The following is a 1,153,433-nucleotide window of genomic DNA, read 5'->3' on the forward strand; positions in this document are numbered from 1 at the left end:
GACCCTCACAAACAATGAAATTCATTAAATGGAAAACAAACAAAAAATATTATACAGAAACTTAATGTTAAAAAAAAATCTTCACAGTTTTAAATAGTAGGTATTTATTTTGTTTTAAAAATGAAGCTGACTTTGAAGGTTTAGGTATAGAAAATCAATGTCAAGTACTTTTTTTTTGAGCACTATTGCGGTATTAAGGTTATCCGTACAAAGAGCCTAGACCTATTTTTTAAAGGGCTAAATGTGTCTTATTTGGTTTCCTTAGATTCCATAGCAATTATTCCATTTATAAAATGTTTTGTGATTATCTATTTTCTGTCTCCACAGATAAATTTTTGGCTTCATGATGTCAGGAATATATCTACTCATTTGGTGTCTCTTGATGTTAAAAATGCAAAATAGTTATTATTGGGGACTTTTAAGGTATTCTAAATTGTCTAGAAGTTGATTTCCAAGCAAATTAAAATGAATAAAAGGCATTCAGGGCTGGTGGAAATGAACAATGAGATCCAAAGGAATTTCTTACTTTTATGCAAGCAAGAGGCAAATATTCAGTTACTTTAAGAGACTGTTCAGTTTATTAACAGAAGGCAAAGTGAAAATGCCGCTCACTCATTTATTCACTCAGTGTGTATTAAGTACTTATGTACCAGGTACATTGAAATGGTGGTACTCAAGAGGTGTAAGCATAAAAGTTATTTTATTGTTACATTCCGTTCTTTTAAAATTTCTCCAGGTGGGTACTCTTCTCCTTAATCCTGTTTGAAAAGGTATCATGCCTATATGAAATATCTGATCACTATTAAATGATAGAAAGTCCTACAGTCACTTTAAAATGAAATCCTGGTTGTAAATTAATAATTAAAAACATTGAATATATTAATCAATGCTGTAATAACCATTCAATGATAGATTTCTCCTTTCTCCCACCTAAGTCCCCCTGTAATGGTCTGCCTGCCTCCTTAAAGTAGAGTTATTGTTCTACAATTCTGAGTCACTGCTTACCTCTTTTCCTCTCTCTGCTTTGTTCCCAGCGGGAACAAAAAGCTTGGAAAAATGAGAGAAAAGGGGATCAGAAAGAGCTTTCTTCACTGGGCCTACGTGAGATGGCTTTTCATTCGATTAGTACATGTTTGAGGTTGATTTTTTTATGGATACTTTTGGGAATGCTCTGCTAGGTCCCTCTGCCTGCAATTGTCATAAAATGGGCTCTACTTTTCTTTCAGCCAGCCACTCCAGAGCTACACCTCTCAGCTCTGCTCCCTGTGGGATAGCCCACAGCCTCCTACTGCTGGGCTCCACCTCTTAAACAACTGCAGGCTGACCGTCCTATGGTGGTTGCCCCATCTGGTCACAGGAGTCACACTGTTAGAAGGCAGTGCAGTTATTTTTAAGTTTTAGCTCTTTCTTGATGCCATCGGTCACTTTACTTTTCTCAAGTCTGACTAGTGATTTGTGCCTTCCAAACTATGGAAAGCAAGCTCTAGGAGTGACCCTTAAAACCTCTGTGACTGGGCTTGAGGTTAGATAAAGAAGTCCCACCTTCCCATCACCAGTTCTTTTGATGGAGAATGAGTTATGACTCAAAACACCTTCCCAAATCTGGCTCCCCCACTCTTCACCCCCCCAATACTTTACATGATAGATATGAGTTAGGGAACCACTTATCAGTCACCAGCTTTAAATCCCCATATAAACCAGCTAATCTTTTGATACATAGCGAATTTTGACACAAATTTTGAGATATAGCAAACAGAGATTGCCATTCTGTTGTTACAGGTTAGGCACTGCCAGAGATGCAGTGGCAAACAAAACCAGCTACAGGTACTACCCACAAGGAACTTATTATCTAGAAGGAGATTCAGACAAGATACAAATAATAATAACATATACAAAATTACAACCGCAGTAAGCACATCGAAGGGGAAATGCATGTTTCTGTAAGAGACTCATCCTAAAGATAGTTGTATAAAGAGATTGGAGAAGGTTTTCCTAGCCCCTTCATTTAGTCATGATCTGAAAGTCGAGGTCAAGTTAACTTTGTGAAAATAAGAGTGAATTTGGGGAGAGGGATGAACAACATTTTATGTAGAAAGAACTTCTCATACAATGATTCTGTGGTGGTAGAGGCAAAAGCGAGGACTATGGTGGCTGGTTTTGAGAAAACAAGAGAATGCTGAAAACACAGCATGAGGCTTGAGGTGTCCACAGAGAACAGATTTCCAGAGAGTAAGACCCGGTAGGCCATATTAAGAATTTTTATTTTTGATTCTAAATGCAGTGCAAATCCATGAAAAGGATCTAAACTGGGGAGAATGATTGAGGATGAAACTAGTGATGTGAAAAGAACGCTTTGTGTTCAGGGTGAAAAGGGATCTTATGGGGCAGAGGGTACAAAATTGGATGAGGAAAGAAGAATTGAGGTGACTGCAATACTCCATTTGAGATACAATATTCATTTTGATTAGAGTGAGATAAAAAGAGCTTTCAGTACTATAAGCTTATAACCTTATTTTTCAAGCTTTAGATTTCAGACTGCCTGGTAGCCTCGATGTTAGAAGGACATGTTTTATAAATTGATGGGATAACTCTTCAAATGCAGCCCACCAGTGAAAACTCCGCTAATGACTGATGCAGAAATTCCCTCTGATTCTACACTTTTTAGGTTGCAGTATCATCGTAGTGCTTTATTAAATTCAATATTGTTTAAATTTTGAAGGGGATTCACATGAGATAATAAATTGAATGCCAATTATGTGAGTGCTAATTATACCTTTATGTCTTTGTTACTAAATGCCTGCATGACTGATGGTAAGGCAATAGCATGCATACAGTATAGCCTTTGTGATATCACTGTATTTGTAGGGATATTTTGGGCAGCTTCTGATGCTCATTCTTAATATTTAAAGACAAGGGCTTCCATTACATGGACATTTTATATCCCTCAAAAAAGAGCTAATACAACCAAGGTGCACATCCACGGATGAATGGATTAATAAATTATGGTATATTCACACAATGGATCACATCGATAAAGAACAATGATGAAACATTTCATAACATGGAGAAATCTGGAAGACACTATGCTAAGTGAAATTAGTCAGTTGCAAAAGGACAAATATTGTGTAAGACCGCTATTATAAGAACTGGAGAAATAGTTTAAACAGAGAATAAAATATTCATTAATGATTACGAGAGGGGGGATGGAGAGAGGAGGAGGAGGGGCATTCACTAATTTGATAGTAGATAAGTTTTATTTTAGGTGAAGGAAAAGACAATACACAATGCAGGAGAGGTTAACACAACTGGACCAAACCAAAAGCAAAAAAGCTTCCTGAATACACTGAATGCTTCAAAGGCCAGTGTAGCTGGGGCAGGGGTTTGATGACCATGGTTTCAGGGGACATCTAAGCCAATTGGCATAATAAAGTCTATGAAGAAAACATTCCGCATCCCACTTTGGAGAGTGGCATCTGGGGTCTTAAACGCTAGCAAGCGGCAATCTAAGATGCATCAATTGGTCTCAACCCACCTGGAGCAAGGAAGAATGAAGACCACCAAAGACACAAGGCAATTATGAGCCTAAGAGACAGAAAGGACCACATAAACCAGTGACTACATCAGCCTGAGACCAGAAGAACTAAACGGTGCGTGGCCACAACTGATGACTACCCTGACAGGAAACACAACAGAGAATCCCTGAGGGAGCAGAAAAGTAGTGGGATGCAGACCCTAAATTCTTGTAAAAAGACCAGACTTAATGACCAGACTGGGACTAGAAGACCCCAGAGGCCATGGTTCACAGACATTCTGTTAGCCCAAGACAGGAAACATTCCCAAAGCCAATTCTTCAGACAGGGATTGAACTGGAATATGGGATGGAAAATGATACTGGTGAAGAACAGGCTTCTTGGGTCAAGTAAACACATGAGACTATGTCTGGAGGGGAGATGAGAGGGCAGAGGGGTCCAGAAGCTGCCAAAATGGACAGGAGGAGAGAGAGTGGAGGGAAGAGCTGTGCTATCTCACTAGAGGGAGAGAAATTTAGAAGTGTATAGAGCTCAAAATGATAATTTACCATATTGAGATCTTAAAAGCTAGCACTATGGAAATGCATAAGAAATAAAGAACATAAAACTTTTTGTAATAATTTTCTCTTTAGCAAACAAAGTTTAAATCATCTTTGAATCATGAAAGTATATTTTGAACAATAAACCTCATAATATTAATATTTTATATCAGTATACATTTTTTTATACACTTTACCATTTGCAAAGCCCTTCTAAATATATTATTATTTCATTTAGAATAATATTTCTGGTATTTTTCTATCTTGCCCCATGTTGTGCTAGACCTGAGCTACAAGATAGATGTATCACAGTCTCCACTCTTCTGGAGTTTTCACCCTCGTTGAAGAGACATGTAATGGATGATTGACTTAGAACAGTACTTGCTAGTAACTAGGATAAGTGGTGGTTGTACTGGGGGTTTCCTTAAGAAATATGAAGTAATGGAAATAGCATTGCTTTTAGAATTCACAGAGGTAGAATGGACCCAAGGCCCGAAGACCTGAGTAACAATTAACTGAACGTAGGTAGTATATCTAGTATGTCTAAAGAAGAAAGGAGCTACTCAGAAGAGAGTTGACCAATAGGAAAAAAAAAAAGAAAAAAATTAAGAAACAAGGGTATCATAAAAAAAGATAGATAGTTTTAATCAAAGAGCTATCCAGGGGAAAAGGAATCTTAGCCAAACTTTTTTTTTTTTTTTTTTTTTAATTATTCTAGTTCTACTGCTAAGGTAAGTTATATCTTTAAAATTTGTGCAGGGAGTTAAAGCTAATTAATTTCCGAGACTTCACCCCATATTCTAGAGCACACTCTTTATGAAATTGGAAGCCATTACATATTTTATTCCTTTATTTTTTCATTATTATTGCATATTGAACAAGAAAACTTTAATTATGATGTGGCTTCCATTATAGGTCCCCTAAAGGACAAAAATGGTGCTGGTCAGACTAAGGTAAATATTCATATCTCTTTGGGAGTTACACCTGTCTTTGTGTTAATAGATTACATTCTGATACTATGCAGCAGTCTTGTGAATTTGTTTAATGCAAATATACCACTGAGGAATGGGTTAGTCCTCAGTGTTCTAAAAAAATCAAGCTCTAATACCTGCAAGACTAAAGACTATGGTAAATTTGAGAACAGAGAAGAGATTCTAGACGGTAGAGGTTAAGGCACAGTTTTGGAAAGAGTACCTGAGTTCATGTCCTGAATTCACTGCCTAAAAAAAAAAAATTTCCTACTCTCTGTATAATCTTAAAAATATACTTTTCTTATTTTAGTTTATCTATAAATGGAAATAATCATATTATTTACTTGATAGAAGTATTGTGAAGGTATAAATAACATAACATTGAAAATAGTTAAATGGGGTAAATGTTGATTAGATGTTACCTTTCATAATGCTACTTTATGAGTCCTCCAGACTAGGATAGCCTAGTCCCCTGTAGATGTATCAGTCAGGGTTTAGTTGGTGATAATATTAACCACTTCAGCTAGTTTAGGCAGAATGAAGTTTAGGATAGAGAACAATGCTTGCATATCACTGGTAAACCCAGAGTAGTATGTTCTAAAATCTTGCTATGATTCTCAGAAAAATTGTGAGAATGGGTCCTCTGTGCCATAATAAGAAATTCGGGGAGTCAGTAAGGCACTGCCACAATTCTTGTCTCCAGAAATATGCTGTCATCATTTCTGATCATGGGTCAGGGAGCCACTACTTCCATATTTGGTTCTAGAATCACAGCCTCTGTGTAAATTCTTTAATTATAAAATGGATACCTATGAGGCACAAAGTGGTGCCATTTTGTTTTTTTCTTAATTTGGTTCCAAATTCCCATCTATTGAGATTGCATCTGATTTGCAGAGCTTCAGCCAAATGTACAATCCCAGTTGCAAGAAAGTCTGGATAATGAAACTTAGCTTCCCAAACTTCGTAACACTAGCAAGAAAAAAGAAGCTGGTACAAGGGTTGAGTATACTAATCTACTACTATAGTAGATGATATATAAGCTGGATATTTAAAAACACATGAACAAACAAACACAATTTCTGACTGGAGTTACTAAAGAAAAATGATTTGTGTTTCTTAGACAGGAACATAGAAATATTTGTAAATAGAGAGCTTATGACATATTTATTTAATTTCGAGTTGGTTCTGTTTGTTACAACTGTTGTTGTTGGGTGCTATCAAGCTGATTCCAACTCATGGTAACCCCCCGTGACAGAGTAGAGCTGCCCCATAGGTTTTCATGGTTGTGATCTTTATAGAAGCAATTTACCAGGTCTTTCTCCCATGGAGCCACTGGGTGGGTTCAAACTACCAACCTTTTCCTTAGCAGCCAAGTACTTAACAGTTAGCACCACTAGGGCTCCTTTTATTACAACCAGAGTAGAATTTGAGACTTGGAGTGATGAACTAAGCTTAGAAATATAAAAAGAAACCAAGCCATAGAAAGTCTTGTAACTACAGTAAGAACTTAATTTCACCTTGTGGTCATTAGGAAGTTAGTGGACTTATTTCAAGCAGGAAACACAATAATCATATTTGAATTTGTGGACCATCACTCCACAGCTCTGTGAAATATGGTTTACTGTGAAAGCAGAAGCACTCCATGCAGAAGGTGGGCAAGACAAGGGACTTGTTCAGGTGGGCATTTACAAATAACTAAATAAAAATGATGATAATAGGAGAAAAGATAATATCAGTGGTAGTGGGAAGAGGAGATTTTATATATCTAGAAGCAAGTATTATCAGATCTCAGTAAACATTTGCATGGGGAGAGTGTTGGGGGTAGTGATTTTAAAATTAAAAAATTTGATGGATGCTGAAATGTTTTGTAGAGATGGGGAAAAATTTGAGGACCATGAGATGAGTTCAGTTCTGTATATTTAGCATATACCATGGATCTGCCTGAAGGCCTTCCATGAGGAGATAATTCACGTACAGTTAAATATATGGACAAGCATGATGCTTGGGGGAAAAGATCTGGTTCAGGCATATAAATTTGTGCGTCTTTTTAATATGAATAGTGGCTGATGCCAAGAGGGTAAGGTCTTAAATGTGAAGCTGCATAAAGGGAGCAAACCAGGAAATGCATCCTTCCAGAAAACCAGCTTTATAGGCCAGTAAAAAGGAACGTCTAACAAGGCTGAGATGTGACTAAAACTGAAGAAAATGTAAGAAAAAGTAGGGCAGAAGCTAAGAATGTTTATAGAAAGATCAAAGAGGTATTCGAAAATATTCATGTGGCTAATCTCTAAGTCATTGGAAACATTGGCAAGAGTAGTGAGAATGGAATGAAAAGAAACAAAACTGAATTCATGGAGTTGAGAACAGAATAATTGATAAGGGAAAAGGAACTGTGAAAACAAACCACTTTGCTTAATAGTTTGGAAGGTGAAGAGATATTGAGAAATGGAAGGCTAAAAGGAAAATGGAAGCTTAAATGGAAAGAGAGTAAAACTCTTAGAAGCATTCAGAAGGTAAGAGGGAACAAGAAAGTGCCACAGTTTTGGGAATGACTTTGTGGGGAGACAGCAGCCAGATTGCAGTGTAGAACTGGTGATGGAAGTATCAAAAGGGGATATGTGACCATGGTATAATTTCTTCTTTGGAAAATGTATAAATCTTTTGGGGGTAAGGTTTTATTCCCATTTAAAAGCATGCCATACTGAGATTGTTCCCAACAGGATCAAAGCTTATATCAAGTATAGCAATACGCTGATGGGGAAAAGACAGAAAACAAGTGGGGTTGAAGAAGCGACTCTCTCATTTTATCCTCACACCAACTTTAGGGTAGATGATTTACCATAGACAGGATGCTTCCTGAACTAGAGATGAAAAAACAGTGACTAGCACAGTTGTGAAAGGGTACATTTAGTATTAGAACACTGATTTTAAGAATATAAATTAAAATGAAAACTGCCTCATATTAACCAGGAAACCCTGGCGTCGTAGTGGTTAAGAGTTCAGCTGCTAACCAAAATGTTGGCAGTTTGAATCCACCAGGCGCTCCTTAGAAACCTCATGGGACAATTCTACTCTGACCTATAGGGTCACTATGAGTCAGAATTGACTGGATGGCAATGGGGTTGGCTATGGGGTTTTGGCATGTTAACCCACTCATAACAACAACAACAAAAAAACCAAAACCAAACCCAGTGCCATCAAGTCGATAACAATAAAAGAGCAAAAATATATATATTTTTAAAAATGACAGGACTGAAGCTAAAACTGGGTCCAGAAAACCTGTCCAACTCTTTCTAATTTCTTGAAAAACAAAATAAAATTCTACAAATCTTCCAAAATTCCCAAGTTTTAGGACAAACTTTTACTTTTCAGGAAGAATAATTGTTTGGAAGAGAGTTATTAGCAAAAATCTCAAATAGAGTAATTTTACAGCTGTTCTTAATTTTCTGTGAGGCAAATAAGTTGTTTAGAAAATGTTCACACAATACAGAAGTGTTGACTTACTGGCATAGTACTTGCTACGCCACGTTCTGTTGATTTTGCAAGCATTAATTCATTTATTCTTTCAGTACCCAGGTCTATTTACTCTTTCTTTTATAGGAGATACTCAACTCTGTATTTTAAACAAAGAGAATTTAATCCAGGGAATTGGCTGCATATAGAAGGGCAGAGAAGCTAACAAGGGAAAGCCAGGTATCACAATTAACAATGGAAGGGATCTGCACCAATTTTAGAGTGAAGGCAAAAATGGGAGGAGGAGGATTGCCAGAGTCTGGGCCCTAGTCATCCAACAGAAGCTGGAAAATAGAGGGCCTGTCCAGCAAAAGCTAGAGTCACTACTCCTGGGGGCTTCAACCACTGTCCAGAGCAAGATGTGACTATTGAGGAGACACAGCTATTGCTGAAGAAGCCATTGGGGGCACACAGAGAGGCTACAGATATACATTGGCTTTTTCTTTCTCCAGCCCCACAGTCCAATGGCTTTGCCTTCCATTGGCAAACCCTGAAGCTTACCTGCTTTGTAGACACAGCTTGCTGAAATTCATCAGGTTTAGTTTTGCCAAAAAAAAAAAAAAAAAAAAAAATTGTTATTAAAGGGTGAGAAACAGTTTTAATTTTCCTGTAATCCAGATTTCTGGAGTCCACAGAGGTTGGGGTAGCTCACCCAGGCCATTGTCCTTAGATGTCCTTTTGAACCTTGAGCCTTGAGAAAACTGGTTTCTAAAAGTTACCTTTGAGTCAAACAATGGTCTAGATGAATTAATGAGGACCATTTTTTTTCCATTTTACCTTAGGCATTGAGCTGTTTTGAAGAATTCGGTTAGTTTTAGGAAGCAGAAACTGCAGGTTTCTGTGTTTTAGGGTAAAATGTTATTGTATAAATACAATTCTGGCCCTTTTCCATGGTAATATCAATAAGATGGGGTATAAGAATTTTTGGAAGTTCTTTTTATCTTTGGAACATTTTTGGCTCCCTAGGCAAGATGTTACTCAGATTTGCAAATCATATATTCAATAAATTTCAATCAATTTCTATTACTGGCTTAATGTGATTTTTGTATCATCAGGGAGAAAATAATACACTGGTGAGGATTATATAAAGAAAGCAACCAGTCTATTACCTATTTTATATCTGATCCTGAAGTTTGGGTGTCGTACCCAAACAAGTAAGACACCGATCTTAAATTTTAACTCCATAACCTGATTTATGAAAGATAATCTGAACCTACTGTTTGATAATTTCTCATAATTAATCAATTTTCCAACTCATACATGAGTAAAAAACCAAAAAAAATCAAACTGTGCCGTTGAGTCGATTCCGACTCATAGTGACCCTATAGGACAGAGTAGAACTGCCCCATAGAGTTTCCAAGGAGCGCCTGGAGGATTCAAACTGCCGATCCTTATGGTTAGCAGCTGTAGAACTTAACCACTACGCCACCAGGGTTTCCCATACATGAGTAGCTGTGTTATTATTAACCATTTTTAATAAACTGACAAGCATAATTGAAATACACATTAAAAAAACGCACTGAATTCTCCCAGGTAAGTATAAATTCTTACTGAATGATATGTTATGCATTTTAATGAAAACTTCTTCAAAGCGCACGTGCTAACCAATGACATCAGTGCTGCAGACAGGCTATTACTTTACACATTGTGCTTTTGAACGAAGGAATGGCCTACTAAATAAATAATTTTGATTACTTCAACAACAACAAAAAAAAATTTTTTCTGTTGCATTTCTCTTCAACCAGCATATAATTTGCAATATATCCTCACTATCCTATTTCCATTTAAAACTTTCAGACTCTGAGGAATTCTGATAACTCTGTAATAACCTTGAGAGGAAAGCTCAAATGGTCTTTCACGTCTGAGGATCCTGAAGATGTATGACCTTTTTAATAGGATCTCTTGGTTGTTTTGCATAATTCATGGCTCACATAAGACTTTAACAAGGAAAAATGCATAGTTTATATGGTGTTTTTCTGGCTTTCTGCATATTGATTGTCTATTATATTTTATGCCTTGATTGCAATATTTTTTCTGAAATAATTCACTTTTAAGCGGTTGGACTATAATACCAAGAGTAACTCGGAAATCTATATGCTAGAGATTTTTCGTATTTGTACACTCCAACACTTTTTCATGTCAGATTTCAAATTAGAGGCATTTTTAGATGCTGTATGATTAGAAGACATTTAAGGAAGTTCCCTTTTGGAATAGGGTCCCAAGATTGAGGAAACACAAGGAAACCAGGGCTTTTACTGAACCTTACACCAGACCCTCCCCAGAACGTAGATATCATTGAAAAGCAAAGCCCTATCATACTCAATAAACTATTATTGCCTCAAAACAAACAAATAAAAAACAGTGTAATTAGAGTATGATATAACTAAAGAATCATGCGCTAAAAGTCAAGATTGAAGAAATAATATTTTAATTGGTATTTTAAGCACACTTCGCTTTTTATTTTCAATTTAGGAAAAAAATAACCAACAGAGCAATCAACCTAAAAATATAAGTAAAATTATTTTACAAGTAATTGGTTCTTTAAAAATGAACTTTAAGTTTTCTGTAATCTAATGAGGGCACTGGGTTTTGGGGGGTTTAATTTTACTAGTTGAGTAAGCTAAGTTTATTCATCAGTGGCTGAAGCAACTATTCTTTCTTAAGAATTTTCTTAGTTTCTATTAACCAGCAATGTGTAGAACTAGTGTTAATTTCGTAACCGTCTGTCCTGCTCTACCCCACATTTTTCATTGTGAATATGCCTGCTTTTGACTTTTCTGAAATTCAGTTTTCAGAATGAATTTATATGCAGTGATAGAAAATAGTGATATGTTAAATAAAGGCTAATTTAAAGGAGATTAAAAAATAAAACAACAACAGGGGACATAACTCACTGTTTGGAAAAGATGTATATACTTCATCCTTCACTGAAAATACATCTAAGAACATTTTCTAGGTCAGCCAATTGAACTGAATCCATCCAAAGAACCTATTAATTCAGCCTTTCTCTTCTATTCAAGCGCATCTGTGTGATTGCTTCACTCTTTAAGGTAAAGACAATCGTAAATGTAAAAGGTTCAGAAAATCTGTGCAAGCAGATAGTAAAATATAATCAGTGAAAATAGTTATGCTTAATCTTTTATACAGCTTTTTGATTCAATTGTTCAGATTGTTGCATTGTTAAGTACAGATGGTCTGAGATGGCATGATTATATGACTATTTGCGAGAAAAAAAAAGTGAACAAATATTCATCTCCAAAGACAAACCCCCCTTTCCTTAGACACTTTGATATATAAGAAGAGCTCATACTGACCTCAGTGCCATTTGGTAGGATAATAACATTGGCAGTAATATTCAAGCTTAACACGCCGAGGCACAACTTCAGGTCATATCCTTTTCAAAGTAACTCTTTTTAAACATGATATAATGAGTAAACATTCGTAGCACTAGGAAAATTTCTTATTCCATCAATAAAATAGAATCTCTCCTTCATTTATCTAATATGCTTTGTCAGAGTTTCTTTATAGATCATTTCATGAAAGCTCACTGAAGACCCATGGGAAATATAAAGGGACATTCAAACTGCAAATCTGTCATATTTGCTTTGGATTTGATTTAAAGCATTGGTTCTCAACCAGGGATGATTTTGCCCTCCCCTCTCCACCTCCTGAGAAAATTTTGCAATGTCTGGAGATATTTTTGGTTTTCACAACGCAGAGGGTGCTATTGTCATTTAGGGGGTAGTGACTAGGGATGCTGTTCAACATCCTACAATATACACAGAATCTCTCTCTCCCTTCCCCAGCAAGTATCCAGCCCAAGATATCAGTATTGCTGAGGCTGAGAAGCTAAATTTAAGGATTCTAGGATGGAGATGCTGCCCACCTTTTCAGAAAGAAAACTTGCTGTGTGGAATGTGAAAACATGTCTCTTCTAGGAAACCCTGTTGTCAATGTGCTCAGATGTCTACACGCTTTCTAAATCTATCTATGGATCTGTGCTGAGAAAACAATGATTATAGGCCTCCTTGCTAGTTAACCATATTATGATTTAGTAGTATTAAAATTTTCTGAAATATGGCTGATGGCTAGATATAAAGAAAGTTTATTTGTAAAGAGGTCACCACTTATGATTTGATAGGGTAGGAAGAGAACAATTTCCATGGTGAAGAAACTCCTGTGAGGTCTAAGTCCTGGTGTCAGAGAGGGGCTGCTGAAGTTAGTGTTAAAACCATCCAATGAAAACGGAATTCTCAACCTCAGCACTGTTGACAATATGGGCTGGAAAATTCCTTGTTGTGCGGGGCTATCTTGATCATGGTAGGATGTTTAGAGGTATTCTCAGCTTCTACTGACTAGATATGAGCAGCACCCTTACCCACTAGTTGTGACAACAAAAAAAAAATTCTCTAGGTATTTCCAATTGTCCCTGGGGGGGCAGCAGAGGTTACCCTAGATTGAGAACCATTGCTTTAGAAGGATATGCTGAGGCCCTTCTATTCTTCTTCCTCTCTCAGAGAGGAAAGAAGTCCACCTACATAGCAGACCCACCCACCTTCTGTAAGTAGGTCGACTATGCAATTTATTATCCAAACCAAACAGATGCTGAGAGTTAAAAAAAAAAAAAAAAAAAACCTGTTGCCGTGGCGTAGATTCCAACTCATAGAGACCCTGTAGGACAGAGTAGAACTTCCCCATAGAGTTTCCAAGGAGCGCCTTGTGGATTTGAACTGGTGACCTTTTGATTAGCAGCCATAGCATTTAACCACTAGCCACCAGAGTTTCCCTGAAAGTTAAAAAGGGTAGAATTAGTAATTTTATTGCACAAACAGGCTTAGACTGAGACCATGCTGGCCAACTGGGGGGAAATTGGTTATACTTTCTATAGGCCACGTAACAGCAAAGATGGTTTCCAAAAGCCTTCTACCTTGAGACCAGGTAGGTTTATTTTGAATTCCAAAGTGTTATGTTGCTTAATTGAAATGTGTTTTTTGAATTAGAAAGAATAACACTCATTTTCAAATACTGGGCTTCAGCTTATACAGAAGCCAGTACAGAAGGAACTTAGGTTTTTTATAAGAAATACTAAGCATTCACGTCATTACCTGGTTCATACAGAAATGGGACACATTTTCTTCAGCAACACATCTGCCTTGAATCACCTGAGGCTATCTGGATGCTGGTAGCAACTCTGGACATAGTGTTTTCTTGTAATTCCCTTTAATATTACTCACTGGCAACTATAGCTGTTGTTGTTTTCCCAGTGGACCCTAAGTTTTAGGGTTTCATCTTGTACCTTTCCCACCTCCCAAATCTCTGAGGGCTAGATAATATTGCCAGTAGAAGGTAAATTATCTGTGAGGAAAAAAAAAATGTTATTGACTTTCCAAAATACCCTGTGTACAAAGAAGCATTTAGTATCTAATAAAGTACACATTATCTGCTTAAACTGAGAGGCAAGATAAAGAACTTAGTATAAGAGCAAATCAGCTGCAAAAGACCTCTTTAAAGTGTTAAAGGCAAAGTGCACCTGACCCAAGCCATGGTATTTTCCTTCGCCTCCTACACATGAGAAAGCTGGACAATGAATAAGAAAGACAGAAGAAGAATGGATATATTTGAATTATGGTGCTGGTGAAGAATATTGAATATACCATAGATTGCCAGAAGAATGAATGAACAAACCTGTCTTGGAAGAAGTATAGTCAGAATGCTCCTTAGAAGCGAGGATGCAGAGACTTCCTCTCACGTACATTGGACGTGTTATCAGGAGGGACCAGTCCCTGGAGAAGGACGTTGTGCTTGGCAGAGAGCTGGCAAAAGAGAAGAAGACACTCAATGAGATGGATTGAAACAACGGCTACAAGATGGGCTCGAGCATAGCAATAATTACGAAGATGGCACAGGACCGGGCAGTGTCTCATTCTGTTGTACACAGGGTTGCTGAGTGAGAACCAAATCAAAGGCACCTAAGAAGACCAAAAGGTTTTAAAAAATATGTTACTAGATATCAAGTTACCTTCATTTGTCTATCTTCTGTGCTTCAACAATTTAAAATATGAGAGTAATTCTTTCCAACCAAACAATTCTTATCTGTGCTACTCAGGAAATAGAAACTTCAGGTTCTTCACAAATAAGGAAAATTGATATGTCATTGTTTCTTCTGGTAAAATATATTTACAGCAATGAAAAATGATTTCTAAGAGCAGTATTGCAAATTTTTTTTGTAAATAAAGCTATATTCTTTTTGTTTTCATCACAAAAATGAGATTATTTTTTCTATTATAATTTTATTCAAAAGACTTCTTTGTGATGTATGTATGTAATTGAAGTCCACATATCATAAACCTAACCATTTTAAAGTGAACAATTCAGTGGCATTTACTACATTTACAATGCTGTGCAACCACCACCTTCATTTAGGTCCAGAACATTTTCATCATCCCAAAGAGACACATGGACCCAGGATACAGTTTCCCCCCATTTTTCGCTCTCCCATCTCTTGGCAATTTGGCAATCTGTGCTCTGTCTTTATGGACTTACTCTTCAGGGTCTTTCATATAAATGCACTTTATATGTGACTTTGTGTGTCTGGCTTCTTTCGCTTAGCATGTTTTTGAGGTTAATCCATGTGTTGACATGTATCAGGCTTCATTCCTTTTTATGGTGAATAATATTTCATTGTGTATACATACCATAATTTATCTATCCATTTATGGACCTGTGGGATGTTTCCCTCTTTTGTCTGTTGTGAACATAAACATGCTTGTATCTAGGCCTGAGTTACCCAGTGACCCCACTGGCTGCAGATTCCAAGGCACAGACCAGGTCTAAGGTTTAAGGTGGTAATTTTGCATGTACATTCTGGGCTTCCTCCCTTCCACACTCTCTGTGTACTTTGTGAATCTTCTCCCTCCTCCATGCCTAGTAATCCTACTCTGATCTCAGCCATGTCTGCAGCAGTTGGGGAAGGGTGTTTCTTTCTGGGAAAATATTTCTACTGACTTTTACTGAGATCTGCCACTGCTAACCCCCTGACCCTTCCTGTTGCTTCTCATTGCTTTGGTCACAACTTATGAATGTCTTCCCACAGGGCTATGCTATGCTGAACTCATGTATCATGGCTTACAAGCATTACGAATTATGAGAGTATTCTCTGTCTTCTAGTGCTGCTAAAGATACAAGTGATAGGGTTATTCTGTTCATTCATTTTGCTCTGCGTGGTTTCAATGAGGAAAAGCAGAAAGATTGAAAAATAATTATCTTCATATGCTTACCAGGAGTCTCCACTTTCTGTATCTCTCTTTCTGAAGGAGGCCATGTATATTGAAAAGAATAATGAAGAAAGTATTAATGATAGGAAAATAACTATTAAGTATTTGGATATACTGACAAAAATTTGTTAAGTTATATATGCAATCAATTAAAATGTCATTGGAACAGCTATTAAACCAGAAGACTATAAACATTTCTATTTTAACTATAGAAAGATTATATTTTCTATATTATCTCTTCAATAGGAATTTTAAAAAAGTATTTTTATTGTGTACATATTTTAAATGCTTTCTAATTTGTTTTTAACTTTATAAGCTACTTAAATTTACTTTTCAAACATAGTGTTTTTGAGGCTTTGTGCAAAGCACTATGTTAGGTGCACTAAATACCCATAAACTGTGCCAGCCCATAAAATAAAATACCAATATGTGAACATACACAGGATGCAGAAAATATGATGCGGTTTGTTTTCTCACTGTGCATTTTCTTTGCTCTGCAGCAACAGATTGCAGATAATCTAATTATCTACGGGAAAATGTTTAGTGTTGGAATTCTTATCAAGTTATTGAAACAATTATTTTGTTTTCTGTAAGAAGGTTTAGATAAGCCACACTATAAATTACTTAGATCAAATTTATTGCAGGTTTTGTTTGCTTTATTATTTGTCAATTTCTTGGAAATGTGCATTTTTGTGAAAGGGTAGCACAAAGACTGCACTCAATAAATGGTACGAATTCTTTATCCAGTAACTTTGGGTCAAATGTGTTTCATAATTAGGATTTTTCACATTTTAGAAAGATAAATTGGTGCAGTGATGGTATATAACTTTATACTTTCTGAAATAAAATGCATGAAACATACACATTAATTAGAATTTAAAACAAAACTGACTTCTAAATAATCTCAGGGTCATTTGGATCATGTTTTATCAACCAAATAAATTATGTAAAAAAAATTTTTTTAAATTTTTTTGGATTTCAGGATGGTTGATAAAATATTAGACCTGGGGTTGGACACATCTCTGCAGTGTGCTAAATACTTTGAAACACCTTTCCAACACAAGGTTAGAGCACAGTTGATGAAATTTAATTCCACCCACCCACTGGCATAGCTATAGGAACTGTAACGAGAATTTCTTAATTCTATATATGAGATTTGCCCTGGTTTGCTTTAGACTTAATAGGAATATGCTTTTGTAGTACCCTCAAGTTTTCTAAACACTCAAAATCAAGTACCTAGTAAGGGTAAGATGGTGTTTCACACCTTGCAATTAAGATTTTTTTTTCCTTTGAGAGGAGAAATATGACTAATAGGTATAAAACATACCAACATAAAGTAGTATATATTTGAAGTGTCAAATGAATGACAAGGCCAATAAATTCCAGAACAGTTTAAACATTTAAAAATGAAAATGTCACCCTTTCTTCTAGGCCTCCCACTGTATTTCTTCCATGACCGCCCCCCTAAAAAGAATTTGAGTTTGAGGGAGGGAGGCTTTTGGAGAGGTTAGTAGTTCTTGAAGTTCTGTACCCAAAGCAATATTTGCCTTTATTGAGGTTTATATAGGGTTATATGTGGGGGTCAGGCAGGGGAAGGCTTGCACACATGTGTATGTGAGAGAGAGAGAGAGTAGATAAATTCATAAGTCTTTTATAAGCGTCCCATGGGATCTGAGAAATACTGTTATGTCAAATTATTGTGATGTATAATTTTTTAATTCATGCCTTCATATATTTATTCATTCATCATTTAATTGCCCATTGTGTGGACTCAGGCACACAGTAAATAGTGGAACCCAATTTGCTGGCAATGTTTGGAATTTCCCACATGCTTTTCAGATTAAATTAGCAGTAAATAGCATTTGATCAGGGCATCCAGAAACAGTCTAAGTTCAATTTAGGACAAAAAGAATATTCACTCTAAGAAAGTTATTTGTCATTTTTATGCTTTTCAATTTTCTCATAAAACATAACTTCAAGGATTCTATATCCAATAATATTGCAATCTCTAATTATCTACTCTTTTGCCAAAAAATTTGAAAGTGCAACTTTTTCTTAATGGAATCTGCTCAACAGCAAGTTAGATGTTTACATTCAAAAACAGCATCTGTTCATCTTTCCAAGAGAAAGCTAGAGATGTATTTCCCTTAGTTACAGATATCCATGTGAATTCCTCTGATACTTCTATCGTGATATATTCTGTGCTTATTTATGTATGTTTTGTATTATACATGTCTGACTAAATAAATGAAGTTTGCTAAAAAAAAAAAATTAAAAAACGAAAAAGGTTTTCTTAAAAATACTGCCTACCAATTTTTCAGTTTACATAGGTCTGGATATGGCATTCTAGAATTTTCTATACTTGTGAGGCCATGTATTAACAAAATGTGTAAGAGCGTACATGAAAGGGTAATGTTAGGCCTCTTTTAGGCCTCTAGTTGCACCAACCTATGCTTTTCAATAACTAATCTGAAGTACAGAGAGTTTCCATCAAATTCCACCAGAGACTGTGTTGAAGACAGGGCACTAGTCATTTGGTTTACTTACTATGCCACCGGTTTCTAAATACTGTTAATATGATAGTGGATAATCCTTTAAAAACAAATATATCTGTATAGTTCAAGTAGAATCATCTTCTATTTACACTTATTATTTTGAATTGGGACAATATCCTGGAAGTTATGTGTTCTTTCATTACACATACTTGGTATAATAGTGATTTAACGTGTTTCAGATGGTCCAGTAATCCTTTAGAGGTGCTTGCAGAGCTCTCTGTCTGTTTTTCTGTCTCTATATGTGTGCCTGGAAAACCTGGTGGTGTAGCGGTTAAGAGCTACCGCTGTTACGCAAAAGTTTGGCAGATTGAATCCACCAGACACTCCTTGGAAGCCCAATGGGGCAGTTCTACTCTGTCATTTAGTGCCGCTATGAGTCGGAATCAACTGAACGGCAATGGATTTTAGAGAGAGAGAGAGACACATATGGCTTTGACCAAAATTTTATATGAAAAAGTTTACATCACTAATAAAAGTTTGAATGTATATTACAATAATTATAATTGATAAGTAATATTCCATTTTATTAATATTTCAAATAATTTTTTTCAAATCTATTCAGAATCATTGGAAATTTAGTTGGTTTTCCAGCCTTATGCTATACTAAATAATGGTGCTAAAAAACTGAGTACTGAATTCTTGACCGTATACATTATTATAACTTTGAAGTGGAATTGGTGAATATTAAGCATTTATACTTGTAATACTAAATAATCCTCCTGTACCATTTTACAAAAATTACAATCATAGATCATTTAAGAAATAGCTAAAGTAAAACTATTATCAGTCAAAAATTATGATGTAACCTCAGCTGGGAAAAAAAGAAAATCACATACCCTTAAAGTCTTTTATCACTGAAGGAAGAAAGGGAATAATCTAGACATTTATCGCAAGAAAGTAGAACAAACAACAAAAATCAATGGTTGTCAGGAGTAGATAAATGAAAAAAAAAACCCAAACCCACTGCCATCTAGTTGATTCCGACTCATAGTGACCCTATAGGACAGAGTAGAGCTGCCCCATAGAGTTTCCAAGTAGCGCCTGGTGGATCTGAACTGCCGACCTCTTGGTTAGCAGCTGTAGCACTTAACCACTATGCCACCAGGGTTTCCTCAGGAGTAGATAGGATATAATAAAATGTATAAATTAATGAATTAGAAACAAAAAACTGAAGAATGATGATATCTACCATTCTTGAACACTTCTGAAACCCTGGTGGTGTAGTGGTTAAGAGCTAGAGGCTGCTAACCAAAAGGTCAGCAGTTCAAATCCACCAGGTGCTCTTTAGAAACCCTATGGGACAGTTCTACTCTGTCTTGTAGGATCATTATGAGTCTGAATCGTCTCGACGGCACCAGGTTTGAACACTTCTAGGGGCAGATCTTGTGTTCAGTGTTCTGCATACCCTATTACATTGAATCCTCCTATTAAACTGACACTTAAATGAGAAACTTAGGCTTAGAGATATGAAGGAAGTGTCCAAGATCAAAGAGAAAATAAGTGGTGGATGTGACATTTTAACCAGGTCTGTTTGAGTATATAAGTTTGATAACTATCTCATAATGTATGTAATTTATAAGTCTAACATGGAGTCTTTTAAAAAAATATTTTGTTATTGTTGTAATTCAGCAGTTTCTACATGCACAACTCGGTGACACCGATCACATTCTTCAAGTCAAGCAACCATTCTCACCTTCCTTTTCTGAGTTGTTCCTCCCTTGCTAACATAAACTCACTGTCCCCTGAGGTTCCTATATAATCTTTCAAGTTGCCATCGTCAATTCAATACCATATAGATAGTTCTTAAAAGAGCATAATGCTCAAAGCAGACATTTTTTACTAGTTAAACTAAACTATTGTTTGGGTTGAAGAAGACTTCAAGGGATATTTTTGGTTTAAAGTTTAAAGATTACCTTTAAGGACAAGAGTTTCAGTCTTACTAGATCAATGAAATAGAATCATTTCTGGATAGAGGTTGTACTATAAGTGTTTCTGCTGCCTTTATGTCCTAACTCCTTGTGTATGTTTTACCTCTTCTGTGCCTTTAGAATACAATTAATATTTTAGGGAGTCCTGGTGAACCGAAGAGGAGAGAACCACAGAGGAATTTAGGGGAGAGTAGAATAGAAAACAGTAGAAGACAGAGAGTTCTTGGTCTGCATAGATCTGCAGACTGGGTGCCGGTAAAAGTATCACAGAGGAATGAAGAAATTAGGGGAAGTTAATTCCTCTTTGCCCCAGCAGCTGCTGGACTGAGGCCTTTGCCAGCATTCACAGTCTAGCAGATAGGTTTGGAAAAGATCCTGATAATATCACTGACTACTGAAACAATTACAACAGGCCCCTGTGCCTATGTTACCCCACCAGCTAGTTTTGAGTCTCACTAAACATGCAAAGAAAAATAACATATCTAAAATAATATTACTGAGAAAAAAAAATAACATTTAAGTTGAGAAAGAGTGATAAAGTCCCTGTATTGTTTGCGATACATGTAACTACAGAAGACAATTTTAGAATTGTTAATAATATACTGTAAAATGAACAGAGGAATCAGCATACTAGTAAAAGAGGGAGGGGGAAATAAAAGTATTAGGGAAAATTTCAATCAATGCAAAAGTACATAAGAAAGGAAGAAGGGTGCAAATATAAGATATAAAAAGTGGGATAAAGATAAAGCATGTGAGAAGATGCTAGAAATAATCCACATATGTCAAAATTCAATATCTTGTACATGGAATATAATTTCTTACTAAAAGACTAATCTGGGAGACTGAATAAAGAAACAAAATCAAGCTACATACTGTGTATAAAAATATACTAAAATATAAGGAAAGAGAAATATTGAAACACCAAAGATAGAAAATGCATAACTGGCAAATAAAAAGCAAACCAAAGCTGGTTTAGCTTAATCAGTATCACAATATAATTGACTGTGGAAAAAGGCATGTTAAGTGTAAAGTCACAGAAAAATAATGACAGTATATTTAATTCACTTTGATGAGATAGAGATTCTAAATTTGTATGGAAAGGATCAAATAGCTCTAAAATTTATAAAAGCATTCTTTTATGATCAGGAACAAAACATAGATGCCCATTATCACCACATTTGTTCAGTCTTATGCTTACAGCCCGAGTCAGTGCAGTAGATAGAAGAACTGGAGGAGAAACAAAAATGTCTTATTCACAGATGGTAAGCTTGACCATGGAGGAAACCAAAAAGAATCTACAGAAAAATTGAGAGTATTGATAAAACAGTGTAGCAATTTACTGCTTATAAATTCAATATGCAAATGTCTGTACATGCCTATACATTCACGATTAGCTAGGAGAAGTAGTTTTGAAAGGGACCATTTTGAATAGAAACGAAAGTATTTAAATTGGGGACACATTAAAAGAGGACCTAAGTCAATGGTAAGATATAAAGTACTCTTAAATAAGAACTATAAAATCAATTCAATTTAACAAAAAATAACAGGGTTTATCATAGTATTGATAGGCAAATTCTAAAATTGGTATGGAGTGAAAAATAACAAAAACAACAATAGGCCATGCATGGACCACTCTTGAAGGGCTATGGTGCAAGACCAAAAACCAAACCCGTTGCCATTGAGTAGATTCCCACTCACAGCGACCTTATAAGACAGAGTAGAACTGCCCCATAGAGTTTCCAAGGAGCAGCTGATGGATTCGAAGTGCTGACCTTTTGGTTAGCAGCTGAGGTCTTAACCAAGTAGAGGTCCAATTTCTCAGAAAAAAAAAAAAAAAATGAGAAAGTCATATATGTAATCTAGGATTTGACTTTTCTAACCAACACAGGAAACCTAGAAGCTATACTAAAAAAAAAAGGAAAACTTATTTGTTCTGTATAAAATTTAAAACTTTGAAGACAGAAAATATGGCAAACAATGGCAGAACACAGCAACAAATTGAGAGGAATATTGAAAACTCAGATGTCACCCAAAAGTTCACATCTCTACTACATAAAGACTGCAGGCGTGTTGATAACAAAAATGAATTCAACCCAACATATAAATGGGAAAAAAAATTTTTTTTGAATCATCAAGTAGCAAAGGCAAGTGGTAAATTGATATATGATGTAAAATGGTGTTAATCATCCTAATGGTCAAGAAAATGAAAACTGAATTATCTATGAAATATGACTATAAAAAAAATTGCTGCTAAGTCACTCCGACCCTCAGAGACCCTGAAGAACAGAGTAGAACTGCACCATAGAGTTTCCAAGGAGGGGCTGGTGGATTTGAACTGGTAACCTTTTGGTTAACAGCTGAGCTCTTAGCTACTGTGCCACCAGGGCTCCAAATCTATCACTATACATTGAGTTTATGCCAAAAAATAGTTGATAAAATCTACTTCTGGCAGAGATGGTAGGGCAGGAGTGGAGGCTATTCCAAATAATAAGCAGCACTGTTTTTAAAAGTAAGGTTCTAACAAAACACTTAAAAATGATGTCCAAGCATCATACAAATGTCTATGCGTCAAATAACATAGCATCTGTAGCCATAACAACAACTACATGGAATAACAAGGACAAATAGAAACAGAAGGTAGGAATACAAAACAGAACGGAAAAACATGAACTTCTGCCACTCTGTGGAATATCAAGTGGTAAACCAATGTATATAAAAGACTTTAGTAACCATAAACTAGATCTAATTCATACATATTGTATTTTATTCCTTTTTTAAACAGAGACTAGCCATGCTTGTCATCTGTATCTGGAACATTTTTTAAGCAACGATTATATATTTTCCTACAAAGGAAATTTCAATAAATTCCAAAAAGAAGAAAGAGTACAGAAAATATTCTCCAGTCTCAACAGAATAAAACAAGATGTGCATAACAAACAATAAATCAAAAAGCCAACAATACCTGAAAGTTTTAAAACAAAAAACAACAGCAACAAAAAATTCTCCTTCAAACAACTCTTGGGTCAAAAGGACACCAAAACTTCAATGTGAGGATTGTTTTATCTAATTCCCGTAGTGTTTAAGATCTTCCTAACTATGATCAAAATGTGTGAAGCCAAAAAAATACCTATTTGCCTACATGCTAATCAAATATTTTTTCCTTCTCAAAACCAAAATCTTCTACATGGGGAAAGAAATCACCACATACAAGGTCAATTTATTAAACAGGTAAAAATATTTGCAACACATAACTGAGACATTGATTTAATTATGAAAGGCTTCTTCAAATTAGTAGGAAAAGGAACAACAAGTAACAGAACAAATAGACAAAGCAGTGAACAGATGGTTCACAGAAAAACAGGTACAATTAGCTTTTAAACGTAAGAAGATGTTGAACCCATGATAACAAATAATTGATTAAAAATGAACTGTTACTGAGTTATAGTTTTTCATGTACCAGATATACAAAGATGCCAATGTTGAATAATGCCTTATGTTGGCATGATATAGAGTAAGAGGCATCACCATATATTGCTGGTGGGATTGCAAAGTGCTACAAAAACTGGGTGGGCAAAATAATCTTTCAAAATAGCTGATAGCTATGCCCTTTAATACAGCAAAATCCCATTGCAGAGTGTATTATGTAAGTACATTTAAACAGGTTTGAAATGGTATATGAACAAAGCAACAAAACTCAAAGTAAAGTGGTAGGGATTTAGAAACCACCTTCATACAACCCCAAAAAACATAGAACAGAAGGAAAGAGAAAATTGGAAGAAATGAGCTATAGAAATATTACAAAAGGAAAATGGCCAGGTGAAGATTACTGTGTATATTTCTTTTTATATAAAAAATACAAATGTGTGTGTGTATATATATATGTTTTTTATATATCTATCTATCATTGCATGCACATGAAATATCTCGGAGGGGGGAACAGAAAAGATAATAACATTGATTTGGTGGTTAGGGTGGGAAAATGAAGTGCCTGGGGTCGGAGGTGGAAGGAAAAGTTGTCATAGTATATATATTTTTTTCTTTAACTCTTAAGTTTTAAGTGCCACCTTATTAAAATAAGAAAAATGGATTTTTAAAAGTTCTTAAAAAATGTTACCCGTCATCATTTCTTTTTCATTCTTAATATAAATGTATTGCTCTACAATAAGTGGTTAGTGGTTTTAGGCAACAACTTTGAAGGCTATGTTCTCTGCTTTCGTCACCATATTGATTAACGTAAAATATACCAATCTGGAATTTAATATGTTAGAAGAATTATATTTATTATTCACCTCAGAAATATTTTATGAACATGCTCATGTGTGAGCCCAGTATTTTGTATACGAAGAAGCAAGTGTTAATTACTAAAAGGCAGACAGCTGTGAAAATATTTTCCTCCCGTGAGCGAGTTCTCTGATTTCTTTGTAGAGTAAAGAAAAAGGGGAATTCAAAATCTGTATCAGATGGTGTCACCTGGATCTAGTTGAAGCTGAAAACAACAATGAAAAATACTTCATAGCTACATTGCTTCAAGGACATCCTTGAAAGAAACAGGAAGTAATTATAGTAAGAGTTGCCTCTTTGATTCATTTATAAATTGAATTCTCAGATTTTTAGCACATACATCATGTTCCTTTTTCAGAAAATGGTGGCTTGATTGTAACATGGTCTATTTTTATACTTAAACTTGAATATATAAAGTCTTTTTTGAAGGTCTTATTTCCATATAGGTACTTCAGCAAAGATAAAGATCCAAGGGATAATCAATGAATTCCTTTCTTTTACTCAGACTTTTTTCTAATTATAGAGCTTTTGCCTAAGGAGATAAATATTATGAGAGGCACTGTGATGTGCTGAAATGTCCATGAGTTTGAGCCCAGACAGTTTTGCTGTGTGACTGAACCCAAGTCTATCTCCTCATGTTCAGATAGATGAGTGTGTGTATGAAATGAAATTATATATGAAAACAGATCAATGTAAAATACCTAGTGTGTAAACAACTAAAAATGGAAGTTAATCCACATTTGTCTAATCAAACAGTGTTTACTGATTGTCAGTTATGTCATACACATTATTATAGTGATCACTATTATTTTCTGTGTAAATTAATAGGCATATCTTTTAAAGGTAACATCAATAAAATTTTCCCTTTGGGCAAGCTGAGGAACTTAGTTTGTTGAAGACTCTTACAAATATCACTGGTTAAACATGCACAAAAAGAAAAAAAAAGAAAAATGTTCTAAGGCATCTAGAGATTAGTTGAATATAATTACCCCAAAAAAGACAGAATGGAAGGGAAAGGCAAAGTGGAAGCAGTAAGTACGGCAAATGAAGAAACAGGACACAAATGCTGGAAAGTGTAAGAAGTAATGCCTTTCTTCAAAATAGAATTGCAAATAATAAGTGTCAAAGGAATGATTCAATTAGAAAATCACCATTTGACAGCCATCATAGTAATAATTAACTCAAGCATCAATAGATGCTAAAACAAGCATGTAAAAGTTGAACTAGCAATGGGATATTTACATAGTCCCAAAGAACTTCCCATAAAATTTTTTATTCATTATAAAGAGGAAAGGAACAACATTACAACAGAGAAAGCAGACAACCACAACCTTACTCAAGTGATCAAAGTTAATAACCCCAGGAAGGTGATAGATTGACATACAATGAGAACACATTATCACTTCTGTGATACCCCTGTTAAAAAAAAAAAAATGTGTAACGTGAATCTAATCGTAAGGGAACATCAGACAAACCCAAATTGAGGAACATTTCAGAAAATAACTACCCCATACTCTTAGAAATTAAAAGCCATAATGATCAAGGAAAGACAGGAATTTATTCAGACAGAAGAAAACTAGAGACATGATGGCTAATGCAATGACTGATGTAGGATTGGATTTATTTTTTCTACAAAGAACATTATGGGGCAGTTGGCAAAACTTCAATGGATTATCTTGATGAAGTGTATGTGTGACTAGTATTCCCTGCTCTTGCAACTTCCGTTTGTATTTTTTATCTTTAGGTATGGGATTACATAAAGATAAAAAAGAACTGTTGTACAACTAATATGTCATGTTGCTCCTAGCCTCTCAGGGCAGATATTAAAAAATACTGTGATAAAGTTTGTTAATGCTGTTGTTGTTAGTTGCTATTGACTTGATTTCAAATCATGTTCACCCTATGTATGCTGAGTAGAACTGCTCCATAAGGTTTCCAAGGCTATGATCACCAGTCCTGTCTTCCACTTACCCCTGGGTGGGTCCAAACCACCAATCTTTCAGTTAGTAGTGGAACTCTTAACTGTCTGCACCTTTCCTATGCATACATATACCCTAAAGTAAGGGTTCCAATTTCTTGACTAGATTAAAGACATAGAATTAGGAGAATTTAAAAGTTTTCTACCACTAATCACAAAGTCTATAATCCAAAGCAAAATTAATTATATTCATTGCTACCAAATAATTTTTAAGAACTAGTCATCTGTATCACATGCTATCAAACTGTAAGTCTCTTACACATGAATACTTTCCATTTAAAATTATGAAAAATTCAAGCACCATAGACCAAATAATATTCTATCATGACAACATAAAAAAAGACTAGATTTTACTGTAGCACATTTGAAGCAGAGTCTGTGTCAGACAATATGATGATTCACATTGTCCTTGCTCTAATTCAGATGTTGAGACAAGAGATATTATGTAACACAACTTGACAAAACCATCTTTTACCACAAATATATATAGCCTCCCTCATATGCCCAAAAATGCATATAGAATAATAAGTGATTTGCCATATTGATTTTTTGTGGGCTATCTCAGGTATAGAAACCTATAACTGCTTCAAAAAGACTCAATACATTTTAAGTGTGTGTGTCTGTGTTTATGTAATAAACATCCCCCCCCCCAACCGCCCTGCCACAATTTTACTTACATCACAATGTATTTGATTTACCATGTCAGGAGGAGAAATCACCACTAAACAGCTTGAATACTGTGTTCATTCTAACTTGTTATGGCTGAAAAAGAAAAGGAAAGAGTTTTCGTTTGCAGTTGCATTTTTTCAATTTCAGTAAAACAAAAAGACATTATACTAGTTAGATGAAGACACCTGAGATCTGGTATACAAGCCTTGTTTTCAAGATTAAATGTAGCTGGAAAAATTAGTTAGAGAATATCATTGTCTTGTGTACTCTGCCAAACATTGTGAATAAAGTTATACATAGCAATTTATCTTTAGTAATTTAAACTGCCCACTTCTTGTTAAAGCCTAAGATTAACAGCTAGCAAAGGAATCTTAGAATCACAAATTCTAGTTATTCTTTATATTACTTTTTATAAATATATAATAAAGAAATGTGAAGTATTTATTTGGAATTATTGATAATGACAAATAGAGCATACTTTTTAGAAAAAAACAATATAGTCATACATATGGTCTTCTGTAAGGAGCATTGGTGGCACAACTCCTAAGTGTTTGACTGCTAACAAAGGTGAGTGAATCAAACCCACCCAGCCACTCTACAGGAGAAAGACCTGGAGATCTGTTCCCATAAACATTACAGCTTAGAAAACCCTATAGGGCAATTGAACTCTGGCAAATGAGGTCATCATGTGTCGAAATCTACTCGATGAGACCCAGCTACAACAGTGGGCTTCCATAGTTCAGGCAAGGCTATAAATTCAATGGACTATTTCATTTTTCCACTGGGCACATGGAAATAAGTTCCTTAGCACTTTATCAACTAGGTGAGGTTAGGTGGCAATTCCTGGGCAATGGAATATGGGCATAAGCGATAGATGACACTTCCAGGTCGGACCCTAAAATATCACGTCCATTCTTCCACATCCATTGCTGTATTTTCAGAAGCAGAATGCAGACAACTGAGAAGAGGATAGTAAAAGTGAGGTGGCCACAGAGCCAATAAACAGAAGGAATTGGGTTCCTTAATTTATTCCTTGAAGGACAGTAACCCAAGTGAGTTGTCTGACCAAGAACATCCACATTGGACATTGCATGAGTGATAAATAAACTTTAATGTTATTAATCAGTTGAGATTTGGGAATGCTTGTTATAATAGCGCATCTATCTAATACAGCTCTCTACTTGAAGCCTAAGGCTATTGGGAGGAAAAATGATATTTAAGAATGGTATGTGTGTGTTTATGTGTGTGTGTGTGTGTGTGCATTTGTGCATCTGTGCAGAAGTGGGTAGGTAGGACATACTTTCCAATAATTTTCAAACATAAAGAAACAGGATTCTTCCTCCCATGTTGCTCTAGGTTTTATAAGAAAGACACGCATTGTAAACCAACAAATGAAATTCTGATTTATTAATAAAAGGAACTTGAATCAATGCAGATTTTGTCAAGCTTTCTTGCCATCTATGTCTACATTACTATGCTATGAGGCAGAATCTACTTGATGGCACATAGCAACATGCCACCTATGCTCACTGATGTTCATAACGATGGCTCTGACACAGTGCAACATGCTCAACTATTGTGCCAAGAATTTCACTTAGTGACAAATTATGAAAACATTAATGCAATGGACCAAGTATTTTTTTAGATGCTAATACACAAATAAAGTGTGTACACCTTAGTGCGCAGGGGTAAGAGTTGGCAGATTCCTCCTGCATTGATCAATCAAAGAACACCATAAGGTCTCTTACCACACTAATAGAATATACAGTTTATTTAAAAAGTGCTTGGCAGTATAAAGAGCATCTGATTCAATCCTCACAGCCAGTGTAGGAACTGAGAACTCTCACGATTAACCATATTTTATGAATTGTGTTTGTTGTTAGATGCCATCAAGTCGGCTCCATCTGATAACTATCCTGTGTACAAGAAAATGAAACACTGCCCAGTCCTGTACCATCCTTACAATCATTCATTGCTGTGTTTCAGCCCATTGTTGCAGCCACTGTGTCAATCCATCTCACTGAGATCCTTCTTTTTGCTGAGCCTCTACTTTACCAAGCATGATGTCCTTCTCCAGGGACTGGTCCCTACTGATAACATGTCTAAAGTATGTGGGATGAAAGTATGTGAGATGTAGTCTCACCATCCTTGCTTCTGAGGAGCATTCTGGCTGTACTTCTTCCAAGACAGATTTGTTTGTTCTTTTGGCAGTCCACGGTATATTCAATATTCTTCGCCAACACCATAATTCAAAGGCATCAAATCTTCTTTGGTCTTCCTTATTCATTGTCCAGCTTTCCCATCCACATGGGTGACTGGAAATACCATGACCTGGGTCAGGCACACCTTAGTCTCCAAAGTGACATCGCTGCTTTTTAACACTTTAAAGAGGTCTTTTGCAGCACATTTGCCCAAGGCAATACGTCCTTTGCTTTCTTGACTGCTGCTTCCCTGGGCTTTGATTGTGGATTCAAGTAAAATTAACTCCTTGACAACTTTAATACCTCTCCATTTATCATGATGTTGATTATTGGTTCAGTCGGGAGGATCTTTCTTTTCTTCGTGGGGAGGCGTCGTGGCGAGGCGTACTGAAGGCTATAGTTTTCGATCTTCATCAGTAAGTGCTACAAGTCTTCTTCATTTTCAGCAAGCAAGGCTGTGTCATCTGCATATCACAGGTAGTTAAGGAACCTTCCTCCAATCATGATGTCAAGTTCTTCTTCATATAGTCCAGCTTCTTGGATCATTTGTTCAGCATACTAATTGAATGAGTATGGTGAAAGGATTCAACCCTGACGCATATTTTCCTAATTTAAAACCATGCATTATCCCCTTGTTCTGTTCCAAGGACTGTCTGTTGGTCCATGTACAGGCTCAGCATGAGCACAGTTAAGTGCCCTGGAATTCCGTTTCTTTGAAATGTTTTCCATAATTTTTTATGATCCACACAGTGAAATGCCTTTGCTTAGTCAATAAAACGCAAGTAAACCTCCTTCTGGTATTCTCTGCTTTTAGCCACGATCCTTCTGACATCAGCAATCGTAAGCCTTCTTGCACATCCTCTCCTGAGTCTGGCTTGAATTTCTGGCCATTCCATGTCAATATACTTCCCCCTTCCCCACCCTTTTTTTTTTTTTATATATAATTTTTATTGTGCTTTAAGTGAAAGTTTACAAATCAAGTCAATCTCTCACACAAAAACCCATATACACCTTGCTACACACTCCCAATTACTTTCCCCCAAAGAGACTGCCAATGTACTTTTGCAACCATTTTTAATTATCTCCAGCAAAATTTTATTTGCATGTGATATAAAAAATATTGTTTGATAATTTCCACATTTTTTGGATGACCTTTCTTTGAAATGGAGCCCTGGTAGCACAGTGGTTAAGAACTCAGCTGCTAACCAAAAAGGCAGCAGTTTGCATCCACTATCTGCTCCTTAGAAACCCTATGATGGCAGTTCTCTTCTGTCCTATAGGGTCACTATGGGTTGAAATTGACTCAATGGCAATGGGTTTGCTTTTTTTTGTTTTTTCATTTGGAATGGTCACAAATATGGAACTCTTTTAATCAGCTGGCCAGGTAGCTCTCTTTCAAATTTCTTGCCATAGACAGGTGAGTGCTTCCAGCATTGCATCTATTTGTTGAAACATCTTTATTGGTGTTCTGTCAATTCCTGGAGTCTTGTTTTTTTTGCTAACGCCTTCAGTGCATCTTGGACTTCTTCCTTCAATACCATCAGATCTTGATCATATGCTACCTCCTGAAATGGTTGAACTTGACCAATTCTTTTTGGTATGATACTCTGTGTACTCCTTACATCTTCTTTTGATGCAATATTTTGCCCATTAGGATCCTTTCATATTGCAACTCAAGTCTTGGCATTTTTCTTCAGTTCTTTCAGCTTGAGAAATGCTGAACATATTCTTCTCTTGTGGTTTTTAACTCAGGGTCTTTGCACATTTTATTATAATACTGTATTTTGTCACCTCAAGACTCTTTGAAATCTTCCGTTCAGCTCTTTTACTTCATCATTTCCTCCATTCTCTTTTGTAACTGTTTGTTCAAAAGCAACTTTCAGAGTCTCTTCTGACATTCATTCTGGTCTTTTCTTTATTTCCTGTCTTTTTAGTGACCCTTTGCTTTCTTCACGTATGCTGTGCTTGGTGTCATTTCACAATTCCTCTGGTCCTTGGTCATTAGTATTCAATGCATCAAATCTTTTCTCTAGATGGTCTTTAAATTCAGGTGGGATATACTCAAGGTCATACTTTGGCTCTAATGAATGTGTTTTAATTTTTTTGGCTTCAACTTGAACTTGCATATAAGCTATTGATGGTGTTCTGAAGTCAGCTCTTGGCCTTGTTCTGACTGATGATATTAAGATTCTCCATTGTCTTTTTTCACAGATGTAGTCGATTTGATTCCTGTGTAGGCAAGACCCATGTGTATAGTCACCATTTATGTTGCTGAAAAAAGATAATTGCAATAAATCTTTGTCTTGTGAAATTTTATCATGTGATCTCTGGCGTAGTTTCTATCACCAAGGCTGTGTTTTCCAACTACCAGTCTTTCTTCTTTGTTCCAACTTTCACATTCCAATCAGTGTAATTATCAGTGCATCTTAATTACATGCCTGATCAATTTCAGACTGCAAAAGTTTGTAAAAATCTTTAGTTTCTTCATCTTTGGCATTAGTGATCAGTGCATAAATTTGAATAACAGTTTTATTAACTATATTTGTATTATCTTATCACTGATGGCATCGTACTTCAGGATAGATCTTGAAATGTTCTTTTTGCTGGTGAACATGATGCCGTTCCTCTTCAATTTGTCATTCCCATATAGTGTATCATATGATTTTTCAATTTAAAATAGCCAATACCAGAAGTAAAAGAACTGAACAGAAGATTTCAAAGGGTGGCCCAAGGAGACAAAGTATTATAAATAACATGCGCAAAAACCTGGAGATAGAAAACCAAAAGGGAAGAACACACTCTGCATTTCTCGAGCTGAAAGGACTGAAGAAAAAATTCAAGCCTCAAGTTGCGATAGTGAAGGATTTTATGGGGAAAATATTAAACAACTCAGGAAGCATCAAAAGAAGATGGAAGGAATACACAGATTCATTATACCAGAAAGAATTGGTCAACATTCAACTATTTCAAGAGGTAGCCTATGATCAGGAACTAATGGTACTGATGGAAGAAGCCCAAGCTGCACTGAAGACATTGGCAAAAAACAAGGCTCCAAGAATTGACAGAATATCAATTGAGATGTTTTCAACAAATGGATGCAGCACTGGAAGTGCTCATTCATCTAAGCCAAGAAATTTGGAAGACAGCTACCTGGCCAACCAACTGGAAGACATCCATATTTATGCCTATTCCCAAGAAAGGTGATCCAGCCAAATGCAAAAATTATTGAACAATATCATTAATATCACATGCAAGCAAAATTTTGCTGAAGATCATCTAAAAGCAGTTGCAGCAGTATATCAACAAGGTACTGCCAGAAATTCAGGCCAAATTCAGAAGATGACATGGAACCAGGGATATCATTGCTGATGTCAGATGGATCCTGGCTGAAAGCAGAGAATGTTTACCTGTGTTTTATACACTATGCAAAGGCATTTGACTGGGTAGATCATAACAAATTATGGATAACATTGCAAATAATGGGAATTCCAGAACACTTAATCGTGCTCAGGAGAAACCTGTACGTAGATCAAAAGGTAGTTGTTCGGACAGAACAAGGGGATACTACATGGTTTAAAGTCAGGAAAGGTGTGCATCAGGGTTGTATTCTTTACCATACCTATTCAATCTGTATGCTGAGCAAATAATCCAAGAAGCTGGACTATATGAAGAAGAACAGAGCATCAGGATTGGTGAAAGACTCATTAACAACCTGCATTATGCAGATGACACAACCTTGCTTACTGAAAGTGAAAAGGACTTGAAACAAGATGAAGATCAAAGACCACAGCTTTCAGTATGGATTATATCTCAACATAACGAATGCAAAAGTCCTCACAACTGGACCAATGAGCAACATCATGATAAACGGAGAAAAGATTGAAGTTGTCAAGGGTTTCATTTTACTTGGATCCACAATCAACACCCACGGAAGTAGCAGTCAAGAAATCTGAAGACATTGCTTTGGGAAAATCTACTGCAAAAGACCTCTTTAAAGTGTTGAAAAACAAAGATATCACATTGAAAACTAAGGTGCTCCTGGCCCAAGCCATGGTATTTTCAATAACATCATATGCATATGAAAGCTGAACAATGAATAAGGAAGACAGAAGAAGAATTGACACCTTTGAATTGTGGTGTTTGCAAAGAATATTGAATATACCATGAACTGCTAAAAGAATGAACAGTCTGTCTTGGAAGAAGTACAACCAGAATGCTCCTTAGAAGCAAGGATGGTGAGACTACGTCTTACGTACTTTGGACATGTTGTCAGCAGAGATCAGTCCCTGGAGAAAGACATCAGGTTTGGTAAAGTACAGGGTCAACGAAAAAGAGGAAAACCCTCAACGAGATGAATTGACACAGCAGATGCAACAGTGGGCTCAAGCATAACAATGATTTGGGGCATGGTGCAGTTCCGGGCAGTGTTTCGTTCTGTTCTACATAGGGTCACTGTGAGTCAGAACTGACTCAACGGCATCTAACAACAATGCCTAGGATATCAATCTTTATGTGTTCCATTTCATTTTTGACAGCTTCCAATTTTCCTGGATTCATGCATTCCACATTTCAATTACTAATGGATATTTGCAGCTGTTTCTTCTCATTTTGAGTCATGCCACATCAGTAAATGAAGGTCGAAAGCTTTATTTGTGTCATCAAGGTAGACTCGCTATGAGTTGGAATCACCTAGACAGCAACAGGTTCTGCCCTCAGGAGGCAGCTCTTCCCCAGGTGTATTTTGAGTGCCTTCCAACCCGAGGGTCCCATCTGCTGGCACCATACAAGACAATGTTCTGCTGCTGTTTACAAAGTTTTCACTGGCCAATTTTTTCAAAAGTAGACCTCCAGGCTTTTCTTCCTAGCCTATCGTAGGCTGGAAACTCCATTGAAACCAGTCCACCATGGGTGACACCGCCGATATTTGAAAAACCAGTGGAATAGCTCCCAGCATCATAGCAGCACACAAGCCACCACAGTATGACAAACTGACAGATAAATAGTGGATTTTATGAGTTAGCAAATAATCCATAAGTGTCCCCTGGAGGAATAAGCTATACTTCCTTCATCAACATAGCCTCTAGCCTTCATCCAAACAAAAAAAACAAACCCATTCCATCAAAGTGGTTCCAACTCAAGGTGACCCCACGGGTTACAGAGTGCAACTGCGCCGTAGGGTTTTCTTGGCTGTAATCTTTATGGAAGACTTCCTTCCATGTAGCAGTTGGGTTGGTTTGAACCATCAACGTTTAGGTTATGAGCCTATGGCAAACCGTTTGCACTACCCAGGGTCTTTTATTCTTCATACAGGGAGTGTTAAACAATAATCACTTGGAAGGTGTTCTTTGAAGAGCTAAATAGTTGAAGAGTGATCAAGGATTTTACCACCTGTTTTTTTTTGTGCCAATAGCATTAAGATCCCTGCCCAGGGAACTCCCATGGGATTTTAACTGTATGATTCCCTGAGGCTCTCCCTGTGCTGTGTCTTTGCACATTCAAATAATGAGAACGGCATACATAAAGCAAGCTATTCGTTTCCTTAACTGAGGAAACTTGAACCCAAATGCACTATTATGAACTTGTTTTAAGTCAGGCTGGTGCAACCACAAAGTGACTGATAAAATATCACTAACCTTTATTCTTCAGAAGATATAACTTGGCTCTCCCCAGCTGCAATTCCAACCCCATGGGACTATGAATTATATTCTAGTAGTTAAAGGCTAAAGTAAGAAAAATCAAAAGCTGGCCTCAGCTTCCAGTTCCAAAAATCAATGTTGATACCCACCCAATCCCAAAATGCTGTTTCAGCCTGGGTAGGAGAAATGGTGATCTCAGTAGAATCTTCAAGATTAAAAGAACACTATATTGTCTGAGTTAATCAATAACTTTGTAAGAACGAGTAACTCATTCAGCTGAGCTTGAAGCAGAATTCTGCTTTCCTTCAATGTTTTAAGAAAGGGGTTTGAGATTTATAAGCAAAAATTATATGTTAAATACAGAATTTTGGGCTTTCAGCATTGGTGGCTTCCGTTGCTTATAATTAGTGGGAATAGTGGCAATAGGGTGCATGTCTTTTCCAGATCTAAGGGAAACAGATACTAGGGAACAGCAAAAAATGATTGTGGAAGGCCAGGAGTCAAAACTGATATTAAACCTACCAGCAATATTAATATGACAAGTAGATGAGGAATCATGTCTTATGGCTCAAGAATTAAATTTCTTTTCACATTAAAATTATTAATTTATGTTCAATTTTATTTTAAGGCTAACTTTCTTCATTAAAAAAAATTTACAATATATGCAATGGTCTGTAGCCCAACTCACATCTTATTCACTCAATTAATTTATGATCCAGTTATCCACGGTGTCTTGTTTCCCATGCAGCAGGGATGGATGGGATTGTACTCTCGATCTAAATGTTAAACTGCACCAAAAGATAATTTGTTCGATTCAAAATGGAAGAAAGTTCACTGTGTGTTTGTTTCTATATAGTTGTTGTCAGGCGCCGACGAGTCGGTTCCTACTCTAGCGACCCTATGCACAACAGAATGAAACACTGCCCGGTCCTGCACCATCCTTAACAATCGTTGTTATGCTTGAGCTCATTGTTGCAGCCACTGTGTCAATCCACCTTGTTGAGGGTCTTCCTCTTTTCCACTGACCCTGTACTCTGCCAAGCATGATGTCCTTCTCCAGGGACTCATCCCTTCTGACAACATGTCCAAAATATGTAAGATGCAGTCTCGCCATCCTTGCCTCTAAGGAGCATTCTGACCTCGCTTCTTCCAAGACAGATTTGTTTGTTCTTTTGGCAGTCCATGGTATATTCGACATTCTTTGCCAACACCACAATTCAAAGGTGTCAACTCTTCTTCAGTCTTCCTTATTCATTGTCCAGCTTTCACATGCATATGATGTGATTGAAAATACCATGGCTTGGGTCAGGCGTACCCTAGTCTTCAGTGAGATATCTTTGCTCTTCAACACTTCGAAGAGGTCCTTTGCAGAAGATTTGCCCAATGCAATGCGTCTTTTGATTTCTTGACTGCTGCTTCCATGGCTGTTGATTGTGGATTCAAGTAAAATGAAATCCTTGACAACGTCAATCTTTTCTCCGTTTATCATGATGTTGCTCATTGGTCCAGTTGTGAGGATTTTTGTTTTCTTGATGTTGAGGTGTAATCCATACTGAAGGCTGTGGTCTTTGATCTTCATTAGTAAGTGCTTCAAGTCCTCTTCACTTTCAGCAAGCAAGGCTGTGTCATCTGCATAACACAGGTTGTTAATGAGTCTTCCTCCAATCCTGATGCCCCGATCTTCTTCATATAGTCCAGCTTCTCGTATTATTTGTTCACCATACAGATTAAATAGATATGGTGAAAGCATACAACCCTGACGCACACCTTTCCTGACTTTAAACCAATCAGTATCCCCTTGTTCTGTCGGAACAACTGCCTGTTGATCTACGTAAAGTTTCCTCATGAGCACAATTAAGTGTTCTGGAATTCCCATTCTTCACAGTGTTATCCATAGTTTGTTATGAACCATATGAGATAGATATTAATATTCTCTCTCTCTCTCTACTTTTTCCCTCTTACTCTCACTCTCTTTTGTAATTTTAGTTTAGGAAAATGAAAGCCTAAGAAGTTAATTATTATGCCCATCATTACTAAGTGCTATGTCTGTTTTATTCAAATGTCTCTAGATAATTTTTCTCTAGTAGAAAAAAAATAGGCCTCACCTCACTGGACCACTGCTCTGGGAGCCCCTCCCTCAACCTGTTTTGAGGGAGTAATCTCCTTTAAAAATATTGGATTACATTCTCCCTTTATTAAGACAAAGCAAGTGAATAAAATCAATCTACAACAGTGAATTCTGATTAATTATCTGAATTTTTCCTTACCCAGTCTTTGTCGATATGCTAATATTGGTCTTATAACTATAAAAATATGTATTTAAGCTGTACCTGCAGGACACATGGATTGAGATCCAAACTCAGCCTTGTCTCCCGTTATCTCTTTAGACAACATTTGGTGAGGGTACTCTGCCTTGCTCCTATTTGGAAACTCCTGGTGATGCAGTGGTTAAGTGCTTGACTGCTAACTGAAAGTTCAATTGTTCAGACCCACCAGCAGCTCCATGGGAGAAAGATGCGACAGTCTGCTTCTGTAAAGACTACAGTCTTAGAAAGCTTTTGGGCAGTTCTACCCTGTTGCATAGGGTCACTATGAGTTGGAATCAACTTGTCAGCAATGGGTTTGGTTTTTTAGGTTTTTTTTTAAATAGATTCCACGGCTTTTCTGCTATTTCATAGGATATGGACAGTCATATGGTTTCTCAATGTTTGAACACATCTTAACTTAGGAAATAACTCCAGTCCAAGAAATAAGCCAATACTCTGAACTTGATTGGTCACATCTTCCTCGCCTTTGAGACTTGGGCCTCATTGAGTCTGGGAGACTGCTTAGTGGCTCAGGGAGACTTGTTGTTGTTAGGTGCCATTGAGCTCCGACTCATAGCCTCCTTACGTATAACAGAAGGAAGTGTTATCCAGTCTTGTGCCATCTTCATACTCATTGGTATGTTTGAGTCCATTGTTTTGGCCATTATTTCAGTTCCTCTCATTCAGTTTCCCTCATTTTCACCGATCTTTTATTTAAGAAATATGATGTCTTTTTTAGTGATTGGTCTTTTCTGATGGTGAGCCGATGTCTCACTTTCCTCACCACTAAGCAGCATTCTGGTTATATTTCTTCTAAGGCTAATTTACTTGTAAACTCTTATCCTAGGAGGCTTGAGGTCAGCTTTTTGTGTCCATCTACCATGTGCTTATTGTCTGCTCTGTACCACCTCCTCTCGAAGCAAAAAAAAGCAAACAAACATATTTTAACTAGGCAGTTTATTTGATATCTCAAGTTGAGCAACTAAGGGCAGATACTGGTAGAAGAACAAGAGAGATCTCATTTGAATAGGTACCGTTATGAGATGGCTAATCCCTCTCTGGATCTGGAAAATATTTCTTCTGAAGTTTCTAACCTAGGTGCCTTTCTATTGCAGTTAACTCAATTGAGATGGACGCATTTCTGCATATTTAATGAAGATGATCTCTTGCTACAGGCTTCTTTAGCTCTAGGGATCTAGCTACCTGCAGCTAGTTGCAGCTGTTACCTGCCACTTCGTTTGTCTGAGATCTCTCTACCTGTCTTTGTAGTCCCTTTGGGGTGGATACAAGGCTCATCAGATTGCTCTCTCTGGCACGGCACACATCTAAATCATGGGAAACACATATCCTTTATCCCAACATGGTGTAGAGAAACAGGCCAGTCCCAGGGTACTAAAATTCACTTGGCTCTGCCTTACAGAAGCCTGTAAACCAGAGTGACCCCCAAATGCAGGGGTAGCTGCCTAAGCTCTATAGAAACCCTCTACCCTTTAAGCTTGAGCTGAAGGTAGAAAGCCTCCTACCCTTTCCATTTTGCAGGAAATGGAATGGAATTCACAGCATATCTTTCTTTAAAATATTCTTCTCAAAGCACTCACCATCTAGTTTTTTAAATTTTATTTAAATGAGAGAGGGGTGTTCAAGAGCCATGAAATAAGCTCTTAGAAGTTTCCTTTGAAATTCTCTCTATATTGATAAACTCATGTAATCTCTGGTAACTGCTATTGATACCTCAGTTGAAACTTAGGCTGGAAAAAGTAAATTTAAGCATTCTCTTGCAAGTATTTGATCATTTTGCCATTTTTCATGGCATCACAGCTAGCTATAGAAACTTGGGTCATAAGTAGGAAAAGTAAACACTTTAGAAGCCTGCCTCACGTCAATGTGGAGGAACATTAGTTACTAGACTTCAATGCCATATTTAAATATTAAAATGGGCATTGTATATTTCAGGAAAACAAAGAGCATCCTGGGTATATTTAACAGGAGAAGATATGTATGTTGTTGTTGTTAGGTGCCATTAAGTGGGCTCCAATTCATAACGACCCTGTGTACAACAGTATGAAACACTGCCCAGTCCTGTGCCATTCTCAGAGCTGTTGCTATGTTTGGGCCCATTGTTGAAGCCACTGTGTGAATTCTTCTAGTTGAGGGTCTTCTTCTTTTTTATTGACCATCTACTTTACCAAGCATGATGTCCTCCAGGGACTGGTCCTTCGTGATAACATGTCCAAAGTACAATAAAGGAAATTAAAAGTTCATAAAATATTTTGGAAAAGCTTGTAGTTCCAATATCTAAAAACCATACTGGCATATTATTTCAACTGCTGGCAGACCATGTGAGCTCATCTGGAAACAGAGCAAAACCTCACATCTAATGTCTGCAGATTTCCATGTATGTACCTGAAGAACATACTAGAATAATGGCTTTTTCAATACCTCCCATCAGCAGAGTCTAACTAAAAACCCGATGACAAGGGATTGCCCTGTGCACTCCAGGAAGAAATGTTGATGCCGCTTGCAAAAATGTAGAGTAAACAACAGGCATTCGTACGGAAAGGAGTTACATGATTTCAGTTGCTAGAACCCACTAGTGATAAACAGTATTCTCAAAACTAAGGTGGAGGTAGGGGTGAGGAATTGTGAATTATCTCAGAAATCTATGTGACTGGAAATAAATCTATAATAACAATAGCAACAAAACCCTAGAAATAATGTTATGTTGTCATATGACAGAATATAGAATTGAGGTCAAAGAAACTTTGTGTATGTAAGGCTTCCTGAAGGATAACTGGTGATAAGGTTAAGCAGTTGTTTTCCAAAAGGATGTGCATAAAATTAACCTATTGTTAAAGTACTTATTTATTTATAGTAGATGTAACCTTCAGAGGAAACACTTCAGCCAATTGATGTTTCAAAAATCTAAGCTATGATAAAGAAGGGAGGATTATAATAGACTTGTCCTCATCTTCTTTTGACATTCCTTGTACTCACCAAACACCTCAAAAAAGATTTCAAGTAAGAGTCAATAAAACTTCTTAGCAGAAAATGACATGAAGACTTGCCCCCTGTTTTCACTGACTGTGTGTGATGGGTTGACTCTCTCTGGGCTGGCGACACATAGCAGATATTCTTCAAACTGCACCAAAAGTAACAGTTAGTCTAACAGAGAGACATCTTACAGTTTAGCACAGTATACACAGCATTAGATCACTAGGGGTACTAAGGAGGCCCTGGCATACATCAGAGTACAATTCCAAAGTGTTTACTTTACACACATACAATGACATTTTAAGAACTAAAAGATCCAATTTTTAAGCACTATTTCAGACAGAAAACTAGAATATTCTGTGTTTTGTTACTCATAACATTAAAACCTAGAAACTTGAATTGGCAAGTATAAAGTCAAGTGTAAAATGGTATTTGTTGCTTTCTTTGGAATGATGTAAGGCCTTAATTTTCACCTCAGATTCTAATAGTATCATTTTTTCAAAGATTGTGAAATGAGCTTTCAAGTCAAAACACTGTTTCTTCTTGGGCCACTGTTATTGTTTATTTTATTTATTTTTTTCACCATGGAAATATATCTTAGATGAAAAAAGAAATTGATTCTAATAGATTTTATTTTATTTTTTTTTTGCCAAGAGCTGTACTTTATAACAATGTATATGTAGGATAACAAATATTATAAGAGCTACAATAATAGCATTCTGTGCAGCTATGCTTTTTAAATGACGGGAATTTCAAAGTACATTAAATGACAAAAAATAAATCAATGGTTTCTATGTATCATAGATGCCCTTATTTTGTTTTCTCATCTTACTAGTTTCTTCTGTTCACTCTTGGTTCCCATAATATACTTGCAATTTGTCCCTTCTTTCCTGTGAGCTGGTCCTTTGTGAGGGTGTTGGGGCTGAGCTATGGTTACCCATACAAAGAGGCTTGCATTTGCTTGGAAGAGCACAAGTTTTCGAGGAGATACCATCAACCTGGCAGTTCATTAAATGGTGTTTGTGAACTCAGACACTTTGTCCTCCTTTTGTTGATAAATTCAGCATCAGTACCATCCATGATGAGATCAAGTATGATATCATAACTCTTCAAACGTTTAAACTGTGCAGCTATTACGGAATTCTAAAGATCTGAATTTCCTTTTTTCTCTTAAAGCCTGGGCAATAATATATGTGATGATTTATTTGCAGAACTTGTTGGAAGCTAATATAGAATCCATAATAATAATTACCTCTTAGAGACTCATTACTTAGTAAACATTTGTTGTAGTTGTTAGTTGCCACTGAGTCAATTTCAACTCATGGTGATTCTATGTGTGCAGACTAGAACTGTTTCATAGGGTTTTCAAGGCTGTGACCTTTTGGAAGCAGATGGCCAGACCTTACTTCTGAAGTGCCTCTAAGTGGATTTGAGTTTCCAACTTTTCAGTTAGTAGTATAGCGCTTAAAAATTTGCAACACCCAGCAAATATTTAGTGAGTATCTATTGTGCTCCAGGTACAATGGTGTGATCTGGACAGGGTGTAGCTTGCAATGAGACATGACCTTTAAGAGGCTTACAGCCTTGCTGCACCTTTTCTTTAATGAAATAAATTTAATTGACATGACAAAGGCCAGAACCACCATCATATTCTGTTCAGTTGACAGTTCTGCATAAGTAACCCATTTGTTCATTATTTTGACAAATTCTATCTTTAATAATGTCAGGGAGTACAAAAACCCCACTTCAGAGAGCCTTTCTTTTATATTGTGGGAGATGCAATAAATCACATATGTTTTCTAGCACTTTGAACTTGCTCACTAGACCTTTGTCTTAATTCTAAACACCAAGGGCCTTTTCTGCCGCAAATACATCACCCAAACCCTGGGTTTGGAAGTTCAGTATCCACCGTCTTTCCACCTTGTGACTCAAACCTATTTAACGATACATGAGAAAGTTTGGACCTGTGCTAAATCAACACTTCCTGACAAGAGAATAAATACACACTGGGGTTAAAGAGCTTTGTCAGTTTCTATGCATTTTATATTGCAGCAGGAACTAGGAAAGCCTTGTCAGCAATTTGTCTGACCTAGCCCACTCAGATGTGACTATCCTTCCTCAGCTTATCTCCAAGAAGGGAACATTCATACCACGTAAAGCTGTGTTTACAACCAGAAATTAAATCACCAAATATTGCACAGGACCCCAGAACGGAGAAATGGCCCTCATGGAATAGAGCTGTTGGTATGAAATGAAGAGCATGTCTGCAAAGGCTACAGGTGATGAGGCACTCTGTTATTTCATCGCAGAGGTGATGACAACACTCTTTCAGTGGTCAGGACTGAGAATAATCCCTGCTCCTGAAAATTTCAGCAGCACAGAGATGCCAGAAATGAGTTTCTTTCTTTCTTTCTTTTTTTTTTTTAAGGAAAAGTTCCCACTAACATCAGCAATCTGCCTAAAGTGATTTTTAATTTGCACGCACAAGTGATTGAAGGGAGAAAGGAACAAACCATAAATCTGCATACAAACATTAAGGGCTAATCTATAGGCAAATGCTTAACTAATTGATGCTCCAAGTTACAGGCAAAATGTTCTGTTTTAATTGTGTGTGTGTGTGTTTGTAATACTATAGTATGGAATTGGTGCTGTAATAATATAGTATGGCATATAATATGTTACCAGTATCAGTATCCCAGAATGCCAGTCGGCTATCTGATTTATAATTTATTTAATCCAAACAATTGTAGCTGGATTTCAAAGATTATGGCATTGTTTTTTATAAAGATGGCATTTTTATTTTATTAAGCACCACAGTTCCAAGAATCTTCCCAATGGATCTATTGTTAAAATCAACAGTTATTTCAAATTTGTTTCAAATAAATTTCGGGGCTGCCCCATGTTTCCTCTGATGTCTGGAAGGTTTTATTTTATTTTGTTCTGTTTTGTTTTGGCTGGCTTACTTATCCAGCTTCATGAAGAAGGTTTCCATATGTTTATTCTGTAGTGACCTACAGCTGAGCCATGGCAAAGAGAGAAGGCAAAATGTTTTAAGGCCAACAAAGCTTATTTTTGTATATTGATAAAGATCTGGACTGGGGAGACAATAGCAGACAGATCAATGTGTAGCTCAGATCTCTGAAACTGTGATTTTGTTTTGTGTGTGTGTGTGCTTTTTTAGTGTTAAAAATGCAGAGAATATAAGAGCTTTCTAGAGTCCTTTGTTCAATAAAAAGGGATCATGACATAAATCAAACAATGACTTCAGATTGTCAACAAAGCTGCCTTTTGAAATATTGGAATTAGATACATTTATTGGTAAGGTCCAATGATTATCATTTTTGGCCATCTCCTGCATGTGAACCCATGTGCACCTGGAGGTACAGACACTAGAACGCACGCTCCAAAGGAGCAGGGTCCTCTCTGCATTGTTTACACAATTATAAAAAGACTGATATAACTGGTCAGGAAGTAGTTCCCAGGCAGAGTTACTTTCTAAACCTTCTCAGATGCTCCTAACATGGAGTCAAGATTGAGAATCATAGTGCTAGCCCAGTGCTTCCAGAATTTTAATATGTGTGTAAATCATCTGGTATTTTGTTAAAATACAGATTTTGGTTTAGTAGATCTTGGTTTGGTTCTAAAAAGTTACTAGGTGATATCAGTGTTGGCATTTCCTTAGCACATGTTAGTTAGCCAGGGGCCAGAAAATATTGGATTTATGATTGTGAACTCTGCTCAATGCTATAGTTTTAACCATTGCTATAATATTCAACCTCCTATTTGACAATAAAATACTGAGACCTCAAAATTACCTATTGCAGTTTGTGTTTGTTGGTTTCTTCCTGTGGATATTTATGATGTTTCACCAAATTGATCCACAACTGGGTATGTTATTATCTCTCACTTTTTCTAAAATCTTCTTGTGATCAAATATAGTTTCTAAATAATAGATATATGGATACTTATAAATTTGGGAATGTAGTATAAGGGCCAATATACTTAAAGGCAATAACATACTGAAAAATCAATTGACATGCCATAACAGAAACACAGTCTGTTGGACCATTGCTCAGGTGTATAATCTCAAAGTAAATCAGTACATGAAATCATTTTATGAAACATCACAAAATATTACTAATCAGGATACTGTCTATTGTTTACTCTTTTCTTTGCATTTTCTAAAATATACAACTAGTATACATTTCTAACTAAATTCTGAGGCATCTCAATTCTTTCATGAATGACCACATTTTGGGCATATTGCCTCATATTGATAGATCCATAGTCGTAGTCTTTCAAACACATTGAATCATCAGTTTTGCTTTCTTATTGTGAGAATATATAATTGGTATAAAACGAAGACTATCTTAGTTTTTCCTGTCTATTTTTTGTTAACCTACATTACGTTTTCCTAGGAGCAAGCCCAAGGTTCAAATTTGTTGCATTTTGGCAAGTTCTTTGTATTACTTGGTTATGACAAGATGTGTTCTGAGAAGTAGCAAAGTTTCACGCTATCTGTGCAGAATTCCTTCTTTGTTAGTGGTGTGTGCAAAGCCATCTGTTCTCTTTAGCGCAGCAGTGATGACTTGTGTGGGACAGTGAGCACTTGTCACTGCCTGGAAGATGGTCCTCTCCATAGATCATTATCCTGTCTTTCTGCTTCACAAGCAGCGAACCCTTTTTAGGCTGCATTTCTGGCAGAGGTTGGCATACACCGGGGGAAAAGGATCAGAGTCAAGGAGAGATGCTTATTAAATTACTCATCTCACTTTTACCAAACAGCTGCTAAAACAAACTAGGGAAAATATCATAGTGGTTATTCACAGCATATGTTTGGATACAGATGCTCACTCTAGGCAATTCAAAGAGCCAGGGCTATGGTGGTTGAAAAACACTTGACTTTTAGGTAGAAAGCAGAGAGGTTAAACGGGTATGTCAAGATGTTAGCTTGCACTGTGACATTTAGCTGTACAGTAAATGGTAGCAAACTTCCTACTAAGCTATCGTATAACCCTGAATTGTGAAGAAAAATATAAAAAAGGAAACATTCATCTACTATTTTTAATAATTCATTGACCTCATTTTATTGCATTATTTTCTTTTTTTAATGAAAATACTTTTAAATACAATTTAAGTCAAGGCAATCATAGAGTGATGCTTTTATTCAGACAACATTTATTAAAGGTTGAGGCATTAAGTTAACAACTGTCATAAACATGACTTTGAGATTTGGCCATTTGCCTTCCAGGACTTGTAATCAGCCCACTAGCACATTTTTATGGGTCAGTAAATATCCACCAAATCAAAGCAACTTCTAGTCACTACTAATCTTGATGGAGTCCAGAGTACTGACCTACAGATGAAAGGTTTTATAACTCATTACAAGTCCGTAATCAATCAAGTGATTTCTGATTTGAAGAAATAAACAGGATTTTTTTTTCTATTTTGAGCTAATTCCTGAGTTGATTTTAGCTAACAACAACAACAAAAAGTAGCTACCTTTTCGAAGTATTTCTTTCCATACAAAGAACTAACTCAATTACAATCATTAGTATTTTTAAAAAAAAAAAAAAAATTGAAGATTTGGTGACATGGGCTGTTCTAGTTTGGGTTTTAGTTATACTTCCTGATAGATCTTTATTAAATACATTTTGTAGAAGTTCCTTATTTTTAATACCTATTCATGCAAAAGTGTTCAAAGTTACCGTAGTTGCCTGACCAGATACAAGCCCAGGCATTCTTTAATATAATTTTTCATTAGCTAGGTAATTAATCACTCACATCCACTTACTCAAGGCCACGTTTACTGCTCTATAACATTTACCATTAATAATTTAAAGGAAAGATGATATCTTATTTATTTATTTTTTAGTTGTTTAAAGAAAAATTCTTTTTTTTTCTTGTACTTTAGATGAAGGTTTACAAAACAAACTAGTCTCTCATCAAACAGTATGCACGCTGTTGTATGAAATTTGATTAACAACCCCATGACATGTCAGCGCTCTCCCTTCTTAACCCTGGGTTCCCTATTACCAGCTTTCCTATTCCCTTCTGCCTTCCAGTCCCTGCCCCAGGGCTGGTGCTCCCCTTTAGTCTTGTTTTGTTTTGTTCCATGGGCCTGTTCAACCTTTGGCTGAAGGGTGAACCTCAGAAGTGACCTCATTACTGAGTTGAAAGGGTGTCCGGGGGCCATACTCTCAGGGTTTCTCCAGTCTGTCAGGCCAGCAAGTCTGGTCTTTCTTATTGAGTTAAAATTTTGTCCTACATTTTTCTCCAGCTCTGTCCAAGACCCTCTATTGTAATCCCTGTCAGAGCAGTCAGTGGTGGTAGCTGGGCACCACCTAGTTGTACTGGACTCAGTCTTATGGAGGCCATGGTAGATGTGGTCCATTAGTCCTTTGGACTAATCTTTCCATTGTGTCCTTAGTTTTCTTCATTCTTTCTTGCTCTTGAAGGGGTGAGACGTGTGGAGTATCCTAGATGGCCGCTCACAGGCTTTTAAGACTCCAGAGGCTACTCACCGAAGTAGAATATAGAACATTTTCTTTATAAACTATGTAATGCTAATTGAGCTAGATGTTCCCTGAGATCATGTATACCTTATTTATTTTTATGTTCAGATTCACTTCTCCCTCAATTCTTGTTATCAAGAGGAAAGGTGATAAAATAAAGCTCAGGAAGAGTTAAAAAGGAATCCATCCTTTGAAACATTATCAGAAATCTCTTTGTGAACAGTGGATTCATTATGAGCACAGGTGACCGATATTACAGAATATGTGGCCATGTAACCCTAATATTGGCAAGAAAAGTCAAAGTAGGAAATTAGAGGGACAATGTTAAAATATTAAAATAATAAAAACAGCATCACTTTCAAGAAATAGCAATGTGATTCAAATTGTTCCGATGCTGGCAACACGTAAGACACAAAATGCATAAAGTCTTGTTAAATTTATTTTTGTATATTAGCCTGTGAAATTTGGAAAATGTCACCTAAAAACATTAGATATCAACAATATTGCTTTAAATTCTCATTTGTCTGGGATATTGTGGGAAGGAGACCAAACTGTTTGTGCCACCTAGGGATCTTCAGCTTTAGTAGGCAATACCAAACAGTTTTGCAAAAATATATTATCAATTTAGATTCTTAAAGTATTTCTTCTTTTTGAACTTTAGGAGTTCTTCATACCTTTTGGATATGCACATTTTATTGTATATGACAATGTTAAATTTTACAGAAAGGCCTAAAAGTGACAAAGATTAAGGTCTAAGAAACCCATTTACTTTGGAATCCAAGCATAGCTAATGTCTAATTAGCTTCTGGAAGATGAGAATCATCTAAGCAAAGAAGATCCAGCAAGAGGAATCAGAAATATTTAAAAGTTCTATCTTAATTGTTGTCTTTCTGAGCTCTCCAAAGCAGTTTCATACTTTAGCACTCTCAACTCCCAGGAAAGATTGGGTATTTTTTGTTCAACGAAGGCTTTGCCAGATCTATTGATTCAGCCTATGGTATTTACAAAAGTAACTACTTTTCCAAATTTCCTTAAGAAAAATTAATTTGTATGTAGTATTTATTCCAACTAAATCTTGCAAATTTCTAAGTGCACACATCTTAATCATCACCAACATAGCTTAGCGCATTTTAATTACTTGACTGTGCTTGAACTAAGCTAGATGGGAAAATCCAAACTTTCGTAACCCACAGTAGTAATAAAGAGTGTGTGTCCTCAGGCTCTTACTAGTTGCTGTTGTGGTGTTGATGGTAGATGTTCATTCTCCAAAATTTAATACTGTACACTGGCTCCTTGTGGTTTGAAGTTTCATTTATTTTGTGTTTAATAAAATTCAAAGTTTATTTTTTTTTTTACTAAACGTTGGTTGGAGACAGAGAACTTACAAATAGAGTTTTAGGATGTCACAAAATCAGCCACAATACGATTGCAAGCTGACTTTTTCAATAAGTTGGGAACAAAACGGTTCAATATTCTAAATGCTAACTTAGCTTAAAACTTGAGTATATCTGGATTTCTCTCAGGTACTAATTTTATCTCTTAACCCTAGTTCCTGACTAGGTCAGTGAGCTCTATTGCCTTTATTATGGATCTATGGCAAAATTGCCTAAAACATTCACATGATACAATATCCCTATAAAAGATTTTTTTTAATAAAATCCTTTGTGCACTTTGAACCTTTAGTAAGTTAAGTTGAGGTTATGATAGAAAATCTGTAAGTGACATTTAAAAGGAAATTACTGAAAGATTTATTTCTTATCCAATTACAAATTAAAAATGACTTCCTATGTCAAAATGATAAATAACATTTTCTGGCAGAAGAATTGAGAGCTGCATTGACTATGGAAGAGATTCAATTTGCTTTCAAAATGACATTTATGTATTTTATTATGTCTGTAATTCAAGTTTTTAAGTTTGGTAAAAGCACAAAGTCTTTCTAAGAACATTGCCTACTTTGCCCTCAGATACTTTTGCTTTCCACTTAAGTAATTATCACATCTCAACAATTTAATTTCTGCAGGATTTGGTACACGTTTTCCATAACCCTTTTAAGTTATCAGCATTAATTCTTAGTCAACATGACATTGCAAATCCACAGGATATCACAGAGATTATATTGTATCACAAATATTTTATGAGACAAATAACTTACTCTGAGTTTTAAAATAAAATGACTAGGAGTACATTATGATAAAAACTTAAAAAAAAACGTTTCCCTCTATTTTTCCATCTCTTTCTACTATTCTACTGTCTGAACATGCACCATCTAAAGAATGACAGGTGAATATTAACAGATGTCATCATAAAAGGGCAAGAAAAAGAAAAGCTTCTGCTTTAATGCTTGGGGAAACCCTGGTGGTGTAATGGTTAAGTGCTACGGCTGCTAACCAAAGGGTCAGCAGTTCAAATCCTCCAGGCGCTCCTTGGAAACTCTATGGGGCAGTTCTACTCTATCCTATAGGGTCGCTCTGAGTCGGAATTGACTCAATGGCACTGGGTTTGGTTTGGTTTTTGGTTAATGCTTGGAATAAAACTAAAAATGTATAATTTGTTTATTGTTTCCTGTCATGAACAAGACCTTTGGTAAGTTCATATATTAGCAAGGGAAAGTGTTCACATCACAGAATCAGTAACATACACACTGTTAATATGCAGAAAATTCTACAGAATCATCCTACTCAGTTTTACCTTCAAGTTCCATTTTTCTGACCTAGATCAATTGTCCCAATTTCTGACTTAGATCAACTCTCCTGGTTTTTTCTTAATGTCATTTAACATGGATTGGGAAGTCTTGACCTCACCCTAGAAAAATGAGAGGCTGAAAAATGTCTATTTTCCTTTGTTTCCAAAATCTCTGGGATTTCAAAGAAGAGATTGTATCCAATTCTATATATATATGTCTTTTACATAATCTGTGAGTTTTTTTTTTGTTATTTTGCAGAGGGAAAAAAAAACCTGATTCTCTAAACTTTTATAAATAAAAATGCAAATGAACATTCTTCGACACAGAGGGTTTCCTTTTATTTAAGCTTGTTGAGACTTCTGGATTTATCACAAGAGAATACTTAGTATATTGGAACTCTGTTTCATGGTGACAGGCGGAGATGTAGGGTGTTCCTTTGTAGGTCTGCAGATGTTTAGAATAAAATTGGGTTTTCTTTAAGTTTTAGAAGGCAAATTTTTCCAAAGAAACTTACTCAATTTCTATTATCTTCTCATATACATTTATCCTACCAGAATAAGGGAGACAGGAGAAAGATGTCATGTATTATTATTAAGGAAATTGTACTTAATTTTTTAAAAGACTATTAAGAGTTGACTATTGTACAATTTGCCTAATCTTGATGTCATTGTTTTGTTTTCTTGCTTGTTTGTTTTGCAAGGGAATAATCAACAGAAGATGGGGATTGGTCTGTTCATTGCACAGTATATTTTATAATTCATTACTTTTTATAATATTGACTTAGGGAAATATAACTAACTGTGACTGAATAATCATAAATTGGGCTACTGGCTTATTTTGAAGGATCATAGAAGTTTGAGGTATAATTGTAGTTGAGGACTAGTTCTCAGTTTCTCAAACCTGGGGCTATTTTTTGCGTCCCACCATATTTTATAACAAAATCACTGTAACAGGAATGACTTTGTGATGTCACTCCTGGAGGCACCCAACCACCTACATATATGTTTTAATCAGTTAAAGCCCTGGATTGACTTTTTCTGAGTTGAAAATATTCCAAAGAAGTATCTCTCTCTTTCTTCTCCTTTTTCTTTTTCCTGTAATTCATCTCTCTCTTTTTTTTTTCTTGGCACGGTAGAAAAATTCTGAATTTAAAATATATGGACCCTAAGAAGATTTCATTTGAATCTTGGTTCCTCAAATTATTAGATAAGTACTCTTGAGCAAGATATTATATGTGAAATTAGGATACAGAATTGACATTTAAGATTATTGTGACAGGGGTTTGTGAGAGAATGTTCAATGCATTACTCCAAGCTTCGTGCCTAAAACCCAGAAATGCTTAATAAATGGTAAATCCATTCCTTATCTCCCATCTTATCTTTTAATCATCTGAATTTTATTGAATTTTTATATCTCATATATTATATGATATGAAAATTATAGTGAAGTGGTATATCATATGGCAACATAGAATGTTTAAAAAAAATTGTGTACAGTTATTTTATGAAACTTAGCCCCTAGGATTGTTCTGACATAACTGACAAGCTTTTCTGAAAATTTGAGGAGACAGTATATAAGCATCTCAGTGGCAAGAAATTATTTAACCCTTTAGAAAAGTACCCTCAAATTAAATATCATATTGTTGCTATAGTATGATTTTCTTAATTTTGAAAAGAATGGGAACAATGACATAAACTTATTCAAAAGATTTGATTTCCTCTGTTCTATCTTGGCAGGGCCTAGAGAAGTTTGGATAAAACTGGGCAGGTAAGGAAGGAGAAAAAAGAGAAGTTAATTGAAATCGTTTTATATATATATAGAATATGTCACAACGAAACGAAAACGTAAAAGTGAGCAAAATTGTTGCTATCAACAATTTCCACTTTGAATTTTATAGATGAACTAATTGATAATTAGTGTTTAAACTGCTTGCTCAAGTTAACAACAGCAAGTAATATCAGAGCTAGAACTGTAACTCAGCTCTCTTAATACCTTGTCCAGTTTTCTTCTACCTCATGATGACACTAACAGCAAAAGTCACTAAACCACCCAGCCATTGCCCTTAGTGTTGACAATTAAAACCCAACTCCAAAAAAAAAATAGGCTAGCATGATGCTATACCAAGCATTTTCCAAAGTATGTCCAAGTATGACAGCAAATCTTATGAGAGGCTTAATGGAAAACAACAATAGCAACAATAACTTTGGAATCTAAAAAGTTCAGGAAACACAAACATTATTCCTCTCTACCGTGTGCATTCGAGCGGCAAGGGATCTGAAATATCTCGAAGTAAACGAAACTATTTAAATTGGTCCTTCCCCTTGGTCCTTATAATGATGCACTTTTGTTTATTTCTCTGCAAATAGTGAAGCAACATTCTTGGTACTATTGTGTTACAGTACATGCTTTGGGGAATTTTGCTCACAATTCCCCATAATTTGTGAGAGCCAAGCAGGAGTGTAGGTTCAGAGGAGGTTACCATGTCAATGGCCTTTGGTCATGGCAATGATTTCCTTTACACTTTAGGAAATTTTTCTTGAGCCTATGATCTGGAGAATTAGAGCCTTTAACATTTAATTTGCTGAGGCATTTTTATTACAAATATTCATACGATTCATTGTGAATTAAATATATCCTCTGTAAATCATTTTACAAGCCAACCTTAAAGCAAACGAATAGTGATTTGTATAACACATTTAAAGACAACATTTTTAAGCAAGTCTGGTGGCACGGTGGTTAAGAGTTTGGCTGCTAACCAAAAGGTCGGCAGTTTGAACCCACCAGCCACTCTTTGGAAACCTTATGGGGCAGTTCTACTCTGTCCTATAGGGTTGCTATGAGTTGGAATCAACTCGACAGCAATGGGTTTGATTTTTTTTGGTGTAGGGACTTATAATGTGTAGAATCTCCAGGCCAGTCCATAAAGCTAATCTTCACTGACCTCAAAAATGTGTTTTCCATTTGAACCATCAATATTTACAGTTTATTTTCATGTGAAATATTTTATCTGAATATTTTAAAGTGTCTCTCAGATCACTGTGTGATAATTCCACATCATTCAAATACAGGCCCTCTAGTGTAGTGTTGGCGACACTACTTCCGGCTCAACAATATTTTTGGTGTAGTGTAATGAGGCCTAGATTTAAAATCAGAACATGTGTGTTCAAGCCCCTCCTTTGTCAATCATTAGTTAATGGTCTGAAGTCTTAGCTCTCTCGCTAGTTAATGCTTTACATGACCCACTAAGCTATGAGTGGAGAATGAGACTAAATAAGTAAAAGTTCTGTCTAATTTAAAAACTACAAATTTAACTTGGCATTGTTACTGTAGTTCTGTGTGTGCATGATCCTTCTATCCTCTGTGAGTACTTTGAGAGAAATGCTGACTTGTTTGAATAACACACACCCCATACTTTATTGTAGAATATGAGGGGAAACTAAATATACCTACTAACAATGAGTTAGTAATGAAATTTGGGAGTGATTAAAACACATTGCCGAAGACATAAAACTAGAAAAGAAATACCTATTGCCATCAAGTCGATTCCAACTCATAGGGACCCTATAGGACAGAGTAAAACTGCCCCATAAGATTTCCAAGGAGTGCCTGGTGGATTCGAACTGCTGACCTTTTAGTTGGCAGCCAAACTCTTAACCACTACATCACCAGGGTTTCCAGATATGGATCATTAATATACGTATCACTACCTGGAGCCGAGTATAATGTCATCCATTAGAAAGTGCTCGATGCATTTTAGTTGAACTGAGCTGCAGAAAGAATACAGAAACATGCTTTGGAAATAGTGCGATGGCAGTATTGGTGGCTTAGACTTCCCTTTCTGTAATTTACACTTTCTTTTAAGCTCCAGTTACCTATTTTTTTTTTTCCATTTGGTACAAGTCTAATCAAAGGCACTAATAAAGGCTTGAATGGTTTTGCTAATGAATCCACTCTCTTAGCAGTATTTTCATTTAACAACATACCCCTTTTTAGATGTGAAGTGTGATCATTTTTGTGTGGAAGAAGATTGTGTTTGAGAAGATAAATATTAAGTACCTGATCATTTCCTGGGTATCATAAAAGTATTCAGGGAGCTGTTATGCCATCTCCAGAAGGCTAGCTTTATCAAAATACAGATAATATATATCTGTCTCTAGGGGGGGAAATTCAAATGTCTAGGTCAGCACTGTCTGGTATGTTAGCCACTAGTTAAAGTGCGATTTAAATTTTAATCTTCAGCATTAAAAATTAAATAAAATGTAGAAATCAATTCCCCAGTTGTACTAGTCACATTTCAAGGTCTCAGTAGCCACATATGAGCAGCAGCTATTTTATTGGACAGCAGAGATGATGCAGTATTTCTATCATGACAGAAAGTTCTATTGGACAGTACTGGTCTAGTTAGGAAAAAAAGAGTTAAATATACAATGGCCATCATTTTCATTCAGTAATAAGGTAATCAAATTTTAATATTCACATATGGTATCTTCGTTTTTAACATTTAAATCATTTAAATTTTTAACATTTTTGGTACTATGCAATATGCACTGTGACTAGAGAAAAAAAGAAAATAATGGGGCTTATACATGTATTTTATTGCATCTTTGTATGGATGAGATCACGTATGCATTTGACATCTGTGATACCAATATAAATTTAAAAAAATTGAGGAACTTATGTAAAAATGCTTAGAGGAGTGATTAGGACATAGCTGTTACTCAAGAAACACCTTGTCTTTAATTTAAATTAAAATTAAATTTTAAAATAAAAATTAGAAAAACAATCTTAATGAGACTAGCATTATATCTATGGCAGTTTCAATATCCATTCTTTAAAGTATTTCTTTCTGTATGCTTGTCTATATTTTTATATTGTTCATGTATTAATTTTATACTACAGAAAAAAAATGACTTATGCCAATTGGAAAGGATCATGTAATATTCTTCCTCCAGTTCATTTCCTGCTCTACCCCTTCCTCCTTACCAGTGAGAGGTTTTTATTAGTTCTAGAATTTCTAACTAGTGTCTGCTTGATTATCAAACTGCCTGAAGGAGCACCATAATCAGCTAACTAAAGACACTCATATTCAGAAATTCTCTCTTCAAAACCCCAGACACTGAGGTTGCATGGCAGTTCCAATGTGACTGCTCATTGCCCTCTTTGTGAAGATTTCAGCTCTGTTTTTTATAAATAAGTCCTGATCTGTTAACATGAATAATAACTTCATTTTGAGATTCGAGATGGTATCAAGTTTTCTGCTCTTATTGTTTAGTTAAAAAAGTAAAGGCATAGAGGTCATGCCATTTTGCCTGTGTGTGAACAGAGTACATCACAAAGATCTATTTTTCCTTTTGGATTCATAATATGTTATGACCAGGAGAATTTGACATTTTATGTTCTATTATTTGTCTTGTCAATGGCTTAATTATCCTAGTGCTATTACAATGAATATCATTTAAGTCACGAGTCTATTGAAATGATTGTCCAATATCTTGCCAAATCTTTTAAAAGGTTGTGACCTTATCCTTGAACGCGTTTCTGACTTTGGACTTAAAGTTTTCTTCACAGTGACATTTGTTTATCTTGTTGAGTGTTCTGCCTTTCACATCACTGTGTCTAACTTTCTACAATTAGAACTAATGTGGGTCATTGATGCATCACAGTTGTCACTTCTATCCATACTGAAGCTTTTCCTCTGTTGTTATCATTTGTCTTCATTCTTCAAGACAGTTCTTTATCCAAGTAGCTGTCTTCCACATCCTTTTGTAACGGTTGACCTTGCAGATTTAGGTTTCTATCTGGTCATTTAAGGAACCATTTGTATTGTAGGAAAATTATGTCCCCAATTCTCTCTGACAACTTTATCATTTTATCAAGGAAAACACTATCAGATTTGTCAGGTGTGGTAGTCCTCATGCGATCCAGGCTGATTTTCTTTAAACAATTCATCACTCTCTGAGTGCTTTGTTTTCTTAGCTCCGATCAGCATTTTCTCTTATTTTCAGCGTACCAGAAGTTACTCTAACAAAAATTAAAATTTTAGCTTCCTTTTCTAGTAAAATGCTAGATTTTTCTCCAATAATGTATTTCTCATATTTCTTTAACTGTTTTTTTTAATGACTATATCTTATGTTTGAAAAGCAATTCAGAATTGGCAGAATGTTTTCACATGTACTATCTTGCTCAGACTTACACTTTGTACATGAGTTATAAGGCTGTTTTTTTTTTTAATGGAGGCTTTCAGTCAGTTTTATAAAAAGATCATTTTGTGGTAAAGGTAAAATAATTTTCAGAAAAAGATTAAAAAATGAACATACGTTGACCATATTATTTTCCTCACTTAATAAAGAGCCCAGGCAGCTGGCTCAAAATAGAATTCAAAAAAAAAAAAGACATTTATAGATCAGGAATATTCAAATGAATACGTACATGCAGGCGAAGCTGGCTTTTATACAAGGTGGAGGAGAAAATTCAACTGCACTTCTACTAGACAGGACAGAATTCGCTACTAACAGTCTTACAGTTTAGGCAGTGCATAGTCTTCTATTGAATTACAAATTGTTTCTACACTTTTCATAAATAGCATGTTTAATAAGGATAGTAACTTCCACTTGCACACACATAGGTGTTAATCCTAAGATTTTAGGTCTAAATCAGGTATGCAGTTACTTGGTTTTTTGTAGTTGTTTGTTCTAGTTTTCTCCTTCTTCATCTTTTTTTTTTTTTTTTTTGCTATTAATAGAATGGCGTCAGCCTAACAATGGAACTCGAGTATGTGCTCAATGGCAGATCTTGCTAAATGATATGCTGTGGCATCCTAAAGTTTCCCAGATGGCTAATAGGTGAGCTGTGAAAAGTGGTCCCTGCGATTCCTGGGGCATCCAGGTGAAGGCTGGGGTAGCTGGGTACCATGGACTGCTCACCTTTAGTCATAAGCAGATTCAGCTGGGACTATTCAAAGAGTGACCCCAAAGGAGAAAGATCTGAGGTTCTACCCCATAAGCCCTGCAGACAATGTGTACAATAGGAATCTAAAACTTACTGCTATGTGCATCTGTGCTGAGAACTTTCTCCATTCTGGCATCTTTTTCAGGAGCCAGCTACAACATCTGCTAATATCAATTGTGAAAAAGCAGCATGTGGAGCTGTCGTTGGATTTTGGGGCCCTAGTGCACAATAAGCACAGTGTGCAACAGAAGGTGCAAGGAGTTGAGTTTGGGGTGGGAGGTATGTGCAGAAAGCCAGTGGTGACCCTAAACAGTTGTCTTTATTTATGGAATACTTCTCTTCATTTCAGCTATTATGGTTTTAAGTGGTATCCAATGCAGCCTCATCTTGACTTCTTTAGTTGGCATGCATGCAGTGTTGGTCAGAAAGACACTTGCTTAGCATTGCCTTTGATGCATTGAAGGACTTCCAAGCTTATGGCCAAGGAGCAGCGTAAAAAGAGAGATTATATTGTGTTAGCAGTTTAAAATAATTTTCCAACTAAATTATTAAGAGCTTGAGTGCTAGCATTAATAAATTTTAACGGCATTTTTGAGCTCTGTGATGATGTTGTTAGCTGCCATTGAATTGGCTGGCAGATGACTCATTGTGACTCATGCTCTGTAATGAGCTGGCATGTATTTGTAATAACATGTCCTGGAGATCCCACAGGCATGGGACTTCTGAGATCTACCCTATGTTAGTGACCAGAGGAGGACTCCAGGTTCTACAGTGAATAAGATTTGGTACTCAGTGTATAATACTACATCTTAGACAAGTATCGTCCAATATTTGTAGCGTTTCCCATAAAATCTAGGTGCAATTTTTAGAAAGTGGACACTAACACCACAAACGAATCTAATGGTCTTTGAGTTTGTTTTTGTTTCCCATTTGAACCCTATCCAGAAACTTTCTCACTCAGGCACTGTATTGTTTTCCCAAGGTTGCTGTAGTAAAATACTGCAAAATGGGTGGCACACAAGAACGGAAGATTGTCTCACAGTTGTGGAGGCTGGGAGTTATAGATCAGGGTGTTAGCTGTATTGGTTTTTTCTGAGGTTTTAAGGGACAATCTGGTCATGCTTTTCTCCTAGCTTCTGGTAGTTCCAAACATTTCTTGGCTTACAGTTGCAGCAACACATGTTATCCTTCCTCTGTCTCCCTATTTCTACGGATCTTCTGATTTTTTATAAGGACATCAGTCGTATAGGGTTAGGACCCACCGTAGTGCTTGTATGACTTTCTAAAAACCTAACTTATAGCATCTTCAAAGATCCTATTTTGAAAAAGGATCACATTCACAGGTATACAGGCTTAGACTTCAATGTATCTTTTGCAGGGACATAATTCAATTCATAACAGTAGGCATTTGAAAACATACCTCTTGCATAGTTCTTCAATCCTGGTTAAATTTTATTGCAAATGTCTTTGTTTTTGCCAATAAAAAGTATCAATATCCCATGCAATTTTGTTTTAATGAAACTTAACTGTTCCCATAAGATCTAACTTTTTTGGAACATGGATTTTAACATCACAAATTAACCTAATGGTCTTTAAATTTGCAACTCTATTTTCCTGAGACTTTATTAAAATTTTTTGCTTTTGTGTTTATTTACATGCTGCTACACTTTAAATTTAGTTTGTTTCCTAGATTATAGTCATAACTCATGGCCACACACTTGCTTCTTAATTACATTTTTTTTACGTAATTTCTTGTAACACGAGTGTGTTTTGCTCCTTTTAGCCTATTCCCTTCGTTTTCCTATGATTTTCCATGAGTTTCTGCTGAATTTCAATTTTTAAAAAATTTTTCTTAGTTTTGCTATCAATTTACCCTGAATCCAAGCATACCACAAAAGATTATGGGCTCATATATTTAAATATACTCCACATTTGTTTCTTCTGGAACCTGTGTAAATTAAAAACAAAGAATTCCTTGTTTCCATGAGAAGCAAAGATTTAGGAAACAGGTGTACTTAAATCCACATTTGTTTATAGAAAAAAGATGCTGGAGCTCTCAGTATGAGAACTGTAATCACAAAAGGTACAGAAATTATGTTAAGAAATATACAAAAATCCATTTTTCAAACTTAGACCTTAGAATGTGTTCCATTTGTACAGAATTGTATTTATAAAGATTATTCTGGTAAAATATTTTTGGTTGTTATTTAAACTCCTTAAGTTCTTTACGTATTTCTAGAACCCTTTCTGATCTTTTCTAAACTAGAGCCTTAAATATAATTAATTGTAAGTATGTTCTCTTAATTGATCGGGAATATCCTGCTCCCCACCTGTAAAATACACCCACATAAATGTGTCTTATTTCTCTAACACTGAATTTCTCAGATGTGTCAAGTGCTCACTCATAATCAGTTTGGATCACTGGGTGGTGGGTTAAACATCTCAAAGAAACTACCCAATAGCCACATATTTAAGGCTGGGATGATAATTGTATGGTGGGAAAATACTTCAGTGGGAAGCAGACCACATTTACTAACTAGTATTGGGGGACTTTAGGGTTATCTTTAATATTACCTAATGAGTCTTTATATGTCTATAGTTAAGTGCAACGGAGAGTTGAATACATTATTTTACTGTATTCAAATTCCCATCAAAGTCCCCTAATAACTGTATAACAACAGCAACAAAAACAAAAGCAAACCAGTTGCCCTTGAGTCGATTCCGACTCATACTGACCATATAGGACAGTACAGAACTGCCCCATAGGGTTTCCAAAGAGCACCTGGTGGATTTGCACTGCTGACCCTTTTGGTTAGCAGCCATAGCTCTTAACCACTACTCCACCAGGGTTTCCATATAACGAAAGTAGTGACTTTTTCTAGAAATTGCTCCAGGTTGTACTCCATTATCCTTTCTAGTTTTGCTTCCATACCTACGTATTTTTTTCCTTCTGAATTTAAGATGCTATCTTGTGAGACACAGGATGTGTTTTAAGAAAATTATTGGGCGAGGCTTTCTTGTCCAGGTATTTGAGGCAGAAAATGATTGAAGAAGGTTTTGAATATGTTAGGAAATATCGTAGGGATATACAAGCAGTTTTATGTGTATGTGTGTAAAATATAAAATGTGGTATGAAATTTCATATTTAGAAAATTGAAAATAGTTCTGGCTTGTAAAGTATAAATGAATAAAGGGGAAAGTTGCTATGAATCAGAACCGATTTGATGGCAATGTTCGTTTGCTTTTATTTTAATACTAGGTTTATTTCTTCAAAATTCAAATGTGACACTAAATATATTTTAGATATAAGGATTTTATATTATTAATCATATTGGATTATCCATGCTCTGGCTTCACTCCATTCCTCCAGATAAACAAAAATTTATTGAATAGTGAATTTTGGAGTAATTGCTTATCAGTTGAAACAATTGAAGGGGAATGTCATTTATTATAGAGAGAGATGAATTAGCTATTTCTTGACAAACCATTTTATGGAGGTATTTTGAGAATCATTATAAAGCCCACCAAAGAAATGAGAGTGTGAGAAAGAAAAACTACATTTAGTTTTTATGTGATAACTTCACAGTGTTAACACATCTGTTAATTCAGTGTTAATGGCAACTTCCAAATGAGTTTCTTTTTTTTTTCACACAGAGACTGGCTAAACTTTTCCAAGGTGGAAAAAAAAAAAAAAAGAAGTTATTTCTAAAGTAGGTCCTCTCCATTTGTCCAGGCATAAATAGCTCTTGAATGTTTTTTCTGAAAGTAAGCACAAAAACTCGAGTCCTCGTGGATGGCAGAGGCTCTTAAAACCAGCAGTCACTAAACGACCCTGCTTCCCCTAATGGTTCACTGCCCATGGCAACCACCTGTTCTGTCTGGATGATGGAGAGTACAGGAGCATGAAGGGGAAACTTCCAAGTACAACCTGTGCATGGGGAATTGGATATATGGCTCCCTTCACTATAATTGAACGCCATGTCTCTACATCAGTATGTAACAACGGCACCACCTGAATGTCACGAAGACAGAGAAACTCCGCTATGCTAGGGGTTCTGTTACACATTTTGAAAAGTGGTTGGAATGCACAAATACAATTTTCAACACAGTTTTTAAAATCGGGATTATCAAAATAACGTTTCAAATTATGGGGACACGTCCTTACCACTTGATGTAGGCAGATTTCAGTCTCGTGAAAGTTCTTTTCACATTCTCCTCAGTAGGCACAATAATTAACATAAGAGAAGGCTAAGACGTTTTAAAAATGAAAGATATAATTCATATTGCTGCTTTTTCCTATCCAAGTTATGATGAATAATTTATTTTGGGGGTATATTTTTGCTATTCTCAGTAATTCGTATACATTTATTGCATACTTACTATGTGCTTAGGTTATTATTATTTTTTTGCAACTAATATTAAAGAACATGGTATTCTTTTTCATTTTGGGCTCTAGTCTCAACAGTTTGCTTGCGGGACATATTCATCAAGTATTTAAATTAAGCTAAAACACATGCTGCCATCAGAAACTAGTAGTCCTCTTTATCAAACTGTGACATACGTTTTTAAGCACTCATTTAATACTTTAACTGATGCAGTTTCAAATCTCAAAGAAGTAATCCAAAAATATTTATGGATTTAGACTGGTTATACTGGGAAGGTGCTCTGAGCTGAGAAAGGAATATTCAAATGCCAAACTGGCTGTATGACCTTGAACTAAACTATAAGCAGGACTAGAACCAATATGATATTGCAGGTTGCAAAATATCAAATCCCAGTTTAGGGCTTTTCTATTAAAAGTAAATATAGTAGAAGGGGAAACCCTGGTGGTGCAGTGGTTAAGAGCTAGGCTGCTAACCAAAAGGTTGGCAGTTTGTATCCACCAGGCGCTCTTTGGAAATCGTATGGGGTGGTTCCTCTCTGTCCTATAGGGTCGCTAACAGTCGGAATCGACTCGATGGCAAGGAGTTTGGTTTTGCCTTTTATAGTAGAAGGGTAAAGAGTTTTGGTGGTCATTTTTTTTTTTTTCCCTTGTTTCAAGAAAACAATCCTTATGATGAAGAGAGAACACCCAGAATCCAGGCACGGTTGTTGCCTGTGAGTCGTGGAGGGTGGCGAGAGATCAGGGGAGGCTGCAGGTGGAGCATGGTAAGGGGACCACAGGCACACATGCTATGTAGAAACTCCTTAAGCTCTAACACAGAATGTCTGCTGTACAGTATAAATGGATGGACTTAATATCTCTAATAACTGATAGGGACATCTACTCTCTATTCCCTTAGCATTAAGGAAAAACATGAATACATGAGAGATATTATAGGAGAGGGGCGTGTAAAATGCATTTCTGACTGATGTGTAAAATCTTTAGTATGTTAAAATCCACTGCCATCGAGTCGATTCCGATTCATAGTGACCCTATAGGACAGAATAGGACCTCCCCCATAGAGTTTCCAAGGAGCGCCTTGCAGATTTGAACTGCCGACCTCTTGGTTAGCAGCTGTAGCACTTAACCACTATGCCACCAGCGTTTCCCTTTAGTATATTAATGTCTTCTTAATTCAATACCCTCTTTTTCTCTATCAGTCTATCTATTGTCTACCTATCTTCTACTTTTCTATCATCACTTTTGGCATAAGTTCAATAAAACTATGCTGGAGGAAAAACATGTGAAGGTAAAAATTTACTTCCAATCCCACCACAAAATTCATGTGGAGAAAAGTCTAAAGGTATCTTGTGTTTATTTACTCAGTGGCTCTTAAGGAATGTACTGTTGGTAAGTGCTTCTCATAGATGATCTGTTACATTCTGACAGCGGCTTCATGAGATGAATAACATTTTTAGGATTGTATAAACAAGGAAACAAAAATAAAATGATCTAAGAAATATGACTAAGATCCCATGGGGTGATGGTTAATTTTATGTATCAAAGTGGCTAGTCTGTGGTGCCCAGTTGTTTGGTCAAACACCGATCTAAATATTGCTATGAAGGTATTTACATATAATTAATATTTACAATCCAAATTTTTCCAGAACACCATCACACTTTCCTTTAGCCTAACAAAACTTCAAGTATTGGCATATTGTCCTAAGTAGTTTGTCAGCAAAAAAAAAAAAAAAAAAAGTGGGGCTAATTTTTGAAACTTTGCAAATAAGGATTGATTTTTAGAGTAACATATGTGTTTTATATACACCAGCCATCTTATATACACAACAACTTGTACACGTTTTTTAAACAAAATAATGCATCTTCCAGATGGAGAGATAATTGCCTATTGTAAATTTTCATGTAGATAATCCAAAGAGTATGGCCATTTTTACTTCACATGCACAGTTGATAAGTAGCATATTCACCCCCAAAATTCTTTTTCCTGTTTGATAATGTCCAAAACAGATTTAAAATGTAAACATTAAAATTGCTGAATCATATGGTAATTCTATGTCTAACTGTTCGGTAACCCTTTAAACTTTTTAACTCAGTGGCTATACCACTTCCCAGTCCCACAAGCAATGGATGAGGGCTCCATTTTCTCCACATCATTGTAAATACCTACTGCTTTCAGGTTTTTTGTTCTGTTTTGTTCTTTATGAAAGTCATCTTAGTGGGGGTAAAGTAATATCTCATGGTTGCTTTTATTTGCATGACTAATGGCTAATGACATTGAGCATCTTTTCATGTGCTTGTTAGCCATTGGTATTTCTTCTTTGGTGAAATGTCTTTTCAAGCCCTTTGCCCTTTTTTTTTTTTAAATTGACTCATTGTCTTTTTATTGTTAAATTGTACACCAATGTTCTTTGCAGCACTGTTCACAATAGCCAAAAGTGGAAACAAGCTAAAAGACCATCAACAAATGGTTAGATATTATAGAATGTGGTGCATACAGACAATGAAGACTTATTCTGCCATAAAGAGAAATGAAGGCCTGATGTACACACTACATCATGGATGATCCTTGGAAACCTTGGCATGAGTGAAATAAGTCAGTTACAAAGTACGAATACTGCATGATCCCACTTAGATAAAATATCTACTATAGGCAAATACATAGAGACCGAAGTTTATTCATGGTTACCAGGGCTGGGAGCAGGGGGGAAAAGGAAGGCATTGTTGGGGAGGGGGGTCACTGAGCTTCTGTTAAATGTGATGGAAAAATATGGAAATGGATAGCGGTGATAGTTGCACAACATGATGAAAGTAATTAATGTCACTGAACTAGACATGTAAGAAAATGTTAAAATAGCATTTTTTTGTTAGATGTATGTATAAAAATATGACCATTACAAGACAAGAACAAAAAAAATGTATAAAAATATGACCATTATAAGACAAGAACAGAGGGCCCCCCAAATCTGAAAACAAAGTACAAGAAATGGGCCAGGGTGCAGAAACAAAGCCATTCCCCAGAACAATGGGCAGGGTATCAGAAAATTGCCCGCAAACTTCTTTAAAGTTGTCTTTCAGAAGCAGCTAGATAAAACCAGCCTCAGGGACATGTGCAGAACTTCCACCTGTGACTGCCGTGTGACCTTCCACCAGGGGCAGTGAAGGGCTGTAAAAAAAAAAAAAATTTTTCACTCCACCAGGGGCAGTGAAGGGCTTTAAAAAAAAAAAAAATTTTTCACTCCACCAGGGGCAGTGAAGGGCTGTAGTCGAGGTAAATCGAACTCGGGGAGAGAGGGACTGTGTAGGCACAACACCCCATAATAAGTCCTGCTACTAATCCCAGAGGCCTCCGGGACAGGAGCCATCTTAGAAAGCTGCTGCATGTGCATCTTAGTTAACTTATCCCTTCCCAAAAGGGGCTACTTGCAGGAAAACCCCGCCTATGTCTGTGAATAAACATGAATCTTTTTCCACCAAGAACTTGTAAAACCCATGCAAGTCTTTTGTTCTGGGAGATGGGGGTATGCATTGCTTAGGCCCTCCTTGTCTCTGCTTGCAAGCCTCTTAAATAAAGCCTTGCTCCTGTTGAAAACTCTGCGTGCCTTACCTGTTCATTCTTGACCAGTGACAGGCAAGGACCTTATTCATTTCCGGTAACAATTAGAAAATCAGAATGTTCTTTACATTGGAAATACAAAGGTTTAATTTGCACTTCAGTTCAGCTCCATAGCTGATGTTTAACCCTTTTCTTACAGCAGGCACTTTTAGGAGAAGGAAGAGAAGGCTCATGATGCTGAGAACAGTGGAGTTGGCAGTGACTTGGCACATGTCAGGGGAATTGGAGGCAGCAAAAGGAGGCTGTCAGTAATTAAGATAAATTTTATCAATGGACAGAATTACTAGAAGGAACAGTGGATTAATGAAATGAGTAAAATAGAGATATGCTTTATAATTAGGATAAAAGGGGGACAAAATTGATTTTTGAAACATGAATCAAATATATTAAGTTTAAAAATCACTTGCAAAATTATTTTAAAATGAGAATTAACACCGGTAATTAAAACCTGTTCAGCAATTAAGAATAATGATTTCCAAAAGAGGTCCTGAAAGTCTCATATCTGAATTAGTAGTAAATTAGCTGCAGGGTTTTTTTTTTTTTTTTTTTCTCCCTCCACTGTTATGAAACACACTACCCATTTGTTCTGACAGAATACATAACAAAATTTTAAAAAAAGACAAAAAGATGAGCATTAAACATTTACAGCAAATAGAATACTGCTTTCAAATTCTGTGGCATCAGAATGATTTTAAAAATAGGAAGCCAACAAGCACTTTGGGGAGGCTGTGAAAGAGAATTCAGAAATTCTTTGGGTTGTGCAAAAGCTCAAGCTCCAGATAGCTGAACTGCAGCCAGCAAGCGACGACTTCAACGCCAGTGCTCACTGTCATTTGCGTGTTGTATTTGTTTCAAAGAGGGAACCTGTATCACTAAATTTTCAGTGTAGTGAAATGTTGGAGTCTCTATTCTGTTATCTCTGAAGGCTAAGTTTAAAAGTGAAATGCCTTAGCTCTAGCTATTATTATTTACATGCATTAGTTTTAGGGAGAAAATGTCTGGGTGATGCAGAAGGAAGAATATAAAATGGGCTCAAAAGGTGGTTTCATCAACTACAAAACCGTAAAGCTAAATGATAGACTGAAGGCTATACACCACTATGTTTTTATAGTGAGGGGCAGGGACGACGGATGGGACACCTATCCCAAACACACTGAAATTCAAATCCTAGAGGATCCTATACTATCCTTCATATTCCATTTTCTCTTAAGATTCCAAGCTGTTTTGGAAATTGATAACAATATTGCATTCTGTGAGAGACATTTCAAGTAATTTAAGGAACTTTTTTTTATATAGTATTAAAAAGTGGAAATCTGTGCTTCAGTTAGTTGTCTACAAACTTCAATAAATTAAGCTATTTGTTGCTTTCTTTCCTTTCTTAGGTGTGTTGACCTGACACGGAATATTAAATCTGTTGCTTCCAAGTAGAATGCTGATGGTGTCACTTTAGCTCCTGAGAAAAGGGTTGGGGAACTTGAGCTCCCTCTGGTGTCTGCCTAGTTCCTTTTGAAGTAGCTAAAAACCCAAAGAGGGTAAAATAAATAAATAAAGTATTTAAAGAAAATCAATCTCTACAATAGAAGTATCACAGAAGTAGCAAGGCTATCTTACACTTTTATATTGCTGTCCATGATAAGTGAGCAGAATTTTTAATTTAATTTGAGACAAAGAAACAAGCATTCTTTCTGTGTGTGTGTGTGTACTTTAGGTGAAAGTTTTCAACTCACATTAGTTTCTTATTCAAAAACTTACACACATATTATTTTGTGACATTGGTTGCAATCCCCAAAATGTGACAACACTCTCCCCCTCTCCACTCAGGGTTCCCCGTGTCCATTTGTCAAGTTTTCCTGTCCTCTGCTGCCTTCTCATCTTGCTTTCAGGTAGGAGTTGCCCATTTGGTCTCATATTTGGTTGAACTAAGAGGCACGTTCCTCACGTGGATTATTGTTTGTTTTATGGGCCTATCTAATCTGTGTCTGAAAAGTGGGCTTTGGAGTGGTTTCAGTTCTGAGTTAGCAGAGTGTCTGGGGGCCATAGACTTGGAGGTTCCTCCAGTCTCTCTCAGCCTGGCCTTTTTTCATGAATTTGAATTTTGTTCTACATTTTTCTCCTGCTCTGTCTGGGACTATCTGTTGTGGTCCCTGTTACAGCAGTCAGTGGTGGTAGCCAGCCACCATCGAGTTCTTCTGGGTTCTGGCTGGTGGAGGCTCTGGTTCATGTGGTCCTTTAGTGTTTTGGGTTAATATTTTCCTTGTGTCTTTGGTTTTCTTCATTTTTCTTTGCTTTGGATGGGATGGGACCAACCGATGTCTCTTAGATGGCCATTTGCAACCTTTCAAGACACCAGATGCTACTCACCAAAGTAGGATATAGAAGAACATTTCCTTTATGAATTGTGTTAAACCAATTGACCTAGATACTCCCCTATACTATGGTCCCCAGCCCTAAGCCCAGCAACTTGGTCACTCAAGGTGTTTGGACGTGTCCAGGAAACTTCTATGCCTTTGCCTTGGTCAAGTTGTGCTGACTTCCCCTATATTGTGTGTTATCTTTCCCTGCATTGCATAGTATTCCGTTGTGTTCGTGTCCCATAACTTGTTTAACCACTCACTCTTGATGGGCACTTAGGTTGTTTCTATCTTTTTGCTATTGTGAATAGTGCTGCAATGAACGTGGGTGTGCATATGTCTATTCGTGTGATGGGTCTTACCTCTGGAAGATATATTTCTAGGAGTGGGATTGCTGGGTCATAGGGTATTTGTATTTCTAGCTTTTTAAGGAAGCACCATATTGTTTTCCAAAGTGATTGTGCCATTTTATATTCCTACCAGCAGTGCATTAAAAAAAAAAAAAAGTCAGGAAAGGTGTGCATTAGGGTTGTATTCTTTCACCATACCTATTTAATCTGTATGCTGAACAAATAATCCATGAAGCTGAACTATATGAAGAAGAACGGAGCATCAAGATTGGAAGAAGACTCATTAACAACCTGCTTTATGCAGATGACACAACCTTGCTTGCTGAATGTGAAGAGGACTTGAAGCACTTACTAATGAAGATCAAAGACCACAGCCTTCAGTATGGATTACACCTCAACATCAAGAAAACAAAAATCCTCACAACTGGACCAATGAGCAATAATATGATAAACGGAGAAAATATTGAAGTTGTCAAGGGTTTCATTTTACTTGGATCCACAATCAACAGCCATGGAAGCAGCAGTCAAGAAATCAAAAGACACACTGCATTGGGGAAATCTTCTGCAAAGGACCTCTTCAAAGTGTTGAAGAGCAAAGATGTCACACTGAAGACTAAGGTGCGCCTGACCCCAGCCATGGTATTTTCAATTGCATCATATGCACGTGAAAGCTGGACAATAAATAAGGAAGACTGAAGAAGAGTTGACGCCTTTGAATTGTGGTGTTGGTGAAGAATGTCGAATATACCATGGACTGCCAAAAGAACAAACAAATCTGTCTTGGAGGAAGTGTGGTCAGAATGCTCCTTAGAGGCAAGGATGGTGAGACTGCGTCTTACATATTTTGGACATGTTGTCAGAGGGGATCAGTCCCTGGAGAAGGAAATCATGCGTGGCAAAGTACAGGGTCAGTGGAAAAGAGGAAGACCTTCAACAAGGTGGACTGACTTAGTGGCTGCAACAATGAGCTCAAGCATAACAACGATTGTAAGGATGCCACAGGACTGGACAGTGTTTTGTTCTGTCGTGCATAGGGTCACTATGAGTCGGAACTGACTCGACAGCACCTAACAACAACAACATTTCCCCTATTTTTTTCTCTCATGATCTTTATCTTTTTTAGATTTTATATTTTGGTCTTTGATCCATTTTGAGTTAGTTTTTGTGTAGAGTGTGAGGTATAGATCTTGTTTCATTTTTTTACAGATGGACAGCCTGTTATGTCAACACCAGTCGTTACAGAGACTGTCTTTTCCCCACTTAACAGACTTTGGCCCTTTGTCAAATATTAGCAGCACATAAATGGATAGGTTCTCAATTGTGTTCCATTGGCCTATGTGTCTGTTGTTGTACCACCACCAGACTTTTTTGACTACCGCGGCTGTATCATAGGTTCTAAGGTCAGGTAGTATGAGACTTCTGGCTTTGTTCTTCTTTTTGAATAATGCTTTATTTGTCTGGGACCTCTTCACTTTTCATATAATGTTGGTAATTTGTTTCTCCAACTCATTAAAGAATGCTTTTAGAATTTGGATCAGGATTGTATTGTATCTGTAGGTCTCTTTGGTTAGAACTGATATTTTCAAAATGTTGAGTATTCCTATCCATTAGCATGGTATGTTTTTGCAGTTATGTAGGTATCTTTTGGTTTCTTGCAGTAGTGTTTTGTAGTTTTCTTTGTGTAGGTCTTTTACATCCCTGATTAGATTTATTCCCAGATATTTTATCTTTTTTGGGGGTATTGTAAGTGGTATTGATGTAGTGATTTCCTCTTCCAGGTTCTCTCTGTTGGTGTAGAGAAATCCAACTGATTTTTTATGTTAAACTTGTATTCTGCTACTTTGCTGAAATCTTCTGTTAGTTTCAGTAGCTTTCTTGAGAATTCTTTGGGGTTGCCTGTGTATAAAATCATATCATTTGCTATTAGGGATAGTTTTATCTCTTTCTTACCAATTTGGATGATATTTCTTTCTTTTTCTTGCCTTATTGTTCTAGCTAGGACTTCCAGCACCATGTTGAATAAAAGCGGTGATAAAGGGCATCCTTTTTCTGGTTCCCATTCTCAAGGGGACTGTGTTCAGTATCTCTCTGTTGACAATGGTGTTGGCTGTTGGTTTTGTATAAATGCCCTTTATTATGTTGAAGAATTTCCCTTCTATTCCTATTTTGCTGAGAGTTTTTTTTTTTTTTTAATCAGGAATGGGCATTGGACTTTGTCAAATGCCTTTTCTGTGTCAATTGCTTCTTTTGTTTTATTTACATGGTGGATTACATTGATTGATTTTCTAATGTTGAACCACCACTGAATACTTGGTATGAATCCCACTTGGTCATGATGTATTTTTTCTTTCTTTTTTTTGATGTTGTTGAATTTTATCAGCTCAAATTTTGTTGAGAATTTTTGCTTCTATGTTCTTGAGGGATATTTGGTCTGTAGTTTTATTTTCTGTGTTGTCTTTGCCTGGCTTTGGTATCAGGGTTATGCTGGCTTCATAGAATGAATTTGGGAGTTATTCCATCCCTTTCTATGCTCTAAAATAGTTTGAGTAGTATTGCTGTGAGCTCTTCTTTGGAAGTTTGGTAGAATTCTCCAGTGAAGCAGTCTAGGCCAGGGCTTTTTGGGGGTGGGGCATGGTGGTGGTTTATTACCTCTTCAATATCTTCTTTTGTTATCAGTCTGTTTCGTTTTTCTACCTCAATTTGTGTTAGTTAGCATAGGTACTGTATTTCTAGAAATTTGTCCATTTTCAGAAATGGACATTCTTATGACAGATCTTTAATATCCGGAGACTGTTGTTTGCTGGAAATGAGAACATAAGATAAACGCAATTTAGGCTCCTTAGTAACTGTGCCATCCAAGTCTCTAAACTCTGTAGAAACAGGTAGTTCATTGCTAAAAGAGTCCCTGGTTAAAATTTAATGGGTTAGCTTCTTAGTATCAGTATCAATTGTATTAAAACTATTTATTTGCAAATCACATTAATGTTTAACCACCAATACTTGTGCCTTAAAAAAAAAGTCTCTAAGTATAGAGATAATTTCAGGAAATGGAGCTAAAATTCAAATGTTTTATAAGCCTTACAAACCTTTTAAATGGGCTGTTATGTGATTTATGGAAAGTAACAAAGAGGAGAGTTGACAATTTATAATTACATGGGACACATTTTATTTCCTGATATTTTATCTTGCTTACTTCATTAAACTCTGTGATGTGAATGAGTGCTTGTAAAGCTACTTGACTTTTTTATATTTATCTTGTGGAATTAGTTCTGAGCATTCAATAGGCTTTGGTAGCCCAAACTTTAGGCAGAATGAAAATGTATTTTGCCCAATATTTGTTTCTATTTTCAATTTTTTATAGTGCCTAGTAGTGGAAATGAAGATTCATTCCCTTTATTATTCCTGTTAAAAGATACTCCAATGAATTTAATAGTTTAAAAATTCCTATTGATCAGCCACATTTATCAAGTACACTGTGTTAGAAGTCTCTATACTCTTGTTTTCTGTATCTCTCTCTCTCTACATATACGTATATATAGATCTATAGATACGTGTCTGTCAGTTTATAGTACTGTGAGGGTCTGTGTGTTGCCGTGATGCTGGAAGCTATGTCGCTCATATTCAAATACCAGGAGGGTCACCCATGGCAGACAGGTTTCAGCGGAGCTTCCAGACTAAGACAAACTAGGAAGAAGGACCTGGGTGTCTACTTCTGAAAGAATTCACCAGTGAAAATATTATGAACAGCAGTGGAACACTGTCTGATATAGTGCTGGAAGATAAGCCCCTCAGGTTGGAGGGCACTCAGAATACACCTGGTGAAAAGCTGACTTTTCAAAGTAGAGTTGACTTTACCATACTTTCAACATACTTATTCAATCTGTATGCTGAGCAAATAATCTGAGAAGCTGGACTATACGAAGAAGAATGGGGCATCAGGATTGGTGAAAGACTCATTGACAATCCGCGTTATGCAGATGACACAACCTTGCTTGCTTAAAGTGAAGATGCCTTGAAGCACTTACTGATGAAGATCAAAGACCACAGCCTTCAGTATGGGTTGTACCTCAGTATAAAGAAAACAAAAATCCTCACGACTGGACCAGTGAGCAACATCACAATAAGTGGAGAAAAGTCTAAGATTGTTAAGGATTTCATTTTACTTGGATCCACAATCAAAACTCAGGAAAGCAGAAGTCAAGAAATCAAAGGGTTGCATTGCATTGGGCAAATCAGCTGCAAAAGACCTCTTTAAAGTGTTGAAAAGCAACGATGTCGCCTTGAGGACTAAGTTGTGCCTGACCCAGCCATGGTGTTTTCAAAAGCCTCGTATGTATGTGAAAGCTGGACGATGAATAAGGAAAAATGAAGAATTGATACGTTTGAATTGTGCTGTTGACGAAGAATATTGAATATACCATGGACTGCCAAAAGAATGAACAAATCTCTCTTGGAATAAGTACAACCAGGATGATCCTTAGAAGCTAGGATGATGAGACTACATCTCACATACTTTGGACATGTTATTAGGCGGGACCAGTCCCTGGAGAAGGACAACATGCTTGGTAAAGTAGAGGGTCAGCAAAAAAGAGGAAGACCCTCAATGAGATGAATGGGCACAGTGGCTGTAACAATGGGCTCAAGCATAGCAACAATAGTGAGGATGGTGCAGGACCGGGCAGTGTTTCCTTCTGTTGTGCATAGGGTTGCTATGATTCCAAGTGGACTCAACGGCATCTAACGACAACCACCACAACATGTATCTATTTATACATAAAACCAAATCAACCACAGACATTATCTTATATATGATTGCCATTTACGTAGCGCTACTTTAAAAATAAGTGGATAAAATATGCAGAAAACAAAATGTAAATCTGTAGATGTATTTGTAAAACTCAGGCCATGGTTAACCTATGTATAATCCAATCCCAAAGTAGAAAGTGTATTTAAAAAAGACAATAAATAAATAAAAGAAAGATCAGATGATGACAACATTAATGAATAAGCAATCAGGAAAATAAACTGGAAACATTAACTAGGATACAAGGAAAGGAAGCACAGTTTAATAATGGTACATGCATTCATTCATAATTATTTGACAAGCATTATTTTTAGTTGTTGAATGATTTTAAAAACGTATCTAGTTTGTCACATGGAGATAAAAAGGAGTGAAACATTCATTTTATTTGGCAAGGAAGAAAACAGAATACAGAAATAATTTGAAAAAATATTCAAATACATTTGTTCAACCATCAGCTCAGTCCTCTCAAGTGTAGTAAAAGCTGGAGAACTGTCATTGCACTAGAAAAGATATGGAAACAATTGCAGGATCTGAACAGACAAGTTCAGGATCTGGCAAGAAAGGGCAGGTAACAGTTGGCCATCGTGACAGGCAGTCAGCATCAGGGAGTTCAGTAACGGGTGAACACTCCCACACGAGTGGAAAAGGGTGATGACAGATTACTTAACTGCAGAGTTCCCAACAGCCTGCAGCCAAAGCGGAGCTGAAGGCTCCATTATGAGGATTCCAGCCATCAGGAAGAGCCATTTTTTTTCAGTTCAGATATACTAATTTCCTAGACATGGTTCAGAATTTAGGGGCAAGAAATCAGCTCAAGATGGATAGAGTAGGGTAACACACAAGCTTTTGCATAAAGGAAAATAATACATATTCAGTTACTGAGATTGGAGCTCAGGATGAATGCAAGGAGAGCAGCAAGTTAACTTTCGGCTTGACAATGACCCTTGTCTTGGCATCAGCTGAAGTAGCTCATTATATTCCTCCAAACTAGGAACAGAGGCTGAGCTAATGCAGGCATAGAGCCAGTGGAGAGAGATGGGGGTAGAGGGATTTGGGAAACTTGACGTAACACTGTAAATTCCAGGGTCTTCTTTGTTAAGATATGATGAGAAATTTTTCTCAATATATTAATAGTACATGAAATATTATTATTTATTCATCTCTGAAAGTGGCATAGACATATACATCTGAGAGAGTTTAGGATAAATAATACATAGATCCAGGAGAATAAACTGAAATAATTCTTCATAAATCTCCTAGTCTTTCAACTATTTCTACAGATGGACGACTTTCTAAGTAAGCACAGAGGAAAAAAATCTCTCAGGGATTTTGGCCTTCTATGAAACAGATATCTAACAAAGAGAAGAACTCTCTCCCATCAATTTATGTGACTTTAGTTTGGAGCCCTGGTGGTGCAATGGTTAAGCACTTGGCTGCTAACCAAAAGATCGGTGGTTTGAACTCACCAGCTGCTCCACAGGACAAACGATTTGGTGATCTGCTCCTGTAAAGATTACAGCATAGGAAACCCTATGGGGCAGTTATATTCTGCCCTTTAGTGTCGCCACGAGTTGGAACCCCCTTGACGGTACACAACAATTACAGAATATGTACTAATTTTTGCCCTTATGTCCAAATGTAACATTTTTTTTCCCCCTGGAACACCCTGCCATGAGCTTCACAGGCTACGAGATTTAGTAGTGTTGGTACACCCTCTCCTCAACCGTTGATATGGTTAGGTTTCAAAGACCAGGTCATTATGCAGAATTGGTCTCATGTGAAAATGGAGGATGACTTCACCATTACATAACTGCCAAATTATATTACATAATTGCTTAATTACATCACTACTTAGCTGCCAGATTACATCATTACGTAACTGCTAAACTGCTGAAAATCATGGCCCAGCCAAGTCAACACATAACTGTAACCATCAAAGCTAGTGTTACTCTTGCCTTGCACCTCAGTGTTTGTTATTCCAGACATACATATAATGCACAAAATAGGTGAATAGTACATTTGTCACTACCATAAATGCAAAGTGTCGAATAATGAGGTAGTTGATAAGTGAGGAGAAGGTGTATTACTAGGTATATATTTTAATAGGGTACTACCTATAAGCCCTGGAGCCCTGGTGGCACAGTGGTTAAGAGCTCGGCTGCTAACCAAAAGGTCGGCAGTTCGAATCCACCAGCCACTCCTTAGAAACCCTACAGGGTAGTTGTACTCTGTCCTATAGTGTCGCTATGAGTTGGAGTCTACTTGATGGCAACAGGTTTTGGGATTTTTGCACTATCTCCATGATCATTGGTATGTTGAGTCCATTGTTGTAAGTATTATATAATGCCTTCCTACCCAGAGAGCTCATCTTTCAGTACTACAAAGAACACTATTCTGTTGTGATCCATAAGTTTTTGATTGGCTAAATTTTGGACATAGATTGCCAGGCCTTTCTTCCTACTCTGTCTTTATTTGGAAGAACTATTGAAACTTGTGTGCCATAGGTGACCTTGCTGGTATTTTAAATAGTGGCAGCATAGCTTCCAGCAACATAGCAACGTGCAAGCCACCACAATACAAGAAAACTGACAGACTGGTGGTCAAGATGACATAGACGTAGATGTAGATGCAAATACAGACATATTTATGTTACATTGTTAGGTGGCACCCAGTCAGTTACAACTCATAATGACCTTATGAACAACAGAATGAAACACTGCCTGGTCCTGCATCATCCTCACAATTATTACTATGTTTGAATCTACTCTTGCAGACACTATGTCAATCCATCTCATTGAGCGTCTTCCTCTTTATTGCTGACCCTTTACCAAGCATGACTGTCTTCTCCTGGGACTTAACCCTCCTGGTAACATGTCCAGAGTATGTGAGACGAAGTCCCACCATCTTTTCTTGCTGTGCTTCTTCCAAGACAGATTTGTTAGTTCCAGTGGTACACAGTGTATTCAATATTCTCTGCCAACACCATAATTCAATTCTTCCTCAGTCGTCCTTAATCATCGTCCAGCTTTCACATGCATATTTGGCTATTGAAAATACCTTGAGTCAGTAAAAAGTAACATCTCAAAGTAACATCTTTGCTTTTTAACACTTTAAAGCAGTCTTTTGCATCAGACTTGCCCAACGCAATATGTCATTTGACGTTTGCACTGCTGCTTCCATAGACACTGATTGTGGATCCAAGTAATATGGAACCATTAACAAATTTAATATTTTCTCCATTTATCGTGATGCTGCTTATTGGTCCATTTGTAAGGATTTTGTTTTCTTTATGTAATCCATACTGAAGCCTGTGATCTTTGATCTCCATTAAGGATACAACCCTGATGCACACCTTTCCTGATGTTGAACCACACAATATTCCCTTGTTCTGTTCGAATGACTGCCACTTGGTCTATGTACAAGTTCCACATGAGCATGACTAAGTGTTCTGGAATTCCCATTCTTTGCTAGGTTACCCACAATTTGTCATGATCCACACATTTGAATGCCTTTGCATAATCAATAAAACAGAGGTAAACATCTTGCTGATATTCTCTGCTTTCAATCAAAATCCATCTGATATCAGCAAAGATATCCTTCGTTCCATGTCCTCTTCTGAACTGTGCTTGAACTTCTGGTGGTAGTTCCCTGTCAATGCATTGTTAATATTTATAAAAAATACTAAATATACACATGTGTGTTTGTGTATATATATATTCATAAGTACATAACTTCTACTAATATATTACAATTATATCAACTGATGCTGGATAATTTATTTGATTGCCATATTAAAATATAGGAAATATTCCTGAAAGAAGAGTCAAACATATGCAAAAGTGGTGTGATATAAGAGACATAATGCATAACTCCTCTAGTTAAGGTTAAGGAAAATATGAAATTAAAACAGAACAACAAGGGGGAAAAAAAAAAAAAGAAATACAGAATCTGATCTAATTGAATCCTTGTAGAGCATGCTGGGCCAAGACAGAAGTCTGAATGAAGCTCCTTAGCAAACAGTGCCATTATTGTAGTTGATTGCAGCTTTTAAGGAAAGAACAGTGTTTACAAAAACAGGAGAGATGTCTTTTCTTCCTTTGAGTATACAGTGCTTTTTCTCTGAAAAGATAAAATACAAGTATTCCTCAGTAAGATGCGTTCATTTCTTAGGCAAACTAGTGAAAAATTTGGTAGGTGTCTAATGGGAAGAAGAAGCTAGAGTGGAATATCTACTTTGGTTCTCTTTCTTTGACTCTAGTCCCATTTTTCTCTCTAGGAGTAACAGAACATATTGAGCAAGCACGAGCTCATTTAGTATTGGGTGGGAGCGTGAGAACCCCAGATGACAAGACAGAATTGGAGATGGGGGAAGGGCAGGGAAACTATACTGCAAAATTCGAAGAAAAAAAAAATAGGCATTTGGAAAGAGGGAGAGTCCAGCTGGCGTAGCCTTCTTTTTAAAAGCCTAACTCTATAAGCTTTACCTGTTTATGGTAAAAGAAACCATTGTGCTAGATAGATAGCACTGCAAACATATTCCCACTGGTTGTTCCACTCATTTGAACTTTATTTTACACTGTAATGAGAAACTTCATGTACCAAGACTTAAATTTGGACTAGAGGAGTTCTGCAGGGCTTTCAATTCTCAGACAAGGGAAGGAAATTCAGTGAACTTTTAGATGCTCCAGGTAAGACAGGGTCTTTTGGCTCTCACTCTAGATCCCTAAGCTGAGTATCGGCAGGTCATTACAGCAACGGAATGACAAGAGTGGGAGAGATACACCTGACAATACTACTCTTATCCTCAGGTGTGAGAGACAGGAATACAGAAATAGGTTTTCCCAACTATTAGCAACATACCACCATTTGGACAGAAAACAAAGGGCTTTACTATCCTGTATTCCACCTGGATATAGACATAAATATGTCACTTATTCCTTGCTCCCCTGAGAGAAAAAGAACATTGATTATGAGTTTAAAACAGACTATACTTAGTCGTATTGTTTTGTGTAGCAGATCATCACCGCTATTAACTTCCAAAACTTGTTCATTATCCCAAACAGAAACTCTGTATCCCTTAAACAATAACTCCCCATAATCCCCTTCTCCTAGTGCTTGCTAATCAATAATAAACGTTTTATCCCTAGGCTTTTGCCTATTCTAGACATTTCACTGAAGTGGAATAATACAATATTTGTAATTTTGTGACTGGTTTATTTCACTTAGAATAATGTTTTCAAGATTCATCCATGCCATATATCCAAAAGACTTAAAAGTAGGGACTCAAACAGATCACCACACCAGTGTTCATTGCAGTATCTTTCATAATAGCAGAAGGTGTACAATCCAAGTGTCCATCAACAGATGGTTAGATAAACAAAATACAGTATATACATACAATGGAATATTATTCAGCCATAAGGAGTAATGAATGAAGTTCTAATATATGCTATTCGTAATATTTTTAGCCCTGTCTAGCCTGATAATGTTGACATATATTTCTAGTTTAAACTTTTGTATTTTCTAAATCTAATTAGCCAAAACATTACCACCTTTTATCAGACATAAAAACATTTCAAAGTAGAAGAATTTTAATATAAGCTCCATCATATATTTTTCTCTATGGTTCAAGGAAAGAAAAAAAAAATACTATGCATTAATTTCTAGACATTCTCAGATACTAATCAAATGAAACCTGTTGCCTTCGAGTCGATACTGACTCATAGAGACCTTATAGGACTGGGTAGAACTGCCCCATAGAGTTTCCAAGGAGCGCCCGGTAGGTTTGAACTGCTGACCTTTTGTTAGCCGTAGCACTTAAGCATTATGCCACCAGGGTTTCCAATCAAATGGTGGCATGCCCTTTTAGGGAAGGATCAACACAAATCCAGCGTATAAATATAGTATAAAAGGCAAAAAATACAGGCATCATTATTATAATTATTTCAAAGGATCATAAAAAAAAATTCAGCAAGTTGTGTAAAGACAAACGAATGGCAAAAAATAATGCATTTCTATTTCTAAGTACATAAAACTCTCTTCTTTCTTAAATCTTAAAAAGTCATATTTATATACAAGCCCAAGCTACAAAATCATGTTCAAGTGTTTGTTCCAAGAGTTACCTATAATCTAGCAATCAGCACAGATTTTAGAGGATACATAAGGAATAGCTTTTGGTGTGGATTATCACCAAACCAAAAAAAAAAAAAAAAAAAAACACACACAAAAACAAACCCATTGCCGTGGAGTCAATTCTGACTCAGAGCAACCCTAAAGGACAGAGTAGAACTGCCCTATAATTTTCCAAGAAGCACTTGGTGGATTTGAACTGCCAACCTTTTGGTTAGCAACCGTAGTTCTTAACCACTACACCCCTAGAGCTTCTATATTATCAGCAGGGTTTTTAAATTATATTATTTAATTTGCATCATGATTTTAAAGAGAAGATCTATTGTTCTCCTTTAATACTATAGTATAGATCAAGGTACTCTGGTATGAATCCATTATCCGAAGGTAGAAGTGTTGAAATGCTATTATTAATGAATGGATCCACTGCTACTATTATTCCGATATTTCATATGTCATAGTAATGGATCTGTGGAACCAAACCAATTATGAGTCTTGGATGGGCAATCAAATACCCATGGGAAAGAATGCAAGGCAGAAATTGCTTCAAACAAGTGTTGTTCAAAAAATAGAAAAGGAGAAAAGAAAGGTGAATGAAAGTCGCAAAAAAACATCAGGTTTTCTAACACACAGCTGAATGGTAATCCACGACCAGTGATACCATCACATTAATTTGCACACTTAATAGTATCTGTGCAGCAATATTTGTTTAACCTATCACCTACACCAACTATAATTAAGGAAGAGGTAAAGTTTTATTTTTTAGGAGCGGTATATAAAGTATCAATTTAATCACTGAGCTTTCTGCTTATGCGAATGACAGAAAAAATGTTTTATCACCTCAGATTTGAGAGAAGACAGCACAGTGAAAGGGAACCACTCAATGTATGCATAACTCTGCAGCACTGGGTTTGGGCTGGGCCGCTGAGAGGTTGGTGGTTCGAATGCATCTGCTGCTCAGTGGGAGAAAGATGTGGCAGTCTGCTTCCTTAAAGATTACAGCCTTGGAAACTCTACAGGGCAATTCTACTCTGATCAGTTGGGTCACTATGAGTTCAATCTACTCAACAATGGGAATCTGGCATGTCTCCTAATATCTCTGGGTTTCAGCTGCACGTTTAAGAACTTGGATTGAAGCTATCCACTGATAGGTTCTTGTCAAGCAGACTAGCGAATTGAAGTCAGCCAGATGCAGAGTCAGAAGAACAGAAAGGTTTATTTACAGTTTGCAAACTGGGAGATAGGCACGGTCTCCTGACCTAAGGCTGCCAGCTCTCTGAACCAGAGCAGATTTGCTCCTTTCGTAGGGAGGTACACACATACCCATGAGCAGTAAGGGCAGGATCTTTAGTCTTGTGATGTGTGCGCCGTCTGCATAATTTCTAATGAATGGATCTTTGTGCACGGGTCTAAAAAAATTGCTCACAGGCCCTAAAAAAATGCTGACCGCTTGCTACTGCCACCCCAGAAAGGTCATATAGTGGGTGAATTTGGAGTTAGCACACCTGTACCTCGGCCTCCTATCAGGAGAAGAAACCTGGGGATTCCACCAATCATGATAGAGTGCTGTAGCAAAAGTTGTAACAAAAATGTAGCAAGAGTAGACTTTTCTGAAAAACAACTATTATGGGATGGTTAGTAATCTTTTCATGACTGCCTGCCTCAGAATCAGTTCTGCTGAAAGGACTTTCAGCTACAGGCTTCTATGACCCTAGGGTATGCTATTTATGTACTCTCATTGGCTACTTGGTTTAGAAGCCAACACATGGCACATGGGTTGCCTAGAGGGCTGCATCTGTTTGTGAGCTTCCATGCCAGTCTTTTCAGAGAACATACCAAACCAGTATGACATGCTGACCACACTCTTGCCCTCTGTCGTTTGAACCCCCTTCACTTCAAAGTCCACTGCTTGTTCTTGTCTATTACAGACAGAAAATACACACAGGAGACGCATAACATTTTCCTCTCGGACAGAATGATGCCAAGTTTGGCAGGTTTTTTGTTAAGCTTGTGTATTTTCCAGTATTTCCTAGAGATAAAAAAATAATCTCACAGCATAAAGATCTGTGTTGCTGTTATTAAATTGATTTCTGTAGATTATTATTCACCACTTGGTGAAAACCCAACTGTGCACCAGGTGCTGTCGGAACAAAAAGTTAGTCACATTCCCCACTCAGTGGGCATAATTACGATCCAGATTACACAGGTAAATCACACCAGCAGAAACACTGACAGTTTTCCCACGCACAGCGGTCATCTCGGAGGGAGAATGGAGCCTTAACGTGGTCAGGTGTAACACTACAGACGCTGCCAGTTCATTATCACACCAAATGTATCTCAAATACAACTGCTTTCTAAAGATGATAGAGCTAAAAATAGTACCAGTAATACATTCTGTGGTCATATTAAATTAAAAAAAAAAGCAACATAGTGCTACATTCCGGCATAATTTACGTTATTGCCTCTTTAATTGTGTTTGCAGTATTCACAGGGAAGCATTCTGTTTGGATAATTACTCATCTTGGTGAGGATCAGTAATTTGGCTCGTGAGCACTTCAGAAAATTACACAAAATGGTGCAAGAAGACAGTTTTGCTACAAACACTCAGACCTACAAAGTATAAATAAGTGTTGCTTTCATCCTCTTTCCACCAGAATATTTTAAGAAATTCCTCTAAGCATTTTTCTGCTTTTAAGTGATTCAGAAGAGTGTCTTTTTGGTAAAGAGAAAGCCAGTTTATACTCCTTTTTTTTTTTTTTTCAATATGTACAATTTATTATTGCAATACACTAAAAAATTACAGATGTTTTAGACTTTGGAGAAATTAGAAGTATGCTAAGATACTAAATAGATGATAAATATAGCCAACATGAATAATAATTAAAATCACTAAATGTCAGATCTCGCCATCTATAAAGATTCCATGTCATTAACTACTTTCTTTAACAGTACCTTGGGTGTTATTATTTATTTGTGGTTGCTATTCTTTCTGATGGTGAGGACCAACAAAATTGTGTCTACAGTTATGTCAGATGGATCCTGGTTGGAAGCAGAGAATACCAGAAGGATGTTTACTTGTGTTTTATTGACTATTTAAAGGCATTCAACAAATTATGGATAACATTGTGAAGAATGGGGATTCTAGAATACTTAATTGTGCTCTTGAGGAACCTTTACATAGATCAAGATGCAGTTGTTTGGACAGAGCAAGGGGATACTGATTGGTTTAAAGTCAGGAAAGGTATGGGCAAGGATTGTATTCTTTCACAATACCTATTCAACTGTATGCTGAGCAAATAATCCAAGAAGGTGGACTATATGAAGAAGAATGGCATCAGGATTGGAGGAAGACTCATTAACAACCTGCGTTATGCAGATGACACAACCTCACTTGCTCCAAGTGAAGAGGACTTGAAGCACTTACTAATCAAGATCAAAGACCACAGTCTTCAGTAAGGATTACACCTCAAAATAAAGAAAACAAAAATCCTCACAACTAGACCAATGAGCAACATTATGATAAGTGGAGAAAGACTGAAGTTGTCAAGAATTTCATTTCAACAGCCATGGAGGCAGCAGTCAAGAAATCAAGAGACGCATTGCATTGGGTAAATCTGCTGCAAAGGACCTTTTTAAAGTGTTGAAGAGCAAAGATGTCACCTTGAAGACTAAAATGTGCTTGACCCATGCCATAGTATTTTCAATTGAATCATAGGCATGTGAAAGCTGGACAATGAATAAGGAAGACCAAAGAAGAATTGACGCCTTTAAATTGTAGTGTTGGCAAAGAATGTTGAATATACCATGGACTGCCAAAAGAATGACCAAATCTGTCTTGGAAGATGTAAGGCCTGAATGCTCCCTAGAGGCAAGGATGGCAAGACTTCGTCTTACATACTTTGGACATGTTGTCAGGAGGGATCAGTCCCTGGAGAAGGACATCATGCTTGGCAAAGTAGAGGGTTAGTGGAAAAGAGGAAGACCCACAATGCAGCAGACTGACACAGTGGCTGCAACAATGAGCTAAAGCACAAGAACTTTAAGGATGATGCAGGACCGGGCAGTGTTTCGTTATGGATAGGGTCGCTATGAGTCAGAACCGACTCGACGGCACCTAACAACAACAACAAATAGTTATGAATTATGTTGGTTAACCTAATATAATTTGGGAATCCCATTGAGTGCATAAATCTATAAATGTCACCATAAGAGTTAAAATAAAAATTAAATTCTAAGAGAATTTACATGCAATGAATATATATTGTATATGTCATAATCAATGTCTCTAAACTTATTGGTTGCTATTAGAGATAAACAGATAAACCTTGCGCACTTTTTTGATGTTTAGGTTATCCACTTAAATTTTTTGCTGATTTAAATGATGGTCTTCTCATTCAGGATATCTAAACACATCAAAATTGTAACTTCTAAAGGGCAAATTGAATTTTTAGAAAATATTTTTCCTTTCTAAGACATTGTTATTTTCCTGAGATCCTTTAATTAGTAGTTTTCTGTAAAGAAAGTCAGCCAAGAAAGCCTCATGGGGCAGTTCTTCTCTGTCACATGAGGTCCCTATGAGTCGAAATAGGCTGGAAGGCACCGATCAGCAACATGTACGTTGTATTTAAAACAGCTGTTTTTAACTGTTTGAAAGACATGCCTTTGCCATTAGGGATGTTGGATCCAAGTTACAGCACTGACACTTCTTGATCCAATAGTTCATCAAGTTGCTAGAACTTTCTGTCTCTTAGCTTTCTCATGTATGATATGGGACTAATAATGCCCCTCACAAAGTTACTGTGAGAAAGAAATTGGATGATGTATAAAAAGGGTTTAACACAGCATCCACTATGTTAGCTGTTCGATGTTTTCAAAATTGCTGAGTGTGAATATTAAGTTATTTAGCTTTAGAGACAACAGAGGTACTTTATTCTCCTATAAAATACAAAACATGAAGGCATAAAAAGATATTTAATTATTGTGTTAGACCCCTAGGCTGCCCTAACAATAATATCACAAGTGGGTGGCTTTACAGAACAGAAAATTTATTTTCCCACACAGTTTTGGAGGCCAGAAGTCCAAGTCCATGCCTTTCTCCTAGGTTCTGGTGGCTTCCAGCAATCCTTGATGTTCCTTTGCTTGTAGAGGGATCCTTGTGTGTTCCAATCCTCCTGTGTGTGACTTCCCGTGTCCCTTCTGCTCTTTTTATAAAGCAGCATTCACAAGGGACGAGGATTAGGAAACACCCTAATGTTAGGACATCATTAACATAAAAAAAAGAAAGCAAAACCCTATTTTCAAATATGGTTACATTCACAGGTACCGGCATTAGGACTTCAATATATCTTTTTAGGGTACACAATTCAATCCATAACAAAAACATTTGATCCAATTTCCCTTTTTCTTACTATATAATAGGAATCATAAGGGAAGTCTAGTGATTTTAATTATGAACAATTACAATTTAATTTGTCCTTTCAATAACATCTAATAAGCATTTTTTTAATCAATAAAGCACTGGGTTATCAATAAAGCAATGTTTTATGTTGCAAACATAACAGAAATTGGGATTTATTATAAAGAACAGATAGTATAAGTGCTTCTGAACTACCTAACTGAATTATACCTGATTCTGACTTCTATTTTTTCTCTCTGAATTATGATAAAATAGCTTATTATAACCAAATAGCTGTTACATATTCAGCATTTATTTTGTTGATCAGACACATTTAGAAAAAATCAGAAACTAGATATTTGGAATTTTTAGCCAATGAAGTGTCAATCTGTGATGATTTGGATCCATTTTGTACTTTTAAATCAGTTTTTGGCAATGGTAGCAATAGTCACTCTGGTAATTAGAGCTGAAAGCAGAATTAAGAAGATAGGAATTTATTAATGTATAATAATGCCATCCATGTCACCAATAAATAAAGCTGCCCCTCTGAAATCATTAGAATATGATTTAACTTTTAAAAAATGTCCTAACAGGCAATATTCTCACACTTCATTTGGAAATAAGTTATAAAAATATATTATGTACTGATTAGAAAATTGATCTTGCATTTTTCCATTTTTAAGCATTCTGTAAGAGAAAAAAATCATTCACCCAGATATTCAAGTCATGGTTTTGCCCTTTAAGCTCTATGAAATTGAGCAAGTCATTTAATTCATCTCTGTGTCCGTTTTTTCATTGTAAAATTAGAGTGGCAGACTCAGGTTGCATCTAAAATCCCTCATACTATACCTGTGACTACTTGACTATGGGATACAAGTGATGGTGGGACAGAGAACAAAATGTTTAGTTTACCACTATATGCTTGACTACAAGAAAAACACAGTTCATGCCTAAGAGCCTTATAAGTATATTATGGTTTTTTATTTCAAAGAAGGAAAATATCTTCTTACAAATCTGCAGAATAATTTATTCAAGTCAACTGAATTAAGGCGGAAACATTGGATTGGACAATACTTTGACTTTTCTAATGCTGAATGAACCCAATTTTACAGTACTTAGGAGTTACTGTGACACTTTCTTGAGACACCACCTGTAATCTGAAGAAGATATACTTAAAGGTCAAATTTTCTGAACACTGATTTTCTTTCTTGTATGAACAATGAATTTTGAAGTTATATTTTATGGCCACTCTTTAATATTGCCATTTGCTAATTTCAAGGTGCATTAGGTATAATTATTCTTTAAATAAGGGCAGCAATAAAAAGTGTATTACAGCAGCAGGCTTCACTGAAGTTGCCATATTCCTGGTTCCTCCCTACGGCATTCTCTACACACCCACCCTACAGCCAGTATTAGTTCTACTTTCTCATACCATAAGGGTTTTCAAAACACCTGCTCTGCTTCAGGGCTAAGTTCAAGGAGGGAGTCTCAAAGGTTTAACTTCAATGCTGCTTTAGCTCCAGTGAATTTAATAACTCTATGATTCATTTGAGCATAACGTTAGCCCTTTGAAAAAAGTGCTATAACTTAAATAGTAGCACTGCTATGTTCACAGTTCTAGGAGGGCGGGTCTTGATGGCTATTTATTAGTGGAAAAAACTGTCATATCAATGGAAGGACTGGGTCCCTAGCTGCTATGGAGTCCAGGGAGAAGTCTGTTACTATAGTAGCAGGCATGAAGCCATTTCAGAATATCAGATACACAATTCAAAATGGTAAGAAAATCAGTTTGCCCTATTACGGTGGGTTGCATGTTGCTGTGATGCTGGAGGCTTTGCTACCGATATTTAAATACCAGCAGGGTCACCGATGGGGAACAGGCTTCAGTGGAGCTTCCAGACTAAGACAGACAAGGAAAAAGGACCTGACAATCTATTACTTAAAAAATTGGCCTGTGAAAACCTTATGAATAGCATCAGAACATTGTCTGATAGAGTGATTGAAGATGAGTCCTCAGGTTGGAAGGTACTTAAAATATGACTGGAGAAGAGCTGCCTCCTGAAAGCAGACTTGACCTTAATGATGTGGATACAATAAAGTTTTCAAGATCTTCAAAACTGAAATGGAACACATAAAGATAGATATCCAAGGCATTAGTGATCTCAAATGGAATGGTATTGGCCATTTTGAATAGGGCAATCATATGGTCTACTACGCTGAGAATGACAAACCGAGGAGGAACAGTGTCACATTCATCTTCAAAAAGAACATTTCAAGATCTAGCCTGAAATACAACACTGTCAGCGATAGGATAATATACCCTGGTGATGTAGTAGTTAAGATCTATGGCTGCAAACCAAAAGGTGAGCTGTTCAGATCCACCAGGCGCTCCCTGGAAACCCTATCGGGCAGTTCTACCTATAGGGTTGCTATGAGTTGGAATCGACTTGACAGCAGTGGGTTTGGTTTTTGGTTTTTTTGGACAAGGAAGAGGAATTAACAAGACTGTTATTCAAATTTATGCAGCAACTACTAATGCCAAAAATGAGGAAATTGAAGGTTTTTAACAACTTTTGCAACGTGAAATTGATCAAACATGCAATCAAGGTGCGTTGATAATTACTGGTGATTGAAATGGGAAAGTTGGAAATGAAGAAGGGTTGGTATTTGGAAAATATAACCTTGGTGATAGAAACAACATCAGAGATCGCATGATAGAATTTTGCAAGACCGACAACTTATTTGTTGGAAATACCTATTTTCAACAACCTAAATGGCAAATACACACATGAATTTCTCCAGATGGAATGCTCAGGAATCATATCGACTACATCTGTGTAAAGAGATGATGGAGAAGCTCAATATCATCAGTGAGAACTAGGCCGGGGCTGACTGTGGAAGAGGCCAACAATTGCTCATATGCAAGTTCAAGTTGAAGCTGAAGAAATTAAAACATGTCCATGAGATCTAAAGTACAACCTTGAGTATATATATCCCACTTGAATTTAGAGACCATCTCAAGAATATATTTGATGCATTCAACACCAATAACTGATGACCAGACGAGTTGTGAAATGACATAAAAGACATCATACATGAAAAAAGCAAAAGGTCATTAAAAAGACAAGGAAAAAAGAAAAGAAAAAGTGGATGTCAGAAGAGACTCTGAAACTTGATCTTGAGCACAGAGTTACTAAAGTGAAAGGAAGAAACCATGAAGTGAAAGAGCTGAACAGAAGATTGCAAAAGGTGGCTCTAGAAGATGAAGTAACATATTATAATGAAATGTGCAAAGACCTGGAGTTAGAAAACCAAAATATAAGAACACGCTCATCATTTCTCAAGCTGAAAGAACTGAGGAAAAAATTCAATCCTCAATTTGCAATTTTGAAGGATTCTGTGAGCAAAATATTGAATGATGCAGGAAGCATCAAAAGAAGATGGAAGGAACAGTGTCGCCCTGTCAAAAAGAATTGGTTGATTGTCAACCATTTCAGGAGGTAACATATGATCAAGAACTGAAGGTACTGAAGGGAGAAGACCAAGCTGAACTGAAGGCACCGCCAAAAAACAAGGCTCCAGGAACTGACAGAATACCAACTGAGATGCTTCAATGAATGGATGCAATTCTGGAAGCACTCATTCATCTATGCCAAGGATTTTCAAAGACAGCTACCTGTCAAACTGGAAGAGATCCATATTTGTGCCCTTTCCAAAGAAAGGTGATCCAACAGAATGTAGAAATGATTGGACAATATAATTAATATCACACACAAGTAAAATTTTGCTGAAGGTAATTCAAAAATGGCTGCAACAGTACTTCGACAGAGAACTGCCAAAAATTTAAGTCCAATTCAGAAGAGGAGGTAGAACACGGGATATCATTGTTGATGTCAGATGGATGTTGGCTGAAAGCAGGCAATACCAGAAAATGTTTACCTGTGTTTCGTTGCCTATGCAAAAGCGTTCGACTATGTTGATCATAACAAATTAAGGATAACATTGTGAAGAATGGCAAGTCCAGATTACTTAATTGGGCTCATGAGGAACCTGTACATAGATTAAGAGGCAGTTGTTCTAACAGAACAAGAGAATAATGCCTGCTTTAAAATCAGGAAAGGTGTGTCTGGGTTGTATCCTTTCACCATACTTATTCAATCTGTATACTGAGCAAATACTCTGAGAAACTTGACTATATAAAGAAGAATATGATATGAGATTTGGAGGAAGACTCGTTAACAGCATTCGATATGCAGATGATACAACCTTGCTTGCTGAAAGCAAAAAGGACCTGAAGCAATTACTAATGAAGGTGAAAGACTACAGCCTTCAGTATGGATTAGACCTCAACATAAAGAAAATAAAAATCATCACAACTGGACCAATAAGCTACATCATGATAAAAGGAGACAAGATTGAAACTGTCAAGGATTTTACATTACCTGGATCCACAATCAACACCCATCAAAGCAGCAGTCAAGAAATCAAATGCATTGCATCACGCAAATCTACTGCAAAAGATCTCTTTGAAGTCTTAAAAGGCAAAGATGTCATTTTGAGGACTAAGGTGCACCTGACTCAAGCCATGGTAAATTAAATAGTCCCATATGCATGTGAAACCTGGACAATGAATAAAGAAAATCGAAGAATTGATGCCTTTGAATTATGAAGCTGGAGGAGAATATTGAACATACTATGGATTGCCAGAAGAATGGACAAATCTGTCTGGGAAGAAGTACAGCCAGAATGCTCCTTAGAAGCAAGGATGGCGAGGTTTCATCTTACGTACTTTGGACATGTTATCAGGAGAGGCCAGTCCCTGGAGAAGGATATCGTGCTTGGTAAAGTAGAGGGTCAATGAAAAAGAGGAAGACCCTCAATGACATGGATTGACACAGTGGCTACAACAATGGGCTCAAGCATAACAATGATTGTGAGGATGGTGCATGACTGGGCATTGTTTTGTTCTGTTGTATATGGGATCGCTATGAGCCTGAACAGACTTGATGGCAAGAACCAACAACAAGAAAGGATTGGGATCAAAATCAATACTAGAAAAGACAGTACAGTATACAAATGGTCATTTAATCTAACATACTAATAGAAGATGGGCCATCAAGATACAAAGCCAAAAATGGAGTAGAAAAACAAGGAAAACTCAGTGAGATTTTAGGTGAGTTTGGAGGAATTCCGTAGACAGTTCAGAGGCCGGTATGGATGCCCCATTCTAATTTACATGGTACATCTTAAAAAAGGATAAGACACCTACATTACTGAAGTTCGTTTGGTCGGGCTGCAGGTCAGTTTGAAGACTTCATCACAGCTTATACTTAGTATGTGGCAGAGCACTCAGTATATTGAAACAGGGCTCATATCGCTTAACGATAAAAGACATTTAATAACAACTCTCTGTAGAAAGATGAATTTTCTCCAAAAGCTGATTAAAATAAAATATGATTGTATCATCATATTATATTGCTTAGGTTAACAGCCCTCCTCCATTGATTCAACAGATATTTATAGAATCTTTATCATGTTCCAGGTACTGTTCTAGGCCCTGGAAAAATATCAATAAACAAAATAAAAAGAACTGTTTCTTCATGTTTTGTGTTTTTTGTTTGCAAAAACAAACAAACTCTGGTGAGTCCTTCTGGAACCAAATCAAGTTTTCACTATTTTATGACACTTTTTCTTATCTGTAAGTCATTTCCTCAACAATGGAATACCAAAAACTGTAAAATCCATTGCCTTCGAGTCAATTCCAACACATAACGACCCTATAAGACGGAGTAGAACTGCCCCATAGGGTTTCCAAAGAGCGGCTGGTGGATTTCAACTGCTGACCTTTTGGTTAGCTACCAAATCTTAACCATTTGGCCACCAGGGCTCCTAACAATTGAATTAAAAAAAAAAAAAATTGCCGTCAGTTTGACTTCTACTCATAACCATCCTTTATGACAGAATAGAACTGCCCCATAGGGTTTCCAGTCCCTGGAGAAGGATACCGTGCTTGGTAGAGGGTCAACGAAAAAGAGGACGACCCTCAATGACATGAACTGACACAATGACGTGAATTGACACAGTGGCTACAACAACGGGCTCAATCATAACAATGATTGTGAGGTGGATTCAAACTGCCAACCCTTTGGTTAGTAGCCATAGCTGTTAACCACTACACCACCAGGGTTCCCAACAAATGAATAGTTGGGGTAAAATAAACTGATATAATTATTTTTGCACAGTGAGCATATAACAGTCGTTATTTGGAGTTTGGATTTAAAAGTTTTGAAACAAGTCATTTCAGGGGAGTTAAGTAATTTTTGCATTTTTGAGCTTGAATCAGGTATCTTTTCTTTCTTGGAGAGGTTCCGTTGATGAGAGCATTTCAGTATGTAGATGTAAGGCCTACATTCACTCATTTTTCTGGGATATCGCTGACCTAATGAAGCAATCTACATATACCTCTTTCTGCCTTAAATGTTTAAGGAATTTTTGAACTATAAATTGAGCATATTATTAGCAAAACTTATTTTTTCTAAAACCCAGTGCCGTTGAGTCGATCCCGACTCATAGTGACTCAACAGGACAGAGTAGAACTGCCCCATAGAGTTTCCAAGGAGCGCCTGGCGGATTCGAACTGCCACTCCTTTGGTTAGCAGTCATAGCACTTAACCACTACACCACCAGGGTAAATAATATTTGTCTTTCCTATTTTAATTACTGTGAACTGTACTGGATTTAAAACTACGGTTTATTTTTAAGGTCTGCTTTTCCATTCCTGCTCCAAAGCCATACAGTTCCCAATTTGTTCATAAGGAGATTGAGAGACAGTATCAGGTTAGTAAGGAGCCCTGGTAGTGCAATGGTTAAGCACGTGCCTGCTAACAGAAAGTCTGGCAGATCAAACCCACCAACTGCTGTATGGCAGAAAAATGTGACAGTCAGCTTCCATAGAGATTACGGAGTTGGAAACCCTACTGGGCAGTTCTATGCTGTCATATAATGTTGCTGCCAGTCAATTAATTCAATGCGACACAACAACAATAGTCAGGTTAGTAGAGGTGGGCAGAATGGATCTTCTCATAATTTTTAGTTTATACTTAAAAATAAAGATATTTGCATATAAAGAGTAAAGACCTTCTTAGGGTTTCTCTATTCCATGCATTTTGCTTTTGGGGTTTCCCACATGATATCATTTAAACAGAGGAAATAAACATTGGAAAACGGATTTTCTAATATAATCATTGCCTTTTTAGGGCCATAATAGGTCACACCATACTCTATGCAGGGTCAAATTTTCCTCTGAAAGTAGAGGACTGTACTGATGAAAATCTTGAGATGAATAGGGGGCAGTTTTGTTGCTGTTGTTGGTTCTGACTCATAGCCTATGCACAACAAAACGAAACACTGCCCGGTCCTGCGCCATCCTTAACAATCGTTGTTATGCTTGAGCTCATTGTTGTAGCCACTGTGTCAATCCACCTCGTTGAAGGTCTTCCTCTTTTTTGCTGACCCTGAACTCTGCCAAGCATGATGTCCTTCTCCAGGGACTGATCCCTCCTGACAACATGTCCAAAGTATGTAAGACGCAGTCTCACCATCCTTGCCTCTAAGGAGCATTCTGGCCGCACTTCTTCCAAGACAGATTTGTTCATTCTTTTTGCAGCCTGGAATCGACTCGATGGCACTGGGTGTTTTTTGGGTTTGCAGTCCATATTCTTTGCCAACACCAGGATTCAAAGGCGACAACTCTTCTTTGGTCTTATTCATTGTCCAGCTTTCACATGCATATGATGTGATCGAAAATAGTCTTCAGGGTGACATATTTGCTCTTCAACACTTTGAAGAGGTCCTTTGCAGCAGATTTGCCCAATGCAATGTGTCTTTTGATTTCTTGACTGCTGCTTCCATGGCCGTTGATTGTGGATTCAAGTAAAATGAAATCCTTCACAACTTCAATCTTTTCTCTGTTTATCATGATATTGCTCATTGGTCCAGTTGTGAGGATTTTTGTTTTCTTTATGTTGAGGTGTAATCCATACTGAAGGCTGTGGTCTTCGATCTTCATTAGTAAGTGCTTCAAGTCCTTTTCACTTTCAGCAAGCAAGGCTGTGCCATCTGCATAACACAGGTTGTTAATGAGTCTTCCTCCAATCCTGATGCCCCGTTCTTCTTAATGTAGTCCAGCTTCTCGTATTATTTGTTCAGCATAGAAATTAAGTAGGTATGGTGAAAGAATACAACCCTGATGCACAACTTTCCTGACTTTAAAGCAATCAGTATCTCCTTGTTCTGTCTGAGCAACTGCCTCTTGATCTATGTAAAGTATCCTTGTGAGCACATTTAAGTGTTCTGGAATTCCCATTCTTCGCAGTGTTATCCATAGTTTGTTATGATCCACACAATCGAATGCCTTTGCATAGTCAATAAGACACAGGTAAACATCCTTCTGGTATTCTCTGCTTTTAGCCAGGATCCATCTGACATCAGCAATGACATCCCTGGTTCCATGGCTTCTTCTGAAACCGGCCTGAATTTCTGGCAGTTCCCTGTCGATGTATTGCTTCAGCCATTTTTGAGTGATCTTCAGCAAAATTTTGCTTGTGTGTGGTATTAATGATATTGTTCTATAATTTCCACATTTAGTTGGATCACCTTTCTTGGGAATAGGCATAAATAATAATACCCAAACCAAACCTGTTGCCATTGAGTTGATTCCGAGTCATAGCAACCCTATATAGGACAGAGTACAACTGCCCCATGGTTTCCAAGGAGCGCCTGGTGGATTTGAACTGCCGACCATTTGGTTAGCAGCCCTAGCACTTAACCACTATGCCACCAGGGTTCCCATAAATAATAATAGGCATAAATAAATAAGGGGGCAGTTTTAGAGAGGCAAATAAATTGCTCCTTTTGTAGGGACCCAGAGAATTGTGTCTAGATTCAGCATAAGGAAGAAAATTAAGAGCAGGTCTCTCGACCTGATGTTTTGACTTTGGTGGTGTGGGCTGTCCTGTGCATTGTACAATGTTTAGCAGCATCCTGGCCTCTACCCACTGGATGCCAGGAGCACCATTTTTCCAGTAGTGAGAATCAAGGAATTGGAAACAGCCACTGGATAATATTTTCTGGGGAGAAAAAACAGTCCCAGTTGTGAAGCTCCGAGAAGGTAAAAAATACAGATTTGCCTCAGGCCCAAGGGGGAAAAAAACCAAACCCATTAAGGGGACTCTATTTTTTATATATGGGGACTAAGTGCCCTGGTGGCACAGTGGCTAAGTGCTTAGCTTCTAACTGAAAAGTTGGCTGTTGGAACCCACCAGTTGCTCTGCTGGAGAAATATGTGGGAGTCTGATTCTGTAAAAATTACACCCTTAGAAACCCTGTGGGCCATTTCTACTCTGTCCTATAGGGTTGCTATGTGTCGGAATCAGTTCAACAGCAATGGGTTTGGTTTTTTGGTACATAGGGAGTCCCTGGGTGGTGTAAATGGTTAAGGAGCACAGCTAACCAAAAAAGTTCGAGTTCACCCTGAGGTCGGGAGGAAAGGCGTGGTGATCTACTTCTGAAAAAAATCAGCCATTGAAAACCATATGGGGCACAGCTGTTCTCTGACACAAACGGGGGCGTTATGAATCCGAATCGATGGCAACTTTTCTTTTTTCGTATGAGGAGATGAGAGTTGGTACCTATTATCGAATGTTGGATTTCTCTTTTCTGACTTATCTTTGTTATTTCCAAGCTTTCCAGAAGCTTTTTAAGCACCTCCGTTTGAACTCTGAGGAATTATGGGAGGCAACTACGTTCAGGCTTCAAGTGAAGCGATGTGGAAAGAAGGTACGGCCTTGGGAATGGGGCTATAAGATGTCAGGAAATAACTCCAGGTAGTAGAGCTCTGATGTGGCTGGTATAACAAACAAGGATCAGATCCTGTGTGTGGGACATGCCAGCATTCCTTACCAAAACCCAAAACCAAACCCGTTGCTGTCAAGTTGATTCCGACTCATAGTGACCCTATAGGACAGAGTAGAACTGCCCCATATGGTTTCCAAGGAGCCCCTGGTGGATTCGAACGGCCGACCTTTTGGTTAGCAGCGGTATCTCTTAACCACTAAGCTATCAGGGTTTCCTGCATTCCTTAAAAAAAAAAACAACTTAGGCATCCTTAAATAGTTCTAATAGCAAATGGACTGGAATACTTTGGCCATTGTTTATTTTTGTGAATGTTAAGTATCGATATAAAAGGGAAGGCTAGAATGATTGAGAAAATTTGGTGATCCATACTTAAGAGTTTTTCAACGTCTTATTCTAATGAGGAAACCCTGGTGGCTCGGTGGATAAGTGCTATGACTGCTAACCAAGAGGTCAGCAGTTTGAATCCACCAGGCGCTCCTTGGAAACTCTGTGGGGCAGTTCTACTCTGTCCTATAGGTTCGCCATGAGTCGGAATCAACTCGATGGCAGTAGGTTTTTTTTTTTTTTTGGTTATTCTAATGAGTAAAATGGGAATTCTGGATCCTAGAGGCGAGGAGTAGGGTTAAAGGGGTATAAGATATTAAAAAGTATAAGTCTTTCAATACAGCTCAAATTGACACTCCTTGGTTTTAAGAAGACTGCCAAATTTAGCAACAGATATTCAATACATAGTTACTTACATCTGAGGACTAATGGTTAAGAATGTGGCAGAAGAACTGTCATTTTCTTCAAAATCAGTTAGGAGCATCACTTGAAAATGTCAAATGTAAGATTTTTTTTTGCCTTCAAAATCCACGTTAAAAGAATGTGTGTAATTCAAATAATATCTATTGGTTGGATGTTAGATACAATATTATTTGTGGTTGTATAGGAAGGAATCCCATTACTACCAGTTGTTAGCTTCTTGCTGTAGAATTGCTAACTTTAAAATTAACGGAACTATTACATTTTTAGGGATGACCTATTTTTTAAGCAAGTGATCCTGTACAAGAGGAAATTTTCACATTGAACTGTCAAGTTTCTTGCCCTGAAAAAATGCATTTGATTAATGCTGTGTTACCTATCAATCCTATACTTGTATGGGATCACTTGCCAGAGATGAAGGATTTGTTGTTATCTACTATGTATTAACTGCCCTTCATAACATAGGATCTGTACAGATATCGCCTTGGTCAATAGCTACCCATGGACAAAAATATGATTTCTGAGTGCTGTGTTCAATATTTGGGCAAACTGCCCTTTGCAATATGATCCTTGTCATATCACACAGGTATATTGCTAGCCACTGCTTCATTCCTTTTCCCTGTCTTAGTTTGCCTTGAATGTATTCTGGAAACTACGTCAATCACTGATTCGTCAGTGTCTGTAGGTTCCTCACATGTGCTGCTCTGTCTGACACTGTATTCGTCAGGGATGTCTTTGTGGAGAAAAAATATGATATCCCCTTAGAGTTAAGAAAATATTATTCTGGCACATGGCAAATTACAGGCAGTTATTGCATAATTTCAGAGAGAACTGAGCAGTTATTTGCCCAGAGGGAACATGAAGTAGCCATGAAGGAAAATGACCCCATGTATCTTGAAAGAAATTAAAAACTAAGGCTCTGTGACAATTAGGGTGCCTCAGTACTATAAATCTGTCCCTTCTGTTTCTTCATTCCAAATAGAACAGCTAAGAAAGTAAAGCATTTACAAAGGGAGGTGTTAAAATCTAAATTCTAACAGTAAAGTCGCTACCGTCATCTGCTCACAAATAGCACGGTAAAGCATCAAAAAGTGTTGTTGAGTCAAGAAAGTCAGAATTATTTTCAAAGACAGGGTCATTAGAAAAAGTGACATTAATGGAGAGGAGAAGGCAGTAGAAGGATCATCTATTTATAGAGGTTTTACGCTATCTGCCTACACATGCAGGGGAGATTTTTCTTCCTTTGTGGTAATAAAAAAAAAAAAAAAGGCAAAACAGACAATTTTCCAGGCAAGTAAATGAATAGGTGTAATGATTTGTGACACTTTAAAAATATAAGTGAACCCACCAAATATCCCATTTCCTAATATTACGATCTTAACACATGAATTCTGTCAATTGAGAGACTAAACAAAAATAACACCAGAATTATACAAATAAAAATGTTTAAATCCTACCTACCACTCACTATTCACTTCTGGGCTCTATGTGTAGAGAGAAAGTAAACCCGTTGCCATCGAGTCTATTCTGAGTCATAGTGAACCTAGAGGACAGAGTAGAACTGCCTCATGGGGTTTCCAAGGCTGTCATCTTTATGGAAGCCTACTGCCACATCTTTCTCCAGTGGAGTGGCTGGTGGGTTCGAACCACCTACTTTTCTGTTAGCAGTCCAGCACTTTAACCACTGTACCACCAAGGCTCCTTGTATAGAGTATATTAGCATACTTTTTGCAAGAGGAACAGGTTGCAAATATAAGAGGCAGAATTTATTTGAGAAAATAATTTCCTTACATAATGCTCCTTATCATTTTCTCTCTCTCTGCTCCTCCTTCATGTTCGTTTTATTGATTCTTTTGAAACGAATTTATCTGCTTCCAATTTAACCAGGCATGCGGTCCTGCTGGTATTTCCTACTACCCATCTTTTCATAGATTCCTGAGCTCTGTTCAACTTTCTCTCATTTTTATAAATGAAATAACTAAAGCCTCAACTAAGCCTCTTGAACGCCTCCTCAGGTAGATGGAGAAGATGACAATATGTCTTAAATGTAAATTGAGTCACGTGGGGAGTAGAAATGCATTCTAAACCTTTTATACCCTACCCAGTGCACATGGCTTAGTCACGTCCATAGACTTGGGGCATTTGGTAACAGCGCTGAACATCTGCATAATGAAAAGCCTGCCTCGGAGTGGGGACGGAGAGAGTGGCCTGAGGCAGTTTTTCTATGGGTTGTCCACCCACCAGTCTATGAAGAAGAGGAAGTGACCAAGCTGAATTTCAGTCTCCACATCGCTTCATCACTGCACTGGGAAACTGTTGTGCCGATTGAGCCCTGGAGATACAATGCTACATTTGGTGAGGGGCAGTTGAGGCAAGTTATGAGAAGGTTTTTAATAAGTATGTGCTACCCTGTAAGTAAGTATTGGAAACCCTGGTGGTGTAGTGATTAAGAGGTACGCCTGCTAACCAAAATGTGAGCACTTCGAATGCACCAGTGGTTGCTTGGAAACTCTATGAGGCAGTTCTACTCTGTACTGTAGGATCACTGAGTCAGAACTGACTCAGTGGCAATGGCTTTGGTTTTGGGTTTTACCCTGCTATTGATGTCTGACGGCAACGTAAATTAAGGATAACTATAGAGAAAACCCATGAAACTACCTGTTGGTAATCTTCCTGTGTGTGGCCTTACAATTCACAGTCAGGTCCCAGTCTTCAGAAATGGACACAGACTTTCTGGCTGTTTTTGATCATGGCTGTCTGGGCTTACATCTAGAGGGAAAACAAAAACAAAACAGTTGCTATCAGTCGACCCTAACTCTCTTGGCCCCATGTGTTTCAGAGTAAAACCGCGCTCCATAGGGCTTTCAATGGCTGTGATCTTTTGGAAGTAGATCTTTAGACCATTCTTTCAAGGTACCTCTGGGTGGATTTAAACAGCTAACCTTTTGGTTAGTAGTGGAGTGCTTACCATATATACCACCCAGGGATTCCACTACATATTAGGTTTTTTCGCATAACATGGTGCTAGACTCCTATTTTAACTCTATCCCACTGTTACCCTTTACATTCTATACTTTTTTAAAGTTAGATTTCTCTCTGTTCTCCAAACAGGTTGTGGGCTTTCACACCCCCAGGCTTTGCTTAAGCTTCTCTCTGTCCTGCCCACATCTCTAGTTACCTAATCTCTCCCCTTTCTTTAAAGCTTCCTGAAGCATTCCTTAATCCCGAATTCGGAAACTATCTCCTCTTCTTATGCTTGTCAGGGGCAGTTTCCTTATCCTGGGACATTTTTTACAACCTGGTTTATATGATCAAATTTCTTGTTTATGTCTGATCTTCCAACAAAACTATTAGCAAATTGAGAGCAGGATCAGTAGCCAAATTGCTATTGTATATTCCTGAGTACCAGAGCTATGTTCATTCATCTTTTCCATACACACAAACACACACAAGTAGTTTGGACACTGTACTGATACAAGCCTCTAATCAAAACTTTCATTAATGGCTAATGGACCTTTGCTGTTCTCTCTGCTCCCCACTCTACCCCTGGAAAACTTAATGGCTAAATTAAGTCACAGACCGCCAGTCAAATTCTCCCGCGGCTGGGACAAAAAAAATAATTCAACTTCTAACGATGAAGAGGAAAATCTAAGCGTCAATATTTGCCTGAATACCATGTGTGTGTTTATATACCATTTTTAAAAATCCCTTAGAGAAATAAACAGCTGGTGAAAAGAAACCAGGCATTTGTCTTTCATGTCCATAAATGTGCTGTTTCCACTTTGCCAGCAAAGAGCTGACCATCGGCTTGTTGTTAGCTGCCCTAGTGTAGGCGCTGGGGGTCTCCTGCCTGAAAGGATGAGAATTCTACCACTGAACTCCCAGTGACTCATGACCCCCTGAGCTTAGTTAAATAACAATTCATGCTACTCAGAGCTCGTCAAGGGTGTAAGGAGAATCTATTGGCAAAGGAACTTTTTAAGTAAATTATCATAAAATCTAGAAGAAGTGATAGTATTTCAAGCTGCGAGGTGCTGGGGGCGCCATTAGTTTAAGTACTTCAACAATGGCGAGTGTTCTAAGAAATGCCTTCTCCCCCTCCAGGCTCTTCCAGTAACCCTGTCCCAGGGTGCCAAGTAAGTGAATCTTCCGTACAGACCGGTTCTTTCTGGGGAGCACAGATGTCAGATAATTTCTCCCCTGTCCTTGTAAGCTCGTGTCTGCGCTTACCCCTGCCCTCCCTGAAGGCAATGAAACCTCCATTTCAACATCAAAACCCCAGGCGGAGCTTGGATTCTCAGTTCCACGGTATTTCTCCCCCGTCCTATTTCCTTCCTCACTGAGGAGGAAACCAGCATTTACAGGCAAGTTCCTTGCTGAGTCTGCGGTGCGTCAGTGGAGCGCCCCGAGGAGCCAGAACGAATGTGCAGACCAAAGGATCCATTGTCTCCTTTGCTCTGACCCGGGCCGAACGACAAGGGCCCTGGGGCCAGTGACTTCTGCCTGCTGTCCGCTCTGGTCCGCTGCAGGCTGGACGTTCTCCTGACCAACCTTTTCCTACCCTTCCCGGAGAAATAACGATATGCCCAGCCTTCAGGCTGGGAGAGTTGGTGTTGGCCGCCTGCCACCGCTTCCTCTCTTCAATTTACATGCACACTGACACGCCACTGAGGGTGTGGGGGCGCGGTGCCACCGGCAGGAGGGGAGGCTCCCCGCGCAGCTCACCTCTGCATGTCGCCAGGACTTCCCTCGTCGCGCCCCTGGCGGGGACCTGGGCAGCGCTGTGCGCTGGGGACTGAGGGCAGAGCCCGCGGGGGTGACGAAGGGCGACCTCACACTTCTCTAAGGTCGCTGTGAGTCCGAATCGACTCCACGGCAATGGCTTTGCCTTTTTTTTTTTTTTTTAAGGACTCAGCCAAGTGGCTCCGCTGTCAGCCGAGCCTAAAGCAGCCCCTCCAACATCTCGCCTCCTCCCCAAATTCCCCAGTCCCCTGAAGGTATCTGCTCTCAACAGCGGTGCGTCGAGAGGGAAAAAGAAATTCTGTGCAGTTAGCCGCCTAGTCTCTAGTGCCCGGGGCCACAGGCAGTGTAGACACTGGAGGACAATCGCTTTCTCTCTGCCGCGGCTGAGGGAAAAGCGTGGGAAGGGGGCAAGGCGGGACGTGGCAGCCTGCTGAAGGTCTGGGGGTAAGGGAGGGCCTGGAGGAGACCCAGAAGTCCTCCCCCGCAGCCCCAGGGGAAAGGGGGGCTGCGGAACACCCCCTCCCGCCCCGCCCCCGGATGCCGCGCTCCCGCGAAGTCCAGGCGCGCTGAGAGCGCGGGCCGGCGGCCGCTGGCAGCGTCAGCATCGGTCCAGAGGGCGCGCTCCCTGGACTGGCTGGCGGCGGTCTGGACGGTCGGGCTGTCCTGTCCTCAGCCCCGAGGCCCGGAGCAGCGTGCGGATGGCCGGCAGGCTGAGCTTGCAGCCATCGCCCGCGGGGGTCCTCGTGCTGGCCCGGCTGCGGCGGCGCCTCTAGCTGGTGGTACCGGGGACCGAACCTACGATTCCCAGCTAGCTGCGGACGAATCCTGGGGCTGAGCGCCTCTCGGGAAAGCGGCCGCCGTGCGGCGCGGAGGGATACGCCTCGGCCGCGCCTCCCTCCCGCGCCCCCGCCCCCGCCTCCCTCCCCGCCCGGCTCTGCTGCCGCCTCGGCGGCCGCTGCTGCTGCTGGTGCCGCCGCCGCCGCTGCCTGGATATAGTGCGGCAAGGAGCGGAGCTTGCAGTCACTTTGAGAGGAGGAGCGCGCGGGCTGCGGGCTGCTGGGCACCCCGGGAGCAGCGGCGGCTCTAGCAGAGACGGCCGTGGCAGCGGAAGGTTCTCTTTCCAGGGCTGGACTTAATAACTTTGGGACTGTCCACCAGAGTCACGTCCTGAACATGAGCCTCCTCCTCTCCTTCTACCTGCTCGGGTTGCTTGTCAGTAGCGGGCAAGGTAGGAGTGTGGTGCTTTATTGCCTTTACTTTCCCTCCCCCTTCCACCCAGGCGAGAGGGGCACAGAGGGAGGCACAGGAACAACAACAAAAAATACATGAAAGAACTAAAGTTACAGTTACTATTGCCGTTGTTGTTGTTGTTATTATTTTGACCGTTTTTTTTAGCTGCCCCTAAAAATTGTCTCTGTTTCTGTCGAGTCCCTTAAATTTAAAAGACGAGAGAATATAGATTTGGACGTGGGTCTCAGTGATCAGGAAATCGAAGCAAACTGCTTCTCTTTTTCTGGGATCTCGGCTTCCTCTGGTTTCATTATCAAAAATTGGATAAGTATGTTGGTTGGTGTTTATTAGCAGTTAAATGTGTGAGGTTGGAGCTGGTAAGGGCTCAGTGATGTTTTACAGAAGCAACAAAAACTATCAGGATTAAACTCGTTTGTCAGGTATCTCTGTTGTGTGTAAGGGGTTCTTAAAGACTCTTTTCCAGCCCCGTTTCTCAATACCTCAATTCCTGACCCCGAAGTGAACGATGATGGCTTATTTCTGTTGGAAACTGAGAGGGGCCATGCGTGTTGTAAGAAAACCAAATGGGTAGAACTAGGATGTGTTGCAGTCATTCATTTTAACCCCCTTCCCTTGTTAATATAGCAAGGTTGAAGAATTTTATAACATCGGGTTGTGATTACACCTGTAAGTTTTTTGTTTTTTAATTTTGTCTTGGAGAACGGGTGGGAGGTTTTTTTCTCTTAAAAAAAAAAAATAGCCTGGTATAATAACCTGAGAAAATATTGTGGAAGCTACTTCTGTTTATCTGTATAGAGATAGATACAAATTTATCTTGCTTTGTTTATATGGCACACATTCACGTAAAATATTTTTATAATAAATGAAAGCCTTTGCAACTGTCCGGACAAGTTTGGACATTTAATTGGGGACACAATGCTAAAACATGCTTTGATCAAAGTCTTTAAAGGAAAAAAAAAAAGACAGTCTTTTTGTAATATCTAATAATTGAAAAGAATGTTGTCTTATTAGTGTAGCATTAAATTGTTTTTTGAGAAAACGTAAATTACAAGACAAGTTAAAATATTCCCAAATATTAAATTCTAAGAGGTTCCCCCCCCCCCTTTTTTGGCCGGTTCTGTGGTGCTTCCTTGGTCCAGCAGGGGGTGGTAGAACTCCATTTTTATGTCCCGAAATGGTTATTTCTGCTCTCCCACACTCACAGAGTCCTTCTATCATTCTTCAGCAGGGCTTGACATTTTGGATGGGAAGCCTTCCTTCCTCACCCCTTCTCCTCCTCAGAGCTATAGTGTTAGCGGCTGAGGAAACATGATTGGATGCAGATTTTATGTTCAGAAAGGAAAGGCAAAGACTGGAATATTGCTGTAGTTTGTGAAGTGTCTGAGTGAGGTGCTGCTCATTTTCCCTTGATAACATGGAGTGTGCAATATTTCAGTCTTAGCAAAATTGCGAATATGTCCATCTGAAGCTTAACACTAATCCAGTCAGTTAATTTAACTGCTAATATAGCAAAGCTCAGCGTACACTTAAGCACCACAGATACGGTGCTCTAATTTTTGGGGAGCTGCTGTTTGTGTTTAGTAACTGTTCATTTATAATAGAGACAGCTACTTCTGAAGACCAGAAAGCAGCCCCTGAAAACAGCAGTTATACCACAACCGCAACTACGGAAGTATAGATAGTGGTGAGCAAGGTGGGGACTTAATTGAAAGCAAGTTTACACAGATTTAGGATTATATTGTGACTGGTTTGGAGAAGAAAAATGTCTCAGTTGAGGAGGCTGGGAATTTACCAGTGCAGACGCTAAGCGTGTTGGAATTTGGGGATATAAGAGAAATCTATTGACATTTAAATATTTAGGTTTAAATAGCCCACACAAAGGTGTATCATTTGTCTTTGTATACGTGACATAGATTTGAAATTGTGATTCAGCTAAATTATCAAGAACCCAATGGAATTGAGAATGCAAGGTGGTTATAACCAGGGGCTCTGAGACCTGCCTGCCTGAGGGGGAGCCCATATTCACTGTAATGAATCCAGGAAGGAGAGCATCGTTCTAAAGAAGGATCTCTCTATCTGGTACAATTTCCAAATCCATGACACTTAGAGAGACACATGAGAGGGAACATATCACCTAGCTTGTGTGAAAAGGTACGTGGACTACTTCTCTGCCCTGTATCCTAATGAAGTCAGAGATGCCTGGAAACAGCAGTCCTGATCCAGGAGTCCAATTCCTGTCTCCCCGTGTTTTGTTCTCTAATTAAGGATGCAGCAGCAAGTATCAGACACACCACTGGGAGCGGTTCTAGAAGAATGAATCTAGTGTAACTCCCAATTTTGCTTATTGTTTTGTAAAAGGGGCCGTAGAAAAGCCACCCATCAATGAACCCTGGGCTTGTTTTAGAAATACTAAAACCTCGGGTGGCTGATTTGTGTTTCCAACAATATCCTTGCAGGGATTTTATGAAGCCTGATTGAAGCTCTTGCTTTGGAAAGTGGCGTGCAGTTAGACAGGGGACAGGCAACGATGATGTATTCCCTTTTAAGTCGTCAAAATGTTTTGAACTGCAGCAGGTGACTAGGAGAAAATGACAGAAGTGAAAAACTGACTAACTTAAGTGGATGCCAATACTGTAATTAGCTAACGAGGCCTAATAGTCCTACTTCTGACACAAGACAACGTTATTGTTCTGTTGTATTGAGAGCTTTTTTTTTAATTGTAGCAGAAATCTTTTCCAAAAGGCTCTCATTTCCACTGCAATATTAATATCTCATGAAATAAGGTTGGAGTTTTTCAAGTCTGAATTTTATGATTAGTGGACCAAACCAAAAAAAAAAAAAAACCCAGTAGCTGTCGAGTCGATTCCGACTCATAGCGACCCTGTAGGACAGAGTAGAGCTGCCCCATAGAGTCTCTCAGGAGCACCTGGCGGATTCAAACTGCCGACCCTTTGGTTGGCGGCCGTAGCACTTAACCACTACACCATCAGGGTAGTGGGAGCAAGATACTACAATTCTGTACATTTGCCCTGTTTTTCTTTTATATTCAAAACTTGGTCACAGTCTTTGTCATCATAAATCTCAAGGGATCACTTGAGTCTCGCCTTCACAGCCCATTTGATGTTTAGCTCTTCGCAAATTTGGATTACCAAACTGCCGTCTTTATGGGTTACTTTTCGGAAGCTTTCTTAATTTTTAACATCATGTTCTTCTTTTAAAAAACAATACCGGCGTATGATTAATAAGGATCTGTTACTGGATGCTCAGCCATATAAAATAGAAGTCCAGTTGTAATAAAATAAAATACACGGTGCAACAGAAATCTTCCTCTCTCTTGCGATCCAGTTCAACCATACATGGTGGGAACACTTACCTAAGCCAAAATCAGAGGGTTAGCGAGGGTAAATTGCTCAGCTAATTAGTTAAACCAGGCATCTGCCTACAGTTACTCTTTTGGGTGAAGTGCTGTAAGTCATTGTTGCATAGAGAAGTATAACCCAGTGTAGCTTCTAAAAATAGAGCACAGGTGTGCGGTGGCTACTAGTTTCAAATGGACAGGAGCAATCTCTGTCTTCTGCCTAACTTGTATACTGCCACAGCCTTTCAACCCTGTTTGAAAGCTCTGCTTGAATTTTTTCATGCCAACCTCTGTTTGCAACACTTGGATTGAATGTACTGCACGTTCATTTGCACTTGATAGATGGCACTGGGGTGGGTGGGGTAGTGTTATTGTCAGTAACACGGATTTTCTTCCTTGCTTTATGTCCCCAGAGTTAAGCAGACCATTTTCTCACTTTAGTTTCTAATGCTGAATCAGAGCTCGAAGAGGAAGAAGGGAAGTTGGTGTCAGGCCCCGGGTGTCAGATGAGTCTTTTCAATGACACAGGGGGCCAATGTTCTCCCAGAGGTAATGTCCTTCGAGAGAAGCAATTAATGGAACAAAGGAACTTCATTCAGTACAGGAAGAAAGTCAAACGTCATATAATTTTGTCAGTAAAATGGGCTCTTTTAACAAATAGACCTAGTATGTAATTGGACTGAGAAATGCGCTGCAGAGAGCGAGGCTGGCAACCAAGCCAAACAGTGTGATTTGTTTTTGCCCGTTTCCTTGCGAGGGAGCCTTGCGAGTAGCAACAGGATTGACAGCCTCCAGGCCCTGGAGCTAGTCCTGCTGCCTCTTCTGGTTCTTGACGTTTGAGAATTCATTTTAATTTTTCTGTTGTCAGGGTCATCTCTCGTAGCAGTAAACTTTTGAGAGTATAAAGAAAAGTGCTTGATTAGTGATAGAAGGAGTCTGAATGGCTTTTGTTTTGTTTCATTTTTGGTCTAAAATGAAAATAATCCTCTGGGTGTTGGTGCATACAAAATTAATTTAATTTTTATGCTCTTGTAAAGGGAACGTCATTGCTTTGCAAGTTTTATTGACCTACATTCTAAATTCCTGTGTCCTTTATGCTATCCCAATTATATTGAGGATACGAGTATTTGAAAGGTTGTGAATTAGCTTTAATTTTCCAAATTACATGATAGGGGAACACTTTGAGGTGCAACCACTGCTTTTGTGCTTTTATTAGATGTAATATTCCTGTACTTCATAGCAGCGAGGTATCTTTAATTGTTCAGCAAATAAAAGTGCTTCGATATGGCACCTGTTTTAAATATTTTAATGATTTTCCACTATTCACAATATTTATAATAATGAGGCTAATCCAGAATAGTTATCATTGTACCTAGTTTCACATATTCACTTATGCCATCCCCCCAAACAGTACAAGATGTTTTAGAAAGCCGTGATGTAATGAAACAAACTTCCCGGGTTTTGAAGACTGAAGAGGGGTGATGAGTAAATTGGAGCATATTTACAAGCCTAGTAGTCAACAGATGAGGGTTTGAAAAATTTCAGGTCAAACTTCAGATCAAAATTTTGTTGGCTGCCAACTCTTCAGACAGAGATTGGACTGGACTATAAGACAGAAAATGATACTGGTGAGGAGTAAGGTTCTTGGCTCCAGTAGACACATGAAACTACGTGGGCAGCTCCTGTCTGGAGGCATGATGAGAAGGCAGAGGGGGACAGAAGCTGGTTGAATGGACACGGGGAATACAGGGTGGAGAGAAGGAGTGTGCTGTCTTATTAGGGGGAGAGCAGCTAGGAGTACATAGCAAGGTATGTGTAAGTTTTTGTATGAGAGACTGAGTTAATTTGTAAGCTTTCATTTAAACACAATAAAAAAAAATTTGCTGGCTGCATTTTGTGTATTAGAACTGGTAGAGAAGGGGAAAGAGCATTAGATTTGGAGTCAGAAGACTCTGTTTGACTTTCCTGCCCTACTACTAATAGTCTCTTGACCTTGAAAAAGCAACATAATCTCTAAAAAACATTACTTGTTTATTTGAAAAAATTATATGTGTATGTATATATATATGATTGGTTGACCTTGCACCACTACCTTGAGAAGCAGTTGTAGGAGATAGAAGTAGTCACTGTATAAAATGCCAGCCCTACTACGTTTGACGCTTTTTATGTTTCTACCTTTCATTTGCATACTGATAAATCTGCCTGTGGTTTAAAAAGATCTCGTTTACCCAATTAAAAAACAAAATATACCCTAAACTGTTTTGTGATTAGAAAAAAACTATTGAGGGAAGAGAATGATCTAATTCATTGATGAAGTTAATTCATTCCTCATTTACTCATTCACTGAACATTTATTAAATGCCTACTGTGTCCCAGACACCTCATCAGGCAGCATTATAAGGCACAACCTAATAGGTCGTGTGATGAACAACTCCAGGGGGCGCCATTCATAACCGTAATGCTAGCATATTTATGTTTATTTTCACAGATTTCCAGCAGGTGGCAGTAAAGAGTATTGAGGAATGGGTGGCTTTTTGTATCATAAATGCTTCCCATGGGCATGCACCAGACCCGTTTTAGGGTCTAGGCTGTTTAGGATAGACACACAAGGAGGACAAGTTACTTACCAAAGATCAAATAGAATGTTGAAAGAGCTTATAACTAGAGCTCAGGTCCCCAGAGTCGGAATTCAGCTGTCTGAACACCAAAATGATGCATAGATTTTTAAAAGCTAAACTAACATATCTTTATGAAAACAGAAGACCACATCTTTCTGCCCAGGAGCAGCTGATGAGTTTGAATCACCAGCCATTTGGTTAGCAGATGAGCACTTAACCACTGCACCACCGGGGCTCCCCTAAGGTGTTAGCAACTTAGAATGATAAATATTTTATTTCTACACCATTTTGTCAATCAGTTGACAAACAGCTGTTGAGTCCATACAAGGAATATAATGCCAGCACCTTATAAAAGTACAGAGCTCTTGTTCAGAGTGCTTTCAACCGCCTAATTTAGGATGATCGTGATTCCAGAAGATTATTAGCTTTATCTTATGGATGAAGAAATTCAGGCTCAGAGGAATTATCTGATTTACTTATATCAATCACAGTTAATGGTTATCTGGAATTAGAACCCATATTTTCTGACATCTAATTCAGTTCCTACTTTTTAGTACATAAGGCAGTTTGAAAATTTGTGTGTGTATGTGGGGCATAGCGGTGTTTAGAATTCAAGGTTTATAGTTGAGAAGGCACTGAATATAGATTTAAAAGGCATTGAAGTATGTGAGAGATCAATAACTGTTCAACAAAATGTTGTCAAATTGATAAAATATATGATATGGTTAATTAAAAACTAAATGGCTTAAATATGTCCTTAGGCATTTGGTATCTAGAAAGGTACTAAAATTTGTTGAGTGTTTACAGCTCTGACAGGGAACTGAACAGAGAAACCCTGAGGGAGCAGGAGAGCAATGGGATGCAGACCCCAAATGCTCTTAAAAAGACCAGACTTAATGGTCAGACTGGGACTGGAGGGACTCCGGAGGCCATGGTCCCCAGACCTTCTGTTAGCCCAAGACAGGAACCATTCCCAAAGCTAACTCTTCAGACAGGGATTTGACTGGAATATGGGGTGGAAAATGATACTGGTGAAGAATGAGCTTCTTGGATCAAGTGGACACATGAGACTCTGTTGGCATCTCCTGTCTGGAGGGGAGATGAGAGGGCAGAGGGGCCCAGAAGCTACCCGAATGGACGTGAGGAGAGAGAGTGGTGAGAAGAACTGTGCTACCTCATTAGAGGGAGAGCAATTAAGAGTGTATAGCAAGGTGTATGTACATTTTTGTACGAGAGACTGACATGATTTGTAAACTTTCACTTAAAGCACAATAAAAATTAATGGAAAAAAAATTTTGTTCAGTGTTTACCAATTGCCTGGGTCTGTTCTAAGCACTTTAAATGAAACCAAAAACCAAACCCAGTGCCATTGAGTCAATTCCAACTCACAGCGACCCAATAGGACAGAGTAGAACTACCCCATAGAGTTTCCAAGGAGTGCCTGGCGGATTCAAGCTGCCGACCCTTTGGTTAGCAGCCGTAGCACTTAACCACTACGCCACCAGGGTTTCCCTAAACACTTTACATATGCTTTAATATGTACAATAGTTCTTTATTATTATGCCCCTTTTACACTTGAAGTCTGTGAGGCCTAGAGAGTTTAAATAACTGTGTAAGCTTATTTGCTGTAATAAACAAGGAATGAATTCATGACATTTCCACAGTATAACTTAACCAAGACACCATCTTACCAGTCATTGAGGCAGAGAAGGCTTCAACATGGTGAGAATCAATGTGGAAAATAGCCCAGGGAGAAAAAAAAGTGTGAACACGTTTTATGGAAGGGGGAAGGTGTTCACAGGACTGACACAGCCAACTTTAAGAGTTAAGGCTTTGGATAAGTGAGTTGCTGGACTCAGTTATGGAAATATCGATGGAGGTAGAAGTCAGAAAGACTTTGAGGTCAAACCGAGTTTGACTATTTTGTGTAAATCTTTGGGAGCCATTATTTGAGTGGGACAATGCAGTCTTATTTTGTTCTTAAATCTAGTGACTGTGTAGGATGGACCAAAAAACCAAAACAAACGTGTTGCCACCCTGTCGATTCTAACTTATACCAACCCTACAGGACAGAGTAGAACTGCCCCATAGAGTTTCCAAGGAGCGCCTGTTGGTTTTGAACTGCCAACCTTTTGGTTAGCATCTGTAGTTCTTAACCACTACCCCACCAGGGTTTCCAAGGATGGACCAAAGGAAGGTGAAAAAAAGAAATGATGGTACACGGGACATGGAAGAGTTTATGAAACTTAGTAGCAAGTTCAGTTTGGGAGCTGGAAAGGAAGGAAACGCCAAAATTTTTAGCATAGTTGATAGAATGGCTGTATTTTAATAATAGAAGGAAGTAAATACAAAAAAGTTTCTTTTATTTTTTGCAGTTTTTATTTTATTTATTCTTTTTTTGTTTTGCTACTTTTTAAATTACATGTTAAACTTGAGGGCTCCATGGGCCATCTGGATAGAAATGTCAACAATAAATTTGGAAATGTGAGCTGTTGAACTTTGTAATTTCTTCAGAATCCTGTCTCTACCTTTTTTTTTTTTTAACTTCTGTCTTTATATTCTTTTTCCATCACCATTTGCCCTCCAAATATTATTTTTAGTATATGCCTGAAATTTTGAGTAAAATATCAAGCAAGTAAAATTTGCTTTTGTTATGTATTCCTTTAGATAATTTTCTTAGTTATAATCATAGTTTTTCCCCTGGGGAACAAATAAAAGCAAATCCCACAAATCCCAAAAAACAAAAAAGAATTTTAGTATGGAAAATATAAAGTTGAAAAATTCCCTGTTAGGTTGTAGAGATAAGGGAAGGAACTACTATTTTTGAGCGCCTACACTATACCAGAGGAGCCCCGGTGGCACAGTGTTCAAAGCGCTGAGCTGCAAAGAGAAAGGTCAGTGGTTAGGACCCACTAGCTGCTTGCTCCGTGGGAGAAAGGTGTGGCAATCTGCTTCCATAAAGATTTAGAGCCTTGGAAATCTTATGGGGCAGTTTTACCCTGTCCAGTAGGGTTACTAGGGGCTTTTGTGGGACAGTGCTGTTAACTGAAGGTCAGCAGTTCGAATTCAGCCGGAGATCCTTGGAAATCCTGTGGGGCAGTTCTACTGTCCTGTGAGTTGAAATTGATTTGAGGACAACAGGTTTGGTTTAGTTTATAGGGTCACTGTGTCAAAATCAACTTGACGGCAACAGGTACTCTATGCCAGGGAGTTGTGACGAGCATGTTCATACTCATTGTCTTATTTAATCCTGATAACATCACATTGGTAAATAGATTGAGAGTGTCTGATTTGCCTAAAGCTACAAAGTATGTATTGTAAGATGACACCTAAGTTTATGGCCAGAGAACATCAAATAAATTTGATATATTCTCCTTCAGTCTCATCTGCTATGGTTTGTGATTTTTTGATGCATAATAACCTTATAAATGATTAGTAGATAGGAAGTCTGTGTGCTGTATAATACAAAGAATGTGTTGGTCCATACATGGTTTTCTCAATTCATTAATTTTTAAGTGATCAAGGGCAAGCTTTCTCAAAATTAAAGAGAAGCTTTAGCAACATTTGAAGATCTTAAGAAAAATATGCAAAAATCAACTAAAGTGCTTTCTTTTAGTGCACGCATCCCTTGGTTTAATGGCTTCAAGATTCCTCTTGTTTCCTGCAGCATTGTGTATCTGGCAAAGTTGAGAGTGCAGTTGAAGAAGGTTGGAAGCCATTTTCCCCTGTATTAAAGAGATTTGCTTGTTTATCCGTTGTTACTTCTTAAAGGCTACATGCTAGATCATAGATTTCGTTATAAAGTGAGTATCACTTAGGCCTTACATCTTGAAGCAAGATGAAAAAGTTAAGTGAAAATACCAGTGGAGATTTAACTGTGCTAATATTTTAATTTAGATTGTTAGGGATATTGTTAGTGCTTATTTATGAATTCCTGTAGGATTTGAGTATTTTTCCTCCTAATCCTGTCTTTCTCTGTAAACTATGATATATTTTGCTACACAATTTTGCAGATATCAGGGCTTTTGAGAAATGCAAAAATGGTGTTATAGCAGAAAGGCATGTCACTATTAGTAAAATAAACCAATGTAATGTGGTTAAGATCTACATTATAATGTAATAGGGTAGGTTGTCATTGAAAAAAAAAAGGTAAGAGTACCTCTGCGTTTTGGCCTAAGTATTAATGAAAGGGCTTGTGGATGTAACTTCCATTATTGTTAACTTGTCCAAGTTGAACTCATTTTCTGATACCTCTAATGCTTTTTTTTTTTTTTTCTAATGCTAGATTTTCTAGTTATTTTTTCTGTTTGTTTCCCTGCCTATTTTCTTTTTGATTCATATTCTCTACCAGTCACAAGTATTGAAAGTCCTTCCTGAGCAGGAAAGTTGCATTTTTGTATTCTAACACTAAGCAAGTGTCATTTCTGAGGGAAAAGCCAGTTAGATGTTATATGAAGATTACAATGGAACGTGGGGTATTTGCCATATATTTTGTTAAATTGCATGGCTGCAATTTATTTATTTACTTTTACTTAGATAAACCACTTAGAACTTTCTAATACCAACTGAAGTTAAACATAGTTGCAGTTCCTTTCACTCCTTTTTCATACTCTTTATTACCCTGGTTATTCTGTAGATGATATCCTAGAATTTTACACTAGAAGTCAAGCTTTTGAATTATCAAAAATTTAGTTATTTTTAAGATATTTAACATACTTAAATCCATTAAAACTTAATTTATAGAAATGCATATGTATCTTACACCCTGAAACATTTTGGTTGACAAAGCACATTTATAACCGATTGTCATTGAGTCGATAGTGACTCGTAGCCACCCTGGAGGACAGTAGAACTGCCCCATAGGGTTTCCAAGGAGTAGCTGATAGATTCGAATTGCTGACCTTTTGGATAGTAGCCGAGCTTTTAACCACGGCACCACCAGGGCTCCAACACATTTAAAGTCAACTCTAAGTAACGTATTTGAAATTCCACAATTATTCTGAAAAGTAGATACTATTCTTTTTTAGAACAGTAGAAAATGAACCTCAAAGAGGTGAAATTACTTGCCCAAGAAGACACATTTAAAAAAAATGGGAGGGTCAGACTTGATGTAGATATTTTTACCCTAGACGCAGCATATTTTCCTATTTCATTATCTCTAGTTTTTACCTCAATATATTTTACTCATATTCATGAAGCAATTCTCAAAAATGATTTCTTAGAACAGCACAAGTATTATATCATTTAGGCCCTTCAAAGTTATTGTTTGTCTGTGCTTAGGGGACACAGGCTGTTGATTTAATCAGAGTCTACCTTTCATGTGCATTATCTGAGAATTCCAGACTTGGAACTGTTGATACTTTTGCCTTATATTTGCACAGTTCTTTTGTCTCAACCTCATTGCTTGTTATGCTGCATACCCACCCGCTGTTACACCATTCCTGGAATTCCCAGAACTAGACCCTGTGTGTACACAGCTTGTGGCATTTGCACATTTCCTGCCTTTCTTCCCTGAGCAATGTCTATGTATTTCTTCAAGACTCAGCTCGAGCATCTCATCACTGAAGCCATCTTTGATTCTTTCAACAAATGTATATTTAATGCCTGTAATACACCAGTCACAGTGCAAGGCATTGTAGATTCAATGAAACATGGTAATATCCCTGAATTCTGCATGACAAACGTCATTGTACTCTGTTGTGTCATCCCATGTGCACTTCATGAAAGCAAGGATGTCTTTCCATGCTGGCTTCCCATTGAGTGTGATGGACTTGATTACAGAGTTCACTGTAAATACATATGTGTATTCTGGAACAGAGTACATGCTTAGCAAATATTCACTGAGTGAATATTTAAATAATACCTGGTGTTTAGGGGTAAGCCTAAATGGCTGACTATTTAAAGATATTACTCTTAGTCTTGGGTAATGATTTGGCTTATTGGGAATATACTATGTTTTTGTTTGGGTATTTGTTTACACCACTGTTGTATACATTGTAGACTTTGAATAAATATATGAATGCCTATGAAATAATAATGAGATTACTTAACTGAGGAGAACTAGCAAAGAAGACCTGTGTTATATCTGATCTTAACTCCCATACTGAAAACGAATTAGTCAGGGAATAAAGCAAGATTTTAAACCTGTTTTAAGATTTGTTCTTTTAAAGCCTTAATGCATAGGAGATAGCAATGTAGTTGAGGTTTAAAAAAAAAAGTCTGCAATGTGTAGAAATAAATGAAGGGGTATAATATATTGATGATTGTGTGGCTAAAAGAATTAGATATTGTCAATAGTAAATATCTTATATGTCAATGAAGCAAGTATTTAAAGTCCCCCAAATCAAGATAATCCCCTGTGGTTAATTAAAAGTTGATTATTTAATCAGACTTTATTGAAAACCAATTCTAAGCTGTATATATAGAAAGATAAGTAATAGAAGAGTTGTTCTATTATGATATATTTTCATGGACACTTGGATTTTGTCTGTATTTTTTTTTTTTTTATGCAATGCAATTTAACCTAAAAAATTGACTCTAGTTTGCTACCTCTGTTTTTTCATTATTTTTTGATACTCTCTTGGTCTAGCTTTATCAGTGATAAAAGAATTTAAGTGAATCGGACAGAATATATTATGTATTTATTCACCTGCCAACCATTTCTCCGTGAACATTACCATTATTGTGTTTGTGGCTTTAATGTGAAATGCAGTTTGCAATTAGAATTGCTACTGCTGCTTCTGATTCATCTGTTTTTACTTTTATTCCCCTGTTAAATTCCACGTAATTTTTAATCACTTTGTGTAGCTATCTACGTGAGTTATTTTATTTCAAATCCCCTTCATAAGCGCCACTCTACTTCATTCTCTCTGTGGGAGTTGTCCACTCAAATTCAAAACCAAACACAAGTTACAAAATGACTGTATGCCACCCTTTATGGTTTATGTAAACCTTCACAGTGATATCCCAGATGGATAGGAAGTGTTCATCTTTCATATTCTTTTGCTATTAAAAAAAATAGTACTTGGTGGTACAGAATTCTGAGCCATTATGAAGTACTCTCAGTTGCTAAATGTGTTTTCCTTTCAGTTCCCCACTCCGTTTCCATTATAAGGAAATATTTTATTAAAAACATTCTTCCTCTTGCGTCATGCGTTAGTACAGCAGTTGCTTCATGAACAGTGTCTTCTCCGAGTAGAATCCATCTCTCCTTGCTAGGAAAATCAAAGGATTAGAAAAGTCTTAACAATGGTGGGGAAGGGGACTTATTTATTAGTTAGCTTTCACTTAAGTCTTCTGCCCAGCTGCCTCTCACCTGTACACCTTCCATCTTATTTAAAAGCATCCCCATCTCAGGTGATGTGTGTGGATGTGAATGTGTGATGGCAGAAAAGCAGTTGTAAGAAAGAGTAGTGTCTACCAGGGTTCATGGTGCCTCCGTATCACATTCTGACACCAGTAGAAACACATGCCGGAAGCTAAGACTGAGCGAGAAAGAGAAGTAAATACTAATCGTAATGATCAAATTTGAATCAATCATGGTTTTGTTTCAAGGAAGATGATTCATCAGCCCACAGAGAATGGGGAGGTGAGTGTTGATGCCAGTAATTTGGAGACTGTAGATAAGGCCTGATGTAGTTATCGGCATACAAAGGAAGAAGGAGATGCCAGCAACATAGAATGGTTGCCGACAACCTTGTTTCCTCAGTGAACAGTGTCTGTTTATAAATCTTTGGTGAATTAATTGAACAAAGGAAGAAAACCTGTCAATCGCCCTGCAGCATACTTTAATATGGGTTGCCTCATTTATATATTCACAGACATATAGGAGTTCTGAACTGTTATTTTACAGATGAGGGAACTGAATTTCATAAATGTTAAGTAGCATCTAATAAGTGCAAATAAGTAAGGAGGCGAAATTCAAATTGTGGTATATTTGGTTTTAAAATTCTGTTCATTCTGTTGACTAAAACATGGTCCCTTGAAGTAGCAAGAAATTGCCAAACTACAGACTGGTTTTACTACCAGTGGGTGAATTACCAAATCTTTCACTGACAGAAAAAAATTAATTTGCATGGAGAGCCAGTAGGATTTAGAGATACTATAATGTCAAGGTGGGGCACCTTGATTGTACAGGTTAGTATAATTCACTAAGGACTATGTAACATTAATATTTAAGTATAAACTGTATTTTTAAATGGCTTCTCTTATTTTGAAACACTATAATCATTAATAATTCAGTAAGTCATCAGTTTGTGGTTAACTTATTGGATATTTTCATAATGAAATTACATCCGTTTAGGATGCTTTCAGTAGCTAGAAGCAGAAGAACAAAATCGAAATGGCTTAAAAAATATAAATCTGTTTTAGCATGTAGGAAGGCAATTATAGGCAAGTTTTATTAGTTCAGCCATTCATCATTATCATCAGAGATCCATTTGCTTTTCATATTTCTACACTTCCATACTCACAATTTGACTTCTTCCTTGACTTCATGGAAGAAAGGTGGCTGGTTCAGCTCCTGAAGTTAGGAAAGAGAAATAAGTATTTCTTTTATGGGCTTTCTTTTAATAATAAAGGAAAAATTCTCATATGTCATCGAGTAGTCTTCCCACTCTTCTCCTTGGCTAGACTTGCTTCACATGAACACAAGTAGTTAAGCTCTGGGCTACAAACGGAAAGATTGTTGATTTGAATCCAGGAGGAAATGCCTGACGATCTACTTTCGAAAGGTCACAGCCATTGAAAACCCCATGAAGTGCAGCTCTACACTGAAACACAGTGGTCGCCATGAGTCAGAACTGACTCATTGACAACTAGTTTGGTTTTTGGTTTTTAGTAAGGAAAAATGAAAGGAGAAGAGTGTTGGGTAGGCGGTGAAATGCGTCTGCCACACGAATGTTGGACCGGTCCTTTTTGGCAAAGATTATAAACTATTTAAAACCAAAATGTATTAAGTACTTACAAACCAAACCAAGCTCACTGCTGTCCAGTTGATTCTGACTCTTTAGTGTACCATTTTTACATGTAGTTTTGCATGTGATCTCATCTAATCCTGCCTCAGGAGATTGATTCTGTTTTGTAGATGAGGAAGTGAAGAGATGATGAAAATATTGAATGATTTGCCAAATCCACAGAGCCTCTCAGTGGTGAAGTTCAGAATTGAACCCTGAATGTCTGGCATCGGAGTTAGTCTTCTCTCTGCCACTAACCATTAACATTGTGCATAGTTTAACTATTACTACATTTAAGAATGGTTGTTGTTGTTAGGTGCCTTCAAGTCGGTTCCGACTTATAGTGACCCTTTGTAAAACAGAATGAAACACTACCTGGTCCTGCACCGTCCTCAATTTTTGTTGTGCTTGAGCCCATTGTTGCAGCCACTGTGTTGAGGGTCTTCCTCTTTTTCAGCAACCCTCTACTTTACCAAGCACGATGTCCTTCTCCAGGTACTGATCCCTCCTGATAACCTGTCCAAAGTATGTGAGACGTAGTCTTGCCATCCTCGCTTCTAAGGAGCATTCTGGTTGTACCTCCTGTAAGACAGATTTGTTCATTCTTTTGGCAGTCCATGGTATATTCAGTATTCCTCACCAGTATCACAATTAAAACGCATCAGTTCTTCTGTCTTCCTTATTCATTGTCTAGCTTTCGCATGTATATGAGGCAACCGAAAACAACATGGCTTGGGTCAGGTATGCGTTAGTCTTCAAGGTGACATCTTTGTTTTTCAGCACTTTAAAGAAGTCTTTTGTGGCAGATTTGCCTAATATGATGCGTGTTTGCATTTCTTGACTGCAGCTTCCATGGGTATTGATTGTGGATCCAAGTAAAATGAAATCCTTGACAACTTCAGTCTTTTCTCCATTTATCATGATGTTGCCTATTGGTCCTGTTGTGAGGATTTTTCTTTTCTTTATATTGAGTTGTAATTCCTATTGAAGGCTGTATGTAGTCTTTGATCTTCATCAATAAGTGCTTCAAGTTTTCACTTTCAGCAAGCAAGGATGTGTCATGTGCGTATCACAGGTTGTTAATGAGTCTTCCTCCAATCCTGATGCCGCATTCTTCTTCTTAAAGTCCAGCTACTCTGATTATTTTTGCTCAGCAGATAGATTGAATAAGTATAGTTAAAGGATACAACCCTGATCTACACCTTTCCTGACTTTAAACCACCCAGTATCCCTTGTCCTGTTTGAACGACTGCCTCTTGGTCTATGTACAGGTTCCTCATGAGCATAATTAAGTGCTCTGGAATGCCCAAGAATCGTAGGTAAGGGGATTAGCTTCCTTTCTGAAGACCATGTTCTAGGCACTGTGCTAAGAAAGCTGTAATACTTGGTCTTTTTTAATACCTATATCTACCCAGACCAAAACATTTTTTTTCTCTACTTTATAAATGGGGAAATTATGGGATAGAACAATAAAGTAATTTTCCTGAGGCCACATGCTATGAAATTGCTAAGCTGAGATCTGAATGCAGGCTTATTTTGATTCTGAAGACTTGAGCCTACTACCACAAAACCCTTGGGGCCTGTAATTAAAGTATGGTGGCAGTACTGTAATAGATTTGGAATAAACCAAATTTCATAAACCTGACTAGTCCTCCACGTGCATATAATAAAAAGAAGCTAGATTTTTTTTTTTTTTTTTAGGAAAATGAGCTTAATTGCTTTTTTTTTTTATTTTTGCTACTAGACAGGAGAATAACCTTGTCAAGTTTCAGGAGGTTCAGGGAAAGCATACATTTTATTGGTTTGAGAGAATTGGATACAAAAGAGAAATGGTGGCCAGGTCTTCAGTAGAAGGAAAAGATGAAGCTGAAAAAGAGGAGTATTGATTTGAAACTGACTGCTGAGAGAGCTTGAATATTGAAGTACGGGTGGTTACACAGGCTCACCAATCAGGGTTCTAGTGTAACACGCCCCTGGACCAAGATGTGAGCTGCGCTAGTTCTTAGCCTGTAGATGGTGTCTTCCTGAGACTGCATGGTGAATTAAAAGGCAGGGTAGTAGAGAATCAGGGATTGAAGTACTTAGACTATAAACCTATGTGCCAGCCCTTTAATTGCTGATTCTTAGATAGCCATTTCCTAACAGCTGTGTTTCTGTCTTTCCAGGTACTCTGTCTTAGTTACCTTGTGCTGCTGTATCAGAAATACCTCAGAGTGGATGGCTTTAACAAAGAAAAGTTTATTTTCTCACAGTAAAGCAGGCTAAAAGCACAAATTCAGGGTGTCAACTCCAGGGGAAGGCTTTCTGTCTCTGTGGGCCTTCTCATCGATCTTCCCCCAGACTAGGAGCTTCTCTGTGCAGGGACCCTGGGTCTAAAGAACGCGCTGTGCTCCTGGCACTGCTTTCTTGGTGGTATGAGGTCCTCCTGTCTCTCTGCTGGCTTATCTCTTTTCTATCTCAAGAAATTGCCTCAAGACACAATCCAGTCCTGTAGATTGAGTCCTGCCTCCCCAGCACAACTGCTACTCATCTTCCCTCATTAACATCATACAGGCAGGATTTACAACATGTGGGAAAATCACACAATATCAGGAGTCATGACTCAGCCAAATTGATAGACACATTTTTGGGAGGACGTAATTCAATCCATAACACTAACCAACAGTGTTCTTTCCAAATGGTCACATATGTAAAAAGGAGGTATCTGTGTGTGTGTGTTCACATACTTACATATAAAAACGTTGTAAAGCATTTCCATTATGTCAACGCTGTGTCAAAACGTCTGCAATATTTGCTGCATTACTTTCATTAGCACTGAAATTATGAATATTTGAAATGATGTATTCTTTGTTGCTTTTTGCCTCTAAGAAGAAAATCGTACTCTGTGATATAACTCTGGGCTTACTGTTCACACTTTGTGTAACTGACGACTAATTAGCCTGTGTTTGATTTCACAAGAGTACAAAACAATATCTGTTGTTTCTCTAGTACACAAAATGAACAGCTAAACAGCGCTCCCACCGTAATGTATTTTTTTATAAACTCCTATCACACAAGCATTCATAATTGATGATGTTTTCCATCAAAACATATTCCCTGAATGTAGATAAAATCGACATCTGGGACTTTGAGTGCTTCCGTTCTGGCACGGGGGCCGTGATTGCCCTGCATGCACAGGTTTGAATTCTTCGTTTTCATTTTCTCCAATTTGTAATTGAAGGGCTGAAGGCTGCTGAGCTTCTTTTACATGGCACCGTACAACTGGATTATTACATCTCCTGCAACAAAACTGCTGAGTGAGCTGTTCGGCCTATTTGTAGTATCACAACAAGGACTGGTTCATAAAATCGTAGCTACAGATTCTCTTCTGTCTCAGTTTTTGACTGTTGCATCCCTTTGCAGGGTTACTACGTAGATAATCTGCTTCCATTTCTGATGACAGAGAGCAAATTCATTTGTGTAAAGAGCTTTCATGAGATATGAAGGTCCTATTTTTCATATGAAGCATTTCCTATTTGCAGTTATTAAAGACAACGGCTTTTACTTCTTTGCAGTCAAGTCAGCATGTTCAAATTAGATTCTGTTAACTTTGTCATTGGCTGGTTTTTGGTTTTATGGGAATAAAAACATTGGAGACAAAGTTTTCCTTTTTCCGTAGTCAGCATTGAGTGGTCTCGTTGTTAAACATGTCTTTGATTTTCCTGTTTACTCCGTATGGTTTGGTGACGCCAGTTTAAATGGTTTCTAAGGTGTTCAGAATTCACATCACGTGGCTGGTCATTGAAGCTTTCTGGCTTGGTGGTTGGATGCTAAATGGGTTTGTGCCAGTACATGGCAGTTCCAGGCAGTGAGGCCAAAGGCTGCTTAGTGCAGGAGTGAAACTCTCATATGTAAGTTAGTACTGGTTTCCTATGAGTAAATTTGGATCCTGTGGCCCAAATGATATTATTAGTGAACAATTCAGTGTCTGAGTTTTATTTCCAACTTGTTGCATGGTCAGTGAAGCCTGGATTTCTGTTTATAACAAATATCCAGTATCTTTTCTTTTTCATTCCTTTTGACTTCAAAGAAAAATTTTTGGTAAATACAGTTATGAAAATTTTCGTTTTTGTTCATGAGCATGCGAGCACTCTGACCCTTCTAAATATTCTTCCATGCTGGAGGCTGTGCCGTGGTTAATAGCACAGACTCTGAAATCCAGAAGATTTGCATTCAAATCCTGCTCTTTCACTTGCTTAATAGGAGATCTTGAGCAAGTGACTCATCTCTGTATTTCTCAAATTTCTTATCTTTAAAATGGGAATAGTAATCATGCTAGTCACATAGGAAGTATTCTATTAAGATTAGCTGTATAGGATCGCTATGAGTTGGAAACGACTAGACGGCACTGGGTTTGGTTTTGGTTTGGTCGTTACTTTTGGAGCCCTGGTGGTACAGTGGTTAAGCGTTCAGTTGCTAACCAAAAGATCAGCAGTTTGAATCCACCAGCTGCTCCTTAGAAACCCTGTGGGACAATTCTACTCTGCCCTATAGGGCCACTATGAGTCGGAATTGACTCAATGGCAGTGGGTTTGGTTTTTCTTTTGGTAGTTATTATGGAATTACTTTTTCTTTTTTTGATAATTTATTAATCAAACTTCCTTGCAAGGCTTTCAAAGAGAATTTAGCTCAGTGAAAGATAATGGACTGGTAAGATGTAGAATGTGTACTTGGAGGTAGTTATGAGTTTTGGAATGGTCTGATATCGCCTTGCCATTCTATTTAGTTTTCTCTCACCTTGCTAAGGGGATGAAAGCTGTAACAGTTGCCATTCTGGATGTGTATGGTATCTAGGCCCTCTGCTCCTCTGTGTTACCTTTTTAACATCATGGTGCGGGGCTTCAAAGCCGAGGCAGAGTTAGGAATGAAGGTGCCTGTTTTACATCGTGAGTGCATTTTCTTTGTGCATACTTAAATTATGATAGGAATATTAGAAAAAAATATAATCTGAGATAGGAATGAAGGAAGTCTCTGATTAGGAATGAGATGCATTTGAATTAAGTTAGTTACTTCCTTCAAATAAATGGTTTTGAGTAATTACTCAGAATATTACTTGGCCAACTAGGAACTGTTTAAATCCTGAATCCAGTGCCAAGTTCAGTCTGTCTTTCGGGGCTGACCACTTCTCTAGGGACTTTTCCTTCCCTCTTCCCTTTACCCTGTTGTCTAGGTTCAATTGGAGGCTACTGTATTGTTCTTTTCTCCACTCTTCATCCACAAGCATAACTCTGGGTTCTTTCTGTGTGAACCTTGGACAGTGACTGTACCGGGGCGGGGGGGGGGGGGGGTGGCGCTTACCTGTGATTTGTTTTTGCAGCAGAATCAAAACTCCACCTCAGCTCCCACTAGCTCTGCTCACGCTCAGAGGCCCAGCAGTTCTTCCCAACCCCTAGCTGGCAGTGTTCACCCCAGTACCTATGCTACTAGGTTTCCTGGTTTGAACTTTAATGATTCCCCAGTTTGTTCAATGACGATTTATTCTGTCCCAACATCTGCATCCTAATAAAGGAACTACAGGAATACTTTTTAAATTTCTTCTTCATCACAGGAAAGCCAGTGAAGAAGACTGAACATGATGGGTGGGAGGTGATGTAGGCTCTGAGTCCGTGTAGACATCGCTGTCTTTGTACCTACTGTAGCCAATCATTTTGGTGCTCTTTCCAGACTTGCTCGTGGAAAACAATGACAAAGTCCATTTTGCTCTTGAATTATTCAGTGGTGGTGAGTGAACATAGTGGTGGCAGGGGTGGTGTAGTAGGTCACACAATTGCCTTCTGGTCCCACCAAGAATTTCAACACAAAGAGGGTAAAGGTGACCCTCTAAGACACAACTGACAGTCTTGTTTTTATGCTTCCTAACAACTATTTTTACCATTCACTTTTTAGGAAAAGAAAAACTATTTTACGGCAGTTCGCTGTATGAACCTTTTTTCTATGGGTCATTTTATAATTCCTTTTTCTCAGTCACTAGTTATCCCTATTTAACGGGACACATTAAGAAAACCCTTCTTACTTTCCGGTGCCTGGGTTCTGCCTTTAAACTGCTAGCATTCAAGGCTGTCTGTCTGCCATGCTCTATGGAAAAGTGGGGTCTGTAAGTCAGAGCTGAATAATAAGTTCTCGGTTCTTGAGTCTTATCTGCTGTTTCCGTCAGACAACAGAAGGCTAAGTTCACAGCGTGAAAAACTAGGAACGCCAAGACTTTGGAGAGCTGCAAGGTGATGAAGACTCAATGTATAGACTTTTAGAAAGACACGAATACTTGAGAAAATTGAATAAGCAGTGATCACATGTGCCCAAAAAGTAAATGGATTGATTTGATCCCTCGTTCAGAATTCCAAAATAATGTTCTCGAGGTAACTTTTAGACCCAACAGGCTGGCATTTTTAAATTCTGTTTACCTTAATTTATCCTATAAAACAAAGCCCGAGGCCTACTTCATTTTTGAAAACTTTCTTAATCATCTCCAGCCACATTTCTCTTTCTGTCTCATAAATTACTAGAACATACATTAGTACTGCTATGTAATCTCATACAGTTCTGGATTATTTTAAATGCTTTAATTTTATCATACCTTATTTTCTAAACAAGATTCCAAGCTTCTTATAGACAAAAGTTTTGTGATTTATGCTGAACATCAAAGATGCTCAGTAAATAGTTGCTGAAAAAGTTAATGAATGGTGCTTTCATATTGTTATTTGTATTTAGAGTAGAATTTATATTTACATTTGGTACTGAATCGATCTGTTGCCCTTGAGTCAATTCAGACTCGTAGTGACCCTGTGAGTACAGAGTAGAACTGCCCCGTTGGATTCCAAGCCTAGTCTTTAGGGGGGCAGATTGTCACATCTTTCTACCGTTAAACGTCTGATGGGTTCTAACCACCAACCTTTAGGTTAGCAGCTGGGCATTTAACCACTGCACCACCAGGCCTCCTTTAGAATTAGAGAAGGGATTTAAAACATTACAGTAACAAATATTATGAATTATTGACTCTTAAAGTCTTTAAAGATTAAGATTTCAGTTTATCTGATTAGAATAGTTTTGGTAGAAGGAAAAATTAAATAATCAAAGTTGCTTCCAAGTTCTTTGAAAATATGTACTTAAATAATTACGAAGCTCAAGTGTTCTTCCTTCTTCATTTATATTAACTCATTAGATTATTGATGATGTCGTAATGGAAATACTCAACAGTCCCCTTCTCAATGACCTTTCTTACAGGTTTTCAGAGAAGATAGTAAGTAAATAGTCAAAAGTTTAGAAGTTTGTCTTTGTGTATGTGCTTTAGTTAGTTGTATGTACATCCTGCCCACATAAATTAGTTCAGTTTTTACCTGGTTCTAAATGTCATATTAAAAAAAAACAAACCTGTTGCCATCAAGTGGATTCTGACCCATAGCGACCCTATAGGACACAGTAGAACTGCCCCATAGAGTTTCTAAGGAGCACGTGTTGGATTCCAACTGCCGACCTTCTGGTTAGCAGACGTAGCTCTTAACCACCAGGCCACCAGAGTTCCCAAATAGCAGAGTCAATTTCAATTATAAAAAATGTCAAATCACTTTTTCAGCGGAACTATCCAAAGCAAACATTATTTGAATTGTTTTGTTACTAAAACAATTGTGTCAGTTAATACTTGTTAATTTATTAATTTACCAGGACTGCTCTGTACTGTATCTAAAGAATGTACCTTAAGGTATCTTGAAACTGTTGCAGAATATTCCATTTAATATAATTTATTTAAAATATTTCATTCGTGTTAATGTAATATTGTAGTTTTGATAGTTTCTGTATTATCTGTTGAATTTTTAATGTGTAATTTAATGAATCAAAGGTAACTCTGTAACATCTTATGTGTTAAGAAAATTTAATTTTAACAGGAAAAAGGTAAAAAGTGTCTAGGGTGATTTTCGTATGCATGTGGAACTTACAGTAATTAAACAGCAAAAATAGAAGCATAGTAAAAGTTTGGGTAGGAGAAGTCAACTCTAGTAAAAATGTGTTTTCAACTAAAGTATTTCTAAATGCTTAATTTACTTTTAAAATATGTTAAAATTTATAGTCTGCAAATGTGGAAATGTATTTATGGTCGCACAGTGAGAGACACGTATACAAAAGCACTCAAAATAAAAACATGGGAAACGGGAAATACGATGACCTGAGTACCTAAACAAGCTACGTCACCTCATTAAAATGTTACATTTGATTCAGTGTTTTCTGGAAACAAGGAAAAAAGGGATTAAGAAAGAATATATAATTTTTAATATATCAAATGAAGAAACCATACCAGTTATCCAGAAGAAACATTCAAATTAATTTATTGTGTGGTTCTTCAAGTTAGATAATTATGCACAACTTAATGGACAATGTCTTCAATACTAGCTTTAGAAAAGATGAACATTCTTGGGAAAAGCCGACTGCAGAGTGGATTTTATTTACCTAAAATATTGTGTGGGTATGGGTGTGTGGGCCACAAAAATATGAGCATTGTTCTTTATTGTTTATTGCTTAGTTTATATGTTTTAGATGTTTCAGTGATACTAGATTTTTTACGTTAAAACAAGGTGTTAGCCAGATAATTTAAAGTGAGGAATAACTAAAAAAAAAAAAAAAAAAAGTTTACAGATTTATCTTTGGAAAGGATTTTGGCTTCTTCTTCCACTCATTTCTATTCTTGCTTTGTGCAGCCATCGGACCCTTTGGGTAATAAAAATATGTATAAAGCCCTGGATTACTTTCTCCAGGGATTTACCATTGAGCATTAGGTTATCCCCAAAGCAGTAATACAAAGAAAATGTGATATTTTCACATAGGTGACGAAATGTGATATCAGCCTACGAATGCTATTTCATTATATGGGCGTGCATGAAGTGCTGAAAATTGGATTGAAACAACTCAGTGAGAATACGTCTCTGACTCAGGAGGAACTAGAGAATCAACCAGTTTTGTCTGCCACCTACAGCCTATCAGTTCCTTTCTGATACTAGTACTGATGGCAGCAGACACCTCGTTTTGCACTTAGAATTTTCCCCTAGAGCAAAGAAGATGGTTCAGTTTTGAGTCTTCCGAGAATTTCTGTTAAAATAAATAAATAAATAAAAAGAGAAACTGGAAATATTTACTTATAAAAGAAGAACTTGAAAAGTATTTTCATCCTGGTTTTACAAATGAAAAGAAAAATCCGTTAGAAGGATAAGTGACTTGTTCAGTTACTCACGGCTAGCAACTGGCAAGGCTTGTCTTGAGTCAGCTTTTCTAACTTAGGTTGAGTAATTTTTAAAACAGTTGAAATTAGGGGGAAGAAGTTTTTTTTTTTTTTAAGGCAAAATTTTATATTTAAAAATTATTTAAAATGTGCCAGAATCTTGCTTCCATTGTTTCATTCAAATACTCACTACAGATTTTTTTTTTCCCAAGGAAAATGATTAAAAAATTAAAGCATAGAACTGTTACTAATTAAAATAGATATGATTTTAAAATGATAATTTATCTCCCTAGGAGTGACAAGCCTTCTGTATCAGAGAAGACATTATCAAGACACTGAGTATCCTACTCTTTTTTTAATAGTTTGTGATTAATTGGAAGAATTCAATTTGTCTTTTCAAATACTGAAATCACTATGTTAGTAAAGAAATGTTAGTAAAGATAATGGATTTTACTGCATCGGAAGTCAACTGTGTTAATTTTAGTTAGAATCAAACCAGTATATTTTATTTGATAGAAATTTATTATGTAAATACTCATTATCTCACCATTAAAAAAAAAAAAAACAAAAAAACCTGTTCCTTCTAGCCAGTTCTGACTCATAGGGACTGTATAGGGCTTCCCAGGAGCAACAGCTGGTGGACTTGAACTGCCAGCCTTTTTTGGGTAGTAGCCAAGCCCTTAACCCTCTGGTATACATTTTAGGGAAAAACAATGGAAACACCACCACTGCTTCTTGGGCAAATGATGCTGTGTTTTGAGGATGTAGCTAACAAACTGGGCATACTGGAGAAATAACCTATTGTGTATCAGAGTGAGAGAGTGGACCCAGCGGAACTGATTCGAACTATGCAAAGATCAAAATGAAAGAACAAAACATTTTTTTAAAATCAAATTCCTTTTGGCTTTCCCAAGGATGTATAGAAAGTCTTTGTAAATGAGTGTTGAGTCAAAATTGGTCATGCCTTTAGGCTGCTGATATGATGATAAAGTTAAGCTCCACAGAGGGCAGAATTTTTTTATTGACTTGTGAATGATAACAGGAGTCAGGGTGGAGAATAACATAAGCTATAGTATGAGTCGGAATTGACTCGACGGCACTGGGTTTAGTTGGGTTTGTTTTTATATTCTCTCTAAAAAAAAAAAAAAAAATTCTCTCTAGAGTCACTTAAAAGGTTAGAGAAACAAGTTCTGATGAGTGTGTTGAAAATGATCCTAGGAGATAGTGATGGTGAAGAGAGGGATTGACATGACTCTTGGAAGTAAGCAAGGATACACCATTTTGTTAAAAACAAATACAAGTATAGTTATCTGAAGATAACTAGGGTTTTTGTTTTTTGTTGAGAAAAGGAGGAGGCTAGAGAAGGTGGAAAAGCTTTTTAAAATTTGGTATTAAATGTTCACAGTGGAAAAACCTCTGAGTATTCAAGAATATTCAAGATTGTCCAAATAAAACTTATTTGAAATTTTCAATGTAATAATTTTTTGGGTCATCATATTGCTTCCAAATTCTTTTAAAAAATTCCTAATATAATACAACCTGCATTAAAGTTTTCCTGTAATTGACTCCTATGAAGATTATCTATTAATCATTTTGAGAAGAAAAATATCTATTTTTGAAAATTCTCATAATTTTCTTAATCCTACATAAAGAGTTTCTAATTATGATAGTTTTCTCATTTTTTTTTCTGAGTCCTAATTTTTAAATAATTGATTTCAGGTAAATCTACGTGTTTATTTATATTGTGTGTTGCTAGATAAAATGAGTTCATTCATGTATTTATTAATTTTAGAATATATTTTGAGAATTAACCCTTTGTCAATTATTATAATAAAACATGATATAAATTAGGTTCATAGAGATGAATAAAATATTGTCTTTTCCCTCAAGGATCTTTATGTCTCCTTTGGAGAAACCACTTAAGTAGACTGCTGAATTCAAAATTCTAATTATAACCAGACTCTCATATATGGAAATAATTTGTAAACACGAAATAATACTGATGTGTTATTTCATCGTATTTTTGAGTAGTATGCTTTCACTGTTATTTATATTGTGGAAGACAGGAAAGTAGCTTAATTTCAGTCTTTATTTCAAAGGAAGAACTATAAATAGTAAGATTTCTACTACTTTAACACACGTAGAGAGTTCACATGTGTTAAATAGAATGGACACATTTTATGGGTCCTCTATTCTTGTATTGGAGCCCTGGTGGCAAAGTGGTTAAGACCTCAGGCTGCTAACCAAAAGGTCAGCAGTTCAAATCCACCAGCCGCTCATTGGAAACCCTATGAGGCAGTTCTCCTCTGTCCTGTAGGGTTGTTATGAGTCGGAATTGATTCAGCGGCACACAACAACAGCAACATTCTTGTTTTGGAGCCCTGGTGGTGCAGTGGTTAAGTATTTGTCTGCTAACTGAAAGGTCAGTGGTTCGAAGCCACCAGCCACTCCATGGGAGAAAGATGGGGCAGTCTGCCTCCCTAAAGATTATGGTCTAGGAAACCCTATGGGGCAGTTCTACTCTGTCCTGCAGGGTCACTCTGAGTTAGAATGAACTAAATGGCAATCGGTTTGGTTTTTATACTCTTTGTAATTTTTTGTAATTAATCAGAGAGCCAGTTGTGTCTTATCTACATAGTTTTCTAGTGATTTCAGTAATTGTTAATACATCAAAGTAAATTCTCAATGTGATGTATAATTTCCTTACAGTGCCATTTTCTCTAAATTTTATTCTTTTTTTTTATAAGTATTAATGGTGGACAAGGTCTTCGCTAAAATATTTCTTATGTTCATTTTTTGCATTTCAAAGGCGTTTCAATTTTGACATTTTTCACAAGTACCGAAGTGGTAGTTTTGGTTCTTATTAGGGATGATGCCAGCCTCCCAGTGCCAATCATCTTGTTAAGGAACGAATCATTTTAAAATAATCACCCAACTGAAAAATTCGTGTTGTGTGAAACATATTTACTTATCTGATTCTTCCATGAGGCTTGATCAGCTCTTCTGAGAGAAAACCAAACACAGTGATTCACATTTCACAAACAGACCTTCAGTCTAAGTGATTTTTGGTCACATCTGAGGTCACTTTGTTGTTGTCGTTGTGCTTAATCTTCCTGGCATCTCATCGTTGTTGCCAGAAAACTTTGGTGCGCAGCCTGCATGCAATCAAGGACAGACAACTGCAGCACAGACGACCTTAGCTGAATTAGAATGAGACGATGCAGTGCGATCTGCGGAATTTTGTGAGACCAAAATATTAAATGTGCCTACAGAATGTCCAGATAACCTTCTGTTTTTTTGCAATGCATAATCTCTGAATAATATTTCTATATGATACTAATTTTATCTAAAAATCAGTGTTTTTACATGAATCTACCTGGAAATACTTAACATTCTGTTGGAGCCATAGGGGGAAAAAACAGGTGCAAATGTGTTTGGGGGAGTTGTGTTTCACGTTATAATAAATGTTGAAAATTATGTAAACTACCATCTTAGATATATAACCCATGCTTTTCTTAGTATGGTTGTTTAAAAATGACTTTCATTATTAAAATTCAGTGTGGAAGAAACTAATTTCTGAGTCTTCATTTGAATGAAAATACAGGTATTCTTTGGCTATCTTGAAGTGTAGCCTTCTAACTACAGCAGAATGACTAAAACAGCTTTTCTATCAAGGTTATGTCATAACCCATAAGCACTAATTTACACACCTTGGTTAAAAAATAAATAATTCACTGTTAACAAAGATATGCTTTTACACAAATATTTACAGTTTCCTTTTTTCTTTTGTTTGACTTCCTAGGTTGCCCCAAACTGAATTGTTACATTTTTCAGATGAAATCTGTGACGGTGGTCAAGGTGTACTTTGACTTAATCACAAGCGTTTAATGCAATCCAGGGAACAATGGATTCTTTCTCATTTAAAATTCCTGGTTGTCATGTTGCTGGTGTGCTGTTTGTGACTAGAATGCGAAGTAGTTTTAATCCATACATCCTTTTTTCTGTGCTGGGATGCCTGCCAAATCTAGGTCTGAGATTAACTTTTGAGGTTTTCAGCTTGAAAGAAATGCAGGGCGGGATAACTTAGTGGTTATGCATTTCATGTGTATTTAACAATATTTTAGATTTCAGAATCAGGAAAAAAACTATTTTTAGAAAGTAAGCCTTTGCATTACAAAATCGTATGATTTTCAAGAAATTTCATGTAAAGTTGAATAATTAAAAAAAATTGTCTCAAGAATCATATTAAATAATTATTCATGGCGTTTCAATATTTCTAACTCCCTCTCCTTTAGCAGGAGGTGAAAATCAGTTACATTCATAAGTGCTCATAACCTGGTCTGCCTTAATTCTTTGTATGATTGGTTAAAATTTTGTCAGATCTGATTTAATGGAAACAATCCTTGGCTTGAAAACAGATTTCCTGGATTTAAATCAATCATTTACTTAATTCCTCTGGGTTTTCATTTTTTCATCTTTGTAAATGTACTTTACCTTCAGGGTATTAAAATTATTAGGCCTAGGTAGGGATAGGAGGTAAGAAAATTCACATTTATTGAACACTACTAGCTATACTAGACCCTTCAAATGAAACCTTGTAGCAAATCTTTGAGGAGCTTTCATTTTAATTACTTTTATAGATTAAGAAATTATGTTCTCCAAGGTTGTCCAGATGATAAGTGATGGATCTAGAACTCAAATCCATGGCTGTCTACTTTCAAAACTCATGTCCTGATGACCCCACACAGCCCTGCGTCCTTGTATTTATGACAACAGCTTCCATTTTTATCTCCTGCCACCTTCATGATGATGGAGGTGGAGATATTGAAAATGTGGGATAAAAATCCATGAAAATACAACCGTATTTCTTGATACAGTTTGCTAAGGGTTCAACATACATTATCTCACTTGAGCCTAACAATAAACTTGTAAGTATATTACTAACCCATTTTACACATGGTAGAAGCAATGCTTAGAACATTTAAGACTTTTCACTTTCACATCAGGATAACCTGACTTTAAAAGCCATATTCATTTCCTATTGTTGCTTTTAACAAATTACCATGAACTTAGTGGTGTAAACAATACAAATTTGTTATCTCGCAGCTTGTACTGGGCTGAAAAAGTGTTGGCAAGGCTGTGTTCTTTGTGGAGGCTTTAGAAGTGAATCTGTATCCTTGTATTTCCCACCTACGATTCCTTGACTCATGACCCATTCCTCTATCTTGGAAGCCAACAGCATAGTATCTTCAAATCTTGCCCTGTCCACCTCTGACCTCTTCTTGCATCGTTATATCTTCTTTGACTCAGCCCTCCCCCCATAAGGGCCCTTGTGATGACATTGAGTCCACCAGATAATTTAGTATAATCTCCACATCTCAAAATTCTTAATTTAATCACCTCTGCAAAGTCTCTTTTCCATGTAGCATAACATATTCACACATTCTGGTGATTTCAACATAGGCATCTTTGGGATTATACTATGAACTGCCACAAGAACAAACAGATCTGTCTTGGAAGAAGTATGGTCAGAATGCTCCCTAGAAATGAGGATGGGGAGACCTCATCTCATAAACTTTGGTCACGTTATAAGGAGGGACTAGTCCCTAGAGAAGGACGTCATGCTTGATAAAGTAGGGGGTCAGAGAAAGAGAGGTAGACCCTCAACGAGATGGATTGACACGGTGGCTACAACAATGGGTTCAAACATAGCATTGATTGTGAGGATGGCACAGGACTTGTGCAGTGTTTCATTCTGTTGTACATAGGGTCGCTTTGAGTAGAAACAGGCTTGACAGCACCTAACAACAACAACAATATCTGGGGAACCAGTCTTCTGCCTACCAGAAGATTAAACTTGACGGTCTCTGTATACATTTTGTTTCAGGATGACTGGTGTTGAGGGAGATGAGTACTGAATGAGATGATTCAGTATTAATTGACAAGCCAGACAACTGGTAATACTATTAAAGCACAGTGAATAACATTGCTTTAAAGTTGAGTAATGAAGAAGTAAAAGAAAATATAGTGGACTCTAAAAATTATATAAATCTTAGGGCAAGGGACACGTCACAGTAATTTTAACAGAAAAATATCAATATATTTATGAATTAACACAATCAAAACATGTAATTACAAGGACTAAGTTGAATAGAGAAAATTTTCCTTATCAATGTTTCATTTTCTGTGAAATGAGAAAACACCTGTATTAAGATATATTTTAACTGCATACCACTTTATTTCTAAATGTTTTCCAATCTCTGCTCCCATTTGAGATCAACGGTAATACTGGAGGTAATACAGCTGATTTTAAACTGTCTTATATATATATAAATTGCCTCCCTTAAGGCCTGGTAACTATCATGCATAATTAGTTTTACTGTTTATTTTTTATAGTCTTTTTAATTGTGAATTTGGCATTTTATATTGTCATTTTATAACCTGCTGTAATAATTTTAGAGGCTAGGTATGGTATTAATCCTGAGAAATAAAATGCCATCGACTTAGACATGGGCGTACTGGTAAATTCCCCAGAGTCACACAGCTAATTAGTAAGCCCGACCTGCTGCCTTGTTCACTGGACTCCCACTGTAAAGTGCTCTCCCTGTGCCAGAACACCTCCCAAGGTCTAGAAACAGAGCTTAATGAGCCCTTGACCTTCTGATTTTACTGCTTATGTAGGTTCATTTGTTTTGTATAGAAATTGACAGTGAATAGTCATCTGCAGGTGTGAGCTAGATCGCCTTGATTATGGCATAGGAAATCTTTGCCCTCTAAAGCAGGTCTTTGCGTTATGCCAACAGGGAATGGTTATCGGATTTGACAAGCCAATCCAAAAACATCAAACCCACTGCTGTCGAGTCGATTCCTACTCAAAACAAGAGTCGTATTTGTTGTTCTGAAATAAACCTTTGCTAAGTTAACTGAACATTTCTTACTGTAACATTTATTAACAGTCATTGACCGAATTCCCCTTCTCTGTGCGCACACACACACACGCATACAATTTCGGAGTCTTTTGCTGTTATAACAGTAGCAGATTGTAGTGGGAACACACACATGGCACAGACATTTGTAAAAGTACAGATTTATTCTTATATTTTTTAAGAAATGGGTTTATAGACTTCTCTCTCATTCCATGGCTCAGGTAGTGTTTCCCCTCCTTTTTGGTAATCCCCATGCAGAGATCTTAACACAGAGAGTGCTTCATAGAGAACACTAAGGCAAATGTGGTTAGAGATACTTCAGTATTGATTTAACTCATTTTTAAACTTAGCAAAGATTGCTGGTCACCATCTTTGACATGATATCAATGTAATGGCAGACATATTACTACAGGAAAAAAAAATCTAGCTGTGATTACTCCTTTTTAAATTAGCTGGTTTTAAAAACCAGTTTCAGTCTAAATAATACCCCAGATAATTTTTCCTAAGAAGTGATCTCCACCTGGAGATTACGATTATGGAGACAGAGAAGAAAGCTACAGCACATAACATAACTTTTATTATTTACTAAGGAAATAAAGTTACAAGTTATGTTTACTCAGGCATAATATGTAAAATGACTATTTTAAAAAATCAAAATTTGCTGCGAGGTTTTCCTTGTCATACGTCTCCTATGATTCCTTCTTCCAGATAACCACTGGCATTAGTCTATAAATTACAGGATGACTACACATTAGCACCAGCAAATGTTATTGCAATTGCCAAAAGCACCATCAGCTAAGTAATACTAATGTCTATGTTACCTCAGTTTGAAAAGAAAAATATATGTTGACTGCAGCAAATCAAAATAAATCTCTCAAAATTTCACAACTACATTTTTCATTTTACCTTAGTTCTAAAATAAGGATTAGCTTTCTTAGTGTGTGTATTGTGTTTAAGGAATATAATTACAGTGCATTAAAAACCACAAGAAATGTTATTTCACTGAAGTGTTCAAGCACCAATTTACTCAAACAATAGAATAGTCAGGGATACAATTATTGCCTTATTTCATAACAAAAATTAATGGTTCTTGGGAGCTAGGAACAAACTCATCAGAAATGTCACGTGATTGGAATCTTTTTCATAAAATCTATTTAGAAATTTATTTACACATCTTGGCAAAATTCTGTTTTATTTCTGGTAATAACTATCTCATGACATGATTTCTGGTCTGTAACAACGGATTCATAATGTGTGTCACGGTATTTCAGGCACATGGGAAGATAAGTTAATGATTACAGATAAAGTCAGAGTATGAGAAGGAAATGTTCCTAGTTTTCTTATACTAGCATGGCAAATGACATTGGTTATAAAATATAATTTCATAAGGAGCCTTGGTGGCATAGTGGTGAAGCACTCAAGTTTCTCTGCTAACTGAAAGGTTGGTGGTTCAAACTCATCCAGCATCTCCGCAGGAGAAGGATCCGGAGATAGGCTCCCATAAAGTTTACAGCCTAGAAAACCCTGTGGGGCAGTTGTCCATGGCATACAGCAACAACAAAAACAACTGTAGTTTCTGCTTTTTCTGTTGTTTTGTATGTTGTTATTCTACTAAAAGCTATTCAGCCAGATAAGGATTTCCAAGAAGACAAGTCATCTTATGGATAATTTTCAGACTCTTCAAAATGAGGGAGTGAGGCTGTGTGATTTATAATGCGTGATTCACTTAAATTTTTTGTTTGATATAATAGTAATGAGAAACTGTAGACTTCTATTGTATTTATAAGCTCTATGATGTACTCAATAAATGACTACAAATAAGCATTAATTTTCTAATTTGCTGGCCAAGAGTAGTATTTAAGGCTTCATGTTTATCATAAACCAAAGTATAACAGAACACAAGGGAAGATATTACTGGGATTCAGATTTTTTGATTGTTTATTTTGCCCATTGTGCATTCAAACCTAAAAGTGAGGTGGATGGGGAAGAATAATCTTGAATGGACTGTTTCATATTGACATATAGCTCTTTTATGTACCACATACTTTGAGTTGCTGTTTTATGTTTACTTGATTAAAATTGGAAACTACAGAGAATTTAGGATGATTCAATTTTCTGATATATCTTTAAATGCTTTGGAATGTTGATATCATCATAGCAGAATCTTGTGTGTTTGACAGGCGGAATAACCATCGTAAAGATATATAAATGCAGATAATATCACTGTTTTGTCTTGAGATACATTATTAATTCTGCTTTATCAGTTCATGAGATTCTGAAAAATGGGGAGAACAGATTAGAATCCATTCCTTTTCTTTTCTAGACATAGTTTATAGATTGCTTTGAGTTGCTCTTGTTCACAATTCTCTGGAGAATTTTCCTGTTGCTGCTGTTAAATTACTATCTTGTATTATCCAATTCTACAGGGTTTTCAGTGATCAAGGCTGATTTTTATTAAAAAATACTTTAGCATTGAGAAGCAGATTCATAGACGTGCTAAAAATTATTTTAATTATGCCGCCCTGCCGAAAAAAAAGAGAAACAGATCTACAGAAGTATTGTTTCAGCTGGCTTTTTTTGTATATAAAAGAATATCCACAGTTGTTTGTGTTTTTAAAGATTTTAAAAAGATTTTATTCACAGAAACAAATGAAAATTATAAATGGTTCTTTGCTAAGAAAACTCAAGTCATAAGTCTGATAGAACTTCTGAAACGTAACTGATTTGTGTAATCCCATTTTGACATCTGACAATGCATAATCAGTCAATTAGTGGTCATACTCATCAGGTTTTAATTTGAGCAGGTCCACATAGGTAACACTCTGACGTGGGAGTCAGACATTCTTTCAGTATACATCATGGTACAAAATGAGTCAGGCCATTCTCCTTTCCAACAGTGAGGACATCATGAAGAGAAGGATTTCTTGATCAGAAAAACTAAGACCTCTAACTATGAGGTTTGTTTTTTCCATTAATTATCTTCATAAAGAAAGATGTTTCCCTCAGTTGTTCCTGGCAGTTTCTGAGACTTCAGTGTTAATTAAGAGAGTAGGTGAAACAGGTGCATTAATGTAAACTTGTTCTTTGACAGTAATGGATTAATGAGATACCTCTTTTTTCAGAGGGAAAAGCAAATCTTGTAGAAATTATGTAACTCCGGGGGGGGGGGAACAAGGTGATATTCAGATGTATGCATATTTTAAATTAACATTTTAATAATAATTTTGATTGTTGATGTGTGAGAACATTAAAAATTGAAATGAGAACCTTTTGCCAGCAATCCCATAACTCCCTGCCTTAGACATATGCAAATCCCTGAAGTTGTCAGAGGGTCACTTCTGTGATTCTCTCTCAAGTGCAGCACTGAATGTTAGGATTGCTTGTTGATACCTAATTCTTGGTTAACATCATAAATCAGCACTTGTCAGATCAGGGAAGCATATTAACTGGAGTTATTATATTTCACAACAGTTAGGAGTGTTTTTTATTCTGACAGCTTCCCAGAGAGGGGACTCTGTGATGAGCAGCTGCAGATATTTTACAGCAGTGAGGAGGATACACATTGCCAGTTATCACTGTTAAGGGCAACCTTAGCTAGCCTGTCATAATTCTTTCCCCAGTCCTCCATTTTAATTCCTGTCATCCCACAATGTTATTTACTCCCCTTACCAAGCTAATAGCTGCCAGCCATGTTTATAGAGTTACAGAATTTTAGAAAAGGGTGGGACAAGCTATAGGGTGTATCCTGAGTCTTCATTTCCCAGTTGAAGATACTGAGGCCTTTGCATTATTGAGGACTCACTATGTGCTGGCCCAGAGAAGGTGTTTGTCTCGCTTGCTTATGGTTATGTAGCTTACTTGCTACTGCCAGTTTCGTATTCTAGAATGACATGTGTTCTGTGTGTGTGTGTCCACTTTCTTCCCCTCTGTTTCTCCTTCTCTTCCTCTTTTTCTCTCCCTCCCTCCCTCTCATTCTCTCCATGAATGTACTATTACTTCAAATAATTTAAATAATATTGCTTTTCCACTCTTACAGTATCACTTGCATGATGGGATTAAACCTATGGGAACATCCACTATGGAAGTAGTGCAATATTGTGAAATAAGTATCTCTTAGGAGCCCTGGTGGTACAGTGGTTATGGATCTCTTGAAGATGAATGTCATTAATCCAAATTAAAAAGCAAGGAAAAAGAGGTATCAGTTGAGAAAAAGATTATCTGATAGATTCACATTGAAAAAGGGCTGTTAGATCAACATAGAACCAATGGCAAATTGTAACAAGGTCATTTCTCTATAAGAATATTGCAAAATGATTGTAGCCTAGAATAAGATGCAGCTTTTGGATAATGTTGACAACGATAAAAGTCATTTGGGGAAGTCATGGTGTGATGCAGACAGTTGCTGTCAGTCATCAGTTATGTAAAACAACTACAGTTAGTGATGACAGAGAACACATGGATACACAATTCCTTTTAACTTATTAGAGGATGATTTTCAGAGGAAGGACTAATAGGGTACTGAGAAGTGAATTAGGTGATACCTGTTCTAAATACTCTCTAGCTTCCAGCTCCCAGTGGATTATACCCCAGAGAAAAAACTGAACTTCTTAGAGCCTATGGCGTTTCTTTGCAGTTGCTAAGGGAGAATGATGTTACCGTAAAGATGGGAACTCTCTGAGTTTTCACAAAGGAAAGCAAGCAGGTAGATACAGCAAACTAGGTTTGTGAATTTGATTTTGATTCTGGGCAAGACTACAGAACATATTATATAGCCTGTGTGTGTGTGCGCGCACACACACAAGGAGCACAAACAGGTAAGCTAGAAGAAAAGGAGTTAATGTTCAGACCCTGATTGATTTTGTCGTTAAAATCATTGTGCTCGGAAGTTAGGAATATTCTATAAACCTGGTATATCACACTTCTAGCCCAGCATTTAACACAAGTTTACCTTGTTGTTAAGAGGGAGCACTATGGAAAGGATACACGATTGATGACTATGTCAACTTTCATTATTTTTAAGCAGTGGAACATTTTTTAACATATTCCCAAATTTTCTCTTGAAGAACACATATACAAAGGCAGGCCTGATGCTATCTTAAACAGAATTAAGAATCTAAAATTTGGGAGGATCCTAAAGATAACTTTAACTCTCCATAAATAGATTGTTCTCTGGGATAACTGGACAGCAGTATCCATCCCGTTCCTTTCTGGAGTGAACTTTATATTCCTATAAACTAAATAGGGGAGTAATCCATCTTTTGGAAGTTAGAAGTAAAGATTAGCATGGAAATATCTCAAGGATTCTTCTATGTATGTAACTTAATTTCTTTGAGATTGAATTTTGCTACCTAGAAGTGAGGAATTTTGCCATCTAAAAGTGAGATGTGGATTACTCTTTTTGGACCCTTCAATTCCCATAGCAAGCATTGTACAGGAGATGGTGTTCAGCATCTGAATGTGACTACCCAAACCCAGTGCCGTCGAGTCTATTCTGACTCATAGCGACCCTATAGAACTAAAAAAAACTAGGGATGCTGAAATAATGCATAATTGGATAGGCTAGGTAAGTGGAATGTGAGTTACGCAGATCTTATTTTGTGGAAGACTGTACTTGATCAGTAGATTTAAATGACAACTTATTTTTCTTCTAGAACACAATACTGCATTTTATCTCTTTGAGAGCTTTATGCGAAGGCAGAAGAAACAAAAGAAAATGTCTGAAATCCAAGTATCAATATCATTATTCAGTTTTACTGTAGCACATTCCATCAGCAGAACTCACCCAGGCATTTATGTTTCTTAAGTCATTACACTAATAAAACGGGAGGCATTTTTTTTTAAATGTCAAATTTTAACTATTTTACAAAGTAAAATTATGTTTGGGTAAACATTTACATATCAAACCATAATAGGATTTAATTTAGAGGAATTACTGCCCCTTTCCCTGCTCTGCATCCTTTACAGTGATCTTTCTCTTAAAGTCCATGTCAGTATCACAAATATAGGAATTGGGTTTGTATAGGAAATACATTTCATTGGCTAAGAATTCTGGTAATGGTAGAATTTATAATGAGTTATTTAATCACCTGTAAAATCAGTATGCTTATAGTACTATCTATATGATAGGGTTGTTTTGAGAATATATAAAAGGAGCCCTGGTGACACAGTGGTTAAGCATTTGGCTGCCATCCAAAAGGTGGTAGTTCAAACCCACTAGCTGCTCCAAGGGGGAGAGATGTGGCAGTCTATTTCCATAAGGATTTACAGCCTTGGAAACCCTGTGGGCAGCCTGCTGTGTCCTGTGGAGTCACTATGAGTTGAAATAGACTTGATGGCAAAGGGTTAGGATTTTTTTTTTTTTTTTTTTGGTTTGGTGGCACAGTGGTTAAGCACTTGGTTGCTGACCGAACGGTCAGTATTTCAAACCCACTGGCAGCTAGCTATACAGGAGAAAGATGTGGCAGTCTGTTACTGTAGGTTTACAGCCTTGCAAACCCAGTGGGGCAGTTCTGCCTTGTTCTATAGGGTCTCTATGAGTTGGAATCGATGGCAACAGGTTTGATTTTTTAATGTATGTCGGTTGGTCAGTACTGCATCTGGCATGTAGTAAATACCTTCTGTTTGCAAGTCAAAATTTTTATGAAGAAATAATATTGTGTACAATGTTTGTAATTTCTCTTTTTATTAGATGATGCTGTCAAATTATGTTTAAAAGGTAAAATGTGTGTGAGTCATTGAGGTGATAATAATTCAGAAAAATGTAGGTTATACAACTTAAACAGCCTTTACTAAAACAAAAACAAAACCAAACCCAATGCGGTAGAGTCGATTCTGGCTCAGAGTGATCCTACAGGACAGAGTAGAACTGTCCCATAGGGTTTTGAAAGAGCGGCTGGTGGATTCAAACTGCCAACCATTTGGTTAGCAGCCAAGCACTTAACCACTGTGCCACCAGGGTTTTAAACAGACTTTACTAGAGCACCCCTAATCAAGTATTTTGGATAATTGGTATTTGGATTATTTTAACTATGTTGTTGTGTTCTTGGTTGCTGTTGAGTTGATTACTACTCATGGTGACCCCATGTGTGCAAAATGGAACTGTGCTTCAGAGGATTTTCAAAGCTGTGACCTTTTGAAGGCCAGGCCTGTCTTCCATGGTGTGTCTTGGTGGATTTGAACCTCCAACATTTGGCTAGTAGTCACTTAACTGTTTGTACCACCCAGGGGCCATATTTTAGCTATACAAAGAGTGTATTTTTTGTCAAATATTTGAAGACTGTGTGCTTGTGTATGTGAGACAGAGAGAGGTGGGGGGGGGCAGAAAGAGTGATAGTGTACATATTAATTGGAAAAATGACTGTAAAACACCCCAATACATTTTATCTACCAGAATATGGATTTCAGTCAATATTTCTCAAGGGTGTATTTCATAGCAACTTTGCTCTTTAAAAATTTGATTGTGTTGCAAATTTGTGCTAGAAGGGGTTGGTCTTAATACCTGCTGAAGACACTGAAGAGCAAACAGAGGAGTGGGATTTGGAATAGTTTCTTTCTGCTGGTGTTTTGATATTTCCGTATTAAATGTTAAGATATGTAATCTTCCAATGATGTTCGTAGTAGGAAAATGCAAGCTTACTGCCCTTCCCTGTGGATGTCATTTCAATCTCCTGTTAAAGGTGTATACTTATAAAACACGTACAAGACCAGGATAAAAGTAAAAACACAGGATTAGGGGGTTGCCTTTCCTGTAAAACAGATATAGTGATACTTGCCTTATAGGATTAACATGGGCATTAAGTGAGTTTATATAAACTAAAGTTGATATAATAGACCTGCGTTATAAAAAAAAAAAGTAGAAAATAAATGGTAACGGCAATGCATGAATCAATGTTGCTGTGGTGAGATATGCGTGCATCAAAAATTGAACACAAAGTAGGTCTATTTAAAAAGGAAAAGATAACCTGATCCCTCAACTTCCTTAAATTTAGCATGATAAAATATATCACATGATGTCATCATATAGGACCTTTGCTTTCCTAAAATGCTGCTATAATTATTCACCATTCTGACCTGCCTTTCAAGAACCCCTGTCTCTTCATTGAATATGGAGTCAAGTCTAGATTTATTCGTCTTGTTAGTTGCCGTCTTGTTGGCTCTGACTTACAGAAACCTTCTGTATAGCAGAACAAAACATTATCCAGTCCTGTTGCATCTTCATGACCTTCAATATGTTTGAGCCCATTGTTGTGGCTATTGTGTCAGCCCAAAACCCCTTGAGGGTTTCCCTTATTTTCATTGATCCTCTACTTTACCAGATTTATTAATAATACAGCTCAGTAAAATCCAATTTACCTATCCAGCCATGCAGTGTTCTTTTAAATATATATATGTATACTACATACATATATTTCTTAACACACATCTCTTGACTTTTTCATATGCTGTTGTTTCCTCTTTAGCCATGTTCTCTTTTTCCTTCTCTGTTGGAAAAGTATTTTCTTCTCTCAAGAACATTCTTTCTGTCCTATCTGGTGGTATAGGTTAGTGTTTACAGCTGCCAGAGCCATACTGCCTGGGTAGCACTATTTAATAGGTGTGTGACTTTGGGCAAAAACCTCTTTACAGCTTAGTTTTCTTGCTTGTAAAAGGAGGGTAATGATAATAGTACTTAGCCCCTATTATGGGCATATAGAGTAAATATAATGACAAATTTAAAGCAGTCAGATGTGACCTATTGTTTTTCCTTCCCATGTAACAGTGTACCATGACACTAGTTCATGTGTCCGTCTTCTACAGGAGACTGCAGTCTCCCTCATGGTAAGAAATATGTTCTTACTCATCTTTCTCTGTTTAAAATCTACCCCATGACCAAGAAAATGGCAGGAGGTTAACATGTTTTTATAGTTAATTTTGAAAGAGGCTCCTGTAACTTGTTGTTGTTAGGTGCCGTTGAGTCAGCTCCTACTGGTAGCAATGCTATGTACAATGGAACAACACATTGCCCAGTCCTGCGCCATCCTCAAAATTGTTATGCTTAAGCCCATTGTTGCATCCACTGTGCCAATCCATCTTGTTGAGGGTCTTCCTGTTTTTCGCTGGCTGTCTGCTTTACCAAGTGTGATGTTCTTTTCCAGGGACTGATCTCGCCTGATAACATGTCCAAAGTATGTGAGACATAGTCTCGCCATCCTTACGTCTAAGGAGCATTCTGGTTGTACTTCTTCCAAGACAGGTTTATTCGGTCTTTTGGCAGTCCAGGTTATATTCAATATTCTTTGCCAATACCACAATTCAAAGGCGTCAATTTTCCTTCAGTCTTCCTTATTCATTGTCCAGCTTTCGCATGCATATGAGGCAATTGAAAACACCGTGGCTTGCATCAGGCGTGCCTTAGTGTTCAAGGTGACATCTTTGCTTTTCAACACTTTAAAGAGGTCTTTTGAGGAGATTTGCCTAATGCAGCGTGTCTTCTGATTTCTCGACTGCTGTTTCCATGGGTGTTGATTGTAGATCCAAGAAAAATGAAATCCTTGACAACTTCAGCCTTTTCTCCATTTAACATGATGTTGCTTATTGGTCCAGTTGTGAGGATTTTTGTCTTCTTTATATTGAGGCATAATCTATACTGAAGGTTGTGGGTTTTGATCTTCATCAGTAAGTGCTTCAAGTCCTCTTCACTTCCAGCAAGCAAGGATGTGTTATCTGCGTGACGGAAGTTGTAAATGAGTTTTCCTCCAATCCTGGTGCCCCCATTCTTTTTCATGTAGTCCAGCTTCTCAGATTATTTGCTCAGCATACAGATTGAATAGGTATGGTGAAAGGATGCAAATCTGACATACAACTTTTCTGACTCTAAACCATGAAGTATCCTATTGTTCTTTTCAAATGACTGCCTCTTCATCTATGTACAGGTTTCTCATGAGCACAGTTAAGTGCTCTAGAATTCCCATTTTTTACAATATTATCCATAATTTATTATGATCCACACAGTCGACTGCCTGTGCATAGTCCATAAAACACAGGTAAACATATTTCTGCGATTCTCTGCTTTGGGCCAGAATCCGTCTGATATCGGCTACGATATCCCTGGTTTTGTGCCTTCTTTTTTTTTTTTTTTTCTGAATCTGGCCTGAATTTCTGGCTGTTCCCTGTCAATGTACTGCTGCAGTAGCTTTTGAATGATCGTCAGTAAAATTTTACTTACCTGTGATATTAATAATATTGTTTGGTAATTTTCACATGCAGTTAGATCACCTCTCTTGGGAATAGGTGTAAATATGGATCTCTCTCAGTTCATTCGCCAGGTAGCCATATTTCTTGGCATAGACGAGTGAGCACTTCCAGCACTGCATTCCTTTGTTTAAACATCTCAGTTGATTCCCGGAGGCTTGTTTTTTTGCCAATGCCTTCAGTGCAGCTTAGACTTCTTCCTTCAGTACCATCGGTTCCTGATCATATGCTGTCTCCTGAAATGGTTGAATGTTGACCAATTCTTTTTGGTGGTGTAGTGGGTGAATGCTACGGTTGCTAACCAAAAGGTCGGCAGTTCAATTCTGTTAGGTGCTCCTTGTAAACTCTGCGGGGTTCTACTTTGTCCTGTATGGTCACTATGAGTCAGAATTGACTCAACACCAAGGGGTTTCCTGTAATACTCACTGTTCATTCTTCCAAACATTTAAATCTCCAACTTTCCCTTTGCAAAAAAATATATCTATATATATGTGTGTGTGTATATATATATATATTTTTATATATGAAAACCAGAACCTGTTGCCATCGACTCAGCTCTAACTTGTAGCTAGCTCATGTATTTCAGCGTAGAGGTGCACATAAGGGTTTGAAGAATGTGACCTTTTGGAATTAGATCACCAGACCTTTCTTCTGAGGTGCCTCTGAATGGGTTCAAACTGCCAACCTTTCGATTAGTGGCAGAGTGTTTAACAAATTGCACCTTGCATGGACTCCAGGTGCACACAGAGAGAGAGAATATAATATATATATACATTTATATATCAATATATCTATATCTACATCTATATCATTTTTTTTCTTAGAACAACTTTTGAAATAAGCCCTTTATTTCTCCTCCCCATTAGCCCTTATAGGCATATCCCACCTGTTATTGTACAGCTTGTCCTTTCTAACCATTTCTATTACTCCTCTTAGTTCAGGTTTCTTGCTAGCATAAAAGAGTCCTTGTAGCTCATTGGTAAGCTGTATGTCTCCACTGAGTACATTGATATTGGAGTTCAGGAAAACTTTATCCTTATTATTATTATTTTCAGTTTAATGGGAAAGAATGTCTACAAGGTCAAAAACAAGTTAAGAAACTGATTTCAAGTTGGCTTGACAAAGAAGAAAGTATAAGGGAAACCATAGGGGGAAAAAGTAAACTAAAAAAATTAATAATTATTTTTGTCAGATTGAGAAGCTTTTTCCTAAATACAATGCAGTTTTTTTGTCTAACTCATACATCCCCTACTAACGTAATATATAAATGGGTAAAGATAGTATGTGCTGTTAGGGCGTGTTACAGCTTCCTAAACATCTGAACGAAGAGAATCTGCCAAAGTATATGTAGCTGCTTATGACACAGCTTATATCCTTTCTCAGAAAGGGGCATGTGAAACCACTTGGTTTGTACAAGTTAGAAAAACTATGCAGTTAATAATTAGTTTCATTAAGATTTTCTTTGAAATAATAAAGATTACAGTTGAAAGTGCCCCAAGGAAATTTCAATTTTTACCAGGGTATTTAAGACAGTACCTGTAATTCTTCAGTGATTTCTTTGATATAATTAAGTGAATTTTTGGCTAAATACATATTTTTTTCTACCAATTACTTAAAAAATAGAAAAATATGCTTAGAAGCAAAACTAGTTTTCTAATGGGTTGCCATTTAGATGCTAAGTATTCATTAACCAGGAGGTGGCTAATGAGCAGATGTTTAATGAGCAACAGAAATGAATAGACAGGTTTTTTTTCCACTTGTTTATTTCACACTGACTGGAGGTATGGATATGGCTGATGAAACAAAAAACAAAAAGAATATCAAATTTTGTGGGACTTAGTGGAAACCTTTTTGTTTCATCAGCCATAGGATGTGGTTATAATGAAATATGGTGTGGAAACTTGCATTAAAATTTCAGAAGAATATAGATAAAATTTGAGAAAAATCAAAATAATATACAAATAGCATTATTATTATTGTAAGTGTAGTCAATTCATACTCAATGCTTTATGAAAGATTTTTTTATTCTCTTGTATGTCTTATTACTTTACCAGTGGCCATTTTACTGCCTATTTCCATGGGATGAAAATTCTGTGGCCATATATATATATCCCACCCAACCCACTGCTGTCGAGTCAATTTCGACTCCTAGCGACCATATAGGACAGAGTAGAACTGCCCCATGCCTGGCGGATTTGAACTGCCGACCTCTTGGTTAGCAGCCATAGCACTTAACCACTATGCCACCAGGGTTTCCATATATATTATATACTGTTCTTCAAATTCTAAATAACATAGCATCTTCCACCTTAGATTTAGTTCTGCTAAACTGCGAGTGACTTCCCATACTCTCTGTGCCTCTCATAAGATACAAAGTACTGAAAAAAAAAATAGAAAAATTTATACACATATTTAACAGTAAACCATTTGGAAAAAATAAAAGAGTTTTCTTTATATAAAAGGGGGAAAATCCCAACGTTCAGATACTTTTTCCATTTGAAGCCACTTTTTCTTCACTTTCTTCTTCTTAGTCTATCATTTAAACTTAATTTTTCGATGCAGGACCCCACATTTTGTTCTAAGTCATATTTGCAAAGCATCAGGTCATTCATCTTCTGCCTTAATAAAAATCCTTTGTTGTTCTGTTTGGGCAAATATTTTCCTTGTATGTGCCCTACAGCATTGTAATTTTTTTTTAATTTCCCTTTACCCTCCTACCATTTTCATCAAGGCCAAAATCAAAGCCATTCTCCAAATTTTCCCTCCTCTCTGCTGATGAGGAAATCCTGGTGGCGCAGTGGTTAAGTGCTATGGCTGCTAACCAAAAGGTCGGTAGTTCAAACCCACCAAGTGCTCCTTGGAAACTATGGGGCAGTTCTACTCTGTCCTACAGGGTTGCTATGAGTAGGAGTCGGCTCGATGGAAACGAGTTTGGTTTTGGGTTTGGTCTGCTGATGAAATCAAATGGTTTTAGTTTTAACCATTCCCCTGTATTTAAATATGGGACATATTTTCGGAGTAGTGAGATTGAATTAATCATAGTTTATTCCATATTTATCTCTGTAGTCATTCAGGAGATTATATTTTATTTCCTTAATTTTATTTGTATCTTGAATTTGTATACTGATGCAACTGAACTCTACAGATTAAATACCCTATAATGATCAAATTCTAATGTAATTTTTCATATCCATAAAACACCAGTGCATTAGCCTTCTAATTACGTATTTGATTGTTTTAATGGATTCCTAATTGATGACATAGACCCTTCTAAATTGCCTAATAACAAGAGCATGAGATTTGGAATCAGCCATTGACGGACATGGTCACTTACTACACTAACCGTTTCTGTGTGGATTTATACCACATCTTAGGTTTCTTTTTTAATATTTTGAACCAAAAAAAAAAAATCCACACCCCTTGCTGTCGAGTCGATTCTGACACGTAGCAACCCTGTGGGACAGGGTAGAACTGTCCCATGTGGTTTCCAAGGAGCGTCTGGTGGATTCAAACTGCCAGCCTTTTGGTTAGCCACCGTAGCACTTAACCAGTATGCCGCCATATTAAATAAAATAATACATACAAATGGACTTTTTAAATGAGTAAATACTGTGCAAGTGGAGATATTATTTTTAGCACTTGAGCATTTGAAGACAGACTGATGAGTAGCCCTGTATTACTAGACAAGCAGTTACCCTGCAGGGCTTCACAGATCAAGTGAGCAATCAAGTGACTCCTTGGGTTGACTTACTGGAAGTTGCAAAATTGTGATGTTTAGTCCATTTCCCCCTGAGCACTGTAATATACTATTGTTTTTCTCCATCATGAATGCCTATTTTAATCTGCTTTAGTACTTAATTAGTATTTTACAAACTCTCGAAATTTATACCAGAGAATAGAAAAGAGAAAGGTGTACGTTTTCTTAAGGATGCACTGGGGAGGCCATCACATTAGAACAAATGTAGTCAACCTTATCAACGCTGAATTTCAGTATGAGTTAAATCAGGGATCTATGCTTTTCATATGAGAATCTTAACATACTTTGGACATGTTGTCAGGAGGTATCTGTCCCTGGAGAAGGACATCATACTTGGTAAAGTACAGGGTCAGCGGAAAAGAGGAAGACCCTCAATGAGATGGATTGACACAGTGGCTACAACAGTGGGCTGAAGCATAGCAACAATTGTGAGGAGGACACAGGACTGAGCAGTGTTTCGTTCTGTGGCACATAGGGTCTCTATGAGTTGGAACCAACTTGACAGCACCTAACACCAACGACAACATCTTTTTTGGGGGCTGGTGGAATGGATTTGTTAGTGCTAATAAATTCCTAGTGTCTCAAATACCACCTTTCTGGTAAAAATAAAGAAGATGCATTGATTCATAGAGCTTTCTGTATCCCTTGTTGATCTCTTTTGGTTCCTTCTTTTTTAATCCAGCTCTATGTTATATACCCCCCGCCCCCATGTAACCTAGTACTTCAGTGTTTGCTGTGTATGTTTTTGCTTGTATGACTAGAATGAAAGATCTCTAAGCAAAAGAGCCACATTCTTTTTTTTTTCAAATCAGTCTGGACCTATCTCCAATATCATAGTGTTTATTTATCTGTGTCTAATTCATCTTTGGCTTTTCCACTGAGCCTATTACTGGCCTATCACTGGCTTAAGAAGGAGCCTGGAAGGTGTTGTGCTATTGGGTCTATCACTTATTCTGTGCCTTGGTCCCCTGATCAGGGAAATGAAAAATAAACACAATTCCCATATCCCAGTGGGTTGTGAGGGTTGAGTTAATGCATGGGCTACGCTTAAACCAGTGCTTAGCATACATAGGTGCTAAAATGGTAGCTATTTCAGCTATCATTATTTATTTATTTACTTTTTCTTGAGATTATTGGAAACTCAGTGGCAGTATCAAAAAAAACACTGGCTGTGGAAATTGTTAAATATTTGTTTGGTGGCAGTATGAAAATATTGATTTATTTTTATTATGATACTTTTTCTTTACCTCTCTGGAGACCAAGTAATCTGGGCCCAACCCAACTTTGTGTCCACTGTGATATGGATTGCAGATGCCCCTTTCCTGAAAGCCATGTTGCCCCAGCTTTGAGAGGACTGTCAGCAGCACATGTCAGCTGTCAGTCTCCTCATGGATTGTTTTAGTTCTCGAGGTTCCCTTAGTAAGGTCATATTCCTTACCTGGTTGGCCCTGACCAGTTACCTACAGTAGAGATGCAATACAAAGATCTGGGCATCCCTGCTTATCTCAGTAAAATTCTGAAGTGCCATTCCAGCTCCAGAGCTCCCCATGAGTTAACTGAGGCTGCCATTGGGACTATATTACAGCTTGACTTCCTCCCCTGCCCAGTCGTTCTTCTTTCCCTTCCCCTTTATATGGGTTGGTCCCAAGAGCACTCCTTAATAAACACTCTGCATGCTAAACTCCACCTCAGAGGCTGTTTCCAGGAAACCCAGCCTGAGATACCCACATGATGTTTATAACTTTGCCAACTGTGGATGCTTAATAAATGGCTATCTAATTGAGCTGAAAACAAAACATAAAGAACTCCATGTTTATATACCAGATTATTTGCAGCTCAGGTTTCCTAGGCCACATTAGGTTAGGGATCAAATTAGAGTCATAATAGGAGTTTTGGCTCAAGGCTTTATCTTCTTTTCCTGGCCCAGGGTCTGATCCTGTAGTATACTCTTGACAAATACCGTTGTGTGACAGAGAAAGCCAAATGCTTCTGTAACTTTTGCCATATTTGTAATTCACAACTTTTTGGCCCAATCTTCTTATTCCAAGTCTAAAATATAATAGTCTCAGTTACAGCAAGATAATTAGTAATTTCCTCTTTTGCTGCTTTCCATGGCCAGCATCTGACAGAAAAATCATCTCAGGGAATCTACTTCAAAAACCTTTTTCCCCGGTTATTATTGATGATACCAGGCGGGTTTCTCCAAAGGAAGGAGAATACCATAAAAAACCCATTGCCATCTAGCAAATTCTGACTCATAGTGACCCTATAGGACAGAGTAGAACTGCCCCATAAGGTTTCCAAGGCTGTAATCTTTATAGAAGACTGCCACATCTTTCTCTGGTGGAGCGGCTGGTGGATTCATACTGCTGACCATTCGGGTTAGCCACCCAGTGCTTAACCACTGCACCACAAGGGCTCCTTAAAGGAGGTAGAAGGTCCCTTTCTCTATGTTCTTAGGAAAACCCCCTACAACTGGGGACTCAAAGTCGTGATACCGTTTTCTTCAGTGCATTCTGGAGATTTTCTTTCAAGTTCTGTTCAGGTATGACTTCTCGAATATTTCTTACTAATTAGAAAAACTTGCTGCCTTCTAGTCAATTCTGACTCATAGTGACCCTATAGGACAGAGTAGAACTGCCCCATAGAGTTTCCAAGGAGCGCCTGGTGGATTTGAATTGCCATAGCACTTAACCACTAGGCTGCCAGGGTTAGATCTTCATTCAAGTTCGGTTCAGATGTGACTTGTAGAATCTTTCTCACTAGTACTTAAAGATTCTACAGACTGGACAAGAATCTGAGGAGCTGTCTATACAACAGAGCTTTCAAAATCACTCCTCCCCTCAGACTAGAGACTCCATCTAACCTAGAATGGATCTTCCCCCAGGAGCATCATAGCCCCTTAGACAATAGACCTCTGTTGGCCCACACCATAATCCTGCCAACCAGACAAGTTTAGACAAGTCAGAAACCCTATAATGAACCTGATTTGGGCTCCAGATGGAGCCTCTACTATAATTAACAATAAGTGATTATGTAGTGTCCTGCTTACTCTTTTCCTCAAAACTAAAAATAAAGATAGATAGTATTAGACCACTTAGCAAAAACATATTTTGACTTCTTAAGGAAGCTTAGAGAAAATAAAAGGGTTTATAAACCTTTGATACTCAAGTGTAATATTTTTAATTTTTCATTTTGCTTTTATTCATCATTCTTCTCACCATTTTTTGTCTTTTATTCATTCATTAAGGGTGAGTATATTAAATATATATATATTTTTACAGCAGACAACCGCTTTCATTGAAAAATTTCAAAAAAATAACAGCAAAGTATTGTGTTTGTGATTACTTTTTATTCTATTGTGAAGTCATGGATAACTAATAATTTTGTAGAATTAACAAATATATTAATAGGTTTTAATATTGTAAAAATCATCTGAGTAAGTACTCATATGATAGCTATATATTAAATGTCAAAAGGACAAATGGGTTTATATTATAGAAATTTGGGGGAATATCAGAATATATTTTTTAAATTTTTCTACCTATTTTATGTTTTCTATATTTCAAATAATATTTTATTCTATTTTATATGTATGTGTTTTCTTAAGTGAATATGATATATTGGCTTGTACTTGTTTAAATTGTGGAAGAATCTTCCCTTATTCCAAAGTTTGGTGAAACTGATCTGTGATGGACTAGATGCCATTTCAAATAACCCATTTCTGTCAAGTCTATTCTGACTCATAGTGACCATATAGGACAGAGTAGAACTGCCCCACAGGGTTTCCAAGGCTGTAATCTTTATGGGGTCTGGGTTTAATCTTTATGGATGTAGACTGCCACATTTTTCTCCTGAAGAGAAGCTGGTGGAATGGAACTGGCAACCTTCTGGTTTAGCAGCTAAGCACTGTGCAACCAGGACTCCTTGCCATTTTAAATAGTTATCTTTCATTAATTTCCAGTCTTTTTGCATTTTTTTTTTCTGTGTTAGGTTTTCAGAAACTCTAGAAGTCAACTTTGGAGATTATATTTTATTAAAAAATTGTTTTCTCTAAATTTTAAAATCCCTTGCCATTTTTTTTCATATGGTTCATCTGATAAAAATATCAATGTCCTGTATGTTTATGTCCCTTAATATGATTCATAATACTTTATACTTTTGTTTTCTCTTTTTTCACAAGTATTACATGTTTAAAGAAACCAGTTTTGTTTTTATTCATCCCTTTTCTACCGTTTTGTATTTTCAGTTACATTAAATTAATTTTTAACCATATTAATTTTTCACCTCATTTTTCTTGTTTTATTTTGTGCTCTTTCTCTACATGTTTATTGTCTGTATTTTTTAAATAATGAAAATTTTACTTTTTTTGAAACTCCTCTGAATACAGCCTTAACTATTTCCATAGGTTTGGGTATGAACTATTATTTTTTTTAACCCTGACTGCTTAGATAATTCAGACTCATTTTTGATTTCCATGTAGTTTTGCAGGGTAATCATTAAAAACATCAACTTGTTAAGCCAAGCCAACATGTGGAAAGATTCTTGACATTTGCCCTGGCTTAACTTCAGAATTAGAAACTGACGAAGTTAACATTATAAACCACAGATCATTCCTATCTGATCAGTCTTTAATTGCTAAAGTTTTCTGTCACTGTGCTGTTGCTTAATCTGAATTATACATTTTTAAAATAATAGTTCCTATTAGAAGTTTAAGCAAAAATATAAATTCTTTGTTGAATATACTTTGGGCAATATTACCATACCATACAAGCTTTAAGCAATTCAAACAGATTGTTTAATTTTAAAAATTTATTGTAACTCTTTTACTTCCATTTGGGCTAATATCAAGAGGCTATATAAAATGTTAAGGTTGTAACTTTGATACAATACATGAAGATATATTAAGGATGAGTTGAATTTTAGCTGATAATAACTAAACCTAATTTAGAAACGTAGGTTTTAGTCATAAACTTGACAGTATCTACAACAATTAAAGAAAGTACTTCAACTGATTATCCAGGCATTAATATTCACACCCGTGCATTAGAATCCATATATATTGATACCTTAAAATTTCATGGTTAATTTTTAGACATATTTTTGCAGGTTTCACATGAAAGCTTGTGCATAAGTAGAAATAAATAGTGCATAAGCAAATTTTTTAAGCAAAGCGTTCCTATGAGACCTTTCATAAGGTGAAATGGCATAAAGCAAAGAAGCTATTACCATAATTTATATGGGAAAAAATTTTGAGCTTTTCTAGACCGCCAAAATAACCTACCAAATAACACACAAAACCTAAAATAACACTAACATGTAGTAAAAACGGAGCCCTGGGGGCACAGTGGTTAAGTGTTTGGCTGCTAACCAAAAAGTCACCAGTTCGAATCCGCCAGCCACTCATTGTAAACCCCAAGGGGCAGTTCTACTCTGTTCTACAGGATCATTATGGGTTGGAATCAATTCAATGGCAATGGGTTTTTTGTTTTGTTTTGCTTCAATAGTAAGATCAGGAATGGTGTGATAAATACACAGCCTATATAAAGTAGAAATTATGTACAGTGTAGTTCCAGGGAAGGAGCTTGGTCACCCCACTCTCAGTGGTGCTCTGGGTGCACAGTGCCTCTATGATACAAAAAAAACAAAACAAAACTGTTGTGGTAGAGTCGAGTCCAACTCATAGAGACCCTATAGAACAGAGTAGAACTGCCCCATAGAGTTTCCAAGGAGCGCCAGGTGGATTTGAACTGTTGACCTATTGGCTAGTAACTGTAGCACTTACCCACCACACCACCAGCATCTCTGCTTTCCAGTGGCTTGCTGCAAAACCAACGCTGAATACCATTTCTGCCTTTCACCTTTTTCTCGTAAAAGAAAATCTTCAGATTTCTTTTGGTTAGTGAAAATAAGTATGAATATGGGTCTTGCCTAAAATCAAAGTGGTATAAAGTGGACTTTCAAAATGTGAGGGATACCTGTGTCTCCAGGTAAGCCTCTATCTAGTAACTTTCCTAGTAGTGATTCAAAAGCAAAGAAAACTGGTTCTAAAAGAAATATCAGGCTCCACTTGAAATTGTTAGAAAAGAAAATAAGAAATTTTGCTGAAACAATACACTTTTGTGAAAATTCATTCAAGTTTCTCTGTTTAATGTAGATTCAGAATATTTGCCTCGAAGAGAACTGTGTGGCAAAATCATGAGAAAACTTGAGTAGTGCACTGTTTGAAACTAGCCTTTACCATTTTAAAGTTTCTCTCCTCATTTTAAAGAGATAATCATGTTGTTTCTGCCTCATAAAACTCTACAATTAAACACTTTCCACAATGTAATTCTTAAATGCAGAAATAAGTTACTGCTTCAAGCTCAAAATTGGGGTATTTTTCTTTTGTTTTGATGTCCACAGAAAAAAATGAATAAAACAAACACCTTAAGAGAAAATAAGACAAATATATCAGCCACAAGAGAGAAATACATATATATATGGTATTTTCTTTTTTTAGAATCTCTTAATTTTCAGATAACCTAACTTCCTTACATTTGAGTGAAGCAAACAGGTTAGTGTTCAGGTGCTAATCAAAAGTTGGAGGTTCATACCCACCCAGTGGCTCTGTGGGAGAAAGACCTCAACAGTCTGCTCCGGTAAAGATTACAGCCTAGAAAACCGTATGGAGCAGCTCTACTCTGTCACACAGGGTCACCATGAGTCAAAATGGACTAGAGGGCACTGAAGAACCTAACAACATGTACATGATACTGCTAGATAAACCGAGAAAGGGAGTTTAAAACAGGTAAGCCACTAAGATCAGCTGAATTATTTCCAAAACACTTTGATGTTGAATATGTGATAATCGCTGCTGTGAAGCCATTCAAATAATTCTGTGTGTGTGTGTGACTGTGCCACTGGGCACCTTAGAAGGATGCTTTAAAAATAATTTTATCATCTCTCCTGACCTAGCAAAGATATTATCTAGTAGGTCATAAACAGGAAATTGCATTGACCATTTTCATTGTCTGCTAAACATAGTGATAACCTTACTGCTTTAAGTAAGGTACTTTTTAGGGAGAGGGTAACCATGGGAAACGGGAACAGCTTGAGAGCATTTTTGCTTTACCACTGTCACTGTCGTCCATGTTCATTGATTTATTTGAAGTATATTGGACTCTAAGGAGGACAAAGTCCCTTAGCAATATATGTGAAAGTACAGAGCCACATCCCAAAACAGAAATGGGGGAAGTGGTGATAAAAGTTAGTGGTTAGGGGAAGACTCAGGGGCAGGGTACATGGGTTTGCACTACTAACTCCATCACTAAAAAAAAAAACCTGTTGCCTTCGAGTCAATCCCAACTCATAGAGACCTTGTAGAACAGAGTAGAACTACCCCACAGAGTTTCCAAGGAGCGGCTGGTGAATTCAAAGTGCAGATCTTTTGGTTAACAGCCTGAGCTCTTAATCACTTAGTGGCTGCTATTTACATTTCCTGAGCCTTAATTTCCTCATTCGTATAATGATAATGATGGAGCCTAATTTGTAGCCTTGATGTGAGGATTAAAAGAGGAAATCCGTGTAAATACAGTGCCAGGCATAGTCCGAGCACAGTATTATTAGCTTTTATCACCATTATTGTCATACTTACACTTTCTAAAATGTGTACTGCACATTTCTGTGGGATTAGAAATCCATTAGGCTGAATAAAAGATAAAAGAGTATACCTGTTTTTAAAGAATCTCATTTTAGCAATGGCTTTATAGCCATTAAACTCTTTCCTATCTGGGGATAGAAATTCCGGCTTAAGCATTTTTGTTTGCACTGGATCAACTACTATCCCTACTCAGAGTAAAGACATAACTAAAGAACAAAAGCTAGTGTGTATTAGAAACTCTACAAAGTGCTGACAGGATTCATTTTGAGATCAAAACATGGAGTCTGGGAGACATTTATTCGTGAAACTATCTGATAGTGTATACCTTGATGAACAATACACGTTGAGTGTAGTTTTGAGGAAACATGGCAGAAAAACGTTCCAGTCGGAATTAATGAAAACAAAGATTTTATTTGACTTTATTATAATTTTTGGCTTGTTTGTATTTTGGGTGTGTCATTTTATTTTATATCTCTGGGATTATGTTGCCCATTTATCTGGCTTCTTTATAACATTGCAAAAATTCTTCCAGAGTGACACTAATATAAATGAGTAGTTACCACTTGGGAGCAAATGAGAGAGATACATGTTATCACAAAAGACCTATTGAATCATCTGTGAAAGACAGAAGTGTGGCATGGCTCTCTAGAAGACAAACTCATCTGAAAAGCGGGAGGGTCAGCCTGTTCAAGGTGACTGAGTCCATTGAATTGCTGTTGCTCGTAGAAAGTCTCAGCACAGTTTTGATTTAAACGTTTTACAGTTGAGAATAAAAAGAGATAGATAAGAATTTCATGATGAAAAGGTCAAGGACAACCTGCAGGTTTGTGAAGGATAACTTATATAATTAGAACTCAAATCATGTAACAGTAAAGAAACCAAACTGTTGACTCTTTGTACTTTTTTCTTTCTTTCCCATCTGTTTCTCTGGCATTGTATAGTCTCTTTAATAATAGATTGAAATGAAATATTTTTGTTTTCTAATACATAATCCTACTCTGTTATAGAATGCCTTCTTAAGGAGTGTTTCTTTGTTATATTTTTATGCTCAAATAAATCTTAAAGGGCTAGACCACTATATAATATTGAAAGAAAGACCCAGGGTGTCTAAAATCAAATTTAAGGGCACAGTTATAGGAGTTAATATGCTTCCTTTGTAAACGCTTTAAATTTTACCTTTTAAACATGACTGGAAATAGTATAAAGCATTCTCAAGGGCAGTGACATGGAGGTAGGGAAAATTATTAGGAGAGTGGTTTTTAACAAGAGAAAAGAGAATACTATAAGAGAGGCAATTGTCTGTGAGTAGGTACACAAGTTATATATTCTGCTTTTGTTACTTGAGACCATTTAAGAGTTGATGGTTTACCATACGAAGACAATTTCATTTTGAAGATATTATGTATGTAGCCCTATTGATCTCACGGTTTCCAAACCTAGGAGGACTCATCCTTACCTTCATTGTCCAATGCCTGAGAACTTTTACTGCGCAGGTATAAGTGGTCCCCACTCAGATGGAGTGCTTACACACCCTGCAAATCCTGTTTGATTGTTGCTTGTCTTCTCTCATCTGACCCCTGCTCATGACCTCTCCTCAGTTACGTCAAGTCATTTTGGGACCTTCTCCATGCAACTGCCACTCTTATACTTAACCAAAACATTTTTTTAAAATTGTTTTTAGAAGACTTTCCTAAGACTTGGAGACAAAAGGCAGTTATAACATTGAACTAGCTAAAATTGGCTATCAATGACCCCTGCTCCTGGAGGCTTCGCACCTGATCTTTTCACTGAAGGTCTTTAATAGTCATTTTTCTCTCCACACGCTGACCTTCTCCACATGAAACCCCTCAAATGCTAACCTAAATTAACCAAAACCACACGCTCCAAGTTCTCTATCCTTCAAACCTAGCCACTGGGAATAGAAAAACATGGTATAATAATTTCTGCAAAGAGTTTTCTGCTCCAGTCAAGGTGACTTTTATGCAATTAAACATAAAAAGAGGAAGACCTTCAAGAAGATGGATTGACACAGTGGCTGCAGCAATGGGCTCAAGCATAACAACGATTGTGGGGCTGGGGCAGGACTGGGTAACGCTTCATTCTGTTGTACATAGGGTCTTTATGAGTCCAAACTGATGCAGTGGCACCCAACAGCAATAACAACAAAACATCTTTTCGATGATCAGTGGTGCACAGCAGCCCTTGGTGGATTGGTAACACATGCTAAACAAGCAAAAATTACCAAAGTGTTCCCCAGGTGTAGTCCTGAAAACACAAAAATACACACACACATATGTTGTTGTGTTCCACTGAGTCAATTTCAACTCATAGTGACCACACATGACAGGGTAGAACTGCCCTCATCGGATTTTCTAGCTGTAAGCGTCATGGGAGCAGATTGCCAGATCTTTTCTCTTGCAGAGTGGCTAGTAGGTTTGAACCTCTAGCTTTCAGCTAGCAGCTGAGCACCTAGCCATTTGCATCACCAGGGCTCTTTCTGTCTTCCTCTCTATTTATCTAGCTATATTCCACACTCAGAACCTGTGTTAGTTATCTATTGCTGCTATAGCAGAAATACCACAAGTGAATGACTTTAACAAAGATAAATTACTCTCTCACAGTTTAGGAGGCTAGAAGTCCGAATTCAGGATGCCAGCTCCAGGGGAAGGCTTTATCTCTCTGTTGGCTCAGGGGGAGGTCCTTGTTGTCAGTCTTCCCCTGATCGAGGAGCTTCTCAGTGCAGGGACCCCAGGTCCCAAGGATGCGCTATCCTCCGAGTGCATCTTCCCTGGTGGTATGAAGTCCCTGTGTCTCTCCTGTTTCTCTCTCCCAAAAGAAATTGGCCCAAGGTGCAACCTAATTTTGTAGGTCGAGTCCTGCCCCATCAACATAACTGCTGCTGCTGCTAATCCCACCTCATTAACATCATAGAGACAGGATTTACAACACGTAGGAAAATCACATCAGATGACAAAATGGTGGACAGACACACAATACTGGGAATCATGGCCTAGCCAAGTTGACAGTATTTTCAGGGGACACAGTTCAATCCATGACAGAAACAAATGAAAAAAGAAAAATTGAAAAGAGCAGCATATCTTCACTTTCAGTTGTTTAAAGTTCGGAGTCATTTGCTGTGTGTGTGTGTGTGTATATGTTTGCATGTGTGTTGTTATTTCCTGCACTCTTTGATACCTAAAAGTAGTCTTGGCTTATTATTTTGGGAGCATCTTAAATACATGTCTATTGTATAATAAAGCAAACAATATATTGTTTTGTTAACATACATAAAGACGTCACCAAACATCTGTTGGTAGCCCTTAAAGGAAAATAAAGAAGGCTGTAGCTTTTGGCTACAGACTGAGAAGTCAGAAATGTGCTATATGGAAGATATGATTTACATAGATTTTGGAACTTTTGTTAGCTGTACATTCAGATATTTGTACAAGCAGTCATACATTTAAAATCATGGAATTTTAAAAATATTTTTCAGTAATTTTACTTCTACATTCACCCATTGGGTCATGTATTTCTATATGGAACATCTAAGAAAAGTAGGTTTTTTCTCTTAATTCATTACGTTAGTATTTGAAAATAGCTGTTCCATTCTTCATTCCATTTCTTACCATAGCTAACCAACGATTACTCCATGTTAATTTGTATCACACTGTTTTCAGACTTTCTAGTGCCGTATTTGAAAGACTCTCTGTGGTCATTGGTTTTCAAATATGGCCCTCCCAACTGAGTTTAAAATCTCAGATGTTATTTGACTATTGATGAGCATATTTTTCTTCCGTATTCTGTGGTATGGGCATTAGTTCTTTTAGTGCAACTTCAGTGTTCACTGATTATTTCATCTACCATGTGACTTGTTTTACCCATTTTAAACTCGAAGTACATTGGTCTATATATGTTAACTACTTGTATTTTTGATCACATGTACGGTATATACATATGTGTAAAGGTAGGGAGAATGTCAGGTCCAAGCCAGGGGAAGAGCCTTATACTAACTCACTGATTCAGAAGAGAATATTTGAAGACACATTTGAAGCTAAATAAGTCAGTGAGTCTAGACACTAATGAGAAAGGGTATTGGAAAAAACAGTGTTGGTGAGAATAGAGTGTTTCAGGTTTCAGACGATGTGATTTGGGTTAATTTAATTTAAATGATATTAATATTTTAAGCCAGACTTTGTGACTGCTGAGTTGTACATTGCAAGCGTCTTTATAAGTAAGAACAGTGGACTAAATGATCATAGTATTTAAGAAATATTTTAACATAACCTTTTTTATCTTTAGAATATAAGACTGTTGTGTGGTATTTTTTATCCTTTATGTTGCATTTCTCTTACAAGCCACATTTTATTAACAAGGTAAAAATTGTTTTGCAGAGTACCCTGTTCAATATAAGCAGATTTCTTGGTTTTATTGAACTCATTCTCTAAAATAGTGGTTCTTAAAAAGATATTTTGTCTCCCAGAAGATATTTGGCACTGTTTAGAGACGTGTTTGGTTGTCACAACTGTGGGTGAGAGGGTACTAGTAGTAGCTAGTGGGTAGAGACCAATATTTTGCGTGCATAGCACACCCAGCTACCCAATAAAATAATTATACAGCCACAAATGTCAATTGTGCCAAGGTTGAGAAACCCTTCACTGGAAGTTAGAAGGTTGGAAGATCTGAACAGTTATTTTTGGAGATGTGTTTGTTTGTATATGGAAATGCCCAACTCTGTGAATTAGTATAATTATAATTTTGTAAAATGTGGCATTCACATTTCTGAACTACTCTGATAGTTAAGTGAGCATCCTTTGTGTACATGCTTGACATAGATTTGTAAATGAGTGGCTGGCTAGTATAGCTATACTGAACAGTACATTTATGCCATCGTACTAAATTTAACCTGATTTATTTTACAGAGTACCCAGTTTAAAACAGTGATATTTTGATGTATTTTAACTAGCACAGAACTGAAAAATTATTACACCATCAGTGAAAATACCAATAGTCAACCTGTATTAATCCCTCTTCTAGCATTCAATGATATGTAAATATTTTGTTTTAAACCCAAAGCATTTTACATGTACGTGTGTCTGTTTATTTTCCTACTCTCAACCCACTAGATTTTGATACTTACATTTTCTTTAAAAATATTTTTTTTTTTAACTCCAAGGAAAAAGAGTTAGCCAGTATATGCTGAGTTAATAGTTCTTTGAAATTTTGTATTCAGATATTTAAAAGCATCTTAAACAGACAATTGGAGGGACCAAAACATTATCAGGAGCAAGAGTTTCAAGATATATGGGAACATTAATAGTATTAAATGCTAATCAAAATTATCTATTATGATGGGGTTTAAGTCTATCAAAATTGTCTATTATGATGGGGTTTAAGTCTATCACACCTTATTAATTAGAGGTAGCATGTCAGTTGCCATACTGAAATATGTTTCTTTGTCAATAATCTTAATGAGGAAGGACCAGGTGAGTACGTCATACCAAAAAAACCCAAACCTGTTGCTGTCGAGTTGAATCTGATTTATAGTGACCCTAGAGTAGAACTGCTCCATAAAGTTTCCAAGGATTGGCTGGTGGATTCGAACTGCCGACCTTTTGGTTAGCAGCCGAGCCCTTAACCGCCAGGGCTCCAAGTAGGTCATAAATAGTCTTATCGAGAGGAGAAGATTTTTTGCCTCTGCATTGGTGTATTTTTAATGGAGAAACCTAACCTGAGTATTAGAGCCGATAGAAGTGGGAGACAGAAAGCAGCGAGGAACTGCTGCTTGGAAGATGTCCCTGGAGCACAAGTCATCCAGTGTCAGGTAAAAGGATTGTTTTGTTACAATATGTGTGCAGCTAAAATGCTAAGTGGGAAGGCAGGAAGCCAACCCATGGTGGGCCTGATGAGTCTGTAAATAGATGGGGCTTCTCAGCTGACATCTTTCTTTTCTCTGTAAGGAATAAAGATGCTGAGTGCAGAGGTGTAAGGATAGTATAAGGTTTGAAAAGATGTGAAGGTTCAGAGTAGCTGTTCATAAAAAAAAAAAAAAAACCAAACCCAGTGCCATCGAGTCGATTCCGACTCATAGCGACCCTATAGGACAGAGTAGAACTGCCCCATAGAGTTTCCAAGGAGCGCCTGGTGGATTCGAACTGCCAACCCTTTGGTTGGCAGCCATACCACTTAACCACTATGCCACCAGAGCTATTCATAGCAAAGGAAATAGGTGTGGACATTAGCTTATAGTCTCAAGAGTTCAGCTGAATGACACCAAGCTACATAGTTTGCAGCTGCTTCAATATTTATATTCTAAAGGAGATTAAAGGCCAGATTGAATATTAAACAGTCCTTTTCAAGGTGTTTTTGAAATTATAGCCTTAGTGTGATTTCAAGTTATTTCTAAGGCTTTGCTTGATTACTAGTTGTCTACTGTTGACCATGGTTAAAAAAAAAAAAAAAAAAATTTTTTTTTTTTTCATGGTTAGAGATACTTAAAACTTTATTTTTTCTATCGTAAAATAATGAAGCTTTCTTTTGATTCTTTGTTTTAAGATTCAGTATCTGGCCATTTAGATTTAGATGCATTTTATAACGTTATCTTTGATAAGCATTTGTGAGCCCTTTCTTACAAGGTGAAGAATGAGATAGAGATATCCACATCTAAAAATAAAACCCTCAAATAGGTAATATGGATGGAGACATTTAATTGCCAGTGATGATCTAGACGTTAAACAGATGATACAACTGCTTATGTTTGAATCACATAATCTACTCTTTTTGAACCTGTTTTTTTTTCCTGAAACGTGTTGACTGTGATAAAGTAATATAAATCAAATAATTGTTGTAATTGATTGGATGTTTAAAATACAAATCTGGTTTGATATGTGGCTGTGCTGCCTACTTGAAATTCTCACTTTGGATTCGGATTGCTATTTTATTTAATTCTGTTAATGTGCTATTGAATATTCATGGTGGAGTTTTTAAATAAGCTATTAATTTTCAGGGTACTGATTTTCAATCAACACAATGTCGTGAGAATGTTACTGTTATTTTAAGGTAATAATAATTATTATGACATTGCATTTTATATACTGGAAATCATGCTTATAGGAAAAAGTAGCACACTTTTACACAGCCCACTGAGGTGTGGGTTAGGCATCTACTCAGTGCCATGTGTTAGGCAACTGGGGATCAGCATGCCTGCCCTTGTAGAGCTTGCTGACTAGAGAGGAAGCCGTAGGGAGACAAACAATACATAAATCATTATAGCATTGTGATAAGAACAGAGATGAAATAATTCTTATTTTACTTACAAGGAAACAGACTCAGTGAAATAAATTGGCTTCACCTGGATTGCTAGGCTGGTAAGTAGTAGGCTTTATGTTCACAACTTGTTTGTGGTTATAAAACCTTTACTCTTTGAAACTTTCATAGTATTTAAATTTCTTTACACATGATTTAACATGTAAGAGTGAATATCTAAGGGCTTAACCCAGCTGGCATCACATTTGGAATCCGACTGTATTTACCTAATTGCTTAATTCCACGCTACCTGGTAGTAACCCTAATAGGAGTCCCTGGGTAGCACAAATGGTTAAGTAGTCAGTTACTAACCAGCAGGATGGCAGTTCAAACCTATCCAGAGGAGCCTTGAAAGAAAGCCCTGGCAGTGTAATTCCAAAAAGTCACAGCCTTGAATACCCCTTGGAATAGTTTTACTCTGCAACGCATGTGGTCACCATGATCCAGCATGGACTGGAAGACAACTGGTTTAGCACTCCTAGTGTATGTAACAAATTAAATATTAAATGATGTTTTCTAGTTTATGAGTGCTACCACCACGTTAAATATATTTTGTTGAGATTTTTCAAAGTGAAAATTCATGAAATTATGGAGAAAATGCAACATAGACTTTTTCCTAACGACAGCCTGGTAGAGGTATGAATTAATTTAGCTTTATGTGAATTGTATGCGTTTCTGTATCTTAATTACAGGATGCTAGGAAGGATGATCCTGTCACAAAAACTTGCAGAGATTTCTTAGAAAACATTCTTTTTACACTTCAAATTCATAGATGCTAATTTTATGGTTAAATTTTATGGTTAAAAGTATTTAGTTATGTATATCTAATATTTAATCCTATTATAGCTATTCTATTATAGTTATTATCCAGTTTTTATTACATAAATTTATATAAAGCTTCCTACTGTCCTATCCATTGACATTTTATAAGTTTCTTGTAAATAGTAATTGTAATAGGAAAATGTAATTAATGAAAATACTAAGGAAAGTTAATTTTCATTAGGAACCATGGATAATAAATTTATGTCAATTTATTACATGCAATTAAAAATAATATCTTTATTATGTTAGGCAAAATATCTATTAAATATAAAATTATAAATACATTTATCTTGTTACTATTTATATACATGGAATAAATATGAAATGTTTTATTTCTGCTTTTTAAAAAAATCAGAATATAAGAAAAAATAAATGGTAGGTGAGTTTCTGTGAGTTTATAATTTTAGTAGCAGTAGTAGATGCTCATAGAGTGCAGCCTCTTTGAGAGGTACAGCTGTCAGGTACAGAGCTTCATGTTTTGGAACGTTAAAGTACGAAATGCAGATTAATTATACAAATAATTATTTTAAGAAAAATTTTACTTTTATGTGGCTGTTTTACCCAGTGAAGTAGCATCTGTTTTGTGTGTGTGTGTATATACATATATATATATATATAAAACCCAAAAACCCAGTGCCATCGAGTCGATTGCAACTCATAGCAAACTTATAGGACAGAGCAGAACTGCCCCATAGAGTTTCCAAGGAGCACCTGGCAGATTTGAACTGCCGACCTTTGGTTAGCAGCTGTAGCCCTTAGCCACTATGCCACCAGGGCCTGTATATTTGTATGCCAACAGTCCAGTGGTCCTGACTCACGGTTACCCCGTGTGTTACAGAGCAAAACTGTCCCACAGGGTTTTCTTGGCTGTAACCTTTATGGAAGCAGATCACCAGGCCTTTCTTCTGATCTCTGCTGGGTGGGTCTGAATCAGCAACCTTCAGGTTAGCAGCTGGTTACAAACTGCTTGTTGCTACCCAGGGATTATATATACACTATAAGAATTTTTTTTATATATATAAGAATTGATAGGCCTATCAATAGAGAAACCTCTTCCAAAATTCTTGGGCAGTAATCTGCTTTACCTCATACAATATTAATTTGAAATATCTTTTAACTATATTATAAATTATTTAGAAAGTCTTCTTGGTTTATTTGATCTGTACATTCCGATTGATGGCCTGCAAAATTAAAAGTTCCTTTGAAATGAAAAGGCTTATAGCTATCCCAAAACTAACAATGTTGTTGTTGTTGTTAGGTGCCTTTGAGTTGGTTCCCACTCATAGTGACCCTTACGTACAACAGAATGAAACACTGCCTGGTCCTGCATCATCCTCACGATCCTTGTTATGCTTGACCTCATTGTTGCAGCCACTGTATCAGTCCATCTCGTTGAGGGTTCCTCTTTTTTTGCTGACCCTCTACTTTACCAAACATGATGTCCTTCACCAGGGACTGATCCCTCCTGATAACACGTCCACAGTGTGTGAGACATAGTCTCGCCATCCTTGCTTCTAAGGAGCATTCTGACTGTACTTCTTCCAAAACAGTTTTGTTCATTCTTTTGTTAGTCTGTGTTATATTCAATATTATTCACCAGCACCACAATTCAAAGGCATGAACATACTGTTTATTTTTAATTTTATACTGATAAAGATGTCAAATATTAGTTTGGCTAGAGATGGAGACATTCATAGCTATGACTGAAAATAATCATACAATGTAATCATGTCTCCCAAAAAATATTTAGAAGTGTTTCAGCATTTTAAATGTTTATTGTGTTTCAAACAAGAAAGATGATCATAAGTTATATGCATATGAAGTAATATAGTATTTGTTTCTGGTTCTCAAAATACAAAGCTTTTACATTTCCAGTCTCTTTGCAGTGACTGATAGTCTTCTATTTTATTATAACAAAGTCCACACGGACTGTTTCTGATAATAAAATACTATATCTTCTTTAAAAAAAAATGAGAAAATTTAATCTCAGGTTTCCACAAATAGTTTTTAACTTCTTATAACTTTGTGGAGTTGTTACTAATATTTTCCCTTAAGATAACCTAGATATTAAATCAGGTAAGACCTTGGTCAGTGGACTGTGTGTTACTCTGCCTTCACTGTTCTAGGGTTGAGAGTCTCACTTCCAAATAATATAGAAGATTAGAGAAATTATAGCCCAACGGTACTTATTTTTCTTGAGCTACATTTCAAGAAAATATTCACTTCAGTATCACAAGTGATATGACTCTTGATTTTTCCATTAGATGAAATGAACGCAAGCCCTAGAGTCCTAAAGCTCTGCTGTTGTGTTTGGGTGACGTCAAGACAATTTTCAACTCATAGTAGCCCCATGACAGAGAACTGCCCCTAGACTCGTCTAGGCTGTAATCTTCACATGAGCACGTTACATTTCATTTTCCCCTTCAGCGGCTGGGTTGTTTCAAACCACCAACCTTTAGGTTAGCCATTTAGCGCTTAACTGTTGTGCCACCTGGGCTCCTAAAAGCTCTCTTACTTCTGTTTATATCTAATGTGTGAATCCCAAAAGCCATCTAAAACAACAATATCCAAAACAACAAATAAACAATCTCACATTTGAAACAACATAAGGTATACACAATGTGGCATTTAATGAACAGTTTTTGTTCTCATTTTTGAATAGGTGAATTTTCTTTATAAAGAAAATATCCCTTGTCATTAAAAGTGATGACTTGAAAGGTTATGACTGTAATCTTCTACCACATGGTTTCCAGAGTGCCATATTATTGAGGATGGCTCTTACCAGGCAATTCAAAATCCATAGTTTGAAATCTGTTGAGGTCTAATTACTCTTCAAGGTCACAAAAGTGGTTGGATATTTTTATGGGGATGTGTTCTACAACTAATATATTTATTCTTAGCCATTTCCAAAATGGTTTATACATAGGAGTTACACGTCAATAAATTTGAGCAAATTAGACAAAGGAGTGTTCTATTTCATTTGAAAGATAATTTTAATTCACTAACTCTTAGCTAGATTAATGCTCCTAATAAAAATTAAGCTCTCCCCAGTGCATGGCATGTGTACTGAATGACCTCATTAAATAGGTATATGGAGAACAGATGCCTCTATGACCTGTCTTCAGATATACTGAGCAGGGAGTGTCCTTGTTTTAGTGTCCCCATGATCAGTGAACGAATTTCAAATTAGGGACACAAGGATGATATTTCCTCATGGAGCTTTGTCTATGCAGTTTGGCAGAATTGGAAATGTTAAATAAGTTTCATATTTTGCTGATGAGTTTATCATATTCTGTACAGGTCTAGAACTGCTTCCCTTTATAATCAGATTTTAGTTTTTAAATATTATTTTGCATTAGGATGCACTTTTCAGGTTATGAGATTTAGTCTTTAAGTTCACAAGTACGTTGTTACTGTTGTTGTTAGGTGGTGTCCAGTTGGTTCCAACTCCTAGCAACCCTGTGTACAACAGAACAAACACTTTCCTGTGCCATCCTCAGTATTAGTATACTTAAAACCTGATTTGAATTTTTCGCGTATAGTATGCATGACAGTGAGTATATTATTTTGCCATAACATATATATGCTTTTAAGGCATTTAATTCAAAACATTATTTTGTTGTTATTGCTGTTGATGTTGCTTTTACTATCATTGTTGGTGTAATGGAACACCAACAATGATAGTAAGTAATAATGTAATTATTAAACCCATGTTGGAACATTAGCCAGGCTATGGATGGTAACACTAAGTAAAGTGAAAGTGAAATTCAGTATAAATATAAAGTAAAATCGAAAAAGTAATTTTCTAATGGAGTATTTTAGGATTTTGTCATTTCAGTTCTTCCGAGTCTTTTACTTAGCAATCCGAAGGGAATTTAACATGATTTTGAATCACAGTTAAATTTGAAAAGTGTTATAAGTGCATTCACATTTAAAGTTATAGCTTAAGCATACAAAATGCAGCCTAAAATGTGATAAATGTTTAATGTACACAAAGTATTATCTATACGTAGTTTGAATTCAGTTTTTGCAATGCTTCTATGGAAATCCCAAGTTACACTGTTACTTACTGAAAATATTCATTTTAGCAATATGATTGAGTCACTACACACGTAATTATAATAACATTTATTACAGATACCCAGCTTGCTGAGGATACTACCTTCATGTTGTCTTAATGTTACCTTGCTATTGAATATCTTTAAAATGAAGTGCATCCAGTTACGTAGGTTTATACGTGTCTCAAGTATAAATTACAAAGAAAGGTGTTGTCTGCATAAACGTTATAAAGTTTATGTCTCCATAAACTTGGCAAAGTTTATGTCTGTATAAATTTAGCAAACTTTATTTATCAGCTCATTAAAATTACCTAAACATAATCAAATTTTACTTGGCACTGCATGTAAATATGAAACTAATTATCAAGTAGATATATTGTATATCTTTAAAACTGAAATGTTGTTTTGAGTGCTGTCAAAGTCAATCCTGACCCTTAGTGTCCCCACGTGACATAGTAGAACTGCCCCCATAGATTTTCTTGGCCGCAGTCTTCATGGAATTAGACTACCACATCTTTCTCCTGCGGTGCCACTGCAGGGGTTTGAACTGTCAGCCTTTTGGTTACCAGCCAAGTGCTTAACCATTGCACCACCAAGGCTCCTTAAAGCTGGAATAAGAGGAAGAATAATACTTTAACAATACAATTCTGAAAAAACACTCTGTTATAGGAAAAGGTACACTTCTTATAAATGTATTTTAAGAAATGGATCTGTGTACCATATTGGCACATAAAATGCCCATGGCATGCCCAGTGCCATTGAGTCAATTCTGACTCATAGTGACCCTATAGGACAGAGTAGAACTGCCCCATAGAGTTTCCAAGGAGTGTCTGGCAGATTTGAAATGCTGACCTTTTGGTTAGCAGCTGTAGCACCTAACCACTACACCACCAGAGTTTCCCCACATAAAATAGCATAAGCAAATAGTATGAGTACAAATTTCACAGTATGATTGTGCTGCATATAGAAAAAGAATGGAATGCTGATCTTATAATAAAATATGGGATACTTGTTTTTATATAGGGTGATGAAAATTATCTTAAATATGAGCATTTCTCAGTAGTATTTCAAACTCATTGATTATCTGTATATATATAAATCTTGGGGAAAATTCAAACCCTGATATTACTGCTCATAGACTGTAATCCAAAACTTCTCTATGCATCAGTACATCACAGCATTTTTCTATATGCCAACCTGCAAACACCCATCACTGAAAAACTGATAGAATTTGTTTATTTGTTAATTAGCCTTATTTTATATAGCCTTTTTCTTATGAAGATAAAATACAGTAGACTTACATAAATTAATCTAAAAACATGGCCATGATATATTACAGAAATAATGAAGTTATGGGGTTTTACCTATTATATAATTCAATATTGATAAGTTCAAAATCAGTATATGGGCATTTTATATATATATAGTGGAGGGAGTTATGGAATGTAGCTCACCAACTTGTTGGTTTCTCTAGGAGACACAGGGTGAGGAGTTGTGTCAGATACATAGAATTATATATATATATATTTATTTTTTAATAACTTTTATTAAGCTTCAAGTGAACGTTTACAAATCCAATCAGTCTGTCACATATAAGTTTACATACATCTCACTCCCTACTCCCACTTGCTCTCCCCCTCTTGAGTCAGCCCTTTCAGTCTCTCCTTTCTTGACAGTTTTGCCGGCTTCCCTCTCTCTCTATCCTCCCATCCCCCCTCCAGACAAGAGTTGCTAACACAATCTCAAGTGTCCACCTGATATAATTAGCTCACTCTTCATCAGCGTCACTCTCCCACCCGCTGACCAGTCCCTTTCATGTCTGATGAGTTGTCTTCGGGGATGGTTCCTGTCCTGTGCCAACAGAAGGTCTGGGGAGCATGGCCGCTGGGATTCCTCTAGTCTCAGTCAGACCATTAAATTTGGTCTTTTTATGAGAATTTGGGGTCTGTATCCCACTGATCTCCTGCTCCCTCAGGGGTCCTCTGCTGTGCTCCCTGTCAGGGCAGTCATCGATTGTGGCCGGGCACCAACTAGTTCTTCTGGTCTCAGGATGATGTAGGTCTCTGGTTCATGTGGCCCTTTCTGTCTCTTGGGCGCTTAGTTGTCGTGTGGCCTTGGTGTTCTTCATTTTCCTTTGCTCCAGGTGGGTTGAGACCAATTGATGCATCTTAGATGGCCACTTGTTAGCATTTAAGACCCCAGACGCCACATTTCAAAGTGGGATGCAGAATGATTTCATAATAGAATTATTTTGCCAATTGACTTAGAAGTCCCCGCAAACCATGTTCCCCAGACCCCCGCCCTTGCTCCGCTGACCTTTGAAGCGTTCATTTTATCCCGGAAACTTCTTTGCTTGTGGTCCAGTCCAATTGAGCTGACCTTCCATGTATTGAGTGTTGTCTTTCCCTTCACCTAAAGCAGTTCTTATCTACTGATTAATCAATAAAAAACCCTCTCCCACCCTCCCTCCCTGCCCCCCTCGTAACCACAAAAGTATGTGTTCTTCTCAGGTTTACTAATTCTCAAGATCTTATAATAGTGGTCTTATACAATATTTGTCCTTTTGCCTCTGACTAATTTCGCTCAGCATAATGCCTTCTATGAAATGTTTCAGAGATTCGTCACTGTTCTTTATCGATGCGTAGTATTCCATTGTGTGAATTTACCACAATTTATTTACCCATTCATCCGTTGATGGACACCTTGGTTGCTTCCAACTTTTTGCTATTGTAAACAGAGCTGCAGTAAACATGGGTGTGCATATATCTGTTTGTATGAAGGCTTTTGTATCTCTAGGGTATATTCCCAGGAGTGGGATTTCTGGGTTGTATGGTAGTTCTATTTCTAACTGTTTAAGATAATGCCAGATAGTTTTCCAAAGTGGTTGTACCATTTTACATTCCCACCAGCAGTGTATGAGAGTTCCAATCTCTCCGCAGCCTCTCCAACATTTATTATTTTGTGTTTTTTGGATTAATGCCAGCCTTGCTGGTGTGAGATGGAATCTCATCGTAGTTTTAATTTGCATTTCTCTAATGGCTAATGATCGAGAGCATTTTCTCATGTATCTGTTGGCTGCCTGAATATCTTCTTCAGTGAAATGTGTGTTCATATCCTTTGCCCACTTCTTGATTGGGTTGTTTGTGTTTTTGTGGTTGAGTTTTGACAGAACCATGTAGATTTTAGAGATCAGGCGCTGGTCGGAGATGTCATAGCTGAAAATTCTTTCCCAATCTGTAGGTGGTCTTTTCACTCTTTTGGAGAAGTCTTTAGATGAGCATAGGTGTTTGATTTTTAGGAGCTCCCAGTTATCAGGTTTCTCTTCATCATTTTTGGTAATGTTTTGTATTCTGTTTATACCTTGTATTAGGGCTCCTAGGGTTGTCCCAATTTTTTCTTCCATGATCTTTATCGTTTTAGTCTTTATGTTTAGGTCTTTGATCCACTTGGAGTTAGTTTTTGTGCATGGTGTGAGGTATGGGTCCTGTTTCATTCTTTTGCAAATGGATATCCAGTTATGCCAGCACCATTTGTTAAAAAGGCTATCTTTTCCCCAATTAATTGACACTGGTCCTTTGTCAAATATCAGCTGCTCATACGTGGATGGATCTATGTCTGGGTTCTCAATTCTGTGCCATTGGTCTATGTGCCTGTTGTTGTACTGTTTTGACTACTGTGGCTGTATAATAGGTTCTGAAGTCAGGTAAAGTGAGGCCTCCCACTTTCTTCTTCTTTTTCAGTAGTGCTTTGCTTATCCGGGGCTTCTTTCCCTTCCATATGAAATTGGTGATTTGTTTCTCTATCCCCTTAAAATATGACATTGGAATTTGGATCGGAAGTGCATTAAATGTATAGATGGCTTTTGGTAGCATAGACATTTTTAGTATGTTAAGTCTTCCTATCCATGAGCAGGGTATGTTTTTCCACTTAAGTATGTCCTTTTGCATTTCTTGTAGTAGAGCTTTGTAGTTTTGTTTGTATAGGTCTTTTACATCCTTGGTAAGATTTATTCCTAAGTATCTTATCTTCTTGGGGGCTACTGTGAATGGTATTGATTTGGTTATTTCCTCTTCGGTGTTCTTTTTGTTGATGTAGAGGAATCCAAGTGATTTTTGTATGTTTATTTTATAACCTGAGACTCTGCCAAACTCTTCTATTAGTTTCAGTAGTTTTCTGGAGGATTCCTTAGGGTTTTCTGTGTATAAGATCATGTCATCTGCAAATAGTGATAACTTTACTTCTTCCTTGCCAATCCGGATACCCTTTATTTCTTTGTCTAGCCTAATTGCCCTGGCTAGGACTTCCAGCATGATGTTGAATAAGAGCAGTGATAAAGGGCGTCCTTGTCTGGTTGCCGTTCTCAAGGGAAATGCTTTCAGGTTCTCTCCATTTAGAGTGATATTGGCTGTTGGCTTTGCATAGATGCCCTTTATTATGTTGAGGAATTTTCCTTCAATTCCTATTTTGGTAAGAGTTTTTATCATAAGTGGGTGTTGGACTTTGTCAAATGCCTTTTCTGCATCAATTGATAAGATCATGTGGTTTTTGTCTTTTGTTTTATTTATGTGATGGATTACATTAATGGTTTTTCTGATATTAAACCAGCCTTGCATACCTGGTATAAATCCCACTTGATCAGGGTGAATTATTTTTTTGATGTGTTGTTGGATTCTATTGGCTAGAATTTTGTTGAGGATTTTTGCATCAATGTTCATGAGGGATATAGGTCTATAATTTTCTTTTTTTGTAATATCGTTACCTGGTTTTGGTATCAGGGAGATGGTGGCTTCATAGAATGAGTTGGGAAGTATTCCATCATTTTCTATGCTTTGGAATACCTTCAGTAGTAGTGGTGTTAACTCTTCTCTGAAAGTTTGGTAGAACTCCGCAGTGAAGCCGTCCGGGCCAGGGCTTTTTTTTGTTGGGAGTTTTTTGATTACCGTTTCAATCTCTTTTTTTGTTATGGGTCTATTTAGTTGTTCTACTTCTGAATGTGTTAGTTTAGGTAGGTAGTGTTTTTCCAGGAATTCATCCATTTCTTCTAGGTTTGCAAATTTGTTAGAGTACAATTTTTCATAATAATCTGAAATGATTCTTTTAATTTCATTTGGTTCTGTTGTGATGTGGTCTTTCTCATTTCTTATTCGGGTTATTTGTTTCCTTTCCTGTATTTCTTTAGTCAGTCTAGCCAATGGTTTATCAATTTTGTTATTTTTTTCAAAGAACCAGCTTTTGGCTTTGTTAATTCTTTCAATTGTTTTTCTGTTCTCTGATTCATTTAGTTCAGCTCTAATTTTTATTATTTCTTTTCTTCTGGTGCCTGATGGATTCTTTTGTTGCTCAGTTTCTATTTGTTCAAGTTGTAGGGACAGTTCTCTGATTTTGGCTCTTTCTTCTTTTTGTATGTGTGCATTTATCGATATAAATTGGCCTCTGAGCACTGCTTTTGCTGTGTCCCAGAGGTTTTGATAGGAAGTATTTTCATTCTCGTTGCTTTCTATGAATTTCCTTATTCCCTCCTTGATGTCTTCTATAACCCAGTCTTTTTTCAGGAGGGTATTGTTCATTTTCCATGTATTTGATTTCTTTTCCCTAGTTTTTCTGTTATTGATCTCTAGTTTTATTGCCTTGTGGTCTGAGAAGATGCTTTGTAATATTTCGATGTTTTGGACTCTGCAAAGGTTTGTTTTATGACCTAATATGTGGTCTATTCTAGAGAATGTTCCATGTGCGCTAGAAAGAAAAGTATATTTTGCAGCAGTTGGGTGGAGAGTTCTGTATAAGTCAATGAGGTCAAGTTGGTTGAGTGTTGTAATTAGATCTTCCGTGTCTCTATTGAGCTTCTTACTGGATGTCCTGTCCTTCTCCGAAAGTGGTGTGTTGAAGTCTCCTACTATAATTGTGGAGGTATCTGTCTCACTTTTCAATTCTGTTAAAATTTGATTTATGTATCTTGCAGCCCTGTCATTGGGTGCATAAATATTTAATATGGTTATGTCTTCCTGATCAATTGTCCCTTTTATCATTATGTAGTGTCCTTCTTTATCCTTTGTGGTGGATTTAAGTCTAAATCTATTTTTTTCCGAAATTAATATTGCTACACCTCTTCTTTTTTGCTTATTGTTTGCTTGATATACTTTTTTGCATCCTTTGAGTTTTAGTTTGTTTGTGTCTCTAAGTCTAAGGTGTGTCTCTTGTAGGCAGCATATGGATGGATCGTGTTTCTGTATCCAGTCTGTGACTCTCTGTCTCTTTATTGGTGCATTTAGTCCATTTACATTCAAGGTAATTACAGGTAAATAAGTTTTTAGTGCTGTCATTTTGATGCCTTTTTATGTGTGTTGTTGACAATTTCATTTTTCCGCATACTTTTTTGTGCTGAGGCGTTTTTCTTAGTAAATTGTGAGATCCTCATTTTCATAGTGTTTGACCTTATGTTAGTTGAGTCGTTACGTTTTTCTTGGCTTTTATCTTGAGTTATAGAGTTGTTATACCTTTTTGTGGTTACCTTATTATTTACCCCTAGTTTTCTAAGTAAAAACCTAACTTGTATTGTTCTATATCGCCTTGTATCACTCTCCATGTGGCCGTTCAATGCCTCCTGTATTTAGTCCCTCTTTTTGATTATTGTGATCTTTTACCTATTGACTTCCATGATTCCCTGTTATGTGTATTTTTTTTTTAATTAATCTTAATTTGTTTGTTTTTGTGATTTCCCTATTTGAGTTGATATCAGGACGTTCTGTTTTGTGACCTTGTGTTGTGCTGATATCTGATATTATTGGTTTTCTGACCAAACAATATCCTTTAGTATTTCTTGTAGCTTTGGTTTGGTTTTTGCAAATTCTCTAAACTTGTGTTTATCTGTAAATATCTTAATTTCGCCTTCATATTTCAGAGAGAGTTTTGCTGGATATATGATCCTTGGCTGGCAGTTTTTCTCCTTCAGTGTTCTGTATACGTCGTCCCATTCCCTTCTTGCCTGCATGGTTTCTGCTGAGTAGTCTGAACTTATTCTTATTGATTCTCCCTTGAAGGAAACCTTTCTTTTCTCCCTGGCTGCTTTTAAAATTTTCTGTTTATCTTTGGTTTTGGCGAGTTTGATGATAATATGTCTTGGTGTTTTTCTTTTTGGATCAATCTTAAATGGGGTTCAATGAGCATCTTGGATAGATATCCTTTCGTCTTTCATGATGTCAGGGAAGTTTTGTGTCAGGAGTTCTTCAACTATTTTCTCTGTGTTTTCTGTCCCCCCTCCCTGTTCTGGGACTCCAATCACCCGCAGGTTATCCTTCTTGATAGAATCCCACATAATTCTTAGGGTTTCTTCATTTTTTTTAATTCTTTTATCTGATTTTTTTTCAGCTATGTTGGTGTTGATTCCCTGATCCTCCAGATGTCCCAGTCTGCATTCTAATTGCTCGAATCTGCTCCTCTGACTTCCTATTGCGTTGTCTAATTCTGTAATTTTATTGTTAATCTTTTGGATTTCTACATGTTGTCTCTCTATGGATTCTTGCAACTTATTAATTTTTCCACTATGTTCTTGAATAATCTTTTTGAGTTCTTCAACAGTTGTATCAGTGTGTTCCTTGGCTTTTTCTGCATTTATCCTAATTTCATTTGTGATATGTTTAAGCATTCTGTAAATTAATTTTTTATATTCTGTATCTGATAATTCCAGGATTATATCTTCATTTGGGAAAGATTTTGATTCTTTTGTTTGGGGGGTTGGAGAAGCTGTCATGGTCTGCTTCTTTAAGTGGTTTGATATGGATTGTTGTCTCCGAGCCATCACTGGGAAACTAGTTTTTCCAGAAAATCCGCTAAAAAAAAAATGCAGTCAGACCCCTATCAGAGTTCTCCCTCTGGCTCAGGCTACTCGGATGTTAATGAAGCCGCCTGGGGAGGGTGGGGGAGGGAACAGAGAGATAGGAGAGTAGCACCTCAGAATATAGCCAGAGTTGCTTGTCTTGCTTGGAATGACTGTTATAGCTGAGATTCCCGTGGGTGCGTCGCTTATGTGTGCTGGCTGTGTCGAGATTGCCCCCGGGGGGTCTGGCCTGCTGGAGTCACGGTCAGATCCTCCGCTTGCAGCCCCACGCCCAACGTCAAGGCTCCCCTACTGGGACGGTGCACTCTCGACTCCAAAATCAGTGGCTGCCTCCCGGGGACTTCTTGTCCCTCCAGCCGCGTGGCCGTGCCGCCCCCGCGAACCAGGTGGGCCCCCTCCCGGGGTTAGTTCAGATGGGTGGAGCAGCTCCCCGTGCTTGTGCCGTGACCGAGTGTCCCGGCTGGGACGCTGTTCTTCCCGCTCCAATACCAGTCGCTGCCACCCAGGGACTTCTCCTATCGGCTGCGTCCCACGCCGCCCACGGAACCGGCTGGTCTCCCTCCCGGGGTTAGTTCAGGGGGGTGGAGCAGCTCTCTGTGCTTGTGCCGTACCTGACTGGTACGCTGGCTCCAGGCTCTGGAAGCAATCGCTGCTTCCCCGTATTAGTTCATTCTCCATCTCTAAATCTGTGTTTGTTGTTCAGGGTTCGTAGATTGTTATGTATGTGATCGATTCACTTGTTTTTCCGTGTCTTTGTTGTAAGAGGGATCCGAGGTAGCGTCTGCCTAGTCCACCATCTTGGCTCCGTCATCCCAATTATATTTTTAATATTTGCCAATTCTTTGAGGTTTTACAATAAGCAAGCATAATTTCTGTTTATAGTAACAGTAGTTTAAAATGAGATACGTAATCTTGATAGTGAGTACTTATGAGGTGGTAGAGTTTATCGCTAGTAAGTTTGCTCATTGATGTACATTGTTGGCCAGAAGAATGACCCAAGTGTTTAATTTTCATTTTAAGGGACACAGTTGATTACTATTTTTTTTTAATGCTGTATATATTTTTTTAATATATATATTTGTAAATCTCACTTTCTTAAGGGGAAGACATAACTTTGTAGCTGAGGCATTTGGTTTTCATTTATATAATGTCTTCCTTTAACTTTCCAGAATACAATATTTTTCTATAAAATTATCTACACATATTCAGATACTCCCTTTTTCCTCACATACTTATGTCATCATAGTAAAAAGAAAATGCCAACGTAATTGTCTTGACTAAATTATACTGAAGTGAAAATGTACATTTCCATAATTCGAATACTGTGCTTTTCTTTCAAGATGATTGTGGCGTGATTTGCCATCTGTTCTTTAGATGGTTTCTAGGTCAGAAGGTCTCCCCAAAAGTCATCATTTTCTTTCCTTCCTTTCAAGCATGTATTTATCTATAATAACCACCCTAAGAGGTCAACAACTATCTGATTTTTAAGGTCAACATGAGAGAAATTCCACTTCTTTTCTTGATGACCTAAGTATTGTCAAAATGATCTTCTGATAGCGACCCTATAGGATGGAGCAGAACTGCCCCATAGAGTTGCCAGGGAGCGCCTGGTGGATTCGAACTGCTGACCCTTTGGTTGGCAGCCATAGCACTTAGCCACTACGCTACCAGGGTTTCCATCTTCTAATTATATGGATAATAAATTGAAGAGTGGGGTATCTATGAGTTATGGTAGTGGTAGCAGTATAAATATCTAGATAAGTAGGGATTCACTTTAATTTAGTCATCATGATGCATGATGCATAGCAGACTATAGAAATATTTTAAGAACTATAGAGAAACTTGTTCTATTTGGTTTTTATTAAATAATGCTTATACTGTAGCACTAAGTTTAGAGAATGTGATGTTATTAGCATCAATTAGGAATATTTTATTTGTAGAAACACTGAAAATTCTAAATCACCACAGACTTGATTTAAACCAGGATAGGATCGGATAGGAGTAGGTGGGGAAAGCAGACGGGGTTTAGGATTTATAGCAATATTTCTCCCCTATGAGATGTAATAATTTAGACTGATACAACAGTATTTCCAACTCATTGATTATCTATATATATAAAAATCTTGGGGAAAATTCAAACCGTGATATTACTGCTCATAGACTGTAAACCAAAACTTCTGTATCCATCAGTACAGCAATTCCTTCTTGGAAAAATAAGCAAAAATGAATGGGTATATACAAATTTATTTATATTTCAATTTTTGAAAATAGGTTTGAAATTGGCCCTTTTGGAGGTAATCAGGATGATTGCAGTTTGCCATCCAATGAAAGGAACTGATGAAAATAGAGTTGTCTGCAAGAGCGTGTAAGGCATTCTACCCCATGCTCCTGAAACATTAATACAACACATGTGTGAAAACGGGTGGCAGCGTTTAGGCACTCAATTATCTGTTGAATGAAAGGATGAGTGGTGCCAACATAGAGCATGCAGATGAGAAACACCCAAATAAATGTGTGAGGCTTAGTGCTTTCTATCATCTATGTGTCTTGTTATGTATCTGTTTTATTCTCAGTGTATCTACTTTATTTATAGCACACGTTCTCTCTTCCCCCCAGCTACTTAAACTAGAATTGAAATCTATCCTGTAAGAAATAGCATCTCTCTCTAGCATTTTACAATATGAATTTTTATTCTAGTAACATTATAAAATTTAAAGAAGTATTATAATAGATAAGTAAAAAAAAAAAAAAGAAGAAACCCGCTTCTGTCTAGTCAATTCCCACTCATTAGCAACCGTATGGGACAGGGTAGAACTGCCCCATTAGGTTTCCAAGGAGTGCCTGGTGGATTCGAACTGCTGACCTTTTTGGATAGCAGCCATAGCTCTCATCCATTGCACTACCAGGGTATTGGGTAGTACATTTAAGTTCTAATATAAATAAACATAGGTGTTAAACTAATCATAAAAATGAAGATGTGAAGAAAATCAAATGCATTGAATAGATATAAGTATGATTTAAATTCAATCTTCTACAATGTTTTGAGTATTTAAGACATTTTCACCTTGTTATAACATGCTGATTTATCAGTTTTTTCATCTCACAGTCATGGTACAGTGCATCATGCTCTATGTTGGGGGAACAGACAAATCGGGCAGAGTTTGCATCATAAAGGTTTATAATCTGCCAGAAAAGACAATGCATGAGCAAATAATGATTAAACGTTTACTTGTTTCCAACCTAATAACTGAACAATGCCCTATTATATTCATGGTATCACATTTTTCTGCAGTGAACTAGTGACTTATTTTTATTGGACTCTTTTTTGGTATCATTATTTGGGTAATGGGTGCCACAAAGAAATCTCCTTAGGTGGTTAATCTTTTATTTTGAGAAACAACTTTCCTTCATGCATTTCTAAATAGTTTTATTTTCCAACCACTCGTCGTTGTTTTCTTCGTTTCTAGTTTGAACCTGTAGCTCATAATCAAATATGCAAGTGCTATCGTATTTCCATGACCAAATGCCCCATATTAACAGAACCTTTCCAGAATGACTCTACTCAATTGGTACACTGTAATCTCAAAAGGGATGCAATTTTATCTGGCTTTTAAAAAACTGATTTTGCCTTACGATATGAACTCTAGATTACATGTGATTAAAATGCAATTGTAGTTATATTCACTACAGACAATATTCAGAAACTCATTTAACTGAGAAGAGTTTCTCAGGCTTTGCATACTATTTCCCTATGTACAGATTGCAACCTGAAATCAGTTTAACTCAATAATCCATGTATGAAAAGGAATTTGGGTGATTTATTAATACTTAATCAATACTGATATGTCTTTTATTATGTGCTGGTGTCAGATCACTTTCTGGGAGCAGAGGGAGTATAAATTATATGTGAATAAAATATTTATACAACCTTGAAAATTACAAAAAGTCTATTAAGGTCAAAATGCTTTAGCTATCAACATTTTCTCCTTCTTAATTTAAGCATTTTCCCAGAGTAATGATTGTAAAGCAAAAAACAGGTGCTATTCTCTATTCTGTAGCAAAGAGAATATCTCCTTTCTTAGCCTAGCCTAGCCTAGAGTGTAATGGTGTAGGTAAGATTGGTATCTGGAGATAACACTGTCTACCTCCCCACCCACATACTTTCCTACCTACCCATCTTTCTAGAAATGGAATTCTAAAAATGGGTTGTGAGAAACAAAATAATGGGACTAGATAAAAACCATTATGCTGCTACTGTTGAAGGTAAAGAGGTGATAGCAGTAAAATAAAAAAAAAAAAATTCTTTTAGGGGTAGAGGTAAAAAGATAAAAAGAAGAAGAAAACCCAGATTAAATATTTAGGTTTTAGCACCTCCCTATGTCTATCTGGAAAACTTTCCAATCCTTAGAAGTTTAGCTCCAATTATACCTCATCTGGCCTGCCATCTCTGATATCCCAAGACAGAATCCACCACCATTTCTTTTATGGCACCGTGAACTGTTCTTATCTTTCTTTTGTTGCTCTTAAAACACATTGTCGTGCAATGGAAGTTGGAGTGTGTTAGAGTAGACCTGTGTTCCATAGGATTTTCAATGGCTAATTTTTTTTTTTCTGAAATACATCACCAGGCCTTTCTCCAAGGCACCTCCGAATGGACTCAAACTTTTGGTTAGCACCCAAACACATTAACCGTTTTCAAGAATGGAGTATCTGTGTTAGTTTTCTAGGGCTTCCATAACAAATTTCCACAAACTGGGTGGCTTAAAAAACACAGATTTTTTTCTCTCACAGTTCTGCAGGTCAGAAGCCTGCAATCAAGAGTCAGCACTAAGCTCCCTCCTGAGGCTCTAAGGGAGAATCTGTCACTTGCCCCTTTCAGACTCTGATAGTTGTCAGAATGTCTTGGCTGTGTCTTTCTCTGCTCCATCTTCACATTGCTTTCTCCTCCATGTCTGTGTCTTTTGTCCTTTTCTCTTCTGTCCTTGGAAACTCTTATCGGGCAGTTCTACTCTGTCCTATAGGGTCACTATGAGTCGGAATCGACTCAATGGCAGTGGGTAGTCTTAAAACTCTGCCTGCCTCTGTTTTACAAGGATACATGTGACGACCTTTAGCTTCCATCTAATTAACGATAAGCTTCTCTTCTCAAGGTTCTTATCTTAATCGCAACTTTGGCGATACAAGATCATATTCACTCTTTTGCTATATAAGGGAATATTCACAGTTCCAGGGATGGGATTTGGACATCACTTGGGGACAATCATCCAGCCCACTACAATTTCCAGTACGTATTTTGAGGGGAAAGTAGAAAGCAGTAGGTGATTTATTAAATTTCAAGAACACTTAGAAAACAGACATGCATCTATGTTTCTAGCTTTGGAAATTGGAAAGATAATACTATCTTTAAAAAGCAGAAATAAACTAAGTGGGGAATAAAGTTTTGAGAAGTGATTTTTAAATATTAATTAGTAGAACTGAGGGTTGTCGTAGAGGATATGAAAGACTGCCAATTACCAATACAGGCTGAAAGCTTTTGAACAGTCACTGATTAAGATAGAATTAACATTTAAAGAGCTGATATATGAATCCATGAGAGTGAATGTGATCTTCAAGAAAGAATATCAAAAAAGAAAAGAAAATGTAGCATCCAAAAAACAGAGGGCTTGGAGATCAATCTTGGGGAATGCACATTTAAGAAAAAAGGAGGGAATATGAGAGATGAGGAAAAAAGGAATCAAGGATGTGCTAGGTAGAATGAGGCCATTACATAGATAAAAGGTAGAGAAGACTATAAAAGGGGGTAGATCCCAGCTTAATGTGATCAAACTGACAGCGTGTGTCTACTATTGTTACGCAACAGGAAGTACACCACATCAGCGATGTAGTATTCTGGCCAAAAAGGTTTTACCTGATCATAACCAGGAGAAACCAAGCCAACAAATCCATGTTGTTGGATACTCTACAAAACAATCTTGAAAAAAAAACAGCCCAAAAAGTCAGCATTATTTAAAAAACAGAATAAAACCTTGTGAATGGAAGTGTTCTTCATGAAAAGAAACTAGAGACGTGAACCAAATGCCGTGTGTAATATATTTGATTGAATTCTGGATCAGGGAGAGAAAAATAAAAACAAGCAAAGAAACAAAACCAATCATGAAGGATATTTTTGTGACAATTAGAAAATTTTAGTTATGTATATATATATTTTTTAATCTTATTAGGTTGTTAAATTATCAGTGTGTGATAAAGGTAAGAAGGAGAAACCTCATGGTCAAGAAGGAGAAAGACCTTGTTCTTAGGAGACCCATGTGTAAGTGTTCAGGGGTGAAGTATCGTGGTATCTAAAACTTGATTCCAAATGCATCATTAAAACAGCACACATAGACACACATCCCTCTGTGCACACACATATAACACACACAGGTACACAAACCCAATCTCCTTTTCTCCTTATAAATTTTTACAAGTGGTATAGGACCAGGCAACATGCCTTTCTGTTTATACATAAGGTTGTGATGTATTGGACCCAACTCCAGGGCACCTAACAACAACAACTCTTTTGTCACTTTAGAGCAATGAGGAAAAATGGTAAAAATTAGTGAATTTCTGAGGGGTACTGATGAACTAATATCTCAACTTCTTTTTATGTTGAGAATTTTTCAAAATATGTAGTTGAGAGGGTAGGAAGATGGAACAAAAAACAGTACAGAGCTCAAGATGACTAAGGGAATGATTTGAAGATAACTTTTGACCTTCAGGTTTGCCACAACAATAAAGTGGCACCGTGGAAGCTGTAATGGAAGATGTTAAAGAAGCTCTATGACGTGGAATTAATTGCATAATAGATTTAGAAGTGAAAAACTATAACCACCAATTCCTAATATTAACTTACTTTTGATTGTCCCCCCCCCCCCCCCCGCCTGGCCGTGGAACAAGTTGAGATTGACAAAATACGAACTACTGTAAGATAGAATGATTAAAATAACATTTTGATCACTTATAAAGGTGATCAAATGAATGTGACATAATAAAGAAAATAGCATACTACCCATAATTATTTGTCATATTTTTGAAATGAAAATTTGAGGGTAGCCGTTCTGAAAGATTTAAATGAAAAGGAATGATGAGAAACTACAAAACCCATATTGACTTATTTCGCATAGAAATGCATTGTAACAGAAGCAGTGGCCGTGTAAACACCGAGTGCCTCTAAAACATTTTCCTTGTATTAAAAAAAAAAAAGGAAAGGGCAGAAATGGTATATAGTTTGCAAAAGAGATAAATTGTAAATAAATTACTTCTATAATAAAAGACTATTTGCATGTGCTTTTATATAGATTTGCATAGAAAATATATATATGGATGTAAATATATATATGTGTGTGTAAATGTGTCTGTATTCCATGAAGTTGGAATAATTAAATTTGATTAATTTATGGATTACTACAGAAAATGGGAATTGGTTTGTGAGAGTTTTATGGTTTTTCATTTAAAAAACTTTGCATTTTTACAACTTACATTATCAAACTTTATCTCAACAGGAGATACGCTGAGATACTTTAATAAAGTTTTTAACCACGCTGGTATGCTTTTTTTCTCTTCACTCCCAGGAGAGCCTACTCGATTCATCTTGTTTTTTTATAATCAAGATAAGAGAAGGCTCTTAATAGGATGAAAAATAGACTTCATTTCCGTTTTATTTTAAGTTGGGAAAGCATACTTTAAAGAAAGAGTTTTTATTTTTTTCACTTAATGGCAATATACAAAGAGGAAAGTGGCCTGAGAGGGGATAAAAAGATAAAGAACGTAGGACTCTATTGCCTTGCCCACCTCCACAGCACCATCTTGCTAAGGTCCAGATGCACAGGCCTGCTTTCAGTTCCTTGAACGCACTGGGCTTTCCCAACCTCAGCAATTTGAGCCAAATGACACAGGTGTTCCCTGTCTTTACTGTGGAAATGTAGATTTCGTTTTAGTTCTGAAAAACAAACCCAACTTGTTGCCACTGAGTGGATTCCAACTCAGAGTGACCCCATAGGACAGAGTAGAAATACACCCTAGGGTTTCAAAGGCTGTGACTTTACTGGAGCAGACTGCCACGTCCTTCTCTGACAGAGAGCTGGTGAGTTTGAACCACCCACACTTGGTTAGCAGCTGAGCACTTAATCACTGCACCAACTAGGGCTCCTCAGTAGTTCTACTTATTACTTAAAACCAAAGAAACCAAATCTGTTGCCGCTGAGCCGATTCCAACTCATTGAGACCCTGTAGGACAGAGTAGAACTGCCCCATAGGGTTTCCAGGGCCGAACTTTTGGTTAGCAGCCATAGCTCTTAACGACTACACCACCAGTGTTTCCTTATCAAGTATACTGCAGATGAAATCCATGATTTTTTCGTACACCTTCCAACATTAATTAATCCTTTACTGTGTACAGCTCCCTACTGGCAAAATTCTTATTTATTCAGAATTTATTCTCTACCTTCTTAATTTCTTTTCCTAAATGTTGAGAATTTTATTTTTTAGAATTCACTTATTGTTACGTATTTCTTTAGGGGTTAACGAGCAAAAAAATGAAGTGTTGGAATAATAAAGGGAGGCTGATGGCAAACTCTCTTCTCAGCATGGTATTCTTATATTTTTGATTAAGGATTGGATGGACAAGGGCATATTTAGTACATTAGCTGAAAACTCTTATGGATAAATCTAAGGCTTTTATTTGTGGAACAAATTCAATAATACTGATTGGAACTTCAGAAAACATCCAAAAAGTCAAATATCTTTATTGTCTGGGGGTGGAGAAGGTGAAAAGCATATGTCACTATTGTGCCTGTTGAAAGCCTGGAATTGTTTCGAAGACTAGATGAGGTTCAACTAACCTTGATTCTTTTTGTTTCTCTCTCCTTTTCTCTTTCCAATTTGATGTCAATAAAATGAGATTAAAGGGATTTCTGTGACAGGCTTGATACAGGGAAACTCTTAAAGAGTCATGTCTATGTGGATAATGGTTATGATTGGTTTATTTGTGAATATTACATATGGGAGACTCAGTTCGATTTTTAACTGTTACTAACAGAGCCACTTTCTGTCTTACCTGTATCGTACTTTAGTGCCAGTACTTGACATAGTTGGACCATATTCTGAGACAGACTCTCATAGATAACCAAGAACTCATTTCCACAAATGTTAGTTGAGATATATAGAAGCAGTATGTATTGGTGAGCGCAGCATATGATAGGTAGTATCCAGTTAACACAGGTAGGCACACTGCAGGATTACATGGATAGGTTCAAAGCCCTGAAAAAACAAACCAAACCTGTTGTTGTGGAGTCAATTCCAACTCGGAACAACCCTATAGGACAAAGTAGAACTGCCCCATAGGGTTTCCAAGGAGCACCTGGTGGATTCGAACTGCTGCCCTTTTGGTTAGCAGCCTTAGCTCTTAACCACTGCACCACCAGGGGCCAAGGACACCCAGTCATTCCATAGCAGGTATGCTGGCAGGAGGATGATCAAAGGAAGATCTGATTCAAAGACAGCTTCTGTTAATTTATAATCACTGCGGAGTGTGGTGTCTTTGGGTTTGCCTGTGTTTGTTAATGCCTAAATAAAAATTAGTGGTTTATAGATAATCCTGAGTTTCCTGAGGGAAGAGAGATTTGGAATAATGGGAAATCCAGAGACCTACCTACGTGGCCATACCGTGAATATTCAGTGTAAACCTCTGCTTTGTTCCAGAGTCACAACACTTAAACAATAATTGCCCGTCTTTTAAATATATGTTGACTTCCCTTTATTGGAATATTCAATCTTTAAATCCCCTTTAAACATGCTTTGACATAGAAATATAAAAGGAGAGAAAGTTCAGTTTAAAAAAATGAAAACCTTCCTTACGAGAAACTTAAGTTTAAAAAAATGGAAAAACTTTATTGTTCATGATGATATAGTTTAAGACTATATTCACGAAGATCAGCATTTTCAAAAAAAGTTCCAGAAAAGTATTTGTGTTTCAAAGGGAATGAACTGAAAACATTTTGCTGCAGTACTCTTACGGGATTCGTTTCAGCTGAGTGTGCATTTAACGCTGCACATAATGAAACTTGGACCCTTATAATTAACTAAGAAAGTAAAATTAAACAAAAAGGATGTCTCTAGTTTCTGTTCTGATCACTTTGAATGCTTTTGTAAGTAATTATTTCAGGCTTATACTTGAAAAATTTGTTAGAAAATTAGAGGCATTTAATTTTATTTATTTTTTATTATTTTCTTTTGTGCACGTTTTGCTTTGTCTAGTTTTCTCTATTATGGATCTGTCAGTTAAATTTGAGAGATGCTCACATCCTTTGTTCTTCCTTTGTTTTTCTGTAACCATCATTTGTTTTAAAACTAGGTCAGTCTACTTGGATCTCCTTTTCCTTGCCTTCTGAAGATTATTGATTCCAAAATAAGAAACTCCCTGACCTTCAATATGACATATGATTCACAAAATACAGTTTTAAAATTTCTCCAAACTTACAATATAAAGATGAAAAATGACACAAGTTCCTAATTGCCTACTTTTTTCATGCCCCGTGAAAAACAGAATTCAGCTCAAACTCACCCTTTTCTCTGGACAAAATGGGCAGAATCCCACAAGGCTTTCAGGTGCATAACCTCCATCTGAGTTTTGTTCTTTTGTCAAGTTAGGGAAGGTCAGAGAATTGAAAGCTGTCCCTCCCTTGCAGAATGAGTCCATTGAGGTAGAGTGTGAGGTGTCTGCAACCTTGGCCAAATTGTTGAGGCTGATTTCTTTCCATTATCAGAGGTTGTTTACAAGAGAAAAGAAGGTGTGTTAGAGTAGTGAGGTCAGAGAAACGAGATTTTGAATCATTTTCTACCACATATAAGATATGTAATCTTGTGCAAATTACTCAGCTCCACTTAGTCTGAGTTTTTCCCTTATGAAAAAGGGGGGTTGCACCTCTATTTCAAGAAAACTTTATGACAGAATATTTCAGGTGAAGTGCCTGGTGTAGTTTTTCAATGATTTGCAACTGAAGATCATGATTGTTTTTTTGAGATTACATGTGGCATAAGAACTGACTTAGCATTTTAACTTCATCTCAATATCACCACATTATCTCATGTGGGGGGAAAAGAAAGTGTTTTACTAAAGAAGATGATTTAACCCTAAAATTGAAAACATTCTGCCTTCTATTGTAGATTTTTGGTGTGGGTTTTTTTCTTAACAAGAAGGATTCTCAACTGACTTTGTAGAATAATTGAAGTAATATGGAGGCAGAATAATCTACGTGACATCTGTTTACTACACAAAGGTTAAAACAATGACCCCCGTTTCTCCATCTGTTTCTCAATTTCAGGTTAATGAGACTTGGGTTGTTTTATTTTTTAAATGATAATGTCCATATTTAACCAATTTTATATGCTCTAAAAAGTAATCCTAGGAACCCTGGTGGCGTAGTGGCTAAGAGCTACGGCTGCTAACCAGTCAGCAGTTTGAATCCACCGGGGGCTCCCTGGAAACTCTATGGGGCAGCTTTACTCAGTCCTATAGGGTCGCTATGAGTTGGAATCGACTTGATGGTAATAGGTTTGCTTTGGGTAAAAAGTAATCCAGTACCTTTGCCTTACTTGTTTACATGCAAATTTTGTAAGTGAAAAATACGGAATAAAAATTCTGTTTCTTCTGATAACCAACACCAGTTGCCATTGTGTTGATGACAACTTATGGCGGCCCCAGGTGTGTGCTCCATAATGTTTTCAGTGGCTTATATTTTGGATGTAGATCACCAGGCCTTTCTTCTCAGGTGGTACCTCCGATGGGCTCCCAATCTTTGTTAGCAGTGAGCATGTTAACTGTTGTGACACCCAGGGAAATAAAATAGTTCGAACAAATACAGGAAGAATAAAGTAGGATTTTAAGATGCATTTGAAGGAAGAACTTCCACCGACTTCATTGCAAAACAGTCAAAGTGATGCATTTTAACTATGTTTCTAATAAGTGAACAATTTATACGTAAGTATTTTATGGCATACTTTTTTGTTTGTTTATTGGCATGGTAAGTAATTCAATTGACTTGAGTGAGGGGAAGAGTTATCTTGTGACTTTCACAGGCCGAGTTCTGCCTAATCCTATAGACTGAGGTGCTGGTGGGGTACAACAGTAAATTTTGGAGATTACTACACTTAGAGAATCCTGCAATGTAATTCTGGTTTTAAGTTAATACAAACAGTAGCGGAATTCTTTTGAGCAGTATTAAAATTGAAGTCAGTAAATTTCTGATTCATATTACACTATAAGTATGGCTTAATTTTAAGTCAGAATGTCATCTCACTTGTAATATATATAAAACACAAACAACGAAAAACAAACCCATTGCAGTTAAGTCAGTTCTGACTCATGGTGACCCTGTAGGACAGAGTAAAACTGCAAATAGGGTTTCTAAGGAGCACCTGGTAGATTCGAACTGCCAACCTTTTGGTTAGCAACTGAGCTTTTAACCGCTGTACTACCACTTATAATATAAATGTTTTTAATTCCACATTAACAGATAACAAAATGGAAGCATTTTAGTGGTTTGATGAATTACTTTTGAGATAATATTTACAAATATAATACATTTATGGTCTGTTGATTAGATTCATTTTTTGGCCTTATTTTATTGGAAAAATGTAATGTATTTTAAATTAAAATGTTGACAAAATTTGGTTATTCTACTTCAGACCCAAACACTCATATTTGGTCAATATGTAGTACGTTTGTGTGTGCATTTGAGTGTTTTTGTGTATGTTTGAGTGCTTGTGTAAGTATGTGTTTTTTATCATGGAATTACTATAAAGGTTAACTAGAGTGGTGTGATCATTACATAAATTGATGTATCACCCTGCTTGCTCTAGATGTAGCTAAAGGAGTTGAAGAGCCTGAGATTCACAAATGACTCCCTGTTTATTGGCAATTGTACTTGGGATGTGGAATGAAACAACAAAACTGATGTATTAATTCAGACATGTGTGGCAGTGGTACCTCTTTGGATCTGATTGCATATAAACTTGTTACTCTGAATTCCTGTTTTCATCTTACAGATAGCTTTCTCTTTTCTCTTATATAGAGAGAGAATTTCATTCATTCAGTACAAGTTTAGCAAGCCCCTGATACAGATGAGAAACTAAGACAGTATAGAAATTGTAAAGACAAAATATACTACCTTTGAGCTTAACAAATGTGTAGTCAGAGGGGAAATAAGACTGATACACCAAAAATTGTGTTGTAATCAAAATCACAATGAAATACCGCTTTGCTAGGATGACTGTTAAAAAAAAATTGAAAATACAAGTGTTGACGAAGATATGGAGAAATTGAAAAATTTGTACGCCGTTGTTGGGAATTACTTTGGAGATAGAATTTATAAAAAATTGATTTACTTGATTAGTTTTTTTTTTGCCTTATTTCATAGGAAAAATGTATTTACGTAAAATGGTATAGTCACTGTGGAAAACCCTTTCCAGTTCCTCAAAAACTTAAAACGTAGAACGACCGAACAATTCAACTCTTAGGTATATCCCTAAAAGAATTAAAAGTGGGGACTCAAACATATACTTTTACACCCGTATTCATTGCAACCAAAATTTGGAAACCAACTATGAGTCCATCAGCAGATAAGTAGATAAACAAGATGTGGTATATACATACAATAGAATATTATTCAGCCATTAAAAGGAAATTCTGTTACATGCTATTTAAAAAAAAAAAAAACCCTTGAAAACAGTATACTAAATGAAATGAGTCAGACACAAAAGGATAAATATTGTGTGATTCCATTTATATGAAATATGTAAAACAGGTAAATTTATAGAGACAGGAAGCAGATCAGTGGTTAATAGGGGCTGGGTTAGGCAGAGAGTTATTGCTTAATGCATGCAGAGTTTCTGTTTGAGGTAATGGAAGAATTTTGGAAATAGATGGTGGTGATGATTGTACAACTTTGTGAATAGAATGGGTGCTACTGAAATGTACAGTTAAAAATGGCTAAAATGGAAAATTTTATTATGTATTTTAGCACAATAAAATGAAAATTTAAATAAAAATTGTACTTTCACAGTGAGTTTTTTTTTTTTTTTTAAAGAGGATATACAACATATTACAGAAATTGGTATGGAAGTGGTTAACATGTCTGTCCTTGGTTTGGTAAAATCTCCTTTGTCCCATTTCTGTAGTCACTGTAGTCTTTTCTCATTCAGGCTGTTACCATCTTTCTCATACATTATTGTCATGTATTCCTGAGTGTTTACCTCAGCCTTATTTACATCCCGCATCCATCTAGTCTGTCTTCCATACCTTCACTAGGTATGTTTTCTTAAACATTCATTCATTTGCTTACAAATACTGTTGACTTTCCACCTCTACAGCATTAAGACCGTGGTCCTTGGTTTACCGTGAACGTTTCTTCACCATCTAGGCACACTGTGTCTATCACATTAATTCCCCCCAAATAAAACATCTAGATCTTCATCCATTTTCTGTTCCTTGTGCTTAGAGAGCCCTTTCTTTGCTGCGTTTTTCTAGTAAGATAATGCTTATGGTTTCAAGATGCCAATCTCAGGCTTCTTAAGTCAGAATCGACAATTCAGAATTGACAATACCATTATGAAATACTCATTTTTACCCTTCCCATTTATTATGATTTGAATTAATTTAGAGCTATTTAAGTAAATTTATATCTTCTTGCTATCTGTGGGCTTCTGGAACTCAAAGGACAGTGTGTTATTTATTAAGTTTTCTTATACATACCAGAACTCAAAAAAGACTTGTTGAATGTATTAAGAATCATAGTTCTGTATTGATTTAATTTTCTGTTGAAGAATTTTTCAGTAATTCATGATTTTTTTTGTTGTTGTTAATCATCTAACCATTGATCTAGGTTATACTTATTCCAGGTGTTCCAATTCACAGACTAACTCCATTAAAATGATAATTACATTGAATTTGAAGAACAGCTAGCTCAATAAAAATTAGATTTTTTAAAAATATCTCTGTATAAAGGATACTGAACATCACTAACTATTGCTGCTACTACTACCACTACTACTACTACATGTAATGATACTACTACTACTTTGTTGTTAAATGCCCCCTAGTCAGTTCCAACTCATTCTGTGTACAACAGAACAAAACACTGCCTTGTCCTGGTGCTATCCTCACAATCCTTGCTGGGTTTGAGCCCATTGTTGCAGCCACCTTGTCAGTCCATCTTGTTGAGGGTCTTCCTCTTTTTGACTAACCTTCTACTTTCCAAAGCATGATGTCCTTCTCCAGGAACTAGTCCCTCCTGATAACACGTCCAAAGTACGTGAGAGTAATTCTTGCCATCCTTGCTTCCAAGGAGCATTCTGATTGTACTTCTTCCAAGACAGTGTTGTTTGTTCATCTGGCAGTCCATGGTATATTCAGTATTCTTCCCAACACCGCAGTTCAAAGGCATTGATTCTTCTTTGGTCTTTCTTATTCTCTTGTCCAGCTTTTGCATGCATATGAGGTGACTGAAAACACCATGGCTAGAGTCAGGTGCACCTTAGCCCTCAAATTAATATCCTTGCTTTTTAACACTTTAAAGAGGTCTTTTACAGCAGATTTGCCCAATGCAATACATCCTTTGATTCCTTGACTGCTGCTTCCATGGGTGTTGATTGTGGGTCCAAGTAAAATGAAATCCTTGACAAGTTTAATAAAGTTTATCATGATGTTGTTTATTGGTCCAATTGAGAGGATTTTTGTTTTTTTTTTATGCTGAGGTCTAATCCATACTGAAGGCTGTAGTCTTTCATCCTCATTGTAAGTGCTTCAAGTCCTCTTCACTTTCAGCAAGCAAAGTTATGTCATCTGCATAACACAGGTTAATGAATCTTCCGTCAATCCTGATGCCCCGTTCTTCTTCATATAGTCCAGCTTCTGGAATCATTTGCTGAGCATACAGATTGAATAAGTATGATGAAAGGATACAGCCTGGACACACACCTGTCTCGATTTTAAACCACACATTATTCCCTTTCTCTGTTGGCCTATGTACAGGCTCCGCATGAGCACAATTTGGTGTCCTGGAATTCCCATTCTTCACAGTGTTATCCATAACAGTAGAATGCCTTTGCATAATCAGTAAAACACAGGTAAACATCTTTCTGATAGTCTCTGCTTTCATCCCAGCTCCATCTGACATCAACAATGATATGTCACTCATTTCACGCCCTCATGAATCTGGCTTGAATTTCTGGCCATTCCCTGTTGATGTACTGCTACTAATACTAATAGCTAATATGCTTTATAGTTGCCAAGCGTTGTAGAAAGTACTTTATCCTATCTGGGTTTTTTTTTTTTTTTTAATGTTAATTGATGATTTTTTTCTGTACTAATTCCTTATGATCAGCCTTATTTCATGTTGCATTGTAGTCATACTGCAGTTTTTCCTCTCTCCTATATATGTTCAAGCTCTATTGATGCCTCAGATTTTTGTATATTTGCCATATCTCCTAGGGTTCTGTGCCTTTGCGCATTTTGCATTCTCTGTCTGCAAAGCCTTTTCACTAATACTGAATTCCAGTGCAACTTTCAGGATTGAGTTCAAACATCCAAACATTGTGTACTCTAGAAATCTACCTGCTCCCTTGCTCTGAAAGTCTTAGTTAGATATCTCCCATTTTCTCCTTTAGTAGCCTTTTCCTTCAACTATGGCAACTGTCTGGATATTTATCTGTAAAATTGTCTTTCCTGCTCTGGTAGAATTAATAGTGGTAATAGGAGCAGCAGCAATATTAGGACTAATAGCAATGGCGGTTGTTGTAGTAATAGTAATAATAACAATAGTAAAGGTGGTAACATTTGAATCCACTGCTTGTTAGCATCGTACCTGGAATTTAAGAGATACATAGTATGTTGCAGATTGAATTGTGTTTCCCAAAAATATGTGTTGTAAATACTAACCTCTGGGTCTGTGGTTATAATCCCATTTGGGAATGGGTTGTCTTTATTGTGTTCATAAAGCGGGATTTACTGTAGGTTATGTCTTGAGTCAATCTCTTTTGTGATATAAAAGAGATTAAACAAGCAAGCTGAAAAGTAGAGATGAGAGAAGGTAGATGCCATACCACATGAAGATCACCAAGGAGCCAAAGAATAAGGACCTCCCCCCAGAGCTGACAGAGAGAGAAGGCGTTGCCCTAAAACCGACACCCTGAATTTGCTCTTCTATACTGCTAAACTGTGAGAAAATTAATTTCTGTTTATTAAAGCCACCCATTTGTGATAGGCCTGTTATAACAGCACCGGATAATTAAGACAGAATCTGGTACTGAGAATTGGGGGTGCTGCTTTAACAAATACCTACAATGTCAAAGTGGTTTTGGAATTGGGTAATGAGTGGAGGCTGGAAGAGTTTTAAGATGCCTAATAGTAAAAGCCTAGATTGCCTTGAAGAGCCTGTTGGTAGGATTATAGATATCAAACGCAATTCTGTTGAGGGCTCAGAGGATATGAGGAGAGCCATAGAGAAAGTGTTTATTGTCTAGAGAATACATATGGCATAGTTAACAGAGTATTGCTAGAAATGTGGAGGTTAAATGTGCTTCTGGTGAGGCTTTAGAAGGAAATGGTAAACATGTGAGTGGACAATGGAGAAAGGACAGTGCTTTTTATGCAGTGGCAAAGAACTTGTCAGAATCATGTTCAAATGTTTGGTGGAAAGTAGAACTTACAAGTGATGAGCTTGGATATTTGGCTGGGGAGATTTCTAAGAAAGATCAAAAGGGGCTATGAGTTTTCTCCTTGAAGCTTACAGTAAGGTAGTAGAGGAAAGAGATGGACTTAAAATGAACTATGCAAAATGAAAACAAAAGTTAGAGATTTGAAAGCTTCTATTGTACAAACCAAGGACACGTGTCTTAGAATTTTCACTAAGGATGTGGCTATACAATCTTCTGTTAAAGAGATTAAGCCTGTGACTGATGGACCTAACCAACTACCACAGCAGAAAACCCATCAGCTTAAACTGAGGGGAACAGAGAACAAGGAAAGGAAAGAACACTGTCTGCTTCTTGGAATTCTGCAAGCAGGAAACAGGCCATAAGAGCTATATCTGCTGTCCTCCAAGAAGAGAAAAGGGCCTGGAGCAGCACAGAGATCATCAGAACTTTTGAAAGAGCATGGGAAGCAGGATTGCATCAGTTTCAAAGGGTAGAGCTATGGCCTCCTAGGTTTCAAAGAGTTAGATCTTCACCACCTTGGTTCAGGAGTGTGGGGCTTCCATTCACGAGTTCCAGGGGGTGGTGCTGCTACCCAAGTTGGAGGAGGTGGGGCTGCCATGCCAAAGAGGCAGAAGAACTGGGTCCACTGGGTCGAGGGGCTGGGATGGCATTTAGATGGACTAGGAGAATGGGGCCACTCAAAGCCGAGGGAGCAGAGTTGCTGTCCCAGTGGTCGTGGAAGTTGCAGCTGAAGCCCAGGGCTGAGGGGCCTCTATCCAGAATCCAGACAGCATGGCCAACACATAGAGCCTGGAGGGTGGGGCCATTACCCAGATGGTTCCAAAGAACAGAGGATTATTTTCAAGCCTTGAGAGTAGAGTTAGTTGCTCTGCTGGGTCTTGGACATGCTTGGTGGCCATTGGAAACCCTGATGGTGTAGTGAATAAGCACTACAGCTGCTGACCAAAAGGTTGGCAGTTCAAATCCACCAGGCACACCTTGGAAACTCTATGGGACAGTTCTACTCTATCCTGTAGGACCAGTATAAGTCGGAATCAACTCAATGGCAATGAGTTTGGTTTGTTGGTTTGGTGCCTATAATCCCTTCTTTCCTTCTAATTTCTCCCATTTGTGATAGAACTGTCTACCTTGTGCCTGTTCTACCATTGCATTTTGGAAACAGATAACTTGTAATCTAGATTTCACAGGTTCACAGATTAAGAGGAATTTTGTCCCAGGATGGAATATGCCTAAAGTCTCACCCATATTGGATTTAGATGACTTAGAAGATGAGATTTTGGGTGTGGAGTAGATATAAGTATTTTGGGATGATGTGATGGGGCAAATGTGTTTTCCATGTGGCAAGACATGAGTTTTTGGGGGCTAAAGAGTGGAATGTTACGGATGGAACTGTATACCCCAATAATATGTGTTGTAAATCCTAGCTTCTATGCCTGTTAGTCATAACCCCATTTGAGAATGTGTTGCCTTCGTTATGTTAATACAGCAGAATTAATGTAAGGTGTGCCTTGAGTCAATCTATTTTGAGATATAAAAGAGTAAACAAGCAAGGAGAAAGCAGAGATGAGAGAAGATAGGTGCCATGCCACATGATGATAACCCAGGAGCCAAGGAATAAAGGACCTTCCCCCAGAGCTGACAGAGAAAGTCTTGTCCTAGAGCTGGTGCCTTTAATTCAGATTCTGTACTCCTAAAGTGTGAGGAAATAAATGTGTTTGTTATATCCACCCACTTGTGATATTTCTTTTATAACAGCACTAGATAACTAAGACACAGTGCATGCCTGATGTTTGAATAATGAATATCTTCATTTTACCAGGGAGAAAAGTGAGGTTTAAATGGCTGCTGGATCTGTTGTGATAGTCCGTATTTCTTTTCTAATATTGGTGATTTCTGCCTTCTGTTTATTTCTGTCCTTCTTGCTTGGGGTTTGTCAATTGCATTGATTTTTTTTTTTTTTTTTGAAGGTCCAGCCTGTTGTTTCGTTGGTTCTTTCTGTTTATTTAATTTCATTGACTGCGGCTCTTTGTTTTTTACTTTCTTCTGCTTACCTTGGATGTATATTGATTTCTTTTTCTAGTTTCTTGAGGTAGCCACCTTCTTTTAAATAAACTTTTTTACCTTTTATTCTGGAGACAATTAGGATGGTTGAGAAATATATTTGAATAATAGAATTTTCAGGTACTCTAGGGAATATTTTATAACAAAATAATTTTATAGATTAAGAAATGAGACCAACAGAAGTGAAGTTATTTGTGCAGTAGTTTATCAAGCTCACCACGTTCTTAGTTTAATTTGTTACCCCTTGATCATGCTAATGAGTAGAGGCATTCATTCCTTGTTCAGTACTCCTCAATATTAACAAGTGTCAATGAAGATACCGCATTTTCTCACAATTATGATATGTAATAGGACATAGAAGATTAGCATTTAATTTCAGTTATCTTTTTATTAAGAATTTCACATTATTTATTGGAATTGTTCTGATTAAAGGAAAGTTGTTTTTCCTTCAGTTTCTTCTGATTTAAAGTATTTTGGTAATTAATAAAGTAGTTGCAAGAATGACAATACTAATATTAATAATTTAATTTGCAATGCCCTATACTAGGCATTGAATAAGAGGATGCCACATTTGGACCTTTTCTCCCCTGTAATTAAGGCAGGGATCATGCTGTTTTCTCAAGGTTTTTTTTTGTTTTCCTACTGTCGTGCATGGCACAGGGAATATAATGGGTACCCAAGAAATATTTGTCTAAATTAATGAATAAATTAATGAATAGTAGTTATCAAGCTTTATACTCTAGGCATATAGTTAAAAGAATACCTTTGAATGTTTGATAAGAATTGCCCATGTAAATAAAATATTTTTGTATTCAGTTAGAATAGTTAGCTGCTGCCCTGGTGTGGTTTTACACGTACGAGAAAGTCCTGTGTACCCTCCCGCTACCCTTACTTCCATCCTTCAATTACTATCTTCAAGCAAGGGCTAAAATTTTTGAATTAACATACAGTTTTAAATCTGAACATCTGATTGGTTTATTAAAAGTATACTTATTAAGTTAAACCTGCTAAAATATTGTTTTTATTAATCATTACATATGTTCTAGCTAAACCAAATCCAAACCCATCGCCATCAAGTCAGTTCCAACTCACAGTGACTCTATAGGACAGAGGAGAACTTCCCCATAGGGTTTCCAAGGAGTGAATTTGAACTGCTGCCTTTTGGTTAGCAGCGATAGCTCTTAACCACTGCTCCACCAGGCCTCTTCTATTTACAAAGGATGGAGAAGTGTTAATTTCATAATGTAAAAGGGAGGGTTATTGAAAGGATATATATGGGGTCCTGGGTAGTTGTGAAACACTTGCATCTGGGCTTTTTCAGGAACTAGGTACTCACCTTTCCAACCTCTCTGTCATGGAATTTCTCCCTCTGCATATTTGCTCTGTTCATTTCTCTACTGTCGAGATTCCTCAGCCTGCATTGGCTTCTCATATGCCAGTTGTATCCCAATCTCTGTCTCAGTTCTATTTTCCTTAACTTCTGCCACTTCCAGCTGGGCATATAAGCCACGGGCAGCTGGCCAACCATTGAATGGTCTCCTATTCTCATCAAGCTTTCATTACTAGTGCAGCTGTCATAGATGGAGAAGTGGGCTTATGTGAAGCAGATCATGGGTGAGCCCCCTCTGCCAGGGTGCAGGTGAGAAAGGATTTGTAGATAGGGTTGTAGATATCTGAAAGCAGCTCTGAATAATCCAGGTATAATAAATAAAGGTCCACGACCAGTTCAGTACCGTCATTCTTGAAATCGATTCTTTCATTTGGGGGGAAATCTTTTATTCAGCACGTACAGTGCATTACAGAAAAATATATATGAGGAAATTAATTCATCACACAGTTTATGCAGACTATATTAGGCTTTCTGATATAATTTAATGTGCCTAGAATTATTTTAGCACAGTAGTAGTTCAGTGGTAGAATTCTCACGTCCCATGTGGGAGACCTGGTTCAGTTCTTGACCAAATGCACCTTCTGTGTGCCACCTGTCAGTGGGGGCTTGCTCGTTGCTGTGATGCTGAACAGGTTTCAGTGGAGTTTCCAGACTAAGGTGGACTAGGAAGAAGGGTGTGGTGATCTACTTCTTAAAATAACCCTTGAAAATCCTGTGGATCACAACAGTTCCACCTGCAACCAATCTTGGAAATAGTGTAGGACCAGGCAGCGTTTCATACCATTGTGCATGAGTCGGGGGCTGTTTTAATATTTCATTTGAAGGATTATAGGAATACTTTGAAGGTTTTCTCATATGACCTAAGGGTAACATGTGAGGACATATTCTTTAAACTGGATATAATGTTCTTTTAAATGAATCAACAGGTGTACAGTAAATGAGCTGAAGTGAGTGAAAGTATGGAAGTTGAAATGGAGCTTAGTATTATTGCTGCTAAATTATCAGAGGATGCCTCGCCTGACAATGACATCTTGTATACTTAGGTCAGGTTTATCTGCATCAGTGTCTTTTGTATATAAAACGTTTTGTATACATAACGCTGATAGGGAGATGCTGCCCATTCTGGACCGTTAAAGAGAGATGCAGTGAGCTGCAGTGTGGCAAAATGTAACAACATCAGAAACGGTCCTTAGTCATTTTGAAAGAGTTTCAATAACAAGATGTGTAACAATGGTAAGGGTGCTTAGAATGTGAGTCCTAAATAAAATACATAATTACTTTTACCAGAATTTGTGAACAGAGCAGTTTTATTTGTATAAAAACTGCACAATTTATGCTTCAGGAAGTTCCCAATTTCCTCTCTCTGTCTCCTTCTCACACCCACATACATATTTTTTCTTCCTGTTCTTAGTCTTTATAATTTTATTTGGTGTATTTATATCCTATTTATTTATATATGTTTTTATATCCTGTTGACATTTTCAGCATTGAAATTGTCTTATTCTTTTTTCCCAAATACAAGTAAGTCCCTTCTTTTGATAATGACATTGTATACATAATCCAATATTTTACCATGCCTTTGTAGAAAAGTTACAAGGGTTGCATTGGAATTTATGTTATTTCTAATATTTAGATTATGTTCTTATTCCCCTAAATCTTCTCCTGGTAATGACTGCTATTAGAGATGAACTGTCAGGTTGTGAAAGAATCAAAGCGTGGTTTCCATATTCTGCTGGAGTCTTCGTTGGTTATTTTCCATCTACCCCTTCTCATGCCCTCTCCACCCTTCCTCATCCTGCTGGTTTCCCAGAAAACTGAGTTCTGTTTCAGCTGGTTAGGATTGGCCAGTGAGCCCTCTCAGAAGACTGAAGGATAAAAGAAGTCCCACTATGTATTCTTCTCACTCCCTCTTTGAGGTTGTATTGTGACCTAATGTCACTGCTCCCCTCATAGTAGCCTGTTGTACACAATTATCTCCCCTTTGAGTTCCAATATCCTCTCCTTCCATTGGTCTCTTTGACCAAGGGGCAGCAACAGCTCAGCAGGTGCTAACCCCTGGTCCCTGAAGTATCCTTACGGTTCCCGTATATCTCACTCACAGCTGTGTAATCAATCCCTTTGTGTATGTACCATCCTTGTGTTATCTTAATGAGTGTGCCATCCATTTCCTGTTTTTTTTTTTTTTTTTTTTTTTTACCCTAGGTGATATAGGAGTCTGGGTTGCACAGACAGGGATGGGAATTCACTGAGACAGGAAATCATGAGATGGTTGCCTAAGGTATAAAGGATACAACCAATTTGGATCCTGGCCTTGAAAGTCAGGCCAGAATGTACCATTTGACATATTGGCTTTGGTCTTTGGAAGGCTGCAACACACTGAAGGTCTACTTTAGCATCATTTCTGGCAAATGACCAATTGTGTGGGATCAATAATTGTTTGATCACATAAGGAATCAGTCCAAGTAATCAGAATAAAATGTCAGGAATCAGTCATGTCATCGAATTTATCCTTTTTCTCTGAATGTCACCTTCCAAATACACGTAAGCTGTCTGTATTATGTTGAGATAAATATCTTCCATGTTGAAATTCTGTGAAGTGATGTGAAACTGTAATTACACTGGCAAGAATACAGGGCTGTGTTAACTAATTACATGCTTTTAATTTGTGCATAAAACTAATAGCTTTCCAATAGTTAGATATGATTAGAGATCAACAATCAATACAAAATATTAAGAAAGTGCATTAAGTAGCACAGTTTAAAAGGAAAATTATATTCTTTTCAAGCCCCCCAAAATTAAATTAATGCAAAACCAAAATATTAGATTATGTCATAATTCTAATTCATATTGAATTGTTTGGTGTACTGGTATCCATGACATCCAACAAAATAATTTCCAAAAGCTATATTTAAATGGTATGTAATTGCATTTATGGGCTGTAAGTCTTCAAGAAAAAGTTCTTGGTAGTATTTGTTCTCATTTGGTGACATCACATTTAAAACTGAGTGTTAGCTTTGCTACCTCAAATATTCACACAGGGGAAAAACTTCATATCACACATAACAGCTACCGTGGTCAATCGTGCTTTGTGTAGACACGTGTCGATTAGTCTGGAACCAAACAGTTCCTTTTGAGATTATGATTTTTTTTTTTTTTCTTCAGGATTATTTTTAGAGGTCATGGATTTTAACACACAGTCACTCAGTGTTTGGCAAAAAAAACCTTTTTTTTTATAGGATCACATCCAGTCACAACTAGATATCCTTAGGTAGTGTTCTTTAGACTTCAGTGATCATAGGTTTACATGTTTAACCATATTGTGGTAATCTTTGGTGTGTGTGTGTGTGTTGTAAGCAAAAAAAAAAAAAAAAGCCTCTCAAAACTTTCCATTCAGTACAAAGATTTTACAACTAGATAAGCTGTGTTTGAAAGACAATAGAATCTTTATTTGAAAACGTAATTAAAAAATTGCCCAAATAGAAGTATTTGGGAACATTTATTGTTAACAGGTGTCTTAGTTACCTAGTGGTGCTATAACAGAATTACCACAAATGGATGGCTTTAACAAACAAATTTATTCTCTTGTAGTGTTGGAGTCTAGAAGCCAAATTAAGGGCACCAACTCCAGGGAAAGGCTTTCTGTCTCTGTCGGCTCTGGGGAAAGGTCCTTGTCAACAATCTTCTCCTCATCTAGGAGCTTCTCAGCACAGGGACCTATAGTCCAAAGGACGTGCTTTGCTTCTGGCTTTTCTTGCTTGGTGGTAATGAGGTCCTTCTCTCTGCTCACATCTCTTTTATATCTCAAAAGAGATTGATTCAAGGTACTACCTAATCCTATAGATTGTGCCTTGCCTCATTAACATAAGTGCCTCTAATCCTGCCTCATTAGCGTCATAGAGGTTAGGCTTTATAAAACATAGGATAATTACATCAGATCACAAAATGGAGGACAACCACACAATACTGGGAATCATGGCCTAGCCAAATCAACACATATTTTTGGGGGAAACAATTCAATCCATAACAACAGGAAAACCTACCTTTTAAAATAACTTTGCTTTCTGAATAATATCCCCTGCAAGAATTTTTCTGTTTTCAAAATTATGATGCAGTTTGTAGTGTAGCTGCTTATTTTGGCCAGAAAAATTCTGTGAGCTTTTTTACTCCCTAATTTTTTAATGTATTTATACCATCTGCTGGCTGTTAGTGACAATTAAAGCCCACAATAAAGAATCACATTAAAAGGTACTTTTCTTTCTGTAAGTTCCCTGGGTTTCTCTCACTACAGATACTGATGCAGCAATACTGAATATTTCTCTGAACATTCATTTCTAATTGGAACTAAAATTTCTCAGCCGGAATAACTTTATATTTGAAACTGGGATTGGAACGTGGAGGCCCATGCTTCCAAAACAACTCCCTGTGTTTTCCTGTTTACATTGTTCAGTGGTTGCCCTCTACCTCATCCTCAACGGAGATTTACCACAGCTCTTTTCCAGGGCTTCCAACCAGTTCATTCGGTTAGAACAGTGCTGATAATTTGTATTTCCACCCCAGATATTCTGAATCAGAATCTACATTTTAATAAGATCCCCAGGTGGTTCTTATGTACAATAAATTTTAAGAATCACTGCTCAACTAGTGGTTCTCAGAATTGGTCCCTAACCAGCAGCATGAGCATCACCTAGGAACTTGTTAGAAATGCACATTCTCAGCAGAGTTTCAAACCAGGATGAACTGATTCAAAGCCCTGCTGTTTTCAAAGGTTATTGAAGCTCTCTGCCCATGTGTTTCTGAAAGTCAGCTGACTATATTGACAAATTTTTCTAGCTAGTCTGCAGTAACAAATCCAACGTTTTAACACTTAAAATATTTTGAATGGTAAAAGATAATAATTTCTCTTCTTAGTTCGCAAGTATTCCCATGTGCATTAAGTTGCAAGTCCTAGCTAAAACACAAAAGAAAAGAAAACAAACAAAAAATATGGTCCCTCTACTTAACTTGTTTGAGCAAGAGACTATTTTGAAACAGGGAATACAAACTCGAAAGCCAGCTGACAGCAAGGAAGAAACGACAACAGATGGGTAAAGGTGTGTGGCCTGGGGTGGGGTAGGGTTTGTCAATTGCTGCTGTACTCCAGCAGCTTTCTACTCAATGTCTGACCTGAGGACCTGCACCATCAGCAGCACCTGGAAGTTTTAGGAAATGCAGACTCTCAGGTCAAAGTCCCCGACCTGCTAAGGCACAATCTGATTTTCACTAGATCCCCAGGTGATGTGTATGCCCTTAAAGGTTGAGAAGCACTGCTTTGCAGATTGTTTCCCTGGGCGGGAGGGGGGCGTGGGGATGTTTTCCTCCCTTCATTCCTTTCCTTGCTTCTTTTTATCTAGTGTTAACAGATCTGCTGATTAAAAAATATAGAAAAGAAAACACACACACACACATATATATGTATATATTGAAGGTATATGAATGTTTAATGTGAATGTTCTTCATTTTTAAAAAGTTATTTTGATACTGTGTTGGCATCTCATCTGGAGGGGGGATGGGAGGGTAGAGAGGGTTAGAAATGGCAAAATGGTCACAAAAGGAGAGACTGGAAGGAGGGAGTGGGCTGACTTATTAGGGAGAGAGTAAATGGGAGTATGTAGTAAGGTGTACATAAGTTTATATGTGACAGACTGACTTGATTTGTAAACTTTCACTTAAAGCACAATAAAAATTATTTTTAAAAAAGTTATTTTGTCTAGTTCAGCTTTTTGTTGTTACTACTTTTGACATTTTGTGAGCCCAATAAAACTCAATAATAATTTTCATTAGGCCTGAGAGGATAAATTTGAAAACTGTATTCTAAAACATGCACTGTCAAAGGATGAGCATGGCCAGCCTTGTTTTAAAGTATTTTCTGGAAATAGTGACAAATATTTAAGCAAATATTCTGATAGAAGAAAAAAAATAAATACATATATATATATACACGCCATAGTATTGGCGACCTTTCGGTTAGCAGCCGTAGCACTTAACCACTATGCCACCAGGGTTTCCATAAAGAGACATACCAAGCCTTATTTAGCTTTTAATGAACACCACTAGTTTATTTACATATAATGCTGCCTACTCTCCCCACTTTGTGGCACTCCAAATCCAGGGTACTGTATTCACAGAAATGAGACTGACCATTTTACAACCTAAGTTGACCATATCGGTACCTCCAGTGGCTTCTGTCTAACTCGCATAAAAGCAGTGTCCTGTAAACTCTCTGAAGATATCTCCTTCCAGTTTTTTGCTTGTTAGCTTATGTCCAGCCGCCCTGACTAGCTTGGCATTCCTTCAACCTCCTAGGCAAGCTTTGCCTCAATGTTGTCTCCCCCGATATGTGCATGGCTTTTGCCCTCCCCTACTTCAGTTTATCTCTCAAATGTCATTTTCACATCTTCCCAAAGAGCCTGATGAAAACTGTAAATTGCTAGCTGCATTGTCCACCCCACCACACTTGTCTTCAATGTACATATCATCATCGCGGGTACTATGTACTGCAGGTTATTTCATGTCTCACCACTGGAATATTAGTTCTGGGAAAGAGGGGACATTTTGCTCACATTGCACACCCAATCCAAGGACAATACTTGTCACATAGCCAGCCTTTAATACCAGCTGCTGCCTTGGAAACTCGATGGGGCAGTTCGACTGTGTCCTGTAGGGTCGCTATGAGTGGGAATCAATGGGAGTGAGTTTGGCAGGATACTTGATTATAAATCATGTAGAATACACTATGTGTTATATAAAATGCTTGTCTATTTTATATATATACACACATAGGAAACCCTGGTGGCATAGTGGTTTAAGTGCTATGGCTGCCAACCAAAGGGTCGGCAGTTCGAATCTGCCAGGTGCTCCTTGGAAACTCTATGGGGCAGTTCTCCTCTGTCCTGTAGGGTCACTATGAGTCGGAATCGACGGCCCTGGGTTTGTTTTTTTTTCGTTTATAATATATAGTGCACTATGCATATAATACTCTGTATAACAATGTAACTCTCTGTAATTGTACAACTATAACTGTGTGTATGTGTGTATCTATCTATCTATATATATATTACATTATACCATTAGCAACACTTTTGGAAATTAAATAAAAACATCAGTTTATATAATGTTTCTATTTTAAAGTAAAAATACATATAAGAAAAACGGAATTAAATTGGGACTGCTGGGATAAGATCTTCATTCCCTTGACTCCCACCCCAAGCCTCTTTGTTACAAAAAATGCCAACTACGTTAATTACATATTACAGTCATGTTCCAAAGATGTTGAACTGATGTATAACTTGATTAGTACATAATAGAAAATAATAATGTATTTCTACTCCTTTATAAATACTTTGTTATTGTGATTGCCCTTTATGAAGGACAATTTAGTAACTATACAAAATATTAAATGAAAAAATAGCAATGACAAGTATTCCACAGAATTTTTGAAATAATGAGTGGAATATCAATAACTTTATATTAGCTGTGGCTTTCAGGACTGTTGTCAAGTCCAAAGATATCACGGAATGTAGAGATCTCAGAAGGATCCAGGACTATAAGTGGTCATGTTCAGGAAAATCAAGGAAAAGTAGTAATATATCTGGACAGAGTTTACAGGAGGAGGAACTGAAGAGCAGGCAGTGTACATGAATTACAGGAAGCAAACTGAGAGTCTATCATCTGCCTTCTGTAGTACATACTTAATATTTTGTCTCTTCCTCCTTCTGGAAGTAGCATACCTCTTCTTTTAGAAAATAGCCTCTCCATTGTCTGGTTAGGGATCTAAGTGGCAGATGTCATTGACATTGTGATCAATCTAGAATTGAAAATATGCTATAAAGTCAGACAGTATTACTGGGGATACTTAAAAGTGGTGATGGCAAGAAAGAACTTCCTTCTCTTTGGATAATAGAATATTAGGATATGAGCCTGAAAGATTCTGAAGATGGAGAGAGGAAGCTGACCCTCAGAGGGACTATTGAAAGGACGGCAAAAGTCCTGACGTGCTGTTATGCAAGTCTCTTTCCCATTAATCGTCAGCTTCATACGCACTTTTCTCATCATGAGCCAGTATTATTGCTTGGATGGAAACTAGGTTTATTCTTTAATTCCCAGCCAGAATCCTGACTAATGCTTCTTTTATATGAAGAACAGCTCTTACATATGCAGCTTGAGGCTGAATGAAATATTAGGGTGGGCAGTGCTGAATCCACAGTATAAAGTTCTGAGGAATGAGGAAGCAAAATACAATATTGAAAGTTTTAATGTTAAGCTGAAAGGATGCTAAAGATCGCCAAGTTCAATGTCTGTTATTATGAATAATGAAACAAAACTGCTCACAATATTTTCAGTGAGACGTTCCAGCTCATTCAAGTAATGAATCATCATGTTGAGGCTCAGATCTAGGAATCCCAAAACTTTGCCAGACAGCTAGTCCTTTCAGAACCCTCTCTTAGAATGGAAATAGCTTGTAGATAACTTAAAAGGAAACATGCATGTCAAGATTGGTTTTCTATTTAGGCCTCAAACCATCCAGGTGTGTCTTGTCCAGCTCTTGTATGGGTCTTACTTAGCTTCTAACCATGATCCAGGAAGTGACTGTTTAATATTCTGGCTCAAGGTGTGTCTCCTTCCTTCCAGCCAAGCAATCAGACACTTCTCTCAGTAGATTTACCCCTTTGACTTTGCTCCAGGCCCCATTTATTGATAAGTCACTGGACCATAAAATGTCCCAGTGGTCTGGGATAGAGGGCTACTCTTAGCATTGCATGGAGAATGGGGGGAAAGGGAAGCCCAAGCAAATAGTTTTCAGTGCCCTGTCTATATAATTAATGAGTCGCTCAAAATCAGCATGTAAGCACATTCTGTTGACTGAATCTTACACAGTTTTGCAAAATCCATCCTACACTGGTCAGTGGGTGTTATATCCTCACCAGAATGCCCTCCTTAATGGATCTAATCCTTAGGTTCCCATAAAACCCCACAGATACGAATTCCAGTGCACTTCATGTCATCTGACTCCTCTCACAGGTTGGAGGACAGTACCATGAAAAGCAGAAATGTAGGATCAGAAGCCATATGGATCCTGGTCCTTGCCCAGGTCATCCTTCCCAAAAGGCACCACTGGCCCTGGGAAGTCTCAAGTACCAGAGGAAAGCTTAGAAGATTTCTGGAATAATACCATTGTGTATGGGGCCCCCTAAGGGTTAGGGCCAAGTCAGGAGCCCCACTTGCCCTAAGGGGTTCCTGCTTGGCTGGACTTGTCCCAATCTCTTGGTTCCAGTTGGGTTGTTAATCAGATGCCTCTGTCTCTAAGTAAAGACTGTATCTTTGCCCTACCCCCAAATTACCCATCTTCTAGTATTGTGTATCTGTGAATAGCATTCTCACTGATTTATTGTCCAAGAAAGATATCCTCTTTTTATTCTTGGAATCTCCCATTCCTTCACTCACTCATGCACAACTCATGGACAAATTATGCAGATTTTATCTCCTACATAAAAATCTCTGTGGACATCATCCACTTCTCTCCATCCCCACAACCTCTATAATAGTTCAAGCCACTACTGTGGTGTAATAACCTCGTAACTGTCCACATCCATAGTAGTCCCTGTTTCAGAAAACAACAACAACAAAAAACTTCTAGAAATGCAGATGTGATTATAGCACCTTCTTGCTGCTTAAAAAATAAATTTGTGACTTCTTATAAGTCTTGGGATAGAGTATAAACACCTTAAGAGAGTGATGACGCCTTAAGGGTCTGGCTTCTGCATTGTCCCATCTCTACCTTCAAACTCAGCTACATCTTTCTTTGTGAATATTTCCATTCTCTAGGCTCCAAATTTCTGTCTTTACTTCAGCTCTTTGTGCTTCCAACATTTGTGTTTCCTTTTCCTGCAATGTTCTTATCTTCCTTCTTCCCTTTCACATTTTATCCAAAATACAACTTCCTCAAGGAAAAATTTCCTTAAGATAAGTTTTCTCAAGGAAACTTCTCTGAGTGGATGAAATCTATCTCCTATAAACTCTTGATACCTCCTCTACTTTTCCTTTATATCTCTTATGAAAATTGCAGATTTGCATTTTATGTTACCTAAGCTATGATATGGGGTAAGCGATGATATGATTAGAAATCCTGGTGGCATAGTGGTTAAGTACTATGGCTGCTAACCAAGAGGCTGGCAGTTCGAATCCAAGAGGTGCATGGAAGCTCTATGAGGCAGTTCTACTCTGTCCTATAGGGTTCCTGTGAGTCGGAATCTACTCAACGGCAGTGGGTTTGGTTTTTGATGGGTAAGCTGTGATTCTGTTGTCCACCATTTTCGTCAGCCTCATTAGAGGAGATACAGTGTGGCATTTTGGTGCAGATATGTACTTGATCCATTGCATGAAAAATGGCTATTGTTATTGAATATTAAAAAAAAAAATCACAACTTGAAATTTATGATGCATAAAAATGAAATACAAATATTCATTGTCAAACCTACATACACATGCACATCAGAAGTTTAATTATAGAGAAATTTAATTGTTTAAAAGGCAAAGAAATGACAAAGAAAATAAAACCTCAGCCAGACAATTCTAAAAAAATATGTATACACAGGAAAAATTTGGAAATGCCCTAAAAGGAGCCCCTGAAAAAGGTTGTTTAAGGAAAATTCCAATCCTGGGACTTTTGTTGTTCTTGTTTTTACCTGAAAGATAGGGAATTTTCTCAGACATCCAGTGTAACTGTTGTAGATAAGCTATTGTTCAGAATTTCAAAGGCAATTCAAAACATTAAGATGTGCTTGGATATAAAAATGTATAATGCGATTTTATGGATTTCACTCATTTTAAGGCATCTACATATGTTCTCACGAATAAATGAATATAATGTTTGGTTTTAAATTAAAAAGTCATGTACGTAACAGGATAGTTTTCTGCAAGGATTTTTCATGTGGCTTTATTTGAAGGCTTGTGCACAGATATAGGCAAGTCATGTGTAAAGGCTTAATTTTCAAATGATAGATTACTAATATTTAAGATAATTCAAATTAATCACTTCTAATTGGCAAAATTTCTACAGGGACATTAATCACAATCAGTGAATAATGAAGGGCATTGGTGCATATTAGAGACATAATTGTTGACTTCGAGTTTTTAGTTTCTTTGAACATTGATATTTGCTGTTAAAATGGAATTAGTTCATTAGATTTCTCCATATGGATTTATTAATTAACAGTTTATTAGTTAACTGCTCTAAGTTCCTCAGAAGAATTACTGTTGCCTTTCAATGTCTTGAAAAAATATAAGTCAGTTCAGGTTATTTATCTCATGTTTCAAATATTAAAGTATATACCGCTCTAAAATGAGGATACAACTTAATTACAAAAGAATATACATCAGCACATTTCTTCAAAATGTGTGTGCCACAGTTTAATCTTTTTATTTGGGGACACATTTTTGGGACAAAACACATGAGTGATTTTTTAATTTCTGGAAAAAAAAATGAACAACACATACATGCCTGAGAGTGTTGCTAATAAAATTGAAGCATCAGCATAACTGAATATGTATTTATTATGTTAAATGTATAAAATATTTCTAAGTTTTTTTTTTTTAATTTAAGTCACAATTTGCTCTGTTTATCTGAAGACACAGATTACTTCAACTTAAAAGACAAAAGATAAGAAAAGAACAAAAAAATCTGCAGTGGTTAAGATCTGGGCTGCTGACCAAAAGGCCGGCAGTTCGAATCCAGCAGCAGATCGTTGGAAACACTGTGATGCAGTTCTGCTCTGTCCTGTAGGGTTGCTAGGAGTCAGAACTGACTGGATGGCACATACCAACAACAACAACAGACAGAAAGTGCATAGCTCAAGATTAATTTGGGGAGAAAAATAAACAAGCGAAGCTAAATATGTTTTTAAGGGGAAAAGCTGATAAGAAGCTTATAGAATATACCTATATCAAGAAAGAATGAAAATATTGAATACCTCCTAAATATGAAAGCAGCGGTAAAAAAAAAAGACATTAAAAAGAAAAAAACGAGTAACTCAGAAAATAATAAATATTTGTATATCACCTATTTTAGCAGACCAGCAAGTTGACATCGTCTTTTGTTTCAGATTTCTCTCAAGTATCAACTTCCCCATAGTATCTTTCAGAGAGCTGTGATTATATTTATCTTTTCTTTATGTTGCTAATATGTCCCAATACAGGGTATACAGTATATCTCATTAAGGGGTGGTTATTGAATAGCACACTTTCTCATTAGAAATTCACAGATGTGGTGTTTAAAATGCATTGGAAGTGAGAGAAAGGAGACAAGAGAGTAATTAAGCAGATACGTATCAAAGGGAATAAGAGCAGAACATCTGTTTATGAGAACCAGAAAAGCACTTAATTATCCAACGGGAGCATCCTTGGAGATGTTTCCATTCTGCTTACATTTTGTCTTTGTCTTACAGAAAACTTCTTACCTATTACTGTTAATATCAGTTAATACATTGGATAACCATGAGAAAATGTCTTATCAGCAAGGGTGCTTGCCAGGTTATTCCAATTTCCTTTTATCTCAGACAGAATAGATAAGATGTTGGCTTTAAATGTTTTAATTCATTTCTTTTTAAATTCTGAAGTGCTCCGTGTGAATTTCTTTCTATGTTTTCTCTGAATCCGATATTAATCATCTGTTAATGTATATAAGGCAGTCCTTACTTGGTATGCTAGTGCAGAACTGTAAAAGTAGTGCAAGCTGAAACTGTGTGAACAAGTGATTTGAGTGATCAATTGAAAATTATGACAGTTCTGCGTCGTTTAATTTTTTTTCAGAACATTAAATCTACTCTTAAACTTTTACTCTTGGTTGGAGGTAGAGACCAAACCAAACCCATTGCCGTCGAGTCGATTCCAACTCATAGCGACCCTATAGGACAGAGTAGAACTGCACCATAGAGTTTCCAAGAAGTGCCTGGCGGATTTGAACTGCCGACCTTTTGGCTAGCAGCCATAGCACTTAACCACTACGCCACCAGGGTTTCCAGAGGTAGGTAGGGAAATGAAAACAAAACAGAATAGTAAAAGTCATATTTAATTAGTACACTGTAGTTGAAACCATTAGATATATTGAGAATTGTAGCGTTTTCCTTTGTAAAATATTTATCAAGTGGAGTTTGTGCAGCGGTTGCCTTTTTCTCATCGTACAATTTACAGTTAGTGCCATGAGTGAGTATCTTTTCTATGCCTTGGTGAATTGTCATATTCTATCTAGTTTTGGTCAACTTTCAACATTTTATCCTTTCTTCTTTTAATGTCTTGAAATATTTCTAAGAGTTCCTTTACTATAATTTTTTTTTCTTTTTTTGCTGGCACCGCTTACAATGAGGCATCTTCATCCTTTTCATCACAACCAGTTTCCTCATTTATGTTGGTAAACCTGCTATTATTAACTAAGTTCCTTTGGCTGCCTACCTGTATAGTCTCCTGAAAGGTATCAGTGTCAATGTTCCATGATGAGCTAATTCTTCCATAGCTCCATTTACCTTTCATTTTATTTTCACATCCAGCATTATCATATTTAGTTCCTTTGTTAAAATTTGATTTTTCTTGGCCAATTCCCTCTTTCAATAAACATTTTCCTTAGATGTCGTTTGGGTATATCACTGGGAGACAAACAGACAACACAACTACACTCTTTGCCCTCTGAGCATGAACTGTATAGCTGCTCCATTACAGTCACCAACAAACAGACCATGAAAGAAGTGACACGATTGCTCATTGATCACAATGTGCATCTGTTATTTATGGAGTAATTTATATGTTGAAGAACTAGCAGCAGAGTTCATGCTTTATGCAGTTATAGTCAATGTACTATAGTAACTGAAATTTGGAGGACTGGTATTATCTAACTAAATCCTGTTAACCAAAATTCATCCATTTCAGAACTGTGTAAAGTGAAGACTACTTGTGTTTTTACTAGTTGCTGTGAATATTGACCATTTTATTATGAATGTTGACATGTGTTTACAATTAAGTTTTAAACAAACAAAAAACAGCGAGATGTCAATTGTTGGTCCTTATGTGTTTCAAATATAGACTTTCTATATATTAAAATTACATGTTGATTTTGTTTATATGTTAAAATTACATGTTGATTTTAATAGATGGTCCTATCTGCATTGCAGTAATGCTGAGACATAATCCGTATCTGTTGAGGGAACAAACAACAAAAAAATCTTTGTTTCACAGGCATACAAAGCCAGCGTCGTCATGTTAAAATCTGTAGCTTTGTAGGTCCAGAAACCCAATTATACTGGAATATTCATTGTTTACCAGACCTCTGAGATTGATGCATTCCAATCAAAATAGCAAGAAAAGTAACTGATAAGCCAAATTGAAACTTTGAATTGACAATTAGAAATAAAACCATGTGTTGGATGAAATTTGGCACAGTGGGTTTATAGTACATTCCTTCCCAGATAGAAACTTGAATCTTTCTTTGAGTTGATCATTTGGTGGCTTGAACCAGCAGCAGAAGTTAAAGGGCTCTACCAACAAATAGAAAGTTAGTACACATTGCCGTTGACTAGGGCCTCCTGAGAGGCAAAAAACCAAAAACCAAACCCAATGCTGTCCAGTCGATTCCGACTCATACCGACCCTATAGGACAGGGACTCCTGAGAGGCAGTATGCTTAATATTTAAAAGCATGTATTCAGAGCAGAATGGTCCATTGTGGTAGCCATTAGACATGCATGGCTTGAAGCACTTGGAATGTGACTAATTCAAATTGCCCAGTATTGTGAGTATAAAAGATATGCAAGATTTTGAAGATTACCGTGTAAAAAGAGTGTAAAAATCTCACTAAGAATTTTTATTGATCACATGTTGAACTTTATTTGGATATTTATGTTTAAATAGCTTTATTTGGTATTTAAGTTTAAATAAAATACCCAGTGCCGTCGAGTTGATTCCGACTCCTAGCAACTCTGTAGGACAGAGTAGAACTGCCCCATAGAGTTTCCAAGGAGCGCCTGGCAGATTTGAACTGCCGACCCTTTGGTTAGAAGCCATAGCACTTAACCACTATGCCACCAGGGTTTCCATTAAATATATTATTAAAATTTATTTCACCTGTTTCTTTTTACTATTTCAATGTGGCTACTAAAAAACTTAAATCACGTATGTGGCTCACGTTATCTTTATGTTAGGCAGCACTGCTGAAGGACGATAGTGCATTAAGTCAAATCCAGCCTCCATCTTTATTTGCTGTGTGACCGTGGGTCAGGTAATTAACTTTGTTTTTCTTCAGTTTTCTTGTCTGTCAAATGGGAAAATAACAGTTAGCTAATAATGAGTTTTAAACGCTAGAATATTTGTTGGGCATTCGGTTGAGCACCGTGTTACTGCTAGTGATGATTATTATAGATGCGTGATCAATGTAGAACGTGCACTAAACAGTGAATCTCTTCAACTCTGTGCTGCATTTTTTGTTTTCTTAAAACCAGCATCATTTACTCTTTCCAGACATATCTCTGTATAATTAGGTAAGATTACACTTTCTTTACATCAGCCAAACAAGGTATGTTTTTCAAAGAATACACACAGGACAGTTGACAGGGAATTGAAACTCAGCCCAGTTTCATCACCGATGTGTTTATATATCATCACCAACATGTTTACATATTATTTCTTTGTTCGGTTTACGTCTACAAATGGCAACAGTTACCCTTTGTGTTTGTGCATGTTTCAATTAATATATTGTCAAAGGTATTTTTTTCTTGACATTATGGTCAAAGTATAGGAGCTCTTTCCTGAGCCAACTAAGAAATGAATAAAATATTTTATTGTGCACCATCAAAAATCATGTATAGCTTAAATATAATATAATATTAAATTATAATATATAAATATAAAATAAGGAGCCCTGGTGGCACAGTGGTCAAACACTTGGTTGCTAACCTAAGGGTCAGCAGTTCGAATGCACCAGCTGCTTCGCAGGGGAAAGACTTGGCAGTCTGCTTCTGTAAAGATTTATAGCCTTGGAATCCCTATGGGTCAGTTCTATTCTGTTTTATACTGTCACTAGGAGTCGGATATACTGATGGCACTGGGTAGTAGTAGTAGTAGTAGTAGCAGTAGCAGTAGTGGTAGTAGTAGGTAAATATAAAATGGGATTTTGTATGAAGAATCCTGGCTTAGTATAGGTGTGTGATTTTATTTGTATTGGAGATCTTCCATAAACCATTATAGATTGATCGGTGGATTTCATATATATATATATATATATATATATATATATGTATATACAGTCTTTCATATGGAGAACTGTTTTTAAATGTAGTTGAATTAACTAGACTTGTGAATGGAGAATATATTGTGTTCATTTCTGCTTTATGCTAATAATTCTCTGTTGTTTAGGTATCTTGAGACAGACATTGAGTGTGAGTTTTGGATATCTGCAATATAAATTTTGTATTACCTCAGCATAAGTGACAGGCTGTATATCAGTATTATGTCTTTGTGTTTGTTCAGTGTGCAGTCTTCCTACAACTGGAAAAATCAAGATTTAAAAGAGCTCTTCCTCACTCGTTGTTCCATCTTCCAAGTACGTTACCCTAGTGTAGCCATATGCTTACATCAAGTTCAATGTCAGGACTTAAAGAGTCTTGGACTGTGTCATATCACAGTCATTCACACTAATCTTTCACTGTCATCAATGAAAACACCGATTTCATCCCAGTTATGATGTTTTCAGTGGGAAAGATCGCCACCCTGGAAGATTACTATGTAATGCCTGAAGATCCTCTGCAATTCTGACTCATTTTACTTCCTGTTACATGGGTATTTAATGTGTCTATTAATATTGCAAGATAAAGCTCATCTGGAATTTTCCTAAAGTCTAACTATGCTTTATCAACTGAATTTGAATATACTATGTCAGTAATAACTTCAAAGATGTGTTAAGCATGACCTCCTCTGCCTGAAATCATGCTGACTGTAATTAATTAAATTACGCTTTACCAGGTGTGCACTTGCCATGCTCCTTGAATACGTTTCCCTGAGTTTAATTCTACAGCAGATGTCAACCTTTGTCACTCTTGATTCATCATCTATTGTTCGTTTTACAGTACATTCTGTAGTTTAGGTATCCATTTAATGAGCTGATAATACTCCATTAAATAACGTAGAAGAGAATGTTACAGCTGAAGTTATAGTTAGTATAGCTGAAATGCCCCCAAAGGATTTAATCTTAATTGTATCCTTAAACTCTAAATTCTTATAATCAACAAATAGGTGGAACATAATTATTGTAAAATATAGTATATTTCAAGGTTTAAGAGATAGTTTTACTTTTTTCACCTTCTTAAATTACCTGGAAAAAGGAAAGAAGAGTCTGTGTCGTAACATTTATCCACATGGGGAGGAATCATGATCAATCACACAAAGAAATATTTCATTCCTGAACTCTGCGTTGGAATCTTCAATTAATGGGAAACTGTTGCTTTTTTGTTGCTATTTTGGAGCCCTAGTGGCATAGTGGTTAAGGGTTCAGGTGCTAACTAAAAGACGGGCAGTTCCAATCCACCAGCCACTCCTAGGAAACCCTATGGGGCAGTTCTGCTCTGTCCTATAGAGGGTCACTGTGAGTCAGAATCAACTTGACTGAAATGGCTTTATTGCAACTTTTGTAATTCTTAAAACTTGTCTAATACTAAGAGTCAAGAAAATAAATATTTATTATTTGCTATAAATGTAATTAATATTAATCTTAAATATATAGATTACCATTATTTGGCTTTGCAGCTGGAAAAAGTTAAAAGCGCAGAAAACATTTCCATTTCTTGGTAATTTTACTTAGAATGCAAAATATTTTGTTTGTTTAAAACTGTTCTTTGCCCAGGGGCAAATGATGGAATTAAAGATCAAACGTGTGGCCTTGGGAATTGTAAATAAATAAATACATAAAATATGTTTCTGGGCTTAAGTTTATTGAAAATGGAATTCTTACCAGGTAATTATTTTTATTTCAGTTTCATAAAGATTTAATTAAGAAGAGTTTGCACAGTGCACTATTATAATTTACATGTAAAACAAAAAAAAAATTGAGAAATTGCATGTAAAATGTAAAAAATTTCCATTATTTCTTTGACAGTACCAAAACTTGCAATTTCCCATCTCTTTGCAGGAGGAAATAAGTACTTTATTAGATTATTAGGCATTACTTAATAGATACTTTGAATGAATATAAATGGAATACCTGTTGCCATCGAATCCGGTTGAGTCAATTCTGACCCATAGCGACCCTAGAAGACCGAGTAGTACTACCCCATAGGGTTTCCAAGGAGTGACTGGTGGATTTGAACTGCCAGCCTTTTGGGTAGCAGCCATGTCACTTAACCACTGTGCCACCAGGGCTCCATAAATGGAATCAGAGTTCATTTAATTGGGATCATAATTGTGTTATTTTTTCATAAGCCAAATATAGGTCTGTGGTACTTGCCCATGTACATATACACCACACAAGCATTCACAGAGTATTTGTTATATTATGATTTGTATAAATTTGTACTTATATATTTTATACATATTGGAATCATGTAGTACTTTAATCTCATCAGATGAGAAAGAATGAGTCAATATTAAATAAACCACTGTAGGCTTCCTTCTTACTGTGGCAAAGTGTATTCAAGCATTGAATTCAAATAACCTAGTATCTTTTTCCACAGATGATAATTTAAGCGATTTATTGCTATGGAAAATATAGCTTGATATCTCCAATGGAAACCTTTCTGGTTTAATTTTATAAAATTGAAAGCACAGACACTTATATAGTTATAAACTGTTTTTAATTCCTTAGTGCTACATGAAGACATTTGCTTGCTGATTTTTTAACTTTTATTTTTGGCTTTTTGGAGTCGCAGGAGCCAATTTTTAGAAATTGTTGAGACCTAATATTTATGAAGATGCATACTGATATTATTATGAAAAATACCAGTTTTAAGGACGTATGTCATAATTTTAATAATTGTATCATTGTATTTTCAACTAACAGCTTATTAACTTCTATGTCTATCTTCATAATATACCATTTTTTAATGTGATACATTTTTATGTGTATCTTTATAGAACCAGTGTCATTATTATTAACTACACCGGATATACTGAAAATACCCAATCAGTTGCCAGCAGAGAAAGAACATGAGCCATTTTTGAGTGTGTGATTGTGTGTCAGGTGCTGTGCTAGATATTTGCCATGTATTATCATTTTTCGTGCTAATGTTAGCTCTATAAGAGAGGTATTAGTATCACCGTTTTATAGAGGAGGAAACTGAGGCTTAACGGATTGGGCTTTTAAATTAATTCCACAGCCGAAATATTTTCTATGATGCACGTTAAAATATAAAGACATGTGTTTCCCACCTTTATCTGAATGTCCATTAACTGTACTTGGCAGAGATGTAAATACTGTCAAAAAGGGTGCATCTTTGCAAGTTCACAACACTGTTGGAACAATGTTCTTCCTTGTTTATTTGTTTTAATTTGATGTTGTTCAGTACAGTTCAGACAGAGCTCTAAGTGAACTCATCCTGAGCATGAATTAAGTTAGCAAATGTCCTTGTTAAAATGGCCAGGCGTAGGGAGACCTAGGTAATGATTGTGGTGTAAGTACCTAGAGAAACCTGGGGAAACCAAGCCAAGGTAGTGTGACCATGCATGGATTCATTTGTTCACTTCATTATCCAAAGGGTGTAGTGGGAAAAACACAGTGAAAAATACAGACAAGCCGAGTGAGTCAGAAAGAAAGTCAAAACTGAGAACCAGTAACCTGACCGGATTCGAGAGAGCATAGCAAAGTAGAACCTGGGTGATGGCTTGAATGGTGCTTAAACATCTATGTTTTCCCCTTTCGTTATCCGTTTTGGGGTCACCTGACTCAGTCAAGCTACATTACAAATACAAACCAAAAAAAAAAAAAAAAAGGCCATTGCTGTCCAGTCCATTCTGACTCATAGCGACACTATAGGGTGGAGTAGAACTGCCCCATGGAGTTGCCAAGGGGCACCTGGTGGATTTGAACTACCGACATTTTGATTAGCAGCTGTAGCATTTAACCACTGCACCACCAGGGTTTCCTTACAAACATAAGGTAAGAATAATGAGATGAGCTTTAAAAAAAAGGTGAGGGCTGACATTTTAAAATGCCAGCATCATATTGGCAGTATACCTCCGTTTCTCTTCTTTCCTGAATCTAAATTTCGTAATAGCTATGAGTCAGCATCAACTCGATGGCAGCGGGTACCCAAACTAGCCTAACTCATCATGCTTTACCACATTTACTTCTACTCTACCTGCTTTAACTTAATTAATGAACTTTTTTTCATCTTGACATTTTTTAACCTCGTTTTTAACCTCGTTCTTTCTAGCCACCTGTGTTCTAACCTGGTTTCTTTGTCTTGGCTGCAATTTCCCTTGTTTTCTAATACCCCATGTCTTCTGGTGACCAGCTCTCTCTCTGTCTTCCTTGTTTCTTTTACCCCTTCTATTTTTAACCCTTCAGCCTTCCAGCATCAAAACAGGCCATAGTTTTTGCCTCAGGGTAGAGCACACACAGCCAAATAGAAATAACAGAATATCAAATTGCTTGCCTTCAAGTTTAAAATAGGGTTTTTAAATTCATGACAGAAACCATAGTTTTAAAAGCAAAGTTTTTTTTTTTTTAATATATTTATTTATAGAGTCATGCTTTTTAAAGAGGGCATATCTGTGCTGCCTACATTTGAGGAACAAAGGTGAAAAAAAAAATTTGCTATAGAGTCAATTCCAACTCATGGCAACCCCATGTGTGTGACAGTAGAACTGTGCTCCATCGGGCTTTCAGTGGCTGAGTTTTTGAAAGTAGACAGCCAGACCTTTCTATCAAGGTGCCTTTGGGTGGACTCAAACTTCCAACTTTTTGATTAGCGGTGAAGCGTTTTGACTGTTTGCACCACTCAGGGATTGCAGCAGACGAGAAGCCACAAAGATATCTAGCGTAGAGTTTAATGAGATAATATAAAGAGATACCAGGAGTTTACAGAATGTATTCACTGAAGACCAGAAACCAAAATGGAACTGTAGATATGTCAGTAGATGCCAGCAAGGATAGATGGAAGTGACCATCCTTCAGGTAAGAAAAATGTGTTTATCAGTGGATGCCAGCCAGAACAAAGTGCTCACCCAAAAAAGCTTTAGGCCCTGTAGCAATGCGGAGAAGGGTGAATACTGATATAAATGCAGGGACTTGGAAGTAACTGGGTTTACCTGTGTTTCGCTATAAAGTTTTCTGTCCTCAGGCAGAATGGAATCTTGTAAAAGACAATAAATTTAATAACACAAATATTTTCACATTTCTTACACTTGAGTCCAGTCCTCTCATTATGGCCTCTTACTGTACTTGGCCTCTCATTTTGTTTAAACCAGTCCAAGCCAGTTGTAGCAAGTCAAGTCCATGGTGGCTCCATGTTTCAGAGTTGAAATGTGCACCATAGGGCTTTCAATAGCTGTGTTCTTTCACAAGAAGATCGCCAGGTCATTCTTTGAAGTGCCTCTGAGTAGATTCAAGTTGCCAAACTTTTGGCTAGTAGCCAAGGGCTTAACCGTTTGTGCCACCTAAGACTGCCCTTTTTTCTCTTCTTACTTAGTTTCTCTGGCCTGTGATTCCTCCCAGTTTCTCTGCACTTGTACTCTTTTTGCCTGTGTAGTAACTATACACAAACCGTTTTTTTATACACGTGTACACATATCCTTTGTCTTCGGAGTGCAGTTCTTTTAGGGAACTCTGTCAGTCCCATCTGTCTTGATATAACAGATCCAAATACTTCCTCAGGATCCAATTTGCTAATACCTTAGATTCTAATGCATTTAATTTGCTACATTGACTTACTAATTATACCCTAAATGCCCCCAACACTATCCCCTAGTGAAATCTAAACAACACGGTGGTATTTGAGGACACACTGTGTGTCTAATGTGTCATGCTCTATATTTTGTGAGAAACTATAAAAAGAATAATTATTTTACCTGCAATCCTAGTATTATAAGGTGTATGAAGTGCTTTTACATGCGTTGCCTTGTTTTAACTTTAAAATTATGCAAGTAAATAATAACATCTGTTGCTTAGTTTTCCTTAAAATGTAATATGCAGAGGCAAAACACACCAATAAGTTGTACCTATAATACACAATTAATATATGATTGAAAATGGAGACGTATGTATGGAAAGATATAAAAAACACATAATCGCAGGTAATTATAAATTAGGAACTGTATTTTATTTCTCTTGTGTTTTTCATCCTGTGATGATGATTACTTAGATACTGGGTTTTTTTTGGGGGGGGGCATAGGCAGTGCACACTGCTTACACTGAGCGTGAATACTCTGAGAAGAATCAAGGTAGAATCACCACAAATAACTGGTTTTCTTACTCTGGAGACAGAATTTCCAGGTTCAAATGCTAGGAATTACTATTTACTAGCTGTTTGTCTTGGGACAAGTCACTGGACCCCTCTCTACCTTGCTTTTCTCATCTGTAAAATGATGATAACTGCACCTATGATATAGTGTTGTAAGGATTTAACACTTTAAGATAGGTGAAGCAGTTAGAACTGTCCCTGGCATCGAAAAAAACCAAACCCATTGCTGTCAAGTCAGTTCCCTAGCACTTAACCACTATGATACCAGGGCTTCCATCTAGGAAACATTCAATAATTGTTAGCTGTTTATTATTGTTGTTATTAGAAATTGTCATTTTAACTTAAATCTTTCTTTTATTTTAGGTATTCTGATTTAGTAGAGTAAAAGAGTATAGCACATTTTTTGGACAAGTACAAACAAGTTATGTGTGATTCACTACCTCATACTGACATGTAATATATTTAAATGTAATCATTTTCAAAAACAGAAGTTTTTTTCTGACTTTGTGGTAACTACCCATTGCCTAGACGAACAAAATCGACATGAAATGAAGGCATTTAGGTTCTTGCACACAGAATTAAATAAATAAAATAAGGGAAAAAAATCAGTAGCTCTTGCAATTGGAGCCCTGGAGATGCAGTGGTTAAGAGCCTAGCCACTAACCAAAACGTCGGCAGTTTGAATCCACCAGCTACTCCTTGGAAACCCTATGGGACAGTTCTGTGCTGTCACTATGAGTAAGAATTGACTTGATAGCAACAGGTTTGGCTTGACTCTTGTAATCTGTTTTTTTAGAAAAATTTTTTACTTTATAGAAGATCTATACTCAAATCCATGATTTTGATAATTACTAGTGATGTTTAGGTCTTTGTAAACATTCCCAGCTTTCACCTTTTTGGGGTCTCTGCTAGCATTATACTTGTCTGCCTCTGAAGTCGGAGCCCTGGTGGTATAGTGGTTAAGAGGCTAGCCACTTAACTAAAAGGCCCGCAGTTTGAATCCACTAACTGCTCTTTGGGAACCCTATAGGGCAATTCTACTCTGTCCCATAGCCTTTGCTAAGTCAGGCATGGTATATGACAAGCTTTTGCCAATAAAATGTGCGCAGGAGTGGCATGAGTCACTTCTTGGCTGAAGCTTTTTGGACAACTGAAGATTGTGGAAATAACAGTTGAGGGAGGGCTGTGTTATCTTGAGTTCCTGAGTGAACATGATGAGTAAGCCTCCCTGGTCACCTTCACTGGAGGTGAAGCAAGAGCAAGACATAAACCATTGGTGTGTTTAAACAAGTCACTTTGGGGTTGTAGATAACTACAACATGACCTAAACCTCTTGACCATACAATATTTACTTAGATTTTGAATCATTTTTGTGATTTTTCTCTTTTAAAGTTACAATGTTTTCATTAATAATACCTTTTTACCTATAATCCTCAATCTAAAAGGTTGTGAGAATTTGACAATTTAATTTAATTTGGTTTTTATTTCTCTTCCAATGGTAATGCATCTCGGGTTGTATTTTATATGTGGTATATAGCTTTTTACTAAGGTACCCTGGTAGTACGGGAAACTTTAAGCCTAACAGTAAAGTTGAGGGAGAGAAATTGGACATTTAACATGAACCTTTGCCACTTAACTAATTAATAACTCTTGGCTGTAAACCAAAAATGCAACAATCAAAAAGAATGAAATGAGAATCATTTGTTAAGTGCTAAGTGTAAAGCCTTGTTATAATTTTTTTAGCGAAAAAAGGAATGAAAATATCAGATATTCATGAATGATGAATTTCTAAGTTGATAATGCTAGCTAATATTCACTGAGTTATACAAACTCCCGTGGAAAATACTATTAAAATCTTAAGAAACAATTTGAAAAGGCTTTTATGTTAACCAATCTTTTTCTGGTTTTGGAATTTTTTAGAAACTAGAAGGAAGGAAGGGAGAGAGGGAGGGAGGGAGGAAGGGAAGAAGGAAGGACAGGACCAAGCAAGCAAGCAAAGGAGAGAGGAAAGGAAAGAAAAGGGAAGGAAGGAAAGACTGGAGGGTGGGAAGAAGGGATGGAGGGAGGAAGGACTGGAGAGATGGAGGGATGGAGGGAGGGAGGGATAAAGGAAGGAAGTGAGGAAAAGAGGAAAGGAGGGAGGGAAATAAAAGCACAGTTCTCTGTATGGTGTTATTTTCCTGAAAATTTTTGATTAAGGCAAAATTAAAAAAAAATCCTCATATATAATTATGTGATATATCCTGTCATTATATTTTTATGATTTTATTATCCTATGAAAAATCCATCATAAACAGTTTTAAGCGTCATCATCTAATAATGCACAGCGTTCTTGTCTGGTCTCTTTATCAAAGGCTTCATTCTTGTGGAGTAACAAGGCAGAGACCCAGACTAAAGAGAGCTTTCATCGTTTTTCAAAAAGTAACGCTAGCTTACAGTCTCCTAGGAAACTCAAAGATTCAGCAGCTGTAGAAAGTCCAAGTTTGACAAAACAGCTATTATTGAGTAAAAATCTTCCAAGGAAGTATTCCCTGGAAGATTTCACCTTATTTTTGATTTTAGTCTGGGAAAGACTTAAACAGCATTTATGGTTAGCCATTTGTTACAAGAAGAAAAAATATATGAATCCCAGATCTGGACACTTTCCATTTCTTGATCTGTGTGGAACTGCAGTTAAACTCAGGAGACTTAACAAAAGGCTAGTTATTTGAAAAGAATGGTCACCAAACTGGAAAAAAAATACAAATCCTGTGAGTATAAACAGAATAATTAATGAGGCAGTAGAATAGCAATTAATTAGGTGAGATGTACACACATACTGGAGAAATGTGCACTTCAAAATGTAAAAATTAACAGTACATGAAATAGGCAATTTCTATCCCATGAAATCAAGAAATGAGGCTAAATAAACTTCAAAATTGCTCTCAAGAGAAAAATCCTATGAGGCTTCTATATCTTTATAAATGCCTGACATGTTCAGTTTGTCGGTTCTGCTCTCTTTTAGATGCTAAGAGAAGTACAATAAAATGTTCTTTTTATAAATAAGCATCTCTGTCTTACAGTGTCACACTGCTGTGGGCCATGGGCATGTATTTTGCTGTCCTGGGGAAATTGAGTTTTTATAATCAGGTGAACACTGCCAAATGCTAGTCATTTTATTTGTGTGTGAGGATAACTTCCATGTTATCAGTGAATCTTGCTCAGAAACATGTTAGCCTTAAGGATGAAAGAGGGAATTCATAAGAATTATTTCTTGGACAAGGACAGAAATAAAAGCTGAGAAAATAAACATGATTTAGGAATTTTCAGCATGTTCACTCATACTCGACACTGTGGTATAGAACAAAGAACAAGGCCTTTGATGTCCAACAGATCTAGAGAGATAAGTATTGCTCTTTTCATTATGATTTCTGTGACTTTGGAGAAATTAATTATCTTCTCTGAAACTCATTTTTCTCATGTGCTAAGTATTGTTATCATAAGGACCTCAGAAGTGTTCAGAAGTTTTTTTTTTGGGGGGGGGGTGGTGAAGGGGATACTCTCTTAAGTTTCAGTAAATGTTATCTTCCATTCTTCTCCCACTTGCCGTAGAGACTTAAGTTAATCCTTTTCAAGCAGTAGTTGTGTATGATATATACGTGCATATATATTCATGCATTAATGCACTGTGTTTATCTGTCTGTCAAAATGGAAAATAATGTAAAAAAAAAAAACTAGGAAAATATTTGCCAAGCATGTTATATAAAAAGTTTTCTTATCATCTAGTATTTATTCTCAATAGATAGATACTAATATAAACTCTCTAAGGCATTTTTTTAAGGCATATACTCTGTCCCAGCAATTCCACTTCTGGGAATTTACCCTAATGAAATGTTGGCAATTTTAATGCACAGTCATTGTTTATTGCAAGATTATTTATAATGGTGGAAAATTGGAAGCTACTTATACATTCATTATGTTATACTACTGTACTGTACAGTACATCATGCTAATGGCCTAATGTTGAGTAGAAGAAAGTTTTCAAGATACTGTATTTACCATGATTAAAAAAAAACAAAAAAAAAACACTACTCTTGACTCATAGTGACCCTGTAGGACAGAATAGAACTGCGCCATAGAGTTTCCACGGAGCACCTGGCAGGTTTGAACTGCTGACCTCTTGGTTAGCAGCTGTAGCACTTAAGGACTACGCCACCAGGGTTTCCTGTCATGATTCCATGTATTCAAAACTGTGTATAGCCATGGCATAGTCCTGTATGTGTACATGCATGTGTGTATGTGTGTTTATGTATGCAAAGGACAGTGCTTAGAAGAATGTTTAACAAATAGGATTATTTCTGGATCGTGAAATTGGAGGCAATTTTTATTTGTCTTTAGATTTTTCTCTATTTAGGGGTTGTTATTTCTGAAATGTTTTATTTACAAATAAAACTCACCAAAACTATTTGCAAAAATACAGAAAAAATCTGAATGAATAAATTTGTATTTAACAAATCTTACTTACCATGATTTGCTATTATATGAAATAGCTACAGAATCTAACAATCACATTGGTCCTTTTCCCCATTCAAATATTTTCTTTTTAGTGATAATTTGCAATTTTACTTGTCTACCTAAACTTTTTTAGATGTCTAGGAAACTTTATTTTCATGTATCGATTTTAATTAGAGAGGAGGAAAGGATAATACAAATAAAAATAAAAAGTAAGGCAGATCATTAATGAGAAAATACAGCGTCAGGACATGTACTAAAGTAGGAACAAAGATAAATGATAATTGGCTTTATTGATGTTCTTAAATATCTCTAAGTACATGATCATTTTTTATTAATGAAGGAAAATGTTTTATACAGACTAAGGATTCTGAAAATTGTTGTGTTGATTTCATGAGTTTGTTGCATCTATAAAACTATATACTTAGAAAAAGTTGTAAGATTATTAAAATAAACACCTATATACCTTTAATACAGATGTAGCCATTTTTAAGATTTAACTGTGTTCTCATTCTGTCCCTCCCTTTCTCTCTCTCTCTACGTGCGCACGCACGCACACACACACACACAGTTATAACATAGATAATGCATATGTGTATATAATCTGATTTTATTTATTTATTTTTTTAAACTTGAAAATGTTATTTATAAAAATGCCATTTATAAATATACAAAGCAATAAAAATTTTTGATTTAAGGTTAAATTTGTGACAACCATATCAAATGTTTCAAGTCTAGTTTTTTGCCTACAGAACACAAACAATATCACTGCTGTTTCATTGATCACAAGATTTAGCATGGCTGGCATATTTTTATTGCCTTTGAATGGCCAGACATGATACACCTATTGTGTTATTTATTTTTATCTTAACCTAGGTTGTATAAACATTGGAAAGAATTTATATTATGACTAGATTTCTGGTAAAGAGTGCATTCTCTAATATGAAATACTGAGTCTGTGGACAAGATTTATATATATATGTGTGTATATATACATATCTCTATCTCTATATATGACAATAATGAAAAGTGAAGGACCAGGAGGGGAGTTGATGGACCTCACCACCAAGGCTAGTTCAGTGGCCGAATGTCTTATTACATGAAACTGCAGTTGTTAAGTGACCAGATATATCAAGGTACATTATTACTTTAAAGACAAATGGGGAGATGATTTAAAATTGCTCATGATATCTGCAGTACTCCACGCAGGTAAGAAAGAATAGCATCCTGCTAGTAAATTTCCCTCCAGAAATTTCTGATCATTTCTTTTTGTGAGCATACTTTACATTTCATGTTATTAATAAATTTTTATCCACTACAAAAAAAAAAAAAAAACCTAACCCATTGCCATCAAGTTGATTCTGACTCATGGCGACCCCATGTGTTACAGAGCAGAACTGCTCCATAAAGTTTTCTTGGCTGGAATCTTTATGGAGCAGATCACCAGGCCTTTCTTTTGTGATGCCACTGGGTGTGTTTCAACTGTCAACTTTTAGGTTAGTAAAACCAAAACGAAATCCCAACCCATTGTCGTTGAGTCAATACTGACTCATTGCAACCTTACAGCACAGAACTGGCCCGGAGGTTTCCAAGAAGCAGTTGGTGGATTTGAACTGCGAACTTTTTGGTTGGCAGCTTGAATGTTGAACCACTGTGCTCCTTAAAAACACAAGTACAAATTGTTTGTACCACTCAGGGACCTTATATCCCCTATATATTAAAAGAAAAACACAGTTTCCCTAAAGTCGATCCAACTCATGGTGACCCTATGTGAGTCATAGTAGAACTATGCTCCACTGAGTTTTCAATAGTTTGAGTTTTTTCAGAAGCAGATGGCTAAGCCTTTCTTCCAGAGGCTCTGGTTGGACCTGAACTTCCAAACTTTCTGTTGGCAGCCAAGCGTGTTAACCATTTGCACCACCAGTGGACTCCACAGATTTATTAGCAATGTCAACATCCCTTGGCTTTCAAATAAATCAAGGGCTGTTCAGTGATATTTATTATAGTGATTGATAATACGATGCTTTCATGCTGCATCATTCTTTGCAAAATAATTTAGTTGGATATAAACTAATACTCAAAATTATTCTTAAATTTAATTTTAGTTTATTCATGGACTGAGGTAGCATTAATAAGAAACTCTTGTCCATTAAAATACTGCTTCATATTTTGCTATTTTAAGGAGAGACCAAGGAGCAAATCCAAAATCAGTATGTGATTTCTGTTTTCTGTAATTATTTGATGCTAATCTGTCATGTTTCAGGTTTACTGAAGGCCTTAAAACATCTGGCAAACACAGCTATAGTAGTAGTGTGATACTTATGCAATTGTTAGTCTTATTTGTTTTCCATGTGCATTATTTATTTCATCCTTATCACAATTAATAATTAATGATTAATGACTTCCACTTTATAGATAGTACAACAGAGACTCAGAAAGGTCAAATGATCTGCCCGGTTTCACAGATCTAGTAGGTGGTGGAGCAAGAAAATAATTCCAGAGCCCACAATGAGATGTCTTCAAAAATATATCAGTTATTTTTTCTGCTTATAAGGTTTGTATATTTATTCAAACAGCTTCTAAAGTGTCCCATTTGGTTTCTCATTTGCTAGAGGCTATTTTTTTTTTTTTTATATCGCAGTGGTTAAGAGCTATGACTACTCACCAAAATGCCAGCAGTTCAAATCCACCATCGGCTCCTTGGAAACTCTGTGGGGCAGTTCTACCCTGTCTTATAGGGTCGCAACCAGTCGGAATCGACTCTACGGCGATGGATTTTTAAAAAAAATATCCTATTTGGTTTCATTATTAAGTATTCTTGTTGGGTGCTGTATAGTCTGTTCTGACTCACAGCAACCCCATGTGTTACAAAGTAGAACTGCCCTGTAATGTTTTACTGATTGTAATCTTTCTGGAAGCCGATTGCCATGTCTTTCCATGGTGGAGCCACTGGGTATGTTGAAACTACGAACCTTTCAGTTAGCAACCGAGTGCTTAACTGTTGGGTCACCAGGGCTCCTTTCTTTCTTGAATAGGGACAGGCAAAATTTATCTGAAAAGTGTCTTTTTACCTGTACTTTCCCTACCTATAAAGGCACCCCTTGCTTAGTAACTATAGTCCCTGGGTAGCACAAACGTTTAAGTGCTTGACCTTTCAAACCCACCCAGGGGTACCTTGGAAGACAGGCCTGGCAATCTGCCTTCTAAATGTCACAGCCTTGAAAACACTAAGGAGCTGTTGTACTTTGCACACGTAGGGTTGCCATAAGTCGAATTGACTGGACAGCCACAAACAACAACAACAAAACTTAGTAACTATCTCACTTGCCATGTTGCTATTTAATTTTGGTTTGAATACAATTGTGCCATGTAATTTGAAGTAAAAATAACTTCTTGAGAGTCCTGCTATGTTGTTATTACTGCATATAAGCCTTTAATGTTGAACTGCACTCCTAAAGGAGCTTACTGGAGATACAAATCTTTTTTGAGAAAACGTTGAAAAGTAAGATAAAGCAACTTGTAATCAAGGGTATTCATTATTGACAATTTAGGTCTTATCTCTTGGACACTACCCAGTGTATGTGAGATGAACTGACTTTGCTTCAACCTTGATGCCATTGCTATGATTTAAAATATATTTAGTAGAAGAAATACATCTTTGTCTTTTTTTAGACTTTGTTCCTCCAGAAATCTTGTGATATTACACCTCTTGGATATTATCTAGTTTTGGTTTATAGTTTATTAATATTTTAACAGATATTTGAATGCCCCCCTCCCTTATACATTAAAGGAATTAGAGCACCTAAATTGCACACGGTAAACAGAAATATGTTATTGTTAGTAGCTGTTGAGTGGATTCCGACTCATGGTGACCCAAGGTGTGCAAAGTAAAACTGAGCCATAGGGTTTCAAGGCTGTGACCTTTAGGAAGCAAATCACCGGGCCTGTCTTCCCAGGCACCTCTAGGTGCGTTCCAACTGCTAACGTTTCTGCTGATAATGGAGCACTTAACCATTTGTGCCATCCGTAGACTCTGAGCAGAGACATAGTGCCCCTAAAATTACAGGCAGCTACCATAATGAGGTAACCCTGGTGGCATAGTGGTTAAGAGCTACAGATGCTGACCAAAAGGTTGGCATTTCAGATCTACCAGATGCTCCTTGGAAGCCCTATGGAGCAGTTCTACTCTGTCCTGTAGGGTTGCTGTGAGTCGGAATCGACTCAATGGCATTGGGTTTGGTTTTATTTATTTATTTATTTTTTGTACTATATATGAATGACCAGTGTAGTTTAATTATTTAATCCCCATCTTTTTATTTTGTTCATCTGGTTTTTCTGTGTGATGACACAAAAATGTGCTTACATTTGAAAAGACAAATTGTTCAACCTCATCATAATAAAATATGTTAAAAGATAATTTTGTTTATAAATTGTGGTATTTTTCAATAACCATTTATTAAAAAGTAGTGTATGCCAGGCTTTAGGAAGAGTGAGGCAGGACTTCAGGTAACTGAATTTCTTTCACGGTTTAATTTCTGTTGTAAAAGCTTAAAAAATGGAAATCTAGGATGCATTTGGCCACCACTGGTACTTTCAGATTTGAAGCTGCACTACAACTGTCACGCTCCCATCCAAATGGCTGTCAAAAATGAGTTTGCTAATTGAAATGCTCTGACTTTGAAATTAAATGTCACAGTTTTAGCATGCATAGATAAGGTCTCCATATAAAACATTAACTTTAGATGAATTGAGTTATCAAATTGTGAGAGTGGTCCACAATTTGTAAATTCTACAGTAGATGGATTTTTCTATTTTTAATGTGATCTAAATACTGTATGGAGTTTGGAATAAGGGCATTTCTAACAGGATCCAAAATTCCTTACTGACATAGCTCATGAATCTCCTCCTAGCTCTCTATTGTACTAGAAGGATTGTCTGTTGTTGTTGGTGGGTGCCATCAAGTCAGTCCTGACTCATAATGACCCTATGTACAACAGAACGAAACACTGCCAGGTCCTGCTCCATCCTCACAGTTGTTGCTATGTTTGAGCCCATTGTTGCAGCCACTGTGTGAGTCCACCTTGTTGAGGATCTGCCTCTTATTCACTGACCCCCTACTTTACCAAGCATGATGTCCTTCTCTAGGGACTGGTCTGTCCTGATAACATGTCTAAAATACGTTGAGGCAAAGTCCCATTATCCTTGTTTCTAATGAGCATTCAAGTTTTTAGGTTAGGATTATTTTAAAAAGTGAACTCTTTTTCGTAGTGACAAATTATAATAACCTTATTTTTTAATCACTTACCTAGCATTTTATTTCTTGTCTTTTTAAAAATAATTTTGTGTCAATAAAAGAAAAAGTTAAAGTTCAGTTTTTCCAATGAATTATTTCTTTTCATCTATTATTTTTTATGTTGTAAGATTTTGACACCATATTGAACTTCATAAATATTTATAATGCTTGATCTCTCTTGTAAATATATCATCGTATTGGTTCAATCAAGACATTTTTTCCTTTCGTCCCTTTTAGCTTTTTGTGAGCAGGAGTTGTTGTATCTAATACACCTCTTAATTCCCCACATTGTCGATGCAGTATTTGGCATGCAGTAGCAACTTAATTGGTCCCTGGGTGGAAAAGGTGGTTTGTGATTGGCTGCTAACCTAATGGTTGGTGGTTTGAACCTACCCAGCAGCACAGACGAAGAATGTCCTGGTGATCTGCTTCCATAAAGATTACGGCTGAGAAAACCCATGGAGTAGTTCTACTCTGTAACACATGGAGTTGCCATGGGCGGGAGTGACTGATGGCAACAGGTTTTGTTTTAATTTTTGTTTTAAAAACTCAGTATTCAAGGAGAAGAAACTTAAATACAAACTATAAGTCGTGTATGTAAAAAAAAAAAAAAAAATGTAAAGTAGACAAGCCAAAACCCATTGCTGTTGAGTCGATTCTCACCCGTAGTGACCCTATACACACAGAATATATACTTGTGGTCTATAAATCAAATTTACTATGAAATGTTACACATGTATATAATTCTTAATATTCAGGTACATAATGAAAAAATCAAGTTTCTTAATGTTTTCTAAGTTCTATGGTCTATCAGATTGATACATCTGTAACTTTACAGAAGTGCTAGACTATATCTTCTGTGAGATTAAAAAAAAAATTCTATCCTGATGTTTTATTAAAACATACATTTGGAAAAACATATTTCTTTACTACAAAATTATCATTACACATTACCCTTTATTGTTGTTGTCAGGTGTCGTCGAGTCATTTCCGACTCATAGTGACCTTTTATGTACAACAGAACAAAACACTGCTCTGTGCCATTATAGGTGGGGGAAAATAGGTGACTGAATACTGGCTATATCACTGATAAATGAAACAAGCTAAGTCCCTAAACTAGTAGCTCCATCTTCTTATTCTATTAAAAACAGTTAATATTCACAGAACTGGTGAGATTGTCCAAAAATTTATATAAGAGGAAAATAAGTGTCTGCATATAGTGTGTGTTTAATAACAATTGTTGAATCAAGGGATACGTGAAAGTACTACACTAAAATAAAATCATAATGCAAATGTTAATTATTTCATGAAACAAGTATTTATTTGTTTTTTAATATCCTTTGTTTAAAAGGAAACAAAATTAATTCTTCAGCGAATACAGTTCCAGGCAAAGAAATAGTCTCCAAACAAAAAATTTTGCTTCCTTTTATCTGAAAAAAGCAAATTATAAAATACATCGTGTTTCTCTTTCTGATGAATCTTTCAGCATTTCTAAGAAAGTCAACCTTAAATTAGTTACAGTGGCTATATTTGCACAAGTTCTGATTATCCTATTTCATTTTACTATTTATTCACTACTTCTCTTTTTAAATATAAATCCAGAATTCAATAAAGCAATCAAGATTAGAAACATGCATTTAGATTTGTAAGCACCAAGTTGCTATTTAAAGATTTGGGATTGGATGTGATCCCCTAAGGAGAAAAAGTGAATGGGAGAAGATATCCCAGCTTGAGGTCTAGGACACTCCACCATTTGGAGGTCAGGAAGGGGATCTTTCCCACAAGAAGAATGAAGATTGAGATGGAGAACCAAGAAAGGATTGCTCCAAAAGCAGAAAATGATTCAAAGAGGGAGAGGTCAACTCTGTCACATGGGAAAGATAAGAGTGAGATTAGAACTGAGAATTGACCAATCCATTCAATGTGAGAGTATTACACCTACTCCTCATTTATTGACTGTCTCATTATCTGACATTTCATATTTACAACAATAGTAAAAAATCCACTGTCCAACTATTATGCACATTAACAATGTACGTCTGGCAGTAACAATACAGAGGTGTGAGGCAAGAGTAAGGCTGATTCTGATGGTTAAGGTTGTGTGTCACTTGGCTGAGCCATGATTCTCAGTGGTTTGGCAGTTATGTAATGGTGTAATCTGGAAGTTATGTAATCATGTAATTTGGCAGCTATGAAATGATGTAGTCATCCTCCATTTTGTGATCTGATGTGGTCATCCTCCATTTTTGTATGATGCCGATTTTCACATAGTGACTGGTCTTTGGAACCTAACCATGTTGATTAGTGAGGAATGGGTGTACTGAAGTTGGCAAGGGACCTGTAGTGGAACGGTAGGAGCAAAACCTAAGTTAAATATTTCAGAAGAAAAGAGCGGCAGAGTAGGTGTTGATATCAAATATAGACTTGTATTTTGAGGAATAAAGAAAGCAGAGAAATGGGGGACTAGCTGGATGGGGCATGATGAGAGAAATACCATTGTATTTGTATGGTGATGAGGAAGAACAAATAGGGAGAATTTGATAGAGAAGAGAATGGAGAATTCCTGGATGACTATCCTTGAGTAAACAAGAAAAGGTGGGGTTCAGCGCATACTTAGTACGGTTGGCCCTGAACTAGAGCAGAGATTCACTGAAACAGGAGGAAAGACAACATAGATATTTACAAAGCTGGTAGGTTTGGTGGAAGGGAAGATCAAAATTCTCTTCTGATTTTTGCCATTTCCTTTTCCAACAAAATAAAAAGTAATCTGTTGAATGTGAGGATGTGGAAGGGAAAGTTTGAGGTTTGAGGAAAGCAGAAACAGTGTGGAGCACTTCACTAGGAGACCGGGAGTTCAAATTGACTATGGAGGTCTTGTCCTCACTTGGGGCTGCTCATTCTTCGAAGCAGAAACTTTGAAGAGTCGTGTGATCCTTGGCTGTAAAGTACCTAATGTAGATTTTGGCATGGTAGATTAGTGTTTACTCTCTGAATTAGTAAACATGCAATAAATGCATGACATCGCAGTTGCATTAAAGGCTGTTTTATTAATGTTGAATAATCACCCACGAATACAATTTTACTTTAGTATAGGCCTTCTGTTAACTTTTTATCATATTACTTGGTACAAATTTTTAATTTTCCTTTTGCCTTTTCTGTTAAAACAAAATGCTATGTTTTTAATATTTGAAGTTTCTTTTTTTTGGCATAATATTTTATAATAAACAGAATGTGTCTTTGCTCTTACTTTCTCTCTGTCTCTCTCTTTGCCTCTCCCGCGCCCCTTTTCCCTCTTTTTTTCTTAACATATATCCTGCTAATTTTTCTTAAATGCTGCTCTGTATTCTGAATTTTATATTTAAAAATATTTATTTTTGTGTGCGGAGAACGGGGAGGCAGATGGAAAAAAAAAAAGTGGCAAGTTTTCTAAAGGCCTGATCCATCCTTCTGATTTTTTTTTTTTTTTCTTCCTTAGGTTTTTAAATTTTTTTTTTAAAACTTCCATCAACGGTGTTAATGTCCTGTATGAAATAAAGTGAACCGCATCAGGCAGCCTCAGTGTACCTTAAATACACCTCAAAATGAATCAAAATGTCTCAGTTCCTTTTTAGACCCAAAGGCTGAAGTCACTGCTCTCTGGCAGTTATTTTGTGACACCACGATTGCCAGATGGTATCAGTCCTAGGAACTCCATTTAAGAAATATATGAAGAGAAAACTTTCTCGGTCTGTCACCATCGTGCCTTAGCACCCACCAGCAAGTGGCCAAGCTAAAAGTCTAATGCAAATCATAAAAAATGCCCCAAAGCAGATTATTATGGGGGATTGGCCAGTACAATTTAACAAGTTACACGGGATTCATCTCTTTACTCTTGAATCAGTAGCAGGTATTAGAAGAAGCGTATCTTGAGGCATATTGAAACTACTTACACCTAGTGTTGCCTCCATAGGATTTACAAAGAATGGAGTGTATTCAGTGTGGTGCTTTTCTGCACGTCATCATATTTTCACAATGTTTTTTGTCATGAATTAGCATAGGTATGTGTATGTTAGAGACATTGGAACTTTTAGACTTTAATACTTAGACCAGCAGTTCTCAAAGTGAAAATATACTCCAGGCCCATAGAGTATCCCCCAGAAACTCTCAGGGGTCTGTGAAGTAAAAACTATTTTAATAGTAATACTGAAACTTTTTTCTGTGTGTGTTTTCCACTGGGTTGATATTTGCATGGTGGTGCAAAAGCAATAGTGGGCAAAACTGCTACCCCTCAGCAAGAGTCAGACCATGGCACAAAATTGTGCTAGCAGTCGTTTTATTTCTCACTTTAAGGTATTATCAGGGAAAAAAAAAAAAGTTCATTTAATAATGCCCTTCGAGAAATAGTAAAAAAAAAAATATGTTGTTAAATCTTTATACTTGAGTACACATCTTTTCAATACTCAATATGACAAAATTGAAACTACATATAAAGCATTTCTGAAAAAAAAGCAACAATTTTCTTAAAAAAACAAATATTGGATTATTTAAATTTTGAGCTAAAGTAGCTGGCTTTTTGTTATTATTTTTATTATAATAATGTTTTTTTACTTGTGAAACTACTGACAAACTACAATTGTTCATACATGGCTGCTTAGAGTCTTTTTTTTTTTTTTTTTTAATACACAAAGTGAACCAGTCATTTCAAGGAACAATTCACCATTGTCACTGATAAAATTTGAGCTTTCAATTGAAAAAAGTGAGAGCTATTCATTATTATGAACATTGCACCTGTAAATTTTCTCAAATTATTTGTCTAAGGTTTTGGGACCTATATTAATACCTTTTTTTCCCTTCATTAAAAAATTCAATATTAATGCTGACTTTACTACTAATTATTATATTATTTGCCAGTCTTCATTTCCATTTTTATGGCTCCAACCTTATATTAATTACTCGATTTTAGGGTTAATGGAATCCTGAAATCCTGTACCATTCTCTGACTTTTCCATCGAGCTATATAATCTATTATGTGAGTTAGCTAATTTGCTGTAACTTGCTTTTCCTTTGTCCCCCCCCCTTTTAATCTGTGTCTCTGTATAGAATATATAGTTAATGAATACCTGTCAGCCAAAAAAAAAAAAATCTACCAAATTATTTTCTGTTGCGTTTATTAGGAAAATAAATAAATAATTTTAAGCGTGCCTGTTAGCTTATACCCAGATCCCCAGGATCCTGATACTCTACCCAGGTTTTGGGAGAAGAGCCTCCCTTGAGAATGTCCAGACATACACATACTTGAAAGTAGTGTAAAAACATCTGATAACCTACTGTTCTTCAGATGTTATTTTTCAAAATCCTTTGTTCTATAAAAAAAAAAAAAAAATCTTACTATTTGCACACAAATGTGACCTAGTATCAGTGATGCTTGCTATGGCATATTTAAAAATGTCATTTGTAAATTGCAGTTGCCCTAGCATGAATGTGTTTCTAAAATTGTTTGGGAATATAAGTGTAATCATGTACTAATGAATCTCCTGGGACATAACCCTTAGTTTGTAAGGGTCGGTGTTAATTCTCTGCCCTAGGAACAGGTAGTAACAAGGGTGGGAGTGTCATCTATGCCAAATGCTATGTCTTAAATATAAAAAGTGGAAGAATATGTGGCCTAACCTATTTTGATGATGCCAAGAGTACTAAAAAAGTAGTTATAAAAGCTCGTACACTGAACCAGTGAGCAGTGTCTTCTTGAAGTGAGGGCAGGGGACTGAATAGTAGACCAAACAGAGGGAGCTCAGGGCTTCCCTGGACTTCCTCTTCCACTATCCATGCAGTTCTATTATTAACATTAGTTTTTCTTAACCTGGTTTACACATGTTACCTATGGCTTTCATTTGAAGGCAGGAGTTGCTTTCATGAGAAGAGTGTGAGAAAGATCTAAGGAAGTCCTAGTTAATGAACTCTCAGGGCCGTTGTTAGGTGTGCTTGGGAAGAAGACTACTGTTATTAACAACATGAAAACAGAATTTTATTAGAGATTTCTTAGTCCTTCTTTTGTGGCACTGCTCTTCAGTATCTGCCCCAGCCCTTAATGCTTGGTCACCATTTAGCATCTGTATTGCTTAACTAAAAACCAAAACCACTGCCATTGAGTCGAATTCTGACTCATAATATAGAGATCTAGGCACAAATTCTAACAGAAATATTTAGATTAAAGGAAGATATTAAAAACTGCAAATTGTTTTCAGTCCCACTCCCCATTTAATTACTAACTGCATTGTGTCTCTTCTTGGGACTTAAAATATTAGGTCCACTCCGGTCCTAACAGCCAGATCAGAGGTTAAAACTGCTGTTGTCACAGATAACTAAGTCATATTACCAGCTTCTATGGGTAGGTTCATTGGGTGTTTTTTTTTTTTTTTTTATGGGCAGGTTCATGGAATGTCCTTGAATTAAATGTTTCAAGCCTGGTTGTAGAGCCTTTTAAGAAAATCTTCCCTAAATTTATTTTTCCCCACTAGCTATTTTATATACTTCTAGTGATTAAGAGATTGGCTGCCAACCAAAAGATCAGCAGTTTGAATCCACAAGCTGCACTTTGAAAACCATGTGCAGTTCTACTCTGCCCTATAGGGTCGCTATGAGTTGGAATCAACTAATGGGTTTGTTTTGGGTTTTTTTGGTTATACTTTGCTTTAAGTGCCTACATACTTTAGGAACCCAAGAGCCTAAAAACCTCCTTCTGAAAGATCATATTATTTTCTTGGATAAAGTTAATTATTAATTCAGAACCGTGGAAATATTGTGTGTGTGTGTATGGTTGGGTGTGTGTGTGTGTAATTTGTAATGTCTCCTATGGAAAGGAACAAAATCATCAATTCAAATTGGCTCAAAAATATTGAAATGTAGTTTTCAATATAACAAGAAGTTCAGATGTAGGACTCAAGATCACGGTTGCAGCTCCAATTCTCTGAGATTGTCTTTGTCTTCTTCCATGGTGTTATGGATTGAAGTGTGTCCCCCCAAAAGATATGTTAAATCCTAACCCCTGTACCTGTGAATGTGACCCTGTTTGGAAATAGGTTTTTTTTGTTTTGTTTTTTATGTTAGTGAAATCATACAGAATTGGGATAGATCTAAACCTAATCCTGTCTCAAAAAAAAAAAAAAAAGTTGCCTTCAAGTTAATTCTGACTCATGGCGACCGCATGTGTGTCAGAATTGAATTTTGCTCCATATGGTTTTCAGTGGCTGATTTTTTTGGAAGTAGTCCTTCATTCAGGCCTTTCTTCCAGGGCACCTTTGGGTGGACTCAAATCTCCAACCTTTCCATTAACAGCCAAGCTCATTAACGATTTATACCACCATCTGTTCCCTTCTCAGTGGTTTCTTTTTACAGAAGCAAAATAGACCTAGAGGCACACATTGCAATCATAGGATGCCATGTGACAACAAAGGCAGATGTATCAGCATGCTCAGGAAGAACAAGAATTGCCAGCAGCCACTAGAAGCTGAAAGAGGCAATGAAGGACCTTCCCCTAGAGCTGTTGGTCTGACTTCAGACTTCTAGCCATAAGAACTATGAGAAAATAAATTCCTGTTATTTAAAGCCACCCACTTGTAATTTTCTTGTGGCAGCACTAGGAAACTACAACAAAGGCTTGGCCTTTTCCTCTGTCTGGCGTTTTTGCAGTATCGATGTAGCAGTTTCAAGCTTCATACCCAAGTATAGTAATGCCTAGAGGGAGAGAAGAGACTGTATTTTCTTGAATTTCTTACTTTAGGATCGATTGGTTATTTTTCAGGTGCTCCCAGTAGACATCTCAATGGTCAAAAGTAAGTTACATGGCCAGTTGAAACTGATTATCATGGCGGTTAGATGAAGCATCTACAGAGACCACCACTGTGAACAGAGTTATATTGAAGGGGAAACAGTTGTTTTCTAGCACATTGCAGTTTGTTTATTAAAGGATATAAAATAAAACAAAACATCTATCCCTAGTATTGTACTTTACAGTTTATTGAGAGTTAAAAATACATATAAAATATATGATTACTAGATGGAGCTTCTGAAGTTGTTCAGATGTACTGGCTTTCATTTAGTTCTCTTCAATGTTAAGACCATTGTACATAGGAACATGGAGAGCCTGTGATCTGGGACACTCCTTCCTTTCATATTTGCCTGTTAAATTTGATCACATACTCTGTTTTCATCATTTGACTGAGCCTGTGATGTTTAGCTGAGAATTAATGAAGGTGATCCTTTCCTTCAAAGCATTCATCACAATCTGTGATTCCACGTGTATGACTGTGTTTCTTTATTTAATGGTGGTCCCCTCACTTGTCTTCAAGTTCCATGAAGCACAGGCCATGAAGACAGGGCCTGTGATCTTTTGACTGCCAACTTAATTAGGGCCGTGGCTCAGTATTAGCCTCATACTAAAAACCTAATCCAATTCTATTTAATAATTGAAATAATGAATAAATGGATAGAATTAAGCTGCCTATTATTTGTAACATTTAACTATAAACTGATTTAAAAAAACTGCTAAAATTAGAAATGGCAGAGCATTTTCAAATCTTAATATAAAAATCTTTCAGTGAGTACTGAATTGGGGAAAATTCCCCAGCTTTTCCCTGTTAAAGTGCCTACTGGTTAAATGGGTACCAGCCTCAATAACAGATAGAGTATAAGGTCTTGTGATGAGGCCATTTGATATCTCTGCATGTTCTTCAAAGTGATAATCCATCACCTTCTGTTGTCTCCTTGCTTAATACCATTGATTGGTTAAATGTATCACTTTATCTACAGGAAGCTAAGAGTAGGTGTTGAAGTCATGATTGCACATGGCCAGACATATATTCTAACAAATTATTATTATGAACAACCATCAAGACATAAAGAAGGCATAACATGATTACATTCCAAAATGAGTTGATGAAAAAAATGCCTTGGCAGTTGAAATTGACAGAAGTCAGCCTGCCTCCTTGCAAGAATCCTGGAAGAGAGGTGGTCTGAACTGGATCATGAAGGCTTAGCCAATCCAGACAAACCAAGAGGAGGGGCTAAGCAATATTGTAGAAGGAGAGAAATCAATAGGAAAGAATATTCCATGTTCACTTGCTGTACACAGTTGGAATTTGTCAGCTGCTGTGCTAATTAAAATAACCTAGAAGAAAAGGTCTTTGCTTTGTTTTCCTTCTTCATGCCCTTTCCCTTCTTTCCATTCATCAACTTCTTCTTCATTCTTTTATCTTTCCTCCTCCCTTTTACTTCTTCCAACCAATCCTCATTCCCAACATTTTCACTGATGAATATCTGCTTCCCCACCCTACCTCTCACCCTCAACACACATACTCTTCTATTCACTCTTTTATAAATAAGCATTTAGCACATTGGTGGTAGTTCAGTTGAGCTCTCTCTCACACTGCCTTCCTCTAATATGAAAAGATGAGTCCTCTCCCCCCAGTATTACTCTATGCCTGCTTTTATAAGAACAAACTATGTTTAATACAAAATTATTAACTTTATGTGTATTACAATATTGGGTTTAGTGAGCACTGAATATAAGCATACCTACATTTATCTTTACCTTTACTCCTCCTTTTTTTTGTTTTGTTTTGTTTTTGTGGTTTCTTTTTTTGTTGGTTTGTTTGTTTCTTAGTTTTACTTCCTTTTAAGCATAGTGTGGATTATTTTACAAAAGTTCAACTTTGATTTTTCGTTTGGAAGATCAGGATATTTCATTTGAACTTCATTCAGAATCAAGATAATCGGGCATTTTCTTTCAGTTCTAATTCTCTTTTTATATGTTCTCCCTGGCATAATGATTATTTCGCAGTGATATTACAATCCTTTCCTTATTTTAATTAATGTCACATCTCAATTCTAAGAGCCAGTTTTCAGCCCCGGGGTACTAATTTCATATCTTGTTTCTTAAATTAGCTGACTCAAAGCTCAGATTTCTGGTGGTTATTACAGTCATGCAGCTATGCCAAGTCCCCATCAATAAGAAGAAATTAGGGTTTTAATGAAGGATTTTTGCTATTCTTTTAGGTATTTGATTTTTAAAAAACTGTGGTATTGTTTCATGGCCTTAAGTTGCATATTCAGCAATAATTGCTCTGCAGCTAATATATTTGTGTTATTTCTGGAATCATTCATAGCTTATAAGATAGTAGCAAAAATGTATGAAAACTAATCAGATGCTCCTTAAAATAATAGTTTTTTTTTTTTTACTATCACCCTACTTAATAAGCAGATATACAAAAAATGCATTTCTTTGATGCCTTAAGAACATTTGCTTATGAACTCATATTTTTCTTTGAAAATATTATCTAGGAACAACAACAAAAAACTAAACCCACAAATACGTTTTTAATACTACATTTCAACTTTTAGGAAAAAAATAATCCTGAATGTGGTTTACAAATAAAGAAATCTTTATTATGTTTTATGTTTATTGCACTGAAAATTTTGTAATGCAGCATGTGAGAAGACATCTGAATGTTAAAGAAAAGCTCTGTTGTTTTTTCTTTAAGCATAATCTTTCTACTTCAGTTATACATTTTTGCAAAAGCCTGTTGTAACCTTAACCTGCATTGGTCCCCAAGCACTGACACTTCATTACCTCAGCATTTGACTTGTTGCCTGGTTAGTAATGATGATTATACTGAAGCTCCAGAGTTTATTTTGGTAATTGTTTGCATCTGCTTATTTAGTTTTTTTTTTTTTTTCCCTCTATTTCCCTTGTTCCTTATTTGCTGCAGAAGATAAGCTTTATTGTCTTAGGTTTCTTTATTAGTGAGGATAATAATACATTTTCTAAATATATCAAAAATTGTCAGAATTAACACCATATTTTTTCTTTATTGATAATTTGCAGAGATAACGACACATATAAATCCAGGAATTCCCAGCTTTTTATTAAAATGAAAAGCTGGAAAATAAATTTAATGCTTTAAAAATTCCTTATTTGACTATGGCCTGTTGTAATAACATGATTTAAAAAGCAAGTAATTTTTCAATGAAGAAGAAAATAACATTAATTTGGGAATGGAGAACGAATGTCTGTAGTGGTAATGTCCATAGTGTGTGAGTGTGTGTGTGTGTGTGTGTGTGTGTGTGTGTGTGTGTGTGTGCGCGCGCATGCGCGCACGTGTACAGGAGTGGGTGTGTGTCTCCCTAAGGATATGCTTTTAAGCTGGTATTTGAAAGCTGAGGTAAGGGTAGGTGGAAGGTAGCAGGTGAGTGTTACACATTGTAGGGGCTTCTTATGCAGAGCCCTTGCAATTAAAAAAAAAAAAAAAAACTTGTCCTTGTCAGTGTAGGGGAAAGTCCAGCTGAGTGCAGTATGCAGTGGGAAGTTTAAAATGTATGTTCATTGGACTTTAGTGAGTTTATCTTTAATTCTTACATCTCTTTTGGGGTTCTGTGAAGTTCATTGATAATTCATATGATTGTTATGTATATCATTTTTTTAATATTGAAGAAGTTTCTGTTCAATATCACAGAAATTTCTTCATGAATATGTTAATGATGACACTCTGACAATGTTTACTAATTTCAACAGCTACTGATTAGTATAATGAACCTCATAGATTTCTTCTTCTCTTTGTCCTTCCTCCTGTTTTGTCTTTAAGTTCTTTTAGAATTATGCTTTAAATTTTATTTAAGATGGTTCTAGAAACTTGCCAGTACATTAATTTATGTCAAAGAGAGATTGGATGAAATTGATACTCCTATTTTATATTAGCTGTTTGATATGAACACCAAATAATGGAAAAATTATTTTGTGTGTCATAATTTTATAGTTATCCTTTTGGTGACCTGTGGACATACAATATCCCAATCACTTTTTATGCCTCTGGAGTTCTTCGAGAGTATACTTTTCCAAATGAAGGTATTTGCTGCCCTTCAGTGGGGGTTTGCATGTATTTGCTGCCCTTCAGTGGGGGTTTGCATAACGTCGAATGAAATGTTAGTTGAAGCAAAATACTGGAGTATGAGTCTTGAAAGTAAGGTAGTGCAGTCAGTAAGTGGGATTGGGTAAAAATTTTGTCTCTTTTGGCTTTTGTACCCATAGGTAAACCTTGTAAGCATATTTATGGTTTCATGTGTGATAGGTTGCTCTGGTGGGCTTGGTTTTGTTTTTTGTGCGTCATATTTGGAAAACCACAGGTTCCACATGTAACCTAATGGAAGGTGCCCCACCATGTTTTCAGCAACCAAAGTTCATTGGGACAGACAATCACCCATCAATCAGCAGGCTTGAGAATGCAAAAAATTCAGTGGTAGCCACGTAGTCCCTGATAATATTTCTCAAAATCCATATTACCAACCAAAAATTTAAACATACCCCATGACTCAGCAAACTTTCATTCATGAAAACACATTGTATGGAAAAAAAAAATCAAAGCAGAAAATAATAGGATCACCAAAGCATTACACATAACATAGCTGAAAATTTGAATAACTTTGAACTAGGCTCTAATCATGAATAGTAAAGTTTCGAAAGCTTATTTATTTTTGCTGTATTTGTTATGCAATTTTAATGTGTGTTTAGACCTGATCAGGTATACAAAGTAATCATGATCCTTCTTTTAAGTTCAAAGTTCTTAACTGAAAGTAAGAGAATCCATTGTCTTGAGTTTTAAATGGAAAAGGATTTATCATTATATTCATAGTTTGCTCACTGACGTGTTTGGAAGGCTGATGGAAAAGACTGTATGTAGATTAGGTCTTCAAGAATGCCTGCCAGGTTCATGCTGCTGATGTGGCCCACTGACGGATCTGCTGTCTCTGTCATGATGAGCTATGTGGTAAATCAGAAAGCTGATGCCACAGCTGTGAGCTCCCCAACTACATTGCTTCAGAAAGAAGTGATGAGACAGGCTGAACTGAAGAGGACAATGTATCGAGCTGAATCCAAAAAGAGTTATTCTACCTGCTTCCAAGAACCACTGTCAAGTGTGTGAGTAGGAGCTTTAGAGACAAAATGAGCAGTAAATTCTACTGAGGATTTGTTCTGTTTGTCTTAGAAGGAACGAAAGTCAATTACATGTTATTAATGGAGGTCTGGTAATGCTTAGAAACTATGAACTCAGGTGCAGAAGCAGCACACACTGTTAGGCTAGGAAAAGAAACTGAAAGTGACCTTTTATTCCAAGGAATTTTGTTCTGTGATTATTTTTTGCATAATTTAATAATTTCATTCATGATGCTGCATTATTTTATTCATTTAATTTCTTAACATGATTTGGTAAGGTGATTACATGGAATGACGTATGGTTCAATGTGAAAATAAAAAAACAACCCAGGTAGGACCTGACTTATGATGTATTTGAGTTATGAGGAACTGCACTTGAAACCGTCTTTTTTTTTTTCGGTACATCTTATCATTAGTAATATGTACTACCTACAGTGTTGCAGCATGTAATTTGCTGATGTTATCATTTTTGGATGTTCACTCACAGATGTTCAAAGATTGAATTTATAAAGATACTGATAATAAAAGGCAATAATAAATTGAAAACTTTAAAAAAGAAGACATATTTGACTTACGTCACAACTAATTTATGAGGGATTAATTGGAACGGAACCTTACTGTAAGTCGGACGTTACCTGTACTATATAAACTGCTGTGTTATAAGATGCATGTTCTAGACTCTTCCATACAGTAACAGACAGAAGAAGGATAAAGAGTTTCGTTTGCCTTTTTTTCCGTAATGCATTCTTTCTCCTTATAATAGTTTTAGATTTGCACAGTAAGGCAGTACAGAAAGTTATCCCAGTAATTACTGGCGTAAAACAACAGCTATTTATCATTTCCCATGATTCTATGGATTGACTGGGTAGTCCTTAGGATCTGAGACAGTATCTGCTAACCTGAGCTGGTCTTCCTCAGGCATTAGGAGTCAGTTGGTAGGCTGACTGGAAGCTGGGTGGGTCTTAGCTGAACCTATTCAGTTCTTCACATTGTCTCACACCTTCCAGCAAGGTAGCCCTGTGTTCTGATATGCGGGACAGTAGTCAAGAGTTTTTGAACTGATACATTGTGACCATGGCCACATTCTAGTTATTTAAGATAACTATTTAGGTAATTTAAGAGACAGGGAAATAAACTACAACCCTTGATGGGAGGATCTGCAAAGCTCCATTTCAGACCATCTTCCATGTTCTTTTGTGTACTTTCAAGAAGTAAATCAAGCAAGGTGATTGTCCTGCATGAGTCTTCCCCAACTGACTACTACCTCAGGGAAGCAACAACTCAGTTTCAGTAAACGGATTAAACCTGTCGTCTCCAATAAAATCCCACAAATGTAATTACCCTTGGTAATATTTCTTGAGCAAACATTAATTGAAAATTATGTAAAATAAAAACTAAATAAACAGTAAATAGTATATACATTTGTCCTCCTTCAACACCCATTCAAGATTTTCTTCTCCTATCCTCCTTCAATGTAATTCCTACATCCCTTGGTCTGGAACTATGAGTCGGAATCGACTCGAAGGCAATGGGTTTGCTTTCATTTTTTTTTTTTTGGTCTGAAACTATAACATACTGGTTACTAAGGTTGATCTGTCATGCTGCTCTGAGATGCTGCAGATGGCTTGGAGTATTTCCATCTTGTTGGCTGCTGCTTTAACAAATATCTATTATGGGGAAGTACAATTAATGTGTTTTGCTGTGAGAATTTGATGGAAAAAAAAAAAAATTAAGAGAATCTAATATGTAATGGGAGTCCTGGAAGTGCAGTGGTTAAGAGTTCGGGTGATAACCCAAAGATTCAAATCTACCAGCTACTCCTTAGAAACCCTATGGGCCAGTTCTACTCTGTCCTATAGAGTCACTATGAGTCGGAATCTACTCAATGGCAATGGATTTCATTGTGTTTTTTTTTTTTTTTTAAATGTGTAATAGGTATTTCTGTGAATTACCTAATTTATCTTTACAACAATCTTCTGATTTATTGTTATCCCCATTTTACAGGTAATGAAATGAAGGCACAGTGGAGTATATCACAATTAAGTTTATTTTTGATTGTTTTCTAATTATGTTCAAGTTGATTATCATTAGCAAAGGTAGGGAACATTTCAATGATAACAAAAATAGTGGCAGATCCATTTATATTGGCCCAAAATTTTGCTGTTTTCCACGATGCCTATTAATCATTTATAGTAAAATTAATAGGGCATTTTTATGTAATATTTATAATGCAACACTGTCTACAAGTGTCCTGTCCATGTCTGTTCCAGTAATCAGAAAACTTGATTTTTGTCTGGTTTACCTAAAGAAAGCAATGTCACACAGTAGCTGTTAGTCATTTGAGCAGTTAGTGTAGGTTTGTGAAATAGTAACTGGCCATCAGTTTTTGAGTTCTAGGTTTGCTGATTGAAGTAGAAACAATTGAAAGGGGAAAACATTAAAGAGACATACACTCGGTGAAAACGTATGTGGAGGGAAACTATAAAACTCATTGCCTTGAATTTCTGCACCATGAGCTGTTCTTGATAAGTAGCTTACAATTTGAGTCATATCATAGTAATTTAAGTACATGGCTATTTTTCCAGGCTCCCTTTATTTAGGACATACTACCACTCCTTCAGTTACCTGAGTTCCTACCCTAGTACTGTTGCCATGAATTTTCGTTGTTAGGTGCCGTTGAGTTGCTTCTGACTTATAACTACCCTATGTACAATAGAATGGAACACTGCCTGGTACCACACCATCTTCACAATCATTTTGCTTGAGCCCATTGCTGCAGCCACTGTGTCAGTCCATCTTGTTGAGGGTCTTCCTCTCTTTCACTGACCCTCTGCCTTACCAAGCATGATGTCCTTCTCTAGGAACTCATCCCTTATGATAACATGCTCAAAGTACATGAGATGGAGTCTTGCCATCCTTGCTTCTAAGGAGCATTCTAGCTTACTTCTTTTAAGACGGATTTGTTAGTTCTTCTGACAGTCCATTTGTAAAGGTTGTTGTTGAGTCGGTTCTGACTGATAGCGACTCTGTATACAACAGAATGAAATACTGTTCAATCGTGCACCGTTCTCACAATCGTTTTTATGCTTGAGCCCATTGTTGCACCCACTGTGTCAGTCCATCTCGTTGATGGTCTTCCTCTTTTTCGCTGACCCTGTGCTTACCAAGCATGATGTCCTTCTCCAGGGACTGATCCCTCCTGATAACATGTCCAAAGTATGTGAGATGTAGTCTCGCCATACATATTACAACAGTGAACCAAGAATAAAATTTTGCTACTATTTCTTTTATGAATGATATGAAACAAAACAAAACTTGTTGCTGTTGACTCGGTTTCAACTATGGGAATCACCATGTGTTACAGAGTAGAACTGTTCAGTAAGGTTTTCCTGGCGGTAATCTTTGTAGAAGCAGAAGATCAGGCCTTTCTTCCATGGTGCTGCTCGGTGTCTTAGAACTGTCAATCTTTGGGTTAACAGATGGGAACAAACCATTTGCGCTACCCAGGAACCTCTCATGAATGATATTACCAAAAATCAAGCCCATTGCCATTGAGTCTATTCTGACTTATACGGACACTATAGGACAGAGAAGTGCCCCACAGGGTTTCCAAGGCTGTAAATCTTTATGGAAAAAGACTGCCACATCTTTCTCCTCTGGAGCAGCTGGTGGGTTTGAACTGCTGACCTTTCAGTTAGCAACTGAGTTGTTAACCACTGCACCCCCAGGGCACTTTTGTGAGTAATATTAGTGGTCCATTAATGTCACCATGTTTACCATTTGTAAAACAAGTGGACAGGACTGTGCTGTAACCTACTTGTATCAACTTGTGAGAACCAAATATTAAATTTACAGGAATTTTGTGAATGTATTAAAAAAAAAAAATACCATTGAGTCGATTTTGACTCATAGCAACCCTAAAGGAGAGAGTAGAACTGCACCATAGAGTTTCCAGGGAGCACCTGGGGGATTCAAACGGACGACCTTTCATTAGCAGACATAGCTCTTAACCACTAAGCCACCAGGGTTTCCATGAATGATATTAGTGGGTCATTGATGTCACCATGTTTACTTGAAATAACAGTGAAAATTGTAAAAGTAGTGGACAGGATTATGTTGGAGTCTGCTTGTTCCAATTTGTGAGAACGAGTTGTTAAATCTTCAGGAATTTTGTAAGTTTATTGTTTAACATGGCAATTGTTAGAAATTAAATTATATAAGCTATAAATATAATAAGTTATATTAAAAGCAAAAGTAGTAAATACTAAAAATTCATCATTTTCTAATCATTTTATTAAATTTCACTGTTATCTATTCTCTCTAGGTTATTTACATCTATTATATTCGTATTGTGGAAATATTATGCTGTATTATTGCACATCTCTTTCAAATCCAGTGATGTCACATTGGTGGCTACCTAGTCACTTTTGTAGGACCTACCATAAAGTCTTTCCAAAAAAAATTCTCACCATTTCAACATGCAGAATTTCCCTCAACTCTGTTATACCCTTGATGTGGCATTTAATTCCTTTAACTGGTTCTTGGAAACCAATTTTGAAGTTTTTGCTTATAGATATTAATATATATATATGTATATATATATAATCATGATATTTTGGCCAAAATGTTGTTGTTAGGTGCTTTCAAGTTGATTTTGACTCATAGTGACCCTATGCACAACAGAATGAAACTCTGCGCAGTCCTGAACCATCCTCACGATTGTTATTATGCTTGAGCCCGTTGTTGGAGCCATTGTGTCAGTCCACCTCGTTGAGTGTCTTCCTCTTTTTCGCTGACGCGCTACTTTACCAAGCATGGTGTTCTCCAGGGACTGACCCCTTCTGATAAAATGTCCAAAGTATGTGAGACATAGTCTCGCCATCCTTGCTTATAAGGAACATCCTGGTTGTACTTCTTCCAAGACAAATTTGTTCATCCTTTTGGCAGTCCATGGTATATTCAATATTCTTTGCCAACACCACAATTCAAAGGCATCAATTCTTCGGTCTTCCTTATTCATTGTCCAGCTTTTGCAAGCATATGAGGCGATTGAAAACACCATGGCTTGGATCAGGTGCCCTTTCATTTTCAAGGTGATATCTTTGCTTTTCAACACTTTAAAAAGGTCTTTTGCAGCCAATTTGCCCAATGCAATGTGTCTTTTGATTTCTTGACTGTTGCTTCCGTGGATGTTGAAGTAGAAACCAGCCAAAGTAGAAACCACATATTTTCTTCTTTGTGAACCACTTGAAATCCAAACAAACATAGTTTTCAAAAATTGTTGAACTGGAGTGAAATCAACCCAATACAATGGTCTCAAATTAAACTTGAATGAGCCTGATATTCTCTTCATGTTCAGATTTGATGGAAAGAAATTATGTAGAAAGAGAGTTAAGCAAATACCTCATCTCTTTCTTCATCAGTGTATCGAATTTACCAAATGAAAATTCTTAGCAAGACATTCACTTTAGTATCTATTTTGTTTAAACCAGAGAATCTCTAATCCTGTCCTAATGTTGTAATATTTATCTAACATGTGTTGAGAAAATTGGCTACATCTGATTATGTTTTCTGGTAAGGAAGTTCTGTTAATCTCATCTATCAAGTTTGCTTTTCTTAGAAAAACAAAATGGAGTAATTGCTTTTGACAGAGTTTCATGAGGAGCTGTTAAAAGGCTAGACCAGATTTGATTTTCATTTCCAATACTTTCAAGGAGCATTTTAAAGATATATTTATAGAGACAAATTTTGCTTAAAAATATTGTTGAAATTAATATGACACACTTCTCAGATTATGTAAAATTATGAAATATGACCAAGTAGATTTTTATCCCATACTTCTAAACGTATATACATACATACTGATATATATGCACAAACATATACCTGTACCCACTGCCTTTGCTTATAATCTTTCATTTACATGTTTATATTGTTACTGTTTTTGTTGTTAGGTATGGTAGGGTCTAGTCAAGTTGGTCCCCAACTCATGGTGCCCCTGTAAATAGCAGAAAGAAATGCTGACTATGATTGGTTATGGATAAGACAGTTGTGATCCATACTTACGTTACTATAAGGGTAATATGGACTCCTTGGTGGCATAGTGGTGAAGAGTTCAGTTGCTAACCAAAAGGTCAGCAGTTCGAATCCACCAGGGCTTACTTGGAAACCCTACGGGGCAGTTCTATTCTGTCCTATAGGGTCGTTTTGAGTCAGAATAGACTCGAGGGCAATGAGTGTGGGAAGAGTAATATAACAATTTATCAAAATATTGTTAAATATCTTGAATATCATCCTCCATATATACACTTGTGTATGTATGTGTGTTTGTGGTGGGTGTATATGTGGATCATTTGTAAAAAATCATATATTTGATATATTTTTTAAAACATAATATAGTCTTATAATGAAAGTGAAATTAAAATGGCAGCTTCTCTGAAAAGAAGATCTAATCTTAACAAAAGAAACCTCGAGAGTATGGCCCTGTATACTGTTTCATCTCAGTAGTGAAGTCGCTCCTGAGGTTCACCCTTCAAAGATTGGACAGGTGCATAAAACAAAACGAGACTAAATGGGCACACCAGCCCAGGGGCAAGAACTAGAAGGCAGGATGGAACAGGGAAGCTGGCAATAGGGAGCCCAAGGTTGAGAAGGAAGAGTGTTGACATGTCGTGGGGTTGTCAACCAATGTCATAAAACAATGTGTACTAGCTGTTTAATGAGAAACTAGTTTGTTCTGTAAACCTTCATCTCAAGTACAAAAAAAAAAAAAACCCTAAAATCTGTAAAAAAAAAGAAAGAAAAGAAAATAGAATGATAATAAAAAGCAAAAAAAAAAAAAAAGAAATATATTTATATCCTTTCATAAAACTTAATATCCTTGAGACAGAAGTGTTAGCGTAATAGTAACAATCTTTTCCTTCTATTCAAAAACAACAACTGCCTGGCCAAGTGGGAATTGGGCTGGCCTACTTTTGCTGTTGTATCTGGGATATGAGTTTTAAAGAAGGCAAACTCAGAAAATACACTGTGAGTGGTAAACTATGGTTAATATAGGGTTTACTTGTTTTATAGTTGTTGTTTAGGGGCCAAAGAAGAAACAAACAGTGAACCAGATTTGTGCAAAAATAATTCTTATATTTCAAAGACCAGGCTATAAAAGTAGGATAAAGTCTCTCCTTAATTCAGAGTTGAAATAGAGGTATGCCTGGTGTTTACAAGAAATTTCCCTAACGGTTATATGTGCCACCTTACCCTCCAGTTTAGCATGTGATAGAAAACTGCATCAGCATACAGATAGACAGGCAGAATGCATGATGTAGGGGTTATTCATTCAAGATGTATTGACAAAGATCAAGATCTCTTCTTAAGAGTTAATTAAGGCAAAGTAAATAAATGATTAGGAAAAAGCAAAATGGAACATTTTATACTGCTGTATAAAGAAGTTAGAGTATGTAAGAGCCTATAGAAATAAAAAAAAATAGCGTCTGATACTGATTTATAGATCCTTTTTTAATGATCTGATTTGATTCTGAATGAAATATAAACTGTTTGGACTTGAAGGCTGGAACTGAAATTGAGTTGAAAAGCCTAAGGAAAAAAAAAAAGCGTATGTCGAGATTAAAAAATGGTTTGACATAATACGATAATAATGAAACAAAAACTTGATAGCTAAATTAAATCTACCTCTGAGATAGTAAAGAAAAAAAATGTTGCTGTACAAAATCAAATAAAAAGTCTATCAAAAACAATAAAGAAATCAGAAGGAAATCTTAAAGAAATTAAAAACAATAATTAGAAGATATCTATGGAGGACCAAGGAAATAATCCAAAGAAAAACAATGGTTAGGAATGAATGAAGACAAATGCATCGAATTCCACAAACTGATAATAATAATTACAGCAAATATTATTAAATTTTAAGTTGCTTATTACATGTTGTTAGTTGTTATCCAGTTGATTCTACCTCATGGTGACCCCATGTTTGCAGAGGTAAACTGTTCCATAGGGATTTTCAAGGTTGTGATTTTCCGAAGGAGATCCCTAGGCCTGTCTTCCTAGGCACCTCTGGGTTGGTAGTTCAATGCTTAACCATTTGTACTACCCAGTGAATCCCTCTTATTAAATAACGAACCAACCAACCAACCCAGTGCCGTCGAGTCGATTCCGACTCATAGCGACCCTATAGGACAGAGTAGAACTCCATAGAGTTTCCAAGGAGCACCTGGCGGATTCGAACTGCCGATCCTTTGGTTAGCAGCCATAGCACTTAACCATTATACCACCAGGGTTTCCTCTTATTAAATGACCATCATCAGTTTTGCAGGAGTAGTAATTGTAAAATATGTACAAACTGACACATGTATATTTATGGCAAGTTTATTGATCATCCAAGTCTTTATACTATCACAATGTTTAATAGTCTTTGAAAATTGTTGTTATTGTTATTAGGTGCCATCGAGTTGGTTCCCACTTATAGCAACCCTGTGTACAACAGAAAGAAACATTGCCAGGTCCTGTACCATCCTCACAGTCGTTGTTATGCTTGAGCCCATTATTGCAGCCAGTGTGTCAGTCCATCTCATTGAGGGTCTTCCTCTTTTTCACTGACCCTCTACTTTACCAAGCATGATGTCCTTCTCCAGGGACTGATGCCTCCTGATAACATGTCCACAGTATGTGAGATGTAGTCTCACTATCCTTGCTTCTAAGGAGCAGTCCTGCTGTACTTCTCCCAAGACACATTTGTTCATTCTTTTGGCACTCCATGGTATATTCAATATTCTTTGCTAACACCACAATTCAAAGGTGTCCGTCTTCTTTGGTCTTCCTTATTCATCATCCAGCTAGATAAAATAATAATAATTTATATAGTTACTATATGAACTATCTCTTACAGACATCTTATTCAGTTTAATTGGAGCAAGTGAAAGAATGTTGAAATAATGATGCAATTGGTTCCTCCAGGTCTAAATTTGCCTATAAATTATGGAGACCAGGGAAAGTTCAACATAACAAAAGATCTTAAGCTAAGGTAAAAAAAAAAACTATTGTATGATGAATTTGTGAATTTTTACAAGAACCAAGTTGGAGATTCTACTGGTAGTGATAGGGGAACGGTAGGGTGGGTTTTGGACTTAGAAGATGCAGTCATTTAACAAGGATAAATGACTCTTTTCCGGGGTTACTACTTAATGGAGTTATTTAATTTAAATAGGAATGAGGAACCAGTATCTTTTGAAGAGTGAATATGCTCTATTAGATGTGGACCTCTCTTTTTATTCTCAATTGTTTAAAAATATTATATCGTAAGATATATAGATTTATAACACCTTTAAGAAAGAATCAGAAAATAAACATATAAAAATGAATATGAGATAGGAAGATTAATATATTCTAAGTATATTTTAAATAAGATAATCTTGTATGAAATGTCATTTGGATCGTTCCTTATAATTTTTTCTTCTTTGAGGTAGTGATAACATTATCATTTGCTATCTTCTAGCACTTTGAAAAAAGTACTTTGTAGAACTGGAGATCATGCAAAAGTTATTCTGTTCACCAAAGGCAAATAAATATTTTCAATAGGATTTCATTAAAGAGACTTACTAATAATAAAGTATTTATTGGAAGACGATTATTTTAAAAGATTCTTAATCAGTATTGGTAGTTTTCAAAGATTTTGAGTAATTCAGAGCCTTACATACATCAGTGTATCAAACACTTAACTGTGAAATTACGCTTCTTATAACATGTTTGCTAATAAGAAAGCCTCAACATAATGTAGTAAAAATAAGTGTATAATTATGACTAACCCCGACTACTTATTGATAATCTGTAAGGGGTATGTAAATATGGTTCTATTTACTGAATTCGAATTTTTAATAGCATTGTCATTGAATACCAGCCAAATTGAAGACATATTTTATGTTATTACTCTGTGCTTATACATTTGCCTCATGTAAATTATAAAATTATTATGGTATTTTAAAAATTAACATATGAAATCAAAACCTGTTGAAAAATGTACAATAATGAAATATTAAAAAAGGTAAGTAAGACATGTGTCCAAAAATTTTGCCAGGAACTTATATGCACTTTAGTTCTTATTTACAGAGATTTGCCACACAAAAATAATGTTCAGTGCAGCTAGGTGTTTCCAGTGCAAAAGGATTACTCTTGATTAGATTAAAACAAAGGACAATATATTCATGATTTTAGTGTGAAATTTCTTAAGACTTTTTGGTTGCCTCTATGATCCATATATCCACATACAAAAATGTAATTATATAAGAATTAAAAAAGGACAGTTTATTTTAATAAGTGAAATCCTCGCCTAAAACTGTCAAGTTGTGTTAATAATTACGAAAATAGCAGCTAATGGCACACCTTCCGATTGGCCCTTGGTGGAAACGGCAGGGGTAATGAGAGAGACCGAGATATCGCCATTCAATAGCTATGTCTACAAGCAATGTCAGATTAGTAAATCTATTTTTATGGTATAATTCATACATCCAAATTGGTCTTTGTGCTTCACTCTTTTAAGAAGTATGTATTCATTTATAATTTATGTAGCATAATTCTAAATTATTTTTTTCTAAATGGAGACCTGTCAATTATTACGATTCCATAGGTAGCTATAGGGGATACTACCTCTATAGCCGTGCTGTGTGGAAACAGTGCATCTGTGCAATTTTATGTTTAGGCTTAATTCAAAAGATTTTAGCTTAAAATAATAAAAGGAATAAAAATTACAACTCAAAATATAGTTGCAGGATTAATTCAAAAATACATTATATCCTACAATGACTTGAAACATTTTTTTCTCTTTCTGTCTCTCCTTGATACCCATTTCATATCTTATCATTCATTTCACAATATGTATTTAACTTCTACTATGTCTACAGAAGTAAATACTGAAGTCAATAATAGAAAGTATGTACTTTTGTAAATAAGTGTATTAATTTTGTGTTGATGCTGTAACAAATTATTACAAAGTTAGTGGCTTAAAGCAACATAAGTTTATCATTTTACCATTCTGGAAGTCAGAAGTTCGAAATGGATTTTAAGGGGCTAAAACCAAGACATCAGCCTGTGTTCCTTCCACAGGTTATAGTGGAGCATCTCCTTCCTTCTTTTTCCTAGCTTTTAAAGACTGCCTACATTTGTTTGCTGATGACCTCTTTATCTTCAAAGCTGGCTATGTATCTTCAAATTCTACTGTCTGTCTCTCTTTCTCTCTCTCTCTCTCTTACCTCTGTGTCCATCACATCTCCTTCTCTCACTCCTCTCCTGCCTGTTTTCCTTAGAAGAACCCCTTACTATTACATTGGGCTCACTGGATAATACAGGATAATCTTTCTATCTCAAGATCATTAACTTAATCACATTTACATAATCCTTTTTGCCATGTAAGGCAGCATGTTTACAATTTCTTAGGATTTTTAATGTGGACTTCTTTGACGGGCCATTATGTTCTCTTCTACAGTAGATATACCTGTATTTCTCTAACAACTTGCATTTATTAATATATGTGTATATATTGGAGGAAAAGTGCTTTGCTATACTATTTACAGATTTGAACACATTAAAATAACTTGTGAGCTACTTCCATATACATTACTAAAGATTATAAATTGTGTTTCTTCATATTCTAATGTAAGCACCAATTTTAATTTTATGTCATCTGCTTAGATAAATATCAGTTTGTATTTATGAAAACATTTTATAATGGAATATAAAAAATAGAGACAAGTTCATAAAATATAAATTTGCTGCTCGATGAATATTTAAAAAGTGAATAACCACCACACAGGCGTGACTAGAGCTCTGCCAGCACTTCAGAAAGCTTCATGTGTACGTGCTAGAGTAAAACTTAGAAATCACCACTACCCTGACTTCTGATAATCACTTTCTCGATACCTCCTGCACCTATACATACACCCTTAAACAATATCCATACTTGTTTTGGAATCATATTCTATACATATTCTATACATTGTGTTGTGTCTTGATTTCTTTGCTGAAATTATATTTGTAAGATCTATCTCTCTTTTTGTGTGTAAATCTGGATTATTTTAATTGTTGTGTAGTATTCTATTGTAGCCCTGGTGGTGTAGTGGTTAAGAGCTACGGCTGCTAACCAAAAGATCGGCAGTTCGAATCCACCAGCCATTCCTTGGAAACTCTATGGGGCAGTTCTGCTCTGTTCTATAGGGTCACTATGAATCGACTTGATGGCAATGGATTTTTTTTAAATAGTATTCTATTGTTTAATCTATAATGTAATAACTTTAGATGGTAGCATGTTAAGAAGTGCAAGTTGAAATAGTGAAATGAAATAATAAAAAAAATAAAAAGAATAAAGAACTCAGAATTGATTATTCTATTGAGAATAAACAATCTCCAAACCTCTTGGCTTAAAAAAAAAAAAAGAGCTTATTTTTGAATAATTTTTATGTCCCATCAGGGACAGTAGGCGTTCAGTGGTAGGATTTCTACCCTCTCCTGGGTTCCATTCCCAGTCAGTGCACTTCAAGCACCGCCACCACTGGGAGGTCAGAAGAGCTTGTGTGTTTCTATGATGGTGAATTGGTTTCAGCAGAATGTGCAGACTAAAAAATACTAGAAAGAAAGACCTGGCGGTCTAATTCTTGAAAATCAGCCAGTGAAAACCCTATGGATCACAGTGGTCCAATTCCATTGTGGATGGGGTCACCATGAGTTGGGGGCTGACTGGATGGCAGCTAACAGCAAAATGCCTCTGTCGAAAGTCTACTCCATCATCACCAATCTGTTTCATCAGCAGTCTAGTCGGCAAGACTCAGGCTGAAGCATTAGCAGTATCTGGGACAATGACAGTTCCCATGGAAAAGGGAACAAATAAGCGGCTGAATTGTGTTCTGTCCCTCAAAGCTTCTGCCCATAACTGACACGGTTCATTTCCTCTTCTAATTCATTAACCAAGTCTTATGCTCATTCCTGATTTCAACAAGGGAGGTAAGTACAATCACGCATTCTATCTAGAAGGGGAGAAACCTGGAGATACAGGATGAATTGATAGTCATTGCATGGACTGCAGTATAAATAAGTCAGCAGATATTTAATTCACCGTCTTTTCTGCCCACAAAATTTACCACCCTTCCCTGATGGAAACAGGATATGTCACTTGAGAGACCAATCACTGAAGAAGAACATCATCACGTTTGGTAGAGAGTCAGAGAAAAAGAGGAAGACCCTCAACGTGTTGGATTGACACAGTGGCTGTAACAATGGGCTCCAGTATACCAACGATCATGAGGATGGCACAGGCCGGGGCAACGTTTCATTGTTATACCTAAGGTCGCCAGGAGTGGGGACTGACTGCGTGGCAGCTAACAACACAACGTAGTTTGAAGGCTACTTAAAGGAAGTTGTATTCAAAATTACCCCGATGCACTATCGTGTGGTTATAATCATTTGCAGCAGCTGATAGTTTATCAGTAGTTTTCTTAGTTACCTACTGCTGTTATACCACAAATACCACAAGTGGGCGGCGTTAAAGAACAGACATTTATTTTCTCACAGTTCTGGAAAATAAATGCTCAAATCAGGGTCTGGCTCCTGTGGACTCCTTCCTTGCTGGCAACCTTGCGAGATCCTTGGTTCCTTGGCAGTCCTCAGGTGTCATCTGTCTTCCCCAGTATGGTCCGCAGTCTGGGTCTAATTTGCTCTTTTTCTGACTCAGACAGGACTAGGTTTGGATACACCCTACATTGCTGTAGCCTCGTTAACATAACAAAGAAAACTATTTCCAAACAGGATTAAATCCATGGGAATAGGGATTATGATTCCAACACATATTTAAAAAAAAAAAAGTTTTTTTTTTTTTTTTTTTTTTGCGTAATTCAATCCCTAACAGTAGTTACTTTCAGAAAACATACAGTATACAGGAATGTGTGTTAAAACATTATCATCCTCATCAAATAGTATTTTTTCCCCTGGCCTTAAATGATTTTACTCTTGATTAACATTAATTTTAAAAAGTAGTATCTGAAGACACAGTGTCTTTTGTACCTTGTAGCCAATTGGAATATATGTCAACAATAGTTAAAAAAAATGTATCTTTATTTACATACACAGATTTATTAATAGTTGCAAACTCGAGGGCACTGGATGGTTTTTGGGTTTAATGGTGGGGAAAAATATCTTCATCAGACTTGACTTCTGTGTGCACCTTTTCTTTTCCAAGCATGTATGTAGTGGGCACTGTCTGTGGGGCATCATGGAAAGGTATGAGTGAAGTGGGTGAGGCGACTTTAGCTCTTTAGCCTCTATATTTCCTGTAGGATTATTACTTTTTCCTACATTCCTATATACAGGGAATTTATTTTCTGACTTCAAATATAGTTACAATTGATACCACTATTAATAACGTTCGTTATAATCTTCACAGATATAGTATAAAAGGCACTTTATTAAATAAATAACAAAAATATTGGGAAAAGGTAATTATATTAAAAAATGTGTAATCTTGTTTTAAAACGTAATTAAGACATGTTACCTGTATTGTAAAAATTTTAAGTTAGGAAAATACACTACCCATATTGTGTTAAAAATATGCCTTCTTATGCCAAAATGTCATCTAAAAATTACATTGCCTGAAGAAACTGTTTATAAATTGTTGCTGTGGTGGTGGTTGTTAGGTGTGGTCGAGTTGGTTCCAACTCATAACAACCCTATGCACTAAAAAAACAGAACGAAAATACAGCCCAGTTTATAAATAGGAACTTCTAAAAGAAACGTATTTATATATTGTGACATTTCACAAAATGGAACACTTTTTTAAACTTAAAAATGCATATAAAATATTCTTAATCAAGCGAGATTTTTGTGGCATTCAGTATGACTTAGAAAAATGTTGACAATAGGAATTCACTCCATGGTAGTGGGTTTGATGTTGTTGTCGTTTAAGCCCAGAGGGCATCCCTGGAAGATAGTTGTCAATTCTTTTTTCTTTCACTGTTGAGCTTCTTCTTAGTGCTCCCTGCGATGCTTTCTGTTCTTTCCCTTAAAAGATCTGGGGTATTATCCCAGAAGTGGCACTCTTGATTAGCTGTTGGTACACTTAGCTAGAACATTTGTTATAGGGGAAAAAAAAAAATCACAAAGTTTAATAAAGCAAAAAGAAAGTTTTATTTGGTATATATTCAAAAAGGCAAAAGTAGGAAATGAGCAAGCATACTGCCAGAGCTATGTCTGCACAAATCCAAGGAATATTACAGGATAGGCAAGAATGGGAAAACGGACAAGCATGCTGCTAGAGCCATGTCTGCCCGAGTCTGAGGAACCTCACAGAATGACCTGTATATGTCAACCTTACAAAATGGGCAAAACTATTGAAAGCTTCGCCTATTCACAGATTGGCCAGAAACTGAGATCCCACATTTTGAATTGTCTTTCTTAACAATCGTTGATATGGGTTTCAGTAAGGACAGCCAGGAGGGTCCTCACTTGTCCAACAAATTTTCCATTCACTAAATGCTAATACAAAAAGATAAGAATGGGAAGTCCTTTGTGTTCTGTTTGATTGGTTTATGTGAAAGGCTCCCTAAAAGATATTTTCCAAGATTGTCCTAGCTATTGTCTTTATACCTTGGGGCCCAGTTGATGTTTCCTGTGAGTCCTTGCGAGTCTGGCTTCAGCTGGGTCACATTCTTTATGCTCGAGGACAGGGAATAGTACTTAAAGATTATTTCTTAAGTCAATTTATAACAGTGTTACCTTAAACTTACCTCACTCCAGATTCCAGCTTGTTACTATTTCCTCTAGGGTCCATACCCCCAGAAGAAAAAACATGGCTTTTATCCCACTTCCAAGGTTTGATCAGGGCCTTTCAAAAAGCAAGCTCTACCTCATGCTAATGCATTGCCATTGCTGTCCAGTTGATTCCAACTCATAGTAACCCTGTAGGACAGAGTAGAACTGCTCCATAAGGTTTCCAAGGAGTGCCTGGTAGATTCGAACTGCTGACCTTTTGATTAGCAGCCATAGCTCTTAACCTGTATGCCACCAAGTTTTCTTGCCTCATGCTAATACCTTATTTATCCTGGGAACAGCTATGATGCACATTTCTTGTGAGTGAGCATAGACTTCTTCATTGTTTGTTAACTTGAGCTGAAATGTGGAAGCCAAATAACCCCCACTGATACACCTTGAACAGACCCAGGCATTCACATTTTCTCAAATCCACTCTCTAAACTACCATTGCAGCACTTTAGAAACCTTGGTGTGGTTAAAAAAAAAAAAAAAGGAGGTTTACAGTGAGACAAATGTTGTTATAGATTGAATTAAGCCTACCAAAATATATGTTGAAATCTGAACCCCTGGTAGCTCTGAACATGACTATTATGGATTGGATTGTGCTCCCCACCCCGCACCCCCTAAATGTTGAAGTCCTAACTTCTGTGTCTGTAATATCACCTTGTTTGGAAGTAGAGATTTTCTTATGTTATTTTTATTAGGTCATACCAAAGTAGGGAGGATCCTAAACCTAATAAACACTTCTAAGTGGTGTCTTATAAAATGAACAGGATAGATACAGACACAGACAGCAGGCACAGAGGTATTATGTGAGGATTATTATTCTATAAGCAAAGGAACACCAATAATTGTAATTCTTCCGAAACAGATTTGCTCCTTTTTCTGGAAGTCCATGGTATATTCTTTGCTAACACCATAATTCAAATGCATCGATTCTTCGGTCTTCATTATTCATTGTCCAACTTTTGCATGCTTATGAGGTGCTTGAAAATGTCATGGCTTGGGTCAGGTGTACCTTAGTTCTCAAAGTGACATCCTTGCTTTGTAATACTTTAAAGAGGTCTTTTGCAGCAGATTTACCGAATGCAATACGTCGTTGATTTCTTGACTGCTGCTTCCATGGGCGTTGGTTGTGGATCCACGTAAAATGAAATCCTTGACAACTTTAGTATTTTCTCCATTTATCATGATGTTGCTCATTGGTCCAGTTGTGAGGATTTTTGTTTTCATTATGTTGAAGTGTAATCCATACTGAAGGCTGTGGTCTTTTATCTTCATCAGTAAGTGCTTCAAGTCCTCTTCACTTTCAGCAAGCCAAGTTGTGTCTTCTGCATATAGCAGGTTGTTAATGAGTCTCCCTCCAATCCTGATGCCAAATTCTTCTTCATATAGTCCAGCTTCTCAGATTATTTGCTCAGTGTACAGACAGAATAAATATGGTGAAAGGACACAACCCTGACACACACCTTTCCTGATTTTAAAGCATGCAGTATTTCCTTCTTCTTTTGAATGACTGCCTCTTGGTCTATGTGCAGGTTCCAAATAGGAACAATTAAGTGTTCTGGAATTGCCATTCTTCACAGTGTTATCCATAATCTATTATGTTCCACACAGTTCAATGCCTTTGTGTAGTCAGTAAAACACAGGTAAACATCTTTCTGGTACTCTGTGCTTTCAACCAAGATCCATCTGTTATCAGCAATGATATCCCTCGTTCCATGTCCTCTTCTGAATCTGCTTGGAAATTAATATACAAGGTGCCAAAAAAAAAAAAAATCCCAGTTGCCCCCAAGTCCATTCTGACTCAGGGTGATCTTATGTGTGTCAGAGTAGAATTGTACACCAGAATCTTTGGGAAGTATACCACCAAGCCTTTTTTCTCAGGTGCCTCTGGGCAGATACCAACCCCTAATCTTTCTATTAGTAGCCAAGAGCCAAATCGTTTGTGCCACCCAGGGACTAGCTACACAGCTTAAAAAAATGTAATTGCAACAGTCTGTAAAAAAGACAAAACAAAACACATACGATGTAGGATAAATATTCAGGTAGACTTTTTCAATTCTTATTTTTAGAATTTCCAGATACTGGAGAATTAAGAATTTATTTGGAAATATGTATACACAGCGGAAGTTTACTGAGACTGCCAGCAAGAGATACATTCAGGCATATGTATATTAAAACATTCAAAATTGCAATTCATGGATGGATGTTTAATTCTATGTTTGAAAAATATGAAATACTGTTGTTGATTAAACTCAACTTGCTGAGGTCAACTATTAAAATTTCTCATCTTGTATAACTAAATCTAACATCATTTTCAAGTCCATATGTAATAAAGATTTGCTTTTTTAGAAGTATACTGGTCACTTCTATGATAAGAAAGCATTCATCATAAACAATTGTATAATTTACTCCCTCATGAAGATGGAAACCCTGGTGGCATAGTGGTTAAGTGATACGGCTGCGAACCAAAAGGTCAGCAGTTTTTATCCACCAGGTGCTCCTTGGAAACTCTATGGGGCAGTTCTACTTTGTCCTATAGGGTCACTAAGAGTCAGAATCGACTTGATGGCAATGGGTTTTTTTTTTTTGGTAATGAAGATGGTGTCTCCAAGAATTTAGGGTATAACAATAATAGCAGTTTCTAAGGTTTATCCATAGTTTTTGTTTAACAGTATTTCTCCTATGGCTAAAATAAGCTGTCTGGTTACTATTTAGAAAGTGAGAAAAAATGTTGAAATCCATTTTTAAATCTTATTATTTAATTGTTACAATGTTATTGCTCTGTGTTAATTTCAGAAGTATAGAGTAATAAGTAATATGGAGCAGCAAGTTTTGAAAAATAAATAGTACTGAAAAATTATACAGAGTTTTTGGGGGTATAGATAGATTCTTGAATACCCTTGATCACTGAACCTAAACACTTCCATTTCAGTAATGTGGGCTAGAGCATCAGGGCCTTTGCGAACAACAGATAGTTCAGTAAGCCAAAGCCATATTCTCAATAAATGATTCTTTGTGAGATATGACAATTAACAGAAATATGATAGTACTTATCCCATCATGAGTGATATTTTTCTTTTGGGTTTCAGTAAATTATCCTCCTGATTTTAACGAACAAGGTGGATCATAATTTTTAAAAATATAAAATAGAATCACTTGAGGTTGGCAGACATTCTTCCCTCTAATCATTATGGACTATTTTCGGTCCATGTCTCTTTGTGTGTGTGTGTGTGTGTGTGTGTGCTTTAGATGAAGGTTTACAGAGCAAATTAGCTTCTCATTAAACAATACACATACTGTTTTGCAACATTGGTTGCCAACCGCATGACGTGTCAACATTCTCCCCTTCTCGACCTTGGGTTCCCCCCTTAGTAACTTTCCTGTCCAGTCCTGCTCTCCTCCTTGCCCCTGGATTGGTGTGCCCATTTAGTCTTGTTTTGTTTTATGGACCTGTCTAATCTTTAGCTGAAGAGTGAACTTCAGGAGTGACTTCAATACCCAGTTAAAAGGGTTTCCAGGGGCCACACTCTTGGGGTTTGCCAGGCTCTGTCAGAGCAGCAAGTCTGGCCTTTTTTTGTGATGGACTCCTTTCTCTTGAAAAGGGTCATCAGAGCCCAGAATTTTGTACACTGATTTCCAACTGTTATTTTATTCATAGTCTAGAAAGAGCTTACGTTATTCTTTACTCATCTTGTTTTCAGTTCTCACTTTTATTTAGACTACCATCTGGGTTCTTGAAAAATTACATATCTTCAGTATTTTTTAATGTTAAAATTCCCAAATCCACAGACTCGTTTTTTTTAGAATGATTCCTAATAGAATTGTTGCTGTTGTCATTAATTGCTCTTGAGTTTTTTCAGACTCATGGAGACGCCACGTGTGCAGACTAGAACTGTACTCCCTAGGGTTTTCAAGGCTGTGACCTTTTGGAAGCAGATCTCCAGGCTTATCTTACAAGGCGCCTCGGGTTGGATCCCAACTGCCAACTTTTCAGCTGGTAGTCCAAGGCTTATCTGTTTGTACCACCCAGGGCTTCCCTAATGAACTTAAAGGAGGCAAATTAATTCATTTAAAAAAAATCTGTATAATGCTATGAGGCTGGAATTAGTCTAGGAAAGTTTATAGTGAGCAGCAAGAACAGAAAGAGACTAATTTCTTAACCCTGATAAGCCTGTATCAAAATGCACTGTTTTTAACTTAAAGGGTTGGTAGATTCTCTCCATTGTGGAAGTGTTAACATCTTAAAGATAAATATGTTTCCATTTTTGTGCATTTTTGTAACAAATTTTTTTTGATCCTGTTAATTAATATTGGAGGATGTAACATTTCATATTTCAAAACTTATAATACTTCTGTAAAGAATGCTTTTCAATTTTTGCTAGAAATTTTATAAAGTGACTACAGGTGTGTGTACATAAACATGCTACAATGTAGTTTAACACACACTTTTCTTATCTTTTCTAAACTGTTCTCTGTCAGGAGGCACACGTTGTCTGATGTCTTCTACCAGGGCTCCGTAATGATGTTAGCAGCTGTTTATGATCTTTGCCTGGATCTGTTAATTCACGAACATCTGAAAATGGTGCTATTTTAATTCCATTATCCTTTCCTGTCTTATCAGAAGATCCTTTCATAAAGGAAAAAAAAAAAATCTCTTCATCAACTAGATCATTGGCAATGCTACGAAAAAGACAGAATAATTTAATTCCTAGTTTTTAAAGCAAAGATTTGCTTACCTATCACCTTCATCAATGAACAAGTAATAGTTTTTATAAACATCATCATGAACTCTTAGATATTAATGTGTTTGTGTGTTTCAGCCCACTCATGTTATTCTCCTTAATGATGCTTAAGTTATCTCATCTTTGACTCCTGGGAACCTCTTCAGTTTAGCTAAGTTCATTTGACACAACCTTGCTGTTAAGATACCTGGCATAACAAGGTGTTCCATGCTTAGCTGTCTCGTGCCCTGGACTGGGAATCAGACATTTCTCCAGAGTAAACTTAATCCTTTTTGTGGGAAGTGGTGTCTGGACAACATAATCTGGGTGCAAGTTATACTTATTTCTACTGGATTGGTCCTAGTGGACAGAACTAGGAAATGTGTTGAAATATAATAAATAGGTAGATAAATAAAATACATCAAAAGTTTATATAGAGTGTTGCAGATCAAATTCAGCATTTAAGGGTCTTTACATAATCTCTTCAATTTACGTCTTTATCTCCTTTCTCTTACTTTTAAGAAAATTGGAAATGATTGAATTAGGTTAATATTTTCTTTACCACACAACACACATGAAACAATCCCAAATAGCAGTATTTACCAGTAGTCAGTAATTTAAATACTGTAAGCAGTTGTACATTATTTTTTTGATAGCTCTTTATGTCCTTAGGGTATTTCTTGCTATAAATATATAGTCAAATTACTATGTTTTAAAGTCATTTAAAAAATTATTCTTCTGACTTTCATTTTTTTCTTTTGATTTACTCTTTTATGATAAGCATCCAAAATATTTTGCATAGTTCTGAGGTCAAATACAAAGCAAAATTATTCAAATAACTGCATTGCCTTTTTCTGTTACCTCCAAACTATTCCTTTAACCTTCTAAAGAGGGGCAGGCAGAATTTTTCTTTAGCTTATTGTATTTTTAAAGTTTATCATGCATACACATATAGACACTCAGACACACACACACCTATATTTTACATATTTTCTCTACTTTGCTTTTTTTTTTTTTAGTTACAATGTATGGGAATGCCATCTTAGTAATATAAAGATGTATTCCTCATTCCTTTTCTAGAGCTGTGATTGTATAGGAGTAGTATAGTTCGTTTTTTCAATCAGATCTTCATTAACAGGAATTTGGTTGTTACTATTTTGTGTGTGTGTGTGTGTGTGTGTATATATATATATATATTTGCCTCCTACCCCCATCCTGGCCTCATATATCCTATTCATATATTTTATGTATATATTTGCCTCCCACCCCCATCCTGGCCTTATATATCTTGTTCCAGTTATTACCTAGCTCATAATTTTTTTAATATTTTTTGCCAGAGCATATTTTGGATGTATTCCTAGAAACTAAATCACTAGGTCAAAGAGTAAATAATTAAGTAATTTTGTTACATATTGTCAGGTTGCTCTTCGCAGTGATTTCTTCATTTTGTCCTCCCACCAGCAATGAGTGAAAGTTCATATTTAGCTGCCCCCTAGTCAGCAGAATATGTTGTTAAAGTTCTGGATTTTTGCCAGTGGAATAGGTGAGAAAATGACATCTCAATTTCTGGGTTATTTCCTTTAATTTTTTCTGTGAGATGTGTGTTAATTTTTCTATTTTTGTAGTGTTGTTGAGAATATTCTCTGTTTTCTGATGCTTTTATTAAGGATATTAACCCTTTGAGACTCAAAGTTCCTAATGTTTTTCCCAGTTTGACGTTTATTACTTACGGCTTGCGTGTCTTTTGATATACAAGATTTTGTTTTTTAACATCATCAATTTTATCTTTTTCCTTGTTGCTTCTGGATTTTGCATCATAGTTTAATTTTTTTTTCCTTTTCCACTTTATAGAAAAGGCAATCAAGATTTCTTCTAGTATATGTATAGTTTTATTATCCTTTTACATTCAATTCTCTGTACAGTTAGTTGGGATTTATCCCGATATAAATAACGGATTCAATTTTATATCCTTTTGCTTGCTCTCCACCTATCCCAGCACCATGTATGTAAAAACCCATCTTTTCCTTGTTGTTTTGATTCACCTTTTTTTCTAATTTGATCCCTTAGTTTTTCCATTTATCCGTATACAAAAAAAAATATGTTGTTTTAGTTTTAGGTTTTAAAAATATTGTTGGTATCTTGTAAACCTTTTTCTGCTTTTGCTCATTTTCTTAAATTCCTTTTGCTGGTAATTACTTGTTCTTGTTTGTTCTTTCAAATGAACTTTTTAATCATATTCTCATGTTTCAGAAGAAAAATTGTGATTTCATTGGGATTGCCATAACTTACAGAGAACTCACACCCTATGTTGTCTTTCTATCTAAGAATATTGCACTTGTTTCAAGTTCTTCATGTCTACTTTTATGCTTTCTATGATAATTTTTTTTCAATATTCCAAAGTTAATTTTTTTATTATATGTGGCCATTACACAACTGGAAATCAAATTTTAAAAAGTCACTTGCAATAATGCAAAAAAGATAAATATATAACAAGTTCAAGACCTGTACATGAAAAACAAAGAAAATTTCTGAGAAAAATCAAATAAGGCCCAAATACACGTAGATTCACACCATTATCTTGAGTAGGAAGACTTAACAATGTCAAGATTTTAATTTTTTTTCCAAACTGATCTACAGATTAATTCAATCCTCATCTTGTTCTGCTTTTTTAGTTTCAGATTTCGGTTCATGACACACCTTGAGCTCATTTTGTCTTATCATGATAAAACACAGGGGAAGTCCTTCCCTATCAGATATCCTTACATCCAAATACCCAAAATGTGCCTCCACCCTTCCTTCTTCTATCTTCTTAGATTTAACTTCTTAGTCATAGATTCAACTACAGAAAAAAGAAGCAAGACTAATAAATCTATGAGACCTTAATTGATGAAATACTTAATAAACGGACTATAAAGAAATATAGTAGAAAGCACGCCAACATTTGTGGACCTTGTCTATGAAAATCAGGAATCAGCATGCATGTGAAAAGCAAACCTATGTGTGATAAGTTGAAAGAAAAAATGGTCAATGAGGATTGAAAAACATTGCCAGTGACATGACTATCCTTCAAGCTATATCAGTTCACAAGAATTAATTCCTAGTAGAGAATTCAAATTGATAACCCAAGACAGTTTGATACATTAAAGCAATTTTATTTTATGATTATACCACCAAAATTTTTTTCAAAGTTTCTTATTGTTGAAAAACAAGGAAAGCTTTTTCTGTTCTGATTCTGAAGTAAAAGCAGAATGGAAAGCTTTGAAATTCATGCTGATATGAATTGCAAATTATTTTTACAATGGGTTCATTCAGTATAATAAGAAATACAACAACAAAAATTTTGCTTGAAAGTTTGCTTTCTTGTTTTTGACTATTTGTAGTGTTTTCCTTTAAGTGAAACACTTAAATTTTTCTTTTCCACTATCTTAACCATTGCTTAGATATTTTTAAATGGAATAGTTAATTTGAAGTGAGTATAAAAAAAAAAAAAATTTTTTTTTTTATACATTAATAGGAAAACTTGGAGGCATAGTGGTTAAGAGCTATGGTTGCTAACCAAAAAGGTCAGCTGTTCAAATCCACGAGGCACTCCTTGGAAACGGTATGGGGCTGTTCTGTTCTGCCTTAGGGTTGCTGTGAGTCAGAGTTGACTGGATGGCAGTGGGTTTTTTTTTTTTTTGTTTGTTTGTTTTGTACATTAATAACAACTTACTGAAATTTATATGTGTAATTACAATGAAGAGAACAAAGTCCCTGAGTTTTTATTCTTCTTAACTCGTCTAACTGTGCAATGTATTTTACAGAACTAAATGTTTATGGAAACCCTGGTGGCATAGTGGTTAAGTGCTACTAACCAAAAGGTCGGCAGTTTGAATCCACCAGGCACTCCTTGGAAACTCTACGGGGCAGTTCTACTCTGTCCTATGGGTCCCTATGAGTTGGAACTGACTCAGAGGCAGTGGGTTTGTTTTTTTTTGTTTGTTTGTTTGAAGACCCTTAAGTACTCATGCCAGATGAATATGTGTAATAATTTTGTTTGGTAAAATACATTTTAGCTATTAATTATTCTCCAAGCAATTAGGGTAGGTTATGAACCTATATGCTTACAACAAGATGAAGATAAAGTAGAAGAGGGTAAAGGGATCATTGCAAAAGGGAAACATGGGTCATAACATATATCCAGTGCAAGAGAATCTATAAATTATAGTTTTATCCAGAAGAAGTTTCTGATATCCAGTACGCAGTGCATTATTCAAGTCACTGAAGATAAAGCAATGAATAAATAAGATACTTTTTTAAACTCAGGGATTTCATAGTTTAGTGGGAAAGAGAGACAATGACTCAGGTGACATACAATATATTTAACAATAGCAGTGTCCTTAAGGAGTTTGGTGAGATAGTGAAGGTATGATTAAATTTGCCTGAGGGAAATGGGATGGTCAGCAAGGTTTCACAGGAGCTGGCTTGTAGACAACAGTGATGAGAATACTTTTAAACAGCACTTCTGACTGGAACTTTTGCAGTAGAGAAGCACATTTTTCTACAGCCTTCACAGGGGATAATGGATACAGAGAGAATATGAATTGAATAATTCATTATTATCTGCTGTTTAAAAAATACTGAAATTCTTAAAAGATGAAATATTTGGAATATTTTAATGAACCAAATAATTAAAAATATATTTCACATAGATACCTTTTAGGAAGATGAGCTATTTCTGTAGGTATTATCACAACCTTACTTTGCCTTTAGTCTGTATTTATGTTTTTGTTTTGTTTTTAACACTGACTATAATAAAATGTTACAAAGGCCAGATTGTTTTCCTGACATACATTTTGATTTGTTTCTTCTGAGCAGATGTTTAAGTCTTCTTTCATGGTGCATAAATATCCCATATAGACTTGCGGAGTTTGTTCTTAAATGCTAGGACTAGAGAAATGAAGGCTGCCTGTTTCATATATCGCAGAGCTAGCAGTGATGTACAACATGGTTTGACAAGAAAGCAGATTACCAAAGAGCTGCTATTGGGAGCTGCCTTACAGCTAATGTCACCTTTCTTTGATTGCTTTTTAATCAGATAGCCTTTCTGGAAAATTCATTTATTTTTTAAAGAGGAGAAGATGGAGATTTAGCAACAAACCTAGAGGGGGGCAAATGTACAATATTTAGCAACAAAAGCTGATAGGAATACAGATCTTACGTTTTAATATTCCATTAGCATTCTTAAAAGTAGAGGAGAATTCTGGGACTGGAATTTTCATTGGGAGAGGCCTTTTAAAGTCACTGCAATGAGACGTATTCACAAGTGTTTAAGTTGTCATAGTTATTAGTTCTTCTGAGTACTTCCCTTAGATTTCCCGGTATAGTCAATTGATGTCCAAATTTTTATGTAGGTATTGACTTGATTTTATTTATAAATCTGTGAATAATTCTTGGAGTGGAATTAAAAGAAAAATGCGGTTCTAGATCCATATACCTCCAATCTCATACAGTATTTACTTTATTCACTGCTTGTGCTAGAAATGGACGTGAAATTGCATTTGTTCAAATGTTCTACACGTTGCTCCAGCCAGATCTACTGCAAGTCTGTCTTTCTGGATTTAATTATCATAGACCTTTGTGGAAAATGCCCACATATTACATATATGTACATATGCGTCTGGACTCTCTTATATTTTATCTTTATTCCAATAGCACCTTGATTATTACAGATTGATGTACATTTCTGAAAACAGATAATGTACATTGCAAATTTTATTCTTTCTAAAAAATTGTTTTGACTGTCCTAGGTCCTTTTTTTCATATGCATTTCATAGTTGCTTGTTATTTCTCTTAAAAAAAAAAGTTGAATTTTATTGGTATTAAGTTCCATTAATAGATCCATCTGGAAAGAATTAACATCTTAGCAATATCATTCTTTCGATTCAGGATCATGAGATGTTTCTCGGTTTATTTAGATCTTGCTTAATTTCACTCAGGAATATTTTTGGATGATTTAAGTGTGTGGGTCTTGCACATATTTTGTTAAATTTGTCCCCAAGTATTTCATAGCTTTTTTTTTTTTCTTTTTAATATTACTGTAAAAAGTTTTAGTTTTCCAGGAGGCATATGATTCTTCCCTGACATGTAGAAATATATTTGTATATTGACCTATACTCTGAAAACATATTTACTCATTAATTCTACTAGTTTTTATGTAGTTTTTGTAGATTGGTCTATACGTCGTCTGTGAATAAAGATTGCTTACTTCTTTCCAACTGGCATAGTTTTCTGTTTGCTTGTTTTCTTGCCTATTCCATTACCTGGGAACCCCAGAACAATGCTGAATAGAAGTAGTGAGACCAAACATCCTTGTCTTGTTACTGATCTTAGGCAGAGAACATTCAGATAATCACTGTTACATACAATGATAGATATCGTTTTTTTTTTTTTGTAGATCCTTTATCAGATTGAGAACATTTCCTTCTATTCTTATTTTACTATGATTTTTTTTCATAAATGAGTGGTGAATTTTATCAAATGCTTCTCTGGCCTCTATAGAAAGGATCAGAGTCTCTGAATGGTGCAAACCGTTAATGCACTCCAGTGCTAACCTAAAGGTTGAAGGTTCGAGTCCACTCAGAGGTGCCTCAAAAAAAAAAAAAAAAAAAAAAGGCCTGGCATCCTATTTCCAAAAAAATTCAGCCATTGAAAACCCTGTGGAAAGTAGTTTTACCCTGACACACATGGGGTCGCTGTGAATAAGAATAGACGAGATGATGGTGGTGGTAGATAGAGATGATCATATGTGTGTTCTGTTTTATTCTATATTGTTGTAACTTACAGTGTTTGATATTCATCCCTGGGGTAAAACCAGCTCGGTCATGATGTTTTATACTTTGTTGCATTCTGTATACTAATGTTATTTATATCTATTTCTATTGATGCATTTTTTCCTGGTTACGGGCCACATTTCTATTATTCTTCATAAGTCTCCTTTTTTATTGTATGCTGGTCATTGTGAATATTATTGAGTTTCTGGAAGTTGGGGTTTTCCTTTAAAACATATTATGTTTTATTGTGGCAGGCAATTAATTTATTTGAAGATTAACTTGATGGGTTTAAAGCTGTTTAAGGCATTTTTAGTGAAGATTTAGGAAAAAGAATAGTCTAGAACAAGTTCATCTTTATTTCAAGGGTTGGCCTTTTTGGGGTCTCTACTGATTGCTCCAGTAACTCAATAAATTAATTACTCTGTAGAGTTTGAACTTGGAAATCTCTCATCTTGTTTGAGGTCTAGTAGTTTTGCACTTACACCTACCCATTAGTTGTTATTTCCCTGTGCAAGGGAAGCTTACACCAAAAAAAACAAACCCATTTCTGTTAGGTTGATTTTGACTCACAGTGACACTATAGGACAAAGTAGAACTGCCCCACAGGTTTCCAAGGTGCAGCTGGTGGATTCGGACTGCTGACCTCTCTGTGTAGCCTTTTCTTCTCTAATACTCTGTCTCACACATTTTAGCCACCTTAATTCCTCTCTCTCTTGGCTTTCTGTCTCCACAGCTCATAGGAACCACTCTACTATGTCTGGTTTTCCCCACCCTGTAAAAAATGTTTAATAAATGCGTCCAGAGAGGAAGTCGAGGTGACCTTAGGTCAAATTTCATTTTTCCATTTCTCTCAGAGCCCAAAGTTCTGCACTGCTTGTTGTTCAATTATGAAATTAGTCTTTATAAAAATATTTTCCCAGCTCTTTAGTTGTTTAGATGAGAGACTTACCTAGAACCAAGTACAGCATCATGGTCAGTAATAGAGTGTCTACTCTCTGTTTTTCTTTTTCATAATATATTCATCATTGGAAGCCTTTACAAAACATAATTCCTTCCTTCTGAAGCACAATTCCTTTATCATTTTGTATCAATGCTTCAGATTTTAAATTAAATGTCCCTTTTTTCCCCCATGAAGTTGTCTTTGATCTCCATATCCAGGTGTCTATTTGGTGTCACAGAATTCTATACCTTCTCCATCAGAGCCTTTATGATACTACACCAAGTTTCTTTGCCCATTAACTTGATTATATTCAGAGCTTGAAAGTATGTACAAAATCATTACAGCAGGAAAGTATAAAATGTTTAGTCTCGTAAGTATGAATAATAAAATTCAAGCCTGAAGGAGAACTAGATAAATTCCATGTTGCAGGAGAAGACTGTTTGAACAAAGGCACAGACATTTGAAAATTTGAAACATAGAATTGACTGTTTGCATGGAAATATAACGGGACAAAATTTGAAGGATGTCGAATGTGATAAAGTGATGATTGAAAAATTGCATTGAACCATCAAAAATGTCTCAGCAAGAGAATGAAGGGTAAGATAATTCTGATAGCATTGTAAAGATAGAGAAAGCCAACTTGTTTGGACATGTTAGAATAGCCAGGACAAGATGCAACGATCGTGTGGATGTGTGAGAACGAGGGAGGAGGAATGTTCAAAATGTTTTCCTAGTTTTAATTTTTTGTGTGTCTGAATATTTGCTATGCTTATAACTGAGGTGGAGAATACATGTTTAGCAAAAAGTTCAGGGGAAGAGATTAGATCAGTTTTAACATGTAAAGTTGGAGATGCTTGTTGCAAGTTCAGGTATATATGTCTATTTGGCACATGAATTTTAGGTCTCCAGATAAGAAAAAAATTAAGAGGAGACAAGAAGTTAGATAACACCGTAATGAAGCAATTACCCAAATACATGAGAAGCATGCCATAGATCAAATTACCTATTTTGCCTAGCATATCTATTACGTGAAAGGGGAGAGTTTTAAGAGCCTTGACAACCAATGTACTATATGAATGCTATTTGATCATTATTTGAACAAACCACTTATAAAATATATTTTCAAGGCATTCTTGGAAATTGAATATGAATGGCATAGTTTATCGTATAAAAGAGGAAATATTTTAACTTAATTTGCTATAAGGATGGTATGGTAGTTCTGTTAAAAAACAAGTATTATTAAGAGGTGCATAATGAACTTATAGATTAAATGGCAAAATAGCTGAAATTTTCTTTAAAATACTGTAGCAAAAAATATCAGGGAAAGTGATAAAACCAAATTGACAAAATATTTATCCTTATTGAAGCATGCTGATGGGTACAGAGAAATATACTATATTATACTCTCTACTTTTGTGTATATTTGACAATTGCCATGATACTGAAATATTAAAAATGGGTTCTGAAAATAAAAAAAAGAAACTCCTAGATTATAAGTGTACATTTGAAATAGGTAAATATGTGTCTGTGTGTGTTTATGTGTGTGTGTGTGATACTTTGAGTCATCAAATGTATAAGACTGCTGTAGAATGTGGCATAGAATTAGAAGACTGAAAGCAAACATTGGAGCTATCAATAATTAAGATAACTGGGGAAGGATTAGATGTGGAAGTAGATCTGCAAACAAACAACTGGAAATTTGATGGTGGTAAGGCTTTGACTGTGGTAATGAAAATTTAAAAAATGGAAAAAGAGCAGATGTAAGATTTACTATTGTTTTGGTAAAATTCACAGAGCTGACAACTAGTTCATGTTTAGGGGCAAGAGTGGGAAATAAATTCAGCTTTGAAATTAAGGTTTTATATTTGAATAACAGGAAGAATGGATGGTGATGCCACCCACCAAATGAGCAGACAGAGAAAGAAGCGTAGCCTTAGGAGGAAATTTCAGGAATGCAATCTAATCTTAAGTTAGAAATTAAAGAAAAGGAACTTCAGAAAATTTGTGCCATCCCATTATCTCCTTACATACTTAGGCTTTTGAATTTGATTAATGCCACTGTTGAATTTTTTTTGGTTGGAGTGTGTTTAAAAAATGTAATTATTTAAATTTTCACACTTCAATAGCAAGACTTATTAAAATTTAAAATTATTTATATGTGTGTCTAGGTCTTGTGAATCTTACATACTTTTTTTTTTTTTTTTTTTAATATACACAACAGCTTGGTCTTGTGCTAGTAATCCATGATTATTAATCACATTACTATGGCTATCATAGTGCATTTATTCTCCTTTTTTTCATTTTTTGACTCTTAGCTAAATAAATGATCTGTTAGTGATATAATCTAATCTGGGAATTTACATGGACCTTAATATATGGTCTCGGCTCCCTCTTAGAAATAAAATCTTTAATAAAATTTTAATGAAACCATTGTCATATGCAAATATGCCAAGCAATTTAAGATAATTTAAACATGAGTTTCTTAATTGCAACATAGTTTTGTTTGTCATTTTTAAATATGATTATATATTTCAAATTAAATTTGTACAGATTCTGTCCTATACAACCATGGGAACTTTTTTTTTATTAAGATTTTTTTTTTTTAATTACATCCCAGGTGAAGATTCCTGAAATGCTAAAAAAGACCTTTGCAGATACCCTTTAACAATACATTTAAAAATAATAAGTAGTCTAGTTCGGCTGTGTGGCATTTGGAGCCTTTATTGTAACACCTTCATGTCCATCTGTAAGGTCTTCTTTACTTAAGTCCTCATGGGTGAGTTTGTAGTAATCAGTACTTTCTGCTTCCTACCCTTGAGTTAATACCTGAAAAATATTCTGAAACCACCCAACCCTTATTCAGTCTCCATCAATGCTTTCAGGAAGTCGTACACCAGAATAAAAAAAAAAAGAAAGAAAGAAAGACTTGCAAATGTTACAGAACATGCTCGTTTTGTAATGTTTCTGTCTCATTATAAATAATGAAGCATTTTTTTAAATAACAAACAAACAAAAATAAGATAAATTCCAGTTATTAGTATTAGATTCAAAAGGAATACATTTATTCTGGGCACACTCAAACACCATTAATTAGACAGATATATATTCAGCAAGAACAACAATATTTTGCCATTAAAATATTTCACAAGAAATATCTGCCTTTTATGTTTAGTCTGAATATATAGAGAATATAGGATAATACAAGTGTTATATAGCTGATTAAGGAAAAGGATAACTTGAAGAAGAACTAGATGGTGCCTGGCTATAACCAATGACTGCCTGACAGGGAAAACATCAGAGAACCCCTGAGGAAGCAGGAAAGCAATGAATGGGATGCAGACCCTAAATTCTCATAAAAAGACCAGACTTAATGGTCTGACTGAGACTAGATGGACCCTGGTGGTCATGGCCCCCAGACCCTCTGTTGGCCCAGGACAGGAACCATTCCTGAAGCCAACTCTTCAGACATGGATTGGACTGGCCAGTGGGTTGGAGAGGATGCTGGTGAGGAGTGAGCTTCTTGGATCAGGTGGACACTTGAGACTATGTTGGTATCTCCTGTCTGGAGGGGAGATGAGAGGGCAGAGGGGGTTAGAAGCTGGCAAAATGGATAGGAAAAGAGAGAGTGGAGGGAGGGAGTGGGCTCTATCATTGGGAGAGTAATTGGGAGTAAGTTTTTGTGTGAGAGACTGACTTGATTTGTAAACTTTCACTTAAAGCACAATAAAAATTATATTAAAAAAAAAGAAAAAGGATCACTTGATAATCCAATGAAAATGATGCTAGTTTTTTTCTGTTTGTTGTTTGTTTGTTTGCATGTTTGCCTATTACAAACACCCAGACCATAACTGGATATCAGGCATAGATAGGTAGGTAGGTAGGTAGGTAGGTAGGTAGGTAGATAAGAGAGAGGGAGAGAAAGAGAGATAGTTGCAGATATAGGCAGAGATATATTTCATATTTAGTAGATGGTATTATTGATATTTTCTAGAAACAAACAAAAAAACGAGAACAACTGAACTTACACGCAGGAATGAGAAATTTACTCCAGAACACAGAAGCATAATGTTATATGAAGCAATGAATATGTTGCAGTTATAATTTATCTCCTAAGACCACTTCTGTTCTAATAGGAATTTTATTCATTCTTTAAGTTTCACCTTCTCTTCTCCCAGAGTGGCCTGTTTTCTTTGTGTCAGAAAATGTAGAAATTTCCAATTTCGTGCACCTGCAGTTTTTTAGTTCACCACAAAAGAGGAACTATATTCCTGTAGCATTTTCCCTCTTTTCTCTATGGACTCTGCAACACACCTGCCACGTGTTCCTTCTTCTCGTGAAATGGCTTCTCTATTCGTCTGTGAACTCATGGCTATATCACTCTCTCAAATGATGTGTTACTCAGTGCTGCACTAATAGGAATTACATCCTGCCCTGAATTTGGGCAGGAAGAGTAATTCACCTTGAATCCGAGCTAAAATTAACTTCCACGTTGGGAAAAAAATATGAACACCTTGTTATATCCTACGCAATGCCATTGAATATCTTCCCTGGCTGCCACACTTGTGGTTTTAGCCTTAACTATATTTTACACATGATTTTTTTTTTTTTTACACATGATGTTAGAGATTATAGTAGCTCTGTGAATTGGTAAAAATTATAATTTTGAACCTTCACACATCATTTTGGACGTAAGATAGTTTGTTGTCTTGAAGAAGCCACGTAAGTTTATGCTCATAAAGAAACTACATGTTTTAATTTTTAGAAAGTAATCATATATCACCATATTCATACTTTATCAAGTGAATGGAAGACAAGAATTACGTGTATTACACTTTATAATGTATTCCCCCTTATAAAATCTCCAAAGTGAGAAGGTCCTTTATTTGTGGCGTCATCTGCATTTTCAGAAAGGGTCTTCATAAAACATGCAAAGAACAGCTGCCTGCATTTGCAACTGCAAGACAAATATTTTTGTAGAGTTTCTGTTAGTACTAGGGCAGGGGAAGCATCCAAGGGCCCACTCTAGGCAGAATGGTGAAGTCTTTAAAGATTTGTCATTTCTGTTTCTTTCTTTCTCGCCAGCTTCTTTCTCCAACTGCAGAAATGTAGAACCTCCATGTGCTCTTCATTCTCTCTGATAGAGAAGTTACCTGTACCTAGAAGTACTAGAAGGGAGCCATTTAGGTGAAAGGTTTTGAACTCTCAACTCAGACTGCTCTGGATTTGAATCTAACTTCTGTAACTTATTAGCCATTCAACCTTTGGAAACAAAACCTCAGTATTTTCTCATATCTTTGATGACTAAGAAATAGTTTTTGAACTGTTACTAGGCATATGTATAAAATACTGACAAACCTCCCTTGTTGGCTTGTAAGAATTAAATAATTTAGAACACTGAACAAAATAATGGAATATAGTGTATCCTGAATATAATTTAGAGTTTCTCCTCTTCTGTGTTTATTAATGATTAATCATACTTTAGAACTCTTTCACATTTTACATACACACAAATATACACAATTACATACATATGCATATGTATGCATGTGAGTATATATATTATATATGTGTGTATGTGTGTGTAGAGAGAGAGAGAGTGCAAGCTGTGTCTTTGGACATTCTAGAAATTTTGAAGGTACAATGAGAGTCTGACTTTGTTATAACGGTTGTTTGCATTGAACATGAAGCATAATGGCAAAGCTCCAACATCATTACTTTTTAGAACTTGATTTACAGTAACATCTGCTTCAATTATTAATTGTTTAGTCTGACTATGCCTCATATTTGATTAAGCACTAAAGCACTGAAGAGTACTGGGGAGATTTCAATTTAGTTTAGTCTATTCAGTATTTTTTTATTCAGTATAAGAATTTTAGCCCCCATTGCGTAAGATCACTTCATGCTATTACAAAAAAGTCCCTGGGACATTTTTTGAGAACAAAAATGTTTTTGTTATTGCTTCTCTCCAGTACACCTCTACTACAGAACATAGAGGGACATTTTCCTATGAATTAACATAAACAGTAAAAGGCTGTATTGTGGAAAACAAAGTCACTACACGTGAATATAAGAGCCCTGGTGGTGCAGTGGTTAAGAGCTCAGCAGCTAACCAAATAGCTTGGCCGTTTGAATCCACCAGCCACTCCTGGAAACCCTGTGGGACAGTTCTGCTGTGTCCTATAGGGTCCTGAGTCAGAATCGACCCAGTGACAATGGAAAGGGTACCCATGAATATGATTTGCAACTAATTAGGACAAAAAAAATCAATAATGTTAACACATAAATGGAGTAAAATACCTAAGACATTTGTTGCATTGTACTTTTTTATATATCTTGTGTTCATTCGTTCAACAAATATGAAATAAGCACGTACTAAGAGCCCAGATGAAGAAGAATGGCTATCAGCATTGGAGGAAGACTCGTTAACAACCCATATTATGCAGATGGCACAGTCTTGCTTGCTGAAAGTGAAGAGGACTTGAAGCACTTACTAATGAAGATCAAAGACCACAGCCTTCAGTGTGGATTACACCTCAGCATAAAGAAAACAAAAGTCCTCACAACTGAACCAATAAGGAACATTATAATAAACAGAGAAAAGATTGAGGTTGTCAAGGATTTCATTTTACATGGATCCACAGTCAACACCTATGGAAGCAGCAGTTGAGAAATCGAAAGATGCCTTGCATTGGGCAAATCTGCTGCAGACGACGTCTTTCAGGTTTTAAAAAACAAAGATGTTACCTTGAAGACTAAGGTGCGCCGAACCCAAGCCATGGTGTTGTCAATCGCCTCATATGCATTTGAAAGCTGGACAGTGAATGAGGAAAACCAAAGAAGAATTGATGCCTTTGAATTGTGGTGTTGGCAAAGAATATTGAATATACCATATACTTCCAAAAGAACGAATAAGTCTGTCTTGGAAGTAGTACAACCAGGGCGCTCCTTAGAAACAAGAATGGTGAGACCTTGTCTCACATAATTTGGACGTGTTATCAGGAGAGATCAGTCTCTGGAGAAAGACATCATGCTTGGTAAAGTAGATAGTCAGCGAAAAAGATGGAGACCCTCAATAAGATGGATTGACACAGTGACTGCAGCAGTGGGGTCAAGCATAACAATTGTGAGGATGGTGCAGGCCTGGGCAGTTTCTTTCTGTTGTGCATAAGGTCGCTATAAATTGGAACTGATTCGACGGCACCTAACAACAACATGTGCTCAATGTTAGGGTAATTTATTGGAAGTTAGAATTGTCTTTATTATATTCTATATTCACAACTCAACTAGATAATTAGTAAAAAGGGCTATTTCAAATGATAGTCTGTTATTCGGGAATTAAGACTATTGAGAAATTGCTGAGTGATTTGCAGTGCTTTGATACACAATAGTGTATGGGCTTAATACACACAAAATTATGTAAGGGCCCAACGTTTCCATAATGGCCATAGACTAATTAGAAGAACTAGAGGTGCACCGTTAAGTAATTGAGGCCTTTAGGCCAAAGGAAGGCCAACGAATGGAGATTTTGCAGTAGTTGAAGTTGAACACAATTCTGGGTCCGCAGGACTGATGCAGAAGCATCATTTGTCCTAATAGTCTGCTCAATTGTATTAGTTTTAAACTTTTAAAATTTTTTAAAAATTTGTTTTATAGTGGTATAACATCTGTGTGAAGAGCTTCTACCAAGTTTGTCAACTTTGGATACACGAGAATATGTTTTACTTTAGGGTAGTGCATATACTTGTACATTTGAAAACATTTTAAATTTACTATGTCAACTGTGTATTTAGGATATATGGTATTAAATTATTGGTGTTATTTTTATCATTGTCAAAGTACTTGGGTACATTTTGAAAATATTTCTTATAATTTTATTCACGAGACACCATGATGCATTGTAAAGGAGTTTAAAATATTTGATTTCTCTTTTGTGTCTCATTCATTCTCCGCATTTTATCTCTCAGAAATAATGGGTATTTTGGCAGAAGGGATTCATTGTGTGTCTCACACATATGAGTACATTTAGTGATATTTATTACAACATTCATATTTGCATATTCAGATACAGCTTATACCACTTTAAGACAACCCTGTTCCTCCCACGAGTAGTTGCAGAAACAAATTCAGAGAATGATTTATTTCATATAAAAATTCATCTGTAATACATGTAAAATATATGTTGACACACACAAAAAATCTGGAACATAATTTCAGAACCATTTTATAGAATGAATGATGCTGTATATATAAGTTATGAAAAATGCCCTTCCTGTGAAACAGAAAAATAAAATAGGCCATGTGAGTGAAAAACAAACATAAAATGTAGAGGTGACTGTTTGATGATTTACCAGTAGTGAATTGTCATGAGTAGTTGTGCTCAAAAATTTGTTTAAATACCAGTATATCAAATTGCTATCATAAAATATCACAATTTTTGTATGACTATAGACTGTCAAGAGGATTGGAGTATACTTAGACTATCAGAAATTCTGTACATAAAAGAAAGGTCCTCTCAAGGCCATATACTTAGTGAAAGGTGTGAACTTGGCATTATACACTCTATCCCAGTCTTCCATTTGGCACATATACTTAATTGATCACAGGCATGAAGAAGAAGAAAGGTCTTGGTAATGATTGGCATGTACCTAGATACAGACAAAGGCTCGTAAAATCCTTCTGTCAGATTACCTAAAACCCTAGAAAGCAAGTAATCGTTATTACCAAATGTTACTGCTCTGAAATACATCCTTTCTTGGTGAAGAAACCAGGCTGACGTTTAATCTTTCTAAAAAATAAAAAAATATCATGTTCAAGCGGTTGAAGTTTTTCACTTCCAATAAATTTGGCATTCCTGTGAGGGGATGAAACTGCCTTTATATATAAAGTAAAAAGGGAAGTCCCAATTACTTACTCAGTCCATGTGCTTAAAATAATGAAGTGTCTAATTAGCATGTTCTTTCATCCTCTTTCCAAAATAGTAATGTTGAAGCAAAAATAGAAATTCATATAATCTTATATTTCTGTCCTTGTTGTATGACATTGAATTAATGATGTCAGCAGTACAGACTAAGAAATAAACTCAGCGATTCCCCTGAAGAAGCTTACACTCCAGTAAAAAATAAAGATAAATGCATTGCTTTCAGTGCTGACAGCCAAAATAGAGGTCAGCGATTTCCCGTAGGAGAGAGCATGACTGGAGGACTTCAAAGGCAGTTCCCTAAAAAGAGAGGAGACTCCAGAGAGATTTGGGAAGGTAGAAAAGAAAATAAAAACTCCACCAGTGTTGAGAATTCAATCTGCCTTTCTCTCCCTTCTTTACTATGCTAAACATTTTTGATTCATCAGCACTCCTTTCTCTTCAAAGTTTTTTTGTTTTGAATAGTGATATTTTTAAGGATTCAATTCCTTTATCACACGCACAATTCTCAAAAAAAAAAGTAACATAAAATACGTTACGTATATATATACTCATATCTATATATTTAAAAATCCACAAACTCAACATCACATATTTTCAGTTTTGTTTTATTTTTTTCTTTGCTCAGGATACCATTTTTGTTATATTCAAAACATTTATTGTTATTCTTTTTTTTGTTATGCCTGTTTTGAGAAATGTAATGCATTTAAAAAGTTTTTTTGTAGTGTAGCTTTGCATAGTTAGCGATGTGCAATGGTAATGATAGCTTAAGTTTTTTGTTGTTGTTGTTGGCTTTTTTGTTTCCTGACTGTTGGGAATACCTCTAAGAACTTACATCTATCATCTCTTTTAAATCATTGCAAACATCCTATGGAGAAATTGCTATTATTCTATTTCACAGATTAAAAAAAAAAAAAAAAATGAGGACATGCAGATTTGGGTTTCACATCTAGTAAATGGTTGGACTGAGATATGAACTTGGCATTCTTATCCCAGTGTCCTGTGTTCTAGCTCAGAATATTGCAGGATGGCAAGATTAGGTCCTGATGTCCCCAGTTTTTTCCTGACCCAATTTACCTGGATTGGGCCAATGCACTGAGTGAAAACTAACAGTGAGATTCCTGGAGTCATTGCAGGTATCTTGCAAGTTCCAGCCAATACTCCAGGACCCAGGGAAGAAAAAGATAAATTGAGGGGACAGCTGCCACCAGGTGGCACCAAATACAATCCGAAATAGGTGGATGCCTCTGGCATGCCTGATAGTTAATGGTGGAGCTGACTCAGTCTTACCATTTTTGTAATTTTGTAGTGGAAAGCATTGAAATTTTATTTGGACTCTACATTTCTCTCTGTGGTGGAGTATTTATGTATTTTAATTTGAAATTGAAAAAAAAAAAATCCAAAAAGGGAATATTAAAATTTCAAGATGGTTAGAAATACTTTTAGGGGAAACTATAAAAATTGAGCATTTCAAAACAGAAGCTGAAAGTTTCAAGGAAATTTAAAAGCCATTGAGTCTAACTACATGGGATGATTGAATCCTGTTTTCAATGTCTTTGCAAACAAGTAGAGATATTGCCTGAACCTCTCAAGAGGAAACTGTCTCCAGAGAATGCCAGAGCTGTGTTTGGTTAGATGACAGGTAAAGAGTCTTTTATTAAATTGAGCTGAAACATTTGTTTTCATAATGTATTAGTTTCCTAGTGCTGCTGTAACAGAAATACCGCAAGTGGATGGTTTTAAAGAACTGAAATTTATTTTCTCACAGTTCAGAAGTCTGAATTCAGGGTGTGGTTCAAGGGAGAGGTCCTTGTCAGTTTCAGCTTCTGTTGTCATTGTTAGATGTTGCAGAGTCCATTCCAACTCACAGTGATACTGTGTAAAACAGAAGGAAATACTGCCTGGTACTGTACCATCCTCACAGTCGTTGCTATGTTTGTGCCCATTGTTGTAGCCACTGTGTCAGTCCATCTCGTTGAGGGTCTTCCTCTTTTTTGCAGACCCTCTCCCTTACCAAGCATGATGTCCTTCTCACTGGTCCCTCCTGATAACATGCACAAAGTATTTGAGGTGAAGACTCGCCACCCTTACTTCTTAGAAGTATTCTGGCTGTACTTCTTCCAAGACAGATTTGTTAGTTCTCTTGACAGTCTATGGTATATTCAATATCCTTCGCCAACATCATAATTCATATGCATCGATTCTTCTTTGGTCTTCTAGGAGCCAGCAATCCTTAGAGCTTCTGGGCCTGTAGATCCATCTGCATCCGTCATTGTTGGAGAGTGTCTGCCTTCCCCTTGTGTCTGCTGTTTTTTATATTTCAGAAATGGTTAGGTTTATGACATATTCTGCACAGATATCACCTTATTAGCATAACAAAGAAAACCCTCTTCCCAAAAAAGATTACACCTGCAGGTATAAGGGTTAGGATCCCAAATCATATTTTCAGGGGACCCAATTCACTCTATAACACATAACTTTAGTTACTGCTCTTAGTTCTAATTTGGGAGCTATTGTAAAACCAAATGAAGTCTTGGCCACCGAGTGTTTCTTTAAATATTTAAAGAATACTATTGTGATAATCTTTTAGAGCTATTTCCCAAGCTAAATTATCACAATCCCTTTGATTCTTATTCATATGTATATTTATTCATCCATTCATTGGAGAAATAGTGATTATGTTGCCAAACATGGGCTCTTGCCCTGACTCGCCAGCTGATTGAAGCAAGAGGTATTCAGAGTTGGGTAGACAGAAAGGCAGTTTATTGTCTGCACAGACAAGGAGCAGCGAGGGGTCTCAAGACTCAACCTCAAGCTCCCTGAGCTGCACAAAGAGACAGACATTGAAGTGTGCAGGTGTTCCGGGTCTGTTCCCTCCCCCCTCCCCCAGGTCCGCCCTTTCTTGGAATTGTTGGCCCAAGCCCATATACGGTGTTACTATGTTACCTCCAGGTCTATTGGATGTCCTGGTTGAGGGACCCGGCACTTCTTATTTCTCTCCAATGTCTCTGTTGTTGCTTTTATCAGCTTCCTTTCTGTCACTGTGTGGTTCTTCTTAGCAGAACTAGGGTTCCGTGGTCAGAAGACAAGGCACTCTCCTTTTGTGCATTCCACTTAGAGTGGTTGAAGCCAGATCAGGGGTACTTTCCTAGTGTGGTTTAAAGTTGGGTGGCTTCTACCAATCAGAGGGGTCTGGGGTTCTTCCTGGAACTGAAACTCAGAAAAACAAGGTAGATGCTTTGTTTGAGGGTGGGGTTGGACGTTGGGGTGCAGTGGGGTTTCAGTTACTCTGTGCCTGGGCTGTTCAAGATGTTAAGTATCAAGAAGTGAGTCAAAGGGAGAAAACTCCTCCCCTCTGGGAGTTTACATTCTAATGGCAGAAACAGGCAATTGACAGAATATTTGCAAATAAATATTGTGGTTACAGCTTGTGTTAACTTCTCTGAAGCGAACAAATAAGTACTTGAGATAGTAATTATGACAGCAAAATTTTTGAGTCCTTAATCATATGCAAGGCATTGTTTTAACTACTCTTCAGGTACTTTTTAATTTAATTCTCATAACAATCTTGTTTGATAATGTGTTGGGGGTCCCTCCCAAACCGCTCTCAGGCTTGAGGATTCATTAGGAGGACTCACAGGACTCAGAAAAGCTGTTATACCCACGGTTCTGGTTCAGTGCAGTGGAAGGACACACATCAAAATCAGCAAAGGCAAAGCTGCATGCTGTGAAGTCCAGGAGAAACCAGGCTTCTAAGTATCTCCTCCCGGCAGAGTCACGCCATGATACGCGACAACCAAACCAAACCTAACCCATTGCTGTTCCAACTTATAACAGGTAGAACTGCCCCACAGGGTTTCCAAGGAGCAGCTAGTGGATTCAAACTGCCAACCTTTTGATTAGCAGCCCTCTGATAACCAGTGTGCTACCAGGGCTCCTGATATGTGACAATATGCACAAAATGTTGTCCAGGCTCATCTGAAACTTGGTGCTGGGGTGTTTATTGGAGGTCAGTCACAGAGGCATGCGACATCCTCAGGATTAACCTCACTTACTCAGACTCCAGGCCTCCCCTCCCAGAGCAAAAACAGGCATTCACATGATTAGCATAAACTATCTGTGGCCAAAGGACTCGGACAAAGACAGACATTCACCATAAATTCAGCGTGGCTCAAGGCCTCAGGCGTACAGAAATGCCTATCAGACAGAATCTTGCAAAGACCTAGGGGTTATCTCCCAGCAACCTGCTGAGGGTCAGTCGTAACAATAGGTCTGCCTTTGTAATGTGCAGTGTTCGTACAACCTAGGCCTGCTGAGTTAGCCATTTACTGTCCAGTCCACCCCTCACCCGTTGGCCTAGACTGTCTTATGGCAAAATAATCATTTTTTATGAGCATCTGCATTTAGTATAACATTCATATTTTCATCATAGAACAAATCAGTGAGAATTAATAAATGTTTGCTATGCCTTCCCAAACAAAATTGGCCCTATACACTGCCTGGTCCTGTGCCATCCTCACAATTGTTGCTATGCTTGAGTCCATTGTTGCAGCCACTGTGTCAGTCCATCTCGTTAAGGGTCTTCCTCTTTTTCACTGACACTCTGCCAAACATGATGTCCTTCTTCAGGGACTGGTCCCTCCTGAAAACATGTCCAGAGTATGTGAGACATAGTATTGCCATCCTTGCTTCTAAGGAGCATTGTGGTTGTACTTCCTCCAAAACAGATTTGTTCTTTCTTCTGGCAGTCCATGGTATGTATATTCAATATTCTTTGCTAACACCATAATTCAAAGGCATCAATTCTTCTTCAGTCTTCTTTATTCATTGTCCAGCTTTCACTTGTATATGAGGTGATTGAAAATACCACGGTTTGGGTCAAGTAAACCTTACTTCTTAAAGTGACAACATTGCTTTTTTACATCAGTGAAAAAGCAACTATGAAAAGCTTGTCCCCACAGAGCTTATGTTCAGTTTGAGGAAGATGGGCAATAGATATAAAATAAACAAATTGTATAAACATAAGAAATGTGGAAAAATATAGCAGGGTAAGAAAGTTAGGAGTTAGGATCGAAAGGGTATGTACTGCCTTACCCAGAATGGGTAGCATAGTCCTCATTGTAAAGGTGGCATTTGAGCAAAGACTTCCATTATTTCTCCATATAATTTGATCCTCTTGTCTTACCTCTAATGTGCCTCTTTTTGTGATGTGTTTCTAGAAAGACATCCATGATGTCCATCTGGCCAAGCTTCTTGTTATAATAATCCATATAATATTAGGAATTCTGTTGCTGCCTATCACTGCTCAAATATGCCGAAACACACTTTTCCTCACTGCTTCATTGATTTCCAAGCAGTCGTTTATGCTTCACTGTCTCTACCTACTAGGTTGGTGTGGTAGAATAAAATCTTTCTGGTCATTCATAATAATCTGAACATGAGTTCCGTTTCATCACATTGCTTTGATACCTGAGTAGAACTGTTTATATCCTTTGCCATAACCAGTTAAGTACCTTGGTCTAATTGTTGCTTCAACTCCAACTGATGTTCTTGGTTCTGTGTTTCCTTTTTTTTCTTGGTTCTGTGTTTCCTTTTTTTTCTTGCTTCTTTTCTTATGTGACTAACCTGCATGCAAATGATTTTCAAGTGTGTGTGTGTGTGTGTGTGTGTGTGTGTGTTCCCCTGACGTTTAATGGGGGATGTGGTGGGTGAGGGGATGGGAATTATCTTTAAAGCAAATATTCTTTTCTAGTTTCCAGAGAGGTCTGGCAGTGTTACTTAAAACAGCAATGACACTGTCCTCTTCAAACATATTAACACCAAAAAACTTTAATCAAAGTTAAAAATAGATTTTTAAAAAGAAAAAGGCATAACTCAAGGGAGATGGGATTTAATTTCACCTGACAAATGAGTCTTTGTTATTTAGTTTGAATGATTTAAAAGAATGTCACCTCATTTACAATCCTAAAAATCTTATGAGATGAGTTGCAAACCTCTGCCTTTTGTTTTAATGGTACTTGGGCACACATTTCAGTTTTAAAATTTGATATTGTAATAGAGGACATAGTCAATTAGACAAGGGTGTGGTAATACATTTATAATGAGACAGTTTCAGCCACTGATGTGATTAATTACCATGCATTAAACATTGAGTGAAAAAATAACTCTTGGCAATGATCATGGAATTCTTACTGTTTGAACAGTGGTTCTAACCTGAAGGGAGATAAAGAATTACAGCATGTTTCCTTAAGGAACTATTTCACATTATAATTCCCTGTACTGCAATGCAGCAAAAAGATGAGACATAAGCAGTTTGGAAGAAAATAATGATAAAAACTAAACTAGTAATGAGCACTCCGTGTGTGGCAAACCAGGAAATAAAAAATAAAAAAATAACCCATTGCCATCGAGTCGATTCCAACTCATACCAGCCATATAGGGCAGAGTAGAACTGACCTTTTGGTTTAGCAGCTGAGCTCTAAACCACTGTGCCACCAGGGCTCCATATATGTGTGTGTATGTGTATGACTATATGTATATGTATAAAAACCAAAAAAAAATCCTGTTGCCATTGAGTTGATTCCAACTCATAGCAACTGGGTTTGGGTTCATAGCAACCATATAGGACAGACTAGGACTGCTCCATAGGGTTTCCAAGGTGCTGCTGGTGGATTTGAACTACTGACCTTTTTGTTAGCAGCAGAACTCTTAACCACTGTACCATTAATATAACACTGTAAATAACTCTTTATTACATTATCTGTCATATTTAATTCCATTGAATTTTGTTCATTTTATTTCCAATAAATATCAAAGAATTAACAATTGAGTGCAAATAGCCCCTTTCTGAGACGAATTTCTAGATCAGTAGAAGAAATTTCCTTGTATATAACTAAGTAAAGGAGAAAAAATGCCATAATTTTTATAATTGTACGGTGTTTGGATATCCTTTTGCTTCAGACTTTGTGTTACATGAATTATTTACATTACCTGGTTCACTCAAATCCTCTTGCAAGAAATATTTCACACTGTAACCATTAGTCAAGTCCACTATTACTGAGTCTCATAAATAATATTACACGGTAAAAATTGAAAGCAGCAAGAGGATCAGATAGTATAAGTGAATTAAACAAATATACTTTATTTGCATTATTTCTTATAAAATATGCATTTGGAAAATAATTCAAGTTGTGAGATGTATAAGAAAAGAGATTTGAAATGTCTGTAAGTTCTAAGAAAAATCTCAGCCAACTGCCTTGTTGAGACCATTTTATAAGTCTTCAATTTTTAGTTGGATAAATATTTTAAATGTCATATAATCATCTACTAACGTATTAATGAATTGCCTTCAGCACTAGATGAAACTGATGGTGTCATTTAGTGAGAGGAAACACTATGCCCACTTAAATGTTGGAACACTTTTAAATCAATGCACTTGCTTCTCCTGTATGCACGTGCCAAACTTGATAAATGGCAACCAAGTGATGATTTACGTGTGACTAAAACTGTGCAATATGCAATATACATGTAAAGTATATAAAAAGAAGGGATGGTTTTAACGTGTCTTTTTACAGAGAAATTTCCCATATGCACAGAGAGGATATAAGTAGGAATAGAAAAAAATTTAAAAGAGCCATCTTTTTTTTTTTTTTTCGCTTCTCTTCAAGATTTAAAATTGGGTTACATAAAAATGACATAGTTGTGTCTAAAAAGAATGATAAATGATTTGTAAGATGTTCTCAAATATTATTATGAGAGTCTTCAGTAAGGCTGATACTGGTATCTAAGGTTTTTATTTTATCTAATTTTATTTTTATTTTAGCCTTACGCTGCCACATGTGGAAATCTGCTATTTTTCCTCCTGGTTTACCCAACTGATGACTTCGTAACTATTCTGTCAGAAAACAATTGGGAACAAATGCAAGGTTGCTAAAAAGTTTAAATAGGGCACAGCACAGGAAAAAAAATATCATCTATATTTGTTGAGATTAAAAAAAAAAATCAAATTGTGGAAGAGCCACATCCAGTGTGTTCTGTGATAATCCATTAAGGTTACTTGAGAACAGAAGACATGAAAATTGATTCATTAACTTAAACGATTAGGCTTTTATAAAAATATAATGAACAGAAGTTCTTGTGATTTAGAAATATGGATTAGATTTTGTACCATAGTAATTAGCTCAATTTCCTTCTTTTACTCTACAGCAATTAAATACGTACATATATATTATATATTTGTATTACATATATATTATATATTTAATATTGACCTTCTGTCCACCTACATTAGCACATTCATGTAAAATAATTTTTCATGTGTCTTCAGTCACCCGTATTCCACTATTTTAGAGCTATAGAAAATATTTATGAGATATTCCTTGTTTTGTTTCTCTCTGATCATCAGTCTTCTCATATGACTAAAACCAAAACCAAACCTCTTGCCATTCAGGATTCCGACTGAAGGGATCCTGTAAGGACAGAGTAGAGCTGCCTCATAGGGTTTCCAAGCAGTGCCTAATGGATTTGAACTGCCGACCTTTTGGTTAGCAGCCGTAGCTGTTAACCACTACACCAACAGGGTTTCCTCTCATATGACTGCTGACCTGGAAAATGGTAGAATCAAATATCTTCTTCAGAACTCTCTGCTTCTAATAGTCCAGTCATTGGCAGTCAAAGGTTGACTTGAGAGGTAACAAAGCCAGTTGGGAGGCACTGTGATAAAATAGGTACAAAGCATATACTCTGGAGGCAAGACCATTTGGTGCCTGACACCACCCTTTCCTGTCTGTGAGACTTGCATCAATTTACTTTATCTCCGGGTACCTCACATTTTCCTCAGTCCCAAAACAGGATAAAAATATATGTTACTGAAGCCAAATAACTGCAATATTAAATAACATTATGCATGCCATATCTTTTATTATCAATACCAGCACACACACAGCCTTAGTGATGCAGTGGTTAAGAGCTGCAGCTGCTAACCAAAAGGTCAGCCGTTGGAATCTACCACCCGCTCCTTGGAAACCCTATGGGGCACTTCTACTCTGTCCTGTAGGGTCACTATGAATCAGAATCAATTGAATGACAATGGGATTTTATATAACGGAGTAGCACAAACTTTCTTAAAGACATATTAACTTTTTTTTTTTTCCAATTTATAATGTTGTCAATGACAGTGAGCCTGAATCCAGTTAGGACGGTACCATGATAATGAGCTCAGAAAAAATGTATTGTGTGAACCTTCATTTAGTGAACACTGATGATGCAGTAGAGAATGAATGTGAGAATACCCGTAAGAAACATGCTAACTTGGGTTTATTCAGTTTTTTCCTCAGGATAATTTAAGAGCATCGCTCTGAAGAACAATGTCATTTGAGAGGACTACACAATTTGTAGCAAATATACCAGTCTTCTTGTGTCCTCGGCAAGATAATTAGTATGCTTAGAGAAATAAAGAGTCCAGCTGCCCTTCACACTATCTGCCATATATGCCATTTTTATCAACCAGACTCCTAATGAGCGTTGAGCAGCAGTCTGTTCAAGGTCATGTTCACTAGCAAGCCCAGAACATAAGGATTCCCAGTGGCTGATAAATGGCATATCTATAAACTTTAAATTCACCAGGCTTAGGATTAGCATACAATTTTGAAAATTAGAGGCTTGGAAAAAAAAAAAAGAAAAAAAGCTTTTACTTAAAGAATCAGCCATTATCCTGTCTGCATACAGTATGTTCTGTGGTAGGGTTGCCAGATTTAACAACTAGTAATATAGGATGCCTAGTTCAATTTGAATTTCAGAAAACAATGAATCATTTCTCAGTATAAGTATAATGCAATACTTGGTACCTGTATTTGTTATTGCTAGGTATCATTGAGTTGGTTCTTACACATAGCTACACTATGTACAACAGAATGAAACACTGCCCGGTCCTGTGCCATCCTTACCATTGTTTCTGTGTCAATCCATCTCATTGAGGGTCTTCCTCTTTTTCACTGATCCTCTACTTGTCTAAGCATGATGCCGTTCTCCAGGGACTGGTCTCCCCTGATAGCACGTCCAAAGTACCTGAGACAAAGTCTCGCCATTCTTGCTTCTGAGGAGCATTCTGGCTGTACTTCTTCCTGAACAGGTTTGTTCCCTCTCTGGCAGTCCATGATATATTCAATATCCTTTGCCAACACATAATTCAAGGGCATCAATTCTTCTTTGGCCTTCTGTACTCATTGTCCAGCTTTCACATTCATATGAGGCAATAGAAAACACCATGGCTTGGGTCAGGCACATCCTTGTCCTCAAAGTGACATCCTTGCTTTTTAACACTTAACCTTGGGACATACTTATGCTAAAAAAAAAAGAAAGAAAAGTGTTTAACTGAAATGAAAATTTGACTAAAATGCAAATTTGACTAAATGTCCTGTATTTTGTCTGGTAATCCTGAGACATCTGGGGCCAGACCAGGAGGGGTATCGTTCCTGACACCTGACCAGTACTGCCTAAAGGGTTTTGAACTTCCCATGAGACTCTCTATTTCTAGAAGGAAATGAACGTGAATTTCATTTTCGATTTGATTTATTAAGAATGCGTATGTTGACTGCCTACTCTGTGCAAAGAATTCTGCTAGGCACTTGCCAGTGAAAAAATTGTCAGGATCCCAGTCTTCATGGAGAGAATGGTTTAGCTGAGAGACTGTTAATAAACAAAATAAATTAACAATGTATTTATAAATGGAGAAATATGAAGCTAAATAAAGAAGATAATGTGAGAGGAAGGTATCATTACATCAAGAAAGAATAGCTAAGGGGGATATATTTTGAGGAGAGGCCTGAAGGTTAAGAACGAGCTGAGATAGTTTTCCAGAAACTGAGATAAGAAAGTGGGAATCTATGCATACAAGTGCCTTAAATCAGGAAAGGACTTGATGTGGAGGGTAAAGAGAAATTATTTCTGGAGCCCAGTGAAAAGTTTTATAGCCAAATCATGTAGGACCTTGCAAATCATAGAAAAAGTCGTCAAAGGATATTTCTTTTTTTCTTTTCAAACTGGAAAGCCATTGGATGCATTAGTGCAGAATAATGACATATTTTGGTCTGTATTTTTAGAAGATGAGTCTGTTTAACCACTGGGGTGAATACATGGGAGAAGAGCAAGAGTACAGACTGTGAGACAAATTAAGAACCAAGTGCAGCAATCCAGGTGAAGGGTGACGATCCACTTGTATAACTAGGGTGGTAACATTAAAGGTGGCAAAAAACAAAACACAGCAAACAAACAAACAAACAAAAAACCGTTGCAGTCCAGTCCATAACAACTCATGGCAACCCTGTGTGTATCAGAGTAGAACCGTGCTCCATAAGGTTTTCAGTGGCTGATATTGCCAGGCCTTTCTTTCAAGGCACCTCTGAGTGGACTCGAACAGCCAGACTTTCAGTTAGCAGCTGAGCATGTTAACAGTTTGTACTACTCAGGTACTCCAAAGGTGGCAAATGAAGAAATTTAAGATTTTTTTTATTCGGGTAGTGACAAGGGCATGTGTTGTTGCTGTTAGTTCCAGGCAATTTTATGTATAACAAAATGAAACTTTGCCAGGTCCTGCTCTGTCTTCATGACTAAGCATGTTTGGTATGTTTGAGTCAATCCCTTTCATTGAGGGTTTCCCTAAATTTAGCTGACTCTACTTTACCAAACATCATGTCTTCTTTTCTAGTGCTTAGTCTTTCCTAATGATGTGTCTAAAGTAAGGGAACCTAAATCTCACCATCATCCCTTCTAAGGAGCATTCTGGTTGTATTTCTTGTAAGGCTAATTTCTAATTCTTTGATCTTCTGGCAGTCCATGGTATATTCAATATTGTTCACCAACAGCAAAATTCAAAATGCATCAATTTTGCCTTCCATCTTCGTTTTTCATTACCCAACTTTTGCATGCATATGAGATGATTGAAAAGGCCACGGCTTGGGTCAGGCTCACCACAGAGTTAGTATTTCTTCCTTAGGGACTTCCAGGTGCTCCTTAGATTCTCCCTTTCCTCAGAACCTCAGACTGCCATTTTCTAAGTCTCTCCCACGGCTACTACTTTCGGCGCTCCTCCGTCACCCAGGCTTCTCATGCCTTACCCCACATTGGCTGTTTTTGATGAAGTATCTTGTACAGCACACTAACAACCTCCTCCCCACAAGATTACCACTCTTTATTTATTTACTGTTTTCAATCTCTTAAACTTTAACCTCATACTACTTTGATGTAAATTATGGAAAAGGTAAGAGTTCCCAAATCATTTTCAGCATCTCTCAACAACCCAACATAGTTTCATTTATTAGATTAACAAACATTGAGTATGTGCTTAGGAACTGTCCAGTATCCTGAGAAAACATTTGTCACCAAGCAGACAAAAATTACTGTCCATGTGGAGCTTAAATTTTACTGGGAGAGGCAGAACGTACATAAGGCTTAAAAAAAAAAAAAAAAGGTAAAGTATATACTATGTTAGATAGTGGTAAGTGCTTAGTAGAAAAATAAAAACTGAAGGTAATATGAAGCCTGTGTATGTGTGTGAGTGGCTGTGCAGTTAATTTTTAGGTAGAGTGTCCAGGGAAGGCCTCCTTGAGAGGGTGACTTTTTAGGAGAGCTAAGGAAAGGGGCCAGTCTTGAAACTATGTGAAGAAGGATCATTCCAGGCAAAGTAAACGGCATTTCCAAAGGGCCTTGAGCTGATACCATGCCTGGTTTGTTCAACAAAAGCCTGTGTCAGTGAATGGAGTGAAGGGGATAAAGATATATAGGAAATACGGCCAGACAAGTAGCAGACCAGATCTTCTAAGCCTTCAGAGCACATGGTATTAACTCCTTGGATGTTAACTAAAAGAAATATGAGGCCATGGAAGGTTTTGAGCAGGGAAATGCCAAAGGTGTGGCTTAACATAATGCCTTTGGTTGCTGGATTGAGAGTAGACAGCAGAGGTCATGGGAGAAGGAGTAGGGAGACCAGTTAGGAGGCTACTTGAATAATCTGCATGAGAGATGCTGATGACTTGGACCAGGGTGGTGGCTGTGAGGTGGTGAAACTGGCCAGATTCCGGAAATATATTGAAAGTGGAACCAGTGCAATTGATTGCCGAGAAAATGTGGGGTAGAAGAGAAGAAGAGGATCCAGGATGATGCCAAAATGCAAATAACTAAAAGAACAAAATTGCTGTTAGTTGAAATGAAGGATAGACAGAAGGTGGACTAATCAAAAAAAAAAAAAAAACACTTGAGAGAACTGTAGACTGATTCTCAAAAACCCTGTTTTTTGAGGAGATAACACGTATGAATTATTTGATTTTGTAGAACTGGACTATTCGTATTACTCTATTATCTTTTCTCAACCATTTGACTGGAGCTTTTAGATCAAATCAATTGTTCATGAAGTCTATACTGTTAATGCCAGTGCCATTTCCAGTTTATTTGACTAAAAGTTATCAGAATAATCAAAGTTCTGTTACCATGAAAGGGAGAAATGACAATGTCATTTCGAATATCTTTGTATATTTGAAATATCCTTCTAATGGTGGTGGACAATCATAATTTAATTTCATTATGAACCATCTATTTTGCACCTCCATTTGCTAATATATAATTTAGTTTTCTAATAAATTCATGCTTAATATCAATCTGGTCTTTAGAAAAATTATTGAATCTACTGTTTTCCTATGAAAATTAAATGCACATTTGATACATCATGATTATGTAACATGGAAAGTTAAAAAATGATAAAAATATAAATGAAAATATTTACAGGAGGAAAATAATAACATTTAAGAAAGTTTTTAATGCCTAAGTATTTTAAAATGTTTTCCAAAACTTCACTTTGTATCGAGGATTTTTTGAAATCTGATGTTTTTATACACACACACACATTTATGTCTTTTGTGATCTATTCATTGCTAAATGAAAACATTATATATTTTGTTTTCCAGGGTGCATACAATTATGAAATTATACTTAATCATTTTGTTAAAATATGCACATTACGATGATATATTTTTCTTCATGTGTTCAAAATCTCTAGCAGGCCATTGTTGCGCTCGTTATCGATGGTTCACGATTGTAGAGTTTTTTTGTTCTTTTGATGGGGTAGAAAAAGAAAATCAAACTAGCAAAAGAGAAATGAGAAAAATTAGAAATTAAAACCTTCCCAACGTCATGATCTATTACAACCATAAAGTGGCTCTTAGTAAAAATATCTAGCATGTACTAAACATCAATGCCTATTTACTTACTTATCATATTGACCCAATCTTAATGTATTCTGGAATGACAATGCCAACTACATTAAAGAAAAAAAATGAAAGAAAAGAGAAAATATATTAAGCGCTAATGTGAAAGTTATCTCCCAAACAAGTTTTTTTTTTTTTTTAAGAAATCATCTTTAGCTTCAGCAGAAACTTAGATGAATATTATATACAGAGCCTGAGTTTACAGGTTCTGTGTTGGTGATTTATCAGCTACAAGTATGTCAACATTAAGTCCTGTTTATTTTCCCTTTATACTTCTGTAATTACTTCTTCAATACCAGTTACATGTTTACTTTAGGTTTTAACTATCATATTTCTCTGACTCTAAAACCCATTTTTATTCGTGATATTTCTAAATGGCTTTATAGAAAGTCTAGAAATTTACTCCGGTATCTTCCGTAAAAAAGTCCTAAACAATTTTAGAAATGTTTGTTTAATGAGCGTTACCGAACGCCCCTGAAATGCTTACCATTTTGCACAAGCAACATCAAACAATAATAGCAAGTGAATTGTGGTGCTATTTTTTTCCTAATTTCGTATTCTTCTCTCAAATTTATCATCATATATCATGTACATATTTAAAATCAGTAAAGTGAAAGGAAAACATGAATTAATTTAATTTTTTATGAAAAGCTCAGTTTTTAAGAAGTGGCGGTACTGGTAATACAATGTTAACATATATTCTTCTCTCTCTCTCTTTTTCTCTCTCTCTCATTCTGTCTCCCTCTCCTTCCCTGTCTCTTTCTCTTCTTTTCTATATTAATGGCTGAATCACTTCCCCCTTGATGGATGAAATGAATTGCGCTCCATCTTCCTTGACATCTTGACCATCATTGCTTTTGCCGTGGGATAACATTACTTACAGGTAAGATTATAAAATAAAAAGGGCAATATTTTGCTTGATAATGTCTGGCATATATTTTGGGAAAACATTTTACTCATGTTTACATCTTAAATAAAATAATTAACAGCTTTAAGTTGATATTTTTATGTTGGTATTTTGAATATTAGCTACAGTTGTAGCTATTTTGTATATTAGCTACAGTTGATTATTGGTTTATAAAGTGAATGTTTTCTGATAGCTCACGTGATATATTGCTCAAACTGTGCGTTTGAAAGCAGCACAAAATCATGTACACCTGAAACACACTGAATTTCAGACTTAGATTTTTCTTCCCTCCACTTATGACTATGTTGCCTTAAGACACTTTTTTTTTTAATACAAAAACACTAATTGGAAATTCCAGTCAATTCTAAAATGTCATTCTCCCAACATGCTATTGGTGTTAGCTATACGTAATTAAAACCAACAGCTATTGTCTTCTTTTATGTGTGACATTTGTCAAAAAGCCATTCCCGTAGTTTTGGTTTATTACTGTGTATTTGGACTGCTTTATTAAATGAGAAAGTGCATTTACTTTATTATAGAAATAAATATCTATGGTTATTTATGGCATTTTCAGGAGGAATATTTAGTTGTTTTTACAGTTAGTTTTGCATGAGCAGATGTGGGACATTATAGATCTCCTCCAGTGTAATCTTAATTGTTTGACATGTCCCCAGGAAGCAGCACAGGATCTAGCCCAGAGGAACATTCATCCGTTGCTTCAGTTATCTAATGATGTGTAACAAAAGAGCCCAAAATTTCATAGCTTAAAAGTAAAGCAGCTTATTATTTCTCATAATTCTCTTGGCTGTTTGGAAGTTCTTTGGTTATCAACTGAGAAACTGGGATGCCTAGAAAGTCCAGAATGGCCTCACTTATATGGCTGGCTGGTGGGGCCGCAGTCATCTGAGGGATCAGCTGGGGCTTTGGATGGAGGACTCCCTCTGTCCTCTACATTGGCTTCTCCTCATGACTACTTGGGTTTACTCATGGAATGAAGGCTGGGTTCCAAAAAGGAACGTTTGAATGGGTGACCACAGAAGCTGTGGAACTCTTAAGACTCAGACCTAGAAGTTACTCAGTGTCACGTCATCCATACTCAGTTTGTCAAGAGAGCTTGTGGGATCAGTTCATAATCAAAGGGCAGTAACACAGAACAATTAATTTATTCTTTCAACATACGTTAATTCATTACTTACTGTGTTGAAGATCTTCTGGTAGATGATGTTATTAAAAAGATGAATTTTTAGTAACTCATCATTCATTCACTCATTAATGATTTGCCTTAATCATTTGTCAAAAGAGTAACACATTTTTGTGTACAACAAACATTCCAAAGCAATATCATAAACAGAGCAATGCAAAATAGGAAGCCATCATCCCAGGAAGCAGGAAGAGTATCAGGTAAAGAAATGTATATGCTATTCTTTCAGACATCAAACTATAGTGAAGCTGTGAGAAATTCAGAAGCAGACTTTCCCTTATTATAAAGTTTTCAATGTGGGATTTTCAAAAGTATGTATGTGTGTGTGTTTATACATGTGTGTGTGCACACATGTGCTTTAAAGAATGCTGTGAAATTCTGCAATCCTGCTAGCACATGGAAGTGGCATTTTTCATCTCTAGGACCTCTGCTGATGTGTGCTTCAGCTTCACTTTTGCTGAAAACAAGCTATATCCTCAACCCAACTCTTTGATACAATATGATACAATTCTACTTTAGAAAAGAGCTTGCTTAAATTGCACTTTTCATAAAGATGCAGACAGTTCTATATGTCTTTCCCTAGATATTTCTCCCTACTGTTGAGTTTTAATGAGGAAGATAATGTGCTTATGGGAGGGGGGACAAAAAAGCTTTCTATTAGAATTTTAATTTCATATTGTTTTTCATTGTCTTCTATGGGCTACAACTAAACAGTTTCTTTTGTAAGTAGGTAATAGTTGCCATGTATCTCTCTACAGAATTGCCACTTTGCTGTAGTACATAACCTCAACCTTTTATACAAGTGCAAACCCAGTCTGTTCTTTTACCTTACAATGTTTATTTGGTATGAGTTGGTGGAATAAGCACTGAAGAGGCATAAGTATATAATTTTAATAACTAATATTGTTGTCAATCTTACCTAAACATTATTGAATGCTTGCTATGTGCTTTTCAGTGAATAACATATAAAAGAATACTTCTGTAATCTTCAGTTTATGACTGTGCTGATTCATTTGTTAGTTTACTCCTCAGGAGTAAACTCAAATCAGTGTATTTATACACTGTAAGTTAAGTTTATATTGTGAGATATGACATTTAGTTATATGCAAGAAACTTTTTTGGTGTTTTGTCACATAAAATGACAGGAAGAAATGAACATCAATGTCCTCTTTTCTAAAGATACTAGTTAGTAATCTGTAAAGAAACCCTTCCATGCCTCCCTTCATCACTGTCCCTCTCCAGTGAGTATAAGGTAGAAAATAAACCCATGGTGGGCTGTGAATCTTGTACATTTCAGTGGGTTAGGGATAGGTAAACATGAGGCCTGTTTAACTGTATTCCTCATTTTTGTCATGTGAGGAAAAGTTCATAGCTTAATCAGTTTGTAACATTATAAAATAATGTCTATAAAGAGAACGCTCTTAGGCTATTTACTGAATATAATGTTCCAAATGTATTTGTAGTCCATTATTTCAGTTTGACTTTATATTACATTTATATAGGATAGAGTCGAACTGCCCCATAGGTTTTCCAAGGAGTGGCTAGTGGATTCAAACTGTCAACCTTTTGGTTAGCAGCAGAAGTCTTAACCACTGTGCCTCCAGAGCTCCACATTAGTGACAGAATATTTAGTAAAAAGAACTGTATCTAAATGATTTATTCAATAGATAACCATTGAGCTCCTTTTCTGAATATGGTGGTCAAGAAGGCTCCTAGTATAAAATTAACATTCAAGTTTAATCTTATAGAATATGTATAGTTTCATCCATTAAAAGACAGATATATGTGATACTGACAAATCTCTGCTCTGTTAATTTGTGAACTAATTTTGAGAACATTTGGGATGTCTTGTGTAAGCTAACTTAGAGTGTAAATTTCAAAAATATCCTCTAAGTTTGAAATATATTAAATATATGCATGTATATCACATATGTATATAATTGTGATGTATATGCATTTTATTCAAGTGCATATAATTAAAGTCCATTTTAAACTAATAAACATATCAAAATAATTATCATAATAAATTCATAGACATAAATTGCTTCATAAATCAGCAACATTTTTGTTTCGAAAAGAAAATGGGGAGTGGAGCAAATGGATTAAATTAAGATCCATATTATTATTATAAGATGTGGTGAAAATAATATGTATTGAGTCAGTTGGTGTTACCAAAAAAAAAAGTTATTGCTGTCGGGTCGATTACTACTCATGGCAACCTTATAGGGTTGTTATTAGTTGCTATGAAATCAATTCTGACTCATAGCAATCCCATGTTTTACAGAATAGAAATGTTCCATAGGATTTTCATAGCTGTAATCTTAGCAGAAGCAGATCACCAGGGCTTTTCTTTTGCTGTATCTGTGGCTAAGTTAGAACCTACAATATTTACGTTAGCAGTTGAACGATAAACCATTTGTGCCACCTAGGGACTTACTGAGTCAACAGAGAGTATGAAACGCAATTTCAAATAAACTTGTACCTATTTATTTTAATTAATGTAATCTTTATGAGAGGCACAAGACCCAAAGTACGACCTTGAGTATATCTCACCTGAAGTTAGAGACCACATCAAGAATAGATTTGATGCATTGAACACTAATGACTGAAGACCAGACAAGTTGTAGGATAACATCATATATGAAGAAAGCAAGTGGTCATTAAAATGACAGGAAAAAGAAAATAAAAGACTCTGAAACTTGCTCTTGAATGCAGAGTAGCTAACTCAAATGGAAGAAATAATGAAGTAAAAGAGCTGAACAGAAGATTTGAAAGCACAGCTTGAGAAGATAAAGTAAAGTTATATAATGAAATATGCAGCTACACTGAAAACATTTGTGAAAAACAAGGCTCCAGGAATTGACAGAATACTAGTTGAGATGTTTCTACAGATGGAAGCAGCTCTGGAGGTGCTCACTTGTCTATGCCAAGAAATTTGGAAGACAGCAACCTGGCCAGCTGTCAGGAAGAGATCCATATTCGTGCCCATTCCAAAGAAAAGTGATCCAACAGAAGGCAGAAATTATCAAAAATATGACTATCACATGCAAGTAAAATTTTGCTGAAAATAATTCAAAACTGGTTGTAGCAATACTTTTGACAGGGAGCTGCCAGAAATTCAAGCGAGATTCAGAAGAGGACATGGAACCAGGGATGTCATTGCTAATATTAGATGAATCTTGGCTGAAAGCGGAGAATGCCAGAAAGATGTTTACCTGTGTTTTATTGACTCTGCAAAGGCATTCTACTGTGTGGATCATAACAAATTACGGATAACATTGCAAAGAATGGGAATTGCAGAACACTGAATTGTGCTCATGAGGAATCTGTACATAGACCAAAAGGCAGTTGTTCCAGCTTAACAAGGGGATACCTCGTGGTTTAAAATCAGCAAAGGTGTGCGTCAGGGTTTTATCCTTTCACTGCACCTATTCAGTCTTTATGCTGAGCAAATAATTCGAGAAGCTGGACTGTGAATAAGAATGCAGCATCAGGATTGGAGGAAGACTCAGTAACAACCTGCGATATGCAGATGACACAATCTTGCTTGCTGAAAGTGAAGAGGACTTCAAGCACTTGCTGATGAAGATCAAAGACCACAGCCTTCAGGATAGATTGTACCTCACCAGAAAGAAAACAAAAATCCTCACAACTGGACCAATAAGCGACATCATGATAAATGGAGAAAAGATTGAAGTCAAGAATATAATTTTACTTGGATCCACAATCAAAGCCCAGGGAAGCAGCAGTCGAGAAATCAAACAACATACTGCATTTGGTAAATCTGCTGCAAAAGACCTCTTTAAAGTGTTAAAAAGCAAAGATGTCACTTTGAGGACTAAAGTGTGCCTGACCCTAATCTGTGGCATTTTCAGTTGCCACATATGCATGCAAAAGCTGGACAATGAATAAGGAAGATCAAAGAATTGATAAATTTGAGTTATAGTATTGGCAAAATAATGACTATAGCATGTATTGGCAGAAGAATGAACAAATCTGTCTTGCAAGAAGTACGGCAAAAACACTTAGAAGCGAGAATGGTGAGACTTCGTCTCATGTACTTTGGACATGTTATCAGGAGGGACTAGTCCCTGAAGAAGGACATCAAGTTTGGTAATGTAGATGGCCAATGAAAGAAAGAAAGATCCTCAACAAGGTGGATTGACCCAGTGGCTGCAATAATGGGCTCAAGCATAGCAACAATTGTGAGGGTGGTGCAGGACTCAGCAGTGTTTCTTTCTGTTGTACATAGGGTCTCTGAGCTGTTGTACATAGGGTCTCTATGAGCTGGAACTGACTCAGTGAACCTGACAACAACAACAGTCTTTATGAAAATCAGTAAGGTATATCTCTATGTCTTTATCTAGACTAACATTTAATTTTTGACTGATCAGACCTCCATTTCGTATTCTAGCCTTATTTTTCCTTGCTTCCCGAATCCGTTTTGGCTTTCCTGTCTCATTTGTTTGTTCACAGCTATTATCCTATTTGGCATAGCCTTGACTCCACATTTCTCTCTATATGCAAACATTCCCAGAAGAGTTAACAGCTGGAATCCATATGAGCTTGCCCAGAATATAAAACTTGTATGGTTTTGAATATTGCCAAGAAATACAACTTAGATTGAAATTGAGGTTGCTCTCACCTTAGTTTACTACTGAACTAGCAAACGACCAGGTAACCAGACAGATATTAAAGTGAAGTGAGCAAGTAGATGCCAACAATGCACGTTCTTTCATGCTGTTAGTGTGGGGGAGTACACGAGCGCACCCCGTGTCTGCATCCTATTGTATGACAATTTCTTACTGAGTCCCAATTGCACATTTTCATGTTCTGTTACTTAATGTATCTTCAGATGTATGCATATATGAAATTTTGTCTGATTTTTAATTTTTGTTTAAATTGAATCACAGTAGAAATTACAGTGTATATGGCGATGAATCTGGTGCTCACAACTGTGTAGCATTTAAAAGGCTCTATTTTTTTTTCTAATGATAATCTTTCTAATATTAATCAGAGTAAACATCTGTATCTTTTAAAGTGTCCTTCCAGCTTCTGATTCCTGATAGGTTATATAAGTAATTTATTGAATTCATTCAATTCTCACTTGTTAAATGATGTTGAATGAGCAGCTATTGTATGTCAGTCACTGCTTAAGGTCAGATGTAAAATGTGTTAGAAAAGAGCCATGGCTTCTGCTTCATGGAGAATGCAATCTATTGAGTCAAACAGATTTAAAAATAGACAATAAAAGTCAGTCACAGTGGTAATTCATTTGGGGGGAAAACATTACATGGTATAATGGTAAGGTGTGAGGGATTTTATTTTTGTGGATTGAAGTGGTTGTTCAAGTCAGGACTATAAGTCAGGGCACTGTTACATGAGAAACAGAAGAGACCATGTGACTGAGGGAAGAGAGCAAATGGGAAAGTTAAATAAGATGAAGAGGAATTAAGAGCACCATAGATTGTTGGGAACAAAGCAATGCTATCCACTTTCATTAATTCTGTTCACTCATGTACAGTATTGTATGCAGTGCAATATAAGAAAAATGAAAAAAATAATATGTTGAAAAAAAGCGGTAAAATTATATTTACTGATGACATAAATAGGTAGGTAGGTTTTAAAATAGTCTTCAAACTAAAGAATTTATGCTTGAATTCAGCTAGGTCACAAGAATAAAAATAAGTGATGCAAAACAGATTTTTTTTTTTTTTCGGGCTAAATGTAATATATGTTTAATAGTTCATGTCTTTGGTATGTTTCCAAAATACCACCCATGGACCCCATATAATGCATTAAAATAAACCATCATTTCCATTATTGGTATATGGCATTTTTACTTAATGGCTTATGTGTATAGTTTTGTCAGGCCTCAGTTTCTTCTTCTGCTAGTGAAAGAGGATTTTCAATGTTTAAGGAAAATAATTCATGTTATTTCTCTACTTAGTCTTTGAACCAAAATTTACTTGCAATTATCTCTAAATAAGAAAATATGTTAAATATTAGCCAAATGTTTTTCTGCCTATGTTGGTATCTCTTTGGTCCCAAAAAAGTCAACATTTGGCCCTCCATGTGTTTTCAAGATAATTCCACTAAGATTGCCAGGAATGTCTACCCTTGTCTGCTTCTTACTGAATACCTACTACGTTTAGAATCAGTTCCACACATTTATGAGGCCTTGTTAAAGATGGTATACCAGTAATCCAAATGAAGTGCTAGGGTATCTTGAAGTTGAATGAGGTAGAAAAGTAGGCAGGCAGACTGTGTAAAAGAGCTAAAATTTGAATTGTGCCTTAAAAAAGATAGCAAAAGTGAAAAAAATTAGTATTTGGATCTACACTGGTACTCCCATCAAACTGATATGTCTGCTAGAATGGGATTCCCCCTCAACGTGGCACTAGTTCCACAACATTGAGTTATCAGTGACACCTTCATTTATAAGTTTGCCTTGAGCTATTGTAATATATCACAGTTTGTATGGCTGAGTTAAGTAGATTTATGACAATTTAATTGAGTTTTATCTAATTTATCTCAAAAAAAACAAAATGAAAACAGAAGTGGCTTTTAAAAATTGCTGCGAGAAAATGTAGAAGGCAATACTAAAATGTAAACAAGCTAATAACACAGAGCTCATGCTTACGCTTTTAGTGTGAGGTCTTTGTTGCATTATGGCTAACAACAAAGATAATAATCAAACGATAGATGACAAAAAGACAGACCAAAATTAAAATTTTCAGGAATAGTCTGTGGCATTTAAATTTACATACCCTGTAAATAATGATGAGCCTTGCCTAAGTATACCTTGTTCCTTGGACTTCCTAATGCTAATGGTAGCATGAAACCATTAGAATGATCAAAAAAAAAAAAAGCTTAAAATAAGCAACCAGAACATAAGGAGAAAGCTGTATTTCTACACTGAACTTTATATATGCAGTATTCAACAAATTTCAGCCCACTTAAAATAAGTATTTGAACTTATCTTTTGATATTTACTCTTATTGGCAAAAAGTAAAAAAAAAAAAAAAAGGGCACATACAATTGAAGAAGTACTTGCTCTTTTTATCACAGTAAAGATCCTAAATAACACTCACAGATGACTTACGATGTGACAGACAAACTTTTATCTCTTATCAAGTCCTACCAGAAGAAGCATAGATAATCTTGCTGAAAACTTGAAGAAATAAGAACTAGACTGAATTATGTAATGTGGGGTGGTTTCCAAATGCATGGATGAAAGAACTTATCTTTAGAACATGTTGTAGCTTTTGATGTTTACTATATTTTATTTCAATGATGAATTAAACAAAAAAAAAAACTGATTTTTTAAATTTTTATTGGAAAAAAGAAAAGTACTGAAAAAGATACATTCTGAACAATAAATGGCTTATTTTGTAAAGCCAGCATCCTGCAGAAACTGATAGCTGTTCCCTTTACCCTTTCCTTCCTCTTCTTGAGGACACAGGTAGATTAAATTTCCCAGACTCCATTGCAGCTGGGCGTGGCCTTATGGCAAAGGTCCAGCCAATGGAGTGTCAGTCAAAGTGACAGGTGTTACTTCTGGGCTTAAGTTATTAAAATGTCCCTGGTATGGTTCTCTGTGCTTTTTTGTGCCTTCCACTAGCTGCTCTCTGGAAGCCAGCTGTTGAAAGCTGCAGCCACAATTTGAAATGTGCCACCATCCAGAATCCCCTACTGTAGGACAACCATTTGCCAGTTAGGCCCATTTCTCTATTACGCCCTTTGCACTTTCTGCAACTTCTACTGAAATACTTTTCTCCAGAAAGACTGCAAAAATTGGCTCCTTAAACCTGCTCTCAGCTCTTTACTGAAACAGCACCCTAACTCCTCAGTATTTCTTACTTCCTTCCCCAATTTTTTTTCCTTGCACAACCTTTATTTCCATCAAATGGACCATACAGTATATTAATTATCAGCCTGCCTCTGTCTCCTCCAGTTAGATGTAAATTTTATGACTACAGGGATTGTTATTACTTTAAACCTTTAGTGAACCAATTATTTTCAGCTTTGAATTTTTTGTTGATACCGTGTGTTTTCGTTAAGGGAAGCATGCTGAATTCATTGAGTGTGTCTACATTTTTGGTAGGTAGTAGGATTTTTTTTTTTCCTTGCCCTCTCCCAGAAGCCTACCCTAAGTGTTTAGTGATACATACGGCATACCACTAATTATACTCCAGAGTTCCCACTGGGCCCTGTTGGTACATATGTGTAACAAATCAAATTTTTCAAAATTTCTGTTTTTCCTACCAAAAATGCAGACACCTCATACAATACCCTGTAAAAATAGTGATTTCTGGCACACACCTGTTGCTTCAGTTTCAAACAGTCATAAAGGCCCCTGCCTTGCTGTAGCATGCACTGTCCATGGGGCAGCAGTCTCCCAATAAACTTCCAGAACGAGAAAATGTGCTTGGTTCCTAGAAGTACCCATGAGCATGAAAATGTTAACATTGTTCATAACTGTACCCCAGCAGCTAGAATTGCAACTGATACTTAATGGTTACTATAATATTTCTGAATGACTGAGTGAATCATGAGTGAGGTGATGGTAACTCAGCATTAATACTAATAAAATATTTAACAAATATAATTAGTGTTGATATATACCTTCCCATATGAATTCTTGTAGAAGATTAATTAGTAACTTGATGACAAGATGAAGTTCCCCGACAGCAGTAGCTAATGCATATTATTTTGCACTTTAACAAGAAGTTTCTGAACAATATTAAAATGTTGTAAGAATTGATTAAGACTAAGTATGAGAGGCATTTTCAAAGTAAGCCCAAAGTCTATTTTCTGATGGCATGAATCCTTCTAGCTGCACTGTGGTCTTGAGTCGTAACAGAAGGAGCTTCAACTTGGATATTCATCTCTGTTGTGCCAGTTATTAATGTGTTTCTACATCCTAAATAACATCTATAAATTTTGTCTTGAGTTTTTTTTATAGTGTTCATTATTGTTTTACTCTAGTTGAACTGACTTTGATAAAGTTTGTATTAGCAGTATTCACTAACGCAGTTTTATTTCATCTGTTCAATTTAGGATGTGACTTTACGTGAAATTGCTGTCATACCCCTACTGCACTGGAAATACGATATCTCTGTAAAATATACTTTAGTTATAATGTTGATGCAGATTAGCACTTGACACCTTGACATGCTGGGCAGTATTATTCCTACAAAGACGCATGTATGCCTTGTCTGAATCATTTTAGTCACTTTCTCCATATGTTTTATAAGGCATTTGCTCTTCTGTGGTATAAATGATCTAGAAAAATGAAGATAATTTTTATGATCATCTTTAAAACAAAATTTTGAAAGCATACTTTTATAATATTTGTATTAAGAAGTGAAACACAGTTGATAATTCATTCAACAAGTATTATCTATGCATATATTCTAAGAAAGGATTCCCTGGGTGGTGCAAATGGTGAAGCTTGAATACTGTCTTAAAGATGGGCAGTTCAAACCCACCCCGAGGCATCTTGGAAGACGGGCCTGACTATCTGCTCCTGAAAGGTTGCAGCCTTGAAAGCCCAGTTCTGCTCTGCGCACTTTGGGTCACCCTGAGTCAGAATCTACTTAAAGGCAATCAGCAGCAATAGAATACTCCAGGAGACACTTGGTGCTAGGAATATGGATGTAATAATAGGTAGCAGTGCTTGAGAAATTACTGTGTTTTAGACACTGTGCTAAGTGCTTTACATAAATTGTCTTATGCATTCTGTACCACAACCTTAAGAGGCAGGCATTAATTTATCATTTCCATTTTATAGAAGACGAAACTCAGGGACAGCAAGGTTAAATCATTGCCCTGGGTCATACAACTGATAAATGATAAAGGCAGGTTTGAAATGATTGCGGTTTGACTTCAGAAGCCTGTTTCTTATTCCCAATGCTATACTGCCTCCCACATAACTGAATAACAGAGTGGCTGTTGTTAGTGTTTATGAGAGAGAGGGGAGCAGGTAGATCCATTCTTCCAGTGCAATGCAGTGAATTCTGTGGGAGGGATAAGTAAAGGGTGTCATGGGAGCACCATGGAGGGGCCAATTAAACCAACTTGGGTTGGCAAGGAAAGGAATCGAGGAAACGTGGTGAAAGAGAGACCTTGTTTGTCTTGTTGCTTTTACAGTCCCCAGCTTGGCATGATAAGGGGTGTCAGGAGAAGGCATTAAACAGATTCTGTTGTGGAGCTCTAGTGGTGCAGTGGTTAAAGCACTCATCCGCCAATTGAAAAGTTGGTGGTTTGAACCCACCAGCATGCTTCACAGGAGAAAGATGAGGCAGTCTGCTTCTATAAAGATTTCCAGCCTTGGAAACCCTACATGGCAGTTCTACTTTGTTGTATAGGGCCACTCTAAGTCAGAATTGACTTGATGGCAGTGGAGTTTGGTTTGGTTGAATAGGTAAATTCATCAGATGTGACATATAAGCAAAATCCTGTTGTTTTTGGTAGCTAGCCTTGAGTCATCTCCCAATTCATGGTGACTCCACACACAAGAGAATGACCCTTGTGATCCATAGGATTTTCATTGGCTAATTTTTCTGAAGTAGATCCCCAATCCTTTCTTCCCAGTCTGTCTTAGCCTGGAAACTCCACTGAAACCTGTGCAGCATCATGGCAACATGCAGGCCTCCACTGACAAAAGGCAATTGCTGTGCCTGAGCGCATTGGCCAGGAGTTGAACCCAGGTCTCCCAAATGGAGGGGGAGAATTCTATCACTGAACACCTACTACCCCCTTAGCAAAATCATAGAAACCTCAAAATGTGAAAAACAGAGGATTCTCTTTTGAGGTATTTGTCATGGTTCAACTGTAGATGAGTCTGAGAGTACTTGTTCAAGACATGTTATGATTCTAATTTAATATCTAAAAGAACACAGTAATCCATACTAATCAAGAAGACTCAGGTGTCAGAGTCCAATTTGTAATGAGAGTAAATTTGAAAAATAACAAAAAATAAACATAAATAATTGAAATGCTCACCACCTCCATACACCCAGGTTTAATTTTAATGATGTGGCAATTGGGAGATGTAGGAATGTAAAATTGAATGTTGATCACTAATTTTTAATTACTTTATGATCATAACAAGAACTTACCAGAAGGTTTATCAGCTAAGACTTTAATATATGAGATAGGAGAGAAAACATTGACTATCCAATACTTATATACCCATAAAAATATTACAGGGGAAAAAATGTTTGGATTTTTTTTTTTTTAATGCTTAGGAGGGCTTTTACTATTATTGTGCAGTTTCTGCTTGTTTTCTTTAAAATGATCATAAAAAAGGCAATTTAGTTTATTGAGGTCATACTGTTGCCAAAAAGTGACAGTTAAGATTAGGGCATTTGTGGAGGAAAGAATGAAACCATGGAGTCTGTGTAAGAACATGGGAAATGCTAATGGCTTCATATGCCAGAGGAACGCTGCTTTAAAGTAGTGATTTGTCTAAAAAAAGTATATCTTAACTTCAGAGTGTACTTGGACATTCTCTGCTTAAACTGTGGGACAGATTTTGGCACTTTAAAGGCTGATGGCCTGTCATGGATTGAATCGTGTTCCTGCAATATATCTGTCAAGGACCACAAGAAGCTGAGCTGCCTCAGCTGCAAAAGGTATGGCCACACCTCTGGGGTTTCAAAGGATGGAGCGTGGCCTCTGGTGTTTCTAAGGGTGGAGTCACCACTCAGATGGCCTAGGAGAATGGTGTGCCTAAAGCCGAGGAGGCAGAGTTGCTGTCCCAGTTGACCTAGAAGGTGGAGCTGAAGCCCAGGGCTGAAGGGCCTCCACTCAGAATCTGGAAAATATGGTCAATACTTAGAGTCTGGAGGGCAGGGCCCATTGTGTAAATGGTTTCACAGAAAAGAGGATTATTTTCAAAGCCTTGAGGGCTAATGTAATGTGTTCTGCTAATTTGCTTGGTTCCTGTTATCCTTTCTTTCTCTCCAGTTTCTCCCATTTGTAATGGAAATACCTAGCTTGTGCCTGTTCTGTCATTGTACCCTTGGTATTCTAGAACTCACAGATGAAGAGGAATTTTTGAATTTTGGACATGGAGTTAAGACTTTTGCTATGATATGATGGGGTGAATATGTTTTACATGTGGCAAGGACATAAATTGCGGGGGCGGCAGTGGGTGGAATGTCATGGATTGAATTGTGTGCCCCCAAAATATCTGTCAACTTGGTTAGGCCATGATTCCCGGTATTGTGTGGTGTCCTCCATTTTGGGATTGTAATTTTATGTTAAAGAGGTTTAGGGTGGGATTGTAACACCCTTACTAAGGTCATCCCTGATCCAATTAAAGGAAGTTCCCTGGGGTGTGGCCTACACCACCTTTTATCTTATAAGATGTAAAAGGAAATGAAGCAAGCAGAGAGTTGAGGACCACATACCACCAAGAAAGCAGTGCCAGGAGCACAGCACATTCTTTGGACCCAGGGTCCCTGCACAGGGAAGCTCCTAGTCCAGGGGAAGATGGATGAGAAAGCCAATAGAAAGAGAAAGCCTTCCCCTGGAGCTGACACCATGAATTTGGACTTTTAGCCTACTTTATTCTGAGGAAATAAACTTCTCTTTGTTAAAGCCATCCACTTGTGGTATTTCTCTTTCAGGAGCACTAGATAACTAAGACATGGCCTTTTGAAGCAGTTCTCAGATGGTGTAGTGGTTAAAAGCTATGGCTGCTAACCAAAAGGTCAGGAGTTCAAACCCACCAGGTGCTCCTTGAAAACCCCACGGGGCAGTTCTACTCTGTCCTATAGGGTTGCTATGAGTCAGAATCAACTTGATGGCAACCTGTTTCAAAAAGGGGTTACTTCTTAGTATTTCCATGGGAGTGTTTAAATAATGCTGCCCGGGCTTACTCCATAGAATAAGATTTAATTGATTCTGGATGTGAAACTAGGCACTGGGCATATATTTTTTTAAAGCTTTCCAGGTGATTCCAATGCACAAACATTGTTGAAAATAACTGAACTCGTGCTATGTAACAAACTAAAATTTGAGAGGCTGCATTCGTTGGGAAGAGTTACTATTGAAGTGGCAATCTTCCTATGCCCCAATTTCTTGCCAAGTTTTTGTTCTAGTAAATACCCAGGGTGTTAATATTTAAATAAAATTTTCCTGTTTCTAAAGAACTTTTAATGAAGTGAATCAATATTAAAGAGCACAGGTCATTTCTAGGAAGAGAAAATGAAGTGCATCTTTTTTTTGGAACCCGTCCACCAAGTATATCATTTTAGCATTTCTGTAGCCTATTTCTACAAAAGAAGCTGATACATTGAAGTGGAAAGGATAACAATAAATAGACTACACTTGTAAATACATTTGTCAGAGGTGGTAGAATGTCATCACTAATTTAGTCACCGTGGACCCATTGAAAAACCCATTGCCCTCGAGTCAATTTCGACTCACAGCGACCCTATAGCCATGGACAGGTGACACCATATCCTTAGGAGGAGAGTATTTTGCATATGCAAAATAGCAGTTCGTTTTCAAGATATCTGATAGTACCACAGAGAAAGAGGGACAGCTTAATTTTCTATAGTTAGTAAATAAACTCTGTAATGTAAGATACGCTCACACATACAGATATTCACCAATAGTGTTTCTTCTTATGTTAACCAATAAGAATGCCTGCCTAAAAATAATGTTCATTTAGTATCTTCTAGATATTGTTTGGAAACCTCAGTGGTGTTGTGGTTAAGAGCTACAGCTGCTAACCCAAAAGGTAGGCAGTTCAAATCCACCAGGTGCTCCTTGGAAACACTATGGGGCAGTTCTTCTCTGTCCTCTAGGGTCGCTGTGAATCGGAATCAACTTGATGCCAGCCAGTTTGGTTTTTTAGATATGGTTTTGTTCTGTTCTTTATTATTTGTTATTAGATGTAGGATTACATCAACCTCATATTGGAGGACCTTCAAACTCGTGTCACGTCATGAACCGTTTTCAGTTTAGATGCTCAACAACTTCATCCTTAACTCCTCATCATATTCAATTTCAAGCATATCCCTTTTGACCTTAAAATTACTTTCTTCTTTCTAGAAGTTTCTACTTTACTTGTAGAAAGTTATCTTTTCCTTTATAGTAATTAAACCCTTTTGGAAACATAATTATCAAAGTTTATTAGGTGCTTTTACCTTTAAAATTTTGCCCGTACAACTGCTTTGGAAAACTATTTGGCCATTTCTATCAGAACTTTGGAGCCCAGCTGCTAACCAAAGGGTTGGCAGTTTGAATCCACCAGCCACTCCTTGGAAGTCCTATGGGAAAGTTCTACTCTGTCCTATAGGGTAGCTACGAGTTGGACCAACCCGACGGCGCCTAACAACAACACAACCAAAGGTTCACTTGTGCAGTTCTGTCAGATAGCTTCTCTATCCTTACATATATTTACAGTAGAAAAGAGATATTCATGGCGGTAGCCCCGAATTAAAAAGTATGTGTTTGCTAATCAATATTAAAATGGACAAATTCATTTTGTTATACTCACCCAATTGATTGTGGTACAGCAATGAGAATGAAAGATCTAAAATTATATGTGAATCTTATATATATAATATTAAGGAGAATAAATGAGACCCCCCAAAAAGCACATAATATAGAGTTCTATTAATTGACAGTAAAATTACAGCCAACCAACCCAACCCATTGCCTTGAGTTGATTCTGACTCATAACCACCCCGTAGGACAGCGTAGAGCTACCCCGTAGGGTTTCCAAGGCTGTAAATGTTTATGGAAGCAGACTGCTACATCTTTCTCCTGAGGAGTGCCTTGTGGGTTCGAACTGTCGATGTTTTGGTTAACAGCCAAGTGTTTTAACCACTGTACCACCAGAGCTCTTGAAATTACAGCCAAAAGTAATATATTATTTTAGAAGACAGAACATTGGTAGTCAGGGGCTGGAGCTGTTTGAGAAAGCAGGTTGCGGTGGTAATAACTATAAGGAAACACAAGAGGTGCTTCTATCGTGCTAATATCCTTCTGTTTCGTTTCTTGACCTAGATACTATTCCTTTCCAGTTTGTGAAAATTTATGCACTTTAGTCTATCCCTGTTTAAACATTAAATAAAATGTTTTAAAAAATCCAAAATTTTGCTAAGACCTGAGCTGCTACTCTAAGCGTAACCAAAATAAGGATAGTTCCCCCGTGGTATTTTCTTAAAAGTAGCTTAGAGTTTACAAAAAAAGTTGAAATTTGTAGTGACTGCAAAGTGATAAACATATTTCTTGATGTCTTAAAATAGCAATATTTTCACAAGCCAAAATCATCTGCTATTTTGCTTTTGTATTTGTGGTGTTTGAACTAATAATATAATACCCACTACCCATGGCCATCCCGTTGATTCCAATTCATAGTGACCCTGTAGACAGAGCAGAACTACCCCATGTGGTTTCCAAGACTAGAAATCTTAAAGGAAACAGACTACCACATCTTTCTTTCGCAGAGTGACTGCTGGTTTCGAAATGCCAACCTTTTGGTTAGCAGCCGAGTGCTTAACCACTGCACCACGAAGAGTCTTGGTACATGTTAAATCGTGGGCGGGGGGAGCAGGGATAATTTTTGAAAGGTTGAAGAGTAAGAATTCAGGTTGTTGGTAAATGAGAAATTATTGTGAATTATGGAAAGTATGTTTTCTTTGGGAAAATTCTAATTTTGACTATTATGCCAATTTCATTGTCTGCTTAGAAACTAATTTAAATATACTTTATATTACTTGATCAATTGATTATAAAAATTAGTAAACATAAATGATCATATTAAATTTTAAATGTCAAGTTTATTAACTTTGTTTCAAGACAAGAGAACTTTGTTTCTGATTTTTAAGATGTAGTCTTACTAGATCTGTCCTTTAAAAGGGTAAATCATGCTAATTAATTCAGGTAGGAAAATTATTACTTGCTTTCATGCATCACATCAGGTTTCTTATTTATTTATATATCTGGTCTTCAGAATGGTCCAGAAACAAGCTAATCATAACAAACCATGTTGTCTTTTTGAAGAGACATGTGACAGCCTTACAAAGACATAGAACCATCTAAAAGTAATTTTTTAAGAACAAAATGGTAGTTCAGGAGAGTCTTAATGTCTGATAAGTATGCACATAAATAATATTATGATTAGAAACTTCTGGTTTCAAAGACTCTTGGCACTTCAGCTGTTTCTCTTATTTCAAATATACAGTGGTTCCCATCTAATAAATTATCTAAATCTGTTTTCAGGCTTTAGAAGAATAACATTCTTAGGAAATGTGTGTGTGTATGTGTGTGTGTGTGTGTGTAGGAGACATAGAGGGGCGAAAGACGATAGTGTTATTAAATGGTATTGTTTAAAAGTAAATTTTAAATATAAAATGGGCACACTCAAGATACACCTATTTGAAATCTTCGTGGGTTTTGGTGATTTTGTTTCAAGTCATTATGATGAAAAGACAATTGAGCTTAATCAATTATTTTTCTTAGAATGCCTTTAATCCATTTTATATCTCATCCACCTCTTTTGTTTCGGTATTGCTTTGAAAACCTTACCGTCTGCGTTCAGTACATCGTGTAAAGTGATGAAATTTGCTCTGGCTCTTACTCCTAAAAGTTGTCTCCAGCAAAAGTCTATTTTAGAAGCACTCATATTGTGACTTTAAGAAAAATTTGCAGACACTCATTGTTTTAATATACTGGTGACATTGTTTTCTTAGCAAAGTCGAAGGAACAATATTTGAATATGATTTCCTCAATATTAGCTGAAATCATTCTGGAACAGATTAGGTTGAGTAACTGGGTGTAATGAAGGTGGAAGAGGTGTGATTTAGTCTTAATTGACCTAAAAATGAGGAAGCACTGATAATCAGACTTGGTTTAATTTTTAATCATGTTTCGTGTGTGTGTTTAAACTGATTAAATATTTTTAAAACTCTGCAAATGCTTCTTAATCTTTGAGGAGAATTATGAAAACAGTAAATAATGTATTCCATGAATTTAATAGTTTACAGGTAGTTTATACTGTGTTCAGTTTTCTCTCTTCTTACCCTCAAATGTATTGTTTTCTGAGTGATTTTAAGGAGCAGACACAAATTATCTTTAGCCTCATTATAAACAGAAGAAAATTAAGACTTAGATGGGCTAAATGACTTTCCAAAGGTCACCAGGGTAATAGTTATTTGAGTAAGGACAAAAAATACATGAGTGTGTCGCCTAGTCTAATCAGCTTATAACTAGTACCCACATTTGGTCAGAAGTTTATAGAACATGATGGTGGTTCATAAGCATTTCAGATTTATACATGACATTAACCTGATTCAATCAAATAAAAGCAAACATATCCAAATTTTCTGAATCCCATGATGTATACTTACATTTATAATTTCAGGAATAATTTCAACTTCATATAAATTAAATAATACTTAAAAACTATGATTTTGAATACTGCTAAAATTTAAGAAATTATTACATTAATGGCAGTGATTTCTTTTTTTTTCCACTTTCCCATTCATATAAAACAATAAAACCTGTAAACTTCAACAATGTACCTTATAAGTATTTTGAATATAACTTTTATCTATAGTCAAAGTTTATAATATGAATAGAGTTATTTAAAAAAATCTTGATTCACCTGATTAAATGATATGTTTACAATTCTCTATTTTTTTTTAATCCTGCATATATATATCTGGACATCTTGGCTGTGCAGTGGTTAAGCGCTGTAGCTGCTAGCCAAAAGGTGGGCAGCTCGAATCCACCATTCACTCCTTGGAAACCCTATGGGGCAGTTTTACTCTGTCGTATAGGGTTGCTATGATATAGATACAGATATATATAACAAAATTCATGATTTGGTCTACCCTCTAAATTAAGCTAAAACAAACCAAAAAAATGGCAGAAATATAATTTTCTGTGAAATGTCTGTCCAAAAACAAAAGTGCCAATGAGATGACTGTTTTAACTCTAAACATACAAATTATCATCTCTTGGATTGAAGAAAAAAATGATAAAAATTTGAGCCAAGGAACAAAACCAAATTGTAAATATACATTTTACTTATCTGATTGTAGTACATTTACAGACTTGTGTAACCGGCACTGTCTAAAAGGGACTATTTCAGTGTACGAGGTCTAACAGCATTATCAGATGACACCATTTCAAATAGTTATTCTTTACCATTTATATTTATACTATTTGTTTTCCTGATGAGATAGACTTCCAACCCATATAATAATTTTCTGATGAGCAACTACAACAGAAAGGAAATTCTTTATCAATTATATTTTACCAGACTTCCACCCTGTCCTCAGTATATGTAAGCTGTGGGGCGTGGAAGTCTTTGAAGAAGAGAAATCATCTCACCCTTTCTCTCTCTTTTTGTGATGATATTTTAAAAGTTTCACTAAATTATTTTCAGCCATACGTTACTATTATATGACATAAACCAAACAAACAGAAGGTCATAACACAAGTGATTCTAGTTATCAAAACTTTATCCCTTCCTTGGGATTACACCATATGAATTTGTATAATTGTTCTGTCTTGGGTATTCATTAAACCTGACTCACTGGTGAATAAGCACATTATCGCGATAACACATTGAGTCCCAATGAGACTTGAAATCTGTAGGAGAAATTATGTCAGCAAGGGTCAGAAAGGTAACATCTCTGAACTTAGAGACAGCAGATTTTTCAAGATATATGTCTAGGGTACTCCATCACACCTCATAATAAATAACATGGGATGTGTGTACTTTTCACTTTCTTATTAAGAATAGTTTTGCAATAATAGAGGATATTCATTTATAGGAAACCCTGGTGGAGTAGTGGTTAAGTGCTATGGGTGCTAACCAAGACATCGGCAGTTTGAATCCGCCAGGCGCTCCTTGGAAACTCTATGGGGCAGTTCTACTCTGTCCTATAGGGTCGCTATGAGTCGGAATCTACTCGACGGCAGTGGGTTTTGGGTTATTCATTTATATGACTTGTTTGAGAGCTTTAGAAGGTTAAAGGGAAGTGGTTAAAATATCACACAGCCTGGTCACAGGCAATTTATATATCCTTTTTTTTTCTTACTGTGATGTCCACATAGCATGTTTGAAGTGATGCAGACAGATTGTCTGTAGGGAAACACAATTAATAAACTGCAAAATTAAGCACTAAACTGGAATAAATTTTAAAAAAAGTGTTGAAGGAAATAACTCTTCATATATTGGCTAACATGTCTGTTAACAGGAAATAAATATTTTTGGATTTGAGCAGATATCCAATACTGTTTGACAATCTGAATTACTCTCCATCAAAGTAGTTTAATAAATGTCTTTTTAAGAAATGTTCATTTTTTATATAAAAGGTTGAAAAATATCCAAAACTGACTATGTTTTTTTTTTTTTTTTAAAATCTGTATCCTCATTTCATTGTGTGTGCCTCTAAAATAAGCTTCTATTAAAGATAAAGCAAGATGTATTTCTGACTAAGGAGTCCTGCTGGGAAAATGGTTAAGCACTTGGCTGCTAACTGAAAGATCAGCCCAGGAAACCCTATGGGGGTAGTTGTACTGTGTTCTGTAGGGTCTCTATGACTCAGAATTGACTGGACAGTACATAAAACAACAATTCTGACTAGACCATAAACAATCAACAAGACTCTGGATTTTAAAGCAATGGTCAAATCATAATTTTATAATGGCCTTTAGACATTGGAGTCATGAAGCAAGTATCCACATATATATGTGTACTGTCAATGGCAAAAGTCAGTAATGCCAGAAAGTTGCAGCAAAGAGCAAAGCTGATTACATCATGTGGATGCTGTGAATCACAGGGAACAATGACAAGAAATGCGAATGGTTCTATTCATTTAAAAAAAGCATATAAAGAGATACAGATACATTCAATGTACTTTGTGTACTCCATTAAAAAAAACAAACAACAAACAAAAAAAAAAACTACATTGCAGAACTTCTTCTTCAAGTGCAATTTTATGTAGGATCCCATGGTACACAAAGCATAAAAACAGGACTGATTAAAATGGGGCAGGTGTCCTGGAAACCAGCCCAGAAACTTATGAGAAACCTCCAGGGATCCCTAGAACTTGAGAGAACACGTGTGTATTTTAGATTATACAATATTAGAACAACAACAAAAAAATACAGCAATTATCTAGTCCCACTCCTTTTTGTATAAATGAAATATTAAAGTTCACCAAAGGTTTGGGGTTTGCCTTTAATTCCACAGAGGATATTCAGAAACCATGTCTCCTGCAGCTCAATCGAGAGTTCTTAAAACCACTCAGTTCTTAAAGGTTTGCTTAGTTGGTCCCTACATTAGTTATCAAATACTGTTTTTGAAAAAGAAGTTTTAAATATATGATAACAATATAAGAATAAAATTAGGTCATTTCCTAAAAGAGTTTCATTGAGCTTAATAATGGCAAAAATATAAAACCCCTTTACTTTTAGACAATATTTTAAAATTGTGTGAAGGGCATCAAGGACATGTAATTAGATGTTAAAATTGCAAGATTTGACTGAGGTCCCAATATTTTATAAGTATAATAATCCATTATAATATGTCTTGGAGGAAGTACAGCCAGAATACTCCTTAGAAGCAAGAATGGCAAGACTCTGTCTCAGTTACTTTGGACACATTACAGGAGGGACCAGTCCATGGAGAAGAACATTATGCTTGGTAAAGGTGGAAGTCATCAGAAAAGGAGAAGACTTTCAATGAGATGGATTAACACAGTGGCAACAACAATAGGTTCAAACATACCTTCTGTTGTGAGGATGGCACAGAATTGAGCAACATTTCATTCTGCTGTATGTGTGGTCACTATGAATTGGAGCAGACTCAATGAGACCTAACTATAATAACATCATAATCCATAGTTAAGCAAGATTTGCATTGTCAAAATAGTTATTCTAAGCCTAGCTACTCTTGTATTACTCTTGAATCCTAGTTCACTATGAGGGTATACAAGTAATACATTATTGGAGATTGTGTGGGTCGCAGGTCTTTTACGTGAATTTCTTTGGAGAAAACTGGTGGAAATTTACTTTGACCCAAAGGCAAGGATGTAGGTGGATACTCCTGTTTTCTCTGGTCTTCCTTTGACAGAACCACTTCAAAATCTTTACATATGTGAACCCTGTAGCTAGAGGGACACAGTAGAATGGTATCTTCCTAGTCCTTAAGATCTCTTTAGGCAGAAAGATAGGCAAGCTAATTGTATTGGTGTAGAACAATAGCTGCTAAATTGTGATCATTTTTAATTTCTGGTTTTTATCTAAGAAAAGAAGGCATTTTTTTTTATATGTGTTTCTACTGACCATGGGCAATGTAGGAGAGAGGCTTTTGGTAAGAAGGGGGATGATTTAGACTCTACCAAATTGGGCAATAAAAACTGATCAGACAGAAGCTGTAGAGAGACCATTGGATTCCTAGTCGTTAAGAAATAAACAAGTGGCAACTATGTAAATTACCTCATGTGAGGAGAAGTCTCCAAAATCTTCCAAAAATGTGCTGTTAACAAATGGGTTAGCTTTAAACGTTTCCCAGTTACAGAAAGTACAGGGCTATCTTACAAACATTACCATTCAAATGAGAAGATTTTGGTGGTTTTACCTCTCTACACACCCATCCCAAGCCCCAAGATTTTTCCAGAGACAGTAGTAGAAACTCCCCCCACTAAGTAAATTTTAAATGAGACAGTGAGAGGCAAAATAATTTTCCTTTTATGATCATACCCTAAGTTTTACTTCTCCAATGTTCTGGTATGTAGGGTTGCCATTAGTCTCAATCAACTCAACAACAGGTTTTTTTTTTTTTTTTAATGTTCTGATATAAAAAATTTTCCATTGATGCTAACTCTTCATTTGGAAATACAATCCCAGTTTAGATGATATATCTTTCTGTTTCTCTTCCTTTGACTTAATTTGTTTATTTATTATTTTCTTAATTTAGTTCTTTAAGTACTGAATCTTATAATCTGCCTAATATCTCCATATTAGAAAAAAGTATTCCAAAATAGAATAATTTTAGTGATGAACATATATAAAATATTTTTCAGCGATGCGTAAATTTAGGAAACAGTTGCAAAATCTTTTCTGAAAATATTTCAAGAGATGATTTTCAGATTGTTTCTGTGTTCCTGAGTTACAAGGGCAAATGCATGTCGCCAAGTATAATATGGAAACCCTGGTGGCTTACTGGTTAAGTGCTCTGGCGGCTAACCAAAAGGTTGGCAGTTCAAATCCACCTGGCACTCCTTGGAAACTCTATGGGGCAGTTCTACTCTGTCCTATAGGGTCGCTATGAGTCGGAATCGACTCAACGGCAGCAGGTATTAGAGTATAATGTGGAGCAGATCCTTCAGCAAGATCAGGAATTATCAGTATAAACCTAAAAGATCACATTGATATTTTTCTAAAAAGAACTCTTTAACTCATGTGTGATATCACATTTCCTTAGTATATATTTACACATACACACACATGTAATAGATTTTATACAATGTAAATTGTGTTTTACCTGAATGGGATCGTACAAAACATAGTATATCTTATATTGATATTGTTACCAAATAGTTATCTTGGAAATAATTCCATCTCAGTATGTTTAGAATCACTGCTTAAAAAAAAAAAAAAGAAAAAAAGTCTCCATAACATTCCATATTGTGGTTGTAATATACTTTATGTAACCATTCCACCCTTTCTGGACAGTACCAACAGTGCTTCCATTCATGTTCTTGTGTGTGTGCACGGGCATTCACGTGTCTTGGGACAGCCTTGTGCAGGGTTGAAGAGCACAGACTCTAGGGCAAGACTGCCTAGGATCAAATTTGAGATATACCGCTTACCAGCTATGTTACTTCAGGATACTTAACTTATTGGTGCCTCAGTTTGTTCATCTCTAAAATGAGTGTAAGCACACTACCTAACCAGTAGGACTGTTGAATGAATGAATAAATGCCTAGCACAAAAGCAGTCCAAAAAGTATTTATTATTGCTAATATTTTAATAAAAAATAAGAGTTCTGGTAAGCTGAATATCTTATTATTGACAATGTAAGATCAAAGGTCTAGCATTTTTATGTATCTATTAGATACGGTCCAACTCCTCTCTAAAAAGCCTTTTACAATAATTCTCACTCTAGATTAAAAACCAAAAAAAAAAAAAAAAAAAATGTCCTCATAAATGGAGACCATGTGAAGTGAAACAACAGGGAGGGCCCTTTAGCACTGAACGATAGTTTATAAAGAGTCAGCTGCTTAGAAAATTGTTTGGGAGAAATAAACAGAACAGGTGGACTGTACGACCTGTTTGCCCTGTGAAAATTGGTATTTGAAATGACCTGATTCTCTACCTGAGAATTTTCAAAGTGACAAATTATGCTCATTTGGCTTGTAATGATGTTCTGATTATAGGCTGTAAGACCAGTGATGGGTTTCCTTGACTTCTTAATGTCCTCAAATCCCTGATGTGACCTTTCCATATTCAGTCAAGTGGCCATGTTCTCAGAAACAACTAAAAGTTTCGTAATTATATATTTAAATATATATATATATTTCTAAGAATAAACTTACATGGAATCAACCGCTGTATATATGCCTAAATCTTTACAATATGCCCTTAATTTATTTATTTAAAAAACTGTGTAATAAAAGCAGTTTTGAGTGTTAAATTCCACATAGAGCCAGGCATTGCAGACACAAATGAGAACAAGAAGACAAGTCACTGTCCTTATGATGTTTACAATATAGTGTGGGGGACAAGTAATAAACAACCTTCATCACCTGTGGTGAATTGAGAAAATAGCTTATATTCGAAGGCTGGAAAGAAGAAGAAAAGGGGAGTGAGAAAGAATAGCAACTGAGGAGAGTTGGAAACCGTGACAGTGGTCTAAAACAAAGAGCCGAGGAGACTGTTTCAAAATGGAGGTGATAATAAAGTCCCTAAAATACTACTGATAACTCATGTATGGTGTGAAAATGTAGGGTTTCTTGGGAACCTTGACAAGTAGATGTACACTGCAATGGTGTAGGTTGAAACCAAACTGAAGAAGGTTTAGGCATGAATAGGAGAAGAACGTGGAGACAGTATGTGTGGATATCCCATACAAAACTTTGAAAAGATTCAGAATAGGGATGTAGCTGAAGGGAGGATATGGGATCAAGGGAGCGAAATGGTACAGGTGAGAAACCCCAAAGAGAACAAGAGATGATTCTAGGATGTGGGATGTGCTCATAATGAAACTACAGACAGAAATTAGCAATGCTTTTCTAAAAGGCATTACTAATGAGAAGAAAGATTTCATGAACCTGAGCACCAGCCTCAAGGTTTCACCTGTATACCTTAGTGTTGTGAGGCTAGTGGCATAGAGTGATAGAGTAGACCTATATGCATATCTATGCTGTCTTAAGTACACACACACACAAATTATTTAACTCACTTATAAGCAATGGACTAATTCTTTTTCTTCTTCAGAGGAGTTTTTCTATTTAAAACGATTACCTTGAATTAAACAGATACCGACCTTAAACAAAAGCTCCTTTTCTTGACTATACAGTTTGACTAAAATATTATTACTCTCCTCATCTCTCTCTCTCTCTTTCATCCCAGTCCATCCTCACAGGAACATCTCTGTATCTTTTGTGGCCAGGCTAGTCTGGGACCAGAAGGAACAACCCTGTCAATTGAATGAATGAATGAATTTTAGATTTATAATATTGATATTTTATTAGATTATTTCCTTCCTTAACATTTAATAAAACTTCCTGCAAAGTCTGATTCCTTTGAGCCTTGCTAAGAGAATGAAAGGATAAAGATTTTTTACTTTCCACTTGGGGAAAAGTTGGAGCCCTGGTGGTGCAGTGGTTAAGAGCTCAGCTGCTAACCAAAAGGTCGGCAGTTCGAATCCACCAGTGGCTCCTTGGAAACACTGTGGGAGCAATTCTACTCTGTCCTATGGGGTCGCTATGAGCTGGAATCCACTCATCTTCAACAGGCTTCAGGGCGGAAAAGTTGAGTGGAGAAGAGTGTCCTGGGGAAAATTATGGTCATGACAATGAAAACAAATGTAAAAAATGTCAAAACAGTTGAAAGTAGGTGGAGAAGATAGATATGCTTCTTTTCATGTCCATCACAATTAATATCAAAGTTCTATTCAGGAGTTTGTGAAAATTTAATATATGAAAATTCGTGAATCATTATTTCAAATTTATAAGGACATATAAATGATATAATTAAATCTCGATATTGAACTGAAGACATTTTTACTTGTAGTCATTTTGTATTGAATTACACTTTATCTGTGGATATGTTCCACTTTCGTATGAGAACCCAATTTTCTAAAAGAAACAAACAGAGGAAGAAAGAAAGAAAATATCATTACCAAAACAGCCTACGTTTCATTTTATAATTTGCTATATTTTTTACTGGGTTTTTATATTTTTCTAATGAATAATTGAGGCTGACAATAAGGCAGATTTTGATCTTAGTAAACAGTTCTAGTTTTTCTTTTAGTAAAGCCATAATTACAAATAATGTTTTTCCTTTATATATATTTTATTTTACCATCTGGCCAGTCAATTTTCTAATTCTTATTAGAACAACATCCAGGCTGGAGTGACTTTGAAATATGGGTGTGTAACAGTGTTTATCATGAGATTTGCTGGGTTCTAATAATATGGTAGGTTTTGATTAACTCATTTAATCTTTGTAATGGGTAAGTATATTTCTCATTTTAAGGAAGAGAAAACTGAGATTAATTTTATTAACTTTTCCTGAAGTAGTCTAGCTACCCAACCCATTGCTGTCAAGTCAGCTTCAACTCATAGTGACCTATAGAACAGAGAACTGCCCCATAGAGTTTCCAGGGGGCGCCTGGTGGATTTGAACTGCCCATCTTTTGGTTAGCAGCGGTAGCTCTTAACCATTACACCACCAGGATTTCCAGTTGTTTAGCTAGTACGGAGCAAACCCAGTGTGTCCTCATTACTTCATTATTCTATTTTATACCCTTACTCTCTGGAGTCTCTTCAGAGCTCAATAGCAGTAGTAAATCTACTGGTGACTATGATATGAAAAATTTACAAAATTTAAGTAAGAAATACAAGCTTATATAAAATATATCTCAATATTTTAGAATATAAACAATTAACTAGGTCTGACCTTTGTTTTAAAAATAGAAGACTGAGGTTCAGAGTGTATGTGGTGATAAAGAAAAATTAGAGTTGATTCCGTGAGTTCAGGGTGAGAGAAGTTTTACAGCAACCATTAAGGCAATAAAGGAGTGGAAAAAAATCAATAGATATTGTTTAGTTTTTATTGCCATATTTCAGTAGGAAAACAGATTAAAAAAGGAGGGAGTAAATGTGAGGGAATGTGAAGAACTGTTAAGATGCAGGAAGCATAACACTCAACTTAGTGTACTAAAACCAAAAAAACAAACCCAGTGCCGTAAAAAAAAAAAAAAAAAAAGAGTAAATCTGTATTGCAAATATACCATGTTTAATGCCTTTCAGTAAATTTTCTACAGAAAAAACATTAACCATTTATCTTATTCTCAGAGATCTATATTCAGTGGAAAAAAAAAATAGCCAACAGAAAAAGCAGAATGAAGTGACTTTTTATTTTCTTTACAAAGTCACTGTATTTTTCTTCTATTATGACGTGGGATTCTGCCTGTAATGAATTGTCCCAAGGGCATGGAACTCTGAAAATTGACATTAATATAACTCCATTAACAAGAAATAGATTTTTATAAAAGACGCTAAAAAAGTCCTAGAGCCCAGGAGACATTTTCGGTCTCAAAATGATAAAAAATGATACTGACTAAAAGATTATTCTGTTGTGTGATTTGATCAACTAACTCTTCAACATGCATTTTGACAGCACGTGCAGTGTTGCAGACGTTATTGCTGTACTTGTAGTACACAATTCAAAGTGTGACAATGAAATGTTAGATGCCAGTAATGTGACTCAATTTTGTACCTTCAAAAATGCCAAACTTAGAAAGGAAGCTACTGACTGTGAAAGCCAAATTAACCTTAAACCAAAACCAAACCAAACCCATTGCCCTGAAGTTGATTCCGACTCATAGCGACCCTGTAGAACAGAGTTGAACTGCTGCATAGGGTTTCCAAGGAGCGACTGGTAGATTCGAACTGCCGACATTTTGGTTAGCAGCAGTGTGTTAAACACTGTGCCACCAGGGCTCCAAATTGGCCTTGTGTACTGATTATAGTCACCACCTTTCTGTAAGTTTGCCGTACCGTGGTGGCCATGTGTGTTGCTGTGGTGCTGAAAGCTATGCCACCAGTATTTCAAAGACCAGCAGGGTGACCTATGGTGGACCGGCTTCAGCAGAGCTTACAGACTAAGACAGACTAGGAAGAAAGGCCTGGTGATCTGTTTCTGAAAATTAGCTAATGAAAACCCTAGGGATTGCAACATAATAATGTTTGATACAGAGCTGGAAGATGAGTCCCCTAAGTTTGAAAGCACAACGCAATGACCACGACAATGGACTCAAACATGCCAAAAATTATGAAGATGGTCCAGGACCAGGCAACATTTAGTTATATTGTACATAGAGTTGCCATGTGTCACAGCCAACTAGCCATAACTTCTTATGGGGGTAAAAAGTTTAAATGTTGAGTTTATTAATACCTGCGTTTAAATTACTAAATTAATCTGACTTCTCAAAATATATCTCACACTCTCAATTTAATATCCATAAGATCATGAAGTTTTTGTGAATCCAGCTGATTTAAAGTCTCAGCAACACCTTGTGGCATGAGTAAGTGATATGGGATGGTGGACATGGAGGAGCGCCACTGAGATCTCCCCTCAAGGAAGGACTTGCTGCTCTTGCTTCTGGAATTTTTGTCAGGAAACAGACTTCAACTGGCAGCGCCTTTATGGAGTGCCTCAGTGTAGACAGCCACCTTGCCCAAGGTCATGGTAGCCTCAGATGGCCCACATGCAGTGACTGATTAATGTGAGAGTAAAAACACTTGACCATTTCGACCCAATCTGAGATAACTTTGATGGACCGGTTCAGTTCCACAACTCTGTATGAAGATTGACGAACCTCTCAGGCCTTTATTCTGAATCACAGCTGGACTTTCCCTTCTGCCCAGTCCTGTATCTGCCCAATTGTCTCTTCTACAGTGCTTGACCCCTGTACACTAAATGCTTTCTTGACATCTGCTTCTCAGAGAATCCAAACTCTGACGTAAGATGTCATAGCTCAGAATAAATTTACCAGATAGGCCCTTGAGTCATAAGATCAAATATTAATAATAGTGGTCAAGCAGGTAAGTTGTTGAGTGAACCACTCTGTATATAAAATAATGAATGTGGCAGTGTGTCTTGGTCATCTAGTGGTGCTATAACAGAAATGCCACAAGTGGATGGCTTCAACAAACAGAAATTTGTTCTTTCACAGTTTAGGAGGCTAGAAGTACAAATTCAGGGCATCAGCTCCAGGGGAAGGCTTTCTCTATCAGCTCTGGAGGAAGGTTCTTGTCATCATTCTTCCCCTGGGCTGGGAGCTTCTCTGTGCAGTAACCCCAGATCTGAAGGACGTGCTCTGCTGCTGGTGCTGCCTTCTTGGTGGCGTGAGGTCCTCATGTCTCTCTGCTTGCCTCTTTTATATAGGAGAAGAGATAGGTTTAAGATACAATCTAATCTTGTAAATCTCATCAACATAGCTGCTGCTAATCCATCTCATTAATGTCATAGTGATAGGATTTACAACACATAGAAAATCACATTGGATGAAAAATGGTGAACAATCACACAATACTGGGAATCATGGTCTAGCAAATTGATGTACATATTTTTGGGGGACACAATTCAATCCATGACACACTGGTATGGTGGAAGTTAGCAACTGGAAGGCAATCACATTAAATTAAAAAAAGTGGTGTCAGCCAAACAAAATATATTTTAGGGCTAATAGGGCAGCTCTCTTTTTCTAAATCTTCAAAGTGTAAAGGCATGGGGAGGTTAGAAATAAAGTAATACTTAAAGACTTCATATCTTAAACTCTGATTAACAGGTTACATTTTCTAATTAAAACATATCATTATACAAGGTCTAATGCAAATTATGTCTGCACAGTTTTTGTACAGGAGATGAGCTTTGCCAAGTCCCTTCTAACTCCATGGTTAAAGAGTTGACAATATGGAGGTGACTGGTTCATAAGAATCTCACAGCAGGCTGAGCTGAGGAATTTGCTGGGAAGAGCTGAAGGGGAAAAAAAAGACTCTCTTAAAATCAGTTAACATGGAATTGAAATATCAGTAAGGCAAGCTGAAGTGGGAAGCATGACACATTTGATAATAAAAGATTGCGTTGGAAGACTGCCTCTAGAGTTACTTCTTAGGCCTGAGGATGTAACTGGTGCTCTCCGTGTCTTGGTTTTCACCTCTGTTAAATTTTGGTGCTATTAGTACTGCCCAATTTATCTGATTCATGTATGAATTATGTGAGTTAATGTATTTGGAAACACTTTGTCAGTTATAAACCTCCTGAAAGTGTTTATCTGAATTTTGAATGTTTTAATGCAGAACCAGTTTTTTGTTTGCCATCATTTAAAAAAAAGAAAAAGTACTTTATAAGAATGCATGATTAGTATTCAAAAAAAATCTGTGAAGAAAAAACTCTTGCTAGAAATTAACTGTCTATTATTTTAAAGAACATTTCCAAATACAGTGAATATTATCCCATTTTGAAATACCTCAGTTTACTAAAAGGAAATTTGAGGTTTCAACATGCATTGGTTGATGAGGGAGGCTAGTAATTTGCCTCTGTTTATATTTTTGCCTGTGACTGATTACTTTACTCTTGATAGTATGTATACATATGAGTTTTTTCAACTGATTCCCATTTACCGAAAAAGAATCCACTTAGCATTTTCTTTCTTTTTTCATTAATACACATATCCCTGTAGAGATTTATATTCTTTCAATTTGTAACTTAGTTGGCTGTATTCTTATTTATTTGCATTTTAATGCAATTAAAGTTAGTATAAATTTCTCTTTTCCATTTGCTTTGACTAAGAATTACCACACAGAATACAATGAAAAAAGAATATGTTCTTTCAATTTGGCTAGAATGTATATTACTGGTAAGAACATTGTGTCAAAAAATGCATTGAATTAGCACTTACGGAGCCCTGGTAGCACAGTGTTTAAGAGCCCAGCTGCTAACCAAAATCTTGGCAGTTTGAATCCTTGGAAACCCCTTGGGGCAGTTCTAGTCTGTCCTGTAGTGTCACAATGAGTCGGAATCTACTCGACAGCAGCGGGTTTGTTTTTATTGTTTGGTTATCATAACTATAGAATGACCTTCTCAAAAGATGATTTAAAATGCTTTTGAAGTTGTAAGGCAACCTGCTGTTGCATTTAATAAAATCAAATGTTGATCCTCCAAGTTTAGCAAAGGAGAAAAAAAATGATTTTCACCACTCTGAATCTTGTCCTCATGTTTCACTTTCTGCTCAAGGTCTATTAAAACTAGTTTTCTAACAAGAATAGCATTGAATATTATTTAAGGCTCCAGCCTAGTGTGGCTGTTAACTTGCATCAGGCTCTCTACATATTGCATACAATATACTGCAGGCTCACAGCCCACAAATCAGAATGTAACAGGTACTAATTACACAATTTCTTAATGAATATAAATGCTGAAACCAGAATGAAACATTTAAAAAAATTTTTTTACTACCTTTTCATGGTTAAAAGAAAAGGAATGAAAACATAGGAAATACATTTTCTACCACATATCTGGGTGGCAAAGAAAGTTCATTCTAAGGTCCCCAATAGATAGGGTACCGTTATGACCTTGTTTGCTGGACCAGTCCCATTTATACTTCTTGTTCCACGTAAATAATAGTTCTCCCTTTTAAATGCCAGGTGCAACCCAGTTTGGACATATTATATGATCACCCTGTATTATAATGATACCCCTTCTTCATTATGACCTTTGGAAAATGTCAGCCTTCCTCTACTACCAAGGAACATACAAATATTTATACAATTTTGAAGGCTCTGGGGGAAGATCCTCTCTTGTCTGCCCTGCTTCTGGTCCAAACCCACTGCCGTCGAGTCATTTCCAACTCATAGTGACCCTGTAGGACAGAGTAGAAATGTCTCATAGGGTTTCCAAGCCTGTAAATCTTTATGGAAGCAGACTGTCACATCTTTCTCCTAAGGGGGTGGCTGGTGGGTTTCAAGCACCTACCTTTTGATTAGCAGCCAAGTGCTTTAACCACTGTGCTAACAGGGGCATTACTTAACATGGTTGATGTAGTTCACCTGGCCCTCTCCTGTCTGTCTGTATCTGTCTCTGTGTATCTTCTTTTTTATAAGGACTCCAGTCATTTATGATTAGGTCTTACCCTCCTCTAGTATAACCTCGTGTTAACTGATAACATCTTCAAAAACTATTTACAAAGTTCAGTTCATAAGCACCAGAGGTTGGGCCTTTACCATAAACTTTGGGGAGACACAATTCGGTCCATAACAATGTACAATAAAGTAGATAATCTGAAACAGTAGGTCTTAGCCCTGGCTGCACACTGGAATTCCTTCTTGAGTTTTTAGAATACAGTAAAACCTGTGAAAGCTGGAATCTGAATAAGGTGGAAACTTATCAGAGAAGGAAAATTTAAATATTTTCCACTAAAAAGAGTGATAGAAAAGCTGTAAGACTACACCCTGTCAGAGGCAGAAAGCAGCGAGAGCTGGAAAACAAGGCAGTTCCATCTAGTTCTGGCTCTCACAGGTTTCACTGTATATACTCACCCCAAATTTTTTGATTCTATTCGTCTAGGACAGCAGTTTTCAAAGTAGGTCTCTGGGCTAGCAGCTTCAGCATCACCTGGGAACCTTTCAGAAATCCAGTGTCAGGTCTTACTCTGGAGTTACGAAATCAGAAGTTTTGTGTGGATTCCAGAAATGTGTGCTTAAAAAAGCCTTCCAAGTGATCCTAGTGAATGCTAAAATTTGAGTATGGGGGTCTAGAATGGGCCTGGGCATCAAACAAACAAAAAAACCTGTTGCTGTTGAGTCAATTCCAACTCATAGCAACCCCACAAGACAGAGTAGAACTGTCCCACAGGGTTTCCAAGGAGTGGCTGGTAGATTCGAACTATTGACCGTTTGGTTAGCAGCCATGCTCTTAACCACTGGGCAGTGGTTTAAATTCCTTGTGAGTCTAATGGACACTGGGATTGAGAACCTCAAGTCTTAATGGTAACCCCTTTAAAAGACGAGGTAGTATAATGTAATCATTTTAGAGAGGCATAAGAGCCTGATGGTGCAGTGGTTAAAGTGCTCAACTGCTAACTGAAAGGTCGATCATTCCAACCACCAGTCGCTCTGTGGGAGAAAGATGTGGCAATCTGTTCCTGTAAAGATTACATCCTTGGAAACCCTTTGGGACAGTTCTGCTCTGTCCTGTAGAGTTGCTATGCATGAAGGTTGATCAACGTCAACAAGTTTGTTTGTTTTAGCTCAGTAGCCAAGGGTGGTGCAAATGTTCAACAGTTTGAGGTTTGAGCCTACCCAGAGGTACCTTGGAAGAAAGGCCTGGCAAATTATGTCTAAAAAATCAGTCATTGAAAACCCTGTGAGCACAGTTCTGTTTTGACATACATGGGGTTCCCATGAGGCAGAACTGACTTGACAGCAACTGGTAGTACTGGTAAGTTGCCAAGAGCTGGGCTTTGGAGCCAGATTGTCTGGGTTAGAATTCTTGCTCGGCCACTTACTAGCTTTGTACCTTTTGGTAATTTACTTTCTCACTCTGTGTCTCAGTTTACCAGTATGTAAAGCTGGTGATAATGATTATATAGATCTCGCAGTGTGGTTGTGATGATTAAATGGGCTAAGCAATCCAAAGCACATAGAATAATGCCAGGCACAAAATAATTGCTGAATTCATCTTAGTCACTGTGTTTGAATTTTATAACACCCAAATAAATGATGCTTTTGCATCTAAGCAATTCCTTTTTTTTAATTGTGTCAGGTTTGGAGACATAGTCTGTAGTATAGTTCCCCAGCTTCTTCATCATAATATATTGAATATGATTTAACTTTGCCTCTTTGATCATCATTGTGAACACCAGTTGTTTGCGACACTTACGGAGGCCAATGAAGTTTGCAACTTTTTAGCCTGGGGTCCAAGAAAACAAAGGATCCCATGGATTGAGCTCTGTTTAAATATAATTGTTACTTCTTGAAATTATATTTATTTTGTTGTGTGGATTAAATTATACTTCTTTGAGTCATCAGATTGTAAAGTGATTCCATGGCATAAAAACCTAAAAATTAAGGTAATAAGAAAGGCTTATGATTCCCATATAAGAAGCAAATGTCTTTTAAATTGATTGGCTCTTTAGAGCTATGATTCTGACTTTTTTCGTTGTTGTTTGCATGTCTCCCTCTTGCTACAAACCAGCTCTAGGTCTGCTTATTATTTATGCTCAGCCACTTGTCAGTTTTGTAACTTTGGGTAAGTTACTTATTTTCTCAGTCCTTCAGTGTACTTTTCCTAGGCATATTTTGCCCATGAAATATGACAAACCAGCTTCTATAGTCTAGGAAAATAATATACAGTGTCTTCATTACCTGGTGCTGCTATAAAAGACATGTCACTAGTAGATGGTTTTGGCAAATGGATTCATTTTCTCACAGTTTAGGAGGCTAGAAGTCTGAAATCAGGGTGCCAGCTATGGAGGAAAGTTTTCTGTCTGTGGTGGCTCTGGGGGAAGGTCCTTGTCATCAGTCTTCCCCTGGTCTAGTTGCTTCTCAGCACAGGGACCCTGAGTCTGAAGGACATGCTCTGCTCCCAGCACTTTTTTCTTGGTTACATGAGGTCCCTCTTCCCTCTGTTCACTTCTCCCTTTTAAATCCCAAAAGACATTGACTCAAGATATAGCCTAATCCTGTAGATTGTGTCCTGCCTCATTAATATAACTGCCTATAATCCTGCCTCATCTATTCGGTTTTATAACACATAGGAAAATCACATCAGATTACAAAATGGTGGAAAATCACAAGATACTGGGAATAATAGCCTAGCCAAGTTGACACACATTTTGGGGGGCACAATTCAACCCGTAACGTACAGTTTCTGAGAGTTCATATGAGTAAACTATACAAACTTCTCACACGTGGGTTTAGTGGGATTTATTTTTGCCTACTCAGTGTTCTTTTGAGGTATCATTTCATATACACAATAATGATCTCCGGGTAAATGGGTTTCAAATTGGTCTTAAAATCTTCGAGTAGTCTGATTTCTTTGGGGGAGGGGATACTCATTTTACACTATACATTCCTGATTCCCCAGTGTCTGCCACATTTCCTAACACATGGTAGATGCCCGATCAATATTTGATGCATGAAGGAATACAAAACTGTTGCAGAAGCAGTTTTTCTGCCAAAGTCCTAGAATAGACTTGAGTTCAGGGATGATACAAGTGATTATTGTGTATTTGGAAACACCTAAGACTTAAGAGTTTTCCAGATTACTTTTGAATATGTGTAGGTATTGATTTATTTTCTATCACACTTGTGTTCAGATTTGGTCGATTTATGACTGCAGAGGCTTATTTAGCAATTAAGTTTACTAGACATTGATTTTATATGTCATTTCCATATGAGTTCTTCCTTTGGGCTATGTCAACTTGAAATCAGTTAACGCATACCCATTAGTCGTATGCTTGTGTTTCTTATGATTAGACAAAAGGTTTTGATATTGTGGCAGAATATTTCACGTCTTATTTAATTTTGAAAGTCATTCATTCATTAAGCAAGTGTCTGTTGGATATAAACAAGTACCTCTTGATATACTTGCTTACTTTTATCTCTGGCTACTGCATATGCTGAATCTCTGGGTTTGAAATCTTTGTGTTTACTGAGTCAGAACTCGCATGTTAAAGCCATTCTACTGTGGTCTTCATCGATTCTTGCAGTTGGAACTTGTTTATCTGACTTCTGTATCTAGAACAATCACTAGGCATGACAGCCATCCATGGAGAGTTATGCCAATGTAATGGAAACATCATGGGAATACTTACTGTGTCTAAAATATTTATTGCTGAAATTGTTTCTAATGGCCGTATTTTTCCCTTCGATATTTCCAATAGTTTTGTTATACTTGATGCTAAACACTTAACGCTATGTTCTTGTGCTGCATAGTTTATGTAAATCAATCAGGACGAAAGCTTGTACTGTTTATTATTTTTTTTCAAAAATAATGTTTTTAAACTTGGCCCGGGAAGAAGGATAAGTTGGAAATCAGATCTGGGTTCAAGCCAATATTCTGACAAAGAATCATCTAGCCTTAGCACTCAGGTTACCACCACCCCTTAGGTTCTTTCACGAATATTTGCATAAACTGGAATGAAAACTGTCCAGTTTATTTTGAATACCCTTTTTCAAACGGGTAATACTTCTGCTGTCTAATATATATTAAAATATTTTATAAAAATTGGGCAGTTGCCAGTTTATTCATACTATTGAATACAGCCATCTGGCAAAGATTTTTCTTAATTGCTTTTTAGGGTTATATGCACAGCAAGGAACTGCTGTAGCTCTCTTGACCACAATTTCTACATTATTTTGAAACTTACCCTTTAATAACAGTTACTTTCACATTCTTTTTTTTTTTTTAACCACCTTTGTTTAAGTTCTTACCTTCTTCTTGGTGCATATTTCATTCTCTGTAATAATAAATATTTAAGATATTTGGTGAAAGTTTCTACAAAATTTGTGCATACACACACAAATAACAGTAAAGTTTATTTACTTCCTGTTCGCCTGATCCTATTGAGTTTGAACATTTAGAATAATATAACATATACCACCACCAGTTAATTCTTGTGCTACATGCATACACACAAAAAAAGGCTTAAGAATTTTGTTTCTTAATAACTGATGTCATTTGAAGACTCCATGCTACAAGTGTTATTACGGGCATCTGCAACATAAAATTACGTGGTTAATAGCCATCTCGTTTGTTTTTTTTACCCATTTGGAATCCAGGATAGCTGGTTTATCAGTACATAAATCGGAGATATTGCAACTAATTTTGTAATGCTTAGCCAATAAAAGTATGAAATATTTGATTCATTCAGTGGCAAACCAGTGAAATGATATAGAGGGCTTCTTGGTTTGGTATTTATAATATTTACAATAAATTCAGACCATTACAGATATTAAATAGATCATCCTATTAAAAATTATGAGGGAATAATTTTCATGTGTATGGGGAGATAGCCAGTATTCCTTTCTTTAGAATTTAAAGTTATTTATCAATATCTAGACATGTATGCATACCAAAATCATATTTTTTGGGCATCTCTCAGAATTTGCACATTGCTTTTAGAAAATTGAATATATATATATATACTGTGATTATTATTGAATATTAAAATAAAATATGGAAAACAGAATGACACATCTTACAGATCATATGGCCACATTTGTTTGGATGCTTATAGCACATAGCACAAGTAAATCAGAATATTGTAATGTTAAAATACAAGCTGTCCTTTTGAGGAATGTATCAGTAAATTTGAGTAAACAGTGAGAAGGAATATATATAAGAGTGAATTTTGGGAGTTAAGATGATGGAGAGTGTTGTTTATTCCCAATGTTGCCTATTCGACTATAACCCAGTGCCAGGGAGTCGATTCCGACTCATAGCGACCCCACAGGACAGAGTAGAACTGCCCCACAGAGTTTCCAAGGAGTGCCTGGCAGATTTGAACTGCCGACCCTTTGGTTAGCATCCTTGCCAAATTTTCTATGACCAACCGTTAGGACAAGGGTTGAGAGAGAGAACTGCATTGCTCGAAGGAAGTTACAGGTATTCTGTTGAATTTGCCTTGCCAAGCAGGGAGTCAATACAGGGATTCTAGCACAAAGGAGCACACCTTTAGTCCAGCCATTTGAACTACAGTGTAACATGAATTTTGGGGACAGGGAACTGAATACACACCTGATTATTAGGAGCAGGCCATAAAGGTCTATCATCTGCAAATGAGCACTTGGACTATGGCTTCTATGGGTTTATCCAGGTACACCTTCCATTTTCACACTCCAGAATTAAGGATGGGGTTGATTGGTCAGCAGATGGGAAATTGAGAGAATGTGAGGGCAGACAGCTAAGCCAATCAGTGTAAGAAGCAACCATTAAAACAGGTAAAATATCAGATTACTCAAGTTCATAGATATTGTTTGACCACTAAATTGTTATAGTTGAAAAAATGCAATTATTTAACTCTTTTCTTTTTTATATGCCTTATCAAGAAGAAGAATTAAATGAAAAGCAATCATGCATCATGTTATTTGTGCTATTTAATATTGGTTCCTTAAGAAAGGTATGCATGTCAATTTTTCCAGGTTAAATACTTCAAGCAAAACTATAAATTATAAAATGACTCTGCTTAATACATTATTAATTTTTTGTGACTATGAACTTGAGCCCACAAAATTAATCGAAATGCTGTGTTAGATTATAAGTCCCTTTGAAGTTAATTACAATTAGTTGCTAAATGGAATTTTCCAAGGTATATTGAAAATAGACCAAGCTATAAATATTTCCAAGTATATAAGTTGGAGTAGAAAAACGTTTAAAGTGTGAAATGTACTACTGGACAATAGTATGTGACCTTGAATCAATTGAAAATGAATAAAATAGAACATATTAAAGGAACATTTTAATTATCACTTCAAACCATTTAAATGTCTTCAGACTAATAAAATGCAATCTGTACTAGGCAGCAGGGGAGGATGGAATGGATGTCCCTGTTGTAATATTAATACCAATTAGAAGACTTTGTAATATTAAGAGCCCGGGTGGGCAGACATACACTAAATATCGTAATTTGATTCCTAGTCCATTTTTAAAATGTTAGGATGACCTTGGGTAAAATACTTAACATAATTTTATTTTAGTTCTTTATGATGAAGTGTATATGATTATAAGTTTCAGTTCTCTATTTAATGGGTGTACTTAATGATAGATCAGATTCTGATTATAAAATAATTTGAACAATTTAAAAAATGGTAATACCTACGTCAAGATTATTATAGAACAGTCCCTAAGAAAAAAAAGTCCTTGAATATTCTCTCTGGGTGCTTTAGTGTATGAGCAATGATACACACACACACACACACACACACACACAAAATAAGTGGATATTCAGTTGTTAAAATTCTTGGCTTAGTTTTCTCGTTGCGTCAGAAAGGTTTTATATTCAACATAAAATTATCTGGTTACGTTGACAACATGTTCTCTTTTCTTGTGTTTTATGTTTAGTAAAGCAAACCTGATGGAGATTGGAATCTAAGATTTTTACCCTTAATTAGAGGGGCTTGAGCAGTATCTTTTTGTTTAACTCTACTTGGCCCAACCTAGGCTGGCAAATGGAGGCCTTATCTACATTGTGGTTTAATATTAAAGTAATTCTAAGCCTGGGAAATATACAAATGTTGGAGTTGTCTGTAATTACCTTATTGACACCTTGACATTTCTACTCTCAGGATCCTATTAAGAGATGACTTTGGGAGCATAAAATGAGGACACAGGTAATGAGCCCTAGGCCAGGTGAGGGAATTGATTCCCATTTCCGAGGGGGTTTAGCTTGGGTTATAAAAGCATGATAATACATCTGGTGATGGGAGAAGCTGATCCTGGCCATGTAAAAAAAAAAAAAAAGTAAGGAAGGGTAAAAGAAAAAGATCAGGGAGCCTGATAGCTAGTCATGGAAGCGATCCTGCGTCATTGCAGAGGTTGTTTGTTTTGCAATTCCATTTTGTTAAAGCCTGCAGTCATAAAAACTCTGGCTCTGCTCTGCATTGAGAAGTTAAAAGAAAGAAAAGAAATCTCATCCTAAGATGACACAGACAAGGGCTGAGTAATATCCTTTCACCAGAAGATAGAGGACACGGAGCAAGGATTGTGGCAGACTTTAGTAGAGGACTGCTGTGCTCAAAACAGTGTGCTTACCACTTTTTTTTTTTTTAACCCTCCAAACAACAGCAACACGTTACTATGGCAAGAAAGTGGAAATAGAAGATCCTGAGGAACCTCTCCGGATCACACAGCCTTCTGAGGGATTTCTCAGCAGTATCTGGGAAGTACTTGAATTAAGGAGCCCTGGTGGTGTATTGGTTAACCCCTGGTTACTAACCCAAAGGGTTGGAGGTTCAAACCCACCATGGCCTCCTCGGGATAAAAAACTTACTGATCATTGTTGTTGTGTGCAATCAAGTTGATTCCCACTTACAGCTGCTCAGTATGACAGAGTAGAACTTCTGTAAAGATTACAGCCCAGGGAACCCTCTGGAACAGTTCTGTTTGTCACATTGGGCAGCTACGAGTGGAAATTGACCGGACAGCACACAACATAATTTTCGTTTGTAAAGTCAAGACAGATTACCCATGTTAGTAATCTGTCTTAGATGTGGGCATAGAAAATAGTTGCTCTTTCTGCCATTAAATAGTGGAAATGCTGTCATAGATCGTATTTATGCATGTAATTTATTGTCCCCTCTTATCTTCACCCAAATATATTTTACCTTAATGTAATTGATACATAAAATAGGCAAATTTGGTGGGAAGTATATCAGTTGCTGATCATTACTATTTTTGTATTTATTGAATTTAAATTAGTCAATATTTTAGAATAGGAAAAGCTTTAGGTCACCTCAATTCTACAAGCCAGGGAATTAATTTCTTTAACACTTTTCAAAACAGTGAAGTGTTTAAGAACACCAGGCCACTCCATAGCTGATTTACTCCAAGAATCCATCATGAAGTACAACTGCTTAAAAACTCAAGGAGGAGAAAAGACTCAAAGAAGAGATTCTTTTTCTTCCAGTTATTTCAAGAGCATCATGGATGATGAGCTCAACCCATGATGGCAAGTTTACTTACACTAATTCAACAGGCAGGGTCTCTGCTGACTAGTAACAGAAAGAAGCATTCTGTCTTCAAAAAAAGCAACCAGAGACAGATTATGGGACAGGTCAGCTGAACAGTTGCCCAGGGATGCAACCTATAAAGGGTGTCAAAACGTCATTGAAAGACAATGGGGTGGAAAACATCTTACTTACCAGAACTGCCCTCCAGGAGAATGTGTTTTGTAGTTGAAAGGGATTCCTTGATATGTCGTTAGTTTTGTTGAGAAGACAAGGGGGACACTTGGGGTAGTGGGGGTGCAGGTGGAAAGGAACCACCACAGGCATGATCTAGTAAAAATGTGGATATCAAGAAAACTTCTGTAGAGGAGAAATGCAGGGCTTTTTTAATTACCCCACCCCACCCCCTTGAGCATGTGGGTATATACACACATACAGTCAGTGGGCTAATAATATCAGGAATTGCCTTGATTGCAGTTCTTTCCCTTCCTTCTTTCATAAAGTACTGAATACTCCTTCATAATCTTAAACTCTATACTCAGCAAATCTTATATATTAAATGATTTTTTTTTTTTAATTATGCCTCTATTTTGGTTCAGCTTCAAGTACGACACCATCCTGTCTCCATATACAGACTTAGCAGCTGATAAGAAATATCGTCAAAATGCATGGAAAGTCTTGTCTTTCTTTCTTTTTTTTAATAGTGCTTTAGGTGAAAGTTCACGGGGCGAATTAGTTTCTCATTAAACAGTTAATACACAGATTTGTTTGTGACATTGGTTGCCAACTCCACGATGTGTCAATACTTTTCCCTTCTCCACACTGAGTTCTGTGTTTCCATTTGTCCCATTTTCCTGTCCCTTCCTGCCTTCTTTGCTTTTGCATTGGTATGCCAATTTAGTCTCCTATGCATGATTGAACTATGAAGCACATTCTCACGTTTGTTATTGCTTGCCCTATAGACCGGCCTAATCTTTGGATGAAGGGTGAACCTCAGGAGTGACTTCAATGCTGAGTTAAAAGAGTCCAGGGACCATACTCTTAAAGTTTCTCCAGTCTCTGTCAGATCAGCAAGTCTGGTCTTTTTTCTTTTCTTTTTTTTTTTTTGTGAATATGAATTTTGTTTTACAATTTTTTTCCCGCTTTGTCTGGGACCCTGTATTGTGATCCCTGTCAGAGCAGTCAGTGGTGGTCGCTTGACACCATCTAGTTGTTCCGGGCTCAGTCTGGTGAAGGTTGTGTGGTGTATTAGTCTGGTTTTTTGGGCTAGTCTTTCCCTTGTACCTTTGATTTGCTTGGAAAGTCTTGCTTAACGATGGCAACTATGATTTCTTGCAAAATATTTCTATGAGTAGAAACAATATACTGTCTATCATACCAACCAAACCAAACCCAGTGCCATTGAGTCACTTCCAACTCATAGCTACCCTATAGGACCGAGTAGAGCTGCCCCATAGAGTTTCCAAGGAGTGCCTGGCGGATTCGAACTGCCAACCTTTTGGTTAGCAGCCGTAGCACTTAACCACTATGCAACCAGGGTTTCCACTATCTATCATATCACCAGTCATTGTGATGAATCATTTAGGAACAAACTTCATTTAATTCTCATGACCACCACAGGTAGCCCATATACATTAAGAACCAGTATATGAATCCAACCCAAATCTATGTGACATCAGAGTCCCTGACATTCTAAATGTATTTTGGGATATAGCCTTGGGATATTTAGATTTTTTTTTTTTAAACCATAGTTCAACTCTTGACCACCTTGTTGTTGTTACATGAATTGCTATGAGCTGTCTCTGACTCATGGTGACCCTACATACAACAGAACAAAGCACTGCCTGGGACCATGTCATTCTCCTGGTCATCATCATGTTGAATCTATTGTTACCTTTTAATCTATGGGGGCTTATTTTCCAGCTCTATAATGGAAAATGAAGTTGTCAGATTATAAATATGTCTTTAAGATAAATCCATAGAAATTTGAAAATCTAAAATTGAGTGAAGTACTAAAAATAAAAAAAAAAATTAAATAGGATACATTTTGTGCAAAATATTAAGACACAGAATAATACCTTGGTGTGTATTTACAGTATATATGTAACCTAAAGGCAAAACTCTTGATGGAAAACATGCACACTATCTTGGGGATAGTTTTTACTGCTGGAAGAAAAGAAAGAAGAGAATCACCTGTATGTGGTGTTTGTGTAATACTTCCTTTTTTTTTTTAAGAGAACAATCTGAAGTAAATGAGGCACGACATTTTATCTTAATACTGGGTCATAACTGTGTGTTATATATCCTTTAATTTTATTTATGTTTCATGATTATTTTTAAACAGAATTTTATTTATCATAAATTAAATTACGTTTGAAAACATTAAATATGCTTTAAATCAATTTTTTGTGAAAGCCAAATTGCATGTTCTTGTGCAGTGACTTTGGTTATTCATAAGGTTGTTTGATTCTCCTGTTACTTTCCTTGCCCCTGGCTGCTCATAAAACATAATTTTCTTAGAGGGGTTAGTGTAGAATTAGAGGGGGCTTTAAATTAAAAAAAAAAAAAAAAAATTATTAAGTGAATTAAAAGACAGTAAAACATACTTTACTTCATTATCAAATGTTTGTCATTTTCTATCTCAAGAAACTATTGTCTTAGTTATCTAGCACTGCTATAACAGAAATACCTCAAATGGATGGCTTTAACAAATTTATTCTCTCACTGTTTAGGAGGCTAGAAGTCCAAATTCAGGGCGCCAGCTCTCGGGGAGGGCCTTCTCTCTCTGTCAGCTCTTGGGGAAGGTCCTTGTCTCCTTTCAGCATCTGTGGGCACAGCATCCTTTGGAGATCTCCATGTGTCTTGGCATCAGTCTTCCCCTGGGTCTAGGAGGTTCTCAGTTCAGGGACCCTGGTCCAAAGAATGTGCTCCACTCTCGCTCTTCTTTTTTGGTCCCGCTCTTTCTGTTCGCTTTCCTCTCTTTTTATCTCTTGTAAGATAAAAGGTGATTCAGGCCACATTCCTGGAAAACTCCCCTTACATGGGATCAGGGCTGTGACCTGAGTAAGGGCAATGCAGTCCACCCTAATCTTACTCCATTAACACAACAAACATAATGTTATCCTCTGTAACATGACCTAACCCTGCCTCATTAACGACAGGCAGAGGTTAGGGTTTACAACACATTACAAAATGGAGGATAATTGCATAAGATCACAAATTGGAGGATAATTGCATCAGATCACAAAATGGAGGACAATCACACAATACTGGAAATTATGGCCTAGCCAAGTTGACACATATTTTGGGGGGACACAATATAGTCCATGACAACTATGTTTGATTTGCTTAGTCTGTTTCTGTAGATCCCAACACTATAAAGTTATAGATGCATTTCTGTATAATTTATTCAAGTCAAATATTTTACTTGAAATACCTACCATGAGTAGCAAATAATAAAATATAAAAACATTTGCAAGAAGCTGTCATTTATGCTAACAATTTATTTGCTGAAATCTGAAGTATTACAGTTGTTGTTGTTGTTAGGTGCCATTGAGTAGGTTCCGACCCATAGCAGCCCTATGCACAACGGAACAAAACACTATCCGGTCCTGCAGCATCCTTACGATCATTGTTATGCTTGAGCTCATTGTTGCAGCCACTGTGTCAATCCACCTTTCTGAGGGTCTTCCTCTTTTCTGCTGACCCTGTACTCTGCCAAGTATGATGTCCTTCTCCAGGGACTGATCCCTCCTGACAACATGTCCAAAGTATGTAAGATGCAGTCTTGCCATCCTTGCTTCTAAGGAGCATTCTGGCTGTACCTCTTCTAAGATAGATTTGTTCATTCTTTTGGCAGTCCATGGTATATTTATATTCTTCACCAACACCACAATTCAAAGACATCAACTCTTCTTCAGTCTTCCTTATTCATCAGCTTTCACATGCATATGATGCAATTTAAAATACCATGGCTTGGGTCAGGCACACCTTAGTCTTCAGGTTGACATCTTTGCTCTTCAACACTTTGAAGAGGTCCTTTGCAGCAGATTTACCCAATGCAATGCGTCTTTTCATTTCTTGACTGCTGCTTCCATGGCTGTTGATTGTGGATCCAAGTAGAATGAAATCCTTGACAACTTCAATCTTTTCTCCATTTATCATGATGTTGCTCATTGGTCCAGTTGTGAGGATTTTTGTTTTCTTTATGTTGAGATGAAATCCATACTGAAGGCTGTGGTCTTTGATCTTCACTAATAAGTATTATTACATTAGTAATATATAATTTGCAATAGTTTTATGGGCATTTCTAAGTATTTTGCATGCACAAATTCATTTATTTTTCCTCATAAAACCTTACAACACATTTCCTAGAGATTAAAAATCAGAAGATCTAGAGAGTCAAGTCACTTGTCCAAGGTCATATAGCTAGGAAGTGGCAGATCTGGCAGGTGCACTCTGATGCTGTATCTTTAGAGAAAGGTTCTTGTCTCATTCACTCCTCATCTTTTCTTCGTACTCTGTGAGAATCTATTCCCTAATTAGTTCAACAAATATTTAGTGAATGTGTTCTTGTATCAGGGATTGTTCTTGGAATGGGAGATATGGAAGTGATAAGAATTTTTCATGCCCCAAAATTTAAATAAGGTCTCTCAGATGTGTTTAGAAGCCCAGGTTTTTAAGCTTATCTGAATAACGACTTAGTTGAGTTTGGAGGATTGTAAGCAATCCTGAATAAAAAAACATAAAATGATACAGCTCACAACATTGAGCACATATTTTATGCTTGTGAAGAACTTACTATATTTAATTTTTTTTTTTACAATTTTCTTTTTTTTTCTGAAATTGTGTATGGTGAAAGATGGTTTTACATTTGTATGTTTTTAATGTCCTCAATTAAAAACATACAAATGGACAACCTTATGTATGTCCCCCAAAATATTGTATTTTGTTTCCATTATGTGATTTGGAGCTACAGCTGCTAACCAAACAGTCAGCAGTTTAAATCCACCAGCAACTCCTTGGAAACCCTAGGGGGCAGTTCTCTTCTGTCCTATAGGATCGCTATGAGTTGGAATCTACTCGACGGCAACAGGTTATGTGATTTTACTGGACCATGAACTCGACTCTGACACCCAAAGCTATAAAAGCACTCCTGTCCTATCACAATGTCCTTTAATTCTAGAAGTACGGTATTATTCTGTGATATTTCTCATTTTCCCTTTCTCTATTCTTTTTTCCCATTCACACTACACCATGATGAAAAATATTGTCTGACTTACTCATCTTTGTAAATTGTTTTGCTGCTGGCAGCTCGTTAGCGATAATCTACTTTTAAGAGTGTCAAAATTAAATTGTTTTGCCTACCAAATGTTCCCAGGTCTGGTTAGAATTAGGAAACTGGAAAATCTCAACTTTCATGAAAGTTTTGGTATTTTTAATTTAAATACATAAGTACTGCATGAAATTTACTTAGGTACTGGTTTAGTGAAACGCTTCTGATAATACCTGTGATGTTCAGAACCATGGGCAAGACCTGCTTTGTCAAACTTGTACCCATAGTTGTAAGTGATAAAGTGGAACATCTCAACAAGAGAAAGGAAATAAATATTGAGTAATAATTTGTGCAAGTATAAAATATTTTTGAAGACATTACTTCAGTATATGCTGGAGGCTAAAATTTTGATATCCATACCAAATTGTCACGCAGTTATGAGTGATGGTGAGATCAAATTGGAAATTAGTCATTGCTACAAAACCTCGAAGTAGCATATTGATTTCTACTAAGAACATTTTTTTAAAGTGCCATGCCAAAAGTACCTGGTTGCCTAACTTTTGCAGCTATACAGCTGATTTAGAAGATGAGGGGGCAATAAATTTAAGAGAACTTTTCATAAAACAGAGCTATGCATGGAACCTCCAAAGTATTGCCTAATAAATTGAACTACTGTAGAATTTATATGACAGTCCTCTCTTTATAATTTAATGGGCAAAGTTCTGACAAAAAAAAAAAAACTTACGGGAATATAGGTATCATTATCATGCACTTCCTGGGAAAACAGTATGAAATATTCAATTTTGGAGCAAGTAACGGAAATGAAATTGAATATGAATACCAGAGGATTTGGCCAATTTTAACTATGAGATTATACTATAGCATGAATGCATGTTATTATGAAGTGTTGTTCATGATGTTATTAAGAACTCTATCTCATTTATGAGGGCTTTTTTTATGTGTAGTTTATAATGGTTTAATCAACTTGAGAACTTATTAAGGGAGCAAAATTTAGGAGAAACTTGTTTAACATGTTGTTTTGTCTCTAAAAATTTGAGAAGTTTATGCACTTAAGTAAATCGCGTATAGAATCATTTTGTGTGACTTGAGGGATGATTATGGTCAGTTATTATTTATGGATATTATATAATTCATACTATGTCCTACCAAAAAGATCTTACATTAATATGTGACTTTTCCAACTACTTGGGAGATAGTTAGGCTAAGATTTCCAAACAACTACTGCCTATCTCTTTAAGAGCCAATCGTAATTTTGGCGTATGTAATTTCCATTTTGCATAAATGTCTTAAATGCATTTATAGGTTTTATGCCTCCATAAACCGTACGCATTGAGCATAAATATACTGTTTGTGAAGATTCCTTTTTTCATTTTAATGAAATTGTATTTTCTTTGTATTTGATTCTGTTTCCCTAAGTGGTTTCAGATTTTTACCTTCTAAGCCAGGACTACCCCTCTTCACATCCACCTCATCCTTATTATTTGCATAGTTTAAAGGTAATTTTAATCCTCCTCTCCTTTGCAGTATAGTGTAGGCTCTGTAACAGTACTTGATTCATAGCTTCATAGGGATCTTTCCGATAGTTGAGAGTACTTGATTCCTGGTCCTCAGGTAATATTGGCATTATGTAAATGTAAACCAGTCATGCATATCTGAATTTTTTATTTGACTCAAGTCATGTGTAGTAAATATTTAAAAAATTTCTAAAAAATAAAATTCATGTAGACACACATTCATTTCTCAATTACCACTGGAAAAGAATCTGAAATGAACAATTTAAGAACACTAAGCATATTAACTTATATTGTTGTCATTAGGTGCCGTTGAGTCAGTTGTGACTCATAGTGACCCTATATGACAGAGAAAAGCTGCCCCATAGGTCTTCCTAGGCTGTAATCTTTAAGGGAGCAGATGGCCAGGTCTTTCTCCCATGGAGCCACTGGGGGGGTTTGAACCACCGACTTTTCCATTAGCAGCCAAGTGCTTATCCATGGAACCACCAGGGCTTCTTATATTCTATTAACAGTCCTGATTATAAAATTTCTGAACTAAGTACTTTTGTACCCCTTGTCAGAAAACCCCATTGACTCAGTTCTGACTCATAGGAGTCTATAGGACAGAGAAGAACTGCCCCATAGAGTTTCTAAGGAGTGCCTGGTGGATTTGAACAGCTGGCATTTTGGTTAGCAGCCATAGCTCAGCTCTTAACCGCTAAGCCACCAGGGTTTCCAATTCCTTGTTAGAGGAATTGGTAAATAATTGCCCTGTGCTTGTGGATTATAGCTTGTTTTGCCACTTGATGGCAGTCATATGTTGGTATCAGAAGGGCAGTTTGTTTCTCTTTTGGTGAATGAGATTTAGAAGATTTATAAATATTGTCAATAATTTTAGGCAAATTAAATTTGTTATGGGGAAAATAATATCCATTAACAAAACTAATTTTGATATATATATAAACATGTAGTACTTTTTTTAATGAAACAAACATTAAAAATAAAGATTTTAAAAACGTTCTAGTTTTTAAAATTATTACCCAGTATAATCTCAAAATTGTTTCAATTTTTGCATGATACACTCTCCAGCAGAGTTGTTAATCCTAAAGTGAACTCATTCTTATGCTATATTTAACCAAGACTTATTAGAATGCATAAGTCTTTCGACATCTTTGATGATAAAATGGTTTCACCTATGTTGGTTCTCAGAGACTTCAAAGCCACAATATTCTTGATATTCCTGGAATATTAGCTAAAAATTCTTGTGTTTCTACTTTTTCTCTTGATACTAAGAGTTAAGTACTCATCCCAAAATATTAACCAATCGATGGCAGTGGGTTTATCTGGAACTGCCGTCTTCTAGTGTGAATAACTCTGAGATGTATTGTTGGTTTTCTCTTCGACTTCCTTCTAGGCTATGTTTTGATTTCTCCTTCTAGACAGAAAAGATGGAAAAGCTTTGCAAGTTTTTTTTTTTTTTTTTTCCTCTGTTCTCTCGCATCATCTATGTAATCCCATGATATATTCCTCACAGTCTGAATGAAAGCTGACTTTAGTTACCATGGAAACACTCCACAGGCAATGCCATTAACAGAGGTGTTCCTACCATTCTTCTATTACCCATAAAGGTCCAATGTTACATTCCTCCTCAATTTAACCTCATTCAAACCCGAGTTCCCTTACTGACTTCCTTTCCTACAAAGTGGTTCAACTTTTTCTATTTTAATAGTCAAAATGCATTTTTAACTCCTTGTAATCAATACCAAGCATTTGAATCTAGCAAATTATTTTCTTTCTGTGATTCAGTGCCACAGGACAACATATACCAAAATAGGACAAGGCCCTGAAGGTATCATAGTCAGTGCAGGAGCAAGACAGGCCTCCTATTCTCATGAAACTTACATTCTAACAGGGAAGAAAGTCAGCAAGAAAATAGGAAAATATGGGCAGTTATAGGAAAAATACAGGAAGAAATTACATGATCACACAATTCTTGTTAGATGCTGTTGAATCGTTCTGACTCATAGCGACCCTGTGTAAAACTGAGCGAAACATTGCCCAATCTTGTGCCAATAGAAAGCATCTAACTCAGTTTGGAAGGGGGATCAGGGAAAAACTCACTGTAAGAAATGAAGTCTAATATATATGGGTATATGTATTTGAAATAAATTTAAATTAAAATTTGAATAAACTATTTTTCCTAGACAGTGTTTGAGGCATTGATTCATTCTCAAAGAAGACATTTCTGTGTGAAAATAATCTGTGAAATAAGATGCTGATTTTCAATTTTATAATAACTTTATTCAGTGCTGATGGTTCTCATTTACACATTATCCATGGTGTAAACCGGATGTGTACTTTTTCCCCCCAGCATTAATGATCTCTTACCTAAGCATTACCTAAGAGGTAACCAATGTCTGGATTTACCAGATCCATACATTCATTATCTTACAGGAAGTGCCCGACCAACAGGTCATTGGTGGTGATACTGTGCTGAGAATAGAAACACATGATGAAAAAATTACTCAGTAGATTCTTTTCCAGATCACGGAGATGTTCAGTAAAAAGTAAATTTCAGCTAGTGGTACTTTTCATTCCATCTTTTGTTCTATATTGTCTATTTCAAGTAATCTTTGAATACTTATCTGGCAAGTCAAATAAGGACATTGATATCAATTATAAGTTAATCTGAGGTAATGATGTGGCAGATATGAAAGCGAAAAAAGATTTAACACGGAGTATATTGTTAACATATTTTGGTAACAAAAATATAAAAATAGTTTGATCTTTTTCCTTTTTTACCAATTAAATTTTTCGTAAGAACCCAATAAAATGTATTTCCATGTTTTATATTTTAATTTTTGCCAAGTAGGAGGTAGTTTGGATTAACACATTTCAAGAACTTTGCAAGGAAGTTCAATATATAGTTTTATTTATTTCTTCTCTGATTGAATATTATCAAAATTATGTATTTTATTTTATATGTGAATTAGCTATTATTGTTAAGAAACACAAATATATTAGGTCTGGTTCACTTTATTATTTCTATTAACTTTGTTAATTTAAATGCATTAATCATGATACTCCAGAAATGTCTAAGTTTATAAACTAAAAATGCTGTGAATACAGGTTGTCAGTTGACTCCGAAATCAATTAGAACAATTTGTGTTGAATGTAAAAGAAAACACAAATAAAACTGGTTTACATAAGGAAAGGAATGAATGGACCCATCTAGCAAAAAAGTATAGACATATGACTAGCTACTGGTGAAGCTTGATCCAGCAGCTCACCTCAGCAGAAAGTTCGCCCCTCCATCTGTCCACTGTTGTTTGCCTAATTCATCCCTACTGTACTTTTTGATTTTAGCTCTAAGGTCAATAAGACCTGTCCACAAGTGAACTAGATCAACTCCTCTTGTTATATGTCCTCATAGCAACCTCTAATGCTTTGTCACCGTATTTATTTGTCATTGTTACTGTAATTATTAGTAGTAGTACTACTACTATTGTTATTATTACTGTTATTATCAGTAGTTGTAGGGGTATAGTTATTATTTAGGTTTGTAATTAATGTAGTTATCTACCCCACTAGATGATAAACTCCAGATGGCAGGAACTATGTATTTTCTACCAGTCATTTCATCCCCATCACTGTTAAGTGTCTGACATGTATTAGGCATATACTCTGCACTTATTGAATTAATGAATGACTGAATGAAGTTAAGCACCCATCGCCATTCATAACACATAGAATAACCATCAACATAAATAGCACGAATATTACTTTCTTTTGAATTTTGTTCAGCCTCTTCTGTCACTGTGTCTCTCCCTGCTGCAATTCTACCCTCTGGAAACTTTTCTGACCATCAAAGCAAAAAAAAAAAAAAAAAAAACTCCCCTGTATTTAAAACCCCATGAAATATTATCTCTATTTTTTGATACTCATCATACTAATCAATATATTTTAGTCATTTGAGGATATACGTTATCATCTCTACTAAAGTACAAGATTTGGAAAATAAGTTATGTCATTTGTATTTTAATTCTCTACTGTGGTGAATTCATTGATATTACAGCTATCAATAAATACATTTGAGTTAATAAAGAAATGGAATGAAAGGTGTACTTCCTCTCATTTGCAAGCTTATTTTTATTTTATTTTGTGTTTGCTTTTGTTTATGGATATCTGTTTCCTTGCAAATGTGGAAGAGATTTGTATCTTGATTTGTGAAGTTAATTTTCTGTAAAATGAATGCTTTGCAACATGAAGATACACATTAGGTAGTTTCACAGGTTCTCTTTCTCATAATAGAATCTCAATAAAATCAGTAGATACATAAGGTCTAAAAAATGAAAGACAGAAAAATAGAGTTAAATTCGTAATTCTGTTTTATCACAATTTTTCTATTACATTTGTATGTTCCAGTGTTTCTCTTTTTTCTTTTCCTTTTGTTTTTAAGTGCCAAACTTGTTAGCTTCAGAATTCTGTTCATTATTTATGTCTCTATCCCTGGTTTCTCTGCCTTCCCAGTCATTAGTTATTAATTGATACATAATCCTATTTCTAGAGGCACATGGTTGGTATTTTCAGGAGAATGAACAGAAAGAATACAGCTGTAATGGGCATGACCACCTAATTCTATAATCCTTTCATTAGTCAGGCATCATACTTAGAAGAGCAATTAATCCTGCTGAGAGCCCTGAGGGTACAGCTCCTATTGTCACTGTGGTTTTCAAAATTTTTAAGATTTGATATCGTTACATCTTCTGAGACAAAGTTCTACCTAACTACTAGCTAAAATAAGCTGTGACAGTAGGTAAAATGAAATGTACAACTCTCTGTATATTTAAATATTTCATAGAAAATGATTAATTATAAATATTGGGCTTACTATTTACTCTGCAACATTTCAATGCAGAGGTAAAATTTTCAATCCCTGTATTAATTAAAGCCTTGATTTTCTGTCCTCTGGAAAATATTTAAATGATCTTTTGCTCACCTTACAGCCCAAGCTTAAGGTTATACACAATTTCACTCTCAAGTTGAGAATATATATTTTAAATACTTTTCTCCCTCTCATCAAAGCACGTATTCTCTAGGACAGTAATCAGTTGAAGACTTATTGTTCTTCCATTAATCTGATAATTGTCTTTCAATACATCTTAGTGAAAGGTAAATTCTGTTTGCCATAATGAAGACTGTTAATGCAAAGAAGTTGTTAAGCTTCAGTCTTCAAATCATGTAACATAAAAAAAAAGAAAAAAGCATTGCCGTCGAGTTGATTCTGAAACTGTAAACACTATAGCGACCCTGTATCACAGGGTAGAGCTGCCCCATAGTTTCCAAGGAGCACTTGGTAGATTTGAGCTGCTGACCTCTTGGTTAGCAGCCGCAGCACTTAACCATTGAGCCACCGGGTTTCCATCAGGTAACATAGTTACAAAGAAAGTGGAGTTTCTAAAACAATTTTTATATTCAGTGTTACTTGGAACTTTAGGATATTTCTAAATGCAAGTTACAGATTACAAAAATATAGGGTATAACCTTTGAAAACTCTCCCATTCCTTTAAAATAATTTATCTAATACATTTTAATCCTTAAAACTAAAAGTCACCTCACCCTGACAAGTTTATAAGATGCATATAATAAATTTTTTTTTTTTTTTACAATAGATGGGTACAATTTACCTTCATTTGCAACAGAAGTTTGCTGTACAACTGGTCATTAGAACAGAAAATAAGAAAACTATTTGGATTTAGTCATTTTGTTTCCTTTAAATGGCACATAAACTTTTATTTTATTTTTAATTTTCTCAGTCAGTGTTCATCTAACACTGTTCATGAAAAGTTTTGCAAACGGCAACACTTGGCCTTTTGATTATGAGGTAGAATATATTTTCTGAACAAAAAGATGGCAGGAAAAGTCCAAACATATTATATATTAAAAGAAGAAAGCATTTCTCATCATGAACATTTCCGTTTTGAGTTGCAAGTTATTTACAAAATAAGGTTGTGTTCCTAATTAAATAAAATGGGAGCGTTTCAATATTTTTTTCCTCATAACTTTGCATTTTCTAACTCTGGCCTATATCAGAGCACTCCTCAAGGGAAAAAAAAAAAAATAGAATCTTCAGCCATTTCAGAAACAAACTTTAGGGCGATACTCTTCCTTGTAAAGACTTGTAATGAGATGGGCATTTTCCCTCAGCACAATCAACTGGAAGTTCCCTGGTTGTTTACCTCAATTTCCTGGGGTTGCAAAGTGGCAGCTCCTCACATACATATTCTCATACTGATAAAGGCTACCATCGCAGGGCATAATCTCCTCAGAGCAATTCCCTGGGTGGGTCATTACAGCAGATAATGGAAGCATTTTTCATCTCTAGATACAATTGGGCTAAATGAAATTAGATTCCCAGTTTCCTTCATTTGTGAATAGTTCATAATGTCAGCATTTATTGAGCAATAAACGAGGGGTTGACGTTGTACAAAAGAGAGAGAGATACATAGAGTTCCCTCATCTCTTTTAGCTTTTATTCTAGAATGTTTGTTCTTTAAATTAAACATTTATGCCAACTGTAAACTGAGATGTTGGGTTAGCCCAGCGCTAAAGGGATGGGCGAGGAATTTTTCCCAGAGGCATTTGCGACACATTAAAAAACACAAAACGTTGTGTGGAAAAGGAGAGAGCTTATATCACTGCAGCCCTCTTTAGGCCGTGCTGGGCCAAGGAAACACCTGTAGAAGGAAATTTTAAGAGGGAAGACATGTGGTTGATGGAGGGAACAGTGGGCCCGACGAGTCTGTTACACATTATCTGTGTATAGGGTAAGAATCTTTGCAACCAGCAAAGATTTACTCCATTTAAAGACATTACTAAATATCACTGATGATTGTTTAATGTTTTAATGGTTCAGTGTTAGCATGCTATTAGATAAAAAGTAAAGCTTTCTGTTTTTAAGCATTGAATTTGAAAGAATCGCATTGCCCATCTAATTATTAAGTCCTTCATTATAACTTTTTTAAAATAATTTTTATTGTGCTTTAAGTGAAAGTTTACAAATCAAGTCAGTCTCTCACACAAAAACCCATATGCTACACACTCCTAATTACTCTCCCCCTAATGAGACAGCCCACACTCTCCCTCCACTCTCTCTTTTCTTGTCCATTTTGCCAGCTTCTAACCCTCTCCACCCTCTCATCTCCCCTCCAGGCAGGAGATGCCAACATAGTCTCAAGTGTCCACCTGATCCAAGAAGCTCACTCCTCACCAGTATCCCTCTCCAACCCATTGTCCAATCCAATCCATGTCTGAAGAGTTGGCTTCGGGAATGGTTCCTGTCCTGGGCCAACAGAAGGCCTGGGGGCCATTACCACTGGGGTCCTTCTAGTCTCAGTCAGACCATTAAGTCTGGTCTTATGAGAATTTGGGGTCTGCATCCCACTGCTCTCCTGATCCCTCAGGTTCTCTGTTGTGTTCCCTGTCAGGGCAGTCATCAGTTGTGGCCGGGGATCATCTAGTTCTTCTGGTCTCAGGCTGATGTAGTCTCTGGTTCATGTGGCCCTTTCTGTCTCTTGGACTCATAATCGCGTTGTGTCCTTGGTGTTCATCATTCTCCTTTGATCCAGGTGGGTTGAGACCAGTTGATGCATGCCCAGACGCCACTCTTCAAAGTGGGATGCAGAATGTTTTGTTAATAGATTTTATTATGCCAATTGACTTAGATGTCCCCTGAAACCATGGTCCCCAGACCCCTGCCCCTGCTATGCTGACCTTCGAAGCATTCAGTTTATTCAGGAAACTTCTTTGCTTTTGGTTTAGTCCAATTGTGCTGACCTCCCCTGTATTGTGTGCTGTCTTTCCCTTGACCTGAAGTAGTTCTTATCTACTATCTAATTACTAAATGCCCCTCTCCCACCCTCCGTCCCTCCCTCCCCCTTCTCGTAACCACAAAAGAATATTTTCTTCTCAGTTTAAACTATTTCTCAAGTTCTTACAATAGTGGTCTTACACAATATTTGTCCTTTTGCAGCTAATTTCACTCAGCATAATGCCTTCCAGATTCCTCCATGTTATGAAATGTTTCACAGATTCCTCGCTGTTCTTTATCTATTCGTAGCATTCCATTGTGTGAATATACCATAATTTTATTTATCCATTCATCCGTTGATGGACACCTTGGTTGCTTCCATCTTTTTGCTATTGTAAACAGTGCAGCAATGAACATGGGTGTGCATATATCTGTTCGTGTAAAGGCTCTTATTTCTCTAGGATATTTTCCAAGGAGTGGGGTTGCTGGATCATATGGTAGCTCTATTTCTAGCTTTTTAAGGAAGCGCCAAATTGATTTCCAAAGTGGTTGTACCATTTTACATTCCCACCAGCAGTGTATAAGTATTCCAATCTCTCCACAGCCTTTCCAACAGTTTTTATTTTGTGTTTTTTGGATTAATGCCAGCCTTGTTGGAGTGAGATGGAATCTCATTGTAGTTTTGATCTACATTTCTCTAACGGCTAATGATCGCGAACATTTCCTCATATATCTGTTAGCTACCTGAATGTCTTCTTTACTAAAGTGTCTATTCATATCTTTTGCCCATTTTTTAATTGGGTTATTTGTCTTTTTGCAGTTGAGTTTTTGCAGTATCATGTAGATTTTAGAGATCAGGCGCTGATCAGAAATGTCATAGCTAAAAACTTTTTCCCAGTCTGTGGGTAGTCTTTTTACTGTTTTGGTGAAGTCTTTGGATGACCATAGGTGTTTGGTTTTTAGGAGCTCCCAGTTATCTAGTTTTTCTTCTACATTCTTTATAATGTTTTGTAAATCGTTTATGCCATGTATTAGGGCTCTAACGTCCCTATTTTTTCTTCTATGATCTTTATCATTTTAGATTTTATATTTAGGTCTTTGATCCGTTTTGAGTTAGTTTTTGTGCATGGAGTGAGGTATGGGTCTTGTTTCATTTTTTTGTAGATGAATATCCAGTTATGCCAGCACCATTTGTTAAAAAGACTGTCTTTTCCCCCATTTAACTGTTTCGGGGCCTTTGTCAAATATCAACTGCTCATATGTGGATGGATTTATGTCTGGATTCTCAATTCTGTTCTATTGGTCCATGTATCTGTTGTTGTACCAGTACCAGGCTGTTATGACTACTGTGGTGGTATAATAGGTTCTAAAATCAGGTAAAGTATGGCCTCCCACTTTGTTCTTCTTTTTCAGTATTGCCTTACTTATCCAGGGCCTCTTTCCCTTCCATATGAAGTTGGTGATTTGTTTCTCCATCTCATTAAAGAATGTGGTTGGGATTTGGATCGGAATTGCATTACATGTATAGATCGCTTTTGGTAGAATAGACATTTTTATAATGTTAAGCCTTCCTATCCACGAGCAAGGTATGTTCTTCCACTTATGTAAGTCTCTTTTGGTTTCTTGCAGAAGTGTACTGTAGTTTTCTTAGTATAAATCTTTTACATCCCTGGTAAGATTTATTCCTAAGTATTTTATCTTCTTGGGGGCTACTGTAAATGGCATTGCTTTGGTGATTTCCTCTTCGATGTTCTTTTTGTTGGTGTAGAGGAATCCAACTGATTTTTTGTATGTTTTTTTATCTTGTATCCTGATACTCTGCTGAACTCTTCTATTAGTCTCAGTAGTTTTCTGGAGGATTCCTTAGGATTTTCTGTGTATAAGATCATGTCATCTGCAAATAGAGATACTTTGACTTCTTCCTTGCCAATCTGAATGCCCTTTATTTCTTTATATAGACTAATTGCTCTGGCTGGGACTTCCAACACAATGTTGAATAAGAATGGTGATAGAGGGCATCCTTGTCTAGTTCCCGATCTCAGTGGGAATGTTTTCAGCCTCTCTCCGTTTAGGGTGATGTTGGCTATTGGCTTTGTATAAATTCCCTTTATTATGTTGAGGAATTTTCCTTCTATTCCTATTTTGCTGAGAGTTTTTATCATGAATGAGTGTTGAACTTTTTCAAATGCCTTTTCTGCATCAATTGATAAAATCATGTTATTCTTGTCTTTTGTTTTATTTATGTGGTGGATTCCATTAATTGTTTTTCTAATGTTAAAGCGTCCCTGCATACCTGGTATGAATCCCACGTGGTCATAGTGAATTATTACTATTTTTTTTTAAATAATTTTTATTGTGCTTTAAGTGAAAGTTTACAAATCAAGTCAGTCTCTCACATATAAACTTATATACACCTTACTACATACTCCCATTTACTCTCCCTCTAATGAGTCAGCCCACTCCCTCCTTCCAGTCTCTCCTTTCGTGACTGTTTTGCCAGTTTCTGACCCTCTCTACTCTCCCATCTCCCCTCTAGACAGGAGATGCCAAGAGTCTCAAGTGTCCACCTGATATAAGTAGCTCAGTCCTCATCAGCATCTCTCTCCAACCCATTGTCCAGTCCAATCCATGTCTGATGAGTTGTCTTCAGGAATGGTTCCTGTCCTGTGCCAACAGAAGGTTTGGGGACCATGACCGCCGAGATTCTTCTAGTCTCAGTCAGACGATTAAGTCTGGTCTTTTTATGAGAATTTAGGGTCTGCATTCCACTGTTCTCCTGCTCCCTCAGGGGTTCTCTGTTGTGCTCCCTGTCAGGGCAGTCATTGGTTGTGGCCAGGCACCATCTAGTTCTTCTGATCTCAGGATGATGTAAGTCTCTGGTTTACGTGGCCCTTTCTGTCTCTTGGGCTCATAATTATCTTGTGACCTTGGTGTTCTTCATTCTCCTTTGATCCAGGTGGGTTGAGACCAATTGATGCATCTTACATGGCCGCTTGTTAGCATTTAAGACCCCAGACACCGTATTTCAAAGTGGGATGCAGAATGTTTTCATAATAGAATTTATTTTGCCAATTGACTTATATGTCCCTTGAAGCCATCGTCCCCAAACCCCTGCCCTTGCTTCACTGACCTTTGGACCATTCAGTTTATTCAGGAAACTTCTTTGCTTTTGTTCCAGTCCATTTGAGCTGACCTTCCCTGTATTGAGTGTTGTCCTTTCCTTCACCTAAAGTAATTCTTATCTACTATCTAATAAGTAAATAACCCTTTCCCACCCTCCCTCCCCCCCCATAAACACAAGAAAATGTGTTCTTCTCAGTTTAAACTGTTTCTCAAGATCTTGTAATAGTGGTCTTATACAATATTTGTCCTTTTGCATCTAATTTCACTCAGCATAATGCCTTTCAGGTTCCTCCATGTTATGAAATGTTTCACAGATTCCTCACTGTTCTTCATCGATGCATAATATTCCATTGTGTGAATATACCATAATTTATCCATTCATCCATTGATGGACACCTGGGTTGCTTCCATCTTTCTGCTATTGTAAACAGAGCTGCAATAAACATGGGTGTGCATATATCTGTTTGCATAAACGCTCTTATTTCTCTAGGATATATTCCCAGGAGTGGGATTTATGGGTTGTATGGTAGTTCTATTTCTAACTTTTTAAGGAAACACCAGATAATTTCCAAAGTGGTTGTACCATTTTACATTCCCACCAGCAGTGTATGTGAGTTCCAATCTCTCCACAGTGAATTATTTTTTTGATATGTTGTTGAATTCTCTTGGCTAGAATTTTGTTTAGTATTTTTGCATCTACATTCATGAGGGATATAGGTCTATAATTTTCTTTTCTTGTGGTGTCTTTACCTGGTTTTGGTATTAGGGATATGGTGGCTTCATAGAATGAGTTTGGTATTATTCCGTCCTTTTCTATGCTCTGAAATACCTTTAGTAGTAGTGGTGGTAACTCTTCTCTGAAAGTTTGGTAGAATTCTGTAGTGAAGCCGTCAGGACCAGGGCTTTTTTTTTTTTGTTGGGAGTTTTTTGATTACCTTTTCAATCTCTTCTTTTGTTATGGGTCTATTTTAGTTGTTCTACCTCTGTTTGTGTTAGTTTGGGTAGGTAGTGTGTTTCTAGGAATTCATCCATTTCTTCTAGGTTTTCAAATTTGTTTGAGTATAGTTTTTCATAGTAATCTGATATGATTCTTTTAATTTCAGTTGGGTCTGTTGTAATATCACTCCTCTCATTTCTTATTTGGGTTATTTGCTTCCTCTCCTGTTTCTCTTTTGTCAGTTTGGCCAGTGGTTTATCAGTTTTGTTGATTTTTTTCAAAAAACCATCTTTGGATCTTGTTAATTCTTTCAATTGTTTTTCTGTTTTCTATTTCATTTACTTTAGCTCTAGTTTTTATTATTTGTTTTCTTCTGGTGCCTGTGGGTTTCTTTTGTTGCTCTCTTTCTATTTGTTCAAGTTGTAGGGATAGTTCTTTGATTTTGGCCCTTTCTTCTTTTTGGATGTGTGCATTTATTGATGTAAATTGGCCTCAGAGCACTGCTTTTTCTGTGTCCCAAAGGTTCTGATAGGAAGTGTTTTCATTCTCATTGGATTCTATGAATTTCTTTATTCCATCCTAAATGTCTTCTATAATCCAGCCCTTTTTGAGCAGGGTATTGTTTAGTTTTCAAGTGTTTGATTTCTTTTCCCTGCTTTTCCTGTTATTGATTTCTACTTTTATGGCCTTATGGTCAGAGAAGATACTTTGTAATATTTCAATGTTTTGGATTCTGCTAAGGCTTGCTTTATGACCTAATATGTGGTCTATTCTAGAGAATGTTCCATGTGCACTAGAAAAGAAAGTATACTTGGTTGCTGTTGGGTGGAGTGTTCTGTATATGTCTACGAGGTCAAGTTGGTTGATCGTGGCATTTAGATCTTCCGTGTCTTTATTGAGCTTCTTTCTGGATGTCCTGTTCTTCACTCAAAGTGGTGTGTTGAAGTCTCCTACTATTATTGTGGAGCTGTCTATCTCACTTTTCAATGCTGATAGAGTTTGTTTTATGTATTTTGCAGCACTGTGATTCTGTGCATAAATATTTAATATGGTTATATCTTCTTGGTGTATTGTCACTTTAATCATTGTATAGTATCCTTCCTCATCTTTTCTGATGGATTTAACTTTAAAGTCTATTTTGTCAGAATTTAATATTGCCACTCCTGCTCCTTTTTGATTGTTGTTTGCTTGATATATTTTTTTCCATCCTTTGAGTTTTAATTTGTTTGTGTCTCTAAGTCTAAGGTGTGTCTCTTGTAAGCACATATAAACAGATCTTGTTTTTTAATCCATTCTGCCACTCTCTGTCTCTTTATTGGTGCATTTAGTCCATTTACATTCAGGGTAATTGTGGATAGGTATGAATTTAGTGCTACCATTTTGATGTCTTTTTTTGTGTGTTGATAGTTTCTTTTTCCCACTTAATTTTGTGTGCTGAGTAGATTTTCTTTATATATTGCCTTTTTCTCATATTTGTTGTTGTTGTTTTTGTTTCTTCCCTTGTGTTTTATTTTGATGAGTAGCGTAGTTTGTCTCCTTTGTGGTTATCTTATTATTTAGCCCTATTTTTCTAAATTTAAAACGAACTTTATTTCTTTGTGTTGCCGTATCTTCCTCTCCATATAGAAGGTGTATTATTATCTTTATTATTTTAATTTTGTCTTCTTTTGTATAATAACATTGCTGTTATCCTGTTTGGTTTTTTTTTTTTTTTTTTTTTTTTTAATAATCTTGCTTTGTTTTTCTTTGGATTTCCCTGTCTGAGTTGACTTCTGGTTGCTCTGCTCAGCATTCTAGTCTTGGGTTGATACCTGATAGTATTGATTTTCTAACCAAAGAACTCCCTTTAGTATTTCTTGTAGTTTGGTTTGGTTTTTACAGATTCCCTCAACTTGTGTTTATTTGGGTATGTCTTAATTTCATCTTTATATTTAAGAGACAGTTTTGCTGGGTATATGATTCTTGGCAAGCAATTTTTTTCCTTCAAGTTTTTAAATATGTCATCCCACTGCCTTCTTGCCTGCATGGTTTCTGCTGAGTAGTCCAATCTTATTCTTACTGGCTCTCCTTTGTAGGTGACTTTTTGTTTACCCCTCGCTGCACTTATAATTCTCTCTTTATCTTTGGTTTTGGCAAGTTTGATTATGTCTTTGTGGCTTTCTTTTAAGATCTACCTTATGTGGAGTTTGATGAGCATCTTGGATAGATATCTTCTCATCTTTCACAATATACGGGAAGCTTTCTGCCAACAAATCTTCAACAGTTTTCTCTGTATTTTCTGTTACCCCTCCCTGTTCTGGTACTCCAATCACTCATAGGTTATTTCACTTGATAGAGTCCCATGTGATTCTTAAGGTTTCTTCATTTTTTTTTTAATTCTTTGATTTTTCTTCAAATATGTTAGTGCCAAGTGACTTATCTTCAAGTTCAGAAATTCTGCTTTCTACTTGCTGAATTCTACTCCTCTGACTTTCTATTGAGTTGTCTAATTCTGTAATTTTATTGTTAGTCTTCTGAATTTCTTATTGCTGTCTGTCTCTGGATTTTTCCAGCTTATTAAACTTTTTATTAAGTTCCTTATGATCTTTCTGATTTCTTCAGTTGCTTTATCTGTGTGTTCCTTGGCTTGTTCTGTGTATTGCCTCGTTTCCTTCCTGAGGTCTTGAAGGGTTCTGTATATTAAACTTTTGTATTCTGCATCTGGTAATTCCAGGAATGCACTTTCATCTAGAAGATCCCTGGGTTCTTTATTTTGAGAGCCTGTTGAGGTGGTCATGGTCTGTTTCTTTATGTGACTTGATATTGACTGTTGTCTCCGAGCCATCTATAAGTTATTGTATTAGTTTATGCTTGCTTACTGTGTTGTAGGTGCTTGCTTTGTTTTGTTTTGGTATACCCCTGTGGGTTGCTTGAGTGAGCTAGCTTGATTATTTTCACCATTGGAGCTCTGGTGTCCTGCCCCCAGCTGGCTAGAGCTGTTATCAGGTATATCAGTCTAGGAGTCCATTCAGTTTTCTTGTATGAATTCAGCTCAGGTTTCCAAGTAGCTGACTATCAAGTGCATGGTACAGGCTCTGTCCTATAGTGTTAGAGGGGCAGGGGTGAATGGCGTATATACCGGTATCTGATTGCAGCAGGGGGTCACGCTCCGAACAAGAGAGGGTGCTGAGAACCGACCCCCAAGTGTCTCTGAGGAAAATGCATCTCTGTTCCCTAGAGCGTGCTGGTGGGTGGGTTCTGTAGAGGGACCATGGGCACCCAAAGTTTTTGGTCGTAAGGACTGGGAGGTACCAGTTATCTTTGGACCTCTGTCGCGGGTGGCTAGGTGACCCGAGTGTAGCTACCAGTCCTTAGGTCCCTGATGTGGGTAGGTGAGGACCTTGTTTAATAGGCAAAGGAATATCAAATGTCAAATACCCACCTCTCCACTGCATAGCTGAAATGGTTGGAGTTTGCCAATAAGGGCCTATTCTCCTGAAATAGGCCCACACAGGTCCATGCAGAAGGGAAAGGTGCTCAAGGTCCACAGACGGTTTATGCCTGGACAGGAGCCACTTCTTTCCTGAGGTTCCCCAGTTAATGGAGCTAGCAAATTATCTTTTCCCCCCAGTTGCAAATTTTTTCCTTCCCCAAAGCCGGGAGGATGGCTCTAGGTACTCACCAGGGTCTATCTCAGGCGCAGGGATTCAGATGCTGAAGTCAGCTTGGGGGTAGGTGGGGCATCGTGAAATATACGCAAGTACTTAGCTTTTGCCAAAAGCGCTGTTCTCATCAGATTCTGGAGGTGTGAGTAGGCTATGTGGCTGGCTGCTTCTCCCTAAGGAAACTGCGACCAAACGCAATATCAGCCTGCTGCCACCACTCCGGGAATGGTGCCTGAGGGCTCCCTGCGATTCAGGTCCTGTAACTCCTCTCCACTTCTGAATGGTATCTTCCTCCCCCTACCCCTCAGTTCGTTGTCTAAGCTTGCCTTTGATGCTCAGGACTCCCAGCTTATCCCAAAAATACTCGTTTTACTTGTTTTTTCGGGTCTTTGTCGTAAAGAGGGCTCACCGGAAGCATCTGTCTATTCTGACATCTTGGCCCCGACCCCTCATTTTAACTTTTAAGTGTTATGTTCATGGTTACACAATTAGTGTCCATTGAGAAATAAAATTTAGACACTGATTCCCGGTATGACATTTTGTTTTCTTACAACTAAAGCATATTGTCTTACTAACCAGTTTTATCTTTTCAAAAGTCCATACCTGCAGGCCACTGTACAATTAAAATGAAAATATCTAACATGTACAATATATGCAATTTAATTTAAATACATTTTTATGAAACAGTATTCTAAATATTGTATTCAGAGATACTTTGAAATCATATGTATATTTTATGTATATATATATATATATTTATACATATATGTATGCGCCCAAGGCTGTCAAGTTGATTTCAACTCATAGCCATCCTATAGGACAGAGTAGAACTGCCCCATAAAGTTTCCAAGGAGTGGCTGGTAGATTCAAACTATTGACCTTTTGGCTAGCAGCCATGTTCTTAACCACTGCGCCACCAGGGCCCCAAGTATGTAATGCTAATTGTTTTTTTCTTCTTAATAGTAATTGCTTTAGGAAAATCTTCAGCTAATTCATTCCTTTCACTTCTCCATCTCTTGCCTTTCTTCCCTCCTTCCTTACTTTCATACACAAACCTGAAAAAGGACACCATCGTCTCCAAAAGGATTCCATAATCTACTGTCTATTTCTTCTAGAGGCTGTACTTGAACTTAATATTTATTTTTAGTGTTCTAAAATACCTGTACCAAAGAAGAAACAAGATTAAAATTAAAACTGTTTTAAAAGAGATGGTGTCAAGTGTCCAACAGCTTTTTTTTTTTTTTTTTTTTTGCCATTTATGAATTGTAAACTATTCCCTTTACTGGTTGCTTATTTACAGAATCTTTTGCGTTTCCTCTATGAAGTACATAGCATATCTGGCATTTTCCATATTTTATAAACTATGGAATTAAAACTCAAAAAAACTCAGATACGCTAATTAATTTGGCCAAGCTCACTCAGGATGTGTGATGGAGTTCAAGCTGTAACCCAGATTTATTCAGTCCAAATTGCATGTGCTTTACCCTGCTGCAGTAGGGCAGATGGTGGAGAGAGGTCTAATGACAAGCTGTCTGGGAAGTCTTGCCAACTCCCTTCATGTACGTGACTTGCCAGGATGTATAGGTTTATTCCAGGTAATTTAAATAACTGAAATGGAGGCTTTAATTTCTTCATTTTTTAAAATGTAATCTATGCATCTGTACAAAGGCGTATGTACTACTGAGCATCCTGTTGGCCAATGTCTCCTTGGATATGATGCACTTCTGGCCAATGTAATTTCATTCTGAGAGTTCAAAAACTCCTTCTTATTGGTTTAGTTTATGCACTAATTAATGGTATATGCGGGAACAAAAATGCTGCAAATTGTAAAAATAAAATCTAGCTAGAGATGTAGGTTGAGAATAATATGAACAAATAAAGATTTCAGAAATTTTGAAAATAACATCTCAGTGAAGACTGTAGAAAGTAACTCATTCATTCAGCCATTATACTGCAATTATTAAGCACTCATTAAATTCCTGGAACTATCTTGAGTAGACCTGAACAGATAATATATAAATAATATCTAATAAAGTCGTCCCCAACTTACGACAGGGTTCCGTTCAGAGAACTCTGTCATAAGTGGGCTCTGTTGTAAGTCGAATATGTCTTTTGTTTGTTTTTATTGTTATTGCCCTTTATTATCAGAAACCTTGGGGCCATATCAGTAACTTTATAAATCCGATCTTTATTTGTTTGAAACATTACATATAAACGCCAGCAAATTATGTGCTGCAACATGGTATATAGTACATATTATTACTAAGGATAATATGAACAAAAAACAAACAGGTAGCCCTAAGTTTGGTTCATTGTAACTTGAATATGTTGTAAGTAGGGGGCTCCCTGAATATACAACTATTTACCAAAAACCAGACCAACCCAGTTGTGGTCAACTGTACTCTGACCCATGGACGTACCGCGTGTTTCAGGGTAGAGCCGCACCCCATAGGGTTTTCAACGCCTGTGATTTTTCAGAAGTAGATTGCCAGGGCTTTCTTTAGAGGTGCCTCTGGATAAACTCTAACAGCCAACCTTTTGGTTTGTAGCCAAGTGCATAACTATTTTTACCACCAAGAGATTAAACAAATGTTTAAAGAAAAATTGCCATTGAGTGGATTCTGACTCATGGCAACTCCTTGTGTTGCAGAGCGGAACTGCTCCATAGGGTTTTCTGGGCTGTAGTATTTGAGGAATCAGATTGCCAGGGCTTTCTTCCATCGCACTTATGGATGGGTTCAAACCAGCAATCTTTAGGCAAGTGGTAGAGTGCAAAGTGTGCCATCCAGGAACATAGACAAATATTTACTGGTTATTTATTATTAATATTAAGTAGGAGATGAAGCTATTAGAATTACCATGGAGGGAAAGAAACAAATAAGTACTAAGTGAAGGTTTGCTAATTAGAGTAGGAGAAAAGATACAAGAAAAATTTAGAGTAAGATAATTTTCCTCTGTCAATTGTTGTTGTTATGTGCGATCGAGTCAATTTCAACTTATAGTTACTCTATAGGACAGAGTAGAACTACTCCGTAGGAATTTTCTAGACTGTGATCTTTATGGGAGCAGATCAACAAGTCTTTAATCCCATGGAGCCACTGGTGGGTTTGAATCGCCAACCTTTCGCTTAGGAACTGAGTGCTTAACCATTGGGCCACCAGGGCTCGTTCTGTGGATTTTAGTCCTTCTTATTTCAAAGGATAAACCCAGATGAGCTATCAGCTAAGGTGTCATAAATACCTAAATTAACACTTCATACGTAGAGTTAATTGAGAGATAAATCAGGGAATCTTAAATGAGATAAAGGAACCCCGCAGGGCAGATACTTCCCAAGGTTCAAAAACCAACGAAACAAGCAAATGTTGGTGCAGGGAGTTGTTACATGAACTCAGTGTCCTAGACAGTATATTAATGGTTCTATTAATAGAGAGAAAACGTCTTGGAACTAGAGGAAAAAAGATTTAAAATGCGTAGGTATATATGTTCCAGGCCATCTGACAAAGAGAATTATACCTTGAAAAAAATCATGAAACACTATTAAATTTTTGTAGGGACCATATTATAGCCCATAAAGGCTAGCAGAGATTGAATCATTGCTGACTGAAATGTGTTTGCTGCTCTTTGAGTCTTTTTTAGGGCTTTAAGAAGTGCAGACATCCCTGGTCTCACCAGTCGATGAGGATTCATTTTATTTTTAAGATATGTTAAGGAATCTGCCTTCAGAGTTGCTCGCTGTGTTACAGTTGGCTAGCAATGGCTTTGGTACTGATGCCTGGTCCAGACATTGTGACCACAGTGCTACATACAGTCACATGGTACTGTCAGTGACTATCAGAATAGGCTAAAAAGCACACATGTTTCTGGGAGTCTTGTGACAGAAAGAATTGAGGATAAGATTTAGGTCCTAATCAAGGAAAGTAGAAAGAGAGTCTATCTTGTACTTAAACTGTACAGCAAGGGGAAATACAGAGAACATTGGTTCTAAATCATAGATGCATTTAAGAATCACCTGGAGAATGCTTTGCAGTGCTTACCCACCACTGCCGTCGAGTCGATTCTGACTCATAGTGACCCTATAAAAGAAAAAAAAAGTGACCCTATAGGACAGAGTAAAACTGCCCTGTAGAGTTTCCAAGGAGCACCTGGTGGATTTGAACTGCTGACCTTTTTGTTAGCAGCCGTAGTACTTAACCTTGCGATGCTTATGTGCCCCTTTTAAGGGTCTGAGTTATTTTCACTGCAATGTGACTCAGGTATTGGGATGTTTTAAAGGCTTCTGAGGTGATCTAAATTGCAGCCAGGTTTGAGAACCCTTAGTGTCCATTAGGAAGTGCTCGTTTTTGTCTGTGCAGCCATACTGCAATGGGACCAGACCTAGGTTGGTGCACAGACTATCATATTTCCTGCATCTCCTAAAAGCTTCAGCTCGCCAGTCAAAATGATAAAATTCCTTCAATATGCAAGGATACCTTTTCTTTCTACCTAGAATAAAAATAGATAAATAAAATTGGTGGAAGGAATAAGGACACTAAAAACCATATTGATTAGAAAGATTTAGTTAATTTAGATTTGAAAAAGTGAAATCAGACAAATGTATAAACTATAAAAAAAAAAACCACCCAGTGCTTTAAACTCTCAAACGCCTTGCTGTTTTTTCTTCTTAGAAGAGTATGAAATTCTGTTAAGAACTATAAAAAGTTTTCAGGCAAAAAAAAAAAACCTTTGGCATTTTAATTTTGAATTAAAGTTAGCAGTTACTCTCCAAATTAAATGCAAACACTCTACATAAACAAAAAAAGCAAGGACATGCTGTTTCATGATACTAGGTGTCCAGATCACTGAACTTCATAGAATATATCTTTTCCAAATTTCTATCTTGTATTGAATCCATGACAAGCAATATGTCTCTTTAGTGACAGGCAGAGCAAGAAGAAACAGGAAGACAAATTTCTTCAAATTACTAGTTAAAAGAGATTGACAATAGCCAGTATTCAAGCTGGGTAACTTCTTTAGGGACAGTCACCTGGAGACTGAAAGAGTGTTGAGACGTATCTTAGACCAACTCCTTACATGTTGCTTCACCTTCCTAGTTGTTAGTCATATCAATCATCACCAGCAACTTCTATGCATATTCAGTCCTTCAAGCCTATGATATTCTCTGTCTGGATTTCCTTTTTCTCATTCTATCAGTCATTCTTCATTCAAAGGGCAAGTATTATCAACTCTGTGAACCTTCTGTGTATACCGCATTCACCACTCCCATGCCCCAAATAATTGATGACTAACCCCTTTGTGCTTCCATCCATTTTTACAGACATATCACACTTTGTGTTTATATCATAATGATTGTGTATATATGATATATATATATGGCTGTACTCGTTTGTGTGTGTGTGAGTTATTTGAGAACACAAACGTCTTTCTAATTTATTTTTCATCCTTTTTTCCATACACCAATGTCTGACACATGTTTTTAGAATCAAAAATTAAAAACAAAACGGTAAAAATACAGCAAAAGTCAAAGAGACTCAGAGTGAAATCTCACAAAGGAAACACATCCCTCTGCATTACTTTTGGTCTCTCCATTAATGGTGTACACGCTGGGTTAGAACTCTTATCTTACTATTTTCTTCAAGAGATATAATGAAATCAAACTAGGTAAAGTATCTGAAATTTCTTTCAAAACTGTGGTGCTCTTTGCTTGCAAAGTATTATTAATTGACTCAAAATGATTTTCATGAAACATGATTTGTCCCAAACATTGTCATTTTAAAGAAACAATATTTTTGACTGCTTGAATACTACAACAATATATATGTATACATACATTTTCTTACCTATGCTCACACTGTTTCAAACCTAACACACTCCATTAACTCTAACTTTGAAGAAAGATGGAATTGGAGAAGTTGAACATACATCCTGTATATCTGGCTCTGCCACACCTAAACCACCCAGGGCCATTTCTTCTCCATTAAATTTTCCCACCACCACTCATCTACCAGTTTGTCATACTGTGGTGGCTTGTGTGGCTGTGACGCTGGAAGCTATATCACTGGTATTTCAAGTAACAGCAGGGTCACCCATAGTGGACAGGTTTCAGAGGAGCTTCCAGACTATGACAGACAAGGAAGAAGGACCTGGAGGTCAACTTCTGAAAGACTTGGGCAGTGAAAACCGTATGACTAGCAGCAGAACAGTCTGATACAGTGCCAGAAGATGAAGTCACTCAAAAGATGACTGGAGAAGAGATGTCTCCTCAAAGTAGAGTCAATCTTAATGACGTGAATGGAATCAAGCTTTTGGGACCTTCATTTGCTGATGTGGCATGACTCAAAATAAGAAAGAGTTGTAAACATCCATTAATAGTTGGAACTTGGAATGTATGAAATATGAATGTAGGAAAACTGAAAGTCATCAAAATAAAATGGGATGCATAGAGATTGATATCCTTGGCATTAATGAGCTGAAATGGACTGATATTGGCCATTTTGAATTGGACAATCTTGTGGTATACTATGTCGGGAATGACAAGTTGAAGAGGAATGGTCTTTTATTCATCTTCTAAAAGAACATTTTGAGATCTAGCCTAAAGTACAGTGCTTTCAGTGAGAGGATAATATCCATAAGCCTACAAGGAAGACCTGTTAATACAACTATTATTCAAATTTATGGACCAACCACTAATCCCAAAGATGAAGAAATTCAGGATTTTTACCACCTTCTGCAATCTGAAATAGATCAAACATGCGATCAAAATGCACTGATAGTTACTGATGATTGGAATGTGAAGGTTGGAAACAAAGAAGAAGGATCAGTAGTTGGAAAATAAGGCTTTGGTGATAGAAACATCAGAGATTATGTGCTAGAATTTTGCAAGAAAAATGACTTATTGATTGCAAATACCTTTCTTCAACAACATAAACGGCTACTACACATGTAGACCTCACTGGATACAATACACAGGAATCAAATCAACTACATCTGAGGCCAGGGAGTGACTGCAGAAGAGATCATCAGTTGTTCATATGCAAGCTCAAGTTTAAGGTAAAGAGAATGAAAACAAGTCCATGAGAATCAAAGTATGACCTTGAATATATCCGACCTGAATTTAGAGACCATTTTAAGAATAAATTTGACAGTGTCAAATGACCAAAGTAATGACCAAAGACCAGACATCAAGAACATCATACATGAGGTCATTAAAAAGACAGGAAAGAAAGAAAAGACCGTAATGGATGTCAGAAGAGACTCTGAAACTTGCTCTTCAACACAGAGTAGCTAAAGCAAATGGAAGAAATGATGAAGCAAAAGAGCCGAACAGAAGATTTCAGAGGGCAGCTAGAAAAGACAAAGTATTTATAATGAAATTTGTGAAGACCTGGAGTTAGAAGACAAAAAGGAAAGAACATGCTCAGCATTTCTCAATGTGAAAGAACTGAAGAAAAAATTCAAAGTTTGAGAGGCAATATTGAAGGATTCAATGAGCAAAATGTTGAATGACCCAGGAACCATCAAAAGGAGATGAAAGGAGTACACAGAGTCACTGTACCAAAAAGATTTGATCGATGTTCAGCCATTTCAGGAGGTACCATTTGATCAAAAACTGATGGTATTGAAGGAAGAAGTCCAGACTACATGGAAGGCATTGGCAAAACACAAGGCTTCAGGAATTGATGGAATACCAGTTGAGATGTTTCAACAAATGGATACAACTCTGGAAGCCCTCACTTGTCTATGCGGAGAAGTTTAGAAGACAGCTACCTGTCTAACCTGCTGGAAGAGATCCATATTTGTGCCTATTCCAAAGAAAGGTGATCCAACAGAATGCAGAAATTATAGAACAATATCATTAATATCACACACAAGTAGATTTTTGCTGCAGACAATTCAGGAATGATTGCAGCAGTACATTGACAGGGAACTACCAGAAACGCAGGGTAGATTCAGAAGAGGGCATGGAATGAAGGATATTATTGCTGATGTCAAGTGGATCTTGGCTGAAAGAAGAGAACACCAGAAAGATGTTTATCTGTGCTTTATTGACTATACAAAGACATTCAACTGTGTGGATCATAACAAATTATAGATAACATTGCAAAGGATGGGAATTCCAGAACACTTAGTTGTGGCCATGAAAAACTTGTACATAGAACAAGGGGAAAATGTATGGTTTAAAATCAGGAAAGATGTGCATCAGGGTTTTATCCTTTCACCGTATTTATTCAGTCTGTATGCTAATCAAATAATCTGAAGAGATGGACTGTATGAGGAAGAACGGGGGCATCAAGATTGGAGGAAGACTCATTAACAATCTGTGTTATGCAGATGACACAATCTTGCTTGGTCAAAGAGGACTTGAAGCACTTACTAATGAAGATCAAAAACTATATCTTTCAGTGTGTATTACACCTCAACATAAAGAAAACAGAAATCCTCACAAGTGGACCAATAAGCAGTATCATGATAAATGGAAAACATATTGAAGTTCTCAAGAATTTCATTTTATTTGGATCCACAATCAATATCCATGAAAGCAGAAGTCAAGAAATCAGAGAATGTATTGCATTGAACAAATCTACTACAAAAGACCTTTTTAAAGTGTTTAAAAGCAAAGATGCTATGATGAGGACTGAAGTGGGCCTGACCCAAAGTATGGTTATTTTCAATCAACTTATATGTTTGCAAAATTTGGGCAATGAGTAAGGAAGACTGAAGAAGAATTGATGCCTTTGAATTATGGTGTTGGCAAAGAATATTGAATATGTCATGGACTGCCAGAAGAACAAACAAACCTGTCTTGGAAGAAGTACATCCAGAATTCTTAGAAGTAAGGATGGTGAGACTTGTTTTCACGTACTTTGGACATGTTATCAGGAGGGATCAGTCCCTGGAGATGGACATCATGCTTGGTAAAGCAGAGGATCTGGGAAAAAGAGAAAGACCTTCATCGAGATGAATTGACACAGTGGCTACAACAATGGGTTCAAAACATAGCAACTCTTGTGAGGATGATGCAGTACGTGACCGTGTTTTGTTCTGTAGTACATTGGGTCGCTATGAGTTAGGACCAACTCAGTGGTACCTAACAACAACAACCTTTCTCAAGTTATACCTTATCAAAACTAATCTCTCTCCTTTGCTTCACTCACAGTTTTTATATCTAGAGCTCTGTCAGTTTCCAGAGTTACCTTGGGAGATATTCTTATAATATACAGTAGATGATTGTAAACATATTACAAACAAGCACAGTCAAATAAATAAATACATAGCTAGAAAGTTAGAAACTATATTTCAGGAAGCTCTTATATTGGCTACCACCTTTGTTAAGCTACTGCTTACCTTCAATGTCCTAGGTGAATTGAGTGCTGAATCTCCAACACTCTTCACAAACTACAGAGCTGCCAAAACTTTGAGAGCAGACACAACAATGAATAGCTGTAGTGGGTAGGGTGAGTGCTTATTTACTTTGATTAATTTGACAGAAGCCTCAGGAATCAGCCATTCCTTCACCATGAAGAAGATTTCACTCATGGAAGAGGTTCCTGCATCTTGACTAGCACCCTGTCTTTCCCTTCAGTAAATGCTCACAGTAGTGCTTATAATACTCTCCATGTGGAAGTCAACCTCATTTAAAACAGCATTGAATGCATTTGATAATTTTAACATATAATCATTGTATTGAAATAGACAATATATTGCATAGAGTTACATTGTTCTGTATGTTTATTTTTTATATAAATCTTTTTTGTGACCATTGTATAAAAAATATTATGAGTCACTGAGAACACGGATTCCATGAGACAGGATTAAAATACACAAAAAAACTAGATATTCAGGTAATGTATAATATGTCACATTAGATTGTTGCACAATTCAGGTCGCTTCTCCAGAGAATTGGAGGATATTAATATAATGGATAAGTGAGGAAAAAGAAATACTTTCTGAATTAAATGTTAAATTCTTACCCTAGAAGTTAGAATCATCTAGCTTTATTTTTCTACAAGGATAATGTTAAGTGCTCTATAATATAGAGTGGAAATTATTATTGACAGATGAAGAATCGTAAGGTCCTGATTCCTAGGAACTATGAAATGTTTTCATGTTGAACAACTAGCTTCAGGAAGTACTTAGGTTGAATGACTCTAACCAGATGTCGAGGATTTTAGTAAAGACTGAGAATATTATTCTTATTGTTCCATAATGATTTCCCCCGGCTGCCTCAATGGAAGTGCTCTGTGTTCTTTTAAGGTGTATATGTAGTTATTTACATGTGTTCTTGAAGGCACAAAGATTCGAGCTAAGAAAAATTATTACCAGGAAGAAGCTAGTTTTCTAAATCGGATATTGAAGCTGGCATAATCGATATCCTAGGAGATAAAACAGCATGTCTTCCTTCTTCCAGATGTCTTTCTGAACCTGAATCTGGCCACATTCTAGTACAAGCCCCCAGCGAAGCAGTTACTTTTTAGATCAATTGCCCTCAACCCTGATTGAACTTTAGAAGTACCTGGAAAGTTTTGGGGAGGAAAAATGCCAATGCCTGGGCCCTATCCAAATCAATTAAGTCAGAATCTTCAGGAGTTGCAGCTTGAGTGTCTTCCCCCCAACCCCACCTCATGATGCTAAAGTGCAGCCAGAATGCAGACCTCTGCTCAGGCCCGGCGATACTTCTTCCTGAATTGGCCTGCAGTTTCACAGGTCTGGAAATTCAGTCTTGGAAGATTTGTGAGTTGGCGTAAATCGGAAAGAAGGCTTTCTTTAATTAGTGTACAAACCACAATGCCAATGCATTAATATCCCAAAAGATATATAACTGCCATGCAATTCAGAGTAATCATTTTTTTTTTCTTTTGTCATAAGGATAATGTTTTCTCTGTTGTTGGCTGTACATGAGAAGTTGCTCCATCATCCAGACATGTAACGGCATCAAACTCCAGTGGCCAGATGCATTATCTCTTCAGTGAGGTGGTCAGGGGCACACATGAAGATTATGTGGACGAGGGCATCTCTCTTCTTGGACTCAAATCACCAGTGATAGCCCCTTTAAATAGGTGCTTAAATGTTCCTACGAGTCCCCTCCAAAAAAAAAACATTTTGCAAATATCAGAACTTATCAATTATTTGCTTATTTTATACTGTTATGTCTCAGGTACATTTTTGCTATGAAATGCTCAATCACATCGTTCCTTTCTCTTTTGACACAGAGGAGGAGGGGAAGCAAGTGAGCGAAATTAGGCAGATGGTGTATGAGAAATCGGTAAATGGGAAGATGAATAGATAGGGAAATGGTAGATGGTGTGTGAGAAATAGAAAGCTAGGTAGGTAGACAGATGATGGATGAGATACACTGAATAGATGGCAGATGTGGTCTTAAATATGTCTACAGATGCTTTGATAACTCTTCTTTCATATGGTGGAGCCTCATTCCCTCCTTTTGAGTTCAGATGTACTTAGTGACTCACTTCTAACAGATAGAATAAAAGGGGAAATGACCGTGTGCTGCTTTGGAGACTAGGCAATAAAAGGCACTCTGGCTTCCTACTCACTTGTTCCCACTTAGATCCCTCACCTTGGAGGTAATGAACTGCCATGACATGAGGACTCTCAGGTAACCGTGGAAAAGTTCATGTAGCAAGGGACTGAGGTTTCCTGCCAACAGCCATGTGATTGAGCTACTTTTGCAGTGAATTTGTTCAGCTGACATCCTGGCTGCAACCACATAAAAGACCCAGGCTAGACACCCCAACTAAACTGGAGACCAGCCTTTGCTGTTTTAAGCCACTATGTTTGGGGTTGTTTGATATGCAGCGATAGATAACACAGTAGAGGAGTGATAAATGGATGGTAGGTCAGAGAGAGGTAGAACTACAGAAAGCAAGATCTGTATATAGGTATGTATGTTATTAAAGGAATAGAATTATAAAAAATAGATACATAAAATACATAAAGATAGAGCTATAGCTGTTATTTTTATATAAATTAATTTTTACCACCAGTGCTCTTTTTCGAAATAAGCACTGATAAATCTGCAAGATTCTTCTCACAGATTTCATTTTAGCTACATTTGTTTTTAGATTTCTAGTAATAATAACATTAAGTGAAAATAACCAGTTAAGCCATGAAAAGTCATTAGTGCAGTGTAGTATCTTTACTCTCAATATTTGCTTCAAATTTTTATATTTCAAGAAGGAATTTTCTAAACTTTTGGTAGATGACTCACGTTGACTGATATTCCAAACAGCACATTTAGGAGCTGATAAATTTAGTGGCATCACTATTATCAGCCATTTAAGTTAATTCAGCTTATCTTTCGAATGTTAGCATTTCTGAGATTCAATTGTCTTGTCCCTCTATTTTATTTTTCTGCACCACATTCATGCTTGCTATATATAGTACTTGTTGGAGTGGCCACATGGTGCAAATGGTTAAGTGCGTGCTTACTAACCAAAAAGTTGGCTATTCGAACCCACAAAGAGGTGTCTCAGAAGAAAAACCTGGCAATCTGCTTCTGAATGATCACAGCCATGAAAACCCTTTGGGGTGCAGTTCACTCTGCAACACATGGTGTTGCCATGAGTTGGACTCAACTCGACAACTGCTTTGGTTTTTGGTATAGTATTTATTACAACCACCAATTTAGACATCAAACATATGCATAGAATAGAAGACTAGAAGTTATGAGCCCTGTCCAACTTTTTTGAGGTGAACATATGCAAATTGTATTTATTGATGGGGAGACTAAAAATTCTAAGGCTGTATTACTAGTATGTGCCTAATATCTGAACATTGTGCCCTCTTTCCATTGTGCTGTCTTTAAAGTTTAATATGTTAAAGAGCATTAATTAAACTGGGCTATTTTGGTTACTGGGTTAGTACAATTCCATAGGAATCTATTAAAGACGGGTGAAAATTCAATATTAGAATTTAATTTAAAAGTTTAAAATCCATTTTATTCTGAAACATTTGCATTTCACTTACTATGCTTTAGATGAACGAAAATCTATCTAGGTATTCCTAAAATAATTGCTGTGAAAGTGAAATATAACTTCCCTGTAATTTATGATGAATTACTTTTATCCCCTAAGGAACTGTGTGTTGAATGAAATGAGTCCCATATAATCATATTGTTTATTATAACTAATGCTTGGTCTATGTAGACACACATTTCCATGTAATTATAATATGAAAGTATGAAAGTGCACATTCGTTCTTATTCACACCTGGTTTTCTTGCATTGCCCAGTACATACTCCTTATGATTACATCATAGAAAGTAGGAACAAATTTGATTCATCAACAGGAGAAATTTCTTCTCTTACTGCTCATTATAGCATGGCATAGTAGGCTTTCCCCCTTTCCTTTCCTTTTTCCCACTGTATATATAGAGAGCGAGCCCTGGTGGCACAGTGATAAGAGCTAAGGCTGCTATGCAAAAGGTTGGCAGTTCGAATCCACCAGCCGCTCTTTGGAAACCCTATTGGGCAGTTCTACTCTGTTCTGTAGGGTTGCCATAAATCAGAATCAACAACAACAGGTGTATATATGTACAACCAGTGTATATATCTATGTAGTATAAGAGTTTAATTTGACTTTAATGCCCTATAGTTGAGGGAAAAGAATATACTGAGTGACAGAATGAGGAGAGACAATTGTGTGTTTGTGTTTCTCCAAACTTTATTATTTAAATTTACATAGACAAGTGCCTGTGTCTGAACTTTTTTTTCCTTTAGACATATATTTTTACTTATATATATATATATTAAAAAAAGCAAACCCATTGCTTTTGAGCCAATTCCAATTTATATCGATTCGATAGGACAGAGAACTATCCCATAGGGTTTCCAAGAAGCGGCTAGTGGATTTGAACTGCCGACCTTTTGGTTAGCAGCCGAACTCTTAACCACTGTGCCACCAGGTCTCCTTTGCACACGCGCGCGCACACACACACACACACACATGCACACACATTCTGACTTATTGACTGTTCTGTTATCCAACGTTTCGCATTTGCGACAATAGTAAAAAATCTGTCCGACTCTTCTGCACATTAATGATGTATGTCTGGCACTAATGAATGCTGAGGTACAAGGTTGAGAGTAACGCTGGCTGTGATGGTTAAGGTGATGTGTCAACTTGGTTGGGCCATGATTCTCAGTGGTTTTGTAGTTGTATAATGATGTAATTTGGCAGTTAGGACATGATGTAGTCATCCTCCATTTTGTGATCTGATGTGGTCATCCTCTAATTTCCCATAATGGTGAATTCACATAATGACCTGGTATTTGGAACCTAGCCATACTGATAAGTGAGGAGAGGCTGTATGTGTGTGTGTGTGTGTGTGTGTGTGTGCACATGTGTATGTATGTATATGTATATATACACATAAAATATGTATATATATGTAAAATATTGACATTTTGTCAAAATGCAGTAAATTGCTTTTCTCAATATATGTATGGGGTCCTATGAGATAAGGACAGACAGTATTATCTCTCTTATAGGTATAAATCCTCAGGAAGAATGAGGCAAACTGGCCTCCTGGTCTATATGCTTAGTTGTTCTCTGATCTTTGACTTCTCTTTATATATCTTTCTTTAGACCACATGATTGTTTAATGGTAACCTGTATTATGATATCTAAGCTAGTTTCCTTTGCCTTTCTGTCCATTTCTTGAGGTAGTTGTTAATATTCTTTCACCATTTAAAGAACTTCATTTTGGTTATCATTCAGCAATTAACTTTTCATTTTCCGTTTATAAATCTTTCAGCTCTCTCCTTCTAAATGTTATTGACTCACAGGAGGAACTGTCTTGTTTAAGAGTCCTTACTCCAGTATGAATATATAGAATGATTAGAATTCATGGGTTTCTTCATTTAGCAAAATATTTTGCTCTAAAATTTGAAACAGATGGCTTTGACCAAACTTGCATTTATCATCATAAAAGAGCATTTAGTCTACTTGGGAAAGATGTTTGAGATAGCAAAATAAATGCCCAGGTATCTGCTAGATTGGTTGGCTATGTGCTGTTGTTAGGTGCTGTTGAGTCGATTCCAACTCATAGCGACCCTATGCACAACAGAATGAAACACTGCCCGGTCCTGAGCCATCTGCACAATTGTTGTTATGCTTGAGCTCATCGATGCAGCCACTGTGTCAGTCCACCTCGTTGAGGGTCTTCGTCTTTTCTGCTGACCCTGTACTCTGCCAAGCATAATGTCCTTCTCCAGGGACTGATCCCCCCTGACAACCTGTCCAAAGTATGTAAGACACAGTCTCGCCATCCTTGCTTCTAAGGGGCATTCTGGTTTTACTTCTTCAAGACAGATTTGTTCGTTCTTTTGGCAGTCCATGGTATATTCAATATTTTTCGCCAACACCACAATTCAAAGGTGTCAATTCTTCTTCGGTCTTCCTTATTCATTGTCCAGCTTTCACATGCATATGATGCAATTTAAAATACCATGGCTTGGGTCAGGCACACCTTAGTCTTCAGTGTGACATCTTTGCTCTTCAACACTTTGAAGAGGTCCTTTGCAGCAGATTTACCCAATGCAATGCGTCTTTTGATTCCTTGACTGCTGCTTCCATGGCTGTTGATTGTGGATTCAAGTAAAATGAAATCCTTAACATCTTCAATCTTTTCTCCGTTTATCGTGATGTTGCTCACTGGTCCAGTTGTGAGGATTTTTGTTTTCTTTATGTTGAGATGTAATCCATACTGAAGGCTGTGGTCTTTGATCTTCATTAGTAAGTGTTTCAAATCCTCTTCACTTTCAGCAAGCAAGGTTGTGTCATCTGCATAACACAGGTTGTTAATGAGTCTTCCACCAATCCTGATGCCCCGTTCTTCTTCATATAATCCAGCTTCTCGTATTATTTGCTCAGCATACAGATTGAATAGATTGGTGAAAGAATACAACCCTGACGCACACCTTTCCTGACTTTAAACCAATCAGTATCCCCTTGTTCTGTACAAATAACCACCTCTTAATCTATGTAAAGGTTCCCCATGAGCATAATTAAGTGTTCTGGAATTCCCATTCTTCACAATGTTATGCATAGTTTGTTATGATCCACACAGTCAAATGCCTTTGCATAGTCAATAAAACACAGGTAAACATCCTTCTGGTATTCTCTGCTTTCAGCCAGGATCCATCTGACATCAGCAATGATATCCCTGGTTCCACCTACTCTTCTGAAACCAGCCTGAATTTCTGGCAGTTCCCTGTTGATATACTGTTGCAGCCATTTTTGAATGATCTTCAGCAGAATTTTGCTTGCGTGTGATTGATATTAATGATATTGTTCTATAATTTCCACATTCGATTGGATCACCTTTCTTGGGAATAGGCATAAATATGGATCTCTTCCAGTCAGTTGGACAGGAAGCTGTCTTCCATATTTCTTGGCATAGATGAGTGAGCACCTCCAGCGATGCATCTGTTCACTGAAACATCTCAATTGACATTCCATCAATTCCTGGAGCCTTGTTTTTCTCCAGTATCTTCAGAGCAGCTGGGACTTCTTCCTTCAGTACCGTTGGTTCCTGATCATATGCCACCTCTTGAAATGGTTGAACATTGACTAATCCTTTTGGGTTAGAGAAATATAGGTCAGATAATGCTAATTTGTGAGAAAGTCTTTATTTCCCACTGCCTTTCTAGCTCCCTTTTTAAAAAAAAATTAATTTTGAAGTTAATAATAATAATATAAATAAAATGGATAAACTGGTGTTATCTAAAAAGTAAATAAAAAAAAAAAATGTGTATTTTGCCTGTAGCTAACTTGAACCAAACCCATTGCTTTCCAGTCATTGCCAACTCATAGCAACCCTATAGGACAGAGTAGAACTGCCCCATAGAGTTTGCAAGGAGCTGCTAGTGGATTTGAACTGCCGACATTTTGGATAGAAGTGGAGCTCTTAATATAATCAATTCTTTCTTTAGTAGCACTCTACTCCAGCCTTTTCAACTGGGATTTTACAACAGAATTAAGTTCTATAGAAAACAGTTTGACTAATTTCCCAATTCCCCTAAAAAGGCTATGTAGCTAATGCAGCTCTTGAATCATTTGAGAGGAGATAATACATTGCATACAATACCTGTAAAAGGGCACTAGAACTGTGGTTCAGAAGATCTGCTTTACCCGCAGGCTACCTACACAAAACCCGCCCTTCTAGCCTCACCTAAAATCCAAAAACTACGTCCACTTCTGAGTCCCTTCCAATTCATAGTGATCCTATAGGATAGAGTACAACTGCCCCATAGTGTTTCCAAGGCTGTATTGAACCACTGCCCTTTTTTGATTAGCAGCTGAGGGCTTTAATGACTGAACCACCAGGGCCCCTGAAAAGACAAATTAGTGCAGCTACTCTTTAGGATGAGTGGGAATGGACTCGACGGCAGTGGGTAGTGGGTTACTCTTTAGGAACAGTTATCTTTAGTTATCGTAAAAGCATGTTTTCAGGTCTCTGAAATCGGTTATGTCTTACAGTCAATGTGTACTTTGAATAAAATAGTGTTTTCTGATAAATTTTTGCTAAAATGATGACCTGTGTATTTAGGATGAAAAAAATTCAGTAGCTTATATACTAGCATCCCATCAACAACCCCATGAAGACATATATATATATATATATATATATATATATATATATATTTTTAAGGACTACAGTGCAATGTCCCTTCAAGAAACAAGAAGTTTTCTGCAGATGAAATATTATAACATTTAACATAGAAAATACTAAAATTAATGAAATGTATGTAATTGAAAGATTTTATCTATTAAATTCTTTAAACCTGTGACATCTCGTAGTCTAGAATTGCATCTGACTTAGCACAAACAAATATTTTTAATGGTTTTAGAATAATGGATCAATATTGAATGGTGTTCCACCAAGCTTACCACGCTTTTTCAGCTCTAACACTTGAGTGATTTTGAGAACCACTGCCCTTCAGCCCTCTTTTGTGCTGACTGATAATGTGCAGTAATAGGTTCAGATAGACTAATTTGTGCCTAAGTGATAGCTAATATATCTTCCTCCCAGGTAGTATTTAACTTGATTAAAATGGACAAGTCAACATAAGGCATTTTCAGGTGGGAATTTCAAGCACCATTGAAAGCTAATTGGGCAAGACAAAGCTTACAAAGGGAAAAAAGTATAGTTGGAGTCACCAAAATTCTAAGTGGATGCTAGGAAAAAGTATATTCGCATCAAATGTGATACAAATGCTTTGGTCCTATTTAACGGGTATTGATTAACTATGAGTATTACTCCCATTACTCATTAGCAAATCTGAAAAATTTGCGCTTGACCCCTCATATGTATTACCATGTGTGTCAGGTCTTTCAAAATTCACATTAGATAGAAAGAGTGATTAAAAAACATATACAGATGTAATGGTCAGTCTTTTTCTTTTTAACTTTTTTCTTAAAAAAGAAATAAGCAAGCATACAAACATATTCAACGTATGGGTCAGCAAGTATAATGCTTACAAAGACACTAACGAGTAGCATGTGTTAGTGAAGAGGAGAGGTGGAGACTCCACCAAAACTGTGAATGTCCTCTTAGAGAAGGAATGCAAATTCGTGTATTTAAATGATGCTGTGGGTCCAGTAAAACATTTCTACTGGCCAGGCTGAATCTACACATTATCAGCTTGCACACTCTGATTGTTGTTGTTGTTAGGTGCCATCAGGTTGATTGCTCCTCATCGAGACCCTGTGTACACAGAAGGAAACACTTCCATTATAATCCTGTGCCATCCTCACAGTCCTTGCTATGTTTGAGCCCATTGTTGCAGCCCATGTGTCAGTCCATCTCCTTGAAGGTCTTACTCTTTTTCGCTGACCCTCTGCTTTACCAAGCATGATGTCCTTGTCCAAGGACTGGTCCCTCCTGGTAACATGTCCAAAGTATGAGATGAAGTCTTGCCATCCTTACTTCTAATGAGCATTCTGGCTGTACTTCTTCCAAGACAGGTGTTCATTTTTCTGGCAGTCTATGATGTTTTCAATATTCTTTACCAGAATGAACAGTTCAAAGGCATCAATTCTTCTTCAGCCATCCTTCTTCATTGTCCAGCTTTCACATGCATATAAGGTGTTTGAATCACGGTGCCTTGAGTCAGGCATGCTTAGTCCTTAAAGTAACATCTTTGCTTTTTAGCACTTTAAAGAGGTCTTTTGTAGCAAATTTGCCTAATGCATTGTGTCATTTCCTTTCTTGACTGCTGCTTCTTTGAGTACTGATTGTGGATACAAGTAAAAAGAAATCCTTTACAACTTCAAGATTTTCTCCATTTATCGTGAAGTTGCTTAATTGTCTAGTTGTGAGGATTTTTGTTTTCTTTTTTTATGTTGAGGTATAAAATAATTGTTTTTGTTATGTTGAGGTGTATGGATATATGAAGGCTGCAGTTTTTTATCCCTTCATCAGTAAGTGCTTCAAGTCCTCTTTGCTTTCAGCAAGCAAGTTTGTATCATCTGCATAACAGGTTGTTAAGGAGTCTTCCTCCAATCCTGATGCCCCATTTCTTATTCATAGCACAGCTTCTGGGATTATTTGCTCAGCATACAGATTGAGTAAGTATGGTAAAAGGATACAACCCTGATACATACCTTTAAGCCACAACTTTAAACCCTGACTTTAAACCATGCAGTAGGTATCCCCTTGTTCTGTTTGAATGACTGCCTCTTGGTCTACGTACAGGTTTTTCATGATAACAATTAAGTGTTCTGGAATTCCCATTCTTCGTAATGTTATAGTTTGTTATGATGCGCTTAGTAGAATCCTTTGCATAGTCAACAGAACACAGGTAAACATCTTTCTGGTATTCTCTGCTTTCAGCCAAGATCCATCTGGCATAAACAATGATATCCCTGGTTCCACATCCTCTTCTGAATCCAGCATGAATTTCAGGCAGTTCTTCCTTGATGTACTGCTGCAGCTGCTTTTGAATGACCTTCAGCATAATTTACTTGTGTGTGATATTAATGATATTTTTCAATAATTTCTGCATTTTGTTGGATCACCTTTCTTGGGAATAGGTGTAAATATGGATCTCTTCCAGTTGGCTGGCCAGGTAGCTGTCTTCGAAATTTCTTGGCATAGAAGAGTGAGCACTTTCAGTGCTGCAACCATTTGTGGAAACATCACAGTTGGTGTTCCGTCAATTCCTGGAGCCTAATTTTTCGCGAATGCCTGCAATGCAGCTGGGACCTCTTCTTTCAGTACCATTGGATCTTAATCTTATGCTACCTCCTGAAATCGTTGAATGTCAATCAATTCTTTTTGGTACAGTGACTCTGTGTATTTCTGCAATCTTCTTTTGATGCTTCCTGAGTCGTTTAGTATTTTCCCTATAGAATCCTTCAGTGTTGCAACTCGAGGCTTGAATTTTTTTCAGTTCTTTCAGTTTGAGAAATGCCGAGCATGTTCTTCCCTTTTGGTTTTCCAAGTCCAGCTCTTTTACACATTTCATTATAATACTTTACTTTGTCTTTTTGAGCTGCCCTTTGAAATCTTCTGTTCAGATCTTTTACTTCATCATTTCTTCCCTTCACTTTAGCTACTTTACATTCCAGAGCAACTTTCAGAGTCTCTTATAACATCCATTTTGGTCTTTTTTTTTTTCTTTTCTGTCTTTTTAATGGCCCCTTGCTTTCTTCATGTATGATGTCCTTGATATCATTCCACACCTTGTCTGGTCTTCGGTCATTAGTTTTCAATGTGTTAAATTTATTCTTGAGATGGTCTCTAAATTCAGGTGGGATATACTCAAGGTCATACTTTGGCTCTTGTGAACTTATTTTAACTTTCTTCATTTCAACTTCAACTTGCATATGAGCAATCGATGTCCTATCCCACAGTTGGCCCCAGCCTTGTTGTGACTGATAGTATTTAGTTTTTCCATTGTCTCTTTCCACAGATGTAGTCAATTTGATTCCTGTGTATTCCATTCAGTTAGGTCCATGTGTATACACCAAAAAAACCAAACCTGTTGCTGTCGAGTCTGACTCATAGCGAGCCTCTTGGCCAGAGTAGAACTGCCCCCATAGGCTTTCCAAGGAGCAGCTGGTGGAATCGACTCAGTGGCAATTTTTTTTTTTTTTTTGGCGGGGGGAGGCGGGTGACTGCCTTGTACTTCAGTGTAGATCTTGAAATGTTCTTTCTGGCGATAAACGAGACACCATTCCTCTTCAGTTTGTCATTCCTGGCCTAGTAGACCATATGATTGTCCAATTCAAAATGGCCAATACCAGGCCATCTCACAGCACTAATGCCAAGGTGTCATGGATTGAATCGTGTCCACCAAAAATATGTGTGCCAATTTGGCTAAGCCATGATTACCAGTATTGTGTGATTTCTACCATTTTATCATCTGATGTGATTTTTCTGTATGTTGTAAATCCTATCACTATGTTAATCAGTTGGATTGGCGGCTGTTACATTGATGAGATCTGTGAGATTAGATTATGCCTTGAGCCAATCTCTTTTGAGATATAGAAGAGAGAGGCAAGAAGAGAAACATGGGGACCTCATATCACCAAGAAAGCAGTGCTGGGAGCAGAGCATATCCTTTGGACTCAGTGTTCCTGCTGAAAAAAACTCCTAATCCAGGAGAATGTTGATTATAGGGCTTTCCTCCAGAGCCGACAGAGAGAGAAAGCCTTCCCCTGGAGCTGACGCCCTAAATTTGAACTTCTAGCCTACCAGACTGTGGGAAAATAAACTTCTGTTTGTTAAAGCTATCCGCTTTAGATGACTAAGACGCTAGGTTATTGATGTTAATGCATTCCATTTCATTTTTGACAACTTCCAATTTTCCTAAATTTGTGCTTTGTGCATTCCACTTTCCTGTTATTATTGGATGTTTGCAGCTATTTCTTCTCATTGTGAGTCATACCACATCAGAAGATGAAGCTCCTGAAAGCTTGGCTCCATCCACATTATCAAGGTCAACTCTACTTTGAGGAGGCAGTTTCCCCAGTTGTATTTTGAGTGCGTTCCAACCTGAGGGGCTCATCTTCTGGCACTATACCAAACAGCATTCCACTGCTATTCATAACGTTTTCACCAACCAGTTTTTTTTTTCAGAATTAGAATGCCAGGTTCTTCTTCCTATTCTGCTTGGTCTGGAAGCTCTGCTCAAACCTGTCTACCAAGGGTGACTCTGTCAGTATTTGAAATAATGGTGGCAAAGCTTCCAGTGTCGCAGTAATAAGCAAGCCACCACAGTATGACAAACTGACAGACGTGGTGGGATTGTTGTTAGTAAATTCTAAACATTACTTATTTGTGAGTATGTTATTAAGTATATTAAATTTCATCCAATATAAGGGTTATCTCAGAAGATGTACTGAGTAACTATTTAGCAAATTTTCCTTCTTGAAAAACTCCTTTGATCGTATATAATTCTCTCTACCTATCCTAATATAGTTTGTGCTTAGTGTGTGTTGTCAAGTTGATTCTGACTCTTAGCAACCCTATATGATAGAGTAGAACTGCCCCATAGAGTTTTCTAGGTTGTGATCTTTATGGAATCAGAGGGACAGGTCTTTTCTCCAGCTGAACCACTGGGTGTGTTCGAACTGCTGGCCTTTTGTTTAGCAGCCGAGTGCTTAACCATTGCTGCACCAGGGCTCCTCACCTGAATATTATGTGATTATAATTGATTATTGTTTATGCAATAATATGTCTTCTACCAGTGGGTGGCTGGGTTAGTATAGTACTAAATTAAAATAAATGCTTGATTATTTTTAACACCTGACTCATCTGTTCTCTCATGGAAAAAGGATTGGAGTGTTTTTTTTTTTTTTTAATTATATGTCGTTAGGGAAAGGTAATCTATCTCTCTTTTTTAAAAATAGGTTGAAGAGAGTTATTCTTATAGACAAAGCTAATTATTCATAGCTTTGTCTACCACTAAATCTGACTGTCTTTACAAGCTTTCCAAATATGCTATTTTAAAAAATATATAGAAGATGTCAAAACAGAAAAGAGTTTAACAACAAAATGTTTCAAAAATAAAATAAAAGTGTCCTAAATAGAGGTGTTTGATGCTTTGAGTAATCATGTGATTTTATATCAAGCAATTAAACAAATTAAACTATTCCCACACCCAGATACATGTACAGAATTTTTGAACACGAGAGAAGTCACACTGGATAAACCAGTAGCCAAAATCTATTAAAATAAAAATGAAATCATCCCTGTCAAGCCTCCAAAACTTTTTCCTTCTTTTCTCCTTCCCTGCCTTCTTCTCACTTCCTTCCTCCACTGCTTCCTTCCATCCTTCCTTGTCCTTGCAGGGATGTTATTCTCCCACCACTCAGCCAGGTCCAAGCCTTCCATTTCATCTCACGTATATATATATTGACACACAACCTATTTGTCATGGCATTGGAAGGATCACCACACTCTTAACTCCAGATTGTCAAATCTCCCAGTACCAAAACCACTGTAAACTAGCTGGTTTTTTGTTTTGTGTTGTGTTAATAATGCTCTTTTCATATTAGAGTGTGCTTTTCCCTTCTCTCCAATCCTGTCTGGTCAATATTTAGAAAGCCTCATCGCTGGGCTACTCCTTCTAAAGTCCTTCTACAACCCTATTCCAGCATTGAAGCCATCCTTCTTTTTACTACTTTTGCACTTTCTTATGCACTTTTTTCCTGTTCTTTATTGATTATCAATATGCTTGAGTATGTCTCATGACCCCGACTAAATTAGATCAAGCAGCTTTGAAGTGAAGCTGATTAATTTTTGTAAACTGAACAACACCTAGAACAATCCCTTCTTTATATTTAGGTCCTCATTAAATATTACTTAACTGAATTATCCCCAAACCAATGAATCTTCAGAAATCTATTTTAATAATATAACATTGTTAAAAAATGCTTACACGTTTGAACTCGTAGATACCAAGATTGGAGAACTGCCTTAAACATCTGGGGTCCTAGGATCTAGGTCTGAAGTAGGACTCTTTTCGGAAACTACACAAGATGTTAAAACAGAAGGATTATACAATTGGGGTGCCCAAGCCCAAGAATAAAAAGAAGAATATAAAGAGCCGATCACATGCAAGGATCAAAACAAGTGCTCACCTCCAGGCCTCTGAAAACCAAGACAGAGCAAATCTTTATCTTATTTATTTATTCCTCTTTGTCTTATTTATTTATTCATTCAGTTAGTTAGGTAATTATTGTTACTTTTTGCTCTGCACTATGTATTAGATACCACACTAAGCTCCTTAAGTTATTACTATTTTTGATCCTCAGCAAGATTCTGTGATAAATGCTTTTAATCTGCCACTTGGCAGATGAAAAATCTGAAACCATGAGAGATCAAGAAAACAAACTGAAGTTACATAGCTCTAAGGTGGAAAAACCAGGATATCTCACTCAGGTCTGATACTAAAACCTGAGCTCCGAATCATTAGTATTCCTACCATGGAACTCTAAGCCAATTGCCTGTAATAGAAGCTGTTGCTTGTGGCTTGGAATTTTATCTGCCACCTAAGTCAGATTTTCGAGTGATCAGATGTCATGTTGGAAAACTGACATGCCCTTCCCCTCAGGTTTCATCCTCTTATTCTGGAAGGAAGTTGGTTTTAGACTGAACCATAACTAGCCATCTGAATCCTAACTTCCTTACCACACTAATTGATGAAGTTGGCCACATCATACTATGCAGTAAGTTTCGCATCTTGAGTTCTTGGTTCAGATGTGGAGTAAACAGCTATTCTGGAAGCTAGAAACTTATAAGGCAGGTTAAAAATGCATGAAGTGTGTGTAGAGGTGTTGGGATAAGAGTACCACTTCAGTGAGTTTACAGGCTTCCAGGTGGTAGGTCCACCATTTGTGGCAAGGTTGGCTTTGTATGTATGTTGTGAAGAAACATAGATGTCATTACCAGCATGTGTACCCTCACACTGTCACCTGGTGTATTATATTAGGCGTTTTCTGGAATGTTCTGTATCAAAACTGGTTTTGTTGCAAGTGAACTCTTGGGTAAAATAAATGCCAGCTCTCAGAATGGTACTGTCACTGTGCAAAAAATACAACTGAATTGTTGGTATCTTATGGTCCTTTGAAGGTTGGAATCATGTTAGCCCTTTATGCCTTCTTAGACTGGCCTTGGTCTTAACACTAGTAAAAGTGTTCATGCACTAGAACATGCCATAGTATATCAGTAGCTTCCAGACTTTTCTGTGAGGTATACCCTGTATATTGAACAGAATGAATTGTGCCTCTTGGGTCACTTTGTTCAAGGCTTTTCCTTCCAGAATGTGAGGGTCGGTGTTTTAATAAAGCAGGCCTTCATGATTTTTTTTTTTCATGATACTATAAAACCTCTAAGTTGTATTTGTTTACGTCTGCATCTCTGCTACCATTAGACTGTATCTTTCAACTGATGATACTCAGTTTATGTGATAGGATGCTTTATAGAAGAGTTTGACTGTAAATCTGTCAAAATATTTGAAGAATATGCTATATTTTCTTTCTTTCTTTCACATAATACTATTTTCTGATATATTATTTTACATCTTTGTTCTGTTGGCCTGTCTCCTGCCAGCTAGAAGGTAAATGTCACAAGGGCATGAATCTCAGTGTTTTTTCTTCTTAACCTAACTTCCTAGAATAATACCTGTCATGGAGTAGGTTCTCGATAAATTTTTATTGGACAAATGTGGTTCAACTTATTTGGCATAAGCTGAGCTGTGCCTTACAGACCTCAGGCTGTAGTGATTAGGCCTTAGAGTCTCAGGCTGCAAGTCCCCTCAGGAATTGCCTCATTTCTAAGATTGAGAAGTCAGCTCTCAAACAAGGTCCTTGGTTATGACCAATGCTGTACACAAAAGCACTAAGCACATTGTCCCCTTAGTATAAGTATGTAATCCCACCCAGAGCCCTGTTTAAAGCAAATCTTCAATAATGCAGGGTAGACTGGATTAGGATAGGCCAGTATGGGGCTAGAATACCTTCCATGTTACTGGTAACCGGTTTAGTCCTTTTACTTTCATGTAGAGGTCAATTATTAAAAAACTGTAAAGTTGGGTGATGGACTACTCATAACTGTTGGACACCCTCCGTCATTGAAGAGTCTCCCACACTCGGATAGTGTGATAAAGAGTCACCCAATTTGTTCATGACCTAAAGTTCCACCTCTATAACATCACATGTGCATTTATTAAAAAAACAAACCAAACCCATTGCCATGGAGTCGATTCTGACTCATAGCGACCCTATAGCACAAAGTAGAATTACCCCACAGGTTTCCAAGGACCGCCTGGTGGATTCAAACTGCCAGCCTTTTAGTTAGGAGCTGTAGCTCTTAACTGGAGCGTCTGAAATGCAAAGAGCAGGCACCAGAGGCTCAAACAAAGCCTAATCCAAATAACAATTTACAATGTAGTTCAAATATAAAATAGTTCTCCTTGGTCTAGAAATTCAAGCACTATCCTGTTCATGGACTTCTGGAAGAAATGCTTGAAGTCACCATTCTAAGTAGATTTTCTATACCCTGAAAGTCCAGCTCCACGAAGCATTACTGAAAAGATAGTGGCCTTGAATGGTGTACTCAGTAACACTGGCAGAGAAAGACTCCTCTATTCTTTACTAGGAACATTCGGACATCTTTGAAGAGATTATTAAGTTCCTTCCTTTGGCTTTCCTGAATTGAATCTACAACCATTCATCTTTTTAATCAAGCTGCTAAGGTTGAATAAAGCTGCAGGGATTTTGGATGATCAGTGATAGGAGACATTACCACGGTTTTTCTGTGTGTAGGAGAACTTTGCACTGTTCCAGCTTTTCAGATACACAAGTCATAAAAAAAGAAATGACTTCTCAGGGATTGCCATTAAACTGTAAGCTCTTTGGCTTGTGAAAGTAAGTGATGGATTGAGTTGGAATACACCCAAATTTCTCTGGAGGTTACGAACAAAGGCTGGTGGCTGGAGTAATCATGAAATTGACAGCCAAGTCCTCCCTCCTATCGCTGAAGTGGAGAGTGAAGTAAGCTGTTTACCTGACTTTATCCCCCATTCTGGATGAGAGACAGAAACTACAGGAGACTTTGGTACAAGACAAAATGTCCTGTGGAGACCTCTTGGCTGTAGAATAAGTCACTTCCCAACTGGGATTTAAGATCCCAAGGAATATAGCAATGCCTTCTAAATTTTTGCCAGACTGAATGGTACAAAAAATAAAATGAAGAGTCTGGGAACCAGAGATGTAAGAGTAAGAGCGTGCAACTGTTGATTTTAATGAGGCAGCTTGGATGCAATAAAGGGACTAATGAATGAAGTTTAAAAGCACAAGTGCAGGGAATATGTGCATAAATTTAATATGTTAAAAAGCAACTTGGATAGAAAAAGTCTGAATCATTGTCAGTTAGAATATGTATATAGACTAAGTATTTTGCTGTAGACGTGGTATTGTTTAAAGTATATATACTTGATATCTACTAGTAATACTTCCCTGACTTCTGTTAAGGAACGTAAGTAAGTTATAAGACTTTATAAGAGATTTTTATCATCCACGTAACTAATTACGTGAGATTTATTAGGTTTGAATGAAAAGGATTAATGAATTAAGAAAAAAAAAAATCCTGTTGCCAACGAGTCAATTCTGACTCATAGCGACCCTAAAGGATGGAATAGAACTGCCCCATAGGATTTTAATGAATATATGAGGGTGTTATTTTGGCTTTGAAGCCAGTTGTAGAACTCGCTGATAGAGTAATACTCACCTTCCTTTGCAATCAACGTATCTATCAAATTGTGTATATTCAGATTTGTTCCCTTCATTATTACCTGATGCTTAAATATAATCATCTGATTCTAGAATCTCTCACAAATAATAATTAAAATAAGTAATTCACCCCTCCAGGGAATGTGAGTAGGAAATGGAGTTGTACCTTTTTACTTGAGAAATTTAGATTTAAATATAGTGTTTTTTTTTAAGTTCAATCACTCATTTATCTCTTCAATATTTAAGAAATCTATTAGATGCCTAATAGCGATTATGAGTCATAATCTACTCGATCACAGTGGGTTTGGGTTTTTTTTTTTTTTGGTTTATTAGATGCCTGCTATGTTCCAGGATCTGAACAAGACCCTGGGGGTTAATAAGTTAAATAAGGCATTGTCCTTTCTCTGCAAAGTATGCATTCGAATTAGGGATATGGCCATATAAGAAATAATTACCCTAACCCTAAATGTGGGAAATTAGACAGCACGGTGTGCACCAGGAGCTGTGGAAGCACAGAGTGAGGGACAAAGGAATACAGCCTAATTCTGGAAGATCAAAGGAAAGGTAAGACTAGGAGGCATGTGATATTACATAAGAAGGGCAGTGTGTAAGCAAGTCTGCAAGATATCTGATGCGAGAACAGCAACACTTCAGGGCAACCCATTGAGGGAGGAGTCATATGTGTGACAGAAACTGAAGCTCAGGGTATACTTTAATATTTAATTATGTTTATGACTATACTGAGGAGCCCTGGTGGCGTGGTATTTAAAGCGCTTGGCTGCTAACAGAAGGGTCAAGGATTCAAACTTACCAGCTGCTCTGTGGGAGAAAGATGTGGCAGTCTGCTTCTACAAAGATTTATAGCCTTGGAAACCCTATGAGGCAGTTCTATTCTGTTCTATAGCAGCACTATGAGTCGGAGTCAGCTCGACGTTAGCGGGTTTGGTTTTGGTTTTGATTATACTAGTAGGCTTAAATGTATCACTTTTGATACTAATATAATTTTTCTTAGCATCAATTTAGAAATTTGGTTACTCTAAGTGTACTTTTTACCTTATATGCTTTTCTAGTATACAACTTCCTACAAATGGCTACTGAGGTAATAGGCTCTTTTTGTTCATAATTGTCAAATTTCAAATTTTGTGCCATTTTTCTTACCTCTTACTGGGGTAATAGAAATACCGTAGGAGGAAAAAAAAACACAGTTGCCATCAAGTCAGTTTTGACTAATGGTGACCCCATGCGTGCAAGTAGCGCTCTCTAGGGTTTTCCATGGCTGTTACCTTTCAGAAGGAGATCCCCATTCATTTCTTCTGAAGTGAGCACCAGAATTTTTTCTATTATTTGTGCATATGTCAGCAAATTCTACAGCCTGTTACACAACTTCGCCAGGGCTGGACATCTTTAACATGTCTGTCAACATTATCGAGCAGAGGTGAACTAATTTTACTTAAATACATTCCATTTAAATTTGGGTTGAGTAAACAATTTCCTAGTTTATTTGGATATAAATCAATAGACACAATCTTGATTGACAGTCCCAAGTCACTGGTGTACAAACATGGAGCAGTTCTTTTATGTTTTAAAAAAATGATATCAAAATTATCTGTGAGCACGTATAGAGGGAAATTAAAAGGAAAGGCTACAGTTAGAGAAGTAACATTCACTGGGTTATTGACTGTGTACCAGACACTGTTTTAAATATTTTGTACTTAATTTTCACAAATATAAATGAACTACTGTTATTACACATGCATTATACATAACAAATTATTAAAGACAGAATATTGGTTTATTCTGGTCTATACAGTTAATTCAATATCTCAGGTAGACTCTCAGTCTTTAATAATACCTGTGCAAGATGGAATCTCTGTGTATGTTGGGGAGAGGAGCTCACTTATATAACCTTGTGGTTATTAGAGGAAACTTAGTTACCGGTATCACCCTCTCACCCTTGGTTTTTGGGCTGTGGTATCATTCTTTTTTTGGGTATCATTCCTGACAGCTTGAACTGGTGTCTTTAAAGAAATTGCTGGTGAATATGTGGATTATACGCATGACTGGGTCAGAGCCAAAGGGGCCCTTCTATGTTGCATCACCTCTGTCTCAGTTCCTCTTGGTGGTGATGACTGCAGTCTCAGAGTTAAGCTACTCCTGGCTTTTTTGTGCCTCAAGGGAAGTCACTCATCTTTCAACAGGAAATCCTCACAGCCAGCTTAGTGACTGATGCTATTTTCTGTGACATGGGGCATGTGTGGGTTTCTGAGACATCACACCTTCCCATACTACCCAGAGTCGAGGGCCAGTCAGTAATACGAATTCTGGATCTCTTTTGGATTAACTCTGCCACACTGAATTTTTTATTTGCTGCCCCATATTGAGGCAGGATCACTAACTACAGCGTTGTCTCATCCCATTGTCTCTTCCTTTCTCCCTCTCTCTCTCCCTCTATCTCACATACCCATGTATGTACATACACACACACAGCCACACAAAGTTATGATGCCTCATCTCAACCTGTGGAAACACACTTATTTTGTTATTTTGGCCCAAGCTATGAAACCATATTATATGAGAATGAGTCTTGACAACCCTGCAGTTCTCAGCTCTCTTCTCTTTTAATCTGCCCCATGGAAGAAGGGGTGTGCTGTCTGCTCTCTTCCTTTCTGGAAAGGATTCCATCCAAGTAAACTTTTCCTTTATTCTGAGTATATACTGAACCTACTCCTTCACTCAAACTCCTGAGCAGTATTAACAAAATAGCTTAAAATATTTTGGAGATCCAAAATACCTCATGCTGGGATTAGTAGTCTAAACCCAAATCAACTTCCAGTTTATTCTGGGACCTACAGAAAGACAGATAAGCCTTTTAAGCCTGTTGACTTGTCTGTAACCTGAAATGGCTAAACTAGACTAGGGATCCTGTAGGCACCTCAGGCTATGATACTCTAAGATTCTAAGATGTCTAAAATACTTTCACTGAAAATAAATGAATCCATTAAAAAGTTTCTCTATATTTAGACATCCAACTAATTTGTCCTTTTCTAATATCCCTGGTGTTCTTTTCATCTCTCTGAACACACCTGGAATAAATCGGAGTATTACGTGTGCAATACTCTGCTGGGTTTCCCATTTTCTAACAATGTTTATCAAGGTATGCTGGTAAGCACTGTAAGCCTTGACCTGCTGAAACTATAATACAAGCCGGGAAAGAAAATAAGGCAACACTGTTGGGCAACCAATGTTTGATATCTAATTTGTCAGCCTTATAAATAAGGTTTATACTGACCTTAATCTGGAGAGAAACTCCTCGTACTTGGAGTGGACAATGCACTTACATAAGCATCCAGGGACTTAGGAACTAGACCCGGACATGCAAACACTCCCCAGTCATTTAATTTATTACCACATGGTATTAGCAGTGATTCCAAATTTTACACAATATTCTATGCTGGCTTCATCAGGGCAGCTAATAACTTATATGTCTAAGTGGTGCCTGTTGAAATAAACTTGGATTGGATGTCGAGCTTGAGTTTGGCTGCCTCTTCATAACACGTTAGTTTTAATTAAATGTCACGTTCAAAATAAATGAGTGAGCTGCCCCTGATCTCACAATGGACTTAGGGTCTAACTACTTTGAAAGCCAGATTGCTTCACTTGTCACTCGGACAACATTTCCCAGCCTGATAAGCATAAAGAGATATTTTCTACTTTTATTTACATAAAGTGATGTAAAAGATTGGTGTTAAACTACAAAATGGGGCAAATGAACTTATTACTTCCTGTTTTATATACAATAAACCCACAAAAAAACCAAACCCAGTAAAGTACTATATTAATGATTTTAATTTTATTAATAAACTATTCTGCTAAGTACTTCTATGCAATAAAATTTATTTACATTGTATTAGCAGTTGCAACTGTAAAATTTCTTAAGCATACTTCAAGCTATTTAATTTCGTACCATGTATTTTCGGAAAAACTTATTTTGTCGGTTTTCAAAAAAAAAAAATGAAATCAGCATGCACTTTATTTCACAAATATGTTCTCTTTAGTATGATGTATTTACTATACTTTCTTGAAAAGCCCAGATTTTTAAATGCTTGACATATGGGAGATTCTCCATATGTATTTCATTGAATTTTGCTCACTGCTAAGGTCCAATGACTGATGGAAGCATAAAAACAAACAAACCCGTTGCCATTGAGCCAATTCATACTCATAGCAGCGCTATAGGACTGTGTAGAACTGCCCCATAGGGTTTCAAAGGAGCAGTTGGTGCATTTGAGCTGCTGACCTTTTGGTTAGCAGCTGAGCTCTTAACCACTGTGCCACCAGGGTTACGATGGTAGCATTAAAAAAAAAAAAAGTTTCTGACCAGTAGATTCTGACTCATAGCAGCCCTATAGGACAGGGTAGAACTGCCCCACAGGGTTTCCAGTGAGTGCCTTGGTAGATTCGAACTGCTGATATTTTGGTTACCAGTTCGGTTGGCATAGTGGTCATAAAATATATTACTTAAGCATCATAGCGTTCTCAAGCTCATCTGTTGATATTTACTTATGAATCTTCTCACCTTTATTTTTAGGTCTTTCTTCTTATTCTTCTTTTCTTTTTTCAAGCTTTGCTCTTTCATTTCATTCACAACACCTCTTAATTTTCATTTAACATCATTTAATTTTTGTGTACTATTCATTTACATTATGTTTTTGGACATTTTGTGTCCACATGTAAAATCCATGTGTTTTGATTGAATTTAAATGTATATATGACTGACTGAACAATCACATGGCAGTAAAACATTTTTTATTGAAAGGTCACTTAAATATGTCACTGATTTAATTTAGTCAGATTTTTATAGGTTTACTAAGATACAGTTTTTCTAAAATATCATAGTCTACCAACATTAAAAATAGACTTAAAACTTCTCTTTTTTAGATTCAGCTTTTAAATATTGTTAAAGTTTAAAACCAATAGAAAGATGCATTTGTAAATGTGAATTCTTTTTTTTTTTTACTTTGTTTTGTCCCCTATTATATGAGTTCATTTATTCACAAATATGTTGGCATGGACTATCTTCCAGACCCTATGACGGATGGACAGGCTAAGATGAATAAGGGATGGTCACTGTTTTCCAAGAGCATATATCCCAGCGGAGAAAATAACATGTGAAGAAAATTGGACATATGTTAGTTGCTGCTGGGAAATAGTAGGGAAAGTGGAAACAAACAAAGAAATGAACAAACAAATAACCTCCGTTAGTTTTAGGTTAATTTTAAATTGTTGTTGTTGGGTGTGTTGGAGTCAGTTCTGACTGCTGGTGACCCCATGTGACAGAGCAGAACTGCCCCATAATGTTTTCTAGGCTGTCATCTTTATGAACTGGAATCAACTCAAGGCAGTGGGGATCTTTAAGTAGATCCAGGTCTTTCTCCTGCTGAGATACTGGGAGGATGTAAAGATAATTAAAGTAGTGTGGTTTACTGCCTGGAGGACTCATATAAGTCTTTATACAGAAAGTGATAAGCATGACCCTATTTGAGAAAAAGGAGAAGGGCTTTATTGAATAAGGAAAAACAATGCAAAAGAAATAAAGAGATAAGGAAGAGGGGCTTGTTTACAAACTTCCCTGATGTTTAGTTTAACTGTTGTGCTCATGGAGCCCTGGTGGTGCAGTGGTTAAGAGCTTGGCTGCTAGTCAAAAGGTCAGCAGTTCAAATCCACCAGCTGCTCCTTGGAAACCCTGTGGGGCAGTTCTATTCTGTCCTGTAGAGTTTCTATGAGTTGGAATCAACCTGACAGCAGTGGTTTTACTGTTTTTATCGTGTGCCTGGAGCCTGCTGGTGCTGTGGTTAAGAGCTCTTGGCTGCCAACCAAAAGGTTGGCAGTTCGAATCCACTAACCACTTCTTGGAAACCCTGTGGGGCAGTTCTGGTGTGTCCTGTAGGATCACTGAGTCAGAATCAACTGGATGGCAATGGGTTTTGATATTGTGTGCATATTCAGAAATGCAGTAGGAAATGAGGTCAGTGAAGTCAAGTCATAGTGAGATTATGAAATATCTTCTGTGTCATGTGTGAAGGAATTTGAGTTTTATCTATATAAAATGAGAAATACACTGTACTATAGAATGTTAAACATTTTGGACTGAGGTGAAGAGAAGCAATCAAGGATGCCAGTTACAAGGTTGCTGCCACAGTCCACCCCAGTGCTGATTACACTTCAGTGTGCACACAGATCAACTGGGAACCTTGTTAAATAGCGGTTTCTGATTCAGTCAGTCTGGAATGAGACCTGAGATTCTTCACTACTAAGAAGCTCCTAGGTGAGGCCAGTGGTGCTGGACTGGGAACCACTTCCTGAGTAACAAGGGTCAGCACCTGGAATTTACTTAAAGATAGAGGACCCAAGACCCTGCACTATATATCCCAAGCACTATATGTATTGCTTCAGAATTTCCGGGTAGACTAAAACCAAATCCAAACAAAACACCACACACACACTTTCCTCTGATGTTTCTGATGAATTCAGTTCCAGTTGCTCAGGTTCTTTTTTTTTTTTTTTTGCAGATCACAGTTTGTGAGAACCACAGGCCAGACTAGCAATGGTGAGAAATAAAACGAAGGCAATGATGATGCAGAACAGAGACAGGCTTGAGAGATGTTTAAAGGAAGAGTGAAATGCTTTAATAAGTGTTTACATTTGAGAGAAGAAAGGCGTAGAGAATCTGGAATATTCCTGGCCGAAGAGATATAGTAGATAACAATGACATCACATATGGTGAAGAATAAAGAATGAGAAAAGACAGCAGGAGAATGCTCTTGAAATTTGCCACACCGAGAGAAATATAAACGTTAGTCACAGTAAATAGGTATATAACAGATATTAGTGAGTATGCTGGCAGAAGTCAATAGTTTTGGAAGATACACATACACACACTCAATCAGTAATAGAAATACATGCACACTTTGTGTCTATTATTAATATATACAAAAGGGACTGGTGAGGACGTGGAAGCTGAGATCTAAGTGCTTACCGTGGGCCAGATGTTACTGGGCCCTTTTTATATAAGAGGGGCAGTTAGTGAAGTGGTTCAAAGCACAGACCAAGCCTGGGAACAAATGGCTGGAGGTAGAGGAACAGACAGATACTGGGGACAGATGGCTGGATTCAACTCTGGCTGCACCATTTATTGGCTGAGTGGCCTTTGGCAAGTCACAGCACCATCTTTTCACTTGGCTTTTTCAACTCTAAAATAGGAATGATGATAGTACCTACTTCATACGAGTTTTTGAGGATATGAATGATTTAGTGTGTTTGCTGCTTGGAACAGTGCTTAGCACATAGTAAAAAATACATGTGATTTTGTAGTAGAAGTTATACGGAATTTCAAGAGAAGAAAAAGAATAAGAGATTGCTAAGAAATTCACGTATTTGAGGGATAAGTGGAATAAGAGATGTAACCAAAAAGGCCATAAAAGGAATAATGAGAAAAGTGAGCAGAGAATAAAGATGTTGGGGTCAATGAATGAGACATTTAAAGAATGAAGTAGTCAGCACTATCTAATCCTTTAGCAAAGCATATAAAAATGAATGCTGAAGAATTATTATTAGATTTGAATCAGAAAGTCATTTTTGGCTCTAGGGAGCATCGAGCTGATTAGTAGAATGGAAAGGACAGAAGTTAATTGTAATAGAATAAAGAATGATTAAGAACCTGGAGAATTTGATTTTTGCTTATTTTGGGGGGGGGAGGAGATAATGTGATGAAGACAAAGAGGGTCTGCCTTAGTCATTTTGAAAGGGAACCAGGGGAAATGATTAGTTTTCGTATTATTTAGCGATTTTATTTTTATATTATTATTTATTGGTTAGGATGGAAATGATTAGTGTTTACAGCGTGACAGAAAGCCACCAATAGAGAAGTTTTAGGAGGTAGATCAGTAGCTCTTAAAAGGACCCAGGTGACCTCACAACTGATTAAGTTTATAGGACCTACTCAGGAGAATTAAGTCTCAAAAAAAAAAAAAAAAAGGACAAGGCACTCTTTTCCTCAGCTAGGAGAATGAGGCTGGGAAGTTTCAGCACACTTATGAAGAAACGTGGAGATACAGAGGAGTTACACTAGAAAAGTTTAACTTTTTCTTCTTGGTAAAATTCAGTGAATCACTTCAAGCAATAGTTTTTTGGTGCAACATTCAGTCATTTGGTTTCCTAAAATGTTTGCTGTTGGATTTGCTCACTTAAATGCCCCCCAAAGTTCTGAATCTTGGATATTGTAGTAGATTTCAAAATGTGGTAATCCATTTAGGTTATTAGAACACACTGAGATGAAAACTCAGTAATTTAAAAATAAGTGAGGAATTAAATTGTGTCCATAAATGCTTTTAGAGGAGGTAAAATTTGAGATTTTTTTTTTTTAAATTTGAGATATGTTTTCCATGAAAAAATGATAAAATCCTATCTTTTTGGTATAATTAGTCATTTATAAAGAACTTCTATAATTAAAACTCTTCGAGAGTTGCTGTAATTGCTAGCTAAGTGTTTTAGTTCTCTACTTCCCTTGATGTAGAAGCCTGGGGAAAAAAAAGTGCTTGTTTGAAAAATGTTTCAAGTCATTGTACCAAGGTAGATCATGCCTTAAGATATTCTGCCTATCTGTTGGAATTCTAAGTGAATTCAACTCTGCTTTGTGTCAGGCAGGTGTCAGACTGATTAACTTGTCAGTTTTTACATCTCTGCAGGTGATAAACTGGCCATTTTAAATGCCTCTGTTAAATGTTGTATCAAATTGCAAAGGGCTCTTGGTCCCCTGATGGAACTTAAGAAATGCCAATGACTTCATTATTTTTATATTCTTGTAAATTAAGAAAGTCCCTTTTGAATATCTGCTATTTGATCTGCATGCTTTCTTGAATTATAAATATTAATTCCAGCTTTGTTATGATGGCAGTTATCTTTGTTATAGTGCTGCCTATGTTACCTTTTGAAGAAATAATTTTCATTTACAAAACAAATTACAGCTTCATGTCTTGCCCTACATTAGCTCTTCTGCTAAAATTCTTTCTCTCCAGTTGGGGATCTTTGTGTTAAACAAACAACAACAACAAAAAACAAGCCCATTGCCGTGGAGTTGGTTTCGACTCATAGTGACCCTATAGGACAGAGTGGAACTGCCCCATAGAGTTTCCAAGGAGCACCTGGTGGCTTTGACGTGCCAAAATTTTGGTTAGCAGCTGTAGCTCTTAACTACTACACCACCAGGGTTTCATTTGTGTTAAAAGAGTAGAAAATATTAACATCTTGGACCTTTCCCCTTTGTCCTTTTTGCTGTAATTGATCACAAAAATATCTCTTATTTTTAATTTTTTTTCGCACTCTTCCTTTTTCATCTTTTTTGCCATCAGCTAATCCCCATGCTTATCACATTCCCTAAAGTGTCCGCCTTCCATTCAATTTATCAGTCATCCTGTCTCCTGACGAATTTTACTAAATGCCAGGTTTATCAGGTTACTTTCTCTTCATAAATAATGAATGGACAAAAATTTAAGTCCAAATATCTTAACCATGGCTTTTGAAAACGTTCAGATATTTCTCTTAATCTATTTCTCGATGATACTGTTTTACCAAAAGGAGTTCCTGGATGGCACAAACGGTTAAGTGTTCTCTACTACTAGCTGAGAAGTTGGTACCTTGGAAGATAGGGCTGGCAATCAGCTTCTGAAAAAATCAAAGTCTTGAACCCAGTGGAGCAGTTCTACTCTGCACACATGGGGTCACCAGGAGTTGGAATCAACCTCAGAGCAGCTAACAACAACATCTTACCGTCATTCTACATGAGCTCAAACTCACCTGTTTGACCTGCTAATTACCCCAGAGTAATTTTTTTTAGACTTTGAGCATTCTTGTCTCAGATGACCTAGAAGGTCCTCCCTCTTTCTACCTTTTAAATCCAATATCTGTCCATTGTTTTTGGTCTTTTCAGATTTTATTGTCCTCTATGAAACCTTCTTATCATAAATCTTGTGATGGTAATCATAGATAATGCATTTGTCACCCAAATAAATTATAAGTCCCTTGAAGTTAGCCACTGTGGCTTATTAATTGTGGATATCACAGCATCTGGAGGAGTGATTTGCAAAATGTATATAATCAATAAATATTTATTGATCTTGGTAAATCGTTTTAACTTACCCAAGTCTACATTACATGCTTTTCTCTGAAATTCATTTGCAAAAGACATAGATTTATTTGGACTTCACTTTTGATTCTGAGTTTAAAACTTTTCTGGAACTTAAATAAGATCCGTTTGTGAAGTTATATACGACACTTATGACTTTCCAACCCCACCCATAATTAAAAAATACAATTGGCTGCTTTATAAGGAAGACAGTTATTTAATTATTAATGCTATTTATATTTAGTGAAGTTGTGTAACTTAATACCAATCAAAATATTTTCCTAAGATGTTTTATTTTTTGCAAATACATGAGAACAATAAAATATCAAAATGAGATTTTTCAGCGTTAGTGAATGCCACTGTATTTGCAAACCCAATCCTAAAAAGAAATTTTAATTAAAATGGTTAATATCATTTTATTATAAACAAAACGAAGGCTCATACGAATACCAGTTTCATTTCTTTGTGCCTAAGTTGGAAGCTTAAAATGAAGGAGAGATTTTTTGGATAGATAGCCATGGTGTCATACCTTTTCTGTCTCCTCCAAACACAACTTTTTTGTCATTAGAACACCTTTTTGTTTTCTGCTAACATTTGAGTCCAAAATGCGAGAGTTGTTTGTGGACACAGATCAAGACTTATCACAAGAAACTTTGAATGTTACATCACCAGAGCAGTGGCTAGACATGAGTTTAAATGTTAGTTGTCTTGGTTTTTCTCAATGTGTACATGTTTTAATATATCTGTAGATGTTAATTACAGCAAGTCCACTCTTTTTGTAAAAGTATTAAACTAAAGAATTATGTGTTCTGTGTATATTTTTTAAAATTTTGCAGTCTAGCAGTCTGCTTTGAAATCTAGCAAAAGTGTCTGTGAAAAATATGTTCTGAATTAATAGTTTATTTGGAATGAAAAGGTAATCATTTTAATATTAATTAACTAATTAATCTCATGTTCAATTTAGTTTTATTATAATGAATATATAATATTTATTACACCCATCAGCAAATCAGTATAAAAATTGTCCAGAAATGTATTGACTTTTAAAGTCCTTACATTTTTCAAGTCTTTTCTATATACTTTTTCCTTAAAAAAGCAAATTTACTTCAAAGGGCAGGGGTTCTTTAAGTCATTATTTACCGACATACGCTCAAACTCTTTGGTGTTCTTAAATTCAGTTTAAAGTAATAGAGTCATACTAAAATTATATGTTCTTAATAGTCTCCATTTTCTGTATCTTGCATACAATAATCTCTTGGCAAGTATTGGTTGGGTCATTCTGCCAACTCTTCATCTATTATCAGTTTAAGAGAGGGGAATGTGATGTTGATGTGAGACCTGACTCCCAGGAATCTATATTTAAGTAAGGTTGAGAATTCAATATAATTAGCAATAATGTAAATTTTATTTAAGGCAGCCCCAGTGGTGCCAAAGTTTAAATACTTGATTACTAACTGACAGGTTGGAGATTAGAACCCTCCTAGCGGTTCCTTCGAAGAAAGGCCTGGTGACCTGTTTCCAAAAGGTTTTAGCTATGAAATCCCCGTGTATTTCTACTTTGAAGAACGTAGGTCACTAAGAGTCGAAATTCATTTGGTGGCAACTGGTTTGGTTTTTTTTTGGAAGTTTCATTTGTTTAGTGAAAATGTCTACTGATCAAATATGTAGTATTTAATTTAACATTATAGCTAGGGTAATCAGAGGCTGTTTTGTAAAGCTATTGATATTTTAATTTTGTTTTGAAGATAAAATGTAACCAGCCATGGAGGGGGGGTGTGAGAAAGGGAGATGAGGGTAGAGGAAACATTTGGAGCAAATGCAAAGTGGGGGCAGGGCATCGAGGAGTGTGAATCACTAGGGGAAAAGAGGTAATCCTATTGTCCATAGATGCAGAAGCTTTGGAGAGAAGTAATTGGAAACAAAGTTGATATATAAGTTTTCTTGTAATTGGAATTTTCATATGATTCCAGTTTGAAGATTTTTGAATAGGAGTTAAAGACAGTTTTAAGAAGTATGTTTGCAGGAGCCTAAAAAAACAATTTAGAGGCAAGAGAGATGAAAGAGATGAGACTCAGGAGAAGAAGTCTGGAGGCTGATGAAATATCAGATTGAAATCAGTGACTGTGTGAATTGGGAAAATTGTGCAGGACATAAGCAAAAAAGGATACAGGAAATATTTCAGAGCTTATATTGCCAAGACTTGGAATTGATTGGGGGGGGGGGGACCAAAAATGGACCAGTGAAGAATCAACAAGTTTTGGATGAAGGGGAATGAGTTGAATTTGTACGTAGAAAGCTTTAATGTAGGCTGTCCAACTGAGTGTTGGCAGAGGTTTGGAGATTGCAGCATTAGATTTAAAAGGCCAAACTGAAAATCCAAAGAGAAAAGGATATTGATGGCATGGAAGAGGAACATGCCTTAAAGAGGAGAGGAAAGGAGGAAAGAAAAGAGAATGGGGAACACAACTGTCATTTCTCTTTTCTTTCAACTTTATAATCACTTTCCTGCATGCTTCCTATCTATTCTTAGACATGTTCTAACCTTTTTCCAATTTATAAAAACCTCTACCCCGGCAGCCAAAATTTCAGATCTGAATAATTGCGCCGTTGTTTCAGACTCAAGCATCTTAAAAGGGTTATCTGAAGTTTCTAGTGTTCTTCTGAACCCCAACCATTGCAGTCAGCCTTCTGTTGACCCCATTTCATTTGAACTAAGATTTTTGAGGAATTATTACCTCTTTAAAAAAAAAAAAAAAGACTTAATATGATTTCTCACTAGAAGTGGCATTGCTTACGTTTGTAGCTACTCACTTCTCCAGTGGTTCTTTCAGATTTCTTCCCATTCTTTTTTGACTTTTGTCTGTTTCTCTCTGAAATGTTAAATTTGCTTCAGCATTTGTTGACCACCTATGATGTGTTAAGCACTCTTTGAAATCTGAAAGAATATAAATGAAAAGTGGACTGAGGGCTAAGAGGGGAGAAGAAAGCCATGTAGCCCAGCCAGAATGTCCTGGAGAGTTTCCCGTGAAACAGGAATTAATCCAGGGAGATGGTAATACCCTGGGAGAAGGAATTAATCAGTGGAAGATGGGGAGTATGAGGAAACATATTTTAAAGGGATTGAACAGCAAATTTGACACGTCTTTCTGCATAGTTTGTTCCTTTTCATGTTTTTAAGTCTACAACTTTTGTTGTTGTTTTGTGAACATTTTCAACATACTTATGTTACACTTTTAGTCTAGAAATTTCATCATTTGAAATTCTATGAGTCCTATTCTCTGATGTGGTATTTCAACTGATTTTTGTTCAACATGGCTTATTTGACCATGTATTTCAAAAGATCAGGATGTGTGTTTAGGTTAGATAGTGCATCATCTATAAAAAATGTGGGCAGTTTGGTCCAATGATAGAGTTCTCCTGAAGAGGGTTTATGTTTGCTTCTGTCACTTAGCCCAGAACTCTCCATGCAAGACCATTTTTTAGTATAGTTTCTCAGCTTGGACTTACCCAAAATAGGATAGAGCAGAAGTATGGTTAATTTATCTAAGGGGCAGTATGATTTCTATACCTAGATCAGTAGAGACAAGTCCCCTTCTCATCTTTCTTTTTGAGTGGGTTGACTCATTCTATACCCTTCTTATACTGAGGGTGACTCTTTCTCCAGGTCCAGTGTTGTCTGGTGTTCTATATTGCACCTCTTTGTTCTGGACAAGCTGGATTCTATCTGTGTATAGTCTGTGCTTATCTAAACAATCCTTTTGGTCACTGTGATCATCACACACTCAGTTCAGAGTTGTACACTAGCTTTCAGATTGTTCTCATTTTTTGTTTCCTCTTGAGTCCTTGTTAGTTTACTGTAAACTCAGCTATGCAGTTTCTGGGAGCATGGGATGGTAAGGAAAGACTTTGGAGAGTGGTCAAACTATTCTGCTCATCATATTATTAAAAATAAAAGCCTATCAATTTGTTTTAAAGCATAATTTTAATTACGTGTTAAATTGTAGAATATCCAACCATTTTACTTCAAATGTCTTTACAACAAACGTATTTAAAATATTGGGCATCCCCTCTATCCTGTTGTTAGCATACCAGTTCCTTCACTTCACTTTTAGTGAGTATGGTTATATGGTTTACTCATTCACCTTCCCTACATGACAGTGCTCCCCTTCTGTGTGCATGCCTCCTTTCATCGCAATATTTTAGTAGGTCAAAATGAAGTTAACTTATATGTTTATTATTGTAATGACAGTGTAGGCTTTACTCTTTCAAGCAAGTTTCCAACTGACGGGCAAAATTTTCTTTGGCTTCTGCCCAGTGGTAACACATCAAGGCCTAGCCAGTGAATATGGAAAATCTAATTATGAATTTGCTCTTTCACCTGACTCACAAAATAAACATATTAGCTTGATTAAGTGATGTATTTGGTCTGATTGTGAAATACATTAATAATCTATCAGATATAATGTGGTTGGATTGTATCTTACAAAATTTCCTGTTCTCTTTCTAGACAAAAAAAAAAATAGGGGACAAAAATAATTGTGACCAAGACAATGTGGTTTAGACATTAGGTATTAAGATTTTGGAATTCATATTTGAAATCACAATTAATTGTTACTCGGATATTTTTTTCAGCTCTTCTTCAAGTGACGATTTCGCTTAGCAAAGTAGAGCTTAGTGTGGGTGAATCTAAATTCTTCACATGTTCAGGTATGTATTTCTATAAATATTTTTAGGTTACTTCTTTTATGATTAATTATTGACAAAATACAGTGTCTAAAGTTTAAGTAGTTAAAAATTCAATTCTCAAAAAATAATGTCTTATATATTCATTGGCTCTTTAATGACTGAAAAAATATTATACTTCCATTTTGCATATGAAGTGCCATCAATTTTATTTCTGTTAATTTTAAGTTATTAATTTTGATTACCAAACTAGGACATTTATTTTGAAAATAACTATCATACATAATGTATGTCTAACTTTTAAATATTTTTAGTATTCCTGTCTAAACAGTAGTATTAGAATGACTGTAAATATTATAACAACCATCTTTATAATTATTCAGTGAATAAGTTAGATATGGCATACTGTACTGTTGTTACACCTAAATGAAAATTTTAACTTTAAATTAGATATTTACTTAATCAGGAAAGCTGTTGCTGGATTGATTTGACTGTTAATCCAGACTTCCTAGAGTTGTTGAAGCGGTATGAAACTCCAAACAGTTGCCCTGAGATAATCTTTAAACTTTAAACTTTAAAACTATTCCCTGAAGTCTTCTCCGAACCAAAAAATAGCTTATCTTAATTGGTAAAGTACATCTGCTTTGAGCTTTATGCTGTCTTAAAGAATTATGTATATGAGGTCAAATTGACAGTGACAACTTGAAAGGTTGGATGGGAAGCCTAGGGGCCAATGAGTTTAAGATAATGGTGGTAGAGTAATTTGGGAAAGGATAGCGAGAATGGTAGCACAACTTGAAGAAAGTAATCAGTATCATTGAATTGTACTTGTAGAAATGGTTGAAATGATCTTTGGCTGTATGTACTTTCAACAAGAACAAAAAATTTAAAAAGTATCCTGTAGGACTCATTCAGTTAACCATGTACCTGCAGAATTCATTCATAAAACGTTTAAGTACTTGAGCATCAAATTGAAATTCAGTGCGCTGAGGAACTCACAAATGAATATATTCAACTTTTAGTTATATTCATTGCATTCATTTTTATGTATACTAGCCTTCATATTTAAAGTTTAAAAAATAAATTCTTGTTTAGTGACAGAATTGCTTATAAGGATATTTTAGAATTTTTTCTATCCTTGATTATATTAAAGCAATTCAAAATGTTGGAATAAAATAGTCATCAATGATATAAAATGCATTTCAAAAGTTGTCTTGAGAATGACTTATTCGTATTACAAAAATTAATAAAACTGGAAACTTAGTCATAATAGCATATTTATAAATCATATCTGTAATATAGGCAAAATGTTATATATTTTGAAAATTAAATTACCGTTATTCTTCTGTAAAACCCATGATTCTTCTTAAAAGTCTGAATTGATAGGTATGTTGATAATACTTTTTGTATATTGACAAATGGAAAAGCGGAAAGTAGGGAAAAGATTGATTCAACACCATTCATCATGTCAGGAACAGCTCTGGCATAAGATTATAAATCAATTGTCAGTGTTTCTAAGTCTCACCCATATTTTATCTATACACACACAAACACACCTCAATTGTATCATGTAATCACAGAATAATAAAATAGTTTAAAATTGAATTTTTAAAATAAAATTGTTTCATTTTTATCTCTTAGCATACTACTATGATATAAATCAGAGCCCTGGTGGCACAGTTGTTAAGTGTTTGCCTACTAACCAAAAGGTCAACAGTTCAGATCCACCCATGGCTCCTTGGAAACCCTATGGGGCAGTTCTACTCTGTCCTGTAGGGTCGCTATGAGTTGGAATCGACTTGATGGCAAGGGTTTTTTTTTTTTGGTAAGGTATAAATCATATAATGTAAGTTTTTCTGTATATATTACAAAGATTCAAATTAAAATGTAATTTAAAAGTGAGGATTAACATGCTTATATAAAGGTGTATAAACAAAACCTGTACTGCACCCATGGAAGTGGCCTTATTAAGTATTGTAGAAAAATAACCATCCAAAAATAACCGATGTGAATTAAAATGTTTGCATATATTTTCTGTGCTAGCCACACAATTCTGAATATGTAGCTGTCACTCTGGAGTTGCCAGACAACCTAAAACATATACATTTAAAACCTAATAAAATAAATATGTCTTAAGTTTAAACTAGAATGTGGCCATGCCCTCAGAGAAGTAAATAAGAGTGTGTCACATATAGCAAATGCATTTTTATAGCTAATTTTCAAGGAAATAAAGTGTTTAAGAGTATATATTAATAATCTGGCCAGTAGTGCAAGCTTATCAGTAAAATAATGTGGAAAATTTCATTGGAAATTATGATTTAAAATGCCTGAACAAAGAAGACTATGACTGTTTTATGGAAACCCAGATTAAACTGTTCTGTGTTAAGAGAACTCTCCATTACAATGAAATTCGATAGCAAGTAATTAAGATTGAAAATTTCTAAAATATTAAATGTCCTATTTAAGTTACTGTTTGAAATAATATTTCTATATTGTTTGAGTGTAAAATGATGTACTTTTGAATTTTTTTTTAAACTTTTCTATTGAGAGAGAAATAAAAACAACAACACCTCCCACCTCCTACCCAAAACAGTGAGCTATCTTTTAAGTACTATGGTTTCATGGTTCTTTAAGAAAAACTGAAGGTACCTAACTAATATCCATTTAAAATATATCTAAAGTTTTATACTTTTTGCTCGAGGCATGTCTAAATATAGAAAAGAGAGGAATTTGTTTCTCAAACCACTTCTTGGGGAAAAAAAATGAGAATGAACAATTTTGCTTTAAAGTGGTCCTGAAGTTGTTAGTTGACATTATACATTTTCCCCAGATATTTCTGAGTTCATAGTGTATCCTGCTTCCACAAATTATCTCAAGTAATTGGGTGAAATACACCCTTTGAGTGACTAAAAGCAAGCACAGGAAGCTCCAGTTTCTACAAAGAAGATAATAACCTAGATGTTGAATTGGAAACCTTAAATAAATGTTTACCCTGTAATGATTTGGTTGTAATTGCCTTGCAGTATAGGTATCATTTCAATGCATTCTAATTATCACATGATTAAATAGTTAACAGCTTTAGATTTAAAAGGATGAAACTACTTATTTCAGTTGGGAAAAAGAGACGATTAGCACTCCACTTTAAAAATTCCTATTGGCCTTACCAGTACAAGTTTAATAAGTTGGTAAATTAATTCAAAATTCAGTATCATCAAAGGCCAAAGTTTCTTTAGCAATATATTTTCATTTTTGTGAGCTCTGTGTTTTTTTCAGGAAAAATCATGCTATCTCATAACCCTAGCAAAGAGAATTTAGCCTTCAAAATCATGTTAGTAATGGCACTTTTGTTCAGATACATCAAGTAAGATTTATGTCTTGCTCAGTGGCCAAGGCCATTTCAGCACTTAAGTGTAGTAATAACCTATGTGGATTACCAAAGCAAGGGTTCAAATATGATGGGATAAACACCATGCAGGAGGTTTCCTGTGGGACTTCTGGATTTGCTTACTCAAACTTCGAGTTGGCTAAATAAGGACGAGCATGTGGGCTAACATTTGTGTTTACTTGCAATTTTGTAAGATTTTCAGATTCCCAGTCTTCCTCCAATGAACATTTTCTTCTAAATTGTTAAAAGTTGTTGCATAACAGTAAATGTCAATGTCAAAACAAACACTTTAAACACATTGCCAAATGTTTCCTTCTTACGGCTCTTTGCAGCAATTGGTGAACCTGAGATTATAGACTGGTATAATCCCCAAGGAGAAAAGATAATTTCTACACAGAGAGTAGCTGTGCAGAAGGATGGTGTTAGGTCAAGATTAACCATATACAACGCAAACATAGAAGATGCAGGGATATATCGTTGTCAAGCAACAGATGCCAAAGGACAGACGCAAGAAGCTACAGTTGTTTTGGAAATTTACCGTAAGTGCTGTATTTATAACTTTTAGTTGAATAAAAGTACCGTTTCTTATTTTAAAAAATCAAGCAAAATCAAATGAATTTAATGATATAAACTAATACCTGTTGAGTGCCAGGCAGTGTTCTTAGACCTTTACAACTTACATATATTTTACTACTGCTGTTGGGTGCTGTCGAGTTGATTTTCAACTCTTAGCAACCCCATGTGACAGAGTAGAACTGCCCTATAGGGTCTTCTAGGTTGTAATTGTTATGGGCCTTGGTAGTGTAGTGGTTAAGCATTTGGCTGCTAAGCAGAATTCTGGCAGTTCGAATCTACCACCCACTCCTTGGAAACCCTATGGGGCAGTTCTACTCTGTCCTGTAGGGTCACTGTGAGTCAGAATCAACTTGACGGCAACAAGTTTGGCTGTTTTTTTAATCTTTATGGGAGCAGATCACCAGGTGTTTCTTCCATGGAGTGGCTGGGTGCATTCCACCTCCAAATTTTGATTAGCAGCAGAGTGCTTAACCTCTGTGCTACCAGGTTTCCTTATATTTTACTATTAAAAAACAAAACAAACCAATTGCTGTTGAGTCCATGCCAACTTATAGCGATCTTGGTGGCAGTTCAAATCCACCAGGTGCTCCTTGGAAACTGTATGGGGCAGTTCTACTCTGTCCTATAGGGTCGCTGTGAGTTGAACATTTTACTGTAGAATAAGTAAGTCTCTAAAATAGAATAGGTACTAGGGAATAGGTACATAGACACAAACATATAAACATGGAGCCAATTCTGTTTTTTAAATAATGTAAATGAAAATGTTTTAATTTTCTCTTGCCATGAAAATTCTAAGAATAGAAAATAGCAATTTATTCCATAATACGAAATTTAGTGGGGTTATGCTTTGCCTCTTAAATAAAAGCTCATGCTTACAACAGATGAAATTGCATATGTGATAGCACTGACCAGCCTAGCTAGAATGAGAACTGGGGAGGGGCCAGTGAACAGGAATGGACAGAGAGAAATCTGAAAACCCACCTAGCAAAGAATAATGTCTACCTGGGATTCTGCACCACCAGGCGTTTTCATTAACTGGGTTTTCCACACTTAAACTTTATTTTATGGTTTGGTACTGATTGATTCCTATCTGCCTTCTTTTCTCTTTCTCATATTTAGCGATCATTATTTTTTTTTAACCTGTTTAGGAACATTGTTTGGGAATCTGCTGATTCCCTGGGCTTGAAACCAGGCTATACCACTTTACTTTTTGACCTCCAGCAAATTGCTTAACCTCTTTGCCTTCAGTTTCCTCATCTATAAAATGGATACAATAATAGTGTCTACCTCATAGACCGTTTGTGAGGAATAAATTAAATTTGCATAAAATCTTTAGAACAATTGTTTACAATCCATATGGGATAGATGTATAGTACAAAAGCTTTAAATATGTAGAATACTTGCTCATAAGCTGCCTCTTCATTATAGCTTTTTCTTGATTTAGAAACAGGAGATGGGGGCCTGGGGTTTGTAGTACAACATTACCACAGTAGTGATTCCTGTTGGATTTTCAATCAGCTTTCCTGATTTGACCTTTTTTCCATATCTGATTCTAAGCTCCTTGAGAAAAGATATCTTTATTTGTGTGACTCCCACATCTATTTCACAAACAGCAGAAACTTAAATTAGAATGGTCATTTCATAGACACAGTATTTGGAAAAATTTTACATTATTTTAAATAATGTCAGAGGAAAATCCCTAATGTTTTTATGTTTGATGGTAAAGGAGTAAAGACTTTTTTTTTTTTTTTTTTTTGAGCAGAACTGCCTTATAGGGTTTCCAAGGCTATAAATCTTTACGGAAGAAGACTTTCACATCTTTCTCCCATGTTGCTGCTGGTGGCTTTGAACCACTAACCTTCTAGTTAGCAGACAAGCTCTTTAACCACTGCACCACTAGAGCTCCAGATAATCTAAGTCCACCTAATTATTGTAAAATCAATAAGCATAGATTTTGGAATGATACTGAGAGAAATAGGCAATAATACTTTATGATGGGTTTTTCTTTTTCAATACAGAAAAGCTCACTTTCAGAGAAGTGGTGTCTCCTCAAGAATTCAAACAAGGAGAGGACGCGGAAGTGGTTTGCAGAGTTAGCAGTTCACCTGCACCTGTTGTCAGCTGGTTGTATCATAATGAGGAAGTCACCACCATTTCCGACAGTTAGTATTTTGGTAACTCTCTAAGTTATATGTTTTAACAATACTATATGTTTTTAAAAGTCTTTATCTACCTGGCTAACTACAGAAATTGAGCTCTTTGATCATAAAGGTCAAACAACTATTTTGAGAACCTTAAAGTTCTATACTATGGCCTGAGAGCCAAATTCCACCTACCTACTGTTTTTGTGAGGTGTTACTGGAACACCATGGTCAACCGGTATGTATTGTCTACAGCTACTTTTGTGCAAAGTTGAGTAGCTGTGACACAGGTGATTTTTTCCTACAAAATCTAAAATATTTACTACATGGGTGCTTTACGGAAGAAGTTTACCGCCTCTGCTGTATACTCAAGCAAAGATTAATACCTTCCAAACAGCCTGCCGATACTAAGTAAACGACGACAGCAATCCTCATGCATTAGATTCTACGTATCGTATTTCAGACATGATCCCATGGCTTCACCATATGTAAACTTGATATCTATATGGATTCTCTTTATTATTCTGGGACTATTCTATCAAGGATACCTACGTGTTCTAAATATTATGGTAAGATACATATGGGTAGTAGAAAAGTATATTCATTGCAGTTGTCTTCATGATTTTGATTCAGACAGAGCTAAAATTCCAGAATAATATGACATCTGAAATTGAAAGCGTAATTTGCCTACATTATGCTACTTTCCCATTGTGCATTGGGAGCACTTTCAATTTAGAACATTTTTCAATGCACCTGCATTCCAGAGAGGTACCAAATAATTGAGTCTTTTTAAATAATCTCAGATGATTCTGTTCTGTGATTCTAAGAGATGAAATTTCTACAGTGTAAGAGAGAAAAAGGAGAGAGTTAGCATCTATTTTTAAATATATTCAGAGAACTTAATCATTTACAACAGTCATTTTTTTTTTTAATTTTGAAGGAATTTTTCTAGACTCAGCATATTTAGTGCTAGTTAGTTATTGGCCCTTTTTTTTCTATCACAAGTTAGTGAGAAATAACCCTCTATTTCCTCTTTTTTATTTTAGAATATCTGTGTTAGAATTAATTAATAAATGGTATGGGCAAGTTGTGCAACTCATTTTCAGCTTCGTTTTCCTACAGTAATAAATAAAAAGCAGCCCATGAGTATTAGTTAAGTGACAATGTCTAAATATTTCCAGGTTGCCCAGTCTTAGCTTTCTAATGTGCATCTGGTTTAACCAAAAAAAAAAAAAAAACACAATCCTGTTGCCGCAAGTCAATTCTGACTCATAGCGACCTTGTAGGACAGAGTAGAACTGCCCCATAGAGTTTCCAAGGAGCACCAGGTAGATTCAAACTGCCAACCTTCTGGTTAGCAGCCGTAGCACTTAACCACTGTGCCACCAGGGTTTCTGCATCTGGTTTAAGTACCCTTAACTACAAGAGGATTTTGAAATTAGGTACATTGTAAAAACATACATAGAGCCTCAAAGCAAAGATTGATGGTCAGGTGTAGTGGGGAGGTCAAAATGATGCTTCTGTGCTACAGCGTTGGTATTCTGTCCCCAGTATCCCAGGCTGCTGTGATGTGAATTGGGATTCTATTTTGCCTCTACTCCTTTCCTAGGCCCTGAGGCTTCGAACAGCTCTTCTAACTGCTCTGTACCTAATTAAAATTATTCATCTGTTAACCAGGAATAATTATCAATTAAAAAAAAAAATGATGCTGAGCTTTAAATAAGACCTTAGGCATAAAATAAATATTTATTTGATGAATGAAAAACATATTTGGTGATATGGCTGGTTCTCAATCAATGACATTTATCTTTCTTATCTCTTCTGGTTGAGTTTTTAGATCCTAGGTGTCAGTTATACTAAAATTACATGCATTTAAACTAGATATACGATCAGAAAATCCAGTGTAGGTAAAACACCAAAAAACCAAACCCGTTGCCATCAAGTCAATTCTGACTCGTAGTGACCTTATAGGACAGTGTAGAACTGCCCTGTAGGGTTTCTAAGGAGCAGCTGGTGGATTTCAACTGCCAGCCTTTTGGTTAGCAGCCTTACCTCTTAACCACTGTGCCATCAGGGCTTATGACTAGAAATAAATATGGCAGGCAAAACAAAAAGGAGACAAAAATATTGTTGTTTTTGTTTTAATCTTTTTTTTTTTTTTTTACTATAACACATAAAAGGATGCAAGTAAATCATGAGGAAGAACAGACTTTTCTAACGTTGTAAAATTAGAGCAACTTGTCACATAGTTTGTCATCAAACCCTGTGTACATTCTTAATGAATTTATAAGAAGTAGTATTCTTCACATGACTGTATCTTTTTTTAAAAAAATTTTATTTTGCTTTAAGTGAAAGTTTACAAGTCAAGTCAGTCTCTCACACAAAAACTTGTGTACACCTTGTTACATACTCCCAATTGCTCTCCCCCTAATGAGACAACCCACTCCCTCCCTCCACTCTCTCTTTTTTTTGTGTCCATTTCGCCAGCTTCTAACCCCCTCTACCCTCTCATCTCCCCTCCAGGCAGGAGATGCGAACATAGTCTCAAATGTCCACCCGATCTAAGAAGCTCACTCCTCACCAGTATCCCTCTCCAACCCATTGTCCAGTCCAATCCCTGTTTGAAGAGTTGGCTTTTGGAATGGTTCCTGTCCTGGGCCAACAGAAGGTCTGGGGGCCATGACCACCGGGGTCCTTCTAGTCTCAGTCAGACAATTAAGTCTGGTCTTTTTACGAGAATTTGGGGTCTGCATCCCACTGCTCTCCTGCTCCCTCAGGGGCTCTCTGTTGCATTCTCTGTCAGGGCAGCCATCAGTTGTAGGCGGGCACCATCTAGTTCTTCTGGTCTCAGGCTGATGCAGTCTCTGGTTCATGTGGCCCTTTCTGTCTCTTGGACTCATAATTACCTCATGTCCTTGGTGTTCTTCATTCTGCTTTGATCCAGGTGGGTTGAGACCAATTGATGCATCTTTGATGGCTGCTTGCTAGCATTTAAGATCCCATACGCCTCTCTCCAAGGTGGGATGCAGAATGTTTTCTTAAAAGATTTTATTATGCGAATTGACTTAGATGTCCCCTGAAACCATGGTCCCCAAACCCCCGCCCCTGCAACGCTGACCTTTGAAACATTCAGTTTGTTCCGGAAACTTCTTTGCTTTGCATTTAGTCCAGTTGTGCTGACCTCGCCTGTATTGTGTGTTGTCTTTCTCATCACCTAAAGCAGTTCTTATCTACTATCTAATTAGTGAATGCCCCCATGTACCTTCCCTCCCCCCCACCACCTGGTAACCATCAAAGAATATTTTCTTCTCTGTTTAAACTATTTCTTGAGTTCTTATAATTGTGGTCTTATACAATATTTGTCCTTTTGCAACTGACTAATTTCACTGCTCATAATGCCTTCCAGATTCCTCCATGTTATGAAATGTTTCATAGATTCCTCGCTATTCTTTATCGATGTGTAGTATTCCATTGTGTGAATATACCATAATTTATTTATCCATTCTTCCATTGATGGGCACCTTGGTTGCTTCTGTCTTTTTGCTATTTTAAACAGTGCTGCAATGAACATGGGTGTGCATATATCTGTTCTTGTAAAGGCTCTTATTTCTCTAGGATGTATTCCAAGGAGTGGGATTGCTGGATCGTATGGTAGTTCTATTTCTAGCTTTTTAAGGAAGTGCCAAATTGGTTTCCAAAGTGGTTGTACCATTTTACATTCCCACCAGCAGTGTTACAATTGTTCCAATCTCTCCATAGCCTCTCCAACATTTATTGTTTTGTGTTTTTTGGATTAATGCCAGCCTTGTTGGAGTGAGATGAAATCTCATTGTAATTTTGATTTGCATTTCTCTAATGCATAATTATTGTGAGCATTTCCTCATGTATCTGTTAGCTACCTGAATGTCTTCTTTAGTGAAGTGTCTGTTCATATCCTTTGCCCATTTTTTAATTGGGTTATTTATCTTTTTGTAGTTGAGTTTTTGCAGTATCATGTAGATTTTAGAGATCAGGTGCTGATCGGAAATGTCATAGCTAAAAACTTTTTCCCAGTCTGTAGGTAGTCTTTTTACTGTTTTGGTGAAGTCTTTGGATGAGCATAGGTGTTTGATTTTTAGGACCTCGCAGTTATCTAGTTTTCCTTCTGCATTGTTAGTAATGTTTTATATGCTGTTTATGCCATGTATTAGGGCTCCTAGTGTTGTCCCTAGTTTTTCTTCCATGATCTTTATCATTTTAGATTTTATATTTAGGTCTTTAATCCATTTGGAGTTAGTTTTTGTACATGGTATGAGGTATGGGTCTTGTTTCATTTTTTTGCAGACGGATATCTAGTTATGCCAGCACCATTTGTTAAAAAGACTGTCTTTTCCCATTTAACTGTTTTAGGGCTTTGTCATGACTGTATCTTATGTGGTTTCTTTATTAGTGCTAGTGGAAAGAGATTAGGTTTATAACTTTGAAAGAAACATGAATGGGGATTTTTAATAATATAGTGGATCCAGGTAGCTTTCTGTTGTCTTAACTTGGTAAAAAAAAAAAAAAAAAAAAAACTTGGTACAGTGGTACAATTCAAAAACTCCAGGTAAAACAACAATAACATGCAAGTGCCCATCTTATTAACTATACTTGTGGTAGCATCTATGTGGCAGATGTTTCAAAATTTAAATTCCTACAGAATGCTTGTAGTAGAGGTTTTCCATATCACTCATTAAAAGTTCTTTATGCTTTAAAATCTAAGCATTTAGGGAGTAAAAATGTTCGTTAAAAAAATTGAATATAATGTTTTTCAGTGATGTCCTGTTGGCTATGCTATTTTCAGATGCCCACTCAACCTTGACAAGTTTGAGAAGTATCTCTTAAAATTTCCAAATGCTCTGATTGACACCATGCTGCATCAAAAATCATGGATACCATCATATTTTTTTTAATAACATTTTAATGTATTCAACTTCTAGTATAAAAGATGCAGCCAATACTTACTGAATACTTAGTATATGCTAGCTAGTGTATTAGAGATTGGGGTTTCAGTAGTCAACAAGATAATTAAGTCCACTGTCCTTCAATATCTATAGTTTAGTGGGAAACAGAAATAGGTAAATGAGTGAAAACAAAGTAAGCTGAGGCCTATGGTAAATTCAGTGAAAACGGATGATAAAGAAGGAGCACCTAATCTAATTAGGGCAGGGAAGGGTGTCAAAATCACTTGCCTGGAGGAAAAAATGACCTTTAAATATGAGTAGGAATTAATCAAATAAAAGGTTCCAGGTTTTTTTTTTTTTTTCAGAAAGAGAGAATGCTATTCACAGTGGGCCCAGAGGTGAAACACAGAATGAATGGCAGGTTCTGAAACTGGAATAAGTTCAGAATAACTAGAGCTTGTGAATATGTACACTCCTAAGACTTAAATTAATGAATAAAATAAGGGACCGATAAGAAAGGAGGCTGGAGAGAAAGGCCTAGCCAATTTGACATGGCCTTGAAATCTCTGCTAAGGAATGTGTGGACATTATGCACTGGGGAGATCCTCGAAGGATTTCAATCAAGGGAATGATGTGATCTGATATGTATTTAAGAAAGATATTAATGCCTCAGTGGGGAGAATGAATTGGATGAGAATGAAGACAAAATTTCAGCTTCCGAGAGAACAGTGCAGATGCCAATGAAATAATGCTGGAGGAGGTGGAGACTTTGAGTAATGTCAAAGGGGAGACCCTGGTGTCGTAGTGGTTAAGTGCTATGGCTGCTAACCAAAGGGATGGCAGTTTGAATCTGCCAGGCACTCCTTGGAAACTCTATGGGGCAGTTCTACTCTGTCCTATAGGGTTGCTATGAGTCGGAATCGACTCGATGGCGCTGGGTAGCTTGGGTTACTGTCAGAGGAACAAGTGATAGGACGTGGAGTTGATTGGATATGCAAACAGAGATGCAGAAGTCAAGTATGACTCATGGAATTTGCCTGAGGAAAACCATTCCATTGACTGGCATTCACAGAGCTGAAGAATATCAGATGAGAAATTTCAGATGGATATAGTGACCTAAATTTCGACATGCTAAAATTGAGATACTTACAATCCTTCTACATAGGTACATCTTGTAAACTGTAATTAGTTGGTTACAGATCTCAGATGAATAGTCTGGTCTGAAGAAAAATAAAATGTGTCATCAAAAATAGATGGTAATTGAAACAATACAAGTAATTGAAACTGACCCTTGAGCTAGTATAGATTGAAAACAAAGGACTGAGGAAATAACCTACTTGAAGAAGGATAAAGCAGATAGCATATTGAGTTTTATCTGATTTCATTTATATTCCTTACTACAATAATGAAAAAATATATATCTTTTTTATAGTATCCATAGTTAACAAGGTAAGTTCACTGTTATTAAATGTCTATAATTTAGTGAGATTACCCTGGTGTCTTTAGTGGTTAAGCATTTGCTAATCAAAAGGTCAGTGATTCCAACCCACCAGCTGCTCCCAGAAGAAAGATGTGGCAGTCTGTGTTTGATTTTTTTTACAGTTTTTTTTATAGTTTAGTGGGGAAGACAAATAGAGTGCAACAATTAAAGCTGTGGCTTCATCAGATATTTTCTGGAAACAATTATTAATGATATACTTTGGTCTGATAGTTTGCTGACATCAGTTCGTGGACTTTACACACACATTTAGAATTCGAGAAAGATTTTAATTGTTTTCTGCATGGAAAAGTTGTTTTTTTTTTTATGCGAACATATATAATGTTATATGTATGTAGATTTAGCAGGTAACTAATGTCTTCCTAATGCCCTGACAGCTTTCTTACAAATAGTAAAAATAATATATTGAAATACCCATTCAAAGCTAGAATTTTGCAATTAGAAGAAACACTGATATACTCCTACTACTCACTTATTTACTGTCTTATTATCTGACATTTCACATTTACAACAATAGTAAAAAATCTACTGTCTGACTATTTCATGCATTAACAATGTAACAGTAATGTATGCTGTGGTATGAGGCTAGAGTAACGCTGACTGTGAGGGTTAAGATTATGTGTCAACTTGGCTGGGCCATGAACTCACTGGTGTAACAGTTATGTAATGATGTAATTTGGCAGTTACGTAATGATGTAGTCATCCTGCATTTTGTGATTTGATGTGGTCAACCTCTATTTTCACATAACACTGACTTTCACATAATAACTTGGTCTTTGGAACCTAAGCATGTTAACAAGTGAGGAGTGTATGCCTATCAAAAATATATATTTTGTGGATTCTTATTCTTTCTCTTTTATATCAAGTATTGACTTTCTGAAAATAATGTTACCCTTTACTATTTTTCTTAATTCAAATAAATTACAAACATTAAAATATTATATTTTAAGGCATAATATATTTTAGTATATTGCATAGTACAACATTAAAAAAAATGATCTAAATATGACAAAGTGCATCACTAATTTGTAAATGTTTCTGTTTACTAATGCTTCTCATTCTAATTTCCAGCTATGGGAATCTTTTCACTGAATTTGAAATACTGTGTATTTTTTAGGAATTCTGAGTAACTCCAGGACCTCTTATGAATTATGCTTCAAAATTTCTTGCATATTACCTTCCTTTATTCCCAATTATTCACTTGAAATTCTATGTTTGTGCTTTAATATACCAGGTGAAAAGACCTGCTTAAACATTTTGGGTCAACCAAAAGATGCTGTAGACATTATGAACAAGTTTAAAGTTCCTGGGCTGAAAATCATATGCTTATAACTTTTTAATCAGTATTTTCTCCCTTAGATGGCCTCTGAATCTGGCGCTTTTTCACGTCTTGTTTGTTTTTTAGCTATTACTCAACAAGTAACCACTTGCTTGCCTCTTTTAATGACAGTCTGGTAGTGCAATGGTTAAGTGCTCAGGTGCCAAGCAAAAGGTTGGCCATTGGAATCCACCAGTGTCTGTGTGGAATAAGAGACCTGGCAACCTGTTCTCAAAGATTACAGCCTAGGGAACCCTATTGGGTAGTTCTGCTCTGTCATATAGGGTTGCTATGAGTCTGAATTGACTTGAAGTTACATGATAACAGTGTAGTATGATGATTATTCATTTTTCCAGCCAAAATCTCTCCCCTCACATTAAGGAAATGCAATGGCAAATAAGCCCCAACATCTGAATGGCTTAATGTCATACCAATTTATTTCTCAGTCATGGAAATTTCAATTGGCAGGAGAGGGAGAGGCAGGATTCTGCATCACACATGTCTTCAGTGACCCAGAATGAAGGAGGCAATTCTGTTTTTACAGATGACTTCCATGATTGCGCTAGCCTCCCTAGCAAGCCAGCACATAGGGGAAGAACAGTGAATGTTGGAACTGGCCTATAAAGTATACTTAAACTGTAGATATCTCAGGGACGAGGTACCTTAAGCATGAATCAGGGGCCGACCTGATGGCAGCTAACCACAACAACAGCAAAAATTTGCACAAAAGTTTGAAGGATGTGGGAGCTGTGCCTTTGTTATTCACCAGTGTATCTCAAATGCTTTTGAAAGTACCTACCAAATAGTTAGTTTTTGACACTATCTATGGATATACCAATTTAGAGTGTTGCTTGTATGAAATGTTTCAAAGCAGGACTAGACATAAGAGCATTCTTAACTTGATAAGAACGGAAAGGTCTTAGTACTGCTTCAAAACTAGGATGAAGATAAACTAACGTTATGGAAAGTAATGGTAGGCTGGGTGGCTACCTTGGGTATCCAGCTTATTTTACGTGATCAGTGAATTATGTGTATATGTATGCATGTGCACACACCCACACAAAATGGAATCTTGAAATAAATTTTATGAAGTCTAATCTATTCAGTTTTAAACTGGATTATCTTACGTTTAGTAAAAAAAAAAAAAAAAAAATCCTCTATAAAATTTGAAACATAACCATGTTGTATGTCCTTTATGTGACTTGCGTATTATTGAGTCCTTTCGCTAGCACCTCAGGGTATGCAAAAGTATAAGTTTAATTATTGTGTGTGGAAGGTTGTTCAATAAATTTTCTAATCCTTTTACATAGCCAATTTGCCATATATTTGCAGTCAAAACATTTTCATGTCTGCAATATCTAGTCTCTTGGCATTATTCTTTTGTGTATCATTTCTGCATTCAGAGTACCAAGGGGAAAATAATAACCTTACCATTTTATGTGGAAATAAAGTCACCAATGTATTTTAGAAAACAAAAAGAAAAGGTGTAGCAAAGCATTGTGGAATGGAAAAATTGAAGTCACGAAATTACATTTTACTTTCAAATTTGAATTTGTTTGTTGATGAAAAGTTTCATAGTGTCAGACAAGGGCCATATTTTAACTCTTAGCAATCTGGAACACACTGGACTCTGCCTTCAATTACTTATATCATTTCCTCCGCTGTGCTTACTTTTCAGATCGGTTCGCTATGTTAGCAAACAATAATCTGCAGATTCTCAACATCAGTAAGAGTGATGAAGGCATATACAGGTGTGAAGGAAGAGTGGAGGCACGGGGAGAAATTGACTTCCGGGATATCATTGTTATTGTTAATGGTAAGCCATCAATAACGTATGCATATTTCATTGCTTCATTTTATCAGTATGCTTTTTAAAAATCCCAACACTTAAGACTCCCCTAATAAACTTCTACCCCGGGAGAAATTTTCCTACCTCAGTAATGGCATTTCTTTCATTGTATTACAGCCTCAAGGGCAGGATCCATGACTTATTGAATACTGTCATCCTCATATCATTTTCCATGAGTCTAAGATGTAGTTTCCTTTTGCTCAATTTGTAGCTGTTGAAAGAATGCTGAATGAATCATAGTAAAATGGCCCATTAAACTTTTAAAACATGCATTATTTTACTTAAATTAGTCTAGTTTTCACAACTGAATTCATAAGATTGCCCTCTCAAGTATCAACAAACACTAATAGTTAAGTTTATGATATTATGATGGGATCTCTTTACTCAAAAAATGCCCTCAAATATTGCCTGCTATGTTTTTTATCTTGCATTTCGTACTGCATTTTTTGTCTCTGTTAACAGGACATTCTATGAGGCCAGACGACATAGTAAAGATATGCTAGATGCCGCCATCTTGGTCATCTAATACCTTATCAAGACATGCCCATGAGACCTCTTTAGCATCTCTCAAATACATCCTATTTTCTCTTTCATAATGCCTTCCATGAAAATGCTGCCCTTTCTAATAGTTTTTTTTTTCTTTGATTGTTACAACTTGGTTCCCCTACTCTCAATTTCACCACTTCAACTTCCTTTCTACCAAACTTTTCCTTGTTAAAATTCTTCAAAGTTTCCCGTTACCTCAGGACAAATTCTAAACAACTTTTGATCACAGAAGAAGCCTTTTAGGATCCCACCCCTTTCTTAATCACTCTGCCAATGTCACCGTATGTGTCAGCCATATAGAAATAATAGGAGAACCCTATATAAATCCACTTTTACAATTTCATCTTCTGCTTCCCAAAGTAACAATCTAACAATTACTATAAAGATAGATTTCTATAAGCAGAATATTATTTTTCCTTTTTGAAATTAAGGAGTTAGCCAAGAGTGTCCTATGAGCTCGGGCCGAAACAGGGGAAAATGAATTATTATCTTTTTTTCATATCCTTACCCAAATGCTTCCTTTTAATTTTTTATTAATTTCTACCTCTTTTGACCCAGAATTAACCCCACCTCTCACCCCATACAGTCTCTCTCTAGTTTCTTGTATAGAGTAGAGACGACCAGGAATATCGTGTAAGTCTAAAAGAGTTATGTCTTCCTTTGTAGACAAGTAGTTTAACTGCAAATACCATGCTAAGAGCGAAAGGAAATCGTAAATCAATGCTATTTTTTTTTAATTCCCTCTTTCTCTGAGTCTATAATTAATTGGGATTTGTAGATAATAAAATGGGATAGACCAGGGGTGGTATGGACCCGGACCTATAAGCTAAGCAAATTGGTAGAGATTATGCAGATTAATGGGGGACAGCCAAGCACAGGTCCTCAGAGGAGCCTGGTTTTTTAGATGCTTTTTGGGAGTTCAAAGTTCAGTATTTTTTAACAGTGTCATAAATAGTCACTGGAAAATTTAATCATCAATGCAGGAGGAATATCTCAGTGCATAAAAGGTAGGTTTCAATTATTTTCTTAAATCTATACCCATGTCAGCAAAAAAGAGGAAGCCCCTAAATGAGATAGATTGACACAGAGGCTACAACAATGGGCTCAAGTATAACAAAGATTGTGAGGATGGCACAGGACCAGGCAGTGTTTTGTTCTGTTGTACGCAGGGTCACTTTGAGTTGGAACCAACTCAGGGGCACCTAACAACAGCAACATATACCTGTATCAAAGCCGTGGCGGAACAGTGTTTAAGAGCTCAGCTGTTAACCAAAAGGTTGGCAGTTCACATCCACCAGTTGCTCCCTGGAAACCCTGTAGGGGCAGTTCTACTCTGTTCTGTAGGGTCAGTACGATTCAACATCACTGAACAGCGTTCTCTATCATTCTCTCTCTCTGTCCCTAGTATATATAATAAATGAAGGTAACCTGCAGTAACTGTTTAGTGTGACAATTACAACTTAGCTATCTACCTTACTTTGTCTCCAAAAGAATTTAAAGTGGCTTAAAAAAAAAAATTTTTTTTTTTTAAAAATATATTTGGTCATGGAAAAGTCTTTGTGCTTCAGTATTCTCATATGAAAATGGGATTATAAGTATAAATTAATATGTGTAAAGTTCTTTACAAAAGTACTTAGTTCATAGGAAGCAATATATAAAACCCAAAAACTGTTGCTGTTGAGTCTATTCCAACTCATAGCGACCCTATGGAACAGAGTAGAACTGCCCCATAGGGTTTCCAAGGAGTGGCTGGTGGATTTGAACTGCCTACCTTTTGGTTAGCAGCCAAGCTAACCAAACCACTGTGCTACCTGTGCTCCATAAATATAAATTAATATGTGTAAAGTTCTTTACAAAATACTTAGTTTATAGGAAGTAGTGTAAAAGTGTTTACTATTACTATTATATGTTATGTGTATGCATATGTAGTTATACATATGTTTTACTAAAATATTAACAAGTCTGATATTAAAAAAGGAACTGCTATCTGGGAGATACTTTAATGCATTTTATAGCATTTTCTAATTTGTTTCTATACTTGATCATGTGTGAGTGTTGACAAATTTAAGATTACATTCATTTTGAGAGAAGGATTATTTGAATGTGCGATGTTGTCCAGGTAACAAAGTTTGAGTCTTCACATCTGTCATGGTCTGCATTCTAGTTGGAATATTTAGTTTGTACTAGGAGCCCTGGTAGTAATGGAATTAAGCATTTGGCTGCTAACCAAAAGGCTGGCAGTTCGAACCCACCAGCTACTCTGCAAGAGGAAGACTTGGCGATCTGCTTCCATGATGATTACAGCCTTGGAAACCCTATGGGACAATTCTACTCTGTCCTACAGGGTTGCTGAATAGGAATCAACTTGAAAGCAATGCGTAGGAGTATTGTTATTTATTTCAGGGTTATAAGTAGATAAACGTTGAACTGTGTTCATTTGTACCACTCAAAAAAATCACGTAGACAATGTCCTATTCTGACTGTGTCAAGTTGACCCTCTCAAAAGCAAAGCATCCTCTCCCACATTTCAGTTTCCTCTGAGAGAATCCACCACAGATTCCAATCTGACCGCCTTTGCTGGAACATCACTTTATCTCCGATTCTAATTAGTCACATTTTACTTTTTCAGTCACAAGCTTCATAATCTAGATTTTCTGGAACCGGTTTTCTAGAAAATGACAGTGTTCTCAAAATCAACCATTGATTTATTCTCCTCTTGGATGATACAGTGGGACCCTTTGAGGGAATGTACTGACTGATGCCACCAGAAGCTATGCTTTTCTTTCACATTTTGCCTTTACTTCAGCAAGACAAGTCATTCTATTCCAGCCTTATTGATTCTTGCCTTTCTTACCGTCTCCTTTTAAATCTTGAATTCTCTCTAAAAGTTCCCCTTATTATTTATCTCTCATAAAAACATCTTGAAGGTGTTCCAATGAAAAGTTTGCTGCTTGAAGATGTTTCAATGGCAAGTTTGAGGCTGCATAAAAAATAATAAATTAAAGCACTTGTAAATATATTGTTTCTTCAGCTATAAAATTTGAGTCTTGTTCTGAGTCTCACCTGTCAAGCTCTTATATCCCAAGCTCTTTCATTCTTCTCTCTCTCTCTTTTTTTTTTGCTACTAATTTTTTATCCTTATACTTTTGCCTTTTACCCTGTACCTCTTTCATCTGTGTCATTCTCCCTAAATATAGTGAAATCCCAACCAAATAATCTGTCAGCTGTTTCTTCGCATGCAGTGCTTCCTTGTCAAATACCTGCTCTGTAAGAAGCTCTGCTCTTTCTCCCTTTGCTTGCGTTTGGCACACTCTCCTCTCCCGTTTCCACCCTACCATTCCATCATCCTCCATTGTGCTAACAATTAATTGAGAGATACCCTTTCTTGGTTCTTCAGTACTACTACCAATGTTAAATGTTAAAAATCTATCTTTCTGAAGTCCCTGTACAATTTTCTTACTATATTTCTCAATGCCTGTGAATTATTTTAAGAAGATTATACATCACTTTTCTTTGCCATGTGATGTGTGATGATTCCAGTGGAAGGATAATGTATTTCTAACCCGTCAATTATCTGACGTGCTTTGGCCAATAGTATAGAAGCAAGCATAATACATACCATGGCCGAAAACGAGCTTGCAATAACTAGTGCATGTGTCCACTATCTCTCTTGCTCTTTTCTTCTGCCTTGAAAATACCATGAACCAAATAGGGACTTCTTCATTCTGAATACCATGATGAAGACAGAGATGACCTGTAGCTGCAGATACAAGAGTGAGAGATAAAACATAATTTTTAAAGCACTGATATTTTAGAATTGTTTGTTATTATAGAAAACTTGACAAATGCTATGCCAGCAGCTCCCCCCGCCCCCACTTAAACAAGCAATTTAAACACTATCTGACCTTGGGTTACTTCCTGAAATAACATCCCTGAGTGTCCGTTAGACATCTTATTGTCCTTCTTTCCCTCGATGGTGATAACTTACCATGAATTTTTTACCACCTCATCAAAAATTGACTATGTAGGTGAAGATTTTGTAAGTTTCTTCTATATTTTATTCATGTTTGTTCAACAGGTATTTGCAAAGTGTTGCCTATATGTTTCACAGTATGTGAGTACTAGAAATGCTAATAAATCTACTACGTCAATTCCCTTAAAGTACTTACAGTTTTATCTCAACACCCTAAAGTAATAAACTTTACCAAAGTCAGTAATTATGGCACTGCTGAATGCATTAAAAAAAAAATGCTTTAAAATATGTGAGTACTAGAAATGCTAATAAATCTACTACGTCAATTCCCTTAAAGTACTTACAGTTTTATCTCAACACCCTAAAGTAATAAACTTTACCAAAGTCAGTAATTATGGCACTGCTGAATGCATTAAAAAAAAAATGCATTAGCATGTAATAAATGCAATTTTGTAGATATTCACAGACTGTTTTATTAAGAAGGGGCACCTACTGTCGCCCAAGAGTGGAGACTACCTAGACACTTATGATAAACCCAATGATGGGGAAGAGTTATTTAGTGGAATAGAAAAGGAGAAAATATATTCCAGGTGGATAGAACAGCATCTGTAAAAGCAGCCAAGTGTGTGAGATGCACAAAACATTCCAGTAACTTAACTGTTCCAGTAATACAATATTTTGGGGGAAGGAATGATGGTGGTGTTATTCAGTTGGTTTAGGGATCAGGTAGAGATGGAGCTGGAAAGCATGTATGGGCAGATCATGGAGGACTGTGGATATGCCATTAAAAACTTGGACTTTCTTTTATGGGACCATGATAAGCTACCATTGAAGACAGGAGATACTAAAGAGTAAGTAAGGTGACAGAGGATAGAGACGAGGGAGAGTGGGAATGGGGGGTAGGGGGGACAATTGACATCAAGGCAGTGATAATTAGGGCCTATACTAAAGGATAAGAAAATGAAGATGAAATAAAATCAAGAATCGTTTGACATAAATTCATCATGCTACACTAGTGTCAAGGAAGCCAAGGGAATTAAGTATAATTGCAAGATTTCTAGTGTGAATGCCAGGCTTCCAGTGTATCACATGTAAGCACAAGTGACCAGTAAGGTGTGAACTGAAATATGTCTGCTAAATTTGGCAATTATGGGTTACTAAAGTCATGATGGGGTCTCTATGAGTCGGAACCAACTCCCCAGCACCTAACAACAACAGAGTCACTTGGGAAAAAGATATCACTTGAGTAATCTGGGTAAAATTCAGATTTCAATGACTCGAAGGATGAATATACACATACATTCATTGAAGAATGAAGGTACCGAAGATACAGCACCTAGTACCTTAGGTTGCTAGAATCAACTATTAAATGGGAATCATTATAAAGTTAAGGACTAGGATTGGTGGTCTGGGTGTTTGAGGAAGATTCACCTTGGACATGAGGAAGGATGTGTAATTGCTGAGCCTGGAAGAAAGGAATTAAAACTGGTTGAGGACGTGGATAAATTAACAGGTAGGTCTGGTAGATAATTTGAGAGAAATCTTGCCACATACCTTAATAGTCTATTTCTAATCACTTGACTTTCCTCCTCTAGCAAATATCAATGTAATATTTCTCAAATATTTTCAATATTTTAAATACATACTTAGGCTATACATACTTAGGCTTGCTGTTTATTAGATCTTCGGGTAACCTTTCAACTGGCTTAAAACTTTTCTTTATCTAGTCCCTTTATCACTGACTGCCTTTTTTCATATCATACCTTGCTTGACTTTTACATGCTATGTGAAATCTTTCAAAAGCAGAGCTACAGAGATATTTGCAAAATTGTCTGACCATTGTTTCGTTAAAGCCCTGAACTTTTTACTAGCTAATTATACTACACAAACACACGTGTCCACTTCTACACAAATCTTGAGTACATTCTTTAAAAAAAGATCAAAATCATCCCTCTTGCTTTAATCCATGACCATCAGATTCTCAGCCCATAGTTGAAGTGCTATCCAAGACTACTCAGTAAAAGTTCATATGGATGAAAGATCTGGAAATACCTTTTAAATTTAAAGTGTAGCAAGTAACTCATTGCCATCGAGTTGCTTCTGACTCATAGCGACCCTACAGGGAGGAGAAGATCTGTTCGATAGGGTTTCCAAGGCTAAGAAACCAGTACACCACGTCTTTTTCCCGTGGAGCGGCTGCCGGGTTCGAACTGCGGACCTTTTGGTTACAGCCGAGTGCTTAACCACTGTACCACTAGGGCTCCTTATAGTCAATAGTGGGTTATTTTTATAAAATGTGATTTTAAGGTGTAATGATTCATTATTTTCTGAATCTTTTGTAAATTTGTGAAAAATGATTGGCTAACTGCTGGTTCAAATTTGAAGTAATGGAAGCAGGAACAATTGAGATTGAATGAAAAACACCTAGTAGTACCATTTTAAAGCAATTGCGCTCTTAGTCTTTCTTTGAACATTAAAATCAGCAGTGGATGATAATGGCAAGAGGTATTTGTGCAAGTAGACATAAAGTGCACTCCATTATTGCAGTGATCCTCAGGCAGTGACCTTGTATTCCTACCTATTTCTAGTCTTTTCTTAAACTTAAGAAAATGAGGAAAGTGTAATTTATCCTTTATAATAAGTGAAACGTTAAGTCAGATTTTTTTCCCTTAATTTCTATGTAATTTTGTATAAAGTAAAACATATATAACTGCTTAACGGGCAGTGAACTGGTCCCTCATTTACTAATAATGTAATTGATTTAATCTAATGGACAGATATTTTAAGTCAATTTAAAGACTAGATATTACCGGGGAATTTGTGATTTATAAAAATCATATGCAATATGTAATTTAACCAAAGGTCAAGAAGTAAGCATTGATGAAAGCCAGAATATTGTTAATTTTAATATTTTTTTTCTCCTAATAATGCCATTGAGTTTCAAAGGTTAGCAGACTAGGAATAAAAGGAAATAAGAAAATATAAATCTCTCCCAAACTCTGATCTAGCTACTCTTTTAGAGATGTTCAAGTTTTAAGAAAATTTTAGGTAGGCGGATGGATAGATGGTAGATAGTTAGATACATAGGTAGGTAGGTAGATAGATAGATGGATAGACAGATAAATAGATCCCCTGCAGAGATCTAGGCATGGGTTTCTGTGCCTTTCTCCTCCACTATTTAATTGATGTGACTGATTAGTATAGTTCCTCCCCTTTCTGATTCTCCAGTTTCTATTTTCATTTACTCAGGATTGTCTGGGTACACTAAGAGTGGCATAAGGTCCTATCTGAAAGGCTGTGGAAAAGTATGTATTTACAATGTATTTCTTTTCAATCCTTGATTAAGAGAGAAGGCATGCATTTTCTCATGAGTGGGATTAGATTCCTACAATGAAGTTACCCAGATGGCCCACTTCTGCTGGACATCTAGTGTTGATCTCTGTATTTGTATCTAACATTTGGTTAATGAGTACACAAGTGAATACTATCTTTCGTGATAAAAATCTTTAAGTTGCTTCAAGTAGTCACAGATCACGGCAGTAATGCAGATTTTTGATATTTCATAGAATTAATTGGAAAAGGAAATTCAGGATAACACCTAACATGAAGATGAATGACATTCAGGAATACTAATATCTAAGTTACTTTGCAAAGGCATTATGAGTTCTGTTCATCAAAAGGTGCTGCACTAAAGTGAAATTTAGGAAACCATGTCCAATTTTACTCACACTTCAATTTATGTATCCAGTAATTCTTGCACTGTTTTTGTTTACATCATAATCTATGGCTTTTAATAAAATTCTGGGGATGCAGAGTCCATACTTACAACAGAGAAAATAGATAAGCAGCAGAGAAATTTCAGTTTAAGCTAGACTCAGGCTAACTTCATTGAATTGTAAGTATAACTGGTTCCTAGTAAAACTGGTTCCTTGTACTAGTTCCTGTGTTTTAGTTTGTTTTTCCCCTTCATGTAAAGTTTTCTCCCTGTTTATGTGAAATTATCTCACATACTAGGCCATTAATGCTTCAAGAACAAGGACTATGTTTTATACCCTCGAAAAACATTTTAGACCTTTGCATATTTAAGACAGTCAATAACTTTTGGAATGATTTCTTCAGTTTTTAATTATTGATCACAAAATGTGGTCACTTCACCCATAAAAGATACTTTATTTCATTTATTAGGTTAAATAATCCAAATCATTTTACCTTTGCCTTGAGAGTACAAAAGATTGGCAGTTCATATCTACCAGCTGCTCCTTGGAAACCCTATTGGGCAGTTCTACTCTGTCCTATAGGGTCGCTATAAGTTAGAATCGGCTTGATGGCAATGGGTTTTTTTTTGTTTTTTTTTTTTTGGTTTGTTACACCACTAGTCTACTGAACCAATTCCCAATTATTTTGAATATATGTTTTGAATCATTTTTATGATTTTTATATATATATAAACATATGTTATATATTTATATGTACATGTATTTATATAACCAACATAAAATGATATATATTATATATACATATTATACATAGGGAAACCCCGGTGGCATAGTGGTGAACTGCTATGGCAACTAACCAAAAGGTCAGAAGTTGGAGTCCACCAGGTACTCTTTGGAAACTGTAGCAGTTCTCCTCTGTCCTATAGGGTCGCTATGAGTCGGAATCAACAGCAATGGATTTTCGGGAATCATATATACATATACATGTAATTAATGTTTTATATTTTGGTGTATATATATATATATATATATATATATATATATATATATATAGTGGTTAAGAGCTACAGCAAGCTACGGCTGCTAATCAAAAGGTTGGCTGTTTGAACACACCAACTGCTCCTTGGAAACCCAGTGGGGCAGTTCTACTCTGTCCCATGGGGTCTCTGTGAGTCAGAATCAACTCGAGGGCAAAGGGTTATTTATATCAATACCACATTAATTATATATGTATATATATAATAACAAAAATTGCCATTTTAATCATTCTGAAGTGTATAATTCATTGGTATTAATTACACTTACAATGTTAGGCAGCCATCACCATTATTTACAAAATATTTTCATCATTGTAAGTGGAAACCCTTTAGCAGTAAGTAATAACCCCACTTACTTTATGTCTCTATTAATTTTCCTATTTCAGGTATTTCCTATAAATGGAATCAGTATGTATCCTTTTCTGTCTATTTCACTTAGCATGTTTTCAAGGTTCATTCTTTTCATAGTATATATCTTCACTTCATTTTGTTTTTGTGGCTTATTAATATCAGAATCCTGGTGGTGCAGTGATTAAGTACTTTGGCTACTAACCAAAAGGTCAGCAGTTCAAATCCACTAGCTGCTCCTTGGAAACACTATAGGGCAGTTCTGCTGTGTCCTGTAGGGTTGCTATGAGTCGGAATGGACAGCAATGGGTTTTTAATATTCCCTATATTATATATGTATGTGTTATGGATAGAATTGTGTTCCTCAAAAATGTGTGTTGTAAATTCTAACCCTATACCTGTGGTTATAATCTCATTTGGGAATGGCTTTTCTTTGTTATGTTAATGAGGCAGTATTAGTGTAGGGTATGTTTTAAGTCCATCTATTTTGAGATATAAACCAAGTAGATTAGGGACAGTGCAGCAAACAAGCATGCATGGGAGAAGGTAGATGCCACACCACAGAAAGATCACCAGGGAACCAAGTAACAAGGACCTTCCCCCAAGGCCAAAAAGGAGAGAAAGCCTTCTTCTATGCCAGAGCCCTGAATTCAGACTTCTAACTTCCGAAACTGGGAGAAGGAAAAAAAAAAAATTCTGTTGTTTAAAGTCACCTACGTGTTTCTGTTACAGGAGCACTAGATAACTAAGGCAGTGTGTAACACATATTGTTTGCCTATTCATATGTTGAGTTGCTTACATATTGTAGCTATTATGAATAATGCTGCAATGAACACTGGTATGTTTATCAGTTTGAGTCCCTGTTTTCAGTTTTGTTGGGCAAATATTTAGGAGCAGAATTGCTGGGTTGTATGTTAATTCTCTGGTTAAATTTTTAAGGAACCATCAAATTTTTTTATCAAATTATTTTCCATGGCTGTTGCACCTTTTTGCATTCCCATCAGAAATGTGTGAGTGCTTTAATTTCTCCATATCTTTGCCAATGCTTGATATTTTCCTTTCTCCTTTGCTCCTTCCCTCCTTTTTTTTTTTTTTTTTTTAATTTGTCCTTTTTATTGTGGCAATGAAATGGTATCTCAGTATGGTTTTGAAATGCATTTTCCTAGTGACTAATGATTTCAAGCGTCATTTCATGTGCTTACAGACCATTTGTAGATCTTATTTGGAGAATCGTCTATTCAAGTCCTTTACCCAATTATTAATTGGGTTGTTTGTATTCTTGTTGTTCAATTGTAACAGTATTATATATATTCTGGGTACTAAATCTTACCAGATATTTGGTTTGCAAATATTTTTTCCCAGTATGCAGGTTCTCTTTTCACTTTTTCCATAATGTTCCTTGATGCACAACTGCCTTTAAACTTGAAGCCCAAGTTATCCTTTTTTTTCTTTTGTTGCACATCTTTTTGCTGTAATATCTAAGCATCCATTGCCAAACACAAGACCATGAAGATTTAACCTGTGTTTTTCTTCTAAGTGTTTTATGGTTTTAATTTTTATGTTTAGGTAATAATTGATTTTGAGTTAATTTGTGTATATGGTGTGAGGTAGAAGTCATAGTTTATTTATTTTGTATGTGGAAATCAGGTTGCCCCATGCCTTAGACTGGGTTCTCTAGAGAAGCAAAACCAGTGACGTGAGTGTGTATGTGTGTGTATATGCATACATATACACATGAGAGAGAGAGGGAGAGAGAGATTTATATCAAGGAAATGGCACATGGGGTTGTAGAGGCTAGAAAGTCCCAATTCCATGGATCAGGCTGGAGGCTTCACCTGACTCAGGTAGCTGCAAGGATGGTGAGCCCAAGATTTGCAGGTCAGACGGTAGGCCTATGGGTCACAGGCTATGGAAAACAGCAAATCTGAAGGTAAGCAGGTAAGACAGCAGATCGCTGGCTTACAGGCTATGGAGGCAGGTAAGCTGCTAGCTCAAGTCCCAAAAACCAGAGGTCAGATACAGAATCCAGAGTAAGCAAAAGCCAGCAAGCTTTGCCGGAAAAGTCCATCTGTATTGGGTACAAGCCATGCCAACGAATCTCACTTTCAACTGATTGGCTGCTCATAGCAGATCTCATCATGGAGGTGATTACGTTAGATCAGATCTCATTATGGAGGTGATTACATCATTACATAGCTGCCAAACTACATCATAACTGCAAAACCACTGAGAATCATGGCCTAGCCAAGTTAACACACAGCCTTAACCGTTAAACACCCCAGTACCATTTGTTGAAGAGATTACTCTTTTCCTATTCCTTGTACTTACCACCCTGTCAAAAATCAATTGGCTATAGATGTATGAGCTTACATCTGGACACTCAATAGTATTCCATTGGTCTATATGTCTGCCTTTATGCAAGCGTAATACTGCTTTGATTACTGTAGCTTTATAAAAAAAAATAGAAAGTTTGAAATTGAGAAGTGTGAGTGTTACAACTTTGTTCCTTTTTCAGATTGTTTTGGCTGTTTGGGACCCGTTTTAAGTCTACATGAATTTCAGAATTAGCTCTTTATTTCTGCCATAAAAAGGCTATTAAATTTCAGCAGTTAAGTGCTCAGCTGCTAACTAAAAGACCAGCAGTTCGAGCCCACCCTCGGGAGAAAGAATAATTCTATAAAGATTTACCACCTTGAGGACCCTGTAGGGAGCTCTGCTCTGTCCTATAGGGTCCCTGTGAGTTGGAATTGATTGAACGGCAATGGGTTTTTTAGATGTGGAATCTGTAGGTTGCTTTGGATAATATTGATATCTTAGCAATATTAAGCCTTCCAATCCATGGCCATGGACTGTCTTTCCATTTGTTTATTTCTTCTTGAATTTCTTTCAGCAACGTTTTGTGGTTTTCAGTGTGCAGGTCTTTCACCCCCTTGGCTAGATTTAGTCCTAGGTTTTTTTTTTTTTTTTTTTTTCCTTACTTTATTGTGAATGGAATTGATTTCTCAATTTCCCTTTCTGATTGTTCATGCTGGTGTATAGAAATGAAGTTATTTTTGCATGTTGATTTTGTACCCTGCAATTTTGCTGAATTTGTTTATAGCTATAGTAGCTTTTTTGAGGATTTTGAGTATAGGATTATGCCTCCTGGAATAGTCATAATTTTACTTCTTCCTTTCCAATTTGTGTACCTTTTTTTAATTTTCTTTTCTAATTTTTCTGGCTAAAACTTCCAGTGCAATGTTGAGTAGCAGTGGTGAGAGTAGGCGTCTTAATTTTTCTTGTTCTTGGGGGAAAAATATTCCACCTTTCATCATCGAGTGTTGTGTTTGCCACGGGTTTTTCATAAATAGAAGTTTCTTTCTATCCCTAGTTTTCTGATTGTTTTTATAAAAAAAAAAGTTGGATTTTTTTTCAAATGTCTTTTCTGCATCAATTGAGATGACCATATGTTTGTTTTGTTTTTGTTCTTTCACTGACTAATTTTCTTATGTTAATCTACCCTTGTATTTGTGGCATAAATTCCATTTGGTCTTGGTGTACAACCCTTTCAAGTATTCTGTTAGATTTAGTTTGCTCATACTTTGTTGAGGATTTTTGCATCTGTATTTATAAGGATTGCAAAACAAAAACCAAGCCCGTTGCAGTCGAGTCGATTCCAACTCATAGTGACCCTATGTAAGGATTACTGGTCTATAATTTCTTTTTCTAGTGATTTCTTTGTCATTCTTTGGTAGCAGGGTAATGTTGGCCTCATAGAGTAAGGTAGGAGTATTCCCTCTTCTATTTTTTAGAAGAGTTTGATAGGGATTGGTATAATTTCTTCTTCAAATATTGGATAGAATTTACAAATAAAGCTTTGTGGTCTTTGTCCTTTTATTTGTTGGTAGGTTTTAATTGCTAATTGAATATTTTTACTTAGTATATGTGTGATGAAATTTTTTTTTAAGTCAGTGTAATTTATGTGTTGCTAGAAATTTGTCCCTTTTTTATGTTATTCAATTTGTTAGTGTACAGTTGTTCTTTGTAAGGCTGGTACCAATGTCTCCACTATCTTTTATGATTTTAGTTATTGGCATCTGTCCTTTTTTTTTTTTTTTTTACTGCTTTGGCAGTCTAGCTAAAAAACAAAAACAAACAAAACCCATTGCTGTCAATTCCGATTCATAACACCCCTATAGGACAGGGTAGAACTGCCCCATAGAGTTTTCAAGGAGAGGCTTGTGTATTCAAACTGCTGACCTTTTGATTAGCAGCCAAGCTTTTAACCACTGCGCCACTAAGGCTCCAGTCTAGCCAAAGGTATGTCAATTTGGTCAATCTGATGAAAAACCAGCTATTGGTTTTATCGGTGTTATTTTCTTTATATTATCTATTTTATTTATCTTCACTCTAACTTTATTTTTATGTCTTTCCTTCTGCTACCTTTGAGTTTAATTTGCTCTTCATTTTCTAGTTCCTCAAGGTATAAAGTTAGGTTATTTATTTGAGATCTTTCATACTCTTAACGTAGACATTTCAGCTATTCATTTCCTTCTGAGTGCTGCCTTCAATGCGTCTCATAAATTGTTAGCTTTCCCTTTTCATCTGTATCTACATATTTTCTAATTTCCCTTGAGATTTATCTTTGATTAATTTATCTTTGATTAATTATTTTGATTAATTTTCACATATTTATCAATTTTTCTGTTTTCTTTTGTGGATTTCTATCTTCATTCTTTTGTGTCCAGAAAGATACTTTGTATGATTTTAGTATTTTAAATCAGTGAAATTTATTTTGGGGTCCTAACATATGTTCTGTCTTGGAGAATGTCCCACATAAACTTGAGAAGAATAGAAATTTTGCTGGTTTATAATAGAGTGTTGTATATATGTCTGCTAGGTATTTGGTATATAGTGTTGTTCAGGTCCTCTATTATTGATCTTCTGTGAGATGTTCCATTCATTATTAAAAGTAGTTCATTGACGTCTCCAGCTATTATTGTAGACCATTTTGGCTTTCAGTTCTGTCAAGGCTGTTTCATATATTTTGAGGTTCTGTTGTTTCGTTCATATATGTTTATGGCTTTTTATGTTTTGCTAGTGAATTGACCTGTGTATCAATATATTATACCCTCCTTTGTCTCTTATTGGAGCCCTGGTGGCACAGTGATTAAGAGCTTGGCTGCTAGCCAAAAGGTTGGCAGTTCAAATCCCCCAGCAGCTCCTTGGAAACTGTGAGGAAGTTCTACTCTGTCACTATGAGTCATAATCAACTCAGTGGCAACAGGTTTGGTTTTGGATGTCTTGTAACAGTTTTTGAATTAATGTTCATCTTGTTTTATGTTAATATAACCACCCATCTCTGTTTTGAATACTATTTGAATGAGATATCTTTTTCTGTCCTATCACTTTCAGCCCATGTATGTTTTGGGAGTCTCCTGTATACATCATGTAATTGGATCATGGTGTTTGGTTCCTTAGTTTCCTTTTTTATTTGTTCTTCCATTATGACAATCTCTTCCTTTCGATGAAAGAGTTTGATCCATTTGGTTCAAAGTAAGAGCTGATAAGGTGAGACTTACTTCTGCCATTTTGCTATTTGTTTGGCTTTTAACTTTTTTGCCCCCTGTTTCTTCCATTGCTGCTTTCTTTTATGTTTATTTATTTTTTTTTTTATAGTGAACCATTTTGATTCTCGTTTCCTATTCTGCATATTTTTTAGATATTTTCTTTGTGGTTACCGTGACATGCTAAATTTATAACAGTCTAGCTTGAGTTAATACCAATCTAACTTCAATAACACATGAAAATTTTCTTCTTACAGAGCTTCATCCTCCTTCCTTTATTTTTTGGTAACAAATCACATTCTTAAATATAATGTGCCAAATAAGAGACTTATAATGATTTTTATGCATTTGCCTTTTTAATAATGCAGGAAATAAAAAATGGACTTGCAAACTTAAAAATTAATACTGGCATTTGTATTTGCTAATGTAACTACCTTTACTTGAGATCTTTCTTTCTTCATATGGCTTCAGGTTACAGCTTAGTGGACTACATTGGTGTATCTTGTAGAGCAGTCTAATTGTAATGATCTCCCTCGGTTTTTGTTTTTTTTTTTAACCTTGGAATGTATTAATTGCTCCCCTATTTTTGAAGGAAAGCTTTGTCAAATATAAAATTATTGGCTCACAGTTTCATGGTTTTTTTTCTTTCCAGCACTTTAAATATGTCCTTACTGCCTTCTAGCCTCCTTGATAACTGATGACAAATCATTTCTTAATTAAATTCATGAGTTGCTTCTCTCTTGCTGCTTTTGAGAATCTCTTGAAATATAGTGTGAATATAGTGTGTATCATTGTGATTCTTTTGAATTTAGCCTACTTTGAGTTTCTTGAATTTCATGGAGGTATAGATTTTTTTTTATAGATATATGTCTTTCCTCAAATTTAGGAAATTGCCAGCCATTTTTTCTTCATCTATTCTTTCTGCCCCTTTCTCTCTCTCTTCTCCCTCTGAGATTCCCATAGTGTGTGTATGTTGGTCTGCTTGGTTGTGCCCTGCAGGTCCCTTAGGCTCATTTCACTTTTATTTATTCTTCTATTATTTTTATCATTTTCAATAATTTCAATTGTCCTATCTTCAAGTTAGCTGATTCTTTCTTTTGCCAGCCAAATCTGCTATAGGAGTGTTGAATCTATAGATTACTTTGGAAGAATTGTCTTCTTGAAACTATTAAGTCTTGTGATCCATCAACACAGAGAATATTCCAGTTATTTAAGTCTTCTTTAATTTCCCTCAGCAGTATTCTGAAGATTTTGTGTATATCATTTGTCAGAGTTTTCCCTAAATATTGCATTTGTTTTGATCCAATTGTATATAACATTATCTTTTTATTATTCATTTGTACCCTGAATCATTACTAAATTTACTTATTATAATACCTTATTTTGTAGAATTCACAGGATTTTCTAGATCAGTGATCATGATTATGTCATCTATGAATAAATAGTTTTAATTCTTCCTTTCCAGTCTTGATGTCTTTCTTCCTTGCCTTATTTTGGTGGCTAGAACAGACAAAAACATAAACAAAAATAAAACACACCAAAAAAAAAAAAAAAGACTATATTATTATCTCAGTATATTAAAAAATAGTGGTTAAGCACTACAGCTGCTAACCAAAGGGTCGGCAGTTCAAATCCAATATAATATTGAATAAAAGTGATTTTGAGTTTCTATCCTTTTTTTGTTCCTAAACTTTTTGGGAAAATATTCATTCTTTCACCATCAAATATATTGTTTGCTGTAGGTTTTTCAGAGATGTTCTTTAATAGGTTGATAAATTGCCTTTTTCTTAGATTGCTAAGATGTTTTACAAATAGTAGATGCTGAATTTGGCAAAATGCCTCTTTTTTTAATATAAACCCAGTGCCGTCGAGTCGATTCCAACTTGTAGCAACCCTATAGGACAGAGTAGAACTGCCCCATAGAGTTTCCAAGGAACACCTGGTGGATTTGAACTGCCGACCCTTTGGTTAGCAGCTGTAGTGCTTAACCACTATTTTTTAATATACTGAGATAATAATATAGTCTTTTTTTTTTTTTGGTGTGTTTTATTTTTGTTTATGTTTTTGTCTGTTGATAAGGTGAATTGCATTGTTCAATTTCTGATTGTTAAACCAATGTGTATTACTGGGATAAATCCCATTTGGTGATGATGTGTTATTTTACATATTGTTTGATTCGACTTCCTAAATTCATAAGAATTTATGCATTTATTTTTTAAGGGTTATAGTATTTTTTTTTTTTTCTTGTAATGCCTTTGTATTACAAAATAAAACATTTTGGTATCAGAGTAATGTTAGTCTCATAGAATGAGTTGGAAAGAGTTTCCTTCTGTTTTTTTGTTTATAACTGGGAACATTTGTGCTTAATTTCAGTTATTTTTTCATAAAATATTTAGTAGAATTTATTGGTAAGCACAACCACCTGGGTCTGGAGTTTTTTTTTTTTTTTCTGTGGGACGATTTTTAACTGCTGTTTTAATCTTTTAATAAGTGAAGTGCTATTCAAGTTATCTATTTCTTTTTTAAGGGAAATTTAGTAGTTTGTGTCTTCAAGGAATTTGTCTATTTCATCTAAGTTGTCAACTTTTCTGGTAACTATATCCCCTTATTATCCTGTTGATATATTTAGAACCTGCAGTCATATTGATATTCTCATTCCAGATATTAGTAATTTGTTCTCTCTTTCACTTTATTTTCTTGCCGTAATCAGTCTCTCTCAAAGAAACAGCTTTTGGTTTCATTGATTTTATGTTCGTCTTTCTTTTTCTATTTTACTGATTTCCAGTTGAATTACTTTATCTTTTGTGTTATTTTCTTTTATATTTGATCTTCTTTTTCTATTTTCTAAGGTTAAACATGAGGATGCTAATATGAAAACTTTCTCCTAACCTATGCATTTAGTAGTAAAGACTCCCTTGTTATATACTGCTGGTGGCATAGTGGTTAAGAGCTCGGCTGCTAACCAAAAGGTCAGCAGTTTGAAACCACCATCCACTCCTTGGAAACCCTATGGGGCAGTTCTACTGTTGGAATCGACTCAATGGCAATGGATTTTGTTTGGTTTTGGTAAGCTCCATTCCACAACATTTGCTGTGTTTGTTTGCATTTGCATTCACTTCAAAATGTCTTCCAATTTCTCTTCTGTTTTTTTTTTTTTTTCCTTTTTAAGACGACTCACAGATAATTTAGAGTTCTATTATTTATTTTCCAACTATATGGAGATTTACCAGATCTATTTATATCATTAACTGTTAATTTGATTAGTCACAATCAACTCAATGACAACAGGTATTACAGTAGTTTGAGAGGAGCCCTGGTGCTGCAGTGGTTAAGAGCTTGGCTGCTAACCAAAAGGTCAGCAGTTAGAGTTCACCAGCTGTTCCTTGGAAACACTATGGGGCAGTTCTGCTCTGTCCTGTGGGTTGTTATGAGTCGGAATGGACTTGATGGCAGTGGGTTTTGGTTTTTTGGTGGTCACAGAGCACACTTGCTTTTATATGGGCCTTTTTAATTGTATTGAGGATGGGTTTATGCTCCAGATTATCATTTATCTTAATAAATACTCCCTTTTCACATAAAAAGAATGTGTATTCTTCTGACGTTAGTTGGAGTAGTGGTAATTGTGCACTAGGTGAGGGTGATTTGATAACGTTTTTTCAAGTCTTCTCTATTCTTTGAAACTTCCTTTCTACTTTTTTATTTATTAAGAGAGAGCTGTTTAAATTTCCAAATAAAATTGTAGATTTGTCTATTTTTCCTTGCAGTTCTATCAGCTTTTATTTCATGTATTCTGAAACTCTCTTATTATGTGAATAAAACTGGAGAATTGTTATGTCTTCTTGATGAGTTGACTCCTTTATCATTAGGAAGTGATCCTATTTATCCAAGTTAATATTCTTTATTTTCTTTTTCTGAAGTAACAAATTATCGTAGATTTTGTAGCTAACACACAGACATTTATTATTTCACACTTTATGTGGTCAGATATCTGAGCAGATTAGCTCAGGGTACCCACAAGGCCAAAATCAAGGTGTCATCAGGGCTGTTTCTTTCTGGGGGCTTTGAGGCAGAATCTCTTCCTGTATCAGTCAGGTTTATTGGCAGAATTCAGCCCCTTGATAACTATAAACCTGAGTTACTCGGTGCCAGCAACAGTTCATCCCTTCTCATTCTTGGAATATCTCTGCCTTCCTCCTCTTTTAGATGAATTGAGTTTTCTGCTGTTAAGAGCTCATTCATACCACTTGAATAATCTCCCCCATTTTAAGGTCCGTTGCCTTAATTACAATGGCACGTAACATATCCATAAGTGCAAGGGATTTAGGCATTGAAGCGTTGACATCTTTGGGAGACCATTTTTCCATGTAATGGTTAAACTGTCGATTAGCTCTTAATGTAATTTCAATAATAAAGAAAAAATGATACCCACATTGTTATTAAGTCTGATGTTCTTCTTACTTTGTATATATCCAGATTTCCATCTGGTATCAGTTTCCGTATGCCTGAAATACTTCCATTAATGTTTCTTTTAGCACACATCTTCTGGCAATGATTCATTTCACCTATTGTGAGTCTGAGAAAGTGTTTATTTCACCTTTGTATTTGAAATAAATTTTTACTGGGTATAGAACTCAAAATTGGCAGTGTTTGTTTGTTTTGTTTTTCTTTTTCTTTCTTCCAGTACTTAAAGATTCTGAGCCATTATATTTGGCCTGCATTTTGTTACTCTCTGTATAAAATGTGCTCTTTTACATCAATCCCTGTCTGCCTGAAGATTTTTTTTTATCAGTTATTTTGGCAATTTGGATATGGCATACCTAGGTGCACTTTTCCTGTGTAACTGTGGTTTAATAGTTTTTACCATATTTGGGAAATTTACAGCCATTAGGTCTCCAAATATTATTTTCTGTCTCATAATCATTCGAGGACTCCAATTTCACATGTATTGGGCCACTTGAATTTCCCCGCAAGACTTAAAAGTTCTGTTCATTTTATTTCAGTTTTTTCTTTCCATGCATTATTTCTTGGATACTCTCTGTTGCTGTATGTTCAAATTGGCTTAACTTCTTCGTCAGTGTTTGATCTACTGTTAACCTTAGCTAGGGTGCTTTTCATCTCAGACATTGTAGTTATAATTTGTAAGAACTTAATTTTCTGAATATCTTCTGTGTCTGTAATTAACATTCTCAAATCTTCCTTCTAGCTTCTTGAATGTGTGGAAAGAAGTTTTAATAATTTTTTTAATGTTTTTGTCTATTAATTCTACCATCTGTGTTATTTGTGGATCAGTTTCAGTAGACAGTATTTTATCCTCATGATGGCTCGTATTTCCTGCTTCTTTATCTGACTAATAATTTTAGATTGGTTGCCACACATTGCAAATTTTACCTTTTTTTTATTATTTTACATATTTTAGGTCTTTGTCCTAGACTGCAGATAAATTACTTGGAAACAGTTAATTCCTTTGATTATCACGTTTAAGCTTTGTTAGGTGGGATTAGAACAGCATCAAGTCTGGGCATATTTTACCCCACTCCTTAGCAAAACATTTCTGAATTCACCTGTTGCCTCATGGATTATGATGCCTTTCACTGTAACTGGTAGAAATGAGGACTATTTCTTGCTCTTTGAGAGCTTTGAGTATTATTCCTTCAATATATTACAGTAGTAATATACCTGGCCTCAGTTAGCTTCCTCTCATGCATGCACTCATCGGTACCCATCTGAAGATCACACTGGGGCCCAATTACTATCTAAGGAAGTTGTCACTGTGAAGCTCTTTTCTGTCCAACACTCTACCCTGTGAACTCTAGCCATCTTCACTTCCCCAGACTACCACCTCTGCCTTCTCAGTTTAGGGAGACCTCCGAACTCCGGTTGGACTTCCCGATAGGACTGACCTAGTTTTTTTCACGTTTTCACATGTTTTGAAAACTGTTGTTTCATATAATGTCTCTAATAATTTTAGCAGTTTCAGGTGGTAAATTGGGTACCCATTGTATATCTTGTCTGGAAACCAACATTACTGCATATATATTTCAGTGTAGTGAACAAAACTGTACACAGTATTCTAAGAATCCGAATAAAGTATTGTAACGATACGTTTTATTTTGAATGCAGTATTGTCTACTAAATCCCGACCTTAAAATATTTCAGTTTTCCAGTCTGTATGTACTTACATCAAAATAATTTGAGATTGATATACCTCTATCTTTGTCTCTCTTTGTCTTTCTCTGTCTCTGCCTCTATCTCTGTTTCTCTATATCTCTAATTATATATGTATCTAAATTTTAATATCTGCCTATTTTGTCCATAAATATAGTTCTCCAATCAAATTTAATTATTTGAATTGTTATTTAACTGTACTCCAGTGAACTGTGGAAAGCAGGGTATCACAAATATGATTTGAACTAACTGAAGCAATGGACTGAAACATGGCAGACATTCTAGATGTCTCAGAAATAAGAAGTGTATAGAAGTTGTGGAATCTAAAATTTATGACAGGTAAAAGGAAGAAGAGATAAAGGGATTTTCAGAATACACTGGGAAGAAAAGAAAGGTGAAGACCCTGATATACTGAAGTAGAAAAAGGCACTTCAGGAACGTGAGGCAAAACTCCCTCCCATAGGACTTTTTTTTTTTTTTAATTGTTCTGGCTTTAAACAATCAGGAACTGACTTTGAAGAGGTATGGCCTGTTTCAGTACATCAGCACATTGAATCTGATGGATAATTTGTTTTTTGTCTTAACAAAAACTCACAGAATGTAGTATTTTTGAAAGTCCACAGAAGTTTGTTTTTAAATTAACATATACTAATATTGACATATTTATTTATGAATTTAAACATGTATAGATGGATGTGGAATATGGAAATTATAGAAAAATATCATTAATACATATGCAAGAAAAATTGTGCTGAAGATAATTCAAAAACAGCTGCAGCTGTACATCGACAGAGAACTGCCAGAAATTCAAGCTGGATTCCAAAGAGGACATGGGCACAAGGGCTATCATTGCTGATGGCAGATGGATCTTGGCTGAAAGCAGAGAGTACCAGAAAGATATTTACTTGTGTTTTATTAACTGTGCAAAGGCATTCGACTGTGTGGGTCATAACAAATTGTGGCTAACATTGCAAAGAATAGGAACTGCAGGGCCATTGATTATGCTCATGTGGAACTTGTGCATAGACCAAAATACAATTGTTCAAACAGAAAAAGTTGTTTAAAATTGGAAAAGGTATGTGTCAGTGTTGTGTCCTTTCACCATACGTATTCAATCTGTATGCTGAACAATCAGAGAAGTCAGACTATATGAAGAAGAAGGTGGTATCAGGACTGGAGGAAGACTCCTTAACAACCCGTAATATGCAGATGACACAACGTTGTTTGCTGAAAGTGAAGAGGACTTGGAGCACTTACTGATGAAGATCAAAGACTACAGCCTGCAGTATGGATTACACCTCAACCTAAAGAAAACAAAAATTCTCACTACTGGACCAATAAACAACATCAGATAAACAGAGAAAATATGGAAATTGTTAAAGATTTCATTTTTCTTGGATCTGCAATCAACACCCATGGAAGCAGCAGTCACGAAATTAAACGATGTGTTGCAATGGACAAATCTGCAAAAGACCTCTTTAAAGTGTTAAAAAGCAAAGGTGTCACTTTGAGGAATAAGGTGCACCTGGCACAAGCCGTGGCTTTTTCAATCACCTCATTCGAATGTGAAAGTGGGACAATGACTAAAGAAGACCTAAGAAGAATTGATGCCTTTAAATTATGATGTTGGCAAACAATACTGAATATACCATGGACTGGCAGAAGAATGAACAAATCTGTCTTGGAACAAGTACAGCCAGAATGCTCCTTAGAAGCAAGGATGATTAGACTTTGTGTCATTTCCTTTGAACGTGTTATCAGGAGGGAAAAATCCCTGAAGAAAGGACATCATGCTTGGCAAAGTAGAGGTTCAGTGATAAAGAAGACCCTCAAAAACATGGATTGACAGGGGTGCTGCAATAGTGGGCTCAAACCTAGCAACAGTTGTGAGGATAGTGGAGGACCAGACAACGTTTAGTTCTCTTATACATAAGGTTGCTATGAATCGGAAATGCCTCACAGCATCTAACAACAACAGCAACACAGATGCATGTAATTATCAATATAATCAATGTACTGAATCATTCCATCACCCCAAAACATTCTGTGCTATTCCTTTGTAATTGTACCCTTCTTCAACCCCTGCGCTCCTTGACAACCCCTACTTTGTTCTTTGTCACTATAGTTTGTCTTTTCATGAATGTCATATAAATTAAATTATGTATGCAACTTTTTTTGAGATTAGTTTAATTCACTTAGTATAATGTCTGATGTTCATCCACGTTGTTCTGTGTATCCATTTTTTTGCAATTATAAATAGTTTCTGTAAATATTTGTGTGCAGTTTATTGTGTGAACGTTACTTTCATTTATTTAGAATAAATACCTAAGAATATGATTGCAGGTTCGTAGAGTAAGTGTATTTTAACTTTATAAGAAACTTCCAAGCTATTTTTCACAAAGGGTGTACAATTTTGATTTCTCACCAACAACATATGAGTTCAAGTTGTTCCTCATCTTCACTAGCACTTGGTGTCACCTGTGTCTGTATTTTAATACGTGGGTAGTGGAATCTCATAGTGGTTTTAATTTTAATTTCCCCAATGGCAAACAGTAGTGGATACCTCTTCTTGAGCTTGTTTGCCCCTCATACGTCTTCTTTAGTAAAGTATCTGTTTCAATCTCTTGCATGTCTTCTAAATTAATTGCTTTTTTACTTATTGTTGAATTTAGATTGTTTTGTATATATTTTGGTTACATGTCCTGTCTCAGGTATGTGGTTTGCAAATATCCTTCCCAGTCTGTTGTTTGTCATTTCACTCTCTAAACAGTGTCATTCAGAAAAGAAAAAGATTTTAATTTTGATGACATTCATATTATGAATCTTTTTTCTTTTATGGATTATGCTTTTGGTGTCACATAAGAGAACTCTTCACCTAACTCCAAGTCACAAAGGTTTTCTTCTATATTTTAGTCTAAAGTTTTATACTATTATGTTTTACATTTTGGATCTATGGTCCATCTGGGATTTATTTTTGTTTTAAGAGTGAGGTCTCTGTTCAAGTTTTAATGTTTGTAAATGTATGTCTGATTGTTTCAACATCATTGTTAAAAGACTGTTTCTAATTGAGTTGCCTTTGCACATTGTTAAGAATGCAATTGGCCATATCATATGAGTTTATTTCTGTGCTCTCTATTCTGTTTCATTGTTCTGTGTCCATACTTTCACTATTATCACACTGTCATAATTACTATAACTTTATAAACCAAACCAAACCAAACCGGTTGCCATCGAGTCGATTCTAACTCACAGCGACCCTAAAGGACAGAGTAGAGCTGCCTTATAAAATTTCCAAGGAGCACCTGTTGGATTTGAGCTGCCAACCTTTTGGTTAGCAGCCATAGTTCTTAACCACTACACCACCAGGGTTTCCACAACTTCATAGTAAGTTTTAATATCAAGTAGTATGATTACTTGAATTTTATTCTTCCACAGAAGTGTTCTTGAAATTCTAGCTCCTGTGGTTTCCATTTAAATATTAGAATCAGTATGTATGCAGAAAATATATGTGTGTGTGTGTATATATATATATGCTGAGATTTTAGATTGCATAGAGTCTATATATCAATTTGGGAAAAAAAATGATTTTTTTCTATGTTAAGTCTACCAATATATGCACAAAGTATTTCTTTCCATTTATTAAGGTCTTCTTTGATGTCTTTAATAAGCTTTTGTAGTTTCCACCATACAGAGCCCATGCATATTTCCTTTGATTAATACATAAGAATTACTTTTTTTGGAGCTATTGTAAATGGCTTTATTTTTTAAATTTTGGTTTCCAATTGTTCATAAATGTATAAACAAAAATTTGTTTTTTGTATATTAACTATTGTTGTTAGGTGCCGTCAAGTTGGTTCCTACTCATAGCGACACTATGTGTAATAGAACAAAACACCACCCGGTCCTGCTGCATCCTCACAGTTACCGTTATGCTTGAGCCTCGTGTTGCAGTCCATCTCTATCTATACATATATGTGTAGACATACGCACAGACACACATATATCCTGTGACTTTTCCTTATATCCTGTGACTACATCACACTCATAAGTAAGGTCTTGGAATATTTTCATGTATTCCTTAGGATTTTTAATGTAGACAAACATACATCTGCAGTTTTCTTTCTTATTTTCCAATTGTAGGATTTTTATTTCCTTTTTCTTACCTAGCATGTCGACCTTTCAGTATGATGTTGATATATAATAGGAGGGCTGAGGAGAACTTTCTTGCTTCTTCAAGTCTTATAGAGAAAGCATTAATTGTTTTACCCTTTTGCCAATATAAGTTGTAAATTCTTTGCAGAAGCTTTTTATCAGGACAAGGAAGAGTGTTTGTGTTCCTGGTTGTGACAGTAATTTAATCCTCTCCCGTGTTGAGTGTCAACGTGTTTGTGTTTTTGCCTTGTTACAGAAGCTGATCAATGTTTTTTTATGTACTTGATTGAGAATTGATAAAAACGTTTTTTTGATTTTACTTTGTGAATCTAGTAAATGAGCAGCATAATTATAATCATGTACTTATCAATGATTTTTAAAATCATAATGTACCCTAGGAAAACAATAAGAGCTTTATTTGATACCATCACCTTACTGAGCAGTAAGGATAACATTGCCATATTATGTTGGCTTATATAAAAAACATCATGGAAAGGAAAATTTCTATTGTCATCTCCAATTCCATTATTAGTGAATCTCAGAAATTTAGGCAAATAAGCTTTGCCTTCGGTGGAGAACACAGCACAAGGCAATAAGGAAATGCTACAAAATTGCAAATTCTATGGTTTAATTGTAAGAACCCTCCCTTGATAAGTAAGAGAGCATTTCCATTTTACAACTTACCACACTGGCAATTCTTCATATAATTAATTGCTTATAATATCATGTACCAAACATCATTAATATTTTAATATTATGAAGGCTCTTCTTAAGGAGCCCTAGCTATGAAATGGTTAAGCTCTCATCTGATAACTGAAACACTGGTGGTTCAAACCCATCCAGCATCTCCAAGGTAGAAAGACCTGGCTATCTGCTTCTGTAAAGAGGAAAGTCAGGAGAACCCCATGGAGCAGCTCTGCTTTGTCACGTGGGGTCACTTCGAGTTGGAATTAACTCAACAGGACCGAACAACACAACAACAGACTCTTCCCATGCAATATGAGTTATAAGTTATTGAGAATTCTTTCTCAAGATTTTGATCATGTGGTTGATACTTTTTTAGTGGTGATTATTAGACATGGATGGAAAATCATGTGTAATTTTTTTGTATGTTTGTTTTGATTTTCTTGTTTGTTTCGCTTTCTGCTACTGATTCAAAGGCTATTATATCATCTAACGCTTCCATATTTTCATTAGTATTGGTTGTGGTTACTTGTGATATCCTTCATTTCACATTTATGGGAATGGTTAAGGTGCTATTTAGTAGGTATGAGAATTTTTTGAAACTCAATAAGCATAAAAGATTAACAGAATATCAAATGGTTGATATAAAGAAAAGCTAATTAATTGTATAATTTCATTTTTAAAAGAAATTTAATTCACTGGTTTCAATAGGTTAACAGCGTACAATCAGGTTCCCCCCGACAAAATGTATCTTTGGAGCCTAAGCATCCAGTGAGGGTGATTATTACTTGCAGGTAGACCAGACGTCCATCGAAGTGGAAAGTTATAGAGCTACCTCCCTGCAACCCCACCCCCACCCCATGTTTCTTTTTTTTTTTTTTAATTAATTTTTATTAAGCTTCAAGTGAACATTTACCATTCCAATCAGTCTGTCACATGTAAGTTTACATACATCTTACTCCCTTCTCCCACTTGCTCTCCCCCTATTGAGTCAGCCTTTTCAGTCTCTTGTTTTGTGCCAATTTTGCCCTCTTCCCTCTTTCTCTATCTTCCCATCCCCCCTCCAGTCAAGAGTTGCCAACACACTCTCCAGTGTCCACCTGATTTAATTAGCTCACTCTTCATCAGCATCTCTCTCCCCCCGGCTGACCAGTCCCTTTCATGCCTGATGAGTTGTCTTCGGGGATGGTTCCTGTCCTGTGCCATCAGAAGGTCTGGGGAGCATTGCCTCCGGGATTCCTCTAGTCGCAGTGATACCATTAGGTGTGGTCTTTTTATGAGAATTTGGGGTCTGTATCCCATTGGTCTCCTGCTCCCTCAGGAGTTGTTTGTTGTGCTCCCTGACAGGGCAGACATCGATTCTGACCGGGCACCAACTAGTTCTTCTGGTCTCAGGATAATGTAGCTCTCTGGTTCATGTGGCCCTTTCTGTCTCTTGGGTTCTTAGTTGTTGTGTGACCTTGGTGTTCTTCCTTTGCCTTTGCTCCAGGTGGGTTGAAACCAATTGATGTATGTTAGATGGCCGCTTGTTGGCATTTAAGACCCCAGACGCCACATTTCAAAGTGGGGTGCAGAATGTTTTCATAATAGAATTGTTTTGCCCATTGACTTAGAAGTCCCCTCAAACCATGTTCCCCAGACCCCAGCCCCTGCTCCGCTGACCTTTGAAGCTTACATTTTAGCCCGGAAACCTCTTTGCTTTTAGTCCAGTCCAATTAGACTGACCTTCCTTGTATTGAGTGTTGTCTTTCCCTTCACCCAAAGCAGTTCTTATCTACTAACTGATCAATAAAAAACCCTCTCCCTTCCTCCCTCCCTCCCCGCTTTGTAACCACAAAAGTATGTGTTCTTCTCAATTTTTTCTGTTTCTCAAGATCTTATAATAGTGGTCTTATACAATATTTGTCCTTTTGCCTCTGACTCATTTCGCTCAGCATAATGCCTTCCAGATTCCTCCATGTTATAAAATGTTTCAGAGATTCGTCACTGTTCTTTATCGATGCGTAGTATTCCATTGTGTGAATATACCACAATTTATTTACCCATTCATCCGTTGAGGGACACCTTGGTTGCTTCCAGCTTTTTGCTATTGTAAACAGAGCTACAATAAACATGGGTGTGCATATATCTGTTTGTGTGAAGGCTCTTGTATCTCTAGGGTATATTCCGAGGAGTGGGATTTCTGGGTTGTATGGTAGTTCTATTTCTAACTTTTTAAGATAACGCCAGATACATTTCCAAAGTGGTTGTACCATTTTACATTCCCACCAGCAGTGTATGAGAGTTCCAATCTCTCCGCAGCCTCTCCAACATTTATTATTTTGTGTTTTTTGGATTAATGCCAGTCTAGTTGGTGTGAGATGGAATCTCATCGTAGTTTTAATATGCATTTCTCTAATGGCTAATGATCGGGAGCATTTTCTCATGTGTCTGTTGGCTGCCTGAATATCTTCTTTAGTGAAATGTGTGTTCATATCCTTTGCCCACTTCTTGATTGGGTTGTTTGTCTTTTTGTGGTTGAGTTTTGACAGAATCATGTAGATTTTAGAGATCAGGCGCTGGTCTGAGATGTCATAGCTGAATATTCTTTCCCAGTCTGTAGGCGGTCTTTTTACTCTTTTGGTGAAGTCTTTAGATGAGCATAGGTGTTTGATTTTTAGGAGCTCCCAGTTATCTGGTTTCTCTTGGTCATTTTTGGTAATGTTTTGTATTCTGTTTATGCTTGTATTTGGGCTCCTGATGTTGTCCCAATTTTTTCTTCCATGATCTTTATCGTTTCAGTCTTTATGTTTAGGTCTTTGATCCACTTGGAGTTAGTTTTTGTGCATGGTGTGAGGTATGGGTCCTGTTTCATTTTTTTGCAAATGGATATCCAGTTATGCCAGCACCATTTGTTAAAAAGACTATCATTTCCCCAATTGACTGACACTGGTCCTTTGTCAAATATCAGCTGCTCATACATGGATGGATTTATATCTGGATTCTCAATTCTGTTCCATTGGTCTATGTGCCTGTTGTTGTACCAGTACCAGGCTGTTTTGACTACTGTAGCTGTATAATAGGTTCTGAAATCAGGTAGAGTGAGGCCTCCCACTTTCTTCTTCTTTTTCAGTAATGCTTTGCTTATCCAGGGGTTCTTTCCCTTCCATATGAAATTAGTGATTTGTTTCTCTATCCCCTTAAAATATGACATTGGTATTTGGATTGGAAGTGCGTTATATGTACAGATGGCTTTTGGTAGAATAGACGTTTTTACTATGTTAAGTCTTCCTATCCATGAGCAGGGTATGTTTTTCCACTTAAGTATGTCCTTTTGAATTTCTTGTAGCAGAGTTTTATAGTTTTCTTTGTATAGGTCTTTTACATCCTTGGTAAGATTGATTCCTAAGTATTTTATCTTCTTGGGGGCTACTGTGAATGGTATTGATTTGGTTATTTCCTCTTCGATGTTCTTTTTGTTGATGTAGAGGAATCCAAGTGATTTTTGTATCTTTATCTTATAACCTGAGACTCTTCCAAACTCTTCTATTAGTTTCAGTAGTTTTCTGGAGGATTCCTTAGGGTTTTCCATGTATACGATCATGTCATCTGCAAATAGTGATAGCTTTACTTCCTCCTTACCAATCTGGATACCCTTTATTTCTTTGTCTAGCCTAATTGCCCTGGCTAGGACTTCAAGTACGATGTTGAATAAGAGCGGTGATAAAGGGCATCCTTGTCTGGTTCCTGTTCTCAAGGGAAATGCTTTCAGGTTCTCTCCATTTAGAGTGATATTGGCTGTTGGCTTTGCATAGATGCCCTTTATTATGTTGAGGAATTTTCCTTCAATTCCTATTTTGGTAAGAGTTTTTATCATAAATGGGTGTTGAACTTTGTCAAATGCCTTTTCTGCATCTATTGATAAGATCATGTGGTTTTTATCTTTTGTTTTATTTATGTGATGGATTACATTAATGGTTTTTCTGATATTAAACCAGCCTTGCATACCTGGTATAAATCCCACTTGATCAGGGTGAATTATTTTTTTGATGTGTTGTTGGATTCTATTGGCTAGAATTTTGTTGAGGATTTTTGCATCTATGTTCATGAGGGATATAGGTCTATAATTTTCTTTTTTTGTAATGTCTTTACCTGGTTTTGGTATCAGGGAGATGGTAGGTTCATAGAATGAGTTGGGTAGTATTCCATCTTTTTCTATGCTTTGAAATACCTTCAGTAGTAGTGGTGTTAAGTCTTCTCTGAAGGTTTGGTAGAACTCTGCAGTGAAGCCGTCTGGGCCAGGACTTTTTTTTGTTGGAAGTTTTTTGATTACCGTTTCAATCTCTTTTTTTGTTACAGGTCTATTTAGTTGTTCTACTTCTGAATGTGTTAGTTTAGGTAGGTAGTATTTTTCCAGGAACTTATCCATTTCTTCTAGGTTTTCAAATTTGTTAGAGTACAATTTTTCGTAGTAATCTGAAATGATTCTTTTAATTTCATTTGGTTCTGTTGTGATGTGGTCCTTCTCATTTCTTATTCGGGTTATTTGTTTCCTTTCCTGTTTTTCTTTAGTCAGTCTAGCCAATGGTTTATCAATTTTGTTAATTTTTTCAAAGAACCAGCTTTTGGATTTGTAAATTCTTTCAATTGTTTTTCTGTTCTCTAATTCAATTAGTTCAGCTCTAATTTTTATTATTTGTTTTCTTCTGGTGCCTGATGGGTTCTTTTGTTGCTCACTTTCTATTTGTTCAAGTTGTAGGGACAGTTCTCTGATTTTGGCTCTTTCTTCTTTTTGTATGTGTGCATTCATCGATATACATTGGCCTCTGAGCACTGCTTTTGCTGTGTCCCAGAGGTTTTGATAGGAAGTATTTTCATTCTCGTTGCATTCTATGAATTTCCTTATTCCCTCCTTGATGTCTTCTATAACCCAGTCTTTTTTCAGGAGGGTATTGTTCATTTTCCAACTATTTGATTTCTTTTCCCTAGTTTTTCTGTTATTGATTTCTAGCTTCATTGCCTTGTGGTCTGAGAAAATGCTTTGTAATATTTCGATGTTTTGGATTCTGCAAAGATTTGTTTTATGACCTAATATGTGGTCTATTCTAGAGAATGTTCCATGTGCGCTAGAAAAAAAAGTATATTTTGCAGCAGTTGGGTGGAGAGTTCTGTATAAGTCAACGAGGTCAGGTTGGTTGATTGTTGTAATTAGGTCTTCCGTGTCTCTATTGAGCTTCTTACTGGGTGTCCTGTCCTTCTCCGAAAGTGGTGTGTTGAAGTCTCCTACTATAAATGTGTAGGTGTCTATCTCACTTTTCAATTCTGTTAAAATTTGATTTATGTATCTTGCAGCCCTGTCATTGGGTGCATAAATATTTAATATGGTTATGTCTTCCTCATCAATTGTCCCTTTTATCATTATATAGTGTCCTTCTTTATCCTTTGTGGCGGATTTAAGTCTAAAGTCTATTTTGTCAGAAATTAATATTGCTACTCCTCTTCTTTTTTGCTTATTATTTGCTTGATATATTTTTTTCCATCCTTTGAGTTTTAGTTTGTTTGTGTCTCTAAGTCTAAGGTGTGTCTCTTGTAGGCAGCATATAGATGGATCGTGTTTCTTTATCCAGTCTGTGACTCTCTGTCTCTTTATTGGTGCATTTAGTCCATTTACATTCAGCGTAATTATAGATAAATAAGTTTTTAGCGCTGCCATTTTGATGCCTTTTCATGTGGGTTGTTGGCCATTTCATTTTTCCATATACTTTTTTGTGCTGAGACTGTTTTCTTAGTAGATTGTGAGATCCTCATTTTCATAATGTTTAACTTTATGTTAGTTGAGTCGTTAACGTTTTTCTTGGTTTTTTCTTGAGTTATGGAATTGATATTCCTTTTTGTGGTTACCTTGTTATTTACCCCTATTTTTCTAAGTAAAAACCTAACTTGTATCCTTCTATATCGCCTTGCATCACTCTCCATCTGGCAGTTCAATGCCACCTATAATTAGTCCCTCTTTTTGATTATTGTGATCGTTTATCTATTGATTTCCATGATTCCCTGTTATGTGTATTATTTTGTTTATTTATTTTTTAGAATTAATCTTAATTTGTTTGTTTTTGTGCTTTCCCTATTTGAGTTGCGTTGATACCAGGACGTTCTGTTTTGTGACCTTGTATTGTGCTGGTACCTGATATTATTGGTCATCAGGCCAAACAGTCTCCTTTAGCATTTCTTGCAGTCTTGTTTTAGTTTTTGCAAATTCTCTAAACTTGTGTTTATCTGTAAATATCTTAATTTCTCCTTCATATTTCAGAGAGAGTTTTGCTGAATATATGATCCTTGGTTGGCAGTTTTTCTCGTTCAGTGCTCTGTATACGTCGTCCCATTCCCTTCTTGCCTGCATGGTTTCTGCTGAGTAGTCTGAACTTATTCTTATTGATTCTCCCTTGAAGGAAACCTTTCTTTTCTCCCTGGCTGCTTTTAAAATTTTCTGTTTGTCTTTGGTTTTGGCAAGTTTGATGATAATATGTCTTGTTGTTTTTCTTTTTGGATCAATCTTAAATGGGGTTCGATGAGCATCTTGGATAGATATCCTTTCGTCTTTCATGATGTCAGGGAAGTTTTGTGTCAGGAGTTCTTCAACTATTTTCTCTGTGTTTTCTGTCCCCCCTCCGTGTTCTGGGACTCCAATCACTCGCAAGTTATCCTTCTTGATAGAGTCCCACATGATTCTTAGGGTTTCTTCATTTTTTTTTAATTCTTTTATCTGATTTTTTTTTCAGCTATGTTGGTGTTGATTCCCTGGTCCTCCAGAAGTCCCAGTCTACATTCTAATTGCTCGAGTCTGCTTCTCTGACTTCCTATTGCGTTGTCTAATTCTGTAATTTTATTGTTAATCTTTTGGATTTCTACATGCTGTCTCTCTATGGATTCTTGCAACTTATTAATTTTTCCACTATGTTCTTGAATAATCTTTTTGAGTTCTTCAACAGTTTTATCAGTGTGTTCCTTGTCTTTTTCTGCAGTTAGCCTAATTTCATTTGTGATGTCTTTAAGCATTCTGTAAATTAGTTTTTTATATTCTGTATCTGATAATTCCAAGATTGTATCTTCATTTGGGAAAGGTTTTGATTCTTTTGTTTGGGGGGTTGGAGAAGCTGTCATGGTCTGTTTCTTTATGTGGTTTGATATGGACTGCTGTCTCCAAGCCATCACTGGGAAACTAGTTTTTCCAGGTAATCAGCTAAAAAAAAATGCAGTCAGATCCCTATCTGAATTCTCCCTCTGGCTCAGGGTATTCGGGTGTTAATGGAGCCGCCTGGGGAGGGCGGGGGAGGGATCAGAGAGCTAGGAGTGTAGCACCTCAGAATATAGAGCTGATTCCCGTGTTCACGCTGTGCCCACGCCTGCCAGTATCCCGGCGGGATGGCTCCCCGGCTGGGACGCAGCTCTCCCCGCTCCAAGACCAGTCACTTCCTCTTGGGGACTTCTCCCGACGGCGCGCCGCTCCACTCGCGCGAATTGGGTGGGCGTGCCCGCACGAATGGCTGGGCCCGCCCCCGGAGTCAATTCTGGGAAATATAACTGGTCCCCGTGCTCACACTCCACCCACGCCAGCCACAATACCAGCGGGACGGCTCCCCGGCTGGGACGCTGCTCTCCCCGCTCCGAGACCAGTCACTTCCTCCCGGGGACTTCTCCCTCCGGTGCACCGCACCGCTTGCCCGAACTGGGAGGGCGTCGCCCACACGAACGTCTGGGCCCGCCCCCGGGTCGCTTTAGGGAAATATAGCTGATCCCCACGCTTGTGCCACGCCCACTTCCCGCCAAACTCCCGGCGGGACGGCTCCCCGGCTGGGAGGCTGCTCTCCCCGCTCGGAGACCTGTCACTTCCTCCCGCGGACTTCTCCCTCCGGTGCGCCGCACCGCTCACGCGAACTGGGTGGGCGTCGCCCGCACGAATGTCTGGGCCCGCCCCCAGGGTCGCTTTAGGGAAATATAGCTGATCCCCTCGCTCGCGCCACGCCCAACTCCCGGCGGGATGGCTCCCCGTCTGGGACGCTGGTCTCCCCGCTCCAAGATCAGTCACTGTCTCCCGGGTGCTTCTCCTTCCGGCTGCGCTGCTACGCTGCCCGCGCCAACCAGCTAGGCTCCCTCCTGGGATGAGTTCGGGGTGTAGGGCTGGGCCCCTTGTCTGTGCCGTCTGCCCCTCTGGGCTCTGCCCCAGATCGGGCTCCGAAGATCACCTGCCTGGTACACTGGCTCCTGGTTCTGAAAACAATTGCTGTCTGCCCGTATTTGTTCATTCTCCATCTCTAAGTCTGTGTTTGTTGTTGAGAGTTATTAGATTGTTATGTATGTGATCGATTCACTTGTTTTTCCCAGTCTTTGTTGCAAGAGGGATCCGCGGTAGCGTCCACCTAGTCCGCCATCTTGGCCCCGCCCCAACCCCTTGTTTCTTGCAGGTAAAGAGTGAAAATAGAAATTTACCAGAAAGTATTGACGGTTTAACACATTCAGACTACAAATCTTGATAAAGATATTCAGATTGTTTCGGATATCGTCAAATGTGAAAAAAGATGCTTTTGAAAGTTAAAATTGAATAGGTATGGGCTTCTATGAGAGAATAAGCAATTTGTAATATAATTGTAACCTCTTTTAAAATCATTTAATCTCAATAGGGACTTCAGAACCAAGGGGGCAATATTATTTTAAAATGCTGTCAGTAGTATAAACCAATGTTTAAGAAAATCACTGAGCATCTTACCATCTGTAGTTTTGAAAGTTCCTCAGGTTTTGATTTTTCTTCAGAACAGTTCTGGAATTATTCCTTAGAGTACTACGTAAATATACAGTATTAATGTCATTCTGGTAACCTACACTGTAAGGCAGATGTTTAATTAGCAAAGTCAACATTTAATAAAACGTACATATGAAGATTTAAGTCAACCTTTGCAGTAATGTAGATTGTTCACTTTATAGAAAAGAAAATAATAAAAAAGTTTAAATGACCTGCTTTTGTTAATAATATTAAGAGAATAAGACCACTGGAGCATAGAGTTCTTGATTTGAAAGTGTTTCTACTTACCTTTTTTTTTTTAACTATAGAATTTCTATCAAAGAGTTGATTTTCATCATAATTCTTTAATGGGTTAAAAATCTTAAATCTTGTAATAAATTATAGTAATAGTGTTCCTGCCACCACATTAAAAAATAACAAAAAAATACATTTTGTTTAAAATGTTTCCTCCCATAATTACAAGGTAAAGAAAACAGGACAGGGAAAGTCAAATGACAGAGTTGATCTTTGGAAAAAGTGTCCATCCTATTGTAGTACCAGTAATTATTATGTTATTTTAGAGACAGCATGTCATAGCATGCCCAGTAAATGTAAATTCATAAAGGGAGTTACTTGATTTATCGTGTTTAATTACTAAGATACGTATCAGTTTGTATCTCCACCATCAGTGGGGATAATGCAGAATCAATGCTGACTTGAATGCTATTGTAGAGATATTTTATTATAATCGCACTTCCAAATGCCTATCAGGTCATGTTTTCTAGGACATGTAAACACATATCTATTAATATAATTAATTTTAGGAGTATTATTTTGTAATATTCCATTTAAAATAATGATAATTTTTAAAATTATTATTATTATTTTTAATGATATCATGCATTAAATCAAAATGTATGCTTTACTAATACCATGCATTAAATCAAAATGTATGCTTTACTTTGAAATGTAACTTCTTTTAGGGACGTTATGGATTTATCAATTGCCAAGAGTGTGTTTTAGTAACAGTTCAACAAGTCCAAAATGTGCAGCATACACAGTTTTTGCAATGTAATTAGTTAGGAATTGGGGAAGCTTAATTTTAAAATGGAATTGTTCATGAAAATCTGTTTTCATATTTTGTGGCTTAAGCAGTTTCTCTTCATAAAATTTTCTATGGTTGTTTGAAGAAATTAAGTGTAGTTAATCACAAAGAACATTACAGTTTGACACCTAATTTGAAAGCCCTGTCTTGAAACAGTGAATGATTGCTTACAGAATTACATGTACCAGTGAGAACTCAAATGGGAAATCCATTTATGCTCAAAGTAGATCTCAGAATTGATAGAAGCCAAGGTGATTTTGTCTGTCTTTTTGTGAGAAATATTTCATAAAAGTATGTATATATATATTTTCTAAAATGTTTAGTTTAATATTTAATATATTTTTAAAAACCACCCTGCAGAATAGCTTTACAGTGAATTAGGTATTTATTGTACCTGAAAAGGCAGGTCAATTATCTTAGAGTCATTTTACTTGAAACCAAATCAGTCCATTGATACAAGTGTGGAAGCTAAGCATCAAGTTTTAAAGCTCAGCATAAAATGATCTGTGGAGGAAAAAGCCCCAGTGGTGATGATGAAAATGCTTCACATCTCAGTTAACTCCATGTTTATTTCTCCTTCAGTGCCACCAGCAATCACAATGTCTCAGAAATCCTTTAATGCCACAGCAGAGAGAGGTGAAGATATGACATTATCCTGCAGGGCCTCTGGCTTTCCAGAACCCACCATCAGCTGGTACAGGTAGGTTATCTACCCACGTCTCTCTGGCTTGTGTCCATACTAAGATTCATGGAGTAATATTCCTTTTTTTTTTTCTTTTTTAATCATTTTCGCAAGAAACAAAGCATTATTTTTTAATTTCACTAAAAATATGATATTCTTGCTTTCAGCTATGCAGTTCAGTTTAAATTGCTCAAGAGGTCAACACATACATGATTTCATCCTAAATTTTTGAGTTAAAGGCTACCTTCCTACCTCTAGTCATTCTATCTGCAAGGGCATGTTTCAGACCAAGAGAAGCCCAGGAGCCCTGTGACTGATTCAACAATTTTATTATTATTTCTATAGAATAGCTTGAAGGAGAAGCTCTAGTTTTGATGGCACCACTGACCTGTGTGTACGATACCACATTTGATAGAATACAGTGTTGTTGTTAGGTGCCTTCGAGTTGGTTCCAACTCATAGTGACCCTGTGTACAACAGAACAAAACACTGCCTGGTTCTTCACCATCCTCACAGCCTTTATTTATGTGTCATATTATTCCAGAAAAAAAAAAGGCTAATTATGTAGAGTTAAATTCACATGAATTTAATGTAATTTAAAAATTTTTACCTTATAAAATGAACAAACTCTCTTTTTAAGATATATTATTTGGCAGTTCACTTTTAAGTATATTGTTTTTATAATTGTTAGATATTATTCAACTTCAATTAAAATCAGTTATCAAAATATGCCTTATATTTAGGTTGTGGCTCAAACTATTAAAATATTAGGCAATAAGTGTTCAAGAACAGTCTTGTAAATATTTATTGGTTATTAGTGCAGTTTACTACACAAACATCAGCTGTAGATATTTTAGAATCACTTCTAAACTTCAAAAATCACGTAGTGCAAGCAGAGGAGCCAAGATGGCGGATTGATCCAACACACCAGCTAGTCCCTCTACAGCAAAGACTGGAGAAACCAAGTGAAACAGACACAGATGATAATCCTAAAACCCTGAGCATCAAATGAAGAGATGAAGAATTAGATCGAACCCCAAGTAGAAGAAACAGATCAAAAACAGTGAATGAGAAGCAATACAGAGAAAAGAACCCCTGTCAGCTAGCCTGGCACAACTTGACCATCTTGACACAAAACCAGCAGTGATCCCGGGAGAGAAATACAGGAAGCCAACTTCACGCAACGTCCAGCAGGAGACAGAAAAACTGTGCAGACATACCTGGAGTGGAAAGGGGTGAGCAGGACATGAGCTGGTTCTAGCGAGATAGAGTACAGGATAGAGGGTGAAAACACCAGGGTTCCCAGCTCCACGGATAGGGAGGGAACCAAGAACTGGAGACAGGGATAATCAACTGCAGCAGTCCCTGACCATTGGAAATAGTGACACACACACAGTAATAGAGCTGTAGAATGCCAGCAAGAGGGCCCCCACCCAACTGGACTCCTCCACTCTTGTTCAGGGCCAGCTCCCGAGTGCCGGCTGCATCCGATGGGAAGTCCTCAGGCACTTTTGCTCAGTGACCAGAGGAGCACGCTCTCCTACCCCTACCCTGCTAGTGAATAATGGCGTGAACCCCTACACTTCCGCAGCCCTGGCGGCCGGGGAACACAGAAAAAGCTTCGCCTTTTCCCCCTACCGAGCCACATCTGCCACTTCCCCACCCCATCCACCACTTCCCCTAGAGGACATAACGACAATAAGTATTTATGTACCCAATGAAAAAGCACCAAAATACATAACTCAAACCTTAACAGAAATGGAAAGGGAAATAGACAGTTTTACAATAATAGTAGGAAACCTTTACACACAACTTTTGATGATGGACAGAACAACTAGAAAGAAACTCAGCAAAGATACAGAAGATCCAAATAACTCAGTCAACCACCTTGACCTCATAGACATTGACTGAGCAGTCCACCCAAGAGCAGCATAGTATATCTTCCTCTATGGATCATTCTCTAGAATATAGATCATCCTCTAGAATAGACCATTTTAGCCCACAAAGCAAGCCTCGATAAATTCAAAAATATTGAAATATTACAAAGCATCTTCTCAGGTCACAACACTATAAAATTAGAAATTAGTAACAGGAAGAACAAGGAAAAAATCAGCTACTTGGAAACTGAACAACACCATGCTTAAAAGCCACTGGGTGGTAGAAGAAATCTAAAATAAAATTAAAAAATTCCTAGAAACAAACGAGAATGAAAACACAACACACCAAAACCTTTGGGACACAGCAAAAGCAGTGCTCAGAGATGAATTTGTAGCAATAAACACATACATTAAAAAAGAAGAAGAAAGGGTTGAAATCAATAATTTAACCATACAAGTTGAACAAATAATAATAAAAAAAAGAGCAACAAAAGAAGCCTAAAGATCCCAGAAGAAAGGAAGTAAAGGTTAAAGCAGAAATAAATGAAACAAAAAACAGATAAACAATTGGAAAAAGCAACAAGACTAGAAGCTGATTGAAAGGATCAATAAGATTGACAAACTACTGGCCAAATTAACAAAGAAAAAAAAGAGAAGATGCACATAACCCAAATAAGAAATTAGACAGGTGACATTACCACAGAAGCAACTGAAATAAAAAGGATTGTAACAGAATACTATGAAAAACTGTACTCCAGCATCTAAGGTGCATCTATTGGTCTCATTCCATCAGGAGCAAAGGAAAATGAAGAAAATGAAAGACAGAAGGGAACAATTCGTCCAAAGAACTAACGAACCACATGAATCTCAGCCTCTACCAACCTGAGCCCAGAAGAACTAGCTGATGCCCACTGCTACCACCAGCTGCTCTGACCTGGATTACAGTCGAGGGTCTCAAACAGAGCAGGAGACAAATGCAGAACAGAACTCAAATTCACAGAAAAGACCAGACTTACTGGTCTGACAGAGACTGGAGGAACCCGTAAGACTGTGGCCCCCAGACACCCTTATAACTCTGAACTGAACCCCTCCTGAAGTCCACCTTTCAGTCAAATACTGTTATTGTTGTTCGGAGCCATCAAGGTGGTTTAGATTCATAGGAACCCCACGTATAAAAGAAAGAAAGTCTACCTGGTCGTGTGCCATTCTCACAATCATTGCTATGTTTGAGCCAATTGTTGAAGCCAGTGTGTCAACTCATCTTCTTGAGGGTCTTCCTCTCTCTCACTGATTCTCTACCAAGTATGATGTCCTTCTCCAGGGACTGGTCCCTCCTGATAATGTGTCATAAGGAAGTGAGAGAAAGCCTTGACATCCTTGCTTCTCAGCAGCATCCTTGGCTGTATTTCTTTCAATACAGACTTGTTTGTTCTTCTGGCAGCCCATGGTATATTCAATATTCTTCACCAACACCAGAAATCAAAGGCATCTATTCTTCAGTTTTCATAATTCATTGTCCAGCTTCCACATGCATATGAAACAATTGAAAATATCATGGTTTGGGTCAGGCACACCTTAGTCCTCAAAGTGACATCTTTGCTTTTTAACACTTTAAAGAGATATCCCATGTGATGTTATCTTTGATCCATGGGTTATTTAGAAGTTTGATGCTTTGTTTCCAAAATTTGGTATAAAACCAAAAAACCAAACCCATTGCTGTTGAGTCGATTCTGTCTCATAGCCACCCTATAGGACAGAGTAGAACTGCCCCATAGAGTTTCCAAGGAGGGCCTGGTGGATTCTAACGGTTGACCCTTTGGTTAGCAGCCGTAGCTCTTAACCACTACACCACCAAGGCAAGTTTTCCAAATGTGATACACGTTATATATATTTCTGCTATTGATTTCTATCTCAATTCCATAGTTGTCAGCTACCATGCTTTTTATGATATACAATTGCTTAAATTTACTGAATATTGTTTCATGGTCCACATTTGTAAATGTTCTGTGTATGCTTGAAAAGAATATGTAGTATGTGGTTGTTGTGTGGTATAGTCCTAAATACAACAAGGTTAACTTGGTTGATAGTGTTGTTCAAGTCTTCTACTAAAACAAAAGAAAAACAAAAAACAGTAGCCTTGAGTTAATTCTGACTCAGTAGAACTGTGTTCCATAGGGTATTGAATGGCCGTGATCTTTCAGAAGGAGATCACCAGACCTTTCTTCTGAAGCTTCTCTGGCTGGATTTGAACCACAAACCTTTCAATTAGTATCCAAGCACTTAACTGTTTGACCCATCAGGGTCTCCAAGTCTTCTATATCCTTACTAATTCCTCTATTTTTTCTTAAACTACGTTTTTAAAATTTCTCTGTTTCTATGTTCAGTTGTATATTTTTTGCTTCATAGTTTTGAAGCTCTGCTGTTATATATTTAAACATTTATTATTGTTGGATCAGCAACGTAAAGATTATTGAAGCATGTTATTCAGATTGAAGGAAAATAATGCAAGGTAGAACTTTGTATCAGTTCATTTTTTCTGTTTTTCATTTTTGGACACTTTATATTATTGTCTTCAAGTTCAGCAATCTTTTCATCTGTGATGTCTGATCTGATCTTAATTCCAACAGTTTATTATTTTATACTTTATTTTTGTGCTGTGTTTGAGAATATACACTGCAAAATACATCAATTCAAGATTCTCCATGCACAATTCAGTGATATTGATTACAGTCTTTGAGTTGTGTAACTATTCTTACCCTCCTTTTTTGTTGTTCCTCCCCATTAACAAAAACTCACTGCCTATCTGTCTTTCAAGTTGCTGTTGTCAATTTGATCCCATACAGGTAGATCTTAAAAAACCACAATGCTGAAGGCAAATATTTTTTACTAGTTAAGCTAAACTGTTGTTTGGTTTTAAGTAGACTTCAGGGAATATTTTTTGGTTTAAGGATTAAAGATTATCTCAGGACATTCGTTTCAGGGGTTCATCCAGCATCCATGGCTCCAGAAAGTGTGGAGTCCATGAGAATTTGAAATTCTGTTCTGCATTTTCTCCATCTTGATCAGGATTGCTCTATAGAATCTTTCATCAAACTGTTCCGCAGCAGTAGCAGGGCATCATCCAGTTCATCTGGTCTCGTGGTAAAGGGTGCAGTTGTTCATGGGGGCAATTAGCCATACATTCCCTTTTTTTCCTCCTATTCCTAACTCTCTGTCCTCTGTTGCTCCAGGTGAATAGAGACCAACTGTTGAGCCTCGGATGGTCACTTGGAAGTTTTTAAGGCCCCAGGCACTACACAGTGAGCTAGGAAGTAAAACAGAAACACGAAACACAATATTAGGCCAATTAATGGGGATGCCCATGAAACTAAGACCCTAAACCTTCAAACTAAGTAACCAAATCCCATGCGGTGTTTGGTTGTATAAAAACAGCCTCAGCAACTACTTTTTCTGTTTGTTTGTTTATTTTTTTGTAATTGTCATAGACACATTCTACTTTTTACCTCTGCAAGTTTGAATGAGGCTTTTATGTCTTTCTTGCTTCTCCTACCATGCTGATGCTTCAATTTACTAAACATACCAAAAGCCAAAACCACTGCCATCGAGTCGATTCCAACTCATAGCGACCCTATAGGACAGAGTAGAACTGCCCCGTAGAGTTTCCAAGGAGCACCTGGCAGATTCAAACTGCTGACCTTTTGGTTAGCAGCCACAGCTCTTAACCACTACGCCACCAGGGTTTCCTTCCTAAACATAAAAATAAATAAATAAACATACAGACTATATTTCTAGTAGCTGTTTTAACAGCCTTGTCTACTAATTCTATCATATGCATCATTTCTGGATTTTTTTTTTTTAATTCATTTTTGTTCTTGTTATGGGCCATATTTCCTTGCCTATTTACTTTTTGGTAATTTTTTTGATTGGGTGTAAGAGAAAGTACTCTGTGTCTTAGTTATCTAGTATTGCAGTAACAGAAATATTACTGGCTTTAAAGAACACAAATTTCTTTTCTCAGAGTTCTGGAGGCTAAAGTCCAAATCAAGAGTTTGACCATGATGATTCCTTCCTTATCAGTAGCCTGAAGCATTCCTTGATTTCTTGGTGGTTTTTTACCTCACCTGGCATTTGTCTCCTCCCTTGTATTCCTATCTCTGTCTAATCTGCTCTTTTTATAACTAGGAAGAGATTAGGTTTAAGACACACCCTACACTGGTATGGCTTCATTAACATCACAAAGAAAACTAGTTCTAAACAGGATTATATCCACCAACTAGGATTCAAACACAAATTTGGTGGACACAATTTAACCCACAACACTGTAACTCAGTAAACCTGGCATTTATGTTACTGTGGGAGCCCAAGTTCCTTTATCTGTAAATTGAGGGTTGGGAAAATTATAACTAAGATTTTAATTTTCTCATTCATAAATGAGAGTGGGGAGAGAAAATATGTACCTTTTAAGTTAATTGTGAGTATTCAATGAAGCAAGTAATATAGGGAAGGTATTTTAAAAACTATAAAATGCTATAACTTGTAGTGCATTATTTTGAAACAAATGAATAATTTTTGTTGACTAGATTATTGAACAGATTTATTGAAATAGATAACTAATTGAGGAGTAATCACCATACGTTTGATTCTAGATAAGAAAGCTTAAAAAAAAAGCGCTGTTATGTATCTGTTGTAAAAACTCAATAAGTTAATATATGAAAATAAGTACTTATAAAAATATAAAAACCAAAAAACCCATTGCCAATGGATCAATTCCGACTCACAGTGGTCCTATAGGATAGAGTAGAACTGCCTCTTACGGCTTCTAAGGAGTGGCTGGTGGGTTTGAACTGCCAACATTTTGGTTAGCAGCCGAGCTCTTAACCACTGTGTCACCAGGGCTCCATAATTTTGTTTATTGACAATAAATTGATTTTGTATTTACATTGTATTTTTTTTTAAGTTTTTTTGGAGGATGTTTCCAGAGATATTCTTTCAAAGATCTCCTCGGAACCTAGTAAAAAAAAAATAGTAAATAAATGATTTATAAGTATATGTTGACTCACCAATATTTAAAATGTATGTGGCATTAAATTGGCAAAGGAAAATTATTTTTGAAAACAAAGTACAAATTGAACCAATGTGCTTTTCTCCCTGAAGTTAGTGTTCAGATTTCTACATAGCTCATATGTTATTCTTGTCTCTAAAGTCAAACTTCCAAGTACAATTTTAATATTTCTGCACTAAAGTTTCCCTGGGCTACTAAAAATATATCTTTGATTGAAATATAACCTTGTCTATAAATGACAGTAGACATGAAATGATTGATGCCTGTAGATCAGGAAGTTGAGTATTACCGTCTCCTCAGTTATGAAGTCAGATTTATGAAGATCAACCTCTTTTTTCTTCTTTAGGAATGGCAAGCTCATTGAAGAAAATGAAAAGTACCTATTGAAAGGAAGCAATACAGAACTTACTGTCAGGAACATAATCAATAGTGATGGGGGCCCTTATGTTTGCAGGGCCACAAATAAGGCGGGAGAAGATGAAAAACATGCATTCCTCCAAGTTTTTGGTAAGTATTATGGCATAGAGTTTAAAATCTTAATGTCTAGAGGGAAAGGTGAGCCAAATTCTACTCTACCATTTTATACGAGCTGTTTGGTTTTCCACAACTAAACCTGTTTTCTCATCTCTAAAATGTGTTCTAAAATAGAACTGACCTGATACAATTATTTTAAAGATTACATGAAGTTACACATATAAAGTTTTTTAAGCTACTGGCTGACACATAATGGAAGTTGGAAGAAAATTCTTTTAAAATACACACATTGGATTGTCATTTTTTTTTCTGTGTATGAAGGTTGATCTTCATAAATATTTAAATTACACATGTTGGGATCTATTTTACCTTTTCATATACTCCAAGCATACATTTGCAATTAGGAAATACTGACCTATAACTATAATTAAGTCGTCATTTTTTATTTATTAAAAGGAAATGCAATATAAGTATTGCCCATCTTTACCAAGAACCATGATTGTCTTCTCTGAGATAATTATAGAGAGTACAGAACTGGAAAAAAAATTGTAACTATTGATTTAGCCTCGATTGTGTTTGCAGTAAATAACAAAGTATTCTAGTTCGTGATTGTAATATTACATTCTTTAGTAAGTATAACACTAAATATTATATTTACTACAAGCATTTACTATGTTTCTTCCATTTAAAGAAACTGTTGTTATGAAAATGGCTTGACAACAAAGTGGAGGGAAAGCAGTGAGGACTCTGTAGGAAGAAGGAAGACCAATGGTTACGGTTCATTGTACAAAGATACCACTTACACAGCCCACAGAGATGAATGGTCATGCCTGTGTGGGCTCACTCTCTGCCCATTGGTTCTGTAGCCACTGAATTGAAAGGATTTTCTGAAAGAGAGGGATTTTCATTAAGTTTACATTCCAGCAGAGTGAGACAGAAAATAAATGGCTATACAAAATATTTTCAAACTAAAAATAAATGGAAGTTAGATAATAAAACGTTCTAAGAAAGGCAACTGCATAAATCTCAGGTAAGGTGGGGGTTAAGAGGACTACTATTTTAGATAGCGTGGTATTGAAAAGTTTCTCAGAAGGGTGATGTTTAGGCAATGCTTAAACAGGAGTCAATGAGGAGAACTCAGAAAGCTGACGGCACAGGAGAAGACTGTTTCACATAGGGGGAAGAGGAAATATAATCAAGAAAATATAGAAACCCCCTAACTTTTACTGGCAGTATTCCCCACTAAAGATATTTTTCTCTATAAAAATTACAGCACTAACTGAATGCAACATAGTATAAACATAAATTATGTAATTACAAACCATAGTGTATGAAGTAATTTCAGAGGACCAGTGACCTTCATCTTGAATACCTTTCCTGTGTGGTGGGGGGGCATGGGTGGGGGGTAAACAGTTGTCTAATTTACATGTTTATGAGTTTCTAATTCTTCCAAGTCTGCTAAGTTTGCTAAGATACTTTATCTAGTATATCCCTCTTGATTTAAATTTTAAAAAGTTGAGTTTTTGTTAATTTGTGTGTTTGTGACATTGGAGCCCTGATGGCACAATGGTTAAAGCACTTTGCTGCTAACTGAATAAAAACTGAATAGTGGGCGCTTAAAACCCACCAGCCACTGAAGAAAGACGTCTGCTTCTGCAAAGACTTACAGCCTTGGAAACCCGATAGGGCAGCTTTACTCCATCCTGTAGGGTCGCTATGAGTCAGAATCAACAGGACAACAAGGGGTTTATTTTTGGTTTTGGTTTTGTGATGTTGGGAACAGATCTGATTTTTCAAAAAACGATGGGAATTAATTTGAAATTTAGTATCCTGAACCTTATTATATTAGGTGGATAAGAAAAATGAAAACAGAAGTGATGTCTCCAGAAGTTGATTATGAGCTTACAAGCCAGAACACAATGTATTTATTCTAGATCTAGTGCATTAAGCTACTTCCTCTTGATGGCATACAGTAGAGCAGGCATTATTAGGTGCTGGAAAGCGAAAATGAAAGGCAGATATCCTACCCTCAGTAACCCCATATGAAATACTATTTTAGTTACTTGATTTTTATTTTGTTTTATTTTTTAAATCAGGATGGCAGCAAGAGAGAGAAAGCAAAAAGAGAAATAACCCACAGTTTCTTTAGTATTGTATCACTTCACATAGAAAATAATAATACATAAAATATTATATGCTACATCACTGTGGTAATCATCTACTTTCGTCAGGGAACACTGAACAAATCAGTGTTGCTTTTAACAGGAAATCATGTTTATATAGTGGAAATATGACTGAATCAATTAAAGGATTTGGAGTAAGCAGTGAATTGTTAATTATTCTATATATCAAATTTCTAATAATAGAAATTTTTGAAAATTTTTATGTGGCACACATATGTACTGTAGGGGGACCCTGGAGTAGAATTAGTGGTACAACATATGTACCTCAGGAAAGTAAACGTAGGCTTATGGGAAGGGGCCAAAAAAAAAAAAAAAAAATCCATACTGCTTACCAAAAATTCAGACACACTCAGTGAGCCAGCATGCCTCCATTACTGAAAACACATGACAGCAACAAAAAATTCAAAGCAGAAAATAATTTGTTCCTGAAAGGGATAAGGTGACAATTAAAATGGCCATATTGCGGAAGGAATTGTGATTTGTATGTTGATTTCTAAGCTACTTGACATTCTGTTTATATAATAATATTAATCACAATAATAATAAGTGAGCATTACTTTCTAAAGTTTTATCCCTTGAGCTTTGCAACTCTTATAGCGTCCCTATAGATAGAAAGACTATGCCACTATAATGCCCAAAAAGGTAATAATTTCATAATATATAAAGTGGACTTTAATGCCCACTGTGGCTTTTAAGTCTGAATTGTAATATTTTTGTCCAATACAGCTTGAGTAATGTATACATTTTTTACAGTACAGCCTCACATAATACAGCTTAAAAATGAGACTACGTATGAAAACGGTCAAGTCACACTTATTTGTGAAGCGGAAGGGGAGCCTATTCCAGAAATCACTTGGAAAAGAGCTGTGGATGGTATCACATTTTCTGAAGGAGATAAGGTAAGAGCATCTCAATATAGTGGTTTTTAGTATCATTTAATGCCCATTGTTTTGAATACTATTACATTTCACATAGGACTCCAAGTTGCAGCTTAATTTAAAAAAAAAAAAAAAAGGTAATTCTAACGCTGGGTCAGCCTAAAAAATATCTTCAGAGGAGATAAAAGTCAAGGTGTAATATTCAGGGGTCCTTCTGTTTTTTTAATATTTAGGAGTCCTTCTGTTTTTCTGTTTAGTTTTTTTTCTGTTTAGTCACAAAACCTAGGATGTTAATATAATTGTTAAGTTTGCTTGCGTGGATTTTTGATATGCATTGTTATCTATAAAAACGTTATTGCAATTTTAAACCTTACTGCTGCATAATTGAAAGTCATTCTAATTCACAAAATCTGGCTGTCATCACAGTGGTGTTTCTCTCTAGAACTGTCTTTGTGTGGTAGCAGACTAAGTTTCTTCTTCCCTGTGATTTAGAATCTAAAAAAGAGAAATAAGTACAAATACAACAGAATACAGCCTTTTGGTAAATGTCACTCCTGTATAAGTTGGTGAAATTTCAGAATGCATTCAAGTTACTTAGAAATTACTTAAACATTACCATATGCTTCGTGCCACCCCATGGATTGTCATTATTGCTGAAACAAGGTGGGCTAGGAACATTATTACTATATAACACTAAGCATAGACAGAAGTGAAGTCAAAAGGAAGACAGTGAATTAGTTACAAGCTGGAATTTACATTTACATATATAAAGATTGTAAGATTAAGCCTTTCCATTGTTTTTCTATACTCAGTGTTAAAAATAACTTCCTTTAAACTTCATTAATTTAAATCTGATTTCTGCGAGTCTAAAATGCATGAGCATTTTTTTGCTTTACCAATACTGATAGCTAAAAAAAGGTGAAGTCAGTGTATCCAAAATTTACTTTCTTCTACAACTCCTCATGGTATTTTTTTAACAGCATGCTGTTTTCATAAGTAGAAAAAAAAAACCTCTGTCCATTTAATATTTACCTATTGAAATAACCTGTTCCCATATGTCTCACCTTACATCTTTTTTTCCACCATTTCCTCATGGTGGCATTTTTAAGAGATCATATCTGTTTTGGTAATAGTTGTTCCATTTTGACATACGTATTGTATATATTCAAGTTAATCATCAAACTAATAAAATGTGAATGGCAGTGATAGTCTTCCGATGACCCAGAGAAATGTTTGCTTTAATATTTTCTTAACAGAAAATGATACATACAATTAATATTACACAATTGCCACATCTGACAGGAGTTCAATTTCTGTAAAATAAAAAGAAAAACAATTGAATATATAAACCTTCAGGGGATAGTTTTCATATTTCAACTTAACATATTTCTTTAGATTTGATTACTCAAGAGTCATTATTTTCATGCTCTTAAGCCTTTATTAATACTCCTAACTGTACACTTGCTAATTATTTTTCCATTTATACCCAGAATAAGAAATTATTTTCAGTTATTTTATCAATGACAAGTTATCAAATAAGTAGAAGGGTCTGAATATTTTCTTCTAGGCTCTTCTCCCACGGCCAACCCAAACCCCATACAGAAATTTTTCCAGTAGTAGCTGTGAAAAATAATCATCTAATTCCATTTTGCTAAAGACAATTCCTTCTTTGAGAATACAGTATTTTATTTTTGGCTTTGCCTTCTCTGTTATAAAAAATATATTCTAGAAATCAAAATATGCTTTCTTGTACAACTTTCACTCAGTGGAAAAAGAAAAAACAACAAAAAAAGCACTAATTTTATCCATGACAGCTCCTCCAGAATATTCTAAGATCCATGTCGCATTTTCTTGACACCAATAAGCCCCTTTTCTGCTAGTGCCTTCAGGACCCCAAATTCAGAAATTGTATAAATGAGGGAAAATAACTTGAGCTTTGAAGTAAGGCAAATCTAAGTTTAAATCCCAGCTCGACTTTGGCAATATTATTTGAACTCTTTTTTAATATCCGTTTCTTCACTTTTAAAATGTGAATAGTAGTTCATTATGTGTATAATACTGAGGAGTACATTATATAAAATGCATATTAAAGTGTTCAGCATATTGTAAATATTCAGTGAACTTTTTTTTTAACCATTGTCATAGTACATATTTTTCAAAACAGAGTTTGTCTTGTTTTTCTTATTCTGAATATATTACGGTTGCTAATAGGCTGTGTAAAGTTTGACACCTAGGGTCCGAGGAAACACTATCACAGAATACCTTGAGATCTCATCTCAGTTGTCCCAAGTAACATAAGATTAGATTTGCTATGAGAATCACATAGAGATCTGTTAAAACGTAGGTTCTAGCTTCTTACTCTTCAAGATCGAGTCTGTTATGTCCAGAAATAATCTTGGGAGTGCATATGTAATATACTCATCAGTTAGTGTGATATAGATAGTTTGAGAGCAATAGTTTGGAAAATAATTTCTTAAATGTAAGTCAAGATGAAATTTAACAACTAATTACTTCAACAGAAAAATGCTTCTAGCAGTATACCTGGCACATGTTGCCAGACCAAACCCGATGCCATCGAGTCAATTCCAACTCGTAGTGACCCTATAGGACAGAGTAGAACTGCCCCATAGGGTCTCCAAGGAGAAGCTGGTAGATTCATACTGCCAACTTTTGTTTAATAGCCAACCTCTTAACCTCTATGCCACCAAGGCTCCTGGTACATGATAGGGGCATGGAAAATATAAAATAAAACAAAACAAAATTTTCCAGTGTGCACATACCTGTCAAAGTTTTTTTTTTCTTTAATTGTGGCAAATATGTATGTCACACAACATATGCCATTTCAACATTCCGTACATGTAGAATTCAGTGGTGTTAATTGTGATTATCATGTGCGGCCATCACAATTATACATTTCCAAATTTTCCATCAAATTTAATAGATTCTCAGTGCCCCCGTGCAGTGAATCCTCCCTTTACCCATCCTTTCCACCCACCACTGGCAACCACTGTAAACTTAGGTCTGTATACACTTGCCTGTTCTAGACATTTCATGTAAGTAGTCAAACTTATTTTCTTTTTGTGAAATCAAACACTATTTTCTTTTTGTGATTGAATTATTTCGTTCAGCATGATGTTTCAAGGTTCATCCATGCTGTAGCATGTATCAGGACTTCAGTCAAATTTTTGATGAATTTAAAATATTTTTGATGAAATTGTGGGTCAATCAGAAACAATTCAATATTGTCAATGTCATATGGCTCAACACAATAATTTCATCTAGTTATAAGGCAATTCATTTAGCAAATATTTTCATCATTGCTGTAGAATTTTGAAGGGGGGCCCTTTCCATAAATAACATCCCTCCTTCTTGCATGAGTTGCCAATCACCAGACAAGACAAATTAAATAAATGGGAATAAAATATTATGTGACTTAAATTTACAGGCAAGTGAATGTATTATACTCAACCTGAGAATTAGATAGACATTTTGTGCAGAGTCACAAGCAGCATTAGAGCATTCATCTCTTCTGTGGGATGAAGGGAAGAGATGTCACTGCAAAGCTTACCATCATGGCTAAGGGCAAAGGAGAACCCATGATCTCCACAGGAAGGCTCTCTCTGAAAAGAAGGAGGAGGGAGAGGAGGAGAAGAAGAGCTGTTGCTAGGATCTGACAGTAGTTACAGGAATTGATGGAATACCAACTGAGATGTTTCAACAAATGGATGCAATGTCAAAAGTGCTCAGTCATCTGTGCCAAAAAATTTGGAAGACAGCTACAGACTAAAAAAAAAAGAGATCCATATTTGTACCTGCTCCAAAGAAAAGTTATCCAACAGAATGAGGAAATTATCAAGCAGTATCATTAATATCACACACAAATGAAATTTTTCTGAAGATAATTCAAAAATAGTTGCAGCAGTACGTTGAGAGAGAAATGCCAGAAATTAAGGCCAGATTCAGAAGAGGACATGGAACGAGGGACGTCATTACTGATGTCAGATGGATCCTGGCTGACAGCAAAGAATATCAGAAGATGGTTACTTGTCTTTTAATGGCTATGCAAAGTATCATAACAAATTATGTATAATATTGCAAAGAATGGAAATTCCAGAATGCTTAATTATGCTCATGAAGACACTGCACATAGACAAAGAGGCAGTCATTTGAGCAGAATGAGGGGACACTGTGTGGTTTAAAATCAGGAATGGTGTGTGTCAGGGTTGTATCCTTTCACCATATTTATCCAGTCTGTATGCTGAGCAAATAATCTGAGAAACTGGACTATATGAAGAAGAACATGGCATCAGAATTGGAGGAAGACTCAGTAACAACTCATAATATGCAGATGACACAACCTTGCTTGCCAAAAGTGAAGAGACTTGAAGCACTTACTGATGAAGATCAAAGACCACAGCTTTCAGTATGGATTACACCTCAACATAAAGAAACAAAAATCCTCACCACTGGACCCATAAGCAATATCATGATATTCAGAGAAAGTATTATAGTTGTCAAGGATTTCATTTACTTTTATCCACAATCAACTGATGTATTACATTGGGCAAATCTGCTGCAAAAGACCTCTTTAAAGTGTTAAAAAGCAAAAAGGGAGAAGACGAATTGATGTATTCGAATTATGATGTTTGCAAAGATTATTGAAAATAACATGGCTGCCAGAAGAATGAACAAATTTCTCTTGGAAGAAGAACAGCCCGAATGCTCCTTAGAAGTGAGGATGGCAAGACTTCATCTCATATACTTTGGACATGTTATCAGGAGGGACCAGTCCATGGAGAAGGACATCATGCATGGTAAAGTAGAGGATCAGCACAAAACAGGAAGACTTAAATTAGATGAATCGGCACAGTGGCTGCAACAATGGGCTGAAACATAGCAATGATTGTGAGGCTAGGACAGGATCAGGCAGTGTTTTGTTGTATTGTGCATAGGGTTGCTGTGAGTCAAAACCGACTGGTCGGCACCTAACAAGAATAACAGTTAGGAAAAACACATCTAGTTTGGTATTCCCACAGTTAATAATAAGGTATCCTCCTGTTTTCTCATGGGGAGGACTAAGTGAGGAGATTGGTGTGTTATGTTAGAAAAGATCCCCCTTTATGGAATAATTATAAAGGATCCTTGAGAAATGCTCACAGTCCAAGAAACCTTATGTTAAGAGCATTTTAAGTGCTTTATATGCATTGTCTCAATTTATCTTCTGGTCACTCTTACTGTGCCCCAGACACTATGCCCAAAACATAGTGGCATAAAACAACCTTTTTTTTTTTCCTCATGATTTTTGGATCAGGAATTTGGCAAGGCTCAGCTGAGTTGGTATCACTTGGAATCTCTAATCTGCTTGCATTAAAATGTTGTCTGGGGCTGTAGACATGAGAACACTCAACTGCACTGAACATTTAAAGCAGTTCACTAACACAGCTGGCAGTAGATGGGAACGCCTCCATGGAGCTACTCCAGCATGGCTGATCCAGGGTTGTCTTCCCTCTTTATATGGCAGCTGGCTTCCTCCAGAATGAACATCCTAAAAGGCAAGCAGACAGACATTACCTGGTCTCTTCCAAACTTGTCTTGGAAGTCATGTATTGCTATTTCCATCACATTCTTATGGTTACGAACAAATTATAAGGCCAGCCCAGATTCAAAGTTAGAAGAATTACACTCCATCTCTTAACGAGGTTCAAGATCACATTGTAGAATAGTATGTGGGGAGGGAGATTATCCTTGAAACCATCTTTTGAAAATACCATTTGCAACAACTTATCTCTAAAATAAATCCATGAATGAAGACTGGTTATTTTCCCAGTCTTGTGGAAGAAGAAAGTGAGTCTCAGGGAAATTAAGTGGCAATTTATTTTAGTGATAACTTGATGATATTTCATTAAAATATGATTGATGTACTAGGGTTATACAAAAAGTTCAATAAATTGAAGATTAATTTTAGGAGATTCTTTGAAGTCTTCTTAAGGCACATATAAACCCAAACCAAACCCATTGCTGTTGATTCTGACTCATAGTGACCCTATAGGACGGAGTAGAACTGCCCCATAGGGTTTCCAAGGAGCACCTGGTGGATTTGACCTTTTGGTTAGTAGCCAAGCTCTTAACCACTGTACCGCCAGGGCTCCAAGGTGCATGTAGGTATAAAAATTTGAAGGGCCTGATTTCTTTTTTAATACATTTTATGCAATTAATTCTAATAGTATTTAAATCATACAGCAAATCTTAAGACGGAACTAGAGCTGTTGGCCCTGAACATGAAATAGTCCTGAGTGAAAAATTATAAATTGCCCTGTACATACTAATTCATCTAATGTTTTTTAATTGAAAACACTTCTTAGTTAAATAAAACCATGTTTTTTTTCAGAAGGTCGATCTGGGGAATATGTGGGAATAAGTGTCTAAAATATTTTAAAATTACCCCTGATACATAGTAAACGCTTACTAAATGTTTCTACTTAATATCAACACCTGTCTCCTATGTTTAAACCAAAGGTTCTTTAGATTTTGACTTGCGTTAAATGTTGCCTGGGACTTTGTTATTGACCAATAAATGTTAATGTATGTGGGGTCACAGGTGTTGGTGAATTATTACGTGGAGTCATAGAAAGGGACTCACAAACCAAAATTTTATGCTGACCTTGTCTGATTTTTTTTTTTTGGTCACATTGGACATGTTATTTCTCATGTCTAATTACAATTTCTGCGTGTATAAACCCAGGGTAATAATAAGATCTACCTGGATGAAGACTAAATAAGATCACACATAACAATATCCCAGACACAAACTACTTAAAAGCTATTTGCTCTCTTCTTTGGAGTTCATCAGTCACATTTCACCCATTATTTCAACTGTATTATTCCATTTCAACTATACTATTTCATCTGTTGGAAACCCTGGTGGTGTAGTGGTTAAGGGCTACAGCTGTTAACCAAGAGGTCGGCAGTTCGAACGTGCCAGGCGCTCCTTGAAAACTCTAAGGGGCAGTTCTACTCTGTCCTATAGGGCCGCTATGAGTCGGAATCGACTGGATGGCAGTGGATTTGTTTTTTTTTTTTTATTTATTTCATCTGTGATTACATTGCATTTAGATATTTTATAAAGGAGCAAATAAACATGGTAACTCTCTGTCAATTACTGCTTCTACAAAAGGGGCCAGGGAAAGAATTGTATGAGTATGGTCATATGTGCTCTATGAAGGAAGATGGTTCACAGGAATAGCAGAATGTTCCTCCACAAGTCGCCATAGATTATACTGCACTGACATAGTTATATAAAAAAGTTTAATATAAAATAATATTTGTTGTTGCTGTTAGCTACCATAGAGGCTGCCCTCAACTCATGGCAACTCTCAGGCACAATGAAACAAAATGCTGCCCAGCCCTGCACCATCCCCCTCATCTGTTACCCATCACACAAGTGGGATCCACAAGGCCATTGTTGCCTGATTTCCAGAAGCAGATCACCAGGCCTTTCTTCCCAGTCCATCTCAGTCTGGAAGCTCTACTAAAACCTGTTCAGCATCATAGTAACATGAAAGCATCTACTAACAGGTGGGCGGTGGCTGCGCATGAGAAGCATTGGCCAGGAATCAAACCCAGGCTTCCCCCCCCCGCCCCCCCCCCGCCCCGGAAAAGGAGAATTCTAGCACTGATCCATCACCTCCCCCTGCAGAATGATGTTTAGGAAAGTTAATGGTTCTGATATTAAGTTGCCTAGCCAGTTAAATCCCAGATCTTGTTACTGTATTTCACATACTTTTTGAAAGCTGGAAATATTGAAAGTCTTTGCATTGTGGTCTCATCTTAACCACCATATCTTGGACTTCAGTCTCCAATCGTGCAGAATAGTATGCTTTGGAGCCCTTCCTATCCTAGTTCTGATAGACTCTTAAACCAAACCAAACCGTTGTCGTGGAGTCCATTCCAACTCATAGCGACCCTAATTAAGCCACTCTTAAGTGACGTAGGCTGGTTTCACTTCCTATGAGACACAAAAATGGGAGCCATATCACTGATTTTCTCCTTCTGCTCTTCCTTGCTGGCTAGTGGTTAAGAGCTGCACTGCTAACCAAAAGGTTGGCAGTTCGATTCCATCAGGCACTCCTTGGAAACTCTATGGGGCAGTTCTACTCTGTCCTATAGGGTTGCTACCAGTCAAAATCGACTCGACGGCAACGGGTTTGGTTTGCTTTTGGTTCCTCTTCTTCCTGTGCCTCCTCATCGTAATCTTGTAGCCTCTCTCCTCGGTCTATCTACCTTTCTCTCCATTTTTGTTTTCCTCAAGGAAGCATTCATTCTTTGCGTCCTTTGAGGTATTTTGCACCTCCTGCATTATGTAGCAATAAATATTAATTTGGAGTAGGCATTTCCACATTTTAAGAAGTAACTGAGTAAGATACTAAGGTAAGAGGGAAAAAAAAAGAACATTCTGTGTTCCACACATAAGATTTCTTAAGAATGCTTTATTCTTCATAACTTTTTCAAAAGGTGATTTCATACCCATATGTCAATCCTGACTACTTTTAAACATTTTTCTAAGAGTGTTACACTACTTGTCATTAGCGGTATTAAGTGGCTTTGAAAAGATCTTCTCAGGGAGTGATTTTTACCTCTTGAATTCTTATAAAATGGTAAACATAACAGTAAGCAGTTCCATGTATGTGAATAGAATGTTTTACGTAATAATTATACAGTGTTTATAATATCATGTAGTGGATGACATCTCACGCGTATCATTTATCTACTCTTCTTCCAGAAACTATAATTATTTTATTTCTGTTATACTTGCCCTACCTAGCAAATCATAGGCCTAACTCCACTAGAAATTAATCCCACTCCACATTGAATGAGAAATATTATAAATGTACAAGAATGTATGATACCTGTCTTAAAGCCACAGTTCTCAAACTTCAGTCCATCGACCAACAGCTTCATATCTTTCCCATATTCACGTGCTGCCTGTATTGTTATTTGCTTACTTATTTTTTAACTATTTTTAATTTATTCTTAACCTAATACAAAAATAATCAGTGAAATCAAAAGTATGATGTATGTGGTGGCTCTATGTTTAAATAGGCATTCAAATAAGTATAAAACAAACATTTTTTCAGACTAATAGCTACACTGGTTGTGTGTACCTTCAGTGGTACACAGAACACACCTTCAGAAACACTGCTTTTGTGTCAGACATATTTTGAATGAACTTATCACCCAATTTAGCTTTGAAATTTTCGGGAGTGGAGCACACATAAAGACATTCTAAGTGAGAAAGAACTTAATCTCCATCCTATTTGTGGGGCCAACCATGTACCGCCAGAAATAAATAGACTCCATCTCAATAATGAGTATATATTAATAAACCGTATTGATGGAAACTCATTTAATTTGAGTCCGTAAAACCAGACGGTACTTTCAATATACCGATGCACTGAATGGATATATCAGAGTACTGTGTCACACCCAATTTCTCCTCCAACCCTTTTTTTTTTTTTTTCCTTTTGCTAAAGTAAAGTATAAATTTTTGTCTTGGTGTGATTTTTATCATCTGAAAACTTTGTGATTAAAATATTAGGACTTTCTGTTGTTTTACATACGTTTGAAAAAGCAGTTTTTCTGTGTTAAAGAAAACAACCATAATAAAATTCAGCATCAACTTTAGTGGTTTAAGTCCATTTTATGTAGTGTTCCTCTTTTTTAAATGAAGTAGATGTATTCAAACCGCAGTTTAAGAGTTTTTAAAATTATAATTAAAAGTAGGAATATTTTTCTTTAGCAGTGATTTTGCATTTACATACAGAAGTCAGAGTTACGCCAGTGTTGTCCTTTCTATTTTAATAATGAAATGGTAAGCATTTTTCTCTATAAATGTAGGCATTATGACCTGGAGAAGAGTTTCTTAAAAATGTTTTTGCAGACTAAAATACAAAGTCAAAAGGGTGTTTCGCAATAATGAAGACAGGTAGTTCCTTAGCTGGATAGCTGCCCTCCGGTCAACTCCGACTCATGGCGATCCCATGTACAACAGGACAAAAGGTTGCCGGGTCCTAAGTCATCCTCACCACCACAGCCATGTTCAAGTCCATCCTGTGGCGATATTGCGCATCCACTGAGGGTCTCCCTTGACTTCACTGGCCCTCTAATTCACCAAACCTAATATCCTCCTCCTAGAGCCCTAGTGGCACAATTGTTAAGAGCTCAGCTTGCTAAACAAAAGGTCAGCAGTTCGAATCTACCAGCTGCTCCTTGGACACGCTATGGGGCAGCTCTACCCTGTCCTATAGGGTCACTATGAATCAGAATCAGTTTGACAGCAATGGGTTTATGTATGTGCATATATGTGTGTGTGTGTTTTAATATCCTCCTCCAGTGATTGATCCTTTCTGATGACATATCCAAAGCAAGCGAGTTAGACAATGCCCTGTTGGGACCCATAAGATTTTCTTGGGCTAATTTTTGGAAGTAGATTGCCAAGCTTTTACTCCTGGCTTGTTTTAGTATGGAAGCTCTGCTGAAACCTGTCTACCTTGGGTGACTCCACTGGCGTTTGGAATACTGGTGGCATGAAATAGCTTCCAGCATCACAGCAACACCCAGGCCACCACGGTACCACAAACTGACAGATGGGTGGTGGTGTTCCTTAAATGCAACTACCTAAACAAAATATTATGTTTTAAATTTTATAATAACTTAATTACCTTAGCATATAAATATTTATTATTGCACGGCTGCCTTCATTATATCATTTTTTATACTCAAGGGTATTACGGTTTATTGCGTATGAGCCAATATTTTATTGCATTTTAATATTGTTATTTATGGAAGGGGTTCCAACTCTGGATGTAAGGAAAATTCATATTTTGAAAATTGTTTATTGCACCACTGTCAATGGAAGTCTATCCTTTCAATGGAAGATAATGGAGTGAATTTTTCACATCACATGAAAATCCCTACGGAAAATTCTCATTTCATTTATGTATATTAAATAGGAGGAACACATGAGCCACTTTTGTAGGCTTTTTTTTTCCTTTCTTAAGCAAATATGACTTCCTGAAAGGTAGCTTTCATAAAAATTTAACCAAGAAAATAATCTTTAAAGTGATTGAAATATATGTGACTAATATTTCCTAAATCATGTGTCTAAACTCATCTAACAACTTTCAATAAATATCACTGGGTCTTCTCTGTTTGCAAAAACTATTTCCAGCTCAAGGGATACAATAGTGAGCAACAGCAACTGCAACAAAAGTTTTCTACTTTATGTTGCATACAATTTAGGAAGGGAGGTGGATTCAGACTCCCCCCGCCAAAATAAATCATATGTAATATCAGTAAGAATTTTTTAATGAATATGCAATTTTGAAATATTTTCATGTGGAAATAGACTTGCACAAGCCACAAATCTAGCTTTGGCAAATCTCTCTGCATTATAACAAACTCAGCTCAACTTCTTCTGACAGGCCTCTCTACAGGTTAAAACTATGTTAACTCTCGCCAGAATATCTCCTCTTAATTTGCCCTCGGCCAAAGAAAATTGCTTAGGTTCTAATTAAAAAAACAAAACAAAAAAAGCTTTTAAATGAGTAATGGTATAACTGGCAGCACTTCTATATCTTTATATGACTGGGAAAATATAGTATTTTCAACTTCCTTTTCCTCCTATAATAGAAGTCACCAGAATGTGATGTCACCAACAAATCCACAATTATTGGCTTATAAAAGGGAGACTATATTATTGCAAAATATGCATTTTTTTTTTAATTTCTAATGAGACAAAAACTATAATGCATTGGCACATTTATTGTATTGTCTGAGTATGGACGGTATACAGGTTTGTTTTTTTTTCATCTTTGTAAGTAGTTATACTTCTGGACATACTTTTTACAGCTTGATTTTTACTACTTTTATGAGGAATTTTATTTGCACCTCTTTGCCAAACCTTAGGAGCCCTGGTAGCATAGTGGTTAAGAGCTCAGCTGCTAACCAAAAGGTCAGCAGTTTGAATCTACCAGATGCTCCTTGGAAACCCTATGGGGCAGTTCTACTCTGTCCTATAGGTTCACTGTAAGTTGGAATCAACTCAATAACAATGGATAAGCAAACCCTAACATTGCATTCTGGGTGGAGATATGGACAATTTTTTGTGCTGGATTCAAAGATTGATCATTAATAAATAAATAAATAGAGTTTCAAGGAGAAATCCAGAATGGGGGAAAAATGAATGAAAATATTTTAGAGAACAATTAATGGATCAGTAATAAATCTTTGTTTAAATATTTTGAAGAAAGTAATATGCATAGTTGAACTTGACATATCACATACTTACCATGGCTGGTCATGTAAAAAAAGGATTGAGAATTATAAAAATGCATAGATTTAAAAAAAAAAAATTAGAGATCCTAGATAATGGAATGTATGAAATTCCAAATGTTCATTCCTTGTAATTTCTTTTTTTTTTAACTGAATAATGATTATTTTTTAATGTGCTTTAGATGAAGGTTTACACAACAAATTAGTTTCTCATTAAACAATTCATATGCATACTGTTTTGTGACATTGGTTGCCAACTCCATGACATGTCAACACTTTCCCCTTCTCAACCTTGGGTTCCCCATTATCAGCTTTCCTGTCCCCTTCTGCCTTCTTGTCCTTGCCTGTAGGTTGCTGTGTCCATTTAGTCTAGTTTTGTTTTATGGGCCTGTCTATGCTGGCTGAAGGGCGAACCTCAATACTTCAGTACTGAGTTATAAGGGTGTCTAAGGGCTATACCCCTGCCCTGTGTCTGTCAGTTTGTCATACTGTAGGGGCTTGTGTGTTGCTGTGATGCTGGAAGCTATGCCACTGGTATTCAGATACCAGCAGGGTCACCCATGGAGGACAGGTTTCAGCTGAGCTTCCAGACTAGGAAGAAGGACCCGACAGTTTACTTCTGAAAAGCATTAGCCAGTGAAAACCTTATGAATAGCAGTGGAACACTGTCTGATATAGTGCTGGAAGATGAGCACCCCAGGTTGGAAGGCACTCAAAAGATGACTGGGGAAGGGCTGCCTCCTCAAAGTAGAGTCAACCTTAATGACGTGGATGGAGTAAAGCTTCCAGGACCTTCATTTGCTGTTGTGGCACAACTCAAAATGAGACAAAACAGCTGCAAACATCCATTAATAATCAGAACCTGAAATGTACGAAGTATGAATCTAGGAAAATTGGAAATCATCAAAAATGAAATGGAACACATAAACATCAATATCCTAGGCATTAGTGAGCTGAAATGGATTGGTGTTGGCCATTTTGAATCAGACAATCATATAGTCTACTATGCTGGGAATGACAACTTGAAAAGGAATGGTGTTACATTCATCGTCAAAAAGAACGTTTCAATATCTATCCTGAAATACAACGCTGTCAGTGATAAGATAATATCCATACACCTACAAGGAAGACCAGTTAATACAACTATTATTCAAATTTACGCACCAACCACTAGGGCCAAAGATGAAGAAATAGAAGATTTTTATCAGCTGCTACAGTCTGAAATTCATCGAACATGCAGTCAAGATGCACTGAAAATTACTGGCGATTGGAATGCAAAAGTTGGAAATAAAGAAGGATCAGTAGTTGGAAAATATGGCCTTGGTGATAGAAAGAATGCCGGAGATCAAATGATAGAATTTTGCAAGACCAATGACTTCTTCATTGCAAATACCCTCTTTCACTAACATAAACGGTGACTATACACATGGACCTCGCCAGATGGAACACACAGAAATCAAATTGACTACATCTGTGGAAAGAGACAATGGAAAAGCTCAATATCATCAGTCAGAATAAGGCCAGGGGCCAACTGTGGAACAGACCATCAATTGCTCATATGCAAGTTCAAGCTGAAACTGAAGAAAGTCAGAGCAAGTCCACGAGAGCCAAAACATGACCTTGAGTATATCCCACCTGAATTTAGAGACCATCTGAAGAGTAGATTTGACGCATGGAACACTAGTGACCGAAGACCAGAGGAGCTGTGAAATAACATCAAGGACATCATCCATGAAGAAAGCAAGAGGTCAATGAAAAGACAGGAAAGAAAGAAAAGACCAAGGTGGATGTCAGAGGAGACTCTGAAACTTGCTCTTGAGCGCCGAGCAGCTAAAGCAAAAGGAAGAATTGATGAAGTAAAAGAACTGAACAGAAGATTTCAAAGGGCCTCTCAAGAAGACCAAGTAAAGTATTATAATGACATGTGCAAAGATCTGGAGATGGAAAACCAAAAGGGAAGAACACGCTTGGGGTTTCTCAAGCTGAAAGAACTGAAGAGAAAATTCAAGCCTCGAGTTGCAATAGTGAAGGATTCCATGGGGAAAATGTTAAATGATACAGGAAGCATCAAAAGAAGATGGAAGGAATATAGAGTCATTTTACCAAAAAGAATTAGTTGATATTCAAACATTTCAAGAGGTGGCATGTGATCAGGAACTGATGGTACTGAGGGAAGAAGTCCAAGCTGCTCTGAAGGCACTGGCGAAAAACAAGGCTCCAGGAATTGATAGAATATCAATTGAGATGTTTCAACAAACAGATGCAGCGCTGGAGGTGCTCACTCATCTATGCCAAGAAATATGGAAGACAGCTTCCTGGCCAACTGACTGGAAGAGATCCATATTTATGCCTATTCCCAAGAAAGGTGATCCAACCAAATGTGCAAATTATAGAACAATATCATTAATATCACACGCAAGCAAAATTTTGCTGAAGACCATTCAAAAATGGCTGCAGCAGTATATCGACAGGGAACTGCCAGAAATTCAGGCTGGTTTCAGAAGAGGATGTGGAACCAGGGATACCATTGCTGATGTCGGATGGATCCTGGCTGAAAGCAGAGAATAACAGAAGGATGCTTGCCTGTGTTTTATTGACTATGCAAAGGCACTCGACTGTGTGGACCATAGCAAACTGTGGATAACACTGCCAAGAATGGGAATTCCAGAACACTTAATTATGCTCATGAGGAACCTTTACATGGATCAAGAGGCAGTTGTTCGGACAGAACAAGGAGATGCTGATTGGTTGAAAGTCAGGAAAGGTGTGTGTCAGGGTTGTATTCTTTCACCATACGTATTTAATCTGTATGCTGGACAAATAATACAAGAAGCTGGACTATATGAAGATGAACGGGGCATCAGGAGCGGAGGAAGACTCATTAGCAACCTGTGTTATGCAGATGACACAACCTTGCTTGCTGAAAGTGAAGAGGACTTGAAGCACTTACTAATGAAGATCAAAGACTACAGCCTTCAGTATAGATTACACCTCCACATAAAGAAAACAAAAATCCTCACAACTGGACCGATGAGCAACATCGTGATAAACGGAGAAAAGATTGAAGTTGTCAGGCATTTCATTTTACTTGGATCCACAATCAACAGCCTTGGAAGCAGCAGTCAAAAAATCAAAAGATGAATTGTATTGGGCAAATCTGCTGCAAAGGACCTCTTGAAAGTGTTGAAGAGCAAAGATGTCACCCTGAAGACTAAGGTGCGCCTGACCCAAGCCATGGTATCTTCAGTCACATCATATGCGTGTGAAAGCTGAACAATGAATAAGGAAGACCAAAGAAGAGTTGACGCCTTTGAATTGTGGTAGCAAAGAATATTGAATATACCATGGACCGCCAAAAGAATGAACAAATCTGTCTTGGAAGAAGTGCGGCCAGAATGCTCCTTAGAGGCAAGGATGGCGAGAAGACTGCATCGTACATAGTTTGGACATGTTGTCAGAAGGGATGAGTCCCTGGAGAAGGACATCATGCTTAACAGAGTACAGGGTCAGCGGAAAAGAGGAATACCCTCAACAAGGTGGATGGACACAGTGGCTGTAACAGTGAGCTCAAGCATATCAACAATTGTAAGGATGGCGCAGGACCGGGCAGTGTTTCGTTCTGTTGTGCATAGGGTGGCTATGAGTCAGAACCGACTTGACGGCACCTGACAAGAACAACAACAACAAGGGCCATACTGGAAACCCTGGTTGCATTGTGGTTAAGTACTACGGCTGCTAACCAAGAGGTTGGCAGTTCACATCTGCCAGGTGCTCCTTGGAAACTCTGTGGGGCAGTTCTACTCTGTCCTATAGGTTCGCTGTGAGTTGGAATTGACTCGACAGCAGTGGGTTTGTTTTTTTTTCTTTTTAAGAGTCATACTCTCAGGGTTTCTTCTGTCTCTGTCAGACCAGTAAGTATGGTCTTTTTTTGTGAGTTAAAATTTTGTTCTACATATACCTCTAGCTCTGTCCGGGACCCTTTATTATGATCCATGTCAGAAGTAGTCAGTGGCGGTAGCCAGGCACCATTTAGTTATGCTGGATTCAGTCTGGTGGAGGCTGTGGTAATTTTGATTCATTAGTCCTTCAAACTAATCTTTCCCTTGTCTTTGGTTTTCTTCATTTTCCCTTGCTCCAGATGGGGTGGGACCAGTGGAGTATCTTAGATGCCGCCAACAAGCTTTTAAGACCTAAAACACTTCTCACCAAAGTAGAATGTAGAACATTTTCTTCATAAACCGTGTTATGCCAGTTGAGCCAAATGTCCGCCAAGACCATGTCCCCAGCCCTCAGCCCAGTCATTCAGTCCCTCAGGGAGTTTGGATGTGTCTACAAAGCTTCCATGACCTTGCCTTGGTCAAGTTGTGCTGACTTCCCCAGTATTGTGTACTGTCTTACACTTCGTCAAAGTTACCACTTATCTATTGTCTAGTTAATGTTTTTCCTTTCCACCCCCCCTTCATTACCATCAGATCCCTTTTTGTGTGTAAACTTTTTTTATGAGTTTTTATAATAGCGTTCTCATACAATATGTATCCTTTTGTGATTGACTTATTTCATTCAACATAATGCCCTCCAGATTCATCCATTTCGTGAGTGCTTTGCAGATTCTTCATTGTTCTTTATCATTGTGTAATACTCCATTGTGTGTGTGTACCATAGTCTTTTTATCAGTTCATCTGTTGATAGCACTTAGGCTGTTTCATCTTTTTGCTGTTGTGAAAAATGTTGCAGTGAACATGGATCTCCATATGTCTATTTGTGTGACAGGTCTTATTTCTCTAGGATATATTCCTAGGTGTGGGATTGCTGGATCGTATGGTATTTCTATTTTTAGCTTTTTAAGGAAGTGCCATATCATTTTCTAAAATTGTTATACCATTTTGCATTCCCACCAGCAGTGTAATCTCCCACAGCCTCTCTAAAATTTATTATTTTCTGTTTTTTTGATCAGTGCAGCCTTGTTGGGGGGTGAGATGGTATCTCATTGTAGTTTTTGTTTGCTTTCCTCTAATGGCTAGTGATGGTATTTCTTCATGTGTCCGTTAGCTGCCTAAATACCTTCTTTTATGAAGTGTCTGTTCATACCCTTTGCCCATTTTTTAATTGGATTATTTGTCTTTTTGTTGTAGAGGTGTTGGATTTTCCTATAGATTTTAGAGATTAGACCTTTGTCAGATTTCTCATAGCTAAAAGTTTTTTCCTAGTCTGTAGGTTCTTTTTTTATTCTCTTGGTGAAGTCTTTTGATGAGCGTGTTTAATTTTTAGAAGATCCTGGTTATCTAACTTACCGTCTGGTATTTGTGTATTGTTATTTATGGTTTGTATCCTGTTAATGCTGTGTATTAGGGCCTCTAAGGTTGATCTTTCTGGGATCTTTATAGTTTTTGGTTTTGTATTTAGATCTTTGATCCATTTTGAATCAGTGTATGGTGTGAGGTGTGGGACCTGTCCATTTTTTTGCAGATGGACATCAGTTTTGCCAGCATTATTTGTTAAAAAGACCATCTTTTCTCAATTTAATGGACTTCGGACCTTTGTTGAAGATCAGGTGACCATTCTGGATGGATTTACATCTGGGTTCTCAGTTCTGTTCTATTGGTCAATTTGTCTGTCACTGTACCAGTACAAGGCTGCTTTGACTATCATAGCTGTGTAGTAGGTTCTGAGGTCAGGTAGTATGAGTCCTCCTATTTTATTCCTCTTCAGTAGTGCTTTACTTATCCCAGACCACTTCACTTTCCATATAAAGTTAATGCTTAGTTTTTCCATCTCTTTGAAGAACGCTGATGGTCTTTGGATCAGGATCGCATTGTATTTGTAGATCGCTTTGGGTAGAATTCACATTTTCGCAGTGTTGAGTTTACCTATCCATAAGCATGGTATGTTTTTCCATTTATGTAGGTATCTTTTGGTTTCTTCCAGTAGTGTTTTGTAGTTTTCTCTGTATAGGTCTTTTACATCACTGGTTAAATTTATTCCTAAGTATTTCATTTTTTTAGGGGCGATTATAAATGGTATTGCTTTTCTGATTTCCTTTTCCTAGGTCTTTCTAATTTCTCTAGTATAATCTGGAAGACCATTAGTTTTTAAAAGAAAATGCTTTCATTTGTCATGATGTTTCATTACTACTACTACTACCACCACTTGTTGCGCCACTTCGGACTCATGTGTTGCAGAGTAGAGCTGTGCTCCATAGAGTTTTCATGGCTGTGACTTCTCAGAAGCAGATCACCAGGCCTTTCTTCCAAGTGCCTCTGGGTGGTTCTGACCACCAACCTTTGAGTTAGCAGTCAAGAGCTTATCTGGGCGTGCCACCGAGGGACTCCTTGATGTTGTATTAGATGGTCTTAGATAACCTTTATCATAGACCTTTGTCAATAACCTTTGCTACCCTGATATTCTGTCTTGCTATGGAAGTAATCTTCGAGTTATAATATTCAGGGGAGTGGTTTTTAACCAAGTCTGTGCATCAGAATCACTTGAGGAACTGTATACACAAATACTTGACTGAACTTTACTCCTAGAGATCTGACTGAGCCTCATTCCAGAGATCTGATGAAACTTATTCCCAGGGTTCTAACTGAACCTCTCTCCCAGGGATTCTTATCCAGTTCATCTTTGATAGGAATTAGTTTGTATTATGAAAACCACCGGAGATGAATCAGTGTGTGTCATGGATTGAATTATATCCCCCCAAAAATGTGTGTATCAATTTGGCTGGGCCATGATTCCCCATATTGTGTGACTTTCCTGTATGTTGTGAATCCTGCCTCTATGATGTTAATGAAGTGGGATGGGATGCAGTTGTATTGGTGAGGCAAGACTCAGTCTACAAGATTGGATTGTGTCTTGAGGCAATCTCTTGAGATATGAAAGAAAGAGGCAAACAGAGAGACAGGGGACCTCATACCAACAAGAAAGCAGTGCCAGGAGCACAGCATATCTTTTGGACCCAGGGTTCCTGCACAAAGAAGCTCCTAGTCCGGAGGAAGTTTGATGAGAAGGCCAATAGAGATAGAAAGCCTTCCCCTGGAGCTGACACCCTGAATTTGGACTTTTAGCATACTTTACTGTAAAGAAATAAATTTTTCTTTGTTAAAGCCATCTACTTATGATGTTTCTGTTATAGTAGCACTAGATGACTAACATAGAATTTGGTACCCAGGGTGGGGTGCTGCTCTAACAGATATCTAAAATGTGGAAGTGGTTTTGAAACAGTGAATGGATAGAGAACTAGTAGCAGCAGAGAACCAACAGCAGCAGAACCAGGAGACCAGCGAGAGATGGCACTTGAGTTAACACAAGGAGTGAGAGAGCTGAGTGCCTATGCGCAAGAGGCTTCCTGGTGGAGAGGCATGTGTCTAGGTACTTATCAGCAGAGCTACAGAGCTTTAGAGCACTTGCCCCAGCAGGGCAGATGTGGGCGTGAGGCCCAAGGAGCAGAGAGGCTAAGAAACCAGGAAGCAGAAGCTGAAGAGACAAATAACACAAACAGCCTAGATGCTTCAGTCTCAAAAGGTATGGCCATGACCTCAGGGGTTTCAAAGAGTGGAGCCATGGCCTCTGGTGTTTGTAAGGGTGGAGTTGCCACTCAGATGGACGAGGAGAATGGTGCTCCTAAAGCCGAGGAAGCAGAGTTGCTGTCCCAGTGGGCCTGGAAGGCAGAGCTGAAGCCCAGGGCTGAGGGACCTCCACTAAGAATCTGGAGAATGTGGCCAATATCTAGAGTCTAGACGGCAGGGCTATTGTGTAAATGATCTCAGAGAACAGAGGATTATTTTCAAAGCCTTAAGGGCTAATCTAATGTGTTCTGCTGATTTACTAGGTGCCTGTCATGCCTTCTTTTCCTCCAATTTCTCCTGTCTGTAATGGAAATATCTAGGTTGTGCCCGTTCTGCCATGGTACCTTTGGAAGCAAATAACTTGTATTCTAGATTTTACAGATGAAAAGGAATTTTTGGACTTGGGACTTGGAGTGAAGACTTTTGCTATGATATGATGGGGTGGATATGTTTTGCATGTTGCAAGGATGTGATTTTGGGAGGCCAAAGGGTAGAATGTCATGGATTGAATTATGTCCCCCAAAAAATGTGTGTATCAATTTGGGCCATGATTCTAGGTATTGTGTGATTTTCCTTTATGTTGTAAATCTTGCCTCTATGATGTTAATGAGGGAGAATGGGCAGCAGTTGTGTTAGTGAGGCAGGACTCAACCTGCAAGATTGGATTGTGTCTTGAGGCAATCTCTACAAATATAAAAGAAAGAAGTGAGCAGGGAGAGAGGGGCACCTCTAACCACCAGGAAAAGCACCAGGAGCAGAACGCATCATTTAGACCCACGATTCCTACGCAGAGAAGCTCCTAGTCCAGGGGAAGATTGACGAGAAAGACCTTCCTCCAGAGCTGACAGAGACAGAAAGCCTTCCCCTGGAGCTGATACCCTGAATTTGGACTTTTAACCTACTTTACTGTGAGAAAATAAACGTTTTACGAAAGCCATCCACTTGTGGTATTTTTGTTATAGCAGCACTAGATAACTGAGACAGTGCGTGTGCCCTATAGAGATCATCTATCTTTGAAATTTCTGTATTTTCTCCATCGCACATGTGCCTGAACATACACATATGTGCACATATACAATGTTTCCTTGATATTTAGAAAAATAATATTATGTAGATCTCCCATACAGCTAGACATAGAGTAAGATATACAAAGGATGTTCATTTGTATAACCTCTGACTTTTTTTTTTTTTCTGTTAGTTTAGGAATTCCTAGTTCATAGAAAATAGAGCTTGATGAAGTAATGTGATGTGATATTTGTTACATTGATTCTTTGTTTTAAATCCTGGGTTGCCATTTACCTGTTCCGTGATATTGGGTAAATTGTCTTACTTTTATGAATGATAGTTTTACTGTTTATAAAATACATTTCCTGTAGGCTTTGAAATTTCCTTATTCTTTAAATTTCTCTACTGGCTTAGTAGATAATCATATGTTTTAAAACGCCATTTTTTATTCTGATGTTAAGTCTTTATTAAATCCAGATAGTTATTCATTTTCAGCTCATGATTTTCTAATAGCTTAGTATGGTTAGACAGTGTGTCTCCAATTTCCTTCTTCCATTTAGCTTTTCTATATAACTCAATTAGTAAGACAAGCTAAGGTTACTTTAGTAATGACTTTAAGATAGACAAAAAGAAGTTAGTTTCCAGTTGTATAGAAGAAAGCTAAGGAGCATACCACCAAAATCTGCCACCTCTAGATTTTAATGCCTGTATTATTTTTTCTTTCTAGAGATAATGGCCTTTCTTGAAGGATTTTGTGTTTGAATGACATTTTTAAGGTCTGCCTAGTGCATTTTTTTTCTGCAAGTGTTCTGAGAGCAATATTATAGGTCCCTGCTGGGCAGTAGGCAAAGTGGATACTTCTATCCTCCGTCACATGTGGGTGGTGGAATATAATTAGGCATAGAGGAGATCTTCCTTGAATGCTTCTGAGCTTGCTGAGAGGTGGGTTTTTCAATCATTTACAACTTTCTGCTATTTCTTTTTCATCTCACAGCTTGAGTAAAGATTGTCAAAGAGGTCGAGTCATGCATTTAATATGTAGTTTTTAAAACTGTTTTTTGAGAGAATGCTAGGCAATAAAATCAAAATATTGATTTTTTGAAAATATCATTTATTTATGAACTTTTTTTTGTTAAATCTGTAGAAGAATTTCCATTAGAAAGAACCTGTCATCAAACTGTAAGATACTGTGATGCTGGTTAACAGTTTTGCTAAATTGTTTTTGGAAAAACGTCATTTATATATAGAGAGCAATTTTAGTATGGTAATTACTTCTTGAGAAGTAATATGCTACTACCACTGAAGAAAATATAAAATCTTATAGCTATAAAGAAATACAGAGATATCAGTGAATTTTAGCGTACCAATGATCTTGAAGATGGTGCCGGACTAGGCAAAGTTTCTTTTTGTAGTTAATGGAGTCGCGGTGAGTCAGGGCTGACTTGATGGCAACTGACAACAACAAAAACCTCATATATACTCTTCAATCTTGTTTTGCTTCTTGAAACTTTTTGGGCAAAACACCACCCGTATTTATTTACCTCCATGCCTATTCACACATGTGCTAACACAGCTAAACTTAGCTGGAGAAATACTCTCTTTAAAATTGTCTCCCGTAACCTAAAGTGGGTTCTTGGTTCTACGTGGTGCTCATTCCACATTTTCCTGGTTCATCCCTTCAGTAACAGTCTTTGATAACTGCTTCCTGCAGTTTCTTCTAAGCTCACATTTCCAAGCCTCACTACCCCCCAAAAGCTCAGCTGATGATCCAGCTTATTTATTACTAAAAAATAGGGGAAAAATTAATAAATCCCCATTTACTATGTCTACACACATATATTACTATGAATGAAATATCTGAGTTTTTATGTGTATACTAAATCCTATATTCTCTTACTTATCATGGTATATATCCACATATCATGGCATATGTCTAATTTATTACTCTCCAGTAGTTCCTTTCTCTATTCCAAACAGTTTTTTCTCACTACCTTACTGTTCCTTCCCATCAGCATTCAAAAGTATATTTCCTCTGAAATATATATTTTCCTACATATTGTGTCTGTATTCATGTGTGTGATTATATAGATAGATATATTGACTGATAAACTGATACCATGTAAGGCTTCCAAATGCCATCTGTTATATATTCTCTAATTACAGCAAAATTCTTTGAAAACTTTTAAACTTGCTCTCTCCTGCTTTCCTCTTCCAATTATTTGTTGAATATACTCCAGTCAGGCTTTGACCACATCACTCCACTGAAACTCTCTGGTAAGGTCACTAATACTTCACTGTCTTAAACTTAGTGGTGAGTTATCTGTCATCATTTTTTGTTTCCTGGCAGCAGCGACTCAGTTAAATTATCTGTTCTAAGTGCATTCTTCACGTGGCTTCCAGTACATTCTTCTGTCTGGTTTTTCTTCTCCCACACTGATTCCTCCTCTCGATCTCTTTTGGTCATTATTTATTTTTTTTCCTAACTGACCTCTCAATAACAGAGAGCCTAGGTTTGGATCCATTCTTGGATACATCTTCCCTAAATATGCATACTCACTTGGTGATCTCCTTAGATCTCAAGTTTTTAATTACCATTATCAAATTTCAACCATAGCCCTCCCCACTGATCTCCGCTCTTCTTGACACAAATGCCTACAGGAAAGCTTCATTTGTATATTAAATAAATACCTCACACTTAAAATGTCCAGTCCAACTTTATAATTTACCACCACACCTGCTTCTCTCTCGATCATCCCAAACTCATTAAATGGTGAACTACTTCTTTCCGCTTATATAGGCTATGAATCTTGGAAAAATTTTTTACTCTGGTCTATTACACCCACATCCAGTGTTTCAGCAAATCCTGTTCACCCTAATTTAAACATATTCATAATTCAATCATTTCTCAACTCTCTATTGTTACTGCCCTGGTCCAAGTCATCATCATTGCCTAGACTATTGCAATAGCTCCTTAAGAGGTCTCCATGCATTCATCCTTGTCGCTATTATACTCATTAAAATAGCTAGAATAGTTCTTTTGAAGCAGGTCAGATAATATCTCTCATTTATTCAAAATCTCCAATAATTTCTTCTATCATTTTGTAATCCCAGCTATTAACTACAAGGCCCTACGTGATATTCCACCCTTCCAATCCTCATTACCTCCTCTTTTTCTTTTATCTTCTCTATACCTTGCTCATTCATTTCAAGTTCCACTGGTCTTTTGTTTTTCCTGACTGTTGCCACAGTTTCATATTGTCCTCCCCTATATGTGCACATATATTTATTTCTCACCTTCGTTAGCTACTTGCTCAAATGTCACCATCTAACTGAGACTGTCCCTGATCTAATAACATTAAAATCGTGGAGTGCGTGCGTATGCAAAACATATACAGACACCCCTATTGCCCTTTTCTTCATTGTTTTTCACCATGTTACTAATCGTGCTATACAAAGTATTTTACTCATCTATTTCTTTCCCAGCTAGAATGAAAGCTCCATACACAAATATTTTTGCATGTTGTATTTACTACCAGATCCTCAATACATTACATTGCTTGACTCATAGTAGACTCTTAATAAATATTTACCAAATGAAAGTAAATGATAATTCTATGCGAAGATGATTCTTGGGAACTTGCTGCGTATTATAGCCATGCTCGTGTAATTCGCATGCTCTGTGTCAAAGTTGTACTATCTCAGGAATTGTCAGGTTTTCATTTATTCTAATAAGAATTGCCAAATGCACCCTGAACTATAAAGTTTTGGCCATGCAAACTGGCACTCTATTAAGATCAATCCATTTCAACCAACCGAGATTTCAGATTTCCTCCATTAATCCTTGGGAATTGCAAGCTTTTTAATGGCATACTTACTTTATCCATCTACAGCACTGAATGCCCTTTGCAAGTCATTAGTGCAGTGGGAACTATCACAAATCTCTGATGTGCGGACTGCAGTTTCCAATATGACTTATTTATTTAGTTTGCAGAGAGGTCTTTGAACTGCCAAAGTAAGTTTATATGATAGATTATGAATTTTTCACAGACATTAATTATGAGAATATTTAGGTTAATTTTTGGATTCTTTAAAGTAAGGATACAGTGGAGACCAATATTCTTTAACTTAAAAAATAAAAATAAAAAAAATCTGAAAGCTAATTAATAGCTTAAGCTATGTAAAAAAATGAGAATTTATTTACTGTATGGATACTTACAATCAATCTCAAAGTTCACTATGCCCAGCAAAATGGAAGGAACTATGATCACACCAGAACTAAAAAAGTATTTTGCTAAAGTAATAGAATATCCGTTGCTAAAGAATTTGAATGAGTCGATATAATCCTTTGATTGTTTAGCGGATTAATAATTTGTTTATCCATAAATTAAAACCTCCTTTGAGGCCAAGTGATAGTAAAAGTGATAATTAAGGTGATCCCATATACAACTTGTATAGCAGCAGGAGGTTAGCAAGCAATCAAAGTGTACACTTTTGCTGTGTGTTCCCTGGAGAAGATGATGTTGGAGCTTTGTATTGACCTTATCCTCTTCTTAAGTTATAGGAAACATGACTGGCTGACTGTTATTATCAGAACCATACCTATCCCACTGCATACTTTTATACTAAGTAATATATTTTTTAAAAATACACTCTCATAAAATGTAAACAATCTGTCTTGTGGTATAATTATTTGACCACTTCTTATACATGCACATCACAGCACAAAATTAGAAGCTCCATGGTGGTTGCTTCTCATCATTTTATGTTATGGCATAGACACATAGTTTCCCTGAGTATCTCTATTTCCTGTGTCTCTAGCCCTCCTTCATTAGGATCCCTTTAATGATAATCTTCATAGTTTTTCTATCATCTAGACATTGATATACATCACAGTAAAGATTCATCACAAACCTGTCTAGCACATAATTTTCATAGATTCTTTTAGATAAAAGGATATAATGTAGAAATATAGAATGCCTTACAGTTTCTTGATTAAAAAAAAAAAAAAAAAATCCATACTGTATCTTTTCCTTTCTATAGTAACAAGATGTAGCAATGATTTATTTAGTCCACACTGGGCAAGTGGTTTACTTGGCCTACTTGCTTTGTTAAAGGAACAAACATAACATTTCATCAACATTTTCAACCCTTTTTCTCTTACACGTGATTTTATTGTCTTAATAACCTTTACTAGATGCTCTCTTAAGAGTTCCTTCTCTTTTAGTTGAAGACTTCTAATAATTCTAAAAAGTTTTGTTCATTTATACAGTTTTTGTTTTCCATTGCCTGTTCTTTATGGAGAGCTACTTTACACAAAAGCAAACAAACAAAAATAAAACCAGTTCAGGGAAGTTCATCCATTTGTTATGTATGAAGTTTTAGCTGTCTCTTACAGGTAGGTTCTTTTAATATCTGATGACAAAAATTATTTGATGGAATTGTCATTTTGGTATTTTGATGTTTTGTGGGTAGTTTCTGGTGGTTATGTTTCATGTTCTATATAAAAGATCCTTTCCAGTAAATATAGACTACTTTCATTTAAGGTAATTATGTCAATCAGTGATGCATGTCAGACAACAAGCAAGAGCAGAGTTCGAAGCACAGTTACATGAACATGTTTTTCACCTCCCTGAACCTCCTGCCAGTGTGTCATTATGAGACATTAAAATCAAGTATAGGAAACACTGAGCACAGCTCCATATTCAAAACAGAGTATGTATCTGTTATAATACTACCAGCATATATGATAATAACTATACGTTTTAGTTTTATAAAATTTCTCATCTGTGGGATAATACATATTCAAACATACATTTGGCATAATGGGATTTAAAAAAAAATTGCCCATACATCGCCAGATATGTTTCTACTTTGTAGAAACAATTAGATAAAAGTGATGCTGTTAATAGTGACATGCGGTATACTGTAAGAATTCTCATATATGCAATAAAATACGGTTACTAGATGGTAAATGTGATGCATTGTTTTTTACAATAACTGTGGAACTAGTAACAATTTAAAATGTTCATTAGAACGTCTGCTTCTAGCCATGATACATTAAGAGGGAGCCAATTTACACACTGACGTTAAAGAACAATAGCAAAAACAAAAACAAAAATTTATGAAATATGGGCAGCACAATGAAACCTGAGAAAAGGGAAACAAAGGATGTGAGCCTAGTGATTTCTTAAGCCCAATGTCTAGATAGAGTTTCCAGAATGCAATGCAGTGATAAAGATTGGTACAATGGAGAGAGAGTGTTCAGAGTTTAGGGTACCCAGCATGCTGGAATTTTCAGGGCAGCATACCAGGCAGGGGAGAGCTATGTAGAGAATAGGGATCTGCACAGAGAGAAAGCTCCAGATATTGCCTTAGTTTTTCCCTGGATTCTTCGGGTGAGTAATGATCAGTATATCTTTAGGAGGAAACTATAAAAACAAGGAAAGAACCACAAGAATACTGAAAAGTATTGTTTTAATAATGTGTCCAAATTAGCCCTAAACTAAAGGCTTCTCTGGACTCAACTAACAAAGCTTAAAAGCAAGTCTCAAAAAAAATTTTTGTTTTTAAGATACTTCATGGTGTCTCAGAAAAATGACCAAGAAATATTTAAGTAGTTATAATAAGAATCCAATACTCAAAATATAAAATTCGCAGTGTCTAACATCCAATCAAAAATTAAGAGGCATATGAAGGTACAGGAAAAATGGCTCATAATAAAAAGAAAACAAAACAAGCAACCAAGCAAACAAAAACCATAAATAGAAACATCCATAAAAGACATAACTGATAGTAATAGTAGACAGGAACATTAACATACACACTTTCCTTTCTTACATGTACTGCGTCATACAGATAGTAAAGATAGAGAAAAACATGAGCACAATAAAGAAATACACAGAAGATTATTTTTAAAAGATCAAACCTAAAATCTAGAGATTAGAAAAAAGTCTGAGATGAAAAAAGACATTGGATCAGATTAATAGCAGATTAGACTACTGAAAGCAGATTAGACTGCAGAAGACAAAATTAGTGAAATCAAAGACAGAAAAATAGAAACTATTCAAATGAAACATAGACATGAAAGAGATTAAAACATTTTTTGAGCAGCTCTGTCTCATGTTCTGAGTAAGGAGGCTCAGAACGGGGCCCTCATTTGGCCTATTATACAAAGCAATGAAAAATGCTTTCAAGATCTTTTGAGTTTTTTCATATTGCATCTTTCCTTTATAGAATGTTTTACAAGGATTTATATAAAAACACTAAAGAAAAAGGGCAATGACTATAAAAAAAAATAGTTAACATTTATTGAATATAAACTATATGTCAGGCATTTTGTGAGGATTTTACATAACATTATTGAACATCTTCCTGTGGAATATTGTGCTTTCTACTTTCAAAAACAAGTTTCTCATTTTGTCTCTAATTTGAATTAGATTTCCATAATGCTTAGACACTGGTTAATAAATGCCGATAATAATAACAACATTTATTATGTACCTAGGGCTGGACGTGCATAATTTAGTCCTCACCAGATGTGGGGAAAAGCAATAAAGTTCTGTGTATTAGTCAGTTTGTGCTGTAATAATGCTGCAAAATAAATAGTACCAAAATCTCAGTGGCTCTTAATACAAAAATTTATTGTAAGTGGACTGTAGAAGCATGCTCTAGGTTTGAATTTGAGTTCTGGTCTTTCCCACATGTTCTCTTAATTCAAAAAACAAGCTAAAGAAACAACACTCATCTGGAATACATTGAAAATTTCCATGATAGAATATAAGAAATAATTTTAAAATAAATACAAAAGTTTAGATGATAATATAGTGAAACCATTGTACTTATCATTCAATTGCAACAGTTATCAATATTTTACATTCCAATACTAACATTTTTAATACTTCACTTCATCTGTTTTCTAATATGGTATTTTAATTTTTGCCTTAGAAGGTTGAACATTTTTAATTATAAATGAAAAAAAAAAATGTTGAACCAGATTAGTATGGCTTTCTCAAGGGCTTGAAACAATGTATTGTTGTTGATCGGTACTGTCAAGTCAGTGCCAACTCATAGGACAGAGTAGAACTGCAGCTGGTGGATTTGAACTGCTTACCTTTTGGTTAGCAGCTGAGCTCTTAACCACTATACCACCAGGGCTCCTTGAAATGATGTACTTATTAGTGACTACCAGTATTACTTACAGAGCAGTATGGTTTAATTACCTGATATCAGTGTTAACGAGGTGAGCTCAATTATGAGGCACAAATCATCACAATACATCTAACCATATTGTAATAAATGTTGAATAACAAACGTTTCAGAGTATAATTTGCCTCATCCTTCCAGATCTCTGTTCTGTGTTCTCATTTGTGTGTGAACTGAAATGAAATTTTACCTCATAATTGTTGTAGTTGTGTGCCATCATGTGGATTTCAAATCATGGTGACCCCACGTGACAGAGTAGAACTTCCACATAGGATTTTGTTGGCTATAATCATTATGGAAGCAGATGGCCAGGTCTTCCTCCATGGAGCTGCTAGGTATGTTCAAACTGCCAACCTTTCAGGTTCACAGCTGAGCGCTTAGTCTAATATTTAGATCAGAGTATCTTTTTGGCTTATTTATCCCTTATTGATTTTTTCAATGAACAGTTGTTCTTACTTTCCTTCTTTTCCATTATGAAGGATATACACAAAAATCAGAAATCGAAAGAGAGCAACGATCATCCTATTATTTCTGTTTTCTTAAACTTGGAGAAAGCAATGAAATTTTACGTAGATTGATAGCTTGAATCAGTGGGATTTTGTAAGTCTTGGCTTTCTGCTCTAGTCCCATACATGTGGCCGGAATTCATAGATCCTGAATTCTCTGAACAACCATATCTCAAATATTTTGCTTTATTATCTTATAATTTATTGAAAACTCTACACACACTCACATACGAACAAATGTTTTGTCAGACAGAATACCAACAGTTGTGCTAAAATAATAGTCAATCAAACTATGAGTCCTTTCCCCTTTCTCTAATTCACATTCTTAGAGCTCTACCAATCAACCCATTGCCGTCAAGTCCATTCCAACTGATAGCAATCCTATAGGACAGAGTAGAACTACCCCGCAGGGTTTTCTTAGAACTCTAATCACAATGAATGATCATGAATAAGCAACAGTGATATAGAAAATAGACATGGAGTCAGGTAACTTCATAAAAGTTTGACATCAATTTTGAGTATATGATGCATGATCATTAGAGTTCTACAAAATTAAAACCACTAAATGGTTTCACAGAGCTCGTATCTACAGAAAGCCTATAGAATCTTGGTATTTGAGCAGGAAAGGTAATAATATGACCAAGAACAAGATGAAGAATACATTCAAACCATCCATGCATGTCATGATTATAAAGTCAATATCTAGGGTTTTATTATTATTATTATGGATGAAATAAAATCTGCATTTTATTATTCAATAATTTATTCATTTATATATGAAATGTTTAACATTTTTCAGTAATAATTTTGCTCTCCTTTAGTAGATTTTTTTTGTCCTGATTATATTTTTTTTCCCTACTAAGTACCATTTATATATCTCATGAACAAGAGTTAGTATAAATAATTGTCATGTGGTCTGTGTGATTGGGAGAGAAATCTAGCAGCAATAAAATACTGTTAATTAAGAAGATGATGACAGGTTATTATTTCTCTTTGACACAGGATGTATGGAGAATGCCCTTGGAACTTAAGATGAAATGGATAGTTATGTAAAACCCGTGTTTATCATTTAGGTCTAGATAGTCAGATTTTTTTTTTTTTTTTGGCCTATTTTTGTATCAGGTATTTAACAGGTGTTTTTTTTTAAGCTCTTCACAGGATCCTTGGTGGCACAGTGGTTAAGAGGTTGGTTGCTAACCAAAAGTTAGCAATTTGAATCCACCAGCCATTTCTTGGAAACCCTCTGGGGCAGTTCTACTCTGTCCTATAGGGTTGCTAAGAGTCCAAATTGGCTTGATGGCAGCATAACAATGCTATGAAGACTCTGCTTTTATTATGACTATTATACAGAATGCGAAACTGAGCCCAATTAAGTTAAGTAACTAACCTCAGGTCACAGAACTAGTAATCGGCACAGCCAGGATGTAAACCTACACAGAATGGTTCTGCAGTCTGTGGTTTTAACTACTATGTTACCCTGCTTTTTCTTAAAGCAGTCAGCACTCCTAGGCAGTATAATATAAATACTCAGGTCACGTTCTGACAACGAGCATTTTGTCAATTGCTATTTGAAATTCACCTAGTCAAACTCTTTAATATACAAATTTCTGAAAGATGTATTCTACTTTTGACTTATGATAACCTTTTAATTTGAAATATCAGTCTTTAATTCTCCTCCAGCCCTAGGCAGCCACTAATGTACTTTCTGTATCTATAGATATGTCCATTTTGGACATTTTATGTACATGGAATCATTCGGTATGTGGCCTTTGTTACTAAAAAAAACTAGCTTCTTTTATTTAGCATTACGTTCTAGAGTTAATCCATGTTGTAGAATGTATCAGTACTTTGTTTCTTTTTATTGCTAAGTAACTTCATTTTGTTGGATACCACATTTTATTTATCCATTCATCAGTTGATGGGCATTGGGTTGTTTCTAATTTTTGGTTTTATGAATAGTGTTGCTATGAATATTCCTGTGTAAAAGTGTGTCTGTGTGGACATGTTTTCATTCCTGCTGAGGCATAACAGGGAGTGGAATTATTGGATTATATGGTAACACTTTGGTTAACCTCTTAAGAACTGCCAGAGTGTTCTCCAGAATCACTGCACTGTTTTACATTCCCACCAGCACTGATGGTTTTTGATTTTTCCATCTTCTTGCCAGTACTCGTTGTTATGTGATTTTTTTTATAGCTATTTCAGTGGATGCTAAGTGGTATTCCATTGTGGGTTTGATTTGTATTTCCCCGGCAGCTGACAGTGTTGAGCATCTTTTCATGTGCTTATTGATTGCCCCTTGACTTTCCAGACTTTCAGTTGGCAGTCTTATCTCTCCAGTTTCTTCATCTCTCACACCATTCCAACTCTTATCGGATGTGCCAGCCCCAGTGAGCTTCCCTCGGTCCTTTGAACATATCAATTTTTCCCTCAAGCTCAGGGCTACATTTCCCATACTTGAAACTTTAATATTTATCTTCCTGCCTTTTCCTCCTTTCTGCCTAGCCATGGCCAGCTTCTTGGGTATGTGGTCTGTGCAGTCACAACAGGCTCTATATTCAGAAGGGATTTATGCTTAATGTTATGTACTATTGTCATTGTCTTTAAATTATTAATAGTTTCTCAGCTAGGGCTCCTGCATTTCACTTTGCATTGGGTTTCATAAATTATGTAACCAGTACAGTTCCTAGTTTGTTATTACTATGTATCCTTCATGATTCAGTTTAGATAGAAATACCTATAGGTTATAAACCCCATCCTCTGTAGGCTATGCTAGGCTTTCTTCCAGGATTTTATCTGTCCTAGCATGTATTCCACAATATAAATGCTCATTTCTCCCCTAAACCATATGACCTGTGAGATTGAGAGCTGTGCCTTTCTTAGACATTTTTCTATCTCCAGGGCTTGGCATAGTGCCTGCCACATAGCTGTGGTATTGCTGTATGTAATTCAACCCCATAATTTTGGTGCAGGTGGTAAGCCATATAGCAGAGTGATTCAGTACATGAACTTTTGGGCCTACCAACCTGAACATCCAGCAACTATCACCTATGAGCTGTATGATTTATACCTCTTATTTAAAGTTTCTTTCACCATTTTCAGATCTCATTCCACACCTGAGTTTTTTAGGGAACTTCTCTCTGACCTCTAACCAACCCCTACCCCCATTCACTGACCCCCGAAATGAAAGTGGGATTCCTGCATAATTTTTTTCACAGTATATGTTTATGGTTTTTAAAATTAATACCTGTCTTCATTGTTACACTTTAATTCTCATGAGCGTAGAAACTAGTCAGTTTTTGCCCAGCACTGGATTCCCAGTGCTTGGCTGCTTACTAAAGAAGTGGTCAATGCCTCATTTTCCTCATATTTAAAATGAAGATGATAATAGTCCCAACCTCATAATGCAATTATAGGGACTAAATGAATTAATAAATGTAAAATGCTTAGACTGGTCTCTAACAAGTGATATTTATTACATGTGTTAACATTTATTATTATTACATTCAATTCCTATTTGTTAAATAAATTATAGTCTATATATGCAAAGAGAAGAAAAAGGTACTATGACCGAGTGTAGAAACTACCTAAGTTAAGAAGTTTTATTACACATATTATTCTTTATTATATCCATTTGCACTGGTAGGAGAAAGGGTAATTGTAGAAAAGTTCAGTTCATGAAATGAAAATAGGAAGAAAATGAGGAAACTGGTATGAAGCCCAGAGGAAAGAGAATTGATGCTAATAGTTAATATAGGAAACTTACAAGAAAGAATGAGAATCTTTCTGCTTAAAATTCTGCAACTGCAGAAATTGTCCGAGGTAATGAAAAAAATTTTTTTTTTTTTTTAATGTAATAGTAACACAGTTTTGAGATGTTAGTTTGGGTACAGGTCCCTAGGTGATACAAACACTTTGAGTTTGACTACTAACCTATAGGTGGGTGGTTCAAATCCACCCTGCAGAACTGAGGAAGAAAAGACCTGGTGATCTGCTTTTGTTAAGATTATAGGCAAGAACATCCTATGAAGCAGTTCTACTGTATAACACACGGAGTCACCGTGAGTTAGAATTGACTCGAGGGAAACTAACAAGAAGAACAACAGTTTTGGGTACATTAACAACAACGATCTCTAGAGTTTACATATTAAACAGTTATGAAATGACTCTGCCTCTAAGTATTTGAAGTAGAGATTGATTTACATTTGATAGAGATATAATGTCAGTAGGAATAAGACCAAAAAAAAAAAAAAACAGGGTGCAAAATCAGGCACGATTTTTTGTGTGTCTGCATTTGTTTTGGGTCCTGTGTGTGGTTTCGACTTACCTCTCCAATATCAGGAGAGTCATGGTACCCTCACACTCTGCTACATTTCTCAAGGCTTCTCTCGGTTCTTTCATATGCCTTTTGGGGGCCTCTGCCTGGAAGTCTCTCCACAACACCACCCCTTTTCAACATTTTTTATACCTCAATACACACCTGGGTGTTTCAGGGATCTCTCTGATGTCTCACCACCTACCACCCCCATTCACTCCTACCCCAAATGAAATAGTGGTATCCCTACATGATACTTTCACAGTATCTTTTTAGGGTATTTTAATATTAATATCTGTCTTCATTGTTAAACGTTAATCCCCATAAGGATAGAAACTAGTCTATTTTTTCTCAGCACTGTATACCCAGTGACTGGTTCAAACTTATTACGAAATAAGGGTACAAGTAAATAATTGGGTGACAAAGTGACACGATCCTCAATTCTTCTCCAAAGGTCAAAGTGGCCAATGACTAAGCAGTATCAAGGACATAAGTGCAAAGAACAGGGAACACAGGGAATGCTGCCCAGCTCAGAGGCACTGTGTTCTGCATTTAGATTCTAAATTTGGCAATAGGTGTTTCGGTGGTTAAAATCACAAAAAAATACATATCAACATGACACATCATGTAATTTCAATTGTTCAGAAATTAAAATTGCCAGCAACATCTTTGCTGAAACTAAACTCAAGAATGTGCTCACCACATGTATATTTTATTAAAGCGTTCTTGAAAAGACAGTAAACTAGTTCTACAAATCATGGCTTTGTAAAGATATTTAAATACTATTCAAATGAGAAGTTTTTATACTGACCTTCTAGAAAGGCAAAGCATATAACATCAAATCAATTTCAGAAAGTGCATTTCTGTAGAGGATTGGAATAATAATGTAGAGACACTTTGCTTTCTAACCATCTTACTTTAATTCAATGCTAGAACCTGGAAATACTAGATAGACGGCTAATATGCGCATTAACCTGTCTCAATCGAATATCAGATGTTTTAAATGAATCTTCAGTAGGTGTTGAATCAAAGCCAATATATAAATGAATTTCCTTTCAGATATGTGTAATGCCTTTTGTTGCACAAAGAGATGTCCTTTAGAATGTCAGATATGAGAAGGACCGACTTTGGTCTTCTAGTGGAAGTATTTGAGTTGAATGCGTATTGTACATCTTTGCAGAGCCCATGCTAAGTCTGAAAAAGATTTACAATTTCCCATGGAATCCCAAATTTTCCCAAAGTTTCTTGTATTGAAGAAAAATTGATGTTTGGACAGGAAATCGAATGGTAGATGGTAGAATCCTGCCATATAAATATGGAAGAGGAAAAATGGGGAATGATTTGAACCATACCTGTGAATGAGGTTTATGGAAAGCCAGGATATTCATAATAACACAAGTAATTCAAATTAATTGGAAATGATGGTGTACAATGTGGAAAATGTTCTTGAGAGAAATAGGATATTACATGGAGGCTCTTGCACATCAGACTGAGGCACAGGATCATTAGTTTGGGAGGCAATACAATATTATTTATAATTATAGAACAAGGAAGATACAACACCTTCATAAAGTTGTTAGGATAATTAAAAGTTTGCTTTTAGGAAAAAAAAAAAACTTATTAGCTACCCAAGAAATAATTTTGGCAGCTACAATGATTTTTGCTGGAGAAGCATAGGAAATAACATGGATTTAATGGCTTTTGTAGTCAGGGAGTCTTTTTTTGGTCTTTTTCAGCCTAGAAGTGTGATTTTTCTCTCCAAAGTGTGGAGAAGTCTGTCAATACCCTTCAAACTCAGCAGCACAAGCTGAGACTGTGTATAGGAGAGGCAGTCAGCAGAGAGGTCAACAGAAACACAGTTGCTTAAAATCAAAATAATAATGTTGAACAAGATGAGAGACTAAGAATTCTCAGCACTTAGAAAAGAAATGAAAAAAGAAAGGAAGGGAGGGAGGCAGAGAGGCAGGAAGGAAGGAGAGGAAGGAAGGCAGGCAGGAAGGAAGGAAGGGAAGGAAGGCAGGAAGGAAGGAAGGAAAGGAAGGAAGGCAGGAAAGGAAGGAAGAAAGGAAGGAAGGGAGAAAAGAAAGAAGAAAGGTGGGTTGGTTTAGAAATTAATCAAGACTGAGGACGTGCTACAGCATGGGGCAAAGAAAAGAAGTGATATCATTCACACAAAGGAAAACCAGTAGGGAAGAGCATATTAGGTTTGGAGATGGGGTAATGCGTGTTGAGTACATATCAATTGGATATGTCCTAGAAGTAAATTATCTGCTTACGAAACTCCAGGGAAAGATGGATCTAGGCTAGAGAAAGAGTGATCAAAGATCGTCAACTTAAATGTGGGTGGCGATGAAATTGTCCAAGTGGAGTATGTTAACTGAAAAGAGAACACTGTCGTATGGAGGTCCTTGGACAGAATACCAGAGAACACTATAGACGGAGGAATCTGCAGCAGAGACTAAGGGGTACGCCAGAGAGGTGAAACTGGAAAAAAAAAAACAGGAGATTACAGGTGTCATGAATGCCAAAGGAAGTCAGTACAAAAAGAAGGAAGGAAGGTTAAATAGGGCCAAATTGGATAGAGGTGTAGAGGTGTGGTGAGCTACAGACCAAAGAGTACCCACTTAAAGAAAAGTAGTTAACTGGTATAACATATTGTTACCTTGCTTTCCGAGTTTTCGTATTCTGATTTTCACTTCTGTGAATTCTTGCTTTTTATTTATTTTTCTGTCAATTAAGTAAATGAATTTGGCAGCTGAACACATTAAAAATTGGCAGAGGAGAATGTCCTTCCTCTTGAAAACCTTGCCTACTATTATTTTAGCAATAGTTGGGAGGTGGGGGCGGGGGGAGGAACATATTGTAGGCCAAGATATCCTTATTGATGATACGTAATACATTTCTAATAAATTATTGTGTATTTTTTTAAGTCCACTTTTCTGATAGTAAATAAGTTGAGTGTTTATGTCTGATAATATAATAATTATATTCCTTATATAATTAAAAAAAGCAAAAGGCTAATTATATTGTGTCCCAGTCAACTTCATGTTTGAAGAAGAGGTTTGAGATAGTCTTTTGATACAAATAAAGGAAAACAATTTGGTAATACTTAAAATTAAACAGTAAGTCTTAATAATATAAATAACCAAAATATAATGACATTTCTGTGAATGTCAGTCACATAAAAATTTAAATCAACAATTGTGTCATTATATAATAATGAATTATGCCAAATGCATGTATGATATAGTTTATGAGGCACTAACACCTCAAGTATTGAAGAAAATGAAGTCAATAATAGTGATGTAAATGCGTCAAATGAATTATAAAATGCTAAAAGCTCATTACACTTTGATTGTCAGATTAAAATTTAATAAATTGACTACATTTGTATGTTTGAATATGTGTGCTATAAAGAAATATTTTTTTTTTAAAGAAATATGTGTGATTTAAAAAAAGCAAGTCTAGGTATATGAATTATGTTGCATACAAGAATTCCCATTTGAAATATGATCTATAGACGATTGGTTTATAAGCAATTTTTTGATTTGAGTCAATATGCCTGGGGTAAGCATTTCCATGTTGTCTTCATTACCTTCCTAAGATTGACTTAAATTGTGCTGACTACATATTTAATAATGTATCTGTTGTGCTCTGGTGCAAATTATGCTTACAAGCAGTGCTATTAAATTCATTAAAAAATGAAAATTATAAATGCCTCTCAAATGCTTTATTTATTATACATCTTGATACTTTTTTTCAAAATGTTGAAGTATGAAACTGCACTGTAGAAATAATATCATGTTCGTTGATTGGCTTTAACCAGAACTGAACAGGCATTGCTGTGTTTAATTATGTCTGTAAGCCACATAATTGGAAGCCAACAAAATTGTTCCAGGTAGAGCACGTGAGCTTTTCAAAAAGAAAGAGCCTACTAAATAAAAGCAGTTTAATAAAACGTTTATTTAAGTTTTTACTAAATCAAACCAAACCCATTACCTTTGAGTCGATTCTGACTCATAGCGACCCTACGGGACAGCGCAGACTACCCCATAGGGTTTCCGAGGAGCGGCTGGTGGATTCGAACTGCCGATCTTTTGGTTAGCACCCTGAGCTCTTAAGCACTGCACCACCAGGGCTCCAAGTTTTTACTACCTGTCGGTTTTCTTGTAAGCAAATGGCAGTTATCAGGAGGTAAAATGAATAACCTAAGAACGGTGGATCATATATATAGAAACAACTTTTTGAAAGTTTTTTTTGTTTGTTTTTTTCTCATTCAGGTAAGAGTTTATTTTCATTTGCTGTATATATGATAAGCACCATATGTTTGGTCATGGTTTTTCACAAAATAAGTTTAAAATCTTTCTTTTTCCTGAATCGATGTAAACAGAGCCCAGACGGCCGTATCGAAGTCCAAGGGCAGCGTGGAAGCTCGTCGCTGCACATTACAGACGTGAAGTTGTCAGATTCAGGCAGATATGACTGTGAAGCGGCGAGTAGAATTGGAGGGCATCAAAAGAGCATGTACCTTGATATTGAATGTAAGTTATTTTCATTTTTTATGTTTATTAAAACAGCTTTTTCTGCTTTGAAAGAGGTGAATTTTTGCAGGAAAATAAAAATGCGTATGAAATTCAGTGTTTCAATATTTAAGGCAGAACTTAAAAATGAATGTAGTCTTTCAAAGCCAGTTATTAGAGACACCTAGTGGATATTGTGAGACATTTCACAGCGCTCTATGTTTAAGAGTTTTGGTATTGCTTACCCTAAAAACGGAGACCTTTCTTGGCAATGTTTAACCCAAGACACAATCTCAACTGAACTGTATTAGAAAATTAGTTATCGGTAATTAGTCAACATCGCCTTAGATTTTTTCCCTGTTTTTTTCTAATATTTATGGCCATTTCTCTGAAATGTAGTATGTCTTCATTTCTTATTCAGGTCGTATGGATGAATTAGTTGACATCCTTCTAAAATAAAAAATAGTATTTTAAAGATAGTGAAATATATCAGCACTTCCATTTCATCAAATAGGGAACTACAAGGAGAGTTGTTAAAATTAATCAAATGATTTCGATAATTGTGTGAAATTTAGCAAGTGGGAGGGCTAATGTAAATGAAGCATTCATCATCCACCTGAGGACATTGCATAAAATTATAGAATTATTTTGTATACAATAATTTTGATAAAAAATGAGGACAATTTTATGTGATTTTTTATACTTTTAGATGAAGGTTTACAGAACAAACTGGCTTCTCATTAAACGAGTGGTACACATATTGTTTTATGACATTGGTTAACAACCCCAGGACATGTCAACACTCTTCTCGACCTTGGGTTCCCTATTACCAGCTTTGCTGTCCCCTCCTGCCCTCTAGTCCTTGCCCCCGGCCTGGTGTGCCCCTTTAGTCTCCTTTTGTTTTATGGGCCTGTATAATCTTTGGATGAAGGTTGAACCTCAGGAGTGACTTCATTACCGAGCTAAAAGGGTGTTGAGAGCCATACTCTCAGGGTGTCTCCAGCCTCTGTCAGGCCAGCAAGCCTGGTCTTTCAATTTTACATAATTTTTAATGAATATTCAGGAATCAAAAATGTTGGAGGCTCTCATAGATGGCTAAGGCACAGTTGTCTTAGTAGGACTATAAAGACAGGCTTACTGACAAAAAGTTTCCATTAGAGAATTCCCAGTACACGTACATTGATGGGATATGATGATGACTGTGAAACAAGATGTATTTTCCATATTGAGAAGGCCTTTAAGAAGTAAATATTTTTTATTAACGAATTCAAGTAGCCCATACACATTAATGAACTGTGCTTGTCAAGACCTTCAAAGAATGACCAATTAAACAATTTAAAAAATTGATATTTAAGTATAGAAGCCCCTTTGATCCTTTCACAAATTCCTTATTTTATTTGTTTAAGTTAAACAACTCTTTGAGAAGTCATCTTACTACCATCTCACTTGTTAAAAAAAAGAAGTTATTCAGAATACAGAAAGGTAGAAGTGATGCTGATAAACTATTTAACATTTTTATTCTAGTACTGTTTTCTATTTTCCATTGTCATGTATTTCTTTTTTATGACAACATCTTTAGAAATGATAAACAATTTTTCAGACTTTCAACAAATTTGTTTATATATTGAATCTAAATTTGCTATTTTTAAACCAAAATATACATTATATTTTTGTTGTTGTGGCTTATTTTTTGTTTTCTGGAGCTGTGTGAAAGAAGACTGAAGTGTGCTAGAACATGATTTATGGTTCAGACGTGATTTATACTAGAACCACCCACCATTTTGGAGGAGAAGTCTTCAGAATAGTCCTGACATCTTCCTTCTGTCCTAAACAAGTGATAGCCAACATTTTTTTTTTTAAAGTAACAGACTATTTAGTTTTGTTTCTTGTTCGTTTTGCAAAGATTTTTTAAAAAATTTACTTGAGATGTCGTGGGATTATCGCTAAATTGTTGATGTAAATACTCAAAGAAGTGGGGGCTCATGAGAAGTGAGCTTCATTGGCATTTCCAAAACATGATAAGGCAGACTGGCTCACACAGGCAATAAGAGGCTAGTTTACCAGTCCTAGGATCAGCATTAATTAATTGTGTGACCTTCATTGGAAACACATGAGCTTCCTTATTTGTAAACTGTCAGAGGCTCCTCAATTATTAGATTTAATGATGTTTTTACTCGAGCGTATCCATAGTTATCAAAGCTATCCTGAATCTTCTGAACCTTCGAAATAACCTTCCATGCCTACATACATGTTTCACTATGAAATAAAAATCTAATTATTATTGATCCATAATTTCTACCTGTTTATATTGTAAAACTTCACTGAAAATATTTAAAAAGCCATACGAAGGTTAAACCCACAGTTTCTTCATTAACTCTTAAGATTCAGATTCCTAAAAATGGTAGAGTAATTTTGGATGAAAAATGAATAAAACATAGCTTCTGCCTTACTGGGACACTTGGGTTGACAGATTTAAATCAAACCTCAACACTCATCCACATTTAAAATTGATAGATGGAGTCAAGTGTCAAGATAATATGTAATGCTCATGTATAATTTTATGAGGCCTTTTAGCTATCATTTATTTCCGCCACATACAAAATAACAGGATAAACAGAGGATTGTATATTGCAGTATGAATTTGTTTTGTGATCTCTTAATAATATGCACACTTCAATACACAGTGCAAAATAAACCACTTGGAATACCCTATCTTCACAGAGTGATTGCTAACACAATACACGTTTCTTTTAATCACAGATGCATTCCTCTTTTGCTTTAGAGGCTTAAATATCGGTTTCTTCAGTTTAAACATTTTCTGGGGTAAATGTTTAGACTAAATCTCACCAGAAAATCATATAGTATCTCTTATTTAGACACACTAAAAGATCTTGTTTTTTCAAAGCATGTTTTCCAATTCTACGTATGTCCCCTGAGATTGTTGTTGCCATGTTTTATTAGAGGCTGGCTAGGTAAATATATCTGGAAAACAAGAAAATTAAGTTTTTTTTTTTCTTTTTTTTTCCATTATTAAACCATTGTTTAAAAAATAGCCTTTTTTTTTCCTTTTCATCAAACATTTATTACCTTTCCTAAATATTGTAGAAATGGAGCTTGATGGGTTTTGTAGTGTTCAATCAAATTTTCCCTTTTTTTCCAAATAAGATGTTAAAATGTGTTCTACTAGAAAGGAAATGATTGGAAAAATAAATACCCTCTGTTTTTACAACTTTATTGAAGTAAAATTTAAGTATAATAAATTGCCTGTATATAAATTAGAAAATATGGTCTATTTAGGCATATACTCAGAAACAAGATAAACATTTCTGTCACCCCTGAGAGTTTCCCTACACCCCCTTTTAATCCATTCATACTTTCACCATCATCTCTAGACAACTGTTTATCTATTTCTATCATTCTAATTTAATTTGCATTGTCAAGAGTTCAGTATATGTGGAATCGTATGTTATTATTATTATTGTTTTTTTCCTGAGCTCTTTCAGTCACCGTAATGATTTCAATATTCAAGGATGTTAATTAAGTCAATCAAAGATTAGTTCCTGTTTATTGCTGAGTAAAATTCGATTGTATGGATATAACAGTTTTTCTAGTCACCTATTAATGGATATTTCAATGTTCTCAGATTTGAGGTATTTTTTTTTAACTTTTATTGAGCTTCAAGTGAACGTTTACAAATCAAGTCAGACTGTCACATACAAGTTTATATACACCTTACTCCATACTCCCACTTGCTCTCCCCCTAATGAGTCGGCCCTTCCAGTCTCTCCTTTCATGACAATTTTGCCAGCTTCCAACTCTCTCTATCCTCCCATCCCCCCTCCAGACAGGAGATGCCAACACAGTCTCAAGTGTCCACCTGATACAAGTAGCTCACTCTTCATCAGCATCTCTCTCCTACCCACTGTCCAGTCCCTTCCATGTCTGATGAGTTGTCTTCGAGAATGGTTCCTGCCCTGGGCCAACAGAAGGTTAGGGGACCATGACTGCCAGGATTCCTCTAGTCTCAGTCAGACCATTAAGTATGGTCTTTTTGTGAGAATTTGGGGTCTGCATCCCACTGATCTGCTCCCTCAGGGGTTCTCTGTTGTGCTCCCTGTCAGGGCAGTCATCGGTTGTGGCCGGGCACCAACTAGTTCTTCTGGTCTCAGGATGATGTAAGTCTCTGGTTCATGTGGCCCTTTCTGTCTCTTGGCCTCATAGTTATCCTGTGATCTTGGTGTTCTTCATTCTCCTTTGATCCAGGTGGGTTGAGACCAATTGATGCATCTTAGATGGCCGCTTGTTTGTTAGCATTTAAGACCCCAGATGCCACATTTCAAAGTGGGATGCAGAATGTTTTCATAATAGAATTATTTTGCCAATTGACTTAGAAGTCCCTTTAAACCATGGTCCCCAAACCCCCGCCCTTGCTGCGCTGACCTTTGAAGCATTCAGTTTATCCCGGAAACTTCTTTGTTTTTGGTCCAGTCCAGTTGAGCTGACCTTCCATGTATTGAGTGTTGTCCTTCCCTTCACCTAAAGTAGTTCTTATCTACTAACTAATCAGTAAAAAAACCTCTCCCACTCTCCCTCCCTCCCCGCCTCATAACCACAAAAGTATGTGTTCTTCTCAGTTTATACTATTTCTCAAGATCTTATAATAGTGGTCTTATACAATATTTGTCCTTTTGCCTCTGACTCATTTCGCTCAGCATAATGCCTTCCAGGTTCCTCCATGTTATGAAATGTTTCACAGATTCTTCACTGTTCTTTATCGATGCGTAGTATTCCATTGTGTGAATATACCACAATTTATTTATCCATTCATCCATTGATGGACACCTTGGTTGCTTCCAGCTTTTTGCTATTGTAAACAAAGCTGCAATAAACATGGGTGTGCATATATCTGTTTGTGTGAAGGCTCTTATTTCTCTAGGGTATATTCCAAGGAGTGGGATTTCTGGGTTATATGGTAGTTCTATTTCTAACTTTTTAAGAAAACGCCAGATAGATTTCCAAAGTGGTTGTACCATTTTACATTCCCACCAGCAGTGTATAAGAGTTCCAATCTCTGCGCAGCCTCTCCAACATTTATTATTTTGTGTTTTTTGGATTAATGCCAGCCTTGTTGGAGTGAGGTGGAATCTCATCGTGGTTTTAATTTGCATTTCTCTAATGGCTAATGATCGAGAGCATTTTCTCATGTATCTGTTAGCTGCCTGAATATCTTCTTTAGTGAAGTGCGTCTTCTTCTCCTTTGCCCACTTCTTGATTGGGTTGTTTGTCTTTTTGTGGTTGAGTTTTGACAGAATCATACAGATTTTAGAGATGAGGCGCTGGTTGGAGATGTCATAGCTGAAAATTCTTTCCCAGTCTGTAGGTAGTCTTTTTACTCTTTTGGTGAAGTCTTTAGATGAGCATAGGTGTTTGATTTTCAGGAGCTCCCAGTTATCTGGTTTCTCTTCGTCATTTTTGGTAATGTTTTGTATTCTGTTTATGCTTGTATTTGGGCTCCCAATGTTGTCCCTATTTTTTGTTCCATGATCTTTATCGTTTTAGTCTTTATGTTTAGGTCTTTGATGCACTTGGAGTTAGTTTTTGTGCATGGTGTGAGGTATGAGTCCTGTTTCATTTTTTTGCAAATGAATATCCAGTTATGCCAGCACCATTTGTTAAAAAGGCTTTCTTTTCCCCAATTAACTGACACTGGGCCTTTGTCAAATATCAGCTGCTCATATGTGGATGGATTTATATCTGGGTTCTCAATTCTGTTCCATTGGTCTATGTGCCTGTTATTGTACCAGTACCAGGCTGTTTTGACTACTGTGGCTGTATAATAGGTTCTGAAATCAGGTAGAGTGAGGCCTCCCACTTTCTTCTTCCTTTTCAGTAATACTTTACTTATCCGAGGCTTCTTTCCCTTCCATGTGAAGTTGGTGATTTGTTTCTCTATCACATTAAAAAATGACATTGGAATTTGGATCGGAAGTGCATTGTATGTATAGATGGCTTTTGGTAGCATAGACATTTTTACTATGTTAAGTCTTCCTATCCATGAGCAAGGTATGTTTTTCCACTTAAGTAGGTCCTTTTTGGTTTCTTGTAGTAGTACTTTGTAGTTTTCTTTGTATAGGCCTTTTACATCTTTGGTGAGATTTATTCCTAAGAATTTTATCTTCTTGGGGGTTACTGTGAATGGTATTGATTTGGTGATTTCCTCTTTGTTTTTCTTTTTGTTGATGTAGAGGAATCCAAGTGATTTTTGTATGTTTATCTTATAACCTGAGACTCTGTCAAACTCTTCTATTAGTTTCAGTAGTTTTCTGGAGGATTCCTTAGGGTTTTCTGTGTATAAGATCATGTCATCTGCAAATAGAGACAATTTTACTTTCTCCTTGCCAATCCGGATGCCCTTTATTTCTTTGTCTAGCCTAATTACTCTGGCTAGGACCTCTATCACAATGTTGAATAAGAGCGGTGATAAAGGGCATCATTGTCTGGTTCCCGTTCTCGAGGGAAATGCTTTCAGGCTCTCTCCATTTAGAGTGATGTTGGCTGTTGGCTTTGTATAAAAAAAAAAAAAAAAATTTTTTTTTTTTTTTTTTTTTTAAGATGCTGTTTATTATGTTGAGGAATTTTCCTTCAATTCCTATTTTGCTGAGAGTTTTTATCATAAATCAGTGTTGGACTTTGTCAAATGCCTTTTCTGCATCAATTGATAAGATCATGTGGTTTTTGTCTTTTGTTTTATTTATATGGTGGATTACATTAATGGATTTTCTAATATTAAACCAGCCTTGCATACCTGGTATAAATCCCACTTGGTTGTGGTGAATTTTTTTTTTTTTGATCTGTTGTTGAATTCTATTGGCTAGAATTTTGTTGAGGATTTTTGCATCTATGGTCATGAGGGATATAGGTCTGTAATTTTCTTTTTTTGTGATGTCTTTACCTGGTTTTGGTATCAGGGATATGGTGGCTTCATAGAGTGAGTTAGGTAGTATTCCGTCATTTTCTATGCTTTGAAATACCTTCAGTAGTAGTGGTGCTAACTCTTCTCTGAAAGTTTGGTAGAACTCTGCAGTATAGCCATCCGGGCCAGGGCTTTTTTTTTGTTGGGAGTTTTTTGGTTACCGTTTCAATCTCTTTTTTTGTTATGGGTCTATTTAGTTGTTTTACTTTTGATTGTGTTAGTTTAGGTAGGTAGTGTTTTTCTAGGAATTCATCCATTTCTTCAAGGTTTGCAAATTTGTTAGAGTACAATTTTTCGTAATCATCTGATATGATTCTTTTAATTTCAGTTGGGTCTGTCGTGATGTGGCCCATCTCGTTTCTTATTTGGGTTATTTGTTTCCTTTCCTGTATTTCTTTAGTCAGTCTGGCCAATGGTTTATCAATTTTGTTGATTTTTTCAAGGAACCAGCTTTTGGCTTTGTTAGTTCTTTCAATTGTTTTTCTATTCTCTAATTCATTTCGTTCAGCTCTAATTTTTATTATTTGTTTTCTTCTGGTGCCTGATGGATTCTTTTGTTGCTCACTTTCTATGTGTTCAAGTTGTAGGGACAGTTCTCTGATTTTGGCTCTTTCTTCTTTTTGTATGTGTGCATTTATTGATATAAATTGGCCTCTGAGCACTGCTTTTGCTGTGTCCCAGAGGTTTTGATTGGAAGTATTTTCATTCTCGTTGCACTCTATAAATTTCCTTATTCCCTCCTTAATGTCTTCTATAACCCAGTCTTTTTTCAGGAGGGTATTGTTCATTTTCCAAGTATTTGATTTCTTTTCCCTAATTTTTCTTTTATTGGTTTCCACTTTTATGGCCTTGTGGTCTGAGAAGATGCTTTGTAATATTTCGATGTTTTGGATTCTGCAAAGGTTTGTTTTATGACCTAATATGTGGTCTATTCTAGAGAATGTTTTTATGTGCGCTAGAAAAAAAAGTATACTTTGCAGCAGTTGGGTGGAGAGTTCTGTATAAGTCAATGAGGTCAAGTTAGTTGATTGTAGTAATTAGGTCTTCCGTGTCTCTATTGAGCTTCTTACTGGATGTCCTGTCCTTCTCTGAAAGTGATGTGTTGAAGTCTCCTACTATAATTGTGGAGGTGTCTATCTCACTTTTCAGTTCTGTTAAAATTCGATTTATGTATCTTGCAGCCCTGTCATTGGGTGCATAAATATTTAATATGGTTATATCTTCCTGATCAGTTGTCCGTTTTAGTATTATGTAGTGTCCTTCTTTATCCTTTGTGGTGGATTTAACTTTAAAGTCTATTTTGTCAGAAATTAATATCGCTACTCCTGCTCTTTTTTGCTTATTGTTTGCTTGATATATTTTTTTCCATCCTTTGAGTTTTAGTTTGTTTGTGTCTCTAAGTCTAAGGTGTGTCTCTTGTAGGCAGCATGTAGACGGATCGTGTTTCTTTATCCAGTCTGAGACTCTCTGTCTTTTTATTGGTGCATTTAGTCCCTTTACATTCAGCGTAATTATAGATAAGTATGTGTTTAGTGTTGTCATTTTGATGCCTTTTTATGTGTGTTGTTGACAATTTCATTTTTCCATTTACTTTTTTGTGCTGAGACGTTTTTCTTTGTAAATTGTGAGATCCTCATTTTCACAGTATTTGACTTTATTTTTGCTGAGTCGTTATGTTTTTCTTGGTTTTTATTTTGAGTTATGGAGTAGTTATACCTCTTTGTGGTTACCTTAATATATACCCCTATTTTTCTAAGTAAAAACCTAACTTGTATTGTCCTGTATCGCCTTGTATCTCTCTCCATATGGCAGTTCTATGCCACCTGTGTTTAGTTCCTCTTTTTGATTATTGTGATCTTTTGAGCTATTTTTTTTAAAAAGTTTGTGTACATTTTTAACTTTGCGTGGACATATTTTCTTCTCTCTGGAATAAACACTTGTCTTTTCATTTCTTAAAGTAGATTTATGAAGAGCAAAATATTTTAATTTTGCTGAAGTCCAATATATCAGATTTCCCTTTTACATTTCATACTGTTAGTGTTTTGTCCAATAAATCATTACCTAACCTAAGGCCAAAACATTTTTTGTTTTGTTTTGTTTCTTCTTTCTTTTGTAACATTTGATAGATTTGGTTTTCCTTTAGGGACTGTGATTCATTTTGACTTAATTTTCATGGAGTCAGTGTTCTTTATTTTTCCATTCGTATATCCAGTTGACCCATCACTACTTATTGAAAACTGTTTTCTTTTTCTATCTACAGATTTGCCAGTATTATTGATCTTTGCAAAGAAATACGTTTTGGCATCCTTAATTCCTTTCTCTTTGGTCTATTTGTTTTCTCTTTTGTTGGTTCCCATTTTTATCTCCATTTTTCCTTCTATTTTCTTTTATTTCAAGAATCTTAATGTGGAATCCAAGGTTATTGATTTTAGGTATTTGTTCTCTTCTAATATAAGCATATAAAACTATAAGTTTATATCTTTCAACATATTTGGGCATTCTTAGCCATTATTTTTTTCAATTGTTTTCCCCCTCCCTGGCTTAATCTCTTTCTCATCTCTGGGACTTGGTTACACACATTTGGCCTTTTGATATTATTCCGCAGATCCTAAGATGCTTCTTAAAAAACCCGTTGCCATGCTTCTTAAGGATTCTTAAGGATTAAGCATTCTTAAAGATGCTTCTTAGTAGTAGATATTTTCTTTTCCTCTTCTAGTAAACGGATCCTTTACTCCATTATCTCCTTTGTCCTATTAAGTCCATCAAGTGAGTTTTTTTGTTTAATTTCAGATATTAAAATATTTTTTTATAATATTTTTTATACTTCTGTTTCTCTGCTAAGAATTCTTAACTTTTTATGTACTTTAAGTCTTTCTTTACCTATTGAGCATAGTTAAAATAGCTGCTTTAAAATATTTGACACATTCAACATCTGGGTCGTTTTGGGATTTCCATCAGTTCATTGCCTTTTCCTTTGAAAATTGGTCAAATTATCCTAGTTCGTTGAATATCAAGCAATTTTGGATTTTTTTGAACAGTGTAAATATTATGCAAACCTGGGGCATTTTGATAATAATCTGGAGAATATTTTTAAGCAGGTAATGACCCCACTTAGGCTCAGACCCTATCTTTAGCCTTGCCTCCTGTGGGCAGTGATTTAAATCTCACTTCAAATCTCAATGCATTTGCTATGCTGGTTTGTGACTGTCCTGAGCATACATAACTCAGGGCTTAGACTGAGTCTTATGTATGTTTATATACACAATTATGGCATTCCTTTTTCTGACTCCTATCTGGAATAACCCTTATGCTCTTCAGCTTGCAGTGATTCCTCTTCCTGATACCTCTGTACTTCTGGGCAAATGTTCACTGCCATGATGACTTTGAAGCTCCTGAAATATGCCCTGCCCTCTGGACGAAGCTAGGAGAGAGGAAAAAACAAACCATAACTAAAACTAAAATCTGTTAACTAGTTTTCATTCCTCTCCATATTCTGCCTGTTTTTGTTTCCTTTACAGAATCTTCAAGTATTTGGTTCTTTTTTCATTATTTTTTATTTTTATATTATTTCTAGAGATTTCAATTGTTGTTAATAAGCAGTATGAGCTCTAGCAAGCTTACATTGTCATTATGGAAACAGAAATCACTACATATTCTATTATTAATTCAACTTTAAGTCATGGATATATTTGGTTAACCTAGTTATTGGAACCAAGAACAAGAATGTCTTTATTTCAGTTTTCTGCACTCTTTTTAATTTAAAAAAAAAATTATTATTTGTAAGTCATATGTCTTCAAAGAAATAATTTCTATCATCAAAACATAGTTTACATTGAAAAATCTTAAAAATATATTGATGGTCTTTCTTCCCCTACAGTGTGTCAATGTTCTGTGCTCTCAATTTTAATTTTTTTTATTAGTGTTGTATGCATTGACATTTTTATATCTACAGAGAAAAAATTTACTTTTCCAGGAAAGAATAGTACATTTTCTGGTAAACATGTAAATAATTTTAAATTCAGAGTCTCAGCTAAAGTTAGAGTTCAGAGTTTTAATAGTATCCTTTCATTACAAAGTGTCATTTCCTGTGAGATAGGTTTAATTTCAAGTAAAACAAAAAACAATGTTTTATTATTTAAGATTACTAAACGAGTGCTAAAGGAAAGGAAGAAAAGACCAAAATAGATGTCAGAATAGACTCTGAAACTTGCTCTTGAAGGTAGAGTAGCAAAAGTGAATGGAAAAAATGATGACGTAAAAGAGCTGAATAGAAGATTTCAAAAGGCAGCTCGAGAAGACAAAGTATTATAATGAAATGTGCAATGACTTGGAGTTAGAAAACCAAAAGGGAAGAACATGCTCTGTATTTCTGTACCTGAAAGAACTGAAGGAAAAATTCAAAGCTCGAATAATGAAGGACTCTATGGACAAAATATTGAAGGATGCATAATACACAAAGTCACTGTATCAAAAAGCATTGGTCGATGTCCAGACATTTCAGGAGTTAGCATATGATCAAGAACCAGTGGTACCGAAGGAAGAAGTCCAAGCTGCACTGAAGGTACTGGCGAAAAACAAGGCTCCAGGAATTGATGGAATACCAGTTGAGATGTGTCAACAAACAGATGCAATGCTGGAAGCACCCACGCCAAGAAATTTGGAAGACAGCTCCCTGATCAACTGATAGGAAGACATTCATATTTGCACCCATTGCAAAGAAAGGTAATCCAGCAGAATGTGAAAATTATCAAACAATATCATTAATATCACATGCAAGTAAAATTATGCTGAAGATAATTCAAAAGCAATTGCAGCAGTACATCAACAGGGAGTTGCCCGAAATTCAAGCCAGATTCAAAAGAGGAGAGGGAACAAGGGATATTATTGCTGTTGTCAGATGGAAAGCAGAGAATACCAGAAAGATGTTTACCTGTGTTTTATTGACTATGCAAAGGTATGCAACTGTGTGTGTCATAATAAATTATGGATAATATTGCAAAGGATGGGAATTCCAGTATACTTATTTGTGCTCCTGGAAACCTGTACATAAACCAAGAGACAGTCATTCCAGCAGAACAAGGAAATACTGCGTGGTTTAAAATCAGGAAAGGTGTGAGTCAGGGTTGTATCCTTTCAACATATTTATTCATTCTCTATGCTGAGCAAACGATCCGAAAAGAGCTGGACTGTACAAAAAAGAATGTGGCATCAGGATTGAAGAAAGACTCATTAACAACCTGTGATATGCAGATGACACAACATTGCTTGCTGAAAGTGAAGGGAAATCAAAGCATTTACTGACAAATACCAAAGACTACAGCCTTCAGTATGGATTACACCTCAGCATAAAGAAAACAAAAATCCTTACAACTGGACCAGTGAGCAACATCATGATAAACGGAGAAAATATTGAAGTTGTCAAGGATTTCATTTCACTTGGATCCAGAATCAACATCCATGGAAGCAGCAGTCAAATAATCAAAAAACATGTTGCATTGGGCAAATCTGCTTCAACAGACCTCTTTAAAGTTTAAAAAGCAAGGATGTCACTTTGAGGACTAAGGTGCACCTGACTCAAGCCATATTTTCAACAGCCTCATGAATAAGGAAGACTGAAGAAAAATTGATGCTTTTGAATTACAGTGTTGGCGATGAACATTGAATATACCATGTACTCCCAGAATAGTGAACAATCTGTCTCGGGAGAAGTACGGCCAGAATACTCTTTAAAAATGAGGGCTGTGAGACTTTGTCTCTTGTACTTTGGACATGCTATCAAGAAGTCCAGTCCCTTGAGCTGGAAATTATGCTTGGTAAAGTAGAGGGTCAGTGAAAAAGAAGACCCTATACTAGAGATGGGTTGACACAGTGGCTGCAACAATAGTCTCAAACATATCAAAGATTGTGAGGATGGTGAAGAACCAGGCAGTGTTTTGTTCTGTTGTACATATGGTTGCTAAGAGTCAAAATCGACCTGAGGGCTTCTGACAACAACAGTAACAACTTCTCTATTTTATGCACATGATTCTTCCATATTTCTGGGTGCCTGCTGTAATTTATTAGAGGAGAATCATGTAAGTAATGTTTAAAGCTGATGAATATAATGTTGTAAAATCACCTGTGAGAAATTATAAAAATATGCTAGCTAAAGATCTAGCTATACATAAATAGAAAGTAACATAATAATTCATTTTATCAGTTGCTGTAGTTCAGATTTTATTCTTGTAGAATTAGAAAAAAGAGCATTATGTCACCATTTTTCTACACTTAATATTGTTTTTATGCAATGGGTTGAATAATCATTTTGGATATGTAACTATGATCATAGTGTAACATTTAGCCTGCTCTTCTCTTTCAGTTATTTTCCTTCTAACTTAGTGTGATTGTATTATAAAAATTGGAGCGTATTGTTTTTAAACATATAATACAACTATTAATATCAAATCTTCTCACCTGAAGGTTAGTAGAAAGTTGGTTGATATTGCAACCTAATGACAAGGCTAAGTACTGAAGCTATCTGGTAAGATTATTTCCTTGGTAATTGAAGTCTGGATTATCATGAGATGGGGAAACTTATTTAGCAGCAATTCCATACTAGTAATAAAACTATCATCATAGAAACTGATGATTAGTTTATGTTGGTACATAAACTATGTAAAGTCATGTAAAACAAGTATTCTAAATAAATCTTTAAATTTTAGAAATGTGCATGTATTTTGCATCTTTGTCATCAAAACTGTGAAGAGACTGCAGAAACTGGAAGGATAACCCACAATGTCACAAAAAATTTACAGTTTAGTCTTTACCTCCTAAACCAAGCACCTACAGTGTAACATCATTCATAGCAGATGAAATAGAATCAAGCCATTTATAATTTGATAGCAGCCTTATTACGAATAATATCACTAAATTTAAGGTGTTTAAGCAATTAAGCCTTTTTTTTTTTTTTTCAGCTTCAGCTTAAGCAGATTCCTTGGCATCCTGCCAGTTGATTTCTAACATTTCAAAGGATTACCCTTACTCAGAAGCAGGCATTGAACTAAAGTTCCAATTTATAAAACAAAGGCAATAACAGGCGTGTGATATGTGGTTTAATTCAATAAGCACCCGTTACATAGCATGATTGATTACAATTAGCATATCATTAAGTTTTGTGACTAGGTAGTCATTACATATTACCTATTAATTAGACTTAATTAGTTTATGTAATAAATTTAACAGTTACATGATAACAATGCATGTTTAAAATACTGAGTTTTTTCATTAACACTTTTTTTTTTTTCTCACTGAACTCCCGTTCCTGCATTTATTTCTTGTTAGAGATAATAGCAATATTGTATTTTCTCATGTGGGACACAAAGAAGGATCCAGGGATATCAGACCCGTCATGTGGTTACAGGAATGTTAATTAATCATATATCACAGTTTTGTGGTACTCCCCGAATTCCGTGCATTCTGTAGAATAAACATATGTTTGCTTTAAATCAAAATTACTTATTCAAGTTTTATGTTTTCTCAATATAACAACGATTCTAGTAGCATGTGCAGGATATGTCAGATAAGATGTAAAAAATTAACATTTAAAAAATGACATCAGTAGACACTTAAAATTAGAAAAAAACTACTGTCCATAAATGGACACACATTTTCTATCAGTAATTAAAAAAACACTTGCCTTATGATTCTAAATTTTATAGTCATCATACTGCATTTAAGCTTATGAAACTTTAAAGAAGATGGTTCATTTGCAGAAATGAATTGCTTCTAATACCAGCAAATATTTAGGTTTTATATCCAATGTGGTAATTTCAAGGACAGCATCTGAGGGAAATTTAAAGCATTTCTCTTCATCCAGAACATAAGAAGTACAGAACATTAAGAGAATGTTGAAAAGGCTTTTATTGTTCAGCTGTATTCCTTTTTTTTTTTAATCCTAACTTTAGGTGAACCCCCGAGGGAAATTTTGACATATCACATTCCTCATGTGCACCAATGCTATCAATTATTCAAGTTTTATGCCTTTTTTGTCTGTTTTTTACAGATACCTGATTTAGATAAAATCTTGTTTAAGTATACTTCAGAGATTTTGATGTCAAAATGCCATTAAGGGACTTTAGGAAATGTTCAACAGTTGAGAGGGTGAACAAACATCAAGCAAATGAATAAAAACAGTCTTTTTTTTTTTTTTAACTGCCTGATTTATGATTACGGCACCTGTTTAACTCTGTTGTTTTTGTTAGGTGCCATTGAGTCGCTTTCGACTCATGGTAACCCCATGTGACAGAGTAGAACTGCCCCAAAGGGTTTTCTAGGCTGTAATCATGACCAAAGCGGATCACCAGGTCTTTCTTCCATGGAGCAACTGAATGGATCCTAACTGCCAACTTTTCAGTTAGCAGCCAAGCCCTTAACCATTGGGCCACCATGTGTCCTTTTGTGTAAATCTAAACCCACGGCCATTGAATTGATTGCAACTCATAGCCACCTTATAGGACAGAGTAGAAATGCCACATAGGGTTTCCAAGGCTATAAATCATTATGAAAAGAAAATGCCACATCTTTCTTCCATTGGAATGGCTGGTGGGTTTGAACTGCTGACCTCTTGGTTAACAGCCAAGCATTGTAACCACTGGGCCATCAGGACTCTTTTATTTAAGTCTTCTTGTTGTTGTTAGGTGATGCGGAGTCAGCCCCCAACTCATGGTGATCCTGTGCACCACAGAACAAAACACTGCCTGATCCTGCAGCGGTCCTTACGGTCATTGCTATCCCTGAGTCCATCCTTGCAGCTACTGCCTCAATCCTCCCTTTCGCTGACCCTCAACTTTACCAAATATGATGTCCTTCTCCAGGGACTGATCCCCCTGATCACGTGTCCAAAATACCTGAGAGGAAGTCTGATCATCCTCTCTTCTAAAGAGCATTCTGGCTGTACTTCTTCCAAGAGAGATTTGTACATTCTTCTGGCAGTCCATGGTGTATTCAATATCCTTTGCCAACACCATAATTCAAAAGCATCAATTCTTCTGTAGTATTCTTTATTCATTCTGCAGCTCTGGTACGCACATGAGGCGATTGAAAATACCATGGCTTGGGTCAGGTGCACCTTAGTCCTCAAGGTGACATCTTTGCTTTTTAACACTTTAAAGAGGTCTTTTGCAGCAGAGTTGCCCAATGCAATATGTCATTTGATTTCTTGACTGTTGCTTCCATGGGCGTTGATGGTGGATCCAAATAAAATAAAATCCTAGACAACTTCAATAGTTTTTCTGTTTATCAGGATGTTGCTTATTGGTCCAGTTGTGAGGAATTTTGTTTTCTTCATGTTGAGGTGCAATCCATACTGAAGGCTATAGTCTTTGATCTTCATCAGTAAGTGCTTCTCATCATTTTTGTTTTCAGCAAGGAAAGTTGTGTCATCTGAATATGGCATATTGTTAACGAGTCTTCTCCAATTCTGATGCCACATTGTTCTTCATGTACTCCAGCTTCTCAGATTATTTGATCAGCATACAAATTGAATAAGTGTGGTGAAAGGATATAATCCCGACTCACACCTTTGGTGGTTTTTAACCACGCAGTATCCTTTTATTCTGTCACAATGACTGCATCTTGCTCTATGTACAGGTTCTTCATGAGCACAATTAATTGTTCTGGAACTCCTAGTCTTTGCAATGTTATCCATAATTTATCATGATCCACACAATCGAATGCCTTTACATAGTCAGTAAAACACAAGTAAATATCTTTCTGGTGTTCTTGGATTTCAGCCAAGATCCATCTGACATCAGCAACATGGAATTTGTTTCTTGTCCTCTTCAGAACCTGGCTTGAATTTCTGGCAGTTACCTGTTGTGGTACTGCTGTAACTGCTTTTGAATTATCTTCAGCAAAATTTTACTTGCATATGATATTAATGATCCTGTTTGATAACACCTGAAGCACCATAAGTGTCAGCTGTCATCATCAACATCATCATCATTATATCTTTTTTTCTAATTCTGTGCTGCTGCTGCTGCTGCTGCTGTTGCAGCCAATTATACTAAGAGTTTTTGTTGTTTGTTTACTTGCCATTGATGTGACCCAGACACTCTGTTAGGCATATAAAAAGCAACATTCTATAATGACCAAACATGGATCTTAATGACATCATAGTGGAAGTGTTTCAATTTTGTTTTTGATTTTTTTTAAGTCATCAGGGTTTGATGAATCTGGGAATTTTGAGAAAGGCATCAAAAATATCTAGAGTTATTTTTACCATATATAAAATTAATGGACTAGACATCAAATTAAATCATTGCAGAAGAGAAAGAAACAAATCCATTATTTTCCTTGGTGGAGAATTATTTTTTCTTGTTTTTAATAGTAATGACTAACTCTAAAGTCTCACATTAATATGCTATAAATGTCTTAAAATAGAGAATGTGCTACTGTTAAATCAGATTCTAAAGAAACTATTGTTATCGTTACTTGTAAAACGATTTTAATAGTTCTGTAACTATAAAAAAAACTATTGTTATCGTTACTTGTGAAACAATTTTAATAGTTCTATAACTATATGCCTGATTATTTCTTCATTTTTTGATAACAAAGAAATTTTTCATGAAAGACATCGATTTAAGCTTCGCTTCCTAAATGTGTATATGAAATTGTGCATAATAATAATACATTCTTTAAAAGCAATACAGCTTTTTATGGAAAATTTTATTATATAAAGTGACACTGGGGGGCAAGGCAGCCACAAAGAATTAAATGTTTTTATTAATATATTAATGTATGATTTGAAGAAGTGGTGCAGTGGTTAAAAGCCATCGACTGCTAACTGAAAGGCCGGTTGTTCGAAACTGCCTGTGGCTCTGTGGGAGGAAGATATGGCAGTCTGCTTCTGTAGAGCTTTATAGCCTTGGAGACCGTGATACGAGTAGGAATCGAGTCAATGGTAGTGGGTTGTTTGTTTGTTTGTTTTTAATTTGATTGCAGCAGTACATTGCCTGGGAACTGCCATAGGCTCAAACTGAATTCAGAAGAGGATACGGAAGCAAGGAATATCTTTGTTGATGTCGGATGTATCTTGGCTGAAAGGAGAGAATGCCAGAAAGATGTTTACCTGTGTTTTCTTGATCATGCAAATGCATTTGACTATGTGGATCATAACAAATTATGGATAGTATTTCAAAGAATAGAATTCCAGAACACTTAATTGTGTTCATGAGGAACCTGTACATAGACTATGAGGCAGAACAATGGGTTACTGCATGGTTTAAAATCAGGAAAGGTGTGAGTTAGGGCTTTTATTCAATCTGTATGCAAATAATCTGAGAAGGTGGACTATATGAAGAAGAATGTGCCATCAGGATTGGAGGAAGACTCATTAATAATCTCATATGCAGATGATAACAACCTTGCTTGCAGAAAGAGAAGAGAACTTGAAGCACTTACTAATGAAGATGAAGAAATGCAGCATGAATTTCACCTTAATATAAAGGAAACAAAAATCTGAACAACTGGACCAATAAGCAACATCATGAGAAATAGAGAAAATATTGAAGTTGTCTAGGATTTAATTTTACTTGAATCCACAGTCAATGCCCATGGAAGCAAGCAGTCAAAAATCAAATGATGTATTGTGTCAAATCTGCTGCAAAAGATCTCTTTAAAATTTTAAAAAAGCAATGATGTCACTTTGAGAACTAAGGTGAGCCTGACCCAAGCCATGGTATTTTCAGTCACCACATATGCATGCAAGAGTTGGGGAATGAATAAGGAAAACTGAAGAAGAATTGATGCATTCAAATTATGGTCTCGATGAAGAATATTGAATATATCATAGACTGCCAGAAGAACAAGCAAATCTGTCTTGGAAGAAGTCCAGCCAGAATGCTCCTTAGAAGCAAGGATGGCGAGACTTTGTCTCTTGTACTTGGACATGTTATCATGTGGATCTAGTCGTTGGAGAAGGACATCATACCTGGTAAAGTAGAGGGTCAGTGAAAAGGAGGAAGACCCTCAACAAGATGGATTGACACAGTGGTTGCAACAATGATCTCAAACATAGAAATGATTATGAGGATGGCACAAGACCAGACAGTATATTATTCAGTTGTACATAGTGTCACTATGAGTCAGAACTGACTCAACAGCACCTTACAACAACAACAACGTTTGTATGAATGTAGTGATAATAGTCAAAATAGAAAGAAATCACCTTCGGTGTAATCAAACTTATGATCAGTCATGATTAAGTCATTCATAACAGTCAAATTAGAGAGAAATCCAGTGTGTGCTAAGAAGTCACATACAATCACAGGTTAATATACATGACTCTTATGACTTCAGGGTCATAAAATATGCTGAGATTTATGAATAACTTGGCTGTTAAATTTAGTTCAAAAATGCACATCCAATTTTATGGTTAATTAGTAATAAGCACACATCTAATATAGTATTCCACATAGCCATTAGAATTTACATGGCACGTGGCCTGAATCCACAAAATTATCACAGCTGATTCTGAATATGATTGAACATACAGTAGAACTAGATCTATGAAATTGTTAATTGAATTATCCTCTAAATGTGCCAAAGGATATATTAGTTTTTACTCCCTTGGTGGTTTCCCTCAGCATAAATCAAATCAGAAAACTCAAATGCATAAAGAAAAAAAATTGGCTGTTTTAAACATTAAAAAAAAAATTGTGCAGTTAAATCTTAGCTAATGCAAGGGACTGGATTCCTTACAAAATAAGAAAGAGTTCATGAAGATAAGGTATTACAATAGAAATTACAATGTATTAGAATCCAAAGTTCGGTGACATAAGGAAAGTCAAACCGATGTGTTTATATTTGAATAAATGTGGGTATATTTTTCCTTCTCTTATTAAATATAGTGATAGCATAGATTTTCATTCATCTATTTCCCAATTACTTCCTAAGTATCTACTGGAAGTCCAGTATTAATTCAGTTGCTGGGCAGACCTGTGCATAGAAGAATGTAAGCTTAATGGGTCTTACATTCTAATTAAGAGAGGTAGAGCCCACACAACTAAATTAAAAATAAGGAGAGTCAGGAATAGGAGGAGGAAATGGAATGTGAGGCTAATTGCCTCCATGGGCATCTGCCTCCTGTGCCATGAGACCAGAAGAACTGGATGGTGCCCTGTTACTTTTACTGAATGTTTTGATCAAAGATTTTATAGAAGAATCCTGATCAAAATGGAAAATATGCAGAACAGAATTTCAAATTCTCATGGAATCCAGACTTTCTGGAGCCATGGAGGCTGCATCCCTGAAACTACTGCCATGAGATAACCTTTAAACCTTAAACCAAAAATATCCCCTGAAGTCTTCTCAAAACCAAACAATAATTTATCTTAAAGAGTAAAGAATGTCTGCCTTGAGCACTGAGCTCTTTTAAGATCTGTCTGAATGGGGTCAAACTGACAACAGCAACTTGATAATTTCAGTAGGAAGCTTAACGGGCAGTGAGTTCATGTTAATGGAGGAGGAACAACTGAGAAAAGGAGGGTGAGAATGGTCGCACAACTCAAAAAATGTAATCAATGTCACTGAATTATACTTGTAGAAATTGTTGAATTGGTGTATGTTCTGATGTGTATATTCTCAACAACAATAACAACAAAAATAAGATAAATAACAAAAGAGTAAAATAAATATATCAGAGAGTTGTTAGATGGATGGATCAGCTAGTACAAAGTGCCAAAGAAGGAAAGAGTTAAGGGTGTTTAAGGAGCAAAAATGAACTTAAATGGAGAGAAGATCATAGAGATAGGCCTAGAAATGTAGAACTTTGTAAATCATCCTAAACATTTGGATATGAGGTGCATGATGAGGAACCTCTAGAAGATTTTAAGCAAGAGAGAAACATTACTTTAAAATAGAACTTAGAGTGCCAGCAAAGAGCTTCTTAAACTGTCCAGGTCAGAAATGATAGTGGTCTGGACCAGAGTGGTAATAATGGTGATGGAGACAGATGAATGATTTTTATATATTTTACTTCATTGGTGAGGAGCAAATGGCAAAGCTTTTAAACCAGAATGCCCTATTACACATTAAAATCATTATTACTATTATTTATAGTTCTTAAAATTTCATCTAATCTTAAAGGAAGAACATTTTTCATAATTTAACAGCATAGAGTATAATGAAAAGAAGAAAGGACAGTATTTCACTACTGTATGTAAGTTCTTTGTTGAGTATGGAAGACAGGTTTGTTATTTGCCTGTCCTAGCCTGGGTTCTCTAAAAAAATAAAATAAACAAACCCACTGCCATTGAGTCAGTTCCGACTCATAGTGACCCTACTGGGTTCTCTAGAGGAGCAAAAGCAGTGAAGCATATATAGATACATATAGAGAGAAATTTACTTAAAGGAAATGGCTCACAAAATTGTGGGGCAATGGCTCATGCAATTGTCATGGCTGGAAAGTCCCAAATCCGTGGTCAGGCAACAGGCTGAAGATCTCTGTTGGCTCAAGTGATTGCAGGGGCTGAAGAACCCAGAATCTGCAGGTCAAGTGGCAGGCCAGAGACTTCTGCAGGCTTAAATCCTAAGAATCAGAGATGAGGAGACCAGAAGAGTACAGGTCCAGAATGTGATACAACTTTGCCAGAATATCCATTTATATACTGGAGGCAGGCCACACCCCCAAAGAAACTCCCTTTTCAACTGTTTGGCTGGTCATATCAGATCACAAAATGGAAGGTGGTTACATAGTGTCTGCCAAATTACTGAGAATCATAGCATTACAAATTTGACACATAACATTAAACATCACAAGGTCCAAGACCCTTTACAAGGAAAATATATATTATGTTCTTAATATTAGTTTAAAAGATGTAAAGTTATTTTTCAAAGACTGTAAATCTTGTCCCTAATAATGCCTTTCAATTATATTCAGGAAATAGTATACAGTGAGTTTGTATAGTTAGTTGCCTAAATCTGTTATTCATGAGCTAGATTATAGTGGAAATTCAGATCAAAGATCCTTAGATTATAGTTTCCAGGGCTTGTGTTGTACATAGTTATCAGCTTCAGCAGGAGGAATTCAGGATCCAGGGCAACACTCAGCAAGAGTAAGATTGTATTCAAATTGCAGGTACCAACCACAGATAAACCATGTCCGGAAGAAAAGACTTCAGAGCCTGAGAGGAAATGACAAGAGAAAGCGAAAAGCTAGTATGAAGCATCCTTTCCCCATACATATTCAATCTATATGTCAAGCAAATAATCCAAGAAGTTGGACTATATGAAGAAGAATGGAACATTAGGACTGGAGGAAGACTCATTAGCAACCTTTAATATGCAGATGACACAACCTTGCTCGCAGAAAGTAAAGAGGACTTGAAGCACTTACTAATGAAGATCAAATACCACATCCGTAAGTATGGATTACACCTCAACATAGAGAAGTCAAAAATCCACACAACCAGACCAATACACAACAACCTGATAAATGCAAAAAATACTGAAGCTGACAAGTATTTCAATTTACTTGAATCCGCAAATGCCCGTGGAAGCAGCAGTCAAGAAATCAAACAACATATTGCGTTGGGCAAATATGCTGCAAAAAGACTTCTTAACAATTTTAAAAAGTAGAGATGCCACTTTGAGGACTAAGATGTGCCTGACCCAAGCCATGGTATTTTCAGTCTCCTCATATGCATGTGAAAGCTGGATAATGAATAAGGAAGACAGAAGAAGAATTGATGCATTGTAATTATGGTGTTGGTAAAGAATATTGAATATACCACGGACTGCCTGAAGAACCAACAAATCTGTCTTTGAAGAAGTACAGCCAGAATGTTCCTTAGAAGCAAGGATGGGGAGACTTCCTCTCATGTACTTTGGACATGTGATCAGTCCTTATAAAGTAGAGGGTGAGAGAAAGACCCTCAGTGAGAGAAACTGTCAGTGGCTACAATGATGGGCTCAAACATAGGAACGATTGTGAGGATGGTACAGGCCAGGCAGAGTTTTGTTCTTTGTACATAGTGTTCCTGTGAGTTGGAACCTACTTGAGGGCACCTAACAACAAGAAGTATTAAGCAAATAATAAAGCCAGGCAGTCTCATACAGTGACAATGCAGTGATGACCATTGGCTGAAAATTCAGCTTGAAGGCTCAGCAACAAGGCAAAAAAGGGGTGGGGGCATCTATCAAAACAGGTTTAACGTTGTAGCAAGTCTGAGGGACTTGGAAAAAGTTTGTTCTCAACCCAGCTCTGAGGAACTGGAAGATTCAGAGCCTGGCACATTTTGCTGTTTCTTCTTGTCTTAGTAACTTTAAGTCAGAGAATCAATCAAGGTCATGGACGTAAGAAACGTTGAAATGTTCTAGCCCAGGCTTCTGCTTGTGTAGCTGTCGTATAATTAAATCTAAAACGTTTCTTTTTAGGGATATTTTTCATTCTGATAATAGCTAAGAGAACATGGGTATTTCATTTTATATCCTGTTTGATATACTCTCGTTCTTACATTCTATACAGTAATACATGTATTTCAATTAATCGTATAATCATTAAGTATAAGATTCTGGATCCTAAGGGTAATCCACTTGCCAATATTTAAATTAACAAGGACTATTTATTATTTATTTTGTTTATTATTATTTTTCAGTTTTGAAAGATGTTAACTCATTAAAATGACATTTTTTAAAGAAAAGTTTTTTTTTTTTCATTTTAAGAATACACATATATGTCCATATGATCAGGCTTTTATAACCATGAAATAATTAGAATGACCACAAGAAACTGATGTAAGCTTAATCGAAAGCAAAGGCACACATATGGTATATGTGATCTATATATCTGTATCTGTGTCTATTTCTATATAATCTGTTTATCTATCTTTCTACCTATCTCTCACTTACCTTTCATCTACCTCATTTGTCCCTGCTCATCTCTTCTGTCTTGAATAATTCCTAAAGGTTCCGGAAACCTATTTGGTAACTATTAATCTAGTTCAAAGGAGCCCTGGTTGTGCAGTAATTAAGGGCTGATGGGCTGTTAACTACAAAGGTCAACGGCTCAATCCCACCAGCTACTCCACTGGAGAAAGATGTGGCAGTCTACTTGGAAACTCTGTGGGACAGCTCTATTCTGTCCTATCGGGCTGCCCTGAGTTGGAATCTACCTGAAGACAATAGGTTTGTTTTTTTGGAATCTAGTTCAAGTCCTTAATTTTATTTTTAAAAAAAGGTTGCATAAAATGAGGACTCCTTATCCAGAAGTTGGGTATAAATCTCCTGTCTTTCCTTGCATGAAGGTCTGGTTGGGGTTTTTTGGTTTTTGGTTTTTTTTTGAATGATTGATTCATTTTATTTTATTAGTGAACAATTCTTCCATTTTCTTTCTCCTTCTCCTTCGCTTCCTTTTTTTACCCCTCCTTCCCGCTTTCCAATTCTAGTTATTTCCTCTCATGCAAGATTAATTGTAGTGAGTATTTTTGTTGTTGTTCTTTTCCCAAGCACTATATTTTTTTTTTTTTTTTTATTGAAAGGCCTGTTGCTGAAACACGATTCTAGTCTTAAACTCTTAAGTGTGGCAGAAGACTACCATGCCCTAGAATGTATTCCTGCCTGCATCTTAGTTTCTCATACTTCATAGTAGAAATTGGAAAGGTGATGATGATTTCAATCATCTAATTTTATTGGCATTATCTGAGTTTACAACTATACCTTTTTTCATCAATATCCTTCTAAACTATATAGTACACACTTTATTTCTTAAGTACAATACTAAGGGCATCATAAAATGTTTTCTTGGTTACTTCATATAATAACTTCAAGTATCAATTAAACTGTGGCTTTTTTAACACTGATAATAATCTTTATACATGACCCTCTGAGAGACGATTTATTATTATTAATAGAGTCACTGACAGAGCAGTGCAGTTTCATGAAATAAACCTGAGTAGCCAAAAGGTTGTGATCTTGGTCCTGCCACCATCTGCCCAAATATTCCGGAGCCACCAGTCAGTTTCCATCAGTCAGCTCTGACTCCTGGTGACTCCGTGGGTGTCAGAGTAGAACTGTGCTCTGTAGGGTTTTCAATGGCTGATTTTTTGGAAATAGATAGCCAGGACTTTTCTTTCATGGCACCTGTGGTTGAACTTGAAACTTCAGCATCTAGAAATTTCCCATCTTTTCCTGTCGGAATCTCTGGTTGGGGATTCGCTCTTGAGAAATTGATTTAGTTTATTTTTAATTATAATTTTGACATATTTCATATGTACAGAAATTACAGGTATTTCCTTCAGATCTATCTTAAAGAAATGAGAAAAAGGTTTTCCTTTCACTTACCCTTTTTTGGAGGCACCCTCTCTTCCACTGGCTTTCACTGGCACCAGAGGCTTTCTGAAAGGATACTTATCCCCCCACCTCTAGTGAATGACGTGTTTCCATCTCGTCACTTCAGGTTTCTCTGATTTTCCATTTCTATATTAAAAAAAAAAAAGATGCATGTTTCCAATAAAGTTATTTCTGTTCATTACTTGTGGAATAATATTTTTGTTCTTCTTTGTGGGATTTGGACTTTAACAGGAATGCCTTTTAAGGTTTCCATAACTTTCTACCATGTGGTCAAGAATGAATTTTCCCCATGCATAGTACACAAGGCATAGAGCCTAAGCATAGAATACAACTTCAAGGTGAAAATTATTTCATACCTATCTTTTTTCTTTCATTTATATTTAAAGCCTTCCATGATTGTGACCTTTGCCTACCTTTTTTCTGAAAATGAGAATTTTTATGTTTTCATATGAAATGTTGTCAGATGTTTTTAAACTCTGCACATGTCACCTCTTCTTGGATCAGCATCTGTCTTCCTACACTGGCTCAGCACCACTGCTGGGATTTTATGCTAGTGAATATTGCTGAAGGGGCACTGTTTGGATACGTACAACGCATAGGTTGTACCAGAATTTAGTTCCCATAATATTATGTTGTTGTTGCATAGTTGATGTTGCCAGGGGCCAATGAGTCAGTTACAACTCCTAGCTACCCTGCGTACAACAGAAGGAAACACTGCGACCGAGTCCTGTGCCATCCTCAAAATCGTTGCTATGTTTGAGCCCATTGTTGCAGCCACTGTGTCAATCCATCGCATTGAGGGTCTTCCTCTTTTTCTCTAACTGACCCTCTACTTTACCAAGAATGATGTCTTTCTCCAAGGACTTGTCCCTCCTGGTCACATGCCCAAAGTACATGAGACAAAGTCTCACAGTCCTCACTTCTAAGGATCATTCTAGCTATACTTGTTCCAAGACAGACTTGTTTGTTCTTCTGGCAGTCCATGGTATATCAGTATTCTTCACCACTACCATAATTCAAATGCATCAATTCTTTTTCAGTCTTCCTTGTTCACTGCCCAGCTTTGACATGCGTGTGAAGCGATTAAAAATGCTTGGGTCAAGTGCACATTAGTCCTCTGTATTTCTTCTATCTTCTTTTGATGTTTCCTTCGTCATTCAGTATTTTGCCCATAGAATCCTTTAGTGTTGCCACTCAAGATTTGAATTTTTTTCTTCAGTTCATTCAGCTGGAGAAATGCTGAACATGTTCTTCCCTTTTGGTTTTCTATCTCCAGGTCTTCACACATTTCATTCTAATACTTTGTCTTCTCGAGCCACCCTTTGAAATCTGTTCATCTTTTACTTCATCATTTCTTCCATTTGCTTTAGCTACTCTGTGTTCAAGAGCAAGTTTCAGAGCCTCTACTGACATCCATTTTGGCCTTTTCTTTGTTTTTAATGACCTTTTGCTTTCTTCATATATGATGTCTTTGATGTCATCCCAGAACTCTTCTGATCTTCAGTCATTAGTGTTTACTGTGTCAAATCTATTCTTGAGATGGTCTCTAATTTCTCATGAGAGGTACTCAAGGTCATACTTTGGCTTTCATGAGCTTGTTTTAACTTTCTTCAGCTTCAACTTGAACTTTCATATGAGCAATTGATGATCTGTTTTGCAGTTGGCCCCTAACCTTGTTCTGACTTATAATACTGAGCTTTTCCATTGTCTGTTTCCACAGATGTAAAGTCCAGAGTCTACTCGATTCCACAGTCTGTTTGATTCCTGTGTATTCCATCTGGTGAGGTCCTCTTGCATTGGCACGATTTATGTGGTTGAAAAATAGATACTTCCAATGAATGGGTCGTTGGTCTAGCAAAATTCTATCATGAGCTCTTTGGTGTCATTGCTGTCACCAAAGCCATATTTTCCAAGTACTGATGCTTCTTCTTTCTTTCCAACTTTCACATCCCAATCGCCAGTGATTATTAAAACATCTTAAATGTTTGATCAGTTTCAGACTTCAGAAGTTGGTAAAAATCCTTAATTTCTTCATTTTTGGCATTAGTGGTTGGTGTGTAAATTTGACAAATATTCGTATTAACTGGTCTTCCTTATAAGCATGTGCACATTATCCTACTGACAGCCTTATACTTCAGCATAGATATAGAAATGTTCTTTTAAACAATGAGCGTGAATCTGTTCTTCTTCAAGCTGTCCTTCTGGCAGAGTAGACCATATGATTGTCTGATTCAAAATGATCCGTATCAGTCTATTTCAGCTCACTAATACTTAGGATATTCATCTTCAAGTGCTCTACTTTATTATTGACAATCACCGATTTTTCTAGATTCATACTTCGTACATTCCACATTTCAGTTACTAATGGATATTTACAGCTGTTTCTTCTCATTTTGAGTGATGCTACCTCAGCAAATGGAGGTCCTGAAAGCTCTACTCCATCCATGTCATTAAGGTCTACTCTACTCTGAGGAGACAGCTCTTCCCCAGTCATTTTTTTTTTTTTTTATTTTACTTTAGATGAAGGTTTATAAGACAGACTAGCTTCTCATTAAACAAATAGTACACATAGTGTTTTGTGACATTGGTTGCCAACTCCATGACATGTTAACACTCTCCCATCCTTGACCTCTGGTTTCCTATTATTAATGTTCCTATCTCCTCCTGCCTTCTCATCCTTGCCCCTGGGCTGGTGTGCTTATTTAGTTTTTTTTTTGTTTTATGGGCTTGTCTAATCTTTGGTCAAAAGGTGAACTCAGGAGTGACCTCGTTACTGACTAAATGGGTGTCTGGGGGCCATACTCTCAGGATTTCTCTAGTCTCTGTCAGACCAGTGAGTCTGGTTTTTTAAATTTTTTTTTAGTTAGAATTTTGTTCTACATTTTTCTCCAGCTCTGTCCAGGACCCTCTGTTGTGATCCCTGTCAGAGCAGTCAGTGCCAGGCACCATCTAGTTGTGCTAGATGTAGTCTGGTGGAGGCTGTGGTAGTTGTGGTCCCTTGTGTCTTTGGTTTTCTTCAATCTCCCTTGCTCCAGACAGGGGGAGACCAGTGGAGCATCTTAGATGTCTGCTCACAAGCTTTTAAGACCCCAGATGCTGCTCACCAAAGTAGAATGTAGAACATTTTCTTTATAAACTATGCTATGCCAATTAAGCTATATGTTCCCCAAGACCATGGCCCTCACAGCTCTGAGCCAAGTAATTCAGTCCCCCAGGGAGTTTGGATATGTCTTTGGAGCTTCCATGACCTTGCCTTGGACAAGTTGTGCTGTCCTTCTTCGAGTGCCTTTCAACCTGAGGGGCTTATCTTCTGGAACTATAGCAGACAGTGTACCACTGCTGTTCCTAAGGTTTTCATTGGCCAGTTTTTTCAGAAGTAGATAGCCAGGTCCATTTTCCTAGTCTGTCTTAGTCCTGAAGCTATGCTGAAATGTGTCCACTGTGGGTGCCTTTACTGGTATTTGAAATACTGGTGGCATAGCTTCCAGTGTCACAGCAACACACAGGCCTCCACAGTATGACAGAGTGACAGAAGTGTGGTGTCTATGTTACAGAAAATAAAGTATTTTCTTGCTTCACCCCACAAGTGTATTTTTGAATATGACTTTCAGTATAGCATGTATTGCCTTGTAGCACATAGTCCACTAAACATCAGTAATTATGAATGGAATTTTGGCAATTGCTTGCTTTCACAGAAAAATCCAATTTTGTCCTGAGTTTATGGCTAAATTATTGTAATAATATAATACGTGTACACACTGATATTATATGGTGAACAAAGTATGTCTGTGAGTCAGCTCTATTCATAGTTTCATTAGTAAGTGTGACTTTCACATTGGGCTATATTTATATGTAAATATATCTCCATTAACCTTTCCCTAAGATATTATAATGCAAAAGAGGTTGTTTTTCGTATAAATTAAGCAATAATAAAATATTATATATTTATAAGCTTAGCTCTTGGCTAAGATTTAAATTCAGAGAACAAATACCGGGTCCATGTAGGGAAAAAAAATGTCAAAAAGTTTGGCTTCTCTTACAATTGGACTCCGAATTAGTAACATGTTCTTAGATTTTTCATTTAACCTTTTCTGGCCTTGAAAATTGTTTTCTTTCACCTTCAAAGTGTTTTATATTCAAAACTCAAATTTAATGTACAATTCATCGTACAGTTTTTGAGAACCAAGTAATGATCCTGCCCTATGTACGACATCAGGGAAATGACCATGACCAAAACACATCCCAACCAACAAAATGCAGATTGTTTGGAGGTGAAACAATCAAACAACTAGATTGTCCAATGCACTGTGATGAATGCTATGGTCACCAAGAACAGGGAATAAAGTGGGGACTCACAGTAGGGAGTCTAACCCAGACTTAAAGGGCTGTAAAGGCTGTGTGTCAGAAGTGTAGGCTGTATTTGGAAGGGCAAGGACACTCCAAACAAAAGGAAAACCATGAGAAACTATGTCTCTGTAGGATTTAGCATGCCCAAGGACAGTAATGAGTCAGAACTGACTCGACAGCATGGGTTTGCTTGTGTTGGTTAAGGGCAAAAATGTACCACCATTTAGCCAGTCCTTTTTGTAGGACATTATGTTGTTTTGAGCTTGTTGCTGTTGATGTTAAAATAATAATATATTAAAAGTTCTTTATATAAACCTTCGGTAATATTTATAATTATTTTCTCTGGCTTGAAACCTAAGACTGGATTGCAGAATCAAGATGAGAAAAAATTTTGTCTTCCAGAAGAATTGTGCCAATTTTATTCCCCTCAATAGCATATCATAGGGTCCACATCAAAAAAATGTTGCTCTCATTGAATGTTATAATTTTATTCCTGAGTTTATTGGGAATATAATGGGCTTTGATCTTAAATTACCCCAGATTCACATCCAAGTAAGACAATATAGTATCTGAATAAGCTTGAGAACTCTTACTTCGTATTCCTCGCCTGTAAAACAGGAATAACAACACTTTCCTCAAAAGGTTAATAAAAGATTAAATAGCCTAAAGTATATAAACCTACTACCACAAAAAAAAGCATCAGATAAATATTTCCTACTTTGTGTGAGATTGAAATTAAAGATATACAGTAAAGCATAAGAGAAAACTGATTTTTAAATGATTATTTTTGAGTTTGTGCTATTGATTGGGATTGCTACATTACCTATCTGTTGCTAACAGAAATGATATAGGGCATTTGTAAATAATTAGGGATCCTAAATCAAAAATTTTAAAAGTTAAAGAATTGAAATTGATAATTTATGAAGGTATATTGAATTCTAAGAAGTTAATAACAGTAGCAATAATCACTATAGATACCAGAAAGATTCCAGAAACATTTTAGCACCACTAATTGAGGATTGGAGCTCTGTGCATTGGTTAAGAGCTCAGCTGCTAACAAAAAGGTCGGCAGCTCTAATCCACCAGCTGCTGCTTGGAAACCGTATGGGGCTTTTCTTCTCTGTCCTATAGGATCACTATGAGTAGGAATGAATTCAACGGCAATGCGGTAAAAATGAGGATTATGTGTGTGTGTGTGTGTTTTCAGAAAAATTATTTAATCCTTTCCAATATTTATGAAGTCAAGAAATTGAGGTTATGTTATTGGGTCTAGGACATAGGTCTGTAGTTAAGAATAAAAACCATGTCTGTTTATCTTCACAATTAGATTTTTCCAATAAAATGATACAATGTATTGTCTTTGTTAGATCTGATGTGGAGGCCTAAAAATTGATAGAGAAAAATATGAACTGAGTAATTTTCAAATAATTGTCATTGATTAATTTAGAAAATATCTGGGTTAATATAAAAACAGAAATGTAGATATTTAAGGAAAAAATGTTTGGTTTTGATGTTGGCATTTTAACTTAAATTTCATAACTGCTTTTCCAAAAATTTTGTAGAATAAATAATTACGACTAAGATGAGATTTAAAAAATGACATAAGAGTCACTGATTTTGTTAGGTTTTATCCTGGCCTCTTATTTAATTTTTTTTTTTCTTATTTAATAACCTAATCTTTTCCAGAAAGAAATTCTGCAGATATTAACAGCCATTAATTTACTCAGTGGATTTTTTTGTCAGACTATTAAGAGCAAACTTAAATCTGAGCATTAATGATTCATATTTTAAATATTAGCCAACTTCGAATGTTTTCACATTAATAATATTAAAATTATTTAATGAACCATTAAAATGACATTTTTATAAGAGTTGTGACATCTCCTATTAAATATGTAAAATCATAATTGCTATGGCTTCTTTCAGTATTCAGATAAAACTACTAATGTTTATATTAAATAATTATTTATCTTAAAGAAAAAGCCTATAAATATTTTATTATATTGCTTTACAGATGCTCCCAAGTTTATGTCAAACCAAACCATTTATTACTCTTGGGAAGGAAATCCAATCAATATAAGCTGTGATGTGAAATCTAATCCACCAGCATCCATCCACTGGAGAAGAGATAAATTAATATTACCAGCTAAGAACACCACTAATTTAAAGACATATAGTATAGGAAGAAAGACGATATTGGAGGTAAGTCTTGATATATATATAAATGGATTGATTGTATTATTTTAGCAGTTATCTGCTATTTTAGAATCTATTCAAATACCTTATTTATATATACTTTGAAATCCTAGTGTATATATTTCTTATTCATTTTCATAAAGACAAATATTATGCATTTAAACTATAAGCCATTAATGAGGACTGTCTCAGTATTTACTTATATAGAAACATGGGTGTATAACAAAGGCCATTATTTTCATGACTTATTTTTACAAGGAAAAGCAATTATACCAGGAAAAAATAAGAAAAGATAATTAATAATTTGGCAGTGATTCAGGGCCAAAAGTTTTATTTTAATCTTGATGTTATTCATTGATTCTTTGGTTACTCCTTTATTCTTCACAGAATGACGTATATAAATGCTATCTGCTGGCTACATATGTACAATTCTTCTGACATTTCCTAAATAAACCAAATCTACTTGTTCAGTGCCTCATTTTATTTTATTTTTTAATAAGCTTTTAGATAACTGCTTTTCTTCTTTCAAGGGTCTGGGCTTTAAATAGTGTTTGAATAGAACACTTTTCATTTATTATAGTTTGTATTCATACGTGTGTGTCTGTGTGTGCACGCGCTTGCCTGCATGAATTGCCAGAGTTTATACAAGTCCTTGGCAATAATTATCAGTCAATCCATCCTTTTATGACTTTACATTATTAGAAATCTCCCTCACAGAACCTTCTTTAACTATAAAGCTGCTGCATTTTTTCACTAATTTAGTTTAAATCAATTAAAAGAAATAAGTGTTTTAGATTAATACTTGATATTTATACTGTATTGACTGAATGAGCTCAAACACAGCACAGTTGTGAAGTTGGTGCAGGACTGGGCAGTGTTTGGTTCTGTTGTACATAGAGTTGCTATAAGTCAGAACCGACTCAATGGCACCTAGCAACAGCACCATCATCTACCACATCTTAAAAACAAAGTAAAACAACCATAACCACAGCAATTGAAAACTCTGCAAAAATATTACATGGACAGATAGAGATAGCTGCCATGGAGCCAGTTGTGACTCATGCTAGTCTCCTGTGCTTCACTGTTGCCGGCAAGTCCGTCTGCATCTCTTAAGCCAGTGAGATGCACTGAGGGTCTCCAGTGTCCTCACTGACCTCCTGTATCACCAAACATGATGTTCTCCTCTTGAGATTGATCCCTCCTGATGACGTGTCCAAAGAAAGAATGTCGGACAATGTTTTGTTATGAATCATAAATGTTTACATTGACTAATTTTCAAAAACAGACTGCCAGGTCTTTCTCCGTAGTCTTTCTTAGTCTGGAGGCACCACTGAAACCAGTCCACCATGGGTGACCCTGCTGTTATTTAAATTACCAGTGGCATAGCTTCTGGTATCACAGCCATAGGCAAGCCATTACAGTACGTCAAACTGACAGATGGGTGGTGGCAATAAGCATAACTAATTTTGAGTTAGTAGCATACATAGTTACTGTATGCGTACATAGTTACTTGGAATAATCCATTATTTATTATTATTTAATAATTATAATAATCATATAATCACTACTTAACACATTTTTTCCGTAATAGGTTTCTTTAAGTATCTTATTTTTCCTTTTTCTTTAAATATATATTTAAAATATTAAAATTACAGTTTAAAATATTCTGTAAAACATTTGTCTTCCTATCAATAAATACATATGTAGTGGCTATCCAACCATTTTATTTTTTTTGAATACCCCTGAGGAAATAAAAATGTTTTCAATACATGGGCAAAAATTGACCACAGGAAGTTTGTAATAGGTTGGCTGGGATAATATCCCATTCTGCGTCGTCTTTATCATTATTCATGTCCTAAGTAAGGCTTTCTCACCACAGAATGCTTAGAAAAAGGAAATCAGTTTTTTGAAGTTATGTTGTTGTTGTTAGGAGCAATCGAGTCATTTCCAACTCACAGTAACCCTTTGTACAGAGAGCAAAACACTGCCCAGTCCTGCACCATCCTCACAATCGTTGCTATGTTTGAGCCTATTGTTGCAGCCACTGTGTCAGTCTATCTCATTGAGGGTCTTCCTCTTTTTCACTGACCCTGTACTTTACCGAGCATGACCTCCTTCTCCAGGGACTGGTCCCTCCTGATAGCATGTCCAAACTGTGAGACACAGTCTCACCAGCCTTGCTTCTAAGGAGTATTCTGGCTGTACTTTTTCCAGGATCGAAGGTTTAGGAACACCTAGAGAGCTTCTTTATTAACACTGTAATCTCAGTTTGTGTTTTGCTATTTGAAACTTTATTTGCTGATTTATTGTATTGTCTCAAAACCTAACATCTTAAGTGGAAACCTTGGTGGTGTAGTGGTTAAGAGTTTCAGCTCCTACCCAAAAGATAAGCAGTTTGAATCCACCAGGTGCTCCTTGGAAACCCTATGAGGCAGTTCTACTCTGTCCTGTAGGGTTGCTATGATATTTGGAATCGACTCAACAGCAACGGGTTTGGTTTTGGTTTTTTAACATCGTAAGTAAACTTGAAATATTTTAACTGCATGTTAACATATGAAGAAATGGTTTCATAAGTAGATATTCTAAGCACTTCCTGGATAAATATCAGCAATTATTTGTACATTGTAAACATTACTTTTTTAACTTGATGTTTCATAATCACTTTTGTAGTAGAATATCTTATATTTTGATGGAATTATCTAGTATTTCACTGCCCTGGGGTTGGGTATAAAACCGCTATTGGACTTTACTTTCATATATCTTTCCTAGAATACACAAAATATGCTCCAGGCCACATGATTTGGCCAGGTTAGGTCTAGAGCTGTCCTTTTAAAATCTGTGCAATGATTGGGAATTTTCTGTATTTCTTAACCATAAACAAAAAAACCAAATCCATTGCCATCAAGTCAATTCCGAATCATAGCAACCCTACAGGACAGAGTAGAACTGCCCCATAGGGTTTCCAAAGAGAGGCTGGTGGATTCTAACTGCTGACCTTTTGATTAGAAGCCGAGCTTTTAACCGCTACGCCACCAGTACCCCTTCTTAACCATACAACATGGTAATTATTTGTATCAGATACAATTGCAAAGCTTTTATCTAGTCACAGCTGAACTTCTAGGCACAGAAAAAATGATGAATTAAGCCTTATTTAAAATTGACCCAAAGAAGATGTCTATATTTCAGTTACTTTAATCGTCTTTTGGAGCTGGGCAATAGTCACAGTTCGTTGTCATAGCTATCCTGCTTCTGCTTTGTATTGATTCGGTAAACTCATTCTTCCCTGTGGAATATAAAAATCTCTTTCTCAGATGTCTGTAGAATAAGAAAATTATTTTTGTGAAAGCTCTTTTGGACTAGTACAGTTATTTTAGAGATATATTAGCCAGTTTATTAAAAGGAACATGTAAGAAAAATGAATATTTGAGTCACTTAGGGGTACTTACAGAAGAGCTGCAAAAACGTCTGATCCTTAAATCTATGATATGTTCCTGGATAGACAGCTGACTAGAAAATGAATGACTCAGCTTTTTGTACTCCTCAGAATTACCATCTTCAGTGGACCTCAAAATTGGACTTGTAGTTAATAGCCTTCCATTACCACAAAATCATTTTTTCCCCTTTTGGAATAAAGTTGAAATTAACAGTAACCCTTGTTGTAAGCATATTCTCTCTTAATAATAGTTACTGGGTTTGAAAATTATATCTATTACTATCACCAGCTCGCTTCTCTGAATTGATACTCCAGGATTTCTGTATGTTAAAATTATAGGGTTGGTCCCAGTGTTCAGCAATAGAATCCCCAAAGGTTAACTTAATTATGGATTTTGAATGTTTAAGAGTTGAGGTCAGCTATTTTTCACCTAAACCAAAAGGAAATGATAGGAATTGAGCAGAAATGGAGGCAAGATACTGTTATTAGCTCTCAAGAAAAGTGCCTGTCTACAGGGATTGTCACACCCGGGCAACGTTTTCTTACAAAGTACCTCCATTCCTGGAAATATTTTTACTAGAATGGTTCCTCATTTTTTTAAGTGTTTTATGCTCAATAGGCTCATGAGAGGGTGAGAAACCTGGCAATTTTTGAGCCTTTTTTGACCTTTAAATCAGTCTGGTCTGAGGCTAACGCATCCAACACAAAGAGTTAGAAATGCTTTTGGAACATGCTTACTGTTTTCAAGTTCAAGTCACCACTTATTCTTTTTAAACTGTATACTGCTATCTGAGCTTTACCCACATCACTATCAAATGACTCTGTCATTCCAATAGATGCAACAAAATGGTGACGTTAACCCACTTAGTAAATTAATATATGAACTATGATTCATCTTCCCTGTGGGCAGTAGATATCCATGGTTTACATCCTAAAAGGATTAATATCATTTTTTAAGGCCCAATGAATATAGAAAAAGGAGTTATTAGCAAGGAGTTATGGAGTGAATTAGTGAACACGTGTGCATATGGTAGGCATAGTAGTCTATTTTAAAATTTCTGTGATGTTGTTTTAGTATCGTAATACCTTTATTATTATAATTATTTTAGGTTGCACCTACATCTGACAATGACTTTGGACGATATAACTGCACAGCCACTAACCATATAGGAACCAGATTTCAAGAATATATTCTTGCTTTGGCTGGTAAGTACAGCACGATAATTTTTGAGATCTCATACAATATTACTATAAGCAAATTAAATTTTTAATTGATCAAATGCTATCATCTGATTTTAAACATTTTGGGAAAAATCAATAGTTTTTATATTTTAATGTCATCATGTAAGTTATTATTGAATGAATGAACCAGTACTTATAAAACTTAGAATAGTTGTATCTGACATATAAAATACACTCAGAATGCAGTATTTAAAAAAAAAAAAAATTATTTTAAACCTGATTCTAAGTTCCCCAACTTTCTAAGTGAGGTATTTTTGACAGAAATTTTAGGAAATCAAATTATATTTCAAGTAACTTAAGAACCCTGCCAAAAACTAACAAGCACCCTGAAAGAGAATAAGCAAATGATAATTAATGTATTTTAAATTCTATACACAGAAGTATAAATTGGAAAAAAAAAATGATCTTAAAGTACCATCTCATCAAAAAATGATTGAAAAATGGAAAAAATAGCAACTTTAAACTTTATAGGCAGTAAACCCAGAAGACACCACTTTAGTCAAGTGAGCAAAGTTAACCTCATCAGTAATAGAAAATTAAACCCTGGTACTACCAGAAAGAGGCAGTGAGACAAACGTAAAATTACTACTGTGATATTTCTACTGAAAATGTACGAACTGAATTTAAGCATGAGGAGATAAAAGACAGGTCATAACTGAAGTGCTTTCTGCAAAGTAGCCTTTAAAAGTGTCAAGGCCATGAAAACCAATGAATGTTTAAGGAAACATTCCAGACTAAAGGATACAAAAGAGACATACCAAATGTCACACATTATTTTGAACTTAAACCTTTTGGTATAATGGACATTATTGTGCTAACTGGTGTAATGTGAATATGGTCTGTGGATTAGATAATAATTTAATGGTTGTATAGAGCTTTGTGGAAACCCTGGTGGCGTAGTGGTTAAATACTACAGCTGCTAACCAAAAGTTCAGCAGTTCAGACCCACCAGGCACTCCTTGGAAACTCTCAGGGTCACTGGAAGTCGGTTTTGGCTTGATGGCAACAGGTTTTGGTTTTTGGTTACAGAGCTTAGTAGAGCCTCTGGGTGCCTCAAAGGGTTAACGCCCGAGGCTACTAACTGAAATATTGGAGGTGTGAGTGCTCCCACAGATGCCTTGGAAAAAATGCCAGGCAATCTACTTCTGAAAAGTCAGCCACTGAAAACCCTGTGGAGTATAGTTCTGCTCTGAGACACGTGGGGTTACCATGAGTCCCAGTCAGCTCAAGGGCAATTGGTCTTTTATAGAGCTTTGTAGACAAATGTTTTGTTTGTAATAAATACACGCTAAAAAAAAAAAAAAAAAAAATTTTTTTTTTTTTTTAAAGTTGGTGTCATGTCAAATCACTATAAACAGTTCAGATAAAAAAGCAAGCTCTGTGTACTAGCCTTGCACATTTTCTCTGAATTTTAAATTTTAAAATAAAAAGCATAAAAATGAAAGAACAGCATGTAAATATATGTAACATAGAGCAGCTTTAGAAAAACAAAGTAACTTGTAAAAATCAGTAGCATTCTTGATAAAAATGATCTGCATTTGGGGTTTTAGTTATTAAATAGTCATTTATTTATATTCATTCAGCTACTGTTCAAATATGCACACATACATTTTTATTTTAAAATATAGCAATTTGTTTAGACATGTCTTTCAAGTTTCTTAATAAGTATGAAGACCACTTTTTCCTTAAGGATAGGGATAACAGTCCTTATACAGTAGCAGTATAATAATAAGAGTATATGAAAATAAGACATACAGATAACACATTTAGTCATGAAGTGAATATTCATTTCCATGCCCCTCTCTCCATTTGCCCTTAGCTCTGCTGGGAAATAATAGACTGATAAAGGCTTAATAAGGGAACAGACAGGAATGATAAGCTAAACTAAATCAAGAGTAGTCGTCTTTATAATAGCTATGTTGTTGTTGTTGTGTGCCATGGAGTCAATTCTGACTCATAGCTACCCTATAGGGCAGAGTAGAAATGCATGCATAGGGTTTCCTAGGCTGTAATCTTTACAGGAGCAGATCACCAGGCCTTTTCTCCTGTGGTGCTACTGGGGGTTCGAACCGCCAACCTTTTGGTTAGCAGCCAAGCACTTAACCATTACACCACTAGGGCTCCTTCATAGTAACTATGCCAGGTACTGTGCAAGCTGTCTGTGTAGAGTATTTGCTTCTCTTAGTCACTCAATGAAATACCTGATATATTATTTATATTATGCAGTAGGAGGAAAGATCACAGATTAGGAAACAAAATATATAAATGCAGTTTGTTATTATTACTATTGGGGCCCTGTTGGCCCAGTGGTTAAGCATTTGGCTGCTAACCAAAAGACTGACAGTTCAAATCCACTGGCTACTCCTTGGAAACCCTGTGGGGCAGTTCTACTCTGTTCTATAGGGTCACTATGAGTCAGAATCATCTTGATGACAATGGATTTTATTATTACTATTATAATTACGATTTAAACAATCAGATACAATGAAAAATAGCAAGATCACAGTACTCCTATGAGCAAAGAATCAGACTGAGGCCAGTCTTCCACTTTGTTACTCCATTTCCTGTATGTGATCTTAACATTTCAAACCTGTTTTTTACATTGTTCAACCAATACTGAAAAGTAAGCCACTGAATTCTGTGAGGAACTAAAAAGTGCATATTTCTTGCATGGTATTTAAAAGAGATAAAATATATTTAACTGTGCCTGAATTAAATCAGAAAAGCCCTGAAGATCTTTCTGTTAAGTCCTGGCATCATATTCGTAAGCAGGAATTGGCCCAGTTATCTGACCCATTTCCCATCTTTACAAAATTGAAATATAGGTAGTTTATTTATATAATTTAGATGAAAAACATGATATATTTTATATATTCCTGATAATCAGTTTTGTTACAGTAACTTCTTACCAAGAATCAAGGAGAAATACTTTATATATAACATGTGTATATGTATATACATATACACATAAAAAAAAAATTTTTTTTTTTATATATATATATATATAATCTATAAAAACCGGATAACCCAGTGCCGTCGAGTCAATTCCGACTCACAGTGACCCTATAGGACAGAGTAGAACTGCCCCATAGAGTTTCCAAGGAGCGCCTGGTGGATTCGAACTGCTGACGCTTGGGTTAGCAGCCATAGCACTTAACCACTATGCCACCAGGGTTTCCATATATATCTATATATAACTATATAACCCAACCCACTGCCATTGAGTCAATTTTGACTCATAGTGACCCTGTAGGACAAAGTAGAGCTGCCCTGTAGAGTTTCCAAGGGAGCGCCTGGCGGATTTGAACTGCCGACCTCTTGGTTAGCAGCCGTAGCACTTGACCACTACGCCACCAGGGTTTCCATATAACTATATATAACTAATTTTATTTTTTAAAGAATTTGCCAATAATTTTTTTTTTTCTATAGTCCTGCTTTCTAGCTAGGAAAAAAAAAAAAAGAGCCATACTTTATTTCTCAGCTTAAATGTTTACATACAATCATAGAGCAATTATGTAGAACACATAACGGTAAATAAAATTGTAACTACATAATATTCCTTCTTTACAGTTTTCTATCTGTAAGAGATCATGATTTTACAAGGCATTCTGTACATGTGTAATTTTTCTTTTTTTTCTAAATAGACCTTTTCTCTAACTTTTAAACACATTATTATAAAAAAATTTCATTCATATTTTTCATAACTTTCTTTATCCATTGCGTCATTGTTGCATTTAGCTCTTAGCTGCAGCCTTTTCATATTAAACCCTAACAAGATGATTGCACATTTGCTTCATTAATTGGCACACTTTTCTGATGGACATCTTCTCCTGGGCAGTTTTGGGGGTGGGGCTTGGCTGTAAGCTGTCAGCAGACAACACTCCCAGCAGCTGGGGGAATGAATACCCTCTTGCTGAAGGGGGTTTCTTGGCAGTGCTCCACAGCAGCCACTCAAGTACCTACCTGATAAGACTGTTGTGAGACCAAGTAAGTTAATGCACGTAAAGCACCTGTCACATGGTATGCACTCCACAGATTTTAGCTAGTATTATAGCCAAGTTATAGTTCTTATTGGTCATTTATCTTTGGGTACAAGTCTATTTGTAGATGTCTTTTTAGTTATAATACACAGATCCGGATATCATAAACCAGTGAATAGTAAAATGGGATTATGACCTAACTTGTTCTGGACCCTATATTTCTATTAAATAATATAAATTCTCATTGGATTTTGGCACTGTTTCCTTCTAGTGGCTTGTCCCTACATCTTTTCACATAAACTGCTATTAAAGAAGGTCTTCCATATTCTGCTTCCCAATTGATTTTTTTAACCTCAGTTCAGAACTCTATACTTACTCCTACTACATTGTATCTTGTTACTTTTGGTTTATCTTTTTAACCTACTGAGACCTTATCAAATCCAATGTTTTAGCTCTATTTCCAATATTGATTTAATTCACAAATATGAAATGATCATCTCTATTTTCACCCAAGTCATGGATAAACCCGTACCTGTCTTTTTCAGGAACAGAGACATGCTTATAGGTTGAACTGGATTAATTTAACAGAACTCTATCAATGATAGAATTAGCCTTGCACCTAAACTATATTTTATCCAGATCCATGTCTCATAAAACTTGAAAGCTGGTAAAGACAGCTTCAGTTGAAAACGTGTTTTTCTGCTGAATATAAAGCCAGGTTTCTCTTAAATAACTGGTTTTATATCTTTTGAAAAAAGTCTACTTCATGTTCATTTTCAAAATCATGAGGCAAACTTTGGTGAGTCTTAGTGATATTCAGAAACTATGGCATCCCTTTGTTTTTCTCATTCATATACGCCGAATAATAAAGGAAATAAAAATACTTGAACATAATGTATTTTTAGGGAACCTATTCACTCCCTCACCAAACATATAGTGAACCCATAGTAGATGCCAGGTACCGTTTTAGACCTTGGGAATCTGAAGACGAGTAATAGATGACACTGACCTTTACAAATGGAGTACAAAAGATAAGGGATACCATAGAAGTATGAATGTTTGAATCAAATTCTTTAGGATCACAAAATAGAATTCTTAGTGGAGTTCTTAGGGGGAGGTTTCAAAAAGGGGACAACTTTTGAGTTAGGTCTGAAAAAGTGAGTTGAAACAAACCCAGTGAAGAAGAAGGGGAAAGAGTGAAAGATCAAGATGCAAGATAGACAAAGGCATTGTAATGTGAAAAGACACAGGGTTTGGGGAAATGAGAAAGCATTTTAGTGGAAGACTTGGGTGGTGTATTATGTGCTGGGACCAGTGGTGGTAAGGTGGAAAGAGAGGTCATGAGAAACCAAATTATGCATTTCCTTGAAAACATGCATGGTGCTTACATCCTATCTGGAATACATCAAGAAAAGTTTGCATGTTTTAGCCTCAAGCAACAACAATATAGCTGTTTCTTTTGGAACAACTACACTGGTAGCCAAGCAGAGCTAGAGTTCCATATAACATGTGGTGTGGGATATTTGCTGCTCTCCAGGTTTCTCCAAATAGCTCAGAAAATGTAAATGTAAACTGAAATATCTTAAAATAAGGCCAGCTCTTCCAAAAAGGATGTGTGTATGTTTGTGTGTTCCAGACACGTGAATTGATTTTATTTTTTGTTTGATGGATCTCAATGTGTAAAAAAAAAAAAAAAAGCAATTTTAGTTCCACAGCAGAAATAAAACCAGAGTATGAGCTCCATTTCATAGGGAAATCTATCATTATCTCTTCTCAGGCTTATTATGCTGAATTTATAATGACTCCCTAGATGTCAAAATTCCTTTACTTGTATGCTTTTCTAAAGCCATAAACTTTCTTTCACTGTCACGGTGCCACAGCATCTTTCTATGTCAAAAGTGATTGATTTAAGACAAACCCTACACTAATATGGCCTCATTAATCTAACAAAGGAAATCCTGTTCCCAAATGGCACTGCATTCACATGTATAGGGATTAGGATTTGAATGTATATTTTGGGGGGACACAATTCAATCCATAACACCAGTTTTCCATTGTAAGTTAATCCAGATGTGATAAGGTACAATTTAAGGGAACTTGCTGGGTGGTTTCTGCTTTCACTTATGATATTCAGGTTTATTTATTTCCTAGAACTGAGGATGAATTTTGGGAAGACACATGAAGAGCTAAAACACACACATTTGTTCACATACGTGCACACACACGCACAAAACTAAGTTTTTGTGGTTGTCTTTGGCATTTTGTGGTCTCAGCTCATTCTGAATCCTGAGGAAATGCAGCTTCATAATTCTATGCCATGGTTTGTTATCATTTTGAAAACGTTATTTTAGAATTTTATTCCAAGATAATTTTTGCAGCCACATGGTTGTCACTGGTTCCTCCCCCGCCCTCCCCTTTATTTTCCACACAAGAATCTTTAGGTGTGTACTTTCAGGATTGTACTTGAGAACATCTATCCTCATTTTTTAAGATGATAACATAAAATTTTGTGTACTATTTTGCAAATGCTTTCAAAAGATCTGCATATATGTATAAAATTTGCCCTCTGTTTTTCACAATACTTTGTTTTTCCATTTCACTTACTAGTTCTTCTTCATTTACTTGTATTTATTTTATCAAAATCAAAATCAGAAGAGTAACTCCTCCCATTGGTTTCTCTACCTTTCATGAGGTAAAATTATAACCAAGACCGACTTTTTAGGAAGTTTTTATATTATGACTTCAGGCATATACTTAAATATCAAAATGTTCACCAACATTATTTATTATGTTAAGGGCAGGATAGGTGAGAATAATATTTGTGGATGCCCAGTGCTTTTTATCCACCAACATCCTCACAAAATAGTAGCTTTATGTGGATATTGTTACCATTTTCCTTAAGAGGAAACGGATATTCAGTAATTTTATTTGCACAGGGGCATGCATTGACTCCAGAGTTTGTACGTATCTGACTTGGAGATCCTTGCATCAGCTCTTTCCTAATGTAAATTTATAAGCTGAACTTGAATATTCTACCCATTACTTATCATCTGACTAAAACCTTGATAGATGTCAGCGGTTCCAAAGCAGATGTTTTTGAAGGAATGATAGCAATAATTACAATGACTAACATTTACTCAGTGCTTACTGTATTGCTGCTTGTTTCAAGTCCCCTACGTGATTTAATACTCACAAAACCCCTAATGGTGGCTACTATTCTAGCTCCAGTTTTAGAGAGAAGACAGCTGACATTTGGAAATGTTGAGTGATGTGCCTAAGGTTACACTTGACAAAAGTGGCAAGGTCAGACTTGGGTCCATAGGGTCTGATGATAATATTTGAGACTATTAATCCAAATACTGGCACTATTGAAGATGAAAGAAAATTTTAAATAATATATGTTTGCATGTCTATTGTACTATCCTTTCATTCATTCGTTTATCCAGTGATGCTGGCAATCATTTGCTATTGGGATGAAGGGAGCTAGGAAGGAGTTTACAGCAGTATGCTAACAATGAAGGAGCAGTGTGAATGTGGAACTCAGCAGTTACAAGCCCCATTTGAAAAGTTGGTCTCTGTTTGATAGTCTTTTACAATATGAGCTTCTATTTGCATACAGTCAGTGAAGGTAGATAATCCAGGATCTTGAAAGGCAGGCTAAAACATCTAGGCTTGATGTTGTAAAGATTATGAAGCTCCAGAGGGCCCTCTTCAGGGAAATGACATGATTAGAGTGGTGCTACAGAAGGACTGATTTTTGCATTTATATGCCCTATGGATTGTAATTTGGCAAAACAACCAGTAAAAAAAGAAGTTGTGAGCTATTAATAGCATTGCAGGCAGAGACAGATAGTGCCTGGGTTTGGGAGTTAACAGTGGAAACAGGAAGGAAGAGATGGATACAAGAATTATGAAGAAGGAACAATGAGCATAATTTAGAGACAAATTGTGATGTCTACTGGAGATAAGAGTCAAGGATGAATTTGATTATGAAACAATTGTCAGAATGGAGAGAATTTAGAGGTATTGCTTCTGGACATAGTAGACACCATTCACTTGGAAATGTTTTGTATCTGTGTTTATACTTTTTAATTACTGAGATATTTTATGAGTAAAATATTTCTTGAGGTCTCAGTATTTTCTTTTTGCTCAATGTTACATGTATGTATGTAGGTAGGTGTATGTGTGTGTATTTTGTCTCTGCCCTCAAGAAACTCATAGTTTATTAGCCAGTACGTGTTTGGAAATATAAAATCAGAATGTAGAAAGGAAAATGTTAAGAAATTGACAATCACTACAAGTCATAAGGAAATTCTGGTGGCGTAGTGGTTAAGTGCTATGGCAGCTAACCAAAATGTTGACATTTCGAATTCACCAGGCTCTCCTTTGAAACTCTATGGGGCAATTCTACTTTATCCTATAGGGTCGTTCTGAGTCACGATTGACGGCAATGGGTTTGGGTTTTTTTGTTTCTTTGGTAAGTCATAAACATGTTTTTGCTTTTAATCAGGTAGTTGAAAGAATTAAGGCATCAGCAAGAAAAAATAAACATAAAGGAAAAACCATGGTAAAAGTCGGCAGGCCTGAAACTAGCCTCTATGGCTAGAAAAAGATACTCATTAGCCCACTCTTTGGTGATGGCACCTTTTTGCCAAGAAAAAGGGGCCCTTATTTCTCAGTTGTACTTTGGGAATGTTATCAGAAGGGGCTGGTCCCTGGAGAAGGGCATCATGCTTGGTAAAACAGATGGCCAGCAAAAACAGGAAGACCCTCAATGAGATGCATGGACACAGTGACTGAAACAATGGCCTCAAGCATAACAACAATTGTGAGGATGGTGTAGGACTGGGCAGTGTTTTGTTTTGTTGTACATAGGGTCACTATGAGTTGGAACCAACTGGACGACACCTAACCACGACAACATTTCCCAGTAGATGCACCATGTTGGGGTATAAAAAATCCACCACTGCCATCAAGTTGATTCCAGAGCTTAGGAAATAGTGTATAATTCTACAAACGCTTAAAGTCAGAGTAAGAAAAAAAGAGTCTGTACATGTTGTATAGCCAAAAAATGGGATCCCCAGGACAAAAAATTTCAGTTTTCACTCAATCAATACTACCTTCCCTTTTGAAATATGTTCCTAAACTGAAGATTATAATTGCTGTGATGTCCAGCTTAGACCTAGTAGACATTAGAGAATCCTTAATAAACTTTGTATCAAATCTATAGATGAAAAGAATTTACGGATTTAACCTAGGGATTAAAGAGACCCGAAAACTATGATAACGTTTGTGAATATCTTAAATTGATCATTTAGCTGACTTAAATGGTTTATTTCCAGATAAGACTTTAATAGCACTATGAGTTTTGGTTGCATCAGTATTCTACGCATACATTTCTAAACCTTAGAGTCATAATATAATGCACTTCATAAGATCTCTAAATAATTTACTTTTCCTCATTAGAGCTGAAATATGCACTGCTGCGTTTCTTTACAATATTCACATCCAAAGGCCATGAGCCTCCCCCCTTGGCTTTTGCCCAGTACCATTTATAAGGCATAATTTATGTGATCTACGATTCTCTTTCTTTTTTTTTAACTCTAGCAAATGAGGCACATTTGACTTTTGACAAACATTAGAAATCCTTGTGTGAATGTTTGATTGATATCAGAACAGAAAATTGCATTTATGGCATTTTGTTCAATCAAGACTTTTTTTTTTTGTATAGTTGATATATAAACTACTCATTGCTGTCGAGTCAATTCCAACTCAGAGCCACCCTACAGGGCAGACTAGACCTGCCTCATAGGGTTTCCAAGGAGCGGCTGGTGGATTCAAACTGCCACTTTTGTATATATACACATTTATGTTTTAAACTTCTTTCTCTGAAATTATCTGTATTTGTTTCCCTTTCCAAAATTTAAGATTATTTCAAATGCAATATTAGAACGAGAGAGATTGAGAAAGAGAAATTGCTTTAATGATTAACTTGTCTCTAAATCTTGACATTCCTAACATAGAGAATTCATTAATTTTCTCATTGAGATTTTTTTTCTCTTTTGTTTTCTTCTGCTGCTTGTTCTGACTTTTAACTATATCTTTTCAAGAAGTTTTGTGCATTTACAAAATAAAGTCCCACCAGAATACTTCATTGAGCATGAAATAATAATGGATTGATAAAATAACACACGTAGATTTGATATTTTTTAATACAGGAATTAAAACTTATTTCACCTAAAGTTAGAACAGATAGTTTGCAGTTATATTTGTTTTAGAATCATAACATTTTATATAGCTCTTGCTCCAAAATTAGTAATATAAATTTAATGAACAAAAAGAAAACACATATCACATTTTATAAGAGATTACTATTTATGCTAATATTTCAGTAAAATGTTTATTCTTATATTTCAATTATATCTGCATTCTCTCTCTGTCTCTTGCACACACACATGCACTCACACATGCTCACACACACAGACACACGTAAACTTGTTTCCCTTGGGCTCATAAAACAGTATAAACATAATGTTGTATTAAAAAAGCAGAAATAAAATTATTCCCTCGATAATGATATTTAATATTGAATGTTCTACTGTTAATATGCTGTGTTAAGAAAAATTGACCTGTGTATATTTTCTTCAGCTGTTTATGCAAGTTTTGAGATGCAAATACATTAAGCAATACAGGCATCGATTTTCCTTTATTCCTAATTCTCATATGTTCCGTTGTATTTGTTCCTTCATAGATGTGCCATCCAGCCCCTATGGAGTGAAGATTATAGAGTTGTCCCAGACCATGGCCAAGGTTTCCTTTAACAAGCCAGATTCCCATGGTGGGGTGCCTATTCATCACTATCAAGTGGATGTCAAAGAAGTGGCGTCAGAAACCTGGAAAATAGTACGCTCCCATGGAGTTCAAAGTGAGTCAGTGATTTCAGAATGTGTTGGTTAATTCAAGCTGATTTGCAGCATAGCTCTGTGATTTGCATTTTATTTTCCTTTAACATTTACTTTTTTTTTCCTTTATATAAAATGAGATAGGTAAGACATGTCCACTGCTCTAACTTAAGTGAATAGATTCTTTAAAGAATGCTAATAAGGATGACTTTTGATAATAACCTTAATAAAGAGTGGAAAAGTTTTCTTGTTTAATATAGATGGAAAAGCTCAATAATCGCAATAATCTTACCAAAATACAATTCTGAAAAAAATTTTTAATAATTTTGATAATTTCTGATGTTATATTGGATGACTAAATATCCCAACATGTACATTTGTTTTTCATTTATTAATAATACTTATGCCATAAGCAGGTGTCTGAAGTCATTCTGTAGATGGTTTATATATGTACTTATAAAACTGTGTTTTGAAAACCCCAATTTTTAATACCAACTTTGAGTAACAGACTTGGGTAATTTTGAGAAGTTAAAATAATTTACAAAACTTCTTTTCACTTATGTAGAATTTTATCATTTTATAACAGGGTAGGTTGTTTTCTCATTGTAAGAAGGAACTAAAGCAGGAAATAATAATAAATCACCAAGAGAACATAGAACTACACTGAGTGACTCAAAAGCATAGCATAAATGGTAAGGAAATTCTTGTAGCTTAGAGTTCCATTGTTAGTCTTGCCTTGACCCTAACACATACAGTACAGGGGAGATCCTGTGAAGGAAAGAAGGAAATTCATCCTAGAGAACAATGGAGAGAAAGCCGAGTGAAGTCATTCTAGCCTGGCCCATGTTGATATCTGCTTTTTTAGTTTTCACTGAGAGCAATTACTGGTTTCTGATAGAAGTGCCAGAATATCAATCAACCAGCCAACAGTCATTAACTACCTGCTTCCTATAATAGCAAAAACAGTTGAGCTGTTATTATTTCTTCTAATGACAAAAGGTTGTGGGTAGTTCATATTCTTTGTGCATACACTATGTAGTTCAGTACAGAAGTTTTGTAAAGATAACCCTTAAAAATAACGAGTAAGGGGAGTTAAGGACTTTGGTAAGATAAATCATTGTCCTGGATGCAGTAGGTTTTGTTTTGTTAAGAGAGAGAAAACGAGGGAGAGAGGGGGGTGAGAATTAGAAAGAGTGAGTTATTTCTGACGCTGCAGAACACTCCGAAAAGGGAGCTCAATCACAACCATGAGGAAAGGGAATGTTCATCTGAACATTACAGAAAAGAAACCTGGCAGCAAACATGGTCACCCTGGAAGGGAAGGTGGTAGATGCTCTCCTCAGGAATTCCTACAAGGTTGCAACCTTTCGGAGAATTTATTTATGATGGCTTGATCTGGCCACGTTTATCAGGTTCAGAAACCTGACTTCGTGCCATGTATATATATCTCTCAGAAACACCCACTTAATAATGCTTATAAGATATATATAAAAACATGGCAAATTTGTTAATTTACAATGAGGACTCACTGTCTCAGCAGCTGGGGAATTCAGAATCTTTATGATAGGGACTAAGGTGTGCCTGACCTAAGCCATGGTGTTTTCAGTTGTCTCATATGCATATGAAAGCTGGACAATGAATAAGGAAGATTGAAGAAGAATTGAAGCCTTTGAATTACAGCGTTGATGAAGAATATTGAATATACCACTGGACTGCCAGAAAAATGAACAAATCTGCCTTAGAAGTACAGCCAGATGCTTCTTAGAAGCATCAATGGTGAGACTTCTTCTCATGCACTTTGGACACCATATCAGGAGGGACCAATCCCTGGAGAAGGACATTATGCTTGGTAAAGTAGAGGGTCACCAAAACAGAGGAGGACCCTCACTGAGATAGACTGACACAGTGGCTGCAACAGTGGGTTCAGGCATAACAACAATTGTGAGAATGATGCAGGACCAGGCAGTGTTTCATTCTCTTGTATATAGGGTCCTATGTGTCGGAAACCACTCGACGGCACCTAACAACAACAACATGATAAGTACAGGTACTACCTGTAGGTATATTATGTGGGAAACTAAATGTGAGTCAAAAGCTTGTTAGGTGAATCTCAAATCTGAGCAAGCAAAGTTACATGAATAAGACATTCAGTGGCCTAAAAGTGAGACAGCCTGAAGCTTGCCAATTAGGTCAAAATAGTCCTATGGCTGAGTTTTCTCAGTTTTACACGAGGAAAACCAATATTTGTATCAATTCCTGTCTTTGTTTTCCAAGGCGATCTCCTCTTTCATAGATGTATTAATGGGTGCCTTCAATCAGGAAACCCTGGTTGCGTCGTGGTTAAGTGCTATGGCTGCTAACTAAAGGGTTGGCAGTTCAAATCCACCAGGCACTCTTGGAAATTCTATGGGGCAGTTCTACTCTGTCCTATAGGGTCGCTATGAGTTGTAACCAGGCTTTGTTTTTGGTTCATTCAGGTTACAGCCTTGCAACCAAACCATTGCATAATCTGACTCAATGTAGTTCAAAACCTGTTTTTTGTAATCCAGTTACGGCTTTCACCCATGTTTCTAGAACCTCTCTTTCTGTTGTGTGATAACATATTTGGCAAATAGTATACATTTCTGATCTTTTTCAAGAATAAAAATGTCTAGCCCAATCCTGTACCATTTACAATTTCAAAAGTCCAACTTAGCACTCATGTTTCCTCTGACTCCATTGACAGCTGAGCCTTATCCTGGAGACCCTGGAGTGGGGAAAGGAGAGGAAAGAATCCACATGCTTCTTATGTATCTGGTGGTGACATTCTCTTTGGGCTGCCCCTGGCTCCTGTGTTCTCCACATGCCAGCATCTAAGGGCCTGCCCCTTAGAGACTCATGTGTGTAGTACAACCACAGAAGGAGACACAGTTTCCTCAGGGAGGATGATGCTCAGAAAGACTTCCTTAGAAACCTTCTCACCCTGTTCTAATCAGGTTTTGTTTTGGGTGTACTGTAGCCAACCAACTTTATGCACTATTCATTTGACCTGGAGAAAAATCACACATCCTTACTAAGCTGAAATATTAGAACCATGACTGTTTCAAAGCTCGTATCCCTCCACTTTAACTACAGAAAACAGATTAATCTTCTGTAAAAGCGGTTGTCCTAGGAGGTGGAAATATCAGACCTTTCCCCCTATGCCGACACACTCAATGGATTCTGTTCATCTCTTTGAGTTCTCTTCACTTGCCAGAAGGGGAGGAGTCCCCACTGAGGTCCTCTGCTAAGAGGAAGACTCACTACCCCAATGTGGTTTTCTTCTCCCTCTAGTGTTTTGTTTATATGGTGTATGTATGGGCAGTATGCGTGAAGTTGTGGTGGTGTGTCTGGGATAGCAGAGCTAGTTCGGCCTCTTCTCTTTTAACCCTGCAGGTGATGACTGGCCTCTTCCCCAGTTGCTTAGCATTTGATGTCTCTTTTTTCTTTTTGTCAGTTATCCCAGTTGAAATTTCAGGACAACAGGAACACTCCCACTGAATTTTCCACTCAGCTGCTGTTGCTGAATTTACAGTTTATCAGTCAAATGGAGATGTAATCTTATTTCCAATATTTAAGGGTCATTTAGTGGAGCCCCCATATTTGGATATGTGACTGAGAGGAAAACACAAATGCAGTAGATAGCCAGGGAGCCATGCTTGGTAATGCCACTGGACAACGTCCAAGATTCCAGCATAATTGTGTCTGGCATTTTCTTATAGCAAAGCAATGTTTTATTTTTGTAAAGAAATAATAAAGATATTCACCGGAATAATGCATTTTGTGCTTATAGAAATATGAAATATGTAATCAATTATTGTAAAATTAACAAATAATTTGATTGTTGAAACATGTAACATAGGTATGACTTAAATTTTTCTTTTTTTCTTTTTTTTTAGTCAAAATGATTTCCTTTAAACTGACATTTTAGTCTTACTCACATTTTTCCTACTAGACAGACAGGTCCTTTTAACAATCTTCCTGAACAGTCTGTAATGTCCTTTCACAATCACCACTTCTTGGAATTGTTCTCACACTAAAATTTCTTCTCCCCCGCCGTTGGCACAGTGGTTTAGAGCTCAGCTGCTAACCAAAAGGTCGGTGGCTTGAATCCACGAACTGCTCCTTAGAAACCCTATGGGGCAGTTCAACTCTGTCCTAGAGGGTTATGAGTTGAAATCAACTCAAAGGCAATGGATTTGGTTTTTTTGGAAGCAATAAAACATCTCATGTTATTTGTATTATATTTGTTTCAGTACGTTATATTGCATTACATTACTCTCTGATCTATAGGTCTTATTCTTCTCAGTCCTTCAAATGCCAAAAGCATATCAGAGTGGTGGGAATGGTAAAATTTGGTAGAGTTGGGAGGATGAAAAGGATTATTTTATGCTGTGGTTGTTGGGTGCTGTCTAGTTGATTGAGACTCATAGTAACCCCACGTGACTAGAGATATGAGGGCTACTTGAACCACAGCTTGCAATAGTTCTTTCCTGCTCCTGTCACTGTTCAAATCTGATATGGCTGCCTTTCACAGCAATTAGTAAATGGGCTACTGTTTATTCTACACATCTAAAAAGTCTTATGTATCTTACTCAGCAGTGAACACATTATCCTATCACCTACCTTACCAGACTCCCTTCCCCTACTTCTGTTATCACCTGCCCAAAGATTTATTTCCCATAAGCAGACACAAAGGTGAAGTTTGGGCTGCAAGACGTTCTGTAAAAGGAGACAAGGTGGAGATTAGGCAGAAGGGAAGTCAAAATGCAATGAAGGCCTAACAAAGCCTCAGCCAACCATTAGAGAACTCTAGAGTATTTTGAGAAGAATATCTGCCTTGTGCTAAAATAGCTAGTTCTTTCTAAACTCTGTTTCCTCATTTGCCTGTATGCAAGCTTGCCTAGAAAGGGAATAACTGTGGCAAATTTAAGGCAAGCTAATTGTCTGCTGACTGTATTCCCTGCAGCTAGACGGCACTGGGTTTTTTGTAGGCGGCAAGAGAGATCTGGGCTGCGATCACCATCTCTTCCGTAGCATCTATTTTTAGTGCATATATATTTTAAATATAATCCAAAAAGCAGTCTAACTGTGGCTCTTAAAACCTTGTTGAAGTTTGAAATTTGAGATGTTACAGATTGAGCAGTGTGTATGTGCATATCTAGTTACAAGCCTGTGCATATATAGATTCAGAATTTAATATCGTCATTTATTTTGCACTATTATAAATCTTTTTCTATTGCAAAGAATTCCTGTCTATTAAATAAATCATGAATACATGTTTAAATATTTTGAGCTTTTTCCTCATAATACTTGCATGAGAATTTTGCAACTCATACTGATGATCCAGAAAAACGATGTGGGCATGTATTAAAGTGTAACGATTTCTGATTTAGTACGCAAAGAAAATAAACACTCGTTATTTATTATCTGTTTTTAGTAAAATTACTCTTAACATTTATTTGTTCTGGTCTATATTGTATATTGATAGTCTTCTAAAATCACCTTATGCCTCTCTATTGAGGCAAAATATCAGTGATCAAGTAACAAAATATTAAAGATAGCTCATATTTCCTAAACATTTGCTCTGTTTCAGTAACTGTGTTAAGTGCATAAAAAATTAAATCAAAAAATCTTGTCCAAAAACTGAAGAATTCGTTAATATCATTGTCATCTGTTGTATAGAGGGGAAAACTAAGGGTAACTAATATAAAGGAGAAAACAGACCGCACCATTTGACAGTTTCTCCCTAGGTCCTATGGAGTCTGAGTAGAGTGTGAGTGTGTACACATATGTGTGTGTGTGTGTGTGTGTGTGCCTGTAGCAATGTGTTAGATAGCTAATGGGAGGCACTTGTGGTAGTTGTATAGAAAATGTGTGGCGTAATTTGCCTGACTAATTTAAATATGAAGTAAAAGTTGAAGCATTACTATTACATGGAAGTTTCTTATTAGAAAGGAAGAAAAATGAGGGGAAGACGAGACGATAGGAAGGAGGGACAAAGGGAAGGAGGGAAAGGGAAGGGAAAGACAGAAGGAAAGGCTGGAGGAAGGAAAGGAGGGAAGGAAGAGTGAAATAAATTGTGTAAAATGCTATATAACTTCTAAAATGTACTGTTTATAGTGTAGGAGACCAAATAAGTAATGTAGAAAATAGAAAAAAATTAGTTACAGGTTTTGAAAACATAACAACAAGGCTGACATGTTTAACCTGTTTATTAACTCCATCCCATATGTGAAGCATTAGTATAAGGGATCCAAAGAGGGTGGCCTAAGTACTCAGTTTTCTGATGTTGCTTGATTCACAGGTGACATCTAGACTATCTCAAGTGGAAGACAGGCTTCAGGGAGAATGAGAATCTCTAAAGTTGTCTGCAACTTTGTGTGTGTTTGTGCACACATATTCTGGAAAGGAGGTCCATAGCTTTCATTAAATTCGCTAATGATTTATTTTAAAAATGTATTTTTTTTCAACTTGGTTTTCAAATTATAGTGTAACTGAGTACACATTCAAGTTTGATAGTTATTCCATTAGCAATCTAAAGAGAGTATCTTACTCTCTTCTGGATTCTATTGTTAGTGTTGTGAAGTGTGCTGTCAGTTAAATGCCATTTCTTTGTAGATTATTATTTTTCTCTTTAGCTTCTAAGATATCTTTTTTGACCTGGTGTTTTGAGGCTTAATTATATGTATAATTAAATGTATACAGTTATACATTTTACATAATTTTTTAAAATTTATATAACTATAGGCATAATTAAATTATGGAAAATAGTTTAATTCTACAATTATTCTACTTGGGACTTATTGTGACTTGTGATTCTGAAGAACTTTGTCTTTCATTAATTCTGAAAATTGTTATTTCATTTCCTTTTTGGATATTGGCTCTCTATTATTTTCTTCTGAAAATTCAATTATGAATATGCTAAAACTGTCACTTGGGTTTGGTTGTTTTGCTAAACCTGTCATTTAAAGAATTTTGAATATTGTCGTGTCTCTTAACACATATTTTTATTTTGTTTCATTCCTTTATATATTTTTAATGAATTTGTAGTAATTAATACATCTCTGTCTCCTAGTTTCCTAATTCTTCATATATGTTTAATCTGCCGTCTAACTTCTCATTAACTTTTTAACTTAATGATCATGTTTAATTTATAAGAGTTCTAATTGGTTCTTTTTCAAGTTAGCTTGGCATTTAAAATTTTTTTCTCTTTTTTTTTAGCTTTTAATAATTTAAGTATGCTTATTTTGTATTTGGATTTTGGAAATTCAAGTTTCTGAAGTTACAGGTTCTCAAAATCTGAGTTTTTTTTTTTTTTTTTAATTAGATTGCTTTATTTGTTTCAGCAGACACTCATTTTTGGAGACTTGTTTTCTAGTGTATTTTATAATTTAAGATTGTGATCTCGTATTTGAGGGTGCACTCCTCCACAGAAGATATTCTTTTGCTTCTGGTAGTACCTTGGAGCATGACGGAGTGGGAGCACCAGAAATTAATTTCTTGATTTGGGATTTTCTGTTTGATCAAGGTGATCTGCGTGAGGACAAATCTACGCTTATTAAATTTTCAAAGAGGTATTCCCCCAGCCCTCTTGCCAAACTGGGGTTTGCTCTGAGGCCAAGCAGGCAAGTTTTATTTGCCAGAGTCTCCTCTGTGTGTGTGTGTGTGTGTGTGTGTGTGTGTGTGGTGTGCATGTGCATGCATGTTTACTAGCCTGCCTTTTTACATCCTTCATAGAACCTTGAGTGGGTCCCGGCTCCATGGAGGAAGATAAGCTTCAGCTTCTCGTCTCGAATGCTATTTCCCCTCTGAGGAGATGCAAACCCAATTTTCTAGATCAGAGATCTATACAAAAGGTCTGAGTTTTCTAAGTACCTGTGGTGTTTTAATCAGGATTATAGTTTTTGATTGAAAACAAATACATGATTGCTTCTTGAGCTTCTGGTATACCCATCTACTTCATGCTTGGTGCTTCAGGATTTGTCTAACATAGCAGTGAGAAAACACTTAAATTTTTAAAAAAGTTTTTGAAAATGCTGTAAGTAATTTCTAGATGTACTTAGAATGCTTGCTTTATAGGCTGTTTTGGTGCCCATATTGCTGAAAATCTGAAGTGATTTTCTTTAAAGTCCAAATATAGTTTTGAATAATGACCAATACTTCTTTTGTGTTTTTGTTTTGTAAGTTTAATTTGCATTCATCATAATTGCAAAGTGGGAGAAATATCTGTAGTCACAGTTCGACTCACTGCCTTTGAGGCATTTGTTAAAAGATAAGTTTATCTATGAAAAGACAGGCGCTTATGGTAATGAGCATTTCGGTAACTACTACTGCCCTTAGTATGGCTTTACTTATTCAGTCACATTTATGTTCCTAAATATTTAGCATTAATTTGTATATTATTCATGTAGCTATTTCTAATTGCTGATATCATACCCCAGAATAAATATCAGCTCTTACATGATTGCAGTGTCATTAAGCACGATAAAATCTGGCCTAAAAATTTTTATGTTAGTAGATTCTGATTCTAAATAGCTACTTGATGAATGTCCTATGAATGTCACCTGTTCGTTCTGCACCTGGTCCTAGCTTCAGGGTTCACTTGAAACCTGACCTATTAAAATCTATTTCAAGGTTCAACTGAAGCCCTACTGATCATCTTAACCACTGATGTGGCACAAAACTAATTTTCAAAATATGGTGAATTGTGAACAATTCAGGCCTCAGCAACTTGAACTATCCTAACCTAGAATGTGAGTCATTCTGACATTTAATTATGAGTGAAAAAAGCACCACAGGTATAGCAAGACTTTTATCTGGTGGAGGGAAGAGGCTGTATTATATATTCATTGCCATATCATTTAACAATTTGAAAATAGGTTTTATACAACTCATTAGGCACTTAATGAAGAGAAAATAATAATCTTGCAAAACAGCAACTTAAAACTAAAAATGAAAAAATTAATATTTTAAAACATTTTTTTTAACCGAGCGTAAAACAATTCTCTCAAATAGCGTAATCCTTTGCTTTTGATTTGGGAAATCTTTAGTGAGTTTGAAGACACATACAGATTCTTCAAATTTCAACCAAAACGATTATATGTGCTGCTTTATTCAGGACTACATTTATGGTAGAATCTCTCTTTGTTTCTGAAGATAAGTTAGATTTTTTTTTTTTTTTTTGTGGTTGAAAATCACAGGATTTTCTAAATGGAAACTTCATTGTAAACTTTTAAGTCATTCCTCAAAATTTTTACAATTTTCACTAATCAGAAGATGTGAAGACAGACTACAGGTTGGAAATAGCTGCACAGTTGGATTTTTCAGTTCTCACGTTGCATGGTCCACTAGACCTTCAGGGTGGCTTTGCAGGATGTAATTACAGTATGTACATTTCAATCTACAGATAGTAATTTTAATATTATAATATTTATTTTGTAAATGCTGTAATTAAGTCTGTGTACCTGCTTCATAATTGTTGTAATTCCAAACTTTTTTTCAGGTTTTAATTTTATAGAAGATTCTTAATGAAAAATTGAAGAAAAAATCAAGTTATATGGTAGAAGAAGTCATTTTTAGTCTTATGAAGAAGTAGTGCTTTCTCTTTTCAGTAACTCCTTTTCTTCACTCAATAGTGTTTTGACATATTGGTTTGGATTTATAAAAGATATGCCTGATAAATCAGCAAACCAATTTTTAATAGAAGCTTAAATTGGAATAGAGCAGAGATGAGTAGTTCACATCCTGAGATCTTAGGTTCAAATATTCGGAGCACCATGAATAAACATAGCCAACATTCATGGAAACTAATTTTTTTTCCCAATTTCTTCACATACAGGCTTATTTATTTTGTCATAATTGTATATTTTTTATAAATTTGGATTTTTTCAATTCCTATAGCACAGACTGTATTAAATAATTTAATATATTGACAAAAACATTATTGATAGTTATACTTTTAGAAGAATAAGCACATCAGTATACCTTGCTGAGTGATAATTAACCCATTGTCATTGAGTTGATTCCGACTCATATGGACCCTATAGGACACAGTAGAACTGCCCGATAAAGTTTCCAGGGAGTGGCTGGTGGATTCAAACTACTGACCTTTTGGTTAGCAGCCAAGCTCTTAACCACTGCACCACCAGGGTTTAGTACTTATACTTTACCATATTCCCTGCTTTATTGTGAATCTTTTGGGGAAAACTTTCATGTTTATCTTAGGAAACTGGCCAGTCCCACATGCACACTCACTTTCAAAATATGGTCGTTTTTTCCAATAAGACCCAAATAATATAGGTATACACACTGTGTAATGTCACATACCCTGTATACTATACAACTATTGGAAACCCTGGTGGTATAGTGGTGAAGAATTACAGCTGCTAACCAAAGGTCAGCAGTTGGAACCCACCAGGAGCTCCTTGGAAACCCTGTGGGGCAATTCAACTCTGTCCTGTAGGGTCACTATGAGATGGAATCAACTTGACTGCAACAGGTTTGGTTTTTAGTTTTTTTATACAACTGCCAGTTGCCATCAAGTCAATTCTGGCTCAGGGTGACTCCACATGTGTTAAGAGTAGAACTGTGCCCCATAGGGTTTTCAATAGCGTATTTTTCAGAAGTGGATCACCAGGCCTTTCTTCTGAGGCAACTCTGGGTGGATGTTGACTGCCAAACTTTTCATTAGTAGTAGAGCACTTAACCATCTGTATCACCCAGGGACTACAATATATAACCCAGGAAGAGGCATCTACATAGATTATGATGTGAGTGGTACCCACTGAAGTTATGCAATATGGCAGCTCTGCCAATTGGAGTTTTGATTTTTTTTTCTTTCTTTTACATTACTTAAAAGAACTGGTAAGAATCCACAAGATCATTTGATACAGCCAACTCTTTGTTGTGAAGCATATTATTTGATAGCCACATCAAGATTTTATTTCTCAAAGACTTAGTAATGAAGTGATGAATGTTCAGTTTATTCAACAGTTTTGTATACTTCATTGATAACTGAAGAACAGATATGTGTAGGTACAGTGCTGTGTGAATACAGAGTATGTGAAAATATAATAGTATGAGTTTCTTTCTGTTAAATTGTCAATAAATTTTTCTGATGAAAATACACAGGACTGGGCACCTTTTAAATCTGAATTAGTAAGCTCAAAAAGTGAAGTAAATTATTGTCAGCGAAAACGTTTCACTAGTTATTGCCTATGTTTCTTCCATCATCACGATTTAATATGAAACATTTTTGTTTTCCTTAGTACCCAGAGAAGAAGATCGATAATTATTTAAAATACTTAGTAGGAATAATGAGAATAAGCAACATGGCTCAACTAAAGTTAAAAGTAAACCCATAGAATATTTCTTCAAAGTTGCTTTGCCTTGTAGTAATAAGTTATTTAAGCTGTGACTTTTCTAAATTTGTGAGGTATTATCTACATTGCATTATCATACCATTAAAAAAAAAATGAAAGATATAATTGCTATAGAGAGGGTATTATGTTACTTAAAAGCCTCCTTTTTGGGAGGGGAGGATGCTTCTCAGAAGATGTTCCTGCATAACGTGTAACTCTATCACACCTCAGTGCTGAGAGCTCTTTCTCTTTTGCTATCAACCCACATGCACACACACACATGCACAATGATAATTTTATATGCAAAAAGCAGGGATTTCCTTTTTCTTTTCTCTATCATGTTCCTTTTCTTTGTTCTTTAAAAACGTATTGTTGTAGTTGTTGTTAGAGGCTGTGGAGCTGATCCCTGACTCACGATCACCCTGTGCAAACACAAGCCCTATCCTGCACCATCCTTATGATAATTAGCAGATTGAACTATTGTGATCCATAAGGTTTTCATTGGCTGTTTATCACAAATAAATTGCCAGTGCTTTCTTCCTACTCTCTCTTACTCTGGAATCTGTGCTAAAACTTATTCAGCATCATAGCAACAAGCAAGCCTTCACAGATGGGTGGTGGCTTACATGAGGTACACTGGCCAGAAATCAAATCCAGGTGTCCCAGATGGAAGGGATAATTCTACCACTGAAAAAACACTACCCCATTAAAATGTATTATCATGTGTTTTCATGTTTTATGTTATATTAGCAGGCATCTTTATAAATGATGACTAAAGCATTTCAGTTTTGCAATGACATGAACTAGTTACTGCAAGTTTGAAATATAATTGCAAACTAGATACTCCGCAGTTTGTAAATACAGCTAGTATAGTAGAGGAAATATCCATACGCCTACAAGGAAGATCAGTTTATATGACTATTACTCAAGTTTATGCAAAACACAAATGTCAAAGATGAAGAAATTGAACATTTTTACAGTAAATATCCATATGCCTACAAGGAAGACCAGTTCATATGACTATTATTCAAGTTTATGCAAAACACAAATGTCAAAGATGAAGAAATTGAACATTTTTAAAACCTGCTACAGTTTGATCAAATGTGTAATGAAGATACATTGGTAATTACTGGTGATTGGCATGCAGAAGTTGGAAAAAAAGAAGGGTCAGTCATTGTTAGGCTCTGTTGAGTCAGTTCCAACTCATAGCGACCTGTGCACAACAGAAGGAAGCACTGCCCAGTCCTGCACCGTCCTCAGACTCATTGCTGTGTTTGAGCCCATTGTTGGAGCACCTGTGTCAATCCAGCTCATTGAGGGTCTTCCTCTTCTTTGCTGACCTTCCACTTTACCAACCATGATGTCCTTCTCCAGGAACTGGTCCCTCCTGATAACATGTTCAAAGTATGTGAGACAAAGTCTCGCCATTCTCACTTCTAAGAAGCATTCTGGCTCTATTTTCCAAGACAGTTTTGTGCATTCTTCTGGCAGCCCACGGTATATTCAATACATCTTGCCAACATCTTAAATCAGTAGTTGGAAAATATATCGTTTGTGATAGAAGCAATGCTGAAGATGGCATGGTAGAATTCTGCAAGACCAATGACTTACTCATTGAAATACTTTTTTCAGCAACATAGTCAATGACTATACAATTGGATCTCATCAGATGGATTACGCAGGAATTAAATCAACTATATGGAGAGAGATGACGAAGAAGCTCAATAACATCAGTCAAGACAAATCCTGGAGCTGGCTATGGAACAATCAATTGCCATGTGCAAGTTCAAGCTGAAGCTAAAGAAAATGAAAGCAATTTCACAAGAGCCAAAATACATCCTTGAATATATCCTGCCTGAATTTACAGACCATCTCAAAATAGATTTGACGCACAAAATACTAATGATTAAAGACCAGAAGGACTGTGGGAAGACATTAAGGACCTCATGCAGCATAAAGAAAGTAAAAGGTCATTAAAAAAACAAGAAAGAAGAAAAATACCAAAGTGGATTTCATCAGGGACTCTGAAGCTTGATCTTAAGCACAGAGCAGATAAAGAAAATGGAAGAAATGAAGTAAAAAAAACTGAACAGAAGATTACAAAGGATGGCTGAAGAAGACAAGGTAAAGTGTTACGATGAAATGTGCAAAGACCTGGAGCTAGGAAATCAAAAGGGAAGAACACAATCAGCATTTCTACAACTGAAAGAATTGAAGAAAAAATTCACACTTCATGTTTCATTACTGAAAGATTCTATGTGCAAAAATTTGAATGGTTGAATGACACAGGAAGCATCAAAAGAAGATGGAAGGAATATAGAGTCACTGTGCCAAAAAGTATTGGCCAACATATAACCATTTCGGGAAAGCATGACTGGGCAACATTTTGTTCTGTTATACATAAGGCCACCGTGAGGTGAAGCCTACTCAGAGACAACTAACAACAATAGCATCTTAAACATTGTCGAGTTTTGTTTGTTTGACTGCCTGTCTTTTTGCTTGTTTTTAGTGAGCAGCAAGAGATAGCCCTTTTCTATTATAGATAGATAGTTGTTCTGTAGGAGTATTTATAATTTTCTTGTAGTTTCCCAGTTGTTAAAAGTCATTGCAACATTATTTAAGTTGTATTTCAAGGTGTCTGTTCCTCAGCACTTCTTTTAATCCATGTGTTTATAGTGGCCTGGGTGAAAATGGATTTCCCTTTATAATATTATTTAATTTCACTGTTTTAGGATGAATTTAAAATCATCAGTGTTTAGTGTTAGCTTCCAACTATTACAGATTTTAAAGCCTTAATGAGTTTCAGTGTTGTTGTTTTTTTAATTTTGTACAAGCAATTTTTTGTTAATGATTATAGTATTTCCAACATAAATATGCCTAAAGAAAGGGAGACTATCAGTTCTAAATGGCTGCATTTCACGTGGTAAAAGAGAAATTGGCTGTAAAAGTCACCTAACTATGTTAAATTCAGCCTGGAGCCCTGGTGACATAGTGGTTAAGAGCTTGGCCACTATCCAAAAGGTTGGCAGTTTGAATCCACCAGCCGCTCCTTAGAAACCCTCTGGGCAGTTTTTCTCTGTCCTACAGGGTCGCTATGAATCGGAATCCGTGAGTTCCAATAGTTATGTTAAATTCAAGTGTAATAAACTCTTACCAATTACAAAGGAAAGGGGAAAGATTACCCACAATAATTGCATATTTTCACTGAAAGAAGTTGTATTCCAGTTTGCATGTAGTGGAAAGGTCTCTGTATGTTAAAATTCAAAGCAAGAATATGTTAAACTGTTTTCATTGTTCCCATGAAAATAACCAGAGCTGTTTTTTTTAATTTAGAATGCTATATCTAATTGCAATAACAATGCATTTAAACTATGTAGATCAAAATACAAGAGGAAATTTGAGTGAAATGACAGTTTACTTGTCTACTTAAAACTGCTGTACATATCACAAAATGAAGACACAAAATCCATGCCTAATTCTCTACTCAGCCTGTTCTCTGGCTGTACTGTAAAGAGAACTTTCATGAAATTTATTCTTTTTTAATTTTTCAAAAAATTTAGTGAGCTTCTTTGTGCATATATAATTTTATGAATCAGACAAATAAATGATATGAAGAAATGAAGTTAATTTTTTATAGGGAACGTGTTCGTGAAATAGTGAGAAAAGAAACATGAATATTATGTGAATGTTTTATAGGAATGTAATTCATAGGAGGATGAAAGTGTGAAAGTTAACGATAAAAAATACAGCCCATATCCCTACTCTAACATACACTCTCTTGGTCACTTTAAGATTCAATGTAAATACGATTTTCACTAAACAGTGAATATAACTGATAGGGAATTTTATAAGACATATTTAAATTTCATACCTCTAAAGAATTTGAAATCATGGCCATCATATATCACTGCATTAAACATTATTTGGCCTTTTTACTATCAGATTTTATTAATATTAATTATTTTATCTATTACAGTAAGTATTCTTGAAGGTTAAAGAGGGGCATACAGCTTTTACTCCATGCATTAAAGGGCTCCAGATGCTTACACTGCGAAGGTTTAAATTTCTTCATTCAATAGTAACAGCCTGTAGGGAATGACAACTACACAAACTAACATGATCAGAAATGGTTTTAGAGACCACCACCACCCTGGTTCTTATCCTTTTTACATCAAGTGTTCTTACTTTTCTCATTATTAGGGTCTCTACTGTTCCTTCTTTTTCTTCATACCAGTGTTGGATTGACCTTTTAAACTAAATGGATTGTTTTGATTTTTGCCACTGCCCATTGCAAAAGCCAGTATTGCATAGACAGTGATATCTAAAATAGGTTGGATTTGAAAGAGCATTCATTTCTGTACATAGGGGGAAATGGGAAAATATTTTTCCATTTTTCTAATTAAATGAAATAAATTCAATACCTGGCACATCCAAGCTTGTCCACTAAACTGTGCCAAACATCCATTCTGCTTTCTTATAGCCATGCCTGAGTTCATTTTATTCCTTCTGCAGTTTTTTATCCATCCTTCAAGACCCAGTATAAATTTGAGCTTCTGTGTGATAATCCAAGTGATAACTTTTTTTAGTAGAAATACTCTTACCCTCCTTTGCAACTCTTTAGAAAATATTTTGCCTATTAATCTCCTCCTAATGTAAATATTATTTCATAATTTCATTAGTCACACATCTCCATCTTGGCTGCCTGTATGAGAGTCTGTTTACTATCAGATGTAGATCTTTGGATCTTCAAGCATCTGAGATAAATGAATGTTTACATAACTGCTAGATTTTTTTATATTCAAATAAAAGTATATAGTCAATAACTATTTTAAAACATCTGTAAATTATTACCAACAAACACCTATAAATTATCACCAGTTGGAGCCCTGTTGGCACAGTGGTTAAAGCACTCAGCTGCTAACTGAAGGGTCAGTGGTTCGAAGCCACTAGCCACTAAGCAGAAGAAAGTTGTGCCACTCTGCTCGCATAAAGATTACAGTCTTGAAAACCCAATGGGGCAGTTCTACTCCATCCTATAGAGTTGCTATGAGTCTGACGGCAGTGGGTTTGCATTTTGTTGTTATAAATTATCACCATGTCTCTGGGACAAATTAAACCAGCTAAGCAAGTCGGCTATTTTCTCTTTTCTTTGGAACTTTCAGAAAGAGAATCTGCAAGCTTTTCTGGGAACTAAATTTGTGTAGTTAACTGTTCTCCAGCAACAACTCTGTTGAATATGAATATGAATAAACCTCATTCCTCTTACCATCTTTAAAAAAAATTCTTTGTAGGATATACTTTTTTTTTATTCTAAGTCTAGACCATATTAATAGACTTTTGAGAAAAAATGGATACAGCAGTCCTAATCGCTCCTGCTTCTTTTCCTCACCATTCAGACAAAAAGGCAGCATCAGTCACTGTGTGGCAAGTGCTGCTGCTGCAGGCTCACCTAAAGTTAAGGGAAGAAAATCACCTTCGGCCCTAGGACAAGCCTGTGGACTTCTGTGTGCGTGCATCTGAATGTGTGTGTGTGTGTATGTTGTGTACAAGCAGTGGGATTTTATTTTCTACAATTTTCTGCCAGTTGGGCTTAATTGGATTAATTCTTTTAATATTTTTTGAGTTCTGCATTTTACCAGCTATTTTCTCCATTTGCTTTTATAATTCTTTGTGTTGGCTTTGAGATGTGATTTCACAATTCAGGGTCCTATGTATGGGTAAATCTAATAAATACGAAGCTTATCCATCACACAATTCATCTATGAAAGTGTTTAAAAGAGCATAATTATGCTTAGAAATTAAAACAAAAAACAAACTTCTGAGCTTGTCCCTGTTTCAAAAAATGGTAATCTCATTAAAGCTAAACACTTGTGATCCTAGCTTTAAAAAAATATTCAAGATAGCCTAAAAATTTTTGGTATGCAGATATCAACTACTCTTCTGTCAGTTTGTTGTACCATGGTGGGTTACATGGTGCTATGATGCAGGAAGCTGTGATCCTGGTAATTCAAATACCAGCAGGGTCACCCGTGGTGGACAGGTTTTAGCGAAGCTTTCGGACTAAGACAGGGTAAGAAGAAGGACCAGGCAATCTACTTCTTAAAAAAAAAAAAATGACCCATGAAAACCTTATGAATAGCAGTAGAACATTTTCTGATATAGTGCCAAAAGATAAGCCCCACAGGTTGGAAGGCACTGAAAATACGACTGGGGAAGAGTTCCCTCCTCAAATTGGAGTTGACTTTAATGACATGGATAGAACAAAGCTTTCTGGACTTCATTTGCTGATGTGACGTGACTAAAAATGAGGAGAAACAACTGCAATTATCCATTAATTGTTGGAACGTGAAATGTATAAAATACAAATCTAAGAAAAATGGAAGTTGTCATAAATGAAGTAGAACTCTTGAATATTGCTGTCCTAGGCATTAGTGGACTGAAATGGACTGGTATCGGCCATTTCGAATCACACAATCATATGCTACTATGCTGGGAATGACAAATTGAAGAGAAATGGCGTCGTATTCATTGACAAAAAGAACACTTCAAGATATATCCTGAATTACAATGCTGTCAGTAATAGGATAATACCAGTACACCTAAAAGGAAGACCAGTTAATATGACCGTTACTCAAATTTATGCACCAACCACGAATGCCAAAGATGAAGAAATTAAAAATTTTTAACAACTTCTGCAGTCTGAAATTGATCAAACATGTAATCGAGATGCATTGATAATTACTGATGATTCATATGTGAAAGCTGGAAATGAAGAGGAAGGATCAGTAGTGGAAAATATAGCTGTGGTGATAGAAACAACGTGAGAGATGGCATGGTAGAATTTTGCAACAGCAACAGCTTCTTCATTGCAAATACCTTTTTTCAGCAACATAATCAGCGAGTATACACATGGAATTCGTCAAATGGAATACACAGGAATCGAATTGACTACTTCTGTGGAAACAGATGGTGGAGAGGCTCAAAATCATCAGTCAGAAAAAGGCCAGGGACCAAATGCAGAAAAGACCATCAATTGCACATATGCAAGTACAAAAAAATTAAAAGAAGTGCACAAGAGCCAAAGTACAACCTTGAGTATATCCTACCTGAATTTAGAGACCATTTCAGGAATAGATTTGATGAATTAAACACTAAAGAGCAAAAACCAGTTGAGTTGTGAGATGACGTTACGGATATCATCCATGAAGAAAGTAAAAGGTCATTAAAAAGGCAGAAAAAAAAAAATACCAACATGGATGTCAGAAGAGACTCAGAAACTTGTTTCTGAATGTAAAGTAGCTAAAGAGAACAGAAGAAATGATGAAGTAAATCAGCTGAAGAGAAGTTTTGAAAGGGCAGCTCAAGAAGACAAAGTATTATAACGAAATGTGCAAAGGCCTGATGTTAGAAAACCAAAAGGGAAGAACACACTCTGTATTTCTCAAGCTAAAAGCACTGAAGAAAAGATTCTAGCCTCAAGTTGGAATATTGAAAGATTCTGTGGCCAAAAAACTCAGTCAATCAGAGAGCATCAAAAGAAGATGAAAGGAGTATACAGAGTCACTGTACCAAAAAGAACTGGTGGACATTCAGCCATTTCAGAAGGTAGCAAATGATCAAGAACCAATGGTACTGAAGGAAAAGCTCCAAGCTGCACTGAAGACATTGGCAAAAAAAAACAAGACTCCAGGAACTGACAGAATATCAACTGATGTGTTTCAACAAATGGATGCAATCCTGGAAGCGCTTACTCATCTATGCCAAGAAAAGTGGAAGACGGCTACTGGCCAAACCAACTGGAAGAGATCCTTATTTGTGCTCATTCCAAAGAAAAATGATCCAATGGGATTAGGACATTATCAAACAATATCATTAATATTACATGCAAGTAAAATTATGCTGAAGAAAATTTAAAAACAGCAGCATATTGACAGGGAACTTCTAGAAATTCAAACTGGATTCAGAAGAATAGATGGAATGAGGGATGTCATTGCTGATGTCAGATGGGTCTTTGCTGAAAGCAGATAATACCAGAAAGATGTTTACCTGAGTTTTATTGACTATGCAAAGGCATTCAACTATGTGGATCATAACAAATTATGAATAACATTGAGAAAAATGGAAATTCCAGAAAACTTAATTGTGCTTATGAGAAACTTGAGCATGGACCAAGAGGCAGCTGTTTGAACAGAACAAGGGGATACTGTGTGGTTTAAAGTTTGGAAGGGTGTATATCAGGGTTGCATCTTTTCACCATACTTATTCAGTCTGTATGCTGAGCTAATAATCCGAGATGCTGGACTGTATGAAGAAGAATGTGGCATTAGGACTGAAGGAAGACTCATTAACGACCCATGATCTGCAGGTTACACAACCTTGCTTACTGAAAGTGAAGAGAACTTGAAGCACTTATTGATGAAGATCAAAGAATGCAGCATTTAGCGTGGTTTACGTATGAATATCAAGAAAACAAAAATACAGTTGAACCAATAAGCATCATCATGATAAACAGAGAAAGTAATTGTCAATAATTTCATTTTAATTGGATCCACAATCAATGCCATGGAAGCAGATGTCAAGAAATCAAAGGATGTATTGCATTGGACAAATCTGCTGCAAAAGACCACTTTAAGGTACTAAAAAGTGAAGATGTCACTTTGAGGACTAAGGTGCAACTAGACCAAACCATGGCATTTTCAATCACATCATATGCTCACGAAAGCTAGACAATGAATAAGGAAGACTGAAGAAGAATTGCTGCATTTGAATTATGGTTTTGTCAAAGAATGTTGAGTATACCATGAAGAACCAACACCACAATTCAAAGGCATCAATTCTTTGTATTGTAGTGTTTGTGAAGAATATTGAATATACCATGGACTGCCAAAAGAATGAACATAGCTCTCTTGGAAGAAGTGTAACCAGAATGCTCCTTAGAACCAAGGATGCTGACACTGCATCTTATGTACTTAGACATATTGTCAGGAGGGATCAGTCCATAGAGAAGGACATCAAGCTTGGTAAAGTACAGGGTGAGCAGAAAAGATGGATTGACAGAGTGGCTGCAACAGTGGGTTCAAGCATAACAATGGTCGTGAACATAGTGCAGGACCAGGCAGGGTTTCGTTCTGTGGTACGTAGAGTCTCTGTAAGTTTGAACCAACTCAATGGCACCTAACAACAACAACTTCAGAAGAACAAGCAAGTATGTCTGGGAAGAAGTACAACCAGAATGCTCCTTAGAAGAAAGGATGACGAGACTTCATCTCACATACTTTGGACATGTTATCAGGAGGGACCGTTCCCGGAGGACATCATGCTTGGTAAAGTAGAGGGTCAGTGAAAAAGAGGAAGACCCTTAATGACATGGATTGACGCAGTGACTGCAGCAATGAGCAAACACAGCAAGGATTATGAGGATGGCGCAGGAATGGGCAGTGTTTCATTCTGTTCTGTATAGGGTTGCTATGAGTTGGACCCAACCCAATTGCAACTAACAACAACAACATACAAATACATCTGACTCATTGTAAGCACTGGCCTAGTCAATCATCCAAACCCTAATATTTTAAAAAGCTTAAAGGCTTTATGGAGAAAACATCTGCTCTGTGGTTTTTAGTAAGTTATCAAGTATTCAAAATTCCTAATAAATAGAAATGGAATTATATTTTAGAAACAGGCCCCACTTGCCTTTGTTATTAAGCAGGTGGTTAGTGCCACTATTTGCATTTTCATAGGCCTAATATGTATTTTCCTTCTCTAGATACATGGGGAAATTATCACTAAATATTTTAGGGATAGCATTTAGGATTAGTAACTTACTCTCCTTTGTATTTTATTAAGCTTTACTAAATGTAAATGAATCTCATTAGACAAGATTGTAATCTTTTACTTCTAACATTATAAATTTGTACAACAAATAAGATTACATGACTTATTCCCCAACATTTCAGTATAAGATTCCACTCAATCAGTGTCTTTTTATAGGGAATGTATTGGCAATTAAAAAAAAATCTGTTATTTGTATTTATTTTTCTGAGGATGCAATACAGCCAAAATGTCCCAATTCAAAAGGTATTGGAATGGGATCATTTCATTAGTTTCACATTTTCCATGTGCAATTCACAGGACTCATTGACACTTTAATTTGTAGGCATTTATTCTTCGAGTTTTAAAATTCAAATTCAGATGGTTACTTACAAATTGTAAGAAGGATTCCAGTGAAATTGTTCACTTGAATGCCTTCAGTCTGCATGATGTGTTCATAAGAGGGTGAATTGAATTATACAGTAGGTATTAAGTCATAATATTACTTGCATAACAATTTAGATTATTTTAAAATGATTTCTGTCAAAATAATGTATGTTGTTGTTATGAAACTAGTTGCTGTTGAGTCGATTCCAAATCATGGTGACCCCATGTGTGCAGAGAAGGACTGCTCCATAGAGTTTTCAAGACTGACATTTCAGAAGTAGATTGCCAATCCTGTCTTCCCCCCTCCCTTCCAAAAACAGCTTATGATATAAAAAGACCATTTGTGGGTATGAAATATTGAAGAAATCAGCAGTTTTGTAAGTGACAGTTAATATGTTGGGTTTTTTAATCGTCAAGAGAGCATAATTTCTAAAATCATCATTTTATTTTCTAAAAGCCTATTGTTTCAGACTAGAAATAATTTTTTGGTAATTTTCTTTCTATTATTGTATTTTATACACTAAATAAGTCCTGAAAACAAAATACATCAATTGAACTCTTCTTGGATTAATAATTTATATATATATATATTTTTTATATATACATACACATATACCTATTGCTATCAAGTTGATTCTGGCTCATAATGACCCTATAGGACAGAGAACTGCCCCATAGGATTTCCAAGGAGCAGCTGATGGATTTGAACTGCGACCTTTTTCTAAGCAGCCGAGCTCTTAACCACTGTGTCACCAGAGCTCCATATATATATATATATATATATATATATATATATATATATAATATATATATATACCCTTTTTTTCACTTCAAACATGAGATTTCTTTATATATATGCAAAGATATATTTGAAGTGAAAAAATAAATCACAGATTTATATATAGGAAGTATACTTCAAAGAGAAGACATTCAATTTCAAAGGATATATACTTCCTGTAAAAATTTCATATCATTAAAAGTCTTCATTGTTAAATTGCTTTTTTTATGCATAGCTGATATTCATGATGAAAAAGAACATGAAAAGCAATGCCGTAAGTAGAAAATCAGTGGACATTCAGAACTAATGAAGTGTGATCTTAAAATAGTGTCTCCAACATATTGTTTTGAGTACAGAGTCCCATATGAAGAAATGACACATAATCATTATATTATTTTAGTTTTCTTTCTAGTCATCAAGTTATATATTCATATGAATTGTTATAAAGTATCTATCCATAGAGATTATTTACATCAAAATATATATTCCTAGAGGTTATATAATTTAACTCATAAAAGTCTCTAAAGTGCTTTTTAAAAGATGACATTATACTCTGACACAACTAATGTAAATTGAAACAATGTAAATTGTAAAAAATAAATAAATTTTCAAAAAGAAATGAAAATATATTTGAACTGAGATGATTACATGCATAAACTTCTTAAGAAAACTTAGATGCTTTGCAGTGCTAACTGAATTACCATGAAGTCTTTCTTATATGTGTGAAGATTAACTGAAGTATTAAAAAGACCTGTAGTATGAATAGACTCAGCAAAAATCACTTTTATTATTATTCAAGCCTGTTGCAAATGTCTGCAGAAGGGAGTTAGAGAATTCCTTTGCAAAACAGAAGCTTTTCTTGCTTGTTTTAATTGTTTAAAGAGCAAAGGCTGAGTTTTAGGTGAAAACTTCAGGGATCTCGTATTTTCAGATGAATTTGAGAAGATTAATAGCAAGCATATTTTGAATGATCAGTTCTTCTACCCTAGCCAAGCTTTGTGATTTTTCTTAGCTATCCAACATGTTCCACAGTTCTTGACAACATGAGCAATTCCATTTTAGGCAGGTGATACAGCAGTTCTACATCCAAGGAGTCCTTGTCTACTTATACCAAATGGACAGGAAAACCCCATGGAGAGATTTGGGATTTAAGAGTGTGAAGAGAGCATGGTCACATTTAATCTTGCTTTTGAACTTTGCCCAGCCTAATTAGTTAACAAATATGCAATTTATTTTGCTCCAAGGGTCATAAGTACCCTTTAGCCTCTGCTTTTCTAGACAGCTAAAGGGAAGAGACTTACCATATATTATCTAAAGAAAAAAAAAATTTTCTTTCAGCTTCCTTTTAATAATGTCTGATTGCCTTCTTAAAGTGAGAATGAATTTTCAGTTTTTTCTCTTTAGTATTATCTCCACAGATGTAAAAACAGAGTAAGAATGTTCATATCTTCCTGTCATTTGACAGTTTAAAATGTTTTAAACTTTTATGGATCATTTATGGATCATTTAAGAGACTTGGCTACATTTAAATCATATGGAAACATTACATTAGTAAGATAAACCAGAGTCTTTATAGGATGTATCCCTGTTGCCATGTGAACCAAGACATACGATTGTTTATAACTTTCAGAATTATATTGTGATTTCCAAATCATGGTGACTCAATGTAGCTATAAAATACCTTAATTTATGCCATTTGTCCTTAGACAACTTTTACTAGTTTGTAATTGAGATCTACTTTCACCTAGTTTTTGAGTTTGAATTTCTCTTAAATTATAGGGGAAGAATCCATCCCACACCTCGGTCTGGGGTGCTATTATTCTATGAATATGTTTAGGGAAAGAAAATCTGGCATTAAGTAACTTCGCAATTTGTGGACCACTCTCTGATACAGTGAGTACACAGCCTTTCGTTTTTCAAGTGGTGGTTTGTTTTCAGGCCCCACTTGGGGTGTACAGAGGCCCTGCGTTGGGTAAGGTACCAGTAAATTACAGGTGATTTAATGTATATTCCTCTCACTTCAGAAAAGCAAGTCAAATTACACATCCAGGCCTTGCCTCCCCTGCATTGTTTCCTTTCCCTCTCTTTAATTCTGTCGCATTTTACAAAGTTCTTTCTATTCCCCTTGATAATCTATGTTCACACAAAGTGAATAAGCCTCATAATAAGGGTTATTATACAAAACCTTTATACTCAGAACTCAAAAACAGACCGATTTCCTGTATATAAACTTTGCGGAACTTGCATCAATAGGTTTATGTTCACGCCTCCCCTGTATTTTTAAATGTCACCTGTAAGGCCTTCCCGTATCCAGGTGAACTCTAAACTCAGCTTTGTAGTATTCCTTCAGCCAAGGTTTTACCCTCCTTGCTTCTCTGCTTCCCAGACTACTCTGAGATGAAATTCAGCACGTGGGAGAGTGTTGACACTGAGCACAGACAAATGGGGGAACCATGAGGAAGATCCATTCGGAACTGACCACAGTGTAACTAAAGAAATAGGTTTCCTCTCGGTAGTTGTAGAGGGACACTCAGAGATTCTCACAGCGCCACTGAAATGTTAGAGGAAAAAGATTGCCACTAGCCCCGGCACTGGGTTTGGGTTTTTTTGTTTGTTTGTTTAATCCAGGCTAGAAAGAGCTTTTGATTGAAGCACTCCAATAGTTCAGGTAAAATATAGGGTTGCATTTTTATTTTTGTTGTTATGGATATTATTAAATCTAAACAGTCACCTCAGTTTTGCTCTTTACTTTGGAGATATGCTCTGATACTTTGGTAGCTCTATAGCTATCCATTTTAAACTGAAAATAATGAGACTGTATCTAAAATATGGTCTCCTCACCTTTGACTTATGATTTTGATTTACAGGTATCTCTCAATTAAAATGTGTTCCTTAAATGCTATTATGTTTCTTAGTTGAATTTTATCAAGCCAAATAATGGGGTATAAATGTTACCAACAGACGTCATCATCACAGCTGAGTTGCAGCATACCTCATGCTCTTCAAATGATGCTTGCAGCCACTTCTTCACATCACAAAATTATGGAGAGTTCTATCACAAACAGTAGCCTGCAGCAGCATAAACTTCTACAGAAATCTCTCATGTATTAGGATGTATCATGCTCACCATGGGGATTATCTCTGTAAATTTTAACTACCATTTGAAAGTAAATATCATTAGGACTGGTTTTGTTAGTAAATATACATGTTCCCACAGAATCACAGATGAGTGATCTTTGGATTATACATTATTTTGCATGATTTCACAGGCGGTACATAATTTCACCCTTGCATAGATAATTGATGCATACTGGTGATAATTTCAAAGATCACAATTTTTTATCTATGCCTTTCCTTCTATTTATTTTTATGCTTTTGTTTCTATGGTATTTAACCTCAATGCTATTATTTATAATCTGAGAGACCTAATGAACATTAAAGCTTTGCTGGATCCCAGCCAAAGGTGAAAACAGGCCCAGGGCCACGTGAGTCTTTCCTGAGCCTAAAACATGCACCTTTTCAAAGAGGTTATTGCAGCCAGACTAGATCCTGCATGTGTTTCCCATATCTCCCATGTTCCATTAGCTCAGGCCACATGATATTACAGAAGAGGATAGTCTTCTCTCACACAACACTGCTCCACGACATTATATTGATGGTCCACGACATAATATTGACTGTCCAAGAGCCTAAGCATTGTGGTTATAACCTGTATTGGCTTTTTAGTGCAGCCATAAGAAAATACCACTAACTAGACAGCTTATAAGAAGAGAATTTTAGAGTTTCACTCTTCTGGAGACTAGGATTCTGAGAGCGGAGTGCCGGCCATGTTGATTCTTTTGGTGGCTTTGAGGAAGCACCTGTTCCATGCCTCTCTTCTAGCTTTGAGAAGCTTCAGGAGTTCCTGGAGCATCAAATGGTGTCCTTCCTTTTTCTCCCCTTTTCTGTGTATCTTCTCTTTTATGGAAACCCTGATGGCATAGTGGTTGAGTGCTACAGCTGCTGACCAAGAGGTCAACAGTTCAAATCCACCAGGCGCTCCTTGGAAACTCTATGGGTCAGTTCTACTCTGTCCTATAGGGTCACTATGAGTTGAAGTTGACTCAACAGCAGTGGGTTTGGTTTTTGGTTTTCTTCTCTTTTATAAGGACACCAGTCATAGTGGTGTCACTAGTGGGGCATGGGTGGTGCAGACTGCACAGGGTAACACTGTCAGAGGAGGTGACACAAAAATGTCTTTAAAATTTTTGTGCAGTGTTTCCGTAGAAATTTGTTATTTTTTAATAAAAATACCCCTGTAGTTAGTTACAACAAAAACATTTTTCGTAAGCCCAGCTTACATGTATCAATGTATCTCCAAGGCTAGAACTCCGTGCTAATTTACTTTGTAGACCTTCTAATGCCCTCCTATGAGTCAGAATTAACTCAATGGCAATGAGGAATGCCCTCCAATCAGAGCTGTCATTATTACCCAATTACAGTGATGCTTCAAATCACGTGGTTTCATCTGCACTCACTACAAGCACACGCTGTTGTTTTTGTTGTTCTGGTGTTTTTATAGTTGCCGATTTTGTCAAATTTTCTGGTGTTTTAGCTGTAATATTGTGGTAATTAGTATTTGTGAACCTATATCAATAATTGTTTTTGAGAATGATATAGTAATTAAAGGAAAAGAAGGAGTGATATATGGAAATTACCATTTACAAGTAACACTAGTACAATAAACATTATAAGGATTCTTTGTGCTCTGGTATGAGAGGATGTGACACCATGAATTACCGCACTGGGTGCCTCCAACCCTAGTGATGCCACTGGTCATATTGGATTAGGATCCACTGTACTCCAGCATAACTTCATGTTAATCTAACTGATAACACCTTCAGTGACCTTTTTCCAAACAGGCTCACATTCATAGGTACATGGATTTGTACCTCAACATACCTTTTTGGAGATCACAATTCAATTGCTAACAAAAGCCTTGAAGAATAAACACACTTTGACAAAGTTTTAATCTCTTTTGTGGGCCCATTTTACTTTGTTTCAAATCTTGGGATAAATGTATGAGTTAAATTGGCAAATTAATGGTGAATTTTAACCCTTGATTTTCTTGTTATGCTATGAGCAGAATTTTCTTTCTTGAGGACAATAAAATGCCAACTTCTTAGCATTTAGGCTACTAAGCTCCTTGTGATTTCCTACTCCCTTCGGTAATGAACCTGACCAGCATCATCTATGCTCCCACATTCCCTCCATTGTAACTATATTCTTTTTTCTGAAGCTGACATCACATGTTAATTTGCTCTAGGTCAGCAACTGGGTTTGGGCTTCCTGAAAAAGCTCACAGGTTGTTAGCTTGTCAGAAATCATTTAATTTAAGCCTTGGTTTTTCCATTTATCCTTGCAGCTTCTAATCAGTAGGCATTCCATGGCAATCAGTTTCTCCCAGTTGGTTTCCCTTAGCTCTGACACCATGTGTTATAAGCTGAGGTTTTGACAAGGTGATATACACTCAAAAGAAAGTTGAGTTTTCTTACAAAATAGGCAGTTAAACTGTGAAATCAAAATGAAAATGTTGCCAATTGGCAGTATACCTTTCTTGCTGCTTTTAGGACATCTGTACTGGGTTAAGTAAGATCCGGATGATATTTGAACTGTGTATTTCTGTCATAAACCTTTATCTGCTGTTAACTATTTTCTCTATTTTCGCAATTCTACTTGGAGACAAAGAAAACAGCTCTGTGGTGTATTCGAGAACTTTGTTTCCTTTTATAAAATTTAATGGTAATTGAATGAAGTTGTAAAGATTATAATAAAAAAGCTAAATAAAAGATATGATGATAAATATGGGGAAAGAATGGAATAAATAGAAGTATCAAAATGAATTCACTGAGTATATTCATATGGTATAGAATTAAAAATGTTTTGTAATTGAGTATTGTAATATTATTTATGAGAAATAATAAATTATGTTGAATGTATACCATCTTTAGTCATGCTTCACATAAAAGCAAATACAAATATTATCCTAGTTATCTGCAATATAACCTTTTATTTTATGATTGACTGTATATACTTCTATTATGAATAGACCGTTTGACATGGATTTATGATGAAAATCATACATACCTCCCCATGGACCACTCGAAAGGCATTACTGTTCCCACTAGTACAGTTTATTTGTTTGTTTATCTATTTATCTATTTATTGCTTTGTGTACCAAAAGCAGTAAGGATAGAGTCAACTATAGTATTTTTTAGCTGTAGCAGAGGAATTTGTGAAAATGTGAAATCTGTAAGTGTATCCAAAATTCTCTGGCAAATCTCAGGGGTTGACATGACCCAGGAGATGTTTCTAATAACCCCCACATCACTGTATTTTTCAGTATTTCTCCTCCTCTGTATTGTGTTGAATCCAGGTCAGGCACAGCATATAGTTGAGAAGAAATTTAGAGAGAAGAGATAAGCATTGACAAGTTTTAAGATAGCATTAAAAATAATTTGATGATTTGACATGAGATTACGGACTAAATGATCTACCTCTGCTTCATTCAACTTGGGACGCTTTGATATAATTTAATTGTTTGCCAGTTATATAGCTATATTGAATCCCATATTCCTATTTAATAATAAAAAAAAAAATCCATTTAAAGTAGACCGGAAATACTCTGGAAAGTATTTACATCATTCTCACTTTATGGATATTAAAAAGATGAAAAAAGAGATCTTACTTTCTGCCTTATGAATATAAGTATCACAAAAGGAGCTATAACTTTTCTTCTTTGAATGTTGATGCCCAGGATTGGAAAGCTAAAATACAGGTGAAGAAGAGGACTATTCACAAATCATTCTCTTCTTATATTTATTTCCTATTTTTTCAGGTATTTCATGGAAAGCTTTACAGTAAAATTACTCAGCATTATAACACCTTGATTTGTTTTCCTTAAGGGTTGCTATCAGTTGGAATCAACTCGATGGCAACGGGATATATATATATAATTTTTTTCTTCTCTTTTCTAGCAATGGTTGTTTTGAACAACCTGGAACCAAATACAACATACGAAATCAGGGTTGCAGCTGTAAATGGAAAAGGGCAAGGAGACTACAGTAAAATAGAAATCTTTCAAACACTACCAGTTCGTAAGTAACCTTCTCTGTTGTGCTTTCTGTTGACATTCTCTTCACCTGCAAATTTAAAAGGAATTTTCAAATGCAGGGAGAAGTGTCAACATTTGGGGAAGTGACTTATGTCTTTATTTAAGTGGTCTCTAAAGATGGCGGCATTTCAAATTAAGAAAAAGAATTCCACTCTTGAGCAAGGGAAAAAGAAGACATGCACTGAAACTCATAAAGTAAAAATTGCTCTCTCAGGAAATTATCCCAGGCACAAAGGTGTCCTACTTATCCATAGTCTGATTAATTGGATTGTAGTGCCCAGACTTCATCCTGTGGGACAGTGGAAAAATGTCTGTGTAATATGCCAAATAAACTAATATTTTGATGGATCATGACTGTTACCTTTATCACATAAATTATATAGGCTCTAAAATAGAATGCAAGAAAAACAGAACTACTAAATTAATCCATTACAATAGTGACTACAGGAAAATAATAATACTAGTTTATTGTTCTCATAACCATCCTTCTTTGGGGTATTGTTCAGTCCACTGGGTTTACTTGAGGCAGTTAAGACAAATTTTAAAAGATTTAATGTTTCCTTTATGTTTAGTAAATTATGATAAATGGAGAAAATCTATGCATAATCCTGCCTATTATATATACATAGGAGGTCAGCCAAACTGGCCACAATAAATTATTTTACCCTAATTTGTGTCCAGTTATCTTTGTTCTCATAAAATCTGTCAAATATGCTCTCTTTTCTTGATCCCCAATGCTAGTGTCTTTTTCAGCCCCCTGTTATTTCTTCATCAATTGAATCTTGATTCACAATCCCACCTTCAGATTAGTTTTTTTCTAGTCCGTCTTCCAAAATGATGATAATAATTAATGTAAACCAGAAGGGTGTGCCCAACGACATCATGTCCGTGGCACACAGCAGGAAGCTGGCAATCCAAGTTACCAAGCACTGATGGCATCCTTCACATTGAAAATTCTTGCACTTCAGCACATTCCTATTCTATTCAGAATACTGTAAGCATCTTTGTTATAAGATCATCTCTGTCTGAATAAAAGCATCAAAAGCAAGTATTTTATTGTTTCTGAATTAAAACAAAAATTGAAGCACAGGTCAATATAATTGGATTCTACATTTTTTTTTTTAATTCAATTATACATCTTGCCCAAAAAATCTTTGTGGTGGGAGTCGGTAACTAACTTTTAAGCAGTTATCTTTCTTGATTGGATACAACCCATATTTTAATATGTTAAAGTGTTTGCATTCATAGTTGTAATCTATTAATAAAATAAAAAGAATCATACAATTAACAGTAAGAAATGAAGTTTTTCACTTGTATATTGCAGTACAGATTTCACAGCATTTGCACATTTATATAAATAAAATGTTCAGTGCTGAGGTTTCACAATTGTGGCATGTTACCTCTTGTTTTATGAATGTGGCTATTTCTTGGATGGGAAAAATGAGGATCCACGATCATATCACATCAAATGTCAAATAGCAAATGGTAACTCCAGAGGGAACTTCATGCCTTTTGATTTTTATTAAATGCAGTTTTCTGTAGACATCTAATATAAGTGTGAATATGAAGATTCTTGTATTGCCTGTTCAGGTGAACCAAGTCCTCCATCAATCCATGGACAGCCAAGCAGTGGGAAGAGCTTTAAACTCAGCATCACCAAACAGGATGATGGAGGGGCACCTATTCTGGAGTATATTGTCAAATATAGAAGTGTAAGTACCCTGTTTGTTATCATTTTGTAACTGGTGTTTTCACATTGCATGAAGATTTGCATTGATTTCATAGACACATCCAGAGTGAATGCATATTAAATAACAGCAATGATAAGTAGTAGTCATAGGAATTCAAATGCCAATTTTGCATTTCTGAAATTCATCTATATATGTTGTGAAATGCTTGCATTTTTTTTTTTAACCCAAGCCTAAATCATAGAAATAATACCATGTCCTTCATCTTGTAATTTCTAGGTGTAAAATGGGACTTGGCAATGTTTCAGAAATGGGATACCATTTTCCCTGTTTTATCTCTCAAGTTTTGCAGGATATTTTCACCTCCTATTTCTCATACTATTAATAACCCTAAACTAAGCCCTCTTATCACTTATACTTACTCTAAGTAGGATTGTTAGCAAATACACTGAGAATAAATTTCTGTAATCAAATAATCAGATCGCTTTACTCTGGATATTTAACAAAAATGGTCATAATGATCCTGAGGAAGAGGGAATAGTTTTCTTCCAGTTTATTTCGGACTAGCTGGTGAGGGATTTTGGACAATCAAGAGCTGCACTGGGGCTTTTGATACATGTGGGGAGTAACGAATGCCAGATGGTGGCAGAGAGGTGCAGAACGTTGCCTATTGGACTGCACCTCTGCCTACAGCTAACAGTAATGCCAGGGCCACTGTAGTATATGTTGAAAATAAAGCACAATTTTAAATTCAGCTTTGTAAGGTTTATTTACTAATGTAGATAACCATTTCTACAATACAGGGTCAATTTAAAGTTTATATTGATTGAACATTTAATATTTATTAATATTAATAATTTAATATTTATTAATATTTATGCTATCAATGCTGTGTTTTAGCAGGTAGGGTTTAAATAATCAGTCTGCAATAGTATGTACACAAAGTCTAAATATTTTCTCAGAAATACGCAATATTCCAAATTATAATATTGATGGTCCTAAATTAGAATATCTCAGTTTTGAGGGGTAATACAAAAGGAAATTTGATTTTGAATATCACAGTTCAATAATTATTTTTAGACATCAGTTTAATCGTTTGGATTTGAGATGAATATCCGCTTCAGAGAACTTCTCTCTCACCCAGGTTTCATCCTGGCAGTGGTGATGAGCAGCTGTGTGTCTCTTTCGGACACTCAGCTATGGCAACGTCGTGCCTCTACTGTAAGACAGCTCTGAAAAGCTCATTGGTATCAGTGAACTCGATAGCTTCATACTACTCAAGCCAGGGTTCTTGGCCATTGTCAGATGCCCATATGGAAATTCTTTAAAATGGGGAGAGTCTCTTTCTAAGGGACATAGGCCTGAAACCAATTGATGAATTTATTGAAACTGGGATAAATAGGCCTTCCATTTAGCTTGCATCCCACATTTGCACCCAGTAGACTTTATGGTAAAAAACACAGGTTGACCGTAAAATTCTGTAGGCAACCCCAATAAAATCCTATGATGATCATATTTTATGTCTATAATTACCTAAAACTGAACAATACATTTTGACTTGTCCTTTTTAAAGAATTGTATGGGAAGTAACACAAATACTGTATTCATTTCAACTGCTGTGTGTATCCAACTGCTGTTGTTCATTTGAATTTATAATAGCAAATATTTATTGTGATATCTTTTTTCATATCATACATACTAGTACTTTTCACTAATAAAACCTTTATAGTTTAGAAATACTGTGACTCTTTTGAGCTCGGTTTCTATTTCCACTTAAAATAAAATGAAATTCGGTAACTAAAAAGAACGTGACTGCTCATAGCATGTACCTCTCTCAAAATATTTAAGATAAATCCAAGAGGTAACATTAGAAATTCACTCATGGAAAAGCCATTATTATTTTATTTCCAGGAAATGGTCAGTAATTTTTATATAGATTTTACTCATAAAATTAGAATGTATTGTATCTCCATTAGAAAGTACTTTTAGACTGGAGGTGGTCTTAAACATGGCTGATGGGTCTTAAAACAAGAAGTTTGTTTTTTTTCTTACCATGAAAAAACTTTGGTTTGAGGCAATCTAAACCTAGAGCAGCAGCTAAGCAATATTATCAGACATCCAAATTGTTTTTCTCTCTGTTATTTCATTTTAGCATGTTGGCTTTTATTCTCATGTAGTTCATCTTGTGGCTTCATATCCACATTCAAAATTTCAAAATACTTTAAAGTTAGACAAAAAGGGCAATGGTCTATTTCAGCTGATTCTATCTTCTTTTTAGCAGGGCAGTTGGGTAGTTGGGTCAACTATACAAAGGGGAATGCCACAAATTTCTAATCTGATTATCTTTGTTTAGTATCTTAATGGCTATCTGTCACCAATCCTATGTTTCAGAACATGCACACTACTGGCTTTTTGGGTGATACAATATATTTGGTTATCCAGCCCTGTACCAGAGCCCTGGTGGCATAGTAGTTAAGATCTTGGCTGCTAACCAAAAGGTCAACAGTCCAAATCCACCAGCTGCTCCTTGGAAACCCAGTGGAGCAGCTCTACTCTGTCCTATAGCATCTCTATGAGTCGGAACCAACTCAACAGCACCTAACAATAACAACAACAGCTCTCTACCACCCATTGTAGGATATTTAGCATCCCTGGGCCCTAATTATTGTTGAAACCTGAAAATGTCCTCTACAGTAACATTAAATCTATTGAGAATCAACCAGATTCACAAAATGGAAATAATGACATTTTAAATATTTGGAGATTTCATCTAGATACAAGATTTTTTTTTTATCTTGAAAAGTACTGCTTAAAAAGATTACTTCAAATTTATTTTGACATCTTTATTTTTATTTTTTATTTATTTTTTTAATAATTTTTATTGAGCTTTAAGTGAACGTTTACAAATCAAGTCAGTCTGTCACATGTAAGCTTATATACACCTTACTCCATACTCCCACTTACTCTCCCCTAATGATTCAGCCCTTCCAGTCTCTCCTTTCGTGACAATTTTGCCAGCTTCTAACCCTCTCTACCCTCCCATCTCCTCTCCAGACAGGAGATGCCAAGACAGGCGCAAGTGTCCACCTGATACTCGTAGCTCACTCTTCATCAGCATCTCTCTCCAACCCATTGTCCAGTCCCTTCCATGTCTGATGAGTTGTCTTCGGGAGTGGTTCCTGTCCTGGGCCAACAGAAGGTTTGGGGACCATGACCGCCGGGATTCCTCTAGTCTCAGACAGACCATTAAGTCTGGTCTTTTTATGAGAATTTGGGGTCTGCATCCCACGTATCTCCTGCTCCCTCAGGGGTTCTCTGTTGTGCTCCCTGTCAGGGCAGTCATCGGTTGTAGCCGGGCACCATCTGGTTCTTCTGGTCTCAGGATGATGTAAGTCTCTGGTTCATGTGGCCCTTTCTGTCTCTTGAGCTCATAGTTGTCATGTGACCTTGGTGTTCTTCATTCTCCTTTGATCCAGGTGGGTTGAGACCAATTGATGCATCTTAGATTGCCACTTGTTAGCATTTAAGACCCCAGATGCCACATTTCAAAGTGGGATGCAGAATGTTTTCATAATAGTATTATTTTGCCAATTGACTTAGAAGTCTCCTTAAGCCATAGTCCCCAAACCCCCGCCCTTGCTCTGCTGACCTTTGAAGCATTCAGTTTATCCCGGAAACTCTTTGCTTTTGGTCCAGTCCATTTGAGCTGACCTTCCGTGTATTGAGTATTGTCCTTCCCTTCACCTAAAGTAGTTCTTATCTACTAACTAAACAGTAAATAACCCTCTACCACCCTCCCTCCCTCCCCGCCTCGTAACCACAAAAGAATGTGTTCTTCTCAGTTTATACTATTTCTCAAGATCTTATCATAGTGGTCTTATGCAATATTTGTCCTTTTGCCTCTGACTAATTTCACTCAGCATAATGCCTTCCAGGTTCCTCCATGTTATGAAATGTTTCACAGATTCATCACTGTTCTTTATCAATGCGTAGTATTCCATTGTGTGAATATACCACAATTTATTTACCCATTCATCCGTTGACGGACCCCTTGGTTGCTTCCAGCTTTTTGCTATTGTAAACAAAGCTGCAATAAACATGGGTGTGCATATATCTGTTTGTGTGAAGGCTGTTATTACTCTAGGGTATATACCGAGGAGTGGGATTTCTGGGTTGTATGGTAGTTCTATTTCTAACTTTTTAAGAAAACGCCAGATAGATTTCCAAAGTGGTTGTACTATTTTACATTCCCACCAGCAGTGTATAAGAGTTCCAATCTCTGTGCAGCCTCTCCAACATTTATTATTCTGTGTTTTTTGGATTAATGCCAGCCTTGTTGGAGTGAGATGGAATCTCATCGGAGTTTTAATTTGCATTTCTCTAATGGCTTTTAATGGCTAACGATCGAGAGCATTTTCTCATGTATCTGTAAGCCACCTGAGTATCTTCTTTAGTGAAGTGCGTTGACATAGAGGAATCCAAGTGATTTTTGTATGTTTATCTTATAACCTAAGACTCTGCCAAACTCTTCTATTAGTTTCAGTAGTTTTCTGGAGGATTCCTTAGGGTTTTCTGTGTATAAGATCATGTCATCTGCAAATAGAGATAATTTTACTTCCTCCTTGCCAATCCGAATGCCCTTTATTTCTTTGTCTAGCCTAATTGCTCTGGCTAGGACCTCTAGCACAATGTTGAATAAGAGTGGTGATAAAGGGCATCCTTGTCTGGTTCCCGTTCTCAAGGGAAGTGCTTTCAGGCTCTCTCCATTTAGAATGATGTTGGCTGTTGGCTTTGTATAGATGCCCTTTATTATGTTGAAGAATTTTCCTTCAATTCGTATTTTGCTGAGAGTTTTTATCATGAATGGGTGTTGGACTTTGTCAAATGCCTTTTCTGCATCAATTGATAAGATCATGTGGTTTTTGTCTTTTGTTTTATTTATATGTTGGATTACATTAATGGTTTTTCTAGTATTAAACCAGCCTTGCATACCTGGTATAAATCCCACTTGGTCATGGTGGATTCTTTTTTTGATATGTTGTTGAATTCTATTGGCTAGAATTTTGTTGAGGATTTTTTACATCTATGTTCATGAGGGATATAGGTCTGTAATTTTCTTTTTTTGTGATGTCTTTACCTGGTTTTGGTATCAGGGAGATGGTGGCTTCATAGAATGAGTTAGGCAGTATTCCGTCACTTTCTATGCTTTGAAATACCTTTAGTAGTAGTGGTGTTAACTCTTCTCTGAAAGTTTGGTAGAACTCTGCAGTAAAGCCATCCAGGCCAGGGCTTTTATTTTGTTGGGAGTTTTTTGATTACCGTTTCAATCTCTTTTTTTGTTATGGGTCTATTTAGTTGTTCTACTTCTGAATGTGTTAGTTTAGGTAGGTAATGTTTTTCCAGGAATTCATCCATTTCTTCTAGGTTTGCAAATTTGTTAGAATACAATTTTTCATAATAATCTGATATGATTCTTTTAATTTCAGTTGGGTCTGTTGTGATGTGGCCCATCTCGTTTCTTATTTGAGTTATTTGTCTCCTTTCCTGTATTTCTTTAGTCAGTCTGGCCAATGGTTTATCAATGTTGTTAATTTTTTCAAAGAACCAGCTTTTGGCTTTTTTAATTCTTTCAATTGTTTTAAAAAAAAAAAAAAAGTTCAGCTCTAATTTTTATTATTTGTTTTCTTCTGGTGCCTGATGGATTCTTTTGTTGCTCACCTTCTATTTGTTCAAATTGTAGGGACAGTTCTCTGATTTTGGCTCTTTCTTCTCTTTGTATGTGTGCATTTATCAATATAAATTGACCTCTGAGCACTGCTTTTGCTGTGTCCCAGAGGTTTTGATAGGAAGTGTTTTCATTCTCGATGCATTCTATGAATTTCTTTATTCCCTCTTTAATGTCTTTTATAACGTAGTGTTTTTTCAGCAGGGTATTGTTCAGTTTCCAAGTATTTGATTTCTTTTTCCTAATTTTTCTGTTACTGATTTCCACTTTTATGGCCTTATGGTCTGAGAAGATGCTTTGTAGTATTTCGATGTTTTGGATTCTGCAGAGGTTTGTTTTATAACCTAATATGTGGTCTATTCTGGAGAATGTTACATGTACGCTAGAAAAAAAAGTATACTTTGCAGCATTTGGGTGGAGTGTTCTGTATAAGTCAATGAGGTCAAGGTGGTTGATTGTAGCAATTAGGTCTTCCCTGTCTCTGTTGAGCTTCTTACTGGATGTCCTGTCCTTCTCCAAGTGGTACGTTGAAGTCTCCTACTATAATTGTGAAGGTGTGCATGTCACTTTTCAGTTCTGTTAAAGTTTGTTTTATGTATCTTGCAGCCCTGTCATTGGGTGCATAAATATTTAATATGGTTATATCTTCCTGGTCAATTATCCCTTTAATCATTATGTAGTGTCCTTCTTTATCCTTTGTGGTGGATTTAACTTTAAAGTCTATTTTGTCAGAAATTAATATTGCTACTTCTGCTCTTTTTTGCTTATTGTTTGCTTGATATATTTTTTTCCATCCTTTGAGTTTTAGTTTATTTGTGTCTCTAAGTCTAAGGTGTGTCTCTTGTAGGCAGCATATAGACGGATCATGTTTCTTTGTCCAGTCTGAGACTGTCTCTTTATTGGTGCATTTAGTCCATTTACATTCAGCGTAATTATAGATAAGTATGTGTTTAGTGCTGTCATTTTGATGCCTGTTATGTGTGTTGTTGACAAATTCATTTTTCCACTTACTTTTTTGTGCTGAGATGTTTTTCTCTGTAAATTGTGTGTTCCTCGTTTTCATAGTATGTGACTTTATGTTTGCTGAGTCGTTAGTTTTTCTTGGTTTTTATTTTGAGTTACGGAGTTGTTATACCTCTTTGTGGTTACCTTAATATTTACCCCTATTTTTCTAAGTAAAAACCTAACTTGTATTGTCCTATATCACCTTGTATCCCTCTCCATATGGCAGTTCTGTGTCACCTGTATTTAGTCCCTCTTTTTGATTATTGTGATCTTTTACATATTGACTTCAATGATTCCCTATTTTGAGCATTTTTTTCTTTTTAAAATTAATATTAATTTGTTTTTGTGATTTCCCTATTTGAGTTGGTATCAGGATGTTCTGTTCTGTGACCTTGTGTTGTGCTGGTATCTGATATTATTGGTTTTCTGACCATACAGTTTCCTTTAGTATTTCTTGGAGCTTTGGTTTGGTTTTTGCAAATTCTATAAGCTTGTGTTTGTCTGTAAATGTTTTAATTTTGCCTTCATATTTTTGAGAGAGTTTTGCTGGATATATGATCCTTGGCTGGCAGTTTTTCTCCTTCAGTGCTCTATATATGTCATCCCATTGCCTTCTTGACTGCATGGTTTCTGCTGACTAGTCTGAACTTATTCTTACTGATTCTTCTTTGTAGGAGACCTTTCTTTTCTCCCTGGTTGCTTTTAAAATTTTCTCTTTATCTTTGGTTTTGGCAAGTGTGATGATAATATGTCTTGGTGATTTTCTTTTTGGATCAATCTTAAATGGGGTTCGATGAGCATCTTGGATAGATATCCTTTCATCTTTCATGATGTCATGATGTTCTGTTATCCCTCCCTGTTCTAGAACTCCAATCACACGCAAGTTATTCTTCTTGATAGAGTCCCACATGATTCTTAGGGTTTCTTCATTTTTTTTAATTCTTTTATTTGATTTTTTTTCAGCTATATTGATGTCAATTCCCTGGTCCTCCAGATCTCCCACTCTGCATTCTAATTGCTCGAGTCTGCTCCTCTGACTTCCTATTGGGTTGTCTAATTCTGTAATTTTATTGTTAGTCTTTTGGATTTCTGAATGCTGTCTCTCTATGGATTCTTGCAACTTATTAATTTTTCTTCTATGTTCTTGAATAATCTTTTTGAGTTCTTCAACTGCTTTATCAGTGTGTGCCTTGGCTTTTTCTGTAGATTGCCTTATTTCATTTTGGAGGTCATCCCTGATGTCCTGAAGCATTCTGTAGATTCGTTTTTTATATTCTGCATCTGGCAATTCCAGGTTTGTATCTTCATTTAGGAAAGATTTTGATTCTTTAGTTTGGGGAGTTGTAGAAGCAATCATGATCTGCTTCATTATATGGTTTGATATCGACTGCTGTCTCCAAGCCATCACTAAGATATTGTAGTGATTTATTCTATATTTGCTCACTGAGTCTTACCTTGTTTTGTTTTCTTTCAATATACGTAGATGGGCTACTAGATTGCGCTGTCTTGATTGTTGTAGCCCTTGACTCACTTATGTCGTATTACCAGCTTGTTTGGGCTGTTACCATATATATAAGCCTAAGAGTCCATTCACTATTCTTGAGTAGAATCTGATTTTAGGCCATCAAGTGTGTGGTGCAGACTGTCACCTATCCACCTAGAGAAGTAGTGGTGATAGTTGTGTGCATCAGATTCTAGTAGCAGCAGGGGGTCATACACCGGGGGGGCAGGATGGTGACAGGCTTCCCCCAAGTGCCAGTGAGGTAGGTGTGTCTGTATTCCTAAAGCACTTTGGTGGGTGGACTCTGCAGCTGTACGTTAGGCCCCCAGTGCAAGTACCTCTACAGATTGGTAGGTGTCACCCTCCTTAGACTCCTAAGGCAGGAGGCTAGGTGGTCTGGGGGGAGCTTCAGCTCTCAGTTCCCTGTTGTGGGTCGGTGAGGACTCTGTTGAATACGCAGAGATATCAGACCTGGGAAACTTGTCTTTCCAGTAATCTGCTAAAACAATTACAGTCAGATCCCTATCAGAAATGCCTTTGCTTTATAATAGCCACCTTGTTCCCTGTAGGGATGAAAGCCCAAGACTGTGGATCACATATGCTTGGCTGGAGCTGGTTCTGTGTTTTTAGTCCAATTAGGGAAGGATTTTTGGTCCCTGGGTTTTTTGTATCTGCTTCTCTCAGGCCAGGAGAATGGGTTAGGAAAAGACCGAAAAAAAAAAAAAAAAGAAAGAAAGAAAAAACGCAGGGCAGTTCACTTTCTGGCTCAGGAAATTCCAATGTTAATGAAGCCGCCTGGGAAGGGGAGGGGAGGGTTCAGATAAATAGGAGAGAGTAGCACCCCGGAATATAGACGAAGTTACTTATCTTGCTTGGGATGACTTTTATCTGAGATTCCCAAGGGGGGCGCGTCGACTGTGTGCACTGGCTGGGTAGAGATTGCCCCGAGGGTCAGGCCTGCGTCCCGTGCTTGCGCTGTCTCAGAAACCGCGATTAGTTCTTCCACTCCCAGCCTAAAGCCCAGTGCCAAGGTTCCCCAGCTGGGACGCTGCACTCCTGGCTCTAAAACCAGTCGCTGCCTCCCGGTGACTTCTCCTCCTGTCAGCCAGGTCGCTGCACTGCCTGCGTGCACTGGCTGGGCTTCCCCCGAGGTCAGTTCAGGGGGGTAGGGCTGTGTCCCGTGTTTGCACCCTCACAGGATGCCCTGCTCAGCTGCCCTGCACCCAGTCCAAAGCCCAGCGCCAAGGTTTCCTGACTGGCATGATAGCTCCAGGCTCCAAAAACAGTCGCTGCTTCCCCGTAGTTGTTCCTTCTCAGTCTCTGTCACTCAGATCAACTCTTTAGATCTGTGTTTGATGGTCAGGTTTTGTAGATTGTCATGTATGTGATCAATTCACTTGTTTTTCCAAGTCTTTGTTGCAAAAGGGATCCAAGGTAGCTTCTACCTAGTCAGCTATCTTGGCCCCACCCCTTTATTTTTATTTTTAATGCAGATTAGAATTAATTTTTTTTAAGAACTTTTTTTGTGAAATACATACAGATGCAAATAATTAAGACTGAAAAACACGATATATAAAAGCTAACAATCAACAACAAATAGACAAAAACTTAACAAGAAATTACCAAAGGTCAACAGTTCATAAAGAAAACTCAATGGCCAAATATTATTTACTAGTAATCAGAAAGCAGTCTCTGGAAGGTGAATGAGTTTGGCTGATAACTGAAAGGTTGGAGGTTCCAGTCTACACAGAGACTCCAGGCAGAAAGGCAGGGACATCTAGTTACAAAAAATTACCCATTGAAAACCCTGTGGAGCACAGTTCTCCTCTGATAAACATGGAGTCGTCAGAAGCCAATATCAGCTTCACTGCAACTGGTAAACTGGTAAGCATAATAAGACTAGTAATAAGATCTATCAAATAGTAAAATTTGATAGATGTAAATTTATATAATGGTCATCAAAAAAATTTTTACCTTTGCACGTGGCTAATATGATACTGTCCAAAAGATAGGCTCAGTCTTAGACAAAAATTGAGTTGCAAATTTTATCTTCAGTAAATCTCCATCTTTCATTTTATTATCCTTTTAACTAAATGTTAGAAGTACCTTAAAGGTGTCTCCTATTTACCCAGTAACTATGTTTTTCCTCACAATAAAAAAACTTCTTAGTTCCTTCTCAATTCCCTCTCATCCTTGTCTTCCCATAACCCCAGATTTTTTCTAATTTCCAGCCAACCCTGACTTCAAAAAGTACTGGAAGACGTGCTTTTAAATATCAAAATGGAAACTATTAATTGCACAGATTGACAGGTAGCTACAACTGACTGATAATCAATTACTATGTTACTTTTCTCAGAAGTACTAGCATTTTAACAGGAAACAGTTTTGAATTTCAGGCATCTATATAGGGTCGCCATGAGTCAGAATCAGCTCAACAGCACTGGCCTTGGTTTTTTTTTGCTATGGCAAGGACCTCTGGTGGCAAAATGACTAAATGCTTGGCTGCTTACTGAAAGGTTAGCAGTTCCAACCCACCAGCCGCTCCGTGGGAGAAAAGTCTTGGCAATCTGCTTCTGTAAAGATTTAAGCCTAGAAAACCCTATGGGGGCTGTTCTGCTCTGTCCCCTGGGGTGGCTATGAGTCGAAATCAAGTCAACAGCACCCAACAACATAGCAAGACACCATATTTGTAAGAGTGACTCCTCATTTGTATTTTACAGGAATGTTAAGAACGAAGGCATTGCTCTTTCTTGAAAACTTTTTTTTTTTTAATTAATTAATCATACAGAAAGTGATGATTTCTTACATTTTGGGGGGCTAACTGAACCTTAGAGAATTTGGGTAACTTGGTCAAGGTGGGTGTCAGAATGTAAGACTGTATAAACATAGTTTTACAGCAGTAAGGGCTGAATAAGAATCTGCCTGTAGAGATTATATCAACCCTTCAGCTAATTTCCTGTCTCCCCTGAACACACTCCAGCTCCTGTGCGTCCAAATGCAGCCATCTCAGTCAGCCCTTTTCTGTCTCACCATACCAGTTAATGGCGTGCCTTCCACTTCAGTGCACTAAGATACTCTGTTGTTGTTAGTTCCTGTCTAGTCAGTTCTGACTCATGGTGGGCCCATGTGTTACACAGTGGAACTGCTCCATAGGGCTTTCTTGGTGGTAATCTTAAGGGAAAGAGATTGCCAGATTTATCTTTTGCAGTACTGCAGTGTGGGTTTGAACCACCAACCTTTAGGTTAGCAGTGACGTGCAAACCATTTATGCCATCTAGGGAACTTATTAAAATCTTCTACATATCCTTGTTTTTCTGCCCACTTCTCTACCTCCACTGTCTTCCTAACATCATGCACTGCAGGTCCAATTAGAGATTCCATGATTCAAGAAAAAGTTATATTATTGTAGCCAAACAATAGCCCATCTCAGAATGGAATATTTTTCTCTACATTTTAATTCTCAAGAGATTATGTTTTACATTAGCAAGCTTGCATATTCAAAAAGATTCGGTAGCTAAATATTTATAGCACCATTTGCCATGATTTTCTGCACTTGTATTGAAATATTAACTATTTCAAAAAAGTTCTCAACCATCTGTTCTTTTTGTATGATTCTAAACCACTTCTATTAATTTTCAAACTGCATGAATTTCACAGTGGAATAAAGTGCAATTAAGTAACTTGAAAGCTAAGTTAGATACATGCAATACATTTTTTAACTGGTAACCTCTATGAAAAAGCCTAGTGGCACAGCGGTTAAGAGCCACAGCTGGTCGCCAAAAGGTTGGCAGTTCGAATCCACCAGCTTCTCCTTGTAAACGCTATGAAGCCATTCTACTCTGTCCTATAGGGCCACTATGAGTCAGAGTTTACTGTACAATGAGTTTTTTTTTTTTAATGAAAAAAAATAGGGGAATCTAGAAAATAAACTGTCTTAGTTGTCTAGTGCTGCTATAACAGAAATACCACAAGCCCACAAATGGGTGGCTTCAACAAACAGAAATTTATTTTCTCACAGTTTAGGAGTCTTGAAGTCTGAATTGAGGGTGCTCGCTCTAGGGGAGCGCGGTCTGTCTCTGTGGGCTCTGGAGGAAAGCCCTTGTCTCTTGAGCTTCTGCTCCTGGGTGATCTTCATGTGGCTTGGCATCTCTCTTCCTCCATGTCAGTTTCTTTGCTTCCTTCCGTAGTCTGCTCCTTTTATACCTCAAAAGAGATTCATGCAGGGCATACCTTACACTAATACTGTCTCATTACCATAACAAAGAAAACCCAATCCCAAATGGAATTATAAACACAGATATTGAGTTATTATTTACAACACATATTTGTGGGGGACACAATTCAGTCTATAACAGGAACACTCTTATGATTGTCACTTGATTGCATCTTCTGCCCCGTGTTTCAGTTCACCTGTGCACAGGACTATGTGTTTTATATTCTAAGAACAACAAAATTAGGGTAATATATTCCTCGTTAATTTCTAGCAGACACCGAATCTAAGCATTTAAACCTGGGTTTCACTGGAAAAAGAAGACGACTAGTTGTATCATAATATAGAGAGAATATAGATTATGAACCAGGAGGCACACAGTATCCTTGTTATCCTGAGCTACAGCACTTGACTTAATTCATTCACCCATTAAGAAGACAGAATTTATTAGAATAGGACTAGAGCAATAAAAGGAGAATTAGTTGTCTTTTTTTTTACATGGACACTTCATGAAAAGTAACTTCTCTCACAAGAAGTCAGCAAGATTAAACAATATTTGGAGAATAAAGACAAGCATATTAATCTCCTATGGTGTATGGAAAATGCAAGAAGTTATTCTGAATATAGAATATTTTATACCTTAAAAAAATTTTTTTTTTAGTACTTGTGTCAATATAGCTCTGTATAATTTAATAGTTTTTTTTTACATGCTTCCATGAGTTTTTTGCTATTTTCCATCTAATTTGGTGCTAGCTATGGGATCATAACTATCTCTTAATGTTCACACATAATCCTCCTAAGCTAGCAAAAAAAAATTTTTTTTAAAAGGTACCTATTTTTAAATGAATTGTGAGGAAAGTATTTTAGAGACTAGTAAGGTGCTTATTGCACAGGCCTCTAAGTCTTAATTGTCCTTCGTAAGTTATTTGGAGCCTGGGAGATTGTATAATATCTCAATGGCTATAAGAAAAAAGCTAATTTTGAAAAGGGTATTAAAATAATCAATAAGTAAGATTAAGTTGTGGTTGTTGACAGAACCTAATTCCTAGTTGATTATATCTAGGCGTTTAGATTGAAATCTAAAGTTATTAAAGTTGTGAAATATTTTCAAACAGTGAGTGGCTATGGATATTAAAGAGTGTTCATCTTTGTATTAATAGTATAGTATAGACTACTCATTGTCAGAGTGAACAAATGCATCAATGAAGCAATTAATAAATAAATTAGCTCACGTTTCGCTATGATAAAAAGTCCTATAAATAGATTAATAACATGTGAAATAATGAATAAGAGGAGTAGGACCTTGCACTGCAAGTTTTAATGGGTATGAGAACACAGGAGGTGATGAGTAAAAAATATATGAGTACTTTTTTTTCTCCCTAAAGAAATGTGTATGTGTGTGTGTTTGTGTGTGTGATGGAGATCAGGAACAGATTCTATAGGGCAGAGTTCACAAAAGTTTAGCCAGCTGAACGACATGGAGCAAAAGCAATTTGAATCAGTTAGGATAAGAGAAAGAGAATAGAACCTGATACTCTGCTAAAAACCTCCAAACTTTGCATCTTGCCAAATCTCAGTGAAATACTTTTATTTTTTTTCTTTTCTTATATATATCCAGGATGCTAAATACCCTCTCTTATGTTCAGAGTAGAAAACTGAGCTTTAGAGAAGTCTGGTGCCTTCTCTAAGATCCTACAAGTAGTGCCTAACTAGACTCTGCTGTCAGGAACTTCAGGAACCAGGAACTTCCTCACATGGGACAGAGAATCTTAAATCAGAGAACATGGAGTCAGAAGAGCCTCAACATTCATCTCATCAGTACAAGCTTGCTTATGCTACTGTCCTCTCCTATTATAGTTTCCACACACCGTTGTCTGTGCGTTCCAGGACACCTAGAACATGCAATGGACTTCTTAGTAAGAATAAGAGCAGTTGAGGAGCCCTCTAGAAATAAGAAAACCAAACTCCTTCACTTTCCCTCCACTCTCCACCCTATACAGATAATAGCAAATACTCCTCAATATGCTGATATTAGGATTTTAGAAACACTATTAATGAGGGCTCTTAATTGTCAAGTGGCCTTGCTATCTATTTTCTGACAAAAAAGGTTGCTTAAGAGAAACTATACCAAAGCACAAAGGCCTTTTTTTTTTTTTTTCCCCACCTCAGTAGCTGCCCTTCAACATTTAATTGGCTTATTAATAATAACCCTATTCAGCAAATCATCTCATTAAGTTACCTAGGGGAGCACTTTGCAACTAGATTATCTTCAATCGTTCCCTAGGAAGTTAAATTTTGTAAATGAGGCACTCTGTAAATGCATAATTGAGATTTTGATGCCTAAGGGAAAAATTTGGTAACACCCACTTTATTTTTTTTTTCCCCCTATTCCCTCAAGGAATAGCAATTAGGGGATTAAAAAGCCTCCTTGTCTAATGTTGAGAAAAAAAAAAAAGTTTTTTTTTTTGAGGGGAACATAAAACTGATTTCTGGAGAAAATATTATAATTAGCCTTGTTTCTTTATGCCATCAGTTCAACTACATAAAACGATAAAGGAAGTTTTAGTTTATTAGGCTGAGTTCTAACTAGTAAGAGTGAAATGATCACTAATGCCGAAGAGATTGTCTGCATGTCTTGTGATTGTCAGGAACTTTCACCTCAAATGCCCAATACTTATGAAAGCTCGTTCTCCAGAAATAGTATTTTTAGAAGATTACCTCAAGGGTATGGAGTCTATTTATCTCTCAGGAGACTAAATTTCACCCTCCGATAACCCAGAACTCAGCTGTTGGCTTAATCATTGGTTCTGGCATTAATATCTCCAATCAGGACCAAAGCAAAACTCGACTCATTCACAAATTTCTACAAAAATAGCAACTCAAACGAAACACTTCGGAGTTCCATAGAATATACTGGATATCTGGGGCCACGGGGGGGGACCATAGGAGCACAAGACCTCCGTTGCCTTTTGTCCTTGTACTTATCTAATTCTTAAGTCTCTCTGCTTCTCCCAGCTTCTCCTTTCTGTGTGTGTGTACACATAATATATAACATAAATATTATATGCTATTTTATTTTATTGTATGTGTATGTGTGTATGTCATATATAACCTAAAATTTTCTTTTAGAGTGAGATTTCCTTAAGCCTTACCATTATCACTATTGTTACTATTTTTTGCATCAACACTAATGCAGTATTTTAAAATTTGGTTGAAACAATGAGTCTACAGCATCTGTTTTTGTATCTCCCAGTGGTTGTGCATTTTTCTGAGGTTCTAAGTCACTGTGGTTTTGTTTTTCATTTTTGTTTTTTTGTCTAAATACCTCTGAATCATACTGTTTTATTAATTGAGTTATAACAAATTAAAGAGACAAACAAAATATGGCACTGGAGTTTATTAGAGTATTTCCGGTGAGGATAACAGCACTTCTCAAAGGAGGTATTTTTGGCTCCTGGACTCTATTAGGGCTCCTTGTTACATGTTCCATGGCACACTGGTTCTTCAAAGAACTTGTGTTTTTCTTCTGAGCTAGTCTTTAAACTCCAAGATGAGAGTTTCGTCTATCTTCTTCACTGCTGTGTTTACGGTTTCTAGAATAGCCACAGCACCCAGCAAGGGCTGAATGAATACTGGATAAATGAGTGACTAATAAAGAATATGTTAGGGAAGCAGTGACTGTTTGGATCAACTGTCTATGGCATTGCCATAGCACACCTAGTATTGTTTCCTAACTTTGCTAGTCATTTAGTGTCTCAAACAGGTTACAGTCCTTGTTGCCCAAACAGTCCTCAGTTTTCCCATGACCCTTCCGCTACACCTCATAACACCTTAAATAGTACTGGGCTAGAGGGCAATCTAAAAAATACATCAGTTTGTATGTTCAGAAAGCAAGGCAAATGTCTCCTGTTTATAGAACTTTAAGTGTTTGTCCAAAATCCATGGCATCATTAGAGGTGCTAATATTTTCAGTTTTAAATGAAATAAAACAGTCATACTGATCTATTTTGTAAGAAAAGTTCTATGGCACAGGGAAAAAAAAAACTAAAATAGGAAAATAGTGTGATACCAAAACCATAATATATTCCTGTCATTTCTGAAGGAAAGTTCATATTTATAATTCCATCTACTTAATGTGATCATGGATTTAAATTCTGCAATATGATTTCAGAAAGTAAGCCCTCAATTATTGCCCAGGCCTCTAAAAATATTATTCTTTATAGTCAAAGAAACATACAATTTTGGCTCAACATAAATTATACTGGGTTGAGCTCTAAGTTTAAAAAAAAATAAGACTACCTTGTTTCTATCTTATCCATCCATCCATCCAACCATCCACCCATCCACCCATCCACCCACCCACCCACCCGCCCATCCAACCATCCATCTATCTGAGCGTAGCCAAGCTAAGTTTATTTGTAGCTGTACCTCTAGGAGGAGCCCGGGTGGCACAGTGGTTAAGCATTCGGCTGCTAACCGTAAGGTGAGCAGTTTGAATCCATGAGCTGCTCCTTGGAAACTCTATGGGGTCACTATGAGTAGGAATCTACTCAACAGCAATAGGTTATATATCTTTAGGAAGTATGGTCTGGAATCACAATGACCGATTATTAGATAAATGATTCTAGAGTAATTATTGTTTTATCTCCACATATTTATTAAGGAAATAATTATCTCCTAATAATAGCTGACATTGTTAAGTGATTAAGATGCCTCAGGCTCTGGGAAAAGAAATATACTGTTTTCTTCATTGCTTTCTCATGGAAGCCAGGAGGCACCTTCTACCATCATGTCTGTTACAGAGAGGAAGGAAAGGAGGTAGAGCAGTTACGAAATTTACACGTGTTTACTTGGTAATCATATGGCACAGCTGGATAATTACATTGTTTTAGGTAGTTGAGTTCATCACACTACATCTATTTTTCTGTGTTAATTTTAGTAAACACAACCTTTTTTTTTTCAAATAAAGGTTTATTCAAAAAAATTAATGGTCAAGCCATTTATTTTAGTAAAGAGTCAAATAGAAATGTAGAATGTGTGAGGATACGTAACAAGCTTTTATTTTCCTATGCTATTGACCTGTTTAACAGGTAACAAGTATCACTTGTATGTTTTTTATGGGTTGTAAAACATCGTAGTACTAAAACAAATACCAGTATAAATAATATCCAGACTTTATTTGCAGGACACATTATCTTTTTTTTTTTTTTGAACTTCAGGAGTCTTTAACAATAATCTCTGGCAATTACTTTAATAAAGATACTTTTTTCCTACATATGTTCAATCTTGCCTTTTCACGTAACCCTGACCTGATACTGTCGAGTCAATTCTAACTCTTAGTGACCCTATAGGACAGAGTAGAACTGCCCCATTGGGTTTCCAAGTAGCAGCTGGTGGATTCGAACTGCTGCCCTTTTGGTTAGTGGCCAGGATCTTAACCGCTGCACCACCAGGGCTCCGCATAGCATGGCCTCTTCACATAACTATTAATAATCAGCAAAGGGACCAAAAACCAAACTAGTAGATGTAAGATAGGAAAAAAAATCTAGAAACTTAATGGAGGTGAATTACCAACTGCTAAACCATCAAGAATTAATTATAAAATCATTACTCATTAGCCAGTATGAACATTACCATTTATTATGGAATTATGCCAGAAAGAATAGTGACTTCATTTACATAGCAACTTCTTTTATCCCTCTGCATAAAAAAACTACTTTTTTAAATATATTAATAAAACACTTGTTCCATTCCAAGATAAATTGGATTTTTTAAAAATCAGAGCTTTAGTGTGTGGATATTTTTTAAATATAGTTTGATGTCTTTACAGAAAGATAAGGAAGACCAGTGGCTAGAGAAAAAAGTGCAGGGAAATAAAGATCACATTATTTTGGAGCACCTACAGTGGACAATGGGGTATGAAGTGCAAATTACAGCTGCCAATAGATTGGGATATTCTGAACCGACAGTCTATGAGTTCAGCATGCCACCAAAGCCCAACATTATTAAAGGTAAGCAAACCTGTTTGCAGTGTGCTTTATAAGGCTGAAAATAACTATGACATCATCTCTTTTTATAACCCTTATGGATTTTTTCTTAATATTGAAAAAAAAATATTACAGACGGCAATGTATATTTTTTATTCTAACCACGAGTATTATGACATATTATATTCAAGGTCTCTCAATCCATCTCATGGTATGTTGCTTAGTTTGCAAAATACACTTTGACAGCTTTTGTGGCAGGGGAGGTAGAGAAAGGATGAACTGAGGGAAAGGATGGGAGGTAGGAGTGACTGATGAACATCGACGTGGGGAGTTTCTTTTGATACCAGAAGAAACTTCTGCAAAGAAGGCAACTCTGCCAATCATATAAGGGACTGGTGCTCCACTTCTGGGAAGATGTGAACAAAGATAATGACGAGCTCATCCATGCCTAACCAAGCAAGTTGATTTTTGGATAGATGAAACCAAGCATACAGGGAAGCGAAAGCAGCCACAAATGCAGCTCCACAAAGAGAGCTATCTCTGGAGTTTCCAGGAGGCTGACATCCTGACTGACAGCAGGATACTCTCAGGTGGCAGTCATCACACACGCTAATGTGCTTCTGCGTTTGGTGGATTCCACCTTTGTTAGGTAACAGTGCTTACATCCTCACATGTTAGTAATACTGTCAAAGTCCACAGACAGAACATTGAATGTGTTTTCAGAGAAACACCGTAGAGGTAAAGATGCAAAAATTTATCCTGGTTCTAAATCATATTTAACCCTGTTAACCAGTTGTCATATTAATTTTTCTTTAAGTACCATTCTTTAATATTAACTGAAAATCTTGTGTGTATATATATATATATATATATATATATAAACCAAAAACCAAAACCAGTGCCGTCAAGTCGATTCCGACTCATGGTGACCCTACAGGACAGAGTAGAACTGCCCCATAGAGTTTCCAAGGAGCACCTGGCGGATTTGAACTGCCTACCGTTTGGTTAGCAGCTGTAGCACTTAACCACTACACCACCATGGTTTCCATATATAGCATATTAATTCATAGAATGCAGTCTGTGTCTCATTATAATAGAATTTCAGTATTGGTACATACTATTTTTGAGTCTAGAGAAGAAATAAATTATGTCAGGTCAGCAGGTCAGTCATGCCAGTTAACCATCTTGTAATTGCAAATTGATATTAATCTCATTATTATCATTTTGTTATATCGTGTATCAGTTGTTAAAAATTCAAAGTAGCTTTATAGGCTTAGTCCTTTGATTTAAAAATATACTGTCTTTGGTTCTAAGATTTAAAAATAGTTAATATTAGGGTTTGTGTTGCCTATATTAGCTATATGCTATCAATTATAATTTAAAATTAGGAAGTTGGGAGCTTTTAGAAATAGTATGGATAATTTATATTGTAATGGCATTTTTTAATTACCAAGTATTTCTACATTCATTATCTCATTTTGTTCTTACATCTATGTGTTAGACAAGGGATAGTTATTATTCTCATTTTACAGATATGATTTTAAGAGGTTAAATGATCTGTTCGATGTCAGAGCTACTTAAGTCATGTGACAAACCTAATGCTCTCAAAAGATGATGCTCTAAAAAGAACAGACAGGTTGAATCTGCTATTGAATACATGGCCCCTGTGAGCTTGAAACATCATTAGATAACTCTGCAGTTATAACGTGTTATGCATGTAGTAATTATATTCTATGCAGATACAAGGAACATGTTAGAAATATGATTCTCAAACTGAGAGTTCCTAAAAGGGGTAAATCTGAAACAGTGTACTCCATCCTCCTAAATCTTTGAGTTCAAATATTTGGAGGAAATCATGTATTTTGTTAATACGAAAATGAATATGTTATGAAGCATAAGGCAACATTTGAGCATTTACAGATAAAACACGAAATTAAAAAAAAAAATTAGCAGGTTACTTAATGCTGTAATCAGAGTCCCTGCTATTTTTGTAAGCAATTGTTGATAATAAAAACTAACAATAGGTAAAAATAAAATATGAGATAAAAAAGATAAGAATAAAGGCACAATAATAGCCAAGACATGTGTGATGCATTTACTCTAAAAACATTTTTCTTTTTCTTGTTTTAATTTCTGAGAGTCGGCTGTGGGCAAGACCTAGCAGGGAAATGGACAGGATTCCAGTTTCTATTTCCAGCTCTGCTCTTGTCACTTAACTTCTCTTTCTATTTATTTCCTCATCTCTAAATTTACTTTAAAGAGCCATGGTGGTGAAGTGGTTAAGTGCTCATGTGCTGGCCGAAAGGTCGGCAGGTGAAGCCCACCAGCCGTTCCACAGAAGAAAGATGTGGCATTCTGCTTCCATAAAGCTTTACAGCCTTGGAAACTCAATGGAGAAGTTCTCCTCTGTCCTGTAGTGTCACTATGAATAATAATTGACTGGATGGGAGTGGGTTTTTGGTTTAAATCTAGTTTCTTCCTGCTCTGTAATATGAAGGTCCACTCATTACTTCCTTCCATAGATATATCTTGTGTCCTGCCATGTGACAGACACTCAGATGAGTACCGAAGTTTCATCTGTGAAAAATATTGAACTTGCCCCTGCTCTTAAAGACCTCACGACCTAGTAGGGGAAACAGACGTTAAAGAAGATTTATATTTACCATTTATTATTACAACGCATAGATATGCGTGCTGGTACAGGAAGATGTCCCGAAAGGGTAAGACACAGAGACTTAACAGTGGTAAGGATAGATTTAGGGAAGGTTTCCCTGACAAAGTGGCCTTTTGAAAGAAACTTACAGTAATGAGACATTAGGGTGAGGGTGCTATACAGAGCAAGTCTCTGAGACAAGAAAGAACTTGATCTGCTTAGGAACTAGAGAAACGACGGCTGGGATGGAGAGCACCAATGAGTATAATAACTGGACATAATGCTAGAAAGGGAGCTGGGACCTGGACAATCCAAAGTTTTATAGAAGCCTTGCTGGTAATTTTAAGAGATCCTAAAAAACATTGTTTTGAGTAGGGGAGTTCTATGAATAGCTAGGCATTTTTGACATATCACCTTGTTGATACGGAGTAGGAGATGGGGTATCAGGAAAATTTGAAGAAATGTTATATCAGTAGAAAAAGAGAAGACTTAATACATTCCAAATATATAGTAGCTATTTTTTTTTATACACTAAGATTGCCTGGAAAGTTCAATAGGTTTGATAGATAATGATGACTTCTAAGTTTCTTGCCTGGGCAACTGGGGCATTTTTGGTGTTATTTCCCAAGGTGATAAATCTTGTAGGGGAAGCAGAATTTGGAGAATGAGGATCAAACATTAGATATTTATTAAATTTATAGTGTCCAATAGTTAAATGATGTGGAGATGAAAAGAGAGCCATGGCTTAGAGAAATACATTGTGCGATTGTCAACCTTATCATATGAGTGGTATTTGAAGCATGGATGAGAATAGAACCAGCCAGATAGAGATGTTTAGCTCCCTGAAAAGCAGTTAGTGTCTGTCTTGATCATATCTGTTTCCTCCACACGGAGAAGGGTGACTGGCACAGGATGGGTACTCAAGAAGTAATTCTTGAATGATTGAAGAGTAGAGGGTTAAGAACTGAGTTCCAAGGAGCTGTAACATTATACAGAAAGAGGAAATCACATCACAGCAACCCAGTGAGACTAAGACTGAAAAAACACAAGAGGTTTTTTGGTGTCTTAGGAGTTTGTTGGTCATTTATCAAGAAGAAAAGATGTAAATAGAGTCAGATGCTCCTGAGATGCCAAGTGAACTGAACCAAAAGAGATGGAAATGGCCTTACCTCAAATGGTTTTGGTAAAGTGGTTGCCAGAGAAATTAGATAAGAATGGGCTGAGGATTTTGTATGAGACTTTTTTTAGGAGGTACAGATCCCATTTTTTTTTTTTTTTTTAACTCTTTTGAGAAGCTTCTCTATGAAGGTGAGTAGAGGGAAAAAAGCCAGTGCTAGAAGGATTTTTATAACATAGGCTAAAGTGTGTTTCATAGCTGAGGAAACATAGTCATGGAGAAGTCAGACATACACATGAGAAATAGGGTAACTACTGACAAAGCTACCTTAGAAGGTAAGAAATAGTATTCATCCCCTCTCAACTCTCAATGGCAGCCAACACAAAGCCAAAGCGGCCTATTGAGAAAGGAAAAAAGAAAAAGAAAGGAGTTATTTTCTAAGGCCTCATGAAAAGCCACATCAAAGAGTTGATTTTCATATTGAACTGAACCCGTTTGATTCTCTTACAGTTTAAGAACAGTTTGGCTTAGGTCTACAGAGTTCTTGAGGCAAGGTTAAAGGCTGTGATGATGGTGAATTTGGAAGCCCTTAAGCCCACAAAATCCTACAGGGTTAAAATTATATATATAAAAATTTAGGAAAAATATTTTATTCATAACTTTCATCATAACTACCCTTACAGTTATATGATTTCTTAGTTCATTTTAAATGAACTGTTATAAGTCAAAATTTATGTCGGAAGTAAAAACCTAAAACCAAACCCATTGCTGTTGACTCAATTCCGACTCATAGTGACCCTGTAGGACAGAGTAGAATGTCTAAAGTAAGTTATCTAAGGTAGCAGATCTTGAATTGTTTTATTTAACTTGGAGAAGATGTGGAGTTTAAAAGTTAATTTTGTGTTATTCATTTATTTTTGCATTGCATGCATTCTACACAAATGCATGTCCAACTCAGGATTACAGGTTTCCCCCACTATCTGAAAGTAGAGTGTTCAATGAAACCTTTCATAAGCCAAAATGATGTAAAGTGAAAAAGCAAGTACCGTTAATTTATATGGGAAAATTTTATGAGCCTTCCCAGACCCAAAAATTAACCTACCAAATCATGCTAAACAACACATAAAACCTAAATAACACTAACATATAGGAAAAGCAGGAATTGTGATAAATACACAGCCTATGGTGGGTTATATAAAGTTTACCATGATTGAACCCATAATTGCATTGTTTGACACTAAGCATAATACCCTTATGAGCTCTCGGGCTTTTCTGATACCATAGGACACATCTTGCTAACAGATGCACAAAATAAATCAAGATAAAGCACACATGCTCACAGACACAGTTCAAAGCTATGGAGGCTTGGTGCTCAGAAGCTGGGTGTAGTTCCCCAGGAAGGAGCTTGGCAGTGCCACGCTAGCTGCTGGTGTGCATGCTGCCTCTTTAGCAACTCAAAGCAAAATAGATGCTGCACACTGTTTCCAGATTTTGCCTTTTTTTGCCTTTTAGAGAAGACAGGTACTAATGTAGATGCTTCATAAAAGTGAACTGGCATAAAGCGAACATTCAAAAGTGGGGGATACCAGTATCGACTTTTGAATTAAAAATTCATTGCTTATGTGAATTAACAGATACTTCACTTTTTCTAGGCAATAAGCTACATCTACAGCACATTTATCTGTTGAACTGAAGCAGTATTTTTTAAAAGCTACTCACCTTACAACCATATATAATATATTATTTTGGTAACATTGGCTCTTCTATCTAAAACCTTAGTAAGCCCAGAACCAAATCCATTGCTGTGGAGTGAATTCTGACTCATCCCCACCCGCCCAGTGCCGTCGAGTCGATTCCAACAATAGCCCTATAAGACAGAGTAGAACTGTCCCATAGGGTTTCCAAGGAGCGCCTGGTAGATTCGAACTGCTGATCTTTTGGTTAGCAGCCAAGCTCTTAACCACTGGATATTTCTATTAACAAAGAGATTTTGGGCTTATTTTGGAATATTTTCTTATTTTTACTAGTTAATAAGATGTGCTTATATTGCATTTTGATTTACATAGAAGTAGAGTGTGCAAGATCACCACATTGTCATTTGGAATATTTGTAGAGCATAATTCCATCTCGTCTTAGAAACAATAGGAATATTGGATAGTAATGGCAAATTGATGCTTATAAAAATGATTACAAAACTGTGGAACTAGAGAGGCTGAAAAGGTGGCACGTATTGATTTGTTTTATAATTTTAATGATTTAAATTAAGTACTGAATTGGATATAATCTCATATTTAAAATATTCTTGGAGATAAATAAATGTATTTTGGAAATATATTCCCTACCATCTCTTTTGGCTCAAAACATGTTTGTTGCTGTTTGTATTTAACCAGAAGAAAACTTTAATATCTTTTATTAATGGGTTCTGTTTGCTTTTGTAGTTACTATGGATTGAAGATATTTCTAATTTTAATGCTTTACTGTCATTATAATTGGATGATAAACAATTCCATTCTTACTTTCTTAACATCTCATGTTAAAATAATTCTCTGCTCTGGAATCAAACATGTAATCTATCTATAATAGTTTTTTTTTCTCCCTCAAATTTAACAGGCTAATAAAGACATGATATAAATCATCACCAACCATTGTATCGCTAAGAAATTTCCGTTAATGTTCATTCTTCAGGGGCTTTTTAATGAACTATGGAGTATAATAACTGTGATGACATTCACTCTTGTTCCAAACAATACTAGCATACCCTTTTACCTCTGTGTTAACGTAATACAAATAGAAAACAAAACGTCCAAGCACAAGGCAAATACGAAAATGTTTGTGGTCCTTTTAAATAGAGATTAGAGTAATTCTAAATGGTGATAAAATTGAAGTTAAACTACTTGGGGAGAACTTCACTTTGACTATATGGAATTCTCAGTCACACCTAAATATTGATACTACACCCTCAGCAGTATTTTTTGAGTTAGCACGTGATGAAAAAGTAAATCTATTAATTACTTTCATCATCTTTTTTTTCAATGTCATTTGTTATTTTCTCAATAACATATGTCTAGAGTGTGCTGATGACCATTTTGGGTTAATGCTTTAGAATCTATTGTTATTACAATTTTTATTGTGTGAATATGTAGTTTTAATGTATATTGATATATATATAACTTTATTAAATATGTGTTCCAAGATACTATCATAGCAAAAAGAAATACCATCAAATGTGGTAGAAAATGATGAACTCATATTTCAGGTAGCACTGTGAATTTACTGGGAGCACATTGGAATGACAAGTGACTTCTCTCTTACAAATTCTGTCATCATTAAAAGTTATTAAGGTATTCACATTTAAATAATCAATGACAGAACTAATGTCTGAATAAACATTAACGTTGAACTTCTACAATGTTTTTTCATATGTGGCGACATTTAGGATTGTGTTATACAATATTTCATCTATTTGTCTTGTATCAAAGTAGTTGTTTGTAGGTAATTGTTAATGGCTTTGTGTAAATCTTGCATTAATTATTTTCTCTGTTTTTTTTCTTTCCTACTGTCACTTTTTTCTTTTCCTTTCATTTCATGTTTATAACTTTGCTCTTTTTTCCTTAATTATTTTATTCTTACTCTATTTTCAAAAACAATTTCCATCATGCAGAAAAATGCTGTGAAGCGAATAAAGGCGGAAATGGAAGCCAGTCATGGCAGCAGAACGCTGCTAGGTTTTCTTTTATTATAGCCATAAGTTTGTCTTGCATGTTTTAATGTTATTGTTGCATCCTATGGTATTTCAGTAATAACAAGGCTAATCTAAAAATGAAACAAAGATTTCCTAAATTCCAACTAATTAAGTGTGTAATTTCCCTCATGAACAATTAACCTTTTTCCCATCTCCCAAATTGTCAACCTTTTAAGTGGAAACTTGGTCAGAAAATCAATGAAGGAATTGAATCACAACTGTTTCTTACAGTTACCAGTTCACTTCATGACTTACACCATTTGGAAGTTTCCTTTAATACCTGATTTGACCTTGTTAAAAACCGTGCCACTTGTACTAAGAACTTAAGAATTTGCTGCATCTAATTTTCTTTGATTTGAGTATTTTGCAAATATAACTCAACATCTGTGTCCATACGTTGTATAAATGATTTCAATATGAAGAATTGTGGGTTATTTCTGTTTTTATTTTTAACTGTTAATCTTTTAAATGTGAGTTTCTTACTTTAGGAACATTCATTATATTTTATAATGTTTGCCATTTGTGTAAAACATAAAAGTGAAAATATTTATTATTTAGATGTATATCCTTATTGTGCTGCCTGTTTTACATTTGTTGACATAAAGTTTCTTAAGGGATAACTTTAAAAAATAATAATAATAATAATTCAGATTCCCCCTTTTTTTAATTATGTGAAAATATATGTTTGTAATTCCCCTGGAATAAATCAGAAATGAGTTTGGAATATGTTTACAAAATTGCACCTTATTCACTAGATTCAGATTGTGTTTTCTGCTGCCAATAAACCCTGATGTTTGAATAACATAGATAAATATTTATTGCATTATCTTGGACACCTAAGTGTCAGCTTCTTTGCATGGATCAGAGAGAGAATTAAATATCTTAGCTACTACTTTCAGGAGGATGAACTTGAGAAAAGATGAAAAAGGGACGTTACTAGATTCCAAATTTCAGAAAAAAGCTGGATTGGAGGGAGTGGCATAAGTAACGATTTTCATTTTTGTATTTTCGAGAAGAGGAAAGTGCTTTGTCTTTGTCATTGACAGCCACACCCTAGCAAGTGCTTCTTATGACTCATTCGGGGCAATTTGGAAGCAACCAGATTTACATATATGCATAAACATGACCATAGCTTAGTTGGTAAATCAAATTATTGGATCCTGGGCATGGAATTAACTTGTCAGAAGTAATTTTTTTGTTGTTACACCAAAATATTCTCTCATTCTGTCTTTTTAAGGAAATTTCTAAAGAATTCTTTCATGTAAATGCTAGGCTGCCTTTTAGAAGTAGATTGCCCTGAGTGTTTCTTTTCACAACTCTTTGCTGGCTGCTGCCGTGTGTTCTTTCTCTTGATCTTGGACTACAGAATGACCCTGCAGCAGATTAGACACATTCTGACTTTCCTCCTGTAACCCCTGCTGAGGCAAGTGATTCTCTACTTTGCACAGGATAGCTATCCAGTCAACTCATGAGGAATGTTTTGTTTTTCAAGTCACCATACCCAGAGAACTAACTCTAATTGAATACTATATCCCTTGATTTTTTTAGTCTGGGACAGTTACATTGATTACTAATATAAAGAAAGTGTTGTTAAAGAAAGGAGTTCCAATACCACTTCTTAGAATGGTGTTTCCCATTTATTATACCCTGACTGGATCTTTCAAATACATTATAAATACTTCTGGAAGAAAGTAGTGTGTAAGTTATATTGACATGTTATTCAATCACAAAATACTTCTGTGGAAAATATGAAATATATTTTCAGTTAGTTAACACTGTCGATTTATTTTGAACTTGTACATTCCGTAACTCATGGTCACCAATACTAGTGATACAAAAACTATTCAAAGTCAGGTTTACATGGTAGCTAGACATGAAATTTTGGCAGATATGAAAAAAATCTAAAATTATTCTAACAGAATTATTTACATTTAAAGAGCTGTTCATTTAGAGTTTTTAAATATTTAAGTATGCAGCAAGTTTTTCATCTTGAAATTAATTTAAAAAAATCTGTCATTTGCCCAAATGTTTATTTTTAGATGAACATTTATTTTACAGATGAGGGATTTGCACAAAATAATTTTAAAATTTTTAGAGATATTAAATTAATAGACTGTGTATTGCTTGTTTCTATTATAAATTAGAAAACACAGTACTAATCACTGTAGCTATTACATCTCAATAAGGGTGATCTTAGAAACTGCAGATTACCTTTTTGGATGATTTAAAATCTTAATAATAATGCCTGAACTTTACTAGTGTTATATGCAACCATAAATTTGATAGTTTTCTTTCCTGATCTAATTAGTATTAGGTCTGTAGGTCTAAATAATTGTGATTATTGGTAAGCAAGACATAAAATTCAAATTTATCTTAAGAGTCTCCCCAGTATCATCCAATGGTAGCATAGGAATTGTTTACATAAAATTCTGTGTCTGAAGATGTGTAAATATGAACTTGTATGTAAAGGTGAGATTCATGCTAATCATTTTGTATAATCAGAAACATGTCTGTGTCTGTTGATGTGTATATCATATCTCCAACAATTAAATCTTTTCAAAAGCTTGTTTTAACCATTATCCTATTTCTTATAATGCTAAATTAATCTACTTAGGTAAGATTGCCGTGATCTCCATGCGGAGTAGCAGGATTTTTATGTAGACCTGAATATCTCCTTTTTCTCCTCCCACCATTGCCCTCTTCTGCCGCCTTTCCTCCGTTTATCATTCAGTCTTAATGACACCTCTAGCCCCGTGCAAACACTGTGATTCCTTCTCAGCTCACTATACAGGCCACAGTGCCATGGCTCAGATGTACGATCAGAGAGCATGCCTAGGAAGTAGCAGGAAATGCTTTTTTCTTATGAAACTTCTTCTTCTTACACAGAAGAGCTTGTAAATGACCATTTTTGTTACTTTCCACCCTATAACTATTAGTCTTCAGGACTAAATGTAGTTCTGTAAATTCTACACTCAGATTTTTCCAAAAACATTACGTTAGTAGACATATTTGCCTTTATTACTAAAAGACATGGACAAGATTGAAATGTTTATTATCTTATTCCATCTCTTTTCTTTTTTTCTTAGAATTAAGTATCTCAAATGTTTAAAATTAAAAAACTATGCATGTTTTAGACACTGGATTAACCAGTTTATACATATAATTTCAATTATACATACAACAAATGCATACCCAAATAATTTTATTACAAATAATTTTGACTCTAACTACTTGGTACTTCTTTTTAAATTAGTAATTCAAAATTACAAGTGTGCATAATGGTGCATGTGGTTATAAAATTTGGGTGATTTGGAAACCATTATGATTTAATGCCTTTTATATATATATAATTTATTATATTTAAAAATAAAACTGAAATGTGGTAAATTCTAAAATACTCCATGTAGAGTTATATGATTATGCGTTTATATTCAGCAAATTACGTTGTTCAAGAAATAATTAAGCCATGTAATTTTAGATCTACATAAACTCTTTAAAAACATAAAAATGGCCTTAATTGTTAATATGATATATTTACACTGAGGATGCAGGGATAAAATTTTAAGATTCCAAATGATTTTGGCATTACAAGGTGGATTTTCATATCACCATTACAATAATTGTGGTTAGTGCTAGCTTTCAAGAATAATAGTTAAAATTATACATGATATTTTCAACTTTAGTTATTAAGAATTATCTAGTCATATAAAATTATCTTAAAATACCCACATTTGTTTTCAGTTATGATATTAACACCAATAACAGCTTTAAATTATCTACTGTAATCCTATGTAAATTGTATATTAGAATTTATATTATAATATTAGTCCTTATATATTATTATACTGCTTAACAATATAGGGTGATTAAGATCATACCTAATTGTGTAATTTTATGAGCTTTATTACAGTTAATATCTATGAGGCATAATGTAATATCCTTTAAACAATATTTGCACACATCTTTTTTCTTTTTGTTGTTTCCTTTTTTCCTCTTCCTTTCCTTTCAATTCTCCTTCCTTTCTTCCAAGTTTTTTCTGTAATTCCCTCCCTCCTTCCCTCTCTTTCTTCTGCTCTGTCTTACCCTGTCTCTATCTCTCCCTCTCTCTCTCATTATTACAAGATCTGCCCATGAATAAAAAGTTGTATTTCTTCCATTCCCTTTGAATTAATCATTTTGTAAAATTTAAAATGCTAGCATTGGTGTTGGAACCCTGGTGGTGCAGTAGTTAAGAGACGGGCTGCTAACCAAAATGTCAGCATTTCATATCCACCAGGAGCTCCTTGGAAACCCTATGGAGCAGTTCTAGTCTATCCTATAGGGTCACTAAGAGTCAGAATCGACTCGACAGCAATGGTTATTATTATTGTTAGCATTTATGATATAAAAACATGTCATGAAACCTTTTCCAAAGCTAATATGTTGAATGGATAGCTCAAATTTGAATAAATCAAATGATTGCAGATGTACATTTTCTAGAAATAACACTTGAAATTATAAATTGGTCACAAGTCCATTTCCAAATCAACCAATTATATCATGAATAAAGTAGCTACCATTATTTAAATAGTTTGTCTTACAATTCAGAAAACATTATCAAAGTAAATTTTAGGATTTAAGAAAAAAAAAAAAATCTCATCCTGTTAATATGTCCTCTCCCAAACTGCCATCAAAGTTGGAGTAATATTCTAGAGTTAACAATCACTTTTTTTAACTTTCAAATATAAAGTTGTAGTGTTCTCTTCTTTACACTAGTTAAAACCTTTTTAAAATACGTAGTGATAATACAATACACAGTCACATCTCAATTTTTATGTAGGCAAAAGATACAGTAAGCTTAAAGCTTGTTTTATAGTTCTGAAATGACAAAAATGGAAATTTAATAGCAATGGTCTGTTGTCCAAATGTCTTTGGTTATGGTATCTTATCTAAGAAAAAGATCTCTTCCCCATGTATATTAACTATAGTCAAAGCATATAATATCTGTCTCTAAATTGTGCAGATAGACTGGAATATCCTGTAACTTCAATTTTAGTTATTATTCAGTAAATATGAAAAAAATCCCAGAAATATTATATATATAATATCTTATATATAATAAATATAATATATAATATTATATATATAATTGGTATATGTTCAAGAGTTCTGTTGGTGTATCTGAAATACTCTGAACTTCAACTCATGTCCTTCATTGGCAGACTTATTTTATACACCTTTTAAAGACATGTTCACCTAAGTTGATTTAATTTTATTTAAATGTGGACCAATTTAATGTTATCTTGTCTACTTGTACGGCAGATTTTCTTAATTTTGCATATATTAAAATTAAATTTAGTTATTCTTTATCATCGCATTTTACATAATAACAAATACAAAGTCATACATTGCAAAATTGCATACTATTAGGATGTATCTTTCCCAAAAAGGAAACAGTTAAAAACTATTGTTTTAAATAACACAGTAGTACAGCATTCATGAACTTCACCCTAGAAAAATTTTATCTCACATATTGATTTTATGCATAACACTTCTGTCTTAAAATGGCTATGTCTGATCATTAAAATTGCATTTAATCCCATCGCTTATTTTCTTTGAAAAAAAATATGTACATACGTATGTGTATTGTCTTCAGTATCATCTCTTATTTAAAACCCCAACATAATATTCAGCACTATGTGTAACCCTATGCATGTGTTTCATAGTATATTAAATGTCATTTTATTTTCTGTACCCCTGTGTCTCCATTGTTGTAATAAAGAAAACTGAGGAAAAGCTTGGTTATTTGTGTTTTCTTTATTACTGGTACAATTTTTCTGTCCTTTTGTGTGTTCATTTTTAACTTGATCAAAGTCAATATCGGAAAGTATTTACTTAGTCAGTTAGGGACTTGAAATAAGTACAGAATCACTTAAGTGATTTCTATTTTGGCAAAACTAATATATTATCAGAAGGCTCAAAATAATCATATTAAAAGATAATTTAAAAATAATATGAAATGTCATTACTTTCATAGTTTTGGTTTGGAAACGGTTATTAATGGCAGTCCAAAATAACCAAAAGATATGTTAATAAAATATGTGAACATAGTTGATAATTTCAGTAATCCAAGGAAAGCTGAGTAATCTCTATTGCTTACAAAAGCTCATTAAAAAAAAGACATAAATGCTCAAAGTGATTGTTCTTCAATTATTTTGGTTCATGCATTATATTATTTCAGTTTGGGTGCCCTGGGAGTAAAGTGGTAGAAAATTATTAGTGTTCTCTGCTCGTTGACTATTAAGGTATGAAACCAAAGCAATGGCTTTGGAGGTTTACTGCTAACAAAAATAATAGGAAAAACAAGGGGAACTTATATTTTTGAGCACCTACTATATCATACATTATGCCGAATGTCTTACGTATATTACTTAATTCATTCTAAAATCTTTCAAAAGTGTTATTTTTCCCATATTTTAAATTAGAAAAGGGAGATCTAGAAAAATCGAATAATTTTCATAATGCAGAGTCACAATTTGAAATCAAGTCCACTGCTTACAACAATATTTTATAACTTTTGTTAGTATTTGTCTGTTTTTCAAATCATAAATCTATATTATGTAAATTACCTGATTTATGTATTAAATTAAAATTTAAGTTTTTTTTAAAGGTAAAAAGTAACAGTTTCTGGCTGGAACATGAACCAACCAAACCAAACCTGTTGCCGTCGAGTTGATTCCAACTCATAGCAACCCTATAGTACAGAGTAGAATTGCCCCATAGAGTTTCCAAGGAGCACCTGGTGAATTTGAACTGCCGACCTTTTGGTTAGCAGCTGAGCTCTTAACCACTACACCACCAGGGTTTCTGAAACATGAATAGCAACCTAATATATTTCACATACACAAATGCAGATCAAGTGTTGGCTTTCCAGATAAAACTGAAACTGTGCAGATATTATAAAACAGAAAATACTTATTTTCACTATTCAGGTTATTTTAGAGCACATGTAATCTTTTATTTTACTCCAGAAAAGCCCATTAAAATTTATATGCGTGTGTGTATACACCACCATTTGGAACATATTGCATTTTAAAGTAAATTTTAATAAAATATCTATATTTTGTTTTCATAATATATACTTCAGACAAATGATACAATAGTTGGAGAAATTTAGTACCCCTAGAGAGAAATATTTAATATACATTTTCTTTGTGGTGGTTGTTGCTTTTCTTTTTTCCTGAGCTCATTGACAACAAAGGGATGATATCAAATGGAAAGTGTCTGGGAATGAGTGAGCATTTTTATAGTTATTGCCACAGCATAATTGTTTTATATTACTCTATTCTTTTAGCCCATTATAAGGAACAGAGTCCCTGCATGGCACAAATGGTTAAACACTGGACTGCTAACTGACTGCCAGGCCTTACTGCTAAGGTGCCTCTGGATGACAATTCAAACCCATCCAGAGACACCTTGAAAGTAAGGCCTGGCAATCTGCTTCTGAAGGGTCTCAGCCTTGAAAACCCTGTGGAGTGTAGTTCTACTCTGCACAGTTGAGGTCACCATGAGTCAGAATTGACTCAAAGACAATTAACAATGGCAACAATAACAATGACAAACCAAGAAATTGGAGGATATTTAGAGATATTGTATGAGTCGGAACTTGACAGCCTTTAACAACAAGATGTATTCTAATTGCACACCTTGATTTTATTATATCAAGAAACAAAAGGTCAGAGGAGACAAGTAATTCATTCAAGGTCCTACAACTAGTCATAGATATATTCAAGCAACCGGAGCTTTCAATTTTCCTGTTATCTTTGTCTTGTTGAATTATAGTAAGCTCAAGATGGCATACCTTAAACTCTAGTCTGTCAGTTATATGGTATTATGTCTTCAATCTAGGTCATTTGCTTTCCTCTTGATTGATCCATGGAGAAAAAACTATGTTGCAAAAGAAAGGTCAGATACAGACAAATCACAATTTCTCCAGTAATCATGGTGCTTCTATTAGTTATCTTTCTCACTCTAACTTTTACATATAGCTGTTTTCCCATGGTTCATGTACGTATAGGTACACTGAATTTATACTTCAGAATTAAACAAATATCAAATTAATTCTTTAATCACTTTCTGAATGTTTTTACACATTTTCTGAAACCACTTTATTGAATGTTGTATTTACGTTGTTGGTAAAAATAGGTCATTTTCTATTAATATAAAATAATATTTTACTTACTGTCTACTAGCTACTAAAATAGATGTTTCTGCCTCAATATTTATCGTCTCCATTTTAAGAAATGAATATAAATAAAAATAAAACATCTTCATAACTTATAATTTGCATAGAAGCTGTATACCTAATTATTGACAAATACGAAAATATTTAAGAGTAAATATTTAAAAATACATTTTTTCTGTTTAAATGCATTTGAAATAAAATCCATCCTCTTACATTGGCATTTCTGTTTTGAAGAAACCATTAGGTCTGAGCAAAAGCTTCACTGTGCTGTTGCTTCTATCTAACTTTACAATAAACTGCACCTATCTATTACCTGAAACGTTAAATGCAAAGTTCCTTGAGACTGTTGGAAAATGACAAGAAAAGTATTCTGCTCAGTAGTTGAGTTAATGGAAAGCACAGATTTTTCTACTGAAGTTTCATACACAAGCCTATGACTAATTGCCCCTTCAAATGACTCAGTAACAAAGGAAATGTTTATAAAAGTTTCTCTAAGCCAAGGTCTGTTGTGATTTATTGGTGGCTTCCAACGTACAACAACAGGTGGCTGAAAAACTTTAAGATTTGAGTGTTATTCATCACTTAAGGTCTGGCCTATCTTTAATTGCTAAGGGATATGAAAGAGTTAACATAATTAACATAACCCATTGCCTTGGAGTTGATTCTGACTCGTAGTGACCCTATAGGACAAAGTAGAACTGCCCCATAGGGTTTCCAAGGAGCAGCTGGTAGACTCCAACCGCAGGCCTCTTGGTTAGCAGCCAAACGCTTAACCACTGTGCCACCAGGGCTCCATAATTTGCATAAAAAATAGATATCCTCAACTGATCAAAATGTGTTACCTATTCTTATGCACATTTTAAAGATAGCAACATTACATTTATAAGTAGATTGAAAATCTACACTTCTATTTTATAGATGGCAGTATAAAGGCATTTCAATTCAGGTGCTCTTTTTTTTTTTATGCAATGGGTTTAGTTTTGGTTTATAGACTAATATAAATTATATATTCCCCATATAATTAGAACTTTAGTTTTAATTATATAGGATTGATTTTTTTTTTTTTTTAAATAGCTCTTATACAGAAGCAAAAACCTCAGTGAACAATCAACACAGTGAGTTGTCTAAAAATAATCTATTTTTTTTGTTTGGGTTCACATGTAAGGAACCTTTTCGTATTAGGAGAAAAATAAAACTGGCTGTGCAATGGCTGAACCAAGCAAATAAAATTGAAATTATTCAACCATTTGACACTGACCAGTTTCTGTTTTGATATTTATTCAGATCTAAGAACCACCCTTTCCTACTAGCCAATAAAACCATAATTTTCACGTTTATATTAATTAAACACCAACAAAAAAAAAAATACCCATTGCCATCAAGTTGGTTCCAACTCATAGTGACTCTGAAATATTTATCAAAATAATGCTGTAATTTACTATTTTTTATGCAGATCATTTTCTTCAATTCCCTTTTTGTGTCAAAATATATATATTACTTTAAGACATACTGAGAATTTGACAAGCATCCCTCAGTATTTCATAGAAGCATAATGATTCTATATATATATATATATTTTTTTTTTTTTTTACAGAGAATCATGTTTAGATAAGATGGATACTAAAACATTAAGGGGAATTGGGTAAAGAGCAGGGTAAACATAATGGGGCGCTTGACTTGTCATTCCACTTAAAAATATATATATATATATATACAGTATTATTTTTTCTTATTCAGGACATATTTTTAAAACATAGTAATGGACATCAATTATCTAATGTTAATTCCACTTGCAATGATGGAGACGATACCCCCTCTATTTCCTCACTTCTTCAATCCAAACACCGAGCAGACATTAACGTCCCTTTGTGGACTAGGACAATGAGTTGCTGTGGAATAGGAGGGCAGACTGGGTAGAAGTTTCAAGGTCATTGCCATAGTGGAGGCCTCCGCCAGCTCTCCCCTGACCATTACAGCAGTCTGTCTTCACCAGCTATTGAGTTTACATCTCAAACAATTCTCTTTAGTTATTATACATGGGGCAGAACATTCTGACAAAACAAATGACTTGAGCAAGGGGACACAGTAGCAAAGAATCGTTGTTGTTCTTAGGTGCCGTCAAGTCGGTTCCAACTCATGACCACCCAATGTATAACAGAACGAACACTGCTGGGTCCTGTGCCATGCTCACAATCTCTGCTATGCTTGAGCCCATCTTTCAGCCACTATGTGAGAATCCATCTTGTTGAGGGTCTTGTTCTCTTTTGGCAATGCCAAAGAATAAGTGATGGAAAATACATTTACTCATAAACAGCAGGATTATAGTAAAAGAAATGTTGGTAATAACAGCAATAATATTCTTACATCAAGAATGTTTAACCGAGTATGCATAAAATGGTACATACAAAAGATATAAGTGCCGTATAACAAAAATACTGAAAATAGTCTTAATTTACAAAAAAAAAAAGAAACATTGCAGTTGAGTTAATTTTGACTCAGAGCAGCCTCGTGTTTTACAGAGTAGAACTGCTCCATAGTGTTTTTGTGGCTATAATCTTTCTGAAAATAGATCACCATGCCTTTCTTTTGGGTATGGCTGGGTTGGTTCGAATTGCCAACCTTTAGGTTAGTAGTCAAATGTAAACTGTTTGCCCCACCCTGGGACATTTATAAGTGACACAAAAGGCTTCATTCATATACTTGCATAATATTAAAAAGTTATTCATCAGTTTACTCATAATTGTTAAAATCTGAAGTTTTCAAATTCCCAAAATAATATTTGGATACTGCAGATATTATTTTTAAGGAAAAAGAGGGCTAGAAAAATCATATAAAATTATCTTCCACATTGGTAGGTCTATTAATCACCAGCATGAAATTATATAATTTATTTCTAGATATGTGTGGAGTTCTGATACACTCAATACTTGTTCATTTACAACAGAGAAAATTGCTTTTGCATGATCCTAAAAACTAAAAATCCCTCAAACAGACCAGTCACAAAGCAGATATAAGCTTGTATAATATCCTACAATTTAAATGCTTTTCTCATAACTCAACTTTGACTTTTATGTATTTTAAACTTTTTTAATTTTCAATATTCCAAGATTCTTGTTCTAGAATGCAATCCTGTACAAAAGACTTCATGCTGTTTTCACCGATAACTGTGCTCTTCTCACAGCCAGCGCAGATTTCACCAGCGTTCCGTACTTTCTTCCTATAAATTGTTCATTGAAAGATGCATGAAATTTAATATTGTACCTACAAAGCTTTCATTCAGTTACTTCAGTGAGCAGTTTTATATCTGAATAGCGTGAAACTTGAGCGAACTTAGAAAGTTGCTAAAAGTGCATTTTGTCAGGAAGCTGAAAGATGCAATTTTTTTTTTTGCTTTTTTTCTCTCACGAGTACTATAAGGTGTAAAAAGAGAACCAGTACGTGACAGAATAAAAGATTAGGACACAAAAGAAGTACAGTCTTTATTTTGGGGCGGTGATTTTGATTCATTTTGTAGTATCTTTTGAAAATTTTCATCTCATTTCCTGTTTCCGTGGAGATGAATACATCTAAAATGATTAGGCAAAATAACATTAATAAATACAGCAATAACGATAACAAAGAACTAATGATAAGCTAAAGGAGAAAAATGAATTATAGAAGAGAAGCCAATAAACAATACATGGTTATTCCAAAACTGAGAAAAATTCCAAGTCACGTATAAGAGATAATAGAGCATTTTTTATAATTACCTTGCTTTCTTTCATTATAACATCAAAGGCTTACAAAGTTTAAAGATCTTACAATGATATTTATAATTAATGGAATGACTAAAAAGAAAAGTTACAATATATTAAAAAAAGAATAAGTAAAATAGAAATGAGAATCCCAACTATGTGACATTCTAGAATAGGCAAAACTATAGAGACAGCAAAAAAATCAGTGGTTGCCAGGGGAAGAGGGATGAATGAATAGGTAGAGCACAGGGCATTTTTAGGGCAATGAAACTATGACATAAGGCGTTTGTCAAAACCTATAGGGCTGTATGATACAAAAAGTGGCCTCTAATGTAAACCGTGGACTTCAGTTAATAATACTACATCAATGTGGATTCATCAGTTATAGCAAATGTATCACAGGAACGCAAGATGTTAATAGAAAAAGCATTCGATGGTAGGAACTACATGGAAACACTACTGTCTACACCATTTTTCTGCAAATCTATAATGGATGCAAAATCTAAGATTATTTTTTAAAGAAGGAGTGAAATTAAAATTTAAAAAATAAACTTGATTGTGTCCTGGTCACAATGTAATGCACATGTAAGACTAAATGAATATGAGTGATTTTAAACTTAAGGCCTTAATGAAGAAACTTTATCATAACAACAAAAATAAAAAAGACTTGTAAAATGTAAACATACAAATGACATATTTCTGTGCATAATCGAGAAAGTTAGCAACATTCAAATATTTACTGTTTTTTAAAATCTAGGAAAGTTTTAATTAATACAGATATAGGGTCGCTATGAGTTGGAATCAACTCGATGGCAATGGATTTGGTTTTGGTTTGGTTTAAAGGGGTATTGGCCAAGACAATGGAATCAAACTTTTTCTTTTTTATTTCTATTTGTTATTATACCACCTCAATTGTGAACTATCACATTGTTTCAAAAATATAACAATAGATATTTTAGAATCCATTTTTCTAAACACCTACGATACATAAAGATGGCCTTCACGTGTGCATTTCTGATTTCCCACATAGCTTAACTAAGAGAAGATACCAAAACCATAGGCACATTTTAATAATTTAAACTATTTAGTAAGTCAGGTTCTGACCCACAGGTCTAGTTTTCCCTGCAAGGAATAGAAATTGTAGTAAAGGCATAAGTCATCTGTCCACAAACATCCACAGGGTTGGAGAATATTATTTTTTTTCCCAGCAAGGTACCAAAACAAGTGGGTTCTGTCAAGAAATGTAAAGACTGCAGCTTGGCCTTTAAAAACAAAATAAAACAAACAAACAAGAACAACCAGTTGCCATTGAGTTAATTCCTGACTCTTGCTGACCCCATGTTTGCAAAGTAGAATTGTGCTCCATGAGGTTTTCAAGGCTGTGAGCTTTCTGACAGAGGTAGCCAGCCTTTCTCCTGAGGTGCCTCTGAGTGGGCTCAAACCACCAAACTTTTGGTTAGGAGTTGAGCACTTCACTCTTTGTACCACTCCGGGACTCCACTAGTTTGGTCTATACTGGGGAAGTATTGGGATTTCTTTTTATTCTCGATATGCCTGCCCTTTTTTATGAAAAGCATTCAAATATTTCCATCCCTTTGTAACAAATTTTTGTTGTTGTCGACCCAGTCTAGTCCCTATCCTCTTTGCTAAGCAGTGGCTCTTTCTACTACACCTTCTTATGTTTTGGTGATTTAGTGGGATCCTAGGAGATATATCGCAGAACTTAAATTTATAGTTTAAGATCATTTCTAGATCTGTAAGTGACAGGTGATCTTGGAAAACATACACAAGAAACTATGTGGGATGCTTGGGGGGTAGCAGATTTTTAAATTAGTGAAATGTATTTTTCTTTAAAAGTATGTGTTGCCTTACAGTTGGCCTATAATACAAGATTACCATAACAATCATGAGAGCACTTTCTATTAACAGTATGCCCTTGTTAATATAAAAATCTTATCTTTTTGTTTTTTTGTGTCTTATATAATCCAGTGAATTACATTACATTTGAGAAATTTACACTTCACAAGTAAATATGGATTAAAATAGGTGCATTATAAGCCTAAAGGTTTATATTAATTTTTATTAATTCTGTGTTAGTACGTATCAAAAAACCACTATAGATAGTTCTCTAATTTAGTAGGCACTCAGTGAATATTTGTGAAGCACAATTGGATTAATGGTCCTTGTTTACTGTGTACCAACAAAAATCTTTAGCTAACCCAGGAGTCTGTTTCCAGGGCAGCTGACCATCCCAGAGTAAATGGAGCCCAGCTGCTGAAAGCTGCCTGTCCACTTTGCTGCACATCCGATGTATAAAACAGGGACAGGACAGGTTATGCTATAGTAATGTTTTACAAATTTTCTTTAAAGGTTAAACATATCAAATTCAAATATAACAACAAGCAAAGCTTTATATCATTGTTTTGCAAATCTGTCAAAATCTAAATAGCATTTTAAGAATCACCGTGGAATTCAACATAGAAAATAAATTTCCTAAACATTGAAAAATGGGAGAAATTAAGCACCATCCAAAATTTTAAAAAGAATATCCCCACTGAGGTAAAAACACTTCACTCCCTGGAATATTTTATGAGAGAAAGATTTTTCCTAGCTATTAGTATGATTTAGTATTATTTTGTTTTAAATAAATGCAATGTCTTCAATATTTTGACTCCTGTGTTAAGTATTTCTCAAAACTGTTTTGATCTAAAGTTGTTGAAACTTGGGACTGTACCTATGCCTCTCAAAGAAGATATCTGTTGTGTATGTTTTATAAAAGACATTTTCTAAAACTAATTTCCAGAAACCTCAGGAACAATACGTTTTCTCTCAATGCTCTATCAAGGGATCAAACTTATAAAATTTCAGGCTGAAATCTGTGTAATCTAAATGACTCAAGTTCTAAATAATGTTTTGTTTAATAGAATTTTTAAAATATCCTGAACTTGAATTCGCTTCATAAGATTACTCAACAGCATTTACTAAATTAATGAATGAATTCATTTATATTGATACATCTGCAAAGCAAACTAAAACAGTCCCCAAGGTTATACATGGCCAGTGGGGATTTCAATAAGCTGAAGGGAATTTTCTCACCTTTCCCCTTCCACCACCCTTTTCCACATTGTTTTTTAATAGTGGCCTTTGAGTTGGCCCTTGACTAAGGTTACCCCATGCATAACAGGATCAGATGGTTGTGATCCATAGGGTTTACATTGGCTAATTTTGGGGGGAAGTAAATCACTAGTCCTTTCTCAACTTAGTCTGGAAGCCCCACTAAACCTGTTCCGCATCGTAAGAAGGCGCAACCCTCCACTGACTAGGTCTCTACCACTGCCCCCACATATGGCATATATATAGATCGATACATAGGTTGCTTTTTTGTTTTTTCCCATAAAAACCAGAACCCAGTGCAAATTTTCCAAGTGTGTTACCCTAGGCTGGATGAAGGAAAAACATATAGCCATGCAACCAATAGACTTGTCTTTATTGTTGGAAGATACACTGTCCCTTTCAAGATCCAATTAATTTCTGCTTTGAATTTTTTGTTGATACCATGTGTTTTCAGTAGTGGAATGCATGCTGAGTCATTGTATTTAATTTTTTTTGTTGATAATATAGATTTTGAGAAATATGTGAAAATGCTTGAGTTGTGGGAGCCCATCTGGCCCACCAGTTTCAGGTAGCAGGCTTTATTGTAGGGAGCCTTCAATTTGGGTACATGGGGCACCTCTGGTTTTGCCTAATACCCCAGCTATTTTGCTTCGAGGAATGTTTCTTTTGCCTTTTATCTCTAAACAAGTCTCCCCTGGGGGAAACAAATGCTTTCAGCAGGAAAAGTGTACTCCCAAGGAACTCCAGAGGTATAAAAAGTGGGTGGGATACCTTATGTTTCATGAGACAGGAAAGCGTTATGCAGTATTGTCATGATAAACAACAAACGGGATTTGTTTTGGTTGTTTGTTTTCAATACCTTCTGATTGTCTTTGATATACATAACCTCTTCCTTGTCCGTTGCATTTAGCAATACTCCTGTTAAGAATACCATTATTCTGAGAGAAGCAACCAATCTCCATCTTAAAAAAAAAAAAAAAAATTTCTTTTTTTTCCATTTTAGGACCCTTTAATTTTTTTTTTTTTTCTCAAAGTCTTTATCACAGCTTTCTGAGTTCTGAAAGTAACTCTATATCTATTTGGAGAAAATTATATGTAGAAAACCAGTTAAATAAAATACTAAGCTATTTATTTAAGAAGTCAAAAACAAGGCTGATTTTATGATTTTGTTAGTACACTAGTTTTTGAAAAACTCGTATAATCAAATATACGAATTTTCGTGGAAACCTAATCAATGATTCATTAGTGAGATAATTCTTACAACAGAAGCATGAAAAGACATAAATAACACATTTGAATTGAACTTGGTTTTGTTTACTTGTACGCTTTGCTTTTATGTACTGATGACATTCATATATAATTACATAAAGATTGGGGAAAATAGATTGATTTAGTTAGCCAATTTCTAAATTTCATGGACTGCACGGTGCAACTATGGATTGTAAGTTGTAGAAACTCAGTCAGATTGTTTCTCATATTCCTTTGCTATCATTTTAAAAGATGTATCAAAAGATAGAAGTTTGAACTCTTTGATTCCTAAATTACTTTTATCCAATTCTAATACAAGCTTTGTCAAAAAATTCAATGAAAAATGATTACTAATAAAAAGCTTAAAGCAAGAATATGTTAGATAAATAACTTACAGCATTGTACCTCATTTAAATAGTTCTTCCTCCGCTAAAGTAACCAAACCCATTGCTGTCACTTCTGACTCATAGCTGCCTTATAAGGTGGAGTAGAACTGCCACATAGGGTTTCCAAGGAGCGCCTGGTGGATTTGCACGGCTGACCTCTTGGTTAGCAGCTGTAGCTCTTAACCACTACATCACCAGGGTTTCCCTTCCTCCACTAATAGTAGTAGTATATATTTCCTGCAAAAACTTTACACACTTTAACTCAGTCAAGATATTTCATTCCTATTTCTAGATTATTTGTTTGATGAGTTTCCTATATACAGTATTAACTATAAAACAAGTATAAAAGTTATAAACCCTGAAACTAGTGTGTATCATTTATACAGATCTAATTTCAAGGATTACTAAACTGTTCTCATTTTCAAGACTTATTTCACTGAACTCTTTGGATCTCCATTTTCACATTTTAAAGAAGATCTGATAATATTATTTTCCAAAGTAATGAAATTATTATACAAATGTCATCATAAAACACATGTATAAGTGTTCTGGAAATTAAAGAAAAAAAAGATAAATTTGAAATTCTTTAAATGATTTCTTATTCTCAATTTCTAGCTTCTAAAAATAATCATACATCATTAAATATAAAAATTAATTTCTATATGTTACTGAGAACATAATTTCTAGTCCACAAATTCCAGATGTAATTTTATATGTGGTTATTATTTCATGGAAGCCCTGGTGGCGTAGTGGCCAAGTGCTACGGCTAATAACCAAAGGGTTGGCAGTTCGAATCCACCGGGCGCTCCTTGGAAACTCTATGGGGCAGTTCTAGTGTGTCCTATAGGGTCGCTATGAGTCGGAATGGAGTTTGACGGCACTGGGTTTTTTTTTTTTTTTATTATTTCATATGTGAAAAATCCAAAGTACACATAACTAAATCTTCCAGGTAAGTGAAAATTGGTAGCAGGGAAAAAAAAAAGCTAGAAAATTTAGATTTCGTAGTCATTATGGCTTAACCTCAGAGTGTATGTGAAAGTTGTTATTGTGGGTAACTGCCTTCAAGTTGACTCCAACTCATGATGACCTTATGTAAAATAGAATGAAATGTTGCCAGGCCTGCTTCATCCTCACAAGCCAGCATATTCAAGTCCATGCTTGTAGCTATTGTGCCAGTTTTTCTCACCTAGGGTCCCCCATGCCCGCCTTGGCCCTCTACTTTGCCAAACATGATCCTCTAAGGATTGAGTCCTCCTGATGACATGGCCAAAGCAAGCAAGTCAAAAATGTTCTGTTGTGATCATAAGATTTTCATTAGCTGATTTTCAGGAGTAGATCATCAAGCCTTTTTTCCTCTGCCCTTTTAGCCTGGAAGTTCAGCAGACACCTGTCCACTATGTGTGACCCTGCTGGTATTTGAAATTCCCACATCATAGCAATACACAAAACACCACACACAGTACAGCAAACTGACAGACAAGTGATGGAGATGTGAAAGTCTAAGGGTGTAAATATATTCTTAAACTGAATTAAAAAAATTTAGAAAGCACAACTTTCAAAAAGACAACTTAATTAAATATAACAAACCTATTTGATGTCCACACCTACCCTCTGCAATGATAAAAGTGTATTTTTTCATAAAAATAACCTTGAATAACCTTCAGAAATTTTAATCATAAGTTAAAAAAAGGTAGAATATTGTTTCTCTTGAAAAGAAGTAGCAACTAGTTTAGTAGCAAGTGTCCTTTACTGTAAGGTACTTTACAAATAGAATTTTTCTAAGAAGAGCTTTTTCTAAAGCATGAAAATGAATCAGATCAATATACTGATTTAATGCTTAAAAAGTCACAAATAAAATATTTATCTTTCAAAAGCTAACTAGCCAAACCTATATCATTAAAAAAAAAAAAAAAGATTATATTCTCAAGAGAATAATCATGGCTTAAAAGGGATATTCTCCCTCTTCAGATTGCTGTTAAGAAGAGAGTTGTTTACAGACTAGTTTAGCTTTAAATAGTGTCTGATTTTTTTTCTGCCAAAACTCATTGCTATAGAATTTTGTAATAATAGTAATCATAATGTTAATAATGGCCAATATTTGTTAAATTCTTACTATATGCTGAGCAATATGTGCCGGTGGTGTTGTTTACATAACCATATTTCAGATTCGCAACAACCCCATGACCTAATTTGTGGCGGTAGGGTTGCTGTGAGCCGGAATCGACTCTACAGAACAGCACAGCAAAAACATTGTTGTCATAACTGTTCTCATTTTAACAATGAAAAATCGCAGGGTTAGGGAAGTTAGGTGGCTCCTCCAAGGCATACAACAGTGAGTGATGGACCCAAGACTTGTCTGACTCCAGATTCAGTGCATTTAAGTACAAAACAAGGTTTTCCATACTTAGAACGGGTAAATGGGAGTTTATATGATGGATGTGCTATATTGTCATTGATCTGAGGGAATTATTGCCTAGAACTGTGTCTGCATGTCAGAGAAATCTAACTCAAGTGGGACGAGAGTGACCAGTTCAAACTGCTGGAGCGATCCAATCCTTAGTCCACAGGGGCAAAAGTCTAATTGGTCATGAATTTTTTTTTCTACTTCTTTTTTCTAAGTTTTGGTTGTTGAATCATGTGTAACCTATCCTAAATAATTACCTATTAAATTTGAAGAAAAATATTACATTTATACATAATCAAAGATATTTCATAGGTAAGTGGCCTTCATTATATTGTAATAATATATTCAAATGAGAATCATTGATATTTAGAAAAGGATAATGGAAGATAATATGAAATGATTTTTTAAATTGCTGATAGAAATACTAGTTTACTTTTTATTTTTAGAGAATGAAACACTAGATCTTTTTTAAATCTAGTGCATAGATATGTTTTTAAAAATTGATAAATAATATTTGGAGTCTGATTCTCCATTTGTTGATTGAAATTGTGGGTTAAAAAAAACTAATTTTCTGTGGCCAAAAAATATCTTCCTTTCTCCAGTCCTTCCTCAAAGCAGGTTTATGTTTATGTGATAAGAGAACAGTTCTGTGGAATCCAGCAGTTTCTCTGGATATTGCCTAAACAATTTTCCTAAACTATCGCCATCTAAGTAGCATGTTAAAATTTGGTAGAGAAAACAGATTCTGAAGTGGCATAAAAAAATTACTTTTCTTCCAGCGCTACTGTGTGTTTATTATTTCTCTACCTGAACGAAACACATTATAATCAGAATTATACTTTGTTTGGGTATGTGAATTCCAAGCTTTGTTTATTTGGGACTTAGAGAATTCTCAATGGCAACATCATGGAGACAGTGCAGAATGTTCTAGCACAGGTGAACCACCAACCTGGTGTATGATGTGCCAGGCCACCATGCCACAACAGAATTTTTGTACTTAACTGTCTCCAAGCTTTTAGAGTGTTAAGAAATATAAAAAACTTTCCTATTTCCTGAGGGAAAAAAAAAATCAAATAAATGTAGATGTGAGACTCAGTCATTCTGCTAAAAAATAAAATTGGATTCTTCCAGGTGTGACGTATTTAAGGATGACTTGTTAATGGTAGATTCAGGATGAGAAGTTACTCTGACCTCTGAGATAAAAATGTCTTTCTATCATTATTAAAAATGGCTGATTTCATTTCAAAAATATGAGAACAATTTTGTTTTACATATTTTTTTTCAGATGTGGTTTTCTCAAAACCCAGATTTACGTCACTATCTGTATCTCTCACCTGTGTTTCATATCAGTTACGTGTTGAATATGCCACTCTTTTGCTGAGTAATAAATATATTTTTCATTAAAAATCATAACTACAATTAAAAACATTATTTAAGCAAATTTTAACATGAAAGTATTACAAAACATTATAAACAGTGCAGTAACCATTGTTCTCTACTGTAAACCTCTTTTTTTCCTTCTAGATATCACAACATTGCCAGTTAAATGTAGTTTCTGCATTATGCTTATTTTCCTATGTATATTGCTGTAATTGTGTAGCCTACCTTTATATTCAACTACACATATACATTTAACACTTGACTCATAATCTTTGCCACTTGTCCCTTTTGGCATTTCTACTTTGTAGTCAACAAACGCTATCCTATTCTCCATCAATCTTTCATGTATACTTTTTGTTTGCCTTTTGAAATCTCCTGCAACATAAGACCACACACCAAGCAAAAGTGCCTCCTATCTCTCCCTATATTTTTATGACATGACCTCAGAGAGGCCATAAGAACCATGACTCTTGAAAAATGTGCCTCTTCTCTAATAGAATTTGTGAAAATATTTCCCTGGAAAAATACAAGTAAACTGTATTTTAAAATGATGATTTTTAAACCATTCATAGGCAAGTATTTTAAAATGCATTTCCAGTCAAAGCAAAGAGCTTGGAGCAATCCATTTGCAAGTTAAAGTCTTAAAATTAAAATAATTCCATATGAAACGTTTATTTAACACCTCTCTTACAGGAGTTTTTACTCTTTTCATTTTAATGATGTGATGATCTATTAACGGCTGTGACTTTCTGATAGAGTGCAGTGAGGAATATGATAACATTCATTATCTCCACTACAGGGAATCAAACGTATATTGGAAAGAAGATTACTTAGACTTTTTTAAAAAGAAAATTTGTAAAAAGCATTTCAAATCATTGTTGACACACCAGTTGCTTAAAATACTGTTTGTAAACCCAAGGATAGTTCCCACCAGTCATGAAATTGAAGCCTATCAGTGAAATTTCCACATTTTTCCTGCCTCTTGAATTTTTTCTTGGATAAAATTTATTTTTGTAAATAAATTTCTAATGTCTAATTTCTCATTGGAAGTTAATTAATTTAATAAAGTTTTTTTTTTTTTTTTAAATGTTTTTAAGACACACTTTTTAATGGTCTTGGGCTTGGAGCAGTCATTGGCCTGGGAGTTGCGGCATTATTGCTGATCCTGGTTGTGATAGATGTCAGCTGCTTCTTTATTCGACAATGTGGATTACTGATGTGTATCACCAGGAGAATGTGCGGGAAGAAAAGCGGCTCCAGTGGCAAAAGTAAAGAACTGGAAGAAGGAAAGGCTGCCTATCTGTGAGTACCAGGCATCCGTATCATAGCACATGAGACAAGTGCCACAGTCAAGCTTGAGTGCTTTATTTTGGGGCTTTATTTCCTGATAAAGTTTCGCTCTAAGACCGTTGGATAGACTGTTCTCAAATAATTTGGCTGTTCAAGTGTTGTATTCAACCATGTTTTTTTAACTTAAGGGTGGATTTGTTGGAATGTATAGCATGCATGTGTTCCTCTTTTAGAGACACTGCTACATGGTGTACCCAAGTCATTGTATGAGTTTTAATTTCCTCTAGCAGGGTTTGGGAGTTTTGGTTGATCCAGATTCTTGCTAACACTCAATATTTCCCATATTTTTGCTGTTATTAATCTTTTGGGTATGCAGTGGTATCTTACTGTGGCTTAAATTAACATTTACCTGAACACTAGTAAAGTTGAGTACTTTTTCATATGCTTTTGACCACCGAAATATACTTTTATTGAAGTCTCTGTTAAAGTATTTCACCCATTTTTCTACTGAGTTGTCTTGCTTTTTTTTTTACTTGGTGATCTGTAGGTATTCTTTATATAAAATGTACTCTGGATACATGCTCTTGGTTAGAATATATTTATTTATATATATATATATATATACACTATATATATACACTATATATATACACTATATATATATATATATATATATATATATATATATATATATATATATATATATGGCCAACATGTCAATTCAAACTCATAGAGGCTATATATATATATTTATATATATATGCACATACACATATACACATGCATATATGTATATAGTAAGAACACTATATATACATACATGTGTGTATGTATGTGTGAGTTTATATATATATACTCATATATATAACCAAAAAATCAAATCCACTGCCGTCAAGTCAGTTCTGACTCATAGAGACCCTACAGGACAGAGTACAAATGCCCCATAGGGTTTTCAAGGCTTTACGTATTTGTAGAAGCAGATTGCCGTATCTTTCTCCCAGGGAGTGGCTAGTGGATTTGAACTACTGATCTTCTGTTTAAAATCCAAGTGCTTTAACCACTGTACCACCAGGTCTCCTTTCTCTCTCTCTTGCTCTCTCTCTGATTTCTTTTCTCTGTTTGTGACTTATATTTTAACTCTTAAAGTTTTTCTTTTGATGAGCATAAGTTTTAATTTTAATATAGCTCAATATATCTATTTTCTCATTCGTGTCCTGTTTTAAAAATATTTGTCTATACTGAGATCACTGAAGTGTTCTTCCATATTTCCCACTAAAATAATAATGTTGCCTTTCAAGTATAAATCTACAATCCACCTGAAGTAGAAGTCCAGACTTTTTTTTTCAAATAGTGTTTTTAAAATTGTATTCAGACACTAGGACAATTTATTAAAAACATCATCCTTTCCTCACTATACAGCAGTCATTTTTTGTCACTTCTCAGATGACCTTATATGAATGAATGGTTCTCTTTCTGTACTCATTATTCTGTTGTATTGTTCACTTTCTCTATCATTTCACTAATAATCATACTTTATTAATTCCGGTTGCTTTATAAGAGTTCTTGTTAACTGATATTGTAAGTCCACCAGCTTTGTTTTTCTCCTTCGTGATTGTTGTGGCTATTCTTGACTCATTGCCTATTCCTATACACTGACTTGAAATTCCTGCACACACACATATACACACACGCTCACAAATCTGCTAAGATTTTGACTAGGATTACATTAAATCTATAGATTAATTGGGAACAAACAGATACCTATACAATATAAAATCTTTCAAGCTATGAATCAGTAATTGTGTGTCTGCTTTTCAAAAGACTCCACCTTTACTGATAAAATAAAATTTAAAAATAATTTATTCCCTCGCCTGCAGGCCTATCAGGCTGCTACGTATACCCAGAAAGATTGTCCCCAGTACAAATTCAAAAAGGGACATTCATGTAGACTGTAATGTTAATGGTTTTCTCGCAACTTGTGCAGTAAACTTAAGGCTGAATCTTTTACTCCGATAAAGAGTTATTCATCAGAATGCTATTATAACTGAACAGTTTGTGTTATTTCTTCCTACAATCACTTTTCTTACAATATACATAATCTTAAAACATTCCTGAAATTATGAATATAGTCTCTAAAATTTTAAACAGAATAATTTCTAACCTTCTTTGTTAGAACCACAGCAAATTGTTTTCCTGACTTGAGTTTTTTCTCTAATCTTTCCAGGTTTTTCCTTTTGTCATTTAATTGACTAAGTTAATTTTCATAGAACCAATTCAAAATAAAAAAAATAATATATCACTTGTAATACCAAGTTCAAAACCTATACATTCTGAACATGCACTATGGATATAAACATGACCAACCGAGCATATTGATAAAACCCTGTAAATGGTGCAATCTTAAACAAAAATGAGGTTTTGAGTATTGACCAGAATTATCTAGAATCAACTGTTGGGTGTGGGGGGGTTTAAATTTCTCTTACTAATTGCTCTTATATATGACTGAGGAGACAATAGATTTTAGAGGTTATTTTTCTAGCATATAAAGTAAGGGAAAGAATTATGTCATCTTTAAATTTCCTTTCAAATTAAAATTTCTTTCACTGAGGTCATGGATTGTTCAGCATTAATTCTATGGTTGACCGTTAAGTTTCAGGAGTTTGAGGTAGCCAGAAGCCCACTCTGTGTTCAGGGAATGGAAGTAGGAATGGTGAAACACAAATTTTAGAAAACAAGAGGAACCATCAGCAACCTACCTTTGGAATTACTCCACAAAAAACCCTAAGTACAATGGGTAGTCTTTTGTATCTGACTCTTGACAAGACAGCTTGCATTACTCAAAAATAAGGTATTATTATTATAATTTATAATAATTATAAATTATTCTCTGAGAAGTAAAGACGAAGGTTTCGCACAGGTAATTCACAACAGCAAAGCTGAAAAAGGAAGACGCTTGAAATTAAAGAAACAAAAAAAAAAATTGAGCACTATGGCAAATAATACATTTTGCGAAGTAAATAATTATAAAGGTAAAAAATGCTTTTTGAATTCTAAAAAAAGTAGTGATAATTACATTTCTTAAATTAATTCCCACATGTCAACTAAGTGACTTATTTTTTCAAAACGAGAATTTTTTTTTAATTTGATTTTCAAATGTCAAGATTCTCTTGAATTTCTAGATGCCTGAACTCAAGGAAATTGATTTTTAAATGTTTCATTTTCTAAGAGGTGCCAAAATACCAAGTTTTATTTTGTATACCAATATTCTCTTTCATCTTTTTCCATACAAATCTGCTTTTTTATTACTGGAAAAGTTTAAATCAGAGTATTCTATCAAAATGTATTTCTACTTTAATCAATTTGTAATTATTGCCCAACACCTTATATTTATGACTTACGTATTCACTAAAGTTCTTTTCAGTCGTAAAAGGTTTTGATCAGATTAATTAGATATTTTTCAGATCTAATTAATGTTCTCATATCAGTTTTCAAATACTTGAACCACCTTGGAGCATTTGAAGTTGTTGACCACATTGCTGTCACAGACATTCTGTAGTGCATTTGCAAGTTCCTATATCATCTTGTTTCTCAGTGTTCTGATCTAATTTCTCTTTATTAGTATATAAGTTATCCTATAACTTCAAATATTGCCTTTATATGTATGAATACCAAATTTATGTTCATATTTGATTCTTTCTCCTGGGCATCAGCAGTATTTTCAAAATGCCTAGTGGTTGCCAATTCCTAAACAAAATGCCAGTAGTTCAAATTCAAAATTTCCAAAATTTAAGTTACAATGGTTTCCTCCCCAAAATAGTCTCATTTTGTGATTCTCTATCTCTGTCAGTGACAAGAGTTATATTTCAAGTTAGAGTTCAAGTCCAGGTTAAATGCTTAGCTTCCTAAAGCTTTCCTACATGACCAACTTGGCCAAACCCTTTCCTTTTCTGTGTCTTCCCATCATATCTAGTTTGTGGTATTCTTACACTCTTTATCACATTTTGTTTATGTAATGTGATATGCTACAGTAAATTGTTACATTTGAACACATTTATTTGATGTATTATTTTTTATTGGCGTTAAGAAAACCAATGATTCTAAATAATTGTCAGCATTCTTTACAACAGATTAATGCTCACCGAATGGTTAGTCTCTTTCTCTCACATATAATAATGACCTTATTTCTTCCTTCTTTCCGGTATCCTTTATACAGAGAAGCAGAGGATGAGAAAACTCAGTGTTCCCCATGTAGTTTGTTGTTTTTTCCAAAAACTAATGCAACTAAGAGGGTACTGACTTCAAACACATTTACCAAATTGTAGGGAAGAACCATTTTCCTTTTTTTTTTTTTTTTCTTTTTGGCAGCTGTGGAAAGAATCCAAAAATCAGAGGAAAAGCAAGTGAGTCTGAATCCTGGGGCTCAGTATCCTTAGCCAAGTCCTATTAACTTCTGTAAACTTCAGTTTCCTCATCTGTAAAGGAGTATATCCCATTCCTAATCCATCCATTGTGAGGCACAAATAGGGAAATACATGCAGTGTATGCAAAGGAACCCTACAATACCTTTCATTGAATAATGGTTACTTTGGTGGTGCAGTGGTTAAAAGATAGACTGCTAATCAAAAGGTCAGCGGTTTGAATCCACTAGCCACTCCTTGGAAACCCCATGGGGCAGTTCTACTCTCTCCCATAGGGTCACTATGAGTTGGAATTGACTCATTGGCAATGGCTTTGGCTTTTTTATTTTTTGTCTAGAAATGTAGGAGACTCTAAACTATGTGGTTGCATTAGTTTATTTTTTCAAGCCTGTCTCAATCCTACCATGCCATTTGTCTATGGCCATTTCTTATGGATACTCAGGATGGAGTTTTTAACCTTGTAAGGTGTCAAATTAGCATTGATTTTCAATTCCAAAAAAATTAATTCAATTGTTCTTAATCCAACTGCCACCTGCCAACTTGCTGGACATGGAACATGATAAAGAATAAACAGGAATTTAAGTCTATTGCACTCCTGAATGAGATATTAATGAGAGGCCACAATGGAGTAAGACCAGTTCTCTATGCAATACCACTTGCTTTCTTTGCCAGCACATACTCTACTCCTAATAACACGTTGGCATTTACATTGTCTTGTTAACTAAACTGAAAAATCACAAAATTTAGTTTTAGTCTAGTTTAGTTTTTTTTTTAATAGAAACCAATGGTTAAATACATTGGAAAATAACATAATATGTAATTAGTACTTCAAAGATGAATTTTAGATATCCTTATTCTTGCTCATTTATCAAGCAAATATTTATTGAATCATTACCAGATAATGAGCTCTGATTTAGGACCTGGGAACAAAGTTGTGAACAAAACAAAGAAAGCCTTTTTTCATGTGGAATTCATATTGTAATGAGGGAAGGCAAATAGTAAACATTAACTAAAAATGAAAATTTCCAGTTATGATAACTGCTAAGAAAAATATAAAACGGAATGATGAATTGTTATTCAATTGAGTTATTAGACTCCACAGGGGAAGTGAAATTTAAGCTGAGGGGTGATGACAAGGAGCCAGCCCTATTACAATCAGGGGGAGGAACATTCTGGGCAGATGTAATAGTTAATGCAAAAGCTCTAAGATGAGAATAAGTTTGGTGTGTTCAAGGATAAATGAAGAGAAGTAAGATTAGGTAGGAAAGGCTGGTATAAATATCAGGTTGCAGACATATCCAGGAAAAGAAATACTAAATCTTCATGAAACAGTGTGAGAAACCTGAATTTTATTTGAAATAGAAAGCTACTGGAAGTTTTTAAGCTGATCACTTTAGCTACTGTGAGAAGACTGGGTTATTGGGGGAGAATGGGTAGGATTAAAGGAAAGATTTAGAATTAAGGAGACCAAATAAGAAGAACTTGAAATATCCCAGGTATTAAATGATTGACTTTTGGCAACAGTACTAGAGACATAAAAAGTGGGTAGATTGTAAACCGAGTTGAGAGATAAAGTCAACTACTTGTTGATTGATTGGACGTGGGAGTGAGTTAGAGAAATCGAGAAGCACCTTCATGTTTTCATTTTGACTAAGTGGAGGGATAGTGATGACCATATACAAAATAACAAGGTGTATGTAAGTTCTGGAGCCCTGGTGGCATAGTGGTTAAAAGCTGGGCTGCAAACCATAAAGGCTGTCAGTTTAAATCCACCAGCCATTCCTTGGAAACCTGTGGGGAAGTTCTACTCTGTCCTGTAGGGTTGCTATGAGTCAGAATCAGCTCGATGGCACTGAACAACAACATACAAGGTCTGCCTTCTTTTTTTTTTTTTTTTTTTTTTACTCTTTTGTTTTTTAGTTTATTCACAGACACTTCTGTTTATAAATTCTGCTCAGTTTAATTTATTTTAAAGATGTGGAAAATAAAAAGACATGGCTAATTCCATGCTTATTATTCATCATACATTTTATACCACAATTTCTACCATCTCAGGAAAGATTTCAACTCTTTTAAAAAATGTGTTTTTATATATGTATTTTTTTTATATACACATATCACATATACATGCACACACATACATAAAAATATATACATGTACATATTCAACCTCCACATGTCTATCAGTTTGTCATACTATGGGGGCTTGCGTGTTGCTGTGATGCTGGAAGTTATGCCAATGGCATTCAGGTACCAGCAGGGTCACCCATGGAGAACAGGTTTCAGCTGAGCTTCCAGACTAATACAGACTAGGAAGAAGGACCCGGCAGCCTACTTCTGAAAAGCATTAGCCAGTGAAAACCTTATGAATAGCAGTGGACATTGTCTGATATAGTGCTGGAAGATGAGCCCCACAGGTTGGAAGGTACTCAAAAGATGACAGGGAGGAGCTGCCTCCTCAAAGTAGAGTCAACCTTAATGACGTGGATGGAGTAAAGCTTTTGGGACTTTGCTGATGAGGCTTGACTTAAAATGAGAAGAAACAGCTGCAAACATCCATTAATAATTGGAACCTGGAATGTACGAAGTATGAATCTAGGAAAATTGGAAATCGTCAAAAATGAAATGGAACACATAAACATCCATATTCTAGGCATTAATGAGCTGAAATGGAGTGGTATTGGCCATTTTGAATCAGACAATCATATAGTCTACTATGCTGGGAAAGACAGCTTGAAGAAGAATGGTGTTGCATTCATCGTCAAAAAGAACATTTCAAGATCTATCCTGAAGTACAATACTGTCAGTGATAGGATAATATCCATACGCCTACAAGGAACACCAGTTAATACGACTATTATTCAAATTTATGCACCAACCACTAAGGCCAAACATGAAGAAATAGAAGATTTTTATCACCTTCTGCAGTCTGAAATTGATCAAACATGCAATCAAGATGCACTGATAACTACTGGTGATTGAAATGGGAAAGTTGGAAACAAAGAAGAAGGATCAGTAGTTGGAAAATATGGTCTTGGTGATAGAAACAATGCCGGAGATCGAATGATAGAATTTCGCAAGACCAACAAATTCTTCGTTGCAAATACCTTCTTTCACCAACATAAACGGCGACTATACACATAGACCTCGCCAGATGGAACACACAGAAATCAAAGTGACTACATCTGTGGAAAGAGACAGTGGAAAAGCACAATCTCATCAGTCAGGACAAGGCCAGGGGCCGACTGTGGAACAGACCATCAATTGCTCATATGCAAGTTCAAGCTGAAACTGAATAAAATCAGAGCAAGTCCACAAGAGCCAAAATATGACCTTGAGTGCATCCCACCTAAACTTAGAGAACGTCTGAAGAATAGATTTGACACACTGAACACTAGTGACTGAAGACCAGACGAGTTGTGGAATGACATCAAGGACATCATACATGAGGAAAGCAAGAGGTCACTGAAAAGACAGGAAAGAAAGAAAAGAAAAAGATGGATGTCAGAGAAGACTCTGAAACTTGCTCTTGAGCATCGAGCAGCTAAAGCAAAAGGAAAAATAGATGAAGTAAAAGAACTGAACGGAAGATTTCAAAGGGTGTCTCGAGAAGACAAAGTAAAGTATTATAATGACATATGCAAAGAGCTGGAGATGAAAAACCAAAAGGAAAGAACATGCTCAGCATTTCTCAAGCCAAAAGAACTGAAGAAAAAATTCAAGCCTCGAGTTGCAATAGTGAAGGATTCCATGGGGAAAATATTCAATGAAGACGGAAGCATCAAAAGAAGATGGAAGGAATACACAGAGTCATTATACCAAAAAGAATTGGTCTACGTTCAACCATTTCAGGAGGTGGCATATGATCAGGAACCAGTGGTACTGAAGGAAGAAGTCCAAGCTGCTCTGAAGGCATTGGTGAAAAACAAGGCTCCAAGAATTGATGGAATATCAATTGAGATGTTTCAACAAACAGGTGCAATGCTGGAGTTGCTCACTCATCTATGCCAAGAAATATGGAAGACAGCTTCCTGGCCAACTGACTGGAAGAGATCCATATTTATGCCTATTCCCAAGAGAGGTGATCCAACCGAATATGGAAATTATAGAACAATATCATTAATATCACACGCAAGCAAAATTTTGCTGAAGATCATTCAAAAACAGCTGCAACAGTATATCAACAGGGAACTGCCAGAAATTCAGGCTGTTTTCAGAAGAGGACATGGAACCAGGGATATCATTGCTGATGCAGATGGATCCTGGCTGAAAGCAGAAAATACCAGAAGGATGTTTACCTGTGTTTTATTGACTATGCAAAGGCATTCGACTGTGTGGATCATAACAAATTATGGATAACACTGCGAAGAATGGGAATTCCAGAACACTTAACTGTGCTCTTGAGGATACTTTACATAGATCAAGAGGCAGTTGTTCAGACAGAACAAGGGGATACTGATTGGTTTAAAGTCAGGAAAGGTGTGCGTCAGGGTTGTATCCTGTCACCATACCTGTTCAGTCTGTATGCTGAACAAATAATACAAGAAGCTGGACTATATGAAAAAGAACGGGGCATCAGGATTGGAGGAAAACTCATTAACAACCTACGTTATGCAGATGACACAACCTTGCTTGCTGAAAGTGAAGAGGACTTGAAGCACTTACTAATGAAGATCAAAGACCACAGCCTTCAGTATGGATTGCACCTCAACATAAAGAAAACAAAAATCCTCACAACTGGACCAATGAGCAACATCATGATAAACGGAGAAAAGATTGAACTTGTCAAGGATTCCATTTTACTTGGATCCACAATCAACAGCCATGGAAGCAGCAGTCAAGAAATCAAAAGATGCATTCCATTGGTAAATCTGCTGCAAAGGACCTCTTTAAAGTGTTGAAGAGGAAAGATGTCACCTTGAAGACTAAGGTGCGCCTGACTCAAGCCATGGTATTTTCAACCGCATCATATGCATGTGAAAGCTGGAAAATGAATAAGGAAGATGGAAGAAGAACTGACGCCTTTGAATTTTGGTGTTGGTGAAGAATATTGAGTATATACCATGGACTGCCAAAAGAATGAACAAATCCGTCTTAGAAGAAGTACAACCAGAATGCTCCTTAGAGGCAAGGATGGTGATACTGCGTCTTACATACTGTGGACATGTTGTCAGGAGGGATCTGTCCCTGGAGGACATCATGGTTGGTAGAGTACAGGGTCAGCGGGGAAGAGGAAGACCCTAAACGAGGTGGATTGACACAGTGGCTGCAACTGTGTGCTCAGGCGTAACAACGATTGTGAGGATGGCTCAGGACCGGGCAGTGTTTCTTTCTGTTGTGCAGTGTCGCTGTGAGGCGGAACTGACTCGACGGCACCTAACAACAACAACATACTCAAAGCCTGAGTTGTAATATTGAAGTGTTTTATTGGCAGATATTTCAACGATCCAGGAAGGATCAAAAGATGATGGAAGGAATACACAGAGTTACTGTATCAAAAAGAATTGGTTGAAGTTCAGCCATTGTAGGAGGTAGCATATGTCTAAGAATGGATGGTACTTAAGAAAGAAGTCCAAGCTGCACTGAGGCATTGGTGAAAAACGAGGCACCAGGAATTGACAGAATACCAGCTAAGATGCTTCAACAAATGAAAGTAATGCTGGAAGCACTTATTCATCTATACCAAGAAACTGGACTCCTATTTATCCATTCATTCATGTATAACCACAAATATTTATGAAACACCGACATTCCAGGCACTGTCAGAATCCCTGGGGAGCCAGTGTGAGAAGAAGCAGGATCGGTCTCACTATCAGGAACACGTACTGTGACTGTAAAATATGTTTTAGTTTAAAAAAAAAAAAAAAGTCACACAGATAAATAAAATAGTTCTGTGATAAATACTATGTAAGAAAGTAAATAATTTGCCTAGTTAGGATCTATAAGGATGTCAGGAATGAACTAAAATATGCAGAAATAGTAGCCGTTAACTAGCTGGTATATGTGTGTATCTGTGTGTGTAGGGTTGAGGGTGGAAAGTGGCTTTCCAGGCAGAAGGAATAGAATGTGAAAAGACTCTGTCTTAAAAGGAAGCATGACTTCATCCAAGAATTGAGGAAACACAAATGAAATCTCAAATAAGTAGTTTCTAGGTAATGTTGATAGAAAAAAAAAAAAAATGCCGTATTGATTTTTTTTATTGTTCTTTGTTGCTTTTTATTACTAGGCATCGGAGGAACTTACTTTCTTGATGCCAAAGAATTGTTAATTATATACTGTCCATCAATTTTGTAACAACCAACATAATATGTAAGAAGATAGTAAAATAAAAAGCCTAAGAACAAAGAATGTTAGTAACTCAGCCTTACCTTCTAGTGGAAATGCAGACGGTATCCCCTACACCCGCACTGTTGCCAGGACAACCACAAAATCATCATGGGACAAAAAGTGTGGCTATTGTATTGATCCAAATAATCAGTAAGGACGAAGAAAGGAAGAAATATCATTCATGTCAGGGGAAAGTGAAGATCCATGATAAAATGATAAGAAATAGCATTCGGCATATTCCAGAAAAGAGATTAAATTTAATACTTTAGCAAGTTACTATAAATCCTGAAGCACACAAGGCAAAGAGAAGAATACAAAAAGAGGGTGTAATTTAAATGTAATTGGTTATCAAGAGGAATCTAATTGGTATACGTGATTCATTTTTTCAGCCCTTCTATAATTTGTGAAAAGAAAATTGCATAGCTGAATGATAAAAACACAAGGTGAAAGCCATCTCTACATAGAATGCACTTCCGATCCAAATTCCAATGTCATTTTTTAATGTGATAGAGAAACAAATCACCAATTTCATATGGAAGGGAAAGAAGCCTCGGATAAGCAAAGCATTACTGAAAAAGAAGAAGAAAGTGGGAGGCCTCACTCTACCTGATTTCAGAACCTATTATACAGCCACAGTAGTCAAAACATCCTGGTACTGGTACAACAACAGGCACATAGACCAATGGAACAGAATTGAGAACCCACATATAAATCCATCCACATATGAGCAGCTGATATTTGACAAAGGCCCAGGGTCAGTTAATTGGGGAAAAGATAGTCTTTTTAACAAATGGTGCTGGCATAACTGGATATCCATTTGCGAAAAACTGAAACAGGACCCATACCTCACACCAAGCACAAAAACTAACTCCAAGTGGATCAAAGACCTAAACATAAAGACTAAAACGATAAAGATCATGGAAGAAAAAATAGGGACAACCTTAGGAACCCTAATACAAGGCATAAACAGAATACAAAACATTACCAAAAATGACAAAGAGAAACCAGATAACTGGGAGCTCCTAAAAATCAAACACCTATGCTCATCTAAAGACTTCACCAAAAGAGTAAAAAGACCACCTACAGACTGGGAAAGAATTTTCAGCTGTGACATCTCCGACCAGCGCCTGATCTCTAAAATCTATATGATTCTGTCAAAACTCAACCACAAAAAGACAAACAACCCAATCAAGAAGTGGGCAAAGGATATCAACATGCACTTCACTAAAGAAGATATTCAGGCAGCTAACAGATACACGAGAAAATGCTCTCGATCATTAGCCATTAGAGAAATGCAAATGAAAACTACGATGAGATTCCATCTCACTCCAACAAGGCTGGCATTAATCCAAAAGACACAAAATATTAAATGTTGGAGAGGCTGCGGAGAGATTGGAACTCTTATACACTGCTGGTGGGAATGTAAAATGGTACAACCACTTTGGAAATCTATCTGGCGTTATCTTAAACAGTTAGAAATAGAACTACCATACAACCCAGAAATCCCACTCCTCGGAATATACCCTAGAGAAATAAGAGCCTTCCCAGGAAGAGATATATGCACACCCATGTTTATTGCAGCTCTGTTTACAATAGCAAAGAGCTGGAAGCAACCAAGGGGTCCATCAACAGATGAATGGGTAAATAAATTGTGGTATATTCACACAATGGAATACTACGCATCAATAAAGAACAGTGACGAATCTGTGAAACATTTCATAACATGGAGGAACCTGGAAGGCGTTATGCTGAGCGAAATTAGTCAGAGGCAAAAGGACAAATATTGTATAAGACCATTATTACAAGATCTTGAGAAATAGTATAAACTGAGAAGAACACATACTTTTGTGGTTACGAGGAGAGGGGAAGGAGGGTGGGAGAGGGTTTTTTAATCAATAGTTAGTAGATAAGAACTGCTTTAGGTGAAAAAAAAATTTAGGTGAAGGGAAGGACAATACTCAACACATGGAAGTTCAGCTCAACTGGACTGGACTGGACCAAAAGCAAAGAAGTTTCCGGGATAAAATGAAGGCTTCAAAGGTCAGCGGAGCAAGGGCGGGGGTTTGGGGACCATGGATTAAAGGGACTTCTAAGTCAATTGGCAAAATAATTCTATTATGAAAACATTCTGCATCCCACTTTGAAATGTGGCATCTGGGTTCTTAAATGCTAACAAGCGGCCATCTAAGATGCATCAATTGGTCTCAACCCACCTGGACCAAAGGAGAATGAAGAACACCAAGGTCACACAATAACGAAGAGCCCAAGAGACAGAAAGGGCCACATGAACCAGAGACCTACATCATCCTGAGACCAGAAGAACTAGTTGGTGCCCGGCCACAATCGATGACTGCCCTCACAGGGAGCACAACAGAGAACCCCTGAGGGAGCAGGAAATCAGTGGGATGCAGCCCCCAAATTCTCACAAAAAGACCATACTTAATGGTCTGACTGAGACTAGAGGAATCCCGGTGGTCATGGTCCCCAAACCTTCTGTTGGCCCAGGACAGGAACCATTCCCAAAGACAACTCATCAGACATGAAAGGGACTGGACAGTGGGTAGGAGAGAGATGCTGATGAAGAGTGAGCTATTTGTATCAGGTGGACACTTGAGACTGTGTTGGCATCTCCTGTCTGGAGGGGCGATGGGAGGATAGAGAGGATTGGAAGCTGGCAAAATTGTCATGAAAGGAGAGACTGGAAGGGCTGACTCATTAGGGGGAGAGCAAGTGGGAGTATGGAGTAAGGTGTATATAAACTTATATGTGACAGACTGACTTGATTTGTAAACGTTCACTTGAAGCTCAATAAAAGTTAATAATAAAAATAAAATAAAAAACACAAAGTGAATGGGGTATTACTGGATGCCAACCCAATTGTCCTTTCATTCATGAATCTCTACTAAAGCATTATGACAGAAGAATTCAAACATTACATCAATATCTGTTCCTCAATTTTAACTATATACATTGGCCCTAACTTGAAATGATAAAATATGAGGACTTAAGGAGGAGAGAAAGTTATTTTATTTTCCCTGCAATCCAAGCAAATATATGGAGCATGAAATTTCCAAGATTTAAGTTCTCTTTGCTTTATATTTGCATAGTAGTTTGCATTTCCTCTGTTCTATTTAGGGCAAAATGTCTTGCAGGAAAGTTCTTCTATATACTAGCCTTAAACTTGTTATTAATTCAGCATTCTGAAATGAAACATAGAATAAGTTAATGTATGATTTCCTATTTTACAGGTATATTTATATTTTAAGATGACTATATTATAAACCTTTACTCATCCCTTTTTTGGCCTAATCATTTTCAATACTTCTTTCATTATTATTTAATTGCTTAAAATCCGCATATCTTGATAGTATAACCTCCGTAATTAATCTATAACATCACCTAGGAATGACCATGATATACCAGATGATTTCTTACAAGGACAGAGAGCATTTAGACCTTTACAGTCCTTGAGTGTTAACGTTCTCTGTTAGTACAGGTTAACAGGCATCAATATTTCTTTTAAGAAATGCATACTTTAATTATGAAAGGAATAACCCAATATATATGTAATATTGTATTAAAAATTCAGACAACAAAGAAATACAGAAAGCAGAAATCAAAGTCCTTATTCCTTGATTCAATTTGCTTTCCCTTGAACATTTTATTAACATTTTGATGTGTGTCCTTCCAAATAATTTTCTATGTAGTCTATAATTTGTAAAGAAATGAGATCCTATTGCAAATACAAACACTCACATCTACACATACATATAACCCTGGTGGCGCAGTGGTTAAGAGCAACAACTACTAACCAAAAGGTCGGCATCTCAAATTCACTAGTTGCTCCTTGGAAACCCAATGGGACAGTTCTACTCTGTCCTATAGGGTTGCTATGAGTTGGAATCGACTCGACGGCAGTGGTTTTAGTTTTTGTGTTTGGTCTATCCCAAGCGTTGCATTTTGCTTAAGGTATTTAATTCACGAATCTTTACATTTTTATTCAAGAATTGATAAGCTTTATAATCCATTTTTCCCCCAAGATCTGTTAAGATGTTTGTGTTTTGTTTTTCTTTATTTTGTTAAATTTATAGATTTTAGTAATACAATTCCTAACCTAAATTCTCCTTAAACTCCTGTATACTGATGACAGCTAATGCTGATTGCATGCTTTCTATATGTGAGGCACCGTTCTAAGCACTTTACAGAAATTAGTAACCAACCAGTTGTTATCCATTCAATGTGGTGACCCTATCTACATCAGAGTAGCACTGTGTCCATAGGGTTTTCAATGAGGATTTTTCTGAAGTAGATCACCAGGGCCTTCTTCTGAAGCCCCCTGGGTGCCCTCGGATCTCCAACTTTTAGGTAAGCAGCTGAACTTATTAGCCACTTGCGCAACCCATGACTCCCACAGGAATTAGTTTGGTGTTATCATCTGCATTTTACTGACCAAGCCACAAAGGACAGAGATATTTGCAGAGTAAATTAATAGAAGAACCAGCTAGTCTTGTTCCAGGGGACTATGCTCTACTTCTCATTATTTCCTGTTTAATAATCTGTTCTAGAAATCTGGCAGGAATTTACATGTTTACCACATTATAAATGGTGACACCAATTCATATCACATTTTTGTGCCAATTTTGGCAAAATATTGCCTTGTTCCCATTTATAACTCTAAAGAAAATATTGGTGATAGTTCTGGAGCCACTTCAAGTACACTTAAATATAAACCCTCAAATAAAGGCTAGGAAATTAACTCATATACATTGTAAATGTGCTTCTGATATAGTACACAGCAATAAGTAAAATAGGCACTTGCTATCCCTTACTTTTATAAATACATGGAATATATTAAATATACGGAATATATAAAAATCAAGATGACATACTATCAACTTACATTAAATGTAGCATGCTAACCTATGGAGGACACATTATTATTTTATAAAACTAAGAAAAATGCTGCATAAAATCTGTAGCGCAAAGCTTCCTTATCTCTTTGATTTTTTTTATTTTAAAAATATTTAAAAATCTGTTTTATACTTCACTAAACAGTTTTTAGAAAAGGTTAGAAACAATCTAAGTGTCTGTCAGTTGGAAACTGGTCAGATATGTGGTGGTGCATACATAAAATCAGTTTGCACCATGAAAAAGAGGTACATCTAAAAGTTCTAATATAGGCTTCAGCTAAAACCTAGTGTGGTCAGTATAGTATATTACCATTTGTGTAAAATAGCTTTATCTATGGACTTACATATATATATATATATATATATATATATATATATATATATATATATATATACTAGTACGTGTATGCTGAGCAAATAATCTGAGAAGCTGGACTATATGAAGAAGGCATCAGGATTGGAGGAAGACTCATTAACAACCTGTGTTATACAGATGACACAGCCTTGCTTGCTGAAACTGAAGAGGACTTGAAGCATATGGTCATGAAGATCAAAGACCGCAGGCTTCAGTATGGATTACACTTCAACATAAAGAAAACAAAAATCCTCACAACTGGACCAATGAGCAACATCATGATAAACAGAGAAAAGATTGACGTTGTCAGGGATTTCATTTTACTCGGATCCATAATCAACACCCATGGAAGCAACAGCCAAGAAATTTTAAAAGACTCATTGCCTTGGGAAAATATGCTGCAAAAAAACTCTTTAAAGTATTGAAAAGCAAAGATGTCACCTTGAAGACTAAGGTGCACCTGACCCAAGCCTTGGTGTTTTCAGTCTCCTCCTATGAATATGAAAGCTGGACAATGAATAAGGAAGACCAAAGAAAAATTGATGCCTTTGATTTGTGGTGTTATTGAAGAATATTGAGTATATCAAGGACTGCCAAAAGAATGAACAAATCTGTGTTGAAAGAAGTACAACCAAAATACACCTTAGAAGCAAGGATGGCCAGACTATGTCTCACATACTTTGGACAGGTTGTCAGGAGGGATCAGTCCCTGGAGAAGGACATCATGCTTGGTAAAGTAGAGGGTCAGCGAAAATGAAGAAGACCCTCAATGAGATGGATTGACACAGTGGCTGCAACAGTGGGCTCAGGTATAACAATGATTGTGAGGATGGTGCAGGACTGGGCAGTGTTTTGTTCTGTTTCCATAATTGTCATTATGTGTCGAGACCCACTCGATGGCACCTAACAACCACAACTTGCACTTTCACACATATATACTGGTACATGCATAGAGTATCTCTGGCAAAAAAAATATTTTTAAAATGTGTGTTAGTGGTTGTCTCTCTGATAGATAACTAAGTGTCCTGAGGACGTGGGAAGGAATGGAAAGAGGCTCACTTTACATAATGTTTTGCGGTTTCCTGTACTTTGATTGTGCTAGCCAATTAAAAAAATGACTATTAAAAAAAGTATATATATTTGTTTTCCCTATGCTAGTCCTTCATTTGTTTTCAGTCATGTTTATTTTATCCTTTAACATTTAAAGTTGTTTGATTGTATGTTGGTATTCAGAAAGGAAAACAAAAGTGAAATCCAAATCCACCAATTCTCTTTTCTCTGTATTCTGTTTCTTTTTGTTATACATGTGTACCAATTTTAGTGTAATAAAAATATATTTCCATCTTACATCAAATCTAACATGGTAGCCAATGGAAGATACATTACTATTTTATAAACTACTAAGAAAACCCCCATGTGTCTGTCAGTTTGTCATACTGTGGGGGCTTGTGTGTTGCTGTGATGCTGGAAGCTATGCCACCGGTATTCAGATACCAGCAGGGTCACCCATGGAGGACAGGTTTCAGCTGAGCTTCCAGACTAAGAGAGACTAGGAAGAAGGACCTGGCAGTCTGCTTCTGAAAATCATCAGCCAGTGAAAACCTTATGAATAGCAGCGGAACACTGTCTGATATAGTGCTGGAAGTTGAGCCCCCCAGGTTGGAAGGCACTCAGATGATGACTGGGGAAGAGCTACCTCCTCAAAGTAGAGTCAACCTTAATGACGTGGATGGAGTAAAGCTTTTGGGACCTTCATTTGCTGATGTGGCATGACTGAAAATGAGAAGAAACAGCTGCAAACATCCATTAATGATTGGAACCTGGAATGTACAAAGTGTGAATCTAGGAGAATTGGAAATTGTCAAAAATGAAATGGAACACATAAACATCGATATCCTAGGCATTAGTAAGCTGAAATGGACTGGTATTGGCCATTTTGAATCAGACAATCATATAGTCTACTATGCTGGGAATGACAACTTGAAAAGGAATGGTGTTGCATTCATCGTCAAAAAGAACGTTTCAAGATCTATTCTGAAGTACAGCGCTGTCAGTGATAGGATAATATCCATATGCCTACAAGGAAGATCAGTTAATATGCCTATTATTCAAATTTACGCACCAACCACTAAGGCCAAAGATGAAGAAATAGAAGATTTTTATCAGCTGCTACAGTACGAAATTGATCAAACATGCAATCAAGATTCATTGATAATTACTGGCAATTGGAATGTGAAAGTTGGAAACAAAGAAGATGGATCAGTAGTTGGAAAATATGGCCTTGGTGGTAGAAACAATGCCGGAGATCGAATGATAGAATTTTGCAAGACCAACGACTTCTTCATTGCAAATACCATCTTTCACCAACATAAATGGTGACTATACACATGGACCTCGCCAGATGGAACACACAGAAATCAGATTGACTACATCTGTGGAAAGATACAATGGCATCAGTAAGAACAAGGCCCGGGGCTGACTGTGGAACAGACCATCAATTGCTCATATGCAAGTTCAAGCTGAAACTGAAGAAAGTCAGAGCAAGTCCACAAGAGCCAAAATATGACCTTGAGTATATCCCACCTGAATTTAGAGACCATCTCAAGAATAGATTTGACACATGGAACACTAGTGACCGAAGACCAGACAAGTTGTGGAATGACATCAAGGACATCATCCATGAAGACAGCAAGAGGTCACTGAAAAGACAGAAAAGACCAAGATGGATGTCAGAGGAGACTCTGAAACTTGCTCTTGAGCGTTAAGCAGCTAAAGCAAAAGGAAGAATTGATGAAGTAAAAGAACTGAACAGAAGATTTCAAAGGGCGTCTCGAGAAGACAAAGTAAAGTATTGTAATGACATGTGCCAAGAGCTGGAGATGGAAAACCAAAAGGGAAGAACCCGCTTGGCGTTTCTCAAACTGAAAGAACTGAAGAAAAAATTCAAGCCTCGAATTGCAATAGTGAAGGATTCCATGGGGAAAATATTAAACGACTCAGGAAGCATCAAAAGAAGACGGAAGGAATACACAGAGTCATTATACCAAAAAGAATTGGTCTATGTTCAACCATTTCAAGAGGTGGCATATGATCAGGAACCGATGGTACTGAAGGAAGAAGTCCAAGCTGCTCTGAAGGCACTGGTGAAAAACAAGGCTCCAAGAATTGATGGAATACCAATTGAGATGTTTCAACAAACAGGTGCAATGCTGGAGTTGCTCGCTCATCTATGCCAAGAAATATGGAAGACAGCTTCCTGGCCAACTGACTGGAAGAGATCCATATTTATGCCTATTCCCAAGAGAGGTGATCCAACGAACGTGGAAATTATAGAACAATATCATTAATATCACACGCAAGCAAAATATTGCTGAAGATCATTCAAAAACAGCTGCAACAGTATATCAACAGGGAACTATCAGAAATTCAGGCTGTTTTCAGAAGAGGACATGGAACCAGGGATATCATTGCTGATGTTAGATGGGTCCTGGCTGAAAGCAGAAAATACCAGAAGGATGTTTACCTGTGTTTTATTGACTATGCAAAGGCATTCGACTCTGTGGATCATAACAAACTATGGATAACACTGCAAAGAATGGGAATTCCAGAACACTTAGTTGTGCTCATGAGGAAACTTTACATAGATCAAGAGGCAGTTGTTCAGACAGAACAAGGGGATACTGATTGGTTTAAAGTCAGGAAAGGTGTCCGTCAGGGTTGTATGCTTTCACCATACCTATTTAATCTGTATGCTGAACAAATAATACAAGAAGCTGGACTATATGAAGAAGAACGGGGCATCAGGATTGGAGGAAAACTCATTAACAACCTACGTTATGCAGATGACACAACCTTGCTTGCTGAAAGTGAAGAGGACTTGAAGCACTTACTAATGAAGATCAAAGACCACAGCCTTCAGTATGGATTACACCTCAACATAAAGAAAACAAAAATCCTCACAACTGGACCAATGAGCACTATCATGATAAACGGAAAAAAAAATTGAAGTTGTCAAGGATTTCATTTTACTTGGATCCACAATCAACACCCATGGAAGCAGCAGTCAAGAAATCAAAAGACGCATTTCATTGGGGAAATCTGCTACAAAGGACCTTTTCAAAGTGGTGAAAAGCAAAGATGTCACCCTGAAGACTAAGGTGTGCCTGACCCAAACCATGGTATTTTCAATAGCATCATATGCGTGTGAAAGCTGGACAGTGAATAAGGAAGACAGAAGAAGAGTTGGCGCCTTTAAATTGTGGTGTTGACGAAGAATATTGAATATACCATGGACTGCCAAAAGAACGGACAAATCTGTCTTTGAAGAAGTGCAACCAGAATGCTCCTTAGAGGCAAGGATGGTGGGACTGCGTCTTACATACTTTGGACATGTTGACAGGAGGGATCAGTCCCTGGAGAAGGACATCATGCTTGGCAGAGTACAGGGTCAGCGGAAAAGAGGAAGACCCTCAAGGAGGTGGATTGACACAGCGGCTGCAACAATGAGCTCAAACAAAACAACGATTGTAAGGATGGCGCAGAACCAGGCAGTGTTTTGTTCTGTTGTGCATAGGGTCGGTATGAGTCGGAACCGACTTGATGGCACCTAGCAACAACAAGAAAAAATGCTGTATAAAAACTATAGTATAATGCTTCCTTATAGTTTTGATTTTTTTAATTTTAAACCTGTTAAAAAGACTATTTTTACTTCAGTAAATGATTTTTAGTTTTATTTTTAAATCAAAGAATCAGCCAAGTAGTTTATTTGTATCTTTCTAAAACTTTTTGTCCAGCCCTCTTGATTCACTTTTCTGCTCAGAATCATCAATACTCATATCTTTCAAAATAGTCTTACTGTCTTATCAAGAGCATTAGTGTTGTGCATTATTAAAATAGTGGATTAAAAAATGACATCAAACAAGCAAACAAAACAAGACAAATTTATTGGAGCTGATAAGTAGCCATATTTACAATTATAGAAGAGAGCTATCTTATTTGAGGCCACTGATGAGAGAATGTTGCTAAACATGCCTGAATGACCACCTCCCACAGACATTTGATTCCTAAAAGTAAAAAAAAAAAGGTTTAGATGTGTGCACATGTGGGGTAAGTACATACTCAGGCAAGTGCAACAATAACAAACTGACCATCTGACCAAAGTGTTTTATCATTCTTGGTGTTTTTGTGTTCAAGTCTGAGCATTTCTAGGGTCTGTTAAATATATGTGCCACTGAATTTTTATTAGGTTGTTTTGTTTGGTTCGCAATTCTAGTTTACACGCTTTTTAAGAACACATTTCGAAGATAAACAACTTTGAATAAAACGTTTTTCTTGGTTCTATTTTTTTGCAATGACATCATTTTTCCTTGTGTGAATAAATATTTATACATTGCAGCCTCTCGACAATGCTGAGCTGTGTTCTCTTTCAGATTAGAGGAAATAGAGTGTCAATTTGGTATCATCCTTTTTCATAAATGTTATCCTGGAATGTTCATTCACTGTTCAAAATCCCCCATGATAATGTAGTATTTCCCACCAAAGAATCATCATTCCAATATATTTTCTTTTAGATTAGAAGAAATTTATTACCATTTTTCATCATCCCATTTAATCATGAATAACCCAGTTTATTGGGTGTATTGGGGGGAAGAGAAGGGAGACTATCTGATTTTATCTAACAATTATATTTACTATTAACAACACAACAAAAAGAATCCTGAGTAGCAAAATATTTTCTTCCAAGGTCCTGTAACTTCGATATTCTCAATCAGTTATTTCATGTTGATTAGAATTACATTCAAAGTTAAGTTCAAGGTAGCAATTACTATAAAAACCCAGTTCATTTTTTTTGTCTTGCTTGCCTCTGGAGATAAGCCTATTAAAAAAATAAAGAGCCATATTAACAAAGGTGGGATACACTGCTTTGTAGTAAACCTATCTTCCAGCAAATCTCTGGGCAGTTGAAGTCAATTGACCCTATCTTCTTTTTTTTTTTTTTTTCCTCTGTGTCATACTTCTAATCTGCAGGAATGCCTTATTCTCATTCACTCCATCTCACTTCACGCTTTATCATCACCAAATGTTTTTTAATATGCTTGTGTCCACATGTTTATAGATTTTCACACTCAACCCCTTCTTTTTGGTAGATTGTCTTTTTGTAATATAGATCCATTGACTGAAGAGAATTCCAAAAGAGAAATAAACTATCAGGTGTCCTCCTTTTCTTTCTGCTCATTTTTTTAGGTATGAAACTGCAGCAAGCTTTCTACTTTTCATTAATTAGAAAAAATTACACCTGCCTTCATATATTTTGTTGTTAATTGTATCAAGTCAGTTGGGACTCATGGTGACCTTAAGTATAACAGAACAAAATGTAACCGTCATATAATGCATTTGAATAATAACTTATAAATGAAAATATGCATTTATGTTAAAATGAGTCTTTTCATTTAAACTGTTTTCTTGAAAACATGTGGATATGTTAAAAATCAGTTATCACATTATAGATAAAATATTTTATATAAATTTATAGAGAAATTTTAAAACTAACATATTTTACATATAAAATGTTATTATCCAAATATAATGGAAGCAATATTTCTGATGGTTTATTTCATTTAAAACTTTTATTGATATTTTTAAAAATATATGGCTGGTTAAAAATAGTTTATTTTTTAACAAAATAATTTCTACTTACATTCCAAAAAAATAGAATTTAAAATGCAAACTTCGTTATCAAAAAAATGAACACAATTTCAATGAGGAAAATAGATACAGACAAAATGGAATTTCTTCTATTTTTTTTGCATGAAGATATGTTGTTATTGTTGTGTGCCATTGAATCGATTCTGACTCATAGCAACCCTATAGGACAGGGTAGAACTGTCCCATAGGGTTTCTAAAATATGGCTGATGAATTCAAACTCCTGGCATTTGGTTAGCAGCCTGAGCTCTTAACCATTTCACTACCAGAGCTCCAGACGTAAAGATATATGGTATGTTTAATTTAAATGAAAAATGAAATTCTTAAGGGTATCCTTAATCTGACTGTGTTCAATTTTCTTGGGGTGGAGGAGGAATTAGGTGGACATTTTAACTGTATCCATAATGCATCCATGTTTACAATACTTGGCAAAATTTGTTTTCTCCCTTTTTCTAGGAAAGATGGATCAAAAGAACCAATAGTGGAGATGAGAACAGAGGATGAAAGAATTACTAATCATGAAGATGGGAGCCCAGTAAATGAGCCAAATGAAACTACACCACTAACAGAACCTGAGTATGTAGCTTAAAATGCATAAGTATTTTGAATAAGAATTAGTAAGTTGGTAACTCATAATGCTTTGTAAAAATGTGTATATTTTTAAATGAAAATCAATGGGAATAATTAAAGCTGTTTTCTTTTGAGACATTTAACATGAAAAAATTGTATCAGTGTCAGGTGGGAATCTACTGTTGAAACATGTATTTATAATTTTCTTCAGAAATATCAAAAAGACAGAAATAGGTTACAGAATTGGATTTCCCAATACAATCTTAAAGAAAGTGGTGCTCACAAACACTGGTTGATTCTTACTGAAATAAAGATCGTGTTAGGAAAGCAGTCATCACATTGAATATAAATATGACAGTCATAAATATAAAAAAATACTCTGAGATGTACTCAGGATTATTAAAAAAAATTGTTAAGAAGAGTAAGAAATACTAGTAGACTATCATTCTAATATGTATGTGGTAAATGACGTGTATCTCCATTCGAGGCAATGCCATTTACTTCTTTTTGTATCCCTCGTAGTTCTATCAAAAATACAGTAATTCTGTTAAACCTGTAAAGATGATAAATATGTTCCTCTGTTCACACACGTAAAAATTAATTTGATTAACATCAATGAAATTAGCAAGAGTAATAGTAGTATTCTGTTGCAAACAATTGAGACTAACAAAACCATAGTGATCAAATACTATTCTTTAACTATTGTTCACCAAAAAGATTTTTAGTTTTTATTGTTTTTCAAAACAAATACCCCTTTTTCTTTACCAGCTAGCATTGCATATAAACCTGACTTATTCTAAAGCAAAGGCTGAATATTGCGATGATTGAAAAACATAATCTGTTTCAGAAACTCCCAGTAACTGCCCTTGAAGGGGATGAAATCATTCAATTTTAGACAAAGATTAAGTACTATTGTGTAGTAAGAATTTCAGTATAAATTCTGAGGCCTTTTATAGTTATGACATTTAGAGATTACTACATTCTAAGTTAAAGGAAATTCTAGTAAAGATGGCTTTCACAAGGTAGGTCAGTATCTTTTCCTTCAGAAATCACAATGTTCTTCAATGAAGTAAAGTGTTACACAACAAAACAAATTCCTGTGTATTAACTAACACATATACTTTTATGTTGGCATATAGTTAAGTTTATATTGGAAACTGGTTAAGAATTCCTTGCATATGGCAGGAATATGTTTTTAAAAAAAGATGACTAAATAACTAATATTTATCTCAATCCTGGAAAAGAAATATTCAACATAAAAATAATAGAATTAACAATAATTTTTAAATAGATAAACATATACTCAGAAATATACCATCCAAGACTTATTTGAAAAACACTGGTTCATCACAAAGTCAGTACGTAGTTTTTTTGAGTAAAAAATGCATTAAGCATCAAGGCAACCACCTATGCAAGCTCTAAACGTCTTTACATTTTGATGCTAGAAATGAACTATTGCTTTTTATCGCATTTTGCTGTCAATGTTTTCAGTACTTGGAAACTGGAGAAAGAAAGAACTGTCAATATACACTTATACATAAAAGAGTTTACTGTAGTGAGTATGGAGTCCATTGGTGGTGCAAAGGGTAAAAGTGCTTGGCTGCTAACTGAAAGGTTGGTAGTTTGAGTCCATCCAGAGGCTTCTCAGAGAACAGACTTGGAAATCTACTTCTGAAAAATCAGCCATAGAAAACCCTATGCAGCACAGCTCTACTCTGGCAAATATGAGGTCTCCATGAGTCAGAGTCAACTCAATGGCAGCTGGTTCCGGTAGCAGGTACATGTAGACACCACTTCATTCTGAGCAATGGATCTTATTAGATTTTGCTTATCACTTACTTTGATTGCTAGCTTTTATGTGATAACTTCCATCTCCAGAATAAAATGGTTTACCCTTCTTATTCAAAAATATAAAACAAATAAATCCCAGAGTTACTAGCAAAATAAAACTCATTCTCCCATAAAATGACGAGCTTAGAGTGACAAGTGAATTTAAATTTGAGTTGTAACTTTCTTTGAGGAGGCAGGAGGTGATTTTCCCAAGGGAGGAAAATATTGCCCCAGGAGAACAAGATTTATTGGTAAACAACTGCATTTCAGAAAGACAGACAAAAATGGAAAATCCTAATTCATTGCCATTATAATAAGATTTGTGGAATTGTCTTAATATTAAGAAAAAAAGGTTGCTATTGTTCTGTAGGCTACGGTTAGAAACAACTCTCCAAAAAATGTGCTCTAGAGTGATACTAAAAGGGGCAAGAAAAATAATAGCAACTAAAGAAAAAATAAGCAGTAAATATAAACAAGTGGGAAAATCATGAAGTGTATTTATTTTCACTGAGTTCAAAAGAACACTAAAATCTGAAAAATCACCCATCTCATGAATTTTTTTTAACAATATATGGCAACTACTATAGATAATTTTTACTTGAAAAATTTGAGTATTAGTGTCTTAGTCATCTAGTGCTGCCATAACAGAAATACCACAAGTGGATGGCTTTAACAAAGAGAAATTTATTTCCTCATGGTAAAGTAAGCTGAAAGTCCAAATTCAAGGCATCACCTCCAAGGGAAGCCTTTCTCTCTCTGCTGTCTCTGGAAGAAGGTCCTTCTCCTCAATCTTCCCAATGGTGGAGGAGCTTCTTAGGCTCAGGGACCCCGTGTCCAAAGGACGTGCTCTGCTTCTGGTGCTGCTTTCTTGGTGGTATGAGGTCCCCAACTCTCTACTTGCTTCCCTTTCCTTATATGTCTTGAGAGATAAAAGGTGATGGAGGCCACACCCCAGAGAAACTCCCTTTACCTTGGGTCAGAGAGGAGACCTGAGTAAGGGTAGTGTTACAATCCCACACTAATCCTCTCAACATAAGATTACAATCACAAAATGGATGACACACACAATACTGGGAATCATGGCCTAATCAATTTGACACATATTTTTTGAGGGACACAATTCAACCCATAAGTAGTAAATCATCAAGTTTGACATATAAAATTTGCCTTTTTGTTATGTTCCAAAACTCATAATAATTATAAGTGATTACTAAATCTAAGCCACCTGGTAATGAAAAAAAAAAAAAAAATTTTTTTTTTTTTTGTGGTATATCTAAATCTGTGCTGTTTCATTTGTCATTCTGCATTGCATAGCATTTTTGCATTTAACAGTATTAAATTATTTTGTTCTCTTTAATCACAGCATGTGTAATTATTTTTCCATCAATTTGGTATTGCTTTAACAAAACTTATTTTATATCATTCTAATAAGTAACTCTAAATTCCCAAGACAATTAGCGTGTTTTTTTTTTCTCTAAAACAATAATTTAAATGCCAGGAGATTGTGCTTAAAGTACCTTAGCAAATGAAGTTCATTATTGTTTTTTAATTTCTTTCCAGAAAATTGCCTTTAAAAGAAGAAAATGGCGAAGAGGTCTTAAATCAAGAAACTATAGAAATTAAAGTTGCTAATGATATACAATCAAAAGAAGATGACAGCAAAGCATAATGACAAGGTTACAACAGCTTGAACAATACTACAAAGAGTATTCGGATTACAGTGACCCTATGACCAAAACTATTCCATTGACCTTAATTTCTTGGGAAACTTTTAGCTTGGAATAGCTTGTACACATATACATATGATCAAGTACTCCTGTCCATGGTCCTTTATCTTTTGTTGTTGTTGTTGTTGTTTATTTTGTTAAAAATTTCAATATAGAGACCTGACTGGCACCAACACTTGGGTACCAATTTGATTCGATGGTTGAAGTACTACAATTTATTATATGGCTAAAGAGCTCTATTTCTTAAGAACTATATTCCATACCACAGCCACTCCAACAAAGAGGGGTATAGGAAAAAAGAAAATAGCAACAACAACAAAAAAACTTTGTGAGATAAATGTATAGGAAATCTCTGCATGGTCTGGAGTCTTACCTTAGGCAATTAGATCATTAAAGTGGATTTTCAGCTTAAGATGACAGCGCTTAATAAATGTAATACTTTATATCAGGAGAATTTCAGGAAACCCAGGATTTAAAGGTGTCAGATTTCCATAGCAGGTATTAAAATTGAGAGACACTTTGGAGAGCTATTTTCAAGTTATGATTACAGTGCTATTTCAATGTCGATTTTTAATAGAGTGAAGTGCCAGATGAAAATTGTTACCCATTTAAAAGAATATTAGTTGTGTGTGAAACTAGATTAGAAAGACCCCTAAATTTCTGTCTCTTTATATATGTCATATTCATTCAGAATGGATTACGACAAATATTAAATATATTGCAAGTGAAAATAATATTGATTTCTGCCCTCAGCTTCAAATAAAATAAATTGAAATGGGAATAATATCAATATGTTGTCTTGAGATATTTATAAATATGTGATTATCTTTTATTTTTTTAATAATCTTACCAAACAAGTCTCTAGAGTTCAAATACCTAAAACCGTAGCCTCAGATGCATTTTTTAGGCCATAGTTTTAAATTATCTTCATTTAAAACTGATATTCCCAGTGGTATAGGTCAATCATTTGAATTTAATTGGCTAAATGGAAATGAAAATCTTCAGTTCTATTAAATTATTTAATGTTTATACATGTCATAGAAGTGTCGATGAAAAACAATTGAATTGCCACTGCGCTTATTCTGAATGTTGTAGCTAGAAGTCATTTTAAGATTTTGATAAGCAATTTTCGTTGGAAAAATGCTGTAACTATTCCACACAAACTTTCTAACATCACTTGTTAGAACCTAATCCAGAATAAAATACGTATTAACTTCCAAGCTATGCAAGCTCCCAGAGGTAAAAGACTGAAATGTGATTTTAACTTATATGTAGGGTAAAAGATGTATTTATGATTATAAATATGGGATACCAGTTGGGAGCAGGTTTTAGATTATTTCTTACCCTTGGGAATCAAAAGTTTCTTTAGGCCTCACAACATTCATAACCTTTAGTGTTTCAGGTGGTATTAGCTCAAATACTGACTGGCTGGGGAGCGAGTTCCAATAGATGATTGGTGGAATTTTTAACAGTGCAGAGCCAGCCGCTTTGGGGTGTCTCTCTCTAGAGATATTTTGATGAATATTAAATGTAACATTAATGCCACTCATAACCACATTTATTTACAAAGTGCTTGAACTGTCAGCCAAGGAGAGACAGTTAATTATATGCCATTCCTCACTCCTTTTGGCTGTCAGCAGGACAGAATGTGCATATCTGCATGTTAAGGCTAAATCTCCATAGTGTCCTTGCCATAATTAAGGTGTTTTAATGTAGGAATCGCTTCCTGATATCTTTTCTGGTATATTCTATAGAAAAAGACAGGAATTCCTGTGCCTACCTAGGAATTTGAGTGGTGTCTAAACAAACAAGCTAGGTCGGTCCATTTGACAAAGTTGACTATCTCATTGGTTTCTTCAAGGATTTGAACGTTGCTGTTTAGGTTATGTTTCATCATCTGTTTTGCTTTATGTTACTGTTTTGCTTTTTTTTGTACCAATATGCTAAAACTAGCCAAAATACTTGAATTACATTGTGTCAGCATAAATGCGCTTCGAAAGCGTTTATGAGGTAATAGCAAAGAAGGTTAATTATTTTCTGGATGGAACCATGTGGTTTTAAACTGATGCTGGTGAAAGAGTTTGGAAAGCTGGGAAAGAGACTTAGCGTATTTCCTATTGTCCCACCTGTTATGCTTCAAGAGCAGAAATAATAATAAACAAAATATTTTTGTGTTTTCTCAATTTGAATGTTTCTGTTTCTCTCATTTCTTTGGACTTTCCATGTAAAACAATTCATTTGAATATTCTTTTTACATACGCTGTTAAATTTCTTGCCACCCATGTGGAGTCATGATCTGAAAAGAAGAGATAAACTGGAGCTAATTGCAGAAAGACTGTTTCAATTTTCTGAATGGTCCTTACCTCTTGTCCCTGAAATCTATGTCATGCAGGAACAAGGCAATACTGTGATAAGACTTTTTTTTCCTTCTTTTTACATCTTAATGGAATGCTCCAAATTACTCTATTTGTAAAAGTTTCTAAGTAAGAGATGGCGTGTAGTCAATTGTAAAATATGAGTAGAACTGAAATAACCAATTTCTTATTTTCATTCTTATTCTAGACTAAACATATCCATCTAACTGTATAAATGTTATTTTTACTGTCTCAGAGTACTCCTGTTAGTATAAAATGTCAGAAGAGTTAACTGAATATGAATACTGTGAAAATGATCTGAACCCTATGCTACTTTAAACTAACATGCCAAGATCTACTGAAAATGTTGATTTTTTTTTTAATAGGTTATGTGCAATTGGGCAATGACAATCTGTATTCAACAACATATAAGAGGAAACAGTATTATCAGTAGTTTAACACAAATATTCTCTTTAAAACTGACACAAATGAATTTGTCAACATATTTTGCAATCGTTTGCAAAGAAATTTAATTAAAAATTGGGAGTTCTAAAGATTTATTATTTTCCTTGAATAAGACACACTGCTATTCTGTTGATATTAATGTCTAACATTAATGTAATACTTCTTAAGTTTTATTTTTAATAACTAGAGAAGCATTTTTTAAGGCTATTTGATCCAAGCAACATTATCTAAATCTTTGAGCTAAATATTTATATAAATAGAAGGGTTGTATTAATCAAATTATTTATTTGATTGCCAACAATTAATTGTAACTTTATAATTAAACTTTTATTTTGTGCTTCTTATTTTAAAGAATTAAGATGTATTTGTGCCTTTGGATTAGCATGACATTGCTTTATTTAAAACATACACACACACAACTTAATCTTTACTGATACTTGTAGCTCTTATCTGTAACACTTGAATGATGCTCTTTTATTTTCATTCAGTGAATAAACTAAATTCAACTACTTTACTTTAAATACAAAATTTAAATACAGCAAATTACACGATGTAATGTATTTTCATTCATGACAAAATGTTTCATTGAATGCACACACATGAAACGCACTGAATTTGTTCTATACTGTTGTTCTAGACAATAAATTCAATCTAGATATGGTTGGAATTGAATTTTACCGGTTGTAGGACAAAGACGACAGATGAGTTTTTAAAATAGGGTAAATTACTATGGTGTCATTTGAGTCAACATTACTCATATTGACATAAATTGCATTTGGGCTCATAAAGCATCCTTCATTATGATGATAATAAGATAATCACTGATGAAAATATATACAATGGAAGTGATGGGAATAATAATTCTTACCTTTTAATTTAAGAAATATTGGAATATTATAATTATTTATAAAATTTCCAATGTTCTTTTTCATGGAGAATCATGAAAATGCTCAATTTGAATTCCTCATCAAGTTCTTTTTCATTATTGTATCCAGAGTGGTTATTCGATAACCTTTATGGACAGGTATAATGTTATTTTTTTAATGAGATTGTTAGCATTTTTTATCTTTAGAGAAAAAGATCTGCATCTTATTATTAACTCTTGGAAACATTTTTACATGGACACTCATTGAAATTGCATATGGATGCATTGACATGTGCTAAAATTAAACTGGAATGTCACAGAGATGAAAACATTTCAAAACTAAAATTAGAATATTTCAAGAAAATATTCTACTCATGGGTTTTAGTGATATTCTAATATGAAACAATTATACTTATAAATGAGAAAGTTATAAAAGTGTCTAAAAATAGTAGTTGCTGAATGGGTATCATTCCCTTCCAGTTTCTTCTCTTAAAAATTGCATTTACCTATGTTGATGCAGGTATTCAGCAACATTATATGAGAATGCTAATGAATCAAATATTTTCCATTATATAAAAGTCAAAGTCTTATATATTATGCTAAAGTATGTATTTATAGCATATTTAATATTCTTACAACAATATTTCATTATTCTCTGTAGTATTTTACCAATAACTTAAATATATTAGTTGGCATCACCTCTTTTAAAATTTTCATTACAGTTTTAGGATTTTAGCCACACAACCTTCATAATGTTTGGTGTAAAATTTACCTTTATTAATTTAAATATTGCTGCTTCAATTTTATTTTCTGATAAGAAAACAAGTATCTTTCAACATCTGGTTTTAGCCTTTTTGGAAGTGAATAACTAAAAAATGAGCGTCGGAGCATTTCAAATCACAACCAGGCATAGGAGAGTAGAGACGTCAAGAACTGAAAGAATCTTGAAAGGCAAAAAGAAATCTTACATGGCATAAATAAGAAAAAGCCAAATGTGAACGATACTGGACTAGGTACTAGGAATTTGGCTAAGATGAAAATTAAGGACAATAATACTGATGTAAAGGAGAAAAATTAGTGAAACCTGAAGGAGAAAGTTAAAAGAGAAAGAACCTTGGATTCAATCTTGCAAATAGGATTTTTTTTTTTTGGAGAACAACATGCATAATATCCAGTAAATGATTCTTTAAAAAGCAAACGTATTTTGTTCCAACCCTTAATAAAGGAATGTTTATGGTCCAGTGTTTGCTTCTAAATCCTGTTAGGATTTCGTGGACTACTTAGATATAAAGATTAATTTTTTGGGGGGGGGGTGTGAATTCTATGCTGTGTTCAGTATGCATTAAAAAAACTATTTTCTATTTTCTTTAACTTATATATGCCACTCAAATTCTATATTCCTAAGTTAGCTACCACAAAGTTTTCTGATTGTTTCAATATATTATGTCCCTATGAAATGCTGTATATATATATATGTCTAAACTGTAAAAATTATACTGCAAATGTTGAAGTTTTGTATTTATGAGAGACATGGAAAGTATGGCTTACAGTATATCAAAATTGTCACTCTTCACCATTTGTATATTAATAGTAAAGATACTTTTACTTTAACAAAGTGTTGCATTTTATGTTTATTTCAATTAATATTTCCACAACGAGTGAACTTATGACTTGAGAAATCATTTCAGTTTTTTACAAAAATGTCCAAATATATCCCTAAATTTTCAGACAAAGAGTGTACCTTCTGACATCTTGCCTCATCCTGAGTCACAATCTTTTGACTTCTACACTTTCACCAAGTGAGAGTTTAAAGAGTAAACCATTGGTTAGGACAGCAGTTCTCAAAATGTGGCCTCCAGACCAACAGCATCAGCATCACCTGGGGACAGGTTAGAAATGTAAATCCCTGTGGTCTACCTAAGGCCTACTCGATCAGAGGGATTGGGAAGAGGGGCCCAGCAGCCTGCGTTTTAATGAACCTCCCCAGTGATTATGATGTACACTGAAATTCGAGAACCACTGAGTTGGAAACACATTTTTCAATGACAAGCTAGTACCAACTTGTACTTCATGTTGGATTTTATTTCTTTTTATTATATATTATTTTCTTACAAGACCTCATGAGCTGTAAAGGAGAAAAGCTAAGCATTTCTCATATGTTTTTATAAAGTGCTTTCATTTTTTAACCAATATAAAGTGTGACTCATTCTTAAAAGAAAAATTATGAAGTAGCAAATCTTTCAAGGGAACCATTTTCAATATAAGCTCTACAAATCCCACAAAGCGCTTACATGTAGAGAAGAAAAGAAACATTAAATAGGTTGTTGGCTTTGAAGAGGGAACAGAAGGGCATTCATGTATTGTGCTTGTTTTCTCTGTATCCTTTATTTAACTGAAAGGACAGCTATAATGAAGTACAAAATATGCCATGAGAAAGAGGCCAAAACTAAGTCTCTGCTATGTCGGGAAAACTTAATATTCTAGAGAATTGTTTCTATCTTAATTTTAAACCAATCCATTACCTAATGCAATATCTCTTTATTTGTAGTATACATAATGAATGTGTCTTCTAAGATTCATGCCATGTATGACATCAACATTTTAAATTTCTGTTGATTTTTTTTTGAATGACATGTTTAATACATAACTTAGAAGACTTTCAAAATATGAATAATTTTTTCTATTTTATGTGAAGCGTCTTGTGTACATATTTACCCTTGGAATAACTTTGGTCTTCAGAGCAAAATGCATACATTTGTGCATCTTGCCTTTCCTGGATAACTTAACTTTTCTTCTACACACAAAATTTCAGTGGGTGGGGGTTAAAGGCACTATACTAGAATTATATCAAATTCTTTCAAAATTTAATTTACTCTGATTTTTTACTAATACAGCAACCTATAGAGTCAGATGTTTCTAGTATTTAGATATTTTAGTACCTGGAAAAATAATTACCTTGATGATTTAGTTTATATCAACTTTTCCCCTTCTACCTCAAATTTCCACATTCCCCACATCTTTTCTCCTTTCACAGTCATGATCAGCATTTGAAATTAACCTGCAAAGGATGAGAGCTATAGAAGAATGATTACATAAACCAGTCTAAGTCATTTGTATACTACTACATACGAATGTCTACCATTAAATTCTCTTGGGAAGAGTCATTTTATAAACTGAGAATTTTTGAGGGAAGTTTCAAATTTCTTTGTACTAGGAGGCACTGCTGGGGAGAAAGAAACAGGCATTTTATTTGTAAACAAGGACCCAACTGTTGTAAGGGAGGGTGATGGAACACATGCTGCAGATCATTCATTGGTTGGAGATGGGGAAGTTTCATTACCAGGTTTGACTTTTTGAAGCTACTTAACTAATTGTAACGGGAGCACCCTCAGAGAGCATAAATGGCATCTTTACCAACTCAGAAACCAAGAGACACATAGCCTGAAAAACAAAGGATGAGGGCAGATTTTCTTATTAAGTTGCAATTGGAATACAATTAGAATTCTTGAAGCAATATTGGGAAACTGATAAGAATGTAGATATTGCAATTAGAATAGACCTGGCTTCAAATGCTAATTCTAGCACCTATTCCTAGCTCTGATCATGAGTAATTCATATAAAATTTTAGACCTAGGTTATCTTATCTATAAAACAGTGGCACTAAAGTGAATAATATCCTTCCCCAAGAGCTGATTTAAAGATTTGTTGAAATAATACTTATGAAGCTATTCATACATGTCTACTGCACAGCAAGTACCAATAAATGGTAGCCATGATCATCTTTATATTGACCATATCCCAACACCGGGAATGCCATTAAGTTGTGTTAGATAGCTGCTTCACATTCCTTAGACACAGGCCATTTAAATCCAATAGTTTCATGATTTAGTAAATTATTAATAAGATAAACTTGAGTCTTTTAAAAAAATTCAAAAGAAAGGCTTTCCATTTCATTATTTCATGTGGTTCTGTTTCAGTTATCTATTGCTGACTATCAAACCAAACCAAAATGTAGTGGCTTAAAACATCAATAATATATATTTTTTCATAATTCTATGTGTTGATTTAATTCCACTTGACAATCTGCTCTATATGATGTTATCTTAGCTCACTCATGTGATACTGACTTCTAACAGGGAGCATTCCAAGTGGAGAATATGTAAGTGTTTACTCAGCCTAAGGAAGCCTGGTGGTGTAGTGGTTAAGCGCTACAGCTGCTAACCAAAAGACGAACAGTTCGAATCCACCAGGCACTCCTTGGAAACTCTATGGGGCAGTTCTACTCTGTCCCATAGGGTCACTATGGGTCAGAATCTACTCAACGGCATGGGTTTGGACTCAGCCTAAGTTTGCTTCATAATTTCAGTGTTTAATTGGTCAAGTCAGGTAAGTAAACTCGTAGTCTGCGTGGGTGTGTGTGTGTGTGGGTGTGTGTGTGTGTAGGGGTAAACAAGAACATGGTTCATTGAACACCACCAATGTTACATGTAGCACACTTCTCCTTCAGTCCCCTATTGTTCCATACCTTGCTCACATGCTAAATTCACTCACCCCCTTGATTAAATATCAGCATTTATTCAAATAAATCAGTTCCAGGAGCAGTTGAGACTTCTCAGGAATTATGCCTTGGGTTCAATTCTTCAGTTCAAAAGCCTGTGCACTAAAAAGGCAATTAAATTGCTCCCCAAAATCTCTACCTGTAATAGTGAGACAGAGACAGGATCATACACTAGACACTGCCATTGGGGGAAAAAAAAAAAAAAAATGAGAGAGGAAATGGAAAGCACTTGACAGTTATGAGTGGTTAGCAATTTTTAAATCCAGCCAGACAGACGTCGCTAGCGCCTCCTCGCCTCAAGGGTAGAATATTTCTTGATTAGGGTCTGGTTCTACTACCTATGAGTGGTTACTGAATCCATTGCTCTCAGCATCTCTTAGAGTAGCTCTGAGTCATCCTGACTTTTCTATAGGAAACGATGCATGATTGCAGCTGAGTAAATTGCTTGGTTGCTTTCTGCTGAAAAAAGAGTTAGTGCCTAGAAACCAATTTTAATTTAAATTCTCTCAGACCCTTTCGGTTCAAGCTGGTACAATTCTTTAAAATCACTGAGTTTTTTTTTTTTTTAAGTATCAGATTGTAATCTTAAGTACTCGGTTGCTAACCAGAAGGTTGGCAATTTGAACCCACTCAGCAGCATCTCTTCAGGAGAAAGACCATAAAGATTACAGCCAAAACAATTATGTGGGGCAGTGCTACTCTGTCACATGGGGTCGCAATGAGTTGGAATAGACTGAACGGCATCAAGCGACAATGCATTAGACAAAAGCCATGCTCTAAAATAGCTTCGAGACAGTCCCTTGTCTACTGGGGGCTAAAATGGGATGCTATTGAATGATGCCTTTAGAATCCTTAGAAGCCCATTTGTCTAGTTAAAAAAAAAATCCAAAGGGCACTTCCTTAGATTTTTACATGGCCTTAACAAAGGCATGCTTGATTTGATTTTTGACCCCAAGACAGTATTTTACTAGCAATGACCTGACTTTCATTTTATCCCTTATGCCACTTTTTATTTTGAGAAAGTTTTGACAACTAAAAAGTGGAGGAATGATAGATCAAGTCCTGGGTAGGAAATAATCCCTCTGAATTCTGCTTGAAAATTGACCATATATTTCTTTAGCACATTTATTTCTTAACAACATCTTACCATATTTAAGCAGGAAAAAAAAAAAAAAAAAGACAATTGGCGTTTTCAGTTTGCTGTCTGGAATTCTCCTTAGATTCACAAAATCGTTAGGTGCATTTTCTGCCTTCCAGTTTATCAGAGATAGCAATTCCACTAACTGTTCTGTGAGAACAAAACATGGTTCCCTTTGTTTCTAGCCTCACTGTTCCAGCAGTCTCCACTAACAGCCTTCACGCCTCCCCTGTTGGAAAAAAGTTTGAAGAATCTGGGTCCAATTTAAACGCACAAGTTTCTTTACTGGATGTTATCAATTGGAAATGCCTCTCCGATTATAAAGTCTCTGTCAGCTATGTACTTAGAGATAGGGTATTCCAAAAGGACCTCTGAAAATAACCAATACTCTTCATTTAGAGGATCAGAAGAAAATTGTGCCGTCTGTGACATTCCCAGTTGTACACAGTAAATGAATGTCAAGCAAATAACAATGAAAAACCCCATCAGGGTCTTTAATGTTCTGATAATAACAGAAAGTGTGAGTGGCCTATGCTGTAATGACCACAAATGATCTTGAACATAAATGAGTCATTAAGGTCTTGCTATTTAAAATTTTACTTGAAATAAAGGACGCCCTATGATGGGTATGAGTTTGATGGAGAATATACTTATATTATGAACCATAAAAATTTGCCTCGACTATATACATCATATAAAAATCAAAGCATTTAAAGGATAATTGTGCTGTTTAAATTCTTAGACTTTCCAAATTTTCAATTCTAAAGTAATGAAAAGACATTTTAAAAACTATCACATAGCTATTCTCTGGCTCCACTTTTATAATTTAAAATGGAAAATGCCGATAGAGCGTTAGATAAAAAAAAAAAATTTTTTTTTTTTTTAGATAGGTCTCCAACAAAACCCAATTCCTGATGTCTTCTTGCACTTCAATGTGTTTCTATACTGTTACACCACAGGAGCAATGTCAAACCAAGTGAAAAGCTTCCCCACCCCACCCCCAGGGAGGAACTAAATGATCACACTTACATTTTCCTTTGTGGTTATCCTGCAGATGTGCTCAATAGCAAACCAAGTGCATCATCTCTGTCGCCCGCAGTGAACTCATTTGGAAAAGATTCAACTCCATGGCAAGGACAAACCTTTTTCAGCTTGTCCATTTCTCTCCTGGTCTGTGGTAGCCTACATGATCAGTTCCATACAGCACAGCCTGATGCATTCAAAACTGTTAAAACCTACTGTTCCGACCTCATCTCTATCCACTCTCTCAGTTCTGTGTGTTCCGTTCACGTGTGAATCCCCACTCACAGTTCCTTCACTACAGCCCTCTCATGACCATCCCTGGGGTGGTCCCTCAGGCCAAAATGTTCTTCCTCTCTTCTCTACCTGTAAAGCGTCTTCCTATTCTTTATGATCCTGCTCATATTTTAGCTTCTGTGCACTTTCTTCCCGACACAGTTACTTCCTCTCTCTACTCCCCTAGCAATCCACTCCTGACTTCCTCTTATTTATTTAGTTCTGCTTCCTCAAGAAACCGAGCTGGACAGGAAGAAATACTGTAGTTCTTCCTGAATGGCACAGTTTTTCATTCCCTTCTTTTGTTTTTCAAAAGAACTCTCTCTTTAATGATTCAATAAGTGAGAAATCATTCCAAGATTCTTCTGGGGGCAAGCATTTTTTAAGTGTCAAAGATAGACTACAAGATATCAATGATGAGGAGCCCAGCTTCTGGCTGAAACTGTTTGTGATTTTTCAGTCCTGACCGTAGACAACTACAGAGACTTTACCTGGTAGGCCACAGGGGGAAATCTCTCCTCCTTAAATCAGACATGGAGTACAACCAATGCATTGTCATCTCGGAAGGAAGTCAGCCAAAGACTCAGGATCCCTGACCAGCCATGCTTTCTTGCATATCTGCATTTCTAGCCTAGGCACCTCTATATTTTTGTTGTTAGGTGCCATTGAGTCAGTTCCGACTCATAGTGTCCCTATGTACAACAGAACGAAACACTGCCCAGTCGTGTGCTATCCTCACGATTCTCACGCTTAAGCCCATTGTTGCAGCTGCTGTGTCAATCCACCTCATTGAAGGCCTTCCTCTTTTTCGCTGACCCTCTACTTTACCAAATATGATGTCCTTCTTCGAGGACTGATCCCTCCTGACAACATGTCCAAAGTGTGTGAGACGTAGTCTTGCCATCCTTGTTCTAAGGAGCACTCTGGCTGTACTTCTTCCAAGACAGATTTGTTTGTTCTTTTGGCAGTTCATGGTTGTCTGAGTCATCTAGCTCTGCTATAACAGAAATACCACAAACAGATGGCATTAACAAAGAGAAATTTATTCTCTCACAGCTGAGTAGGCTACAAGTCCAAATTCAGGGCATAAGCTCCAGGGGAAGGCTTTCTCTCTCTGTTGGCTCTGGAGGAAGGTCCTTGTCATTAGTCTTCTCTTGGTCTGGGAGTACCTCAGGGCGAGAACCTCAGGTCCAAAGGACATGCTGTGCTTCTGGCACACTTTCTCGGTGGTATGATGTACCCCTGTCTCTTTGCTTGCTTCTTTCCTTTATGGCTAAAAAGAGATTGGCTTAAGACACAACCTAATCTTGTAGGCTTCATCAATATAACTGCTGCTAATCCATCTTATTACGGCATAGTGATAGGATTTACAACACATAGGAAAATCACATAAATGGTGGACAATAACACAATACTGGGACTCATGGCCCAGGTAAGTTGACAGATATGTTGGGGAGACACAATTCAATTCATGACAATAGTGTATTCAGTATCCTTCTCCAACACCACAATTCAAAGGCATCAATAATTCTTCAGTCTTCCTTATTCATTGTCCAGCTTTCACATGCATAGGAGGTGGTTGAAAACACCATGGCTTGGGTCAGGCCCCCTTAGTCTTCAAAGTAACATCTTGGCTTTTCAACACTTTAAAGAGGCCTTTTGCAGCATATTTGCCCAGTGAAATGTGTCTTTTGATTTCTTGACCTCTGCTTCCATGGGTATTGATTGTGGATTCAAGTAAAATGAAATCCTTGACTTCAATCTTTTCCCTGTTTATCATGATGTTGCTTATTGGTTCAGTTGTGAGGATTTATAGGGAATCCTTTGTATTGGGTCTTCAGCAGAGGCCTTCCTCAGATGCCTCTGCTGAACTCTCCTTACCATGGGGAAGGGGGAAAGTTGAAGATACTTTTCCTCACTCACCTACAGTACTCAATACTCAGTACTTTATACCACTAGCCCTTCCTCCTTGCCCTTCCCCCTCCCCGTCTCCAGGTCCATAAAACTGCAAGAGCTTTTTGTTCAGGGCTGTAGTGACTCCACACTCCATTTCTGTGTTGATCCACTTGACCCTAGCCCTAGTGCCATTACTGAGGAAATATGGAGCAAGGTGGAGTTAGGCACCATTCTCAGGGTCTGATCTTTTGCTTATACTGTCATCAAAACCAAACCAAACCCATGGCCGTTAAGTCAGTTCTGACTCATAGCAACCCCACAGGACAGAGTAGAACTGCTCCACAGAGTTTCCATTTAGCAGCTGGTAGATTTGGACTGCCGACCTTTTGGATAGCAGCCAAGCTCTTAACACTGAGCTACCAAGTTTCCTATACTATCACAATAAGTGATTAAAGGCTTGATTATTACTTTCATGTCGGCTCCTTTTCTTAATCGGCTACTTCCCATTTTTGCCCCTCATGACCTCCTTCCTTCCATATATCTCATTCCTCAAATGTCTTCTTACCCAGCATGTCTTGACCCATCCCTTGCTCTCTGCCCTCCCTGTCTCCAAAATGTCTTTCTCTTTTTCTCTCCCACAGAATCTTTTTTTCTTCCTGTCAGTGTGCATCTTTTCCAAACGCTAAGTGTATTTCATGCTACGGTTTTGCAAAACCATCGTATGGCTTTCCCTTGTCTTCTTTTTCAACAAGAGTATGAAATAAACATACCTCACTGTTGAGTTATTTCATACCATTTTTTTCTTCTTCCTAATCATTCAAAAGATAAGATGAATGTTGGACATTTGTATTTATATTCTCAAAAGGTAAAAATGCTTCCAGTTTCTTGTTTGTTTGACTTGACTGTAGCTTTTTTCTTTTTATCCTGTGGGTCTGGAAATCATTGACATTAAAATGGTCTATATACCACAGATATGTAGGGTGAGGAAATGTTACTGAAAGAGGGAGATGAGTCTTACCCACGTAATCTAAATCTAACAAGAATAAACACTTAAAACCCTTGCATTATATAGTTATGTGTAGTTTGAATAGCTTTTAAGTGTTCTAAGGATCAATTATAATGCTATGTGGTTACTTCAATTACGGATTATTGCTAAGTGATTTTTCTGTATGCTGAAATCTTGAAAATGTATTAGTAGTTTTTTTTTTTATACAATGTTTTTATTTACATAGCTTCAAAATAAACAATAAAAACTTCTTAGATTGAAGGTTTTGATCCAATTATAAAACCAAATAAATGCACTCATTAATTACAAACAAAATCACAATGCCAACAACATTTAAATTCATTGCATTAGATTAATGGGATGGATGCTATTGTTTTAGTGAAGTGCTAATGTCCATATTGGATTTGAAATTGAAGAGCAGGTTTTACATTTCACTTCTTTTGCTGATACTTGCTATTTGAAAGGTAGTGTATCTCTGTTTGAGATGTCTTTACAATTGCTATGATTACATATCCTTTAAAATGATTTTAGCTGCTTTCCATTGTCTTAAAGGACAAATCAATTCAATATGCACCCATCAAAGAAAATAGTTTTGTATTATTTATGATTTTGTTACTATGAATTAGAATCTACTCTACAGCAGTGGGTTTAGAGACCAGTTTTAAGACAGTGAATAGGACAGGCTTGGGCAATATTCTACTCGAAGTGTAAATATTTTGCCACCTGCTCGTATGGTTTGCTCAGGTTGATTTGCTTTGCTCTCATTCAGTGTGCGTGTACTGATTTGAGCTTTATGATCACCTGACTCTCCTAACACTTCTATTTCTTTTCTGAATTTAAACCACAGTAGAAACAATAAAAATCAGCGAAATTTAAACTACTTATACTACATCATAGTTGGTTTTTACTTTACCTTGCTGCAGACAAGATCATTGCCCTCGTTGTTGTGTGCTGTTGAGTCGACTCCAACTCATAATGACCACACATAGCCCTCCACCTCAAAAATCTGCTGCTGGACAGTTGATTCCAACTCCTGACAACGCCACGTGTAACAGAATAGAATTGCTCTATAGGGTTTTCTTGGCTGTAATCTTTACAGAAGCAGATCGCCAGGCTTTTCTTCTGAGGTGCCACTGGGAGTTCCAACCAACAACCTTTAGGTTAGTAGTCAAGTGTCAATAGTTTGTGCCAGCCTGGGACCGTCTCATACATATGGCAGTAAATAAATACAAAAATCACATGGTCCTGTTTATTTATAAAGTTTACATTCAGTTGATACAAGATATACTGACAGGTTTTTTTCAAGATTATCACACAATTTGCTAGAAGATGGAGACCCTTCAACATAAATGTGCTGAACTATTTTAGAACCTGAAAGAAGTACTCGGGAGTCCCTGGGTGGGGCAAATGGTTAAGCGCTCCACTATTAGCTGAAAGTTGGCAGTTTGAAACCACCCAGAAGCCCCTGGGAAGATAGACCTACCAATTGTTTCTGAAAGGTCACAACCTTGAAAACCCTGTGGAGCACAGTTCTACTCTGCACACATGGGGTTGCCATGAGTCGAAATCTACTCAATGGCATCGAACAACAACAGGAAGCACTTTGGGTACATTGATGAACGAAATCCTCTGTAGGAAACTATAAGATATGCATTGTCATCCTCACTTTATAGATGCTGAGATAAGGGTTCAGAGATTTTAAAAAATATCACACAGTAGTAATCTGCAAAGCTAGGATTCAAAGTCAGGTTTATCTGATTCCAAGGCCCATATCCTATCGAACTATGGTTGCTGTTACCTACTATGATATATGTTAGTGTGATGGTTAATTTTATGTGTCACATTGGCTAGGCTATGGTTCCCAGTTGTTTGGTCAAACACTAGTCTAGATGTTTCTATGAAGATATTTAGATATGGTTAACATTTAGAATCATTTGACTTTAAGTAGATTATCTTCCATAATGCGTGTGGAACTCATCCAGTCAGTTAAAGCCTTAACAGCAAAAACTGAAGTTTCTCAAAGGGAGAAGAATTCTGCCTCAAGACTGTAGCATAGATACCCTGCTGGTGTTTCATCTTACCTGGCCTGTGAGTTTTGGACTTGTCAGCACCCATAATTGAGTGAGCCAATTCCTTAATATAAATATCTATCTATCTGTTATCTATCTACCTACCTACTCACCCACCAACCCATCTATCAATCTATCATCTGTTTATCACCTGTCTATCATCTATCTATCTATCTGTCTATCTCTCTCTCTCTATCATCTATCTATCTATCTATCTAATCTATCTATCTATCTATCTATCTATCTATCTATCTATCTATCTATCTATCTATCTATCTATCTATCTATCTATCATCTATCATCTATCTATCTTTCTTTCTATCTATCTATCTATCCTATTGGTTCTGTTTTTTGGAGAACCCTGACTCTGTAACAGTTTTTTATTCCAATATTTAATTAGTGCAACTCATTATTATGCATCAACCACAAATCATTTGTAAATAAATATTAATCTCATAAGGTAAAATTGATCACATCCCTTCCGAATGCCACTGTTTATGTTTGCAGTAACCTCCTAATTTTTTAAAATTGTGCTAAATGTGTATATAATAAAACATTTGCCATCTCAACATTCTTCACATGTAAAGTTAAATCAGTGACATTAACTTATGTTTATCAAGTTGTTAAATCATCACCCTTATCCATTCCCAAATTTTTCCATCACCTCCAACAAAATCTCAGTGTCCCCTAAGCATCAAGTCCTTCTTCCCCCCCGCCCCCCCAGCTACCTTGGTAACCACTACTAACCATTAACTCAACGGTGTGGTCTACCTTAGACTTTTCCTTTTCTTTTATACCCACAGTGCTCCTGTTTATAGATCCTTTGATTTGAACTCCAAGAAAGGTCTGAGACTTGGAAAAAAGAAAAAAGATCCTTAATATCTCTATCCTTTATAGACATACCATGACTAATTGTGAATTCCTGACAGAGTACAAACAGGGGAAGGAGAGTTTGAAATTGTGAAGAAAATGATTGCTTATCGATGACTTTTGATTATTTTCTTGGCACATTGGCTTCTCTGTGGCTAAAAATTGCATCTATCTTTTCCATTTTGAAGAAATTCAACATGATATTGTTTGAGGTGTTCTCCTTCATTCAATGAATTCATCAGTCAGTCAAGCTATACATCTATCCATCTCTATATTTTGACTGAACTTTTCTGTGTTTAGCACCATTAGGTTGGGAATTACTATGGAAAATATGAAATGGTGTAGGGGAAGGCTGTGATGAAGGCAAAAGAAAATTATAAGGTATTACTTGCTCTTGATGGCAATCTAATTGATATTTGGTATTGTAACAGAGAATAATTGAACAGTCCTATGTCTGACCTTTTCACTTTAAAGTGAATTGCTGTTACATATGACCCTCATTGGGTTTTTTCCTCTAATCTGTTTTTTCTCTTAGGAAAAGAAATGAACTTTCAATAAAATTCCATCTTTTCTTATCCCCAACATATATTGTGTTGGGATGCGAATTTTATTCACTGTATTTTTCCTAGATCCATCTGTATTTTTTTTTTTTCCATCTGTTGGTCTAACACACTGTTTTTGAATGGCTTCAGGGCAAATTTTATGGTTTCAAAGGTTTTAGTTTAGTTTTGTTTTTATTTCACCCTCAGCCTGCTGTGAGCCATTTTCCTTATAGTTAAAAAACCCATTCATTTAAAGTTAATTGGCAGTGACTCATAAAATAATTTACCCTTACTTTTGCTAGCCTGGTTTATACTAACCGTGCCCTAAAGATTATTAGGATAATTCAAAGCAACAAAGCAAATGGCAAAGGAAATATTGAATAAACAGAGTAAATGAAAATATTTCATAGAGTATTTGAGGCTAAATCAATAGTCTGTCAAAACAGAAAGAGGCTATTGCAAAACGTCTAACTTGAGAAAAGTGAAGGCTTATTTTAATGGAAGAAAGCTGCTCCAGTGCCACCAAGATGGGAGTCCATTGGTGAGAGTTACCTTCCTGTGGTGTGGGAAACTAGGGGATAAATTTCCTGTGGAGATTAAAAAACAATAAACAATCCAAATATTATTTTTTTCTTTTTATTGTCTCTGTACACTAGCAATTCCAAACAATATCAGTGATAAACTACTCCTCTCAATCAGGGTGATAAACTGCCCAGTCAGGATGGATTGTTCCCGCGGCCATTCTCCCTTTGGTGTGTCACTGGTCAGGATCAAATGGCCTCTATAACGTGCCCTGCCAGTGGTGAGTTTGACTGCAAGACAAATGCGGAATCCAGTGACCTCTGGGTTCACTTTTCTCTCCTTTCCACTCTCACAGTTATGAGTTGTGAGGGAAAGAGCTGTTGGTACTTCCCCAGGTGTTACCTAAATGGATTTCATAATAGTCCATTCTTGCTTGATAAGGACGGATGGGGTAGAGCCTGAAGCAAAACTAGAACATTGAGAAAATTTGTTTCAGAAAATTTCTTAAGGTGTTAAAAGCAATGTTTTTTAATTTGTTACTAAGAGAGATGGAGACTTGCTTAAAAATGTAAAAAAAAAAAAAGCTAGAATCTGTGCTAAGGTTAGCCTCTCATAGATCTGTAATATTACATCTCCATCTCTGCCTTGAGGAGACTTGGTGGCGTGGTAGGTAAGCACTCAGCTGCTAACGGAGATGTCGGTGATTTGAACCCATCAGCCACTCTGCAGGAGGAAGATGTGGCAGTCTGCTTCCAGAAAGATTTACACCCTGGAAGACTCTATGGGGCAGTTCTACTCTGTCCTATAGGGTCGCTACGAGTCCGAATCACTATGAGTGGGAATTTCTGCCCTGGTTTTCTTTGGCTTTGACACAAAGTTTCATACTTTCCATTTATATTAGCCCCTCTGACATACTCAGTTCATTTTCACCTTTTCTTCCACATGAGAATAAATATTTAGATTTAGGAGCAATAATAAATATATCTTTGGAGATTTTCCTTTAATTAAAAAGGGCTATTTCTGGTTACAATATTTTCTTTCTACATGCAATAAAATTCTCTTATCATGGATTCAGCCTTACTTTCCTAGGGCTGATATAACAAAATCCCACAAAATGGGTGGCTTTCCTGAGCGGAGATTTATGGTCTCAGAGTCCGTGAGGCTGGAAGTCAATTCAGGACATTGGCTCCCTGCTCTAGGAGAAATTCCATCAAAAAAAAAAAAAAAAAATTTTTTTTTTTTTTTTTATCTTCCAGCTCCTGGTGGCCCCAGGCATCTCTTGGTGTTCCTTGACTTGCAGATGTGTCTTCATGTGGCATCTTGGCCTTGTGTGATTCTGTCTCCTCTTGTTTGCTTTTATAAGTCACCACAAAGAAAGGTTTAGGGCCTACCCTACTATCATGTGACTTCCTTAAGTTAAATATCATATCAAAGATAAATCCTTTATCCAAACAAAGTCACATTCACCTGTACAGGGGTTAGGACTTTAACATATTCTTTGAGGGGAAGCAATTCACTCCCTAAGAGATCGTTATAGACATAGGTGTGAAGTGTGTACATTTGTATACATGTGTGGATGAACAAAAACCAATTTTAATAGTTTTATATTACTTGGGAGGCACTCTAAATGCTAATGCTTCCAAGCATAGTTAAATATCAGGGATATTCAAATTATTGATATATATTTATTTTCAAAAAGGCAAATAAATTATTGAAGAGAAAACCCCTGCCTTATCTTTCTTACTTTTTTCCCTAAACAACTTTATTTTTAGAGACTGTATATGGTCTTTTCTCACAGAATCCCACAACTCAAAAAAGTTCATAAATTATCTGCTTCCCTGTTTTCTAAATGCTAGAATCACTGTCAATACCTGGAATACATACAGTAAAGAGAAGGATCTGCCATTCATAATATTCCATATCAGGGATGACAGAAGCATTTTTTGTGATATTAGAAATATTCTGTGCTGTCCAATATGGTAGCCACTATCTACATGGGAATACTGAGCACTTGCAAAATAACTAACACAACTAAGTAACTAAAACGTTAATGTTACAATTGAAATTAAATTTAAATTTTCACAAAAGTCTACTTGCTATCGTATTATTCAGTTCAGTATATGATGTCTCATGTAAAACACACCTATTCTGTAAGATGGTCTTTCCCCTTGCTGCTTTATGAACATGAGGAAAAATTACTGCCCTCCATCATACATTTTAGGCAAGATACACTAGGCTAATTAACCAGTATACTCTAAAATTTCCAGTGGTTTGAAAAATATATGTTTGATTTACTCTCATGCTAAGTCCAATGTTACTTGGTGGGTCTCCCCAGCATTCTGGTGCTTGTTATGATGCAAGAATAGAGGCCTCTTCTACCTTATAACACGACTGTCTTATCTTATGGTCTCAATGGTTGCAGTAGCAGTTAAAGGAACGATGTGGAGAACTCGCACTGGAAGTGATACATGCCACTTCCCCTCACAGTCCACTAGCCAGGATAGTCACATGACCCCAAAGGACCTCCAGGAAGGCTGGGAAGCCTTCCCACATTCCAAGAAGCAAAGGAGAACCCTATATGGTGAGTACAAGTAATCGTTACTACTCTGTACATTAGCTGTGTGATCATGAACATATCATTAGACTCTCCACGTCCCAATTTCTTCCTTCCTTAAAACAGAAATGCAAAAACTGATCTCACAGAGTTACTGTGAGGGTTACATTGGATAATCGTATGTAAATTACATAACACACAAAAAAAACAGAATCTAGAAAATAATAAATGTTAGTTCTGTCTCTTCTTTAAGTCATTGTTTACTTTCAATGCTGTTTTCTACTTTGGCTCTCTCCATGTACTAGAACATTATCCATTTGCAGTATCACTTAGTGGTATGTTTGCAGTTTCTTTTTTTTATTTTTTTATTCTAATATGAAGGCAATATTATTCCTTGAAGAAAAAAAAAAGAATTCTGAAATATGATAAATCCCAGAATATCTGTTAACACAAACCATTTATAACTACCTGGCTGTATACGTACTTGGTAACTGAATTAATAGAGAAACGCATATGAAGATTGAAAAAATACAAAAGGTGAATTGATTTTCTTACTAAAAATTTATTTTCACTTTCTTTCTTTGGTTAGTAAAAATTCCATAAATCTGAAACACTGCAAAATAGATCCGTGCAGTATTTTCAGGCATGGTGTGGGCAATTTTGGGATGAATTAAACAGAGATTAGCCATGTATAATGAATCCTCAAGTAAATATTAGAATGAAAACATGTTTATATAGCTGGAGGGCAAGTTCCAGCTGCTCCCAGGCAGATTTAAATATGCAGTCTTATTTTAGACGATACGTGACCTTCTTATTTGTGTTATTTTGGAAATCGCTTCTTTTCACTACTTTGATGAGAAAATATGTGTGTTTTTTATTGCTAATGAATTGCAACTATGGATCAATTTGGAGATAATTAACACCTTAGCAATAGGGTACTTTCAATCCAATATCATAGAATACTTCTCAATTTATTTAGACAGACTCTAATTTTTTTCGGAGTCCTCGAGTGGTGCACAAGGTTAAGGCTCTCGTGTGGCTGCTAACCGAAAGCTTGGCAGTTCAAGGCTCCTCAGAAGGAACTCGGAAGAAAGGTCTGCTGATCTGCTTCGGGAAAATCAGCCTTTGAAAACCCTACGGAGTACACGTCTACCCTGATACACATGGAGTCCCTGTGAGTTGGAATCGACTCCATGGCCATTGATACTGTTGTTTTTGCCTATAATCAGTTTTAAACTAGTAGTCAATATAATAAGATTGCTTAGTGTCTCCTTTATTTTAATGACAGTTCAACAACACACTGGTTACATTATTCACGTGACTATTCTAGAAAGACAAAAACAGAGAAGCTTTTTTTAGCTTTTCAAGCTAAGACTACGTGATCAATATCATGTCTCACCAACGCATAGTGGAAGCTGAGAAGAGCTTTTAGTCACACTATGTTGAGGAAATTCCAATGTCTTTTGGTCAGCGTTTGATTTTAGCAGCAAATTTGGAGCCACCCTGATTTAAGTCCTTTTTCCATCTGCCCAGTTTCCTCACACCCACTGTCTCCCTACACAAGTGTGCACATGTGCACATACACACACACACCCCTGCCTACTCCTCTCTGTATTTTTTTTTCCATTTACTTTTCTCAAAATGTGGTTTTTAGGGTAGAGGAATTGCAATCCTGGTTTAGACATGCGTATTCTCCAAAAGAGTCTGTGTTGTTATTTCACTAATATATAGCTTGAGACTGAGTCTGTGTTATGAATAAGCAAAGTTTAATACTGAAAGATTATTTTATGCCTGAAGTATTCCATCTTCAGCAATTACATTTTTTGAGTAAGCTACTATCTATCTCCAAAACTAAAAACAGACAAAAAAAATCTGCTGCCATCAGGTCGATTCTGACTCCTAGTGACCGCATAGGACAGAGTAGAACTGCCCTATGGGGCTTCCAAGGAGAAGCTGGTGGATTCGAACTGCCAACCTTTTGGTTGGCAGCTACAGCTCTTAACCACTGGGCCTCTCCAACACTACTACCCCAAATTTAACAGTTCTTACAATACCCAGACTTAAGAAAGAAAAAACTTAGAAAAAAATTTAAATCTCTCTAAATATCTGACACAGATAAAATGTTTCCACCTGCTAAGTTTTATATCACTTTAAGTATAAGTATTCAACATGTAATTGGAACTCCAAATTTCCTAAAATTTAAATAGTATAAATTTAATATAAAGGACTTAACCTTATTTAGGAGTCCCTGGGTAGAACTAACAGTTTCGTGCTCAGCTGCTAATTGAAAAGTTTGCAGTTCTAGTCCACTCAGGAGCACCTCAGAATAAAGGCCTGGCAATCTGTTTCCAAAAAATCAACTATTAAAAAGCATACGGAACATCATCCTACTGTGACACACATGGGGTTGCCATGAGTTGGAATCAATTCAGTGGCAACTGGTTAATCTTGTCTCGGCAGAAAGCTGTATCTCTTAGATGCCACTCTATTGTGTATGTGTGTCTGTCTGCGTCTGTCCGTGTGTGTGTGTGTGTGTGTGTGTGTTTCATTAACTTTTCATACTCTTTAGTCACCTCATTATACTAAACGTTGCCTCTGAAGGACAGAGCATGAGAGACCGTCATTAACAGGAATTTGCTTGCATTCCAAGTTCTCGTAAAATCTGCAGTTACATACATAACTTCCTTTTGAAACTTAGGAAAAAATGTTTGCATGTCTGTATCAAAATCACTATTAAGTGTGAAGATATATAACACCCAATGAATCTCTAATTTGTTTCTTCTCCAGGTGATAAGATTTTCAGATTGAATTATACTCTCTAAACCTAAATTTCATGTTGGCAAAAGCAGGGACACAGAAACAATAGAATAGATGCAGCTTTTATTATAATGACATTGATAATATCTAATGAAACATTTCAGCAAAGTATGACTTTCAAACCACCCGTTTTGACATAAGTATCCCAGGAAAATTACCAATTAGCATTTAAGCAGAACAGTCCTGGGCCTTGCATATGCCTGCAGCAACTGTCAAGATACTGTATTAAATGAATAAAGTGACAACGGAAACATAAACTCTTCATAGTCACAAATGTCAAGTTTAAATCTGACCATAAACCATTAATCCCAATTAGTGTGTGTGTGAGGTTATCAAATTCCAGCACAATTTCAACACTCATTTTAGGGTGAGCAATACATATATATATATACAAATATGTATATATATAAAATAGATAAAAAATGAAATAAATCTGTATGTTTCATAGGATGCATGAAAATATTTATGCTTTTAGCTATGCATGTTTTTAAATTATTTAAAAAATGAGGATTTAATTATTTAAAAAGTGAGAATTTTTAAAGTTGGGTTACAGGTTTAGTCAGCCAATCTTACATACTGTCAAAGGGTGCCAAATCAGATATTTGAAAAAAAAATTTCTTTTCAGGAAGATAGAAATTAAGAGACTAAATTGGCAGAATAACTGCAATAAAAATTGAACACAAATATCTGCCTGTTTTCCTTCTCAAGTTCTCATTAAATGTCAGAATTCCAAGTTCCACATAGATGGGGGGGGGAAGATTTATATTAAGAAAAACTGTAATGAAAACATAAGAGATATGTATTAAAGATTAATTGCAGGTAACATAAATCATACCGGACAGTACAGAAAAGATTTGCTACAGGAAATTTGGTAAATCCCAAAATGTTGGAAGTTGTAGAAAACCAAGCGTTAGGGTGGGCCTCCGATAGTGACTCCCAAAATTGGAATTGAATCCAGCATCACAACCGTTGCCTGTTGTTCCCGGACACTCTTGCTTGCTGTGGCCCAAGAAGTAGGAGACAGACACTGGAAATACAGGCTTCAGAGCAAGGATGTCCCTGCTGCAATTCTCATCTGCTAGTTGATGGTTTGAACATCCAGGCTACCTTGCACAATTCAACTCAGTCCTGAATTCAAGACTTGCTCAAGTGCATATAATTTGCAGAGCATAAACTTCAAGGAAATTTAGACTTTTAGTTGTTTTGCTTATTTTACTTTCTGGCCTCTTTATTTAACTTTGTAGCTTCTGGAGTACAGGAAGGCACAGTAGAAAAAAGTTGGGTTACAGGTTTAGCCAGCCAATCTTACATACCTGTCAGAGGGTGCCAAATCAGATATTTAAAAAAAATTTTTTTTTTTCAGGAATATAGAAATTAAGAGACTAAATTGGCAGAATAACTGCAAAAAACACTAGCAGAAAGAATAATTATTTTCTAGGTAGCCCTAGAAAACATGTAAATTAGCAGGAGTGAGACATGGTAAAATAATTGGAGTGATTAATTAAAAATTGAATTGAGAATTATTGGTTTCTGTCACCCACTCCTCAACTCATAAAGTGGGACCAATTCCACTTAAAGATATCTGTAATGTTTTTCACTAAGTGACACATAGGCTCAACATTTTTGTTTATTTTACTCTGGGTATGGTCCTACAGTTTGATTCTAAAGTAAGCAATGGATACATAACCACAGTTTTGTAAATGACGATAACGTATTTTAAATATTAGAATAAAAAAAAGTAGAACTGCCCCATAGAGTTTCCAAGGAGCACCGGGTGGACTCAAACTGTCAGCCTTTTGGTTAGCAGCCTTAGCAATTAACCAATACACCACTAGGGTTTCTAATATTAGAATAGGTCTATAGATAAGAACAAAAAGTTTAATTATAATTTTCAAACAGAATATAAGTATTATACTTTTAACAATGTAATGTATAAAAATTGGAAGATGGAAAGAAAAAAGGTGCAAAAATATCAACACTCGGGTGCAAACGCCATCATCTCTTACAGTGAGAAGTGAGTGTATCTTGACCGAATATCATATATTAAGAAAAGTCATAAAACCACTCTCCAAAATTAATTTTAAAAATACTATTAATATAGGGTACATCTATGAAGTGGCGTTCAAGGTAAAATGGAAGAGGAAAAACTTTTAATGTTCATGTATATGGTGTCTATTTTCTATAAATTATGATACTCTCTAACCCTTCCTGTTGGAACTGGCCTCTCAGTTGTTCCATTTTTCACCAAAAGGCTTGAGGCCTAGCTTTTCCCTCTACAATGACTCCATCCTTAAGGATGAATAGAATAGATATTTCGGCATTCCCTGAATCTTATCCTTGGATCATTGCTCTGTTTTTGTCTACTCATTTATTCTAGGTGACTGTACCCATTGCTTGAATTTAGTAACCGCCTATATGATGGTATGGAGCCCCAGTGGCACCAGTGGTTAAGAGCTCGTCTGCTAACTGAAAGGTGGGCAATTCGAATCTACCAGCTGCCACTCCTTGGAAACTCTATGGGACAGTTCTACTTTTTCCTGTAGGGTGGCTATGAGTTGGAATCAACTCAATGGCAATTTTTTTTATATGATGGTGAGCCCGAAGTCTCTATGTTTAGCTCAAATTGAGATATAGAGTTTCCTTCTGGTCATCCCTGCCTTGTAAACCCACAGACATCTCAAACTCGTCATGTCCAATATTAACTATATCAGTTACAACCACCAGTGGCCTAAGAGAACAAGTAATTGCAATTGATGCTACACCCACACAATAAATCATTTATCAAATTCTCTGATTTTTCCATGCAAATACCCAATCTTTTCTACTCTCTATTTATTGTGTTGGTTTAGGCTTTCATCTTTTTTGTCTAGAACTCTGAAGGAGCACCCACTTTTCCATATTTCCTGCATTTAGTCTTCCCTGTCTCAGAGCCATTTATGACATAACCAGATGAGAAACCAATCTAAAATTCAAATTCAACAATGTTCTCTGCATTAAAGCTTTCAATGGATTCTCTCCTCTTAGAAATATATAGGATAAGTTCCAATTATGTAGGAATTATCTGACATTATCTATATCCTCAGTCACCTTCTTTCACATCCTTCTTTGTATTTTATGTTCCCACCAGCCCATGTAACTTGCTATATCCTGTGTATGTCTAAATACAAACTTGCTTCACTTCTTCACGTCTGCCTGCTATGCCCTTCTCACTGTTCTATTCCTTAGGTTTCCAACCTGCTCTAAAGAGCTCTCCTTGACTTATTCTTCCCCACACTTGGTAATGTGCACCTTCTAAATACATACATATTATACTGTATATATAGTGCTCATTTCACTTGCCAGTTTACCTTAGGATAATTTTTTTACTCTGTCCTATAGGGTCGCTATGAGTCGGAATCGACTCGACGGCACTGGGTTATGTTCTAAATAGAGCTCTAGATTCTTGGTGTCTGCAACTAAGTCTTCATTGTCTCTTATCCTATTAGCACATCAAATCAAAGCTTGTCAAATTAATTAATTAATGAGTGAACAAATGACCCATTAGTGATTATTTTATCAGTGGACATAACATACCTGTTACACGTCAGAAGAGATATTTTTAAACTCTCAGCACTGCTAAGCACTTAAATGAATACTCTTTTTTATCATAGCTAGGTATATTCCAATGAAATCATTTCCTAAAAATTGAGAATATTAACTGCTATATTTAATGCAGAAGAAGATAAACACAAAACTTTTTTCTCCTCCTTGTGTGTTACTCTGGTCCTAGGAAAGTTGTTTCTTTAAGCAGGTGCCTCCAGGTGTCAGCCTGCAGGAAGTCATTTAAAATTGGGGCGCACCAGGATAGTTTCCATGGAAGCAGAAATTAACCCCCAGGAACCTCATATGGTTTAAGAACCATTGGGAGCACATCTGGTATAACCTCCATCAGAGACAACAATTAAGACAGATTCTTATTACAAAAAAATAGTAGAATAAAGGACAGCCCCCTTAATAGTCATTTTCTGTGCCACTGTAAATCATCCTTTGAAGTGATATATACTTTGTATGAATATTCAGGGTAAATAAACACAATTTAATTCATTTTTAAAGTGTTAGTTTCTCAAACCAGGAATTATCTTAACTTTAAACTATTATTTAAATTTAGCATTAGATATTTAAGATTGATAAAGACTTTTTGTCAAATACTTTATCCTTGCTTTTGCTTCTTCCTTTCTCTCTTCCTCTCTTTTTTAACACTGTGAAGGTCTTCAGTCTTATTTTATAGGAAAGCTTTCAATACCTCGAAGATTGTACGATGACTTATTTTGTTGTTGTTCTTAGGTGCCATTGAGTTCGTTCCTATGCATAGTGACCCTATGTACAAGAGAACAAAACACTTCTTGGCCCTGTGCCGTCCTCATAATCGTTGCTATATGTCTGAGCCCACCATTGCAGCCACTGTGTCAACCCATCTCGTTGAGGGTCTTCCTCTTTTTTGTTCACCCTGTACTTTACCAACCGTGACGTCCTTCTCGCTCCTGATAACATGGTCTCTCCAGATAACGTGATCAAAGTACTTGAGATGAAGTTGAACTTCTAAAGAGCATTCTGGCTGTACTTCTTCAAATACACTTTTGTCTGTTGTCAGTTCATGGTATATTCAATATTCTTCTCCAGCACCATAACTCAAAAGCATCAATTCTTCTTCAGTCTTCCTTATTCATTGTCCAGCTTTTGAATACATATGAGGCAATTAAAAATACCATGGCTTGGGTCAGACTCACCTTAGTCCTCAAAATTGACATCTTTGCTTTTTAAGACTTTAAAGACATCTTTTGCAGCAGATTTCCCCAATGCGATACATCCTTTGATAATCTTGACTGCTGTTTCTATGGGCATTGATTGTGGATCCAAGTAAAATGAAATCCTTAGCAACTTCAATCTTTTCACTGTTTATCATGATGTTGCTTATCGGTTCAGTTGTGAGGATTTTTCTATTTTTTTTCTTTACGTTGGGATGCAATCCATACTGAAGGTTGTAGTCTTTGATTTGATATTCAGTACGAATAAAAATACTAAACAATAACTGAAGTTCTTCTTTAAGGATAGTATTAGATTTATTTAACAATCTGTGTCAGGACTCTTGTGTTTTCTAAATATTATACATTTGTAAGCATTAACTCATTCATTCCTCATAGCAACCATGTGAAATAGGAAATATTACCATTTGCCCTCTTTCACAGAGAAGAAAAGTCTGGCAAAGGGAGCTTCAGCAAGTTGCCCAGGTCACACAGTTAATAGATGACAATGCCAAAATTTGATCACTGTCACTCTGGGATCAGTGTTCTGATCCCTATTTACTACATCATATTATCTCTGTTGTTTTTGTTAAAGTCAGAGAAGGCTGAGATCCCAAAAAGCAAAGGTTTGAAGAGGTCTACATGGGTCTTATTTCAGATAGAAGTTTGAGATTTGGAAAAAGTGAAAAGGGCATGAATGGTATTCTTATCACTCATTCTTCTACCTGTATTTATCCCTTGCTCTCACCTGGAATCTGCAACTACTAAATCTCACCTGTCAGCTCGTAATGTCATGACTTTCACTGCAGTGATATTGGATAGTAAGCTAACTCCTTCTGAACCTCTACTTCATGAAGAAATGATTTTGCTTGATAAGCAAGTTCTTGTTTTACCACACCATTTAATAATTGACACTGGGGAGAAAATATAACTAAAGAATCAAGAATTTAAGTAGGACAACGTACTATGTCAGCTTATCTATATTGTAAATATCAATATCAACTGATACTTTTCGAATACAAAATTAAATTCAAAATATTATTTTTCTAGCTATGTGCACCGAGATGTCCTAGTTGCAATTTCAACCTAAGATTGATCCTACCATTCAGATTCATGCTTCTAATACTATTTTTTCCACTAAAAAGTAATTATGACTCCTTAGAAAAATGAGTGAACTCGTGTTTGGATTTGAAAGGCACAAGGTGATACCTGAATATGTTGTTGTATAGCAAAGCAAGGCAGCTGTTCAGTTTAATTAGTTCATGTCAAAGACATAGGAACTAAATTAACAGGAGTTCACATTGGCCAAGTGGAAAGAATTTTAAACTGTATATATATCTATATATATATATATAGATATATATATACATATATATATAAAATTTGAACTAAGTATATATATACTTAGTTTAAATTACAATGAATATCAAAAACCATAAGTCAATAATGAAACACAAAAAAATAATATATTAACCAACAATATTGTAAGGATGAAGAGAATAGGATACATTTCTGCTGAGACTTGTTAACCATTTTCGTACTAATTTATTGTACCCAGAAATTAGTAAATGTGAGAAAGCATTTTCTTACTCTACTGATTTGGGATGACCTTCTAGGTTGTGATCTTGAACCATAAAAAGATCATGCAAAGTATCTTGAGATAACAGAATACAATTTCAATTATCTTTAAGAGTTGTATGCTCTTAAGTAATAGAAGAATGGTAAACTTTTATCAAATGTAAAGGTATTTAAATTTCCTTATTTTCGGGGCAGGAGTTTTACAATAGCAGAATGGTGGTATGAAGAGCTTGGTGGATGCTCTCCCCAGCTAACCTACCAACTAACTGGTGAAAACCATAAACAGTAAGGTTTCTGGAAATGGAGCTAAGCACACGTTAGACTGGATAGAAATTTAACATAGAGAACCAGGATTAAAAAAAAAAAAAAGCTAACAGGAGCTCTCTTGGGGCTTTGAGCAAGCCTTGAAGACTGGTAACACCCCTCAACTGTAAAGGAGCCTGACTTTAATTGGATCAGACTGTGGAGCAAAAAAAAAAAAAAGGGCACTTAGCTAGAGATTAGTGAAGGCTAACATCCTGATAGTTAGATCAGATAACTTAGTGGACGCTTAACAGACAGATTAAAAAAAAAAAAGCAAAAGAGAGCCTTGCTAAAGTCACAGTTATCTCTAGCAGTTAGGGAGACTGTGCTCTTGCAATATCAGATTCTGTGAGGGTGAGGAAAATAAATGTCACTGACAAGTCGAGCCAAACCACTAAATGAATAAAGTAATTAATGAGCAAATAAGAAGAAAAAGCCCTAGATAAGAGGAATTAGCTCGCTGTAACATAATATCTAAAATATCATATTTTTGTTTCAGGTAATTTCAAAAGAAAAAGAGAGAAACAGGAAATTGTAGGGGGAAATAGAAGGTTGATAATAGATACATAGATAGATGACAGATGGATAGACAGATAGGTAGATAGACAGATACATAGATGGATGGATGGATGGATGGATAGACAGATAGGTAGATAGACAGATACATAGATGGATGGATGGATGGATAGATAACCTAATAAGTTGCTCTCAAGTTCATTACAGTGCATGGCCACCGCATACATTTCAGAGTAGGACTGTGCTTCATGTGGTTTTCAGTGGCTGGGATCTTTTGTGCGTTAAAAATGCAGTTTTTTATTTTCTGAGTCTAACTAACCTTCTTTCTAGATATTCATTCGTAAGTTCATACTCTGATTTATGCTGATCATGCTTCTTGTTTAATTTTTCCTCTTATACTTTACTTTCTTAAATTGCTTGTAATCAATGACTTTAGTTTTTAATTACTTTCTTGTCCCAAAGTGGAAGTCTCATTTCTAAAAATGATGTATCAGCCAGGAAAATGCTCTATCAATTCATACAATTTTAATTAATGTAGAGAATTTTAGATAAGCTCTTGTCAAAACAAATTTGTAAAACACATGAACATATGAATCCCTTGTAAAACCACTTATGCACTGAAACCCTTGATTCCAAGGAATTTGATTTGTTTTTCAGTTTATTGTTAAAATCCAGTTTGACTCAATACATTGATGTAAATATTAAAATAAAACCATAATGATATGTTAAGTATACTATATTACATTTCTGACTATCTTATTACCTAATATAATTCTAACAATATCTTATCTGTTTTAGAAACTTGAATTATTACTAAACATAACTTTGAAAACTGCAGTGATTTACATTTTTCATATTAAAATAAATTTTATGCAGGCTCATATTAAGTTTTTTTCTGGTTATAAGTTAGACAATACAATGTCTGAAAGTTTTTGTATAAGAGCATTTATTGATTGTCATGGATTAAAGTGTAAGAATCAATCTCATTCATCCATTCATCAAATTTAAACCGAGTAATTTTAACCTGTCAAGATTGTGTGAGCAGATTAATTGGGATTTTTAGAAATAACAATATCAAATTATATCATCATCAAGATGATAAAATTATAGAGTTTGATGCTCAGTTGTCAGAAACAAATATATAAAACTATAGTCAGTAAACAAGACTATTTTGGCATGCAAGGTAAAACTGTCATTTAAAAAGCAGTGCATGCAATGACAAACCCTTTTTAAAGTATGTGAGTCATGGAGCTAAATTTTTTGTCATCATACATTTGACCTAAAATATTATCCAGTTGAATATAATTGGAAACATTTTGATTAGATATAATCGATAGTTTTTGAGACATGCAAAGTGAAGTCATATGTATGTGCCGTTTCATTTTTATATAGTTCTTTCATTTTATAAGAAACTACTTCAAACACTTCTTCAATCTCTCTTTGTATTTCCATCTCCACTGCTCTACTTGACATCCTGATCATTTTACCTCAGGCCTGGATATCATCTATACTAGAAGATATCCATCAACATCTCCAGTTACATTTTTAAAACAAAACTGATGGCTCTCCAATGCCATGACATTTCTTTATATCTGATTTTCAGAGTTCATAACTTCCCCTTTTTATTCACATCATCTGGCAGTATTTTAATACTCTTTTTCATAAAGAGGCCAAATGCCTTATAATGTTAATCAAGGTTCTTCATAATCTATTTTGAATCTACTTCACTAACCTAATCTCTTTGAATGTCCCATCCTAACTTTCTTACTGCCCACTAATGCCAACACTACAGGCTTCATGAACTCTGTGCCGTGTCCTTAAATAGCAAAAACTCTAGGCTGTATAAACCGTGTAAGAAGTTGAATTTCTAGGAAGATCTTCACTGAGTTATCAAAGCCTTGAAGAAGATAAACAAAAAGCAATGACCCCAGATGAACTTGGGTCAGTAATGGTGCCAACTAGAGGAGACATGCTTTTCAAACAGGAAAAACTTAAAAATCCAAACAGAAGGGGTTTGTGGTGGCGGAGGCGGGAGAAGGAGATTTGACAGAGGACCTTACAAGCTTTAGATCAGCGGATCTTTACTTTGGCTGCAAACAACAACAGATGAGTAGCAAGCACAGCTTTTTAAAAGCATTTTCTCTTATAATTGGAATTCCAGGGACAGAGTGGAAATGAGATAAATGGCTTAGTGACGTCATCAATGATCGTTTAAATTTCTCTGTCCATCCTATAAGGAAGCAATTATCTACATCTGGATCCCTTTCATGGCACAAAATGAATGCTTGTCACAATCACAATCCTTACTCATCAGACAAGTTCCTAAAGGTCTTGCTTTCAGCATGATTGGTTCAATTTAGGTCACATGCCTACCCTTGGACCATCAGGATGCATTGCATTGATTAGCTTATAATCATAGCATTGAAGCTGAGGATGGGTGCCCTGAGTCATAAGGGATATGGGTCAATAAATGAACAAATTACAGTTTCTTACAGGGAGGAAGAAAAGGAAAGACGGTTCTAGTAGGCAATCAACATTCTCTAATAAAATAAATATATGATGTGTATAAATAATAAATATATAAGAACAAATAATGCACGAATAACAAATGAACAAATGATTAAAAACAAATAAGATGAAGGAAATTAGAAAACAAGCTCAGAAAGTTCAGAACAAATTCATGGAAGGTATTATATTTTTGGAAGATATCCTTTATTGCTTGTAAACAAACATGCAGTAAAACTGAAATGGTATATCACCTAAGAAGTCAAACCAACTTGGATCAGTTTACCAGTTCACCACTTCACCACTTACTAGCTTCTCTCAAGTAACTTGTTTTTTCTCTAAATTAAGGTTATAGAGTTGGTGTGAGGATTAAACGAAATTATTGCAGGCCAAGGCCTCCCAGTTGGGACTAAGCCTTGCCTGGGTTCTTGCCTTCTACTGACGAAGAGTGACCAGGAGAGGCTCAGAGGTTCCACAGGAACAAAGTTTTTTTAGTGGCAAAAAAAGAGTAAAGGCTCACGAGTCAGGAACAGACAGGGACCAGGCAACAATAGCCTCTGTTCCCCAGAACAAAGGTTTTTCTAGGGCTTATATGGGTTTAGGGAGGATAATTGAGTAATGAATATTTAGTAGGTTTTTTTCAAGGGGCGGGTACTTCTCAGAATGGCGGTGCATACTAAATTCGTTCACGCGTGCATCTGGAATTTAAGATGGAACCCAAAGCAAAGTCTCCTGGCACTGGGTGGCAGGTCTTATTGTGCGGTGTCGCACCTGCACACTCCCCCTGCAGTGCCTGTTTGATTCCTGTCGCGCGTACTTGTATCAGGCGGAAGTCTTCCGTTGGTTACCTTGTGGTGTCTGCGCATGCTCCAGGGACCAGCTCTGGTCGGTCCTTCTGAAAAACATCTTACAAGGGAGTACATTGTTCTTTCCTTATCAGACATTGAGAGATGGGGGTTTTGCACTAATCAAGCACGTAGTATTGTAAGTAAGTTGCAAGTTGCAGGTGTTGCAGGGCTCCTTGCCTAAGGGGCTCAGCCTCTGTTTCTTCCCTATCTCAAAATCATCTATAAAATATATTAAAGTCAGAATCATTCCCATTCTTATTATGTGTTATCAAGGAATGTCAACCTTCCCTCCTCTAATTTCTTCACGAAATTCAAGACACAGGTCAAAATAACTTTTTTTTTTTTAAAAAATGTGCCACAGTATGTTATTTAAAAAATGGCCACAATTATTCCCTTGTCTGTATCCATGTCCCTTTGTAACACATCTTTGCTCCTTCTTCCATCAAGAAATAGTCTATTGGGGGTGGAGCCAAGATGGCGGACTAGGCAGACGCTACCTCGGATCCCTCTTATAACAAAGACATGGAAAAACAAGTGAATCTATCACATACATAACAATCTACAAACCCTGAACAACAAACACAGATTTAGAGACGGAGAACGAACTAATACGGAGAAGCAGTGATTGTTTCCAGAGCCTGGAGCCAGTGTACCAGTCAGGTACGGCACAAGCACAGAGAGCTGCTCCGCCCCCCTGAACTAACCCCGGGAGGGGGACCAGCCGGTTCCACGGGCAGCATGGGACGCAGCCGGTAGGAGAAGTCCCCGGGAGGCAGTGACTGGTCTTGGAGCAGAAAGAGCAGCGTCCGAGCTGGGGAACCGTCCCGCAGGGATTTGGACTGGACACAGATACGGCATAAACATGGAGAGTTGCTCCACCCCCCTGAACTAACCCCCAGAAGGGGACCAGCCGGGTCGCGCGGGCGGCGTGGGACGCAGCTGGTAGGAGAAGTCCCCGGGAGGCAGCGACTGGTATTGGAGTGGGGAGAACAGCGTCCCAGCCGGGACACTCGGTCACGGCACAAGCACGGGGAGCTGCTCCACCCATCTGAACTAACCGCGGGAGGAGGCCCAACTGGTTCTCGGAGGCGGCACAGCCATGCGGCTGGAGGGACGAGAAGTCCCCGGGAGGCAGCGACTGATTTTGGAGTCGAGAGTGCATCGTCCCAGTAGGGGAGCCTTGACGCTGGGCGTGGGGCTGGAAGCGGAGGATCTGACCGTGACTCCAGTGGGCCAGACTCCCCGGGGGCAATCTCCACACAGCCAGCACACATAGGCGACGTGCCCGCTGGAATCTCAGATATAATAGTCATTCCAAGCAAGACAAGCAACTCTGGCTATATTCTGAGGTGCTACTCTCCTATCTCTCTGTTCCCTCCCCCACCCTCCCCAGGCGGCTTCATTAACATCTGAATAGCCTGAGCCAGAGGGAGAACTCTGATAGGGATCTGACTGCATTTTTTTTTAGCGGATTTTCTGGAAAAACTAGTTTCCCAGTGATGGCTTGGAGACAACAATCCATATCAAACCACTTAAAGAAGCAGACCATGACAGCTTCTCCAACCCCCCAAACAAAAGAATCAAAATCTTTCCCAAATGAAGATACAATCTTGGAATTATCAGATACAGAATATAAAAAACTAATTTACAGAATGCTTAATGATATCACAAATGAAATTAGGATAACTGCAGAAAAAGCCAAGGAACACACCGATAAAACTGTTGAAGAACTCAAAAAGATTATTCAAGAACATAGTGGAAAAATTAATAAGTTGCAAGAATCCATAGAGAGACAACATGTAGAAATCCAAAAGATTAACAATAAAATTACAGAATTAGACAATGCACTAGGAAGTCAGAGGAGCAGACTCGAGCAATTAGAATGCAGACTGGGACATCTGGAGGACCAGGGAATCAACACCAACATAGCTGAAAAAAAATCAGATAAAAGAATTAAAAAAAATGAAGAAACCCTAAGAATTATGTGGGACTCTTTAAAGAAGGATAACCTGTGGGTGATTGGAGTCCCAGAACAGGGAGGGGGGGCAGAAAACACAGAGAAAATAGTTGAAGAACTCCTGACACAAAACTTCCCTGACATCATGAAAGACGAAAGGATATCTATCCAAGATGCTCATCGAACCCCATTTAAGATTGATCCAAATAGAAAAACACCAAGACATATTATCATCAAACTCACCAAAACCAAAGATAAACAGAAAATTTTAAAAGCAGACAGGGAGAAAAGAAAGGTTTCCTTCAACGGAGAATCAATAAGAATATGTTCTGACTACTCAGCAGAAACCATGCAGGCAAGAAGGGAATGGGACGACATATACAGAACACTGAAGGAGAAAAACTGCCAGCCAAGGATCATATATCCAGCAAAACTCTCTCTGAAATATGAAGGAGAAATTACGATATTTACAGACAAACACAAGTTTAGAGAATTTGCAAAAACTAAACCAAAGCTACAAGAAATACTAAAGGATATTGTTTGGTCAGAGAACCAGTAATATCAGATATCAGCACAGCACAAGGTCACAAAACAGAACGTCCTGATATCAACTCAAATAGGGAAATCACAAAAACAAACAAATTAAGATTAATTAAAAAAAAAATACACATAACAGGGAATCATGGAAGTCAATAGGTAAAAGATCACAATAATCAAAAAGAGGGACTAAATACAGGAGGCATTGAACTGCCATATGGAGAGTGATACAAGGCGATATAAAACAATACAAGTTAGGTTTTTACTTAGAAAAATAGGGGTAAATAATAAGGTAACCACAAAAAGGTATAACAACTCTATAACTCAAGATAAAAACCAAGAAAAACGTAACGACTCAACTAACATAAAGTCAAGCACTATGAAAACGAGGATCTCACAATTTACTAAGAAAAACTCCTCAGCACAAAAAAGTATGTGGAAAAATGAAATTGTCAACAACACACATAAAAAGGCATCAAAATGACAGCACTAAAAACTTATTTATCTATAACTACCCTGAATGTAAATGGACTAAATGCACCAATAAAGAGACAGAGAGTCACAGACTGGATAAAGAAACACGATCCGTCTATATGCTGCCTACAAGAGACACACCTTAGTCTTAGAGACACAAACAAACTAAAACTCAAAGGATGGAAAAAAGTATATCAAGCAAACAATAAGCAAAAAAGAAGAGGAGTAGCAATATTAATTTCTGACAAAATAGACTTTAGACTTAAATCCACCACAAAGGATAAAGAAGGACACTACATAATGATTAAGGGGACAATTGATCAGGAAGACATAACCATATTAAATATTTATGCACCCAATGACAGGGCTGCAAGATACATAAATCAAATTTTAACAGAATTGAAAAGCAAGATAGATACCTCCACAATTATAGTAGGAGATTTCAACACACCACTTTCGGAGAAGGACAGGATATCCAGTAAGAAGCTCAATAGAGACATGGAAGATCTAATTACAACAATCAACCAACTTGACCTCATTGACTTATACAGAACTCTCCACCCAACTGCTGCAAAATATACTTTTTTTTCTAGCGCACATGGAACATTCTCTAGAATAGACCACATATTAGGTCATAAAACAAACCTTTCCAGAATCCAAAACATCGAAATATTACAAAGCATCTTCTCAGACCAGAAGGCAATAAAAGTAGAAATCAATAACAGAAAAACTAGGGAAAAGAAATCAAATACTTGGAAAATGAACAATACCCTCCTGAAAAAAGACTGGGTTATAGAAGACATCAAGGAGGGAATAAGGAAATTCATAGAAAGCAACAAGAATGAAAACACTTCCTATCAAAACCCCTGGGACACAGCAAAAGCAGTGCTCAGAGGCCAATTTATATCAATAAATGCACACATACAAAAAGAAGAAAGAGCCAAAATCAGAGAACTGTCCCTACAACTTGAACAAATAGAAACTGAGCAACAAAAGAATCCATCAGGTACCGGAAGAAAACAAATAATAAAAATTAGAGCTGAACTAATTGAATTAGAGAACAGAAAAACAATTGAAAGAATTAACAAAGCCAAAAGCTGGTTCTTTGAAAAAATTAACAAAATTGATAAACCATTGGCTAGACTGACTAAAGAAATACAGGAAAGGAAACAAATAACCCGAATAAGAAATGAGAAGGACCACATCACAACAGAACCAAATGAAATTAAAAGAATCATTTCAGAGTATTATGAAAAATTATACTCTAACAAATTTGAAAACCTAGAAGAAATGGATGAATTCCTGGAAAAACACTACCTACCTAAACTAACACATTCAGAAGTAGAACAACTAAATAGACCCATAACAAAAAAAGAGATTGAAACGGTAATCAAAAAACTCCCAACAAAAATAAGCCCTGGCCCGGACGGCGTCACTGCAGAGTTCTACCAAACTTTCAGAGAAGAGTTAACACCACTACTACTAAAGGTATTCCAAAGCATAGAAAATGACGGAATACTACCCAACTCATTCTATGAAGCCACCATCTCCCTGATACCAAAACCAGGTAAAGTCATTACAAAAAAAGAAAATTATAGACCTATATCCCTCATGAACATTGATGCAAAAATCCTCAACAAAATTCTAGCCAATAGAATCCAACAACACATCGAAAAAATAATTCACCCTGATCAAGTGGGATTTATACCAGGTATGCAAGGCTGGTTTAATATCAGAAAAACCATTAATGTAATCCATCACATAAATAAAACAAAAGACAAAAACCACATGATCTTATCAATTGATGCAGAAAAGGCATTTGACAAAGTCCAACACCCATTTATGATAAAAACTCTTACCAAAATAGGAATTGAAGGAAAATTCCTCAACATAATAAAGGGCATCTATGCAAAGCCAACAGCCAATATCACTCTAAATGAAGAGAACCTGAAAGCATTTCCCCTGAGAACGGGAACCAGACAAGGATGCCCTTTATCACCACTCTTATTCAACATCGTGTTGGAAGTCTTAGCCAGGGCAATTAGGCTAGACAAAGAAATAAAAGGTACCTAGATTGGCAAGGAAGAAGTAAAGTTATCACTATTTGCAGATGACATGATTATATACACAGAAAACCCTAAGGAATCCTCCAGAAAACTACTGAAACTAATAGAAGAGTTTGGCAGAGTCTCAGGTTATAAAATAAACATACAAAAATCACTTGGATTCCTCTACAGCAACAAAAAGAACACCGAAGAGGAAATAACCAAATCAATACCATTCACAGTAGCCCCCAAGAAGATAAAATACTTAGGAATAAATCTTACCAAGGATCTAAAAGACCTATACAAAGAAAACTACAAAGCTCTACTACAAGAAATTCAAAAGGACATACTTAAGTGGAAAAACATGCCCTGCTCATGGATAGGAAGACTTAACATAGTAAAAATGTCTATTCTACCAAAAGCCATCTATACATTTAATGCACTTCCGATCCAAATTCCAATGTCATATTTTAAGGGGATAGAGAAACAAATCACTAATTTCATATGGAAGGGAAAGAAGCCCCGGATAAGCAAAGCACTACTGAAAAAGAAGAAGAAAGTGGGAGGCCTCACCTTACCTGACTTCAGAACCTATTATACAGCCACAGTAGTCAAAACAGCCTGGTAATGGTACAACAACAGACACATAGACCAATGGAACAGAATTGAGAACCCAGACATAGATGTATCCACGTATGAGTAGCTGATATTTGACAAAGGACCAGTGTCAATTAACTGGGGAAAAGATAGCCTTTTTAACAAATGGTGCTGGCATAACTGGATATCCATTTGCAAAAAAATGAAACAGGACCCATACCTCACACCATGCACAAAAACCAACTCCAAGTGGATCAAAGACCTAAACATAAAGACTAAAACGATAAAGACCATGGAAGAAAAAATTGGGACAACCCTAGAAGCCCTAATACAAGGTATAAACAGAATACAAAACATTACCAAAAATGATGAAGAGAAACCCGATAACTGGGAGCTCCTAAAAATCAAACACCTATGCTCATCTAAAGACTTCACCAAAAGAGTAAAAAGACCACCTACAGACTGGGAAAGAATATTCAGCTATGACATCTCCGACCAGCGCCTGATCTCTAAAATCTGTATGATTCTGTCAAAACTCAACCACAAAAAGACAAACAACCCAATCAAGAAGTGGGCAAAGGATATGTACACACACTTCACTAAAGAAGATATTCAGGCAGCCAACAGATACATGAGAAAATGCTCTCGATCATTAGCCATTAGAGAAATGCAAATTAAAACTAGGATGAGATTCCATCTCACACCAACTAGACTGGCATTAATCCAAAAAACACAAAAGAATAAATGTTGGAGAGGCTGCGGAGAGATTGGAACTCTCATACACTGCTGGTGGGAATGTAAAATGGTACAACCACTTTGGAAATCTATCTGGCGTTATCTTAAACAGTTAGAAATAGAACTACCATACAACCCAGAAATCCCACTCCTAGGAATATACCCTAGAGATACAAGAGCCTTCATACAAACAGATATAGGCACACCCATGTTTATTGCAGCTCTGTTTACAATAGCAAAAAGTTGGAAGCAACCAAGGTGTCCATCACGGATGAATGGGTAAATAAATTGTGGTATATTCACACAATGGAATACTACGCATCGATGAAGAACAGTGACGAATCTCTGGAACATTTCATAACATGGAGGAACCTGGAAGGCATTATGCTGAGCGAAATGATTCAGAGGCAAAAGGACAAATATTGTATAAGACCACTATTATAAGATCTTGAGAAATAGTAAACCTGAGAAGAACACATACTTTTGTGGTTACGAGGCAGGGAGGGAGGGAGGGTGGGAGAGGGTTTTTTATTGATTAATCAGTAGATAAGAACTGCTTTAGGTGAAGGGAAAGACAACACTCAATACATGGAAGGTCAGCTCAATTGGACTGGACCAAAAGCAAAGAAGTTTCCGGGATAAAATGAATGCTTCAAAGGTCAGCGGAGCAAGCGCGGGGGTCTGGGGAACATGGTTTGCGGGGACTTCTAAGTCAATTGGCAAAATAATTCTATTATGAAATCATTCTGCATCCCACTTTGAAATGTGGCATCTGGGGTCTTAAATGCTAACAAGCGGCCATCTAAGATGCAGCAATTGGTCTCAACCCACCTGGAGCAAAGGAAAATGAAGAACACCAAGGCCACACGACAACTAAGAGCCCAAGAGACAGAAAGGGCCACATGAACCAGAGACCTACATCATCCTGAGACCAGAAGAACTAGTTGGTGCCCGGCCACAATCGATGACTGCCCTGACAGGGAGCACAGCAGAGGACCCCTGAGAGAACAGGAGATCAGTGGGATACAGACCCCAAATTCTCATAAAAAAACCCAACTTAATGGTTTGACTGAGACTGGAGGAATCCCTGCGGTCATGGTCCCCAGACCTTCTGTTGACACAGGACAGGAACCATCCCCGAAGACAACTCATCAGAAATGAAAGGGACTGGTCAGCGGGTGGGAGAGAGATGCTGATGAAGAGTGAGCTAATTATATCAGGTGGACACTTGAGATTGTGTTGGCAACTCTTGTCTGGAGGGGGGATGGGAGGATAGAGAGAGAGGGAAGCCGGCAAAATTGTCAAGAAAGGAGAGACTGAAAGGGCTGACTCAAGAGAGGGAGAGCAAGTGGGAGTAGGGAGTGAGATGTATGTAAACTTATATGTGACAGACTGATTGGATTTGTAAACGTTCACTTGAAGCTTAATAAAAGTTATTAAAAATAAATAAATAAATAAATAAATAAATAATTATAGCCAAGAAAAAAAAAGAAATAGTCTATTTACTCACACAGAGAGAGGGAGAGGGACAGAGAGAAAGAAAGAGTGATAAAGGGAACGAGAAAGACAGAAGAGAGGGAGAGAAAGACAGAGGCATACATAGAGAAAGACAGAGAGAGACAGAGACAAAATCATGCCTCTAGTCTCTTTTTAGCCCACCAAGCTCTCAGGGAAGGGATGGAGCCATTTAGGAATGGTGGGAACATTAAACGACCCACAAAAATGTGAACTGGTGTGGAGTGTGGGATTTCTTTATTAGTCAATGGAAAACAAATTGTGGCTCAGTAATTAAAAAAAAAAAAAAGAGTCTATTTACCTATTGAAGGTGACATACCGATTCCATGTCTAGGTCTCAAGAATTCTATACATTTCTGCATACTTTCTTTGCAAACCTGTGCCTGCCATCTGAACAAACCCAGGCTGGCATGGAGAAAGATGAGTGACCTCATGGACCATAATTAAATCTGCCCAGTTGTCTCACTGAAGTCACAGACATGGGAGAGCCCAGTCAAGTTCAGGAAATCCAATGATGAAGGCTACTAGCTAGCTGCCCCACAAACTTAAGAGCAAAATAAATACGTGCTGTCTTAAGCCACTAAATTTTAGAGTGATTAGTTTCACAGCTATAACTAACAAGTCCACAGGTCCTAATTCCCTAAGGCAGATTTATTCACCCTGGTGTGCCAGCAATATATCCATATATCCCACAGGGCCAGAGACCAATTCTCACTCCTCTTTGTAACCTTCTAACTAGGTTAAATGCTTGACACATGATAAGTACTTAATAAATGCTATTAGATATTGAATTTGGTCAAAGACCTCAGGCTATTTGTGCATGTAGGCAGGATTTAGGATTCCTCTTGTTTCCCTAGCTCATCGGGATAATGCAGTGATGACTTGCTTTATGTTTTCTCCTAGCTACAAAAGCTTGGTACATCCTGAGAGATTTGGTGACATTTGCAATTCAAACATTTTTGTTCCAATTAAAACTGGTGCTTCTCAAGGGAAGTGCAGCACAAATGACTGGTTTCAGAGATGGGCTCTCCCTGAGCAAACTGAAGTGGAAAATCAAAATATGCCATGGTTTTAATAAAAAACAGTCTGCATAACTCTCGGAAGAAGTGGAAAACTGGGAATTATATTGTGAAATAGAGCATGTCAAACAGAATGTGGCCATTGCTCTCAGCTTCTATCTCTGGAATAATTCAACAGCAAAATCAGTGAATTGACCTATCTATCTCTATAACAAACCTGTAAGGATTCCATTATTATACAAATTTACTCTTTTAAAAATCAAAAGGTATGCATTCTTCATTTATGTGTCCTAGCTGTTAGCCATAAAGCCATTGTAATTTAAGTATATTGCACTCTGCATTTGTTACTACTCTAAACTCCAAACAGAACCATATTCACACTGACATAATTATCATGATATTTGTAAAGTACGTAGAACTGTGTAAAATGCCATGTTTGTTTCAACGGTATTAACAATACAGGGAAGTAGCTCCAGCAGGAATTAGTAATTTCATTTAATGCTGGAGTCATCAGAATCATAAAAAGATAACATATTAAAGTTCACCAAGTAGTTAAGAGAATTTGAACTGAATTCTTACTTTAATTAAAAAAAATTGAAAACATTCTTCAAAAACAAAAAGATAAAATTAGTGTCCTTTTCTGGGCAAAACAATTTGATTTTAACCGGTTTTAAATATATATATAAATCTTTATATTACTCCCTCCTTTCTTTTTTCAGAGCCTTGGTGGTGCAGTGGATAAGAGCTATGGCTACTAACCAAAAGGTTGGCAGTTCAAATCTACCAGCCACTCCTTGGAAACCGTACGGGGCAGCTCTACTCTCTCCTAGGAATCGACTCAACTTGGCAATGGGTTTGGTCTTTTTGGTTTTCTTTTTTTGGAGCCTTGGTGGTGAAGTGATTAAAAACTCAGGCTGCTAACCAGGAGGTCAGCAGTTTGTCTCCACCACCTACTCCTTGGAAACCGTATAGGGCAGTTCTACTCTGTCCTATAGCCTCACTATGAGTTGGAATCAACTCAGTTGCAAGCGGTTTGGTTTGTTTTTTCTTTTTTCTTCTACCACTTATTATTTGACCCACAGTTTTAATTCTTTGAACCAAAAAGAGTCATGGAAACTCCTAAACCTGATTTCCAATGGTAGCTACTTCATGGACAGTAAGGAAGTTATTACCCATGTTTGTAAAGAAGTTTAAAGTAGGGATCAAGAGGCATACAATTTTTTCATGTGCATAAGATAAAGGGGTTTGAGACAGAGGGAACTCTGGAATTCTCAGTAACTGTAAAAGATTTTACTTACTTGTCAGATATATTTGCTAGAGAATAATTATTCTTCAACTTCATAAAATAAGGCCACTCATTCAGCAATATTTACAGAGTGCCTATCTTCCAGGAGCCCTGCTAGTAAGTTCTGGCTGTCTGATGAAAAACAGAACTATCATGGTGGGAGACAAAGACTTTAAAAAAATAAACACCCAAGCATAAAATTTGAAATTGTAGTAACTACTAGGGGGCAAAAGAATCAGGTGCTCTGTGAGAAAACAGAGGGGGTGTGGATTTAGACAGAGTGGAAGGATGAGCATGGGAAAGAAAAAGCAAAGACCGCAAAATAGGCCAGGGCTTGGGGCAGTGAGAAGTTGCCGGTGGGTAGTGGGTGATTCCAAGAGTGATAACAGATGGATTTGGGGAAGGAGGAAGGAGCCAGTTTATATAGAGCTTTGAAGACCAGAAAAGGGGCTCACGTTTATTCTAAAAAAAAAATGAGACTCAGACAGATATCAAACAAAGGAATACACGTCCTAATTTATGTTTTTTTCAAGGATTACAACAGCTGCTATGTGGAGATGACTGGGGAGAAAAGGAATGGAGAAACAATGTAGAAATTTGCTGTAATAATGTAGGGAAAAGGTTTTATGACTAGTTCTACTGTATGACCAGCAAAGGTGAGATGAAGTATGCACAATTTTAATTATTTCTGAGGTAGAATGATATAAAGCTGACTGCATATGGGAGTTCAGAAAACAAACAAAAACTAGAAGTCAGTCATGACTTACAGATCTCTGTCTTGAAAATAAAACATGTCTTTTATTTTAAATACTTAGAGAATTCCTAAGAAAAGTGAAATGGTAGGAAGTTGCAAGAATTTAGCTTAGCAATAGATGATGAAGCCTCTTACCTGGATGAATTCATGAGAACTGGCATGGGTATTCAGGAATACATTCTATATCATTTTAATGTATAATGTATGGATGTGTGGGTGAACTAAGATATAAAGTCAGAAATTTTGTATTGTTGCTGTTGTACATTTTGAATTTTATTCAAAGATGCTTTGAGAATGTTCTACATGCTGCGTGTGTTGGGTTTTAGCATTTTCTTGTCCTTGATAAGATCTGGTATTCCGCTTTTCCTCATTTTAAATAACTTTCACCTGACTTTCATTTCCATACCAATAAGTTCATTCTAGCAATAAAATTTTATTGTCAGTCTTTCCGAGTTTTTATTTTCACCTTTTTATGAACACTATCAGGAGACAAGAAAGAGCTTTACCCTTATATACCAACGTGCCACTCAAATTTATTCCCGAAAGTTAATCAAAAAGTTTTGGAGGATTTATTTTCTCTTATGATTATCCAAATGTGTCAATTCAATAACATATAGGTGTTCTAAAATTTCAGCACCATGAAGACCGCATAAAGCCATTGTAATTATTGAACCGAGTGGAGCTTGAACTTCTTCAGAGTAAAGAGCGCTCCTATCCTCCTCCTAATACTTGCTCCAAGCTGGGCACAAAGCCATGCACATAATAGGTGCAGAAAAATACTTAACTAATGCAGTGTCTGGAGCCCTGGTGGCACAGTGGTTAAGAGCTACAGAGTGCTAAGGCTGCTAACCAAAAGGTCGGCAGTTTGAATTCATCAGCTGCTCCTTGGAAACCCTATGGAGCAGTTCTACTGTGTCCTATAGGGTCGCTTTGAGTTGGAATCAACTTGACTGCAACTTTCTTTTTTTTTTTCTTTCATACAGTATATATGTGGCATATGCCCATCATTTTTTGATTAGCTTTTTATATTTGGTTAAGTCCAGTATTATTCAAAATAGAGGAGAAGTTACTCAAATCCCCAGTATTCCTTGCAGCCAGAATGTGGGCATGTGACTAAAGTTCCCTCAACCACATCCAGCAGTAAGAGATTTTGATAGGATAGTTAGCAACGTAGAACACAGGCTCTGCACCAAGCCGGCCTTTTGCTGGAGCAGGTGATTACAGAGATTCTGGCGTCGGGGGACAGCAGTGCTTAGGAGGCCAAACTCTTGATTCAGAAGTAGAAAACATGTGGAGGGGTTGTGGCTGCCTGCCAGTCAAATCCCTTGCGTTAAGTGCTTGGTGCTACCAGTGATAACATCAGGGGTGTTTTCATTAGAACATTTTTTTGAGAAGTGGGCATTTTTTCACATGTTTTTCCTAGAAGCAGAGCTTCAATCTTGTTTTTTTTTTTTTTTTGGCCTCGTAATGATTCTAAAAGCTATTTAATACACTCTTATGTTTCTGCTTAAGCAATGAGAATTTATGCTATTGTTTGCAACAAAGGACCTGGAAGATAAAATTGATAAAATCATTTAGTCAGTCAGCAAGTCATTTAGCAATGGCATTTTTTATTCACTCATTCATTCATGCTGTCCTTAATTTAACTCATCCAGATAAACATTAATTTAGAGTCAGAATCGCTGGAATGGCAGCAGATTTGGTTTTGGTTTTGGTATCCCAAGTACTGAGTTGTTATTCAGAGAAAGTGAAGACTACTAACATAAAATCTTTGCCAATAAGAATAATGAAATCCAGTCAAGGGGCCCGAAAGGTTAATGGACAGTTGTAGCATGGTGAGCATTATGAAGAAATACTCAGAGAGGGCTAGGTGAGCATACCAGAGCTATGCCTGGTGTGCCTGAGCCAGGCTTGAAAGATCAAAGAAAGATCACCAGAAAAACAGCAGTGTTTTTGTAAGGTGTGGTTAATAGAGCCCATGCATTATAATCACCCAATAGGGCTGGTTGTTGTTGTTAGGTGCCGTCAGTCTGTTCCGACTCATAGCGACCCTATGCATAACAGAAGGAAACACTGCCCGGCCCAGAGCCATCCTTAGAATCGTGCTTGAGCTCATTGTTGCAGCCACTGTGTCAATCCACCTCCTTGAGGGTCTTCCTCTTTTCCGCTGACCCTGTACTCTGCCAAGCATGATGGCGCTTGAACATGCTAAATCCATTGTACCATTTTATATACACTGAATCAATTTTTTTTTTTTTCTTTTTACCAGGAATTTGGATATGGAACAAACATGCCAGGAATATAGGAATATAAGTTGAGTGAGGGAAGGGAATGGGTCCTGGAAGCCCCTGTTCAAAGTCCCAGCAGTAAGACAGACTATTTGAATCACTGATAGCAAAAAATCAAAGGATTCAGATACACGAATATTTTCAAGCATCTCTATATTAACATATTTTGACACTGATAGAAAGTACCAAAGATTTAGGTCAAAGAGCTCTGGATTGGAATCTTCTGCTAAGTATGCTGCCTGTGTTGTTAAAGTTTTGTGAGTTACAATTTCTCCATCTTGGCAAAAAAGGAGAGTGATACCAGACTCCCTGGAAGATGGCGATGATTAAATTCATTGCATAAATCCATTGATTTTCAATAAAGGTTAGTTTCTTTGTCTTTATATATCTTTTCATGCAGAGCAGTTGTTTCTTTTTTTCCTTTTCTTTCTGTTGTTTATTTCTTTTTTGCAGTTATTGGTCTTGACTTGTTAAATAGCAGATGCAAAAGGAATGTATCTGCTAGTTCACTTTATGCAGTGCACAGAAGGGCAGCTGTATGGATGGAGACTTAATAAAGGCTTTAAATGATAGTTATGATAATGCTTCATATCTTCTTAAGTTGAGTTTAATATTATTGAGTTTACATTACACTCTAGTAAAGAAACATGGCCTTTGAAAAGCATATGGTGATGCAAGTGTTGAGTATAAATATTGTCTCTGACCTAGCTTACAAAAAATAGCAAATGAGAGAAAGACATCTTTGGCCAAATGTCAAAGAAAATATTTTGAAATGTATTGGGAATATCTAAGCAGATGTTTTCCAATGCTTAATACTGTTTGTGCTTTAGTTTTAGAACAATATTTTTGCTCAGATCTAAATTACATTGTTTGTAAAAATATAAAAACTATATCCACCTCTCTGATTACTACCCTTTTGTTCTCGATTTGAATAAAAGAGAAAGGACTGGAACAATTATGCTTGAAATCCCTCTCTGTCGAGGCATTCCATTTTGGTATTTCGTGCTGCCCTTGTTTTCTTGATTTCCCATGAAATCAGATATTATTTTCTAATTATGATAGTGCAATAACAGCTGAGCTGCAGCAGGCTTTTCCTGTCACTGGATTTGGTAAACAAGGTACTTGTGGTTTCAGCAGATGTCTTCGATTTGAAACCCTTTATTTCTTTCTAAGCAGGGATGATCCAGTCATGGACACATGCCTGCCATAATGGAATCAGTTTGCTAACCATGTGGTCAGTTGCCCCAGGATTTTAACCACTACTCTCTGGAATCTCATCGGCTCATCGACCACACTGACCATATACTTCTTTTTTTTTTTTAATTATTTTTCCGCATATTATGTGTTGTTAGTTGCCTTCAAATGGTCTCTGACAACAGGGGGAAACATTGCCTGATCCTGAGTCCTGTACCATCTTTACATCATTGCTCAAGTCCATTGTTTCAGCTGCTGTTTATTTTGGATGACTTCCAAACCTAGGGGGCTCATCTTCTAGCACTATAGCAGACAATATTCTGTTGTAATCAGTAGGGTTTTCAATAGCTAATTTTTGGAAGTAGATCACCAGGCCTTTCTTCCTAGTCTGTCTTAGTCTGGAAATGCCATTGAAACCTGTCCTTGCTATCCTGGTGGCATAGCTTCCAGCCTGATAGCAATGTGCAAGCCACTGACAGATAAATGGCATCCACACACTATATCACTTAGGAATTGCATTCCAGCTGCAGCAAATTCTTTCTATGACATGCCTGTACTTCCCTAACTTTATGCCTTTGCAACTTTGTTTTTTCCCCCATGAAATATATCCTTTGCCTATATTTCCAGAAGTTTCAACTTCAAGGTCATTGTGAATAGTGTTCCCTGCTGACAGACATCTGAAGACCACTAATGCTTTGCTATAACAAACAGCTTCAGTGGACAATCTTTTCTATGTCTGTCTGTGTGTATGTGTACAGTTTCATGGGGAATAAATACAGACACCACATATATATGGAATAACGGGTGTTTTTTTTTTATATACTATATATACTACGTAAATCCTTAATTTTACAAATTACATCAAATTGAGTTCTAAATAGATGTGCCAATTTATATTTCCACCCAACAGTAATGATAGCTCTTATGGATCAATAGCCAATTCCTATTATTGCTGTATTCTAATTTCTTCTAAATGTTTAACCATCTAAATACATTTCATAAAACTTGAGACTATCTTACTATGATTTTAATTTGCATATCCCTCATCACTAAAGGCATTTCCTTAATAGTCATAATCGCAAGAACGGATAAATTTTATGCAGATGATGGGATAAAAATATGTAATTAAATATTAAAAATTAAATGTTGATTATAAAAGTATTGTTTTATATATATATGCATACACACACACATGGAACACTATATAATCCTGTGCATGGTTTAGGGATGCATTTGTAGGTAGCAGAGGTAGTTATTTCCTGGAAGGGTGAAAGGGGACTGTTACTGGGTAGGGGAACACAAGATTTTATTTGGTGCTGTAATAGTTTTTCTCACAAGGGAGTTCAAAGATGTTCTATTTTTTCGTATAACTTACTACGTCAGAGATATTTTTATGATTAAAAGCAAAATATGAATATTATATAGCTGATTGTTATTTTTTTCTGTGGTCTTTTCATTTTTTCTTCCAAGAAAAGAAAGAAAATGAGGTACCTTGGAGCTGTGCCAAACCCACTTTCCCTGTTATTCTGCTGGTCTGAGCCACCAGGATCACTTGTCTGTATTACTGCAATTGCCTCCCAAATGGTCTCCTGGCTTCTACCTTTCCCTTACACAGTCTATTTTGAAAATTGTCATCACTTCTTGAAATATTTAAGTCAGATCATGTCACTTTGATGCTCAGAAGCTTGCAATCATTTCCCATTTCAGAGTAAAAAATAAATTTCATATGATGGCCATAAGACCCCCTGTTAATATTTGACCTGTCTTCTGCTATTCTACTAATCTATGAATGTAGGAGAATACCTTGGGTCATCTGTTCTAGATACTCATTCTGCTTGAAATACTTTTTCCAAAGATGCATGCTTACCTAAGTCCCTCACCTCCTTCAAGTTGGCTGAGATGATGCATTCTCAATAGGACTTTTCCAAACCATCTTATTTAAGGATGTACCTTGCTCCCCGACCAAATCGCTAGGCTACAGATGCCTCCTCATCCTGCTTGACTTTCTTGTTTTTCAATGTCGCTGTTGTTGTTCGGTGCCATCAAGTCAGTTCCAGCTCATAGCAACCCCATACGCAACAGAATGTCAACATGCTTTATAATTTACTTACTAGGTTTACTGTTTCTGTGTGTCTCCCTCCACTAGAATGTAAACTTCTTGCAAGAGAGAATCTTTATTTAGTTGCTCAATGATACCAGGCAACTAGAATGGTGTGGAACACAAGTAGGCACTCAAGAAACATTTGTTGAATGAATAAATAAATAAATGATGGAGGGAAAACAAAATTCACATGTTCTTTCTCATACTTAATGCTGGGAAATTGTTGGTGGAGGACAAAGGCAGGCAAAGATGGTGGCATTATATAAATATTGCCTCTCTCTGTGAATATGTTTCTGTATTTTTCTCACTTCATGAAGCTAAATTTGCCAAAAATTATATGTGCACAAAGGTACAAATTCATCGAGGTATTGCCAGGTACTGTACTAGAAGTCTGAGGTCTAAGAGTTCTGAACATGTGTAGAAAAAGGCCCTGTCTAGAGAAGCTCACAGTCATTCTTTCCAGTAATGACAACAAGAAATATTAAATATGGCTTGGTCACCTTGTTGCTGATTAAAATTAAAAGGAATAAAAAAAAAGTGACCCTTAAAACTTCAGCCCAGAAAACACACACATATGACTTCTGACTATGTGTCATTGTCTGGTACAAATCATGTGGCCATATCTAATTTCAGGAGAGTAAAAAACCAAAAACCAAACCCATTGCCATCAAGTCGATTCTGACTCATAGTGACCCTACAGGACAGAGTAGAACTGTCCCACAGAGTTTCCAAGTTGCGCCTGGTGGATTCAAACTGCCAAACTTTAAGTCAGCAGCAGTAGCACTTAACCACTTTGCCACCAGGGTTTGCTTCAGTAGGGTAGAGAAGAGCAATCCTACCATTTTCCACAAAAAGAACCTGAAATATTTGGAGCCACAATAATGACCATCTCACTAAAAAAAAAAAAATCTCACTGGCCTCGTATAATTCCAGGCATTCTGTTCCTTCCCTCTTTTAACTGTTTCTTTTATAAACAGCAAGGAAAGGAAAAGAGGTCAAGTTATGAGCATCTATTGTTGGCCCAGTTCAGACCTTGGAAACATTGGTTCATCTCTGAGAGCTTCATCCTTACTTACTAAAGACTAATGCCTCTCTAAAATATCAGAGCCATGAATATTTTAAAAAATACCTTTGGACATGATTATAGCTAGGAAGGAGCCCTGGTGGCACAGTGGTTGATGCACTCAGCTGCTAGCATAAAGGTCAGTGGTTGGAAGCTACCTGCCACTCCATGGGGCAGAGATGTGGCAGTGTGTTTTGGTAAAGATTACAGCCTTGGAAACCTTGTGGGGGCAGTTCTACTCTGTACTATAGGTAGCGACGTCACTAAGGTTGATGTCACCCAGTGTGGTAATTTATGGCGTCACCCTACTCCCTGCCTGAGGTGAACACCCCCTGCCCTCCCTCCCCCCCGCTTTCCTCCCCTTCCCCCCTTCCCTCCCTTCCCATAGCTCCTTCCCTCTTCCATTGAGCAAGGCAGAGGCCTTTGTTTCCGCCCAGTGACCAGCACCAGGACCTGGCTACCTGCACTCTTACTTGTGTGTGACTGGAGGGCGGTGTGAGGTGAGGGGTGAATGGTGATGAGTTACCACACTGGATGTCACCAACCCTAGGGACTGACAGGTGATGGGGGCTGACAAGTTATCATACTGGCCGAGGGTAACACCAACCCTAGTGACGCCACTGCCTTAGTGGCCCTTCCTCCAGGGGCACGGTTCTGCTGCCACCACTGCTGTTGCTGCGCCTGTGGAACCTAGAGTCAGTGTGGTGTCACCCCTTCTGGCAGTGTCAGGGGATGGAGACTGCATCCTCCTACCCCGCTAATATGCCGCTGCCTATAGTGTCACTGTGAGTCAGAATCTAACTCAACGACAACAGGTTTGGATTTTTTTGTTTTATACCTAGTAAGACATCTCATCCAGTAGTTTCCATTCCTGACTGTCTTAGAAATTACTTGGAACATTTATTAAATGTAGACTTTTTGGTATCATTACAGGAAATAAAGATGTAGTGGTTATAGGGTCCAACGGATTTCTGATGTCGCTATTGGGGACTAGGATTTACGCTCAAAAAGAATTTTGTGGTTTCCCAGCTTGCCTGATACTCAGCACACTGTGCCTACCCAGTGTCTACTGACTTAGATGTGAGTTATGGTCAAGGAATCAGCGTTTTTAGCGAGGACATCAAGTGGTTCTGATGACCTGCCAGTTTTGACAACTATTAGCCCATTATTACAGAAAAATAATCTTACATCTGAAATGGGTTAATTCCTATCTAAATTTAGATAGTAAGCTAGAGACAGTGTCAGCAGTAGAACTGAAGATTAGAAGAGAACGCTCAAATTAAAACGGTAGAGATAGTCTAGTCTGCTTCATTGTAAACTGAGAAAACTGAATTACAAAAACTGAAGTCACTAACTCTCAGGGCAAGAAGTTTACAACTTTTGAGTTCCAACAAACTACCATGTCACGTTCTCACTGATTATGACATGGACTGCCAGAAGAAGAAACAAATATGTTTTGGAAGAAGTACAGCCAGAATGCTCCTTAGAAACAAGACTTCATCTCATGTACTTTAATATGAGACTTTATCTCATGTACTTTGGATATATTATTAGGAGGGAGCAATCTCTGGAGAAGGCCATCATGCTTGGTAAAGTAGAGGGTCAGTGAAAAAGAGAGAGATCCTCAACAAGGTGGATTGACACAGTGGCTACAACCATGGGCTTAAACCTAGCAATGATTGTGATGATGGTGTAGGAGTCTTCAATCATTTGCTTTATATATAGGAAGTGGAAGGGTTTGAGTGCTAGCATCTGAAATTCATCTGCTCACAGGGGAGTTTCTTCTTCTCAGGACTAGAGTCTATCTTGGGCTCAAGCATGCTGCCTATAGATTAACACTTTGTCTTTGCAGCAGCCCTCAGAGTCTTATGCATCTACTGTCTCTTATTCGGGCTGCCATTGTTCCATTCTTGGTGTTCTGCCTGCTGCTATTAAAGCAAGCAAGACTGCAGGTTGATTTACCTTAGAATGTTGCTGTTAGTATGGAAAAATAGGAAATAATAAAAACAATCGAAATGATAAAAATGTAAAACATAAGAAAAATTATAAAGTTTTTAGGATCTTCTTGTTTGGTCTGTAATGAAGTGGTATTTATCGTAAAAAAAAATATCTTGGAAACTCTTTAGGATTTTGCCCCCCACTTTCTTTCACACTGACTGAAGAGACTTACAAATCTCCACCTCTGTATTTCAGTTTCTCCAGCATGACTAGATGGAACCATTGGCTTGACAATAGATATCTCTTCCTCTCTTATCACTGTACATTTGTGAAGATGTGCATTTTAAGTTGCATCTATCTCAAATTAATCAGTTTCTGTCACATCCTAACACTTAAACCCAAGAACCAAACCTATTGCCATTGAATCAATTCCTATTCATGGTGACCCTATAGGGTAGAGTAGAACTGCCTCATAGTTTTTCCGGGGCTGTAATATCTATGGAAGCAGACCACCACATCTTTCTCCCTGAGTGGCTGATGGGTTTGAATCGCCAACCTTTTGGTTAGCAGGTGAGTGCTTAACCACTGTGCCACCAGGGCTCATTTCCTAACACTTATCTTACAACACAACAGTAAGAAAATATCTTGAATGCTAAATTCTAGTGTCTTGTTCATTTTATTACTTCCTAGAAGCCATGTGAGAGGACTGTAGTGAATACTAATATGTCTTTAAAAAAATAACATAGAGAAAAATGAAGAAGGTAATTCGAATGTCAATAAATTTCTTTGGTTGAATTTCGAATACTCTTTCCTCATAATCTACCACTTTTAGCTTCTTTAGAATAAGTAAAATATAAGTGAAACCGAATTTCCAGGTCACTGTGTCCTTTCTGAAGGATCGGAACTGCTGTTACCTTAAATACATTCCCTGAGCTCTTTCATCTTTGTTTCTGCATTTCACTGGCAATTACCTTCTGTTCTAGAATTCCAGTAAGCTCAGGGTTGGGAGAAAGAGAAGAGGAAAGGGAAAGGGAAGCTTCTGAAGACCGATAAAAGAGTAAATGCTGATTCACATATCCATCGGTTGATGACAATTCATAGCAGAGACTTGTCTCCTTAATTTTATATATGGTATTTGTCAATGATTAATATGGATATTTGTCAAAGATTAATATGGATATTACTTTGTTTAATTTATAAATAATTTAGTATTTCTAAGAGACAGGGCCTTAAACACATATGCTTATGCATATTCATGCAATATCATTAGCAAAGCTAAAAAATAAAATAATGCATAATAAAACTTTAATAGCGCATCTGACAGTTCTTAAATATTTTTTGATCGGAGTTATTTTTGTTTAAAGTGGAAAGGAAAATTATAGGAAAAGGCTTATTCCTTGATTTTATTCTGAAAAACTGGTACAAACAAAGAACTGATGGGCATGCTTCACTGTAATTAACCATACAGCAGAAACCACCATGTATAGTTACCCCTGAAACTATTCTGTAGGTTAAACCCATTCTTAATCATTTTGCCATTATCGTAGAAAGGACTAACCCATGCGTCCTAAGTGGAAAGAGAATCATGGGCACTATTACCTAAGCACCTTTTTAATTTTACTTACTCTTCTAAATAAAAAAGCTGAGCCTTTGATGTTCCTCTGAATGAATATTGTAATTTTTCATTTAAAAATATCTATATGTCACAAGTGCCACTTTCTTTACTGAAAATAAGCCAGGTTTGTTCCCCCCTCCCTTCTTTTTCCTCTAGAGATAGTCTATCTATAAAATATAAAGACATCCAGATTAAAAGGTACTTTTTATTTCCTTGCATGGTTCTAAGCATCTCTATGTTTTGGCTGGTGCTGGACTAGCTGTGGTCTGCTAAATCAAAACTACTTCTAAATCACTGACAACTTTTGTAGACACACCTGTAGTACGATGGTAAAAAAAAGAGTTAATTAATTCTCATCTTATTTTGCTTCTATTACAATTATAAATACGGTGATCATTAAGGTTGTGTGTTAACTTGGCCGGGCCATGATTCTCAGTGGCTTGGCAGTTATGATGTAGTTTGGCAGTCATATGATGATACGATCACTTCCATGATGAGATTTGATATAATGTGATCACCTCTATGATGGGCTCTCCTGTGAGTAACCCATCAGTTGAAAGGGAGTTTCCTTGAACGTATGGGCTGCATCCAATATAGATGGACTCTCAGGCAAGGTTCGCTGGCTTTTGGCCACACTGGATCATGCAGCTGGATCCTGTTCCTCTGCTCTCCGATTCTTGGGACTTGAGGTAGCAGCTTATGTCTTGCCTGCTGAATCGTTGGCCTTCGAAGCCTGTGAACCACAGCTCTGCTGTCTAACTAGCCGATCTTGGGTTCGCCAGTCCCTGCAGCTACTTGAATCAGGAAAACCCTCCAGCCTGACCCACATCCCAGCCTCTACAGCTCCTTGAGACAGTTCCTTAATATAAATCTCTCTATATGTATATTTATGGAGCCCTGGTGGTGAAGTGGTTAAGCGCTCAGGCTGCTAACCAAAATGTTGGCAGTTTGAATCCACCAGCCACTCCTTGGAAACCCTATGCTCTGGTTCTATTCTGTCCTATAGGGTCTCTATGAGTTGGAATGGACTCGACAGCACACAAAAACATATATATGTTTATACGCTTTCCTGGTTTTGCTTCTCTAGAGAACCCCGCCTAAGACGAATATATTTGCAGAAAGATAATTTTCGTAAATACAAAAATCCTTGTGCATTCTTCCCTTGATTTAATCAGAGCTTGTTTTATTTTGAAACAGCAATGACACCTTAATTTCAGCCAGCAAGTATGCAGAATTAAGCAAAAATCTTTCCCACGATAGAGCTTCCAGAGCTTTCTACTAGTCACCAGAACACTCATGAAAATGCAGAGCTTCTCACAGAGCTTCTGTGAGAAGCAGAGACCAGTCAAGATCCACTGAACACACAGCCGACCCACAGATGTGTGACTGATAACAAATTACTTCTACTTTATGACTGAGTGTTGTGGTGTTTATGAAGAAATAGCTAACAAACACAGGGGAAGGGGTACAAATGCAAGAAGCAGAGCTGATACAGGAAAAGGTATACCTGAGGGACAGAGGAAGAGTAATCAGTGAAGAAGAAAAAGATACATCATGACATAGAGTTAGCAAAAGGATTTATGGAGCTGGTTTAGGGAATGACCAATATAGTTTCATAAACTATTATCCAAAAGTCTTAGGGCTAGTGCATTTGGGAATACAGATTTTTTTCATACTTTATAAAGTTATTAGAATTAATGTATGGTGTATTTTGTAGCACTAATCAGCAGATTCTGGACTAGTATCTAACAATAAAATTCATTAATTTGAAATATATAAATCAATATTCACATAAATTGCAATAAATAAAGACTATAAAAGCCGTGTCAGTGCAGGTCAAGTTTTTGCTTAAATCAGTTATGAAAAACATTTTACTTTTCAGAGCTTCCTAGATCTCAGAATTACCAGTAAGAACCTGTAATATCGACATTGCAGAAAATTACACTGGCATAAAAATTTAGAAAACATCATAGACAGAGAAGTCAGGGCTAACACCTTGCTGGATTTGCTAAGATAAGAAAGCACACCTAAGAAACAGGTATGTTCGGTGAAACCTCCAAGCTTGAGAAGAAGTAGTTAATAAAGGACACCTCCTTTGCTGAAGGTAGTTGGATTATGTCCTTCCTAGGAATTTACTCAGGCCTAACTCATACTTCTGGAATTATTATTATTATTTAATTAAATGGGCAAGATCATTTGCTGCCTTTTCTCTGCACGTAATAAATAGGTCTGCAGAGACTGAACAGAACGTAATGCCGAGTACAGAGGGCAGTGTGAAGCGCCTTCCTGGGTAATTCCACTCAAACTCAATTGTGTGGCTATGGTCCCTGAGTGGCTTTTCAACATGTGTTTTAAAGTAGTCTCTAGTTCATGAAAGACACAAAAGTATCATTATCTCCAGAAAGGTAACTTGAGCTGGGAGAGGACATAGACTTTTGTAGAAATGGCAGACTCAAAATAAGAACTTTTATTCCAGCCCAATTCAGAAATGTCTGATAATTTAACTGCATGTTACACGCTTCATTTGTATCTTCACTGATGATTCTTATAACAATGGCAAAAGTATTTCTCATCTGGATGCTAAGCTCATATTTCATAGTCTCTAAAATCATATTTCTTAAATCCTCGAAAAAGAATTCCCATCTTGTTATAATGCATTATTGTTATTACTAATGTCATTAAAAACTTAAATAAGAATTCTATAGAATTATTTTGGAACAGTGTTAAATTGCGTGCACAATATCCTATGTAAGGAATGTTAAAGTACTGTAAGTGGTAACTGTTCTTCAGGTAATAAACGTGTGTGGAAAACTATGAGTCTTACAATCTTATTCATGTATTTGTTTGATAATCATATGTTTGTTGCATAAATTAATGCATAAAAATATTTTTAAATCCCTTAATAATATTGAACAGGAATCCCTGGGTGACACAAAAGGTTAAGTGCTTAGCTACTAACCAAAGTTTTACGGTTTGAAACTACCCAGACGACTCTTAGAAGAAAGACCTGGCAATCTGCTTCTGAAAGGTCACAGCCATGAAGAGTCAATGGAGCGCAGTTATATTCTGAAACACATGGGATCTCCATAAATCAGAGTTGACAGAGTCACTCAAAGGCAATTTATTTTTCTTTTTTTAATTTTGGACATCTTTCAAATGATTTTTTTTTTTAATTTTTTAAATTGTTTTAGATGAAGGATAGAGAGCAAACTAGTTTCTCATTAAACAGTTAGTATGTATGTTGTTTTGTGATATTGGTTGGCAACTCCACCACATGTCAACACTCTCCCTTTCTCAACCTTGGGTTCCCCATTACCAGCTTTTCTGCCTCCTCTTACCTACTTGTCCTTGCCCCTGGGTTGGTGTGCCCATTTAGTCTCGTTTTCTTTTATGGGCCTGATTACTTTTTGGCTGAATGGTGAACCTCAACAGTTACTTCATTACTGAGCTATAAGGGTGTCTGGTGGCCATATTCTCAAGGTTTCTTCAGTCTCTGTGAGACCAGTAAGTCTGGTCTTTTTTCTTTATGAGCTAAAATTTTGTTCTACATTTTTCTCCAGGTCTGTCCAGGACCTTCTATTGTGATTCCTGTCAGAGCAGTTGGTGGTGGTAGCTGGACACCATCTTGTTGGGCTGGACTCAGTCTGTTGGAGGCTGTGGTTCTTGTGGTCCATTAGTCTTTAGGACTAATCTTTCCCTTGTGTCTTTGGTTTTCTCCATTCTACCTTGCTCCAGATGGGGTGAGACCAGTGGAGTATCTTAGAGGGCTGCTCACACACTTTTAAGACCCCAGACACTACTCACCAAAGTAGAATGTAGAACATTTTCTTCACGAACTATGTTATGCCGATGAAGCTAGATGTTCCCTGAGACCATGGTCCTCACAGCCCTCTGCCCAATAATTGGTCCTTCAGGATGTGTGGGTGTGTCGGTGGAGCATCCATGACCTTACCTTGGACTTCCATGTAGTTCTTTCTAAGTTCTTGATTTTGAGTTTAGTTTTACTATATTTTAGTTGAAATAAATTGAGTGGTTACATTGCCAAATTTTAGTAAAATTTCTGAAGAAGCCAATAAAAGATGTTGAGATCATAGTTTATGTTTATTATTTAATTTGTTTTCATCAAGGTAGTATGAACACGCAAAACTCTTATATTTCTATGCTTGTTTGGCTTAAATAGGTGTTTTTCAACATTTTATTTATGCATACAATATTTTTAAAACATCTATTCAGAGTTTGACTGTATTAGAATTCAAAATAAAATATATCAGGTAGGATAATCATATATTAAAGCACCCAAAGCACATTTTATATTAAAATGTGAACATTTTATATTGCTTCTCTTCAGACCTAACTAGTTTTCCATATTCGTATTTTCCCCACAGATATTAATAAGTGAAAAATGCTCCCCAGTGTTTCTTTTGGTAAAAGCTTAAGAATATCATTGGAATTCCTTCAAAATGTGAAGAACTTTAATCAGTTAGCCATCCTCGTACTGTATTATGAATGCTATTATTTCAGAGAGAAGAATATATTCTGCGAGGCTGTTAAAAATGAATCTAATTCAGAAGAACATGGAACATAAAAAAGACAGTTTTTACTGTGCTGAAAAAGTATAAGAACAAATTCGATGATTGTGGGAACTAATTACATGGAAAATGAGTCATTCAAGATACCATGTCCTGAATCAAGACAATTCTAATTTTTGAAATTCAAAGGTAGTTTTTCAAAACAGATGAAAAAAAACCACCACTCAGAACAGATAGACAATAGTAAAAGGTAGACATTATAAATAGGCAGTAAGTGCAAATTAAGCCTCTGGTGTTTTGTATAAGGAAAAAACAAGAATTATGGACAAAATACATATTAATTTTTGACATCTAAGGACAACCATATTTTTTTAAACTTGAAAAAATCTAAAAAGAAAACTAAAACTTTTATTTTCAATATGAATTTTTATTTCAAATTTGTATTTCTTTAAATATATAAAAGGAAATTTTTCATTGAGAGCAGAACTTACCTAAGACATACAAAAACTGATTTTTTAAATTTTATTAGAAATGATTATAAGCAGCTAAAGCTCACAAAGGCCCATTCGAGTTCAGTGAATGACCCCAGAACACCAGATTCTCAGCAGACGTAACTGAAGGCTCCTTTCTGGCCAATGAATAGGAAGAGCAGGGAGCTAATCTTGATTCCTCATTCCTGCTTCTGAGGTAAAATCGGTTACAGTCTAGATGATTCCAACTCATAATGACCCCATGTGTTTCAGAGTAGAACTGTGCTACATAGGGTTTTCGTGACTGTGACCTTTCAGAAGCAGATCGTCAGGTTGTTCTACCAAGTAGCCTCCGGGTGGGTTCAAATGGTTAGTAGTCCAGTGCTTCACCAATTGCATCACCCAGAAACTCCCTTCTGAGGTAGGAGTAACTTTAATGCTGTGCCCACTTTAACAACTCCATGGAGAGCCCCCACAGATCACTTGAAATAGGAGTCAAAAGTTCTTTCTTTTGAACAGATTTTCAATAGATTAAGGCCTGTGAAGGAAGAGTCAAGAAAGCTCTTATCTGTGACTCATTTGGGACTTACTGGTGCTGCTAAATTACATTAAAAAAATAAAAGTGTGGTTCTCATACAAATATAGAATAAATAAGTGAGTATGTGTCAAATATTGTAACTCACTAATTAATGAAGGTACCAGTAAAATATTAAAACTAGTTCAAAGGAAAATTTGAAGAGCAAATATGATAGATATAGACAAAATCAATAATTTTGAAATAAATTTGCTAATAGATCCAATATAGGTTCATAGTTTATTGGGGAGTAAAATGTAATTGTTGGGAATAAAATGTCATATTTTCTACAGGGTAAAATTCAGCTGTATCTCTAGCAGACAAAATGTATTTGCACTTCTGTGGGATTGAATAGCTTGCATTGTTATCATTTTTCTACAATTTAACTTCCACGCTAACATAACTGGAAAATATTTTAGTCAATATAAAGACAATCAAAGGTGAAAGAAGTAAATAAACAAACTCATTGCCATCAAGTAGGTTCCCACTCATAGCGACCCTACAGGACAGAGTAGAACGGCCCCATACAGTTTCCAAGGAGTGCCTGGTGGACTCAAACTGCTGACCTTTTGGTTAGCAGCCGTAGCTCTTAACTACTATGCCACCAGAGTTTCCATCAAAGGTGAAAGCACTCATAAAATCATATAACTCTTGATGGTCTACTAGACAATTCCTAGAACTCCAGTGAAGTTCACTCGGTAATTTTTTTTGCTCTTTTGTATATCTTGAGAATGTTTTCCTGACAGTCTTCTGTTTGAATCCTAGACTGAAGTTGAAGTTTTCCCTGATCTAATAGTGCCTGTTTACCTAACTTCATGCTTCTTAATTCCTCAAAACTAGTCATCAGCTGATTGTGAAATTACTGAAGAGTATTCTCAGAGATTTCAGTGCAAAATGTCAGGAAGACAGTTGTCCAGAATATTGGATCACAATTTTGCGTATATCTCAATACAAACTCTTCATAAATAAATAAAAACATAAACCTTTACTGTTGGTTTAAATTTAATGGAAACTTCAAATTTTCAAATTTCAAGAAAGATATATTTCCAAAAAAAATTAAAAAGCATTTTAAGGATATTTCTAAATACAGCCACACATTCTCTAACATAGAACTAGAATTAAAAATTACGCATGTGAGACCGCTATTATAAAAACTCTAGGAAAGGTTTACACACAGAAGAAAACAAAAAACAAATAATCTGTTATGGTTACAAAGGAAAGAAGGGATGGAGAGGAGTAATTGTTAACTAGATAGTATAAAAGCGTCAACTTGGTGAAGGAAAGGTGACACCCAATATAGGGGAAGTCAGTACAGCTTGACCAAGGCAAAGTCATAGAAGCTTCCTAAACCAAAAAACAAAAACAAAAACCAAATCCACTGCCGTCGAGTTGATTCCGACTCATAGCGACCCTAGCTACATCCAAATACCTTGAGGGACCAAATTACTAGGGCTAAGTGCTGGGGACCATGATCTCAGGGGACATCGAGGTCAACTGGCATAACATAGTTCATAAAGAAAATGTTCTACATCCTACTTTGGTGAGTAGCATCTGGGGTCTTAAAAGCTTTTAAGCGGCCATCTAAGATACAGCTATTGGTCCCATCCTGTCCGGAGCAAAGGAGAATGAAGAAAATTAAAGACGCAAGGAAAATATTAGTCCAAAGGACTCACAGACCACGTGAATTACAGCCTCCACCAACCTGAGCCCAGAACTAGATGATACCACCAAGGATCACTCTGACAGGGATCACAATAGAGGGTCCTGGACAGAGCAGGAGAAAAATGTAGAACAAAATTCAAAATCACAAGAAAAGACCAGACTTAACTGGTCTGAATGAGACTAGAGGAACCTCCAAGACTATGGTCCCCAGACACTCTGCTAAGTCCCAGCTAAAGCTACTCCTGAAGTTCACCTTTCAGCCAAAGATTAGACAGGCCTATAAAACAAACAATAACACACCTAAGGAAAGATGCTTCTTTAGTTCAATCAAACATATGAGACCAAATGGGCAATATCTGCCCCAAAACAGACAAGAAGGTAGGAAGGGACAGGAAAACTGAATGAACTGGACATGGGGAAACCAGGGTGGAAAGGAGAAGAGTGTGACACATTGTGGGGATTGCAACCAATGTCACAAAACAATTTGCGTATAAATTTTTGAACGAGAAACTAATTTGCACTGTAAAATTTCACCTAAGAATAATAAAACAATTTTTAAAAAATTACACATTCAGAAATGTCTAATTTCACCATTTAAATGGGGCCACAATTGCCTGGATAACTCAACAGGAAACTGTCACTTCATAATACACAAAATCACGGCTAGAACTGAGAGAAAATCAAAGTATAACTTTCATACACTGAGCACTCATTGAGTTAGCACACACTGCTTGGCCTAAGTCGCTTTTTGATAAATATTTTGGTAAATTAGGACTCTGGAAGAAGAGAAAGAGAGAGAAAGAAGGAGGAGAAAGAAGAGGAGAAGAAGGAGGAGATACAGGAGGTGGAGGAGGGGGAAGAGGAGAGAAGTTGGAATTGAAATAAATCCTAGAAATTCATAACAGAAAATCCATAGCAGTTTCTTTGAATTGGCACAAAATTAATGTATGCATTAGACCTGAGAACATAATGTCAGGTAATTGTTCATGGAGAGAGAGGGAAAAAGCAAGAGATCTGCATTAAGAATCTTAAAAAAAAAAAAAAACAAAAAACCAGTAGAATATTCTACAGCTGTGCTGCTGACAAGTTTATGGTTTCAAACCCAGTTGTATAAACTTTTTTTTTTTTCCCTTCTATTTTAACTTCTGTGAAGGTGGATCCAAATATGTTTTTCAGTCCCTATAATCCATTTTCCCCACTCCCAGTCCCTCACAGCAAATAATCTCACAGCCTACTTCAGTAGAAAAAAGAGGCTCCAAGTTATGAAATAGTTCAACTCCAATCACCCTGATAGCAGCTAAAATATTTTGCCTCCTCTCCATTCACCATTTCCAGGAGAACTAGGGAGTAAACTAAATTAGTAGAAAGTAATTCGGTAGAAAACAAATTGATTAAAACAATGAACTGGACAAAATGGAATACTCAGGCTATGCGAGTTCCTGTAACGGCATTTTATAAGTAACAGTTTATATATGCACTTTAATTTCTAATCAGTCTTTTAAGCCATTCTTCTAATATTTTTTTTTCTTTCTAATATATTTATGACTTAATTAAAAAAATGTATTTATAGTCAATTACATCTACTCTATATTATGGCAATATTTTTGTAATATTTTAAATACTGCTTTAAGCTCTGATTTTTCCTCAAACAAGTATTGAAATGAATATTCTTAATCGTCAACATTTGTTAAATAAAATTTGAGCAACCTATGGTAATGAAAATTAAAAAAAAAAACACTAATAAATTCCTGTACTATTACTTGTTATTTTTTTTTCTATTTCATGTCAGCATTAAAAATTGCATTAAAAATATTTCAAGTTCTTTTTAATTAGCATAATTGACTTCCTTTTGATACAACTATCATTTTCAGTTATATTAAGAACTGTGTTTCCATTGTGAAGAAAGTGTACTCAAAGTTTGGAAATAGGCAAAAATTTAGAAATCCTCAATATTATATATGGAATAACATCTCTAAATTGAACTTAAATCCTAGGAATGAACTAGGTCCTTGTAATTGAAAATTTAGTGAAACTTAATTTATGAAGTCAAAGGGTAACATCTGAGTAATATTTTTTATACCCAAAAATACTCTCAAGAACATTAAAACAAAATAAAACTCACCTTTATTTTTTTCCCCCGACATAATATAATGGAAAATGTTGAACTTCCTTTCAGTAGAAATAATTAATATCTACTCAGTGGATTCAGAGTGACTGATGCCTTTTTTTTTCTGGTTATTAATAGCTATAATAATAACCCCTGCTATTCTGTGAGGAAGCACAAATACATTAAGAAGAGCAAATGTGCAAGAGACACTTTTAATCAGAGTCCTCTCTACAATTTGGAATGGGGAGCTAAAAATGAAAATTGTATGAAATTGTTACATGGAAAAATTATTTATCTTGCAGTTTGTAGATACTGTACAGAATTTTCATGATAAGCCAGGTACTTGTGGGACACAGATATGAACTTAACAAACTGTCCATTCTCCAGAGAAGTCTCAGTCTACTGAAATAACGCCACTTATTTTGGTTTTTAGCAATTGGGTAACACAGGTGAGGAAGGCACTTTTAGCAACATCTCACATATGAGTGGATTTATGCTTGGAGATGAAAAGCAATCTACAAAACTAGTAAGTGGTGAACTAACAAAAAACTTGAGCAAATAATTGTGGGATTTCATTTTGCCAGAACATTTTCCAGCTAACTTGTCTAATTGGATTTGTCTATTTAAGTTCACAGGCTCAAACATTTCAGTCAAAAATTTTCTGACAATTCTCAAGACAGCAGCCATATTCAAGAGCTATAACCCTTTATTTTACAATCCTCCTGGCCTTCCTGGGTCCTTAATACTGTAGAGAAGCGTGAACATTGGTGGCTGGTAGTTTAAAATTAAGTTCTGAATGCCCCGAGTCTACACAAAGTTGAGTACTATAAATCACCCCAAGTTCACACTCAATTCTATCTACTCAGGTTTGGACCTGGACCTGGACCTCTGGTAGTTGAAATGAGAGGGTTAGGTTTGGTTTGGAAGAAAGGTGGGCAAGATATCATCACTGATGTTGTTAGATGCTGTCGAGTTGGACCTCGATTCAAGGTAACCCCATGCACAACGGAGTAAAATTCTGCCAGACCCTGTGCTATCCCCATGATCAGTTTTAGACTAGATGGTTGTGATCTATAAGGTGTTAATTGGTTAATTTTCAGAAGTAGATTGACAGGCTTTCTTCCTAGTCTAAATTAGTCCGAAGGTCAGCTAAAACCTGTTCAGTGTCATAGCAACACAAAAGCCACCACGGGCAGAAAGGTGGTAGCTGTGCGTGAGATGCATTGTCTGGGAATCTCATGGAAGGTGTGAATTCTTTCACTGAACCACAACTGCCCCTAAGAAGAGATGATCAGGTGAAACCCAATAAACAAATACTTCAACTAAACAATATTGCCTAAGCATATCCATTTTTTTTTACTCCTTATTTATGCATCAACATAAAATGATCTAGTCTTAATTTCTAATTTGTTAATGCTGATATCAATCATAGGTCTGACATCGACTTAATTCATTGGCCTTTTCCATGATCTCAGTTTATCCGGCTCCCCTTGGCTTCTGCACATCTCTTTGATTCTTTTTCTTCATTTCTGATTACTCATTCTCAGGATCAATTTCTATCTCTCCTCACAATCCAGAATTTATTGATATTCTCTGGGTCTATCTCTGTTAGTTGTTTCATCTCTGTTCTCATGATCTGCTTGACACTCTAATCCTATAGTTTCTGTCATGATGTTCTTGCTGAAGGTTACCAAAATCGTTCCTGGGATCGAAAGCTGTAGTTATTCATTCATTTTACAAACTCATCTAAAAATGATTTGCCATTCATATTCAACTGCCTCTCTTTAGTATTTCCGCTTCGATATCCACAACAAATTAAATTCAGTGTGCCCCATTGTGACCTCATTCTCTGTGCCTTCAATCCCACTCCCCTTTTAGTTTTCCTTATCTCTATTATGAGTTAGGAGCCCTGGTGGTGCCATGGTTAAGAGATTGGCTGCTAAACAAGAGGTTGGCAGTGTGAATCTACCAGCCACTCCTTGGAAACCCTATGTGGCAGTTCTACTCCATCCTATAGGGTCACTAAGAGTTGGAATCGATGGCAATGGGTTTGGGTTTGAGTTTTTAAGCTCTGGTGGCACAATGGTTTAGCACTGAGCTGCTAATTGAAAGGCCTGTGGCTTGAATATGCCAGCTGCTCCTCAAGAAAAAAGATGTGGCAAACTGCTTTCGTAAAGATTACAGCCTGAAAACTGTATGGGGCAGGTCTACTTTGCCCTATAGGGTCACTATGAGTCAGAATCAACTCAACGGCAACAAGTTTGGCTTTTTTAACATGAGTTGCTCGACATAAAATCCTGAATTTCTCCCTTTCCTTCCCATTCTAAATCCAATCAGTGCTGCTGTGTCTCAACTCTCTATTTCAAGGAGTTTCATTCATAACTGAATTTACTGGTTAAAAAAAAATAGTAAATTTTTTATAGATAAAGATTTACTTAGCAGAAACAAGTATTAAGCTTGATTTGAATTGGTAAGGTACAAACAAACTGACTCATGAGGATGTTACTAAGGATGTTGAAAGTTTGAGTCCAAAAATTCTCACTTGAATAATTAGTTGATTAGTGTCCAAGAGTTTCATTAGGCATTTAATATATCTTAGAACATTTATTTGGAAGTTCTTATAGAACATTTTAGAATAACTAAGTACAAACAGATACAAAACAAAACAAAGCAAAACAATCTCTCCAGAGGCAATGTATCCTTTGAAAGTCTGGAACCTATTCTTAAGTGATTCTTCCCAAGGTCCCGCTATATTGTTTCAAAATGGCACTGGAGACTGAATAAATGGAAACAATAAGATTTTACAAGGGTAAAAGCAGTTATGAAACCATATAACTGCCAAAGAACATATTTTAAAGCATCTTAAGTGGTTTGATTAATGAATAATTAAAAAATTCATTGTAGCTAACTACTCGATGTTAAGTGACCTTTACTCATGGGGCATCAGCTAAAGAGAGGTTCAGCTTTGAACAACATAAATTGATTTTGAAATTCACCACTCGTCCCCAAACCGTCTATTGTATGAAGTGATGTACATTTCTTTTTCTTAGATTTATTTATGACTTTTCATACAGACTGAATCATATGATGACTATGAGAAGTTAAGAAAGACGTGATAGAAGGAATATTGTGATGATTCAAACATGTTTGTAGTAAAACTGGCTGGGTCCTTGAAGCTCTATACGCATTTCCCACACAGGTCAAACACTGTTCTCTGTGCCTTTGCTCAACTAGTCTCTGTCTTTAGAATTTACTTTCCTCTTTCTCTACGTTCTACTTCTCCTTCAATATCTAACTCACAGGTTACCATGTTATAACCTGATTCTCCTGTTTATGATTAATAATTCATTACTTCCATATGGCCTTTTCTAAAACACTTATTTATAATGTTTTTACATGTATCAATATTAAAGTACATTACAGCTGTTTACATACGCCAGTGTAACCCCCACACATTCGTTAATACACCTTTCCTCAGTCTAATATAGTGTGAGCTCCCTGGTATCAGGGACCATAGCTTCAGCAGTTTTACATCTCCTTGAAAATAGCAAAATGCCTCCAACACAGCAATTGCCTAAAAATGTTTGCTTAACTGAATGCAATATTCCACAGTATTAATTGACTGCTCAGAGAAACTGGCTGCATTTAGAGTCCAAAGTTTTCATGATCTGAACTCACTTATAGCCGTATCATGATATGAGCTGATACAGGTGTTCTTCAACAACATTTTAAAAAGAAAAGCAGTTAAGAAAAAGATTATTATACTTAAGTATGCTATATAAATATACTTTTGTAAATATAAAAACTATGTATTTATATATGTATATTGTTTTGTTTGTTTGCTGTCAAGTCAGCCCCTGTCTCATGGTGACCCCTTGCACAAAAAACGCTGCCAAGTCCTGTATCATGCCCATGATTGGTTGCAGACTGGATTGATGTGACCCATAGGGTCTTTGATGGCTGATTCTTCAGAAGTAGATCACCAGGCCTTTCTTACATATGTTGTTGTTAGGTGCTGTTGAGTCGATTTTGACTCATAACAGCCCTATGCGACAGAATAGAACTGAACCGTGGGGTTTTCTGGGCTGTAATCTTTATGGAAGCAGATGGACAGATCTTTCTGGGTGGGTTCAAACTGCCAAACTTTTCGTTAGCCCCTGAGTGCTTAACCGGTATGCCACCAGGGCTCTTATATATGCATTTAGAATATCTTATTTATTATGACCTTTATTAGGACAGAGAAAAATGAATGTATAAAAACTACATATGCAGAAAGGGAAAGATTTCTCACACCCTTATTCTGCAAGGTGTTGATATATCTTGATATTAAAAACATTATTGATACTTCTTAGTATGAAACACATTCAGAGTCTTCCTGTGCCCATCACCTCTCCAGCTGGACGTCAACTGCAGCAGAAAAGCCTTTAGTTTAAATGAAGTCCCTATTGACACAATTGCTTTCAATATAGAGAGTGAGCCTTGTATTAAAGTCAGTGGCCATCCCAATTATTTTAATGGCTGGGATTTTATTTCTGGTACAGCTATCTACTGTTCACCCTACTTTGAACAAAGAAATCACCTCCAGTGGGCAACAATTCTGTTTTACAGGTCCAGAGATTGGAAACATGGATATTTATTGCAGTTAAGGAACTAAGAATTTTAAAGAGGCAATTTGCCAAAGCTGACTGATAAATGAACTCATTCTCCTTCAAGTTTATCATCAACACAGTGCTGTGCTGGCACTCCAAGATGCATGGTATGGTTCATGTCTTTCTGCATGGATTTCAGGGACACAGTTCTCAGTAAAGAACGATGCTTGAATGGCTGACTTTATTTGTTTACTAAAGACTCTCTTTTATAATTCGTCTTGGACATTCTCAAATGATTATAATTTAGAGTACAAAAGCGCAGGCTTTCTTTCAGTGGTTGGGTGGGCTCCATGGGTTTGCAACCTATATAATAGCACAAGGCCCTGTGCTTAGAGGGGCCCCACACACGGTTTTATGTTATGCTGTCATAGTCTTGAAATTCTTAATAATTTTTGAACAAAGGGTCTATATTTCCACATTTTCATTTTGTGCTGCCTGTGGTTCCATGATTTCATTTAGAATGAGTCCAGAAGTTTGTCTACTAAAGGTGATAGATAAGCCACCGCATTGCCATTAAGTTGATTCCTACTCAGCAACCCTATAGGGCAGAGTAGAACTGCCCCATAGGGTTTCCAAGGAGCGGCTGGTGGATTCGAACTGCAGACCCTTTTGTTAGCAGCTCAGCTATTAACCACTGAGCCACTAGGGCTGATAGATATAAACCAATTGAGTAAAAGTTTCTATATTTCTAACTCTCTGAATTAGCAGTTTATATACTATAATCTAAATATTATACATAATGCAAACTCCTTTTTTTTTTCTTACTCCCTAATAAAACGTTAGGACACTCTGGGTGGTGCGAATGGTTATTGAGGGCCTAGGTGGAGCTAGCCAAAAGCTGGGAAATTCGAGTCCACCCAGAGGCACCTTGGAAGAAAGATTGGTGATTTACTTCCAAAAAATCAGTCATTGAAAACTGTGTGGAACACAGTTCTGCTGTGACTCACACGCGGTCACTATGAGTCAGAGTCATTTGGATGGCAACTGGTAAATTAAATGTTATTATGCAGAAGCCATTGAAACCATTAAGAGTGGGGCTGATCTAGTTCAAGTATGTGTTGAGGAGGAAACCAAGCCTACTTCTTCCTGGGGGTAGGGATGAATACGGTGGTTGGGGGACAGTAAAATAACGTTGATGTCATTGTTAGGTGCTGTGGAGAGTCTCCCATTCACAATGACCTCATGTCTAACAGTATGAAACGTTGCCCAGTCCTGGGCGGTCTTCACAATCCTTGGTAGATTTGAGTCCGTTGTGATGGCTATTGTGTAGCTCCATTGCATTGAAGGTTTTTCTTGTTTTCATTGGCTCTCTACCGAACATGGTGTCCTTTATTAGGAGCACTAGACAAAAAACTATTTGAAAACCACCAAAGATGGCCAAAGCTGTTTGGACAATTGCAGGTCATTTCAAGCTATTAATACTCAGGACTGAAATATTTTATCTGTAGGACTAAAGAAACATCTTATTTGAATAGCACTTAAAAACCATACTGTTCTTCCGTGATTCATTTTTTTTAGGCTTTCCAGAGGAAACCCTGGTGGCATAGTGGTAAAGTGCTACAGCTGCGAACCAAAGGGTCGACAGTTTGAATCTGCCAGGCGCTCCTTGGAAACTCTATAGGGGCAGTTTTACTCTGTCTTATAGGGTCGCTATGAGTTGGAATCAACTCGACGGCAATGGGTTTGGCTTTTTTTTTTTTTTTTTTTTTTGGTTTAGGCTTTCCAGAAGCTTACTATCTAATGAGTGTTAGAATTTTAAATCTTAGGTAACCTTTGTCACCACATGTGAATATAGAATAGGGCAGCTTGTACAGTACACAATAATGTGGTATGGAAAAAACCTTGCTATGATAGTTTTGAATTCTTGAGGAAATGTGACATATAGAATATCAGCTTTCAGGCCATTGCTATGACCCCATGCATGGTTGTATAAAATTGTTTGATTAGAACTGGGTGCATAATATAAACCTGTTTCATTTCATTGGGATTAGAAATGACTCAGACACAAGGCCATTATCGGAACTCAATGAACTATCGCATCATGAACAGTCTTAGAATATTGGTAAACATCTCTCAGCATTCAAATTGAGCTGTAGACTCACTATCTCATTATATAAGCTCAAGGCATGATTTTTATGTGCTGAAGCCATGTCAAGCACTATTAAGTTGACAAGGGTATAGCGAAGGAACAACACAGAACTCTTAGAAACTTTTGTTATTGCTTCCACTTAGGAGGCTGGGGGTGTGCAGTTTTAACCGAGAAAGATGGAGGAATTTTGATTTCTTTAACTAATAAATATTCTAAATTCACTTTGTTTTTTTAGGAAAACTCAAATCATATTGATCTTTTTCCAAAATGCTTAGCAGCTTGGATATCCATGTCATATTTCAACATTGCCTATGCTCATTACATTTGCACTTGAATATAAATGTTTGAATATGCATTTTTAGAAAAAAAAACTTCAAAAAATCTCAAGTGGATTTGACGGCACACTCTACAGTTGATGATTTACCAACTAGAGAGAGGTATGACATTTTGATGATCCCTCAAATTTGTTTCCCTGGAGACCCATTACCCGTTTAAAGTGGTGACGCGTCATAGTGCCTCAGGCACACCTGGGCCTACTGGCAGGGTTTTTTGAAAATAAAAGTTGTATGGATTACATCAGTTTCCCTAAAAGCCAATGGCAGGAACTGTGAAGGTCCTGGCATCTTTGATGGTAAGAGACATAACTGACGAGTTAGACATTGTCTTCCACAGAAAGAGAGTACTTAAAAGAAATACGTTTTCTATTGTTTCATTCCTTTGATAAAGTTTACGCCACCTTTGTTTCTCTAAAGGTATAATGTAACTGTCTTTTCAGATAGGTATCTGAATCTCATTTCAGGTGTGAGATTTACTGTGCTTACGGACTCTTGTTTTTAAAATGCATATTTGGATCACTTTTGGAAATGTGTATTTAACTCCCTTATTATTAACCCTTCTCTTTTCAAAATATGTTCGTGAATCACTCTTCGAACGCATACGATACACTTAGGATTTCGCTCCTCTTTTAAACCCCAAACACTTCCCAAACTATGTGCATGTGTGTGGAAGAAAGATTGGATTTTAGTCATGTGCGGAAAGGAATACGTACAAGAGAACCTGTAAGAACTGAGATGCGACAACCACCCTACTGAGTGGGTAGACACCACTCCCCCATCTCTTCCTGCACACAGTTCTGGAGTAAATGACTAAGCCATGGCTCAACATTTCTAAGTCAATGACCGTTTTCCATAATACCTCAAAGTCAATATGGGATCTTTTGACTAATGTCTCCAAACTGCAGGCCTTTTTTTTCCCTTTTTCAGAGAAGGTCAACTTCAGTTATTCCCTGTCATAATGAAGTGGAATTCAGAAATACTGTCCTCGTGGAAACTTTGAGTTTGCCTTCATTACCTAAAAACTTAAAAGCCAACCAAAAAGATTTGAAAAAGTGTATATGTGAAAATGGATTTGGAGAAAAATCTAACATTTATTAAGGTCTTCAGATTTTTTGCACTGTATTTGTTACATAATGCATTTTTTTCCATTTAATTCTTATAAGAATTCTATAAGTTACATAGTTTTATCCCTTTTTCAGAGAGGAGACATTTGAAGTAGTAAAAGTTAAGTAATTTATCCCCCTGTACATAAAGTCTTGTTAGAATCTCAGTACAGAATTAAAAATATTTGCATAGATTTATATGATTATAAAGCATGTCTTCTATCCTTCCAGGAAACCAAAATGCAAATGTTCTCCAGGATCTAATAGGCAGCATATGTGGGTGGTGGGGAAGTAGGCCAGTAAAGACCATTGTGCCTAAAGGTACACTAATTAAGCAGTAACTAAATGGCATATTATTTGATTCTGTTTTTATGAAATGACCAATAAGAAAACCATCACCGTTGAGTTGATTCCAGTTCATAGCGACACTACAGGACAGAGTAGAACTGCTCCACTGGGTTTCCAAAGAGCGGCTGGTGGATTCCAACAGTCGAGCTTTTGGTTAGCAGCTGAACTCTTTACCACTATGCTACCAGTGTCCATGAAATAATCAGAGCAGGCAAATCTATAGAGACAGAAAGTAGATTAGTGGTGGCCTAGGGCTGGTGGAGGGGACTCAAGGGTGATGGCTAAAGGATATGAGAATTCTTTTAGGGATGATGAAAATGTTCTAACATTGATTGTGGTGATGGTTGCAAACTCTGTGAATACACTAAATATACCAAAACCCACTAAATTATATGCTTTAAACAAATGAATTGTATGACATGTGAATTATATCTCAGTAGAGCTGTTACCCCCAAAATAAATAAATAAATAAATAAAAACAACGAGAACAGTCACAATAAGTAAAACCAAAAGCCTTCCATAAAGTTTTGCTAAACATATAACCTGATTTCAGATATGACACACGTAATCAAGGGAAGGATTTATGTCTATGATCTATATAAAGCCCTTAATCATGATTTTAAATCAAGACCAGTCAGCATGATTTTTTTTCTAGTCATATTTATCTTTAAGGAGTCAAGCAAACAGAAGCAAAAACACTGGGTTTCAGGAAGGCTCTCTTTTACAGAATACAAGAGAACAAGTAATGGACAAGCAAGTTTTCATGGAGTATGCAAAGGAATGCTTGTAATAAGTTTATGGGGATTTTGGATTTAGAGACAATGATAAAATCAATGGCATGGCCGTGAGAATAAATTGCGGGAGGACAAATTTATCTGGGGAAAGTTGGAAAAAGTATCTGCTAAGGTGTTATATATAACCAATTGGGGTTTACTGTATGAGGAATGGAGGGTGATCTGGAAGACCTGGGCTTCTTGAAGACACCTACGTGAACAGGGATAATGGGCTTTTGACATCAATCTTGATGTTCCCCAGCAGGTAGAGGTACTAATGCTAAGAGAAAGGAGGAAAAACAGTGTGGATAGGTGCAGTGGAAAAGGCTGGATATCTGTTTTTCAGGAAATCTTTCAAGTGGCACACTGATTTTTGGCATACCCATGTTACTCCTACTGATGGACGAATAGAATCACTGATCTCACAGTGACACTATGGGAGGAAAGTTAGTTTAAAGACCATTTAAATGAACCTGAACTAGCCTACTGGATGATGAGAGACACAGCACCACACCACCTGTACTGGTTAAGGTGATATTGAGCCAACTGCCAGACATATCAGCCGGGCCCTCACAGGTCGTCTAGCCTCACATATACTACCAGCTGACAGTGAATGTATGAGCAAGACTGGAAGAGATTAGCTAAGCCAGCAAAGCTAGAATCACATTAAAATAACGTTATTTTAGACCACTATGTTCTGGAGGTGGTTTGTTATGCAGCAAAAGTTAAGGATACATAGCTCTTTATATGACAATGATTTTAACTAAGTAAGGTTTTAACTACAGGTGCTGATGTATGGATAAATTCAGAGCAAATCCTACCAAAAAGAGAAAAAGCTCAAACCTTCTTCTTTGGTTTTAAAATGTGTAAACATCTAAATCCAAATATTATCACAGGTTTTATCTTTTTTTTTTTTTCTTGCAGTCAGATTATCTTCCTTTGACACATATATTTATAGTCCAAAATCTGATATACTATTTTTTATTTACAATTCTTTTGTGCTTTCAGTCAAATTAGATGACACAAAATTATACCTCTTATATAATGCAAAACAAAATATAAATTTATCTAATTAAAAAGGGATACTGTATCTTTGCTCATCATATCTATTCTATCAAAGAAAATTTAAAATTGAATATGAGTGGAATTACAAATAGACATTTGAATAAAACAAAAAGTCCTTCACAAAATATGCAAATAGGTAGTGGGTTGTGGTAAATCACTATCTTCAGGCATAACTTCTCAAAATAGCTGCTAATCTTTGAAGGAAAAGTTGATGATCCTTCAGCCAATGCATGTCTCCTGGTTTTTATATGATCGGTGGATATCATTATGTGCCTACATAGGATAAAAAATGTTGACAGACATTTTGTGCAAATTTCAGATCTGAAATGAAACTTTCTTGGGACATGGACATTTAGACTTCAAATCTTCGTTAAACATTAACATTTGTTTGTATTTGGATTGTTGATCTGTTTGTTTTTTAGCTAGGGAATATTAGGGTTATTTGCAAAAATATTTGTATAAATAAGTAACATTGCAAAACAATAAAATAAATGTAGGTTTTTACTCTCCAACAAGTGACAAAAATCCTGTGCCAAGAGTTTTTTTAATTACTTTCCATATACTCTATGGCAGGACTTGCCCACCTTTTTCCCCACATATATTTCACCCACACTTCATCTATCATTTCTGAGGTTTCTCACTGACTTGAAGGGCTGATGGCCTGGAGGCTTTGTCTATTTCATAGTCTATGGATTGGAGTCACAGTGCAACTAGATCTTTAGCAATTTGCCAGCAAGGAAATAACAATGAAACTTCTTCCTCCACCCTCAGAGACCAAAAGGCAATAGCTTTTCTGAGCCATTCATGTCTCAGCATATCTTGATTTACAAATGAGTCCCTTGTTTGCCACCTGGAAAGGGAGGCCTTAGGTATGTTATGATTAGAAAGATTTGGGAAAAGAGCAATAGGTTATTGACGGTCATGTTGCGATTTAGTCACTTTTTGTTATTCTGTTCAGTGTACTTGAACCTTGTATATCACTAAAGAGGACCTTGGTGGAAGCTCGAATACCAAGTGGAGTTCTATAATATCCGCCCTGTGTCCCAGACAAACAACCTATCTAGGGTGTGAGCGACTTCCCTAAGCTTCTTGTTCTTACAAGGACTAAATAGCAGACAGTTATGTATCACAGGCTATAAAAGGCCATTATACGCCACCGCCATATTGCATTAAATCACTACCAAAGAATACTCCAAATTTTCCGTATCTGAGTGGCACATGACGGCAGGGGGTGAGACCAGAGGTTCTATCCCTATTCTTAAGTAGTTTTTATTTGTCTCTCTTGTGGTACCTTTCCCTTGTCCACGTTAGAAAGAAAAGAAGAGAGGAGAATACCCTTTATATAAATCTTTCTCAATTTTCATGGGAGATATTACTAATGAGTTAAAGGCATAAAAATGAAAAATGACAATGAGTAGAGTATGCTTTATAAAATATTTACGGTCTATCTGTTCAAAACACTTTGGAGCATCTTTAAATAATGCATGTATATATATATGTAAATTTTTTTTTTACTTCACACATCGAAATAATGCAGTTTGAAGGTTTCTACTCTCTCCTATTTTTTTTTAATCTGTTGTTTCACCAAAGTTGTGAGTCATTGGTGGATATTAGACCCCCTCTCTTCTTTAAGTTGCATTATATCAATTTTTTCTTAATTACTAATGAAACTAAAAAAAAAAAGTTCTATTTTATTTAACCAGTGGGAATTTTAGAGCTTTAATCTTATTTCCTTAGTACTTGCAAATATATTGCTTATGAAACTGCAGGGGTTGGCTTAATGGTAATTTTTTTCTTTTCTCATTCCTGGGATGCAACACTAGAGTGTTCTGGGCTATTCCACTAAGGCAAGACAATAGTCTCTGAAATTCACCAAGAGGTTCTGAGCATCAGTTAGTTTTACTTGTGTGTGTAGAGGGAGGTAGGATGGCAGCGTGTGTGTGTGTGTGTGTGTGTGTGTGTGTGGGTGGGTGTGGATCTTGGACTCTCAAGCTTGTCTGCCTACTACTGGGTTCAAATCTTCTATCAGTCAATGGCTAATTGTGTGATTTTAGACAAGTGAAAAAGTTACTTAACCTCTCTTGGCCTCAGTATCCTCAAATGTAAAATGGGGGTAATAATAATAATATATTTCATAAGGTAGTTGTAAGGCTAAATCAAGGAGCCCTGGTGGCACAATGATTAAGTGCTCGGCTGCTAACCAAAAATCAGGCATTTCAAACCACCAGCAGAAGAAAATACTCCGTGATCTGCTTCTGTAAATATTTCAGTCTAGAAATCCTATTGGGCAGTTGTACTCTGTCATATAGAGTTGCTATGAGTCATGATTGATTTGATGACACACAACAACAAGAAGGCTAAATCACTTAGCAGACATCAGTTACTTAGAACAGTGCTTGTCCCATAATTAGTACCATATGTTAGCTATTATTAGTGGCAGTGTATCATTAAGATTTACAGTTATTTTAAAGTCTTCTTCATTTCTATGATCTTAATTGTAACCATACACCCACCAGTAGACCTGTAATATAACCCCAATTTGTATCAGGAAATGAAGGTTGGACAACCAAATGACTTCTGAGAGATCATAGGGTCAAAACCGGGAACAAGTCTTCTGATTCTTAGAACAATCCTTTTTCCATTACACATTTTTGACTCAGGTTCTATTTACACTCTTAAAAATTAGAGGCAATTCTCACTTCACGTAGGACTGTGTTAACTAAAACTCATGCATATCAGAGCTATACAAAGCAAGGAATGCCAGTATTGAGAAACCAAAAGAGGTTTTACTTAGGTCGTTTATATCTCTAGATGTTTACTGTATTAGATCTTTAAACTGAGATTTCTTTTTTCAATTTTATTTATTTTGTTGTTGTTGTTGAGAATACATACGATAAAATATATACCAATTCAACAGCTTGTAATCGCATTTCAGTGATATTGATTATACTCTTCGAGTTGTGCAACCATTCTCACCCTCTTTCTCTGAGCTGTTCCTCCCCCATTAACACAAACTCATGGCCCCCTAAGGTTCCTATCTAATCTATCAAGTTGCTGTTGTCAATTTTATCCCATGGAGACAGTTCTTAAAAGAGCATAATGCTCAAGGCAGACCTTTTTTAGTAGTGAAGATAAACTATTCTTTGGTTTAAGAAGCCTTCAGGAGATATTTTTCATTTAAGGTTTAAAGATTATCTCAAGGCAATAGTTTCAGGGATTCATCCAGCCTTCATGGATCCAGAAACTCTGGATTCCATGAGAATTTGAAATTCTGTTATGCACACCCCCCCTTTTGATCAGGATTCTTCTATAGAATGTTCCGTAATGGTAGTTGGTGCCATCCAATTTTTCTGGTCTCATGACAGACGACGCAGCTGTTACACACAGGTATACATTACATTAGCCTTCAAACTGATGACACTAGAGATTTAGTCTCTGGAAAACTCCATTGTATGCTCCCAAGAGAATGAGAGTGAAAAAGGCAGATGACATTTTAGGATTATTGTAGAAATAGATTTGATCTCTCAGATACCCTGAAACAGTCCTGGGATACCCAAGAGTCTCCAGGCCACCCAGCATCCTCGTTCTTCTGCTCTGCTACCTCCTAGTGTCTGGTCCTTTAATAATTGTTTTTTCACATTCTGTCAGTCATCTTTCAGCTTGAGCACTAATTTCTCTTGGGACAGTTTCTGAGTCCCTGTCCCCTACGTGCCCACTGATACGTCTCCTGCAGGTTTATCCTCCTACAGATTTAACTAGGAGAGAAAAGACTGTAGAAAGTGAGAGCTTTCTGCCTGTACCAAGCTCTCAGCTCAATTCATGCACAGCAGGCCTGAGTTGAGAAGCAGCTCAGGTTTCATCTGGAGGCAGAGCCAGACAATCCCAAGATGTGAGCTAGCTTCTGACACCACAGAGGTGGCCCAGGTCAAGCTGGAGGAAGAGGTGGCTGCTTTAGATGTGACCCAGTGAGTGGAGGCCACAGGGCAGGTTACAGAGTTGAGCTGGGCAGGGCAGTGTGTGAGCCAGCTGAGCTCATCCGGATGCCTCATGAATAGTCAACAGTGTGGAGAAGCACTGGTTGGCTACTTAATGCAGTTAATTTAATGTAATTTCCTTTGTTTTAGAACATCATGAATGTCGATGAAATGCCCTTTCATTTCACATTTAAGCTATAAAATGTCACCACCATTTCCAGTTTATTAGATGATGTGTTTCTTTAAAAGTTTTGGTTTCACAAATACCGTGCTCTGTGACTGTATAAGGTCAGAATTATTTTCTGCCTGCTTATATCCAGCTTGACAAAACTAAATCAATTTTTGGTCTTTAGGAGAATAGAGCCAGAGCTAATAGGTTAGACTTTCCTGTACATTTCTTTGTATTGGCTCCTTATACTGAAGAATGTAACATTTATTAAAACTTCTTATCACTGGCTTTCACATACAAGTTGGCATAAGATATCCTGATTAATTACTTGTCATATTATCCTGTGATTTTCTGTTATCAACAAATGTTTTTTGAACTCCTATTATGTATAGATCACTGGACTGGTTGCTGAGTATGAAACACTAACTATAAAATGTAGCCTCTTATGTATGTTTGTGGTATAGATGGGAAAACACATACAGCACATAAACACATATGGCCAGACAGAGTTTAGCTAAAGCGATACAAACACGTTAATGTAGTTGAGAAATATAGGAGGCTGGGAGTGGGGAACGATGGTGAAAATCTGTCTTTTGTCAGCTTAGTTTCCCTATGGGAATGCACCCCTCCCCACCTCAGACAATCTGATTTAATTAGGACAAAACCAATCTCTAAGTCCAATCGTGTATAAATAACTCCTGCCTGGTTAATTAGCAAATTCTTTCACCTGTCCGCACTGCCTCTAGTTGAGCCATTGAAAATCTGCTTGCTGATTTACTGGAACGATGTGGAATGAATTTTTGCATGGGTGGTAGGCTAGTAGGATGATATGAATCTCCTCCTAGCCATCAATGCCACTCTATTGGAAGAGTCCTTCCGAGAACAAAGCCAAGACTAAAGAAAGCAGAACTGAGAGATGCAGAGAGATATATATTCCTGGATCCAGGATCCAGCTGCTTCTAAAAATTTCTTCTCTCCATTGGACTTTTCCAATGACGTAAGCAGATAAATCGCTTTTATTCTTAAGGCAGCTTGAACTAAGTTCATGGTTGCTGTTTTTATTGTTGTTAGTTGGCGCTGAGTGGATTCTGACTCATGGAGACCCCATGTGTGCAAAGTAGAACTGCTGCATAGGGTTTTCAAGGCTGTGGCCTTTCGTAAGCAGATTGCCAGGCCTGCCTTCTGAGGTGCCTGTAGGTGGGTTCAAACTGCCAACCTTTCCGGTAGTAGTCTAACTGAAAGGATTTGCAACAGTTTGCACCACCCGGGGACCCCTAGGCTCATGGTCCTTGCCACTAAATGAGTCGTCATTCACACAGGAGCAATAATCTCTCCATTAGGAGGTCAAGATGGGGACAAAGCAGAAGGAAAAAAAAAGCAACCATACTAAGAAATTTAAAGTCCAATTTAGGTGTAAGATAGGGTTCCTGTAAAGGAGTAGATGTAAAGTTTGTAAAAGGTTAGGAACCTATTTTGCAGAGGAAACAGAGATACACTCATATTTAAGCAATGAAATAACAAACTGAAACTAAGAGGCCTAACAAGAACAAGCCAGGTAACAAATAATTGAGAAAATCAGATATATCAAAAGTAAATTCGAGGAGGCGGGGCAAAGATGGGGGACTAGGTAGACACTACCTCGGATCCCTCTTGCAACAAAGACTCAGAAAAACAAGTGAATCGATCACATACATAACAATCTACGAACCCTGGACAACAAACACAGATTTAGAGACGGAAAACGAACAAATACGGGGAAGCAGCGACTGTTTTCAGAGCCTGGAGCCAGCATCCCAGTAAGGTAACCTTGGCACCCGGCTTAGGCCAGGGCCCAGGGGAGCTGAGACGCAAACAAGAGGCCCAGCACTACCCCCCTGAACTAACCCCGGGAGGGGGCCCAGCCGGTCCGCGCGGGCACTGTGGTGATGCAGCCGGTGGGAGAAGTCCCCGGGAGGCAGTGACTGGTTTTGGAGCTGGAACTGCAGCATCCCAGCCGGGGAAACTTGCCGCCAGGCTTTTGACTGGGTGCTGTCACGGCACAAGCACGGGGCGCAGCTCTACTCCCCTGAACTAACCCCAGGAGGGGGCCCAGCCGGTCCGCGAGAGTGGCGCGGCGACGCGGCTGGCGGGACGAGAAGTCCCCGGGAGGTAGTGACTGATTTTGGAGTCGGTAGTGCAGCATCCCAGCACGGGAACCTTGATGCTGGGCTTTGGATTGGCAGCGGAGGATCTGACTGCAGCTTCAGCGGGCCAGATCCCCAGGGGCAATCACCACACAGCCAGCACATAGTCGACACGCTCCTCGGGAATATCAGATAAAATAGTCATTCCAAGCAAGACAAGCAACTCTGGCTATATTCCCAGGTGCTACTCTCCTATCTCTCTGATCCCTCCCCCACCCTCCCCAGGCGACTTCATTAACATTGGAATTTCCTGAGCCAGAGGGAGAACGGCTCTGGTTCGGAGGCGGCTTTACTTACCCCCACCCCCTTTTTTTTCTTTTGGTCTTTTTCTAACCCACTCTTTTGGTCTGAGAGAAGGAACCACAAAAAGCCCAGGGACGAAAAATCCAACCCTAATTGGACTAAAAACACAGAACCAGCTACAGACAAGCATATATGATCCAAATCTCAGACTTTCATCCTTACAGGGAACAAGGTGGCGGTTATAATCCAAAGGCAGTTCTGATAGGGATCTGACTGCATTTTTTTTTTAGTGGATTTTCTGGAAAAACAAGTTTCCCAGTGATGGCTCGGAGACAGCAGTCCATATCAAACCACATAAAGAAACAGACCATGACAGCTTCTATAACCCCCCAAACAAAAGAATCAAAATCTTTCCCAAATGAAGATACAATCCTGGAATTATCAGATACAGAATATAAAAAACTAATTTACAGAATGCTTCAAGACATCACAAAAGAAATAAGGCAAACTGCAGAAAAAGCCAAGGAACACACTGATAAAACTGTTGGAGAACTCAAAAAGATTATTCAAGAACATAGTGGAAAAATTAATAAGTTGCAAGAATCCACAGAGAGACAGCATGTAGAAATCCAAAAGATTAACAATAAAATTACAGAATTAGACAATGCAATAGGAAGTCAGAGGAGCAGACTCGAGCAATTAGAATGCAGACTGGGACATCTGGAGGACCAGGGAATTAACACCAACATAGCTGAAAAAAAAATCAGATAAAAGAATTTAAAAAAATGAAGAAACCCTAAGAATCATGTGGGACTCTATCAAGAAGGATAACTTGCGAGTGATTGGAGTCCCAGAACAGGGAGGGGGGGACAGAAAACACAAAGAAAATAGTTGAAGATCTGCCGACAGAAACCTTCCCTGACATCATGAAAGACGAAAGGATATCTATCCAAGATGCTCATCGAACCCCATTTAAGACTGATCCAAAAAGAAAAACACCAAGACATATTATCATCAAACTTGCCCAAACCAAAGATAAACAGAAAATTTTAAAAGCAGCCAGGCAGAAAAGAAAGGTTTCCTTCAAGGGAGAATCAATAAGTTCTGACTACTCAGCAGAAACCATGCAGGCAAGAAGGGAATGGGACGACATATACAGAACACTGAAGGAGAAAAATTGCCAGCCAAGGATCATATATCCAGCAAAACTCTCTCTGAAATATGAAGGCGAAACTAAGATATTTACAGATAAACACAAGTTTAGAGAATTTGCAAAAACCAAACCAAAGCTACAAGAAATACTAAAGGATATTGTTTGGTCAGAAAACCAATAATACCAGATATGAGCACAACACAAGGTCACAAAACAGAACATCCTGATACCAGCTCAAATAGGGAAATCATGAAAACAAATTAAGATTAATTAAAAAAAAATGCTCGTAACAGGGAATCACTGAAGTCAATATGTAAAAGATCACAATAATCAAAAAGAGGGACTAAATACAGGTGGCATAGAACTGCCATATGGAGAGTGATACAAGGTGATATAGAACAATACAAGTTAGGTTTTTACTTAGAAAAATAGGGGTAAATAATAAGGTAACCACAAAGCGGTATAACAACTCCAGAACTCAAGACAAAAGCCAAGAAAAACGTTAACGACTCAATAAACATAAAGTCAAACACTACGAAAATGAGGATCTCACAATTTACTAAGAAAAACATTTCAGCACAAAAAAGTGTGTGGAAAAATGAAATTGTCAACAACACACATAAAAAGGCATCAAAATGACAACACTAAACACTTATTTATCTATAATTACGCTGAATGTAAATGGACTAAATGCACCAATAAAGAGACAGAGAGTCTCAGACTGGATAAAGAAACACGATCCGTCTATATGCTGCCTACAAGAGACGCACCTTAGACTTAGAGACACAAACAAACTAAAACTCAAAGGATGGAAAAAAATATATCAAGCAAACAATAAGCAAAAAAGAAGAGGAACAGCAATATTAATTTCTGACAAAATAGACTTTAGACTTAAATCCACCACAAAGGATAAAGAAGGACACTACATAATGATAAAAGGGACAATTGATCAGGAAGACATAACCATATTAAATATTTATGCACCCAATGACAGGGCTGCAAGATATATAAATCAAATTTTAACAGAACTGAAAAGTGAGATAGACACCTCCACAATTATAGTAGGAGACTTCAACACACCACTTTCGGAGAAGGACAGGACATCCAGTAAGAAGCTCAATAGAGACACAGAAGGCCTACTTACAACAATCAACTAACTTGACCTCATTGACTTATACAGAACTCTCCACCCAACTGCTGCAAAATATACTTTTTTTTCTAGCGCACATGGAACATTCTCTAAACCACATATTAGGTCATAAAACAAACCTTTGCAGAATCCAAAACATCGAAATATTACAAAGCATCTTCTCAGACCACAAGGCAATAAAACTAGAAATCAATAACAGAAAAACAAGGGAAAAGAAATCAAATACTTGGAAACTGAACAATACCCTCCTGAAAAAAGACTGGGTTATAGAAGACATCAAGGAGGGAATAAGGAAATTCATAGAATGCAATGAGAATGAAAATACTTCCTATCAAAACCTCTGGGACACAGCAAAAGCAGTGCTCAGAGGCCAATTTATATCGATAAATGCACACATACAAAAAGAAGAAAGAGCCAAAATCAGAGAACTGTCCCTACAACTTGAACAAACAGAAAGTGAGCAACAAAAGAATCCATCAGGCACCAGAAGAAAACAAATAATAAAAATTAGAGCTGAACTAAATGAATTAGAGAACAGAAAAACAATTGGAAGAATTAACAAAGCCAAAAGCTGGTTCTTTGAAAAAATTAACAAAATTGATAAACCATTGGCTAGACTGACTAAAGAAATACAGGAAAGGAAACAAATAACCCAAATAAGAAACGAGAAGGGCCACATCACGACAGACCCAACTGAAATTAAAAGAATCATATCAGATTATTACGAAAAATTGTACTCTAACAAATTTGCAAACCTAGAAGAAATGGATGAATTCCTAGAAAAACACCACCTACCTAAACTAACACATTCAGAAGTAGAATAACTAAATAGACCCATAACAAAAAAAGAGATTGAAACGGTAATCGAAAAACTCCTAACAAAAAAAAGCCCTGGCCCGGACGGCTTCACTGCAGAGTTCTACCAAACTTTCAGAGAAGAGTTCACATGACTACTACTAAAGGTATTTCCAAGCATAGAAAATGACGGAATACTACCCAACTCATTCTATGAAGCCACCATCTCCCTGATACCAAAACCAGGTAAAGACATCACAAAAAAAGAAAATTACAGACCTATATCCCTCATGCACATAGATGCAACAATCCTCAACAAAATTCTAGCCAATAGAATTCAACAACATATCAAAAAAATAATTCACCACGATCAAGTGGGATTTATACCAGGTACGCAAGGCTGGTTTAAAATCAGAAAAAACATTAATGTAATCCACCACATAAATAAAACAAAAGACAAAAACCACATGATCTTATCAATTGATGCAGAAAAGGCATTTGACAAAGTCCAACACCCATTTATGATAAAATCTCTCAGCAAAATAGGAATTGAAGGAAAATTCCTCAACATAATAAAGGGCATCTATGCAAAGCCAACGGCCAACATCACTCTAAATGGAGAGAACCTGAAAGCATTTCCCTTGAGAACGGGAACCAGACAAGGATGCCCTTTTTCACTGCTCTTATTCAACATCATGCTAGAAGTCCTAGCCAGGGCAATTAGGCTAGATGAAGAAATAAAGGGCATCCGGATTGGCAAGGAGGAAGTAAAATTATCTCTATTTGCAGATGACATGATCTTATACACAGAAAACCCTAAGGAATCCTCCAGAAAACTACTGAAACTAATAGAAGAGTTTGGCAGAGTCTCAGGTTATAAGACAAACAAACAAAAATCACTTGGATTCCTCTACATCAACAAAAAGAACATTGAAGAGGAAATCACCAAATCAATACCATTCACAGTAGCCCCCAAGAAGATAAAATACTTAGGAATAAATCTTACCAAGGATGTAAAAGACCTATACAAAGAAAACTACAAAGCTCTACTACAAGAAATTCAAAAGGACATACTTAAGTGGAAAAACATACTTTGCTCATGGATAGGAAGACTTAACATAGTAAAAATATCTATTCTACCAAAAGCCATCTATACATACAATGCACTTCCAATCCAAATTCCAATGTCATTTTTTAATGTGATAGAGAAACAAATCACCAACTTCATATGGAAGGGGAAGAAGCCTCGGATAAGCAAAGCATCACTGAAAAAGAAGAAGAAAGTGGGAGGCCTCACTCTACCTGATTTCAGAACCTATTATATAGCCACAGTAGTCAAAACAGCCTGGTATTGGTACAACAACAGGCACATAGACCAGTGGAATAGAATTGAGAACCCAGATATAAATCCATCCACGTATGAGCAGCTGATATTTGACAAAGGCCCAGGGTCAGTTAATTGGGGAAAAGATAGTCTTTTTAACAAAGGGTGCTGGCATAACTGGATATCCATTTGCAAAAAAATGAAACAGGACCCATACCTCACACCAAGCACAAAAACTAGCTCCAAGTGGATCAAAGACCTAAACATAAAGACTAAAGCGATAAAGATCATGGAAGAAAAAATAGGGACAACCCTAGGAGCCCTAATACAAGGCATAAACAGAATACAAAAGATTACCAAAAATGATGAAGAGAAACCAGATAACTGGGAGCTCCTAAAAATCAAACACCTATGCTCATCTAAAGACTTCACCAAAAGAGTAAAAAGACCACCTACAGACTGGGAAAGAATTTTCAGCTATGACATCTCCGACCAGCACCTGATCTCTAAAATCTACACGATTCTGTCAAAACTCAACCACAAAAAGACAAACAACCCAATCAAGAAGTGGGCAAAGGAGATGAACACGCACTTCACTAAAGAAGATATTCAGGCAGCTAACAGATACATGAGAAAATGCTCTCGATCACTAGCCATTAGAGAAATGCAAATTAAAACTACGATGAGATTCCATCTCACTCCAACAAGGCTCGCATTAATCCAAAAAACACAAAATAATAAATGTTGGAGAGGCTGCAGAGAGATTGGAACTCTTATACACTGCTGGTGGGAATGTAAAATGGTACAACCACTTTGGAAATCTATCTGGCGTTATCTTAAACAGTTAGAAATAGAACTACTATATAACCAAGAAATCCCAATCCTCGGAATATACCCTAGAGAAATAAGAGCCTTCACACAAACAGATATATGCACACTCGTTTATTGCAGCTCTGTTTACAATAGCAAAAAGCTGGAAGCAACCAAGGGGTCCATCAACGGATGAATGGGTAAATAAATTGTGGTATATTCACACAATGGAATACTACGCATCGATAAAGAACAGTGACGAACCTGTGAAACATTTCATAACATGGAGGAACCTGGAAGGCAGTATGCTGAGCGAAATCAGTCAGAGGCAAAAGGACAAATATTGTATAAGACCACTATTATAAGATCTTGAGAAATAGTATAAACTGAGAAGAACACATACTTCTGTGGTTACGAGGGGGGAGGGAGGGAGGGAGGGAGGGAGAGGGTTTTTTACTGATTAATTAGCAGATAAGAACTGCTTTAGGTGAAGTGAAGAACAACACTCAATACATGGAAGGTCAGCTCAACTGGACTGGACTGGACCAAAAGCAAAGAAGTTTCCGGGATAAACTGAATGCTTCAAAGGTCATCGGAGCAAGGGCGGGGGTTTGGGAACCATGGTTTGAGGGGACTTCTAAGTCCATTGGCAAAATAATTCTATTATGAAAACATTCTGCATCCCACTTTGAAATGTGGCGTCTGGGGTCTTAAATGCTAACAAACGGCCATCTAAGATGCATCAATTGGTCTCAACCCACCTGGAGCAAAGGAGAATGAAGAACACCAAGGTCACATGACAACTAAGAGCCCAAGAGACAGAAAGGGCCACATGAACCAGAGACCTACATCATCCTGAGACCAGAAGAACTAGTTGGTGCCTGGCCACAATCGATGACTGCCCTCACAGGGAGCACAACAGAAAACCCCTGAGGGAGCAGGAGATCAGTGGGATGCAGACCCCAAATTCTCATAAAAAGACCATACTTAACGGTCTGACTGTGACTTGAGGAATCCCGGCGGTCATGGTCCCCAAACCTTCTGTTGGCACGGGACAGTAACCATCCCCGAAGACAATTCATCAGACATGAAAGGGACTGGACAGTGGGTAGGACAGAGATGCTGATGAAGAGTGAGCTAATTATATCAGGTGGACACTTGAGACTGTGTTGGCAACTCTTGTCTGGAGGGGGGATGAGAGGATAGAGAGAGCTGGAAGCTGGCAAAATTGTCACGAAAGGAGAGACTGGAAGGGCTGACTCATTAGGGGTAGAGCAAGTGGGAGTAAGGAGTAAGATGTATATTAACCTATATGTGACAGACTGACTTGACTTGTAAACGTTCACTTGAAGCTCAATAAAAGTTAATAATAAAAAAAAAGTAATTTTGAGAATACAGATTTCTGTCATACTACTGATCTTACAAGGTTGCACTGGTGATATCATGAACCACTTTTAGACAATTGCTCCCCCAATATCAGTTTCTTTCGTTGTTTTCCTATTTATTTTAGCAAAGATAACACACTTACATTTATTAAAAATATTAAGTACATTGAAAAGGCTGGTAGTGAATACTAGCTTTTCTCTGCCTATCCCTTTTGCCTGTCATCACTCAGATGTCCAACACTAAAAATAAATCATAATAATAACAGTTTTAATTCTTTCTTTATATATCATCTCCATATTTCCAAAAAACACATTTATGTTGTTCCACCTTAAATTTTCAATTTTGGACATTGTCCACTGTCTTCTGGTTGGCTTAGTTGAGAAGAGCTCCTTACCACCTACCTCCACTTCCCTCATATCAAAATTTATCTGGATATTTGCTCAAGTTATGAGTAGTATTTACTAGGACCAGGTAAATATTTAGGCTATGTTACTATTGTTCACTACTGAGTCGTATAGTATTCTGATTATAATTATGCATTTCATCACATATGTTTCATTCATCTGCTCCATCAAATCTGATAAATCTGTTTTAGAAATATCATTTTCCAAATGCTCTAAGTATCAGAGAAGAGTATCAATTTCATTTTTCTTTTTTGAGTTCCTTTCTGGAGCCCTCTGCCCTCAGTTTAAAATGGCAACTTCAAGCTCCTGTCTTCAACCCCATTTTCAAGTACCTGATGGCTCCAAGTGCTGAGACTCTCTGGGATTTGATGGGGTCAATTCACCCTCAGGCTGTTCCTTCTATATCTCTGCTCAGTCAGCTATTGCATCTCTGCCCACTGACTTCTCTGAAAATCTGCTGAAATATCCTTAGGGTTTGTACATAATGACTTTTACTTTATTTATTTATTTATTTTTAAACTTTTCTTTCTACATTTCAGTTAAGCATTCTGCTGCTAACCAAAAGGTTAGCAGTTCGAATCCACCAGCTGCTTATTGGAAACCCTATGGGGTATTTCTATTCTGTCCTATAGGGTTGCTATGAGTTGTAATTGACTCAATGGCAACAGGTTTGGTGTTTTTTTTTGTTTGTTTGTTTGCTTGTTTTTGGTTCTACATTTTAGTTTTGAGTAGGAGAGGAGATAACAGCTTGTGATCAAACTACCTTGGTTATCTGGAAATTTCCCTCATTCACTTCAATCTGTTTTGTTCCTGACACAGTCCTTCTGAAATTTATATTCCATATCCTCTTTGTTAATAAGCCATTTCTGGGTATTTAGTGATTTCCCCAAATGGAATCATTTTTGTCCCTCAAATTCACGATTTACATTCCACAGGAGTCTCTGAATTTCCTATACTTTTTATTAAAGATTATAAATAACTCAACAGTGAGTTTCTGTTCTTCGAGCTTCTGCTAACAGGTTTTAGTAAGATCTCTGACTTACTTTATAGTCACACATAAGGGTACATCAATCATTCTGAAAACTGATTTTAGAATGATGCCTATACATTAAGAATCTCCTTAAAATCAGGGGACTACAAACATCCACACATCTTTTGATAACTTAATTAGCATTTTCTCTGAAGAAACACCCATCCTGGAAGGCTGTGGCGTATTGTAACTTTAGCTGTTGGCAGTTTGAAACACGAAGCTTGAGAAATAACAGGTTCCAAAGCATTTTGCAGTCTCCCTGATGCCCACACCACTAGGTCCACCGTCAATCAACTAGACATGACATCTCAGATCTGATACAGCCTATAATGATTTTACCCAGAGACCTGTCCTGTGCCAGGAATGTAAGGTTTAGATCAACCCATATGTTTTCCCCAAACTCCCTTTCAAGTACCATTTTTCCGTCGCAATTAAAAACTCAGACCTAACTTAATTATTGTCTAGGGGAAACGTTTAAGATGTGTAGCTTATTTTTAGTTCCCAACAATGGCTTTGCAGGTTTTTATTAAGTGTTAAAGCTCTGATTAATTTGCTGTTAACCTGTGAGTATTTTATTTTGAGGTCTTTCTAGAGCTTTGGCATGTACATTAATTCTAGCTGGCCATATCTATTGGAGCTCTGTCATCAGGGCCAGGAGGCATGGGAAGAGATATATTTACTATTAGCTCCCTGGACATCTAATTAAAAAATTTTGGGTTAGAAACTATTGTGTGGATTTACCATTTCAAATCAGGTTGGAGAAATGAATTGTCCTTATTTAATTTTCATTGTTACCCTAATATTCATGATAGCTAAGTTAATTACTTTTAATTTTAATTTAAGTGTATTCATTCTGATGGACTATAAAACAAGAATGACCCAAGTTTTTAATGTTAAAATGAGGTTTTGTTTTTTTCCTTCTTTTTAACACTAATGTGTACCTAATCTTCAGATCTTATTTATGTATTTCTTTTAAAACTTTCTCCCATTTTCTGGATACTTGTTAATTATAGTAATATCTGAACTGCTTTAAATAAACTTAAAATAATATGTTGTTTAACTTCTTCAGTGAGGGTTTCTGAGTTGTTTGGTAAAAACAGTTGAATCCGTATAACATTTTTGTCTTTTTCTGAAAAAAATCAAAAATCTTAGTTTTAAATGATGTAGAAAAAAATACTGAATGTCACTTTCAAAATCCAACTTTATTAATTAACTCTCCACTACTTTCAGTGCATTTTACTATCATAATGCATGTCTATATTATAATTTCAGTTAGAATAAAACATACTTTAACTGAATATTTCAAGTTATTATGCCAAGCTCTGAGGTTTTTTTTTTTTTTTTTTCTCTTTTTCTCACTAAGGACTACACCTTCAGCAAAATAAACTGCAGGCTTGTTGTTAGTATTGTTAAGTGGCTGTTGAGTCAGTTCCGACTTAGAGCAACCCTATAGTGCCAAAGAAAGAAACACTGCCCGGTCCTGCGCCATGCTCACAATCATTATGCTTGAGCCCATGGTTGAAGCCACTGAGCTAATCCATCTCGTTGAGGGTCTTCCTCTTTTTTGATGACCTCTACTTTACCAAGCATGATAAACTTCTCCAGGGACTGGTCCCTCCTGATACCATGCTCAAAGTACATGAGAGGAAGTCTTGCCATCCTTGCTTCTAATGTGCATTCTGACTGCACTTCGTCAAAGACAGATTTGTTCATCCTTCTGGCAGTTCATGGTATAGTCAGTATTCTTCACCAACACCATAATTAAAAAGCATCAGTTCTTTGGTCTTCCTTATTCATTGTCCAACTTTCACATCATATGAGGTGACTGAAAACACCATGACTTGTGTCAGGCACACTTTAGTCCTTAAGGTGACATCTTTGCTTTTTAACACTTTTAAGAGGTCTTGTGCAACAGATTTGCCCAATGCAACGTATCATTTGATTTCTTGACTGCCGCTTCCATGGGCATTGATTGTGGATCCAAATAAAATGAAATCCTTGACAACTTCAATATTTTCTGCATTCATCATGATGTTGCTTATTGGCCCAGTTGTGAGGATTTTTGTTTTCTTTAAGTGGAGGCTGTTGTCTTTGATCTTCATCAGTAAGTGCTTCAAGTCTTTTTCACTTTCAACAAGCAAAGTTTTGTCATCTACAGATCACAGGTTGTTCATGAGTCTTCCTGAAATCCTGACGCAGCGTTCTTCATATAGTCCAGCTTGTTGGATTATTTGCTCAGTACACTGATTGAATAAGTATGGTGAAAGTATATAACCCTGACACACACCTTTTCTGACTTTAAACCATGCAGTATTCCTTTGTTTTGTTCAAACAACTGCCTCTTGGTCTATATACAGGTTCCTCACGAGCACAATTAAATGTTCTGGAATTCCCATTCTTCTCAATGTTATTCTTAATTTGTTATGATTCTCACAATCCAATGCCTTTTCAGTCAATAAAATACAGGTAAATATTTTTCTCATATTCTCTGATTTTAGCCAGGATCAATCTGATATCAACCATGGTATCCCTGGTTCCATGTCCCCTTCTGAATCTGGCTTGACTTTCTGGCATTTCCCTGTAGATGTACCACTGCAGCCACTTTTAGGTGATCTTCAGCAAAATTTTACTTGTGTGTGGTATTAATGATATTGTTCATAATTTCCACATTCTGTTGGATCACCTTTCTTTGGAATGGGAACACATATGGATCAATTCTGGTTAGTTGGCCAGGTAGCTGTTTTTCAAATTTCTTGGCATAGATAAGTAAGTACCTCCAGTGCTGCCTCCTTTTGCTGAAACATCTCAGTTGGTAGTTTTTCAGTTCCTGTAACCTTGTTTCTCTCCAGTGTCTTCAGTACAGCTTGGACCTCTTTCTTCAGTACCATTGGTTCTTGATAATATGCTACCTCCTGAAATGGTTAAGTGTCAGCCAATTGGTTTTGGTATAGTGACTATGTATTTCTTCCATCTTCTTTTGAAATATCCTGTATCATTTAATATTTCCCCAACAGAATCCTTCAATATTGTAACTCGTGACTCGAATTTTTTCTTCAGTTATTTCAGCTTGAGAAATTCCAAGCACCTTCTTCCCTTTTGGTATTCTGTCTCCTGGTCTTTGCACATCTCATTATAATACTTTACTTTGTCTCCTCAATCCGTCCTTTGAAATCTTCTCTTCAGCTCTTTTATTTCATTATTTTTTCCTTTCTCTTTAGCTACTCAACATTCAAGAGCAACTTTCAGAGTCTGTTTTGATATCCATTTTAGTCTTTTTTTCTCTCCAGTCCTTTTAATGACCTCCTGCTTTCTTCTTGTATGATGTCCTTGAAGTCATTCAACAACTCATCTGGTCTTCGGTCATTAGTGTTCAACGCGTCTAATCTGTTCTTGAGATAGAGTCTAAATTCAGGTGGGATATACTCAAGATCATACTTTAGGTTGAACGGACTTGCTGTAATTTTCTTCACCTTCAACTCAAACTTAAATATGAGTGGTTGATGGTTTATTTAGCAGTCAGCCTCTGGCCTTGTTCTGAATGATGATATTGAAGTTTTCCATCATCTCTTTTCACAAATGTAGTCAATTTGATTTCCGTGTATTCCATCTGGCGAGGTCCACGGGTATAGTTTCCATTTATGTTGGTGGAAAAATGTATTTGCCACGAAGAAGTTGTTGGTCTTGCAAAATCCTATCACATGATCTCCAGCATTGTTTCTATCACCAAGGCCATATTTTCCAGCTACCAATCCTTATTTGATTCCAACTTTGGCATTCCAATTACCAATAGTTATCAATGCATCTTGATTGCATGTTAGAACAATTTCAGACTGGAGAAGTTGGTAAAAATCTTCAATTTCTTCATGTTTGGCCTTAGTGGTTGGTGTGTAAATTTGAATAGTAGTCATATTAACTGGACTTGCTTGTAGGTGTATGAATATTGTCCTATCACTGACAGCATTGTGCTTCAGGATAAATCTTGAAGTATTCTTTTTGAGGATGACTGCAGCCCCATTCCTCTTCAATTTGACATTCCTGGCATAGTTAACTGTATAATTATCTGATTCAAAATGGCCAATACCAGTTCATTTCAGCTTACTAATGCCTAGGATATCAATCTTTATGGGTTCCATTTCATTTTTGACGACTTTCAATTTTCCTAGTTTTATACATCGTATATTCCACATTCCAATTATTAATGGATGTTTGCAGTAACTTCTTTTCATTTTGAGTCACGTTGCATCAGCAAATGAAGGTCCCAAAAGCTTGATTCCAGCCATGTCTTTAAGGTCAACTCTACTTTGAGGAGACAGTTCTTCCTCAGTCATATTTTGAGTGCCTTCCCACCTGAGGGGCTCATCTTCCAGCACTGTATCAGACAATACTCCACTGCTATTTGTAAGGTTTTAATTGGCCAGTTTTTTCAGAAGTATACTGCCAGGTTCTTCCTCCTAGTCTTTCTTAGCCTGGAAGCTTCATTGAAACTTGTCCACCAAGGGTAACCCTGCTGGTATTGGAAATACCATTGGCAAAGCTTCCAGTATCACAGCAGCATGCAAGCCACCACAGTACCACAAACTGACAGACATGTGGTAAAACTGCAGGCTAGTATATGCATAATATGTTTAATTGTAATATAACAATTTAGTAAGTGCTCTGGATTTTTTTTTTTATATTCAACATTAAATATTTCCATACTCTGATACATTTATGGAAACCCTGTTGGTGTAGTGGTTAAGTGCTATGGCTGCTAACCAAAGAGTCAGCAGTTTGAATCTGCCAGGCACTCCTTGGAAACTCTATGGGGGCAGTTCTACTCTGTCCTATAGGGTCGCTATGAGTCAGAATCAACTCGACCGCACTGGGTTTGGTTTTTGGTTTTTTTCTGATACATTTAGATAAGAGATTTTTTTTTTTTTAAAACTGTACATCCAATCATTTGATTAAATGACTCTTGCCAACTATGGGCCTTTAAAAGTTAACCTCTCAGGTTCATTATCAATACTATATTTTTGTGCAAATAATGTACATCGTCTACATTTGTTTGACAACTTCACCCTCCCCCCACAAGGTATTTTCATAAGCCCCACTATGCCAATTTTTTTTTTACGAAACAAAAAACAATTACGTAGTGTGCTTATGAAAATACCTCATGGGAGAGGGCATGGTTGGCAAACAAACATTGAAGGCACACGTTATTTGCCTAAAAATATGATAATTAACATAAGGAGATCTGACTTCCTTCTCCCATTTCTATTTTGGTTGCAAAATGATTGATTTTTCTCCTATTAAAAAAAAATTCTCTCCAGTTGCTGAAACAAAACAATTACTTTATTTCCACCTCAGTGGAGCTTGTTTTTGAAGGTTGAAACACCTGCCATGCATATATTATGTAAAAAACGTACTGATGATTTTAATGAAAGTTTGAATACAAGCATCAGATATGACTGAAACCTGTTTCATAGTATAATGGTTCATTTCGTTGTTTTGCTATTGTATTGCTTCAGAATCAGTCAGGCATTATTTGTGCGTGTGTCTGTAATTAATAAGAGACAGTAACAGCTAGCAGCTTAGCATGTTGTTGGTAGGTGCTACGAAATGGGTTCCAACCAATAGCGACCCTATACAAAACAGAACAAATCACTGCCCAGTCCTGGGCCATCCTCACAATTGTTGCTATGCTTGAACCCATTGTTGCAGCCACTGTGTCAATCCATCTTATGGAAGGCCTTCCTCTTTTTTGATGACTCTCTACTTTATCAAACATGATGTTCTTCTCCAGGGACTGATCACTCCTGACAACATGTTCAAAGTATGTTAGATGTAGTCTCATCATCTTAGCTTCTAAGGGGCATCCTGGCTGTACTTCTTCCAAGACAGATTTGTTCATTCTTTCGGCAGTCCATGGTATATTCAATATTCTTCTCCAACACCACAATTCAAATGTATTAATTCTTTGGTCTTCCTTATTCATTGTCCAGCTTTCACATGCATAGGAGATAATTGAAAATACCATGACTTGAGTGAGGCACACCTTAGTCCTCAAGGTGACATCCTTTTCAACACTTTAAAGAGAACTTTTGTAGCCAATTGCCCAATGCAATGCAACTTTTGATTTCTTGACTCCTGCTTCCATGGGTGTTGATTGTGGATCCAAATAAAATGAAATCCTTGACAACCTCAATCTCTTCTCCGTTTGTCATGATGTTGCTTATTGGCCCAGTTGTGAGGATTTTTGTTTTCTTTATGTTGAGGTGTAGTCCATACTAAAGGCTGTGGTCTTTGATCTTCATCTGTAAGTCCTTCAAGTCCTCTTCACTTTCAGCAAGCAAGGTTGTGTAGTCTACATAACACAGGTTGTTTATAAGTCTTGCTCCAATCCTGATGCCCCATTCTTCTTAAAATAGTCCAGCTTCTCAGATTATTTGCTCACCATACGGGTTGAATAGGTATGGTGAAAGGATACAACCCAGATACATGGCTTTCATGACTTTAAATCACGCAGTATCCCCTTGTTCTGTTCAAACGACTGCCTCTTGGTTCATGTACAGATCCCTCATGAGCGCAATTAAGTATTTCATAATTCCCATTCTCTGAAATGTTATCCATAATTTGGTGTGATCTACACAGTCAAATGCCTTATCATAGTTAATAAAACACAGGTAAACATCTTTCTGATATTCTCTGCTTTCAGCCAGGATCCATCTGACATCAGCAATGATATCCCTGGTTCCATGCCTTTTTTTAAATATGGCTTGAATTTCTGGCAGCTCCCTGTCTATATACTGCTGCAGCCGCTTTTGAATTATCCTTAGCAAAATTTTGCTTGCGTGTGATATTAATGATATTTTTCAATAATTTCCACATTCAGTTGGATCACCTTTCTTGAGAATAGGCAAAAATATAGATCTTTTCCAGTCCATTGGCCAGGTAGCTGTCTTCCAAATTTCTCGGCATAGACAAGTGAGCACTTCCAGCTCTGCATCCCTTTGTTGGAACATTTCAATTGGTATTCCCTCTATTCCTGGAGCCTTATTTTTCGCCAATGCCTTCAGTGCAGCTTGGACATCTTCCTTCAGTATATTGGTTCCTGATCATACATTACCTCCTGAAATGATTGAAAAGTTGACCAATTCTTTTTGGTATAGTGACTCTGTGTATTCCTTCCATCTTCTTTTGATGCTTCTTGTGTTGTTTAATAGGGCCTTTCCTTCAGTATTGCAACTTGAGGCTTCAATTTTTTCTTCAGTGCTTTCAGCTTGAGAAATGCTGAGCATGTTCTTCCCTTTTGGTTTCCTATCTCCAGGTCTCTGCACATGTCATCATAATACTTTACTTTGTCTTCTCTAGCCGGCTTTTGAAATCTTCTGTTCAGCTGTTTTATATTATTATTTTTTCCTTTTGCTTTAGCTACTCGACTTTTAAGAGCAAGTTTCAGAGTCTCTTCTCACATCCATAGGTCTTTTCTTTCTCTTCTGTCTTTTAAATGACCTCTTGCTTTCTTCATGTATGATGCCCTTGATGTCATTCCACAACTCACCTGTTCTTCCATCATTAGCATTCAATGCGTCAAATCTTTTCTTGAGATAGTGTCTGAATTCATGTGGGATATACTGAAGGTCATATTTTGTCTCTTGTGGACTTGTTCTAATTTTCTTCAGTTTCAACTGGAATTTGCATATGATGGTCTGTTCCACAGTTTGCCCCCAGCCTTGTTCTGACTGATGATATTCAGCTTCTCCATCGTATCTTTCCACAGATGTAGTCGAGTTGATTCCTGTGTATTCCATCTGGCGAGGTCCATGTGTATAGTCACCGTTTATGTTGGTGAAAAAGGTATTTGCAATGAAGAAGTCGTTGGTCTTGCAAAATCCAATCATTTCGTCTCTGGCATTGTTTCTACCACCAAGGCCATATTTTCCACCTACCGATCCTTCTTCTTTGTCTCCAACTTTTGCATTCCAATCACCAGTAATTATCAGTACATCCTGATTGCATGTTCAGTCAATTTCAGACTGCAGAAGCTGGTAAAAATCTTCAATTTCTTCATCTTTGTCCTTAGTAGTTGATGCATAAATTTGAATAATAATCATATTACTGGTCTTCCTTGTAGGTGTGTGGATATTATCCTATCACTGACAGTATTGTACTTCAGGATAGATATTGAAATGTTCTTTTTGACAACGAATGAAATGCCATTCCACTTCAGGTTGTCATTCCCAGCATAATAGACCATATGATTGTCTGATTCAAAATGTCCCATACCAGTCCATTTCAGCTTACTAATACCTAAAATATCAATCTGTATGAGTTCCATTTCATTTTTCATGGTTTTCAATTTCTGTAGATTTATACTTTGTACGTTCCAGGTTCCAATTATTAATGGATGTTTGCAGCTGTTTCTTCTCATTTTGAGTCTTGCCACATCAGCAAATGAAGGCCCTAGAAGCTTGACTCCATCCATGTCATTAAAGTCAACTCTACCTTGAGGAGGGACCTCCTCCCCAGTTATATTTTGAGTGCCTTGCAACCTGAGGGGCTTATCTTCCACCACTATATTAGACAGTGTTGTACTGCTTTTCATAAGGTTTTCATTGGCTAATTCTTTTTAGAAGTAGGTTGTTGGGTCCTTCTTCTTAGTCTGTCTTAGTCTGGGAGCTCAGCTGAAACCTGTCTGCCGTGGGTGGCCCTGCTGGCGTTTGAATACCGGTGGCATAGCTCTTAGCATCACAGCAACACACAAGCCTCCACAGTACGACAAACTGACAGACACGTGGTGGTTTAGCATAGATACGTAAATAGTGAGTTCAATCGACTCTGATTGATGTTGATCCCATGTGGAAATAACCTAAACTATTAACTTGTATTAAATCTAAAACCCATTGCCTTCTAGGCAATTCTGACTCCTAGCAACCCTGTGGGACAAAGTAGAACTGCCCCCTAAGTTTTCCAAGACTGTAATCTTTAGGGACACTATTGCCACATCTTTCTCCTGGGGAGCAGATGGTGGGTTCTAACCACTGATCTTTTGGTTAGCAGCTGAGTGCTTAACCACTGTGTTCACTCCACTTGACCACAATTCCTGAGATATACGACATAAAACTTTCCAGTCCTTGAGTTTCTGCTATATTTTATTTGCCTCGGAGTATCTGCATTAACTCACAAATGAACCTGAGAATGCACCTTCCCTTGAAAGGACATGCAGATATATCTGTAAGCTTCAACTTAAATTGAAAGGTGGTACCAGATAGGACAGTAAAATATAGAGTGTAATCACCTACTGCTCAAAGCTTATTTACTTAAGTATTTTATTTCAGTTTTGATCCTGAGCTCCTGATTAACATATCTCCCTAGCCTAATCTTTATTATTGATATATTTTATATGCCTTGGTCTTTCTCATCTTCTTTTTTTTTTTTAAATTAAATCAAACACTTGAGTGGGTATATGTACTCACTGTCTGCATTCTAAACAATCTGTTTCAGTTGGGAATATATTCTTATCACTCTGTAGAAAAATCATAGAGTTTAGCAAACATTGGAGACAGGGTCACATTTTTCAGCCCTCATTAATGCTGTCCTTCTTGAAGCTTTCTTTTCCCATGGCTTCTGTGACATGACATTCTCTTTGTTTTCCTCCAGCAGCTCCACCTTCTGTTATCCAGATTCTTCCATTTCTACCTGAACATCAAATATTCATGTTTCTCAAAGCATGGCTCTATCTTCTGTCAACTCTGTAACTGTTAAAGAAAATTTTCTGTTATTGTCTGCTTCCTTTTCTTCCTCTACTCTTTTGACAACCAGCAGTGACATGTCCCTGAGTATCCATACTTACCTGTTCACATGCCCACTTGACATCTCCACATTTTTCTCCAAAGTTGCCTCAAACTAAACAAAAAACCAAACTCATTGCTGTCGAGTTGATTCTGACTCATAGTGACCCTACAGGACAGAATAGAATTACCCCATAGGGCTTCCAAGGCTGTAATGTCTATGGAAGGAAATTGTCATCTTTCTTCCATGGAGCGGCTGGTGGGTTCAAACCACTAGTCTCTCAGTTAGCAGCTGAGCTCTTTCCCATTGAAAAGTGGACCCATGAATGCTCATGTCCAGTGTTTCATAGTCCAGTCATCACTGGCCTATGAATGATAAAAGCCAGAAAATCCAGAAGATGTTCCTGTTATGGTTATCCTCCTTTCTCTCCTTATATAATTGATTACCAAGCCATATTTGTTTTTTGTTTTTTTTTTCTTAAATAACTTTAGAACATGTCATCTTTTCTCTGTTTTACTCCTTTTGTGGTTGATGTGATTATCATTTCTTACCTGGACTACTGCAAAAACCCACTAACTCCTTTCCTTCCTCCATATCAAATGTGTATACTCTTATAGAGATAATGTCATAAAATGTGATTTCAAAGGCAGTAGGCAGTCAGTTAAACATTTAAGGCAGAATGCTGTGATCAGGTCTGTGTTAGAAAGATTTCGGGAAGCAGCGAAGAGGTCGGGTTGAAGGAAGACTCTGAATTTAGGGTTGTTAAGCTGATATTAAGGGGCTGAGACTAGAAATAGGAGTGAAAAAGAGGGTTAGGGAAGTAAATAATTGACTGTTCTTTGCTTGGTGACTAATAAGACACATTTGTGAGTGGGATGTCAGGTGGTCTGAGACAGTGAAAAGAGTAGTTGTCTCTTATTAGAAAATATCCCTGATGAGATTTAATGTATCATTTTTTAGAGATGTCAAGATAATTACAGTACGCTCATTTTCAGCAATTATTGTACATATATATTTATAAATGTACATATGTGGATATACACACTCATAGACACATTTACACACACATATGATCTTGTGCTTTCTACGAATATATTGCATGTGAAAAATGTAGTTCAGAGACAAATCAGGCATCAATTTCTGAAAAGATCAAATCACATTATTTAGAAATTATTTTCTTTAATAGACTGTGGGCTGTTACACTCAAGCAAAGTATACTAAATTCTTTATACTTTTTTTGTGTCTAATGATAGCAAGAGAAATAGACTAAAAAGTCAAAATTGTATTTATTTTCAAAGCTCAGAAACTGCTGTGTCATTTTTAAATTATTTGGCCCATATTAGGACCTGGAACATCCAGATTTGTAAAACAAAACAAAACAAGAAATCTGTTCAAATATATAACACTAACAAAATAAAGTGAGAACAAACTATTGTTTTATAGGATAGTAATTATTAAGCTGAAGCCAGAAAATCACACACAGTTTGACCTTTGTTACTTGCCTTGATATCGTGAGTTTTTGTAATATTCCAGACCTGTTAAAGTCTGTTTGAACGTCTACCATGGTTCCATTATCTGACGACAGAATTAGTGATAAATTTAAGAAACCTAACTTGCTTATCTTGTACCATAAATAGCCTTCAAAAAATAACTTTGTGTAAAATAAGACATTAGGATAAATGTAACTTGTACTTGATTAGGAATAAATATTTTATTGGAATACAATGACTATTTCTTCATTCCATCATTTTTCAAATGTTCTTCTTGAACTAAATTTAAGTGAATAAGAGAAAAATACACACAAAATATTTTTTAAATGATTTAACATCTGTAGTTCCACCAGTTACACTAAATCTTTTCTCTATATTGTTCCTAGTGGCCAGAGACATACAACCTGAGGTGATAATATGGGAACACTTTTATATTCTTTTTATTTAGGGAAAAAAAAATGTTTTCCTATCTACCAAGGTACAAAATAATTGAGCATCAGGTTTATGTAGAATGTAGCTGCAAATGTAGAAAAAATAATTCTGAAATAAATTATTATTATAGTTATTTATATTTAGTTAAAACAATGTAAATTCATTTCATCTTTTCATAAATTATTTTAACCCATTAAAATAGTTTTATTGGAAATGTCTATTTATGAGGTGTGTTGTTGTTGTTGTTGTTAGGTGCTGTCGAGGCAGTTTTGACTCATAGTGACCCTATGTACCACAGAAGGAAACACTGCCTGATCCCGTGCCATGCTCACAATCGTTATGCTGGAGCCCATTGTTGTAACCACTGTGTCAATCCATCTCATTGAAGGTCTTTCTCTTTTTCACTGACCCTCTCTACTTTACCAAGCATGATGTCCTTCTCCCAGGACTAATCTTTCCTTACAATATGTCCAAAGTATGTAAGACACAGTCTCACCATCTTTGCTTCTAAGGAGCATTCTGGTTGTACTTACTCTAAGACAGATTTGTTAGTTCTTTTGGCAGTCCATGGTATATTCAATATTCTTCGCCAACACCACAATTCAAAGGCGTCAATTCTTCGGTCTTCCTTATTCTTTGTTCAGCTTTCACATGCATATGATGTGATTGAAAATACCATGGCTTGGGTCAGGCCCTCCTTAGTCTTCAAAGTGACATCTTTGCTCTTCAACACTTTATGAGGTGTGTAGGACTTTTTTTTTTTAATGTCAGATATAATATTATAAATAAATTACTTGTTGTTAAAAGGAGACAAGGTTTACCACAAATTCTACTCTTATTATTTTTTTGTTCATCTTTATAGCTGTTGAAATACTCTGTTCACATCAATACATAGATGGAGATAAGATTGCTACTCTAGCAATGTCATTCAATTCTTTGAACTCCTTTCAAGACATGTGCAAAGTTATGAACAAATTCTTAAAAAAAAAAAAAAAAAGTCTTTAAATAGCCAATTAGCTGACAATTCAAATAGGTTCTACTTCAATTTTATTGAAAACAGAAAATTGAAAACCTCTAGGTTTTCAAATATATTTCTTATTCTGTCATTGGAATTCTTCACCTTCTCAAAATCAGTGACACTATTTTGTTTGGCTCCCTTTTTTGTTGACTTGGAGATTTGTAACACTGTAGGGACAATCAGCACTATAAGTTTAATGATGGGTGAGAGACATTTTAACTTGAAAAGTCAGAAAAGTTTACTAGAAGGTGGTAGGAAATCAGAACATAAAGCTCCGTGAAAGGCTTTTACTCAGGCAGATCAATTTTAGGAAAAATTCAATATAAAGATAAAATTCTTTCAACTGGAAGTTAATTTCTTTAAACTACCTTTCCTCTCATACTGTTAAGTGACTTCATGGGCACTCAAACCCAGGTGATGGACCACTGAGCTGGGAACAATGATATGCTGGTTAGGTAAAAAGAATCACAACAAGTCTCTTGGCTGTCCCTTCAAGATTTCCATCCCTAAGCTCCTTCCTAAAGAGAAATCCTGGAGGTTTAACTGAGAACTTAAATAAAATAAAATAAAATTAAGACACCTTTAAAAGCAGCTGGTATATGATATTTTTAAAAATCTTATCTGAAATTTGCTAAGGTTTTTTAATTTTTTTATCAAGGCTGGATATTCTCTTGGGGCATAGAGTCTTTGTGTACAGAACCATTTCTTATTTTAATTGCCTACATAATTTAAAACTTGATGAATTGATTTCATTAGCACATTAAATCTGCATAGCGTTCACATTGCCCATTTCTCTTAACACAAACTAAAGTAAAAAAATATCCTCTGTTGTTGTCTGAGATTTCATTTGGGTAGATTGGGTTCTGACTGATTGCCTGCTCTTCATTACCTCATCACAAGTTGCATTGATTAAGATGAAAGTAGCTACGCTTCTTACATCTCCTCAACATCTTATTTAAAGATTATTTGAAACTTCTGTTCATTTTAGAAATTGTGCATTATACATACTTGGGAATAGTTTCCAAAAATTCTTTCAGCCTATAATGTGTTCACTAGCTCTTGATTTTCACCTGCCCACCCTACCCTCCTTACATCTAGGGCAATTTTAAACATCTGCTGTATCTTTACCATCAGTTGATAGTTTCATGGAGCTGATAAAAACAAAGAGCTAAGGTCCATCCCTTAAAGGAAGACGTGTCCTTCTATCCTACGGACCCACATTGCACCCTGAGCCAATTAGGGCTTCATTCAAATGGGTGTCCTTTAACCAAAAAGACAGGTAGCAACTGAATCACCACAGATTCAAGGTGTCTCCTGAAAATAAAACGAAGTGGTACCTTACTGATGGGGAAGTAGATTCGGATGTCTTTTATTTACATAGTATTTAAAATATCTCAAATATATAGCACTCAGGAGGTGGTGGGTTTTGTTATTACTAAAAAAATAAAAGGAAAAACTTCAGTCATATTATGTTCATAAATTCATGATACTATGTTTATGATGAGAATATTCAGACACTAATGTCAAATCATAAAAAATACCTCAGTGGTGATCTGAATAATTAAATTTTCAACCTCTATTTCTATTGTGAAATAATAATGGATAAGCAGGATTTACCTAGCATTTAAAAAATATGTTGCCATGAAATCAATTCAGTGTGAGGATGGTGCAGAACCGGGCAGTGTTTCGTTGTGTTGTACACAGTGTCGTTGTGAGTTAGAGCTGACTCCACAGCACCTAACAACAAGAACCTAGCATTTATGGTATATCTGGCTCTAGGCTACAGGCGTTATCTAGATTATGCTACTTAAGCACCACAAACCTATAACACATGTACTTTTTATTGGTATTTGACAGAGGTTAGAAAGTGAGTCTTGGATGATATAGATAAATCCAGGATTGAAACCTTGATGGATATGACCCTAGAATGTGCTCAAGAAATTTAACCACCTCTCTAAAAAGGGGAATTAGTTTATTCTCTCTAGACTATCTGGTCATCAAAAGGGAGATAAAACGAAAGAGAAAGAGGTAAAATGGCAAAAAATAATCAAAGTGAGTATGTTCAAACTTTTTCTTGCAGTGTTTTTGTTTTCCGTTAGTTGTTTAAATCTTTGCGACTTGACTACTTGCTTTCTTATAGTAGGGGCACAGTGGTCAAGGCAGCAGATCTTTCACCACAAACCCAATATCGTGATGATTCAACAGAGGTTACTTATTTGAAAGTTTAGCTTGGCCTTGATGAAAGGTGGAAAAAAATGGGTAACTTGACAACCACCCTTTTCCCCACTGATTTTTTGATTTACAGGCAGTGACAAATCTTTTAGATATTGTCCTTGAAGTTCAGACATTAAAAAATTCATCCACATAGTTAGGATTTGGGGCAGCTTCTCTTATGGTCAACAAGCTATTATTTTAGTTGGTTTGAGGCCAGTGGGATTATGGTGGCTGCAAGGTGAGGGCTATATATGTATCATGGGAAAGGAGCTCCAGATACAGGAAGTAGGCATTTCTAAGACCTTAACACGTGTGATAATAAAAAAGAAGACTAACAGATGCCGAGGAAATTCATTGATACTGAAACCACAATGAAAAAAAGCATTTTAGAGAGGCAGGGCCAAGATGGCTGACTAGGTAGAAGCTACCTCGGATCCCACTTGCAACAAAGACTCGGAAAAACAAGTGAATCGATCACATACATGACAATCTACGAACCCTGACCAAAAAACACAGATTTAAAGAGTTGACCTGAGTGACAGAGACCGAGAACGAACAACCACGGGGAAGCAGCGACTGTTTTCGGAGCCTGGAGCCAGCGTCCCAGTCAGGAAACCTTGGTGCCGGGCTTTGGACTGGGTGCAGGGGAGCCGAGCATGGCATCCTGTGATGGTGCAAACACGGGGTGCAGCCCTACCCCCCTGAACTGACCGCGGGAGGGGGCCCAGCCTGTCTGCACTGGCGGTGCTGTGACGCAGCTGGCGGGAGGAGAGGTTGCCAGGAGGCAGCGACTGTTTTTGGAGCCGGGAGTGCGGTGTACCAGCCGGGGAACCTTAGTGCGGGGCTTTGGACTGGACGCAGGGGAGCTGAGCATGGCATCCTGTGAAGGTGCAAACACAGGGCGCAGCCCCAGCCCCCTGAACTGATCTCGGGGGAAGTCCAGCCAGTGCACACAGGCAGCACAGTGATGCGGCTGACAGGAGGAGAAGTCACCGGGAGGCAGGGACTGTTTTTGGAGCCAGGAGTGCAGCATCCCAGGTGGGGAACCTTGACGCTGGGCTTTGGTCTGGCAGCGGAGGAACTGACAGTGGCTTCTGAGACAGCGCAAGCACGGGACACAGGCCTGACCATCGGGGTCAATCTCTACCCAGCCAGCACACACAGTTGACGTGCCTCTTGGGAATCTCAGATAAAACAGTCATCCCAAGCAAGATAAGTAACTTTATCTATATTCTGGGGTGCTACTCTCTCCTGTTTATCTGAACCCTCCCCTCCCCTTCCCAGGCGGCTTCATTAACATTGGAATTTCCTGAGCCAGAGGGAGAACTGCTCTGCAGTTTTTCTTTTCCTTTTTTTTTTTTTTTTTGGTCTTTTCCTAACCCATTCTTCTGGCCTGAGAGAAGCAACCACAAAAAACCCAGGGACCAAAAATCCTTCCCTAATTGGACTAAAAACACAGAACCAGCTCCAGCCAAGCATATGTGATCCACAGTCTCGGGCTTTCATCCCTACAGGGAACAAGGTGGCTATTATAATGCAAAGGCATTTCTGGTAGGGATCTGATGGCAATTGTTTTAGCGGATTTACTGGAAAGACAAGTTTCCCAGGTCTGATATCTCTGCTTATTCAACAGAGCCCTCACTGACCCACAACAGGGAACTGAGGGCTGAAGCTCCCCCCAGACCACCTAGCCTCCTGCCTCAGGGATCTAAGGAGGGTGACACCTACCAATCTGTAGAGGTACTTGCATTAGGGGCCTAAGGTACAGCTGCAGAGCCCCCCCACCAAAGTGCTTTAGGAATAGAGACACACCTACCTACCTGACACTTGGTGAAAGCCTGTCAGCATCCTGCCGCCCCCTGGAGGGTGAACCCCAGCTGCTACTAGAATCTGGTGAACACAACTATCACCACTACTTCTTTGCTGGATAGGTGGCAGTCTGCACCACACACCTGATGACCCAAAATCAGATTCTACTCAAGAATAGTGAATGGACTCAGGCATATATATCTGGTAACAGCCCAAACCAGCTGATAATAGGTCATAAGTGAGTCAAGGGCTACAACAATCAAGACAGCGCAAACTAGTGGCCCATCTACGTATATTGAAAGAAAACAAAACAAGAAAATACTCAGTGAGCAAATATAGAATAAATCACTACAATATCTTAGTGATGGCTCGGAGACAGCAGTTGATATCACACCACATAAAGAAGCAGACCATGACTGCTTCTACAACCCCCCAAACTAAAGAATCAAAATCTTTCCCAAATGAAGATACAATCCTGGAATTACCAGATACAGAATATAAAAAATTAATTTACAGAATGCTTCAAGACATCAGGGATGACCTCAGAAATGAAATAAGGCAATTTACAGAAAAAGCCAAGGAACACACTGATGAAGCAGTTGAAGGACTCAAAAAGATTATTCAAGAACATAGTGGAAAAATTAATAAGTTGCAAGAATCCACAGAGAGACAGCTTTCAGAAATCCAAAAGATTAACAATAAAATTACAGAATTAGATAATGCAATAGGAAGTCAGAGGAGCAGACTCGAGCAATTAGAATGCAGAGTGGGAAATCTGGAGGACCAGGGAATTAACACCAATATAGCTGAAAAAAATCAGATAAAAGAATTAAAAAAATGAAGAAACCCTAAGAATCATGTGGGAATCTCTCAAGAAGGATAACTTGCAAGTGATTGGAGTTCCAGAACAGGGAGGGATAACAGAAAACACAGAGAGAATACTTGAAGATGTGCTGGCAGAAAATTTCCCTGACATCATGAAAGATGAAAGGATATCTATCCAAGATGCTCATCGAACCCCATTTAAGATTGATCCAAAAAGAAAAACACCAAGACATATTATCATCAAACTTGCCAAAACCAAAGATAAAGAGAAAATTTTAAAAGCAGCCAGGGATAAAAGAAAGGTCTCCTACAAAGCAGAATCAATAAGTTCAGACTACTCAGCAGAAACCAGGCAGGCAAGAAGGCAATGGGATGACATATATAGAGCACTGAAGGAGAAAAACTGCCAGCCAAGGATCATATATCCAGCAAAACTCTCTCAAATATGAAGGCGAAATTAAAACATTTACAGATTAACAGAAGCTTAGAGAATTTGCAAAAACTAAACCAAAGCTACAAGAAATACTAAAGGAAATTGTTTGGTCAGAAAACCAATAATATCAGATAGCAGCATAACACAAGGTCACAGAACAGAGCATCCTGATACAAACTCAAATAGGGAAATCACGAAAACAAATTAAGATTAATTAAAAAAAAATGCTTATAACAGGGAATCACTGAAGTCAATATGTAAAAGATCACAATAATCAAAAAGAGGACTAAATACAGGTGGCATAGAACTGCCATATGGAGAGTGATACAAGGCGATATAGGACAATACAAGTTAGGGTTTTACTTAGAAAAATAGGGGTAAATATTAAGGTAACCACAAAGAGGTATTAGAACTTCATAACTCAAAATAAAAACCAAGAAAAACGTAACGACTCAGCAAACATAAAGTCAAATACTATGAAAATGAGGAACACACAATTTACAAAGAAAAATGTCTCAGCATAAAAAAGTAAGTGGAGAAATGAAATTGTCAACAACACACATAAGAAGGCATCAAAATGACAGCACTAAACACATACTTATCTATAATTACGCTGAATATAAATGGACTAAATGCACCAATAAAGAGACAGAGAGTCTCAGACTGGATAAAGAAACACGATTCGTCTATATGCTGCCTACAAGAGACACACCTTAGACTTAGAGACACAAACAAACTAAAACTCAAAGGATGGAAAAAAATATATCAAGCAAACAATAAGCAAAAAAGAAGAGGAGTAGCAATATTAATTTCTGACAAAATAGACTTAAAAGTTAAATCCACCACAAAGGATAAAGAAGGACACTACATAATGATAAAAGGGACAATTGACCAGGAAGACATAACCATATTAAATATTTATGCACCCAATGACAGGGCTACAAGATACATAAAACAAATTTCAACAGAACTGAAAAGTGAGATAGACACCTCCACAATTATAGTAGGAGACTTCAACACACCACTTTCAGAGAAGGACAGGACATCCAGTAAGAAGCTCAATAGAGACACGGAAGACCTAATTACAACAATCAACCAACCTGACCTCATTGACTTATACAGAACTCTCCACCCAACTGCTGCAAAGTATACTTTTTTTTCTAGTTCACATGGAACATTCTCTAGAATAGACCACATATTAGGTCATAAAACAAACCTTTGCAGAATCCAAAACATCGAAATATTACAAAGCATCTTCTCAGACCACAAGGCTATAAAAGTGGAAATCAATAACAGAAAAAATTAGGGAAAAGAAATCAAATACTTGGAAACTGAACAACACCCTGCTGAAAAAACACTGCGTTATATAAGACATTAAGGAGGGAATAAAGAAATTCATAGAATGCAACGAGAATGAAAAACCTCTGGGACAGAGCAAAAGCAGTGCTCAGAGGCCAATTTATATTGATAAATGCACACATACAAAAAGAAGAAAGAGCCAAAATCAGAGAACTGTCCCTACAACTTGAACAAACAGAAGTGAGCAACAAAAGAATCCATCAGGCACCAGAAGAAAACAAACAATAAAAATTAGAGCTGAACTAAATGAATTAGAGAACAGAAAAACAATTGAAAGAATTAACAAAGCCAAAAGCTGGTTCTTTGAAAAAAATTAACAAAATTGATAAACCATTGGCCAGACTGACTAAAGAAATACAGGAAAGGAAACAAATAACCCGAATAAGAAACGAGATGGGCCACATCAGAACAGACCCAACTGAAATTAAAAGAATCATATCAGATTATTATGAAAAATTGTACTCTAACAAATTTGCAAACCTAGAAGAAATGGATGAATTCCTAGAAACACACTACCTACCTAAACTAACACAATCAGAAGTAGAACAACTAAATAGACCCATAACAAAAAAAGAGATTGAAACGGTAACCAAAAAACTCCCAAAAAAAAAAAAAAAAAAAAAAGCCCTGGCCCGGATGGCTTCACTGCAGAGTTCTACCAAACTTTCAGAGAAGAGTTAACACCGCTACTACTAAGGGTATTTCAAAGCATAGAAAATGATGGAATACTACCTAACTCATTCTATGAAGCCACCATCTCCCTGATACCCAAACCAGGTAAAGACATCACAAAAAAAGAAAATTACAGACCTATATCCCTCATGAACATAGATGCAAAAATCCTCAACAAAATTCTAGCCAATAGAATTCAACAACATATCAAAAAAAGAATCCACCATGACCAAGTGGGATTTATACCAGGTATGCAAGGCTGGTTTAATATTAGAAAAACCATTAATGTAATCCACCATATAAATAAAACAAAAGACAAAAACCACATGATCTTATCAATTGATGCAGAAAAGGCATTTGACAAAGTCCAACACCCATTTATGATACAAACTCTCAGCAAAATAGGAATTGAAGGAAAATTCCTCAACATAATAAAGGCATTTATACAAAGCCAACAGCCAACATCACTCTAAATGGAGAGAGCCTGAAAACATTCCCTTTGAGAACGGGAACCAGACAAGGATGCCCTTTATCACCACTCTTATTCAACATTGTGCTAGAGGTCCTAGCCAGAGCAATTAGGCTAGATAAAGAAATAAAGGGCATCCGAATTGGCAAAGAGGAAGTAAAATTATCTCTATTTGCAGATGACATGATCTTATACACAGAAAACCCTAAGAAATCCTCCAGAAAACTACTGAAACTAATAAAAAAGTTTGGCAGAATCTCAGGTTGTAAGATAAACATACAAAAATCGCTTGGATTCCTCTACATCAAGAAGAAGAACATCGAAGAGGAAATCACCAAATCAATACCATTCACAGTAACCCCCAAGAAGATCAAATACTTAGGAATAAATCTTACCAAGGATGTAAAAGACCTATACAAAGAAAACTACAAAGCACTACTGCAAGAAACTAAAAAGGACCTACTTAAGTGGAAAAACATACCTTGCTCATGGATAGGAAGACTTAACATAGTAAAGATATCTATTCTACCAAAAGCCATCTGTACATACAATGCACTTCCGATCCAAATTCCAATGTCATTTTTTAATGTGATGGAGAAACAAATCAACTTCATATGGAAGGGAAAGAAGGCTCGGATAAGTAAAGCATTACTGAAAGGAAGAAGAAAGTGGGAGGCCTCACTCTACCTGATTTCAGAACCTATTATACAGCCACAGTAGTCAAAACAGCCTGGTACGGGCACAACAACAGGCACATAGACCAATGGAACAGAATTGAGATCCCAGATATAAATCCATCCATATATGAGCAGCCGATATTTGACAAAGGCCCAGGGTCAGTTAATTGGGGAAAAGGTAGTCTTTTCAACAAAGGGTGCTGGCATAACTGGATATCCATTTGCAAAAAAATGAAACAGGACCCATACCTCACACCATGCACAAAAACTAACTCCAAGTGGATCAAAGACCTAAACATAAAGACTAAAACGATAAAGATCATGGAAGAAAAAAAAGGGACAATGTTAGGAGCCCTAATACAAGGCATAAACAGAATACAAAACATTACCAAAAATGATGAAGAGAAACCAGATAACTGGGAGCTCCTAAAAATCAAACACCTGTACTCATCTAAAGACTTCACCAAAAGAGTAAAAAGACCACCTACAGACTGGGAAAGAATTTTCAGCTATGACATCTCCGACCAGCACCTGACTCTAAAATCTATATGATTCTGTCAAAACTCAACCACAAAAAGATAAACAACCCAATCAAGAAGTGGGCAAAGGATATGAACATGCACTTCACTAAAGAAGATATTCAGGCAGCTAACAGATACATGAGAAAATGCTCTTGACCATTAGCCATTAGAGAAATGCAAATAGAAACTACGATGAGATTCCATCTCACTCCAACAAGGCTGGCATTAATCCAAAATCACAAAATAATAAATGTTGGAGAGGCTGCGGAGAGATTGGAACTCTTATACACTGCTGGTGGGAATGTCAAATGGTACAACCACTTTGGAAATCTATCTGGTGTTATCTTAAGCAGTTAGAAATAGAACTACCATACAACTCAGAAATCCCACTCCTCGGAATATACCCTAGAGAAATAAGAGCCTTCACACAAACAGATATATGCACACCCATGTTTATTGCAGCTCTGTTTACAATAGCAAAAAGCTGGAAGCAACCAAGGGGTCCATCAATGAATGAATTGTTAAATAAACTGTGGTATATTCACACAATGGACTACTACGCATCGATAAAGAACAGTGACGAATCTGTGAAACATTTCATAACATGGAGGAACCTGGAAGGCATTATGCTGAGTGAAATTAGTCAGAGGCAAAAGGACAAATATTGTATAAGACCACTATTATAAGATCTTGAGAAATAGTATAAACTGAGAAGAACACCTACTTTTGTGGTTACGAGGGGGGAGGGAGGGTGGGAGAGGGTTTTTTACTGATTAGTGAGTAGATAAGAACTACTTTAGGTGAAGGGAAGGACAATACTCAATACATGGAAGGTCAGCTCAATTGGACTGGACCAAAAGCAAAGAAGTTTCTGGGATAAACTGAATGCTTCAAAGGTCAGCAGAGCAAGGGCGGGGGTTTGGGGACTATGGTTTAAGTGGACTTCTAAGTCCACTGGCAAAATAATTCTGTTATGAAAACATTCTGCATCCCACTTTGAAATGTGGCGTCTGGGGTCTTAAATGCTAACAAGCGGCCATCTGAGATGCATCAACTGGTCTCAACCCACCTGGATCAAAGGAGAATGAAGAACACCAAGGTCACACGACAACTAAGAGCCCAAGAGACAGAAAGGGCCACATGAACCGGAGACTTACATCATCCTGAGACCAGAAGAACTAGATGGTGCCTGGCCACAACTGATGACTGCCCTGACAGGGAGTACAACAGAGAACCCCTGAGAGAGCAGGAGATCAGTGGGATGCAGACCCCAAATTCTCACAAAAAGACCATACTTAATGGTCTGACTGAGACTAGAGGAATCCTGGCGGTCATGATCTCCAAACCTTCTGTTGGCCCAGGACAGGAACCATTCCCGAAGACAACTCATCAGACATGGAAGGGACTGGACAGTGGGTAGGAGAGAGATGCTGATGAAGAGTGAGCTACTTGTATCAGGTGGACACTTGAGACTGTGTCGGCATCTCCTGTCTGGAGGGGGGATGGGAGGATAGAGAGAGTTGGAAGGTGGCAAAATTGTCATGAAAGGAGAGACTGGAAGGGCTGACTCATTAGGGGGAGAGCAAGTGGGAGTATGGAGTAAGGTGTATATAAACTTATATGCGACAGACTGACTTGATTTGTAAACGTTCACTGGAAGCTCAATAAAAATTTTTAAAAAAAAAAAGCATTTTACCAGTGCCCCTTCCTCATCAAAAGCCTGTCTCCTCTTAGTCCTTTAACAAGGGCAGTCAATCACCCAGGCAGCATTTGCTGGCTATCACGAAAGTCGAAGATATTCTCAAAACCCCTGCTCTTTTGAACGTGTAATTTGAGGCATAGACTTTATTTACAAGGATGATCTTTATACAAACAGTTATTTCATTGTTCTTCAAAAAAGCTTCAAAACAAAATTTTCTGTATAATAACATTGCATACAAGTTCGAGAATCATTTCTAGCGAAAAGATGTCTGGCATTTCTTTTCCAAAGTAACTTGATCCTGTTTAGTCACCCTATTTCACAATGTTCCGATAATAAAATGTTAATAACTATTTCATTGTGATCTTCTGGTGCCAATTAACTGGTTATACACGTTTAATTGAGGGCCGGACACAGAGTAGGACCTGCTTGTTCCAAAGATCAGGTCATGTTCACATTTAGTTTAGGCAGAGCTTAGAAGGGATTACTGATATTCAGAATCAGATGGTACTCACATGCAATTCAGGACCAGATTCTCAGTAGAACAGAATGGATGATTTTTGAATGAATCATTACCCCTCCCCCTCCACCCCCATTTTATTGGTAACAGACAATTGTCAGTTGTCAAAGGAGGGTTTTAGCAGGAAAGAAACAGAAATTATGTTGAAAAAGTATTCTTTTTTTCCTAAGAGGTATGTGAGGTATGTATCAGCTCCAACTTTAATGGTTAGGTTAATAGATACTTAAAAGGTAATATAAAATGCCTAGTAATGATGGATCTAGGAAACACTTTCAGGTATATGTTTGCTTCCAAATCCATTTCCCTTTGCTGAACTACAATTTACAGTCATGTCAATTAACCTGTGATAGAGAAATGTGGGAGATTGAAATATTATTATGGAAATATTCTTTCTGTATACTGATAGATAATAACGTAAATCCGTGTAGGTTACCTGATTCTTCTGCCCAATAGTTTCACTATGCAACTTTTGTATAAAATCTACATGCATTCTTCTATGTCACGCTTCAATATTTTAAAATGTCCATGACTATGCTAATATCATACGAAGAGGAAAAAAAGAAGTTATTTTTATTCAGAATGCTACATTAGCACAGAATACCATTATATTTACAGTAATCCTCTTTTTTGTGTGCAAAATATATCTTTTCCAAACTTTGAATATCTCTTGAAGTTAAGGGTGCTTCACGTATGTGAGATGCCTGGCTCTGTGGAGAAGTTAAAAATTAGGGTGATTATTAATTTTGATGCAAATTCTCACAGTATATTTCTAGGAGAAATCTGAACCAATAGCACAGTACTCCTAAGGTTGAAGGTCAGTCACAGTAAGAAATTGATCATATGTATGCTCAATCACTAAACTGGCATCTTGACAGAATAATGAGTTAGATATAACATTTCAAAATGGGTGTTGAACATGAAGTAAAGTTCTAAATTTATTGCAGAAACCTTGAACTCAATAATTTAAAAGCTGTCACCTAGATTGATATGAAAAAAGATGTATTACCTCTTAGTTTTATTTATACAGGGCAAATTATTTATGTTGCTTGTCTCCAATTATGTAGACTGGCTTCTAAGGACAGAGTGTTTTTTTCAGGAGCTGCCCCTGTATATACCACAGTTTATCCATTCATCCCTTAATGGGCACTTAGGTTGGTTGCATCTTTTTTGCTATTGTGAATAATGCTGCAATGAACACTGGTATGAATATGTCTATTTGTGTCACTGCTCTTATATCTCTAGGATAGATACCAATGAGTGGGGCTGTTCAATCATAAGGTATTTCTATTTCCAGCTTTTTGAGGAAGCACCATACCATTTTCCATAGTAGTTTTACCATTATTTATAATAATATTTTACCTTGTTTTCTTAATCTGGCCCTTGAAAGCTTATGTTCAGGTCTTTTACTTGATCATTTCTTCCATTAGCTTTAACTACTCTTTGCTTTAAAGTAAGTTTTAGAGTGTCTCTTGACATCCATTTTGATCTTTCCCCTTTTGGTGTTAAGGAAGTACACTCCATTAAAGATGCCTTCATCTCCAGTTGTAGGGAATATCTGAACTGATGTATCTTAAAGCAATCAAAATGGGCTGTATAGGTCCTGCTAGAGATGCTGTCTTTGCTACAAGTTGCATCTGATTACACTTCCCAGTTCGATCATTTCTGGACTTCTTCCATGTCTGCTTTAGCTCTGCTCCCTTCTCTAGGCATAAGGGGTAGTTAAGTGGATTTCACAAAAGGTAACATCCTTGTTTTATTTTTCTATGAAGGACCTACTTACAGTCAAAACTTAATTATGAGCTGTATGTACAGAAACTAAAATGTTTCATATGAAATTACTTTCAATTGAAATGTATAAATATTATATATCAGTTATCAGTATTGTTATAAAATTTTTTTAAGTAATTCATTAATCATAAGCTATAACAAATAGCTTATGATTAATGAATTACTTTTTTAATAAATTGGATATTGCCATTTTTTATCCTTACAGTTACAGTTGATAGATAATTCAATAAAAAGTATACTGTTATATTACAGAATAACTGATGAAACTTTTAAAGAACCATTTTGAAACAAAATCTGTACACAAAACATATTGAAGTGAAATTCTAAGATATTACTAAAAAATGTACAAATGCTTTAATATACCAAAGCATGCATAGATGTATTAGTTATCTATTACTTTGTAACAAATTACCATGAACTTAACCATGAACTTAGCCATCTAAAAAACATATTTAGTATCTCATAGCTTGTATGTGTCAGGATTCCAGGCATGACTTACCTGGGTCTTCTACGCAGGGTCTCATAAACTCAACGAAGTAGTCCAAAACCAAAAAAACCCATTGCCGTTGAGTCAATTCCAACTCATAGTGACCCTATAGGACAAAGTAGAACTACTCCATAGGGTTTCCAAAGAGTGCCTGGTGAATTCAAACTGCTGACCTTTTGGTTAGCAGCCAAAACCTTAACCACTACGCCACCAGGGTTTCCACAGCAAGGTGTCAATACCATTCTTTTCTGGAGTTCAGCGTCCTCTTCCAAGGTCATGTGATTGTCAGTAGAATTCATTTCCTTGCTACTATATGGGGATAGGAAGGTGGTCCCACTTTTCTCGGTGACTATGAGCTGGGAGCTGCTCTTATCTCTCAGAAGCTACCAATTGTTTCTTGCCATGTGTTTCTCTCACAAGCCCTTTCCAGGAACCTTTGAATATATAGCAGCTTACTTCTTCAAGACTAGTAGGAGACTCTGGTTCTAGTCTGCTAAAATGGAGTGTTACATATGATACCAGACACAGGAGTAACTATCCCATATCTTTTATCATATTCTTTTGGCAAGACATAAGTCAGATATTCAACCTATACTCAACAGTGAAGAGTTTTCCAAGGGAAAACATAGGACTTCAACTTGGATATGTCCCTCACAACAGGCTACTCTATAACCTCTTAGTTCAACATCTCTCTAGCCCCGCATTTAAGACATCTAAATGGGGATAGGGGGTAGGCAAAGCCCAATTTATTCATATAATATTCAGTCTTATAATGATTTGATCAAGTCTATAAAAATGAACACATTGAGCATTCTCAAATTTTCAGTTCATTTGGATGTTTCATTGTGGAAACACAAATGGCAAATGCAATTTACTATAAACGTTACTAAATTTTAAAAGTGGTTAAAAGTGTGAACTATCTTGAGAAAATGGTATTCACTTTACATGGTCCTCCCTAAGGCAGGAAAAAAATCCTCTTGAATCATTCAGAAAATACTTGATTTTAGTGTGTCATAAGTAAATGTCCTTTGAACAAAGAAATTTTAAGATATATTTGGAATAGTTTAAAAAAGACAATTTACTCAACTTAATGACGGTAGAGTGAAATTTTCTTTAGAATAATACTGGATATCCATATCCCTTCTATATTTATATTTTCTTGAGCTAAAAATCAATTCAGGCCAAACGATAATGTTTATTAATATATTTAGAAGCCTATGACATAAAGACACATCATTTCTAACATCATATTTCACTTTTTCAGAGTAAAGGTAAAATAAATGAAAATATATTATGGAAAATTAATATTTAGCATGATATAACAATATTTCAAAAAGATACTCTGCCTTAAGAATTTTTTTGTGTAACGTACAAAACTTAATGACTGTTGGAATCCAGATCTCTTCCCAGTATTAAAATTGCCTGATGATTGAGAAATACCTGGTTGTTGTTGTTGTGTATCACTGAGTTGATTCCAACTCGTAGCGACCCTACAGGACAGAGTAGAACTGCCCCATAGGATTTCCATGGAGTGGCTGGTGGATTTCCTCAAAATTGCCAAGATAATCCAAAATAAAGTCTAAAAAGTTGTTACAGCCAAGAGATAACTAAGGAGACACACTGACTAAATTTAATGTGGTGTTCTGAATAGGATCCTGGAATATAAAAAGCATATTAGGTAAGTGCAAAGAAAGTATGAGCTTTAGTTAACAATAATGTATCAATATTGATTCACTAATCATGGCAAGTATACCATAATAATGTAAAATGTTAACAATATATAAAATTGAGTGTTGGGTATATGGCAAGACAGTACTATCTTCACATTTTTTTTTTCGTAAATCTAAAACAAGTCTGAAATAAAGGTATATATTAAGAGAAACAACCAAAAGGGAGAGAACAAAACAAAACAAAAATAAAAAAGAAACTTCTCTAAGGCCTAAGAAAGAAAGGGAGATGTTGAAGGGAAAGCAAATTGTCAAATACAGGAGGCAGTAGCTGCAATTTGTACACAATTGTTGACTCCAAAATTGAAGGAAACAAATAGTAACCTCACATAATTTGGGGCCTCTGAAAGTAAAAACCCTGGTCTTATCGTATTTGGAAACCTTAGTGGTGGGAGTCTCTCATGAGTCTCCAATAGAAATATTGCATGGCAGAAATGGATCAGGGCTGCCTGCATACTGTACTAGGGGCTGAGAGCCTGACACAGCTTTATTGCATTTCTCACAGTCCCAGATGGGAGAAGAGCACAAGGCTAGGGGAGAAGAGAGATCTGAAGTCCCATGTGTATAGTGAGAGGATTGGCAGCATGGAAAGTTACATGAATTACATAACAGGAGTATATGTGACTATCAATGTCTCAGTAGATCCCACCAAGAATGAACGAATCATATCCAAGGTCAAGGTGGATGTCTGCATATCAGTGGAAGACAGTATAAGACAACCTAATTAATAATAACAATACTAATAATTACTATTACAATAACTCATGTTCATCAAATTATTTTTATGGATCACATATTATTCTAAGTACACTGAATGCATTAAATAATAATAATATTCTAAGAATCCAATATTATTCTATATCTTTATACATAATTACTTCACAGAGAGTTGAGGTATTACGAGTTGCCTGATAGAGCTAACAGTTCAAACCTTGTAGCCTGGCTGCCAAACTGGCACTCATAATCATGATAATCTATTGTTTCAGACCAATTGTGAGCCATCCTTCCTGCTACTATCTCCAAATGCTTCCTCTTAGATAGGGGATGTGATGAGGGATTACCAAACTGACAGTTTATCTTGATTCTATTTAGAAAATCCATAAATCGTTTAATTTAGCCTAAATAATCAAGAATAAGTCTTCTGCCCATGGCAGGGAAGGTGGCTCACAAGACAAAATCTGTGGGAAAAAAAAAAAAAGATTTAATTTAATAAGATCTTTGGAGTATCTGTGAAGATGGAGACTTCCTGCATCTGTATAGCATAAAAGAGAACTAAAATCACCTGTGTGCGCATAAATTAAGTAGTTGTTCAGAAAGCATCACCCAGGAGAATAGGGCTGTAAATCAATAAACAATTTTATGTTTTTCTTTAGGAAATTCTTGTACACCACTTTTTTTTACTAATCCAAAAGTTAGCTTACCTGGGTTAACAAGTTTCCTCTTTGACAATAGATTGCTAAACTTGGCAAACAGCTTGCTTACTAAAGAAACGTTTATCTTGATATGTACGTTCTTCTTAAATTATTATATCACAGTCTTAGTCAAAGCCTAATGATTTTTCTTCTTTCAAAGATCTCCAATAATTAGCTTGAGTCCAGATCTCAAAATCTTATAAATACTGTCCATTATACCTCCCCTTGTGAGACACTGTGGGACTCTGTCAAGGCTCTCTTATTGCAGTAGCATCGATAAACTTATCTTTCTTGACCAATAGATTTTTCTGTTGATCTTTTGAGGGTGTTAACATTCAACACCTGTTTTATAGTCTGACAGTTTTCACCTATTTTATACACCATAAATGCATGTCATTAAATATGTAACTTAATGAGGAGCAGAGTATCAGAGAAGGTAAGTGACTTGTGCCATAGCACACAGGGGTAATGGGTAGAGCCAGGTTCTTATCCACGGTTTGACTCGGTGTTCTCAAAAGAATTGAGTCATCCCCATTCTATTCATTTTTTTTTTCTGTGTATAAACTTCCTTTAAAAACCCACCACTTATATGGAACAGAATACTTTATCTTCTCCTCTAGCATTTACCTTTCTCTGAGCGTCAGTCCTGGTTTGTCAACTGCCTGTGGGGCTTTTCCACTTGAATGCATTTCCACCAACTGAAACCATTTAATGCCGCTATTGAAACTAAACTCTTCTACACCGAAAATGTAATTCTCTGGGCTTCTTTATTATATTGAAATTTGATGGTGGTTTAAAAGATCCTTATGCATACATTTCTTGCCTTCCCATTAATATTGTAAAAGTCCTGAGGAAAAGGGTAGCATAGGATACCTCTCAATCTTGTCCTCCTACTCTGAGAAGCACAGGGCAGTGCACGAGGAGCTGAGTAACAGGGAGAACAAGGGAGGGTATCTAAATTGAAAAGGGAGAAATGATTGAGCTATAAGTTATTTTAATTACTATATCAAGTTAGGTTTAGTGTGACATTTAAATTTACAAATTCAATTTGATTCACTGGTCTTGAGCTGGCATCACAGAGGGTGCTCTGAAAAACACCTATGGATACATATAAAGAATATTTATTGTACCCTGACCCCTAGGCAAGCTGCTCTTAAGTTTTTGGTACCACAAAGTGAGTCCTTATGGTGATATTATGGAGGGAAGGGAAAACAGAGGAAAAGAAAAAGTTAGGAATTTCTTAATTTCCTCTAGTCATTTTGCTTTCTTTCAATTGGAATAGTCTCCTGAAGAGGGGCAGTTTAGTTTTTTAGAAACTTGGAGAAGAAGCACATTTCCAAGAGGGATGAGAAAGTAGACTGGTAAAGGAGGCTGGAGGATCTGAGACTGTAGTCTAAGGAAGAAGCTTCTGAAAGGAAACTCTTGATAAATGGCAGAGCTATTTTCCAGGTCCACCTAAGTCGGTGCCCATGGAGACGCTTCAAACAGAGGCTGACTGCCATTACTCTAAGCTTGCAAATCCCTCACTGGGAATGAACAGCAACAGATACAACAAAAATCATGCACAACATCATCAAACACCTGGGCTTTAACCTAGGTCCCAGCAGTTGTGGGGAAGGTGAATCAAGGAAGAAATGTTTCTTCTTGTCTCCTCTCTCCCCATACCTATATCCCTTTCTTCCTTATACCAACTTACTCTTGTTTTCTACGAAACTGTCGCCAGCTAACCTGCCATAGATTTCCCTTGTGACTCCCGTGTTTCTGGTCCCTATCATCCTAGTAGGATGTGAGCTCCTTGAGGGCCGGAACTTGGTCTAACTTATGTACATTTGGCACCTAGTATCACGCCTGCCATGTAGTGGAGCCTGGGTCCATATTTGATAAATGAATGAGTGAAGATTTGTTCAATGCTGTGTAGTGGGTGATTAAAGAAGTAAAAACTAGAACAGTGGTAAATCAAATCAACTAAGGGTCAATCTTGAACAACTGGAGGTGTAAAAACTTCATCTAGATTATACAAAGGGCTGGATCATCTAATTAAACTCACAAGAATTAGAAATCCTACTCAACATCAAACTTTATAAATAATTCAAATGACGGAAGTAACCTCGAAATGCAGATGAAACATGGAGAAACCCGAATCCATCAGTGCAACTCCCCAGACCCTCTCTTGTTGCCTTAGAACGTGTCTGTCCCAGATTTACCATATGAGGCTGCTAAATGGTACATGGAGGACATCACTTATACAAAGGAAGCACTTTTGCATGAAACATCTACAATTTATATTCCAAAATTTACATAGCTGACCAAGAGGCTTTCGGCGGGTCATGCCACATTAATCAATTTTTTTTCTTTTTTTATCCACAAGCAACCTACACAGAATAGGTATATCTAGCTAAAATAATTTCATAGGTAAGGACTCTCTTTTATCTTTCTTCTCATAATTACAATCAGGAAGTCTGGTTAGCAGGTTTGAAATATCGAACATTTTCCCTTTCTCTTCCCTGAGGTTTCGCAGGAGGATGAGGGTGGGATGTGAACAAGCTGCTAACCCTTTCCTCTCCATCTGGGCACTGACGTATAGATGAGAAGCTTTAATTCAAGGGGTATTAGGCATGACAAGTGGTTATTTCAAGTAATCGGTATAAGAAAAGGTACTGACTCAACAAAGCCCAGAGTCAAACATGATGTGAGCAGAGAAGAGGCAGAAAAAGCTGGTCTAAAACTCTCAGCTCTGGACTTTCTAATTCCTGCTAAATATAAATCTGCTCCACTTTTGCCCCTCAATCAAACCACCAAATATAACCAATCTTTCTCCAATGATAAAAAATACTGTGTGAAATGGGTTTTCTCTTATCGGCCTTTCTGGTTGTGGGTTTCTAATTCTCCCAAAATGATTGGTCAGGCCATAATCTGCTAAAGGATTGGTCAGTTTGCTATTTGCATAAGTGGGTTTGCTAGGGATTGGTTGGTTTACAATCCACATTTACTGGGATCGGCTGGTGGCCCGGCCCAATCAGTCTGACCTTTACCCGATTGGCTGGGGGCACTGCCTAGTGACTGATAGAAACCATAAAACAGGGCAGCTCAGATGGGGCTTCTGACTGAGGAGAGCCAGGAGCAGGGAAGGTCTTTCAACAGGAGGCTCTGCCCGGAAAACCTCTTGGAAGAGCCATAATAGAAGTCAAGGGCCATAGCACTGAGCTGATAACACTGAAGGCTGAGAAAAACAGCAGCAAGCACAGCAGAGCTTAGTGGCAGAGAATGCAGTGGTATGAGTGGCAGGAACCCTGAGACCTGCAGATGGGTGACACCGGGCAGAGTCAGCCCATGGACCTGTGTACCTCCTGACTGGAGGTTGCCAATGGAGCAGAGGCTTTGATGTACACCACACAGGGGTTGCTGTAAAATGGTTTTACCTCAGCACTGCTGTAATGCTTGCCTAACCCTGGCACTGGTCTGGGCTTGTCAGAAAGCTGCTATTTGAGAGCTAGACCAGCAAGCACACAGGGCCAGACCTGGACAAGAATAACTGCAGAGAGGGAGAGAGAGAGAGAGGACAAACACAGCCATGCCTTCCTGACCTGATCTCTGGACACGCCTGCTGAGAAAGAGAGAGAGAGACAGACAGACACCTGTTGACACCTGGTCCATGGTGTGCCAACCCAGTGATACAGAAACGGACATGGGTAATTTGGGAAGGGAGAGTGAATCCCCTTTTAGACATAAGTTAGTTTTTCCAGAACTATGCTAAGTGGGGTACTCATAGAGGTAGAGGGGACCAGTTTGCCCCAAATCTGTTCTTGCTGTTTACTGTTTGCTTTCTATAAGTAGTTGGTTCTTATTGTTCACTATTCACCTGCTAGAAATAATCATAATGTCTTTCAATTGCCAACAATGTGTAAGCGTCTTGTGTGTACGACCCAATCAGTTAGTAAAATCTTCATCTTCTCAGCCTTGTCACTGTTTTTAATTTTGAGGCAGCTAAAAAAAAAAAAAAAAAAAAAACAGTTCAGAGACATAATGAAGTATTTGAAGTAGTAAAAGAAGAGAAGCCTAATGGTAGGACAAAGTCTCTGCTATCTTTCCATGATGGCCTCAGGTTCTATTCTGTTGGACTTTTAGACTCAAAACTAAGTGTGAATACAGACATATACGTGATATTACAAATTCAGCTTAACCTCTTGCGTTCATTTACCTGGCCTATAAGTATGAGTGATCTCAAAATGCTGTTTTTGCAGTCTCACATGTTACATGTAATTAGTAAACAAATCCTGGGTCACATCCTAGTTTAGCTCAGCTACATGAACAAATTGTAAGGAATCCTGACTTTCAGCCCTTCAGTTTACTTGTGCCAACAGTTGTACCAGCTTCCCTTCTCTTTTCCCTTGTAGAGAAACACGTGCTTTTTCAAACTTATACTCAATGAATACTGCAGGTATCATTTTCAGCCATTTTAAATGCGAAATATTGTCTTTTGGTTTATGTTGTTAATGGAATGAATTAATCTATTAAAATATAATTTGTAAGTGGAAATCACTTTCAAAAACATCTTGTGTTATGGGGTAGTATTTTGAAAAATTAACTAGTGTTTTATGTCATTCTTTTTTCTTTGGCTTCTTTTTCTCTAATCCTATCCACTTAAGAGCATTCAGCAATTTTGAGAATGAATACTACAAAAGAAGAATACGAGCTTTGGGTTTCAATAGCTTAGGCTTTTGAGTTCCACAAGGACGTAGACAACTTATGATAAAAGGACAAAAATTTCAGCTCTAACACTAAACAGTCTCTCAGCTTGGGTAGAAGAGTCAGAGAAAATAAGAAGAGATTTTAATGCTGGGTTTTTTTTGAGAAGGCTTTTCTCCCTTACACATGCTGGTGGCTGGGTATCTGATTAAGTTGTCTGTGTGTGTGTGTGTGTGTGCGTGTGTGTATGTTGAGGGGAGGAATGCTGACAACCTACAGATAGGGCTGTGGTATCCAAGAGCAGAAAGTATCTGTAAAATCCTCACAGTTTTGTATGGTCAAGAGTAGAACAAAAGCAGAGCGTGTATACTTTTCATCAGCGACTGGGACTAACGTGGCACATGGAGCCTGCAGACATGACAATTTTAGGATGGGAACGGGAGGCAAAACAAGTTAGATAATAGACTGCCTCTCCTAATGCCAGCATGGATAGGTGATGATGCCAGTAAAAAAATCTTCCTTCCTCACTTCTGATACCTTGTCTCTAGAAAAGTTCTTGGTAGGTTAAAACCAATGTGAAGGAAGGTGGGCTTGGGGTAAGGGAGGAATCAACTGCGTGGATTAGCTTTGTTCCACAAGGCAAAAGCGACTTAGAACAAACAAAAAATACCTTCTGCTATAGAAAAATTTAGTTACTTTTCCAGCAAATTGGAAAGGAAAAAAAAAAAAAAAGCTGCTGCCACTGAATTGATTCTGACTCATAGTGACCCTACAGGGCACAGTAGAACTGCTGTAATCTTTACAGACTGCCACATCTTTCTCCTGTGGAGCAGCTGGTGGGTTCAAACCACCAAGCTTTTGGTTGACAGCTGACCACTTAACCACTTCACCACCAGGCCTCCCTAAATGGAAGACTTCCCACTCATGTATGCTGCACATGTTGGAAAGTTAAACTTCCACCGTGTAACGTGGAACAAATGTCTGTAACATTCAGAATAATGTTGATATTTGCAGCTTCGCAAATTTGATTAATACTTGGCATTTCTATAGTTAGAGAAAACAATTTTTTCTTAGAAATGTAGCAGATATGATTAGTGCCAATTTCCCCAATAAATGCCTGATGTTCATTTCCCAGTGATGTGAATACTAAAGATATTTCACAAGGTCAAGCATGAATATGGTATTATTGACATATGTACAAATTTTCATACACTAATCTTGCTGAAATTATACTGGCAGTTTCCTCAAATAACTTTTAAATATACTCGCTTTTCTTTCCTGTTTCCATTTTTAATAAGGACCAGATCAGGCTATCTAGATTGTGACTTAACTCCGCTGTTAATCTCAATATCCACTGGCCCATCTATCTAGTCTCACGAAATACAGAATTCCTCATGATTAGCTTTAGTAAACTCATCTTTTGTGTGTATGTGTTTGTATGTGTGTGTGGGGTGTGTGTTCATCCATCCAAGCTTACAATATTAAATTGAGTTTTTAGATTAGACAATTTTCAATATACTTTATTTTTTAGACCCACTTTAGGTTTGCAGAAAAATTGAGCAGAATGTACAGAGAGCTGTCATTCACTGCCCTCCTCACCTCACATTGTTCCTCCTATTAATAGGTTGCTTTCCTGTGGTATATTGTTACAAAATAATAAGACTATACTTCTAGAAACCCATTGCACTCCAGTTGATTCTGACTCATAGCAAACCAAAAGGTCGGCAGTTCAAATCCACCAGCCACTTCTTGGAAACCCTATGGGATAGTTCTACTGTGTCCTATAGGTCACTATGAGTCAAAATCAACTCGATGTAATGTTTTTTGTTTGTTTTTTAATACTTCTAGAAGATCATTCTTATAGTTTGATACTAGAAAAGATATTTTGACATTAATATTTTGTCATACTAAATATTTTCTTGCTTTAAACTGCCAGATGGAATGCTGGTTGAGCTTCTTCATAAATGTAAACCCTTGTAGCTATCACATGAGTGTCATGTATAAAAATATGGCAGCACACCCTCTGTTAGTAGAACATAGGCTTTGATGTTTGTAGCCCTGCAAGATACCAAAAAAAAAAAAAAAACTAGTTGTCATTGAAGCAATTCCGATTCACAGTGGTCCTATGTATTTTACAGTAGAACTGCCGTCCATAAGGTTTTCCTGGTTGTGACTTTTCAGAAGTGGATTTTCAGGCCTTTCTTCCCAGGTACTGTGGGGTGGATTCAAAATGCCACCCATTTGGTTAGTAGCTGAGATCTTCAAGGTTTGTGCTACTCAGGGATTATTTGCATGTTGGATAGTTGGCATTAAATTATTCATATTATCTGGCCCAGTTCCCAAGGAACAAAGGACACTTACTTGTAAAACATCTGGGTGGTGTTAATGTTGCCTTTTTAGATCAGGATTGAGTAACATTAATCAACCCATATGCAGATTGGATTTTTGACCTTAGTTGGAGCAGCACTTAGATATCATTTACTAAATTACCTAGCTATTCTATTGATGGTATTCCAATTCCACATACCTATCACAACTCAAATGCTGCCACAGCCACCTTTGGCCTTCAGCAGGGCTATGTCCTCAAAAGCTACTTCACGTTGCTTACATAACGTGTACTGATTAAATAAGTGTAAAATTATAAATGGCTATGAAAAATTGCATAAAGTAAATAGCTTGAACTATGGGTGGTGGAATTAATGCACTTGGCTGCTAACCAAAATGTTGGAGGTTCAAGTTTACCTACAGGCACCTGGAAAGAAAGGCCTGTTGATCTACTTCCGAAATATCAGCCATTGAAACCCCTATGGAGCACGGTTCTACTCTGACACACATGGGGTCACCATGTGTTGGAGTCAACTCAATGGCAATTCTTTTAGTTTCTGTTTTCTAAGCAGTAATTTACATAGTGAGAGCTCTGAAGGAACCTACATTTGCAAAACTTCTGCCATTTCAGTCATGTCCACATAAATCTTAGTCCCTTAAAATCATCAATTTGCTTGAGGAGTTGATGAATCTCAGGGGAAACATATGACTGGCCATGGTCAACCGTTAGGGCCTAGAATCGTGGGAAGACATGGAGGGCAAGAACCTTCTCTTAACATGCTAAGCAGTACATTGAATTTGTAAGGTCTTTCTTGCCTTCCCTCTTCACTCAACCGCTTCCCTGCAGAGAGGAAAGCATTAGGATGGACGGGGATAAAGTCAGTTAGGAAAGCTGATGGAGGAGTTTGAGTGCAATGCTGGGCAATGTTATTAAAATAATGTTTTGATCTGGCTGTCAAAATAAGTTTTGACACATTCTTCAGTGGAGAGAAGACATAATGAACTGAAGATATGTATGATATAAATAATTTCAATATTTGCAGGTATTGTAAAAATTCACAAGAGCAAAGTTCCCTGGTTTTGACATGTTTTCCTTTTTGTAAGTAACTTTTATCCTGATTACTGATCCACTTTAAATGATAAATTGCCATAATTATAGTTATTCTTCCACACTAACCATCACAAGGCATAGGTAAATGGAAAAAATCCTTTTTAATAATAAATGCAAATTAGATAAATAAAATGCATTTTAACGTAACACTATTGTTTAAATTTTTGACTGCAGGGTAGGATTTGATGTTGTTCATGCATAATTGTATCCATGTAGTCATATCCATATAGAGTTATTGTGTATAATAGACATATGACAAAATATGAATTAAAATATAACTATAAACAAATGAAAGATATTGAAATACAGTATGGTTGAAACTGTTAAATAATATACTATCATGCAGGATTAAATATATTTAGTTACACACAGAGGTATTTATGTATAAGAGAGTGAAATATAGCTTAAAATAGAATTACAAGCATACGAAAAGTCACTGAAATGCATTGTAATTGAAACTGATAAAGAATCCCTGGGCCATTGACAGTCAAGGTAAAACTAATTAAAATAAAAATATATACTGACGATCTCATTAACTAATGTATAATTTGCTTTTGCTTGCAAAAACCCAGTTATAGAAATTTTAATTACATATATCTTTTGTAAAACATCTCCCACAGCTTAAAGATCAGTTACATTTACTTATTTTTATTTATGGACTAATAGTCATTTCAAAAATTGCTAACTTTACATTCTTAATACCTATTAACAATTTAGTTTTTCCTATGCATGTGTTTATTGATAGTGAATTTAGGTTTCATCTCATAGGGTCACAAAATTTTTTATAAATAAAACTTATGTATTAGGAGTTTATCAACTAAATCTCATTAGCTTCCACTGTATCTATTAGTAGTACTTTTCCCCGCTCCCTTCCTTTTTTTCCCTTTAATTTAGAAGAGACTATTTTAACTATGCCATGATAGCCATAGGAACAGTTCAGCCTGACTCCCCTAATTGTAGCTGTTTACAGCTGTATCTACTGGATGTACTGATGTTGCTATTTTATTCCTGACAAGCTGATCACAAAAATGATGTTTGTGATTAGTTTTGGGACCAGTCTGGTGAACTTTCAGGCCATGAAGCTCTACTAATTTTGTAAGTTTTTGTCTGGATAGATTGCCAATATCTAGTTTTGTTTTTCTGATGAAATGGTCAATGATGGTCTCATCCAAAATTGTGAATTGTGCATATAAATGCATCTTGATTAGTTAAACAAGAACACAGAGGTTAAATCAGCCATTCAATCAGGGACAGGAATGGCTATAGGTGTTCCAATTATTGATTGCTGCATAACAATCCACCTAAAACATAATGACTTAAAACACCACCATTTTATTGTGATTGCCCATTCTCTGGGTCTGAAATAAGGCACAGTGGGGGTGGCATGTTTTTAAGAGAAAGACTCCAATGTCTGGGGAAAATGTGAACAGCTGGAAGCTGGAATCATCTAGAGAATTTTTTGCTCAAGTCTGATGCCTGGGTTATGATGACTCCAAAGTGGGATTCAGCTAGGAATGTTTACTAAAGGACCTGTATGTGCCTCTCCACAAGGTTTGCAGAGTCTCTTCATCATGCAAACCATTAATGCACTGGGCTGCTAAGTGAAAAGTTGGAGGAGTTTATTAAGAGGTGCCTTGGAAGAAAAGCCTGGTGATCTACTTGTCAAAAATCAGCAATTGAAAACTCTGTGAAACACAGTTCTGCCATGCCACACGTTGGGTCACTCTGAGTCAAGTTGACTTGATGGCAACCAGTTTATGAGGATTGAACTTCTCCCAGCATGGAAACTGGATTGCCCATTCTCTGGGTCTGGAACAAGACACAGTGGGGGCAGCATGGTTTTAATAGGAAGATTCCAATGTCTGGAAAAATTTGGAGTTCTGAGAAATCATAACTCAAACAAAGATGTCCAGAGAGCAAGCGATCCCAGATAACCAGACAGTAGCTATGAGACCTATCATGAACAAGCCTAGAAAATACCATAACATACTCTATCGGTTGAAGGTGTCAGAAGGCCATCAGGGTTTTAAAAGAAGGGACCAGAGATCCTACACATAATGATATTAATATCAAAGAATTTGGGGTCATGTTTTAAGACCCCATCTTAAAACATTTGCATCAGTTACGAGTAGATGAGAGTAGAAGAACAGAGCCAGAGGTGGCTCCTTAAATAGACCTAGAAGGAGAGTCTGAAGTACTGTCCCAGGTACAATATTTAATCTATATAGCCTATATCTATAAAAAAGTCAGAACCTAGGGTTGAAGATTAAAAATTAAAAGACATAAAGGAAACATAATGAAGATATAGCCAAGTTTTCCATTTCTTAATTACATTTGCTCCACCTAGCCTATTGGAAACAGACAAAAATTATTAATTTTACTATTTAAAACAGCATAGTTATGACTATTTTTTTCCCCAAATATAGAAGTTCTTCCTAATAAGTCCTATTTATTCTGAAGCATATAAGACAACATTCAAAAGTGTACATTGGATGGAATTATGTGTGTGCACTTTTAAGATGAAAAATAAACAAGTATGTATTTACTGCAATTATTTATTGCTTTCAGAAAACATTTTATTCTGAATAGTTCAAGGAATATTTTACCTCTATTTCACTATGACAGTATAGAAATAATATACATTATGTGCTTTAGAAAACGTCAAATCTATATAACAGGTAGTGTTGTTGTTGTTGTTAGATGCCCTCATGTTGATTCTTACTCATAGCGACTCTGTGTTCAACAGAACGAAACACTACCCAGTCTGTACCATCCTCACAATCATTGCTATGTTTGATCCCATTGTTGAACCCACTGTGTCAATTCATCTTGTTGAGGGTCTTCCTCATTTGGGTTGACACTCTATTTTACCAAGCATGATGTGATGTCCTTCTCCTGGGCTGGTCTCTGCTGAGAACATGTCCAAAGTACATGAGATGAAGCCTTACCATTCTCACATCTAAGGAGCATTCTAGCTGTACTTCTTCCAAGACAGATTTGTTTGTACTCCTGTCAGTCCATGGGACATTCAATATTCTCTGCCAACACCATAATTCAAAGTCATTGATTCTTCAGCCTTCATTGTCCAGCTTCCACATGCATATGAAGCTATTGAAAATACCATGGCTTGGGTCTGGTGCACCTTAGTGCTCAAGGTGACACCTTTGCTTTTTAACACTTTAAAGAGGTCTTTTCCTGCAGATTTGCCTAATGCAATATGTTTGATTTCTTGACTGCTGCTTCTTTGACATTGATTGTGGATCAAGTAAAATGAAATCCTTGACAACTTCAGTATTTTCTTTGTTTATCATGATGTTGCTTATTGGCCCAGTTGTGAGAACTTTTATTTTCTTTATATTGAGGTGCAATCCATACTGAAGGCTATAATCTTTCATCTGCATCAGTAAGTGCTTTAAATCCTCTTCACTTTCAGCAAGAAAGTTGTGTTATCTGCATGATGCAGGTTGTTAATGAGTCTTCTCCATCAAATAGTGGGATGACATCTTTCTAATATTCTCTGCTTTTAGCCAAGATCCATTTGACATCAACAATAATATCCCTCATTCCATGTCCTCTTCTGAATCTAGCTTGAATTTCTGGCAGTTCCCTGTCAATGTTCTGCTGCAACTATTTTTGAATTATCTTCAGAATAATTTTACTTGCACGTGAAGTAAATATTAATGATATTGTTCAATAATTTCCAAATTTCATTGGATCATCTTTCTTTGGAATAGGCATGTGTATATGTATTTCTTCCAGTCAGTTGGCCAGGAAGCTGTCTTCCAAATTTCTTGGCATAGACAAGTGAGCACTTCCCACATTGCATTCATTTGTTGAAACATCTCAATTAGTATTCCAGTTCCTGGAACTTTGTTTTTTACCTGTGCCTCCAGTGCAGCTTGCACATCTTCCTTCAGTACCATAGGTTCTCGATCATATGTTACTTCTTGAAATGACTGAATGTTAGCCAATTATTTTTGGTACAGTGACTGTGTTTTTCTTCCATCTTCTTTTGATGCTTCCTGCATCATTGAATTTTTTACTCATAGAATCCTTCAATATTGCAACTTGAGGCCTGAATTTTTTCTTTGGTTATTTCAGCTTAAGAAATGCCAAGCGTGTTCTCCCCTTTTGGTTTTCTATCTCCAGGTCTTTGCAAATTTCATTATATTTAACATTGTCTTCTCAAGCTGCCCTATTGAATCTTCTATTCGGTTCTTTACTTTATCATTTATTCTATTTGCCTCAGCTACTCTAAGTTCAGAAGCAAGTTTCAGAGTCTCTTCTGATATACATTTTGGTCTTTTCTTTCTTTTTTGTCTTTTTACTGATCTTTTGATTTCATCCCCTACTTGTCTAGCCTTCTTATCGTATTGTTGGACAGGAGCTGCCCATTTGGTCTCATATTTCTGACTGAACTAGGAAGCACATTCGTCATGCGTATTATTTTTTGTTTTATAGTCCTACCTAATCTTTGTCCAAAGAGTGGACTTTGGGAATGTTTTCGGTTCTGGGTTAACAGTGTTTGGGGCAGGGGGAGCATTGATTTGAGTGCCTTCCAACATGAGGAGATCATTTTCTGACATTATATTAGACAATGTTTTGCTGCTATCCATACAATTTCACTGGCCAGGTTTTCAGAAGTAGATCACCAGATCCTTCCTCCCAGTCTGTTTTAGTCTGGAAGCCCCAGTGAAGCCTGTTCTCCATGGGTGAGCCCGCTGGTATTTGAATTACTGATGGGATAGCTTCCACAACAACACACAGGCCACTACAGTATAGCAAACTGACAGACAAATGGTGGATAACAGATATTCCAAAAAACAAAACCAAATCCATTGACATCAAAACGATTCTAACTCATTGTGACCCTATAGGACAGAGTAGAACTGCTCCACAGGGTTTTCAAAGCTGTAAATTTTTACAGAAGCAGACTGCCACATCTTTCTCCCAAAGAGCAGCTGGGGAGTTTGAACCACCAACCTTTTTGGTTAGCAATATTAGGCAGTTAATATTTTAGAAAAAAGAAGTTAAAAAATACTGATGAAAGAATCAGTTTTTAAAAGAAATGGACTAGTGCGAAGGTAAGTGTCACTTACAAATGGGTAGGAAATGAAAGTAATGAACAATAAAAATCAAAGTTGAATTTTTATTAAACACCTTTATCATTATGTTTAGATCTATGAATGATAACTCTTCTGCATATGAATCCTTTTTTATTGATGCTTGGGAATTTAGGAACATTTTGAATACGATAACTCGTTGCCATTGAGTCGATTCTGACTCTATAGGACAGAGTAGACCTGCCCCATAGAGTTTCCAAGGAAAGCCTGGTGGATTTGAACTGCCGACCCTTTGGTTAACAGCCACAGCACTTAACCACTACACCACCAGGGTTTCCTTGAATATGATAGACCTCATGAATTGCTCATCAGAAATACTAATTATACTCAGTTATTTTTCATAGATTCAAGTTCATGAGCATAAAAAGGAGCTTGGTCCATGTTGAAATCTTGAAGATTACCTACACAATATAAAGAGGAAATTGAGTAAGTTTATGGTCACTTTGGTCAATTTAAATCATCAACTATGGTCAGTTTCCCCTAAGATAATGGTATATATTTTTTTCTCGCAACGATCACAATGATTGATTAATTAGTTAATTCAAAATTTTATTGAGCATCTATTAGGTGCTTGGAATACATCACTGAACAGCAAGAAAAAAATTCCTGCTCTTGTAGAACAACAAATACATAAAACTTAAATAAGTAAATTGTATATGTTTATATGTGATAAGTAGTACAAGAAAGGAAAGGAAAAATTTAGATAAAATTAAGACGAATTAGGAGAACTCGGGATGGGTATCATGGTTTATAATCATAATGAGGATGATCAAGACCAGTATAGAATTCATTTAGAAGATGACATTTGACCAACCACCTGAAGAAGGTGAGGCACTAATCCTTGTGAATATTTACAAGGCCATGAGACAGAATTGTGCCTTTGAAGAACAGCAGGGAGGTACATAAGGCTGAAATGGAGTAAGCAAGGGGAAGAGTATTGGGAGAGAGGACGGTCCAGGGTGCAAATTTTGTAGGGACTTGTGGATACTGTTAGCACTTTGCATTTACTCTGAATGAAATGTAGAACCATTGCTAGATATTGACATAATCTAACAGGATTATTCGGGTGACTGGCTTGACCTTAAGAATGCAGTCATGGAAACTAGGAAGCCATCGTGTGAAATGCCAGTGCCTGAGATCAATGGTTGGATAATGGAGGAGGTGAGAAGTTGCTGGATTCTGTATATATTTGGAAAGCAAGTGCAACAGGATTTTCTGATGGATTGGATTTGGGCTGTGAGAAAAAGGAAAGAGAAGCATTAAGGAAGAGGCTTGTTTTGGCCTGAATCTTTGTAAGAGTGGCCTTCAACTGGAAATATGGTAGATTCCAACTGGACCAATATATTGGGAGGTCAGATCCAGAGTTCAGTTTTGATTAAGTATAAAAACTCAATGCTCATTTAAAACCTTTCATTCATTGAAAATATTGTTTTGTTTGTTTTGAATAAGGCCAACTTTGATGTCTCTTTAAAATAATTTTGTTAAATAGTTATAGGATTGACTCAGTTTCTACCAGAGTATTGTATGTTGTTGTTGTTAACTGCTGTGGAGTTGATTCCATCTCCTGGCAACACTATTGGTCGGATACAGGATTAGAAAGAAAATTCAAGCAGTGATTCCAGTCCTTGACCTGCTATAAAATATCACTGTGACTTTAAGACAGGTAACTATCTTTTCTTTTTTCTGGTAATATAATCAGGCAACAGATAGATAACCAACAAACCAAATACTTCTGTGGTAAACTGGGGAAAAAATCCTGAAATTTTCTGCAGCACTTCTCATCAATTGGTGAAATATATATCTCCACCCTTTGCGTCTGAGCTTGGCCATGTGACTTGCTTTGGCTAGTTGGAAATGAACAAAAACTTGAGACGTGCATACCCAGTGGACCTTGTTCTCTCATGTTTTGGGAAACTTTTTTGTCATCCCACAAACAAGCCAGGCTGATCTTTTTAGAGCACAGGGGAGACACCATATGGAGAGAGAGGCTCACCTTCTTAGATGCCCCAGAAGTGGAAATGTGTCCATTTAGACCACTCAGCTCAAACCAGATCAGACAAATGGGCTGGCCAAACAACAGGATCAAGAGGGGGAAAAAAAAAAAGTCATTTTGAGCCACTAACTTTTTAAGGGTGGGGTATCTTAAGCAGGTGTTTAGTTAACATTGATAATATAATATGGATGACTACTAAATCTCCATTAAATTTGGAAAAGACAGGTGCTTTGGAGCCGGCTAAACCTGGCTTTCAGCCTTGACTCTGTCACTTTCTGCTTCTCAGACCCTTGCAACATCTGTTTGGTCTTAAAAGAAAATGGGGATATGACCTTGTGCAATTTTTAGGATGATTCATCTTGATTAATAATGCATACTCAGCACTTAGAAGTTGCTCAACAAACTAATATTTTCATCCATTATCTTCAGGTAGTTATAAAAACTATTATTTTTACCTGTTACATGCAATTACTTAGGCTTAATGTAATTTACTTACACTTTTCTTATATTTTCTATTAGTACTCTCATTTTTAGTATTCAGCGCTGAAAGCTTTAGGGCTTGTCATTGATTTCTTCAGCTACCATTAATTCTATCTTTGTGGGTCTTGATTACCGCTTTGTGAAATTCAAATCAACATTACAATTTTTGGAAGGAAAAAAAAAGATTTTCTTGCTACCCTCCCTTAATGTTTACCCATAATTGATCTTTCTTTATTCCCAGCATCTGGGGACATGGAGTGGTACTTAAAGGTACTCATGACAGCCTCTATTAGAGATTTGCAGCACTTAGCCTGTCAGAGGTTTGTCCTTAGAATTAAAGAGGAGTAGCATATTTTAGACCTCAGGTCCCATGCTCAGTTACATTCAAAATATCTTGTAACATTAGCTTCAATGTCAGCATACTAATGCCTGTGTCAGCTTTTTAAAAAGAGTGGCAATGATCTACAACCGCCTAACTTTGACTGGAGACTATAAAATAGATGGAGTGGCCAGGTTTAGTCCTAAGTAACCTTTTATCCAATGACAGTAATTACTTATTTGAACCTTTAATTCATTTAAATTTGCTTGAACTTTCAAGTGACTACCCACATATTTTCCATTTTGACAGATAAAATTAAATGACTCATATGCAGAACCACCTCCTTAACGGTATGGTGTGATTGACAGAGAAAAAGCCATCAAGCAGCTTTTACTTTGGCAAGTTTGAAAAACTAAATCTTTAATAAGAGGAATTTATAGTTGTTACAATTTTGAACTGTTTTCACAGAAAAGAAAAAGTAAAAATGCAGGTTCCATGCATGAGATCCCAAGAGCTGCGGGGAACTCATGAAATGTTCTGTGTATAAGCACTTTGCTTGTGAGTAGTTCAAAAATTTCATCAGATACGTAAGTGTGCCTATGACCCAAATAAAATTACAGTCACTACTTGACATGGTGTTTAAAACATTTGTGAAACGAATAACAAAGTGACCTACCAAAAACATATTGCAAACGTATTGCAAGGGTTAAAAGAGAGAAACTGAGGAACAGGGATTGATAGAGTCCTCTGAGTTTATAGGAACATTCACAAAAGTCACTAATATGAAATGCATCCCAGAGCAGATACAAAGGAAAAATGTGGAGACAGGCAATCGTAAAACCTCAAACCCCTTTGGAATAAGACAACTGTGAAAACCATGAAGTCATTTAATGGCTACCTTGTGCAAAGAATTTATCTTTAGGTAATTTCAAATGAATGGGGGGCACAGAAACTACCTAGTAACCCGAAGTCAGCTGATCTTAGAAAAAAGAAATGGGGCATAATTTCAATCACTCATGATGTTGCAACTAACCAACTATTAATTTTTACTGTTTCCTCCTCTTCTCTTTAAAAGCTTCATTGTAACTAACCTGCATTGAGCCATTTGTTTTTTTAGAAAAAAAAAAAATCCTGTACTGGCACAAATCAAAAAATGCATACAGAATAACTGCTCAGATAAACCCTATACACTTTTTTTGTGCTTGGATTTTTTTTTTTTTTTAAACACTCCAGTGAAAGAATGTTCTTCTTAGATTCTTCTTAGATTTTTTTTTTTCCCCTCATAAATATTCAGTAACTCACTTTCCTCTCAAAATTGTTGGCTGTGTTTATTGACATGGAATCCTTTGAAATGTTTTGCTTTAAGTGGGCTTCTGAACAGAAGCCATGGTAAGTTTTCAGTTTTGAGTTTGTGCTTGCTTATGTCATTTTTGTTTGAGGGGATGGATGACAGGTCATCACTTCCTTGGGTTCTCTGTAAAGGATTTGGGGAAGCAGACTTTATCCTTGAGCACTTTCTTGCATATTGGGGTGGTGCAGCCACATCTCCCCTCAAAGTTAATACCCAGAAAGTAGGTGAGATTTCAGTGGCTTCTGGAGATTTTAAGCAGGTTGTTATGGGAGGGATTGTAGCTTCCGTATGGTTCTGTTGAATTATATGAACAGGCTGCCCTCCCACCTTTTCTGCTATCTGTGCGCTGCTATTTCCTAAAATTTAGCTCTACCTCCCCCACAAAATCTTCTCTCATGTCTTTACCCCAATGGGATTATTGTTGTATTCTTCCTAAGGTTATCAATTCAAAATCCCCATAACTTGTAACCAGTGGTCATCCAGATACAGAATAGGTGTATCTTGGTGAGCTTGGCATAATGAATATTTGAATGAATGAATGAATACATGGATAAATAAATGAAATAAAAATTAAATCAAATAATGAAATCTGCAATCAATTTGTTCTGTTTTGTAGTCATCACTGGCTGCCATTTTTCTCTACTTCCTGGTCATTCTCATGTGTTAGCACACGGAAGAATAGCTTGAGCAACTTAATATAATTGAAGATAATTGGAACCAACTTCAAGTTTCTGAGTCAACAGATCTTGAGTGAACCTTGGGGATCTGCATGTCTAATAAATCCCTCTGAATGATGCTGCTTCTGGACTTCTTAAAATCCTGGTTTGAGAAAATCTGCTTGAGGGCTTAAGTTGGGGCTCTCATCTGAGAGATGGTCTCTTTTTTCTATTCTTTATTTGAATTGCAATCAGCAGGCAAGATTCAGTAACTCTTGTCAAAGCACGTCATTTTTGTTTGAGAGGATGACAAGTCATCACTTTATTGAGTTCGTTGTAGAAGACCTGGGAGTGAGGACTTTATCCCTGGGGGAAAATGATGGCATGCTTTTAGATCTGCAAATTGTTGCCTTTATATGCAAACTTTAATGAGTGACTATTCTGTTATCAGTTTATTTTGTCATCCTGCCCACTCTTGGTGCTTTTTCCTTGTGGGTATTCAAATTGCACACTGCTTGGAATCAGAGGGCATTAGAACTGGGAGGACCATTTATAATGATTTAAATAAATGCCTTATTTTACAGATGAGGAATCTTAGTCTGGAAAAGTAAATGACTCTTTACTTTAAAAGTAATGACTTAATGACTTATTTAAAGGCTATTTAATTACAAATTAGCCTGCAGTTGCTCTGGTATTGGAGCTAGGACTACTAACATTTGTTTTAGTGTTATTTCTGGCACTTTTTTTTTAGGCTTTTCTTGATAATTAAGATCTTTGCTCAATAATATTTAATTTTATTTTTAATTATGAAGTAGTATATGGTTATATAAAAATACAGTCCACATATTATATAATGCAGAGGAAATGAAAAGTGAAATACATGTTCTCAGTTTTCAAATGTTAGTTCCCAGAAATAAAGCATATTTTCCAGATTTTTATTGGAATATAGGTTATATACATATTCCTGCATATGTATGCATGTACGTATACACACATACATACACATATCTGTGTGTGATGGAGATGTATTTACCTACTTACACTATCATAATAAAAAAATATATTTATATACAGTTGTCCTACAACTTTTTAAAAATCTAACAATATATCATTGCCACTATGTGAAAATAAGAGCCCTGGTGGCACAGTGATTGAGAGCTCAGGCTCCTAACCAAAAGGTCAGCAGTTCAAATCCACCAGCCACTCTTTGGAAACCCTTGTGGGGCAGTTCTCCTCTACTTATTGGGTCATTATGAGTGTGAATCAACTCGATAGCAGCAGATTTGGTTTTGATTTTTAGTCGGTGGCACAACAGTTAAGTACTTGGCTACCTGAAAGGTTGGTGTTTTGAACCCATGCATGGGCGGTTCTGCTTTGTCACATGGGGTCACTCTGTGTTGAAGTCAACTTGACGAAACTCCACAAAAGCAACATGTGAATATAAAAATCCTGGAAAAAGAACTATGCTGTTTTCAACACTGTATACCCAACACTTAATTGACACATTGTAAGCATTCAAAAAACATACATTAAATACATTAGAAAATGGAAGTCATATATCTATCAGTACCTACAGCCCTGCAGCATCTAATTCTCATTTATGGCTGTATAGTATTCCAGTTGATGGATGTAAATACTAACATTTTAAATGAAGTTAGATAATAGGTATTGGAACAGATGCCCAGTGAACATTCTTTTTTAAAAGAAATAATAACTTCTCTGATTTCTACTTCTTAGGGAAAGGGTTTGGAAATAGGAAAAAAATTCATATCATCAGAATATGTATCCATGATTGTACTGCCTTTAAAATATCCCAAGATATAACATAAGCTGAAATATATTTACAGCTTCACACATCCAAGCACATGTAGAAAATAGATGGATACAAAAACTAAAATAATGGAAAGCCATGCATGTATGAAGCTGGAGACAGCATACATTTTATTTATCCACTAACTATATACCGTGTGGAGTCCCTGAGTGATGAATGTACTAGGTTGCTCTCTGAAAGGTTAGAGGTTCTGTTTCACTCAGAGGCACCTTGGAAGAAAGAACTGGTCATCAATTTTGGAAAAGCCATGAAAAACCCTGTAAGAGTTATACACTAATACACATGAAGTTGGCACAAGTTGGAACCAACTGCAGAGCAAATGGTTAAACATCAAGAACCTATTAAATAACTTGAACATTTAAATGTTTGATAAAACAATGTGTAAGACAGTATGATCCTTGATATCAGATTATCTAAGAACATCTATTTTTTAATAAAATAATCCTGGGTTCTCAAACAGATTCCGCCACTTGCTAATTGTATCAGGTTGGATGCTACATATAAATGGTTAAGAAGTTTTCTGCAAACCTTACATTATAAAAAGTTGCAAGAATTGGGCCTAAGCCACTCATTTTATTGATAAACTCAGACCCCCAAAATGTACTTAACCCTCAGGTTTACCTTAAGAACACGAACTTCTGAGAACTGAGAGTCGGTAATTAATCTCTGCTTCACCATCCTCCTCCATAAGCTCACATTCCTATTCTTCTGTTCTGTCATATATAAAATATCTTCCCATTGCCAGAAGCAGTCTCACTTTCAGACTGATCTTTCTGCTGGCAATAATTAAAGCTTCCTTTTTCTCAACTTCTTTTCCTTTGGTCTTACAGTAACTCCTTAGTACAGCTTACTAAACCTCTTTAAATCTTAATTTTCCTGCGTTTAAAAATGTGTGATATATTACCATTGGGAACTGAAAATGACTGCAGACACATAGCGTGATTATCAGGAGTAAGATTTAAGGATGCTTACATTTGCACTAATTGTTCCAGGAAATTCCAATTCAAGAAAACAAGTCTGTAAAACATAAATAATTTCATTATTTGCTAGGGGAACATTCCAGAAATCAATTTATGTTAGCAATACACTGCTCAAAGAGCCCCCTCCTCAGGACAGTAGATTGCTCATCTCAGCCAACAGCCTCTTTTGCAAGGACAATGAATTGTTTAACTGGGCAAGCCACTCCTTTTGTTTCCAAACCACTCACGTTTGAAACAGCTGTTTATTTATTTGTATTTATTTTAAGACCTCACTGTGACTATCAATTGTGAACAATTACATCATAAATTCATTGTAAGGGTAACCTTAAATTCCCCAATCCGAGACACACAAAAAAGCCTATTAATACCCGCTTCTGGCCACACTCTTCTGAGACAATACTAAACCAAAAAAAAAAAAAACAACAACAAAAAAAACAAACCCATTGCCTACGGGTCAATTCCAACTCATAGTGACTCTATAGGACAAAGTCAAACTGCTTGTCTTAGTCATCTAGTGCTGCCATAACAGAAGTACCACAAATGGATGGCTTTAACAAAGGGAAATTTATTTCCTCATGGTAAAGTAGGCTAAAAGCCCAAATTCAAGGTGTCAGCCCCAGGGAAAGGCTTTCTCTCTCTGTCGGCTCTGGAAGAAGGTACTTGTCCTCAACCTTCCCATGGTCGAGGAGCTTCTCAGGCCCAGGGAGCCTGAGTCCAAAGGACGCTCTCTGCTCCTGGTGCTGCCTTCTTGGTGGTATGAGGTCCCCAACTCTCTGGTTGCTTCCCTTTCCTTTTATCTCTTGAGAGAAAGAAGGTAGTGCAGGCCACACCCCAGTGAAACTAACTCCCTTTACCTTGGATCAGGGAGGTGACCTGAGTAAGGGTGGTGTTACAATCTCACCCTAATCCTCTCAACATAAAATTACAATCACAAAGTGGAGGACAACCACACAATACTGGGAATCATGGCCTAACCAAGTTGACATACACATTTTTGGGGGGACATAATTAAATCCATGGCACTGTCCCATGGGGTTTCCAAGGAGTGGTCAGTGGATTCGAACTGCCAGCCTTTAGGTTAGCAGCTGAGCTCTTATCCATTGCATTACCAGGGCTCTAAGATGCTATTAAGACTCTATCAAATTGTTGGTTTACAGTAGTAGTTTGTAAATTCAGCATTGCATTACTAACAAGTTATTCTGATGATCTTTTGGGGATTTACCTTTAACATTTCTGGAAGTCTCACTAAGAACCATTTGAGACCCCCCACCACTGAGGTCCAACACTCCCACTTCAGAAACGGTTTGCACCTCTGAAGTCCATGGAAACTCCCACTCAGAGATCTCTCTAAGCAGAGCAGTGACTTAAGTAAGGCTAGTACTGAGTTCAAGTCTTATTGCCTGTCATTGATCAGTTAAATTCTGAGCTTATTTTTTCTCCTAGGAATGAGAAGCTGTTTCTACCAATGAGATTTTCCAAGTTGTAACCTTGGTAGAAACAAGCAAACTGCCAGGCTTTGTCCCCTGCAGAGGGGCCTTTCAGTTAGCAGTCAATTGCTCACACCATTGAGCGACCAGGGCTAATGACATTATTAGGTCTTTGGATGTACCCTTCCTTTTATCAGATAATGCTGTGACTCTGCCAGGTCGATGCTCTCCCTCACTACGGCTGCTAATACACTAGCTTTAGTTGATCAACAGGCCATTCTGATGGTCTTTTGGGAAGCCAAAAATCTATATTGCTTATATGTTAAACTTACTATAAGTGTTAAAAAAAAAAAAAAACTGTTTTAACTAAATGATAAGCAGATAGAAACTTATAAAATTTTCCCTCTAAGTTTGTGAACAAATATTTCACCAGGCTAGAGTATTTTCTAATTTCTCATTTAGAATTTCTTCTTCTGGTCTCATTTTTACAATGCAAGCTGTTTTCGAGCTCATTATTATTCACAGTAGTCTGCAACAGAGTAGTAATTTCTTTGTTTGAGTGCTAAGATAGTAATTACAGAGTCCATCTGTAGATGTCTTCTGAAGTTTCTCAAATTTTATTCTGTAAACTATCTTATTCTCCCGCTACTAGAATTTCCTTTTTTGTCATGCAGGCGCTCCTTGGAAACTCTATGGGGCAGTTCTACTCTGTTCTGTAGGGTCTCTATGAGTTGCAATCAATGGCACTGGTTTTTTTTTTTTTTTTTTTTTTTTATAGCTGTTAGGCTATTAATTTGTGACTGCATAGTCCATATAAATAGTTGAAGTTCAAGTCTCCTCCCAGAATAATACTGTGGTAATATACCTGTTACAAATGTAATGGCTAAAGCTATCTGTCAATGCTTCCTGTGGCTTTTAACATACGTGCTTATTTTCAAGATATCTTTTCTCTTTAAGCATAAAAATGGATCATCTGTGGGTTGATCGATATCTAAATATGGTAGGCAGCCCCTAAAAGAACCCACAATTGTCCCTCCTTCCTGGCGTAACAGCCTTGTGTAACTTGATTCTAAGCAACAGAGGACAGCAATGTCGAGGAGATGACACTTCTGAGATTAGGTTACAGAAAATTGTGATTTCTGTCTTGCACACTCAATTTCATTCTCAATTTGTCTACTTTGATGATGTAAACTGCCATGTGGGAGAGGCCCACAAAGCAAGGAACTGTGCAAGGCCTCATTCCAAGAGCCTGCAAGGAACTGAATGTTATAACAATCACTGAAATGATTTTGGAAATAGATTCCCCTACAGTTGATCCTTTGAGTGAGAACATAGACTCTGGACCAACACCTTGCCTAAAGCTTCACAAGAGACTGTTGAAGCAGAAGACTCAATTACTCTGTACTTGGATTACTGAATCATGGAAACTGAGAAATTATAAATATATATTCTCTTAGAGGCAATTTGTTATGCAATAATAGATAATACACTAAAATATCAATTAGAACTTCTTTCTTTTGCATGTAGTTGCATCTGATGTCCCTTAATCTGATACTTCTTTTAATGTAATGAAGGTTTAAAAATAGGCTTGCTGTGTCTCAGGGGTTTACAGTTTAATCAGTTAGAGGTCATATTAATTTCATTAGAAACAGATATAACTCTTACTGATTAAACAGAAAGGAAGTTTGTTGTTGTAGTTGTTGTTACTGTTGTTTTGTTTTAGATAGCTCATGGAGTTGCTGAAAGGACTGGAGAACCAGGCTTGAAACAAAACTTCCCAAAATGTCAAATGGTCTGTTAAGAAAACCACTCCAACTTCTCCTATCTCCATCAAGTTCTAGAGGAAACTTCAATAGCCACAGAAGCTGATGCAGGAAGGAGCTCAACCTCAATCTATTGCCACCTTAGAAAGCTGGATGCCTGGCTCATTTCTCAACTGGTTCCTTCTGAATTGAAGACTCTTGTGAGTTCATCTGATTTGCAAAATTAATGCTATATGTCTGAATCTGAGGCTGATATTTTGAGTTTTACTTGGCATTGATGGGGTTCATGAAGTTGACAATTCCCCCAATATTGACAAGTTAAAAAAAAATTATAGTCTCAGAAATTTTTAAAACACATATTTTGTTGTTTAATGAAATCTACCATGGGAAGAAATGAAGAGGGTTGACTACAAGACAGAATCAGGGGGTTAACACACTATCACACTTCAATTACATCACTTGTGAGTGCAATCCAAAATTGCCCAATAAAGTAAATCCAATGTCTAATAAGCATTTAAGAAGACATTCACTCTTACGTTTTGGAAGGAGGGGTAAAAATCAACAAGCTCAATCTACAGCTAAAAAAATATTTAAATATTCATTTTGAAAACAGGAGAGTCTCAGTAAATAAGGTTAAAATATAAATGTGAAAAGAGATCCAAATTCATATTTGAAAAAGAAGTGTATCATAGTAATTGTTTAGAAGAGAAACAAGAATATAACATTGCAGAAGTAAAAATGTATATATGTTAAAGATATATTTTGGTAGTTTAATTTCAAGTGTCATAAACTTCTGTTGGTTATGAAGAGGAGGTTTTCCCTTTTTACTACTGGGCAGTTATCAATTACGAAACCTCCTGTGTGATATAAAACATTTCTACTGCATCTACTTATCCTGTACTTTTTTAAGCAGGATCCCATCCTCCCTCTCTAATACTGGGATAGGTCTTCCTATTCTGGTTCCAAACATCCATGCTGTTACACTGAACACATTTGTCGCAGTTATCTAGTGCTGCTCTAACACAAATACTGCAAGTGGGTGGCTGTAACAAACAAATATACTTTTTCACAGTTTAGGAAGCTAGAAGTCCAAATTCAGGGAACCTGCTCTACTGGAAGGCACTCTCTCTCTGTTGGCTCTGGACGAAGGTCATTGTCTCTTCAGCTTCTATTTCTTGGCTTCTTGGTGATCTTCGTGTAGCATCGCATCTATCTTCCCCTATCCCTGCTTTCTTCTGTATGCCTTATCTACTCTTTTTACATCTCAAACGTGATTGGCTTAAACACACCCTACACCCTATGGTCTCTTAATATAACAGAGAAAACCCATTCTCAAATGGGATTATAAATACAGGTATCCAAAACCCAAAACCAAACTCACTGCTGTAGAGCAAATTCCGACTCACAGCAACCCTATAGGACAGAGTAGAACTGCCCCACAGGGTTTTCAAGGTGGTAAGTCTTTACAGAAGCAGACTGCCACATCTTTCTCCCAACCGGAGGTAGAGGGGTTAGGATTTACAGCAAATATTTCTGGGGACATAATTCAGTCCATAACAACACTGTATTATAACCCCTTGTTTATTTCTCTGATGCGGTGTAAATTACTTTTGGGTACAAAAATGAGTCTTATTAATTTCTATATCCCCATTATTTGCCAAAACATGAAGCTCAAAACCACAGATGAGTCATAGACCTTTGTGGGCCAAAGTGAGACTTACTTGATATTTTCCATATATTTTACTGACTAATCCATGTCAGTCTCTAAAATAAGAATACCAGAATTTTTCAATTAGAAAATCTACTGTAAAAAAAATTAGTATTAAGGGAGTTTGAATTAGCATAATATTAAAATGGAAGAATACACTCTGGAAGACAATCCTTAAAGTAGCTTCAAAGAAAAGGGATCAGTATTTAAAATTATTTGATATGCATAATATACACTCTCTTTTTGCCTATTGTACATGAAAAAGTTTTTTTTTAATAAGTAAGATGTTTTGTTTGAAACTGACTTTTCTGTGGTTGGCTGTAATTTTTTTTAAAGTATTGCTTGCTTTGGAACAGTATTAGCTTTACATATAGGTTACAGAGGTAATATGTAAAAGGACATGTCTTTCTTCCAGTGGTGCCTTTAGAATGCAAAGGCTTTTCATTAGCTCAATTATAGGAGTCAACCTTTAATAGATACTGTAAAACACAAATTCAAATAAGTCATTGTTACATGTTTTAAGGAACCGGGTAGCTTGGCTGCTAACCAAAATGTCAGCAGTTCGAGTCCACCAGCTGCTCCTTGGAAACCCTATGCTATGGTTCTACTCTGCTCCAAAGGATCACATGGCTGGAATCAACTCAACGGCAACAGGATTGGTTATTTTGGTACATGTTTTTAAATTGTCTTCTTCCCAAGGAGGAAAAGAATTTTTCTGCTCAGCTCATTCCCATATTTACTCAAGAGCTGTACCTGTAAATCTATGTCAGCTGTCAATTTCCCAGAGGGGAAAAAAAAAAAAAAGAGAGACCACCAAAATAATCCAAAATGTGTTATCGGAGTGAGAAACACTCCTACATCTGCAAGGTCTTGGTAGTATACAGGGGAAGAGGAGGTCTAGTCAGAATTTGTGATCTAATAGTTTAAGAACAGTGTTCAGAGTGAGTCAAGGATTTTCAAATGAATTTTGAAGAGTACAAGTTGGTTTTTTTTAAATAATTTATTTTATTTTTGTTGCTGTTGTTGAGTTCCAGAGCACTGCTAGGTGGTTTTGAACTACTAACCTTTGGGTTAGCAGCTGATTGTGAACTGCTTGCACAAAACCACTCAGGAGCAGCTTGCACAAAACCAACTCAAGTGTATACAAACTCTTCTTTTCCAATCACATAGTTGTGTGAGGCTGAAATTTCTTCATATACTTCAGATGAAATAACAGACTGTACAAATAACAGATGTACGAAAATACCTCAGTTTTAAGCCACATACTGAAGAAATTTGCAAAACAATGTAATGCCATACTTCTGAACTAAGTTTTATTTTTTGTTATGGAAGTGTATTTATTTTTTCAGAAAAATACATATTATTTTTTGTTCATGTATAATGGTTTTATTATTGTTATTTTAAAATGGACTAAAAATATATATTTAAAGATTTCTGTTTTAATTTCTAATATGGTATATTTCAGTTGCTACAACCTTCAAAAACACTCTGTTGTCTAATTTTATTTCTTTTTAAAATTTTTTAAAATGATTTTTAATAGTGTAAAAGGTCTCTGCCAAACTTAACAACTCTGTGTGTGTGGGAATATAGTTTGTTCAACTTTGCTAATTACATAGAGGCTTTGAGGTTACATATTACATTATATATTTCTGTCTAAGAGAAAGAGAAAAAAAATTACACCAGAGATATGGTTTAATTGTCTCCAGGATGGGTAATAACCAGTTTTGTATCTAAACTAAATTTCTCTTATTTAATGCCTGTAGATACTCAGCTTCTCAAAAGCTTTTGGAAGTAACTTTAGCATCTTGGCAGTTCCCTCATTTATGAGTTAATGAATCTTTGGCATATGTGTACTGGTTTTCTAGTGCGGCTGTGGTAAAGTTCCACATTGGTGGCTTTACCATAGAATTTATTGTCTCAGTTCTGAAGGCAAGTAGTGCAAATTCAGGGTGCTGGCAGGGAGATGTCCTCTCTAAAAGCTCTAGGGGATGATCTTCTTGACTCTCTCAGTTTCTAGTAGCCCCAGGCATCCCTTGCCAATTCAGGAGGGAATTAATCAGTAAGCAAAGTACACAAGGTAAAAAAAAAAAAAAAGCCTCACAATTGGACCAATAAAGCAACTTCATGATAAACAGAGGGAACACTGAAGCTATCAAGGATTTCATTTTACCTGGATCCACAATCAGTGCCCATGGAAGCAGCAGACAAGAAATCAAAGGATGCACTGCATTGGGCAAATCTGCAGGAAAGGATCTCTTTAAAGATGCCACTTTAAGGACTAAGGTGCACCTGACCCAAGCCATGGTGTATTCAATCACCTCATATGCATGTGAAAGGTGGACAATGAATAAGGAAAACCAAATAATTGATGCCTTTGAATTATGGTGTTGGTGAAGAATATTGACTATGCCATGGAACGCCAATAAAAAAAAAAAAACAATGAACAAATCTGTCTTGGAAGAAGTACAGCCAGAATGCTCATTAGAAGCAAGGATGGCAAGATTTTGTCTCACATACTTTGAACGTGAAATATCTATTCATTAAAGCCACCCACTTCGTAGTATTTTGTTATGGGTGTCCCAGGAACCTAAAATAGCATTAATAAATATATTGTCAAAAATATTCACTTAATCTTTAGAAACTAATATGGTAATGAGAAATGTTAATACTTTAGTATTTATGATTGGCCAAACCAATTCTCCTTAACCAAATCTACTTAGGTTAAGTTAAATTTACTGACATGTTTTCCTGCACATTTTTTAGAATTTGAAAAGAATTACCCTTGATAAATAAACCTTACGTGACAAATAGCAAGAGGGAATATTTTCCTTAAATTGTCATTAATTCAAATATTCTCTAAACATAGGCAGTTTCATTATGCCCCATGCACTGCCCTTACCATAAGCAGCAAAAAGAAACAAGAGACTTGTTTCTAGTCTTGACCGACTTACTATAGACTTGAGATAATATGGTATATGGGTAAAAGGTACTGCAATAAGTTTTAGGACTGGAAGGAACATTAAATATTACCAATTCTATCTTATTGTTTTATGATTGAGAAAACTAAAGCCCTGGAAGTTAAAATGACTTGTTTAAAGGTAGACACAAATCTTTTCAGTTGCAAAACTGGGGTTATGAGTCATTTTTATGACTTCAAGTCCAGTTCTTGGTTTACTATACAATATTTTGCTACAGGAAAAGAAAACAGAGATCAGAAGAGTGTGTGCAATATCAGTGCCCCAGCAAATGGGTTACTGGGAATAACACTGAGAGAAAGAGCATTGTTAACCTGTTTATGTGTGATTCTACATTATAGATGATAAAGTGATTTATATTAACAACCTTTTTAGCCTTTACTCAGGTAACACATTGGATCACCATGCAGCAGAATCGATTTGATGGCAATGGGTTTAGTCTTCATTTTGGAAGGACTTAGCAACACCTATAGTTGCCATGGAAACCCTGGTGGCATAGTCATTAAGACCTACAGCTGTTAACCAAAACATCACCAGTTAGAATCCACCAGGCGCTACTTGGAAACCCTATCGGGCAGCTCTACTCTGTCCTCCTATAGGTCGCTGTGAGTCAGAATCACTGGAGGACAATAGTTTGGTTTGGTTTTTGGTACAGTTGCCATTCATTTGCCAAGCATGGAGGCAAGAAGCAATAACGATGAGAATGAAGATATGGTGAAGAAGAAAAAAGAAATTAAAAAGAACATTAAGAAAATAATAATAACATAAATAAAATAGAAGAATATATACAGCACAAAAACACATTGCCGTGGAATCAGTTCCGACTCATAGAGACCCTATAGGACTCAGAAGAATTGCCCCATCGGGTTTCCAAGGAGTGGCTTGTTGATTAGAACTGCTGACCTTTTGGTTAGCAGCTGTGCGCTTTAACCACTGCACCACAGGGTCTCCTACTTTAATTTGGTAACACAGGGCAATTTTTGCATGACTTGTTTAGCATAGATTTTGCAGGAAAACATTTTATTCATTTACTTTTTTTTTAGTATATATTTTTATCACTCTGTGAGAAACATGTCCATTTCATACTCCACCTATTTCCATAACAACTAGAACTGGGATGACTATGGAGGTGGTATGGAGGAGTTGGTGAAAAGAGATGAACATGCCTAGTTAAAAGAAACAAACAAAAAAAAAACTCGTAACCTGGGGACATTCAGAGAAAAGGGAAATCACAGAGGTTTGTGGCAAAGATGGAACTACCGGGCGTTGTAGGGGAGTTCAAAAGAAAAGTGAAAATTAAAAAATTATTTTTGAGACATTATAGGGCATCTGTAAGGAAATATCTGATAAAATTGGACACATGGGATTAAAAAAAAAAGATGAAAAGATGGGACTGCGGTGTGTATTTGGTAACTGTGACCTTAAAATGCACCGTTGACATTACTGGAAAATTGAAGTGCTTGAGGGAACAAATGTAAATAAATATGCAGGACAAAAAAATGGCCTGAAGTTAACCCTGGGATTGATAAAATGAGGAATTAAGTGCCTGCATGAATTCAACCACCACTCGTCTGTGAGTTTGTTGCAGTGTGGTTGTTAAGTGCTTTCATATTTCTATGATACTGATCTATGATATGCCATTGGTAGGGGCACCCACAGTGGACAGGTTTCAGCAGAGCTTCCAGACTAAGACAGACTAGGAAGAAAGGCCTGGCAATCCACTTCCAAAAATTAGTCAGTGAAAACCCTATGGAACACAACAGAATATTGTCCAATACAGTACTGGAAGATGAACCCCCTAGGTTGGAAGGCAACAATGGACTCAGGCATGCCTGCGATCATGAGGATGGCATGGGACCAGGCAGCATTTTCTTATGTTGTACACGGGGTTGCCCTGAATTGGGGCTGACTGTAGGCAACTAGCAAAAATAACAATGTCTTACAAGGCGTTCACCTTTTATTAAACCTGGCCCTTACACATTGTGTAAATAGCCTGTGATACAAAAAACCCTGAATTTAGAGCCGGAGATCGTAGGTTAAAATACTTTTTTTCTTTCACTCTCTTACCAGCTGCTTAGACTTAAAACCTCTTCTTAGACTTGAGTTTCTGTCCTATAGGGTCGCTATGAGTCGGAACGCACTCCATGGCACTGGGTTTGGTCTTTTTTTTTTTTTTTGTATGCCAACAATGGAGCTCTGATGATGCAGTGGTTAAGAGCTTGGCTGCTAACCGAAAGTTCAGCCGTTAGAATCCACCAGCAGCTCCTTGGAAACCCTATGGGGCAGCTCTACTCTATCCTATAGGGTTGCTATGAGTTGGAATCCACTTGATGGCAATGAGTTTAGTTTTTTTTTTTTAATACTAACAGTAATTTTTTAATTAGAGTTATATTTTATGTAGGCATTTAATGAATAATTATACAAATGCTGGGCCTTTTGAGTGACTTAACTAGGTGCCACATTTCTGAAGCTTACAACGTTTAAGATAGTGTAGACAGAATAAGTTTGTGTGCCTTTCTAGGTTACCTTTGGCAAAACTGGGGGTTGAAACAATACAGATAACTGTCAATACTCTCAGGCTCCTGGGATGAGGCACAGTGAAATTTCTTCAAGTGGGGATTTTGCCACCTACCACACATCTGAAAATACTGCTAAGAAAGAAGATAACACATTTGAAAATGTGGAGTGAAACCGTGAGTTGACTAATACACAATTTCCAGCCTTAGAATAATGGTCTATCAATTCAGAAATGAAATCTCTATATTTAGAAAGCAAATCGACATTATTGAAGGGATTTCTAAACATTTTTAGTATGGGAAAAAGAAAAAAAACCCTATCATCCTCATTTATATGCAGGGGTTCTGGGTAATGAAATGCCACACCTTTAAAGGGGAAATTTAGATTAGAGTTTCATCTCTTATGAACTAAATCTTTTATCCCCAAAATGAAAGTGTTGCATCTTTTAATAAAATGTGGTTTCTTCAATATTTAGAATTCAGTATCTATAAGAGATGAATGAAAATGAGCTTAATTGCCAGAAGGATAATATATTGGATGAAATAGAAAGGAATAAGATACTTGGCTCATGCATTTTTCCTCAATTTCAATGGATTTCTTTTGTCATAATTATCTTTAAGCCTTGAGGCATTTTTTTCTCCTATCTCATAAAATCTTTAATTAATCATTTGTTTGGCCTATAAAATGAAATCAGTTAGGTTCAACTCTGAATTATCTATGCTAGTGGAAGAAAATAGTCACATATACTTAAAAAAAATTATAATATGAAGGAAATAGGTAAATATTTTTTTGCAGTTCAGTTGGATACAGAGTTTCTGCCTGACACTCAGTCCTCTGCTCCATGCACAGTCTTTCAGCTCTTCATTGCTTTTAGTCCCTGGTTGCCAATTGCCTTTTTTCTTATCCCTTCAGTTGAATTCCCTAAGTCAAGAAGCGGGAAAACTACATTTGGTTTATACTGGCAGTGAAGGGGCACATCTCAGAGGCAATGTAAGCTCAAGGAAATTACAGTCTTGGTTTTCCAGATCAAGATATATCATGATCATGATTACCATCATCTGTGTTATGTGGCAATGGCATACAAAACAAAACTTATGTCCTTGTAATTGGATGATATAATACCTTAGAGATGGCTAGGAAACCCTTGTGGCATAGTGGTAAAGAGCTACAGCTGCTAACCAGAAGATGGGCAGTTTGAATCCACCGGACATTTCTTGGAAACCCTACGGGGCAATTCTAGGGGGACCTACTGGCTTGCTATGAGTTGGAATCCATGCAAGGGCAGTGGGTTTGGTTTTCTGGTTTGGTTTAGAGATGCTTAGGGAACCCTGGTGGCATAGTGGATAAGTGCTACGCTGCTAACCAAAAGGTGTGCAGTTTGAATCCACCAGACTCCTTGGAAACTCTACAGGGCAGTTCTACTCTACTCTGCCCTGTAGAGTCGCTATAAGTTGGAATTGACTCAACAGCAACGGGTTTGGTTTGGTTTTGGTTTTAGAGATCAGTACTGTTGTTAGGTGCCGTTGAGTCGGCACTAACTCTATTTAAAGGGAAATTGCCTTCTTTATTTCCTCAGTCTTTTTCAGAAGATGTCCTTCTTCCTTTGTTCACATTTGCTCTCATTCATAAACATTACGCCAGACTTTTTAAACTGAGATATATATATATTCATATTCCTAACTTCTAAAATATAGAATAAACGAATATAAAGTTGAGAGACAATTGATTTCTTAGATATTTGCTTTAAAAATATATATTCTGCTCAATCTATTACTGACCGTCTCATAATGAGTTATTACAGAAAATTCTAGACATAGTTTTTTTAATTGCCTTTTTTTTTTTTTTGGTTAAAGCAAACACACTAAAAATTCCCATATGAGTATTCAGGGCAATGTGACAATCATAACGCTTACCAAGTTTGTTTCCAGGCATTTCCAAGGTACAAAGTTTTCATGGAAGAGGGTAAATATAAACACCTTACAAAAATCCCCTGATTGGAGCAAATCACTCGCTACCTCAGCCATCAACATCTTTTCTCTTTTCTAAATTTAGCAGAGAAGACAAATGGAAAGTATTTAAACTAGTTCGTTGGTAATTAGCCACAACTGGAGCAATTCAAAGCCACAATTGAACTGTGATTCTGAATTGGTTTACATTGCTTAAAGCAAAATCTTCTCACTCAGATCTATAATCCATTAAATGAGACGTGGTAATAAATTGAGAGAGGGAGAAGAGTATCTAGAGGAATAGAAACTTTAAAAAAATTAGTGGTGTTATATCTTTTAATGCACTGTTCAAAGTTGTGACATTTATAAGAAATAATTGGAAATTTGAACTTTGACACAGAAATTTTGATAATATTGAAGTATTAACAATGTTTCAGAAGTATTTATGGTACTGCAGCTATGTTTAAAAAGAGGCTTACCTTATAGAGATATATACTTGAATATCTATAAATAAAATGCTATGCTGTCTGGAATTTAGTTCATAATAAAATAGGAGGGGGAGAGTAGGTGGGGATATAGCTGGAACATGAATTGAAATGAAACAGCGCCATAGATTGATGACACTGGAAGCTGAGGGAGACCAAATGGCACCCCTTATATTATTTAGTCCCCATTTGAATAGTTGCAAAATGTTCCCTCATAAAAGTTAAAAACAAGTCAATATTTAGAGAAGGTGTTAGTACTTTAGCACTTAGTTTATTTGTTAAGCTATTTTTTATACACATATTGGAGAGACCAATTTAATGCCACTTACTGCTTTCTAGAACTGCCCTGTCCAACATGGCATCCACCAGCCACATGTGAGCATTCAGCACTTTAAATGTGACTAATTTGGATTATGATATAATATTAGTTAAATACATACTGAATTTCATACATGGTATTAAATGTAAAAGATCATAATTAATATTCTTGATTTAATGAAAATATTTTGAATATACTGGTTTTGTTAAATATATCACTAAATCAGCTCCCCTGTATTTTTACTTTTCTAAGATGGCTACTAGGAAATTTAATTTACATATGTTGCGTTATATCAGGGAGGCAAGCTAAATTATAGTAGTAGGTGTCCTTTAAAAAATTAGGTCTAATATAGAAATATGGTTGACTTTAAGTTATTTACACTCTCAAGAAAAAAACAAAACAAACCTGTAATACTTATTCATATAGCAGGATGTACATTTAAAAATGAGAAATAATAAATCTAAAAGTTTGAAATACTATACTCACTGAAAAATGTAAATTTTCTAAATTTAGTCATTTAGTTTATTAATATAGAATTAAAAAATTGGACATTATAGAATGATTGTTAGTATGCAAATCACAATTTTAACTGGGAAATTTTATTGTGTTTTAGAGAATCTCTATGAGAATTCTCATGTCCAAAGGCTATAGGATTTTGTTTAAATATTGACACCGAATCATTGAAAAAGCCATTTACTCTGCATTTGATATTTTCTCATAAATTTTGTCTGATAGAAGTACTGCATCATTTAAGATAAAAAAAAAACAAAACAGGGCTTTCATTAATCAGTAAGTTTTATTCTCATGAAAAATTCCAGAGCCAAATTGGTAAAGTAATAAAACAATTGTAAGTTTAGACAAAAACAATGCCTTTGTCATATTAATTTCATTTTTTATTCAGAGAAAGGAGCTTTCAGAAACTATTACTATATAATTAATTTACATATAAAACATTCCTTGAATTGGTTAAAGTTTAGTATCTCATACTTAATCATGTATCATTACATTTATCTACTTGCATTTTCAAAAAAATAATTTTAACTCCTTTCTCTCAAAAAAGGATAAAATCATCTTGCTTTTTGCTCTTTCACACTTTCTACTTCTCTTCACATAGAGATCACATCGGTTGTGGTCTTGACTGAGTCTGAATCCAAGCTCCATCTGATCTGAGCAAGTTCCCTGACCCCTCTGGGCCCAGTTTCTGCGTGGCTGCAAAAAACTGGGATGATATTTTCTATTGTGGTTTATTGGAAATACGTGAATCTGAGAGAGAAAAAATTTTGCCAAATGTGGTATCAAACTACATACAAAACTAAAGTCTTTAAGACAGTGCTACCAGGGAACCAACTCCCAGACTGTGAGACCCTTATTTTTCCTTGAAATGTGAGAATATTTATCTTTGAGCCTTCAACAGGAGGAGGCAAAGTCCACCGACACAACGTCTTGACATGTAGCAATTGTGGCAGGATATGAGCTGTGTTCACACAACGATATTGAGATAATCTGGTATGAAACCCTGGTGGCTGGGTATGAAACCCAGCTGCTAACCAAAGGGTTGGCAGTTCGAATCTGCCAGGCACTCCTTGGAAACTATATGGGGCAGTTCTACTCTGTCCTATAGGGTCACTATGAGTTGGAAGCTACTCAATGGCACTGGGTTTGGTTTTTTTTTTTTGTTTGGTATGAAAAAAGAAAGTGGGCCTGATCCTCAAATAACCTCAGTCAGTCCTGCTTTGTGTCTGGGTGGTGAGATGAAGAATAATTGCTGGTGGCAGATGAGACTGGTGGCTTTCAACACCAGAGGCTAAGATCCTCTGAACGATGTTCCAAAACTATGAGGGAGAATTTACTACCCAATTAGAAGCTTGAGTGCACCCAGTGGACAACAATTCAGAGTCTTAATGGAAATACATTGGCCTCCGTGGTGTCATCTTTGAACAGGAAGGTCACTGATATCATTTTGCATGCCTATCTATTTGCCTAACATTTTTCAAAGCTACTTTTCTAACACAGAAAGGAATGGAATAGCAGGGACTTTTGTGTTTACTGCGGCATGGGTAATATGGACTTCTTGTTTTCCACCTATGGATGGGCAGGTTAGAGGACAGGCAGCAGCATTAAAATCACATTGTAATGACGTGGTCAACTTGTCTTCTGATAGACAATCACACAATGTGCAATTAATGGATAGACATTTGAAAAAGATACAAAAAGGTAACTGTGACCTTGTCTAATCCCTCAAATATATAAATAAAAATAAATTTGAATATCTGTGGGGGCTGTGTTATAAAATGAGAGAGATAAATACTTCTAAGTTCCCTCAGAAGACAAATTGCTGCCCTTCTATTTTATTCTTTTTCTGGACTCATCTGCACAACATAGCGAAATGGCTGAACTAGACAGTTCTGAGTAGGCTACTTGAGTGAATAGAAAAGGTGAGGTCACAACTTTACTGTCTACCCCACTCTTCCACACACTTCTATATTATCTTTTGATAGTATTTGAATGGCTGCATTAAAACTTTTTCATCAAGTATTTATTTCTGTGCATTGCTGAAAGGAATATATTTATGGCCATTTCAATTTTCAATCCATTTTTTATTAGTGAATTCAAAAATGAATTACTGCTGTGAGATTTTTACATTTTCTTAGGAAAATCCCTTTCCTAAGAAGAAATATAACTAGAAAGTACACTTCAACTTCATGTATATCAGCTTCTTACATCCTTCTTCTTTGGCACAATCAGTGTAAACTTGTCTCCTTCCATTCCTGTTTCTCTGTCACCTGCTGTCTCTCTGGCACCCAGCAAACAAAAAACACAACAAATCAGTCATTAAAATTTAAAGTCCCCCCCCCCCCTTTTTTTTGGCAGTTGTAACTGTGATTCACGGTACAGGAAAATGGTGAAAATGTAGGTATGACATATAAAACCCAAACCAAACCCAGTGCCGTTGAGTTGATTCCAACTCATAGCGACCCTGTAGGACAGAGTAGAACATATGGGTGCTATATCATTATAAAGTTGCTGTTTAAGACCAACAAGGTCATGTATTCATGACTGTTGGAAAAAAAAAAAAGCTTAGAGTTATTTTTTGTTCTGAATAGTTTCTCTAATCTCTGATAAAAGCTTTGGGTATAAACCTAAGTAACACAACACAAAACTTTTTTTTTTTAGTAAACAACATAAATAAAGAAATTTATTTTGGGGGAAAATGTTGCAAAGAAGAGCCTGCCTCCTATTTCAAGATTCAATACCATTTTATAGATTTTAAATTGTGAGCATCAACTTGAGAAGGAACAAAGAGAAACTTCAATGCCAAATCAGACAGTTGAGAAGCGTGTATCTTCCCACGATTAATGATTTATGATTAATACCAATCATTTGAGAATGACTAGAAACTACATATAATAACCCAAAGGAGAAGGGCAGGTGATTTTCAACCATTATTTTGATGGAGAGAAGCCAGGGTTAGAATAAATGAAATAGCATGTTTTGGAATGATGATGATGATAAAAACCAAAATGGACTATGACTCAAAACACTTTAGAATACGATTTGAGTAAAAATGGTAAAAAAAAAATACAAAAACATTCATTATAGATTTAAATAATTTAAATAATTATTGTGATCTTCTACTCTCTTGACTTCGTTTTTTTTTTTTTGTACCTGTCCTGATGACATTTTAACCCTGCAGTATGTTCAACTATTTGCTTTCATGCTCAGTGTCTATATTTAGTTGATGACTACTGCTGGACAGATTTACCCAGCTGCACATATACATTACCAAAGTACCTTATTTTACACAAATACTGCTCAGCTTCTGTGTTTGTTTGCCAACTGCACCTTCCCCCTGCAAGGAATTTTGATAAGCTAAAAAAAAAAAAGAAAAAAAAAGTTTTTTTCTTTTTTTTTTTTACCCCTATTCAATTTCGTTTGCCCTGTTGCTGTAAAAAATTAGCATACAGCACTTACAAAAGTAACTTGTGGGAGGGAGGGTATGGTTGGCAAAAAAAAAAAAAAAACATAGAAAAGTCGTGTACTTTGAGTAAAAAATATGGTAATTCAAGGTAATCACCTTATTTAAGCACTCGATGCTGCCTTATATATCCTATTCTATTTCTCAGGGTAGCTCACTCTGGCAAACCTCCATAAAATATATTCAACGTTCTTTTCCAGTTATCTACTGCGACGTAATAAATCACTCCAAAACGTAGTGGTTTAAATCAACAATGTATTATTTATTACCTCAAATGATTCTGTGGGTTGTCTTTGTTCAGCTGGGTGATTTTCTCTTTGTTCACATACCTAGTTTCTCAGGAGAGAGTTGTCTGAAGTCATGAGTGTGTTGGCCGTTAAGATCGCTTTCTTACTCAGATGTTTGGTACTTCTATACTCCTTTTCTTCTCCCTTTCTGGCAACCTATCCCCCACGGTCTCTCCACATGGCTTTAACTTCTCATAGCACGATGGTCTCAGAGTAGCCTCTCTTCTTATGTGGAACTGACTTCCAAGAGGAGAGCATCAGAAGCTGCATTCAGCCAATGGCTACACCTAGAACTGACACAAAGTCACTTAGACTATATTTTATCGTTGAAAGCAGTCACTGGGATTTCTCAGATTCAAGAAGGTTCAGAAAGAGACTTCAATTCTAGATAGAATATTGAAGAGCATGAGATGGGAATACTGTGGTGTCCCTCTTTGAAAAATATAATCTGGTACTATTACTTCAAATTTCTGAATGTCACCACTGCTTTCTTCTTTGTCTGTGCACCATAACTCTTACAAATTTTCTCGCTTCTTACTTTATGGATAAAATTGAAGTCAGGAGATGGATACCACCTCAAATTCACACCAAGGAATCTGTAGGAATTTCTGCATCTGCATTCATCTGTTTCTCTTTCTCTCCTATCACTAAAGGGGAAGAATTGGTCCTAGTAAAAGCTAAATATCCCCTACATATCAACTATGGATTATATTCTTAGATTCCTTATTTGGATTTTTATCACGGCACTTAATTCCTTCACTCCAAGTTCTTCACCTTCTCTTTCTATTATTTCATTTTCTGTTCATATTAACTTGGCTGACATATGTCCCATTGTTACAATGAACAGACATGCATTTAACAAAACAAAGCATAAACTTGTCTATATTCAATGTACCCTTACAATACCCATGCAATACAATCCTATTTGTCTCCTGTGTAACCACAAAAATTTTTGAAAGTGTTGTCTCCATTTACTTTCTCTATAACTTATTCTATTCCAACAGGACTCAAGTTATGGTCAAAAATAATCTCTCTGGTCATTAAATCCAAAGGGTACTTATTTGTCTCTATCTGATTTGAAACCTAAGCTGCCTTTGGCAGAGTAGACTATTTATTCTGGAGTAGAATACACTGAAGTATTGTTGCTTCTGCCTCAGTATGTGACAACAGATTTTGAGAAATAGCCCTTTCAGAGTTTAACTACATTTGCCCCAGGGCCTAGAGAAGGATCTGATGACAGAAGTGATGACCTTTCCCTCCAATGTAAAGGGCTTAGTTAGGTCAGGTTTACTGTGTCTGGCTTCTTTATCCTTTAAGTCTTTAAGATGAGTTCTGTCCAATGAGTTTCCTCAGTCTCTAAATAGAATTCTGGTGGTTTATCCTCACCAGTCACTAAACAGTTTTGAATCAGTTTAGATTAAGCTTGTAACAGTGTTTATACAAATAAATGCATTGACAGATTTTAAAAACATGTATTTAATGAAAACATACTGGAAAGCTGAATCAATATGGTCTTTGTAATAAATATTAATAAAATCGCTATTTCTCAGGATAAGAAAAAAATAAATTGCCATCAAGTTGATTCCAACTCATAGTGACTCTGTAGGACAGAGTAGAACTGCCCCATTGGATTTCCAAAGCTGTAATCTTTATGGAAGCAGACTGTCACATCTTTCTCCCTCGGAGCAGCTGGTGGATTCAAACCACCAACATTCTGGTTAGCAGCCAGGCACTTTAACCGCCACACCACCAGAGCTCTAGGATAGGAAATAGTACCTTTTTAATAAGTGTATTTGGCCTTGTAGAGGACAATAAAGTAAAATTATCAAATGTATTAAGCCTCAAATAGGACAATGAAAACTTAAAGTACATTAATAAATTTTTTCTTTCTTTTTTTTTTTTTTTCCTGGTGAGTTATTTAAAATTTAGTTAAGGAAATAAATTCATGGAGCCTTTAAAAAACTCTATAATCACATTTTCAATGGGCATAAAGCACAAAAATGGATTAAATCATTCCTTTCTCGTATAATTAAACAAAACCCTAACTGTGGTGTACTGAATTACTCTGACCTGTTTCAACTCTTTGATTTAAAGCTTTGCTACAACTCCAGCAGGTGAAAGTAGAAATCAAAAATGAAATTGGGTACATTTTGTACTTGAAAATAGGATCTGATTGTAAGTCCTTTTATAGAATTTAGAAAATGAGAGGGAGGAAAAAAAAAAAAAAAGAGCTCAATTGGCTCATTATTTCAAAATATAAAGATTAAACATTTAGAGTACTCATTAGAATTCAGAATTCTGGATAAGTTAAGGTCTTTGTTGAAGAACTTTAAGTTGACAAAGAATGTTTATGGGACCGCAACAGCATAGGAGTATTAGCACTTGGCCCATTATTATCTATAATCAAGGATCACTGGTAGTATTATAAGTAATACTCCAAAATACGTTTTGTAACATCATATCTCTAAGATATAACACATATGAATCTTTAACAGGTAATAAAATAAATTTATGAAAAAGTCCATTTGATTCTATATTTTCATTAGCATGAATTAGCATGTATTAGATCATTATCTGTGTGAACCATGACATATCTCCTGTCCTGTGCAAATTATGATATTTTAATATAATGGGATGAAACATAGTAATACCTGTAAGGATAAAGCAGGACAGACTAGGGTTTTGCTCTGTCGTACATGGGGTTGCTATGAGTCAGAACTGACTTGAAGGCATCTAACAGCAGAATATTTAAGGAGTCATGTGTGCATATGCACAGAGAGTCTAAAGAAACTCGATAACTGAATGCCATAAAAATCTCATTAATGAGATCAAAAGTGTGAATTGTTCATGATTAAAAAAAAAAAAAGAATGGAAGGGAAGGGAAATTCCTCAACATTATAAAGGGCATTTATACAAAGCCAACAACCAACATCAGCCTAAATGGAGAGAGTCTGAAAGCATTCCTCTTGAGAATGGGAAGAGGACAAGGATGTCTTTTATCACCACTCTTACTCAACATTGTGCTGGAAGTCCTAGCCAGAGCAATTAGGCTAGGAAAAGAAATAAAGAGCATCCAAATTAGTAAGGAAGAAGTAAAGGCATCTCTATTTGTAGATGATACGGTCTTATACACAGAAAACCCAAAAGTATCCACAAGAAAACCTATTGGAACTAATAGAAGATTTCAGCAAAGTATCAGAATACAAGATAAACATACAGAAATCAGTTGGATTCCTCTACACCAACAGAGAGAACATTGAAGAGGAAATCACCAAATCAATACCATTTACCATACCTCCTAAGAAGATAAAATACTTTTGAATAAATCCAACCAGAGACATAAAAAACCTATACAAAGAAAACTACAGGGCACTACTGCAAGAAACCAAAAGAGACCTACATAAGTGGAAAAACACACCTTTATCATGGATAGGAAGACTCAACATTGGGAAAATGTCAGTTCTACCCAAAGTGATCTATAGATACAATACAATTCTGACTAACTACCAATGACATTTTCTAATGAAATGGAGAAACAAATCACCACCTTCATATAGAAAGGGAAGAAGCCCAGATAAATAAAGCATTGCTGAAAAAGAACCAAGTGGGAGGCCTCACACTACCTGATTTTAGAACCTATTATACCGCCACAGTAGTCAAAAAAGCCTGGTACTCATACAACAGAAACAGAATTGAGAATCCAGATGTAAATTTATCCACCTATGAGCAGCTGATATTTGACAAAGGCCCAAAGGCTGTTAAATGGGGAAAAGACAGTATCTTTTTTTAACAAATAGTGCTGGCATAATTGGATATCCATCAGCAAAAAAATGAAACAAGACCTATACCTCACACCATGCACAAAAACGAACTCAAAATAGATCAAAGACCTAAATATAAAATCTAAAACAATAAAGATCATGGAAGAAAAAATAGAGACAACTCTGGGAGCCCTAATACATGGTATAAACAGTATATGAAACATTACTAACAATGCAGAAGAGAAACTAGATAACTGGGAGCTCCTAAAAATCAAACACCTATGCTCATCCAAAGACTTCACCAAAAGAGTAAAAAGACTGGGAAAGAGTTTTTAGCTATGATATTACCTACAGACTGGGAAAAAGTTTTTAGCTATGACATTTCCGATCAGTGCCTAATCTCTAAAATCTACATGATACTGCAAAAACTCAACTACAAAAAGACAAATAGCCCAATTAAAAAATGGGCAAAGAATATGAACAGACACTTCACCAAAGAAGACATTCAGGTGACTAACACATACATGAAAAAATGCTCATGATCGTTAGCCATTAGAGAAATGCAAATCAAAACTCTAATGAGATACTATCTCACCTCAACAAGGCTAGCATTAATCCAAAAAACACAAACAAATAAATTGTTGGAGAGGTTGTGTAGAGACTAGAACACTTACACACTGCTGGTGGGAATGTAAAATGGTAAGACCACTTTGGAAATCAATTTGGTGCTTCCTTCAAAAGCTAGAAATAGAAGTGCCATATGTTCCAGCAATCCCACTCCTTGGAATATATCCTAGAAAAAAAGACCTTCATATAAACAGATATATGCACACTCATGTTCATTGCAGCACTGTTCATAGTACCAAAAAGATGGAAACAACCTAGATGCCCATCAACAGGCGAATGGATAATTATGGTATATTCACACAATGGAATACTATGCAATGATAAAGAAAAATGATGAATCCTCAAAACATCTCATAACATGGATGAATCTGGAAGGCACTATGCTGAGTGAAATTCGTCGCAAAAGGACAAATATTTTATAAGACCACTATTATAAGAACTCCAGAAAAGGTTTAAACACAGAAGAAAACATTCTTTGACGGTTATGTGGGTTGGGAGGAAGGGAGGTCTGAGGACTGTGGTTTCAGGGGGCTTCTATGTCAATTGGCATAACGAAGTTTATTAGGAAACTGTTCTGCATCCCACTTTGGTGGGTGGTGTCTGGGGTCTTAAAAGCTAGTGAGCAACCATCTATGATGCATCAATTGGTCCCAACTCACCTGGAGCAAAGGAGAATGAAGAATACCAAACACACAAGGTAAATATGAGCTCAAGAGACAGAAAAGGCCGCATAAACCAGAGAGTCCGTCAGCCTGAGACCAGAAGAACTAGATGGTGCCCAGCTAGCATCAATGACCACCCTGACAGGGAACACTACAGAGAGTCCCTGAGAGAACAGAAGAAAAGTGGGGTGCAGAACTCAAATTCTAGTACAAAGGCCCGACTTAATGGTCTGACTGAGACTGGAGGAACTCCAGAAGACAAGGCCCCCGGACTTTCTGTTAACCCAGAACTAAAACCATTCCTGAAGCCAACTCTTCGGACAAAGATTAGACTCGGTTATAAGACATAAAATGATATTTGTTAAGAATGTGCTTCTTAGTTCAAGTAGATAAAACCAAAAAAAAAAAACACCCCCTGCCGTCGAGTCAATTCCGACTCATAGCAACCCCATAGGACAGAGTAGAACTGCCCCATAGGGTTTCCAAGGAGTGCCTGGTGGATTGGAACTGCCCACCTTTTGGTTAGCAGACATAGCTCTTAACCACTACGCCACCGGGTTTCCAGTTTATGTAGCTATGTGAGACTAAAATGGGCAGCTCTTGTCCAGAGGTGAGATGAGAAGGCAGAAAGGGACAGGAGCTGGTAGAATAGACACAGGAAATCTGAGGTGGAAAAGAGGAGTGCCACTTTATAGGGAGAGCAACTAGGGTCGTATAACAATGTGTGTATAAGTTTTCGTATGAGAAACTAACTTGAGCTGTAAACTTTCGCTTAAAGCACAAGTAAAAAAAATGTGTGAATTGTTTGGATGAGGAAATTTGGAGACTGAAGAGGAAAACGATGCAAAATCAGAAACACTCATTTATGCACAATTTTTATTGCGTGTGTGTGTGTGTTTTTAAGTTACCTAAATCATTTCCTTATAAGACAGAGTAGAACTGCCTCATAGAGTTTCCAAGCTGTGGCTGCTGGATTTGAAATGCCAGTCTTTTGGTTAGCAGCCAAGCTCTTAACTCCTATGCCACCAGAGGTCAAATAATAACAATAAAAGCACCCATAAAATAAGCACCAATAAAATCAATGGCATATACTAAGAATAAATTCCGTACACTATGAAGATCTATCTATATGGTCTTGAAACATATAAGATTTCAAAATATGTAAAGACCTTACAATATTTTTTTCTAATATTCTTTTAACAATGTACCTGCAGCTTTCTACCTCTTAGGATTTTATATATATATATATATAGACACACAAGATGTATATGCACACATATAAGATGTATATGTAGAATGTATATGTATGTGTGTGTGTGCATATGTGTGTGTGTGTATATATATATATTCTACTTGGTTTAATGACTATTTAAATTTGTGCTAGCATAGGCCTCAGATCACATTGAAAACATTTAAAACACAGCCAACCATCAGTGAACTGTTTGAATCCTCTGGTAACTTATGATATAGAACAAAGCAGAGAAAGAACATAAAAATCAGCTGTGCAAGACTTAATTAGGAAGGTGAAGAAAGACATAAGGCAAATAAAAACTTTACCTACTTAAGTCATATTTAAGCTTTGTATGGCCCATTCTTTTAGCAGATAGGAAAGCATAGACTGCAGATATTTGTTATAAAAAAATTAACTATAAATATATTGTTTATAATTCAAATGGCAAGTAAACTGCCTATTATTATGTAAATCTTTATGACAAGCATGAACCAAACCAAAAACCAGTTGCCAAGCCAGTCTATGCTGACTCATAGTGACCCCATAGGACAGAGTAGAACTGCCCCATAGTGTTTGTAAGGAGCGCCTGGTGGATTTGAACTGTCGACCTTTTGGTTAGCAGCCATAGCACTTAACCACTATGCCACAAGCATTTCTAGTCAAGCATGAGGAGGTTATAAATCAACATATATTTTTGTATATTAATTAAGAGTAAAGACTTTAAAATTAGATAGTCCTGGTTCTGAATGCCAATATAATCAAGTATTATTTTTTGATGGCAGAAAATTGCTTAATATACTGAGCCTCCGTCTCCTCATTTGTAAAAGAGAATTAGTAATAACACCAATCTCATAGAGTTGTTGAGAATATTACATAGTAATATTCTTTAGTCTACTGTCTGGCACAGAGAATATTGTAAATAAATTTATGCTTATAATTTTAATCAATTAGTTAATTGCAAAATTGTATAATTCTATTTTTTTTTTTTTCCACAGAGTAGCTTAGTTTAACTGTCTATATATTTGGTTAATTTCTATGTTTGTGTTTCTTCCACCATTTTCTTGATCTCCTTCTTCTCTATTGTACCTCTCATACCCATAACAAATGCCATTATATGGCTCATAATAACACAGTGCAGCAGTATTTCTCCACTCTGTACCTTGAAATTTTTGCCTCTATTACGTCTCATTATTTTCCATTAAGTCTTCATGTTTCTTGCATCTGATATTTTACTTCATCATGACTATGTGGTTTTCAAATTTGTCCACTTATTATTAGAGTCTTAATTTTAGTCTTAATTGTGTTATACAGACTTGTTCTATTAGGTAACTCGGCCTGTCTGTAACAACCCTGAGTTTTCTCTCCCTTTAAAAGGATTAACCCTAAAACTCCCCATCTTTAGAGAACCCTGTATTCTGTTACTATAATGTCACTGCTAGAACTGCAAGAGACAGTCATAAAATTGATTAAGTCTACTTTAAATTCTTGTCATCCAACCTTAAATGATTCATCATTCTAATTTTTTACTCATTTATTTTCCTTAATACATAATTCAAAATATATTTTTCAGTGATTTCCCACTATCTTTTAGCTACAGGGCAGAGCTGAGATTATCTTCTCAATAGCTTCCCCTAGCACACTGCATGGGACAGCAGCTTCTCTATTTAAACCGACACGGCTGCACACACACACACATCCACACGCACAACAGTTGTGAATCTATAGACTGTACATTCTACTCAACATACTCATTTTGGCTTCCTAAGTACGATCTTATTACTTTCCACTAACCAAACTTTATCTCACCACTTCAGATAAACCTCTCAGTTACAGCATATCCTTGGCTTTGGATGCCAGCTTTTGTATAAAACAGTTTCTTCTTCTGTTGCTTTAGTTCCACACACCAAAGCCATGCGCGTGTCCTTCCACACATCTGCATCCAGGTGAGGGAATTTGAGCAGCTTACTCCAGACCTCTGGGTCCAGTGAACCACGCTTGCACTTCTCTCTTCCATGGAGATCAATTGCCCGCACTTCCTCATTTTATCCTCTTATTTTAAAAGCTGTCCTCAACTCCTAATTTTAATGAAAAAGACTAAAATTATTTTCAATATGAGCTTCTGCAACTTTCTTTATGTGTCAAAATCCCCTTTATCATTATCTAAACCAAACTCATTGCTATCGAGTCGATTCTGACTCACAGCGACCCTATAGGACAGAGTAGAACTGCCCCATAGGGTTTTTAAGGAGTGGCTGGTGGATTTGAACTGCCGAATTTTTGGTTAGCAGCCGAACGCTCAACTACTGCACAACCAGGGCTCCTATCCTCTTTATTCTGTTCTATCTTTGAATGACAAGTGACCTCCATTTTCATCAAAGTGAATTCCTTCGTTTGTGTTTCCAGCTTAATCCACTTTATTCTTTGGGATTTTGTACCATTGTATTTATATTCTGCCATGGTTTTCAAAAGGTTCTCTGTGAAATCCTCTGCAACTACAAAAATGCTCAACATTTTCTAGCCTTCAAAACACTTTTATCTTGACACAAATCTAATATAATGTCTTATCTTTTTTTATTGTAATTGACACCAATCTTCCTGCCCCTCCTTTTAACTCTTTGCTGCCTGTTCTTTGATTTTATTACTCTTGTAACATTAACGACTTCTTGATGACAACGTTCATAGTGTTTCCAGAAATCTCTTTCTCCTCAGCTAATCAGTTTGTAGAAGATGACAGCTTTCTAGACTGATAACATCTTATATAATGTAGATTCAAACTCTACAGCTTAAACTGTGTTCAGCAGTAGAATTCAACACGGATGAATACGTTTAGAGATCCTAAAAGATTGGGTTGGCATTTTGGAAAAATACTACCAGGAGACAGTTTTATAACTTGCTTCCAGGAAACAACTAAACTAAAGAAAGGGAGAATTGAGGCCCACTTACTTCAAGAAAGTATTACAATTCAGATTATAAAGAGATTCAGGGTCATTTGGCCCAAGGTCTTTGGTTTCGTAGAAATCAAAGATGGCTAAAATTAAGAACATAAAATCAACAATGAGAAAATGCTATTGGTGTCAATTGCAATAAAAACTTGGATGTGCTGAGGCCCAGATCAGTATGTGAGGATTCTGAATACTCTCTGTGGCCACATAAAATACACACCCTTCCATAAAAGAAAGTTTAGTCATGAACCATCTCCATTATATATGGTTATAAACATAACGTGGTATTTTCCAGGGAGCCATGCCCCATGAATTTCTTAATTCTATATTTGTTTACCACAGTGAATTCTAGACAAACCAGATGCAACCTGTCAAAGGCTTCTGTAGATAAAGATTCTCTCGCTAGAAAATGCCTTGAACTTGTTCACCAGGAAGCTAGTCATTAGCATGTTTATAAGGAGCATAGATCAGGTCACCTTCTTCCTTCCTTCCTAGAGATGCTCATACCTTCCCAGGAAAGAAAATAGATGGCGGACCTGCTGCTCTCACCACTTACTTTCCAGTTGCTAATATGGGTGGTGTGGCAGTTGGGGCAGAGACAAGCCAGGAAAAAGAAAAAGGAAACTGTATATGATAGGACGTTATTTATGTAAAATAGCTCTGTTGGATTATGTATGCATTCAAAAATTTCTCCGCTCAGAGCCTCTATTATAGTAACTTGTACCTTGTAGATACTTAATATGTATTTATTGAAAGAATGCATGAATTGGCTGTAAAAATAATGCATGAATGCAACCAAAAAAAAATTTCTTATGTCATATGTAACAAGACAACATTATTGCAAAGTTAAATGCCCACGGTCATATGCAGTTAATTCTGCTGGAAAATTTGAGGGAGGGGGGATGAGTTTGATGGAGCAAAGCCAATTTAACTAGATTTGGGGGATCTGATTTATGTGTGGTGTGTAACTAAAAGAGAGCAAAATTTCCCAAACCCCAGTCTGTAAATTGCCTCAGAATGTGCTGTGAATATTGAAATCATGAGCATTCTGGTTGTTGAGTTCTAATGCAAGTGCAAATCCCATCACTGGCTTTCATTATGAATATTCATTGTTTCCAACCTGATTTTCTCAAAATATAAAAGACTCCAGGTCCACACTGTGAGATGTTATAAAAAAATTAAAATACATACCTTTATAAAATAAGATAAACATATACAAACAGAATTTTTAAGAATTTAGGAGATTATGGTAAAATTAAGTAATGTTGTAGCCCCTAAGATGTAGAGTTTAGGAAGACAGATAATTTTCAATGTTGGTGAAAAAAGGGGGTGAATTAAAATGAAGTTTTCTTTTTTTTCTCTTCTCATTTTCTTCCAGTTTGTTCTATGCTCCTTGTCTATTTTCCAGCTTTTCCCATGTTCTATTATTAGGATGAAAAAAAATCTATGAAATTTGAAAAACAAAACAGTAACACTTTTAATCTGTTTCATTTTTTTACACTGTAAGAAAATTTTTTGGCAAAATTTTATTTAAAATATCTTATTTTTCTGTATCTATCATAAGGCATACAATGAATTTACCTAATTAAATGAACCAAATGAAAATGTTACAAACAAGACATAATGAAAAGTTGTTGACCACACTTTTTTCATGAAAGACACTTCTTAAAATCCAGCTGTCCAACTGCTTTGTGTGAGTGTTGTAGGAAACGGGTTCAATGAAGAAATCATTACATTTAGAACTTTTATTTATTTTTAATTTTTTAAAGGAAGGAGCACACCTGTGAATTAAATCAAAGGTTGTTGTTGTTAGGTGTCATCGAGTCAATTCAGACTCATAGCAACCCTATGTACAACAGAACAAAACACTGCCCAGTCCTCCACCAGCCTCACAATCATTTTTATGATTAAGCCCATTGTTGCAGCCACTGTGTCAATCCATCACATTGAAGGTCTTCCTCTCTTTCGTTGACCCTCTACTTTACCAAGCATGATATCCTTCTCCAGGGACTGGCCCCTTCTGATAGCATGTCCAAAGTATGTGAAAGAAGTCTCACCATCCTTGCCTCTAAGGAGAATTCTGACTGTGCTTCGTCCAAGACAGATATGTTCATTCTTTTGGTGTCCATGGTATATTCAATATTTTTTGCCAACACCGTAATTCAAAGACCTCAATTCTTTAGTCTTCCTTATTCGTTGTCCAGCTTTCACATGCATATGAGGTGATTGAAAACACCATGGCTTGGGTCAGGCACACCTTAGACCTCAAAGGCAATGATTACTTATTATAAAATGTGTACTTATAACTTAAACTTCCACATCTAACTGCTATTTATAAAACATATTTTTAATTCTTCCAACCACCTCATAATTTCTTACATATGTGGATTCAAATAATGCTTGGTGAAGAAGAGGGTCAGAGAAAAAGAAGAGAACTCTTAATGAGATGGATTGACACTTTGGGCTCAAACATAGCAATGATTGTGAGGGTGGCATAGGACCAGGCAGTGTTTCATTTTGTTGTACATAGGGTCTTTAGGAGTTGGAACTGACTTGACAGCACCTAACAACAACTACAACAATAGCCTCGAAAACCAAAAGCCATTTGAATATGTACTAGGAAAAAAAAAAAAATATGGGCCAGTTCCATTTTGAAACCTGAGGTCAAAAAATTTGAGAAGGAGTTAAATTGAATAATTTGTTCTCTTCTCACATGCATTCATAATTTCTGATTATATTCTGTACAAGCCACAGCCTGGTCATAGACTGCTGTGTCTTGTGTCCACTGTCACCCTAGAGTACATACAGTACTTAAAGTTTAGAGAAGTCACAGAAAAGAGTTCAGACTTACAGAAACCTAGAAAATTGGAGAAGGGTCCCATGGAGTGGGGCTAAGAACTTCCACAAGAAGGTGCTACCTGGTTGCTGCTAGTATGCCTGAGGATGGGAAAAGGTGGTATAAGGCTAGTTTTGGAAGTGCTGAAAAAGCTAGATCTGAAACCAAATGTTGCTTTGCTGGTACGAGGCTGAAGGTAGATTTCTGGGGACAAACTGTTAGGAATATCATGCAAACCGAATGGATTAGATTCTTTCTCAGCTCTCCTGCTTTCTTCCAATCTCCATCTGAGATACCAGAGCCTAATATAAAACCAGACAGAAAAGAAAGATGTATCTTGTTTGGATGCAGCCCCAGCATCACAAAGAAAAGCAAAGAAGATCGAGTTTGGAGTTGAAGGCCAGTAGCTTAAAAAATGGTCCCGTGTTTTGGTGGCTCAAACACTGAACCATAAAACTCCATTATTGAGATGAAAAGTTAGAATATTTCTTCTGAAATGAAGAATTATTAAAGCCTCAGAAGAAAATAAATTGTACATTGTCTTTTTCTAAACATATTTCATTTGTCAATATGGTTTATATATGAAAAAAAGTATATATATGAACTGAACATATTTTTCTCCTTTCACAGCTATAAAGCAAAGACATTAGAAACAATTGAAAAATTCCTCTTTGCTAATTTTGTATTTTCCAGTTATTCTTTTAAGTTAATGATATATGGTTGTTCATCCTGAGTAAGTCACTACGCTTTAACAGAACTTCTGTGGGCCAGCTCTGGTGTGTACATCATGAGGATTTCTAACACAATCCCTCTCTAAATTTTGATCCATATAAATTGTGTAATTAATAATGAGAAAAGGTTCAAGTAATATTTTTAGTTTTTAAATGTTTGCAATATATTAAAAACTAAAACTTATTTTGTAGGTTTTCAAGCAAAAATTTCAATGAAACAAAATCATGCTTTGATAAAATTACTTTTTTTAAGAGGAATTATTCTTAGAATCGGAGAACTTCTTCAGAATGGTTGGAGTGTAGAAGTTTTACTTAGTTGATAAGCCATCTGAGGCACGTTCTTGTTGTTGGGTGCCGTTGAGTAGATTTCAAATCACAGCAACCCCACGTGACAGAGTAGAAGGGCCCCATAGGGTTTTCTTGGTTGCAATCTTTATGAAAGTAGATCACCAGGTCTTCCTTCCATGGAGCAACTGGGTGGGTTAGAACACCACTCTTTCAGTTAACAATTTAATGCTGAACTGTCGCACCACCATGACTCCTTAACTGAGGCACAGTATAATAAAATGGCTCACTCATGGATAACACATCTGCAGTAATAGAGACCAACCATCTGAACCCCAGAACTCATGATAATCTAACTATTTTATTAAGTTCCTTGAAAATAAAATTTCCAGGCAACAGTACACTCTGGCTCCATATATGGAGCCTGATGTATAAAACGTCAGCCTGAAGAGTTATATTTTACATCTCATATTTTCCACCTCATTATTGATGATATTGGAGCCTTGGTGGCACAGTGTTTAGAGCTCAGCCTATGTCAAGGACTGAATTGTGGCCCCCATAAAATAAATGTCAACTTGGCTAGGCTGTGATTCCCAGTATTGTGTGATTGTCCACCATTTTGCCATCTGATGTGATTTTCCTATGTGTTGTAAATCCTACCTCTATGATGTTAAAGAGGTAGGATTAGAGACAGTTATGTTAATAAGGCCGGGCTCAATCTACAAGATTAGGTTGTGTCCTAGGCCAATCTCTTTTGAAATATAAAAGAAAGAAACAAGCAGAGAGACAGGAAAACCTCATACATCCAAGAAAGCAATGCCAGGAGCAAAGCACATCCTTTGGACCCAGGGTTCCTGTGCTGAGAAACTCCTAGAACAGGAGAAGATTGATGGCAGGGGCCTTCCTCCAGAGCCGACAGAGACAGAGGATTTTCCCCTGGTGCTGGGTCCCTGAATTAGGACTTCTGACCTACTGGACTGTGAGAGAATAAACTTCTGTTTGTTAAGGCCACACACTTGTGGTATTTCTGTTTTAACAGTGCTAGAGAACTAAGACAGGCTGCTAACCAAAACTTCTGCAGTTTGAATCCACCAGCCACTCCTCGGAAACACTATGGGGCAGTTCTATTCCCTCCTATAGGGTCACTATGTTTACTGATGATGTTAACTTTCTTTTTTTCTGCTCTCATTTCATCTAACTTCTTACCAAATTCTTATTCTATAAATTCTCTTATCCTAGCAATCCATGGAGTAAATGTCAGTCAGTGAGTGATGCTATTCTTGCAATCACTAGTCGAGCTAATATTCAAACTTAACTCAAGGAGCACTCATGAAATTGCATTCAAATGATCATATAATGTGTTATAGTCAAGTATTTAATTTGACACACTGTATGGAATAACTAAAAATTGAATACAGTTACAACTTATCAAATATATTTTCACGACCTGGCAGACTCACTATGCTTTATTTATGGCTGAATATAGAACATATAACATTGGGTTTTATATTAACATTTATGTAGGGAAACAATTTTCTATGGTCTTTCAGCCTGTGGCTATTCGCTAAATTATATTAATGACTATAACCCAACACTCCCTAGTTCTTGTTTAATGATAGAACACTTAGGACAGCTCTTCCCATAAAATGAAATTCCAGAACAGCAGTTCCTTATCTGTCTTATATATAAATGTTTCCTTTTTGCCTGAAACTGTGCCAGACTTCACTAACTCTTCAGTATTGTTGTTTTTAGCTGGCGTCAAGTTAGCCCCTAACTTCTGGCATCGCATGTGTTACAGAGTAGAACTGCTCCTTAAGGTTTTCTTGGCTGTAATTTTTATGGAAGCAGATCTCTAGGTCTTTTTTTTCATGGACACTGGGTGGGTTTGAACTGCCAGCCTTTGGGTTAGCAACCATGGCAAACCATTTGCAACACCCAGGCTCCTCTCAATATATAAATGTTGAATGAATGAATGAATGAACTGATTATCTTATGAAACTTGCTATGTAAAAGAAGATAGGAAGCACGCTTGATAGTTCATCATTTATAGAAATGGTATACAAGTAGTGCCTGACTTATGGTGAATTCAAGTTACAACAAACTGCACTTGTGACCGTCTTTTTTTTGTGTACATCTGTAATTTGTACTACATACAATATTTCAGCATGTAATTTGCTAATGTTATCATTATCAGATATTAATTCACAAATGTTCAAGATCAGATTTATAATACTGATAATAAAAGGCAAAAATAATGAAAACCAGAAGAGGTTTCTGACTTACATCAGAATCAATTTGCCAAGAGTTGTCGAAACGGAACAATATCATAAGTCAGGGACTAACTGCACTTGCATTTTGTAAAATATTGGTGAGCATTTACCTTACTGAGATTCTCTTTTCATTAACATGGTTTGCAATATTTAAAAAAATATGATATTACGAGCTTATCTGGTGTAGCATATGCTTTTTGTGGCCCACATCACATCACCTCAGCACACCACACTTGAAGAGTGCTGTGCCAAGTTCCCCTGGGAACAGCCTTGTCCAGTGGGGATAGGAATCAGTGGAAAAATGTGCCAGTCTTCTGCCCTTTACCGGACAATTCTAAATATATTCTACACAGTTCTTTAGAGGGTTTTCAGGGGAATTGAACTCCGGATGTTTACAGTGATAACAATGTCCGTTATTCATCATTTATTAGTTTTCTTCCTTTCTGATCACAATCTCCCTGCCGCCCCAACTGCGGCTGTAGAGACATTCCAAATTACCTATTTGCACTGAAGTCATTATTTCAGGCATTACTTTTGGGAACACAAACTGAAAAACCTGATAATAATAACATGCTCATGCAAGTTAGGGAAAGTTTTGGTGTTTCAAAGCCAATACGTTGCAGCAACCATTTTGATTTTGATACTATGGGGCATCTAAAAGGTACTCAATGTTTAGTTTGTTCAACATATATTCTTTGAGTTTCTAGAAGGCGTCTGGCACTCTTCTAGGTGTGGGAGGAGCATACGTAAGAAAGAAACACTCTGCTTTTCAAAAGTCTAGGAGGTCAACAGGGTCAAAAGTATTTTAACAAAGATGCTGGAAAGTGTGGAGAGATGGAAATATAGCATTGTACATTGTGTTCCTGAACTGATCACAAACTGAAATGGAGAGAATTTTAAAGAAATATATCTATTTTTATCTAACGTAGTGAGATATATGTAGAAACGAAGGTCAGATCTGGAAGAACAATGACCCCATAGATATAAGTATTCCTCATTGTTCATGCATAAAAATATGCTAGTGAAGGCCATAATAATATCTAAATTAAGATATCAGTTGCTATTTTTTTTTAATTAGAAAAAGGGATTGGAATTTTAGGATACTTATTTAATGATGTATTTTTATTTGAGACACACTTAAGCCTAGAATCCAGGCCTTCTGACTTCTAATATATTTTCTCTCAAATGTAATCATTATGTTGAAAAAAAAAGAGAAAAATCTTACTTATACTGGAAAAAGGCATTGGTTTTCTATTATATTGTATGTTTGGCGAATGTGGACATCTTCTCATGGGAACCTTAGGTTGCCACATAAGACAGAAACACAAACAAACAAAAAAACCCAGTCGCTGCAACTGCCTCCTTAACTTATATTCTCTTCTCAGGTTTCCCACGCCTAATCTTTTGCTTTGTTGACCTTTCTAAACCTCTAAAACATAGCCACTTTTTCTCTGCTTATTGTTCTATCCCCTACTTGTTTCTACTCCTTTGATAGGATTAAAAAAAAAAAAACCTGTTGCCAGTCGATTCGGACTCATAGCTACCCTATAGTACAGAGGAGAGAGAACTGCCTCATAGGGTTTCCAGGGAGCTGCTGGTGGATTTGAACTGTTGACCTTTTGTTTAGCAGCCAAACTCTTAACCACTGTGTGACCATGAGATCCCAGCCTCTGGGCACCATTACCAGCCACCAATATACAAGTAGAGTAGCATGAGCCCCCTCCCCTTCTAACTGGTTTCTCCAGATGTTTTTTAGGCTATTAGGCCAACTTCCTGCCCAAGATAAGAAAAACAAGAGGCAGAGGTCTACAGACCACAGAACCAGTTAAGAACAAATCTGGCCCACTTGACATACACAGAACCATCAGCCCCCTCCTCCGGGTGACCCTGGAAGATTTCTCCACAGATGGGAACCAAATTTTAGCAGCACAAGATTGGGGGAAGACTTTCAGAAGTGAGGTCTGAGCCTAAGATTTGGTTTGAGAGAGCCTACTTTTGGACTGAAAAGACACAGAAAACAGAACCGCTCCGGGAGCATCTTTTTCGGGCTAGATCAATCAGCCACCTTGCTCCTTTCCCCAGGACCCGTCTTTAATAAATACTGTTTCAGCCATTGTTCAGGGAACCATTCGGGGGACCCGAGTCCCAGTGTACTCCTTTGCTTGGCCAACCAAATAAAGCTTCTTTTTCATTTTCGCCCCTTTAGTGTCTCTATGGCTGTGTTGATCAGACCTGGAATAGTCCGTTACAACCATCATGTGATAAGCACTTATGAATTATAAATTATGGACTTAACTTTGCTCAGACTTTGTTTCAAATTTACGCTACATTTTTATTGCCTCAAGCTACCTTGAGTTTTCTTTCCTTCTTTCTGGTTCAAATAAGTTGAAGTACTCTACTAACCTAACTCTGTCTCTTTGCTGTGGAGTATGCTCCTTCCTGGTTTACCCTGATCTTTTCAACAAAACTGAGATGTATTAATATTACCCACTTGAGACAAAAAAATGTTTAAAATTTTTTTTCTAATTTTTGCTATGTGAATGGATTTTAACACATTTTTATGTATTTATCTGTAGTTCTTATCTTTAGCTACGGCATGAATATTAATATTAGCACAAAGCCACAAATTCTGGGTTAAGATATTTCTGAATATAATACTTCAATAAGTCCAGTTAATTTTTTAAAGTATATATCAATGTGACCAAAAAAATCCTTGCCTGACTTTTGAAGGTTATTATAATTCTCTGGCATGTGAATTCAATCATTTTTCAGCTTAGTAGTGAAAGGACAAATTAAGGTACCACTACGTCATCTTCTATTTTGGAGATAGGAACTGCAGATTTTTGAGAAATACAGCCCATGGACTAATTGTTGGCAATATTTCTTCATGGTCTAATATCTTGCTTTCATCAGAACAAGTTTGTGAAGGCTTAAGTCATCCCTTATTTCATGAAGGTCATTATCCATTTCCAACTACAGACACATTTTGCAGACTAACAGTAGTAAGAAAGAATTTCACAGGCATGGCAAACTTCCATAAGTATCCATTCCACAGTCCCTCAAGGTTCATTCCTCACTACACTTAGTAGTTAGTAAGCCATTGGTCCCTTTTTTATTGTTGTTGCCCTGTGTTCTCCGTTCATCTTATAGAAGTGTTGGCAGTAGCTCTCCAATCTCTATTTAGTCCCAGAATTACATCCAAAAATATCATCATAAGCTTATCACCTGGATATTTAAAATAATACATTTAATTTTTTCATTTATCCATTTATTCATTCAACAGTCATTTTGTCAGTGCCCGTCTGGTGAAGACCATGATTCCAACTATGAAGAGTGAGACTTCCAAAAAAGTGAGATAACAGCTGCAATGGCTTCCAGGTAGATGTGACTTCCAAGGAGGAAAGTAGGAGATGTAAGTTCAAGGTCAGAGGCATTCATCATATAGCTGCTTTTGCTACAAAAATCTCAGAAAGGAGAACTATGAAGAAATCTTTTGTTTCCTTTGATTTACTTCCTTGAGAAAATTGTCCTTGAATCTTTAGAGATATCCTTCATTTCTTTTCTGAAAGCCGTGCAACCAGATGTGTTTTAGAATTTAAAATTTGGAGCTACTTTAGAGAACAACCTGTATATATATTGTTATTGTTACCTAATACTCCCAGTGGACTCTGTAACCAAGCACAGTTTTATGTCCACAGCAAATCATACGAATATGCACACTAAGTGGAAAAGGAAGCTATAAAGAACCTTACATCCATTAATTCACTAAACGAATTCAGAACAGGTAATATTTTACTGCTCAAGGAGTTATGAAAACTTTTTTTAGTTTTCTGAGATTTTTGGATTTTGGAATTGCAGATAAGTGATTAAGGACGTGTATTTTATATTTCATCTTGATTACTGCAAATACATAGTCACTTTAACCTATCAGTTTATTAAAAGAGTACAAATGTACACGAAAATGTTTAAGGCATACCACTGGTTCTTACTGTCTTCCTAACTTAGCTGGTCATCTTTTCCTAAAAACCCATGTGTTGGTCCTAAACAGCCACAGAATAAAATATAAGCTCAAGTTCTGGGCCACATCTTTTCCCTTGAATTTTCCAGCTATTTTATAGTATTTGAGGTTTGCCAGACTCTTGTGATGTTTTCATACCTCTTTGGTTTTGGATATATTTCTCCTGCTGTCTGAAATGCTATGTTTTCCTTGTCAGCCTTGGACATTCATATTCATCAAAATCAGTTTAAATATTGTTTCTTTAAAAATAATCCCCATCAATAAGATTAATTATTTAAGTTTCTGTGCTGTGTACCTTGTACATGATTCTATGATTACAATTATCACCCCTGCATTGTAATTATCCAGCATCTGTCTGTCAGTTTGTCTTACTAGGTTGGTGTGCTTGTTGCCATGAGGGTGGAAGCTATGTCACTGATATTTCAAATACCAGCAGGGTCTCCCATGGTCAACAGGTTTGAACAGAACTTCCATACTGAGGCAGATTAGGAAAAAGGTATGCCAATCTACTGTTGAAAATTCCAAATAAGCAAACTCATAGTGACTGTATAGGACAGAATAGAACTGCCCCACAGGGTTTCCAAGGCTGTAAAACTTTACAGAAGCGGATTGTGACATCTTTCTCCCATGGAAAGGCTGGTGGGTTTGAACTACCAACCTTTTGGTTAATCACTGAGCCATCAACATGAAAATCCTATGGATTACAGAATATTATAATATGTACTGCTGGAAGATGAATCTCAAGGTTGGAAGGCACTCAAAATACACAGTGGTCACAACAATGGACTCCAGCATACCAAAGATTGTGAAGATAGCACAGGACCAGGTAATGTTTCCTTCGGTTGTACATGAGGTCACCATGAGTCGGAGCAGCTAGACCACAGCTAAGGAGAGCAACAACATTTTAATTATTTGTGACCATGTTTTTCCTTCTCAACTGTTTGAGTTCTTGAAAGCAGGAACCCTGTCTCAATTACCAGAGTTGTTTACCTCTGTGCTCTATCCTTAAGGTTGACACCTAGAGGATTATCAATAAATGACTGTTAAGTTGACTTAATACAGCTATTTTAATATTGTCACTGGTGGCTAATGGAAGATGAAGTACTCAGAAGGATAATGTAAGAAATAAACGCAGGCACTCTAGAGAGTAGACAAAAATTAGCCTTTTTCCCTAGGAGCAAAACTAGCTGCCATCTGGTGAATGTCCTGCACTATTTCTCACTTTGAAGAGTTTGCTTTTAGTATTGAATGATTCCGTTATTCATAAGCTGCACTGAAAAATTAGAAAGCAATTTCAAGCTTCTGAAAATAGAAATATATTGAGGAGACTGGAGATTTTATTTGTAGAGTCTACAATGAGACTAACTGTATACAAAAGTCTAAGCTCATATTTCTATGTGATCTAAATTTTAATATTGACAGTGGGGAAGAGGATATTCGACTATCCTAATTTGTATCAGAGCAACAGTTGAATAATGAAATATACACAAAATATAAGACATGCTTAATTGAAACTTTTCACACTTTGGTAGTTTCTAGAAGGATATGTTTCTGGCCAAATGAGAAACATAAAACACACCCTAGACATTTGGATATATATTTTTATTGATGCCCATAGGACGACTTCACAATGTATTTTATGCTGCCATAATTTTTTGGTGCTGGAAACCTTTGTTTTCCGTCACTTTTCTGATGTATTATTCCAAAGCCTCTGAAACAGAGAAACTTCAGTTGTTTCTACAAAAACGTAATTCACTGCCATCCGATTTATTGAAGGAAAGAAGCTGCCTATTAACGTGTGTCCAGTTTTTTTTTTTTTTTTTTTTTTAAAGTTTGGTGCTACGTTGCTTTTAAATTTAAATATTTGAAAGGCAGATCTGTAAAATATGGGTATTTTTACCCTGTGAATATTTTCCACTGGTTTAATTTGGCAAACATTAAAGATACATTTCAATTGTTTTTATTTTTCAAATACAGTATTTTTATTAGTTTTGTGAGCAGTGAAAATATTCAGCAGACATTTCTATTTTCCTTATGCATTTTTTATAAAAAGGATGGAAAAAAAGATGATATTTTCTTACACAACAGTAATTATTAACAAGTGCTTTTTCTTCCTGCTACATAGATTTAAAGTAGTTTCCAAAGTCCTCCTTTTTCAGGAAGAAAACAGTCTAAGATTTAGTCAGGTTTAAAACTCTTTAAATATTCCTTAAGTTTCTAGGAAGAAAAGACAATGTAAAACTCTATTCAGTACATGTATCAGAAAGTGTTTTAGATCTATAGCTTCCTGCACTTGTCTCAAGCTCATTGTGTTCGTGTTAAAACTCCCCTTGGTCTTTTAAGGGCTGTAGGGTAAAAAAAAAAAAAAAAAAAAATTTTTTTTTTTTAGGGTGTGTGCTCAGTATGGCTGTCCACACATCTTGGCTGTAATTGTATTTACCAAGTATTGCTTGTAATTTTACATCAGGCTTTTCACTCTTTTTTTTTTTTTTTTTAATTCATCTTTTGCCTTTTCCATTGAAACTGATCTTAGAGCAGTTTATGTAAGAATATCAAGACCAATTTTATATGAGTTCTGCCAACTTCATTTCGTAGCCTAGGATTTCATATTTTCATTATTTCATATTTTAAAGGGCCCCAAAACAGCTGATGCATCGTTTCTTCAAGATGATCTGAAAAGTCCCATCTAATTTAATGGGTGGAACAGTTCTTTACAAGTTATGTTGCAAAAATATTCATTAACATGGAGGGAGAGTGTTACTCAAACAGCAAAAAATGTGTCTGGAGAAGCTTATTAAGATTCAGAGGCTCAAATGATGCAACATAAGAGTTCAAAAACCTCAGTGAAATTCAACTGCAAGTTACATCAGATGCACTTTCAAAAATGGAGTTTGTGACAAATACGATTCGTTTCTGAAAAACAATTTGGTTGTCTTGGTTTTAAAATGTAAAAGAAATTTTCCCTTTGAAAGTGATATTTACCATGTTGCCCTCAATTTGCTTAGGCTACAAACCCATTGTCATCCAGTCGATTCCCACTCATAGCTACCCTAAAGGATGGAGTAGAACTGCCCCATAGAGATCCTAAAGGACAGAGTAGAACTGCTGCATAGAGTTTCCAAGGAGCGCCTGGTATATTTGAACTGCCGACCTTTTGGTTAGCGGCTGTAGCACTTAACCATTATGCCACCAGGGTTTCCAGAGGCTACATAGCTTGTGTGAAATTAAGATAACGTTACTTAGCCTATGACTGTACTGTAGCATGCTATTTAAAATGATTTTCACTAAGATATCTTACATCTAGGGTTTATTTTTCTCTAATATCTGCTGTGAACTACGGACTTTCCTTTTAATCCCTCCCTCTAAAATGTGATTTTCAGATTTTGAATTTTATTTTATTTTTTGAGAACCTAATATGCATTTAAGTTTTTAAAATGGATTTACCTTGAATTATGTTTCGACCTGATCTGCATTTCACTTATCAAATACATGTTAGAGTTTTTAAACCAAGTAAGTTGAAAAAAATAATTATACTACTACTGGAGAAATGTTATAAGTATTTCATTGCTACATATTAAAAATTTTGTTGTGAGTTAAAATGGGTTCTTTTTACTAAGTGTTTTTGTATGTTTGGAGCAGAAGGAGAATATCTTATATCAGACCTGTTTGCCAGATTCATGAGAAATTTTTCTTCAAAATATAAAGTTCAGATAATATTTAAAGAGAGAAAAATTTTCAGTATTGTTAAATAATTTTAACTAAAAGAATTAAACTAGAATAACATATTGTAAGGGGATTAAGTATCTTTAGAAAGGTCATATTCAAAAGTTATAATTCGTAAAGCCAATTTTCCTGCTGATATTCGATGATTAACAACTTTCCTGTTTCATCAGGAAATGATGAGAAAATGTTGGATCCGGTATTACATCATGACAGAAAAACTTTCTCCTCAGGAAATAAATTACACACGAGGGAACACAGAACATCAAATTATGGCTGAGGATATAAAACCAAATGGTTATCAACAAATTTATGTTTTGGAGAAAATAAAATCTTTCTCACAACATTCAGTTACAACATTTTTATCTCCAATCCCTTCCAATCCTTTGGTGTTTTTTCTTTCCTTTTTTTTTTTTTATCAAAAAGCTTTTTGTTTAGTTTTCTTGTTTAACCCTTTTGCAACTGAATGTAAGTACCTCAAAATGCTAATCAAAGAATTGATATTTTGATGGAATCATGAGTTCTAAAGGTTTTATACAGTTATACAATTTTATAGTGACTAAGGTCCAGTTCATACTTTTTCATTCTCATATTTGTAAAATTCTGTATTATTAAAAATTCATTTTTGAGCTGAAAGGATAGCAGAAGATTAAAGAAAATCAAGATGTCAGTTTAATTCTCTTAAGCTAGACCACTTTCTCTCAAGCAAGGCCATAGACTCTGAATTGATATTGACATTGACAAGAAAGAATATGAAAAATAAAATGATTTGACAGGACAGCCACTCTGAGGAGGCTTCCTTAGTGTTTTCACGTCAACAGACGTTCTACGGCCCTACTGCTATGCTGTGTTTTTTATTTTTTTCTCTGCAAATATGTAATTATTGTAAATGTTTCATGAATATTAAAAAAAAAATGATTTCCTTAACATCAGTAGAAGACAATGTATTAAACAAGAGATAATCCAAAGAATTATGCTTATTCCAGATTTAAAAAACACAAAACAAAAACAATGACAAAACTCCCTATCAGTCTGCCTAACAAGCAAATAATAAAGAGGAGAATGTCTTTTAAAGTCATATTCCCTTAAAAGCAGACAGTATTCTCCCAACTTGCTCTCTGATTTGATTCTTTATGGTGCTAAGATATATACTCATCTTTCATTCTGATATTATAGAACTATATAACTATAGTACAATCCTTTTAAATAAGAAAAGATATTAATCACAGAAACAATGTGAATGATTTCATTCCCATGTAAGATACAATAACAATATTTCTATAAATATTTTTACATTCTTCAGATTTCTATTAATTCTCTTCCAATTATAGTGCCATCATTTAAAAAACATGGGCATTGACTCTTCTTAACCAGTTACCTTCCAGCCCATTCTAATTCATGGCGATCCCATGTATGTCAGAGTAGAACTGTGTTCATAGGGCTTTCAATAGCTGATATTTCAGAAGTGGATTGCCAGGCCTTTCTTCTGAGGCAACTCTGGGTGGATTTGAACCACCAACCTCTCAGTTAGGGGCCAAGAGCATTAACTGTTTGCACTACACAGGAATTCCCTGACTATTTTTTTTTTAATTTTTTTGTTGTACTTTTGATGAAGGTTTACAGAACAAACTAGCTTCTCATTAAACAGTAAGTACACATACTGTTTTTTGACTTTGGTTAACAACCCCATGTCATGTCAATGCTCTCCCTTCTCAACCTTGGGTTTCCTATTACCAGGTTTCCTGTTCCCTCCTGCCTTCTAGTCTCTGTCCCAGGGTTGGTGCGCCCCTTTGGTCTCGTTTTGTTTTATGCGCCTATCCAATCTTTGACTGAAGTGTGAACCTAAGCAGTGACTTCATTACTGAGCTGAAAGGGAGTCCAGGGGCCATACTCACTGGGTTTTTCTAGTCCTTGACTATTCTTATATTCAATTTCCCAACTTCAAGGATGTGTTCACTTTTGCATATTGTTATTCTGCAGAAATTTTGATATAATTTTATTGGGTGTATTGATTAAGGAATATTATTTCCCCCTTTTAACATACTAATATATTGATAATCTTTTTAAGAAATTCATTCATAACCAATAATAACAGTGAACTTATCAAGCCAATGGAAGTTAAAGCATGGTTGATAAAATGTCTATAAAAAGTATATAAATCTAATCACCCAAATTTAAGTCACGAGACACATGTTTTAATCTTAGCATTGATTAATTTGCATCTTCCGTCTTATCTCATTTACCAAAATTTGTGATTCATGATATTCTTTCAATAAATATTTGTTAAATGATTACCGTTCGCTTAACATGGGGGATATAGAGATAAAAAACCAAAAATTAACCTGACTCCTCCATGTTCCTAGTAGTTCTGTTGGTTAGTATTGAGACTTAATATTATTTATGATTAAGAATGTGGGTTCTGGCATCAGACAAACATACAATGGGATGCATCTTCTAGTTGTAAGAGTGTGAGCAAGTTGCTTAATCTTGTTAAACCTCTGTTTCCCCATTGTAAAACAAAGGATGATAAGAGTTTCTACTTGTAGAAGCACTGAGAGAATTAAATAGGACCAAGCACTGAATGTGAACAGCATCGTTCTTACAAGTGGTCATTGTTGTTGTGTGCTATTGAGTTAGTTCTGACTCATAGAGACACAGTGTGACAGCACAGAACTGCCCCATAGGGTTTCATAGGCATTAATCTTCAGGGGAGCGGACTGCCCCACCTTTCTCCCGTAAAGACACTGGGTGGGTTCGAACTGTCAACCTTTCAGTTAGGAGTCTACCACTTAACCATTGCACCACTAGGCCCATAATTTCTGGCCCATGTAACAATTCTGGCATAAAACCCAGAAAAAAAAAAAATCTACCAAATCATGGATATTGTCCATCATCATCGTTATCTATAAGGCTGGTATTGGTTCTACTGCCCACGTTTGCTTTAGTGTTAGCCACTCTATTTCACCACATCCTCATTTTTCCTCACTGTAAATGTCTAGGAGCCCTGGTGGTGCAGTAGTTAAGAGCTCAACTGCCAACCAAAATGTCGGCAGTCTGAATCTATCAGCTGCCCTTTGGAAACCCTGTGGGGCAGTTCTACTCTGTTCTATAGGGTCACTATGAGTCAGAATCGACTCACGAGCAATGGGTTTGGTTTTTGGTCTAAGTATCTGTTATGGATTGAATTGTGTCCACCAAAAATGTGTGTCAACTTGGCTAGTCCATGATTTTCAGTATTGTGTGATTGTCCACCATTTTGTCATCTGCTGTGATTTTTCTGTGTGTTGTAAATCCTACCTCTGTGATGTTAATGAGGTGGGATTAGAGACTGTTATGTTAATAAGGCAGGGCTCAATCTATAAGATTAGGTCGTGTCTTAAACCAATCTCTTTTGAGACATAAAAGAGAGAAGCGAGCAAAGAGGCATGGGGACCTCATACCACCAAGAAACAAGAGCCAGGAGAATAGCTCATCCTTTGGACCCGGGGTCCCTGTGCTGAGATATTCCTTGGCCAGGGAAGACTGATGACAAGGATCTTTCCCCAGAGCTGACAGAGAAAGAAATAAATTTCTCTTTGTTAAAGCCATCCACTTCTGGTATTTCTGTTATAGCAGCACTAGATGACTAAGACAGTATCTATACCGAGCAACTTTGTTGGTTTCATTTTGCTTTCTCTCTTTTTTAATCAGCTTGTCAAAAGCAATATTAATAATGATAGCATCAAAATGTTTATGATAGATGAGGGTGACTTGTAAAGATTTTAATTACATCATTTCTTTTTCAGTAGAATTGTATTGAAATCATTCAAAGAAAATAATTTTTATTTTTGTCTCTATAACATCTTGTGCTGCTATTAAACACGCACACACAATAAAACATTAAGCAATCATCATCCAGATGTAGTTTAATTCTCAGGTCACTGTTTATTCTCACTTCCTTCTGCTCTATGAGCCTTGATGGAGAATTCCTGCACTCTACCCTTTGCAGAAGAAACCTTCGTATGCTGAACATAACTCTTAGTCTCCTCTCAGCATGGTCGCCTCTTACTTACCCTTCTTTTATACAACACGGAAACTCTGTTGGCTTGGTGCTTAAGAGCTATGGCTGCTAATCAAAAAGGTTGACAGTTCAAATCTACCAGGTGCTCCTTGGAAACCCTATGGGGCGGTTCTACTCTGTCCTCTAGGGTTGCTATGAGTCAAAACAGACTCCATAGCAGTGGGGCTTTTTTTTTTTTTTTTAATACAACACATTAATTAACCCTTTAACAGATGTTATCACCCTCCTCTGATTTGCTCTCATTTTTCATGAAACTCTTTAATGGCAGAGTACATATATATATATACATTCATATATGTATATGAACACACACACAAACACATACACAAAAAAAACAAAGCACTGTTGAATATGAACATAATTTGAGATTTACCTCATTGTCTCTGAGCGCACTGTTGCCACTTAGAATTCAGCAAGGTACTTGCTTTCCCCAGAGCTGCATCACTGATCATAGCTAGTGTATTACCTACTATGATACTTAGTTATGTTTTTGCTACCTGTGCACATCTTGCAATTTACATTTTAGGAAATACTTTCCTCTCCTTATCTTTCCCTCATGCACCATTAATGCATGTTGTTTTCTGTGCCTTTACAGTCTCTAGATCACTAAGCATTATCCTGTCAGTTTTAAGTCACTTCCTTTCCCTCTCTTGCTACTGAAAGTTATCTGAAGGGTTAAGGAGCACAGTTGATATCCTATCATCTTGATTTGAGAGTTTCTTGTGTTAAATGATTCACAGCTTAACACTCACCACACATTTCTAGAAAAAGAATTTCATTAATGCAGTCGTCATTCTGGTTACCATTAATTGAATAAAGCATGGAATTAAAGCTCATGAGTTTTTAAAATTTTTCAATGGCTCCAAACTGTCTAACAAATTAAGTCCATTTACTTGTTCTAATATTCACCGCTATTCATTATTTGATTTAAATGTGTTTTTCAGGCTTATCTTTGTGGTTTTAAAAAAGGGATAGTGTAGGAATACCCCACCTTCATTGCTGCTTCCTTTCTTCCTCTCTAGCCTCCTGGGGATAAGTCAAAAGGTACCACCAGCCATAGGCTCAGGAATCCACACAACTCCCCAAATTTCAGATCAGCTGGGCTCTCTCTTCCTCTCCAGCCACTCAGAGCTAGGTCAACAGGTTAGAAGGTCTCTGCCCTTCAGATCAACTGCCAGATAGACAGAGGCCAGACTTTGCTGGCTCTCACTACCCCTTATAGGTTCGTTAATTCTCTAAAAAGGTTCACGAAGTTCACTGAGACTATTACCTATACTTACGTTATCCATTTATTATAACCAGAAAGGATATAAGCAAAGAGATGTATCAGGTGGGGGCTGGGAGAGGTTCGAGCATGAGGTTTCCACCTTCTCCCATGCATGGATGTTCTTGCCAATCCAGGAAGCATCCTATAAGTTCCTCCTTCAGGACTTTCATTGTATCATTAATTGTCAGTGATTGAGGCCTCATTACACAGTCATATGCATGACTAATTTCATCATGCACCCCTCCCTTCCTGAGGTTTGTTGTCAGGGTGGGGGTCCATGTAATGCCTACTCATTTGCATATATTTAAGTGTTTTCTGGCCATTTTAGAAAACAAAAGTCACCTTGATTGCTGGCAAATTTCAAGGTTTTTTGTTTGTTTGTTTTGGTAAGCAGAGACAAAAGCCAAATGGAGATCTTTGTCCCACACAACTTTTGACTACTTTTATAACCTGTGAAGAATAGACTATGATATGCTGGTGTAGAAAGGGAGGAAGACTGAAATGGGTGGAATCAAGAATTGATTTTATTGATTCATGCAGTCATAAATCCACTCAATATTTATCGTTTGCTGTGGAGTTCCTGGGTGGTACAAACAGCTAGACATTCCAGGTGCTAACTGAAAGGTTGGAGATTGGAGTCTATTCTGTGTAAGTGAATTAAAAAAAAAAAAAAAAGGCTTACCTATTAAGATCTGAAACGGCCAGTTTGAGGATTGGCACCATTCCTTCTTTGCCAATTCTGTCTTCACCCTAGTGGCAGCCATCTTCCATACTGTTTCTAAGAGAGGAGTGTCTGGTAATGATGACACGACTATACTTCAGCGCCTCCCTGTCACATACCCGTGTAATTGCCACACTGTAACCTGATAAAAGAAAGAGAGTATACCCTTTTAAGCCAATCACCTTACAGAGTTTGGCACAGGAAGTCCTTCTTAGAAGTTCTACTATAGGAATCCATGCTTCGTAAGTTTCTGCCAACTGGAAGCCCTGCCTTAAAATGATCTACCAATCCAGTAATGTCTTTCGGTGACTTGAACTTGTTAGTACCAATCAAGTGACATGTTTCATATTTATTGATTCCCCCCTATAAAATGTCACTGCTGAGTTGCTATTTCGAATTACTGGTTCCACTGTATGGAGTTCACTCTATTCCTAGCTCGAGCTGTCTCTTTCTTTTCAATAAATTTCTCAGTTTTACATTAATCAGGGTACGGATGGTTACTCTATGACAACCCAGAGACATCTCAGAATAAAGGCCTTGGGATCTAATTCCAAAAAACCCAGTCACTGAAAATTCTATATAACATACGTTGACATGCATGGGGTCACCACGAGTTGGAATAGACTTGACAGCAACTGGTTTTAGGACAGACATTTTGTAGATGCTGGAGAAACAACGATACAATGATATTATGAAGTTTAGGTTTTGGAGATAAATAATTACAAATGCAATTAAATTACAATTCTTACCCTTAATAATAAGGGGTGAATAGGGCATACATGGACTTCAAGTTCATTAGAAAAACTTTTAAAACAGGCTTGGATGGGAAGTGTCTTAGTTTCCTAGGGCTGGTGTAAGATAAATACCACAAACTGGTGGCTTTAAAGAAGGAAAGAAGAGAAATTTATTTTCTCACAGTTCAGAAGGCTAGAATTCTGAATTCAGGGCACAGGCTAATGGGGAAGACTCTGGGGTAAGATCCTTGTCTCAGCTTCTGTAGCCCGATGTTCCTCTGTTGCTTGGCGGTATTCACTTGGAATCTATCTTCCCCAGTTTGTGCTTGCTTCTGTGTGTTTACTCTGTGTTTCTACTCCGCTCCTTAAAATTCACAAGTGATTTGGTTTAGGACATACCTATACTGATATGGCCTCATTCATGTAACAAGGAAAACCCTATTCCTAAATGGGAATAAATCGGAAGGTATAGGGGTTCGGATTCCAACAGATGTTTTGAGGGGATACAACAATCCACAACAGTGAGAGCCATCAAAAATCTAAGTTGAGACATTAAACACAAATAGAAGTTAGCTTTGGGAGGAGGAGGGTATAAAGGTATACAGGAAGAAGGAATCACATGATCAAAATACTTGAGAAAAAAGAGGAAATACCCCCTTTATTATTTTGAAGTATGGCAGAACATTTCATGAGATGGTACTGGAGCTCAAGAAGTACTTTGTGTGCATAGTTAAGTAATTTAGTCTGTGAAATAAAAGCATCTAGTGAAATTTTTTACAATATATTGAGATTAATAATAAAATATTAATAATTAAAAAAAACTTATTGGGTGAGGGACAATGTTTACTTTAGTTAAAAAAAAAAAAAAAGCCAAACCCGTTATCCTTGAGTTGATTCCAACTCACAGCGACCCTATAGGACAGAGTAGAACTGCTTCATACGGTTTCCAAGGAGTGGCTGGTGGATTCAAACTGCCGACCTTTTGGTTAGCAACTGCAGCTCTTAACCACTGCACCACCAGATCTCCTAGTCAAGTTAAAATGAAGATACAGTTATTGTTACAACTAGAAATGACAAATATTTCATTGACTCTGCAGTTCTGGAGGAAACCCTGGTGGCGTGGTAGTTAAGTGCTACGGCTGCTAACCAAGAGTTCGGCAGTTAGAGTCCCCCAGGTGCTCCTTGGAAACCCTGTGGGGCAGTTCTACTCTGTCCTGTAGGGTCGCTATGAGTCAGAGTTGACTCGACAGCAATGGGTATGGGTATAGTTCTGGAACTTGACAAAGAGGTCTAGACTGGAGATATAGACTTGAGACTCCTCATCAAAAAGATGAGTAGAAAAGCCATACTAGTGAAGGAGATGTCGCATTGAGTGTGTTTGAATTGGAAGAAAAAACAAAAGCTGCAAGGAGCTTTGGCCAGAGAGAAGGAATGTAAGCTAAGAGTGCGAGCTGTTTCTGAAGATATGGAAAATATATTTTCGTGACAGGAAGAGTGTTCAATTTAATTAAATTCAATTGAGAAACCAAATAGAATCATATTTGAAATAAAAATCTGTTCTATAGTAACACAATAAAAAAAAATAGTCACTATGAAATGACCAGCAGAGATGTGAAAAGGACCATGAATAGAATGGATATTGGGTAAGCAGAAGGTAAAAACAAACAAAAAAAAAACAAACCAAACCCAGTGTGGTAGAGCAGAACTGCCCCATAGAGTTTCCAAGGAGTGCCTGGCAGATTCAAACTGCCAACTCTTTAGTTCTTTAGTTAGAAGCAGTAGCACTTACCACTTCGCCACCAGGGTTTCCAAAGTAGAAGGTAAGAGATAGTAAATAGAATCAGCTTTATCAAAAAACGTGTGTAAACAAAATGAGTATTCAAGGCAGTGGCTGGGAGAAATATCTGAAACCTAGAAGGGATTTTATTTTCAAATGAGCGAGAAATAAGCCTATTTAAAAGTAATGGAAAGAACCAGCAGCAAGATTTTGAAGACAGAGGAGAGTTAATAATAAGAGCAAAAGTGGCTATAGGAGTTCCAGAGTGGTGCTAGCCCTTGCAAGTTAATAATCTCAGTGATAGTGGTGATGATAATCTTAATAATAAATGACATGTAAATGTCAAGCAAGGTCCCCAGGTGGTGCAAATAGTTTGCTATTTATGCTCCACCACTAACCTAAAGGTTGGAGCTTCAAACTCATCCCATGGTGCCACAGAAGAAAGGCCCTGTGATCTGCTTCTATAAAGATTACAGCCAAGGAAACCCTATGGAGCAGTTCCATTCTGTAACACATGACGTTGCCATGACTTCACTTAGACTTGAAGGTCTGGTTTTAGTTTATCTGTCAATCATCACGGCTGGGGGTGGAGGCAGAGTAAAAACTAAGGGAGATGAGGAAACACATGGTGGTCCACGGCAATTATCAGATCCCATGGGTAGAAATGGTAAATAATTCCTTCTCTGGCAGTAATGTAATCTGTGTTTCGCCCAGCTGGTTCTGCTTTCTGGGATATCTCCCTGGCCCACTGAATTCTCAGGCCTTGGCTATGTTGCTTTCTGTTCAGTATCCTCCATGGCCATTTGTAGAAATCATCTTCCTTTGACCTGTGTTGGACCTTCTTGGATCCATATTGACATGTAGTCTGTGTTTGAATGGATAGGTTTGGGGACATAAGGGTTGCTTTAATAGGTAAATTATAAAAGAAAAAGAAAAGAAAACAAGTAAACAAGCAAAAACAGAACAAAACACCTAGTGCGGTCTAGGCTAGATAACACAATGCCCTCAAGAAATTAGTAGCCTTCTAGTCTAATTGCTCCCAGTCAATTACACCTTCAGGAGATCAAAGAAAACATTCTCATTTGGACTTGACTCTGAAGCCTGAAGATTTTGGTCATTTGCTTACCAACTTTTGTGCTCTGTACCCTATTCTCCCATCCTAATTGAGGCTGTCATGAGGCAGATTCCATGAGGCGGTGGAAGTCAAGACATTTAATCTTATTTTTGTTTTGTTTTACTGAACTGGCTCTCATTGCCAACAGAAAACTAAACATAAAATGCTGGAATATTTTTAGGGCTACAGTCTTATTTTTGTTAAGTCTGTGGCTTTGGGAATATAGCTTATAATTATTTCAGTTGATGTACAGAAGTAGTTGACTTTTTTTTAATCTTGCAAATATTTATATCCAGACCAGAAGACTCTGAGCCAATTTAGATTTCAGGCCACTGGTAGACTCTCTCCCTGAGTGCCTCCTCTCTTGTATCTCTGTTTGAAGATTACCTACCTCTGGTCAATTTCATCTCAGACCTAGGAGTCTTCTGAAAGCAGCAAACAATGCACACAAACCTTCCTGTATGTTCTTATCTTTTAAAGTTAAACTGCACACTCACTTGGCATGTCGTTTGCAGAGATAGCCGATATTACTCCTCTCAGGTCTCTTATCATCCTCCCTGTATCCAGGGGTTTGTGCATCACAAACCCCTGCCGTGTTCAACTAACCCCTGGTCGTGTGAACGGAAGTGGGGTGTGCCTATGTCACGTCTGGGCAGCAGCTTTAAGAACCAACACATGATTCACCATATTCTTTTTACTCTGCCTCTGAGATTTTGGAGGTATGTGTCCACATGGAACATATGTAATGCCAGCCTGGGTCCTTGAGAAACAATAGCCATCAGAGTTCCTTGTAAATCCATGATGGAAGTAAGATGTGAACTGCTGCATAACTCATACCCTGACAGATAGAGCTTACTTTTAAATATAAAATTAGAGTCACTAGCTTTCCAGTCTATAGTATCTATTGACTTAGTACTTGCTACTTAACTTGCTTGATTCAATGCTATGTATTTTAGATTCTTCTACTTCCGGTAACCAATGTACCAACAAAACCCACTGCCGTCAAGTTGAGTCCAACTCATAGTGACCCTATAGGACAGAGTAGAGCTGCCCCATAGGGTTTCCTTTACTTAAGCAGACTGGCACAACTTTCTTCCGTGGTATGGTTGGTGGGTTCCAACTGCAGACCTTTTGGTTAGCAGCCCAGCACTTTAGCCACTTGCCACCAGGGCTCCAGTGACTAATGTACAGGTAGATAAATCAGCATTACTTAGAATTAAGCTTGTCTGGAATTAACAAAAAATGTATACTAACTCTGGCATATACAATATGGCAGCTTATTTTTCTGTCATATCAAATTGTGAAGAGGTGCAGTACAGGCTTGAAAAGGGCTGCCAGGTGTCCTAGACTTATGAAAATTTTTCATTATATTACTCATTGAACATGGTCACTACATTAGACAGTGTGAAGCATTGCTTAGATCACCCACTGTTACAGGATGTGTTGTCCCAGTTGTTGGGCGAGCTGTCACCACACAGCTGTCAGCCCCTTAGGTTCAGAGATTGCTTCAGCAGCAAAAACTTGACTTCCCCAAGATCTCATGTCAAGATTAACCCATATTCAATGACTTATTCATACAGGAGTATAAAGCCCTGGTCACCTCAACCCAGCATGATTTGGACAACTCTAGCTCCATAGGTCTCATGGGGTTGTCCGAGGTTGTCATGGGACCTTCACTGCAGCTCTACTTTTCTCTCTGTTCAATCCTGCTTCCTTTCCCTACCTTCTACAGTGGATGATCCCAACGGCACCACTTAATAAATGTGCTGTATGCCAAACTCTATTTCAGTGTCTGCTTCCGAAAGCTTCAACTAATAATAGCTTCCATTTACAAGATCTTCTCATGGTGACTTCTTCAGTTCCGACCACTATGCCCAAATGCCATCTAGTAAAAAGAAAGAAAACAAAGTATTACTGCTTAACTCTTTCCTTACACATTCCAGCAATTGCTCAGATCATAACTAAGGGTCCAGAACTGAGTGTCAAGACTAGAAATAGTTGAAAACTAGACTAAGAAATGCAATTTTTATTTTGTGTGGCCATGTTCCCTGACAGAATAATTTCTTAGGTCTTTCATCCATTATGATAATATGTTATATGCCCTATAGGTCATCTGGACAATTCTTGTGATGTCATGCCTGAATGGAGTGGGTAGGTAAAAAATTAGGAGAGTGTGCCCTTCAAATAGTCACTGTGTAATATTATTTTCCAACAGGGGGAAAAAAGGATTATTTGGCTAAGAATTTCTTCAGCTTGAGCACTTTTTTTGTTTGTCTGTTTGAGAACAACTTATTTAGCTGGATATAGATCATGTTTTCAAATTTCATTACTGAGTTCTATTCAACATACTTTTAGTATTTACATGCTATATACCAGGCACTGTGCTAGGCGGTGGGATGCAAGGCATTACAGTAGATTCAAAAGCTTTGCTTTAATGGTTCTAGCATATAAGCATTTGGCTGCTAATCGAAAAGTCGGCAGTTTGAATTCACCAGCCTCAGGAGACACAGGGGGCAGTTCTACTCTGTCCTATAGGGTTGCTTTGAGTTGGAATCGACTTGAGGGCAATGGGTTTTATTGTCTACTTAGCACAACAATTAAAAGAGCATCTAATTATTATATTACTGTTGTCAGCTGCTGTTTCGTCAGCCATGACTCACGGTTATCCCATACACAAAAGACCCAAATACTCACTGGTCCTGTGCCATCCTCATGGTAGGCTTTGGATCAGACCAGGGTCCACAGGATTTTCATTTGCTCATATTATGGTAGTAGGTCTCATTCCTTTCTTCTAAATTTTGAAGAAAATATTTTATGTTAAAATACTGTTTTTCCTCTTTCTTTTTTTCATTATTACTATCGTTCTGAATCTACTTTTGAAGCGTATTACTTTATGATTTAGAATAACAGACTGTGGAGTGATACTGTTTCATCACCCACAGATTGACTGTAGGCAAGTTATCTAATTTATCTGAACTCTGGTGTCCCCCCATCTGTAAAATGGCACTGCTAATGGCATTTCTCTTGTACGGTGACAGGGAGGACCAGTGAATTAGCCAAGCACTTAGAACAGTGTCAGGCACATAGTAAGTGTGTATTGTGATTCTTCTTATTGTTACTATTATCAACACACTTCCATATTCTTCTTCCTAATCTACTTTCAGTGCATACTGAATAGGGGTGTGGTAAATCAATAAACATGTGCCAACTTAAAAATAAAATGAAATTTTTCTGGATGGAGTGTCTCCTTTTATATATATATAACCAATTTGGGGTTCACCTATGTTATTTTATTTGATTTTTAATATATATATATACAAGTCTTTCAGTAATTTTTTCAGTGATATCAGGATGAACTTAAAATCAAATGCATCCATTTGATTTTTACAGTCAATTTCATTTTGATGACTGCTCTCAAACTTTAAGAATTTTTTTTTTTTTTAATTTCTGGTCTGATAATTCTGAAATCTACGCCATATCTGAGAACTGATGCTTGCTCTTATTCTTCAGACTGTGTTCTTTATTTTATTTTTTTGCCTTTTAGCATGTCTTGCAGTTTTTTTGTTTAAAGATGTATCTGGTAAAAGGACCTGAGATATATAGACCTTCAGTGTGAGGTCTTATCTTTATCTGGCTAGGAGTTAGACTGTGTTTACTGATTGTTTTAGCTGTGGTGTCAGAGGCTAAATCTGTTCTACTGTCGTTACTTTTTTTGTCTCTGGGTTTCCCTAGAGACTTCTTCTTAAAAAGGGTCCAGGGCTTAAGTTCTTTCAGCTTTTACCCCCTGTTATCATAGAAGATCCATGTTGATGTGCTGGTAGGACGTGAGGGAAGGGGAAACATTGTATGATTGAATCTTAGTGCTGTAGTGAGCCTGTGTCTCTTGGTTGTTACCTTTACAAGTGTTCCTGAGCTTTTTTTTTTTTTTTTAACCCATTAAATGAGATAAGAAGGCTAGCAGGGCTGGAATTGGGACTATATCTTCCCCAATATCAGTTAGAAAATCCTGGTGGCGTAGTGGTTAAGTGCTATGGTTGCTAACCAAAGGTTCGGCAGTTCGACTCCACCAGATGCTCCTTGAAAACTCTATGGGGCAGTTCTACTCTGTCCTATAGGGTCACTCTGAGTCGGAATCAACTTGAAGGCACTGGGAATATCAGTTAGGTGTCTTTAAAACCTGTGTTAATTGTTGTTATTGTTGTTGTGTGCTGTCAAGTAGATTCTAACTCATAGCGAAGCTATAGAAGAGAGTAGAACTGCCGCGTAAGGGCATCTTTACAAAAGCAGATTGCCACATTTTTCTCCCACAGAGCCACTGGGGGTTTATAACCACTGACCTTTCAGTCAGCAGACAAACATTTAACCACCGCACTACCAGGGCTTCTATTTATGTTAATTAGGATCTGGTAAAGCATTTTCCCTTGAGGAAGAACAGCAGAGCACTGTGGACTTATTTCGAAATGGTTACTTTTCCCTTCCCCCTGCCAGAGGTGGGAGAGAATTCTTCTCCATTGTCACAATGAGAACTGGTGGGGCTGCTGGAGGTAAAAATTGATGAAATTTGCTGCTCTCATCCCAAGACTAGGTTTCCGGGAGTTCTTATCACTGAAGCTAATACATGCTAGTCTCCAACATTCAGTCAATTATCTTTAAGAAGTCTTACCTAATGCTGGTTCCAGAGGTGGACATTTCCGATCCCAATCAGCTGAAATTCTCTGTATCTCCTTATATCTTCAGACTTTAGGTAGTGGTTTGTCATGTGGTCTTGATTCTGAGATAAAGAATTGTTGATTTTCAGTTTTTCAGCTTTTTTCTTGTTATGAAAATGGAAGTTCAGACTTCCAAGCTCTTTATATATCAGAACAGAAGCTCACTTTTCATTTAGCTACTAAGCACTTCTTGAAATAAGTAAATTTACTTCCCTTTAATTGTAGACTATTTAGATAGAAATATTTGCTATGAAAATTTCATTCTCTGTTATGGTCAGAATAACTTGTAGTTTACTCTTGGCTTCAGTTCATAATTGCTGTGCAGCCTTATTATTCTATGTCTTTTAGTTTCCCTCCTCTATTCTGAGAATAAATATATCAACTAACATTTTTTTTTACAACTGTAACATAATAATTATTATCCAAACCCAAACCAAACCCATTGCCATTGGGTCGATTTCTACTCATAGTGACACTATAGGACAGAGTATAACTGCCCCATAGGGTTTCCAAGGAAAGCTTGTGGATTTGAACTGCTGACCTTTTGGTTAGCTGCAGAGCTCTTACACTGCACCACCAGGGCTCCAATAATTACTACAGGAAAATAGTAGAGGTATTAATAAGAGTAACAGTATAGTAAAAGTAGCAGCAATAATATCAAAAGAAAAAAAAGCAGGTAAAAGTTTTGAGAAGGCATTGTGGTACGTATTTTATTCATGCATTGTGATAAGCATTAACTCATTTAATATTCACAGCAACACTTGAGGTAGGCCATACATTACCCCATTACACAAATGAAGAAACCAGTTCAAAATATTAAGCCGCTTTCTCATGCTACCCAGATGATGTGTCTGACTAGAATTCTCATCCAGAAATTTCCGTACTAGTCATTGCACTACACTATAAATATAAAGGAAAAGCAAAAAACAATACAACAAAAATGAAACAAAACAAAAAGTCAGCCAGCAAATGTTAGCTTTTTCCTTCATCTTTACAGTGGCTCTCAAACTTTGACATATCTCAGAAATACACGAGAGACTTCTTGAAGTATGTATTGCTGGATTCCTCCCTCAGAGTTTCTGATTCATTAGGACTGGGGGGATGCCCAAGAATTTGTGTTTCCAACAATTCTCCAGGTGATGCTGATGTTGCTGGTCCAGGGACCACACACTGAAAACCATTTTTCTAGGTTGCATATAAAACCAAAATCAAAGCCACTGCCATGGAGTTGATTCCAATCTATAGAGACCTTATAGAACAGAGTAGAACTGCCTCATCAAGTTTCCAAGGATTGGCTGGTGGACTTGAACTGCTGACCTTTTTATCAGCAGGCGAGCTCTTAACCAGGGCTCCAGAGGTTGAATATACAAAGAAAAAGCTTCTAAATTTATAAAGTACCCTTACTAAAGGAGGTGTAGATACTACTTATACTTAAAGAAAGGCAGGCTACTACCTAATTTGAGTATTTCATTCAAAAGATATTTCCTGATGTCTAAAATTTTACCATTAGACAACCATTCCTTTCCATCATTATATTTTCGTCTTGTTAAACTGCAATTAACTTTTGAGTTAATTATTTAGTTATGGCCACTTCAGTAGATACAAATAAAATACAAAGAAGAGAAATATATGATCACTGACTTTAAGGTGCTTAAAGTCTGGAGAATGGAACTGAACTTATAATCAAATAAGTTAACAAAGCTTATAGATCTTACGTGAAAAGGCAAAAAGTTTTCATTTAGTCATAAAAGCAGATGACACTTTAAAATAATTAGGTATGGGGTACTTGAATTAGGTGAGGAATTGGGCAGAAAAGATGGGTAGAGGAAATGATATTTTAGCTAAAGTCTGAAATCTGATTTGTTGTTGTTATTAGGTACTATCAAGTCAGTTTTGACTCATGACAACCTATGTACAACAGAACAAAACACCGCCCAGTCCTGCGCCTTCTTCACAATTGTTGCTATGTTTAAGCCCATTGTTAAAGCCACTGTGTCAATCCACCTCATTAAGTGCCTTCCTCTTTTTTGATGACCCACTACTTTATCAAGCATGAAGTCCTTGTCCAGGGACTGTTCCCTCCTGATAATATGTCCAAAGTAAGAGAGACAAAGTCTCACCTTCATCACTTCCAAGGAGCATTCTGCCTATACTTCCTCTAAGACAGATTCATTCATTCTTCTTGCAGTCCATGGTATATATGATATTTTCCACCAATACCATAATTTGAATACATTGGTTCTTTTTTTGGTCTTCCCTATTCATTGTACAGCTTTTGTATGCATATGAGATAATTGAAAATACCTCAGTCCTCAAAGTGACATTTTTGCTTTTTAGCACTTGACAACTTCAATATTTTCTCTGGAAATTCAATTAGGTTTACACTAATCAGAGTAAAGGGCTTAGGCTGGTGGAGTGTGGAATGGAGGGAGAGTCCTACAGTATGTGAGACTAATTACATACATAGGAATTAAATTAAGAACATTCTCGTATATCCAATAAAGCATTTTGTTGAACATGGGAAAGGGATTGTTGTGATCAATCTTGTGTTTCTTTTTTTGTATTGCTAAATTTATGAATGAGTCTCCACATCATAGTTTATTTGATAATATTTGTATTAGTTTTCTAATGCTGCTGTAATAAATTACTACAAACTTGGCTTAAGACAACAAAAACTTATTATCTTATAGTTAGTGCAATAGTTAAGCTCTCAGCTACTAACCAAAACTTTGGAAGTTCAGACCTACCCAGGTACTCCCCTGGAGAAAAGACTTGGTGATCTACTCCCATAAATATTACAGCCTAGGAAACCCTATGGGGCAGTTCTACTCTGTTATTTAGGGTCACTATGAGTCGGAATCCATTCCTTGGCACACAACAGTGACTACCTGATTAGATAAGACCAAGGCTAATCCAGAATATTTTTCCCATCTCAAGACCCTTAATTTAATCATATCTGGAAAGTCCCGTTTCCCACGTAGGTTATCGTAGTCACACGTTCTGGTGATTAGGCTGTGAGTATATTTGGCTATCTACTGTAGCTTCTTTAGCCCTAAGTTAAGTATTTCCACTGACTATATATCTATTAAAAGAAATTATTGTTTTCTATTCATTTTATATAGGTATTTTGCCAAAGGACACATTGCAAAGACATAAATAAATCCCATCCCAGATCACAACCAGAAAGCTCTTAATAGCAATTTATCTCATTATGACATTTGTAAGTCATTCCATCTTCCATCAAAATCAAGGCTTAGCTTTACACATTAAAAATGGTATGTAAGGGTAGTTGTTAAGAAATAAGATTTATCTTTACTTTATAGTCTTCCTCTTTTAGTCATGACATTTTTCTTTTGCTTTCACTGACAAAGGCATTTTTAAAATAAATTCCATAGCCTAAACCTTACAAAATAAAGAGATTAGAAAGTCTTCTTTATAACTCCTCTTGGGTTGATAATCTTTAACATAAAGTAAATACTAATCAGTGATCAATTAAAATTTGTTCACAAAAATTATTATATAATAAAACGCTTTATCTGAGGAACTCATTATTACTATTAATTTTGCTAGCTTGGCATTTTGTTTTTGTTAGCAATAAATCGTAAAAATTAAATATGTTCTTCCATCTATTGATTTAATATTTATGTATTGAATGTTTACTATGTAGATACTTAACATAAAATTTGTGTATGTGTTAAATTTACCTATTAAGTTTTTATTATGTTCTAGTTAGTTAGGTCCCTAGGTGACACAAACGATTACAGTCTACTACTAACTGAAAGGTTGACGGTTTGAATCCAACCAGCAAGCAATGCTGTGGAAGAAAGTCCTGGTAATTTACTTTCACAAGATTACAGCCATTGAAAAACCCTGTGGAGTGTGGTCTACTCTGAAACACATGCGGTTGTCATTAGTTGGAATCAACTCAAGGCAATGCCCTTGGGTTTATGTGCTAGGTACTGCGTTCTGCTAAACAGTGGCCGTATAAAGATGAATGAGACGCTGCCCCGGGCCGCAAGAAAATTGTTGTCTAATTGAAAAGATAAATATATGTACAAAGAATCAAAGCACAGAATTCTTGGTACTAAGAGAAGTCCGAACACAGGAGCATGTCTGCACTCTGAAAGGAGGGCCAATTCCTGCATGCCTGGGAAGTCACCCTTGAAGGAAGTGAAGAAACTGGCTAGAGGACAAAGTAGGAAAGACGTTACAGGTAGATCATAGGTCAAAAAGCATTAAATTTCAGTATATTTTTTAGAAAATTGCACATTTCTTACAGTCGATTACAGGAAAGAACGCTAAGAAGGTAAGTAGAACCATATTGTGAACAGCCTTGAATGTCAGGTCACATTTTATCTTGCAGAAACTAGAGTTGTGGTTGGTAATGAGAGGAGTGCCTCAGATTTACCATTGAACTCGTTAAAACAGCCACTTTCATTTGAGAAAAAAATCCAGTCCTTACTTGCTCACTCCCCAAAGTAGCTAAAGATAGAGAACATGGAAATTGTCATTAGTCTGTCCAAATACAAAGGCGTTGAGAACCAATTATGATTATTATTTCAAAGTTTTGATAAGTTTCACACATGATTCTATTTTTTGTTTGCTTGCTTCTGAATCATGATTTATTTCATAAGATTCAGAATATTGAAGTATTCTACTTAAGCACCAGACATACAAATGTATCAGTGTATCAGATTCCAGTCTGCGCGACAAATCTCCATAAACCTAGCAGCTTAAAACAACACGCGTTTAGTATGTCCCAGTTTCCATAAATCAGAAATCTGACTACAGTTTAACTGGGTTCTCTGAATCAATGACTCCCCTGACTACAATCCAAGTGTTGGTCAGGGATGTGGTATAATCAGAGGGTGGGCTGGCACGACTGTTTCTAAGCATCTCACGTTGTTAGCAAAATTGATCTCACTCAAGGGGAGAGCATACACAAAGGTGTGAATGCCAAGGGAAAGGGATCATTGATCCTAGGTCTCTCTGTCAAAATGACATATAAAAACAAGTCACTGCTAAATATCTGGAAACCTCCACTCTTGAAGCATTCTGAAAGAAAATGTAAAAGTTAATTTCAGAATGCCTGAGTAGAACATTTTTTCTAAACACTACATTCATCAAACTTCAGTGACAAGGATGAAAATATAACTTTTATTATACAGAAACTTAACAAGAACTAATAATCAAGTAGAATTCTAACATCAATAAACAAAAGAAAACTAATGGTGTTCTTGAATCATATTTAGGTTATTTTACATTAGATGTCTTTATGAATATACATATAGCTTAGTGGCAGAGCTTGACTATACACACATTCATGCAAAATTATATATATACATACATGTGTGCATACATATTTATATTTTATATTGATATTTATATCTGTATGCAATGAGCCCAAGATGAAAAATGGGCTAGTGGAGGGTTGTAGGAACTTTGGTGGCACAGTGGTTACGAGCTTGGCTGCTAACCAAAAGGTTGGCAGCTCGAATCCACCAGCCACTCCTTGGAAACCCTATGGGGCAGTTCTGCTCTGTCTTACAGGGTTGCTATAAATTGGAATAGACTCAATGGCAACTGGTTACGTTTGGTTTTGGTTTAGAAGGCTGTGTGTCTCAGTGATTAATTGGTGTCACTCAGTGAGTAGATCACAAGCTTGTATTTACTTGCATAGCAGTTAGGACATAGATGAATGTGGTAAATTCATGGTGGGATCAGTTTCCCTCGGACCCCTGTCCCAGGGTGAGTTTACATAGGAAATGTCTTCTGTACATGTAAGGCTCCAAGATTATGTTGCAGGTGAAAGGCCACGAGGGTTTTTTTTTTTTTTTTTTTGTAGTGTCAGAGTGCGTGGGAATGGGGAAAGGAGATAAGAGGAAGGGACCCTTGTTCAGCTGCACCTGGCTTGACCATCCTGTTGTGAAGTTATGTTTAAATACAGACAGCCTGGCAGTTCTGTGACCATGGGTACATGACCATAAAGAACATTTCTTATCCTATTAGCTACAAATTTAATTAGTACAGTTAAATAGTCATATGTAGTTATCGAGACAGAGAAGTTACTGTGGGCTCAGAACAGGGAGGAAGCTTTCTCTGATAAGCAGAGGGGACTGGGAGAGAGAGAGAGACCCAAATCTCAGGCTTCCTATCACAGAATGCTCTGAGCTCAAGGTCTCAGCTTAGGCAGCCTGGATAAGGAATCATAAAGACAGACCACTCTCCCAGCACTTACACTTGTATGTTTTTTAATGCTAGTGAGCTCTGAGCTGGAAACCTTATCTTGATGGTAAATAGACATTTGTGTGTCGAATTGTTGATGATCATAGAATTGTATTAAACATAGGAAAACCCAAAACAAGTTTTATAATGATGTCAAACACTGCATTTTTGCTGTAATAAGTGTAATGGATCAATCACAAACTCCCTGGGAGAGGGCAAGTGTTTCCCACCTTCCAAGGTTTTCCAGGAATGATGGATCTCAGTGAATGCACCTCATTCACAGCACATCTGTCAGCAAACAGGACATGCGCTGCAGTCCCCAACACAAGGGATAACTTCACACTGAGTGAACAGATGACAGATTTTCCTATCAGCTTCAGGATGGTCAGCAGTTATGACCATAGGCAGATGAGCCTGGGACATATCAGGGTTTTGTATCAGCAGAAATATCGAGTTCTTGAAGTTAACTCGCATTTGGAAGGGCTATAGCATATGGCCTTTATTTGGCTTTTATAGCATATAGGAACACTATAACGAACAAGTCAAAGCTGTTCAGGCTCTGTCCAAAAAGGGCATTTTTTAAGTTGTCTATACAATTAGTAAAACCCGTTGCCGTTGAGTCGATTCCAACTCCCTGGTGCCACAATGGTTAAAGAGCTCAGGCGGCTAACCAAAATGTTAGCAGTTCGAATCTACAACCTGTTCCTTGGAAACCCCTATGGCGCAGTTCTGCTCAGTCCTGTAGGGTTGCTATGAGTCGGAGCTGACTTGACTGCAACGGGTATATAACGATTACGCTGTGGATCATTCTAATAGTTAGGATGCTAATTTTGGATGAAATCACAACCGTTATATGAAGCATTGATTAAATTATTTCTTGTTTATTATTATGATTTGTATTCAACAACATTCTACTTAGAGAACTTGATGAAAAGCAAAAGATGGAAAATATATGCGGTGCTTTGAGCATCATTTGGTCAGGAAATTTTTGTTTGTTTTGATATCTAGTGTTGCCGATTTTTTTGTGTATATACAGAAAATAAATACTTATAACTTATCCCTACTATTTTGCTTTGATCAGCTTCTCCAACCTTGTCTTTCTTACTTTCCTGTGTTCCCATATTTAAACGTGTACTGTCCTAAGCATGTAACAAGCTCAAAATCATTTAAAGTGGATTTTTTATGGACCTGAATTCGATGGAACGTTTCCAAATCTTGTCACCAACTTTATTTATTTATTTTTTAACTTCAGTCTCTCAGTGTTTTATTAAATAGAATCCACATGCGATTCATTTGCAAGCATACACTGTGTAAAAACTTTCTGGCTGGTTCCTGATTAGGTCTTTAAGCCTAAAATATTTTCTTTCAATAGTCAGAGTCAAACACCAGTATCTCACGATAATATATTTAATAGAAAAAACATAAGTAACTGATTAACTAAACAAACAAGCTAATTGCTTCACAGATCATTGCTTTTCTACTGCACAGTAGTTTTTTGTTCAGTACTTGAAAATTGCGAGGCTTTTTATCATATAGAGCATAAAAAACAAACCAAACCCATTGTGTCGATTCCAACTCATAGCGACCCTATAGGATAGAGTAGAACTGCCCCATAGAGTTTCTGAGGAGCGCCTGGTGAATTTGAACTGCCAACCTCTTGGTTAGCAGCCATAGCAGTTAACCACTACACCACCAGGGTTTCCATGTAGAGCATAGTTCCATATAATTGTAAGTAAGTGTTGACATGAACTGTATTCACAATCATCTCCAAGTATCATAATAGCCATAATGAAGAATATAACCCATTGGTTCTCTCCTTCTGTCATTTATTGGTGTATTTAATATTAGTAGAGTATTACTTTTTGCCAGACATATTACATAGAACGAATCAGTTCTGTACCGTGGATGCAAAAAAAGGAGTGCGGTATAATAAGAAATCAGGTACATAATACATACTTTCTATTAGGGCATTCTGAATATGTTAATATTTATGCCTGCTCTCCTCATGTGGCTTTGTAGGGTAATTGCCCATTTCTGCCTCATCCCCATCCTGCTTCTCCATAGCTCCATCTGCCTCAATGGCCAAATTTTATACTACAAGCTCCAGACCTTCCAATCCATTGTCATGGTAATTGAATCAGAAAGTTGGTACATCACTGACGCATTGAATCCACAAACGTGTACACCCACTACCATTGAATTGAATCCGACCTCTACTGACCCTATAAAAAGGACAGAGTAAAACTGGGTTTCCAGGGAGCAGCTTGTAGATTTGAACTCCTGACCTTTTGCTTAGCAGCCAAGCTTTTAACCACTGTGCTACCAGGGTTCCATTTAATCCACAGGCAATTATAACCCCAAAAAACCTATTGCCGTACAGTTTATTCTAACTCACAGATACCCTTTAGCAACACTGTAGGGCAGAGTACAACTGCCCTATACTGTTTCCAAGGCTGTAAATCTTTAAAGGAGCAGACTAAACCTTTCTCCTGTGGAGTGGCTGGTGGGTTTTAACCAGCAACATTTTGGCTAGCAGTTGAGAGTTTAACCAGGGCACCATCAGGGCTCCTTATAGGCAATTATGATGTATACAAAATGGGCTTGGAAAGATGATAAGTTTTAAGCACAATTTCTTTCATAGAAATTCAAACTAAGACTATATAAAGACTTGGACTTTGAGCTGTGTAGAAGTCCTGAAAGGTCTTGATATTGAGTTAGGACAAGAGAAGCTACTATGGGCCATGTTTTCTCGAACTTGGGAGAGCACATTACTCTTCATTAGGATCTATGTTTCATTGGACATTTTGAGGACTGTGACAGGTAAACTCAGGTTAGTTGGCCTAGGAATTCACTAAGCAAGAGAAGCTTTGAATGTGTAATTATTCAAGGAAACAGGGCTTTGAATACTTTATAATCTTGGTGAATGCGAGCCTACTTTAGTTGTGAAGAAGATGAATTTCCAAAAGATGCCAAGCCTCTTTGGTATTAGTCTGTGTATGACCCATGCCAGGAGTAAACAGCCTCTGCAAAGCATGTAATTTCTAGGCATGAGTACAAAACATACCAACCCCAGCTGTAAGTGGGCTTTCAAGAAGAAATTACCCCACTGCATAATCCTGAACAGTTAGGCTTTCTATCCAAGGAATGCAGTGTTTTATAAAACAAATGAGGGAAAATGTTGTTCCTGATGTTATTAAGTAATTGGTCAGATCTATTATCACTGACACACAGCTTGTTGCTTTAGAGTGAAAGCCAGGTTCACGATGTAAGAATGGGTGTTGGGTATGTAGTCAAAATTTACTTGGTGCCAGCCATAATGCAGAAAGTAAACGACCCAGATATACAACCGGTATACAGAAAAGATTTGGTATAATAATAAGGCGTAAATACTAACATATCCAGAATGACATATTTAAACTGTAGTAAAAAATAACAGTATATTGAGTTTGCTACAGGTAACTACAACACTAGCTCTTATTCCATATGCTTTTTTTTTATTATGTGACCTATGGAGCAGTTATAGTCTCTCTCTTTGAAACTGAGTGGATCTTTGTGACTATGTCAACATATTACACAAAATGCCATGGCCTCCCAACTTGCTGTTTGGGATACTTGTTTTTGAAATAAAGCTGTCCAAATTAGAGAAAGCAGAGAGAGTTTATGTGAGGCAGTGTGCATAAGTTTGAGCCGATAAAATAGCTGAGGCCCAAACAGATAAAAAAAAAACAGATATTAAAAAGATATTAGCTAGGATAAATTGCCAGCTATGTAAGGTTGCCATTTTGAATGTAGACCCCAAAGCTTCTATTTTATTTGCTTCAGCTCACTCTTAAATCAAGCATCTCTGATTTTTAAGCCCTGTTCAAACCCTAAATATCTGAACAAAATTTATGACTGTTGCTTTGTATCTTTTGGCTACTAAGTTTCATGATTTTTTTTTTAATTATTTTTGTTGTTGAAAATATACCTTTTTAATTCAACAATTCCTACATGTACAATTCAGTGACATTAATTGTATTCTACCAGTTGTACAACCATTCTGATCCTCCCTTATCCAGCTGTTCTTCCCTGTTATCATAAACTCACTGCCCCCACGCCCCAGTAGATACAATCAGCAACTGATATTTTGTTCTGTCCTTGATTTTTTTATTCCTTTTCTCAATGGGACATACTATTGCAATTTGTCTACTCTTACTCCAATTTTTTACTTAAACTGTGTTAGCAGTAATTGTATTGACTGTGAATTCCATAGAATTCAGAAAAATGAGAAATCATAGCAGAGGCAGTTGTATAACATGTTTGTAACGGATACTGTGAGTATCGGCTAAATAAACATGCATAATAATTACAAGATGACATATTTTTGGATTGGTGCTCATCTCATCCATACTTCCTCATAATGGAAATTTCTTGAGTTCTAGTCTATGCCCAGAGTCCTGGTGGTGCAGTGGTTAAGCATTTGGTTGCTATTCAAAAAGTTGGCATTCGAGTCTACCAACTGTCCCTTAGAAACCCTATGGGACAGTTCTTCTTTCTCCTGTAGGGTCGCTATGAGTCAGAATCTGCTTGATGGCAATAGGTTTCATTTTTTTTTGTTTTAGTCTGTGTTACTGAGGCAGCCAAGGCTTGTACCATGTAGTTATCTGTACAGAAAAAACAGTAAAGAGAGACAAAACCAGAAAATTCCTTGTGACCTATGTAGACTTAGTGACAAGGTTCATATCAAGGTTAGCTGAATTAATCAGATTATCTTTCTAAATGTTTTATTAAATACAGAGAATCATTGAGTCTGGAGAAAGTCATATTGAGTTTTATGTAAATCAAAATTACGAAAAACTTTATGAAGAAAAGGACAGAAAATTCAAGTGAATTGGGGGATAGAAAGAAAACTTTAGAGTGTGAATAGGTCAAACAGAGCAAGTAAGAATAAATGGACATAAATCCCTGTTGTTAAGTTTTCCATGGTGCCCCTGAATCCAGAACTAGCTATAAAGCTAATCATGATTGGTGTCTCCACCTCTATCATTATGCACTGATCTCTACCACCTATTGACCTCAATTCCTTGCAACCAAAAAAGGCAAAGTGAAATGGATTCACAAATATGATCAATAAGGAGCAGACAAACCCAGTTAAGGATATGACAATTGAAATCAGTCTTGAAGAGTGAACAACCATCCAGTGGTGGCAGAGGACTTTTAAGGCAACGAAAACAGCATAGTTAAAATAATGAAACATTCAGATTTAGAGACTATAACTATTTTAGAGTAACTGAGGCAGGGCATTCTAGATAAAGATGAAGTCGGAGGTAGAAGCAGAACGCTCATGATGGAGATCACATGTATCTCAGTCTATGAAGTTTGACTTTGAAACTGAAGGTAATAAAATCACAAAAGACTTTATGCAAGGAGAGGCACAGTTGAATTAGTATTTTACAAAGAACACTTTAGGAATATTGAAAGCAGGGAGGTCAGTGTACACTTAGTTGATGACATTAACTCAGGTAATAGATGACGGTGGTAGTGCAAGCAGACACAAAATTGTTAAGACCTTACAATCAACAGGATCTGGTGACCTATTAGATGTGAGAAGTGAAGGGATCTGAAAAGACTTCCAAAGTGTCAGATCGTGAGGAATTCCATGAGTAATAATAAATTCAGTTTTGGTCATGTGTCTCCTGGTCACACTGGACCTCTCACCTAGTTTCTACTATTAAAAATCTTAGGTACATCGTTGGTTTTTCTTTCTCTGTTACACCGGCTCTACAGAATAGCAGATATGATTATATCTCAAATTTAATCACTTCTGGGCACCTTCACCAATACATGTTATTCCTCAAAATATTATCAAATGCAAAACCTAAAATTGATGTGTGTGTTAATGATCTACCATTCACCTTCAAGTCAATGTGGTTGGAGCTTATTGAGTGAGGAAAATAATGATCGAAGATGATGTTAAAGATATAGTCAAGATTGAGATCAACTAGGTTTTGGAGGCTATCATAAGGCGTTAGGAATTTATTTATATTTGAAAAGGAGCAACTGGTATTCTTTAATTAGCCAGGAGAAGCATCTCATGAGATTCTTAAACAAATGCTGCTGTCTAGAGAACTGAATGTAGGGAGACAAGAATAGAAATAATGAGAAGGCTATTCTTGTATTATGAACTAAATCTGATTGAATTTCTTCTTCTTTGCTGAATCAGACTACTTTCCAGTCTAAGACATTATCCTTGCTGCTTCCTTTGCCTTTATGGTTTTTTTTTTCCACCTGATTTTCACTTGGTTTATCAGCAAGATTTCAGGACATATGCCACCACCTCAAAGAGCCCTTCCTTCAGTATCCTACCGAAATAGCTTTGCCTCCTCTCATTCCTTGACCTGTAGTTCTGTTTTGATTTTTCAAAGAAGAAAGCTTTGTCTGAAATTATTCATTTATTTATTTTCTGTATTCTGCCATTAGGATATAAGGCTTATAAGGAGAAGAAAATATATTTTAATTATCAATACAGCTTTCTTCCTGTCCAGCAGAGAACTTAGAGTGACATATGTGTACAATACATGTTTTGAGCGGATCAACGAATGAGAGAAACATAAAATATAATTTAAAATGTGAGAGATATTTGCTTAAAAAAGGCAACTCAATGAGATTGGCCAAGAGTAAGGGATTGTTTTAGCCTCGAGATGGGGCAGAGGCTGGATTTTGACACACACTGGCAATAAATTGGGTTGTCAACAAGTAAAATTATTCTCTAAAAGACTGTAGAAAGTAAACCATAAATTTAAAATTAATGTAGCGAGGAAATTGAAAGTAAAAGTCAATCTATTGAATATCAGATGCTATACTAGGTGCTTCATATAATAATCTCATAAGCTTCCAAAAGTCATGTCATGTTTTATTTGATTATTTCAGATTTATGAAGTAAGGAGTCCCTGGTGGCACAAATTGTGAAGCCCCCAACTACTAGCTGAAAAGTGGGAGATTCGAACCCACCCAAAGGTGACTCTGAAGACAGGCCTGGAGATCTGCTTCTGGAAGACTACAGCCTAGAAAACTTTATATAGCAGTTCGGCATACATAGGCATGCCCTGAGTTGCAATCTACTTGATGGCATCTAACAACAGCAGGTGAAATAAAAATACATCTTTTAAGCATTGAAACAAATTTGTTGTAATCAATGTAGTTACAACACAGCGGGAAAAAAAAATCAAATATAAATACATAGCAAGTGATAATCTCAATATTGACAAACATGTACATCTCTGTTAGCATAACAAAGAGCAAAGTATTTTATTTTTGGAAAAAAAAAACTTCTTGAATATATTGGTCACTAAAATTTGAAGTGACATCTTGTGGTGGTTTTATGTAGACCTGTTTTGCATAAAACTACATTTGACCAACACAGTTAAAATGCCTGCAGAAACGTTGTTCATGTTAAATTTTAAGCATATACTCGTGCTTACCTTACTGAATCATCAATAAAATAATTCAAATTTTATAGCATAGTGGTACCTTGCACCCAATGTTGTTATTGTGACATATTATGCCATCTTGTGAAATACTATAATTCAGATGTTAAATTATGTGACTGTTGTTCTTTATATAGAAAAGATAAAGATCTCATTTCCTCCAAAAGTTATAATATGCATGTTTCACACTACAGGCTATATCTATTTCCAAATAGTAGTTTCAATTACTTACTGGGATTCTTCATAATATACTAGTAAACATATCCTAAATTAATTTGTGGAAATAAATAAATCCAGAAACAAAAAAATAAAAAGCTGCAAGTTGATGAGGTTCTGGGACATGTGAACAAGATATTTTCACACAGCATTGACAGTGTATTAGTGTTACATCTATGTTCCTCAGACTTGGGGGTGAGGGGGACTCAAGTTACGTATTTTTCAGAGTTTTCACAATAGCGTCTATATGGAGAATGATTTTTCCTTTTTTTTTTACCTGATGTTTTATAGATAAAGTATTAGGTAAGAGAATTTGGGTAATAAGGAGTTTTTGGGAACTAGAAGTGAATTTTCATGGAAGTTAATATTATCAATTCTGTATGCTAGGGTTCAAGATGTACACACACAATTTGCATCTTAAAATATTAAAGAATTATTGAAATTAAAATCTATATTGAAAAGATAGAGAGGTTGCCTGTAGCACTCCTATAAATACATGCCCAAATGACCAGCTTTTAAAATAAACTCTCGAATGTCAGCTGGTTTGCAGACTTATCGAGGATGGTACTAAAAAAAAAAAGGTACTAAGGGGGAGAAAAAAGAGAAGTGAAAAAGTGAGATGCTGAAATACCAATTCATGATTATATGAGATTATGTTCGATTTTATTTGTTTTATCTTTTGGTCTTCAAAGATTCCCTTTGAAAAAAGGGCTTCACGGCTAGATAAGATTAAGAAAAACTAAGCTATTCGTGGAATTCAAGGCTATTACTGTGAAAAGTGGGAAGAAAAGCACCAATGTATGACATGCTATTATTATTGTACTTAGTTGCCATTGAGTATGCCCTACCTTATGGTGACCCCATGTACAACAGAATGAAATGTTGCTCAGTCCTGTGTCATCTTCATGATTGTTGGTATGCTTGAGTCCATTGTTTCAGCCACTGTATATTTTGAGTGCCTTCCAAACCAGGGGATCATTTCCCAGTACTGTATCAGATAGTATTCTGTTATGATTCATAAGGTTTTCTTAGACTAATTTTTGAAAGTAGAACTCCAGGTTTTTTCTCTACTCTGTCTCAGTCTGGAAGTTCCACTGAAACCTGTCCACTGAGGGTAATCCTGCTGGTATTTGAAATATTGGTGGCATAACTTCCAGCATCATAGCAACACACAAGCCACCACAGTTCAATAAACTGACAGATGAGTGGTGGGTATGATGCATACAAATGACCAAATAAATCATATTGCCAGTGTTGTATCTGCGTTTGGTATGTGTTAGCATCCTTAATTAAGAGTGCTAATATATATTTTGATGGATAAACTAACATTTAAGGAGAAACTATAGTTTTCAGGAGGGTGCTAGAAAATTTAAATTTATTACTTCTAATTAACTAAAAAATTCTCCAATCTCTGTATTATTGTTTTTATTTTAAGGATGAGGAGATGGTGAATCATAGAAGTAAAATGACATGTCCAATAATAGTTAAATGATGGAGAGACGATTTCAAGCAGTTTAGAATTAAGTCATGGCCCCTTCTCTCAGACTGTACCACACTGCTATTAAATTGCATGGTTATCTGAATAACTTGCGTTAAACCATTTTTCAGTATCTACTTCAGTTTTTTTTTTTTTTACTTCAGTTATAGTAATACTTCTATGTTCCTTCAATTTTAGAGAGACCTAATTACATGAAACCCTGGTGGCCTAGTGGCTAAGAGCTAAGGCTGCTAACCAAATGATCGGCAGTTTAAATCCACCAGGCACTCCTTAAACCCTATGGGGCAGTTCTACTCGGTCCTATAGGGTTGCTATGAGTTGGAATTGACTCTATGGCAACGTTTTTATTTATTTATTTTTTTAATTAAGTAATTAAGTGAAAAATCTACAGGAGCAGAGAGCAGAGATTAGAAAATTTTTCATGACTGGCATATTTTACTGGAATATTTACTATGTCTTCTATTTGTGGTTTTCTAATATAAAAATTAATGTAACTGAGGGGGGCCAAGATGGCGGACTAGGTGGACGCTCCCGCGGATCCCTCTTGCAACAAAGACTCGGAAAAACAAGGGAATCGATCACATACATAACAATCTATGAACTCTGAACAACAAGCACAGACTTAGAGACGGAGGACGAACAAATACGGGCAGACAGCGACTGTTTTCAGAACTAGGAGCCAGCGCACCAGGCAGGTGACCTTCGGAGCTCGATCTGGGGCAGAGCCCAGGGGGGCAGACGGCACAGAAAGGGGGCCCACCCCTTCCCCCCCGAACCCATCCCGGGAGGAAGCCTAGCAGGTTGGCGCGGGCGGCGTAGGGGCGCAGCCGGAGGGAGAAACACCCGGGAGGCAGTGACTGATCTGAGAGGGGGGAGAACAGCGTCCCAGCTGGGGTGCCCTGCTGTCCGCCGGGAGTTAGGCGAGAAGCCGACGGGGCGCGCGCGGGGGGGGGTCAGCTGTGTTTCCCTGGGGTGACCCCAGGGCGGGGCCCACGCGTTCGTGCGGGAGGACGCGCACCCAGTCCGCGCGTGTGGCACGGCACACCAGAGGGAGAAATCCCCGGAGGTGTCTGGTCTCAAAACAGGGAAAGCAGCATCCCAGACGGGGAGCCATTCCGCTGCGATCTGGGCACGCGCGCGCGCGCGGGCGGGGCATGAGCGCGGGGTCCATTTTTATTACCCTGAATTGACCCAGAGGGCGGGAACACCTGGTCGTGCGAGTGACGCCCTCCCAGTTTGCGCGAGAGGTGCGGCACACTGGAAGGAGAAGTCCCCGGGAGGAACTGATTGGTCCCAAAGCGCAGAAAGTAGCATCCCAGACAAAGTGCCGCCCTGCTGGGGCTTGGGCGCGCGCACGAGCGGGCCGTGAGCGCGGAGTCCATTTTTATTGCCCTGAATTGACCCAGGGGGCAGGCCCACCTGGCCGTGCGGAGGAACTGATTGGTCCCAAAGCGCAGAAAGTAGCATCCCAGACAGAGTGCCACCCTGCTGGGGCTTGGGCGCGCGCGGGCGGGGCGTGAGCGCGGAGTCCATTTTTATCGCCCTGAATTGACCCAGGGGGCGGGCCCACCTGGCCGTGCGGAGGAACTGATTGGTCCCGAAGCGCAGAAAGTAGCGTCCCAGACGGGGTTCCGTCCTGCTGGGGCTTGGGCGCGCGCACGAGCGGGGCGTGAGCACGGAGTCCATTTTTATTGCCCTGAATAGACCCTGGGGGCGGGCCCACCCGTTCGTGCGGGAAACGCCCACCCAGTGCCCACGAGCGGTGCCGCGCACCGGAGGAAGTCCCCAGGAGGAAGGGACTGGTTTCCGAGCAAGGAAAGCAGTGTCCTAGCCAGGGACCCGTCCAGCCCGGATTTTGGCAAACGGGGGCGGAGCGTGAACGTGGTGTTCAGCTCTATATTCTGTGGTGCTACACTCCTAGCTCTCAGATCCCTCCCTCACCCTCCCCAGGCGAGCCCATTAACATCCGAATACCCGGAGCCAGAGAGAGAATTCAGATAGGGATCTGACTGCATTTTTTTTTAGCTGACTACTTGGAAAATCTAGTTTCCCAGTGATGGCTCGGAGACAGCAGTCCATATCAAACCACATAAAGAAACAGACCATGACAGCTTCTCCAACCCCCCAAACAAAAGAATCAAAATCTTTCCCAAATGAAGATACAATCCTGGAATTATCAGATACAGAATATAAAAAACTAATTTACAAAATGCTTAAAGATATCACGAATGAAATTAGGATAAATGCAGAAAAAGCCAAGGAACACACTGATAAAACTGTTGAAGAACTCAAAAAGATTATTCAAGAACATAGTGGAAAAATTAACAAGTTGCAAGAATCCATAGAGAGACAGCATGTAGAAATCCAAAAGATTAACAATAAAATTACAGAATTTGACAACGCAATAGAAAGTCAGAGGAGCAGACTCGAGCAATTAGAATGTAGACTGGGACTTCTGGAGGACCAGGGAAACAACACCAACATAGCTGGAAAAAAATCAGATAAAAGAATTAAAAAAAATGAAGAAACCCTAAGAATCATGTGGGACTCTATCAAGAAGGATAACTTGCGAGTGATTGGAGTCCCAGAACAGGGAGGGGGGACAGAAAACACAGAGAAAATAGTTGAAGAACTCCTGACACAAAACTTCCCTGACATCATGAAAGAAGAAAGGATATCTATCCAAGATGCTCATCGAACCCCATTTAAGATTGATCCAAAAAGAAAAACACCAAGACATATCATCATCAAACTTGCCAAAACCAAAGACAAACAGAAAATTTTAAAAGCAGCCAGGGAGAAAAGAAAGGTTTCCTTCAAGGGAGAATCAATAAGAATAAGTTCAGACTACTCAGCAGAAACTATGCAGGCAAGAAGGGAATGGGACGACATATACAGAGCACTAAACGAGAAAAACTGCCAACCAAGGATCATATATCCAGCAAAACTCTCTCTGAAATATGAAGGAGAAATTAAGATATTTACAGATAAACACAAGTTTAGAGAATTTGCAAAAACTAAACCAAGACTGCAAGAAATGCTAAAGGAGATTGTTTGGCCTGATGACCAATAATATCAGGTACCAGCACAATACAAGGTCACAAAACAGAACGTCCTGATATCAACGCAACTCAAACAGAGAAAGCACAAAAACAAACAAATTAAGACTAATTCTAAAAAATAAATAAATAAACAAAATAATACACACAACAGGAAATCATGGAAATCAATAGCTAAACGATCAAAATAATCAAAAAGAGGGACTAAATATAGGAGGCATTGAACTGCCAGATGGAGAGTGATACAAGGCGAAATAGAAGGATACAAGTTAGGGTTTTACTTAGAAAAATAGGGGTAAATAAAAAGGTAACCACAAAAAGGAATATCAATTCCATAACTCAAGAAAAAAGCCAAGAAAAACGTAACGACTCAATAAACACAAAGTTAAACATTATGAAAATGAGGATCTCACAAGCTACTAAGAAAAACGTCTCAGCACAAAAAAGCATGTGGAAAAATGAAATGGCCAACAACACACATAAAAAGGCATCAAAATGACAGCACTAAAAACTTACTTATCTATAATTACGCTGAATGTAAATGGACTAAATGCACCAATAAAGAGACAGAGAGTCACGGACTGGATAAAAAAACACGATCCATCTATATGCTGCCTACAAGAGACACACCTTAGACTTAGAGACACAAACAAACTAAAACTCAAAGGATGGAAAAAAGTATATCAAGCAAACAATAAGCAAAAAAGAAGAGGAGTAGCAATATTAATTTCTGACAAAATAGACTTTAGACTTAAATCCACCACAAAGGATAAAGAAGGACACTATATAATGATAAAAGGGACAATTGATCAGGAAGACATAACCATATTAAATATTTACGCACCTAATGACAGGGCTGCAAGATACATAAATCAAATTTTAACAGAATTGAAAAGTGAGATAGACACCTCCACATATATAGTAGGAGACTTCAACACACCACTTTCGGAGAAGGACAGGACATCCAGTAAGAAGCTCAATAGAGACACGGAAGACCTACTTACAACAATCAACCAACTTGACCTCATTGACTTATACAGAACTCTCCACCCAACTGCTGCAAAATATACTTTTTTTTCTAGCGCACATGGAACATTCTCTAGAATAGACCACATATTAGGGCATAAAACAAATCTTTGCAGAATCCAAAACATCGAAATATTACAAAGCATCTTCTCAGACCACAAGGCAATGAAGCTAGAAATCAATAACAGAAAAACTAGGGAAAAGAAATCAAATACTTGGAAAATGAACAATACCCTCCTGAAAAAAGACTGGGTTATAGAAGACATCAAGGAGGGAATAAGGAAATTCTTAGAAAACAACGAGAATGAAAATACTTCCTATCAAAACCTCTGGGACACAGCAAAAGCAGTGCTCAGAGGCCAATTTATATCGATAAATGCACACATACAAAAAGAAGAAAGAGACAAAATCAGAGAACTGTCCCGACAACTTGAGCAAATAGAAAGTGAGCAACAAAAGAATCCATCAGGCACCCGAAGAAAACAAATAATAAAAATTAGAGCTGAACTAAATGAATTAGAGAACAGAAAAACAATTGAAAGAATTAACAAAGCCAAAAGCTGGTTCTTTGAAAAAATTAACAAAATTGATAAACCATTGGCTAGACTGACTAAAGAAAAACAGGAAAGGAAACAAATAACCCGAATAAGAAACGAGAAGGACCACATCACAACAGAACCAAATGAAATCAAAAGAATCATATCAGATTACTACATAAAATTGTACTCTAACAAATTTGAAAACCTAGAAGAAATGGATAAATTCTTGGAACAACACTACTTACCTAAACTAACACATACAGAAGTAGAACAACTAAATAGACCCATAACAAAAAAAGAGATTGAAATGGTAATCAAAAAACTTCCAACAAAAAAAAGTCCTGGCCCAGATGGCTTCACTGCAGAGTTCTACCAAACCTTCAGAGAAGACTTAACACCATTACTATTGAAGGTATTTCAAAGTATAGAAAAAGACGGAATACTACCCAACTCATTCTATGAAGCCACCATCTCCCTGATACCAAAACCAGGTAAAGACATTACAAAAAAAGAAAATTTTAGACCTATATCCCTCATGAACATAGATGCAAAAATCCTTAATAAAATTCTAGCCAATAGAATCCAACAACACATCAAAAAAATAATTCACCCTGATCAAGTGGGATTTATACCAGGTATGCAAGGCTGGTTTAATATCAGAAAAACCATTAATGTAATCCATCACATAAATAAAACAAAAGACAAAAACCACATGATCTTATCAATTGATGCAGAAAAGGCATTTGACAAAGTCCAACACCCATTTATGATAAAAACTCTCACCAAAATAGGAATTGAAGGAAAATTCCTCAACATAATAAAGGGCATATATGCAAAGCCAACAGCCAATATCACTCTAAATGGAGAGAACCTGAAAGCATTTCCCTTGAGAACGGGAACCAGACAAGGATGCCCTTTATCACCGCTCTTATTCAACATCGTACTTGAAGTCCTAGCCAGGGCAATTAGGCTAGACAAAGAAATAAAGGGTATTCAGATTGGTAAGGAGGAAGTAAAGCTATCACTATTTGCAGATGACATGATCGTATACATGGAAAACCCTAAGAAATCCTCCAGAAAACTACTGAAACTAATAGAAGAGTTTGGAAGAGTCTCAGGATATAAAATAAACATACAAAAATCACTTGGATTCCTCTACACCAACAAAAAGAACACCGAAGAGGAAATAACCAAATCAATACCATTCACAGTAGCCCCCAAGAAGATAAAATACTTAGGAATAAATCTTACCAAGGAAGTAAAAGACCTATACAAAGAAAACTATAAAACTCTGCTACAAGAAATTCAAAAGGACACGCTTAAATGGAAAAACATACCCTGCTCATGGATAGGAAGACTCAACATAGTAAAAATGTCTGTTCTACCAAAAGCCATTTATACATACAACGCACTTCCAATCCAAATACCAATGTCATACTTTAAGGGAATAGAGAAACAAATCACTAACTTCATATGGAAAGGAAAGAATCCCCGGATAAGCAAAACATTACTGAAAAAGAAGAAGAAAGTGGGAGGCCTCACCCTACCTGATTTCAGAACCTATTATATAGCTACAGTAGTCAAAACAGCCTGGTACTGGTACAACAACAGGCACATAGACCAATGGAACAGAATTGAGAATCCAGATATAAATCCATCCACGTATGAGCAGCTGATATTTGACAAAGGACCAGTGTCAGTCAATTGGGGAAATAATAGTCTTTTTAACAAATGGTGCTGGCATACCTGGATATCCATTTGCAAAAGAATGAAACAGGACCCATACCTCACACCATGCACAAAAACTAACTCCAAGTGGATCAAAGACCTAAACATAAAGACTAAAACGATAAAAATCTTGGAAGAAAAAATAGGATCTACCCTAGGAGCCCTAATACAGGGCATAAACAGAATACAAAACATTACCAAAAATGATGAAGAGAAACCCAATAACTGGGAGCTCCTAAAAATCAAACACCTATGCTCATCTAAAGACTTCACCAAAAGAGTAAAAAGACCACCTACAGACTGGGAAAGAATATTCAGCTATGACATCTCAGACCAGCGCCTGATCTCTAAAATCTACATGATTCTGTCAAAACTCAACCACAAAAAGACAAACAACCCAATCAAGAAGTGGGCAAAGGATATGAACACACATTTCACTAAAGAAGATATTCAGGCAGCCAACAGATACATGAGAAAATGCTCTCGATCATTAGTCATTAGAGAAATGCAAATTAAAACTACGATGAGATTCCATCTGACACCAACTAGACTGGCATTAATTCAAAAATCACAAAATAATAAATGTTGGAGAGGCTGCGGAGAGACTGGAACTCTCATACACTGCTGGTGGGATTGTAAAATGGTACAACCACTGTGGAAATCCATCTGGCGTTATCTTAAACAGTTAGAAATAGAACTACCATACAAACCAGAAATCCCACTCCTCGGAATATACCCTAAAAATACAAGACCCTTCACACAAACAGATATATGCACACCCATGTTTATTGCAGCTCTGTTTACAATAGCAAAAAGCTGGAAGCAACCAAGATGTCCATCAACGGACGAATGGGTAAATAAATTGTGGTATATTCACACAATGGAATACTACGCATCGATAAAGAACAGTGACGAATCTCTGAAACATTTCATAACATGGAGGAATCTGGAAGGCATTATGCTGAGCGAAATGAGTCAGTTGCAAAAGGACAAATATTGTATAAGACCACTATTATAAGATCTTGAGGAATAGAAAAAACGGAAAAGAACACATACTTTTGTGGTTACAAAGGGGGGAGGGAGGGAGGGAGGGAGGGAGAGGGCTTTTTATTGATCAATCTGTAGATGGGAACTGCTTTGGGTGAAGGGAAAGACAACACTCAAAACAAGGAAGGTCAGCCTAATTGGACAGGATTAAAAGTAAAGAGGTTTCCGAGATAAAATGAAAGCTTCAAAGGATAGCGAAGCAGGGGCTGGGGTCTGGGGAACTTGGTTTGAGAGGACTTCTAAATCAATGGGCAAAACAATTCTATTATGAAAACACTCTGCATCCCACTTTGAATTGTGGCACCTGGGGTCCTAAATGCCAACAAGCAGCCATCTAAAATACATTAATTGGTCTCAACCCACCGGGAGCAAAGGCAAAGGAAGAACACCAAGGTCACACGACAACTAAGAACCCAAGAGACAGAAAGGGCCACTTGAACCAGAGACCTACAATATCCTGAGACCAGAAGAACAAGTTGGTGCCCGGCCACAATCGATGTCTGCCCTGTCAGGGAGCACAAGAGACAACTCCTGAGGGAGCAGGAGACCAATGGGATACAGACCCCAAATTCTCATTAAAAGACCACACCTAATGGTATGATTGCGACTAGAGGAATCCCAGAGACAATGCTCCCCAGAACTTCTGATGGCACAGGACAGGAACCAACCCCGAAGACAAATCATCAGGCATGAAAAGGACTGGTCAGTGGGGGGGAGAGAGATACTGATGAAGAGCGAGCTAATTAAATCAGCTGGACAAGGGAGAGTGTGTTGGCAACTCTTGACTGGAGGGGGGATGGGAAGATAGAGAGAGATGGAAGAAGGTAAAATTGGCACGAAACGAGAGACTGTAAGGGCTGACTCAATAGGGGGAGAGCAAGTGGGAGAAGGGAGTAAGATGTATGTAAACCTACATGTGACAGACTGATTGGAATGGTAAATGTTCACTTGAAGCTTAATAAAAATTTAAAAAAAAAAAAAAAAAATGACAAAAAAAAAAAAAAAAAATTAATGTAACTGATGTAGAGATCATTCATATGAGAGCGAATTTTAAAAGTGATGGAAAATATGGTATATAAAGAAAGGAGTAGAAAAATTGGGGCTCTCTTACCCGAAGGTCACAAACAGATATAATAACTATCCATAACCCTATAAAAGGTTATGCTTATTAGAATGGTTTCCAGACATCTCCCCAGAGGAAGCAACAAAGCTTAACAGATGCAGAAGTTTAAAGAACAGGAAACAGCAGACCCTGCCTGTTAGGAAAAAAACCTTTTACATAACGTTAAATCACTAGAGTTGAATTTTTTACTGTTGACTACAGCAAGAACATTGGAAATAATATACTGAAGAAAAATACAGACGGAATAAAAGAATATATGCTCTAGTCATAATTTTAGGACTAACATTCTCTGTGACTTTGTATAAGACACTTAATTAGTTTGAATTTCATGTGTCATTAGAAAAAAGGATAAAGCTAGAATAAAATGGTCACTTTTGATCTTACTGAGTCATGGAAATTTTGAAACATGATGAAAGTTTTATCTCCTTTCTCCAGAAAAATCAATTGCACTTAGACTTTTAATTTCAAAGATGCAATAACACTCTGTAGCTCATTCAAGGATATTCTCCAGAGGTTCCTTCAAGTTAACCCAGATTCTACAGCTGCGTGAAATAATAGAATCTCTCTTTTGTTCATATGTTACCACTATCCAGAAGTTTAGATATTTTGGTAGTCTCTCTTTTATCTAATATTAATGCAAGCAATGATTCCTTCTCCTTATATAAAGAAGAATTTCTCAAATTACTAATAATTTCCTTGGAACAATGTGATAGAGACCCTATCTACTGTTACTCATGTTGGTTCCCTGGTGCCTGGCACAGAGCTTGATATAAAATGAACAAACAAAATTCTTCAAAAAATATTTCTTGTGCATGTGTTCATGATATTTTATCCTGATGAAAACATTCACTATGTTTTTGAGTTATATAACACAACTTTAATCATTTAGCATAATTTCTTTATTATTCATTCATATATCCCTTAAAAAGAGAACACGGAGACCATCTTCTGTTATCTGAATATTTTACAATAAATTGAAAATAAAAATTCAAAATCTTCATCTTGTGAATATTTAATCAATACTTTCCTAAATCTCATTTATTCAGTTTAACCCTTCATTTAGAAAATTTGACTCCCTCTTGCTTTTTTTTTTAAATTGTTAGCTTATTTTTCCTCCATCATCAGATTTTCTTCTTTCTTAAATAGCTACTATATTCCTTATGTTTCTTAATATTAGGTATTCTCCAAGGCTCTGTTTTTGACCATTTTTTCTTTTGTCCTTTTCCATAGAGATCTTATGTATTTCCATTTTTCTTCCTACATCTGACATTTACATTCTCAGCTTTGCTTTTTTCATTTTAACTCTAGAAATATAAACTAAACAAACTTCTGAACTAAATAACTGAAGATCTTCAGGGTTTAACACAATGGATGTATATGTCTTGCTCTTCCCAAGTCTACTGCAGATTCCTGAGATTGAAGTTCTCTTGGGTGGCTTTCTTGAAGGACTAACTTAGGAATACAGACTTCTTCCATGAAGTGGATCCAGTATTCTCCAGTGTCCTCCAGGATTATTTGGCTCTTCATAGGATCATCTTCATCTGGCCAGTCCTTATGATGAGATACAGAAAGACAGTTTAAAAAATAGACCTGGAAGAGAGGTATATTATTTCTACCCATATTTTCTAGGTCAAAACCTGATCACATGGTCTTACATTCACAGGCGTGAAGAAGTGGATGTGGTTTAGTTTTGTGTTCAGGGAGAAAAGGAACACTTTGTCGAGCACTTTGGAGAGTCTTCACTGTATTTTCCTATCACTCTTTAATTAACCAGTTTCCTTCTCATATTGACTGACTCTGATTTAACTTATCTCTTTCTTTATTTAAATACCTGTCTCTGGGGAGAACTGCTTATAAGTAACTGCCTTTCTCTAACTATTCTGCTCTTGACAAATATTTCCATTATTTTCTCCCCACTGTATGACACAAGCTAGTCACATTGATTAATTCCAAACAAGAAATATGAACAAGTAACTTGGCTTAAATAATTTTACTTAAAATACCATGGTTCTCTGTGATACTGACCACTTGTATATGGTCTTCCTTTGGACTTTTATTTCCTTTCAATTTTAGATGGCTTCTTAAGTTTCTTGAAGACTTTGGTAAAGGATGATATGATAAAATCAAAAACCAAACCTGTTGATGAAGAGTAGAGCTGCCTTATAGGGTTTCCAAGGAGTGCCTGGTGGATTCGAACTACCGACAATTTGGATAGCAAATTGAGTTCTTAACCACTGTGCCACCAGGGCAGTGATACTTCTGCCTAAATCTTAGAAGCTTAATGTAACTTGATATAAGAAATGTCTGATGAAGAAAAATATCCTTCCTGGGAATTAAGGCAAATATTAACACACTGCGACCCTTTAAAGTACAGAAGAGTCTACCTTCTAAAAGTTCAGAAATAACTATTATACAGAGGTAGTTCTGTTTCCCATTACCGTTGCAACAAGAGCCTACCTGGGAACATTTCTAATTCTTGCCTCAGACCTTGGAAACACTGCCTTATTTTACTTACGCTCTGACTTTTGCTGGTCATATCATTATTCAGATTACCTTGATCTTTATTTTTGACCAGTTCTAAACCTGGTCATATCCAGTAATCTTGCTGAGTTCACTTGGTGGTTCACCTGGTTAGTAGTCTGTTTGACCACGTTTATGGTGCGATTAGCAGTCTTCCATTGTCAAGACTTCCATCAATATCACAACATTCCAGACCTGAGCCAGAAATGAAATCTGTCCATCATAAGTCCAGGCTTCCTGATTATCTGTCTCTGCAGAACTGGTCTTTTCTCATTCCTTCTACTTTCCCAGAAATGAGTCAGTGATTATATAAACGTTTATGCTCTCAACTTGCTTGCATGCTTTCCTGTGGCCTTAGTCCTTATAAAATTCTGACTGCTTTATTAGTATTGAGCTTAATTCCTCACCTATTTTCTCTTTCAGTTAGCTGCCCTACCTGGCTTGATGCTTCCATGGGTGGTGACTGATGAGATGAGATAATTGGGCTCAGCTTCATCATTGCAGGATTTTCACATTCTTCTCTCAAACCCATATCCACATGTGTTTCCTACTTATAAACATTTTTTCCCTCTTATTATTTTTTATATGCGTGTGCTTACTTTATTTAGATAGTGAGCTTTGACTTCTTGTTTTGTTTTCTTTTTCATGAACTAATAATAAGAAATGAATGCACAAATCAAATAGGAGACTGCCTGGTATACAAAAGTGATAAACTGAGACTATTAATAGCATTATTTATGTAATAGTACCACATTGAGGTAGATTCTTATTTCCACTATTTGATTAAGTCTCTGAATTGTTGGATAAACTAATTCACAAATCCCAGCATACACTGCAAGAAGGGCTCTCTCCATCTTTTCCTTTTTGTAATCAACCTTATCGTGTATTTTCTTCTTCTAGGTCTGCTTGTTCGTGGAAGTCGCAACTTCTGAATGGAGGCAAAATAAGATGGACTCACAGTTGGTTAATGAGAAAATGAGAGAGAGAACTAAACAAAGTGTTATGTCTCCTGACAAAGGTAGTGTTTCTTGTAGAAAGTTGACTGCACAGTTTTCAACCTGGGATGGTTAGACGGTATTTGAGACAAATACAGGAAATATAACCTGTTCTCTTTTATTCAATCAGGTTGGAGGTCTGCACCTTTAGGAAAACATAATGTATCGGTCCAGGTCCATAGATAAAGATGAACTCCTTCACTGATTTTTATTATTATTATAAAAGATTTATGGAAGTATTCACCAAGTAGAAAGAATTGGATAATAAACCCCTCAAACACCTATCATTCAGATTAAAAAATGAAGCCCCGTTTTTATAAACACAGTTCAGCTCTTTTCAGTTTTTCCTTCTGCCTTTTTTGGTGATGAAATATTTCAAAGCATTTCAACATTCATGGCCTTTCATTCAGTTTGTGACTATACACATTTGGAAATATTCTTACACATTGCAGTATTGTTATCATACCTAACAATATAAATAATTCCTTATTTTTTTTTATCCTTTAGTACCCAATCTATACTCTGAGCATTTGATATAGTTTATTTAAATATTCCCATTTGTTAGCCAAAGGTTAGATTTAAAATGAGGCTTTGGAGGTCTAATGAGAGCTGAGGCACACCTAGCTTGTTTGGTAAAAAAAAAAAGAATAAATCTTTTTTTTTTTTTTGATGAAAGTACACAGTTAAAGATACACCATTTCACCAATTCTACATGTAAAATTCAGTGCCACTGGTTACATATTTCAAGTTGTACTACTATTCTCACTATCTTTTTCCACATTATTTCTCCACCATTATCTTAAACTTACTGCCCCCTAAGCATCCCACAGACTGGATTATTTTTAAATACCAGGCTTCTCTATATGACACAATTATTTTTAGGAGAAATAATAATGTGAAACAAATTCTAGAAAAGACCAGAAAAATTCAGAGTATAACTTTTATTTTATTGAACTTCAAATATATAAATAATCATGACAGAAAAAATTTTTAACAAGTATAAAATAAAAAGGGAAATAATGAATTTGTATTTTTAATTGCATTAGAAAAATTTTTGAAAAAGGGAAAAACATAAATCAATCTATTGCTTTAATAAATAACATTATAACTTTTGAGTCTTACACATTTGCCAATGACTTATTCAGAAATTATATTTTCTCATACTCAATAGCTATTCTAAGCACACTTATCAATCTATTTTCTCTTCTACTAGTTAAAAAAAATAATTCCTACGAATTTTAATTGCAAAAAATCTCTTTCACTTGAAGCAACAAATTAATTCTTAACAAATGACTCATTAACCAAAGTCTCAAATAAAAGGATGAATTTAGTAGAAATTTATTAAAATTCTATTTGGGAGTGTATCAGAGTGACTTTTCCCCCTGTTGTCTCAAATTTTTCATTACAATATTGTCAACAGAAAATGCAACATGAATTTCAATTGTATTTTGTGAAAAATGCTGAAGCTATTTTTCTTCTATAGAAATTGTAGAAAATGGCTGAATAATAGCAAACATTGACACCATTTGATTAATTTATACTGAGCACTCAGTTCTTGATGAAAATAATCAAGGCAATAAAAAGTACTTTTGTTTTTTGACAATGTAAGATAAGCATCTTTTGTTGGTTCTTTGAGCATTTTTCTTCAAGATTTAATTCGATTTTTCTTTGGATGGGTCCTTTTCCTTATTTTTGTCTTTGCATAATTAATGGCCTTCTTCACAGTTTCCACGCACTGATTTTCAAAGAATAATTTCAAAGCTTAGTTTTTCACTTTATGTTATTAAAGGCTGATTCTGGCTGTTTGCAAATATATTTTGCTTCTGATTAACCTCATTTAAAACTTCATATTAGGGAAAAAAGAATAACTTCTATGAGGAAAATTGCATACAACGATTGGATACTGAACTATATAATACTTTTCAGGTTAGAGACAAAAAATGCATCAATACAAAGGTCATACAATTGTGAATTCTTACGAACTTACTCTCAAGATGACCATGTATAATTGAGCTCGGAATCTCTTGACTGAGTTTGTGGCTTACTACATAAGTAGGAATTCTTTGTATTCGTTTCCATACAGAATATAACATCTATTAAAGGGTAAATAACAGAAGTGTAATAAGTGGAAATTTACAGATCTATTGTTAAAGCTAAACGTTAACTACAGCAAGTGCTTAGAACTTAGGCCACAACAAGAGTTTTTTCTCATATAGTTTAGTATAGTCAACTCATAATGATAATAAAAAGCAGGCTGACTTTTACTCTGCTTTATTAATGTTTTAAATTTATCTGTGCTTAATGTACTCCATCATTCCATACTTGGATTACAAGGGAAAGTGGGAGAAGCTCAGTTAGGGCAGCTAGCTGTACCCTCATGTTCTCATGGATATGAGATTTAACAAATCATAGATTCATAAAGCATATGCTCACAAGTGAAAACCAGCAGGCATACTATATGTACAATGCCATATTCAATAATAATGTTATTCTCCACTTTAACCTTATGTCTTCCATTCTGAGTAACAGATGTAACAGGAAACAACAGATGCTAACAAGAAACAATGGAAATTTTCTGATGAGATAGCTTGGTTAGAATTGTTTTAGAAAACAAGTAAAGTGCAAAGTTTCACTAGGCCCCTCAAATAAAAATGATGTAAACCCATGGATGACAGTTTAATGGGCTTAGGCAGGAGGATGGAGCTATATAATATCAAGATAGATGGTGTTGAATCTCATGGACAGATTTGGTTACTGACTCTACAGATCAATAATGGCCATCATGATGATGATTTACTGTTCGGGAAACATATTTTGGTGGTATCTAGGGCTTGTCTGAGAATGCATATGCAAAAGACAGATTGAATGCCCTGAAGTGTTAACCTTGTCACTGATGATTTTAGTATATTTTTGAAATGCACTAAAAATAATGTGATTTTTTTTCCCTTCTAAAATTATTTGGCTGAATAAAAGTATTTACTTAGATCAATTCTAGCTGAAGAGTTCAGTATGTCTCAAAATACAACACTAAGGTTAAATTGCATTTCATTCAGAAGGTCTAATATTCATCTTTATTCTTTTAAATGAAAACTCACTAAAGGTTAGGAAATAAAATAGTTTCACCTCTATTTAGTTTGCAACAAAGAGAAAAAGTGACATTGAGGGATTTTCATTGTAGTGAAATTGCAAAGTGATATATTGGGTTATATTCAGGGAAGGCTTCAGGATTGCAGGAAGTTGGACACTATAGCATCTGTTAGGAAAACAATCATTGACATCTTTGCTATAAGAAAAATGGCACTGTTTCCTATGAAGGTTGGCAAAAGTGCAATTAATCAAAAGTCTCTTTCAAGGTATTTGAGAGTCTCCTTTTCATCCTCCAAAATATGAAAGAATAAGTATCAGAATTTTATTTCAGTTTGGCAATTGTCTAATTCCGATGTTTATTTATTTATTTATTTATACCTGTTGTTGATAGGTGCCATTCAGTTGGTTCCAACTCGTAGTGACAGTATGAACAGAACAAAACACTGCCTGCTCCTGCACCATCCTCACTATATTTGTTATTCTTGAGCCCATTGTTGTAGCCACTTATTCACTTTCAACATATGAAGTCATTTAATTACTGTGATTAATATTTATTTACTTCCCTGGCTACAATGTGCATCCTTACAAGGACTGGGGCCTTTGCTATTTTGCTCACTGATAAATCTCAAATGCATGGCATATATTAAGCACTTGATGAACATTTTTTGAAGGAATGTATAGTATATGATTCTCCATACACCTTTGGAGTTTCCAGGAATTATTTCACTTTGGACCCACTGACAATGCAAAACCACGTTTATTTTCTTGTGCAGAGTTGCGTGTGTGTGTGTGTCTGCATGTTATTATATGTGTGTGTATGTGCATGCAAAAGTTTAGCTTTTCTTACTCATGCCCTCTTTCCATTCTGGATGGGTATACATATGGCTGGTAAAAACACTTGCCAAATAATGATAATGTGCTCTGTACGGATTCCTTCCTTTTTGCTTCTTTCTTGCTTCTGAATCACGTCCTTTTCCAGGGATAAGTGATTCCCAAGATAGACAACAGAAGAGTGGCTCAAGGAGTGAATTGTAGTTTCTACTTTTTTCTTATAAAACACTTCAATTAAATTTTTAGTTTTCAGTGTCAATCAAATATTGTAATTGTTACCATCCCACTAAATTGCTTAACCCCATAAAATGCTTTTCTTACTTTAAAAAAAGGAGTATTGTCTGGATTCATGAAACCCTAGGCCATTAACATAGTGAGGAGATAATCTGGTTCCTAACTCTCTGTTTAGAGATGAGGAAACTGAGTCCCTGAAAGACTAGCTCATTTGCCCAAGGTCACAAATATGAAGTACTTGATATTTTGAAATGGTTCTTGAGACTTTTATTTTCAGAAACTTAATACAAAGCATTTCATGCGTGCAGGAAATTATGCCTTTATGTCCCTTTTGGGATAGGAAAAATTACAATTGAAAATATTTCTTGTTCAGATAGCCTTGATTCTATTTGACATTTTAACTGTACTATCTTTACCCCGTATAATGAATGGATTAGGTAATTACATTGCTCTATATATTCTGTTAGCATAGGCAGGCATTAGAATTTGGGAAACCAATTTGGCTGGTAAATTAGAAAAAGAAGTAGTTGGAATAGCCTGAGGAAAATGAAAAATAGGATTTCTTTTAAATTAAGTCACAGGTTACCAAATTAGAAGTCTACATCGTTCTTTTTAAAAAACATATCTTATTCACATTTCAGTACACACCACTACATTTCACACAAATTCCCTGCACAATGTCATATTTTACCTCCTTGTTACCTGATACTACAATTTTCTTCCTGTAATGTAGTTAATAAAATGGCTGAGTTTCCATAGTTGTTTTCCCATGTTCTCCTTTATTATTATACACCATCACTTGAGAATGGAGGCCAGATGAACTCCAAGTTTTGGATTTTTTTTTAGCCTAATTATATACATCACCTTTCATAAGAGCAGCTGGCTATGTGTGTGTGTGTATTTTTCCTTTGCTTTATGGCCATAGCTGCTATGGTAGGAGTCACTATATGCCTGTGAAAGATGGTTATTTAACAAGGCATTCACTTGTAAAATGGAAACAAAAGCAAACTAGGTTGTTTTGTCTTTATATACCTGAGTAATTTTTAAAGAAAATTTTGTTTTAAATACAGATAGTCCCTGACTTATGACTGGGTTCCATTCCAAAGACTCTGTTGGAAAATTGGTTCTGACATAAGATGAATATTTCACTTTTAAAAAAAAATTTCATTATTATTGCCTTTTATTTTCAGTATCTTTATAAGCCCAATCTTTGTCTTTGAGGTTGGCATGAGAATGATCACATCAATGAATCATAGGCTGCAACATTGTCGAGCAGTATGTATTACTAAGGATAAGTTGTATAAAAAAAAGAAAAAAAGAAGTCTTAAGTGTGGTTCCTGATAACTCAAATAAGTAATAAGTCAAGGATTACATGTAGAAGGTGGTCACTGAGCCCTTCAGAAACTTGATTGTTCCAAGTTCATGTCAGATTTTCTTCAGATTCTTGGGAAAATTTTTACATGGCCATCAAGTTTGGTTTCCTATTATAACAATGAAAGGGGAATTAAAAAAAGAAAAAAAAAAAATGTTGCGGTGGAGTCGCTTCAGACTCATAGTGACCCTATAGGGCAAAGTAGAACTGCCCCCACAGAGTTTCCAAGGAGCACCTGGTGGATTCCAACCGCCAACCTTTTGGTTAGTAGCTACAGCATTTAACCACTACACCACCAGAGTTTCCTAAAGGGGCATAGTCAATGAAATTTAAGATCAGATAAGTGTATTACACATATATAATGTCAGAGATGGAAGGATCCATGTTAAAAAACAAAAACAAAATTTAGCTATTTTGGGATACCCAACAAACACCCAGTGCCGTTGAGTCGATTCCGATACGTAAAGAATATAACCAAAAAGGGGGTGGGGACACCTCTAGGTCTGATAATAGCTATCATTTAGAGACCATTAACTAGATGTAACATGGATTATTCATTTTGTCCTCAAAAAATTCTACTAGGAAATTAATAGTTGAAGAATTGTAATACTAAGTGGTATGGCTGAAGTCTGTAACCATGAAGTCTGAATCCGGAACCCGTTTCTTAATTGCCTCTGTTACTTGACTTTATATTAGAAACTGAAGTAAAGCGCTTAACAATTAATAAGGAAAAGCTCAATAAGCATTTCCACCATTACTCTAATGTCTGTTTTAACTAGAAGTCTTTTGTCTGAGTTTAAAATGATTCGGAGCCCTGGTGGCAAGTAGTGGTTAAGAGCTCTGCTGCCAACCTAAAGGTCTACAGTTCAAATCCACCAGCCACTCCTTGGAAATCCTATGGGTCAATTCTACTCTGTCCTATAGGGTCTCTATGAGTCGGAATTGATTAAACGGCAATGGGCTTTTTGGCTCTTTTTTAAAGATGATTCCAGAAAAAAGAATGACGCTTCATGTTAATTGTTCAGAGGGTTTTTGAATGTATGGATCTGTTCTTATCTGGTATAAAAATATATAAGTGTTAATCAGAAGTGCATCGTGGTTAGCAGCATTCTTCAACAATAACTTGACTGAGATGATTTTTTACTAGGTAAGCACAGGATATTTATAACTGAATTAGAGCTAAGTCACAAGAAGAGGAAAAAAAAATCCTTGGTAAGTAGGTTGCTTTTTAGTACATTCTTATCTAAGTTTCGTTTAAATATATTTAAAAATATTGACCATTGAATGACCTCTGTGGAGATGATTAACCTAATTACTCTAAGAAAGTGAACAGTTGATTAGCTACTTTCAGGGTTATTCCAGACACAGGCTGGTTCAGAACAAATTCATGAATTAAATCTCTTTCTAAAATATGAAGTCCTGGGAAGTAAGCCAAGGTCAGTGTCTTGAAGGTAACAAAAGTAGGCTAATATTAAGAACTCTCATATTGGCTAACCTAAATTATTCAAACATAATCAATAGTGTCTAGAATTTCCACATTCCTTGGAACAACAGCAATATGTCATAATATTTAAATGTCTGGTTTAATTCTGGAAGGATCCACTACACCTCTATATTCTGAGGTCAGGGATTGTATTCTTAAAACTGGAGTAGAATTTTTGTTAGGACAAGCTGTTGATTGACACTGAAGGAAAGGATTGGCTTGGATTATTTTCACAACATGAAAACAATATTAAGTGTATGTGTAATTGTTAGTGGGTCATCTGCGTCATCTTAACTTTTTAAGCACTTTCTCTTATTTACATTGTATGTGTTTTATTTTTCTTAATGTATTCATTTTTAAAGCGCACCTGAATCAGATTCCTTGTCTTTAAACCGAGTGGCTCTTACTAAGTAATTCTGTGGTGTCAGTCAGGTGTTTGCTTTCTTACCAAGCACCCAGGTGATCCTGTCACAGGTGAGTCAGACCTTACACTTTGAGACACACAACATGCATAAGTGTAAGTTCTGTTTCAGGGAGGCATGGTATTGCAGGTCATTTAGGTAGAATAGGTAAATCTGATTAAGCATTTGGAGTGGCTGCCTTGACTGGAAACAATGTAGTCTGTTCAGGAAGGTTTCTGGACTTAACCTTGATTTTCACCTCTGAGATGGGCCTACAGAGTAAGAAAATGAATGCTCGGTGATTTGTATCCAATTATTCTGTGCTCATAAAGATTAATAAGATTAGGAGAGTCTGCCTTGCCCCTGGGAGAGGAGAGAAAAGGGAAAGTTTTAGGCAAAATAAAACGTTAGACAGGGATGCTTATCCCTAAGCAAGTTTTGTCCCATGGGGCAGAGTTTTAAAGGCAATGACTGACACCCCCAAAATGATAGGAAACTGAGCCTTGGAGTAGACTCATGTCTTATTTTTATGTAGAGGCCCAGAGAATTACATGATTCTATAGATTTTGCTTGCACCAGCATGGCGATGATGCATATAGTAGAAATGAATATTGGGTGTCTCCAAAGTTGAGAGTCTTAGATAATTACACAGAATTCCTGCACACTTCAGCATGGTTTTACCATGGATATAATCATTTTATGTAAAGAAAAGTAAGACTGGGATTGGTGTAAGACCCAAGACAATCTCACAGAATTTTCTGTAGTCCCAGAGTGATTTACAACAGACAGAGATAGAGAGAAAATGAGAGATTAATGACAGGAGTTGAAAGATGGTGAAGAGAAGAAAATTGAGTTATATACAAAAATCAGATGGAAAGACAATACAGACTTGTCAGAAAACATTTGAAGGACAGATGAAAAACTAGGATTAAATACTCCACCTCCTTACTACCTTGTATTGTTTAATTTCCTCTAGCTTGGGTACAACACAGAGGCTCAGTCAGCTCTAAATTAACAGACAGGATGTAGTTTTTACTACTTGGTGAAATTAGGATTCAAAACAAAACAAAAACCAGTTATAGATGAATAAAGAAACTGATATTTATTGAAAACCTGAGATTTTGTTCTGATAAATTTTCAAAACTGTTCTTGAAATAATCCATAAAGAGTAAGTGAACATATAAAAGAATGCTGTTGACAAAGCAGTTATGAATACAGGAGTCCCTGGGTGGTGCAAGTCCTTAGCCTACTTGGATTCTAACCAAGAGTTTGGAGATTCAAGTCCACCCAGGGGCACCTAAGAAAAAAGGCCTGATAATCTAATTCTAAAAAATCAGCCACTGAAAACTCTGTGGAGCACAATTCTACTCTGATGCACATGGGGACTCCATGAGTGGAAATTGACTAGTCAGGAAATGTTTTCTTGATGATATCTTAATTCATTTATAACTTAATGCTTTCAAAGTGCTGTTAAATCCCTACTAATTGCCAAAAAGCAGCTCTAAGTTCAGGGATATATGGGTGAAGAAGTCAGGTAAGATCCCTGCTCTCTTAAAGCTTACACTGTAGTGGAGAAAATGCAAGTAGAAAGGAAACAAACAAAAAATCAAATGGTTACAAAGGCTAGGCAGATAATTTAAAATAAGACATTATGTTGACGAGTGACTGAGCAGTTACTCTAGTTGAAGTGGTAAGAGAAAACCTCTCTGATGTGATCGTTAGCTTTTTCTGCATAATAAACATTAAACATTCCAAAACTTGGCGGACTAAAACTACAGCCATAGGCTCATCTCTGAACTCTATGGATTGACTGCTTGTTTTTTCTAGTCGGGGTTCTCTGGTGTTTCTGAAGTCAGCTAGAGGAGTTACTGGGTGCTGGATGACCTTGAATAGTCTTTCTCACATATGTGGAGTTTGGCAAATTGTTGGAAAAAGTAATAGGGGATCTTGGTTCCCATGTCTCTAATCATCCAACAAGCTAGCCAGATCTTAAGATGGCTAAGTGAGGAGGTGATTGAGGTGTTTCTGCCAGTGTTTTAGGAAGAAAACCAATTAAATGTCTGTCATGGACAAAAGAGAAAATGTTTCAAGAAAACAGAAAGGCCAACTATATGAAATGAAGTTGAGGGATAATATAATAAGAGACACATAACCTTTGGATTTGGTGATATTTGACAACAGTGTATTTGAAATAACAATGACATGTTCTTTGTATGTTATTATATTTTTTCTACCAAAAAAAATGAAGTATTGTGTATAGGACTAGTAAATGTAGGAGATGGGAGAGTGATCTTGAAGAAGACAGTTAGGAAGTTGACAGTGGAAAGAAAACAATCCAGACAATGAACAATAGTGGTGGTAGTATTCAAGTATTGACCTTTTGATATGGGCTATGGAGAAAATGAAGTGAGATTTTAGAGGTTGAAACTTGCCATGTGATAACAAGATTTAAGGAGTGCAATGAGTTTTTTTTTTTTTTTTTTTAATGAGTTTTAACTGCTGACATTAAACTAATGCCACATTACTGAACAGGCAGCCCACATGAAGTTGGGGGTTAACCAGAATAATAGCAACAATTGAAGTAAGAACTTCTGTAAAGTGGATGTCTAAATTCTCAGTGAATACAGAAGTAGGGCCAGAAGACTGAGAGCTAGATAACGTTGTGTTGTGTGTGTGTGGATGTGTGTGTGTTTGGGTAATCATGCTACGACTGTACCTAATTGAGTATTTATATGTTAGATAAAAGGTTCTTTATGGCTTATAACTGGTTTATACACTTTATTTGGTGAGAAATGGTTAAGGTAGAGTTCAGAATGCTGGAAATATTTATAATGATAATTCCTCCAGTACTTAAATGGTATGAACTTCTGCATTTCATAAAGTGATGTACAATAAAATTATGCACAGCTTTTACTTCACAATTTGCATCATAAAGGAAAGAAAAACTATGTTAATTTGTTAATTGGGTTAAGTTTTTTTTTTTGAATCACCGCTCTCATTTCCATTTTGTGGTGAGGATCCAAAACTAAAATTCAAGCTTATTACATTCAGCTATGTCCTAGGTGACCTTGTAATGCGTTGTTATAATTACATTAAATAATCAATAGAAAAACAGGAAAATTCAAAGGCTAATGAATAGAATACTCTATGGCAATTAAGGTAAAACATGACCAGCTTTTCATTTTTCTTCTCTATGCTTTTTGCAAAACTAATTTCCACCTTTCATCCATGTGAACTTTAAAACACCTGATATTCTTTTTGACCATATAGATTAGTTCCATTAAAAAAACTCCACTGTTCACATAGTTGTACATTTCCACGTTACATTCATCGCTTAGCATTATTGATTTTTAAAGTAACTTTGCTGGGATATAGGCTACTCTTAAACATCATAAACCCAGGAATCCTGTTCAAAATGACATTTTATAATCTTTTCTGAGAGAGGAATTAATAGTCCCTGGTCATAGTCATCAGCCTACTATACAAATATAAGATCAAAAATAAAATTTTAAACAATTATCAGTTTTTATTTGTACTAGAATTATATAAATTTAATACTATTTCTAGAAAATGCTTTCTGTAAAAATATGAGCCAAAGATAATTATGGTTTTAATAAATAATTCAAAACTCTTCACAAAAGAGTTTTGCTTTGTTAGCAAAGCAGTAGTTCAAAAGGAGGAGAGCTGTTGGATTTCATGGTATTTATTAAATACAATAAGTTTAATTTTTGACAAGTCTCAGCATTTTATAAATCTGTATAGATGAACGTTGGTAGAAAACAAAGACTGGAATTTTATAGCATGTTCCAGAAAATGCTAAATCCATAGGATACTTTGCAAATACTGACCTGTTAAGGTAGAGATATAGAAGGAAGTTTAAACAAAACACCATCTATTCATTAGATTGGAAGTGCCACATGCAAATCCAGAGTTCGAGCCACAGATTTTAAGCTGTGACTTCAGAGTTTGAGCCATAGTCTTTTAGCTGTGACTTCAGGGTATTTGTTTTTCAGATATTCTTTTTCTGACCCACCAATTTCTGACACCACGTGCTCCACTTTCATTCATTCCTATGATGACTTCAGTTCTCCTCCTCCTTCTTCACCTTCCCAATCCAGTCATTCGTTTAATATGTACTTATTGAGTGCCTACTTTCTGCTGGGCGATTGTACTAAGCACAGTGCCAGGTATTACTAATTCTGGTTAGGTATCATTTCTTGGAAATTAATTTTCCTCAATTGCGTGGACATAGGAAGCCTCTACTCACCTTATATTCTGAAGCCGTGTAGATAAGGCTCTATTTTTCTTCTGATGGTGGACAACAAATTCTATAGCTCACAAAGGTCAGACATGTGACCAATCATGGGGATTGTGTGAGAGCAAACAGTGCTTTGTTCCATTCCATTGTGCATGAGATCTGTGTGTGTGTCTGTGTGTCTGTGCATACATGTGTATGCATAAGTGTGTGTGCATGTGTGTGTGTGGGGGGGTGAAATATACGTATTTCCCTCCTTTTGGTGAGGATGCATGGAGACAAGAACACTCAAACATTTCTAGTAGGAAAATAATGTGGCATAATCCATATATCTAAAGATATTGCTGTCTAAAACCAAGAACTTCTTAAAAAAGTTCTGAGATCTTGTTAGGAAGTATTTTGTGGTGACAAGGATTAGTAATTCTGAAACTGTTTTCTGTGTATTCCAAGAATGACAAATGGGAATATATATTGTTGGCAGTGGCATCAAGATATTTATTGTGGGAAAAGAAAATAAGATTATGGAAGAGGAGTAGAGGGTGTCAATGAATTTTCTAGTGTGAAATTAGAATTGGAAGTATCAGATGATTAATATATATGGATACATAGATGATAGATAGATAGGTAGAAGATAGATACAGACAGGTAGAGAGAGAGAGGTAGATAGATGATACAGATGTATGAATATTTTTGATGAGAAATGATAAGGTAAAGGGATTATTTAATATCACATAAGTTGACAGATCAAGCATCTTACATAAGAAAACATTCCAGTTAACTTAGAAGAACATGTTTCTCAGATTTCCACCAAGCAAATGTAATTCATCTTAGCCTCCCATTTGGGATACTGCTGATAAATGGGATTGTGAGGATGGCTCAGGACCAGGCAGTGTTCCGTTCTGTTGTGCACAGGGTTGCTATGAGTCAGAACTGAATTGATGGCACCTAACAGCAACAACAACAAAGTTCTGAAAATATATTTTAACTAGTAATGTTCATCCTTTTGTTTCCAGTATTTCCATTTTCCCCAAAGTAGAAATTAATAAAAATGTCCATCAACAATTAATTATGCTTTCTCAGAGTATGTGTACATGGGCAAAGGGAACTCCTTTGAGTTTGCTGTCATGTTGTCTTCTAGTATGAGGCAAATTATTAGGGGGAGTTTTCTGGCAGGTCTATTACAATTATCCTAGTAGACTGAAAACACAGAAGCTGCTGAAGCATTAGTTTTGAGGGTTAATATTAAATCACTATTCTTATATTCTGCTTCCTCAATAGATCAATAATGCAAAAGGTCTAATGTAATGTCAAAGGACTTGCATTCGTCAAATTGGAAATATCTTGTGGCTGCTTGTCAGGGTCAGCACCACCACAATCAACATTTAATACACTCTTCCTTTTTTTTCTTTTTTAATATATATTACTGCAGGATTTTATTGGATCAATAAACGTGTATAGAAGAGTCTATGAACTGCATTAGAAAACAGATTGGGAGAACTACATGGATAATAGATAAATGTGATAAAACCTAATAAGTAGAAGATTATACAACATAAGTTCCTTCCTTGCTAGATTAAAAATTGAACAAATACAGGATTGTTCAAAACACATATATTATGGGATTCAAGGCTCCACTGCATTGCAGTTGACTAGATATAACACTGGTATTTAATACAAAATGAATAAATTGAAGACAACTTTGTAATCGTATATTATTGATTTTACATTTAATATTCATTTATTAGCTAGATGATATTCAGTGTACCAGCTCTGGTCTGAAGCAACTGCCTGAAACCTGTTTTGAAACATTTTTAAAATACCCAGTAAACTTAACATCATCCTCCAGTTCTATCATTTATTTTTGGCAATGTGTTTAATTTCTCGAAAATTCCTTGTCTAGTACTACAGCAGTTAAACAACTATGCTAAAAAAAAAAAAAAAAAAAAAAAAATGCTAGTCTTCCCGAAAAAGCAGCTTTTAAAAATTAAGTGAGCTTCTTTTACATTAATAACTTCACACAACTTTTAATTAATTAAATAACCTACATATTTACTAAGTCACTGAGTAAGCAGGAGATGTTTATTGAAATAATAAACTGAAAATAAGTTAATTTAGTTTTAACTGATATGTTGTATAAGCAGGGGACAGACAGACCTATAGTCACTTAAAGTCATAAAAACTGCCTAATTTCTGAAATTTTGAATGCTCAGTTTTAGGTAAATCATCAACAAACCAAAACACATACACACACACTGAAATAAATAAATAAACAGCTGCCATCAAGATGTTTAAACTCATGGTGATCCCATGTGTGTCTCTGTCATGGATTGAATTTTGTGCCCCCAAAAATGTTTGTATCAATTTGGCTGGGCCATGATTCCCAGTATTGTGTGGTCATCCTCCATTTTGTGATCGTAATTTTACATTAAAGAGGATTAGGGTGGGATTTTAACACCCTTACTAAAGTCACAGCCCTCATCCAATGTAAAGGGAGTTTTCCTGGGGTTTGGCCTGCACCAACATTTATACTACAAGAGATAAAAGGAAAGGGAAGCAAGCAGAGAGTTGGGGACCTCATACAACCAAGAAAACAGTGGCGGGAGCAGAGCATGTCCTTTGGAACCAGGGTTCCTGTGCAGAGAAGCTCCTAGTCCAGGGGAAGACTGATGAGAAGGACCTTCCACCAGAGTCAACAGAGAGAGAAAGTCTTCCCTGGGGCTGATGCCCTGAATTTGGTCTTCTAGCCTATTAGACTGTGAGAAAATAAATTTCTCTTTGGTAAAGCCACCCACTTGTGGTATTTCTGTTATAGCAGCACTAGATGACTAAGACAGTCTCCTTTAAATGATTTTTCTTAAAGAAGCTCATTACTCGCTGGTGATATTCTTCATTTAATGAGCCAATCAGTTATTTCACTAAAATGTGACCTCAAGGGATAATATCTCAGGGCAATACCTCAGGGAGTCCTCTAGTCTCAATCAGTCCAGTAAGTCTAGACTTTTTGAGAATATGAATTCTATTCCACATTTCTCCCCTGTTGTATAAGAATCCATCTATTGTGGCCCTGATCAGAGTAGTCGATAGTGGTAGCCAAGCACCACCTAGTTCTCCTGGTCTCAGGGCAGATGAGGCCATGGCTCCTGTCAACAATTAGTCCTGTAGACTACTTTCCTCCCTAAGCCTTTGGTTTCCTTCCTTCCTTCTTTTTTGCTCTAGGTGAGTAGAGACCAAAAGTTGTACCTTAGATGGCCACAAAAAAGGTTTATGCCCCAGACAGTACTCACCACAGTGGGATGTAGAACCTATACTTTATGAACTATATGATGCCAATTATCTGAGTTGTCCCATGAAACCATGGTTTGAAGTCTTCAAACCCATAAAAGCAATCTTGCAAGGTGTTTGGTTATGTCTAAGCAGTACCTGTAGCTGTGTTGCCTATGTGGTTTATTTTATATATATGGGTATATATAATAATATGGATTTATTGTATATATATATATATGTATCCTGTTTGTACAAATGCCTATAGATACTTTTATCTTTTATCTGAGAACACATATGTACTCACATATAAATACTCATATTCTTATATGCCTATATATGTATTTGTGTAACCACACATATTTTTTGATTATTGTTGACACTGTTGTAAAATTGTTTGTCATACGGTTTTACCAAAGACATCATTTTCTCTTGTGCACTTATTAATGACATTACTTACCTTGGTCAAGCTGTGTGCACTTCACCCACCTTCCATGCTACCTGTCCCATCACAAAAAATAACAAGTGCCTATTATCTCAATAGTGCTTCTCCCTTTTTCTTTCCCCCCATCCCTGGTAACCACTAGTAAGCGTTGGTCCCTTTCTCTCTCTCTATGTATGTATATCTATTCTTGTCTTCTTCCCCCAAGTGTCTGTCAGTTTGTCATACTGTGGGGGCTTGTGCGTTGCTATGATGTTGGAAGATATGCCATGGGTATTCAGATACTAGGAGGGTCACCCATGGTGGATAGGTTTCAGCTGAGCTTCCAGACTAAGGCAGAATAGGAAGAAGGGCCTGGCAGTCTACTTCTGAGAAAAATTAGCCAATGAAAACCTTATGAATAGCAGCAAAACATTGTCTGATATAGTGCTGGAAGATGAACCCTCCCCAGGTTGGAAAGCACTCAAAAGATGACTGGGGAAGAGTTGCCTCCTCAAACTACAGCAGATCTTAATGAAACAGATGGAGTCAAGCTTCTGAGGCCTTCATTTACTGATGTGGCATGACTCAAAATGAGAAGAAACAGCTGCAAAAATCCATTAACAATCGGAACATGGAATGTACGAAGTATGAATCTAGGAAAGTTGGAAATCGTCAAAAACAAAATGGGATGCATAAACACTGATATCCTGGTCTGGTATTGGTCATTTTGAATTGGATGATTATATGGTCTACTATGCCAGGAATGACAAATTAAAGAGGAATGGTGTTGCATTCATTGCCAAAAGAAATTCAATATCTGTCCTGAAGTACAATGATGTCAGTGATAGGATAATATCCATACTCTTACAAAGACAACCAGTGAATACAATTATCATTCAAATTTACACACCAACCACTAAGGGCAAAGATGAAGAAATTGATGATTTTTACCAGCTTCTGCAGTCTGAAATTGATGGAACATGCAATCAGGATGCATTGACAGTTATTGGTGATTGGAATTTGAAAGTTGGAAACAAAGAAGATGGATCGGTAATTGGAAAATATGGCCTTGGTTATAGAAACCAGGCCAGAGATCAAATGATAGAATTTTGCAAGGCCAATGACTTCTTCATTGCAAATACCTTTTTTCATCAACATAAATAACAACTGTACACCTGGATCTCACCAGATGGAATACACAGGAATCAAATCAACTACATCTGTGGAAAGAGATGATGGAAAAGCTCAATATCATCAGTCAGAAAAAGGCCAGGGACCAACCATGGAACAAACCATCAATTGGTTACATGCAAGTTCAAGTTGAAATTGAAGAAAATTAGAACAAGTCCATGAGCACCAAAGTACAGTCATGACTATATCCCACCTGAATTTAGAGACCATCTCAAGAACAGATTTGACACATTGAACACTAATGACCGAAGACCAGACAAATTGTGGGAAGACATCATATATGAAGAAAGCAAGAGGTCATTAAAAAGACAGGAAAGAAAGAAAAGATCAAAATGGGTGTCAGAAAAGACTCTGAGACTTGCTCTTGAACGTCAAGTAGCTAAAGCAAAAGAACTGAACAGAAGATTTCAATGGGTGCCTCGAGAAGACAAAGAATTAAAATGACATGTGCAAAGAGCTGGAGATAGAAAACCAAAAGGGAAGAACGTGCTCGGCATTTCTCAAGCTGAAAGACTGAAGAAAAAATTCAAGCCTTTAGTTGCAATAGTGAAGCAGTCTACGGGGAAAATATTAAACTATGCAGGAATCATCAAAAGAAGATGGAAGGAATACAGAGAGTCATTATACCAAAAAGAATTGGTCTATGTTCAACCATTTCAAGAGGTAGCATATTATCAGGAACTGATAGTACTGAAGGAAGAAGTTGAAGCTGCACTGAAAGCATTGGTGAAAAACAAGGCTCCAGGAATTGAAAGAATATCAATTGAGATTTTTCGACAAATGGATGCAGCACTGTAAGTGCTCACTTGTCTATGCCAAGAAATTTGGAAGAGAGCTACCTGTCCAACTGACTGGAAGAGATCCATGTTTATGCCTATTCCCAAGAAAGGTGATCCCACTGAATTTGGAAATTATCAAACAATATCATTAATATCACAGGCAAGCAAAATTTTTGAAGATCATTCAAAAGCAGACGCAGCAGTACATCAACAGGGAACTTCCAGAAATTCATGTCAGATTCAGAAGAAGGCGTGGAACCAGTTATACCATTGTTGGTGTCAGCTAGATCCTGGCTAAAAGCAGGGAATACCAGAAGTATGTTTACTGGTGTTTTATTGACTATGCAAAGGCATTTGACTCTGTGGATCATAACAGATTCTGGATAACATTGAAAAGAATGGGGATTCCAGAACACTTAATTGTGCCCATGAGAAACCTGTACATAGATCAAGAGGCAGTTGTTCAGAGAGAACAAGGGGATACTGAGTGGTTTAAAATCAGGAAGGGTATGCATCAGGGTTGTATCATTTCACCATACCTATTCAATTTGCATGCTGAGCAAATAATCCGAAAAGCTGGAATATATGAAAAAAAGGGGCATCAGGACTGGAGGAAGACTTGTTAACAATCTGCAATATGCAGAAAATAACCTTGCTTGCTGAAAGTCAAAAGAACTTGAAGCACTTACTGATGAGATCAAAGACCACAGCCTTCAGTATGGATTACACCTCAACATAAAGAAAACAAAAATCCTCACAACTGGACCAATGAGCAACATCATGATAAATGGAGAAAAGATTGAAGTTGTCTAGGATTTCATTTTACTTGGATCCACAATGAACACCCATGGAAGCAGCAGTCAAGAAATTAAAAAGATGCATTGAATTGAGCAAATCTGCAGCAAAAGACCTCTTTAAACCGTTGAAAAGCAAGGATGTCACCTTGAAGACTAACATATGGCTGACCCAAGCCATGATATTTTCAATTGCATCATATGGGCAATGAATAAGGAATACTAAAGAAGAACTGAAGTCTTTGAATCGTGGCTTTGGAGAAGAATATTGAATATACCACAGACTGCCAAAAGAATGAACAAATCTGTCTTGGAAGAAGCACAACCAGAAAGCTCCTTAGAAGCAAGGATGCCGAGACTATGTCTCATGTACTTTTGACAAATTAGCAGGAGGGATCAGTCCCTGGAGAAGGACACCATGTTTGGTAGAGTACAGGGTCAGCAGAAAAGAGGAAGACCCTCAATGAAATGGATTGACACTGTTCCTGCAACAAGGGCCTCAAGCATAACAAGTATTGTGAACATGGAGCAGGACCAGGCAGTGTTTTGTTCTGTGGTACATAGGGTCCCTATGAGTTGGAACCGACATGACGGCTCCTAACAACAACAACAACATTCTTCTTATAAAAGTGCAATTATACAATATTTGTCCTCTCGTGATTGACTTATTTCACTCAGCATAATGTCCTCCAAATTCATCCACATTATAAGACGGTTTCACAGACTAATCATTATTCTTTATCACTGCGTAATATTCCATTGTGTATATGTACCACATTTTGTTTATTCATTCATTTGTTGATGTACACTGAGGTTGTTTCCGTATTTTTGTTACTGTGAATTATGTTGCACCGAACAGAGGTGTGCGTATGTCTATTTGTGTCACTGCTATTAGATATCTAGAGTATATACCTAAGAGTGGGATCGCTAAATCATAAATTGTATCCAGCTTTTTGAGAAAGCACCATATAATTTTCCATAGTGATTGTACCATTTTACAGTCCCATCAAGAGTGGATAAGGGTTGTAATCTCCCTACAACTTCACGAGCACTTGTTTTGTTTTGTTTTTAATACCATTTTTGGAGGGGTGAGATGGTATCTCATTGTATCAGGATTGTATGCAGATGACACAACCTTGCTTGCTGAAAGTGAAGAGGACTGGAAGCAAGTAGTGATGAAGATAAAGACTGCAGCCTTCAGTATGGATTACGCATCAACATAAAGAAAACAAAAATTCTCACAACTAGACTGATAGGCAACATCATGATAAATGGAGAAAAGATTGAAGTTGTCAAAGATTTCCTCTTACTTGGATCCACAATCAATACTCATGGAAGCAGCAGTCAAGAAATCAAAGGACAAATTGCATTGGGCAAATCTGTGGCAAAAGTCCTCTTTAACTTAGAAAAATAGGGGTAAATAATAAGGTGACCACAAAAAGGTATAACAACCCTATAACTCAAGATAAAAGCCAAGAAAAAAGTAACGACTCAACTAACATAAAGTCAAACACTATGAAAATGAGGATCTCACAATTTACTAAGAAAAACGTCTCAGCACAAAAAAGTATGCGGAAAAATGAAATTGTCAACAACACACATAAAAAGGCATCAAAATGACAGCACTAAAAACTTATTTATCTATAATTACGCTGAATGTAAATGGACTAAATGCACCAATAAAGAGACAGAGAGTCACAGACTGGATAAAGAAACACGATCCATCTATATGCTGCCTACAAGAGACACACCTTAGACTGAGAGACACAAACAAACTAAAACTCAAAGGATGGAAAAAAGTATATCAAGCAAACAATAAGCAAAAAAGAAGAGGAGTAGCAATACTAATTTCTGACAAAATAGACTTTAGACTTAAATCCACCACAAAGGATAAAGAAGGACACTATATAATGATAAAAGGGACAATTGATCAGGAAGACATAACATAACCATATTAAATATTTATGCACCCAATGACAGGGCTGCAAGATACATAAATCAAATTTTAACAGAATTGAAAAGCGAGATAGATACCTCCACAATTATAGTAGGAGATTTCAACACACCACTTTCGGAGAAGGACAGGACATCCAGTAAGAAGCTCAATAGAGACACGGAAGATCTAATTACAACAATCAACCAACTTGACCTCACTGACTTATAAAGAACTCTCCACCCAACTGCTGCAAAATATACTTTTTTTCTAGCGCACATGGAACATTCTCTAGAGTAGAACACATATTAGGTCATAAAACAAACCTTTGCAGAGTCCAAAACATCGAAATATTACAAAGCATCTTCTCAGACCACAAGGCAATAAAACTAGAGATCAATAACAGAAAAACTAGAGAAAAGAAATCAAATCCTTGGAAAATGAACAATACCCTCCTGAAAAAAGACTGGGTTATAGAAGACATCAAGGAGGGAATAAGGAAATTCATAGAAAGCAACAAGAATGAAAATACTTCCTATCAAAACCTCTGGGGCACAGCAAAAGCAGTGCTCAGAGGCCAATTTATATCGATAAATGCACACATACAAAAAGAAGAAAGAGCCAAAATCAGAGAACTGTCCTTACAACTTGAACAAATAGAAACTGAGCAACAAAAGAACCCATCAGGCACCAGAAGAAAACAAATAATAAAAATTAGAGCTGAACTAAATGAATTAGAGAACAGAAACACAATCGAAAGAATTAACAAAGCCAAAAGATGGTTCTTTGAAAAAATTAACAAAATTGATAAACCATTGGCTAGACTGACTAAAGAAATACAGGAAAGGAAACAAATAACCCGAATAAGAAACGAGAAGGACCACATCACAACAGAACCAAATGAAATTAAAAGAATCATTCAGATTATTATGAAAAATTGTACTCTAACAAATTTGCAAACCTAGAAGAAATGGATGAATTCCTGGAAAAACATTACCTACCTAAACTAACACATTCAGAATTAGAACAACTAAATAGACCCATAACAAAAAAAGAGATTGAAACAGTAATCAAAAAACTCCCAACAAAAAAAAGTCCTGGCCCGGACGGCTTCACGGCAGAGTTCTACCAAACTTTCAGAGAAGAGTTAACACCACTACTTCTGAAGGTATTCCAAAGCATAGAAAATGACGGAATACTACCCAACTCATTCTATGAAGCCAACATCTCCCTGATACCAAAACCAGGTAAAGACATTACAAAAAAAGAAAATTATAGACCTATATCCCTCATGAACATAGATGCAAAAATCCTCAACAAAATTCTAGCCAATAGAATCCAACAACACATCAGAAAATAATTCACCCTGATCAAGTGGGATTTATACCAGGTATGCAAGGCTGGTTTAATATCAGAAAAACCATTAATGTAATCCATCACATAAATAAAACAAAAGATAAAAACCACATGATCTTATCAATTGATGCAGAAAAGGCATTTGACAAAGTCCAACACCCATTTATGATAAAAACTCTTACCAAAATAGGAATTGAAGGAAAATTCCTCAACATAATAAAGGGCATCTATGCAAAGCCAACAGCCAATATCACTCTAAATGGAGAGAACCTGAAAGCATTTCCCTTGAGAACGGGAACCAGACAAGGATGCCCTTTATCACCGCTCTTATTCAACATCGTACTTGAAGTCCTAGCCAGGGCAATTAGGCTAGACAAAGAAATAAAAGGTATCCGGATTGGCAAGGAAGAAGTAAAGTTATCACTATGTGCAGATGACATGATTATATACACAGAAAACCCTAAGGAATCCTCCAGAAAACTACTGAAACTAATAGAAGAGTTTGGCAGAGTCTCAGGTTATAAAATAAACATACAAAAATCACTTGGATTCCTCTACATCAACAAAAAGAACACCGAAGAGGAAATAACCAAATCAATACCATTCACAGTAGCCCCCAAGAAGATAAGATACTTAGGAATAAATCTTACCAAGGATGTAAAAGACCTATACAAAGAAAACTACAAAGCTCTACTACAAGAAATTCAAAAGGACCTACTTAAGTGGAAAAACATACCTTGCTCATGGATAGGAAGACTTAACATAGTAAAAATGTCTATTCTACCAAAAGCCATCTATACATTTAACGCACTTCCGATCCAAATTCCAATGTCATATTTTAAGGGGATAGAGAAACAAATCACCAATTTCATATGGAAGGAAAAGAAGCCCCGGATAAGCAAAGCATTACTGAAAAAGAAGAAGAAAGTGGGAGGCCTCACTTTACCTGACTTCAGAACCTATTATACAGCCACAGTGGTCAAAACAGCCTGGTACTGGTACAACAACAGGCACATAGACCAATGGAACAGAATTGAGAACCCAGACATAGATCCATCCACATATGAGCAGCTGATATTTGACAAAGGACCAGTGTCAATTAATTGGGGAAAAGATAGCCTTTTTAACAAATGGTGCTGGCATAACTGGATATCCATTTGCAAAAAAATGAAGCAGGACCCATACCTCACACCATGCACAAAAACTAACTCCAAGTGGATCAAAGACCTAAGCATAAAGACTAAAACGATAAACATCATGGAAGAAAAAAAAGGGACAATGTTAGGAGCCCTAAGACAAGGTATAAACAGAACACAAAACATTACCAAAAATGATGAAGAGAAACCAGATAACTGGGAGCTCCTAAAAATCAAACACCTATGCTCATCTAAAGACTTCACCAAAAGAGTAAAAAGACCACCTACAGACTGGGAAAGAATTTTCAGCTATGACATCTCAGACCAGCGCCTGATCTCTAAAATCTACATGATTCTGTCAAAACTCAACCACAAAAAGACAAACAGCCCAATCAAGAAGTGGGCAAAGGATATGAACACACATTTCACTAAAGAAGATATTCAGGCAGCCAACAGATACATGAGAAAATGCTCCCGATCATTAGCCATTAGAGAAATGCAAATTAAAACTACGATGAGATTCCATCTCACACCAGCAAGGCTGGCATTAATCCAAAAAACACAAAATAATAAATGTTGGAGAGGCTGCGGAGAGATTGGAACTCTCATACACTGCTGGTGGGAATGTAAAATGGTACAACCACTTTAGAAATCTATCTGGCGTTATCTTATACAGTTAGAAATAGAACTACCATACAACCCAGAAATCCCACTCCTGGGAATATACCCTAGAGATACAAGAGCCTTCATACAAACAGATATATGCACACCCATGTTTATTGCAGCTCTGTTTACAATAGCAAAAAGTTGGAAGCAACCAAGGTGTCCATCAACGGATGAATGGGTAAATAAATTGTGGTATATTCACACAATGGAATACTACGCATCAATAAAGAACAGTGACGAATCTCTGAAACATTTCATAACATGGAGGAACCTGGAAGGCATTATGCTGAGCGAAATGAGTCAGAGGCAAAAGGACAAATATTGTATAAGACCACTATTATAAGATCTTGAGAAATAGTAAACCTGAGAAGAACACATACTTTTGTGGTTACGAGGAGGGGAGGGAGGGAGGGTGGGAGAGGGTTTTTTACTGATTAATCAGTAGATAAGAACTGCTTTAGGTGAAGGGAAAGACAACACTCAATACATGAAGGTCAGCTCAATTGGACTGGACCAAAAGCAAAGAAGTTTCCGGGATAAAATGAATGCTTCAAAGGTCAACGGAGCAAGCGTGGGGGTCTGGGGAACATGGTTTGCGGGGACTTCTAAGTCAATTGGCAAAATAATTCTATTATGAAATCATTCTGCATCCCACTTTGAAATGTGGTGTCTGGGGTCTTAAATGCTAACAAGCGGCCATCTAAGATGCATCAATTGGTCTCAACCCACCTGGAGCAAAGGAAAATGAAGAACATCAAGGCCACACGACAACTAAGAGCCCAAGAGACAGAAAGGGCCCCATGAACCAGAGACCTACTTCATCCTGAGACCAGAAGAACTAGTTGGTGCCTGGCCACAATCGATGACTGCCCTGACAGGGAGCACAGCAGAGGACCCCTGAGGGAGCAGGAGATCAGTGGGATACAGACCCCAAATTCTCATAAAAAGACCATACTTAATGGTCTGACTGAGACTAGAGGAATCCCGGCGGCCATGCTCCCCAGACCTTCTGTTGGCACAGGACAGGAACCATCCCCGAAGACAACTCATCAGACATGAAAGGGACTGGTCAGCGGGTGGGAGAGTGACGCTGATGAAGAGTGAGCTAATTATATCAGGTGGACACTTGAGATTGTGTTGGCAACTCTTGTCTGGAGAGGGGATGGGAGGATAGAGAGAGAGGGAAGCCGGCAAAATTGTCAAGAAAGGAGAGACTGAAAGGGCTGACTCAAGAGGGGGAGAGCAAGTGGGAGTAGGGAGTGAGATGTATGTAAACTTATATGTGACAGACTGATTGGATTTGTAAACGTTCACTTGAAGCTTAATAAAAGTTATTAAAAAAAAAAAAAGTTCTCTTTAAAGTGTTGAGAAGCAAAGATGTCACCTTGAAGACTAAGGTGCACCTGACCCAAGCCATGGTGTTTTCAATTATCTTATGTTCATGAATAAGGAAGACAGAAGAAGAATTGATGCCTTTGAATTGTGGTGTCAGAGAAGAATATTGAATATACCATGGACAGCCAAAAGAACGAACAAATCTGTCTTGGAAGAAGTGCAACCAGCATGCTTCTTAGAAGCAAGGGTGATGAGACCATGTATCATACTTTGTACATCTTATCAGGAGGCATCAGTCCCCGAAGAAGGACATAATGCTTGGTAAACTAGAGGGTCAGCAAAAAAAGGAAGCCCTCAAGGAGATAGGGTGACATAGTAGCTGCAACAATGGGCTCAAGCATAACAACAATTTTGAGGATGGTGCAGGACCCAGCAGTGTTTCCTTCTGTTGTACATAGTGTCAGTGTGAATCGGAACTGACTCGAAGGCACCTAACAAAAACAACCGTGGCTAATGATTGTAAGCATCTCTTTATGTGTTTTTTGGTCACTTGAATGTCCTCTTTGGTGAAGTACCTATTTGTGTCCTTTGCCCATTTAACTGGATTTTTTATCTTTTTATTGACTTTGACCCCTTGTCAAAAATCAGCTTCCTATGGATGGATGTTTATTTTGGTTCTCAATTCTATTCCATTGGTCTATGTGTCTGTCATTGAACCAGTACCAGATCACTTTATTACTGTGGCTATATAGCATATTTTGAGATTGTAATATGTGAGATCTCCTATTTGTTCTTCAATATTGCCTTGGCTATTCAGGGCCTCTTTACTTTCTATAATAAGTTGGTGATTCGTTAATAGCTGATTTTTTAAAAAATAGTTTTTATTGTACTTTAAGTGTAAGTTTACAAATCAAGTCAGTCTCTCACATAAAAACTTATATACACCTTGCTACATACTCCCAATTATTCTCCCCCTAGGGAGACAGCCCCCTCTCTCCCTCCACTCTCTCTTTCCGTGTCCATTTCGCCAGCTTCTAATCCCCTCTACCCTCTCATCTCCCCTCCAGGCAGGAGATGCCAACATAGTCTCAAGTGTCCACCTGATCCAAGAAGCTCACTCTTCACCAGCATTCCTCTCTAACCCATTGTCCAGTCCAATCCATGTCAGAAGAGTTGGCTTCAGGAATGTTTCCTGTCCTGGGCCAACAGAAGGTCTGGGGGCCATGACCACCAGGGTCCTTCCAGTCTCAGTCAGACCATTAAGTCTGGTCTTTCTATGAGAATTTGGGGTCCACACCCCACTGCTCTCCTGCTCCCTCAGGGGTTCTCTGTTGTGCTCCCTGTCAGGGCACTCATCAGTTGTAGCCGGGCACCATGTAGCTCTTCTGGTCTCAGGATGATGTAGTCTCTGGCTCATGTGGCCCTTTCTGTCTCTTGGGCTCGTAATTACCTTGTGTCCTTGGTGTTCTTCATTCTCCTTTGATCTGGGTGGGTTGAGACCAATTGATGCATCTTTGATGGCTGCTTGCTAGCCTTCAAGACCTCAGACGCCACTCTTCAAGGTGGGATGCAGAATGTTTTCTTAATAGATTTTATTATGCCAATTGACTTAGATGTCACCTGAAACCATGGTCCCCAGACCCCTGCCCCTGGTACGCTGGCCTTCGAAGCATTCAGTTTATTCAATAGCTGATTTTGGGGGCAATAGACCTTCAGATCTTTCTGCTGAGTTGCCTCTGGGTGAACTCATACCTCTAATCTTTTGGTTAGCAGTTGAGTGGGTTAACAATTTGCACTATCCAGGGACTAAATTGTAAACACACACTTTAAAAGACACTCTATTTTGTTAATCATGACTGAAATGCAAAGTGAAAGCACAATGAGATACTATGTCATGCCTGTTCAAATGGCTTATATTTTAAAAAAAGACTGACTAGACTGAATATTGAAGTGAACGTGGAGGAACTTAAACTCTTCTATATTGCTAGTGTGACTATAAAATGATACAAACTTTTTGGAAAACAGTTTGGAGGTGTTTTTACAAAGTAAAACCTATACCTACCATTTGATCTTGTCATTTTACTCCTAGGTATTTAGCTAATAGAAAAGAAAAATATGTTCATTCAAAGACTTATACATGAATGGCCAAAATAATCTAAATGTCCATTAATGAATGGATAGATTAAAGAAATCATGGTATGCACATAATATGGACTACCATGCTCAGTAATAAAAAACTGAATGAACTACTGAAACAATCAACACCATGGGTACACCTCAAAATAATTATGTGACTTAAGAACCCAGATCCCCACCAAAGTGTACATACTGCATGATTCCATTTTTATAAAACTCATGAAAGTGCAGACTAATATATAGTGACAGTTCTGTTGTTGTTTTAGGATGTAAAGATGAGGTAATGAGGGTTGGGAGAGAGATTACAAAGAAGCATGAGAGAACTTTAAGGGGAGGTGAATTTTTTTCATTACTTGTGTTCATGGCTTCACAGACCTATACATATATCATAATTCTACACTTTAAATATGTGTGATTTATTACATGTTAATTATAATTACATTTTGTCATTGTTGTTGTTAGGTGCCATTGCTATGGTTCTGGCTCATAGTGACACTATGTACAACAGAATAAAACACTGCCTGGTCCTGCAGCATTCTCACAATCTTTGCTGTGCTTGAGCTCGTGATTGCAACCTCTGTGCCAATCCCTCTTGTTGAGGGTCTTCCTCTCTTTTGTTGATCCTATGCTTTACCTGGAAACCCTGGTGGTGTAGTGGTTAAGTGTTACAGCTGCTAACCAAAAGGTTGGCAGTTCCAATCCACCAGGCACTCCTTGGAAACTGTGTGGAGTAGTTCTATTCTGTTCTATAGGGTCACTATGAGTGGCAATCAACTCGATGGCAATGGGTTTGGTTTGGGTTTGTATACTCTACCAATCACGATGTCCTTCTCTAGGGACTGGTCCCTCCTGACAACATGTCTAAAGTACATGAGACAAAGTCTCACCATCCTTGTTTCTAATGAGCATTCTGGCTGTACTTTTTCCAAGACAGATTTGTTCTTTCTTCTGCCAGTCCATGCTATATTCAATATTCTTTGCCAACACCATAACTCAAAAGCATCGATTCTTCTTAGATCTTCCTTATTCATTCATTGTCCAGCTTTCGCGTGCATATGAGGTGATTGAAAATACCATGGCTTGGGTCAGGGGCATCTTAGTACTCAAAGTGACATCTTTGTGTTTCAACAATTTGAAGAGGTCTTTTGCAGTAGATTTGCCCAATACCACAATAAAACTCTTTAATTAAAAAAAAAAAAAAGCAGAGGCGGGGCCAAGATGGCAGACTAGGTGGACACTACCGCGGATCCCTCTTGCAACAAAGACTCGGAAAAACAAGTGAATCGATCACATACATAACAATCTATGAACTCTGAACAACAAGCACAGACTTAGAGATGGAAAACGAACAAATACAGGCAGACAGCGACCGTTTTCAGAACCAGGAGCCAGCGTACCAGGCAGGTGACCTTCGGAGCCCGATCTGGGGCAGAGCCCAGGGGGGCAGACGGCACAGACAAGGGACCCAGCCCTACCCCCCCGAACCCATCCCGGGAGAGAGTCTAGCTGGTTGGAGCGGGCAACGAAGCAGCGCAGCCGGAGGGAGAAGCACCCGGGAGGCAGTGACTGATCTTGGAGTGGGGAGAGCAGCGTCCCAGCCGGGGAGCAGTCCCGCCGGTAGTTTGGCGGGAAGCGGGCGGGGCGCGAGCGGGGCGGGGGTCAGCTATATTTTCCTAAAGCGACACCGGGGCAGGGCCCATACGTTCGTGTGGGGGGACGCCCACCCACCTCGGGCGTGTGGCGCGGCGCACCGGAGGGAGAAGTCCCCAGGAGGAAGTGACTGGTCTTGGAGCGGGGAGAGCAGCGTCCCAGCCGGGGAGCCATCCCGCCGGGAGTTTGGCGGGAAGCGGGTGGAGCGTGAGTGGGGGGGGTTAGCTATATTTCCCTAAAGCGACCCCGGGGAGGGGACCACAAGTTCGTGCAGGGGGATGCCCTCCCGGTTCGCGCGAGCGGTGTGGCGCACCAGAGGGAGAAGTCCCCGGGAGGAAGTGACAGGTCTCGGAGTGGGGAAAGCAGCGTCCAAGCCGGGGAGTGGTCCCGCTGGGATTTTGGGGAAAGCAGGCAGGGCGTGAGCACGGGTCCAATTATATTCTCCTGAATAGACCCTGGGGGCGGGCCCACCCGTTCGTGCGGGAGACGCCCACCCAGTTCGCGCGAGCGGTGTCGTGCACCGGAGGGAGAAGTCCCCGGGAGGAAGTGACAGGTCTCGGAGTGGAGAGAGTAGCGTCCCAACGGGGGAGCCGTTCCGCCCGGATTTTGGTGGACGGGGGCGGAGCGTGAATGCAGTGATCAGCTCTATAATCTGGGGTGCTACACTCCTAGCTCTCTGATCCCTCCCCCACCTTCCCCAGGCGGCTCCATTAACATCCGAATACCTGGAGCCAGAGGGAGAATTCAGATAGGGATCTGACTGCATTTTTTTTAGCTGATTACCTGGAAAATCTAGTTTCCCAGTGATGGCTCAGAGACAGCAGTCCATATCAAACCACATAAAGAAACAGACCATGACAGCTTCTGCAACCCCCCAAACAAAAGAATCAAAATCTTTCCCAAATGAAGATACAATCCTGGAATTATCAGATACAGAATATAAAAAACTAATTTACAGAATACTTAAAGCTATCACAAATGAAATTAGGATAAATGCAGAAAAAGCCAAGGAACACACTGATAAAACTGTTGAAGAACTCAAAAAGATTATTCAAGAACATACTGGAAAAATTAATAAGTTGCAAGAATCCATAGAGAGACAGCATGTAGAAATCCAAAAGATTAACAATAAAATTACAGAATTAGACAACGCAATAGAAAGTCAGAGGAGCAGACTCGAGCAATTAGAATGTAGACTGGGACTTCTGGAGATCCAGGAAATCAACACCAACATAGCTGAAAAAAAATCAGATAAAAGAATTAAAAAAAATGAAGAAACCCTAAGCATCATGTGGGACTCTATCAAGAAGGATAACTTGCGAGTGATTGGAGTCCCAGAACAGGGAGAGGGGACAGAAAACACAGAGAAAATAGTTGAAGAACTCCTGACACAAAACTTCCCTGACATCATGAAAGACGAAAGGATATCTATCCAAGACGCTCATCGAACCCCATTTAAGATTGATCCAAAAAGAAAAACACCAAGACATATTATCATCAAACTTGCCAAAACCAAAGACAAACAGAAAATTTTAAAAGCAGCCAGGGAGAAAAGAAAGGTTTCCTTCAAGGGAGAATGAATAAGAATAAGTTCAGACTACTCAGCAGAAACCATGCAGGCAAGAAGGGAATGGGACGAAGTATACAGAGCACTGAAGGAGAAAAACTGCCAACCAAGGATCATATATCCAGCAAAACTCTCTCTGAAATATGAAGGCGAAATTAAAATATTTACAGATAAACATAAGTTTAGAGAATTTGCAAAAACTAAACCAAGACTGCAAGAAATGCTAAAGGAGATTGTTTGGCCTGATGACCAATAATATCAGGTACCAGCACAATACAAGGTCACAAAACAGAATGCCCTGATATCAACGCAACTCAAATAGGGAAAGCACAAAAACAAACAAATTAAGACTAATTCTAAAAAATAAATAAATAAACAAAATAATACACATAACAGGAAATCATGGAAATCAATAGATAAACGATCACAATAATCAAAAAGAGGGACTAAATATAGGAGGCATTGAACTGCCAGATGGAGAGTGATACAAGGCGATATAGAACGATACAAGTTAGGTTTTTACTTAGAAAAATAGGGGTAAATAATAAGGTAACCACAAAGAGGAATATCAATTCCGTAACTCAAGAAAAAAGCCAAGAAAAATGTAACGACTCAACAAACACAAAGTTAAACATTATGAAAATGAGGATCTCACAATCTACTAAGAAAAAAGTCTCAGCACAAAAAAGCATGTGGAAAAATGAAATGGCCAACAAAACACATGAAAAGGCATTAAAATGACAGCACTAAAAACTTATTTATCTATAATTATGCTGAATGTAAATGGACTAAATGCACCAATAAAGAGACAGAGAGTCACGGACTGGATAAAGAAACACGATCCATCTATATGCTGCCTACAAGAGACACACCTTAGACTGAGAGACACAAACAAACTAAAACTCAAAGGATGGAAAAAAAATATATCAAGCAAACAATAAGCAAAAAAGAAGAGGAGTAGCAATATTAATTTCTGACAAAATAGACTTTAGACTTAAATCCACCACAAAAGATAAAGAAGGACACTACATAATGATAAAAGGGACAATTGATCAGGAAGACATAACCATATTAAATATTTATGCACCCAGTGACAGGGCTGCAAGATACATAAATCAAATTTTAACAGAATTGAAAAGCGAGATAGACACCTCCACATTTACAGTAGGAGACTTCAACACACCACTTTCGGAGAAGGACAGGACATCCAGTAAGAAGCTCAATAGAGACACGGAAGATCTAATTACAACAATCAACCAACTTGACCTCAGTGACTTATACAGAACTCTCCACCCAACTGCTGCAAAATATACTTTTTTTCTAGCGCACATGGAACATTCTCTAGAGTAGAACACATATTAGGTCATAAAACAAACCTTTGCAGAATCCAAAACATCGAAATATTACAAAGCATCTTCTCAGACCACAAGGCAATGAAGCTAGAAATCAATAACAGAAAAACTAGGCAAAAGAAATCAAATACTTGGAAAATGAACAACACCCTCCTGAAAAAAGACTGGGTTATAGAAGACATCAAGGAGGGAATAAGGAAATTCTTAGAAAGCAACGAGAATGAAAATACTTCCTATCAAAGCCTCTGGGGCACAGCAAAAGCAGTGCTCAGAGGCCAATTTATATCGATAAATGCACACATACAAAAAGAAGAGCCAAAATCAGAGAACTGTCCCGACAACTTGAACAAATAGAAAGTGAGCAACAAAAGAACCCATCAGGCACCAGAAGAAAACAAATAATAAAAATTAGAGCTGAACTAAATGAATTAGAGAACAGAAAAACAATCGAAAGAATTAACAAAGCCAAAAGATGGTTCTTTGAAAAAATTAACAAAATTGATAAACCATTGGCTAGACTGACTAAAGAAAAACAGGAAAGGAAACAAATAACCCGAATAAGAAACGAGAAGGACCACATCACAACAGAGCCAAATGAAATTAAAAAAATCATTTCAGATTACTACATAAAATTGTACTCTAACAAATTTGAAAACCTAGAAGAAATGGATAAATTCTTGGAACAATACTACCTACCTAAACTAACACATTCAGAAGTAGAACAACTAAATAGACCCATAACAAAAAAAGAGATTGAAACGGTAATCAAAAAACTTCCAACAAAAAAAAGCCCTGGTCCAGACGGCTTCGCTGCAGAATTCTACCAAACCTTCAGAGAAGACTTAACACCATTATTACTGAAGGTATTTCAAAGCATAGAAAATGACGGAATACTACCCAACTCATTCTATGAAGCTACCATCTCCCTGATACCAAAACCAGGTAAAGACATTACAAAAAAAGAAAATTTTAGACCTATATCCCTCATGAACATAGATGCAAAAATCCTCAACAAAATTCTAGCCAATAGAATCCAACAACATATCAAAAAAATAATTCACCATGATCAAGTGGGATTTATACCAGGTATGCAAGGCTGGTTTAATATCAGAAAAACCATTAATGTAATCCATCACATAAATAAAACAAAAGATAAAAACCACATGATCTTATATCAATAGATGCAGAAAAGGCATTTGACAAAGTCCAACACCCATTTATGATAAAAACTCTTACCAAAATAGGAATTGAAGGAAAATTCCTCAACATAATAAAGGGCATCTATGCAAAGCCAACAGCCAATATCACTCTAAATGGAGAGAACCTGAAAGCATTTCCCTTGAGAACGGGAACCAGACAAGGATGCCCTTTATCACCGCTCTTATTCAACATCGTACTTGAAGTCCTAGCCAGGCCAATTAGGCTAGACAAAGAAATAAAGGGTATCCAGATTGGTAAGGAGGAAGTAAAGCTATCACTATTTGCAGATGACATGATCGTATACATGGAAAACCCTAAGGAATCCGCCAGAAAACTACTGAAACTAATAGAGTTTGGAAGAGTCTCAGGTTATAAAATAAACATACGAAAATCACTTGGATACCTCTACATCAACAAAAAGAACACCGAAGAGGAAATAATCAAATCAATACCATTCACAGTAGCCCCCAAGAAGATAAAATACTTAGGAATAAATCTTACCAAGGATGTAAAAGACCTATATAAAGAAAACTATAAAACTCTGCTACAAGAAATTCAAAAGGACATACTTAAGTGGAAAAACATACCCTGCTCATGGATAGGAAGACTTAACATAGTAAAAATATCTATTCTACCAAAAGCCATCTATACATATAACGCACTTCCAATCCAAATACCAATGTCATATTTTAAGGGGATAGAGAAACAAATCACTAATTTCATATGGAAGGGAAAGAACCCCCGGATAAGCAAAGCATTACTGAAAAAGAAGAAGAAAGTGGGAGGCCTCACTCTACCTGATTTCAGAACCTATTATACAGCTACAGTAGTCAAAACAGCCTGGTACTGGTACAACAACAGGCACATAGACCAGTGGAACAGAATTGAGAACCCAGATATAAATCCATCCACTTATGAGCAGCTGATATTTGACAAAGGACCAGTGTCAGTCAATTGGGGAAATGATAGTCTTTTTAACAAATGGTGCTGGCATAACTGGATATCCATTTGCAAAAGAATGAAACAGGACCCATACCTCACACCATGCACAAAAACTAACTCCAAGTGGATCACAGACCTAAACATAAAGACAAAAACGATAAAGATCTTGTAAGAAAAAATAGGATCAACCCTAGGAGCCCTAATACAGGGCATAAACAGAATACAAAACATTACCAAAAATGATGAAGAGAAACCAGATAACTGGGAGCTCCTAAAAATCAAACACCTATGCTCTTCTAAAGACTTCACCAAAAGAGTAAAAAGACCACCTACAGACTGGGAAAGAATATTCAGCTATGACATCTCAGACCAGCGCCTGATCTCTAAAATCTACATGATTCTGTCCAAACTCAACCACAAAAAGACAAACAACCCAATCAAGAAGTGGGCAAAGGATATGAACACACATTTCACTAAAGAAGATATTCAGGCAGCCAACAGATACATGAGAAAATGCTCCCGATCATTAGCCATTAGAGAAATGCAAATTAAAACTACGATGAGATTCCATCTCACACCAGCAAGGCTGGCATTAATCCAAAAAACACAAAATAATAAATGTTGGAGAGGCTGCGGAGAGATTGGAACTCTCATACACTGCTGGTGGGATTGTAAAATGGTACAACCACTTTGGAAATCCATCTGACATTATCTTAAACAGTTAGAAATAGAACTACCATACAACCCAGAAATCCCACTCCTCGGAATATACCCTAGAGATACAAGAGCCTTCACACAAACAGATATATGCACACCCATGTTTATTGCAGCTCTGTTTACAATAGCAAAAAGCTGCAAGCAACCAAGATGTCCATCAACGGATGAATGGGTAAATAAATTGTGGTATATTCACACAATGGAATACTACGCATCGATAAAGAACAGTGACAAATCTCTGAAACATTTCATAACATGGAGGAATCTGGAAGGCATTATGCTGAGCGAAATGAGTCAGTTGCAAAGGGACAAATATTGTATAAGACCACTATTATAATATCTTGAGAAATAGAAAAAACGGAGAAGAACATATACTTTTGTGGTTACAAAGGGGGGAGGGAGGGAGGGAGGGAGGGAGAGGGCTTTTTATTGATCAATCTGTAGATAAGAACTGCTTTGGGTGAAGGGAAAGACAACACTCAAAACAAAGAAGGTCAGCCTAATTGGACTGGACTAAAAGCAAAGAGGTTTCCGGGATAAAATGAAAGCTTCAAAGGTCAGCGGAGCAGGGGCTGGGGTCTGGGGAACTTGGTTTGAGGGGACTTCTAAGTCAGTTGGCAAAATAATTCTATTATGAAAACATTCTGCATCCCACTTTGAATTGTGGCGCCTGGGGTCCTAAATGCCAACAAGCGGCCATCTAAGATAAATCAATTGGTCTCAAGCCACCTGGAGCAAAGGCAAAGGAAGAACACCAAGGTCACACGACAACTAAGAACCCAAGAGACAGAAAGGGCCACATGAACCAGAGACCTACATTATCCTGAGACCAGAAGAACTAGTTGGTGCCCGGCCACAATCGATGTCTGCCCTGTCAGGAAGCACAACAGACAACTCCTGAGGGAGTAGGAGGCCAATGGGATACAGACCCCAAATTCTCATAAAAAGACCATACCTAATGCGACTAGAGGAATCCCAGAGACAATGCTCCCCAGAACTTCTGATGGCACAGGACAGGAACCATCCCCGAAGACAACTCATCAGGCATGAAAAGGACTGGCCAGTGGGGGGGACAGAGATGCTGATAAAGAGTGAGCCAATTAAATTAGGTGGACACTGGAGAGTGTGTTGGCAACTCTTGACTGGAGGGGGGATGGGAAGATAGAGAGAGAGGGAAGATGGCAAAATTGGCACGAAACGAGAGACTGTAAGGGCTGACTCAATAGGGGGAGAGCAAGTGGGAGAAGGGAGTAAGATGTATGTAAACCTACATGTGACAGACTGATTGGAATGGTAAATGTTCACTTGAAGCTTAATAAAAATTAATTAAAAAAAAAAAAAAAAGCAACAACCACAACAAAAACTAAGCAGGGTTCCTCACCTGGGCCTGCTTCAGGACAGAACCTGAAGTTCAGGAACTGGGTTGGGGTCCTTCTTTTCTCTTTCCCAGTTTGATACATATCTTCTTCCTTAAACTTTCACTGTAAGATTTCTGGCCCTTCTGGGGCTGGTTTAGAGAAGACACAAAGGGGGAAAGCAAGCCAAAGGTTTTACTTTACAGATATTATCTTCAAGAGTCTTTTATGTTTTCATGGTTTCCCGAAGTTTCACATATTGGGCCCATTTTACTGCAACTCTATTTATGTGGACAGTGCCTCTCCTTCATTTCAACACTCCCAACCCCTTTCTGCTTCTGCATCTGATGATACATCCCACTTTTTTTTTTCTCAGGACCCCTCACCATCTGGTAGAATTCTTTTGAACATGAAACTTTTTTAAAAGGCCCTTGGGGGTCACACACTTTGGACCAGGTTGGGAGAGTGTGGAATTCCTTCCCACAGTTTCCACTTCTCAGCCACACTGGCTGCTGTCGTCAGATCCCTGTTGTCATCTTTTCTGGGCATGAGTCAGATATAAGTCTTCTGGGTCTCCAACTGCAGAAAATAAGTATTACGCTTTTCGAATGGTCTTGTTATTGCCTTGACTTTAGATGAGAGACAAGAATTCTCTACCTTGGTGGGAATTGAGATTTTAGTATAGGTCTTTCCAAATACACCCTCATCACAAAAGCCTGACCTTTGCATATCTTAGGTATGGCAGAGACCTCTAACTGGTTCATAACACCTACTCCAAAATATCTGTCTGGTGTTATATCTTACAGGCCACTGTGGAATGCTACGTCTATTCGTTTTATGTCTCAGACAAAAGTGACTTAGGAATCTTCCCTTTTAAAAACCTATTACAGATTTTTACTGATTCAGGATTTGTTTATTGAATATCTACTCTCTGTAGGGCACTGTATCATGTTTGTTAGAAATAAAGAGATGATAATAGGTGTACTATATTATCAATTATCTTCGATAGAATCTAGTACAGAAAATTAGATGTGTGTGTACTTTATAATTCAGATAGAAAGTGGTATGTCACACACACACACACAGATACAAATGAAGGGCAATAGGAAATTATAAGTATACAAAAGTACTTTATTCTGGATAGGTAGGATTTGGGCCAGTGGAGAGAGTAAGAAAGAACATTCTGATGGAGACAATACATGAGCAAAAAAAGATGAGTAAAAATAGAAAATATGAAACTTAATTTTCTAAACTGTTCTTCCTAAATGCTTTATCTTAGTAACTGTTCACCAACAGTTATTTCCACTTAGAATAATAATTTTTAAAACCCCCAGGCCTAATGACTTCGCGGTTATCCAAATATCTATTAGTATGTTTCTGAATATATTTGAAATGAGCAAATTGAAGTATTTATATGCACATTAAATTCCAGAAATTTAATAAATCACAGCTTCCTTCACAGTTTATTTGTGAGTAGACTACCTCTGAAGATTCCCGGCTGCTTGTGTATTGATCCGAAACTTAATAGTTATAGTAATGATACTTACATTTCATAATTACCTTTAATAATGAGATTTTGGTATTCTTTTAACAACATAATATCTTATTTTGATTAAAAATATGCTATATCATGAAAACTGGACAATCTAAAAATGATAAAGTGAAAAGGAAAAAATATAACATTCTGTAATGAACCCTATATAATAAAGGTTTCCCCTTTCTTGATACATGACATGACAACCTGAAGATGCTGTTGAAATGGACATGTGTAAAACAAAATTGCAGCTTGAGATGTCAGGTACTATTAAAGTAAGGCTTTTTTTTTTTTTTTTTTAACAAATTTGAGCTGGGGTACAATGGTGGTCAGTAACATACAACAGAGTAAATGATCTACCAGGCTCTCACTTTGATCCCAATAGGATGTATATTATCCATGGAAAACCAAACCCGTTGCTGTCGATCCGGTTCTGACTCATAGTGACTCTATAGGAGAGAATGGAGCTGTTCCACAGTTTCCAAGGAGTCCCTGGTGGATTTGAACTGCCGACCTTTTTGCTAGCAGCCTTAGCTCTTAACCACTATGCCACCAGGGTTTCCATACTGGCTATAGGGAGGAAAAAGCAAAAAGCAAACTATGAAATGTATATGTGTGTGTTTGTACACATTCTTTGATGCTCCAACTAGGAGGCAGTGGTCATTTTTTGAGCTCCTTACTAACTTGTTTTGCACCATTCAAAATTGTCTTCCTTTAAAACACAAAATAATGCCCATCATTATATACACTTCATTTTGCTCTTGTTACCATCATTAAACACCATCTAACATCTGTCTTCTTGTTTCTTTAACATCTGTTTAGCTTATTCAGTCCTTGTATTGCAAAGGAAGACATACGAAAGCAATAAAATGAAATCTGCAGATTTTGTTGAGGCAAAGAGGTGGCCACTTCATCCTATGCAAGCACCATAACTCTCATGTGGCCCATATAGTCAATTTGCCCCTGAGAATAATTGGTTAAAGAATTTGGGAAGGGGCAAGAATTTACCATGAATCCACCCCAGTGCCAATAATACAAATGACTCTGTCATTTATCTGTCACTAGATAAAAAATAAGTAAATAAATAAATTTAATACCATTACTCAGATGTGTTAGAAAACACGTTAGGGTTATTTCCTCTAAACTTTTCATTGGCCACACAGGTTTCTATTTCTGCAGAGAGCAGGGAAGCTTTTAAAAATTACAGATAAAAGTAATGTAGCTTATTTTCATTTTAAATTGTCTCTTAGGGGGAAATGCCTAGTCATTCAAGCATTTTTCTGCACTTGAACATGACTAGTGTGTATATGCCTGCCTATATGTCCACATCATGATTAGAGCAATGGGACTTATCTCTAAATCAGACCCTGGGCTGTCCTCTTCCACTGGCTCATGCATTAATACTGCCTTCTCTGGAGCAAGCTGTGGCTGAGCAATCTCGTCTGTGTTCTTGCCATGTTCAGAATCCCCACCATGGTCCTTGCTGGCACCGTTGATCCTCAGGGACTCTGATATGTCCTGCATTCCAGTGTTGTCCTAGACTTTTTATGCTGTAGCCTTTGCTATGTGGTTAATGCTCACTCACAATATACCGGACATGCTGGCTCTCGACTATCTCTGCATGTTGTTGTTATGTGCCGCCAAGTCGATTCGGAGTCATAGCATCCCAATATGACAGAGTAGAAGTGCCCCCAAAGGGCTTCCTAGGCAGTATTATTCACAGGAGCAGATTGCTATGTCTTTTCTCCCATGGAACCGTTGATGAGTTTGAACCGCCAAATTTTTGGTTGGCAGGTGAACTCTTAACGTAACACCCAAGAAATGGCATGGAAGTGAGTACTGTTCCTAAGTTCCTAAAAAAAAAAAAAGTTCCTATCTGGGCCTAAACAAATCAAGCACCATAACTCTTCTCCTAAAACTATGTTGGTACAGGATCTCTGCAAGGAGTCCAAGTTCCTTAATAAGAAAATAAACCAAGGCCAAACTACATACAGCTTTCTCCTTTATTTGGAAGCATTCTTTTTTTTTTTTTTTTCTTTTTTAACCTGTGTTGCCTAACCCCGATGGCGTTATAGCCCAGATGAAGTTTCATGAATCTCAAATTTGATGGCTTGCCCACTCTTCCTTCTTCCTCTATATAATGAACCCAATGGTTTTTTTTACACAGGAGCTATTGCTCTGCCATATTCTTCTCCTTCCTGGGATAACAATCACTAATTTCCCTTTTATGGGTATAAAACCAAAAAAAAACAAAAACAAAAACAAACTAACTCATTGCTGTTGAGTCTATTCTGACTCACAGTGACCTTACAAGACAGAATAGAACTGCTCATAGGGTTTCCAAAGCTATAAACCTTTACAGAAGCAGACTGCCACATCTTTCTCCTGCAGAGCAGCTATTGAGTTTGAATCGCTGACATTTTGATTAGCAGCTAAGAGGTTAATCACTGTGCCACCAGGGCTTCATAGGCTGCAGGTAAACTTGAATTATGAAATCATTTAAAATAAGTTGATACGATGTTTTGAAAATTGTATTATATGTTAATTAATTCATGGTTTATTCTGTTAACAGAAGATGTACTATGTATCTTAGTGGTAGCACAAAACATAAGGCTATAAAGATAAAACAGTGCATACACAGTATATGCTCTCAGTGAGCTTTCAGTAGGGTAGAGAAGACAAATAATTACATAGAAAACTTCAAAAGAGTGCTGCAAGTGTTATGATGGAGGAAACCCAAACCCTACTACCGATGAGTTGATTCCAACTCATAGCAACCCCATAGGGTTTCCAAGCCTGTAAATCTCTACAGTAGCAGATGGAGGGGCTGGTGGTTTTGAATCACCCACCTTTTGGTTAGCAGTCCATCAAGTTAACTACTGCACCACCAGGGCTCCTTTATAATGGTGGAAGGAGAGAGTATTATGAGAGAAATTATCAGGTATATCTATAACCTCATGAAGTCAGCTAATCTTCATGTCCAGAGATGGAATAAGAAATACATTGCAGCTGGACAGAAGAGCTATGACTTGATGTGACAGTTAGCACAGAGAGGCTTCCCACAGGTTGGAGTAAAGCATGGGTACTCTAGGAATATTAATCTATTGGTGGAAGATAGATGGATTGAAGAGGAGAGAGATGGGGTAGATAACACTGTCCAAGCTCCAAGAATGTTGATGTATGAATGAATAGAGAGAAATGCTGTAGGAATAATAACTCCAAAAAAACTACAAAAAAAAAAAAAAAAAGATTACTGAACACAACATCTAGGGCTATGTAATATCTACATTAAAATGCTATTATTAAAAAAAGAGTCCACTAAGTTACTGAGTAATATTAAATAAAATCATTAGAGTCACCTTCCCCTTGGGAAACACAGTTCTGGAGGTGACCAGGCCACTCTCCAAGTGGCTGATTCAAACCAGGGAGCTGGAAAAGTGGATGGCCAGGCAGGCTGAAGAGTGTTGGCAGCAGCCACCCAAACTGGTCACTACTGATGCGCTGCTCAGACTGTTCTCCAATCTCTTCCAGAAGCAGAGGTGGCTAGGTGGCTCCATGTTGCTGCGGAAGCCCAGAGCTCCTGGTGGGCCCAGGAGGACAGCAGTCTCAGGAAAAAGGCAGGAGGCACCACTGACATCACTTGCCAGACAGAAACCAACCGTGTTGGAAGGCCAAATTCCAGGTGAACTTCAACAAGATCAGGTGGGGCTCCTGGATCATCTGCCCCAAGCAGCACAATGCCGATTGCTGGGACAGTGTTCCAACTCTGCTGGGGAGAAGTTTCATCCAACCAACCACACGTACATCCAGAATCTGCTAAAACGTTACCAGCCCCAAGGACTCCCTTCCACCTGCTGTGCTCCTGTGAAGACTAAGCCCTTGACTATGCTAATGTAAACAGCAGAGTTCCTTTACATCATCATAAAGGTATGACAATGGGAGAATAGAAGTGTCTTTGAAGAGATTCAGAAGGGACGCTGGTTTTGCCTGTACACTGGAAGTTTGGGAATCTCCTAGAAGACACGATTACCATCTAATCCGATGAGGAGAAACAAAGAGGGCAAAAATGTTGCTCTGTCCACCAGAACTGAAGGGGAAGGCGTCCCCACTCTGTAAATGGAATGATTTCTGAAGCAAATCTCACAAGAATTTTCTCTTAACTTTCTATTCAGTGGAGTCTGGCTAAACACAGAGGCTGCTGTCAGGAAGAGGGAGGAGGATGCTAGTGAAGGGGGCTGCTGGGTTTTCTCTTTACTGAAGATAGTGGCCAGTAAAAGCACTAGTGCAGGCGCTCTTCACTGATTTTTTTCTTTTTAAACTTGTGAACCTCCTAAAGTTGCAAGTGAATTTTTTTTTTGAGGTGGGACAAGGTTTATAGCTTTTAAATCTTCTTGAGGTGACAGCCCCCCCTCACCACACACAGGAAGATTAAGTATCACTGGTAAGTATCAAGTCTGTTGGCTCAGTTGACCCAGGCTGGGTTGGGGGAGCCCTCACTTCTTTCTGGCTGTCCAGTGGTGGTCTGTTTGCCTTGTCCAAAGGTTCCTTGGCTGCAGTGGGTCTTTGCTAATGAGTTGTACAAACAATAAATCCATTGTAGAGTTCTCCTAAGCCAGCTGGTGCCTTTGAAGAGAGAAGCAGGAACTCCTCCAAGAGAACTGGTCATTTTTCAGTATAGAACCTAGAGCCCTTCAGGCATCCCCGAGTCAGTCTGCTTAGGCAGACACAACCCAAATCTATTAAAGTTGGTAACAATTAAAAAAAAAAAAAAACTTGCTGTCCTGCATCAATCAGATTTCTGTAATTGTGTGTCTACTTTGAGTTATTGAACTTAGAAAAAAAAAATGTAGAAGAACAGGAGATGGCCAGGGAAGAGAAGGAAAGATAATTAAGCTACTGGCAAATAGATAATAAAATGAATTCAATTTGTTTAGCCTAGAGAGAGGAAGGACAAGGCAGGTTTGATTACCAAGCGGAGTCAAACAGAGAGTAATTAGAAGGGGGATGCAGTTTTCCATGTCTACAGAAGACTAATCAAGAGGAAATGGACTTTACAAATGAAAAAAAAAAAAAAAAACCTTTTTAAAATCTACCACTAGTAAGCTTCTACACAGCTTATTATGTTTTTTCCCTGAGTCTCTGTTAGCATCCTTCTATGCTAACTTGTTACTGATGAAGTCGTGGAACACAACTAGATGTGTTCAAGGGTCTGTGATTTAAGCAAATCTGCATAAGTTTCTTAATTTGATTTCATAGATTTGTTTTGAAAACAATGCGAATATTTTTTTCCATGTATGCCTTTTAAAAGCTGATACCTTCATCACAAGGGATGGTTTATATTTTGAGAAAATATATATATATATTTTAGTTTTTACCTTATTACAATAAAAATTGAATATCCATTTCTTAAAAAATATGTCATTAATCAAGAGTTTTCAATAATGTTTTGAACAATTTTATAGCTCAATTTATGATTTTACCTTTTTTTTTCCAGTTATACAGGAGAATCTGAATTTACTCAAATTTAAGCGGGCATTTTTAGAACACTCTAGACTGATTTTCCTCATTCTTTACAAATACACCTGCATTTCCTACACATGTCTGTAAGTTTCTAAGGTTATCTTTACACAAACTAGACATAGAATCTAAGATCAATTCCGTCAATGAATTTGAGGACATATCTTAAATCTGTCACAGCATAAATAAATGTTCTAGAGAAGATATTTTTAGACTGAGCAAATAACCCATTTCTGTGAAGGTTTGCTTAACCTTTAAATTTGTAAAGGTCCAATGTCATGAACAGTTCAGGTATGAACTTAAGGAAAAAACCAAAACCCGCTGCCGTTTAGTCAATTCTGACTCGTGGCAAACCCCGGTGTAACAGAGTAGAGCTGAACTCCATATGGTTTTCTTGGCTGTAATCTTCATGGAAGAAGATAGCAAAGGCCTGCCTTCTGTGGCACTACTGGGTGGGTTTAAACCGCCAACTCTCCAGTTAGCAGCCAACCACAAATCATTTGAACCACCAGGGACCTTACAAACTAAAGATACAATAAAACACTTATAGGACCAGCCGCACAGGATGCTCTGGGGAGAAGGCTGAGCTTTGAGTGTATTGAGTCTAGGGGAAGATCTGGAGTACATTGTAGGAAGAGGTAAGGAGTTGAGGTCATGAGTTTTTCTGGTAGGCAGCAGGTAGCCAACTTATGTTTCTTTATTCAGGACTGCTTTTTGCTTGCTGTTGATGCTTTTAGTTAAAGTAGGGATATCCATATTATCTTTGTTTGGTTTTAAGAAATACAACTTAGGTTCTGTCAGTGGCAAACCGGTGGACCCAAGATTAGGAGTAAAGGTTATTTTAATAGGTAAATTGAGAGATAGTACCATCTCACCTATATGGCTCTGCCATACACTGCCCACGGCAAGGAAAGGCTGGGTTATGGGGACAGGGGCTTTGGAATAAAATTGACCAGCTTAGGAGACTTAGTAGATAAAGGAGGTCCCATGTCCTAGTACACAAATCACAGCATTGTCTTTTTGTTAAGAAGTTTCATCTAAAGGTGAACCCTTACCACAGTGTGAATTATAATTGCTCTTGATTATTAGATAATGCAAGCATTTTTAGAGAAATGCAGTTTGTTTCTCTAAGGTATTAAAAAAAAAATTCACCCTGCTTACATGTTGGTTCAATTGTTGAACTTCTCTTGAGTATGCTAAATATTAATGCCAGATGGCTTTGCATTTGGGTTTGCTATCAGCTCACTTCATAAGCCACGCACTACACTGAGCGTGATTCTATAAAGAGCTCTTCATCTTGTCATAACCTTCCATTTATGTGACGACCCTACTTGACTACCTTATATTTAGTTGAAATACCAATTGAACCTGGGAGCTGGAAATAAAACTATTGTGTATTTCTCTCCATTTGAATTATTTCTTTGAGGTTGGCAATATCTTTTCTTTCTTAAATTTTTATTTTGAGCTTCTTTATAAAAGGAGAAAAAGTCTATACAGAGGATTTAATAAAATTCTACACATGCTCAGGAGACTTTTTTCCCCTAATGTTCCCCCCGCCCCCCACATTCCCCAAACAACACAAGAAAAATTTTCCTCTGGAAATACCAAGCATGTCACTGTTTTCTAATTGAAGAATTAAAATCAGAATTTCATATTACAAATTGTAGTATGCTCTAAGAACTTTTCCAAGACTTTTAGAAAAGTTTGATGTTTCTAAACCTCATCTCTGTTGTATCCCTTTGATTTAAAACTACCAAAAAAAAAAAAAGCAAATACGTTAACTCTAGCTGGCAAGTTTAAAGATTTTATTTTAGGCTAAGTTTGTTTAAAAGGTGTGATACCACGATTTATTGATTTACTATTTTTGTGACTATTTTTTGGCTTCCTTTCAAAATGCCAATAACTTTTTTTTAATAGTTTTTATTGTGCTTAAAGTGAAAGTTTGCAAATCGTCAATCTCTTCCAAAAAACTTATATACACCTTGCTACATACTCCCAATTACTTTCCCCCTAATGACATAGCCCACTCTCTCCCTTCACTCTCTCTTTTCCTGTCCATTTCGCCAGCTTCGAAGCCTCTCTACCCTCTCATCTCCCCTCCAGGCAGGAGATGCCAACATAGTCTCAAGTGTCCACCCGATCCAAGAAGCTCACCCCTCACCAGCATCCCTCTCCAACCCATCGTCCAGTCCAATCCATATCTGAAGAGTTGGCTTCGAAATGGCCTATCCTGGGCCAACAGAGGGTCTGGAGGCCATGACCACTGGTGTCTTTCTAGCCTCAGTGAGACCATTAAGTCTGGTCTTTTTATGAGAATTTGGAGTCTGCATCCCACTGCTCTCCTGCTCCCTCAGGGGTTCTCTGTTGTGTTCCTTGCCAGGGCAGTCATCGGTTGTAGCCGGGCACCATCTAGTTCTTCTGGTCTCAGAATGATGTAGCCTCTGGTTCATGTGGCCCTTTCTGTCTCTTGGCCTCGTAATTGCCTTGTATCCTTGGTGTTCTTCATTCTCTTTTGACCCAGGTGGGTTGAGACCAATTGATGCATCTTAGATGGCTGCTTGCTAGCATCTAAAACCCCAGATACAACTCTTCAAAGTGGGATGCAGAATGTTTTCTTAATAGGTTTTATTATGCCAATTGATTTAAATGTCCCTTGAAACCGTGGTCCCCACATCCCTGCCCCTGCTACACTGACCTTCGAAGCATTCAGTTTATTCAGGAAACTTCTTTGCTTTTGGTTTAGTCCAATTGTGCTGGCCCCTCCTGTACTGTGTGTTGTCTTTCCCTTCATCCAAAGTAGTTCTTATCTACTAATTAGTGAATGTCCCCTCCCACTCCCCCTCCCTCCCCCCCTCGTAACCACAAAAGAATATTTTCTTCTCTGTTTAAACTATTTCTCAAGATCTTATAATAGTGGTCTTATACAATATTTGTCCTTTTGCAACTGACTAATTTCACTCAGCATAATGCCTTCCAGGTTCCTCCATGTTATGAAATGTTTCACAGATTCCTCACTGTTCTTTATCGTTGTGTAGTATTCCATTGTGTGAATATACCATAACTTATTTATTCATTAATCCACTGATGGGCACCTTGGTTGCTTCCATGTTTTTGCTATTGTAAACAGTGCTGCAATAAACATGGATGTGCATATATCTGTTTGTGTAAAGGCTCTTATTTCTCTAGGATATATTCTGAGGAGTGGGATGGCTGGATTGTATGGTAGCTGTATCTCTAGCTTTTTAAGGAAGAGCCAAATTGATTTCCAAAGTGTATATCAATAACTTTTAAAAAGCAAACACATTAATGAAAAATAACTCTAAAAAACATAGTTTTAAATTTATTTTGAGTATTGAACTTTAATTGTAATATAACTTTTTTGGATTTTTCAAACTATTTTTATACTTAAAATATGCATTATTAGATAATTTTACATTTAACAACTACTGCAAATCCAAACAATAATGCTTTTAATTCTTTAGAGATACAATTGCACTTCTCTGTAAATGTTTTATTGTCTATTAATCAAGAGCAACTATAAGTAACATTGATATAGGTGTTGTCATGTAAAATATTTATTCTTTAGTGATGTCTGATATAAATTATATAGTAATATTCTCTTAAATATACTAATTTACCTAATTCACAGACAATAAGCATTTTAATTTATAAATCAGAATAATTACATTTATGCGTATGCAACTGCTATGTTTATTTATGGTTACTAAATAAAGTTAATACTATGTTTATTAACTGTTACTTCAAAACGTTATTTTTTGGAAGCCTATTCTTCACATTATATTTGGAGGCTTAGTCATATGTTTATACAGTATGATGGATTTAATTTAATCACATGTTATAAGGAAAACAAGTTAAAACTTTACTGAAATTCTCATATTTAAAAATGGATCTGTTAGGATTAATGCAATCATTTTCTTTTCCTGCATGGTGGCAAACAATTTGTCTAATGGATGCTAAATATTTGTTGAACGTCAAGCAGCTAAAGCAAAAGGAAGAACTGATGAAGTAAAAGAACTGAGCAGAAGATTTCAAAGGGCATCTCGAGAAGACAAAGTATTATAATGATATGTGCAAAGAGATGGAAAACCAAAAGGGAAGAACATGCTCGACGTTTCTCAAGCTGAAAGACCTGAAGAAAAAATTCAAGCTTTGAGTTGCAATAGTGAAGGATTATATGGGGAAAATATTAAATGACACAGGAAGCATCAAAAGAAGATGGAAAGAATACACAGAGTCATTATACCAAAAAGAATTAGTCGATGTTCAACCATTTCAAGAGGTAGCATATGATTAGGAACCAATGGTACTGAAGGAAGAAGTCCAAGCTGCACTGAAGACATTGGCGAAAAACAAGGCTCCAGGAATTGATGGAATATCAATTGATATGTTTCAACAAACAGATGCAATGCTGGAGGCGCTCACTCATCTATGCCAAGAAATATGGGAGACAGCTTTCTGACCAACTGACTGGAAGAAATCCATATTTATGCCTATTCCTAAGAAAGGTGATCCAACCAAATGTGGAAATTATGGAACGATATTATTAATATCACACGCAAGCAAAATTTTGCTGAAGATCATTCAAAAATGGCTGCAGCAGTATATCAACAGGGAACTGCCAGAAATTCAGGCCAGTTTCAGAAGAGGACGTGGAACCAGGGATATCATTACTGATGTCAGATGGATCCTGGCTGAAAGCAGAAAATACCAGAAGGATGTTTACCTGTGTTTTATTGACTATGCAAAGGCATTCGACTGTGTGGATCATAACAAATTATGGATAACATTGTGAAGAATGGGAATTCCAGAACACTTAATTGTGCTCATGAGGAACCTTTACATAGATCAAGAGGCAGTTGTTCAGACAGAACAAGGGGATACTGATTGGTTTAAAGTCAGGAAAGGTGTGCTCCAGGGTTGTATTCTTTCACCATATCTATTCAATCTGTATGCTGAACAAATAATCAGAGAAGCTGGACTATATGAAGAAGAACAGGGCATCAGGATTGGAGGAAGACTCATTAACAACCTGCGTTATGCAGATGACACAACCTTGCTCGCTGAAAGTGAAGAGGACTTGAAGTACTTACTAATGAAGATCAAAGACCACAGCCTTTCATATGGATTGCATCTCAACATAAAGAAAACAAAAATCCTCTCAACTGGACCAATGAGCAACATCATAATAAATGGAGAAAAGATTGAAGTTGTCAAGGGTTTCATTTTACTTGAATCCACAATCAACAGCCGTGGAAGCAGCAGTCAAGAAACCAAAAGACGCATTGCATTGGGTAAATCTGCTGCAAAGGACCTCTTTAAAGCGTTGAAGTGCGAAGATGTCACCTTGAAGGCTAAGGTGTGCCTGACCCAAGCCTTGGTATTTTCAATCAGATCATATGCATGTGAAAGCTGGACAATGAATAAGGAAGACCGAAGAAGAATTGATGCCTTGGAATTGTAGTGTTGGTGAAGAATATTGAATATACCATGGACGGCCAAAAGAACGAACAGATCTGTCTTAGAAGAAGTACAACCAGAATGCTCCTTATAAGCAAGGATGGTGAGACTGTGTCTTACATATTTTGAACATGTTGTCAGGAGGGATCAGTTCCTGAAGAAGAACACCATGCTTGGCAGAGTACGGGGTCAGCAGAAAAGGGGAAGTCCCTCAATGGGGTGGATTGACACAGTGGCTGCAACAATGAGCTCAAGCATAACAAGAATAGTAAAGATGGCTCAGGACCAGTGTTTCGTATTGTTGTGCATAGGGTTGCTATGTGTTGGAACCGACTCGACGGCCCCTAACAACAATAACAACAAATATTTGTCAAACTGACCTATTGCTTAAGTAAACAAATTCTATTAGTAGTTTGAGATTTGTATGATTAGAATGTATAGATTGTGAGCCATTCATATCCTAGAACAGTTATTGCCAATCCATTTTAATCATTCACCTCTATTTAAATGTTTGAAAATATGTTCTCAATACATGTGTATTATATGTTTATTAAATATATAAGTAAAGAAATATAATTACACATGTATATAAAAAATAATATATAGTTATTTAGGAAACGCAGGTGGCATAGTGGTTAAGAGCTATGGCTGTTAACCAAAAGGTTGGCAGTTCAAATCCACCAGTTCCTCCTTGGAAACCCAATGGGGCAGTTCTATTCTGTCGCTATAAGGTCTCTATGAGTCAGAATCTATTCCATGGTAGCAGGTTGATTTAGTTATATGCATTTAAAAGTTATAAAATATCCACAAAATAGAAATTTAAAAGGTATAATTATGATGAAACAATAATGTCAAACTATTTAATTATATTTTATTTCATATCATTCATTAATAAAAAAGCTATTCATTAATACTGCCAAAAAATTAATAAAATAATTATTGCTATCTTTTACTTTCTATATACAATTATTGATTATTTCTTTCTCTTAATTGTTATGTAGTTTTTAACAGTTTGCTAATCTTGGTGGATTCACACTACTATCAACTGATATCTAAAGAAATAACATAGGTTTAGATTTGATGGTGCAACAATTAAGCACTGGACTGCTAACCAAAACGATGGCAGTTTGAATTCATCCAATTGCTCTTCGGGAGAATGACCTGGCAATCTGCTCCTGTAAAGATTACAAGCCTAGAAAAGCCTGTGGGGGCAATTCTACTCTTGGTCACTACGAGTCTACATTAACTCAATGAAAACTAATGACAACAGCAGATGGAAATCAAATCCTTCTTTAAATTATTTTCAAAAATTTCAATTTTTGTCATCCGCTTTTTTAAATCTAATCGTGCTAGAATTGGAAAAAACAAGACTCCAGGAATTGAAGGAATACCAGTTAAGATCTTTCAGCAAATGAATGCAATGCTGGAAACACTCATCTATGCCAAGAAATTTAGAAGATACCTACCTGTCCAGTAACAAAGAGATCCATATTTGTGCCTGTTCCAAAGAAAGGTGATCCAACAAAATGTGGAAATTATCAAACAATATCATCATCACTTGCAAGAAAATTTTTTCTGAAGATAATTCAAAATGGTTACAGCAGTGCATTGACAGGAAACTGCCAGAAATTCAGGCCAGGTTCAGAACAGGATGTGGAAGGATGGATATCATTGCTGACGTCAGATGGATCTTGGCTGAAAGCAGAGAATACCAGAAAGATATTTACCTATATTTTATTGACTATGCAAAGACATTCAACTGTGTGGATAATAACAAATTATGGATAGCATTGCAAATGAGAGAATTCCAGAACACTTAATTGTGCTCATGAGGAACCTGCACATATGGCAGGAGGCAGTCATTCAGACAGAACAAAGGAATACTGCATGGTTTAAAATCAGGAAAGGTGTGCATCAGGGGTGTAACATTTCACCATACTTATTCAACCTGTATGCTGAACAAATAATTAGAGAAACTAGACTACATGAAGAAGAATGGGAGATCAGATTTGGAGGAAGACTCATTAACAACCTGTCATATGCAGATGATACAACCTTGCTTGCTGAAAGTGAAGAGGACTTGAAGCACTTACTGATGAAGATCAAAGACTACAGTCTTCATTTATGGATTGCATCTCAACATAAAACCAAACCAAACCAAACCCATCACCGTTGAGTCAATTCTGACTCATAGCGACCCTATAGGACAGGGTAGAACTGCCCCGCAGAGTTTCCAAGGAGCGCCTGGCGAATTTGAACTGCCAGCCTTTTGGTTAGCAGCCATAGCACTTAACCACTATGCCACCAGGAAAACAAAAGTCCTTACAACTGGGCCAATAAACAACATCACAATAAATGGAAAATATATTGACGTTGTCAAGGATTTCATTTTACTTGGACTCACAATCGATGCCCATGGAAACAGCAGTCAAGAAACTGAACAGTGTATTGCACTGGGCAAATATGTGGTTGAAGACCCCTTTAAAGTGTTGAAAAGCAAAGATGTCACTTTGAGGACTAAGGTGTGCCTGCCCCAAGTAATGGTATTTTCAATCACCTCATATGAGAAAGCTGGACAATGCATAAGGGAGGATGGCAAGACTTTATCTCACATACTTTGGGCATGTTATCAGGAGGGACTAGTTCCTGGTGAAGGACTTCATGCTTGGTAAAGTAGATGGTTCGTGAAAAAGAGGAGGACCCTTAATGAGGTGGATGACACAATGGCTGCAACACTGGGCTTAAGCATAGCAATGATTGTGAGGATGGCACAGAACTGGGCAGTGTTTCGTTCTGTTGTACATAGGGTCACTATGAGTCAGAACTGAATCGAAGGCACCTAACAATAATAACATACTAGCATTGTTTTTATTCTGTAATTGCTTACAAAGTACTTTTGTTTCAAGTATATAGTCAAGAGATAAAGCTCTGCTATTTATTTTTTGCTTGTGCTTGCCCTGCTATCACTACCTTCAATCCATTGTTATTTGCAGGGATATTTTTCAGCAGATTGTCTATTTTATAAGACTTAGGTTTGTTAAAAGCAGATGATGCAATCCATATATTCACTTAAACACAATAATTATCTTTCAATGCATGAAAATATTTATGGGAAGAAAAAACAAATTTGCCTTATTAAATCCCTTTATCTAGTTGAACTCCCACTCCTTCCTCAGGGATTAGTTCCCATCCTGTGGCGCAATTCTCGATCTAAAATTAGGATGGAGAAAAAATATTAGTATTGATTCTTATATTAAGTATTTGTAAAACTTATTTTTTTCTAAGTTTAAATATTATTCATTATAATATTTTCTCCCCACACTCCAATGGATCTTTCTGCTCACTCCCTGTGATAATACATCCCACTTTTGTGACAACTAATTTAGGGAGGATGGAGGAAATATCTATCTAATCCAACCAGGGACGTAGGTGGAGCCTTTGGGGTCATGTCTAGAATGTGTCAAACTATCTCAATAATAGATCTAGTAAGTTGTATTTTGGGAATCAGAATTTTTTTTGTAAATTTTAGGATTATGATGAATATGGGATAGTTATTCTGTTATGTCTTTACCTACGGAAAAATACTGCAAATCAGTTTTGGAGATTTTCACATCAAATTATCCAATAAAAGATGGCCATATTTTGTTACTCGAACAACTGATATTAATTTTCTTCTGAAAGAAGAATGTGCACATCATGATCTTAGTTTAATTTAACCCTTTCAAGACTCTATTATTTTGTCTTTTTAAAACTTTTTCGGATACTATGTATTTTCATAGTATCCTGAAAAATTTTAAGAAGACAAAATAATAAAGAAGGCATGCTGAATCAAGGAGTTTTCCTGAATTCATATTATGAAAATGGATTTTCATGGTACACTATTTTGTAGGATAACAATGTTCCAGTGATAATCGGTGGCACCATTTGGTTACACTGGGCACCATTAGTTTTCCAAATATGATACACACACACATAATCCAAACCCACCAGGGCTTCCTGTCACACAGGAAGATATAAGTATGCTTACAAGGCAAAGAAACAAAAGTTTGACCCAATGGCACTTCCTGGATGCACTGCTTCATACATAAGCCTTCTACTTTAGTGAATTTTTGCCAAAGAATGTTTATTTCATTTTTATTGTTACAGAAGCCCCCATTGGAGGGCAGTAAATGCTTCTGGCACGAAAAGTAGTCTCCCAAGAAATTGAGAACCCAAAAATATTTGTGGTGAGCTTCTGTTCTCCAACAAGCATGCAAGAGATAATATTAGTTTAACTACAAATGTATCTGGGAAACTTTGAATACTTTCAGTATTTGCATGGACTTTTAATTTATTCAATAAGTATTTGTTGAGTATCTCTTTCCAGGTGCCTCTGAGTGGATCAAATCACTAACTTTTTGATTAGTACTTGAATGCTTAGCTGCCGTTTGTGCCACCTAGGAATAAAGCAGCAGGAGAAAAAGAAAGAAGTCCACCCTGGGTACTCAGTTATAAAAAAGAAAAAAAAAAAAAGGCAATTAATAGGGAGGAAGAGGAGATTGTGGTGTTATTCAAATACAGCCTCTCCAGTAATGTGACATTTGAACAGACATGAAGGAAGAAAGGGAAGAACAATACAAGTAGATATCTAGAGGAGGAATGCCCCAGCCTGAAAGAACAGTTTTGAGAGAACTTGGCCGGAAGGCCCTGAGATTGGAAAGGGGAAGTGTGTAGGAGGTTGTCTTGGTCATCTAGTGATGCTATAACAGAAATACCACCAAGTGTATGGCTTTAACAAAGAGAAGTTTGTTCTCTCACAGTCTAGCAGTCTAGAAGTCTGAATTCAGGGTGCCAGTTCCAGGGAAAGGCTTTCTCTCTGTGTCAGTTCTGGAGGAAGGATCTTGTCATTGGTCTTCTCTTGGTCTGGGAGCATCTCAGCACAGGAACCTCGGGTCCAAAGGATGTGCTCTGCTCCCAGCACTGCTTTCTTGATGGTATGAAGTCCTAATGTCTCTTTGCTTGCTTCTTTCTTTTATATCTCAAAAGAGATTGGCTTAAGACACTAATGTTATAGATCTCATCAATATAACTGCTACTAATCCACCTCATTACATCATAGTGATAGGATTTACAACACATAATGGTAGACAATCATACGATACTGGGAATCATGAGCTAGTCAAGTTGGCAGACAGTTTCGGGGGACACAATTCAATCCATGACAGAGGTGAAGTTAGAGGGAAAGCAGTGGAATGGATCTAGCAGACCCTGAAGTGAAAGAGTATAAAGGTTTTGGCCTTCCTTCCTGCCTGCCTGCCTGCCTGCCTGCCTGCCTGCCTTCCTGCCTTCCTGCCTTCCTTCCTGCCCTCCTTCCTTCCTTTCTTCTTCTTCTCTTCCTTCCTTCTTTCCCTTCCTTCCCCCCCCTCCTTCCCTCCATCCCTCCCTTTCCTTTCTTCCTTTCTTTCTTTCATACTTGCTTGCTTTCCTCTCTCTCTCTTTCTTTCTTTTTGAGAGTGATAAGAAGATCCTGGAGGGTTTTGAGCACAGGACAGATAAATGCTACATGGGTGTTAAAAAGTAAGAAAAATCATTCTGGCTTTTAACTATAAGGAGTAAAGGTTTAAGTCTGAAAAGTAGGTAAGCAGGTAGTGGAATACTGCAATTAGCAGACAACAGTAGAACAAGTAAGAAATTTTGAAGGCCATGGGAAATGACTGGATTAAGTCTATAGTTTTAAAGTTAAAAACATGTACTCTGGAGCCAGGCTGAGTTGGTATGAATCCCAGAACCATCTGTTTATTGTTATATACCCATGTACTACTTAAACTTTTGTGATACATCGTCTATAAAAAGAAGGTGAAGACATTACCTACCTCAGCAAGTTGATGTGTGAATTCAGTTAGCTAATATATATAAGCCAATCAGAACATTGCTTGGCACACAGTAATCCCTGTGTAAATGTTAGCTTTTTTCTTATTAATATGGGAAGAGAGAGAAAAAGATGACTCCAATATTTTGTCTAATTAACAGGAAGAAAGGAATTGTCATTTACTGAGATGAGAATGAGTTAAGAAGTAAATTTGGGTGATAAGAAAATAAAAGCTTGGATGCAGGCTGCTAAATTGAAGATGAGCCAAAGGCATGAAAGTCAATGTTTTGAATAGAAAGATGTGAGTGTGGAGTTCAGATGACAGGTTTGGATTAAGAAAAAAAGTGAAAATTTGTAACATTTATAAGATTTTTAAAGCTATAAAATGGGATATAATCACCGAGAAAGTAATTATAGATAAAGAAGAGGATCCAAGATTAAACCTTGGCCATTACAAAATGTAGAAGGTATATAAATGAAGATGAATCAGCGAAAGTGTCTGAAAGGTGAGGTGAGAGGAGGATAAAAAGGGCATGGCTCCTAGATACCAAGTGAAAAAATGTTTGTAGAAAAAGGTGTGATCAGCTACACCAATTGCTTCCTATAATGCAAGTAAGATGAGGCCAATAATTGCCCAACAGACTTAGTAAAGAAAACTCATTGGTGAGATTATCTGACATGAGTCGCTTCAAGAGAGAATGGGAGCAGATAAATTGACTACAACAAATATGGGCACCTCGGAAGATTTTTACTCTGAAGAGAGAATAATGATGTGATAGCAGAGATAATATGTAGTCAAAAAATTGTTTAAATTTATTCTGCGTTTAGCTTTTGAACTCATAACATGGTAAGAAGTAGAACAACAAACAACAACAACAAAAACCCGTGACAGGAGATAGAACCAGTGAAGAACAGTTAGACTTGACCTAGGGTCTTAATAATACACATAAGTAAACTTTAAATCAGGATAAAAAGAGAATGTATGTACAAATGCAGGTTGATGAGTAGACAAATAGCAGACACTGCTTTTCTTTTTTTTTTTTTTTAAGATGCTTGAAAAGAAAGACTAAAATGCGATATAGTCCTTAAGATTAGAATTGGAGAGTGAATGGACACGAGAAATTAAGTAGAATCTTTGAGCAGAAGGTAAGTTGAGGCTATTGCTCATGTACTAAAAGTAGAATCAGTCAGTATGTGTGTTTTTATTCAGTCAATCTGAGCTGGATTATATGAAGAAGAATGGGGTATCAGGATTGGTGGAAGACTCATTAACAACCCACCTTATGCAAATGACACAACCTTGATGCTGAAAGTGAAGAGGACTTGAAGCACTTACTGATGAAGATCAAAGACCACAGCCTTCAGTGTGGATTGCACCTCAACATAAAGAAAACAAAAATCCTCACAAGTAAACCAATAAGCAACATCATGATAAATGGAGAAAAGATTGAGGTTCTCAAGGATTTCATTTTACTTGGATCCATAATCAGCACCATGGAAACAGCAGTCAAGAAATCAAAAGATGCATAGCATTTGGCAAATCTGCTGCAAAAGACCTCTTTAAAGTGTTTAAAAGCAAAGATGGCACCTTGAAGACTAAGGTGCACCTGAAGCAAGTCATTATATTTTCAGTCACATCATGTGCATGTGAAAGCTGGACAATGAATGAGGAAGACCGAAGAAGAATTGAGGCCTTTGAATTGTGGTGTTGGCAAAGAATATTGAATATCCCACGGACTGCCAAAAGAACGAACAAATCTGTCTTGGAAGAAGTACAACCAGGATGCTCCTTAGAAGCAAGGATGGCGAGACTGCGTCTTACATACTTTGGCCATGTTGTCAGGAGGAATCAGTCCCTGGAGAAGGACATCATGCTTGGTAAAGTACAGGATCAGTGAAAAAGTGGAAGACCCTCAATGAGATGGCTTGACACAGTGGCTGCAACGATGGACTCAAGCATCACAACGATTGTGGGCATGACGCAGGACTGGGCACTGTTTCGTTCTGTTGTACATGGGGTCACTATGAGATGGAACTGACTTGATGGCACCTAATGACAACGACAATTTGAGTTGTTCTGATGAAGGGATAGAACAGATAGATTTTTTTAAAGCTGGAATTTTTTCCAGGTGGTAAAATTCATACATAAGGGAGAGGGAGAAGGCAATTACAAGTTCATGCAACAGAGTGACTATGATGTTAGCTCATGGCATCTAACACAAGTACTGAGGAAAATAAGGACATGACAGGAGTGGTGGACAGCATTAGGTCAGTGGATTAGAGGAGGTACAGGTGGCAAAAAAAAAAAATTAAAAATAAACCTTGCTGGAACTGTGAGGTAATAAAGTATGCGGCTGAAAAGATAGAAGGTGATGGCTGGAGAGTGAGATGATTAAAGCTGAGATTAAGGAAGAGATATGGTTGTTCGTAATAACAAAAGCCAGGACGTGACCATGGTGTAGAAGGCTAAAGGGTACATCATTGAAGATAAAGTGTTAAAGACCTTGTGACTCTAAAGGGCTGGAGGGATCTTTTGTTTCAAGTAATTTTAAAATCACCAAAAATTTTATCCAGAATTCTATTGGGAAGATGGCGTGACAGCTGCTACCATCTTCATACGTCAACCACCTGACAAATAAAGTCAGGTTCAGTCTGTTGGGTTCATTTCTTATAATTTCAAGCTGAGTGATAAACAGGAATTTTAAAATTTTTATATCAGAAAGGTCAAGATGGTGGAGGTTATCTATGGTGGGCATAGTTTAAATGGCTACTGCAAAAAATTCCATCAGAGAAACATCAGTAAAGAATATAAATAGGGAAATTCCTGTAAATGGTTACTACTTTAATTTCTTTCTTTTTTTCTGTGTAGAACTTAATGGTTTCTACAGCATTTACCATGATTTCATTTGGCCCTTACGACTCTGAGGACTCTGGAGGCACTGTTATGCTTATCGAGGTAAAAGAAAAAAAAAAAAGTGAGACCATGAGATGTTAAAGGTCAAGACCAAAGGCTTATGACTAGTAAATATATGGAAATCCCATAAATATTATCTGAGTTTTCTGATTTAATGCATTGTTCTTTTCTCTGAAACATTACGCTTATTTTATTTTTCACAGTATTCAATAGAACTTCTACCACAAGGTTATTGAGGTTAGTTGTGTTAGAATAATCTTACTAAATTATTAGAAACATTTATGGCATTTGAAGAAAATTATAGGATTCAACTTATTCATTCATGAAAATTCCCCTATAAAATAGAAAAAATCATTGGCATATATATATATATGTATATATATATACACATACATATAGAGCCCTGGTTGCACAATGGTTAGGAGCTTGTCTGCTAACCAAAATGTTGGCAGTTCAAATCTACGATCTGCTCCTTGGAAACACTATGGGCAGTTCTACTCTGTCCTATAGGGTTGCTATGAGTCGGAATGGACTCAAGGGCAACGGATTTGGTTTTTTTGGTTATATATATATATATATATATATATATATATATATAATTGTTGTTGTTAGGTGCTGTCTAGTCAGTTCCAATTCATAGCGACCCTATGCACAACAGAACGAAACACTGCCTGGTCCTGAGCCATCCTTACAATCATTGTTATGCTTGAGCTCATTGTTACAGCCACTATGTCAATCCACCTCATTGAGGGTCTTCCTCTTTTCTGCTGACCCTGTACTCTGCCAAGCATGATGTCCTTCTCCAGGGACTGATCCCTCCTGACAACATGTCCAGGGTATGTGATACGCAGTTTCGCCATCCTTGCCTCTAAGGAGCATTCTGGCTGTAGTTCTTCTAAGACAGATTTGTTCATTCTTTTGGCAGTCCATGGTATATTCAATATTCTTCACTATATATATATATACACACACACACACATCTAGATTGCAATTGAGGAAGGTTTTATGAAGCAATGAAAATAATTCTGTTTCCATTGTCATCAAGTTTTTTCTGGGTTTCCAAGGCTGTAAATCTTTATGGAAGCTCACTGCCACATCTTTCTCCCATGGAGCAGCTGGTGGGGACTTATGAGAACGAACCATCCAAAACACTGGCCTCTTGGTTAGTAGTTGAGAGCTTATCCACTGCACCACCGGTAGTATACTGCAAAATTCTATTGAATACTTCAAAACTTTTTATCTTTTTTGTCTCAGGAAATTAGTTTCAACTATATCACATTCTAGTATACTTTAATTTTCATAATGAGTTAGCAACTTTAAAACTGTGATGCAATCAAGTTACTGAATCCATCAGAGATTCAGATTCCTCATCTGTAAAATAGAAATAACTGTGTATGTCCCCCAGGTTGTGATGAAGAGTAAAGGACGTATCTAATGTGATGAGCACTGTGACTTTGTTGTAGTAAGCACTCGATGAATGGTGGTTGCTGTAGTTACCGTAACACTTACCGAATTTTTATAGTGCATAACCTCATTCAAAGCTACAAATTTAAATAATATTTTGATATTTTAACTGTGTTTTGATGATTAAAACACAAACCTGTGCATTAAGTATTTCTAGACAATTTACAATTATTTCTATGCCTTTATAGCAGGTAACTGGAAATCATTATCTAGAATTATTTACTTATTTTTGGTGCTTGCTCTAGTTTATTTTAAAATTATACAATTTTTTTTCTCCTTTTTGGATTCAAAATAAATTTTCTCCTTGAAATTAACTTCAAGCTTCTTCTGGACTTTTGTTTTCTCCCCCAGGTAGAATTAAATAAAGAAAAATATTAGGTACCTAAATAAAGTGTGTGGTCCCTATGTGTGCTTGAAATGATAAAGACAATGATAAATGTGGGACAAATAGGACATAAGATGGTGAATATAAATCTTAATATATCAAAACTCTTAATAAACATAAACGCAAAAAAAAAAAATTCTTCAGTTAACAAAGATTGAGAACTTGGATATCTCAGTTGAAGTCTCCCAGAAGCAGATCCTGAGAAAAGAATTTGAGTACTTGTAATTTATTCAGTGTTTGAAAGACAAGCAGAGAAATGGAGATTGGAAAAACAGCTAATAAAACATGGACATTCTCTTGCTATGATGGAGGGCAACTGGAGTCTAATCATACAAGAGAAATCGGAAACTTAGTATAAAAATGTGCATAGCAGAATGTATCCACCGTACAGGTGATGGAGCTGGGGTGTATATTCACCCAATCTGGAGAGTCCTTGATGGAGGACTACGTATGAAGTTGGTTTATGAGAGAGGGTATTTCAGTCTTCATATCTGGCAAAGAAACTTTCGTGTTTCTTTGACATGCAGATATATATCATTGCAAGTCTTCTGACCTAGAGTTACAAAACTCTAGGGAAGAACACATTTGGCATTTCTCAAGCTGAAAGAACAGAAGAAAAAATTCAAGCCTCAAGTTGCAATATTAAAGGATCTACAGGAAAAATATTAAACTACTCAGGAAATATCAAAAGAAGAGTCACAGTACCAGAAAGTATTGGTCTATGTTCAACCACTTCAAAAGGTAGCATATGATCAAGAACTGATGGTACCGAAGGAAGAAGTTCAAGTTACACTGAAGGCTTTGCTGAAGTACAAGGCTCCAGAAATCGACAAAATACCATTTGAGATATTTCAAGAAATGGATGCAGCTACCTGGCCAACTCACTGGAAGAGATCCATATTTGCGCCTATTAAAAAGAAAGTTGATCCAACAAAATGTGAAAATTATCAAACGATATCATTAATGTAACACACAAGTAAAATTTTGCAGAAGATGATTCCAAATTGGTTGCAGCAGTACATCTACAGGGAACTGCTAGAAATTCAAACCAGATTCAGAGGACATGGAATGAGAGATATCATTGCTGATGTCAGATGGATCTTGGTTGAAAGCAGAGAATACCAGAAAGATGTTTATCTGTGTTTATTGACGATGCAAATGCATTTGACTGTGTGGATCATAACAAATTATGGATCACATTTCAAAGTCTGGGAATTCCAGAACACTTAATTGTGTTCATGAAGAACTTGTACATAGACCAAGAGGCAGCCATTAGAACAGAACAAGGAGATACTGAGTGGTTTAAAGTCAGGAAAAGTGTGTGTCAGGGTTGTATACTTTCACCATATTTATTCAGCCTTTATGCTGAGCAAATAACCCAGAAGCTGGACTATATGAAGAAGCACGGGGCATCAGGATTGGAGGAAGACTCATTAATAACCTGTGTTATGCAAATGACACAGCCTCACTTGCTGAAAGTGAAGAGGACTTGAGGGACTTACAGATGAAGATCAAAGCTACAGCCTTCTGTATGGACTGCACATCAACATAAGAAAACAAAAATACTCACAAGTGGACCAATAAGCAACATCATGATAAACAGAGAAAATATTGAAGTTCTCAAGGTTTCCATTTCACTTGGATCCACAATCAATGCCCATGGAGGCAAAACCAGAAAAGAACCCAAATCATTGCCATCCAGTCGATTCCGACTCACAGCGACCCATGAAAACAGCAGTCAAGAAATCAAAAGACAGATTGCATTTGCAAATCTGCTGCAAAAGGCCTTTTTAAAGTGTTTAAAAGCAAGGGTGTCACTCTAAAGGCTAAGGTGCACCTGCCCCAAGCCATGTTATTTTCAATTTCCTCATATGCATGCAAAAGCTGCACAGTGAATAAGGAAGACTGAAGAATAATTGACACCTTTGAATTATGCCTTTGGTGAAGAATATTGAATGGACTGCCAGAAGAATGAACAAATCTGTCTTGGAGCAAGTACAGCCAAAGTTCTCCTTAGAAGCAAGCATGGTGAGACTTCCTCTCATGTACTTTGGACATTTTATCAGTAGCAACCAGTCTCTGGAGAAGGACATAATGCTTGGTAAAGTAGAGAGTCAGCAAGAAAGAGGAAGACTCTCAATGAGATGAATTGACATAGTGGCTGCAACAGTGGGCTCAAGCATAACAATGATTATGAGAATGGCACAGGACTGGGCAGTGTTTTGTTCTGTTGTACATAGGATTGCTATGAGATGGAAACAACTCAATGGCATCTAAAAACAAGTCTTCTGAGGCAGATTCAGCTACATTGCAGGGGCCAGCAACACAAACAGACTATAATAAAAATTAAAATAGAAATAATACTAGCAAAAATCATATATATAGTAATAGCTAAAAAGACAACAAATAGAAATAAAGAGTATAAAATATCAAAATGAACATTCAGTATATCAAAATTTCAAATCATTTCAAGTCTTTATGTATTTAATAATATGCTTTCACAATATATACAGTGAGGGTAAAAAAATAAAATAAAAAACATTGATAAATCCACTCTCTTACTGGGTGATTTTAACACACCTCTCATCGTGATTGATAAAGTAGAAAAAAAATAGTAAATATATAAAGAGATGAACAACACTCTTATGCTGAGAGAGAGAGAGAGAGAAATTTATGTCAAGGAAATGGCTCGTGCAGTTGTGGAGGTTGGCAGTTTCCAAATCAGTGAGTCAGGCATCAGGATGGGGACTTCTCTTGACTCATGTGGTTACAGGGGCTGACGAACTCAAAATTACAAGTCAGGTGGAAGGCTGCCGGCTCACGTCTCAATAACTGGAGATCAGAGGATAATGAGTGGGATGCAGAATTCAGAGAGCGTTGCCAGAACACCCACATATATATTGGATGCAGGACAACACCCCAGGGAAATTGATTGGCTTTCAACTGATTGGTTCCACTGATTAGATTTCAACTGATTGGTTCTCAGCTGATTAGCCTTTCAACTGATTAGCTGCTCACATTAGATCACTAATTGGAGGATGATTACATAATATCCCCCAAACCACTGAAAATCATGGCCTAGCCAAGTTGACACATAACCTTAACCATCACATCTGTTCCTTCTACTAACCCTCCATTCAAACCACTATTCCCAAGAAACAACTACTTCTCAGATGCCAAGCTTAAAGGATGTAGCTTGATCCGTTTATCTAACTCAAGGCCATAAATTCTGGAGAGAGAGTTTCATTTGTAGGAATGTAACAAACTTTCATTTTACAGCTGGCAAGAGGGGACCAGAGACCCTTGGAATCACTTCCTTAGTTGATCTCTACTCACTCTGTCCCAGTGATTTCATCCGACTCTAGTCTATGGTCTATTGTGAAGGGACTTAATAGGGTTACAAATTGGTTTACTTTGATTTAATCAAACATAGATTTTGTGGGTCTGACTCAATCGTATTTAAGGCCTTTAAAAGTGCCTGGGCTCCCAAGTGGTTCAGAAACTGCATACAGCAGAGAAGGGCAGACACATCTCTACATTTGTGCCCTCCTTACTTACCTGAATTCCATCACCTCAGACTAAGTGCCAGCTCTCTGTCAGTCTTGGATTAGGCACCGTGGCTGCTGAGAACAGAACCACAGGAGAAAACTCTGAAATAAAAATGGAAAAACTGATGCTTCATACTGAAATTACTAGAAACACCCAGGAATTAATGAAGAAAAAAGAAGCTCAGGAACCTAGGAAGGACTCAGGCAAGTTAACTAAATATTGGAGTAAACAGGAAATCCAGAGTTTCCTACAAGAATGGAATTCCTTGAATCTGAGGTACATCTAGAGATGAGGAATAGGAATCAAGTGCTGTCAAAAGCAATTGCCAAGGCGCTCAAGCACAGGGCCACAAAGAAGAGTTGGCGAAATGTCTCCACATGCTGACAAGTCTGCAGGACTTACACTGGACTTTTCATGAGGACAACTAGAGGCCAAGGAGTAAACCCTTGCCTGGCCCTTTTGGAAAGGCCCTATAGAGGTTCCTGAGCTATAAATGGGACAACAGAGTCTCCTCAGATCCTCCCGTGCAGTGGTGTATGAATTTCAACCTCCCAAGCTCCAGGCCTAGACCATCCATGATCCCTTGGAGGAGCTACTGTGGACACCCAGAAGTGGGATCTACATGGAGAATCCTCAGGTACTCCGATAGGATCCCTGGACCAGCAACATTTCATGGTGTCTTAGTTATCTAATGCTGCTGTATCAGAAATACCACAAGTGAATGGCTATAACAAACAGAATTTTATTCTCTTACAGTCTAGTAGGCTAGAAGTACAAATTCCAGACATCAGCTCCAGGGGAAGGCTTTCTCTCTGTCGGTCCTGGGGAAAGGTCCCTGCCATCAATCTTCTCCTGGTTGAGGAGTTTCTCTGCACAAGAATCTCAGATCCAAAGGACGTGCTCTGCTCCAGGTGCTACTTTCTTGATGGTATGAGGTCCCCCACTCTTTGCTCACTTCCCTTTCCTTTTATCTCTTGTAAGAGAAAAGGTGGCACAGGCCACATTCCAGGGAAACTCTCTTTATATTGGATGAGGGATGTGCCCTGAGCAAGGGTGTTACATCCCACCCTAATCCTCTTTAACATAATCTAATCTTGCCTCATTAACCACAGGTAGAGATTAGGATTAACAACACATAGGAAAATAATATAAATCACAAAATGGAGAACAACCACACAATACTGAGAATCATGGCCTAACCGAGTTGACACACATTTTTGGGGGACATAATTCAATCTATGACACATGGTTATCTCCAAGCCTGTTTCCTGGATGTCTGCCAGCAGATCCCACTACCCAGTAGCAGTGGTTGACATCTCCCATTCTGGTCCAGATGCTAAATTTAAAGACAGTTTCAACATGGATTGCATTCCATTTGAGTGATAACACAATACTGTAGTTTTATATACTCATGATTATTTTTCTTGACCAAATCCAATAAAAGGAAAATAAAATATGAAATTAAACAAAAATACTTCATATAATGAATAACCATTTTAACTCCACAAATAAAAAAAAATGTGATTTTTATGAATTCATACATTCCCATTCTATCTATTTACGGGCCCTGGTGGTGCAGTGGTTAAGCACTTGGCTGCTACCAAAAGGTCAGTGGTTCGAACCCACCAGCTGCTCCAAGGAAGAAAGATGTGGCAGTTGGCTTCTGTAAATATTTACAGCCTTAAAAACTCTGTGAGGTAGATCTGCTCTGTCCTACGTATTGCTATGAGTCAGAATTGACTCATTGGCAGTGGGTTTTTGAATCTCTCTCTCTATCCATCTAGTCAAATTACTCCACCTCACAAAAAGATGTATGGTGCAATTATTATGTCAAGAAGGAAACAAATCAATTCAAGAAGGAAAGCGTTGCCAAAAGTTAAGAATCTAAAGTGAGAGTAAAAGTAAAAACTGACAATGAATATAAATAATACATAAAACATAAAAAATACAAATTTATAAAGTAAGTTTTCTTTTCATCCGGTTTCCAAAATGAGAGTTAGCAGAAAATATTTCATACATTTTTTAAGTGGATGAGATCTTGAACCACAAAAAAAAAAATAAGATATTTAAATCCAATTGATGATATTTGAGTCATAATCCAAGCACTTGTAATTTATGTCAAAGGAAATTACAGAAAAAATATTGTATGGAACATTGTACTAGAAGACCATGGATCTGACTCATTATGATAACTCAGGTTTTTATCATCAGAATTGTATGTTTTCATTTTATTTATTAACATCTCTGTGGAGGTTTCATCAGCATGATTTTTCAAATCTGATTTGGGGCACAAATTGTAGAATTAGGTGGACTGTTTCAAGAAAATGGTCTCAGGCTTTGCAGAATTTTTAGGCTAAAGATGTTTGATTATAGGCAAATTTTAGAAGAACATGAAGATATTTATAAACAAATTAAATCACATCATTAATATAGGTATTAAAATAAAATAATACTCTTTTTATGTATTTATAAAGTTAAATTTACCCAGAATGATATCAGATGTGAAAACAACATAATTAATACACAAAAATTAGGATTTGAGATACAAAGTCCTTAGAATTTTAAATGCAAAATAATTTCATGTATTAAAGGATGATCAGAATGGAAATAAAGGGTAATCAGAATGAGTAAAGCAACATATGATGAAAGTGTAATTTCTACTGATAAAATTTAAACAATGAGCTTTATTTTCATTATTTTGACAAAAATGTTTTAAGGTGTTTCCCACAAAGTTGAAGATTTGCAACAAATAAAACAGAAAATTTCTGTGGTGGAAAAATACTGATTTCTCTATGTAGGTTAGACAAATATAATCTTATGTCATAATTGGTGATATAATTAACGACTATGTTAAAATATCATTAAAACATAATAATTCTATGCTTATTATTTAAGAAGCCCTGGGGGCACAATAGTTAAGCATTCGGCTGCTAACCACCCAAAAGTTGGAAGGTTCGAACCTGGCCAGTTGCTCTATGGGTAAGAGACCTGGCTATCTGCTTCTGTACATATTACACCCAAGAAAAGCCTATGGAGCAGTTCTGCTCTGTCACACAGTGTCACTGTGAATCTGAATCAACTTGATGGCACTCAACAGCAGTATATTTATTATTTAATGCAGAATATTTTTAAGGATTTATGTTACCGTCTTCTATTTTATTACTATATGATCATAGAGATAATTCATATAGAGTTAAGAGTGAGAATCAATTTTCGAACATGGAGTATGGGTGAGAAAATGTGTAAATATAATCTGAGGAAATATAAACTAATAAAGGCAATATTCAGAGAACTGAAATAGTTTCCCTTATAAAGGAGGAAAAATTGCCTAAAAGGAGAGTTTTTTCTCAGAGCCTTATTAATTATGCAATGTACTAAATAAATGAGTAAATAAATTTTAATTACTTAATTTTTAATTTAGCTAAAACATACAAATTCTTTCATTTTAATGATACTATTTACATTTGTTTATGAGATTAATATTAAGATGCCATTTTCCATGTTGAGGTAATTGAAAACAACTACCATCTTCCTTAACACTAACGTCATCAAAACAGACTTTCACTGTGTACAGTTATATTTTGATAATTTGTGTAATACTAAGTGCATAAAAATTATTTTCTAATAAACCATCAGCATTAAATAAGACTATTTCTCTTTCAAGAGGCTACTATATCAATCAAAATGGATTAAGTAATAAGGACATTTATTATATCGCATGTAAACAATATGGATGTTCAAAAGGCACAAAAAAAAAAAGCAAGACACTTTTTGGAATGGGGATACACAATGAATTTATTTACCCGAAGCTTTATGAAGACATTACAAAAGTAATTAAGAAATTGATGTAGGATTTTCCAGTAATATAAATAAATGGATGTAGAGCTCAGAAACAGGTCCAAACATATTTAAATCAATACACTTGATAGAGCCAGTAGGGCGTACATTTTAGAAAGGGGTAAACTCTTCAGTAAAGAGCAATGGAACTGATTATATATATCAAAAATTATATTGTGTTCATATGCAAATGAATTTCAGATGAAGAATGACATAAATGTAAAAGAAAATACCTGAAGTTTATAAAATAAAATACAGGTGATTAATGACATATCTCAAAGTAGGGTTTTGTGCCACTTTCAACTTAATATCTATGTCAATCAAAATTTATTTTTGCACTAATACAAAAAACAACTAATAGGAACTTAAAAATAATAGCATTGAAATTATCCAGCAGAGCAAGAATTCTAGCCATTAGCTGTTCTCAAATTGGATCTGAGCCTCCATGTAAACTTAAGAGACCAGATTCTTTCTCTTCATTCTTCCATTCTCCCTATGATAGCAGTATCTTCCCTTATAGCTGAAAGTCAGTTCTTGTGGATTTAATGATCAGTTCCAGAAATGACAGCATTTCAAGAAGGATGGAGAAAAATAAGATACAGTATTTTCTTCTTTAATCACTCTCATTTATTAAAGTAAATATCTTTCTCTGAATCCCTCTCCCCCTCAAACAGCCTTCTCTTATATCTCATTGGACACTGCTATACACAATGTATGATGAGAAGACACATTTTAACACGTCTTCTGTCATAGAAGGTGGAATTTGATAGGAAGGAAGAATGGGAATGAAAATGGCTGCTAGGGAGACAAGTATCCGTTTTAGTATACTATGCTGTATGATAGTCCTTTATAGTTAAAATCATGAAAGACGTACATTATTATAATTGAGGATGATAAGTCCTCATCTACAAATTCTCTAAAGCTTTCATCGGTATATATGTAAATGATAAAGTATCTTCATTTGGTACATGAAAACTAAAATTATGTATTTATTGAACAATGTACCTGTCAGAGTTTCAATAGCACCAGATGGCACAGTAAAATTAGAAGAATTTAGAGAGAGCTAATTTACAAAGTTGTGGATTATGCAAAAGTGATTATAGAGTGACTTGGGCTTAGTAGTAATGGAGCTGTCACTAACCCATAACCTGAAGGAAACAGGGAGAGAGAGCAGTGACAACAACTTGATAGAATAGATTATAGACTACAGACTCCCTTGAAAAGAGCAGTGACAGGATACACAGAGAATTTAAAGCAACATCTCGGGGGGGAGCCAGAGGAATAAATACCTGGAGCTACAATCTTTCTTCTTTCTGACTTTCTGTCCGAGCACGTCACTGACTAGACCCAGCTGGAATATCAGAACACAAAGGTGCCTATCATTATACATCATACAGGTGTACCCCATGAAGCACGTGACAGGTTGAAGAAAGCTGGGGAGTAAATCCAAAGAAGCAAATAATAAAAAAAAAAAAAAAGACTGCACAGCAAGTAAAACATCCACACGGTAAGAAATACAAAGGAAGAAAAGTCTACAAGTACACTCCATGCTTGCTAATCCAGGTCACTGCCCCAGCGAACGTCACTATCCATATTCATTTGTATAAAAAAAAAAAAAAAAAAAATAGTATTTTTTTTTTCTCGTTAAAATAAGTAATTAAAGTCAAGTTTTCTAGGAAGAAATTGAACCCAAATGGAAGGTACCGGATTCCAGATATATCACAAGATAGGGGAAAAAAAAAGTATTGCCCTGGTTGAGTTGGGAAGATTTGTGCTACGTATTTGAAATGACATGCTTCAAACGTGAACCAGTTGTATAGTGAGGCTTGATTGGGCTTGATTCAGGCCAGTATTCTTTTGCCAGTGACCTTCATTTCTCCAAATCCCATTGTAATTTCAGTTAGATTCTTCAATTCTGTTGTATGTTTTATTTCTCTCCACCTCCACAACATACACTGTTAAACTCAGAATTTATTTTTTCCCCTGATGGCTTAGAAGGTGTTGTCATTAAGGTTGTGTGTCAGTTTGGCTGGGCCATGATTCTCAGTAGTTTGGCAGTCCTATAATGATGAATCACTTCCGTGATGAGATCTGATATGATTTAATCATGTCCATGATGAGATCTGATATGATGTACTCACTTCCATGATGGGATCTGCTGTGAGCAGCCAATCAGTTGAAAGGGAGTTTTCTTGGGAGTATGGCCTGTGTCCAATACATGGTGCTATTTCTCCCATAGCCAGTATTCATGGTCCAAGAATCAAGGTGTGGAAATGGGAGTGGCACCACTGACTGTTATGCCTAGCTACCCACTCACAAAATTTTTGCTTCCTGTCTCCACGACCCTATGCTCTATAGGTCTAGACGTCTTAGATCCTCAGGGAAGGAATGTTCCCATCTGGAGCCGCATCACTAATTTCATTGAACTGGAAGATAAGAATGCCACCTGGCCACTTTGGGCTCCTTATGCCTCTGGATCAGCAGACAAAGAAAAGTTACCATATTGTCTGGTGTTATTGATCCTGATTACCAAGAGGAAAACTGGATTAATATTACGTACTGGAGGTAAAGAAGAGTATGTCTGGAATGCAGGAGATCTCTTAGCATCCCTGCATCCAACATAGGTGGACTTTCTGGCATGACTCATTGGCTTTTGCTTGCTCTAGATCCTGAACCTGGCTCCTGTTCGTCTGACCTCCGATCCTTGGGACTTGAGCTAGCAGCTTGCCTGCTGATCTTGGGATTCGTCAGCCTCTGAGGTCTGGATCTTGGTTTCACCAGCCCCTGCAGCTAAGTGAGTAGGAAGAAACCTCCAGCCTGACCCAAAGTCTTGGGACTTTCCAGCCTCTACTACAGCATGAGCTATTGTTTGACATAAACCTCCCTCTCTCTCTGTGTCTCTGGTTTTGTTTCTCCAGAAAATCGAGCCTAAGACAAAAGGTAGACATATTTCTACTCTCTCAGTGGCTACCTTTAACTAATACATCTAACTAAATACTTTTATAATCAAGTGAGGGATGTGTTGTATGTGAATTCTCTTCGTTGTTATTTTGAAAATGTCTTTATTTTGCCTTCAATTTTGAATGGTACCGTACCTGATTAAAAAATATTTGGTTGACAGTTATTTTCTGCCGGAGTTTAAAGATTTTACTCCACTCACTTATGACATCTATTGATAATGAAAAAAAACTTACTGTCAATAAAGTTTTCATTTCTTTTCTACTACAAAAGACTTTGTTGTTTTTTTGTTTGTATTTCTTTTTCCCAGCACTCCATATATATTCTCAATTTGAGGATTCATAACATTTTAAAATCAGGGCAATTCTAGGTTATTTTATCTTCATATACTGTCTATTTGACATTGCCTCTGTGATTGTCATCTGGAAATTCTATTAGACATGTGCTGTTATTTCTAAATCTTGCTTATTCTTATTTTGTTGTGGTGGTTGTTAGTTTCTCTCATTATACTGTGCTCTGAGTGAATGTCTCAGAGCTCTCTTTTGTAGCACTATTTTTTTTAACTATATAAAGCCTATAGTTCACTCCACTCATTTATCTTTTTAATTCTGTGGCTGTATTTTCTTGTTTTCAGGATTTATAATGTATTTTTATAACTACATAGATTTATTTAAAGTCTACCTTTAATAAACAATTTTTTGTATGATTACTATTCCAGTTTTCACCGCAAAAAAAGTGTCTAAAACATATTTATATTAAACTCACCTCCAGTTTTTTAAGTTATTTTCCTTTTGTATCATAAATTTATCTTCTGATTTGTTTGGTTGGCTATCATTCTTAACATCAATTTGAGCGTAACAGTTTTTGATTTACAAATTCATGTTGCGTACAGAATTATTTTTATTTTTTGTGTTTGTTTTTCTCTTTCTTGTGTACTCATCCTTCCTTATCAAATAAATTTGTGTATTACTATTATATTTCTTCTAATCAGAACTGTATCGTGTACAGGTGGCTCAGAGCTCTTATCCGATGGTGGTACTGATGTATGACACATCCAGCCTGGTTAACTGCATGGTTGTGTCTGCTTCAGTCTATCTCATTAACTGTGCAGCTGTATCTATTTCATTCCTCTTATCCCCCAAAAGGCCTCATTTCCTTCTTTCTCTGTTTCCTGACTCTGAAACTAGCAGGCCTGCACATTTAAACTCACCTATTGCTTTGTGTTTGTATCCTGTTCAGCTCTAGGAGATGTTTCTTTTGAACTCAGATTGTTCTTTTAAATACTATCTTTCTGTACTTTTTCTAATATTGTTATGTGCTTAGAGTGGGATGGGAGCAGTGGAGCTCAAATCATAAACTTTGATTTATTGTTTATATATCTACACATATATATGATTTCATTATACGTAGATATATGTGTTTGCATGTATATATGTATACATATTTATGTATATATGCAATGAAATTAAATGTGTTGATCCACTTATCAAGGAACCATATTTAATAAGTAAAAATGTGCAATGCCTTGTTTTGTTTTATGTAGACAGATGAAGTAATTACCTTGGGAACTCTGCTACTTAATTCCATGACTTGGATAATATATGAGATACAGCCCCTGTAATGAATAAGATGTTAATTAGGGAGATTTACAGATTAAGTGTGAGAAAATGTATTGCATTTGGCAAGGTAATGGCTATGATAGATATTTAGAGAAATTCACTACCTATTTCAATCGTTCAGGTATCCTACAGTGCTGATGAAATTACGGGTAGGTAAAACCTATTAGATCATTTAGGTCATTAGCTTGCCATGCAGGGCATTCTCTAGAGTATATTTTTTAGGACTGTTTCCAGTCTTAAATGATGTAAGCTGTTGTACTTCATAAGTGGGTCCATAGTCAGAGCAAAGCTTTTATTAATTTATTTTAAGATTGGGACAGAGATGAATTAAGTGAAGGTATGCATAGAGTGCATTTTTCACTCTGAAAGTTGCACAAATGAAAGCACAATTGTTGTAGCTTTTAGCAAAAATTGATCACTCTCATAATATCAGCTTTCAAAGAGTGTCTTAAGGTCACCAGTTTTATCATTTCCATATTTCACACAACTTTTATAAAACAACTCCAATAAGTGGGAATACCACTTCAGCCTACATACTTTGAAATCAGATGGCACCACATTGGAGATAACTTTCTTAATGAGGGGATGAAGGTGGGGATAATTGTTGGAAAGTTTTTCTTCCCATAACTTCTGTTTTTCCTATTAAAACTCAGCAGAATACCTCTAAGGCCTTTTTCAAATGTCATCTGTCATAGATTGAATTGTGTCACCCCAAAACATCTGTCAGCTTGGCTAGGTCATGATTTCCTTGTATAATTGTCCACCATTTTATGTGATTTACCTATATGTTGTAAATCCCAACGCTATGATATAATAAGATGGATTAGCAGCAGTTACATTGATGAGGTCTACCAGATTAGGTAGTGTCTTAAGCCAACCTCTTTTGAGATATAAAAGAGAGAAATAAGCAGAGATACATGGGGACCTCATACCACAAAGAAAGCAGTGCTGGGAGCACAGCATGTCCTTTGGACCTGAGGTTCCTGCGCTGAGATTCTCCCAGACCAAGAAAAAACTGATGACGAGGACCTTCCTCCAGAGCTGACAGAGAGAGAAGGCCTTCCCCTGGAGCTGGCACCCTGAATTTGGACTTGTAGCTTACTGGACTGTGAGAGAATAAACTTTTCTTTGTTAAAGCCATCCACTTGTGGTATTTCTGTTATAGCAGAACTAGATGACTAAGACACTATCCTTTCAAATATGTGCCTGCAATTATCACAGGTTTTCAGCATCCCTTCTCTTTATTAACCAGTTCCTCTGCCCTCCATTATTTCTTAAATTTCATGACATTAATTGCCCTTATAATTCTGCTTATAATTTTCAAGATGTGCTACTCTAGTTTATCAGCATTTTTATTGGATGCATTTCATCCCACATTGAACACAATATTTCAGATGAATATAACTGACACAGAGGATGGTGTAAATATTACCACTCCTGATCTATACACTGCATTTTATTAAATTTAACCCATAACTTTCCAAACGATCCTCATTTTGGAAAACTCAGAATTTTTATAACTTCTAAACACAAAATCAACTAGTTAATGCAATTTTCCAACCTTGTACATGAACAATATTAAGCTCTATCAAGTCAGAAGTCTAGATTTAACATTCTAGCCTTGTTTTCAATCTTTACTGTATCTTTGATTTTCCATCATTTCTCATATATAATTGACGTTAGTGTAATTAACTCATATTCAAGTTCCTTCAGTGCTCTAACATGTAATTTGTGTGAGCCAGGAGTCTTAAGCTTGCATAGTAAGTTGGTGTTCTATTATAATTTTTCTCAATACTTTTGATTTGTTTTGTTAATAAAGTTTACCCCATTTTGCTTTTAATTTCATTCCCAATGACAGAGAAAATGAAAACAAGAGTTGAGGGCTTTATCTTGTTTCTATTTGTTTTTTTAAATATCTCTTTCAAGCATCAGACAATTAGACTTCTATAACTTCTCTCTTTTTTCCTCCGTATATAGACAAGATATCCTATTCCTGTCTTCTACATTTGTGTGTGTGTGTTAGGTGCAGTCGAGTTGGTTCTGACTCATAGGGTCGCTATGAGTCAGAACAAAATGCTGCCTGGTCCTGACCCATCCTCACAATTATTGCTACGCTTGAGCCCATTGTTGCAGCCACTGAATCAATCAGTCTCCTTGAGGGTCTTCCTCTTTTCCACTGACTCTCAATTTACTAAGCATGATATCCTTCTCCAGGTACTAGTCTCTGTGAGATGAAGCCTCACCCTCCTAGCTTCCAAGGAGCACTCTGGCTCTACTTATTTCAAGACAGACTTATTCATTCTGGTAACCCATGGTATATTCAATATTCTATATTGCTTATTGGTCTAGTTGTGAAGATTTTTGTTCTCTTTATGTTGAGGTGTAATCCATACCAAAAGCTGTCTTTCATCTTCCTCAGAATTGCTTCAAGTCTTCTTCACTTACAGCAAGCAAGGATGTGTCATCTGCATATCGCAGGTTGTTAAAGAGTCTTCCTCCAATCCTGATGCCATGTTTGTCATATAGTACAGCTTCTCAGATTATTTGCTCAGCATACAGATTGAATAAGTATAGTGAAAGAATACAAAGCTGATGCATGCCGTTCCTGATTTTAAACCACACAGAATCCCATTGTTCTGTTTGAACAACTGCCTCTAGGTCTATGTAAAAGTTCCGCATGAGCACAATTAAATGTTCTGGAATTCCCAGTCTTTGCAGTGTTATTGATAATTTCTTATGATCCACACAGTCGAATGCCTTTGCATAGTCAATAAAACACAGGTAACAGGCTTTTGCCTATTGCTTTTTTTTTTTTTTGCCTATTTCCTTCTTGTTATTGTTATTCTTATTTGATGTTGATTGTTGTTGGTTATTGTTCGTTGGTATTGTTAGCAGCTATCAAGCCAATTCTGACTGATGGTGATCCCATATGTGCAGAGTAGAACTGTTCTGTAGGGATCTCCACAACACATGGGATAATCATGAGTCAGGGATCAACTCCATAATTTTTTGTTTTAAAAAACCACTTTCAAATTTGTGCATCCTCTTAGGGTTAAAAAAAAATCCAAGAAAAATGTATAACGATATTTTGAAAAAGATTCAGTCAAATCACTCTTATATATGCTGCAGTTTTTCCATGAATAAAGTGAGAGGCCTTGAACTGCAGCTCCTACAAGTGTAAGACAGGAAACACAAATGCAGAGAGCAGGCAGAATATGATAGTAAGCATTGCTATTTGGAGATCTTATGCTTTGTCTTACGAGTTAGAAATTATTGAAATGGATCACCTGGTTATTGAGTGAAAATGCAGGCTAAATACTGTCATATCTTCCAGTTTTTAGGAATAAGTTTGAAACCTGGATACTGGTTTGAAATCCCTAAATATTCAAGTTTTGGTGGCTAGTTCTAAATTTCTAAATAGGCCAAGCAATATTTTTTTAAACAGGCCAAATAAGAGTAAGACCCTCAACGAGATGGGTTGACACAGTGACTGCAAAAATGGGTTCAAGCATAGCAACAACTGTGAGGATGGTGCAGGATTGGGCATTGCTTCATCCTGTTGTGCACAGGGTTGCTGTGAGTTGCAACCGACTTGATGGCACCTAACAACAATAACAAACAATGTTTGAATGGACCTGTGACCCAAAAGGGGCCCTTGTTGCACAGTGGTTAAGATTTTAAGCTTGTAACCAAAAGGTTGGCAATTTGAATCCATTAGCTGCTCCTTGGAAATCCTATGGGGCAGTTCTACTGTGTCCTGTAGAGCCACTATAGTTTCTATCCACCGAGCTCTACACTCTCCTGTCTCTCTTTAAGGTTCTTTTAGAATCATATTTACTCCCAGGCATTTTATCATTGAGGCTCTGGCTTATTTTGAGGAGCAACATAAGAAATCACATATTGTATTTATTATAACATGTCATACTTACATAAGTTCTTAATTACAGTACTTAAAAGACATTGCTTGCAGTCATACTGTGCAGTCTTTGGAAAATTTACCTCAGTCCTTGGAAGTCTTCTCTTGAGAAATAGGTGTGTTTTTATCTTCTACAAAAAAAGAAAAAAGTTGTCATCAAGTTGATTCGGACTCATAGCTACCCTGTAGGACAGCGTGGAACTGCCCCATAGATTTTCCAAGACACAGCTGGTGGATTTGAACTGCCGACTTTTTAGTTAGCAGCTGTAGCTCTTAACCACTGTGACTCCAGGGCTTCTTCATCTTCTAAGTACTGTGAATTAAGTAATAGAAAATGTCCTGTTTTGTGATGGCTTCAGTTTTTTTTCAGAGAAGCATCTTAATGCATCTTAAGTAAATATATGGATTTCATGACAGGGATTTTGGATGACTTTAATTTATTGCATCACTGAATTCTAATTGAACTTGGGAAACACTGCCAATAAGCCTCTAAGATTGTACTCTGTTTTTATAGCCTTCCTATCTATAATGCACATATCTATTACAATGTGTAAAACCCAAATCTATGAAACAAAGACATTGTCTGTCTTATCCATAGTGCATGTTACTAGCACCCAGAAAATGCCTGGTAAATGATAACTGCTCAATATTGTTAGAATAAAGGAATGAATCCATCAAGTTGTTAATGGGATGCTTACTAAGTGTTAAAAGCCATCTGAGTACCTAATATACAGTAGTTATTTGATTAAAAGTAATTCAAATTTTTGATAGCTGTATCTTGATTCTCATCTCACAAAGAATGAAATTGTGACTAGAAGTTACGAAATTTGTCCATTACCACACATCTAGAATAATAAAGTACATCTAAAAAGTTCATGCTATTTCCATTATTTCATTATGATTTTAAATCACATGCATTGGATGTTTACAGAAGTGATTAATAACTTACTAAATCTTTCCTGTATGGTAAGGTCATAAAATAGAAACAGAAGAAAATATTTTTTCAGAATAACCTTTCTTAAAGAACAAATACATTAAACCAGTTAATAAAGAGATAATCAGCTTGATTGTTAAGATTCATGGTTGTAATAAGACATGTTCACAGGAAACATAATTATAACTATAGATTTTATTTTTAACAGCCCCTAATTTTTTTTTAATTTTTAATAAGTCAACCAAATTTTGCAATTTATTAAAAACAAGGAAGAACTATCTACTGAACAATATTTACTGTTACTTTTACATTTCCAGTGCTTATTATGTTTACCAAATTTCTATTTACACACAAAACTTAAAATAATCAGATTATTTTAATTTCCATGTTGCCAATATAAACATGAGCAACAAATTCCAATTAAAAGAAAAGACATCCTGAAATGTAGGTTGTTCAAATACTTAAAACTTTTCTACAAAATAATTTTGAACTCTTGGAAGAATATTTAAGATTATGAAGAAGGTCTTGAACCATAGTTATGGACATCAATAGCTACCTTCAGAAAATTCCAGCCTTATAGAGAAGATATTTGGAGAAAGAAATCATTATAAAACTTCTGGGTCAACCCTAAGTCCCTGCCTTTTAGAGTTACTGAGGTGCAGAGAGAGATCCTGAAGCTCTAGAGGTCTGAAAGCATTTGGTTATAAACAACCTGATTGTGACCCAGGCGTTGTATTTATTTTTACATATTTAGTAGCGTTGTAAGGCTTTAGATATCTTCAAGATGGGGGAAGAATTCAAGAAAAATATTCTTTTGACTTTATTATGTAATATTAAATATGGTATTAAATATATATATATAAATAAGTTATTGCTTGGTGGGATAGTCAATATTGTCAAAAATGGAACATATTTAACAGTATTTAATTATGATATCAGCACAATAAAATTTATCTTATAAGGTAAGAACAGAAGATTTCAAAGGGCGGCTCCAGAAGACAAAGTAAAGCATTATATGACATGTGCAAAGAGCTGGAAATGGAAAACCAAAAGCGAAGACTACGCTGGGTGTTTCTCAAGTTGAAAGAACTGAAGAAAAAATTTAAGCTTCAAGTTGCAATAGTGAAGGATTCTATGGGGAAAATATTAAATGAAGCAGGAAGCATCAAAAGAAGATGGAAGGAATACACAGAGTTATTATACCAAAAAGAGTTAGTCGATCTTCAACCATTTCAAGAGGTGGCATATGATCAGGAACCAATGGTACTGAAGGAAGGAGTCCAAGCTGGAAGAGACCCATATTTATGCCTGTTCCCAAGAAAGGTGATCCAACCGAATGTGGAAATTACAGAACAATATCATTAATATCACTCACAACCAAAACTTTGCTGAAGATCATTCAAAAATGGCTGCAGCAGTATATCAACAGGGAACTGCCAGAAATTCAGGCCAGTTTCAGAAGAGGATGTGGAACCAGGGATGTCAATGCTGATGTCAGATGGATCCTGGCTGAAAGCAGAGAATACCAGAAGGATGTTTACCTGTGTTTTATTGACTATGCCAAGGCATTCGACTGTGTGGATCATAACAAATTATGGATAACATTGTGAAGAATGGGAATTCCAGAACACTTAATTGTGCTCATGAGGAACGTTTACATAGATCAAGAGGCAGTTGTTCAGACAGAACAAGGGGATACTGATTGGTTTAAAGTCAGGAAAGGTGTGCGCCAGGGTTGTATTCTTTCACCACACCTATTCAATCTATATGCTGAGCAAATAATCCAAGAAGCTGGACTGTATGAAGAAGAAAGGGGCATCAGGATTGGAGGAAGACTCATTAACAACCTGTGTTATGCAGATGACACAACCTTGCTTGCTGAAAGTGAAGAGGCCTTGAAGCACTTACTAATGAAGATCAAAGACCACAGCCTTCAGTATGGATTGCACCTCTACATAAAGAAAACAAAAATCCTCACAACTGGACCAATAAGTAACATCATGATAAATGGACAAAAGATTTAAATTGTCAAGGATTTCATTTTACTTGGATCCACAATCAACAACCATGGAAGCAGCAGCCAAGAAATCAAAAGACTCATTGCATTGGGTAAATCTGCTGCAAAGGACCTCTTTAAAGTGTTGAAGAGCAAAGACATCACCCTGAAGACTAAGGTGTGCCTGACCCAGGCCATGGTGTTTTCAATCACATCATATGCATGTGAAAGCGGGACAATGAATAGGAAGACCGAAGAAGAATTGATGCCTTTGAATTGTGGTGTTGGCGAAAAATATTGAATATACCACGAACTGCCAGAAGAACGATTAAATCTGTCTTGGAAGGAAGAAGTACAACCAGAATGCTCCTTAGAAGCAAGGATGGCAAGACTGCATCTTACATACTTTGGACATGTTGTCAGGAGAAATCAGTCTCTGGAGAAGGAAGGACGTCATGCTTGGCAAAGTACAGGGTCAGTGGAAAAGAGAAAGACTCTCAACGAGGTGGATTGACACAGTGGCTGCAACAATGGGCTCAAGCATAACAGGGATTGTGAGGTTGGCTCAGGACCTGGCAGTGTTTTGTTCTGTTGTGCATAGGGTTGCTATGAGTCAGAGCTGACTGGATGGCACCTAACAACAACAACAACAACAAGATAAGTTTTTATTGCAAATATTTGACAATTTAACTATAAATTTGTAGTATATTTTCATTATGGAAATCAATGCTTTACTTCAACTTTAATAATTTGATACCTCTCTAGGCATTTATAGTGATTTTTTTAAAGGTTGAAATTGAAAATCCACTTTTTATAGTTATTCCTTTAAAGAGGAAACAAATGATTAACTTTAAAAATAAAGACTTTTTGTGAAACTTTCAACACATATGGTATAATGTATCTAATTTTCTAAAAATATGAATAAACTAATAAAACAGGCTATACCATGTTAAATAATGATTCTTGAATTGGTAAAGTATATGTGGCTAAATATACAAACTTGAGAGTCAAACTGCCTAGATTTAGGTTTGGTTTGGTTACCCACCGGTTATACAAATTTGCTCAAGTAATCTAACCATTTTGTAACTCCATGTCTTCATTGTTAAAACAAAAACAAAAAAAAATTGGAACCTCCTAAAAGCTCTCCGTTTTTTTTTTTTTTTTTTTTTTAATTTACCAATGAATAAAGCAAATCCCCTAGCACTTAAGAACTTACCAAATCTTATACAACTGGTGCCATTGGTCTTAACCACTGTGCAACCAGGGCCCCAATAGGCTGTAGAACTAGGAATTTAAACAGGGTTTCCTGAATTGAAAATACTTCCTCTTGGCCATTTATTCATGATAACCCTGTTTTAACCCTGTTTTAGTTTATTGAGGAAATGTGGTCTAGGACTACAGACAAATTTAGGATACGTGTGAATATGCGCTGTTGCTGTTGTTAGCTGCCATTGAGTCAGTCTCCTATTCATGAGGACACTACACACAAAAGAACAAAAACCTGCTTATTGTTCACCAACCCACAATGGATTGCAGATCGGATCTTTATGATCCATAGAGTTTTCATTGGCTGATTTTCAGAAGCAGATGCCAGGCCTTTCTTTCTAGTCTGTCTTAATCTGGGAGCTCCACTAAAACCTGGCCGGCATCATCCCCATTGCTGTCAAGTCGATTCTGACTCATAGCAACCCTACAGGACAGAACAGAACTGCTCCATTGGTTTTCCAAGGCTGTGATCTTTACAGAAGCAGACTGCCACATCTTTTTCCCACAGAGTGGCTGATTAGTTTAGACTACCAACTTTTCTGTTAGCAGCCCAGCGCTTCACCGTGGGATCACAGCAGCACATGAGTCACTATTGATAGATGGGTGGTGACTGCACATGAGGTGCACTGGCCAGGAATTGAACCCAGGTCTCCTGCATGGAAGCCGGGACTTCTACCAGTGAACCACTACTAAACACACCACCACTGCCCTGTAGAATATGTGTGAAGTCACTTAATTCTTTGTTGCTTCTTTTCACAATGGAGGGATCCTATTTAAACTTTCATTACTGTTGTTAGGCGCTATCGAGTCGGTTCCGACTCATAGCGACCCTATGCACAACAGAACGAAACACTGCCTGGTCCTGAGCCATCCTCAAAATCGTTGCTATGGTTGAGCCCATTGTTGCAGCCACTGTGTCAACCCACCTCATTGAGGGTCTTCCTCTTTTCCGTTGACCCTGTACTTTGCCAAGCATGACGTCCTTCTCCAGAGACTGATCCCTCCTGACAACATGTCCAAAGTATGTAAGGCACAGTCTAGCCATCCTTGCTTCTAAGGAGCATTCTGGTTGTACTTCTTTCAAGACAGATTTATTCATCCTTCTGGCAGTCCATGGTATATTCAATATTCTTCACCAACACCACAATTCAAAGGTATCAATTCTTCTTTGGCCTTCCTTATTCATTGTCCAGCTTTCACGTGCATATGATGCGATTCAAAATACTATGGCTTGGGTCAGCTGCACCTCAGTCTTCAAGGTGATGTCTTTGCTCTTCAACACTTCAAAGAGGTCCTTTGCAGCAGATTTACCCGAAGCAATGAGTCTTTTGATTTCTCGACTGCTGCTTCCATGGCTGTTGATTGTGGATCCAAGTCAAATGAAATCCTTGACAATTTAAATCCTTTGTCCATTTATCACAATGTTACTCATTGGTCCAGTTGTGAGGATTTTTGTTTTCTTTATGTAGAGGTGCAATCCATACTGAAGGCTGTGGTCTTTGATCTTCATTAGTAAGTGCTTCAAGGCCTCTTCACTTTCAGCAAGCAAGGTTGTGTCATCTGCATAACACAGGTTGTTAATGAGTCTTCCTCCAATCCTGATGTCCCTTTCTTCTTCATTTACTCTGGCTTCTCAGATCATTTGCTCAGCATATAGATTGAATAGGTGTGGTGAAAGAATACAACCCTGGCGCACACCTTTCCTGACTTTAAACCAATCAGTATCCCCTTGTTCTGTCTGAACAACTGCCTCTTGATCTATGTAAAGTATACTCATGAGCACATTAAGTGTTCTGGAATTCCCATTCTTCGCAACGTTATCCATAATTTGTTATGATCCACACAGTCGAATGCCTTGGCATAGTCAATAAAACACAGGTAAACATCCTTCTGGTATTCTCTGCTTTCAGCCAGGATCCATCTGACATCAGCAATGATATGCCTGGTTCCACATCCTCTTCTGAAACTGGCCTGAATTTCTGGCAGTTCCCTGTCGATATACTGCTGCTGGAATTTTTGAATGATCTTCAGCAAAATTTTGGTTGTGAGTGATATTAATGATATTGTTCTATAATTTCCACATTTGGTTGGATCAACTTTCTTGGGAACAGGCATAAATATGGGTCTCTTCCAGTCAGTTGGCCAGGAAGCTGTCTTCCATATTTCTTGGCATAGATGAGTGAGCACCTCCAGGGCTGCATCTGTTTGTTGAAACATCTCAACTGATATTCCATCAATCCCTGGAGTCTTGTTTTTCACCAATGCCTTCAGAGCAGCTTGGACTCCTTCCTTCAGTACCATCGGTTCCTGATCATATGCCACCTCTTGAAATGGTTGAAAATCAACTAATTCTTTTTGATATAAGAGCTCTGTGTATTCCTTCCATCTTCTTTTGATGCTTCCTGCTTCATTTAATATTTTCCCCATAGAATCCTTTGCTATTGCAACTCCAGGCTTAAATTTTTTTCTTCAGTACTTTCAACTTGAGAAACACCGAGCATTTTCTTCGCTTTTGGTTTTCCATTTCCAGCTCTTTGCACATGTCATTATAATGCTTTACTTTGTCTTCTCGAGGCACCCTTTGAAATATTCTGTTCAGTTCTTTTACTTTATCAATTCTTCCTTTTGCTTTAGCTGCTCGACGTTTGAGAGCAAGTTTCAGAGTCTCCTCCGACATCCATCTTGATCTTTTCTTTCTTTCCTGTCTTTTCAATGACCTCTTGCTTTCTTCATGGATGATGTCCTTTATGTCATTCCACAACTCGTCCGGTCTTCGGTCACCAGCGTTCAATGCGTCATATCTATTCTTCAGAACGTCTCTAAATTCAGGTGGGATATACTCAAGGTCGTATTTTGGCTCTCTTGGACTTGCTCTGATTTTCTTCAGTGTCAGCTTGAACTTGCATACGAGCTATTGATGGTCTATTCCACAGATGGCCCCTGGCCTTGTTCTGACTGATGATATTAAACTTTTCCTTTGTCTTTTTCCACAGGTGTAGTCAATTTGATTTCTGCGTGCTCCATCTGGGGAGGTCCATGTGTATAGTCGCCGTTTATGTTGGTGAAAGAAGGTATTTGCAATGAAGTCGTTGGTCTTGCAAAATTCTATCATTCGATCTCCAGCATTGTTTCTATCACCAGGGCCATATTTTGCAACTAGTGATCTTCTTCTTTGTTTCCAACTTTTGCATTAAAATCACCAGTTATTATCAATGTATCTGGATTGCACGTTTGATCAATTTCAGACTGCAGCAGCTGATAGAAATCTTCTATTTCTTCATCTTTGGCCCTAGTGGTTGGTGTGTATATTTGAATAATAGTCATATTAACTGGTCTTCCTTGTAGGCATATGGATATTATGCTATCACTGACAGCATTGTACTTCAGGATAGCTTCCAGCTTCTCTATCCTTTGAAAATATCCCTTTATTATTATTTTTTTCAATGCATCAACCGTCTTTGCTCTTCTGCCAACAAAGCAATGTCTCATTTTTCCTTGGTTCTCTCACATAAAGCTTCTCAGCACATAATTGGTGTTTAGTAAATACGTTACTTGCTTATACGGGAGTCTTCATCTGTCAACTTGCAATCATTTTCATTATTTCATTCTTGAAATATCCCAACAATAATTAAATTGATTTTTCTGTCACTCACCTTGTCATTCTTTTCATCCTGTCAGGAATTACAATTTTTACTCTAAACCCACTCTTTTATTAGTACCCATTTCAACATCACAAAACTTTCAAATAGATAATATGTGAGAGTTGATTGTTCTCCTTACAGCAGACTGATACAATTACTGTCCTCATGGACCACTGATTCATGGTTATCGTTCGTATTTTTCTGCAGCCCCCCCTGAAATATTCAGTTGCCACTGCAGTAATTTGATGTCAAGTCAATGCTCAGTATTATTTTTCTGAGTTCGAGAACAATTACATAATTTTCATTTAACTGATTATATAGTAACCAGTATAACAAGTATTGTGATGTATGCAACTTTTTGGCAATATTTTGCATGCTTCTCCTATTTTTCACATGTATGTTTATTACATAGTGTTTATGATTGTCACTGAGACTCCAAAAAACTGATCTGAATTTTTTTTTTTTTTTTTAGTGTAATGAGGCTTCTTGAGACTGCTGGAACATTTCCTGTACCTTTATTGCTTCATTAAAATAGCAGCCACTGTTGCCCTCACATGACTGGTTAACCTACTTCTGTTTAGTCAGTTCAACTCATAAGGGCCCTATCGGACAGAGGAGAAATTCCCCATAGGGTCATCAAGGCTGTAACCTTTACGGAAGCACACTGCCACATCTTTTTCCCATGGAAAGGCTGATGGGTTCAAACCACTGACTTTCTGGTTAGCAGCCACACACTTTAACCATTAAGTCAGCAGGGCATCTCATTATTGGTACCATGAGACTAATAAAAACCAAACCAAACCTGTTGCTGTAGAGTTGATTCCGACCAACTTCGACCCTACAGGACAGAGTAGAACCACCTCATACAGTTTCTGATGAGAGCCTGGAGGATTTGAACTGCTGACCCTTTGGTTAGCAGACCTAGTTCTTAACCACTATGCCGTCAGGGTTTCCATAAGGTTAATGACAATCCATAAAAGGTTCACGCTCCCATCTTACTGTTTTACAAAACGAAATGACAAAATCATTTTGATTCTTCTGGAATCCAGGTTTTTGGATTCATGGAATTGGTATGACCCACCCAGGCCATCCACCTTAGGTGTCCTTCTGAACCTTGGAGGAACTCTTTCCCTGGAGCCACCTTTGGGTCAAACAATAGCTTAGTGAAGTGGAAAGCATTTTGCCTTAGGCATTGAGTTCTCTTGGGAAATTATCTAGGTGCATCCAGCTTTGAGAACCAGGAATTCCAGGGTCTGACTAGAGGCTGTTTAGGAAGTATAGCATGTCCTTGGCGACTGTTTCCACAACCTGCCCTATACTTTGAGCAGAGGATTGTCTATGGAAAATAGTACCTCTGCCAAGTACTGAAATTGGGAATCTTTTTTTTTTTTTAGGGCCATAAGGAGGGTAATAACTGCCCAGGGACAGTTTCTAAATTGCACAACTCCCCAATTTCAAGATGAACAGATGTTGACAGCTGCAACCATGACATCAGAAACGCCTGGCCCACCTCTTGTCTGGCTGCCTCAGTCAGTTGCCTCTCATGTCGTATTTGTGGTGCCTAAGAATGTCATTCCATGCATCATCAAGTGCCCTCTTGGACTTGCACCCAGGGGCAAGTGCTCCCTCTGCCCCCCAAATCGGCCCCATCCCCCACCCCCACCTCTACTATGCCTCCATGTCTACCATGCTTGACAAAGTATGTTGTGCAGTACTGGGTTAATAGAAACTGCTCTGTGGTGGCCCCTTCAAGTGGCGCTCAGGGCAGGTGCCCTATATGCCATACCTTAGACACACCTCTGGCTTATTAACAGAACAATGACCTATATAACCTACTTTCACTGTCCCCTCTTTGGAGCATGTTCAGGTGGTGCTGTTCAATTCAAATCCTATCTACTCACAATAAATATATTCTGTTACACTAATTTTTGGTGTGTTTCTAAGCAATTAAGTTTTTGACAAAAAGAAAACACAAAACGTGTAATCTTTGATCCTAAAAAAAAAAATTTTTCCCAGAAGCTTATAATTACTACAGATCACAGGAAAATTTTTTTTTTTTTTTTTTTTTTAGGCAATGTTTATAGGTTACTAAAGACAAAATCGGAGCCCTGGTGGGGTAGTAGTTAGGAGCTCCTCTGCCAAACAAAAGGTCAGCAGTTCAAATCCACCAGCCGCTCCTTGGAAACCCTTAGGGGGCTGTTCTACCCTGTCCTATAGGGTAGCTATGAGTCAGGATCGACTAAAAGGCGGTGGGTTTTTTAAAGATAAAATTATGTAAAGTAACTAATAAACCCTAGTTGCCCAACCATGCTTTGCCCTACGTAATAGTACAATTTGGGATTAAATGTAGATCTGTTAGAGGTAGTGTTAAATATCTTAGGACCACATCTGCTAATCATATTCTCAGATCCACAGACTGCTAAATCATAATAAATATGATTGTTTTAAAGTATATACTTTACTTTTAATTGCAGGATCAAAAATAACCTATTACATTTATTAGTACATTTTTTTCCCTCATATATTGTAGACTTTGACTACATGAGGAACTAACTTGAGAATTTTGCTTAAAATGCCTAAAGTCAGAAGAGAACAATTTAGCCAGTGTGTTTGTGTTTGTGTGTGTGTGTGTGTGTGTGTATGCATGCACGTGCATTAAAATTTCAGGATAGCTGTTTCTGAGAATATTGTATAAGGATAAGTATAACGACACAACACTATTTGAGAATTTGATAAAATCCTTACCACTTGAAGTCATCTCTACCAGTAACACCTAAACTTTATTTAAACTGAAGACCAACCCAGTTGCCGTGGAGTCGATTCTGACCTACAAAGCGCAAGTGTCCCATACAGTTTCCATGGAGCGGCTCAGTGGATCCTCGAACTACTGACCTTTTGGTTAGCAGCCCACTTCTGAACCACTATGCCACCAGGGCTCCAAGCTTTCTTAGGGCTAGGTTATTTATTCTCATTAATCAAAAAACTTATAAATATGCCATTTCATAATTAAAGAGTCATCTTTTATTTAAAACAAATATAAAGAAAATATTTTAAGGGAATAAATTCCTTCAAAGTATAAATTCCTCTAAAATGCAAATTAGGACAAATAAACTTCCTCCTTTTGTGGCTGAATTCATTGCTCAGCGCAATTCAATCAACTGAGTTCATTTGTTTCATAAAAGAAATACTCTAGTAAATAGAAAAGAGCTCATTTTAACCTTGAAAAGATTACAAAAGCCACCATGCCGTGCTACAGAGAAACATCTAATTTAGAGAAAAGGCAAAACAGAAATAATCTTTACCAACAATTACTGCAGTTTTCATTGTCATGTTGGAAAGGATTTTTGAAATAACTTTTTTTTTAAGTTGTGCAAATGTTTATTCCTGCTGGGCTGAGACAGAGAGATGGAGTGTTATAGACAAAATCGATTGACCTTCTAGTTGTGGAAGTAGGGTCTATATTCCTGAGAAATGAAACTGCAAAATACTAAAGTGAATTGAGCTAAGGCCCACTACGGAGCCTTGGTGGCAAAGTGGTTAAGAGCTCAGGCTGCTAACTTAAAAGTCCGAGGTTTGTATCCACCAGCTGCTCCTTGGAAACTCTATGGGGCAGTTCTGCTCTGTCTTACGGGGTCGCTATGAGTCAGGATTGACTCGAAGGCAAATGACAATAACAACAGGCCTTCTCAAGAGTAGCAAAGTGGCATAGTGGTTAGGCATTTGGCTGCTAACCAAAATGTCGATGGTTTAAGCCCACCAGCAGCTCCATGGGAGAAAGATATGACAGTGGCAGTCTCTTTCTGTAAAGATTTACAGCCTTGGAAACCCTTCAGGGCAGATCTACTCCATCCTACAGGGTCACTATGACTCAGAATAGACTAGATGGCAATGGTTTTTGGTTTTATTTTGTACCCTTCTCAAACAAGTTAGATGCATTCAACTGCTGTTTGAATCATTCACAACTGGTAATTTTCATGAATTGATGTGCCGTTTCCAATTATGGTCAGCTTTTTTCGTTAGGTTTTCAGACTTAATATCAGGAAATGAATTTGTATTTAAAGCTCAGAGCACCTGGTCTATGACTAAGCCTTGCATCAGGACAAACCATCAGACTTTTTCATGAGGGGAACATGATTCTGGGTTTGGCTGGTATTTTATGACTATGGCGCTAATTGCTAAATGGCTTGATTTGTCTGACATACTGACAATGCTTTCACGCGTACAAACTCTTTTTTTAGTTGACATGTCTTACTCTGTATTGAGTGTGAGTTGTAAAAGTTTTCCAAAGCCTAGCAAAATAGAAATTTACAAATCAATTTATAATAGTATTGGGAATAGAGAGTCTAGAAGGTGTAGTTCCAGATTGATCAGTTCATATCTTTGTAGGAAGTTCAGATGCAAAAAACTGGATTAAAAAATCAGAATACAAAGATCCTCTTGATGTCTTAAGAATAAGAGTAGAATATTTGTTTTTAAGGGTTATAGGTCAAGATACATACAATTTGTTTATCAACAGCTTTCAGGTTCACATTTTCTATTAACATATGTAATTTCTGTTCCATAAAAAACAAATTTCTACCTATGTTCACAACAGTTGTTGTTGTTGGATGTTGTTCAGTGGATTGCGACTCATGGCGACCCCACGTAACAGAATAGAACTACCTCATAGGGTTTTCTTGGCTATATTCTTTATAGAAGCAGATTGCCAGGTCTTTCTCCTGCAGAGCCTCTGAATGAGTACCAACTGCCAAGTTTTTGGTTAGCAGCCAAACATGTAACAGTTGTACCACTAGGGTTCCTTTAGTGTATTAATTATAGGAATAACATAATGATATTTCTAAAACATTTTAGTGTTGTTAGTTGCCTTTGACTCAAGGCAACCCAATGTATAACAAAACATTCCTTAGTACTGTGCCACCTTCACAATTATTGGTACGTTTGAGCCCATTGTTTCAGCTATTATGTCAATCCATCTCATGGAGGATCACTTTCGTTTTTGCTGACCCTCTGCTTTACCAAGCATGATGTCTTCTCTAGCAATTAGTCTTTCCTGACAATGTGTCCAAAGCAAGAAAACTAAGTCTTGCCACCCTCACTTCAAAGGAGCATTCTGGCTGTACTTCTCCAAGATTGATTTGTTCTTCTGGTTTGTTGTTGTCGTTAGTGCCATTGAGGTGATTCCGACTCTTCTGAGTCAGAGCAACCCCTTGAGTGCAAAGTAGAACTACTCTATAAGGTTTTCAAGGCTGCAGCCTTTCGAATACAGATCACCACACCTGTCTTCAGAGGTGCCCCTAGGTGGGTTTGAACTGCCAGCCTTTTGGCTTAGAGTCTAGCGGTTAACCTTTTGTGCTACCCAGGGACTCTTCTGGTGGTCCATGAATATTCAGCATTCTTTACCAACACTAACATGAGATAGGTTTTATTTTTATTAGCCCTATCATTTATAGTGCTGGAGACTTCAGCAGAAAAAGATCTTCTTAAATGTGTTCTTCTCAACCAGTTCTTTATGCATTATACTTTCGATTTTTCAAAATGTGGGTAGAAAACCTGCAGCATCAGCATAACTAGGGAGCTTGTAAGAACTGTAGCATATGGAGCGTTATCAAATCCGCACTAAATTACTAAATTAGATCCTGCATTTTTAATGAGATTCCCAGGTAATTCCCATTGGACATTAAAGTTTGAATAGCACTCTTTTAGACTACCTTCACTTCGTTCCAGCAGGGATCCTTATGTGGCATGAAGATAAATATTAGTCTCTGATTATTTAACATGGATCCGAAGCACTATACCAAGACCTGATTCACAATCTGTAAGCGTCTACGTTTTTTCTCTTGTTTTGTTTTTTTTCCTGAGCATATAAGTAGGTCTCATTTCTATACTGAAATTTTCATGTCAGGAGAAACAGTAGTAATTACCGTCCCCTACTGTTACATATTCTAGAAGAGAATATAAAACAACATCTAATCACTTCTATAAAAGGTATACGAAATTAAATGCCTTAACATGAGTAAAAATAAAACACTACTAAGTTGTAGAATTCTTGCCTTCTCAGCCAGCGCACCTCATGGGCACCAACCGCCTGTTTGTCAATAGAGGCTTGTGTGTTGCTATGATGCTGAACAGATCTTAGTGGAGCTTTCTTCCAGGCTTGGAAGAAAGGCTTGGCAATCTACTTTCGAAAATCAGCCAGTGCGTTCCATGGCTCACGATGGTCTACTGTAGTGCGTGCAGTTGCCATGAGCCAGAAGCCAGCTTGAAGTCAGCTAGCAACAGCAAGGCCCAAAAAAGAAAAAGAAAAAATCATAACCAGTTGGGTAAATTAGAAAAGAAAAATCTTTATGGAGGAAGTACTGAAGATAAAGAATAAAATGTAAAAAGACATAACTGGAAGTGCTTCCCAGACAGATTAGGATGTGAGCGAGAGTTCAAGATACAGGAGAATCGGAAAAGGTTTTGGTAAATACATAGCCCAGTTTTAATTATCCAGTACGACACAGTAGGGGCTTAATAAAAAGCAAGCCTGGCAAAATAAATTGAGGTAATGTTAAGAATCCTGAAAGCTAGATTGAAGTGTTTTTACTTTACTGGGTGTTGTGATTCTTGAATGATTTTCATTAAGCAACTAATGTGGTTGTAACAAAGTTGACCAAAGACCTGTTCTTTGTTTGTAGGAAGGGTGATAAAAAGGGTAGACAAACACTGGGAGAAAGAGTTTGCCCTCTTAATATTCTAAGATCGGAATTGGGACAGTGAAGGTAAGGAAGGGTGGAAGGGTTAATAAAAATAAACCTTGAAGATGCGATCTACAAGATGTGGGAACAATTGGGTATGGCAAATGTTGGAGAAACTGAATAAATGCTAACTATACATTCTTTTTTTTTTTTTTATATACATTCTTGAGAAAGAACGTTCATGTCATTAAAAGAAATTGGGAAATCAGGAAAAGGGACAAAGTCAGTTTTGGACATGTTGGTATAAATCTATCAGAGTCATGATATTCAGGTGTCTGTTCATAAGATAACTGATGAGGTGAGAGATTTCATTTCTGTTTTTGAGAGCTGTCAGTACAGGAAAAAACAAAAAGGGGGGGTGCTGAAACACTAGAAGTGAATGGCTTCCTGGAGGGCCGAAGAGCAGGGGTCAGGATCGTTTTAATCTCCTCTGTCCTTTGTGGCTGTGATTCTGTCAGCATCCCAGGACAAAATCTCCTTGATTGTGAACCTCATCCGATACATTTATGTCATCTTTTCCATTTTTGCAAGTTGTAAAATGCCAGCTTCTCTTAATCTGATAAATGTGACAAAGACAGGTAGGTGCCCCCTCACCCAACTATTCACTCTGCCCTTTTTTTCTAAATACCAAACTTGGTTTTTTTTTGGAGAGGGGGCATTCATCAATTCTACATTGGGAAAAAAAAAAAGTTTCTCTATTGTTTCTCTTGTCCAAATGCGATTCTTAACTGATAAAATGAATTCATGGTGTTTGGGATCCAAACTTAGTCAGCCCGAATATGCAGATTTAATATCGTCATAGGCAAAGCATACACCTTAAGGGAAAGGAATGTTAGCACACCGTGCTGAGTCTTATAATCAATGTGGCCTAAAAACGTGTATTAAACTTGGCTGTAGATGTTTAAAAAGGTGTGGTTTTAGATGACAAACTTATCACTTGAATATTACCTCAGGTTTCTGTTGCAGTTGTCTTCTGTTGAGAGGAGCAAGAACGGATTCCAGGTTAGCAAGCACAGCATCAATCACAGATGAGAGCTGAGAAAGCGTAACATCGCAGAGTCCCTTGATTCTGCATTTTTATCATGCATGCCTACAGGAGTGTGAGATGCACACTGATCTATTAGGGGATGATGAGAAGCAACGTGATTAACTAGTGATTTATATCCTCCAAGATGGGCAGCCTATAGAAAACAGTGACAAATGAGGGATCTAGTGGGACCAGGAAACATTATATTAAAAATAGAAAGCCTGATTACCTTATCTTGTGTCATTCATCATCCTTGCTTTCATCAGTTATCTCCCCTGCTCCCCTGAAGAATAATCAGCGATGTTAAAAAACAAAAGCAAAAACAAAAAAGTACTCTATGCAAGACTTATACAACTTACATACTATTAGGGCAAATGCAAGTTTTACTCCTAAGAAACATCAGGAATTCCCAAATTACACTTTATAAATGATAACATAAAACAGTCAAAAATATTCATATTGAATGGGGAAAAATTCAAGGAGTCTGACTCACTTAAGCATATTTGACTTCAGTATTCAAAAACATCGGAGCGCTGGTGGCGCAGTGGTTAAGAATTAGGGGTGCTAACCAAAAGGTCGGCAGTTCGAATCCACCAGCTGCTCTTTGGAAACCCTGTGGGGCAGGCAGTTCTGCTCTGTGCTGTGGGGTTGCTATGAGTTGGAATTGACTCCACAGCAATGGGGAATAGAAAATTTCAAAAATCCAAACAAAACAAAACAGGAAGCAGATTAATTAGTGCAATTGACTGCAACTGGTTTTGGTTTTGCGTAATACAGGTGAAAAAAAAATATACAACTTTTATAAAGCATTTGAGCAAATTCTTAAAAATCACAAGGAGAAATTTTGGTTCCCTTCCTAAATGATATCCTTCTGCTTTACTGGCAGAATCAAATATTTGTGTTCATCCTCCAGTACCTCAGCAAACAGTCACCTGTCTTCAGTTCCAGGTTTCATACCTAATTAGTTTGAATCAATTATCCTAACACCAATTCTGCTTTCCAAAGAGGGATTTGGGCATTGGCTTGGGAAGGAATTTTAGCCAATGGCAGATAAAGGCGTGTCTCCCAGAAATTGTGGGGAAAGGTTCTAATCCCCTTAAAAAACAAAGAAAGAAAGAAAGAAAAAAAAAATTCTCTTCAAGTGTTCTGGCCCTTGTCATACCTGGATATGTTCAATTGTTGCAGGTTTCTGTTGACCTTGTAGAGAGTTAGCTTGAAATCAGGACAAAATGCTGTATGCGGTGGGGGGAGAGAGGGCAAAACAGATGTTTAATGGTACATTGGTCCTTAATGCAATAATTGAGCTGCTAAATTGATAATCCTGGGGCCCTCTTGTTTTATAGCAGGATGATTTGTGGCTTGTTGTTTAAGCCAGGCAAGTAAGGTTTTCTGTTACATGAAGCCAAAAGTATGCTGATAAAAACATGTAAAGTCAATTCTTACTATTGGCATTGTTGTTTAGATATTTTTTGAGGTATATTGCAGGATAAATCAAGAGGAAATTATTTTGCTGTTGAAAATAAGCAAGGCTCTGTGCTCACATTAAAACAACAAAAACAAAAAGATGTAAGGTTAAAATGAAAAACAGTAGCTAAAAATTCTGTAACATTAAATTTGAATGAAAATATATACATATTAAAAGTAAACAGATAAATAGCTATGGATGCCTATGATGGGCATGCCTAGAATTAGAACTATTCAAGATTTCTTATTTATGTTTATCCTAATTTTTTATGTAAAATAAACACATTTTCTGTGTCTCTTAATTTGGGGAGAATATAGCATGATGTGGAACATAATTCCCACTGGTGTTTACTAAACTAGGATCTGAGAATTGCCTGAGCACTAATTACTTGAGGTTAAAAATGCAGATTCCTGGGTACCATGCTAGACTAGGGTATCAGCATAATCAGAGATGATGACCTAGACTGTAAAACTAAAAAAAAAAAAAAAAAACAGGAAGAGAAAACTTCCAATTGTCTTTGGTTGTTTGAGAAACAATGATAGATGTGTAATGAGCTTTATAGTATTTCAAAATTTGAGCACCTTTGCATTTGCTCATTAAATAAAAATTCTTTAGCTTAATATTGTCAAGAAATCTTTTCCAAAAAGTTTAAAATATTTTTAAAACATAAGTTGTTCTTCAAGTTAGCTGTCTTTAGCCCCAGAGGTACTTAACTCATACTTAAACTCATGAACATAATTCGTACCAGCATCGGCAATTCCTTAGTATTGGTACAAACTTAACTTTTAACTACCTTGATCAATTCCAGCATATTTTTTTTAAAAAATTCCAAACAAATGGAATTTGCATTATGTTTTCAGCCAAGAAATCCTACGGAATTTAGTTCCACTCTGTAACTCATGAGATCACCATGAGTTGGAATCGACTCGACAGAAACAGGTTTGGTTTATTTGGTTTTATCATAATAAATAAGCAATGTTTATATTTTTAAGTTATTATTTAGATTGTTAGAAATGGAATCAATAGCACAATTCCCAAAGGGTATAGAATCACATTTTATAACCATGAATGCCTCAGTTTTAAGGATAATTAATTTACAAAGGCTTTAAAGGATTTTAACTGTGTTGTGGAGCCCTGGTGCGTAGTGGTTAAGTGCCTGGCTGCTAATTGAAGAGTCAGAAGTTCGAACTCATCAGCTGCTCCATGGGAGAACAATGTGGCAGTCTGTTTCTGTAAAGATTACAGCCTTGAAACTCTGTGGAGGCAGTTCTCCTCTGTCCTGTAGGGTTGCTATGAATCGGAGTTGACTTGAGGGTAACAGGTTAAGCAGTTAACTCTGTTGTTAGGTCTGCTGCCTCCATAATCTAATAGCAGAAGGAACTCCATTTTGTTTAAAAACAGAAGAGAAGAGAAGAAACTCCCTGTCACACTCAGCCCTGACTGAAGGAATGTGCTCTGTGCTGGCAGTGATGGCCCAGCATTGAAAGGCACCACCTGCCTGCAGGTTGTGAGAAACAATGGTAGTTGGAAATGGAAAATATCTCACTGCCCCGTTTATAAACCTGAGAGTTTATATGTGTTCCTTAGAGATACAACTTGCAAAGGGTTGTTTTGGATCTTTACCATTCCTAACATGCTATGATTTGCACTGGTGATCAAGCCAGTTGGCTTGCTGAAGAGTAAGACCGCCAAGATCATTACCAAAGATACAAATAAACAGAAATTTAGAATGTCAGTAATATTTTTTCTGTCAAGATGCTTCATGGTAATGTGATTTCTTTTTGTACAGCAGTTGCTCTATCACATCCTGTGATGTCTTTGTGAACCAGTTCTAAGAACTTAATATGCAAATATGCCAGCATAATTGAGAATATAGAACGTATCTTGTGCTTAATGCTAAATATGCATGAAACATCATGTCTTCATGTTTAATTTTATTATAATTTGAGGAATATATTTGCACATTCAAATTTTACATTTCTATTTTTTATTATTAACATACAGGTACAAGAGCAATATTCTGCAGCTACAAAACCTTAGGCTTTCAGGACTTCTTCCCTGAAAAAAGAGAGAAAGTTATTATTAGAGGACATAACTAAGGTAGCAACCCTTCTGATCCATCAATAGCACACAGTATGAGTGTCTTTTAAATTTTTTATCAAGACTATTTACGTACAGTATATGCTTAACAAACCATGGTGCTAAATAAAAATACAAAAAGGCATTTTACCATAAGCCTGTAAAGGTGTTCAATTTACTTCAAGGTACATTAATGGTTTAAGAGAATACTCACGAAGTTAGAAAACAAGTTCCTATTTCTGCTTCTTTGCAAGTTGGGTTCTCTATTAGCATCTTAAACTGGAGTAATACTGTAGAAATTTTCTTAGTGGAAATAGAAAACAGGAAGAATTTCTTTTGCTTAGGGTGCTTATTTTTCTCATGCCTCATAACAGGGGCTGTTCCTGCTTCCTCTATACCTAGTACTTATTTCCTGAGTAAACTTCCAGAGACCAGTTACATTCTTATACATATCGCCACATGTGGTGCTGTTGCTGTTAGGTGCCCTTGAGTAGTTCCGACTCATAGAGGCCCTATGTACAACAGAATGAAATGCTGCTAGGTTCTTCGCCATCCACACATAATTGTTGCTGTCTTTGACTCGTGATCACTGTGTCAGTTCACAGTGTTGCCACGTAGGAGCAGAAAAAGAAAACATCCTCGGTAGTTTGATTATTTTGTTAATGATCAAAAATGACCTTTAGCTTTGGTCCTTAATTGTGGGCTAATGATATTGAAATACTCTTTTTATAGCGCCAATTCAGATGCTAGTTATAATGAGTTTTTGTTTGCTTTAAATAAAACAAAACACAGTAACTTTACGTTTAATGGCAACTGGTAATCATAAAATTTTCTTTTTTTGTTCATCCCTTCTTTAGACATAACTCTGCGTATTAACAGTGGTTATTTGTAAGTTATTTCACTAGCTATATTGCCATTTCTCTTAAGCTTGAACAAAGATACCTGGAGTTCTGCCATTTCCTGCAGAAGATGGCCACAGAGTAAATCAGACTTAGTTTATCACCAGCATTTATAAAACCAGACCTTGGGAAAGAACTAGGCCTGGGGATGCATGTATGGTCTTAATATGGCGGACGTTTAGCCTGCCCTGATTAGGAAAGAGTTTTAACAGAACCCGATGTCAGTTTTTTTTAAACAAATTAGTGCTACTTGGTGATGAAATTGAAATTAAATCGTAATATTTCTGCATTCAAAGCCTGATTAACAAAAGATGCACGTAACAGCTAGTTAGTACGCTGATCAACACATAAATCAACAGTGACTTTTTTTTTTTCTTTACCGGAACCACTCACCTTGTGGCAGTTGTGAATTTAACGCTGATTTATTTATTTACTTTTATTTCAGCCATGACAACCACCAACCCTGGAGTTTCTGATTTACGAAAGCATTGAACATCGTCACTAGAAACTCAAAGCGAACGCCTCAAAGTTCTCAGTCCCCCACAAACACAGTTCTGTTCGTTCTGGGCCTGTGTTAAAGTTACCATACAAGTCTTCTCAGTCCCCATTTTGTTCCCCAAAATGTCCCTCATTCTCTCTGGATGATCAATGACAAAATTATCTCCCTTCTCCATGAGGCGTCTTTCATACTCTAGCTAATACTAAGCTGTTCCCTGCCCCCGCCCCCAAACTATAGTGCACGTCAAGGAGCCCGGCTGGCGCAAGCAGTGTGCCATCTTCTGCTGACTCAAACCCTGGTGGCTTAGTGGTTCAATGCTACGGCTGCTAACCAAAGGGACGGCAGTTCGAATGCACCAGGCGCTCCTCGGAAACTCTATAGGGCAGTTCCACTCTGTCCTATAGGGTCGCTATGAGTCGGAATAGACTCGACGGCACTGGGCTTTGTTTGGCTTGCTGACCCAAAGGTCTGTGGATCAAATCCACTTGGTGGCTCCACAGAAGAAAAGGCCTGGTAAACCTCTTGTGTAAAGATCACAGCCACAAAAACCCTAAGCAGCAGTCCAACTTTGTAAAACATGGGTTGGTGGGAGTCAGGGGCCAACTCTAAGGCAACCAACAACAGCATAGTGCTTGTCATCCATACCTCTGTCTTTGGCAGAGAATCACATAACCTCACTATTCTTGCCATCAACCCCCCAAATAAAACAGAGCTCCTGCTATGAGTTAACATAGATCATCTTCCATTCCCCATCTATATACTGTTTCAGCTTAAAGATGGGAGAAGTGGAGGAGAGGGCATGGTCATCTTCTCACCTCCATCTTAAACATGCTTAACCCCCCCACCCCAAAACCAAAACCAAATCCGTTCTTGTTGAGTTGATTCTGACTCATAGTGACCCTATAGAACAGAGTAGTACCACCCCATAGGGTTTCCAAGGAGTGGCTGGTGGATTAGGACTATGGAACTGCCCACCTTTGGGTTAGCAGCAGAGCACTTTAACCACTGTACCACTGGGGCTAGCTATAGTCAATGTTCTAATATAATATCTTGTCACATGTACACAACTACCACCTTTTCATTTTTGAAAATATTTTATTTTCATAGGCTATGTTTTTTTCTTCCTGTTTTATAAACAAAACCATTCCAAGAAGTCAAAATCTAGGATACCAATCTCCCGGGTTGCCTACATGGTACACTTTCATCCTGTATTTACCTCTGAGTCTAAAATCCAGATTAACATATTAAAAACCAATTATAATTCAATGCCACAGGCTACATTTATACTGAAAGAGTCAATGGAAGTCTATATCTGCTTAACTTTCTTTTGTTAAGTTGATGCTATTATCCTGCATCATGTCTACCAGACAGCACCTTTTCTAGAGATGAAGGTTCTTGGCATTCTGTCTCTGCCAGAAATCTTGTCACATATTCATGGTTGTCCAGAGCTTTTTTTTTTTTTTTAACAAAAAGAAAAAATCACAGAATCCAACAAAGGAAATACTCTATTTCATTTTATAAAATGAAATAGGTCAAAAGAGTTATCAAGAAATCTCTTGTTAATTTTATATACTGGTATACAATTTTTTCTTATTATTCTGAGAATGAATTCCTAAAGCTTCCAATCTGTGAGGCATAGAAAAAGCCAAGATCACACTGGGGAATGAAACCGTGTTTCAAGAATTAGCATAACTACATGTGTTAGGTATTTTTGGGCAGGGGAAATAAGTCATTGAGGCAAGGAAAAACAAAGCAAACCCACTGCTGTCGAGCTGATTCTCACTCATAGGACTTTTTAGGACAGAGTAGAATTGCCCCATAGGCTTTCCAAGGCTGTAAATCTTTACAGGAGCAGACTGCCACATCTTTCTCCCATGGAGTGACTGGGGGTCTTGAACCCCTGACCTTTTGGTTAGTAGCCATATGATTTAACCACTGTGCCACTAGGGATCCTGACAAGAGTTAGAACTTTTTTCTTTGGATATAAAGGGATGTGTATATTTCTGTTTCAAAGTTAAATCAGTAAAGATTTGTTGAGGATGCTTTTTTTTTTTTTCCTGTAATTTAGTCGTATCCAGATACACTCAAGATGTAGGTGCAAACTTTTGGGGGGGGCAGCTTTACCAGAGGTGATTATTTTGGGAGCAATCATGTGGAAGCTTCACCTGGTGCACCAAGCTTGACCTGGTGATTAATTAGTATAATCTAATTTTTTTTTTAATTGCATATTATTTCCTCTCAAAGTTTCTTTTTAGAGGTGTGGTATACAACCCAAAGTCTGCAACCAAAATTTATTTATCCATTTAACCAGTAGCTTGTTTTTTTTTTGTTTTCTTTCCTCAAGTTCAGTAAAAAATAGGTTTCATGTGTGATCCAGGTCACATATACTGGTTATATGATTTGTCAAATTAAAAAATAAAAATGAATTCAATAGGGAGAGACTTTGTTCAGAAAGAAAGACTATTGCAAGGAGGGGCCTATCACAGTAGGGAGACTGCTCTGACCTAAGAGCGGCAAGTGCCTCAAGAGTTAGGCAAAAAGGGGTCTTCTTTTATAGAAAAGTCAAAGGCCGGAAAGAACTGAGTATGAGGAAGTGAGATGGGTTGCTCTGCAGCAGGCCTATTCTTTGGGAGGGGGCTTTAAGAAGCTCTCGTACATTAGATAAGAAGCCCTGCTGGTGTAGCAGTTAAGAGCTACCACTGCTAACCAAAAGGTCAGCAGTTCAGCAGTTCAAATCCACCAGGTGCTCCTTGGGAACTCTATGGAGCAGTTCTACTCTGCTCTATAGGGTCGCTATGAGTCAGAATTGACTTGATGGCAACAGGTTTTTTTTTTTTTTTTTTTTTTTTGGTTTGTACATTGGATCAGGAAACCCTGCTGGTATAGTGGTTAAGTGCTACAGCTGCTAATCAAAGGGTCGGCAGTTCAAATCCGCCAGGCACTCCTTAGAAACCCTATGGGGCGGTTCTACTCTGTCATATAGGGTCGCTATGAGTTGGAATCGACTCGACGGCACTGGGTTTGGTTTTGGTTTGGACATTGGATCAGGCTAAGTATGGGCTGTAGTTCAGGCACTTAAAGGTCAGAGAGAAGCTTAACAATTTTGGTTAACATATATTTTGTTCTGATTGTTCAGTGGGAGCAACCATTTTAACTAATCGTATTTATGAGACAGAGAATGGGAATTTAGAGGGTCTGTGCCTGGTTCTGTCCTAAGTAAACAAGGGGCATCCTTGAGTTTCATCTAAGTCATATGTGAAGGGGTGGTTCTTTGCCGTAAGCCATTTTCTGGAACATAAAGGGTAGAGAATTTCCTTAACCATTGCTGTTTTCCAGGATTACAGGGTTTAGATAGAATTCAACATTGTATGTGTATGCTGATATGCATGCGTATATATTAACGTATGGAGCCCGGTGGCAAAGTGGTTAAGAGCTTGTCTGATGACCAAAAAGGCCGCAGTTCGAATCCACCAGCCATTCCCTGGAAACCGTATGAGTTGGAATCGACAGGATGGCAATGAGTTTGGTTTTGGTTTTAATATATGTTGTATTCACATAAACTCATATATGTATACACACGTGCATGAAATAAAAGTTTCATGAAACAATGCATTTCACTCTGATATTGTTCTATTTCATTAAAAAACATAAATCTAGTCATGACAACAAATTTATTTCATGATCTATCAGTTGAAATACAGTTTTAAACCATTTATTTTACTTTTTTAATTACAAATAAAGCCAAATAAGGGGTTTAGAGAGAACAGAATTTATTTAATGATATGTGCTATCTCAGGGAGGGCAGGAGAATCAGTTTTGAAGGTCATGCAACCAGAGACTACAGTCAAACTGCATGACAGAACCGTTCTTTGGAGCCGCCACTGCTGCTGTTGAGAACACACAATGCAGGTTGTCTCACAACCACTGGATACTGTGTGCTGCCTTTGGAAGCTCTGTTTCTGCTGCCATTGGAGAGACTCATGAGAGAGTAACAATTCTTGGCATCAGTAGGTCATTAATAAAAGGCTCGAGAGAAATTTCTGACCAGTGGAGATCATGTCACATGACTGAATACTGACTGAAGGAAAAGCCTTGGAAGATGAGTTTCTGACGAATTTATAATTTGAGGAGGAACATTCTCTAAAGACCGTCAACTGCATGAACATAGGAAGCATTTTTAAATCTTTTGGAACTCCAAAAAATGTGACAAATGATGTGTGCACTGTATAGCCCAGAGAATCTGCCCTGTATTGTATCTTTAAAACCAAAAAAAAAAAAAAAAAAAAAAACCAAACCCACTGCCTTCGAGTCAATTCTGGCTCATAGCAACCCTAATTTCCAAACCCAGAAAGCTATAACACTGAGAAAAAAATCTTAGCCACAAAACATAATACAGCAAAATATATTGAACTGATGAAAAGATTTAATTTCATGTGCATCGTTATATACTTTCCACAAATGTTTAAATAATTCATTCTAGTTACTGCTTTATTAAAACAATGTGAGGCAGTCTAATTCAATATGTGATAAATACGTTTCCCCAATGTTCAAATTATATCATCCTAAATTACATCGTACATCTGCTAATTCACTGATAATTTGGTTTATCTGAGAAACGCATAACAAATGACAACAATTATAGAGCTAAAAGTTATAGTTACTCCTTTTCCATTTTATACATAACAACCTCCTAGAAGTATTAGTTAAGACAGTTGTTTAATCTTGATATTTTTAATGCAAATTACTTTTAGAAATAGCATGCTAATGATACTAAATAATTATACAATGACAAAAAATACATATGATATTATCATAGAACCTTAACATCACTTTATGATGTGTAAAATTGACCTTGTTGACGTGTGTAAAACATGGTTCAAGTAATATCTGATAAAATCATATAATAATCCATATACTCCTGATGTTTGGGTTTACCCACATACTGCATGGGCCTATAGAGAGAAAGCAATTTTGGCCCTCTAATGTTTGAAACCAAAGAGCACTTATTCTTATGTAGTAGATAAAATCAGTGAATTTAGTAGAGTTCATCTACTACATGATTTATTTTAGTGGATTTGTCGTTCGAAGTGGATTTATCTGCTTTACGTGTACTAAATGTAACTTCTCATTGCTAGGAAAGGGGTTTTTTAAAAAAAGAGTACCACATGGTAGATGTCTTTGTTGAATAACGGGAGAATGAGGACAGAACGAAATATTCTTGGACACTTTATAAACACATCCATACTGGGGTTCCACAACCACTGAACAAGGCAAACCATTATGGAATTGTTCAGTCTCACTTGGTATATTTTAAATGATCAGCAGTTATGTGCTTGTCACAACCTGCCCAAGCTTCATGCCATGGTAAAGTTGGTTTATGGTCTTCATATTTAGATTTTTGCTTTTGGTTATAAATTCTGCTCTTCACAGCTCTTTGCCATCAGAAAGGGTGAGCAGTAGATCACGTCATTGCTTTGGTTTCATGCAAAGATTGGGTTTTCTTGTAAATTTTTTGACAAAAAAAATACTGGGATTTATTTGTTTTTCCTCCTGTAACTAATTGTCCCATAAACAGAAACGCAATATTTCCAATATTTAACTGAGCCAGGGATGTGCTCAATCTGGCTCCTACTGGCTTACCAGAGCTGATTGTAAATTTCTAGGAAGTTTTCAAACCCTTTCATGTCACATTGAAAGCTTAAATTGACCATGGTGGGAGTATTTACACCATGGAAATTAGCAGATTAAAAACAGAAGCTATTATTATTATTTTTCTTTTTTTCAGAGAGCTGGTCTACCGACCCGTCATGTTTAGTCAGCATGAGATCTTTTGACATATTAACTTGACAGAAAACACTCCAAATATTTGTTATTGTTTCAGAATCGTCACCCAGTTCATGCTTATTTTGTTGGGTACAGACGTGTTTATTATATATGCTGGCACAGAGATCCCTTCATTTGTTAGGAAAATGCCTTGAGATGTTCCTTTAGCTTTGGACAATGGGTATCAGAATGAATGATCTGGAAATAGATGTCTTAGTTATCTAGTGCTGCTATAACAGAAATACCACAAGTGGGTGGGTTCAACAAACAGAAGTTTATTCTCTCACAGTCTGGTACGCTAGAAGTCCAAATCCAGGACGTCACATTCAGGTGAAAACTTTCTGCTGGCTCTGGAGAAAGGTCCTTGTATTCAACCTTCCCCTGGACTAAGAGCTTCTCAGCTGCAGGAATCCAGGGTCCAAAGGACACACTCTGTTCCCAGCACCACTTTCTTGGTGGTATGAGGTCCCTATGACCGTCTGCTCGTTTCTCTCTTTTATATTTCAAAAGACATTTGCTCAAGACACAATCCAACCTTGTAGATTGAGTCCTGCCTCATTAACATAACTGCTGCTAATCCCCATCTCATCAACATCATAGAGACAGGCTATACAATACATAGGAAAATCACATCAGATGACAAAATGGTGGATAATCACACAATACTGGGAATCATGGCCTAGCCAAATTGATACACATATTTTGGGGGGCATGATTCAATCCATGCTAATATGTAAATAAATAAAATATATTACTAAGTTGTTATACATATGACAGTGTGACATTTATTGGAATTTGGGCCTGGAAGAGTGGTTTGGGAGGAGAGATGATTATGATGGAGAAGGAGAATGTCCTCATGACTGAAGGGTAAAAAAACCAAACCTATTGCTGTCAAGTCCATTCTGACTCATAGTGACCCCACAGGACAGAGGAGGCTGCCCCACAGGGTTTCCAAGGAGCATCTGGTGGATATGAACAGCCGATCTTTTGGTCAGCAGCCATAGCAGTTAACCACTATGCCACAAGGGTTTCTGAAGGCTAAATATTGTGGAAAAAAACATCACCATGGAGAGGTTCCCAAAAATGGGGTGGCCAATGGGATGATTAAAGAAAATAAAATTTCATATTCTTCTTTAATCTGTGTTTGGATAGTAACAGGGCATAAATTTCAGATAAAAACCAAAACCAAACCACTGCTGTCAAATTGATTTCTACTCAGAGTGATCCTATAGGACAGAGTAGAACTGCCTCATAGGGCTTCCAAGGAGAAGCTGATGGATTCAAACTGCTGACTTTTTGGTTAGCAGCCATAATCTTGACCACTGCACCACCAGGGCTCCTAATTTCAGAAGGTAAAGAAAAACAGATGTTTAATAGGGGAAATGATGAGGCAAAAGAATAGCAAAAAGGTTAATGAACTGTACGAAAGTAGGGAAAAGCAGATATTCGGAGACAAAGGTGAAAGGTCTAGATACATCTAAGAGTCAACAAGCAATTGGTGGCTACCTTTGTATTACTGAGTCTGATGTGGGATTCTATTCAATAGATTCAGTTTTAATTTAATCTCAACTGATTAGGTGACTTGGGTTCTCGTACTGGAAAAACATAGATCTAAGAAAACTCATTCCAATTCAGTAATGGAGCTCACAAACAACTTAAATAAGAAGGCATTTCAAAAGAGTGAATACTTTCTCTATGCCAAGATTAATAGTATCTTGAAAAGAAAAGTGCCTATTATCTCTCTCCCTCTCATTCCTTCCTGTTCCTATCACACTTCATTATCTAACTCCAGTTAGTGGCTTAATTAGCCTTGGTGGCGCAACAGTTAAACACTTGGCTGCTAACCCAACAACAACAGTAGCTAAGAGTTGCCTTTGAGTAGACTCTGACTCATGGCAACCCCATGTATGTCAGCGTAGCACTGCACTCCTTAGGATTCTCAACGGCTGGTTTTTCAGTAGTAGATCTCCAGACTTTTCTTTCAAGGTGCCTCTGTGTGGAGTTGAATCTCCAATCATTCAGTTAGCAGTCGAGTGTGTTAGCCATTTGCAGCACCCAGGGTCTCCTAATTAGTAGCTAACTTTCCTCACTCCAGAGAAAATTTGATTCTTAAATACTTAGTAAGTGTTTATAGAGATGAAAATAAATAAATGTGTGTTGGTGTGTTTCAGAAACTTAATCTAATAACATTTTTGTAGATTATGTTAACTAAGGGCTTTGTGTTTAGGGCTTTTGATTCCCCCTTCAATATTTAATGGTTATTTTGCCTTTTCTAAAGATTTATTCATTTTACAAAGCTTGGTAAATCATATCTTCAGCATGATCTGTTAATTTTAATCTACAAAATAAAATTAACAAAAAGGACATGTGTAGCTTACATAGATGTTTCAATTACACTGAAGGATACTATGAATGTTGTCATCAATGCATTAGAGTTTTGTCCTCTCAGCAAGTATTTCCCCATGATGGAACCTGATACTTGTAATCACCATCTAAGATCACATTTCCACAGCCTTCGTCCTTTGCTTATATTTATCAGACCATATCAGGTCATAATTTACCATCTAATTCTTTACCTAATGGTCTGAGCAAAATATTCTGATATGTTATGGTGTATCCACACTGGAGAAGAACAAAAATAGCCACCAAAGCATATAGCACCCTTCGAAACAGAACATGACCTTAGGGTAAAAAAATCGTGGTAGGATACAAATTTTTTGTTTTGAAAAGGATATAATTTAATTATTCACTGAGTCTTATATACTGTAAGTTATAGTTTATACATAAAAATAGACAATGAAGCTCTTTCCAAGGAAGGAAAATTATGTTCCTGGTGCTTGACATGTTCTCAAACTAAGAAGGCATGGGGACAATTAACTTTTATTTATGGAAATGCTTGTTGATCTCTTTATGCAAATTTACCAGGTTTTTTCTCACTTAAAAGTCAATTCACAGTGAATAAGATTGTTATAAATAAATATTTATGTCATATCTGTGAAGCTCCATGTAATATTAACTAACTTCTTAAGAAAATTTAATGCCCTGCCAGCTGTCCACTCCATCACAAACTTAAATGCTTCCTTTTGGCAGCTTTCATAATATTTATACGTTTTACATCCATGTAGACATGTTTTCTAAATGTCCTCTTCCCCCAAAAAAGTTGTTTTGAGAGGATCCAGTGTTTATAAAAAGAAGGCTAAGTCAGAAAACCTTAAAGTGCTTTTAGCAAAAGTTCTCAGTTATATTGAATTTCTTTTTGGTAGTATAATAACAGAACAAGAGTATTATCAACAGAAATAATCCAATGAAACAGAGATAAATGGGCCACACCTCACGTGCCAGTAATTCTGGTAGAAGGAGAAGACCACAGCTCTCAACAATGTAGACAATAGGCTCCATCTTTGGAAACAAGGAAACTTGGTTATATTTCATTCATAGTCTTGGCTCTAAGAGGTCATCAATATTGAGCCACTATTACTAACTAACTAACTAACTAACTAACCAACACAGGTCCTCAATGATATTGCTTGGAATTCATAATTACTCACAATATTCTCTTTTTCAGTTAGATATTCAGATGGCGTACTTACACACAAATACACACATAACACACGTTATCATCGACTCATTATAACTTTCGGTTAACATTTATCTTGACCTATTTGGTGTAGAGTTTTTATTCCTTAAAAATGTTGTGGGCAAACTCAGGAATACAGAGAAATAATTTCAACTTGATAGCGTAATGGTAACAGAGCCAGGGTAATATCACAGAAAGATCACTTTCCATCACTTTTTAATAAATCAATGCTATCAATTTTCTTTTTATCTCATAAATGTCACTTCTGAAGTTTTACCTGTGTCTTTCTATGGAAGCCCAATCAGCATCAAGTAGCTGAAGTAGCTGAATATTTATAATATGTAGGGAGAAATACAAAAATATTTCTGCATTTATTATTATATGCTTGTGACCTATCTTCTAGAAAATAATTTTTTATATCCAAGTTGTTCTAGTTTCATCTCTGACCATATTCCTGGGTTTCTAGATCTCACACTGACATATATATTTCAGCCTCAAAATAATAAACGTGGCTTTGAATCAGAAAATGTTCTCTGTTCCTGGTTTTGAGAATGTTATTCTACAGGATTTAATCTTCCCTTCGGATAAAATGGAAACCCTGGTAGTGTAGTGGTTAAGAGCTACAGCTGCTAACCAAAAAAAAAAAAGGCAGTTCAAATATATCAGGCCCACTTTGGAAATCCTATGGAGCAGTTCTACTCTGTCTGACAGGGTCACTATGAGTTGGAATGGGCTCCATGGCAACAGGTTTGGTTTTTCTTTTTTGTTTGTTTGGGATAAAACACATTCCATGATAATTTTCCCTTTGCCTTGAATGCTAATTGAATTGGACCAAGGTGAAGTAATCATAGCTCTGTATGCACTATTCTACGGGTTTCTTTCTTTACACTGCTTTGTTCCATTTCTGCTCCACTTCCTCTTAATGATGACATCTAGGGATGCTTTCAGAAACCCTGATGGTGTAGTGGTTAAGTGCTATGGCTACTAACTAGAAGGTTGGCAGTTCAAATCCACCAGCTCCTCCTTGGAAACTCTATGGGGTAGTTCTACTCTGTCCTGTTGGGTTGCTATGAGTCAGAATCTACTTGACCTTAATGGGTAGGGATAGTTTCAACCAACTTTTGACAGATGGATTCTTAGAGCCCACCCATCTATAATCTCTTCCAGCCAATCCTCCACTGTTATTTGGCCAGGTCTGGTAGTCATGGACAGTTTCCTTCTATTGGGACTGCTACAAATGACACCATTTCTACTGGTTCTTGCTCTGGTCCCACTACTTCTACTGCATCCACATTCAGTGCATCTGTCAAGGTGAATAATTCTGCTGCTGCTCTCAGATCTGGGGTTATCCCTGACAGTCTTGGTCCCTTTGTTCTACCACAAATCTTGGGGGAGCGCTGGTCCAATTATTTCTTCTGCATTGGCTGCTTCCTCTTTTTTTTTTTTTCTTCTTCTTTTTGTTTGTTTTTGATTGCAATATATACAACCAAACATGCATTGGTTGACAATTTCGATATGTACAGTACAATGACTTAGGTTACATACTTCGCATTGTGTGACCATTCTATCTCTACCCACATTGTTGCTTCACTATTAATTTAAACTATCTGCCCCTTAAAGTGGTGCAGTGGTTGAGAGAATGGCTGTTAACCAAAAGGCCGGCAGTTCGAATCCACTGGCCACTCCTTGGAAGCCCTATGGGGCAGTTTTACTCTGTTTTATAGGGTCGCTGTGAGTCAGAATGGCCTCAATGGCAATGGGTTTTTTTTTCTTTTTCCTTCCCCTTAAAGTTTTCATCTGTGTTTAGATTAACTGTTGTCAGATTGAACTCATATAGATAATTCTTTACGTGAGCGCAAGGCTCAAGGCAAATGTTCATTATTAATTGAGCCAAATTGTTGTTTAGTTTAAGGATGGCTTCATGAGATAGTTTCAGTTCAAGATTAAAAGGTTATTCTTGAGCAATAGATTTGGATATTCCCCCAGTCTCACTGGATCCAATAAGTTTGGCTTCCATAAGAACTTGAAGTTCTGTTTCCCAATTTTCCTCCTTTTGATTAGGATCCGTCTATTGGGTCCTCGATCAAAATGTTCAGCAATGGTAACTGGGCACATCCATTGCTTCTGGTCTCATGTCAAGGGAGGTAGTAGTTCATGGAGGCTTTTCAACTTGTAGTCCATTCCCTTCTCTGATTCCTGGATCTCCTTCTTCCTCTGCTGTTTCAGGCAAATAGAGACTAATTGTTATATCTTGCGTGGACATTTGCAAGCTTTTAAGACCCCAGGTACTACACGCTGAATTAGGAAGTAAAACAAAAACACTATAAAACAACTTTAGGCCAATTGACTGCATAGACCCGTGAAACCATGACCTTAAGCCTTCAAACCAAGAAAACTAATCCTACAAAGTGTATAGTTGTACCTAAGTAATATCAATAGGTAGCCTTTTTTTTTTTTTTGTCCACTTTTATTGTTATTTTTCCCTGGTGTACAGCTTAGTGTTAACAGCTAAGAGTCAAGTTCTATAGCCATTACCCTTAGTCAATGCTAATTTTCCTATCATCATAGACAAAAATTCACTACTTCCCAGAGGGTGATTTCTCCTCTCTTTCCCACCCCTCACCCCTGGTAATCACTTGTAGCCACTGGACTCTGTATAACTACGTAGAGTTGTCATTTGATATAAGTGAAGACCATACAGCATTTGTTCTTTTGTGTTTGACTTATTTTGCTCAGCATATTAATATCTTCAAGGTTCATTCATGTTGGAGCATGTATCAAGACTTTATTTTTCTTTAAGGCTGAGTTGTATGCATGTACCCTGTTTTGTTTATCCATTCATCTGTTGATGGACACTTGGGTTTTTCCCATTTTTATGCTATTTAGAATAATGCTGCAATGAACATCAGTGTATATATATCTGTGACATTACATTTAGGTCCTAGTAGTGGAATTGCTGGGCCACATGGTAGTTCTAGTTCTAGTTTTTGGAGGAACTGCCATACTTTTTTCCATAATTGTTGTTGGCTGCTTCCTCTTGATGGCACTTCTTACAGGATATTTTATGCCACATGTGGCTATAGCTTCTTAGGTCAGTTCAGTTCACCAAATATCGTTAAGCACTTAAAACTGTGCTAGGCATAGTGCTAAGTGCAGGAGAAACAGGGATAAAGAAGACATCATTCCAGCCCTGAAAAAAACTATTAATTTTTTGCACAAGAGAAACAGGAGGTTTCGATTAATTTGGATGTTACTTAATCGTGTTGATTTGATTATTGCCTTTACTCTTGCCTGCTCCAGCAATCACCATTATTAGTATGCATTCTGCAGAGAGCCACTGTGGATAACCCCGACTACAGACATTTTTGTATGTTAGCTAAAATAGATCCTTGCTTCTGGTCTTTCCAACAGATTCTCAGTGCCTCACCTTGTACAGCTTCCTTCTTGGAAACCCCACACTGCCATTTGTGGCATCCTCTCCTTAGACTAAAAGTAGAAGTTAAATGGCAAAACAGACTTTACTTTTTTGCACATATCACTTTAAACAAGTATCTTTTGACAATCTTTTTTTTCATGTAATAAGATCAATAAACTTATGCAATAAATCAATAAACACTAAACACTAAAATCAATGAATGAAAATGAATTTTTGTATAAACAAACAGAAATTAAAAATAGGTCTAGAAAATTTCAAACCACTGTATTCCTTTACAGACAATGATTAAAGAACCATTACCTTCTGTATATGTTTGTTTTTCCTCAAATCTAGAATAAAAACAGAGATTACAATGGATCAGACTTTACATTTTAATAAGTGTCCAAAGCATATAGCACACTTAAGTCTTTTGAGCGTACTGAGAGTATCAGCTGAATCATTCATTATCTTATCTTCAAATAACAAACTTGTATTCAAGTCAGGAAATTTTCCCAGTTCTTGGCCTCAGTGTGTTTAGTAGTAAACTTTCTACACAATTATTGCTCATGAATTTTTTGAAAGCAACTTAATAATATAATTAGTCTATATGAACACAGTGAATTGGGGAATTGTCATATTCACAGATATAATGCAAATTGAAAAACACTTTTACCTAAGATAGCTGACTATTTCAGATCAGTAGTCTGCTGGCTTGAACTGGAAGGGATTTTTGCAGCACTCTATTCCGTATGTATAGGCATGGTCTTAATCAGCCTTACCATATCTGGTTTCAAAATGTCAGTGGTTTTAGTCACTTAATAATTAAATATGGATAATTAAGCATTCCCTGGCATTAAAGTGGTACACTGAATTGTAAAATTCACGACAAAGACACTAAAAATTAAGGTGACAGTCAGCGGGCAGATGGCTTCTCTGATGTTTTAAAATACACACTGAAGATTTTATTAATTTAACCACCATCTGGAATATAGCTGAAAATCGGCATCTATGGGCAGTTAAATCTAGCTATAACCTGGATGCCACAGTATGTTCTACTCCAACTTCTGCTATTTTTCTCTGGTAGCACTGCCTGGAATCATATTAGTTCTTCCCATTTGTATGCAGAAAGAAGATACCTGCCTTCCATCAAGGAGATATTGTAAAGCATACTTGAAATTGAAATGTGAACATACTGTGTATACATCCAGAAACTGGCATTTGATTCCTACACAAATGCTAAATCATTTCCTCGTAAAACTCGTGAAGTCACATGCTTTTAACATCTTATATTAATTCGATTTTATCTTCACTGGCTACTGAAAATTTTTATATCAAAGGCGATTTTTAAATTGAAAAAAGTAAAGAATGATTTTCCAAAATGTGTGTATATCCACAGTAGTGGTTTGATTAGACAGGGCCTTTTGAATGGCATTCTGCCCTTCAGTAAAAAGGTCAACCTATGTCAAGTGTAACCCAGTTTCTAAACTGTAAATTTAAATTGTCAATACTCTCAGATCTACTAGACCAGGGATTGGCAAGCTCTGCCATATTCATCCTCTATCGTTTTTGTACTATCCTTATGCAGAATTGCCTTATTTTTCACATGTTAAAGGGTTTCAAAAACCATCAAATAAATAAGCAAAAATATAAATAATAATAGGAAGAATATGCCAGAGAGACTACTCATAACTTATGATATTTACTATCTGACCCTGGACAGAAAAGTTTCTCCAACTCTTGTACTAGATTTCAAGCTCTTACAGAAATTTGGATCTGTTGGCCTCAACACAGGTGCTGTGTTGCAATAATTTCATAAATATAAGAAATACACAATAGATATGACAGTTCTAAGTTGAACACAAGTACAGAAAAGCCACAGTGGAATGAGTTAATACATACGAACAGTGACAATGTTAATTGGGGACAGTGAAGTCTCTGGGTGGCACAAATGGTTTGTGTTTGACTGCTAACCTAAAGTTGGGGGTTTGAACTTACCCAGCAGAACCTTGGAAGGTCTGGTGATCTGCTTGCCTAAAGATTACAGCCAAGAAATTCCTGGGGAAATGCATTCTACTCCGTAATGGGTGGGATTTCCATGAGTCGGATTTGAAACTATGGGCACTTTTTTGTTTGTGTGTTTTTTAATCCAACCCAGGGCAGTAGATTCGGTGGGAAGTCAAATTAATTGTTAATAGTAAACAATTTAAATTAACCCATTTTTTTTCATGATTCTGAAAATGTAATCTTATTTCTGAACTTTAAAATGCAATGATCACCAATAACTTTGTAGTGCCTTTGTATTTCATAAAGTACATTCATCTATAGCTTCTCATTTGATATTCACACGGTTCCTGGATTTTGGTGTTTTGTTTGGTAGGCTTATGTAAAGTTACACAGCTGCTTAATGATAAATCTGGGCGGCAGTTAATTCAAGGTTTCCGTCTCCAAGCCGCATGCACTTTGCTCTAAATAGGGTTGCCTCTCAGCAGGTGAAAAATAAACAAGTAACAAAAACAATAGATGAAATGACAATATAACTCAATTAATTTTATCAAAGGAAAGAAAAAAATTTTTTGCACTTAAAATCGAGTGGAATTAATGGAATATCAATCTTAAATAAGCTGGTTGCAAGTTTACATACATATTTTAATTCCTTATATTTCTAATTTAATCAATGGGTTCATTTTTCGGTTAATACCACTAAGAATAGAAGAAAATAGAGTGAAAAACCATAAACATTAGGCTATACAATAACTGCTCATTTTTAAAGTAGTTTAAAACAGCTATTATAAAACTGAGTTCTACAGATCTCTACTGACAACTGAAATAGATCAAAATCATTAAAGAAAAAGATCAAGATCATTAGATGCTGTGATATCCCTGACAAAACCAAGATGGCTTTAAAAGTACAGTATTAAGAGTTTACATAGCTATTCTTATATATTGTCAAACAGTTTTAAAAAACTGGTAGTATGACGTACAGAGTTTGCCTTCCATTTTTCATTTTCTTGCTCAGCATTGTATTTCATACAAATATAAAATTAATGTATAATTTAATTCCAAATTATAACACATTTTAGTACAGTGTAAGAGATTGCATTTCCTCCTTGATATTCATTAACTTAATATAAAGTAAAAGTTACGGTATTTCTGAGTCATGTCGACATCCTTTTTACCACAACCATTAGTGTTGGTTTGTAAAACTATAGCTTTATTACCCTACTAAAATCTTTTATACTGCATTATATAATATGGAGCACTCTAGTTTTCCCTGTGGTATACAATCTTCCACACTCCTAGGTTTTTATAACCTCACTGAGTAAAACACTCTCCAAGTTACTCATTTTTTTAAAATATAAGATTTTAAGACTCACTAGCAAATACATTTGAAGAAATAACCAGGATTTTTAATAGGCTATTATACAAGCAATATATTTTATCAATTCCAAACCACAGTTTCCAGAACTTAAGGTAAAGCTTGTCTCTTGGACTTACAGCTAAAGAGGTCAGATCTCTGAAAACATTTGAATACGGTGGTCTGCTGTATTCACCTTGAGTTTCCTATTGAGGGAATTTATAGTTTTATCTTTCTACTTTACATTCAAAGAAAAAATTCAAAAGTTATGTTTCACACACCGCTAATTGTTTAATGCGGTCCAACCTTCACCCAGTATTTGCCACATAGCCAAATACCTAACATAGCACGACCTAAAAAGCCTTACAAATATTAATTTTGAAAACCAAAGCAGAAAGTGCTAGTCAATTGCAAAACAAATTCAAGTGTGCCTATTAATTTCTGTGACTTATATGACCCATAAAGACCTTCCTACTTGAGCACAGAAGAATCATTACCGTGACTTTCCGGCAGTAACCTCAGAGGAGAATTAAATGACATGGTTCTATCTAACTGTGGAGCAATAACGAAGGGTCAGTTCTGTCTTTTTTTTTTTTTGGCAACTGTTCAATTTTTCTAAGAGTACCAATTCAACTATTGCACTTGGCCTTGGCTTAATTTCTTTCTTGTAAACAGAAAGAGAAAGTTACGACCTAAGTAATTAGGTAATATTCCTAAAGGACTTAGCTCCTCAGGGAAAACATAAAGCAGAATAAATGTGTTTAATTATGATTTGGTCATGCCTAGCCTGTTGTGGCCCACTTAGATTTTTTTATTTAACTTACGCAAAATTATGGAAAATAAAAGAACACAATATGAAGATCCTGAATTATCACAATACACAAGACAACACATTATTCTGGAGAGTTTAGCAATTTAGCAACTTAGAAAGATGGACATATATTTAAAAAGGTAAGATCAATTATATTACAAATATATTTCAGAAAAATTCATAGGGAGTATAAAGACTCTGTTACCATACCTACAGAATGAGCTTCCTTTTATCATTCAGAGTTAAGTCAATCCTGCCAACACCTGAACATCTCAGAAGGGTAGTCCTGCTCCAGGCCATAGCCTTAAGACTACATGATCTAATATTAAAAAAAAATATTAGGGCCAACCATATAATCTTGGGCACGGTTCATTCACCTATCTGAGCTTCCATTTCCTAATTTGTAAAATGGGTTTGAAAATACCATACTCCTGGGGTTGTTGTGGGATTAAATAATTCATGTGAAATATTTAAAATAGTTCTTATACCAGAGTATGCGTTTGATTATTATTATTAGCCTTTTATCTATCTATATCTGAATATGCAAATTTAAACTAATCCCAAGCATGATCAACACTAAATCTCTGTTTGAACTTTCCAAACACAAAAGCCTTTCCAATTCTACCATTGAGGCATTGCTCTTGCTGTCACTTCTATCCTTTTGTCCCTTCCCAGACTCTCAATGATACGTTTAAGATTCATATCAAATTTAATCTTTGGTTTACTATATCTGTGTTCCATTGTAATATACTCTAAGGCACTATTTTTTAGTGTTGTTAGAAAATCTGCTATGTAGAATAGAGATGGGCACATAACAAGCACTGAATAAATATGTGTTGGAAGAGTATACAAATGACTACTTGAATAAAAAACTTATATTTAGAACTAGATTTAAATCGGGTAGTGTTAGGTGTCCTAGAGTCAGTTCTGACTCATAGCAAACCTATGCATGACAGAACGAAATACTGCCTGGCCCTTCACCATCCTCACAATTGTTGCTATGTTTGAGCCCATTGCTGCAGCCGCTGTGTCAGTCCATTTTATTTAGGGTGTTCCTTTTTTTCCCTGACCCTCCACTTTACCATGCATGATGTTCTTCTCCAGGACCAGGTCCCTCATAATAACATGTCTAAAGTGTGTAAGAAGATGTCTTACCATCCTCCTTTCTAAGGAACACACTGTATATACGCCTTCCAAGATGGATTTGATTGTTCTTCTGGCAGTCCGTGGTATATTCAATATTCTTCAACACCATGATTCAAAGGAATCAATCTTTCTTCAGTCTTCCCTTATTCATTGTCCAGCTTTCCCATGCATATGAGATGATTGAAAACACAATGGCTTGGGTCAGGTGCACTTAGTCCAAGTGACATCTTTTCTTTTTAATACTTTAAAGAGGCCTTTTGCAGCAGATTTGACCAATGCAATGCTTTGTTTGATTTCTTGACTGCTGCTTCCACAGATGTTGATTGTGGAGCCAAGTAAAATGAAATCCTTGACAATTTCAACATTTTCTCCATTTATCATGATGTTGCTTATTGGTCCAGTTGGGAGAATCTTTTGTTTTCTTACTGAAGGCTATAGGCTTTGACCTTCATCAGTAAGTGCTTCAAGTCCTCTTCACTTTCAGCAAACAAGGTTGTGTCATCTGCGTATCAATGAGCCTTTCTCCAATCCTGATCCTATGGTCTTCATATAGTCCAGGCATTCAGATTATTTGCTAAACACACAGATTTAATAAGTATGGTGAAGGGATACAATCCTAACGCACAAGTCTCCTGATTTCAAACCACGAAGTATTCCCTTTTTCTGTTTGAACAACTACCTCTTGGTCCATGTAGAAGTTGCTCACAAGCAACAATTAAGTGTTTTGGAATTCCCATTCTTCCCAACACTATCCATAATTTTTTATGATCCATACAGTTGAATGCCTTTGCATAGTCAATAAAACACAGATAAACATTTTTCTGGCATTCTCTGCTTTCAGCCAAGGTCATTCTGACATCAGCAATGATATACCTCATCCCACATCCTCTTCTGAATCCTGCTTGAATTCCTGGCAGTTCCTTGTTAATGTACTATTGTAACCATTTTTTAATTATCTTTAGCAGAATTCTATTTGTGCATGATATTAGTTATATCATTTAGTAATTTCCACATTCTTTTTGATCACTATTCTTTGGAATGGGCACAAATATGAATCTCTTCCAGTCAGATGGCCAGGTAGCTATCTTCCAAATTTCTTGGCAAAGATGAAACATCTCAATTGGTATTCCATCAATTCCTAGAGCCTTGTTTTTTTTTTTTTTTTTGCCAATGCCTTTGGTGCAACTTGAACTTCTTCCTTCAATACCGTAAATTATTGATCATACGCTGCCTACTGAAATGGTTGAACTTCAATGAATTCTTTTTGGCACACTGGCTCTGTGTACTCCTATCTTTCATTTAAATGTACTAGATGGTTAAAGATCCCCTATCTAGCTCTCTACAATCAATCAATATTGTACAGTGGTAATAATAGACATATAAGTCATATAAATCTAACAAAAAATCTGGTTAATTGACATGATATTTAAATTACACTAAATTGAGAGATGACTATGCAAAGGTATTTGACTGTGTGGATCATAACAAACTATGGCTAACACTGCAGAGAATGGGAATTCCAGAACACTTAATTAAGCTCATGAGGAACCTTTACATAGATCAAGAGACAGTTGTTCAGACAGGACAAGGGGATACTGATTGGTTTAAAGTCAGGAAAGGTGTGCAACAGGGTTTTATTCTTTCATCATACCTATTCAATATGTATGCTGAACAAATAATAGCAGAAGCCGGACTATATGAAGAAGAACAGGGCATCAGGATTGGAAGAAGACTCATTAACAACCTGCATTATGCAGATGACACAAACTTGCTTGCTGAAAGTGAAGAGGACTGGAAGCACTCACTAATGAAGATCAAAGACCACAGCCTTCAGTATGGATTGCACCTCAACATAAAGAAAACAAAAATCCTCACAACTGGACCAATGAACAACACATCATGATAAACAGAGGAAAGATTGAAGTTGTCAAGGATTTCATTTTACTTGGATCCACAATCAACAGCCGTGGAAACAGCAGTCAAGAAATCAAAAGACGCATTGCATTGGGCAAATCTGCTGCGAAGGACCTCTTCAAAGTGTTGAAGAGCAAAGGTGTCACCCTGAAGACTAAGGTGCGCCTGACCCAAGCCATGGTATTTTCAGTCACATCATATGCATGTGAAAGCTGGACAACGAATAAGGAAGACTGAAGAAGAGTTGACACCTTTGAATTGTGGTGCTGGTGAAGAATATTGAATATACCATGGACTGCCAAAAGAACGAACAAATCTGTCTTGAAAGAGGTGCGGCCAGAATGGTCCTTAGAGGCAAAGATGGTGAGACTGCGTCTTACATACTTAGGACATGTTGTCAGGAGGGATCAGTCCCTGGAGAAGGCCATCATTCTTGGCAGAGTATAGGGTCAGCGGAAAAGAGAAAGACTCTCAACAAGGTGGATTGACACAGTGCCTGTAACAATGAGGTCAAGCATAACAAGGATTGTAAGGATGGTGCAATACCTGGCAGTGTTTCGTTCTGTTGTGCACAGGGTGGAACTGACTCGAGGGCACCTAACAACAACAACAGCAATAAATTGAGAGAAATTTTTTTGAGAGTGGTATAAGATTTAAAAATTCTACCTTAAGATAGATGTTGTTGTTAGGTCCCATGGAGATGGTTCTGGCTCATAGAGACCCTATGTAAAACAGAACAAAACATTGCTTGGTCCTGCTCCATCCTCACAATCGTTGCTATGTTTGAGCCCATTGTTGCAGCCACTGCGTCAATCTACCTAGTTGAGGGTCTTCCTCTTTTTTACAGACCCTCTACTTAACCAAACATGATGTCCTTCTTCAGGGACTGGTTCCTCATGATAACTCGTCCAAAGTACGTGAGACAAAGTCTTGCCATCCTCTCTCCTCAGGGGCATTCTGCCTGTACTTTTTTCAAGACAGACTTGTTTGTTTTTCTTTATATTCAATATTCTTCACCAACACCATAATTCAAATGTGTTAATTCTTCTTCTATCTCCCTTTCTCATTGTCCAGTTTTTACATGCATATGAAGCAGTTAAAAAGACCATGGCTTTTATTTACTACACAGGTGCATTCAACTGTGTGGATCATATCAAATTATGGATAACATTGGGAAGAATGGAAATTCCAGAACACTTAATTGTGCTCATGCTGAATCTCTACACAGAGCAAGAGACAATCTTTTGAACAGAACAAGGTAATACTTGTTTAAAATCAGAAAAGGTATGTACCAGGGTTTTATTTCTTTCCCCTTTTTTATTCAATCTCTATGTTGAGCAATATGTTGAGCAAATAATCTGAGAAGCTAGACTGTATGAAAAAGAATACGGCATCAGGGTTAGAGGAAGGCTCATTAACATCCTGCAGTATGCAGTTGACACGACCTTGATTGCTGAAAGTGAAGACCAAAGACTACAGCTTTCACTATGGATTACACCTCAACATAAAGAAGGCAAAAATCCTCACAAATGGACCAAAAGCAACATCATGATAAAAGGTGAAAGTATTGAAGTTGTCAAGGATTTCATTTTCCTTGGATCAACAATCAACACCTATGGAAGTAGTAGGCAAAAAACCAAACAACAGATTGTATTGGGCAAATCTGCTTCAAAAGATCTCTTTAAAATCTTAACAAAGATATCACTTTGATGAATAAGGTGTGCCTGACCTAAGATAAGGTCTTTTCAACCCTCACCTTAGTATTGTACTTGGTGTATAATATGAATTCAGATAAACTTACTTTATTATCCTTAATTGAGTCATAAAATATTTCTTCTAGTTTATGTGTGATTCTCCCAAATACTGTTCATAACAATTACATTAGGTTTATTGACTATGCTGATATAAAATACTTTAGAATAGTGTAAACACCCTTTTTTGGTCAAATGAAGTAAATGTGGGAGATGCATTTATTGAAGAGCTAGACAACTTTTTAAAAAGTAAGTCGACAAATAAAACATGTCAAACCCAAAACAAAACCCATTGCCATTGAGTCGATTCCGACTCGTAACTACCCGATAGAACAGAGTAGAACTACCCCACAGAGTTTCCAAGGAACGCCTGGTGGATTTGAACTGCTGACCTTTTGGTTAGCAGGCATGGCACTTATCCACTACAGGGTTTCCAATAAAATATGTAATATAATTTCCAATGTGCAATGAAAATAAATTCATCAACATTGTAATTTTTTTTTCTTTCTAGAACAGTAGAAATCTACCCCACCCACCCTAATAATCATAATCATGAGAATTCATTCTAAGGAAATTTAAGAAAGTAATAATTACATAGACATAGACAAATATGTCAATTACTACAGTATCAAAAGTAGTGAAATATTGGGGACAATATTCAATTGATGGAATACTATGCTGTTGTTAGGTGCCATTGAGTCGGGTCCGACTCATAGCGACCCTATGCACAACAGGATGAAACACTGCCCGGTCCTGAGCCATCCTTACAATCCTTGTTATGCTTGACCTCATTGTTACAGCCACTGTGTCAATCCACCTTGTTGAGAGTCTTTCTCTTTTCTGCTGACCCTATACTCTGCCAAGAATGATGGCCTTCTCCAGGGACTGATCCCTCCTGACAACATGTCCTAAGTATGTAAGACGCAGTCTCACCATCTTTGCCTCTAAGGACCATTCTGGCCGCACCTCTTTCAAGACAGATTTGTTCGTTCTTTTGGCAGTCCATGGTATATTCAATATTCTTCACCAGCACCACAATTCAAAGGTGTCAACTCTTCTTCAGTCTTCCTTATTCGTTGTCCAGCTTTCACATGCATATGATGTGACTGAAAATACCATGGCTTGGGTCAGGCGCACCTTAGTCTTCAGGGTGACACCTTTGCTCTTCAACACTTTGAAGAGGTCCTTCGCAGCAGATTTGCCCAATGCAATGCGTCTTTTGATTTCTTGACTGCTGTTTCCACGGCTGTTGATTGTGGATCCAAGTAAAATGAAATCCTTGACAACTTCAATCTTTCCTCTGTTTATCATGATGTGTTGTTCATTGGTCCAGTTGTGAGGATTTTTGTTTTCTTTATGTTGAGGTGCAATCCATACTGAAGGCTGTGGTCTTTGATCTTCATTAGTGAGTGCTTCCAGTCCTCTTCACTTTCAGCAAGCAAGTTTGTGTCATCTGCATAATGCAGGTTGTTAATGAGTCTTCTTCCAATCCTGATGCCCTGTTCTTCTTCATATAGTCCGGCTTCTGCTATTATTTGTTCAGCATACAGATTGAATAGGTATGATGAAAGAATAAAACCCTGTTGCACATCTTTCCTGACTTTAAACCAACCAGTATCCCCTTGTCCTGTCTGAACAACTGCCTCTTGATCTATGTAAAGGTTCCTCATGAGCACTATTAAGTGTTCCGGAATTCCCATTCTTCACAATGTTATCCATAATTTGTTATGATCCACACAGTCGAATACCTTTGCACAGTCAATAAAACACAGGTAAAGATCCTTCTGGTATTTTCTGCTTCCAGCCAGGATCCATCTGACATCAGCAATGATATCCCTGGTTCCACGTCCTCTTCTGAAACTGGCCTGAATTTCTGGCAGTTCCCTGTCGATATACTGCTGCTGGAATTTTTGAATGATCTTTAGCAAAATTTTGCTTGTGTGTGATATTAATAATATCATTCCATAATTTCCACATTTGATTGGATCACTTTTTCTGGGAATAGGCATAAATATGGGTCTCTTCCAGTCAGTTCGCCAGAAAGCTGTCTTCCATATTTCTTGGCATAGGTGAGTGAGTACCTCCAGCGCTGCATCTCTCTGTTGAAACATCTCAATTGATATTCCATCAATTCCTGGAATCTTGTTTTTCACCAATGCCTTCAGAGCAGCTTGGACTTCTTCCTTCAGTACCATCGGTTCCTGATCATATGCCGCCTCTTGAAATGGTTGAATATCGACTAATTCTTTTTGGTATAATGACTCTGTGTATTCCTTCCATCTTCTTTTGATGCTTCCTGCTTCATTTATATTTTCCCCATAGAATCATTCACTATTGCAACTTGATGCTTGAATTTTTTCTTCAGTTCTTTCAGCTTGAGAAACTCCGAGCGTGTTCTTCCTTTTTGGTTTTCCGTCTCCAGCTCTTTGCGCATGTCATTATAATGCTTTACTTTGTCTTCTCGAGGCACCCTTTGAAATCTTCTGTTCAATTCTTTTACTTCATCAATTCTTCCTTTTGCTTCAGCTGCTCGACGTTTGAGAGCAAGCTTCAGAGTCTCCTCTGATATCCGTCTTGGTCTTTTTTTCTTTCCTGTCTTTCCAATGACCTCTTGCTTTCTTCATGTATTATATCCTTGATGTCATTCCACAACTCGTCCAGTCTTCGGTTACCAGTGTTCAATACGTCAAATCTCTTCTTCAGATGGTTTCTAAATTCAGGTGGGATATATTCAAGGTCATATTTTGGCTCCAATGGACTTGCTCTGATTTTCTTCAGTTTCAGCTTGAACTTGTATATGAGCAATTGATGGACTGTTCCACAGTCAGCCCCTGGCCTTGTTCTGACTGATGATATTGAGCTTTTGCATCATCTCTTTCCACAGATGTAGTCAATTTGATTCCTGTGTGTTCCATCTGGCAAGGTCCATGTGTATAGTCGCCATTTATGTTGGTGAAAGAAGGTATGTGCAATGCAGAAGTCATCGGTCTTGAAAATTCTATCACTCGATCTCTGGCATTGTTTCTATCACCAAGACCATATTTTCCAACTACGGATCCTTCTTCTTTGTTTCCAGCTTTCACATTCCAATTGCCAGTAATTATCAATTACTTAATTGCATGTTCGATCAGTTTCAGACTGCAGCAGCTGGTAAAAATCTTCTATTTCTTCATCTTTGGCCCTAGTGGTTGGTGCGTAAATTTGAATAATAGTTATATTAACTGGTCTTCCTTGTAGGTGTATGGATATTATCCTATCACTGACAGTGTTATACTTCAGGATGGATCTTGAAACTTTTTTTTGACAATGAATGCAACACCATTCCTCTTCAAGTTGTCATTCCCAGCATAGTAGACTATATGATTGTCCAATTCAAAATGGCCAATACCAGTCCATTTCAGCTCACTAATGCCTAGGATATCAATGCTTTTGTGTTCCATTTCATTTTTGACCGTTTCCAATTTTCCTAGATTCATACTTTGTACATGCCAGGTTCTGATTATTAATGGATGTTTGCAGCTGTTTCTTCTCATTTGGAATCGTGCCACATCAGCAAATGAAGGTCCTGAAAACTTTACTCCATCCACGTCATTAAGGTAGACTCTACTTTGAGGAGGCAGCTCTTCCCCAGTCATCTTTTGAGTGCCTTCCAAAGTGGGGGGCTCATCTTCCAGCACGCTACCAGACAATGTTCTGCTGCTATTCATAAGGTTTTCACTGGCTAATACTTTTCAGAAGTAGACTGCCGGCTCCTTCTTCCTAGTCTGTCTTAGTCTGGAAGCTCAGCTGAGCCCCACGTGTCTGTCAGTTTGTTGTACTGTGGGGGCTTTTGTGTTGCTGTGATGCTGGAAGCTATACGACTGGTATTCAGATGCCAGCAGGGTTGCCCATGGAGTAATATCGAGCTCTTCAAATTAAAACTCTGAATACTACGGCATATGGAAGATGCTTACAACATAAATTAAATTTAATTGATATACTGCATTATACATTGATTTAATTACATTAAAATATAAATTGAAGCAAAAATAATGCAAACTGCGCAATTATTTTTTTATTAAAGGTGTTCAACTAATGTTTACAATAAATAAAATTATGAATTTTTTTTCCAAATTTCAATTTTTCAAATTCCCAACTGATGATTTTTCTGCATGAAGGATGATTTGGCTGCTGACTCTGCCAATACTGATGGTCTGGAGAAGGAGAACATGACTTGTTCTTCTATATTACAGTGAAGTTGGGAAGGGATGACTTTCAATATTTTTTGGCAATAGAATAAACAATGTAACTTTCCTTGCAAGCCAACAGTGAAAATTACCTTGCTTAAAGGGTGTACAGTATTATATTAGGTATTAAGGGGTTTATATTTAGGTTTTTTTTTTTTTATCCCCTTACCCTCTAGAAGTTTGGAGTATGGCAATGAGAAAATGACAAAAAACACATATATTATCAAAGTGTGATCTAAATAATATTTATATGAGGATTGTCAATATTGCACATTAATGAGTAAACCCAGATAAAAGAGGTACTGGACTCAGTGCACCCTCATAAGCAAGATGGATGGTTATACGTGGGCTTCTTTCAGAAGAAACAAAAGTCTTAGGTCTAGTTGCTATTCCAAACCAAAAAAACCTGCCTGCCGTCAAGTAGATTTTGACTCATTATGACCCTACAGGACAGAGTAGAACTGCCCCATAGTGCTTCCAAGGCTGTAAATCTTTATGGATGCAGACTGCCACATCTTTCTCACACAGAGTAGCTGGTAGTTTCGAACCGCCAACCTTTCAGTTAGCAGTGAAGTGATTAACCCTGGTTGTTGTTGTTAGATGGCATCAAGTTGGCTCTAGAGTTAGCTCAAGATGTGATTTGAAATTATGAGAAGCAAACAAATGTTCTTCAGGATGAAGGACACTTGGATTTTGTAAATGGAATCATTCCATGGTTTTTGCAAAATAAAAATAATACTCATATAATAATATTTCTTAAACGCTTTTTTCTAGGCATCAGTTAAGTACTTTACGTGTATTGTCACAGTTAATCATCAAAACATCTTATTAAAATAGGCACTATTTTAATATCCATTTTATTTAAGTGGAATCTGAGGCTTGGAGAGGAGAAACAACGTGCCTAATATCGCACAGTTTCAGAAAGCCAGATTTTCTGTGTCGAAGGGCAGTTTCTCCAATAAAACATTCTGCTTTATAGTAGTTGTTTGTCAAGTTATCAGGGCTGGATTCAATAACGCAGCAAAAGTATACTTAGATCAAGGAATAAAGACTCATAGCAGTATATGATATCTGCTATGCTTTTAAAACCCTTGAATCAAAATGTGAGATCACTGATCTCACATTTGTGTTACAAAAATATATGATCTCCATGAATATAACTATTATTTTAGACTGGTAAGTCTTTGGCCATCTTGTAACACCTTTACAAAGGTGGTAGAAGAAATTTAGGAAGTCATGATCTTTTTCATCATACTGATCTATTCCTTTCCTAAAGAATATCCACATCTACAAAACGTACAGAATTCAGTCAAAAACCAAAAACCAAATCTGTAACCGTCAAGTTGACTCTGACTCATAGCAACCCTATGGGACAGAGCAGAATTGCCCCATGGAACTTCCAAGGAGGGGCTGGTGGATTTGAACTGCTGACTTTTTGGTTAGCAGCCAAGCTCTTAACCACTGTGCCACCAGGACTCCGAGAATTCAGTAGATATCAGAAAAAGCGTCAAGAAAAACATATAGGCACAGATAGGATTATCACACAGTGATATAGCTTGATTATAACATTATTATAATAGCTTTCTCATTTTGCAGGTAATGTGAATACACAGCTTCCCACACTATCATAGTTAACAAATGAAGAACTGGAATTTGATTTTATTTACAATTGGTTTCAGAGTCTGTGCTTTACTTTGCAGTAATGTAAATAAAAGATCCAAGGAGGTATACAAAAAGAAGTCACAGCACAGTCAGTTAAAGGGGTGGAGGAACAGTGTTGGTCACCAGAGGTTGCCAGTATAAGGAGTAGGCAATAAAATCATTCACTTTTATGGTTAGATTGCAGTGGGGGGACCGATTTTAACCAATTCATTAATAGTCTACTATGGGCAAGGATTTAAGTAGACTAAGAGATTTGATTTTGTAATTCTGGTCTTTATGCAGTAAGAACCTGCACTGCAGATAGCCACGGAACTATGGATAAGGATTTAGGGAACCTCATGCATTTATGTATGATGTCTAATGGAAACCACAAAAAAGATAACATGTTCAAGATATAAAGGGGAAAAAAAATGAACTCAAGTTCCAGTTTTGCACACTGCATGCTTCCTCTCTCACGGAGAATATAATATCGTGTTAAACTGTGAGCTTTGATCAGATAAGCTCTAATATATTGATTTTTCTGCCATGCTGCAAAGATCTTTTTAGGTCCTTAAGAAAAAGAAATAAACGGACTCACAGCTTGTGCTAATATATCACTTTAAAAATCATATCCTACCTCTGAGAATTAGGGAACTTTTTATACCACTGTTAGAGCAGATGATTGAGGATATTATTCTGTGAAAATCAACTTGAGCCACAGTCTCTTCATTTTTGATTGTCATGTTATTTTTAATTCTAAGTATAGGTGTTTAAAATTTGTTTTAAAAGATTGAATGGACCTACAGCCAAAGCATACTCTTTTCAAGTTTTGACATGGCATCTGTAAATAGAATACAAGACTCTTAAAACACCGTTGGCTCTAATTCCCTGCGTGTGAAAATCAGACATCAGAGATTTAACCCCGCTGTGTAGAAGCAAAGAAAAGACAGATTCGAATGTTGAAATTTCTGAAGTTAAAAGGGCTTTTCTGAGTACTGAACTTGTATTTCTCCAAGGTTATATTTATCAAATTTCTAATAAAATCTAAAGGAAGGCAAGTGAACTCTTCAGCGTCTCTCTCTTTTTTTTTTTTTTTTTAATAGGGGGAAGGGTATTACAGGAATAGGGAGAGAGACAAAGAAGCCAGTCAGGAGACTCAACCTATCTCTGACCTTATCAGTAAGGCGTATGCTGCCGTTCTATTGTATTCACCACTGTCTATTTTGTACTTATATGTCTATAATTTTCATAATAATATCAACCATGGCATTTAGCATTTCCTGAGCACTAACTTCATAAAAAATACTATTCCAGGCGGGGCCAAGATGGCAGGCTAGGTAGATGCTACCTCGTATCCCTCTTGCACCAAAGACTCGGAAAAACAAGTGAATCGATCACCCACATAACAATCTACGAACGCTGAACAACAAACACAGATTTACAGATGGAAAACGAATTAATACAGGGAAGCAGCAATTGTTTTCAGAGCCTGGAGCCAGCGTCCCAGTCAGGTAACCTTTGGCGCCCGATTTAGGGCAGAGCCCAGGGGAACTGACAGCGCAAACAAGGTGCCCAACCCTATCCCCCGAACTCACCCCGGGAGGGGGCCCTGCCGGTTCGCACGGGCTGCATGGTGATGCAGCCGGTGGGAGAAGTCCCCGGGAGGCAGTGACTGGTCTTGGAGCTGGGAGAGCAGTGTCCCAGCCGGGGAACCATCCCTCCGGGATTTTGACTGGGTATTGTCACGGCACAAGCACGGGGAGCTGCTCCACTCCCCTGAACTAACCCCAGGAGGGGGCCCAGCCAGTTTGTATGGGCGGCGTGGTGACACGGCTGGCGGGACGAGAAGTCCCCGGGAGGCAGTGACTGATTTTGGAGCCGGGAGTAAAGCGTCCCAGCAGGGGAACCTTGACGCTAGGATTTGGACTGGCTGCGGGTGGCTTCAGAGGGCCAGACCCCCGGGGGCAATCTCCACACAGTCAGCACACATAGGCGACACGCCCCGCAGGAATCTCAGATATAATAGTCATTCCAAGCAAGACAAGCAACTCTGGCTATATTCTGAGGTGCTACTCTCCTATCTCTCTGATCCCTCCCCCACCCTCTCCAGGTGGCTTCATTAACATTGGAATTCCCTGAGCCAGAGGGAGAATGGCTCCAGCTCCGCGGCGGCTTTGCTTTCCTCCCCCCCTTTTTTTTTGGTCTTTTCCTAACCCACTCTTTCGGCCTGAGAGAAGGAACAACAACAAAAAAACAAAAACAAAAACAAAAAAACCCAGGGACAAAAAAATCCACCCCTAATTGGACTAAAAACAGAACCAGCTACAGCCAAGCATATATGATCCAAATCTCGGACTTTCATCCTTACAGGGAACAAGGTGGCGGTTATAATCCAAAGGCAGTTCTGATAGGGATCTGACTGCATTTTTTTTTTAGCGGATTTTCTGGAAAAACAAGTTTCCCAGTGATGGCTCGGAGACAGCAGTCGATATCAAACCACATAAAGAAGCAGACCATGACAGCTTCTCCAAGTCCCCAAACAAAAGAATCAAAATCTTTCCCAAATGAAGATACAATCCTGGAATTATCAGATACAGAATATAAAAAACTAATTTACAGAATGCTTCAAGACATCACAAATGAAATAAGGCAAACTGCAGAAAAAGCCAAGGAACACACCGATAAAACAGTTGAAGAACTCAAAAAGATTATTCAAGAACATAGTGGAAAAATTAATAAGTTGCAAGAATCCATAGAGAAACAGCATGTAGAAATCCAAAAGATTAACAATAAAATTACAGAATTAGACAATGCAATAGGAAGTCAGAGGAGCAGACTCGAGCAATTAGAATGCAGACTGGGACATCTGGAGGACCAGGGAATTAAAACCAACATAGCTGAAAAAAAATCAGATAAAAGAATTAAAAAAAATGAAGAAACCCTAAGAATCATGTGGGACTCTATCAAGAAGGATAACTTGCGTGTGATTGGAGTCCCAGAACAGGGAGGGAGGACAGAAAACACAAAGAAAATAGTTGAAGAACTCCTGACACAAAACTTCCCTGACATCATGAAAGATGAAAGGATATCTATCCAAGATGCTCATCGAACCCCATTTAAGATTGATCCCAAAAGAAAGACACCAAGACATATTATCATCAAACCCTCCAAAACCAAAGATAAAGAGAAAATTTGAAAAGCAGCCAGGGAGAAAAGAAAGGTTTCCTTCAAGGGAGAATGAATAAGAATAAGTTCAGACTACTCAGCAGAAACCATGCAGGCAAGAAGGCAATGGGACGACATATACAGAGCACTGAAGGAGAAGAACTGCCAGCAAAGGATCATATACCCAGCAAAACTCTCTCTGAAATATGAAGACGAAATTAAGATATTTACAGATAAACACAAGTTTAGAGAATTTGCAAAAACCAAACCAAACCAAAGCTACAAGAAATACTAAAGGATATTGTTTGGTCAGAAAACCAATAATATCAGATACCAGCACAACACAAGGTCACAAAACAGAACATCCTGATACCAACTCAAATAGGGAAATCACAAAAACAAATTAAGATTAATTAAAAAAAAATACTCATAACAGGGAATCATGGAAGTCAATACGTAAAAGATCACAACAATCAAAAAGAGGGACTAAATACAGGAGGCATAGAACTGCCATATGGAGAGTGATACAAGGCGATATAGAACAATATAAGTTAGGTTTTTACTCAGAAAAATAGGGGTAAATAATAAGGTAACCACAAAGAGGTATAACAACTCCATAACTCAAGATAAAAGCCAAGAAAAACATAACGACTCAACAAACATAAAGTCAAACACTACGAAAATGAGGATCTCACAATTTACTAAGAAAAACGTCTCAGCACAAGAAAGTATGTGGAAAAAGGAAATTGTCAACAACACACATAAAGGCATCAAAATGCCAACACTAAACACTTATTTATCTATAATTACGCTGAATGTAAATGGACTAAATGCACCAATAAAGAGACAGAGAGTCTCGGACTGGATAAAGAAACATGATCCGTCTATATGCTGCCTACAAGAGACACACCTTAGACTTAGAGACACAAACAAACTAAAACTCAAAGGATGGAAAAAAATATATCAAGCAAACAGTAAGCAAAAAAGAAGAGGAGTAGCAATATTAATTTCTGACAAAATACACTTTAGACTTAAATCCACCACAAAGGGTAAAGAAGGACACTACATCATGATAAAAGGGACAATTGATCAGGAAAACATAACCATATTAAATATTTATGCACCCAATGAGAGGGCTGCAAGATACATAAATCAAATTTTAACAGAATTGAAAAGTGAGATAGACACCTCCACATTTATAGTAGGAGACTTCAACACACCACTTTCGGAGAAGGACAGGACATCCAGTAAGAAGCTCAATAGAGACACGGAAGACCTAATTACAACAATCAACCAACTTGACCTCATTGACTTATACAGAACTCTCCACCCAACTGCTGCAAAGTATACTTTTTTTCTAGCACACATGGAACATTCTCTAGAATAGACCACATATTAGGTCATAAAACAAACCTTTGCAGAGTCCAAAACATCGAAATATTACAAAGTATCTTCTCAGACCACAAAGCAATAAAACTAGAAATCAATAACAGAAAAACTAGGGAAAAGAAACCAAATACTTGGAAACTGAACAATACCCTCCTGAAAAAAGACTGGGTTATAGAAGACATCAAGGAGGGAATAAGGAAATTCATAGAATGCAACGAGAATGAAAATACTTCCTATCAAAACCTCTGGGACACAGCAAAAGAAGTGCTCAGAGGTCAATTTATATCGACAAATGCACACATACAAAAAGAAGAAAGAGACAAAATCAGAGAACTGTCCCTACAACTTGAACAAATAGAAAGTGAGCAACAAAAGAACACATCAGGCACCAGAAGAAAACAAATAATAAAAATTAGAGCTGAACTAAATGAATTAGAGAACAGAAAAACAATTGAAAGAATTAACAAAGCCAAAAGCTGGTTCTTTGAAAAAATTAACAAAATTGATAAACCATTGGCTAGACTGACTAAAGAAATACAGGAAAGGAAACAAATAACCCGAATGAGAAACAAGAAGGGCCACATCACAACAGACCCAACTGAAATTAAAAGAATCATTTCAGATTATTACGAAAAATTGTACTCTAACAAATTTGCAAACCTAGAAGAAATGGATGAATTCCTGGAAAAACACTACCTACCTAAACTAACACATTCAGAAGTAGAACAACTAAATAGACCCATAACAAAAAAAGAGCTTGAAACGGTAATCAAAAAACTCCCAACAAAAAAAGCCCTGGCCCGGACGGCTTCACTGCAGAGTTCTACCAAACTTTCAGAGAAGAGTTAACACCACTACTACTGAAGGTATTTCAAAGCATAGAAAATGATGGAATACTACCCAACTCATTCTATGAAGCCACCATCTCCCTGATACCAAAACCAGGTAAAGACTTTACAAAAAAAGAAAATTATAGACCTATATCCCTCATGAACATAGATGCAAAAATCCTCAACAAAATTCTAGCCAATAGAATTCAACAACATATCAAAAAAATAATTCACCACGATCAAGTGGGGTTTATACCAGGTATGCAAGGCTGGTTTAATATCAGAAAAACCATTAATGTAATCCATCACATAAATAAAACAAAAGACAAAAACCACATGATCTTATCAATTGATGCAGAAAGGCATTTGACAAAGTCCAACACCTATTCATGATAAAAAATCTCACCAAAATAGGAATTGAAGGAAAATTCCTCAACATAATAAAGGGCATCTATGCAAAGCCAACAGCCAATATCGCTCTAAAGGGAGAGAACCTGAAAGCATTTCCCTTGAGAACGGGAACCAGAAAAGGATGCCCTTTATCACCACTCTTATTCAACATCGTACTTGAAGTCCTAGCCAGGGCAATTAGGCTAGACAAAGAAATAAAGGGCATCCGGATTGGCAAGGAAGAAGTAAAATTATCTCTATTTGCAGATGACATGATCTTACACACAGAAATCCCTAAGGAATCCTCCAGAAAACTACTGAAACTAATAGAAGAGTTTGGCAGAGTCCAGGTTATAAAATAAACATACAAAAATCACTTGGATTCCTCTACATCAACAAAAAGAACACCGAAGAGGAAATAACCAAATCAATACCATTCACAGTAGCCCTCAAGAAGATAAAATAAAAAAAAAAAAAATTAGGAAGAATTCTTACCAAGGATGTAAAAGACCTATACAAAGAAAACTACAGAGCTCTACTACAAGAAATTAAAAAGGACCTACTTAAGTGGAAAAACATACCTTGCTCATGGATAGGAAGACTTAACATAGTAAAAATATCTATTCTACCAAAAGCCATCTATACATATAACGCACTTCTGATCCAAATTCCAACGTCATTTTTTAAGGTGATAGAGAAACAAATCACCAATTTCATATGGAAGGGAAAGAAGCCTCAAATAAGCAAAGCATTACTGAAAAAGAAGAAGAAAGTGGGAGGCCTCACTCCACCTGATTTCAGAAGCTATTATACAGCCACAGTAGTCAAAACAGCGTGGTACTGGTACAACAACAGGCACATAGACCAATGCAACAGAATTGAGAACCCACATATAAATCCATCCACATATGAGCAGCTGATATTTGACAAAGGCCCAGTGTCAGTTAATTGGGGAAAAGATAGTCTTTTTAACAAATGGTGCTGGCATAACTGGATATCCATTTGCAAAAAAATGAAACAGGACCCATACCTCACACCGTGCACAAAAACTAACTCCAAGTGGATCAAAGACCTAAACATAAAGACTAAAACGATAAAGATCATGGAAGAAAAAATAGGGACAACCTTAGGAGCCCTAATACAAGGCATAAACAGAATACAAAACATTACCAAAAATGACGAAGAGAAACCAGATAACTGGGAGCTCCTAAAAATCAAACACCTATGCTCATCTAAAGACTTCACCAAAAAAGTAAAAAGACCACCTACAGACTGGGAAAGAATTCTCAGCTATGACATCTCCGACCAGCGCCTGATCTCTAAAATCTACATGATTTTGTCAAAACTCAACCACAAAAAGACAAACAACCCAATCAAGAAGTGGGCAAAGGATATGAACACACACTTCACTAAAGAAGATATTCAGGCAGCTAACAGATACATGAGAAAATGCTCTCGATCATTAGCCATTAGAGAAATGCAAATTAAAACTACAATGAGATTCCATCTCACTCCAACAAGGCTGGCATTAATCCAAAAAACACAAAATAATAAATGTTGGAGAGGCTGCGGAGAGGGGAATGTAAAATGGTACAACCACTTTGGAAATCTATCTGACGTTATCTTAAACAGTTAGAAATAGAACTATCATACAACCCAGAAATCCCACTCCTCAGAATATACCCTAGAGAAACAAGAGCCTTCACACAAACAGATATATGCACACCCATGTTTATTGCAGCTCTGTTTACAGTAGCAAAAAGCTGGAAGCAACCAAGATGTCCGTCAATGGATGAATGGGTAAATAAATTGTGGTATATTCACACAATGGAATACTACGCATGGATAAAGAACAGTGACGAATCTGTGAAACATTTCATAACATGGAGGAACCTGGAAGGCATTATGCTGAGCGAAATCAGTCAGAGGCAAAAGGACAAATATTGTATAAGACCACTATTATAAGATCTTGAGAAATAGTAAGAACTGAGAAGAACACATACTTTTGTGGTTACAAGGGGGGGAGGGAGGGAGGGAGAGGGTTTTTTATTGATTAATTAGTAGATAAGAACTGCTTTAGGTGAAGGGAAGGGCAACACTCAATACATGGAAGGGCAACACTCAATACATCAAAGGTCAGCTCAATTGGACTGGACCAAAAGCAAAGACGTTTCCAGGATAAAATGAATGCTTCAAAGGTCAGCAGAGCAAGGGCGGGGATTTGGGGACCATGGTTTAAGGGGACTTCTAAGTCAATTGGCAAAATAATTCTATTATGAAATCATTCTGCATCCCACTTTGAAATGTGGCATCTGGGTTCTTAAATGCTAACAAGCGGCCATCTAAGATGCATCAATTGGTCTCAACCCACCTGGAGCAAAGGAGAATGAAGAACACCAAGGTCACATGACAACTAAGAGCCCAAGAGACAGAAAGGGCCACATGAACCAGAGACCTACATCATCCTGAGACCAGAAGAACTAGTTGGTGCCCGGCCACAATCGATGACTGACCTGACAGAGAGCACAACAGAGAACCCCTGAGGGAGCAGGAGATCAGTGGGATACAGACCCCAATTTCTCATAAAAAGACCATACTTAATGGTCTGACTGAGACTAGAGGAATCCCGGTGGCCATGGTCCCCAGACCTTCTGTTGGCACAGGACAGGAGCCATCCCCGAAGACATCTCATCAGACATGAAAGGGACTGGACAGTGGGTGGGAGAGAGATGCTGATGAAGAGTGAGCTAATTATATCAGGTGGCCACTTCAGATTGTGTTGGCATCTCCTGTCTGGAGAGGGGATGGGAGGATAGAGAGAGTGGGAAGCTGGCAAAATTGTCACGAAAGGAGAGACTGGAAGGGCTGACTCATTAGGGGGAGAGCAAGTGGGAGTACGGAGTAAGATGTATGTAAACTTATATGTGACAGACTGACTGGATTTGTAAACGTTCACTTGAAGCTCAATAAAAGTTAATAAAAAAAAATACTATTCCAAATGATTAAAATGTATTCTTTCATTTATATTAAAATTATTATTTTTTCTTGTTTTGAAGATAAATACCTGAGTATAGAAGGCTTAAGTATTTTGCTAAAGTTACACAGATCATAAGTGGAAGAGCTGAGGTTCAAATCTATAACATAACGCTGTTATAATGCTGGAAGATGTATATGTATGTATAAAATCCTTTGCCGTAGAGTTGATTCTGACTCATAGCCACCCTATGGGATAGAGTAGAACTGCCTCATAGGGCTTCCAAGGAGTGGTTGGTGGATTTGAACGGCTGACCTTTTGGTTAGCAGTGAAATTTAAGGATGTGTCCATGCGTGTCACTGTGTATCTGGACAAATACTTATTATTTATCTATTGTGTGTGTGTGTGCATGTATCTTTCTTTGCAATGGTACAATGACAGACAGGTATATCAGTCAAGGTTCTCCAGAGAAACAGAACCAGAACCAGTATATATATATGGAAACCCTGGAGGCATAGTGGTTACGAGCTGTCTATGGCTGCTAACCAAAAGGTCAGCAGTTTGAATCCACCAGGTGCTCCTTAGAAACTCTATGGGCAGTTCTACTCTCTTCTATAGGGTCTCTATGAGTCAGAATCGACTCATTGGGAATGGGAATGTGTGTATATATATATGTATGTATATACATATTTCAGGAAACTTGGTTAATGCAACTGTGGGAACTGGGAAGTCTGAAACTGTAGGACAGGTTGGCAGACTAGAAACTGTTGGGTCGAAGCTGATCCTATAGTCTTGAGGTAAAATTCTTTCTTCCTCAGGGAAAGCTCAGTTTTTTCTCTTAAGGCCTTCAATTGATTGGATAAGACTCACCTACTGTATTGAAAATCATTTCCTTCACTTAAAGTTAACCACATCAACAAAATACCTCCATAGCAACACCCAGGTTAGTCTTTGATTGAATAACTGAGTACTATAGCTTAGCTAAGGTCCCTGAGTGGCACAGATGGTTATACACTGGACTAAAGGTTGACGGTTTGAATCCACCCAGAGGTGCCTGGGAGACAAGCCTGGCCATCTGCTTCCAAAAGGCCACAGCCTTGAAAACCCTATGGAGCAGTTCTGCTCTGCACACACAGGGTCGCTATGAGATGGAATTGACACAACAGCAAGTAATAACAATATAAACAATATAGCTGAGCTGAGCCAAGTCGACACATTAAACTAACCATCTCAGCTGGCTATAACACAAATAATTAAAGGAGAATAGAAAGAGTTGGGAATTGCAGACAGGGAACAGAGATGAAGTTTAATGTAACTGGTGAGGGTCAGCCAACAAAAATTGAGATAAACAAGGTCTTTGCTGTTAAAAAAAAAAAAAAAAATTCCATCAATTCTGACTCATAGCGACCCTATAGGACAGAGTAGAACTGCCCCATAGGGTTTGCAAGGAGCAGCTGGTGGATTTGAACTGCCGACCTTTTGGTTAGCAGCCAAGCCCTTACCCACTGCACCAGGGCCCCAATTATTGTTGTTAGCTGCCCTGAAATTGGCCTTGACTCATAGGAACCCTACGTGTTACAGAGTGAAACTGCCCTAGAGGATTTTCTTGGCTGTAATTTTTAGAAAAGCAGTTTTCTGGGCTTTTCTTTCATGGAGCTGCTGGGCAGGTTTGAACTGCAGACCTTTAGGTTAGCAGCTGATTGGAAACCCCTTGCATCACCCAGTCTTCTCAATAAACTAGGTAAACAATCTAAATAGGGAAGAAATAAGTAGAGAAATGGAGAAACGGAAAAAGTAGAGCGAACAGTAAGTAAACAATGAAGTAAGGATACAATGGGAGAGAGTAGAATAAAATCTGTTGGTGCTTCTTTTAACAAATAGAGATACATAAAAAAATGACAGATATTTCTGTAGAAGAAATAATCACCATAAACCTTGGTACATTTCTTGAAGGAGCAAATGAACTAAAACGTTTGGAATGGAATGCACATTAGAGGAGGAAGTAGGGATTCTACAGTTATGTTATTAACTTGATCAATACCCATAACCAAAACAATTTAGCACCACCTTCACCCTCAACTCACTTTAATGCTTGTAATCTCCTGTTGATTGTCAGCTAACCAAATGATTACGAAAGCCCCTATTTTCTGTCAAGTAAACACAATTTCAGTGCCAACCATGACTTATTTAAAATGGATAAAAGCTGTATCTAATAAATGGCAAACATGAAGTGTACGATCAGTCTGAAATTTTACATTATCTCTTTGATTATTCAAATTGCATTAAATTATATTGTTGAAGTGTCAAAATAACGCATTCAATAAAAAAAAAAAACCTCAAATAACATTATTTTCAGTGACATGGTCTGCTCACATTGGAACGTTTCTATAGAAATGAATAAAATAAAAGTGTTTCTGCTCAATCTGGATCATTAGCAATAGCCTTTAAAATACTGTAGATAAATGTGCTTTCAAATACTAAGATAAAGTTTAACATTATGGAAGATGTACAGGGTGGCTATGAGTTGGAATCGACTCAGTGGCAATGGGTATGTTGAACACAGTATTTTAAAATAAAATTTTTATTATACTTTAAAAATGAAAATATATAAAATATTTATTGTAACATAAATGACATTGCAGCTTCTTAATATTATGTTTTGATACTAGAATATAACACTTACAAAAGTAAATGCAGGAGCAATAAGGTAGATTGTAGTCTAATATCCATTGCTGTCTACACTTTCCCTCCACACACGCACCTCTAAGTCTATAAGAATCAACGAAGGATGGAAACCCAGGGAAAGTAACTATAAACAGATTTCTCACCACGCCTGTGTCTTGCTTGAAGAGCTAGGAAAAGGAGGTAGGCAGCTAAAATCACCAAGCTTGGAGTGCATTTAGCCTGCAAAATATGATTCTCTAATTTAGTGTTTTCGAGGAAAATATTCATAGCTTTCCTACAGTCTCAAGTTTTTGTCACAGGTATGTCCCCCCATCTTCCAATTTCTGGAAGAGTTTGTGTAAGATTGGTGTGATCTGTTTTATGAATATTAACTAAAACTCAATTGCAAACCCACCTGTGGTTGGTGTTATTTTTCAAGGAAATATTTGAAATCGTGGGTCAAAAAAAAAAAAAAAAACTTGTTGCCATCAAGTCACAATGACCCTACCCTTAAATAATAAGAAATGACTCATTGTGACTCTACCTTTAAATAATAAGAAATGTTAGGCTATCTATTTCATCTTGAGTTTCTTTTTGATGAACTTTATTTTTCCTAGAACCTATACATTTCATCTATATTTTCAAATGTATTTCATAAAGTTTTATATTACCTACCTCTTAAATTTTGGCTGCATACACAGATTTTTTATATTCCTTGGCAATATCGCTGGAGATCAATCCATTTTATCAGTTAAAAAAAATAAGTTTCAATTTTATTAATTTTCTTTTATAAGTTTTTTAAATAAATTATTATATTTTTTGTCATTACAATTTTCTCTTCCTTCCCTTTTTTAAGTGTTTAATTTGTTGTGCCCTTCTTTCTTCTTTTGGGTGTTTACTTTTTTTTTCTAACCTTTTGAAATTGGTTCTTCAATTTGTTTTGAGCTATTCTTTTCTCTAAAATAATTTATTAAGTAAAATTCCTCTTTAAATACTCATTAGCCCCCTCTTCTGTTTTCACATAATGCCTTTTTTAAAGCTAGTTCAAAGCAATGTCTAATTTCCATTGTGCCTTTTTCTTTAAACCGTAAGTTTTTTTTTTAAATATCTCTACCTATTCGATATACGTAGTTATATTTTAATAAATTTCTAACTATTTATTATAGACAAAGAATGATACTAATCATTTGAACTTCGTTTAGATTTGCTTCATTGCCTACCAAATGTGGATTTTTGGTAAATGTTCCATGCTGCTGGGAAAGGATGTGGGTGTTTCCACATTCCATAAATGTCCCAGGATATTAACTGTGCTATTCAAATATTCCATTTATTAAATTTTATCTGTTGGATCTATCAATAACTGAGAGAAGTATGTTAAAGTATCTGAAAATAATAGAAGGGTTTTTTTTTTCCCCCTCATATTAAGGTGGATTTTATATAGTCGTTTGTTATATTAACAGCCTGGGTTCTCTGCCTCGCCCTAAATTTAACCCATTGCTGTGTAACTTTACAATGCCTTCGCACTTCACTCTGGCCTTTACCTACTTTGCCAATAGAGATTTAGCAAACATGACATACATTTGAAAAGGAATTGAGCAATCGTACTTGTTTCTTGTTGTCTGCTGAGCACCATGAGATCATGCCTAGTTACTCTTTTGGAGACATCCCAACAAGACCATCAAGACTAGCTGAAAGTTAGCTCACGATGAGTTAGTTATATCAGTGACCCTCTTTGCAACCAGAAAAACTGCACAAGCAAACTGAACCTAACCATCTGACCTACAGCCTCTTGAGCTAAATATATATTTCTGAATGTCCCTGAGGTTTTGTGTGTGTGTGTGCTTGTCATTTAAAGATTTTATTGCAATAGAGAAAATGTACAATATTTTAAAGTTTAATAGATACATACATGCATTTTATTATTTAATTGGTAATTAACAACATTTAATCATCATATAAAGACTCTCTTTGAGACAAACAATAGGGCAATTTTAACCTTAGATTATTATATTTTTTTCTTTATTTTAGACATAGTTGTGTGATAAACCTTTTTACGCTTTCATTTTAACTTTTTGTCATCTCTATAATTTGCATGGTTCTTTCATATAATACGTAATGGAGATGATAGTAGCCACCATAGTCATATTGCCTTGCTTGTCTTACTCGTAACATGGAGGTACTTGTACAAGTAACATACAGAGTAAAACAGAGGTGGGAGGTCTCTTCAGCACTTGCAAATTAATTTTATATCATATTATCAAGGATTCACAAAATATCGAAATCCTTTTAGCATATTTTCTCTCTGCTTGGCTAACCCGGGGTTCAACACCAACTTAACTTTTCCAGCTGGAGGACTGAATCTGTGCAGAGGAGTTTCATCGGCTAAGTACCTTGTCACCAAGTGGGCTAGGATCTATGGAATTCTCTCAAGCACCCCCATGACTGTGCATTGCAAAGGAATACCCTTGTGGTTCAAACCCAGAAAACCAAACCCAGTGCCGTCAAGTCGATTCTGACTCATAGCGACCCTATATACTCACCTCTTATTCTAAGTCAGCCCTGCTCTATGAGTTTGAGCTTTAGGCGAAAGAACCATTAACTCCAACCATGTCAAATCTACCACCACCAAAATAAACATAATTTATTCTCAGCATATCAATGACACTCTTCAAGAAGCTTTGAAAGGTGCATATATATGGCCAAGAGCTTGGGTAGCTTTAGCCTAGTTGGAAAAAGTGGGTTGACCTGCAGCATCCATAAGCAAGGTCAGATGCTCCATTGGGCATAACATTCAGGAGGGTGCTAAAAACTTCATATACGTTATTAAAGTAGATAAATAATACACGTAACATAAAAATCCATGATGAATAAAACATCAAATTTCTAAATTTTAAATAAAGACAAAATCCAATAATATTATGAGCACCCACAATTCTTATATTTTCTGCTTAAGTACCGTAAGGTCCTTCCTCAGCTGTTGCCTGCAGAGAATTTCTGGAGTGGGTCGTGGTTTGTTCTCATACATAAAACAAAACACCGGTCTCTGAAAGTGATGGACAGCTCCATTCTTCCTGAAGCTTTTTTAAAATTCTGGTTCTGAAATGTTTTCCCATAGGCTTAGCTTAATTTTATTTTTGTATGCAGTCTGAAATCTCTGTCACTGACTAGTGAGTTTATCTATATTTATTGTGATTTTTGATCTCTGACTTACGAAGTTTAGCCTATTAACTTTCATTGTGATTGTTGATTTATTTGGGTTAATTTCTAACATCATATTTGTCTTATTCTGTCTTAGTAGTGTTTGTCTTATTTTCATATGCCCAGTTAATTTTAGCAAAGTCTAAATTTATTCAGTTTGATAACTTTCTAAAAATAATACATGGATATTGAAATTATTTAGTGCCAAATTTTCCTTATAATTAATTTTATCTTTTTTAATCCAATAAAATAGTGATATCATACTTGTTTTTAGTATACCCATAAAATACATGATTTAAAATCAGTAATAAAATAAAGTAAAATCATACTTATGAATGGGAAAAAAGTGCATGTGTCTTTTAATGAAATGTTAGAACAATGAAAAGAGATATAAGACAAGTTGATTTGGAATAACATATCCTGTTAAAATTGTACTATGTTTCTCAATACTTAAATATATCCAACAGTTTGGCAGAAAAAGATAATGTAAAAAAATGTCAAATAATTTCAATCCTTCTCAAGGAAGAATGGAACCCTGGTTGCACAGTGGTTAAGAGTTCGGCTGCTAACCAAAAGGCCGGCAGTTCGAATCCACCAGCTACTCCTTGGAAACCCTTTGGGGCGTTTCTACTCTGTCCTATGGAGTCGATATGAGTTGGAACTGACTCGAAGGCAACAGGTTTTTCCATGGAAGAATGGGAGATCTGATTTCGATCTGAAGGAATAGACTTTCTTCTATATGTGCACATAGCCATAAGGCTAGAAGAAGCCTAATTACTCCTTTTTAGATATCTATGTCTTTGTCTGTGTTTGTATCTGTATCTATAACTATATATCTTTCCTCTTTATGAACCAAACCTGTAGACTAAAATTGCATGGGAAAATGGGAAACAGGAAAGAATGAATGCTTGTAATTTATGGAGACCCATTTTCCAATGTTATGCCGAAATATCCAATGCATCCACATACTTTCATACACCAAATTCAAAAACTGGATCTTAGACTCGAGCTCTAGTTTTGATTGTATGTGTGTTTTGTTTGTTTGTTTCAGGTTGATCCAGTAAAACACCCCTAAATATATCGCAGAACACCAAAAAGAAAGAAAAAAAATCTGAAAATTTACCCAAAGAGCAGATGTTAATCAGAAGGCTGATTAATGAATGACTGAAAAGAAGCAGCCAGTAGATCCCAGGAAAAGAGCTGAGGAAGGTACTTGAGACTATTCAATGCATAGCTGTAGAAAATGGCTAATCACAACAAATATCCTATTTAGCGTAGAAATACCACACACACACAAAAAAAGAAATATCATAGGCTGGAATATATGTGTATTTTTTCCCCCTCAACCTAATTCATGAAGATAATTTCTTAGAGCTTAGAATTCTTGGTTAACACCTTTGTTCTTTCAACCGAAGGTACTCCGCTTATATCTAGTTAACAGTTGTGCTAACAATCTAACAGTCATTCCTTTATATATAACCTTCTTTTCAAAATCTTCCATTACTCTTTAATGCCATTCTTATATTTCTGGATGTGAATTTCTTTTGATTAATCCTTCTTGAGCTTCACTACATTTCACTTTACTGAAGTTTCACATTCAATTTTTGTTTTCAACAATTCTGACAAATTCTCAACCCCAATTTTCTTAAATATTGTGTCTTTCTTATTCTCTTAATTATGTCCTCTATAACTTCCAGGAGACGAACCTGAAAGCTTAACACTTTGTCCACAATGACCCTTAAATTCTCTTCCATAATTTATATATTTTGTCTTTCTGGACTGCATTTTACATCTTTGAATATACTTTCAGATCAATAATTCTCTCTTCAGAAATATTTAACCTGCTGATTTAAAAATCCACTGCTTTTTTGTTTTTCATTACTATAGTTTTTCCCTGTGAAATAAAATTCATATTTTTTTCAAATTTGTGCCATCATTTTTATATAGATTTTAGGTCATTATCGATATACTTAGGCCTCACAATTTTTCTTTCAAAATGTTTGTCCTTTAAAAATAAAATAAAAGTCAGAATCGACTCGACGGCACTGGGTTTTGGTTTTGTTTTATATTTGTTTCCGATAAGTTTGAATTGTAAAATTTTTGTGAGGTTGATCCTGATCTCTATTGTCTCTTCTGGTTCTTCCTCATGGTCTTCTGCTTTTTTGTGTTTTATTTGCATTTTTCCAATTTGTGCTGCTTTCCTTTTTTCTTGAATCTTTACTTGTGGTGGTTCTTTCAGTCTAGGATTAAAATTGTGGCCCTCAAGATTGGATTTTTTATTTTTTTTCTGTCTGCTACCAGAGGGCATTATCACCCTCGATCATTTTAATTCTTCACTTAATATTTTCAGACAAGGCAAGTAGCATAAATTCAGCCCTAAACTATGTATGTTAGGGCAGCTAGCTTGTTATAGTTTCTGAGGAGTCTTTTTTTTCTTTCTTTCTAATCTAAGGCCAAAGCCAACATTTCTTGCTCTTCTCTTCTATTTGGTGAATATATTCACACTGACACTGAAGGAATATTCCTCTGGTGCTTAACTATATATGTTGCTGTTGTTGTTAGGTGGTTCCAACTCATAATTATATATGAGATTTGCTTATTAGAGTTTCTAACTTTGTTATTCCCTAGGCATTTTGGGGGGCATCTTCTTTTGTTTCTTGCCCTATAGAGTACTCGGAGTGGAGGCTAATGTTTACCAGGGTTGCCTGATAGAGAGCATTCTTTTTAGGGTTTGCTTTCCTTCAGAGATTCTGCTGTTATTTTATCATTGGGCTCAGCAGTACCTTTCTTTTTTTTAATTTTTTAACCAGATAAGAGATTCATTTTAAAATGTCATTTCAAAAATATTTCCTCTGGTAACTTATTTTTAACGAGTTGCCTCTACTGCTCAAAACTGTTGCTGTCAAGATGATTCTGACTAATAGCGACCCTATGGCACATAGCAGAACTGCCCCACAGGGTTTCCAAGGCTGTAAATCTTTACTGAAGCAGACTGCCACACTTTTCTCCCACGGAGTGGTTGGTGCGTTTGAAACACCATCTTTCGGTCAGCAGCTGAGGGCTTAATCACTACACCGCCAGGGATCCTTGCCTTTACTACAGTGCTTCTTAAATTTTTCTATGTCATGGTACGCATAGAAAATGTCAAAACTAGATGACACATTGGAAAAAAAAAAGACTAAGTTATTTGGAGTTGGAGGCAACTGACTTAATATTTTAAGCCTTTCTCAGCTGACCAGGTGCCTGGGGGGAACTTTTTTTTTTGCACACTTATAACCCATTTTTATACACTTGTAATCCATTTGTGGAAACAAGGCTGCAGTAACAGCACACATGAACATCTATTCAGTTTAGTACGTTTATTTCATCACATTGTTTTAATGTGTAAAAGCTTTCTCTAGTCGTTTATTAATTGTGAAAAGTTCCTGCAACTAAATTTTTTATGTATTGTAAAATTAACCATTTCCAAAACTTGAACTCAGTAGCTACCACCTCTTTTGATAGCATATTAAATATTTTTTTTGAAAAATTGCTGCTATCTCATAATAAACACACACACACACAAACTGTCACAAAAATTATATGTGAAATCCGTGTCCACAAACTCTCTGCTGCTTTCCATTTTTCAAAGTCTAGTCTTTTTTCAGGTACAAAGAGATAACTCTGTTTTTCCCCAGCGTATATAAGCAGAGCACTACCTGAAACCAGATGAAAAATAAATGTACTTACTGAAGTGGAAAACTACAGCAAGTACATCTGTTATTTATGACACCAATTATTTCATGAATTTCCCCTTTTTTATATTAAAATGACAAACAAAGGTCATGGTATATTTCCATTTAGACAATGTCTGGGTGTGTACATCATAGTGGAAATGTGAGAGCTTCCTGTGGATGATTTAGGCCAAAAGTGTCATTTTACCAGTGGAAAAAAAAAATTTTACCAGAGATTGGGTAAATAAAAGATAAGGAAATAGAATTTTTATCATAGACCTTATTATTTTAATCTTTGAATGCACATGTAAAACGATGTAGAAAGATATAAAGACATTTGGTTCTTTCAGAAATGTATGTAATTTAATTTTCACACACACACATATGCAATTTGATATCCACATGAGAACACTGAACCTCAGGAGAAGTAATTGACCAAAGTCACCCAATTAAAATATACTGCTAAAATTTGAGCATTTCTGCGGCATTACAAGGACATCATCCTACCATACCATGTTATATCATTGAGAAGGAAATTTTATACTCAATTACTAAAGAACATACTATAAATCATAACACTCTCAAATTGTAACGTATTGATAAGGTATAAAAACATTTATACCACACTTTAATATTCTTAATACATCTTCAATTATTATGTACTAAAGTAAAATTTGAATAGTGCTCAGTGTTTACATATTCAAATTTCACACATTTAATGAGTTATATTTAATTAGTTTCTATGTCTATGAACTTTATTTACATTATTTGGTTAAGAGTTTTACTCACCATAAGAGAGGAATTGTATTGCTGAGTCCAAAAAAAAAAAAAACCCAAACTCACTGCTGTCGAGTTGATTCCAACTCATAGCAACCCTATAGTACAGAGTAGACCTGCTCCATAGGGTTTCCAAGGAGTGCCTGGTGGATTCAAACTGCTGATTGTTCGGTTATCTTAACTACAGTATTAGGAGTTATTTGATACAGGTAATGTTTTGTATCCAAAATACCTTGTCTTTAAAATTGTTTACTAATAAGCCATTTTACATAAAACAATGATTTTAAAATACTGAATGTTAAAAATGGAGCCTTGTTAACTATGAGATTGTTGCATTTTGTGTGCATAGTATGCAGTTATCCAGATATTTTTTAAAAGTTTACAAAGGAAATTATTGGCAATATTAGCAATATGCAGGTTGTTTGTGTATTTAAAACATATTGCAGGAGCAAGAAACTGTGAGCTACATTAATTAATGAATTTTTAAAAATGCATTGGAATGAATCATCTATTTATTAAATCATTAGATAAATCAGCATTTATATATAAAATATATTAATTGTTTGATACTATTATGTTAATATTTAAATAACTCTGACAGTTAAGATTATGTGTCAGCCTAGCTGGGCTATGATTCTCAGTGTTTTGGCAGTCGTAAAATGTGATCACTTCTCTGCTGAGATTTGATGTGTGACCACCCTCATGATGGGATCTATTGTGAGTAGCCAATCAGTTGAAAGGGAGTTTCCTTGGGCATGTGGCTTGCACCGAATATGAGCAGACTGTCTGGCTTTTGTCTGCTCTGGATCTTCATGGATCTTCACAGCATGTGGGCAAGAGCCCTACTCTCTGACCTGCCAATCTTGAGTTCACCAGCCCCTGCAGCTACTCAAATCAAGGGAAGTCCTGTGGTCTTGCCTGTTGATCTCAGGATTCATCAATCTTCACAGCCTGTGAGCAAGAGTCCTGCTTTCCGACATGCTGATCTTGGGTTTGCCAGCCCCTTCAGCTATGTGAATCAGGAGAAGCCTCTATACTGATCCACAGACTTGGGACGTTTCAGCCTCTACAACCCTGTGAGCTGCTTCCTTGATATAAATCTCTCTCTCTATTTTTTTTTTTTTTTATATATGCTTCACTGGTTTTGCTTCTCTAGAGAACCCAGCCTAAGACAATAACTTAACGATTAAATATTTTAACCATTTAATATTTAAATATATTTCCAGAAATACACATCAAATTAAACTAGTTTTCTTGTCTACCACTTCTCATCTTGGTGCCTAACTGCACCCTCTACTACCCTGCCTCCCAATTTTTAATGTTAACTTTACCTTCAAAATGTATGCTCTCCACAAGTCAGATGGTGTTTTCTTATTTTCATATGAAGGTTACTATTTCCAGGATTAAGGCAGTGGCCAGAGTGTACATAGATCTGGGGCTAAAGAACAAAAACTGTACTCAAGGTCACTTCCAGGCAATACAATTTGTGATATACCAAAAGCAAAAAACCAAACCTGTTGCCGTCAAATCAATTCTGACTCGTATAAGACCGAGTACAACTGCCCTGCAGGGTTTCCAAGGAGCAGCTGGTGGATTCGAGTTGCTGACCATTTGGTTAGCAGCCAAGCTCTTAACCGCTGTGGACCAGAGCTCCAAATACATGCAGAAGGACCAAATATCTTTGGGACATTTTCATATTTGATACAGTAAAATCATCAATATGTCATTATGAGAAAAGTGAAACTTAGCTGAACTTCCTGACAATTATTTTAATAGATAGATGGATAGACGGACAGACAGACAGATGGACAAATAAATAGAGCAGACAGTTACAATATCTGGGACAGTCAGGAACACTGTCAGTTTTCAGAACTGAAGACCCGTAAAGGTCTTAGTATGGAGATAGTTAAGAAACAGTGAAAACCAACCCTAGTGGCATTTATTAGGAGAAAAGGAGAGAGTTTCTTTTGAAAGAACAATAATAAGAAAGAGAAGTAAGGGTGGATGGCTGATGACCACCTTGTTTCACATTTTGTCTTTCAGTTGCAGCATTTAGGGTAATCCCTCTAGGTTTTGACTGCTGGAGCAGGTGTTTATCTACAAGCAGTTGTTTTATGTACATTTCTTTTACCTCAACTAAGTAGTCAGTTTTTTCCCCCAGGTTCTCTTTAGCACGACTGCTCTTCATTAAGAGCACCAGTGAGAAACCAATATGTGATGTGAATACTTAGAAAGATGGCTAAAAACCAATGTGGTTGTGCAGAGCCTTCTAATATGCAGTGATACTCTGCTTTCTTTGAATTACCCATTTCTTTGCAGTCAATACTTGGGGACAACCTACTTTACTTTCTAACATGGTTGGTATACCTCTCTGCTGTTAGAGAGAAATAACCCCTAGATACCCTTTCCATTTCTGGGGAGATAATGATGCATTCAAATAGCTCCCAGGTGTACCTGAAATCATGACATTGCAAGGAAGTTTATATTTTAAAGCAAAGAAGTTACATTTCATTAGGTGTTAGTATCTAATAAATATGCAGTGTGCACTGAAAGACTTCCAGGAAAAATGGAGAGTCGGTGCATATTTCCAAAATTGTTTGACAGACATTAAAAGTGATATAAATCACAATAAAATAAAGATGAAAACTCCATCGACAGTAGAACTAGACAAGTTTTCATTATCATCCCACACATTCTGAAATATCAACCTAGTGCAATTAAATTTAGATGAAGCTGAGAGAAGATACTAGGGACTAAAGCTTAGTTCTCTGGAAAGTGGAGACAGTGTGGTTTAAGAACACAGACAATTAAAAAAAAATGCGGTAGTAATTTTTATCCTGGAGGAGTGATAAGTAAAGCCCTGGATAGGATACTGATATCATAAGGAGCAACCTATTTGGGAATCAGCATAGCAAGCAGACCTGGAGTAAAATGCTTTCATCGAAAGCAGTGGTACTTAAATTTCAGCATGCAACAGAATATGAGGCAGGCTCCTTAAAACCTGATGACTGGGCCCTACTCTCAGAATTTCTGACTCAGTAAGTCTGGGATGGAGCCTGAGAAATTACTTCTCTAAAAACTTCCCAGGTAATGATGAAGTTGTTGATCTGGGACCACACTTTGGGAACCTATGGTATAAATGACCTTTCATTGTTCTTTTTTTTTTTTTTCTTCACAATTGCGGGGTTTATTAGAAAGTAACGGGTTATAATATAGGTTTAGGAACACTCAAGGTACAGTTCTTCCACCAGGACAGCCTTTCTCTGGCCCCTCAGCCTCTGCCCTGCTCAGGCAAGTGTTACAAAGCTCTTTTAGCTATGCCAGTAAGTGCCCAGAGGCACTCCACTCCACCAGTAAGCTTCAGCCAGAAGGCGCTCAGCTCTAGTTCCATGGGTCACCAGACCTAGCTCCACCAAGTGCCCAGAGGCACCATACTCCACCAGCAAGCCTCCTCCCCAAAGACACTCAGCATTCTCGCTCAGCGGCCCCCACCACGCAGTCTCCTTCCTGTCTGCCACTCTCCTGGTCTGCTGCCTCTGCTGCTGCCATTTCTCTGCCGCTGCTTCTTGCTGCCTTCCTGTCTTCTGTGTTACAACTCTTTCTCTCTGTCCTGGATCTAGATGGGTATCAGTGCACGGATCACAAGTCCAACGGGCATAGTCCCACTGCTGGCTCTTCCTTGGTAGTGATGCGATCTCCTTCTGCTCTGGAATTGGCTCTCTTTTAAGCCTAGCAGATGGCAAAACTGACCAATCCACTTGGTAGGCCACAATCACCTTCTTTGCACAGTCCCATCCAATCACTTGGGTGGGAATTCCAAGACCATAGTGAGAAAGATAACAAAAAAGTGATCCCTCACACCATACCACCCCAAGATTATAAAACTTTTTTTTTTCTATTAAGAAAAAGGTTTGTGTTTTACTTTTAGATCTTTAACTTGGCTACAATTTATAGTTGCATATGGTGTGAGGTAGGGGTCTAACATTGATTGTTTTGAAATGGCTAGCCAATTGTTGCAGAACCATTTATTTTTTTTTTAATAATTTTTATTGTGCTTTAAGTGAAAGTTTACAAATCAAGTCAGTCTGTCACATATAAGCTTATATACACCTTACTACATACTCCCATTTACTCTCCCCCTAATGAGTCAGCCCACTCCCTACTTCCAGTCTCTCCTTTCGTGACCGTCTTGCCAGTTTCTAACCCTCTCTACCCTCCCATCTCCCCTCCAGGCAGGAGATGCCAATACAGTCTCAAGTGTCCACCTGATACAAGTAGCTCACTCTTCATCAGCATCTCTCTCCAGCCCATTGTCCAGTCGCTTCCATGTCTGATGAGTAGTCTTCGGGAATGGTTCCTGTCCTGGGCCAACAGAAGGTTTGGGGACCATGACCGCCGGGATTCCTCTAGTCTCAGTCAGATCATTAAGTCTGGTCTTCTTATGAGAATTTGAGGTCTGCATTCCACTGTTCTCCTGCTCCCTCAGGAATTCTCTGTTGTGTTCCCTGTCAGGGCAGTCATCGGTTGTAGCCGGGCACCATCTAGTTCTTCTGGTCTCAGGATGATGTAAGTCTCTAGTTCATGTGGCCCTTTCTGTCTCTTGGGCTCATAGTTATTGTGTGACCTTGGTGTTCTTCATTCTCCTTTGATCCAGGTGGGTTGAGACCAATTGATGCATCTTAGATGGCCGCTTGTTAGCATTTAAGACCTCAGACACCACATTTCAAAGTGGGACGGAGAATGTTTTCATAATAGAATTTATTATGCCAATTGACTTAGAAGTCCCCTTAAGCCATAGTCCCCAAACCCCTGCCCTTGCTCTACTGACCTTTGAAGCAATCAGTTTATCCTGGAAACTTCTTTCCTTTTGGTCCAGTCCAGTTGAGCTGGCCTTCCCTGTATTGAGTATTGTCCTTCCCTTCACCTAAAGTAGTTCTTCTCTACTAATCAGTAAATAACACTCTCCCACCCTCCCTCCTCCCGCTCTGGTAACCACAAAAGAATATGTTCTTCTCAGTTTATACTATTTCTCAAGATCTTATAATAGTGGTCTTATACAGTATTTGTCCTTTTGCCTCTGACTAATTTCACTCAGCATAACGCCTTCCAGGTTCCTCCACGTTATGAAATGTTTCACAGATTCGTCACTGTTCCATTGTGTGAATGTACCATAATTTAACCATTCATCTAATGATGGACACCTTGGTTGCTTCCAGCTTTTTGCTATTGTAAACAGAGCTGCAATAAACATGGGTGTGCATATATCTGTTCGTGTAAAGGCTCTTATTTCTCTAGGGTATATTCTGAGGAGTGGGATTTCTGGGTTGTATGGTAGTTCTATTTCTAACTTTTTAAGAAAACGCCAGATAGATTTCCAAAGTGGTTGTACCATTTTACATTCCCCTCTCCACAGCCTCTCCAACATTTATTATTTTGTGTTTTTTGGATTAATGCCAACCTTGTTGGAGTGAGATGGAATCTCATTGTAGTTTTAATTTGCATTTCTCTAATGGCTAATGATTGAGAGCATTTTCTCATGTGTCTGTTAGCCACTTGAATATCTTCTTTAGTGAAGTGTATGTTCATATCCTTTGCCCACTTCTTGATTGGGTTGTTTGTCTTTTTGTGGTTGAGTTTTAACAGAATCATATAGATTTTAGAGATCAGGCGCTGGTCAGAGATGTCATAGCTGAAAATTCTTTCCCAATGTGTAGGTGGTCTTTTTACTCTTTTGGTGAAGTCTTTAGATGAGCATAGGTCTTTGATTTTTAGGAGCTCCCAGTTATCTGGCTTCTTTTCGTCATTTTTCGTAATGTTTTGTATTCTGTTTATGCCTTGTATTAGGGCTCCTAAGGTTGTCCCTATTTTTCCTTCCATGATCTTTATCATTTTAGTCTTTATGTTTAGGTCTTTGATCCACTTGGAGTTAGTTTTTGTGCATGGTGTGAGGTATGGGTCCTGTTGCATTTTTTTGCAAATGGATATCCAGTTATGCCAGCACCATTTGTTAAAAAGACTATCTTTTCCCCAATTAACTGACACTGGGCCTTTGTCAAATATCAGCTGCTCATATATGGATGGATTTATATGTGGGTTCTCAATTCTGTTCCATTGGTCTATGTGCCTGTTGTTGTACCAGTACCAGGCTGTTTTGACTACTGTGGCTGTATAATATGTTCTAAAATAAGGTAGAGTGAGGCCTCCCAATTTCTTCTTTTTCAGTAATGCTTTACTTATCCAGGGCTTCTTTCCCCTCCATATGAAGTTGGTGATTTGTTTCTCCATCACTTTAAATAATGTCATTGGAATTTGGATTGGAAGTGCATTGTATGTATAGATGGCTTTTGGTAGAATAGACATTTTTACTATGTTAAGTCTTCCTATCCATGAGCAAGGTATGTTTTTCCACTTATGTAGGTCCCTTTTAGTTTCTTGCATTAGTACTTCTTAGTTTTCTTTGCATAGGTCTTTTACATCTTTGGTAAGATTTATTCCTAAGTGTTTTATCTTCTTGGGGGCTACTGTGAATGGTATTGAATTGGTGATTTCCTCTTCGATGTTCTTTTTGTTGTTGTAGAGGAATCCAAGTGATTTTTGTATGTTTATCTTGTAACCTGAGACTCTGCCAAACTTTTCTATTAGTTTCAGTAGTTTTCTGGAGGATTCCTTAGGGATTTCTGTGTGTAAGATCATGTCATCTGCAAATAGAGATAATTTTACTTCTTCCTTGCCAATCCGGATGCCCTTTATTTCTTTGTCTAGCCTAATTGCCCTGGCTAGGACCTCTAGCACAATGTTGAATAAAAGCAGTGATAAAGGGCATCCTTGTCTGGTTCCCGTTCTCAAGGGAAATGCTTTCAGTCTCTCTCCATTTAGAATGATGTTGGCTGTTGGCTTTGTATGGATGCCCTTTATTATATTGAGGAACTGTCCTTCAATTCCTATTTTGCTGAGATTTTTTATCATGAATAGGTGTTGGACTTTGTCAAATGCCTTTTCTGCATCAATTGATAAGATCATGTGGTTTTTGTCTTTTGTTTTATTTATATGGTGGATTACATTATTTGTTTTTCGAATATTAAACCAACCTTGCATACCTGGTATAAATGCCACTTGGTCGTGATGGATTATTTTTTTTGATATGCTGTTGAATTCTATTGGCTAGAATTTTGTTGAGGATTTTTGCATCTATGTTCATGGGGGATATAAGTCTGTAATTTTCTTTTTTTGTGGTATCTTTACCTGGTTTTGATATCAGGGATATGGTGGCTTCATAGAATGAGTTAGGTAGTATTCCATCATTTTCTATGCTTTGAAATACCTTTAGTAGTAGCGGTGTTAACTCTTCTCTGAAAGTTTGGTAGAACTCTGCAGTGAAGCCATCCGGGCCAGGGGTTTTTTTGTTAGGAGTTTTTTATTACCTTATCAATCTCTCTTTTTTTTATGGGTCTATTTAGTTGTTCTACTTCTGATTGTGTTAGTTAGGTAGGTAGTGTGTTTCTAGGAATTTGTCCATTTCTTCTAGGTTTGCAAATTTGTTAGAGTACAATTTTTCATAATAATCTGATATGATTCTTTTAATTTCAGTTGGGTCTGTTGTGATGTGGCCCATCTTGTTTCTCATTCGGGTTATTTGTTTCCTTTCCTGTATTTCTTTAGTCAGTCTGGCCAATGGTTTATCAATTTTGTTAATTTTTTCAAAGAACCAGCTTTTGGCTTTATTAATTCTTTCAATTGTTTTTCTGTTCTCTATTTCATTTAGTTCAGCTCTAGTTTTTATTATTTGTTTTCTTCTGGTGCCTGATGGATTCTTTTATTGCTCACTTTCTATTTGTTCAAGTTGTAGGGACAGTTCTCTGATTTTGGCTCTTTCTTCTTTTTGTATGTGTGCATTTGTCGATATAAATTGACCTCTGAGCTCTGCTTTTGCTGTGTCCCAGAGGCTTTGATAGAAAGTATTTTCATTCTTTTTGCACTCTATGAATTTCTTTATTCCCTCCTTAGTGTCTTCTATAACCCAGTCTTTTTTCAGGAGGGTATTGTTCAGTTTCCAAGTATTTGATTTCTTTTCCCTTGTTTTTCTGTTATTTATTTCCACTTTTATGGCCTTGTGGTCTGAGAAGATGCTTTGTAATATTTCGATGTTTTGGATTCTACAAAGGTTTGTTTTATGACCTAATATGTGATCTATTCTAGAGAATGTTCCATGTGCACTAGAAAAAAAAGTATACTTTGCAGCTGTTGGGTGGAGTGTTCTGTATAGGTCTATGAGGTCAAGTTGGTTGATTGTAGCAATTAGGTCTTCCGTGTCTCTATTGAGCTTCTTACTGGAAGTCCTATCCTTCTCCGTAAGTGGTGTATTGAAGTCTCCTACTATAATTGTGGAGGTGTCTATCTCACTTTTCAGTTCTGTTAAAGTTTGTTTTATGTATTTTGCGTCCCTGTCATTGGGTGCATAAATACTTAATATGGTTATATCTTCCTGGTCAATTGTCCCTTTAATCATTATGTAGTGTCCTTCTATATCCTTTGTGGTGGATTTAACTTTGAAGTCTATTTTGTCCAAAATCAATATTGTTACTCCTACTCTTTTTTGCTTGTTGTTTGCTTGATATAGTTTTTCCATCCTTTGAGTTTTAGTTTGTTTGTTTCTCTAAGTCTAAGGTGTGTCTCTTGTAGGCAGCATATAGATGGATCGTGTTTCTTTATCCAGTCTGAGACTCTCTGTCTCTTTATTGGTGCATTTAGTCCATTTACATTCAGTGTAATTATAGATAAGAATGTGTTTAGTATTGTCATTTTGATGCCTTTTTGTGTGTGTTGTTGACAATTTCATTTTTCCACTTACTTTTTTGTGCTGAGAATTTTTTCCTTGTAAATTGTGTGTTCCTCATTTTCATAGTAGTGGAATTTATGTTTGCAGAGTCATTATGTTTTTCTTGGTTTTTATTTTGAGTTGTGGAATTTTTAGACCTCTTTTTGTGGTTACCTTAGTATTTGCCCCTATTTTTCTAAGTAAAATCCTAACTTGTATCATCCTATATCGCCTTGTTTTCCTGTCCATATGGCACTTCTATGCCTCCTGTATTTAGTCCCTCGTTTTGATTATTGTGATCTTTTAAATAATGCCTTCAATGTTTCCCTGTTTTGAGCATTTTTTCCTTTTTAAAATTAGTCTTAATTTGTTTTTGTGATTTCCTTATTTGAGTTGATATCAGGATGTTCTGTTCTGTGTCTTTGTGTTGTGTTGTTATCTGATGTTATTGATTTTCTGACCAAAGAATTTCCTTTAGTATTTCTTGTAGCTTTGGTTTGGTTTGGTTTTTGCAAATTCTCTAAGCTTTTGTTTATCTGTAAATGTTTTACTTTGACCTTCATATTTGAGAGAGAGTTTTGCTGGATAAATGATCCTTGGCTGGCAGTTTTTCTCCTTCAGTGCTCTGTATATGTCATCCCATTGCCTTCTTCCCTGCATGGTTTCTGCCGAGTAGTCTGAACTAATTCTTATTGATTCTCCTTTGTAGGAGACCTTTCTTTTATCCCTGCCTGCTTTTAAAATTTTCTCTTTATCTTTGGTTTGGCAAGTTTGATGATAATATGTCTTGGTGTTTTTCTTTTTGGATCAATCTTATATGGGGTTCGATGAGCATCTTGGATAGATACCCTTTTATCTTTCATGATGTCAGGGAAGTTTTCTGCCAACAGATCTTCAACTATTCTCTCTGTATTTTCTGTTATCCCTCGTTGTTCTGGAACTCCAATGACACACAAGTTATTCCTCTTGATTGAGTCCCACATGATTCTTAGGGTTTCTTAAATTTTTTAAATTCTTTTATCTGATTTTTCTTCAGCTATATTGGTGTCAATTGCTTTATCCTCCAGCTCCCCCACTCTGCATTCCAATTCCTTGATTCTGGTCCTCTGACTTCCTATTGAATTGTCTAATTCTGTAATTTTACTGTTAATCTTTTGGATTTCTGAATGCTGTCTCTCTATGGATTCTTGCAGCTTATTAATTTTTCCACTATGTTCTTGAATAATCTTTTTGAGTTCTTCAACTGCTTTATCAGTGTGTTCCTTGGCTTTTTGTGTAGATTGCCTTATTTCATTTCTGAGGTCATCCCTGATGTCTTGAAGCATTCTGTAAATTTGTTTTTTATATTCTGCATCTGGCAATTCCAGGATTGTATCTTCCTTTGTGAGAAAATTTGAATCGTTAATTTAGGGAGTTGTAGAATCAATCATAGTCTGCCTCTTTGTGTGGTTTGATATTGACTTTTGTCTCTGAGCCATCTATAAGATATTGTAATGATTTTTTTTTATATTTGCTCACTGAGTCTTATTTTGTTTTGTTTTCTTTCAATATACATAGGTGGGCTACTAGATTGTACTGTCTTGATTGTTGTAGGCTTTGAATCACTTATGACCTCTTACCAGCTGGTTTGGGCCTGTACCAAAAATATAAGCCTAAGAGTCCATTCACTATTCTTGAGTAGAATCTGATTTTGGGTCACCAAGTGTGTGGGGTAGGCTGTCACCTATTCTCTTAGAGGAGTAGTGTTGATAGTTGTGTGCACCAGATTCTAGTAGCAGCAGGGGGTCACATTCCGGGGGTGGGGCAGGATGCTGACAGGCTTCCCCCAAGTGCCAGTGAGGTAGGTGTGTCTCTATTCCTAAAGCACTTTGGTGGGTGGACTCTGCAGCTGTACCTTCGGCACCCAATGCATGTACCTCTACAGATTGGTAGACGTCACTATCCTCAGACCCCTATGGCAAGAGGTTAGGTAGTTTGGGTGGAGCTTCAGCCCTCAGTTCCCCATTGTGGGTCAATGAGAGCTCTGTTGAATACACAGAGATATCAGACTTGAGAAACTTGTCTTTCCAGTAATCCACTAAAACAATTACAGTCAGATCACTATCAGAATTGCCTTTGCATTATAATAGTCACCTCGTTCCCTGTAGGGATGAAAGCCCAAGACTGTGGATCACAAATGCTTGGCTGGAGCTGGTTCTGTATTTTTAGTCCAATATCGGGAAGTCAGAAAAGGATTCTTGGTCCCTGGGTTAGTTCCTCTGCTCCCAGTCCAAAGCCCAGCACCAAGGTTCCCCAGCTGGGATGCCACACTCCTGGCTCCAAAATCAGTCACTGCCTCCCAGTGACTTCTCCTTCTGTCAGCCTTGTCACTGTGCTGCCTGTGTGCACTGGCTGGGCTTCCTCGGGGCTCACTTCAGGGGGCTAGGGCTGCGCCCTGTGTTTGCACCATCTCAGGATGCCATGTTCAGCTCCCCTGCGCCCAGTCCAAAGCCCGGCGCCAAGGTTTTCTGACTGGGACGCTGGCTCCAGGCTCCGAAAACAGCTGCTGCTTCCCCGTGGTTGTTCATTCTCCCGTTAGCCCTGTCAGTGTGCAGCCTGCTTGTGCTAGTTGAGTTTTTAAGGAGGTTACTTTTTTTTTTTTTTTTACCCCAGGGGGCTAGGGGTTAGGGCTGTGTCCCATGCCTGCCCTGCCTCAGCAAGCTGCAATCCTCCCCCCCACTTGGTACCAGGGAACCGCAGGGACTCAAGGCTGTGGGGTGGGTCATGGGTTCCAGAAGCGGTTGCTGGTTCAGGGCGCAGCTTTTCGCTTACCTGTCACTCAGGTCAACTCTTTAGATCTGTGTTTGATGGTCAGGGCTCATAGATTGTCACATATGTGATTGATTCACTTGTTTTTCCGAGTCTTTGTTGCAAGAGGGATCCAAGGTAGTGTCTGCCTAGTCACCAATCTTGGCCCCGCCTTCATTGTTCTTTATTATTATGTTTGCCTTTGTGTCTACATTCCAAATTGAAAGTAAATGGTTTGAAGACAAGGAAACAGCTTACTGTAATAGCTGTGAGATTGGTTGAGGCTCAGGTTAGAAACTAGGGGTGGTGATGATTAGGGGTCTTGGGTATGGCACACTGAAAAAGCTACATTGCTTCACAAAATCATCTGGTGTCTTTATGTAATAGCTTAGTGGTTAGTCATCTTGGCTAGGTTAAATTATGTTCCCCAGAGTTCCTTTCTCATATGCATTGAGATAGTGTGGACAATAAAAAATAAAAATAATAATAATAAAAAAAAACTCTTGCAAGGATAGGAGAATGTAGTATACACACATCTTCTCCCATTTATCCAATCAAACACTAATGTAGGTGATGTTTTGAAGGATTTTGCAGATGTAGTTAAAATCCCTAATCAGTTGTCTTTTAGGCAGGGATACTATGAGTTGGAATTGACTGGATGGCAATGGGTCTGGTTTGGGTTTTTTGACTACACTGGGTGGGACTGAGTATCAGTTGGAAGCATTTTAAAGGCAGGCTTAGAACTTCCCTGAGAAAGAGGGTGAAAGAAACGCTAGACCTGTGGACAACAACTTCAGCCTGTGACTGTGGATTTTCAGTTTGCTTGGGTCTTTTATTCCCGCCTGCTTGCCTTATAGGCTTTGAACTTTCTTAGAAAGTTTCTACAATTGCATAACCCAAAAGATAAATAAATACATACGTAAGCGTGCGTGTGTGTGTGTGCGTGTGTGTGTGTGTGGTGTCTTTCTGGTTGAACTCACTGATACACATTCTAACCAAGTTTCGGATCAAAATAGTCGTTTAATGCAGAAGAAAAAAAAAATATGGTTCCTTTCACCAATTACAGAAAAAAAAAAAAGAGCCCTGCCGATTGACAAAGGTGGTTTGTGGTGTTAGAAAATGCTCCATATCTGTGAAGAAAGTGTGAACAGATACTTGTCTGTGACTTGTCAGTTTCAATCCCAGTTTCTTTCCTTAATTTTGCTGACCCTGACTAAATTCTGTCTTTAACACAACTTCTCAGGGGCAAATTAAAAAGAGATTTTTTTACCTGTGTTATTCTTGAGCCAATAATAAAACTTGATAGAACTATCCCCATTAAAATCACAGCTTTATCAATAGCTGCAACAAAGGTAAAATATCTCAAAATATGAATCGGTAGAAAACACTTTTATTTTCTGTGAAGGCTTAATTATTTGGTGCCTGAAATTATCAATCCTTCATTCTATTTTAAATTCTCTTTTAAAAATTTCAAGTCAAAAGATAAACATCAAAATATTTTTTTTCAAAATCAGAGTCAGATTTAATTTTCTGGATTTCTTGACATTGATGCTAATTCAAACGACAGGTCTTTTTAAGACAGTCTTATCTTTTAACAACTTATTTGTACAAACCTTACATATAATTTTTCATTTTAAATTTATGGGTCACTACAACCATTCAAAAATTTAACATAAATATTCCTAAGTATAATCAATTTAACCAATGGACATTTAAACTGATTCTAAATATTTTAAATTGTAAGAGTGAGTTATAGTATAAAAACAATCATAACTCTTTAAAGCTATGCACTAAAATTTTCCACTTTTAGATGAGTGGTCAATGAAAGAGATCATTGCAAATCAGCAGAAAAAACAAGAAAGAAATCACTATAATTTTCTCATGCATTCTTTAAGGTAGAATAGAAATCGCATAAAGGTAGGTTTATAGAAGAAAAATAAAAATAGTTTGCTTTGAAGGAAAATAAAAACAGATAAACTCTTTAATGATTTCCAGGCAAGAACCAACCTGTGTCACAAAACAATACAGGGTGATACTGAGCAAGGAGGAGGTGAAGTGTTAAAAACCATGGGACCTTTTAAAAGGAAATTACAAGAACCTAACCTTGATCACTTTAACTCATAAGACAAATAAATAAATAAATAAATAAATAAAATGCCACAACATGGGACTAGAATAAGATTTAATCAAATTTTAAAATATTTTTGCAGAAAAAAGTATAATTCAAAGGTGAATTAAGTCTTCAATTCATATAGTTTGGATGTAAATCAATTTTATAATTTACTGCTAATTTACTTGTCTTTTAGGATTCATTTACTTTATAAAACAAACAAAGTGGTTTAAACTGTCAATTTTATACCACGTTTCTTAGTTATCTAGTGCTGCTATAACAGAAATAAGACGCATGGATGGCCTTAACAAAGAAAATTTATTCTTTCACAGCCTAGGATGTTAGAAGTCCGAATTCATGGTGCCAGCTCCAGCGGAAGGCTTTCTGTCTGTGTCAGTTCTGGGGGAAGGTCCTTGTCATCAACTGTCCCCTGGTCTAGTGGCTTGTCAGAGCAGGGAACCCAGATCCAAAGGATGCACGTGCTCCTGTTGCTTCTTGATGGTAATGAGGTTCCCCTGTCTCTCTGCTTGCTTCTCTCTTTTATATCTAAAAAGAGATTGACTCAAAGTACAACCTAATCTTGTAGATTGAGTCCTGCCTCATTAGCATAACTGCTCCTAGTCCTGCCTCATTTAACATCATTTAAAAAACAAAAATGCTGCCTTGGAGTCCATTCTGATTCCCACTCTTTTCAGCCCCATTGGGTTTCTAAGGCTGTAAACCTCTATGGGAGTAGACTGCCACATCTTCCCAGGAGCCGTTGGTGGTTTCGAACCTCTGAACTTTTGGTTAGCAATCTATCGCTTTAACCACTGCACCACCAGGGCTCATCAACAACATAGAAGTAGGATTTACAACACATAGGAAAATCATATCAGATGACAAAATGGTGGACAATCACACAATAGTGGGAATCATGGCCTAGCCAAGTTGACATGCATTTTGGGGGGACACAATTCAATCCATAAAACCATGTTTCATTTTTGTTTTCTAGATATTTCTCTCTTCTTTAAAATTAAAAAGCAAATAAACTAAGCCAGGTAGCAGAAAAATGCAGGGATATTTTATTCATTTGGTAAACTGTTGAGTACATTTCTTAGGGATCTCAGCTAATTCAGCTAATTACTCTCTCTCTGTCAGTCTTCCTTCCCTCACTCTCTTCCTTCCTTTTTTTTAAATCTCTTCTTTTTTTTGTCAACTGGCTTTCTCCTGCTTTGTGATGATATTCGGCATCAGCCATTTACTTAGGCTCACTGAGTAAACTGGATCCTTAAGTCGGATTCACATAACAAACTTAATTTAAGCCTGATTTGTTATTTATCTTTCCAAATGATGTGAGGTTAGAACAACACCAACTGCAAAAACTTTCCATCTCTATTGGGAACCTTCACTTAACTAATCAAATTAGATTAGATTTTCTAGCAGAAATAAGGTAGGACGTTGACAAAAAAATGAACAAATGCCCTGATATTTGGAACAAAGGGCAGGTGAAAGAGGGTAAAGAATAAAATTGATTCAGGTTCTAGATACATTCAAAACCATTTAGAAGGAGAATTGCTAGAATACTAGTTTGAAAACATAAACATTTGCAAAAAAAAAAAAAAAATGAAATAACTATTGGTGACCAAGGTATGCATGCAGATATTTACTTCGATTAGGTAATTTTAAAGAAATAATGTGTTTTACAAATTCTGTATTTTTTTTTAGTGATTTCTGAAACAATACAAGGACAAAAAAAAAAAAAAAAAAGATGATTAAAAGGATCAAATCTGTGATCCTCAGCTTTTTGCCAGATAATATATCCTGCTGATGGAGCTCTATATTAATCCTCTGCCCCGAACACATTGGCAAATTAATAAATGCTCAGTATACGAGTATCTGGTGACACATTTGTAACAATTTTGTTACAATTTGGTAACCTTTGTACATCACAAAGTTAGAATAATTTCTCTCAAGAGGTGAAAGTGTGGGGGGGCAAGTTATAGAAGAAAGGTTTATAGAAGTAAAAGATTTTTTTCAATACTTTTTTCTTCCTTAATCATTTTATTCAACAGAAAGCCAAATGATTTATGGCCCTTCATATTCTCATTTGCAGCTCTTCTCAAGTTTACTTAAGCTCTGTGCCGTGTCCTGACAAATTGTCTTAAGAACAAAGACTGGTTAAAATAAAATCCCATTAAGACTGGGTTGACAGAGGCGTGTGAACGTGACAGAGACATCAGTAGAAATTGGTTGCTTTACTGAAGAGCTAAGTCTCTCATTCTAATAACACAAGTCATCCAGAATGGTCTCGTCTGATCTGATCAAAACCTTGTCAGAAACCTAATGGTTCTTTACACGTTCACATCTTCGCAAATACTAGATAAACTCTTCAGTGTGGTTATAGTTGCTCTCTTTCTCTGCCTGGGGAGTTGTTTTTTTTGGTTGAAGAGGGAGTTTGTAGTCATCAAGACAGCATTACTGAATAAAAGTATTGGTATTTTCCTGTTAAAAGAAAAAAAAAAATCAGGTGCTGGAATTAAAAAAAAAAAAATTGATGTTGAGTCAATTCCCACTCATAGTGACCCTATAGATAAGCCAAAATGAGCATTATAGTGTTCATTCTCTAGGAAGTAGACCATTCTAGTAACATTTGTACTGAAATAAGTAAAGCTTGCTGTCCCAACATGCCTGTAACCACAGGTAGAGGGTGTATTGCAAACTCTAGCAGGGACGATGAATCCAAATATACTGCGCAACCTCTCCAACATTCCATTTATACAACTAATCTAGAGACACAAATGTTGAAATACTTGCTAACAGTCATCTTAGAACAGAAACTTAAGAAAATGTAAAGTATCTGAAAAAAAACAAAAACTTCATAATGAATGAATAAACATATATTTTAAAACCAGGTGCTATAGATTCAGCTCTAACTGATGGCAACCCGAACAGAACTGTGCTCCCAGTGGGTTTTCAATGGCAGCTTTTCAGAAGTAGATTGCCAAGACTTTCTTCTGAGACAACTCTGCATGGACTTGAACCTCCGATCTTTCAGTGAGCAGCGAAGCATATGAGCATTTGCACCACCCGGGGACTCCAAATGAGATACATACATAAGTAGGAAGAGTATTGCTCATATTATAATGTGTGCTTTTGGTTAAAGTAATCTATTCTGGTAGTCTGATAAATTAACTACAATTTAGAACACATCTTATGGGAAATATTAGATACAAAAAGAACCTACATGCACAGCATTTTCTATTTTTTAACACAATCAGTATATTTTTTGGAGATTGCCAATACTCAATTATTCAACCAACCTCAATCAGCCATCTGTTATGTGAGACTCGCTGTGTCCCTACATGTGCTATGAATATTTTAAAGAGGGATTTGGCACAATTGATGCTTTTGATATACTCTTTCAACAAGAATGCATTTAGAACCCACCACGAATCAAGTACTCTGCTAGGTATTTCGGTTAATGAGGCACATGATGTGATCCTTTGCTTCTCAGTCTGGGGATAGAGGTGCGAGCACACAAAAAAGCAACGGTAAACCCCAGTATGTAATGGAGAGGATATACATTCTGTACCACTCTAAAACAAATGTCCATATCAAGTGGTTAGTGATTTTAAGGAGGTAATAGCTTTAAATCATTCCTGAGTCATAAAGAAGTTAGTCAAATCTAAACTGTGCTTCTTTCCAAACCTCTGACCTTAGGCAAGTATTTTAAACTTGCCTCTCTCCCACATAAAATGAAGGTAAGAATATCTGCATGTTCTGCCTCTACCACCTGTCATTTTGTTGTCCTGTGGTGGTTTACATGTTGCTGTGATGCTAGAGGAAACCCTGGTGGCATAGTGGTTAAGTGCTACAGCTGCTAACCAAAGGGTCGGCAGTTCGAATCTGCCAGGTGCTCCTTGGAAACTCTATACTATGTCCTGTAGGGTCGCTATGAGTTGGAATTGACTCGACGGCCCTGGGTTTGGTTTGGTTTTGGCTTATGATGGATGCTAGAAGCTATGCCACTGGTATTCTAAATATCAGCAAGGCAGTGCATGGTGGACGGGTTTCAGTGGTGCTTCCAAACTAAGACAGACTAGGAAGAGAGGCCTGTCAATTTACTTTAAAAAATTAGCCAGTGAAAGCCTATGGGTCAGAACAGAATATGGTGCAATATAATGCTGGAAGATGATTGCTCTAGAATGAAAAGAACCCGAAATACTCAGTGGCTGCAGCAACGAACTAGAACATATCAGCAATCATGGAGATAGCTCAGGACTGGGCAACATTTCCTTCTTTTCTATGTAAGGTTGCTGTGAGTTGGTGCAGACTTGTAGCAACTAACAACAACTTTCTGCCTACCTCACAAGCTTATTGAAATACCAAGTTTTTTTTTTTTTTTTTGGTTTTTATCATTATTATTAGCAGTAATTTTAGTGTTGTTGTTGTTAGGTGTTGTTCTGCTGGTTCCGACTCATAGCAACCCTATGTACAACAGAACAAAATACTGCCCAGTCCTACACCATCCTCATGATTGCTGCCATGTTTGAGCCTGTTTTTGCAGCCACTATGTCAATCCATCTTGTTGAGGGTCTTCCTGTTTTTCACTGACCCTCAACTTTACCAAGCATGATGTCCTCCAGGAACTGATTCCTTCTGATAACAAGTCTGAAGTATGTGAGACGTAGTCTTGCCATCCTTGCATCTAAGGAGCATTCTGGCTGTATTTCTTCCAAGACAGTGTTGTTGTTCTTTTGGCAGTCCATTGTATATTCAATATTCTTTACCAACACCACAATTCAAAGGCATCAATTTTTCTTTGTTCGTCCTTATTCATTGTCCAGCTTTAGTACGCATATGGGGCTGTTGAAAACACCATGGCTTGGGTCAGGCACACATTAGTCTTCAAGGTGACATTTTTGCTTTTTAACACTCTAAAAACTTCTTTTGCTGCAGGTTTGGCCAATGCAATGTGTTGTTTATTTCTTGACTGCTGCTTTCAAGGGTGTTGTTTGTGGATCCAAGTAAAACAAAGTCCTTGATAACTTCAATATTTTCTCCGTTTATCATGATGTTGCTTATTGGTCCAGTTGTGAGGATTTTTGTTTTCTTTATGTTGATTGTGTAATCCATACTGAAAGCTGTAGCCTTTGGCCATCATCAGTAAGTGCTTCAAGCCCTCTTCACTTTCAGCAAGCAATGTTGTGTCATCTCTATAATTCAGGTTGTTAATGGACTTCATATAGTCCAAGTTCTTGGATTATTTATTCATCATACAGATGAAATAAGTATAACAGTAGTAGTAGTAGTCAAGTAATACTAATATTATTGTTTTCAAGAAATGTTTTAACACCTCTAAGCTTTTTAACTGGATGGCACATATGGTTAAGCCTCAACCTCTAGCTGAAATATTGGTGGTTCTAACCTTCCTAAGGATGTCTCACAAGACAGGCCTGGAGGTAAGCTTCTGAAAGGTCACAGCCTTGAACACCATATGGAAGAGGTCTGCTCTACTCATGGGGCCACTGTAAGTTGGAATTCACTCGATAGCAACTAACAACAACAACAAGCTTTTTAAAACCATAGTCCACTATTTAATCCACAGATACATAAGAGTGAAGGGACTGAGAAAAATGGTAAGAGAATGTGAAAGAAAGAGAGAGAAAAAAGGGTAAGGAACAAAAAAATAAACAAAAACAGATACAATAAGAATGAGCAAGCGAGTTCTGAATGAAAGGCAGTAGCAGGCACACGGATAAGGTTCCTGAGGCAGCCTGGAGTCATCTTTGTCATAAAGTGACTTGTATTGAGGCAGCTTTGCCTAGGGAATGGTGATCCTGAAGACTGTCTCTCAACTGGAGTGCTTTATAGTGGCCTGAGCGTATTGCCAGGTAAGTGGCCTTCTCCATCTTTTAATGAAGACAGTGCTTTCCCACACTGGGAACATGAGGGTACAGAATTTGCATTTGCCATCCTGTTTCTTGTACAAAAAAAAAAAAAAACTTTTTCTTTCTAGCTCACATAATTGGGCTGCTGTCAGTAAAAATAATTTTCATTGAATTTTTCCAGTGTTTGCAGTGTGTGTTTGACAAATAATGGTTTTCTCAGAGCACAGCATTTACAACCACTCCATTTGTGGGGAAGGCACCACTCAGAAGATGGAAGCTATTGCATCTGACCCCGATAAATGAATGCGTTGCATGATCCCAAACCCTGCTCTTTAAAACAAAATAATGAAAATGTGCTTTAGAGGAGATAAATGACTCCCCAGAGAGAGGGCAAAAGGCATGTTCCTCAGTGAGTTTTAAAGTGTTAGTTATTTGAGGCAAAGATTCTTATCCCTGCTATTCCCCAAAGAAAGGCACTGGGGAATAAAGATGATGAGCATGAGATGAATTCAGGGAACATTTTCTTTCAGAGAGCATCTGCTGGCAGATAGTAAATCCAGTGACAACTGTCATGCAATGTGGGTGCCTTCCTTTCTAGTAGGCACAGTGAGGACAGCTTATACCTTTGGCATAGTTACCCTTGTCCCATTTGAGCATAATGGAGATTTAAAAACTCTGAGAGATGCTAAGATGCAAGAAATACGTACCGTGTGGAAAAAGAAAAAAAAAAAAAACCTATTTCTACCAAACGTATTTTCTTTTGATGTCACTCACACTTACCATTTTATAATTTGCATGAAATACTTTATAAATGTTCTGCAACGTCTTCTTATGAATCTAGTTGGAGACCCTTGTGTACCATTGTTTTCAAAAGGGAGAACTGAGCTAAGAAGCAAGAGTGACAATGATGATAATTGCTTTGGCTACCGAGGACTTGATGGACAAGTATTGCTTAGAGACAAATGTAATTGCTTGTTTCAACCTGTATGTGTTAAAGAAGGTCCTAGATATTTTAGATTTAAACTCAGATGGAGGCCACTTTTAAAGAGAGAAATAATAGTAACCTTACCTTCTGAATAAATGTATTACATTTTTTCCTTAAAACAATAAAATTTTGGATTCTATAGAACATGTATTTATATTTAATGTAATTGATATTAATGTTGAAAATATTGATAGTAATGATTACTCATTAATGTAAATATTGTCTTAGACTGGGTTCTCCAGAGAAGCAAAACCAGTGAAGCATATAAATGTATATATAGAGAGATTTATACCAAGGAAACAGCTCACACGATCTCAGAGGCTGGAACTTCCCATGTCTGTGGACCAGGACTAAGATAGAGGTCTTTCCCAACTCACAGAGAGTGACAGAAGCTGTCAAACCCAAGATCGGCAGGTCGGAGAGCAGGGCTCCTGCTCACAGGCTGTGGAGGTCAATGATATTGGGAGGCAAGATTCCAAGGTTTCTCCTGATTCAGGTAGCTGCAGGAGCTGGTGAGCACCAGATTGGCAGGTCTGGAAGCAGGATTCTTGCTGTGAAGATTGATGAATCCCAAAATCAGTAGGTAAGCTGCTAGCTCAAGTCCCAGGAATCAGAGGTCAGGTGACGGGAGTCAGCTGCTGAATCCAGATCAAGGCAAAAACTTTGTCAAGGCAAGCAGGAAGGAAGTAGGCAGCAGAGGGCGAAGAGATGAAAGCTGAGGGGGCAGTGAGCCGCAACAGCCCGCACCCCCACTGGTACCACTCAGCAGATTCTATCATGGGGCTGATCGCATATCAAATTTCAACAGGGAAGTGATCACAACATTATACAACTGCCAAAACACTGAAAATCATGGCCCAGCCAAGTTGACACATTATCTTAACCATTACAGATATACTGTATTTTTGACATACAGTATATAACATATAGTTGGAGTAACCTAACTAAATATAAAATTGATACTGGATTATGTGATTTCCTATAATGCGGAATTGCCCAAAGCATTTACTTACCAGGAGTTCTCTTGAAATTAATCAAAATAGCATCATCTCAACATTTAAAAAATTATTACATGGCTATTCTTTGTCAAGGATTGTAATGACTGCAAGCAGATCCTGAGACACCTCTGAGGAAGTCCCAGCCCCTCTATCTCAACTCTGGCATAATATAATTTCCCTCCCTGATAGAGCTGGTTAAAGGTTATTGATTCTATGAATCGAAATATATGGTTTCAAAAAAACTGGAAAAACTAAGTGTTGCTAAAGTCAAGAAGTGTTGTATTGGTGTAGATTGCTTGTATACTACAGAGATTTGCTCTCAGATTTAATCTTTTTTGCTGAATAACCACAAAATCATTTAAATATTTTACTTTATCATTCGCATGTCCCATAGGATTGTGCAGAACTCACAGCTGACTCTACTGTTAGACATTTCTCAGAGCTTGAATACCAAAGTCCGTCATTAACAAACAACACTTAACTAATCACACACTGTCAGGTCATGTGTCTGAATAATTTACCTTGCAATTCCCTCATATTAGCCAAATTAAAATGTGGAAATGCATATAGTATTCTAGGCAGTTAACTTAATGATAGGTGATATGTTACAAATTAATTATTTTTCATGTCATATTATTCCAAATTTGAATGTGATTTCCATTTAACACAAAAATTTGCAAACTTGGTGTACATATGGGTCACTGACTGAAATAGTTCACACATGTTCATATATATTAAATTAAAAGTAATGTTTTCAAAACATATCTATATGTGGTTGTATACTGTTTTGCAAGGGGGTCATGGACAAAGACCATAAAATCCACATCCACATGATGCAGATATTACCAAGCCAAAACCGAAACCCGTTGCCGTCAAGTCAATACCAACTCATAGCACAGAGTAGAACTGCTCCACAGGGTTTCCAAGGAGCACCTGGTGGATTCAAACTGCTGACATATTGGTTATCATCCATAGCTCTTAAGCACTATTCCACCAGAGCTCCCATGCAGATATTACCTGGGGTTTATTGGGGAAATGTATTAGCACAGAACAAGCCCTGGAGACACAGTGGGTAAGCTCTCGGCTGCTAACAAAAAGGTTGTTGGAACCCACCAGCCTTTCTGTGGGAGAAAGATTACAGCCTTGGGCACCATATGGGGCAGTTTTACCCTGTCCCATAGGGTTGCTATGAGTAGGAATTGACTCATGCTGCAATGAGTTTTTTATACTAGCAGAGAGCACACTGTATCCCAAACATGTTTTGTGTGCTCCGTGATCAAGGTTACGGCGCAGATGCTTGCATCAGCTAACAAGCTGTACATGCAGCAAAGAGCTCCAAGAATTGCAATCCTATATGTTAGTCTAAGAAGAGCAAAATAAGGCTTCATTTCTGTAAATGATAAGAAAACTATCAAGTGAACAGCTTTGCATGTGAATAATGCTGACATCAGCTAAAGACCTAGCTCTCTCTGTGCAAAATGCTCATTCCAGCTGAGTCAGCTTTTGGCAAAACTCCTGAAGGGAAAAAGAAGTGAGTCTCCAGGGCCATCCAGATTAGTCTTTCATTAGTCCACTTCCTGGTCTTTGGGGCTTATTAAAAGCAAACATATCAATCAGCTCTGATTGATATCATCTCATAAGTTCCACAGTGCTGTCTGGAAGTAGTATAGTTTTCACAGGATAGTCAGGAATGCTCTATGGCCGGGAATATCACTTGAACAGCCACCATTAAGCAGATGGCAAAAAGCTGGGAAATGCTACATACACCCTTCTGAGAAACTCACCTTCTGAGTCATTGCCAAGATTGGTTGTTGTTGGATATTTGGAGGCATTCTTACTTCTCCTTCCCTCACTCCCCTCTACCAACCAATTTCCCAGGGTTGGGCATACATACACACAAATAACTTAAGTCTGGCATTACTTCTTAAGAATGAGCCAGGCATTTATTTGTTTTCTGGAATAAGAATTTCTTCATTCGGTTACCATATTGTCATCATGTGACTTCTGGGATCAGAGGAGGGTGGCCAGAGAACCAATTGAAACAAAGTCAGTATCCAGGTTCATGTTTGTCCAGATATCTTTTTTCTAAAAAATATGATCGACAATCCATCCACAGAAATCAAAGCAGGTACTATATAAATTGTCCTTCTATTTTCAGAGGTCCCACATGGCACACAATGAAAAAAGTAATATAGTGTTCTGAACAGAAGGAAATTATACTACTTATTCTCAATAAAGCCAGAGGAGACTACTATACTGAAAATGAGGGGAAATATGTATACCTTCTCAAATACTACTTGTTCTCCATCACCTGAGAACTAGGCCAAGAGAAAGGGTATATGCCCTTGGAATAATCCATGTTGGATTATTTAGCTTTTTTTTTTTTTTTGTGGTTATCCTTGTTAGAGGAGCTGGTGTAGTAGCCAAGTAATAAAGACCTTGCAGTATCAATAGCTTTCATATGTGTCAAAATGCCATAGTGCAGGTGATGGTCCCCTTGCTTTGCTTTAAATATGTTCGCTTTATGTAACCTAAAGTTTAACTTCATGAGTAAATTGTTGCATAAGGGTGTGTCATTATTAATACAGTCTCTAGCAGTCCAGTGACCTAAGTGTGGAATTAGGCTATTAATGTTGGCCCATCAGTCTGCAAAATGATATGTGTCAATAAATTTTATGGTGGTGTGCTCTATAGCTCAGATTACCATTTACATTTTGGACAAATATGCAGAGCATTCAAGACCAAGTGCTCCTTATTATCATGGCTGTCTTATTATATTGCATATATTCATCTTTGAGGCAGGCTCTTAACAGTAGATCATATCGTATTTTTAAGCATCAGATCTTGAGGGCTAGGGCACTATTGATCTAGCCATTTGGCTAAAGTAGTGGGCAAGGTTGTGTCTGTATTCAGTGGGTGAGCAGCCACCTGTTAGCAAACTTAATTGAAGGCTCAATTTTAGGATGAGGGTATCAGATTGGGGACATTGACTTTGTGTGTGTGTGAACTTCCCTGTTAGTGACCAAGAAGAGACTAGCTGTATACATATGGGAGCTATTTACACTGCAGGGTCTTTTATTATTTGGCAACTAAGCCATGACAAATGGAGAAAATATGGAAATTGTCAAGGATATCGTTTTCCTTGGATCCACAATCCACGTCCATAGGAACAGCAGTCAAGAAATCAAACCATGTATTGCATTGGGCAAACCTACTGCAAAAGACCTCTTTAAAATCTTAAAAAGCAGTGATGTCACTTTGAGAACTAAGGTGCACCTGACCCAAGTTATGGTTTTTCAATTGTCTTGTATGCTTGGGAAAGCAGGAAAATGAAGAAGGAAGACCAAAAAAGAATTGAGGAATTTGAATTATGGTGTTGGCTAAGAATATTGAATATACCATGGACTGCCAGCTGAACAAACAAATCTGTCTTGGAGGAAGTGTAGTCAGAATTCTCCTCAGAAACAAGGATGGCAAGACTTTGTCTTGCTTACTTTGAACATGCGATGGAGGGACCAGTCCCTGGAGAAGAGCATCATGTTTGGTAAATTAGATGGTTAGCAAAAAAAGAGGAAAACCTTCAATGACATAGACTGACACAGTGGCTGCAACAATGGGCTCAATCATAGAAATGATTGTGAGGATGACAGAGGACTGGGCAATATTCCAGCCTGTTATACATGGGGCCATTACAAGTCAGAGCTGACTCAATGGTACCTAACAATAACAGACCTTCAGCAGCAGGAGGAAGTCCTCAAGTACAAAGTAATTGTTGACAAAAATTTCGATCTGCTGTGAAGTTGGCCCAAATATTTATAATTTCATTGGGTTTGAAGGAGGTATGGGCTCTAGAATTGATTTCAAGGCTCCTAACTGTGGGTACTTCTACTCAAATTTAGCTATCTGCCTGGCATCTTGGAATAGATTCAAGAATAACATTCTAAAGTATATAAGTAATGTCTCCAATAGCCAAAATGGTCAATTAGACTTTTGGTCTTTTTTCATAATAGTTGTTGTTTGCAGAGGCAACAATGTATTGCTAATGTTTCTTTGGATTACACTCCAAATGATCTCCTGTGTGATGGAGCCTTGGGATTTATCTTCATTCAAAGCTCGTTATTCAGTTGTGCTGGGATAGCATGCAATGCAATACAAGCAATTTTCTTGGTAGGCGTCACTATCAAAATGCCACCATTACAAAAGAGTACCTCAATGTCAACCAACAGTTCATTTTTTTCAAGGGTTTATCCAACTCATTGATGGCCTGTTATTGGCAAGTAAAAGAAAACTGATTTTAGTTTACTTTCCAGTAGGTATAAAAAATAAAGCAGTAACAATATCCAAGGCCACATAACAAATGACAGTAGTGACAACACAGTCATACTTACGATGTCAAGTAATATGGGAACAATAGTGGCCAGCTCCTTTAAGTTTCTATATTTCACAAAAGGTTTCAAGCATCTATGGCTTCCATTTGCCAATCAGAGCTGTTGCATTGGAGATAACCTTGGATAGCATTGCAGTTCATACTCTTTTGTGAAAAGACCAGGCTATTTTTTTCTTTTTCTAGTCTGGGAAATTGTTTCAATTGTACAGTCTTGGCAATGCTAAGGTTGAGGTCATTATTGGCCATGCAGTCTGCTGACTTTTGTGGACGCCGAATATGGGTGTCTCAATGACTCCAGCCAATCGAATTTTTCATGTATTTAGCAACCAAAACCTCCTTATCACCTACACAGGCTAGCATAATAACAACAAGTAAAACATGGACATAAAAGTCAAAATAATAGCCATGTATGGTATCTTAGAAATCTTAAGAACATCTCAGGTATTGTCTTGGGATAGAAATGGGAAACCAGGCCCTACACCTATCCCTTGTCTTGGCTTATACCATGCCCAAAATTCCCCAAAGTCAAGCCCATGTTTTGACATCAGCCCCTTTATACAATGATGCTTTCAGCAGCTACTACAACTTCCATCTCAACAAACTGTTTTTCCTTTTATCAGTCTTCCAGTCTTTAGCTATAAAGCGTGTATATTTTTTCAGTTTTATTTGACTTCCTCCTTTTTGCTACCAACACTCTTACTAGGCAAGATTTTCCTCTTGTGACAAATCCACCTTTACTTCAAATACCCTGCATGTTTTACAGTTTTCATGGCTGACATACTTCTCCATTATTGTCCCTTCCGCTCTGTGCCCCTAGGTCTTGCTGGGTGCTAGATGATTGGAATCTATGGCCATACTACCTCCTCTTGGGTTCTGACCAGACACCTAAACAGCTTCTCCTGAGTCACTGGGCTAGCAGACACTGTAGCCCCTCTGCTTACTTTTGAGTTATAGGGTACCTAGTCATCAGACTTACTGGTGACCTGTCATTTCCCTAGGTAATAGGATTCCCAGTTAAGTGCCTCTCATTTAAAAAAAAAAAAAAAAATTGCACCAGAATGAATGGGTACTGAGTGTCTTGTAAGGAGGCCACAGGAACAAGCCACCAGCGCCTCAAGTTGTGGATATTACACAGTTTTCCGGGTGGAAAGTTTACAAGCAGTAGAGTAGCATATTGCATGCTGCACCTTTAACTCATTATTCCACACCTTAGTTGGACATAGATGTTCTGTCTGCACCATGGCCAAAGTCCATCTGAGCCAGAAGGCTGAGCATATGACCAAGGATACCCCCAAGAAAGAGAACAAGTCTTGCTCTCATTTTGTATTTAACACCTACAAGTTAGGACAAGATAGGCTAGGTAACATTTAGTTTTTCTAAGAAACAAGAAATATTTCAAGGAATCCTAGGCTCAAGAACATCTCTAGGGACTGTGTATAGTGAGGACAATGTCTATGTACTGAAAGTCCCGAGAAGAACCTTCAACTGCAGGAGCATTGACGTCAACCATAAGGGTTGTCTCTCTGTAGAATATTCACTTTCACTCAGCTATGTCTGCTGAATTACCAAACAGATCATGGAAATTATCTTCCAGGGCCATTAAAATTGATTTCTCATCATATATTCATTTTCTCCTCCATTTATTTTTCTTTATATTGTAGTGAAAATATACACAACCAAACATTCACCATTGAACAATTTTTATGTGTATAATTCAGTGACATTGATTATATTCTTCAGGTTGTGCAACCATTGTTGGGATCCTTTATCAAATTATTTCATCACCATTAACATAAACTCAATGTCTCCTAAGGAAAAAAAAAATCTCTCTTTCCTCCTCCCTCCCACCCCCGGCTACCAATAAAAAAAAAAAAAAGCAATAGTATATATATATATATATATATATATATATATATATATATATATATATATATATATATATTTGGTTTCTATACATTTCCTTAGAAACCCTGGTGGCGTAGTGATTAAGAGCTATAGCTGTTAACCAAAAGGTCAGCTGTTTGAATTCACCAGATGCTCCTTGGAAACCGTAAGAGGCAGTTCTACTCTGTCCTATAGGATTGTTATGAGTCAGAATTGGCTCCATGGCAGCAGTTTGTTTTTTTGTTTCTTTTGGTATAAAACCCAGTCTGATCCGTTGCTCAGCATAATGGTGTCAAGTTTCATCCACGTGGTAGCAGGTATCGTGACTTTCCACTGTATGTATATATCACATTTTGTTTATCCAATCATCTATTGATTCCAGTTGTTTACATATTTTGGCTACTGTGAAAAGTGTTGCAACACTGGTGTGCTGGTTTCTTCCTCATTTCTTATCATGACTGAGTCCCAAGTCATGGTTTAAAAAAAAGAAATTGAGTTTTTATTGACTTATAGTAGATTAAAAAGTGGTTTTATTTTAGTTCCTGAAGAAGGACATGCTTCATAAAATTGAGGGCCGGTGAAAAAGAGGAAGACCCTCAACAAGATGGATTGACACTGTGGCTGTAATAGTGGGCTCAAGCACAACAATGATTGTGAGGATGGCACAGGATCAGGCAGTGCTTTGTTCTATTGTACATGAGATCGCTGAGTCAGAACCAAACTGAGAGCACCTAACAACAACATACTGTACTTTACCTCAACATTACTTTGCATACATATGAGCGGTGCTCTTTCCATCCTTCTTTTATTCCTGTACCAGGTCCAGGCCATCTGTTATGTGTCAGGCCGTTGTGCAAGCTTTAAGGGATATAAAAATAAATGAGACTGAGTTTTGGACCTTGAGAACTTTTGAATAATGTGGGACTCAGTTCATAAGGTTCAGTCCTTGGAGAAGGACATCATGCTTAATAAAGTAGAGGGTCAGAGAAAAAGAGGACGATCCTCAACGAGATGGATTGACACAGTGGCTGCAACAATGGGCTCAAGCATAACAACATTTATGAGCATGGCACAGTCCCAGGCAGCATTTCGTTCTGTGATACATGGGGTCACTATGAGTTGGAACCGATTTGATGGCACCTAACAACAACGGTTTATAAGGAGATAACAACCACATGATATAGACAGACATAAATCATACAACTGCAACACCTTACTGCACTAGAGATGCCTATAGAATGCAGTGGAGAAAAACACTGAAAGTGCCAGACTGCTTGTGGGAGGAGAAGGTGTAAATAAAGTCTTAAAAAGAAAAGGTAATCTTTAAAAAAATTGATAAAAATGAAGCAGGCATTTTACGGTTGGATGAAGTAGGAAGTGGAACTTTAGCTGAGGAAGGGTATGAATAAAGACATGGAACTATGAGAAAAGAGATTATTACTGTTGGGGAATTTAACATAGTTCATAGAATGCCTGGAGCATGAGGTGTGCAGGGAAGAGGGATTTAGAGAGAAGGTCAGTGAATACACATGCCTTTCTAAGAGATTGAACTTTGAATCTTATGTCATGATCAGCTACTGACAGGTTTGATGCAAGGGAGAGACTCAAATAGGATTGGTTTTAGAAAGAACACTTAGGGGAAATGCAGAGGGTGGATTAAAAGAAGTGGGGATTAGCAGTGGGGAGACAGGTTAGGAGATGATGGTGAAAGCCTAAATGAGTTACCATTCTTAGAAGTGTAATCTTCCATTTTTATCACAATTTCTTACTATCTGCTCAATCTTTTGACTTGACAGCACTGGGAACTCAATCTTTAACCATTTGGAACTTGACTTCTCTTCATGAATCAAATCATTTTTTTTAATGAATTGAACCCTAATGTCACAGCTAATTAACTAACTAAATCAGTCAGGAAGGAAGTGTCAAAAAGAAAACATGGAAAGCGCTCTGGAGTTTTAAAAAATGAAAGTGAGCCTTAGTAATGTAAAGAGATTAAACCCAAAAAGAATTTAAACAAATGGTTTAAACTGAATGAAAAAGAAAAAAAAAAAACCTACATAAAATATACATTCTCACCATATTAACAGCCTGCTTATCCTTTTATTACAGCAAATATTTAAATAAAATAATTCATAGCATTTGCACAGTTCAATTGCAAGCCACTTACCAAATAATGGATTTGTCACTTTTTATTTTCAAAGGCTCAAAAGTCCTGCCAAAACTCTGAGCCCTTAAATCTTCTTTGACATCATAGATCATTAGCACTGATGAGGAGACTATGTTTATGGTCACGCTTGTGGGGAAATCATCCTTTAACTAGTGTGTGTCCTGATTTGGGTGGAGGTGTCTGCTGTGTTAAATTTTCAAGATGTTTCTTAGTTACCATCTGAAACCTCTTCATGGTCAGCTGGAGCCCCAGAGATCCAGGTGTATTTATACCTGCCGAGTAATATTTTGGCTCCCCCTGAAGGGCATTAGAGTGTCACAGAACTTACTAAGCAATGGAGTCAAGGTTAGTTTTGCCACAAGCATTATAAGTTTGAAGAGATGATATGAAACAAACAAAAAAAGCAGGACTTCTGACTATGATAGAATAACTGGTACTGGACTAATTGCCTCATAGTAAATAACTTTAAATCTGGGCAAAAAGAAATGCAAAACCTGTTTTCAGACAAATGTAACAAGAAAAGAAAGATTGATTGCTGAGAGAAAGGAAACTCAGGAGGTGAGCTTCTCCTTGCTCAGTGAAACTTTCCCCAAAAGTGTTGCAACAAGAGAAGGAATTCTAGCAGCAAATTAGGCTTTGCATTTCCCCTGTGTTCTTCCTAAAGCCAGTCTTATTTAAGTCTCTCCCTTGCATCAAATCTCACAGCAGGTGACCATGACATAAAACTCAAAGTTGAATCTCTTGGTAAGGCATGATAGATCCTCAGAGTACAGGCAGTGACCTGGAATCTGCAGGACAGGGCGCAGGAAAGGAGGTAGCTTCAAAGCGGTAGGAAGGGGGAGGAAGAAGTCTGTGTGAGGCTTCTCTGTGAGTCTATGACCCATGGCTTACCTGAGCATTTTGGGACAAGACTGTATGAGGCTTACAACAGAGCAATTGCTATCAGGTTGAGAACAAAGAAATGAGGATATTAGAGGTCAAACAGTGCTGGCCACATGGGAGGTCTAGTCCAGCCAGAGGGGAAAGAGTTCATTAAACCCTCCTTAATCCCCAGGAAATCCAGCTGAAACTCTGAAAATGCTGTGATTTAGGAATAAGTGCAATATCCAAGAGATACATAGTGAATTTCAACACATAATTAGGTTGTAAATAAGAGGATGTATCACATAAAGAGCTAAGCATAAGAAAGCCCGTATGGCTACATTATTATCTGACAAAAGAGACCTCAAAAAAAAGTCACAATAAATTAATTTCTCCATAATCATAATTCATAACTATAAAGGGGCAATTCATTAGGGTGACATAACAGTTCTAAACATGTGTAGATCTAATAACAGAGCTTTGAAATACATGAAGTAAAAACTAACAAAATTAAAGGCAGAAAGACAAACTGGTAAGTATCATTTGAGAGTTTAACATTCTTCTGTCAGTAAATAATAGCACAAGGAGACAAAAATACAGTAAGCAGGTAGAAAGGCAGAGCAATTCAACCAGGCAATTTGATGAAATGGAGGTGTACAGAACAATACGCCCAACAACTGAAACAACTGCACGTGCTTTATTTATGCACATGGGAAAGAGCATATTCTGGCCTGAAAATTAAGACTCAGTAAATTTCAAGACATAAAAAAGTACAGAGTATTTTCTCTAATTTAATATAAAGCTGTATTAAGTTAGAAATCAATAAAAATAAGGGATAGCAAATTCACAAAATTTGATATTATATACCACATTCTAAATAATTCGTGGCTCAAAGACAGCACCACAGGGGATATTAAAAATATTGGAAAAGGGATGATAATTAAAACTCAAGATATGAAATACTTTTGAGTGCAGCTTAAGCCGCATTTAAGCAGGCAAAACTATAGCATTAAAAAAAATATATAGGCATTAAATGCCTATATTTAAAAAAAAATTATATATGCATTTTCACTTTCGTAAGCTATAAAAAGAAAAAAAACAATTATATTCTAAATAATAAGCAAAAGAGAATAAAGATTAAAACAATCAATAAAACAGAATGAAAATAATAAAAAAATAAAAGTAAGAAATAAAAGAAAGAGTTAATTCTTTCAATGTTTAGTAAAACTGTTGATCGACTTCCAAAAGTAATCAAAAGGAAAAAAGAGAAGAAACACAAACTACCAGTGTAAGAAACGAGAGGGGGGATATCACTGCAGATCATACAGACATCAAAATGGTGAGGAGCAGTTTCATATCAATAACATGATTACTTAGATAAAATGAAAAACTAAAACAAAAACAATAGCTTCAAAATCAGAATTTAGCGAAACTAATTCAAGATGGAACAGGAAACCTGAACACACCTATATCTATTAAAGGAACTTAATTCATAATCAAAAATCTTTCCAAAAAGGAAATGCCAAGCACAGGTGGTTTCACGTGTTCTTTACAATCTTTACCACTCCAGGTGAAGTCTGGAAACCTTACTTCCATTTAGGTCCCTGTGCCTTCTCCACTTTTAAATAGTTTTACTTAACAATCATAAGGTGGTTATCATTTTTGTTTCAATCATCAAATACGATTTATAAAACCCATGAGGAGAATCGTAAATTGTATGTAAGTGTATTTCTTCTGTTTCTGTTGTCCTTTTTTCCTCCTTCATGCTCCAAGGTTTCTCCTTTTATAATTTTCTTTGGTGTTTGAAGAACTTCTTTTAACCATTCTTTAAGAGTGATGACACGTTTTTTAACTTTCCTTAATCTGAGACTTTCTTTATTTTCCTTTCATTCCTGAAAAATAGTTTCACTGGATATAGAATTTGTGACTGATCTTTTCCTTCAGCACTTGAAAAATGTGATTCAGTTGAAAAATCCACTGTAATTCAAATTGTTGTTTCCTTATTAGTAATGTGTCATTTTCTCTAGGTGCTTTCAAGATATTTTCTTTATCTTTTGTTTTCAGAAGGTTAACTATGATGTACCTTGGCTTCTATTTTTGAGAGTTTATTCTGTTGGGGGTTCTCTCAGCTTCTTGAATCTATAGGTTTATCTCTATCTTCAAATTTTGAAAGTTTTCATCATTTATTTTTTCAAATACTCTTTCAAGGACACTTTATTTCTTCTCTCCTAGTGTTATTGGGAAACCCTGGTGGTGTAATGGTTAAGTGCTACAAGGCAGTTCTACTCTGCCCTACAGGGTCGCTATGGGTTGGAATCAACTCGAAGGCACTGGGTTGGGTTTTTTTTTTTTTTTGGTTAGTGAGAATCATGTATTAGGAATGTTCTTTTGTTATTTTCCCATATGTCTTTGATGCTCTGTTTATTATTATTATTTAATCTATTTTTCTCTTTGTTGTTCAGATTGCTTAAATTCTGCTGATCTGTGCTCAAGTTCAATTCATCTAGCCTCTGTTATCTTCACTTTATTATTCAGCGCATACAATACTGTTTTTTTTAATTGTATTTTTCATTTCTGTAATGTCTGTCCATTTGGTTCTTTTTTTACACCTTGTGTTTCTTTGCTGAGGTTTTCTATTATTTTTTCATTTATTTCTAGAAAAAGTATAATTCATTATTGAAGCTTTTTTCATGATTTTCACTTTAAAATCCTTGTCAAACAACTTGAATATTTGACTCTTCTTGATGCTGGCTTCAGTTCTTTTTCAATTTATGCTTGTGCTCAGTGAGGAAGGACACGGAGAAATGAGTTTACATTATCTTCTCTAGACTGTAAGTTCTCTTTATAACATTTAAAGAGGAAATATTACCAACACTTCACAAATTCCTTTAGAAAACATAGAAGGAAGAAACACTTCCTAACTAATTTTTGCAAGACTGGCATATGCCTGAAACAAAACACAACAAAGAGACTTTTGAAAAAAAAAAAAATTACAGAAATATATCCCTTATGAATACAGGTGCAGAAATGCTCAACAAAATACTGCAAATTAAATCTAAAAACATATGAAAATGTTTATGCATTCTTACAAAGAAAGATTTATTCCAAGAATTTAAGGAAGGTTTAGAATTTGAAAGTCAATCACTGTGTGTGAACACATTGATAAAATAAAGAAATGAACTGTAGTATTGTCTCCATAAATAAACATAAAAAAATTACAGAGATACGTACAATATTGAACATGAGAGGGATATACTGGACAATATTTTGCCAATTATCTTATATTTAACTGTGTCTCCACTGGGTATTCAAACTAGAAAGACTATTTTTTATTGAGATCATTAAAAAAAAAAAAAAGGCATTGGAATAAATGAAACCTGGAATTCAATTCAGTTTTACCTAGGATGTCTGTAATGTTGACATCTTACCTAAACTCTCTATGAGTTGGAATCAACTCGGCGGCACAGGGTTAATATCACTTTCTTTAGTAAGATGTCATGGATTGAATTGTGTCCCACCAAAATACATGTCAACTTGGTTAGGTCATGATTCTAAGTATTGTGTGGTTATCCTCCAAATTGTGTATCAAATTTCAGGTTGGAGGTTATGTTCAATAGTTTTCAGCAGAACTACTGAGGAGTATACTTGCATTTTCTAACTTCTTCAGCTTTCTTTTTCATCACTGAAATAGATTATTTAAAAAAAATGCAGCATAAACATGGAAATACATACACATATGCACATACAATAAAAAGTAAAATTTTTTCTCTCCCACAAAAGTACCAGATTTATTCCTCTGGAAGTGGCCACTCCTAACAACTTCTTGTATATCTTTCTATGATTATATATACAGGAAAATATATGTATATGTGTGCATATATAGATATGTAAACTCACATATATATATAAATATATAAAAACCAAAAAAACCAAACCCTTTGGTGTTGAGTCAATTCAGACTCATAATGACCCTATAGGATAGAGTAGAACTACCCCATAGGGTTTCCAAGGAGCGGCAGATGAATTCCAACTGCTGACCTTTATGGCTAGTAGCTGTAGCTCTTAACCATTGCGCCACCAGGGCTCCTACAAATATACACATGCATGCATATTATATATTTATATTTATATGTATACTGAGGCTGTTTTTGTTTTGTCTTTGCTTGTTTGTTTTTTCAATAAATCATAAATTTTAAAGATCTTTTCATATGGGCACATGTAGTTTTATCTTATTTTTTTCTAACGATAACATAATATTTCCACTGTCTTTGAAATATTATATATAGTAGTTGATTACCCAATCATGTACTGGGTAGGTGATTTTTATTCTGATGTTACACTTACGTGCATATAACTCTATAGCACATATCTGGAAGTAGAGTTTCTGAACCAAAGGTTAGGTGTACTTGTGTTTTCCTATATATTACAAGTTGTCCTACAAAATGCTTGCTGTGATTCATATTCTCACTAATACTGTGAAAAATTGTTCATTGCACTTTTGCAAACAAATTTATGTCCAGCTAATCTGACACACACACACACACACACAAGCACACTGTATTAGCAATGTGGTTTTTATTTGTAAAATAAAAACCTCTGTTCATATTCTCAGCCCATATTTCTATGTATGTGTATACATGTATATATTTCCATGTTTATGTTGCACTTTTTGTTTAAGAGAATCTATTTGAGTGATGAAAAAGAAAGCTGAAGAAGTTAGAAAATGCAAGTATACTCCTGAGTGGTTCTGCTGAAAATATTGAATATAATTTCCGACCTGAAATTTGATTCAAGCTGGTTAGAATGACTTCATGGAAAAATACTGAAGAATTTGTTTATATTCAATCCATTTCCTGAAATTAATATTCAGAAAAGATTTCATCACATTTTAAAGTAAATGTATAAGACCCTAAACTCAATTATGCTTACGATAGTTTATTGGGCTCTGAAATGGCCACCTTTATTCCTTAGTAATCATGAAAAATTATGTAATCCCTATGAGCTTTGGATTTGTCATATATATCATAGGGACAATAACCAAATGTACTTCAAAGTGCTTAGGAGTCACATTCAACTTGTATAATATATTGTATTTTAAAACTACTTTAAAAAACTGACTACACATTTCAACTAAACGGAGACAGTAAGTTGATATCTTTTCTATCTAGAATTCTTCCTAAGGGTGCTTTTTTTTTTGAACTGTGATGCTTGACACTGCTGATATTAATAGTACCCAGGTTAACATGTTTTTTTTTTTTAACATGAGTGAAAATATATTTTAGTTTTAGCTTTACCGTATTTACTATAAAAAAATAACATACAATCCAATAGTTATATAAAAAAGATATACTAGTTTTTCATAACTAAACCAAATTACATGCTATAAAATTAGCTATACAGAGCTAGAAAATACAATTAGTTGTAAAATGTTATACTATCAATATATGTGTCCAGTTTTCTTTAGGAAATAGTTTTACATGCAAGGTAAGCATGTTTTTGTTTTTGTTTTGTTTTATTATTATTGCAGGAGGCACACGTCTCACTACTTCCAAGGGGCTGAATTTCCTTCTGTGAAATGACCCAACCTTCTTTCCTCCATACTTCTGTGCAGAGCACTCAGCCAGAGTACTCCAGTAGCTGTAGATCCTAACTGCCTCATTGAGCAGACGGTTCTGAATGGCACTGAGACACGAGCTGATGCAGATAGAGATGACAAATATTGCTGAATGGGCACATGTAAACATAAAGGAGAATGAAATCCACATTTTTGGATGGGAGGTCAAAAAAAAAGTATACAATAATAGCTGTCTTTGTCACCACTCTTGAAAAGAATAATAGAATGAATGTCACATAAAATTGCATCATTTATTTAAAGGGGCTTAAGAAAATTTAATTTCTCAAATTTAAACTTCCAAGTAATACAAGTAACTGGAAAAGAGAAAAGTCAGGTAAGGTGCGAGTGAAACTTTCCATGCATTTTTCTTCTGTTTTTAGGAAAAAAAAAAAAAATTGAAGGTACAAGTAGAGTAACTATAACGTAATTTCTCATTGAGAATACTGGAAGCTATGTGCAGTTATTTTGAAATGCTTTTCTTCTAGATCTATTGTTACAAAAGTCTACAAGCTTCAACAAGGTTGTGACGACTTTGTTTTGAGCCCTGGACTTGCTGACCTGAAACAGAACAAAGATGTACAAACGACATTCACACCTCTTAATTGGTATCATTAAGAGATTTTTTTTTTTGTGCCAGAGGACAAGTGAGAGACCTCCTTGAGATTACTACGCTCTTGGGAAAACCGAAACTGTCTTCTAATGAAAATGCAATGCTTGTACCTCTTAAAAAGGCATCAGTTGGCATTTGGGTAGACACTTTAATTCACATATTTTGCTCTGAAAGTATTTAATGTTAGTGTCCCAGAAGGCAAAATGAAAAAGGAAAGAGCTGTGAGAGATGTTAAAAATATACATGTTATTGAAGGTATGATAGTAAAATTTGGGGAGGAAAGGGAGATTGGGATGTCGTGTGCGTGTGTGTGTGTGTGTGTCTGAGCGTGCATGCATGCATGGGAGTCAGGGAAGTGTTTCCTGAAAACCTTGTGGTCTGTTATAATCCAGGTCATACTACAAGCTGCAATCTACCAACAACTTGACATAAAAATACTAGGATGTCTGCTGTTGTTGTTGTTAATTGGTGTCAAGTTGATGATTCTGACTCATGATGACTCCATGGGTATCAGAATAGAATTGTTCCATAGTGTTTTCAAGGCTGTGACCTTCTGGAAGTGGATTACCAGGCCTGTCTTCCAAGGTGCCTCTGGGTGGGTTCAAACTGCCTACCTTTCAATTAGTAGGCCAGTGCTTAAACATTTGTGCTAAGCAGGACCTCCAACTAGGATGGTAAATGTGGGAAATTTAAAGTTTTTTTTTTTAACAATAAATGTAATTTTTGAAGAATGTGTGTAAACAAAAATGACTGTTCATATCTGTAAATATTTTAAGAAAGTTTTAAAGGGATTATGTGCATTTTGATCGAACATACCACATTCCCAAACTAATCAAATCCCAAAGCCCAAAACCCATTGGTGTGGAGTCGATTTTGACTCATAGCAAGTAAACAGAACAGTGTAGAACTGTCCCATGGGCTTTCCAAGGTTATAAATCTTTACGGAAGGAGATTTCTGCCTCTTTCTCACATACCACCAACCTTTTCTTTAGCAGCCAGCACTTAACCACTGTGCCACCAGGGCTTCTCAAATTATTTAAGAGCCCCTAATTGTTCGTGTGTGTGTGCGTGCGCGCGCACGTTTCAAACAGATCGAGCTACCCTGTTTCTCAGAGTAATTTTGTTGCATTAGTGAGATCTGTGGCAGCTTTACCCAAAGAGTTTGTGACCATTGTGTTCAAGGTATGCATGAGGTTGTTCCTGTTTCTGTGGCTTTCACTCTTCCACTACACCACAGTAGTGCTTGTTCAGCATATCGATGGGTATATCCCATTTTAGGGATTCAGTAGAATTCCAGAGGATTACCCTTCCTCCTCCCCAATTTCATATTGATTTTTTTCTCTTAATTTTCAATAACCATAGATTCATTAAGTGCTTTCTCTGTATCTGATTTTCTTCATCTATAAAAGCGTTTTTGGTAGATATTCTCTCAAGTCTCGTCATTAACATGTAATTCTCATCTATCATAATTAACATCAGTCTAGAGTTTAAGATAGAGTACCTAAAAGAAAATCTGTACTTAATCTGAGCTTGATTCTTTACAGCTGGCAAGGCACATAAGTCAGAAGAGCTTTCTCATCTTTCCCCATCTTCAAAATTTTTGATCATTCTAGTTTTGATTTCCCAGAAGACAGGAAAATAATTACTCAACTAAAGTCAAAGCATTAAGCCATTGTGATTCAACACTTTGCAGGGCTTGCACCAGTAACCACTTTAAAATAGCAACGTTATGTCCTCAGTCCCCTCCCCAGACCCCTGTGCTACTCATGTATTCATATACTGCACTGAATTTGATTTCTTTCAAACCTAGTCCTGACTTCAAGTGTGCCTACTGCTTACTTTGGACATGTTATCAGAAGAGACCAGTCCCTGGAGAAGGACATCATGCTTAGTAACATAGAGGGTCAGTGAAAAAGAGGAATATTCATAACAAGGTGGATTGCTACAACAATGGGCCCAAACATAGCAACTACTTTGAGGATGGTGCAGTGTTTTGTTCTGTCGTACGTAGTATTGCTATGAGTCTGAACCGACTCTATGGTACCTAACAACAACTGCTAAATAGATAAAAACATGAAGAAAATCCACATTAGAGGGGGAGCTATTGTCCCCATCATTGTGACATTTCAAAAATGCAGAGAGTTCCCAAAAACAGTTTTATGTTAGATTGGCTTTGTCATGGTATCATAGAATTAAACAAACAAATAAACAAAAACCTACAATCACTCCAATCAATTCTGGTCTGGAATAAACACGGATAATATCATAAAATTGTATACAAAATGTGAGGTTCAAATCTAAACTCCATTGTGAAACTGGCAAAAATTAATATTACTTGATTACTACTGATTTTTTTCATTTATGGCCTTTTTATAGAGTGAAATTATAACCAACTTTAATGTAAACACCCAAATATACTGGGGTGGGTATTGTTCCTTTCTGTCAAGTTCGATATAATTGATAATAAGAACAATGTCAGATATATATTTGCCAAGTGAGTACATCTTCCTTCAGTTGTATGTATGTTTATTGAGGCTATTATTCCTCAGAATTATTCTCACACAGCTATTATTCCTTGATATTTCCCTTACTTAGTTTTTGTCTAACTCATGTTGGTATTCTCAGCTTTTTTTTTTTTTTTCCATAAACTAAGCAGTTTTAGAAGAGGACAAAGACTGTTGAGTGACTCATTCTCCCACTGCCCCCAAATAATCATCCGAATCACCTGGTTCCAATTTTGTTTCCAGCCCTGGGGTTACTCACCTGTAATGTTTGCCTGAGACCTGAATATCGGCTCTAGTCCAGGATGGAAGTGCACTTCAACTAATTGTGGAGCCAAGGCACTACTTCGTCCTCTGAGATCCCTTAACTTAACTGATGGGCTTTACCTGGTTTGAGAGCTAATATTATCAGGGAATGCTGCTTGACCGTCTAGTTTATTTTTTTCAGTATTTTAAGAAGTTGAAATGATTGTCTCTATATCTTGACATGTATAAGTGAAAATGCAAATTTCTAATTTTTACTTTAACAGTTCATACTTATAAATTATGTTAATGAATTAAATGTTCTACCTTGTTATAGAGAGAAAAAGCAAAAAAGTGCCTCCAGTCAGCTGTGAATGTCCCTGAAACTTCTTTAATTACAGCATAACTTTGGAATTTTTCTTGCAGGTAAGTGTACAAAACACTGCCTGGTCCTGAGCCATCTTCACAATCGTTGGTGCTTGAGCTCATTGTTGCAGCCACTGTGTCAGTCCACCTTGCTGAAGATCTTCCTCTTTTCCGCTGACCCTGTACTCTGCCAAGCATGATGTCCTTCTCCAAGAACTGATCCCTCCTGATAACATGTCGAAAGTGTGTGAGATAAAGTCTCACCATCCTTGCTTTTAAGGAGCATTCGGGTTACACTTCTTCCAAGTTGGATCTATTCATTCTTTTGGCAGTCCTTGGTATATTCAATATTCTTCACCAGCACCATAGTTCAGAGGCATCAATTCTTCTCTGGTTTTCCTTATTCATTGTCCAGCTTTCACATGCATTATGAGGCCTTTGAAAACACCGTGGCTTGGGTCAGGTACACTTTAGTCTTCAAGGTGACATCTTTGTTTATCAACACTTGAAAGAAGTCTTTTGCAGCAGATTTTCCCAATGCAATGTGTCTTTTGATTTCTGGACTGCTGCTTCCGTGGGTGTTGATTGTGGATCCAAGTAAAATGAAATCCTTAACAACTTCAATCTTTTCCCCGTTTATCATAATGTTGTTTGTTGGTCCAGTTGTGAGGATTTTTGTTTTCTTTATGTTGAGGTGTAATCCGTACTGAAGGCTGTGGTCTTTGATCTCATCAGTAAGTGCTTCAAGTTTTCTTCACTTTCGGTAAGTAAAGTTGTGTCATCTGCATAACGCGGGTTATTAATGAGTCTTCCTTCAATCTTGATGCCATATTTCTTCATATAGTCAAATTTTTCTTATTATTTGCTCAGCATACAGATTGAAAATGTATGGTGAAAAGATACAACCCTGACGCTCACCTTTCCTTACTTTAAACCGTGCAGTATTCCCTCGTTCTGTCCAAATAACTGCCTCTTGATCTATGTACGTGTCCTTCATGAAAACACTTCAGTGTTTAAGAATTCCCATTCTTCACAGTGTTAAACATAATTTATTATGATCCACGCAGTTGTATGCCTTTGCATAGTCACTAAAACACAGGTAAACATCCTTCTGGTATTCCCTGCTTTCATCCAGAATCCATCTGACATCAACGATGATATTCCTGGTTCCACGTTCTCTTCTGAATCTGGCCTGAATTTCTGGCAGTTCCCTGTCAATATACTGCTGCAGCTGCTTTTGAATGATCTTCAACAAAATTTTGCTTGCCTGTGATATTAATGATATTGTTTGGTAATTTCCAAATTAAGTTGGATCGCCTTTTTGGGAATAGGCATAAATATGGATCTCTTTCAGTCAGTTGGCCAGGTAACTGTCTTCCAAATTTCTTGGCATAGATGAATGAACACTTCCAGTGCTGTATCTTTTTGTTGAAACATCTCAATTGATATTTCATCAATTCCTGGAGCCTTGTTTTTCATCAATGCCTTCAGAGCAGCTTGGACTTCTTCCTTCAGTACCATGGGTTCCTGATCATAACCTGTTTCATGTTGTAGTGGACTGTAATACTTAATATTATATCCTCAAATTTCTCCATACCCCAAGAATAGTCATGCACTTTAAATGATTTTCGGGAAAAAACACAGTCTTACCACTTTATATGTATCATCATATTCAAATGCTCTGCAGATGAGTTATGTTTAATGTTGCAGAGGAGTTTTTGAGAAGAAATGTCCAGATAAACTTTTCTATAATCCTATTTCTTCTGTAATTCCATTATTTTAAATCAAGAAAATAAATATTCTATTCACTGAAGAAAAATTTAATAAAGAAGACTGAAATGTTAGGCAGAATACATTAAAGAAGATAGGATTAAGAATATATATTTTCCTTAAAAGTTACAAATCAATGTCTTCTGTTATTCATCGTAGTGATTCTTCAGCTAATAAGGAAAAAATGTGCAACTTTTAAAAAATATAGTTAAATGTTTTCTGAATTTTAATATAAGGAATGTGACAACTGCATCTGGCAATGCACACAGTATACAGCCTAAGAATATTAAGAAAACTTAGTCTTAAACTTAATTCCTAAAATCTCTGATTCAGAATAGTAAGTACTGAAAGTAGTAAAATGCTCTGTTGTTGTTCTCCTTTTTCTTTGTTGCCATTGTCATTGTCTTGTTTTTTTTTTCCCTTTGCTTTTTCAACTATGTTGAGTTTATTAGTAAGAAACTAAAAATTCAATGTAAAATTTATGCAGTGAAACCTGTGAGAGCCAAAACTCAACAGGACTGCCTTGTTTTTCTGGGTGTGGTAAGTTTTCCACCTTTGACAGGGTGTAATCTTACCATTTTTCTATCACTTTTTTTACTGGAAAATATTTGCATTTTCCCTCTCTGACAGGTTTCCTCATTAAACCAGTTGCAGCTTTCAAAGATTTTAATGTAATTTGAATGATTATGTTTCCTGGATCTATCTGATTTCTATAGTTTATGTGAAATCTTCCAATTACCAAATCCTAAAATTTCTTTATGGTGATTTTAAAAACATTACACAAACAAACAAACAACAACAAAAACTTCAGCTTTTTTACTCAGGATGTGAAAGGGATATGGAGGATTTTTTTTTTAATCAAAAAGAAAGCATCTCTTACTCTCTTCTGGATTTTTTTCAGGATTAAACATATTACTTTTGCAAACTGGAGAAGACATTTCAATATAGTTCCAAATTTGCTGAAATCAGTCTTTGTACTAAAACAAAACAAAACAAAAGCAAACTCATTGCCATTGATTTGAACTCATAGCAACCCTAAAGGATGGAGTAGAACTGTCCCATAGGGTTTCCAAGGAATGCCTCATGGATTTGAACTGCCAACCTTTTGGTTAGCAGTCATAACTATTAACCACTACTCCACCAAGGTTTCCTTTTCTGTACTACAGATCGTGATTTGGAGGCAAAAAGGATTACCTTGGAAATATGTAAGTATATATTTGTGATATATATGTAAATTGGGGCCCTGGTGGCACAGTGGTTAAGAGCTTGGCTGCTAATAAAAAGGTCAGCAGTTCAATTCCACCAGTCACTCCTTGGAAACCCTTTTGGGGCAGCTCTGCTCTGTCCTATAGGATCACTTTGAGTTGGAATCGACTTGATAACAATGGGTTTTTACAGGCATATTATATGTATATATATGCATATATATATATAAAACCCCAATATATATAATATGTAAAATATAAATATAATGTATATAAATATTATATATGTTTTATAATATGTATTATAGTTAATTTTGATTATCAACATTATTTATGCAGTAAAATAAATATTTCCTGAGAACGTGCAATGTGCCAGGAATGGTTCCAGTTACATGGGACTTACTAGTGAGCAACGAAAGTCCCCGTCCTGAGTCATTCTAGAAGGGAGAGTCCATTATTAGTACATATAGTAAGTAAGCACATAGTATGGTAGAAGTTGCAAAGAAGTAGGGGATAAAAACAGAGTTGGGGGAACCTGAAGTTCTCTGCTCCTAGGGGAATCTGTTGGTGGGTAAGGGGAAGTGGTAGAGCTTATTGAGAGGGTGAGATCTGAGTCACAACCTGGTGGATGTGAGAAGTTAGTCAACAGGTTTTTAAAGAGAGAGCAGATAAAGACCATCCATTGGAATGGCGACTATCATATCTGAGGAATAGCAAAGAGGTACATGTCAAAAGTGGAGTGAGCAAGAGGATTGTAAGAGATAAAGTCTGGGAGGTACTAGGGTGAGATCTAGTTGTATTGTGAGGGACCAAAAAACAAAACAAAACAAAAACTCACTGATGCTGAGTCAATTCTAACTTTTAGTGAACCTAGAGGGCAGAGTAGAACTGCCCATAGGGTTTCCAAGGAGTGGCTGATGGATTTGAGCTGCTAACCTTTCGGTTAGCAACCCAACTCTTAACCACTGGCCCACCAGCATTCCATCATGAGGGAAGGGAGGGATATTTATAAGTTTTTTAAGCAGATTTACATTTTAAAAGCTTCACTCTCCATGCTGTAAGAACATCAGGTTACAGACGAAGGAGAGAATATAAAGGTGTGAGGAGGTTTCTGCAATTATCAGGTAAAAGAGAATAGCAGTTTGAGGGTGAGGGGAACCCCAGAGACAGGAGAAGTGGACAGATTCTGGGAGTTAAACCAGAGTGATTTCTTGATGCACTGGTTGTGACCTAGGAATAGTGACCGTGTAATTTTTGTCTAAACTAGAACAGTGTTAAGAGTGAAACAGAATGTTAAAATAACTAAAATGATATAATACATTGAAATATTTATTTATGGACTGACAAATGGGTTTTATTATACAAGTGGCTCTGTATTATATTTCCACTGAAAAAAAATTTAAGTGAAAATTCCTTTTACAATAAATTATTAAATTTATAAACATATAAGCTAAAATTAAAAATAAATGAATATCTGAACCTTGAAATGTGACATAAGCAGAATAATTATCCTGCATATCTTTTCATATATTTTTGTTTTTCTTAGCTTTATTAAGCCATATACCCATTATTTTTTGAAGAATATACTTTTTTAAAATGTGACCTGTTAATTTTATTTTCATATAATTGCCTACAATCTGCTTCAAAGTTATATTTAGTTTAATAAATTTAAAACTATTACAGTTAACTGATTCTACTCTTTACAATAAAAATTTAATTGAGGATATTCTCTGTAAGTGCTGAGACACCTCATAAACTCAGAAAATTCTGCTAAATAGAGGATATTCTCAAATTTCCTTTTTTCATTTTTATAATATTAATATTTCTGTCTACATACTTTCTTACATGGGCCATTTTTGCATCTATTTATGCTAGCATTTTTCAAGAAATGATATTTCAAGACAAGACTTAAATAAATTGTCTTTATTATTTCAACAATTTGCCAAATAAAGATGTTAAATTTTTTTTCTCAATTTCATTTCATTCCAAAACAAAATATAAATCAACACAAAAAAAACAGAGCTACAGGCAATGATTGTTCCCAGAGATATCCCAAATTATGAGCTCCAATTACTTATGTTCATTTTTAATTGTTTTAAAGTTTAAGTTTCCTTGTTTGCAATCTTTGTTTTCAACAATGAAATTTCTCTTAGAGTATCAAAAGTGGAAATTTTTCAGTGTTCCTATTATTGAATACTTTATTAAAGATTCACAACTAATTCATAAAATGAAATCTAAATTAGAAAACTCATTTGCAATGATGTTCAAAACCATATCGGGACATTTATGTTGATTTACCAAGTAGTTCTTCAACGTTTTCTAAAATCTGCTTGTTAATGAACAACAAAATAAGAAAGCATACATAGCAATGATGATTTTTTTTTCACATTCAACATCAGCTTCATTTCCAAAATTTTATATTTCATTTACTCTATGTATGTGTATATTATTTTTTTAATTGTAAATTTTGACAATAGAGCCTTTATTTTGATGGGCAAAATATTGATGCTTGTTTGGACACAATTACAAATGATGTACCCAAAACAATAAATTCCAAGTCTATTTCTGCTGCATAAATTTCTAAATATTTTATTATTAGTGCAGGAACTAATAATTTTGTCTTCTATCCTGAGAATTTAATATTTTATCATAGCATTCGATATAATGTCATATATTCCATCTCTGACACAATAACACCAAGTTTTACTTTGATTCACTGAAGTGGATAAAACATAAATCCATTATTTTAATTTACTTATTTGATTTTCTATTTGAAGCATTCAATGATGCCAAAGGCTTCATTTAGATCTTTTTCTGCTAAAGAAGCTACGGCCTTAGCAGCTATCACGTCATTTATCTATATGCCAGAGTACTTAGAATAAAAAAAAAAAAGAAAATATTTTAGAAGATCAATCATTTAATCTAAATGAAAATTCTTGCTTCACAGGATAATATGCAAAGGTATATTCTGTAGCTATATATTTAAATTATCCTTCCAAGCACAGGCTTCTTAAAATACTGACTTTCAAAATAGGTACTGATGTGTTTTGTTTCTTCTGGTTTTCATGTAATCAGTGATAGTGGTATGGCACCCAAGGTGGATGGTATTCACATTTAAAGATACAATGCAAGTTAAACATTCAATATTGACTTCCTCAAAAAACAAATTCAGTTATTTAATTTTTACATTAAAATGAACCTTCACTTTTTTGGGCTAATCACTGGCTAAGGATATGCTGGGGAAAAAAATTAAAAACCATTCCTAACAACAAAATAGTGAAGGTTTAGAACATACGACTGTCAATATGATGTAGCAAGAGTGCTCAGATAATTCTTTACACAGTCCACTGGAACAGAACTCAGCCTTTCTCCTGCACATATTGTATGTTTACCTAAGTGATGATTATTTCCATTTCTCACTGGCATTCACCAGCTGGCAGCCTGAAGACTTGTACTGTACTGCACTGACCATTTCATACTATGCTTGAACAAGTGTCTATGAAGGGCAACTGTAGCATAATTCTCCCTCTACTGCCAGAAGGTGGAAGATCTTGGCTGTCTCTTCCCACTTGTGGCTGAGAGCTGCTTGTCTTATCAGTGAACACGATGTGTTTGCAAATAAAGTGTTCGCTATGTTGAATTTGGAAAGCTTTGGTATAAGAGATGGATTATCACTAGACATCTTTCAGACTCAACACATGTTCAGCTGATAATTCTGTTCACTGCACATGTATCTCAGTCACTAATGGATGAGATCGTGACAGAGTCTCTAGTGCAACCAAACCTACCTTGGCTTATTTTATTGTGACTATTATTATTTCATTAAAAATGAAAAGTCTCACTCAAAAGCTAAACTGGGTCAGGCATTGGAAAAACAAGAGTAAACCAACAATGCCCAAGGCAAACCCGTTTGCATGGTCATTTTAGGTATGAAATTAAAAAAAAAAAAAAAAAGGACATCAAAGAAGACTTAAAGACTTTTGTTCTTTGTAGTAAAAAAGGAGAAAGAATGTATTGAGTGCTAAAGAAGCTATATCATGCTTCCATCAATCAAAAAGCCTAAGTTGATTAACTCACTTGAGAAAGAAACAACACAACCAACTAGTCCAACATCTGTGATACAAAGATAGAGAACAAGACGCGAGATGTCCTCTGGCCCAGAAAATTGAGCACTTCTTTGAATCTATATTTTTAGTGGGGTTATAAAATAGATTTCAGTACTTTATTACACAATGGGAGAAAGACAAGAAACAATGAATCTGATAGTCAGCAGATGTCCTGAGAAACAGCCATAAGACAGATGGCAGCAATGTGTGAATAACAAACAGACTTATGGGATGGGACGTCATGAAGAACCTTATTTGGAAGAATTTGCTGAAGATTTTTTTTTCTTTCCTTTCTTTTAATTAATGACTGTGATTTTTCTGGAAAGCTTACAGGTATTATAATTAGAGAAGGGGTAGAGAAGGGAAGGGAGAAATGATAGAGAGAAAAAGAGAGAAAGAGAATGAAAAGAAACACAAAAGCAAAATTCTATTTTAGACATTGGACCAGCATTCAAATGACCAGCTCTAGAATTTGATCTATGTAGAAATGATGTGAAATGTGTATATATGAGACAGCATATTTTTATAAAAAGTACATATAAAAATAAAATATATTTTAGTCAGACAAAGGTGACTTTCTCTTTTTAACAAAAGACATTGTGTAAAAAATTTGGAATGGCCCCTGCTCCTACCATATCGTCCTCTCCCAACCCCAGCCCAAACACATACAGTAATTCGAATTCTACTGAACTTCATTTACTTTAATATCTCACCTGAAACATACACTTTAAAATTAGGAAACTACTTTTCCTTTATAAATTTAAAAAATCATACCTCGAAAATGGCTTGAAAAAATGGAGAAAGTCAGCAGCATTGATTTAAATATTGAAAATTGATCAGGTCAGGAAAAGCAAGGCAATGGAACTCTCTGGTCAGACATGGACAGTGTTTAGAAAAGCTGATTCATCATTTAGCCCCACAACTGTCATTCGATGGACATTTTTTTCTTAACACAAATTTATTAACACCTTTAAATGGCTGTAAGTTTTCATGTAGACACACAGGAAATGTTATGATTATTTAGCAATCCCAATTCCTCTTTTCTTTTCATTTTAAAAACTTTGAAACAGCACACATTCAAACACCATTGTTATTATTTAAAGTTCCAACATTATCCAAAATGTCAATAACTTCATTGAGCAAAACTATGAAGGAGCATGATGTCCAGATTATAAATGAAATGATGACATTTTATATTAAAATGCCACTACAACAGTTGTGTAAAGACTGAATTACTCACCATAAAGATTAAATCTTCATTGTACTGTGGCAAGTGGCAATGAACTGGCAATCTATCAGCTTTCTTCAAATATTAGGATTTATTACCACTGAAAATAAGACCTGCTAATTTTCTAGCCAACCACCTGAAAGTACAATTCATTAAAAAGACAAGATGTGATTTTTTTTTTTCCTCATGAGTTGCTTCTTTAGCTATCTTCATTACCTCTATTTGAAAGAAAGCATATTTCAAGAGCAGACCAATTTTACGGTTCTGTGCTTTGTATAACTTGTTAAAAACAGTGATTTGCTGACATAAAATTAATTTTGTGCTCAGTTTACAGATACAAACTACTAGGATATATTTATATTTTCAACAGCTTTAAGAATTTGGATAGCTGTTTGAATAGATTATAGGTCATGTCCAAACTTTATTTACGTAGTTATAAAATATTTCATGGCATATTTATCATTAAGTCATATTACATTCTAATATGCTATACTGAGAAGTAGAGTGCCATGGTTATTTTGAAAATTGTATTTGATATGCAAAGTTTTAGATAAATATAAACATAGTTTAAATAATTATTAGTATTAAAGAATAAACAGATGAGGGTTCTGATTAGGGGAATTCCAGGAGAACAAGATGTATTTGGAGCCCTGGTGGCTCAGTGGTTAAGAGCTCAGCTGCCAATCAAAACATCAACAGTTTGAATCCACTTGGACACCCTGTGGGGCAGCTCTACTGTGTCCTATAGGGTTGCTATCTATGAGTTGGAATTGACTCTATACAACAGGTTTGGTTTTTTTTTTTTTTTGAAGTTGTGTTATCATGGATTGAATTATGTCCCCCCAAAAATGTGTGTATCAATTGGGCTGGGCCATGATTCCCAGTATTGTGTGATTTTCCTATATTTTGTAAATCCTGCCTCTATGATGTTAATGAGGGAGGATGGGCGGCAGTTGTGTTAGACAGGCAGGACTCAATCTACAGGATTGGGTTGTGTTTTGAGGCAATCTCTTGAGATATAAAAGATAGAAGCAAGCAGAGAGATAGAGGACCTCATACCACCAAGAAAGCAGTGCCAGGAGCACAGCGCGTCCTTTGGACAAGGGGCTTTTGCACAAAGAAGCTCCAAGATCATAGGAAGATTGAGGAGAAGGACCTTCTTCTGGAGCAAACAGAGAAAGCCTTCCCCTGGAGATGATGCCTTGAATTTGGACTTTTAGCCTACTTTAGTGTGAGGAAATAACGTTTCTCTTTGTTAAAGCCATCTGCTTGTGGTATTTCTGTTATGGCAGCACTAGATAACTAAGGCATGTATCTACCATTGAAGGCCCAAGCATTATTTGAATGTTTAGACAAAATGGTACTGAGTTTGAGTTAAACCTTAAGAGATTTGGACAAGGCATTTTCTTTAGGATTATTATTATTATTATTTAAGTTATATTGTAAATTACAACTAGCAGTTCCATGAGGGTAAGGACAGTGTCAGTTATCAGCAATTAGTTTTCATGCATGTTACATGCATGTATCAGTAAAGATTTGGATTAGCTTTGACTGTTGGAGAAGCTTTAAATAATAGTGGCCCAATCAGCTTCCAAAAGGTCAGGGTCTCAAAACCTTATGGGACAGTTCTACTCTGCACATTCGGGTCACCATGAGTTGGAATTGACTCAAGAGCAACTAACGACAACAACAAATAAAAACCTTTATGTTTCTCATGGGCGCATCCAGTCTGGTATAGCACCTCTTTGAACCTCATGAACTCAGGTTGTTTTTGAGGTGCCACCCACAACATGCAGATTCCACATCATGGTTGCTCTAGCTGAAGCCATTATTTCGGTGTTCCAGTCAGGTGGGTGGGGTGGGGGAGAAAATCTATGCCCTTTTTCTTTTATAGTCACTTCAATACACTTATATATACAGTATTCCCACTGAGGTATCACAGGTCAGAATTAAGTCAATGGCCACAACTAGCTGCAAGGAAGGCTGGGAAATCTCTATTTTTGGTAATCTTTTTTTTTTTTTTTTTTTGGTAACTGTGTTTTTCAATTAACTTTACCCAAATAATTTGGTCTTTATCCTTGGTTTCTGAGAGATAACTTTAAAATCTTGGAATTTCCCCAATGAAGGGTTTTTGTTATTGATGGAGAGGCTCCAGACTATACTTATCTAAAAGGTTATGCTAATGAGATGACTTTTAGGTTGGGGCTGGCCAGGCCAGAAAGATCTCTTGTATGGCATCAGCCTGACCTCAACCTTCAAAGAAGGGTGTTGGAGGTTGAGTTCAACTACCTGGGGAATGATTCAGTCAATCATATCTATGTAATCATAACCAAATATAAAATTTCTGGACACAGGATATCCATGAGCTTCCTGGTTGGTGATAGACATCGATGCACAAAGTGAGAATAATACTTCCTTCACTCGCTTTGGAAAATGAAAGTTCCGTGTTAGGAAGCCTTCCAGACCTTGTTTTCTTTGTCTCTTCATTTTTGTCATTTTTGCTGTAATGAAACTGTAATCATAAGGATAGTGCTTCACTGAGTTTGGTGAGTCATTTTAGAGAACTATTGAACCTGAAGAAGTAGTGAGAGTTAGCGGGTTAGAGGTAAGGGGGGCCCTGGCTATCCCCAAGCCTATGGCTAGCATTCTGAAAGGGTAGTCCCAGATTTTATAGCCAGCAGGTCAGAAGTGAGGGTGCTGTGGGAGCCCCCAAGCTTGTGGCTGGTTTATAAGCCTTGGGAAGAATTGGAAGTCTGGAGGATATCTAACTTGTGAGGTCTGACCTTGCTCTGATGGTTAGGGTCAGAGGAAGAATTATTGCAGTTTCAGTCGATGTCAGAACAGGGTTGATTGATTCACTGAGTACCCAAGTGCAGAGCAAAAATCTGGATTTGTTATTATATTGGGAATATTAGAAACACTAGTAGCTTATGTTGCAATTACTTATGAGTGCATTCCCAGTGCCTAAAATATCAGTATTAATACCAATGAAAGAACATGTGTTAAATAAATGTAATAGGCCAGATTTGTTTCAAATCATATCTCAAATATTCTCTGTAATTTTCTTATTCTATGACTTAGATTTAATGAAAATACCTAATATTCATTTGAGTTTTATGTTTAATTAAAATCTTAGCCTATTTTTCCCCAAACCATTCATTTCTATTTCTTTGCAGTATTAAATTCCTAATAATTTCAGTCTAGGTCAATTTTTATCTATGAAATGATCAATTTATTTTTAGTGATTAAGGGAATGAAATCTGGGAGCTGGGGGTGGACTGTCTCACTTCTAACTCAACTGATGATAAAGCATTAAGTATTCCCTACATTTCAATTTTCTCATCTTTAAAATAGAGATAAAATATCAAATTAATATAATTAAAGCATTTAGAATAGCACTGTGATGAACACGTAGTAAGGTGACCCCATGGCCCAGCCTTTTGGTATTCAGGACCTTGTGTGAACCCCTCCACTTGCGTGTTTGCAGGGCCTGTGACTTGCTTCTCGCCAATAGAATACAGCAAAGTTACCAAGAAGTTTGTGGAGGCCTGTGCGTTATTATGTGATTACCTCATAAACGGATTGCCAGAAGACCCAACAAATCTGTCTTGGAGGAAGTACAGCCAGAAGGCTCCTTAGAAGCAAGGATGGTGAGACTTTGTTTCACACACTTTGGACATATTATCAGGAGGGACCAGTCCCTGGAGAAGGACATCATGTTTGGTAAAGTAGAGGGTCAGCAAAAAAGAGGAAGATGCTCAACGAAATGGATTGACACAGTGGCTGCAACAGTGGGCTCAAGCATAACAACGATTGTGAGGATGGCATAGGACTAGGCAGTGTTTTGTTCTGTTGTACACAGGGTCTCTATGAGCCGAAACTGACTTGATAGCACCTAACAACACCACCTTATATATAATTTCAGTACCATTCTTACTAAGAGTCTTTCTCTCCCTTGCTGACTTTGCGGAATGAAGAGGGAACTTTGAAAAGACATGCATGGTAAGCAACTGAGGATCACCTTTGTCTGATAACGAACAACTGCCTACACGGAACTGAATGCTCCTAGCAACCATGTGAACTTAGTAGAACCTTCTTCACTCAAGCTTCAGATGATGTTCTGGCCAACTCCTTGATTGAAGCCTTTGAATGTGAGACCCTGAGTTGGAAGACCCAGCAAAGCTGTGTCCTAGCTGCTGACCCACAGAAACCATGAGGAAATAAATGAAGGTTGTTTTAAGCTAAGTTTGTGGTAAGTTTGTTATGCAGTAAGAGATAACTAATAGAGGCATCTAGCACATATAAAGTACTAAACTATTATTATCACATGCAGTAAAGGTCATAGGTTTGAAAGCACGCAGAAAATAATTTAAAAATAAAGTGTCTCTTAGGCTTACTAGCTATAAATCTTCCTGCAAATACTTTCTGAGTTTCAGTTTCTTCAACTGAAAAGTAGGGGCAGCGATAACAACCTAATACATTTGTTAGAGGAGATCAACATAATTAAGTCAAATTTGAAAATATTGATAGCCAATACTTATAGAGTATATTCTATGTCCTCTTTCTATATTATCTCATTTAATCCTTATGAGAATATTATGGATTATCCATTATATGTGCAGTAGGCATTTACATATAAGGAAACTGAATCACGGAGATATAGCTCAGCTTTACTCACAGTGTTATTAATGAATATAGCAGGGTTCAAACCATGTCAGTCTGGCTTTAGAATCTGAACCATTCACTGATACTCTGCTACCTAAAATAATTATTTTTACATATATGCTTCTGAGTACAAATTGTGCATCACTCTCTGTTCTAGGTCCCGGCAACGTCACAGAATAAAACAGTCTAAATCCCTGACTTCATGGAGCTTACATACTAATGGGAACGTTAAATTTTATATGAGAATGTGATAAATACTTTAAAAATAAAGTTTAGGAGATTGTATTGTAAGTATTGGAGGAAGAAGTAGTTTTAAATAAAGTGGTTTGAGAAGATTTCAGTATGAAGCAATGTGATGGTTAATTTTATGTCAACTTGGCTAGGCTCTGGTGCTCAGTTGTTTACTCAAACATAAGTCTAGATGTGGTTGCGAAGCTTTCTCGCAGATGTATTAACATTTGTAATTGACTTTAAGTAAAGGAACTTATCCTGAATAAGTGAGTCCTTATCCTCCTTGAAGAAACCCTAGTGGTGTAGTGGTTAGGTGCTATAGCTGCTAACCAGAGGTCAGCTCAGAAGTTCAAATCCACCAGGCGCTTCTTAGAAACTCTGTGGGGGCAATTCTACTCTGTCCTATAGGGTCACTATGAGTCTGAATCAACTCGATGACAGTGGGTTTGGTTTCTTTTTCTGGATCCTCCTTGAATGAGGGCGGGCACCATCTAATCAGTTGAAGGCCTTAAGGGCAAAAGCTGAGATTTCCAGAGAAGAAGAAAATCTGCCTAAAGAACATTACATAGAAATCCTGCCTGAGTTTCCAGCCTGTCTGCCTGTCCTAAAAATTTTGGACTTAAAACTGCAACATTAATTCTTAACTGGTTTTACAGCCTGTCAGCCTGCCCTGCACACTTAGACTTGTCAGCCCCAACAATTGCATGAAACAACGCCTTTAAATAAGTCTCTTTCCATGACAGATGCAGACATCTTTTGTGCAACTACTAAAAGGGAATGTGGGAACAAGTGAGGTGGATATTGGAGAAAAGAGCAATGCTAAGAGTCCTGAGGTAGGAATTTACCTCACATTATCAATGTACCACATGAGTTCAATATGAGTTGGATTGGCGTGAGCAAGTGAGAGAGTGGTTAGGAATAAGGTCAGAGAAGTTGTAGGTGCCAAGTCATTAAATGCTTTGTAAGTATTGCAAGGACTTTGACTTTTCCTCTAACTGAGTAGGGGAGCATTGCAGATTTTTTAAACATAGAAATGGTTTACCTAGGTTGCACTTTAAAAACATCACCTTGGTTGCTGGTTTGAGAACAGCTTCTAAATGGGGGATGGGGGTGAGAATGGAAGCAGTTTCAATGTGAGAATTGTTGATGAATTCCACTGGAATGGTAATAACTGAAGTGGCCAATGGATCTAACTTGAGATTTTGATTTTTTGAAAGAATAACCAACAATATGCACTGATGGATCAGATGTGAAGTACAAGAGAAAAAAAACCAAAAAACAAAAAACAAATGTGAATCTAGGCTTTTTGGGCAGAGCAATTGGAAGAAGAGTGTTTTCATAGGCTGAGAGGAGCAAGACTATGTTGGAGCAGGTTGTGTACATTGAAGGAAGATCAGGAGTTCAGTTTGGGCCATTATATATTTGTCCTGTCTTTTCTACATCCAAATTATTGATATTTTATAGGCAATTAGAGTCTGAATTGAAGAGAAGTAGTCTGAGACAGAGATAAACTTTAGAGATTCATGTGCATATAAATTTCATATCAAGCTGTGAGACTGGATTACGTACTCAAGAGAATAGATGTGTACCGTAAAAGAATGTTCAGGGATTAAAATCTAGGGTACTGTAATATTTAGATATTAGGTAGATAAGAAGAAACATTCAATGTGAATTGAGAAGAAGCTGCCAGAGAAGTAGGAGGAAAACCAATTAAATATGGTATTCTGTAAGCCTAGTGAAATTGTGGTCTAATTTTAAAGTATTGCAGATACAATGAGAACCAAGAATTGGTCATTACAGTAAAGAAATGGAGGTCATCATTGACCTTGCTGACAGCATGTTTGATGGAATGGTTTGGACAAAAGTCTAACTGACAATGGGTAGAAAAGGCTGAAAACAGGGTGTATAGGCAATATTTACATGAATTTTGCTAAAAAAGCAACAGAAAAAATAGAGTAGTAGAGTGGGAAAAAGAGTCTCTAGGTGGCGTAAATCGGCACTGGGTAGGTGGTGTAAATGGTTAAGTGTTTGATTACTAGCCAGAGAATTGGTGGTCCAAACACACCCAGAGGTGCCTTAGAAGACAGGACTGGTGATCTGCTTCTGAAAGGTCGCAGCCTTGAAATCCTATGGAGCCATTCTATTCTGCATACATGAGGTCACCATGAGTTGGAATCAACTCATTAGCAACTAACAACAACAAAAACGTAGTTGGAAAGAGAAAAGTAGAAATGAGAGTTTTTTTGTTTGCTTTAAAGTGGGAGGGAGAATAATGTTTATATGCTGAAGGAAATGATGCATTAAAGAGGAAATATTAATGACCAAGAGAGATACAGGCAAGCTGCTGGAATATTGTCCTTGAATAGGTGAGAGTAGATGGAATCTATTGTATGAGTGATGAGCTGGCTTTCGGTAGACAGATTGACAGTTGATTGATCACAACACTAAGAGGAATGTCATTATAGTGGTATAGACACCACAAGGTGCACGAAAGGGTAAATAGTAGCTTGGGAAACTTCTATTTATCAGTGAAATGAAAAGCAAGGCCGAAGATGGGGAGTGGGAAGTAGAAATTACAGGAGAAAGGAGAAAGTATAAAACAATCATTCAGAGAGTGACTGGGCAAAAGTAATGTAATACCATTGGCAAACAGCATTAAGAGTGCACTTCGGGTTAGCAGCTCATGCATTTAAAGCGCAAACAGTCTATATGTCCTTGATTTTCTTCCAGCTGCATTCAGCTCTACAAGTGTGGTACACAGTAGAAGAATTATATTTGACCATGTTTGGAGTTTGTCCAGGCAAGTATGATAAAATAAAAAGGATTAAAAAAAAAGTGACAGTTTATGCAATCATAATCAACCCTGGAATTTTAACTGGAATAGAAGCAATTGAACACATGCCAAGAATGGGGGACAGAGAAAAGACGGTGGCATGACAGGGATGTCTGGTCATTAGAGAGAAGACTATGGAAAAGTGAGAAGTGTTGGTGGGTGAGAGGGATGTGTGAAATTGAGATAAGAGAGGTGTTGCAATTGTTACTAATGACATGTTCTTGTGTAGGGTCATGCAGGTGAAAGTTACAGGTGGAAAAATAAAAGGATTATTGAAAGAGGAGGATTACCTGAGCTCCAAATCAGATAATTACAAAGGCCATCTAAGTGCTTATTGAAATCATTAAGAATTATACTAAAGTAATTTTAGAAAGAATGACAGTAAGCCAAGAATTAAAATGAGGAGATGTTTGTGTCAAGAGCTGATCTGAGCTATCTGAGCTTCCAGGTGTTAGTTAATTAAGACAATAAACCAAAATGAACGCAACAGCCACGCCTTTAATCACTTACTGTAACAGAGTTAATAAGAGGCTAGCCTGAAGAAGTCCCCGGATGGTGCAAATGGTTAATGTGCTTAACTACTTACTGAAGGGAGTCCATCTAGGGGTGCTTTGGAAGGAAGGCCTGGCAATTGATATATTTCTGAAATATCTGCCATTGAAAACCCTATGTAACATAGTTCTACTCCCAACTCATGGGTGTCCCAAGTTGGAATCAACTCAGCTCAACTGCAACTGACAACCTGGAGAAAGTGTCAACTCCCTCACTGTTCCTTTTTTTCTCCAAGGAATGGAGTCAGGCAAGGGTCAGGTAGACAAACGCAGATGTGTAGATTCATCTCATTGCCGAGAGAACTCCAAATAAAAGACTCCTACAATGTTGGGGGAGAGAAAAGGAGAGAAGCTAGGGGTGGAAAGACACTGAGTAGGAGTAAAGAAAAGTTTCTCCAAGGCTGTTAGGTTTGAAATCACCTTTAATTTGGCCTTTTGGTCCTGGTTGCTGAGCCCCGGCCAGTAACCGGCCTTTACCTGGATAGGCTGGGGGAATGAGGTGGGCCCTATCTTGTAGTGGACCTTTACATGGATTGGCTGAGTGGGTCCCACCAGTGGTTGATCTTTACCCAATTCGCTGGGCTGCCCCTCCTCATCTGACCTTCACCTGGATTGGCTGGGGAGCCTAGTCTGGTAGCTGAATTTAACCAAGATTGGCTGACCTTTACCCAGATTGGTTAGGGCGTCTGCCTTGTAATTGAGAAGTAGTACATGTGCTGGCTGGTAGAAACTCTAGAACCTGAGAGTGAAGCTGTTCTGATAGAGGGGAGAGGTGCCCAAGAGTTGCCCTAAGAGTGAGATGTTTCAATGGGGAGTTTGTCTCAAGCTGCCCTAGGTTATGAAGCAAGAGAAGTGCTCATGCTCTCTGCTTGGGGGATTTCCCCAGGCTTGCCCATACAGCTTGCTCTGAGGTGTAGCCTGGGTTTCCTGACATTGACTCTGAGTTACATCCAAAATTACATACTGTTACTTCTGCATTGATACTCTAATGAACGACATATCTGTGAGTGTAGTCTGTGAGCTTGGTAGGACTGTCGCAATGAACTACTAAACTTAGCAGATGAAGAGGGTGCTATGCACAGGGTGACTTGCATCAGAAATAATGGAGAAGTGTGAAAATAGATATAATTGACCTCACCTCATAGGAAGGGATTCTTATAATGATCCTGTTTCACAAGATTACAGTTGATGTCAGAGTAGTGGGTTTCATAGCAACTCTCTGGTCTCATTGGAATATTTGGGTTGGAAGAGAAAGGATACATGAGACAAGGACAAGAAATCTTTGACTCTTGAATGGGATAAAAGTCGCTCAGGGTTTGAAATATCTGCTGTATTGCAATCAGTCATGAAAAGCAAAAGCTATGTGTGGGGTTTAGAGTTGTGGACCAAATTCCTGAGGAATTAACTTATTGGTTGCATAAAGAAATGCAGAGTAATGAAGTAAGAGCGAGATATGTAATTCCTTAGTTCTTGTTATCCATAATAGCTGAAAAGAGAGAGGTAAAGAGAAATTTGTGAATGTTTAAAAATGTTTATGTAAAGCCATCATGTGTTTATCTGAATGAAAGTAGATAACTGTATATGACTGAAGAGACATTTTTCCTATATGGGGTTGTAAAACAGACCTGACAGTATAATGGAAATGGATATTGTGTGTTGTAAAAAATCAGGGCTTCAAGCCGTTTGAAATAGTTCAGTCCTGGCCATAGTAAACAAGAGCAGCATAAGCATTGCATAGCAACCAAATCTGTTGCCCAGTGGATTTTTGACTGGAGTAGGAAACAAATAGCAGTGCTGTGCTCAAAGATGGCAACTGACTGCTGGACATTGATCAGGGGCAACATTTTTAAACTTTGAGTAAGTGAAAAATAAACTTCTGTTATCCAAACACATGGGTATTCCAGGCTTTACCTTTTATAGTTGCTTGCCTGTTAATTTATGACTCCATAATGCTCTATGAACATTTCACACGGTATATTCAAGCAATCTGTTTATGAATCTGTTCCAGCCATTAGACTGTGAAATTCATGATGAAAGAGATGGTGCCTGAGATGTATCTTTAAGTATCTATTGATCAGTAAAGAGTAGGTGTAGAATAATGAATGACATAATAATTGTAGTATAAGTAAGCAGATATCTAATCTATGTGGCTAAAATATTCTGCCTGCTTGCATCATACTGACTAGTTTAATTAAAAAAAAAAAAAAACACTGCACAGTTTAAAAATCTTAAGGCTTGGGTAATGGAAATAGTCTACAACTACATCAATGAAGAAAAGCTTTTTTTTTTCTTTTTTAACTCATTCTAAACATTTGAAAACATTACCAAAATATAACTGCTTATTTAGAAAGTCATTGCTTTAAAAGCTATGGAAAATTGTGTTTTATATTGTTATCTTAAAACGAAGCTTAAGATTATATAGGTTACATTTATATTTTTAAGATGCGATTATGTCCCCTACTTCTCTTCATTTCTTTGGGTGGTTAAGGGTACATCTACATGAGATGAGTTAACCAGCACGGCAATTACTGTACTGCAAGATGTCATTTGCTAAGTGGTTGAGCAGTCACGTGGGCAAAGACTTTACACTCAAAAACTAATTTACTTAGAGAAATCAATACCTATGTTTTTTTTGTCTCTAAGTGGTTTATGGAATATAACCTCAACAAATTGTAGAAATACAATCACCACTGCATATTGTGGCTAACTTCAGTAAGTATCTGGAAGCAATGCAGAGTTGGTGAAATGAAGTTCTATTGAGTTATAGTCACGTATAAGTTTTAAGTAAAATGAGTTTAAGAATTACTGGGAATAAATAGAAACTGAACTCTGATTTGCAATAATTGAATATTATAAAAAATCATAATTTTAATACTTGAAATTATTTTTAAGGTAAGATTAACTGAGACACTAATTGCTATTTTTTTTTTTTTTTTTTTAGGAGCCATAGCCCAGGGACTTGAGTTCCCATTATAATGCCTGTTTCTAGTAATTTTCATCAGGTGTGGTTCCACTGGTAGGGGATGGTTTGCAGATTTATGTAGGTAGGTGTTTCTAGATTGGGATGCAATGCTTCCCTTTTGAGTGTAGGAACTGGGAAGGATAGAAGACTGCAATGAACAGGAGAGTCCTACCTTACATCCCACTCATATTTAACTGGGCTCTCAGGTAACTGAAACACCTGATTATAATTACCTGATCTGGGAACTATGAGAAACAGAGATCAAAACACAAATGTTTTTGCTGTTATTTTTGAAGTTCCAATATGTATAGGATTTCCCTCAAAATGAAACATCCCTTTAGATCAATGGAAGTTTCAAAATTTTACTGAGTGGTGGTTTTCCTTGACCTTTGGATATGGTTGGGAATAGTTTAGCAAATCAAGCTCAGTATAGAGTTGACTGTGTTTTGCCTAACTTCACACCCAAAAAAATCTTTTTAAATCGTATGATATTGCCTTTGGTTGGCCTGTGGTCTGAGATGTGCTAGAACTTGCATGCACAGGCTCATGAAAGTGAACTTCTGAATTTCTAGGACTTTTGAAAGCCAATTGCCAAACACAGCTAAACAAATACAAAATTACAATTAAATAAATACTCAAAACTCATCACTGTTTAATTTTTGAACACATTTTGTTATTATCTGGGTTTCTCGAGATTATTTATACATGCTGTATCTGCATGGCGGAAACAGTATTTAATGGCGTGTAACTGAGCATCTCTTCCTAATACTGCTTTTTAGTGATATCACATAGGTAGATTAAAATTGGCTATGGTGGGAATATTTACACAACACAACTGGCAAACAATACAAATCAGAGCTCACTTCTCTCTGCAGAGCACTTACCAGCATACCACCACCTGAAAAATATTGCTGTCTCTTCTAGACAACCAGTATAGATAAATCCTATCTGCTAGTCATTAACTAAAGTTTAATACAGTTAGATAGGAGTTAACATAGGTAAAGACTGCACAAAGAGTTTTAGTTATGAACTATGCAAAAAGATCTCCTTTTTTCATATATTTTCCACATTTAGTTTTTACTAATAACTGTGTATAGTCAACCAAATCTTTCAATTAATTATTGCATATGTTTTGCAAATGTAGAAGGAGCACATGATTTGTGTAAAAATAAGCTATGTTGCTAGACGATTTTAGTCTATCCCTTTATCTAAAAGGTACTGCAAGAATTCTTTTCACACACACACACGCGCACACACACACACACACACAGAACTTTACTAAAACAATATTATCATGTGCTCTCCCAAAATTACCTTGTGGTATATTTTTACATCATCAGAAATAATATTAAGAATGAATCATATAAAACTCATGCCCGAAATTGTTATGGTAATTGTTTCGACGACGCTGCGTCGTATGTGTTCTTATTGTCAATATATGGGATACGATGTGGTAACGTTATCTAAGGCACTTGGGCTAGGTTAGTTGGGAGCTTAGATCTGTATGGGGATCCTTCTTTTTTACTAAGACCAATGAAATAATTATGTCTCCATTTCACATGTGTTTCTAGATAACATTACAATCAACACTGAGGGTTAATTTAACCGAGTCTGTAGTCATCGTATTTGTACCTTTTCCTAATCGTTAACTTTCTGCACTTATTTATATTTTTATTTGAACTCATGATTTATTTGTAATGACAAATTTTCTGTTTTTTTTTTTGGGGTGTATGCTCATGTTCTCAGTGTGTTCAAAATCTTTGGGTAACGAGACAGTCTAAAGGTAAAGTATTTGAAATAACTATGCAACATTTTATTTCCATGCAAAAAAAAATTTCTTTTTTTTTTAGTTCATACAAATATAAAGTCAAACAATAATACAAGAAACCAAATTAAGTAACCAAAAAATGCAAAGACTGCTTGAGCACTGATTTTAGGTCACCCCTATTTGCCTACCTGAGTGTTTTGCCTGGCAACACAGATAAAACAAGAGTGGTAGTATGACTGATAATAGCCTTTATTTTCACCTTTGCAAACAGCCAATGAGGAAAATATGAGCAGATGTCAAAAAAAAAAAAAGTCAACCCTGTTGAAAACATATGATTTTGTTATTAAGAACAGAGCCCTCTGAAGTACATTTTATAGGTTTTAAAAAATCATACTGTAAACATTTGTTTGCGTTCTTGACTGGCATTAGCTAAACAATAAACTTACATGGGGAAGATCTATTGACCTTGACAACTGTAAGGATGTATTTTGAATTCATGCTACAGTCTTTATGAAGTGACTGGCCTTTTTTTTTTTTTTTTATCATCAATGATGCCCTTTGGGAATATTCACTCGTGTTTTTCGAACTGGACAGTTAATATCATTGCTGTTCTTATTTTGTTTAGCAGAAGCAAGGCTTTATTTATGGTGCTTACTAATGCTATTCTAGAGCAGAGTAGTTGTACTGTGATATATGAAGGCAGTTTGTCATTTCTATATAAAAAATATCCCTTTCATATGATAATAGCTCCATCAGGATACTGGTTTTAGCCGTTAGTAGCAAAATGAGAAGCAGCAATTAAAGTTGCTGGGGTGAAGAAAGAATCCAATGTGTGCTATATTAATAGTGCATTCTTGCAACACCAAGTAGTGTAACAAATGTATTTAGCAATGTAATTTCTTTTCAAAAGGGAGCTTAAAAAGATTAATGATTCCAGAACATTCATCATATAGTCAAGACTGAAGGACTTAGATTTACTGTTGCCTATGGGTTTTTTTTTTTTTTTTTTGTTATGTTTTTTTTATTCTCTTCATTCTGATATTGTGTTGTATTTCTCTTTACACAAATGTCACATTAATACCCCTTCTACTTTGGATAGCGCACGGCCTACATTTTATTATCTCTTTTAAATGACTAGGGCTACAAAATAGCTGTCACTTTGCTGAGTGTTTTCATTTTCATAAAGTGAAATTTTCCTTCGGAGGAATATTCTGTATAAATTCATTCAGCACTGCCCGAAGTCTTCATTCGGTGTTGGTAGACTGTTGCCCTGCTGGTGTCATGTTTACAAAGGAGATTTCTAACTGAAGTGACATTTTCCTCAACAACAAAGATTCAATAACTTGTGTCATATTGGAAAAGGACTTGATTTATTTTCCCACTTACGTAGTAAAAGCTTTGATTTAGAAAGTGCTCTCTGCTATCTTGTGGTGTAGAGGACAGGGTATTTATTGAGGCTTTCTAGATTTATATAATATACAATGTTAATTTTATACATGCTTCTCTTACTTTCTTGTAACCACCACCACGCTTTGGCAGTTAAATGAGGCACTAGGAAGTCATAACTTATTTATTATCTCAGACCAAATGAACTGTCTTAGCCGGATTCTAGAATATGTTTTTTTCAGTACACTCTTATTAAATTAACCAATATTAAATGGTATTTTTCTAAACAAAGACAAAATAAGTAAATATAAAGAACAGCACTGCAAAATAAAATGTATTTTATTTCATTTAATCATTGAGCAGATATTAATTAAGAACCTATTAGGCACTGTGGGGCCCTGGTGGCATGGTGGTTAAAGAGCTCAGCTGCTAGCTAATCTACCAGCCACTCCTTGGAAACCCTATGGGGGCAGTTCTACTCTGACTATGAGTCGGAACCGACTACATGGCAATGGGTTTGGTTTACCAAGCAGTATAATTAGAAATGGGGAAACACTATTGTATAGGTTTTTGAAGTGATTCTAAATTTAGTGAGATTTATATTTTGTTATTTCAATAATATTTCTGTTCATTATTTAGATAAATAGAAGAAAATGTTATATAATATTTTAGATTATGATATCATTGTTGTTAGGTACCCTTGAGTTGGTTCAACTCATAGCGACCTTATGTACTATAGAATGAAACACTGCCTGGTACTGCACCATCCTTACAATCCTTGTTATGCTTGAGCCAATTTTGCAGCCACTGTGTCAATCCATCTCATTGAGGGTCCTCTTTTTCACTGAAACTTTACTTTACCAAACATGCTGTCCCTCTCCAGGAACTGATCCCTCCTGATAACTTGTCCAAAGTATGTGAGACATAGTCTCACCATCCCTGCTTCTAAGGAGCATTCTGGTTGTACTTCTTCCAAGATAGATTTATTCCTTCTTTTGGCGGTCCATAATTCAAAGGCATCGATTCTTCTTTGGTCTTCCTTATTCATTGTTCAGCTTTTGCATGCATATGAGGCCACTGAAAACACCATGACTTGGGTCAAGCAAGCACACCTTAGTCTTCAAGGTGACATCTTTGCTTTTCAATACTTTAAAGAGGCTTTTTGCAGCAGATTTGCCCAATGTAATACATCCTTGGGTTTCTTGATTGCTGCTTCCATGGGTGTTGATTGTGGATCTAAATAAAATAAAATCCTTGACAACTTCAATTTTTTTCTCCATTTATTAGGATATTGCTTATTGGTCCAGTTGTGAGGATTTTTATTTTCTTTACATTGAGGTGTAACCCATGTTGAAGGCTGTGGTCTTTTATCTTCATCAGTAAATGCTTCAAGTTCTCTTCACTTTCAGCAAACAATGTTGTGTCATCTGCATAATGCAGGTTGTTAATGAGTCTTCCTCCAATCCTGAAGCCAGGTTCTTCTTCATATAATCCAGTTTCTCAGATTATTTGCTCAACATATAGACTGAATAGGTATAGAGGAAGGATACAACTCTGAAACACACTTTTCCTGACTTTAAACCACACAGTATCCTCTTGACTGACTCTTGGTCTATGTACAGACTCCTCATGGGCACAATTAAGTGTACTGGAATTCCCATTCTTTGCAGTTTTATCCATAATTTGTTATGATCCCTGCAGTCGAATACCTTTCTGGTATTCATCTTTCTGGTATTCTCTCCTTTCAAGTTGCAATAGGTGGTCCAAATAAGAATAAAGATAAGGAGCTAAGAATAACAGTTTTGATAGGGCAGGAAGAAGGACTTCTAGTGAGCGTGGTAAGAGAAGTGTATTATTTTTCAATAAATTATTCTTTCTGTTTTCAGTATATTAAAACCGTTTTGTTACCAAATTTTTATTTTTATAAAAAAAGTTTTGATGGCATGTGTTTTCAGTATCAGAATACATGCTTACTAGTTGAGAGTGTTTAAATTTTTGGTTGGTAATATGGATTTTGAGAAATATGATCTGGTAATAGACATCACCAATAAAGCGAGTGGCACTCTGGTGCCACTGATCTGTGTTGTAACAATATACCAATAAGAGCTAAATAGAGAATTTATTGAGGGAGCTTTTCCATTATTTTATATGGGGAACTTCTGGATTTCCAAATATGACACCAAAAAAAAAAAAAAAAAAAATCATTGGGACTCCCTAACTGTCACACAGGAAAGTCATAATTATACTTGCAAGCCTTATCTCACAGAAATTAAAAAAAAAAAGCAAAAGTTTACATTTTTTTTAACTGTCACACAGGAAAGCCATAATTATACTTGCAAGCCTTATCTCACAGAAATTAAAAAAAAAAAAAAAGCAAAAGTTTACAAGCTAACACATCCAGGAAACTTCACCTAATAGAATGCTCAACCTACACAACAATGAGGCTCCAACTCTGGTCTGCTGAGCTTCACACATTTCCAATGGATCCACCTGGAAGCTTAACCCATTAGAACCAGAATAACATACTACTTAGGAGGCATAAAAAATGGCTGGTATACCATTAAACCAATAGTAACTAAAGAGTTAACAAAAGCATTATTATTACAAGGTATATTTCAGAGTAAAGCAAAGAATAAGGGATAGTTCAAAAGTATACTTTTGACATTTGTAGTAAAAAGGAAGTAAACAAGAAGTAAAATGTTTCTGAAGGTTTAATGAAAATAAACGTGAGAAGTTAAGAAAATAGCTATGTTTGAAACCTATTGACTCGTGGCTCATGTTTCTAGAACTAATTTACTTAACTAATGCATTCCTTCAGTCCACACACATTTATTGACCATGTTTTATGAATTTCGTTAGAACCTGAGGATACAATGCTGTGCATATTTACTATTTTCAAGAAGTTTGTAATGCAAGTATAAAGCCTTATATATGCCACAAAGAGTTTCATGGCAGTATAGGGTTAAATCAGAGCCCAAAGCTGCAATTCTAGGCAGATGTTGGGAAGAGTAGGTTGTTGCTTCACAATGACGTAGTTTCAAACCCCCAGTGGTTTGTGGGAGTAAAAATTAGAGTTTAAGCTTCCATTAACTATAAGGATATGAATTAAGTTTTATTTCTGATTATTCTGATTACCGAGTGAGTTCTAAGACATTGGGGGTTGTTAAAAGAAATTGTTTCCTGTTTCTAAAGTATTTTTAATCTATTGGATTACTTTGACACATCTAGTACACACCTATAAGGTTAACAAGTGGAAAATATTAAATTCAAATATGAATGACTGTTAAAAACAAAGAGGATAATTACAGAGTTAGGTTGTCTTTGAAAATTAAAAAACTAAGATGCTTTATAATTTCATAATTCGTTAGATGGTGACTTTAATTACAAAACTTCCAAGGTTCTTTTTAGCTTCAAATATGTTTTACATTTGTTCTAGAACATTGTTTTGCCTCTCTATTAGGTAAGCTACAAAAATATTTTCACTACAAATATCTAAAAGCTTGGGGAATGAACAAATGAGAAACTGAAATCAACTCTTGTTACCTCACACATGGATTTTTCATTACTGCTTGGGACTGGCCACACCCCTTCAACTGTTCTCTTCATTAACTTAATCTGAGAAGTCACTCCTTTTCACTGCCTGCTCAAGACACTGAAATACTTTAGGTCAGCCCATTTGTTAGGCTCCTTCTCAGCACCAGTCTCCTGACTTGGCCATTCCTTTTATCCGGAACATTTTTTATCCCCTGCTTCTCTGACCAACTCTCATTATTTTCACTGTCCGTTTAGATGCCTCTTTCTGTGAGAAAACTTCAATGCTTGGGACATATAATGAGTTGAATGTGGCTGCCAAAAATTATGTCCCCCTAGAACCTCAGAATACTACTTTAATTAGAGCAAGGGTCTTTGCAGATATAATTAAGGTAAATATCTCGAGGTGAGGTTATCCTGTATGAGTTGTTCTTGTTGTTGATAGGTGCCATAGAGTCATTTTCAACTCATAGCGACCCTATATGACAGAGTAGAACTACCCAATGGGGTTTCCAAGGAGCTGCTGGTGGATTTCAACTGCTGACATTTTGGTTAGCAGCGGTAGCTCTTAACCACTCACTGCACCACCAGGGCTCCTCATGTATTAGAATGTACCCTAAACCCAACGACAAGTGTCCTTATAAGAGACAAAAAAGAGCACATACAGAGACCACAGCAGAGAAGACACGGAAAGACAGAGGTAGAGGTTGGAGTGATGTGTCTAAACACTAAGGAATGCTGACAGCCACCAAAAGCTGAGAGAGATATGAAACAGATACTCCTTAGTGATGGAAACTAATAACAACATATTAAAGAAAGAGTCCCTGGGTGGCACTGATTTTTAAGTACTGGGCTACTAACCAAAATGTTGCCGGTCCTAACCCACCCAGAGGCACCCCAGAAGAAAGGCCCAGGGATATGTTTCAAAATGGTCACAGCAATGAAAACCCTACAGAAGTCAGGTCTATTCTGAAATGCAGGGGGTTGTCATGAGTTGGAATTGACACGATGGCATCTGGATTGGTTCTGTTTTTTGGATAATAAAAAGAAACAAACAAACAGAACAAAGCCTCGGGAATAAAGGAACATGGTGTCTTCCCTCCAATTTAATGGAACATTTTTATTAATTTTGGAGATGAAGAAAAAATATGTCTAATATTTTATTTCTAATGATTGGGTTTTATTAGTGTGACTCAAGAGATATGTACATGTGGCAATAGAAAATTAATTGAATTATATGACCACATTCACAGAAAATTATGTTCTATTTTAGCTTACATGTCATTTTTATGTTGTAATTTTTCTTGAAGTTCCTATTGTGTGAATCTCATATTGTACGTTTTGAGAGGTAAGAAACTAATTATGACACTGAAAAGATCAGTGAGGATGCAGTGGACCGAAGGGGAATAAATTTTTGAGTTGGTTGCATGAGTCAGAGTCTACTCAATGGCAACTAGCAACATCAACAAATTATTTCTGGGAAAACTTGGATAGTTAGAAATATATAAGGGTAGTATGGTAGACAGCATAAATGTCCTCCCCCCCGCCCCAAAATATCCACATCCTGATTCCTGGGACCTGTGTATATGTTACGTTACTTGGCAAAAGGGCCTTTGCTTTCTTCTTCATACAGCCCAGCTTCTTGGATTATTTGTTCAGAGTACAGGTGGATAAGTAAGGTGAAAGTATACAACCCTGCTGTACACCTTTCCCAGTTTGGAACCAGGCAGTATCCCCTTACGCTGTTGAACTACTGCCTCTTGATCCATGTACAGATTCCAAATGATTACAAGTAAGTGTACACTTCATACATTCCACGTTCAGATTACTAATGGATATTTGCAGCTGTTACAGCTCATTTTGAGTCATGCCACATCAGCAAATGAAGGTCCTGAAGGTTTTACTCTATCAACATCATTAAGGTCCACTCTACTTACTGATGAAGGTTAAAGCCTACAGCCTTCATTATGGATTACATCTGAATGTAAAGAAACTAAAAATCCTCCTAACTGAATCAATAAAGTTCATAATAAATGATGGAGAAATTGAAGTCAAAGATTTCATTCTACGTGGACCAATAATCATTGCCCATGGAAGCAGTATTCAAGAAACCAGACAACTTACTGCATTGGGCAAATCAGCAAAATACAAGAGTTAAAAAAAAAAAAAGTTTTAGAAAACAAAGATGTCGTTTGGGTGACTAAGTTTCACCTGACCCAAGACATAATATTTTCAATCACCTCTTATCATGCAAAAACTGCACAATGAAAAGAAAGGGCAGAAGAATTGATATATTTGAATTGTGGTGATGGCCGAGAATACCAAATATACAGTGGACTGCTAGAAGAATGAATAAATCAGTCTTAGAAGAATGAATAAATCAGTCTTAGAAGAAATACAACAGTAATGCTCCTTAATTAAGAGCTCCTTAAAAGAGAGAGGATGACAAGAGCTCATCTTGCTTACTGTGGAAATATTATCAGGGAAGATCAATTTGTAGAAAAGGACACCATGTTTGGTAGAGGTTGGACAAAAATAAGGGAAGCCCTCAGTCAAATAGATTGACACATTAGCTTTTCAACAATGGGTTCAAACATATCAAAGATCATGGAGATGGTGCAGGACCCGGCAACATTGCTTTCTGTTATAAATAAGGCTGCCATTAGTTGGAGCCAACACGATGGCAATAACAACAACAATGGTCAGTGAGGAGAAGATCTCTGACTCTCTTTACCTTAAATTCATTTTTAAATCTCTTTCATTTATTCCTGAATTGATATTTTTCTAACTTAATCATTTAATTATTAAATATCACCTTACTTCCCATACATAAAATTGTATTTTTATCTTTTCTTCCTCTTTGCTGTCAATACTGCTGCTGACATTTTAGAATTCAAGTTCAATGTGCATACCGACATGATCCTGATCATAAATGATGTGTAATGTCAATTAGTGAAACCACACATCAAAATAATAAGAAACCAATGAGCAAGAGCTCTTCTGTATATTACCTCTAAGCAGCATTAAAAAAAAAAAAAAATTTTTTTTTAAGCAGCATTAGCTTGTCTTAATAGCATTCCAGAAATGAAAAATCATTTAAAGTGTTAAAATAAAACTTGATAATGTGTCTTTTTCCCATTAGGCTTAGTGCATTTTGGTAGAAGAAGTTTAGAAAGAGGAAGGAAGAACACACCGTTGTAGTTGGGGCTGACTAATACACCCGGCATTTCAGTCATTAATGTCAAACCACTGGTGACGGAGTATTCAGCACAGGTCTAATTATCATTCTCGGCTGTGAGAACTTGGGCACAGACCTCAGGGCTGCATCTTCATATGATTCTCACAGTGCCCCAAACTGCCTTAACCCCTAAATCATATTTTTCATCATCAGTACTCTTTGTTGACACAGAAACCTCTTAAAACTCATCTGTTTTTACTCATGTTAGATTTCTGGTCTTGTAAAACTTAAAAAAAAAAAAAAAAAAAAAAAACCTCATCCAAGGAGGTATCATTGACTTTCTTTTTTTTTATTATAAGCACATACGAATTTATAGACATATCCTTTTTCTTCCAATGCTTGAGTTATATTTGCATTTTTATTTCACTACTGAGGGACCTCAAATTAAAAAAGCAAAATGTTAGAAATATCGGAGAAAATAACAAAAGATATAACCAAACACCACTTACTTTTACTCTTCTGGAGTCTTTTTTTTTTTTTTTTAATTCAAATATCTCCATTGGCTCCTTATTGCCACTTAATTGAAATTCTCTCCCTTGCTATTCGTGTTCCTTTTTCCTGTAATGTCTTTTTGTAGGACATATTATTTTTGTGTAGCCTATATTCTTAGAGTCTGCTACATACATTGAACTTACTCCAATGTCTGCAAATTTGTTTAGGCTAATTCTACCAACTCAGATATGTTTTGTCATGCTTTTATTTATTTATTTAACAAATACTTACCAAAACTTTTATTGAAAATTCTATACTAGATACTAGAAATTCAAACAGAAATCAGACCACATGACCTCTGCTCTCAAGTAATCAATAATCTTTCTGTAGAAATAAATATGCCAGGATTTAATTACACTTGTGAAGTATGCAATGTATGGTATGGGGATGCTCTTTAACATATCCTTGGGATTTAGGGAGGGTTCTCTAAGGAGTTGATTTCTTGCCTGACATAGGAAAAATAAACAAGATTTAATAAGATAAAGGTCAGGTGGTATAGAAAATTATGTAAGAAAGGAAGCATAGCAGGTAGGTGTTCCTGTGAATAAAAGATACTCAATTTAATTAAGAAACCAAAAGAAAATGGGATGGCTGTATCATGCAGGACTTTTGGCTCACTATGAACTGAAGAGGTGATCAGATACAAGATCATTTTGGGCCCTATACTCAGATTGGAAACCCTGGTGGCATAGTGGTTAAGAGCTATGGCTGCTAACCAGAAGGTCAGCAGTTCCAATCCACCAGATGCTCCTTGGAAACCCTATGGGGCAGTCCTACTCTGTCCTATAGGGTCGTTATGAGTTGGAATCAACTCGACAGAAACGGTTTTTAACGGGTGTGCTCAGATCAATTGATTATCATCAAGCAGTTTTTACCATGGATGAGATCTGATTGAATTTCTATTCAGTTAAGATATCTTTGACTGCTGAGGGCATTGAAGGATGGAAGGTGTAGAAGTGAGCTCAGTTGCCCTATTAAATACCCTTTTGTAGGGTCCATTCAGGAATAAGAAGCCCCTCTATGTGTTCCATGTTTTCCAGATATGAAACACTTGAATAGAAGGAATTGCACGTTTACCCAATCATGTAGGACAAAGATCAGCCAAGCTATCACCCATATTCTCAACCTGGAACACTAAGGTGGTGTTTCTCAAGAGCTCTTTCAGAAATGTCAACAAATTTAAGAACCTTTCAGAAGCTGCCAATGATCTCAGTCTGGAGAACCAACATGAATTACAGAACGTCATATCTGTAATTGCCTCCAGAATATCATGGCCTCTATTTCTTTTCTGACTTCTAAATTGTGCAGAAGAATTTCCAGTTGACAGACTCTGACTCAGAACCTTATGCAAAAGGGAACTCTGGGAAATAAATTTCCCAACGTTGTCCACGAAAATCATAAAAAAGTAAACAAACAACAACAACAAAAAAACCTTAAGGGAGGGAATAGTGGTGATGCTGAGATGACATCAGACAATCCAGAAAAAGCCGTACATATCCGTTTCGTCAATTTTAAATTTCCAAATAAGAACAGTAACAAAATCATTTTTCTGCCTAACATATTTCCTGTCTGTGTGGTCTCTTGTGTATAATAAAGTCATGACCTATTCTTTTCCCAAAAGGGGAAGTGCAAAATTCTCTATATCAAGTTTTTCATCTTGGGGTGATGTTCACTTCTTGTCCAGTGAAGTATTAAGCTCCTTTTGTAACATAAACATGGAATTATGTGATGTCTTAATTTGAATTCCTTCTGAAAGCAGAGATTGAGAAAATGATCTGTGTGTGGGTAATTTTGGAGGAGGTGGTCTAAGGAAGTAGAAATGAGAGTGCTACAATAGTGAGACAGAGAAGGAGAAAGACAATAGTGTGTCACTGAGCTAGATACCGATGTGGAGTAGGGGACTCAATGAAGCTCCCAATGGGGAATCTGAATGCCTGTGTAGAATGCACTACAGACTTATCTATCCCAGGGATAAAATGCTGAGACGTTTCCTATTGACTCCCTTCCTCCATTCATGGAGAATTGTTTCTGGAGGACAATTTTTGCATTGTTGTTTTGTCCCTTTATTTCGCTACTGCCCTGTTTGTGGGCTGAGTATTTTCAGAAAAGAAATAAAGAAAATAAAATAAAAAGCTGTGAAATAAACATGCAGAGAAAACTTTCAGAAACTTGAGATGAGATCCTTCAACCTGCACTAATACTCTAATAGCAGAAGATGATAACGATTTAGGCAGAGTAGATATTGTCTAGGCAATGAAATGTTCAGCTACAGTCCACCACATGGACCACCCACAGCATTCATACCTCACATTAAATCTGCTTTATCACCGACTTCTTCCAGTCAAGATGGCAGAACAAGGACCAGATTCACCAGTATACCTGAAACAATGAAAAAAAGGACAAAACATGAAACAATGGCATTCACAACATTGGAGGTCAGGCAGCAAACACAGATCTGTAAGAGAGAGATGAGGTGAGATTTATGATTTCCACAACCTACTGCCTGGAGAATATTTCCAGCTGTGGAACAGGAAGTGGGAACCCAAATTACATCTAGCAGACTCCCTGAGTTGAGAAAGCAGAGCTGTGAGCCAGGGGAAGTCAAGATAACTAGTATTCACTAGAAAGATTGCGCAAGAGGAGAGACCTGCATAGGGAGAAAACTCTAGAAATTTGTAGAGTCCCACTCAAATATTTAATTGCATGCTTATTAGTTTATGTGTGTGAGGAAACTATCAAGTCCAGGGAATTAAGTGTTTTTATGCTGAGAACAACTAATACTACATCTGTAAGTCTCTGAGGGCAGCACTACTCTCTGAATCCCTCTCGGGGCATAGCGTTGCTTCTGACTTACTATTCTGTTTTGAGAGGGCAGTGTCAGGTTCTTTTCTCGGCCCTTCTTGCTGTAATTGCCACAGGTCAGAAAACCATTGTGAAGGTCCAGTCAATGTTAAACAGATTCCAGGTACACATTCAGAGATGAGGAAAATGGTCACAGGGTAGAACTACAGGCCCATTGACACACTGCCAGATGAACTAGGACCAAACCAAAACAAACAAACAAACAAACAAAAAAACCCATTCCCATTGAGTCAATTCTGATTCATGGCATCCCCATAGGATAGATTAGAACTGCCCCATAGGATAGATTAGAACTGCCCCATAGGGCTTCCAAGGCTGTAAATCCCTTTGTCCCCCTGGAGAGTGATTGGTGGGTTGGAACTTCTAACCTTTTGGTTAGTAGCCAAGTGCTTAACCACTGTGCCACCAGGGCTCCTTCTGAACTAGGACCAGGAATCCTTAATTCCTACTTGGCCTGTTTAAGTCTTAAATCTAACTGGGGAGTGAAATGACACTTTGAAATCTCTGGTATTTGTGTCAGCTCAGACTCTGTTTAGAGTATTGCTCAAAAATACTATTGTTACGGATAGAATTGTGTCTCCTAAAAAGAGATGTGTGAAGTCCTAACCCCCATGCCTGCGAATGTGACTTCTTTTGGAAACAAGTTCTTTGAAGATGTTATCAGTGAAATTAACATGGCCATACTGGACTAAGGTGGATCCTAGCCCCTTCTGAGTGATAACATAAAAAACAGAATAGACAAAAAGACAGTGTCACACAGGAGGAGACACTTTGTGAGGGTGAATCTAAAAACCAAGGAATGCCAAGATATGCCTGGGACTACCAGAGATTGTGAGGATGGCGCAGGATTTTTTGTTGTACATAGGATCACTATGAGTTGGAACCGACTACAGGGCATCTAATGACAACAACAATCAACAACCAGGAATTAGAAAAGACAAAGCAATATCTGCCCATATAGTGGGCAAAGAGAGCACGATCCTGCCAATGCCTGAAATCCGACTTGTGGCTTCCAGAACTATAAGGTCATACTTATGTGTTCTTTAAAGCCACATACTTTGTGGTAATTTGTTATGGCAGCCCTAGGAAACTCAGAAAACTAGTTATTCTTCTTTCTCCAGGGTACAATTACTTGGATAAACAGCCCCAATTTTCTTTGGGAAAAAATTAGGGGAATTTTTATTATACAAGTGTTTCCTGCCTCCTTTTCAAATAATTGTTACAAGTTCAGGTAATAGATTTGGTCTGGAAACTGAGTAAGGGATCCTAATTTTCCCACTGTGGTGGAAGTAACAACTTTTGATATTTTTCTACTTGTATGAGTATTTTATTTTATTTTTTTTATGAGTTAAACAGAAACCCTGGTAGCATAGTGGTTAAGTGTTATGGCTGCTAACCAAAAGGTCAGCAGTTCGAATCCTCCAGGTGCTCCTTAGAAACTCTATGGGGCAGTTCTATTCTGTCCTATAGGGTTGCTATGAGTTGGAATCGACTCGACGGCAGTGGGTTTTGGTTTTTTAAGAGTTAAACAATACTCCATCATATCTGTTTCTGTCTTTCTCATAAGGCACTATGGTATATTAACCCAACCCATTGCTGTTGAGTCAATTTGGAATTATACTGACCCTATAGGACAGAGTAGAGCTGCCCCATAGGGTTCCCAAAGAGCAGCTGGCGGATACGAACTGCCGACCTTTTGGTTAGTTGCTGAACTCTTAACCACTGCATCACCTGGGCTTGTGGTCTATGGTGATTATTATTATTATTATGGTATGTTAGTAATCAGTATAGATCATTTTTGCGCAAGGCGCCTCAGTTGCCACCCTGGCATTGCTTCTCATTAGAATATTACTTGAAGTCTTCTCTGATAGTTAAAGCTTGCCACCTAGTTTCTGCCATTCTAGATTCCTATCAACCCCATTGAAATGAGGAATATCAATTTCATAGCAACTTTCCCTACTGTCAACTCTGTCCTACAGAGCACAGCCACTGTGACCTTAATGATGTCAGTGTCCTCTACACTGGCATAGTCTTTATTGTTTTTGTGTAAGCTATGTCCTCTGGACCATCTGGAGAAGAAAGTCAAATGATGACTTCTTAGGGCCTATATGGCTGCAACAACGAGCTCAAGCATAACAAAGATTGTGAGGATGGCACAGGGCCAGGAAGTGTTTCATACTGCTGTACATAGGGTCGCTAAGAGTTGGAACCAACTTGATGGTACCTAACAACAACATGTAAAAGCATATTCTCTTAAGGATCTTCCCCTGAGCTTTTTCACCCCTTCCCCAATACTCTGGTAAAGCTGAAATTGCTATAATCTAATTTAGTTTGGGCCATTATTGTTTGCAAACTTCACGGAACCATTCTGACAACGTGTTAGGATCAGTTCCAGGTGCTCTTGTCAAGTTGTTAAACCCTAACATGTGGGAGAGTGCTCCCATGTCCATAAATTCTATATAATCCAGTCATATAGCCCACCCTCTTTCAGCCCAACAACTTCAAGATCCACTCTCACAAGCATTTTCCTGGTTCTTGCTGGCTCGTAATGGTGAGGTCCTGCAATACTTTTCTATAAGTAAGCTACCTAATCCCATAGTAGAGAATGTGCTTTTTGCTTGAGTTTTACTGAAATCAAAATCAAGATAATGAGTAGAGAGGAAGGTGGGATCTAGATTAGAACAGGTATGTGCTTGTAAGAGAGCTGCTTCAGGTGAGCTCTTTCTAGTGTCACTAGACAAGGGGAGAATGCTCACTTCTAGTTGTGTGGTGTGTGCTGCATGTCCCAGACTTTAGTGTTTCAGGGAATCAGAGGCTCAAGTGCCTCTTATGCAGCCACCAAAGTATCTCACTCATTCCTCATCAAACCCTGGGTTTATCATAAGGAATACATCAAATTTCTACATTTAGTTTTCTTTGTGATTCTCTTGCCGTTAGATTAAACCTGGGGCCTGCTTTGTAGCAGTATTCTCTGTAACTGGAAAAGTTAAAGATCTCTTTAAACACTGCCATGACAGCCGTCTAGCTTTCACAGCATGCCCTGAGTTGATATTTGGCTCACACAAGCCTCTTTTATTTAAAGCTTCCAAAACACATAGCAACCAGCCATCCTCTAAATCTTCATTATTACTGTCACCTCCATTCTGTTCAAGTACTAGAACTAGGGTGTAATCCAATCATTCTCTTTCTACCTGTGCTTCGTTCCAGTTCATCCTAAGAGGTAATCTCAGGATTCCTAATGCTGTGGTATACCCTGGGTGAAACTATCCTAGGTTCCTCCAGCACTGGGATCCCCAGCGTCCACTAGCAAACGAGTATTCCAAATTGCTGGCTTGCCTGCTAGGGCTACCTCTGCCACAACTGACATAGTTTAGGGCCCTCCTGGAAGCAAAACCTGTCAATTCCCTCTGGAGAATTGTCTCCCTACAACGACTGCTTGAAATAGAAATTCTTAATGTGACTTTGTGAAAGAAAGAAGCATGACGGGACTTATTATCCTGTTATTCTTTCATAATGATTTTTTCTTCTTTTCTCCTTGTTGTCTCATCTATCCGCCTCTTCACTGCCCTTAACTGCACCATAATGCAATCATCTATTTGTATTGTTTTCTCTTTCATTCACATTCCAATTCTCACTTACATTTTTTTCTCTCTTTTTCTGAATTACATCTCATAATCTGGGGCAACAGGTTTGCCAACTAATTTTTCATTAATGTAAAGTCATATTACAGATGATAGATCCAAATAATTAAAATAGAATTATGGCAAATAACAAATGAATGTGTGTTCTTTATTCATGTCACTCCAAGTTCTAGATTCAGTCATTTCTTGGAATTTAGCTAACTATAAATATATGTAGATGGTGATGGGTGAAGACATGCCTCTGTCTTCACTTCTTAGGGCCATGTCATTACCAACTACTGCAAACCTGTGGCTTTGAAGAACAACTGTATTGTCTCACAATTCTGGAATCTATAAATTTGACTTCAGGACTTCAGCAGGACGCTGCTTTCTCTATCAGCACTGCAAGAAGATCCTTCCTTATCTCCTTTAGCTTCCTTATCTCCTCTGGCAGCCCCAGGCATTTCTAGACTCTACTTGGCCTGCAGGTGCATCATCATGTGGTCTTTGTCTTCCTCTCGTATGACTTTCTTATCTGTCCTCGCATTTTTAAGACACCACTCAGAAGGAGGAGTCCTGGTGGTTAAGAGTGCAGCCACTAACCAAAAGGTCTGCAATTCGAACCTACCAACCTATCCCTGGAAACCCTGTGGGGCAGCTCTACCGTGTCATATAGGATCACTGTGAGTTGGAATCTCCTGGAAGGCCAAGGGCAATGTGTTACTCAGAAGGAATTAGGACCCAGCCAACTTTGGTATGACCTTGTTAACATAACTGATCATATATTCAAAGAAAGGCTCGGTATTCAAAAGGTCACTTTCATCAATACAGGAATTAGGACATCATCATACCTTTTTGGGGGGCACATTCAATCTTTAACAGCCTCTTTTTAATATACATGTGTTCGCTTACTCTTTGATAAAGTGGAGAGGATCAAAATAGTGATTCTGTTGTTTTATTAATTCAGTAAAAAATAGTTGTACTTCATTATCTAGAAATATCTTGAATAAATAAAAATACATTAATATTAAATAAGCTCAATGTTGCTCTACAACAAGGAAGAGATGTAACTAGTTAAGAAATCTCCATTTATCAATAGCAAATACCTGAGTATTTGTATGAGAAATAATTTTGTATGAGACATATTTTGTATTAGAAATTGTGGTAGAAATTCTCTACTCTCATACGTATGAACATCAATGGATATTAACTCATCTGTTAAACTTACTACTATGTTAAATTCTATAATTCAGAATCTATAAGAAAACGTATTTTTCTTGACCAAAAACATGTATTAAAATACATTTATATTTGTAGCACTTTAAAACAAAAAAGAAAATTAATATCTTTTCCCGAATTTGTTTCTTATGTCTAATTGATCTAGATGCAAATTGAACCAAATTAGCCAGTAAAATAAATCTAGCCTAAGGCTGGGAAATTGTAGAAACCTGTGAAAATCCAGATCCCTTATAAATAAATTACCCAATATCCCAATATCATCTTTCTCTACTTAGTCTATTTTTGGAGTTTATGTTTAATTCAACACATACTAGTCAGAAACAGGGGTGATGACGTTCGATGTTCCATTCTCTTGGAATTATGCCTAATTCAATCCATTCCAAAGGATGTGAGTCTTCACATATACACCCTCTGCAACCCCGCTTCTCTAGAAGAAGCCATTCAGCTTTGTCCTGGTCTAATCTGGCACATTTTAAAAGGACAATTTGCTCCCATAGTGTCTGATCTACTTGTTAGGAGATTAGTGAGAGAGTGTATGATGTCCCAAAGGTTGTCAGATATCATTAGAGGCTCCAACAAGTCATAATTAACTTTGTGTTTAAAGAAAAGAACAACAGGGTCACCAATAACAGTCTGGGAAGGTAGCCAGGACGCTACCATGGGAGTCATGAAGCCTAGATTTAAATTGAGTAGGCTGAACTTGCATTGTATACTGATCAGAAGTGAGGCAACTATTAACATGGCAAGGGAAAGATAAATTTCTGATAAGATGAGCAGATGTCTTAGAAAGACTGGAACATTAGTCTTCGGCTTCATGGCTGCAGCTTATATACACAGGACCCTCTCTTAGAATCAGCCCCTATTATAAGCCAAGAACTAACTTGAACCTGAGGGTGAAGAGAGAAACGCTATCCCCTGGAGACAACATAAAATTGGCAAGGCTGTGAGATTTACAGACTGCAAAAGAAAGACAAAACACCTAGAGGGATTCTTTTGGTCAAATTTTTAAAAATTCCTTCCCAACTGGAAAATATTTAATTTTGATCGAAAACTTTAATAGAACTAAGTTTATTTAAAGAAAAAGTGCCATTTTATTACAAAATTCTACGAAAATATTTGAGTGCCCTTTACTCAATTTTTCTGGACTGCTGTGCAGTTTATTATATAGCTCAACAAGCTCTATATTCAAGTTTTCAGAAATGGGCAGAACAGAATCAGTCATAACTATTTTAAAAGCATAGGAGAGCAAACACTCCAAATTGTCCTTTTTCTTTCATATTTTTTGAAAAATTTTTTTTTCCCTTCTCTGCACCTACCCTGCACCCCCTTTAAGCTAATCTTTACTCCTGGGGTAACTTCTGCTCCACCACCTCATTGTCCAAGCTAATGTTGTGCTGTTATCATGGAGGAGAGGCTCCCAGTAATGTGAAAATTCCTGTCCTTTATTTTAACAAGTTGGCCATACTTGACAGCAGTATTGAAAAGCAAATGAACTTATTTTGAGGAGCAGCCATCATCAAAATTTTGAATTATCAATGAGAACAAAGTCTTGGAGCCAGAGGCTGATCTCAAAGCCAAAAGAGACTCTGTCCGTATAATTCTCCACTTGGGAGGAGACCTTTGCACTATTCTGGAGCTTTTGAAAGCTACCTCCATTAATAGCAAACTCACCTAGAACATCTGTCGGCTCCTTTAAGCCTTTTTTTATGGAAAATATCAAACATCTACAAAAGTAGAGACAATAATACCATAAACCCATGTGCTTTTCATCCAGCTACAACAATCGTCCCAAGTTCAATTTTGTTTCACTCCTGATATTACTCACTTCCACTCCATTGAAGCATTTTGATATCCCATGATATCAAGTCATATCTTCCATAACTCTTTCAACAGAATACCCTCTTTTAATGTCAATATAATACATGCTATTTAACCATAGATTATGTGTCTTAATACTATGGAAAATAACTAATTCTAATTACCATAAATATAAAGACAGATATAATCTTATATTAATAGCAAGTAGATCATATAAAATAGCCAAATAGGTGTTGAGATTAAATGACTGAATCTCTCAAATCAGTACAATCGTTATAGTTTAAAGCTGGAGGGGATATGTTCTCTATCTGCCTGCACATTTGTTTACTTTCTAAAGCTCACAGCAGGACACATCGCATTGTTCATATTAACATTTGAGGCATCGTTCAATAAAGAAAGGGTTCTTAACATTATATGGTAAACTGTCTCATATTTTGACTTCTCAAAAAAAAAAAAAAAAACCCAGCTCATATTTTGACTTCACATGAATCTGTAATTCAAATGAAGGGGAAATAACAGCTTTTACAACCAAGTTTACATAAAGTAAATGCAGAAAACTCAAACAAACCCTATTAAAAAGCCAACATTATTATGATTTTTTTTCCATCTAAAGAACTACAATACCATTGTGTTTATTCTACTTATGACAAATTGTTCACATGAATTTTCATCAGAGAATTCAAATTTGTTTTTACTCTTTGGAACATTAGTTTGAAATCAGAAATGAAACACAGACATACAACTAAGATACTAATATGCAAATATAAAGCAATTATGAAGAAACACAATGAACGATGTATCTTGAAAAATGTTAATGAAAACAGGGTGAAGGGGGAACCGACCGGTTACATTAGTTTCTCCTGTTTTATCATATAAAAATTCAGAGATTATTACAAAATGTTAAAGTTCCCACTTGTTTTTCAAATGAAGAGAACCATTGTCGTTGCGAATGGTACATAAAATTAATCATACAAAGAAAAAAGTATAAGACTATATTACTTTTTAAAAATATTGAATGTGTTGTGTTAAGCCTATCTAAATTATCTTGTTAAAAGTACTCGACTGTACTTCCAGTGTAGTTTTTAAGTTTTCTAACTTTCCCTGGAATTACTGGGCCAGAATGACTTGCAGGATGCAGAAAACATGTGTCAGGGCTGAACGCCCTGATGGTATAAGAAGCCCAGAAGGCAATCAGGAAGTTAACTCACCAGCTACTACGTTGGTGGAAGATATCAATTAGCAGCAAATCTTAGGTACTTTTCTCACCTACTTACTGTGTTCTAGCAAATCCAAGTTCTGACATCAACTATGTCAAGTGGAAACCTCAGAATTCCACTATTTGGTCCTCCACTGTGAGGAGGCTTTTTCACTTTTCTGTTCAGTTTTGACACCAGCTGCCCATGAAGCATTTTTTCTCCGACCCTAGTCACCTGGAGCTAGATCAGATCATACAAGTAAAAAGGTCACTGTCCTTCAGACTGCCAGATGGGGAGACGCCAGCCCCAAATTTGGGAGTCCACACAACGCCCTCACTTCTGATCTACTGGATAAAGATTTGAGGTTTTCCCACTACCACTTAAGGATGCCAGCCCAAGTTCAAGATTCTCCTTCACTTCTGATCTACTGACTTCTCTGGATTCGATAATTTGCTGTAACAACTCACAGAAAGAGCTATACTTACAATTACAGGTTTATTATTGCAAAAAGGATACAAATCAGGACTAGTACAAAGAAGACAGGCATAAAGTGAGGACTGAAAGGGTTTCGAATGTGGAGCTTCTGTGTCCCAAAGGGTGTGCTACCCTCCTATGCACATTGATGTCTTTCACCAGCCAGGAAGCCCATGGGGCTTCTGTGTTCAGACCTTTTATTGGTGTCATTTTGTAGGCACAATTGATTGAATCATGCTTCCCTCCCTCCCTGAGGTCAGGTGTCAGACTACCAGGTGGTCTTTGTGGCCTGGCCAGCATCCTACTCATTTTCACAAATCCTTGGTTGTTGGTATCTCAATTACTCAGGAGATTCCAATGGCTTAGAGTTATCTTCAGAAAATAAAGACAAAGTCCACATTACTTTGGAAAATTCTTTGCTCCACATCTACTCATATTCTTACAGAAGTTAATTTCTTTTCAGTTGTAACATTTTATACTAAGGAGTCTACCACGTGTCTGTCACTTTACCATACTGTGGTGGCTTCCATGTTGCTGCGATTCGAGAAGCTATGCCACCAGTATTTCAAATACCAGTAGGGCCACCCATGGTGGACAGATTTCAGTGGAGATTCCAGACTAAGACAGGCTAGGAAAAGGACCTGGTGGTCTACTTCTAAATAAATTGGCCATTGAAAGCCTTCTTAATAACAGCAGGACGTTGTCTGATATAGTACGAGAAGATGAGCCCCTCAGGTAGGAAGGCACTTAAAACGCAAATGGAGAAAAGCTGCCTCCACAATATAGAACCAAAAAAACCAAGCCCATTACTGTCAAGTTGATTTCAACTCATAGCGACCCTATAGGACAGAGTAGAACTGCCCCATAAAATTTCCAAGGAGTGCCTGCTGCATTCCAACTTCTGACTTTTTAGTTAGCAGCCTTAGGTCTTAACCACTGTGCCACAAGGTAGAGTCAACCTTAATGATGAAGATGAACTTAAGCTTTTGGGCCTTCATTTGCTGATGTGGCATGACTCAAAATGAAAAGAAACAGCTGAAAAGATCCATTAATAATTGGGACATGGACTGTATTATGAATCTAGGAAAACTGAAAGCCGTCAAAAATGAAATGGAAGGCATAAAGATCTATATGCTAGGAATTAGCATCCATGGACTGATATTGGCCATTTTGAATCAGATGATCATATGCTCTACCAAGCTGGAAATGACAAATTGAAGAGGAATGGCATCGCACGCAACCTCAAAAAGAACATTTGAATTTCTATCCTGAAATGCAACGCTGTCAGAGACAGGATAATATTCATGCACCTTTAAGGGTAATAAAGGTTATAAAATTATTATTCAAATTTACACACCAACCACTAATGCCAAAGATGAAAATTTAATATTTTTACCAACTCTGCAGTCTGAAATAGATCAAACTTGCAATCAAGATGCATTGATAATTACTTGTGATTGAAATGGGAAAGTGGGAAACAAAGAAGAAGGAACAGTAGTTGGAAAATATGGCGTTGGTGATAGAAGCAATGCTGGGGATCACATTATAGAATTTTAAAAGACCAATAACTTATTCACTGCAAATATCCTTTTTTTTAACAACACAAAAGGCGACTATACACATTGTCATGGATTGAATTGTGTCCCCCAAAAATATGTATATCAATTTGACTAGACCATGATTCCTAGGATTGTGTGATTTCCTCCATTTTGTCATCTGATGTGATTTTCCTGTGTTGTAAATCCTGTCACGATCACTATGATGTCAATGAGATGGATGAGCAGCAGTTATGTTGATGAGATCTACAAGATTAGATTACGTCTTAAGCCAATCTCTTTTGAGATATAAAAAAGAGAAGCAAGCAGAAGACATGGGGACCTCATACCACCAAGAAAGCAGCACCAGAAGCAGAGCACATCCTTTGGATCTGGGGTTCCTGCACCTGAGAGGCTCCTAGTCCAGGGGAAGATTAAAGACAAGGACATTTCTCCATTGCTGACAAAAAGAGAAAGCCTTCCCCTGGAGCTGAGGCCCTGAATTTTGACTTCTAATCTACTAGACTGTGAGAGAATAAACTTCTGTTTATTGAAGCCATCCACTTGCGGTGTTTCTGTTATAGCAGTACTAGATAACTAAGGCACATGTGGACCTCACTGAATGGAATACACAGGAATCAAATCAACTACATCTGTAGAAAGAGAAGATAGAAAAGCTCAATATCATCAGTCAAAAAAAGACCAGGGGCCGACTTCAGAACACGTCATTAATTGCTCATATACAAGTTCAAAAACCAAAAGGGAAGAACATGCTCAACATTTCTCAAGCTGAAAGAACTGAAGGAAAAATCCAAGACTTGATTTGCAATTTTGAAAGAGTCTCTGGACAAAATATTGAACAACTTAGGAACCATCAAAAGAAGGAATCGACTCGACGGCAGTGGGTTTGATTTGGTTTGATACCAAAAAAAAAAAAAAAAAATGGTCACCACTCAAATATTTCAGGAGGTGGCATATGATCAAGAACCTATGGTACTAAATTACTTTGACATAAAATATAACTGTTGTGAGTAGAAGTCAATAATATTTATTTTCACTATAAAAGACACGAGGGAATATGCAGAGATGAATGGAATGAGGAAAATGCAAAATGATGTTATACACTGACCATAGTATCTATGAGCACATGAAAGAAATAATATGAAAGAGAATTCTAACATGAAATTTTGGAGAGACAGGATTTCAAATTTGAGGAAGATGCCAAGAAGAGCAAGGAAATTTGAAGAGACTAATAGAATCGATGTAGTTGCACTTCTAAAATTTGCATCCGGGTTATACATCACAGCAGTATTATTTTTCAGATGGTCAATATCTTTGACTGTTTAAATGTCATTAAGAATATCCTAGGGAATCTCTATTCTTCTTCAACATGATAATCACTTCATTGCTTCTTGAATGTCTGTTTATGTGCTTTTACTGGGTAGTTAAAGGGATGGTGTGCGGGAAGAGAAGAGAATGTTCATGCATGCCTTAACATGATTTATAAACAGGGAGAGCTGAGAAACTACAAACCTGCTGGGTTATTGTAAATGATGAAAAAAATATTATTTCACTCATAAAAAGGTGACCATTAAAAACTCTCCTGAGAAAATTAATTTACTAAAATATAAAAGATTGAATTTTATGCCTATCTATGCATAGTTTCTAAAAGAGACAGGATTTTGAGATATCATTTGGTATATAAAACAGTATGTGTGTTTAATATGATGTGGTATTTTTCATTGCTTAAGCACTTCCCCATGCATTTGATGAAGAACATAGGGAATCTCTTATTACTTAGGTGTCTTTCATTTGTCCTGTACTGAAGAGTAATCCCTGCTAGGAAGATTAGCTTTGCATGGTTTGGTTCACTTCCATAGTGGGAGCCATAAATTCATCAAAACACATAAAGGAGACCGATGTCTTCCTAATTAATGCTTGAATTTATGGTAAAGACAGTCTTCTCAGGGAAATCCTTCAAGGAGCAACAGAGGAAGAATTGCTTATTTTTACCTATTAAGAGGTTGTGAAATTTATTTAGAAAGCATAAAAAGAAGATATAGGCAGCACACATGTAGTTACTATATTAATTCCATGACAAACTGGTAGCAAATATATGACATTTGGCACACCAAAGTGGGCCATTAAACAACTACAAGGATTGCTGTTTATAAACATATTAGTGCAAACGTGACCTAAAATGATCAATGGGGGAGTGTTACTACTGGCATAAAACTGACGTAGACCTAGACATGTGTGAATTGTCCTGTATATTGAATGAGACTGTCTGAACTTCTGATTAGAGGTGTTCTGTTTCAAATAGTAAAACATCTACTCATTTTACACAGACAGGAAGGATAGCCAAAAGGATATTTTTGCCTCATCATTATTTGTACCAAAACCTATCCTTAAGTAGGCTCATTTTTGTAATCTAATAATCAACAAAATGCTCATTATTGTAGCAATTTTAAAATAAGTACGAAGTTATTGACAAGATAGCATAGTAACATGATTCACGGAGAGGAGTGTGATTCTATATGACTTCAAGATATTTAGTAAAAAAACTATCACAAAATAAATAAATCAGATTGTAGAATTTATGAATTATACCTGCAAAACCCCTATTTTCAAATAAGAATCTATTCCTAGATGTCAGGGGTTACGACTTTTATTTAGATTAATAAATCAAATTAAAAGACTAATCTAAAAAAAATAAGTGTCAGTATTGACTAAATACAAATAAGATTCATTAAAAATAGTTTACTTCACAAATATATATATGAATTTGAATTCTGTTATTTAAAGCACATGGTACCCTTCATAAATATTTTTTCTACATTTTGTTGTACTCTAAGGTTTAAAGGAAAGACATATCTTTGAAGCAAGTTATATATTTCTTGCTAAAGAAAGGGCATGCATATTAATAAGAGCTCCCATGAGAGAGTGCCAATTTTATGCAAGGGATGCATATGTCCAAATATATTTAAAAAATGATGGTGCATTTATCAAGTTCAAGCATACTTTAAAAGAATGGAAGAGTGTATATGAAAAGAGGCAATCAAACCTGTTAGTGGTAAAGTCATTGATTTTATTACCATGAATCTGACCAAGTCAGTTTGTTGCAAGTAGACTACTCCAGTCACAGAGATGCAAGAATCCTTGAAATATCCATTTATTTTAAAATTGGACCTAAAAGAAATTTTTATTTTCATAATCTCAATGTAAGAAATATTTTATAATTCAGAGAAAAGTTGTCAAATACAATGCTTAAATATTTTATACTTAATCATACCAATAGGTTACAAGAGAAATCACATTTATCGGAATTAGTTCATAGGTGTTTTGAGTGCGTTAGTGTTAATGGCTTTGAGTGTGCATGTATATGTGTGTGTGTTTTTCTGTGTCTATTTATTCGCATGTGTGTTGTTGTTGTTCTTAGGCACCATTGAGTCCATTCCTACTCATAGCGACCCTATGCACAACAGAATGAGACGCTGCCTAGTCCTGCACTATTCTTACAATCATTGTTATGCTTGAGCCCATTGTTGCAGCCACTGTGTCAATCCATCAAGTTGAGAGTCTTCCTCTTTTCTGCTGACACTATACTTTACCAAGCATGATGTCCTTCTCCAGGGACTCATCCCTCCTGACAACATGTCCAAAGTATGTAAGACGCAGTCTTGCCACCTTTGCTTCTGAGGAACATTCTGGTTGTACTTCTTTCAAGACAGATTTGTTCGTTCTTTTGGCAGTCCATGGTATATTCAATATTCTTTGCCAATGCCACAATTCAAAGGTGTCAATCCTACTTTGGTCTTCCTTATTCACTGTCCAGCTTTCACATGCATGTGATGCAATTGAAAATACCATGGCTTGGGTCAGGTGCACCTAAGTTTTCAAGGTGCGTATGTGGGGGAATATTTGGACTTAAGCCCCATAGAAGAGAACTAATCATAATTTTTATTCAATACACATTCTCATATCATCAGTCTATGCATAATCTAATTTTTGGTTAATTAATAATTTTGCTAATGTAATATAATCCATGAAATCATTACCACACACACACACACACAGACACACACACACACACTAGAGGCTTGACAATAAACTATATCTTAACCACTGCCATTGAGTCAATTCTGACTCATAGCAACCCTATAGGATGGAGTAGAACTGCCCCACAGAGTTTCCAAGGCTATAAATCTTTATGGAAGCAGACTGTCATATCTTTCTTCCACAGCGTGGCTGGTGGGTTTGACTCACTGATCTTTTGGTTACCAGCTGAGTACTTAACCACTGTGCCACCAGCACTCCTTCAAAACTTTATGATTATTCCCATTCCATTCTGTTATTCTTACCCCCATGCCAGCCTTGATACAAACGATTATCTGAAAGTGAATGCTACAAGTGACTAAAAGAGACCTACACAAATGGGAGGATATTCAGTGATTGTGGATTAGAAGACTTAATGTAGTGAAAATGTCAATTGTACCTAAAATGATCTACAGATACAATGCAATCTCAATACAAATCCAAACAACATTCTTTACTGAAATGGAAAAAACTAATGGCCAACTTCATATGGAATGGAAAGAAATCACAAATACCCAAAGCAATACTGAAGAAGAAAAGCAAAGCACACTCCCCAATATCAAAACATACTACACAGCCACTGTAATCAAATCAGCTTGGGTCATTGATAAGTACTTAGATGAGTGGAATAGAACTGATAACCCAGAAATAAATTAATCCATGTATGGAAAACTGATTTTCAAGAAACGGTCAAAGTCCATTCAATTGGGGCAGAAACAATGTCCTTAATCATTAGTGCTCGCAAAACTGGATATCCTCTTGCAGAAAAATGAAACAGGACTCATACCTCGCACCATGCACAAAACTAACTCAAAACGTATCAAAGACCTGAATGTTAAATCTAAAACTATAAAGTTCCTGGAAGAAAACATAAGGATAAAACTATAGGGGCCTAATCTTTTGTAAAAATAGGATAACAAATTCATAAATAGCAGAAAACAAATTAGATAAATGGGATCTCATAGAAATTAACAACTCATGCTCATCAAAAGACTTTAAACAGTAAAAAGGCAAACTACAGACTGGGAAAAAAAATCTTCAGAAATGACATATCCTATAAGGGTCTAATCTTTAAAGTTTATAGAAAACATCTACGACTCAACAATGAAAAGACAAAGCAACAAATCATAAAATGGGCAAAGGACATGAATAGAAACTTCACCAAAAAGGACATCCAAGTAGCCAACAAACACATGAAAAGATGTTCAAAATCATTAGCCATTGGAAAGAAGCAAATAAAAAATTGCACTGATAAAGAACAGATAACAACAAATGTTGGCAAGAATGTGGGGATGTTGGAACTTTTATCCATTGTTGGTGGGACTGTAAAATGGTACAACCGCTATGGAAAACTGTACGGTGCTTCCTCAAAAAATTAGAAAATAAAACTGCTCTAGGATCCAGCAATCCCACTCCTAGGCATGTATCCTAGAGGCCTAAAAGTAATGACACAAACAGACGTATGAACACCTATGTTCATTGCAGCATTATTTACAATAGGAAAAAATGGAAAAAGGGCACCCTGGGACAGCCTGTACAGGAGCGCCCATGAGGGAAGGACATAAAGTGTTCTCCATTCTTGCCTCAGGAAAGACCAGTCCCACTGCTTAAGTCCACTCCTGTGGCCAGCAAAAAATCCCCATGCATGCAAACCGAGCTGCAGAGGCAAAACCATTCTAAATTCCCCAAAGGGAGGTGAATGAAAGCAACCCCAGGAGTACACTCGGGGCTGCAGCCAAAACCTCAGAAGACATAGGAAACCTGAGACACCAGCAAAATTAGCCACCTCAGGGAGAATCGGCCAGAATATGCGCTCAGTGTCTTAAATGCTCAGATAAGACCTCAGACAGAACTCCTGACTCAATGCTGAAAAACCTAAGGACAAGAATATCAGCTAGTTGTGCTTAGGAGAAAATAGTGGAGCTAAATCTAACAAATACAATTCCCTTGAATATCAGAAACCTTAGAATTTTAAAATATTTTAAAAAAAGGTATTAAAGTGCCCCATGTTCAACCAATAATATTAAAATACACAAAATCACAGGAGAAGAAATATTCCACACTCAACAAAAATATTAAAATACACAAAATCACCAATCAAAGGGAAAACTCAGGGGGAGTAACCAAAATGTCAGAGAAGAAACAAGTCTACAAGGCTGATAGCCTACATGAAGCAAGCCTCATCTACTCTTAGTCTAGAAGAAGCTACCACTACTGACCATTCTGACCAGGGTCACAATAGAAGGTCCCAGATAGAGCGGGAGAAAAATGTAGAAAAAAACTCAAATTCTTAAAAAAGGCCAGACTAACCAGACCAGTTGAGTCCAGAGGACTCCCTGAGACGCTCTTTGAACCTTGAACCAAAATTATCCCCTGAGATCATTTTTTCATGAGGTAGAGCGACACACAAAATAAAGGATATTATCTGTAAGGACAATATTCTTCTAAAAAAAAAAAAAAGGAAATCTGTATGAGATTGGAAGGTCAACATTTACTCTACAGCAAAGATGAGAAGATAAAGGCAGGGAAACTAGAGCACTGGCAATGGAACAAACAGAACACGATTAAAGAGAATGTTGACATATTGTGAAAAATGTAACTAATGTCACCAAACCATTTATGTGGAAATTAATAAATGGGAACCCAGCTTACTATGTACACTTTAACCCAAAGCACAATAAAATATTATTTTAAAAAAATCTGTGGGGAGAACAGGCAGGCTGGTAGTTGCAGGACTAATATAAATTCCTCAATACTGTTCTAGTTCCTTTGATTGTCCAGGTTCTGCTAACCTGGTTTTGTCCATTCATGGACTTTAGAAGCCACAGAATGTGTATACATTCACCTCCTGACTTCGTGAGTGCTACACAAAAATTGTTAATGATGACCAAATTCACAATGCAAAATGAGACGAATATAATAATGAATAGCACATGTACACACAAACACATGTGATGTTGTTGGGTGCTGTCAAGTTGATTTTGACTCATTGTGACCCCATATGACAGAGTGCAGCTGCCCCATAGGGTTTTCTAAACTGTAATCTTTACTGGAGTAGATTTGCAGGTCTTTCTCCCATGCAGCTGCTGGTGGGTTTTAACTTTCAAGCTTTCAGTTAGCAGCCGAGTGCATAACCATTGCACCAGCAAGGTGCTCCTTATCTATCTGCCTGCTTGCCTGCCTGCCTACCTACCTACCTACCTGTCTGTCTGTCTAAATAATTCTGAAAATAACAAGCAGTATGATACAGTATTTAAGTATAATACATATGGAATCAAACTCAGTTCAAATTGTAGCGTTTTCACATTTAAACTATGTGAATTGAGCACATCTCTTGTACTCCCTCTGACTCATTTTTCTGATAATATAATAACTGTAAGAGAGATAGATTGTAAAATTACTTATCCTACATGGTTTGCAAGAGGATAATATAAACTATTTCAAATAAAGTACTAGTTTACTAGCAACTAAATTTAGCTCTATCTGGATAAAGGGTACTCGGTCTTCAGAATGTGCTAAGTATGTGCTTAAGAGCCATGGCTACTAATCAAAGGGTTGGCAGTTCGAATCCACCAGCCACTCCTTGGAAATGCTATGGGGCAGCTCTACTCTGTCCTGTAGGGTTGCTATGAGTTGGAATCGACTCAAAGGCAACTAGTTTGACTTTATTCTTGGAAGTCTTGCCTTAAGCACTTTTCATGATATACTGAATTTTCACAATTCTACTGACATTTAGGAGGGACAAAGAAAGAATGTGATTTTAACAGGATCACATAGATCTGGATTTCAAAACAGGCAGTCTGACTTCAGAGCAAGTGCTCTTAACCACTGCTTCCGAAGTGTTGATACTAGTTTTCATGTTAGTTTCCATTCTCATTAATATAATGACATTAATATGATTCTGAAATATTTAACCAATGTGACTAGATTGTAAGTCTGACTTGCCTAGCTACATCATATGCTTTGAACTGTCATAGGATGTTCTCAGGCTTTGCCCATTAGCACCAAGGGTGGCTGTATCATACATTCAAGAAGGCTTTACATATGGAATTATTCTTTAGGATTTATGTGATCAGTAGTGTCCCTCATCCTGAAGCTATTCAAAGAGGAAATACAAATTTGCTTTTTCGAAAAGGAATATTTCCTGCTGGGAGACGGAGCTGGAATCTGATTGCCCTTTTTGTAATAGCATGTCAATTTCTGTTAAATCTTTGAACATTGCCTTTGGAACAGTATGTCTGGTCAATACAGCTCATTGCCTTCTTGACCAAGGGACAGTAACCTCGCCTACACTGCAAATGTCACAAGTTAGCCAAGTTTAAATTTATTAATTATGCTAAATTTTCAAGTGATCCTTGATCCTGTCAAGTTAAAAATCTGTTTTCTTTTCAACTTAAGTCAATATGGAGGGAAGAGGTCACCAACAAATCATTAGGCAGAGAATAGCAGCTCTTAGGATATTTGTGAATCAAAATTTATCCCTGTTTAAACACACACACACACACACACACACAACAAAAACTACACAGCTTCCCCTTGGGCTTAGTAAGTTTGTGTAAGCATAGGCTGTAGAACAACAGGCATCTTTTCTTCATTTTCTCCTTTTCAATAAGGTAAGAAAGGAAAAGTTATCAGTCTAACTTCTCAAGAATTAAAAGCTTGATAACAAAAGGAAAAAATCAGGCTCTAAAAATTATTAAAATTTTTTGAATTTGTATTATTATTTTATAAATCCACAGAAAATTCAAGCTTACTGTTTTTGTAGTGGAAACCCTGATGGCATAGCGGTTAAGAGTTTGGCTGCTAACCAAAACGTTGGCAATTCGAATCCACGAGGCACTCCTTGAAAACCCTATGGAGCAGTTCTATTCTGTCCTGTAGGGTCGCTATGAGTTGGAATCGGCTCTATGGCTACGGGTTTGGTTTGAGATTTTTGGTCTTTGCAATGGCGCTGTGCTGGTGTGTCTCTAATACATGGCTACCACGGAACAGGGAAAGTGAGCAATCCATTGATTTTTAAAATATTTCAATAATGCATTTTGTCCATGGGATTCAATAGCTTATTTTACTTCTTTGTCCTTTAACCAATAATGATTGTTAACAAGTATTTACCTGGAATGTTTTATAAAATGCCTATAATGTCTGAGAAACATTACATTCTAGAATTACAAATAAATAAGGGAAAGAAAATGATTATTGTGTATGGGGAAAAGTCACCAAAACAGTGATTTTAAAGCCTGATATAGAAAGAAGCATTGGCGTTAGGAGTGAGAAAAAAAATTATATTCATATCTGTTGTTAAATGCCCTTTCTACTATGAGAAAACAGCACACAAATATGAGACTAACATGACACTTCTGAGAGGCTAGAGAATTATCATTAATAACTCAAGAATTTAGCAGTCATAAAACTTCTTAAACATGGCAGTCGGAAGATAAATGTGATCAGTAACAAACATCGTTCACCTCTGGAGTTCCATAAAATCCCCAGATATACAAGCCGAGTTTAAAATATAACCAACTTCATGTTTGCAAGCTTGCTCAAAACATAAAACTATATCTTTGACTCTATGTCTCAGTATTTACATAACTTCTATCACCTTAGCACCATGTATTTCAATAAGGGAAACAAATACTAATGTCTTTATTCTTGTCATGTTTTCAGGAAAAAAAAATAAGGCCAAGGGAAATGCAGATGCAATATTTTGCTGCTTTCAAAATGAATAAGATTTATATATGCTTGAAATAATGAAAATTAACTTTTCATGATTGTAGCATATTTTGAATTTCAGTCTTAAGTTCTCATACATATTTTTGAAAAAGATAAGATTTTATATAAAAAAAATTCTCTTAGACAAATGTTTGACTCTATGTGAATTGTATACTTAGTAAACTTAATGCTCATATGTACATATTAATGCTTATGTAATAAGATAGACAATGAGACCTTCCTTATTTCTAATAATTTTGGCCAAGTGGCCAAAGCAGAGATGTCAGTGTTTTATATGTTATTATTATTAATTTTTTTAGTTCGCTAATTCTCTCTTCTGTTCTGTATAATATGCTGTTAATTATTGGTATTGAACTCTTAATTTTATTTATTATATTTTCCCTTTAAGTGGTCCTATTTATGTTTTTAACCTACTATGAAATCTCTCATACTATCTTGTTTCCAAAAGATATTTTTAACCTTATTTTTATTTCTTTATACGTTGCATCCTGTTTATTTCTTTATTATTGCAAATTACGAATTGGAAGCCTATGCGGGACTGTTTCTGCTGGTTCTTGCTCATGGTGATTTTTTTCTTATGCCTGTAGTTCTCTTTGACCAAATAACAGCCATTATTTTGAAAAACCTTTTGTAAAAAGAATTTGATGTCTGGAATGAATGTACCTTCTGCTGAAGAGAATGTACTTTTGATTTGTCAGGAGGTTGGCATCTACAAGGAGTTCATATCCTACCAGGCCACGATACCCTTACACTTGAGGCTTAGGATTAACTTTAAGGGTTAAATTTCCTTGGAATCCACAGAACTGATAAGCCTGCAAGTCCATATGAGGGCTTACGTTTTTCCACTAAGTCTCATCTTGAAGGTGCAAATTTTCAGGTCCCAGGTTTATGTTTTATATGTAGGTGTGGGTGTGGGTGTGGGTGTGGGTGTGTGGAGATGTTTCTTATACTCTCTACTTAATAGTGCTTTGGGCTTGATTTTTGTCCCTCTCAAGCAGCTAGGCTGCCTAGCTTTTAGCTGTTTTTGCAACTGTATTTTTCTCATAAAACATTACCCTCAGAAAGCCTGTAAAACAAACAATAGCACGTGTGGAGAATGTGCTTCTTGGTTCAACCAAGAATACGAGACAACGGTCATCACCTGCCCCAAAGAAGGCAGGAAGGGCCAGGAAAACTGTACTAACGTACATGGGGACCCCGGGGTGGAATGGAGAAAAGTGCTGACAAAATGTGGGCATTGCATCTAATGTCGCTAAACAATTTGTGTATAAAGTTTTGAATGAGAAACTAATTTGCTCTGTAAACATTTACCTAAAGCACAATTAAAAAAAATATGTATATATATATGCTCTCAGAATACTACTGATTTTTAATGCTAGTCTTTCTGTGTTATCATATTCTTCTAAATTTTACTTGACATAAATGGCCAGGGTAATGTTTCTAAATTACAATACAGTTGTCATTCTCATTGGTCAATCACATTACTCCATTGGTCTAAAGGAAAAGAATATAAGGTGTGAACACGTAGCACAATAACACCTTATGGAATTGTAGCTGCTTGCTCACTACTGTTAACCCTCACCACTTTACATGCTTAAACGCCACAAGGCAATTATACACGGCTATTTGAATTTTCCTGAATGGATCCTTATTATTATTCTCCTTTGGTCATGTACTTCTCCTTCCCAGGAATTACTATTCCATATCCTTGTTAGGGTGGCTATAAGTTGGAGTTGACTCGACAGCAACAGGTTTGGTTTTTGGTATTCTTGTTTGTTAATTTTTAATTATTTAGAGCACTTTATAAAAATTGTTCATCATTTTTGTCTATTTTAGAATTTAAGTTATTTTCTTATCAGCTTATATAAACTTTAAAATAAAATATTGACATCAAGCATTTTTTACATTTGTAACAAATACATTTTACCAGCCTATGTTTTGCCTACATTTTAGGTTTTCATTAAAATTGTTGTGCTTAGTTTTATTAAGTTAAAATTTAGAAAGCTATCGTTTTGATTTCCAACTAAAGCATTTGATATACAAGAGCATGGTGAAACGTTTTTGGCATACTGTTTTAATTTTCAACCAATCTAAAATGTTATTTTAATATGATTTTCAGGGTACTTATCATTATATGAAATTAATTTTTAAGTGAGTGGTACAAAATTTATTTTTCTTTGTTTTTTCTCCAATTACCAAATGATATCCTACACTAATGTTTTATTACTCTTTGTTATCCTTCCTTATCAAATAGTTATCACAATATATGCTACCTATAGATTTTTAAATTTTTCTTTCATATTTATTGAGACATGAATTAGTAGCTCACAGTGGAGAACAGGGACTTATTAGTAATATATACTTACTCATGGCTTTACTGTTTATAAAATAATTTCCCGTTGTTTTTCACTTATTTCTAGTAATAGTCCTATGGTAACCAACAAATATTTGAATCTACTTATATACAGTTCCAATACTGAGACTCAAAAATTTACCTGACATGATTTACCCCTACATTTTGTAAGTTTTGTACCAGGAGCCAGGCATCATGGTTTTCAAGTTTCTAGTCAACTCCATTTTCCACTTGGCCTGATGTCGTCATAACAAGAGGTTGTGAATAGATGAAATTAGTCAAAAATTTATATAGACTGCTATTATTTTCACTTGCCAAAAATTTATATAGATTGCTATTCTTTTCGCTTGCCAAGTACAAAAATAAGGAAATCTTTAAACCTTGATTTCCTTTTCTTTCATTGCAATGTCAAGTCCTTATTAATTTGCATACTATAGTTTACTGTTTATTGGTTTGGGGGTAAATGACTACAATTGACTTTTATTCCACAAAAAGACAATAAGGATGTAAATTTCCACACATAGTGTTATTGATAATGTTGATTTTGCAAATGACTGTTAAACTATTACGATAATACTGAATTGTTACTATAGAGTACAATGAATGGCATTCAATAAATTGTTCCAATTCTCCCTAAGCATAATAAAGATAACTTAGTCCATCTACATTCTCATTTTTAAATTGAAATTTTCTATAAAAATGTTTATTGTGTACATGAGTAGGTGTGTATGTTTTCTCTACTTTTGAAAAATAGTCTTACTCTTTTAGGTATTGACATTTTACATAAACAATTACATTTTGTTTCCAGGAAATAACTAACATGTATTTTTACATTTTCCTAGCGAACACTATGTCTTTAAATGTGTCCAGTTTGTATAATGATAACTTTTCATTTACTGCTATTGATGATAGATGTGAAAACTGGAGCAATACAGCATCTGTCAAAATACTGCGTTAAGTTTAGCTTCATTAAAACATATAAATTAATTGTCCATGTGTGTCTTGTACAACATTTAAACTATTTCAAGAAACAAAAGCATAATTCAAAAAATTTCTGAGGCCATTCTTACAAATGTCCAAATATTGCATTTGAAATATAATTGTGTGTTACTAGAATATATACTCATTTTAAAAAGAAAAGGAAATTAAATGTATGTATGATTGGTAATATTCCTTTTTAGTAAGATCAGATATATTTTCCTGTTTGCATTCAGTCCATTACTTGTCCTTTTCAAAATAGTGAGAATTGCACTTAAGGAATTTAAAAGACTCTCCTATGATCACCTAATCAAATTCTCAGAGGAAGGACCTTGCTACGCTTCTGTGATGTGAGCCTCTTAAGGAAAGGAAATGGATTAGTTCACTCCATTTGAAAAGCATTTAGTGTTAGAGTACTTTTCTTCCACAGTTAAATTTTCACCCATTCTTCTATACTAATGGCCTTTTCCACATCTCAGTTCACGATTAGGATGATGTTACCATTTTAATAATTTTCTACGTATAAGGAAAGAGTGCCATGATACCCATGGCTTTCTCTTCTGCAGACTAAATAGCTCTGATGTTTTTCCTTAACTGAACCTTTCATATCTTATTGCTTATCTTATGATGCTTTCCAAAGCCCATCTGAAAATTGTGATAACAAAATTTGGAAGGTCTGTGGGACATTTCAAAAGGGTTTTAAGCCAGACCTTACTACATGGAAACAAAAAAGCCAATGAAAGCTACAAACAACATTCCTTCAATGTTTAGCAGTCCACAAATCTTGTCAGGATGGGATTAACGGTTAGGAATAAGGTTCCATATCAGGCAGCACCCCTGCTGGTCTTAATCAGAGGCAGACATTTCCTGGAAATGGAGGGCTGGTGTTCTTTGTGGTTACATTTGAAATGCTGCCACCAGATGGAGCTTCATCTACCAGGGTCATGGCCCTGGAATCAGTGCTCAGGTGGATGTGGTCTGCTCAGTACTGCTATTATTTTTTACTGTAGCTTGACCCCACATACCACATTTTTTGTGGCTGCCTGATCCTCTTTCCTCAGAAGCCAGTCAGTTGGCTCAGCTGGACTTAACCTCTGCCCTAGCTAGACTTAGAATTTGCACCTGATCCTTGCATTTTCTTCTGTTATTTCAGTTCTTGATTTTTATGTACCAAAAATCTGGCAGGAGACGATAATAGATGTGGAAAGTAGAAAACAGTTGTATGTAAAAAGAGTTGCGTGCTCAAAAACTAATCAGAGATGACAAGGAGTAAGAAAATCAGTGATTAGATGCCAGGGGCTCAGGACAGCCAACATGGGAGTCATTATTAATTATCAATAACAATTTCACCAGAACTAAAATGCCATTCCATTGACGTTATCTCCTGTCTTTAAGTTATTTCTCGTTCCTCATATTTGAAGAACTACATAAGTACTAACGTTCTAACATTATTGGTGCATTAGAATACACTTTTTAAGTCAGACTCATCATCCTGACTCATCACATTAATGCTGTTGCCACTAACACATCAGTCTGAATTCACGTACCCAAGAGGCAGGGGGCATATAAGTACCAGAATCAAGGCAAAGCAAGGAAGTCAATAATTACAAAAATAAATAAGATGAAAAATTAGACATCATTAAAAAGAGAACTTAAATAGAGGAAACTTCTTTTTCAAAAAGGAAACATATTCACTCCTGTTGACTTCTGATCGGAATCTGTAGGACAAAGTTAGTAAGGTGAAGTAAAGAGATTGCAACAGATAACCTAAGGACCATCATTAAAGTAGGATCTATGGGCAATAATTGGAGCCCTGGTGGTGTGGTCTTTAAGAGCTCAGCTGTTACCCACAAGGTCGGCAGTTTGAATCCACCAGCTTCTCCTTGGAAATCCTGTGGGGCAGTTCTACTCTGTCCTATAGGGCTGCTATGAGTCTGAATCAACTTGTTGGCAACGAGTTTGTTTTTGTTTTGGATGGTCAATAATTAATGTTAATATATGTTTTATCTTCTACCCTAACTTCTCCATAATGATGTAAAATGATTTGAATCAAAAGTTAAAGTCTTGTTTATAATTAAAAAAAAATATTCCACAATCAGTGATATATCTGAGGAACTTAAGCCTTTTCATTTGTAAAATAATTTTATTATAGTTCTTTTATTCATGTATTCATTAGCTTACTCAATAAATATTTCACAAACATGTACTATGTAGCTGTGTGCTGCCTAGTCTATTTTAATTCTTAGTGACCCGATGGGGGGCCCTATAGGGTTTTGTAAGCAGAAATCTTTACAGGAAAAGATCTCCTAGTCTTTTCTCCCACAGAGCTGCTGGTGGGTTTAAACCACCGACCTTTCAGTTGGCAGCCAAGTGCTTAACCATTGAACTACTAGGGCTCCTTGTACTATGCAGTAGGAACTTGAAAGATAAAGTAAGACACAGCCTCTTATGTATGAATGATGGATATAGACAGAGAGAGAAACAGACACATAGGTAGAAAATACAAACTAATAGATGGTACAGTATTTTAGATACCGTACAATGTGATGGGTCATAACAACATACTCTTATAACAAACGAAATGGGCCATCTGTCTTTGCCTGGGGGAATCAGAGAATCAAACTGGGAAATACGTATTGAAGTGGGACTTGAGAAGTTCCAATAATTGGTTAGGTTATAGCAGGACATTGTTTCTTAGGATTACAGCAGCAAAATATCACAAATCGAATGGCTTGTGAGAACAAAAATCTGCTGTCTTACGGTTCTGGAGTCCGGGAGTCTGAATATCAGATGTTGGCCATGATGACTTTTTTTGACTAATGATATGTACTATGCTTCCCTTCCAGCTTCTGGTAGCTCCAGGCACCTCTTGGCTTACTGCTGTTGTGTCACATGGTGTCCTTTCTCCGTCTTTCTGTCTCTGTGTATCTTCTGTTCTATAAAGACACTAGTCATATAGGAATATGACCCATGCTACTGATAACATCTTCAAAGACCTGAGAAGTGTTTCCAAACAGGGTCACATTCACGGGTACAGGATTAGAACTTAAACATATTTTTAGGGGGACACAGTGCAATTAAGTCTGCCCTCTGGCCCTCAAAATTCGTGTCCTCTCCATGTGCAAAATACATTCATACCTTTCCAGCATCCCCCAAATTATTAATCCATTACAGAATCAATTGTAAGTCTAAAATTCCATTGTATAAATCATCTAAATCAGGTATGGGTGAGACTGTAGATACGTGTCATCCTAGGTCAACACTCTTCTCCGTCTGTAAACATATGAAACCTAGAATACACGTTATTTGACTCAAAAGTACAGTGGTGAAATAGGCATAGGATAGATATTTCCATTGCAAAATGGAGAAATTGTAGGGGAGTGTAAAGGGTCACAAATCTCAAGCAAATCTGAAATCCAAAGGGGGAAATTTCATAGGATTCCAATGCTCGAAAATAATTTTCTGTTCTCTGGGCCCACTGGGCCTTCCCTGTAGGCCCACCACTGTGGGAGTCCTGTCAACCAGACACTGTTTGGTGGTCCCACCCCCTTGTCCTGGGAGGCAACCCAGTTCTTCTACCTCACTGTGGCAGCAACCTCGGCATCTTGAACCAAGAAGGCCCCCCACCCCATGGACTAGAAAGCAGGAGGTGGACAGAAAAGCTGGTAATAAGAAACTCAAAGTTGAGAAGCGAGAGTATTGACATGCCATGGGGTTGGTAACCAATGTCACAAAACAATATGTGTGGTGTTTAATGGGAAGCTAGTTTGTTTTATAGACCTTCATCTAAAGTACAATAGTAAAATAATAAATAAACAGCCTATATTAAGGGCTTAAATATGCTTGGCATTGAGCTGGTATGAAAAAAAGAAAAGCAAAATGACATTTAAAAAAACTGAAGAACAAGAGGGCTTCTTAGGAAAAGGCATTGTAAAGACGTTTGCACTGTAATGAGAGATACAAGAAATGCTTGTTTATTAGAAAATGAAGTGTTTAATGAGTATAATCAAACAGGTAAATATTTAAATAGACAATTTGTGCAAAGTTTTGCCCACAGAAAAGACAGCTTGCAGGATTTGGGTACAAGAGCTTCTCTGACCAAGTTAAATCATAATCCTAAAAAACTAAACCCTGTTGCCGTCGAGTAAATTCCAACTCATAGTGACCCTATGGGACAGAATAGAACTGCTCCATAGGGTTTTCAAGGAGCGGCTGATGGATTTGTGGTGAAAATATACACAACCAAAAAAAAATTCTCTTAGTTCAATAATTTCTACATGTATAATTCTGTAACATTGATTACATTACATTCTCCATGTTTTGCAACCATGATTGCTATCTTTTCCAAATTATTCTGCCACCATTTGTAGCTGTAAAATGTTTTGACCTCTAGGAAGGCAACTTCCACACTCACACTTGTTACTTGTTGAGGAAAAAAATTAAAAAAAGATGGGGCCCCACCCTCTGGAACTGAGGAGGTGGTGGCCACGACCCCATGACCTATGCCAGAAACCCTGCTGACTTCTGAACTGTTATGGGATTATTGTTTCATTTTCATGACAGACAACAGATGTCCACAGCCAGGCAGCTCCATTGGCCATTTCCTGTCTACAGAATCCCAGGAGTCAGACAGCTTTTCTTCATTTCATTCATCTTTGTACTCTTCATCTAAGTTGTCAGTGTTGCTACTGAGATGGTTGATAAGATCTATAGATCACATGCCTCATATCTTTAGGAAATGGCTGTTTAGCCACACCTTTGTTGTTCTTTCCATAGCGTGTTTTCTCAACTTTTACAAAAATGCAAAGGCTGGGAATTTTCTAAGTCTTCAAGTTCTGATTCCTTTTTGTATGTATCATTCCTCAATTTAACTCTTTTCTCTCACATTTTACTATGAGCATCTAGACGTTTACACCACTCCTTCAGCATTTTGTTTAGAAATCGCCTCAGCTAAAGATTCAAGTTCATTACTTACTAATTCTACTTTTCACAAAACATTTGAACATAATTCAGAAGTACTTTGCTACTTTATAACAAGGATCATTTTCAGTATCCAATAACATGTTCATCTGTTTATTTTAAGGCCTCACTAGAAGCACATTTAATATTCACATTTCTAGAAACATTCTGTTCACGATGATGAAAATTTTCTCTACAGTTTGCCCAACTTGTTTCTGTGCCTTCACCAGAATCACCTTTAACATCCCTAATTCTACCAACATTTTCACAAGGCAATCTAGGCTTTTACTGTAAAGCACCACAAAATTCTCCTTGTTTCTAACAATAGCCAATTCCAAAGTCACTTGCACATTTTTAAGTATTTGCTCAGCAGCACCCCACTTCCCTGTATCAAAATACAGTGTTAATTTCCCAGGGCTGCTGTAACAAAATATCACAAATTAGGTGGCTTCTAAAAACAAAAATCAGTTGTGTCATAGTTCTAGAGCCTGGGATTTTGAAATCAGGGTGTCAAACATGTTGATTTTTTCTGAGGCTTTGAAGGACAGTCTGTTCTATACTCTCTCCCAGCTTCTGGTAGCTTCAGGTGTTCCTTGGATTGCAGCAGGAGTGTCATATGACATTCTTCCAGTCTCCCAGGCTCTGTGTGTCTCCTCCTCTTTAATAAGCACACAAGATATATTGGATTATGACCTATCTTATTCCAGTATGACCTCATATTAACCCAGTTGGTAACATCTTCAAAGACTCTATTTCTGAACAGGGTCACATTCACTGGTACTAAATTAAAAACTTCAGTGTATCTTCTTGAGAGATACAATGCCATCCATAACAACCATGAATAACCTTCACTTCTACAGAAACAACAAAGATCTTCAGATTACAAATGAAATCATATTTTTCTTTAAAGTCATAATAAAGAGATATGGACACCAAAAAAAATCTAAAGGAACCAAACTGGTGAGGAAGTGACTGGTCTTTGATTAGCAAGAGATGGAAGGTAACATTCATACCTGGTGACAGTTACTGATTTTGTAATTTGAACAGACAGATGAGCAAAACTTTTGACAAGGGTAGAATTTAGAGGAAAAAATGTCACATTTTTACCAATTCTGGGCTGAAATGTTATATAGGAATATAAGGAACTCAAACACTACGGTAATCCTCTCCAAGTAATTTTCTTTTATAGGAATTTTACTGAGTAAGCAGAGGCTGAGGTTAGGGATGGAAAATGGAAAGAAATTTTGAGTTCCTGTAGTCTAACATTATCCCAATCTCATAATCTTGATTTCACATAGTTTCACAGTCTTTCAAACATAGAGTCTTATAGTCAATTGTTCCATAATATCATATTCTAAAATCTTACAGTTTTATAATGTATGCCTAACATTCTCACAGTGAAATGGTCTCAAAAAAAAAGAAAAAAACTTATAATCTTATGAAGCCATGGTATCAACATCTTACAGTCTCAAAATTTCATGATCTTGAAGACTCAAAGTCAAACATTTTTGTGGTATTTTGTCCCATGGTCCTCCTAGATGAGGAAACCAAAACTCACCTTCAAACCACTGGGAGCCAACGGTGAACTGATTTTAACCAAGGCAACAATTATACTGTAACTCAACTTATCTCCTGATAAGATCAATGCTATCAGCCCCTTGGCAGGTCAGGAAATTGGGGACTGGACTACTACAAAGGAAGAATCTGTATAGATTCCTATTTCTTCAAACTGAAAGCCCATTTGAATAAAACTGAAAATCTGCCTAAAATAATACATATAATGAAGCAGGGGAATAGGATTCATAATTAATTTTTAAAAACCCACCAATAAAAACACAGTCAATCCAGAGGTTGGAATTATCAAAAACAGATTTTAATGTATATAATGGGTAAAGCTATGGACCATTTCAGGGGAAATTTGGAAAGTACAATAAAGAACTGAAGGAAAATCTTAGAACTAAAAAAGTAAAAATAATACTTCCTAAGTTCAAAATTTAGTAGACGAGAGTAAGAGCAGATTGGAAACAACAAATGAAAGGATGAGTGAACTTAAAGACAAAGTCAAAGAATATATTCAAACTAAAGCACAGAGAGAGAGAAAGAGAGAATACAACCTTAATGACATGTGATGCGAGTTATGAGGTACATGAATATTTGGAGTCACAGAGGAGAAGAGAGGAAGAATGTGAGAAAAGAAAAAATGTTGGAAAATAACACTTTGGCTGAACAAAGTCCAAATTGATCAAAAATATCAAACTGCAGTTATAGCAAAATAAGCAAATTAAATTTACAGTAAGTACAAACAAGACACACCAGAGTCAAACTTATGAGCAAAATCAAAGAGAAAGTCTTAAAAGGTACAAAAAAAAAAAAAAAAAAGTCACTTTACCTTCAAGGAACATTGATAAGAATCAGAAGCAATGTAGGCCTGAAGACAATAGAGTGCAACAAGGGATTGCATCTACATTATAAGAAAATCTGAGGAACCTCTCCAAGCTAAGGAAAAAGCGCACCATGGTACAGGAGAGAATGAACATCACACCAAAAACCAAACCCGTTGCCGTCGAGTCAATTCTGACTCATAACACCAGAGATGGTAAAGGTTTGGGAATACATAAAATCTTAGTTTGTCGTCTGTTTATCTATCTACCGTTACCTTATTTAAAGGGCATTGGCCATTTCAAACAAGATAGCAATATATTGGGCAGTTTAAGACATGCATATATTATGATAATTATATTAAAATCCATGAAAAGGGAAAGGATTGGACAGACGTCTTTGTATAATATTTGAAAGTTACTTTTCTTTGTTAGAGTGCATATTATAAACTCAGGAAAAACTACCAAAAACATTCACACAAATATAAACAAAAATATTTGGCTAAAAGTTTAATAGAAGCTCTTCCTCTTTCCATTCTCTTCTCTTCCATCCGTGAATAATTCAGTCTTAAAGCCATAAGGAAGCTGTGGTGGTACGATGCGTCAGAATCCAGGCGGGTAAAGATGGCCTCTCCATAACTGACATGATAAGTCAGACCCAGGAAGGATACAAATGGACAATCTTGAGTCAGGTGAAGGAACTCCAACAGGGTGAAAGGGGCACCCAAGCAGGGAGAGTTTCTCATACAGGGAAAGAGATCCTGAGTAGAATAGATAAGCCATCTAAGGTGAGGGAAGACCTAGCATGGGATATCAAAGCTGAAGTGAGTTTGAGGAGGGTGTCTATGCAGAGAATAGTCCAGTGGGGTGATAGTGGGGGTGGGGGGGTGAAGGCAGGGACTAAGTAGTGTGAAGCTGACATCCAGCATAGGTGCTCTGTGGTGTGGTGTTATACATAGCCTGAGAGTTTGAGAAAGGTGTCCATATGGTGGTAGGGCAGCATGTGGTGGAGTTTCGGAGACTGAATAGGGTAAAAGTGCATCCAAGAGTGGGGTAGCTTGGGGCCAGAGTGTCAATGCCTAGGCCAAGTGAGGAGCGCATCAACTTAGCATCAATGTTTTGGGATGTTCAGATCTCAGGTATAGTGAGAAGAGCACCCATGCAGGTAGGCTGATTGTTTTGAGTAAGCAGTTAAAGCCCCAGCAGGATGAGGTAGACATTGACATGGGGGAAACCTTGGACAGGGCATTGAAACCTGAGCAGAGTGAGCAGGGAGTCAGAACATGAGTGAGCTGGTAAAGGCATCAGTGCATGGCAGAGAGTGGTTACAGAAGTTGACTGATTACACACAGTGGGATTGATCAAATTAGTAAATATATTCAGAATGGTCGGAATTATCATTCTCACTGAAAGTATAATAAAAGGAACAAATGCAGAATAAATCTTTCTTTTAGATCTTTTTTTTTTTTTAATCTTTACCTTTAGGTTACAATGGGAAGGAATGAAGAGAATTTATGCTTTTCAATATGCATTTTGATCTAAGTGTTAGAAGTCAATATGTGAGCACACATACACATGCATGTATGTTCGTACATATATTCCCTAACTGTTGTGCACTGAGAGGACTTGAAAGTGGTGACATCCCAACCAATGAGCACACTTGGGTTCTAAACACTGTTGTCCTCTTAAAGGATGCAAGGCTCCTTGGAAAAACCACTGATTCCAAGGTAGGTGTAACAAAAATACAATATTAACTTAAACATCTTGTTCTGATAGACAGCAAAGAAATAATCAAAGATGTCAGAGACATTAAAAAAAAAAAAAAAGACAAAGAAGCCTGTTTGAAGAAACTCCCACTGACCAAATCAGAAACAATGCAAACATCAAAATAAATATGACATTAATACATAACTTACTGTAAAAAAATTGATGCTCCATAGATATATATTTAAAAATGAATAAATTGAAAGCTTTATGAAGGTGATATTTACTTAGTTTTAAAGTACCTCTGAAATAATTTGTATTAATAGAAAACAGTAACATAAGGGAGAAACCTAGCAAAGAACACCTAACCAATTGGTCTAAGTGAATATAATGACTGATGGTGTGGTTATCAAGCTGAGGTGATTTTGTCCCCTAAGTCCATTTGGCAATATCTGGAGACAATATTGCTAGTCACAGCTGGGGTGGGGGTACCGTTGGCATTAGTGGATAGAGGAGAGGGATATTGCTATGTACAATACTCAGAGACCCACCCCACAACAAAGACTTACCCACAGCCCAAAGTGTCAATAGCGCACAGTTTGAGAAACTGTACAGTAACAGGACAAATAGAAACGGTATGCCACCAGGTCAGATGGAATGAGAACACATCTCCTATGTGATATTCCTGATAAAATGCAGAGTGTGAATCTAATTATGAGGAAGCAGCAGAAAAACCTAAACTAATGGACTATTTAAAGAATAACTCCTTGTTATCTTCAAATGCCTCAAGATCATTAAGTCAAAGAAAAAAAGGAGAAACTCTTCCACACAGTAGAAGAAAGACACATGGCAACTAAATGCAAAATTGTATTCTGAACTTATTCATGTGGCTATAAAAGACATTAATAAGAAATTAACAGAATTGAATGAGGTCTAATGTGTAGTAAAGTACAAGATCAATTGCTTCATTTTAATGGTCATATTGCGGTTATATCAGAAACACGCACTAAAGTATCTGAGGTAATGGGTGATTATACGCGATGATTTCTTTGACATATCAACTTGCCTAGGCTAAACTACTAGGATGAAAGGCAGGCAGTAGTTATTTTGTCCCATACACAGGCATTCTCTCGTTTATTTAATCAACCACTAATCTAGGTGTTGATGTGAATGAATTTTGCAGATGTAATTATAATCCCAATCAGTTGAATTTAATTTAGTGAAAAAAAATTTTTTTTTTTTTTATACTGGGTGGGACTGGCTTTATCAGTTGGAAGCCCTTTAAAGGAAGGCTTAGGACTTTCCTGAGAGAGAGGGAGAGATAAACACCCCATCTGTGGATGAGAGCTTCAACCTGTACTTGGGAGTTTCTGCTTGCTAGGGATCTTCCCTTCCTGCCTCCCTGCCTGACTGCCTGCCTTCTGGGCTTCAGCCTTTGTTAACCACCCTCCACAATTGCATAAGCCAATTCTTTGTAATAACCCACTGCTGTTGAGTTGATTACAACTCATATGGCCCCCAAAGGGTTTCCAAGGCTGTAAATCTCTACAGAAGCAGACTGCCACATCTTTCTCCCACAGAGCAGTGGATGGTTTTAAACTGGTGACCAGTCGATTGCTTTAACCACTGTGCCACCAAATAAATACATAAGTGTGTGTGTGTGTGTGTGTGTGTGTGTGTGTAATCCCTCTGAACCCTGACTGATTGATACACATTCTGAGTTTCCTATCAAAATAGCTTTTTAATGCAGACGAGGGAAATTATATGAAATGTGGTTCATCCCACCAAATACAGAAAAAACAGCCAACTGATCACTTGACTTTGATCTTGGGAGATTATTCTTTCCTGAGTGCTGTTGGACAAAGCATCAGTCTGCATCCATAGTTTTAGCCTGCCCATGATCTTCCCTTCCTGACCACCTGCCCTATATATTTCAGGCTTGTTTAGCTAGTCTCCAAATTTGGGTATGCCAATTTGTTTTAATAAATCTCTTGGTATCTGTATCTCCTACTAGCTTTGCTTCTCTGGATAAACTCTGGCTAATATATTATTGATTCAAATAGTTTGGGAATAAGATATTTATTTTAATATATATGCAATTTTTAAATAACTTTTATTGTTTTAAAAATATTAAGAAAGCCAATAGGAAGATAAAATGGAATAGTAAATAGAACGTAAAACATGAAGAGTTTGTTGGGTAGAGAAAATTGAAAAGCAATTTCAGGCAAAGAGAAATGCATGTAGAAAGGAACGATTTTGAAATAAATTATGTAACTAATGACAAATTGAGAGTTTATTATGACTAGGAAGTGGTACTCATGAGGTATGTAAGTAAAGCAGAAAGTTAAACCTGAGACTTTGATTGAGACCAGATTGTGATAAACCCTTTGTATCATGCTGATGTATTTACAATGCAATCTAGGAACAATAGTTAAACAAGATAGGTAATTACTATTATGGCACAGTCAGACTTTATTTGTAGAAGATAACTCCAGTAGGATTGTGTATAGAGAACAAGCTCTTTGAGCCTGAGTAAAGGAAATTTAATAATGATTGTTAAACAGGACAATGCAAAAGCCCAATTAGGGGATGGAAACCCTGAAGGTGTAGTAGTTAAGAACTACAGCTGTAACCAAAACGTAGGCAGTTCGAATCCACCAGGTACTTCTTCGAAACCCTGTGGGGCAGTTCTACTCTGTCCTTTAGGGTTGCTATAATCAACTCGATGGCAATAGGTTTGATTTTTGGTTAATTAGGGGATGATATTTTTTTTTTAAAGGGTGCTCTTAGACAGTGGTAGAGGATTTAGAGAAGGAAGGACATATCTGAGACAAATCTGAAGAATGTAAAGGCTGATTGCATGAAAGAGTGATGGAAACAAATAAATCAATGGTGTCTCCAAAGCCTATCATTTGAAAGTAACTGATTATGCCATAGATGAAGTACTGAATTCAAGAGAGGACAGGATTGAGGCAAGAGAACCAAGAGTTCAGTTTGGGCCATATTTGTCTTGTGTTACATGTGGGACGATAATTTAACAGTGTCTAGGGTTTTTTGGTTTTTTTGTTTAGGGTGGCGTAGTGGTGAAGAGCTACAGCTGCTAACTGAAAGGTCGGCAGTTCGAATCCACCAGGTGCTCCTTAGAAACTCTGCGGGGCAGTTCTACTCTGTCCTGTAGGATTGCTAGGAATTAGAATCCACTCGACAGCAAAGGATTTGGTTTTTACAGGTTAGGGTTTAAATAGGAGCCCTGGTAGCACAGTGTTTAAGTGCTAGGCTGCTAACTGAAAGGTCAGTGGTTTGAATCCACCAGCCACTCTGCGGGAGAAAGATATGTCAGTCTGCTTCTGAAAAGGTTACAGCCTTGGAAACCCTATGGGGAAGTTCTAATGTGTCCTGGAGGATCACTATGATTCAGAATCGACTTAATGGCTATAGATTTGGTTTGGTTTTTGGTTTAGAGTTTAAATGTACCTGTTAGGGTAATAGAGGACATTAAAATTTGGGTATCATCCGAATAGTTACAAACCTATATTGGGAAATGTGAGAATGGCTGATATCACAGAAAAATGATATTTAAAGCATGAAGAGAAGAGAGAAAGTTCTGAATTCTTTTTCCAAAAAATCCAATCTGATCACAACTGTAAGCCCAGTCTATCCCAATTACCCAGGTTAATAGAGCTGGGGTGGAAGGACAGAGAAGTAAAGACTAGAAACCATGCTTACTCTCTCAGAGTAGTATTTTTAAATGTTTTCTGTCATAGATATACTTAAGCATGGTATCTCTGCACAGGTAATCAAGAGATGGTTATTTCTCTAATGTATCTATAAACAAAATATTCATGAATATTTTAGAAAAAAATTACTTGAAAAAGCCTTGGGAAATATTTTTCTGTTCTCTTTTTAAAATTAAATATGCAAAACTTGTTTCTCTTGGATGCTACAATTCTTTACTGTGCCATTTTGTGACATTTTGAAAATAGTATACCAAATATAAAAGGCAGAATCTGCCCTTTAGAAAACAATGGCAGAAAATGCTTATAGTTTCAAGGCTGAACAAATGACTTTAAATGGATGAAATCTGTTTTAAAAGAAGCAATATATCATGAGTCACAAAACACTAATCTAATGGGTTTGGAGCTGGTTCATTTTTATAGAAGATTTTTTTGTTCATAAATGCTATTTTTTCCAAAATTATGGTAACTTTTAAGTGAAAAATTCTTACGTAATTTGAAAATTACCTAAGTTAATGGAGGATGTTATATTAGTTTCAAAGAGTCAGAGTATATGACAAGCTTCTCTGATGGAAAAGAAAATTTAATTGACTTTTTCTTTATTATTTGAAAGAAATTATCACTCAAAAAAGATGTGATAGTTCAGAGACACAGAAATTCACAAGGGGCTTATTTAGATTGACGGTAAATACTAGGCTTATTATGACCCGATTTCTCTGCATAACCTGGATTTGTGTTAAGTATTACATATTACCTGCTCACAAACTGTAACATAACTGTCATGTTAAGATAAGGTGAGATAATGTGTGTAAAACACTCAGATATAGAAGTTGTTTTTATTATTGTCACAGCTTCCACATTTTGGAAAACAGCCAGCATGGTTGGCATCAATACCAATTATAGCGATATTTGATTTAATCTCTTACCTACTCAGTGGTAATGTTCAAACCATAATCTGATTTACTCCATGGTGTTATTATAACAATAAATTTTATTTTTTTATATAAAAGTACTTAGAAAGCATTCAGTGATTGACACATATTATTTTCTTCATTTTCAAGTGCCTTGAGGTTGAATTACTCTGAGTCTGTGTACTAGAAATGATAAAGGTGTGTATTTTTGAAACATCTGATGATTTAACTCAAAGAGTTGTTTAAAGATGAGTTATTACTTATCTAAAATGTACTGTTCTAATTAAGGGTTCTTTTTTTTTTAATGTAGAATTTGTGTACTGTTTTGCCACTTTTTGAGGACAAATACTACTGATCATGATTCATAAGTTATTAGCTGTTTGTCTCGTATTGACTACTCTGTGGTATATTTTGAATTACATATAATTTTTTTTTCCTAACCACAGCCCAGGATTGAGGACTAGGCTACATCTCTAACATTTTTACAACTGAAAAGCAACAACAAAAATACTTTATGTCACTTGCTGTTGTTGTTGTGTGCCATTCAGTCGATTTCTACTCACAACTACTCTATATGGCAAAGTGGAACTGCCCCATAGGGTTTCCTAGTCTTTAATCTTTACAGGAGCAGATTATCAGGTCTTTTCTCCCACGGAGAGGCTGGTGGGTTCGAATAGCAGACCTTTGGGTTAGCAGCTGAGTGCTTAACCACTGTGCCACCAGGGCTCGTGTTATATTGCTTATTCGAACTTTAAACTAAATGTCATTAATTTATACCTAGTAAATTGCTCCATATATTATTTATTGATGTTAGCCATTCTTGAATAAATACACTTAAATTTTGATGGACTCTTCAAAACTGACATTAGTAATTACTTAACATTGTATAGAGTTTTGCCATTTACAAAATGTTTTCAGATGAATGCTCAATATTTATTGAATATGTGTTATATTTCAGGTATTGTTATTACTTTATTTGAAGATTAATTTACTGTCAAAATAGATTGGTAAAGCATTATTTTTCTACCTTATAGAGGGACCCTGAAACAGTAAAATGTTGAGGGACTTCAATAACAACTTAGAAATAGTAGGTGGCAAATTCAAGATCTATAATCCTATTCCAGTGAATTTCTAAGTGATATTGTAATTTTGCAATACTACTTTCTACTAATGTTAGAAACTGTGTTTTTTTGGTGATAGGAATATTAATTTTTAAATACATCAACACTAACAGAATTTTAAATGGGATGTGAGCACTACCACTGATTTTTTTACAGTAAAAATCAAGTAGTTTATTACTCTTAACATTCTTAATTTTTGTCTAATCAAGAAGACATGACTTGTGATTGTAATTGTGTATTTTAATCTCAACAAGAGTTAAGGTATGTGATTTGATGAAAGCTTATTCAAAAAACTATGTCTAGGCAGTAGCATTTATTTTATCAAGGGAATACATAAGTGCTTATTAATAAAAACAACAGTTCTTCCAGTCTATACCCACTCTTAGGATTGTTACATCTATAAATTTAGCAATATGCTTGAATATATATTGTTTAATATTTCAGATTAGGACATATCTGCTCACTTTCTGCTATGAAAGATTAAGATGCAACTAACTTAGATTTCCTGTTTTTCTCTTCCCCTATCTAAAAGTTTGTTATTTACACAATTATATGTAGTTATTCAGTTGCATGCTTTTGTATTTATGTAAAATTTTTACACAGTATGTGTTTACTCATCAGTCTGAAATAATAATTCTTTCCTAGGAAAGGTAAAGATATTAGTGCTCATTCCTTCGTACTGGCATTCTTCTCTCTTTTTTGTATCTTATGTGTTCACAATTACTAGTAGCTATTTTTTATAATCTATTCCATAGCAAAAGTGAAGTTTCTGATGTTACTTTAAAATTATGTCATGCCCTTTGATTTTATACTATAAGAATTTTTCAATGTTGTATATCCATTTCCCTATTCAAGGGCTGTGTACTATTTTTGCGATATATTTTGCTTCTAATATGTTATAAAACCCATAATATACTCATTATTTTGCTTTAAACATTCTCCTTAAGGAGATTTTTGAAGTGAAAAGAAAAAAACATTATTTTGTTTTCATTTTGGGAGAAATTTTTATTAAGTTTAGACTGCTAGGAGGATTTGTTTTTTCTGTACTTCAAGAGATTGCTCTACTGTCTTCTGGCTTGTATTATTTTTGAAGTGGAGTCTATTGTCATTTTTTTCCTAGGATCTTATTGCGTCTCTTTTTTTTCTGACTTTATGATTTCTTCTTTATCACTATTAGACAGTGTACTCTTCTTCAGATTTCTTTTTTGGGGGGGATTTATTGACTTCTTGGACCTGTGGTTTTATAATTTTATTTAAGTTGGAAATTGTTCATCTATCATTTCTTTACACACACACGCACACGCACATATATACATATTTAAGCTCCCTCTGTCTTCTTTCCTTAAGGAATCCCGATTATACATATGTTAGGACACTGGAAAATATTCCACAGATTACTGATGCTGTATTCATATTATTTCTTTTTCTTTTTTTTTTTATCTCTATGCTTCATTTTAGATAGTTTCAACTGGGAGGTGTTCAAGATAATTCATTTTTCTTTTGTTGTGTCTAATTTGATATTAACCCCATCTGTTTAATAGCTCTTCTTAGGCAATTACATCATCTTTAGAAATTTGATTTGGATGTTCATTACATTTCTATGTTTCTACTTAAAATTGTTGCTATTTCTTCCTTTTAGTTGGTTGGATCATTCCCTAACTTTGGGTTATTTTGTCAGATGCATGTTTCTAATAAATATTCAGCTAAAAATTTGGGGAGAGATTCTGCAGATCTTTGGGGCTTAATCTCTTTTTAATTATCTCTATTTTTTTTTAACCCATACTCGGGGCTTAATCTCTTTTTAATTACCTCTAACTCATACCTGATTCTCTTGGTATTTTTTAGATTAATTCAAACTGATAGTAAAGGATCACCAAGCATTTAATGAAATTTAATCATTAAAAGAATTAAGATAAACAAACAAACAACAGAACAAGCGGAAGAATTGGTGATAATTCAGGGGAGAAAAAAACTTAAAAAATTTGTTGCATGTCTTCTGAAATATTTGAAAAAAAATCATTCACAAAAAATCAGGGGGAAACCCTTATCTTATGAACAAGATGTAAGAATTAGAAAACTAAAAGTGTCACTATATTTGAAAATATACTATTTTTAAAAAAGTCAACAGGAGATTGGAAAAAAAAAGACAAGAAATTCTTCCAGAAAGATGAGCAAAAAGACAGAGGAAGTATATGAGTGATAAGTGAGTAGACATAGGGGACCAAACCAAGTGATTACACATCCATCTATCATTAAAAAAAAAAAAAAAAAAAACACTGCCATCCAGTGGATTCTGACTTATAGCGACCCTATAGAACAGAGTAGAACTGCACCATAGAGTTTCCAAGGAGCGCCTGGCGGACTCGAACTGCTGACCTCTTTGGTAGCAGCCATAGCACTTAACCACTACACCACCAGGGTTTCCATCTATCATAAAAAAACCCCAGTGCCGTGGAGTCGCCCGACTCATAGAGAGGAAAAAAAAGAAGAAAACAAAAATGAGAGGAAAATATAATCAAATATATATTTTAAGTACCATAGCTGAAGCAGAAACTATTCTCAGCATGAAAAATCTAATCAAATGTAAGAAACTTAATTAAAATTAATTTACAATTAGACATGCCTTTTGGAAATTTTATAGCCTTCAAGGGATAGAAGATCCTAAAATTTTTCCAAAAATAAAGTGGAGGTTACTACCTAAAGAAAAAGCATCACCCTGGTATTAGATTTCACACCTGAAACAAAGAATGCTGAAAGATCATATGAAAGTCCACTCAATGATCTAAGAAAAAATAACTTTAAAAACATTTGGATTCTGTAGTGTCTGGGTAAATAATATATATTTAATTTCCCAGTCTTCCTTTTTTTAAATTCAACTTTTGGTGGAAATATTCACGTGAAAACATGCTCCCATTGAACAATTTCTACACATATTTTTCAGTGACATTGATTCATTTCTTCACGTAGTGTCAGTGTTCTCATTATTTCTGCTCTAGGTGATTCAACCTCATTAATTTAGACTCATGGCCCCTTAAACTCCTCATCTATGCTTTAGAGTTACAGTTGGTCCTTTGGTTTCACATACAGACACACACACACACATACACACACAAGCACACACATGTACTTTAAACTGCAATACTTAATTAAATGTGACATTCTTTACCTTCTGAGTAAACTGTTTTTATTTGTTTAAAGATGACTTCAAGAGAGAGTTCTGTTTCAAGGTTTGAAAAGTATCCCAAGGTAAATGTCTTGGGGATCCTTCAGCCTCAATGGGTCCAGTAAGTCTGGATTCTTTGGAAATTTGAAATTCTGTTTCAAATTTTTTCCCTTCTATCAGGATTCATCTATTGTGTCCCCAGTTGAAATGTTTGGTAATGGTAGCCTGGCACTCTCCAGTTCTTCTTGTCCCATGTTAGAAAAAGCAGTGCTTCATGGAGGCTATTAATCCTGAAGTACAGTTGGTTCTCTGATTCTTGGGTTTTCTTCTTCTTCTGTTGCTTTAGGTGAAGAGAAACAAATTGTACCTTGGATGGCTGCACACAAGCTTTTAAGATCCCAGACACTTCTCACCAGAATGGGAGGCAGAACAGAACCTTTAACCAGTATTAAAAATGTATCATGTCAAATGGCTAGATTGTATCTCAAGACCACAACCCAAATCCTTCAAAAGAAGAAAACTAGTGAAGTAGTGAGGTATTTGGTTATGTCAAAGTAATATTAGCAGTTACAGTCCCTCCCCTTTTTTTGATTGTTATTGTTAAAAAATTATACATAACATTTGCCAATTTGCCCTTTCTCTTATGTAGAGCTTGGTAAATGTCGCTTATATTAGTTAAGCTGTGTAATTTTCACCCACATTCAGTGCCACCTTTCCCATCATCATAAATAAAATTCACTACCACCTAGAAAATGATCCCTCCTCTCCTCCCACCTGGATTTCCTAGTCTTTCTTGCAGTTAGTTGCAGATGAGGTGTGGGGGAACCTGTGTGATAGCTCTTACCAACAAGATTAAGAGTTTGAGGAAGCTTTTCTTTACCTCTTTTCATTGTCTCTTTCTTGTGAGGATATAAGCATGACCCCCCCCAACAACAACAAAAAAAAAACAGCTAGAGGGAAATCATTGCCTTGTGACCACAAAAATGAAAACTGCAAACACGGAGGCTATTGGCGCAGGAAAATGGAAAATGCTTGTTTCCTTGATGGTGTCAATGAACTGCCAAATCATCTTCAGGCTTCTTGGTACCTGTAGAAAATAATTCTTTCATTTGTTTAAACCATTTTTTCAGGAACTCCTGTTAACCTATTCTAAAACATTTGTGATAAATGCTGCAATTTTAAACCCAGCTAAAGTATAAATCAAGTGTCAAAACTAATGATGTTTTATTACCCAAGTTTACAGTAATTCAATCACTCGAGACTATCTCAAAGAATAATTCAAGACAATACTAAAACAAATATAAGAAAATGGAAAAAAAGCATAAGATATGATCTCAAAAATGTTTGGAATTAACCTGAAAGGGTCATAAAATGAATTTGCAGGTTGACGGATACCTAGCAAGCCTAGAGAATGATCTGTTCAAATTAGAAGAGAAAACCAACAAATCTTGGAAAGGATATCTTCAGTTAAAAAAGAAAAAAGTGACTAAAAAACAGGAAGATTAAGATCTTTTTTTTTTTTTTTAAGATCCTTAGTAATCTTAAGGATAAAGTGCAGGCATATCATTGTATAGTAAATAATAATAATAATACTATATATATAGTCTATGCATACATTATATATATAATGTACGTATAGATTATATACACACACACAGCTCAATTGGACATAAAATCACTCAGTGCTGTGGTATCACATAAGTGAATGGTAGATAAATTCTCATAATATATATTTAGTTCAAGCAATAGTTTAAATAGGGGTAAATGCTAAAATATAGCAATGATAACAATGTGGATCAAAAAAATGTTTGCAAAGGAGGGTAATGGACAAGTGTATGTCATTAATGTTAAGAAGAATTAAAAAGGCAAACATCATTAAATGTGAATAATTATTATTTGATAAGTGAAATACATGTGAGCATGTGAGTTTTTCTTTTTAATAGGTTTGTAACAGCAGAAATGACAGCTTTTACCAAAAAATGATAAATTATTTCTTTTTCTTGGTTGAGCCTCCTAGGAGGAAGAATAATATATTTAATGAAATACATTAATAATACATTTCTAAAATATAATTATTGGATGCCAAAAACAGTCACTGGATAAACACTTCCTCGTTGTTAAAAAGTCAAAGTTTATCTTCAGTGCACCAGCAGTTAAATTTAGTTGCTACCTTTTCCCACAAGTGCAAAAATTTGAGCTCAGAATCAATGGTATATGAGCTCTTTTCCTATCCCCTTATAAAAATTTGCCCTCAAATTATTGTTTCCTTATAAGGTGTAAATTACTGTCACAGTTTAAATAGGCACAGCTCTCAGGGTTGGTCGGATTTGCATTGGAGACGGTGTTTGCTCTATAATCACACAGTTGAATCAGATAAATGGTTAAATAATTCAGCTATAAGAAATGCACCATTTTAGATAAAATATACCTATTATTTTCTACCTATCTTCAACTAATTGGTGAATCCATGGAGTATATAGATTATGGCATACTGAGATTTTGGTTAGAATTTCATTAGATATTTAGATGTGTTTAGGGAGAATTGACATCTTTATATTATTCTCTTCCATACACATAGCATTTGCCTCCATTTATTCAGGTCTTCTCACAATGTTTTGTGTTTTTTTAGCACACAGGTCTTGAACATGTATTGTTAGAAATGTTTGGACATACTAGATGTTATATCCTACTATTTTAGATGATATTATTTTAATTTTTATTCAGGACAGTTTTTGTTGCTAATATATAAAAACACCATTGATCTTTAAAAATGTACTGACATAAATACCAAGAAAAATAAGTGCATAAGTCATAAACTCAATGAGATTTTGTAAAATGTACCCACTTATGTATCTAGAGTGGAATTTCTATCAGGTTATTTTGATTTAAATAGATGTGAAATAGACAAACATTACCATCCAAGGCATAACAATTGGTCTGTATTCACCTGGAGCAACAGAAGAAGAAGGAGAGCCAGGAATAGGAGAGTCAGGAATAGGAGGAGGATAAGGAATGTGTGGCTAATTGCCTCCAAGGACAACGGCCTCCTTTGCCATGAAACCAGAAGGACTGGATGGTGCTTGGCTACCATTACTGAACATTTTGAACAGAGATTCTAGAGAAGGATCCTGATCATACGGGAGAAAATATAGAACAAAATTTTAAATTCTCATGTAATCCAGACTTTATGGATCCATGGAGACTGGTTGAACCCTGAAGCTACTGTCCTAAGATAATCTTTAAACCTTAAACCAAAAATATCCCCTGAAGTCTTCTTAAAAGCAAACGAGTTTAGCTTAACTAGTAGAGAATTTCAGCCTTGAATATTATGCCTTTTAATATCTATCTATATTGGTTTTTTTTTTTTTTTAATATGGAGTCAAATTAAAACAGCAACTGGAAAGATTAGATAGGAACCTTCGTGGGCAGTGAGTTTATGTTAATGGGGAAGGAACAACTCAGAAAAGGAGGGTGAGAATGGATGGTTGCACAACTCAAAGAATGAAATCCATGTCACTGAATTGTACATCTAAAAACCTGAATTGATGTATGTTTTGCTGTGTATGTATTCTTAGCAACAACAACAAAAATAAAATAAATTAGAAAATAATAATAATAAATCAAAATAATTTTGTTTTCTAACCTTGTAATACAAACATGGAGTATATTTGATAGGGAGCATTTATAAACATAAGAGAAATATCTTACAAACTGGTGAGGTGCCTGAATGACAACAGTTATCCCCAAAGCAGAATCTCCTGTGTGCACTGTCATCTAAAACCAGTCTTATTCTAAAGACAGCAGATACTTAGCTAATGGTGTTTGCCAAGCATGTCTTCATTGGACAAATATGGCCTTCATGTGTTGCATAAATCTGTAAAGTAGCTAATTAAATCACAAGTAGCAGAAGCAATAGAAATATTTTAGATTCAGCCTGTCTCTGTAAGTCAGAAAATTACTTCAGTTGAACACTGGGTTTTGGACAATTTAAGACAGATTTATACGTCTCTGCTATAAGATAGTGAGCAATATAGAAGACACATATAATAAAACCAAATATTTGGACCAGAATGCAGGAGGGGACTACTTTAGTAGCTCCTGGATATGGCCTCACCATACTTTTAGTTTCAAGACAGTACCTGTTTCTGTCAGTCAATTCTGACTCATATCGATAGGAAAGGACACAGCAGAACTGCCCCAAAGGGTTTCCAAGGCTTTAAATCTTTACAGATGCAGACTGCCACGTCTTTCTCCTGTGGAGCGATTTGTAGGTTCAAACTGCCAGCTTTTTGGTTAGCAGCCAAATGCTTAACTGCTATGCAACCAGGGCTCCTTTTTAAGACGATAAAACAAACAAGCGAAAACTGTTGCCATCAAGTTGATTCCTATTCATAGTGACCCAGTAGAACAGAGTAGAACTGCCCCATCGGGTTTCCAAGGAGGCTGGTGGATTTGAACTGCTGACATTTTGGTTAACAGCTGAGCTCTTAACTGCTGAGCCACCAGGGCTCCTTTTTAAAACATTACTTCCATTTATCCACAAGAGGAGCTATAGTAATGTCTTAAGATTTTTTTCAAGTGGCAGTATGTAAAAAAAAAAAAAAAATTATTTTTTTTGATGTATGTACATACGTACATATGTATTACGGATCTTTTAGAATTTAGAATTAACTATAAGAAAATGTTTATGGGCTCTACCCATTTTTTTACATTCTTAAATCTCTCTGTAAGCATGAACACAAACTCATAGCAGGATAGGCTATAATATAATGGACACATTGTTTTCAACTTTCCTATATTGCCTGTTACCTTGAACTGTTGATACTAAAATATTTTCCCATTACTTGGTGTTACAGAAAACACTCCATACCATTAACTCCAAAGGAAAGAGGAAAAGACATGTACCAAGGAAATTAAGGTTATTTTAGATGTTAATTTATTATATACCTTTAGAATGTATTACTTTAACCAATTTTAAACAAGTGCTGAAACCCAACTTCCAGCATTTGGCACAATCTGACACATTGTAAATTCGAGCCATCCAGCATACCCTGTAACTCAGAACCTTGAATGAAAAGCCAGCTTCAAAAAATGTAACCAACACCGAAAATATAGCAAATATATCCACATGTATTTAATAATTATTTTTTAGGGGACTTAAGACAGGAACAAATGTTCTGAAAACCACAGACTGGGAACAAATTTAGCATAGTTTTGAGAACGCAGTAATAATGCTTTTTGTCTGTTATACCAGGAAAGAAAAAGGAAAATGCTGGCTGTGCTAGTATCATACTCCTTACCATACAGAGATGAACAAAAAACTGAAAAAGTACTCACCGCCTTGATTTTTTCTCACTGACAACCAAATAAAGTATGTAAGAACACTGCATACCTTTTTAATATAGTGCTATCTTACCAAGGACTTACAAGTAAATGATTATAAAAGATAATTGTCCAACTATTACGCATAGACCAAAAACTAAACCCATTGCCTTTGAGTTGATCCCAAAACACAGCAACCATTTAAGACAGTAGAACATCCCCATAGGGTTTTCCAAGGCTGTAATATTTACGGAAGCTGACTGCCACATCTTTCTCCCGTGGAGTGGCTGGTGGGTTCAAACTGTAGGCCTTTTTGTGGTTAACAGCCTAGTGCTTAGCCCCTGCACCACCGGAGCTCCTTATTATGCATATAGAAAAGTGTAATAAAATGCCTTACATTTCTTTTCATGTGATAATATGAAACTGTGACTCCAAGACTCTATGGAGTACTGCTAAAACTATTAGCTTGTGGATCCCCTCACAGGAGTATAAAGCAGAGCCTTGCCATCTACCTCCTTCCCCTCCACATGTAGACAGGTAATGGCTGCAGCAGAGCACTGCCATGACTTACATTATTAAAAAAATTTCCCCACCATCCCCTTTGCTGAAAGGAGGTTTGAGAAGATGAGAATGGCAGGCAACCACGAATCAACACTGAGATGTAGAAACCCAGTGATGGTTGGTGCACACCTTTGAGGGCTGTGGGACTGCCAGCGTATACCCTACAATAGTGCTGTCCAGTATAAATGTAATGCAAACCACATATGTAATTGAAAATAGTCCAGTACTTATATTAAAATAGCGAAAAGAAACAGGTGGACTTAATTTTAATAATAATCCAATATATTCAAAATGTTATCCAAAATGTAAAAATTTTTAATGAGATATTTTACATTCTTTATCTTATACTGGAGCCCTGATGGTGCAGTGGTTGAGTTTAGCTACTAACTGAAAGGTTGACAGTTTGAATCCACCAGCCACTCCTTGGAAACCCTGTGGGGTAGTTCTGTTCTGTTCTACAGGGTCACTATGAGTCAGAATTGACTCTACAGCAATGGGTTTTGAGTTATGTGTGTGTGTGTGTGTGTTTGGTATTTCATACTAACTCTTTAAAATCAAGTGTGTATATTCACTTGAATATATTTCAATTCCGACTGGCAACATTTTAATGGCTCAACAGCTCCATGTGGCAAGTGGTCACTGCAATGGGCATAGTACAGCTCTTTACCATTCAGTGGGGGTCATTAGTAATCACCTTGAAACATACAGGATTAACGAGTGTTAACTTCACTATATTCTCCCAGTGAGATCACCATTGATGATGATCTTTCAAGATTACACCACATGTTTAGGACATGCTGATTTTTTTTTTTCAGAATTAAAATAGCACTATTTTCCATCCTGCTTTAGAAATGTATAGCTGCTCATGCAAAAAAAAAAAAAAAAAAAATTTCAAACAATAAAAAAATATAAAGATGAAGTAAAATATGTGAATATCTGTAAACCAGGAGTGAGCAGTGAACCATGGTTAACTATTAAAAAAAAGAAAGAAAACAAAAAATGTTGTTGTTGAATTGATTTTGAATCATAGTGACCCTGTAAATGCAGAGAAGAATTGCCCTATAGGGTTTCCAAGGAGCGAATGGTAGATTCGAAGTGCTGACCTTTTGGTTAACAGCCTGAGCTCTTAACTACAGAGTAACCAGGGCTAGTTGATATGACAGTGGAGAAAAATTAACTATTCACTTATGATATGTCACCCCACTTATGACATATCACCAATTGTATATAATTGATGTGTGTATCTTTGCACATTTGTCTATAACTTCTGGATCAAAGAACATTTTAAATGATTTAAAATAAATGAAATCAGTAAAACAGAAAAATGAGGTGACGTTTCTAATTTCTTAAATTGTTAACCATTCAATTTATTAGAAAAAAAATTCTTGAAATAATACCTGCTAAATCAAAACAGGAATAAACAACTTGACAACAGAAATCCTCTCATCAGGTATTTTATTTGATCTCTTAAAATGTCTGAACATTTCTGAAATATGTCCTCACCTACATATTAACTCTGATCATTGTTCCAGAAATTAATAGGAGTTAGTCTCACTAGAATGGAGTTTCTATGGGGGCAGTATTTAATGTCTTTTGCTCTGTGTTGAGGTTTTAGGTAGATGTTACTTAGGTATAAGTAGGGGGTAGAAAATAGCTAAACAATAAGAAGCAGCTACACCAAAAATAAAATTATTTCTCATCAGGACACTTGCACAAATTTTCAAAAGGATTTCTGAAGCTGCAAGTTTGGCAACAAAGAACTGCAGTTAAGTGCAAATATGGCTTGCTTCTAAAAAAATGAGATAAGATTTCTATTTTTCTGAAAAAATATAATTTGTCAAGTATGAACTGTGTATTCTACAGTGCTGCCACCACTTTTAAATGAATGTTATACTGATGAATGTTAAAAAAAAAGATTGTGCAACTTTTACCGATATACGTCCAACTTGAATGGATAAACACTAATGAAGTCAGGGTGTGCTATAACAGAAACAACACAAGTGAATGGCTTTAACAAAGAGAAATGTATTCTCTCACAGTTTAGGAAGCAAGAAGTCCAAATTCAGAGCACCAGCTCTAGGAGAAGGTTTTCTCTCTCGGTTGGTTCTGGACGAAGATCCTTGTCATCAATCTTCCCCTTCTCAGCATAGGATCCCTGGGTCCAAAGGACACTCTCTGCTCCTGATGCTACTTTCTTTGTGGTATGAGGTCCCCGTCTCTCTGCTCGCTTCTCTCTTTATATCTCAAAAGAGATTGACTCAAGAAACAACCTAATTTGTAGATTGAATCTTGCCTCATTAACGTCATAGAAATAGGACTTACAACACATAGGAAAATCATATCAGATGACAAAATGATGGACACTATACTGGGAATCATGGCCTAGCCAAGCTGACACACATTTTGGGGGGACAAAATTCAATACATAACACAACTCCATGCTAAACTGTTGTCACACCAGAGCAGAACACTGCCTCTCCTCTGTAGGTTATGTCTGTGATTAACTGTTGCACAAATACAGGCCTTTGGTCACCAAGTTGCCAATGAGAAAGGAATCAGTAAGGGAACAGAATAAATTTCTTTCAAATTATGTTCTCTAGACAGTTAGATTTATAGACACCAAAAAACCAAACAAAATAGCCAACAAACCAAACAAAGAAACAAACACCTGTTCTATGTTTGGTAATATTCTATAACTACGTTCTCTAATCTTCATGTGCAGTTCTTTCTGTGTGGTCTAGCTCTGTGCTTCTTGCAGTATGGTTGGCAGACTGAGATGATTCACAACCTGTTATCAATCTGTGACAATGTAAGCACAGATATAAAGAATAAATATTTAGAAAGCTTTTAGCAATTTGGTGGAGGAATTTTACGAATGTAGAATTCAACAATTAAAAAAAAAAATATGGGCACAGTGGTTAAAGCGTTCAGCTGCTAACCGAAATGTTTGTGGCTTGAACTTACCAGCTGCTCTGTGGAAAAAAGATGTGGCAGTCTGCTTCTGTAAAGATCACAACTTTGGAAACCCTATGGGGCAGTTCTACTCTTTCCTATAGGGTCTCTATGAGTCAGAATTGACTTGATGGCTGGCAATGGGTTTGGTTTTGGTTTTTGTTTTATTCATTTTATTCTATTTATTTATTTTTATTGTATTTTACACAAGTGACTTAGTTTTCCTAGGACTTCCATAAAACAATACAGTGAAGTAGGTGGTTTTAATAAAGAGAGATTTATTTTCTCAAAGTCTGGAGGCTACAAGTCCAAATCAGGATATTAGCCATGCTGATTCCTTTGAAAGTTCTCCGTGCCTCTCTCACAGTTCCTGGCGCCTGCTGGCAATCTTAGACGTTCCGTTGCTGCCCGTAGTTGCATCTCTTTCCATCGTCTCATGGTGTGTGTCTTCCCCCTGTGTGTGTGTGACACTATGTTATATCTTTTCTCCTTTTTTAAGACTTCACTCAGAAGGACAAATGCCCACCCTACTTTGGTATGACTTAAATGAATTTTCAAAGAAAGATGTTACTCTCTCAAAGAATGTCATATTCACAGACACTGGGGCCAAAAAGTCATCATATCTTTTGCAGGGACATAATTCAATCCATAACAACAAGTAATACCCCATGGGGAGTTGGAAATTAGGAGTATTTGCTGTTCACTACAGATAATTTAAGAAGCATGGGTCTCGACCACTGTCTTGAAAAACTCTCTTAACTGACATGCTAGATCATGACCTCAAATTTCTTAAGACATTAACCTGTTCAGAAATAAGAACTATCAAAGAAAGGCTGTAAGTCGTCTAATAGCCTGCTGATTTAATCAATCAATTTGTTCTCTAGCTTCCTTTCTCCGCTTTATCCCCATTGAATTTTATGTTTCGTGAAAGCTTGATGCAATCCTATCAGTATCTGTTATGTAGGCCAGCAAAAGAATATTCTGAAAAAAATTTGAATGCATGAGTTTCAAATATTTTTCTTAGCCCCTACCATTTTATGAGGGAATATGATCTACAAAATGAAATGATATGATCTATTTATTTTAATGTTATAGAACCAACATTAATGATATTTATTCCATTCTTAACTCCAAAGTTTGTTTTTCTTAGCCACATCAGCAGGACATAATAGACTATATTTTATTTAGTATTTACCAAAACATTTTAGGATGATTCCTAAGTATGTCATCACCGGGGTCTCTTTTTTCAGCTAATAACTCATATAAGGCTTTTACTAAGTTGTAGAAAAAAAATCCTTATTATTTAATATTTTGAATATTGAACCTCTTAAAAAAAATATTTAAGTGAGCTTAATTTAACTAATCTTGTTTATTTGGGATTCCTTGAATAAACACTGCTATCATCAATTGAACAATATACTTGTTTCACAGTACTAGCTATTCAACAAATATTCATTCAGCAAATATTTATTCAACAAATATTAAGCATCAAATATTTGCCAATTTACAACGCTGGACTTCAGGGATAGGATGCAAATAAAAGATTTATGACCACATGATTTTATTAAAATTCCTTTCCAAAGAGGAATTGGAAACTGGTGGTGTAGTGGATAAGTGCTACGGCTGCTAACGAAGAGGCTGGCAGTTGGAATCCACCAGGCATTCCTTGGAAACTCTATCGGGCAGTTCTACTCTGTCCTATAGGGTCACTATGAGTCAGAATCCATTCGACGGCAGTGGGTTTGGGTTTGGGTTTTCAAAGAGGAATTTGAATTCCATTTTATTTCTGATTAGTCTTAAATATCTCAACAAAACAAGTTAATAGTCTAAATGAAAATATACAGATAGTTTCTAAACTCTTTCAGAAAGAACAATGTATTTCATTTAGTAAGAATGTAACAGACATTGCCTTTTTATCATTATAATCATGATCATTGTTTAGAAAATAGAGTGGAAATGCCCAAATAATCCCACTTGGAATATACAAATTTTATCATTAGTAACTATTTTTTTAACTACTACAATCAGTAATTTCCGTATTTTGTTTACTTTTTTATATATTTTAAGTCCCAGTTTCTATCCCTGACAGATGAAAAAAAAATTTTTTAAATAATTCTTGTATAATAGCCTATGCCATATATTTTGTAAGAAATATTCTTAATAAAATTTTTTTTTCTAGTTAACAGACTTTTTCTTGTATCACCAACTGTAGGTCACTTTCACATTTTTATCATTCTGAATGAAGAATAATCTAAATCCTTGTCATCATGAGATATATGCCAGCTACAGAAGAAAAATAAAACAAACAAAACAAAACAAAAATAATCATAGCAGAAGAATTCGTCCAAATTAGAAAAACTCTTGGACATGAAAATTCTAATAGACAATCCATTGGTAAACTAAATGCTTTTATCTTAGTTTGATTCACATTTGGTATTGAGGATTCAGTTAAAATAGCTTTCTTTGTTATCTTAGTCTAGAAACAACCACTCCAATCTATTTCCTGCCCATATGGGAAAGCAGTGTAGGGAAAACTGGTATACAAGTGGAAGACAGTGTTAGGTATATTCATTTTAAGTGAATATTATATGAATTAATGTCAAAAAAAAATATGTGCCCTTACCTCTGTACTCTGTAGCATTTATTTTACAGTTTTGACTTAGAAGCTCCTAAGTATCTTCTGATTATCACAGTTACATATATATACTTTATACCTTCTGCTAAATTCTATATCACAATAAAAGCTTTACATTAGAAAACATTAAGATTACTCACTTAAGTTTCATAGTTCAATATTTTTGGCAGTATTATTAGTACCAGTAATAATAGTAGTAATAAAGTATTATTAAAAACAGGATTGTTAGTAATAGTAATAGCTCAGGACTATTGAATACTCTGTGGCTGGAACCATGCTAAAGTCTTTGAATTTATTAACACTTATTATGAAAACAGAATATATGGGAAGCATTATTAGTAAAGTAAGAGGCATGATATATTTGAAGAGATGCACCTGAAGTGAACATTGAGAAGGGCAAGGCCATCAAAGAGGGTATGTGTTTGGTCAAGTCTGGGTGTAAGAATATTTTGAGTCTCAGAAAGTTCCTAATGAGTGATAGATGTAGATTAACATTCAGGACACATGACTGCAAGCTAATGTGTTTGATCCTTTAGTACTTTTCAATGGTGCCCAAAGGTGGCAGTGTGTGCAGTCACTAAGAAAATGGATTCTGGAGTCAAACTGCCTTGGTGTGAATATTTTGGCTACACCAAATCACTTCCCAATCATTAGCGTGGCATTAGGTAAGTTACTTAATTTCTCTGTTCCTTAGTCACTTTGCATGTAAAATGGGGATAATAATAGTGGCTCCCTCATGGGGTAGTTGTTACCAATGACATATATTAATAGAGACGATATATGTGAAGGAGCTGTGTTGGTACAGTGGTTAAGAGCTTGCTGCTAACCAAAAAGTTGGCAGTTTGAATCCACCTGCTGATCCTTGGAAACCCTATGGGGCAGTTCTACTCTGTTGCTATGAGTCAGAATCGACTTGATGGCAACAAGTTCGTTTATTTACATATTTATTTTTGGTTTTTATGTATGTGAAGGGTTTCAAACTGTGTCTGGCACAAAATAAGCACTAAGTAAGTGTTCAAATTCCCCCCGCCCCCCAGGCCAGGCCAGGATTCCTCATTGTAAAGGTCGAAAACTTTAACTGGTTTTTATGCCAGCCTAGATTATTTATAAGCTTATTTGCTTCTATTGGCGAAATGACTGCATTTGTTTAGACCTAGAGAACTGCATCCTAAGACATTTCAGTTTATTTTTTCCAGGGAAAGGAATAAATATATAATTACTCCAGTTTAGTGCTGCTAAAAAATAAAGTTGAAGTACAAATAAAATCACAAATAATACATCTAGGTTTTTTTTTTTTTAACACATTCTTCCAGCCTGATATTGATATCAGATTTTAGTAGTGCGTATATTACCTAGTATAGGTGGCTCTACAAAGAAATGTTTGCCAGTACTTGTGAAATTATCAGTTGCTAATGTGCAAAATAAAGTATCCAGAAAAAAAAAGGGAAGACGAGCTGCACAAAACATTCTTCTCAGGCAACAGAACTATCAGCCTTAGTGCGTGGCTTTACCACCCAAAGTGAGAGCGTTTCTAAAGCGTTGCATATGGCGTTCCACATGAGTAAGTGAAAATTTGATGTTAAAAAATGGCAGCGGTTTTGTGTTCCTAATGCAGCTGTCTCAAGTAAACATTTTAAAATATATTTGTACAGATGTAATTTTCAGGACTCAACAGCAAAACCGAGGATCTAAGAAATGAGAAAATCTACTGCAATTTTCTGGATAATTTAGGCAGAACCTATCTACCATTTAAGTTATTTAGGGAACTGATTTAGTCCTATTAAACTTTCACTGACAATTAGGTGATAATTTTCCACTGTGCTATCCAAGTATTGGCATTTCATAGTTCCCTTACAGGCAGAAATTTTAGATTCAACACTTTAATGCATCACTTGTAATCTTTTGAGTTTCAGTGGAAAAGAGTGACATGCAGCATCCAAAACTCAAAGTCAATATTGATACTTAATTTCACAGATGGAGAAAGTAGGTACAGTTACTTGAATAACAGAATTACTACCTTTTATATTAAGCCTTCAAAAGAATTATGGATCTGGAAAGCTGACTTTGGCCAAACGAACAATCAACAGCTCTGCTAGGCAGGTTGTCTTTGGGTACTGCAACTGAGTGGCTGTTCTGGTGCCGAAGCTTGGGAGGATGGGCTACATGGCTTTGTTCCTCATTCTAAAACATACTTATTTAATGATATCCAAGTGGCCCATTGAAAATGCCTGGCTTCTTTCAAATACAATTATTTTAAGCAGGCTCAAGCTGGTTGAGTTGCCCTAGGGCACCTCATTCTTTCAGGTATAGCCCAAATGCAAGATATTAAATAAGCCAACATAGTACTGATCAAAGACAAAAAACGAACCCGTTGTTATCAAGTCGATTCCGACTCATAGCAACCCTATATACCCTTCCCTTAAAGAATCCATCATTTAGTTGAAGAGATGAACAAATAAACAAATAAAATACATCACAATAAATGCAGTAATATTTGTATAAGTATTCTAATAGTGCAGAGGAAGATATGATGAATACTAATACAGAATAATTTCTTGGAGGTTGAGACATCTGACAGCAAGGAACTGAGAAATTGATAGCTTCTGATTGACAAAACACCAAGGCCTGTCGTTATTGCTGAAGTATAACAGGTGTGGAAGAAACTCCTTGCTATCCTCTTACTCATATATTGTTTTAGCTTTGCTCCATGTTATTTTGGACCCTGTGGAGAAGTCACATTATTATGACCCAGTAGTGTGGATGGTGTTGAAAGCGACTGATTTTTATGCAAGATGGAGACATTTATTCTACAGCGTGAGTTTTTTCTACATTGAACAGGAATGGTTACTTATCACAAATTATGTATTTCAAACTGCTATTAGTTTTAATGTCTAACAAGACGCAATTATACCATGTAGGTCAGAAAAGACACAGCTCCATTATTGACCTTGTCATTCTTTCGTTTCCTTTTGGAAGTTGTAAATTGAACTGCAACAAAAATAGGGTAAGTTTGGGGACAAATATGATAGTGTAAATGTGATTTTAGATTGAAAGGCAAAGACAGAAAGTGATTTTTTTTTTTTCCTTATTGGTTAGTTTTCAGTTTTTTAATTTGGGTTTTCTTGTAGTAATAAAACGGTTATCACTGAAATTGTTGAAGAAAAATAATTTGACTATTTTATGGCTGGCACTTCAATGTCTTGGTGAAGAAACAAATTTTAAGATATTGCTGAGTTGTGTAAAGTTTCTCAGGAATGCATCTATAATATCATCATAGAGAATATATTTTCATTTTTAAAACAATTGAAAAATCATATAGCCATAAGCCTTTTCTGAATTTCACGTGTCCAAAACACATATAATCAATATTGTAAACTATTGATTCATAAATAATGTGAGAAATGCAATTGAAAAAGAAAAAAATAACAGAGTACATGATGTCACACACATTTCTGTGTCACCTGGTACCAATCACTAGTATATTCTAAAATACTTTGACTTTGAACAAATTAATTTTAATAGGGGAATATATGTGTGCATATAAATATATTTACATATATATGGATTTCAATGTCACATCGAAATAATTTTACATAAATTAAGTGAATTTGTGAGAATGTATTCTTGCAATATATTTAACATTTTAGAATTGTGTCAATAGGTTTCTTAAAGCATAATTATCTTAAAATTGATCATAATAATCTTAATAACAAATCTATTGTATGCTACAGTATAATATTTAATATTAACGTTAGAACTCTTTCTTATAAACCTGATAAATGCCAAGCTTACCTTGGCAATATGGACTACATGGATCCCTTTCCCCAGGTCCCTGATTGGTAAAAAAAAAAAAAAAAAAAAAACGATATTTTTCCTAAAGATTTAAATGGCTGTGTGGTAGCAGGTGACTAATACCCTGATCTCTGCTTTAGGAATACATGGTAATGGTTGGGGCTTACCTAGGGACAGGGAAAGGAAAAAGAAAAAAAAAATAGGGGTTTCCCTCACTCTCCACTTGCAAGGACCCTTGTTTTTGGTCTCCTGTCCTGAGAGAGAGAGACTTGTTTTTTTTTTCTTGGAGCCTTTTTTCTCTCTATCCCCACAGGGAAATTCCATGATTTAGGCTGCCTCAAAGTCTAAGCCTCGAGATTAAGAAAAAAATAAAACAGAAATCTAACTGCCATATCAGTTCTAAGATTTCTATTTCCATCTACAATTATCTTGTTAGCATTTATGTTTCTATTTCCTCAGATACCTTATTTATATAATTGGCCCAGGGTTTTTAGTCATAATCTATAGGAATCAAAGGTTGAAGTATTCTTACTCCATCTTAACTTACTCCAAAAATAATTTTCTACCTAAGAGCAAAGGAAATTCAGTGGAGGGATAGATTTTTTCTTTTTCTTTCTCAAAAAACGGTGCAGGAAATATTAAATATCCATTTGCAAAACAGAACAAAACTCCATTTCAGTCTTCATACCAGATAGCACAATTATCTAAAAATCGATAGTAAACCTAAATTCACCCCAAACTATTAACAACATCTAGAAGAAAACATAGGAGAGAATCTTAGTAACCTTGGGTTAGAAAAGATTTTTTTAACATACTCAAAAGCATGATCTGTGAAAGAAATACAAAAAAAAGAGATGAATTGGAATATGTAAACATTAAGAGATTTTGCTATTTGAAATATACTCTTAAAAGAGTGAAAATGCCAGGCATATTTTGGAAGAAATATTTGCAAATCAAAAATATGATAAAGAACTGGTATCTAGAATATTCAAAGGATACTAAAAAGCAATATTAAAAATTCAAAATGGGAAAAAGATTGGAAAAGACGCTTTAAAAAGAAAATATACATATGAAAAAGAACAGGGAAAGGTACTCAATGGAAAATGCAAATGAAAACTAGAGTGAATGTATTAATTTCCTGTGGTTGCTTAACAAATTGCCATGAGCTTGGCGAATAAAAACAAGGGAAATTTATTCTCTCATAGCCCTGGAAGCAAAAATAAGCACCATGGGGCAGAAATCAAGGTCTTAGCAGGGTTCTCTAGGGGTAATCCTCTTTGGCACTTCCAGCCTCCGAGGGAAGCACCATTCCTTGGATTGTGTCTGCATCACTCCAATATCTGCATCCATTTTCACATTGTCTTCTCCTTTTTTGCGGTGTCAAAGTTCCCCCTGCCTCTCTTTTATAAGGATACATGTGATTGTATTTTGTGCCCATCTAGATAACCCAGGATACTCTTTTCCTCTCAAGACCCTTAATCATATTTAAAAAGTCATTTTATTATGCCGTTTTTAGTAACATTCAAAGATTCCAGGGATTAGAATGTGAATATTTTGGGGGACATCATCATGCAGCCTACCATAATCTATCCTCTGATCCCAAGTATTTGGGACCAACTGATAAGAAAAATTCATTCATTCCATCCTAACATTCCCAAGTGTTATAACTCATGACAATATTAACTCAAAGTCCAAAATCTCATCTAATTCTTTTCAGTTCAAAAGTCCTGAATCATATCATCTAAATTAGGTATGGATGAGACTCAGCATCTAGAGCAAAATTCCTCTCTACCTATGAACCTGTGGAAGTAGAAAACAAATAGTTGACTTTTAAAACACAGTGATGGGGCAGTCAGAGGATAGACATTCCTGTTCCAAGTGGAGAAAGTGGAAGGAAAAAAAAAAGAAAGGTAGAAATTCCAAGTAAGTTTGAAACCCAGTACAACAAATTTTATAAAGTTTCAAGGTCTGAGAATAAGCCTGTAACTTGAGACTCTGCCCTCTGCACCTACCTAAGGCCACATTGGTCCTAGCTTCGTGGTCTGCAGCAGCAACAAAAGCAGTGGCCTCAACCTCATGGCCTGCAGCAGGGTGATCCATGATTTCAGAGATGAGATTTGGGACTTTCTGAGTTGAATATATTTTGATGAGAGTTTGTTCATGCTGGAATGGGTTATATGATAACCTAATATTGTATGTTGAAGTCCTAAACCCAAGTATATGTGACTGAAACTTATTTGGAAATAGGGTCTTTGCAGATGTAATCAAGTTAAGATGAGGCCATACTGGATTAGGGCGAGCCTTAAGTACAATGTTGTTGTTAGTTGCCATCAGCTACGACTAATAACAACCTTATGTATAACAGAATGAACCATTGCCTGATCATAAACCATCTTCATTATCTTTGGAACATCTGAGTCCATCATTACAGCTGTTTTGCAGTGCCTTCCAACCTAGGGGGCTCATCTTCCAAAGGTATATTGAGCAATATTCTGTTGTGACCAATAAGATTTTTGTTGGCTAACTTTCAGAAGTAGATTTCCAGGCCTTTCTTCCTAACCTGTCTTAGTCTGGGAGCTCTAATGAAACCTGTCCACAATGGGCAACTCTGTTAGTGTTTGTATTACGAGTGGTATAGCTTCCAGCATCATGGCAAAGCCAAGTTACCACAGTATTTCAAACTGATAGACAGGTGGTGGAAATCCGATGACGGAAGTTCTTATAAAAAGGCCATGTGAGGACACAGAAACACAGGGAAGAAGATCATGTGAAGATGATGACCAGGTGAAACTAGAGGATAGCCCTGTAGTTATGTTGCCACAGCCAATGAACACAAAAGATTGACGGCAACAGCTAGAGATAGGAATAGGCAAAGACTTCTTGAGAGCCTTCAGATGAAGCATGTCCCTGTTGGCGTCTTGATATCAGCTCTATAACTTTTAGGCTCTATAACTGTGAGAGAAAAGATTCCTGTTGTTTTAAGCTGCCCAGTCATTGGTTATTTGTTATGGCAACTTAGGAAACTAATACAGGCACCAATTATAAGATAACACCTTGAGGGACCAGCTCGCTGTCCTTCAGCTGAACTAATGAACTGACAATGCAGCTGCCCTCTTTGAAAGGCTATACTTGTATTCTTCCTACTTACGGAAGATAGAAGTGCCTTTTTTTTTTTTTTTCTGCCAGTCAACACCTTGATTTCAAAAGTGGACACCACAGGTTAGAGCCGAAAGTAAAATATTAGCGTTTATGCTTCCTCTCAGGCTCTGTTTTCTAGCATTCAGGCTATGAAACATCATTTTCCTGGAAAATTTTTTATCATGCTTTTTCTAATAAAACTTCCAGGCTTCAACTTCTGCTACGTAGACATACTATGATGTTGAAAGTGTTCATTAAAAATAATAATAATAATAATCATGACTTTGTTTACGTTTATTTCAGAAGTTAATACTTTTCCAAAGGTAGGTCTTCTTTTCATTTAAATTTCCATTTTTTTCTATCCAAATTACAACACTTAAAACAATGATAATAATACTAAGTAAATTATATTAAGCGCTAATTTTGTGCCAGGTTATTTTCTAATTTAAGAATCTTTAAATCTACTGTAGATCTACTCTATGAAGATTTTTGTTTAATGGCACTTCCCATTATACTTCCTTTGTTCCAATAAACATCTATAGCCTATTTGTTGGAAGGTTTCTGATTTTATCTTCCAGTGTGCATGTGTGTGTGTGTGTTTGCCTTTGACTTTTGGAGTCTAGTATAGTGTGGAATAAATAGGCGCTAAATAATTTTTTAAATAAACACCACATTTTTTACTCAACCTGATGTATACACCCTTGGACATTTTAGAACACATTTTTATAATATGAGTCTGTCTGGACGGAAAAGCACCAGAGAAAATTTAGCAAAGGCCATACGTGAAGATTCCTGAGAGTGAGCAACACTTCAGGGAACCAACGGGGCATTGTTTTCCTGAGCTCATGACAAGGAGGTGTCTTAATGTAGAATGATGTGGTGGTAAAAGCAGTAGGCTGAATGCTGATGACAACTTCCAGCCCTCTCTGTAGTGAGGAACGAGATTGGAGAACGTCCTTTCATCTTTCAGTTCCTTTATCTCATTACAAGAATAGATTTGGACTGGATCTACTCCAGGGTCTACACTATTTATAAACTTTTATAATTTTAATGAAAAACAATTTAAAAATAACTCAAACCTCATTCCTAATAATTACTTCAAGTTTCATTGAATAGGTTAAATGAATCATATAATATTGAAAGCATCCCAGAAGACGTTAATGACAAAAATGGAAAAGGGGGGAAAAAAAAACAGTGAAACAGTAATGCCCTTTTTTCTTGTCAGTTCTTACTAAGGCCTAAATTCCCATGTCATCTGACTTTACATAGATCATTATAAATGTCTCTTTTTGTATGTTTGTATTGTTTTAATTTTCCCAGTCTTATAAGAACTGTCACAAAAAAAATCAACAAATTCAACAGTTCTGTGATGGGCATTTTCATAATCTGCATCTAGCTGCATGTGTAAATGGTTCTGGCCATTCATGCTGGTAAAATGAAATGACCTGGAAGACCAGCAGTAGCCCTACTGAATACCTCATCTGATTTAACTTTGTGTTGTAGCTTCTCTTACAAGGTGTTACAAAGAAAAAGACAATTCGTTTTCTGTCATCTATTAGGGCCAATTCAGAAGTTAGAGATGCCATTTCTGTGACAAAGATTATTGAAAGAAATGGAGACAAAATCTCTAGAGCATTGACTGATTTTTTTGAAGAAAGAAACCTAAAGTAGATTAAACTGAAAACCCCAGATAATGTGAAAATTAGCTTCAGAAAACACAGATTAAAATAATATTAGTAATAATGGTCATGCTCCAATCACAGCTGTGAATAAAGAATATGTGTTTATTAAGAAAGAAAACATCTTTATATATTGTTTATCATTTTTACTAAAGTCATGAACCAGATATCTGCTGCCTAAAATTTGGCTCTTCTCATCTATATCATATAGATATGAATTCTTTTTCTCTACTTGTGGGGTAAATCCACAGCCCTCTCAATAATTCTATGAATTCCATGGAGTTTACATTCTCACATTCACCATCAATCTCAAAGTTTTACTTTTAAGAATTCTCAGTAGTTACAGATCTTATCATACCATTCTGATCCTTCTGGGTTACTTGAATCCAGAAATGTCACTGAGAATATTTTGAAGATTTCCATTAAGGATAAGGACACAAACAACAACAAAAGGATTAAAAAAAGAAAAATCAAGTATACATGCAATTAAATCAAGTGAGTATTTTGGAGTTTATAATTCATCACAGAAATAATAAAAGATCTTTGCCTAAAACATTATGTCAAGAATCATAAGGGGTCTGTGATTTGACCCTACTTTCAAACTAACAAGTTTGCCGCGGTTTCACAGATGCTGGCAGAAGACAAGAGCTTCCTGGGTCAGAGAAAAGAACGTGATTCCTCATGGCAGAGAAGGCAGCATAGCTTTATGTTTGCTTTGGTTCCCTATGTCCTCCCAAGTCCCACTGGGACATTGCAAAGGCAGGCCCTGCTGTCCACACAGTTGCTTTGTGCTCCCCTGAAGGATCCCAAGCTTAGAAAATGTCATCTTTTTTTAAAATAATAGGCTACAACAAATCTGCCCAATCTTTGAACCAAAGTGAGACATTAATTTTCTTATCTGCGACAGCAAACAAATCAGCCCTCTACTTTGGAGGAGGGCATAATCTGTTTTCCAAGTTATTTTGCTCTATAAACATCCTTGAAAAGATAGTCCAGAACTCAAGGTGACAGCAAATCTGTTCAGAAGACATGGTGAAATGAGAATTGTCCCCCAATAGTCTCATTTTTGGATGGACCTATAAAATGATCTGGGCATAATTCTTCTCCTGCCTTACCTCATAATTTTCTTTCTTACTATGCTTTCCTTCCCCCCATCCATTGCAAATTCTTTTCATTCCTAGTGTTGAACAGATTAACTAATTCTTGTGTTAAGTGGCTCATAAAAACATACTCTCAAGATCTTAGAATCTACTCCAAGGAGTAAATTTACGTATTTTTTGAAATAAAAAAAAAAAAATTAGTACTCCATCTCAAGATAATACTAAATTTCCAGTAGATATGTATATATGTATACATTGGCCATAAACGAAAAGAACAAACCAAACCTGTTGCCCTCAAGTCGATTCTGAGTCATACTAATTTAATATCTTTGCCAAATCTAAACCCATTACTGTCAAGTCAATTTCAATTCATAGAAACTCTGCAGGACAGGGTAGAACTGTTGCATAGGGTTTCCAAGGCTGTAATCTTTATTGAAGCAGACTGATGCATTTTTCTCCTGCAGAAAGCCTGGTGGGTTATAAATGTTGACTTTTCATTTAGCACATGAGCCCTCAACCATTGTGCCATCAGGGCTCCTATTTTGAAAAACCTGGAATTCTCAAATTTGGTTATTTCTCTATCATTTCAAACAAAGATAAATCTATAGGTATTGTACTCTTATACAACAAAATAATTTTGCATCTAAATTGGTATCTAGAAAAGACAGTGTTGAAAGACAGTTTTCAGATCCAAGCTTAAGTAAACTTCACAGGAAAGCTGGATGAATGGAAATCAGGAACACAAGGTCAAGAAGGGGAGAGTGTTGGCACATAGTGAGGTTGGCAACAATGTCACGAAACAATGTGGGTATTAATCGTTTAATGAGAAACTAATTTGCTCTGAAAACCTTCATTATTTATTTTAAAAAGTTAAAAAAATAATAATTTAACTGTTCTGGTAGGATTGATTAATGAAAGGAAAATGGTACAGTTTGGCCATGAGCCTGGACACTTCAAAAATATAGGAAACACTCAAATAAATTTCTTATATTGGAAAGAAAAATGACTCAATTAATTAGAGAAAATGGCATGAAGAACTGGACAAGAAAATAGCAAAAGGAAAAATAAAAACCAAAAGTTAAAAGTGGGTAGGTAAAATTTCTATAGAATAATAAAAAAAAAAAAAACAAGCAAAGCCAGTGTAAAAAAAAAAAAATGCTTTGTAAACCTTATACATGACAAACTATTATAAAGAAATGTCAACTACTTTCCTTTATATATGTATACGTACATCTATCTATCTATCTATGGACTCGACGGCACTGGGTTTGGCACTGGGTATCTGTCTATCATCTATCTATCTATCTATCTATCATCTATCTATCTATCTATCTATCTATCTATCTATCTATCTATCTATCTATCTATCTATCTATCTATCTATCATCTATCTATCTATCATCTATCTATCATCTATCTATCTATCATCTATCTATCATCTACCTACCTTTCTGTCTATCTATCTGCCTACCTGTCTATCTGCCTATCTATCTATCTGAGGGAGAAAGATGTGGCAGTCGGCTTCCATAAAGATGACAGCCTTGGAAATACTATGAAGCAGTTCCACTCTATGACGTTACTATGAGTCAGCATTGACTTTATGGCAATGGGTTATCTATCTAATTTATCCTTCCATCTTTCCATCCACCCTCCCACATCCATCCATCCATCCATCCATCCATCCATCCATCCATCCATCCATCCATCCATCCATCCATCCATCCATCCATCCATCCAAGCAACACCGATTCTGAGTATTAGTGGGTATCTGAATGTTGGGGGAGACAATAGTATGTACGGAGAGAAAATTTAAAAGAAAAAACAATCTACTTCAGGCAGCAAATAAAGCAGGAAAGGATGTATTTGGTCAGTCAACTATATTATTTATTTATTCATTGAGCAATTCCCTATTGAACATTACATATAACTGTGATTTATATGGTGTGGATATGCACACATGCATATACATTCAATTAAAATGCATTCACAATGTATTTTTAGACAGCATATATAGTATTACAAATTCATCTCATAATTTTGACAGTTTCTGACATTTCAGGTAATAAAAGTTTTTTTGCTTATAATTTTAAATCCTTGTAACTGTCTAGGCAGAAGTATTAGAAAGGGAAAAAAGGAGAATTGTTTTAGTAATAATGTAAAAAATTTTAGTTGCCCTTTTACATAATGTCTGGAATAGACCAACAAGTCATGTATCTAAAACACATTTAAAATAAATACATTTGAACAGATAGTTATATAATATAGGTCTGCATCACCTCTAAGTAATTTACTGTGTCTTCCACTCACTTAAAAAACAAAACTAAACAAAAAACCCAAACCTGTTGCCTTCAAGTCGACTCCTCATAGCGGCCCTAGAAGACTGCCCATAGGGTTTCCAAGGAGCACCTGGTGGATTTGAACTGCCAACCTTTTGATTAGCAGCCAAACTCTTAAATACTATGCCACCAGAGCTTCCTCATTTGCTTAAAAAAGGGGTTCATAAATATGGTAACTTAAGATACTTTTTAATACAAGTCATATCTATTAATTAATTAATGGTATAATGGCTATATCCTAAAGTGTTTAAATGACACTTATTTTTGTTAGCCTAAATATTATCCATAAATCACGAAATAACACTAGAAGTACATGATAATATACAAGATGCTGGTCTGTACGTTGTAGGCCTGGTGGCTTGGTGGTTAAGAGCTATAGCTGTTAACTAAAAGGTCAGCAGTTTGAATCCACCAGCCCCTCCTTGGAAACCACATGGGG

General features: G+C 36.5%; 1 protein-coding gene, 1 non-coding gene and 1 pseudogene across 3 annotated transcripts; 2 read left to right on the top strand and 1 right to left on the bottom strand.

Annotated features, from left to right (window-relative positions):
* The first annotated feature begins 99,981 nt into the window (after nt 1-99,981).
* NCAM2 (neural cell adhesion molecule 2) lies at nt 99,982-654,455 on the top strand. 2 transcript variants are annotated; one of them, XM_010590350.3, is made up of 18 exons: nt 99,982-100,171; nt 397,732-397,806; nt 401,500-401,706; nt 403,762-403,905; nt 413,301-413,438; nt 450,081-450,198; nt 457,466-457,626; nt 460,530-460,675; nt 498,968-499,118; nt 530,759-530,946; nt 535,483-535,579; nt 546,347-546,520; nt 575,867-575,986; nt 577,594-577,715; nt 595,963-596,143; nt 625,219-625,423; nt 648,581-648,700; nt 652,085-654,455. In XM_010590350.3, exons 1-18 carry the CDS (start codon nt 100,117-100,119, stop codon nt 652,191-652,193), a joined length of 2,511 nt encoding a protein of 836 aa, XP_010588652.2. In that variant the 5' UTR covers nt 99,982-100,116; the 3' UTR covers nt 652,194-654,455. The 2 variants fall into 2 exon arrangements, with proteins under 2 accessions (XP_010588652.2, XP_064129195.1); XM_064273125.1 differs by lacking the exons at nt 625,219-625,423; nt 648,581-648,700; nt 652,085-654,455 and adding an exon at nt 603,551-605,765.
* Nucleotides 654,456-899,830: 245,375 nt separating this feature from the next.
* On the top strand, nt 899,831-914,552 carry LOC100654121 (nodal homolog; annotated as a pseudogene).
* A 53,727-nt stretch (nt 914,553-968,279) lies between these two features.
* On the bottom strand, nt 968,280-968,396 carry LOC111750740 (small nucleolar RNA SNORA72). The gene has a single exon (XR_002785825.1). It is a non-coding gene; the product is annotated as a small nucleolar RNA SNORA72 (small nucleolar RNA).
* Nucleotides 968,397-1,153,433: the final 185,037 nt, after the last annotated feature.

The sequence above is a fragment of the Loxodonta africana genome, chromosome 20 (assembly GCF_030014295.1).
Source record: "Loxodonta africana isolate mLoxAfr1 chromosome 20, mLoxAfr1.hap2, whole genome shotgun sequence".
Classification (NCBI taxonomy): Eukaryota; Metazoa; Chordata; class Mammalia; order Proboscidea; family Elephantidae; genus Loxodonta; species Loxodonta africana.

Bases quoted from the DNA above. Each gene is read 5' to 3' on its own strand.
- NCAM2 (XM_010590350.3), top strand. From the start codon at position 100,117: ATGAGCCTCCTCCTCTCCTTCTACCTGCTCGGGTTGCTTGTCAGTAGC. The intron at 535,580-546,346 runs GTAAGTACAGCA...GTTCCTTCATAG, and splicing joins ATATATTCTTGCTTTGGCTG to ATGTGCCATCCAGCCCCTAT. The intron at 575,987-577,593 runs GTAAGTAACCTT...TTGCCTGTTCAG, and splicing joins CTTTCAAACACTACCAGTTC to GTGAACCAAGTCCTCCATCA.